Source organism: Macrotis lagotis, chromosome 1 (genome assembly GCF_037893015.1).
Source record: "Macrotis lagotis isolate mMagLag1 chromosome 1, bilby.v1.9.chrom.fasta, whole genome shotgun sequence".
NCBI classification, from domain to species: Eukaryota; Metazoa; Chordata; class Mammalia; order Peramelemorphia; family Peramelidae; genus Macrotis; species Macrotis lagotis.
Window position 1 is genome coordinate 221,091,127 of NC_133658.1, and position 1,153,433 is coordinate 222,244,559.

The 1,153,433-nt window shown below is 35.3% G+C and overlaps 3 protein-coding genes, 1 non-coding gene and 1 pseudogene across 9 annotated transcripts in view; 4 read left to right on the forward strand and 1 right to left on the reverse strand.

Moving 5' to 3' along the window:
• The first annotated feature begins 29,616 nt into the window (after nt 1–29,616).
• On the forward strand, nt 29,617–338,878 carry BIRC6 (baculoviral IAP repeat containing 6). 6 transcript variants are annotated; one of them, XM_074209678.1, is made up of 74 exons: nt 29,617–29,929; nt 72,584–72,765; nt 78,640–78,777; nt 99,878–100,071; nt 106,693–106,804; nt 107,791–107,873; nt 110,358–110,580; nt 110,656–110,816; nt 115,845–115,903; nt 119,413–120,807; nt 123,212–123,361; nt 128,355–128,580; nt 129,933–130,093; nt 133,890–134,021; nt 134,489–134,620; nt 137,205–137,383; nt 138,975–139,108; nt 139,641–139,802; nt 139,904–140,035; nt 141,923–142,020; nt 145,583–145,730; nt 147,610–147,743; nt 150,053–150,199; nt 152,376–152,563; nt 153,464–153,778; nt 153,879–153,978; nt 155,722–155,936; nt 156,148–156,356; nt 157,083–157,429; nt 158,744–158,963; nt 160,317–160,450; nt 160,835–160,972; nt 163,283–163,410; nt 165,771–165,902; nt 167,898–168,113; nt 169,588–169,771; nt 170,150–170,305; nt 170,704–170,837; nt 171,657–171,810; nt 176,848–176,964; nt 177,416–177,570; nt 178,303–178,429; nt 179,889–179,999; nt 181,037–181,170; nt 183,290–183,417; nt 185,006–185,568; nt 192,561–192,736; nt 193,327–193,423; nt 193,588–193,782; nt 195,351–195,551; nt 196,776–197,055; nt 197,276–197,532; nt 197,824–197,932; nt 200,043–200,264; nt 201,181–201,961; nt 203,136–203,279; nt 204,208–204,337; nt 208,403–208,534; nt 209,976–210,143; nt 213,962–214,135; nt 215,291–215,487; nt 227,753–228,053; nt 229,459–229,676; nt 230,743–230,907; nt 231,968–232,136; nt 253,006–253,216; nt 272,480–272,625; nt 273,500–273,610; nt 284,123–284,340; nt 288,899–289,060; nt 292,210–292,287; nt 316,164–316,352; nt 332,379–332,513; nt 335,294–337,621. In XM_074209678.1, the coding sequence occupies exons 1-74, from the start codon at nt 29,617–29,619 to the stop codon at nt 335,471–335,473; spliced, it is 14,646 nt and encodes a 4,881-aa protein (XP_074065779.1). In that variant the 3' UTR covers nt 335,474–337,621. The 6 variants fall into 6 exon arrangements, 5 of the variants coding, with proteins under 5 accessions (XP_074065779.1, XP_074065780.1, XP_074065781.1 ...); XM_074209679.1 differs by having other exon boundaries at nt 133,932–134,021; XM_074209680.1 differs by having other exon boundaries at nt 133,932–134,021; nt 150,053–150,187.
• LOC141515257 (BTB/POZ domain-containing protein KCTD15 pseudogene) lies at nt 301,944–303,519 on the forward strand (annotated as a pseudogene).
• Nucleotides 338,879–348,587: 9,709 nt separating the features above from the next.
• On the forward strand, nt 348,588–585,334 carry TTC27 (tetratricopeptide repeat domain 27). Its single transcript, XM_074209683.1, has 20 exons — nt 348,588–348,743; nt 364,873–365,050; nt 366,912–367,041; nt 372,301–372,441; nt 378,882–378,984; nt 401,969–402,133; nt 407,077–407,210; nt 410,159–410,271; nt 413,025–413,091; nt 447,219–447,332; nt 473,885–473,980; nt 479,796–479,918; nt 510,810–511,037; nt 532,168–532,266; nt 533,140–533,192; nt 555,759–555,924; nt 572,586–572,783; nt 576,380–576,491; nt 580,607–580,707; nt 585,101–585,334. The coding sequence occupies exons 1-20, from the start codon at nt 348,656–348,658 to the stop codon at nt 585,221–585,223; spliced, it is 2,532 nt and encodes an 843-aa protein (XP_074065784.1). The 5' UTR covers nt 348,588–348,655; the 3' UTR covers nt 585,224–585,334.
• Nucleotides 378,074–378,177, reverse strand: LOC141510626 (U6 spliceosomal RNA). The gene has a single exon (XR_012475065.1). It is a non-coding gene; the product is annotated as a U6 spliceosomal RNA (small nuclear RNA).
• A 210,309-nt stretch (nt 585,335–795,643) lies between the features above and the next one.
• The window catches only part of LTBP1 (latent transforming growth factor beta binding protein 1), a 490,138-nt gene continuing 132,348 nt past the window's right edge, over nt 795,644–1,153,433 (forward strand). The window contains exons 1-16 of the mRNA XM_074209684.1: nt 795,644–795,729; nt 796,631–796,701; nt 856,635–856,932; nt 974,900–975,069; nt 1,019,601–1,019,768; nt 1,053,518–1,053,742; nt 1,054,987–1,055,261; nt 1,082,056–1,082,158; nt 1,100,398–1,100,469; nt 1,119,348–1,119,470; nt 1,130,138–1,130,305; nt 1,132,885–1,133,109; nt 1,136,361–1,136,383; nt 1,140,368–1,140,461; nt 1,141,067–1,141,165; nt 1,152,667–1,152,792. Coding sequence (XP_074065785.1) covers nt 856,667–856,932; nt 974,900–975,069; nt 1,019,601–1,019,768; nt 1,053,518–1,053,742; nt 1,054,987–1,055,261; nt 1,082,056–1,082,158; nt 1,100,398–1,100,469; nt 1,119,348–1,119,470; nt 1,130,138–1,130,305; nt 1,132,885–1,133,109; nt 1,136,361–1,136,383; nt 1,140,368–1,140,461; nt 1,141,067–1,141,165; nt 1,152,667–1,152,792 — 2,137 coding nt within the window. The 5' untranslated portion in view covers nt 795,644–795,729; nt 796,631–796,701; nt 856,635–856,666. The remainder of the gene's footprint in view (nt 795,730–796,630; nt 796,702–856,634; nt 856,933–974,899; nt 975,070–1,019,600; nt 1,019,769–1,053,517; nt 1,053,743–1,054,986; nt 1,055,262–1,082,055; nt 1,082,159–1,100,397; nt 1,100,470–1,119,347; nt 1,119,471–1,130,137; nt 1,130,306–1,132,884; nt 1,133,110–1,136,360; nt 1,136,384–1,140,367; nt 1,140,462–1,141,066; nt 1,141,166–1,152,666; nt 1,152,793–1,153,433) is intronic.

The following is a 1,153,433-nucleotide window of genomic DNA, read 5'->3' on the forward strand; positions in this document are numbered from 1 at the left end:
ATGGGTGGTAAAATTCAATCTCACTTCTGAAAGATGCCTGATAAATTGTTGATAGCTTTTAGATAAGTAACACTCATGGGCTGTATTATAAAAGTGGCAATAACAAAGGTTCAAATTTATCCCCATACAACTGAAACTTGAAAAAGTTTGATGAGTAGAGTAAGTATAAGTATAGTCACATAATGATACATTATGTATAGATAAATATATAGTAAGTGTAAGTATAGTAAAGCTCTCCACAATTTGGCTTTCAAATATCTGTATGTCTTCCCTTTGACATATTCTCTATTCCAGTCAAGCTGTGTTTCCCATTTCTGGAATGCACTCCCAACTTCCATCTTGTAAAATCCCTTGCTTCATTTGAGGATAAACTCAGGTGGCTTTCTTACAGGAAGTCTTTCTTGAATCCCCTCCAATAGGTAATGCATTTTTGCTCTTGAAATTACTTTGCATCATTGTATTTTGTGGTATATCAATCTAATAGACCATTTTCCCACAAGAGTAAATATTTATTTTTTCTTTATATCCTAGTATTTAGGAGATGCAATGGCTAAAACATTGGGATTAGAGTCAGGAAAGACCTGAGTTCAAGTTTGTTGCAGACAAACTGTTTCCTCATTTGTAAATGAAGTGAAGAAGGACATGGCAAAACCATTCCAATATTTTTGCCAAGAAAACCCCAAGTAGGTCAAAAACCATTGGACATACCTGAAAGGACTGAACAATAACTGAGTATATTTTCTTGTATGCCATAGGTATTTAATATCTGTTGAATTGAATTGTATACATAAAAATTCATTTCCAGTTTGCAATATAAAAATCATTTTGCTTTTCTTGTAGCATTCATCACAGTATTTTAATTAATTTCCTAGATTTATTCTGCTACAGCTTTTTAGATTGCTTTTCCATTAATGTTTTTGTCCCCTCCATTCCTACATCAACTCTTTTTGCATACTTCTCACAAGAAAGTTCTCAAACCAGTTTCCTGTTTTCAGTGATGTATTATTATGTAAACATTGTCATAGAATTATATAATGAATTAAATCACTTCCTTTTGTGGGCATTTGCCACCTCACATAGTAAATTTATTTTCACTTTCATTTTGATATTAAGAGTTCAAACTGCAGGCATCCTTATCAAATAACACTGCAATCCTTGGTGTTATCAGAATTATACCACACCAGAGAAAGCCAAAAGTTTTCCTTAAATTCAACCTAGTGAAATTCTAACTTGTTAAAACAAAGTAAAAAAAAAAATGTGATAAGGATAAACTGCACAAAATTTCATTTAGAAATTGAAAACCCGATTGTGTTTCACTTGATAAACAAGAGAAATGGTTAATGGAATTCAAAGTCTAACTTTTTCCATTGACCCTGAACTGGAAACTAATGTTAGCAAATATGATAACTGGGAAAGTTAACTTGATTTTTTTACATATTTGCTTATAACAATTGGAAACTCTGGACTGCAATTCAGGAGACAGCTTCCAGTTAAAACTCTAAAAACCAACTAGCTCCATGATACTGGACAAGTCAATTAATATTGCTGGGCTTGAATTTTCTAATTTGCAAAATGAATGGATGAGACTAGATGATCTCTGAGATCATAAAATGAGAGAATCACAGAATCTGAGAATTAGAAAGGACCCTGGTAATCTATTCCAATAAACCTGAAAGGAATACCCACTATACCATACCATACATGTAGTCATCCAGTCTCTGCCTGAAAACTTCTAGGGAGAGGAAACTGCCATTGCTCAAGTCTTTCATCTTTTTTTGGACAACTTAAATTTTTAACAAATGAATCTGGACATTGGAGGCTAAATCTGCCTCTCTGCAATTTCTAACCATTAGTTCTAACCATTATCCTCTGAATATAATAAGTCTATTTCTTCCCTGTCTGACAAACCTTCAGTTTCTTGATGATAACTATCATGTGTCTTCTTGAGCTAGATGTCATAGACCCAAAATCATTTACCATTTTGGGTGCTGTCCTCTGGACATGTTTTCTGTTTATCAATGTCTTTCTTAACCTAAGACTCCTCAGAATTGTACATAAAATTCTAGTTGAGGTCTGGTGAGGATAGAGAATAGTGAGGGATTTACCTTGCTGTTACTGGTACCACCTCAATATCACCTATAATTCACTATTTTGGTTTTCAGATCATACTCCTGGTTCATATCTGAACCTTCAAAACTTTTTCACAATTACTGACATCTAATCAAGCTGTTCTCATCTTGTTCTGGTGAAGGGATATTGGTTTTTTCCTTTTAGTACACAAATATAGGTATCGTCACTTATCACTATCCCATAATGATACTGTAGTCTGTAGAGATCTCTTTAGGTGCCATCTCTCTATCTTTCAATGTATTAGCTATCCCTCCTGATTTTGTGTCATTTGCAAGTTTAATGAGTCCCTACTTAGAGTCCTGATACAACAATTGATTGTCCTGAAAGCTTTGACTTATCCTGTTTATGATGTGGATTGCCTCTCAGGCAATTTGGTGATCTACTCTTGGAAGCTCACCATGTTAATACCAAATAGTACAAATAACAAAGTCCTTAGCAATTTAGAACTCTTAAGCTCAAGTTACTGTGTGGAATAAAAATCCACTTAAAAATATAGAGACTCCTCTGAGACCAAAAAGTTTATTTTGGCTTTTGTCAAGAAAAGGGCAGACTCCAAGTCTCACAAAGGTAAGTGAAGATCAAGGAACTTCCTTGAATTGGACAGTCAAGCAACTCCACCCCCCCAGCCCCCTCTCTTCCTACCTAATTGGTTAAGGTTTTCAGAGTTGTAATCTTTGCGTGAAGAAATCTACCCAGTAACAAAGATAAGAAAAAAATGTTTTCATAAAATATTATGTTACCATCCCTACGGTAAAAATATCAGAAAAAGATTTCTAATGATCCTTTGATGTCTCTCTAAATGAAATAATGTCATAGTCTAAAAAAAAAGTCTACTATCTTCTTATTCAGTACTTATCATCAAACAAGAGGAGGTTCATGAGCTCCTTTGGAATGCAAGGTTTTTTTTCCTGAGAACAGTCTACTGTTCTTCCAGTAAAAATAGTTTTATCATTAAATAGGTGGCTAACTTAAAATGCAAGGTCTCTCTAGAAATAGTCTATTATTCCCCCCCCTCATAAAAAACTTGGGAGGTAGGTGCCTTGCTTAGAATGCAAGGTCTCTCTTCTAAAAATAGTCTAAGAGTAATAATAGTCTGTTCTTGTCTTAATGTTTCTTAACCCGGAGAGAACTTCACTAGAAATATCAACCCTTAAAAAGTCTTATTTGGGAATATTCTATTCATTATCCACCACCCTCAACTTCCCAGGAAGTTGGAATTACATGTCTGAATACTAATAAAAATATCAAACAGTATAATGACCAAGCAGAGATCCCTGGGGTTCTCCATTGGATACCTACTGGTAAGTTGACATTGAATCATGAGCAACTCTTCTTTGAATCTAGCCATCCAGTTCTGAATTCATCTGTCTAATTCATATCCTTTTTTTTTTGCAAGGCAAACGGGGTTAAGTGGCTTGCCAAAGGCCACACAGCTAGGTAATTATTAAGTATCTGAGACCAGATTTGAACCCAGGTCCTCCTGACTTCAGGGCTGGTGCTTTATCCACTGAGCCACCTAGCCACCCCCTTATATCCTTTTCATTTCTAACTCTAATGCTAAACCAAATTTCTGAATCAAGATTTTGGAATTGAGCATTATAAAGCTATGTAAGGTCTCTGTGGGTTTATTTAGGTTTAGACAGAAGTTTGCTATCCATTGTGTGGTTTTAATGACACATTGATTGTAGAGCTAAAGGTGGAAAAAAATCATGTTATGTTTTAATTTAATTATGACCTTAAGTCCATGCCATGTGAGGATCATTTGAAGGAACCAAGGATGATTAGCTTAGAAAGCAAACTGGGATTGGGAGAGCTGTTTTGAAGTTTTTGAAAGATTGTCTTGGGGAAGAGATATTTGCCATATTCAGCTTTGTCTCAGAGGAAAGAACTAGGAAAATTGAATAGAATTTAAAGTTGACTTGATATTAGGAAAAAAGTTTCTTAAGAATTTTTGGATCTATTGTGGTAAGGATTCATATTGAGGTATTTAGCTTCCTAGATGGAAGTTAAGGCAATTAACTCTAAAATTTTATGATTCCATAAATTATTGCAACAAATATTGCAAATATTAAGTAACTTCTATATTTAAGACACTGTTCTAGGTACCAAGGTTACAAAAATGACAAAACAACAATAAGTAAAGGGGTAACTAGTTGGAACAATGGATAGAACACTAGCCCTGGAATCAGGAGGACCTGATTTCAAATCCAGCAGCAGACACTTAATAATTACCAATGTGACCTTGGACAATTCACTTAAATTATTGCCTTGCAAAAAAACCCAATATGTAAAGTCATGTATGTGTACATATATGTGTACTTACAGTGCTTTGCATATTAACTAATGCCTTTTTTATTCATTTTAAATTTATGAGAGGTCAAATAGAGAAATAAAAGATTCAGGACACCTACCTAGGAAGATAGAAAAGGTTTCCCGAAGAAGGCAGAACCTGAGTTAGACTTTGAAAGAAGGGAAAGATTTCAATAGGTAGAGATGTGGGAAGTAAGTTCTAGGCATAGACCATTGTTGCTGCTGCTTCTTTTTCTTTACACTCTGAAGAGGACCATCATGACATTACTATTACTATCTGTGTTAAGGTAAAAAAACAGTAAGTTATTCAACTTAGACCAATGTATACCATGGAAACAATGTAAAGACTAACAGACTGCTTTCTGTGGGAGATGGGGGGAGGGAAGCAAGAATGGGGGAAAAATTGTAAAACTCAAAATAAATAAAATTTTTCTTAAAAAATAAAACTGTGACTTATCAGACTATTATGAGGTCAGTAGGCTCCACCACAAGTTGGCCACAACTAGGCCATTTGCTTTTGGGATGGAGATGTTTCTAGATTTGTGCTACTACAACTCTGTTTTGTTCAGTCTTCTTTGATACAGGCATACCATGTTGGGGCAGTCCTGCACTAGTATCTATAATCTCACCATTAATACTAAAAGTTCTTCAGAGAGACTTTGAGTGATTCCTTGTATCTCTTCTTCTGACCTCTGTGTGAGTGCCTGCCTTGTGGGAATTCTCTGTAAAACAGTCTTTTTTTTGATAAATGTACATTTGGCAAATGAACAACATGGTGAGACCACAGGAGTTGTGCTCTCTGCAGTAGAGTTTGGCTGTTTAACTTGAGAGAGGATCTCAGTGTCTAGTACCTGATCTTGCCAGGACTCTTCTAAGACAATTCAAATGGAAGAGGTTTAATTTTCTGCCATGATCCTGGTAGAACGTTCAGGTTTCACAGGCATACAACAATGGAGTTACGGCTTATAAAAGAAAAAAATGCAGTAACCAATCATAACTTCAGTGGACTGATGATGAAGCATGTTTCCTGATTGTTGGTAAAGAAATGATGGAGTAAAGGTATGGAAAAAGGCATAGAATTTCAGACAGTCATTTAGGTTGGTATAATTTACTCTATTCTTATTTGTTACAAGTAAGGGTTTCTGTTTTGTTGAGGTGGGGGAGTTACTGAATAGTGATAGTGAAGCAAAAAAGAAATGGAAAAGGAAAGAAGGAAGGAAGAAGGGAATGGCAAAGAAAGAAAACATTTTAAAGACACCCAAAAGAAAGCAAAAAAGTTCAGAAGAGGCCAAATGAATAGGGCAATTTTGTTGCTATTCTGTTAAATTTAATATAGTTTTTTAAAAAAAACAAGTTGTATGTAACAGTAATTCACTATTATATCATCTTTTATTTTTATTTGATAGTTGAAATATTCATGTGCTGATATTATGATCATAAGAAAAATATTTTTTAAAAGGCACTGAGACAGAAAAGGAAATGATTCTAATATAGTTACATGGAGCACTGGATAGAGCACTGGCCCTGGAGTCAGGAGGACTTGAGTTCAAATTCGACCTCAAATACTTAATAATTACCTAGCTGTGTGGCCTTGGGCAAGCCACTTAACCCCATTTGCCTTGCAAGAACCGAAAAAAAACCAAACAAATAAATAAATAATCTACTTATGTCAGACTACAGAATGGTTGAAAAGGAGTAGTGTGAAATAAAGGTGGTGTCCACAAACAGGCATCATTTCCCTGAACCCTTCCTAAATCTTCAGATCCTTAAAATGAATATAATCAAGTCCTTGACCTCTGACAGTTTTGAGATTGGATTTGGTTCCTTCTGGTGGTTTATTTTGGGCACAATGTTGAGCACTTTACTATAGCCATTTGTCTCTGGTCCTTTTAGACTTTAACTCTCCTGGTCCCTTGTTCTGGACCTGTCTACAGTGGTGAATAGGAAGACTGGAACTATATTTTGTACTCTAAGGAATATATATTTAATCTTTTCTTTTCCTTCTTTTTGGATATTAGCATTCCTTTCCCACCTAATCCCTGACACTCTTCCCCCATAACTTTACCCTCTTGCCAAAAATGAAAACCCTCCCTTGTAAAAAATAAAAATAATCAAGAAAAACAAATATAGTCATTAAAATTGCTAAAATCAGATGTCTCTGTCTTTACCTCTAGTCTATTATTTCTGTATCAAAAGGAAGAAAAAGATTTGTCATCAGTCATCAGTTGATCCATCAACTAGATAGAGCCCTTGCCTTGGAGTCAGGAGGAGAGTTCAAATCTGGCCTCAGACACTTGACACTAGCTAACTGTGTAGCCCTAGGCAAGTCATTTAACCCTGATTGCCTCACATTCAGGGCCATCTCCAGACATCCTGACTCATATTTGGCCACTGGACCCAGATGACTCTGGAGGAGAAAGTGAGGCTGATGACTTAGTCTAGCACCCCCTACCTTCAATTCAGTTCTTGCACTTGTCATTACATCACCTCACCTGATGAGAGTTTTCTTTGAGAATCAAGAATAAACACCATATGATCTGTCATTGTATTGATTATAGTGAAATCTTTCACAGTTGTATAACTTAATACTGTTGTAGTAATTGCATAAATTGTTTTTCCACCTCTGTTCAACTATGCATCAGTTCATATATGTCTTTCTAAATGTGTTTTATCCTGTAGAGAACAGGGAACCACTGAGGGTTTTTTAATGCAGGAAGTGAAGTTATCAAAACTAATAATAATGTTTGTCCTTCATTTTTGAAGACCACCACATCAGGGAAGTGATACCATGACAAGCACAGGAATTGGATTTGAGTGAGGAGGTGCTGTACTAAGTCACTAGTCTCACTTTCTCCTCCTGAAGTATCTGAATCCAGTGGCCAGATAAAAATCAGTATGACTGGAGATGGTCCTGGATGCAGGTCAATCAGGATGAAGAGACTTGCCCAGGGTCACACAGCTAGTTAAGTGTTAAGTATCTGAGGTTGGATTTGAACTCCCATCCTTCTAAATCCAAACCCACCACACCACCACCTAGCTGCTCTTGTTATCAGAACTATGCTTCATTTGAAAGACTCCTTGGTAAGAGTGTAAAGGAAGAATTGACTACACAGTTATCAAAATTGAAACTGAAAAACAACTGACCATCAGAGGTTATATTTACAAGTTGTGGGGTGATAACTAGTAGAGTGGAAAGGAGAAGATGGATGCTAGGGATATTGTGAATTAGAACTTGATAGGACTTGACCACTGAGAACATATATGGGATAAAAGGGTCAGAGATAATACTAAGGTTTTAGGCCAGGGGGATTAGGAAGATGGTGGTGCCAATCAACAGAAATAGATTCAATTCACCAAATAGTCTAAAAATATATTTTTATTTATTTAAAAAAATTTTTTTAAATAGTCTCTATCTCCCTCTTCCTGTTACCTTTCCCAGATAACCATCCCTTTTGCAGTGGGGTTTCTCATACATGAGTAGACCCATTAGTTTGTTAGGCTGATGTAACCTTTCCTCATGGAACACCTGAGGAGATGACTTCAGAGAGAGTAGCATGTGCAATTGTTCTATTATGACTCCTGTCAGCTTACTACATAGTGAAGGAGAAGCTCTCTGAATGACTTGAGTCATTCAAAAACACCAATCAGCTTCAGATACTTTTTGGGAGCAAATCTGAAGTCAAGGGGAATTTCTTGACTTTTTTTTTTAATCAGTGTCTAGGGAGAGACTTTGTAGTGAGGTCTTAGGGTTGTCTTCCTTTACAAGTCAGTCTCCAAGAAATGAGCCTCAGTCCTTGGCCATTTGTTTTTTCATTTCACTCTTCTCTGGTGAATGTGAAAGATCTTCATAGGTGTATGCTGTCAGTTATTCCAGAGCCTGGGTCCCTGGCTGGATATTGCCACCAGTTCAGTATTAATGACAAGTATCAATGAACAAGAAGTGATTTTCAAGAGTGACTTTTGGTACTCCAGCCTGGCAACCAGAAAGTGTGATGTCACCTTGCACTACATTAAGAGGGGGACACAGCTTCTAGGAATAGGAGAGGATAGTCAGTCTCATGATATTCTACCCTTATCAAAGCTCATTTGGAGCATTGTAGATTCAGACATAAGGAGTATTTTGATAAGCTGGAGAGAATCTAGATAGGGCAACAAGGTGGTGAAGGACTTTGAGTCCATGACATAAGAAGATTAGGTGAAAGAACTGGGCAGATTTAGCCTGGAGAAGAGAGAACTTCAGTTGACTTCAAGCTTTTGAAGGACTATGGTGTAGGGGGTGGGATTGTTCTGTTGGGCCCCAGAGAGTAGAACCAGGGTCAGTAGGTAGAAGGAGCAAAGAAGCCAATTTATTCCCAATGTCAGAAATAACTTCCTAACAATTAGAGCTGTCTAAAAGTGTATGATCTGCTTGGGTGATGCCAACCTAAGATAGGGAGTATTGGAATTGTCCCAAAGGTTCCAAAATCTTCCCTCTGTATCTTTTGTGCTTTTCCTGACCCTTGCCTATCCCAGGATCTCCGTAGGAAATTTGCTGGGGTGGGGGGGTTGTGTCTAGGAGTGATTCTTTCTCTTTGTAGTGTTGTGAATCTCTAAGCTATAATGGAGGTTTGAGGAGGGTGATAGAATATTGGGAGGAGGGATTTTAGATCCTTGACATCTGAGTATGCTGCCATCTTTCCCCAATCTGGTAAATGTACATTGTAATGAAGCTTGTTGCAGGGTTGGTTGGGAAGTCTTTGTTGAGCAAAATAAAATATATCAATTAAAAAATTACAGTATCTGATCTCAGTATGTGATCTCACTTTATAGTCCCTTGAAACCTGCTGTTAGCCAAGTTGTTCCTCCAGAAACGAATCTAAAAGGATGTAAATTTATGGGAGGATGACAAGAAATCTCAGTTGGAACCAAAGCATATAATGATTCATATTGGAAGGATTCAGTCTAGCTACTTCCAACTAGTAGATTGGAATCTACCAAGAGATCGCAAAGACTCATCTGATAGCCAATCCATGGATAGATATCCAGTTTATCAATACAAAATATTTTGTTCTCCCCCAAAGACCTTCCTAGATTTTCTAGAATTTTCCAAGAAGAGAGGATGGTAAAGGAAATATTATAATAAAGTGGAAAAACCTGCTAATTTGACTAGGTCTGAATCTAGGATCCTATGATATAAGGCAGCCATCAGAGAAATCATAGGTATAAATAGAATTCCAGCTTAGTCTGGCTGAGGTCTATTCATGGTAAGTAGCATACCTAAAACCAGGGCAAAGAACAGGCAGCCTCTGCCTTGCTGCCAGGAGTTAATAATCCTGTTGTGCACCATTTGTATGGCCCTCCCAGTTTATAAGGGCCTTCATTGATCTTGGCTTATTCACCTTGAAAGTTGCTCTTTGTCATCTCCCATCTATACCATACTTTTGGACTATGAAAGGACTGCCTACTTGAAACCTTTTAGCTTTCTGTCGCTTGTGCTCTGTGCTGAACTCCTCTGGATAATTAACCTGGGAGTGCCTACTTAGAACCCACTACCTGCCCATATGCAGCTCATGGATTCTGGACTTGAGGCTTCAGGTACTCTTCTCTACAGTAACTAATTCCTTTTCCTATTTAGAACCTCAGTATCTACCATATTCTTAAAAAGTCTTGGCCTTTAGGGACCTGCCTCATTATGTTACCATCTAGACCTAATGCTTACTTTCTTTTAAACTGTATTTTTCCACAGAGAACTTAACTCATTAAAAATTACAAACATTTCAAAATACAAAAGAAAAAGTATTATATAATAATTAGTGAACTTCTGTTACAAAAATGTAGGCATTTAAAATAGTTGTATATATGTAATACACAGATGATATATCTTATATATTTGTGATAGGTATATTCATAAATATATAAATTTATATCATCTTATATTTGAATTTTAACTAGTAACAAATTTCCTCCACTTTCTTGTTCTCTGAATTTTTTTTCCTATGCATTTCTAAAACTTCCTTATCTCTTACCTCTTTGTTTGAAACACTATTCTGATCTCTTCCTAGACTTTTCTGACCATGAAGCTGACCTGGTTCCTTAGACTCAAACATCTATCCCATTTGGAATGCAATGATATTTTATAACATCCAGCATGCTTTGGGTTCTATTTCTTGCTTCCACTTTCCTTTATCTCGCTTAAATACATTCTTTACACATTGCAGACCATAAAAGTGTATTTGATAAAGTTTCTTTATGAAGGGAAAAAAAGAATATACAAATATACAAATCAAGATAAGGTATGAGATACATGAGATATAAAACAAATATCTCTAATTTCAGTTAAAGTGACTCTGAACTTTACAAAATTATAGATTTAGAACTAGAAGGGACCTTGGAATTCATATGGTCCAACATCCTCATTTTGCAGACAGAGAAACTGAGGCCAGAGAGATTAACTCATAAAGGATCCCCAGATAGCAAATAACAAAACTGATATTTGAAACTAGATCATCTGATTCCTTACCAGACTCTTTTATTCAGCTCAATCTATCTAATTATAATTCCCAGTCCTACTTTGACTCATAATTATTTTCTTCCTTTTTATACTTTCAGGTATATTACTTGACACAGAGGGAAATTGTGGATTATATGCTCTGCCCGTAGGCAATGGAGAGTGGTATGTGTTTGTGCATCCAAATTTTACATGTGGATGAATCTGACTTAAAAAAAGGAAAAACGTCTAAAAAACAAACATATACCATTAGGGTAAGTTAAACATGTTCCTCTCAGAAAGGATTTATCAGAGGTTACTTATGTCAATATGAGTCAGTAGCTAAAGTTCATCTATGCATCTTCATCTTTAACCTGATATATAGAATGTTCCATATGTTAGTCAATGACTATTTCATCTTAATCTGAATTTCTGAAGTGAGACTATTTAAATGGATTTGTTATTTCCTTCAATAAGAGCATTCCCTTCATTGATTCAACATGGATGTTGTCCCACAGATTTTCTGTAGAGAATTTAGCTAGTATACCTAGAAGCCTTCCTTTAGGTCTTTTTTTCTATTTGATACATAGGAATGGAGTTCTTAGGCTGTCTAAGAAAGATCCCTCAGTCTTGAAAGGAGAAACAAGTGAAAATTAGTTAAGGGATAAAGTATACTGGACCTTCTGAAGTCAGGAAGACTCATCTCCTTAGAGTTCAAATCTGGTCACAGACCCTTACTACCCGGGAGATTCTGGGTAAATCACTTAACCCTGTTTGCCTCAGGTCCTTATCTATAAAATGAGCTGGAGAAGGAAATGGCAAACCATTCTAGTAGCTTTGCCAATAACCCCAAATCACAGAGTCAGATAAGACTAAAACAACTGAAGAATAGCAAAATGACATTAAAGGAGGATCACAGATATCATCATTTCTTGTAGAAGACTTATAATTTTTGATTCAGAGGCTTTTGTGTCTTCAAAGGCCTGAGTATACTACTCTTGAAGCTTGTAGCCCAATCCAGGAAACCTTGAGGAAATATAAATATGAGGCTTTCTAATACACCTAACCAATGTACATTTGTTAGCACAAAATCACTTAATCAGAAATATTTATTGAGTGCCTACTATTTTCCAGGTGTGCAATGAATGATAAAATTCTTATTTACAAAGAGATTATATTCTAATAGGGATGCTAAAGAAGGTACATATGTATTTCTAGAATAAATATGAAGAGAAAAAATTCAAAGTAATTAAATACAAGGTGGCTTGGAAGGGAGGGCATTAGTAGTTAGGAAGATCAGGAAAAGTTTCATTTTTTAGAAGGTGGTGTTCCAGTGGCATCATAAAGGAAGAAAGAGTTTTGTGAGGTAGCAGTGAGGAAGGAGTGAAGGATGGGTATGGGAAAAAGTCTATGCATGGAGATGGGAAATGTTATGTGTGATAAATAGAGAAGAGGCCAGTTGGAATAGATCATAGAACACAGTAAAAGGAATATTGTTCAAAGAGTTTGAAAAGATAGGTTGAAGGTAGATTGTGAAGGGCTTTGAGAGTTAAAAGAGTTGTTTAGTTTTGAACTTAGAGGTATTAGCCATTGGAATTGTTTGATAGATGAATGACAAGTTAGGCAAATCATTTTGGCACAGTAGGTAGGATGAACTGGAGAGGCAGAGATGTGAGTTAGGGAAACTAATTGGGAAGGGGGCTGTTGTAATAATACAGGAGAGTGGTGATGGTCTGAATTAAGTTGGCAACTGTGGGAGTAGATAGAAGGGATCAGATGCTAGAGTTGTAGAGGTAGAAGTGGCAAGATTTGACATCTGATTGAATATTTGGGATAAAAGTGAAGGTTATGAACCTGGGAGAATGGAAGGATAGTGGTGCCTTTGGTAGAAATTAAGGAAGTTTGAAAGAGGGAAGGATTTGGCAGAGAAGATGATCAGTTTTGAATATGTTGAATTTGAGAGGTCTCTGGGACACGCAATTTGAAAAATCCAATGGGCAATTTGTGTTGTGGGACTTAAGTTCTTGGGGCAGACTGAAGTTGGATATACAAATTTGTGAATCATTTACATAGAGGTGAAATTAATCCCCAAAGGACTAATGAGGTCACCAAGAAAGAGAATGTAGAGAAAAATAAGAGTCAAGGATAAGGCTTTCAGTTTCATACACAACTGGTGGCACAATATAGAAAATGAACATGCAGAGGAGATGAAACGAAACAGACTGTATGAGGAGAACCAGGAGAATGGAGTATTATGGAAAACCAGAAAGGAGAGGGAAATCACCAGTGTCAGATTCAGCAAAACGATAAAGCCTGAGAAAAGACTATGAGATATTGTTCATATACTTAGAACAATATCAGTTGAGTGATAAGGTCAGAAACCAGACTACAAAGTAGTGAATTCAAAGACAGAAAGTGGAAGCAGTGAGCATATATATAACTTTTTCTAGAAGCTGGGCTGAAAAAGGAAGAAGAAAAGGAGATTTGGTCCTCAAAAGAGTTTACATTCTGTGGAGGAAATAATAAGTATAAATATGTATGTATGTGTATATATATATATACATATAGGATATAAACAAAAATAAATATCTTGAATAGAGCATAATTAAGGATTTTTAAGAATGGAGGAGACTTAAATATGTTTGATGGTAGAAGGTAAAGAAGCAAAAGATGATGAGAAGTTTAAAATTCAAGGAAGAAGGGATGATTGAGGTTTGCTATTTGCTGGAGAAGATTGAAGGGGATGGAATCTAACACACAAATAAGAGAGGTTGTCATTTACAATATTATAGACATTTTTAAGTGAAGGAGGAAAGCAAACCAACAGTAGATCAGTGGTTGATCCCCGGGGAAGGATGCAAATATCCATAGTTACTTATAATCCCAAATAAAAGGAAGTGTCTATCTGAAAGTGTCTATCCCAAGTTGTCCTTGTCTCTATTTCCTAGGATTGGAAGGGGAGGACAAAGGATCATCTCTGACTTCTTGCCTGATCCTCCTAGCTCTATGGAATGGTTAACTCATCTACCAATTTCTCAGATAAAATGAGGGTAAAACAAGAGACTTTGGTTCAATTTTCCCTGACCAAGAGTCAGCTCAATTCAATCCAATTTAATTAATCTAGAACTAAGTAAGTACTTATTATATGTCTGACATAATGGTAATGCTGAGTAGAGAAAGAGAAAAGTTTTCTTTTTACAAAGCAGTTCCTGTTGTCAAAGAGATTACATTTTGATAAGGGAGATATCATGTAAATATATAAAATTATATAGAAGATATTAAATATATAAATTCAAAGTAATACTGGGGAATGAGGACTAACAACTGGAATCAGAAAAGGTTTCTTATAGGAGATAGTTCTTGAAATGAGCTTTTTAAATATGATTATTTGTTTATTTTCCAGTTATATGTAAATATAATTTTCAACATTCATTTTTGTAAAGATTTACTCCTTCTATTCCCCATCCCCCATCCTAGGATAGTAAGTATTCTGATATAGGTTATAATAATAATGATGATGATGATGATGATGATGATGATGATGATGATGATGTTTGTCCTTCATTTTCGAAGAAGATCACGACATCAGGAAGGTAATGTCATGACAAACACCTGAATTGGATTTGAGTGAGGGTGCTGTTCTAAGTCATCAGTCTCACTTTCTCCTCCAGAGCCATCTGGGACCAATGCCCAGATATGAATCAGGATGATTGGAGATGGCCCTGGATGTGAGGCAATTAAGGTTAAGTTACTTGCCCAAGGTCACACAGCTAGTATGTGTCAAGCATCTGATGTCAGATTCGAACTCCTATCCTGGATCCAAGGCCAGTATTCTATCTACTGAGCCACCTAGCTGCCCTGATATAGATTATATACATACATTTGTGTTTCCATATTAGTCATGCTATGAAAGAAGAATCAGAACAAAAAGGAAAAAACACAAGAAAAACAAAAAAAAATTAAAAAGGTATAGATAGTATGCTGTAATCTGAGTTTCGATTCCATAGTTTTTCCTCTGGATGAGGATGGCAGATTTTTTAGAATTATCTTAGATTGTAGTATTGCTGAGAAGAACCAAGTCCATCATAGCTGATCATTGTACCATGTTGCTGGTAAGGTGTCCTGGTCCTGCTTACTACACTCAGAATCAGTTCTTGTCTTTCCAGGTTTTTTTTGAAACCTGCCTGCTCACTGTTTCTTATATAGATATAATATTCTATTATATTCATATGCCACAACTTGTCCAACCATTTCTAATTGATGGGTATCCCCCTCAATTTCAACTTTTTTTTTACCACTGCAAAAACAGTTACTGGGAATATTCTAGTACATGTAGGTCTTTTTCCCTTACTAATGACCTCTTTGGGATACAGACCCAGTAGTGGTATTACTGGACCAAAAGTTTCATTGCCTTTTGAACATAATTCTAAATTATACACCAGAAGGGTTGGATCACTTCACAATCCCACCAAGAGTACATTAGCATCCCAGTTTTCCTACATCTCCTTCAACATTTAACATTTTTCCTTTTCTGTCATCTTAGCCAATCTGATAGGTATGAAGTGGTACCTCAGAGTTGTTTTAATTTGCATTTTTATATGATCTTACACCACTTTAATTTCTTCATCTGAAAACTGCCTGTTCATATCCTTAGATCATTTATCAATTGGGAAATGATTTTATTTTTATAAATTTGACTCTGTTCTCTCAATATTTTAGAAATGAGGCTTTTACCAGAAATAATTTATTTGAAACACTTCCATGAGCTAGAGTAAAGAAGAATTACATTTCAAGCATGGGGAATATCATAAATAAATGTATATCAAGAAGTCAATATAAAACACATGCAAAAAAATGCAAAATGATTTTTGGATAGAGACACTAACAGTTGAAGGGGAATCAGGAGAGGCCTTTTTTAGGAGTTGGAACCTGAGTAGTCTTGAAATGAGCTAAGGAATCCCCAGGGGGTAGATGAGGAAGGACATAGGAAGTAATAGGGAGAGTTTGTGTAGAGTCTCTGAGATGGGAGAAGGAATACTGAGTAGAAGGGCAGTGGTGGGAGTTTGGTGGAAGGCTAGTGTGTGTGTGTGTGTGTGTGTGTGTGTGTGTGTGTGTGTGTGTGTGTGTGTGAAACAGAATGATGTAAAATTGGTCTAGAAGATAAGAGGCATTCAGCTTTGTGAAGAATTTTAAATGCTAAGCATGATTGAGCATATTTCACTGTAGTGAGGTGAAGAATGATTACTTCTCAAGACATGGATTCTTCTTCCTAGCTGGCTATCTTTTCTGTTCCCAAATGACCTCCACTCTGTGCTTTAGCTGGCCAACGACTAGCCACCCCTCCTTAATTTCATCATACTTGACTGACAAAACTTCATTTTATAAAGAGGTCTGAGTGTAGACACATTTACTTTGCACTTTTAAAATATTGTATTAACCTGCCTTTTCTGTGATTTGATTGGTCAGAGGGTCTTGATCATCTCCCTCCAATTATACAGAATCAGAATCACAGAATTTGAGATTTGATAGGGACCTCAGCAGTCAATCCTCACAACAAAAAGGAATCATTATTATAATAATGTTTGTCCTTCATTTCCGAAGAAGACCACAACATCGGGGAGGTGATGCCCTGACAAGCACATGAATTGGATTTGAGTGAGGGTTTACTATGCTAAGTCAACAGACTCACTTTCTCCTCCCTCTGGACCAGTAGACAGATATGAATTAGAATGACCGGAGAGGGTCCTAGATGTGAGGCAATCAGGGTTAAGTGACTTGTCCAAAGTCAGATAGCTAGTAAATGTCTACGACTGGCTTTGAACTCCTGTCCTCCTGACTCCAAAACCAGTGCCATTACCAAAAGGCATAACCAGAATAGTGACTTTTTGTAAGTGGAATGAAATGGATGAAAAAGAGAGATACTATCTCTCCTGGTGATTTCATTAGCTCTCTGCTGTTATCTCTATGTAATTTTATACTAGTCTCTTTTCTGAGCATCACTTCTGCATCTCCAATTGTCCATTAGATATCAAACTAAGCATGTCAAAAGCTGAACTAATTATCTTTTTCCATAATCTTTCCCCTCTTCTAAACTCCCCTCTTATTTTTGAGAGACAATTTTCCCAATCTTTGGGGTTTGTGATCTCTCCAGCCCCTTACCCCACATATTTAATCCATAATTAGAACAGGTTTTTTTCCTACCTATACATCTCTCTTCTTGATATCTTTCTCTCCATTCATAGAGAGTCCCTAGTGAATCAGCTCTTTCCTGGTCTACAGCCATCACTCTCCACTTAGACTCCTTGCCTCAAGTTTTTCACCACAACATTTCTTCCTTCACATAGTTACCAAAGTGATGTTTCTAAAGCATCACTCTGACCATATGATACACTCATCTTCTACTCAGTCAATACACTTCAATGGTTCCCTAATACCTGTAAAATTAAAGGAAAAATCTTCTGTTTGATATTTAAGTTTCTTCACAGTTACTTCCTTACTATTTTTCCAGTGTTCTGATCTCTTACTCCCCTTCATATACTTTATAGTCCTTCAATAAGAGAGTGATGCTCTCCCAAATCTGTGCTTTTGCAATGGATATTCCCATGCAGGAAATGATCTCCCTCTTCACCTCCACCTTTTGATATCCCTGACTTCTTTCAAGAGTCAGCTCAAATGCCATCTTTGGCAGGAGACTTTCCTCCAATCACTTGAGTCTTACTCTCTATAGATAGTTTCCTTTTATTCTGTATCTATCATGAATGTACTATTTATTACCTATTTGTATATACCAGTTGCTTAGTACCATTCATGTACATAGCAGACATTTAATAAATGCTTTCTAGTTGATTGATTGTGGAGTAAGAAAAGACAAAATCTGGCAAATGGAAAATATTGGGTGAGAGTGAGGAAGGTGAAAACATGAGTGACTTAGATGATAATGATAGTACCCTTAAAAGTCTATGGAAAGTTTGGGGTGGCTAGATGGCACAGTGGATAGAGCCCTGGCCCTGGAGTCAGGAGAACCTGAGTTCAAATCTAGCCTCAGACACTTAATAATTTCCTAGCTGTGTGGCCTTGGGCAAACCACTTAACCCCATTTGCCCTGCAAAAAAACCTTTAAAAAAGTCTATGGAAAGTTTAAAAAAGAGGGGGCTTATAGGAAAAGATAATATTCTCTTTTGGTCTTGAGGAATCTGTAATGCCAAGTGCCTATGAGACATTTAGTATAAAATAACCAATAAGTGATGAACTGGAGCTCAGGCCTGGACATAAAAATCTGGACATCATCAGCATGGAGATGATAATTAAACTTGTGGACATTGCTGAGCTCATCAAATGAGAAGGGTAAAAAAGGAACTCTAATACTTTCTCTTCCAGAGATCCTTTCATGATTGCCCCTGTAGAATACTATTCTTATCCTGGGGCCTTAAATAACACTTTTCTTTGCACCTCTCTACTGCGGTTAGCAGGTATTACAATGTATCAGAGATATGTTTCTAATTGATTCCAAGGTCCATGATGTCTTATCTAAACTGTTCATATTCTTTCAGTGTGTAGCAAAGCATTCTCCACACAGAGCTTAATTAATCACTATTTTGTTCAATGAACGTGTAGCGTGCAGAGATTCTCAAACTCCTTTTTCCAACCCATACTTTGTCTAGTAGGTTAGATTCCCAGTACTTAGCTACTGCTCCCTTCAGAGTTTTAGGGCTATCTCTTAAGAGTAGAGTTCCCCCCACCCAGGAAATGTTGCTCTTGGGCCCCCATTTGGTGTATGGTTGTCTTTTTTTTGCAAGGCAATGGGTTAAGTGACTTGCCCAAGATCACAAAGCTAAGTTAAGTGTCTGAGACTATATTAAATCCTCCTGACTCCAGGACCAGTATTCTATCCCCTGTGAGATGATTAACTGCTAGGTTAAGTCAAGCAAATCTTAGGGCTGGCTTATGGGACTTTTCCATTGAACTTGAAGCTGAAACCTCCATTTGAGCACCTCCAGGTCAGAGACTGCTTTTCTACTTGTTTCTTCGATACTTAGTATATATAGTGCTTTGAATAAAGTAAATGTACTAATTTTTTAAAAATTCATTTATTTAATAAATTATACCCTTCTAAAATGATATTACAGTGATGAGGGGGGGATGTATGAAGTTTTTTGGTGGGGGACTCACACCTCTAGTGTGAGAGAGCTGTTCATCCACCGCTGATATACATCTGTCATTCAGCCCTCACCTGTGGTTCCAAGAATCTGTAGCATGCACAGTGGCCACAACCTGTTAAACTTCTTGGCAGATGGGCTAAACCAGGGTGAGGGTAACCAACAGATTTCAAACATCTTGGTGAGTTAAGGGGATGTCGACTTCAAGTATGTGAAGACATTCCACCTAAGGAATGAGCAGATGAGAATAATTTGTTGCAATGGTCATGAAGGTTACTGAAGCAGGCACTGTGGAGCACCTAGAGTTTGGTCAGACATTGAAGATGCCAAAGTCATTCATTGCATTCCAGGCCATCACCAGTCATCTTGACTTTTGTCTTGCCACTGGACTTGAATTACTCTGGAAGAGAAAGTGAGGTTAATACTGTGCAACTCTGCCTCGCTTTAATCCAATTCATTCATGAGTCAAGACATCATCTGCATTTGGTCTGCATCACCCTGTGATGTCTTTGGTTTTCTTCAGAAAATGAGCAACAATAGCAACAGTGATTGGTTTCATCTGAAAAAGTCTCAGTAATACTTAGGGGTTAAATTTGCCTCCTGTAATTAGGTGAACTACTTTTGGATTTTTGTCTCCAGTGAATTTCTACTTATCTCTAATGCTATTTCCCCCACATTATGGGTCTAGCTTGTTGGATATAAGCTTTATCTCCATTCCTCCACTCCTCTGCCCCCCACTTCCTTTAGATTAGAGTTCCAAGACTCTAGACAAATACATTCTTTAAATTTAAAAGTCTTGATATATTTTATTTAGAAATAACAGATATGTGGTGTAGTGGATAATGCACCAGCCCTGAAGTCAGGAGTACATGAGTTCAAATCCAGCCTCAGACACTTAATAATTACCTAGCTATGTGGCCTTGGGCAAGCCACTTAACACCATTTGCCTTGCAAAAAAAACCCCAGATACTTTCTAGTAAAGACTCAAATAAATCTTTTCTAACTTACATTTCCTGAAACAATGTTAGATTCTTGACTTTTTAACAAAAAAGAAAGAATATAGTTCTTTAGATTATTGTATTTATTGTTTTCTGCTTCACCACACTGTTGAAGTCACTCTGTATGGGTAGTTATTGCTCTGCTTTCATTATACTATATCACTTCATAAAAATATTTCCACGTTTCTTTTAATTCTTCACATTCAGTCTTACAGTAATATTTAATTCTATTCACAAAGGAGCATAATTTATTTAGCTATTACCTAATCAATTGCAACATACTTTGTTTTCAGTCTTTTGTTATCACAAATGCTAATATGAAAGGTTTTTAGAACATTTTATTTATTTTTCCAAATACATGCAACAGTAGTTTTCAACAAACATTTTTTTGGCAAGGTTTTTTTTCACATTTTTCTCCCTCCCTCACTTCCCTTCCCTCCTCCCCCGACAGAAAGCAATCTAATACAGACTATATATGTATAACCATGCTAAACAGATTCATATTAATCATATTGTGGAAGAAGAATCAAATCAAAACAGGAAAAAAGAGAGGAAAAAATCATAATACAGACAATTTTTCAAAATGTAAGATTGTAAGCTTTGGTCTGCACTTAAGCTCTGGATATGGATGGTGTTTTCCATTGGAAGTCTATTAGAATTGTCTTTGATAATTATACTGCTGAAATGAACAAATCCATCATAGTTAGTGTTATATTGTTGTTAGTGTGTACAATGTTCTGGTTCTGCTCACTTCACTCAACATCAGTTCATGCAGGTCTAATATGATAAGTTTTTTGTATTTTTTTCTTGTCTCTGGGACATAATCCTATTAGTGAAGTCACTGGGCCAAAGGGATGAATAATTCAATAAATTTTCTTGTATAATTTCGAAATATTTTCCAATAACTTCCCTAATGAATATTACCATCTCTTAGAATTTTTTCTAGTTTATGAGTTTGAGTCAATGATGTTTTATTTTGTATTTCTGATTGTTGTTTGGTCATTTCAGTTGCAATTCAGTCTGAATTTCTATGATCCCTTCACTTTGGAGTGGTTTGCCATTTCCTTCTCCAACTCATTTTACCAATGAGGAACTGAGGAAAATAGGATGTTCAGAGTCACACAGCTAGTGTCTGAGGCCAGATTTGAACTCATGAAGATGAGTCTTCCTGATTCTAAGTCTAATGCTCTTTTCATTGCACCATCTACCTGTCCTTTATCTGATTTCTAGTGATTCTTAATATTTTGATTGTCTACCTTTCCTTTCCTTACTCTTAACAATCTCTCATGAGACCCAATACAACCTGCTTCTTCAGTGGTAGAGATGTTCTAAATGTGACATTGTCTTCTCTCACAGGTAGTATGGAAATTGTTGGGAGAGTGTGGTCATGGGTATATGAAGAGAATTTTCCTTATTAATATTGTTTTCTACTTAATTCAATGACTCTATTTTGAGTTAATGAATTCTGTGATTTAAAAAAAAAGAAGCAATGGATGGGGTCTCCTGAATTTTGGATTTGAAAAGATGCTGACTCAACTTGAACCTGGATATAGTTTTGAGGTGCATATTGAGGGAAGATAGGCTGCATCTGAACCCTATGACAAATTCTCAAGAGGGACTTTGTTGACTTATCATGATGAGGCAACAAAACTCTGGTCAAGTATAATCAATATTAGTTGATTAAAGGGAACATTCCTTCTTTCTTTAAAAAAGTAAAGATTCTAAACATTTTTTGTTTGTTTTAGGAAATGTAGGAAATGGTCTCTTGATATTTATTGGGAAGAATTTGTTGTGGCTAAACAAAATGTATAAGTGTATCAATCGTCTTTTTAAAATTTTTTTTAGATTAATTGGACTCTTGTCTCAGGCCAAACACAAGCAAATACAGAAATGTTCATTTCTGGCAGCAGGATAGCTCAGGAGAGTCAGTGTGGTGTAGGTCCATCCCAGCTACTTACTATCTGTGTGAATTTGGAATGACAACCTCTCTAAAGGTTTGAGGTTTCAGTTTCCTCTTCTGTCAAATGAGAAGATTGAATCAGATGATCTTTTTTAGTTCTAAATTTATGAGCATTGTGCCTGGCACAAATGCTTGTTGACTCTTCCCCCCCCCCCCCAGTATTGGCATTATACAAGATGAATTAAAAGGAAGCAAGCTAATTCAACACTTTTGTCATGGCAGATATCCTAGAAAGCGCCCCCCCCCCCCAAAAAAAGCATTCTTAATTGATGGTGAGTTTCTCTTAAGGCTCATATTCTTTTTTGTATATTTATTTTATTTGCAATTTTTTTTCTAAACTTAACAAATAACAAATAAAATGAAAGACATGCACTAATTGTCAGATTGAGTCCAGGAACACTATCAGATTTCAGAATGAAATGGAGAGGATTGTGAACAAGATGAATCTGAAACAAATAGCTGATCATGTAGATTCTTGTGCACAGCACAATCCTTACCTGTGAGTCTTAAAATTTTTAGTGTCTTTCATTGATAGGTTTGGATGTCATTTCATACATTTCATTTCTTTGTACCCTTGTTGCCCAGCATAGGGCCTCATGATTGATAAATGCTTGTCACTAATTGTTCTTGCAGAAAGTCTTTCCTGATTTTCCTGTGGATAAGTGTTCATTTTCTCTCTTTAAATTATTTTTTTTCCTGTTTAAAAATTATATCTCAGGGGTGGCTAGGTGGTGTAATGGATAGAGCACTGGCCCTGGAGTCAGGAGTACCTGAGTTCAAAGCTGGCCTCAGACACTTAATAAATTATCTAGCTATGTGGCCTGGGCAAACCACTTAATCCCATTTGCCTTGCAAAAACCTAAAAAAACCCAATTCTATCTCCACCAGAATGTAAACTCCTTGAACCATCTGGGACTGGGTCAGATGACTCCAGAGGAGAAAGTGAGGCTGATATGGTATCATGACTTTGTCATAGTATCACCTCTTGGTAATGTCTTGGTTCTCTTCAAGAATGAAGGACAAACAACAAACTCCTTGAAAAGATCTGAAGCTCAGCATGTGAGGAAAGTTGGGATATTAGGAAAAGTGGTCAATTGTGGAAATTTAGTGAACCACACTGTCTCCATTTTGTGACTCAATTTTGGAGATAGTTCAGTTTCTATTAAAATTCTGTTTTGTGAGAAAACCTTATTCAATTGTGGGAATTGTAAGAAAGCCCTATTACATTGTTTGAACCTTTGTGGCTGGGAAACTGGATCATCTATAACTGCTGTTTAGAGATCCTTAACTATGGACCTAGGTTATGCTATCAGAAACCTGGGTCAGATCCAGAGACTGATGCAAAGAAGATTTTCCTCGTAATGTACGTATCAAGTAGCCCATATGCCATAACTGAAAAGAGGCCTTAGTTTTTGTTTCTGTGTTCCTTTGATTGTTTACTGATAAACTGGATGGGACACCTCCTTTTTCTGAATTCAGAGAATTTCACCTGTTAATTTACTCTCTCCCTTCAAACTTGGAAAGTCTGAAAATTTTCATCCAATTAGAAATCAGATTACTTAATGTTGTGTTGTTTCTTTTAATTGATCTTCTTTGATTAATTACTTTTAACCTATAAAAGTCTGTCTTTTCCTATATTGGGATACTTGCCTAAACTGAGGAGGCCTGATCCTGGTTTATTGAGCAATTGGCATGTATTGTTTAATAAATTGATAAGTGGGGAAGATTGAGCCCTTTGTTTTCCTCTGTTATTTCATCTTTCACCCCCAATACATGGTGCCTTGCATATAGTAGGTGTTTAATAAAAGGCTGCAGAATTGGAACTAGGCCAGGCAACTTGATGGGCAGCTGTTGATTTACTTTATCTTTCTCTCTCTTTCTCCTAGATTCTACAAAAGGTCAGTGACCTGAGACTAGCACTGGATAGGAAGAGATTGGGTTGGATGGAATAGGAGAGACTACATGGTGCTGTCATTAATTCTAAATTGCCACAAAATTCTCATTTCTTGAATATCAAGAAATAATCTCCCAGTGAAATTACAAAACACAGAAAGTAAAAACATAGAAGTTACAAAACACAGAAGTAAAAACTGTATGGGATCAGGAGGTGCATATCATCCTGTCTACTAATGACATTAGGCCAATCAGTTTTATTGACTTATAAAAGACCAATATTTTTATTTACCTGACTTGTCCAGGTTTATTTCTATCTGTACTCCACTGAATAAGATATGTGTTTTAAGATATAAAGGGCCTTTTCTCTTATCAACTCCTATACATTGCATAGTAATGTTATACTCATTTTACCTAGGTAGAAAAGGCCAATGAGTTCAACTTTCATCTATTTGGCATCTATTCTTTCAACACTCCTGAGAAGGCCTGAACTGGATTAAATGGTAATTGGAAAATGTTTAATAAAATAAAAATACAATAAAATTAAGATGATGTTTTATTGCTGAAGTTAATTTGAGGTTTTTCCGAGTCAGTATGCAGTTGCAGGGATCCTTCCTTGTGGTCTAGAAGTTCCCCCTATTTGTGGGTTGTTGTTGTTGTTGGTTTGGGTTTTTTTTGCATAGCAGTGGGGTTAAGTGACTTGTCCAAGGCCACACAGCTAGGTAATTATTAAGTGTCTGAGGCCAGCTTTGAACTCAGGTCCTTCCAATTCCAGGACTGGTGCCCTATCCACTGTGCCACTTAACTGCCCCCTATTTGTGTTTAACACAACTACATTGACACACAAGAAGTATTATAAAAGATAATATCAAGGGTATTTACTAATTGAAAATTAGGTGTATTGGTTATGGAGACAAAATCGGAAACAACTAATGGATAGTGTGAAAGATACTTGAAATCCCCAAGATTTTTTTAAAAGAAGAATACCTCATTTTCCATTGCTTGAGGCCTGTGTGGGAAGTTTATGTCAAAACAAGGACAAAAAATTGCATAAGATGAGGTGGGATCTGTACTGGTGGGAAAAATCAAACAAAACAGTCTTTTCAGGGTCAATATGGTCATCTTATTGCATATGATTTCTATTGCATTGTGATCTGAGAAAGATGTATTCACTATTTCTGCCTTTCTGCAGTTGATCATTAGGTTTTTATGCCCTAGTACATGGTCAATTTTTGTATAAGTGCCATGTACTGCAGAGAAAAAGGCATATTCCTTTCTGCCTCCATTCAGTTTCCTCCATAAGTCTATCACATCTAGTTTTTCTAACAATCTATTTACCTCCCTTTTTTCTTGTTTATTTTATGATTCGATTTATCTAGATCTCAGAGTGGGAGGCTGAGGTCTCCCACTAGTAGAGTTTTGTGGTCTATGTCTTCCTGTAGTTCTTTCAGCTTCTCCTCTAAAAATTTGGATGCTACCCCATTGGGTGCATATCTATTCAGTATTAAAATCACTTTATTGTCTGTGATACCTTTTAGGAGGATGTAGTTTCCTTCTTTATCTCTTTTAATGTTATCTACTTTTGCAGCTGCTTTATCTGAGATAAGTATTGCTACTCCTGCTTTTTTCACTTCAGATAAAGCAAAATATATTTTGCTCCAACCTTTTACCTTTACTCTCCATGTATCTCTCTACTTCAAATGAGTGTCTTGTAAGCAACTTATTGTAGGATTCTGGTTTTTAATCAACTCTGCTATTCGTTTATGTTTTAAAGGAGAGTTTGTCCCATTCACATCCAAAGTTATAATTACTCTTTATTGCCCTCCATGCTATCTTCCCTGTTTGTATTTTCCCCTTTTACCCCTGCCTTTGTCTGTATTCCCCAGTATTTTGTTTCTGAATACCACCCTTTGCAGTGTTTGCCCTCCTATATCCACCCCCTCCCCTTTCTTTCCCCTGTCCCTTCCCTTCCTTCTATTAGTTCCCCCTTTTTCTCCCCTTCCCTGTCTCCATCTCCCCCCTCCCCTTTTCCCCTTCTAATACTTGAAAGGTAAGATATTTTTTAAGTTAACTGAGTATGTGTATAGCCAAGTCTGATGAGAGGAAGATTCTGGTGTTTCTCATCTCCTTTCTTTCCCTCTATTATCATAGGTCTTTTGTACCTCTTAATGTAATGAGATTTACTGGTCATCTTTACACTGATGAATACCTAAGTTATTAAATTGTTAATAAAGATGAATTAGAAATTTTATAGTACTTTATTATGCTTAGATGAATGTGTAAAATCATCTGGTTCCTGGAACATGGTTTATCTCTAAATTGGAACTCAGGCAAGAGTGTAAATAGAACTATTTGGGTATTTTGTGAGAGTGAACTTAATTAGGCCTTTGGAAGCAAATTGAAACTTCGGGTCTAAATATAGGTGCATGATCTCAGTGGGTCACAGTGGGACAAAAATATGGGAGATTGGGTTAAGAATGGGAGATCAGCCTGTGTAGACAAGGTAGGTGATAATATCTTAGATTCTGGGTTAGATGGTTCCCTGGAGTCTAACAATCACATTATGTAACAATGGAAATTAAGGACTACAAAGAAAAAGTGACTTGCCCAAAGTTATAGTGTAGTATGTGTTAGGTCTGTAATTTGAACCTAGATCTTCAGACTGAATTTTTCCATAGAATGGAAAAGTATCTGCTAAATCAAGATGTTTAGCTCATCTCTTATCTGATGGACTGGAATATTCTAATTGGTCTCCATAGCTCATTTCTTCCCTATCCACTCCTTCAGTTCACAGAGACCAAAGTGATTTCCTTAAAGTGATGGTCTGAATACGACTGTGCTGCCTTATTACTTCTAGGATGAAATGTAAACTCTTCCTTTTGGCATTTAAAGCATTTTTCAACCCAATTTTAATCTATGTTTTGACTCTCTTCACATTGGTCTTGGCTTATAGCCTTTTCAAGTTGAAGAATTTACCATCAGTTTGGTAGCTGACCTTGACACTGTGTACATGTCCCTCCATGGTAGCATCTCTTTTTGTATTTGTTGTCTCCCATGTATAACAATGCATTTCCTCCTCATTTTTGCCTATGAGATTAAGATTCCACTTTTTATATGCAACTTTCTCATCACCTCAGCTGCTAGTACCTTCCCAGAAAAATGACTATTTTGTATATGCCAGTATGTATGCATATTATCTCCCTTGGCTATAATTGTTAGCTTACTTGTTAGCTCTTTCCATGCAAAGTATGGTTCGACTAAATTGGACTTCTCTCTACTCAAAAATCACTATGTTAGAGTCAAGTTGGAGTATTCTGACTGGCTGATCAGATTAATATTAGTTTGGAATGCTCTACCATAGGTTAAGTAGTTCATCTGAATATTTGGGGTGGGCTCTCTAAACTTGTACATCTCAGTGTTCCTTTGAAGTACTTCAGCTTTGCTTTGCTCACAGGACACAGTACCATCTCTGGTGAGGGTATGCCATCCTGGGCAGTCCTGTATCTTCCATGTTGCATGATCAATTCCAGAGTTCTTAAGAAAGACTTAGAAAGTGTCTTTGTATTGTTTATTCTGACCCCCTCCCCCCATCCTTTCCTCCCTACCATGAGTACTTGGTCTTGTGTACGTTCTCCATAAAATAGTCCTTTTGGAAAGCTGATGATTGGCATTTGAACAATGTGACCAGTCCATCAGAGTTGCACTCTCTGTAGTAGAGTTTGAATACTTGGCAATTTAGCTTGAGAAAGGACTTCAGTGTGCCTTATCCTGCCTGGTGATCTTCAGACTCTTCCAAAGACAATTTAAATGGAAGTGATTCAGTTTCTTGGTATGGCACCGGTATACTGTCCTACTTTTACAGGCCTGTGACAAAGTGGTCAGCACAATGGTTCTGTAGAGCTTCAATTTGGTAGGCAGCCTAATTTTTCTCTCCCACACTTCCCTTTGGAGTCTCCCATACACTGAGCCAGCTCTGGCAATGCATGTGTCACCCTTATCATCAATGTGTACCTCCCTGGAAAGGACACTGCCAAGGCAAGTGAACTTGTCCATGATACTCAAAACTTTTTAATTTGCTGTAATCGATAGTTCCACATATGGATGGTGTGGTGCTGGCTGATGGAATATCTGTGTTTTCTTGGTGTTAACTGTTAGGCCAAAATTAGCACAGACACCAGAGAATTGATCCATATTTTGCTACATCTCAGCTTTAGAGGCTGCATTGAGTGTACAATTATTTCATGTACCAATATTCCCTCCACTTTGGTCTTGAACTCATTGGTTTGGTAGCTGACCTTGAGGCTGTATATATGTCCCTCCATGGTAGTATCTCTATTTGGATTTGTTGTCTCCCATATCTAACTATACATTTCCTCCTCACTTCTACCTCAGTTTCCTTCAAGGTTCAGCTCAAGATTTCACCTTCTATAAGAAACTGTTTCTCATCACCTCAGCTACTACTTACCTTCCCAGCAAAATGATTATTTTGTATATGCCAATATGTATGCAAACTCCCAATGAGCCAAGATCCATTCGCTTTAGTCCTTAGTATCCTTAGAATCAATCAATCATTGTGCTCTGCATAGACAGCGATACCTTAATAAGTCGGCGTTACTGAGTGGAAAAAAAGTTTCGGCACTTCTTTCAAGACTCTTTGCTTGCATACTTCTAGAACCTGTATGAATTATGATGCTGCCCTGTGAGAGAAAATGCTTCGTTACTAGTCAATAGCTCAAACTTGGAGCCCCCGAACTGAGCAGGGAATTCAAAGAGTTGTTGATTTAGGGCTGGAAGGCACCCCAGAGGTCCAGGCGGTTTCTGCCTGTAAGGTAGCATTGTACAGCAGGTGCAGAAGCTGCCTCTGAGTGGGAAGGCCCTTGTGCAGATTCTGCAGGTGACACATACTGGCCGCCAGACTTCTCAGCACTGCGGGCCACTCTACACACACAGACACACACACAAACATACAGAGACACAGAGACACACACACAGACATAGAGACACACACACATACAGACACACACACACAAAAACACACACACAGAGTTCCCGCCACAAGTAAAGACAAAAAAAAAGGCAAAACTGATTCGCGGAGGCTTCCTAAAACATGTGTTGTGAGTTCTAGGGGACTAGGGCTTGGCATGCATGCTACAGCCCTGCTTCACCACCTGGCATCTGTGTGACCTTGGACCTGGGGCTTAATCTCCCTCGGTCTAGTTGTGGGATGGCCACGCCTGACGGCTCCTCCGGAGTCGGCCGGCAGCTCTGAACCCGGGAGTTCTGTGGGAATTTGGGGGGTCCGGGAGGGCGCGAGGCCACGAGGCCGCGGCTGCCCGGGGCTTGGCGGGAGTCGCACCCCAGGGAAGGCGCGGCGGCGGCGGCGGGGGCGCGAGGGCGCGGGCGGGGGCGCTTGGCTCCCCGGCCCCCACCGTGCAGAGCGGAGCCCGGCTCGCGCCGGCGGCTGGGGGAGGGGCCGCGCGGCCGGAGCTCACCGGGCGGCCAGCGGCGGCGAGGGGCGCGCGGCGCGCGTGGCAGGCGGGGCCGGTTGTGCGCATGCCCCCGGCGCCGCCCCGCCCCCTCTCCGCGCCGGCCGGCCCGCCGCGCCTCCCGCGGCTCCCTCCAGCCACCTGACGTTTCTGCTGCGTGCCCGGCGCCCTGACTTCACTTCCGGCTAACGCCGCTCGGCCTGCCCCCTGGCCCCGGATGGTGACTGGCGGCGGCGCTGCTCCTCCCGGGACTGTCACTGAGCCGCTTCCCAGTGTGATTGTGCTGAGCGCAGGCAGGAAGATGGCGGCTGCCGCGGCCTCGGGCCCCGGCAGCTCCTCGGCGGCGGCCGGGGCCGGGGTCTCGGAGTGGCTGGTGCTGCGGGACGGCTGCATGCGCTGCGACGCCGAGGGGCTGCACAGCCTGTCCTACCACCCGGCGCTCAACGCCATCCTGGCCGTCACCAGCCGCGGGACCATCAAAGTCATCGACGGCACCTCGGGGGCCACCTTACAGGCCTCGGCGCTCAGCGGTGAGTCCCGGGCGCCCCCGGGGCGCCGGCCTGGGCGCGGGGAGGAGCCGGGCCCTCCGGGGAAGGAGAGAGGCATGATGGGGGGAGGCCGCGGGCGAGGCCGGGCCGGGCCGGGGCGGGGGCGGCGGCAGGAGCCTGGCGGGGAGGCCGGGCCCGCCGGGAGCCCGGCCTGGGGTTGGCGCGGAGCGGCGGGCGTGGGGGCCGCCTTTGTGGGCCTCGGGTGTCGGCGATGGACCCGCCTGGTCCCGCCGGCCCGGGGAGGCTCGGAGGAGGCGCCGGCCCCGGGACGGAGGTGTGGGGTCCTGGGGAAGGGCGCAAGCATCCGCCGCCGCGGGTCCCCCCCCCCCCCCCCAGCTGGAGAGGAAAGCCAAAGGGGCCGAAGAAGCCTGAGCCCGGCGCCGGGAGGCCGAGGTCCTGCTGCTCCGGCCCAGGCTCCGATGGAGGCCAGGAAGAGCCGGGCCGGGCCGGGCCGCCCCCGGACTTTCCCCATCTCAGCCCTTCTCCTTCTCTGCACTTCTGGAAGGGAGGGAGAATTGGCTCCCCGAGGTGCAGAGGCACTGCCCTTCGGGTGGGGCGAGGGCTGGGCCGCCCCCTCTCTTCCCAGCCCCCAGAGGGAGACCTTGCCCCTTGCTCCTGGGCTCCATCCCATTCCCCAGAGGCCAAAAACTTAGAACCGACCGAAAGGAAAATCTTGGTTTGCCCGTATTCTCTCTATTAGGTGAAATCACAGGGACTTTTCTGCTGTTTTTATGGTCGCGTGCCCGGGGAAGTGGTACTGGGGGATTATTGAGACTCCTGGGAAGGAGCCGGTGGGCGGAAAAGCAATTGACAGACTTGTTAGGTTTTTACGTGGTTCTTATGTACTAGACTCCTTCAGATCACACATGTATTAAGCTCTTTTAAAGTTGTTTCTCTTCTTCAGCCACCAAACAACAGAATCTAAAGTTCTTGAAAGGAACTCCCGATTTTCCTTTTTTTTTCCCTTTGTGTCTCCAGCTCTTGGCACAGTCTCTTGCTCATAGTAGATTCTTGATAACTGTTTATTGGATCAGATTAATATATATGTATATATATAGGATCAGATTAACATATATATATGTGTGTGTGTGTGTATATATATTTGGGTTTAACTAAATTAGAGTTGTCATGAGATATCCTTAGATTAGCAACCAAACCATATGGGTGGTTTTAGAGCTATGAAATTGAGAGGTAGTCCTGGTAAAATGGGAAGCTTAATCGAGTATTTGGAGCCTGAGAAGCCAGCCTCAAATTCCAGCACTGAAAACTACCTATGTGACCTTGGGCAAGTCACTGAACTCCTTTGAGCTTCAGTTTGTTCAACTAAAGAATGAGAGTTGGATTAGATAACCTTTTGAGCTTCATTCCAGTCCTAAATTTATGATTTTCTAATACTATTTAAAGGATGAAAAATTAGTGTGGAAATGAAGAGACAGCTCAGAAGTGAATGAAGAGTCATTTGCTCCAGTGGTATATATGATTACATATATATGTTCAGTTTTAAGGTTTGCAGAGCACTTTAATAAATTCAAATCAACAAGTATTTATTGGATGTGTTGTGTCCTAAACCCTGAGGATTCAAAGAAAGGAAAAAAGAACCCCCCCCCCCCCCCAAGGCCTCTCTACTCCCTTCAACCAATAACTGCCTATAGTGGAGCTCACAGTCTAAAGGGAGAGACCACTAACAAATAGCTATGTACATATAGCTACAGCATAGATTGGAAATAGTCACAAATTATACATACGTAAAATCACTTTAATTTTTATCTCATTTGATCTTCTCTAAAATCTGATGTTGGGGCTGTTATTTTACAGATTTTACAGATAATGAACTCAAAGATGTTCAAGTGACTTGCTCAGATACAACTAGTGATTATCTGAGACAAGGATTTGAACTCAGACTCTATCCATTGTACACTTAGGTGCCTCAGAATCATAAGAGAGACTGTGATGTTTTTTAGATATGAAAGAAGTGGAGAAGGGCCAGTGATCAGAGTGATTCATAGTTAGTGACTGAGTTTCTTCATTTTTTTTTCTCAGTTAAAATTATACCTGATGTTAGGTGGCTAGGCTTTATGCTTTCTTTAAATTCCTTCCAGCTCTTGAATTCTTAAAAAATTTGCAGAACATACACCTGAGCAAAATCTAGAACATAAAGGAAATGTTGATATCTTGTTTTTGAAGGGACAGGTGAGTTGTCCCATGTATGTGGACAGGCGCTGGGTTTAAAATGTCACTGGGGGAGAGGAACAGGAAATAATTTGATTATGAGAAATGTAGTAGAAATTGCAGAAGGTTTAATAAATGAATGATGTTAAATATTTGGGAGTAGGAAGGAGTTCATAAGATATTGGGAATATACCTTATCTTGTAGAAGAGAATTGTACTTTTGAGTCAGGAAGGTCTAGGCTTCAAATGGAACTTCTGACATTTGGTTTCACTGTAACTAACTATAGGAAGGTTAACCCTTGAGCCTCAGTTTTCTCATCTGTAAAATAGAAATATTACATGACAGAGTTGTGAATATCAAATGAAATTCTGTATATATGGCACTCTGCAAACCTTAAAATGATACATAAATGTCAGCTTATGTTTTAAGTATTACAGTTTGCTTGTAGTGAATAGAAAGAAGAGGTCGGGGTGAGATAGTATGGGATTGGAGGCCACATTTAGGGTAAAGTAATGTTTTGGGGCTGTATCAAGATGGTTGGGGAGACCTGGGTCATATGTGTGCTCTGTACATAGGTGAGGAAAGAATATGTTATGTGATAAAATTATTTTTGAGGATTTTGTGTATATAATTGAACAAATGTATGAATAAATGATGGTGCTTTCTGTGGAAAGTCAGAATGTTTATGTTGGAAGTATAGCAGTGAATCCCAAATGGCAAAAAGTTTTTAGTTATATGCTCAAAAGTGAATTATTTTTGTAATTGAAACCATCCCAGTTCTCTCAGAATTAAATCTGTTGCTATATCATTCATAGTCATACTCCAGTTTACTATTTATTGGGAGAATTGAAGACTTAGTTTTTTATTTGTAGGTCACAGTAACTGAAGTCCAAAAATTTTTTTTTATAATGTTTGGAAATAATAGAGATTAAAGCTAAAGTGCCTGGGGAGTGAGTGCTTTAGGCAGATATGGGTGGGGGTGAGAGAGAGAGAGAGAGAGAGAGAGAGAGAGTGTGCAGAGGTATGGTGTTTTTGTTCTGTGGTGGATAAAACTATTTACTTTTATTTGGTAATGGATAAATTAGAGTTGTGTGATTAGAGGGTAGCCTGTATTTTATTGAAGGAGGTAAAAATTGTAAGTGGGTATAGAATTACATTTTTTAAATGAAGTTATTCTACAATAATAATTGTGTACCCATGATATTGATGTATTAGGTTTGTGAACATAGGGTCTGTTTACTCAGTTTTCATATATATATATATATATATATATATATATATATATATATATATATATATCTGTGTGTGTATATCAATATGTGCATATATTTGCATATTTATAGACTCTCATCAGGCCTTTAGCCCATCTTAATGGTTGCTTGATTACCTTGAGAGAAAAATGGACATTTGTTTTACTGGGCTCCACTCTTATTTTGGCTGCTTATTTCACTCTAACTTTAATCAATTCCAGGAGATTTAAGAAGATATGTGATAACCATTTAGTTCAGTAGCATTTCAATTAAGTAAATAAACTTTTTGCTGATCTGGGGGAGATACCAAAAGAAAACCTTAATAGAGTTGTGAGGGAAATGCTTTGAAATGTGTGATGTGCAGGGATTGGAAGTGAATGGAGGAAGGAAAATCAGAGAAGCTTCCTGAAAGAGGCAGCATTTTAATTAAGCTTTAAAGCATAGGTAGGTTTTTAGTTGATAAAATTAAGAGGGGAAGTATATGCAGGATAGTTTGATTACAATGTAATGTTTGATGTGAGAGTGGGGAGGTGGGTAATATTAATAAGACTGGAATTATAGAGTGATTCCAGATTATGGAGGATTGAACTTTGAGGCTTTCAAAAATATTTGAGCAGCAGAATGACATGACAGAATCTTTGCATAAGAAATGTATAGGTTGTTCTTAATTCTTCTATCAGTGGGAAGAATAAGTTGGGGGGAGGGAAAAAAAAAGAACTGTTAGGATGCTGTTAACTTTAGTCTAGATGGGTTGTTCAGTGGGACTAGCAGAGAATGTATATGGAAGGCATGCTGTCAAATTCCAAGACTTGGTGATTTATATGAGATGAGAATGAAGTAACACTTACATTTCAAACATGAGACTTACCTGGTGGTGTCATGGACAGAAATGATAAAGTAAAATGAGGAGCAAGTGTTCAATAAGCATTTACTTCTCTGTGACTACTCTGTGCAGTCATAGGTAAAGACAAAATCAAAACAACTTTGCTCTTAGGAAGCTTACAATCTAGTCAAGGAGATACATCTATTGGTATAAACTAGTTGGATAAGAATAGGGACTGACATGGAACACTATTGTTCTATTAGAAACCAGGAGGGATGGGAGTTCAGGGAAGCCTGGAAGGATTTACATGAACTGATGTTGAGCGAGATGAGCAGAAACAGAAGAACATTATACACCCTAACAGCAACATGGGGATGATGATCAACCTTGATGGACTTGCTCATTCCATCAGTGCAACAATCAGGCACACTTTTGGGCTATCTGTGATGAAGAACACCATCTGTATCCAGAGAAAGAACTGTGGAGTTTGAACAAAGACCAAAGATTATTACCTTTAATTTAAAAAAAAATCCTGTTATCTTATTATATAATTTTTCTAGCTCTTATACTTTATTTTTCTTCCTTAAGGATATGATTTTTTCTTGCATCACATTCAGCTGAGAGCAATGTATACCATGAAAGCAATGTAAAGACTAACAGACTGCCTTCTATGGGAGGTGGGGGGAGGGAAGCAAGATTAGGGGAAAAATTGTAAAATTCAAAATAAATAAAATATTTGTTTTATTAAAAAAAATAGAATAGGGACCGTGAATCCATGATTTCATTAGTGTAGGGAATTCCCATGTTGGCAAAATTCTCATTATCATTGTAGGCTGACACTTTTTCACTAGTTTATAGTCTTAGAGAACTGCCTAGGTACTGAGATAAAGTGACTTGTTCAGGGTCACATAGTGCTTACCAGTCAAGAGGTGGGACTTGAATTCAGGTCTTTCTAACTTGAAGGCCATGTCTCAGGGTATATAGAGACAAGGTGATTGGAGAGTTTTCAGTAGAAGCTAGGAGTAGGAAAGGTTTCTGTAGCGTGTGGTGCTTGAGCTGAGGTTCCAAGGAAACTAAGAATTTTAAGATGTAGAGGTTAACAGACAGTGCTTTCCAGATAGGGAGGATATGAGCAAAGACATGGAAACAATAGAGGGAATGCTATGTATAAGGGACAGCAGGACTAATTTAACTGGCTTTATCTAGTATGCATGAAAGGGAGTGATATAAATAAAAAAAAAGGTGGAAAGAGTTTGATTTTAGGTTGTTAAAGATTTAAAATGCCAAAGTAAGAACACTTAAGTTTGACTAGGGGAGTGACATGGTCAGACCTATATTGTATTAAAATCAGTTTATCAAGTATATGGGGAATTAATCAGAAAGACATTAGAGACTTGGAAACCAATTAGGCTGTAGAATCATCCTTTAAAGAGTGGGAGCGGTGGTGGTGGTGAGGGAAGAGGATAAATGCAAAGGAAATAGAGGTAGAAATAAAATTTCTGGTGTAGTATGAGGTTTTTAGAAAAATCCTATAGATGGTTGTAAAGGTGTGGATCTGTATGTTTGGAGAGAGATCAGGAATGGAGATATAGATTGGTATTCTTGGTATAGATGTGTAGTGACAGAAGCTTTGGAAATAAATGATGTTGTCTGTGGTGAGTATCAGAAGAAAAAAAATTTAAAGGAACATTCACTGAGGGTGGTTGGGAAAGGTTGAAGAGCAATTAGAGAGGAAGCAAAATGAGAATATTGTTGTCTTAAGCTAAAGGAAGAAGTGTCAATGTTGCTGTAAGATCAAGTAAGATGAGAATTTTAAGAGTATGAGATATGGGGATTTAGGGACTTCTTTGTTTGAAGTAATGCCTTTTGTTTAAAAATTGCATTCACTTCTTCCTTTTTCTATTGAACCTATCCTTGTAAAGAGAATCAAGTATAAAATCGTTTTTTTTTTTAAATGCTTCATAACCTGGTCCCTTCATATCTTTTCTATTCTTATCACACTTTACTCCCATACATATACTTTATGATCTAGGGATAGTGAGGGGCCTTTAGCTGTTCCTTATACAAGTTCATCCCCCCAGTTATGTGCCTTTTCAGTAGATGTCTCCTGTGTCTAAAAGACTCCCCCCTCCTTTTCACTTCTACTTTGACTTTCTTTAAGACTCAACTCTAGTCATGTCTTCTATGTGAGACCTTTTCCTACCCCTCTCCCCTAGTGGCCTTCCCTTTTAGTCTCTATGTATCATGTGTATATGTATGTGTATACATACATAATATTGTATATTACATATAATAGCATATATATACTTTGAATACAGAGAGGTAAGTTAGTAAGCAAAAACAATTTCAACAGTGAATGAGCTTATCTGGCAGTGTATATAATATTATTCTCCCTGTAGTCTCTTGCCTCTGACAAGAAAAGAGATATGTCTTATTATCTATTACTTGAGACTAAGATGAGTTATTAAAATTAAGAATTTGGCTTTGTAGTTTTTTTCCCTTCTTACCTTATCATAGACATATGTAACTGGTTCTGCTTGTTTTATTTTTATACTTGATTCTTTTTCCAGCTCTAGATGTATGATCCTACGAGAATAAATTTTCTCAGGTTTCTTTTATTTCTCATTTCTTATTGCACAATAATACTTTATTACACTTACCTTCTATAACTTAGTTAACTATTTCCCAATTGATAGGTACCCATTTAATTGTTTCCACACAAAAAAAGTGCTGCTGTAAATGCTCTGATATAGATTATCAGAGTTTGCCATTTTTGTCAAGTTTCTGGATAGAAGGTGAGACTCAACTCATTTTAATTTCTCTTATTGTTTAGTGACTTAGAACATGTTTTCATATACTTATTGATATATTGGTAATTTTACATGTCCTTTCACCACTTATCAATTGGGGAATGGATTTTGACCCTGAATATGTGTCAGTTGCCTATATATCCTGGATAGAAAGACTACCACTAGTATTATTTGATGAAATTTTTAATTTGTTATTTATTTTATCCTTTGTATATTTTGATTTTATTCTTCCAAAACTTTTTGTGATTAAAATGATCAATTTTTGTTTATCATTACGGTTTTATTCCGTGCTTGTGCTTGTTAGGTGCTGGGAATTCAAGAACAAAAAGTTCTTGACCTCAGGGAATATAAATACTTCTGAAGAGAAATAATATGCTCCCAGATAAATAAGGGGTAGACACAAAATAAATATAGTGACTTGGAGATGAAGTAGCACTACAACTGAGGATAAAGAAAGACAGTTAATACAATTTGACAACAACTTCTGGAAAAAACTGTAAAATGGTATGACAGAAAGTAGGGATAGACCCACATCTTTCCCTATATACCAAGATAAAGTTGAATGGATACATGATTTAGATATAAAGGGTGATACCATAAGCCAATTAGAAGAGTAAGGAATTAATTATCCATCAGATCTAATGGAGAGGCGAGAAGTTTATGACCAAACAAGAGATAGAGAATTTTATAAAATATAAAATGGATAATTTTGATTACATTAAATTAAAGTTTTTCAATTTTGTTTTACCCAGCTACATGCAAAAGCAAATTTCAACATTTACTTCCAAAACTTTTGAGTTTCAAATTCTCTCTCTTCCTCCCACCTCACTTCTCTCATTGAGAAAGCAAGTTACTTAGTAAAGGTAAGAAACGTATAACCATGAAACACATCACTTCAAAAGTTGTCTTGTAAAAGTGAACATAATCCCCCCCCCCCCACACACACACACACAAAGAAAGAGAAATCTCAAGAAAAATATAGTGGGGAAAAAAAAGTGTGCTTCAGTTTGTATTTAGATACTATCAGCTCTTTCTTTGGGATAGATAGCATTCTTTATCATGTCCATCAGAGAAATTGCTTCATTATTTTTTCCCCCATAGTTGTTTACATTAAAAAGCTTTTATATAAATAAGATCAATGCATCCAAGATTAGAAGGAACATTGAAAACTGGGAAACAATTTTCACAAGGGGTGTTTCTGATAAAGGCTATTTCTAAAATATATAGGGAACTGAGTCAAATTTGTAAAACTACAAGTCAGTCCTCAGCTGATAAATGGTCAAAGGATATGAATAGTAAGTTTTCTGATGAAGAAATTAAAGATACCAATAGTCATATAAAAAATTGTAAAAGTCACTATTAAATGGAAAAATATAAATTAAAACAACTTTGAAGTACCACCTCATACCTATCAGATTGACTGAAATGCCAAAAAAAGGAAAATGATCAATCCTGGAGAGGATTTAAGAAAACTGGGATGCACTGTTGGTAGAGTTGTGAACTGATCCATCCATTTTAGAGAGCAATTTGGAACTTAACCCAAAAGGCAATCAAACCGTACATAATCTTTCATCCAACAATACCACTACTAAGTCTATATTCCAAAGACATCTTAAAAAGGGGGAAAAGACCCATATGTGCAAAAATTATAGTAGCTCTTTCTATGGTATGCAAAAATTGGAAATTGATAGGAACTCCATCAATTGAGAAATGACGGAAAAAAGTGTGGTATGTGAATTTGATGGAAGAAATCATGTGAACTTCAAAAAAACCTGGAAAGACTTGCATGAACTGATACTGAGTGAAGTGAACAGAACCAGGAGAACATTGTACACATTAACAGCAACTGTGTGATGATGATCAGCAATGAACGACTTAGTTCCTCTCAGCAGTTCATGATCAAGGACAGTTCTTTTTTTTTTTAGTTTTATTTATTTAAGGCAATGAAGTTAAGTGACCTTCCCAAGGTCACACAGCTAGGTAATTATTAAGTGTTTGAGATAGAATTTGAACTCAGGTCCTCCTGACTCCAGGGCTGGTGCTTTAGCCTCTGTGCCACCCTGATCAAGGACAATTCTAAAACTTGTGATGGAAAATGTTAGAGTAAAAAAAGTGAAGAATTTGAATGCAGATCTTTTAGAGTATACTATGTTCACTTTTTAAAACTTGTTTTAGTTGCATTCTTAACATGATTTTTCCCCCTTTAGTGATCTGATGCTTCTTTCAAAACATGACTATATGGAAATATATTAAACATGTATAGCCTATATTGGATTACTTGCTGTTATGGAGGGGGATGGAAATTTATCTTTGCTTGTAACTGGAAAAAAGTAAATGTTATGAAAAAAGAAAGGGATTTGAAGGAAGTTAAGGACTGCATTCCTGGTATGGGAAATGGCTTATGAAATGGCATGGTGGTGAGAGGTGAATTATGTGAATGGGAAATGACAAGAGCACTTTAATTGGAGTCTAAAGTGAAGGAAGTGTTATGTTTACAGCTTGGAAAGAATTATGAAAGACTTTTATTTATTTTTTAAGGTTTTTTTTTTTTTTTTTACAAGACAAATGGGGTTAAGTGGCTTGCCCAAGGCCACATAGCTAGATAATTATTATGTGTCTGAGGCCGGATTTGAACTCAGGTACTCCTGACTCCAGGGCCAGTGCTTTATCCACTGTGCCACCTAGCCACCCTTTATGAAAGACTTTTAAACCATAGAGTTTATATTTTAGCCTAAAGGAAATGTGTAGCCATCAGAGGTAATTGGATAGAGGTCTTACATGGTCTTTATCTTAGGAATGTCAGCTTGGTAAAAGATGAATTGGAGCAGGGAGAGACTGTTACAGGAAGACCAGTTTGGCAGGCCAATTAGAGTCTCTTGCAATAATCAAGGTGAGAAGTGATGTGGTCCTAAACCAGAGAAATTAGTTTATGCTTCTCTCTATAATGCCATGTACACAGCATATATAGTACAGTTGATAGGATTGCACATTGACATGCTTGTTGAATCTTCCTTTTACTTCAAAAAAAGACTTACTTTTGACCTTTGAAACACTTCCCCTCCTCCATTCTACTTAATTGCTCATATCATTAATTATATCCATATCTATGCTTTTTGTTATACTTAGAAAGATTTTCTTATCACCTTGGAATGATTCATGTGTCAGACACTGTCAAGGCTCTGGAGATATAAAAATGAAACTCTCTTCCTTTAAGGTGCTTACTTTCTACTGGGTGGAAAAAACATGTACATATATACATACATATGGAAAATACATCCAAAATATCCCCAAAACCTTAGTGCAGTTTTAAGCTACTAAGTTTTTAAATTACACAAAGACTTGAGACATCCTTCACAGATAAACTGCAATTGGTGGGTGGGTGGGGGGTTGTTATTAACATTATTTATTAGTAGGTGGAATCAGGAGATGCCCTCCTATGGTAAGTGGCCCTTGAACTTTCTTTTTTAGAAAACTAGAGATTCTCCAAGTAGAGGTGAAGAAGGAGTTGCCAGCAAGTTTTTATTAAGTGCCAAGCTGTGTGCTCAGTACTTAGGGATACAAAGAAAAATGCAAAAATAGCCCTCACCCCTTTAAGGAACTTCCAATCTAGTGGAGGAGACAACATGGCAACAACTATATGAAAACATGATATATACAAGAAAAACTGGAAAGGATTGACAGAGGGATGTCACTAGTATTAAGGAGGAAATCCATAAAGGCTTCTTGAAGAAAGTGAGAGTTTAGCTGAGACTTAAAAGAAAGCCATGCAACCAAGGAATTTCAGAGAACATGGGGGGATGGCAGGTGAAAATACAGAAACTTTATCTTTAATGTCTTGTGTGAGGAGCTGTAAGTAGGCTTCTGTCATTGGAGTATAGATTGCATAGAGTTAGGAGGGAGTAAAGTCTAAGACTGGAAAAGGAGGAAGGAAACAGATGATAATGATCTTTGAATGCCAAACAGATGGGGTTTGCCTATGAGTGACATGGTCAGATCCACTCTTTAGAAAGATCACCTAGCTAAATGGAAGATGATCTTGAGTGAGGAGAAATTTGAAACAGGGAGACCAACTAGTAAGTTGTTGTAACAATTCAGCTTTGTCAGATGATAAGGGCCTATACCAAGATGATGGCAGCATCAGAGGAAAGTAGAGGAATGTATGAGTGATATTGTGAAGATAGAAATGATGGACCTTAGCAACTGATTGGATATGAGGGGAGTGAGAGAGAGTGAGTGCTAAGTTGAGGATGCAGTCTAAGTTGCAAGTTTGAGTGTCTGGAAGATTGGTGATGCCTTTGATAGTATTTAAGGAAGTTGGAAAAAGAAAGACTTTTAGGGAAAGTAGACAAGTTAGTTTGTGATCTGGATTGGGGTTAGGACAGAATAAGTAATTCTGAGACTCTCTTCATTGAGATGAATTTATAGAGAATTGATGAGATTCTCAAGTGAAATAGTATTTAAGAGAGAAGAGAGGAGGATTTAGGACAGAACTTTGAGTTAGTGGACCAAGATCTAACAAAAGGGACTGACAAGGAAGAATCCTCCAGGTAGGAGGAGAAGAAACAAGAGAAAAGAGTGCCAATGAAGACTTAGAGTGAAGAGAGTATCCAGGAGAAGAATGTGATAAATATTGGAAGCTTCAGAGATATCAAGATAGATGGGAATAGAGAAAAGGTCATTAGATTTGGTAATTAAGAGAGATCATTGGTAACATTGGAAAGAAGAATTTTAGTTAAATGATACTGGATATTGGACTGTTGAGAGTTAAGAGAGGGAGAAGAAAGGAAGTGGAGGCAACTTGTTGGATGTGGTTTTCCCTAACTTAGCCAAGGAAAGAGAAGAGATAAAGGATGATAGCTAGTAGTGTTGAGGGATAAGCAACAGGAGGAGACAGGAAGAGACTGAAGATAAATGAGGATAGGTTTGATAGAGGGGAAGCCATTTACCAGAGAAAATAGAATTGGGGTCATGTGTGTTAAAGATGTTTGCTTTGGTATAAGTCTTTTGTCTACCTCTTCATGTGGCTTAGAGGGCTGAAGGAGGAGATAGTGAGGGAAGGAGCCCCTGAGTGGTCTCAGTTGTTTTCAGTGATATATGAGGCAAGGTCCTTAGCTGCCTATGGACAGGAAGAGGGAAGGAAGCCATGGTAGGTAATGAGTATAATGAAAAAGTTTAGAAGGAGTAGAGTAGTGCTGGGGTTAGTGAATCAATTAGAGTGATGTAAAAGGATTGCCTTGTTCAGCAAGCACCCATTTGAAAATATGTACCATAAATTTGTGGAGAGCCTATTCATCACTATTATGATTTTGCTTAGCTTCATATGGTAGCAGGAGAATGGGCGTGAAGGAGTGAAGGCAGAAGATAGTGAGAGTAATCACAGGGAACATTTGGCAGACAGCAAGGTCAGTGATTGGAGAAGAGGACAAAGGGACTTGAGAGTAAAGGATAGCATAGAGTTGGACTGCTTTGAGATTAATATGGGGAAGGGAGGAGAATTTAACTAGTGTAGGGGTGATGACTTGCAAAAGTACTGAGAGTTGGAGGGATTGGTGGTTACACTGAATATAGAGAAATAGATTGATGGAATGATACCCTTGAATTTGGTGGGACCATTCCTTCTAGTCTTCTTTGCTGTACCTTCATCTCCTAGTTGTGATCATCATCCCCCAGCAGGAATTAAAGAGGATTGACTCTGAGCAAAGTACTGTACTAGTATAACTTATTGTGTCCAAGAGGACAGTTAGATTGATAGCAACCCAAATCTTGATTGGATGATTAATTGGGAGTGATTGAACCTCAAGGACAGGAAAGGTTACTTAATGATAATGGTAGAGTAAGAGTCTGACAGTGAGAGAAAGGAGTATACTGACTCTCCCACCACAACTTGCATATCAGTTGTGTGAGTGAAACTGCAACCAGTGATGGAAAAGGTGATGAGGAAGAACAGGAACAGGGAACTAAAAGGTTTTACATGATAACAAGTTTGTTACTTATGGAGCAAGCATTCCAAGAAAGCTCAATGGGAAAAGGTCAGGAGATCTGGAGTGGGGCATTTTTGGCCTTGATCCTGTCACCTTCCATAAGTGTCAAGTTCATGAACTCAGAAATTCTTTCATCTGTTTATTAACTTTCATCATTCTATTTTTCCTATGTGTTATTGACCCCCTCCAAACCTATTCTTCATCCTCAGTGAGACCTTCATGTCTTTTCCCTGATCTTAACTCCTGCTCCGATCACTTTCTCCTTCCTCTTCTCTATCTTGCTTGACCCATTGATGAACCAACTGAACTCTGCATAATCTTCTGCCCCCAATTCTTTTGCCCTCTTTTTCTGTCCCTGTTCATACCTTGTCAAATCCCAACCCTGAATTACTCTAATAATTTGCCACCTTAGCTTCCACTACAAATTTATATTATCTTATCTCAACTATACTCTCCCTGCAGCAATATAGCATTCAATTCCTTTTCCACTTCTCTCTAATTAGTTTGCTGCTTTTACTCCAGAAGCAACTGGTGGCACAGTGGAGACTGGAAGAATTCAAATCTAGCCTCACTTCCTAGCTCTGTAATCCTGGTGCAGTGTATTTTTCTGTTGGTCTCGGTTTCTTCTCCTAAGGTTGCTGTGAGAAACAATTGAAATATTTGTTTGTCTTGTATGTGGCTAATTATTTCTCTTCTTGTTTTCCTAGAATATAATGTGAGTTTCTTTGAGGTTGGGGATTTTGCCTTTTGAGATATCCTTAGTGCTTAACATATAGTAAGAGTATAATAAATGTTTTCTGTCTCATTTTCTGAGTTTAGGACTCTTTACAACTTCTCACCTACCTTCACAAGCATATGTCATTGTTTCCCACAGCAAACTTTATGTTGAAGTCAAAATGGATAGCTTTCTCCTTAGATTGCATTCCTTATGAGCCCAATGTGAACCAAACCATGTGGTCCAGTTTAAGGAAAATAGAATGTTTATTTGACAGAAGAGGAAATTTAAAGGGAGTATGATAACTGTCTTTTAAATGCCTCAAAAACTGACATTTATTGGGAATAGACTTTTTTCCTACTTAATCTCACAGTGCAAAAACTAAGACTAGAGGATGCAGGGCAGCTAGGTGGCTTAGTGGATAAAGCACCGCCTTGGAGTCAGAAGTACCTGGGTTCAAATCCGGTCTCAGACACTTAATAATTACCTAGCATTGTGGCCTTGGGCAAGCCACTTAACCCCATTTGCCTTGCAAAAACCTTAAAAAAAAAAGAATAGAGGATGGACACTGGTAACTGATTTAGGGTTAAAGGAAAGGGTTAAGGAAAAACTTAGAATAATTAGAGCTTGAAAAAGGTGAAATATGGGAGACAATAGGTTCTCATGCATTGAATGTTTTCAAATAGAAGTTAGATGACCAGTTGTCAAAGGTGGGATTCTTTTTTCTGATCTGAGTTGAACTAGATGACTATTGAGGTTCCTTCCTCTATGATGTTTTGCTTTTTTTTTTTTTTTTTTTTTTTTTTAGTTTTTTGTAAGGCAAATGGGGTTAAGTGCCTTGCCCAAGGCCATACAGCTAGGAAATTATTAAGTGTCTGAGACCGGATTTGAACCCAGGTACTCCTGACTCCAGGGCCGGTGCTTTATCCACTGCCACCTAGCCGCCCCCATGTTTTGCTGTTTTATGATGATAGTTTATAAACATGGTAGGTTGGTATCAGCCAAATGGATTTTTTATTTGGCGGGAAAGGACTATTTGCTGTGTATATGTGTATGCATTACTGTAGGTTTTCTTTTTTTAAGGTTTTTGCAAGGCAAATGGGGGTTGAGTGGCTTGCCCAAGGCCACACAGCTAGGTAATTATTAAGTGTCTGAGACCAGATTTGAACCCAGGTACTCCTGACTCCAGGGCCCGTGCTTTACGCACTGTGCCACCTAGCTGCCCCTGTGGGTTTCTTAATAATTAGCTTTTGGACTATATGGATCATTTTTTTTGTTTGTTTGTTTTTGTTTTTTAGGTTTTTGCAAGGCAAAAGGGTTAAGTGGCTTGCCCAAGGCTACACAGCTAGGTAATTATTAAGTGTCTGAGACCAGATTTGAGCCCAGGTACTCCTGACTCCAAGGCCGGTGCTTTATCCACTACACCACCTAGCTGCCGCGATCATATTTTTTTTTAAAAAAAAATTTGGGAAAACCCAATTATATACAAAGATAGTTTTCAACATTCATCCTTTTGCAAACTTTTGTGTTCCATATTTTTCTATCACTCTTCTCTTGCAATGAGCAATCTGATATAGGTTATACATCTAGAGAAATGTTTAATATACTTTTGTATTAGTTAAATAATATTCTTTTTTTTGAGCTGATGTAATACTTTTCTCATTTTGCACAAATTTTTTTTTATATTAATAAAATATGCTTGTTTACAAGTAAACAAAATACCCCTCCCCCCATGAATATAGATAGACTTGCTTGGGCGGAAAAAGTAAAGGGGAGAGAAAAAAAATTAAAATAAAAAAAATAATAGTAATAATTGTAGGTATGGCCAGGTGGCGCAATGGATGAAGCACCAGCCCTGGAGCCATGAGCACCCGAGTCCGTATCCAGCTTCGTAAACCCAACAATCACCCAGCCGTGTGACATGCAAGCCACCTGATCCCCACTGCCCTGCAAAAACCAAAAAAAAGAAAGAAAACCCAAAATAAAATAAAATAGTAATAATAGTAGGGGTGGCTGGGTGGCAGACAGAGCATTGGCCCTTGAGCCAGGAGCACCCGGGGCCAAATCTGGCCCCAGACACCCAAAGATCACCCTGGCCCCAAGGCAGGCCACCCAGCCCCACTTGCCCTGCACCCTCCCCCAAATAATAATAACAAAAAATGTGCTTCAGTGTTTGTTCCAACACCATCAACTCTGTCCTGGGTGGATCACATTCTTTATGATAAGTCCATCACAAAAGTTATTTACATATTTTTCCAATGTTGCCATTGCTGATCGCAACGCCCTCCTTTCTTATTTCTCCACTACCATGTACTCTATTTTCTCTCTCCTTTCACTCTGACTCTGCTGTAGGGTTGCTGAGTGGCGCAGCAGACAGATCCCTGGTCCTGGGGCCAAGAAGCCCTGAGCCCCCATACCATCCCTTAGGCCCAGCATCCACCTGGCCCTATGGTCCTGGACAGGCCTTCCAATCCCAGCCCCTTGCAAGAAGTAAAAAAGAAAATGTGTTATATCTGACCACTGTCCCCCCATGGTCCATCCTCTCCTCCTTTATTCACATCCCCAACCCTTCTTACTCCAGATGTCTATACCCCATTGAGTATACTTGCTGTTTCCTCTCCTAGCCATCTCGGATGAGAGCAAAGGTTCCCTCATTCCCCCTTGCCTCCCCCCTTCCATATCATTGCAATAGCTCATTGTAATAAAAAAAATCTTATTATGTGAAATATCTTGGACTGTTCCCCCTCTCCTTTTTCTTTCTCCCATTCCATTTCCCTTTTTTTCCTATTGACTCCATTTTTACACCATATTTTATCCTCGAATTGAGCTTTCTCCTGTGCTTCAACTAAAAAAGCTCCCTCTACCTGCTCTATTAACTGAGATGGTTCATATGAATATTATCAGTATCATTTTTCTATCCATGCAGCTCATCCTCATTAAGTCCCTCATATTTCCCCCCTCTCCAATCTCCATGCTTCACCTGAGTCCTGTATCTGAAGATCAAACCTTCTGTTCAGCTCTGGCCATTCCAAAAGGAACCTTTGAAATTCCCCTGGTTCATTGAAAGTCCATCTTTTTCCCTGGAAGAGGACATTCAGTTTTGCTGGGTAGTTCATTCTTGGCTGCATTCTAAGCTCTTTTGCCTTCCGGTATATTGTATTCCAAGCCCTCCGAGCTTCCAATGTAGCTGCTGCTAAGTCCTGTGTGATCCTGACTGCAGCTCCACGATATTTGAACTGTGTCCTGGCTGCTTGTAATATTTTCTCTTTGACTTGGGAGTTCTGGAACTTGGCTATAACATTCCTGGGGGTTGGTTTTTTTGGGGATCTCTTCCTCTGGGGGATTGGTGGATTCTCTCCATTTCTATTTTGCCCTCTGCTTCTAGAATATCAGGGCAATTTTCCTGTAGTAATTTTTTGAAAATGATGTCAAGGCTCTTTTCCTGATCATGACTTTCAGGTATTCCAATAATTTTCAAATTATCTTTCCTAAGTCTGTTTTCCATATCAGTTATTTTTTCAATGAGATATTTCACATTTTCTTCTAATTTTTCATTTTTTTGGTTTTGAAGTATTGATTCCTGATTTCTGTTAAATTCATCAATCTCCCTGAATTCTATTCTTTGTCTGAAGGATTTGTTCTCCTCAGAAAGTTTTCTTATCTCTTTTTCCATCTGGCCAATTTTGCTTTTTAAAGCATTCTTCTCCTCCATAACTTTTTGAACTGTTTTATCTATTTGACCTAAGCTGTTTTTTAGCATGCTATTTTCTTCAGCATTTTTTTGGATTTCCTTGACTAAGCTGCTGACTTCATTTTCATGTTTTTCCTGCATCTCTCTCCTTTCTTTTCCCAGTTTTTCTTCCAACTCCCTCATTTGATTTTCAGAGTCTTTTTTGAGCTCTATCATAGCCTGATCCCAATTTCTGTTTTTCTTGGAGTCTTTAGATGCAGGAGCTTGTGCTTGCTCATCTTCAGACTGAGTATTTTGATCCTTCTTGGGCTCATTTGCAAAATATTTCTCAATGGTCTTCCTCTTGTTTCTTTGCTTGTTCATTTTCCCAGCCTAAGCCTGTTTTTTGGGGTGCTTCCTGAGCTTTTGGGACACTCCCACAAGGGTCTCAGTGTGTGAGGCTCTGTCTTCCCTCCTGGTCTGTGAATGACCATAAGCGCCCCCCTCTGCCACGGGGCTGAGGTGGGGGGGGCCCTGCTGTTCTATGGGGGGCCTAGACTGCAATCAGGATCTGAATGTGGTCAGAGCCCCAGAGTCCTGTTCCAGGGGCAGAGGACAGAGCTCTGCAGTCTCTCTTCACTCCCCTCCCTCAGCTCAATGGGCTCATGCCCTGGAGGCTCCTGCTTACGGGCTCTGCCTGCTTCTGTTTCCGGGTCTGGGCTGCAGAAAGATCAAGCTGCTGGCTGTGTGCCGCCGAAGTTCTTTGGCTCTGGCGGGCCACCCCTCTGGCGGGCCGCCTCTTCGATTCCGGGGAGCAGAGCCTTTCTGCTCTTTTCCAGGTTACCTTGAGTAGGAGAACTGCCTCACTGGGTCCCTTTGTGGGTTCTGTCTCTGTAAAGTTTAGTTAGAGTCCTTAGTTTATGAGTTTTTATCAGAGAGCTCCTAAGACTGGATCCCTTCATGTGGCCATCTTGGCTCCGCCCCCCCCATGTTGTTCTTAATATAGTTTACTTCCCCCTTCGTAACTAGCTTATATAAAACAGGGAACCCTATAGCTTGTGCTTTTTTAAAAAAAATTGATATAGTTTTTCCTTCCATAAAATTCTGATTTTAGGAAGTTGCTCTGCATATATAGACCTGGTCTACATGTAAATTTTACCTTTTTTAGAATTTCCACCTCCATATGAGAGCACAATCCATTGTGAGTGTCAATATTTAACTCTACAAAAATAATTATGAATCAATCAATCATCAATAATTTCTTAAGTTCCTACTTTTACTAGACCTTGTACTATCAAAGAAAAAAATGATTCTGTTCTTGAGTTTCTATTCTTTTAGGTGAAACAACTCATATGTCTTTTTTTTGTTCTATTGTTCAATCATGACCTACTCTTCATGGCCACATGGACCATGGTCCATTCTGTTTGTCTCTGTCTCCTGAAGTTTGTCATGTTCTTTGCTTCCATGACATATCCTTCTCATCCTCTGCCACCCTCTTTTCCACTGTCCTTCAGTCTTTTCCCAAGATCAGGATCTTTTCCAATGAGTTTCATTTGACCAAAAACTTCAACTTCAGTATTTATCCTTCCAGTGAGCAGTCTGAATTTTTTTATTTTTAAGTTTTTTTTGCAAGGCAAATGGGGTTAAGTGGCTTGCCTAAGGCCACACAGCTAGGTAATTATTAAGTGTCTGAGGCTGGATTTGAACTCAGGTACTCCTGACTCCAGGGCCGGTGCTCTATCCACTGCGCCACTTAGCCGCCCCCAAGAATCAAGATATTAATAAATATATTTATTTAGTGATCATCAAGCATCAACTAGCATTTAAGTTCATCTATGCCAGGAACTGTACCTGGTAGACAAAGTTAAAGCCAATAGTTAGACCCTGCTCTCAAGAAGCATTGATTCTAATGAGGAAGACATTTTTAATACATAGTTAGATTATTTGCTTGGAAAGATGGTGATACTTCAAAGTAAGAAGGGATAGTTCAGTGACATAATGGATTTTTATAATAAGTTTTGTTTGAGCCTGTGGGGTATCAATTTCAAAATGTCCAGTTAACAGTGGAGAATACGGATCTAGGACTCAGGATAGATCTGGGAATCATGCATAGAAAAGACATAAATATATTCTGTATATAATATAGTTATATATTTTTGTGTAAAGGGCACTGAATGTGGAGTCAGGACTTGGTATTGGTTAACTGTCTTGGTTAAGTCATTCATGCTCTTAGTACCTGAAGCACCAAACATAGAAAAATATGGTTTGTATCAATTGTGGATGACTTCCAGAGCTGCATCATCAGAATATGCCTCTATGTTGAGAATGTTCTTTACCGCCCGGCAAACAATCTTTTTATTCTGTTCTTATGTGACATCAGTCACATAATGTGAAATATAAGCTCTTTGAATTCTTGAGGTATTCTGGGAAAAAAAGACTTGGTATATTTACTAGGGAAAACAGATTAGGTAAGCCTCTATAGTTTTAATGAAGTAAGTAAAATTCTGATAGCCACATATCACCTCTATATAAGTGATGGAAAACATTCTTTCAACTATGACTCAAATACTTAAGGAAAACAAATTCTTCTTCTAAGTCCTGTAGTTATTATAAACTGTTCAAATTCAGTCAAATTTACATGCAAATAGGCCCCTAATGCCCATTTCATTCATCCAGTTGCTTAATCTTTAGTCTTCCAAAACCATATAAGAAGGAAAACCCTGCAAGGAAATATCTGTAAAATTATTAAGTTCTGGACATTCCTTCATTTAAGTTTTTGCTAGGCAGTGGGGTTAAGTGGCTTGCCCAAGGCCACACAGCTAGGTCATTATTAAGTGTCTGAGACCGGATTTGAACCCAGGTACTCCTGATTCCAGAGCCGGTGCTTTATCCACTGTGCCACCTAGCCGCCCCTGATTCCATACTTTTAAAAAAAGGCAATTATGGTAAAACTTATCATGATTTCCATTTAGAAATTATTTTTCATATTATTTATAATATAAGGGAAGTGCTTCATGGATAGAATGCTGGTCCTGAAATCAAGCAGGCTCAGATGCTAACTATATGACCCTGGAAAATCATTTAATTTCTGTATACTTCTGTTCTTAACTGCATTGTAGAACTCTTTTTTTACAAGGCAGTGGGGTTAAGTGACTTGCCCAAGGTCATACAGCTAAGTAATTATTAAAAAGTGTCTGAGGTCAAATTTGAACTCAGGTCCTCCTGACTCCAGGGCTGATTAGAACTCTTTTTTTTTTTAAGGTTTTTGCAAGGCAAGTGGGGTTAAGTGGCTTGCCCAAGGCCACACAGCTAGGTAATTATTAAGTGTCTGAGGCTGGATTTGAGCTCAGGTACTCCTGACTCCAGGGCCAGTGCTCTATCTACTGTGCCACCTAACCTCCCCTAGAAGTCTTAATAGCATCTAATGTCTAGGATTTTGGGCAGTATCTATTGAGGTAACATTTTTAAAGTGAGGCAGCTAGGTTAACTATGGAATCATGAAGACCGAGTTTGCATCTGAACTGATGATGATTCTTGTCCTTTATTTTTGAAGAAGACCATGACATCAGGGAGGTGATGCTGATTTGGATTTGTGTGAGGGGTGCTGTCCTAAGTCACCAGACTCACTTTTTCCTTCAGAGCCATCTGGATCCAGTGACCAGATATGAATCAGGATGACTGGAGATAACCTTGGATGCCAGGCAGTCAGTGTTAAATGACTTGCCCAGGGTCACACAGCTAATAAGTGTCTAGGGTCATATTTGAACTCTAGTCTTCCCGACTCCAAGGCCAGTGCTTTATCCAGTGCACCACCAAGTTTCCCTTAGTAGCTGTTTAATCTGGGACAGATTTTAATTCTGTCTCAGCTTAATCCGTTATAAAGTGAAGATAATGGTACCTCTCTGGCAGGACTGATGTGAGGTTAATTAAGATGAGATAATATTTGGCAGATGTTACTCATGCATATACTAAGTGCATGGTGTCTGGCACATTATAGTAGGACTTAATTAATTCCTTCCTTCTGAACAAAATTGAACATGAATCCTGTTGTGTAACACATTACATGCCTTATTCACATTGACTGTAGTGAGTATTTTTGTTCTTATTTTTGTTTGCTTATTTGACAGGACTCATAAGATCATAACTTTAGAGCTGGAAGTGACCTTAGAGACTTAGAGCACAGAGACTAAGATTATAATTTGCCTTAGCTAACACAAGTAATTAATGTTCTCTTGCTTTATTTAAATTCAAGGTATAGTTTGGTGCTATATCCATCTCACTACTTAGCTGAGGAACAAAAAAAGTACTTTACACAGGACTGAATGTGTAGTACATAAATAACAGGGCTGCTAAATAGAAAACAAACTAGTAGTGAGACAGGAAAAATGTGCTTAGTTTGAGGCCCCGTGCTTTAGGCTGGCCATTAGAGAAAAATTTAAGCTTGATTCAACTCCAATTATTACAACTGGTACCAAAATTTAACTATTTATTTTTATTTTTTATTTGAGGAATGGAAGCACAGAAGTGCAATGAAATCAATTAGTAAACTATTATCAAGGGTCTACTATGTGCTGGACACTTAGTAAACTCTGGGGATACAGATTTCTGGGGTGGAACTATGATGGTGGCATGAAGCCAGCATGCTCCTGGAGCTTTTCTTGCAGGACTTTTTTTTTTTAGCATATGTGTGCCAACACAACTTTAAATGAATCCTCTTCACAGACCTTAGAGTTACAGATCCCACCAAAAAAAGAGCGAAACAAGTTCTCACTCAAGATATTCTGGAGGATCTTCAGTAGAGGTCTATCTTTTGGGCATAAAGGGGAAGGGTAGTCCAGCATAGGTGGGAGAGCGGAAAAACCAACAAAAACTTAGTCATGGCATGCCCCAGCTCAGCAAGCCAGCTTGATAGCAGGTTAGCAGTGAGAGTCCCAAACCCAGACAAAATCTGAACCCTGAGAACAGTAAGGTAAAAGACTGGACTGTGTTGGGAACAAACCACTGCATAGGCAAAACCTTGGCATAAAGGAAGGAGCAAATCTCAACTTATGCAGTGTAAGGGCACAAAGGAAAAAACAAACATCTGTATAGATAGTACTTTGGCAAGCAATAAGCCAGGGACTAGTTCCTGGCACCAGAACAAAAGCTTGGGACTATACTCCCTATATCCCAGGAGGAGAGCTTAACTCAAAATGAGCAAAAAATAAAAAAGAGTGCTAACCACATAAAACTACTATTTAGATAGGGATGATAAAATTACCATATCAAAAAAAGAAAGTAGTGATAAATTCCTTACATGTGAAGCCTCAAGGGAGTTTATGAATTGGCCTCAAATATGATATTGAACTCTTGGAAGAGTTCAAAAAAGTTTAAAAACCAAAGAAAAGAGGAAGAAGAAAAATGGAAAAAAGAAATGAGAGTCATACCAAGTGAATTATGAAAGACTGACTGAAAAATCAACTCTTTTAAAAGTAAAAATGACAAACTGGAAAAAGAATGTAATTTATCAAAAAATAAATTGATCGACTGGAATGGAATCTGCTCTTCAAAATAAAATTAACACTGGAAAAGTTGAAAAACCCATTTAAAAGGAAAATTAATCACCTGGAAAAAGAAACACAAAACCTAATTGAAGAAAATAAAACCATAAACATTAGAATTGGGCAAATGGAAATTAACGACTGGGATACCAAGATTCTATCAAACAAAACCAAAAGGCTAAAAAAATAGAAGAAAATATACAGTAACTTTTGGAAAAAACAAATGTCCTGGAAAATAAATCCAGGAGAGATAATTTACGAATTATTGGTCTTGATCAAAAGAAAGAACATGAAAAATGTCTTTCAGGAAATTATTCTAGAACAAACTCTGGGGGTACAAAAAGGCCAAAGAAGCTATGCCCTCTGCCCTCAAAGAACTTTTAATCAAATAAGGGAGATTGCAGACAGATATATACAAAGCAGTCTATTTACAGGACAAATAGAAATTAACAGATGGAAGGCACTAGAATTAAGAGGGATTGGGAAAGTTTTCCTGTAAACAATGAGTTAGGAATATGATGTGTGATATTATTATGTCAGAGAACTTTAATTTGAATTCTGTTGTTGGATACTTAATGCTTCTCTTCTCTTCTTAGTTTCTTTCATCTGTAAATGGAATTGGATTAAAGTCCCTTCTAGTTCTAAATCCCGTGATCTTTCTATCTCTAAAGGAAATCCAGTTAGGGAAAATCTTTTAAGACATTTGATGCTTTGTACTGTAAAGTAGATATTTTAGGTCTGAAATTTTGTCTATGCAGAATTTTTAAAGGTAATCAGCAGAAGCTATCTTGATATCTGATAGTGGCATACATGAGGCATCCAATATATGGATACATGTATTTTTAACACTTCTCTCAAAGTGCTCTGACACAGGTGCACAGGTGATATTAAGGCAATACACTTGAGCAATGGTATAGTAATCAATGTGGACCAGAACAGAGGTTTTATAATCAGTAATCTTTAGAGATGATCTGGAAGATAATTTGCTCAGCTGGAATTCTCATCATAGATTTAATCACATTGTTTATAAATCTGTTTTGAACTTAATGAGGAATATGCCATGACCTTAGGTTTTGGATGGATATAGTTCTTAATAGTAAATTTTGCTGACTACTTTATATTTTTTTCAATTTTTATGCAATGACATGAAAAATAATAGAGCTGAGTCTTCATTATTTGGCTCCAGCTTATCTCTCTATCTTTATCTTCCTCATTGACCATCATTTGTACCAACTAAGGTTCTCTCATTATCCCCAGAATGTATTGGGTTTTTTTTTTTTAGGTTTTTGCAAGGCAAACGGGGTTAAGTGGCTTGCCCAAGGCCACACAGCTAGGTAATTATTAAATGTCTGAGATTCCCTGAATGTATTGTGCACATTCCTATCTCTGACAACAGTGATTGCTCCCTCTATAAAATTTTGATAGCATTTGCCATATTTATATTGTTCACTTTGCATTTATTGTGTACTACTTGACAGGATTTTTTTTTCATGTATAAGGAAAATTCTAACAGTGGTCACATGAGATGCTGTATTTAGTCCTCTAATATTATTAGTGCTCAAGTATCACTGAAATTTTTCTTTTGGAAATATTTTCAGCTTGAGTGTAAAAGAAAGCTAATGTTTAATAGTCAGATTGTGATTTTGGGGAATATTACATTACCTTATTGATTAATAGGATAGGCAGTATAGCATAGATGATATGGTACTGAACTTTGAGTCAAGAAGACCGTGATTCAAATTCCACTTCAATCATTAGTTGTGAGTCTCTGCTGTCTATGCCCCAGGCTGTCAACGAGGGATTGGATTTGTTGGTTTCTAAGGTCCTTTCCAGTTCTAAATGTGCCATCTTAAAGATCCTCTGATCAAGCTTGTTCTTGACATGTTTATTCCCTTTCTTGGGAATTTGGAATTCCTCTGTGCTTTAATAGAAGGTTTTAATGAACCATATAGTCCTCTCATTTCTGCTTATGTTTGAAGTCTTTCCAGTTGGGTAGGACCTGTTTGACTCTGACATGACCATTAGAAAACTCAATGTCGTCTTCTAAAGTAAGATATTGGAATAGGACATTAGTGTGGCTGGGTGTAATGGTGTTCAGCTCACTGAAGTCTCAGAAGACCTGAGTTTCTGAATCCTGTGTCAAATACTAGCTAACTCTATGATGCTGCACAAGTCCCTCCAGTTTCCTCACCTGTAAAATGAGTATAATAGTAGTACTTAGCTCTCAGTATTATTGTGAGGATTAAATGAGATAGCATATGACAAGCCACTTGGTAAACATTTAAGGTACTACATAAATTCAGTTATTATTAATTATGCCTATTTATTAAAATCAAGTTTACTTTGAAAGGAACTACTTTTACTTTTGAGGTTATTCCAAAATTTCTTCAATCTCTAAAGGCAAAAGAGGAAAAACTACTTTTGAGTAACTATACACCATTGGAACTAAGCATACAACCTCCTGAGGTGTCTTTTGATGTTGGATAGCAACCATTTGGATAAGTCCACATTTCTACAGATATTCTTATTACCTTATATGCTGTCATCAAACAAGATGTAATTTTCCTTGAGGCAGCATTAGATAAGAGTTTTGAATGATGATGTGGTATCCTGTATTTAAATTCAGCCTCAGATGCTTGCAAGCTAGTGACCCTGGGCAACTCACTTAATATCTTATGCTTTAATTTTCTCATCTATAAAATGGACATAATAATAATAATAATAGCATAGTAATAGGTTGTTGGATAAAATGAGATAATATTTTCTACATTGCTTTGCAAACCTTAAAGTGATGTCTAGATGCAAACTGCTTTTTATATTTATACCAGGATACATCTCTTGCAAGCATAGTGTTGAAATATTTGGTAATAATAAAATAAAAACTTATTTGAATGGAAAATATGTGCATTGCTTGTATATAGGGTAATTCTGATGAATTGGGATATTTTTTAAAAGATATTTTATTTATTTTTCCTATTACATGCAATGGTAGCTTTTACCAATCATTTTTTTTTGCAGGGTTTTGAGTTTTATATTTTTCTCCTTCCCTTCCCCCTCCCCATGACAGAAAGCAATCTAATATAGGTTCTACATTTATAACCTTGCTAAATGAGCATAAATCCATATTGACCATATATGTGAGAATAATCAAATTCAGTCAGAAGAAAGAAAACTAAAGAGAGAGAGGAAAAAATGACACAATACATAAGACAAGTTTTAAGAACTGAATATTGTAAGCATGATTTAAACTCCACAGTTCCTTCTGTGAATGTGGATGGTATTTTACATCCTAAGTCTTTTAAAATTGTCTTTGACTATTGTACTGCTGAAATGAATAAGTCCATTGTAGTTGATCTTCACCCAATATTGTTGGTGTGTATAATGTTCTTCTGGTTCTGCTCATTTCACTCTGCATCAATTCATGAAAGTCTTCAGGCTTTTTTGAAGTCCTGTCCCTCATGATTGCTTTTAGAACAATAGTATTCTACAATGTATACCACAATTAACAGCCATTCTCCTTGCCCCACTACAAAAAGAACTGTTATGAATATTTTTGTACTTGTGGGATTTTTATGCTTTTTCATGATTTCTTCAGCATACAGATTCGATAGTTGTGGTATTGCTGGATCAAAAGGAATGTGGTTTTATTGGCCTTTGAGTATAATTTCAAATTGCCCTCCAGAAAGGTCGTTGAGTTGGTGTCTTGAAGAAAAAATTTAGGGATGATAATTTTTTTTTCATTTTTAACATTTTGTTTTCCAATTAAATCCAATAGTAATATGTACCCATCATTTTTTTCAAGGCTCTGAATTCTACAATTTCCCCTCCCCCCCCAGAAGGCTGTCTGATAGTCTCTACATTGTTTCCATGCCATATGTTGATGTAAATAGAATGTGTTATAAGAGTAAACATAACCCCCCCCCCCCAAAGAAGATGAGAAACCTCAAGAATAGAGATTGAACTTCAGTCTATGTTCAGATTTCAGTGGCTCTGTCTCTGGGGTGAGTTGCTTTCTTTATCATAAGTCCACCAGAGAAGTTGCTTCAAGATTTTTCCTCAGTTGCTATTACTAGCTGTACCTCCACTCTATTTTTCCCTACTCTCATTTATTCTATTCTCTCTCTCCTTTCATCCTGGCCCTGTCTAAAAGTGTGTTGAATCTGAGTACCCTCTTCCTTGATCTTCCCTTTCTTCTATCACCTATTCCCCCCTTTCCTCCCCCTATTCCCCCCTTATCCTGTCCCTTCTCATTTTTCTCTAGGGTAGGATCTCACCCTATTAAGTGTGTATGTTATTTCCTCTCTGAGCTATTTCTGATGAGAATGAAGGCTTACTCATTGCCCCTTGTCTTCCCCCTTTCCACTTCATTCCACATCCATTCATTCCACTCTTATGTGAAATTTCTTAGCTTCTTCATCTCCTTTTCCTTCCTCCCAGTGCTTTCCTTTATCACCCATTAGCTCCCATCTTTTTACTGTACCATTATTTTCTGCTCCTTCCTGTGTCCTGTCTACATATGCTTCTTCTAACAGTTCCCCATAGGTAGTCATTCTCTTCCACTCCCTCTATGGTTCATCATCAGGTCTGTACTTGGAGATCAAACTTTCTGTTCAGCTCTGGTTTTTTCAATAGGAAAGTTTGAAAGTCCTCTGTTTCATTTAAAGCTCATCTTTTCCCCCCGAAAGAGAATGCTCAGTTTTGCTGGGTAGTTGATTCTCAGTTGTAAACCAAGATCTTTTGTCTTCTGGAATATCATATTTCAATCCCTATGAGCCCTTAATGTAGATGCTGCTAGATCCTGTGTAATCCTGACTATGGAGCCTCAGTAGTTGAATTGTTTGTTTCTGGCAGCTTTTAGAATTTTCTCTTTGATTTGGGAGTTTTTGGAATTTGGTTGTAAAATTCCTGAAAGTTTTTCTTTGGGGATCTCTTTCAGGAGGTGATCAGTGAATTCTCTTGATTTTTATTTTACCCTCTGCTTCTAGGATCTCAGGGCAGTTTTGCTGTTTTATTTCTTGAAAAATGAAGTCTAGGCTCTTCTATTGATTGGCTTTCAGATAGCCCAATAATTTTTAAATTATTTCTTCGGGATCTGTTTTTGAGGTTGGTTATTTTTTCAATGAGATATTTCACATTTTCTTCTAAGTTTTTGCAAGGCAAATGGGGTTAAGTGGCTCACCCAAGGCCACACAGCTAGGTAATTATTAAGTGTCTGAGGCTGGATTTGATCTCAGGTACTCCTGACTCCAGGGCCGGTGCTTCATCCACTGCGCCACCTAGCCACCCCTAATTTTTGACTTTTTTTGGAAGAGTTTTATTTCTTCCTGATTTCTTGCAAAGTCATCAGCTTCCATTAGTTCCATTCTTCATTTGAAGGAGTTATTTTCTTCAGAGAGCTTTTTTAATTTCCTTTTTCAGCTGGCCAGTTCTGCTTTTTAAGGTCTTCTTCTCATTTGCCTTTTGTTTTGCTTTTTCCATTAGGCCTAAATTGTTTTTTAACATTATTTTCTTCTGTATTTTTTTGTATATTTTTCACTAAGCTTTTCATTTTTTTTTTTTTAGGTTTTTTTGCAAGGCAAATGGGGTTAAGTGGCTTGCCCAAGGCCACAAGCTAGGGTAATTATCAAGTGTCTGAGACTGGATTTGAACCCAGGTACTCCTGACTCCAGGGCTGGTGCTTTATCCATTGGGCCACCTAGCCGCCCCTTGATTTGGTTTTCATGATTTTTCTGCATCACTTTCATTTCTCCCAATTTTTCCTCCATCTCCCTTAATTGCTTTTCCAAGTCTTTTTTGAGCTCATCCATAGTCTGAACCCATTTTCTAATTCTCTTGGAGGTTTTGGATATGGAAGCTTCAATCTTGTCATCATCTAAGTATGTGTTTTGATCTTCCATGAGACTAAAGTAATTCTCTATGGTCAGATTCTTCTTTTTCTGTTGTTTATTCATTTCCTCAGCCCAAGACAGCACTTCCAGTGATTTGGTTTGTTATTTTTGGTGACACCCCACTGGGACCTTTATTCCTCCAAGGTCCTTTGCTCTCTTGTCTGTGCTTTGATAATATAGTGCCCCCCCCCACCTTCCCTCTGCCCTGGGGCTATGAGGAAGGGATCCGGCTATCTTAGTATGGAAGCCCAAACTGCAACCTGGGTCTGAGTGTAGGCAAATCTACAGGGTGAGAGAGAGCAGAGAAATCTCTGCAGACTTCTCTTACCATCTCTGGGGGTGTAGGCTTCTTTCTCCAGATTCTCTCCCTGCAGGTTCTTAGGTTTGTGCCCCTCACTCCACACTCATTCTGGTGGAGCAGAATTCTCTCACCATCCCTTCAAGCTTGTGCTGGTGATCTCTGGGCTGCACTAAGTTGAGCTGGGCTGGGATGGACTGGACTGTGGCTTTTTTTCCAACCCCGGGTCCTAGTGAAAAACACCCTTTCCCATGGAACTTCTAAGTTAACCTTGGACTGGGAAAATTTATTTTTGTGGGTTCTGCCCCTCCAAATTTTGACTAGAGCCACCATTTGTTTGTTTTTTTTTGGAGGCTTGGGTGGGGGGAAGACTTCCTGGGAAATATTGCCTTCACACTGCCATCTTCTAGGGATGAGAACTCTTTATGAAACATAGACTCAAATCCATCACAAATTTGTTTTGTGTCTACTATGTATAAGACAAGAAGCAATCAGACATTTTGGAAAGAGGTTTGTAGACAAGAAAACTTAAGTTCAAGTTCTGTGTCTGACATAGAATGATAATTGACTGATTACTTAACATCTCAGTGCCCTGCATACTTCTCAGACACTCATATGAGCTACAGATTTGCAAGGGGGGTGGATGATAACCTGAAGTTTTCTCCCTGATGAAATCTCAGTTAAGATCTCCCTTGTTCTGCCCCCTAAAAAGTGTTTAGCACATTGTTCTTTCTAGATATATTATATCAGAATGTTTTGAAGGACATTCTATTGTCTCTTCCTATCATGAAGTAAAAAATTCCCAAGTGGATCTTGTTTTTGTTGTTAGCACTTTCTCTTCTCCATACTAATTTCTCCAATAAACCTGATGACTAAGGAAAGTGAGATCAGTTCATACACTTGTAGATTCTGGAACTTGTTTCCTTTTATTTTGTTATTTCTTTTGTCTAATCTAAGAGACTATTCTTTTTCTAGTAGAGACTGCTATGTAACTTGTCTTTTAAGATGAAAAAAATTAACTGAATTTTTTGTAGTCCGTTATGCAAATTCTATATTAGATTGAATTATTGGGATTATGGAGTGGTTTGAGGTTTAAAGAGATAGAAGGATAAAAACTTATAATTGTAAAGGGACTTTCAATCAGCAAAAATTCACCATCTCTTCTACTATTGAGAACAAAAAAAACTTATTACAGCCATATGTAGTCACACTGTGATGGTCATGTCAGCCAAGAAATATTTATTAAGTGCATACTTTGTGACAGGCACTATGCTAAATACTGGAGATACAAAAAAAGGCAGAAGATAGCCCCTGTTCTTAAGGACCTTCTAGTCTAATGGAGCAAAGCAGTACGTAGAAACAAACTGAAAAAAAGGGAAGGAGGGTAGGGGTAGGGGATGGGGGAAGGAAGTGATGAATTTCTTACGCCCAGGTAGGAAATCATGAGTGTCTGTCCTGGGCTGTCCTTTAAAATTAGAGAATGTAGAAGTTCTCCCATATCCACTCTCTATCCTTTCCTATGAGGAGGAGAGGGTCTCATGGACAGTGGGTAATCAGTGTTGATTTGATCTTGTGAAATTTCTGGAAACCACAGCTAATCAAAAAACATTAAGTGCTTACTATATTTCAGGCACTATACTAAGTGCTGGAGTTTCAAAAATAGATGAACAGCCAAGTAGATGTAGCAGGGTATGTTACTTTCTCTTTTCCTATGAGGAGGGCAAGATTCAAATAGTGCTCACATCCTTCCTTCTTTTCTTCTTCTGTAGTAGGTCCTTTGTACCTCTCCCTGTGATGTAATTTATCCAGTTCTTCCCACCCTCTTTCCTCTTCTCCCAGTTTAATCCTTTTTTTAACCCCTTCATTTTTTTAGTCACGTCGAAATCAACTTGTAACCATAACCTCTGTCTATGTATATATTCCTTCTAACAGCCACAATAGCAATACAGTCTCAAGAGTTACAGATATCCTTTTCTTGTGTGCTAGATGTAAACATTTTAGCTTTATGGAATAACATTTTTTTTTTCCGTTTACTTTTTCTGTTTCTTTTGAATTTTGTATTTGAAGATTGAATTTTCTTTTCAGCTGTTTTTTTCATCAGGGGAATTTGAAAGTCCCCTATTTTGTTGAATGTTTATTTTTTTTTTTCCTGAAAGATTATAGTTATATTTGCTGGGTAATTGTTTTGTGGTTGTCTAGGCTCCTTTGTTTTCTGTACTGGGGCCTCAGGTGCTTGTGATCTGTTCATTGTGCTGCAATTACTTGATCCTAGTTATGCCTGTTGAGTCAGGGTTCTAGGCTCATAATTTGCCTTCTGCACTGTGCCTCACAACTGACTAGACCTGAGGACCATTGTTTGCCCATCTGTGGTATAACTAAGAGCCTTATGCTATCTTGCCCTCATCCCACCTGCCTCGAGTTGATAGAACTTTTCCTGAAATGAATGATAGACCTTTCCTAAAGTCCTACTGGAATAAATTATTCTAAGCTGGAAAAATTGTAGGTTCTGTCGCACTAGAATTTGTTTAGATGTTTGACTTAATGTCGTTTCTGAGGGTCACTGGAGAGAGCTCAGGCAGCTTCCTGGCTTTTCTCTTCATCTTGACTCAGTCCCCTGGTTGTTTTTTTTCTTCTATGTCATATCTTAAATTTTCTTCAATGTTTTTGTTTTGTTTTACCATTTTTTATCTCATGAATTATTTACTTCTGTTTGACACATTTTAATTTTTTTTCCATTTGGGCAAAGATTTTGTACATGTTTTCTTTCTTTTTAATTTTTAAATTATTTATTTAAGGCAACTTGTCCAAAGTCACACAGCTAGGTAATTATTAAGTGTCTGAGGCCAGATTTAAACTCAGGTCCTCCTGTCTCCATGGCCAGTGCTCTAACTACTGTGCCATCTTGTTGCACCCCATGTTTTTCAATATTTTTCCATTTATTCTCTAGTTTATAAAAATGGATGTTAATATTTTAAAAACAAATAAACAAAAAGCCCAAACAATTCTTGCTTTGTTTTTTTTTCCCCCCAGAAATCTGGTTGAGTTTTGGTTCTAATTATAGTTTTCTTTTGAGGCTTTGCTTATAGATATTTTTTGGAATCATTTTCTCTTCTTTTCACTATGATAGTTTTTTTGGTTTAGATTCTTTTTGCTCTTGTTCTTTCTTTTTCAGACTCCTTTAGAGGCAGCTAGGTGGTAGCACAATTACTGGGACATAGTAGAGGCTTAATGCATATTCTTTTCCCTTTCCAACACTTCCTGACTTTGGACTTCATATTAAGGCCAGGTTCTGTGCCTTTTGAGATAATATCAGGCTTGATTCCATCACTTTTTTCTTATAGTAGTGAGTGGTATATATTTTCAGTCTCTCAGGATCAGTTCAGGCAAGAGACTCATGCTTTCAGTGCTTTCACAAGTGGTCTGATGCAGGGAATAATCTGATCACTTCCTCTCTGATCTTATTTCTGCAAGTTGTTGACATAGATTTAGTCCTGAGCAACATTAGACTGCTGCCGGATTCAGCAATTATCATCCAACTAGGAATCTCTAATGACAGAACTGTAGAATTCCCTTTGTTCTGGTATGTTAGATCTGCCCTGATGATTTTTCTGCAGACTTCAGATTGGACTAGAACTTGGAACTGAGGTTCCCCCACTGAGTTTCTGCTTCTTGCTACTTTACCTTACTACTCCTAAGAGCAGATTCTCATCTAGTCTGCCTGGTATCTGTAACCCATAACTGGATAGTGGGCAATAAAGATTCCATTTGGCATTTGTTCTCATACCTTGCTAGAGTTAAAACCTGGGTATGAGTCTGGAACCTTGTGTTATTTTTGAATAGCCTTCTTCCTGGTGTATTCTTCATCCAACCTCATTCCTTGTGCTCAAAGAACTCTGTCAGTAATGCTTAGATCTGCATTTAAAGCAGTCTTCCTAAAGCACAATTCTTATTGTGCCTTTGCTCAAAAAACTTCAGTTGACTCTCTTTTGCCACTAAAATAAAAGAGACATGCCATTTTTTTCATGTCTTTCCCATTCTTATTCTGTCCTACGTTTTGTTCTCTCATTTCAAATGTGCACCTTCTGGAAAGCAATCAACTTCAACTTAGTGTTGTACCTTAATACGTATGATCTCGCTTTTCTCTCCTTTCCCCACCAAAAAATATTTGGAGTGGACTCTGAGCCTCACTTTCCTTATAGTAAATTCAACCTGTGAAGGAAAGATCAATGACCTGAGAATTGAATTGTTTCCATTTCTTCTGCTAAATGGTTGTGGTATATCCTTAGGTAAGTGAGTCCCTTAGAGACTTTGGGCCTCAGTTTCTTTGTAAAGAGGACAAGACTCTTTTAGACTTTGGTATATGATGTTGTAAGCTCCTTGGTACAGTCAGGGGCTGTCTCTTTTCAAATTTTTCTTTCTCCTGAATTTGTTTTATAATACCTGACACAGCACTTAATTTACTATTTAATTAAGTGCCTGGAAAATATAAGTGCTTAATAAAAGGGCCAGTCTCTATTTCTTTTTTCCCTCCTTCCTCTCTCTTTCACTGTTTTGGAATGAGAGATTTAGGCTTGATACATTAGATGATTTTGGTAAATGGTTAGATAGTCAGATTTCAAAAAGAGTGAATGGTGCCAATTTTCAGGAGACTTTCAGTGAAGTTCCCTGGGGCCCTGTTCTTGACTTTAAACTATTTAATTTTTTTCCAAGTCTGTGCTTTGAATTAAGACATATACCAAATTTGTAGATGTTAGCTTAAGAGGTACAGCTAACACAATAATTTTCAGGATGTGAGTAGATCTTGACAGCAGAGTACAATGACTGACTGAATCTAATAAAGATAAAATGTAAGTTAATCATGGGTTAATGTTGAGTTCATATGTGGTGAAGAATTTTTTATAAATATCTTTACAGATCTTTTTTTCTTTCATCAGTTTGTTGTCTTTATAGTTTTATTCTTTTGGGATAACTTTCCTTACTTGAGTATTTTGTGAAGTTTTTTTTTAAACTTTTTTTCCCCTCCCTCACTTTTCACAATTTTTCACCCTCATTCTCCACAAGATTTTAGAAATGAAGTTATTCCAAACCAGTATTTCTTTTGGGTGCTATTTCCCTTTTTTTCATGACCCAGGTAAGTCTCTTTATGTCTTGTGACAATTTATCTATATTAATTAAATTTATGAAGGAAATTATTGTACTCTGTCCTTTTTCATTCATTTTTTTTCTTTTTTTAAAGATTTTTCAAGGCAGTGGGGTTAAGTGCTTGCCCAAGGCCACATGACTAGGTAATTATTAAGTGTCTGAGGTCGGATTTGAACCCAGGTACTACTCCTGACTCCAAGGCCGGTGCTGTATTCACTGCGCCACCTAGCCGCCCTCATTCATATTTTTTAAACTTTTTTTCTCTCTATTCACATTTTTTCACCTTCATTCTCCATAAGATTTTATAAGTCTGTGATCCAAATCATTGTTTTTTATTACAATTCTTTCTTTTTTTCATGACTCAGGTAAGCTCTTTTTGAATGTGACAATTTATGTTAATTAAATCTATTAAAATTATTATACTCTCTTTTTCATTCATATTTCATTTTCTTATCTGTAACATTTAAAATAGGTCAGGATTGAGTTGTTTTATTTGTCATATTTTTCTCATTTTTAATCTAACTGCTCTAATTTTGAGGGCTCTTTTAACAATTTAGTTGTCTTATTGTGCACTCATATCAAAATGCAAGAAGCATCTCTGAGTTGTTTTTTTCATTTACCTGTAACTTCCTTTTGTCTTTTGGTTTGGTCCATTGTGAAAATATGAAATTTGAGATGATTCACTTTAGTTCCTTCACTGTGCAAAAGAATCTCTCATTTAGAGGATCAATGACAAACTTAAAATTTTGATCTTTTTCCATCTACTATGCTCACTGTTGGGCCTTTATATTTTTTCTTTCTTTCATTGGTTGCTATCATCATTAGATGATCAATTTTCTGATGATATACCTCTTCCTACTTATACTGTCTGTTCTTAGAAAGCAGATTCAATCTGTTGCTGATACCATACTCAAAGACTTTCTAGCATTGTAGAATTTGTCAGAGCTTGTTTTTTGATCATATAACCTTTAATAAACTCAGATTCACCTCTAACTGTGATGAAACACTGAATTAGAACTTTGTGGTTATTTTATTGTTTTGTTGTTTTTAGGTTTTTTGCAAGGCAGTGGGGTTAAGTGGCTCGTCCAAGGCCACTCAGCTAGGTAATTATTAAGTGTCTGAGGTCAGATTTGAACTCAGATTCTCCTGACTCCAGGGCCAGTGCTCTATCCACTGTGCCACCTAGTCACCCCTGTGTGGTTATTTTAAAGAGACAGGCCTTTGTTTCAGGGTGATGTGTGGGGGTCTTTAAAAGATTTGCAATTAGTCAGGAGATGAATGATCATTTAGCCAAAGTGAGTGAAAATTGTCAGATATTTAGGAAGAAAAGAGAGGGATGGAGGGAGAAGAAAAAGGAGAAGAAAGAGCAGAAATGAAAGATAAGTAGAGGAGGGAAGAGAAAAACAAAAGGCAAAGGAGAACATTTTAAAGAGGAATAATTTGTCAACTTGGTCAGAAACAGCACACATCATGATAGGAGGAAACTAAAAAAAGGTGATTGGATTTAGCAGTTGAGATTGGAGAGAAGGTTTAAATGTATGGTTGGAACTATAGCATAGTTATAAGGGACTGAAAAGTTTGTAGGTGAAATGTGGAAGCATCTAGATTAGAAAGTTCTGCCAATTAACCTAGCTGTGAAAGGAGAGGAGAGATATATGTAGAGTGATAGGTTTAAGAGATATCAGCATATATGGAGATGACTTCAGTTTCTTCTTCTTTCTCTTATTAACCATCTTCACTTCCTGACCACCATTTCCAAATCTTGAATTCTAGTTATCAGTCTCATCTTTCCCCCACCCTCAAATTTTTCACTATTTTGCTTTTTTTAAAACAAGGTAATGGGGTCAAGTGACTTATCCAAGGTCATACAACTAGTACCTATCAACATTCTCAAGTCACATTTGAATTCAGGTCTCTTCATACTCCAAGGCTGTTGCTCTATCTTGTACTGCTACACTGGCCTTGTATTCACGAGGACAGGAGTTTGAATCTGGCCTCAGATACTTGACTCCTATTAGCTATGTGATGACTTAGGGCAAGTCACTTAACCCTAATTGCCTCACATCTATGACCATCTCCAGTCGTCCTGATTTTCATATCTGACCACTGAACCCAGATGGCTCTGGAGGAGAAAGTGAGATTGTTGACTTAGCACAGCACACCCCCCACTGAAATCCAATTCATGTGCTTGTCATGGCAGCACCTCCCTGATATCATGGTCTTCTTTGAAAATAAAGACAAACATTATTATTAGAGGCAAAAGGGAATTGATGGAGTCTTTTTGAGCAGGAGAGAGAAAATTATGCTTTTAGTAAGATGGATTGGGTAAGGGGATCCATTGGGGGCTAATTGAAATAGTCTAGGTGAGAAGGGGACCTGAAATTAAGATTGTGGCTGTTTGAGTGGACTGAAGCGGAGGCATGTGATATCTATTAAGGAGGTAGAATATATAATACTTAGCAATTGATTAGATGTGAGAAACAAGGCAGAGTGAAGAATCTAGGATGAATTTGAGGTTGTGAATGTGACAGAATGGAAAGTAAGAAGGTGTAGAAATTAGGAAGAGCAGTGTGCTGGGGGAGAAAGAAGGTTGCTTTTGAGATACCAATGCTACATTTAATGGAAAATGTATATCCAGTAGACAGTTGGTAATCATGAATTGTAGAGATTTGTGTATACTTGTAGTCAGGTCACCTCACCTCTGAACCTCAGTTTTTTTGTTTTTTGTTTTTTTAGTTTTTGCAAGGCAGTGGGGTTAAGTGACTTGCCCAAGGCCACACAGCTAGGTGAACCTCAGTTTCTTTATCCATAACATGTAAATTAAACACATTTGCTACCTAAACTTTGCAAATAATTGGGTATTAAGAGTGATGTGAGCTGCTGATATAAATGTAGTGATAGTCATAGAAGGCAGTCTGTTTAGACCTTGATGAGCTGAGAAGAAGAGGCAGGGGCAGTTTAAAGAACTCCATAATCATGGTTTTTTTTCCCATTACTTAAGTTCCTGCACACTTAATTTTGAAACTTGGACAGTATTTCACATTACAGTTTACTGCAAGCTTTCCTTTACAACCACTATGCAAAAGAGGTGAATCAAGTAGTATCATAATTTTAAAGGAGCAAATTGAGATTCAGAGATGTGATGGAATTTTTCCAGTGTCATAGAGAAACTAGAAGTAGTAGAGTCAAAATTTACACCTGACTTTTAGCTAAATCATATTTATTGTTGGAAGTCCTTGGGGTGAAATTCTACTAGGGACATGTTCAGTTTGAGAGGTAACTAGAATAATCCATTTTGAAATTCTGAAACTCTAAGGGAAAGATCTAGGACCAAATATATAGATCTGGAAATCATCATAATATGATAAACCCTTGGGGATTAGTGAAGTCACTAAGAAGGAAAGAAAACGGTGGGGGGGGGGGGGGGGACGGGACTTAAGATTTGGGGAATATCCATATCTCTAGGACAGAGAATTGAGGAGTACCCGTAGTTGGGGGGGGTATAATCCTGGATGAACCAACAAAAGACACTCTTCTTACTTATAGTTGCCTCTTATACTACTAAAAAAGTGTCAAAGAAATTAGAAGAATAAATAAGATAGAGCTCAAGTCAGAAAATTTGAGGTTGTGTACATGCTTTCAACATTTCCATTATAGGCCTGGAATGCTCCAAGGGTACCTGAAAAAATGTAGTGCTGTGTACCAGGGAATATAAAGATCTGAATATGCAGACAAGGAAACCCCAGAGCAGTTAGATACTGATTATGGGAATGAGAATTGGGAAGCATCAAATGGGAGGGATCAGTCTGTGATACCTTAGGGGCTCTGAATGTTAGCATCACACTGCCCTTAACTGCTGTGAGAGTCAAGAAGAATGCAAGACTTTGTGCCCAAAGAATATGAAAATATATATATATATATATATATATATATATATATATATATATATATATATATATATCCCAAATCTGATAGCACTGAGCACTGATGGCATCCATTAAAGTGAAATCGGTGTCAGGAACCCAGGTGGCACAGACCAATATGGATCCCAATGTCCCTGACACAACATCCCATTTTGTGAACTAAGGCTGCAATTTGAGTAGTACAAGATACTAACAATAATGAAATTTTCTTCAATCCAGGAGTGGAAGCATACCAAGAAACAACCTAAAAAAGAGAAAAATTCCATAAGAAAGGAACCTCTGGTAAAGGAAAAACTTGACCAGAAGAAATATGAGTTCCTGGAAGACATAGAACAAGAGATAAAAAAAGATCATAAATTAAATGGGAACTTTTTAGGAAAAAATGAAGAAAATTATTTCATATAGGACATGTTAAACCTTACTCAAGTAATAAATACACAGAAAATTAGAATGCACCAAATCAAAAATAATGACTTAAGGAAACAAGAAATATTAGAAAATTAAAAAAAAATCCTGAAAAGAATTTAGAAGGAAATATAGTTATCTCTTCTTTACCCCCCCAAACGCGCGCGCGCGCGCACACACACACACACACACACACACAGACACATAGACACACAAACAGAAACAACTTTTCTTTCAAATCAGGTCAAAAAGCAGTAATTTAAAGATAGGACTCCTTGAAAATCATTACCAGAACAGGCACCGAGTACCATAACCAAGAAATCATATATGAAAATTGTCTAGATGTTAGAACTAGAGGGCAGTGTGAAAAGAAAGTTGCTGGTAAAATGAAAACTCCATGTGATAGTATAGCCTAAATTTGACACACACACACACACACACACACACACACACACACACACACACACACACACACACACATATATATTATGGTGACCTGAAAGAGTTTAGGTACCAGGTTCAAGTGCTAAAGAACTTTGTTGTATTCTATAAGACCTGATTACTATTAGTGTAAAAAAGTGACAGGTGTTCTCCACTACCACCTAGCTACTCCCTTCCCTTACTTTCTTACCCCATCCTTTCCACATTTACTGCACTCTAATGTTAGTGTTACACTTTTAAGAAAACGTCTAGTTTAAAATTTTTCTTCCCTATGTCTAGAATTTTCTCTCTTCTCTCTTTTGAGTTCTCTGCCTTCCTTTAAGTTTCATCTTCTAGAAAAAGTCTTTCTTGATCCTCCTTAATTATAGTTGCCTTCCTTCTGTTGTTTATCATCAATTTATCCTGTATATATGCATTGTTGGTATGTTGTTTTTCCATTAGATTGTGAACTCCTTGAACTCCCCCTCCCCACCTTTAAAGCTCAGTTTGGCATTGGTTTCTGTCACATAGTAGAAACTTAAGTTTATTATATTGACTTAATTTTGGCTGTAATTTCATTGTGTGTTAGTTTATATGTCTTCCTTGTTTCTCTGGATTCCTCGTATTTGTTTTTATCCTTCCAAGGTATTATTTTATTTTCCAATTGATGGTCTTATTGTGGTCTCATTGTGCTTTTTATTACAAGAAGTGCCACTCTGAATGTTTTTGTACCTGTAGGTAAGATTTAAACAAATTTGCACTGTGAAGAAAGCCTAGCCAAGAGAACATTATTAACCATGACTATAATAATACAAAGAAAGACAACATTAAAAGCAATATAAGGGATCTTAAATACAATCACCATTATTGGTTCACATTTAACTATTAAGAATGGCATATTTTAAGAATGGAAAATTATGGGACTCAGTTTATTGTTTTGTTTGACTCTTCATGACCTCGTGAATCATAACATATCAGTACTGTCCATGGAATTTTCTTAACAAAGATAGTAGAGTTGTGTGCCATTTTCTTCTCTGGTGGATTAAGGCAGACAGAGATTAAGAAGTGTCTATGATGTATAAAGTATTATGCTAAATATTGGGCATACAAATAAGCAAAATGAAAGTCATTACCCTTGAGAATTTTACATACAGTCTAATGTATACATCAAAGAAAACTATAAGGGCATAAAGGAGAAATGAAAAATTGGTTGGTCTTTGGAGTCCTCATTAAATTGGGGCTTTGGGAAGAATTCTTTATTCAAGAGGGTTCTGAAAATATTGAAGAGATAGGAGTACTAAAATAATGCAGTCTTGCAGGAGGATGTTTGATGGGTATAAATGAATACTTTTCAAATTTTCAATTTTTTTAAATTGATGATTTGGAGCATTCAAGTTCCATGACTGTTGATAGTTTTCATTTCTTTATTTGAAATTTTTTATATTTTGACCATTTATAAATAGAAGTACTCCAGTTTTTAGATTTGTATTATTATCCATTTTTTCAGAGAGTCGGAGAAATTAAAAAACTTAGCCACAGTTCCATGCATAACTCTCTCTCTCTCAATATATATTTCTTGGACTCTCATGATAGTCAGATGCTAATTGTAGAACAGTTTATGCATATATAGGAAAGATACAGAAATTAGCTATTGCTATAAGATAGAATGCTAGAAAAAGAAGTAGGTCGTTGATCGTCCCAGTGAATGATTCACTCGACTTATTGATCCTATCCATTAATAAATTCATTAATAAGGCTTTCCATTTCTTAAGCATGTGACTTGGTATTTAAAGACAGTCTAAACTCTGTGTGTGTGTGTGTGTGTGTGTGTGTGTGTGTGTATGAGATTTAGTAGAGTTTACAAAAAGCTTTTTTTTAATGTTTATACTACATATATTATATATATATATATATATTTGGAGCTAACTTGTAAAATAAGGTAATATTTGTGGTTATTATTGATTCATATTGTAAGGTGACTCTGACTTTCATTTAGTGTTTTAACTCACGGTGGGAGTCACAGGGCAAATTAATTACTTGACAGACACCCAGTTTGCAAATGATTCCATCCTAATTCTGACTTTTAGAGTGTGTTTTTTTTTTTGCCATCTTCCCATGCCCTTTGCATCGAATTCCTCAAGTATCAGAGTAGATTCTGATTGCATTGAAGCTGACTATTCTGGAGCAGGGGTTCTCAGTGTTATCCAGGTGTTACCCAGGGACTCTAGGGGGTTCTTAAAGTCAAAACTCTTTTCCTGATAACATTAAAACATTTTAATTTCTAATATTGGTAGTCACATACTACATAGGCAAAAGTTCTTTGGATTCTTCTCTTTTTAAGATTATAAAAGGGTTTTCTCATGTGAAGCCACTGATGTGAAGGATCTTGTTAAATTATTGGAAGATTTTCACTACTTCTTCTCCTCCACCAGATGTTGGCATTTAAACTGTAATTAATTTTTTTTATGTAAATGATAATTAAAAAAGTAAGACATAGTAATGAAATCTTTTCTTTGGGTAATCTGCTGTCAATTTCATCAACCTCTTTACCTGTCTCTGTAAGCGAAACGATGTTTTATTTAATCTCTATAACTAATGCTTATTTTTAAAATATATTATAGGTGTCAATATTCATCAAGCAGAGTGTCAACTTTTTGATCATTGTGTTAATTTTTCACATGCAGAGTTATGTTAATGTTTAAATTAATCTAATTGTTTATGCTTTATTGTATCTGACTCTTTGTGACTCCTATTGGGGTTTTCTTGATAGAGATACTAGAGTAATTTGCTATTTCCCTCATTTTATAGATGAGAAAACTGAGGGAAAACAAGATTAGGTGACTTGCCCAGGGTCACACAACTAGTATGTACCTGAGGCCAGATTTGAAGTTAGGAAGAAGATAAGACTTCCTATCTTAAGTCCCAGCATTCTATCCACTGTGTTACCTAGCTACTCCAAATTATTCCAGTGTTTAAGCTAAATGAATCAAGTTCAAGGTCCAAAACTTTTGCCTTTTAGCATCTTTCTCATTTTTCTGTCAGATTGGTAAATCAAAATAATCTGAGATTAGCATAGGTTGTATATTTTTATTTCTTTTTTTAAGTAGCTTTGGTTAAAAAAGCCTTTTAAAAGCACTTGTGATTTTAGAATGTTCTTTTTGGTTCCAATATGTTTTCTGGAACATACTTCAAATAATTTTTACTACTTTATAGCCCTGCAAGAACTTGTGCTTCATGGGGATATGTACTTTTAACTCAGTTCACTATCATGCCAAAATAAAGTTGAAATTAAGCTTTGTCAATCTTTATTGGTATTCTGTAATGGGTATCCTATTCATGACATTTAAGGGTTATAATAATCTTCCTCTTCCATTTAAAACAAAAATTGGATCATCAGGAAAGAATTGTAGAAAATATATAGACAGTTTTTTAAAAATGTGTTTTCCCAGATAAATTTCTGTACTTTAGTGTGGTTTAATATTATGAAACGCATTTGAGGACTTTGGTCAATGTTCCTGTTTGTTAAATGTTGCATTTAATTTTTCTTAAATTGTATTTGGGACACTTCCTTTTGCCAATGTTTGATTTTTGTCTTCTACAGCCAAACCAGGTGGACGGGTGAAATGTCAGTATATATCTGCTGTGGATAAAGTTATCTTTGTGGATGATTATGCAGTAGGGTGTAGGAAAGACCTTAATGGAATCTTGTTGCTAGACACTGCTCTGCAAACTCCTGTTTCAAAGCAAGATGATGTAGTTCAGCTTGAATTACCAGTTACAGAGGTAAGTGGAATTAAATATTAATGTTTTGAATTTTTACTTTTATCAACTATTTTTATGTGTAGATTGTTAAATGAGGCCAGATTATTATGAGTAAATGGTATATCAAGTGTGTTTTTGACCACAAATTACAATCTTGCTTAAATATTGGATATTCCTTTGCACAGTGTGGTTGATATTTTCAGAGGAATGTAATATCTTGTAGATAAATACTGCCTAATGGGCATTTTTTTGCGCAGTTTAAAATTCCAGGTTTAAATTTGATCATCATGTAATTTATCATAGTGTCTGTTATAATATTAGTTTACAGTTTAAGATTTGTTCCAAAGCTGAAAGTATGGTTCTTTAGGGTATTGAATTCTTTTTTAAAAATTTATTTAAGGTAATGGGATTAAGTGACTTGCCCAGGGTCATACAACTAGGCAATTATTAAGTACCTGAGTCCGGATTTGAACTCAGGTCCTACTGACTCCAAGGTCGGTTCTCTATCCACTGTGCCACCTAACTGCCCCTAGAGTATTAAATTCTTAGCCATTTTTGAGCTAGTGTCATAGGTGTTGAAATTTTGAGCCCCTCAAAAGTGAGAATTATATAAAGAAAAAGTTGTTTAAATACTTTTGTTTCCATTTGTCAAGCTATTAGACACCAGGTCTTTGTCATTTGAAATTACTAAATGTTTTAGTCAGCTAGCATTTATTAACGTCTCTTATGTGATAGATACTGACCCAAAATTTGGAACCTTTAAGCTGATGAGAGCAATGTTTGTTTGTTGTTGTTGTTGTTGTTGTTGTTGCAAGGCAAATGGGGTTAAGTGGCTTGCCCAAGGCCACACAGCTAAGTAATTATTAAGTGTCTGAGACCGGATTTGAACCCAGGTACTACTGACTCCAGGGCCGGTGCTTTATCCACTATGCCACCTAGCCGCCCCGAGAGCAATGTTTATTATTTGATTTCTCATTTAGGACATCATATGTCCAGCATTTTGAACTTCAGAGATTATTGCCAGATAGTTGTGATAGTTGTTTTAACTAGTGAACATTTTCATGTTGCTTTTAGTTGTTATAAAGTATATTGGGTCCATTTTTGATCTTTCTCTTGGTGCAACAGAAATTGTTTTTCTGGATTAAATTTCTTTTCAACATTGATTTTTGTAATCTTCCATGTCCCTTGTTCATGGTAAAAGCTTAGCAAATGTTTTATGAATTGATTTGGTACAGAAGATCCTACAGGTTTCACTTGTATCATATATCCAGTTAATAGGCAAGAGCCTTATAATATCTGAATTCAGAGCAAGTATTTAGAATTACTTAGAAAGCAGAGGTTGTGTAAAATTCATTTTTGATTATTTTATTTACTTCTGTATAGAAAAAATTTTGATGATGAATGCTTTAGTATGGGCATATAAAGTTCAGTTGATTGGTATGTCACAGATATGGGGCTTTTAAATGGTAAATGTAAATTAAATTTCAGTGTTTATGAAATTAGCATTGCTTTTTTCCTTTGTTCAGAAAATTATAATCAGTTTTAATACTAAAATGAAACTGAAAGGAACTGACTCTGTAAAATATAAGTGTGAATGAGGAGGGGCAGCTAAGTGGCATAGTGTGGTCAGGAGGATTTGAGTTCAAATCTAGCCTCAGACACTTAATAATTACCTTAGCTGTGTGATCTTGGGCAAGTCACTTAACCCCATTGCCTTGCAAAAAACTAAAAAAAAAAACCAAACCAAAAATGTATAAATGAGGAATAAAAATAAAAATTTGTTTTTAAATATTGAAATTCTGTGAGGTTTTTTCAGATGAGGAAACTGAGCCATAGGAGATTGCAGCTTTCCTTTGCTTAACACAGCAAATATTGGAATCTCTATTTGAAACCAGATCCCCCAACTTAACAAAACTGATATTTTTTTACTATGTCATATTCTACATTACATTTTGGATAAATCTTTCTGGATCAAATAGGAGTAGGAGAATTAAAGCATATGAGAACTGTAATGGATCTCATATTTAATTTCATATTTTAATTTTCTAAATGGGGAAATTGAATCCATGTAGGCAGTTTATGATAGAATTGACAATAGAGCTGTGGACTTTTGATTCTTACCAGTACATTTTATTATACTAGGTTGTCAGAAGTTCAACTGGATGCCAAAACTAATTATTAGTGTGCTATTTGTCAGAGAATTATAGATCATACATTTAGAATTGGTAGAGATCTTGAGGTCATCTAGTTAAAGTAGATGAGATGACTCATGTACACAGAGGTGAAATGTTTTTTCAAAGGTATATGTGTTAAAAATAAATGACAGATCTCGGATTTGTCTTGGAATTGTTTCCCATTGTTTAAACTGCCTCTCATTCCATTACCACTTTATCTTTAGCTATGATTGAAATTAGTTTCATTGATGAGGGGCAACTTAATAAGATTCCATTCATAGTAATGTTTATAGCTTTAGAGCATTTAATCATGCTGAAGTATAAATTTTTGACATTAGTTGGTCTTTGTTGCTGATTTTGGTACATACGTTGTTACGGCTTTAAGAAATGGACATTTTTATATTATTTTAGAATAGCTTCATATTAACATTACCTTTAATACATGTTATAGGAAAGACTTTGGGGAATTGGTAGTAAAAACAAAGTTTGACCAAATAAATAAGCTATGTTTTCCCTGGTGATGACAGATGTTTATATTAATCCAACAATAGAACTTAAATTTAGGATAAAAATAATCACATTTTATTGGTTTCACCATAATCATCTGATTATTGCAACTGTGCACAGTGTATCTTATGTGTGTTTTATCATGGACAGGGTAAAAGACCTCTGAAAAGAAGTTCATTTGTTTTAAATATTGATTAGAGAGCACTGCAGAGAACTAACCAATAATTTCTGTTAATTTTCATGTTTAAAAGAAATAGTAATAGTCTTTCAACTTCTTTCTGAATACACTACTGTATTTGTGACCCTGTGAGCCAGCTATTACAAATTCCTTGGGCTAGGCAGTTAGGAAAAATGAGAGCATTGTAAACTAGTTTTTTTTTTTAGTTTTTTTTTTTGCAAGGTAAATGGGGTTAAGTGCCTTGCCCAAGGCCACAGAGCAAGGTAATTATTAAGTGTCTGAGGTCAAATTTGAACTCAGGTATTCCTGACTTCAGGGCCAGGGCCGGGTGCTCTATCCACTGCACCACCTAGCTGCCCCTGAACTAGTTATTTTAAGTCTTAATAATAACATTTTTTGATTTGGCCATTAGATGCCTCATTTTATTATTTTGTCTTTCATAACTAATAACAATGTAATGGGGATTAACTGTTTCATTTTTTTCTTGTTATCTTCATCACCTTGGACAGGAAGGACTAAGTACATAGTACGTATTGTAACTTCAAGAAAAAGTGTTAGCTACTACTTACTCAATAAACTAAGAGAAAAATTTAAATGAGGACAAAGTAATTTATAACTAATTATAAGGCAAGAGAATAAGATATAGACTAGAAATGAATGAATGAGGCAGGTTTTAAGGACTTTAAACACAAAACAGAGGGACTTTTAGCATTTGGAAGAATCATCAGAGTTTATTATGGGAGCAGTAACGTGTACATGTATTTTGTCTCCAAAATCATCTTGTATATTTTTGACATCTATTTTTATATATTTCTCTGTAGTAACATCTTTTCTTTTCCAGCAAAGCTATAAGGGAATTTGGACACAGGAACTGTTTGATTCTACTTTCTGTTTCTCGTACATAATATAGTACCTGGTTTATAGTAAAGTGCTTAATAAATGTTTATTGATTGGTTAGATTGGTAACTACATTTTCATAAATACTTTTCCCAAAATGAATTACAATAGAATAAGGTTATATCAAGGTTAAATTGTTCTCCAAACTCTGACCTTTGGCTTCTTTGACTAAGTGTTTTAGTTTCTACTGTGTGCTAGGTATTAGGGGTACAAAGATCAAAAAGCAAAGCACAACAAAAGAAAACCAGTTCCTGTCCCATGGAGCTTATATTGCTTAATTCTCAAAGCTTTTTTTTTCCCTTGCTATTAAATTTTTTTTCTTAATTTTCTGAAATTTATAGTTGCTTGGTTGAGTTATGGTCCCATATGACAGAAAATTGGACACTTTTTAGTCTTGCTCTTTTTTAGCATACCTTGCCTTATTTATTGGACTTCTGGTCAACTTAATCCCTCAGGAATTTTTTCACAAGTATTTTAACAGTTACCCTGTTCTTGTAAAATTTTTCAGCCATCAGAAAAGAACTATACATTTTTTCACATTAAATAAATCTCATGTTGTTTAGATTTATAATTCGAATTTATAGAGATTATTTTGAATTGACCAAACAAAATTAGTCTGATTACCCCTTCTACCTATGGCCTTATAGGCACTTGAATGCTGCTAAATCTCCCCTGAGCCTTCTTTTCTCCATTGCCATCACTAGATTCTCACATGGCATGGATTCAAAGCACATCCTTGTTAAATTTCCCTGGAACTTCTCCAGCTGTCTGGATGATTTTGACATGCTTTTCTAAAATAACAATACCACTGTCATTCCTTTATCTCATTATTGATTTAGGTTACTCTTTTTAAAAGGGAAAAAACCTCCACGATTTCTAATATTAAAAAAGTAGATTCACATGGCTCACTTTTTTTACTGATGGGAAAATTTACAAGATGATTCCTAGAGATTAAATTGGGTTTGCACATTGTACTGTTGTTAATTATTTGACATCTTTATTTAATGAGAATCTTTGGAATTAATTATTACTAATTTTATTTGTGAAAGAAAATTTAGAATGGACAAAAGTATTTCTATGTTTTGATAATTTATGTTAAAAAAAACCCAAAATGCTTTTAAAATTTTACTTGCCATAAAATAAATTTCTATGAATAAGTACTACAAACCATTTGATCAAACCATTTGAGGTATAAAAAAATGAAAAAAGTATTTTAATTTTTATCCTAATGTATCCAAGCATCCAATTTTTCCCATTTGATTTTTGTTGTTGTTAAACATTTTCCTTATGATTTATGACGGCATATTGCAAAAATAGGGTGATATTGGTTAAAATTCCACATGTTTTCAAATTGTAATTTTCTAGAGTTACAGTGATTTCATATTGCTTTCAAAGGGAAGAAAAGCATTGTCAAAGCTCAATATTTTTTTTCCTAATATTGGAGTACAAAGGGGAGATTAGAAGTTGAGTTTTTTAAATTCCTTTTCCTAGATCTTCCTTTGCTTGCCTGGTGTAATTTGCATTATTCATTTTTATTCTGAGGTATGACTATTTTGATCTAGGTTATGGACATAGCTGTCCAGCAGGGCTCAAAAATAAAAGTTCTTCTTAAGAACTAATGTGATAAAGTTCTGTATTGTTCACTTTATGGTATTGCTTGCCTGTTAGGATTTCCTTTGCCTTTTGACAGAGAAGCTATTCACTGATAGAAGTCTTAAATATTTAAAATTTAAAAATTTAAGGTATGTTATATAAGAGAAAATTTCTCCTTTATTTTTACCTAATAAAAAAAAAGTTTCAGATCCTGAATTTGGTGGTATAAACAGTTAAAAAATACCAGAAACTTTTAAATTCTAACTTAGTATTATTAATTTTACTATGGAGTAAAGAGAACGTCTGAAGAATCTGAATGATGATATTTTTTAAAATGCAGTTGTCACATTTGGTGTTTTCAATTACCAGATAGAGCTTCCAGCTTAATACATATTATGAATTGAATTCAGCAGTTTGAGATTTACTAGAATCAGTTTTCCTCTTGGAAATTGTTTACATTATAGCTTTAAAAACAGCAATACAATTATGAGACCCAACTTATTAAGTTTTATTCTTTAATTTTTATGTTTTTCTTTAATTTTTAAGGCCCAGCAACTTTTATCTGCTTGTATAGAGAAGGTAGATGTTTCTTCATCTGAAGGATATGACTTGTTCATCACACAGCTGAAAGATGGACTGAAAAATACATCTCATGAGACAGCAGCTAATCATAAAGTTGCTAAGGTAAGAAGGTATAAATGAGACTAATATATTAGAGTTATAAAGAAAAACATCATCTTTTTGTTTTTCTATTTTTCCACTTCTGTAGACAGCATTTTAAAATATATATTTTGCACCTTAAAAGGTGTCTAAAGATCATTTATCTAGATTTTTTTATTTAAATGTTTAGCTTGGTGAACTTTATAAACTGATCATTTCTTCATGCTTAGTCTCATTGTGTTCAATCTGGTTGGTTCTAAAATAAAGACTTTTGTGTCTCTTTGGGGGGGGAGTAGATTTAGAATTCTAGATCAGACTTTTTTTGGGGGAGACCAGAATGTTTAGATTTGCTTTGAAGATTCAGTTTACTTGTTGGAGGAACCTGATCTGACTTTGAAGCTTCTTGAATCTGATATCTAGTATCAGTAAGCCTAGAATTTTCTAAGGTTTTATTTATTTTTCCTTAATGAGAATTTTATATAGAACTCTTAATCTGCCTCATCATGGCATGTTGTTGATTTTTAAAGCTCTGTTTATTAAGGGAACCTAAGATCTGGAATGTTTTAATAGATTAGAAAAGATTCCATTAGGGTCCTAAAATCAGACTGTCTTCAGTGAAACAACTTAGCAAAATGGGAGAAGCTTATAAGCTTAACCACTTAATGATCAACTCATGGTAAAAAAAAAAATACAAAAAGAACTTCATTCCTATACCATTCTTATACTTCTGTATTAATGAAAGCCAATTGGAAGTAAAGAGTGCTAAGGAATCAATGAAGTGACATTTCATAGAAGACACATAATTTTTGAAATGTTTATATAAATATTGCTTGGTTGCAGCTGCTTTATAAATATGAGATTATCTAGACCAGTGAGTAGACCCAATATGGGAAAAATTGATTTTTATCTTTTTGTTTTTGTTATGAATTAAACTATAAACAAAAAGATCCATGGTACACTAAATCCAAAGCTGGAAGGAACCTTAATGATTATTGAATCCAAATATTTCATTTTATACCTGAAACTTCTCAGGCCCATAGGGGTTAAGTGATTTACCTAGGCAGTTCAGCTAGTAAGTGCCTGAGGTGGAATTTGAACTTAAGATCTGATGACTCTTGAGTTATGCATACTATCTGCTTTACCATGCTACCTTGATAAGGAAATTGGCATTTAAATTGAAGGCTTGTTTGTAGGCTTTGCTTGATTAGAGGTAAATATCAGGTCAACAGAATTAGTTTGGCTTTATTTTCAGTGGCAACAAGAGACCTCAGGTGGAGTCATTCATCAATTAATTCATTGACTCATAAGGGAATAAAAATCAGGAATTATGGTATACAGTTTAACTAATGATAAAGTAACTTACTTAAATTCATATCCTGACAAATGGAAAATAATTGGGAAAATATTATTAGCAAATGTCTATAATTTGTTATATAAGTTTGGTACAAAAGAATTTAGCTATCTCGTTAACTGGTAAATCTCTACTTTCTAAGTGGAGAGATATTAACACTGGTTTAATTATAAACTAAATAAAACATTATGGAGAAGTATGGTATAAGAACAATCACATCTATCAAATTGTCTAAAGTGACAAAAGAGGAAAATGATGAATATTGTGGATGTGGGAAAACTGGGACACTAATGGTGGACTTGTGAACTGATCCAACCTTACTGGAGAGCAATTTGGAACAGTGTCCAAAGGGCTATGCTTGCTCTCTGATCTAGAAATACCACTTCTAGGTCTATATTCCAAAGTAACCAAAAAAGAGAAAAGGATGTATATATAAAAAAAATAGCAATTGAATATTATTGACTATAGCAAATGACAAATAAGAAGACTTCAGAAAAACCTGGAAAGACAAACTGATGAAATGTGAAGTGAATAGGAACAACAAGAGACTGTTAAACTGCATGAAGATAAAAAATTGTAAATGACTTAATCTGTTCTCAGCAATAAAATGATCTAAGACTACTATTTGCCCCCAGAGAGAGAATTGATCTTATTTAAATAGACTAAAGCTTGCTATTTTTAATTTTTTTCTTTCTTTCTATTTCCTTTAATTCTTCTTGTACAGAATGACTAATATGAGAATGTTTTATATGATTGCACATGTATAACCCTATATCTGATTGCTTACTACAGGAAGGAGGGAGAACAAGAATGGAGGGAAAGATAGAATTTGGAACTCAAAATTTAAAAGAAAAACGTTAAAAAAATTTTTAACATGTAATTGAGTGAAAACTAAACTATCTTGAAAAAAGGTGAACTAAAAAAGTTTGTTGAATTGAAAAAATTCAAAGGGGAGAGAAAAGCATCACCTCAAAACTGGGGAAAGCAGTGGATGCAGGAATGAATTGTGGGGCAGCAGTTCAAAGAATTCTTGCTAGCTAAGTTCACAAGTATGGAATGTCATCCTGAAGTCATTCAATGAAACTGTAAGAAGTACAGGAAATGTTATAAAGGTTCTAAAGACAGTGGACTTCTACATTGGATCTTTTAATGTGACCATTCATGGTGTGTTGTCTAATAAAATGGAAATGGCATCCCAGAAAATAACAATGAGACCTCAGAACTGAGACTGTTAGACCTGTACCTCAGAGAGATCAGAGAAAGAGAACCTTTAAACTTTCTTTTTGTAGTATTAAGGACCTGGAATATAATGAATCTTCATCAATTGAGGAATTTGTGAAAAAATTTTGTTAGGGATGGCTAGGTGGCACAGTGGATAGAGCACTGGCCCTGGAGTCAGGAGTACCTGAATTCAGTTTCAGCCTCAGATACTTAATAATTACCTAGCCCTGTGGCCTTGGGAAAGCCACTTAACCCCATTTGCCTTGCAAAATCCTAAAAAAAAAGGTTATAATAATGCAACAAAACACTATTGTGTTGTAATAAACATTGAAAGTGATAGGTTAAGAGAAAACTAACAAGATTTATAGAAACTGATAAAGAGTGAAATGGCTGGGATCAGGAGGATAATTTATTTAATAAGGACATATTAAAGTCTAAACAGCCTTTAAATGCTTAATAATGTTGATTTTTCTCAGTGAATGCCAAGATTCTAGAAATTTTATGATGAAGATTGAGACAGTTTTTAGAAGCTCTTCATTTTCTATCAATGGCTCTACCTGGATTCAGTTCCATGAGCATAATATAATGCTCCCCTCTCAGGTACTCAGGCAACTTTGTGCTCCGTATGGTATCTTCAGTTTCCTGTTGCATGTTGTCTTCCCTTATTAGATTATAATCTCAGTAAGGGAAGGAATGATCTTTCATTTTCTTATTTTTATCCTTAATGGGATACAAATGTACAATATACTTAATAAGTCCTTAATCCGTGCTGATTGACTTATTTGCCATGACCAGTGAGAGACTTTGTTTTCCTTAAAGGGTTTTGTTTTTCTTTTTAATGAGAGGAAGGGGAGAGGTTGACTATGGTAAGAGAATGTTAATTGAAAAGTAGAATAAAATGAAAAAAAGGCTCCCCTCCAAATTTGGAAAAATTCTTTATGAAAAAATTCAAAGAGCTTCCCTTTCCTTCCCATCCCCTAAAAATATGCTGAAGAATGAGATAATAACTGAGCTATAACCAAATAAGACTCAATGTGAATGAGAATGGATAAAAAATACAGTGAGGACTATATAGTGTTTACCTAAATTTCAATAAATGTTGAAATTAAGTTACAAAGGAAAAACAAAACAAGAATCAACTGGGTTTAGTTCCAGAAGACAAAAAATGAGAATTGTACTAGAGGTAGCACAATTTTGAGAATATAGAAGAATTTAGGTGGGACAATAGGAAGGACAGTGCCAGAAAGTGGCAAAAACAATCCTCAGATAAAAGGGGGCCATTGAGTGAATCACTTACCTTTTTGCCTAGATGGTTTATAAAGATTTTCTTTTTAATAAGGGTATAAGCTACTTGTTCACCCAGACCATACTTGTTATGGGCACTATATTCTACAGCAGATTACATCTTTACTGAACAATGAGTGCATTAGAATTAACAAATCGTAGAAATTAATTATGTGAGAAAAAAATGATAATTATGAAACAATATATCAGAATTTTTGGAATGCATATTTATCTCTAAAAATTTTTTTAATAAAAAAGAATCAGTGTAGATTAATAGACTATGAACCCATTAATGAACATATATTTTAAATATGCCTTTAAAGAATTATAAGTCAATTAAAGATCTTAAATAGACATGAGATATTAAAAATTGAAAAAGAAATGAAATAAATAACTGGAAGCAAAAAAGAATATAGAAAACAACTGAAAAAACCATAAACCAGGGTGGAGCCAAGATGGGGCCATGTAGGCAGGAATTCCCAGAAAATCATTCCCCTAAAAACTCCAAAAGCCATCAAATCATGACTCTAGCCAAAATTTAGAGGGGCAGAAACCACAGAAAGACTTAGTGATATAATTTCCCAGTCTAAGACAACTTAGAAGTTCCATGGGAAAGGCCTGTTTCACTGGGACTGGGGGTTGGAAAAGGCTGCTGCAAGTGCAGTCACAGCACAGCTTACTGAGTGCCTAAATTCCTGGGGACTCCTGGGTCTGCAGTGGCAGAGAGGGTGGTTTCTAGACTTCCTAGCCTAGGGATCACCTGGAATAGCTTGAAGGGGTGGTGAGAGAACTCTGCCACACCTGAGTGAGTGTGGCATGAGCACTGGCCCCAGGGAAGCCCAAAGATGAGAACTTGCAGCGGGAATCAGGGGAGTCAGCCAAACAGTAAGGGCGTCAGGGGAGATTGCAGAGATCCCTCTGCTCTCCATGGGCCAGTACTCTACTGGTTGCCCACACTCAGATCCAGGTTGCAGTTTGGGCTCTCATAATACCATAACTGAGCAGGTTCTCTCCTCACAGCTCCTGGGCAGAGGGGGAGTGCCAGTGGTCATCCACATACCAAAGCACAGGGAAGAGAGCAGTAAGAGCCTCTCATAAGACTTTGGGGGAATTAAAGTCCCTGTGAGTTGTCCCAAAGAACCCCCGAAGCCTTGGAAGTGCTGTAAATCAGTCCTAAGCTGAGGAAATGAGCAAATAAAAGAAAAATAAAAATCTAACCATAGAAAATTACTTTGGTCTTATGGAAGATTCAGAAGATGACAAAATCAAAGCTTCTGTATCCTAAACCTCCAAGAGAAAATAGAAAATGGGCTCAGGCTATGGATAAGCTCAAAAAAAAGACTTTGAAAAGCAATTAAGGAGGTAGAGGAAAAATTGGGAGGAGAAATGAAAGCAATGCAGATAAATCATGAAAACCAAATCAGCAGCTTGATGAAAGAAATACAAAAAATGTTGAAGAAAATTTGTTAAAAACCACTTTGGGCCAAATGGAAAAAACAACACAAAAGGCAAATGAGGAGAAGATTGCCTTAAAAAGCAGAATTGGCCAGCTGGAGAAGGAAATAAAAAAGCCCTTTAAAGAAAATAACTCCTTCAAAAGAAATCAGGAAGAAATAAAAGTATTCCCCCAAACCCCTCCAAATTAGAAGAAAATGTGAATATCTCAGTGGAAAAAGAGCCAACCTCGAAAACAGATCCAGGAGAGATAATTTAAAAATCACTGGGCTACTTGAAAGTCATGACCAGGAAAAGAGCCTAGACTTCATTTTTTAAGAAATAATATAGCAAAATTGCCCTGAGATCCTAGAAGCAGAGGGTAAACTAGAACTTAAGGGAATTCACTGATCACCTCCTGAAAGAGATCCCAGAAGAAAAACTTCAGGAATATTATAGCCAAATTCCAAAACTCCCAAGTCATAAAGAAAAACACTAAAAGCTGCCAGAAACAAACAGCTCAACTACAATGACTCTTTACTTAGGATTACAGAGGATCTGGCAGTGTTTGCATTAAGGGCTTATAGGGCTTGGAATATGATATTCCAGTAGACAGAAGATTGTGGTTTACAAATGAGGATCAACTACCCAGCAAAACTGAGCATCCTCTTTCAGGGGAAAAGTTGAACTTTCACTGAAACAGGAGATTTCAAACTTTTCTATTGAAAGAAACAGAGGTGAACAGAAAGTTTGATCTCCAAGTACAGGATGTGGGGCAACCATAGAAGGGTGGATGAGAAGACTAACTATGAGGAGCTTAATGATGTCAAACTGTTTCTATTCCTGCATGGGAAGAAGATACTGATAACTCAGATGAACTTTCTCATTTCTAAGAGCAGTTAGAAGGAGCATTTATAGTTTAAGGTTTTTTTTTTTTTAGGGTTTTTGAAAGACAAAATGGGGTTAAGTGGCTTGCCCAAGGCCACACGGCTAGGTAATTATTAAGTGTCTGAGACTGGATTTGAACCCAGGTGGTACTCCTGACTCCAGGGCCACTGCTTTATCCACTGCACCACCTAGCCGCCCCAGAAGGAGCATTTATAGACAAGGCACAGGAAGGAGCTGAATATGATGGTATAATATAGTAAAAAAAATGGAGTCGATGGGTACTAAGTGAAAGTACTGGGAGGAAGAGAAAGGAGAGGATAAGGGGCTAAGATGTTTCACATAAGAGTCAAGAAAAAGCTTTTTCAGTGGAGTGGAATGAGGCAAAGTGAGGGAGAATGAGCCTTTGTTCTCATCAGAAATGGCTCAGAGAGTAAATAACATACAACTTAATTGGGTATAGAAATCTATCTTACTGTAAAGAAAAATGAAAAGAAAGGGATGGAATAAGGAGGAATGGGGGGGAGGGAAAGGGAGAATAGGGGATAAAAGAGATGGAAAATCATGGGAGTAGGTACTCAAATACAACACATTTTTGAACAGGGACAGGGTGAAAGGAGAGAATAGAATAAATAAGAGTGGGAAGGAGTATAGTGGAGGGAAATACAACTAATAATAGCTACTGTGGGAAAAATATCGAAACTACTTCTTTGTTGGACTTGTGATAAAGAAGCCAATTCCTCCCAGAGACAGAGCTGTTAGAGTCTGAACGTAGACTGAAGTACATTTTCTTTCTCTCTCTCTCTCTCTCTCTCTCTCCTTGAGGTTTCTCATCTATTGGGGGGGTTATGTTTACTTTCACAACAAGATTATTGTAATAATATTAAATCTATAACTCAATCCCCCAGAAATTAAAACAAAAATGAAATAATTAAATTTAACAAAAATTGAAAGTAGATAAAATATTTATATAGATTCAATGAATTATAAGTAGATTGATTAAAAAAAATTTAGCTGCAAAAATATTTAGTTTTGTGGAGGCACTGTTAATATAATTAAAATGACAATATTGCCAAACTTAATTTTACAGTTTTAATGCTATGTCAGTTAAACTATTAAAGTGATACTTTACAGAACTCGATAAAATAATAATACAAAGAAATCTAAGTACTTTAATATGAAGGAATTAATGCAAAAAAGTAGGGAAGAAGGGGGAATAACAAGATTTCAGCTGACATTATAAAGCAAGTTACCAAAACAATTTGATATTGGATCAAGAAGTAGTTCAGTGGAACATACTAGATAAAGGAGAGTTGGAAACTGGAACTCACTAGCTCAGTGTTCAGTAAATGTGGGAAACAAATTATTTATCAACAAGCTGATAAAATATTGTGCAAACTACTCTGAAGATTTTCATTCAATGGTGTATGTGGATTGAATGAAGAGGAGTAGAGGAGAGGTTACCAAGTGACAGTGGTAAATAATAGTAGCTAACATTTAAATAAGCGTTTGCCATATTCCAGGCAAAGTTCTGAGAACTTTCAGATTATCTCATTTTGATCCTCACCACAACCTTGGGAATTGGTTCTATTATTATTTTTATTGTTATTATTATTATTCCCATTTTTATTTACTGTATAACTTAAGCAAGCAACTCAGAGCCACATAATTAGTAGGGGTCTAAAGACTGGATTTGAACTCTTTAAATTCAATTTATCTTTCCGACTCTAAACTCCTACACTGTTTTATAGCTGCTTAGGCAAGATAGAGAACCTAGTTGTGGTAAGCAAATTGTATTCCACTTCCTTAGTACATAAGGGAGAGAAGGGACTGAGTAGAAGTTAGGCAGTTTTGGAAAACATTGTGCAGGTGATAATGTTATTAGGAGGGAGCCAGGTCTCACTGAGAGCCAGAAGTTGGAATGAATAGAAAAGGAAAAGATTTAAGATGAATGCAAGTTTATTGCTTGTGGATTAGGCAGAGACCACAGAGAAAAGGGTAGAAATGGCTTTAGAGTGTAAGTTTGGATTGGATTAATTGGAATGGGAATGCTTGCAAGTTCCAGGAGCAATTTGAATAATTACCAGTCAGCTTTTTTATTGTTTTGGTTTTTTCAGTTGTAGTCTTTTGGCAATAATTTTTTCCTGGTTTTGTTAATTTCATTTTATATCAGTTCATATAATTTCACCCCCTGCTTTTCTGTATTTTTCATATTCTTGTTAGGTATTTAAGAAATTCTTTTGTTTCATTAATTGTAGCACAGTAATATTCCGTTACTGAAATGGATTGTTTGTTTAATTCATTTCCCCATCTGTAGAAATCCCCCCCCCCCCCCCCCCAGTGCTTTACCTCTGCAAAAGGGGCCTCTTGAAATGTTCTGGCTTATATTTGGGACTTGTTTTTTTTTTCACTTACTCTGTGGAGTACAAGTGCCTCGCAGTGAAATTTTTCGGTCAAAATGGGTTATGAGTATTTCAGTCACTTTTTTACATCATTTGTAATTGTTTTCCAAAATGATTGTCTTAATCTACAGATCTAAAACAGTCATTTAGTGTGCTATCTTTCCATGTTCGTTGAACTTTTATTCCTCATCTCTTGTCATCTTCACCAGTTTGCTAACGGTCTGGCAAGATTTGACTCGTTTTCATTTGTTTTTCTCTTACTAATGATTTGGAGAATTCTTTCATATAGTTGTTAATGTTTTTAATTCTTTTGAGAAATGTTTCTTCATATCTTTGCCCATTCATGTTTTGGGCAATTTCTTTGAGTTATAACATTTTTTTTTAGTTGTCTATAAATCTTGCATATCAGATTTTTCCCCCCGTCAACCATCTCCACCTTTTTTATTCTCATTTCATTAATATTTTTCATTCATAAACCTTTTGGTTTTATGTATTCATAGTTATCTTTTTTATTTCTTATGATTAAATGTAGCTCTTGTTTTCCTAAGTATTTATACTTACTTCCTCAGTTGTGAAAGATTTGTGATCATCTCTTAAACTTTCTTATGGTATAAGCTTTAGTATTCTGGTTATGTTTCCATTTTGAATTTATTTTGGAATAACTGGAGGAATATTTACTGGTTATGGCTGAACTGTGATAAGTTAATATAATAAAATAACAATACTACCAAAGTTAATTACAGAATTATGCCATGCCAGGCAAACTGCCAAAGGAACTTTTTTATAGAGTAAGATAAAATAACTGCTCATTTGGGGAATTATGACAATACAAGTCAAGATTTAAGTTATAAGGCATTTTTAAAGCAGTTGTTATATACTAAATATCCTAAGTGCTGAAAATGCCAATTCAAGCAGAAAGATAAACAATGCTTTCCATCAAGAAGCTTGCTTTCTAGTAAGAGAAGACAATACATAAAAGGAAGCTGAAAATGAAGTGAGTGTATGTGAAAGTATCTATCTGGGGACATTGTAGAAAAAGTTTGAGAAAGTAAGGGCTGTAGTCTAAAGGCTTCCTAGGTTTTCTCCTTCTAATGGAGTTTTTTGGTGGCAAACAGCCTTACAGAGGGAGATGCTATAGTGGTGGATGGCCCTTCCTGTGTATCAAGTCTCAGCGTGGAGTGAATATTCAGGGTAAAGGGCATGATAGGTAGGGTCAAGAGTGCAGACTGGAGAGGTTTATTAAAACCATTTCATTCTGGATATAAAATAAAAAAAGATGCAGAAATAACTCAAAAAATCTAATGTTGAGTATACTCAAGTAAGTAAACTTAACTTGCAAGAAAGAATTCCCTATTTGATAGGAATTTGTAGGAAAACTGGAAATCTTTCTGAAAAAAGTTGGATTTAGGTAAGTTATTTTTAATATCTTTCATAAAAGAGTGTACATTTTAAGAGTTTTCTTCAACTCTTCAAAAAAGTTTGCCAGATTATTTTTCTTTTTGAGACAACTAATGATGATCACTATGACATTTGAACTAGAAAAGACTCTTAAAAACCATCTACTCCTATACCTCAAAAAAAGATTTGAGACCCAGAGAAGCCAATTTCTTAAGGTTCTACCCATACCAGTTAGGAAAGTTGGGATTTACTAGTCTTTTCATCGAGCCCATACTGTTTATGTCTTCTCCAAAGCCTGGTGGTATGATAATATGCTTTTAAAATGTTAGATAAACATTAGGAAGAAATTTACCAGGACATTATATTGACATAGGCTCAAAAGTCAGAAAGGAAAAGTTTGATTAAAAAACAATAGTTGCCATGGTGATTGTTCTTTAGTCATGTCTGACTCTTCATAATCCTGTAGACCATATCATGCTAATACCGTCCATTGGATTTTCTTGACAGAAATACTGCAGGAGTCTGCCATTTCCTTCCCCAAGGGCAGAGATTAAGTGTGACTTTCCCATAATTGCACAGTTAATAAGTGTTTGAGGCTAGATTTGAACTCAGGTTCTCCTTACTCCAGGTCCAGCACTCCATCCACTGAACCCTCTGTCTTCCTCATAGTGAATGCATTTTATTTAAAGTTCTATTGTCATTTAAATTGCAAAGCCCGGTTCATTTGCCCTAATAACCATACTTACCAGGTGATAGGGAATTCAGGTAGTGTAGTATGATTTAGATTTTGAAGATGGGAAAATGGAACATGATCAGGGATGAACAGTTTTTCATCGTGACTGGAGTTTTCTTTTTATTTTTTAGCAGGGTGGGTTAGACGATCAGGGTTAAGTGACTTGCCCAGTGTTACACAGCTAGTAAGTGGCAATTGTCTGTGTTCAAATTTAAACTCAGATTCTTTGCTGGTGCTCTAAGCCACTACACCATGTAGCTGCTTCCACATGGCTGGAGTTTTCAAAAAGTGTTCAATTAATTTTTGTTTTTCAAGTTCAAAACATATATATATATATATATATATATATATATTCAGGGAATAAAAATGTAGAACTTAAACTCTTACAAAAAATAAATATAGAAAACTAAAAAATGCATCTACGTATGTTGAACACAAGAAAAAATATGATATAAAGCTTTGATTCTAATTTATTTTTAGTCATTTAAAAATTAAATGTTTTATTAGCTTAACATTGAACATCAATACCTTCGGTTAAACTTGCTTAGAACTACTTTATAAAATTATTAATTTTAGTGAGTTAAAATATGAAAACATTTTAAAATTTCTTCTTTGTCCATTTGTTCTCATTCTCTTTACTTTAATGTTTGTAATTAAGTGATGTACTTATTGAGTTTGTAGTTCAACTTTTTTTCTTCATTGTGTATGATTTCATAACTTTTTCATAGTTTTTGCTACTTGCCTCAATCTTGTCATCATTGATTACATTTTGGTATCCCTATCAAATTTTAACTAGTTTGTGTTTTTTTTAATTACATATATTGCTGTTGTGAAAAATATTTAAACAGATAACTATTAAATACAGAGTTTATAGTGCATTTTTTTAAGGTTTTTGCAAGGCAAGTGGAGGTTAAGTGGCTTTCCCAAGGCCACACAGCTAGGTAATTATTAAGTGTCTGAGACTGGATTTGAACCCAGGTACTCCTGAATCCAAGGCCGGTGCTTTATCTACTCTGCTACCTAGCTGGCCCTATAGTGTATTTGCAAAAAGAGAATGCTTATTTAAACAATTTAACTATATAAGTGGCACATTTAAATGATTCTAATCTTTTTTTATTGACACCAGCAGTGAATTCATGAACTGACTTTTCCCCTCTTGTTAACATTGAATTTACTTGCTTTTTGTTATTTCTGCCATTTTAGTAGTTATAATGGTAATTATTATGAATGTTTACTGATGTACCTTTTTCTTAAAATATTTTGGAGTGATTTGCTTTATAGTAAAGTGGTTGAATCATTTTTCCTTTTTTTTTTTGAATTTTATTCTTATTGTTTAAGATCTGTCTTCTAATTGAGAACATATAAGAAATAGAATGCAATGCAAATTTAGGCAATCTATTGGAGCAAATTTCCACATTGGCCATTAAAAAAATATGTCACATTCTGCATTCTATAGCCTTCACCTCTCTATCAGGAGATGCGTGATGCAGTGGATAGAGACTTGGAGTTAGGAGGATGAGAGTTTGAATCCAGCCCATGATACCTGTCACTCACTAGCTGTGTGACCTTGAGCAAGTCACTTAAATCTGATGGCCTTGCACCCAGGACCATCTCCAGTTGTCCTGATTCACATTAAGCCATTGGACCCAGATGACTCTGGAGGAGAAAGTGAGGTTGGTGACATAGCACAACACCCCCTCAACTCAAATCCAATTCATGTGCTTGCCATTGCAACACCCCCCCCCCCCATATCACGGTTCTTTTAGAGAATTAAGCACAAACATCATCAGGATATGGGTAGCATATTTCATATCCTAATTGGTCATTATTCTGTTAAAATTCAACATAATTGTATTCTCTTAGATTTATAAAACTAAGGCTTATTTATCAGGTACCTCCCTTACAATGACTTCTCAAGATGATATTTTATGTGTGTGTGTGTGTTTGTGTGTACACACACAAACACACACACACGCACATTCAGACTTTTTTTTGCCTGTTCAGCATTTGTTTTGGTTAGTCCTGATGCCTCCTTTAATTTACCTTCTCTGTAATTCCCTTTCTTCCTTCTTTACTTCTTTTCCTTTTGAAATGAAATGAATTTCTTTACTCTGTGTATTTTTTTTTCTTTTGACCATTTCAGATGACAATGAAGTTTGAATCAGCTACTCCTTTTTTCCTTGTTTATATGAATGTCTGCACCTTGATGTTGGAATAGCTTCACTTAACCTTCCTTTCCCTTCCCTCCAGTGTGTTCCTTTTTATTTCTTTCCATTCTTAAGATTATCCAGTCATAAAAAATGATTTTTAAAAGAATTGCTAATATATACATGATTGCTCCAAATTATTAATAATAAAAGAAATACAAATCAAAATAATTCTGAGGGGGCAGCTGGGTGGTGTAGCATATAGGAACACTGGCCCTGGAATCCAGAGGACCTGAGTTCAAATCTGGCACCTAAAACTTATTTAATTACCTAGCTGTGTGACCTTGGACAAGTCACTTAATCCCATTGCCTTGTTAAAAAAAACAACAAAAAAATTCATCTGTAGTCAAAATAATTCTGAGGTTATTGATTATAATTAGTAACTTTGCAAAGATTATCCAAGACAGATATTCAATCACAAGGGTTTATTAAGCACCTGCTATGTGCGAGCATATGTGAACTGCAGCACAAACATAAAATATGAGAGACAGAGAATGAATGTGCAAGGCATGCAAAATAGGAACAGTAATTTTGGAAGGAGAATATTATAGGGGGAGGTTAGGAAAGTTTTTATGTAGAAGATTGTGTGTCTGCTGAGCCTTGAAGGAAATTGGAGATTCTAAGAGGCAGGGATGAGGAAGAAGTATTTTCCAAGTGACAACTATTACAAAAGATAAATATGAGTGAATTGGGTATTAGGGAAAATATTAAGTTTTAATTGCAGAGAAGTGAGTAAAAGTCTTAGTGTACTCTAAAAATCTTATTAAATAGCTTAAAGTATGAATTTTGGGAAGGATATTCTGTTGTTACTAAGACTGGAAAAATGTTATAAAAGTATTTAAATGTCAGGGGTTCTTTTGAGTAATTGAGAATAGTTGAAATTCATTGAGTAGTATCAGTTCTCTCCAGTGCGGTACCTCTGTAGAGGGTGGGCTGCAGTGGGTAGAATCTTTGTGGTAGGAAGATCAATTACAATATTCTTTTTTTTATTAAATTTATTTTTTATTCTCATTTTGTACAAATGTTTTTTTTACATTAATAAAATATTCTTGTTTACAAGTAAACAAAATACCCCTCCCCCCATGAATATAGATAGACTTGTTTGGGAGAAAAAAGTAAAGGGGAGAGAAAAAAAATTAAAATAAAAAAAATAATAGTAATAATTGTAGGTATGGCCAGGTGGCGCAATGGACGAAGCACCAGCCCTGGAGCTACGAGCACCCGAGTCCATATCCAGCCTCGTAACCCAACAATCACCCAACCATGTGACATGCAGGCCACCCGATCCCCACTGCCCTGCAAAAACCAAAAAGAAGGGGAAAAAAAGACCCAAAATAAAATAGTAATAATAGTAGGGGTGACTGGGTGGTAGACAGAGCACTGGCCCTTGAGCCAGGAGCACCTCGGTCCAAATCCGGCCTCAGACACCCAAAGATCACCCGGCTATGTGGCCCCAGGCAGACCACCCAGCCCCACCTGCCCTGCACCCTCCCCAAAATAATAATAATAATAATAATAATAATAATAATAATAATAATAATAATAATAATAATAATAATAATAAATGTGCTTCACTCTTTGTTCCAACACCAACAACTCTGTCAATATTCTTTCAAAAGTCCAAGGGGGAGAGGTAAGAGCTTAAGTTATTATTGCTGTAGTGTCTTTGACTGGAGAAAAGGGCACAAATGAGATTCTGTGGGAGTAGAGTATTGCATGCAGGAAGAGTCACAATACCATGGAATGAGCCTTTTGTTCTATGAAAAAAATGTTATAATGATGAAAATACTTTTTGACTCAGAGATACCACTGCCATTGCCTGGTGAAATACAAGCAAACAAACAGAAAAAGAAAGTATTTCAAAATAGTATGCATATTCATTGATTGAGGAATGGTTAAATGAATTGTTACTTGAATGTTTTAGAATGTTTGTAGGCCATTAAAAATCATGATAAAGAACCTTGGGAAAATGTAGCAGAGTGAAATAAGCAGAATCAGAAAATAACATACCCAGTGATTCTTAACATGGTTAACAAAAAGATTATTAACCCATGGTTAATAAAATGACCCTGTATACTGCATAATTCAGATGTATCATTTTGACCTCAAATAAAAGTTAGGAAGTTTCATCTCCTTTGCTTTGGGATTAGAATATTGCTTATACTGTCAGACAGTGTTTGTATGTTGGTATTTTTTCCCTGAAATTTTTTTTTTCCTTCATCTTTCAAAAGGGGGTGATGTACCTAGATGTAGACATGTAGGGTTATAATATTTGAAAATAACTGGGATAAAAAAGTGATTGATAAAAATTTTTCATTTCCTTAGATAATTTCTCGAGCTTTGGTTTGCTATAGCTATATTTTAATCTTTGGGGAGAGTAGATACAAGTTTATATATAGATTTTTTTTTTTAATAGTTAAGTAGTTAGTAGTTTGGTAGTTACTTAATCTCTGCCATTTATTTGCTGTAGGATCTTGTTCGAGACACATGATCCCTCTTAAGTCTCACTTTTCTCAGACAAAATGATCTTTAGGATATCCTGTATTTGTAAAAGTTCTTTGTTTTGGGGCAGCTAGGTAATATAGTAGACAGAGCACTGGTCCTGGGGTTGGGAGAACCTGAGTTCAGATGCTTAATTGCCTAGCTGTGTAACCTTGGGCAAGTTATTTAACCCCATTGCCTTAAATAAATAAAAACATTTTCAAAGGTCCTTTGTTGGGGGGGGGAGGCGGAACCAAGATGACAACAAGAGTGGATTGTGTCTTAGGTGCTCTCTCTCTCTCTCTCTCATAAATCTTCAAAACTAAGGACTTCAACTAAATTTTCAAGAGATAGAACCCACAGAGGGACCCAGTGAGGCAGTTCTCCTACTCAAGGTAACATGGAAAAGAGCAGGAAAGGCTCTGCTCCCCGGGGTTGGAGGGGCGGCCCACCAGAGGGGCAGCCCGCCAGAGCGAAAGAACTTCAGCCTCCTAGAGGGAGGCCGAGGGCACTGGGAGCCACAGCCCACAGCAGCAGGGGAGTCTCCTGAGCTACGCCCCCGGGGAGCACCAGGCACAAATTGGGCGAACAGCAGGGGACCTCTGCCAGGGCGAGCAGTGAAGCTCAGCCCTCAGAGAAGCCCAGATCCTGGAACAGAAGCAGGCCAAGCCAGTAAGCAGGAGCCCCCAGGGCATTAGCCCATTGAACCTAGGAGAGAGACTGTAGCGCTCTATCCTCTGCCCCTGGAACAGGACTCTGGGGCTCTGAACACATTCAGATCCTGATCGCAATCTAGGACCCCCCCAGTAGAACAGCAGGGGGCCCCCTCCACCTCAGCCCCGTGGCAGAGGGGGGCGCCTATTGTCATTCACGAGGGAGGACAGAGCCTCACACATTGAGATCCTTATGGGAGTGTCCCAAAAGCTCAGGAAGCACCCCCAAAACAGGCTTAGGCTGGGAAAATGAGCAAGTAGAGAACAAGAGGAACGCCATTGAGAAATACATGATCTGTGATCCCAAGAAGGATCAAAATACTCAAGTCTGAAGATGAGGAAGCACAAGCTCCTGCATCTAAAGACTCCAAGAAAAATAGAAATTGGGCTTAGGCTATGACAGAGCTCAAAAAAGACTTTGAAAATCAAATGAGGGAGTTAGAAGAAAAACTGGGAAAAGAAATGAGAGAGATGCAGGAAAAACATGAAAATGAATCAGCAGCCTAGTCAAGGAAATCCAAAAAAATACTGAAGAAAATAGCATTCTAAAAACCAGCTTAGGTCAAATGGATAAAACAGTTCAAAAAGTTATGGAGGAGAAGAATGCTTTAAAAAGCAAAATTGGCCAGATGGAAAAAGAGATAAGAAAACTCTGAGGGAAACAAATCCTTCAGACAAAGAATAGAACTCAGGGAGATTGATGAATTTATGAGAAATCAGGACTCATTACTTCAAAACCCAAAAAATGAAAAATTAGAAGAAAATGTGAAACGTCTCATTGAAAAAACAACTGATATGGAAAACAGATTTAGGAAAGATAATTTAAAAATTATTGGAATGCCTGAAAATCATGATCAGGAAAAGAGCCTTGATATCATTTTCAAAGAATTGGAGAGAATCCACTGATCCCCCCGAGAAAAGAGATCCCAAAAATCCAACCCCAACGAATATTATAGCCAAGTTCCAGAACTCCCAAGTCAAAGAGAAAATATTTCAAGCAGCCAGAAGGACACAATTCAAATATCGTGGAGCTACAATCAGGATGACACAGGACTTAGCAGCAAATACATTAAAAGCTCGTAGGCCTTGGAATACAATATACTGGAAGACAAAAGAGCTTGGAATGCAACCGAGAATCAACTACCCAGCAAAAATGAATGTCCTGTTCCAGGGGAAAAGATGGACTTTCATTTAACCAGGGGAATTTCAAATGTTCCTGTTGGAATGGCCAGAGCTGAACAGAAGGTTTGGTCTTCAAATACAGGACTCAGGTGAAGCATAGAGATTGGAGGAGAAGGGTGAAATATGAGGGACTTGATGATGATGAACTTCATGTATTCCTATATAGAAAAATGACACTGATAATACTCATATGAACCTTCTCAGTTAATAGAGCAGGTAGAAGGAACTTTTATAGTTGAAGTACAGGAGAAAGCTGAATTTGAAGATAAAATATAGTGTAAAAATGGTGTCAATAAAAAAACGGGAAATGTAAAGTGAGAAAGAAAAAGGAGAGGGGGAAAAGGCCAAGATATCTCGTATAAGTTTTTTCTTTATTACAATGAGCTATTGCAGTAATATGGAAGGGGGGAAGGCAAGGGGGAATGAGGGAATCTTCACTCTCATCAGAGGTGGTTAGGAGAGGAAACAGCATATATATACTCAATGGGGTATAGGCATCTGGAATAAGAAGAAAAGGGGGGGACAGGGGGAAGGGGGGAATGTGAGTGATGGAGGAGAAGATGGACCATGGGGGGGGAGAGTGGTCAGATATAACACACCTTTTTACTTCTTGTAAGGGGCTGGGATTGGATGGCCTGTCCAGGACCATAGGGCCCGGTGGATGCTGGGCCTAAGGGGTGGTAGCGGCTTGGGGCCTCTTGGTCCCTGAGCCAGGGATCTGTCTGCTGCACCACTCAGCTACCCTGCAGCAGAGTCAGAGTGAAAGGAGAGAGAAAATGTAGTACATGGTAGTGGAGAAATATGGAAGTTACTTTTGCGATGGACTTATCATAAAGAATGTGATCCACCTGCAACAGAGTTGTTGCTGTTGGAACAAAGACTCAAGCACATTTTTTATTATTATTATTTTGGGGAGGGTGCAGGGCAAATGGGACTGGGTGGCCTGCCTGTAGCTGCATAGCAGGGTGATCGTTGGATGTTTGAGGCTGGATTTGGACCTGGGTGCTGGCTCAAGGGCCAATGCTCTGTCTGCCACCCAGCTGCCCCTACTATTATTACTGTTATTTTATTTTGGGTCTTTTTTTTTTTTGCTTTTGCATTGCAGTGGGGTTCGGGTGGCTTGCATGTCACACGCCTGGGTGATTGTCGGGTGTATGGGGCTGGATATGGGCTCAGGTGCTCCTGGCTCCAGGGCTGGTGCTATGTCCATTGTGCCACCTGGCTATACCTACAATTATTACTATTGTTTTTTTATTTTAATTTTTTCTCTCCCCTTTACTTTATCACTCAAGCGAGTATATTTTTTGGGGGGAAGGGGTATTCTGTTTACTCTTAAACAAGAATATTTTATTAATGTCTCAAAAACCATTATTTGTACAAAATGAGAATAAATAAATAAATACTAAATATTTAAAAAAAGGTCCTTTGTTTCCATAATAATGCATTAATGTTTCACTTGTGTTTAAAATTTTCTTTGTCTGGTCTTTTTTCCTTTGGAGCAACCAGCATACCTGCCTTTTAGTTTTTTCTTTCATCATTTTTTGTTTACCTAGTTCTGTTTTCTGAAATGCTGATTATAAAGTAATAGGTAAAAGATGTTTTTCTGCTTCCATTTGCCACTCCCAGAGACTGTTCCTTATTCTTTCTGTAAAGTTAGCTATCTAGGTAACTGTGTTCCAGTTATTTTACAATCTAATTTAAAAGAGTCTATGACTTAATATATGCAAAGATTAAACCATAACTTGTCATAATAAATGTGTTTAAAAAAGATATATTCGTATTAGTGAAATATTTGCACAGTGCCCTTAGTATGCTAAACCATTTGAATAATACAAAGGATGTTTGATCCTTTGACAAATTAAGATCTAGTTGTAGAGAGATACCAGTAAATCCTGAAGTACCTGTGCAAATTATGTTACTAATATTTATCTCTTGCACAAATATATTTTCCTTACATTCCTTTTTTTGTTGATTTGGGACAATTCAAAGATCACCAAATTTTACACCTGGGAGGGACTTTTAGAGATCACCTAAAGATTATCTCTTCAACTAGCACCCAGAGAGGTTGGGATTTGCCCAACATCATATAGTTAGCTGATGGAGGAGTAAGAGCTAGAATCCAGGTATTCTGATACCTAATCCAGTGTTCTTTTTATTCATACCATTACTTAAAATTGTACAGATTTTTTTGTAACTCATCATCATCATCATTAATTTTTTTTAGGACTTCATTTTTTAAATTCCTAGTTCATTTTTCAAAATATTACACGTAAAGACAATTTTTGACATTCATTAAAAAGTTGTTTTTGACATTGAATTTTCTCTCCCCCTTTCGTCTCTCCTAGAGACAATAGGGAATTCGATAGAGATTTTACATGTTCACTCATGCAAAACATATTATCATTTTCTATGTTGTAAAAAGTTGCAAAAGAAAAAACCATGAAAAATGTTGAAAGTGAATCACTATACTGTGTTTTCCATCTGCCTTTGGACTCCATCAGTTCTTTGTAAGTAGAGAGCATTTTTCCGCTTGAGCCCTTTATAATTATCTTGGATCATTTTTATTCCTGAAAAATAACTGAGTCATTCACAGCTTATCATTGTACAATATATTTTTAGAATCCTGATATTTGATTTTTTCCAATTATATATAAAAACAATTTCAACAACTTTTAAAATTTTGAGTTCCAAATTCTCTGTCTTACTCCCATTGAGAAGGCAAGCAGTTTCACATAGTTTATACATGTAAAATCGTACAACACACATTTCTATTTGTCCTTGTATGAAAGAAAACACAGACCAAAAAACCCCCAAGAAACATAAAGCCAAAATGGCCTTGTTCTGCATTCAGACTCTACTAAATCTCTTGGGAGATGGACAGTTCTTTTCATCATAAGGCCTACACAAATGTCTTGGATCATTGTTTTGCTGAGAATAGCTAAATTATTCCTATAGCTTATCATATAATGTTATTATTACTGTGTGCAATGTTCTCTTGATTTTGTTCATTTCAAATTGCCTCAGTTAATGTCTTTCCATGTTTTCTGAGAGCATCCTTTTCATCATTTCTTATAGCATAGTAGTAATCTATTTCAGTTACATAAAACAATTTGTTCAGCCTCTCACCAATTCCCATTCCCTCACTTTTCAATTCTTTGCCACCACATAGGACTTTCTCCTTTTTGTTTTTTTATCTCTTTAGGCTACAGATCTAATAGTGATATTGCTTGATTAAAAGATATGCGTGGTTTTATAGCCCTTTGTACATGTGAGTCATTATTGTTACAGATCATTTTAGTTTTCAAAATATAATAATAATAATAATGATAAAGATAATAATGATAACAGTAATATTAGCACTTTAGAGTTGCCAAAGTTCTTCACAAATCTTGTATTTCATTTTAAAACAACTCTGGGAGATTGTTCCTATTATTAACCCCATTATACGGCAGAGGACACTGAGGCAAACAGAAGTTAAGTGACTTTACTGTGATCATATAACCATTAAATGTTTTAGGCATCATTCCAAGCTCTTCCTAACTCCAGGTCTAGTGCTCAGTCCACTGAGCCACCTAGCTGCCATTTATTTAGTGCATGCTGGTAGTATCCTAGTAACTACTACTGTCTATATCTTCCAAACTGTATTTGTCTCTTACTTTATTGGCAGTTTGTGGTTTAAATGATATACTTCTATAATATACTGAAGTTTTAAGATTATATATAATAATATATATTTTTAATTTTACCTGCTATTAAATTGGTATACAAAATGAAGTAAACTTTTAGTTTTTTGGTCATAACTTTTCCTCCTATATATATTTTTTAAATCATAGTGGGCCACAGTCACATTTCATCTTCCTCATCATGTGTTGAAGTCTGTTGCCAGTGCCATTGTAAATGAACTCAAGAAAATAAATCAAAATGTTGCTGCCTTACCTGTAGCCTCTTCAGTGATGGACAGGCTGTCTTACCTCTTACCTAGTGCGAGACCTGAACTTGGAGTAGGTCCAGGTCGATCTGTAGACAGGTATGGAAATTTCTAATTTGGTATCTTTGGGGGGTATATGCTGGGGATATGTGAATTGAGACTCCATTACTATAATATTTTAAAAGCAGGTTGTTTCTCTGAAGTCTGGGAAAAATTCAAATTAAAATAGATGTAAAATATGTAATTTTTCACTTAGACATTTTCACTTGTATTCATTACAAAGATACTATGAAAATTAAATGCTTTTTTTTTAGCAATTCTAAGTAATGGGCACTCAATATGTTGTTGAATTAAACATTTAAAATGATGTCTATTTAAAATTACTTTCTCATTGATAGAACTATATTTACCTTTATTGGTGCCAGATATTAGCTGTGTTGAGTAATTTTTTATGAAATTTGGAGGAAATGATTAAGATGTGATTAGTGGGTCTGTGGCAGTAAGGGATTTTTAATGTCATAGTATCATAATTGCAAAAGGTAAGTTATGTGAATTAGTTGCCTCTTTGCCTTATTTCTCTGTCTAGTCTTAAACACTTTCTCAGTCAAACAGTGACCTGGGGACAACTTTAGCATAAGAAGGCTAAGGTCTCCCACGTCTTTCAGGGCTATCTCCACTTGTCTTGCTCCATATCTAGATCCAAGTGTCACTGGATAAGTAGTACCTGAGGCTGGTGACTTTGCACAGTCCCTTCTCCCCTTATCCCACTTAAATCCAATTCACTTGCATGTCCTGACATCACCTCCCTGGTGTCAAAATGTTCTTTGAGAATGAAGGACAAATAACATGCTTGCAGAGAAATTTGATCTCAACATTTAGGAATTGAGCTATTTATAGCATATACAGTATATACAAATGGGACGGTTTGGGGAGTAGAATTAGATCTTTTTGCCAAGGATGAACAGGAAGGAGATCACCCAGCTCCCGCATAGCTTGTCTTGGAAAACTAGACTGAATGATGATCATGAAATCCATTGCTAAGTTAACATCCCTTCTTCTAAAATTCTAGAAAATATTTAAAAAAAAAAGCAAGATTAGCCAGACATGACTTATTTTTAATGTTTGACCTTTGTTCTTAAGAAGACTATGACATCAAGAAGGTGATGTCATGATTAGCATATGAATTGGATTTGTGTGTGCTGAGTGGTGTTGGGGGAATAGGGGACTGAGTGCTAAGTCATCAGACTCACTTTCTCCTCCGAAGTCATGTGAGTTATTGGTCAGATATGAATCAGGATGACTGGAGATAGTCCTAAATGTGAAGCAGTGTGGATTAAATGACTTGCCTAGGATCATACAGCTAGTGTCAAGTGTCTGAGGATGGTTTCCAGTTCCTGTCCTCCTGATTCCAAGGCCAGTGTTCTGTCCACTGTTCCATTTGAGCTCTTGGATTTCACTTCCTTTTTTCAAATATTAACATAGTATTAGAGAAATTTGCTTGTAATTGAAACCATATATTATTGACTTGCAGTGGACAGACTATTCTTTACTTCTTTTTGAAAGGACATCTTTTCTTCTGCAGTATTTCTGCTATTTTTCCATGATTTTTCAGAGTTACTTTCGGTGATTCATCATTCATGTGACTTATTTCCACTATATTAAGATATTGTTGGTTGTCATAATTCATTAAAATCAGCTATCTTCTTGCTTACTATTTTTCTCATTATTTTGAGTAGCAGTTCCCTATTAACTTCACTTCTCTATCATTTCCAGTCCATAGATGTTTTTCCTTGGTAGTGAAAAGAGAAATCAAGAGAGATGAGTTGCTCTGAATGCTTTCCAATATAGATGTTATATCTGAGTTGTGATTCTTATCTAATGATTCATTGTGAGCTTACTTTCAACTCCTCTATTCAGAGCAAGGAGGTTTTTAATCTTTTTTCTACCATCAACATTGGTCATTGAATTTAATTTAATTTTTTTAAAAAGTATTTTAGGATTATGGAAATTAGAGCTAGAGCTGGTGGGAACTCCAGAAGTTATCAACTCCTTTGTCTTCATTTAATACATGAGGAAATTAATCTTAGTCATTTGGTATTTTGGTCTTTTATTTTTTTCTTTCTTCACAGAATGAATTCATGTACATCTTCCTGTGTTTCATTGAATTGTTTTTTTCCCATGCATAATAATATTTCATTGCATTCCTATGCCACACTTTGTTTAGCCATTTCCTAATTGATGGGAACCTACTTTGTTTCTAGTTTTTCATTCCATGAATAAATACTACAAATAATTACATAGTTATTTGTTCCTTTAAGTAAACTGGTGTATACCTTTTTTTTCATCTTTTCCTATTCATGGTTTGAATGAAAAATAGTTTATTGAATTGTTATATAGTTTCTGCTTGTATTCTAGTATGTTTGGACCAATCCACAAGTCTACCAACACTTTAGTGTTTCTATCTTTTTTTAAAAGTAGTCCTTTCTGCATGGATTATTTCCATCTTTTGACAGATTGTCATATTTTCTGTGTATGACATGAAAACCTTGTTGGGCTTTAAATTTGTATGTTTCTTAGTAATTGTGATTTGGAGCAGCCTTTCCTTTTTAGTTTACTTTTGAAACCTAGTTACTCATCTCCTTAGACCATTTATCTTCTGGGAAGTGATTCTTAGTCTTATTTGTGTTAGTTTTTTATATCTTCTTTGATATTGTCAGAAATATTGAAACAGGTTTCTCCCCTTCCCTATGGACTTTAACAACTATTTGCTTTAATTTTATTTGTACGAAATGTCTTTACTTTTATGTAGCTACAATTGTCAAATTTTTCTGATTAATTTTCTTTCTATTTTCTATTTTCCCTCTTTAAACACAACAATGTGCCCTTTTATAAATAGTTTGTAAATCTGTTTGGAAATCATTGGGGTATGTTGTACAGGATATACTAGTTAGAATTTGTTTTCCACCAACCTTCCATTTTTCCCCAGCAGTTTCTCTTTAATACAGATTCCTGCTTCTTTTTCCATTTACATTTGTTGTTTTATTGAATACTGAACTACTGAGTTCATTTATTTTTACTTCTTAGGAAAGTATTGTTAAGACTTTTTATCAAGAGCAAATAGTTCTTAGAATTGTTGCTTTATAATATAATTTGATATCTGGAAATCCTAGAACTCTTTAATCTTACCCTTTTTGCATTATTTTTTACAAATTTTTAACCTTTTTTTCCTCTTTCAAAGCTGGTTTGACAAGGTATCAACTTTGTAAATAAATTAGGCAGTATTTTTTATAGTTGTTTGGGTCAAGCATATACATGTATCACCCCTATAATGATCTAAGCTTTTGTTTTTGTAAATAATAGAATTATTATTATTATTATTATTATTTTTTGTGCTCTAAAGAATTGCCAGTCAGGGCAGCTATATAGACCACAGTCACAGTGGATAGATCACTGGTCCTGGAGTCAGGAAGACCTGAATTCAGATCCTGTCTCAGATACTTAATTACCTAGATGTGTAACCTTGGGCAAGTCACTTAACCCCATTGCCTTGCCAAAAAAAAAAAAAAATGTATTTTGAATTCTGTGATGTTGGAAGTTCATTATTTATCATTATGGTAGAATGGAACCTTGTATTGGATTAGTCTGGAGGAGTTTGTACATTGAGAAGTGTCCTTCTCCAAGAAAGTGTTGTTATCTCCGTAGGTAGCATCCCTCCTAGGAGAAGGAATTTCTGACTTCTAGGAGCAGTCAGCATCCACAGGGGCAGCTAGATGGCGCAGTGGATACAGCAGACAGATGGGAGTTTGAATCCAACCTCTGACACTTACTCTGTGTGACCTTGGGCATTTCCCTGATTGCTTCACATTCAGAACCATCTCCAGTTGTCCTGATTCATATCTGGCTCCTGGACCCAGATGGCTCTGGAGGAGAAAGTGATGCTGGTGACGTAGCACAGCACCCCCTCAATCCAATCTAATTCATATGCTTGTCATGGCATCTCCTCCCCAATGTTGTGGTCTTCGAGAATGAAGGACAAATACTACTATGGGAGTTAAAACTATAAAGGATTAGTGTAGTCTAGACCTTACGATTTGGGACATTTCTGTAAGTTTTTTTTTTCTTTTTTTAAATTATATTTTTTGTTAGACATTCTAAGATGAGTTACCAACCATCCCCCAGTACTCCTATTTTTTTTGTACTCTAGCAGACAGTTTTTGCTTATTGTCAAGATCAGATCTTTAGCATATTTTCTCCTTTTTAATTTGTATAGTCAACAAGTATTTATTAATGATTTTAAAATTTAAATATTAAAATATTTATAATTTAATAAATATGCTGACTTGCTAATGGTGCTAAGTGCTGGAGATGAAAATGTAAGAAAATGTAAAGGAATCTCCTGACCTTGCAGAACTTAAATTTTATTGAGGGAAGGCAGCATATAAAAGGGAGTTACAAAGTTGGGGAAAGGTGGGGAGAGAGAGTACCTTATGTGCGCATAGGGCACATGTTATTGAAATCCAGAGAGTGAGAAACAGGGATTTAGGATAGTAGGAAATCCCTGATGGTAGAAGAGAGCTGCATTGGCAGAGAGTTGTTGTCAGTGTGAGGAGGTCATAAGGGATGAGTGAACCAACCATGATGAGAAAGTCTAGAGAGATAGAAATAAAGGCTGAAGTTGCATGGCAAGGTCTAGGGTTCACTATGTATGTCAGTAGGTTAGTTGACAGTGCCTGAGGGCTCTTCTCTACCTTATTGATATTTAGGATGTTTCTTGCATGGATTTTTTCATTATTGTTTCTAGAATGTAGTTCTCTGAAAATTTTCCACAAGAAAAAGCGAAATTTATCATTGTGGCATATTTTTAAAAAGCAATTAATTGCAGTATTTTTGATAGAACATTCTGGATCTGTTTGAATAATTTTTCTTTTTCTTTTCTTTTGATTTATAAGACATGGGGAAAAACTTTCTAAGAGCTCCTGATCAGGTTTTTATATTCCTGTCCAAAAGCCTGTCAATCCCAGATGGCTATTCTGGTCCCAAATTGGACTTTCTTTTCTGAAAAACCTTTCTCCCTCTGCTAGTAGAGATGAAGATACCACTTTTGGCTCTAAGACTAATTACTTGGACAAAATTGTCGATTAACAAAGATTTATTAAGTGCCTATTATGTGCCAGGTGCAGTAATAAATTGAGGGATTTTGCCAAAACAAATTACGGTGATTTTACAGAAAATGCCACTTTTACAATTTTATCTATGATATATTTTTAGTTTTTTTTTTTTTTACTAGTATCTTCTGTAATTGTTAGTAGAAGTGTTTGTCAGATTAGTGGAATCTTTTTTTTTTTAAACTAAACAAGTATTTTTAGGGGATATGGAGACTAGACTGATGATTTTAACTTTGCCTGGGAATACTTGGTTTAGATCTTAGAATTTGGTCATTGAGAAATTAAATATTTTGCTCATAGACACTTAGTTACAGGGAAAATTTAAGCACGAGTACTTACACCTGGACCAGCCTTTTAACAGCTCTATAACACACATTAATAAATATATACTGGTTAGAAGTCATGAAGTAGAGGGAGATTTGACTGGAAAACTTATCTAGCTATTCAGATACACCAAAATTGGAAGAAAATAGGTATTCAAGTTGCAAAAGCAAGAACTTTTAATAATAATTTTCATCTTTAGCATATTCATCCAATTCCATTACTGCTCAGGTTCTTTTCTAGACTATTCTGTCTTGATCACATTATCTTCCCTTCCCTATCTTAATCTTTTAGTGCATTAGTTCAGCTCTCCTGTCAGCGATGGGGAGCCTATACCAGGTTCTCTAACTTGATTGGTGAATTGGGGGATGATGATGTGAGTAAAAATGCAAACCAGAGTGCCTTAAAGGGTGACAAGGGAAACTGATATTAGGACAGCTGCCAGGTCTTAGTATAATAAGAAATAAGGAGTAAAAAAGGAAAGGGATTAAGCACATTTGTTACCTATAGTGCAGTTATTCTGCAGAGCTTAATGGAAAAAGTTATAGTACCTTTAGAGTGGGATGTTGGAACTGTGTTGGATTGAGGTATATGGACATAAGCGAGTCATAAGAAGGATTGACGAATGGAGTTTGAACAATAACAACTAAGGGTTAACTGGTTTAGGAAGGGTGAGTGAATGTTAATAATTGAGGAAGGAATTGAAATAGTTTCTTAATGTCCCTAGGAGTTTGATTTGAGGTAGTGTTGACTTATGGCATTAAGGGGTTTTTAGATAGAAAAGATTTGGAGTATCACAGAGTGGGCAGGCACTGGTGAGAATGGAGTTGGTTTAGGAAGCTGAAATGGATTCTCTTAAGGGAATCTCTTAAAAGTATAGTCAGTATTATTAATGTTATTTTCCATTACAGAAGGAATAGTTTCTTACTATTTATTACCCACAGATATCTCTCTGGTTTCTCTGAACTATCCTTGAGAATACCTCCAGCAATGTGAGGACTAAGCTGATTCTACTCACTGTTTTGCTGAATTTTCTGATCAGGAGAATTTCCAGGATGGATTATTTTAACATATTTTAAGTTATTTATCAGTCTTTTTTGAAACTTGGCTTATTCAAATTATCTGAATTCCTGAATATATATAACTACATGGGGTTTTCTCCTTTTATAAATGTGATAGGACTCATGAATATTATCATTACTAATTTGAGTAATGAAAAGTTGATTATCTTTAGGTCATTGATGTACAGTGAAGCTAACAGACGGGAGACATTCACCTCATGGCCTCATGTTGGATATAGGTGGGCACAGCCAGATCCCATGGCTCAAGCTGGTTTTTATCACCAGGTAAAAAAACGTAAATTAAATTGAATCTTAGTTGTTGTTATTAAATTGTCCCAGGTCATAAAACTAGTTAGAGACAGTGATCAAACTTGTGACATTTGATAACATCTGGGTGTTTTATTGTCCAATCTTCTTCATGCTCTGGATTTTTTAACCCTTCAACATGTCTAGCAAAATATGTACATGATGAGTATTTAAAAAGTGTTGGTGATAATAATAACTTTGAGAAGCCTCATTAAATGTGTGAAGAATTAGTGAAGTAATATACCTCAAGTTTACAGGGCAATACATTTACTGAAGTCATTCAGTCTTATTGTTAGATTGATTTGCTTTTCTGTTTTATGAATTTTAATTGCTTTTTATATAGATATTCTAATGTAAGAAATAAATTTAAAAACAATTAAACTTAATATTTTCTAATTTTTTGTTTGACAAGAATACATTTAATGTTCTCCTTAAGGTTATGTTTTCCTATTGATTAAAGAACTATTCAAAATTTGTGGCTTGTTGTGGAAAGAGTTCAGGATTTGATTTGGAGAATCTAGGTTAGAATTTGAGTGTTGTCCTTTCCTTAACACATGTGACTTCAGACAAATCACTGAACTCTGTATTTCTGTTATCTTACTTGTCAAGTGAAGGCTTTAAAATTAGGTGATCTCGTAGGTCTGTTCTGACTTTTGAAGACCAACATTTTGGGTAATTTTGGGGGGGGGTGTCATCTAGGAGACACAGAGATTAGAGTACCAGCCTGGACTCAAAAAAACCTGGCTCCAGATCCATCCACAGAAACTAACTTTGTGATCTTGGGGAAATCCTTTAATTAGTCAACAACACATGTTTTTGGAAGGGAGGGAGAGTTTTTGAAAATATAAATAATTGAATGACCTTTTAAATAGCCTTCATTCAAAGGATGCTTTAGCTATATTGATTGATTATTTTGACATTTTATCTGTGCCTAACTGTTGCCCTTTCCCTATCATTTCATATAGCCTGCCTCATCTGGGGATGACAGAGCCATGTGTTTTACTTGTAGCGTATGTCTCGTTTGTTGGGAACCTACTGATGAACCTTGGTGAGTCTTATTCAATGTCTTGGCATAGTAGAGATTATATCAGTCATACAAGTGATTTTAGTTCATAGCCTCTTCACTTGTAATAACACTGATGGGCATATTGGCTTGGGTGGAGCATTAGAAGGAAGGTGTTAATGAATGATGAAACTGCTATATTGTTGCGTAGTGTCACACTGAGCTATTTGGATTTGTTCTGCTTGGTTACAACTAATGATTTGGAGTCTCTAATAAGTCTTCTCTTTTCCTACCATCTCTGTCCAAAATTCTTGGACAATAAATTCAGGGGCATATAGTGATGTATGATCATTTTATGAAATTGTAGAGATAGAAGAAACTTTAGAAGCCCTAAGTTCATATGATTTCTTGGTTATTTATTTGGGTGAGAAACTTGAGGTCTATAGATTTAGCTTTCTTAATGTATCACACAGTTACAGGGCCAAGACAAAAATCCAGACAGATTCATAAATGAATTCTGGTGCCTAGAGCAAGTTCTTTAGAATAGCTGGGACAGATAGGTACAAGAAGGCTTTGCCCTAGTTCAGTGCACTTTCCCTGGGCAAGTAGGTGTTTTGCCTGCTAATGGTCTGACCTAAATGGCATTCAACCCTTCTGAAGGTGGCAGTGGTGAATAGCACATCTCACAAAAGAAATGACAAAAGAACATGACCTTCAGTTTTGATGGACCTAAGAGAAGAGAGGTAAGGGATTTTAGGAGTGTTTAAAGATTATAAAATAAGGAGGTGGTCACCTGTCTACTAAGTAAAGGAAGTTAAGCATTCTTTTCCTCTCCTGAGGTGATAGGTGTCCTTGTAGCCCTAGATCAAAACTCTAGTTGCCTATCTGAATGCAGGTTGCCTTCCAGTGCTTTTTCTAGCACATATATCACTTCTCCTATCAATCTGGAATTACAAGAATTGAATTCAATGTGGAAAGAGATATTATTTTATCATGTATGTCCATCAGTAAGCATTTATTAGGCACCTGCTTCCTGTCAGCCACTGTGATGGTTTTTCAGGTACACATAAATCATTCAGAATGAGCCAAGTCTCTCCTCTCAAAGAACAGATAATTTTTTCTGTTTTTTGTAATACATTTGTTTTTGTTATTGTTCTTAATTAAGAGGAGTATTTGCATGATTTATGTGCTAAATAACCGGCATTTTTTGGGGGAGGGGAACTGTTTGCCTGAGGGATGCACATTGCTTTGAATCATCTGTTTCATAGTAAATTTAATTTCAGATCTGTGTTTGACTTAGACTCATTTATTTTGTTATCTCTAAGCATTAAAATACTGATGAGTTCAAAAGTAAATTGGTGGTGGAAATCATTTTTTGCTTAGAATCTTGTATTAGATCTCTTGCACAAACAGATCTCATTATCTTCTCCCTAATTCATTACCTATTCTGAAATTTCTTTTTAAACCCCTCCCCTTCTCTTCTCCCCTTCCTCCTTCATGTCCAAGTCATGTTGATTCTACTGTTAAATTGTTTTTTATATGCTCCTTTCTTACCTCTGACATACTGCACCCTGGTGCAGGCCCCACCTACCTCTGGCCTGGGCAATTACACTAGCTTTCTGGTTAATTTCCATGCCTTATGTCTCTCCTCAGACCAGTCCATTCTCTATTTGGGTCCCTATGTGAGGTCCCTAAGCATAATTCTGACCTTGTCATATTCCCTAATTAGAAAATGCTAGTGATTCCTTATCATTTTGAGGATCACATATAAATCTCCATTTTTGTCATTTAAATAACATCTTAACCTGCGTCCTTTCCAGGAAGATATGATTTACCATGCAACTAGTAATATATGGTATTAAAAACACCGTGCAAGGTTATATCTTACTATTCATATCCAGATTTTATAGTGAATGAGAAATAGCACATGGATAGCCTGAGTAAGATTGTACTGGATTTTTAGAAATGTGACAAATCTTCCTTGTTGAGTTCAGCTCTTATGGGGAAAACATATTATAAGAAAGAAAGGATAGGTTGCTTGTTGCATTTCTGCATCCATTTAAAAACACACAGACACACCCACATCTACCCAACAAATTGATTCTTTGAAAAAGAGGACTGTATGTGTAGACAAGAATAGCAATTTGAATTTTGGCAATTTATGAAAGAAGAATTGTGGCCTGGACTGTAAGTTGCTTCCTTGATCCTTTCTTCTTATTTAATGGGGCTGTTGATAGAATATACATCAGTTGTAGGGCAGTAAATGTTAAACTAAACTGTTATTTTGTAAAAACTATAATTGTGACCTGTATTTGGGACTGAATAACATGAACTTGCTCTCAGTCCTTTTAAGGAGGTCACAATATAATGAAGACATAAGATTAATTTTAGGGGAGACTTTTATAGAAATTGATGAATTGATGTCATCATTTTAATAAGGAATACTTTGTATTATCTTTGATTTGCTTTCACTGTGGGAGCTAAATATCTGCTAGATATTTTGATAATTTTAAAAAATCTTTTGTAAAGGTCTGAACATGAGAGACATTCCCCAAACTGCCCATTTGTGAAAGGTGAACATACGCAGAACGTACCCTTGTCAGTTACACTTGCTACGAGTCCAGCACAATTTCCTTGTACTGATGGCACTGACAGAATATCCTGCTTTGGGTCTGGAAGCTGTCCTCATTTTCTAGCTGCTGCAACAAAACGTGGAAAGATCTGCATATGGGATGTTTCCAAACTTATGAAGGTATGTTTTTATTTGAAACATGAAAAGTATTATTGAAAAAAAATTAGTATAAACCTATATTTTTTATTTATTTAGGTGCACTTAAAGTTTGAAATTAATGCATATGATCCAGCAATTGTACAACAGCTTGTTTTATTGGGAGAACCAAGCTCAGGAGTTGATTCAAGGAGACCAACGTTAACTTGGCTGGAAGACTCATCTAGCTGCTCAGATATACCAAAATTGGAAGGAGACAGGTATGCAAGTTGAATTTCTAAGAAGCTTTAATAATGACCTCTATTTAATGGCCATCAAACAATTTTTAAATTTTTTTAAATTTCTACCAAGAAGATAGAAAAGTTTCTTTTAATAAGTTTAAGAAATCAAATGTTATTATGGTATCATTGGGAATAATTTTTTTCTTTTTTCTTCCTAAAAATATTTAACACTATATAGCTTCTACTTAGTAGGACTGATAATACAGTCAGTTTTAACATAGAATATAGTAACATAGAAAAAAAAGTTGATAGATAAATGAAACTTCTTCATTTTAGCATAAATGCTATCCATTTTTCTTACAAAGATTTTGGTGGATTTCTTAAGGAACAAATTAACTCTTCTTTCTCTGTTTCATTTGCTCGTTATGTTGGTGTTAAATGGCTTGGAGATATGGGATACTCTCAATGACATTGAAGCACCTGCTACTGACTTCGTTGAAGTCCCATTACAGAATTTTGGGAGAATGCCAGTAATTTTGGAGACAGAAGAAACTTTGTCATTTAATTATTAAACTCATCTTTCTAGGTTCACTCTCAAGATCTTGTCTTTATGGTTAATACTGCTGCCTTTAAAGAGAAGAGTTTTCAGTTTATGTATTTTCTTTCTACCAACCATCTTGATTTTGTGGAGGCTACCTCAGTTCTCAGTAATATGTATAACTCTTGTGTCTATACTGAATTACCTTTTGGGGACCTGTTTAATACTAATGTATGGATTAACAACTATTAAGGACCTGGAAGGTAGTTTCATGATACTGAATCAGGTGAAGGGAACAAGGAAAGAAAAAAAGGACAAAGATAAGAACTCATGTTTATATAGATAGCTATTTACTCATAAGGTTTTATTTTTGATTCTTTGCCACTTTATAATAATTTGTTTTATCTATGACATAAATGTTAGACTTTTGGTTTGTATGTTAAACCTTTATAAATGATACAAAAAAGAGAAGAAAAATTATCATTCTTTGCTTAGCTCTATCCAGGTTACTTTGCAGTTGAGTATAGGAATGAGTGTAAGAAATTGTATTGAAGTTTGGCTTGGAGATTTATATTAGGTGAGAATAATTAAGGTAATAGTTTAATGACCTAAAAAGAAAAATAGATTAATGGAAAAACTGTTCAAGAAGTAATATTGTTCTAATTGAGCTTATCCCTTTTGGTATTTAATTTGCTTTCACCTATGTCAATGTCTAATTTATCAGTGTAAGGGAAATAATACTGTGTGGGGGAAATAAAACTAATTATCTCCTCTCCCACATTAGTTTTAAATTGCAATCTTTGGCATGGGATTCTATAAAGAACATTCCTCATCTTGATTTTAAATAAGTGTTTAAACATGTGATTTAAAACTGCTAAATGTGATGCTTAGTGGGGCTATAGTTGTTGCTTGATTAAATACCTGATAAGTACTTAATAAGTGGTTGTTGATAAATTTCCTTTATTATTCTACCTACTGTGTGTATGGCATTGGGTATTTTCTTGGGGTTTCATTAGTTATAAAATAATTCTTGCCTTCTAGATACTTCTAGTATATTTGGGGAGACTGCATCAACATAGGAAAATGGGTAACTTGCAAATAGTAGGTAGTAAACTTTTTAGCTTTGCGGTATGTTTAGTATTTCAGGAAAAAGATTAAGCCAGTTTTGGAGATACTTTCTGAGACAGATAGGATTCCATACACTAGGTTTCCATTCTTGAGTTTTGGGGTCTTTGTCATGCCTTGAGTTAAGAGGTTCTAAGATGGGAAGAGTTGACATTGGAACCTAGTTGATACAAAACATTTATCTTTGTCTCTTGGCCTTTGGCCATGCTCTGTCCTCAGAAGATGATTGGGGTTCAGATGTGGTCTTCCTTCTTCTTCAAACATCTAAATCTCAGAACTCTTTTATGGAATATTTGTGAAGTGATGCTTTTACATTACGCTTCACATTAAACATGATCAACTTCCTCTCTCTTCACTTGAAAGCATTAATAGTCTTGTCCCAAGATGCCATATTTCAGGCCTGAAAAAAATACAGCAACATTATAATGAGTATATGCATCCATAGGACAAATATTTTCATTTCCATATTTTCATAAGTTAAAGATTTTCTAGTAATTTGAAACATAAGACTTCGTAAAATTGGATGTCTCTCTGTTAATGATACATTTGAAATATTTTAGATCCATATATTTTAAGTGCTTAGCTAAGATTTGTTGTGTGTTTTTAAACTAAATATTGCCAAATCTCATAACAAAAATTATAATTTGCTATTTTATTCAACTGTTAACTTCTGGGAAAATTTTTTTAAAAGTCTTACATAATGACAAGTGTTTCTCTTGAATAATAATTGTAGAATTTGAGTTATGCTAAAATCTTGTTTGATTGCCTGTGTGTTTTTGGAGTTGTATCTGGCATTGGAAAGATTTTGCAAAACCTGGAAAATCTAAGCCTGTTCAAAAATAAATAAAAGCATTCTTTTCCATGTAAATTAACATACACTATTTATTACTACTCAACCCAACAATTATTTTTTAAGTAGTCACTGTGGTCAAGGAACTGGTCTGTGTTGAGGGGAATAAAAAGTTGAGTAACTTTAGTTTCAAGGAGCTTGTCACCACTCACTCCTATTTCATCCCCCATTCCCTTCCTTTTTTTTTTTTTATTTCTGTGAACAAGGAACTAGAGACCTAAGTTTTTGAAATTTGTTCCTAACTACCTCTCTCTTGAAATTTTGCTGATGTGCTTAAATCAAAGTTGGACTAGTCTTCCCTTGTATTTTTATGTTATGCTTCTGATAAGTGTTTTAGTAAATGAGATAACTGTACAAATGTAGTCCTTTGTTAGCTAGGTGGCAAAGTGAATAGAGCAACTGACCCTGAGGTCATAAGATCCTGAATTCAAATGTGACTTCAGTCACTTAATAGCTGTGCAACCCTGGACAAATCACTTAACCCCAAATATCCCCTGATTGGAGTTAAAATTGCTAGAGGATTGGTAGTTAATACCATTCAAGGAGTAGAGCTTTACCATAATTTCTCTTAGCCTAGGTGATTTCTAACTTACAGAAGTATTGTTGAAGGGTAATTTAATTGTAAGATAAACATTAATGCTGGATGAAGTTAATTTTGTGGTGATGGGATAGCTTCAGTTCTGAAGAGTAACTGCTTCACCAAGTGATGACTTGGTTTTATTGATTTTCCTGCATCACTCATTTCTCTTCCCAAATTTTCCTCTACCTCCCTTACTTCATTTTCAAAGTCTTTTTTGAACTCTTTCATAACCTGAGATCAATTCATAATTTTCTTGGAGGCTTTGAATGTAGGAGCTTTGACTTTATTATCTTCTTCTTATTATTATCTTATTATTATCTTCTGAGTGTATATTTTGATCCCCTATAGGACCAAAGTAATTGTCTTTGGTCAGATTTTCTTTTCTGTTTGCTCATTTCCCCAGCTTGTGATTTGATTTTATCTCTTTGTTTAGATAGGTCTGCTTCCAGGGTATAGGATGCACTCCTATGCTTTTGAGGTTTTTGCAGCAGTTTTCAGGGATCCCCCACCCCTTTCCCTTTGCCCTCTCTATTCCCCCAAGGTTTCTCACTGCTCTCCTGGCCTGTACTCTGGTCTGTGAACAAGCACAAACATTCCTCTCTGCCCTCGAACTGTGAGTAGAGTGTTCTGTTGTAGAAGCTTTATTGAGCTTCTGTTCTATTTCCTGAGACTAGGGCCCGATATTACAACTTGGATCTGAATATGGGTGAAGCCACAGAGTTCGGTCTCAGGGATAGTGGAGAGAGACTTTTGTTTTCTCCCCTGAACCCTTTACCATCCCTGGGCTGAGCGCTCTGGAAACAGCTGCTGGGTAACTCCCCAGACCTGCTCATGGTCCCCAGGGGCCAGGTCTGTGCTGAGGTCTGTGCAGGAATAGGCTGGGCTGCCCTCTCACTCTGGTGTGGCACAGTTTTCCTGCTGAACTTCCCAGTAGTCTTTAGCAATCCCTGGCTTGAGAGAGCTGGAAACCATACCCACTACCATGGATCCTGGCATCCTGCAGGCTGTTCCTGGATGACTGGAGTTGGTTTGCTTTGGTGCACTGAGGACCCTTTCTAAACACAGTACAACAAACCTTTCCTAAGGATCCGAGTTGTCTTGAGTTGGAAAACTGTTTCACTCATTCTTTCTGTGGAATCTGCCACTCTAGATTTGCTTGCAGTCATTATTTAAAGGTATTTGGAGTGGTTTAGAGAGAGCTCTGGTGAGGTCCTGCCTTTTCTCCGCCAACTTGGCTTCTCCTCTGTGAAACCAACTGGACAATATACATCATGGGCAAGGCACAATCTGTGATTTGGGTGACATTTCTTTTTTTGTCAAGGCATTGGGTTTAAGTGACTTGACCAAGGTCACATAGCTAAGTGAGCATGTGTCAGAGGCCATATTTGAACTCAGATCCTCCTGACTCCAGGGCCAGTTCTCTATCCACTGCAATACCTAGCTGCCCCTCCAGAATATTTCTAATATTTTCTATTTAGAATTCTCCTGACCTTGAATTGAATTTAGTGGTGTAGCTTCATATACTTAAACAAATCTAAATTGCAGTTTAACCTGAAAAAATTCAAAAGTTTTCTCAATACCCATTATTTTCAAACCTTCCAGGTCAACTTGGAATTACTATGGACTTGTTTCTGAAATCTCAGTAATCTAATTTTTATAATTGTAAAAGCAATTTCCTATCAATAATGTTTTTATTTTTCAAGTCTCCCTTTGTAAATTCTTAAGTGTTAATAAAATGTTCCAACAGGAAATATGAGAACAATTTTAACTGATGATTATAATAGTAATACTGCTAAATATATGTCCAGGTAATTTTATATAATGTAATTTATGTGATTAAGCTGATTTTTAAAGGAATCTTTTTAGATACTATATGCTTCATATAATGTAGTATATTTAGTTACTTAGATGTTGGGTAGCATATATAAGTGTTTTTGTTTGAAAATAAAATTATTTGCTCGTTTTTTCTTTAAGTGATGACTTACTGGAGGATTCAGACAGTGAAGAGCATTCCAGATCAGAATCAGTGACAGGTATGTGATAAATAAATACATGGTCTTATTTTTTTTTACCCTTCACACTTGGAGCTATGGATTTAACCTGAGGATAGAGCATATTTGCTTTTTAAATGTCTTTGGATAATGTATAGGCTTATAGAGTACTTTGCACATATACTAACTAAATTGCTCAAAAATACTTTGACTAATGTTTAAGGTTGGAATAAGTAGCTCTGGTTTTACTTTTGACATTACTTGACATTAAAACTGTCCCTAAGTAGTTGATGACAAATGGATGCTTCATTTGTGATATAAGAAATCAGAAACTGAAAAACAGTTATAAAGTAGTTTATTTTATTTATATGGGGTATCAAAATTGATAATTCTTTTTTCATAAGCTTAATTTAAACAATATGAGGATATTTTATTCTAAAAAAATAAAGATTTTTGGAAGATTTTTAAAACATTTTTCTGTAAAGGAAGCCTTGCATAATAGGATAATGTGCTGGGCCTCGAAACATGAATATCTGTATTCAAGTCCACATCTGACACTTACTAGCTTTATGACTGGGGCATGTCACTTCACCTGCAAATCTAGAAATTTTTTACTTAGTCATAGGTTACAGTTTTTCTTACTGGAGGAAGTTTGTCTAAATAGAGGTTTCTCATTAGCTTGCATAAAATCTCAAAGGATAGGGATTAGGTAAACACTCTAGAAAGGTTAAAGATTATAGCTCCTATGGATTGATGCAAATGTGTACTGCTATTAAAAACCTTGAAATAGATGGAGTGATTCCTTCTCCTTTGGAAATGTCTTAATAATTTTTAGCTCATTAATTTCCATTCTGATTTTTATGTGCTCATCATTCTATTTTTATTAAGTTCAGTTAGATTGTACTTATTTTGACTAAGGTGCCTTTTTTAGTTGTGGTGGGTTCAAAGAAAAAAGTAAAAAAAGTGTTTTCATTCTATTTCACTAGTATGGGATGGTATACACCCAAGGTATACACCTTGAGTAACTTTGGGAAGTCTTCTATCATCTTTCATCTTCAGTTTTCTCATTTGAAAAATGAGGTGTTGGGTTAAAAACTGCCAATCATAAATTTATAATCATAGTAAAACAAAAAACAGCAAATATTACTCTATGATGAGATTGAATATATGAAAAAATATTTATTCAGTACTTACCAAATGAGATGAAATGAGCACAGAGCCAGGAACCTTGTTTTTGCCTTTTTATTAATGTATTTGTTTTCTGTATTTGCATTTAAGGTTGCTACTGAGGAGAGGGTGAGTGGTTTGAATACCAGCCTAGGCAGTTTTAGGGTTAGAAAGGTCACTAGTTGGGGGGGATGGGAGAGACACCTGATATCCTGGGGATCTAAGACTTAAGATCCTGGACTCAGGGTTTGGTGATGAGTGGTGACCAAATTCTTTTGCTACCATAGCTTAGCTAGATCACAGACTTATTGAATGTGTGATCTGAAGAGACACTAGATCCTACTTTATAATTAAAATTATAATTTTATAATTATTAAGAGCTAGATTCATGGATTTCATATCTTTATTTCGGGCTATTAATTCTTTTTCAAGTTTTTCAAGGGAGTAAATAAGCATTTTTAATTACCACATTCTAACTAAACTTAGTGAAATTTCATTTACTTATGTTTGAAAGAATTTCTGCTTTTCTGGAAGATGGACCTCTGAGGCCTTTTTTACCTTGTCAGATTCTTTGATGTTGTGTTCTGTATCATTTTAGCCTTTGTTCTTAGTTTTAGAAATTCTTTTATTTGTTTTTTAGCATCTTGCAAAACATTTACAAAGTCTATTCACATTTGATAATATGATTGTATAATCCTTGTATTGACTTTTTTAGTATAAATTGTTTGAAAATATGTAGATAGTGTTTACTGTTATATAATGTTTTTCTTCTTAGCTAAATTACCTGTAGCAAAATTTATTTCTGATCTAATCCAATTATTTCATTCCTTGAAATAAAGATCCACATACCTGTTATGTTGAAAATTTCTTTTCATCTTGACTCTGAATATTTTATATAATGACCTTCTCTTTGTCATATGCAATCCATGATGCTTTCCTTTATACTATCATATCACTTAAATTAATGCTTAATTACCCTCTCTCCAGATACATATATTAGATAGATAGATAGATAGATAGATAGATAGATAGATAGATAGATATAGATATGCCTATCTATATTTTATGTAAAATGTGTTATAAAAATCCTATTTTTGGTCTTTTATTTAATTCAGTGTTAAACTAAATCAAGATATTCCATATCTGAAAATAAAAGAGACCTGAAAATAAACAGAAAGCACCTTGTTTGGGACTGCTGTGTTTTATTATACTTTATTACTTTTGGAATCCTATGAAAGGCATTTGAAGGATTGTTTTTTAGGAGTTAATAACCATGTAATAAAATTATATTAAACATTGTTCTAGACTTTGGTAATACATATATAAAATTGAGATTTTCCCCGTAATTTAAGTTTACAGTGTTAGTATAGTATAAGAAGTAGTGAGAAGTAGTGGCCTTTGTTTTTCATCAGTCAAATGAGTTGCTCATAGTTTCTATCATTTCGAAATATGATGGTCTTAGAGGAGACAGTTATGGAATTAAAAGTTAGTTTTCCATACTGACTGAGGGTAACAGTAAGTAATGCTGTAGTAATAAAATAAAACTAATAGATAATACACATCCCTTATGACTTCTGTATTTTTTCAAATAGTGCTTCTTCCCTTAGGGTAAGATTGTAAAGCTGTTATAATTAATAATTTAGAATCCTGCTATGTTTCATTTGTTATAGGCCAGTCTGTGATAAGAAATTTGCCATTGATAACTTCTTTATAGGATAGAATTGAAATATTTAGAATTATATTTAGAGAAGAAATTTTAAAATAATATTCTTATTATAGTTATTACTAACAATGTAACTATTGTTGTCCTTAACATTTTATTGTTTTCATTTCTTTTTATTAAAACCTCATTGAATCTCATATCAGAGATAGGGAATGATTGATCTGTGCTTGTATAAGAGCTGTGAAATCATTTGATCTGGTGCTGCCAAGGCAACTGCAGGCAGGACCTCATAATTCAAGAAATTTAGGGACTTTTGGGGCTGAATTAGTTAAATGTTTGGCCAAATATAGCATGGTAATTTTTAAGTTGATAATTTTGGTTTGGCCTGGGAATGATATTACATATATCCAAATAGCCCTTGGCAGAAAAAAAAAGTTCCCTGTGCCTTTCTTAAATAATGATCCAGAATAGTATTCTATAACTAGAAACGCTGGTTAAAGGAATGTGATATGAAAATCATTTTTATTTTTTCAAAATAAACCTAATTCAAAATGTCTAATTTCTTTTAAATTAATTTTAGTTTAAATTTTGCATTATTCCTATTGCATTGTCATATTGCTTTTTAAATAGTTGTATACAAAGAGAAATTATTTTAAAAACTAATGATGATTTTTGCCTTGATTCCATGACAGTATATAATATATTCTTTTCATTTTTAAAGGGCATACCCCACAGAAGGAAGCCATGGAAGTAAGCCTTGACATAACAGCTCTCAGCATTCTCCAACAGCCAGAGAAACTTCAGTGGGAAATTGTAGCAAATGTCCTTGAAGATACTGTTAAGGATCTTGAAGAACTTGGGGCAAATCCCTGTGTAGCCAACTGTAAGAGTGAAAAGACAAAAGAAAAGCACCTGGAACAACACAACATTCCTTTCCCTTGTTTATTAGCTGGGGGATTATTGACGTATAAATCTCCTGCTAGCTCTCCCATTAGCAGTAACTCTCATAGGTCACTGGATGGTGTAAGCAGGACTCAGGGTGAAAATGTATCAGAACAAGGGTCAACGGATAATGAATCCTGCAACAATTCTGAACTAAATTCCCCTCTGGTAAGGAGGACTTTACCCATTTTGCTACTCTATAGCATTAAAGAATCTGATGAAAAAGCAGGAAAAATATTTTCACAGATGAACAATATTATGAGTAAAAGTTTACATGATGATGGTTTTACAGTTCCTCAGATTATTGAAATGGAGCTGGATAGTCAGGAACAGTTGCTTTTGCAGGATCCTCCTGTGACTTACATTCAGCAATTTGCAGATGCAGCAGCCAACCTTACCTCTCCAGATTCTGACAAGTGGAACTCTATGTTTCCCAAGCCCGGGACTTTGGTTCAGTGCTTGCGGCTGCCAAAGTTTGCAGAGGAGGAGAACCTTTGTGTAGACTCTATCACTCCTTGTGCAGACGGAGTTCATTTGTTAGTGGGCCTGAGGACATGCCCTGTTGAATCCCTGAGTGCAATAAATCAAGTAGAGGCCTTGAATAATTTAAATAAATTAAACTCAGCACTATGTAACAGAAGGAAAGGTGAGCTGGAATCTAACCTTACAGTGGTGAATGGCACAAATATCAGTGTAATTCAACATGAATCACCAGCAGATGTACAAACTCCTTTAATAATTCAGCCTGACCAGAGAAGTGTTAGTGGCGGATATCTAGTGCTTTATAAAATGAATTATGCCACTCGGATAGTGACTTTAGAGGAGGAGCCAATAAAAATCCAGCATATCAAAGATCCCCAGGACACGATTACCTCACTTATATTGCTTCCACCAGATATATTGGATAATCGAGAGGATGATTGTGAGGAACCTATGGAAGAAATGCAGATAACCTCAAAGAATGGCAATGAAAGAGAAAAAAAGGCTGATATTTCTACTCTGGGACACTTGGTAATAACTACTCAGGGAGGATATGTAAAAATAATAGATCTTTCAAACTTTGAAATTTTGGCCAAAGTGGAGCCTCCTAAAAAGGAGGGCACTGAGGAACAGGACATGTTCGTTTCTGTCATATACTGCTCAGGCACAGACAGACTGTGTGCATGCACTAAAGGTAAGCAGTATTGGTGGAACATTTTCCTGACAATTTACTGTTTTATAGAGATTCAAGGACAAAATTTCAAATACATTGATAAATGTGTTCTCATGTTTTTATGAGTATTGACATCACATTTTTTATTTTATTAATGCATACATTTTCTCACACTGTTTTCAGTTATGTAAGCTATTTTTCATCATATCCTTTATAGCACTATTTTGGTGGGGAGTATGGCATGTGAGTTTTCTGCCTTTTCTTTAAATATTTCTGCTTCAGTGAACTGGTGATGAGCTCTCTTCATTCAATATAGATGTCCATCGTTTCATTTCATCCTTTATAATTCTCATACTCTTTCATAGAGTTTCTCTTCATTATATTAAATGATTTCTTTTTTCTCTTTACTTTGTTCTTCATTCACCACATTTTCAGCCATAACTGACCATAACAGTATCTATTATCCCACTTCTCTTGTGTTAAACTTAATGTAAACTTGTAATTTAAAAAAAGATGTAATTTATATTGTACAGCATAATTAGAAAATTGCTTTTTGAAATGATCAAACATATGTGGTCCTACCTATCTCAGCCCTTTGAAAATACATAGAGGTGATATATCAAGATAAGATTAAAAGTCATTGTGCAAAAATATATTACCATTTTCAGTTACAGAATGAAATTAGCAGGGGAAGACTGTATCAAGTTTCTTAGCCTTTGGACAGCATGGATTGTTGGTGTGGCAAAGGGGATAGGTTGCTTTTTTAAAAAATTTCATCTGAGCCCTTATAGCTCAAATTACTAGATTTTTTTTTTAAAGGAACAGTGGAATACTTATATCAGTTTAACTTCCTAGAGTAAGCTTAATTGTGCATAAGGAATATTTTTTAATCAATTATTCAAGAATGTGGAGTGGGATTTAGAGATCTGAGACTTTGTTAAGGGTTCATCATATGGCTTTTGTTTAAAAAAAAAGACTCCAGGTCATGTTGTTTTATTTCATGATATACTTAAATAAGCTCTTTACAAAACTTCTTGTACTATATTTGTATGAAATGATTAGTTGAAGGGATTGTAGTTCCTGTAATAGTCATTTGCTACCAACAAATCATACTTAGTATGTATAATTCATGATCACTATGTTTCACACTGTTTTGAGTATCTGATTTTAATTTTATTTGTATGTTATGTCTAGATGCTTGGGATTTATGGCAGAATGTTTTGACTAGAAGAAAACAGAATTTAAGCATTTTATATTTAATGTAATGTAGCAATTCTGGACTAGAATATTGATTACAGTATAGAATGTGCAAATATCTAGAGCATTCAGTGTTTCACTAACCATTGTCTTGATGTTGAGTAAAAAGATTTAGTCAACACTTCTTAAGTTATCACTAGTTATAATTTCAGGTCTTGGGGAAATAAAATAAGTCAATGGTTAGGAATCTGGGGGAGTGGAAATGAACATTATATAGCACGTACTGTGTGCCAAATACTTTACAAATATTTTCTCCTTTGATCCAATAAGTGTAGCTTAAATTTCTTCATTGTCTCTTATTTTTAGCATCTTGAAAATTATTATCATAGATGTATGTGAAAATTTATGATCGTGTTCCTTTGAAAGACTGGTAAAGTTTAAGGTGAAATCATGTCTGTATCATCAGTGAATATTGTAGTAAAAAATTTGGCAAAAAAACAGGTCACTATCCTAGCCTTGTAATGCTTTATTAAATGGATGTAAGCTCACTGTGATTAGAGATTGTTTCTTTGTACTTGTGATGATGATGTCTCATACTATAGACAGTTTTAGTAAATGATTATGATTATTGATTGGTTGATTTTTTTTTTTTCAGAATGCCAAGTTAGTGTCTTAAAGCTACCACACTAGTTGATGATATGCTGTTAGCCATGGTTTTGAAGTTAGGACCTGACCTTTCAATTTACCTGTGTGACCTTGACACTTCACTGTAATATGTGCCTATTGGATTTTGTAATTTAACAGATTTTTCCAAATCTGTGATGCCTTTGACCCACTGACTCCTCCCTGTTCTGCTTAGAGACTTGAGAGGCCTTTAAATTTGATCTTGTGGTTGCAGTGGGATTGGACAGGGTTCATATCCTCTTCCTTCCTGACTTCCCATCCACTAAACTCCCCCTCTGGAAAATCAGTCAGATGAGGGTTTTCCTAGTTATCCCATGTCCTGGTAGGAAAAAAATCTCTATGATTACCCTACTGAAGAAATACTTTGAATTCCAAAATTTAAATAAAACAAAATAACTTTCTTGGATTTATTTGAAAAACTTTAACCTGCATTGTCTTTCTTGCCATTATAAGTATTTTGATGAAATAATATTTAATTTTATTGTTCTCTGAACAGTCTAATATGGTCAGTTATCTTTGTTAATGAGATTTCACGATATTATAGGGGGAGAGCTTCATTTCCTCCAGATTGGAGGAACTTGTGATGACATTGATGAAGCTGATATACTTGTGGATGGATCCCTTTCTAAAGGAGTTGAACAGTCATTAGAAGGTACCAAACCCTTATCTAATCCTTCAAGTCCTGGTATTTCAGGTAAGAGATTAAAATTTTTAGTGACTTTTTTCTCTGTTATATTTCTTGAGTTTAATTCATACCCATTATCTTTCTTCCAACACTTTCCTGTCCCTAGTTATTGGATAATAATTTCATTAAAATATTTTTCTTTTTTTGCCATTAACTTTTGATTGTCCAGCCTACCTCTTAATGACTGTATTTTTGGTAATTTATTGTTTAATGGTATGGTTCTGGATATGTCCTTAAAAAAATAGACAATTTCCTTGTTTATATGGTTTGGGTTCAATTTAATATGAAGTTACTCAGCATTCTGATTTTTAATAATTGCTCATTTGCTTAACAATGTAAAGTGAGTGGGGTCCTCTCTTACACAGGGGTCCTCTTTCATTTTAGGACAGGTTCAGTTGACCAGAAATAATTCCTTATTTTCTTCAATCTTCCTCTGTGCATTATCAGCTCACTATTTTCTTTAGGAGAGTATTAACCCTAGTTACCATTTGCTTTCTTCTTCTGAGACTTTGTTTTTCACAGGCAATATATTCCAAATTCATTGGATCCTCATATAGTATTGTTATTACTCTTTTCTCCATCTTAATTGTCATTTGCTAGATGAGCCTCACTTTATTACTTTTTTAATAAGGTCTGGTCCCCGGAACCTAAATATAGTAGTTCTAATTTGTTCTAATCATAAGCATTTTCGTTTAGTCAACATGCCATTTTCACTATATATTTTGTGGTTCATGAATTCATCCATCAAACTAAAAAAACCATAACTTTTTCATAGCAACCATTCTCCAACTTCCTATAATTGTACGCTTGATTCACTGAACTTTGCAATCTTAGCCTTCTCATGAAGATTTCTTGAATCCTGACTGTCACCTAATTTATTAACTCTGAAAGCTTTTCTTATTGACAAGATACTTCAGTGTATCTATGATCTCACAATTTGATATTCCCATCAAGTTTGTGGATTAAAGTGCATCCATTTTCTTTTTTTATCCTGTGAAACTGTGTTCTTGTATGTATTCTCATAGAATTTTCGTTGGAGGATCTCCTGACCTTCCTGTAGATTTCTTAGCATTGTGTAGACTAATGGAATATACTGTTTCAGATTTTTCTAAGCATGCCAATGAATTGTCAATCCATTCCACATTCACACTAGCCTTTTAATGACTTTAGATCTCATCTCTCAGCCAGTTTTAAATTCATGTCTTTTTAACCACAATGATTGCTTGGGGAATTTTCTTGATTGCAGTGCTAAATGTAAAGCATTCCCTGATTAGCCAGGCTATTCTATCAAAAAAGTAAATAGGGTTAGTTGGAATGATTTGCTGTGTATGAAACTATACTGTCAGTGTATGACTATAGCATCCCTTTTTAAATGCTTTTATAATAAGTCCTATAAGAGTATTTTTCTAGCAATTTTTGCTAGAAATTGGCATTTGACTCGCTGACCTATGATTAATACTTTTCTCCAATAAATCCTTTTTGATATCTCCATGTCAGGATTAGTATTTACATAGCAATTATATCTTATCTTTGGGGCATAGTTTTGATGACTTTGGCTACCTCAATAATGAGATATCGAGATGCTTAATTTTTAAGTTCCTTTATTTTAGGATTTTGTTCCCCTATGTACCATGTTTAATTTCTTCTTCGCAGGCTATAAAGCATGATAGGAATTTTAAGTAATTTTCTGTCTCTGGTGTACATTTTCACCATTCTACTTATCTGAATACTTGCCCTTTTTTAATAGGTCCTTTTTTTGCCCCAATATAGTGAAAATCAGCCTTTTTTTTTGGTTCTTCGAATACATTACCATTCTTCTCTATCCTTAAATTCTAGTGCTGCTGATAACTTTACAGGTATATGTATTTTTGTCTGCGTTTTCTCTTACCATATCTTGTTTCCATCTTTTATACACGTTTTGATAATATATTTGCAAAATTCATTACTCCCTGTGTCTTATATGGTTTTTTCTTTTCTTTCTTATTAGAATAATTTGTCTTCAAATTTTCATCTTGATAATTTTGTATTCATATTCATTATTGAATTTAAATGTGATCTGATTCTTTTTCTGACCCCTGAAATACACTTTCTCAAAATCTAATGTGCATGACAGATGAAACTTTGTCCTTTTTATTCTTACATGAGTACAATAAAATGAAGAATTTGCTCATTCTCTAGATTTCCCATCATTTTTTACTTTAGTACCTTTTTAACTTTTTGGTTGTAGACAAGTCTAAATTAGCAGTTCTTGCCTTTGTTCTCTTTCCACTTTATAAAGAATACAAATATCACTAAGACAAGTCAACAATTGATCAACTTCTTTGGACAGAAAGAGAATGCATTCACAATATGTGTGTATGTTTTTATATACAGATATATGTATGTATGTATGGAGTGCTCCAGTAGATAGCATACATAATTCTATATCATATTTAACTGTGTTTTCTTTATAGTCTGCAACTGTTTTTTTATTTTCTGATTGCATTGTTCTCCACTGTGCTTGCCCTGCATTCTACTTTATGGATTTCCTCATGAGAATATGTCTCCCTTTAATAAAATTTGCCTGCTCTTTTTTAATAAATTATATCTTTCCTTCCATATGGTGCTCTCCTGAATCCTGTCCTACCATGTCCATGTCCATTACTTGATTAAAAAATGTGGTGTATTTCTATGCGAATATTTAGAATTATAGATTTATATTCTAATTCTTGGATAGTTTGTGAATTGTTGATTCTTTGCACTGATAACTTTTCCTATCTTGCTACTTCGTGTGGCATTTGATTTTAGATTTTTTTTTTTTTTTTTTTTTTAGATTTTTCAAGGCAATGGGGTTAAGTGGCCCAAGGCCACATGGCTAGGTAATTATTAAGTGTCTGAGTTCGGATTTGAACCCAGGTACTCCTGACTCCAAGGCTGGTGCTCTATTCACTGCGCCACCTAGCCACCCCGGCATTTGATTTTAAGTGAAATTTGTGAGAAAGTTTTTTCTTCCCTCCATTTTCACTTGATAGCAATTATGTTCAGTTTTTATCCCTTTGAAGAGAATAACTAAGTCTTTTGAAGTCCATGTTATTTTATTGCTATGGGGAAAATTAAAAAGCGAGTTGATTTATTTAGCTTCATGGTGAATGTGAAATATTTTCATAATTGAATTGGTGGAACTAGGGCTAAATGAGGAAATTAGGGAGTTTCCATACTATGGCTTATATTAGATGGTCTTACCAATTAAAATTCTTTAATTCATTGACTCATTGATTCATTAAGCCCCTGCTATGTGCAAGGCCCTGTGTTAGATGTTAAAAGAAAAAAAGAAAAACTCCATCTGAATTTAAGGAAGTTATATTCTTTTGTGTGTATCAAAAGCTGGGTTGGGAGGAGGGGGCCAAAAAAAATCCAAATAAGATAAGGTCATTGTCTACTTAATTTAGCTTTCAATGGGACCTTTGAAATCTTAGAGTATTTTTGTTTAGTGATGGGGTTAGTTTTCAAGAGGTTAGCAAAGTGAATAGGAGATGTAGAAATAAGTTAAAGGAGTACAGGTATGTTTTTTATTTTAATTGTTTTGGGCTTTTAATTCTTGCCTTCAAATTCTTTTTCTTAGATTCAATTTGGAGAAGATAAATGTGATATGTAAAATAAACTAGATTCCTAGATATTAAAGTTAAATTAGTAGTTTAGTTATAATAAATGAGACTTTTTGAAAGAAAGTTTTTTCTAGGCTATATCTAAAATAAATTTCATCCAGATATGATTTTTATAATCTGTCATTTCATTTTTTAAACAACTCTACTTTCCTTCATTAATTTAAATTGAAAGCTGAAAGTTTATTGTACTTTTACTTTATTGATAATAATTATAATATCAAATAGGCAGTAAAAAATTTTGTTTTAAAAAAATGGAAAAAATTATAAGTCCACAAGGATGCTTTCACACAGAGTAGACTAACATGTAAATCTTATACAATAATTAGTCAGAAATAAATTTATCACTTCCCTTTAAGGCTTGATCAAATTTTAAAACACATCCTAATAAATTGATGAGAAATGAAGGAATTTTTGCATAAAAGTTCCCTGTATTAAATTTTCTAAAGTTTTCTCTGTATTTATCTTCAGAAACTGAAACAAGAACACTTGTGTTTATTTGCTTTCTGTACATTCAAAAATGTCACTATTCAGAGGAGAAAAATATTTTTACTGTTTTGTGAGACATGAAATTCATTTCTGTATATATTTTAAGTCACTGAGTGATTGAAAATATTACCAACAAATATTAATATATTTATTTTGATGGTGGTCATCCATTCTTTCACCAAATATTTTTATTGAGTATCTAGTGAAGCACTGTGCCATATTCACTGGTAATATAAAAAATGAATAAGGAAAAGCAGTCATTACTGCCTCAGAAATTCATAGACTTGTAGGTGAGGTAGGATGAATAAAGATATTATGATTGAAGGTAGAATGTTAACTTCCAACACAAAAGAGTATAAAAAAAAGAGTTCTATGAAAATTTAGGGCAGGGAATTAATTCCTTTTGAACTCTTTAGATATAAAGCTATGATTAACATACCTTCTAGTAAAAAACTCTATAATTTATAAATTTTAGGACCTGGAAGTCAGTTTTTAGGCTAATAGAGCCCGGTCAAAATTTTTCTATCATTAGTTAGAGCAGGCGTAGCAGTATAGACCTATCATTATTTTCTTCATAAGACTTTATCTTGTTTAGTCAGTACTTCTTTAATGTCGTTCCTCAAGATTATTCCATTTGTTTCAGTATAACAAAGCTCCTAGAGAGCAGGTAATGGCCATTTCTTAATTTTAGCTCTGTCCCTAGACCAATATTTTTAAGCTTATGGAGCATACTTAATAAAGGATATTTGCCTAATTATGTAAACACATTTTCACATACTTTTCTTAGTAAATTGACAAGTGTTGTGATTGTGAGTACAAGAAACATGTTTACTGTCTTCTCCTTTCCCTATTCCTTATCATCCTCTATTCAGGAGTTGATCTTCTGGTGGACCAGCCATTTACTCTTGAAACTATGACATCATTAGTGGAACTAACGCGCTTTGAGACCTTAACACCAAGATTTTCTGCCACTGTTCCTCCCTGCTGGGTGGAAGTTCAGCAGGAACAGCAGCAACGACGGCACCCTCAGCATTTGCATCAGCAGCACCATGGAGATGCTGCTCAGCACACTCGAACTTGGAAACTGCAAACTGATAGGTAAAATATTTTTAGATCATTACTGTATTTGTTATATTAAATATTCAGTTTTATGCTAGTGCCACTTAGCTTTTAGAGTTTTTTAGAGGTTTTGGAGTTAGAAGACCTCTTTTCAAATTCTTATTTGAACAGTTACTAGGGGTGTGATTGTGAATTAAGTCACTCCCTCACTTATAAAGTTGAAATAACACTTATTTGGACTACGTACCTCTTAGGAGTGTTTTAATCAAAGAACTTTGTAAACTTTAAAGCACTGTAATAATAAGCTAATAATAAAAACTATAATTTTCTGTATTACTCCTCATCTTCCTCTTCTTCAGTTCTTTATTTTGTATTTTCAGTAGTGTCATCACATTTTAGAAAAATAGTATCTTGGAGTTAGCATTCCAACATTCCCTCTATCTTAGATTGTTAGAAGATTCTAAAAACCTAAAAAAAAGATTCTAATGAAATCTAAAAGATTCTAAAAAAATTATGAATCTTTGAGGTTAAATCACATTTTCCCTACAATTAAAAAATTATTCTGAAAATATTAAGAAACACCAAATAAAATAAGTTTTTTTTATGGTGTTTGTAGAATCTGTAGTTTAGAAATTGTTTTTCTTTTCTAAGTTTATGAGTCTATTTCAAAGCTGTTTTGTCTGTATCCCTTTTGGCCTTTGCTCTTTTAATGTTTTTTAACACTATCCCTATTATTGCCTTTGTTCAGACTTGCAACACCTTAGTCCTAAGTCCCTATTAAGAAGAATAGAAAGGCGAAACATACATAGTTAAGGAAAATAAATTTCTCCATAGTTCATTTCAAGAAATGTATGTTTCAGTCAACATCTTACATCTTTACTTCTCTTTTAGGAAGTTGATAGCATACTTTGTTATTGGAACTATGGAAGCATATTCCAGTGAGACTTCTTGAGTCTTTCAAAGTTGATTTTGTGTGTGTGTGCGTGTATGTTTGTTTACATTGTGTGAATTGTTCCTATGATTTTGCTCCCTTCATTGAATATTGATTTAAACTTCCCAGGAATCTCTGAAATTGTTTCTTTTTGTAATTTTTTAATGGAGCAATAATATTCCATTTATTGTTTAGCTATTCCTCAGTTGAGCAGTTTCTCTTAGTTTCCTTTTCTACTACTAAGGAAAAAACGATTTTAAATATTTATACACATATGCATATTTTCTTCTTTTGGGATAGATTACTTTTTTTAGGACTAATGTCACCTACTAGTTTTACTTGTTTAAACTTAATATACTGCTAAGAAATTAAAAAGTTATAAAATGGCATGATAATGACATGGCTGCATCAAAATTTCTAGTTGTAATTTGTCTTTTTTGTTCTTGTTGTTCTTTTATAGCAACAGCTGGGATGAACATGTGTTTGAACTTGTTTTGCCTAAAGCTTGTATGGTTGGGCATGTGGACTTTAAATTTGTTTTGAATTCAAATATTACCAACATACCACAGATACAAGTGACGTTACTGAAAAACAAAGCTCCAGGCTTAGGAAAAGTCAGTGGTAAGAAAGGAGCAACATTTATGTCTTGAAGGAAATTTAATATTGTATGTTTTTTGGGGGGGGGGATGAATATGACTTCAGGGAATTTTTTTTTATTCTTGACCAGTGTTTGGTTCTCATTCCCCCTCTCCTCTTCCTATTCTTTTTCTGAAACTTATTGTTTAACATAGGAATCATTTTAGTTTTACTGATAATATACTTCAGTTCATGATTTAAAATATATATGGATATAATATTTAAAGTTATTAGAAATTTAACTTTTTAAATTCAATTTAAATTTAGAGTAGCTTTTTAAATTTTTTTTATTTATTTAAGGCAATAGGTTTAAGATTGACTTGCCCAAGGTTACACAGCTAGTCAATTAAGTGCCTGAGGCTGGATTTAACCTCAAGTCCTACTGACTCCAGGGCTGCTACTCTATCCACTGTGCTCCTAGCTGTCTTAAAATGGGGATAGTTGGCTATATTTCTTTCTCATATTAATTGCTTTAAGGAAAGTGCTTTTTAAAATTTAACATTATATAAATTCTAGTTCATTTTGGCATAGTGAATAAAATACTGGATTTAAAGGTAAGCAAGAGATGAGTTTCACTTCTTATGCTAGCATTGGAAATGTGATCTCAAATGGATCAATTAACTTCTCTGGTCCTCACAGTTTCCTCATAAATGAAATAGATTTATTAATTGTTCTATATCCTTTTTTTTTTAGTTTTTTCAAGGCAATGGGGTTAAGTGGCTTGCCCAAGGCCACACGGCTAGGTAATTATTAAGTGTCTGAGGCCGCATTTGAACTCAGGTACTCCTGACTCCAAGGCCAGTGCTCTATCCACTGCACTACCTAGCTGCCCCTCTACATCTTTTCTAAAATTATTATGATGAATGTACCTTGCAAAAGTTAAATTCTTATCAGTTTTAGTTATTAATATTACTAAAAAAAACTTTTGCGGGACAGTTTTGAAAACGTAATTTCAAAACTAGCACTAGATCTCTATTTAAGTAGATTATGTTGTCATCTGAATTGAATTGTTCAATCAGAGTGACTTCATTTTTATCAATCTTTTTTTATGAAAATTTTAAAACATACTATTCCAATGACTTAATGAGCTTTTACTTACTGAGATGTGTAACAAGTGAAAAAAGAATATTGAGAATATTATGAGAACAATTATTCTTTATAAAAATAAAGAACAATATGGACTCTGCTAGCATTGAGTTTACATTCTATTGGTGAAGAGAATAAGCACATATATATTATTAATATAAAAGTACAAATTAAAATGTATGCATGGTGGTTAAAAATTAAGGTAACCTTGGAGAGCACTAATTCCTCAAAGGGTTAGGTTGTGAGTTTCAGGAATGAATTTGTACCAAACAGAGTCATTTCTTAATCTGTTTAATTTACATTTTTGTAAACTGAAATTTTCCCTTACATGGATGACCATTAGTTACTTTCTTGAAAATGCTAAATTAAGCAAAACAAGCCTTCAGTTAATCATCCTCTTGTCAAGTTCCCTTCCTTTGTGCCAAGTCCTATGTTATATCCAGTGGTTACAAAGTGAATAATGAAATAATCCTTGCCTTCAAGTAAATTTTATTCTATATGTGAAGTTAATACATATAACTATAAGGTGATTGGGAGTTTTGAGCTGATACTATTTACTGGGTTTTCTTTAGAAGATGATTTTTAATCTGAACTTTGCAAGAACTATGAGGGTGTTTTTCCTCCTTAGTTCTTATTCTTTTTTTATAACATGATTAATATGGGACTATGTTAGAAAACAATTGTTCAGATACAACCTGTATTGAATTGTTCGCTGCCATGGGGAGAGTGGGGAAAGAGGGTGGTAGAAAAATGTATAACTCAAAAACTTGCAAAAGGATTATTGTTGAAAACTATCCTTGCCTGTATTTGGAAAACATTTTTAAAAAATAAGAGAAATAAAATAAAATGCTTGGGAATATACATTCTGATCAAACCCATTAACTATTTGAGCACAATTACAAAACAGTAGAACTAAATAAAGTCATATCTGAACCATTGGAAAAATGTCAGTTGCTCATGATTAGGCCAAGGTAATAAATTTAATGACAATTAATGACAATTCTACCAAAAAAAGAAACTAACAGACAGAGAGGGATTGTGATCTTGGCATGCAGACAATTACTATAAAGGTGTAGACAAAAAGGCATGAGTGACTCTGCTTCAGTTTGCATGGAGTGAAGTAATTTATAAGTTGGAAGCAGTTTGTGAGGCATTTCAAATGCCAAACCCAGAAATTTTTATTTCCTACAAGGACTATGATGAAACCAATGAATTTAATTGTGTAGGATACAGATGTTTAATATAGCAATATTATTTTGACAGCTAGTTGAAGAATAGATTATAAAGGGCAGTGATTGGATTCAGCAAGACCAATTTAGAAGCAATTGTATAAACTCAAGCAAGAAGAAATGAGGTCCTGAACTATGATGGAGTCCTTGTGATGTTAGTGGTGTTAGGTGGGGAAGAGATATGAGGTGCATGGAGAAAGAATTCACAGATCTTGCTAACTATTCCTATATATATATGGGATAAGAGAGAATGAGGAGTTAGGATGACTCTCAAGTTGTCTATGTATGTAACCCAAAAGACATTGAGTGTCCTTAGCAAAAATCGGGATATTTAGAAGAATGATAAGATTGTTTATATACAGATGAGTTCTCTTTTTTTATCAGTTGGTTTGGAGTGGCTTATGAGACATCTTTTTCAAACTGCTGGATAGGCAGGCAGTGATATCCGATTGGAACTCTAGAGATAAATAGCTCTAGCCAGAAACATAAAAGTTGAAAGCACAGGTGTTGCTGATAATACAGAATTTAGATAATGAACAGTCCAGGACATAGCTTTTTTATATTATAACTGCAGTTAATAAATAGATCATGATAAAGTTGACGTTTTATCAGAGAAATGAAATTTAGGTAAGTGTAGAACTGAGGAGAAAGAATAAGGAGAAGGAGAGAGAAAATAAAAAAACTGTCATTTGCTTCAGAGAGATCAGGAAGAAAGTAGTTTGAGGAAAAACCATCAACTTTGCTTTCTGCTAGAAGAAACCTTTCCCATAACTTTTTTCATCTTAATACCTGCTCTTCAAGATTTTCTTTAATTTATCCTGTTTATGTCTTATTTGTATATAGTTGCTTATGTTTCGTCTTCCCCCATTATATAATGAACTTCCTGAGAATAGAAGGTATGGGGTGTTTTTTTTTTCCTGCTTATTTTAGTATCTATCCCTAGTTCTTAGCATAATGCTTGGTATGTAGTAGACACTTAATACTGCAACAGCTTTCTCATATGTTCCCCTGCCTCCAGTATCTCTAAAATCCATCTCTTGATGTGCCTAAAGCATAGATCTGACCATATATATCACTCTTGCTCAAAAAATTTCAGTGTCTTCTTATTGCTTGGAAGTGAACAGATGCAGTTAAGTCATGAAGATAGAAATATGTCATAGATTAGACAAAGGGGAAATTGCAAGGTGAATTTATTAATATTTTTGCATAGATGATGTCAAGTGAAGATTGTTTTAAGATGATGAAAGTCTGAACATGATTTTAGGCACCAAGGATGGAGATAATAGGGAGAGACTGATATTTGAGGTGTTTTGGGGGAACACTGCTGGAGGAGACTGAAAGGATGAAAAAATTTACCTAGAGGGAATAGAAATACAGAAGGAATGACAATTCACTTTGAACAGAAAGTATTAGAATTAAAGAAATTTTGGTTTAAAATTAAGTCTGCTCATATTTCTATTCTCTAGAAACAGCAGTAGATAGGCAGATCACCTTTCCTTTATCTCCAGCTCTTAATATTGAAGTGGAACAAAATGGGAAGCCTTCTCTGGTTGAACTCAATGAAGAAATGCAGCACATGGATGTAGAAGAATCACAGTGTAAGTTGAATTGGACAGTTCTTGTGCATAAATGTGAAGTTAGAATTAAAACTGCCATGTTTCCTACATTTGCACAGAATAATACTTTGTTTTCATGTATAATTTTAAAATGTAAATTTAAAAACTAAGAATATACTATGACTAGCTTTAATTTTTTTTATCTTCTCTTTGTGGAAAGTTGATAGATTTAGCCTTGTTGCAATACTGTAGAACTCTTCCCAAACTTAAGCTAAAAGAATATTTGATTTTTCAGTGGAAAGGAGTTGTACAATATGTTTTTATTACTTGATCAATGATTTTTCATTCATTGCTATGTCCAGTATTTTTTATTATAATTCATTACATTTTATATTTTACTTCTTATAAGTAATCATATTGTAAGTAAAACAATAGTATTGTTACATTCTATACAATAATTTTTTTATTTCCATCATTGTTTAAAAGAAAAAAAAATCTTCTCATTTAAGGTCTTAGATTATGTCCTTTTTTAGAAGAGCATAAAGAAGACATTTTATGTGGGCCTGTGTGGTTGGCTAGTGGCCTTGATTTATCAGGACATGCTGGGATGCTGACATTAACCAGTCCTAAGCTTGTTAAAGGTAAATTAATTTGTTTTCTAAATCTTTAGTGATTTGTGTTTTCTTCTAGTTGGGGGTAATTACTTCTTTGTGGTAAATCACAGATATCCCACAAATTCTTATCCTTGTTTAAGTTTTGTTTCAGTCCTTTTAAAGCTTCTTTATAAAGATCTGCCTAATGCTTTGAAGAGTCATTGTTTATTTTTAATTTTACAAAACAACATTTAGTTGTATACCTTATACTTGCAAGATTGGACATTTTGTGGAACAAAAAAATCATCTAGTTAAGGTTCGTTTTAATTTTGTTTCTTTGGGAAAAAATCAAAATATAATCTCTTAGCTTGCATACTTACTATATTTTAAATTGTGTTCCTGTTATGTTGGAGCTACAAACAGAAATTATTCTTGTTTTCAAGTACTTACACATAATAATTCATAATACAAAATCCATTGTGAAAAGTAGAGAGAGTTGCAAAATATTTTTTGAATTTGGAGGGACAGATTATTTTTATTGTTGTTTTATTAGGTGGATGTATGCTCCTGGAAGGTTTTTTTGAGTGTATAGTACCTGAACTCACAGTGGAATTTGAATGGGTAGAGCTGAGAATGGAATTGGTTATAGGTACTAGAAAAGAATTGAATATAATGAAACAATAAAGGAATGAGTTTTCAGAATGGTCAAATAGTGGGTCTGAATGTACAGATCATATGAGGGAAGAGGTTATGAGATATAATTGGAAATAAAGTTTAGAACCTTGTGGAGTATGTTGAAATTTGAGTGAAGAATTTGGAAACTTTTCTAGTAGGAGGTAGATAACTCTTCATTGTTTAGTTGAATGTCAAACTTGCATCTGTAGAACTATTTAGGAAAATTTACATACCTGTCATTTATGGGGTAGAATCAAAGTTGGAATTCTAAGTCTAGATAAAAGGTAATCAGAGTGTGAAAGTAAATCCAAAGTAGGGAGAGATTTTGATATCGATGAATCAGTTCTTTGAAGAGCTTTACATTTACATGCCAAACGAAGATTTTGAAAAGGTAGAATGGCCTGGATTTGAAAATTGGATATGGGCCTGATCCAGAAAGAGTAAAACATGACCTTAATTTCAAGACTGCCTGAATGGAATTTTGCCATGAATAAAGATTGTAAATCTGGATAGAGGTAATAGTTTTATAGATAGATGCTGATTTTTGGGTATGTTGAATGTTGGGTTCCAATATGGCTATCAGATATATATGTTTGATGGTCTGGTGCATTTTCTACTACAAAAGCTGCTGCACTATACATATTTTACCATAAACTGATCATTTCTTTTGTTCTTTCATTATATTAGGTTATATACCTTAGAGTATGATCTCTGGGTCAAAGCATCTACACATTTTATTAACTTTCTTACCGTAATTCCAAAATTCTTTCAAAAACACTTGAACCAATATTTTCTCTTCTTTTATACCACTAATAGTTGGGCCAGTTTACAACTCCAATGCCTGTCTTACCACAACCCCTTGAACATTTACTATTCCTGTATTTTTTAAAGTAGTCACATGTTGATTTTGGTCTTAAAGCAGTAATGTATGTCAAAGCCTAATTTCTGTCAACAAGTTCTTTCCTAATTTATGTTCTTAGGTTTATCAAACCCTATATTGTTTTAGCTTATTTCTTTCAGAAATAAAAATAATTAAATACTTAACTGTAGCAGGGGAATAACAGAAAGAAGTCTGATTCAGAATAGTTAACTAATAGTTTACTAATACAAACTTGTGTTAATATAATTTTAAAAAATTTATGCTTCCTTTATTTATAGATTTAATGGTATATCAACAAAGTACTGATGTCATATTTTTATGATGCATGCAAAATAACCAAATTCCTTTGGAGGAGCAAAATGAATGAAAGGGCCTACAACCTCCAGGGAATGATAGAAATATTAGGACTAAAGAAGTAATAGAAGTTTGATACTTAAAATTATGCCTTAGAGCATTGAGCACAAAAATTATTTGGAACTGATTAAAATCTAGGAAGACTACAAAAGGATGTGTGTATACTTTCTTCATGCCACAATCATTTCCTTATATATCTTCCCACTTTTCACCAATAATCCATCTTTTGTGACAAATACAATCATTTAATTAAAATTAAAAGGCAAATTATGTCTGGCATATGCAGGATCTTATCCCTGCCTAACTTTTAATGAGGAGAGTATATTTCATTTTCTCCTGGATCAGTATTTGTCTGTTTTTGTAGATACTGTTTTCTTGTTTTTGCTCGCTTTCTTCTGAATCATTTTCTATTAGCCTTCCTCTGTTTCTTTGAATTCCTTACAATCGCCACTTGTTAGAGTTTAATAAATGTTCTATTACGTTCACATATGTTAACTTGTTCATTTTATGATAATGGAATAGTCACTTGTTCCCCCCCCCCCCAATCTCGCTGTTTTCACTTTTTTCTTGACCTCAAAGCACTCTTCCTTTGAATACATATATTTATATTTGATTTTTATTTCCAGAATACATAGTGTTAGAGACAGTGAGTATATTAAAATTAAAGTGACATAATCCAAGGTTTTAAAGCTATTGGCTTCATTTATTTTTTATTTTTTCTAGGCATGGCAGGAGGAAAATATCGTTCCTTTTTAATTCATGTCAAAGCAGTGAATGACAGAGGAACAGAAGATATTTGTAATGGTAGCATACGCCCTGTAGTAAGAATACCATCACTAAAACCTCAAACTAACAAGGGTCATTCACTTGCTTCACTACTGGCAAAAGTTGCAGCGGGCAAGGTAAGAAAGAGCATAATTTTAAATTCGAGCTCAGGTTTATTAAACTTGAATGAAAAATAGTACTGGAAGAAGAGTATTTGTGAATCAGGATATGTTATTTTGAAATTTCTTTCTTTGCCCTTGAGAATATCATATACCCCTCTTCTGTATCTTTTCCCCAAATGGAAAATATCATTGATATCAATCATGTAACAGTATTTTTCAGTATCTGAAGCCATGTTAATGCAGTTTAGGAGGAAAAAAAAAATCACTGTGCTGGAATCTGTTACAGTGTATTTTATAATCCTTTCTTTTTGGACTTTATTAAAAAAAATTGTTTTGATTAAGTTTTATAATAAACCAGTAGTCCTTTTCTCTCCGTGTGAGGAGTTTTTATTTATAAGAAATCTTAGGGGTGGCTAAGTGGTGTAGTGGATAAAGCACCGGCCCTGGAGTCAGGAGCACCTGGGTTCAAATCTGGTCTCAGACATTTAATAATTACCTAGCTGTGTGTCCTTGGGCAAGCCACTTAACCCCGTTTGCCTTGCAAAAAACCTAAAATAAAAGAAAAATATAATTCTCAAAAGAAATCTTAATGTATATCCTCCTTTTTGTCCATTTCTGTTCCTTAATAGCTATTTCTAGAGGCATAACCTCAAGTGCTTTTTTAGGTATCTTCAGTTATAAATTTTTAGTTTCTTGTGAAAAGTAAACTCCTTTAACTTAGATATTTGAATTATTAAATATGCTATTAGTGTCCATATGATTAGTTCATTTTTACCATTGTACATATAATGGTTCATTTTTAAGTTTGTATAAATGATTATTATGCTGAGTTCTTTCAGGTCACTCCTCTGTTGAGTAAAATTCTATGGCTACCTGGTACCTCTAGAAGCAAATATAAATGTCTTTGTTTGACATTTAAATTTTTTCTCTTCCCTCCTTTTTCTTCCTCTACCTCCAACTCCCACCCTCTTTCTATTCTGTTCTTTCATAGCAGCCTCTTTGCTTGTTTGCAGAAACAGTATTCCAGCTTTGGTTATCATGCATTTGCATTGCCTTTCCTCTTATATTTGAACTGTGCTATTTTGTCAGCTGTCTCTTGAATTCAAAGCTATAATTAAGTGCTATTCTTTACATAACAATTTTCCTCATTTCTCCTACCTGCTGGTGTACTCTAATCACAACCTATCTAGCATTCCTTTTGTATACATTGTGTGTGTGTGTGTGTGTGTGTGTGTGTTCCATTATAATGTAAGCTCTTTGAGGACAGGGTCTTGTTTTTAACTCTTCTATGTAACTGACCTACTTAAAAGAATGCCTGTAATATAGAAAGTGCTTAATAACTGCTTCACGTGATGGATTCTCTTGTTCTTTTATGTTTATGTTTTATCCTAGACATTTGCTCAGGCAATTATTCCTTTAATACTTATGTATTAATAATTATATATTACTTAATGTTACTGAAGTGAATAAGGAATTAAAATGTTTAGAGCTTTAAATTAAGATAGAAGTTTAAAATTATAAACCCATTACATTTTTTTTTTTTTCACCATGTGTATAGGTAACAATTATTTTTCACATATTTCTGATTCTTTTTCTATGTGATTAGGAAAAGTCATCTACTACAAAGAGTGAGACTGGTGGTTCCTCAAGAAAATCTGAAAACCTTCGAGGCTGTGATTTGTTGCAAGAAGTTTCAGTCACTATTCGTAGATTTAAGAAAACCTCGATTTCTAAAGAAAGGCAAGTGCAACCTATACTAGAGAAAATAGAAGAGTTGTCATGGGAAGGTCCACAATTTTCTAATTTCAGCCCTGCTAGTAACTAATTGTGTCCTTGATCTAGTTTCCTCATTTCTTTGGACCTCGTTTATAAAAGGGGGTTTGGATGGGCTGATCTTGGTTTTCTTCTTATCAGAATTCTTTTAGCCTTTGATTGCTAGAGAAGTTTAGTTTAAAATTCTTTTTAAACTTTTCTTTAATTTGTCCTGAAAATAATAGTTTGTCTCTTTCCAGGAATTATTTAATCACTGATTACATTTGTATTAATAAAAGTAGTTAGCCTATTTTAGTATCTTGAGTCTTATTTAAAATATACTATGATTTAGTGAGAAATAAAATATCTTTGTTTGAACATTAGTTTGGATTTGGGCAATTCTTTGTTGCAGCTAAGTTTTCTAGGCTTTGACATTATGATCCTCATATTTGTGATATTAATGATAATTTCATTTTGAGAATTCAATTTTTTTTCACTAAGGCACTAATCCTTTCTGTAGGGTACAACGGTGTGCCATGTTACAGTTTTCAGAGTTTCATGAGAAGCTCCTTAACACACTCTGCAGAAAATCAGATGATGGTCTAATTACAGAACATGCACAAAGCCTGGTGTTGGACACCTTGTGCTGGTTGGCTGGCGTCCATTCAAATGGACCTGGAAGGTAGCAAGATTTCATTAATTGCCTGCCCTTTTTCTTACTAAAATAGTTATCTGTGTGATGATGGACTTCCAAGATTGTAACTTTCTGGTCTTATTTTACAGCTCAAAGGAAGGAAATGAGAGCTTGCTTTCCAAGACACGTAAATGTCTTTCTGACATAGTACGTGTTTGTTTCTTTGAGGCAGGACGGAGCATAGCCCACAAGTGTGCCCGATTTTTAGCATTATGCATAAGGTTGGTGATTCTTTTTAGTTATAAGTTTGTATTTTTTGTTCACTCACACTCAGTTTTGAAATGTTTTATTCACAGTTAATGTTATTAAAATGAAGTATTAAAAATTTCTTAAATTTACATACCTAAATAATAGAAATTGATGAATTGAATCTTGAAATTGCATCTATTGTACCTTCAAACAAAAACCACCTTAAAGCATCCTAGTCAAATGTTTCACTTTATTTTTAAAGGCCTGCACGGAAGGAGGTTCTACTCACTCTTGGTGATTCTCATTTTTTATAAAAGCTCACTTTCAGAAATTCTTTTTATTTATTCCTCTGTGCATCATCAACATTAGACCATTTTTTACTTTTATTCTCTTCTCTGTGGCTGTAGAAAACAATTGATCATCATGCTGTTGCACATACATAATCATATTTCTAGGACCATCCCTCACCCTTATGTTCTACAGGCTAAATAACCACAATTCCTTTAACCTTTCCTCTTAGGTCCTGTTTTCCAATCCTTTAACCATCTTCGTGGCTTTCCTCTGAACCCTCTCCAAGTTTTTCCACGTCTGTCTTAAGTTGTGGAACCCAGAACTGTATAAATTTTGCCATGTACAGTGCCTTCAGTTGTGTAGTGCGTATGATCATTATTGGAGGGGTAGGTGGGGGAATATGAACCATAGATTCACTTAGGTTGGGGTACAGAGTGTTTTCCTTTATTCATGTTTACTTTATGTTTTAATTTGTTTCCAAGTGCTCTTTGCTGTTATATATAATCTTGACCCATATTTCAACAAGAAAGCATGCTTTCTGTCAAATCATCAGATGAGGTCATTATTAGTGACCATGATTCTTCTTTGCAGACAACCTTTTTTATATTCCATGGGGTCTGAATCGTACCCACTTGTAAATTTTCTTTTGATTATGGTCCTCTCATGAAACCTGGTTAGCACCTGTCATTTAATTTGTATACCCTGAGGAACATAATTAGAAATGAGATTAAAGACATTTTTCTTTTCTCTCTAATCTTCCTACATATTCGTTCTGTCATACATGAAAGTTATATTTGTGGCTGTTTTGGGAGGGTTACTTCTGGTGTTTGGAATTTGATTCCTTGATCTTTTTTCCCTGATCTTTGTATTTTTCTTTAAAGGCCTGTTTGAAAATACTTTATGGGTATAGTAAAACTGTCAATTTTCTGTGACTAGGCCAATACGGATTTTTAAGATTCTAGAAAAAAGTAGTATATATTCAAACATGATTATTTCTTCTTTTACTTTCAGACATTACCTGTGGTTATGTACATTATGAAGTGACTCTGTAAAGCTGGAAAAAAAAATGAGCCTTTTAGGAAAGGCTTCCTTAAGTGTCTTTAGCTTGAAGCTGTGTCCTGTGTTGTAGAGAATTTTTTTAATAGCATAGGCATTTTCTTTTCAACCCCTATATACTTTATTCGTTAGTTGAAATAAGGGGCCAAAAGGAGAATAAAAGCAAAAGAATGATGATGCCTTCCTTTTGAGTGTATCTTTTGATTCAAGTTGGTTGAAAAAGAAATTAAGAAACAGTATTTGGAATGCTAGTTATCTTGACAAGTACTACTATTGAACATGTCCTTAGAACTTGATACAAATTTTCTCTTATCAAATCTTTAAGACTTGATTACTAACCACATTTTGGAGTTATTTTTTTGCATCATAGGATCATAAATTCAGAAGTGACTGAAAATATATTTAGAATATTTGGGGATGTTTTGGGCAAGTCAGTTAACATTCTTGACTTCGATTTTCTTAACAAGATTGGATTAGAAAATCTTTTTAGATCCCCTTCCTGAGTTCTGAGTTCCATATTCTAGGATCACAAAGTGTTAATGAAATGTATCCTTTTGTTTTTGTTTTGGTAGCAATGGCAAATGTGACCCAAGTCAACCAGGATTTGGATCAGTACTATTGAAGGCTTTGCTTGACAATATGCCATTTCTACCTGCAGCTGCTACTGGCGGTATGTGAAAATAAATATAAAATATAAAATGAAATATTAAAATATTTATAAAAATTCAAGTATTGTTACCTATTTCTTTTTTCATTGGTTTTTTTTTTTTTTTTTTTTTTGCTTTTCATTTCTCTTTACTGGCCTGTTCTTATTTTTCTTCTTGTCCTTCTACCTCCTTCTTCCATTTTAACCTCCTCTAAGATTTGAAAATCTTGTCATTCATTTTTTTCTAATGGTTATCTCCATATTTAGAATTGATGATTCAATGGGTATTGGTACAGATCATCACCCATCCTTTCCTTGTTTATTTCCTTTTCTGCTTCTATATACAGGATTCCTAAAATAGTCTTCTAGGCTCTTTTCTGCTTGACAGAGAATAATAAGCATATGGTCTTCCCACTTGTTAATTTGTGTTCTTGAGATGTGCTTTATATTTTTTATGTCTTTCATTACATTTTTCTAATAGATGATATTTGTAATATGTTGTGATACCATGCACATCCTTTCTTACTCTTTCCATTATTTTCCATTTTGATTCTTCAGTAATCTTGATATCCAGTTCAGTTTCACAATCATTTTTTGAACACCTGCTACATATAAGGCATTGTGTTAGCATTGGGGGTACAATGATAAAATGAAACATTCACTTTTATCAGTGTTCTTATTGTCTGCTATTTCATTTTTTGTAGGTATATTGTATTATAGGTATATTGTATTATTGTCTTTATTACTGTCAAAAAAATTGTTTTGCACTCAGGGAGCACCTGTGAATCGTTTTTAGCATCCTATACTTTTACATATATGATCTAGTCTGTTCTCTTTTTAGTTTTGAAACATTACTTTTCTTGTCTGTCTGCAATGTCTTTTGAAGATAGGTTATTGATGTACTTAGTATTCATCCAAATCTATGTTATTATTTGGGCAGTTTGTAGTTTCATCCTTCTACTGTTACCTGAATCAGTTCCTGGGACAAACTTTTGAATGACAAAAGATCTCATTGATTCTTTAGTGTTCCCATATTATATCATCTGTAAACATGAATATCTGGAGAATTTCACTTATTTATACAGAATCCCTCTTCAAATTCAACTTGTATAGCATATTCTCCTTGACCTTGATCAAAATCTTTGAGTCTTTTTCACACTTATTATGCTGCTATTAAATATACTGTTTAAGTTTTTGTTAGTTTTTCTCTTGATCCTCTGTATTTGAAATTAATGCTTTAGCTACAAGTATATTTCTAATGGTCTGGTTTCCTTTATCATGAGTGCTGCAGTGGAAGATAACTAAGATCATTACATTGTGCTTCCTGTTGTGGTTGGGTGCATAGTGAAAGCATTTCTGTCAATGTCTTTATTTTTCCTTCTGTCATTAATATTTGTCTGCAATATTATGTTTCCTGGTTTCCTTTATAAGCAGATAGTGGAGGCAGATTTCAGTTAGTTCCAAGATTTAATTTTTTATAAACAGCCTAAAAATGTTCTAAGTATTAGCCTGTTCTGTTACACTGACATCAATACTTCAGACTAAAAGAAGGGCTCTTTATGGGTGTATCAGCTGTTTTATAAAGTTGCCTGTTTTCTGGGTAAACCTGGGCAAAGCTTTTAATTATCTAGTAATGAAAGATCTCTCCCATTTCCCAAACCTTCCTAGCCTGGGTAGGACTTAACAGAACTTGTGTTCCTCCTACCTAATTTTTGAGGGGTGGTCAATGCCTAGATAAGTCATTGGATATTAAGGACTCTGTGGTGCCTGTTATTATTCATTATCATCTCAGATAAAAATTTTGCTAATGTTTTTAAATAATCTTTTTTTTAATGTTTAAAGTATATTTATTTTGAATTTTATAATTCCCCCCCAAATCTTGCTTCCCTTCCCCCACAGAATGCAGTCTGTTAGTCTGTTAGTCTTTACATTATTTCCATGCTATACATTGATCTAAATTGAATGTGTTGAGAGAGAATTCATATCCTTGAGAGAGAAAAAATACATTATAAGAGATATTAAGATTACATATTAAGATAACTTTTTTTTTAATGTAGTAGTAGTCTTTGGTCTTCATTCAAACTCCACAATTCTTTCTCTGGAAACAGATGGTATTCTCCATTGCAGATACCCCAAAATTGTCCTTGATTGTTGCACTTGTGAAATGAGCAAGTCCATTAAGGTTGATCATCAACTCTGTGTTACTGTTATAGTTCTGGTTCTGCTCATTTTGCTCAGCATCGATTCATGCAAATCCCTCTAGGCTTCTTTGATTTCCTGTCCCTTCTGGCTTCTAATAGAACAATAGTGATAATAGAACAATAGTGATCCATGACGTACATATACCACAATTTGTTCAGCCATTCCTCAATTGATGAACATTCACTCAATTTCCAGTTCTTTGCTACCACAAATAGAACTACTATGAATATTTTGTACAAGTGATATTTTTACCCTTTTTCATGATCTCTTCAGGGTACAGACCCAGGAGTTGTATTGCTAGATCAAAGGGTATGCACATTTTTATTGCCCTTTGGGTGTAATTCAAAATTGCTCTCCAGAAAGGTTGGATGAGTTCACAGCTCCACCAACAATATAGTAGTGTCCTAGATTTCCCACATCCCTTCCAACATTGATCATTGTCTTTCTGGTCATATTGACCAGTCTGAGAGGTGTGACGTGCTACCTCAGTGATACTTTACTTTGTATTTCTCTAATAAGTAATGTTTTAGAGCAGTTTTTCATATATGGATAGCTTTGATTTCCTCATTTGTAAATTGCCTCTGCATATCCTTTGACCATTTGTCAATAGAGTGGTGGGTCGGTGGAATAGAGTAGGAGCAATAGCACGAAATGATTACAGTAATCTGCTATTTGATAAACCCAAAGAGTTCAATTTTGGAATAAAAACTCTCTTCAATAAAAACTGTTGGCAAAATTGGAAGTTAGTATGGCAGAAGTTTGGATTAGACAACATCTCACACACTCTACCAAGATAAGATCAAAATAGGTACAGGATTTAGACATAAAAGACAATATTATAAGCAAACTTGGAGATCAAGGAGTAGTTTACCTGTCAAATCTGTGGAAAGGCAGATACTTTATGACCAGGGAAGAGGTAGAAAACATTGAAAACAAACTAGATAATTTTGATTACATTAAATGAAAAGCTTTTGCGTAGACAAAACCACTGTAACCAAGATCAGAAGAAATGTAGTAAAATGGGCAACAACTTTTAGAACTAGCATTTCTGACAAAGGACTCATTTCTAAAAATTTTTTTAAGTGATAATAGAACCTATTAATCCCCCCCCCCCCAATATTTAACATTGTTTTTCCTTGGAATTGTCATTCTTTTCTAGTAGTATTTTGTATTCAATAATTTATCTTAATTTTATTCATTTACACAGATTACTTTTATCTAATGTAGCTTAGTTTCATCTTTTAAGAGCTTTATATTCAGTTTGTTTTCTTTTCCTTTGAATGTCAGATTATGAGTAGGCTAAGATATTTTTTGATGGACTCAATCCATAGTGTCTCCAACTTTACATAAAATTGTATAACCCTTCATTTTCCTGTGCTTTTAGGATCTGTGTACTGGTATTTTGTCTTGTTGAATTATGTTAAAGATGAAGACCTGGCTGGCTGCAGTACTGCTTGTGCATCTTTGCTCACTGCTGTGTCTAAGCAGTTACAGGAAAGGTTAACACCAATGGAGGCTTTACTTCAAACCAGGTACTTTAACACAAGCAATTTGGTTCCTTTTAAGTTTATTTTGAAATCTCCGGGGTGGCTAGGTGGCGCAGTGGATAGAGCACTGGCCCTGGAGTCAGGAACACCTTAGTTCAAATCCAGATCTCAGACATTTAATAATTACCTAGCTGTGTGGTCTTGGACAAGTCACATAACCCTATTGCCTTGCAAAAAAAAAAAACAACAAAAAAATAAGTTTACTTTGAAATTTCCCCCTAAAATGCCTCAGTGTCTCACCTCAGAGACTTACTAGCTGTCTAACCCTGGGAACGTCATTTCATCTGCATTGCCTCAGTTTCCTTTTCGTAAAATGACCTAGAGAAGAAAATTGCCACTTTAGTGCCTTTGCCAAGGGGAAAAAAATGGAGCAAAACCCAAATGATGTTGCAAAGACTCAAACCTCACTGAAATGACTGAAAAAGTGTCATGAAGTCCTAAAGCATTTCCTGGGGCTTTGAACAAATCACCTAAGGGTCCAAATAAATGTCAGGGTCAGGGTCAGACCATGAAGACAAGTGGTTTTTGACATCGATGCCAGTTCTTTATTCACTATACCAAGTTTCCCATTCTTACTATTTGTATTTGTGTTTGGTTTAATGAGGAAAGTAAAAGAGAAATTATTTGATGACTTGATTCTGGAATAATAGGCCAGAGAAGAAAGAAACCTTAGGAATATATAATGTAGTTGCAGTGTAAATGAGAAGTCCCTACTTCTTAGACTGGCAAAAGAAAAGGAATAGAATTAACCATGGATGTGAGTCAAAGTCTGGGAATGTTCCTATTAGGGTTTTATTTGCTGAAGACACTCTCCCTCCCCTTCATCTTTTTAGAATTTTATTTTTAATTTATGAAATCCATAACCAGTACAAGAAAAGATGATTGCACATGAAACTGAAAATTTGTTTTGTACAACTTCCTATTCATTTCAGTATATACAAAATTATTGTGTAGTTTTTTTCCCTTCCCTCCTTCTACCCTTTATCCTACAGATAATTACTATTAGGCACAACTACATATAAAATTGTTCCATATATATATATTTATTGCTTCTTTGTCTGAATGCAGATAGTGTCTTGATATGCCCTGTAAAGTTAATTTGAGCATTTATAACAGTCAAAATAACTTATTTGATTAAAACTGTTCTTAAAAGGATATTGCTATTACACACACACACACACACACACACACACACACACACAAACACACAAACACATACATTGTTCTTTTGGTTCTGGTCATTTTGTTCCTCATGATTTTATACACATCTTTCCATGTATTTCTAAAATAATTGATTTTAGCATTGATGAGCCTCTTCATTTTCTTGATTCCTGTTCTTAATTCTCTCAAAGGTCCTTTTCTTCTATCTCTCCAGTTTCTACCTTGCGTTCTCACTCTCTCACTCTCACTCTCCCCTCCATCACTTATTCATTTATTCACTTGTTGATCTATCTGCCTTTTGATCTACCTACATATCTGTCTATCTAGTCCTTATTTCCTGTGTTCCAAATCAATTGACTTACAAATATACTTTTGGTGTACAAAATTATAAATTAATTCTGTTCATGCAGTGTAAAGATCAAAGGAGTTCTCTTGTGAACTTTTTATGGTTTTTATCTTTTTTTAATATGTTAAGCCTTTGAGTCACTTGAGAGATATATTATTTCATCTAGAAAACATTTTCATAAATTTATCATTTGAATTTATTAAAATAAAAATTCATAAAATGAAATCTCCCAGTTGGGGAGATCCTATTTAGATAAATAACAAGAGATGAAAATTACCCTATGAGGTATAAATGAAGTTCATTTATCCAAGTATTTTCATTCATTTTAAATAGATTGATTCATTTCTTCTTTTTCAGATATGGATTATATAGTTCACCATTTGATCCAGTTCTCTTTGATTTGGAGATGAGTGGTTCTTCTTGTAAAAATGTGTACAACAGCAGTATTGGTGTACAGTCAGATGAAATTGATCTCTCAGATGTCCTTTCAGGTATAATCATTTAAAAAAAAACCCAAACCTTTAATATTGATAATACTGAATATGAATTTTTGTAACCATATAGCCAATCAGATTTTGAGCTGATTCTACAGTGATGAAAATATCACTGTTAAATACTGCTTTTTCTCTCATTTATCATCCATTTCCTTTTACTCGCTTATTTCCTTTTCCTTCTCCCTTCTCCCTTCTCTACTTTTCCCCAAAGGAAAACTGATCTTCAGAGGGTTGTCTGCTGTTAAGAACATAGTCATGATAGTTATTTGAAATCAAATCCTCTGACTCTAAAACTTCTATTACTGTGTAATATCACTGAATAGGAGAGGAAGAATCATGAGGAGAATGGAGAGAAGCTTTTATTACATAGTGTGATATATGTGAATTAATAAAGAAAACTTATTGCTGGGAGGTGGTGACATTTCCCTTTAAATTTTGCTTTAAAGAAAGTTCCAGGGGTGACTAGGTGGCACAGTGGTAAAGTACCAGCCCTGGAGTCAGGAGTACCTGGGTTCAAATCCAGTCTCAGACACTTAATATTTACCTAGCTGTGTGGCCTTGGGTAAGCTACTTTAACCCCATTTGCCTTGCAAAACACCTACCAAAAAAAAAAAAAAAGAAAGTTTCATAGGCAAAAGGTAGAGTGGCATTTACCCAGAACAGCTAGCTATTGATTTTTACAGTAAAAGTGTGAGAAGAAGAAATCAAATTCAAACAGAAATTTGTTGGGGACCTGTTATGGGTTTTTTTTTTTTTTTAATACCAGGCTAAGGGTTTTGATTTTTGTCTAGAGACAAATAGGGAACTGCTAAAGAATACTGAATTGGGACACTTATGTGGTCACACACAGACAACTTTAACTCATGGGCTCCAGAAGGGAAAGGAGGAAAAAAATAGTTAGGTTTGACTCACCTTATTGATATTTAAAAGCAGATAAATTACTAGAGATATGATTCTCAAGTTAATTGGTCAAGTATCTTTAGGAAATGTAATATTACAGGGATTTATATAATTTGAAACCATATTCTGATAATCAAGGTGACTTTTTTTTTTAAATAAACAAAAGTGAAAAGTGGAATTGAATTAGGGATCAACAGGAGGATGTAAAAGCTATTCATTTCTCCATTAAGTATTGCAGTAGAGGGCAGCTAGGTGGCACAGTGGATTAGAGCACCGGCCCTGATGTCAGGAGTACCTGAGTTCAAATCTGGCCTTGGACACTTAATAATTACCTAGTTGTGTTGTCTTGGGCAAGCCACTTAACCCCATTTGCCTTGCAAAAACCAAAAAGAAAAAAGAAAAAAAGAAGTCCCATAAGTATTGCATTTCCAAGTTTATGTTCTGCTATCAATCCAAACTCAACAGTTTGAAATCAGTCATCATTTTACTAATAGTAGTGATTTCTTCCTTAATGGTTTTATTAACAGCACTGAGGTCTCTTTGTTTCTGCGGAGGCTTGAAACTTAATTGATTTTAAATCTTCTTTTCCTCCTTCACCCTATATATAGGCATTTCCTAAATCATGTTGATTGTTTCTTTACATTTTTGAGTCCATCCTCTTTTTGTATCTAAACTCTTTATTCAGCTGAGCCTAGTACAAAGATATTGCTGCACACAGTTGGTATTTAGTAAACATTTGCTTGGGGCACTCTTTACAATTAGCTTCTGTTACACCCTAGTTTCTTTTGCCTTTATAGTGAATTCATCATATATTTGTCCTGATCAGTTTTAATGAAAATTGTTATTTTGATTTTTACATCTCTCATGGCTGACTTCTTTGATATAAAGTTCAAATTTCTTTCATGGGACTTTAAAAGTCCAGTTCATTCTTGTTAGGTCTCTGTATAATTTTATAATATATTGCTAATAACTCCTTTTTCTCACTTTATAACCACCATAGCTCCCACTGCCTAATTCATGAACAAAATTCAAATACTGTTTAAGGGCTTCATATATGGTCCTCTTGTATGCTACTCTGAATCACTCTTTGTCCTGTGATTTTGTGGCCTTGAGTCTTTGTAACAGTCACATAAATTATTATGTGATACTTTATCTATATTTGTCCTTTCCATAGGGAACATATCCACACAGTAAAACACAGATAACTTATTTTAAAAATGTATTGTATCTCATTATGTTTATGGCTGAGATTTTTAACAAGCTAAAAAAATAAAAATTCTTGAAATTTCATCATCTGGGGTTGAAAGTTGGATGACTCTTACTGTTGTAATCATAATTTGTTGCTTTTATTTCTAACATTTAAAGTTTTTGTTGTTTATGAAGGCTTGAGCATTGTTTTCTTGTAGGAAATGGCAAGGTCAGTAGCTGCACCGCTGCTGAGGGTAGTTTCACTTCTTTGACTGGACTCCTCGAAGTTGAACCTCTGCACTTTTCTTGTGTTTCAACCAGTGATGGAACGAGGATAGAAAGGGATGATGCAAGTACGTTTACTGGTATATACACTCTTTATTATTTATATATATATATATATATATATACTTTTATATAGTTAAAGTAGAAAAATATAATTTGTTTTGTGCCTTCTTATAGAGAAGAAAATTATATTTATTCAGAGGATTATTTTAAGTATATAGATCTTGTTTGTGTTATTTTTCAGAAAAAAAAGAGAATTTCTCTTATCCTCACATCATCTATTTTACTTCATATGTTCATACTGTTATCAAATGTCTGTACATATGACAATTTATATTTCATGCATTTTAAATTACTGGAAATGTATTTATCTTACTGTGTTTTCTGAATGATTTTGAAAAAATATTGGGGTGAAAAAGAATTTTTAAAAAAGTGTGAAAGTGCATTTTTAAGCTATATGTTGTTTCTTTTAAAAAGAATTACTATATTTAAAATATGTTAGCCCTATTCCTCTTTGCATTTCTTTTCCCCTTTTGTATTACTTTGTGGAAGTATTTCCTTCTTTCAAAGGATAGTCTTCATGTGAATACAATATGAATACGTCAGGTTAATGTTGAACTCTGTTCAGTCACTGCAGGCTAGTGAATGTATAGTGGCATTGTTTTAGTTTTTGACTGAGAGACTTGACTAAAGCCAGTAAAACATTCACATCAATCCCCCCCACCCCCCTTACTAACATGATCAGACAGAGGAAAATGTGAGTACATCTGCAGTTTATTTTGGTACAATCTCAATGTTAAATTATATTACAATTTTAATGGCTAGGTTATTCAGCAACAGTTGACTATATAACTGTGTAGATGACTGGAGAAATTAGAATTACTTATTTCTTCAAGTTTTCAGTATTGAGAGTGTTTCTGACCTTTTACTTAAGAGGACTTAGATCTTCCATAAACTTCCTTCCTTCCATCCATTCACCTTTATAAACACCTTTCATTTCCTAAAGTACCATTAAATTTTTTATTGACTTTTTTAGCACATTGCTCATTATCAGAAGATAAGGGCAATGTAATTGAAAGGAAAATATAATAAATTCCCTTAATTCCAGTGAGCCAATGAACTCTTTTGTTTATTTGTTGGATTGTCCTTGTAATTGAATTGGTTCTCAAATAAGCAGTTAAAAATATTCTTCCTTCTACAAACATTGAAAGTAAAATTTCTAGTATATTTTTTTTTTAGTACTGAAAATAGTTTGTATTTCTTTCAGTACTAGAAGACATGCTTCAGATTCAGTTCTAAGTAACGATCTATTGGAATCATTTTGTTGATAATTTATTGTCTGAAATGTTTTGTTGTAAAGTTAGAATTTCAATATAATAGTTGTCTATTATCTCTAATTTGAGTTTGTATCAAGTCAAATTGCCCCTTGCGGTACTGGAAGATGTAGTAATTAGCACCAGAACTTTAGAGATTATAATTAGGTTTTAACTCACATTTGTGGCTTTAAGGGTTATAAAGCACTTCATTCACATAACCAGTGAGGTGAATAGTGCAAGTAACATTTTCTCCACATATGTGGGGAATTGGTCTTTTAGAGATTGTAACTTTGTGAGTTATTATGTATCTTTCATTGGGATCTAAAGCTAACTCTTTTAAATTTAATTCCACAGAATTCTGCTCACTATATCCATTTCTAGTAATAACATTTAATTTACCTTGACACATTTAGTTAAGGTATTATTTCTAGGTAGCCTGTATCTCATGTGTTCAGGGAATTTTATCTGTAGAAACTACATCAAAACTAGACTTTATTCCTGTGTTTATTGTTGTACAAGGTTAATATTTTTCTAGAACTTAAAAACTAATTTTTGTAGACTCCCATTTATTCTTGATGATTAGGGAATTCAGTATTTGTTTTTATTGTTAAAGAACATTCTTATTGACTCAGTTTACTATTTTTAATAAATAGAAGAAAATAAAAATGCTTAATATTCTGCTTACATTTATATGCTTAGGTTTTTATTTTTGAATTTAGAAGGAATCTTTGTATTTCAAAATTTAATCATTTTGACATGTTACTTTGAGTATCATCAAACATTATGGATAGTCATATTTACTATTGTGATTCTGAAAAGATTTCTTTCACTAATTTATATTCAAACTTTTTAAAAAATAAAAACTGTGACTGTATGAACCTCGTCTTCATCCTTGTTTGTGTGTGTCTGTCTGTGTGTGTTGTTTTTTGTCTTATGCCAGTGAGTTCCTTCGGGGTTACCCCCGCAGTAGGCGGCCTCTCCTCCGGGACTGTTGGGGAAGCTTCGACCGCCCTGAGTTCAGCAGCCCAGGTAGCTTTGCAGTCTCTCTCTCATGCAATGGCTTCAGCTGAGCAACAGCTCCAGGTGCTGCAAGAGAAACAGCAGCAGCTTTTGAAGCTTCAGCAACAGGTTGGAGACTCTTTGGCTATTTATTTATGATGTCTCTAAACTTCAAAAGCTGAGAAAAAGTCCTCAAATAAAATTGGCCATTCTTCTTCATCAAAGGAAGTGAGGGAACTGAAATGAGCTAATTGTAATAGTTGCCTAAATAAGTTTGGATAATCATCATAAAATATGAGTTTGTAATCTGTTATTTGATTCTCTTGAGCATGTGTATGAAGGAGTAGTATTCTTCATGCACCCTGGAAGGGAATCCCATTGCTCCTTGCGTAATTTAAATTAGTTTTAAGTTTCTAGATTATAGACAATTTTCTGTATTCAAGGCACTTATGATTTAAGATTATGTTTAATGGCAATTTGCATTATATTTACTTAAATATCACTACAAATTTCAAAAGTATATTTTAGTTTTTTTAATTTTTATTTGAATACAAACTACCAAAATTTGAAGTTGCATTCTTTCCAAAATTATTTTACATAGAAATGCCTTTTCTGCTTTTGCACATTTATTCTTCACAGAACTTTCATCTTATTTGTGCTTTCAATTCTCCAAGTTGTCCCCTATACTCCTAATTTCCTCAGCTTTCTTACATTTGGGGGAAAGCTATAATATCATTTTATTGTTAAAAATATTTTATATTATTTTATTTGCTTTAATGTCAACTTCAGTCTAGTATTACTTAATCAGTTTAAGGACTTATTTAAAAAAGATTTTATGTAAAATTAAAACATTTTATTAAAATGTTTTATATTGTCTAACAATATTTGCTTATTGTCATCTTCATTTAATGAACAATAAATAAACTAAGGTTAGTAGTGTAGGGGCTAAAATGTATAGCAAAGCATTACTTATTTTTACTGCTTAGTGAAGTTTAATACATATTTGCTGCTTCTATTTATTATTTTCAGAAAGCAAAGTTAGAAGCCAAATTACATCAGACTACAGCAGCAGCTGCTGCCGCAGCATCAGCAGTGGGTCCTGTTCACAATTCTGTGCCTTCTAATCCAGTGGCAGCACCAGGATTCTTCATTCATCCATCTGATGTTATTCCACCTACTCCAAAAACAACACCACTCTTCATGACTCCACCTCTGACTCCGCCAAATGAAGTTGTGTCTGTTGTGATCAATGCAGAACTTGCACAGCTCTTTCCAGGTTCAGTTATTGATCCTCCCACAGTCAATCTTGCTGCACATAATAAAAATGCAAACAAGTCTAGAACGGTAATTGATCATCATTTTAAAAGAATAGACTTTTCTTTTTTTCTTTATTTTGTCAAATTAGGCTAATCTTGAACATGGTTTCTTTCTTTTTCACTGTTAGACTCCACTAGGAACTGGCCTTGCTCTAGCAATTTCTCATGCTTCACATTTCCTACAACCTCCACCCCACCAGTCTATTATTATAGAGCGAATGCATTCAGGTAAAATAGGTTTAAAATATTAAGTATTTTTGTTTTAACAATTGTTTTAAGGTTTAATATCTTTAATAGAGTATTTTTATAATTGGTTTCTCTTTGGTTCTTTGTAAATCGATCTCATTTGATTTTTCTGTAGCCAGGATTTACCAAGCTTAAGCATGTTAGTTGAGTTTGGACTGGTTGCTCTTCTAATGAAGGAAGAATGTCACGGAATAGGAGCATATAGTTTTTGGAGAGAACTGACTTTATCATAAAAACTTTGCTGTTGAACAAAATTAAGGGAATAAAGTGAAGGTTTGGTTTCAGGTGTTGGTTGGCTTTCTGATAGAATTCTTTCTTTCTGTGTGAAATGCAATCTACTCTATTAACCAATAAACTTTCATCATGCTAGATTAGTACAGTGGCATACTATTTACCAATTCTTTGTAACAGAGTACAGAGCCTACATTTAGAGCTAGAATGGACCTTCTACTTCCTCGCCTTCATTTTTACAAAAAAAATGTCCAGTGAGGGAAAGGGACACAAGGTCACACTATTATGAATTTGCAGAACTGGAATTAGAATATAAGTTGTAACTTCAAATGCTACAATCTTTCTTCTTTACCATGCTGATGGGAAGTTAGGGTAGTTGGTATTTTGTTTACTCAGAGTTCTCCTGTCGGTATCTGTTCACTTCTCTGGTTTACTGAGAAATATTCAATCAAATCTTCCATGATATAGACTGCTTATTCATAAGTAATAATGCAGGTATTTTTAGTTTATAGTAATTTTTTTTTTTAGCTTTTTGTCTCCAGTGACCTTAAATCATTTGCAACTTTGATTTTAGGCAGTTCTTTAGTCTCCTGAAAGAATCAGCTGAGATATCTATATGATAAAAAATAAATCCACATTTTCCAAGCTACTCTTTCTTTGGAGGTGGAATTCAGGTTTTTGCTTGTTTTTGTTCCTTGTCTATGCCAAAATATGTTCCTCTGCAGCTTTAATAACTGGAATAGAAATGGTTATAAGTTTATAACCTTATTAAACATGCAGTGATTATGCATGTGTACATATTAAAAAAAAGTGAAGATGGTATTGCCACACAAGTAGTAGAACAAGAATAATGGAAGAAGCACATTTTATTACATTGAAAATGATGATCTAATACAATAGTGGTTGACTTGTTGAAGAATATACATTGCAGGCTACTAGATATTATATGCTGTGTATATGCTTTTAAAATGTTAAAGAAGTTAGAATATGATATATATGAGTAAGAAAATATTTATCTTTTAAAAGTGCTGGATATAATTCGTTCCTTTTGTACATAGTTAATTCCCACATTAGGCTTAAAGTCTAATTTTTTGAGGGTAAGAAATTATCATTCCTGTCTTTATGTACTCCTTGCAAGTGGTAGGCACTAAATAAATGCTGGTTGAATTTGATTAAATTCAGCATATTATTTGTTAGAACTGATAATGATCCATTTTAAACTTTGTTTTGAGTAAGAAAGGTAATGCTTTTGTTTCTTAAGATAATTAATTGGCATAGATGCTTTCTTATAAAACAAGAATGGTATTCTTTCAGATCTCTGTTATACAGTTAATAGTATATGTGAATTGCTTCCCTAGCAGTAATTTACCCTTAAACTTAAATCATTTAACCTTTTAAATTGAAAATTTGAAAAACGTTGCTGACTTCAGAGAATATTGAAAATGATTTGCAGCTTGTTAAATAGTTGTATAAATTTTTTTTTTTTTTACATAGGAGCAAGAAGATTTGTGACATTAGACTTTGGCAGACCTGTACTCTTGACAGATGTATTGATTCCCACTTGTGGAGACTTGGCCTCTTTATCAATTGACATCTGGACATTAGGAGAAGAGGTGGATGGAAGACGATTAGTAGTTGCTACAGATATTAGCACACATTCATTAATTCTTCATGACTTAATACCACCTCCTGTATGCCGGTTTATGAAGGTAAAAAAAAGAAAATATTTTGAAGGAAATTAAAAAGAATGGGTTTTTATTTTTTTCCATTTTTCCATAGTACTAAATTATTTGTTCCATAATTGTTTTCTGACAATGTATATTAAATATACTGGTAATCAATTAAAGTCTTATTGAATATTTATACAAATGCTTCTTTTCTGAAGTGATTATAGTGACAGGTATTTGTTTTTTATTTCAGATCACTGTCATTGGTCGGTATGGCAGTACAAATGCTAGAGCAAAAATCCCATTAGGATTTTATTATGGTCATACATATATCTTGCCATGGGAGAGTGAACTGAAGTTAATGCATGATCCTTTAAGAGGAGAAAGTGAATCTTCAAATCAACCAGAAATTGATCAACATTTAGCAATGATGATTGCCTTGCAAGAAGACATACAGTGCAGGTTAGAGGGGAATGTTTTTTTTAACATTAAAGATTTACTGTGTGCCAACAATTGTGTTCAGTGATAACTGCAAGAAGAGAAATAAGGAATTCCCTGTTCTCGGCAAGCTTGCCTTCTTTTGAGTAAAGACACACAAAATATAAAGGTAAATTCTATGGCAGATTGTTAGACTCAGAAATCCTAATATTACATCAGTTGTAGTTAATATGGTAAGACCTAGAGCAAACGCTTCAAACTTGCTGCTTAAGGGCCTCTCAACAAAACTCTGAACACAGTGAAGTAGAGTAACATAATGTTGGGAAGTTCAACAAGTAGTCACGTGAGGAACCAATCCATTCAGTTGTCCAATAGGCAGCTAGGACCTAGAAGAGGAATTAATGATAAAAAAGAAAAGTGTCTTGGCAGGTCTAGATGGTTGCAGACCCAAATAAAGTTAAGGAAAGAAATGCACTTGTCTGGTGGTACCATTATTTGATGCCTATTTTTATACAGAAAATCAATTGCTTAAATAGAAAAAACAGGAAGTCGAAAATAGTATACTTTCTATAGCAGAAATAATCAGAATTTATTGAAGTTTTAAATTAGTACTAGTGTTCCTTTTTGTTTTCTTTGGTATTGATAATTTTAGTGTACTCTGTGATTTATTTTTTTGTATGTGTTTTTATATGTGTACATTAAGGAAGAGTTGGTGTACTAAATACTTTACTTTGTGTTTTTCCTTCATAGGTATAATTTAGCTTGTCACAGACTGGAAACCCTTTTGCAGAGTATCGATCTTCCTCCTCTCAACAGTGCCAATAATGCACAGTATTTTCTGCGAAAGCCAGATAAGGCAGTTGAAGAAGACACTAGAGTATTTTCGGCCTATCAGGACTGTATTCAGTTGCAACTTCAACTCAATTTGGCTCATCATGCAGTACAAAGACTCAAAGTAGCACTAGGTGCAAGTAGGAAGACCTTGAGAGAATTTCCTGAAGCTAAAGATTTAATCCAGATGTCCTCCACTGAGCAACTACGCACAATCATCAGATACCTCCTGGATACTTTACTTAGTCTCCTTCATTGCTCCAATGGTTTGTATTGCATTTATTTGATTTAGTTTATTAGTTTTGTTTGGGAGCATCTTTTACTTTGACTTTTAGTTGGAGCTGTAGTTTACAGATACATAATTTTGGGGCTTGTTGTGGCCAAATAAAAAGAATAATTATGTATTGCAGTATTTTTTATTATTTCATTGGCACTATTTCATTTATATTTATTCATTTCATTATGAATAGAAGTTTTCATTGTTCTCTTTTGGTAGTTGTAGGCTTTTTGTAGTCTTTGTCCTTGTTTCTCTGAATTAATATGTAAATTGGTAGATATGTGAATGCTTCCTTATTAACTCAACTTCCTTATTAACTCAATTGTTCCATATAATCTTTGTAATCAAATTAATTCCATGTGGATTATTGAAAACATTATTTAGAAAATATTGAAGAATTAGTCAATTCCTTTTTCTGAAATTTTCACTTTTGTACTCATCAGCTTCTTATCCTGTGTCCAAATTATTATGATAGGTTCTGGATTGATTTTCTTTCTTTATATCTCATTCCAATATTTTCCACTAGTTTGCATATCAACCAAAGTGATTTTCTGACAGCTGAGATTTGGATACATGACTGCTCTAATCAGCATATTCAAGTTATTCTTCATTGCCTCTCAGATTAAGTGTAAATTCACTGTTTGCCATTTCACTCCCTTCTTAGTCGATTTCTAGTCTTATTTAACATTTATGCTCTTTTATGTACTTTTCTGTCAGCCAAACTGGACTAATTTTATTGTTTCATGTATTCAATTTTCTACCTCCATGCCTTTGTACTGGCTCTGTCATTCCCCTTCCTCACCTTCTTGTCTTAGAATTCCTATTTCCTTCATGATTCAGCTCATACATCTTTTCTTTTAATTTAAAAGCTTCTGTAATCTCTAGTATCACCTCCAAAATAAATGTTATTCCCTAATGTCTTTCATGCACATTTAACCATGTATGTTGTTTTCCTATGTATGTAAGCTCCTTAAGGGAGGGAGTGCTTCATATTTTCTTTGTATTCTCTTATTTAAGTTTAAACCTATTGTGAACAGTTAAACAGTTAAAGTTGATTAATAAAGCTTTTTTCTCTCCAAAAACAATCAAGAAACACAACATGGAAGCATAATTGAGCATGATTATTGCTCTTTTTTAATTTAGCAGATCTGCTCAAGGATTGACATTTCATTTACAAAAAAACCATCTACTAAATTGTGCTAGGCTATAATCATTTTACTTAAGAACATTTTGTTTAACATCATTATGTTAAAATTTTCTTTTAAATTAAGAAACCAATATTTTTTCCTTCTTCTCTTAACAGGACATTCTGTTCCTGCAGTTTTGCAGAACACATTTCATGCTCAGGCATGTGAAGAGCTATTTAAACATCTGTGTATAAGTGGAACCCCGAAGATACGTTTGCATACTGGTCTTCTACTTGTTCAACTCTGTGGTGGTGAAAGATGGTGGGGACAGTTTCTTTCCAATGTTCTTCAAGAATTGTACAATTCAGAGCAACTTCTAATCTTTCCTCAAGACAGGTAGGACAGGAGTTTTAGACATTTCCAGTGTAAATCATTTTTAAAAAGCGAAATAAATGTACATTGAAATATTAATCATCTACTGCATCCCTCATCTCACTAATATAATAATACAAAACAAGACATGATGTAAAACAGTTTAACTTTGGAAGTCAGTCTCTTATGGTTACTATTGTCCTCTTTGTGATTGACACAAGGAGGCTTATTGTCTTTTTTGTTTTACTTGCATTCAATTTCTCCAGAAAGCTGAATAGGCATGAAAATGTAAACTTCTCTGATTAACTTTGATTGCCCTGCAGCACATTGACCCCAACCTATATTAATATCCTCATTTGATATTATTATTTCCTTTGCTAGATTCTTAATTTCAGGGCCAACAGGCAAGTAGGCAAAGGATAGCAACAGAATAAGCTAATTTTTTTGTTTCTATCCTTAGGAATAATTCTTTTTTGAATTGCTTAATTTTAAGAACTTGGAGTCACATTTGCTGTTGAATTAGCAATTAGAAGACACAGTTTGGTGTTAGTTTTGCTAAATTATCAGATTTTGTGACCTTGAGCAAGTCACTTTTTTTTGTGTACTATAAGTTTTAGGACTCTATATTCTCTAATTCTATACAACCCACCTTTTATTTCTTGGATAATTGTTTTCTTAATATTAAGAACTTTGGCCTTATGAAATTTAATTCCCTCACCTCTGTCTTGTTAATTTCCCATTTTTCTATCTTTATTGTAGTAAACTATGTAAATTGCCCTCAATTGATATATCTAAACATTCTTTTAAATCTACCTTTGATAGTCACAGGTAAATGTTAGCAGAGTTATTAAAATGCCCAATATTTTGTTTCATTTTTTTATTTTTTGCTCAGCTAAGTAGGATAAATTTTGAACACATGCCATTCTTTACCCTCATCTTTTATTTTTATTTTCCTTGATTACTAACCCTTAGAGAATCAAAATAGATGTGCTTTTTTCTTTAGTTATACATGTATTCTACTGTTAGCTATAAATCACATGCAGACTTAGTGCTAGAAGGAACTTTAGAGGTCATGTAGCTCAACCCTTCCTGTTAAAGGTGGGAAACCTGGAAATCTGAGCCAGGAAGTGACTCAAGCAGGTCATTTGACTGGCCAGTATTAAGGTCAGAATTTGAATCCTGGTCTTGTAGGCCTCATGTTAATTTTCCACCTATTGTACTGTTTGTCTTTCATTATACTTTCATTATACTTTGGACTAGTTTGTTATATTATCATATATACAATACAATAATGTAGGAGAAAAAATGATAATTATTGGTCTTGTCTGTGTGTGTGTGTATATATTTTTTATTTTTTTATTTATTTATTTTTTTTAGGGTTTTCATGTTACTTTCCTGCATTGGCCAAAGATCACTTAGTAACAGTGGTGTCTTGGAAAGCTTGCTTAATCTCCTGGATAATTTACTGTCACCTCTTCAACCAAATTTGCCCATGCATATACACACAGAAGGTAATAGTTGTTTAAATGATTAGATACTTCTTTGTCTTAGAATATTTTATTTTATTTGTTATTTTAGTATTTGCAATGATATATCATACGTGTATGTGTATGCATGTGTGCACGTGCTGCGTGTGTGTGTGTGTGTGTGTGTGTGTGTGTGTGTGTGTGTGTGTGTGATTGCTCAAAGCCATATTTTCGAATTAGATTAAAGGAAACAATAATTAGTAATATTGATTCCTTATCTATAAGTCTTTTATTTTTGGAAAGGGAAATTTATAAGCCATTTAGCAAATGTTCTGGGAATATTTTTTTACTTTGAAGAGTATTCTTATAATCTATTGTTTATTTTTCTTCACACCTTCTAGCTTTTTGTTTTTTGTTTCCATCTTGTAGGAGTATTAGATATTCCCATGATCAGTTGGGTTGTAATGCTGGTGTCCAGATTGCTCGATTATGTTGCAACTATTGAAGATGAGGCGGCAACTGCCAAGAAACCTTTGAATGGTAAAGAAAGGGAGAGGTTTCTCACAGGTATCCAATGTTTATATCAGTATGTTAGGGGTAGTGTGGTGATTTTAGAATTTTTCAGCACTCCAGTAATTGAAATGGATCTGAGAAATAAAATATAAACTTCATTGTTAAAAATTCAAATGAATGAGTAAAATTAGGTCCTTCAGGATACATTTTAGTAGTGAACTTGATGGTGAAAGGGTCTTTCTGGTAAAGAAAAACCTTCAGTTCAAACGATTGTTATTTTTAAAAAGGCGACTGTAAAAATAATAATAATAAGTAATATACAAATACTACAGTTCAGTAAAACCAAGGAAGGCATACAGTATATGCCCTAGTCTGTACCTATAGTTCTCTACCTCTGGCAAAAAAAAAGATTTCCTTACCTTTCCTCTGTATTATAATTGTTTTGTATTCTATTTGGTGCCAACAATACATATTGAGGTGAAGATGGGAGACAGTGTTATACACTGAAAATAATACTGAATTTGGAACTTGAGGGTCTTAAATTGAATTCTAGTTCTCATTTTATTTTATAGACTTTGTTAATTGTGACCATTTACCAGTTTCTTAATCTTTCCAGGTAATTTCCTCAATAGTAAAATGAGAGGTTGGGAATAAATAGTCTCTAAATTACTTTACCTCCCATATAGTTTCAATTGCTTCACAATTTGGAACTGAGATCGTTACTTTCTATTCCATTCATAGTGGAAAAGAAATTGGGGGTGTCAATAGAAATATACAGTTTAGGAGACATTCTTCAGTTGTATTCAGATTGTATTCCTGAGACTTGGAAGAATGATGAAGATAAGATAATGAATTGAGTTTTTTTCCCCTTAATTCTTGTTTTACCCTTCCATATTATGCCTGTAGGCAAAAATAGGGAAACAATTGTGGTAGTCATTAGGATCATAAATTATAATGCAAAAATTGCATTTCCATTCATAGATTTTTAAAGAAATACTCTCTTCTTTCTGTCAGAAAAATTGAATTTACTCCTTTGGAAAGGAACTTTATTACTTTGAAGTTAAAAATTTTTATTAACATGTTGCTAAACTTGATGCAAGCTTGCTCAGGTCTTTAGTGTGATACCACACTATAGATAACATTTACAGTAGTCTACTGATTACCTTTCTTCCTTACCATGGTATAGTACTGTGGTGTCAACCTCAAATTGAAATGATTTCCTGTGTGCTGCATATTGACTTGTCGCACTACAAGTTGACATTAACTTGTATTATATGTTTATTTGTTAAACATTCTTTTTTTTTTTTTTTTTTTTTTTTGCAAGGCAGTGGGGGTTAAGTGGTTTGCCCAAGGCCACACAGCTAGGTGATTATTAAGTGTCTGAGGCCAGATTTAAATTCAGGTACTCCTAACTCCAGGGCCGGTGGTCTATCCACTGCACCACCTAGCTGCCCCTAAACATTCTTTTTTAAAAGATTTCTTATTTTTATTTAAGGCAATTGGGTTAAGAATGACATGCCCAAGGTCACACAACTAGGCAATTATTAAGTGTCTGAGACCCTATTTGAAGTCAGGTCCTACAGACTTCAGGGCTGGTGCTCTATCCACTGTGCCACATAGCTGCCTGTTGTTAAACATTCTTAATCTGGGTTGTGCAGCACTTGATAGGTTTGGGCACTAAGTATGATTCCCCCTTTAAGTTGATACTTGTTGTGTAGTGAAAATAGCACTGAATTGAATACAGTAGCCCAAGCTTCTGTTTTCGACTCAGTGAAATAATGTCATCTCCCTTGTCTTCATTTTGTTCTTTTGTAAACTGAGACCTGGATCGTTCGTGAGACCTTTTGAAAATTTATGTGATACCCTCCAAAATCTGCAGTGGAATATTTGGGAAATTATTTCCAAATTTTTTTTCATCTTTGTGAAAGAAAATGTTATTAATGTACTGATTCTGTGTTGAAGAGAGTTTGAGTACCTATTTGAATGACATTTTTATCGAGCCAGCAAACTAATTTTGTTTAAAGTCTGTAGAAATTTTAGAGATTACTTCTAATAAGATAATACAATGAGACTAAGACAAACAGTTGTAAATTGTTTACAAGTTGAATGATGATGATTCAAATGTAAAATGCTTTTTTACAAACATGGCAAACATATTCTCTTTTTAGTAAGATTCTGGCCAAAAAATTATTTTCCCTTTAAGACTTTTGAAAATTTTTCTTCTCCTTCTCTCCCAGTCCCCTACTTCTACTCCTCCATGCATCCCTAAAATTTTAACTTTATAATGCTTTCATTATTTGCATATTTCCTCAGTATTCCTCAGTAACCATTAATGAGTTTTTTTTCCCCGTCCCACTGAGTTAGGTCACCAGTGGAGTTTCATTAACAACAGTCTGCATACTCAAAGCCTAAATCGATCTTCCAAAGGCAACAGTAGTCTTGATAGATTATATTCCAGAAAGATCAGAAAGCAGCTTGTTCATCATAAACAGGTAAATGTCAATGTTTTTATACTTTAACCCTTTAAAAAAACTTTGGTTGCTTCATAAACACCTGTTTTTAAAAATCTTACTCTGCTTTAGCTAGACATTTTTCACCCACTAGCAGTTAAATTAATGACAATTTTCTCTTTTGATCTTCCACTTACTCCTCAGTTATGGAACACAGATTTCTTTTGGGTTTGTTTTCTTGCTCACTTCAATGGGGCTCATTAACTGTGTTTGTAAGAATTGTAGTTTGGTTATTGTTTGTTTTTGTCCATTTTAGGGCTAAGTTCTGGGTAATTACTATTCTGTATACATGCATACTAGTTACATTGGCATAACAGTAAGCTATTTAAAACAACATTTTGGGAATGGAATTTCTCGATACTAACATTAGCCTATACTTAATTCCAGTGTCTGAAAAAATGGAATTGGAGACTATATTTATAATGCTTCTAGGCAGGGAACAGGAAAGATAACTATACATATATTTTGTTGTGGGAAAGGTAGGGGAATACATATTTATATGGGACATAGTATGCGTGAGGCACTGTGCTAAATCCTTTACAAACATTATCTGCTTTGATGCTGAGAACTCTCCTAGGAGGTAGATGTATTTATTTCCTCTTATTTAAAGTTGTGGAAACTGAAGGAAACATAGATTATGTGACTTACTTAAAGTCACACAGCTAGTAAATTATGAGATCTGATTCCAGACCCAGTATTCTATCCTCTGGATTACGTAATTGTAAAGTGTAGTTGACTAATGGCCCCAATGTAAATACATCTGAATTCCAGCAATGATTTAGAACTATCTGCAAATCACTAAAATCTCTAAAATATTTGTATCCTAAGGACCCATGGAACCTTTTTAACTGATTTGCAACTGAAACCTTCTGTTTATGTTGTCAGACCCATTAGAATGTGAACTGCTTTATTGCAGGGACTGTTTATATTTCTAGCACTTAGCACAGTGCTTTACACATAGTAAGTGCTTGATAGATTTTCTTTTTAAAATTTTTTCTTTTCACTGGTTTCCCTGTGATTTCTGTTACTGAAGCCAAATTACTAACTGTGAATATAACCCTTTGATAAGACATTGTTTACCAAGGAGGTAATAATTTTTATTGTATAATAATGGTTATATTCTAGCAGGTAGTTTAACTTCATGGGTTAGTTACAACTTGGAAAGTAATGTGTAAAAAATAATCACTGTTTAATTCAAAAAGCTTCTTTGTGTTAGGTGCAAGGGTAAATAAAGATAAAAATACAACAAAACCTATGCTTGGGAAGTGTATAGACAACTAGAGGGAATGATACACATAGAGTTAAGTAGATAAAAAATAGAGTAAGAATAAATGCATGTTAAGGTTTAAAGGGAAATTGTCAGATTCAGAGGTTCAGATACTTTTTATTTTCCACATTCTTGTGAGTTATTATATTCTAATTCATTGATTCATGGCAACAAGACATCTAACAAACCAAATTTTTCTTTTTTTTTTTTTTACCAGTACATGCTTTATATTAAAATTATGGAGGTTTATAACCTTCATATTTACAGGGAAACTCCATCTTTTATCCAAGACATTACCTTCTCAGTATCTGGCTACTTGGGAAACTGAATAACCGATCAGAAAGTTGCTTTTTGAACTCAAAGTCTTTGCTCATCTCTTTTTCTTTTATTAATATATTAGTTATTATTATATATTGTTACGTTAGATTTTGAAAAATTAAGGGTTTTTGAGACATCTGGGTATTTAGAGCACTGGTTGATACTTGGATTCTAACCTAAAATCTTTAAGGATATTTGACATTACATTAGTAATGATATCAAGTATATTTTTGTATATTCTGGGGATAGTTCTTCAGATGGACTGTTTGCATTGTTGTTTGTTGATTCTTGTACCTTTTTAAAACAATTTCAGGTCATACCTTGTTATTATATAGCAGCTAGGTGGCGCAGTGGATAGAGCACAGGGCCTGGAGTCAGGAAGACCTGAGTTCAAATCCAGCCTCAGACACTCACTAGCTGTGTCACCCTGGACAAGTCACATAACCTCTGTCTGCCTCAGTTTCCTCAGCTGTAAAATGGGGATAATAATAGCACCTACCTCCCAAGGTTGTTGTAGGGATCAAGTGAGGTAATATTTGTAAAAGCGTTCAGTGCCTGGCACAGATTAAGTGCTATATGAATATTAGCTCTACCTATATATATTTTATACATTTTTGCAAATATTGCAATCTTTAGTGAACAATTTGCATGTGAATAGAGTATTCTATACAGTTTTTACGGGAAGCTTTGGCCCCAGTGTAGAAGAATGCTGTATTTCTGTGGCTTATATTTTTATTTGTTAATTTTTATTTTTTAGCAACTTAATTTATTAAAATCAAAACAGAAGGCTTTGGTGGAACAGATGGAAAAAGAGAAAATACAAAGCAACAAAGGATCATCGTACAAACTTTTGGTAGAGCAGGCAAAACTAAAGCAGGCTACATCAAAGGTATTGTGATCTTACAGCTTTTAATTTAAAAGCCTACCGACTTCACGAAAAGTAGTTTTCCATTTTTTTCTTTTAAATATTTGATTCCTGAGGTTTTGGTCCATGCCAATCATCACTATTCATTTAATTCACCAGTCACTTGAAACCCTAGCTTTTTTAGTCTTCTTATAGGACCTTTAATCAGATCCTATGGAAAAATATTTTGATAATTGCAAAGTTGTAGTCTAATCTTAGATTACATCATTGATATATTTCTACTTTGGTCTTTGCTTCCTTAATTGGTAATGAGACTTATTTCAGCATTAGACTATTAGGTTATAGTCAGAAATTAATAGATCACTCCCAGAATCTGTTGTGCATAATACCTTTCTGGAGTGTTAAGCAAGGAAAGTGAATAAGCATTTATTTAAAAACTATAGTGTCCAAGGTACTGTGATAAGCGCTTTTACGACTATTATCTCATTTGATCCCTACAACAACCTTGGGAGGTAGGTGCTGTTATTATCCCCATTTTACAGTTGAGGAAACTGAGGCAGACAGAGGTTTAAGTGACTTGTCCAGGGTGACACAACTAGTGAGTGTCTGGGGCTGGATTTGAACTCAGGTCTTCCTGACTCCAGGCCCAGTGCTCTATCCACTGTGCCACCTTGCAGTTACTCTTACTCTTTAGAGGCTTCGATACAGGAATTACTAAATTGCTAGAAATTATTTTTTCATTTTCCACATTGCTTTTAAGGGAAAGAATTGTTACATTATGAATTAAAGAAGAAAAGGATGAATTAGGTTTTTTTAAAAGTTTCCTGAATTTTAAAAAAAGATAACTTTAATTAAAGTTGTATTACTTTGGATTTCTTTACTGCTTATTACCATTAAATCTCCTCCATTGTCGATTAAAAGTAATACATGTTTTTGAAATCCATATTGTTAATATACTTAACTTTCTTAAAATGTGGTTGTATATAAAATATGCTTGTTTTCATATGAATTTATTTCACAGTGATAGAAGAACTCTTCATTATTCTAGAAATTTAGGAAAAAAATGAGTCCAGAATAATATTCACTTGAACTCTATGTTATTTATTCCTATATATATTACATATATATAATATTCCTTTATACATTACACTAAAATAATGAAACAAACATGTTTTATGTCACTACAAGGAATTTTTAAAGGTATTTATTAATCTTGATTTATTTTTTGAAAACTTTGGATTTTTCATAAATTAGTTGCTATGTAGAAGTAATCCAAAGTAATCTTGAGGCTCTTACTTAGAACAAAAAAGCCACAAGTGTTGCCTAGTCTATGGGTCATGTTATGATCACAATAAGCAACAGAGTAAAACAAAATCATTGATCCCATCTACTTAAACTTTGGACACTCTATTTTGTGCCACTTAAAAGCAAACCTGCATAATATGTTATTTCACATTAATTAGTCATTAATACATCATAATCCTGTTTCACTCTAACATTGTACAACTTGGGTTTACTATCATTTATAATAATCCTGGAGTTCTGACTCAACAATTTAAATCGTTTTGTCTAATGTCATTTAGACTGGGTATGGTTTGGGGGAGGGGAGAAGAAAGGCATTGTGGGAGATTTGAAAGTGCATTGAAATGCCCATCAGCATAATTTTAATGCAGCTTTGCTGTGTATGTAGGAAAATTTATTCTTTTTCCTTTTGTTGTTTCCATGTAACTTGTATTGATGTTCCATATTTTATATATTTAATTACATCAAGCTTAGTTACTATTATTTTCTCAAATTTGCTTCATTATTTGAGTGTTTTCCAAATGCACAGCTGTTCTGCATTTCAGTTTTTCCCCATAGAATCTGATAGTCCTGTCTTTGAAATTTTTTTCCTAGAAATTATCAAGGTTTGTTCTTCTTGTTGTACCTTATTTTAATTTTTTATGTAAAATTATACTGTAATATCTTAGTTAAGAACATCTTAGCATGATATAAAATTTTTTTAAATTTTTTATACAGCACTTTAAAGATTTAATTCGTTTACGTCGTACTGCGGAATGGCCTCGCTCTACATTAGACACAGAAGTTTCAACCACAAAAGAAAGCCCAGAAATAGAACCCCTTCCATTTACCTTGGCCCATGAACGTTGTATCTCTGTAGTGCAGAAACTTCTGCTCTTTCTTCTGTCCATGGATTTTACTTGTCATGCAGATCTACTTTTGTTTATTTGTAAGGTAAATAAATGAACATTTTATTTACATTTAAAAAAAGCTTAAGGGAACAGTCATTATAGATTCATTAGATTTGTTAGAAATTGTTAGAAAATATGTTACAAAATAATAGTAATAATGGAAGTCATAGGAATAGTTAAATTGAAAAAATTCTTTTATTGGTTACTCAATATTTAACTTTCAACTCAGTACAGAAGGATGTGAAATATTATTATTCAGTCCTACTGTATGACTTGATCAAATTACCCAGGTAGAAAAATGCTGCTGCTAATATTTGAATCCAAGTCTTCTAACTAGGAGTCATTATTTTGCCAGTGTGCCATGCTGCCAATCAAAAAGAAAAAAAAAAGATTTGTGTCCTTCCCAGTGGTTTCATCTGTATAAATAACTCCCAGTCGGGAAATCCCTCTGACTATGATAGATAGATGTCAAAGGCCAGTTATTTTACAACAGCCTTAGGAAATACAAATATCACTTGATTACAGATAAGGAAACAGAGGTTTTAGGTTCTCCTAAGTAGTATATTAATAAGATCATACTTGAATTTGATGTCATAAAATATAGACATAAAGTGATGTCTGTTCTTATGCAAAGATGTTTTTCCCTTTCATTCAATTTACAATAAAAAGTTTTTCTCAGTGGTCCTTTAAATGCATTATGTTGAACATTCATTTAAAATTTTTTATTGATATTTTATTTTTCCAATTACATGCTATAAAAGTTTTTCTAAGTTACACCTTTTTCTACTACCTTTTCTTCTCCTCTGTAGTGAATAATATGGTACAATAAAAAAAATAAATATATACATGTATATTTTTGTTTAATGTGTTTACAAATTAATTATTTTACATATTAGGAGTAAAGGAAAAGAAAGAAAATCATGGAATAAGAAGGACAAACATAAGAGAACATTAAAAAATATAGCATCCATTCAGTGTGGCTTTTGTGGGGTATTTTTATGTCTTTATTTCTTTGTTTTCCTCTGGATGTGCATGATGTTATCCATAACTGGTTTGTCTTCATGGTTGACCTAATCTCTGAATTAGCAGTTCATTTGAAGCAATTAAAATAGATTTTAACATTGAAATAATAGAAGCTTTTCTAAAAAATTGAAATTAAAAATACAACTTTTAGATCGAGGGAAAATCATTCCATACATATGTTGTTCTAAAATTAACACTTAAGAAAGTATGTTTCGGGCAGCTAGGTGGCACAGTGGATAAAGCACCGGCCCTGGAGTTAGGAGTACCTGGGTTCAAATCCAGTCTCAGACACTTAATAATTACCTAGCTGTGTGGCCTTGGGCAAGCCACTTAACCCCATCTGCCTTGCAAAAACATTTAAAAAAAAGTATGTTTCTTAGCTTCATTTGAGAAAAAACACATTCTTCAAAAGGCTAATTTTACAAATTAAAATTGTGTTGTTAATACAGTTTTACTTTTTAAATGCTTATTTATGTTTCTAAAATTTCTTAAAGGTTCTTGCAAGAATTGCAAATGCCACTCGTCCAACAATTCATTTGTGTGAAATTGTAAATGAGACTCAGCTGGAAAGACTCTTATTACTTATGGTTGGAACTGACTTTAATAGAGGAGATATATCTTGGGGTGGTGCTTGGGCTCAATATTCTTTGAGTTGTATGCTACAGGACATCTTAGCCGGTAAGTTAGAATTTCCTTTTTTTCAGGTGATACATTTAATTTATATTTGAAATTTTTTTTTAAACTCTAAAGCAATGGTATTGTCCATTGGTTTTTTTTAATATAATTCAGAAATTAAATTCGTAGTGTATTTCTAGAGAAACTTTTTGATACATGTTTATACCACAGAAGCTATTTGAAGATTACATTATTACCTATATATATACTTAAATGTTGTGTCATGATTTCCTTATGCATTATCAACCTCATTTAAAATATATTTATAAGAAAATTGATAGTATTGACATTTTTATTATTGAATTCCAAAGAAAATTAGTTGTTTTAAAATTTGTTACTAGAAATATTTTGCTTATTAGAGCTATTGTGACTTTATCCCAGGAGAATTGTTGGCACCAGTTGCTACTGAAGCTATGGAAGAAGGGGCAGTAGGAGAAGATGTCGGAACAACAACTGGTGATTCTGATGATTCTCTTCAACAGTCTTCTGTTCAATTACTAGAAACTATTGATGAACCTCTGACACATGATATCACAGGTGAATAAATATACTTGTATTTTTAATAGATAATAGGATTTTAATATTTTTTAGAATTAGGTTTATTAGTACAGTAGAATAACTCAAATTCTGTTTTTTGCAAGGCAATAGGGTTAAATGATTTGCCCAAGGTAACACAACTATGTAATTATTTAGTGTCTGAGGTCGAATTTTAACTCAGGTCCTCCTGACTTCAAGACTGGCACTCTGTGCACTAATAACTCAAAATTTGAAAATACTTTATTAGGTACTATGTAACCAGAAATGTGGACTGTTAAATGATATTAATTGTAATAAAGTTATCAAATCAAAAGTACTTCATCCTTTAGTTGGCAAGTGTTAAGTTAAAGCTAAATTTCAGTTATTCATTATGTTTAAAAAAATAAATTTTATCATAGGTACTCCCCCTCTTTCTTCTTTGGAAAAGGATAAAGAAATTGACCTCGAGTTATTACAAGACCTGATGGAAGTTGACATTGATCCTTTAGATATTGATTTGGAAAAAGATCCTCTTGCAGCCAAAGTCTTCAAGGTATGGGATGTTTCAAGTATGTAAAATAATTTGTAGTAAAATTTAAAAATCACTTTACTGTCATTTTTACAGAAAAAAATGAATTTAAATCCAGAGCATAGACAATTGTTTATACCATTTTCAGATTTAAATATTGTAGAATTCCATGAGATATTGACTTGAAATCTTTTCAGTCAGTTTAAAAAATAATGTAATAACAATATGTTTTATAAATTATTATCAATAATAAAAACTTTCTGAGGAAGAAAAAATAGATGATTCTTTTCAGGGAGTTTAATTGGTGGTTTTTAAACGAGAGCAGTGCCATAATTGCTATATTCTGAATTAGTATATAAATCAAGAATTAGGTAATTAACGTGTTCTCATATGACGTTGTTTTGGTTAATTGCAGATTAGATTTTTTCCTTATTTGAACTTCTAGAATTAAAGACTTTTATATAGTGTATATTATCACTCAACATTTAATCATTGAGTATATTACAGAAACATCAATTTGTAATTTTAAAAAGGGTAATTCTCAATTATTTTGAAAATAACTTTAATTGAAGCTAGATTTAGGAGGGGAGTCACTTGATGTTTAGTATGATGGTTAGGTAAGATTACTGAATTTAACCATAGAAGAGATAATATCTACTGTTGGTTTGCATACGTGTGAGGTGTAATGTAATTCTCCGGAACTTTTATGACATGAAATTTTTAAAAAGATGAATGATGCTAACTGCATGTAATTAATTATAGATGATGACACAGTAGATTGATTTCACTAAAGTGAATAAGGAAAAATAACTCATTCTCTTCTTTTTTTCTAATTTTATCAAGCCTATAAGCAGCACATGGTATGATTATTGGGGTGCTGATTATGGTACATACAATTATAACCCTTATATCGGAGGTCTTGGAATTCCTGTAGCAAAGCCACCAGCAACAACAGAAAAAAATGGATCCCAGACTGTTAGTGTGTCAGTTTCTCAGGGTAAGTATAGTTTTTATTTATTTATAATTTTTTGCTAATGAAATATTTGCTGAATGAGTTGGGATGATTGACAAGTCTCCTAAGACTTTTTATCTCATGTGATAGAAGAATTTCTGATGTTATCAATATTAGACACTGTCTCCACTAATTCATATTAGATGTCATCTCTGACTTATTAGATAAATCCAAAATCAGATAGTATTTGCAGTCAGATTTGAATGTTAGCATTCCTGTTCACAACCGAAGTAGTCTTGCTTAAAGACCATCTATTTCTTGGTAATTAGTGGGATTATTAGTTATTCACCATTTCCATGACTACTAAGACTTCAATTTTAATTTCCTTTAACTGATCTTTTGTGCAGTTGTAAATAGAAAACAAGAATAAAACAAATGCTATATACAGTTTTGGATGCTTAGATGCATTCCTACTCCCAATTTCTTAGGCTCTTTCTGAGAAAGTAATTTTGATTTATTTTGTCCCCTATTTTAAAGTGTATATGAATAGAATAAACATTTTGAAGACATTTAATTAGAAACAAATTTAATAAAAATTTTATTCAACTATCTTTTGATAACTTTAATAAGACTCCAACATTTTCAAAAGCAAACAAAACTTGTAAATATTATTCAATTTAAATAGAAACTGATGAAAGAAAAAAGATAACCGCGTTTAGCACAGTTCCTGCTAGTTAATATTTAATGGGTTACTGTCATGTAATAACAAAATAAAGTAGACAAAGAAAAAAATGAAATTATATATTTAATGAATGAACATGTATAGTTTAGCAGATTACTTTTGGTGAGTAAGCCTACAAATTGGTTTCACTAATGTGTGTCAAAAGTATATAATCTTAACTTTAATCTTTATTTTAGAAATTAAATGAAATTGAATTTAGAAGTCATCTGAGAGTAGCTTTGGATATGCTGTAACAAGAATATGATTTTGTGGTTTTAGCATGTATTTGAACTTCATCCATTTATTTTTCTACTTGTCAGGATCTAAAAAGTGGACCCCAAAATAGCCTAATAAATAAATTGACAGATTATTAGGAGCACTTTGGATAGGAAAGTGGCAAAGTCTGGCTATGTCCAGAGATTTAGCTCTTATTCTTTGAAACTCTTTAAGCAGTTATTATCTCCAGTTCATTTGACAATCAGGTATAGTCCTTTGATATATTTGTTATTTTTTTCCACTGTTTAGATTTTTTCTATTGTCATTTATTTTTCACATGATTAAGCATTGACTTCTGAAGTAAAGTGAAAGTTTAAGTACACATTTCTTGTTCTTGATTTATTTTTTTCTATTCAACCAACAACTGCAGCATAATTTCTTTTACTCATTGATCAGTAATTTTTTCAAAATTGTGAATTTTAGTTTACATTTAATTAATTGAAAAAATTTTATTTGAATATACATAAAATCCTAAGAGTATTCCCAGATGAATCTCCCACAATGTTCACTCATGGACAACAATTAAGATAACATAAAAGGATTATATTGAGTATTTGGCTTTTAAAATCTTTAATTGATTTCTTCTTACTTTTCTTTTTTGATCTTATTCTTTACTTCCTTTCCTCTATTCTACATTTCACAATCACTGGTCTTATTGCTCTTATTTTCCAGATATTTCATCTTTTAGTTCAGAGCATTTTCTTTAGGTTTTGCTTATTGTAAGGCAGTGGGATTAAGTGACTTGTCCAAGGTCACACTGCTAGGTAATTATTAAGTGTTTCAATTCAGGGTCAGTGCTTTATCCACTTCACCACCTAGCTGCCCCTTAGAACCTTTTCTTTTGGTCGTTGTCCATGGCAAACATTTTTCTCCCTCTTTATTTCTTCCCTCATTTTTCTTGGTTTCTTTCCACTCTTATCTTTATTCTTACAAGCTTATAGCTGTGTGATCCTAGGCAATATATTAACATTCTAGGGTTGTTCTGTGGATCAATGTAAAGCACTTAACATAGAAACTGGCACGGGGAAGGTATTACATAAATGCTTATTCCCATTCTCCTTTCCTTCTTTCTAAACCAAAATCTCACCTTCTTTAAAAAACTTTCCCTAATTCCCTTAATGCTTGTGCCTTCGATTTGCTAATTCTTTTAATCTAATATTATATTTATTTATATGGAGAGACTTGCAGATTGTCCCCTCATTTAGATTGCTCGAGAGCAGGGAATTTTTTTTGCCTTTGTTTCTTCAGCAGTTTTTAATAAAGTGACTTGCACATGAAAGGTATTTTAAAATGCTCCTTGAATTTATCATTAATACTTCCTGAAAACCTTTCCTATTTTTTTAAGGGAACAGGTTTATATGTTATAAATTAGTACTACTATTGTCCATTATTCCTAAGATATATTTTTTGTTGCCTTTTAAAGTAGTCCTTTTTGCCTAGTTGTTACTTTGGTTATGCTTATTATATCTTGTTATCTCTTCAAAAAAATTTTCTTTGGGGGTGGGAAGGATAGAACTCAACCCTCAAAACTTTGAAAAAATGCTTAAATTGAATAATAAAATTTTTAAAAAGTAAAATTTTATCATTTCTTTTCAGATTTTTTATTATTTATGTTGGTTCTATAAGTCATTTATGTTAGTCATTTTGTATGAAGTATAAAATATTTTTCTTTCTGTATATCAAATATTTGTCAGTATTTGTGAAATTCATAAGAATTTCTCTTTAGATTGTGTATTATTTAACAGCCCTTATAATTTCTTAAGATGAGAGTATTAAGAAACTGTGTTTTCAGGGGCAGCTAGGTGGTGTAGTGGATAAAGCACTGGCCTTGGAATCAGGAGTACCTGGGTTCAAATCCAGTCTCAGACACTTAATAATTACCTAGCTGTGTGGCCTTGGGCAAGCCACTTAACCCCATTTGCCTTGCAAAAAAAACCCCCCCAAAAACCCTAAGAAACTGTGTTTTCCTCTTAGTAGTTCATAGTCAGAAGAATTTTCCAAATGCCATCCCCTTTAATCTTTTCCATCTACTCAGATTATGTCTGTATTCATTATCCTTATGTATTCAGCTAATTCTGTGACTGCTTATCAGTTGCTTTTCGTTTTGGGGGCTTTTTCCACAAGGCTGCCAAAATAAATATCCTAAAGCTTGTCTTGACCTTGTCATTCTTAATTATTTTTGAAATGATTCTTTTGCATTCTTTTTCCTTTTTTGTTTTGTTTTCCTGCATGATTTCATAAGCTAATTTTCACTTCATTGAAATTAGTTTTCATTTAGGAGGCTGTCATCCAAAAATAAATTTTTTGGACAACTTCATTACCTGTATAAAGAATTATTTTATTTTGTCTTGAAGAACATCATTTGCACTTGTAATGTGCGTAAAAAGTACTTTAGTGAACAGTCTAATACTCTAGTGAACAATCTAATATATGAGTAAGATACTGAATTAAGTATTAGCATACAATCAAAAATCAGTCACTTTTCACAGGGTGTTTGTGGTCTTTTAAGGAGATACCATGTTTATATTTAAAATGCATACCAAATATGTGCATCCCTGTATAATGGATATTATCTGGCTGCATTTGTCATGAAACTGTTTTTCATCCTTTATAATTATGGACCAACTCCAGTGAGGTTTTTTGGCTACACTATATAAATTTCTCACTTATAATCAACAAAGAATAAACATACTTGAATCCTTTTACTCTGATGCAATTTTGTACACACACACACACACACACACACACACACACACACACACACATCCATGTTTTCTAATTGATTTCTTCAGTCATTTATCAAATGCTTACTGTGTGCCAAGTACTTTACTGAACATTTACAGAATCATCCCTGTAGAACATTATTTTCTTAAGAGTGAAACACCTGGAGCAGCTAAGTGGTGCAGTGCATAAAGCATGGGCCCTAGAGTCAGGAGTACCTGGGTTCAAATCTGGTCTCAGACACTTAGTAATTACCTAGCTGTGTGGCCTTGGGCAAGCCACTTAACCCCATTTACCTTGCAAAAATAAAAAAAAAAAAGAGTGAAACACCCTTTAGATAATAATAAATAGCATTTCAGTAGTACCTATGGCTTACTATTCAGATATTATCTCATTTGATCCTCACAGCAACATTGCAAGGTGGGTGCTGTTATTGTCCCCTTTTCACAGATAAGAAAACTAACAAAAAGAACCAAGGACTTTCCCAAAGTACCCACTAGTTTTGAAATAGGTCTTCTGGACTGCATGTTAAATGCCATGGTATAAGCAACTTTTGTAATAAGATTTGTGCAGAGAAGATTAAAGGGCACAAAGTAATGAACCAGGGCTTTGAAAGATTTTATAGTGAGCTGTTTTTATCTACACATCCTCAGCTTTGCATCTGTTTTCCAACTCTCCCTCCCAGTATAAGCTTCTCATCTCTAATCTCATCACTGTGCTTTACCTCAATTCCATTAGTTTCTTCCACCCAGTGATTTGAGGCTGGGGGTGGCTGCCCAAACTCTTCCCAAAGCCTTCTTTTATAGTATCTCCTGCTCTGCCTCATTTCACCTTTATGAAACAATCCTCTCTCAATGACCCTGGGGTATTACATTCCCAACCCTCTCCTTCATTTTCCTTCCTCCTTGAGGGTAGGGATTGTCTTTTATTTGTTTTTCTAGTCAGTGTCTTGAAGTTATACTGGGAATATTGTAATTGGGGGGAAAAATCACATTTGTAGTCCCTCAACCTAAATACCGTTATGTGCAATATGAGGAAGTATAAATGATACTTACTATGAAACTGGGGAGAGTAGCTGAGCCAAATATAGAATAGTAATAAAAACCCCCAAACCAGGGCTCTGTTTCTGGCCAGGATATAGAGGTAAATTTATCAGTCTGAGGAAGATCTCCATAATTTAGGTTATGTGGAAGCAAATTAAGAATAGTATGGGATGTTTTCAATTTTATCCCATAACTGTACTTTTAATCTGAAAATTATGGCTATTATATCTTTTGTCATCATAGATGTTTATAGTATATGATTGATTTATGCTATATATTTCTGTTTCCTTAAATTGTAATTCTTTTCTCTGATTTTTGTAGCTTTGGATGCCCGTTTAGAGGTTGGACTTGAGCAACAAGCAGAGCTCATGTTGAAAATGATGTCTACTTTGGAAGCAGATTCCATTTTACAGGCATTAACAAATACATCTCCAACATGTAATTCAAATCTATTTCATACTATGATTTTAAAAACTTTACTAAGTTTGCTGCCTTTAATTTTACTTACAGTTAAATATAACTTCTCCCTGAGTAGTATTGCTCTCTAAAGTAAAAATTTGATTCAGTATACTGCTGTACATTCAAGAAATGATCATTGAAGATCGACAGTTTGAGTCAGATGTTTATAAACCCATTTTTTCCCCACTTATGATTCATCTTATACATTGGAATTATATATGGGAAGGGATTTGAAGAGTGTTTACTTGAACTACATTCATTCCTTCTTCAGTCAGAGAAATGCATTAATCAGTCTGTCACTGCAACCTTTCTAGGTATTATTTCACCTTGTCATTTAACTTATTGTGTCTGTATGTCTAAGAAAATCATCTTGATCTCATATTTAAGTTTATTTATTTTGAAGTCATGGAAGTATTGGTTTAATTTTCAGTTTCTCAATCTCCCACTGGAACAGATGATTCATTGTTAAGGGGGTTCCAGGCGGCCAGCTCAACCAACCAGCTGTTAATCCAATTGTCCTCCATCCCCATGCTGAGTTCTTGCTTCAACAGACTTTTTTCTATGCTTCAAGTTCATCATGTTCAGGTATGTCAGTGAGAGCACATGTAATTGATTTTTTTTTTTTGCCTCATTTCATTCATTTGAAGTAATTATGTAGAGCTTTAAAGGTTTAATATTAAGAGGGTTGGGGAAAAGGTTTATCAGGAGAATATTTTGCCATTTGATCCATTGTGTCAAAATTCAAGATCCCATGTGTTATACTTTTATGTTATAACTATGCACATGGGGTAATTAGGGGAATAAAGCGCTGGACCTGGAGTCAGGAAGACTCATTTTTTCTGAGTTAAAATCTTGCCCCAGACACTTTTTCCCTGTGTGACCTGTACGTGTGATGTGATCCTGTTTGCCTATTTTCTCATCTCTAAAGTTGGAATCACTATAATAGCTTTGCCATGAATACCCTGAATAGGGTCATGAAGAATTGTATTTGACTGAAAATAACTGAATAATGTTGTTACATAAGATATATATGCATGTAGTTTTGTAAATGTGGGTGTAAATAAGTTTTTTCCTGGTACAATTTTAGGCCTTGACTTATTTTGTGTTTGTGCTCCTATATAGCATTTGGACCAGATTTTTAAAATTTAAGTATTTATATAATAGAAATTTTAATAAATTGTTTGAAACTAATATATGAAATAAGATGGTAGGAGCAGATGTTATGCTTGAATGTAATTCACAATCTTTATGTTTTACTTTTTAATCATATTGTTTGCTATTCTAACTTTTTAAAGCTTTGTTTTCAATAATTTTTAGTTGGAGTCTCTTCTACAATTATGGCTTACATTAAGTCTGAATTCTAATTCTTCTGGGAATAAAGAACATGGAACTGACATTTTCTTATATAATGCTAATCGGATACCTGTGATATCTTTGAATCAAGGTAAAAGAGCTATCAAGATTAAAGTAGGGGTGGCTAGGTGGCATAGTAGTGGATAAAGCACCGGCCTTGGAGTCAAGAATAACTCAAATCCAATCTCAGACACTTAATAATACCTAGCTGTGTGATTTTGGGCAAGCCACTTAATCCCATTTGCCTTGCAAAAAAAAAAAAGATTAAAGTAGCACCATATACAATATCATGTTTCCCAAAAATCTTATATATTGAAATTTTGTGCTTTAATTTTAAATGTGTAAATGCTTCAACCAAATATACAAATACTACATCTTGCAAACAAAAAAAAATGTGAAAAGCTAATTATTTAAGTTTTGGAAATGTTGGTCTTTATTCAATATTAAAATTCAGCCATCTCTAGTTGATAACTTTATTCTCTCCTGTTCCCGGCCTTAAGATTTTGTAAACAATTGATATATTATTGAGAGTTTTCATGTGATCACATGCGAAGATGTCTTGGGTACATAGTTCAAATAGCTATGGTGGTATAAAAGAAGACGTACATAACCAGTCCATCACTTGAGAAAGTGTTATGCGGGCATTATCATAAATGCAGTATATAACAACAGAATAGCCCCTTGTTGTTAAAAATAAAACTTTTATTATTAAGAAACTGAATAAGTATTATAGAAATGCAAATAACCATATATTTATACTTTTAATATTAAAGCTTAAAAGTGCACTGACTTTTGGGTATAGTATGTATAGATGCTGTATTGTAACCACCTTGAAATAAGAGAGTTCTTTTTCATCTTGCATCCTCATTATATAGCAGTTTTTTTCATATATTTGCTGCTTTAAAATTTTGTGTATGTTTTTGGGATTTTTTTAATATTGATTATTTGGGATCTCATTTCATCTTGTAGTGTATTTTGATGGGGAATAAAAAAGATGAATTAAGATTTTAAATACAAAAGCAAATTTGATATTCTGATTCAGTGTGACTTTATGAGTGTATGATATGTGTAAAAGAAACATGAGATAGTTAAAGCTTATGGAATGTTATTGCAAGAAAAAATTTCATAGATAGATAGATAGATAGATAGATAGATAGATAGATAGATAGAGAAAGTAAATAAATAGCAGTGAATAGTCACCAAAAGGAAAAAATGGAGCATTTCTGTGAGGGTCATCTTAGTCACCTAGAAAAATAATTAAAATTGTTCTACTGGCACCTAAGATCTGAATAAGTTTTTAAGAGTTAAGTTTACGTTTTATGTAAGAATTTTCTAATATTTTGAGCTATACAAAAGTCCTTGTTTGAATTGATGGTCTGACCTATCAATAAAAGTAAGTTATACTCTGATTTTTACTTTTAAATCATCTAGTAAGTTGAAGAGTCATGTGTTCTGCATTCTTATGTGAGCCCTCATTTGAAGACTGAACCTTCTTATGTGAGATTTTTAAAATTTATTAGTCATTCATTCCCCAATTCTTTTCTCTACAGCATCAATAACTAGCTTCTTAACAGTGTTGGCATGGTATCCCAATACTTCACTTCGGACGTGGTGCCTTGTGCTTCATAGTTTAACGCTCATGACAAACATGCAACTTAACTGTAAGTTAGCTTGGAATTATTTATTTTTTTATCCCTGTAATAAACTTTTCCTATTTTTAGTAAATTAATAATATTTTCATGAAATGGTACTGGAATGTCATGGTAAATTTACTATAAAATTCTGTAATAATTTTGAGATTGTTATTTTTTGTAATGTTTTGTAAAATTTCATAAAATTGATTTCTGCAGTTATCTTTTGTCAGTTAAGATAGCAAAATTTGAAACTTTTAAATTCTTAATTCTTGCATTAATAGCACATATTATATAATTGTATGTAGGAGATATGTAATGAATATAAGGGAACATGTTAAGTGAAAAATTTATATACTGAAGTAAAAATAAAGTTTTTCTTCTAGTTTTTACACTTTCCCTCGAGTACAAAGATAATTAAGATTAGTCAAGAATGTAAAGGGAATTTTTGTTAAACCACATTTAATTTTTTTTAATGTTCACTTTGGAACATTTAATGTTCTCTTTAGACTATCACATGCACATATCACTTGGAAACTAGAGTAGACAGGATAAATTTATAAAAATTAGTAGGTCATGGGAAATTTCTATAACATCAAGAATTTATATTGCATCACATTTGTAAAACTGGTTAATTACTCCTACTCTTATTATTTATAAACATTGATCCCTAAAAGAAACTTTATGGCCAATAAAGGCTGTTTACATAGAATTGTATAGTGACTATAATTTATATATGTCTGTTTGTATTTTCTTAGATAGTAAATATTCATAGATTCTGTATTGGTTCTTATTTATTATTACCAGGACACGAAAATAACTTTTAAAAGTATTGTATAAGAGAGAGAGATTGAGACTGACTTTGGGTATAATCTGATTAAGTCTGGCAAAATAAATAGGGAGGGGAAAAAACATGCTATAGATGTACAAATAATATAAACTTACATATTTTGTACGGAAAAACAATGAAAAATAACACCCTTAATATTTAATAGCGTCCAAAATATTGTAAATATTTGTTAATGGCATAACTAGTTTTTGTCTTCTGTATATTTTTTGTTTTCTAGCTGGTCAGAGTAATGCTATTGGAGTTCAGGAAAGCACTGCCCATCTACTTGTCTCAGATCCTAATCTTATTCATGTCTTAGTAAAATTTCTTTCAGGAAGTAGTCCTCATGGAACAAATCAGCACAGTCCACAGGTAATAGAGCTTTTTCAGTATAATAATTCAACCAAGTTCCATTGAAACATGTTCCTTACCCATTCCTCAACTAAATTTATTAAATTTTTTTATAGGAATTAAAAAATAGATCACACAAAATTTCCTATTTCATTTTAAATTTATGTCAAAAAAAGTTATACTAAGATCATAACAAGAGTAGAAAATGTAGTATACAATCCCAGGACAGAAATGAAATTTTTCACTGCTAAAATGAAGAATATGGTAAATAAGATGTAAACATCAATTGTATACATTAATAATAGCTGTGTGGCCTTGGACAAGCCACTTAACCTCATTGCCTTGCAAAAAAAAAAAAAGACCAGAGTTCGCATGTTGTCTCAGACACTTTAATGATTGTTTGTCCCTGGGGAAGTTGTTTTACCCTTTTCTGCTGACAATTTCCTTATCTTTAAAATGGGGATAATAATAGCACCTGTCTTACAAGATTGTTAGGAGGATTAAATGCCATAATCATTGTAAATTACTTTGCAAACTTTAAAGCAATGTTTTAATGCCAGTCAGGGACTATGGTGATAGGAGACAGAGGAAGCCAAGATGTCTTCTCAGATGCTCAATCCTTCACTATCAGAAGTGAGGCTCAACTCTGCCTTCCCTTCACTGCATGTCCCTTTTATGAAGGTGATCATCACTTCTATGAAAACAATTTTGTGTGGTTTTATCTTCACTTTTTATTGTTTTAGGGGTTTTTTTTTTTTAGATTTTTTTCAAGGCAAGGGGTTTTAAGTGGCTTGCCCAAGGCCACAAGGCTAGGTAATTTATTAAGTGTCTGAAGCCGGATTTGAACTCAGATACTCCTGACTCCAGGGCCTGTGCTCTATCCACTTCGCCACCTAGTCACCCCATTTTTATTGTTTTAGTTTTACAAAATTTCTCATGAAATTTATTTATTCAATTATTGACCTAATGAGCATTAAGGAAAATAATCTCAATCACTTACCTCAAGAAATGTTCATTTCTTCTGTTTGATCATCTCTTGCACAATTAAATTCTTCCTATATTTTAGTGTGCTGGATGTCCTTTTAAAACCAAACATAGGGGTGGCTAGGCAGTGGATAGAGCACCAGCCCTGGAGTCAGGAGTACCAGGGTTCAAATCCAGTCTAAGACACTTAATAATTACCTAGCCTTGTGGCTTAACTCCATTTGCCTTGCAAAAAAACTAAAAAACAAAGCAAAAAAAACCAAACAAACATAGCATTCAGTTTTATATTACCCTACTTTGCATTCATATTGTTTTCTGTTCTTTAAGGATATTGTTTTCCTCATTCTGCATGCTTCCCTCAGCATCAGTTAAAGGATATTCTAATGTTAGTGCACATTCTTCATTTCCTTGTCTCTTATGACCTACTTATATTCTATTAAGTTTGTGGAAGGACCATAATTCTTTTATTCACCCCCCCCCCCCATGGTTATACACCATATGGACAAAAATCAGTGATTATTATTTAGATGTATAAGAGATTGGCCTCTGTTCGTTATTTTCTTATGATATATATACACCAAGCAGTGAGGTATCCAGTTGCAATGTCTTGAGCATTTTTGACTCATTTTTGCTTTTGATCAGGATTTCTACTTGATTTCCAGGATGTTTGTACCAACTTTTAGCTGTCATAATTACATATTAGCATAGTAATTCTCATCTCCTAACCCCTTGAACTTTTTTCCTTAAAAAATATGTAATTATGAGATGATGTTTTGTCTTATTACTACTTTCACAAGAATTCAGATTCAGTTCTTTTTGCTTAACATGTATGTGATCTAAAAGTGAGTGCTATTAGCTTATTAAAAGCGTGAAGAAGAGACTCTTCAATTAAATTATAGGATACTATGAGAATGTGTTATTTGATCCAATCAACAATAAGATATATTGAGTACAATATGCTTGAAATTGAGTAATGTGGGAAATTGAGCCATTTAAATCACTCATCATAGTTTTAAATCTGTAAATAATGTATAAACTCTTGCTATTAAGTAATTATTTGATGCTAAAGTTCCCATATGAGAACTGTGTCTCTTTGTAGCATGAAGCTCTATCTCAATTCTTAATATAAATATATTTTTTAATGATTTTCTTTCAGGTTGGACCTACAGCTACACAAGCTATGCAAGAATTTCTTACGAGGTTACAAGTGCACCTTTCTTCAACATGTCCTCAGATATTTAGTGAATTTTTGCTAAAGCTAGTTCATATACTTTCAACAGAGAGGTAAAGCATGAATTTAAAAAATTGGCAGTTGATGACATTTTCATAAGATTCATCCTGATTCTTTATGTCACACATAAATAATAGCTAAAAGTTATACAACATTTAACTTGTTTGTCACATTTCATGTCTGTACAGGAAAATAATCTAGTTCAATCTCATTTATTTTTTAATGAAATTTATGACCATGGAACTAAATTGAGATGACTGTTTTCAGTATATTCATGATAGAACTAAGATTTAAATTCACCCACAGTAACTGCAAATCTCATAGTTTTTGCCATGCATTGCTCTTTTTTCATGTTTCCATTATCTCTCACAGTCTCTTTATTATGGTAGGTGCATAATAAAATTTGCTGTGTGGAATTGTGTGTGTGTGTGTGTGTGCATGCACATATATGTGTGTATATATATATACATGTATTTATATGTATGTAAACATATTTGTGTTATATTTGTTCAAATGTTAGAATCCATTCTTCATTTCCTTGTCTCTTTTGACTTGGTTATATTCTATCACCTTTGTGGTCCACATTCTTTCAATCATTCCCCATGTTTATGCACCCATGACAAAAATTAGTAATCAATAATTTGATGTATAAGAGATTGTCCTCTTGTCACTGATAATAACTACAGCTTGATTCAGTTTATTTTTTAATTATATCTTGTATTAATGGTTTCTTAGTTCCCGTATTTTGAAGACATTTCTAATAAATTATTATGCTGCCGTCCCTGTCCAAAAGGAACTTGTATTCTATTTGACCAAAGTACATATTTTTCTCAGCACAATGGTGAAGATCTTTGTTTCCATCTCATGAGGATCAGCTGAAGAAATAGTATATGTGTGGCCTGTTGAGCCAAAACTGGAGAACTTAATAATTTTTAATTTCCCTGGGAGGCTATTATGTTTAAGATGAATTGGATAAGACTCTTCTTGATTATGCTTTGAAAGCAGGATGAGGAACTATGTTGCCAAGAGTTACATAGTGACTTAATGTCAGGGGTGAAATTATTGTAAATAAGAACTATGTAAAGGGGGGATTGGACTAATTTGGGTTAGTTCATGATCTTCTCAAACCCCTGTCCTTTCCAAGCAAAGGCTTTTCGGAATGCTTAATATTTTTTTATGTAGAGAAGTTCTGTTTACATGTTGTCCTACGTTGCCACAGAGGTCTTTTTCCACTTTTACATTCTTTGATTCTGATACTTAAAACCAAATATTAAAGAAAGAGGAAGTCGGAGTAGTTTTCATTTTGAGTGAATCTTGGTGCTTTCCCCCTCCTTATGCAACTACTTTTCCTAAGGCTTTCTTTTCCATCTCTTCTTCTTGTACAAATTATAAAGAACAGTCTTCTAGGTTGTCTAAAATTTAATTTTAAAATAAAAAGAAGGGAGCAAATGGAAAAGAACCTTCTAATGAATTTAAAAGTTCTACCTACGTCTTAAGCCAAATTGCCAAGGAAAAAAAAAGTAGTTTGAAATATTGCTTTGTACTCATTTCATATGTGCTCTTTTCATATATTATTTTAAGTCGTCTCTTTAGAAATCATTTAGCAGTATGCATGCTTAAATCATTTTTCTTTTATTACAGGGGTTCTTTTCAGACAGGCCAAGGGCCTCTGGATGCACAAGTGAAGCTTTTAGAATTCACACTGGAGCAAAATTTTGAAGTAGTTTCTGTCAGCATTATTTCCGCTGTTATTGAATCCATTACATTTCTAGTGCATCATTATATCACTTGCTCTGATAAAGTGGTATCTCGCAGTGGATCAGACAGTTCAGTAGGTGCTCGTGCATGTTTTGGGGGACTCTTTGCCAACATAATTCGTCCAGGTGATGCCAAAGCAGTTTGTGGAGAAATGACAAGGGATCAGCTTATGTTTGATTTATTAAAACTGGTCAACATTCTGGTACAGTTACCACTTTCAACTAATAGAGAATACAGTGCACGAGCTCCAGTGAGTACCAGTACTACAGATAGTGTTTCAGATGAAGAAAAAGTCTCAGGAGGCAAGGATGGCAACGGAAGCTCTTCTAGTACCCAAGGTTCCACTGCCTATGTGGCTGACTTAGTGTTGGCCAATCAACAAATTATGAGCCAGATTTTGTCTGCTCTGGGCCAGTGTAATAGCAGTGCCATGGCAATGATTATTGGTACGTATTTTGTTGTTGTTTTTGTTATTTCTTGATCATTTTTAGTAACAAAGCTAGATGGATGTTCTTTAGACTGTAGAAATGTATGTTATGATAAATGGTGTTTCTGGTAGCAAAACTGATTATTATTATGGATTATTAATCGGTAAAAGCATTGAGAACTATTATTCTTTTACATTTAAAATTCCTTTGAAAAAATAGGTATTGCAACTTCAATGACAAAATTTTTTCTTTCCACAGTAAATTTAAATAAACAATAGCAGTAGATTGCTGGGGAAAAAATAAGCCTAGAAGCAAAGTATTACTATCTGGAAACCGTCACCTTTGTTTTTTTTTTTCTTACTTGCAAATAGTTCATTTATGAGACACAAACTATTCCTATATTAGAAATCTGCTAATGTCCTTACATGCAGTATTTTCAAAATTGCTGCCTGCTATTTAATATAAAATTTTCTTCTGATTTATTTTCTTCAGTTAAAAAATTAAAATTCTAACTTTGTTATATTTAAAATTTGCCAGATTTACTAACAGAAGCTTCTTTAACCTATTATTAGGATTGCCACAGTTTTCTAAATAATTTTTAAACTGAAATGTTGTCTTTTAAAATGTAGCCCTCCTTTGATCCTGTTATCTTGTTCTTTCACACATTGCTGAGCATTTGAAAGGAAAAATAGTATATTTGATTGCTTTTCTAATATATAAATATATATAGGTTCTTTGATATGTCTCTTATTTCAGTCTAGTAAATGCTTACTTTGTGTAATACTCCTTATGCTCTAATTATCTTTGTATTTGAATTTATTTTTGCTTATGAAATTTTCATGCAAGTAAAACTCATCCATATACAAAGAGCTAATAAATATACATGACAACAAAGTACTCAGTTCTGAAAGTCAAGGTTATAGTCTCTGTTCTATGTATACAATCCCCTACTCATAGTAACTAATAAATGCTTAATGCCCTCAGAATATCAATTAATTGCATGTTCCTTTAAACTTTCTGTTTATTTTAAAAATTTATTCATTTGGTTTTTGCAAGGCAAACAGGGTTAAGTGACTTTTATCCTTACTTATACTAATGTTTTGCAGGTGAGCTCATATTGTAAACCAATGTTAATTGTACTGGCAAAAAACAGATAAAGTGATTAACTATGAAGTGATTAACTCAGCAAATTCTGAGATCTTTTTTGTTATAGAAAATTCTTTCCACAAATGAAAACTTGATTATACATCTCTTAATCAGAGAAATCCTATTAAATTTACTGAGGCTCAGAGACTGATTGATTTTTCTCAAAGGTCCCTCAACTTAAGTAAGTGTAGGAAAATTTCATAACTGATTCCAGCAACCTCTCCATATTGCTATATTATCTTTCCATTGATTTCTATTCATAGGCGAGAAAGATGATTAGATTCAGTTTCTATACTTTTGTTCAGTTCCCATTTTGCTTAAACTCAAAGTTTATATGCAGTGTTTCTTTTCTTTATCCACTTAACTTAAATCTCCAAATGGTTTGATTTATGTATACAAAGGTCATATTGAATATATTTTTGTCATTTTTAATAAGTAATTTTTTGTTCTAAGATAGATTTTATTTTATTATTGTTTAAAATTATGGTCAGAATTTCTTCATTTTTGAATGGTGTTTCCATTTAAAGTCCTTTGTTTTCTTTTAGTTTTAAAAACTAAAGAGATAGATATGTATACACAGATACCTGTTTATTTCATCTTTCCTTAAAAATCCCATAATATAATGATTTTTCTCCCCTCATAAATCATATACCCTTGTCTTATGCAGATTTTTTCTTTTTTTCTTTACTTTTTTAATATTCTCATTTTGTACATTTTTTTACATTAATAAAATATTCCTGTTTAAGAGTAAATGAAATACCCCTTTCCCCCATAAATATAGACTTGTTTCTTACTCTAGATGCCTATACCCCATTGAGTATATATGCTCTTTCCTCTCCTAGCCACCTTTAGTTCATTGTAATAAAGAAAAATCTTATTATGTGAAATCTCTTAGCCTATTCCTCCCTCTCCTTTTTCTTTCTCCCATTACATTTCCCTTTTGACTCCATTTTTACACCATATTTTATCTTGGAATTCACCTTTCTCCTGTGCTTCAACTATAAAAGCTCCCTCTACCTGCTCTTTTAACTGAGAAGGTTCATATGAGTATTATCAATGTCATTTTTCTATACAGGAATACATGCAGTTCATCACCAATAAGTCCCTCATCTTTTCCCCTTCTCCTCCAATCTCTATGCTTCACCCAAGTCCTGTATCTGAAGATCAGACCTTCTGTTCAGCTCTGGCCATTCCAAACAGGAACATTTGAAATTCCCCTGGTTCATTGAAAGCCCATCTTTTTTCCTGGAAGAGGACATTCAGCCTTGCTGGGTATTTGATTCTTGGCTGCATTCTAAGCTCTTTTGTCTTCCGGTATATTATATTCCAAGCCCTAGGAGCTTCCAATGTAGTTGCTGCTAAGTCCTGTGTGATCTTGACTGCAGCTCCACAATATTTGAACAGTGTCCTTCTGGCTACTTGTAATATTTTCTTTTTGATTTGGGAGTTCTGGAACTTGGCTATAATATTCCTAGGGGTTGGTTTTTTGGGATCTCTTTCTCAGGGGGATTCGTGGATTCTCTCCATTTCTATTTTGCCCTCTGGGCAATTTTCCTGTAGTAATTCTTTGAAGATGAGGTCAAGGCTCTTTTCCTGATCATGACTTTTAGGTATTCCAATAATTTTTAAATTATCTTTCCTAAGTATGATTTCCATATCAGTTTTTTTCAATGAGATATTTCACATTTTCTTCTAATTTTTCTTTTTTTTTTTTTTTTGGTTTTGATGTATTGATTCCTGATTTCTGGTAAATTCATTGATCTCCCTAAATTCTATTCTTTGTCGGAAGGATTTGTTTTCCTCAGAGAGTTTTCTTATCTCTTTTTCTATCTGGCCAATTTTGCTTTTTAAAGCATTGTTCTCCTCCATAACTTTTTGAACTGTTTTATCCATTTGACCTAAGCTGGTTTTTAGCATGCTATTTTCTTCAGCATTTTTTTGGATTTCCTTGACTAGGCTGCTGACTTCATTTTCATGTTTTTCCTACATCTCTCTCCTTTCTTTTCCCAGTTTTTCTTCCAACTCCCTCATTTGATTTTCAAAGTCTTTTTTGAGCTTTGTCATAGCCTGAGCCCAATTTCTCTTGGAGTCTTTAGATATAGGAACTTGTGCTTCCTCATCTTCAGACTGAGTATTTTGATCTTTCTTGGCCTCATTTGCAAAATATTTCTCAATGGTGTTCCTCTTTGTTCTCTGCTTGCTCATTTTCCCAGCCTTAGCCTGTTTTCGAGGTGCTTCCTGAGCTTTTGGGGCACTCCCACAAGGGTCTCAGTGTGTGAGGCTCTGTCCTCCCTCCTGGTCTGTGAATGACCATATGCACCCCCCTCTGCCATGGGGCTGAGGTGGGGGTGGGACCTGCTGTTCTGTTGGGGGGGGGGGGGCTAGACTGCGATCAGGATCTGAATTTGGTCAGAGCCCCAGAGTCCTGTTCCAGGGGCAGAGGACAGAGCTCTGCAGTCTCTCTTCAATCCCCTCCCTAGGTTCAATGGGCTCATGCCCTGGAGGCTTCTGCTTACTTGCTCTACCTGCTTCTGTTTCCTGGACCTTGGCTGTGCTGTTCACACTGCTCTCTGTGTGCCCTGAGGGCTGGGCTTCATGTGCTCACTCTGGCAGAGGTACCCCCCCCCCCCCCATTCTGTCCTCCCTCCTGGTCTGTGAATGACCATAGGCGTCCCCCCCTGCCACGGGGCTGAGGTGGGGGGGGGGCCTCGACTCTGATCAGGATCTGAATGTGGTCAGAACCCCAGAGTCCTGTTCCAGGGGCAGAGGACAGAGCTCTGCAATCTCTCTTCACTCCCCTCCCTAGGTTCAATGGGCTCATGCCCTGGGGTCTCCTGCTTCTGGGCTCCGCCTGCTTCTGTTCCTGGATCTGGGCTGTGCCGACCACTGTTCTCTGTGTGCCTTGAGGACTGGGCTTCACATCCTTGCTCTGACAGAGGTCCGCCTGCTGTTCCCCCAATTTGTGCCTGGTGCTCCCTGGGGGTGTAGCTCAGGAAACTCCCTCGCTGCTGTGAGCTGTGGCTCCCAGCACCCTGAGGCTGCTTCCCTGAGACTGAAGTTCTTTCCCTCTGGTGGGCCACTGCTCTGGCGGGCCGCTCCTCCAACCCCGGGGAGCAGAGCCTTTCTTGCTCTTTTCCAGTTTACCTTGAGTAGGAGAACTGCCTCACTGGGACCCTCTGTGGGTTCTGTCTCAGGAAAGTTTAGTTAGAGTCCTTACCTTAAGAGTTTTATGAGAGAGTACCTAAGAGAGGATCCTTTCTTGTTTCCATCTTGGTTCTGCCCCTTATGCAGATTTTTTGACACCTACATGTAGAATGGATTAGTTCAGATTGAGAATAGGACCATAGTGGAAGTTAGTGCACTAGTCCCTGTACTAGAATCTAGAACAAAATATTAGCAATGATGATGGAGAAAGGGTTACAGATATTTAGAGAATATATAGATATAATTGATAAGAATCACTAAGTTAAGACAAGGTGGGAGTGAAGAACAGGATCTAATAAAAGATGTTGTTAAAAGTAGTGACAGCCTTTCCACCCTTACTTCCCAAATTGAAATATGACTTTTGGAAGGGTGCTTTTGGTTATTGACAGAATAGGTAGAAATATACTATGAATGTTGGTTATGTGATACTGATATTTAGACAGAGAGAGTCTTGGGCAGCAGATAGAAAAATATTTAAAAGCATTTACATTGAGGTAATAATTATAGAGAGCAATCATACAGAAAGTGATGAATAAACAGTAGTTTAAGACAGAACCTCGAGGGGAACCTATCAGATAAGAGGAGAACTGTGATTTATAAATCATTAATGATAGTATTTTGCTCTATTGATTCTCATACATGTCAGAAAGTTTAAATTTTTAGTGAGTTTGATGGTTGTTATATATAATATGATCATATCCACTCATTTACAATTACATTATACTTCTATAATAGTGGTAATTGAATCCTCACTAACTTATATTGCCTATTTTCTCATTAAATATGGAGCATTCCTCCTTCAAAACCTTTGTAGATGAAGAGTTCTAGATCTTTTTCAGATCTCTTCTTTATGTCTATTGTATTATTTTTTTCCTGAACTTTATATGAAGACCTTTTATTTTTGTTTTCTTCTTGGGTCAAGTTATAGAATCAGATTTAGAAGTGACTAGAAAGTTTTATGTAATTCTACCTCTATTTGACTAGAAATTCTTTATATATCATGATGCAATATTCATCTACTCTCTATCTAAAGATCTTTGTTAACTAGAAACTGAGTTATTACCAGAAATCTAGTTTTTCACTGTTTGACAACTGTTATTATCAGAAATTTTTCTTATTTTTGCCTAATAATTTGTTTCACAACAATTTCTACCAAATGCTTCCATCTTGCCTTTAGGGTCAAGATTAAGTAACCTCCTCCTACATAATAACCTTCACATACTTGTAGCAATCCTCTTGTATATGATAACTTTTGGATACTTCACATAAGTAAGTTTCATGAAGGCTAAACAATCTACAATGCTTTTTTTGGTATATATCTAGTTTAACAACTCCTTTAAAAAAATTACTATTTATGGTTAATCGTTATTAGCCTCTGGAAATAGATGGCAGTAGCCTTGGACCTCATTTAGTACTTTCTCTTCATTTTATTAAGGAGAAAACCAAGACCACGGGTAGTTAATTATTTGCCTAAGTCTAAAAAAAAAAAGAAACAGTGATATGAGGGTATTGTGAACTTAGGTCTTTTTACTTTTAAGTCTTGGATTCTTTCCACCCAACAGTATTGTCAGGATCTACTCTAGCTATTCACTATTCTTCCTATAATGAAGTTTATTGTCAAGTCTTGTGTTATGGGCACTTATCTTGAGTAGCATGCTTCTTTCTATTTTGCATGGCATTCCATTCTTTGCTGTTTTGTGTTAGATTTGAATTGAAGTTTTAGATACAGTCTTGATTAACTTCGATTCTTATCAAACCACGTTGCCCAACAGGGACCTATACTTGATTGTTAGTTTTGGCCCATCATTTGTCAAGATTCCTGCAATTTCATTCTCATCTTACATATTCGTGTCCTTTTTTGCCATTGTTCTTTGATATTGCTGCATGACCAAGACCAAATCTCAGAAGCCTCTACTGATAAAACTTCCTTCTATGATGAAACAACATCAACAATAGCACTTATGTAGTACTTTAATATTTGCAAACCACTTGATTATCTCATTTTATCTTTATAACAGCCCTGTAAGGACAGTTGACATTATTATCTTCATTTTTCAGATGAGGAACCTGAGTAACTGGTTTTCAACTCCGGCTTTTCCAACTTTAGATTTTTTACTGTACCAACGTAGTTTTCAGCAAAACTTAAGAGTTTATGGATTTGATAAATGTTGATAGCTTTATCAAGTGTATAAATGGCCAAGTATAACCCTCTGTAGGGCAGCCCTGTGACATAACTGTTTGACCTGGTTATTTAATCAGTTCCAAGTCTTACTGCTTTATAATTTAGACTTCATCTTTCACTGTTAGGCAGACAATTTCATTCGAATGTTTATAATTAAAATTTGCCTTATACCCTCAGTAGTTTTATCTCCTTTTAGTGTAGTGTTGAATTACATTCCTCAAACCTTTTATCTTTTTGTTCCTAATCAAAAATCTAGTCACATTAGTAGTATATATTCAGTAATTTTCTCCTGTAGAAGGAACACTTGATAGTGTTTCTTGGAATGTTCTTTATAAACATGTTCTCTGTTTTCAATTGATAAAGGAAAATGCTATTTTTCAGGGCTACTTGGAAAATTGACTATATTTTAATGTAATATTTGTTCTTATCTCTTGTGATGATTGTGTTTTTAATGTAAACTTTGCTTTTTTGGTACTAGGTGCAAGTGGCTTACACCTCACGAAACATGAAAACTTTCATGGTGGCTTAGATGCAATATCAGTTGGGGATGGATTATTCACCATACTCACTACTCTGAGCAAAAAAGCTACTACTGTGCAGGTCATGTTGCAACCAATTCTAACATATATGGCCTGTGGCTATATGGGAAGACAAGTAAGTCCTCAAAAATCAAAAAAGTGGTTTGATTGATTTCTGTTAAGTATCACATTGTACTATGATAGAAACAAATTTTATTATTAAATCTTCATTCACAATTTATGATGAGAGAAGTAGTTTTTTTAAAAAAGGTATCACATTTCTGATTCATTTTCAATTCTAAAGTAAAAAATTAACAGGTAGTTCTCAAACAAATTTTCAAGTATCCTTTATTAGTATGTTTTATGTATCTGACTTTTTATTTTACTGTTATATATTTTTTTTGGCCTTGGATTTTTTTAACTACATTCAGAAACAATTCTTTTATTGTGAGTTTTATTTGAACTTTTAGCAATTATTTTACCAAATATTATGTGTAATAGAAATACCTCTTTTAAAGTGGAAATTCAATAAGACATTTAACAAACTTTATCTGGGTGTTTGTTGAATGATTTAAAAGGCATAAAACTATTGACTCTACATGGTTGAAGTATAAGTTTGTTGTAGAAATTTCCTACACACAGTTTTTAGATTTCTTTTTACCTTTCTCACACTAGATAATTTTCTGTTCTATACTTTGTAACTCAAATTCTTTATTTTTCTTTAAGGGCTCGCTTGCTACTTGCCAATTATCTGAACCACTTCTTTGGTTCATTTTGAGGGTTTTGGATACCAGTGAAGCATTAAAAGCATTTCACGATATGGGTAAGAAAAAAATCTCTCCTCCTGTTAGCAACTGTATTCATCTGATAGATTTCCTCATAAGAGTTTTTTTCAGATATATCATCTTATAAATGAGTGTTAATTTTTCTTATACACTTAGATATCTTTGGATCATATTAATTCATTCCCTTTGTTTTTTATTTTAGGAGGTGTTCAGCTTATTTGCAACAATATGGTCACCAGTACCAGAGCTATTGTAAATACAGCAAGAAGCATGGTGTCAACAATTATGAAATTTCTGGACTCTGGACCTAGTAAGGCGGCCGACAATAGTTTGAAAGCAAGAGTACTAGCTTCTGAACCTGACAATGCAGAAGGAATACACAACTTTGCACCTTTGGGTAAGAGTCTGTACCTTTCACAACTTTGTATCTTTGTGCTAAGTTTGATGGTGTCCCTTTATTAATGATTGTTTTAAATGCTCATGTGACATCAATGTCCCCCATTTTTGCTGGTTCAAAGATCTCCTTTTTATTACAAGTGATTAACAATGAAAGCTGCAATGAAACAGCATAAGGTTTGACAACTGGAACCATTGTTGATGAATATGAGGGATGTTCTAATTTGTTAGCTCTGGTAATTTGGAAAGTGAACTGACCTAAGAATATGTTGACTTGAGCTCTAGTGCTTGCACTCTGCTAATTGTGGCATAGTAACCTTGGACAAAGGACTTAAGCCCTTTTATATTTTCTTGATCTATAAAATGAATAGCTAGTATTTGATTAGATGTCCTTTATATTTCTTTTTATTCTGTATTATCTAACTTATCTCTTTATTTCTTAATTTTCCCAAGTACTAGCTACCTGCTAATTAAATGACATGGCATTAGCATTTTCCCTCATTTTTAGTAGTCAGTTTAATTATAGATAGGTAGTTGTTGAATGCAGTAAACTTTGGCAGTAAATAATTTCATTTTTAACTTTTTGGACAACTCGGTTGACCCTAAAATTCAGTTTTTAGCAATAACAATTTTTTTTTTAGGTTTTTGCAAAGCAAATGGGGTTAAATGGCTTGCCCAAGGCCACACAGCTATGTAATTATTAAGTGTCTGAGGGTGGATTCGAACTCAGGTACTCCTGACTCCAGGGCTGGTTCTCTATCCACTGTGCCATCTAGCCACTCCAGTAATTTTTTTTCATAGATCAATTTGTGACTTTAGTCTTTGAATCAAATCTTGGAATTTTATTCAGGAAGACCTAAGTTCAAAAATTAGACCTCAGACACTTAATAGATGTGTGACTCTGGGGAGGTCACTTAACCACTGACTTACCTCATCTTCATATGTAAAATAAAATCACTAGTTTCACTCAACCCCTGAGATTATTGTGTGAATCAATCAATAAACATGAGTTATTTATTTATCATGTGGTAAATGGGATACAATAAAAGGAGCTCACAGTATAATAGGAGAGACAATATGGAAACAAATCATACAAACAAGGATAATTCTGATATAATCGGTAAAGGGAGTGTTTCCTTTAGAAGGTAGGCTTTTATTTGGGACTTGAAAGAAGGAAGGGAAGCCATGAGATGGATATGAGGAGAGAGGGCATGCCAGACTTGAGGGAATAGCCATTTTAGATGGCATGTCTTGGTTGAGGAATAAATAAGGTCATTGTCATTAGAACATGTAGCAGTTGATGATTGGTGGTGGGAAGAGGTATAAGTCTGGACATGGTATGGGGAATGGGGTAGTCAGATTAAATGATAATACAAAATTCCTTTGTAAACCTCAGAAGTGCTATACAAATGCAATGATGAAATTTTTATCCTTACATATCATCCAGGTTTAGACAGTATCAAGAACAGTAATATGATGACATGTTCTTTATAATTGATATATTTTAATAACTTACAATAGAATTTCTGTTTTATTTCACATTTTACCAAAAAAAAAATTCTTTTCTAGGGACTATTACATCAAGTAGCCCTACTGCCCAGCCTGCTGAGGTTCTGCTTCAGGCTACTCCACCTCATAGAAGAGCTCGCTCTGCTGCATGGTCTTACATATTTTTGCCAGAGGAGGCCTGGTGTGACTTGACTATCCACCTTCCAGCTGCTGTCCTTATTAAAGAGATACACATCCAACCCCACCTTGCATCTCTTGCAAGTGAGTAGATTTGAGGAAAGCACAATGGGGAAACTGTTTTAGAAAAATGTTTTATAATAGTCAGAATACTTAAAATAATCATCAACAAATTTTGATTGGTATTTTTTAGACTGCTAAATGAGCGAATTCTACTTTAATTCTAATACTAGAATTAAAGTATAATATGAAAATTATATCTTCCTTTGATTAAGTTTTAAAAATGTGTTCATGAAATATGCCTAGGAAATATTAATTGCCTTTTGTTCACAGAAAAGCTATATAATTTGGGTCATTAAATGTTATATCTTGTAGGTTTAAATCACTTTAAAATGATAGAAGTAAACCTACTTTAGATACTTAGGAATTGTATAATTTGACTTCCTCTCTTTGCCTTTTCCCTCATCTATAAAATGAGGATAATAATAGCAATTTGCCTCATGGTGTTATTGTGAGGATCTTCTGAGATAAATTTTTTAACATATTTTTCTATGTTTAAAATGCTGTACAAAATAATTACTATCTAGCTAAACAATAGCTTGATAATTATTACATAAATTATAGATATAAAAGTAGCCATTATTTTGTTTTATGTTTTTATATATTCTGTATCTATATTTGTTTCTGTAATCATCCATATTAAACTTTTTCTGAGTTTACCTCTTTTACAGTTTTTTCGATAATGTCAGTGAAAAATAGTTTTTAACTTCACTCAGAAATGACCTCTACTTATCCTTAATTATTTATCCTATCTATTTGATTATAGAGTTGAACACAATTGCTTATGACTATTACCTTCAACAGTTGTGTCTTAGTTTTGACAAATTGAATACATAGGACAATTAAGTTTCTTTATGAGGTATTGTTTGCATTGCTAAGTGTATTAATAAATAGATTCTTTGTAAGCTCCCCTGATCTTTCTTGTGATCATGTTGGAGATACATAGATTGGCAGTAGTTTAAATCAGAATATTTAAAGTGAATATATAGAAATCTTGATTATGAGTTGTATTGTATCTTAGAGCAAAATTGAGACATCTGAGAAACCGTAATGTATATCAATGGCAAAATGTGAATTAAGAAAAAAAATTAAATATGCATATATATACATATATGCATACATACATACATACATACATACATACATATATATAATAAAAATCAAGACAAATGAAAAATATATGTTACTGTTGTGGAATATAATATTAACTTTTCAATAATTATTGTTTGTTATTTCCTTTAATTATAGCTTGCCCTTCTTCAGTTTCTGTTGAAGTGAGTGCAGATGGAGTTAATATGTTACCTTTGTCCTCCCCGGTAGTTACCAGTGGTCTCACCTATATTAAAATCCAACTTGTTAAGCCAGAAGTTGCTTCTGCTGTTTGTCTTAGACTACACCGCCCACGAGATGCCAGCACCTTGGGTCTTTCTCAGATTAAATTACTAGGCCTTACAGCATTTGGAAATACTTCATCAGCAACAGTTAACAATCCTTTTCTTCCATCTGAAGATCAGGTGTCCAAAACAAGGTATTTTTCAACACAATTTGAAGTAATACTTTTTATTTGATTTTGCACCTATGTATTAAATGATACATAAAAGTAATTTTCATGAATTTTTGGCAGAATTTTTTTTTTGCTTTATTATTTTGTATTTTAAAAAGACCCTGTGTGTTATCACTAAATCAATGAGGAAAATTTTTAATATTTGTCATTCTAGCAGTTTTGTGTTTTTTTTTTTATATTTCAGTATTGGTTGGTTACGTTTGTTACATCACTGCCTTACGCATATAAGTGATCTGGAAGGAATGATGGCAAGTGCAGCTGCACCTACTGCTAATCTTCTCCAGACGTGTGCAGCCTTACTAATGTCACCATACTGTGGTATGCATTCACCTAACATTGAAGCTGTGCTTGTAAAAATAGGCCTGCAGTCCACTAAAATTGGATTAAAGCTAATAGATATCCTCCTAAGAAATTGTGCAGCATCAGGCAGTGACCCTACAGGTGAGTATTTTGCTTTATCCATTTTTTCTTAATTGAGCATTGATCTCCTTTCTAGTTCTCATATAACTTCTATTTAACCAGTCTGTATTCTCTAACTTAAAAACAGCTTTCCTATAATTACACGTATTTTGAATTAAGGGAAAAATAAAACAAAATTTCAAACGTGTGTGTGTGTGTGTGTGTGTGTGTGTGTGTGTGTGTGTTTATTTTTTTCCCCCCTGAATTTGCTTTTTTAAAAAAAATCACTTCTAAGATTGTATTTTTTTCTATTCCTTTTTTTCACGTGTTAAGATTTGAATAGCCCTTTACTTTTTGGAAGACTTAATGGTTTATCTTCTGACTCTACAATAGACATTCTTTATCAGCTTGGAACTACTCAAGATCCTGGGACAAAAGACAGGTAAAATAATTTAAAATTCTTATTTTCTGGATATGAGAAAGACAATATAGTATCATAAAAGTTGGATTATGGTACAGTCGAGCACTACTTCACATATACTATTCCAGTGAACTTGATCATTTCTTTTTCCCCTTGCTACATGTGATCTCTGACAAAAATCATGAAACATTGTTGCTGATATTTTCTCATTTATATTTATCTTTATTTGTGGATTTATTAGGTCGTGAATCCACAGGAATTATACCTCTTTCAAACTTGTATGATATGAAATCAACATAATCAGTATATGTTGTGACTAAATATATCCTTGTGCTTTATCCAGATTTGCCTTCTTTGCTTGGTTTAGACCTATGATCTCATTGCTATGAAGTTCCCTCTGCCAGTTGAGATCTATAATTTTTCTAGAATTTCAACATTTTAGAGAATTACCCTGGGCAGTGAAGTTAAATGTTTGTTTGTGAAATTGGCTTCTTTGTACCTAGATGTTCCTAACCCTGAGACCACTTATTATCTCCTCTACCACAATCCTTCTCAAATATAAAATATTTTTTAAATAAATAAAAGGAAATAGAGCACCTTCCCTTTGATGAGCCTAACAGAATCATTTTCTGTTCATTGCAACTTGGCTTGAGGATAGAAGAATTCTAGGGTTTCCATTTGGTGGGGAGGAAAAGTAATTAATTAGGATTATATGAGATCTTCCTGAAAGTGTGTGTGTGTGTGTGTGTGTGTGTGTGTCTGTGTGTGTGTGTGTGTCTGTGTGTGTGTGTGTGTGTGTAATTGTGAATGTATTGTGATGTGTCAAACAGAGATGTTTGTATTTATCCTAGAGGTAAGTGGTCTGAATCACTTCGATTTGAGAAGTGAATGGGGTAAATATTATGAATTTGACATTTTTGTGGAGGATAGATTGAGAGAAAAAACCTGATTCAGAGAGAGCAATTAGCAACAATGATCCCAGAAAGAGATGACAAGAGTTGGGTCCATGTTAATAGAGAAATTTATGTGTATATCAGTCTCCCGACATGGATTGCATTATTTTATTTCTTTTTTCCATTGACAAAGAAAAGACACTTCTGTCTCTCACTCAGGTATTCTTTTCCTCTTAGTACTCATTTCCTTCACAACTACGTTTTTCAGGGGAATGTCACAAACTGTTTCTCATCATAAACAACTTGTTTTAGAAAATATAATTTGGTCCAATTACTTATTTGGTAGTTCACTTCAAGTCATACAATATTTACAGAAATCCTTTTGGGCAAACAGTGCAAATATTTGTACAAATAATTTGCTCATTAAGAAGTAACTTATATTGGAAAAACTTGAAATATGAGCAATGAAAATCAGTCAAAAGACATTTAGTCCCATCCATATTTAAATAAGAACACTTTCTATGTCAAACCCAGGGTTGTCTCCTCATCCATTCTTTTCTTGAAGGCCTGTAATGAGGGGGAATGGATTTTTTTCAAAGTAATTTTGTTATAGTTTTGGGTAGCTCCACTCCAAATGTTCAAAGTTGTTTCTTACCCAGAGCCTAAATTTGGTTTTAACTTAATACAGTGAAGCATCAGAATGTTGTAAGTATCAGATTTGATTTTTGTCAAGGTAGACAATATTTTGAATTTTAACTATTTATTGTAAACATATAGTTATTGAAAGCAATTTCATTTAAAGTGCGACTTTTGGGCAGCTAGGTGGCATAGTGGATAAAACACCGGCCTTGGAGTCAGGAGTACCTGGGTTCAAATCCGGTCTCAGACACTTAATAATTACCTAGCTGTGTGGCCTTGGGCAAGCCACTTAACCCCATTTGCCTTGCAAAAACGTAAAAAGAAAAAAAAAAGGTGCAACTTTTATCTGTAATGGCCAAAAATCTTTTTAAATTCAGTTAAGGAACATTCATTTCACTTGAAATGTCAAAAGAAAATCATTAAAAATATCTTTACTACATAAATACTTTCATACTTCTATGGGCCCATAAGTGAACTTTTATATACATTAAATACAGTTTTTCTACAAGAAATATGAAATACAAAAGATAAATAAGGCAAGGTTCCTTCCTCTCATCAAGCTTACAGTCTTAATAGCTCTTTGTGCTTCTTCCTTAAAGAATTCAGGCTTTGTTGAAGTGGGTCAGTGATTCTGCAAGAGTTGCTGCTATGAAAAGAAGTGGAAGAATGAGCTACGTCTGTCCCAGTACGTCAACAAGAGAGTATGGTCTCTTGATGCCATCTCCCTCTCATTTGCACTGCGTGGCAGCAATTTTATGGCACAGTTATGAGCTGCTTGTTGAATATGATTTACCATCACTTCTGAACAGAGATCTCTTTGAGTAAGTACAGTATGTGAAATTTTGTTTTCATAATTCCATTATAATTTCTATTTATAATGAAATGTTCTTTACAATTCACATTTTATTAATCAGGAAGAATATGTTATAGAATATATTGGTCATAATGATTTATAATTCTGTGGAATACAGTATCTAAGTACTTTGAATTAATTATCTTAATAACTTATTATAGATCACTGCAAAATTTGTTATTCAAAAGCAGGTTTCTTTCAAATTAGAAAATATAGGAAGATTATTTTTTTCTAGCCTAACATGAGAAGTCATTATTTTGATAGAAAGGGAAAAGGTTGATCAATATTTAGCTTGTACTTCAAAGGTTTCCCATTGCTTTAATTTGAATTTTCACTTTTCTCTTTCTTTGTGTAGCTTTCTTTTTAATGAATAATGATGACCATTGAACTTTTTATATATTTCTTAAACTTAGTGAAACTAAATTGTCTGTTCTGCCACCTTTTTAAATTGCCTCAACATCCAATTTTAAACTGGTTATCTTATTGGATTGAAAGATAGGAGAATTCACTACTGTTTATTAAATTACATTAAATATTAAAGTACTTTCATTTTATGTTTTAGCTTTTGATGGAAATTTTATTTTTGATTTAAAATTTTGGCATTTTGTTGTCGAAATTGAATAGGCGCATCATAGATATTGAATTGAATGATTGACAAAGTAATATGTGAATTTCGACCTGGAAAGAAAGTTTAAATCTACGTTTTTTCCTTCCCTGAAAAGCAGTGTATAGTATAAGTGAATTTTATAATATCATTTTTCCATTAGTTAAACTGCATTTTAAAAAAATTATATAGTAGATTATTTTGGGAATGAAAGTGATTTGTTTTCTCTTTATAAATAAAAATGAACATTTCTATCCATTTATTTGTTTGATTTTTCCAGGTCTCTTTTTAATTGGTCTATGTCTCTTCCTTGCAACATGGTTTTGAAGAAAGCTGTTGACAGTCTTCTGTGCTCAATGTGTCATATACACCCAAATTATTTTTCCTTGCTTATGGCCTGGATGGGAATTACTCCTCCTCCACTGCAGTGTCACCATAGACTTTCCATGACTGATGATAGTAAAAAGCAGGACCTCAGTTCATCTTTAACAGATGACTCAAAAAACGCACAAGCACCTCTTGCACTAACTGAGTCTCACCTGGCAACTCTTGCTGCATCCTCTCAATCTCCAGAGGCTATCAAACAATTATTAGACTCAGGATTACCCTCACTCCTTGTAAGGAGCCTGGCTAGTTTCTGTTTTAACCACATATCTAATTCTGATTGCACTTCTCCATCAGTGGATATTACCCAGGACAAACTCAGGAGACATCATGTTCCACAGCACTTTAATAAGATGCCCATCACAGCTGACCTAGTCGCCCCCGTTCTCAGGTTCTTGACGGAAGTAGGCAGTAGCCACATTATGAAAGATTGGCTTGGTGGTTCTGAAGTGAACCCTTTATGGACAGCCCTTCTGTTCTTACTTTGTCATTCTGGTGCCACTTCAGGAGGACATAGTTCAGGGTTGCCACAAAGTAGTGTTAGGTCTACTTTGCTCTCCTCAGCTTCTGGAACAGGATTAACTACCCAGCAGAGAACTGCAATTGAGAATGCCACGGTGGCATTCTTTTTGCAGTGCATTTCTTGTCATCCCAACAACCAGAGGCTAATGGCTCAGGTAAGAAGAGATCAATGTGCAAAGTAAATATTAAATAATTTCACTTGGACATGTTGGGATATAGGGAGGAAGTGATAACACTTAGGGTGGATCCAGTATTTCTTTTTGGTAGTACTTGGGTTGAACTTTGATAGAAGTATTCTAAGAGGCAGCACGGAGAAAATAGTATTCAAGCATGTAGAAAACCCTATACAAAGGATTAAAAACATAAGTTAGAAAAGTAGATGTTGTTGAAAAACTACTATTGTTATTGTGTGCTTGGAACATTACTCCAAGTGAAGTGGAATAATGTATGATCTGCCTGAAAAAGACATGGAAACCAAACATTAAAGCCTGGTAGAAAGGGTACTGTTTGATCCTTGAGATAATTCAGAATCTTTGGAATGTCTTGATCAGAGAAGTAAAATCAACTGGTGTGTCCTGTAGGAAGAGAGTGAAAATGAACGGGGTGCAACTTGAGGTAGGAGTCTATGCAATACAAGTTAGAGTTGATGACCCAAATTGACTGGTATTTGAACTATGGCAGTAAGATTTTCAAAAGAGAAAATTGCACCATTGATCTATTTTGTCTTTATCCATTGCTAATGAATGTTTTTAGTTGTGAAACTTTATAGAGCATCTTTATTATTTATTAGGAGAATCATCGTTGGTTTTGTAAGCATTTAAAAGTTAGCTCACTTTACAAAATTTTAATCTACAGTTCATAATTGTGAATGCAGTTACTCATGCTATTTTTTGTGCAGTGTGGGATTAATTTTAATTATATATAATTTATTACCACTGATTGCTTTGCCCTACCTCCTTCCTCCTTTTAAGTGTTGAATGATTGTTATGAATCATAGAATAGACTTAGAATTTGAAGGAAAAAAATTAGTTTAGTGTCTTATTTTAGAGATTAAGACACTGAAACACATGTGTAATGATTTGTTCAGGCTTTCATTGCTAGAAGCAGAATAGCCAGGACTTGAGTCTAGGTCCTCTGACTCCAAATTTAGTACTCACTGCATTCCCCTTAAATGCCCTTCCTTAGTCCATCTCCATTTAATTATATTAAAATAAGGAATCTTAAATGTGATTGTTCATTTTTAAAGGTTTCTGTTATAACTTCTTAAAAGAAATCTAGGAATTTAATAAGTCTCACATTTAACAGTTCTAAATGTCTTGTCTTTCCCAGGTTCTTTGTGAACTTTTTCAATCGTCCCCTCAACGAGGGAACCTTCCAACATCTGGAAATATTTCAGGTTTTATACGACGCCTCTTTCTGCAGTTGATGCTTGAGGATGAGAAAGTAACAATGTTTCTTCAGTCACCATGCCCAGTGAGTGTATTTTATTTGCCTACATCATTTCCATTATTAGAATTTACCTGACTCAGTTGAAATTGTGTGTGTTACAGTCTGTGTATGGAGTCTGCTATTTTTCCATATGAGCTGAATCTTCTAAAGAAAAAAAAATGGCTAGAATTGACCTCATACTTAGATCCCGCATGTGAATTGTTTTCCTGACATCTTTAAAAGTTATTACCTGTTTTATCCTATGTCTACTGTATCTTGATGTCTCAGCCTTGGAACTGTTATGACATTTTCCAGAGATATACTGAGTTTTTCCAGCCTGTCTTCCTATCTCATAAAGAATGCTTTGTTTTTTTCAATAACTTTTGACTTATACATATATAAGAAATATCTTGAAATTTTTGCTACAGTTTTTTTCTATTTTCCCATACTTTTTATCTATTATGCTGTTATTTGTCAGTCTGTATTTTTAAATCCATTTTGTTAACAACTTATTGAAATATATATGGTTTATCATTTTGGGTAGTTTCATACTGAAAAGGTTAGTCATGTCATTGCCATAAACTTTTTTACTTTGAAATAAATTTTTTTCATCCTACTATCTGTATTTTCATTGCTGTATGTATGAAATTAAAAAAAATGCATCATTTGATGCAGATTAGTCCTTTGAGGTATTCTTACACCTTAGTCTTTTAATTGATAATATAATTTAAAAAATTTTAGCTTTTGCAGGGATCTCAGAGTACAATGAGAAATTATATCCCAAGTACTTATAATAAAATAAAGAAACAACATCATTTATCATTGTATTAAAACTTGAAATATATCTTATAATGTGAATGTTTCTTATTAGATATCAGTGTTTTGAATAAATTTTTAAGCTTTTAAACTCATAAACTTTGAAATTCTATCTGTAATATAAAATATAAGTTTACTTTTTTGATTTAATTTTCAGCTGTATAAAGGAAGAATAAATGCTACTAGCCATGTGATCCAGCATCCAATGTATGGAGCAGGACACAAATTTCGTACCCTTCACCTGCCTATTTCAACAACCTTAGCAGAAGTTCTTGATAGAGTCTCAGGTTGGTTTGACTTCAAGTAATTTTTCCTTAAATTTCCTAATTATTTCCAGGATAGAGGTGATGGTCAGGGACTATTTCATTTTTGCTTATTCTTGTAGTGCTTAAGAGAATGTGTGAAGTCAATGCTTGCTTGACTGACTTTTCTAGAGCATTTATATTGTCCATAACTGAACAGAGTTTCTGGGCGTGGGGGGGGCATTTTTAAAGTTCTGATCAATGATATCCATCTCTTCTGATCATATTAAAAGCTTTCATTTATAATATTTCTCGTTCTTCTAAGTATTACTTTATGGGAGATAGTAGATAGCAAATTAGCTTCAGTTTGGAACACCTGAGTGTAAGATTGCCAAAAAATTACTATATGCAAATATATTAACTTTTTGTCCAGTCAGCCTCCAAGTGTTCCTAAGCAATTTTCTAAATATTCCCCTGCAATGGAGAATGATGAGAGGGCTCAAAGTGGAATGAATATAATCAGGATTTATATAACACCTATTCTATGCCAGGCACTGTACCCAGTGCTTTTTAAAAAATTAGCAAATATTCATCTAATGCTAATAACCCTGCAATCTAGATGTAAATATTTTTATTAATATTATTATTGTTCTCATTTTAGAGTTGAAGAGGGTGAGACAAACAGATTAAACTTCTTTTTGAGGGTCACAACTAGTGACAACTAGTCTGAGGTCAGAGTTTTATATCAGGTCTTGATTTCAGGTCAGGCACTCTTATTTGCGCCACTACTCTTTGTCTCTAATGCATATTTGAGTATTAATTACAAGCCTCCGTTATAATCTCCCCATTCTACAAAGAAATCATTGTGAAATGTTATGATTATTATTTACCTAAAACAATTTTTATAAGTCCTGTTTTTTCTTTAAAAAATATTACATAGATGAGTTATGTTTTACATCAGAATATTCAGAAATTTTTAGGCATTTAAATAAATAGGGAAAAGATTTCTTATAAATTGACATGAATGATTTATATAGCAATTTAACAATAGGATGTTATTTGCTTTCATAAATTGTAATTTCCTTTTATGTTTAATTACTCCATAAATTATCAGAATACTATTAGCATAAGAGCAAAAAAATAAAGATGTTTGGCTTAAAGATTCTCTTCCTCACTGTAGATTATTTTTTTGATAAATCACATGTTGTACTTTTGCTTTCTTTATAAAATTCTTTAATACAATTTTTATCAATCTTGAAGTTTAGGAAATGTTGTATGAAAAAGTGAAGCATAAATTACCTCAATTTCAGTGACTCCTAATACTCTCAGTGTTTCAAATAAGGAATAAAAATCTTCGGTAGTGGATGTTGTTATAAGTTACCAATGTTAGAAAAATGCAAGTTTATTGTCTAAGCATAGTTATGAATTAATATAATTAGTGCTATTCTTTAATATCCCTTAGAACAAAATGCACATTTTTATCATGTTAATGTTTGTTATAAAATATTTGTTATAAAAACTATAATTTAGGGACCATAAAAACAATTAGTGAAAGTGAATATAGCCCTGCAACTAGCTGGTGCAGTAGATAGAGCACTGGCCCTAGAGTCAGGAGGACCTGAGTTCAGATTCCGGTCCAGACACATAATAATTACTTTAGTTCTGTGGCCTTGGGCAAGTCACTTAATCCCATTGCCTTGCAAAAAACTAAGGAAAAAACCCTGAGAGAGTGAACTTAGCTAATCATAACTTATGAGAGGTCAGTGTATTGAAACCCCTTTTCTAATTAAACATTCTAATTAAACATTGTGATAGAATAGAAAAATTGCTACTTCTGAAATAATACCAGTTTTTCTTCCTAAAATTGATTTAAAATCTCAGAGTCCTTGGTTCTGTAAAATCAGCACATTTTATTACATGACACATGCACATAATGTAAATCAATTTGTAGTATCCCCAGACTCTTCTGCTGCTGTTCATTTTCGTAGAATTGGATTAGACTTCCCAGGTTTTTCTGTCTTAAACAAAGTGTTAGATTGGCATCTACAAATTTTGGATTGTGTCCCAGATGCAGAAGATGTACCAAGTTCATTATTTCCTCTGGGTTCTTGTTTTACATTCTCAAAATTTGGACCTATTGTCTTTCTGTGGGCTTTTACTTTGACTTTTTTTGATTAGTTTGCATGAGATTTCCACAAACCTGTACCTATAAGGTATGGTCTTCTGTTCTTATACTTTTCCTAATTTCCTTCTTTTCCTTTTGTTCTTGTAACTTGTTTTGTGTATAAATTTTTGTGAATTCACTTTGTGAATTAAAGTGAACTCTTTTTTCTCCCTTGACTTTCCATCCTTGGAGTCTTCTAATTAGGATTTCATTATTGACTCTTTTCAAAAGATTATAGAAATTTGAGCCTGATGGAACGTTATAGATAATATAATTCCAATCACTTCTCTTTCATGGAAATGTCAACTTGACTCAATAGAAGTTGTGATTTGACCTAAGAAGAAAGTAGCTGAGCTAGAAATCAAAACTAGGTTCTCTTTTCTGCTACAACATAAGTTCTGTGTTGTGTAAGTCTAAATATTCAGTACATAAATCTTGTGGGATAGCGTATATCCTATTTTGTCCGAGTTGTCCTCTGACTTTTCAGTCTGATTAATGAGTTATGTTTCCTTGTCTCCAGGATTTTTCTTATTTGTTTTTCTGTTAATGAGACTGACTTTCATTTCAAGAAAAGAACCTTGTTCTCTTGGTTCTGCTTACTTTGACTTTGTTTCACTCTGTTCAAATCTTACCTCTTAATTCATCATATTTAGTGGACAATAGTATTTTTTGATCCATTTTCCCAAGCAGTGGTATTTCTATTTTTTTCTCCAGGTCTTGGCTACTCTATATAAAGCTGCCATGAATATTTTGATGTATTTATTGAACCTTTGTCTCCTGTCTTTAATTTCCTTTGAATATCAGCCTGGTATTGTAAATCTAATTATATTCTGAACATCTCTAAATCTATTAATTTTTAAAGAGTTGATTTTCAAGCTTTTGTCATTAAACTCTAAAACTAATGCTTTTTTTTTTTTAGTATATCACCAGCTATGAAGTCATGTACATTACAAGTTTAGCACCTTTAAAAATATAAAGAAGAGGGGTGGCTAGGTGGCTCAGTGGATAGAGCACTGGCCCTGGAGTCAGGAGTACCTGATTTCAAATCCAGCCTCAGACACTTAATTACCTAGCTATGTGGCCTTGGGCAAGCCACGTAACCCCATTGCCTTGCAAAAAAACCTAAAAAAACAAAACAAAAAAAATATAAAGAAGAATTACAGTCTCTTTTATTCTATAAAGAAAGAAATTCATCTTTAGAACTGATAAAATCTGTAGTAAAAAATTTTTTAATAAGAATCTAAGATCCCTTATCAGTACAGCCTATTTGTAATTTGTTAGTAGTTTTTTAATTTGTTTGTACTATAGAAATATATCTTAATTTATTCTGAATATTATTTCTTCAACGTCCAGATCAGAGCTGGGTCCATTGTATTCTGTTTCTTTAAATTTTTTAGTATTTCCAAATCTTATTTGATTTATCACTATATGTAATTGTCATAGCATAATTGAATTATGAGTTTTCAAGAGACCTTAGGAGACCTAGCCTAAATATTTTCTCCTTGCCAGAAATGTTTTCTATAAAGTTTCTCGGTTTTTCTTAATTTTTTTTTTTAAGGCAGAACATTAAGGTTTTTTTGGTACCTGTAACTTCTTTAAAATTGAATTTTATTTTCAGTTCACAATTCTTCCTTTCACTTTCACTTTCCCCTTTGAAAAAGCAAAAACCAAAAACATCCCCCAAACCAATAAATAGGTATACGCAAATAAAACAAATTCCCCCATTAACCATATCCAAACAAATATATATTCTTAGTTTATTGTTCTCTATCAAGAGATGGATACCTTTTCATCATGAGTTTTCTGGAACTGTGTTTTATTCCATTGTGTGGATCATAGTTCCTAAGTCTTTCAGAGTTGTTTGTCTTAACATTTTTTTTAATTGCTTCCTAGCCTGCATTTTCAAAAAGAAATGTTTTTTAAATAAATTATGTACTCTTCTGCAGACACCCCAAGTATCACTGCTAAATTAATTAATGAACAGAAAGATGACAAAGAAAAGAAAAACCATGAAGAGAAAGAAAAAGTTAAGGCAGAGAATGGATTTCAGGACAATTATAGTGTTGTTGTTGCCTCTGGTATGTTTTTTTTTATTTCTCCATCTCAATTTTATTTTTTTGTTGATTATGTAAAAATATGTGAGCAGTTAAAGCATTCAGTATATTTGCTTATTTTTAAATATTCAAGGTATTGGAATACATAGGAAACTCAGCTTCATTGTGGGTGAATGTTTAAATTGTATATTGACTAGGAGGCAGTTACCTCTTAGTCCCAACCATGAACACTGAAGAGTTTTTATGCAGTCCATTACTTTTCCTTAATTCTGATGGCTCTAAAAATGACTGTGGGTAAAAAAACAAAAATTGGGTAGCTTTAGCGATTTTTATTTTTCCTCACCATTAATTCACATACAGTGTAAGTAGATGTTTCTCAGTTAAGATCTGTTGATTTATAATGTGAAGATACTTTTCAGAAAGAGTAAAAACTTGTTTGCTTAGAGCTTTATGATGTGTTTATCTGATTGTCTATTAAAACAAAAATTATTTTCTTTTTTTAACTTTTTATTTTGTATCTGTAGCATTTAGTTTCCAAAATCTTATTTATATGCATGGAGATCTCGGATAAGTTCATGAATGGGGTTTCATGCAAAAGAGGAGTGTTTTGTGGTGAGAGAGAGAGAGAGAGAGAGAGAGAGAGAGAGAGAGAGAGAGAGAGAGAGAGAGAGAGAATTTTCTAATTCTCTCGTGTGGCAATATATAATTAAAGAAACTTTAATAGTCACATGGTGGAAGACTAATCTAATGTTAAATTTGTACTGCTGGAGAAATTAACTAGAGTTCGCATTAAGTCACAACTTAAGATGTTATAACCTTGTCTTACAACGTAAGATGTTCAAATGGACTCTTATATGGAGAGTTTTTTAAATTTGAAAACAATTTAAAGTGCAAACTCCTAATATGTGGTAGGCAAATTATGAGTGTTTCTTCTTTTTTTTTATGCTCTAACTAGTAGTCTTCTGTCCCTCTAGATCTCATTCTTTTTATTCTTTTTCTTTCTCCTTTTTAGTTTACCTATCAATTGTTTGGTTATTAGGTTAATGGAAGTAGTGTTGTGACTTCTTAACTATTTCACTTTGTTTAATAAATGACATCATGTATAATCTCCACTAAAATAACTTTTTTTAGTTGCGTTTGCCAAAATTGAGTTTAATTCTGAAAGCCAGATTTGTGCCAAGACTCAGTCAACATCACTCATTTTTGTTCTGCACAGGGACATGCACATTTTTTTTGCTAATTGTTATTGTACTTGGTAATATGCCTACATGTGCATAAACACATACAGATATAATATATATGCATATATACTACAAACTTCTCAGGTATTCATAACTGCTCCTTTCAGGGGATATAATAGTGGATTGGAATTAAATTTGTTTTTTTGTCATCAAATCATATCTTTCTATCAAACAACTTCAACAACTTAAAATGTATTATTTGTATGTTTCATTTTTTTCTTTAGGCTTGAAATCCCAGTCTAAACGAGCTGTGTCATCTACACCACCTCGTCCCCCATCAAGGAGAGGAAGGACATTGCCAGATAAAGTAGGTAGCTCTTCATCAGGTGCAGAGTCTTCCAGCAAAACCATTACCGTTCCAGTTTTTCACCTGTATCACAAACATTTACCAGGTAATTTCTAGAATAATAGAATGGCTACATAATTATTTGAGTTTACAGATAAGTAGTTGCAGCAATGTTCTTCATATATTTTGGCCATCAGTTTGCATGTAGGAATTTGTAAATACTTATGTTATTATTTTAAAGACAAATTGATTCAATTTCTCCCATTGCTTTACTTGTTCTAAAAATATTACTCTCCTTTATTGAGAACATCACTTTCTTCACACCTGAGTATGGTTTCAGAACATTACTACTGCTTTTACTTCATAACTCTCTTATTAATTTTTATCTGGTAATTAACTAATTCAACTCTAGACTGGCTTCCATTCTGGAATACCCTTTTCTCTTTGTCCTTTCATCATTCCTTCCTTGCCAAACCTCAGTGCTGAAGGATCCCCTTATCTACCTTCTTTGCTGCTATTCATGTGCTGCTGATTCAGACTGGAGAAAGACATAAAACTGTGTATATTGTAAGTTAATGCTAACCGTATAGTCTTTTCATTTCTCCTTATTTGATTTTCTACAGAAGTTTTTTAGCTTAAGTTTTATCTCTCTTCAATTTTCCCTAGTTACTATCATATCTCTCAGATGAGGACCTAACTCTTTACTTTTCTGTGAAAATTGAAGATCTTTTGTGTCAACTACTTGTTTTGTACTTTTATTTATCTTTCAATATCATGCTTTGATTCTAACCTACTTTCTTTCATTCCCTAATAATGAAGTAAACCTTCTTTGTTGCCCTTAAGACCATTCCTTTCCATTTACTTCAAAAAATTACAGCCTCTTACTAATTTTCAGCCTCTCTGTATCCATAAACCATTCCTATTTAAAAAAAAAACTTTCCTAGTCCTTGTTATTATATTATCTCCCTTTGTAAAAGCTATAGTTGTTTTCGTTTCTTTTTGCATTCATTCTTTGACCTCATTTCTTAACTGTTCTTTCCAAAATTATAATTGATTATTTAATTTCTATTATAATTTCTCAGTCCTCATTCTTTTTCTACTACCTTTAATCCTATTTAACATCCCTTTTCTGGACACTCTCTGCTTTCTGTATATTCACTGAGCTCTACTTCTCTATTTCCTTTATTAGCCCATCCTTCACGGTCTCTCCCCTGGTTGTCAGTGTTGTTCAGTTTTGATCATAGATGTTCATCTTTTTTTTTTTTTTAACTTCTGGATAATCTCATAAAATCCCATTTTAACTATCCCTCCCTAAGTAGATGACTGATTAATCCATAACTTGATCCAATCTAACATTTTAGCATCTACCCTTTGATTGAGTCAATATTATCCTTTTCTCTTTTCTTTATATATAACACTTCCCATATCCCCTCTGAAAAACAATCTTTTAATACTTTGTCTTCATTTGAATTTATCCTCTTTATATTCTTTATGTTCTGACATAGGTGTTTGATGTTTCCCTCATTATAATGTAAGATCTCTGGAGAGGGAATTGTTCATTATATTTCATTCCCTATTGATTAATGTAGCATAAAAGCACTTACTATTTGTTGATTGATTCTCTCAGTTATTAATAAGACAGCTATTTTCTTTCCCTTGGTTGTCTTCAGGTTAAATGTACTCAGTTCATTCAGGAGTACCACAAATGGTATTTCCCCACTGAGTCTCTCTAGTTGGTTGTCAAAATACCATTATCGTATTTTGTATATATGTATGTGTGCATGTATGTATATTTGAATGTTTATGTATATAAGCATATGTACTTAATGACCATACATGCATGTGTGTGTTGTATATGTACACTCACACTTACACTGTATAGACTATTATATATATATATATATATATATACTTACCTCCTGAGTTATAATAAAAGTTCAGTGCAAATGGGTATCGTTTCATTTTTTTGTACTCATTTCTCAGTGCCTAATGTTTGTCCTTCATTCTCGAAGAAGACCATGACATTAGGGAGTGATGCCAGGGACAAGCACATGAATTGGATTTGAGTAAGAAAGGGAGTTTTGTGCTAAGGCCCACTTTTTCTTCCAGAGCCATCTTGGGTCCAGTGGTCAGATAATGAATCAGAACGACCCTAGATTTGAGGCAATCAGCGTTAATTGATTTGCCCAAGGTCACACTGTTAGTAACTGTCACACATCTGAGATTAAATTTGAACTCTTGTCCTCTTGGCTCCAAGACCAGTCCTCTGTCCTCTGTACCACCTAGCATGGTATACATAGAGCAGATTGTTACATATTGATTTGTTTGATTAATAAGACATGTTAATAATTTATCGGGTGCTCTTTTATCAAAATACCTTATTCCTTCTCCATCTTATGTTTCAATTATAAGATATTTCTTTAATTTCTCCATTTCTTTTTTCAGTAAATATACATCTACTATACTTAGACATTAAATTTAGTCGAACAACTGATTACATGCTTAAGATTTTGATGAATGGACTATCTTTTACTTGAAAACTTAAATTAATTTTCTTGTGGATATAATTTGTTAACAGGCAATCTTTTAATTAATTTTATAATTATTAAGAAATATCAATGTTAAATTTATTAAGAAATATCAGTGTTATATTCTCAAACCAGTGTGCATGATTTTCCTACAATCAGAAGAAACACAAAAATAAGCACACCTACTGTCTTAATTCTGATTCCATTTATTACTACTGAAATTTATTTTTTGGGCAGGAAATACAGTTCTAGTATTGGTCTGGAATTAGGAAGAACTTGGTTACTTTGGGCAATTTGCTTAATGTCTACTTTTTAGTTTCAAGCCTTCTGTAAAGTGGAAATGATACCATCTCCCTTCCAATGTTTAAAGGATGGAATGACATAATTTATTAGATGACTTTTGTATGCATAGTTCTTTGCAAATTTTAAAATGCTATATTAAGTGCTTGCTGTTGATAACTTTGAATGAATATTATTTGGTTTCTCCTCATTCTTTTAAAATTAATTTCAGTGTTTTCTTTGAATCCTAATTAGACAGATATTTGAATTTGTTTAACTTCCCAGTAGTTTTTCTTCTCTGAGCTGTTAGGTAACATTCTTTCCACTAAGAAGAATGAGATTCAAAAGTCTGTAACATTTTAAGTGTTACTTATTTCGTTTATGTAAATTTAACCCTATTAAAATTGAGATTAGGAGAAATATTGAGGTCTGTGACAGCAAAGAAAGCAGTAACTGTAAAGAAATTTCTAAGTATTATCTTCAGCAAAAAAAGGTTAGTCCCTTGGGTAGTTAGGTGGCGTAGTGGAAAGAGCACCAACCCGGGAGCCAGGAGGACCTGAGTTCAAATACTGCCTCAGACACTTAATGTAATTACCTATCTGACCTTGGACTTGTCACTTAACTTATTTGCCTTGGAAAAACAAAACAAAAAAATAACAAAAAGAGATGGTTAATCCCACTCTTAAGTATTAGACAGGATATTCTGACCCCTACAAAGAACCTTTAATAGATATAAGCAGCACTGTTGCTAGTTCATAAGCATTTATACTTTTAGTATTTGAAGGAAACTGTTATCCAGATTTGGGGGATACGTTCTACTATTCCACTAACCTTCCCTCATCCCTGAATCTATAATTGAGTGGATTTTTCTTGGGATTTTTTAAAGAAGATATTTTTATGATCATTTCTTTTAAAGGATTGTTATTTGCTGGTAAACATTCTTTTTCTTCCAAACTTAAGAGATCCTGATTGATTAAGTAATGGTATCTGAAATTGTAACTTAGGAATTTTGAGGGTTTTTTTTCTGCTTTGCTATTTAGTGTGTTTAATTAAACAATCCTAATCAAACTATCTTGCTAACTTTTTCATGAAAGTGTCTTGGTTACATTGTTCTTAGGCCAACCACTGCCCTCTGAGATGACCCTTGCCCAGCTTTTAACTCTGCTATATGACCGGAAACTCCCTCAAGGATACCGTTCAATTGATTTAACTGTTAAATTGGGCTCTAAAGTTATCTCAGACCCAAGTCTTTCTAAAACAGATTCTTTTAAAAGACTCCATACTGAAAAAGGTATGTATGTGATTTCTCTTGCTATATTTATAATCTGTTGTTTGGGGGAACAGTTTGAATTAGTTGGCTTCAGGAGCACTGACATATAATTCATACTATGTTATAGGACTAATATAACAACTTTATTTATTTATTTTTTTTTGTACCTTTTTCACCAGCAGTTATGGGGAAATGTCATCACTGCTATATCTCCCTGGGCTGTAGTGTTGAGTATTTAAGACAAATGATTATATTACTTTTATAAAGGAAAAAGTGATGGAAAATTTATAAATAAAGAATTCCTCTAAAACAAGAAATTTGAGGTATTTTATAGACATTCCATTGATTTATGAAATAGTCCTATGAGATGGTAACAGGCATTGACATCTTTATTAGGCAAGTGAGAATGTGAAACAGGTTTGCCAAATTCTCACTCTTGGTGTCAAATGAATATCCAATGCCCAAATTTGTAATCTAATTCTCTTCTCATTAGGATATGTTATTTATAAGGCAATTCTTAATTTTAGAGTTTGGAAAAATCATAAAGTGCAGTTCTTTTTTGAGTGGCTTTAAATTATTAAATGACTTATTACTGTGACATTTGATAATTAATAGACCATATTTTTGTACATTATTGTTTATCTTGATAACTAGTTTATATCTTTATTAATTAAAATTTGTGTTTCCCAATTTAAAATTGTTTATATCTTCTGTGTAGTGAAAAAGTGAATTGAGAAGAGACATAGAATTGGAAATTAGAGTGAAACATCTTGTGTCTTTATGAATCTATTAAGATAATCTCTAGGTTTTGGAACTTTCATTCATCTAAAAGGATATATATATATATATATATATATATATATATATATATATATATATATTTTAGTTGGAGAGATTATTTTCAGATATATTTTTGATTGGACATATGCAGCCAGTAATACTTTATCTTTACTCACGGTCCTCCAATTACTTGATTATGCCTGAGAAATCCTTACAATATTTCTACTTTTTGTATTCTTACTATACTTAGGAAAATTATAAGGTTTTTAATAGGTCATGATTTTTTAAATAAACAAGAGAGCCTCATGTGATTTGTTAGATGAAGTAACTGCTATCAATCTAGTAATTCTGTATTCTCCTTTTATATCTTTAATCATTTTCATTTCATCATTTTAGATCATGTTGATTTACTTGGGAGTTGTCCAGAAGATGAAATTATCACTCCAAATGATGAATGTATGGAAGCAGTTTTAGATGAATCTTTTCTTGAAACATGCCCTATTCAGTCACCCTTGCAAGTTTTCGCAGGAATGGGTGGATTGGCTCTTATTGCAGAGAGATTACCTATGCTGTATCCAGATGTAATTCAGCAGGTGAGTTGACTTCATTATTTATGTGTGATACAAGTTGTTTTTGACTAACATTTCCATTTCTTGTTTGTGTGGAGGGGAAAAATTTTCTTTCATAATGTGATATGGTGGGTGTGTTTGTGTGTGTGTGTGTGTGTGTGTGTGTGAGAGAGAGAGAGAGAGAGAGAGAGAGAGAGAGAGAGAGAGAGAGAGAGAGAGAGACTGATCAGAGATGTGATATATTCAGGATGAGAAACTTCCTGATATACAAACTTGCTTCATTAGTACAGATTATAATTTATACTTTGGACAACTGACCACAAGCCACATACCTAGTATGTTCAGTAGCTGGTCTTGACCTCAGTTCTTTGTGATACTAAGATAAACCCATTGTCTATCACTCCATTTTACCTTTTTACATGTAATATTATTTTTTTTAAGGTTTTTTTGCAAGACAAATGGGGTTAAGTGGCTTGCCCAAGGCCACACAGCTAGGTAATTATTAAGTGTCTGAGACCAGATTTGAACCATGTAATAATATTTTTACTACATTTCTACATCTCTCTCACACACATATAAATATATGTATGTATATACTTTTAAAAATACTCCTATTCCTTCAATTAGACTCTTGAGTTTTGTTTACAGTGAAGATTTTACAGGACTGAACTAGACCTATCTTTTCTTAGGACCTGTACTCTGGAACTTGTCAAGAATTATCATCTTTTGGGGCAGCTAGGTGGCTCAGTGGATAAAGCGCCGGCCCTGGAGTCAGGAGTACCTGGGTTCAAATCCGGTCTCAAACACTTAATAATTACCTAGCAGTTGAGTAGCAATAATCATTACCAGTTGAATGGCAATGTATAAGGTTTCCTTGGAAAAAGTAGAATTTGAGTTGAGGTTATTTGACCATCAAAATTTTATTTTATTTTAGCATTTTTAATACTTTTTCTTTCTTGCTTTTTATTTTTAACATTACTTCATTTTTCTCCCAATTTCATGTCTAAGACAATTTTTAGTATTCATTTTTCCAAGATTTGAAGTTCCAAAATTTTCTCCCTCCTCTCTTTCAAAAATGGTAGGCAATTTTGCTTTAGGTTGTACAAGTGCTATCATATACATTACTCACGTTTTTGGACCTATCCCCAGGTGAGTCACAGTTGTAGAAGTAGAAACATAAAAATGGAGGAAAAACATGAAAAAGAATAAAGTGAAGAAAGTGCTTGATCTTCATTCAGAATCCCATCATTTCTTTATCTGGATGTGGATAACATTTTTGTGATTCCTTTGTAATCATCTTGGATGATTATATATAACTGAGTCATTTATAGTTGCTCATCAAAGTATTGATCCAGCATTTTGCCACCACAGAAAGGGCTGATATAAATTATTTTTGGAAACATTCTCTTTTTTCCATATTCTCTTTTGGGATACAAATGTAGAAGTGGTAATTTAGGCTCTCTTTTGACATTGTTCCATATTACTCTCTAGAAGAAAGGTTTGATCAATTTACAACTACACCAATAGTGCATTAGTGTCCCAATTTTAACATAAAGTCTCCAGGATTTATCATTGAACTTATTTGTCATATTACCCTATCTTATAGGTGTGAGGTGATATTTCAAAGTTGTTTTAATTTGCATTTTTCACTTCAGAGCCAAAAGGGGTAAGAGCCAGAAAGAATGACAAGATATTAAAGAAGTTTTAAAAGGTGAACATAGCATTCAGACTCCATAGTTTTTTCTCTCAATGAGGATGGCATTTTCCATTACAGGTCTTTTTGAATTGTCTTTAATCACTGAATTGTTGAGAGGAACTGAGTTCATCATATTAGATCATTTCACAGTGTTGCTATTATTGTATAGTGTTCTGTTTCTCTTTACTTAACTCACTATCAGTTCATGAACATCTTTCAAAGCTTTTCTGACAATTCCTAGCTCATGATTTCTTATCAAACCATAGTACTCCATCACATTCATATAACATAATCTGTATAGCTATTCTCAATTGATGGCCATTTCCTCAATTTCCAATTCTTTGATTGGCTTTTATTATTGTAAATTTGACTCAGTTCTCTACATATATTTGTGAAGTGTGGCATTTATCAGACGCTTGCTGCAAAGATTTTTTCCCATTTTCTGCTTAACTTAATTAATCTTGGTTTTATTTTTGCAAAATCATTTCAATTTAATTAAAATTATCCTTTTCATAATGCTTCCTGTTTCATTTATTCATCTGACAGATAGATAGACTATTTCTTCCTCTTCTGATTTGCTTTCAGGTATCACCCTTTATGTCTAAATCATGAACCCATTTTGACCATATCTTGGCATAAAGTGTTAGATGTTGATCCATACCTAGTTGTTCTGTATTGTTTTCCATTTTGCTCAGTAGATTTTTTTTGTTAATTAGTGAGTTCTTATCCCAAAGACTGGGTTTATCAAACACTAGGTTACCATGGTCATTTATTACTGTGTTTTATGTACCTAATCTATTCCATTGATCCACCACTCCATTCTTTAGCCAGTGTCAGATAGGTTCAATGATGACTGTTTGAGATCTGGTATGGATGGACAATTTTCCTTGTTATTTTATTTTTTAACTTTGATATATTTGATAATTTGTTATTCCAGATAAATTTTGTTTGTATTTTTCGAGTTTTAGCAAATAATTTTGGGTTCCTTAATTTCTATGGTACTGAATAAGTAAATATTCTTAGGCAGAATTGGCATTTTTATTGTACAATTTGGTTCCCCATGAACAAGTTATGTTTTTCTAGTTGCTTAGTTCTGATTTTATTTGTTTGAAAAATATTATATATTTGTGGTCATTTAATTCCTGGGTTTTTCTTGGTGGGTAAAATGCCTAAATATTTTATATAATGTTTACTGTTATTTAAAGTGGAATTTATCTTTTGCTGCTGAACCTTAATGTTTATATAAAGAAATGTTGATGATTTATGTGGATTTTTCTTATATCCTTCAACTTAGCTAAAGCTTTTAATTTATTTCAAGAAATTTTTTAATTGATTCTCTAGCGTTTTCTAACTGTACCATTGAATATCTGCAAAGCGAAATAGTTTCTCCATTGCCTATTTGAATTCCTTCCATTTCCTTTTCTTATTGCTTTAGCTAATGTTGCTAGTAGTAGAGTTTAATATTAGTGATGATACTAGGCATCCCTGTTTAATGCCTGATTTTAATTGGAAAGGCTTTTAGCTTATCCCCAATATAGAAAATGTTTGCTATTAAGTTTATTGTAAGCCAGCCCCCCCCCCCCCCTTTATTTCTATGCTCTCTAGTGGTTTTTTTATGGAATGGTTGCCATATTTTTTTCAGTATTGAGATAATCATATGATTTCTGCTGGGTTTGTTACTGAAATTGACCATAGCCAATAGATAGTTTTCCTAATATTGAAACATCCCTTCATTCATTGCATCTGGTCATAGTATATAATTCTTGCCATATTTGCTGTAATCCCCTCACCTTGTATTTTGTTCTAAATTTTTGCATCAGTATTCATCAGGGAAATTGGTTTCTGATTTTCTTGCTTTCATAAAGTATTTGTCACAATAGTTGTGTTTGTTAGGACTCCACCAATTTTTCCAGTTAGTTTGTATTATATTGGAATTTATTGTTCTATATTTGTTATAATTCACTTGTCCTCTCACCCTGGGGATTGGGGTGGGGGGAGTTCATGAGTGGCTTGTTCAGTTTCTTTTTCTAACCTGGGATTATTTAGACATTTGATTTCCTGATCTATTAATCTGGATCAGGCTGTTTGACTTTACTTTTAAAACTTTTTAATTGAAACAATAAAAATATATTTTGATTTGTCCTTTTTGTAAGAGCTCTGCTGTAGCTTGGCTTTATTTACTTCAGCATTCAGTAAACCCACAGGTGGTAAGGCTGCAAAAAATCATTCTGTAGACTGCATTTTGGACAGCCTTGATCTAGGTAATTTATTTTTTTGTAAATATTCATTGATTTTGCTCAGATTTTCAGATTTATTGGCATAAAATTGTACATAATATTTTCTCTTGATTTCTTTAATTTTTTTTTCTAAATTGATCATGATTTCACACTTTTCATTTTTGATTTTAGATATTTGGTTTTCTTTTAAATTATCTATGATATATCTAAGTGATTTTTTCATGAAACTGTTAGTTTTATTTATTAGTTGTATATGTGCATTCATGTGTGTTTGTGTGTGTGTTTAAAACTTTCAGCCTTATCTTTACCTTTGATTTCAGAATTTCCAATTTGGTATGCTATTGGGGATTTTTAATTAATTCTTTTTCTAATTTAAAAAAAATCCATGCCCAATTCAATGATCTGCTCTTTCTCTATTTTGTCAATGTAAGAATTTAGATAAATAAATTCTCTCTTAAGAACTACTTTGGTTGCATGTGTATTTGCAGAAAGTAAGTCTCTCTCTCTCTCTCTCTCTCTCTCTCTCTCTCTCTCTCTCTCTCTCCCTCTCCCTCCCTCTCTCTTCAGTTCAGTTTTATACTTTGTCTAGCTTAGTTCGCTTCATATCTTTTCATACCCATACACTCTCACCCACTCACACACTCTTTCTCTCTCTCTCTCTCTCTCTCTCTCTCTCTCTCTCTCTCTCTCTCTCTCTAGTTCAGTTTTATGCTTTTTCTTAGCGTAGTTCCTTTCACAACTTTTTGCACAAACTTGCATTCACTCTCTCTCTCTCTATTGAGTTGCTTTATACTTCTTCATAGCTTAGTTCCCTTCATATTTTTTTCACTCACTTATACTCTCACTCATACACACACTCTTTCTCTTTCTATTTAGTTCAGTTTTTATACCTTTTCTACCTTATTTCCCTTTATATCTTCTCTCTCTATTGAGTTGCTTTATACGTTTTCCTAGCTTAGTTCCCTTCATATCTTTTTTCCCAGTTCTTGCTTATTTTCTAATTGCTTCCCTTACAATTCTAATTTCATTTTTAAAATGATTTTTAAGCTCTTAATAAAACCCATATACAATCTTATATGGGAATTCTTGTTGAACTTGTGTCCAAGTTTTGTTTTTCTTGAAATTATGCTTGTTGCTGTTATTAAGTTATGTTCTTCCTTTCTTTTTATGTCTTGAGCATCCTTGTCATCATGATAGTTCTTTATGCTGTAGTTTTTGTTTGTTTGCTCCTTTTTCCAGCCTGCATCTTAGTTTTAAACTTGAGATTAGTTCTAGACTGTGCACACTCGTAGGGGAAGTGCTAGCCTTAACTTCTGTCCATTTACATACTTCTGCTGCTTTCACAATTCAGTTTGAGGACCAGCCACCTTGTAAGGACTCCTCATGTGGTTTGAACCAATGTGGAATCAAGTCATTCCCTTCTTGGCCAGAGTTTTGCAGTTTCCTGTCCCAGATTTGCGTTTGTCATCTTTTTTTTTTAGTGGAGAATTTCTGCCCCTGAACACAAAGTTTCTAGGGTAATAATTAAGAAGTGTACCCCATATTAATAAATCCTTATAATTAAGAATAACCATTTCTAAAAAAGTTAAATCCAGTTCCTCAAATTATAAGGGATTAACATTCCAAAATTTGTTGGAAACTTAGAATACACTGGCTTTGCAGTTTCAGGTGGCCTGTAGTGCTGAATCTCCTTTGGTCTGGGATTCCTGCTCTTATTATTCCATTCAGGGCTTATATGATGGTCTGAAGCCTAGTAATAATGAATCACTGTTCTGCTCTGATGATCTTTGCCATGCTGTTTTTTTCCAGCTAGGGCCAACTATACCTTTACTGTGAATCTGACCTGGTACTTAATGTGGACCTTAGAGTTGTTATTTCATTCTTCATTTCCTTCTCTTGGTTCTTTCTGATTTCAATCTCTAGATTTTGAAATGTTCTTCAGACTTCTATCTGTCTTCCTAAACCACTTTTGGCTGTTAAAATGACTCAATATGAAGTTTTTTCTTAATTATAATTCAGTCTGGTACTTTTTTTATATCTTTGTGAATAATGTATAATGGGAAGCCAGGCTCTACTTCCTTTCTCTTTCTGTGCTGCCACATTGATTTCACCTCCCATTTTCATCATTTCTTCAGAGCCTGAGAGTCAGTGTTTTGTAGGGAATAAGAAGCTAGAGTTTAAAGTGAAGAAGGTGATCTCAAGCTGTCTCTCTTGATATGTGTGCTATTGGACTAGTTGCTTAATCTCTCTGTGGCCCGTCTGAGATTTATCTTTTGTAGAGCACATGCTTGACCTACATTTTACATAGAGTTTCTATAAGGGGAAATTAAGGACTAGTTCTTCTGCATAACTTAAACCTTAGATCTAGTCTCTCCTCAAAAGGAAAAATTAGAATGTAGCATTGAACTTCATACTATAATCATTTAGGGCTCTGTAATTTATTGAATTCTTACAGTTACTTACTTCCCTGGTGTAGCTCATAATTTGTATATAACTTTGAGAGTTACTGTGTCCAAAAAAGTCACTTTTATGACCTACCTGCTGATGACCTTCCTGATCAGGTAGACTGGTCCTTTAAAAATAAATTTACACTCCTCAATTGACCTCATACATGAATTTTTCCCCATTGGTAAAGATTTTTACATTTTTGGTAGGAAACCCATTCTCCCCTCAATACCACAATGAGGTGTTAGATTAGGGCTTTAGTGATTTTGAATTTGTTCATAAGTATAAACAACTAGGTGATGCAATGGATAGAGTGCTGGGCCTGGATTCAGGAATCAGATTTGGGTTTAGACATGTTTTAGCAATGTCATGCTAGATAAATCTGCATCCCTCCATTTCCCTATCTATAAAATGAACTAGAGAATCAAATGGCATACTACTGCAGTATCTGTGCCAATAAAACCAAGAGGAGGACACAACTGAAAAAGCAACTGAACAACATAAAAATCACAACTCTTTTTTTTAAGGTTTTTTGCAAGGCAAACGGGGTTAGGTGGCTTTCCCAAGGCCACACAGCTAGGTAATTATTAAGTGTCTGAGACCGGATTTGAACCCAGGTACTCCTGACTCCAAGGCTGGTCCTTTATCCACTACGCCACCTAGCCACCCCTACAACTCTTAATACTAGCTAAACTTTACTCTTTAATCTTTCAAATGTATCAAAAGTTATATTGTTGACTCAAGTTTCTCATTGCTTCAAGGAATATGTCTAAAATTTCTCTTAATGTACAAACGATATCCATCTCATTAATGCTATTATTCAGACTCTCTTTTTAATAATTCATCTGTTCTTCTTTTCCTCCTCCCCATATGTTTCTTAGCATCTTCCTTTTTATCTTTGTCTATAGCAAGCAGCTCAAGTTCAGAAAAATGTATCAGGAAAACAAGCTTATTAGAATGAGACATTCTGTGTATTTAAAAATATCGACGTGGGGGCTAGGTGGCGTAGTGGATAGAGCACTGGCCCTGGAGTCAGGAGGACCTGAGTTCAAATGTGATCTCAGACACTAAATAATTACCCAGCTGTGTGAACTTCACAAGTCACTTAACTCCGTTGCCTTGCAAAAACCAAAAAAAATTTTTTTTATAAAAATTATCATCTCTACTGTTAAGTTTAAGTTCTGTGCCTACATTATTCACTACATTATTCTGTTTATATGGAGTCCTGAGATAGATTTGAAGTTTCTGTATTTACTTGTTAAAAAGGCTCCAAAAAAATCTTAATTTCATGCACTTGTTACGCAATTTGTAATTGTTATATTATGTTCATTTTTTAATTCAAAGTTTTAAAAAAAAACCATTCCAATTACTTCTCCCTTTAATACATAGCCTTATTTTAACTCAGAAATAGAATTGTTTTTTCTCAATTTGAAATAGATGACCTTTGAAGTCCCTTAAAGCTCTAAATTGATGTTGACGAATTAATCAATGCTATAGAGAGACATTTCTGTACCCATACAACTGTTCAAAATATCATAAATTAGAATACTATTTTCTTGTCATATGCATCATTTAGCTGATTGTAGCTACATCTTTTTTTAATCACCAATATCTTGACTTGAAAGGCATCCTGAATTGACTTCCTGTTTTTAAGTCCTACTGGTGGTGGGATTAGAAAAAAGTCATTTTTTTCATTTTCATGCCCCAAGCATAAAATTGTAAGTTGCAAGTGTTCATTGGAGACTTGGGAGTTTATATTCCAAGAGATCATCATATCTGTGCAATCATAACCCTAGAGCAAAAGCAGATGTTGACTGCGAGCTTCATTATGATATTCTAATTTTGTAATATGTTAAGTGTAGGCATTCTATAAGAAACATTATTTAAAAACTGTTCAATGTTATTTGTAATTTTGGGAAAATTAAATGAAATGTTATGCATGCCAAATGCAAAATCACTTAGAAAATTAAAAATATTTTCCCTGATGCTAAAATATTGATTTAGCAGAATGTAAATTAAGAAAACACTCTAAGGATATCTGTTTTTAAATGTCTGGCACAAAGTGTCTTTTCTTTCTCTTATGACTCTCCTTTCTCTATTTCTCATTAAGGAAAACCTTCCAACAGTCCTGTAAAAGGCTTATTATGAAATCAGTCTACTTTTTTTATTTTGTGAAAATAACAACCCTAGTGGGCAAAGCAAAGGCAGTTTACTTTTTTCCTTTAACTCTTGGAACCCTAGGAAGGCTAGTACAACAGATGCCAAATGATACAATTTAAAATGAACATCTTTTGGGGTTTTTTTTTTTGCCTTTTTTTTTTTTAGTTTTGCAAGGCAATGGGGTTAAGTGGCTTGCCCAAGGCCACACAGCTAGGTAATTATTGAGTATCTGAGGCTGGATTTGAACTCGGGTGTCTCCAGGGCCGGTGCTCTATCCACTGTGCCACCTAGCCGCCCCTAAAATGAACATCTTAAATACATTTTTGTTTTAAAGTATATACAGCTTCTTAAACTAAGGAAAGATTGGTATTGTAATACATTATTATTAGATTTTAATTTAGCTTTTCTGTATTTCATGATTATAAATTGCATTAATGTGAATAAAGTCCAGATCCATTTTTTAAAAAAAATTGTAATGTGATGTAATAAATGGATAGACTAGGCAGTTATGAAGTTTCTGATATCAGACTTCTTTTTACAGGGACTCTTTAATCATTGGTTAGTGAAGTCTTGGGCTATGTTAATAAAGATTGTATTAGATAACTTCTATGAAATTCCTTCTAATTGTGAAATATTCTGATTCTATAAAGTTTTCTTTTTTTTTGCTATGACTTCATTATATATGCTACAACTTAACTAACATTCTTTTAGTTTTCAACTAAGTGACTTTATATTATTACTCTATTTCAAAATCTTATTTTCATATTGAAGAATAGTCCTTTTCCTTTTTGAAAAGTCAAATCGGGCAGCTAGGTGGCTCAGTGGATAAAGTACTGGCCCTGAAATCAGGAGTACCTGGGTTCAAATCCGGTCTCAGACACTTAATAATTACCTAGCTGTGTGGCCTTGGCAAGCCACTTAACCCCATTTGCCTTGCAAAAAAAAAAAAAAAAAACCCTTCAAAAGGCAAATCTAGATTTTTCTTTTCCCCATTCAATTTTCACTTACGAATCTTATAAAATAGCTGAATGATAACTATTCTAAGTTTCCCGATTTCAAACATTCCATTTTCTTTCATAATTAAAATTTGCTGCAATTTAGGTGACTTTACTCATTGTTAGACTCATTGTTAGACTCATTGTTTCTGGGTATGATAGTGTAGAATATGAGAATGATTTGTCACCTTTATAGTGCCTACTATTTAATTTTTTAAGTAGATGTTTTTTATTTTTCTTTACTATTTTTAAGTAGCACTAAATTTTTTTCAAAAATTTATTTATTTATTTAAAATGTTACAATTTCTAGGGGGTGGCTAGGTGGTGCAGTGGATAAAGCACTGGCCCTGGAGCCACGAGTATCTGGGTTCAAATTCGTTCTCAAACACTTAATAATTCCCTACCTGTGTGGCCTTGGGCAAGTCACTTAACCCCATTTGCCTTGAAAAAAAACTAAAAATGAATAAATAAATATTACAATTTTTCCCCAGTCTCTGCTTCCCACACCCCACAGAAGGCAGTCTCCATGGTATACATTACTCTAAGTTGAGTGTAATGAGAAAGAAATCATATCCTTAAGGAAAGAAAATAAAGTATAAGAGCAAAATTACATAATAAGATGTGGTACAGATGTTTTTCTTTTTAAATTCAAGGTAATAGATCTATACAGATAATAATCTCCGTCATAGATATCCCCAAATTGTGTCTGATTGTGCACTGATGGAATGAACAGGTTCATTAAGGTTGATCATCACTCCCATGTTGCTGTTAGGGTGTACAATGTTCTTCTGGTTCTATTTATCTTGCTCAGCACCATTTCATCCAAATTCTTCCAGGCTTCCCTGAATTCCCATCCCTCCTGGTTTCTAATAGAACAATAGTGTTCCATGATATACATATACCACAGTTCACTAAGCCATTCCTCAATTGATGAACATTCACTCAATTTCCAATTTTTTGCCACTGCAGACAGGGCTGTTATGAATATTTTTGTACAAGTGAAGGTTTTTACCCTTTTTCATAATCACTTCAGGGTATAGACCCAGTAGTGAGTATTGCTTGATTAAAGGGTGTGCACATTTTTGTTGCCCTTTGAGCATAATTCCAAATTGCTCTCCAGACTGGCTGGATGAGTTCACAGCTCCACTAACAATATATTATTCTCCCAGATTTCCCACATTCCTTCCTACCTTGATCATTGCCCTTCCTGGGCATATTGACCAGCCTGAGAGGTTTGAGGTCGTACCTCAGAGATGCTTTAATTTGCATTTTTCTAATAAGTAAAATGATTCACAGCAATTTTTCATGACTATACATCACTTTGATTTACTCATTTGTAAATTGCCTTTGCATATCATTTGACCATTTGTCAATTGGGGAATGGCTTTTTTTTTAAAATATGAGTTTTCTGCGTATTTTAGAAATGAGTCCTTTGTCAGAAATACTCGTTACAAAATTTTTTTCCCAATTTGCTACATTTCTTTTGCTCTTGGTTGCAGTGGTTTTGGCTGTGCAAAAGCTTTTTAATTTATATATTATTTATATATATAATATATATATTATATATTAATTATATAGTTTTTATAATGATCTCCATCTCTTCCTTGGTCATAAACTGCTTCTCTTAACATAGATGTGACAGGTAAACTATTTCTTGATCTCCTAGTTTGCTTATAATATTGCTTATTTTGTCTAAATCCTGTGTCCATTTTGATCTTATCTTGGTATAGGGTGTCAAGCGTTGTTTTGATCCATGTTTCTGCCATACTAACTTCCAATTTTCCCAAAAGTTGTCGTCAAAGAGAGAGTTTTTATCCCACAAGCTGGATTCTTTGGGTTTATCAAACAGCAGATTACTTTAATCATTTCCTGCTATTGCACCTAGTCCATTTCACTCATCCATCACTCTGTTTCTTAGCCAGTACCAAACAGTTTTGATGACTGATGCTTTATAATATAATTTTAGATCTGGTAGGGCTTGGCCATCTACTTTTTTCCATTAAATCCCTGGAAATTCTCTGTCTGAGAGATTTGCTTATGGACATTAAAAATGGTTCAGTAACTTGTCTAGGATCATACAGTCTTTGTGTCAGAAGATATTTAAAACCCAGTGATCCAGACTCCTGGATCAAGTTTCTATCTGCTCTGTCAGTATAGTCCTAAATTGGGCCACAATTAAATAAAGTTTAAGAAACCATGGATTTTAAAGTTGAAACCTATGGTTGAATCTTGCCCCTCCAGCTTACTGTCTCTGTGACCATAAGCACTTATCACTTTACATATCTGAATATCTGTTTCCTCAGTAGCTCAATCCATTTTGAGGAAGATTAAATGACAATACTTTTAAAATAGTTTAAAACCTTGAGGTGTTTATAAATGTTAGTTATTTTCATTGTTATTATGATGATTACATAAATAGCTAATAAACATGCAGGCAAACAGATTATTATATCTCCAAAATTACTACCAACTTAGAAGATCAAGTAAAGTTTCCAATAGAAAATGATGTTTGATTTCAGATTTTTTAGGTGAGTATTAACAACAATGACTGGAATAGCAAGATCTGCCAGGGTATAGTAAGTAACTAGGAAAAAGTTATCATATGTCATGTAGTTTGAAACATTAGTTTAATTATTTTCTATAGATTATTTTTGTCTTCATTAATTTAGTTCGTGGAAATACTTTTTGCTTAAGCAGAAATTATTTTGATATTAACATAAATATAGTTAAAATAGTTAAACTTTATTCTTTTTTAGGTTAGTGCCCCTGTAGTTACATCTACCACTCAAGAAAAACCAAAAGACAGTGATCAATTTGAATGGGTAACCATTGAACAGTCAGGAGAATTGGTGTATGAAGCTCCAGAAACCATTGCTGCTGAACCTCCACCAATTAAGTCAACCGTACAGACAATGTCTCCCATCCCTGCTCATTCTTTAGCTGCCTTTGGATTGTTTCTTCGTCTGCCTGGTTATGCTGAGGTGCTATTAAAAGAGAGAAAACACGCCCAGTGTCTACTTCGATTGGTATTAGGAGTAACAGATGATGGAGAAGGAAGTAAGTATTTGAAATTAACAATCAGTTTGTGTGAAGAAACACCATGGAACCCAGAAAAACGGTCAAGTAAATATTCGTTATTCTGTCCTTTGTAATTTTTATCTCTTGATATTTTATTTGCTCAATTCAATTAATTTGCCTATTTGGACATGCCTGGTAATGAATTGATAGTCAGTTAAAGAAGAGCAGCATAACAGAATAAAGTAGATTTGGATTTCAATCTGCTTCTGTTCTGGTGACCAAATGATTCCTAGCATTTTTGGATCCAAAACTTTCAGACAGATATTTTAATGATTTTGAAACAACCTATATTTTTCAAAGGGATTGTCGGTGGGAAAGTGTCAAAGTCAAATGATAAAAAAGGGGAGGTCTATTAAAACAATTTACAAATGTATTGAAAAGAAGGAAGTTCGTTAAGAAAGTACGAAAATACATCCTTAGTTTTAAAGAAAGCTATACATATGTTTTAGTAAGCTGTATGAAGTACAGTTTTCCAGTTTCATTTGGAATCCTTTTTTTTGAATTTTTAAATGTCATGTTTTTCTTAAACATATCAAACATGAGAATCATGTTTCATCCACTAGTCTCATAGTGAGCAGAAGATTCAGTCAGATACATGAGTGCTTTTTAAATTATGATACATTTGATAAATTTTATCTAAGCAAAATACACTAAATTCTATTGTCACTTAGAATTTCCATATCGTACACGTAATTGATAGGAATCTTAATACCACCAAAGGAATGTAAGAAATGGTTCAAGTTTTCTCATGAAAGTGAAATTGTTAGTAATTTGATTTTGTATTTATTATCACTCTAAATTTGATCTATGGGTGGCTAGGTGGCACAATGGATAGAGCCCCGGCCCTGGATTCAGGAGTACCTGAGTTCACATCCAGCCTCATACACTTAATAATTACCTAGCTGTGTGGCCTTAGGCAAGCCACTCAACCCCATTGTGTTGCAAAAAAAAAAAAATCTCAAAAAAACCCCTAAATAAATTTGATGTAAAATTGACCTGAGCAGCAGTGGATAGAGCATTCACCTTGGAGTCAGGAGGACAGGAGTTCAAATTGACCCCAGACAACAAACACTTACTTGCTTAACTGTGTGACTTTGGATAAGTCATGTAACCCTGATTGCCTGCCCTCCAGGGTATCTCCAGTAGTACTGATTCATATCTGACTACTGGGCCCAGATGACAGGAGGAAAAAGTGACTCTGGTGACCCAGCACAGCACCCCTCACTCAAATCCAATTCACTTTTCATAATATCACTTACCTGATGTTATGGTCTTCTTGGAGAACGAAGGACAACCATCATCATTATCAAATTTGACCTCATTGTGCACAAATAACATTTATTAATAATCAGGTAATCCTTATTTCTCTCTCTATTTAATCCAGGTCATATCCTGCAGTCCCCTTCAGCCAATGTACTTCCAACTCTTCCATTCCATGTATTGCGTAGTTTATTTAGTTCCACGCCATTGACTACTGATGATGGTGTACTTCTGAGAAGAATGGCACTGGAAATTGGAGCAGTACATCTGATCCTTGCTTGCCTCTCTGCCCTAAGTCATCATGCTCCAAGAGTTCCTAACTCTAATCTCAATCAAGCAGAGGTATGTTGAATCTCATTTTTGTAAAATTATAGAATGATTGTAATATAATGAGCAGGTTAAATTTCCATTTTTCAAATATAATTACATTTTTATAAGATAGTACAGATATAGAAGAAAATATCACTTCAGGCACTACTTAATCTATATCATATCAGACACTGATTCTATAAACACAAAAACAAAGAATGAAATGGTTCCTTCTCTCAAGAAGCTTATATTTTATTGGAATGAAATAATGTATACATGTGTAAGTAACTAAAATTGCTTCAGGAAGAAAGAACTGACACTTGGAGTAGGAGAGGTATGTACTTCAAGAAAAGCTTTATGGAATAGGTGAACTTTGAATGAACCTATGAATACTTTGCTAGAGGGAAAGGCAGGGAAGTTAATTTTTAGAGTTATGGAAGACACCTTGTACAAAGATACAGAGAGAGGAGCTAAAATATTGACTTCATGTTTTAAGATGACTTTGAATATAAGTACTTTGGCATCAAAATTAGTAATATGAAATAAAGTTGCAAAAATATTCTATAACTATATGGTAGAAGACATTTAGTGCTTCCCTCAGGAATTTGAGTTGTGGAATGAATATGATGACACCTATATATTAGGAATATAAATTTATGAATTTGTGGAGTAAAGGTTATTTAGTAAATGTTGTCATTTGTAACATTTGTTTCCTTGATGCTGGTATAATTTTAAAATTTGTTTTATACTTAATGTTTTTTCTTCCCTCCAGTGAATTTTTCCCATTTGTTCTGATTCTTCTTTTACAAGTTGTCTAATATAGAAATGTGTTTGCCAGAGTTATACATGTATATATAACTTCGTCTGATTGATTAGGAAATGTGAAAATCAAAATCTTACCAAAAATGAATATAAGTTTATATTTAAAAACAAATAAACAAACCATGCTGTTAATAGTAAAAATATATAAATCCTTGAAATGCAAGAAAGAGCAATGAAAAGTCCTGTCATTTGCCATCTACATGAACCTTTCTCCTTACTTGATGAAGATTTTGAGATTTGCTTGCAAAGCTACTTTATAAATAATATTTTTTTTAAGCCCCCAGTGTCAAGTACACATAGCAATGCATCAACAGAAGAGCAGCAGCTTTACTGGGCAAAAGGGACTGGCTTTGGAACAGGTTCTACAGCTTCTGGATGGGATGTTGAACAGGCTTTAACTAAGCAAAGACTGGAGGAGGAACATGTCACCTGTCTCCTGCAGGTATTTTTTTTTCTCCTGAAGAGGGTGATAAGAGCCATTATTCATAATTAATTTTTTCTTTTAAGTGATTTATTCACAGTTGGTATCATTATCTAATGTTTTCATTAAGGTTTTAGGGCACCCTAATTTCATTAGCTATTGTATCATCACTTTTAAAATATTTGAAATACTTCTACTTCCAGACATCAGTTTACTTTCATTCCTTTATTGTGACTTCATTGTTTGCTTATTGACTGCAGGAAATAACACACAAAAAAATAACTCATACTGGGACAGTTAGTTCAATGGATAGAACACCAGCCCTGGAGTCAGGAGGACCTGACTTAAAACTAGATTCAGACACTTAATAATTACTACCTCTGTGACCTTGGGCAAGTCACTTTACCCCATTGCCTCACAAAAACAAAAAAATAAATTATAACACATAGTTATTTGTCATCCCCTTCATAATATGAATATGAATTTTTTTTAACCTTTTGCATGTCTATTTTTTATGTGCCACAATCTATAAAATTGACTTGTGACAGGATAATTTAGTTAAATTCTAGTTCACCATGAATGTAGTTTTGGATCTTAGTTCTATAGTACTTAACTTTTTGATCAGGATGAAAATAGATATCTCCATTCAGGTTTGAATTCTAAGATGTTTCTCACCCTCAACTTTTGTAATTGCTTTTTATAATTTTTCTTGATAATAACAGTAATACTATTAATAACAATAACATCCAAGACATTGTTAGCTTTATGATTTATTATTATTCTTATCCTTAAAATATTTTTTTCTAGTGAAATGAGAGGCTTTTTTTGATGATTCATAGCTGGAAACTTTCCATTTACATTAAAATAATGGAGTAATGTTTTGATTATTGTATTATAAATAAATATTTGTAAATTTTAGTTGCAGTTACATAACAGGGGACAAACTAGCTCCCAGGTGGCACTTTTGTTCCAGTGAATAAAATAAAGCTACTACTAAGCCATAAATTCATCTTTTTAGATAAAGCTAGTAGCATCTTCTAGGAAGCTAAAAATATTTATGTCAGTGATTTTTATTTTTCAGGTTCTTGCAAGTTACATAAATCCTGCAGGCAGCTCAACAAATGGGGACCTGCATTCTCCTTCTGAGGGTAGAGGACAGAACAGTAATGCCCTTCCATCTGTTCTTCTAGAGCTTCTTAGTCAGTCCTGCCTCATTCCAGCAATGTCCTCCTATCTCCGAAATGATTCTGGTAACTTTTCTAGATCATATTGTAATTAATCTGCTGAACCATTCCTTTGTTAGAAAACAATTTAACTTGTTATTACAAGGTTAGTTTAAATAAAATCTTTAGTTAAAGGAAAATTTTAGATTACATAGAATAGCTTTTCCTGCCAACTTGATAGATTTACTTTTTATTTGTTAGAAATCATTCTGAGTTTTTGGTTGGATTGCATTCTTCAAAATTATATCCATGGAAGGAGCAAAATTGTATTTGTTTCTTGCTATTCACAAAATCCACCCAATATGGATTTCTTTAGAAATTCCTTCTGTAATGTAGGAAATGTATTGAATGATGTAAGGAAGGTGGAGCTCTGATAATAATCTTATATTCTATTTTTGATTAAATGTTAGAGAAAATGTTTGTACTTATTAAGCCAGTAATAATATGAACAGCAATAGACAGATTATTTTTATCTGATTTCATTAACCATATTATTTATTTGTACAATTAATCTTATGCTTTCTTGATATGACAAGATTATCTCTCGGGAGCTTGAACATGCTACAATAAGTACTTTTGAATACATAGTACCATGACCAAAAGTATATGATTGATTTATTTATTTTCTTAGAGTTTTCCGTTCTTCCTTGGTTTTTCCTCTATTTTATTTTATGTCATCTTCATCTGGATCTCCATAAAATTAGTAAAAAATGAAGAAATATTGGTTTAAAAAGTTACGAAAGTAAAATAGTTTATTTTGTTTCATATTAGGATTTAAGCATTAGCATCAGAACAATTCAGTGAAAGGAAAGGTTTCTAATGTTATAACAGAATGAGTTATAATTATGTGTGGAACTACCCCTATTACCTTCACCCAAAAATCCCATCATTTTTTAATGTTTAATTTTATTTTTTCTAATTACATGTAAAGATATTTTCTATGTTCATTTTTTTTTTTTTTTTTTTTTTTTACGAATTTTGCAATGCAATGGTGTTAAGTGGCTTGCCCAAGGCCACACAAGCTAGGCAATTATTAAGTGTCTGAGGCCGGATTTGAACTCAAGTACTCCTGACTCCAAGGCCAGTGCCCTATCTACTGCACCACCTAGCTGCCCCTGTACATTCCTTTTTTTCTTTTTTAGCGATTTTTGTGTTCTGCTTTTACTTCCCTTTCTTCCCACCACCTCCCCATGACAGCAAGTAATCTGATATACATTAAATATGTATAATCATGTTTAACATATTTCCTTATTAGTCGTTTGTGAATCAAGAATCAGAACAAAAGGGAAAATAGACCATGAGAAAGCAAATACTTAAAATAAAATTTTAAAAGTGAAAATAATAGAATGCTTTGGTCAACATGCAGAGTCCATGGCTTTTTTCCTCTGGATGTGGATGACATTTTCTATCACAAATCTTTTAGGATTGTCTTTACTCATTGACTTTCTGTGAAGAGCTAAGTCTGTCTTTACTTAATCATTGTGAAATCCAAGTCTTAAAACAGGTCTTTTTAATAAATTTTCCTATATTAAACACTTTAAAAAATAATATTTTCTTGCTATTTTGTATTAGGATTCATTTCCTTTCTCCCATCTGGATTTCTGCATTGGTTTTCCTTTTTTTTTTTTTTGCTGGTTTTTCCCTTCAACATTCTGTTATGTTCATTGGCAGAATCAACAGGTGGAAATGCACACTATACTTAAATATTTTGCAAGGTAATCCAAATGTTGAGTGTATTATGTAACTGATCATTTGTTTTTTTTTCCCCCCTTAAAGTTTAGAAACATTCTTTGTTGTCTTTTTTTGTCTTTCCTGTTCATTATTTGAGAAGCCGGTGAACGGGGTTGAGGTGTTCCCAGTGGGTGATAATATTCAATTTTCATTTATTTCAACAAACATATTTCATCTATAAGTCTCATTAAATGGTCTTTGAATATATATATATATGTGTGTGTGTGTGTGTATATATATATACATACATATACATATACATATACATATACATGTAGCTACATAGTTATATACAAACACATCTGAGAAGAAAATAATAGCACTTCTGTTTCAGTTGTTAGATCCAAGTAGTTTGGATTAAAAAATGCAAATATTTTGGCTATATTGATGAGGAATTGCAAAGGGCAAATGTAGTCTTCAGTTAAACAATTATTGAGCAACTACTATGTGGCAATCATTGTGCTACATGCTGGGAATGCAGAGAGACAAGATGAATTCCTACCCTCAAGGACCTCACATGCCAGCAGCTATATACAAATAAGTTTTATAAAGGATAAATAGGTAATAACCCTTAAAGGAGATACTGACATTAAGAGAATTTGGGAAAAGCATCCTCTAGAAGGTAAAACTTTTAGTTGGTTTTAGAGTGTATGTGATAAAAATTTAGATTCATATTCTTGTATTGTATTTTTAGAGTAGGGCAGTTTCCTGCATGGAGATGGATATTACTGCACATGATAACATAGTCTTTACTTAGGACTTTTCACATTATCTGTTCAATTTGATATGAGTGAATTTGGAATTGGCCCATTCATTCAACACTGATTCCTGAGCTTCTCTTCTGTGAACAGTACTCCATGTAAATTCTGAGGATTGTATTGATGCATGCATTTTAAATGAAAGCTAATTCAGTTTGTTTTGAAATATTCTCTCAGTATCAAATTATTACTTGGTCTGGTAATTGAATCATAAATTATTATTCTGGAGCAATCTTAGAATTAGTTTTTGAAAATATTTTGATATTTAGATTAGAATCTGTTTTGTCTTAAAATCTGTTTGGGAGGGGTGGCTAGGTGGCATAGTGGATAAAGCACCGGCCTTGGAGTCAGGAGTACCTGGGTTCAAATGTGGTCTCAGACACTTAATAATTACCTAGATGTGTGGCCTTTGGCAAGCCACTCAACCCCATTTGCCTTGCAAAAACCTAAAAAAAAACCCTATTTGGGAATGTTTATAGTGGAATAATAATTTCTTTCAGAAGTTAAACCAATGTAATTAAACCTCTAGTTGGCTCTGCTTCCTTCCCCTTCCACATAGTATCTGGGGAAACCACACCTCTCAATTTACAATCTAGCAACTGCTCCAGTAGATGCTGTAGCCACTACCTCCTTACTAATCACAGCTATTCAATTCCCTGGAAAGTACATCTTTCTATCAAAGTCCTTGTCGCTGTCAGATCTTTTGCCATCAGAAAACAGAGTTTTTAAGGATGATGGACAGTTAAGAGCATTATCATCTCATAGAGAAACTTTAACATATTAAACAGTCCAAAGAAAACATTGAAAAGACAATCAGCTAAATAACGTCATCCTAACATTCAGGGATCAAAACAGAAAGGGAACTACAAAAGAAAAAGTGAAAGTAATTTGCAAAAAATATTATACCAGAATTTTCTTCAGCAAAGGTTTTTGAAGTATTAGAAATGGACCCTAATAGGTGCTTACAGAGATTTTCACTAACAAGAATAAATGCAAAATATCTAATATTGAGGAACATATGAAAAACATGGAATATCGTTCAGACTTAGGATACAAAAAAAAATTAGAAATCAATGAAAAGGACATCAATAATTACTACATCTATATCTTTTTTCATAGCCATGCAAAGTTATGGACTTTGTCTTTGATATTCAGATTGAAAACATCAGTACTGAGGACCTCATTAAAGCATTAGCTTTTTCGGGGCACTAGGTGGTGCAGTGGATAAAGCACCAGCCCTGGAGTCAGGAGTACCTGAGTTCAAATCCGGCCTCGGACACTTAATGATTACCTAGCTGTGTGGGCTTGGGCAGTCCACTTAACCCCATTTGCCTTGCAAAAAACTAACAACAAAAAAAGAATTAGCTTTTTCATACCAGATTCAACTATGGATCACCTCTTTACCATTTCATAACTACTGGTTATGATTATCTGATGAATATTAAAATGAAGATCAATAGATAATAAAATGCCATCTTTCAAAATTTTTTACTGCAAGTTATTTCCCTTTTGTACATCAGGATCATTTAGTATTCCTTGGAAGAACATGGCCTCTCTTGAGATCCAGGTCAAGGATAAATGGGGCTACTCATGTCCTCACACACATTCCAATTTACAATTCACATCCATATGATTTTAAGATATTTTTTAATTTCTTGGAGGAAATGAGATGGGATGGGTTCAGTCCTGTTTTAGAGAAGTTGACCTTATTAAGAAAGGAGATCCAAGGCACTTAGGGACAGTTGAGAGTGGTACTTCTCAAAATTCAGATTACTATGATACACTTTAGCCTGGAACAGGAATACTTGTTAACTGAGCCATTCTCACATTCTCCTTAATATTTTTCCCTTCTTTATAAAGCCTCAGCATAATGCCAGGGGAAAAAATATCTTCATACCCAAGGCATTGTTATAATAATGCTACTCAATCTGTTCCTTTCAGTATTAGCCCAGGTCATAGCAAGTTGAAAAACCAGGGGACAGTATTTACTAGTGTTATACAACTATGAATATACAAAATCAAGATTTGAGAGTTCTCAAATAATGAACCCCAGGTTAAGTGTTCTTTCCTCTGCATTATACTACCACTTAAAATTTAGTAAAAGGAAGTTGATACCCTGCTTTTTAGTTATTAATTATTGCCCTTTATAAGCCATTTGCATTCTTTACAATTAAAGGGTAGCCTAGTGAAAACAAGTCAAGGAAAATAAAATATTTATCCTTATATACTAAAATAGTAAAGAGTTAAATAGTTTTTTCTTTTGTGCATAAAGGTGTCAGATATATGTTAAAATGAATTCCTTAGGCAATCATTTTCATTAATGCTTTGAATATTTTTAAAAGCTTTAGACATAACAGTAAAACTGGCTTCTGCTCTTGTGTCTAGTATTGCTTTGCAACCATTCAACCTCTGATACAATTTACTTATTGGTAAATTTCAAGGGTCTATTCCCATGAGTATTTTTATTTTTAAAAATATTTCCTATATTTGTTATAAAATTCATTTTTGCTATTTAAAGAAAATTAAGGTATTGGACTAAAAAAAAGAAAATATTGATACTGCAGTAAAAAAAATCTGATTCACTTTGCTTTTAAGTTGTGTGTGTGTGTGTGTGTGTGTGTGTGTGTGTGTGTGTGTATTGTCTTCCAACACAAAATTCACAGATTATCCCATTTTGTAGGGAAAAAATATCTACAGCCAGATCACTTAGAGCTTTCCATGTTCAAATAATAAATAATTATTTGTCTTTCTAGCAAATAGCTTTTGTTACTTCCAAATTTTAGTGAGCACTGCAATTCTTAGAATTGCTGGTATATATTATGCAGTTAATGTCAAGCTTGCAATAAGCTGGCTTCTGGTAGAAAAGCCTTCTACATTTCTTTTGTTTATAAGAGGAATAAATGTTTTGGAGTAATTTTACAGTTCTAGTCTTTATGTTACTCATTGTTCACAGAAGTAATAAGATTTTTCTGTCCATCGGCATTGATTTTCCTGAGCCACTTTATCCTAATAAATACATCAAAAGCAAAGCCAACAAAATCTTTTTAATATTGCTGGCATTTTTTTTGTCTTTTTTATGCATTCTTATCTATATCCCAGGAGATAGGAGCATGTATTTATTCATTTGCTTTGTCTATTTCTGAGATTAACATCCCTTATAATAAAACCTTTTACTTATTACTGAGTATAACACTTCTTACTTCCATGTTTTCCCTTTTCATGTACATTTCCCCAGTCATACACAAAATCCTTGGATTTTGACCTTTGGTCAAAAGAATGCTCTCTTTTTCTTAAAAGTATGATTGCATTTAACTTGCAACTTAACAGTTTGGGATATATACATACTTGCTATTAGAACCATTATTGTTAAAATAACAACAAAGCATCCCACAAAACTAGTTTATTCATTCTTTATATTGTAAAAGAAAATCAAATGGATGCTTCTAAAGATTTGTTTTTTCAACAATTTCTCCCTATAAAAAGGGAGATCTGTTTTATCTCTGCAAGTTCTTCCTTGATTGATAAATGTTCACAATTCCTTTGGTATTTAATTAATTGGTCTCTGAGAATGACCAGAAAGAATACTGCCAGTTTGGTCAGGAGCCTTTCTCATTAGAGTGGAATGGTCCACAAAGTACAATTTTGTCAGGTATGAGGCCATATTCAAAAATCTTTCTTTTGAATTCATACTCTACTTGCATTGTCTTTTTAGCTGAATATCCTGATAAAGTACCATAGCAAATCTAAAAAAAATTTTTTTTCCATTATTTATTTAAGGCAGTAGGGTTAAGTGACTTGCTTAGGGTCACACAACTAGGTAATTATTTAGTGTCTGAGTTCAGATTTGAATTCAAGTCCATCCTGACTTTAGGGCCGGTGCTCTATCCACTGTGCAACCTAGCTGCCCTCATCAGAGCAAATTTTGATTGATGTTGCTCACAGAAAAAAAGAAAAACGTACATCCTACTGAGAAACTTGAATTTGTCATGATTTATAGTATGGTCAGTTGAGGACATTGGAGAGCCAAAGAATATATTCTTGGTTTTTGCTTGTTTATGGACAGAAGAAAAAAGTCATAATCAAATTGGAATAAAGTACACATATAGAGATCAAATTAGTCAAGGCTGAGTCCTCTCCGTCTTCTTAGACTAGAGCATTTATGGCAAAGGCAGTCCCTCCCCTAAAGGAGCTCACAGTCTATGGACATAGAATTATAACTATGTTTGTCCTTCATTCTCAAAGAAGGTCACAGCATTAGGGAGGTGAGGCCATAACAATCCCATGAACTGGATTTTAGTCAGGGGGTACCATGCAAAGTCAACAATCTCAGTTTTTCCTCAGGAGCCAACTGAGTCCACATTTGAATCAGTATCACTGGAGATGGCCCTGGTTGTGAGATAATCAGTGTATAATGACTTGCTCAAGGTCATACAACTAGTTATTGTTGTTTCTGAGGATGGATTCATGCTCCTGTCCTCCTGTCTTTTAATTCCATTGCTCTATCGACTGTACCACCTACACACAATCATATCAGTATAGTAAAGGTACTAGATTAAGAAGTGATTAGGAGGAGCAGCTAGAAGGCACAGTGAATAGAGCACTGGCCCTGGAATCAGGAGGACCTGAGTTCAAATGTGACTTCAGACACATAATTACCTAGCTGTGTGACCTTGGGCAAGTCACTTTAACCCATTGCCTTGCAAAAACCAAAAAAAAACCCCAATGATTAGAAAAGTCTTTCTGTAGAAGTAGAGGTATTAGCTGAGACCACAACTCAGGTAAACCAGGAGGCAGAGGTGACAATAGCCAGCATTCTAAGCATGGGAGGGCAGGCATTAAAAATGCAAATAGCTGGCGGTGGCTAGGTCAGGCAATAGAAAGAGCATGGATTCAGGAGGACCTTAGGTCAAATCCAGCATCAGACATTTAATAATTACCACCTGTGTGACCTAGAGCGAGACACCCAAAAAAAAAAAAGAAAGAAAGAAAACCCCAAATTCCAAAAGCTAAGAGTTGGTGGAGTCTTTTTGTGAAACAGCATATACGCCATTTTTACTGAGTCATGAGTTGGGGAGTGGGGTGGGTGAGATCTAAGATTGGAAAGATGGGATGGAATGGACTCTCAATTAAGAAATTTGATTGCCAGAGGATTTTGTATCTAATCCTGGAGCTGATTATAAGTCACTTGCAGTTTATTGTGTAGGGACAGTTGTATCATTGCTGGACCTGCCCTTGGGAAAAATCATGTTGGTAGTTGAGTAGAGAATGGATTGGAGACTTGAGGCAGACAGACCAACCAGCAGGAATTTACAGTAGTACAAGCATGCAGAGAGAAGGTCACGTTCTAGGGTGGTGTCATTATTAGAGGAGAAAGGGGAGTATTTTCAAGAGATGTCACAAAGATGAAATTGACAGGATGAACTAGGCGAGATTTGATATACCCTTGATAAAAGGATAAGAGATAGTGAAGAGTTTGAGGTATGTGAGCCTGTAGAACTGTTAGGAACTGTTCTATACTCAAGGATCCAAGTTGCCAGTTTTTTTTTTTAGGGTTTTTGTTTTTTGTTTTTTTTGCTAGGCAATGGGGTTAAGTGGCTTGCCCAAGGCCACACAGCTAGGTATTAAGTGTCTGAGACCACATTTGAACTCAGGTACTCCTTGACTCCATGGCCCTTGCTTTATCCACTACGCCACCTAGCTGCCCCTCTCAGCTTTTACTTAAGTTGACAATGCTTATTTTCCAGCTGGCTGTCTTCCCCTAGATATCTTTTAGGCCTCTCTCATTAAGTTTTTTTAAGAATATCCATTTTGGATTGTTTTGTTTATTACCCATTAGTTAAATGGCTAATCAAAAGTTGCGTGGTATTTTTTAAGAAAATGTTGCAATGCTACTATAACATCTTTGGTTTCATATTCTATTATTTATTTAGATTAGTTACTACATTATTTTGGGGATGTGATGTAGAAGGATACAGATTTGTGATTTTATTCATGTAATCAATTCCAAGTGTGGAAACTTCATTCACCCATACAGATCCACAACTATTTTGATTTTAAAGGCTTAGAATATTTCCTATGACTCTGAAAGCTTTACCACAGCTAGTATGTACGTATGAGAGTCTTAACTTTAAAACCTTGGTCTTGCTGACTGAACTCATCATTTAAGCAATGCACTATACCTATGAAAAATATCTTTCCTAATGTATTTTAAATGTTTTTTTAGTCATCACAAAGGCAAAAGAGGGAATTTATCACAAGTTGATGTAAAGACAAAGAGACAAACATGAACTGACTAGTATAAACTTAGAGCTAAAATGACAGAATAACAGGCTTTTACTTTGGAAATATAATATCTTAAGTTGAATTATACTTTGGATTAATGATTAATTATATTGTTTGAAGGATGGCTTTTTTCCCCATACTCATATATTTTCATTAGTTCTCAGAATTACTAACTTATTTTATGACTTGATAGAATAAATCAAATTCTGTTACTTTGAAATATTAAATAAGGCCTATCCAAAATATTTTTATCTTGGAATTTACACTCCTAGTGGTAGATTTTATTATCCCTCATATTATTACTTGAACTTTGAAGTAGACAATGCAGCTTAACTCTTTAGTTATTGTTCTTAGCTGTAATAAAATATTCTGTGTATTTCACAGATATGGTTGTTATAATAACAAATAAATTCCAGAAAATTCTATTAAATTTACAAATGCACTCAATTCCACTTAAATAAAATAATCTGAAATATGATCTAATAAAATTGTATTTCAAGTTATTTATAATACTATTTTTGATAATTACTTTTATATAGGTCTGCTCATTTTATCCACCACCATATGCCAGAATTTTAAGTAATAAACCAAAAGTAGTTAAATGGGTTTGATGAGCTGAGAGATTTATTCGAGTATTCTATTAATCAGTGCCTCTTGCTAATTTGTAATCTTAGATCTTTGTAATGTTATGTCACTGAAGTTTTAAGGTTAAAAAGCCTTCTCTAAATTGATTATTCTAAGTAATAATTAGAATGCTATAGCTTAAAAATGAGCATTTGCCTAAGATGTAGTTCATTATCCACGATAACTCTTATTTGATGCTTGGTTGAGATTGATAAACACAAAAAGGCAAAATAATTTCACCAAATGTTATTTGAACCACCTTAAAATGTACCATTTTATTTTGGTACTAGGGTATCAAAAATATCAAAACTTCCCTCTCCCCACCCCTATTCCCCCATATTCCTTGAAAATATGGCTTTAGTGAACACTTGGCTTTCTTTGAAAATACTTAGGAGTGTGCATATTCATAAGCGCTTACACAAAAAAAAATTCTTCGTGCAAAGTAAAAGACATGTCTTTGTGAAACATTATGACTAAATATTTTCAAATAGAGATGGCATAAAAATAAGAATTGAATCAATACTGTGTAATGATAAAATAATCTTCCTACTAATCAGTAGGGTTTGGCATGGATTTCTTTGAAGAAAGTTCATCCTTGAAACTCAAGACATGAAATCTTCCTAATCACTTTACGTCTTTGGTAGCTAAATATTGGTCCGCCAAAGCTAACATTTTCTGCCAATTTTTGGCCTGACTGCCTATTACAAGATCTTTAGTTGGAATTGTTAAGAGGTTGCCTTAATGGACAAATAAAGGAAAGATTAAAAAATAGGTTTAAGAATATAAATATATTATAACAGGTCATTAACTGAGGATTGTCTTTACCACTCTCACATACAACAGAATAGAGTAGACATATCTTGTTACTTAAAAATTTCACTTTCTTTAGTAAAACTTTAGCCTCCTTTTATTTTAAATGATGATTCTAGGTGAAAAAAATCCAACTTTTAAAACATGTACTCTGTGAATAATAAATATTCCATTTCTGCTATTTATTGGATACATTGAATGAAAAGTATATAATTTTTCCTTCCCAGTAGAGCAGTTTTGATTTTAATTTCATATATCAGAGATTGAGATACCTAGTGACTGAGGTTAGCTTAATAAACAAAATTCAATGCCATGTGCTTAATTATTATTAAGTTATACATTTACATCTTTAATAATACTTATTTCAGAGAATTAGAGATAATGGGTTAATTACTGCTTACAATGAGATTGAGATGTGTCATTGATGAATTTGTACCATGTATTATGACATTCTTCCTAAAGAGATGATAATTATTTTTCCAAGTCATGGCCCAACATATAAAATAGAATATTTGACTGTACTTAATCTAGAATGATAAATTCTTCATTTGTAATCCTAAATTAATCTAAAAGTAAAGCTGAAATTTTATTGGCTTTTGAGTCCATTAGATTTATGTGTAAGATTGAAAAATTCATTAGCTTACTCTTTAATTTCTAACCTTTAGAATAATCTTTGCAGTAAAATATTTCAGAATATGCTAAACTTTTGTCAAAAAGGAAACAAGTTTCCTTTTATGTTATGTTTTTTAATATGACCTAAAATATTTTTAAATAGTAATAATTTGTAAAAGCATGCAAAGCTTTTGATTTTTTTTTATTTTTACTCAAAGCCAAAGGCAATTTCATTATCTGAATATATTGATCAATATGTAGAAAAGTTCAAAATAAGACTAAAGAATAGAACCCATGGTTAAGATTGCATTGGTAATTTTACAGTATATTTGATTAGAAATATGTTTTCCATACAATTTAAATTATCATCTTTTTAACGAAACACATAGATATGCTATTTAGGATCCCACAGAAAAGAGATTTTATGCAATTTTGATTCTAGATAAAATATATATTAAATATGCACCCTTATCGATGTCCTGTGGCATTGCTGTCTATTTGTCTTATTTACACGAGCAGTTTCTTGCATACTTTCTAGTTTAAAGGGACATAATTGTCCATATTTCTATTCCTTCAGTCTCTCTAGTCTTTTATCTGTAAACTGAATATTATCTGTCCATCCTGTCATAATTTTATTCCATTCAGTGGATTTCCAGCTGCCTTTCACACTCAGTGCCCTAAGTGAGACACATACCCTGGAATATTCCTTACAGCTTTAATAAGAGACACTGCTTTCTAAAGGAAGTATTAGAAAACATTCTTTGGCCGTGCTGTCCCCCCCCCCCCACAATATATAATTGTTTCTGCAAAATACTATCAAAGTGTAGTATATATGTACACAAAAACAATAACAAAGAGATTAAGCACTGTCCCAATGATTCCTAACATGGCTAAAATAGATTCTTCTTTTTCCTCTTTCTCCTCTTGCCTTTTTACATCTTCTACTGTAGTGATGGCAGAGGTACCCATTTTTTCAGCAAATATCTTCACCAATATTTTGACAGCTGGCTAGAGAAAAAGAAAGAGAAAAACGAATATTCTCTTAAAGAAGTCACTTTGAGCTTTCAATTAAAAAAATTAGCATTTGTAGTTACTGTTTTTCTTTAGGTTTAGTCGAATAATTTAATTTTTATTTCTTAGTGTATTAGCTCTCTTTGTGTTTTTATGGTCATCGGATTAAATATTCTGTATATTGTTTCTTCTAATTTTAGAGTAAATTATTTTAAATCATCAAAATGCTTTTCATTTTAAAATTTGTACGGCAACATAAATGGTCATTTAATTTCAAGGTACTTGTAACAAAATTATCATTTAATAGGCTTGCATTTTTGAAACTTTAAGTACATTTTTCCCAGTACATTTAATAGCTAAGTTAGCATAAAATTTACTCCTAGTATAATTTTTGTTAACTCTTAAATAATTCAATATATGAGATTATTAGCCTTATAAAACCCGATCTCCTTTTTTTCCTGACCTTAGATTGAACACTTTGCTTTACAGAACCCAGGTTGAGTTACCTGGGTTTGAAGCATTACTACTAGAATTATTTTTATTTATTGTTGCTTTGAAATTTGAGTCCATTTTGCTAACAGAGTATGCATGAAAATTATGACAAAAGATTTTTTATGACCAGAAAATCCTGAGGCTTTCAAGCCTGTGTGAATTACCAACTGAAATACAGTAAATTTTAAAATTGTCATTTCTTACCCTAAATTTCATCAGGAATAAAATGTCATCAGACATGCTGCTTAGTCCATGATAGTGATGACCCAAACTTATATCTTCATATAGAACTGTTTTTTTTTATTTTCAGAGAAAAAGAAAATGTGATACAGCAAGAAATTCCTTGATAAAGAAATTTATTATGAAAAAATTAAAAAGCTTTTAGTCTCTTAAAAGGCATAGGCCTTATCCCATCAGCAATCCATTGTGAAATTCATTGTAGCATTTCAGTTTGAAAAGATAACTTAATTTTCAATATCCATCCAGAGTGTAAACATATTCCATTTTCAGTGGTAGAATTCTTTTTATTTTAAATTCCATATATGCTGATTCAGTCTAAGGGTACATTTCATTCAAGTTTATCATGCTCAAGGATAAATGGGGTCCTTTTTCTTGTTTGTTGTTATTTTTTTTTCCAGCTTTCCTTTCCAATGAGCCTTTTAAGTAGTGTACTCCATTCCATCCATCTGAAGAAGCCTTCTCCTGTTGAAATGCTAGTTCCAAATGCAGAAAGCTGAGTACTATCTAGCTTTATTCCACACATCTGAAAAGCAGGATGGTAGTTTTATTGTCATAATATAAAATGTCACACACCTGCTTTTGCAGCTTTTTGTGATAATTTCAAAATACTTTTCAAGCATTACTTAATTTAGCATCTAGGCACATCTGAGGAACAGAAGGACGGTGGCTTTTAGTTGCTTACTGTAGTGAGCTGTGACATTGATTAAACATGCACTTGGCACTTGCTGAATAAAGAAAGAGCTCCTAGCCACTCTTGCAGTCAGTGAGTTGCATAACAATGTGTGAAAGCTCTGCTTTCATTCTGACATGCTGACAATGCTTTTCATTGTCAGACCAGGCACATTTTAATCCTGTAACAACACTGAATGCCATGTGTAAGGGTGCTGAGTTAACTATACTTAAGGTTTTCCGATGAAGCAAATGACATGCTGACATTAACAATTCATACTTGAAATGGCGATTTTGTTGTTTTTGCTTTCCTTGACAGATAGTTTTTCACAATAGAATTAAAATTGTCTTTCCTTTTTATTCCCTCACTATCTGTATCGTGCATACTTTAGCAATGAATGTCCAGCATTTTAATGAGAAAATATTCTAATTGTATCTACATTTCTCAGGCATATATTATCTTGGACCTACTTTTCATAATATTTTGACTTTCCTAAAAATATATATGCATAAAATATGTTAAACATGATTATACCTGAATAATTTATCAGATTACTTGCTGTCATAGGAGGAGGTAAGGGAGGTAGAAAACTGTGGAACTCCAAAACTTACAAAAAATGAATATTAAGAAGTATCTTTGCATGTAATTGAAAAAATAACATTCAAAAATATGTGTGTGTATAATGTGTATGTACATACTCACAAAATTATACATGTAACTATAAAGTAGCAGCATGGTATATGATAGAAAGTTTGTTTCAAAGCTAGGAAGTGCAAGGCTGCTTATTACACCTATTGACTATGTAACCCTGGAGGAGTCACTTACTGTTTCTGTAACTATTGGATTTGACAGATTTTCTAATCTCTGCTACGTATTCACTTCATAGTTCAGTTTTTATAAAGCAGGCTTATTACTACTTGTTTAATTTGCTTAGATTTTCACAAGTATTTAATCATACTTTTCCCTATATTCTTGCAAAAAAAAAAAGATGGAAAGTTATTGCATTAGTGATGATACAGTTTGGAACTGATTTAATGGCCAAATTGCAACATCCTCAAGTTAGTGTTTTGAGACCTCCAATGATATTCCCCTTGAGATATGTGACTTTCCCTTAGCTATTTAACATTTTTAACTAATGCATTTGGATAAAGACACAGAGTTCAGAGGATTAATAAGCCCACTGAGTAACAAAATCTTGATATGTCTTAACATATAAGCATTGACTGAATCTGATGATCTTTAATACTGTTTAATGCTGAGGCTTATGATTTGGGAGTGTGGAGAGTTAATAATGTACAGTCCTGTTTGAAAGATTGTATGAGGCAAAATTGCTTCTTTGTTCCCCCTGCTGATGTCCCATGTTATTATTTTTTCATTTTCAATCCAGATTTCTCCCCTCCCCACCCCCTAAACAACTCCTCAGGGATTGAATTCTTTAATTCTTACTATCTATCTATCTATCTATCTATCTATCTATCTATATATTATATATATATATATTTACTGAAAATTTTAATCTAAATGAATTGCTACTACCTCAAATATAATAAGAAATTTAACTCACCTTCTACATTCCTGGATTTTTATCTTCCCCTTAATTTCTCTGTTTTATTGGACGAACCCAATATATCCACATGCACCACTCAGGCTCAAAGTCTCAACTTCTCTTTTGAGTTTTCTCCTCTTGTTCCATTTGTATATGTATATTTTTGTGAAGTTCCTTTTCCTAAACCTCCCTAATATTGTACCTCCTTTCCTCATACTGATAGCATTCTACTTTAGACCTTTATCTCTTCCACTGTGATCGGTATCCTGTGATTTTCAGTAAACTTTCCCATGTGTAATATTCATTATTAAAGAAAGTGAAGGGGTGGCTAGGTGGCGCAGTGGATAGAGCACCGGCGCTGGAGCCTCAGACACCTAATAATTACCTAGCTGTGTGGCCTTGGGCAAGCCACTTAACCCCAATGCTTTGCAAAAACTAAAAAAAAAAGGGGGGATTAAGAAAGATATTTCTCACCAGTTATAATCAATCCAACTTTGGGGGTGACTAGGTGGTGTAGTGGATAAAGCACTGGCCTTGGAGTCAGGAGTACCTGGGTTCAAATCCGGTCTCAGACACTTAATAATTACCTAGCTGTGTGGCCTTGGGCAAGCCACTTAACCCCATTTGCCTTGCAAAAACCTTTTTTAAAAAAAAGTGAATCCTTGTGTTTGTGCACATAAGAAATAAGTAATTTCTATAGAAATACATAGTTATTAACAAATATTCCTCACACCCTCTTGAAAAGGATTTCATACTTTGTGCTATACATGTTCTGGTATCAGAACCCTTCATTTAGTTAAATAGAAGAACCCTTAATTGTTTGAAGGAAACTCAGGACACTTACCCTGGTTAGAAGACAATAGCTTTCTTCAAGTATTTGAAATACTGTTCCTTGATAGAGATGTTTGATCTACTCGTAGTCCTAGAACATTAAGAGCAAATGACAGATTTACAGACTTGGGGGTTAAAAAAAATTATAACCTTCAATTAATTGTGGTTGAGGGGCAATTCATTTAAAAAAAAACATTTTGTATTCCAAATTCCCTGTCTTTACTTCACTTACTGTGAAAGTAGACAATATGAAATCAATTTTATATATGTGTGTGTGTGTATATATATATAAATTCATGCAAAAATATGTCTGCATTAGCTATGTTATCAATAAAAACAAAACTGTAAAAGCAAGAAACATAAAGAAAATGAAAAGGCATATTTCAGTCTTCATTCAGAATTCATCAGCTCTTTTTCTGGTGGTAGATACTATATCTTTCTTTGTGAATCCTTTGAAATTTTCGTGGATCGTTGTTTTGATCAAAGTAGCTTTCACTGTTCATTAACCTTAGATTATTATTGTTACAGTTTACAATGTTTTCCTGCTTCTGTTCATTTCACTTAGAATCAGTTTAGATACATCTTCTCAGGAGTTTCTGAAACCATCCTGCTCATCATTTTTTATAGCACAATAATATTCAATTATATTCCTATACCACAACTTATTCATCCATTTCCCCTGTTGATGGTCATCCCCTTGATTTCCAATTCTTGATCATCACAAAAAAAGAGTGACTATAAAATTTTTTCTACAAATAAATCTTTTTCACTTTTCTTTGATCTCTTTGAGATACTGACCTAGTAGTGATATTGGTGGGTCTGAGTTTTGATGCAATTTTATAACCTAGAATGTTTAGATTGTTCATAAGTTAATCTACAGTTCTTTAATCTCCCTATATTTCTGTATCTCCTCTAGAATTAGTCATTTTCTTTTTCTGTCATTTTAACAATTTAATAGATGTGAGATTGTATCTCAGTTGTTTTAGTTTTGATTTATTTAATCAGTTATGGTTAAGTACATTTTTTTATATGATTAATACCTTTGACTTTTTTCTGACAACTGCATATTCATATCCTTTAACAGTTTATTTAACTGTTAGTAATGACTCACTCTATCCAAAAGTTCTTGGCCGGTTATGCTCTGTTACTCCCTCTGATGAGTATTGTAAGTGACTAGGTTTATCTAGGTTACTGCTTCCATCTGTCATATTATATCCCAAGTTGCAGCCCTCTTCCTTCCTTCTGTACTGTTATTAGAAATGGGTCTGTCAGTGTTATCTCCTGTATTTTTATTCATCATATCTGCAATTTACCAAACCAAAATGCATCTCCCTGGCCACCACTTGTCTATCTATGTTGTCATCACTATTAGAAAATATCCTCCTGAGGGCAAAGAGTACTTTTTACTTTTACATCATAAGAACCTAGTAGAGCTCATGGCACATAAATATATTTATATAATCAATGAATATATTTCAAAAATTCACTTAGTGTAGATTATAACATTAGGTTAAACTTAATAAAAATGAAATTTAATCTGTATAAATGACAAATTTTTCCCGTGGTTTAAAAAATATCTTCACAAATAGCCATCAAATTGGCAAAAATAACAACAAAAAAGATAATTGTTGAAGGAGTTCTAGGAATCCTAGTTTACTAGGATTCTCTTGCAATATGGAGCTATGAATTAAACCTCTATAGCAATGAGAATTACACATGAAACAATACTACATTTGGCTTAGCTTTAGCAGCAACAATAATAATAAACATATACTCCTAAAAGAGAGGGAACAAGGGGTAGCTAGGTAGCGCAATTGATAGAGCTCAGATCTTGAAGTTAGGAGGACCTGAGTTCAAATGTTGCCTTAGACACTTATTTAGCTGTGTGACCTTGATGAAGTTACTTAACCCCATTGCCTTGCTAAAACCAAAAGAAAAGAGAGAGGGAGGGAAAAGAAGAGAAAAAGGAAGAGAATAGAGAAAATTGTTCTGTGCAAAAATTATTTATGATGATTCATTTCAGCAAAGAGCTTGAAACATAGTTCCTTTCATTTAGGAACTGGAAAACAAATTATGGTAGTTGAACATAATGGAATATTATACCATAAGAAATGATGAAAGGTACAGATTCATTTTTAGCTTGAATTGTGAACAATAGCAGGAGAGTATTTAATGCAATGATTACTGTATTTTTAAAGAAAACAACTAAGAATGAAGCATTTACATATTTTCCTTATACAAAGAGTATCTTGAATATCATTAGTGCAGTGACCCATTGTGATTCTAAAAGACTGATGGTGAATTATGTAATTATGGTTCCCACTATTTGGAAGAGAACATGAGATGTATTTTCAGGCATAGTCATACACACACACACAAACACACACACACAAACACACACACACAAACACACACACACACATTCAAGATTGGGTAGATTTTGTGTATTAGTGTGTACATACATGTCTGTTGTATTTTATTTCTTGCCTTCTTAGTGGTTGGGGAGGAGCAGAGGAAAATAGAGCATTTGGAATTAAAAATAAAATATTTTGAATTTAAAAAATTTTAATTATACATTGTATGGATTCATGGTTTCATAAGCACCCTGTTTTCTTGTTCTGGGATATTTTTTGCCCTATTTATAACATTACAAGGAATTTCTTTTTAATTGAAGGAGGTATAAAAATGTGTTTCTATTGGACAACAAAATCTCATAGCTGTCACACTAGTGTGTTTCTCACATTGTTCTTTGATTGAAATGAACAGCGAATTTTCATCTGCTTGTTTGCCCAAGTTGTTTTCTTGTGTTGCCCAGTTTTCCACAGATGAAGCCCCTAAACTAATGTAAGAATAACCTAATTTATTCTTAGAATAAATAAACTTTTGCATCTGTACTCTATTAAATACATTTTCACTGCTCTTGGAAGTTAACTTAGCTATAAATCTGACTCTGGCCAGTCGGTCCAGACTGATAAACTGTGCAGCTGGAACTCTTTCAAGCAGAAAACCCCCTAGGGTCCAAAGTTCCCAAGCTTCCCTGCTCCTTCTCCCTTTCTTCTCCCTTGCCACTCTCATTTGGGAGGGGAATTGTCCACCACCTTCCTGTGAGACCTCTCCTTTTTGTTGTATCTATCAATATTCAAGAATTTGTCTTTAGGGAAGATATAAGGAATTCCAAACATACATATGCCTTTATGTAGTATCCAGTTACTACCCATGTCTTGAGGTTTGTGACTTTTGGTTAACAGCAGGTTCAGGTTTCCAAATTGTTGTTAAAGAGGGACTGACTGTAGTTGTGTTGTAGTGACTCCTGTAGTTACTACATGATTGATACTCATGATTGCTACTTGGGTTCCATAGAACTAGTGATATTACCCATATTTGTAAAGGAGAACATTGACTTGCCAAAGTTGACACAGCTCTGCAGCAGTAGAGCAGGATTACAGTTTCTTCCAGGGCTTGTTCTCAGGATAAATTGCCTTTTTGTATAGTAATGCTGGATTTACTCCCATACCTCTGGGAGGCAATATGTAATCACACAGATTAGTGTGTTGCACACAGATCCACTTGTCTGTGTGTTGCCAGAACCTTGTTAAAAAATAATTGGGAAAATTTTAACAAAATAAAGATACAGTATAAAACAGATAATGTTAATTTGTGTTTTTATTATTTAAATGGAACCTACAAATCCATTTCTATTTGAATCAAGCATCACTAATGTCCCCCAATTAAAGATTTTAAAAAAGTGAGCCCCAAAATGGTTTCACTACCATAAGATGCTAGGTCCCTGGGCTTAATGAACTCTCCTTTTCCTTACTGATGCTAATTAAGATCATAAGACCATATTTTAAAGTCGTAAGACTCCAGGAATCCTCTATTCAACCTTCTTATTTTATAGATGAGCAAACTGAGCTCTCAGGGTGGAGGGGTTGTGGGGAAAGGAGGGTAACCTGTCTGCAGTCCCTTAGGATTCAAAGTATTGCCCTTAACTTCATAACTTGAGCTATTTCCATTGTTCCAAACTGCTTGTCATGGGCTAGTGCATGTTTTGTTGTTTGTCCTTTGCCTTTTCCTGTATGAATAACTATTCTCCAAGAGGATAAGGAAGTCAATTCGTATTAGCACTGTATGGTAAGGTCTATCATGAAATTTGAGCTAACTTTTAAAAATTGGATGATTAGAAAGGAAAGGTTAAAAAAAGAATTATGTGATAAAAATGTAGGGACAGAGTAGCATAAATCATGGTTGGGGTATAATTTGGCTAAAGTAAGAAGCTTATTTATAATGGAATACTTGTGAAGGTAAGACTGAAAAAGAAAGTTGATTTACAAGAAGGTTGTGGTAGGGACAGCTCTTACCTGGAATCCGGAGAGCCTGAATTCAAATCTAGTTTCAGGCAATTACTAGCTGTGTGACCGTGGACAAGTCACTTAACCTAATTGCCTTTCACTTGAGATACCCCCCCCCCCCCCATGGAAAAAAACCAGGAGGTGGGGATGTGTATTGATAACAACTAAGGAACTTAGCCTTTAACCTTTAACAAGACTAGAAGCAGAGATTCTCATTATTAGACATGATACTATTATTCCAGATATAATAAATAAGCCTGATCTAGGAGTCTCCATGCAAATTAAATATATAAATTTTAGAGATTATAAAGAATAATTAAACAGACTTACCTAGATGGATTGGGAAATGGTGATGTTCAAGAAAGAGAATTCATAGAACCTAGTAATTGATTGGCTCTGGATGGTAAGAGAAACTTAAAATGGTACCTGGTGTTCCTAGACATAAAAAAATAATGTAATTCTAAGAAAGATGCAATTGTTTGAAATAGAATCCTCAGGAATATTTTTGGCTATCCATATAATAATGGTCTTTTGATAGTCTTAAATTCATTTCTTCCTTTTTATGTTACAAATGATGGCATCACTCCAAGATTTAAATCACCAGCTGAACTTGTTCAACTTATTCATTGGAATCATTCCACAGTTTTTTTGTTGTTTTTTCATGTTCTGAAAATGTCCTTCATCTATAAAGTTAAGCATTCAGACTGGAGATTTTAATATTATCTTGATTTTAATTCACATACAATCCATGGAAGAGATATTTTTACACTTAAATATAGCGCACAGGCATGTCCTCATGATGACCTGTTTTCAGCTCTGAAGGTAAGTAAAGAAAAAAAATGTTTTAATTCCTTTAAGATTGAGAGAAAGGCAGCCTTGTGTTGAAATTGTTTTGATGCTGCCTGTATATTTATTTCTTTTATTTTCCCCCTTGTTCCAGTTCTTGATATGGCCAGACATGTTCCCCTCTACCGTGCTCTGCTGGAGCTGCTCCGAGCCATTGCTTCGTGTACATCCATGGTGCCCCTGTTATTGCCTCTCTCTACAGAAAATGGCGAAGAGGAGGAGGAGCAGTCTGAATCTCAAGCTTCAGTTGGAACCTTGTTAGCCAAAATGAAGACATGTGTGGATACCTACACTAATCGTTTGAGGTATAATGCTGTGTTAATTCATATCTTTGAAGTGATACAGATATCCTTATATATAGTATGTGTTCAATTTCCTTTCAATTATGTCATATATGGAATAATTATGTTTTTATTGATTTATTATGTTAAGTTGATACCATATAATACTCTTCAGGTGTGCTCAGCTTGGATGATTATCTGTTTACTGATTAAGAGCACTCTAAATAATTAATCATCACTTTTATTTATTCAGTAATTTGGGTCTTCAAATTTTATTAAAATTACAATTAAAAGAAAATTATCAGTCTTAAGACTTGCTTTTAGGCTTTTACTTTTGTTTTAAATTACTAGAAAAATTTTAATTGTGACTGGTCATTTGTTGCTTTTTCGTTGGCATCCTTAAAAGACATTTTGCAGTTCACTTCACTTTTCCTCCCCTCCCCACCATATTTGTTTTGTTTTCTGCCTTTTTTTAAATTAACTGGAACTAAAAAGACCCAGTTAAAAGTATGATGATAGAGACTCACTTGCTAGTGCAATAGTTATTTGCTAGTTTTTCCTTTAAGGGAGGAAAAAACTTCTAAGATTATCCTGGTTTAGTAGGTTGAGAGTGATGTCATGAAATTCTCCTTTCATTGACTGAATACCAAGTACTGAGGACTATAAATTAGGGTGAATCAAAAATTGAACCTAAGTGGACATGGTTAAGTGAGGATTAGGGATCTGGAAGGCGACGAGTTCATATTATAAGAACACTACTAAAGCAAAATGTAAAATGGTTTTTGACTTGGTGGTACTTTGAAGGCCATACTCTGTGATTTTTTTTTTCATGGTAATGTAAGCGATCATCATAATCATAGAATAGTAATAGTACCTTAGGTTAATTGAATGTCATACATATTTTGAAAATGACATTCAGGAAAATAAAAGTTGATTTTTGTTTTATGCTAACTAAAGATAATTTTAAGAGTTGTATATAATGTATCTACACTGGGGGAATTTTACTTAGTATCCCTGCTTTGTACTCCATTACAATTCAGAATTTTCAAGATAGAGGTACTTCAAAATTTGGACGAGCCTGAAGTTTTAATATTTAAATAATAGAAAGAATATGATACAGTGAAGAGAACATATACTATAGAATAAAAAGACCCAGATTCAAATCCTGCCTCCTCCACTTATTACTGTGATGTTGGACAAGTCTACATCTGTAAAAAGATGTGGTTAAACTAGATGGCTTTTTGATTACTACCTCTCATCTCCAAATCTATGATCTTTGTTCCTGTGATCTTAATACCCATCAATGCATTCTTCTCCTGTGTAATATCTGTATTTTTCCAGTGGTTCTCTTTCCATGATCTACCTAGATCTATTCTTTCATGAGTCTTTCATATTTCTTGAGTGTTGGTGCTACAATAGCTTGTCCATTTATTAGAATTTATTTTCCATATTTTTTGCTATAAAATTGCTTGCTAGAACTTCTTACTAAAACTGACATACCTTGCTTTCCAGTGTATATGTTTTTGATATCTTTTTGTAACATTTCTTATGCATGAATTGTCATTGATAACATGATATAGTCTATGCCAACAGTGTGTCATATTCAAGATATAAACCTATATTTTTATATATATACACTTGCATTTACACGCACACCTGTGGGGTAGGCTGTGTGTGTGTGTGTGTGTGTGTGTGTGTGTGTGTGTGTGTGTACACTTGCATGTGTGCATGTTGATCTCCTTAGGTAAACTCAGTATGCTAACCCTAAAATTTCTTGTCAGAAAATGGGAAATACATAGCCTTCATAGTTTTTCTTTGCTTCATGTAGACTCTCAGAATGTGTTTTTGAGTCTTTTGAGAAAACTGCATTGTTCTGGGGCTTGATTTATAAAGGTCTTCATTAAAAGAGGCATCTAGAAGACCTCACCAAAAATAAGGAATCTTAATTGCATTTGGACTCAAAAACAATCCTACATGGCTCAAGTAAATACCCTTTGACTTGTTATATACCCCTATTTTATTCTTCACTTGACTTTGCAAATTATCTTTTTCCACCAGTCTCTAATGATCTTTTTTCAACCTTATCCTTCTTTATCTCTACATCCAAACACTTTCTATAGCGTTTTTCCTTCTGAATATTCTGTCCTCACAAAGGTTTTTTTGTCTAATCCTTTACAGATTCTGCATCCATGTCTTGCTCACTTATTTTAAATAATTCTGATCCTTCTCTTTTTCCTTTGTGATATTTCATCTCTTCTCATTTCTTTTATGCTGATCTAATCAGCTTCTGTGGTTTCAATGATCATTTCCATGCAAATGATTTTCAGAACTATCAATCCTGGGTTAGTCTCTCTCCTGAGTCCCATATCATCCTATTAGAAATTTCAAAATCTCAAACTTATCATGTCTAAATCTTTCCATCCAGACCTTTCCTTCCTTCTAGCCTACTTATTAGCTTCCCTGTTACTGTCAAAGCTGTTACTTTCTTCCTAGTCCCAGACTTAGAAGCTTGATGATATTATGAAGTAATTTCACTGAATCAATATATCTAATCCATTCTCAAATCATTTTCTTCATAACATTGAAAAATAGATCTATACATAGACACACACAGACAAACACAACACATCTCATCTGTGTTTCCAAGAAGCATGTTTAACAGCCACACCCTGGTTAAAACCCTCTTGGCAGATGGGCTAAACCAGATTGAGATAAGTGATAGGTCTCAGACCCATCAGTGAGTTAGGGTGATATCTATACCCAATATATGAAGACTTCTCCTGTTAGAACAGGCATATGAGAACAGTTTGTTCCAATGAACATTAAGGTTAAGCAATGAAACCCTTAGAACTTAGTCATATATGGAAGACATCAAGATCATCTGCTGCATTCTGGGCCATTGTCTGTCATTTTGACTTTTGTCTTGCCTCTGAACTTAGATGACTCTGAAAGAGAGGGAAACTGATAACTTTGAGCACCTCTGTCTTGCTTAAATCCAATTCATGTACAAATCAAAACATCAAACCTTCATTTCATTAGTTTTCTTCTTTTTACTTTAGCATAATGCTTTAACATTTCAAGATCTTTTTGAATACCGACTTTGTCATTCAGTATTTGGTATCCTTCTTTGATTTCGGGGATGCTTGAATGTTCTTACAGTGTGCCAGTCATTCTGTTAATTGTTAGCAATAAAAATACAAAAATCAGAGAAGGGAATATATGTATGAATACACACACACATTTACAGAATAACTGAGAGATAACTTCAAAGGAGAAAGCATCAACTGTTGAGGCCTTGGGAAAGGCTTCCCAAAATAAGTGGGCTTTGAGTTGTTTTGAAGGAAGTCACAAAAGTGGGGGGGGTGGAAGTGAGGAGGTAGAACATTTAATAGTGGATAGAGAGTTTAATGACAAGGCATAGAGGTGAAAGATGGGAGTATTTTGTCTGAAGAACCCGAATAGTTAAAGGGTGCTAGAGTGTGATAAACAGAGGATATTTTATTTGAGCACTGTTCGTAAATATGGAACCACTTGAACTTGGCAGAAGGGAGAAATCATGGTCCAGAATAGACTTTAAAGTCACTTTAGGGGTGGCTAGGTAGGTGGCACAGTGGATAGAGCACCAGCCCTGGAGTCAAGAGTACCTGAATTCAAATCCCGTCTTGGACACTTAATAATTACCTAGTTGTGTGGCCTTGGGCAAGCCACTTAACCCCACTTGCCTTGCAAAAAAAAAAAATCTCAAAAAAAAGTTGCTTTGGCAGCTCAATAGAACATGGATTAAAGACAGACTCATTGTTTATCTATTGCAGTTGTTCAGTTAAATGATAATAAGTACTTGAACTAGGATTATAATTATGTGAGTGGAATGAAATAGATGTATGCAAAATATTTTCAAAGAATAAATAAAATTTTGGAACAAATTAAGATATATTAAGTGAATTAAAGTAAGGAGTAGAGAATGGCAGGTTGCAAGCTTGAGTGATTGGATAAATGACAGTATTCTTGACAGTAAGACAGAAGCTGAATTGAAAGCATTGTTTAGAAAGAAAATGTTTTGGACATCTTGAGTATGAGATGTCTATGTCGGGGAGGCTAGGTGGCGCAGTGGATAAAGCACTGGCATCTTACAGAAGTTCAATAATAATAATAACAATAATACTTATTATTATTATTCTAAATTTGTAATGATTTATCTCTTTCATGAATCTTTACAATTCCATGAATTATCTCATGGAAAGAAAACTGGATCAGTCATTTGATAAACTTTTTTTAAGTACTGTGCTATATACTGGGAGTATATAGAAAGATAAAAATAATGGTAATCAAGGAAGGAAATGTGGAAATAATATATACAAATAAGCTATATTCAGGATAAATTTGAAATAATCTGCAGAGGAAAGGCACTAAAATTTTATTTTCTTCTTTTTTTCTTTCTGTTGCAAAGCCAGTAGTGTTAAGATCACACAGCTAGGTAATGAGTGTCTGAGTCTAGATATGAACTCAGGGCCAGTGCTTTATACACTGTGCCACCTAACTGCCCCCTAGAAAGGCACTAAAATTCAAGGAGACTAGGAAAGCCTTCCTAGAGAAGGTGGGATTTTTTTCCCAGTACTTGATGGAAGTTGTGGAGCAGAGGAAGATTATTTCAAGCATGGGGCATAACCAATGAAAATATCTGTAAATAATAACTTGGGAATTCAAGCATGATGCTACCTGTGTCAGATTTAGACCCTAGCATAGTAGGGTTTAGAGCTCTCAGATGTTACAAAATAAGGCAACTCTTTCCCCACAAATCTCAAAACTGTTTCTTCAAAAACAAGGGAAAAACATGAGTCTTGTTGAAGGAATTGCAGACTGAGTGAATAAAATACATCATTAATCTAAATTAAACATTTAAAAAAGCATTTAATTCTAGCAATTAACTTTATTTTTCTCATTGTCTTTATAAATTCTTGAAGCCTGTGCAAATAATGTAAACATTCCTGTTTATCATCAGAATTAAGGGACTACTGGGAATGAACTAAAAACTGATTGCAGCTGATGCTAATATAAACTGATCATTTAAGGAAACTCAGGAATCTGAATACAGAAGAGAGGAAATGTACACATCTCAGGGACAGCCTGTGAAACTTATGTTATTTTTATTCAGTCTAAGAATTAGAAACTATCTTCCTAATGCTAGTAGTCATAAGATCCCCAGATGGTGATAGTGACTGGTGATTTTTATCTCCAGAGCTCCATAAAACCATATATTTTGAATTTGAGTTGTGAACATTTATCATCTGTTTAGATGAAAACTATTCTGGAGCTTAATTGAATCTGTGATATCAAATGAGAATTCTTCCTTCAATTGATGTAGACAACTGCCCTCCTTCTATATATTTCTTTTTTATATACTACATAAATACTTCATTGTGAATGAAATCATATCTAAAAGAGAAATATAACATTAAAAGTCTTAAAATATAACATTAAAAGTCTTAAAATTCAAATCTTTTTCTATGATAAAAGGCTCCTCTAACATTACTATATTATGTTATTGGTAAGCTTATAACTTATTTTTGAAGTGATCGTGGTGGAAAAGCAGATAGAGGTTTCATTGTCTAGATCTTATAAAAATTTGTAATATGGAAGACTTTCCTTCTCCCCTTTAAAATTAGTACCTTACCCCTAAGATTACTTCGTTTTCCTTGTATATATCTTGTATCTACATGGTTGTTTAAAAGTGAACAATTGTTTTTACTTTTCTTTATATCTCTAATACTAAATTTAGTTTCTGATATATAGTAAGTGCTTAATAAATGCTTGTTAACTTAAGAGTAGTTAATATGGATTGACTGTTCGTTTGTATGTTTATTTTATTGAGGATGAATTTTCATTTATTTTAGGAAACAAAAATCTCTTCCTATAATAAGCAAATCCCATTTTATTAACTTTTAAGATATCTCAAGAACCAATAATTACTGTTGCTGGAACTCTTCTCACCCATTTGGTCCTACAGGCATTGGAAACTATTAATATAGGAGTTTATCTTTTAGTGTTCTATTCATTATCTTTCTATTGTACTACTTTGTCCTCTATACATATTGACACTTTGTTGCTTCTACCTGTTTATCCCATTCATTTTAAGTTAAAAACTAGATTGGATTGTTGAGAGTTACTCAGAATGTATATAGTTAAGTTTATTGGTAGCTGCAAAGGTAGATCTCTGAGTTAAGTGAAGACTAGTTGCTATAACAGAAACTTCCTTGAGTAGGTTTATATTGTTTTTTTTTTTAATAGCCTCTCTAGGAATTTCAAGTTAAGCCCCTTTGTTCTTATCTGTTTACAGTCAAGAGATGACCAGAGCTTTCAGCAAGGTATTTATTCAAGTTGTTTATTCAAGTCTCAAGTTATAATTATGGGGACGGCTGGGGACGGCTAGGTGGCGCACAGGCCCTGGAGTCAGGAGTACCTGGGTTCAAATCTGGTCTCAGACACTTAATAATTACCTAGCTGTGTGGCCTTGGGCAAGCCACTTAACCCTGTTGCCTTGCAAAAACTTAAAAAAAAAGTTATAATTATGTAAAATTTGGTAACTGTTTCCACTGCAACCCAGTGTGAATTTGAATCCTGTGTGTCTTTATAACAAAGTTTATTCTCATTAATTGGGACTGAATTGTATTAGTATAGTAGATAGGATTCTGCTGTACTGAAACATAGTGAGATACTTATATTAAGGAAGAAATAGAAAGGTTTAAGTAAAATACTCAAACTCTTGAATCTGCCATTCACTTCATAATCTTTAATGTCATGACTATTGTTGGACAGATAAACAATTTGCATTAATAGATGTTTTTGTAAATAACATGTACTGTAGAGACCCTGAATTTAAGTTGACCTGAAATAAATGTGATTTATCTCAATATAAAACCTATTGCATTTTTCTTCTTGTTAGCATTTGTTGTTATTGCTAAATGCGAGAAGGGATTAAGGAAAATGTATGTAAAATTTTGAAATTCTTTGCAAGTTTGATATATAATAGTTTGACTCTTGACAGGAATAATCCTAAAGATGCCTACCAAAGGGAGTTCCTGGCAGTACTGTTCTGTGCCTTACAGAAAATAAATAGAAAAAGAGTGAGAAACTTTTTTTTTTGAGAAATACATTCTCATCTCTTCTTGGGGGTGAGGTAATCTTTTTTGCCTTTTCCTTATCCGCTTTGAACAAGTAGTAAAGGAAAGTTTAGCTTAAATGGCTAGTCAGGATAAACATCATCTAGAGGTTTTGGGGAATGTGGTAGTCTATAGCTTTCCAAACTTGTTTTCTTATATATTACCAAAATCAAAGTTGAGTTTTGGGCAGAATTTTCACTTGCTTAACAGACATCCTTAGAAGTCCTAGGAAAACTTGTTGTTTGTTTCATTTTTATTTCTCCTCATTAAATAATTAGTAACTTTTTTCATATGATTGTTGATAATAACCTCTTTTCTCCTGAAAACTTCATGTTCTTGAATATTTACACATAAGAGAAGATCTTTGTTAATTTTGTACCATTTCTCTGTATATCTTTATCAGGTTTTTATCAGGATATTTGATCCAAAGAGTATTTTTCTTCTTACTGATCTTTACTGATACCGTTGCATTGAATAATTCACACAGAAAGTGTTGCATTTTCAAAGACCTCTAAATCTAAATAAATCTATTTTGGAGTTTTGTAATAGATCTTTTAAAAAGCAAGAGTAATGACTTTTGAACCAAGCTGAATCAACCCCTCTCCCCTAACGTCCAGGCAATCAAGGGAGTAAAATGATTGGAATAAAAGTAAGAAGTTCCAAAAGTTTTAGCTTAACACTGCATAAAGACATTTGGGGCATCTCATATTCTGGTTAGTCATGTAATCCACCTGTTCTTTTCCTTAACTTGTACAGAAATCAAGAGACCTTTTTTTCTCTCTGCTTGTAAAGAGATTGATATATCCTGTATGTGGAGATTTCAAACTTGAAATCACACATCTGAGAATATAAAGGGTTTTCCATACTGTACCTCTGTAATTTGAAATCTAAGATTACAAAGCTTTAAAGTATGATCCTATGTCAGATTATTTCAGTTTCTTCAAGTTTTAGCATTTATATAGTAGACTGCTGGTATCTTTATTGTGTCTAGAGAAATCAAGTACACCTTCAGTACTTTGGGTCCTCCCCCTGAGTTCAAGTTATGAGATAATATAGAAGTCATTCAGAGAAAGCAGAAAATTTTGATCTGTGTAGTTGGAAAGTTCTTCTAAATTTATGAGTTAAGAAGTCATTTTGAATACTATGTGAATGTGTTTTTATATATGTTTTAAAATATTTTATATTGTACTTTTAAATGGTACTATATTACCCTATATGTAGCCTATTTTTATCTTTTTAAAATAATTGAACCTCTTGAGAATATTTTTAAAAACAACAGCCACCCTTCTTTTGTTACTTGTAAGTAAACCTGTATAGTGAGATTCATTAGTCAGCATTGTGAAAGAACAGCAGACTCCCCTTTGGTCTAGTATTCTTGCCCTGCTTTTCCATTACAGTCTAGAGGTTGGAATTGAGACTCTGTCCCCTCCTTTGGAAAGAACCGCACAGATATTTTTTGAATCTGAACTTTAACCCAGTAATATGATCCTCAATTGTTCCTTGTCCCAGAACCTTACCCCAGGTCAGGTCTTCTAGGTGTGATTGGGATTTGTTACCCAGAACTGGATAATAAATAGAAGGAGTTGCCAGTTAGCATCCTTTCTTATAAAACCAGTGTCCCCTCTGTTAGGATGTCTTTTTGTATATGGTCTTCTGTTCTTTTGATTCCCATTTGATGCAATGGCTCAATGTTCCATATCCCTAACCAAAACTTGTATTCAGTGAACAGAGACCTGATCTGGGCTGTTTAAATGACTTATTAAATTTATTCTTGGATTTTCTGACTGGACTCAACCTTGGGTATTTTTTGAATCTTTGTAGAGGAATTGTGATAGAACGTGACTGTATTTCTTCTAGCTACTCTACCATTTTCACTCCAGTCCATTTCTTTTCTCCAGTGCCTGTCCTCTGAACAGACTCAGAAAAGAGCCATGTAAAAGCCCACTCTATTTTTACTAATTGGAGAGAGTGTGCCCTATTCCCTCTTGTGGCCTGAAGTGCACTGTTCTCCCTGACCACACTTTCATTTTTATGTATATCTCCCTCAGTAAATCTTACTTTCCTTTCTAGCGCTAAGTTCAGTGTTTCATTATATAGGACCTTGGTATATCAAATCTTCCTAGGTATGTGTTAAGTATAATTTTCAGAAATAGAGAAATATTTTACTTAATGACCATTATTTTCTTGTTGGTAGTTACCTGTATTATGTTGGCTGAAAAAAATTCTACAGTCAAGATACTAATAATCCCCAAATTCTAACCCCTCAAAAAAATAGCAAAATAACTCCCAAACTGAGATATTTCTTAGAATTTAATAAAGGGAATTGTTGGCAATAGTTGATTTCTCCTTTCTTCTCTCAAAATCAGAATCAGAATACTGGTTTGGCAAACTTGCCCTTATCAGTAACTGAGATCTCAATAATGAAATCGAACAGAAATAACCTCCACATGTAACATAAAGAGATTTGTTCAAATGCTTATCATCTTGCACTTAATTTTACCCATAATATCTGGCTATCTGATTTTTTTTTTCTGGCAAGTGCCAGTTTAGTTATATATTACAGTTAAACACTGCCTGGAGGACAACAAGCTTGTATTAGACACTCCTATGTGCAAGCCAAGAAGTAAATAAAGTCTTGTGCATATTAACCTTACTAAAAGCATCACAATTTAATTAATATTTGACTATTTAAGGAACTGAAGAATGAATTTCGATTAATGCAGCAATTGGCCCATGAGATATATTTAGTTATTTATGACCTCTTTCTGTACCCAGATACAGAAAAATGGCATTAATCTTATCCCTTCTAAAACTTAGATAGTCCTCACAAGCACTGCATCACTTAGGATCATAAATTTGCAGCTGGAAGGAATCTTATATCTTACCTAATCTAATTTTCATCATTTTACAGATTGAGGCCAGAGAGATTTTAGTGACTTGAATCTTTCTTCTATACATACCACTTTGGTAACACAACCCTCTAGCAATGAGCTTATTGAGATGAAGGTGGGCTGGTCTTTGTACAACTGAGACATCACAAGGACTATATTAGAGACCTTTTCAATTTGGTATAGGCTCTCATTGCCTTCTTGCAACTCAGTAAGATTATAAGTAGCAGAGAAAGTGTTGAACACAATTGGTAGAAGAAGTTCATCTTGTTTGTGTGGTTTTTTGTATGTGGTCTCCTCAATTAGATTGTAAATTCCTTGAAGTCAGAGACTGTTTTAACCTCTCTTTATAGCTCTGTTCCTAATAAGGTGCCTGTCACATAATTGGCACTTAATGTGTCTTGAATGACTGACCTGGACCTCAATCAGTCCTTTTCTCTAACTCAGTGATGTACCAGAATTTGGACCCTGTAAACCTAGATAAACCAGATTTTGATAACCCAGGGTCACCCTCTAGGTCTATGATGAAGAATCAAAGGTAAGGTATTTAATGTTCCCAACTTTTAGAAGACAGAACTTTGATCCTTTGATGCTTTTGTCCTTATTATTCTTGCTAAAAAAAATCAAGAGACTATTCTTAAATAATAGAATAGATATCCTTGACATGAACATTTTAAAAGGAAGATCTATTGTATCATTGTAAAAATTGAATAATTATTAATCATCAATAATAAACACTTTTTAAGTGCCTACTATATTGTACATGCTTCTCCCTTGGTGAGATAAAAAATTTAAATAGGACACAGACCCTGCCCTCAAAAGTTGACTCTCTTTTTTGCCAGTTCAGGAATTTCCCAAGCACTTTGATTTACTTCTTAAAAGTTATTAGCAAAAGATTCTTTTTGGATGGTCTAGTCAATGATTAAAGACTAGTTCTTAATGCATCGTTGACACTTATGTGTTTCTTAAACTTTTATCAAAGAAATGCCTTCTATCAATATGGCATTTTTTTTTTAGGTTTTTACAAGGCAAATGGGGTTAGGTGGCTTGTCCAAGGCCACACAGCTAGGTAATTATTAAGTGTCTGAGACTGGATTTGAACCCAGGTACTCCTGACTCCAAAGCCAGTGCTTTATCCACTATGCCACCTAACCACTCCAATATGGCACTTTTTACTAGATTTTTTTCTTGGTTTTCATGTTGATTCTATTTTATATTTATACAATGAAATAACATTCTTAAGTATAAATATTTTCTGTTTATTCAACAAATATTTAAGGGTATAAATATATTTAAGACAAAAAACTTCCTCTGCTCTCACAGAGTTTGCATTACATAACAAAATCCTCATAATATTCCCTTAAATTTGTTTCTATAATGGTTTGAGAATAAAGTCCTGGGCTTCTTGGATTCCTAGGTCTTGACCTTGAAGGGACTTGAGATATCATCTAGTCCCATGTTCTCCTTATATAGATGGGAAAATGGAAATTAGAATATGTGAAGTGATTTGTACGTGGTCACAAAGCTAGTTTCAGAAGTGGAAATTAAGTGTAAGTTACACCCCAAAATGCTAGGATCATCCACTAAGCTCTTTGGTCTTTTCATAGTTAGCTGAATCCTGTCTAGTTTCCCTCCACTTCTTTTCTCTATTAACTGAAAAGGAATTACTCTTATCAAATAATCCACTTTGATGGATCTTAAGTTGTTAGTTTCTCAAAAATATTTGTGTTTTTACATTAGTCTTCTTTAAATAGTACTTAACCAAGAGGATCCAATGACTGAGCATTAATGTATAAATTTGGAGTTAAGATCCTCTCATGCCATACTATGTGGGAAGTACTGCACTCTAGCCCAAATTTCCATTGGATACTGGGAGGCATCCATAATTTTTTTTTTACTTATGTTATTAACAATAGCTATCACTTGGATCTCCTTTTATTGTGGCTTTTGAAAGATTCTCTATTCTGAGTATCTTTTCTGTTCTAGGAATCTATATATAATAAGTCAATTTTTATATTGGAAATCTTTTTCTGAAAGACTTTCCTTAAATTTAATGTAATAGTTTATGTCTTCCACCTCTTATCTTTATGCTTCCAAAAGAGTGACATTTTTATTTGACCCACTGTTTAGGACAAGAAATAAAATCCAATCCTTCGTAATTCAAGTGTATAACTAAAATAATCTTTCAGTGAAACAAGACATACACAAAAACTGACATATCTATTACTAAGACAAGCACTATTAACTATTTTTGTGTCGTCAATCTTTTTTGGCATTTTCATGAGGATATGGGCCCCTTCTCAGAAGAGTTTTTAAATGCATTGGATTATTTTGAAATAGTTATTAGAATTAAGTTCACAGACCCCAAGTTAAGAAAATCTCTTCTAGTAAGTTTTCTCTCCTATTCACTAAACCTTTTATAGGCATATTTTTTGAGTCTTTTAGAATTGATAAGAAAATATACCAAGATTCTCCAAAGTAATTATATATCTATACTCCATTTTACTGAGTGGCTTAATATTTTTTACCTTATGGTATATGGCTCATGAGTTTGGGAATAACTGGAAGTTTTATGGGTTTTTTTTAATTTGGAGATAATCATAAGAACTTTACCCTCTTGAACCTCCAGAATGTCTCTTTTAAGCTCTACTTGCTTTGAATAGTTCTATATCTAGGCATCTCAGCATATAGTTTTCAAGTTGCCTATGCAATGGCAGAACTGTATATTGTCTTTGTGACTATATAGACTTCTGTTGAAATATTGAATCTTTATTGTCCACCCCAGGAGAATGGATATTTTTAGTATATTAACTTCAAGAAGAATTTTTAAATGTTGAGGTGTTCTTATATGTCTTCCCAGTTTTAACCTAATGATATAGCAAGAGCTACTATTGATAATCCAAAGACTTGTAAATACTTGTTTTAAATGGCAAAACCAGTTCATTCAGTTGAACTTTATTTTTTCTTTTAAGAAAATATTTGCCCATTTTGCTCATATCCTAGTTCAGGTTATTTATTTTGCTTACTTTGTTAGCTGGTTAGCGGAATTCACAACATAGTGGAAATGTTTGCAGATGTTTTGTGCAATAGCGACTTCAGTTGCTTCCTCGTATTTCTTCAGGGCAGTGATCACAACCAGATTCAACGTATGCACAAAGCAGCGGATACCATGGTAGCGGCCGTCGCTGATTGCTTTTACCATGTTGGATCCATTGTCTGTCACAAAGATCTACTTCCAGCTAGGTGCCTTGAACCCAAATAGCTTTTCACACAGACTTCAGGATATGAGCCAAGGTATGGCCTTTTTTCATGAGCTGGGCCTACATATGGGTTGACAGTGACTTAGATACTTATATCTATCTATCTATCTATCTATCTATCTATTTATATTTATGACACTACTGAATATAACAGTAATGTCAGTGACCAGTTGCTGTCAGCAATATACAGATAGTATATGTTCTTCATGTATTTGAAGTGCTCTTACCATCTGAAGTTTAATCTTCTTTCTTTTCTGTATACATCATAAGAAGTGGTCAAGTGAAAATTGTTCTTAATTGGATTTCTAGTAAAGGACTCTTATGAAATACCAGTTTTATGACTCTGCCATACTTTTTTAATATGAGATCATTGTATAATCATATGAGTGTAAATTATGTGTGTATATATATATATATATATATATATATATATATATAGTCTAAAAATATTGATATAAAACTGTTACCTTTCTAGACCAGATTCTTGGTTTCATTCAGGAACAGGAAATTCTAAGGCCCTCAAAAAAGGAACTAGGATTAAGTTTAGTTAATTTCTTATGAATATTTTTTAAAAGAGTCAATATGATGATGCTATTATGCTAATGTTGTTGATCACCAGATTTCCTCTGGAACCAAAAAGAGATCTTATTGTTTAAGAGAAAAACACCCTAGGTGTTGAAAGTAGTGCTTTATGTTAGTGTACCTCCTTCTGCCTCATAAGAAATTTTTCTTTGAAGTGGCTCTATTTCAATGAATCCATTTGATTAATAATTTCCATAAATCTTCTGATTCTGTATAATACTGTTACTAGCATTCTAACATTTTTGCTTCCTTTCTCCTTAACAACGTTTTGATTTGATTCTTGCTAGCTAGTACCCTGCTGTTTATAAACAACTTTTACATCCTCTCTAACAATTGGGTAATATCACAGAGCTTTCTAAACATAATGAGATGCATAGTTCTTGTTGGAGTTGTCTGGTGAGGTTGATGTGATTTAACAAGATCCTTGTATTTATTAGATGAGAAACAATCCCTGGAAGGATCATGTGTTCTTAAGCAATTAGCATTATACAGCTACTATGCTAGACACTAAGATTAAAAGGAATGAAATAGCCCCTATCGTGTATGTGCTTAAAATTTTCTCCTTCATATAGAACTTGAATCTTATCATACCATAAGCATTCAGTAAGTGCTAACTATGTGCTAGTCAAACTGTGCATATAGAAAACTTAGACAATGTATAGCTTTTAAATTTATAAAAGTTACTAATAAAAATAGTCCTAAAATACAACACTGCATGATGAATCTATCATGAGTTATAATTGAGTAGTGACGAAGGGGGAAAATAATTATGCTCATAATGAAAGTCAGAAATGACCTCCTGAAGGAAATAGTATTTGAAGAGGGCTTTAAAGAACAGGAAGAAATTCAACAGTTAAAAAGTAGACAGGCAAAGAATATTCTTAGGCAAAAGTGTGTGGATGGAGAAAATTTTATCCTTTCTGTTCAAAGAATAATCCAGTTTATTGAGATATTAAGTGTACTATGGCATTCAGTGTGAGACTATATGAGAGAGTTAGAGACAGCTTATGAAGGATCCTAAATGCATATAGGAATTTAGACTTTATTCAGAAGATAGGAAACTTCTGGTGGGTTTTGTTTGTTTTGTTTTTTTAAATGAAGTTACACAAAGAGAAAGAAAGATTTGGGAAGAGGTATGAAGAAGGATAAGTTAGAAACAAAAAGGAAAGGAATTTATCTAAGAAGACCTAACGAATCTATATTTCAGGTTGTTGTTAATGAAGGATGGGATTAGGGTTAGTAAAAAATACAGCTTGAAGGACAAATATGAGATGTTACAAATTTTAGCATTTGGTAACTGAATATTATGAGCAAGGACAGCTGAAAATAATCCCATGATTATGAACATATAAATACTATATTTAGAATTTTGTAGCACTTTAAGATTTGTGACTCGTTTATTTTATTTGATTCTCATTATGTTATACTTTCATGGGTTTATTATGCTTCAGTCATTGTTTCATTTTCTCCAGTGAAGAAACTAAGACTGAAAGAGGTTAGTTTAACTTAGTTAAGTTAGGGTCATACACTTGTCACTGGACTTAAATAAGACTTTAGAGGAGAGTGAGGCTAACCACTTTTTAAACTCTGTCTCACTTTATTCTGGTTCATGTGCAAGACAATCCATAGCCAGTGATACCATCTTCTGTACAAAATACCAACAGGTTAAGTCTAGAGTCATACAACTATTCAATGTTTTAGCTGATATTTTGACTTTATTCTCCAAACTTGTGAATATAGCACTCAGTCCACTAACCATACTACTTTCTCTGCTTTAAAAAATGAGTGTTAGAAGCAGTGTAGGTCAAGAAGGATAAAGACTGAAAGCAGTAATTCACTCATCATTTCTCAAGACTTGCTGTGTATATTTATTGTGACCAGGATATAAAGAAAAAGAAACCAGCCCTTGCCTCCAAGGAGTTTATACTATTGGGTAGAGGTGGACACATGATACACAGAATATACACATAGACAATGTAAATACAATACAATTTTAAGTGATGGGAGTGTAGATTAGTGAGGAAAGTTTGATGGTGCTGAGGTCTCATTGAAGAAATACACCTGAGGTGAGCATTAAAGAAACGAAAAGCTTGTCCTTGGGAATGAAGGATGACTTTTACGCAAATAAGATGGTTTGGAACAGTATCTGTAAAAAGACTGAAATGGTATTTAGGCAAAAAAAAAACACCCTTAAAAAAAGGTATTTATAAGTCAAGTTCTCATAGTGTCTAGCAGATGAATTTGGTTTTTATTCTAGATGCAAGAATACTTTTTGAGCAACAAGTAACATTGTTTATGCCTTAGAAAGATTGACAGCTTTGTGGAGGCGGGATTAAAGAAGGAGGAAATTAGGATGCATAGAGATAAATTAGTCAATTGCCATTTAAAGAGAGGTGTCTTGGGTCTGAACTAGGCTATTTGTATGGAAAGAAGGGAATAAATGTAAACAATTGTGTGGAAGTAGATTTGATACAAATTTTGTATGTTAATTTAATAATATAGGAGTGAAGTGAGAAAAAAATGAGGTTGTAAATCTAAAATAAGTAGAAGAATGATAGTGTCCTGGATAGTGACAGGAAAGTTTTGAGGAACAGTGGGTTTAGTGGGAAAGAAAGTGAATTCCACTTAAATATACGTGGAGATATCTAGCAGTCAGTTGACAGTTTGTGACTGTATCCACCTTAGAATTTTTGAAGATGGAGCATTAAGTAAGACAGCAGATTTGAGTTAATCTCCACAAAAATGACAGTCGAATCTGTGGACTTGATGAGATCACTTGGAAAAATGTCCAAGAAGAAGGTTAAAGATGCCAGGAATAGAGGTGATCATACAGCAAAGGAGATTGAGAAGGAACTGAGTAAGGGACTGAGAAGAAGAAATCCATAGTAGCCAGGGGAATAGGAAGAAAAGGTGAGGCCAAAAAGAAAGTTTGGAGTATAGAAACTATTGTGGAGAGTTATATAATCAGTAAATTAACAATGAAGACATTATATGTTATAATAGTGAGGGTTCAATTAAGATTAGATAACATGAACTTATGGAGAATCTAGTTAACAGGGTCATTTAACTTATTAAGCTGTGTTCTTAGAAATGAGAGGGAGGAATAAAAAAGATACTTGGTGGTGTTTCATTCTTATAAACATGGGAAAAGACTAAGCTTACTTTACAAACCTGGCCTGAGATTTATAGTTGTGTAATCCTGGACAAATCACTTATTGCCTCTCATCCAGTGCTCTTGATTCATATCTCCAGTGTTGTTGATTCTTATCTGGCCACTGGACTTAGATGTCTCTGAAGGAGAAAGTGAGACTGGTAACTAAGCACAACACCCTCTCACTCAAATCCAATTCATGTGCATGATGTTGTCTTCTTCAAAAATGAAGGACAAATATCAAGCTTATTTTACAGTAAACTGAGATCATAAAAATTTTGACTAGATCATGATGTCACATGATGACAGAATTGGAACCTGAACTCAAGGTTTTGACCCCAGACTTAGTTCTTCAATGCTGCTTTTCCATGCCCTAGATGATCCAGGCTTGAGGATTAGCATTGCATTGATGATAGGATAAGGGGGCAGTGATTCAGGTATGTAGGATGGATTGAACTCATCAAGACTATAAAGAAAGTTAAGCTAAAGCAGACTTAATTGAGTAGATGAGCAAGTATTGGTGGGGTCAATGGTATCCCAGTGAGGATGAAAATAAAATTAATCTAAAAGTCAGGACTAAAAAGGTCATTTACATTTCAGTATTTCAGATAATATTCAATTCTGGTAAAATTTTAGCTTTTACTACTACTTTAGGTATCTAAGGTGAAGATGTAGGAAATAAATAGCATGTAGATCAGAGGAGCATTTTACCTTTATTTATTAGAATAACAAGAACATCTTAAACTACCAATCCCACTGAAAACTTCACATTCATTCAGTTTCAAGTATATTATATGCAGTTTTTTATTTGGATCTTGTTCTCCTTGAATTCCATTCATCTCTTTTTCTACTATGAAGACTCAACCTAGTTAAGTTTCAGGTGCCTATAGCTATTTGAATCCTTTCAGCAGAGTCTGTTTTTTTCCTATAAAATTGATTTTATTAACATTAAATTGATTTTTTTGGAATTTAATTGTTTTTGAACTTGAATTTTAAAGTGATTATTTTGATTTGGTTAACTGTTTTGTTTCCTGGCTTCATCTTGACCAAAAAGTCATAATCATGTTAGGTTATTTGAATTAATTGAATGTAAACAAATATTCTAAGGAAAAATATATTAACCTTGAAAAATAAACTGTAGCTTTGTTTATGAATTTATATTTTGGGGATAATTTTCATAAGTTAGGTTCATGGATCAACATATATAAATAGTCATTTGTAATTTTGAATATCTTATTTTAATAGATGATAATAAAAACAAATTCAGAAAACAATGGAATAGAATATTAACTTCACTTGAAGCAATGTGAATGATTGCTACAGTTCAATTATAAATTAGCACAACACATACTTTTCATAGATTCCTTTATACAGATATACACTATAAAAAGATACTGAAGACTTTTATTTAATGTACGTTAGCACTGTTACTTGTAGTGAAATTTTTTTAATGTTTTAAACTACATTATTGCTTATCTATGGTGATAAATTTTGATTTTCTTGATAGAAATATTCTTGGGGAAAAATCACATACTATGCTTCCTTGTTTATTTAATGAAATTTCTTAAGTACATCTTCTGTTTTGTTTACTGCTTCAGTGTTCCTGACACGGTCACAAGTGTTTTTTCATAAAAATCTTTTAGTTATAACAAGATTCCCTAAAATGAAACTGAAAAATTTTCTTATACAAATGCATGTATGTGACTATATTTAAATTTTATTTGTGTTGAAAATGAACTAAACCATTGAACTTATACTTAGTCCTTCTAAACTGCTTGAACTTAGATATTAGACTAAGGTATTATATCACTGATATGGTTGTAGTAGTACTATTAGAAAATGGTTATGTTTTGGATTTTGTTTTGCTGTTGGTTGGTTTTGTAACCATGTTTATAGGTTCGAAAATCTTTCTTCTTTGCATCTAATGTTGCAAAACTAAGAGTAATTGGGGAGGAACCATCATGACATCTATTTGCGTAATTTTAAGATGACATATAAAAACATTGCCTTTTGCCAGTGTTTTTAATTTTAGAAAAATTTATAATTTTTTTATTAACCTAAACTTAATAATTTTATATTACTGCTGTAAACTTAAAAGGCAACAACTTTCTTCTTAAAATGTCTCTGATTTTATATTAGGTAAAATGCAAAATTCATTTTTATTTTAATACTAAAGTAGTCTTGCTGTTATTTCTACATTTAAGCTCTATAATCATAATTCTCTTCATATGTCCTTTTAAAATATACAGATCTAAAAAGGATAAGGCTAAAACAGGAGTAAAGCCAGATGCATCTGATCAAGAACCTGAAGGACTTACTCTTTTGGTACCAGATATTCAAAGAACTGCTGAGATAGTTTATGCAGCTACCACAAGTTTACGACAAGCAAATCAAGGTAAGATAATCCATTTGCATAATGACTTTCTATTATTTTATTAACTGCTTGATTTTTAAACATGTTCATTTACTGAAAAACTAACTTGTTCCTAAGCTAGTTTCTCTTTTCTTTTTAATTTCTAATGCAAAAGATATTAGTCAACATAACTCACATAAACAACTCTTTAGTTTCCCTAGTACTTTTTTTTAGAAAAAAAATTAATATTTTATGCTCCTGCCAATTACATGTAAAGATGATAGGTTTCAATATTCATTTTTGTAAAATTATGAATTCCAGCTTTTTCTCCTCCATTCATTTCTCTCCCTATCCAGACAGTCAGGCAGAGTCACACACACACACACACACACACACACACACACAGACACACACAGACACAGAAACAGACACAGAGACAATATAACCAGTTTCTTAATTATGCAAGGTAGATAGTATTTTATTTCAGTATCATATGATACTCTCCGAAAATTAAGTGAGTGAAAATCATATACTAAAAAACTGGTCATCTTTCCTGCAGGAATCCTTGAAGTTACAATTAATGGAGAAAGATACTAGATTGGAATTTTAATGTACTTTTTTTATGTTAGCTCTGGAAAAGTTTGACTTTGTGATTTTTCTGATGATTCATTTAAAAAAATCAATAAAAACTTATATTTAATATTTAGTATGTAGTCTTATTGTTAAAGTCATTAAAGTAGAAAGGAATGAATGCTTTGCCAAGAATTATCAGTGTTATGAAATATAAAAAATATAGCAAGTAAATAATGGATGTTTATTAGTTCAAATTTCATTGAATTTCAAAGTCTTTCCAGTTGTAATGATTTTACCAAAGTATATAATCAGATATCCTTTTTCTTAAAATATTAAATAACAGAAAAAAAACTGGCTGAATATTCCAAGAAGGCTGCTGTGAAGCCAAAACCGTTATCAGTTTTAAGATCACTTGAAGAAAAGTATGTAGCTGTCATGAAAAAGTTACAGTTTGGTAAGTTAAAATATTAACATTTATTTTTAAAATTATTGATTATAAAACTGGTTGAAAAATCTATTAAATTTTTAGGATTTTGGTTACATTCTATATGAAACATAGATATATATATATATGTATATGTATATGTACAATATGTATATATCATACTATAAAATTACTTACATGTGTTATGATAGTAGTATCCTTTTTTGTAGATAAGGAACACAAGAGCCCAGTCTACATGATATATTTATGGAGAAGAGAGGCATCTATTTAGAAGCGACATTCCAGCATTTCATTTTTGAAATAATTCATGATTATATTTGCCAAAAACTCATTCTCTTTATGAATAAATACTTTGATTTGGCAGTACCTCTGATAACCAATTAATAGTCATAGGAATTATATTGTAGTTGCAATTTTAGTTTACTTTTTTCAAAGTAGACCGTAACATCTAGAAGATTCAAATTGTAAACATAAATAGAAGATTGGGAGGAAACCAGCTTTAAAAGAACAGATCTGTGAAGCAAGTCTTTTAGATATCTGGTGCTTTAAAATTTGAGAAAGGGATAGAGAATTTTTGAAAACAAGAATTCAGCAAAACTGACCCAAATAAGGGAGGCTAGGTGGCACAGTGGATAAAGCACCAGCCCTGGAGTCAGGAGTACCTGGGTTCAAATCCGGTCTCAGACACTTAATAATTACCTAGCTGTGTGGCCTTGGGCAAGCCACTTAACCCCATTTGCCTTGCTAAAAAAAGAAAAATAAAAAAAAAAACTGCCCCAAATAACCAGGAAAGGAATGAGTTGTTTTCTTCCTTCCTTGAACTTTAATTTTTTGGTTTGAAGGGGCTAGCTAGGTGATCCAGTGGATAGAGTCAGGAGGACCTGATTTTATCTCTATCCTCAGACACTTAGTAATTATCTACCAATATGACCTTGGGGAAGTCAGCCATCCCCATTGTCTTAGAAAAAACAAAAAAAAAAAGATTTATTTGTTTTGGTTAAAAATTCTTATGGGAGGGGCAGCTAGGTTGTGCAGTGGATAGAGCACCGGCCTTGGAGTCAGGAGGATCTGAGTTCATATCCAGCTTCAGACACTTAATAGTTGCCTAGCTTTGTGACCCTGGGCAAGTCACTTAACTCCATGACCTTAAATAAATAAAAACAAAATTTAAAAAATAGAATTCTTATGGGAGATATCTCTCGGAAATGCATTTCCCTACATATTTTGTTCATATTTAATTGACCATTCAGTAAGATTATAGAGCACTGATTTAGGTAGTACAGAGATGGAACATTTAGTCATGGCTTTGCAAAGAAATCAAAGAGGGTTTATATATAGTACTTAGTGTGTACTAGCGATTGGATTGAATTCGTTACAATTATTACCTCCTCTGTAAGAGGAGGTAGGGGTAACTCCTATCAAGATCCTCAATCTATAGGTAAAGAAAGTGAGGCAAATAGAAGCTTAAGGGAGTCACAGATTAGATTTGAACTCAGGACATCCTATTCTAGGTCCAGCACTCTGCATTACACCACTGAGCTGTCAAAGTTTCTGAAAGTCCTAAGTAAAGAGAGTTCAAAAAGTATAACTGTCAGCAGCAAAACATTTGACAGTATCACTGTACTATACTTTATTCAAACCACAACAAGAATACTGTTTTCAATCTGCAGAATATCATTTAGGAAGAATAGTCACATTCTGAATTGTTTCTAGAGAAGGGCAAGCCTGATACTTCCAGAGAAAAATAAGGGCATCAAATCCATGCTATATAAGGAGTGATTAAATGATGTACTGTGGAGGGACATGAAAATTGCATTCTCATATTTGAAGGGCTGCCAAGTCTCATTCTGCCCCTCATCCAGATGGCTTAGACCAGGGGGTACTGAATAGAAGTGTCCAGTAGACTGCCCATTAAATCTTGTCTCCAATTCACAATCTTCTTTGCTACAAATCCACAGAGTATTCCTGGTATGGGGATGGTCTTTGACCTTTTTCTTCACTAAATCACCTTCTACTTCCCTGGATGATATCCTAGATGCTGACTTGACTACCTCTCCTGATTCCTGTCCAATGTAATACTGTCATTAGCTGTCATCAACTTCTTTTATTTTTATTAAAGATTTTATTTATTTTGAGTTTTACAATTATTCCCCTAATCTTATTTCTCTCCCCCACCCCCACAGAAGGCAGTTTGTCAGTCTTTGCATTGTTTCCATGGTAAACATTGATCCAAATTGAGTGTGATGAGAGAGGAATGATATCCTTAAGGTAGAAACATAAAGTAAACGAGATAGCAAGATCAGACAATAAGATATGAGGGTTTTTTCCTTCTAAATTTAGGGTAATAGTCCTTATTTCCATGGTATGCATTGATATCAACTAAGTTGACTGTGATGAGAGAAAAATCATTTCCTTAAGGAAGAAATTCTTTCTCTGGATAAAGATGATATTCTCCATTGCAGACAGCCCCAAATTATCCTTGATTGTTGCACTGATGGAATGAGCGAGTCCATCAAAGTTGATCATCGCCCCCATGTTGCTGTTAGGGTATACAGTTTTTTTCTGGTTCTGCTCATCTCACTCAGCATCCGTTCATTCAAATCCCTCCAGGCTTCCCTGAATTCCCATCCCTCCTGGTTTCTAATAGAACAATAATGTTCCATTACATATTCCACAGTTTGCTAAGCCATTCCCCAATTGAAGGACATTTACTTGATTTACATTCTTTGCCAACACAAATAGGGCTGCTATGAATATTTTTGTACAAATGATGTTTTTACCCTTTTTCATCATCTCTTCAGGGTATAGACTGAGGAGTGGTATGCTGGATCAAAGTGTATGCAAATTTTTTATACAGTAATAAAATATTCTTGTTTAAGAGTAAACAAAATACCCCCTTCCCCAAAAAAATATCGACTCGCTTTAACGATAAAGTAAAGGGGAGAGAAAAAAATTAAAATTAAAAAAATAATAGTAATAATTATAGGTATGGCCAGGTGTCGTAATGGACAGAACACCAGCCCTTGAGCCTGGAGCACCTGAGCCCATATATGGCCCCATACACTCAACAATCACCCAGCCATGTGACATGCAAGCCACCCCAACCCCACTGCCCTGCAAAAAACAAAAAGAAAAAAGAAAAAAAGAAGACCCAAAATAAAATAAAATAGTAATAATAATAGGGGTGGCTGGGTGGCGGACAGAGCATTGGCCCTTGAGCCAAGAACACCCAGGTCCAAATCTAGCCTCAGACACCCAACGATCACCCTTCTATGCGGCCCCAGGCAGGCCACCCAGCGCAATTTGCCCTGCACCCCCCCCCAAAATAATAATAATAAATGTGCTTCGGTCTTTTTTCCAACACCAACAACTGTCGCAGGTAGATCACATTCTTTATGATAAGTCCATGGCAAAACTTACTTCCATATTTTTCCACCATTGCCATTGCTGATCTCAACTCCCTCCTTTCGTATTTCTCCACTACCATGTACTATATTTTCCCTCTCCTTTCACTCTGACTCTGCTGTAGGGTAGCTGAGTGACACAGCAGACAGATCCTTGGTCCTGGGGCCAAGAGGCCCCAAGCTCCCCTACCACCCCTTAGGCCCAGCATCCACCTGGCCCTATGGTCCTGGACAGGCCATCCAATCCCAGCCTTGCAAGAAGTAAAAAAGAAAATGTTATATCTGACCATTCTCCCCCACGGCCCACCCTCTCCTCCATTACTCACATCCCCCCCTTCCCCTGTCCCCCCCCTTCTTACTCCAGATGTCTATACCCCATTGAGTATATATATGCTATTTCCTTTCCTAGCCACCTCTGATGAGAGCAAAGATTCCCTCATTCCCCTTTGTCTTCCCTCCCTTTCCTTATCATCGCAATAGCTCATTGTAATAAAGAAAAATCTCATATGAAATATCTTGGCCTACTCCCCCTCTCCTTTTTTCTTTCTCCAATTACATTTCCCCTTTTTTCTATTGACTCCATTTTTACACCATATTTTTTCTTCAAATTCAGCTTCCTCCTGTGCTTCAACTATAAAAGCTCCTTCTACCTGCTCTATTAACTGAGAAGGTTCATGAGTATTATCAGTGTCATTTTTCTATGCAGGAATACATGTAGTTCATCATCATTAAGTCCCTCATATTTTCCCCCTCTCCTCCAATCTCTGTGCTTCACCTGAGTCTTGTATTTGAAGACCAAACATGCTGTTCAGCTCTGGCTATTCCAACAGGAACATTTGAAATTCCCTTGGTTCATTGAAAGTCCATCTTTTTCCCCTGGAAGAGGACATTCAACCTTGCTGGGTAATTGATTCTCGCTTGCATTCTAAGCTCTTTTGCCTTCTGGCATATTATATTCCAAGCCCTATGAGCTTCCAGTGTAGGTGCTGCTAAGTCCTGTGTGATCCTGACTGCAGCTCCATGATATTTGAATTGTGTCCTTCTGGCTGCTTGAAATATTTTCTCTTAGACTTGGGAGTTCTGGAACTTGGCTATAATATTCCTAGGGGTTGGTTTTTTGGGATCTCTTTCTCGGGGGGATTGGTGGATTCTCTCCATTTCTATTTTGCCCTCTGCTTCTAGAATATCAGGGCAATTTTCCTGTAGTAATTCTTTGAAAATGATGTCAAGGCTCTTTTCCTGATCATGACTTTCAGGTATTTCCAATAATTTTTAAATTATCTTTCCTAAATCTGTTTTCCATATCTTTTTTTTTTAGGTATTTTTTTGGCAAGGCAAATGGGGTTAAGTGGCTTGCCCAAGGCCACGCAGCTAGGTAATTATTAAGTGTCTGAGACCGCATTTGAACCCAGGTACTCCTGACTCCAGGGCTGGTGCTTTATCCACTACGCCACCTAGCTGCCCCTCAGTTGTTTCTTCAATGAGATGTTTCACATTTTCTTCTGATATTTCATTTTTTTGGTCTTGAATTAATGAGGCCTGATTTCTTGTAAATTCATCAGTCCCCTTGAATTCTATTCTTTGTCTGAAGGATTTGTTTTCCTCAGAGAGTTTTCTTATCTCTTTTTCCATCTGGCCAGTTTTGCTTTTTAAAGCATTCTTCTCCTCCATAACTTTTTGAACTGTTTTATCCATTTCACTTAAGCTGGTTTTTAGCGTGCTATTTTCTTCAGCATTTGTTTGGATTTCCTTGACTAGGCTGCTGGCTTCATTTTCATGTTTTTCCTGCATTTCTCTCATTTCTTTTCCCAATTTTTCTTCTAACTCCCTCACTTGATTTTCAAGTCTTTTTTGAGCTCTGTCATAGCCTGATCCCAATTTCTGTTTTTTTTCTTGGAGTCTTTAGATGTAGGAGCTTGGGTCTCCTCATCTTCAGACTGAGTACATTGATCCTTCTTGGGATCATAGATAATGTATTTCTCAATGGTATTCCTCTTTTTTCTCTGCTTGCTCATTTTCCCAGCCTTAGCCTGTTTTTGGGGTGCTTCCTAAGCTTTTAGGACACTCCCACAAGGATCTCAGTGTGTGAGGCTCTGTCCTACTTCCTGGAGGTCTGTGAATGACCATATGTGTCCCGCTCTGCTATGGGGCCGAGGTTGGGGGGTGCCTGCTGTTCTATGGGGGGGCCCGAGACTGCGATCAGGTTCTGAATGTGTTCAAAGCCCCAGAGTCCTGTACCCGGGGCAGAGCTTGGTAGCCTCTGTTCACTCCCCTCCTTAGGTTCAATTGGATCATGCCCTGGGGGCTCCTGCTTACTGGCTCACCTGCTTATGTTTCCTGGATCTGGAATGCAGTGGCCATGCTGCTGGTTGTGTGCCCTGAGGGCTGGGCTTCATGTGCTCCATGTGGAAGAGGTGCCCCCCCAACTGTTTCCCCAATTTGTGCCCAGGGCATAGGTCAGCCACCGTTCCCAGCGCCCTGCAGCTGCCTCTGGGAGGCTGAAGTTCTTTCACTCTGGAAGGCCACCCCCTCCAACCCCGGGGAGCAGAGCCTTTCTGCTCTTTTCCAGGTTATCTTGAGTAGGAGCACTGCCTCACTGGGTCCCTCTGTGTGTTCTGTCTCTCGAAAATTTAGTTTAAGTCCTTAGTTTCAAAGATTTATGAGAGGGCGCCTAAGACATGATTTGCTCTTGTTGCCATCTTGGCTCTGCCCTGTCATCAACTTCTTCCACAATCCTTAACTTGCTCTGGCTTGGCAGAGATTAATACTCAATTTCATATTTCTAGAGAGTCATTATATACTTTTATTATTTTATATACATTATATTATTAAAACTTATCTGTCTCCCAGGATTCAGAGATTCCTCATTTGTTCTCCTACTTTCTAGGTGTCATTATTTTATAAATTATTTCAATGCTTTATGACTTCCTAGAGTAAATCTTTGTTTCTTGTACTCCTACTTGAGCAAAAAAATTTTTCTCAAAATGCTACTGAAATATAACCTAATTCAAAATAGAATTATAGAAGCTATAAAATGTCGGGTGTCTACCAAGATGTATCCAGAATCTATAATAATACAACTATAAAACACTCTGAAAAAATAAAAATGAACTTAAATATGTGAAGAAACATTGCTGATGGATTGGCTTAAGCAAATAAAATAAAAAAAATGCCAGTACTTTTTAAGTGCTTTAACCTTTTCATCTACGAAAGGAATTTTTTTATAGAGTTAGATAAAATAATATTAAAAATTTTGGGGTGAGCAGCTAGGTGGCGTAGTGGATAAAGCACCGGTCTTGGAGTCAGAAGTACCTGGGTTAAAATCTGATCTCAGGCACTTAATAATTTACCTAGCTGTGTGGCCTTGGGCAAGCTACTTTTAAACCCCATTTGCCTTGCAAAAACTATATATATATATATATATATATATATATATATATATATATATATATATATATGTATATGTATATGTATATTTGGAAAACAGAAAGTCACTATCTTTACAATCAAAATGAATAAAGGAAATGTGGACCTCAACATCAGACCTCAGGCTATGTACAAAACTATTTATTAAAACATTTGGGTATTGTAAAAAAAAGATATCAGTGGAAGAAACTGGAATTAGTACATAATGCAGGAGAAAACAAATACAGTAGCAGTGTTTGATTAACCCAAATACCAAAAATGTATTAAACTGTCATCTGTAGTAAAAGAAAAAATGTAGAATGTTCTTAATCAAGGATTTTGTGCAACCTTTCCTGATACAAACCAGAATACCATAAACTACTTGTTTTTAACTCTCCTAATGCTATAGGTAATTCTGTTATCTTTCTATTGTAATCTTGGCTTTATATTCAAATGTGTATATATTCACATATGCATATTTCCTCTATGACTCTTTCTGGTACTTTTCCCCTTTTTTTTCTTTTACAAGGCAAACGGGGTTAAGTGACTTTCCCAAGGCCAAACAGCTAGGTAATTATTAAGTGTCCAAGGTCAGATTTGAACTCTGGTACTCCTGACTCCAGGTCCGGTGCTCTGTCCAGTGTATGACCTAGCCACCCCTTTTCCATTACTTTTCCAACATACCGTTATGCAACATAAGGGAGAACAAAGGGAATAGTCTGAAAAGCTTTTCCTGCCTGCTGAGTAGCTATTCCAAAATGTTGCTTTGCTATTAAAACCAAAGATGCCAGTTACCTCCAGAGGTTATACCAGGGACTAAATTGTTTTTACTTTGATTTTTTTAAGGGTTTTTTCATTATTATTTATAGTAAATTCTGTATTTTATAAAGGTTTTCATAATTTTCAAATATTTGTTAAAATGATTTTTACCATAAGTGCCTAGTAGCTGTGTTTCTTTGGGTTCAAATTTTTTAGAGGTATCTTCATGTCAGTTTAGCCATTATTGTTATTATTATTATTATTTTTTTGTGTGAAGTAGTGGGATTAAGTGACTTACCCAAGGTAATAATTGCCAGGCAATTATTAAGTGTCTTAGGTTGGATTTGAACTCAGTTCCTTCTGACTCCAGGTTGAGTGCTCTATCCCTTGCCCCACTTAGCTGCCTCCATTATTTGTAATTGTTTAAATTTCTTTCTGACTTCCTATCTCTTCCCTGTGATACAGTGGAAAGATCAGTGGATTTCAAATACAGAATCTTCCATTTAGCTCTCTAATATTGGATATTTTTCGAATACCTAAATTTCAGTTGCATGATATCCACCTGAATGACCATTGGGCAAATCAATTAACCCTTCAGGTCTCTGTTTTCTTCACTTTTGAATATCAGGGTTAGCAATCTGGAAAGTATTTGAAATTGGGTTAAAATGACTTAATTGTTCATTTTCTTTTTTACCTGGAGAAAGCACTATTAAGTATTTTACCTTAGAGAAGTCAGAACTGTAAAGGAAGGTCCCATATACATCATAAAGTCATAGTAGCACTTTTTGTGGTAATAAAGAATTGGAAACAACCTAGATGCCTACAATTGACATGATTATAAAACAGATTGTAAATAATTGTAAATGGAATGGAACATCAAATGAAATGAAGAATTGGGAGACAAATACTAAAAATGACAATCATAGACTGGATTACTTATCTTTCTTTCATCTCTAAATTCTTAAACCCTACATCTGTTATTCTAAGGAACATTGCCGCTTCAATGAAGCTTCAGAATTATAGGTTCATTATGACTCCTCAGTGAAGAATCATTTTTAATTCTATTTCCCCTAGATTGTTTTCATTGATAGATTTTCGTTTTGCATCAGTCATAACTTCTTATGCTCTAACCTTTTATTGCACTCTTTGTAAGAAAGAAAAATATTTAAGCACAAAGATTGTAAACATGAGAGATTAAATTGGTGGTAGTTTTACTGATAGGAATAGTGGCAATCAAAATTTTAGTTTTACATATAAGTTAACTACAGGTAAACTAGTCCTTGATCTTCCAATTTGCTTATAGTATTGATTTAGAAGATCAAGGACTAGTTTACCTGTCAGATCTATGGAAAGGGAAGTAGTTTATGACTAAGGATGAGATGGAGAACATCACTAAAAACAAACTAGATGATTTCAGTTACATTAAATTAAAAAGCTTTTGCATAGACAAAACCACTGTAACCAACATCAAAAGAAATGTAATAAACTGGGAAACAATCTTTACAACTGTTTCTGATAAAGGACTCCTTTCTAAAATATACAGAAAACTGAGTCTATTGACAAAAAAAAAAAGCCATTCTCCAATTGTCAAATTTCCAGATGAGAAGATCAAAGCAATTCATAGTCATATAAAAATTGCTCTAAATCATTACTTATTAGAGAAATGCAAATTAAAGCTTCTCTGAGATACCACCTCACACCTCAGACTGGCCAATATGACCAGAAAGGACAATGATCATTGTTGGAAGGGTTGTGGGCAATCTGGGACACTATTACACTGTTGGTGGAGCTGTGAACTCATCCAACCCTTCTGGAGAACTATTTGGAACTATGCCCAAAGGGCAACAAAAATGTGCATACCCTTTGACCCAGCAATACCACTACTGGGTCTATACCGTGAAGAGATGAGGAAAAAGGGTAAAAACATTACTTGTACAAAAATATTTATAGCAGCCCTGTTTGTGGTGGCAAAGAATTGGAAATCCAGTAAATGTCCTTCAATTGGGGAATGGCTTAGCAAACTGTGCTATATGTATGTAATGGAACACTATTGTTCTATTAGAAACCAGGAGGGATGGGATTTCAGGGAAACCTGGAAGGATTTGCATGAACTGATGCTGAGTGAGATGAGCAGAACCAGAAAAACACTGTACTCCCTAACAGCAACATGGGGTCAATGATCAACCTTGATGGACTCACTGATTCCTTCAGTGCTACAGTTAGGGAAATTTTTGGGCTGTCTGCAGTGGAGAACACCATCTTTATCCGGAGAAACAACTGTGGAGTTTGAACAAAGATCGAAGACTATTACCTTAAATTTAAGGGAAAGAAAACTGATATCTTATTTTCTGATCCTGCTATCTCTTATACTTTATATTTCTTCCTTAAGGATATGATTTTTCTCACATCACACTCATTTTGGATCAGTGTATACTGTGGAAACAATGTAAAGTCTGAGAAATTGCCTTCTGTGGGGATGGAAGGAGGGAAGTAAGATTAGGTTAGAAATTGTAAATCTCAAAATAAATAAAATCTTTAATAAATAAATTTTTTCAAAAGTTATCTCCAAAATTAATAGGAAAACATTTTTATGTTCTTTGAAATCATAGTCTGTTTTGCATAGGCTAAATAGTTTGATATTTAGTCACATTCTAATTTGAATTATGTTTTAGTTATTCCAGATTTGATTTATCTTGATTTTAGGATTATGATTCTAAAAGAATCTCATCTAATTTTTGTCCTTTATACCAGCTAGCAAAATGTATAAAAGGATGAAATAGCCCCATTGTTTTGTAATTTTAATAATAATTTATTTTTATTGCATTATCAGGCAGCAGCATCACTTACTTTGGGAACTAGAAATTGCATATGCCTAATTTCAAAATTTTTAATTGTTTTACAATATGTACTGTACTGTACCATCTTTTTTTTGCTATTTTCTTTTCTATTCCAGATACATTTGAAATGGTTTCTGAAGATGATGATGGCAAATTGGGTTTTAAAGTAAATTATCACTACATGTCACAAGTGAAAAATGCAAGTGATGCAAATAGTGCTGCAAGAGCCCGACGTCTTGCACAGGAAGCTGTGACACTTTCAACATCACTCCCTCTTTCATCATCTTCCAGTGTCTTTGTACGCTGTGATGAAGAACGTCTTGACATAATGAAGGTATGTGATATATTTTAATGTTTTACGCCCTCTCCTCCTCAGAAGATGCAAGCTGCGGATGCTGTTATAAAATTTTGGCAATAAATACTTTTTCCTTAAAAAAAATCATTTCCTGACAAGCACATTAGCATGTGGTATGTGAGATCCAAGGTGGGAGGAAAGTGATTTGGAAAGTGGGATTATCGAGGATTTCATTCATTTATCACCTGGATTTTCAGTTGGTCTTAAAATATAGCTAGAAATTCAATAAGCAAAGAGGAAGAAAAGAAGATCATGGGGAATGGAAAGAGCCAAAGCATGACAACATAAGGAGTTTTCAGAGGATAGAGCAATAAGCCCAATTGTGCCTAAATCAAGCAGTGAAGAAGTTGGGAGACAATATGCAATAAAGTTAGAAATGTGTATTGGTGCCACACATGGCCCTAAACCCTTCTGAGTACTACTGAAACAGATTAAAATAAGACTTGAAAATATTAGGAAAATATGTTAAAAAATTCAATAAAGTATATATAATATCACATTTTAAAACTGTCAGTATGCAGTCCACAGAATTCGTTACATATAGATGAATTATCCTTGTTTCTGTTTGAGTTTGATACTGCTGTTGTGGACTTAATGATAGGCAGAAAATTTTAAATATTTCTAATATTTAATATGGTATTATGAAAATTTTCAAACAGAAGATTTACAAAATTAGAGCTATGCATACTAAAGATTTCTTTGGCATCTACATGAAGTGAATTGTGGCGTAGATGGGTCAGTGGCTATAGCATCAGCCCTGGAGTCAGGAGTCAGTTCAAATCAGACCTCAGACACTTTATCTAACTTCATGAACTTGGGCAAGTCACTTAGCCCCATTGCCTGGGCAAAACCAAAAAAAAAAAACCCAACAAGGGTGAATTATGAAAGGAGCGTGTTGAGGGATTGTTCCAGAGAGAAAAAGTCTCAACTTGTGGTAACTGGACCTGAGTTTGAATCGCACCTTACTATCTGATTGATCTTGGCATATCCTCAAACCTCTTTGAGCCTTAGTTCTCTCCATTTTCTTTCTTTTTTTTAAATTTAAGACAGTGGGGGTAAGTGACGTGTCCAAAGTCACACAGCTAGGCAATTATTAAATGTCTGAGGCTGTAGTTGAACTGAGGTACTCCTGACTTCAGGGCCAGTGCTTTATGAACTATGCCACCTAGCTGCCTCCAAGCCTCAGTTCTCTCAACTTTATCATGATAGATGATCCCTCAGGCCTCTCCTGTAGCCCTTTTTGATCCTATGATCTTTTTAGAGGCTACTGTAGTAGAAGCAGATTATAATGAGGGTCTATACTGGCATGGCACTGTTTGGTAATAATGAGCCAGAGAGAAGTACTGTGGAAGTGAATTAAATGATAAGAAAGAGAGAAAAACGAAGATGAAAAGTAGCTCACAGTTATATAAATATAACAAATTGGGTGAATGTTGGGGCCTGTTGAATTATGGGACTTCTTGCTAAGGCAGGTGTAAGCATTTGGAGATGGAAGTAAGAGATGAATCCATATTTGTGAATGTGAGATAGAGAAAGAAGAGGCAAAGTACCAAAAACAGATACTTGAGAAATACTCTTAAGAGACTATTTTGTTTTTTTAAAGTGAGGATCCAAGGAAGCAGTTTAGAAATACACAGAGAAGGTCTCCAAAGGCAGTGTAACATAGAATATTCAATAAGATGGGAAGTAGATCAATCCATTCACCAGATATTTATGAAGTTCCTCCTGAATGCTAGAAAATAGGGGTACAGAGAGGAAAAACAGTCCTTTCTCAGGGACCAAGGAAGAGATGGAGAATATCAATAAAAATAAACTAGATAATTTTGATTACATTAATTAAAAAGCTTTTGCACAGATAAAATCACTGTAACCAAGATCAAAAGAAATGTAGTAAATTGGGAATCAATTTTTACTACTAGAATTTCTGACATAGGACTCATTTCTAAAATATACAGAGAACTGAGTCGAATTTTCAAAACAATAAGCCATTCCCCAATTTCAAATGGTCAAAGGATATGCAAAGGCAATTTACAGATGTCGAGGTCAAAGCAATCCATAGTCATATGAAAAATTACTCTAAATGAAGAGATTTATTTTATATTGATACTGCGTTGGGGAGAAACAAGCAGTTTGAGGTGAAAGTATGTAGTGACAGACTAACTTCCCTTAAAAATGAATGATGGAAACATGACTATTAATGGAAATATTTTACATGACTACAACTTTATAGCCTATGTCAAATTGCTTACCTTCTTGTTGAAGAGAAATGGGAAGGTAGAAAAGGAGAGAATTTGGAACTCAGCTAATTTTTCTCAGTCAAAAGTCCCACCATCTGCAAGAAATCTTTCCCTGTCCAATTCAATTTTAGTGGTTTTATCTTTTAAGATTCTCTACCAATGATTCTTGAATATGCCTTGTTTTAACATAGCTGTTTGTTGTTTTCACCCACGGAACTGTGAGTTTCTTAGGATTAGAATCTAGTTTTTGCCTCCCCTTAGATTCTTGAGGTACCTCTGATAGATTCCTCCTTTCTCCTTATGCTCATTATTGTTTGTTTCCCTTTATTCTCCTCTCAAAGATTAGGGTACCAATTCCAAGTGAACAATTAACATTTTATAATGGAATATTAATTTTGAGCTATACCAAGAGGTGATTTAGAAAAAATTTCAAACCTCAACCCCTCACCTTCACTTCCAAAAATCCTATACACTTCTGTCTCTGGGAAGAGTGGGTTCAAACAACACATTTTCTGCATAGCATTGATTCCACCAAGTTCATCAAATAGTATGATATGTTCTGGATAGATGGATTTATGTTTCTAGTGCTATGTTCTGGAAGAACTTAATTCATATGACTTTTGGCAATTATGAATCTCAGCTCCCAGTCTTCTGATGGTACTCTCCTGGCATTTCAAAGCTCACAAAATACTCACTCAACTAAAAATAGGAAAGAATAACCTCAGTAGAGGCATAAACAAAAGTAAGACCATGTACTGTTGGCTTTATAACCACTGGAGACTTTCACACTTAGCTCTTAGTTTCTTGTCCTCCTTACTCTAGAGTCAGCCACATCCTAAATGATCATATAAAGAGACTTATGTTGGCTAAATAGTGCTATTTGCATATCTCAATTTCTAACTTCATAGTCACAAAGCCAAGAGGCTTATTACTGAAACGAAGTACAAAATAGCTTTTCAACTTTTTATGTTGGGATGTATCCCCTAAGCCAGGGTGTCCAACCTTACTTTTAAAAATTTTTAATAGACAGCATATTTTTTATTTGCCAATTTAGTTAGAGCTCTGTGGTGGGTTGGTTTTATTTACTAAAGCATTTAGTAAACCCCCAGGCAGTCTGCATAAAATTGCACTGCAGACTGCATTTTGGAGAGCCCTGCCCTTTGCTAACTGTAAATGCTCCTGTGGACTGAATTTACTGGCAATTCCATATTGGTTTTATTATTATTTCTATTAAAATTAATGTACTAATTTTTTTCTATACTGAGGTACAGGCATGCATCTTCATCTGTTTTTGGGGCATTTAAAATTCAACATATTATCTAATACAAAAACCATTATTTTTTTTACCCCCCAAATTACCCCTTTTTTGATTTTCCTTTTTTTTTTGTCAAACCATCATCTTTCTCATTTTTCTTCTTTACCATGTTCAGAACTAACCCTAACCCTAACCCTAACCATCTAAATTTTCTGTCTTCACAATGCGTCTTCCCATCCCCCTCACAATCAGGCTTCTAATCACCCTTTACTTTGATTGCAATAGATCTCTAATTCTTTTTCTTGCAAGTCTCTCCCCATCCATAGTCCACACAATTGTCAGTGATTTTCCTACAGAACTGGTCTGACCATTTAACTCCTCTACTCAGTATACTGCAAAGACTTCCTTTTACCTATGATTAAACAACTTTCCTTGTGATTCATTACTGTTCATTCTTTGACCTCAACTTTCTTTTCTACCATAAATAGACATCACTCTTCCATTATACCCTTTATATAGATTAGCCAAATGGACCTGCCTAATATATCACATTCTTTCTTTAGTCTCTGTATTTACTGTCAATCTTGTCAGGAATATATTCTTTCTTTACCTCCTCTTAGAATCCCTATTTTCGTTTAAGGTCAAGTAACATCTTAGGATTTTTTTTTTCCTATAATGAGCTACAGGCATCAAGGTCAAGTAACATCTTAGAAGCTTTATCTGAATCCTCCAAGCTACTAATACCTTCCTCCCACTCCTCACCTCTCCCCCACAAAATACTCATTTATTTTGAATATATTTCTTCTGTGTTTCCCCCTTTATATTGTACACTTCTTTTGAAGAAGAATTAAAATATTCCCAGTACTTTGAACAGCCCTTAGTCATACCAGTGTGCAATAAATGCCAGCTGGTTAATTGAATGAGGAATACTATGTTTGTTTTATACCAGATTATGCTTTTGATTGTGACAAAGGAAAATCTCAAGTATATCAAATATTTTAAACATTTATTGTGATTTTTTTTTCCCCTGGCTCCTGCATTTTAGGTTCTAATCACAGGCCCAGCAGATACTCCTTATGCAAATGGATGCTTTGAATTTGATGTATATTTTCCACAAGACTATCCCAGTTCACCCCCACTTGTGAATCTGGAGACAACTGGTGGCCATAGTGTTCGATTCAATCCAAATCTTTACAATGATGGCAAGGTAACGTATATTAAAACTTTTTCTTTGTATTATAATTTTCTGTGATGATACCGTATATTCATATTTTAGTTGTGTTGTTTCACTACAAAGACTTCCTTTTACCTATAATTAAACAACTTTCCTTGTGATTCATTACAGTGTGAATTGCTTAAAATTTCTTTTCCTTCTTGTACCAATTATTTAAAGAATAGAAACCCATTTAGGGGAGACACAAAAACTCTGCAGACTGGTGAATTAGTCTAACACACCCATTTTCCAGAAGCTATCTGCTACAAGAACTTAATGAAATCCTCCATTAGCCATATATTTCAAAATATTAAGGATAACAATATTAGATAGATGCTACTGCCACCTATTTCACAATAATAGCCAAAGCTAATGACTGTCTCTACCCCTACCACATGCTAGTTGGTCTTTTCCTTTCATGTGTTCCTAGACAATTTCTCCAGTGCAATGCAAGATAAGTCCATTTTATTTACTGACTTGTGATTATTCCTTGACAATGTTATATAGCATTAGGTACATTTTCTAAAGTTACATGTTTGGAGAAGATGTGTATTTTCAGTCCTTTTCTTATTGTTGTTGTTATGGTTTTTATATTAAAAATAGAATAATAGGGGGCATCTAGGTGGCACAGTGGGTAGAGCACTGGCCCTGGAAGACCTGAGTTCAAATTCAGCCTCAGACACTTAATAATTACCTAGCTGTGTGATCTTGGGCAAATCACTTAAGCCCATTACCTTGAAAAACTTTAAAAAAATAAAAAAAGAAGAGGAATAAAATGTTATACCTCAGATATAGTAAAAATTATGTTTAAAAGTACTTAAGACTTTTTACATGGTGATGTTTGCTATACTCTATATAAACTATATGCTGCAGTATTACAGCATTTTAAAAACTGGAGAGGGGTTGCATATATAAACTATTATTAAACAGTTATTAGCTCTGCTAAAAAGAAATTGAGGTCTTGATTTTCCTTTTTGTCACAAATTTACTTTAAGTGATAGTTTGAAGAATAATTCAGAAAATATGCATCTTGCCTTGTTTAAAAAATGTGTGTGTTGCTTCTCATCCCACCTCCCAAAGAAAAACAAATAGTGACTTCACTTAAAACATCTTGCTTGCTTATTCTTGTAACACAAGCATGGAGATTAGAGCCAATATTTTCCATCACTTTTAATGGGTTTTAGCTGAAGGCAAGGCTGATTTTCTCCTATGCTTTTCTATGAAGAAGAAAAAAATTTTCATTTAAGCCAATCTGTAAATAACTATTATATAAAAATACTAATTCTGACATAGAGCATGAAAATCCTTATGAGATTAGGCCACAAAACCTGTGATTTTAACTAACATAAGGAATGCCTGGATATGGAAACTCTCTACTAATGCTTCTCAGTACCTTTTCTACAATTTTAAAGTCTTAGAATTTGCCTAGGTAACTGAGAGTCAAGATGACTTATGTAGTATGTGTCAAATAGGTAATTTGAACTTGTGTTCCTAGATTAGAGGTTACCTGTCTATTTTTTATTCCACATTGCTTCTGTTGATAATCTAGAGAAGCAAAAGGAATTGTCTTTTCTGTCAATGTATAATAGTCAAAAGAATCAGGCCTACCATATTTCAAATAAATAATTTCATCACCAACTAGCTATATTTTATTGACCAAGTCATTTAGCTTCTCTTTATTTTAATTTCTTTTATCTTCAATATGGGAGAACCAACTCTCCAGATATTAGAGAGTTGAAAAAAATTAAATGAGATCCTGGATGCAAAATTTAAAAAACTATATATCTCCTCAAACAGAAAACATTCCAATAAAATGGCTTGCTAAACCATTTTCTTCCACCCTGAAATTTCAGGAATGTGCTGATTCCTTTTCTTTAGAAGACTAATGTCTTCTTTTTGGTGGATAAAATCAGCATACACTGAATTTGTCTTCCAGCCACAGCCTAAATACTTTGATCACCTCACATTTAACTATGTTCTCATTCATGATGTAGTTTTTATCTTGTCCTACCTTTCTTTTAGTACCTGTCATTTTCATCCACATCTTGAAAAAAAGCTATGGAGTCTGAATGCAGAACACATACTATGTTTACATTTTTAAAACTTCTTTTATGATTTTCCTTTCTTATGCTTCTTTTTTTTTCATAGTTCTAATTCCTCTTTCACAACATGACTAATGTGGAAATATCTCAAATACTTTTTTACAACTTTTACCTGACTGTTGGCCACCATTGGGAGGGGGGGAGGGATAGGAGACTGGTAGAAAAATATAGAATTCATAAATTTGCAAATGGATGAATGTTGAAAAAACTATCTTTGCATATAATTTGAAAAATAAAATGAAATTTCAATTGGGGGAAAAAAAGCAGGCATCTTTGAATTCCCAAAATAAATAATTATATTCTTAACTCTTCACTATAGTCTGAGTTTGAAATTACCAATGTCCTACTGGTCTTTATTCTATTTTTTCCAGAAATAATACTGCTTTTTCCAAATCTGATGAATTTATCTATGCATACTCACAGATTAATTTTTATGTCAGAATGAATTCACATTTTTCTTATTTATTTGTTCATTCATCATTCATTTATTGATTGATTGTGATTGCATTAAATAAGTCATTTAATTTCCCTGGGCTTCAGTTTTTTTTCTCTGAAATAATTGATATGACTTAGTGATCTTTAAAGTCTTTTCCAGCTCTGCATCTTTGATCCTAAGATACATTTAATGTCTATGCAACTTTCATCTGTATGTATGCATTTTACTTGCCTTTTTCATTCATTATGGAAACATTATCCCCTTCAGAAATACCACAAAGCCATAACCAAGCCTTTTTCTCCTCCTTCCTAACCTCACATCCTAAAAATTTTTTAGAATTCATCCTTCTCTTCAAAAAGTCCTTAATCATTTTTTGTTTATATAAAAGTATTTAAACAATTTCCATTTAAAAGAAATTGTAGTGCTGTTCAAAGATTTGTCATAGTCTGAAAATGCCCATTCATTTCCACATCCTCCCTACTCTTAAACATTGGGGAAGACCAGATTGATGTGAAATATAAGTTTTTTTTTCTTCTAGCATTGACAGTTTTTTGTTTATAGCCTTCATCTTGCAATTTTGCCATTAAAGCTTTGTCTCTCTTCAGGTTTGTTTAAGCATATTAAATACATGGCATGGAAGACCGGAAGAGAAATGGAATCCTCAGACATCAAGCTTTTTACAAGTAAGGAAATTTTTTTTCTCATTCTTTTACTTGTTTATACATAAACATAAAGTAGCTGTAAGATGGTGACTATATATGGGAAGAAAAATTTATTGACTCTTGGTTTTCTTTGATTTTTTTAAAAAATTTAAAACAAAACAAGTTTACGTCTGATGTGATGTCAGTGCTTTGTCCCTAGTTCCATTTGAATTTTTAAATTGCCTTTCTAATTCCTTAAAATTGAAAAGAAAAACTATCTTTACAGTTAGAAAAGAATTACAATAGTACATTGCATGCTTGAAAAACTTCCCAATTAATATAAAGCACATTTCCAACCTTCAAGAGCTATATTTGAGCAATTATTATTTGGAGACCTGGGTGCTTTTCTTAGGTTTACTCTTATCTAAAATATTCAGACTGAAAAGATCCTTATATACCATCTAGTTCCCCCCCCCCCCCCCCCCAATTTACTGATGTGCAAATTGATTCCCAGAGAAAAGAGAAAAAGTCAAGGTATTAGTAAAGAAAAGGTCCTGGATTCAAATCTTTTTTCCTCTTGTGACTCTAAATCCAATGCTTTTCCCCCTGTAATCTTATAATCAGTTAGTAGATGAGGTAATGCAAACTCAAAGAAGGGAATTGATTTTGCCTAACTCACACAGTAAGTGGCCAAACAGGGGCAAATAATCTTATCTTTTCAGTCATTTATTTTTCAGTTACACCCTTTGATTTCACCTTTTCTGTAATCTGACATTCAAGGGCCAACCTGTTTAAAAACTGATACATTAATAGATAGGATCTTGTTTTGTTGTCAAGAATTTTTTTGTTATTAAACATTTTCAGCAAGAATGAAGCTACAAAATATGAGACATTAAGACATATTTCTTCTTTGTATGAGAAAAGATTTTATGTTGGTAATTATATAACAAATTAATAGTGACCATTTAGTTGAAGCATATTAGATTATATTTTGTTTGTTTTGTGATGTCTTTCTATACAGAATAATTTCTCTAGCTGATTAAATCAGAGTTAATAGGGGATAGAAACTTTTTCTGTTTGTTTTCCTGGTGTACATAGCATTAGCTTTAAAAGGTCCCTGGTCCAGTCAGAGAGCATAGTAAGGAAGAGGTTCCATAATACAGTCTGATACATGGAGGCTGATGATTTTGGCAAGAAATATATTATTTGCTGAGTGATTAAACTGAGAAATTCCAGCAAGTATATTTGAAGGGAAGAACAGAGAATGAAAGATTCACAGCAGGAAAGATTAAATATGATGTGAATGATGAGTATTTTCCTAGCCAGCCTTCAACATTCAGTCACTGAATTTAGAAAAAGAGGAGAATGAAATCCTAGTTCTACTACACTAGAGAAAGACTTATGATTAATTGAAGTATTGAGTCACAAGGTTATGTTAATGGAAAGAAGCATCTTTATGTACTCTCAGACACCCAAGTTGGAGGAAGATTAAATTAGGTATTTAGGATAATAGATACTTTAAATGCCTGACTAAACTTACTTCAGAAATAGTTTCTTTACCCCTCCAGTCAAAAATGAAAAGAAAATACAGTAAGAAGATACATGTACAGGGCATTTATGTTCTGCTTTTAATCAAGATTGCTGCTTGTGCCTGCTTTTGGATTTGGGTTTAACCTCAAGGGGTTTTGTTTTTTTCATCATTTGGAAATTAGTCTCTATCCTAACAAAGACTGGTATTAATGGAGAACTGCAACTTAATTTTCTCATCCTTTCTGTTGACTGAAAACATTGTACTTTTTAGCTTCTTCTTAATAAGAAGTAATATTTGTATAGTGAATAGAGAACTGGCCAGGAAAACCCAGTGCAGTTCTCTCCTGTGACACCTATTGACTATTATTAATCCTGGGTAAATCATTTAACTTCTCAATTCCCTAGCCAACCCTCTAGATAAGATGCCAACTTGCACTGGTAAACAGAATTTACTTATTCAATACTGTGGTATTGAAATCTCTGCTTTGGACTCCATGACTTAACCAGTATCTGAAGTTTTAGCATGTGTTTCTTAAATCTTCTTCTCTGAACTTTGTATATCCTTTCTTTCCTACCCATTCTCCACCTAATAAGAAGGAATAGAGTGGTGGGTCTTCCATGAAGCACTTTACCACAATGATATTTTTGTCATTCTTTTTCTAAGAAGACAGTATTATCAGGGAGATAATGTCATGATAAGCACATGAATTGAATTTGAATAAGGGGTGTGCTGTGTTAGGTCACCAGCCTCACTTTGTCCTCCAGTGGCCAGATATGAATCAGGATGCCTGGAGATGGTCCTGGATATGAAGCAGTGAGAGTTAAGTGACTTGCCCAAGGTCATACAACTACTAAGAATCAGGTTTCTGAGGTTGGATTCAAACTCCTGTCACCCTGATTCCACGGCCAGTGCTCTGTCCACTGCACCACATAGCTGCCCTATTATACCTCATTGGAACCAGTGGCAAAGCATACATGATAGTTAGGGTTATCTGAAGGAAAGAGGACTCTCCTTCAGACATTCCTAGAATTGCATCATTTATATTGGACAGGGGGAGCCTCAGCAAGAAAGATTGATAGGGCTCTAGTTACCTTTCAGTATCCAGTCCTATTGAGTGTTCCAGCTCCAAGCTTCATTCTAAATGATCCATACCTTAAGTCAGTCTTCATCCAGCTTCCTGACTTCCCTTTTCTACATTGTTCCAGCATGTTAGAGTCTGCTCACTTGATGACCTGCTAAAGATATGGATATGAACATGACTTTACTCAAGGTTTATCAATTTCTTATCTGATTTCCAAAAGATACAATTAGAATCCTGAAACTATGCAAAGCTTGACCCCCTTCTTAATAGGAAGTGTTATGATCAGTGATCTGCTTTATAGAATTAAAGTACCAAATTAAGGCAAATATCTTCTTTGAGCACTCTAATGATAGAATTTTTCAAAAAGTGACAAAATTCCTGACCAAATTATGATCAGTAGCAAATCATTCTCTTTTTTAAAAAAGCATGTATTGTTCCATCACATGCAAAGATAGTTTTCAGCATTCATTTTTTTGAGTAAGATTTTAAGTTCCATGTTTTTCTCTCCCCTTCCGCACCCTGATAATAAATAATGTGATATAGGTTCTAACTATGTTAAACATTTCCATATTAGTTATGTTGTGAAAGTAGAATGAAATGAGGAAAATCCATGAAAGTGGAGGGGGGGGGAACCATAAAGTATGAAGCAAATTTAAAAATGGAAAATAGTATTCTTTTTTCTTTGGCCTTCATTCAGTCTCTGTGGTTCTTTCTTTGAATGTAGATATTTTCCATCACAAATTCTTCAGCATTTTCTTTCATCTTTGTATTGCCAAGGAGAACAAATTCTATCATAGTTTATCAGATCACAGTGTTGCCTTTATTGTGTGACTATTCTCTTAGTTCTGTTCCCTTTACTTTTTATCAGTTCATATAAGTTTTTTCAGGCTTTTCTAAAGTTCATGATTTCTTTTTTTCTTTTTAATTTATTTATTCTTATTTTGTACAAATAATTTTTTATACATTACTAAAATATTCTTGTTTAAGAATAAACATAATACTCCCCCCCAAAAAATATAGACCGACATGAGCGATAATGTAAAGGAGAGAGAAAAATAATAATAATAATAATAATAGTAGGTGTGGCCAGGTGGCACAGTGGACGGCACACCAGCCCTGGAGCCAGGAATGCCTGAGCCCAAATCCAGCCCCAGACTCCCAAAAATCACCCAGCTGTGTGACCCCATTGCCCTGCAACCCCCCAAAAGACCCAAAATAGAATAAAATAGTAATAATAATAATAATAATAATGATAGTAGTAGTAGGGGCAACCAGGTGGTGGACAGAGCACCAGCCTTGGAGCCTGGAGCAGCCCGGTCCAAATCCAGCCTCAGACACCCAACAGTCAAACAGTCACCCAGCTGTGCAGCCCCAGACAAGCCACCCAATACCATTTTCCCTGCAACTCCCCCCCAAATAATAATAATAATAATAATAATAATAATAATAATAATAATAATAATAATAATAATAATACATATGCTTCAGTCTGTGTTCCAACACCTCCAGCTCTATCACGGGTGGATCACATTCTTTATGATAAGTCTGTCACAAAAGTTACTTCCATATTTTTGCACCATTGCTATTGCTAATCGCAAATCCCTCCATTTGTACTTCTCCACTAACATATACTCTCTCCTTTCACTCTGTACTGTAGGGTAACTGAGTGGTGCAACAGACAGATCCCTGGCTCTGGGGCCAAGAGGCCCCAAGCCCACATGCCACCCTTTAGGTCCAGCATCCATCCAGCCCTATCATCCTGGACAGGCCATCCAATCCCAGCCACTAGCAAAAAGTAAAAAAGAAAATGTGTTATCTGACCACTCTTCCCCCACAATCGATCCTCTCCTCCATCACTCACACCGCCCCCCTTCCCCCCGTTCACCTTCTCTCCTTCTTATTCCAGATGTCTGTACCCCATTGAGTATATATACTGTTTCCTATCCTAGCCACTTCTGATGAGAGCAAAGTTTCTCTCATTCTTCCTTGCCTTCCCCCTTCCATGTCATTGTAATAGCTCATTGTAATAAAAAAATTTTATCATATGAAATATCTTAGTCTATTCCACCTCTTCTTTTTCTTTGTCCCATTACATTTCCCTTTTAGCTATATTGACTCCATTTTTATACCACATTATATCTTCAAATTCAGCTCTCTCCTGTGCTTCATCTATAAATGCTCCTTCTACCGGCTCTATTAAATGAGTAGTTTCCTATGAGTATTATTAGAATCATTTTTCTATGCAGGAATACATCATCATTAAGTCCCTCATACTTTCCCCTTCTCTTCCACTCTCTATGCTTCACCTGAGTCCTGTATTTGAAGATCAAACCTTCTGTTCAGCTCTGGCCATTCCAACAGCAACATTTGGAATTCCCCTTGTTCACTGAAAGTCCATCTTTTTCCCTGGAAGACAATATTCAGTTTTTCTGGGTAGTTGATTCTCCGTTGCATTCCAAGCTCTTTTGCCTTCCGGCCTATTCTATTCCAAGCCCTATGAGCTTTTAATGTAGTTGCTGCTAAGTCCTGTGTGATCCTGACTGCAGCTCCACGATCTTTGAATTGTGTCCTTCTGGCTGCTTGAAATATTTTCTCTTTGACTTGGCAGTTCTGGAACTTGGCTATATTACTCCTGGGGGTTGGGGGTTTTTTTTGTTTTTTTTTTTGGATCTCTTTCTGCGGGGGTCAGTGGATTCTCTCCATTTCTATTTTGCCCTCTGCTTCTAGGATATCAGGGCAATTTTCCTGTAGTAATTCTTTGAAAATGATGTCAAGGCTCCTTTCCTGATCATGACTTTCAGGTATTCCAATAATTTTTAGATTATCTTTCCTAAATCTGTTTTCCATATCAGTGGTTTTTTCAATGAGATGTTTCACATTTTATTCTAATTTTTCATTCTTTTGGTTTTGAAGTATTATGTCCTGATTCCTCATAATATCAGCAGCCTCCCTCAGTTCCATTCTACATCTGAAGGATTTGTTTTTATCAGAGGGCCATCTGGCCAATTCTGCTTTTTAAAGCATTCTTCTTCTCAATAACTTTTTGACCTGTTTTATCCATTTGACCAATGCTGGTTTTTTACATGTTATTTTCTCCATTTTTTTTGGATCTCCTTGACTAAACTGCTTACTTCATTTTCACGTTTTTCCTGCATCTCTCTCATTTCTTTTTCCAGTTTTTCTTCTATCTCCCTCATTTGATTTTCAAAGTCTTTTTGGAGCTCTGTCATAGCCTGAGCCCAATTTCTGTTTTCCTTGGAGTCTTTAGTTGCAGGAGCTTGTACTTCCTCATCTTCAGATTTAGTATTTTGATCCTTCTTGGGATTATAGGTAAAGTATTTCTCAATGGTGTTCCTCTTTGTTCTCTGCTTACTCATTTCTTCAGCCAGTGCCTGGTTTTGGGGGTGTTTCCTGAGCTTTTGAGTATTATTGGGACACCCCCACACACACACACACAAGCATCTCCTTTATGAGGCTCTGTCTTCCCTCCTTGTCTGTGAACGACCACAAGTGCACCTCTCTGCCACAGGGCTGAGGTGGGGGGGGCTGATATTCTTTGGGGGGCCTAGACTGCAATCAGGATCTGAATGTGGTCAGAGTCCCAGAGTCCTGTTTCAGGGACAGAGGACAGAGCTCAGCAGTCTCCCTCCACTCCCCTCCCTAGGCTCAGAACTCACGCCTTGGGGGCTCCTGCTTCTGCTTCTTTGATCTGGACTGCTGCAGTGCTACTTGCTGTGTGCCCTAAGGGCTGGGCTTCACATGCTCACTCTGGCAGAGGCTCCCTGCTCATCTTCCAAGTTGTGACAGGCGCTCCTGAAGTGTAGGTCAGGAAACTGCCCTCATTGCTGTGAGTCTTAGCTCCCAGTGCCCTGGGGCTGCCTCCAGGAGGTTGAAGTTCCTTCCCTCTCATGGGCTTACCCCTCCAACCCCAGAGAACGGAGCCTTTCTGCTCTTTTCCAGGTTACCTTGGGCTGGAGAACTGCCTCACTAAATCCGTCTGTGGATTCTGTCTCTCAAAAATCTAGTTAGAGTCCTTAGTTTATAAGTTTTGAGAGAGACACCTAAGATCCTCTCCTGTCTCCAGCTTGGCTCCGTACTCCCCCCCCATAAATCGTTCATGATTCTTACATTCATATAGCACATTTATTCATCCAATCCGCAATTGTGGGACATCCCCTCCATTTTCAGTTGTTTGCCACAACATAAAGAGAGTGGCAAATATCTTTTAAGAGATCCTTACAATAGTGATGTGTATTTGAATTTTCATATCATGCTGTACCACACTTTATAGCTAGGGAAAATCATTGGGAAAATCGTCTTTCATCATTAGAGTGTTGCAAGTTCCAATAAACAGCTTTGTCGGCCAAGTCACATATGAAACAATGGATGATGCTAGATCTTCAAGAAACTAAGCTGTTTAGTCCCAATTATGATTAGAAGATTTCCCTTGGGCAGCTGGGTGGCGCAGTGGATAGAACACCATCCCTGGAGTCATGTGGTCCTGTGTTCTAATTTGATCTCAGACACTAGTTCTGTGTCCTTGGGCAAGTCACATAATCTCACTTTTGCAAAAGCAATGCAAAAAAATTCCTCTAAATCCATGCAGAAATTTGATTCCACACAATCAATTTTTCATTCCCATTCTTCATCTCTCAACCTAGACATATATTTGAGGACAAGAAGCAGAGAAGGAAGGGTGATTGTGTATTTAAGAGATTTTAATTATAAAAGGAAGATGGAGCCAAATAACAGCAGATGTAGCAGTCAGTGATTGTAGCTAAAATACTTAGAATTTAATTCTTAGTATATGCAGATAGAAAATAAAGTCTCATCTAAGTTGCTTCACAATAATCCATGTTCACCCCCCCGTAGACAGCATGAAGTAGAGTCAGCGTATGTACATAATTGTATATCCCTATGGAGTTGCCTGTACGTGTGTGTGTGTGTGTGTGTGTGTGTGTGTACACACAGCGACACAATACACATGTATGTATACAGTACAAAATATTTTCTTAAAAGAGCAAGATAGGGGTGGCTAGGTTTGCACAGTGGATAAAGCACCAGCCCTGGAGTCAGGAGTATCTGGCTTCAAATCCGGTCTCAGATACTTAATAATTACCTAGCTGTGTGGCCCTGGGCAAGCCACTTAACCCCATTTGCCTTCCAAAAACCTACAAAAAACAAAAACAAAAAAAAAGAGCAAGGTTTTAGATCAAAAGAAATGTAGTAAAGTGAGAAACAATCTTTACGACTAATGTTTCTGACAAAGGACTCCTTTCTAAAATATACAGAGAACTGAGTCAAATTAAAATAAAAGCCATTCCCAAGTAATGGTCAGAGGATATGCAAAGGCAATTTACAGATGAGATCGAAGCAATCCATAGTCATAAAAATTGCTCTAAATTATTACTTACTAGAGAAATGCAAATTAAAGCTTCTCTGAGATAACCACCTCACATCTCTCAGACTGGCCAATATGACCAGAAAGGACAATGATCATTGTTGGACAGGTTGTGGGAAATCTGGGACACTAATACATTGTTGGTGATGCTGTGAACTCATTCAACCTTTCTGGAGAGCAATTTAGAATTACACCTAAAGGACAACAAAAATGTGCATACTCTTTCCATGAAAAAGGCTAAAAACATCACTTGTACAAAAATATTCATAGCAGCCCTGTTTGTGGTGGCAAAGAATTGGAAATCAAGTAAATGTCTTTCAATTGAGGAATGGCTTAGCAAGCTGTGGTATATGTATGTCATGGAACACTATTGTTCTGTTAGAAACCAGGAGGGATGGGATTTCAGGGGAGCCTGGAGGGATTTACATGAACTGATGCTGAGTGAGATGAGCAGAACCAGAAACACACTGTACACCCTAACAAGAACATGGGGGCAATGATCAACCTTCATGGACTTGCTCATTCCATCACTGCAACAATCGGGATAATTTAGGGCTCTCTGCAATGGAGAATACCATCTTTATCCAGAGAAAGAATTGTGGAGTTTGAACAAAGACCAAGGACTATTATCTTTAATTTAGGGGGGGGAAATCTGATATCCTATTGTCTTATTTGCTATCTCTTATACTTTATGTTTCTTCCTTAAGGATATGATTTCTCTCTGATCACATTCAATTTGGATCAGTGTATACCATGGAAACAATGTAAAGACTAACAAATTGCCTTCTGTGGGGGGTGGGGGGAAGGAAATAAGATCAGGGGAAAATTTGTAAAACTCAAAATAAATAAAATCTTTACACAAAAAAGAGCAAGGTTCTTCTAATATTAAAAAGAAATTACTAATTTTTCTCAGTTTTTAAGTCATATTTTCCCTTCAAGTCTCTAACCTGGATAATTATGTAGCTTGAGTGTATTAAAAAGAATCCTATTTTACCCGTAGTTACTTGAATTAAATTGAAATGACTGAATTATACAAACCATAATAATTTAGCTTTATGACATAACTTAAGCATATACTGGACTCCTTAAATGCTATTCTTTTTTTGTTTATCTCCTGAAGTGTTATTAGGCTCAAATAAGCATTCATTCTCATGGCACAAGAACAATAATGCTCTTTAAGGGCTTAATGGGGAACTTTTTGCAGGTGTTGAAGTGCTTTTTTTTATCAACTTATATTCACTATTTTAGCTATCTTGTATTTTCAAAATGTACCCCAGGACGGAAAAAAGTAATCCATGGTACAATTTTCTTATAAATGAAGCATGATCTTTAACTTAGATTTTAAATTTTTTATCCCGAAATAACAGAGGTACCCTGGATAGAGCACAAACTTTGCAATCAGAAAGTCATATCTAGGGGGTGGCTAGGTGGTGCAGTGGATAGAACACTGGCCCTGTAGTCAGGAATACCTGAGTTCAATGCAATGGCAGGCACTTAATAATTATCCTGCGGGAGGGAGGGGTGGGGGGAGGGTGGGGGGTGGGGGGTGGGGGACTCGGGAGAAAGTAACTACAGGATGAGACTGAACCGACCTGAGGAGCCAAAAAGCAGTGGAAAGAAGCGGGGGGACACAGGAGACCCTGAGCTGTGGGGGTGGGGAGGAGGAGGCGGGTGGGGGACCTATGACCACGCCGCCGCCGCGCCTCCCATGTCCAAGGAGGGAAGAAGCATGTCTCGACTCTCTCTCACGTGGTCCCCAGTTTCTCTCCTGGCAGCTCATGGAATCCCGCTCCCAGCTCAGCTTACCGAGTCCAACGCTCCTGTGCATATTGACATAGGGGGACACATGTACACCAGCAGTCTGGCTACCCTCACCAAATGTCTGGACTCCAGGATAAGTAGTCTATTCAGTGGCACAGAGCCCATCATTACTAGACAGTCTGAAACATTATTTCATTGATTGGGATGGGGAGATATTCAGATATGTCCTCAGCTTCCTTCAGACATTAAAACTCCTACTGCCATATGACTTCAAGGATTTCAGCCTCCTGTATGAAGAGGCACGTTACTACCAACTGCAGCTAATGGTAAGGGAGTTGGACCGCTGGAAGCAGGAACAAGAGCAGTGGCGCCGTGGCCAGGCCTGTGAATGCCTTGTGGTTCGGGTGACCCCTGACCTCGGCGAGACCATCGCCCTCAGTGGGGAGAAGGCACTTATCAAGGAAGTCTTCCCAGAGACCGGCGACATCATGTGCAACTCTGTCAATGCTGGCTGGAACCAGGACCCCACACACGTCATCCGCTTCCCACTGAATGGCTATTGCCGCCTCAATTCCGTCCAGGTCCTCGAAAGACTGTTTCAGAAGGGCTTTAGCATGGCTGCAAGCTGCGGGGGGGAGGGGTGAATTCCTCTCAGTTCAGTGAATATATGCTGTGTCCGCAGGACAGACGGCTTCAGCAGGCTCCTACTAGAATTCGGATCAAGCAGAAGCCCCTGGACTAGGCCCTCCATCGCCATCTTGGTTCTGAGTCACCCCATGGGATGCACCAAAAGGTCGGAGAACAGTGTTAGCAACTTGGGTGTGGAGCCCTTGGCCAGCGAAATGGTGGCCATCCACTCAGTCCTCACTGTAAAGCCCCAGAGCATGCCTGGCGGATGGACAAGAGGTTTTGCAGGAATGTGATCGAATGCAATTTCTTCAGAGCATCAGCGACATTGGACCTGACCAGCACTTACCCAGTGCTCTGGGGTGTTTGATTGGGCTTTGGTGACAAGATCAGTGTGGAAGGAGCCCAGTTGACAGCCTTTCCGAATACCCATCCCCCTCCTGACCCGTGAGGAAAGGCCTGGGAGGGGCTGAGGCCAGTGTGACACTGTGCTGCACCTTGCCTCATTTGAGGCATCTGTCTCACGGGACATGCTCCACATCTCCATGTGTGTGTCTGATGTCTCTGATTGTTCATGCTAGTAGATGGCTTATTTTTCTACAATATTTAAAATGAAAGTGGCTTCTCTGCCAAGGTTGGAGAAACAGACAATGACCGATGCATATTTATCTGGTGCTCAGTACTTTTAAAAAAGGAAACTGTCAGTGTGACTAATTGTGGCCCGTTTTCAAAAGTAAGATACACCTTGGGAGTGGCCCCAAAACCAAGGCCAAAATATGGAAGCTTTCATATTAGCAAAGCAAACCAAGGAAGATGCCAATCCTGTCTTCTCCACATTATACTTGTATGTGTGGGCATCTCAGGTCCTGTTGCCCCTGCAGGGGCGAGAAGGGGGTGGGTGTATATGTATGTGGGGGGGGGGGGGCTGGAGTCAGCACACACTCTGTCTTGAGCTTTAGTCAAAAGAACCACCCTTTATGCTCTAGCACTGCAGGACAGGACATATCTTTGTTTCTTTTTTTCTCTAAATTTAAATGTATTTTTGAAATACTGATGGCATCCATGCCCTTCTGCTATGTATCTGTCTCTTTAGGGAACGTCTCTCCACACCCCTTTCATTTGGCCCCTACAATGTTTCTTTAATAAAAACAGTTATCATCTCTTCTGACTTAAGCAGCAGCCGCTTCTGTAACTCAAGAGACAGCACTATGTTTGCAGGTGCCAGCCTATAAACAGCATTCTGTGAAATCCTGCTCCTTGCCGTGTGGCATGTTTGGGGGCCTCAGTCACTAATTTGTGCGCAAATCACAATTTAGTTTCTCCCACATTAATTTATAGAATCCTGTTGTAGACACTGAATTTTAATTAAACTGTTCTTAGACGAATGTGGTCATTAAGGAGAGGGACTGAGCTCTTCTGGTGATCCCAGAACCCTCAGTCCAATGATGAATTTAACAGAAACAATGTTGACCTAGAATGGAAACAAACGAACCCCTCAAGGGCCTGTTCCTTCCCTTGTGCAAACAGGTACTTAGCCGGCTGTGTCTGGTGTTTTGGGAGCTGTAAAGCTAAGCTGCTCCTTCTTTGATTTTATATAGTGTGATACTTTATACTCTCACTGATGGAAAAAGCTTCCCCATCCTTCCATAGCTGAAGAGATGGCACACCACTCACCTTCCTCTGTAAGATACCTGTAGAATTGTAAATTATGCATTTAATATTGTAAAGATCCTAATGTATATTGTCGTGTATTCCTTACACAATACTTCATGCCATAAACATTTCTCTAACAGACAAAAAAAATAATAATTATCTTGCTGTGTGGCCTTGGGCAAGCCACTTTACACCCTTGCTTTACCAAAAAAAAAGACATATCTAAACTAAGTATAGCTTCTGATTGTAGTATACAATTTCTCCTTGTCCTTAGCAATACTTTATTCTATTTGTGACAAAGGTACTTAATGTTTAATTTATTATACAAGCATTATGCCAATGTATAGTGAGTATTTACTTACACTATGTTTCACTATTTCTTATTCCAACATAATTTGTTTCCTTTTTCTCTTGTTATAACTGGTATAAACAGAATAAATAATGATGAATAAGTTACATTAATTTGTTATTAGTGATTAACAAGTATTTAGAATTTTGGGATTTGTAAGATTTTGTTATACATCATATGGCATTTTATCATAATGATTTTAAAATATAATAGGGTTCACGTTAAATCCTGTAAACTGTATGTCTTTTTTCCAAAAAATACTCCCTATTAATTCTCTTCAATGGGAGTGTTTTCTTTTATTAATTCATTCTTTTATTACCCTTTCCCTCCATTGAACTAATAAAAATAATGTCCCCAATGTGTACCCGCATTATTCATCAAAATAGTATGTCTTAAAAAAAATTAAACTGTCAACAAATTCAGTAAAACATGGATATCTTCTTTAAAGTAGGTCTTTTGAAGAAGTACTTATTAAAACAAACATGTCTGTCACTCAAAATAGTTTGGAATTCTTTTTTACAAATTATTTTCAGAGAGGCTTCTGGGTGGCACAATGGAAAGAATGCCAACCCTATGGAGGACCTGTGTTCAAATCTGGTCTGAGACACTCAATAATTACCTAGCTATGTGATCTTGGGCAAATCATTAACCCCACTGCCTTACAAAAGAAACAAAAAATAAATTGCCTTCTGAGTCAAAAGTCTTACAAGAAAAAAAAATTTTTAACCTCATTGTTAACTAGAAGTATTATTATCTAGTTCAACAACTATCATGCTATTGCTTCTTATACTTTAAATCAGATCCCCCAGAAGAAAAATTGCTTAGTGAGAATATTGAAAATAATATGCTGAAATGCATTCTCAAACAAAAATTTGATGACCAGTCTTATTGGAATATTTACATACACATTATGCACACTCACACACATTCACTCACTCTCATACTAATTCCCTCAGCCCAAAACCCCAAATGACTAATTTAAAAATGAAACCCTGGCAACTAGAGAGAGATTGAGGTAAAATAAGTGGGCAGCACAAGTCAAGAAAAGCCTCAGGCACCATACTTCTCAACATTCTTCCTTTCTGGGAAGATGATATGATTTCTAAGGATGTGGTACTTTCCCAGCCATTGCAAGCATTGAGCAGTGGAAATTGCCCTTATACTCCTGCCCAAAGAAGGATTACCAAGAATCAGTAACATTCAAATATGTGACTGTGGAATTAACACAAGCAGATTATAGGTACCCTCATCTCTCGCAGAAGGAGCTTTATAGGGATGTGATGCTACTAGAACCTGGTCTGACTAGGACTATACAGTTGGAGTGAGGGGAAAGGTTCTGAATGTCAAAGGGAGATGGCCCAAGAAGCAGCTATCTAGGTGAGAGTGAATGAATGAAATAGCCCTGATACCAGATAATTTAATCAAAAAATGGACCTCTCTGTAGAAAAATCATCCCAAGCAAGAATCCAAATGAAAGGTCTCCATCCCTTCAAATTTGGCAAATTCCAGATATGTCGTGCCTTATTTAAAAAACAGCAAAACAAAGTGAAGCTTTCTGGGCATGTTCAAACCACAGACATGAAGTTTCCCTATCAAGTAAAGAGACAGTGCATGTGAAACAAAATATATATATATTTTTTTAGGTTTTTGCAAGGCAGATGGGGTTAAGTGGCTTGCCCAAGGCCACACAGCTAGGTAATTATTGTCTGAGGCCGGATTTGAACCCAGGTACTCTTGACTCCAAGGCCGGTGCTTTATCCACTATGCCACCTAGCTGCCCCTGAAACAAAATATTTCAAAGACTTTTCCCAAAGAACTTTTCCACAGTTAAAAGCATGTATTGGAAAGAATTTCATCTATCAATATGATATAAAAACAAAAGGCAGATTGTATTCACACATAAAGGAGACTTGTCAATTGGTTTTTAAGTTATGATAAATATGAAAATTGTGTTATACATATTGGAGAGAAAGTACATTTAGATACTAAAAGTGATCAGACCTCCAGTAGCATACATATTACTCAAAATTAGTTAATTGTAGTGAAAAAATTAAAAATATTAACAATTGTGGAAAAATTTTTAGTCAGATATTAGGAGTTATAAAATATCAGGATTTATGCTAAAGAGAAATCTTATTAATTTGATGAATGTGGAAAAGCTTTTACACAGAAGATCAGCAAACTTTTCTTATATCACTGTAAAATTTAAGAAAGTCTACATGTATAGATTTCTGAGAATTGATACTGGGAATAACCTTTTAAAGGTCATGAATATGGAAAGAACTTTAGACAGGAATCAAGACTTGTTTCCTATGTGAGAAATCATGCTTAAGAGAGAATTTATGAATAAAATGAATATGAAATGACCATCTGGAGGAACTCGATAGTTGTTCAACATCAGAGAATTCATACTGGAAGAGAAAGCTTTTGAATGTCATGGATATGGCAGGGCCTTTAGCTATAACATTGACTTACTGAATATCAGAATATTCATACTGGAGAGAAACCTTATGGATGCAATGTAAGTGAGAAAGTCTTCAATCCCAAAAGAACATTTATGAACCTTAGAATAATGACACTGGAGAACAAACTTATAAACTCAGTCCTCAACTTTCTTGTTCCTAGAAAATGCTGTGAAAGTAAAAATATGTGAATGTTGTTGTTACTTTGAACCTATGGATTTGAATTCCTATAACCATCAAAAACTGTAACCTTTCTGTCAGTACTGCTGAAACTAACTTTTCTCCTTACAATTCTTTATAACAGAAGATTAATTCTGATAATTTGGACTTTTCCTAATACAATATAGACTGAAGAAACTCATAAAATGCAGTACACAAAATAAAATTGGTAACATACCCCCAAAAAAGATTATTGTAAATGTGTGAATTCTGATATATTTGTCATATAATTTAAAATGCTAGACTTGGAATTGAATAGTTTTATTTAACAATTCTTGATGATGAACCAGAAGATTTACACAATGAATTCTTGAACAACATTGTCCATGCAAGGCTTTTAAATTTTAGTGAACATTAATTTCCTTTGGAGGAAACCAACAATTCTTTTTACAAGATAAGTTAATCATGAAATAATCTGATTAATTTCTTGGATTTAGGCTTTCCTTAAAACAGGGGAATTTGAAGGGTTAAGAGGTGGGGAGAGTTAAAAAAAAGAATAAAGCAAAGAAACAACTCTTGTTTATGGAATAAATATATTCTACCTCAGATATTTAATAGGTATAAATTAACTTAATCTGAGCAAACCTTTTAAACTCTCTCAACTTCAGTTTCTTTATAATATTATATAATTCCTACTTGAATTCACTATATATATATATATATATTTCTATGTATATGTATGTATATGTAGATAAAAGTTCTTGTTTGTCTTCAATAAAGTTTTTTGATTTTTAGCATAATAAATCTTCCCTTTCTTTTAATTAAATTTACTTAGAAATCTATATAGAAATATTTTTATTAATTTTGTTAAAAAATTTTAATGATGGCTATTATTGCAATTCCTTTTCTCAAAAATTATGGTACTTGGTAATACAGAAATTCTTAATCCAGTTTTAATATTAGTTGTATTAGTCTCTTGTAGATTAGAATACCAGTTGCAGGTTTCCAAAATTCACTTTTGGGAATGAGAAAGCATGGAAACCTTGAAGTTATGTTTAATTGTAATGAAATAAAAATAAAGCTTATAAAAGAACAGTAACAACAAAAAGAAATCACAGTTGGATATGCGATTTGCTCACACAAGTATTTCTCCTAAAATTTATTCATACTTAGATATTAGAATGGTACTGATTACCAAGCAACTTATCAGAACAAGGACTTTGCTTGCAGTTCCTATATAACCATTTGAACCAATCTAGAAAATACTGTTGGGAGGTTGGATTAAAGGGTATGTATATAATTTTAATCAAAAGGTTTGAAATCATCTAATCCGGTGGTTTTCAAAGTACAGTCTTAAAGATCCCTGGTAATCCTGAAGTCAAAACTATTTTCATAATAAAAATAAGCATTATTTATTTGCTATTTTACTTTTCCAACCACATATCAGCTAGGTGGCGCAGTGGATAGAGCATTGGCCCTGGAATCAGGAGTGCCTGAGTTCAAATTTAGCCTCAGACACTTAATTTCCTAGCTGTGTAATCTTGGGCAAGTCACTTAACCCCATTGCCTTAAATAAATAACATTTTTTAAGAAGAATATAATACATATCTTTGTGAGGCTAGATTTTCTTTATGTGCTTACAAATTGAATATATAAGCAGACACGAGACTCCATCTGCCTTATAATTAAATCACATATTAAAGAAATTTGAAGAAATAAAAATAATACTAAAGTTCTTACAAAGAAATTTGAGTTATTTTCATAAAAATGATATGTTAATATCTAATGGGTTTGTTATTATTTTAAATGATGTTTTTGTGTCAACTTAATTTCTAATGAAGTATATATCATTAGATTATAACCCATATAAGCAAAAGCTCAGGGTCCTCAGTAATTTAAACTGAGGCCTCTGAAAAGTTTGTGAACTTCTGATCTTGTCTGTCATTGTTACATAAAAGAAAATTGAGACCCAGAGGATTAGGGAAATGACTCTCAAACAATAAGGAATATCCATGTACTTTGTCTCAAAATACAGATGGCATGACTCAACAGAAATATGAAAATAATTTGTAGTGACTTTATGGTATTTTATTTCATTCTTTCTTAAGTATTATGCTAATGATTAGGCAATGAAGAATATTATCTTGTCATCACTTTTACTATTTATTCTCTTTTATATGTTTCTAAGCATTCTTCATTGGGATTCCTTGAGCCAGTGTGAATAAAATTTTATCATTTACTGATTGGTCCTGTTACTTCTATCTATAATGTTATAATTTGGATCTTACAGTACAATCTGAGAAATAGAATATTAGTTGTAAAGGGTCCTAGATAATCATTCATGTTATATTAAAGGCATCTCAGTGGTATATTCAATATGCTTGTTCTTAAAACACATTATAGTCACTTTATAATTACTTAAGAATATGTGCCTATTACTAAACTAAGCACTGGAAAAAACAAACAGCAAAAAATGATGTTCAGTAGTCTCTCCTCTCAAAGTTTATCTTCTAATGGGAGAATATTACACATAAAGAAAAGGGAGTGAAGGTACCATGTGGATATACTTTTCAGGATGAATTTTCTGGGGCAGAGGTAGAGAAGGCCCAGAAAGCACTGAGGATTTTAGAGCCCTGGAGTTAGCTATTAAGACTCTGAGTAAACTGGTGGAAGTTAAACTTGGATATATGAGTCCACACTCTGGGTTTCTGGGTTTTTTTGTTTGTTTGTTTGTTTGTTTAAGGTTTCTGTCTGGGTTTTTGTTTAAGAGGAATGTGATAACACTGTATAGGATGGATGAAAGGAACAAGACAAATATTTGTTAATTCCCTACTAAGTGTCAAACTAAAACTTTCTGAAAACAGACTTGGGGTGACTAGGTTGCACAGTGGATAGAGCACTGGCCCTGGATTTAGGAGTTCTTGAGTTCTAATTCAGACACTTAATAATTATCTCTATGTCTGGCCTTGGGCCACTATTAACCTCATTTGCCTTGCAAAAACCTAAAAAAAAAAAACCAAACATAATAGACTGACTGCCAAGACCTCCCAACCCCTTTAATCTCTTCAAGCAAAGGTTGGATTACCATTTAATGAATATTTAACCTTTTACATATAAATTAGACTAAACAGCTGCAGAGATTCCTCCTGACTCCTATGACTCTAATTGTCAGTCTTTTTGGTGTAGGAAAGGCACATAACTATTTGACTGATTTTTTTTTTTAAGACTTCCTAAGAGCAGAAACCAAGTAATAGTAATGTTTCTAACTGCCTACAAGGGAAGAATCTAGCCCCAATACAAATTTAGATTTCTAAAAAGAAACCATGCTATTTCTTCCACCTAAGGTTAACCACTATATTACAAAGGATACCTGAGATTAATGTTACCCCTGTCATGAATTTTTGTGTAGAATTTCAAATCCCTCAAATAGTCTTTTAAGTACCAAGGCTTATAAATACAAGGAACTTTATGAAACAGAATTTATGTATCTTAATTGGATAATAATATTTTTTCACTTGTTCCAATGCTTCTTTGGAGTTTTGGTTATTCTTGAATGAAAATAATTTTGACCTTGATGCTAGATATTAAGATTATTTAAAACAAATATACTTAAAGGTACAACAGAATTTTTTAAGCCTATGTTTTTGAGTTGCATAGCACAGTAATGATTTTGTTAGCTTTGAAGTAGAAAATACATTTTCATATGTGAAAATATGTGCATTTAATTTTAAACAATCTTATTTCTGGCATAGCAAGTTCAAAATATTCATAAAAGATCATTGACAATTTTGTCATTTACTGTAAGAGGTTGACTAGACTTCTTAATTAAGGCATATTTTTAAAAAACTCTTAGTATTATTTATTGTTATTATCAAATGACTTTTTTTCCCAAATTTGATGAATTTATGAAACTCCTGTAAACTCATATAAACAGTCTGCCTTCTTGGAATTTATAGCCTAATACCAACTATGAACCTATGCTAATGAAAACTTAAAGAAGATTATATATGTTACACTAGAAACTACCAAAATTTGGGAACTGACCATCAAAGTAAAATAAGCAGTGACATAGTTAATAGTAACTTTGAGCTTATCTGAGGATGAATGAAGCATCCAAAATCACTGTTAGCAGAGTAGAAATGCCATTTTAATAACAGTTCATACTTACATAGAACTTTAGTTAGAAATTGTTTTGTAGATGTAGACAAAACTAGAAATGAACAGCTCTTGACTCCCAAGTTCATCACTTTCTACTGCACAATGCTGCTTTTCTGGTGACTTGACTCTAGGATTTTATTAATTTTAACTTTACGTATCATTGAGAAGAATATGGGGTAAAATTCTTTGATTCAATATGAAGTAGAGCTTGACTATGATCTCTAACATATATAATATACATATATATACATATATGTGTGTGTGTATGTGTGTGTATATATATATACATATATATATATATATATATATATATATATATATATATATATATATATATGAAAGAAGTAAAGTAGGAGGGTTTTGTTTTGGTTCTGTTTGAATTGCCCCTTATTCAGCTTTGCAAGGCAATGGGGTTAAGTGGCTTGCCCAAGGCCACACAGCTAGGTAATTATTAAGTGTCTGAGGTCAGATTTGAACTCAGGTACTCCTGACTCCAGGGCCAGTGCTCTATCCACTGTGCCACCTAGCTGCCCCTTGTCCCCTATACTTCTGAATGATCTCTTATTCATTGTCAGATTTAATGGTCTTTTCTCTAGCCGCATCCTACTTGATCTGTTTTGGGATTTGGATTTGACAATGTCCATCTCCCACTTCTCCTAGATAGTTTCTAGATTTTCGTGACATCTTGCATCTCCAGCTTATTCCTCAGTTTCTTCGACTGCCCTCAACCAGGACATATCTACTACCTGTGTCTCTGAAGACTCTTGAGTTGTCTTTTCTTCTCCCTCTATTTCACTTGGTGTCCTCATTAATTCCCACAGATTTAATTATTATCTTAATGATGATGGTTTTCAGATATATTTATATAGCTCTAATCTCTTCTATTCACCATATTAACATTTCAACAGAACTTTCCCTATCTAAGCCTTTTCTTCTTCTTCTTATCTTTTTTATTAATATTGAGAATACCATTATTGGGACAGCTAGGTGGCACAGTGGATAGAGAACCAGCTCTACAGTTAGGAGTTCAAATTCAGCCTCAGACAGTTAATAATAATTACCTAGCTGTGTGACCTTGGGCAAGTCACTTAACTCCACTGCCTTGCAAACGCCCACCCCCCCCCCAAAAAAAAGAAAAAGAAAAAAGAGCACTATTGTCTTTTCTGGTATCCAGCCTTACAACCTTTCTCTCTTACTCCCCCATATCTAATCAATTGTCATCCTATTGTTTCTCTCTTTGAAAGTTTTCTTACATATGCCCCCCTTCTCTCTTCTGCTACTGCCCATCCTGATAGAAGCCCTCTTCCCTGCACCTTGAAAGTAACCTGCCAGTGAGTCTTGCTGACTTGTGTCTTCTTGGGGATCATTTTATACAGCACAAAAATAAAAAACATATATGTATAATATGTTACTAAATTGATCGCCAAAAGGATAATTGATAACAGTATGAAACCTGAAACAAAAAGGCAAATGTTTGACTTCAACATGTGTGTTGATTTTGAGGTTACAAATACATTTTATTGTGTAGGTAAATTTACACATATGCAATCTGCAAGTAATGAAGATCAGTTGTCCATCTTCCTAAAGGACAACTCTTAACTTTGTGACTCCCCCATTCAGTAAACTCCACTGATTCCCTTCTACAATCTGGTAACACAGATTTTCCTTGCTGATCCATCTCTCTCCAACTTCTATGCATTTCCCTGACTCTAAGCAACAATTGGAATTCTTGCTCCTCATCTCTGCCTCCTGGCCTCCTGCAAGTCCCTGCCAAAGTCCCACCTTCTACAAGAAATTTCTCAGTCCTGGGGTGGCTATTGCCTTGCAAAAAAAAAAAAATCCTTAAAAAAAATTTCTCATTCCTTCTTAATATTAGTGTCTTCCTTCTGAGATTCCCTTGAATTTACCCCCTTTATATCTTGTTTGCATATTTTTGTTTGCATTATTTTCATCCCATTAGATTGTGAGTACATGGATTGGTGTTTGCTTTTCTTTGTATCTTGCTTACTCATGAGGCACAGTTCCTGGCACATTGTAGACACTGTGAAGCATTGTAAAAGCTCTATCACATAACTTGTTGACATCTCAAAGGACTTAAAGTGAATGACAGAGATAATTAAATAGGAAATAATTAACTGACCATGTAGTTTTGAAATCAAACGTTGTTAGCTTAAGTCATTTAATTTCTGAAATTTTAGCTAGTTTTATTAATCTTATAATAAATTCAACCTTTTATTTTTTCATTTTTAAATTTGTGGTAAATGGCATCTTATGTTGTACAGGCCTGGGGGATGAGGAGATTAGTATTATTTCTAAATTTATCTATTATGATTACCAGAAAGGGTTCATGCTCAAGTCTTCATTCAGAATATGAAACAATAGTTTTTGAAATTTGAAAAGGTGGGCTATTGCAAATGTTATCAGAATAATAGAAAACCTGAAAAATATTCTAATTGAAGATTTGTCAAATCCATTTTCTTTTTAGTGCAAATTTCTAATTGTTTAAAGGAGTTGGGAAATAATATTTTTTCCTACTTACTCTTCAATTCATAAAAAAAATCACAGGTCAAAACGGAGTTTTCATTGCTCTGCTTGTTTTTTATTGAAATTTCCTTTTTGAAAACTGCAGGTGAGCATAGTTAGCAAATGTAAGTACTCTGGGGAAGAAATACAGACACTAGCAATTAAGAGAAAAACAGCTGCAGGACTAAGAAAATTACTTCAGAAAAATTGAGTACTAAGTGGTTTCTAGCTTAAAGATTTCAACTCAAGGTTTAAGTCTCCTAAAATGCTTCAGTTTTAGCAAAATTTTAATCATTTCTGTCCATCATAGTACATTCTTTATCAGTGAATATTGATGAATGTAATTAATTGTTTTTATTTCTGAAGAAACTGACCACTTTTATTCAGCATTTATAACTAACCATTCACTGTCTTTCCAGTTGATTTTGTTTCTGTATTTTGTTTTTTTAATTAATGAAACATTTTATGGTTACAAAACATTTTATATATTATTATTCTCACAACACTTTTTTGATTCTTTTTTTGGGAAGGTACAAGTACATCCCAGTATTACATAGCTTGTAAATATCAGAACCCAAGCTGCATATAAGTGTAATATGCTTTTCTCTAGATCAAAACCAAATGTAGTTATATGTGGATTTTATATATATATATATACACACACACATATATATATATATATATATATAAATATATATATATATATACACACACACACACATAAAATGATGAGATCGCTGACCCTTGAATAAGAGGACCTATGTTTAGATAACATTTTTGATGGTGAGTGATTTTTTTTTCCATCTGTAACATGATGGGGTTGGACTAAACGACTAATGAGTTCTCTTCCAACATAAAATATGTGATTCTTTGCTGGCTGATTAACATTAAAGATGTATGAAATAAAAATTTTAAAATCTCATAACATTGTTTATTGCTGTGAAGACTTATAATGTCAAAAATTAAATAACTACTATGCTCCCTATAGGACCTGATGTAATACTTAAGTACATTAAGCTTTTCCCCCAACCCTAGTATTGTAAAATACCTAGTCTCAATTTTCCATGGAGATGATAAGAGAACTGGGGGGGAAGAAGGGAAAAGAGGGGGACTTTTCCTCACAAATAAATTTTATTTGTTTAGGTATATGACTATAAATCTTGGAATAGCAGTCTCTAGAGAATTAAAATTTTGTGTTATGCACAGGAGAAAGGAAAAATGTATTGCTCGTTATAGTTTAGTAAACAATTTTAAATTGCAGACAAGAAAATGATTTAATAAAAGATGAAATGATGAGAAAAAAGAGAACAAACAAGGGCTAATAATTTATTGTTCTTGTACACATGTTATATAAGAATTCTAGACTATGAATGACCAGTTCTTTGGTTCAGTTTCAGCTTACAGGGAGTTCATATATCCGAAGGAATCTTACTCTCTGACTTGTTTTGTTTAACATTTTTATCAAGACCAATTTTGAAAATAATAATAATTATAATAATAAATAATAATTTACATAATATGGTGTTTTATGGTTTGAAAATATTTTCCAAACAATTCCTTATATCTATTATCCCTGCTTACTACTGTCCCCTTTCTCTCTTCTCTTTTATGGCCATACTTCCTAAGAAAGTAGTCTTTCTTAAGTTCTTCTATTCATCTCTCTTCTTAAAATCCAGCTGCTGGTATCAAACCACCAAAATGGCTTTCCCTAAAACAGCTTTCCCCAAAGGTACCAATGATATCTTTAATTGTTCAATCCAGTGATCTTTTCTCAATCTTTATTTTTTCCTGGTTTCTATTAAAAAGAGACTTTTAAATGAATGAAAACAGTGTCAATATAGCTGTATATCACAAAAAATTATTTTTTCTAACATAATCAGTATATTGTTTCTTCTAGTTAAATATTACACATTTTTAAAAAATGAATACACTAATTTGCATTTTATTGACTCAGAAAGCACTTTTTTCTTGTCTTTGTAAGAATTTTTATTTTCATTATATTGTACATATGTTTACTCTAAAAATTATAGATATCACATAGAAAGCATAGTATATATAATATTTTAAAGATATTTTAAAGAGTATTTTATAATGCTACATACATTGCAGTGTGAGATTTTTTAGTAGTTTGAATAGTCCTTAAACTGAAGAAATTGAATCTATAAAAGTTTTTTATTTAAGTACTTACTTGGTATCATCTGCTTTTCCCACAGGTCTTGGTATCTGTCCAGTCCCTTATATTAGTTGCTGAGCCATATTTTAATGAACCAGGATATGAGCGCTCTCGAGGCACTCCCAGTGGCACACAGAGTTCTCGTGAATATGATGGAAATATACGACAAGCAACAGTTAAATGGGCAATGCTAGAACAAATCAGAAATCCTTCACCATGTTTTAAAGAAGTAGGTTCTATACACATTAAAAGAATTCCTTTAACTTTTACAGTGATGCTCATAGAGGGTGATTTAATTCCATTATTTATGAATTGCCTATACTAAGTGGAATATATGAGGTTTATTATTGTTCATTGAGTTTATCTCCTGAGAGGGAGAGAAGAGAAGAGAAAGGATTGTACAAGACTTTGGAGGGAAAAATCTAAAACAGCTAATTTTGAAGATTAGGGGAAAATAACAGAATTGCATTACAGTGAACACCCAGTTGAGGTTAAATAAATCTGTAATCAATCCAGTTGGTTTGCTATGGAACAGACATAACATTATTGTAATTTGAGAGAATGTCATGGTTGAAAGATTTTAAGTATGAAGATCTGAAAGTTATACACACTAACAAAAGCAATGTTCACCTAAGATGGACTTTTTCATTTCAGCAGTAAAATAATCAGTCAGTTCCAAGAGACTTGTGATGGAAAATTCCATCCTTCTCCAGAGAGAAAACTATGAAGTTTAAATGTAGACCAAAGCTTACTATCTTCAATTTTTCAAAGTTGTTTTATGTATTGTCTTTATTCTCTCTCTAATGTTTTTTTCTTCTGTTTGGATTTGATTCTTCTTTCACAGCACAATTAATATAGATAAAGGTTTAGCATGATTGCACATGTAGAGCCTATATTAAATTGCTTTCTGTTGGGGGGGAGGGAGAAAAATATGAAATTCAAAACCTTGCAAAAACCTATTGGTGAATACTAAAAAAAATTAAATTAATAGGTCAGATTTGAGTTTTTCATACTTTAAAAATTTTTTTTAAAAGAATGGAGATCTGAGAATATAGGTAGGAAGAAAAAAGCTATCAGGAAGAGAATTAAGAGGTTGGGTGGGAAAGGGATAAGTCATTTGGTAAGCTCAGGGGAGTTCTCTTCCAGTTTTTGTTTTTGTTTTGCAAGGCAATGGGGTTAAGTGACTTGCCCAAGGTCATACAGTAGGCAATTATTAAGAGTCTGAGGCCAGATTTGAACTCAGGTACTCCTGACTCCAGGGCCCGTGCTCTATACACTGAGCCATACAGCAGCCCCCTTATACAGTTCTAAAGTGATAAGTTTGTGATTTGGACAAGCTTATACCTCCATTCTCCCTCCAAATTAAAATGAAAACATTGACAGTATTGGCCTCAATAAGAAAAGAGTCACTTCCTTAGAATTTAGGGGAAAATTTTGAGAAATAAAACTTAGGAAATTCAAAAAAAATTGCCTCAGTTTCCTCATACAAATAGGCAAAGATATGTGCTCAAACATATGGGGATCAAACAAAAAAAAAAACAAATCCAAAAGAAAAAGAAAATAAGATGTGGGCATAATGAATGATACAATAAAATAATGGTATATTTTCAAATTGCACCATACATAAAAGATTCATGTGAACCACATAGTGATTTACAAAACCACATATTAACATCATCTGTGTTCTATTGCACTTTTCTTTTTATAGCCAGCACTTAGCAGAGTGCCTGATACATTTTAGGCACTTAATAAATGTTCATTAATTGAGATCTAATTTTTAAAATTTTCTCAGTTAAATTTGTTTAAGCTTATATTTTGGGGTGACTTGAGCATATGTTTGACGCTTATAGCATAGAATATTTAAGGAATAGAAAAATTATTGACATAGTCATTGGGAGGCCCATAAGGAGATAATTGAAGTATATATTGAAGCAAGTTTTATGAATACGAGAGGAGGAGGAAGTGTTATGAGAGAAAGCCAGTTTAAAAACATGGATTTGAACAATATAGTACAGTGTATGAGGAACAGATAGAAAACCAGTTTACCTAGATGGCAGGTTGTAAAAGAGGAGTCTAAAATGATAGCTTGGGACAAGTTATGATGTTCGGTGCTTGATGCAGTAAAGAGCCACCAGAATCTTTTGGGTAGAAAATTGATGGTCATATCTGTATTTAAGGAAAATGGTTTAGCAAGATGAATGAATGATGGAAATTGGAAGAGACAATTAAGTGGCCATTGCAATAATCTATGGAAGAGGTAATGAGGGTCAAAAGTAATGTATAGTACCTATTATATAAAAAGAGTCAGATGAGAGACATTGTGGAAGTAGAAATGGTCAGATTTGGCACATGATTGAATTGTGTATGATGAGGAAAACTAAGACGTCAAAAATAATGTTTAATAACCTGGAAAACTTAAAAAAATAATGTTGTCTTCAACAGAAATCAGGAACCTAACACATTTCCATTTTGGACATATGGAATATTATCCATGTAATTAGCGATGGAGGACCCTAAAACTCAAGGTATAGAAATGGATAAGCGGGGCGGCTAGGCGGCACTGTGGATAAAGTACCAGCCTTGGAGTCAGGAGTAGCTGGGTTCAAATCTGGTCTCAGACACTTAATAATTACCTAGCTGTGTGGCCTTGGGCAAGCCACTTAACCCCATCTGCCTTGCAAAAACCTAAAAAAAAAAGCAAGAAAGAAATGGATAAAAGTGTTAGATAAATAGATCTGTATAATCTGTTATCTGCATAGAAATACTTAAACCTACTGGAGCTCATAAGGTCTCTGAGAGAGAATACAGAAAAAAATGGAGAAAGTCGAGGACTGGCAGGACCTAGGAGAATACCCAGAGGTAGAGAATGTGATGTGAAGATGAAATATCAAATGAGATTGTGAAAGGATCTAGTAGGAGAACTATGGCAGATGAGAGTCATGAAAACCCAATGAGGGGAGAGTGGTTAACAATATGAAATGCACTAGGAAGGTCAAGAAGGATGAGAATTGAGAAGAGAGTATCAAATTTGACATTCAAGAGCTTATTGGCAACTTTGGAAAGTGCAGTTGCATTTGAGTGATGAGCTGTTTTTCAGAGTGACAGGAGAGGAAGTGAAAACAATTAATAGACTTCACTGAGAAAGGGAAAAAGGACATTGTACCCTCCACTTGGGATAGAATTTCCAAAGGCCAGTAGATGAGGAAGAATCCTTTGGACTAAAATTCTATAGGGGAAGTTAATCTGTGGAGAGCTCTTGAGAATGAAATTGTTTGTTCTGCATGTTCCCAGAAGACAGTTACAAAGGGTGGAAGTTTCAGAGAGGCAGATTTAGACTTAATGTCAAAAAATCTTCCTAATGATTCCAAAAGAGATATCACCTCCCCCTAAAGTTGTTGATTTCCCCTCACTGGAGTCTTCAAGAAGAATGAGGCAGCATGAGCACTACCTTTCAGCAGTGAGGTGTGGGGGGTCCATGTCTGGGGAGGCACAAATAGTATCATAGTCAGAATTTGCACTGTTTGAACTTAATAGTAATTAATAGTACAGGCCCCCTTCAGTGGGGCACATGTATTGACTGTCTCACCAAGTGGTTTTTCAAGTGAGTAAAATTAAGGTTAGCAGTCCTGTGGAAAATGAGCATTTATAATAAAAGGATCAAAAAATTACACTGGTGACACATAGAGAAGTGGCAACAGGCACATGCTTAGTATATTGTGAATGAATGCACAATCTAAGGGGGAGGCACAGTTTACCACTGCTTCACCTTGCATCTTTCCCCATTTTTGAGGCTAAAATACAAATTGAACTGTTCTTGTCTATGAAAATGATTGGAATCATATAAAAATACATATATAGCAAATCAGAATACAAATATTGATTTTTTTTATCATTTTTATTTTACTTTTAATATATCAGGATAGGTTCTTCCTCCTATGCCTCCCCTGACTTCCTTGACTGCCTATCCCTGCCTGTCAGGTAGTAGTGACTTTATTTTAACTGTGAGTCAAATTAAATGCTACCTGATGACTTTTTCAGCTATGATATTCTATGATTCCTTAATTTTTATAATATCCTTGAGAATAATTATGCATATTTATGAGTGGAAGCTTTGGCATCCTAGATTGAAGAAATACATAGTAGGGCTCTGTATTCTCTTCCATGCTTGATTAGCAAAGCTGGTCTCCTTGAAGTCTAAATCCTTCTTTTCATCTAGAAGCAAGTGAAACCAGAACTGAAGCTAATGCAGAAAAATAAGGAGATTGGAATGGGACTGGCAGCAGTTGGGACAAAAGAAAGGAAGTAGAGTTAGAAAGGATGAAATGTCTGCATTAGAAAGGTCAGGAATTTAAAGTTTGTGAAGAAGATGAGATTGTGGTAATGTTGGGAAGAAGAAACTGAAACAAAAAGACAATAAGGGAAAGAAAAGGAATTGATTCAAATACAAAATATGGTTTTTATTTAGATAACTAACTTGAATTAGCCTGAATGTGACCTGTAATGGGTCTTTTTCCTATGTGTATATACTTTTTTCTTTTAAGATGTAGTAAATCTTTATTCAGGAACAACCTATATTCAAATGTCAATTCCACACACATTAAGAATCTATTGCATTGGGAGTATTTTTAAAAAACAGTCATAGAATTATATATTTAGATCTAGGAAGGAAACTTTAGAGGCCATCTTTTCTAATGTTTTCATTTAAAAGCTGAAGAAACTAAGATACAAAGAAATTAAAATACTTTCTCATGATCATATAACTGGTATTTAGGTCAATATGTCTGACTTTAAATAAGTACTCCCCTCAGTATGGTAGAACTCCCCACTCCCCATGGAGGATTTATGGAAAGAAATAGATAAGAGTTAAACAGAATGAGGAAGTAGGAATTGGTTATGTTACCACTATAGATGAAACCTAATTTGCTGTGCTTTGAATTTTGTCTAAAGAGGAGATGAAATTTAAGAGATGGGTGACCTGAGGAGCTCTCTTATAAAGAATGCCTTTGGGTTTCATTGCCTGAGTTCTAAGACCTCTCCCTGATTTCCAGAGCCCTTTTTTACCTATTTAGATGTTACTGTCATTATAGATAGTAAAAGTTGAAATATACATGACTGCTACAGTAATTCCTGACCTCTAAGGGCTAATATTCTAGCTTGAGAAACAAAGTGTACACTATAAATAAGTATAAGGTCTTTTGAGGAGGGAGAGTGTACTAATAATGGAAAATTAATGAAGGCTACACAACTGAGCTGAACTTTGGAGATACTGATGGGAGTGAGAATATACTACATTAGGAATGAAGGAGAGTTTGTGCATAAACATATAGAGGAAATAGAATGACAAATTCAGGGATATAAATCAATTTTTCTGAAACACAGGATTCATGAATGTAATATGAAATGTCTGGAGAATAAGTTGGAAGTTAGAAGAGTACTAGAAGTCTTTAAGTACTAAGCTTAATGAATTTTTATTTTGTCCTGGAGGCAGTTGGAGCCATTCTTAAGCATTTTGAGTAGTGGGTTGACCTGATAACACTTGTTTCCTTTCTTTCTTTTTTTGCAAGGCAATGGGGTTAAGTGGCTTGCCCAAGGTCACACAGCTAGGTAATTATTAATTACCTAATTAATCATGAATTATTTGAGGCCATATTTGAACTCCCTTATTCCTGAATCCAGGGCCAGTGCTCTCTATCCACTGAACCACCTAGCTGCCCCATAACAATTGTTTCTTAAAAAATAGTTTATTTTTTTATATGGAAGATGTATTAGAGAGGGAGAGAGACTATAGTCAAGCAGACAAATTTGGAGGCTGTCCATGGAGGAAGTAATGAAAAATTGTGTAAGTGGAGACAAGCATGTTAATGAGAAAGTTATTATGGAGTGAGAATTCAAAAGACTTGACAGCTCAATACTTGTGACAAGGAGAGACAGTCAGGATTGCCTCCAATATTGTAAATCTTTTGTTTATAAAAGTAAAATGATATTCTAAACAGAAATACAAAATTTTGGATAAGGATCTGTTTTAGGAAGCAAGATAATGAATTATCTTTTGGAGAACTTATTGAGAAGCTGATGGGACATCCATTTAGATTTTGAAGCTTCCCTGTATGTTTTAACATTTTTGATTAAGCTTCATCCTCCTACGTTTTTTTTCTCCCACATTCTTTTTTTTGGATATCCATTCTATTTTATTTTATTTTATTTTATTTTTTATTCTTATTTTGTACAAATTTTATTTTTACATTAATAAAATATTCTTGTTTAAGAGTAAACAAAATACCCCTCCCCCCCACGAATATAGACTTGCTTGGGTGATAAAGTGAAGGGGAGAGAAAAAAATTAAAAAAAAATAGTAATAATTGTAGGTATGGCCAGGTGGCACAATGGACGAAGCACCAGCCCTGGAGCCACGAGCACCTGAGCCCACATCCAGCCTCGTAGACCCAACAATCACCCAGCCGTGTGACATGCAAGCCACCTGATCCCCACTGCCCTGCAAAAACCAAAAAGAAGGAAAAAAAAAAGACCCAAAATAAAATAAAATAGTAATAATAGTAGGGGTGCCTGGGTGGCAGACAGAGCATTGGCCCTTGAGTCAGGAGCACCTCGGTCCAAATCCGGCCTCAGACACCCAAAGATCACCCTGCTATGTGGCCCCAGGCAGGCCACCCAGCCCCATTTGCCCTGCACCCTCCCCCAAATAATAATAAGAAAAAAATGTGCTTGAGTCTTTGTTCCAACACCACCAATTCTGTCATGGCTGGATCGCATTCTTTATGGTACGTCCATCGCAAAAGTTACTTCCATATTTTTCCAACATTGTCATTGCTGATCATAGCTTCCTCCTTTCTTATTTCTCCACTGCCATGTACTATATTTTCTCTCCTTTCGCTCTGACTCTGCTGTAGGGTAGCTGAGTGGCACAGCAGACAGATCCCTGGTCCTGGGGCCAAGAAGCCCTGAGCCCCCATACCACCCCTTAGACCCAGCATCCACCTGGCCCTATGGTCCTGGGCAGGCCTTCCAAATCCCAGCCCCTTGCAAGAAGTAAAAAAAGAAAATGTTTTATATATGACCACTCTCCCCCCATGGTCCATCCTCTCCTTTATTCCCATCCCCCCCTTCCCCCTGCTCCCCCCTCCTTCTTACTCCAGATGTCTATACCCCATTGAGTATATATGCTGTTTCTCTCCTAGCCACCTCTGATGAGAGCAAAGGTTCCCTCATTCCCCCTTGCCTCCCCCCTTCCATATCTTTGCAATAGCTCATTGTAATTAAAAAAAATCTTATTATATGAAATATCTTGGCCTATTCCCCACTCCTTTTTCTTTCTCCCATTACATTTTCCTTTTTTTCTATTGACTCCATTTTTTACACCATATTTTATCTTCGAATTCAGCTTTCTCCTGTGCTTCAACTATAAAAGCTCCCTCTACCTGCTCTATTAACTGAGAAGGTTCATATGAGTATTATCAGTGTCATTTTAATATGCAGGAATACATGCAGTTCATCCTCATTAAGTCCCTCATATTTCCCCCCTCTCCTCCAATCTCCATGCTTCACCTGAGTCCTTTATCTGGAGATCAAACCTTCTGTTCAGCTCTGGCCATTCCAAAAGGAACATTTGAAATTGCCCTGGTTCATTGAAAGTCCATCTTTTTCCCTGGAAGAGGACATTCAGCCTTGCTGGGTAGTTCATTCTTGGCTGCATTCTAAGCTCTCTTGCCTTCTGGTATATTGTATTCCAAGCCCTAGAGCTTCCAATGTAGTTGCTGCTAAGTCCTGTGTGATCCTGACTGCAGCTCCATGATATTTGAACTGTGTCCTTCTGGCTGCTTGTAATATTTTCCCTTTGACTTGGGAGTTCTGGAACTTGGCTATAATATTCCTAGGGGTTGGTTTTTTGGGATCTCTTTCTCTGGGGGATCGGTGGATTCTCTCCATTTCTATTTTGCCCTCTGCTTCTAGAATATCAGGGCAATTTTCCTGCAGTAATTCTTTGAAAATGATGTCAAGGCTCTTTTCCTGATCATGACTTTCAGGTATTCCAATAATTTTTAAATTATCTTTCCTAAGTCTGTTTTCCATATCAGTTGTTTTTTCAATGAGATATTTTACATTTTCTTCTAATTTTTCATTTTTTTTTTGTTTTGAAGTATTGATCCTGTTTTCTGGTAAATTCATCAATCTCCCTGAATTCTATTCTTTGTCTGAAGGATTTGTTCTCCTCACAGAGTTTTCTTATCTCTTTTTCTATCTGGCCAATTTTGCTTTTTAAAGCATTCTTCTCCTCCATAACTTTTTGAACTGTTTTATCCATTTGACCTAAGCTGGTTTTTAGCAGGAACCCCCTGAACAGGAGAAAACAAATATAAAGTAGTGTAATAGAAGTCATGAAAAACAATTAATATCCTAGGGAAATTTCGAGATAAATTTTTATTGATTTCTGATCAAAATATTAGAAGGAATAGGAACCCTTTCAAACTTAGACAATTCTAACAAACATATAAGAAAGAAGATTAAGGAACTAATTAGAATTTTAGGAACATTAGACTTGATAGACCTGGCAATTACTGAATTACAATGTGTATGAAGGGGTATTTCTTAACTGTTCGTGGCACCTTTGCAAAATATAACTGTTTTAGACCTAAAATTCCAAAAATTATAAAAACTAGAATATTAAACATCCTTAATTGACCACAAAACAATAAAAAGTGGGTTCAACAAAAGATCTTTTAAAAATGAATAACAAGGGGTGGCTAGGTGGTGCATGGATAGAGCACCAGCCCTGGAGTCAGGGGTACCTGAGCTCAAATCCAGCCTCAGACACTCAGTAATTACCTAGCTGTGTGGCCTTGGGCAAGCCACTTAACCCCATTGCCTTGCAAAAGCCTAAAAAAAAAAAAGTAACAACTCAGAGGCTAAATAATCCTAAAGAATATAAAATAATAAATAATTTTAATAATGAAATTGAATATAAATAAGACAACATAACAGAACTTTGAATCAACTAATGCAGTTAAGAGAAAATTAATGTCATTAATACTTCATTATGAAAAGAGAGAAAAATAAGTCAAATGAGACACCAGAATAAACACCAAAATAGATATTTTTAAACCCTAAGGAATCAAATGAAAAAAAGCAACATTGAAGTGGTAAATAAATCTAGAAACTTTTTTTAAAAAAAAACTAATAATCAGTTAAACCTAACTTTAACAAAAAAAGAAAGGAAAAGTAAACAACTAAACCCCTACCAAAAATAATTTCACGTGAAGATTAAGTAAAATAAATTATCGGAAATTATTCTGACAATATAAATCAGCAAAATGGAAATATATATGAAATGGCTGAATATTTTAAAATATATAATACTCTTATTATCAAAATAAGAAATATCTTCAGTCATAAATGAACTCCCAAATAAAAAAAAACTATAAAAGGAAATCGTTTTACAAATGTAATCTATCAAAGATTAGAAAGCAATAAATTCCAATATTTCATAAGCTTTTTACAAAATTTTTTTTTGGAAAGGGACTTTATCCAAACTTTATGATACAAATATAATCTGAATATCTTGTACTGGAGAGAAATTAAAAGAGGGAAGGGGAAACCATAGATGTAAAAATTCCTTCACCCTTTATCCTTTTTTTTTGTTTGTCTGGTGAAAAGTTTTTCAACATTCATCTACATTCCTATGCATATTTTCAAGATACATAATTTCCTTCCACCTTCCCTTCCTGGCCCCCTCCCCTTAGCAGTGAACCATCTGACAATTATTGTACATACACATTTGTACTTAACTTACTTACAGATTGGTCATTTTCTGTATGAGGAATTAGTATTAAGAAAAAAGAAAACCATGAGTTAGGAAAGAAAAACGAGAAATTTTTTAAAAATGAATGTAGTATTCATTCAGATTCTGTAGTTTTTTGGTTTTGTTTTGATTTACTTTCCTTTGGATGTTAATAGCATTGTCCATAGAAGGTCTCCTATTGTTGTCTTAGGTCTCCAAACTTCTGAGAGGAGCTACATCTATCAAGATGGATCAACTCACAATGTTGTTAATATGTACAGTGCTCTCTTGGTTCTGTCCTTAACTCAGCATCGGTTCCTTTAATTTGTTCCATGTTTCTCTAGTCTGATCATTCATGAATAGTACTTCATTACATTCATATATTATAACTTGTTCAGTCATTATTCAGTTATTGGGAATCACCTCAATATCTAATTCTTTGCCACTACAAAAAATGTACAAAAAAAAGTATAGTCTGGAATATGTGCGATTTTCCCCATTTTTTTATGATTTCTTCTGGATATAAGCCTAATATTTCTATTGCTGGGTCAGTTTTATGTTCTTTGGGCATAATTCCATATTTTACTCCACAATGGCTGGACCAGTTCACAACTTCACCAACAATGCATTATTGTCCCAATCCTCCCACATACTCTCCAACACTGATTGGTTTCCCTTTTTGTTTTTACTCTTTTTATTTATCTGTGTTTCTATTAATTCATTTATTTTTCACATTATTACAGTAATATTGTTGTAAAAGTAAACACAATCCCTCTTCCCCCAACAAAGATAGAGAAACCTCAAGAAATATAATGTGAAAGAAAAAAAAGTGTACTTCAGTCTGTGTTCAGATACCATCAGCTAGGGCGCCTCTATTGTACAGTGGATAGAGCACTGGCCCTGGAGTCTGGAGGTACCTGAGTTCAAATCCGGCCTCAGACAGTTAATAATTACCTAGATGTGTGGCCTTGGCAAGCCACTTAACCCTACTACCTTGCAAAAAAAGAAAAGAAATAATGGCAAATACCATCAGCTCTGTCTTTGGGATGAATCACATTCTTTATCAAGAGTCCTTCAGAGAAATTGCTTCAATAATTTTTCCCACAGTTCTTATTGCTAGCTGTATTTCCTTCCATCTTATTCTTCCCACCCCCCTTATTCTGTTCTCTCTCTCCTTTCCCTGTCCCTCAGTTGTATCTGACGACCCTCTCCTATTATCTTCCCTCTCTTCTATCAACTATATCTCCTCTCCTCTCCCCTTGTCCCCTTTCTCCCCTCCCTTTCCTCCCCTTTTTCCTCAAGGGTAAGATAAATTCAATACCCTATTGAGTGTTTATGTTATTTCCTCTACATTTTCAATAGAATGAAGGCTCACTCATTCCCTGTCACATTCCCCACCCCCTACTCCATTGCAAAAGTGCTTCTTTTATGTGATGTAACTTAACCCATTCTCCTTCTCTTTTCCCTTTCTTCCAATACATTCTTTTCTTGCCCATTAACTCCATCTTTTTTTAAAAATTTTTATTCATTTAGGGTAATGTGGTTAAGTGACTTGCCCAAGGTCACACAACTAGGCGATTATTAAGTGTCTGAGTCTGGATTTGAACTCAGGTCCTCCTCACTCCAGGACTGGTGCTCTATCCATTGCGACACCTAGCTGACCCCTAACTCTATTTTATAATATATTATGCCTTCATTTTCATCTCCCTCCTGTGCCTTTTCTATACACACACACACACACACACACACACACACACACACACACACACACTCTCTCCTTCTACCTTTTCTAATAGATGAGAATGTTCACATATAAGTCATCAGTGTCTTCTTCCCATGCAGGAATAAATACAGTTCAGTATCATTAAATCCCTCATAATTTGTCCTTCTTGTCCACCCTCTCTATGCTTCACCTGAGTCCTATACTTGAAGATCAGCCTTTTTGTTCAGCTCTGGTCATTTCAGTAGGAAAGTGTAAAAGTCCCCCATTTCACTGAATGTTCATCTTTTCCCCTGAAAAAGTATGATCAGTTTTCCTGGGTGGTTGATTCTCAGTTGTATTCCAAGCTCTTTTGCCTTCCCGAAATATCATAATCCGAACCCTTCATGTAGAAGCTGCTCAATTCTGTGTAATTTTGACTGTGGCTTCATGATATTTAATTGTTTCTTTCTCGCTGCTTGTAATATATTCTCCTTGACTTGAAAGTTCTGGAATTCTGCTATAATATTCCTGGGAGTTTTTATTTTGGGATCTCTTTCAGGGACTATTGTTGGATTCCCTCTACTTTTTTTTTACTCTCTGATTCTAGGATATCAGCAGTTTTTCTGGATTTGTTTGTTTTTTTTTTTAGATTTTTCATGTCAATGGGGTTAAGTGGCTTGCCCAAGGCCACACAGCTATTTAATTATTAAGTGTCTAAGGTCAGATTTGAACCCAGGTGCTCCTGACTCCAAGGCCTGTGCTCTATACACTGTGCCACCTCCTGGATTATTTCTTGAAAAATGAAGTCTAGGACTTTTTTTTTCCTGGCCATGCCTTTGAGGTAGTTCAATAATTTTTAAATTATCTCTCTTTAATTTGTTTTCCAGGTCAGTGGTTTTTTTCAGTGAGATGTTTCACATTTTCTTCTAATTTTTCATTCTTTTGAGTTTATTTTTATTGTTTCTTGATTTCTTAAGAAACTTCCCTTAGTCCCATTCTACATTTGAAGGAGTTATTTTCTTCAGAGAACTTCAATCTCTTTTTCCATCTGGTCATTTCTGTTTTTTATTTTATTATTATTTTTCAGTTACCTTTTGGACTAATTTTAATGATTTGACCTAAGCTAGTTTTTAAGATATTATTTTCTTCATTATTTTTTATATCATTTTCACCAAGCTGCTGACTTCATTTTCATGATTTTCCAACTTCACTCTCAATGCTCTTCCTAATTTTTCCTCTGTTTCCCTTACTTGATTTTCACAATCTTTTTTGAGCTCTTCCATAACCTGAGATCAATTCATATTTTTCTTGGAGGCCTTGGATACAAAAGCTTTGACTTGGTTTTCTTCTGATTGTGTATTTTGATCCTCCATGGGATCAAAATAATTGATTATTGTATGCTTCTTTTTCTTCTGTTTACTCATTTCCCTAGGCTACAATTTGATCTTTCTCTGATCTTGCTCTGGAAGCAGCTACTACCACATGTTTCTCAGGTCTGCTCAAGTTTTATGGAGCCGGGGCTATACTGAGGCCTGCACTGGCCTGGGTTCCATGTTCTCTCTGATGTGGCAGAGTTTTCCTCTTGACCTTCCAAGTTGTCCTTGGCAATCCCTTATTTGAGAGATCTGGAAACCACGACTCCCAACATGGATTCAGGCATTTGCTGGATTATTCCTGAATGATTGGAACCAGTTTGCTCTGGTGCTGGTGTGGCCCATGTTGTACTGTGGCCCTTTTCAGTCCTATTGTAACAGATCTTTCCTGCAGAAATTCCAGGTTGTCTTGGGCCAGAAAACTTTTTCACTCGGTCTTTCTGTGGGTTCTGCCACTCTAGAATTTGGTTAAAGTCATTGTTTAAAGGCATTTGGAGTGGTCTGGGAATCCCAGATTTCCTGCCTTCACTCCACTATCTTGACTCCAGCCCCCTCCTTTTCCCTTTTTATCATCTTAGCCAGTCTGATATGTTTGAAGTGGAATATAGCATGAATAGTATGACTTTTAATATTGTCACACCATCCCTCCTGGATCACTGCCTTTTCATTACAAAGGGGCTTTCTTAGATTTCATGAAACTATGAATGATCTACTGGATACAATTCTTTAAATCTTTCAATCCTTCCCACTTAATAAGAGATGTTATTTATTTTATTTCTGTGATTTGGTAGTTTTCACTTTTGCAATTAGAAGCTCTTGTTCTTGAGCCACAGTGAACTCTAGCTCTTATATAAACTATATAGAGCTTCTCCCTTTTGGCTTCAAAGTCTTTAATCAGTCGATTTCAGTGTTTACCATCTGGTGATGTCCATGTATAGAGTCATCTTTTGGGTTGTTGATAAAGAATGTTTGCTATGGGCCTACATGCTGTCTTGACAAATGTTTATTAAGCACTGCCCTGTTTCATTTTTTACTCCAAGGCTGAATACTTGCTTGTTATTCCACTTATCTTTTGATTTTCTTCTCTTACATACCAATTCCCCATGATAAATGTGACATCTTTTTTTATGTTATTTTCTAGAAGATGTTGTAAATGTCAGTTACTTTTGACCTAGAGATTCCATTATTGAATTTATACACCAAGAAAGCCACTAATAAGGAAAAGGTTTCCATGTAAACCCAAGTATTTATAGCAGCCCATTTTTGTGATAGCAAAGAATTGGAAATAAAATAGATGCCTGTCAATTGGAGAATGTAAATAAAATGCTTAACAAGAATGTATTGTATTGTAAGAAATGATATATGTGATGAACATAGAGAATCAGGGAAATATCTACATATTTCTGTAGTGAAATTAGCAGTCAAGAAAACAATGAAGACAGTTCAACAATGTTAATGGAAAAAATAAGGGCACACCAAAAAAATCAAAAGTCAATGTTAAGGGCGGCTAGGTTGCACAGTGGATAGAGCACTGGCCCTGGAGTCAGGAGTACCTGGGTTCAAATCCGGTTTCAGACACTTAATAATTACCTAGCTGTGTGGCCTTGGGCAAGCCACTTATCCCCACTTGCTGTGCCAAATGAATGAATGAATGAATGAATGAATGAATGAATAAAAATAAAAAAGATACAGAACATTTAATTAAAAGAAAAGTCAATGTAAGAAAAAATAATTAGATTAGGCAGGGTGCAAATGAACAGAAATGAGTTGATACCCCAGTCCCCTCCTTTGTGAAGATGAATTATTGCACATTGCATATATTCATTTTTTTGATTATCAAACAACTGTGCTTTCTTTTTTGCCATTAAAATATTATTCGTTGTTGGATGGTTACTGTGGAAAACTAAAGTTATGTATAAAACAAGAAACCAATAAAACATCATTTAAAAACATTTTTTTAGAATCTACAGCAATATATTTAAAAGATTATATATATATACACTGTGTTCAAAATATCAAAAATGTAGGATTGGTTAATATGAGGGAAACTTAATAAAACAGAAATTAAATATTAATAGCAGAAATGAATAAAAAACAGATATTAAAAACCAAAAAAATCACATGATTTATATAATGCCTATTTTTATTTTTAAAAAATTAAAAATAAGGGGAGGCTAGGTGGCACAGTGGATAAATCACCATCCCTGGAGTCAGGAGTACCTGGGTTCAAATCCGGTCTCAGACACTTAATAATTACCTAGCTGTGTGGCCTTGGGCAAGCCACTTAACCCCATTTCCCTTGTAAAAAAAAATAAAAAAAAAATAAAAAAATAAGATAATAAAATTAAAAATAGTGGCAGCTCGGTGGCACAGTGGATAGAGCACCGGCCTTGAAGTCAGGAGTACCTGGGTTCAAATCCGACCTCAGACACTTAATAATTACCTAGCTGCGTGGCCTTGGGCAAGCCACTTAACCTCTTTGCTTTGAAATATCTAAAAAAAAAATTAAAAATATAAGAACCTTTTAGTTCACCAGCTTGGTAAAACGAAGCAGGGCAGATTAGCTCCCCTGCTACTACCATGATCACTAAACAATTCAGCCACTAGGGCAAATATAGGACCTGCGCTATTGGGAATAAAAGGACATTACTTTATCCTTTTCCTAGAGAATGAGCAACCTCAAAGACCTAGGGTAATGAAGCTTCATTCCTCTATGCCCCATGGAAAGACCCAGGGTTCAGCAGCAAATCTAATGATTTAGACCTACTGTAGTCTGGAGGATGTAGTCTAATAGCAGGTGGTAAAGTCAAGCAAGGAAAACAGTAAAGTAGAATGAAATTAAAATCTTATTTAAGAGTAGTAACTAAAGAAGTTAGGTGATCCCAATCTGCCAGCCTTGGCAAGTCATGAGGAGAATATGAAAGACCCTTTGCCATAGGGATAGATGGAATGCCAGGAACTACCTTTTAATGCTTAAAGATTTTAAGGAAATAGTTTGATCCAGAAAAAATTCTCTTCTTTATGCCTCTTCACCTACATAAAAATTTTACAGTTTTACTTCCTTATATTTAGTGAATTGTCTAGCCTAAATCTATGCCATTTTCCTTAATCATTTTAGTCTTTTGAATTTCGAACTCTCAAGTTAGTTTCAATTTGTCCTAGATTGTTTAGATTTGTTCTCCTATACATTATGTCCATTTCCCAACCAGGAATTTATAAAATCCCCTCCATTGTTTCTGCCTTTGCTTTAGATAAGATAGAATACAACTCTTGAGTTATTCTTTTGATTCAATTTTTAATTGTATTGACCTATGAAATTCACTTGCTTCATATAAAGATTCATAATTGTATTCCATAAATTTTCTTACATTGCCTATTTTCTCATAGGTTATACACAAACATTTTTATTTGAAAAGAGTTGAGATCATGGCTCAATGTGAGGAGTGGATTGCAGATATACAACAATACAGCAGCGACAAACGGGTAGGCAGGACCATGTCTCACCATGCAGCAGCTTTGAAGGTAAATTGATATTCTTCTCACTGTATTAGGCAACATCACATTGTTTTAGCAGTTTTTAGCAAAATTGATAGTATCCTTGACTCTGAAAGGAAAAGGAAACTTAAAAGGAGAGGGGGATAATAGACAAATCAAGTGGCCTATACTACCATCTAAATCCTCTGAAGAAAAGGGACAACATTTTTTGCCAGTAAATTAGTTTCAGATGAGGTTTTCCTCAAGCTACAGACTGGGATAGTGTGGACAGAATTTCTATTGAGTCAAAATCATGTAATCTCTTACCATGCTTATTATTACTATCTCTTAGTACTTTTCATTATATTTGTAAACATTCTGAGGACTCCTCTCTTCTGAAAAAATAAGTTCCTTTCACCCTGGCAATCTTTTGGAACTGTCACTTTATTTCTCTCTCTCTCTCTCTCTCTCTCTCTCTCTCTCTCTCTCTCTCTCTCTCTCTCTCTCTCTCTTTTTGCAAGGCAAATGGGCTTAAGTGGCTTGCCCAAGGCCAGACAGCTAGGTAATTAGTAAGTGTACTCATGACTCCAGGGCGGGTGCTTTATCCACTGCACCACCTAGCCTCCCCTTATTTCTCTTCTCATTTCCAAACTGTTGCTCTAGTTGCCAAATTCTAGAAAGGATAATCTATACTTGATACTTGTAAGACTCACTCATTATCTTCTTTTTTGTTTATTTGTTTTTTGTTTTTGCAAGGCTATGGGTTTAAGTTACTTGCCCTGGTTACTTTAAAGAACTCCTGGAGATCTCCTGAAAGATGAAATCAGATTATTTGTTTTGTTTTTGTAAGGCAATGGGTTTAAATAACTTGCCCAAGGTCACACAGCAGGATAATTATTGAGTGTCTGAGGCCACATTTGAACTCAGGTTCTACTGACTCCAGGGCCACTGTGCCACCTAGCTTCCCCACTCCTATTCTCTTCTTTTAAAATTCTTTAAAAATTTTTAGAGCAGTGTGTTACTTGTCCCTACAATACTCTGAAAAATCAGCATTAGCCTCCTTGTCTTCCTCATGACACTTTGTTTTTGAAATGCATCTCATGTTTTTCCATCACAGTAATAATTTTTGTACTCATCCTTTGTTTTCTGTATTCTGTTTTTTTCAAGGCATTGGGGTTAAGTGACTCTTATCCAAGGTCACATAGCTAGATAATTCTTAAGGGTCTGAGACTGGTTTTGAACTCAGTCCTTCTGACTCCAGGGTCAGTGATTTATCCCTTGTGCCACCTAGTTACCCCTCTAAAATTGAACTTATGAAAAATACTGTATTGCCCCAGTTCCCTTTCCTGACCTGTTAAAGAAAAAAGAATAATATTTTACTCTGTTTTAGCCATAAATATACTAGAAATAATTTATTAATGTTATCATTATTCTATACCTAAGCAATTTCTATAAGAGGTTGGGGGGGGAGAGAAAGCCTCAGACTTGGAATTCTTCTTGGAATAGACATTTATAGAATTCTTGAATAAGAAATATTTCAAAACAATAATCACTACTTTATTCCTTTGATGACTACCTCAGGTGTTCTTTTGGAACAAACACAGGACCCCTTCTCCCTTAGCTCAGCTGGTAGGGAAAATGGAGACTTCCCTTAAATGGGTCTATGGCTTTCAAATCTGGAGATAGGAAAGTCAGTGATCCATGAACTAGGTAGTTTTGGCAATCACCCTTAATCCATTTTCCTATGAAAGCCCTCTGCTAGGTTGCACATCTTATTTCAAATCCACTTCATATGCTTACTAACTTGGGGATTCTGGACAAATCACTTAACCCTATTTGCCTTCATTTTCTCATTTGTAAAATGAGTTGGATCAAGGCAGACCCCACAATGGGGTTACAAAACTGAAACGACATAACAACAAAAAGAATGACCTTTTACTCTCAACCTAATCCACCTAAGAAATCTAGAAAGTTGATTTTTTTTAAAAGCTCAGAGAAACAGTATTTCTCAATATTTTCAGTTTTACTAAAAAGGATGTGTTTTAAATGTGCTTCTATACTCACATCTTCAATCTTTTATACCCCTTTTATGAATAAAATATATCCAAAATCCACAGACTATCTCATTACACCTTCAATTCCCACTCTAAGAAACCTGGATGAATTCCTTAGAGAGCAAAGACTATTTGCTATGTTTTCATTCCTTGTGTCCAGCATGTTACCATGCATCTAAAAGGCATACAATAAATGTTTGTTGGTCTTGAAAATCAGTTCTGTATGACCTTTAAATGATGATGCCATGAAGCATTGCATGTGAGGTATTTGAAGACTTTCTCAAAAACTATAGACAATGCTCTTAATCAGCACAGAGAACTATCTGTGTTGAACAGGAGAAATCTTTTTATTCACCAAATAGGTACATTTTGGAACCCGCTCATTTCCTTCTTGGTTTAGTTCTTTAAGTCTCAGAGATGTATTATTCCTCATAGTTGAATATAAGTACTGGATTTTGATATTAGCATAACGTATTTTGTTTAGGCAGCTGGGTGGGAGGGAGCACTAGGAGTGGGGTCAGACACTTACTCTGGGACTCTGAGCATACGGGCCTCAGCCCCCCCCTTCCCCCCAGCCCTCAGAAAATGTAAGAAGAGCCCCTGTTTCACAGGGTTATTGGGAAGATTAAGTGAGATAGTATTTGTAAAGCATTATTACAGCCACAGAGCTGGTGCTTAAAGAAGTGCTGGTTCCTTTTCCTTTATGTCAATGCTTCTTTTTTTCCCCTTGGGATTTGGAGTACTAAAAACTCTCTTCATTGCCTCTTTGTATAGCGCCATACTGCACAACTTCGAGAAGAGCTCCTAAAACTCCCCTGTCCAGATGGTTTGGATCCTGAGGCTGAGGACTCCTCAGCCATGTGCAGTGCAGCAGCGGGTCCCGAGGAGACTGCACTGCATGACCAGGTCACACCCGGCAGCAGTAAAGAGCTCCACAGTGACTTCCAGTTATGAACTGCACTGACCTGGACTTTCTAGACACAAAGGCTTTGAAGCACAAGCCAAATATGTCAATATTTGTATGTAAGAAGCTAATAATTATGTCATAGGTAATGGAACTGAAACTATACTATGCCCTTAAGGATATACAGTTTAATTCAAGATGATCTTTTATTTACCTGTACAAGAGTGTAAACTTTTTTGTGCTTTTATTTTTCAATTGTGAGAACCACTGATTGGTATGTTCAAAAAATTTGTGTATACAAGAAATGGATAAATCACTGCTATATAAGGGAAACTACCTTAGGAAAGAATGTTTACTGAATGTTTATTATTTTTTTTTACTTGTAGAGTGAGGGCAGTTGTAACAAAGAATATATATTGGTCATTCTTACAGCTACTATTTAAAGTCAACACCTTTTCACTGAATTTGATAGATTCTATGTTTGGCCATACCTTAATGCACACAAGTTTGATTTCCGAAGACCTATACTTCAATAAAAGTTAAATGGACATGCTCCCTCTTTTATGATTTACTGGTACATTTTTTAAAATAATAAATCTGCCATGAACTACATTATAGCTGGAACCTTGCACTTGTATGGATGAATTTATTACATTTAACGTATTTAATTTTATGCTAACTAATTCTAAAAATGCAGAAAAAATAAATGGACATGATTTTATCTCATGCCAACATTTGGGCCTCTGGATTGCATCCATTTTTTGAGGTGAAATATGTAAAAATATGATCAATTTTAAACGTTCATCTTAACTGACCTCTTTGAAATGGGCTAGCTACAAGGCATTGGGCTCTTCTTAACTGGACTGTCTGGTATTTATTAAAGTCACATGTATGTATTGAGACTATAGAGAGCAGAGAGGATGTGCCCCTCTGGTGCTATTACAGTGTATTCTGTACCTAGAGTATAGATTCATTTTCATGCAAATGCTTAGAGCCAAATAAATAAAATATTAGGTGGATTAGTATATGTCTTGTTTATAAAATTACATGCCATTGTCTAAACTTTGGATGCTATGGAAGACTGGAGAATTACCTTTATGACTGAAGGGGAGGGACACATTATGGGAAATGCACCCTTTATAGACATGAAGATAAAGAGTTCTTGACCTATCTTGTGGTCTTATTACAATAAAGAAAAATATTAAGATTAAACTAAATTGTAGATCATTAAAAAATACATGTAAAATTAATTTGGGAACCAATATTCAGAAACAAAATACATTCTGAACAAGTCATCATTGCTTTGGGCAGAGCAGGAAGATTATTCTTGTGCAGCTCTTTCCATTTGAATAATAGATTTGTGCTTCTCTGGACATGCATTCTGTATTAAAAAATCCATTTCCATTAAAACCAAAGAATCTATCATTTTTCCTGACTAAAAATAGTTGAAGTCAATGTTTCTGCTGTAGGAAAACCTAAATAGATGTGGAAGAAAAGGGGCAAAGGATCCTATATTAGTGGCTAGAAGGAGCCTCAAAGATCACCTTGCCTTTTACAGGTTGGGAAACTGAAAATCCAGAGAGGTTCTAGAAAGTGGACAGAATAGGATTTAAACCCAAATCTTCTGACTCCAAATTCTCTCTGTTGTGGGTTTTTTTTTGGGGGGGGGTTGCAGGCAAGGGATGTCTCAATTTCATCCTAGGCATGGTGATTGACATATTGCCTAAGGATACAGAGAGATTATGTGAGATGTCATTTGCCCATAATCACATAGCCAGTATGTATCAGAAGCAAGATTTGAACCTTTGGATTTAATTATTCCAAGATTGGCTTTCTATCAATCCATCGTGCTGTCAGCTATTTAATATCATTATAAAATTACTCAAAAGTTATAAAGTAGCAGTAAAGAAAGTAATTTCAGAGTATAAATATAAGTTTTCATTCCAGATTGTTAAGACCCTATATTGAATGGGATGATGGAATGTGGGACACCCTCCAGACTTATTTTAAAATGATGTAATACTTGCTGGGTCTCTGACCCAAGAGCTCATTCTTGTCATTTCAGAAACCAACATGACCAGAAAAAAAAGTATGCTCATGTCTTTTTGTTTTTTTTTAAACTTTTTGCAAGGCAGTGGGACTAAGTGACTTGCCCAGGGTCACACAGAGCTAGGCAATTATGAAGTATCTGAGTCCTGATTTGAATTCAGGTCCTCCTGATTCCAGGGACAGTGCTCTATTCCCCTGCACCTCTTTGTTGGCTCCTATGTTTCTGTTTAGAATGCTGGAGAATTTGTAGAATTTAATTTCTCTAGAAATTATGAGCAATGATTGCCTTTTAATTTTTAGAAGAGGCCTGTTTATATTCAGCCATTAGATTCTTCCAGTTTTAGACTCTTAACACTGATGTTAGAACAAAGGGATAGATTATAAATGCTTGCAAAAATTCGTTTGTTGATAGGAGATTGAATAGATATTTTTCACAAGCTTGTTGTTCAGTCATGTCTGACTTTTGTTTTCTTGGCAGAGATACTGTAGTCATTTGCCATTTACTTCTCCCATGGATTAAGACTTAAGAAATTAAGTGACTTTCCTAGAGTCACATAGCTAGTAAGTGTCAGACCAGATTAGAATTTAGGTGACCCAGTGCTCTGTCAACTGAGTTGCCTAGCTTTCTCCTTTTAGTACCTTACTATATATTATATTAGAGCAGATTCCTGCCTCTTCCTCATTTAGGCCAATGAAATGGTTATCAGTTCTGGCTCCTACAGGACATGGCAAGATTAATTCCATTCAGATAAGACAAGTAAGTAGGCAACATGTATCTCAAGATATACAAAAGGGTTCAAAGCAGGGTGAAGAGTTTTTCTTGGTAAGGGGGAGATGTTTGTATCTTAACTCCAAAGAGAAGGCAGGGTTTGAGTCCTTGTAGGAAAAGGGAGCTTTTATTTAAGCAGCAATTTCTTCAACACCAAATTGTTCCCACATCAGAAGTTCCCAGTTTAATAGAGGAGAAGAGATGCACATGACTAGATAGAAAATAGTGTATGTGGGAGATAATCAAGAAAAGTAAGGCAATAATATGAAGGAGGAAATGGAAAAGCTTATAGAGTATGAAATTTTATCTGAGACTTTAAGGGATATTGGAATAGAAGATGAGAAAAATTTTTAGGCAGGACCCAGATTATGAATGACTTTGAACACCAAAGGATTTTATCATTGATCCTGGAGTTAGTTGGTGAGCCAGTGCAGGTTATTTAATAAAGGCCAAACCTATGCCTCTTGATAGCTGGACAGCCAAGTAGGAAACATTTTACATAGCTCCACTAGCTGGTTATTGCAACAGTCCATGTAGAAGATAATGAGGTCTTGTGCCAGGATGATAACAGAGGACAGAAAGGGTATATTCAAATGATGTTTTAAAGGTAGATTTGACAGGACATGGTAAGAGTGGATATGAGAAGTAAGGGAGGAGTCAAGGATAATACCTAGGTTGTGAGCCTGGTTGTCTGGGAAGAACTTATTCCCAATTTTTATTTTTTTAAATTCTAATATTTAATATTTTATTTTTTCAATTACTTGTAAAAAGAACTTTTAACATTTGTTATTAAAACTTTGAGATCCAAATTCTCTCCCCTACTCCCTCCCATTCTCCCCTCAATGAGAAAGCTAGCAGTTACATGTACTTAAGTAAAACATCTCCATAATAGTTAATGTTGTGAAAGAAAACAGTTTAAAAATAGAAAAACTCAAGGAAAATAAAATTTAAAAAAGTATGCTTTAGTCTGTTTTCAGACACCATTAATTCTTTTTCTAGGAATAGATAACATTTTTTATCATAATTCCTTCAGATTTGTTTTTGGTCACTGTATTACTGAGAATAACTGTCATTTACAGCTGATCATCTGTCAGTATTACTGTTACTTGGTACACAGCACATTTCACTCAGCTCATATAATTCTTTCCAGGTTTTTCTGGGAGCATCCTGCTCATCACAATCACATACAACAATTTGTTAAGCCATTCCCCAGTTATTAGGTTTCCTCTCAGTTTCCAGTTCCCCTGCTACCAGAAAAGACTGTTATAAATATTTTTGTAGATATAGGTCCTTTTCCTTTTTGTTTTTTTTAACTTTTGGGATACTGACCTAGTTGTGGTATTGCTAAGTCAAAGGGTATGCTATCTCTCCCTTTCCTTTCTCCCAGTACATTCTTCTCTCATCCTTAATTTTATTTTGTTAGCTATCACCCCTTCATATTCAATCCCTGTCTATTCCCTCTGTCTATGTATATTCCTAATTGCCCTAATAATGTGAAAGTTCTTATAAAATACCAGTATGACAATTTCTCTTGTAGCAATATAAACAGTTTGATCTTATTAAAAGCTCCTTAAGATTTCCCTTTCCAGTTTAGCTTTTTGGCTTCTCTTAACTCTAGCATTTGGGAGCAAAATTTTCTATTTGACTCTTTTTTATTGCTTGTTTTTCATCAAGAATGCTTGAAGGTCCTCTTTTTGTTTGAATATTTTGGTTGAATTTTTTTCCCCCAAGGGTTGCACTTGGTTTTGTTCGATAGGTAATTTGGTTGTTTATAGACCATTCTAAGCCCTTTGATTCTTTAATGGAGAAGCTGCTAAATCTTGTATTTTCCTGTGTTCACAATCCTTGAATTGTTTCCTTCTGGTTGCTTGTCATATTTTTTCCTTGACTTGGGAACTCTGGAATTTGACCATAATTTTCATGGAAATTTTCATTTTGAGATTACTTTCTAGAGATGATTGATAGATTCTTTCAATTTCTATTTTACCCTCTAATAGACCACCTGGGCAGTTTTCCTTGTCCTTATCTTGAAAGATGATGTCTAGGCTCTTTTTTGATCATGACTTTCAGGAAGTCTGATAAATTTTAAATTATCTCTTCTGGATCTTTTTTTGGGGGTCAGTTGTTTTTCCAAGGTGATATTTTCCATTGTCCTATTTTTTTATTCTTTTGGTTTTGTTTTATTGTTTCTCAATATCTCATGAAGTCATTGACTTCTATTTGTTCAATTCCAATGTTTAAAGAATTATTTTCACCAGTGAACTTTCTTATCTCCTTTTTATTTGGCCAGTTCTGCTTTTTAAGACATTCTTTCCTCATTCACTTTTTATATTCTTTTGTCATTTGGCCTAATCTTTTTTTTTTCTTTTAGGTTTTTGCAAGGCAAATGGAGTTGAGTGGCTTGCCCAAGGCCACATAAATAGGTAATTATTAAGCATCTGAGGCTGGATTTGAACTCAGGGACTCCTGACTCCAGGGCTGGTGCTCTATCCACTGTGCCACCTAGATGCCCCCATTACTTGACTTTTTACACTAATAAAATAGGGCTCTTCTTTCAGAGTTGTAGGCGCATAGTCTTAAATTTCAGAGCATTAGTGCAGCTGCCTTCAGAGCTACTTCCAGGAACCTCTGAGTTTTCAGTTCTTTCAAAGTGTTATAATCCAAGGAAAAGCTTGTACTCTCCTGGGCTGTTCTCTGGTTTGTGGGTGACCACAAGTACTATTCTTCCCTGAAACTGTGGGGAGAGTCCCCACTCCCCTAAGGCTGTAAGCTGTAGTGTGCCACCCAGGACTGAATCTGCATCCAAATTTGGGTAACAAACAGCCCTGCCTTAGGCTGGTGAAGAGATCCCTGTAATCTAAGTCTTCCCCTGTAAGTCTTCTGACCATTTGTTTGATGCACTGGAAGCAGTAGCTTCTTGGGCCTGCTCCTGATCTGCTGCGTCCTGGTATTTGCTGGCACTGGTCTGCTCTGGGTTGTACTCCACTCTCCCTGTTGCTACAGACCTTTCTAGCTGACCTTCTATTGTTTTTGATGTCTGTTGAGCTGGAGAATGGTTTCCATCTTTTTGTGGGTTCTGCTGTTCTAGAATTTGAAGGTATTTGGAGGGGTTTGCAGCAGAGCTCCGGTGAGTCTTTACGCTATATTGGGTCTGCATCTCCAGTAGACATTTTAAACAACTCTGTATGTCCAAAATGGAATTCGTTATTTTTCCCTTGCCTAAACCGCCTTCCCTCCTACCTTCCCTACTACCTTCCCTACTACTATGCTCTTGAGTCATTCTGGATCCCACTATTTCCTAGGCACTGTCCTAGGTGCTGAGGATACAAAAAAAGGCAAACAATATATCCAATCAAGAAGTCTCTTCTCCCCAACATCCAATCTATTTCTTGTTGACTGTCATCTTTGCAACATCTTTTGAATACTCTTAGACTACTGTAACATCTGGGTCAGGGGTCTGCCCACCTCAAATTTCTCCCCACTTCCATTCCTTCTCCATTTTTCAGCTTCTAAATGATTTTGCTCAAGTTCAGATTCAACCAGTCACCCCAACTCCTCCATACAGTAAGCTCCAGTGTCTTCCTATTGCCTCAGGGAGCAAAACATGTTCCATTTGAGATTCGAAGCCACCCTAACTTTCCTGACTTCTTGCTCATAACTACTTTTTGTTGCACTGACACTGACTACCTGACTGTTCAAAGAACAAAGACATTCCAAATGCTCTGGATATTTTATCTTGGTCATTCTCATACCTGAAACAGGCTCCCTTTTCCACTCTGCCCTACTGACCCCCCCAGCTTCTAAGTCCCATCTAAAATCCCATCTTTAACCAAAAGTCTTCTCCAATCCCTCTTAATTCTAGTGCCTTACCATTTAATTATTTCCTATTTATTTTGTGTATAACTTACCTTGTATATATATTTGCTTGCATGTTATCTCCCAATTAGATTGTAAGTTCCTAAATCGAATGGGAACCCCCCCTTTTTTTTTGTATTATAAGTGCTTAATTAGCACCACACCTGGATTTTATGATTGATTGATCCAGCTCAAGATAGCTCCCAATATTTGGAGACACAGGATTAGATATTAGAAGAGATTAGAGCTAAATAAAATCTGGGATTCTTCAACATAGAGAAAAAAGCATGATTCTGAGTGAATGGAATCTGTGTCAACAACCCAATGACAACTAAGCCAACAAACATAAAAGGAGGAAATGAGCAAAGAGTATTTCTGGGTTTCTGGATCTCCCCCCAAAACATCCTTTCTTCTCCCCCCCCTCAAATTTGAAATGAAAGGACTTCACTAATTAGTCCCTACAGTCCCTTCCATCTCTGCTTCTGATCAACTAGATAAATTTAAATCCATACAAGTCAATTAGCAAAAAATTTTTATTCCAGTTTTTGTCCTTTATTTGTGGTTCCTTTTATTCTGATGTACTTGTAACATGGAATATTTCCCAAGGTCTGTTTTATGACCAGAACAATAAATTATCAGCATAATGTGGAGTAGTAGGGTGATGGTGGTGCTAATTTTATTTGATGAATTGACCCTTTTTATGATAATTTTAGGCCTGGAATCAACCTTTCTGGCCTTACACAATCCTCATAGTCTTCCATCGACTTAACTTCTCTTCTTGAAGCAATTTTTTCCTGACACTGCCTTGAAGGGGAAGAATCTGAAGCCCACAGGGATTAAATGACTTGCCCAAGATCTACAGGTGATATAGGTCATGCCATGATGTCTCTGTTTAAAATGGGTTCCACTTATTTTTCTTTATTTCTTGTTTGAGGGGGTTCTAAATGGGCCCTTTGGAATTCTTATTGGAACTCAAGATGAGTCTTCCAGACTCCAAGGCCCAACATTCTATCCCCTGGGCCACAGGGATACAGACCTACTAAGATAAGACTATATTTACCTCTGTGACTAATCTAAATTAATGATGATCGAACTACCTTCCTCAATTAGCCACTCAGAAGCTCATCCAAATTGCTGCCCTTGAGTGTGAGGCAGAAAATAAAAGAGGTTCAACACCCTGGCTATTTAATTTTGAGAAGCCAACCCAGAGAATTAGGGTATGGCAACCAAGTCCAAAATATCTTCAAATTAAACTGGAAGAGATATGAATTGCTATGTATCCCCTGGCAAAGCTTTTTTGAGTATGTCCTATGCTCAGCTTTTTGAATTTGCTGATTTGCAGTGAAATCTGAAAGACATGGACTCTGACTTGGTTTCTTCTTTTTTTTCTTCTTCCCACAACGCAAATACAAAGAAATTATTCAACTGTTTTACAGCTCAACTTGTAAGGAAGTTCTTCTTTGTACCTTTAAGGTAAACATACAACCTTAAGTAAAAAAATAATACTACTCAGTTAAAAGAAAGTTAGCATACTCCTTCTAGGGGTTCATTTAATGAAAACTCATGTATAAACTACATTGATGTCTGCCCAGCTTTCTTCTTATATAGCAGTATAGGCTGGCAGTACAAGCTTTATTTTCCCTATTTTACAGATAAGGAAATTTAGGTAATGGTTCACGAATTGAGGTTTGAGGCAAAAGACAAAACCTAGTTTTTGGACACCTAATCCATCACACATATACCCCATGTTGCTTCTCTAACTTAGAAAGGAATCACTATCAGTTTAGACTGCTGATGTTAAGTTGTATATAAACATTTAAGGTTTTAGACAAAACTACTTGGGATTTTGTACTTTTTTCAAACTAAAAAATATTTTCAATCAATATTGTCATTTTACTTATCTCTAAGTCTTTGCAAGCCTGAGAGAAATGATTGTTAGATTTCTAATTGTTAATATTGGGGGGAGATAGGGTTTATCCTACTCTAAATTCATATTCTTAATGGGGCCAATTCAAGGAAATTGCTGATAAATGAGAATGGATTAGCTTTCTCCTAATTTTTTCTCCTTAATTTTGTTCAGATCCCACCCATTCTTGTCTACTCTGATTTGGGAAATTAAGTTCTTTGGTTAGATGGATCAATAAGGACAACAATCAGATTGCCAAAGTTTAGGGGTGCTTTGGAAGTAAATGATATGATCTAAGTCACATCTTTCCATTCCTTATGAGAACAGGTATACCTAATTATAATATTCTCTCTCATTACTTGTCAACCAATCAGAGATGATTTCCACCCTTAGGAAAATCTACTCTTCCCAAGGGCATATCAGCATTGAGTTGGCTCCATGGTTTCTCTTTTAGTCTGAGAGTTAGCCAAATGGCTATCTTATTAATAATATGTTGGAATTATTAATAAAATGATTAATTACCCAGAAACTATGTCTCTTAAACTTTTTATATGTCAAATCCCATTCTGAATTTTCTTGGCAAAGATAATGGAGTTGTTTCTCATTTCCTCCTCCAGCTCATTTTATGGATGAGGAAACTGAGGGAAATAGGGTTTATGTGACTTAGCCGAGGCTCACAAATCTGTAAGTGTCTGAGGCTATTATTTTTGAACTCAGGAAGATGACCTTCCATAACTTCACGTCTAGTCTAGTCATTGAATCACCTAGCTGTCCCAGAATTTGTTGTTCTAAGTCAAAAACACCAGAAATATATCAGTGTTAAAAAAGACTTGTTTCAGGGAGAAACATGAGATCATTAAAATCAGAGCTAGGAACTGTGATTATAGGCAAGTCACTTAATCTTGGGAGCCTCAGTTTCCTTAGTTATAAAATAGAAATCATGAACCTATGCAATCTCTGTCTTCTAAACTTCAGTTTTGATGGCAAGTAGGGGGTCCTCTCCCATTAGGTTTTTGTATTTTTCTTCTTTAGTTTTTCAAGGCAATGGGGTTAAGTAGTTTGCCCAAGGCCACACAGGTAGGTAATTATTAAGTGTCTGAGGTGGGATTTGAATTCAGGTACTCCTGACTCCAGCACCAGTGTTCTATCCACTGCACCATCTAGCTGCCCCAGGTTTTTGTATTTTAATAAAATTGAATATTTCTCCTTCATAAACTAGTAGAGGAAATGAAGTGAGCAAAATGCCCTACTTTTGAAAATAGATTATATTATAAAAATTACTTTGCAACTAGAGAGCAGAAACAAATTATATTTGGATAGAATCTTAAATTAATTTACCTATAAGCTAATTTATAATAATCTGTGCTAGGCTGTTATAATATGATGATGTTTGTCCTTCATTCTCAAAGACCATGACAATAAGGAAGTGATGCCATGACAAGCACATGAATTGGATTTGAGTAAGGGGATGCTATGCTAAGTCACCAGCCTTACTTTCTCCTCCAGAATCATCTGGGTCCAGTAGCTAGATATGAATCAGGACCACTGTAGGTGGTCCTGGATGCAGGGGAATTAGGGTTAAATGACTTGACCAAGGCCACAAAGTAAGAGTCAAGTATCTGAGGCTTGATTCAAACTCCCACCTTCCTGAATCCAAGGCCAGTACTCTATCCACTGTGCTACCTAGCTGCTATAACTTATAGTTAATCGTTATTTTCATTAAGTTCGTGAGAATTTTGTCTTAATGTTAACATAATTCGCTAATCATATCTTTTTATATCCTCACTAAAACAATCTAAAATAATTTCCTGTTTTCTTAACCCTTTATGGGACAAGGGTTAGCAAAGCTTCTAAATTTGGGGGAAAATAGATGAGTTCATCTCTGTGAAGCTAACTTTCTCTGTTTTTCACACATTCTAAAGATCACTGGGTCCAAAGTTGCCTTTATTTTTCTTCTGAAGATCATAGGGTCACAGATTTCGGAATGGACAGGCCCTTTCAGACCTTCTAGTTTAACCCCCAAGAGGTCCAGAGAATTAATTTTCCCAATTTTATACAGACAGTACAGCAAGTCTGAGAGACAAAATTTGGAATAATAGGTGATGAAAAATACATGTTAATGTTTTATACTCATTATTTTACTATGGTAAAGAATCATCCAATTAATAGCAACTTTTCTAACCTGAAAATTCAGAGTAGTAGGCATGGACTTGTGACACTGGTTCACATTTTCTATCATTTGAAGGATAAAGAGGATTGGGAATAAATTAATCAATAAATATTTATTGAGTACCTAGACAGTTTTAGGCACTGACATAATAATATTGTTGTTTTTAAGTTATATCTGACTCTTCATGATTCCATTTGTAGTTTTCTTGGCAAAGTCACTAGAGTGGTTCACCATTTCCTTCTCCAGTTTATTTTACAGGTGAGGAAACTGAGGCAAAGTTAAGTGACTTGCCCAGACTCACACAGCTATCAAGTATCTGAGACTGGATTTGAATTTGGGAAGATAAAGCTGTCATTCTGTCCACTGTGCTGCCTACCTGTCCCCTAAGTATAGTTTCAGTCGTATCACCCCTACTCAACAAGTGCCACTGGATCCCAATTACCTCCTCTGTGACTCAGAATTGATTATCTTGTGAATTTGCACAACTCTGCCATATTTAAATCCAGTTCACCAACAATTCAAAATATTGCCTTTGATAATACTGGTCCTTTAACCCCTCCTACAGTCTTCTTATGCCTAATACCCCATCTCTTAGGGACTGTTGTGTGTGGGAATGCTGTAAATCTTCATCACCTGGTGACCTTGAGTACCAGAATGTTGTTTTATTAAGTGCCATGGGAGTGGATTTGAGACTGGGGAGGATATTGAAGTCCTTGTATTTTGGTAAATAAATGGTACAAAGGGAGAACTTGTCTTCCTTGTCTCCTGCCCCTCTAAAGCTTGCTTGGGGAAAGTTAAGGGAGTCCTGAAAGGGACTCAACACCCATCACCTATTCTGATCAGTGACACTGGCCTAATGGCTATTCTAAAACCCATCTATGGGACACAAACCCATTCTTAGCTCCAGGCATTTTTTTCTGGCTTTCCCAAGTGCTGACAACTCTCTCCTTCCTTGATCCTGCTTTCCTTGAAGTCCCAACTAAAATCTCACCTTCTACTCAGTCTTCAGGAATCCCTCTTAATTCTGTGCTCTCCCTCTCAATTATTTCATATTTATCCTGTTCATAGCTTGCCTTATATTTGTTTACATGCTGTCTACTCCATTTGATTGTTGGCCGGGGCTATGTTTTGCTTCTTTTTTTTATCCTAAGCACTTAGCACAGACCATTGTATGGGCTTAATGTTTATTGATCATTGATTATATAAGGGAAAACTATATATTGGGAAACTATATCAAGGAAGGGAGTTATAGTCCAAGAAGTCACAAAAACAGTAAATGAAGTAATAAAGCAGCTAATTGACTAGCTCATTTTCAGAAGCAGCCGCAGTGATGATTTGATTGTCACTCTAGAGAACTCAGGTGGAGGGGAAAAGGATGAGAGATGGGAGTGAGGGATATACAACTTGAGGAAGGGTGGGCTGGAGGCTGCTTTGTTTCTCTTTGTACCTCCGCTCCCTAGTGCTCCCTTGACTGGTAATATATTCATAGAATTAATTGGAAGAGATTTTAGAAGTCCCGTAAACTCATCTTTTCACTTCACAGATGATCATTTAAAGTCCATCTAAAGGATCTAAATGACTCGTCCAAGATCAAACAGTAAGTGGCAGAGTAGGGATTTGAACCAAGTTCCTCTGATCTATATGGAATATCTATCATGTATGTATGTTTATATTTAAACCAATATTCTTATTTCCTGATTGGAAACTGTGGGTGGAGGAAACAAGAAATGACGATTCATATTAGTTTTCAGGACGGGGTTCATCAGTTCTTCAGGCAAGAAACGACGATCCGCTGTGTGATGAACAGCCTGGGGATGCCCGCAGCTGGAAGCCTGGGACCTGGGCAATGGCCGGGCCTTTGGCAGAGCTTGAGCCCCGCGGCCCTGCTTCCCTGAGAGGCCGGGGCGGCGTGGGTATGGGTATGAAAGGCTGGCTCCGGGACTTCTTGGGGGGGCTGCCCAAGGCCACGAGGCTTAAGTGTCTGAGGGCGCATTTGAACTCGGGTCCCGCTCCAGGACTTGTAAGGCGGAGCTGCCGGCCAGTTCTCCGGCGCTTCCAGCTCCCTGGCGAGCCGCGTGGCCCGGGGCCTCCCCCTGGTCCGCCTCTGTGCAAGGCGCGGCAGGAGGAAATGGCGAGTCAAGCCAAGAAGAGGGAGGCGGGCGGCCCCCGGCCACAGGCCGGCCGCATGCCCTTTCCCAGGCTGGAGCCGCACGCGCCCTTCCGCCTCCAAAGGGAGGCCTCCCCTCTTCTCCCCGCAGCAGCGGCTTCCGGAGGGCGGGGCCAGGCTCTGAGCATGCTCCGTGGCCGGATTGAGGCCGCCGCGGAGGAGGCGGAAGTGCGGGCCTCCTGCGCTTCCCAGAGTGCTGCGAGGCTCCGCGCTGCGTGCTAGCACGTGGGCTGGCGGCCCCGGCAGCTCGGGGAGTCCGTGCGCCCCTGGAGCGGCGCTCGCGCGCGTGGGCGCCGGTGCCCGGGCCGCCTCCGCCATGTGGCCCCCGGAGCTGGCGCTGCTGAGGGGCTTCCCCACGGAGGCGGAGCGGCGGCGGTGGAAACAGGCGGCCGTGAGCGGCGCAGGTGAGCGGGGCGCCCCCCGGGACCCCGACCCGGGATGGAAGCCCCCCTCGGACAGCCGGCCCAGTACGGGCAGCGAACACGCGGGCGGCCCCGGGGGGCCGGCCCCTGGCGCCCCGCTTCCACGCCGCCCGCCCCGATGCTGCGGGCGAGGCGGCGGGAGGCCCCGGGGCTGTGCCAGGGGCCCGTGACGAGGACGGGCTAGCGCGTGCTTAAGCTCCCCCCCGGGTGGCACCGGGGATAGGGCACCGGCCCTGGAGTCAGGAGGACCTGGGCTCAGGTTCGGCCTCTGACACTTCATAAGGACCCAGCTGGGTGGCCTTGGGCAAGCCACGTAACCCCATTGCCTTGCAAAAACTAAAAAAAAAAAAATCTCACCTGTTAGTTCTATCAGACCGAGCCTCTTCTCCGACCTTTCTCCTAACCTGCCTCCCTCCTGCCTTTTCAGCTTTCTTTTACTTTACTCCTTTCCAAGAACGCTATGATCCGCTCTAATTTGCTTGTTCTGAACCTCCGCTATACTATCTTCCATGGAATTTGGTTGATAGGGATGGATGGAGAAGACAAAAAGACTCCAGCCCCAAGGACTTTTTTCTGATTCCAGGAGTGTGATGGAGATGGTTAGCCACTTGTGTGCTTCCAGTACTGGTGGCTTTTTTTTCCTTAGGGGAAGGGGAGGGACAGTTAGATTTGATTATGTTTCAATGTTTCCTCTCCAATAAAAAATGATTTCGAAGATGGGATGCACTATAAAAAGGAATAGAAGTACTTGTAACTCATTATAACCTTGATTTTTTTTTTTAGGTTTTTGCTAAGCAGTGGGGTTAAGTGGCTTGCCCAAGGTCACACAGCTAGGCAATTATTAAGTGTCTGAGGTCAGATTTGAACTCAGGTACTCCTGACTCCAGGACCAGTGCTCTATCCACTGTCCCACTTAGCCACCCCTATTCCCCTGATTCTTGTACTTTAGTTTAACTCCTGTTCCTTAGGAGAAGTAACAAAGATGGAATGGTTCAGTTCAACATTTATTAAATGACAGGACCAGGGATAGAAAGATAACAAAAGGGACATGTGTGTAGGTAAAAAATCATGTATACAAGTACTAAATGCATGATAAATTCAAAATCTTATTTGTAGGGTTGAGGGTTATTATTAACCAGGAAGATCAGGAAAGGTTAAAAGGAAGTGGCATTTGAATTGTCTTGAAGGGAGCCAAAGATTCTAAGAGGCAGTAGTAGCTAGAGGTCAGTTTATACAAAGGCATGGAGATGAAGTATCTTGGATAATGAACAGAGGAAATCCAGTTTAGCTAGAATGTGCATGAAATAGTCTGCCAAAAAGAGTTTTTATTGGAGTCTTGAGGTAGTAGGGAGCTATTGGAACTCTTTGATGAGAAGAACATAGTTTGAGAGTCAGGTTGGTCCAAATTTTGGCATAGAAGATAGTAATATGTGGTGTTAAACATAATTTTCTTAGCTAAAAATAGAAAAGCAAAATTAGTTTTATAAATGAAGTTTTATTCTCTAGGATCTTACCAAAAACCCATGGATAGATGGCAACCTTATGATGACCAACCCTGATACAAAATTCTGAGGGCTTTTTTTATACAGGACAAAGAATAATAAAAACTGAGTTAAGTAACCAGCAAGATTTCACAAAGATGACGTGGTTTATAATATCCTCTCATATCTTATATTTGCTTAAAATTCCAAGAATCCCACTTAGGCTGGAGAATAAATGTTTACAAATAGCAATAAGATTCCTCTCTCCTCTTCCAAGATACCATTTATCTTAAGGTTTGTTGATCAGATAATGGAATTTTTTTGTGCTATCACTGAGATGACCAGATAATATTGACACATTTGGGATGTAGGAGACATGCCTTACATGGCAGACAGACATTTTTTTACACACTGAAATTAATCACTTAAAACTTAAAGGTTAAGAGAGACTAATTTTTGATCAGAAATATATAGATGGGAAACATTAATTCCAAATTAAAGAATATCCGATTAGACAGTGGTATTCTGACAGGGTCTCAATTCAAGGTTTAAGGGATTGAGCTTCAATTCAATAGGGAGTCATTACTGATTTTTGAGTGGAGCAGTGGCATAGTTCTGACTTTGTCTAATCAAGGAAATTTTGACATTATTTAGGATATAATGGAGATGGATGAAAATAGAGTTGGGAATACTTTTTAGGAGTTAATGAGGGCATTCCATTTCCTGAGTTCTGTCCCTTTTCACCCCATGCCTGGAATAATCTTCCTCCTCACTTCCAGCATCTGACTTCCTTCAAGACTCAGCCTTATTCTTACCTTCTGCAAGAGACCTTTGCTGTTGCCCCCTCCCTACCTCTTATCATAGTTATTTGCATGATGTCTCCCTCAGTAGAATGTGAGCTTCTTGAGGGTAAGAGCATTGTTTTTGCCTTTCCCACTTCTTCTGTTGAAGATCTGTTTAGTACTGGATCTGGCTCTTCTTGATAACCTATTGAAATAATCAAAGTGAGTAGTAAGGAGAATTCAGCTAGTTGATATCTGAAGAATAGAGAAGAGGACTAATTTAATGGGGTGTCACAGAGCTGGAATTGATTTAACTTTTGCTAATTGATCCTATTCTATCTTCCTTAACTCTCATAGTGAAGATAGCCCTCATAATAAGATGTAGATTAAATGGTAGTGTCATGGGCAGTAATGGTGAAGTTCAAAGGAGTGAGGTTTTTAGTTTTAGGCACTGTGAAAATAACCAAGATTTGAGGAGCAATTAGAGAGAACTGAACAAAAACAGAAGACCATTAGATTGGATGACCAGGAGATCATTAGTGATTTAGAACAATTTAAAGAAAATGATGGGTGGAGATTTTTACATAATGTTGAACCACTCTTAATAAAAAGAGCAAACTTGCAAGAAATTTAAGACTGAAATGTGGAGTAAAGAGATTGTTTGAAAAGGATCAAGGGAGCATTGTTAGAATTAGGGAAATTATGTGGTCATGGACTTAAAATTAAGGAACACTTAAGTCCAAGTCCTGTCTCCAACATATTTTAAGAATGCACATTCATTTGTCAGCAAGCATATAGTAAGTGCCTGTTATATTCTCAGAATGTGTGAAGTGTCAGAGATACAAAGGTAAAAGATAATCCTCTGCTCAGAAGGAACTCCATTTGGAGACAACATGGTAACTATTTATAAATAAGCTATTTGTATGATTTATTTTTAAAAATCAACAGAAGAAAAGCACTAGAATTAAAGAGGATCAGGAAACCTGGGATTCTAGCTGGTTCTTGAGGGAAGCAAGGAAAGCCAGTAGGTACATAGGAGTAGCTCGTAAAAACACCTGGAGTTGGGAGCTGGAATCTTGTTTGAGGAAAAGCTAGGAGGCCCCCTGTCACTGCATAGGGGAATACTCAGAGGCAGGGAGATGTACAAAATGTGAGAATACTTGGGACTAGGGAAGAAGGACTTGGAATACCAGAGGATTTTGTTGGATCTGGAAGTGAGGAGACCGCTGGGCTTGGAGTCAGAAGACTTATTTGGCCTCAGACTGGACTAGACATGGGAGACCTGGGCAAGTCACTTCAATTCTAGCTCAGCTTCTTCAACTGAAACTGAGAACAATAAGAACACCAATGCTCCAGTGTTGTTGTGTGGATCAAACAAGACAATATTATTTGCGAAGGGTTTAGCCCAGTACTGTGAGCCTCCCTCCCTCCTTCCACAGGTCTCAGTATTAGGTAAGATATGAGGGGAGTTGAGAGAATTAGGAATTAAGGGTGATGGACACCTAGGTTTCAAGCCATTGTATCTTGGGAGGATTTACAAACTTATTCCCTTTTTGATTTTACACAAATTATTGTCCCTCTTCTATAATACTAGAGGGTTGGACTAGATAACCTTTAGCGGTAAATCTTATGTTCTTTGTTCCAGTCCCATGTATACATTGTGAAATTAATCTCCATAAGGCACATGTGTTCAAAAGCATTCAGTGGTTCCTGATTGCTTATAAATTTAAATTTTGTACTCCTTGGGTATACAGTGGGTGATATTCAAGGGTTCCTTTAGTATATCCCTCAACTTGTCTTTCAAATCTTATTTCTCTTTCTCATTTCCAGACCATCATTTTGAGCTGAACTACAATTCCTGCCATCTTTATCATGTTGGGATTTTTTTCCTTTCATTCTTTCTTCCACATATTTCCTCTTTCAGAAATTCCCCTCCAATAATTTTTCTCTGAAAATCCTATTCTTCCTTCAGGGCCCTCCCTCCTCTAAGATTCTTGAAGGCTTTGGAGAATATCTGCAGCAGGACAGCCAGCTTATCGTGGGGCCTTGAGTTCTGTCTCTATAAAAATTGATTGCTGAAATTGTTTAGAAGGGTGTGTGTTGGAGGGGTGTTGAGGGGAAACTTGGTAGCTTTCTTTGTGAATTGGAAAGACTCTCATGTGTAAGGAGTAATCTCTTCTGCTTGCCCTAAGAGGACAAAACTGTGAACAATGGGCAGAAGTTGCAAAGAAGTCAAGTAAAACTTCCTAAAAAATGACTGCTTCTTTGGGCAAGGTCTGGGGGCAAAAGCTGGATGAATGCTCATCAGATACAGATGTCAGACTAAGTGGCCCCTGAAGTGCCTTCCAGTATTGAGATTCCGTCTGTAGCATTCTACATTACTATGAATTAGCAACTTCATTTCCTCTTAGCTAAGAATGATATATGTATGCCTTTCCTCAGAGCTTCTGTCTGTACTTCTACCTACCATAGTCCACCAGCTGTCAAAGATTACAGATGTTAGCTCAGTATGTTACAGTGTTATCTTTTATATAAACCAAATATGGTATCTATATATGCTACATATATAACCTGCATGTTATAAAGGTTATTTACAAAAGTCATCTGCAGTTTTAAGATACTTTTCAAATCTTAAAACTTATAAATGCTATTTATTATTATTAATTTATGAACTTGTCTTATTCTTCATTGTATTTTATAACTTCTTTGATTGTAGAGGCTCTCTTTTACTTATTTTTTTGTGTCTCTTGAAATAATTAGAGGGAGGCATCATGACTTTGGGCAATAAGGAAAGACCTGATTCAAATCCTTACTTTGATTACTAACTGTGGTTATAGATAAGTCACTTAACCTCTCTGAACCTCAATTTATTTGTCTTTAAAATGAAGAACCTATTTCAATGGATTGTTAAAAGGAAGAAAAGACGTAATGTCCACAAAACTTTGCAAATCTTAGCAATAATACTAACATTTATGGAGCACTTTAATATAATTTATATGCTGACAGAACACCCTTTAGCTATTTGAACTTCTGTTCCTGATCTTCCTTAGTTTTGTGTCTGATGCTTTATGACTGTGTGGCATAAGACAAACCACTTTCCTGAGGGAGGCACATTTCAAATTTTTATGTACTTTGATCTATTTATTTATTTATTTAGGATTCTTGCAAGGCAAATGGGGTTAAGTGTCTTGCCTAAGGCCACACAGCTAGGTAATTATCAAGTGTCTGAGACACGATTTGAACCCAGGTACTCCTGACTCCAGGCCAGTGCTTTATCCACTGCACCACCTAGCCGCCCCTTACTTTCAATTTTTAGAAAGAAATCAGTTCCTAAAAGTCATTTTTGTGAGGTCCTGCATTCACTAAGTATAACTTTGGTATTGATTAATCTACTAATTAGTTTTCTAACAAAACTCAGCCTCCTGAGCCCATTCCTTGACATATCACTTAATATTACCTCTCAGAATCCTATTTCCTTTATTATTCATTATTATATCCCCATTGTCTAGTGTCTTCCGTCTGCTTACCTCTTTACAATTGAACTCAAATCTTTAGGTCCCTGCTTCAGTCTGCCTCTCAACAAAGCCTTTCAAAAGATCCCATGTTTTCATCTTTTAACAATCACTGTTCCTATGGGATTAGGTGAGACCATTTCTCTTCTCTTAGTCAGAGAGGTCTACAATTCCTTTGACCACTCAGAACTTCATTTTAAAAAAGATTTGTAATCCCTTTTTTCATGGGTACTATCTCCAAGCTAGCCTACTTCTGCATAGATTTATGATGACCCTCCAAGTGAAGATGATAACTTGACTGTAGAATGTGTTGGGTTTTTTTTAATTTTTTTTAAGGCAGACGGGGTTAAGTGGCTTGCCCAAGGCCACACAGCTAGGTAATTATTAAGTGTCTGGGACCGGATTTGAACCCAGGTACTCCTGAATCCAGGGTTGGTGCTTTATCTACTATGCCACCTAGCCGCCCCTTTACACTGTAGAATGTTAATAATTCTTCACATATACACCTACTACTTAAAAGCACCTACATTCCTTTTAGACTTCTAACACAGACTTTTCATTCTTTAAGAGTTTTATTAAGAGGTAGCTAGTGGTTTAATAGTGAGAATGCTGGACTTGGAGTCAGAAAGACCTGAGTTCAAATTCTGCCTTGGATTTGAACATTGCCTTGTTAAGTGACCCTGTAAAAATCACTTGGCCTCTACCTGTCTCAGTTTTCTAAACTATAAATTGGGGTTTATAATAGGCCTTACCTCACAGGGTGGTTATATGGTTCAAATGAGATAGTTATAAATCTCTTAGCACAGTGCCTTTCACTTTGCAGTAATGTTTGTCATTTCTTTTCTTTTTCTTTCTTTCTTTTTTTTGGTTTTTACAAGGCAAATGGGGTTAAGTGGCTTGCCCAAGGCCACACAGCTAGGTAATTATTAAGTGTCTGAGACCAGATTTGAGCTCAGATACTCCTGACTCCTGGGCTGGTGCTTTATCCACTATGCCACCTAGCTGCCCCTTTTCCTTTATTTTCAAAGAAGACCATGATATCAGGGAAGTGCATGTGATTTGGATTTGAGTGCTAAATCAACAGCTTCACTTTCTCCTCTAGTACCATCTGAGTCCAGTGGCCAGATATGAATCAGGATGATTGGAGATGGTCCTGGATGCAGGGCGATCAGATTTAAGTGACTTGCCCAAGGTCACACAGTAAGAGTCAAGTGTTTGAGGCCAATTCAAACTCCCATCCTCCTGAATCCAGGAGGATGTAATGTCATGGAACACTATTGTGTATTATTAATAAACACATAATCTATTTCTTTCCCTTCTTTAAACTCTTCTCAGATAATTCATTTAGGTACCTGGAAATCATATTTGCAAGATCCAACTTAATAGTCAAGATTTCAAGCAAGACTTTTTGTACTATATGAATTACTTGCTCTCTTAGGTATTTATGAGAACTTTGTTAATAAATTAGGTTTAGTATTCAGTACCAGGAAAAATTTCTCTTTACTGAGCAGTTAGATGACTTCATGGATAGAGTAATAGGCCTGAAGGTAAGATTTTTTTTTTAATTAGGAAGATTTGTTGGTTGTGTGACCCTGTCTAAGTCACCTAATCTCTGTTTCTGTTCTTCAACAATAAAATAAGGATAATAATAACACCTGCCTCCTAGGGTTTTTCACATAGTAGACCTTAATAAATGTTTGTTTCTTTTCATCCTTTCCTTCTCCCCTTCAGCTGAGCATTTGTATTTTATTTGGGGAAAAAAAAAACCTCAGAAGTAAAACTCAGATTATGAATTCTGTATCCCTCTTTATGTTTGCTATAGATGCTTGGAAATGAAATGCTAAATACAAGAATTAAGTGCTTCTGTTATATCTATTTTCTATTCCTTTTAGTGGTTTTTAATTTACAATTGTTTTGTATGATTTTTCTATGATGTTCCTGCTAACTTTGGATTTAGTGGTCATAGGATTGTATATTCCAAGCTGGAACACTATCTTGACAAATGCCTTCCTTCTGTAGATGGAGAAACTGAGGCCAACAGAAGTGAAGTGCTCATCACAAGATTATACAGATAGTTGATAGCCAAGCTAGCATTCAGACCAATCCTAGCTATCTTTCCATTGTACTTCTTGACTGTTGAAGAAAGTTTCTTATATTTTTTTATTTCATGAAAGTTTTGTTCTTTTTCTTTTGTACTTAAAGATTTTATTTATTTTGAATTTTCCAATTTTTCCCCTAATCTTACTCCCCCCACCACCACAGAAGGCAATTTGCCAGTCTTTTCATTATTTCCATGGTATACATTGATCCAAATTGAATGTGATGAGAGAGAAATCATATCCTTAAAGGAAGAAACATAAAGTATAAGAGATACCAAGATCAGACAATAAGATATTAGTTTTATTCTAAATTAAAGGTAATAGTCCTTGGTCTTTGTTCAAATTCCACAGTTGTTTCTCTGGATACAGATGATACTCTCCATTGCAGATAGTCCCAAATTGTCCCTGATTGTTGCATTGATGGAATGAGTGAGTCCATCAAGGTTGATTATCGCCTCCATGTTGCTGTTAGGATATATAGTATTTTTCTGGTTCTGCTCATCTCACTCAGCATCAGTTCATGCATATCGCTCCAGACTTTCCCTGAATTCCCATCCCTCCTGCTTTCTAATAGAACAATAGTGTTCCATGACATTACATATACCACAGTTTGCTAAGCCATTCCTCAATTGAAAGACATTTACTTGATTTCCAATTCTTTGCCACCACAAACAGGGCTGCTATGAATATTTTTGTATGTGATATTTTTATCCTTTTTCATCATCTCTTCAGGGTATAGACTCAGTAGTGGTATAGCTGAATCAAAGGGTATGCACATTTTTGTTGCCCTTTGGGCCTAGTTCCAAATTTCTCTCCAGAAAGGTTGAATGAGTTCATAGCTCCACCAACAATGTATCCCAGATTTTCCACAACTCTTCCAACAATGATCCTTATCCTTTCTGGTCATATTGGCCAGTCTGAGAAGTGTGAAGGTGGTACCTCAGAAAGGCTTTAATTTGCACTTCTCTAATAAGTAATGATTTAGAGCAGTTTTTCATATGACTCTGGATTGTTTGGATCTCCTCATCTGTAAATTGCCTTTGCATATCCTTTGACCATTTGTCAATTGGGAAATGACTTTTTTCCTAAATTTGACTCCATTCTCTGTATGTTTTAGAAATGAGTCCTTTGTCAGAAACATTAGTTGTAAAGATTGTTTCCCAGTTTACTACATTTCTTTTGATCTTGGTTTGCAGTGGCTTTTGTCTGTGCAGAAGCTTTTTAATTTAATGTAATCAGAATCATCTAGTTTGTTTTTAGTGATGTTCTCCATTTCTTCCTTAGTCATAAACTGTTCCCCTTTCCATAGATAAGACAGGTAAACTAGTCCTTTATCTTCTAGTTTACTTATAGTATTCTTTTTATGGCTAAATCCTGTATCCATTTTGATCTTATCTTGGTATAGAGTGTGAGGTGTTGTTCTAATCTAAATCTTCCCTACTAACTTCCAATTTTCCTAGCAGTTTTTATCTAAGAGAGAGTTTTTATCCCAATAGCTAGACTCTGGGTTTATCAAACAGTCTGGTCCACCAGTCTGTTTTTTAGCCAATACCAAACACTTTTGATGACTGATGAAAAGTTTTATATTTTTAATGGCTGTTTGTTATTCAGTTGTATCCAACTCTTTATGACTTCATTTTGGAATTTTCTTGGTAAAGATACTGAATTGGTTTTTCATTTCCTTCTGCAGTGCATTTTACAGATAAAGAACCAAGACAGTGTTAAATGACTTGTCCAGGGTCACAGCTTTTATGTGTCTTAGCAGATATGAACTCAGGAAAAAGTTTTCCTGCCTCCAGGACAAGTACTCTGTCCACTTCTCTGCATAGCTTTAAGATTGATAGTTCATAAACCTTTTGTCATTTGATCCTCACACTGTCCTTTTTAGGAGGGATTATAGGTATTATTATCCTCATTTTCATAGCACCTGAGCTAGTAGGTTTCAAAATGGAGATTCGAATTCATATCTTCTGATTCCAAGTCTATTTCTTTGGAAGTAGGGAGATTATAAATTGCAAACTAACACTTTTTTTGGGGGGGGCCCACCAGGTTAATTGGATAATATTATGGTACTTTCCTTTTATAAGAATATTATTAATATCACCTTCACTTTCAAAAAAGGAAAACAGTTATGTATCTATAGCTAGACCAAGAATTATATAGTAAATCTCTATGACATGAACTGCATATCCTATTTCTAAATTCAGGGCTACCATAATTAAATGATATTATTTTGAGTTTTGAAAACATAATTTCAATTCTTTGCCATTGATCGATATCTAGAGACAAATTAAATTAAATTACTGTGTGTATGTGTGTGTGTGTGTGGTATTTATTATGTTGCTGAAAAAATGCTGGATTTGGAGGTATCAGAGACCCAGGTTCAAAATATGATTTCTTAGTTTGGCAGTTAAGAGGTCCTCCACAAGCTGGCTCTACTGTGACTTTATATAAAGTATTTCCCAATATATAAGGCACATCCTTTTTCGAAAAATTTGGGGTCTAAAAACTGGGAGTATCTCATGCAGTGGTTGTAGATTTTTCTGCTTGAATTTTCCACTTTTTCTCACTTGATGTCTTTGTGCTCATTGTTTCACATTTGTTATCGACTTACTAGGTGACATTGTGCCATGTTCTCCCTAGAAATGGCTCAGAAAAGATTTTCATTCAGGGCTGAATTTAAGTGATCCAGTTTGCAAAAGTGACTGGGGATTGTGTTCCTGAATTTGTTTGGTCCTCCTCCAACTTAAAAAACAATCTGAGACTGGTTACAGGAAGTAAAAATCTTTCTGAAAATGCCCTGGCATATGGCCAGGAGAGGCAAGTCAGCCAAATGGTCTGATTTAGAGAGGGAATTGAAGAGATGGATTGAAGAGCAAAGGGCCATTGGAATTTCTGTGTCCATAAAAATGGTTCAGCTTGAGGCAAGAATTGCTGATGTTTGTTCTTTGTCCTTTTTTCTTTCTTTCTTTTTTTTTTTTGCAAGGCAGTGGGATTAAGTGGCTTGCCCAATGCCACACAGCTAGGTAATTATTAAGTATCTAAGGTTAGATTTGAATCCAGGTACCCCTGACTCCAGGGCTGGTGCTCTATCCACCACACCACCTAGCTGCCCCAGGAATTGCTGATGAAAAAGAGTTACTGATTTTAATGTAGGACACAATTGGTGCTTCACGTTCATTAAACAAAATGGACTAAAGCATGCGTTCACGCACCAGACTTGCCTAAAAGATGCTGAAAATTTTGAGCAGAAAGTCCTTGAATTTCATGATGAATAAAACTTGAGTTCAATAACTTTATATAATACATTTTTTCAAATTTTGGGCCCCCAAATTAGGATGCTTCTTATACATGAGGAAATACAGTATTTGTTCCATGTTACTCCCCTTATTTGTTTCAGCAAAATCAGAGTACTTATTCTCTCTGCTCTGAACTCCATATGTTTTTTTACCTCCATGCCTGTATACAAACTGGAATGTACTGTCCATACTTGGAGTGTACTATCCATTTCTTCCTTTCAAAATCATTGCATTCTTTCAAGGTTTTGATCAGTTGTCTCCTCTGGAGTCTACTTGGGTGTGAGAACTTCTGAGCCCTTTTCAATTCCCTGCTACCCAGCTCTCACCAATGGCTCCAAGAAGCTGTAGCTGGCACAGTGATCTCACCCTGGTAAAACCCTTGACAGATAGACTAACCCAGATTGAGGGTAATTCACAGATTTCAAACCTTTTGGTGAATTAGGGAGATATCTACCCCAAATATGTGAAGGCTTTTCCCTGGCAGGAATCTTCGGATGACAACAGTTTGTTTTGATAACCATGAAGGAGACTGAGGGATAGAGGCCAAGGTCATCAACTACATCCTGTACCATCACCTGTTGTCTTGTCTATTGTCCTACTTCAGGATTTTTATGACTCTGGAAGACTGATAACTTTGAGCAACTTTGCCTCACTTAAATTCAGTTCAAGAGCAAGGTAGGGCATCATTCAGTGATGTCATTGGTCCTCTTTGAAAATCAATGGTCAATAACAATGGATGGAGTTATTAGAATGTTGTTGTAGAAAAAGTCCAAGCCTTGAATTTTGAAATTATTGTTACTTATTTATTTTCTGGTCTTGGAAAAGTCACTCAACCTTTTGGGATCTCAGTTTCCTTGATGAATAAAAGGAGGAATTTGAACTAAGTGGTCTCTAAAGTTCATTTTAGACCCAGGTCTGTGATCTTTTTTATCCCTTAGTTATTAGAGATCAGTTTAGTTTCTTTTTGTCTTTTCTCTTTTTGTCTTCTTTGCATCCTATTTCCTTATGTACTTTTAATATACTTATTTGTAATTTGAATTTTTTTGAAGGCTGACCTTCCCCCCCCCCAAAATAATGTCTAACTCCATTACCTAGCAGAAACACAAAAAATATGATGAAAGGAACTGAATTTTTTGCATTCATGTTCCTAATAGTAGCTATAAGGGGAAGGTGGAGGTTAGTATACAGAAAGAAAATTACAGTTTTTCTCTTAAAAATTGGATGGGGGGGCAGAGCCAAGATGGTGACATGAGAACAGCCTTTCCTAGGAGCTCTCTGCAATATATTTCAGAAACCTTAAATTTGTGACTAACTAAATTTTTGAGATACAGAACCCACAGAAAAATCCAGTGAGGCAATTCTCTAGCTCAAGGTAACCTGGAAGTTCAAGGAAAGGCACTCTTCCACAGGGTTGGAGGGGATGGCAGTGCAGCCAAGTTCATCATACCTTAACAAAGGAACTCCAACCTTTCAGGAACAGCCCGTGGGGCACCTGGGTCCCTGGCAGCACCAGCAGCAGTTTCCTGACCTGCCAACCTAGGGAACACCAAGCACAAGTTGGAAGATCAGAGGGGAAATCTCTGATAGAGTGAGTGAGAGCCAATGTGGCCCTTAGCACAGCCATGGCCATCAGTATAGCTGTGGCCCTTAGCACAGCCCAGATCTCAGGAAATGGAAGCAGGCCCACAGAGCCACCCAGCAGGGAGCTGTTGAGGTCTCTCCCCTGTCCCTAGGACAGGACTCTTTTGCTTTGTCCATATGTAGACCCTGGTCACAGTCTGGGGCCTCATATTGCCATAGTGGAGCAGGGATCCTCCTCCCAGCTCCAGGGCGGGGGATGGGAGGTGCTTGTGGTCATCCACAGATCACAGCACTGGCCAGGAGAGCAGTCAGAGCCTCTCATAAACCTTGAAGGAACTGAGGTCCTTGCAGGGGTGTCCCAGTAATACTCAAAAGCTTGGGAAGCATCCCCAACCAGGGCATACACTGGGGAAATGAGTAAACAAAAAACCTGACTATAGACAATTACTTTGGTCCCATGGAGGATCAAAACCCACACAAAGAAGATGATAAAGTCAAAGCTTCCAAGAAATATAGGAATTAGGCTCAGGCTCTGACAGAGTTCAAAAAAAGTTTTTGAAAATCAAGTAAGGGAGGTAGAAGAAAAATTGGGAGGAGAAATGAGAGAGAAACAGGAAAAACTTGAAAACCAAGTCAACAGCTTGGTGAAGGAGGTCCTTAAAAATGCTGAAGAAAATTACATACTAAAAACCAGTTTCAGTCAAATGGAAAAGGCAGTCCAAAAAGTTAATGAGGAGAATACCTTAAAAAACAGAATTGGGCAGATGGAAAAGGAGATAAGAAAGCTCTCTGAAGAAAACAACTCCTTCAAATGTAGAATGGAGCTAAAGGAAACTGATGACTTTGGGAGGAATCAAGAAACAATAATACAATACCAAAAGAATGAAAAACTAGGAAAAAACATGAAATATCTCATTGAAAATACAACTCTGGAAAACAGATCTAGAAGAGGCAATTTAAAAATTATTGAGCTATTTATTGGGTTATGATCAGGAAAAGAGTCTTGACTTCAGTTTTAAAGATTTTCTACAGGAAAATTGCCTTGATATTCTAGAAGCAGAAGCAGAAGGCAAAATAGAAATTAGAAATCCACTGATCCAAAAATAATATCCCCCAGCAATATTATGGCCAAATTCCAGAACTCCCAAATCAAAGAGAAAATATTACAAGCAGCCAGAATGAAACAATTTAAATATCATGGAGCTATAATCAGGATTACCCAGGACTTAGCAGCATCTACATTAAGGGCTCATAGGACTTGGAATATAGTATTTTGGAAGGCAAATGAGCTTGGAATGCAACCGAGAATCAAACTACCCAGCAAAACTGAACATCCTCTTCCAGGGTTAAAGATGTAATGGAATGGGAATTTTAAATGTTCCTGTTGGAATAGCCAGAGCTGAGCAGAACATTTGTTCTTCAAGTTCAGGACTCAGGTGAAGCATAGAGAGAGTGGACAAGAAGAGTAAATTATGAAGGATTTAATGATGTTGAACTGTGTTTATTCCTGCATGGAAAGATGATACTGATAATACTCATGAACTTTCTCATTTATTAGAGCAGTTAGAAGGAGTTTTTATAGATAAGGCATGGGGAGAGCCAAATTTGAAGGTATAATATATTGTAAAAATGGAGGCAATGGGTGAAAAGGAAATTTCCTGGTCGAAATGGAAAGGAGAGGTAGAATAGACTAAGATATTTCATGTGAAAGAGTCAAGAAGTAGTATGGGAGAGGGGGAGGTTAGGGGCGATGTGGGAGCTTCATTCATTCTCATCGGAAATGGCTCAGAGAGGAAACAACATACATATTTTTTTTGTTTTTTTTTTTAGGTTTTTTTGCAAGGCAAATGGGGTTAAGTGGCTTACCTAAGGCCACACAGCTAGGTAATTATTAAGTGTCTGAGACCAGATTTGAACCCAGGTACTCCTGACTCCAGGGCCTGTGCTTTATTCACTGCGCCACCTAGCCTCCCCAACATACATACTTATTAATAGGGCATAGAAATGTAGAAAAAAAAGGAGAAAGGGGACAGGGGGAGTGGAGGGGGAATGTAGGTGATAGGAGAGAGGGTAGATCATGGGAAAGGATAGTCAGATATTTCTTTTTTGTGGAGTTCTTTTCTGCACTCCCTCAATCTTCCCCAGGTAAGTGTTGAAGGGGTGGGAGACAAGGAAGTGAAGGATGACAAGTTCTTCAAGATCCCCAAGTACTCCCTTTATCAAAATACAGTGCTTAAATATCCTCTCCAGTACCTAATCCACTCCCACTCCTGTGGCACTTAGTAAAACAATGTTCTGGTGCTCAAGTGCATCAGATGATGAAGATTCCCCACACACAACAGTCCCTAACACTTTTTTACTTTTTTCAAAGTGGTGGGATTGGATGGTATGTTTGTGACCTAGGGACTGGGTGGTTGCTGGGTCTCTGGGGTTGGATGTAGGCTTTGGGGCCTCTGGTCCCCATGGCCAATGCTCTGTCTGCTCCGGCACTTGGCTACCCCACTGCACACTTTTGAAGAGGGATAGAATGAAAGGAGAGAGAAATAATAAATGGTAGTAGGCAGGAATGGATGGAGGGAATTACAATCAACAACAGCAACTATGCAAAAATATGGAAGTAACTTCTCTGACAGACTTATGATAAAGATTGTGATCCCCCTATAGACAGATGTAATAGAAACACAGACTGAAGCACATTTTTTTTCTCTTTTTCACTTTATTTCTAGTGAAATTTTTTATTTCTGTGGGGGGAGGGAGGAATTATGTTTACTCTTACATCAAGACTTATTTTAGTTATGTGTAAATAAATAAAAATGTAAATAAAAAAATTGGATGTGGGTGATGATGGTGGGATAACTTTGACTTGACAAAATATGCCTGTCATGTGATATATATGCTGTTTCTTCCAAAATTGGTGATTTTGAGGTAAATTTATATAAAGAAAAATTACATGAAAACTTTTTCTTTAACAGTAATTGAAGGTATAATATATTGTAAAAATGGAGTCAATGGGTGAAAAGGAAATTTACTGGGAGAAAGGGAAATGAGAGGTAGAATAGACTAAGATATTTCATCTAAAAGAGTCAAGAAGTGCTATGGAAGGGGGGAAGGTGAGGGGGGATGTGGGAGCTTCATTCTCATCAGAAATGGCTCAGAGAGGAAACCGGGCACCAGGTGATGCAGATTCCTAATTTGCTGTATTGTGATGGTCTAGGAAAGATAGTACAGGATGATATGAATTTGCTCATTATTTTCTGGCTAATGATGACACATATATGATGACACAGATTCTTTGTTTTTCTTTAAAATGTCAGATGACTCCATTCTAGCTTATTTATTTATTTCTTTGAATTTTAGATAGTGGATCCTTTTTGCAGTTGCTGTTAGAAGGGAACTATGAAGCCATTTTTCTAAATACAGTTACTCAAAACATTTTTACTGAGCCAACATTGAAAGCGGAGAAGATTAACAGCTACCTAGAAAAGCAGATTCTTACATTCCTGGACTGTTCAGGAGATTTGTTTGAAACTGAAAGGTAGGACTTTTTTCTTTTTTTTTTTTTTAAGTGAAAACAGAATTGTAGTTAACCTGTATAGAAAATTGTTTTTTCATCATTTTACTTGGGTCTCTGAGTGCTGCCTAATAATCTCAGTTTGAGATTTCTGTACTTCTGACCTAAATTTTGTTTTGTTTTAAAAGACTGCTTGGTGGCACAGAATCCAGTCTTTGAGTATGCATTGTTTGAACAAATAATGTCAGCTTTGTTTTGTCTTTCCTTTTCATTGGAAACAGATTCTGTAACAAGTTGTAGGAGAAGCCATGCTTCTTTGGTTGCATTTTAAAAAATTGATTATGCTGGTGCCTTATAATCTTGTACCTAGTTTCCCTAAAAAATTTTTAAAAATCAAAAGTAATTATTTTTAGGACCAAATATGGACAATAAGGTTCCTAGAGACCAGTATTTCACCAGAGATCACTTCATTTTCTAGCTCACTTCTTTAAGGTAAATTATGAGATCTGCTGCTGATTCTATTCTCATTAGCCTTCCTTTCTGAGGAAGGATATATTTCACCCATGACATTCATTTGGAATTTTTCCCTCTATGCTCAAATGTGGTACAGTAGCTACACTAAGTATTTTTTTCTTCAATAAATTTCCTATATCAAGGTTAATTGTTATTTCTTGAATTTTCCCACTGTGGAAGGCTGCTACCCTAGTAATGAGACTACAACTTTTGACTTTTTTTTTGGCTGATATTTTCTATAATTAAATATAGATTACTTTCTACCCAGGAACTAGAACAAACCAATCTGAGGTGGATGATGTATATCCCTCACCAGTATACGATCCATAATGTAGCTGTAGCTTCCTTTTCGAAAATTACTTCTTATTATCCTTGACATGCATTCTATGTTTTAGACAAATTGGACTACTGACTGTTCCCTAGACTTGAACATTCTGTCATATCTATATAGATGTTTGGATAGATTCTCTCCCAAACTTGGGCAGTATTCCTCTTTAGTTTCTCTGACTTCTATTCTCTAGCTTCCTACAAGGCCCTTCCCTTTTGAGGCCTTTTCTGATTCCCTTAATTGTTCTTGCTGTCTGGAAGTTATTTTGTTTTTATTTATTTGTGTATGCATCCCTACCCTTATGCCTTACCCCTTTTAAAATGTAAGATACTTGAAGGCTGGTATTGTTTTGGATTTGCCTTTGTATCCTCCAACAAGGGGCCTCACACACACATTATGCACCTAATCAATGCTTGTTAAAATAGTATTGAAAGCACTATTGATTTGAAGTTTGTACTGTGCTTTGTTTTATATTAGATGGGTTGCCTTCTTTCCAGTCTTTTAGTTCAAAGATATTTTAGCAGACAGTGTTTATTCCTCTTACAGATATTTATGTGATTGGTGGAGCAGAAGAATTCCTTGGGAAAAATGAACTCAATAAAATCTTTTATCAAAGGGTTTCTATTAGAAAATGTGAGGGTTGCTGAAATAAGAAAAGGATACAGGTTCACAGGTGTGTGGCCTTCAGAGCTGGAATGAACTGTGGAAACCAGCTAGTCCAGACTCCTAATTTTGTAAATGAGAAAACTGAGACACAGAAATTAAATGATAGTTACAAGGTCAAAATCTGCATAGCGAGGACTTGAATTCCAGAACTGGTTTTAGTTTCAGAACTTCAGTATTCTTACCACCATACTCTGATACCTCATCATCGAGATGGATTGGTTTGTTTCAGAACTATTTTGTTAAGAATCCTAGGTATTCTTAGCCATTCTGAACTGAAATTGTAGATTTTCTTTCATTTAACTAAGATCTGATCACAAGTCCTGTGGCTGTGTCAATTAAAGGTCTTCATGTTTATGTTTTTAACTTTCTCTTTTGTAGACAACAGATAATATTTCTGCTTGGAGTGAGCAGCTTACAACTCTTTGTTCAGAGCAATTGGACTGGCCCTCCTGTTGACTTACAGCCCCAGGACTTTTTGCCATCTGTTTTATTACAGCAATTCAGTGAGGTATGTTGACTCTTGCTTTCCTTTTGGATTTTTACTGAGTCTCCCATTTCTGAGAAAAGATGTGAATACATATGAAATTGGGTCCTAGAGGATAGTAAAGATGCATATGCAATTCTTCACCAAGTGGAAAATTACATGAGTGCTTGTTTCTTCATTAGATTTCTGTATATTTCAAAAAGTATATATGTTGAAACTTCTAGATTTTGTTATAGATGAGAATTAACTGTGAGAAGTATGGTCCAGGAAATTAAAGCAAACACAATTATGTTTAAGAATAGTTACTACTTATGTTTCTCTGGACTTTAGATATAGAAGTCACCCTGGATATTTTTGTTCAACTCTTATATTCTATAGATGAAAAAACTGAGATGCAGAGTGTTGAAGTGACCTATAGAAGGTGTCACAGATATTATATCAGATTGATGCTACTGAATGATCATTTTTTTCATTCATTTTATTAAGTATCTGTGCCCTATATATGTCTGTGCTAACTGCTGAGTGATTACAAAAATATCCCTGAGTCAAGAGAAGAAAAAACAAAAAAGAAAAACAAAAAAAATACAAAGAGAAAGAATTCAAAGAAGTTACATAGATGTTATGGAATCAGTCTCTCTCTCTCTCTCTCTCTCTCTCTCTCATGCACTCAGCTGTTTGATCTTTCTTTTAATCTTAGTTGTCTGGTTTCCCAGCCCCAAAACAGAGGGGAACTGTTAAGCTAGAATTTGTAGAGTTGTTAGAAGAAGATCCTTATTCAAAGCAATTACAAATCAGATTTTGATCAGAATTCAAAAATGCAGCATTCTGGAGCCAGTAAATATAGGGGCAAACTGTCCTGCCTAACTCAGTAATTTTTGAGACTATTGCTCTTCAATAATTGATGGTCATGATTATGCTGAGTCATTGAAAATTTAAAGTCAGTGAAGTAAATTGAGTTATTAAATTTGCTTTAAAATGATAAGGATGGGGGTAGCTAGCTGGCGCAGTAGATAGAACACCAGCCTTGGAGTCAGTAGGACCTGAGTTCAAATCCCACCTCAGACACTTAATAATTACCTAGCTGTGTAACCTTGGGCAAGTCACTTAACCCCATTGCCTTAAATAAAAAAAAAATTTTTTTAAAAGATGATAGGGACATGTGTATGGTACTTGATACTTTAGAAAGGTAAAATTTAAAATTATAATAAGTTTGTAGATCTAGGGGAAGGGATCTCAGAAGTTCTGTAATCTAGCCTCCTCCTTGTTTTACAGATGGACATGTGTCTTGGACACATAAAATTATTTGCCCATGTTCACACAGGTAGTGAGACACAGACAACATAGGCTCTCTGACTCTAAATTCAGCTTTTGTCCTGGCACACACTACTGTAACTGTATTCCAAATAGTTAAAATTTTAAAGTTTTGATACTTTAACTGCTGGAACTTTTCCCTTCCAGATGTTTACCTTTTTCAAATGAGATAATGTATGTCAGGTATTTTACAAAACATAACCCCCTGTTATTATTATTGGTGTTTTTGTTATTTGGAGAATATAAGAAATTCCTTATATCTTGATAGGAGACATAGGGATTTTACGGATATAAAAAACTACCAAGTTAGGTAATTACTTCTACCAGTGCAGGTCAGCAATTTCAACTTAGAAAGTTTTGTAGAGCAAATTAAGTCACTTGCTTTCATTAACATAGCCAGCGTGTTCAGAAATAGCACTTGAACTCAGTTCTTCCTGACTCCAAGGCCAACTCTCTTCTTCATGCTTTTCCTTTTCATAGCACTATATAAATAAATTATTATTAATTAAGAAATTATCTTTAACTTTTAGGAGCTTGTGATATAGTTGAGGCATAAATTTATGAAACAAATAATAATGAAAGACAGTATTTGATTGTGTTGAGTGATTAGTACAGGTCATAACTTCTATAGACATTCACAAAAGGAGGAAAATTGATGGATACAGCTGTTGTCAGTGAAGGCATTGTGGAGAAGATCCTTAATCTGGGACCCAGCAGGCAGGTAGGGATGGTTTAGAAAACATCTAGGAGAGAACAAAGATCCTAAGTGGGAATGGCAGGAGGAGAGATTTCAAGCAGAACTGGATTCTGTTTATTACTCTACAAGATTGTAGGAGGATTTCCTTGGTCAAGGGTCACGGTATAGTTGGGAGAAGTAAGAACAAAGTTTGGAGAGATCGGTTAAGGTCAGGTTGTGGAGGACATTAGTGGCAGGTTTAGTTTCTTCATTTTGAAGTCATGGAGGAGTTCCTAGAGATTTTTGATCTGGGGAATACCCCAGCATTGGCAGTAATTTATGATGTTGCATTTTCCCTAGGTCTGGTGTATTTTTGTTTATTAAATATTTTATTTTCCCAATACATGCAAAGATAGTTTTTCAACAGTCTTTTTTTTTTTTTGGTAAGGTTTTGAATTTCACATTTTGCTCCATCTATCCCCCCCCCCCAACAGAAAGTAATCTAATATAGGTTATACATGTATAATCATGTTAAGCATATTCCCATTCTGGTGTATTTTTGAGAGAAAAAGGGTATGGCCAAGGAATCTTAACAACACAACAGATCTAACCTCTTATAATCCAGCTCATGACTTGTCATCAGATTGTTCTTTTAACCTGCTGTCTACTGACAGCAATGTTAACTAAAATTTTATATATAACTGGAGATCATTTTTGCATATTTGACTTGACTATTGTTTGTTTTTAGTTTAGTTTTTTTTTTGCTTTTTGTAAGCAGTGGGGTTAAGTGACTTACCCAAGGCCACACAGTTAGGTAATTATTAGGTGTCTGACGCTGGATTTGAATTCAGGTACTCCTGACTCCAGGGCCAGTGTTCTATCCACTGCGCCACCTAGCTGCCCCCAACTTGACTATTGTTAACTAATAATCCATTCTCCAAGATGTTTTCTTTTCATCATCATGTTATTAAATATATAGCATTGCCTTTCAAAGTTTAGATTTTGTGTTGCTTGTCTGTAATCCCTGGCCATCAAAGAAGCTGATTAGGAGTACTGAGGTGCAGTAGGCTGTGCCAGTCACATGTCTGTACTACATTTATCACTGATAGATCAGGGATCTGCTAGGTTGACTAAGAAGGGAAAACCAGTTCTTGTTGGAAAAGGAGGAGCTCAAAGATCCTATGCTGATCGTTAGTGAGATTAGGCTTGTAAGTAGCTCCTATACTTGCAACTTGGGTAAAATCAGACTTTAAAAAAATTAGAAGCACAATTCCCTTTTAAAAATTAGATTGTTACCCAAACTCTTTGGGAGCATATTTAGAACTCAAATCAAAATACAATTGTTAAAACATAGATGGGATATGTAGTCTTTCTGATTTTCTTGTTTTGAAAAAAATTGTGCTTAATTAGTACCATATTTTAAGTGCTTTGAGTTGAATAAGAATCCAGTTTTTGAAAAATTATTTATTTATTTTTTATTTAAGGTAATGGGGTTAAGTGATTTGCCCAAGGTCACACAGCTAAGTAATTACTAACTGTCTGAGGTAAGATTTAGACTCAGGTATTCCTGACTCCAGACCTGGTGCTCTATCCACTGTGCCATCTAGCTGCCCCACAGTCATTTTCTGAGTAACAAGTAGAACCTAAATAATTTCTAATGAGACATGGTTCCCTAATGTCTGAATATTATCTGATTAAATGGTACAATGATCTTGAATAAACTACATGTCTTGTATGTGTAATGTGACTCTTTGATCCTGCTTTCAAGAAAATGATCTGAAATTTATGATTAGAGCAGATTGACATTGTCAAATGGGATTAGAATGAGTTTTCTCAATGTTGTTGTCTCTTCTGACATTTTCCATGGTGTCAATTTGACTTTGCTTTTTTCTTTCTTCCAAGTTACTGTAATTTGAGGATTAATACTTGTAGATCTCATAGATTATAGTATATATGTGGATAAAAGAGATACCTGTCCGTATTTGACAACATTAAGAGTATATTCACAGGGACGGCTAGGTGGCACAGTGGATAAAGCACTGGCCCTGGAGTCAGGAGTACCTGGGTTCAAATGCAGTCTCAAACACTTAATAATTACCTAGCCATGTAGCCTTGGGCAAGCCACTTAACCCCATTTGCCTTGGAAAAACCTTAAAAAAAAGCATATATCCACTTATCCATTGGACTACACTACCCTGATTTATACTAACATATTTTTATTTATCAAAATTGTGATTGTTTGCAGGAAAGAATATTTTCAGGCTCTAGTACCTCACTTCTTTGCTATGCTTTAAGAAAGCACCTACCTGCCCCAGGATTCTTGTTTAGTATTTTTGCTGTTCTTTGGCAAGTTATTTTCCTTTCCTGGGCCTCAGTTTCTATGTCCATAAATTGAATAGCTTGAACTCAATGATCTTTAAAGTTAGTTAGTTCTAAATACTATGATCCAATACTCTTCTTTCTATAACTTTTATTCATATTTCTATCCATTCATTCCACAGCTCTGTTACTCTTGCTATGCAATGCTACCATGTCAGTTTCCCCTCAGATTACTTTCCTCCTTGATAATAATTTTCCTGAACTTAAGTGAGGGAAAGAATGCATTTTTTTTAAAGAGATCTTAGTGTGTTATTGACAGAGGAAGAGAATCAGTTGTATTAAAGAGATTCTAGAGAGAGGAGAATAACCGGAGTATGCCTGATATTTATGGGTGTGATTTTCTTTGTAACTGTTTCTTGTGGCCCTGATACTGTAGGGGAAAAAATCCTCCATGTGGGTGCATGGATCAGTCTTGCCTTCTCTTCTACCTTTATGGCTCCCTGAATATTTTTCCCCATGAAGATGGGAATCCCAGAGGAGGCATGGGAAGGCAGCTAAGGATGGCGTTAGGGAATCATGTCTTATGAGAAAAATTTGAGGCAACTGCTGATGTTTATCCTAGAAAAGAGAATATTTGAGGAATAGTACATATTGCAGTTTTCAAATATTTGAAACTCTTGTCATGTAGATAAGTAAATGTGCATATTGGCCCTCATTTTCCTTATCCATAAATTGAAGGAGATGGCTAGATGACTTTTCTTTAAATCTATGAGCTTATAAATTATATCTCTGTGATGCCTTCTAATCTTCAGTATGCTTGTTGTCCCTGGTCAGGAGCCAAGTACTTTATTAGTTAATGGAGAGATGTTTGTCTGTTTAAGACAGCAAAATTTCTATTTAACTGTTTTCTTTTTTAAGGAAAGATGTGTCATCAGTGAGATTGATGTCATTACTTTACAAATAATTTTTTCTTTCAGACCAAAGAATTATGCACTGTTGTTTTGAGTCTGTTGATTCTTGATGGTGAATCAATCTACAGTCTGACTTCTAATCCTATATTACTGTTATTGGCTCGAATAATACTGGTGAACCTAAGACATAAATTCTCCAGCATCCAGGTAAGGAAAAAATGCCATGTAAATTATTTCCCTGGTGGGTTTTTTTTTGTTTGTTTTTTGTTTTTTTTTGCAAGGCAATGGGGTTAAGTGGCTTGCCCAAGGTCACATGGCTAGGTAATTATTAAGCGTCTGAGATCTGATTTGAACTCAGGTATTTCTGACTCCAAGGCCAGTACTCTTATCTACTGCACCACCTAGCCGCCCCATCCCTGGTGGTATTTCTTAGATACTACCATTAGATTATTTAAATGGGAATAATAATTTCTTACCTTATATAATATTCTTATAGGTAAAGTGTTATAAAAAATGTGACATACTGTTCAGTTCAACCAGTATTTATCATATTTCCTTTATTTGCCCAGTATTAGGTTAGGTGGAAAAACAAAAAAGGAGACAAGTTCTATCTTCAAAGTAGCTTATATTTAACTAGGGTAAAAGGCACAGTGTATATAGTAAATATGAGATGGTCGAATTGAGAAAGGCCACTTGTAGAAGGCGTCACTTAAACTGGATCTTGAAAGCTAAACATAGGTTCAGAGAGGTAGAGGGGAAGAGAGAGAGAGGTTATAGTAGGTAATGGGCAGCCCATGTTAAATCCTGTAGGTCTCTCGAATGCCACCAACAGTGAGCCATGAGTAAGAATCTGTGAGGGCAATGAGGTGGAATCACTGGAAAGATAGGCTGCAGCCAGCTTGTCAGGGGATTTAAATGTCAAATAAAGAAGTTTGCATTTTGTCCTGGAGGTACCAGGAGAGGAAGCTTCTGGATCCCATGCTTTATTAATTCATCTTAAAAGCATGGAAACAAATCAGTGTGAGCAAGAACTCCTCTGGGATATGTTCTTAGGTTTTGATTGATGAAATGATACCTGAGGAAATGGTTCTTTAAATATTGTTCCAGTTACGTTTATATTAACCAAGAATCAGTAAACATTTATTAAATGCCTACTATTTGCCAAACATTGTGCTCCGTGCTGGGGAAATGGGCAAAAGATAATCTGTGCCCTCCAGGAGCTCCAGGATTGAAGGTTTCATCTAGAATTAGTGGAAACAAAATTTTAACTGTTCTTTAAGCCTTAGTTGTAGGTTCGGATATATATCACCCTTCACACATCTTGATTGTAAAAGTTAGAGCTGATATAGCTCCTGGTCATTGGCTCTTTTCAGTAAGTGTGTTCCTTTGTAATAGTTTATCCTTGGCTGATGTTTAGACCTACCATTTAAGCTATGGAATATGAATATATCCAAATAAATACATATTTTTATACACACATGTGTGTGTATTTCTCTGTATCTATATCTATAAAATTGAGGTGGAAGTGTTGGATCAGTGATCCATGAAACTCTTGGAATAGAAACATCCTTTACCCAGCATAGTTTTATTCATGCCTAGGCTAGTCTTAGTATGAGGTGCATGGGTACATTGGCTGTTACACTGGGAGTTTCAGTGACCTGTTCCAGGTCATTCACACAGCGTGTCCTGTGTGTGTGGTTTGAGTGTGTGTGTGTGTGTGTGTGTGTGTGTGTGTGTAGGTTTCAATCCAGATTTCTCAGTTTTTATACTATCACTGAGGAAGTACCATTGCCATGAAATGACTTCAAATGGACTTTTCATTTACTTTAGCTTGAAAAACCCTAGAAATGGGACATAATCTGAATCTATCTTAGAAGTCTCTAATACAGTGGTTGTTTAATACAAGAAAATATTTTGTGATACTTTAATTTATAGATTGTAATATTAGCTTTTTTTCTTCCCTGATTTTTGTTTTCCTACTGACCAAGATATTCTTACTGCATCACAATAAAGGGCTGTAATTTGGTATTTGAATGAATAGAATCTTACTTTTCCCCTTCCAAATCTCTACCAGCAGATGGCAGACTAGGTTAATATCAGACAGAACTGTAACATTGTCAAATCTTTTAAATAGAGGGTTTTTTGTTTTGTTTTGTTTCATTGGCAGAACTTTATATTATAATCTCCATTTTGAATTAAAATAGACATATACTTTTATAGGTGTTGCAAAAAATAGATCTGAATCCATTGCAATTAGGGAACTTCCAACATTTTTCAGTGTTCTAAGAACAGGGAGGAAATAATTTGTCTGTACCTTGCTATATTGTTGCAGGGATTAAATAATTTTATCTCCTTGTGACAGCTTTAAAGAGCTATGTACATATCTGTTCTTGTTGCTATTAATCTTAAAGGGAGGTAGTATAATATGATGTAAAGACTATTGAATTTGACTTCAGGGGACACAGGATGCATCCCACCTCTGTTATATCTTGTATGACTTAGGGGGTTACTTAACCTTCTTGGCTCTCATTTTCTTTAATTATTAAAAAAGGGAGTTAAATTAGATTTCTTTCATCCCTAAAACATGGTTCTATGATAACAGAATAGAAGTTGTTGTTTGTCCTTCCTTTTGGAAGAGAACCATGACATCAGTGATATGCTAGTGAATTGGATTTAAGTGAAGGAGGACTGTGCACAGTCAACAGTTCCACATTTTCCTCTGCAGCCAATTAGTTCCAGTAGCCAGATATAGATCAGAACTCCTGGAGATGGCCCTGGATGTAATAGGAAGACCTTGACCTTTTTAGGATAAGTTTTTTTTAAACAGGTTTTAGTTTGATTGAGGCAATGCCCATTTAGTAATTAAGGCTACATAAGGAAATGAAGTGACAAAGAATGACCTTTTTTACCTAGACAAAAAAAATCTACCTGGAAGGGCAAGACCTTGAGGTTTATTTTTTTTTTTTGCAAGTCAATGGGGTTAAGTGGCTTGCCCAAGGTCACACAGCTAGGTAATTATTAAGTGTCTGAGGTCAGATTTGATCTCAGATATTCCTGACTCCAGGGTTAGTGCTCTATCCACTGCACCCCAAACAGAAGCAATTACTTATGTTCACTAGGAGTCAATCTGTGCCCAAACAGTGACCAAGTAGGCCTTGGCCTGGGACCTATTTGTTGATCAATGAATGAGAGCCAGAATGATTTTGTTTTAAGCCAGTAAATCCCAAGCTAATCTTGGGAGGTTTCAGTGAAGGATGAAGGATATACATATTTTTTTTAAAAAGGATTAAAAATCATTTTGGAAAATTTAACAATAAGGAAGGCTAAAGGCTTTATGTTTGGAATGCTTTTGAATAAAACGTGACCAAATTGAAAGTTCTCTTGGTACTTTTCCAGAGTACTTTCTAGCATGAGAATTTACCAACTAACCACAACAAATAGAGAGTTTAAAAGAAATTCTCATCATTGAATACATATCTTTTTCCAAATAGCCTCTAAATTAAAGTTTTCTGGAATTTATTTCCCAAACTACTTTATTTTGAAAATTCTTTTTTTATATTGTCTTTGTGTTACATAACAAAGTGATGAAATATGTGGGTTTAACCTTTTGACAGAAATTTTTCCTTGTAGTCCTCTGAGTCATTTAGTTAGATAACACATTTCTTAATTACTAAGAGTAATGTGCATTTGAAAAAGAAATCATTTTTGAGGAAGTTTATAACAAAGTATGTATAGCTGATTTGTTTAAACAATTGTGTTCATCCTTTAAAGCTTTCAGCGACCTTTGTCCTGCTTTTTACTTCATTGTGATATGACCAAATCATATTGTTGTTGAGTCTTTAATGGGCATGTCTTTTGATTTCCCTATAATTTTATTAACCATTTCTGTGACAAATAAAGCACTTTACTACTTTTCCGTTACAGGTTTTTTCCTCCCTCCTATAATGTATATCCCTTAAGGACACTTGTATTTGTATACCTATCAATCACTTGGAATATTTGTAGCACTGAACAAATGCTTTTCAGTCATTCTTTCATGGTAGTTCTATCTTAGGGAACTTTTTAGTAAATGTGAGCTCTATTATAGTCAATATTAGACCCTTGGTTGTATTTGTATTCCCTGCACCTAGTAGATTTTATTGTAGCTTCAATAAATTGAACTCATATGTGACATCCATCAGCTTAGTTTCTGAATTCATTTCTTGAATGAATGAAATGATAGTGTAATTGAATATGTTGCCAACAGTTGACCAATATCCTTAAATCATACCCATTTATTCCCTTTTTGAGTTACAGGTTGTTTGCTTCAAAAAGACATACTCTTTGGACCTCTAAATGTAGAAGCTTCTGAATCACCTGATATTGAAGAGTATGACTTGAGAAAAGACAATCTTGGATCTAGACTTAGGTCATGTTTTGGTGGTTAAATGAATAATCTGTGTAGAATATATATATAGTATAGATTTAGGCCCCTATGTAGAAGACTAGTTTCCTTTAAATACAGTCATTGACTCTTCAAGGAGAAGATTAGAGTGGTCATGATGGTCTCTTAACAGTTTTCACTTACTCACACATTCTTGCACAAAGAGGATCTTTGAAAATGTGGATAAAAACAGTGGTGCCTGAACCAAATGTCACTAATACTTAGAATTTTTATTTTGTAGCTGAACAATGATTTCATGTCATGTGGATTTTAATGACATAACTCTGAACAGAAAATTCTTCTCTCAAGTTGGTCTTAATTAAAATGTCCTTGGAGGCAGAGTATATCTTTCTCCATTGGAGACTAACTAGCTGTGAGCTTCAAAAAATGTAATGTGAAGGCATAAGGTTGCCATATGATATTTTTTTTCTTTCAAGTGAGATTAATGGGGCAGTAATGAGTGAGCAATGCAATCTTAAGTTGTCAGTCATAAACCTTTCATCGGTAAGTATGGCGAGCATTATTTGAAAGAAGATACTATTCACTATCATCAATACAGTGGAGTAAGTAAACATGTCAGCCATTCAGCTTGGGCTTTGTGAGGTTTAAGGGAAAAAAATCTATCCCAGTTTCCTTGCAGTTGTTAAACTTCTCGACTTTGGTTTTAAGTTCTCTCTCATAGTTTTGTGACTTTATGTAGACATAATTCTTGGTTCAGCTTTTCTTTTTAAATGAAAACTGGCCTCTCTGGCTCATACACAATAGTTGCAAGCCTGACACTTAGAGATTTCTCTCACTCTCACTTTTTTTTTTTAAACTAAAACAGGGTTGATTTTGTTGTGTTTCTCTCGGTAGGCTGATTGGTGAACCATGTCGTATTATTTGAAAACAGCCTCTCTACTGAATATTGTGAAGAGAAACCACTGTATAGAAAGAAGAGAAACTGTGTGTGTGTGTGTGTGTGTGTGTGTGTGTGTGTGTGTATACATACATATATATATATATATATATATATAATAGGTTGTATTGGTAACTGCTTTCTTGAATTTTTATCTATTATTTATACATAAATACACAAGCTAAACCAGCTATTTTGATGCTGGAAGCAAATCTGAACTCATAGGTACTAGAGAGCCATCGTAAATATGAGATTTTGTTGGAATATGACTTTGGAAGGACATATCTTACCTATATAGGTGTATAATTTGGTACATCATGTTTTTTTTAATAATGAACATCAGCATTTTCAAAATTCAGATGAAATAGTATACTTCTATTAAATAAACCTTTTAAAAAATATGGAGTAAATTTATCATGATAGTGCCCTGCTTGCCTCTGTTCCCTTTTGAAGTTCTTTTGTTAGTTTGTTTATTTTTGTGTTTTTAAATATTTAGTTTCTGCTCCTTTACAAAAAAAGCAAACCTGGAATGCTTTAATAATTTGTTTGTCATCCTTGCCTAGAGCCCATGCTAATTTTTCTCTGTGTGGGTCCAGTTTTACTGTATGTGCTGCCAAAGCAAGCATGATTTTCTACTTTTTCCCATATCAGTTAGTCATATTTTGTCATTTCCACCTCCAGAACATTTCTCATGTCTGTTCTCTTTTGTCTACTCACACAGCCTCTACCCTAGTATAGGGTCTCCTCATCCCCCAAAAGGACTATTGCAATAGCTTTGTCATTTGTCTTAGTGTTTAATTTATGATAGTCATGGAATATCCAAATGGAGTTGGCCCATAAGCAAATAGAATTTGTGTTAAAAATTGTGACAGTGCATAGAGATTTGACAGTAAAATCTGCTGGAATTATCTAATGAAGTAGGACATGTTTAATCTGAAGATAAGTCTGGAGAGGAATATGAATTAGATTTAAACTTGATGTAAGGAGAACTCCCATACAGTTAGTATTATTTATCAGTGGAATGGTCTATTTAAAGAGACAGTGGAGTCTTCAACCAAAGTCTTCATGACCATTTGTTATATGTTATTGAGAGAATTCTTATTCACATATGACTTGGACTTTATAATTTTGAGAGTTCTTTTAAGCTTTAGATTCTGTGATTTTTTGAGTTTAGTAAATCTAATTAAAAGTTGTTTTTAAATGTGTCTATAGACACACTTAATATATTGTTAAATTTTACAACACAAATATTTTATGGGATATGAATTTTTCAGAGCTGTGAATTTTATTTCACCTATTGACTTGATTTTTTTGTTTGTTTTTTAGACCTTACCATGGTGGACTTTAAGATGTGTGAACATTCACCAGCAGTTGTTAGAAGAGCGCTCACCTGAGCTCTTCAGCCTTGCCCAGGCCAGTATTGAACAAGGTGTGTGATGAAATTTTCCTACGTGTGTTAGTATAAAATTTAAGTCTTATTTCAGGTGAAATGATTTGTATTCATTTTTTTTTGTCAAGTTGTAACTTATGCCAACATCTGGTTCTTTAAATAAGTGTTTTTGTAATCTGATAAAAGCATAAAAATCATAGTTAAAGTATTTACTGTATGTTTCTGAGAAAGGCAAATAACCACAAACCAACTTGATAATTTGGAACTTAGAAAAAAAGTGATTATGAAAATAATCTGAGCAGCAATAAAATAAAACAAGCATTCCTTTTTAACTTTCTATATATTTTGTGGTTCTCATTTGGAATCTTCTCTTTAGAGAAAAAATTTTTTCTTGATATCTTTTATTTTTATATTACCATCATTTTCCAATAGTTAAAAAAAAAACCAGTCTCTCAGAAATCTTATTGTATATGCAAATTTTCACATGCAATGTCCCTTACCTCTGCAGAGAAGGATAAGGGAAGTTTACATCTAAAAATGAATAGTGAATTTCAACACATTCTGTTGTCATGCTAGTATGGTAGTTGCTTCTATATCCATATTAATTACATGTTCATTAATTTCTACATTCATATACATTTAAATTTTTATGTAATGGCAGTCAATGTGAATCTCTGTCATGTCTGGTTTTTAAATTGCTTTCCTTCATTCTTTCCAAATTATTTTATATTTCTTAAATGATTATTGTTTATAAATTGCTTTATTTTTCTAAATTTTTCTGATTTTTCTAATTATTTCTAATTTCTGATTATTTCTAAATTTCCATATTCCTTATATGTTTATAGTTTTTGAATGCTATAGTTTTATATTTTATTGACATGCTGTAGTTTATTCAGCAATTTGGGTCTATTATTTATTCTTTTAGATTTGCCATATTAATGATTTGTATTATCTTTATAGTTTTCATTATTTCTTACCCTATTAACTTTTATTGATCTAATTGTCAATTTGTTTGATCTGTATAAATTTAACATTATTCATTATTTCAATTTATTTCACCACTTTTTTCTGCCTCTTATACTTTTCTGGCTTGAATTCAGTTTTATCTACCTCTTACACTCACTGTATGATCTTGAGCAAATCACATCATTTTTGTGGGACTCAGTTTCTTTTTTCTATAAACCAGGGCTATCTAGAATATAGCTGCAGGGCAATTTTACATGGCTTTCCTGTGGGTTTACCAAATGCTTTAGTAAAGGAAGCCAAGCTACCAAAGAGCTCTCATTAAAATGAGAAATCAAAATATATTGTCTATTGTTTCAATAAAACCTTTTAAAATTAAGGTTGGGCAGGCCTCCTATAAAATAAAGGCTTATTTTGTTCTATAAACATTCTATGTATTATTATTATTTTTTTTTAGATTTTTCAAGGCAATGGGGCTAAGTGACTTGCCCAAGGCCACACGGCTAGATAATTATTAAGTGTCTGAGGTCGGATTTGAACCCAAGTACTCCTGACTATTCACTATGCTACCTAGCCGCTCCTGTATTATTTTTTAATATTGATGAATCTATTTTTTTCAAACCATTCTATAGCCATTCTTTTAAGTAGGAAGATTTGGACCATACACATTTATTAATAAATTTGATGAAGTTAATTTTTTTCTGTTTTTGATCTTAATTTTATGTACTGGCAGTAGCTTAGTTAAGTTTTCTACAACACTTTCCACTACTGGAAGTGAATAAATATCCCCTTTTGGTTTAAAATAGGCATTTCATTTTCAGACTATCAGTTCTGACTTTTTTTTGAATGGTCGAATTTTTGTTGTTATTTCTTGCCATTTTAAACATCTCATTTATAATTGAATATATTTTAACTCTTCATATTTTCCTTAATCAAAATATACACTTATATTATGAAATAATTTATTTGCCGATATTTCTTTGTGAATATATAATTTTCCAAAGTAATGACGGCAAACTTGGTGTAATGGAATCTATTCACTGATGATATCTTGTCCTTAGATTTGGAATTCTCCTTTGAATATTTAAATATAAAACTTAAAAGTAAATTGTTAGAGTTTTAATAAAATGTTTAAGTTTGAAACTTAAGTGATTTTTGAAACTTTGAAGAGATATATTTTCGATCAATTCTTCCTCCTATCTGCTGGAGTAATGATTCCTCATTGAAAAATTTGGAAAGTTTTTAAAGGCTAAGGCTACTTTATAGTATTTATCTAGATTTCAGCAGATCCAGAGGAGTGTATTGAACCCATTTGGTCCAGTCCTCTTATTTTACAGTTAAGGATCTGAGAACTAGAGGAGTTAAATGGCTTGTCAAATTACAGGAATTAAATTCTTTGAGTCCAAATTCAGGATGATTTCCACCATACTGTTGCTTCCAATTTAATTTTTCTTAACTTTCTTGTCTCATTTGTAATTCTTTTATTGTCATAGTTTTCAAATGTGGTAATTCTGTGTCTTGGAAAGTTGAATTTTGTATTTCAATATGGTGAGGTCAGTGGCTTTTTTCTACTTGCTGAATAATTCCTATTGTTCCTATTGTTTGGTACTTCAGGGAATAGTTTCTGATTACTTTTTTGAATATGATGCCAAGAATTTTTATTTACTCTCTGGAATCTTATTAATGTCTGAATTTCTCAGTTTATTTTCTTAGACTAATCATTGTCATTGTTTTTAAAATTCTGTGTCATTCTGTTTTCTTATTCTTGTCCATTTCTCTTTGCTCAGATGTATTTTTTTCTGCTTTTTACATTGATATTTTCAATTTTGTGCTATATTGCATTTTCTTTAAGTTTGTTTCTTTTTCTTTTCCTTTGACTATTTTTTTGGACTGAATTTAAATATTACTTTGATATGTTTATTTACCTTTTATATTTGTTCTCTTGATTTTTATTACTCGTCAGTTTATAATTCTGCCTTTTTTAAATATTTCAAAGTTTCCTTTTCTTTGATTAATTCACTAGCAATGGACTACTGATTCAGTAGAAATTTCTTCCTGTTTGTTGAGAGGTGGATAGAAATGAATAAGAGAAGATAATTTGCCCAACTGAGAAGGCAGAGCAACTGGTGTTCAATCTGGACTCTGTTACTCCTTCATAGTTTATAGGAATATCATGGAAGAAATATTGGCAGGACTTGGCTTGTGTTGTATGAAACTGGTAATTCTTTCTAGAAACTTAAGGATTACTTTGTCTTGATTGGGCTGTAGTTACCCCATTGTGCTTTTGCTGAGAGTTTCCTCTCAAGACTGAGCTTTGACTCTTTTAACTGTTTCCCTGTTTTGAAATAAGTTCTTCTTTTGTTTCATTGTGTTTTTCTTGGAGGACAGTACTAATTAGATTTTTTAAAATGCTATTTTATAGGTCATTTGTTTCTGATTGTAAATATCTTAAATGTTCTTTCTGTTTTACTGATGTCTGATTTTGATTTACTATTATTGAATCATTTAACTTTTGAACTATCTTTGCCAAATTCTCTTTTTTTAGTGGTTAGTCTTTTTTTATTTGAAACCAGAGCTGTTCAACCTTACTTTTAAAAGTTTTTATTGAAACAATAGGCAATATATTTTGATTTGCCATTTTAGTGAGGGCTCTGCTCATAGACTGCATTCTGGACAGCCCTGTTCTAAACCATTATTTCTGTATTTCAGTTTTTTCATTATGAACTCTAATTTTAATCCAGTGTTGGACTATGGCAAAAAAACCCTTAATTTTTAGTCCCAATTTAGCTTGTTGTGAAAGCTTAAGCATATCATTTAACTTCTCTTAGCCTTAATTTCCTCCTCTTTAAAATGGGTATAATAAGATTTATGCCATTTACCCTATTGCGTTAAATAAGTGGATCAAGTGAAATAATAGTATAATGGTGCTTTGCAAATCCTACCCTGATTTTTAAATGCCAGTAATCTTTATTGTCAGGATTGTTCAGTTCTTTTATTAGACCTTCAATCTCTTGTTATTTCTGGCCAGTCAGTTTTCCAGTGTATTGATGGAAAAAACACTGGTTTTGTAGTCTAAGAGGTTGATTTCTTTTTATTTTTTATTTTTCTTTTTTCTTTTTTAAAATTATTTTTATTTAAGATACTATTTGAATTTGACAATTTTCTCCCCTATCTTCCCTCCCCCCACCCCCCACCACAGAAAGCACTCTGTCAGTCTTTACTTTGTTTCCATGTTGTACCTTGATCCAAATTGGGTGTGATGAGAGAGAAATCATATCATTAAAGAAGAAAAGAGAACTCTAAGAGGTGACAAGATCAGACAATTAATATATCTGTTTCCACAGCTCCTTATTTGGATACAGATGGCACTCTCCTTTGCAGACAGCCCAAAATTGTTCCTGATTCTTACACTGATGAAATGAGCAGGTCCTTCAAGGTTGAACATCACTCCCATGTTGCTGTTAGGGTGTACAGTGTTTTTCTGGTTCTCCTCATCTCACTCAGCATCAGTTCATGCAAATCCCTCCAGGCTTTCCTGAAATCCCATCCCTCCTGGTTTTTAATAGAACAATAGTGTTCCATGACATACATATACCACAGTTTGCTAAGCCATTCCCCAATTGAAGGACGTTTACTTGATTTCCGATTCTTTGCCACCACAAACAGGGCTGCTATAAATATTTTTGTACAGGTAATGTTTTTACCCTTTTTCCTCATCTCTTCAGGGTATAGACCCAGTAATGGTATTGCTGGGTCAAAGGGTATGCACATTTTTGTTGCCCTTTGGGCATAGTTCAAAATAGTTCTCCAGAAGGGTTGGATGAGTTCACAGCTCCACCAACAGTGTAATAGTGTCCCAGATTTCCCACATCCCTTCTAACAATGATCATTCTTCCTGGTCTTACTGGCCAACCTGAGAGGTGTGAGGTGGTACCTCAGAGAAACTTTAATTTGCATTTCTCTAATAATTAATGATTTAGAGCATTTTTTCATATGGCTATGGATTACTTTGATCTCATCTGTAAATTGCCTTTGCATATCCTTTGACCATTTGTCAATTGGGAAATGGCTTTTTGTTTTAGAAATATGACTCAGTTCTCTGTATATTTTAGAAATGAGTCCTTTGTCAGAATCATTAGTTGTAAAGATTGTTTCCCAATTTATTACATTTCTTTTGATCTTGGTTACATTGGTTTTATCTGTGCAAAAGCTTTTTAATTTAATGTAATCGAAATCATCTAATTGGTTTTTGGTGATATTCTCCAACTCTTAGTCATAAACTGCTCCTCTTTCCATAGATCTGACAGGTAAACTAATCTTTGATCTTCTAATTTGCTTATAGTATTGTTTTTTATGTCTGTGTCCTGTAACCATTTGGATCTTATCTTGGTAAAGGGTGTGAGGTGTTGGTCTAATCTAAGTTTCTTCCATACTAACTTCCAATTTTCCCAGCAATTTTTATCAAAGAAGGAGTTTTTATCCCAATGGCCAGACTCTTTTGGGTTTATCAAACAGGAGCTTACTATAATCATCTCCTGCTTTTACACCTAGTCTATTCCACTGGTCCACCACTCTATTTCTTAGCCAATACTAAACAGTTTTGATGACTGATGCTTTATAATATAATTTTAGATAGGGTAGAGCTAAGCCACCTTCTTTTGCACTTTTTTTCATTAACCTCCTGGCAATTCTTGACTTTTTATTTCTCCATATGAATTTACTTACAATTTTTTCTAACTCGTTAAAGTAATTTTTTAGAACTTTGGTAGGGCACTAAGCAGATAGTTTAGTTTTGGTAGAATTGTCATTTTTATTATATTAGCTCTCCCTATCCATGAGCAGTTGATATTTGCCCAGTTATTTAAATCTGATTTAATTTGTATGAGAAGTGTTTTATAATGGTTTTCAAAAAAATTCTGAGTCTGTCTTGCCAAATAGACTCCCAAATATTTTATATTGTCTGAGGTTACTTTGAATGGGATTTCTCTTTCTAGCTCTTCCTGCTGTTTCTTGCTAGACATATATAGAAAAGTTGAGGATTTATGAGGGTTTATTTTATAACCTGCAACTTTGCTAAAATTGCTAATTGTTTCCAGTAGTTTTTTAGATGATTTCTTGGGATTCTCATCATGACATCTGCAAAGAGTGAGAGTTTTGTCTCTTCCTTCCCAATTCTAATGCCTTCAATTTCTTTTTCTTCTCTATTTGCTGATGCTAACATTTCTAATACAATATTGAATAGTAGTGATAATGGGCACCCTTGTTGCACCCCTGATCTTATTGGGAATGCCTCTAGCCTCTCCCCATTGAATATAATGCTTGTTGATGGTTTCAGATAGATACTACTAATTATTTTAAGGAACAGTCCATTTATTCCTGCACTCTAGTGTTTTTAATAAGAATGGATGCTGTATTTTGTCAAAAGCTTTTTCAGCATCTATTGATATGATCATATGATTTCTGATAGGTTTGTTGTTGATATAATTGAGTATACTAACAGTTTTCCTAATATTGAACCAATCCTGCATTCCTGGAATAAATCCTACTTGATCATAATGTATTATCCTAGCGATAACTTGTAATCGTTTTGCTAAGATTTTATTTAGGATTTTTGTATCTATATTCATCAGGGAGATAGGTCGATAATTTTCTTTCTCTGTTTTAACTCTTCCTGTTTTAGGTAACAGTACCATATTGGTTTCATAGAAAGTTAGCAGAGTTCCATCTTTCCCTAATTTTCCAAAGAGTTTATATAGGATTGGAAGCAGTTGTTCCTTAAATGTTCGGTAGAATTCACTTGTGAATCCATCAGGCCCTTTAGACTTTTTTTAGGGAGTTCAACAATGGCTTGTTGAATTTCTTTTTCTGAGATAGTGTTGTTTAGGTATTTAATGTCTTCATTTTACCTGGGCAACTTATATTTTTGTAAATATTCATCCATTTCACTTAGTTTATCAAATTTATTGGCATAGAGTTGGGCAAAATAATTTCAAATTATTTAATTTCCTCCTCATTGTTGGTGAGTTCACCTTTTTCATTTATGGTACTAGCAATTTGCTTTTCTTCTTTTTTTTCAATCAAATTGACCAGAGGTTTATCAATTTTATTGGTTTTTTCATAATACCAACTTTTGGTTTTATTTATTCAATAATTTTTTTGCTTTTGATTTTATTAATTTCTCCTTTAATTTTTAGAATTTCTAATTTAGTATTTAATTGGTGATTTTTGATTTGTTCTTTCTCTAATTTTTTTAGTTGCATGTTTAGTTCATTGATTTCCTCTTTCTCCAGTTTATTCATGTAAGCATTTAGAGCTAAAATATATCCCCTGAGAGCCGCTTTGAATGAATCCCATAGGTTTTGATATGTTGTTTCATTATTATTATTATCTGGCATAAAATGGTTAATTTCTATAATTTGTTTTTTGGTCCACTCATTTTTTAAAATGAGGTTATTCAGTTTCCAAATTGTTCAGGGTCTTATTATATCTCCTTGGACCTGTATTGCATATGACTTTTATTGCATTGTGATCTGAGAAAGATGCATTCACTATTTCTGCCTTTTCTGCAGTTGATCATTAGGTTTTATAAAGTCCTAGTACATGGTCAATTTTTGTATAAGTTCCATGTACTGCAGAGAAAAAGGTATATTCCTTTCTATCCCCATTCAGTTTCCTCCATAAGTCTACCATATCTAATTTTTCTAACAATCTATTTACCTCCTTAACTTCTTTCTTGTTTATTTTATGATTCGATTTATCTAGATCTAATAGCAGGAGTTTGAGGTCTCCCACTAGTAGAGTTTTGCTGTCTATGTCTTCCTGTAGTTCTTTCAACTTCTCTTCTAAGAATTTGGGTGCTGTCCCACTGGGTGTATATATATTCATTATTGAAATGACTTTACTGTCTATGGTACCTTTTAGGAGGATAAAGTTTCCTTCCTTATCTCTTTTAATGCTACCTTTTTTTGCTGCTGCTTTGTCTGAGATAAGGATTGCTACCCCTGCTTGTTTTGCTTCAGCTGAAGTTCAATATATTTTGCTCCAACCTTTTACCTTTACTCTATATGTATCTCTCTTCTTCAAATGAATTTCTTGTAAGCAGCATATTGTAGGATTCTGGTTTTTAATCCACTCTGCTATTCGCTTATGTTTTAAGGGAGAGTTCATCCCATTCACATTCAAGGTTATGATTACTAATTCTTTATTGCCCTCTGTGCTATCTTCCCTCCCTTTGTATTTTTCCCCCTTTCTCCCCACTTTATCCATATTCCCCAGTATTTTGTTTCTGAATACCACCCCCTTCAGTGTGTTTGCCCTCCTATATCACCCCTCCTCTTTCTTTCCCCTTTCCCTTTTTCCCCTTCCCTTCCCTTCCTTTTGTTATTTCCCCTTCCCCCCCCCCCCACTCTCCTTCCCTTTCTCCGTCCCCCCCTCCCCTTTTCCCCTTTTAATACTTGAAAGGTTAGATGTTTTATAAGTTAACTGAGTATGTGTAGGTTGACTTTATGCCAAGTCTGATGAGAAGAAGATTCAGGTGTTTCTGCTCTGCTCCCTTCTTCCCCTCTATTACCATAGGGTTTTTAGTACCTCTTAGTGTAATGAGATTTACTCCATTCACTCCCCTCCCTCCTCCAGTCTCTTTCCTGTCCCCCTTTTTTAAGGAGGTAGTGTTTTTTAGATCATTCTAAGTCATAGAAAATTCTGAGTGTCTTTCCCTTCTAATTCAGTATATTGTATCGAATAGAGTCAAAATTCCTGAGAGTTATTAGAGTCTTTCTCCCAAGTGGGGTTAAAACCAGTTACATCTCTTTAGATAGCACTCTCAAAGATAGGTCATTAATGTCCATCATTTCTGGCTAGGTATATTCTCTCTGTTAGAGTTACAATTTTCAAGATTTATGAGAATCTTTTTTCCCCCCATGCTAGGATATAGCCAGTTTTGACTTAACTGGATTGCATTTTTTTTCCCCTTTTACCGCTACTAGTTTTTTTTTTTTTTACATTTTCACGTGTCTCTTGAACCTCCTGTTTGATGTCCAGATTTTCTGTTTAGCTCTGGTCTTTTCATCAGAAATTTTTGGAATTCTTCCATTTCATTAAATGTCCATCTTTTTCCCTGGAAGAGAATGCTCAGCTTTGCGGGAAAGTAGATTCTTGGCTTAATTCCAACCTCCCTTGCTCTTTGGAATATCTCATTCCAGGCCCTTAGATCCCTTAATGTTGATACATCCAGGTCCTCCATGATCCTTACTGTGGCTCCTTGATATTTAAATTGTTTCTTTCTGGCTGCTTGCAGGATTTTCTCTTTTATCTGATAATTCTGCAGTTTGACCACAACATTCCTTGGTGTTTTCATTTTAGGATTTTTTTCTGGTGGAGATTGATGTACTTTTTCAATAACTACTGTGCCTTCCGATTCCATGATATCAGGGCAGTTTTCCATTACTAGATCCTGTAATATTAAGTCCGGGCTTTTTTTCTCTTTAATGTTTCAGGAAGTCCTATAATTTTCAGGTTGCCCCCTCCTTGATCTATTTTCGATGTCAGTGGTTTTGTTGATGAGGTATTTTACATTTGCTTCTCTTTTTTTCTATTTTTTGATTTTGTTTAACTGACTCTTGCTGTCTCATGGAGTCATTAGTTTTTGTAGACTCCATTCTTTTTTGGAGGGAGGAATTTTCTTCGTTAACCTCTTGCAACTCCTTTTCCAATTGGTCAATTCTACTTTTGAAAGAGCTTTCCATTTGACCAATTGAGGTTTTGAGAGAATTAATTTCTTTTTGCATTTGCCCATTTGAAGATCTGAGAGATTTATTCTCATTTTGTATTTGTCCAGTTGTACTGGAAAATTTGGAGGAGACAATACCTTGCAAAAAGAAAACAAAACATTAGAACGAGGTTGATTTCTGCTCTCAGCTCTGTTAATTGTCTGGTTTCAGTAAGTCAATAAATATTAATTGCTTACTATTAATAGTTTAAGTTCTGAAGATACAAAACCAGGCAAAAAATTTTCCCGACTTTGACAGCATATGCAAAGAAATATGCATAAACAAGCTTTATGTAGGATAAAGAGGGAAAAATTAATAGAGGCCATGGTCTCAGTTTCCTCATCTACAAAATGATTATATTGGATCATAAATGATTTCAAAAAACCTTGCCAGTTCTATGACTATTTCTAGGATCTGTGATCCTATTCTTTCTTTTCTCTTGGAATTATGTTCTAGATTTCTCTTGTAGTTTTTTTCTCTTTATAGTAAGAGATTTTCTTTTTATTCATTTCCCTAATTTATCTGTTATTTTTCTTTTCATAGAGGCAATCTTATCCTTGCTCCCTATGATAGTCCTTCAGGTATTTATAGATAAATATTTCCCGAAATCTTTCCTTCTCTAGACTAAACATCACTAATTCCTTCAGTTGAGCTTTGTAGGCATGCACTGCATACTCTCTTAAACGTTCTGATTACCTTCCTCTGAACACTTGCAAGTTCATGAGTTCTTAACTAGACACAAAAGTGGATAGATTTCAACCATCCATAAATATGTATGGGAAAAATTATCTCTTTTTTAATCTTTTATTTTTATCACTGGTTTAAAGTTACAATTTTCTTATTTAAAAATATTATTCTTAGAAAGGGGTTCATAGGCTTTATCACATTGCTCAAGGGATCTCTGCCTTAGAGAACCTCTGCTGTAATTAATCAGTGAAATTCCCAGTGCTTGTCATCTTGAACTTAACTACACTGTTCTAGATTTTGTCTCATTGAGGCAGGGCACAGGTATAACTTTTTAGCTGTGTTGTACAATGAGATACTTGATCCAGAAATTTGGAAGACCTGAGTTCAAAAATGCCTTCAAACATTAACTATGTGACCCTGGGCAAGTTACTTAGCTGCCTGCCTCCTTTCCTCAGTTGTAAAATAGTGATAATAATATGCTCCTTACCGCCTAGGGTTGTTATGAGGATCAAAAGAAATAATATTTGTGAAGTGCTCAGTATCCTGCTTGGCACATAGTAGACATCACATAAACATAGTAGTTATTATTAAGTGTTGTTATAGCAAAACAAAGGAGTTTATAAGAAGGAATTTTTTTCATCACAGCATTCTCTTGATGTGTTATTCTACAACTACTATCAATAATATAATAGATTTTTCAAAGCTTAATGATATATAGACTCATAATTTTTTAAAAATACTCATTTATGTCTTGTTTATTAGAAACAAAACATAGAAAACATTGAACAGTGGTTTTTTTGAGCATAAAATAAATTTGGTACGTTAGATGCAAAATCATTCTGGTTGTATGTTTCCCAGACAACTTCCTCTTTTTCCTTCTGTTTATTTAAAAAATATATATCTATATTTTTTGGTTTTGTTCATATAGTTTCTCCCCTTCTAACTCCCATTAGGAAAAACATCCCTCCCCCAAATCTTCCCATGTAATGAATAAGCATAATAAATCAAAAATAATTCATACACTGATCTTGTTAGAAAAAGTTTATCTTATTCTTCATCTCTAGTCCATTACTAGAGGAAGGAAGCATTGTTTGTCATTGTTCCTCATAGCTGATCATTGCATTGATCAGAGTTCTTAAGTCTTTCAAAGTTGTTTTTCTTGTAGTGTCTTGATCTTTGAATAGATATTTCTTTTTATTCTTACTTCACTCTGTCTCAGTTCATCAAAATCCTTTTACTTTTTTCTGAATTTGTTTCTTTTGTCATTTCTTAGGGAATGTAATGTGTTTCATTAATTTCATATATCGTAATCTATCCAGCAGTTCTGTAACTGATGGGTTATCCCTAACTTTCTAATTCTTTGTTATAACAAAAATGGGGGGCTAGACTGTGATCAGGGTCTGAATGTGGTCAGAGCCCTGTTCCAGGGGCAGAGGACTGAGCTCTGCAATCTCTCTTCACTCCCCTAGGTTCAAAGGCCTCATGCCCTCGGGGCTCCTGCTTACCAGCTCCTCCTTCTTCTATTCCTTGATCTGTGCTGTGCTGGCCAAGCTGCTTGCTGTGTGTCCTGAGGGCTGGGCTCCACTTGCTAGCTGTGGCAGAGGTGTCCCCCCCCCCCCCCACTCCGTTCTTTTCCCCTGGGGTGTAGCTCAGGAAACTCCCCTGCTGCTGTGAGCTGAGGCTCCCAGTACCCCGGGGCTGCCTCCGGGAGGCTGTCCCTTGAACCCCGGGGAGCAGAGCCTTTCTGTTCTTTTCCAGGCTACCTTGAGTAGGAGAACTGCCTCACTGGGTCCCTCTATGGGTTCTGTCTCTTGAAAATTTAGTTAGAGTACTCAGTTTGGAAGATTAATGAGAGAGAGTGTAAGACATAATCTTTGTAGCCATCTTGGCTCCACCTCCCCGGTCAGTATGGACTTGGAGTTTTTTAATATGATTTTTGAAAGCTTATAATTTTTCATGTGAGAACTTATTTATATCCTTTGAATACTTAGCTCTTGGGTAATTGTTCTTATTTTTATATTAATTATACTGATTCTTTATAACCTTATTGGAAAATTTTCCCCAATTATTTCCCTTCTGATTCTAAATGTATTCAATATAGTTGTAGAGAAACTTGTCAATTTTACGTAATTTATGATCATTTTTGTTCCATGTCTTTCCCTAGTCATGGCTATAAAAAAATTCCTTTCTTTGTCCTTGAGTATTTTTTCATTTGTGTTGAAAAAATTTACGTCAGGAATCATTTGTTTAAGGTAGCATGTTGTAAAGAAGAGAGAGCCAGCCTGCAACATAAGGGGGTCAGGCCACTCTACTGACACATATTGAGTCTGACATTAGGCAGATTACTTCATCTCTCAGTGTGATAGACAATTCTAATCCCATAAATTGTGGGAAAGAATCTGATTTTCACTAATCCTCATTTCTCCGAAAGAGTTTCCTTACCTGGGAATTCTCTTTATTAATGAAATCATAGTTCTGGATCACATTCTCTCCTGTTCATTGGAGTTTATTGTGGTTTATTGTGTAAGATGATATAAACTCAAGAGGATGTTTTCATTGAAATGGAAGCTCTTAAACAGGTGTTTTGATGGAATCTAAACTACTATATTCATTTTCTTCTTATTCTTGCTTATCTAATCTTTTCCATTTATTAGCTTTTCTCTGTTGAAACAAATACCAAAGAGTTAGCATGCTTATTATCATATATATAGTATAGGGGCGGCTAGGTGGTGCAGTGGATAAAGCACTGGCTCTGGAGTCAGGAGTACCTGGGTTCAAATCCAATCTCAGACACTTAATAATTACCTAGCTGTTTGGCCTTGGGCAAGCCACTTAACCCCATCTGCCTTGCAAAAACCTAAAAAAAAAAATCATATAGTATAGTTGGAGAGCTGATATTATTGTCTAATCCAGCCTTCCAGACTAATTATACATCATTCTCCTTAATTCACTCTGTTTTTCTTTTCAGACATGCTTACTTATTCCCCATCTATGTCATTCTTTCTCCTACTGTATATTTTCCCACGTTGTCCTCTTTAACTTTAATGTTGTTTGTCCTCTGCTTCTTGGATTCCCTGGATCCATAATAAGTCTTTCAGTAGACCTTTTGTGGTCTCACTAGTTAATATTTCTTAGTATTCTTTTCCCCACTCTCCTTCACTTCGTATTTATTCTTCTATGTATGTGTGTGTGTGTGTGTATGTTGTATATATGTACATATATATACACACATATATGTTATATATATTTTTGTATATATGTATATGTAACGTTGCATTCACTTTTCTGTGAATCCAATCTTAAGAAAGTAAGGTCCTTCAGGATAGGTAATGACTCCCTTTTCTAAAACAGTTTAGCCAACTGTACCATATTTCCATATTGTATAAGATGCACCTTAATTTTGGGATCCAAAATTTGAAAAAAAATATATTACATGAATTGAACTCAAGTTTTATTCATCATCAAATTCAATCAATTCCTCATCACTGTCAAAACTCCCATCTATTAGCTTGTCCTCATCTATGTTTGATGACAAGTCACTGCCTTAGAAGAGTCTTTGATTGCTCTCCTTCCTGTACTCTGGTCTGTGATTGACCATAAGCACTCCCTGAATGAGTCTGGTGTGTGGACACATGCTTAAGTCCATTCTGTGTCATGAACCTGAAGCAACAATTGTGTCCTTCCTTGAAATCAGTCACTTCTTTTTCATCATCAGTTCTTTTTGTCTCTTCTTGCCTTGCTGAACCATCTTTGTGGACGAAGGAATTCCAATGGCCCATTGCTCTTCAGTCCATTTTTCTGACTTGCCTCTCATGGCCTTCTGCTGTGGTGTTTTCAAGAGGTTTTCTTCTTGTTTGTATTGGATTGTTTTCTCAGTTTGAGGAGGACCAGCAGTACAATTTCTATTCACTTTTGCAAACTGGATTACTTTGAACTTGAATTCAGCACTGGACAAAAATCTTTTCTGAGCCATTTTTGGGCAGAATGTGGCAAAACTATAATATATAACAGTAACAAATGTGAAATGATGAGCACAAAGACAGCAAATATGATAAAGCAGGAAATGGAAGTTAAAAAATCTACAACCACTGTATAAGATGCTCCCAGTTTTTAGACCCCCAAATTTTTCAAAAGAGGGTGCATCTTATACATGGGGAAATATGGTAAATTAATGAACTCACAATCTGGTTCCAATTCTTTGTTCCCACAAAAGTGCAGCTCTCAATATTTGCATCTTTTTTCTTCTTATTTTCTTCTTTCTTTGTCTCACTACTGAGACTTTCAAAAGCCTTTTCCCTTACCATAGAATAAAATTTTCTTTAAAGTGGACCCAACAAATTTAATCATATAGTTATCTGAAACCCTGAAGTTTTTTTCTCATCTTCAGTCTGAGAATTACTAGGCTTCTTCTTCATTTTTATTCTTTCTGTATTATACATACTCTTTAATAGTGGTTTCTCAACTTTGGCTAAGATAATTCTCTTTCCTTCTCAGATTTCAGCTGTAGACCTTTTGATTTAGTCTTTTGCTAGTCTCTTTTCCTCTTCTCTTCCTTTCCTACTCCTTTTCCCCCAACTCATCATAATCCCAGAGTCCCTTTTTACTTAGGTTATTATCATAAAAATTTACTTATATAAGTAGATACATATAATTTACTGGGGAATTAGACATCATCATCATATTTAACTGAGATCTCATTAATCTCCTGGACAGTGAACCATGCAATAATATTTAATATTTCTACTGCTACTAATATATTTATCTAGCTATTTAATTATTACAAAACACATTCTTCCTTCAAGCACTGAAATGCCCTACTCCGTTCATAGTCTACAGTGAAAGATTAGTTTTAGAATTATATAGCACCATGGCAGGTGACTTAATATCTCCTCTTCTGTAAGATAAATGGCATAGATGATCTCTAAGATCCCTTCTTTTTTTAAGTTTTTTTTGCAAGGCAAATGGGGTTAAGTGGCTGCCCAAGGCCACACAGCTAGGTAATTATTAAGTGTCTGAGACTGGATTTGAACCCAGGTACTCCTGACTCCAGGACTGATACTTTATCCACTGTGCCGCCTAGCCACCCCCTATCTAAGATCCCTTCTTGTTGTAAATCCTATGATCTTGTTTTCTGGTTCAACATTCATTTTTAAAAACAAGAAATTTAAAACCCGGAATGACTTTCCCAAGGCCACACAGTGTCAGTAAATCTCCTAATTTTAACATGATCGTGATTGTGTGTAAACAGATTGCTTTGATGTCTATTGTATATGCTAAAAGCACAAGAAAATAAGAAACAGTACAGGGTTCAAGTAGTTACTTCTCATTCCCAGTTCTAAGATCAACAAGAAAACCTTGCAAACATTATCTATATAAATGTTTTTATTATTATTTCTATCTTAACATATTTTAATTTTGGAGAAGTCTTATCTTTTAAGTGGTCAGAATTTTATAGAAAAACTTTTCCTTGTCACACATTCCTTGTAGTAGTATATGAATATCTGGAATTACTTAAGTAATGATGCAAAGTTCTAATGCATCATTACTTTAAAAGTTTAACACATTTTTTTTCCTTGCTTAAACTTTAATTTGTAATTTCTAGTGTAAAGTGTGATTGTTATATTTCTAGGGCAGATCAGTCAGTTAGTAAACATTTATTAAGTGTTTAAACATTTATTTAGTGCCAAGCACTATACTAAATGTTGGGGATACAAATGTGAAAAGAGAAAGACCATTTCTAATTGTTCTCAGGGAACTTACAGTCTAAGTAGAGGTACTCCTAGTGTATAGTTCACTTAAGCAATAAACATTTGTTTAAAAGGTGCTACATGTGACAGTGCACTTTATTACTGGAAATACAAAGATTGTTATACCATAGCTTCACCTCTTAAGGTGTTATGGTGGGATGACTTAAATAGTTCTAGATATATTATCTCATTTCAACTTTCTTAGAATCACCTGCTTCCTTTAAGACTGCTCAAGTGGGGCCTCTTTTTAAAAAAAAATTATTATTTATTTACATCAATGGCTTTAAGTGACTTGCCCAAGCTCATGCAAGCTAGGCAATTATTAAGTGTCTGAGGTCAAATTTGAACTCAGGTCCTCTTGACTCCAGGGTCAGTGGTCTGTCTATTCACTCTAACTGCCCTCAAGTATGGTCTCTGATATTAAATCTTTTTTATATATTTTTTTCCAGCTGCTAATGTCCTCTTCTCCTACAACAATTACTGTGTGTGTGTGTGTGTGTGTGTGTGTGTGTGTGTGTGTGTATAAAATTTACATATATTTAAAATATATTTGTTTTTATATAATTCCAGTCACATGGAATATTAAAGTAGTTTTATTCATAAAATATTCTGTTAGTATGAGACACTTTCAATTTCACAACTTATGACAAAATTTTTAGTTATTCCTAATATATTGAAATAGTTGATTTTTTTAAATATTTGATTTATTTACTTATTAAACTATTTTGAGATAATGTTGCGTGGTGATGATCCAGAGTTAGGATCTGGATTTTGACTGTGAGCTCTTCCAGTGAATACCTTTTTGATTCTGAGCAAGCACTCAGTTTTAGTTTCTTAACATGTAAAATGAGAAATTTTTACTGAATAGTAAATAAAATTTTTATACTTATTTTTAGTTATTTAAAATATTTCATTATATATTACTTATCAATATATAATTTTTTATTATTTTAGTTTTATCACTTAATATAGATTATTTATTATTATTTATATATTAATGTATATTAGAAATAATATTTATTAAATACTTATTATAGTCACTGTGTTAAGTGTTGGCAGTGTTAGTTGAAGCAAAAAGAAACCTATTCCTACCTCAAAGAGAGTGCCTTACAATGAGGTAAGACCACATATAAATTGAAGTTAAATAGTTTATGTATAGAGGGGTAAAATGTTCTTGTAGGAGGGCAAGTGTAGCCAAAAGTGAATATAGGGGGCTGCTAGGTGGTGGAATGGATATAGTATAGGCCCCCTTACAAAAACCTTAAAAAAGAAAAGAATGACCACTTTCTCAAAGGTGGTTCTAGAGAGGTATCTACCTGTTGTTAAAGAGGTTAGAGGTATCTTCTAGAATAGGGGGAAAGATACCAGCTTAGGAGGAGGTAGAGAATTCTGGAAAGCTTGGAGTGAAGGTCTCTTTGAGAGATCTCTGCAGACCATTTCCTGTTTAAATCTATGTACCAGTGAGCTTATGAATTAATGCAAATTAGGTATTCTCTTCTTCCAGTAATATATGTTTATTTTGATAAAGAGATAAAATTAGTGTTATTCTCATTGTTAATTAAGCTATTACTTTTTCCCTTCCAATTGCATGCAATAACCTATTAATTTTTAAATGAGTACTACTTTTAATGCTTACTCTGTGGGTGTCGTAGTTTTTCTGGTACCCCAATTTGCTTTGTGGACTTCGTCAAATCATTTTTCTCTTCAAATTGTAATATTCATCTATATTAGACTAATGATCCATCTCTTACGTGGAAATAATAATAATGGCTTAAAATTTATTTGTACTTTATAGTTGACAAGGTATTTCACATATATTTCTTAGTAAGGTAGGCAGTTAGTGCATGTATTTATTATTTCTATTTTATAGATAATGGTTGGAGAAATAAATCAACTAACCCAAATTAACCAACCTAGTAATTTTGTAGCTGGAACTGGAAGAGAGAGTTTATGTGACCAAATTGAGAGGTCTTTCTGTGATATTACATTGCTACCCCAAATCAAAAACACTTGGCTTCTATAAAACTTTTTAAATAAATGAAGAAAGACTGTTTTGTATTTCCTGATTTCTCTTAGTTTACATCTTTAGTACTCATATTGGTATTTACATTTAGTTGAACAAGTCCCAGTTTGCAGTTTGGCTATGAGACTGGGTAATGTAATAGTTTTGTTTCCCAGTCAACACAGAAACAAATTTAGATTGTATGAAAAAGTTGCTTCTTAACAAAATCATGTCAGAATTATTGGGGTATAGATTTAAAAATTTCAACTAACTTCTCTGCTTTCAAAATAGAGGTGCTGAAATGGTGGTTGATTTAGGTGGAGATAATTCATTTACATATCCAAGTGGTGTTAATTTCTCATGTACTTGTCTTCATAGTTTCAGTCTCCGCGCATATATATATATATATATATATATATATATATATATATATATATACATGTATATGTATGCGCACACACCACACACACACACACACACACACACACACACACACACATATCCTGGCCTCCTTCCAGACTGCTTCTGCAGAATCCAATTAATGTGGCTGTCATTCATTTCATCATTGAATATTTAGAATGTCTGTTGCTCCTACCCTACCCTGTAGGATTTAAGAAAGGATGATTAAAACATTTTTTTAAAGAGACAAAAGAAAATAATGGCAGAGTTTTGGGGCATTTACTGTACTCCTTATTAAATTATTTGTTCTTAATTTACCAAAGTCATGGCCTAATCAGATTTCCTCTAATGTGTAGGAATTTGCAGTGAGAAACCTTTCCTAGTTGAATAATATTGTCTGAATATTGTACAGAATTTGTAAGCTGTAGTGTTTTCTAAATACCACACAATTTCACCCTGTTTTTCTTTGGAAGTGCTTATTACTTTATTATTCAGTTTTTCTGCCTATAAGGCTTATCTAAATTTTAATTCATTTCTGCACACCTCAACTAATTAATTAATTAATTAATTTGTTCATTCATTCATTTATTTATTTTTTAGGTTTTTTTGCAAGGCAAATGGGGTTAAGTGGCTTGCCCAAAGCCACACAGCTAGGTAATAATTGTCTGAGACCGGATTTGAACTCAGCTTCTCCTGACTCCAAGGCCGGTGCTTTATCCACTACGCCACCTAGCCGCCCCAGCACACCTCTATTTAGCACTCATTTTATCAGAAAGGAAAGGCCCCTCTCCATCATTGAAAATTTTGTTCTTTTATTTTATTTTATTCAGTATTCAGAACCCAATTATTCATTTGTCTTATATATGGTTAGTTGTAAAGGAAAATTTGATAGAAGGCAGGTTTGCCTTTATGAGGACCTCTTTGTAAGGTTCTGTCATAACTACTTTCCCCAAATGCTTGAAGTTGTCAAAAAGATTTGGCATATTCTGGGTTCTCCATTTTCCTGTCTTTCATCAAAAGCAGAAACATATTAGCAAAACAGTCAAAGAAAAAGGTTGGAGCCATGATGGTGAAGTAGAGGCAGGAACTCCTCCAAACCACTCCAAATACCTTTAAACAATGACTCTACTCAAATTCTAGAATGACAGAACCCACAAAAAGATTTGAGTGAAGCAATTTCCCAGCCCAGGACAATTTGGAAGATTTGTATGAAGGGCATCAAAAGGGCCCACAGAGCAGCCTGGGCTGCTGCCAGAGTGAACTGGCTCCAGTCATCTAGTAACCAGCCATCAAGCCCACAGGGCCTCTGGGCCCCTGGAGCACCTGGGTCTGTGGAAGTGATGGTGGTTTCCAGATCTCTCAGCCTTGGGATTGCCAAAGACAATTGGGAACCTCAGCAGGATAACTTTGCTGCACCGAGTCAGAGTGGAACCCAGTCCACCATAGACCTCAGCGCAGACCTGGCCCTGGAAAGTAGGAGCAGGTTTGGGGAGCAACCTGGCAGCTGCTTCCAGAGTGCTCAGGCTACAGATGGTAAGGAGGTTGGGGGAGATTGCAGAGGTCTCTTTGAAATCCCTGAGGCAGTACTCACTTGCTTTGCCCATTCTCAGATCCAGGTTGCAGTCTGGGTCCCAGTCTCTGGAAAAGGAATTTTACTGCCATAGTGGAGCAGGGACTTTGGAGAATGCTTGTGGACTAGAGCACAGGGCAGGAGATCAGTCAGAACTTTGGAGGAATTGAGGTCTCTTGGGGGGGGGTGTCTCTGAAAACAACTGTGAAAACCCTCAAAAACTTGGGAGTGTGTCCTCCACCCTGGGAGCAGAACCCCATCTTAACAAAGAGTCAAAATCAAGTCATAGGCTGGAGAAAAGAGAAACAACAGAAGGAAAAATAATTCAACCATAGACATTTACTTTGGTCCTATGGAGGATCAAAATATATACTCAAAAGATAATGAAATCAAGCCTCTGCATCCTAAACCTTCAAGTATAATATGAATTGGTCTCAGGTTATAGAAGAGCTCAAAAAAGATTTTGAAAATCAAGTAAGGGAGTTCGAGGAAAAATTAAGAAGAGAAATGAGAGCAATGCAGGAAAATCATGAAAACCAAGTCAGCAACTTGGTGAAGGAATTAGAAAAAATGCTGAAGAAAATAACATATTAAAAACCAGTTTGGGTCAAATAGGGAAAAAATCCCCCCAAAACAGTGAGAAGATTGCCTTAAAAAGCTTTCACCTACCCCCCAGTGGCTGTCTGCTTTCTTGCTTAGCACACTCACCATCCCCAAAGACAAATCTTGAGGTAGCTGTTCTTTTCCAAGCTTCTCTTTCTGGGTTTTTTTGTCGATTGGATTTCTGTTAAGAGTTTGTTTCATATAATATATGAGGGAAGATCAGGAGACCTTAGAATAGGGCCGGTCTTCTCTCTACTGTCTTGGCTGGCAAGTGGTAGTTCAATTTTTAAGAATTATAGGTATCACATTCCCATGTAGGGACATTAACAGTTCAGTTCTGTTGAATTCCTTATGTTTTCCTTTTCCTTTTTTACATTTTCATGCTTCTCTTGAGTCTTGATATTGAAATCAAGTTTTTGTTCTGTTCTAATCTTCTCATGAAAACTTGAATTTCTTCTGTTTTATTGAATGCCCTTTTTTTCACTTTGAAGTATTATGCATAATTTTTCAGGTTTCTTGGTTGTAGTGTAATTTCTTGGTTGTAGTTCTGGCTCCTCTCCCTTCCCTCACTTTTCTTACATTGAAACTAAAGGTATACGAATGGATGATTTCCAAAATCCCTTTCCAGTTCTAGAACTGTGATCTAAAGTCTAGCTGCCTCTTTGTTTGCTAACAACCATTTATTAAACACCCACCATGTGTCAGACATTGTGCTGAGAAAAGCATAAATAGTCTTTGCCCTCCAGAAGATCACAGTCTCTACTAAGAGTATAAGATTATTAGTGTAGATTCAAAGTCACTATTGCTACTGTGATGAAACTCAAGTTTCCTCAATTTGGGTAATCCTCTTGCAGTCCATTAGTTCTGAGCCATTCTTGTCCTTGTTTCTCTATAAGTTCTCCATAGACTATTTACTCAGTGCATTGCAGATGGGGATGAGGGGTAGGAGTCCAGCATTTTATTGACCTTCTAAATTATAGATCATTCTCAGAATGTTATTAGCCTGTTTTCTTTTTTAGTTACATAGGAACCCTATCTTTTATGCCATTTGTTCCTTTCAAAACCTCATCAGTAACATAAGATCATAGGAACATAGATTTAAAGTTGGAAGAGAACCTTAGAGGTCATTTAAGTCTAATCCCTCATTTTACAGATGGGGAAATTGAGGCATCGTTACTTATTCCTGACATTAATGTCTCATGTTACCTAATAATTGTAGTAATAAGAACTAGCATTACAAGGTACCTACTATATGCCAGATGCTGTACTAAGCACTTTATAAATATTATTTCATTTGATCCTCATAGCCATCCTGGATGTAGGTGCTATTATTGTCACTATTTGAGAACTGAGGAAATTGAAACAAACAGCTGTAAATTAACTTGCCCAAGATCATTGCTAGTAAGGATCTGAGGCTGGATCATGTCTTCCTGCCTCCAAGTCCAGTCTTTATTGTACTGTATTTCATGTTCAAGGAACCTAGATTCAGTGAGTACTAACATTGTTTCCGAAGGTATCTCACTTGACTTCCCTGTAGTTCTGTCACTGTCCCAGTAACTTCTTTCATCATTGTATCCTCAGGACTCAACACAGGCCCTGTCATATTATATTTAATAAATACTTCTTGACTCATTGGTCAGGTAGCTAGATGGTGACATGGATAGAGCTTGGAACCAGGAGGACTCAACTATCAGAATTCAAAGCATCAAACATTTACCAAGTGAGCTGGAGAAGGAAATGGCAAACCACTCTGGTATATTTGCCAAGAAAAGCCTCAGATATGGTCACAAAGAGTCAGACATAACAGAATCACTGGATAGCAGCAAAAAATTAGCAAAATTGTTTCTAATAATATTTTTTATTTTCTTTGCAATTTTACCACACACTTCCCTACAAAGATCTCTTTCTATGAAGCATATTCCCTTAAAACTGTTTATTGACAGTTAAGAGAAAGGAGAACTGTTGTTGCATGGATAGCAACCAGTAATGTCACCAGGAGTAGAATATAACTGGTAGAGGTCAGGATGTCTGTCTATCACCCCCCCCCCCACACACACACACACAACACATGCATTCTCTCATTCACTTTTCTCTTTCTCTTTTTGATCAGTACTTGGCATGATAAATTTATTGGTAGCTGTAGTAGCAACTAGGTCCCTTGTTTTCAGGTATATTTGTTGTTTTTCCTTTTATTTTGGCCACAGTTTGACCGTTTTTATTAGTGATTGATAATAGGTTTTCTTACTTTGTGGGAATAGCAATAATATTTTCTCTTATCTTACAGTGATAAAACTAGAAAATCTGTTGGCCAAGAAGACATGTGGATACCTGAATGTTCAGTTCCACCTTGAGTGTGCACATACATATTTGTATTACTATGAATATACAAAAGCCAAAGATCAGTTCAACATTGCTAAAGACATAACCAAACTGAAAATTGATTTGACAGGTAAAAATCTACTTTTCTTTCTTTTAAAAATTTATCAATTCATGTATTCAGGTTTTGAAATTAAGGTTAATATCTTTATTTTATGGTTGGTGAACATTTTAATACATACTTTCTTTGCTATGTTTTCCAATTTGTGTCTCTACTCTTGTCATTTTCTGTAAGCATAGTTTCTAATTTTATTTATATTTTATTACATGCCAAATTTACATATGTGCATTCAAATTATTAATGTTAATAAAATGGTTTTATTATTCAATTCTATTTAAACTCCATTAAAGTACTTCAATAAGGTACTATGCTAGCTCTTGGGTTTATAGTATCACAAATGAAAAACTTCCTATTGTAAGAACTTGCATTATTTTTATTTTTAAATTTAATGTTTTTTATTGATATATCATTTCTGTTTTTTACATCACCAGGGTATCTCATGTCTTTCTCTCCCTACCCCTCCCAGAGAATAATCTCATATAACAATAGTATTTTTTAGAGAGAGAAAAAAAGTCAGCACGATTGATACATTGAAAAGTCTAAAAAGTACAATTTTGTAATATCTGTGGACTTCCCACTTTCATGAAGGGGAGAATTAGGAATGTCATTTTTTTTTATTCGGTTCCCAATTGATCTTTATAACTTTGTTATATATATTTTTTAAATTTAATTTTTTTTTTAAGTTTTTGCAAGGCAGTGGGGTTAAGTGGCTTGTCCAAGGCCTCGCAGCTAGGTAATTATTATGTGTTTGAGCCCAGGTTTGAACTCAGGTACTCCTGACTCCAGGGCCGGTGCTCTATCCACTGGCGCCACCTAGCCACCCCTTATATTTACTTTTGATTTCTTTGATGTGCAGTTGTTTTTTCCATTTATATTACTTCATTTATTGTTTTCTTGACCCTGATTCTCTGTAGTTATCACACAGTTTCTTCTTTTTTTATAGTATTTTATTTTTTCCAGTTAAATGTAAAGAAAATTTTTGTTTTTGTTTTTTTTGGGGGGGGGTTGGGTTTTTTTAGATTATTCAAGGCAGTGGGGTTAAGTGGCTTCGCCCAAGGCCACATGGCTAGGTAATTACTAAGTATCTGAGGACAGATTTGAACTCAGGTACTTCTGACTCCAAGGCCAATGTTCTATCCACTGCAACACCTATCCGCCCCAAGAAAATTTTTAACATTCATTTTTTAATTAGATTTTTAGGTGTTTTTTTTAGGGTTTTTTTTAAACAAGGCAAATGGGGTTAAGTGGCTTACCCAAGGCCACACAGCTAGGTAATTAGTAAGTGTCTTGAGACAGCATTTGAACCCAGGTACTCCTGACTCAGGGCTGGTGTTTCACTCACTGCGCCACCTAGCCACCCCTAGATTTTGAGTTTCAGTTATTTTTTCATTCTCTCCTTTTTTCCTTCTCCCTAAGACTATCAGCAGTTTGATGAAGGTTGGTTGTGTGTGTGTGTGTGTGTGTGTGTGTGTGTGTGTGTGTAATCATTAAAACATTTACATATTAGTCATGTTGTAAAAGAAGAAACAGAACATGGAAAAAGCTATGAAAAAAAGAAAGTAAAAATCAGTATGCTTTGACTTGCATTCAGAATCCATCAGTTCTTTCTTTGGGTGTGGATAGTCTTTTGGACTTTTCGTATTGCTGAGTAAAACTAAGTCAGTCATAGTTGATCATAGCACAATGTTTATTGTTATTGTGTACAATGTTCTGTTTCTACTCACTTCACTTAGCATTAGTTCATATAAATCTTTCCAGGTTTCTCTTAAATCATCCTCATTATTTCTCATAACAAAATAGTATTTTATTACATTCATATACCACAGCTTATTTAGCCATTCCCTAATTGTTTGGCATCCCTTCAATTTCTATTCCTTTGCTACCACAAAAGAGCTGCTATGAATATTTGTATAAATATATCCCCCCCTTTTTAAAATAAAGATCTTTTTGGGATATAGACCTACTAGTGGGTTCTCTGGATTAAAGCATATGCAGTTTTATAGTCCTTTGGACATAATTGCAAATTGCTTTCCAGAATGGTTGGATCAGTTCACAACTCGACCAATTATGAATTAGTGTCCCAGTTTTCCTACATCTTCTCCAATGTTTATTTTTCTTTTCTCTCACATTTGCTAATCTCATAGGTATCTCAAAGGTCTTTTAACTTGCATTTCCTTAATCTTTAATGATTTAGAGCATTTTTTATATGACTGTAGCAACATTCATCATTTTTTACAGTACAGTAAAATTCCATTATATTTGTGAACCACAGTTTGTTTAGGGATGAGGTGACATGCTGGCTAGAGTGCTGGCCTTTTAATCAGAAGGACCTGAATTCAAATGTGACTCACAGTTACTAGCTGTTTGATCCTGAGCAAGTCATTTAACTCAGTTTGTTTCAGATTACTCAGTGGTAAAATGAACTGGAACAGAAAAGGTCAAACTACTTCATTATCTTTGCCAAATAAACCTCTAAATGGGGTCACAAAGAGTTCGGCATAACCAATGTCAACAATACCAACAACAAAATCACTACAATTTGTTTAGCCATTTGCCAATGGGTTATAGGAAGACAGTGGAGTTTTGGCTTGGGTAGAATATTTTCCCTAAGTAAGTATTTATTTTCCCCATCATTCTGTGGTGGACTTTGACCAGATACTACTGTAGCCTCTGCTAAGACTTGATGACTGTCCCTAGAAAAGCATAAGAGGCATAAGAGATTTTACAAGTTGCATCAGTAAAAAAAAAAAGAGAGTTGCAAAATATAAAAAAGGAATAAATGTCAAGAAAAGACCGTATCTTTCTTTGCCTTGCAACGGTGCTAAGTGACTTGCCTAAGACCACACAGCTAGGTAATTAGTAAGTGTATTTGGTTGGATTTGAACTCAGGAGCTCCTGACTCCAGGGTTGGTTCTCTATTCCTTACACCACCTAGCTGCCCCATTTTGTTTTTTTACAAGGCAGTGGGTTAGGTAATTATTGAGTGCCTGAGGGTGGATTTGAACTCAGGTCCTCCTTACTCCAGGGCTGGTGCCCTATACACTGTGCCACCTAGATGCCCCTAGACATTTTCCTGACAGTATCTGAGCAGCCCTTGAGCTAAAGGAGCAACCAGCTTTTGGGGAGTAAAGCAATAATAGGGAGATGGGTCAGATTGTAGCATATAGTCCTTGAACTCAAATGGGCTATTGTGATCTGAAGCTGGAATGAGAGAGAGGCATGGGTAGTTGGCCCAGTCACTGCCTGAAGCTGTTATAGGCTTTCATTTTTCATCACCTATCCTTTCTCTTTGTGAAAATGTATCCTTATCAACTAAGCCTACTTCCTGTTCCTGGATCTGGGCTGCTGTACTTTCTATAAAATGTTGCTTTAAATTTATTTTCCTGATGTTTTGCCATAGAAGTTTTCCATTTATTACATAAAGATTTCTCTTCCCAGTTTTTATTTTTTATATTTTTCAAACACTAGACTCTGGGGTATATTTTAGGACAAGAACATCCATTCACTTACAGTGATCTGTTCATTTCTTTTTTTGACCAGTCCTTGATAATTTTGAAAACAACCTTTAAATATAAATTTGGTGTTGGTATCACCAGATTTTTTTCTCAAGTGCCTCATGGTGTTTAAAATAAGTAGAACATTTTGATTTATCATTCAAAAGAACAGATAGAATTTTATTTTCTCTGAACCACCATGGAATTTACTTTTTCATGAGATTTATTATAAATTAACATTTAAAAAACAAAACTCATAACAAAAACTTGGCTCTGATGCTTTTCTGAGCTGTCATCCTGTTGCTTTCTTTCCAAATGCTTCTGAACTTCTTTAAAGTAGTAGTTATCTCTATCCCCTCTATCTTTACTCAGTGAGTCAATTAACAAGCATTTATTAAGGGCTTTTTATGTTTCAGGTATGTTAGATGCTGGGGAAACAGAGATTGAAACAATCCTTACTCTTGAGCTTTCATTCTAGTGGGAGTGACAATTGTATCTATAGATTCATTCAGGATAAATGAAAATACAAAGTAGGCAAATAGAAGGTTGTTAGGCAGGGTTGTTAGGCCCTAGCAGTATCATGAAAGGTGAAGGTGGTAGTCGTTGGGCTGATTTGAAGGAAGAGGGAATTCTTTGAGATGAAGGTGAAACACTATTTTTATAAATATATATATTTCAGGGATGGATAATGTCTGGAGATGGGAAATTGATTACCATACATGAAGAACAGTGAAAAGACAGTTTTGTTTGGATGTACTGTACCAGAGGGAAGTGGCGAGTAATGAATCTGTAGAGACGGTTAGGGTGACAGTTTTTCTTTCATTTACTAAATCATGGATATGACTATAGTCAAATGAAGGACAAACTAAGAAGCTGCTGAAATGAATAGAAAATCTTCCCTTTTCCCCCTCTCTTCTTCTGTATCTTGCTCTGATTGGCACAGAGAAGATACAGTGGTACAACAGGTGTAACAAAAAATAAGATTTGAAATCAGAGGACCTGGATTTATGACCTGGTTCTGCCACGTACTACCTTGAATAAATCACTGTGGACCTCAGTTTTCTCATCTATAAAATTAGAGAGCCTAAAGTGCCTTTTGACTCTCATTCTATGATCAAATTATCTTTTTGGGTTTCTGAGGTCAAATTTGAACTCAGGTCCTCCTGACCCCAGGACTGGTGCTCTAGCCACTGCACCACCTAGCTGCCCCTTGATTATTTCACTCTGAATCTTTTTTTTGATCATTTAAATATTTCATAAGCTTATATTGTAGCATTAATTTGATGTTTTTTTGAATCTGCTGCCCCACAGAGATGTTTGTTGAATAAAGTTTGAGAATTACTGAACCCAGAGAATGTTTTTACAGTCATATAAATAAAAATTTTTTGATGATTTTTCTATAAATTTGTTGTAGGATGCTTCATCAATAATTAAAGTATCAATCTTTTTTTTTTTTAATAGGAGCTTTGGGGAAAAGGACTCAGTTTCAGGAAAATTATGTGGCACAGCTTATTCTTCATGTTCAAAGAGGACAGGACAGCATTCCACATGAAGAGCTTAGCCCAGCACCTACTTCTCTGGAGAATTTAACAAAGGTAAGCTGGGAGCCCTCTTGGTCATTACTGATCTTTCCAGGTTTACCACTCTAAATCACAGAAGGCCAGGGCAGAAGAACACTGGATAATGAGATATAGACCTAGCTTTTACTTTTAGACTTCTGAAAGGTCTAATTCTCTTGCATCTTCTTTTCTTTCTTTTTCTTTTATTAAAAATTTTATTTGAGTTTTACAGTTTACCCCTCCATCTTACCCCCCCCCCCCCCCCGCCACAGAAAGCAATCTGTCAGTCTTTACTTTGTTTCCATGTTTGTCTCCTTTGAACTTGTTATGGTGTCCAGGAACTTATACTTCTTTATCATTTTCAGAAAGTATTTATGGGTTCTGGCACTGGTTTTATAATTTGTCACATTTCTTTGAGTCATCAGTGGGTGGATTGCCAAGGACACCATATCTAGCCTGGCCCATCAGTTATACTTCTTCTTCTCTTTTCATTGGCTTTCAGCATTTACCTTCCAAAAAAAGCACTCTTTCCTTCCTCTCTCTTTCCTTCCTCTCTCTTTCCAAGCAGCTTTCCCTTCCCTTTCCTCTGTCTCTCGTTTTTATTTAATTTAAATTTATTTTTTATTAAAGATATTATTTTTAGTTTTACATTTTCCCCCCAATCTTGCTCCCCCCCCCCCCCCCCCCACAGAATGCACTCTGTCAGTCTTTACTTTGTTTCCATGTTGTACCTTGATCCAAATTGGGTGTGATGAAAGAGAAATCATATCCTTAAAGAGAAGTCTAAGAGGTAACAAGATCAGACAATAAGCTATCTTTTTTTTTTCTAAATTAAAGGGTATAGTCCTTGTACTTTGTTCAAACTCCACAGCTCCTTATCTGGATACAGATAGTACTCTCCTTTGCAGACAGCCCAAAATTGTTACCGATTGTTGCACTGATGGAATGAGCAAGTCCTTCAAGCTTGAACATCACTCCCATGTTGCTATTAGGGTGTACAGTGTTTTTCTGGTTCTGCTCCTCTCACTCAGCATCAGTTCATGCAAATCCCTCCAGGTTTCCCTGAAATCCTGTCCCTCCTGGTTTCTAATAGAACAATAGTGTTCCATGACATACATATACCACAGTTTGCTAAGCCATTCCCCAATTGAAGGACATTTACTGGATTTCCAATTCTTTGCCACCACAAACAGGGCTGCTATAAATATTTTTGTACAGGTAATGTTTTTACCCTTTTTCCTCATCTCTTCAGTGTATAGACCCAGTAGTAGTATTGCTGGGTCAAAGGGTTTGTACATTTTTGTTGCCCTCTGGGCATAGTTCCAAATAGCTCTCCAGAAGGGTTGGATGAGTTCAATGCTCCACCAATAGTGTAATAGTGTCCTAGATTTCCCACATCCCTTCCAACAATGATCATTATTCTTCCTGGTCATACTGGCCAATCTGAGAGGTGTGAGGTGGTACCTCAGAGAAGCTTTAATTTGCATTTCTCTAATAATTAATGATTTAGAGCATTTTTTCATATGGCTATGGATTACTTTGATCTCCTCATCTGTAAATTGACTTTGCATATCCTTTGACCATTTGTCAATTGGGAAATGGCTTTTTGTTTTAGAAATATGACTCAGTTCTCTGTATATTTTAGAAATGAGTCCTTTGTCAGAATCATTAGTTGTAAAGATTGTTTCCCAATTTACCACATTTCTTTTGATCTCGGTTACATTGGTTTTATCTGTGCAAAAGCTTTTTAATTTAATGTAATCGAAATCATCTAATTGTTTTTTGGTGATATTCTCCAACTCTTCCTTAGTCATAAACTGTTCCCCTTTCCATAGACCTGACAGGTAGACTAGTCCTTGATCTTCTAATTTGCTTATAATATTGTTTTTTATGTCTATGTCCTGTAACCATTTTGATCTTATCTTAGTAAAAGGTGTGAGGTGTTGGTCTAATCTAAGTTTCTTCCATACTAACTTCCAATTTTCCCAGCAATTTTTATCAAAGAAGGAGTTTTTATCCCAATGGCCAGACTCTTTTGGGTTTATCAAACAGGAGCTTACTATAATCCTCTCCTGCTTTTACACCTAGTCTATTCCACTGGTCCACCACTCTATTTCTTAGCCAATACCAAATAGTTTTGATGACTGATGCTTTATAATATAATTTTAGATTAGGTAGGGCTAAGCCACCTTCTTTTGCACTTTTTTTCTTTAAGCTCCTGGCAATTCTTGACTTTTTATTTCTCCATATGAATTTGCTTACAATTTTTTCTAACTCGTTAAAGTAATTTTTTGGAATTTTGATTGGTAGGGCACTAAACAGATAGTTTAGTTTTGGTAGAATTGTCATTTTTATTATATTAGCTCTCCCTATCCATGAGCAGTTGATATTTGCCCAGTTATTTAAATCTGATTTAATTTGTGTGAGAAGTGTTTTATAAATGTTTTCAAAAAAATTCTGAGTCTGTCTTGCCAAATAGACTCCCAAATATTTTATATTGTCTGAGGTTACTTTGAATGGGATTTCTCTTTCTAGCTTTTCCTGCTGTTTCGTGCTAGACATGCATAAAAAAGTTGAGGATTTATGAGGGTTTATTTTATAACCTGCAATTTTGCTAAAATTGCTAATTGTTTCCACTAGCTTTTTAGATGATTTCTTGGGATTCTCTAGGTAGACCATCATGTCATCAGTGACCTAGTTTTTCAACATCTTCTCCAAAATTGATCGTTTTGCTTTTTACTCATATTGACAACTGATAGGTGTGACTAGTATCTCAGAGTTGTTTTAATTTGTGTAGATGGACAGTTAGGGAAGAGAAGAGAGGGCCAGGATAAAGCTACCCATGGAACAAAATATGGATTGTCAATTTTTTTTTAAACTGCTGTATTTTAGGACATGAAAGATAATATAAAGCAATCAGTAGGCATTTAATAAATGAATTAAGTGATCTCTTTTTCTCTTTTTTGGTTTTTTCTCCATAACAGAATCTTGAGCTAAATGATGATACAGTATTGAATGAGATAAAGTTAGCAGATTGTGAACAATATCAGATGCCTGACTTATGTGCTGAAGAGCTTGCTGTTATTCTTGGAGTCTGGTATGTTCCTTGGAAACCTTTTTACTTTAAATAAAACACATAGTGCTGTTAGTAAGAAACACTGGCATTTGAGAAGACTATTTTGAGGTTCTTTTGAATAGAAGAATCCTTGAATATCTTTAATTTTTTTAAAAAAAGTAAATAATTGCCAAGGAGATATTTGATATAAACAACAGAGTGTCCTCAATTCCCCAATTCCTGGTCACCAAGAGATGCTTTTTGTTTGTTTATTTTTTGTTTTAGGTTTTTGTAAGGCAAATGGAGTTAAGTGCCTTGCCCAAGGCCACACGGCTAGGTAATTATTAAGTGTCTGAGACCGGATTTGAATCCAGGTACTCCTGACTCCAAGGCCAGTGCTTTATCCAACTATGCCACCTAAGCTGCCCCAAGAGATGCTTTTTAACGCAAGTGATTCTATACTTGGTGTTTTATGGGAGGATAAAACAGATTAAAGAAAGAGCAAAAGAACTAAGATGGGCAAAAAATATTTATAGTCATTCTTTTTTGTGGTGATAAACTACTGGAAACTTAGAGACCCCATCACTTGGGAAATGACTGAACAAATTATGGTGTATTAATGTAATGGAATGCTATTGTTCGCTAAGAAATGATGGAAGGGATAGTTAGTGAAACCACACTGTAAAATAAGCATTTTTATTTGTTTTGTTTTTTGGAGGCACTTGGGGAATAAGAGACTTACTCAGTGTCATACAACTAGTTAAGTATTTAAGGTCAAATTTGAACTCAGGTCTTGACTCTTGGACTGTGATTTATGTACTGCACCACCCTGCTGTTTTGAACAAACATTTTTGAAAGAGTTTATAACCAATTCTGGACAATACATTAACAGTGAAGCATGTTACCCATGTCCTAGCAGAGAATGATGGAATCAGGATATAGAATGAGACATATTTTTGGACATGGGAACAGAATTGTATAGTTGGTTGGAATTTCCAACTAGTTCAGTCTATACATGTAAAAGAATCACCTTAACTCTTTTTCTTCCTCCTTCCTTGCAATTAGCAGTTATCTCTCCACTCAACCCAGGGAATGGGCAACTCATTACCTTTTAACTTTGCCTAATTCACATTTGTACCACTCTGTTTGTTAAGGTTTTATATTATACCAGTATTTACCTTCATAATATTTCCAGTCATTACTCTCAGTCTTTTCTTCTGAGGCCAAAGTTGAATCTTGCTTCAGGTTTGAGGAGGTTTGTTTTCTTTGTCCATCTTGGCTTATCCACTGAACTTCACAAATATTATTCTATTAAAGAATTCTATAAAATTAGTTGTATAGCATATAATCTATATACTGTTTCATCTTTTTGTTCTATTTTGCTTCCTTATTCAATAATATTGAACCCCATTTAACTGGAAATCTCTATTAACTATATTGTTATAGTTGGCTTTTAAGGAGTCTAAACCAAATAAGAAAATTATTAGTAACCAATATCTATCAACAAATCAAAAAACATTCTTACATTCTACATCCTGAGATCAGTATGCATAGTCACCTCAGTTTCTTCTATCTTCTATGGCTTATAATAATACCATTCTGTGTTTGAGGGATGTCCAGAATCTTCTGAGGCCATGTGAAATTTTTGTCAGACAAGAAATCATTTTTACATATTTTAGAAAAATTTGTAATAAAGTTTAAAATTAAAAAAGAATTCTGGTTCATTTTTAGGTTTTGTTTTTGTTTTAGATCAGTTAAACCTGATAGCCATTCCTAGGTATTTTGATACAGGAGCCTATACACACACACACACACACACACACACACACACACACACACACACACACACATATACATGTATATAAATATATACAACCTATATATGTATTATATAACATGCATGTATGTGTGTGTCTGTATAAGTATGTGCATAAATGTAATCAAATGCTATTCTATTTCTAAAATGCTAAGTCTATCTAGTACATAGAAGACAGCTAATAATCATTTGTTTCATTTTCCTTCTTATATATACAATTATACCCACATCTCTGTTACATACTGAATTTGGTGTTTTAATCAAACTAGTTTTCTAATTTTTTTTTTTGGATGGAACCTTTAAATTTATTTTTTATTCTCATTTTGTACAAATGTTTTTCTTTACATTAATAAAATATACTTGTTTACAAGTAAACAAAATACCCCTCCCCCCATGAATATAGATAGACTTGCTTGGGCAAAAAAGTAAAGGGGGAGAAAAAATTTAAAATTAAAAAAAATAATAGTAATAATTGTAGATATGGCCAGGTGGTGCAGTGGACGAAGCACCAGCCCTGGAGCCACGAGTACCCGAGTCCATATCCAGCCTCGTAAACCCAATAATCATGCAGCCATGTGACATGCAAGCCCAATCCCCACTGCCCTGCACAAACCAAAAAGAAGGAAAAAAAAGACCCAAAATAAAATAAGATAGTAATTACAGTAGGGTTGGCTGGGTGGCAGACAGAGCATTGGCCCTTGAGCCAGGAGCACCTGGGTGCGAATCCAGCCCCAGACACCCAATGATCACCCTGCTATGTGGCCCCAGGCAGGCCACCCAGCCCCACTTGCCCTGCACCCTACCCCAAACAATAATAATAACAAAAAATGTGTTTCAGTCTTTGTTCCAACATCATCAACTCTGTTGTGAGTGGATCACATTCTTTATGATAAGTCCATCACTAAAGTTACTTCCATATTTTTCCAGCGTTGCCATTGCTGATCGCATAGTTTTCTAAATTGATATACTTTTTTTACAGTACAAATTTCCAGAAGACCAACCCAAGGCATAAGTTAACTGAAGAGGAATTGTTAGCATTTACATCAGTAAGTAGTCTTCTTTTTAAAATTTTTTTTCTTTTTTGTTAATTGTTTTGCCCCTTCCTTGAGGTGTTCTCTCCTAGTCAAGCATATCAAGAATGGAGGTAATGAGAAAAAGAATTGTCATCCAGGCATTACAGACCACCCTGAGACAAGGTTAAAATGAATGATGTGTTCCAGGAGCTGCTCCCAGTGCTGGTCCTGAGATGTGATAGAAAATTGATGTGAGGCTTCACTCATTTAATCATTTGCTAGATTTCTTTTCCACCTAATAATTTTGTGGCTTGCATTGAACAGGTCATTAAAGCAATGAGGACAATTGTACTTTATTTCTCTTTTTTTTTTTCTTTTTAGTTTTTTTGCAAGTCAAATGGGGTTAAGTGGCTTGCCCAAGGCCACACAGCTAGGTATTTAGTAAGTGTCTGAGACCGGATTTGAACCCAGGTACTCCAGACTCCAGGGCTGGTGCTTTATCCACTGCTCCATCTAGCCACCCCTATTTCATTTTCAATAGCAAGACATACCTGGCTGATGTTAAAATGAAAATGAACTTTGGAGGAAAGTAACCATTCAACTTATAGTTTGTAGTAGAGAAAGAGAAGAAAGTCAACTGTAGTTTTAAATGTATTATAGTTTTTGGAGCAAAATTTTTCAAAGGATTTAGAAAAAGGACTATGTGATCTAATAGTTTACAGAGGAAATCAGCCCAGAAAGGCATGAGCAGTGTTCAGAAAATGAAATTCTGAAGTTATAAGAAGTAATTTTTTTTGGCAGGGCAGTGTAGTTAAGTGATTTGCCCAGGGTCACACAGCTATGTATTTATTAAGTATCTGAGGTCTAATTTTCCAAAAAAAAAAAATGACAAAAGGGAATCTGCAGATTGAAGTTTGACATTGACTTCTTGTGAAATTCTTTAATGCACCATTAAAGGGAAGTGTTAATCTGTAGGGCAGCTTGATGGAACAATGGATAGGAAAGATTGCCATGCCTCGAGTTTAGAAGATTCATATTTGGGAGTTCATATTTGGCCTCAAACTCTATCTTTATGACCCTGGTAAAGTCACTTAACCCTGTTTATTTCAGTTTACTTAGCTGTAAAATGAGCTGGAAAAGGAAATGTTAAACCACTCCACTTTGCCAAGAAAACAAAAAGGATCACAGAAAGTTAGAAATGATTTAATAACAACAGCAGTATTAATCTCTTAGAGGTAACTGAGTAGTGCAGTGGACAGAACACTGGATTCTGTCAGGAAGATCCAAGTTCATATCTGGTCCTAGAAACTTATTTTCTGTGTTCTCTGGATAAGTCACCTAACTCCTATTTGCTTCAATTCTTTACCAGTAAAATGGGAACATACTGTAGTAAAAAATAGCAAACTATACCTGTTTCTTTGTCAAGAAAATTCCATTTGACAAAGTCACTGTGAGGTTTCATTTGGATATGAATGAATAATTGAATATCAGTTGACCTCTCAGAGCTGATATGACTTTTTCAAGACTAGGTTGTGACAGTTTAACCTTTTTCCCCTCTTTTGGCATGGCACTATATTAGTAGATAAGGGAATGCTATGAATGTTGTTCACCCCAATTTTAGCAAAGCATTTTATTAAGTCTTTCATCTTATCCCCGCTGAAATGATGGAGAGATATGGGACAGACTATAATTAAGTGGATTTGGGACTTCTGATGACCAGACCCATAGAATAGTAACTATTCATTCCATCTTAACTTGGAACCATGCTTCACTGGCCAAGGATTTAACATTTTTATCAAAGACTACTTAAAAACATAGTTGATGGCATTCTCATCAAGTGTACCAATATCACAAAACTAGGATATATAGCTAAAATAAATAGATGTCACAAGAATCTCAGAAACTTATGAAAGGTTAAAAATAGGACAGGAATTTAACATGATTAATTGTAAAACCTTAGATGTAGGTTTTGAAACATCTCACATATAACCCAGTTGCAGGTGGGTGAATTGTAAGTTAGCAGTTCATCTGAAAAGAATATGGAAGTTTTAAAAGCCTATCTGTTCAGTATGACTTCATAGTATAATATGGTACTCAGCAAAGTTAATAAAGCCTTTTGCTGCTATAAGAAAATAATTGTGTCAGGCAGGATAGCTTTGAAAGTTCCATGTTGGACTTATTATATACTTAAAAGGGAAGCCAAGCTACATATACTGTTCTCATTTTCATGTATGGTCTTTGTTTTATTTTGGATATAGAAATGATAATTTTACTTGGTATTTATTAAATCCAGAAAGCTTAAAACCCCAACACACTAAAGGGCCACGCACAGATCAATTCTCAGTATTAAGATGCAGCTTGTCTTATAAAATTTTAAGCAATGCTTTATAGTGTTAAAAAGTTTGCCTATATCTACAGGCCAGTCAATAAAATGTCAATGCTGGACAATTTCCAAATAATGTCCTACAAAGGAAAAAATGAATTTTTCAATTTTGAAGAAAATAAACTTCCTTACTAGTTATAACTATAAAAAGATGTTACAATGTCCAGGTTAAGGGACTTGGTAACCAGTTCTTAATGATATATTTCATGATAATTTGTTGATTCAGTGATAAACTTGAGCATCTCTCCACCATAACAGCCATGGTGTTGTTGGTTTTGAATGAAAACAAATTGAAATGAAAGGGTTAATTTAACTTAGGCTGAGCTAATTTTTCCTTTTTTTAAGAAAGATTTTATTTATTTTGAGTTTTACAATTTTTCTCCCATTCTTGCTTCCCTTCCCCCCCCCAAACACACACAGAAGGCCTTTTGTTAGTCTTTACATTGTTTCCATGGTATACATTGATCCCAGTTGAATGTGATGAGAGAGAAATCATATCCTTAAGGAAGAAAAATAAAGTATAAGACATAGCAAAATTACATAATAAGATAACAATTTTTTCTTCTAAATTGAAGGTAATAGTCTTTGGTCTTTGTTCACACTCCACAATTCTTTCTCTGGATACAAATGATATTCTCCATCACAGATAACCCCAAATTGTCCCTGGTTGTTGAACTGATGGACTGAGCAAGTCCATCAAGTTTGATCATCACCCCCATGTTACTGTTAGGGTGTACAGTGTTTTTCTAGTTCTGTCTAATTTTTCAAGATGATTAAAATACCATGTTATTAGCTCTGAAGTTGGAGGCGTTCTAAGGACAAGTAAGGGTTAGCCACTCAGGAGAATGGAGATTGGCAGGAGATAATAAAGAACAAATATGCAAATTCTGAGCACTGACCAAGGGAGTATTATTGTAATGCATAAACTGAACCACTCATTAATAGAACTGAAGGTCTATTTTTTTTTTTTAGATTTTTTGCAAGGCAAATGGGGTTAAGTGGCTTGCCCAAGGCCACACAGCTAGGTAATTATTAAGTGTCTGAGATCAGATTTGAATCCAGGTACTCCTGACTCCAGGGTCTGGGCTTTATCCACTGCATCACCTAGCTGCCCCTAAGAAGGAGTACTCTTGACGTTTGAGGAAACTAAAAATGAGACTTATCACCTTTGTCTCCTCATTACTGTTCCTTTGTTTGTTGATTAATATTTCTCCAAATCAATGACTATGTAATGACCTTTTTTGTAAAATAGAATCATTTTGTGAGGTGTTACATACAAATATTACCTTTATTCTATAGAAATTGAATCTTAGTGATAGTAAATGAAAATACAAGTTAAAAACAGGCCCATGGCCTAGGCCATCTCCCTCCACGGTGTGAACGGTATTTTTTTCACAATGGAACTTTTAAAATGTTAGATACAAAGGCCAGAAGGGATGGAGTTTTTATAGTTCCCTTTGTGTTCTCTAATCAAGATAATGTTTAAGAGGCCACAGGATCTACTTTTGTTGAAAATCTAAACAATTTTTACTTTAAGCCAAATGAGGAACTGAAGGAGTCCATTATCTAGTTCACTAGAACTTAGGCAGCAGGAACCAAAGATTCCCTTCGTTGGCTGAGTTTTTAATCTTTCAGTAGCAAAGTATTCAAAAAGTTCTAGTGCTGCTAAAGGTCCAGTTCAGTTCACCCATTGTGTGTTGAATTGAATCACATTCTGACTGGTTAGCTTTTTTTTTTTGCAAGGCAAACAGGGTTAAGTGGCTTGCCCAAGGTCACACAGCTAGGTAATTATTAAGTGTCTGAGACTGGATTTGAACCCAGGTACTCCTGACTCCAGGGCTGGTGCTTCATCCACTACTCCACCTAGCTGCCCCGACTGGTGAGCTTTTATTCATATATATCACCTGTTGTTTTTGGAGGAATTTGGCCAAAGACTGCTAAGAGAAAATTCTGGGAGGCAGTAACTACAGAATGCTGGTGAAGATTCTGGATAAGAATTTGCCACATTTACTGATAGTCCCAGCTGTCTCCCGTACCTATGAGCCTTTATAGGTCATGGAGACCGGAGAAGGGAACAGCAGCAGAGACTGCGGGAAATAGAGGAAAGTTAGTGGCATCCCTCTTTTATTTTTACTCCTTGGAATACGATCTAGTTTTCTTGACTCATTGCAGATGGTATGGAGAGCTTGCCTTCAATTTTACTTGACTTGGCTATCTCTTCTACCTCTAACCCCTTGATTAAAATTCTAATGAGAAGAATGAGTCCTAGAGAGGTTGTTTTCAAGGTCAGGTACCTGCTTAGTGGTCAGGTTTTACAGCTCCGATGTCAAGAAGAGCCGGTCAGTCTCCCATACCGATTTTGAGCTGGTAGAAGTAAAGTAGTAGAAGTAGTAATCATCATCATCATCATCATTGTTATCCCACTAACATGTATATAGAGCTTGCTATGTGACTCTCACTATTCCAAGTACGTTACTATTAGCATCTTATTTGATTCTCACAATAACATGAGAGGCAGGTACTGTTATTATCATCCCCATTTTACAAATGTGGAAATTGAGGCAAACAGAGGTGAAGTGACAAGCCTAGGGTCATACAGCTAATGTTGGTTTGGTTGTCATTGAAGCAGTTTGACTTCAGTGTTCAGACAGTCCTCTTGTATGTATTTCACTGATTCTGCAAATGGAAAGAGAAATTTATTTATGGAAACTCATTAACATTTTATTTCTTGAAAATTCTCTTCAAATTTAAAGCCCAGCCAACTCTGGGCCTCATGCATGCATTGACTTTTTGACTAAGATATTTGTAAGTTTTCAGTTTTTTTTCAGGATTCTTCATAGTTCTTCTATAAGGTAAAGTCTGATTTCATTTAATCTCCTCTCCCCAGCATTCACTGCCTTCAAAGGCAGAGAGCATGGCTTATAACTGTGAGCTATAGTGACCCATAATGAGTATTATATAAATGCTTATTCCTGCTCTCCCCTAAGTCTTATTCAGTTTTGTATTTCTTACTGTGCCTAGCAGAGTGCTTGCCTTTTGCGAGTACCCAGAAATATCTGTTATTTGAATGACTTGCTAATCTTTAACTTCTACTAAATGGTACAAAATAACTTGGTTCATCTTTTAAATAAGACTTTATTATTGTCTTTTGTTATACATTACCATAGTTTTTACTTGTTTACTCCTCTCTTTTCTCCAAGAGAGTCATCTTATATAAGAAATAAAATTTTTTAAAGTCAAAAATAAGAATAAGCAAAATAGGTCAGCAAAGTTGTACAGAAAATTGAAAAGGCTCAAAAACATGTGCAGTGCTTAATACTTATGAATCTTCCATCTCCTTGAAGGAGTGGGGTGGGAGTCCTCTCTCGTATCTGTTTTTTCAAGCCATGTTTGCTTTGTTTTTTTGGAGTTTTGTTCTTTTTTGAACAGTATAATCAGTTTCCTTTTACTTTGGGGGAATACTGAAGTTTTGGGCATTGTGTGCTGGGCAGTGTTAGTGTTTCAGTTCAAAAGTGTTGAAAGTCTTTTCTGAGAGAATTACTTTGCTTTTCTTAAACTGTAGTTATGATAGGCAGTTCCCCAAATCTTGCAATTATACATTTCAGGAAACAGAATGAGTCATAATAAAACTAACCTATATTGTGTTAGTGGTCCATTTGTGTTGTATCGGCTAAATAAATTTAAAATTAGCTCTGTTATCTATGTTATTTCCTTATAGATGAGCCAAATCCAGCAACATTCAATGGTGTTTTTAATTTCCTTTCATTGTTGAAAGTGTGAGCAATCTACTTTATATATACAGGTGTTTAAGTTTTCATTGGCAAAAGTTTTACTTAGGTATGGATTAATATTGGCAGCCTGCCCTTTTATTTTGGTCTTTATGTGAAATCTCAAGGTCTTTCTGCAGTTGAAGAGATGGAAATAGACCCTTCTGCTGTGAATTCCAAATGTATTCTATGAATAGGTTATATGTTTCATAAAATAATTATATCTTAACCATTTCAGAAAATTATGTTTTTTTCATTATTTTTCTTTTAAAGAATTTGGATTAGCTTTCCTTTTTGTTATTAAAATTTCTTAGGAAAAAGAAACTCAAAGTAATAGTGATTTTTCTGTAATAGATGGCTGTTGTGCTTTCTCTGTTTAAAGGTGGCCAGATGTTCCATATTATGATGAATTTGGAACATAAATCTTGGATTTTAAAAATCTTTTCTGTCCAGACTCCTTTTCTTTGTTTCAATTCAGTACTCATCTGCTTATTTATTCTTTGGGACATGCACAAGTTGAGAGAGTTGTCATTTTTCTTTCACAATCAGTCAGCAATTTCTATATTTTCTGTATTAGATATTGTTCTAAGGAATGGGAATATGAAAACCAAAGTATCTGTCTTCAAAGAGGTTAACAGTGATGAAAACAGTCTAGGATCCTGAGTCCCAGAACACCAGCTTTCCTCTGGATATAGCTTTCAGGGAAGTCAACTTATAAAGAGATGTAATCTGACAACTGCCAGCCCTTAAGGTCGTAACAGGTATAGTGGTTGAAGGCTTGAAAAGAAGATTTCTTGCCACCATTATCTTTATGGGAAGAGAATGAAAGCCTGCTACCTGGGAATTTTATGCCAAATTTAAGCCAACAGTTCCTTACTTGCAGATATAAGGAGATGATTTAATTCTTTGAATGCTGAATCTAAAAATCTACATTAAGCATGAGGGAATAGCTTTATGACAAAATTTACTAGATTGTGAAGATATACCAGCATCTTAGTCTCATATGATAGTTACAATACCTTTATTTAGGAGTTCTCATTTTTATTATTCAGTAAATTTCTTTTTTTGTCGTTCAGTTGTTTTCAGTCCTGTCCAACCTTTTTAGGGTTTTCTTGGCAATGATACCAGAGTGGTTTGCCTTTTTCTTCACCATCTTACAAATGAGGAAACCAAGGCAGACAGGGTAAAGTGACATGCCTAGTATTATATTACCCAGACCAGATTGGAATTCAGGAAGATGAATCTTCATGATGCCAGTCTGGTACTCGATCCACTATGCCAATTAGGTGCCTGAATTTCATTTTATAAAGGAAATTAACTCCTGATAATAATATTGATACCTATACTTAGTGTTTTCCCATTATACTGTGCTACTTTTAAAAGTTCTTATTAGCAGAAATAGTAATGGGCATTATTTAGTAAAAAACCAAGGCAACATTTTTCTTTACTCTGTGATAGAGCAGAAGGCAAAAAGATGTCTTAGGCAATTTAGTAAGGAGAGACAGAGTGCTAAAATGTACCTTTATAATTAGGAATCATTACAGCATTGGGAAAAAGAACTTGAACAATAAATGGAAGAAAATTAAATTTTTAAATGTTTAATTATCTGTAAGATAGTAAAAAATTAGTAGAGGGAAAATGAATAAGAAAAATGAGAAAGTGATTTAGAAAGGCAAATAAACTTGAGAATTAAGATCAACCTCAGAAATTTTTAAATTATTCAAGAGACTTTTTAAAGAGGAAAATTCTACTTTGAAAGAGAAAGATAACTTCATCCAAAACTCTGAATCTATTCCAAGTCTCTTTTATTGTACTATAATTTGAGTTCCTCCTATTACTAAATGTGCTATTTCCTTGGCAGCCCCAGACCTGTCATGTCTCCTCACAACATCTTTTTAAGACCTTTTCTTTCCTTCTGCTTTATATGTCACTGAGTCTAAGTTTACTAATTCATGAAGTGGAAATATTTATTGCTTTTTTTTCTCTTAGGACTGTTCAGGTATTAAATAATATATTTAAAGCACTAGGAAAATGTCAGTTATTATTACTATTACATTATAATTGTGATTTGATTTATGGTTTCTTCATCATCATTGCCATTACCATCATCATTATCATTAATATATTTCATAAATTGACAAATCTCATTTGAAGGAATTCTTGGCATTTTTTTTGTTTTTTTCCTTGTAAAAGAAAAAAAAAACGATTCGAGGAATCCATCATGCAGTAACAAGGTGTGAAGTAAGTGTGTGTGTGTGTGTGTGTGTGTGTCTGTGTCTGTGTCTGTCTGTCTGTCTGTCTGTCTGTCTGTCTGTCTGTGTCTGTGTGTGTGCCATTTTTATCCTAGGCTCCATAGTCAAGGTTTGATTTTGTTTCAACTCCCACATAGGGCTTAGAACACAAGACTGTCACCAACTGGGAAGAATTTAGCCATCTTTCCATCCAACAATACAGTTCTTTGGTTAACTTAAATTTAGTCACTTTATTTGGAAGGGAAACTTGCTTCTAATTTTCCCTTGAAAGGTGAAGAGAAATAGGGACTCTTCAGTCTTGATATTATCAAGTTTAGGTTTTAAAATGAATTTAAATTTAAATTGCAAACAGAAGGTGCTTGGTCATGTGGACAATGAATTAGCATTGGAAATTATTCCCTATTTAATGGTCTTTTGTTTTCATTTTTAAAGGAAAACCAGAAGATGCCCCTGGTTGAATACTTAGGTCATTTCAGAACAATCTACTTCTGTGAGGAAGCCAGAGAACTTTTTAAATACAAGCCACAGTATGTTTTTGGAAAAAAATCTTAAGACTGGACCAAATCCTTCTGGGGATGTCGTAAAGCCCCAATATATTTTCCGTGGGATTGAGTCTCAGATCCCTTCAATGGGATTTATGGTAGATGGTTTGTTTTCAAGTTATTGTTTGACTTTGAACTAAAATTACTTCATGATAAATTTTATCACATTAAAGTTTTGATTATCTTCTCTTCCCTGTTTTTTTTAAACTTAGTCATTCTTTGCTTTTTCAAATACAAAGGTCTTATTGTAGTTTAGGAAACACCTAACTGGCTCAGTAGATAAAGTGCTGGGCCTAGTGTCAGGAAGATCTGAGTTCAAATTTGACCTCAAGACATTTACTAACTCTGTGACCCTGAATAAGTCCTTCTGTTTGCCTAATCCACAAGCAAAGGAAATGGCAAACCTCTCCAGTTATCTTTGCCAAGAAAACCCCATGGACACTTCTGACATACACTGATACTCAGGGTCTTAAAGAGTTGGGTGCTACTCAACTACAGCCATTTATTTATTTTTATTTTGAGGCAGTGGAGTTAAGTGATTTGCCCAAGGTCACACAGCTAGTTAATTATTAAGGGTCTGAGGTCACATTTGAACTCAGGTCTTCCTGACCTCAGGGCTGGTGCTCTATCCATTGCGTTACCTAACTGCCCCTAACAGCTATTTATTTAGTCTTTTTATATGGAACTATTGGTAGAATCCAGGCAAACTCTTGTCTATTTGTTCATTTATTCACAGCACACTTTAAGTGCCTCATATGACATGCTTTGTGTCAGATGCTGGGAAAATATAAAGCTAATAAATTTTACCCTGACCACAAGGTACTTATCATCTATTGAAATAATGACATGTAGACTTGTACAGGTAGTTCAAAATAAAGTATTATAAATACATAAGAGCTATATATTCTTTTTTATTTTTGAGTTGATGGATGACTGACTAGCTTAGATTCAAATAGAATTGGATTCAAATAGCAGTTGGCATTTGCTAAGTGTGTGATCAGGACCAAGTCACTATATTTCTGAGTTTCAAATTCCTTATCTGTAAAATGGGGATAATAGTTTCAGCAGTATGGTTAGTCATGAAGTTGGAAAACACTTTGCAAATCCCAAAGCTCTATTTAGTTATAAAAATGATACAAATGAGTTTTTATTATTCTTGAATAAGGTTAATAATACAATGCATTTCAATTCATGCTTAAGGTACTGAACCTAAAAAATCATTATTATGTTTTCTTCAGTTTTGTCTAGTTGACCTTTTTTAGCATTCTTTTAAGTGGTGTTTTGTTGGGAGACTTTATAATTCAGTTAATATTTTCTAATTGAAGTTTTTTAAATTACTTCTATCAAATAAATTACTGAATGGATTAATACATTTCATTTTTCTGGTATATAAAAATTGTAATGGATAAATAATTTTCCTGTTATAAAGCAATACCTTTTTAAAATAATTTTTTCAAGTTTACATTAATTTTCTTTCCTCCCAGAAAACTTATAACAACTCTGTACAATCAAGCCAAACATTCTTTTATTCTTCATGCCTGCAAATATATTAATACATTTTTGATTGAGAGCATGTTTGTTTTAAAAATGAAAGTGAATTAAAATAAAAATTCTGTACTGAAGATCATTTTCTACAGTCACTTGAGTTCATGTGAAGACATTTCTAACGAGTTAAGAATCACTGTTCAAGGAAAAAATAGTCTCATTCTGTATATTTAAATCTATAAAACTGCTTTCAAACAGTTTTATAGTGTTGTTACAGTATAAAGTGTTCAGTTTCTACTCACTTCAGTCTGTACCAGTTCATATAAGTTTTTCCATTTACTCTAAAGCCATCTCTACCATTTTTACAATGTAGCAGTATCCATTATAATCATATGCTATATAATTTGTTGGCAATGAGTTTTAAAATAAGAATAAAATAAACTTGAAAAATTGCCTTAAATAGAGGGTGGACTTTTTAAAATTATTGTTCTGAAGATGGTGGGATTTTGGTGAAATATTGATTGTTTCCATCTCATCTGTACAATACCGATAAACAAAGATTGTTGTTTTTGAATTTTTCAGTTGTGCCCAACTCTTCCAAACCCCATTTGGAAGTTTCTTGCCAAAAATACTATAGTGGTTTGGCATTTCCTTATCCAGATGATTTTATAAATGAAGAACTGAGGCAAACAGGATTAAGGGACTTGCCCAGGATTACTCAGGAAGTGTCTGAGGTCAGATTTGAATGTAGGAAGTTAAATTTTCCTGATTCCAGGTCTTGAGCTCCACCCATTATGCTACTTAGCTACCCTATAAACAGGGATACAGCCATAAAAATCAGTATAGACATATTGAACTTCACAGTGTTCAGGAAGTGTTCTCTGTACTCATTATGATATTCTTCCAAAGCAAATACAAAGAACAGAAGTTCCCTTGAATGTTAAGTGTCTGTCTAGAAGGTTTATTTGTGATTTTGGAATGAAAAGGTTTGCAATAAATAGCTTTATATTTAGAGTGCTACATTCTAAGAATGGGCTATTACATATTTTACTACAAGTTATAATTTTTTACAAATCATAGTGTGTAGGTGGGTAGAAGAAACTTGAATGCTTTTTTTTGCTAGTAGCTTGTAGATTAAAGTGCATTTTGAAGTTATATCTTCCTGCTCATTCTTCAGGTTGATATATTTGCTTCTTTTCTGTACTTCTTGAGTTCTTAACTCAGAAATAATTTACTTTTATTATTTTCTTCATGTGTTGAATTACTATGAAATTTTTGATTTCTGTGTAGCTGAGGTAGATGAAAATGATCTTTTTCATGCTTAATTATCATCATCAAAAAACACTTGCTAAATTTTCAGCTCTGCTTTAGTACTGATTAGCATAATGTTGATATTGTCTCAACATGACCTTTACCCCTCTGGAAACTTACATCTTCTTTTCTTATAAGGGTTGAAATGAGATATTTGAAGACTTTTAGTACTTGTCATTCTTTGACTTATTTTTAGATTTCCAAAAGAACTAAAAATACATATTTCTTTTTCTTTTTCCCTCATCATAGATATCATAGAATCATTGAATATCATCAGAATTAGTAAAAATGAGCTTGCTTTTTCCAACTTTGTTCAAGGAGATAGGTCATTGACTTGTTTCATGGGGTTTAGTATATGGGATATAACAATACACTTGGAGTCAGAAAATCTGAGTTAATTGCTCACTCTCACTTATTAGCTATATAACCTTGGTCATATGATTTGTCTTATCCTAGATTCATCTGAATAATCAGTTTTGAACTTGATTGTTTAAGATCCCTTCATTATCTAATTATCTTTGAGTCTGAATTTTTTCACTACCCTTTTGACCATTTGGTTTCTGTGGGGTTCAATCTATTATTCAGGTTAACCTTCTCTTATCAGTTTACTTTTCTACATGTGCTAGCCTAGTAACCTTTCTTTGTGTGTTTCCTCAATCTTTCATCCTTCTCACGTTGCACTCTCTTGTTTTTGTTGTATACTGTAGGATTATATTGATTTTATGTATCTTGTCTCTCAGTAACTTGTAAATCCTTTGAGGGCATGAGCCATGACATTTAAAATTTTGTATCTGAAATATACTTTATGTTATTGATGCTTAATACTTGTTGAATTATTACATTGTAGACTATGTCTTGTACATTTGATCACTTGAGTAAGTCTTCAGTGGTGAAGTGATTTTAAACAACATTTTTAGCTCCTTTCCATTTGTATGAATATTGATGACTGAACCTATTTTCTTTGAACTTTCTTTTTGGAACAGCACCATGATAGTTATGGAGATCATAATAGTTAGTTGTGTAAAATCAAACGTTTCTTTCCAGTTTCTGTGAATGGCTCCTTGTGCCTCCAAGTTACATGAATGAGGAGCAACAGCCAAAGGTACAATGATATGCATCAGAATCTATCATGATGAGGGGGAAAATGATATAAATAGAAATTTGTAGCTCTTTTGTAAATTTGAACATAGGTGAAAAAAGTTTGATTTGTTTTAAAAGTGGGGGGGAACTCACACATTTTTATTATTTATTTTAAAATGTTTAAAAAGCATAAATTATTTTTTATACTTATGTTTTGCTTGTTTATGTATTATTTTGTTATTGAATATTAATCTTTTAGGGAAATTTGATTCTATTGACTTTGAGGATGATTTTAGTTTTTATTTTAATTGGTCATGAAATATCCCCCTGGAAGTTGTTAAAAAAAAAAACCCTGTCATTTTGGAGATTACTATAGGTCATAAAACATCCTACCTGTCTCATCTGTGGATTAGGTAATTGATATTACTGGGTCACGGTCCTCTGATCTAGTTTATTGGTCAAAAGCTGTTATTATTAGAACTTTGAAAAATTAAAATGATTTACAGTAACTTGAAAGCATTTCAGCAGTAGATGGTCTGCTTTGTTTTCTGATTGATGGATTTTAACATTTTGAATTAATATTTCAAGGGGGAAGGTTGAGGGGAAGGAAATATTCTTTTATGTGCCCTTTCTACTTAGCAGAAATTGATTATATTTTTAAAAAATCAGATGCTTCTCATGGTTGTGCCTTAAATTGAAGAACAATAAGTGCACACATTATTTTTTCAAACTTTTGTGTGTAATCTGAAATTGTTCACTTAATCTCAAAGGTTAGAATAAGGAAAACCCTTGAAGTTTAAAAGAGGTAGTTTTAGAAGCAAAATAAGAGACTTGTTACTTAGTACATTGGATAGTAAACATATGGAACTTATCTCAAAGAAGAGGCCAGAAATTAAATTGGCTTCAAGAAGGGTTTAGAAGAATTTATTGAAAATAGATTCACGGTAGATAATCATAGCAGGTTAGTTATATTTGAGGTACATCCTTTCCTTTGAAGTTGATGTCAGTAACTGATGATGTGTGAGTGACTTGGTATAGAATTTCTAATTTTCTTGTGCTCTAATTTGATTAAATTATCATATTAGCTTATCAGACTGTACTTTCAAATTACTGTGACCATATTTTACCTCCACATATTTTAGAGGTTGCCCTGTTTCTTTTTTATAAGTTGTACCAGTACCTTTTTTTTTTATCATGTCTCTTATTTTCCCCATTCTCCCATTGAATTGTTTTCATCAGAGGAAAACTTTTAAACAAAGCCAGCTGATTAGGAAATGAATTCTTAACAGCATAGGCTTCATAGTAGTGTCCTCTAACCTTAGTTCTCCACTTTTCTACCAAGATAAGAAATGTATTTCATTAATTAATAGGTTTTGAAACCTTTTGGGGGGTGATGTCTGTATCAGGGATCCAGGAAGTAGTTATAATAAAAAGCTTGCTTATGAAATTATAATAGAGACAGCTGTAAATGAGGTTGATAAGAAAAAAGTCTTTTGGGCTAAGCAGTAATGTCTAATAAATATTAGATTCTTTTAAAATTACTGTTAGGGTAGATGAAAGAGTTTTGATATTGGTGCTGCAGAAGATGATTCCAAAGAATGACAGTGACTAGTGTGAAACATCAAAAGAAATAAAAATAAATTGCTCTTTTATTTTTTTTCTACCCTGTCCTCTTGCTCCATTGTTCTACTGAAGATTTTATCCTACTAAACTCTTGCTACCTACTCCTTTCATCATACTTCTAGTCATTTTTCAGGTGTGTCCCACTCTTCTGTGTTTGAAGTTTTCTTGGCAAAGATAGTACAGTGATTCACTGTTTCCTTCTCCAGCTCGTTTTACAGATGAGGAAACTGAGGCAAGCTAGGTAAAGTGACTTGATCAGGGTCATACAGCTAGGTGGTATCTGGTCAAATCTGAATTCAGGAAGATGAGTTTTCCTGATTCCAAGCCACTTTGCCTCCTAGCTGCCCATTTATTTACTGCTAAGGTAAACTGGAGGCATTCACAAAGCCAGGCAGACTAGGTTGATACTATCCATTCAGCTGGGCCCTCACTGCAGCACGACAATCTTCATTTCCCTTGTTTCCCACTCACCCTAGAAGTTATTCTAAAACACTTCATGCCTCTTCAAACCTCCCACAGCTCCCTGCTCAGTGGAACCTTGTCTCATATTTCATTTGGAGGGGGAAGAAGGGTATTTGTTAAGAGCACCCTCTTCTCTTTTCATCTTCAGTTCACATCACTCAAGGGCATTTTTTCATCTTTTTCTTTACACTTGTATCATGAGATAGTGTGCTGTCTTGCCAAGGCAGATCCTCTTCATGCATAAGTAATCCCATTCAGGTCCATCTTGTCCAGCAGATTTCACCCTCCATCATTCCTCCTTCACCAATCTTCAACTGATCCTTGTCTACTAAGAAACAGTCTGATGCCTCCTCACTCCTTCCCTATCCCTCCCCCCATAATATTGATAATAAGTACAACTTATGAACAAATGACTAGCCTTCCTAAAAAAAAAACAAACCAAAAAACAGATCTGAGCATGAGAAAGGCCAACTATTTAACTCCCTCCAAACCATCATTATTTACATCTCTTAGTTGTGATGTTGTGATGATGGATAAAAGAGGAACATCTTCACTACAGTCATTTAACATATTTCCAGGGTTTAAGATACTTAATTAAAATCTTTATCATTTCCCCTTCCTTAGTCCAAAACATAGACTGAGTTTGGTCTTTATTATTCATTCCTGTTAGACTTTGGACCCTTTGCCCTCTACAAGACAACTCCTAGCCCTAAATTCTAGCACATCAATAAAATCTTATTTGAGACTCAGTATGATGTATTAAGAGCACCAACTGCCAGAGATCTTTGTTCTAAATTCTGTCTCCTGGACTTACTATTTGGGAGAGTTGAGGCAGAAAAAAGATGAAGTTTTGGTCAGAAGACCTGAATTTGAATCCCAGCTACTTAATACTAATTACCTTGGAATCTACCTCTCCCCACCTTAGTTTTGTAACATGGTGATGATAACCTGTTGAACCTACCTGAAAGGATTTTGGAGAGAACTGTACATAATTTTCAAAGATCTAAAAAACAAAATTAAAAGCTCTATTTTTCAAAATTAGTAGTAGGGATTGTTCATCACAAGCAGCTGCTAACCCATTTTGTCAAGTATTGGATATAGGAGTATCTACTATGAATTTACTTTATGATACTAGAATCCCATTAATTCATTCTAAAATCTTAAATTCTTTTAAGGATTTTCTAAATGCTTGAAAGAAAACAAGCCAAAAACACAAATCGATCCTATAGAGCTCATTGACAACACTTAGGGTCAGAGCACAATATATTCACCTGTGGCTGATCACACTAATATGAGTTTAGAAGGCTGTATCACAGGTTAGGCCTCTAGTTTCCACAGGAAGATAAGAACATTTGCATATTTCACATTTTTTTGAGCTACTGCAATTCTCTTCTGCTCACTGAGTATATTGTCTTCTTTTATGCAGGTATAGTATGTTGAGTGGTCCTGTGCCACTGTCTCCCCATGTTTCACTTTGCTTCTGTTCTCTATAAAAAGACTTTTAGGTAAATGAATGGCATCAGAGTTGCACTTAATGCAGTAGAGTTTGAATGCTTGACAATTCATTTTGAGAAAGAACCTCAGTGTCCAGCACCTTTATCTTGCCTGGTGATCTTTGGAGTCTTCCTAAGGCAGTTCTGATTGGGTCGACTGTTCAGGTTTCACCTGCGTACCACAATGGAATCAGACTTTTAGTTTGGTAGACATCTAAACTTATTCTTTCTCACACTTTCCCTTCAGGCCATCCCAAACACTGAGCTACTCTGGCAGTACATATTCAACCTCATCATCTATGTGTGTGTGTCCCTGGAAAGTAAACTGCCAAGGTTAGTAGATTTGTCCACAGCATTAAAATTTGCTCCATCTGTTGTAATTGATGATACCATGTCTATAGAGATGGTCCAGCACTAGCTGTTGGAGAGTGTTTTCTTAGTGTTGACTGTCCGGCCAAAATGAACACAAGCAGCATCATGCGCAAACCAGAAGCGGAGCAGCAACTCTCTCTCTCTCCTTTGGTCTTGGCTTGTGGCTTTTTCAACAGCTGATCTTGAGGCCATTCTGGTCCGCATCCTGCCCCCGTCCCTCACCTCGGCCTTGGCCTGGCCTGGCCTGCTTTTTTCCTCTTCTCCAGCGGCCGGTACTTTCGCCCTGGCCCCCACCGGTCGCCTCCGCCACGCTGGCAGGAGAGCAAATTGCTCTTTTATAAAAACTTATTTTTGTTTATTTGGATATTCTATTTTTTTGTCATTATCATTCTGTAGAACAATTAGGCCTTATTTGTAATATTTTAACTTCATTTTTGCCTTCTTAATAAATTTCATTTTTCTTAAGCTATACACTTTCCCCTCTTGCTATCCTTATTTTATTTTTGCTAAATATTTTTGGACAAATAATAAATTGCAAGTTTGTACTTATTTAGATAATATGATTTCATTGACTTTGAGTTTAAACTGCCACCTGTCATTGACAGGTAGTTGTTAATATTTTCCCATTTGAATGAGAGAAACAGGCAAGAACTTTTTGGACATGATCAGTCTTTTCCAAACCCTGCTCTGTGCCCATCTTCCTCATCCCTCCCCCACTGAAACTTGAACTCTGTCCCTAGTATTATAGATAATAAGAATAAGCCTGCCTGCTTTCCTTCCCTCCCTCATTTCTTCCCTTCCTTTCTTCCCTTTCTTTTTTTCCTAGCTTCACTTATTAAGGAATTTGATAAAACATGTCCAGCAAAGAGTATATTTTTTATTTTGAGCTAAGGAAGCTAAGAGTTCTAAGATAAGGAAGAGTCTTAGAATATAGGAACTGATATATAAGAAGTGGATGGACTGAGGATGTTCAATCAGAAAGGATGCTGAATTTGGAATTAGAGTGCCTAACTTCAGCTCATAGCTTTACCACTTGTCACGTATCTTATTTAGCATAACTCTCCTTCCTTGTTTGGATCTCACTTTTATCTTTTGTAAAATGAACGGGATGGATGTTTCATATGGAAGGTCCCTTCCAGATCTTTATGTCCCTAATCCTCTGGCCTTTTGAGTAACATAACTATATGGAAATTTGTTAGTATTAGACCATATCCCTTTGAGTTTTGTGAAATTTCAAAGATGAATTTGTGAATTGGACTGTACTAATAAGACAATAGCTCTGCTTGAATATGAGCATATTGCTAATGAAAATTACTGTCATGAGCTAGTTTCTCAGGGGATTCAATATTTAACTAAATTATACTGTAATGGAAGACACTGACTATGGATTTAGGTTGGGGAAAATTATACCTGAACATCATGATAGCAGTCTTTGAGTGGTGGAGATGATGTGTATAGATCATTGACAATAAGAACAAGCATTTGCATAGTGCGATAAGGTTTGAAATCCATTTTCAGATATTTCATTTCATAATCACATCAACCCTTGGAAGTATGTATTATTATCCCCATTTTACAGATGAGGAAACTGAAGTGGATAGAGAATAAATGATTTTCCTAATCACATAACTAGTATCTGGAGTAAGATTTTAAATAAGACTGACACCTAATTCCATATCTTATACTTGTTGCCTCATATTTTTGTATAAGATGATTATCTATAGACAAGAACAAGCCAATGAGGCTGGATTTTAGACTTTCTAAAAGCCTTTGACAGAGTTCAATTCAATAAACATTTGGACTGTGTTAAAAAGTGATTTTATATAGAGGGAACTGACTGGTTCTGTACAAAATGAGTAGGAAATTTTAAGATGGAAAAGAGTGAACTTTTAATACCACAGTGATTAATAGGAGGTTCAAATAATTTAGTATCTTGTAAACAGTTTGAAAGAGGGAGTAGAGACCAAAGTTACAGTTTCCAAATGACACTGTGCATTGTGCATTTTTTTAAATTTAGTAGCTCCTGTGGTGACATTTATTGGGAAACAACTGTGATTTAATTCAAATGTAGAAATCTCTATGAGATTTCTATATTATCAATATAGATAGATACCTTCTTTACAACTTCTAGAAATTGCTCGAGAAGTTAAATATATTAAAAGATTGCATAGCCAGTTATGTATTAGACATATTAAATGCACCCTCCCTCTAACTTCTAGATCAGATCCTTGTCCATTGCTTCATGCTACCTTTCATAGCCAGTCTATCAAAAAAACCTATGATAAGCAATGTTAGAAATAAAATAGAAACTTTTAACCTTGTATAAAAAAATGGAGCTACATTTGAATAACTTTGCTTCATTTTATATACACAATTAGGAATAATAGAAATGATGAAGAGAATTTGAGGGAGCAGGGATGAATGTTCAGATAGTGGTAGTCGGGGTAATATCCTTATTCAGCACATCACCTGATGGACTGTAGATTTCATGCAGTCCTTTATGTCAGATCTTTAAAGGGTAAGCAGAGCAAGGATCCAACACCGTATCATATGGTAGAATTCCTTAGCAATGTTTGAATTTCCCAAATGGTGTCCTAGAAGAATTTCACTATTGTTAGATTCCTAAATTGCTTCAGTTGGAGGGGAACTTGATATCTTTTTTTCTTTACTTTTTTTATTTAATATTTATTTTCATTTTGTACATATTTTTTTCACATTAATAAAATATTCTTGTTTAAGAGTAAACGAAATACCCCTTCCCCCCATAAATATAGACTTGCTTGAGCGATAAAGTAAAGGGGAGAGAAAAAAATTAAAATAAAAAAATAATAATAGTAATAATTGTAGGTATGGCCAGGTGGCGCAATGGATGAAGCACCAGCCCTGGAGCCACGAGCACCCGAGTCCATATCCAGCCTCATAAACCCAATAATCACCCAGCCGTGTGACATGCAAGCCACCCGATCCCCACTGCCCTGCAAAAACCAAAAAAAAAAAAAGAAAGAAAACCCAAAATAAAATAAAATAGTAATAATAGTAGGGTTGGCTGGGTGCAGTTCATCCTCATTAAGTCCCTCATATTTCCCCCCTCTCCTCCAATCTCCATGCTTCACCTGAGTCCTGTATCTGGAGATCAAACCTTCTGTTCAGCTCTGGCCATTCCAAAAGGAACCTTTGAAATTCCCCTGGTTCATTGAAAGTCCATCTTTTTCCCTGGGAAAAGGACATTCAGCCTTGCTGGGTAGTTGATTCTTGGCTGCATTCTAAGCTCTTTTGCCTTCTGGTATATTGTATTCCAAGCCCTAGGAGCTTCCAATGTAGTTGCTGCTAAGTCCTGTGATCCTGACTGCAGCTCCATGATTTTGAATTGTGTCCTTCTGGCTGCTTGTAATATTTTCTCTTTGACTTGGGAGTTCTGGAATTTGGCTATAATATTCCTAGGGGTTGTTTTTTTGAGGTCTCTTTCTCGGGGGGATTGGTGGATTCTCTCCATTTCTATTTTGCCCTCTACTTCTAGAATATCAGGGCAATTTTCCTGTAGTAATTCTTTGAAAATGATGTCAAGGCTCTTTTCCTGATCATGACTTTCAGGTATTCCAATAATTTTTAAATTATCTTTCCTAAGTCTGCTTTCCATATTAGTTGTTTTTCAATGAGATATTTCACATTTTCTTCTAATTTTTTATTTTTTTGGTTTTGAAGTATTGATTCCTGATTTCTGGTAAATTCATCAATCTCCCTGAATTCTCTTCTTTGTCTGAAGGATTTGTTCTCCTCAGAGAGTTTTCTTATCTCTTTCCATCTGGCCAGTTTTGCTTTTTAAAGCATTCTTCTCCTCAATAACTTTTTGAACTGTTTTATCCATTTGACCTAAGCTGGTTTTTAGCATGCTATTTCCTTCAGCATTTCTTGGATTTCCTTGACTAAGCTGCTGACTTCATTTTCATGTTTTTCCTGCATCTCTCTCATTTCTTTTCCCAGTTTTTCTTCTAACTCCCTCATTTGATTTTCAAAGTCTTTTTTGAGCTCTGTCATAGCCTGATCCCAATTTTTGTTTTTCTTGGAGTCTTTAGATGCAGGAGCTTGTGCTTGCTCATCTTCAGACTGAGCATTTTGATCCTTCTTGGGCTCATTTGCAAAATATTTCTCAATGATGTTCCTCTTTGTTCTCTGCTTGTTCATTTTCCTAGCCTTAACCTGTTATGGGGGGTGCTTCCTGAGCTTTTGGGACACTCCCACAAGGATCTCAGTGTGTGAGGCTCTGTCCTCCCTCTTGGTCTGTGAATGACCATAAGTGCCCCCCTCTGCCATGGGGCCGAGGTGGGGGGCCCCTGCTGTTCAATGGGGGGGTCTAGACTGTGATCAGGATCTGAATGTGTTCAGAGCCCCAGAGTCCTGTTCCAGGGGCAGAGGACAGAGCTCTGCAGTCTCTCTCTCTCTCTTCACTCCCCTCCCTAGGTTCAATGGGCTCATGCCGTGGGAGCTCCTGCTTACTGGCTCCGCCTGCTTCTGTTCCTGGATCTGTGCTGTGCTGGCCAAGCTGCTTGCTGTGTGCCCTGAGGGCTGGGCTTCATGTGCTAGTTCTGGTACAGGTCCCCTGTTGTTTCCCCACTTTGTGCCCGTTGCTTCCCGGGGTTTAGCTCGGGAGACTCCCCCGCTGTTGTGAGCCCTGGCTCCCAGCACCCTGGGGCTGCCTCCAGGAGGCTGAAGTTCTTTCCCTCTGGTGGGCCCACCGCTCTGGTGGGCCGCCCCTCCAACCCCGGGGAGCAGAGCCTTCTTGCTCTTTTCCAGGTTACCTTGAGTAGGAGAACTGCCTCACTGGGATCTTCTGTGGGTTCTGTCTCTCAAAAGTTTAATTAGAGTCCTTAACTTAAGAGTTTTATGTTGAGAGCACCTAAGACAGGATCCTTTCTTGTTGCCATCTTGGCTCAGCCCCACTTGGGAAAGATGGGAACTTGATATCTTAAGCAGAGAGTAGAGTATTGCTCTGTATTCAATCATTGGCTCATTCATTTTTATAAATGTTTACCAAGTTCCTGCTGGACACGATTTCAAGTAATGGTGATACATATACAAAAAAGAAAATAATCCTTATCTTTAAAGAATGTGTATTCTTTGAAGAGGTAACATGTGTAGAGATAAGCATATACAAAATATATGCAATTTAAATATAAAATATTTGGGGGAGGGGCAGGAAAGGAGAAATTAGCAACGGGGAGGTTTAAGGTTGATTTAGTTAGTTGGTTGCTTCTTGTCTGTTATTGAAGACCAAAATGATATTACTGTGTTAGAGACAAGTTATAGTGTATCTGATTGTGTGTGATCAGACCAATATGAACTTGGAGGTTGGGCACCAGTAGTCCATATGAACACCTGGGTTGGGGTGTATAGTCTAAATGTACACATCTCACATTTCCTTTGAGCTGCTTGAATTCTGTCTTGCTCATAGAACACAGCACCTATTCTGATGAGGACATGCCGTGGTGGTGGTTCTGTATCATTATCTCCTGTATCAATATTGCAAATCAGTTTCAAAGAGAGACCTTCAAAGTGTCCCTGTATTGTTTCAAGAATGATAAAATGATATTGGTTATATCTTTTAATTCAGGCCTAAATTGGATAACTGGTGATGGCTATCAATGTAGGGGATGACCTTGGCATTTTTAATGTCTAAGGAAACTCTAAGGGCTCCATAGCACTTGCTTTACCTGCTTCATGCTCATTGGAATGAATTGTTTTTATTCACCCCTGCTACCAATGGAAGATTTCACCTACTTGGGGTAGATATTCCCCTAACTCACTGACAGGTTTGAGATCCCCTCAGTTACCCTTAATCTGCTTTAGCCTTTGTACTGAAATGGTTTACTAGGGTGTGACCATCATGCATGTTTTAGCTTGTTTAGATTGTTTCAATGGGAAAATACATTCAAATTCTGTTTTTAATTCCAAGAAAATAAAGGAATTTTATGAGAATTGGGTCTAACAGGTGGGCATAAAAGATGGAAAGCAGCCTTCACACGAGAGGTACTGCTAGTCTTCCTTCAGCACCCTGTACACCCCTTAGGGGAGACCTCATGGAAGAGACATTTTTAGCAAAACTTTGAAGTAGACTAAGAATTCTAAGAGTTGAGACTGAGGAAGAAGGATATTCCAGGCACAGGGGCAGCTTTGCAAAAACACAAAATTTAGGAGATCCAATGTGATATATGAGGAACAGGAAATTGGCCAATTTGATTGATTAGAAGAGTCATCAGTAACCCTGGAACTCAGGTGAAGAGAGTTTGAAAGACTTTAACTGTATTCCAGAAGATTATGCATTTTATTCTTGGAACAGAAGAAAATCACTGATATTGTCAAAATTACATTTATATTTTCAGAAAGTCCCTTTAGTAGTTGTGTGGAGGATATATTAGAGCAAGAAGAGATTTAAGGCAAGGAGAATAAGTAGGAACTAATGGCAGTAGTCTGATTGAGAGATGATGAGAACTTGAAAAGGATTGGTAGGAATGGAAAATGTAAAACATTTGCTTGATTAATTTTAAACTATTAAATAATTTGATGCCCTCTTGAACAAATTGCCTTAAACCAGATGTGTCTAATTTTATTAGCACTATTTTATTCGTGAGAGATAGATTATTGCCTGGTAATATTATGAAGAGCTATTTAATGACTTCTTGAGGACTTCGCTGTAAGACTGGGTTTTCATTTAGCTATACAGTTCTCTTTCCTTGTCCATATTCAACTTGTCGAATTTACTAATGCCAAATTTCTAATTAGATATAAATAAATGATTATCTAATTCTGAGGTAAATGATTTCAGCAAAACATTTTTCTTTTTTTAAAAATATTTATCTGGTTTTATTATCAGTATTTTTGCTGATAAGGAAACTAAGTGCCAGAGAAGTTGGCAAAAGGTCTCTCCAATTAAGTTGGCAAAAAGTCTCATAATTAGGATTCAAAACTTAGATTCAGATTAAGTTCTTTATACTCCATTATATTTTTTCAATTCTTTAACATTTTAATTTAAAGTTTAGAGTTCTAAATTCTATTTCTCCTTCCCTCCCCTCCCCTCCTTGATCAGATATAAGTTATACATGTCAGCAAACAGTTTCATGATAGGAAAACTATGGTTATGGATATATGGTAAGAGGAAGAGATAATAGGTGCACTTCCAGAATTTTCCTCTGTTGTGTCGAGGATGTAAGTGAGAAATTGATGTGCCTCCTGTGGTTAACATTTTGGAGAATATGAACAAGTGCTGCTTAGGATGGGTTTCTCTGGATGTACTGCTCTCTATATCCTGGGAGTGTACTCAAAAATGGATGGCATTTCAGGTCCTTTTAAGTGTACTATAATTATGTATGTACATGCTATTTTACCCTGATAAATTCGTCAAGATAGGACAATCTTATTTTAGTCCATTACATTGCTTTTCATAGAATCATGACATTTTAGGGCTACAAAGGTCCAATTCCTTCACCAAAGGTGAATTGATTGGAATTCAAAGGAATAAAGGACTTTTTTAAGTTCACACATATGTAGGTATTATGAAACTGGAATTAGAACTTAGATGATCTAAGTTCTAGGGGAGGCAAAAAAAACTCATCTCACTTTTTACATTTTAAAAAAACTCATTTTGAACTACACTAAAATGTTATTTTAATACTATTAGTTGTAGAATGTATTTCAGTATAATTGATCCCCAAACTGCTCAAATCGTGTTGTCAAAGGCGCTATAAAAATTCCTTTATTTTCTTGGAATTAAAAACAGAATTTGAATGTATTTTCCCATTGAAACAATCTTATAAAAGGGGACTAAGGATCTTTGGGACTGCTTACAATAGCCTGTTATCCTTCTTCATGTATCTCAAATGTAGTACTGCTCTCTTCAGCCACTATTTTATAGCATTGTTTTTCTTGGAAAGTGAATTCCTGATTCCAATAGGCAATATTTTCTTTCATTCCTAGCACTTAGTACAAGGATGCTTTTCTTTTGGGAGAAGAAATAGTGGTCAGATTTTTTCCTGCTTCTATCCACATCACAGTAGAGGGGTTCTTCCAAATTTCTGCATCTACATAGAAGAAGACATATTTTTGCTAACTGATTGCATCTGTTAAAGACTCCACTTCTGAATTAGAGGGCAGAGAATGGGTAAGCTGACCTTAGTTTTCTCCTCTGCATCTTCAGATAGATGAAGGGCATGTATGTTGAAGACAATTTGAATGTGACAGTCTGTCTTGGACACTGTCCAGTGGATTCTGTTTCCAAAGTATTAAAATGTCTTTTTAAAATACAGTCTTGTTCACAGTGCTGTTACACAGCATGAACCTCAAGGGCAGCATAATATTGTGACTCTGGGATGTTTTTATTTTTCCTCTGTCAGTGTCTCATCAACATTATCACTGATGGAGGTCCTTAGAAAGCTTTTATTTTAAACATGCCCTATCTAAAGTTGACCCTTTCCAAAAAAAAGCCTTTTTAAATGTTTTCCCTAGCCAGATTCATCAAAGAGCAGCACATTCTTTAGTGATATCATTTCCTAGACTTTTCTTTCTTTGGAACTTTTCAAGTGTCTCTTTTTGTCAGAGTGCATTTTACTTTTAACTTTCAGTGAGATTGTTTTGCTTACCATGTACATAGCACTGTTGAGGTCTTGCCACAGTAGAAAGAGGCTGCTTTTGCAATTTTCGGCTCAAAATGTTTGGCTTTATATGTGTTCCTTTGGGATAACTATGTTTGATTTTGGCCTATCATGGAAAGCCTTAGATGCCACCCTATGATTCTGATGTTAGTAAAAAAAGAAATGGTAGATTTGGAAGATTTGGCCCACTATGCCTATTTTCATTAGTAAGTAAATTAGATTGAGAAATTAATCCTGATGTTTTTATGCTGTCTAAGACATAGCATTGTAAATGACATAAGGAAACAACAAGTTGAAGGAAAAGATGTGCATTTTTTAGTGGTTAGTTGTTACTAAATATCCTTTTACACAAAATGACTCAATTTAAGAATCAGAAAAATAATGACCGTAACTTTATATTTATGTGAGATTCATTTGGAGCTCATCTTGGTGTATTGTAGAAATGTAGGTCTGAGGTTAATTTTTTTGCCAGCTTCTGTCCTTTCTCCATTACTGGGAGTCTTTTGTAGAACTTGGTAAACTATTGTCTACATATCAAATCCTGTTATAAGCTGGCCAGATTTGATTGTTGGGCTATGGTTTTCCAGGGCTGATCTTTCAGGTTATAAAATGCTATGCAACTGTATTTGTTTCTGTATATATTTTGTTCCTGATTTGTTCAGATCTTTTTTTAATCAGCCAGAAAGTAGTTTTGATGATTTCTGCTTTGTGATATAATTTGAAGTCCGGTAAAGCTAGGTCTCCTTCCTTCCCACTTTTTTTCTTCATGCCTTTCCTTGAAATTCTCAATTTTTTTTCTTCTAGGTAAATTTTCTTTTTTTTTTGAAACTCTTAAAATAATCTTTGGCACTTTAAATGGATTAGCTTAATTTAGATAATATTGTCATTTTACATTATTAGCATAGGGCCAAACATCAGCAGTTATTTGTCTTTTTCTTTAAAAGATTTTATTTTTGAGTTTTACAATTTTCCCCCTAATCTTACTTCCCTCCTGCCACCCCCCCCCCCCCACAGAAGGCAATTTGCCAGTCTTTACATTGTTTCCATGGTATACATTGATCCAAATTGAATGTGATGAGAGAGAAATCATATCATATGAGCAGTTGATGTTTTCCCAGTTATTTAAATCTGATTTAATTTGTGTGAGAAGTATTTTGTAATTGTTTTCAAAAAGTTTCTGAGTCTGCCTTGGCAAATAGATTACCTGGTATTTTATATTGTCTGAGGTTACTTTGAATGGGATTTCTCTTTATAGCTCTTCCTGCTGTATCTTGCTAGTCATATATAGAAAAGTTGAGAATTTATAAAATCTTAGCAAAATGATTGTATTAAGTTATCACTAGGATAATATACATTTTGATCAAGTAGGATTTATCCTAGGAATGCAGGGTTTTTTCAATATTAGGAAAACTGTTAGATATGTTGTTGTTATTATTTATACTATCAGAAATTATATGATTATATCAATAGATGCTGAAAAAGCTTTTTGACAAAATACAGCACCCATTCCTACTAAAAACACTGGAGAGTGTAGGAATAAATGGTTTGTTCCTTAGAATAATAAGCAGTATCTATCTGAAACCATTAACAAACATTATATTCAATCGGGAGAGGCTAGAGGCATTCCCAGTAAAATCAGGAGTGAAACAAGGATGCCCATTATCACCACTATTCAATATCGTATTAGAAATGCTTCCCCAAACTCTAAATCTTGTTCTTGGAGGTGGGGTTGGTACCCTCACTGCTGGTGCTGGACCTTAGCTATGCTGTGGTTAAACGCCTCTTAATGACTTCCCAGCCTTGTGGCAAACCCTTTCTTGAAGTTTCTCCAAGACATCTTATTGAAAAACTATTTCATTATTTTTGGTGAGTTCTGTCTCTTTGGGGTCAGTTTAGAGGTTTTGTTCAAAGCTCCTGGAGCCTCCTAGTTTTGTGCCATCATCTTGCCTCCACCCCTGAAGTCCTGTTAGTGTTTTATTATCCTTATTCTTCCCCACTCCTCTCTCCCTCTCCCCACCCAGGATTGTCCTCTTACCCCAGCATCAAGCTTTGGAAATAATACACATTCTTTAAAACCCAGTTCAGATGTACTCCTTTTTGAAAGTTATCAGATTTTGCCCTGTATTTTAGTTGTTTCCATATTTGTCTCACCTCTACAAGAGGATTGCAAAAACCTCTAGGCAGACTCCTTATTTAAAATTGTATCCTTTATAATGTTTGTGAAGTACTTAACAGTGTAAGACACATAGTAGCTCTTAATAAATGCGTGTTCACCCTCCTTTCCCTACCTTTATTGCTATGCTTGGCCCAGGAGCTCAATAAGTATTCATTGTTGATAGTGTAATTAGGATATAGCACAAATGGGCTGGGAAATTTGCACAGAGCAAAGTAATCAGCTTCAAAGTTCCTTAACCATGAATGCTTTATGAATAAAAAGCAGGTGCAAAAACAAACATATTTATATTTTTAAAAGATAGCAGGAGGTGCTTAATCCTCTTTCAACTACTAAAGTTCCACTCTGTGTTATCTTAGCATGGAGATGGCCTGGGTTCTTGAAGTCCATGTTCATGTTACAAACTCTGATCAGTATCTTAGAAGACTTAGAAGATTTTTTAAAAATGATTATTCATTTAAAATTTTTCCCCTAACTACATGCTAAAACAAGTTTAAGCTTTCACTTCAAAATTTCTCTCTCCCTCCCCCTATCCTCCCACCCCCTACTGAGAAAGCAAGTTACCTGCTGAAGGCTAAATATGAGTAACCATGAAAAACATTACTACAAAACCATGCTGTAAAAGCAAACATATAAACCCCCTCATCCAAAAAGAAAAAACTTTAAGAAAAACAAAGCAAAAAAAAGTGTGCCTTTTTTGAGTCCCATTCCGAACTCCAAAAAAAAAAAGTCTGCACATCAGCTCTGTCCCTGGGATGGATAACATTCTCCATCATAAGTTCTTCAGAGTTCTCCTGGGTCACAGTCTTGTTGAGCCAAGGAAGATCCTTCACAGCTGATCACCCTGCAGCATTGCTGCTATTTTGTATAAGGCACACCTCCCACTGCATCCACTTGTGTAAATCTTTTACAGAGAGCATTTGGTTCAGCATTTCCCATAATATGGCAGCATTGCATGTCAATCACTTACCTCAATTTGTTCATCCATTCTCCAACTGCTGAGCATCCCCTCAATCTTTGGCTCCCTACCACTAGAAGAGAGCTGCTATAAATATTCCTATACATATAGATTCTTTTTTTTCCCCCTGTATTTCCTCTCTTCTGGAATAAAGATCTAGCAGTGGCCTAGCCAAAGGATAAATGTGGTTTTATAAGTTTTTAGTTTCATAGTATTGGATATATTCTTGATGAACCATATGACTGTTGACTATACTGGCTTTTAGATAAATGCAGAAGACTGTTCACTTTTAGATGGCTGTCCTCTAGGTAATAGATGATTGTGGTCCTCAAATTCAAGGAATTTTGATTTGCTTTGATGATATGGAGAAAGTAAGATAATTTTTTGAAATTTATTGCACTATTTAGCATTTATTTATTTTTCTAGCTTCATGCAAAGAAACTTTTCAACATTAATTCTTCCATAAGGTTGTTTTTTTAATTTTTTTTGGCAAAGTAATAGGGTCAAGTGACTTGCCCAAGGTCATGCAACTAGGTCAGTATTTAGTGTCTTCAGGCTGGATTTGAACTCAGGTCCTCGTGACTCCAGGGTTGGTGCTCTATCCACTGCACCAGCTAGCTGCCCCTCCACAAGGTTTTGATTTTCACATTTTTCTCTCTCTACCCCTTCTCTCCCCACTACCCTTGAGGCAAGCAACTTGATATAGGTTATACATGTTACAATTATATTAAACGGAGAATCAGAACAGAGAAAAATTGATGGGGAAAAACATAAAGCATAAAACAAATTTCAGAAATTGAAAATAGGATGCTACATTCAAATAGTTCTTTCTCTCGGTATGGATGGCATTCCTTTAGAATTGACTTTGATCTCTGTACTGCTGAGAAGAGCTTAGTCTATCATAGAGGATCATCACACAGTGTTGCTGTTAATATGTACAATGTTCTCTAACTCAGCCCACTTTATATCCAGTATCAGTTCATCCAAGTCTTTTCAGGCTTTTGTGAAGTCCAATGGCTCATGATTTCTTACAGAACAATAGTACTCCATCACATTTGTATACCACAATTTGTTTAGCCATTCCTTAGTTGATGGGCATCCCCTCAATTTCGAATTCTTTCACATGACAAAAAGAGCTGATATAAATATTTTTGTCCATGTGGATCTTTTTCCCTTTTTTTATGATCTCTTTGGGATACAGACTTAATAGTGACATTGCTGGTTGAAAGAGTATGCACAGTTTTAGTACCCTTTGGGCATAGTTCCAAATTGCTCTCCAGAATAGTTGGATTAGTTCAGAACCCTACCAGCAGTTCATTAAGTGTCCCAGTTTTACCCCATCCCCTCTAGCAGTTATCATTTTCCTTTTTTGTTATTGTCCAGTCTAATAGGTATTAGTTGGTACCTCAGAATTCTTTTAATTTGCATTTCTCTAATCAGTTATGATTTAGAGTATTTTTTTGTGATTATCAATAGTTTTTAATTTCTTCATCTGAAAACTACCTGTTCATAAGATATTTTTAGTCAAACAAAAATAGAGAACTATATAATGCTAATAAGTAGAAAACTATATTTCAACAGTATGTCAGTCTACAAGCATTTATTAAACACTCACTATTTCAATGTCATGAATTAGAGTACTAGGAATATGAATTTAAGGAGTTTGCCCTCGAATCGGGAATATCCCATATGAAAGGTTGCTGAAGAGGGGTTGAGATTTTGATGTGTCTAAGTGGGAGACAGTGAAGTGCTGAATATATCCTGGAGAGAAATAAGCCCTGGGTGACCTGGGCTCCCTCCACAAATGGGGGTTCTGGGGGATTGATTGGAGCACAGAGGTAGATTATTCCTCCAGTCTGAATTCCAGGGCTTCCAGGATGAAGAGTTTTCTGAGACATAGTCCAACCAAGTCTCTTGTACAGGTGGAAAAGGAATGCGTATTGCTCTTACTCCAGTTAATGATCAAAGTTATTATCTCTTTTTCCATAATATTGTTCATCTATGTCCCATTCTTTCCATTCATACAACCACCACTTAATTCATGTTCTCATTGCCTCTTTCCTGGAGTATTGAAATAGTCTCATTTTTTATTTTCTTGGGTTAAATTTCTCCTCACTTTAATCAGTCTTCCATTTTCGTGGCCTGAATGATTTTCCTAAAGTGTAAGTCTGACTATATCATCCCTCTTCTCCCCACCCCCCCCAGTAAACCTCAGAGGCCCCCCCTTATCTCTAGAATTAAATATAACTTCCTTTGGCATTTAAGGCTCTTGCCTATTTGGTCCCTTCCCGTCTTTCTTATATTTTATGACCTTCAAACATTCTGTGGTATAGTTCTGCTGCCCTGTGTTTTGGTCTTCAAACATAATGTGCAATCTCTTGTCTTCATGACTTTATCTCTAGGACCTGGAATATATTTCCTTTATCTTCACATTTTCCTGCTTCTTTCAAGACTCAGCTCAAATACCACTTCATATAGAAAACTTTTTAACAGTCTTCTGAACTGCTAGTATTATCCCCTTAAAGGTAACCTTTTATCTATGCTTATGTATATTGCACTTGTGTATGTACTATATAATATGCTGTTTGTATAATGAATATGTATGTGTGTCTATATACATGCTAACACATATTTGAGTATATGTTGTCCTCCCCATTAATGAAATCCTTAAGGGTAGAAACCACTTTTTCTTTGTATCCTCATCAATTGGTATAGTGCCTGGCAACATAAAGTGCTTAATGCTTGTTTATTGATTGAATGAACTTACAGTTTTAGTTAATGGGAAATTGTATGTTTCTTGAACATATAGGCTAAAATTTGAATGTAGGATGGCTTTTTAAAAGCAAAAGTCAGAGTCTTAAATATTTTTATCCATTGGTTCAATATAGGATGTTTTAATAAAATGGCAATAGTACCTACTATTCCCTACAAAAACACCTAATGTGAGTACCCTTGTGTTAGGCCCTAGGAATAAAAATGCAAAGTAAAAAACATCACTCACCCTCAAGAAATTTATATTCTGATTGAGTTTAAGGGTAAGATTGAAAAGGAAAAACTATTTTGTTTATTTTCTTAAATTTACATATGATGAAATGAAAATAGTTAATTTCTTTTTTTTTTTTTGAGGTGTGGAAATATTGGTTGCATTGAATGCTTAGAATTCTATTCATTTTTCTTCCATAATTTTTTAGTAGGATTCCATTGAGAATTGGAAAATATAGTTATACTTTTCAGTATAACTATAATTGTTCTTTTCATCATGTCCCTTTATAGCAGGGTTTTTATTATTATTATTTGAGTTTTACAATTTTCCCCCCAATCTTACCCCCCCCCCCCCCATGGAAAGCAATCTGTCAGTCTTTTCTTTGTTTCTTTGTTGTACCTTGATCCAAATTGGGTGTGATGAGAGAGAAATCATATCCTTAGAGAGGAGATAAGAAGTCTAAGAGGTAACAAGATCAGACAATAAGATAGCTGTTTTTTTCTAAATTAAAGGGAATAGTCCTTGAACTTTGTTCAAACTCCACAGCTCCTTATCTGTATACAGATGGCACTCTCCTTTGCAGACAGCCCAAAATTGTTCCTGATTGTTGCCCTGATGGAACGAACGAGTCCTTCAAGGTTGATCATCACTCCCATGTTGCTGTTAGGGTGTACAGTGTTTTTCTGCTTCTGCTCATCTCACTCAGTATCAGTTCATGGAAATCCCTCCAGGCTTCCTTCAAATCCCGTCCCTCCTGGTTTCTAATAGAACAATAGTGTTCCATGACATACATATACCACAGTTTGCTAAGCCATTCCCCAATTGAAGGACATTTACTTGATTTCCAATTCTTTGCCACCAGAAACAGGGCTTTATAGGAGGATTTCTTAACCTGCGATTGTGTACTTAAAAAACAGTTTTTTGGTATTCTTTTGCATATATTGTATTTTTAAACTGTATTTCAATAGAATATGTTTCTTTTCTAATACTATGTATTTTGTTTTATACATAGGAAAACAATTTTTGAGAAAATATTCATGGGACCTTCAGTTTCCATTTTAGTCCATAGGCCAAAGGAGTCCATGATACAAAAAAAGGTTAAGAACCTTTTTAGGAGGGGCAGCTAGGTGGTGTAGTGGATAAAGCACCAACCCTGGAGTTAGGAGTAGCTGGGTTCAAATCTGCTTTCAGCTGTGTGGCCTTTGGGCAAGCCACTTAACCCTGTTTGCTTTGCAAAAACCTATAAAAAAGAAAATAACCTTTATAGGGGTTTTATAATTTCTTGATAATTAAAAGATATGGAAGGAATGAAATTTTTTTTGTAAAACAAAGTAATCAACTTTTAAAAATATAATTTTATTGCTATATTTTGTTTTTTCATCACCTTCATTTCATAACATACCCTATTCTTTCCACCCATCCCCAAAGCCATTCCTTTTTAACAAGAATAAACAAAAAGGGAAAAGCTTATATATCATAAGACTAACCTATGTTTCCACAGTCCTTGTTCTCCCCTCCCCCCCCCTACAAAGAAGTAGGAGATGGAGGGGAAAGGTACCCTTTCATATTTTGGGGGGGTAGCTTGTTTGTGGTCATTTCTGTTTTCATTTTTAAAATTTTGTTCTTTTTTTAATGTTTTCTTGGTTCTACTTATTTCCGTTTATATAATTCATTTATATCTTCCCACGTTTCTCTGTATTCATCATATTCACAATTTCTTTTTATTCCAGTATTGAAAACCAATTATTTCTTGGTAATTAAAATAAAATTAGTTCATTTTTATTTGTCTTAATTGATATTTACCATATATATTGCATTCTCTCTTCTTAAAAATAGTATTCATGATGCATACAAAATTTCTAATAGAAAGTAATATTATATTCGTCACAGCTTATTTAACCATGCCCTAGTTGATGGGCATTTATTTTACTTCCATTTGTTAGCTACTACTAAAAAATACCACTCTAAATATTTTTATTTTTACGTCAAAGGGTAAGGACATTTTAATAAACTATTTTGTATTATTTCAAATTAAATTTGAGAATGGATAGGCCAATTCAGTTTCTTTTCTTAATTCTGTATTACTTTACATAATGTTTGGAACAATTCACAGCTTTATCAACAATATATTAGTATGTCCATTTTTTTTCTAATTCCTCCAGTATTTTTTCATCTCTTGTCATCTTTATAATTTACTGAGCATGAAATGAAATCTCAGAGTGGTTTTATTTTCCATTTCTCTTATTTGTTATTAGGATCATTCTTTTACATGGTTGCTACCTTTACAGTGGTATTGACAACTATTTACTTGACTTTCTTGACCACTGGGAAATGACTTTTGGACTTAACATATTTTCTTTAGATGCTTAAATATTTTGGATACCAGCCTTTACAAGAGATACTTGCTATAAACATTTTTTTTTCAATTATTCCCCTCCTTTTTAAATCACAGTTGCAGCACTTTTGTTCAGGGCAAATTCTTTGCAGTTTTATGCATAATCTTCAACTTTTAATATGGGCATTATTTAAAGCAAAATGCAATATTAGGGAAGATATTTTGTTCCATGCAAAGTACAATGTGGAAATCTCATCACAAAACTTATGCTATGTCTCTTTTATGCCTTGTTTTTCTAGTGTTTACTGTCACAACCTAAGTTCTGGGCCATTCAGACAACTGCTTTGATCCTCCGAACAAAATTGGAGAAAGGGAGCACTCGTCGAGTGGAACGGGCAATGATGCAGACACAAGTGAGAATGCTATGACTTTGTATATTTCTAATTTTCTCTTCTTTTCTTTCCTTACCCTCATCCCTTTATTCAGCATTTACATTAATCATGTAGTCTTTTTTTTTTTTTTTTTTTTTTTTTTTTTTTTTTTTTTTTTTGCTAGGCAAATGGGGTTAAGTGGCTTGCCCAAGGCCACACAGTTAGGTAATTATTAAGTGATTGAGGCCAGATTTTGAACTCAGGTACTCCTGACTGCAGGGCCAGTGCTCTATCCACTGCACCACCTAGCCGCCCCTTTGTAGTTATTCTTTAGATACTAAATTTATATTCATTTCTTGTTTAGTTTGATTACAAAGAAAAATATTATGTCATTCCCTATAACTTTAGTACTTTATAGTAACTTTTACAGCATTTAGAAACTTATTCCTCTTCACTGTTATCCTAATAGTTTTATTCACTAAAGCAGATTTTTTTTAGATTTTTTTAAAAAATTTATTCCAACTTGTTTTTTTTTTAATTTGGAGATTTTATCTTATATTTTACTTTTATGGTGATTTTTATGATGAAATATATCCATTTTCACTTTTAAGGGGAACTATCTTTTTTTTTTGTTTGTTTTTTTGTTTTTTGTTTTTTGTTTTTTGCAAGGCAAACAGGGTTAAGTGGCTTGCCCAAAGCCACACAGCTAGGTAATTATTAAGTGTCTGAGAACGGATTTGAACCCAGGTACTCCTGACTCCAGAGCCGGTGCTTTATCCACTATGCCACCTAGCCACCCAGAACTATCCTTTTTAATAAAGAAAAAGCAAAGATGGTAGTGAGAGAGAAAATGGTTCAAAAAACTACTAATCTGACATTATACTCAGTGTTCCAAACTAGTCCTTATCATTACATATGTGTTTGGTTTGCCTTGCTGTTGTCATTGTGTTAGTTGTGTTCCTGCATCTGTTTGTGAAGAATTGAGTCTTTTGCTGAAATGTTTTTCACGGACTTTGAATCATTCATAAATATCAAGGGTTTTTTTTTAACCTTTTCTATTAAAATTTTACATGTTCTCCTTAATTCAGTATAGGGATTGAGGTAAACTGTACCATCTGGAACTGAATTGCAAAATATTTAACTAGTCAGCTTGGCATAATGGATGATGTGCTATTTTTATTTGGAGTTAGAAAAATCCAAGTTCCATATTTTACCTCCCAACAGTAATAGACTATGTGACCATGGACAATTTATACAACATCTTTGAATGTCAGTTTCTTTATCTTTAAGGGATCAATGATACCCATGATATTTGGCTCACTAGTTGTTATAAAGTTCTTATGAGGTAACATATGTAAAATTATATTTAAATATAGTTATTGTTAGTGATTTTTAATATGTATTGTACTTGAGGTAGAATCTCCCTGGGACTCACCATGGCTTCAGATATTAACTGTGAAACAAATTATAAGCCTTATGGCAATTAAAAGAATTGATTTTGACTGGGGGAGGGGGAGGGGGGGCAGAATTAAAGTCCTTTTATTTAGTTTTTATTGGTGGTGTACTTCTTCATATCTGGTATTATAATGACTTGAATTCATTTTCCAAATGTGCCTAATTTTCTCAAGGGAATAACTTAGCTCAAGGTTTACATTCTTATGTAAACCTTGAGCTACCATCTAAATGTCAACGTATTTTTATTCAGATGTTATTAAATTTATGGCATTTATATGTGTGTTGACCATTTGGAATGAGTCATAAGTTTGATTTATAGATTAATATAGTTCTGCTCTAATTTTAAACTAATCATGAAAACACCATTCTGAACTGTAGAATGTGGATGTATGCTTTTGTAAGGGCCTTAGAAAGAATAGAAGTATTGAAACTTTTTTAAAGAAATTTTCTTAATTCATTTTTATAGAAGCTATGATTATTAATGTGGCAAGTTTATTAATTTTTTGATTCAGAATCATGGACTTTTAGAATTATGAGGTCCCATAATTCAATGTATACTTGCTAAGTTTGGCAAGTGGTCATTGTATTTCTACTTGAAGGATCTCCAGTAATGAGGAACCCACCACATATAGACAACCTATTTCATGTTTAGATGGTTCTTATTCTCAGATAGCGGGCAGTATGTTTTAAGTAAAAAGAAAGTTAGCCAAAGAATCAGGTAGACTTTCGTTTTACATCTTCTTTCAGTTACCTACTGTCTCTGTGATACTGGGTGAATCAGTTAAATTTTCAATGCTTTGGACAATTCTCAAAGTTCCCAAAAAAGATGCCAGTCTCCATTGGTGGAAGGACTTCCTTAATAGGGACTCCTTACTCCAGTAAAGAGAGTCAGTATATAGAGCTGAAGGTCTCAAGTGAAGAAAATCTGAATTCAAATTCAGCCTCAGAAGCTTCCCCTCTGCTTCAGTTTCCTCAATTATAAAATAAGAATAATAATAGCAACTGCTTCACTGGATTGTTGGGGGATCAAATGAGATATTTGTTCACAGTGCCTGGCATAAATTATATAAATATCTATTTCCCTTCCCTTCATGAATGCTTTTGTCAGCCTGCTGAAACCAACAGACCCTAATTTTAAATCATCAAATAAAATCCATAGATTTTTGAAAGAAACCAATTCTATTGAAGTGGAGTGATTGGAACAATAAAAGAAACAAATTTATGATCCCCAGGTTAAGAACCCCTAGCCTAGATGATCTACGAGGTCTCAGCCAACTCTTCACATTCCATTCTTCCCTGATTCTTTTTTTTGTTTGTTTATAGGTTTTATTTTTTTTTTAAGACAAATGGGGTTAAATGGCTTGCCTAAGGCCACACAGCTAGGTAATTATTAAGTGTCTGAGGTCAAATTTGAACTCAGGTACTGCTGACTTCAGGGCTGTTGCTCTATCCACTGTGCCACCTAGCTGCCCTCTTCCTTGATTCTTGACCTTCTATCAGTCATTCTTATGATTTAGAGACCAAAAATAGAGCATGTATTAATAATACCTTAGAAGTCTTTTATACATCCTCTTTTTTTAAAAAACAGATGTTGATAATAAGTTGAATAGTTCAAAGTGACATAATTTCATATATATATATATTATTTTTATACAAATGATGTTTTTTTATACATTACTAAAATATTCTTGTTTAAAAGTAAACATAATACCCCCCTAAAAATATATATCCTCATGAGTAATAAAGTAAAGAGGAAAAAATAAAAATAAAAAATTAGTAAAGGCAGCTAGGTGTCACAGTGGATTGAACACTGGCCCTGGAGTCAGGGGCACCTGAGTACAAATCTGGCTACAGACACCCCATAATCACTCAGCTATGCGACCCAGGACAAGCCACCCCAACCCCATTGTCCTCCAAAAACAAAAGTAAAATAAAATATAATCATGATGATGATGATGATGATGATGATGATGATCAGGGGTGACCAGGTGGCACTGTAGAGAGAATACTGGCCCTGGAGTCAGGAGCACCCCGGTTCAAATCTGGCCTCAGATACCCAACAGTCACCCAGCTGCTCGACCCTGGGCAAGCCACCCAACACCATCTGCCCCTCAAACCCCAATAATAATAATAATAATAATAATAATAATAATAATAATAATAATAATAATAATAAATGTGCTTCAGTCTGTGTTCCAGCACCACTGTTGACAGTGGATCACCTTCCTTATTTTTTCTCTCCTTTCACTCTGTCCTTCTTAAATGTGCTGTAGGGTAGCTGAGTGGCACAGCAGACAAAATCTCAGGCCCTGGTTCCAAGAGGCCCTGAGCCCACATACCACCCCTAAGGCCCAGCAACCACCTGACCCTGTGGTCCCAGACAGGCCATCTAATCCCAGACCCTTGCAAGAAACAAAAAATAAAATGTGTTATATCTGACCACTCTCCCCCCATGGTCCATCCTCTCCTCCATCACTCACATCACCCCCCCCTTGCCCGTGTCCCCCTTCTGTCTTCTTACTCCAGATGTCTATACCCCATTGAGTATATATCCTGTTTCCTCTCCTAGCCACCTCTGATGAGAGCAAAGTTTCCCTCATTCCCCTTTGCCTTCCTCCCTTCCATATCATTGCAATAGCTCATTGTAATTAAAAAAAAATCTTATATGAAATAGCTTATTCCACCTCTCCTTTCTCTTACTCTCATTACATTTCCCTTTTAGCCATTGACTCCATTTTTACAACATATTATATCTTCAAATTCAGTTCTCCTGTGGTTCATCTATACAAACTCATTCTACCTGGTCTATTAAATGAGAAGTTTCTTATGAGTTTTATCAGTATCATTTTTCTATGCAGGAATACATATAGTTCATTATCATTAAGTCCCTCATATTTTACCCTTCTCCTCCACTCTCTCTGCTTCACCTGAGTCCTGTATTTGAAGATCAAACTTTATGTTCAGCTCTGGCCATTTTAACAGGCACATTTGAAATTCCCCTAGTTCATTGAAAGTCCATCTTTTTCCCTGGAAGAGGATGTTCAGTTTTGCTTTGTAGTTGATTCTTGGTTGTATTCTGAGGTCTTTTGTCTTCCTGAATATTATATTACAAGCCCTATGATCCTTTAATGTAGTTGCTGCTAAGTCCTGTGTGATCCTGACTACTGCTCCATGTTATTTGAATTGTATCCTTCTGACTGCTTGTAATATTTTCTCTTAGTCTTGGGAATTCTGGAGCTACTATAATATTCCTGGGTGTTGGGTTTTTTTTTTTTGGATCTTTCTGGGGGAGATTGGTGGATTCTCTCAATATCTATTTTGCCTTCTGCTTTTAGGATATCTGGGCAATTTTCCTGTAGGAATTTTTTGAAAATGATGTCAAGGCTTTTTCCCCTGATCATTATTTTCAGGTATCCCAGTAATTTTTAAATAATCTGCCCTGAATCTGTTTTCCAGATCAGTTGTTTTTTCAATGAGATGTTTCACATTTTCTTCTAATTTTGAGTCTTGACTTCCTGTAAAGTCAGCAGCTTCCCTTAGTTCCATTCTACATCTGAAGGATTTGTTTTCCTCAGAGAGCTTTCTTATCTCTTTCTTCCATCTTACCAATTCTGCTTTTTAGAGCATTCTTCTCCTCAATAATTTTTTGAACTATTTCATCCATTTGACCTATGCTGCTTTTTAACATGTTATTTTCTTCAGCATTTATTTTTTGGATCTCCCTGAGTAAGCTGCTGACTTCTTTTTCATGTTTTTCCAGCATCTGTCTCATTTCTTTTTCTAATTTTTCTTCTGTCTCCCTCACTTGATTTTCAAAATCTTTTTTGAGCTCTGTCATAACCTGAATCCAACATACATTTTTTTTTGGAGTCTTTAGATGCAGGAGCTTGTACATCCTCATCTTCAGACTGAATGTTTTGATCCTTCTTGGGATCACAGGCAAAGTATTTCTCAATGGTATGCCTCTTTTTACTCTGTGTACTGATTTCTCCAGCCTGTGCCTGGTTTTTGGGTGCTTCCTGAGCTTTTAAGTATTAGTGGGAGCCCCCCACAAGGATCTCTGTGTGTGAGGCTCTGTCTTCCCTCCTGGTCTGTGAATGACCACAAATGCAGTCCTCTGCCATGGAGCTGAGGCCCAGCTGTTCCATGGGGGGGTCCTAGACTGTGATCAGGATCTGAATGTGGTCAGAGCCCCAGAGTCCTGTTCCAGGTACAGAGGACAGACCTCTGCAGTCTCTCTCCACTCCCCTAACTTAGGTATGCTGAGCACTGAAGGCTCAGTCGCCTAGGGGCTCCTGCTTATGGGCTGGCTGTGTCTGCTTCCTTTTCCTGGATCTGGGCTGCCAGCACCATGCTGCTGAGTGTCCTGAGGGCTGGGCTTCATGTGCTTGCTCTGGCAGAGGCTGCCTGCCACCCCCGCTGATCTTCCAAGTTGTCCCCGGTGCTCCCCGGGGTCTAGGTCAGGACAGTGCCTCTGCTGCCTTGAGCTGCAGCTCCACAAGGCTGCAGTTCCTTTGCTCTGGTGGGCTGTTCTTCTAACCTGGTAGAGCGTAGCTTTTCCACTATCTTACAGGTTACCTTGGGCTAGAGACCTGCCTCTCAAAAATTTAGATAGAGTCCTTATTTTATAAGTTTTGAAATATTATAAAGAGAGCACCTAAGAGAGGGTTTTCTCCTGTCACCATCTTGGCCCCGCCCTGTAATTTCCTTTTAAGGTGAGCAATTAAATCCCAGAGAATTTAACTTAGATGAAGAGAGGCTACATTACTTGCCTAATGTCACATTGTTCCATGCCCTTTAGATTTATGTGGACATCTTCTGTCTCTCTTTCCTTACTATCTCAAAGATCTAGTTATTATTATTATTATTATTAATAATAATAATAATAATAATAATAATAATAATAATAATAATAATACTGTCTCATCTCATCACTCTTATCCATAGTGACCATTTACTTCTCTGAAATCACTTAGCTAGTCTTCCCAAGACTTTATTGTCTAGCACCTAGTATAGTGCCTAGTAGACACCTAGTGTTAACTGTATAAAAAACACTGATTCTGAAATTGGTAAGTCAGGCCCCAAACACTTAGGAGCTTTCATCAGTCCTCCACCAAAAACCTACCAAATGTTCAGGTAAGTTTTCTCAGATTCTTTTGCTAGACATATGTACTAGGGAAGCACTTAGGCATACTATTCATTTCATTTCTTATGTAAAATGTGATTGTCTCAATCAGTACCTGCCCTCTTTTTCAGTAGTTGCCAAACTTTTTTGATCCCTCATTCCTGTCAGTAATTTCTTTAAAAAATTAGACAGATTCTAATATTTGTATGTTAACTTAATAATTTATAGATATCCTACTACACTGACTACACTGAAAAAAATTGTGCAATATAAATAAAAAAGGAATAAATAAAAATAATTATTCTTTGTTCATAGAGTAAGGAGTCATGAGAAATCATTTAAAATATTTTTATTTTTTCCCAAATGCACATCAAAACAATTTTTAGCATTCATTTTTTGAAATTTTGAGTTTCAAATCCTCTCCCCTCCTCTGTCCCTGAGATGATAAGCAAGTTGATATAGGTTATACATGTACAGTCATACAAAACATATTTCCATATAGTCATGTTGTAAAAGAAAAGAGACCAACAATAAAAACATGAAAAAATAAAGTGAAAAATGTTTCAATCTGCATTCAGACTTCATCACTTCTTTTCTACGAAGGTAGATAGCATTTTTAATTATGAGTCCTTTAAAATTGCCTTAGTCTTAGAGCATGTTGTTCATGAGAATAACTAAGTCCTTCACAGATGATCATTGTTTGGTATTGTTTTTTCCTATATGTAGTGTCTTGGTTCTGCTCACTTCACTTTGCATCAGTTTGTATAAGTCTTTCCAGGTTTTTCTGAGCACATCCTGCTTGTCATTTCTTATAGTACATTCCTTCACAATCATATACAATAACATGTTCAACCATTCCTCAATTTATGGACATTGCCTCATTTTCCAGTTCTTTGCCAACAAAAAACTGCCATAAATTATATTTTTATATGAATGGTCCTTTTACCTTTTTAAAAACCTTTGTGGTATGTGTCTTACATAGAGTATGCAGAGTTTTAGATGATCCTTTGGACAGATTAGTTTGCAATTCCACCAATAATGAATTAGTGTTCCAGTTTCTCCACATCCCCTCAATGGAATTAATTGAATAGATAAATGACATACTCAGACATACCCTTTAGGAAAAATCACTTTAGCTGTTATGAAGAGGATGGATTATAATGGGGAGTGATTTGAGATAAGGAGACCAATTAGGACATTTAGGATTATGGAAAACACTGCTATTTCTGAAATGTGGGAGTTCTTTCTATTTTGAGACCCTGCTTATTTTCTATCTTTTGTATTTCCATGTCTGTTACTACTCATGAAATGGATCAATGGGTCATATGTCCAAGTACATTTTATAGTCTGTGTCGTGTGTGGTCTTTGTATTGGCTATCCAACAACAAAAAAATTTTTTTTCCCCTCTGTAGTTTCTTAGGAAGTTGCTTCATATCTGACTGCATATTTCATTAGGGAAGACTAAAAATATTTCAGGGCTTAATAGATTCTACACAGTGTGGCAGGCAAACAAGATCATTCTCAACACTTTGTTGTGTAGGATATTGTTCAGGATATTATACATGACATTGGTTAGGTGCTTTTGGGAAATAGAGTAAGCAGGCTACATATGTTAAACCTTAAAGGTTTAACTCTTTGAGTTAGAAATATTTGACTCAAGTGCTGGTTGTTCTGGTCAAATTACTAAATCTTGGGAGTTTTTACAAATCTTTGGAATTTTCTCCAACAACAAAAGTGGGATAACAGTGCTTATGCTGCTTCCCTCATAGGGAGGAAATACACCGGTCCTGGAATCAGTAGTACCTGGGTTCAAATACGGTCTCAGACACTAAAATAATTACCTAGCTGTGTTGCCTTGGGCAAGCCACTTAACCCTGTTTGCCTTGCAAAAACATAGGGAGGAAATGTAATGAAAACCTTACGAACCTTAAAAGATTATAAGCATTGTAAGCTATTTTAGGTCTCTCTATTTCATACCTTCTTTGATGTTGATGATCAAACATCATTTTACAGTTGCTTCTGTAGTTGCATTCATTGAATATGTATAGTTTTACTATATACATGGGCAGTATTTTTGAAGAGAAGTATCAAGCTATGCTTTGTTTTACTGAATGCATTGGTTTTTTTAAATAATCAACCAATATAGGCCCAAAAGAATCTTTCCTTTTAATTATCTCTGAGAGAGAGACAGAGAGACAGAAACAGACAGACACAGACTCTGTGTGTGTGTGTGTGTGTGTGTGTGTGTGTGCTGCCAAAGTGATTTTCTTTAAGCCCAGATATGACCTTATTACTCTTACTCATTGTCTCCTTATTATCTCTCTTGTAAAGCCCTTCACAGTCTTGCCCCATCCTGTCTATCAATCAACTATCATTTATTAGGTACCTACTATTCCCCAGGTATTGTACTTGGTATTTAAAAAGTGCTTGTTAGTTGGTGAAAGATATGAGAGGTAGATTTCAATTTGGAGTAAAGAAAACCTTCCCAATAACCAAAGAATGTGCTGCTTTTAGAGAGATCCCTGTATTTCCTCTGAATTGAGATCTTCAAATAAAGACTGGATATTGGGTTATATTTGGGAAAATTTTTAAAAAGTTTTTTTTATTGGCATAGAGGATTCCCGATATACAAAAATTCTTTTACTACACTAGTTTGGCACATGGTCTATAGCTTAAGGAGAAACCACTTTGGGACAATTAGGAAATAAATGATTTGCCCAGAATCACACAGCCAGGATGTGTAAGAGGTGGGGTTTTAATCCAAGTCTTTTTGACTTTTAGGCCAGCTCTCTATGTGCTGTACCTTGCTTCTTCTGTAGAATAAAAGGGAAAATGACTAGACTGCATAAATTATAAAAATATTCCCCCTCCACTACGCATGTGCACATTTTTTTCACTTATTGAGCATTTTCCTATTCCTACAGTTTTAGGAAATGCCAAGGACTTTCTGTTTTTATGCTACTTCAGTCAGAAATGAAAGTCCTTAGATGCAGTTAGGAGGCACAGTGGATAGAGCACTGGTCCTGAAGTCAGGAAGACCTAAATTTAAATTCAGCCTGAGACTACTTACCTAGCTGTGTGACTGTGGGCAAGTCACTTAATCTCATTGCCTTGCAAAAAATAAAGAATTGAAATTACTGAGGGTTTTTTTTTGTCATTTTATTCAAATCCTTTAATCTTTCTGAGATTTCATTCATATGAGGTTTGATCACAACTTCCTCTTTTTCTTTGCATCCTCTATGGTTTTTGTCCATATCCTTCTATATATCTTCCACAGTTAATCCACCCAATATGCTTCTGACCCTTTTTTGATTGTCTTAATATCTTGCTGCTTCCAGTATAATATATAGTCTGTTCATGGCTTACCCTTCAGATAGCAGAGGTGATGGGCTTGTCATTAATTTTGTGGGATTGATTTCTGTGTGGTCTGAAATACCATCTTAGAAAGGAATACTGTTCCTATATAATGTTTTACATTTGGTAAAACATGCTGCTATATAACAAAGTACAATTTAGCTAGGAAAAATTAGCCTTACAGGTAAAAAATATCAGTGTTGGATGCTTCCAGAATATTAAGATCTTTACATTGAGGCTTGGCCTCATGTCTGAGAATATTTAAATAACATAACTTATACTCTACTGGAATTTTATGTAACATTTGTGCATAATCCACAGTTAATATCCTCAGAAGTTTGTTTTTATTTAAAGAAAGAAAAATACCAACTATAACTTAAGATAATTTCATTGCCTGATTCATTTTTAAATAATTTTTCTAAATTCAAATTTGCTAACCATGTGAATTTCCACAAATAGTGAGGGAGATAGACAGCCAGGTGGTAAGAGTACTAGATATGGACTGAAAAAGACTCCTTGAGGAGTCTTAGATTCTCTGGCCTTAGATTCTTTCTTGCTGTGTGTCCTGAGCAAGTCATTTAACCCTATTTCATCATTTCCTCATCTGTAAAACGATCAGGAGAAGAAAATAACCATGCAAACCACTTTAATGTCTTGCCAAGAAAACCCTAATAATGGAGTCACAAAAAATTGGACAAAACTGAAATGATTGAATAGCAATAAGTGTAGGAGGTAAATTTAACCCACAATTAACTGCCCACAAATTTATTCATAGAACCCTTGATATGTTCTTTATTTTCTCCATCTAAGTTCTTTTATTCTTTATAAAAAGTCATTTATTCTTTGTAAAAATCATCATTGTGATGTAGAGGAAATTCTGGGTCCTCAAAGACTGTCTATCTAGCCCAAGGTTTGACAATTCCTACCAAACAGCCTTAGACTGCTGTCTAGAGTGACCTAGCTAAATATGGAACTGATTCACCAAAAGGATTAGACAATCTAATTTTTTTATCTTAATAATCCATGAAATCAGTATGATTCAAAAATAGCCCTCAGCCTTGTTTGGATCCTTTCTCTTTTTTTTTTCATAATGGTAGAATGACTAAAGAATCTAAGTTCTTAAACTGTCTAGGATCAGTAATTTAAGTGTAGCTTCTCTTAATGCATAGTGTTTATCCAATGACCAATGAATTATATGATGTTGGAAACAAGGGAAAACGTCCAACATCCCAGTTAGATTCTCTTTACAGTATTTGCGGAACAAATGGATAAAAATCCATGCATGACAAGGTGATTGCGTTTAAGTTTATATTAGTTTGAATAATGACAAAGTTCTTACCACATTAAATTCATTGATAAGATTAGCAGTTCCCAATAAATGGGGTCTCTCAGCTCCCCCACAAATCAAAAGATCCCAAATCAGGACAGAGATCATTTTTTACAGAGAAAAGGAGAGTATCCTCCAAAATAGAAGGCAGTATCATAGATGAAAGCAGTATGGTTACAACCTTGTAAACTTATTAACTTGAGGAACAGTAATGACTGACTGGAAATTGGGAGTAAAGGACAAGTAACACCTCTCTTTTCATCCAGTTGTTGAGAAATGTTCATTGTTACAAGGACAAGTGGTGCAGTGGATAGAGCACTGGCCTTGGAGTCAGAAGGATGCGGGGTTTTTTTTGTTTTTTTTTTAATTTATTTTTATTAAAGATATTATTTGAGTTTTACATTTTTCCCCCAATCTTGCTTCCTTCCTCCATCCCCCCCCCCCCCCCCCCCCCCACAGAAAGCACTCTGTCAGTCTTTACTTTGTTTCCATGTTGTACCTTGTTCCAGATTGGGTGTGATGAGAGAAATCATATCCTTAAAGAGAAGAGAAGTCTAAGAGGTAACAAGATCAGACAATAAGCTATCTGTTTTTTTTTCTAAATTAAAGGGAATAGTCCTTGCACTTTGTTCAAACTCCACAGCTCCTTATCTGGATACAGATGGCACTCTCCTTTGCAGACAGCCCAAAATTGTTCAAAATTGTTGCACTGATAGAATGAGCAAGTCCTTCAGAGTTGAACATCACTCCCATGTTGCTATTAGGGTGTACAGTGTTTTTCTGCTTCTGCTCATCTCACTCAGCATCAGTTCGTGCAAATCCCTCCAGGTTTCCCTGAAATCCCATCCCTCCTGGTTTCTAATAGAGCAATAGTGTTCCATGACATACAAATACCACAGTTTGCTAAGCCATTACCCAATTGAAGGACATTTACTGGATTTCCAATTCTTTGCCACCACAAACAGGGCTGCTATAAATATTTTTGTACAGGTAATGTTTTTACCCTTTTTCCTCATCTCTTCAGGGTATAGACCCAATAGTGGTATTTCTGGGTCAAAGGGTATGTACATTTTTGTTGCCCTTTGGGCATAGTTCCAAATAGTTCTCCAGAAGGGTTGGATGAGTTCACAGCTCCACCAACAGTGTAATAGTGTCCCAGATTTCCCACATCCCTTCCAACAATGATCATTCTTCCTGGTCATACTGGCCAACCTGAGAGGTGTGAGGTGGTACCTCAGAGAAACTTTAATTTGCATTTCTCTAATAATTAATGATTTAGAGCATTTTTTCATATGGCTATGGATTATTTGATCTCATCTGTATTTATTACCTTTGCATATCCTTTGACAATTTGTCAATTGGGGAATGGCTTTTTGTTTTAAAAATATGACTCAGTTCTCTGTATATTTTAGAAATGAGTCCTTTGTCAGAATCATCAGTTGTAAAGATTATTTCCCAATTTACCACATTTCTTTTGATCTTGGTTACATTGGTTTTACCTGTGCAAAAGCTTTTTAATTTAATGTAATCAAAATCATCTAATTGTTTTTTGGTGATATTCTCCAACTCTTCCTCAGTCATAAACTGTTCCCCTTTCCATAGATCTGACAGGTAGACTAGTCCTTGATCTTCTAATTTGCTTATAGTATTGTTTTTTATGTCTATGTTCTGTAACCATTTGGGTCTTATCTTGGTAAAGGGTGTGAGGTGTTGGTCTAATCTAAGTTTCTTCCATACTAACTTCCAATTTTCCCAGCAATTTTTATCAAAGAGGGAGGTTTTTATCCCAGTGGCCAGACTCTTTGGGTTTATCAAACAGGAGCTTACTATAATCATCTCCTGCTTTTACACCTAGTCTATTCCACTGGTCCACCACTCTATTTCTTAGCCAATACCAAACAGTTTTAATGACTGATGCTTTATAATATAATTTTAGATAGGGTAGGGCTAAGCCACCTTCTTTTGCACTTTTTTTCATTAAGCTCCTGGCAATTCTTGACTTTTTATTTCTCCATATGAATTTACTTACAATTTTTTCTAACTCGTTAAAGTAATTTTTTAGAACTTTGGTAGGGCACTAAGCAGATAGTTTAGTTTTGGTAGAATTGTCATTTTTATTATATTAGCTCTCCCTATCCATGAGCAGTTGATATTTGCCCAGTTATTTAAATCTGATTTAATTTGTATGAGAAGTGTTTTATAATGGTTTTCAAAAAAATTCTGAGTCTGTCTTGCCAAATAGACTCCCAAATATTTTATATTGTCTGAGGTTACTTTGAATGGGATTTCTCTTTCTAGCTCTTCCTACTGTTTCTTGCTAGACATATATAGAAAAGTTGAGGATTTATGAGGGCATATTTTATAACCTGCAACTTTGCTAAAATTGCTAATTGTTTCCAGTAGTTTTTTAGATGATTTCTTGGGATTCTCTAGGTAGATCATCATGTCATCTGCAAAGACTGAGAGTTTTGTCTCTTCCTTCCCAATTCTAATTCCTTCAATTTCTTTTTCTTCTCTAATTGCTGATGCTAACATTTATAATACAGTATTGAATAGTAGTGGTGATAATGGGCACCCTTGTTTCACCCCTGATCTTATTGGGAATTCCTCTAGCCTCTCCCTGTTGAGTATAATGCTAGTTGATGGTTTCAGATAGATACTGCTAATTATTTTAAGGAACAGTCCATTTATTCCTATACTCTTTAGTGTTTTTAATAGGAATGGATGCTGTATTTTGTCAGAAGCTTTTTCAGCATCTATTGATATGATCATATGATTTCTGATAGGTTTGTTGTTGATATAATTGAGTATAGTAACAGTTTTCCTAACATTGAACCAACCCTGCATTCCTGGAATAAATCCTACTTGATCATAATGTATTATCTTTTTTATTTTTTTATTTTATTTTTTTATTTTTCATTTTTTAGGTTTTTGCAAGGCAGATGGGGTTAAGTGGCTTCCCCAAGGCCACACAGCTAGGTAATAATAATTACTGCCAGATCCTAGCCAGACCAGGCAAGCAGGAAAAATTCAGAGCTTTGAGCTCTATCCTTTTCTATGTATCAAGTATGTGTTAACCTTTTATAATACAAAACCAAAAGTGAAACAGTTCCTGTCCTCAGTAGAATTTCTTTTTTTTTTTTTTGCAAGGCAAATGGGGTTAAGTGGCTTGCCCAAGGCCGCACAGCTAGGTAATTCTTAAGTGTCTGAGACCAGATTTGAACCCATGTACTCCTGACTCCAAGGCCGGTGCTTTATCCACTATGCCACCTAGCTGCCCCCATAATATTTTATCCTAGTGATGACTTGTTTAATCGTTTTGCTAAGATTTTTTTAGGATTTTTGCATCTATATTCATCAGGGAAATAGGTCTATAATTTTCTTTCTCTGTTTTAACTCTTCCTGGTTTAGGTAACAGTACCATATTGGTTTCATAGAAAGAGTTAGGCAGAGTTCCATCTTTCCCTAATTTTCCAAAGAGTTTATATAGGATTGGAACCAATTGTTCCTTAAATATTTGGTAGAATTCACTTGTGAATCCATCAGGCCTGGAGATTTTTAGGGAGTTCAGTAATGGCTTGTTGAATTTCTTTTTCTGAGATAGGGTTGTTTAGTTATTTAATCTCTTCATTTAACCTGGGCAACTAACTTATATTTTTGTAAATACTCATCCATTTCACTTAGATTATCATATTTATTGGTATAGAGTTGGGCAAAATAATTTCGAATTATTACTTTAATTTCCTCATTGGTGGTGAGTTCACCTTTTTTCATTTATGATACTAGCTATTTAATTGGGGATTTTTGATTTGTTCTTTCTCTAAATTTTTTTTAGTTGCATGTTTAATTCATTGATTTCCTCTTTCTCCAATTTATTCATATAAGCATTTAGAGCTGTAATATATTCCCTGAGAGTTGCTTTGAATGAATTCCATAGGTTTTGGTATGTTGTTTCATTATTATCATCATCTATGATGAAATGGTTAATTCTTTCTATAATTTGTTTTTTGGTCCACTCATTTTTTAAAATGAGGTTATTCATTTTCCAATTTGTTCTGGGTCTATATCTCCTTGGCCCAGTATTGCATATGAATTTTATTGTATTGTGATCTGAGAAAGATGTATTCACTATTTCTGCCTTTCTGCAGTTGAGCATTAGGTTTTTATGTCCTAGTACATGGTCAATTTTTGTATAAGTTCCATGTACTGCAGAGAAAAAGGCATATTCCTTTCTGTCCCCATTCAGTTTCCTTCATAAATCTACCATATCTAATTTTTCTAACAATCTATTTACCTTCCTAATTTCTTTCTTGTTTGTTTTATGATTCGATTTATCTAGATCTGATAGCGGGAGTTTGAGGTCTCCCACTAGTAGAGTTTTGCTATCTGTGTTTTCCTGTAATTCTTTCAGCTTCTCCTCTAAGAATTTGGATGCAGTCCCACTGGGTGCATATATGTTCAATATTGAAATGACTTTATTGTCTGTGGTACCTTTTAGGAGGATAGTTTCCTTCCTTATCTCTTTTAATGCTATCTATTTTTGCTGCTGCTTTTTCTGAGATAAGGATTGCTACCCCTGCTTTTTTTACTTCAGCTGAAGCAAAATATATTTTGCTCCAACCTTTTACCTTTACTCTATATGTATCTCTCTGCTTCAAATGAGTTTCTTGTAAGCAGCATATTGTAGGATTCAGGTGTTTAATCCACTCTGCTATTTGCTTATGCTTTAAGGGAGGGTTCATCCCATTCACATTTAAGGTTATGTTTACTAATTCTTTATTGCCTTCCGTGCTATCTTCCCTCTGTTTGTATTTTTCCCCCTTCCCCCCCTTTTATCCATATTTCCCAGTCTTTTGTTTCTGAAGACCACCCCCTTCAGTGTGTTTGTCCCCCTATATCACACCCTCCCCATTCTTTCCCCTTTCCCTTTTTCACTTTTCCCTTCCCTTCCTTTTATTATTTCCCCCTTATTTCCCCCACTCCCAGGTCCTGCTTGATCCTTACTTTGGCTCCTTGATATTTAAATTGTTTCTTTCTGGCTGCTTGCAGGATTTTCCCTTTTATCTGATAATTTTGCAGTTTGGCCACAACATTCCTTGTTGTTTTCATTTTAGGATCTTTTTCTGGTGAGGGTCGATGTACTCTTTCAATAACTTCTTTGCCCTCTGATTCCATGATATCAGGGCAGTTTTCCATCACTAGATCCTGTAATATTAAGTCCAGGCTTTTTTTCTCTTTAATGTTCCCTTCCAGGAATTTTTCTATGGATCCACCTTTCCGCTGACCCTTCTTCATTATGCTAAGACCTTGAGTTGGATGGTGCTGGTTTACCTGGGCTTGGGATCTCTAAAGGCTTTACTGAGTGCAGTTTCTCTGCCTGTCCAGTAGGAGGTGCTGGTTTCCCTCTCTGGGGCGTCTGTGACCTTGGTTGAGCGGCCTTCTCCCTTTGCTTGAGGGAAGGAATTGGAGCTATTGAATTCTTTTGCCTTCAATCAATGGTGGGCTTTACCCTGGCCTGAGGTGATTGCTCAGCTGGGCTGGTTCTTCTGCTCACACAGCTGGGCCTGAGGCAGAAGTAGTTTGCAATTGTTTGTTTGGAAGGAGGCCTCAGTGCAATGGAGGTGTGGACTCAGAGTTTCTCAGACTGGAGGAGCCCAGGGATGGTGTCCACAGCTCTCCTGCACCAGACCTCTCCCCGCAGCCCCTTCCCCAAGCTCCAGGGGGACAGCACCAACGCCAACGCCTCTGCTTCCCCGGGGACCAAAGCCCCTGTCGTCCAGCAGGTCCCGCTCTCCGGCCCTCAGACTCCCGGTCCCAATTCAGCTGTTACTCTGGCTGATCCGGGTCTGATACTCACCCGCCCGAATTCTACCAAAGCTGCAAGGCGAAGACAAATCCTGAGGTAGATGCTCTTTCTCCTGACTTTTCTCTCTGGGTTCCATGAGTCGGACTTCCTCTAAGAGGTTTGTTTCATGTGATAGATGGGGAAAAGATCAGGAGACTCTAGAACTGTGCCTGTCTTCTCTCCACCATCTTGGCCCGGAAGTCAGAAGGATGAGTTTGAACCCAGCCATAGACACTTGACTCTTACTTGTGATCTTGAGCAAGTCACTTAAGCCTGATTGTCTTGCTTTCAGGCCATCTCTAATGGTCCTGATTCATAGCTGGCCACTGTACTCAGATGACGTGGAAGATAGAGAGGCTAGTGACTTATTGTAGTCACTATCCCCTCCTTCTAGTTCATTTCACATGCTTGTCATGGGATCACCTTCCTGATGTCAAGGTCTTCTTCAGAAATGAAGGACAAGTAGTAGTTAGACCAGGTAACAGACCACACTCTTTGAATCTATCTGCATCCTTCTAGGAAAACAGATTTCTTTTTTCTTTTTGTTTTTCTTACTCTTTATTATGTTTTTTCCTTACATGTAAAGATAATTTTCAACATTCATTTTTTATAATATTTTGAGTTGTACCCTCCCTTTGAGTTCTACCCTCCCTACTCCCTCCCTCCATTCCCTTTACCCACCCTAAGACAGGAAGTGGATCTGATATACATTATGCATATACAATCATGTTAAACATATTTCCACTTTAATCTTATTGTGAAAGAAGAATCAAAACAAACCAGCAGTGAAAACAAATCAAAACAACCATGAAAAAGAAAAAGCAAAACATTTTAAAAAGTGAAAATAATTTGCTTTCATCTGCATTTGTTCTCTGGATGTCGATGGCATTTTCCATCACAGATCTTTTAGAACTGTTATTGATTACTGTTTGTTGAGAAGAGCTAAGTCTTTCATAGTTGATGATAACACAGTATTACTATTACTGTGTTCAATGTTCTCCTAGTTTTGTTTATAGTTCACTTGGTATCAGTTCATGTATAGTCTTTCCAGGTTTTTCTGAAATCCACGGACTTGTTATTTCTTAAAGAACAATAGTATTCAATAACATCTATATACCATAACTTGTTCAACCATTTCCCAGTTAAAAGATATCCCCTCAATTTCCAATTCTTTGTCACCACAAAAAGAGCTGCTATAAATATTTTTGAGTACATTGGGTCCTTTTCCATTTTTTATGATCTCTTTGGAATTAAGAACTACTAGTCATATTTCATAAGGGTATGCAGTTTTACTGTCATTTGGTCATAGTTCCAAATTTCTCTCCAGAATGGTGGGATCAATTTACAACTCCACCAACAGTACTTTAGTGTCCTAGTTTTCTGACATTCCTTTCAAAACTTATTATCTTTCTCCATCATATTAGCCAATCTGATAAGTGTAAGGTATTCCTCAGAGTTGTAAATTGATACATCTATTCTGAAGAACAATTTGGAACTTTTCCCAAATGATAGTAAAACTGTGTATACCCTTATACTACTTCACCAACAGTGTTTTAGTGTCCTGGTTTTTCCATACTCCCTCCAATACTTATTTTATTTCTGTATCTTATTAGCTAATCTGATAGGTGTAAGATATTCCTCAGAGTTGCTTAATTTTCATTTCTCTAATCTGTAGTAAATTTAAAAGATTTTAAAATATGATTGTAGGTAGCTTTAATTTCTTCATCTTAATACTGCCTATTCATATTCGTTGACCATTTATCAGTTAGGGAATGATTTTTATTCTTATAAATTTGACTGAGTTCTCTAGATATTTTAAAAATAAGGCCTAACTAACAGTTGTTTTCCAACTTTCTACTTTGCTTCTAGTCTTGGTTGCATTAGTTTTGTTTGTGCAAAACTTATTTTAATGTAATGTAATTAAATTGTCTATTTTGCATTTTTATAATGTTCTCTATCACTTGTTTGATCATAAATTTTTCCCTCTCCATAGATCTGAAGATAAACAATTTTTTGGATAGGAGAGAGAGTGTAGTAGAGGAAATATAGACACATGCATATCTGTCTGTCTATTGCTACATCGTTATATATATCCCTCTATTTCCATCTCTGTCATTAGAAATCATCTGATTAGAGATAATAATTGAACCCATGAACAAATGAAATTATCAAGTGAGAAAGTAGAATAAATGGGTAGCCAAGATTGAGCTTTGTGGTACACTCACAATTAAGGAGTACAGCGTAGAAGGTGATCTTCCAAAGGATAGCAGTCAGACCAGAAAGAAGAGGCAGAACCCCTGAGTAGAGAATATTCAGGAGAAAAGAGATTCAGCAAGGCAAACAGTACAAAGAAGTCAGGGAGGATATGAATTAGATTTAGCAGTTAAGAGAACATTGGTTACTATGAAATGCAGTTCAGTTGAATGATGAGGTCAGAAGTCAGATTGCAAAGCCATGATTGCCCCTAGGTTCATGGACTCCAGTTCTTTTAAATAGTATTCCTCCCATGCCCCCCACTTTAAATCATAGTCTTTTGGACACCATTGTTAGCAACATCTCTAGACCACCCCACTAGAAATAACTGTTCAGTTGGGTGAATTGTTTTATTTCCTCCAATAGAATGTGAGATTTTTGCTAGGAGGGACAGTTTTTTTTTTAAAATCTTCATTTCCCTAATAGCCTAATATTTGATGGAATTGAGTATGTGAGTTATCAAAAAGTGTCTATTTTATTGGGTGTCCTTCCTGGGTCCATTATAGAATGATAGATTGAACAATAGTTTGTTGGGATCAATTGTGAATTGTGAACAAGTTTGAATTCTGTCATGAAAATTCTAAAAAATTTATGCTTCTAATGATTCCCACTAATTGGAAGAGCCTTGTTTTTGGAATATTGTTTAGTAAATTTATTTTTTTTTATTAATCTGGGACACTATTACATTGTTGGTGGAGCTGTGAACTCATCCAACCTTTCTGAAGAGAAATTTGGAACTACTCCCAAAGGGCAACAAAAATATGCATACCCTTTGATCCAGCAATACCACTACTGGGTCTATACTTTGAAGAGATCAACAAAAAGGGTAAAAACATTACTTGTACAAAAATATTCATAGCAGCCCTGTTTGTGGTGGCAAAGAATTGGAAATCAAGTAAATGTCTTTCAATTGGGGAATGGCTTTCCACCAGTGTGTTGACAGCATAACCCAGAGGAATGGAGGCAGTAGAATGTATAGGGTTTGAGTATCTTATTTATTAAACATACTAGTTGTTTCAATCCATACTAGTTGTTTAGTCCATGAGATAAAAAGCCAACTTAAAAGGAAAGGAAAAGGATTTTGGGAGAATATGAGTATTTAAGTTTTGAGGGTTTTTAAAAAACATAATATTTAAATAACATCAGTTGGCATTTAAAGAAAAGGCACAGTTTTGTTCATTTGGAATACTTTTATGCCATTTCTGGTTTTTGGCATGCATAAAAGTTGAGTTTATTTTTGTTTAGTGGTTGCACACTCCACTTTAAAAATAATTGCTGCTCCTGTTTTGTTTCAAAATTAGAATCTTTAAATGTTTGGTTTTCATCCCTGAAAAGTTGAAAATGTCATCTGTGACTGTAGGGTAATGGAAAGATTATGGTAGAAGAGTTGGATTTAGAGTTGCTTACTCTAATGTCAGTTTATAAAAACCACTTAATCTCTTCATTTCTTAATTTCTTCATTTGTAAGATGAGAATAAAAATCAATTCATTTCACAAGGTTAATATGCCTAAAAGCCACTTTAGACTATAAAGCCTTATTTGAAAATAGGCTATAACATATCAGTAGAAATAGAAATAAATTGAACATTTAAAAAATAGAAATAAGAATCTCACAGTGTAAAGAGTTCAAGGATCAAAGGACCTGGATTCAGATTGTGATTCTGACATTTTGCATCTGTGTGATCTGAATAAATCATTTAACTTCTTTGGACCTCAGTTTTCTTAAGATTTTATTATTTGAGTTTTACAATTTTCCCCCCAATCTCCCCCCCCCCCCCCCCCCCAGCAGGCAGTCTGTTAGTCTGTATAATGTTTAGCATCTAAATTGAATGTGGGGCCTCAGTTTTCTTAATGGTAAAAATGAAGGAGGTTGGCTCCAGGATTCATTTCAGATCTGAATCATTCCTAATTGTCAACAAATAATTACTGTAGTAGAAATTTTTAGTCTGAGATTGAAAGTCATTTTTTCATATTCTTAAAACCTTAAAGCTCCATATAAATGTGAATTGTAGTTTCTATAGTATTGAAATAATTCTTCCCTAATAGCTTTTACAATAGGTGGTATCTTTACACTTCCTTGAATTTTTAGACTTTTAGTCCTGACCTGAGATCCATGCTCCCAATACTACCAACCAGATGCTTTATTCTTTAATGCTTGTGTCTTCTCAAGTGATTCTTCTCCTCTGTCCTGGCCCTTTAATCTTAGGTTTCTCAGAATAAGAGTAAAAACTAGTTTTTCTTTATAACTCAACTAACTTGATTTTCAAATAGAGAGTAGGAATAAAATAGCTTTGGGGAGTACTATTGAGAATTGGTTATTCAGGAATAAAAAGATTGTAACCTTCCAATCCTTTGTTATTCTTGCTAATATCCTTCAGGAAATTCTCAGAGTGAATCTGCACAATAGAAATCTTGCTCTTTTGGCAATATTTTAATATTTCCTATATACCACTGTATGTTTCCTGTTCCTACTATATGACTTTACCATCTCCTTTTTCCTGCCCTTAATGTTTCAATGCTATTATTTGTAATTATGTCACTGTTTACATTGACTACCATTACCTTTGGGGTCATCTGTTTCTTTAAAAATCATTTCACATGATGCATAGTTATATCATAAGTATAATAATCTTGTTGTAAAATAATGAGTCTTGATTCTGGGGGGGTCAACCTATGATGTTCTCTATCCTATCTTCCTCTTCTGTTCTATTTTAGATAAGAGTTCTAGAACTATTCAGCTGTAGATTATTGTCTCTTTGCATTTCTTGGGTACAAGTACATGTATACATTCAACTGATATTCTTCAACTGATATTCTTGCTTCATTCATCTGTACTGTACCTCAGTTTCATGTGGCGAGGGAAGTTCCGGATAGTGAACAGCTTTCTCAAGCTTTCCCAGTCACCAGTGAAGTGAAATAATGTGTCCTTGCTCCCATGATTTTTAGCAAGATTTTTCAGCCATGTTGTCAAATGCCTTCATTGAGGATGAACATGACCTGAAGGTCAGCTACTGCATTGATGGTCAATTCTTCAGTTTGAAAAGGCTACAAGCCATGACCAAGTGAAGGGAATATTGATGAATGATTTTCTATTTGCAGGTGAAATTGAGATGCAACTAAGTATGAATCAGTTCTCTGTACTAATTTTGACCTAACAATTAAGAAAACACAAGTGCTCCATCACTCAGCACTGCATCATCCATATGCAGAATTATTGGTTTCAGCAAATGGAGAAACTTTGAATGCTTTGGATAATTTCACTTAGCATTGCAGTGTACTTTTCAAGGAGGTACACAATGATAATGAGATTGACCCAATCTGGCATTGCCAGAGCTAGCTCAGTGTTTGGGAGACTCCAAAAGAAAGTATGGAAGAAAAGAGGTATTGGACCGACCATCAGTCTCTATATAGCTGTTGTGATGACTTCATTTCTGTATGCCTATGAAACCTGGACAGTCTACCAGCACCATGCTGGGAACCTGAACCACTTTCAGTTGAATTGTTTTAGGAAGATTCTTAAGATCACCTGACAGGAGAAGATACCAGACACTGAAGTCCTTTTTCAAGCTAAGCTGCCAAGCAGTTAGGGGGTGGCCATGTTGTTGAATGCCAAATGTATGCTTGCCAAATAGACATTAATGGACAACTCACACAGAGCAAGTACTCACAGGTGGATCAGAAAAAATGATACAAGGACTCTCAAAGTCTCTCTTCAAGAACTTTGAAATTGATTGTGCAGCATGGGAGACATTTGCACAGGATTGCTGTACTCTTTGAGCTAAGCAGAATTGAAATAACTCAAAAGAAATGAAAGAAATGCATAGTCAAACAATCCACCCCAAATGATCATGTGGATCATTGTGTCTTACCTGTGATAAAGCATTCCAAGATAAAGCATTCCAAGCTTGTCTAGGATTCTGATCATCCACATTCAATCCACTGTAGCTTGATAGACATGGCAATTTCATTTTGCTCCTCTTCAAGAAGGAAAAGTAACCAGTGAACCAAACAATGATTTGTTCATAGTGTATTCTTCTTGTGAGTTTAAGAATTCTTTGAGGTGGAGCTTTTTTGGTTCATCAGAAGTCTTACTTATATTTGGTTGTAGAAATTAGGAATAGTTAGCCTGGAGGAGAAAGGTTTTTCATAGTTAGCTTCAAGTATTTAAAGGGTTTTCACATGTCAAAGAGAATAAACTTGTGCTGTTGACTCTAGGGGACAAAACTAGGAGCAATAGGTAAAAAATTTTCAGGTTGCAATAATAGAAATTTTCCCACTGAACCCCAAAATGGAATGGGCTGTCTCTGTAGTTAGGAAGTTCATCTTTACTAGGAGCTAAATGATCACTCTGTTCTATTCCTGATTGGCACTAATATTCAGAAATTATCATTGGAATTTATATATCAAAGAATGTTTCATGATTTTAACATTTTAAGGGAGGAGAACCTGAATTTGCTCTACCAAATCAAATGCATTCATATAATCAAGTAATAACAAACACATCATCAGTCTCTTTAATAAATTTTATTTTTTTTACCATAAATATGATGGTCCATGGTGAAATATCCACTGCAAAATCCTATTTGTCCCCTTTTCATAGTTTTATCCATGGCACTTTTTTATTGAGGCAATAAGGTAAGCATATAATTTGCTAATTACTAATTTCTACTTTATTGCTATTTGGAAGGTGCAATAATACAACCTGATTCTTCCTCCCATATATGTGATATTTTTTTTCCCTTGAAAATTGATTCCTTATTATTTTTAAAATTGTGTCCCTTTTAGTACAAGTGTCTTTTGAATATATGGACAGAGAATATCATAATGGGACACCAATAACCAAGATAAGCAAGGAGAAATAGTGGGAGAGAACTTGACTTCTTTTGATGAATTACCTGACTTAGGTGAATTACAACTTCTGGAATGAAAAAACTGGATGTGACTGTTGAGCCATTGTCACTAATGTTTGAAAGATTTTGAAGTGCATTCAGCTTCTTCAAATATACTGGAGTGGTTTGCCATTTTCTTCTCAGGTGAATTAAGGCAAAAAGAAGTTAAATCACATATCAAATCTAAGGATGATTTTGAACTTAGCTCTTCCTGACTCCAAGCTCAGCATTCTATCCACTGAGTTGCCTAAAAATATTTCTCACCCTCCTTTTTTTATTGTTGTTCATTGTGTCTAATTCTTCATTACATATTCTTCATGACCTCATTTGGAGTTTTCTTGGCAAAGTTATTCAGTGGTTTGCCATTTCCTTCTCCACTTCATTTTATAAATGAGGAAAGTAAGCTAAATAGGGTTAAGTGTCTTGGTCAGGGTCACACAGTAAAAGTGTCTGAGAATAGATTTGAACTCAAGAAGATGAGTTTCCCAACTTCAGGCCTGGTACTCTATCTTCTGTGCCACCTAGTTATCCCCTTGTGGTTCTTTATAACTGTGAGTATTTATCCAAGTATTATTCCAAAAAGAATTTATTAATTAATTTATTCTCTTATGTTTAAGAAAGCTCTCAGATGAATGTCATTAATTTAAGACTTTTTTTCCCAGCTCACCTCAAATACTTTTTGTGAAAGTACTACTCAAATTGGCTTCTATTTCCTCTTTTGGGGGGGGGCAAGGAAATGGGATTAAGTAACTTGCCCAAGGTCACACAGCTAGGTAATTATTAAGTGTCTGAGTCCAGCTTTGAACCCAGGTAGTCCTGACTCCAGGGCTGGTGCTTTATCTACTGAGCCACCTAGCCGCCCCGGTGCTCTGTCCACTACACTACCTCGCCTGCCCCCTGTTTCCTTATCTTGAAAATGAAAAGGTTAGAATTAATGACCTCCAAGTTCTCTTCAACCTGTAAATCCATGGTCTTATGATCTTCAGTATTCCAGCGGAGCTATTATGTTACCTCCAGTAATGCAGATTATAATCCATTCATGACTGTCCCCTGTCTGTGCCTTCCCATAAATTTGTACAAGACTGTCTAGTCAGTGTATCCCTCGTCTTCCTCACTTTCTTTTGACACTGCAGGGATTCCAGTGGAACATGTAGGCTATACCTTCTTGTTGACACATATCTAGTTATCTGTTTTTTTTTTCACTTATACATTTCTTTGTGACATCCTTTGACTTTCTTTTTTACAAATTCTATTTTTGGGTAGATGGGGGTAATTTAGTCACAACCTCTTTATACCCATCAAGCACGTTCCATTGCTCTTTGAATGACTTTAATTCATCTGAAACTAGTTTTGTCACACTTGTAACCATGCACAAATTAAATCAATCAAGCCACATCTTTGTGACTTCTACAAAGAAGATCATGATGATCCAGAATTGAGTAAATATCTGTAGGAATTTGGAGGTGAAAAGAAAACATACTAATTTTCCAATATCCTCATGAGGCTACATCCAAGCTCTCTTATGATCCTGGTGATATTGTTCTGTGTTTGTGAAACAATCATTGCTATATTAATTTTAATAACACAGATTATGTGAAAACAGTTACAACTGTAGATGCTATTTAGATAACTGACTACTGTTAACATTATATTACCCCTTGGGGCATTTTAGAGGTACCATGCTTTTTTTTTTTTAGGTTTTTGCAAGCAATGGGGTTAATTGGCTTGCCCAAGGCCGCACAGCTAGGTAATTTTAAGTATTTGAAGTCAGATTTGAACTCAGGTACTCCTCACTCCAGGGCCGGTGCTCTGTCCACTGTGCCACCTAGCCACCCCGATACCATGCTTTTTCAAAGAAGATGGCTTCAGTGCCATGCTGCTCTGTTTGTTGATATAATTTCCTAATGTTCTATGGTCATGTGTTATTCTAGCATGTGCTGCACATGAGTCCTCTGCTAGTCTATCATTCAGTTTTTCTACTCCAGTTATACATATAACTACTTTAATCAAAATTATATTTCAGTTATATCAAGAAAACTTAATACAATTAATAAAAAAATTCTTAAGCAATTAAATCTTTAATTGGTCGATGGGATTTATTGGAATGGAAGTGCTAATTAGAATTTATTTGTATTAACACATATGAAAATAGATATTCTTTTGATATCTTGAATATGCCTTTGAGGAACTGGATTTTTGTGGTTAAGTAAAACCATTTTTTCCTAATCATTTCTTTATTTGTGGTTTTGTTAAATTGCATTTAGAATTTTAATTCACGTGTTTATTAGCATGCTCTTCCCTGTGTACAAGTTACTTAAACTTGCATATTGATTATTCTGTTTGCAGGCTCTCGCAGATCAGTTTGAGGATAAGAATACTTCTATTTTGGATCGTCTGAAGATTTTCTATTGCTGCCAGGTGCCAACACGCTGGGCAATACAGGTTAATTTCAGCATTACCCTTTTTTTAAAATATTATTTTAAGAGAGTTCTTAGATTGCACTAGAAAACACTAGTCTCAGATGCTGCGAATTATTCATTGGAATCACTAGGAAGAATTTACCATGTTTGAATTTTTAATGTCCTAAAGGAGAGAATAGATGTTACTGCTAACCCCCAAATATTCTCATATTTGGTATTTCATAATATTTCATATTTAATTTTCCAAATGCCTTTAATGCTTATTTCTGCCCTTGTAGTCATATTTTTGTTATCCTATTCCCATAGTATCAAAAAGAGGTCCCCCCCCTTAAAGAAGTAGAGGAAGTTTATTTGTAAGATCATAACATATTAATTATGCAGAATACTATTAATAATAAACCATCCACAAGGGATGGCTAGGAAAAAAAGGACAGGACATTTTGGGTTTTTTAAATTGGTTTTTGATTTTTACAATTTTTACCATCACCCCCCCATATCTCTTCTTCTCCCCACTCCCCTACAGAAGGCATTTTGATAGTCTTTACATTGTTTTCATGCTATACACTGATCAAAATGGAATGTTGAGAGAAATCATATCCTTATGGAAAAAAAATAAAATAAAAGTGAAAATTACATAAGATACCTTTTCTTTTTTAATTAGAAATAATAGTCTTTTGTCTTTGTTTAAACTCCACAATTCTTTCTTTAGATACAGATGGTATTTTCCATTGCAGATACTCCAGAATTGTGCCTGATTGTTGCACTGATGAAATGAGCAAGTCCATTAAGGTTGATCATCACCCCCATGTTGCTGTTAGGGTGTACAGTGTTTTTCTGGTTCTTCTCATCTTGCTCAGCATCAGTTCATGCAAATCCTTCTAGGCTTCCTTGAATTCCCATCCCTCCTAGTTTTAATAGAACAATAATAAGAACAGGACATTAGTACATGGTATTTGCAGTTGAGTTTACTAGGAAGCTGTCTCTGGCCTGGACCCCATATGTAGAATTCTATGAATTTCTGGTGCAGTTTGAGAAATCCTGAATGAGGCTGATTGCTTCAGATTCCCATTACCCACAATTTTCCTGTGGTATAGCTATGCTGATTTAATATAATGGAATAATAGAGCTTAAAGGAATTTTAATGAGCATTTAGTCTAGCATCCTCAATTTTCCCCCCTTAGGAATCTGAGGGCTATAGAGGTTAGTTGACTTTTCCAAGATCGCATAGCTGATAAGGAGCTAGGATTAAGGTTTTTTTTTTGGTTTTTTTTTGTTTTTTTTAGGTTTTTGCAAGGCCAATGGGGTTAAGTGGCTTGCCCAGGGCCACACAGCTAGGTAATTATTAAGTGTCTGAGACCAGATTTGAACCCATGTACTCCTGACTCCAGAGGCGGTGCTTTATCCACTATGCCACCTAGCCACCCCTAGGATTGAAATTTCCATTTCTTCTTTTCTAATCCTGTTTTCTTTCCAGTTATCACCTTCCTGTGAGTTCCTCTCCTCCTGCAAGAAAATATAGCAGTATATTTTCAAACCCCAGCAGGAATAGTCTAGAAATGCCCAAGGTGATACTATAGTTCTAAATGTAATCAAAATAATAATTTGAAACCATTGCTGTCCTATGGGGGAAAAGAGATGCATCAGATTTCAGGCAGTAGCTTCTTTGTGTTGAAACCACTGTGTGTTTAGACAGTTCACTGTACTTCAATATGGATTGCATTCTTAATGTCCATTGACATACTGATAGGTCTGGGTGCTTTCTTACTGGAGGTCCTTTTATCTTTTGAGGTAGTCTGCAAAAAATATTGGAAAGCAAAAAAGGCTTTAATACATCATTCTCAAAGTAATAGCCCTTTCATCGGGATGGTGTTAAGTTAGCAGCTGAAATATTTTTGGCATCTTTATGATTCTGAACTATGTAATTTGTTAAATGCTTTGGACCATGAGACTCGTAGGATAAAAATATCAAACTCTGTAAAAATATTAGAAAGTTTGTGCCTGCTGAATGTCCTTTTTTTTTTTTTTGAAATCTGTTTAGAACAATCAATCATTGCTCCAAATCATTGTTATTTCCACCTTCATGATTTTGACCTTTGTGTTTTATGATGAAGCTGCAGCATCATTTTGGAGAGATCACTCCCTTTTTCGCTGAATAATTGATTTGATCTCATAGTGAACAATTGCCTTCCTTTTTACTCAGAGATCCGTTTGTTTAGAATATATTCTCAAATGCATACTTTACTTCTCAATTTTTACTGTTCGGGTTTTGAAAATACCTCCGTAAAAAACTGTGATTTCTCAATATTTTATTTTCATATTACATAAAATGATAATTTATTATTCCTTATGATGCATTGTATTTGATTATCCCTATTTTCCTTTGAGAGGCAACATGATAAAGTGAATAGAGAGCTGGTCTTGAAAATAGAAAGATCTGAGTTCAAATGCTGATTCTGATACATACTGGCTGTAGAACCATGAATGAATCACAAACCACCTTTTATCCTAAGACCTCTCTAAGACTACAAGTACCAGATGAGTTACTGCCTACATTCCAATTACTCTGTGTGTGTGTGTGTGTGTGTGTGTGTGTGTGTGTGTATTTGCAGTTTTATATATAAAATTTATATATAATAAATATGTATTGTATATTATATATGTCGTACGCATATATAAATGAGAGAGTAATATACAATATGTCCCAAAAGTCTTAGTGCATCTTTTTTTTTTTTTTTTTTTTGCATGGCAATGAGGTTAAGTGGTTTACCCAAGGCCACACGGCTAGGTAATTATTAAGTGTCTGAGGCCAGATTTGAACTCAGGTCCTCCTGACTCCAAGGCCAGTGCTCTATCCACTGTACCACCTAGCTACCCCCTTAAAGTAATTTAATGAAACTTTAGAACTGGAGGGATTCAGCCATCAATGTGAGTACTGAAACAGACTGTAAGCCCTCTACTTCCTTAAGATGGACTTCAAAAGTTGCTGTGACTTGAAAATCCATCTTTCTCCAGCCAACCTGGTGATAAATTGCTCTGTACTGGTTGGTTTTGGAATACAGAGGTATCATTCATCATCAGGCCGTGTTGTTACAGATCAGTCTGGGCCTTTCTAGCTTGTGAAACTCAGAATCTTTGAAAATCTCAGATTATTTCCGTAATGAGGGAGGAGCTTTAAGTGGAAGATTTAAGATGAAGAAAAAAGCCAATCATCGTTTTATTCTTACAAATATGAAGGGAGTATCTTGTTCAGGAACCTTACCCACTTTCCTTTCTTTTTTTTATTCCATTCTTAGGGTTATTAGCTTCCAGAACTTAAAAGTAGTCCCCCAATGTGGGAATGAATTTATAACATTAAGTAAATTGATAATTCTCCAGAAATATCTCTGGAATATATTTGAAAATACTTTGTTAAATGTTTTCTTTAAAATTTTTCATGATGTAGTCTGTAGAATTATTTAATTGGTTGAATTTAAAATATTGTGCTATAATGTATTTAATCTTTTATTTAGGCTACTTAGAAGTCAGTCTGAAGTAGGTAAAAGTACTGAACCTTGATTATGTTATTATTTGAAATGAAATGTTTATTATTTTCAAAGAAGGCTGAAATTTCATTATAAATGTCCCAATATTTAGAACTCATTTAGCTAGCATCTTCAGAAAATACAGTAGTTCATATGTCTTGCATTTTCATGTCTACTTCACTTTTACCCCAAAACACCAAAATTTGTTTGGGTTTTTTTTCATCATCAAGTGTGGACATTTTATAAATATAGCACATTACAGAATTTGAACTTATGATAACTGTCCCCAAGTAGCTTTACTTTTTAAATTTCTTTTATCTTCTTAGTTTCTCATTTTTCTTCCCTTGCTTTTGAACTTTTTCCCTCCTCATTGCATACTTTGGAATGTCCTTTCTAACTTGCTAGGTGTGTGAGATGAGCTAAGATTGTTGGGATTGTATCTAATTTAAGAGTAAATAGATAACTGAATGAAAGTCTGCATAGTTTATCAGGGTATCAAAATCACAACCTTTTTAAAAATTAATTTTTATTGGCATCTTTTGTTTTTAGATTGTCATTTCCTATCATTCCAATCTCTTTTTTTTTTAGGTTTTTTGCAAGGCATTGGGTTTAAGTAACTTGCTCAAGGTCACACAGTTAGGTAATTTATGTGTCAGAGACCAAATTTAAACTCAGGTCCTCCTGACTCCAGGGTCAGTGTTCTATTCTCGCCACTTAGCTGCCCCCTCCTAATATATTCTTACTCCATCTAGGGAGCCATTCTTTATAAGAAAGGGAAAGCTAAATGGTACAGTGGATAGAGCATTGGCCTTGGAGTCAGGAGGACAAGAGTTCACATCTGACTTCAGAGCTGTGTGACCTTGGGCAAGTCACTTAATCTGATTTCCTCACATCCAGGACCATCTCTAGTCATCTTGAATCATATCTGACCACTTGATCTAGATGGTTCTGGAGGAGACAGTGAGGCTGGTGATTTAGCACATCTCCCCTCCCCCCCCATATTCTTTTCCAATTTATTTGCTTGTCATGACATCATCTCCTTGATGTGGTGTCTTCTTTGAAATAAAGACAAATATCATTCCTTATAACAAAATAAAAAAGCAGTTCAGAAAACTAGTTAGCATATCAATTCAAAATCACAACTTTACAAAGTTATCCCTAACTGGTCAACTGGTCACTTCAGTAAGATGCAACAGGCTTTTGTAATAGAAGTAGGCTGGTTGACAGGCCTCTTGTATGAGTAAAGCAATTAAACTTTCATACTCTAACCATCTTCGGTTGTGATGATTCTGACTTCTTAGAGGAATTTTTTTTGCTTACTTCTTTACTAGTGTTCTAGCTGGAGTTGACTTGAAGAGTGACCTGATTAACAATGAGTAGATTATTAACATTTATTAGCAATAAATACTAACTATATTATTAAAACAACACTGAGACTTTTGGAGCCACCTGTTTATAATTGTTTGTGGTCCTTTGAAGCTCCTTTGTTCTCTTAAATATTTTAAGAGATAAACCTCCTCACCCCAATCCCTCCTCCTCCCAGTCTTCCTTCCCTCCTTTTTTTATATGCATCCATCTTCACTCTTTAATGAAGTAAGAACTTTGCTTAGCAAACTTCAGATTTCGCAGATTTATAGTGAAGAGAATTGCTATTTATGAGCTAATTAGCTTCTCTAAAAGAGAGTGATTAGTATTGGTTTCACTGTGGCCCTTACCCCAAAATGGAATCTTTTTGAAAGGAAAGAAATGTCACCCTGAAGTCTGGGATTCAGCCTTAGAAGGTTCCTAGTTATGGAATCCTATGCAAATCACTTCTCTTTTGCCTGCCTCAGTCTCCTCATCTGGAAATCTGGGAACTACACTTGTCTCCCAGGGAGGTTATGATAAAATGAGATAACATTCAAAGTGCTATTTAAATGGTAGCAGTTTTTAAATACTAGATACAAGTCTTTCAAATGGGCTATTGTTAGACCTTTGTGGGGTATGTTTATGCGTGTACACATGCACACATTCAGACCACATGTGTGTCTCTACATATATATACTTGCATATGTATATGGCTCTGTGTCAATATCAGGAAATATTAATGTAAAATTATAAGTCTCTCTCAAACATCCTAGACAAACCACTATGGGATGTGTGTTTATATGATTGTGCGTATATGTGAGACAGAAATGGGGGTAGGGGGGGTGAGAGAAAAAGAGAGAGATAGAGATAAAAAGTGTCCAAAAATCTCAGTGCAATTTAAAGCTTTTATGTGTGCTCATGGATGTGTACAATAAGAAATGTTAACTTAGCTCAACTTGCTTTTCTTAGCGCCAGCTTGCAACTTTACTTTTTGATTTGGGATGCACTAGTTCAGCCCTTCAGATCTTCGAGAAACTAGAAATGTGGGAAGATGTCGTCATTTGTCATGAACGAGCTGGACATCATGGGAAGGTATGGAAGCAAAAATCATCTGTACCAATATCATTGATTGTGTTTCTTCTAAATAGTTTATTTTTCCAATTGCCTGTCACTCCTTTATGTGCTTTGTTTAATATGTTCTTCCAGATATTTTTTCAGTATGATTTTCTTGCTTCATTCCATTATATTGTGTGTGTGTGTGTGTGTGTGTGTGTGTGTGTGTGTGTGTGTGATAGATGTTGAAAGCTTCAGAAAGAACAATTAACTATTAGAACCCATTGCATTTTATTTTTGTTTTCCTTTCTAAGTGTTTTTATGTAGATCAACAATTAGAAACTTCAAATTAAGATGCAAAAAATTGGAATATTAGAAAATTCCTTTTTGATGTCTCTAGGTTCCCTGAGAGAGCAGGGAGGTAACTAAGAGGGAGAACAGTTGGAGAGCCCTATTCAGGAAGGTCCAAAGGGTGTGATAATCCCTCTTGGGGAGGAAGAATGGGCAAATATGTAATGCCTATCGGATTCCACCCTTTTGTTGTGTAATAAGGAAAATGTTGCAATATTTCTATTTGTTGTTGGTGTTGTTGTTTCCTTCTCTTCCCCCCCCCCACCCCAAATGAGCATAAAAGAATCAGTGAGTATGAAATTGTGACTATCCAATTAAGTGAACATATAAAATCAAATGTCATTAAATTGAAATTTAAAATGGATAAAATGCTGTTGCAAATATAGAAAACACAGAATAAGAAAGCAAGTCAACTTATATTTACTAAGCTCTGATTTTGTGCCAGGCCCTGAGCCAAGTGCTTGGGATACAAATTAAAACAAAAGTCAGTCTCTGTTCTTAAGCTGCTCACAATCTGATGAGAGAGACAGCAAGCAAAAAGCACTAGATAGAGTTAGAGACAGAGATTGTCAGCATAGACAGGGTACCAGTATGGAAGGAAGCTAGAAAGACTGTTTACCGAAGGTGGGCTCTTGGCTGAGACTTAAAGGAAGCCAGGAAAACCAGCAGGTGGAGATGAGGCCTGAAAAATGTACTGAGATGGGAAAGAGAATGTTTTGGGTGTGGAACAACAAGGCGGCTGGTGTCTCTGCAGCAAAGGGAATATGGAGAAGGAAGTGAGGGCTAAGAAGACTGGAGAGTTTGGCAGGGCCCTTGATTATCAAGGGCTTTAAAAGGCAAAGAAGATTTCCCATTTGCTCCTGTAGACAATAGCAAACATTGTAGTTGATTGAATAGAAGGCTGATTGGATGGAGAAAAACTTAAGGACAGTTGACCAACCAGTCAGCTTGGCATTATTTCTGGCATGAGGTTATATAGGTTTACATCCACTGGTGGCAGTGTCAGAAGAGGGAAGGGGGCATGTATGACAGATGTTATGAAGGCAGAAATAACAGCATTGACAATAAATTAGATATGGAGAATGAGAGACAAATTCAGTATGACAGTAATAGTGAAATTAGAAAAAAGAGAGGGTTTGGGGGAAGAAATAATGAGAATAATTTTAGACAAGTTGATTTTAAGATGTCAATGGAAAATCCAGTTCAAGATGTGTAATAGACTGTTGGAGGAGATAAAACATAAGTGGTTAGGAAAGAAAGCACCTGCATAGGGGCGATAATTGAAATGATGGAAGCTAATGAGATTAACAAGTTAAGTTAAAGTAGATGGAGAAGAAATGATGATGGTGATGGTGATGATGATGTTTTGTCCTTCATTCTTGAAAAAGACCACTATCAGAGAGGTGATGCCATGACAAGCACATGACTTGCATTTGGATAAGGAGGTGCTGTGCTAAGTTACCAGCCTTACTTTGTCCTCCAGAGCCATCTGGTTGTAGTGACCCAATAATAATCAGGACAATTGGAGATGGCCCTGGATGTGAGGCAGTGAAAAGTGACTTATCAGAGGTAACATAGCTCCTAAGTGTCAAGTGGTGGAGACTGAATTCCAACTCCAGATGGAGAAGAGAAGAAGGCCCAGGAAAAAGCCCTTGACTAGCATGACTAGCAAAGGAGCTGGAGAAGCAGTAAGATAAATAGGAAGAGAACCAGAAGAGAATATTGTCTGAGAAAAACCTAGAAAAAAGATACTGTTAAGAGGAAAGGGAATGGAGTCACCTTATGTAGATGATTTAAATGAATAATGTGAATATGAATGCCAAAAATAAAGAATCTGGAATCAGTTAGACATTTTTTTCTTCATGCATTCATTTGACACTGAAACAGCAAGTTTTGAATATGCATTTTGGTACACCTCTTTATACATAGTAATGTTTCATAAATTTTTTTTAATGAGTAGAATCTAAGTTCTCTTTTTAGGAAAAAGATTTTACTATATTCTGGCATCTTTCTTTCGTTCTCTTCTTCCTCCACAATTACTATTTAAAATACTGAAAAACATCCTATGAAAAAGAAAATTATGTTATTGTGTGCATATATTTTATGAATGCAGTTATTTGTAGTTAATTGTTAAATGTAATAAGTGCCTGTGCAAAGGGCTATAAAAAATAGTCCCCCACCCTAGAGTAACTCACAGTCCAGGAGGAGAGATGATAGCACATCTATATACAGTCTATATACAGGATAAATAGGAAATAGTCAACAGAATGAAGGCACTGAAATTGTTGAGAAAGACTTCTTGTAGAAATTAGAATTTTTAACTGGGACCTAAACACAGGTAAGTTGTGCTTAGAATTAGGAGATGAAGTGTCTTGTGGAAAGAAAGGTTAAAAAGATCAATATCACTGGATTATGGAGAGGGAGAAAGAAAGGAGAGAGAGAGACACACACACACACACACACACACATGGAGTGTGTATGCAAGGGTCATGAGAGTTGATGTTTTAAGAAAACTGGAGAGGTAAGAATAGGCCAGATTATGAAGGGTTTCAAATACTAAACAGAATTTTTATATTTGATTCTAGTGAAAATAAGGGACCATTGGAGTTAATTGAGTAGAGAGATAATATGATCAGCTCTGAACTGGAGGAAGATCGCTGACAGCTGAGTGGAAGCTGACATGAGGCAGGAAGAGACATGAGGCAGGGAGACTGACCATCAGACTATTGTTATAGTCCAGACTTGAGGTTATGAGGGCCTGTACCAGAGTGATAGCAGTATCAGAGGGAGAAAAGAGAGTGTGTATGAGCGATATTAAGAAAGTAAAATGTACATGCCTTGGTAACAGATTGGATATAAGCATGAGAGAGTAAGGAATTGTGAGCATGACTGTTTGGTAGAATGGTGGTGCCTTTAACAATAATAGGAAAGTTTGGAAGAATAGAGGTTTTGTGGGGAAAGATAATGACTTCAGTTTTGAATGTGAGTTAAGATGTCTATGGGACATCGATTTAAAGCCATTGGAGTGGAAAGACTAGAGATTAGCAGAGTAAAGTTTAGGGTAGGATAAGTAGATTTGAGAAGTATCAGTAAAGAGTTGATAATTGAAATAATGGGAGCAGATGAGATCATCAAGTGAAATAATAAAGAATGAGAAGAGATGAGGAACCAGAAGGTTAATGGGTATAACTGAAGAAGACTTGAATAATGTGGCTAAGACTTGAATGAAGATTGGAAAAAAGAGACTAAAGAGTGACCAACCAGATAAATAGTGTCATAAAAACATAGAAGAGTGTATCAAGGAGAATATAATTAACAGGTCACAAAATATGAGAACTGAAAAATGCAATGAGATTTGGAAATTAAAAGTAAATTAAAGTAGCTTTAGAGAGAACAGTTTTGGTTGCATGATGAGGTCAGAAGTCAGATTACAGAAATTTGAGAAGATACTAAGAGAAAAGGAAATGGAGGCACTTAGTGGAGACGATTTCTGAAGGAATTTAGCCATAAAGGGGTATGTAGGGAAAAAAAGGGAGACAGTAGTATGTAGTAGATAGAGAAGCAGCCCATAGATAGGGGGAAAATGGAAAATTAGTGAGAATAGGGATGAAGATTTATCAAATACAAATATGTTTGTTACCCACTTTTGTTATATGGCATTTACAGAAAAGCCTTAATGTAGCCAGAAGTTTTTCCTCAGAAAAAAAAGAGTTCAACCGATCATTTCATTTTTTTAAAGATTTTGAGTTTTACAATTTCCCCCCCAATCTTGCTTCCCTCTGCCCCCGCCCCCCCACAGAAAGCAATTTGTCAGTCTTTACTTTGTTCCCATGTTGTACATTGATCCAAATTGAGTTTGATGAAAGAGATAAATCATATCATTAAGGAAGAAACATACAGTATGAGAGAAAACAAGATCAGAAAATAAGATATGGGTTTTTTTTTCCTGAAATTAAAGGGAATAGTCCTTGAACTTTGTTCTAACTCCACAGTTCTTTATCTGGATACAGATGGCACTCTCCATTGCAGACAGCCCAAAACTGTCCCTGATTGTTGCACTGATAGAATGAGCAGCAAGTCCATCAAGGTTAATTATCACCCCCATGTTGCTGTTAGGGTGTATAGTGTTTTTCTGGTTCTGCTCAGCACTCAGCATCAGTTCATGCAAATTCCTCCCTTCCCTGAATTCCCATCCCTCCTGGTTTCTAATAGAAAAATAGTGTTCCATGACATACATATACCAGTTTGCTAAGCCATTCCCCAATTGAAGGACATTTACTGGATTTCCAACTCTTTGCCACCACAGACAGGGCTGCTATGAATATTTTAGTACAAATGATGTTTTTATCCTTTTTTATCATCATTTCAGGGTATAGACCCAGTAGTGGTATTGTTGGATCAAAGGGTATGCACATTTTGGTTCCCCTTTGGGCATGTTCCAAATTTCTCTCTAGAAAGGTTGGATGAGTTCACAGCTCCACCAACAATGTATCCCAGATTTTCCACAACCCTTCCAACAATGATCCTTATCCTTTCTGGTCATATTGGCCAGTCTGAGAAGTGTGAGGTGGTACCTCAGAAAGGCTTTAATTTGCATTTCTCTAATAATTAATGATTTAGAGCATTTTTTCATATGGCTATGGATTGCTTTGATCTCCTCATCTGTAAATTGCCTTTGCATATCCTTTGACCATTTGTCAGTTGGGAAATGGCTTTTTTTTTTTAAATTTGACTCCATTCTCTGTATAGTTTAGGAATGAGTCCTTTGTCAGAAATATTAGTTGTAAAGATTGTTTCCCAGTTTACTACATTTCCTTTGATCTTGGTTTGCAGTGGCTTTTGTCTGTGCAGAAGCTTTTTAATTTAATGTAATCAGAATCATCTAGTTTGTTTTCAGTGATGTTCTCCATCTCTTCCTTAGTCATAAACTGCTTCCCTTTCCATAGATCTGATAGGTAAACTAGTCCTTGATCTTCTGATTTGCTTATGGTATTGTTTTTTTATGTCTAAATCCTGTATCCATTTGGATCTTAACTTGGTAAAGGTTGTGAGGTGTTGGTCTAATCTAAGTTTCTTCCATACTAACTTCCAATTTTCCCAGCAGTTTTTATTAAAGAGAGAATTTTTATCCCAATAGCTGGACTCTTTGGGTTTATCAAACAGCAGATTACTATAATCATTTCCTGCTATTGCACTTAGTCTATTCCAGTGGTCCACCACTCTATTTCTTAGCCAATACCAAACAGTTTTGATGACTGATGCTTTATAATATAATTTTAGATCAGGTAGGGCTAAGCTCCCTTCTTTTACACTTTTTTTCATTAAATCCCTGGAAATTCTTAACTTTTTATTTCTCCATATGAATTTACCAAAAACTTTTTCTAATTCATTGAAGTAATTTTTTGGAATTTTGATTGGTTGGACACTAAACAGGTAGCTTAGTTTTGGTAGAATTGTCATTTTTATTATATTAGCTGTACCTATCCATGAGCAGTTGATATTTGCCCAGTTATTTAAACCTAATATAATTTGTGTGAGAAGTGTTTTATAATTGTTTTCAAAAAAGTTTCTGAGTCTGTCTTGGCAAATAGACTCCCAGGTGTTTTATATTGTCTCAGGTTACTATTTTTTTCTTTGCATAATTTCACATTGTTTCCTTTTTTTTAATTTATTTTTATTAAAGATATTATTTGAGTTTTACAATTTCCCCCCACTCTTGCTTCCCTCTCCCCACCCCACCCCCACAGAAAGCACTCCGTCAGTCTTTACTTTGTTTCCATGTTGTAACTTGATCCAAATTGGGTGTGATGAGAGAGAAATCATATCCTTAAGAGAAGAGAAGTCTAAGAGGTAACAAGATCATACAATAAGATATCTGGTTTTTTTTTTCTAAATTAAAGGGAATAGTCCTTGCACTTTGTTCAAACTCCACAGCTCCTTATCTGGATACAGATGGCACTCTCCTTTGCAGACAGCCCAAAATTGTTCCCGATTGTTGCACTGATGGAATGAGCAACTCCTTCAAGGTTGAATATCACTCCCATATTGCTGTTAGGGTGTACAGTGTTTTCCTGGTTCAGCTCATCTCACTCAGCATCAGTTCATGCAAATCCCTCCAGGCTTCCCTGAAATCCCATCCCTCCTGGTTTCTAATAGAACAATAGTGTTTCATGACATACATATACCACAGTTTGCTAAGCCATTCCCCAATTGAAGGACATTTACTTGATTTCCAATTCTTTACCAGCACAAACAGGGCTGCTATAAATATTTTTGTACAAGTAATGTTTTTACCCTTTTTTCCTCATCTCTTCAGGGTATAGACCCAGTAGTGGTATTGCTGGGTCAAAGGGTATGCACATTTTTGTTGCCCTTTGGGCATAGTTCCAAATAGCTCTCCAGAAGGGTTGGATGAGTTCACAGCTCCACCAACAATGTAATAGTGTCTCAGATTTCCCACAACCCTTCCAACAATGATCATTATCCTTCCTGGTCATATTGGCCAATCTGAGAGGTGTGAGGTGGTACCTCACAGAAGCTTTAATTTGCATTTCTCTAATAATTAATGATTTAGAGCATTTTTTCATATGGCTATGGATTGCTTTGATCTCCTCATCTGTAAATTGCCTTTGCATATCCTTTGACCATTTGTCAGTTGGGAAATGGCTTTTTTTTTTTAAATTTGACTCCATTCTCTGTATAGTTTAGGAATGAGTCCTTTGTCAGAAATATTAGTTGTAAAGATTGTTTCCCAGTTTACTACATTTCCTTTGATCTTGGTTTGCAGTGGCTTTTGTCTGTGCAGAAGCTTTTTAATTTAATGTAATCAGAATCATCTAGTTTGTTTTCAGTGATGTTCTCCATCTCTTCCTTAGTCATAAACTGCTTCCCTTTCCATAGATCTGATAGGTAAACTAGTCCTTGATCTTCTGATTTGCTTATGGTATTGTTTTTTTATGTCTAAATCCTGTATCCATTTGGATCTTAACTTGGTAAAGGTTGTGAGGTGTTGGTCTAATCTAAGTTTCTTCCATACTAACTTCCAATTTTCCCAGCAGTTTTTATTAAAGAGAGAATTTTTATCCCAATAGCTGGACTCTTTGGGTTTATCAAACAGCAGATTACTATAATCATTTCCTGCTATTGCACTTAGTCTATTCCAGTGGTCCACCACTCTATTTCTTAGCCAATACCAAACAGTTTTGATGACTGATGCTTTATAATATAATTTTAGATCAGGTAGGGCTAAGCTCCCTTCTTTTACACTTTTTTTCATTAAATCCCTGGAAATTCTTAACTTTTTATTTCTCCATATGAATTTACCAAAAACTTTTTCTAATTCATTGAAGTAATTTTTTGGAATTTTGATTGGTTGGACACTAAACAGGTAGCTTAGTTTTGGTAGAATTGTCATTTTTATTATATTAGCTGTACCTATCCATGAGCAGTTGATATTTGCCCAGTTATTTAAACCTAATATAATTTGTGTGAGAAGTGTTTTATAATTGTTTTCAAAAAAGTTTCTGAGTCTGTCTTGGCAAATAGACTCCCAGGTGTTTTATATTGTCTCAGGTTACTATTTTTTTCTTTGCATAATTTCACATTGTTTCCTTTTTTTTAATTTATTTTTATTAAAGATATTATTTGAGTTTTACAATTTCCCCCCACTCTTGCTTCCCTCTCCCCACCCCACCCCCACAGAAAGCACTCCGTCAGTCTTTACTTTGTTTCCATGTTGTAACTTGATCCAAATTGGGTGTGATGAGAGAGAAATCATATCCTTAAGAGAAGAGAAGTCTAAGAGGTAACAAGATCATACAATAAGATATCTGGTTTTTTTTTTCTAAATTAAAGGGAATAGTCCTTGCACTTTGTTCAAACTCCACAGCTCCTTATCTGGATACAGATGGCACTCTCCTTTGCAGACAGCCCAAAATTGTTCCCGATTGTTGCACTGATGGAATGAGCAACTCCTTCAAGGTTGAATATCACTCCCATATTGCTGTTAGGGTGTACAGTGTTTTCCTGGTTCAGCTCATCTCACTCAGCATCAGTTCATGCAAATCCCTCCAGGCTTCCCTGAAATCCCATCCCTCCTGGTTTCTAATAGAACAATAGTGTTTCATGACATACATATACCACAGTTTGCTAAGCCATTCCCCAATTGAAGGACATTTACTTGATTTCCAATTCTTTACCAGCACAAACAGGGCTGCTATAAATATTTTTGTACAAGTAATGTTTTTACCCTTTTTTCCTCATCTCTTCAGGGTATAGACCCAGTAGTGGTATTGCTGGGTCAAAGGGTATGCACATTTTTGTTGCCCTTTGGGCATAGTTCCAAATAGCTCTCCAGAAGGGTTGGATGAGTTCACAGCTCCACCAACAATGTAATAGTGTCTCAGATTTCCCACAACCCTTCCAACAATGATCATTATCCTTCCTGGTCATATTGGCCAATCTGAGAGGTGTGAGGTGGTACCTCACAGAAGCTTTAATTTGCATTTCTCTAATAATTAATGATTTAGAGCATTTTTTCATATGGCTATGGATTGCTTTGATCTCCTCATCTGTAAATTGCCTTTGCATATCCTTTGACCATTTGTCAATTGAGGAATGGCTTTTTGTTTTAAAAATATGACTCAGTTCTGTGTATATTTTAGAAATGAGTCCTTTGTCAGAATCATTAGTTATAAAGATCGTTTCCCAATTTACTACATTTCTTTTGATCTTGGTTATATTGGTTTTATCTGTGCAAAAACTTTTTAATTTAATGTAATCAAAATCATCCAGGAGCTTCATGAAAAAAAGTGGAAAAGAAGGTGGTTTAGCCCTACCTGATATAAAATTACATTATAAAGCATCAGTCATCAACACTGTTTGGTATTGGCTAAGAAATAGAGTGGTGGATCAGTGGAATAGACTAGGTGTAAAAAACAAGAGATTATTATAGTAATCTGCTGTTTGATAAAACCAAAGAGTCTGGCCATTCGGATAAAAACACCTTCTTTGATAAAAATTGCTGCGATAATTGGAAGTTCGTATGGAAGAAACTTAGATTAGACCAACACCTCACACCCTTTACCAAGATAAGATCCAAATGATTGCAGGACATAGACATAAAAAACAATACTCAGGTTACTTTCAGTGGGATTTCTCTTTCTAGCTCTTCCTGCTGTATCTTGCTAGTCATATAGAAAAGTTGAGGATTGATAGGGGCACAGCCAAGATAGCGACAAGAGAGGATCCTCTCTTAGGTACTCTCATAAAACTGATAAACTAAGGAGTCTTAACTAAATTTTTGAGAGCCAGAATCCACAGAGGGACCCAGTGAGGCAGGTCTCCTACTCAAGGTAACCTGGAAAAGAGCAGAAAGGCTTTCTTCCCCAGGGTTGGAGGGGTGGCCCGCCAGAGGGAAAGAACTTTAGCCTCCTGGAGGCAGCCCCAGGGAGCTGGGAGCTGGGGCTCACAGCAGTGTGAGAGTTTCCTGACCTATGCCCTGGGCAGCACTGGGCACAACTTGGGGAACAGCAGGAGCACCTCTGCCAAGAGTGAGCACATGGAGCCTAGCCCTCAGGGCACACAGCCAGCAGCATGGCCAAGGCAGTCCAGATCCAGGAAACAGAAGCAGTTGGAGCCATTAAACAGGAGCCCCCAGGGCATGAGCCCATTGAACCTAGGGAGGGGAGTGAAGAGAGAGACTGTAGAGCTTTGCCCCTGGGCCAGGATTCTGGGGTTCTGACCACATTCAGCTCCTGATCACACTATAGGCCACCCCCTATAGAACAGCAGGGTCTGCCCCACCTCAGCCCCTGGCAGAGAGGGGTGCTTATGGTCATTCACAGACCAGGAGGGAGGACAGAGCCTCACACACTGAGACCCTTTTGGGAGTGTCCCAAAAGCTCAGGAAGCAGCCTTAAAACAGACGTAGGCTGGGAAAATGAGCAAGCAGAGAAACAAGAACACCATTGAGAATATTTTGCCTGTGAGCCCAAGAAGGATCAAAACACTCAGTCTGAAGATGAGAAAGCACAAGCTCCTGCATCTAAAGACTCCAAGAAAAACAGAAATTGTGCTCAGGCTATGACAGAGCTCAAAAAAAGACATTGAAAGTCAAATGAGGGGATTAGAAGAAAAACTGGGAAAAGAAATGAGAGAGTTGCAGGAAAAACATGAAAATGAAGTCAGCAGCGTAGTCAATGAAATCAAAAAAACGTTGAAGAAAATAGCATTCTATAAACCAGCTTAAGTCAAATGGATAAAACAGTTCAAAAAGTTATTGAGGCGAAGAATGCTTTAAAAAGCAGATTTGGCAATATGGAAAGAGAGGAAAAAGAGATAAGAAAGCAAATTCTTCAGAGAATAGAATTCAGGGAGATTGATGAATTTATGAGAAACCAGGACTCTATACTTCAAAACCAAAAGAATGAAAAATTAGATGAAAATGTGAAATATCTCATTGAAAAAACAACTGATGTGGAAAACAGATTTAGGAAAGATAATTTAAAAATTATTGGAATACCTGAAAGTCATGACCAGGAAAAGAGCCTTGACATCATTTTCACAGAATTACTACAAGAAAATTGCCCTGATATCCTAGAAGCAGAGGGCAAAATAGAGATGGAGAGACTCCACAGATCCCCCAAGAAAGAGATCCCAAAAATCCAAACCCCAGGAACATTATAGCCAAGTTCCAGAACTCCCAAGTCAAAGAGAAAATATTACAAGCAGCCAGAAGGACACAATTGAAATATCATGGAGCTGCAGTCAGGATCACGCAGGACTTAGCAGCAACTACATTAAAGGCTCATAGGGCTTGGAATATAATATACCGGAAGGCAAAAGAGCTTAGAGTGCAACCGAGAATCAACTACCTAGGAAAACTGAATATCCTCTTCCAGGGAAAAAGATGGACTTTCAATGAAGCAGGGGAATTTCAGATCTTCCTGTTGGAATGGTCAGAGCTGAACAGAAGGTTTGACCTTCAAATACAGGACTCGAGTGAAGCATAGAGTTTCGAGGAAAAGGGGAAAATATGAGTGACTTAATGATGATGAACTGCATGTATTCTGCATAGAAAAATGACACTGATAATACTCATATGAACCTTCTCAGCAGAGCAGGTAGAAGGAACTTTTATAGATGAAGCACAAGAGAAAGCTGATGTAAAAATGCAATCAGTAGAAAAAAGGGAAATATAGTGGGAGAAGGAAAAAAGGAGAGGGGGGAGTAGGCCAAGAGATTTCATATAATAAGATTTTTCTTTATTACAATGAGTTATTGCAATGATATGGAAGGGGGAAACCAAGGGGGAATGAGGGAATCTTCATCTGGCATCTGGAATAAGAAGGGGGGGACAGGGGGAATGGGTGGGGATGTGAATGAAGGAGGAGAGGATGGACCATGGGGGAAAAGTGGTCAGATATAACACATTTTCATTTTTACTTCTTGCAAGGGGCTTGCATTGGATGGCATGTGCAGGACTATAGGGGCAGGTGGATGCTGGGCGTAAGGGGTGGTATGGGGGCTCGGAGCCTCTTGGCCCCAGAGCCAGGGATCTGTCTGCTGCACCACTCAGCTACCCTGCAGCAGAGTCAGAGTGAAAGGAGAGAGAAAATATTGTACATGGTAGTGGAGAAATATGAAAGGAGGGAGTTGCAATCAGCAATGGCAATGGTGGAAAAATATGGAAGAAACTTTTTCCATGGACTTATCATAAAGAATGTGATCCACCTGCGACAGAGTTGTTGGTGTTAGAACAAAGACTCAAGCACATTTTTTGTTATTATTTGGGGGAGGGTGCAGGGCAAATGGGGCTGGGTGGCCTGCCTGGGGCCACATAGCAGGGTGATCTTTGGGTGTCTGAGGCCGGATTTGGACCCGGGTCCTCCTGGCTCAAGGGCCAATGCTCTGTCCGCCACCCAGACAACCCTACTATTATTACTATTTTATTTTATTTTGGGTTTTCTTTCTTTTTTTTGGTTTTTGCAGGGCAGTGGGGATCGGGTGGCTTGCATGTCACACGGCTGGGTGATTGTTGGGTTTACGAAGCTGCATATGGACTCGGGTGCTCGTGGCTCCAGGGCTGGTGCTTCATCCATTGCGCCACCTGGCCATACCTACAATTATTACTATTATTTTTTTATTTTAATTTTTTTCTCTCCTCCCCTTTACTTTATCGCTCAAGGAAGTCTATATTTATGGGGGAAGGGGTATTTCGTTTACTCTTAAACAAGAATAGCAGAGTCAGAGTGAAAGGAGAGAGAAAATATAGTATGCGGTAGTAGAGAAATACAAAAGGAGTTAGTTGCGATCAGCAATGGCAATGGTGGAAAAATATTGAAGTAACTTTTGTGATGGACTTATCATAAAGAATGTGATCCACCCACAACAGAGTTGGTGGTGTTGGAACACAGATTGAAGCACATTTATTATTATTATTGTTATTATCATTATCATTATCATTATTTTTTGTGAGGATGCAGGGCAAATGTGGCTGGGTGGCCTGCCTAGGGCCGCAGCAGGGTGATCTTTGGGTGTCTGAGGCTGGATTTGAGCCCAGGTGCTCCTGCCTCAAGGGCCAGTCCTCTGTCCACCACCCAACCACCTCTACTATTACTACTATTTTATTTTAGGTCTTTTTTTTTCTTTTTTTGGTTTTTGCAAGGCAGTGGGGTTGGGGTGGCTTGCATTTCACACAGCTGGGTGATTATTGGGTGTACGGGGCCGGATATGGGCTCGGGTGCTCTTGACTCCACAGCTGATGCTCTGTCCACTGCGTCACCTAACCATACCTACAGTTATTATTATTTTTTATTTTAATTTTAGTTCTTTTCTCTCCCCTTTACTTTATTGCTCAAATGAGTCTATATTTTTTGGGGGGAGAGGGGGTATTTTGTTTACTCTTAAACAAGAATATTTTATTAATGTATAAAAAAACATTTGTACAAAATGGGAATAATTATTAAATAAACTGAAAAAATTAAAAAATAAAGACATTTCAAAACAACAAAAAAAGAAAAGTTGAGGATTTATGAGGGTTTATTTTATATCCTGCAAGTTTATAAAATTTTTAATTGTTTCCAGTAGTTTTTTTGGATGATTTCTTTGTCATCTGCAAAGAGTGAGAGTTTTGTTTCTTCCTTCCCAATTCTAATTCTTTCAATTTCTTTTTCTTCTCTAATTGCTGAAGCTAACATTTCTAATACGATATTGTATAGTAGTGGTGATAATGGGCACTCTTGTTTCACCCCTGATCTTATTGGGAATGCCTCTAGCCTCTCCTCATTGAATATAATGCATGTTGATGGTTTCAGATAGATACTGCTAATTATTTTTAGGAACAGTCCATTTATTCCTACACTCTCTAGTGTTTTTAATAGGAATGGGTGCTGTATTTTGTCAAAAGCTTTTTCAGCATCTATTGATGTGATCATATTATGTCTGATAGGTTTGTTGTTGATATAATTGAGCATACTAACAGTTTTCCTAATAATGAATCAACCCTGCATTCCTGGGATAAATCCTACTTGATCATAATGTATTATCCCAGTGATAACTTGTTGTAATTGTTTTGCTAAGATTTTATTTAAGATTTTTACATCCATATTCATTAGGGAAATAGGTCTGTCTGTATACTTTTCTGTTTTACGTCTTCCTGATTTAGGTATGAGCACAATATTGGTTTCATAGAAATAGTTAGGCAGAGTTCCATCTTTCCCTATTTTTCCAAAAAGTTTATATAGAATTGGAATAAATTGTTCCTTAAGTGTTTGGTAGAATTCACTTGTGAATCCATCAGGCCCTGCAGATTTTTTCTTAGGGAGTTCAGTGATAGCTTGGTGAATTTCTTTTTCTGAGATGGGGTTGTTTATGTATTTAATCTCCTCTTCATTTAACCTGGGCAACATATTTTTGTAAATATTCATCCATTTCACTTAGATTATCAAATTCATTGGCATAGAGTTGGGCAAAATAATTTCAGATTAGTACTTTAATTTCCTCATTGGTGGTGAGTTCACCTTTTTCTTTTATGATACTAGCAATTTTGTTTTCTTTTTTTTAAATTCAAATTGACCAGAGGTTTATCAGTTTTATTGTTTTTTCATAAAACCAATTTTTTATTCAATAGTTTTTTGCTTTCGATTTTATTAATTTCTTCAATTTTTTTTAGAATTTCTATTTTAGTGTTTAATTGGGGAGTTTTTATTTGTTCTTTCTCTGATTTTTTTAGTTGCATGTTTAGTTCATTGATTTCCTCTTTCTCTGATTTATTGAAGTAAGCATTTAAAAGATATAATATATCCCCTTAGGTTTGGATGAATCCCATATGTTTTGTTATATTGTTTCGTTATTGTCATTATCAAGGATAAAATGGTTAATTCTTTCTATAATTTGTTTTCTGGTCCACTCATTCTTTAAAATGAGGTTATTCAGTTTCCAATTGGTTCTGGGTCTATATCTCCTTGGCCAGATTTTGCATATGACTTTTATTGCATTGTGATCTGAGAAAGATGCATTCACTATTTCTGCCTTTCTGCAGTTGATCATTAGGTTTTTTTGCCCTAGTACATGGTCAATTTTTGTATAATTGCCATATACTGCAGAGAAAAAGGTATATTCCTTTCTATCCCCATTAAGTTTCTTCCATAAATCTACCATATCTAGTTTTTCCAACAATCTGTTTACCTCCTTAACTTCTTTCTTGTTTATCTTATGATTTGATTTATTTAGATCTAAGAATTGGAGGTTGAAGTCTCCCACTAGTAGAGTTTTGCTGTCTGTCTTCCTTCAGTTCTTTCAGCTTCTCCTTTAAGAATTTGGATGCTATCCAGTTAGGTGCATATATATTCAGTATTGAAAGAACTTTATTGTCTATGGTACCTTTTAGGAGGATTAAGTTTCCTTCCTTATCTCTTTTAACACATCTATTTTTTGCAACTGCTTTGTCTGAGATAAGGATCGCTACCCCTGCTTTTTTCACTTCAGCTGAAGCAAAATATATTTAGCTCCAACCTTTTACCTTTACTCTATATGTATCTCTCCACTTCAAATGAGTTTCTTGTAAGCAGCATATTGTAGGATTCTGGTTTTTATCTACTCTGCTATTCATTTACATTTTAAGGGAGAGTTCATTCCATTCACATTCAGAGTTATGATTACTAATTCTTTATTGCCCTTCATGCTATCTTCCCTCTGTTTGTATTTTACCCCTCCCACCTTATCCATATTCCCCAGTATTTTGTTTCTGAACACCACCACTTCAGTGTTTTGGCCCTCCTGTATCCACCCCTGTCTATCCAATTCCCCCTTTCCATTTTTCCCTTCCTTTTGTTTGTTCCCCTTTTCCCCTCCCCCTCCCTTTCTCCATCCCCCCCTCCCCTTTTCCCCTTTTAGTAGTTAAATGTTTTTAAGTTAACTTAGTATGTGTGTAAGTTGACTTTAAGCCAAGTCTGATGACTTTAATCCAAGTCAGGTGTTTTTCTTCCCTTCTTCCCCTCTATTACCATTGCTATTATATACCTCTTAGTTTACTGAAATTCACCCCATTCAATCCCCTCCCTCCTCCCTTCTCCTTCCTGTCCCCCTTTTTGAGAAGGTAGTGTTTTTAAAATCATTCTGAGTCTTAGAAAATTCTGAGTATCCGTTACTTCTAGCTAAGTAAATTCTGTCTAATAGAGTTAAAATTCTTGAGAATTACTAGTCTTTCTCCCAAGTGGGGGTTATAGCCAATGTCATCCCCTTGTATAGCAGTCTCATGGATAGTTCATGATTGTGCATCACTTCTGGCTAGGTATATTCTCTCTGTTAGAGTTACAATTTTCAAGAGTTATGAGAATCTTTTTCCCCATGCTGGGATATAGCCAGTTTCAACTTATTGGATAGCAGTTATTTTTTCTTTACCCCACCTCTTTTTTTTTTAAACCTTTTCATGTGTCTCTTGAACCTCCTGTTTGATGTCCAAATTTTCTATTTAGTTCTGGTCTTTTCATCAGAAATTTTTGGAATTCTTCCATTTCGTTAAATGTTCATCTTTTTCCCTGGAAGAAAAGGCTCAGCTTTGTGGGATAGTGGATTCTTGGCTGCATTCCAAGCTCCCTTGCTCTTCGGAATATCTGGTTCCAGGCCCTTCTGTCCTTTAATTTTGATGGAAACAGATCCTGTAGTTCCTTGGTATTTAAATTCTTTCCTTCTGGCTGCTTGCAGGATTTTCTCTTTCATCTGATAGTTCTGGAATTTGGCCGCAACATTCCTTGGTGTTTTCATTTTAGGATTTCTCTCTCCAGGGGATCGATGTATTCTTTCAATAACTACTTTGCCCTCTGGTTCCATGATATCAGAGCAATTTTCCATCACTAGATCCTGTAATATTAAGTCCAGGCTTTTGTTCTTTTCCATGTTTTCAGGAAGTCCAATAATTCTCAGGTTGCCCCTCCTCGATCTATTCTCAAGGTCAGTGGTTTTGCTGATGAGGTATTTTAATTTTCTTCTATTTTTTTTTATTTTATTTAACTGGCTCTTGCTATCTCATGAAGTCATTAGTTTTTTTTTTTTAGGGAGGAGTTTTCTTCCTTTACCTTTTGCGACTTCTTTTCCAATTGGTCAATTCTGTTTTTGAAAGAACTTTCCATTTGGCCAATTGAGGTTTTGATAGAATTATTTTCCTTTTGCATTTGCCCAATCGAGGATCTGAGAGAATTATTCTCATTTTATATTTGGCCAATTGAAGATCTGAGAGATTCTCATTTTGTATTTGTCCAGTTTTATTTTCCAATGATTTGTTTTCTTGTTACAAGGTGTTAATCTTCTCTTGAATTTCTTTTAACAAACTTTCCAATTGATTTTTAAACTCCTTTCTTATTTCTTCAAGGAAGTCTTTCTGTGCTGGAGATCAGATCATATTCTCCTCAGAGTTTCTAGGTCTTTCTGAGTTCCGGTGTTTTCCTTCCAAGAATTTTTCTAGGGATCCACTTTTTCACTGACCTTTCTTCATTTTGCTAAGAACTTGAGTTGGGAAGGGGCTGGTTCACAGAGGTTTGGTGTAGGGATCCCTAGAGGCTTTCCTCACTGAATGCAATTTCTCCTTCTGGCCATTAGGAGGTGCTGGTTGCTTTCTCTGTAGTGTCTGTGACCTTGATTGAGGACCTACTCCTTTAGCCTGAAGCAGCAAGTGAAGGTGTTAACTACTTTTGCCTTCAATCTATGGTGGGATTTACCCTGGGTTGAGGTCATTTGTCTTTGTCTCCCTGTTTTCATTTGGGCTTGGTTCTACTCACACACCTGTGCCTGGGGCAGAAGTATTCTGTAATTGTGTTTGTTCTGGGAGGAGACCTTGGCAGAGATGGGTTCAGGGATGGTGTCTACAGCTCTCCTGCACTGGAACTCCCCCCCACCACCCCCCAGCCCTGTCAGCAAGCTCCAGAGGGTCAGCACCAACACCAATGCCTCTGCTGCCTAGTAGACCCAAGCCCTCAGTGATCTAGCCCTACTGCTGATCAAGCTAGTCTGGCACTCAGGTACCTGGGGCTCCAATCCAGTCCTAATCAGGCTGATCCACCCTCTGCTCCTGGACTGGCCCAAGGCTGTGGGAGATAAATCCTGAGGTAAATGTTCTTTCTCCTGGCTTTTCTTTGTCTGTTTTGTGGGTTGGATTTCTGTTAATTGGTTTGTTTCATATCATAGATGAGGAAAGATCAGGAGACTTTAGAACTGTGCATGTCTTCTCTCCACCATCTTGACCTGATCATTTCATTTTTACAGAGCAATTCAAGTTGAATTTCCTATGTATCAATGGTGTCTTGCAACTTACATTGCAGTTTGAGAGAATTGCCTGGAATAGTTAAAGTCACATAACCAATTTGTATCAAGAAATGGATCCAAATCTTCTTGTTTTCACTGATGGCTTTTACAACTGAACAAATCTTAGCCATTAATTGGTCTTCCCATTGTGGTTTAATTTGGAGTTTTGTGAAATTTTAATCCTAGCTAATGGCATAATATCCTTTTAAATGGAAAATTCAGACAAACCAAATTTTTGTGATATATAAGCTTTTGTGTGAGTACCCACCCACTTTTGAGATTTTCTAAACTTCTTTTACCAGGCACAGAAGGGGGCCATCACATGTTTGAATTCAATCTGACAAAATAGATGTCAGAATTGTTTCTCATTGGCTAGCAGTATTCCCTTGAACTCTTTTGACTCACAAAACTATTTTCCTTTCATTTTGTAGAGTAAATTTGGCCCCAGTTTGAAGGGCAAGTATCTGTTGTCATTTCTGTCCAAAGGAAGATTCTTGTTATAAATGGTATGTTATCTAGGCAAAGGTGGCTGATTTTTAAAAGGCTCCATGAAGAGGGTTTCTTTTAATATATTATTCCATAGATTTTTATTTGGGTCTCTTTTTTGGTTTTGTTTTAATTTTTTGTTTGTTTCACTAATTATCTTCATATGATTTGGAAGATAACATCTTCATGCCTATTTTATACTGCTTATCAAAAATTTAATGACAAGAGGAAGAAACATCCCTCCAGTTTGTTGAACTCATTCTGCCAAAGAAAGCAACAAATTGAAGATTCTCTACTTTTAAATCTCATATCTCCTGATTGAATGAAAAAGGAAAGCAACCAGATTTAAGTATCTTGGACTGTGAGTGCTGAAAGTATTGATATTTTTCTTGAGAGAATTTTATTTCTTGGGGTGGTCACTGCTTAACAGTTTTTAAAACAGGAATTAAATAGTAAGTTTAAACTAATTTCTTTCAAATAGAAGAAATGAGCCAAAAATGGGGAAATATTATATTACTTTATAATGCAAAAACAGGAGGTGATTAGTTAACTGATCAAATGAATAATCTTGCCCAAAGCAACCTTTCCAATTATTCTGATGTATTTTGGACTTGGAAAATTTATGTTGGCAATTTGTCCTCCTAAGACCACGCCAGAGCAAACTCCCATAAGGCATCTAAGTGTAGAATGCTGTGAGTGGACATTTCACCCACTGGGATAAAGATTAGTGCTAGTAACTATCACACAAAAAGTACTGGGACTGGGAGTGACTGTGAGGGGTGAGGTGAAGGAGCCTCTGTGCTTTGCACTTTTTACCTCTTGGTTGTTGCTCATATATCAAGAGTTCAGTTACGGAAGAGCCTGCCTCTTTCTTTCCAAAGATGAAAGGATTGTGTCTGGCAGCTGTTAGAAGAGAGAACTGTTCTCTTACTGCTTGGAGTCTTTCCAAGACTTTTTCGCCTCATCGGAGTGTCCCTAATTGAGTGACTTGTTGGGAGGATATGTGTGCTACCCCTTTGATTATGTTAAGGAAATCAACATGTGGCCTCTAATGTTTCCTCTTCCATATATCAACAAGCAAAAAGACACTCGTGCTTCCCTCTCATTATTTAGGTCATATAGATCTGACTCTGGGGCATCAATTACTGATTTCCCTTATCAGAGGTTGACAGCAGTTTAGTAGACTTCTTGTCCTATCCAGCTGTAGTCTTATTGAATGGTCTATGAACCATCTAACAGTATCCCCTGGAAATAGTGGTTACCAAAGATAGAATCCTCCACTCTCAAGCCAGCTGCAAACTATTGTTCTTGTATTAGTTATTTTTATTATTGTATTATTATACTAAGAGAGCATATACTCTGCCCCAAAGGGTTTTTTTTTTTTGGCGTGACAATGGGGGTAAGTGACTTGCTCAAGGTCACAGAGCTAGGTAATTATTTTTATTTTACAATTTTTCTCCCAATCTTGCTCCCCCCCCCCCCCCAAGCAATTTGTCAGTCTTTATTTTGTTTCCATGTTGTACATTGATCCAAATTGAGTGTGATGAGAAAGAAATAACATCCTTAGGGAAGAAACAAAAAGTATAATAGATAACAAGATCAGACAATAAGATATCTGTTTTTTTTCCCCTAAATTAAAGGAAATAGTCCTTGAAATTTGTTCAAACTCCACGGCTCTGTATCTGGATATAGATGGTATTCCCCATTGCAGACAGCCCAAAATTGTCCCTGATTGTTGCAGTGATGGAACGAGCAAGTCCATCAAGGTTGAATATCACCCCCATGTTACTGATAGGGTGTACAGTGTTTTTGTGTTTCTAGAGCTAGGTAATTATTAAATGTCTGAAGATGAATTTGAACTTGGGTTCTTCTGACCTCAGGGCTGGTGCTCTATCTACTGCAGCATCTAGCTTCCCTGTCCCAAAGGATTTAGTGGCAGAGTAGACCTTAGCAGTCACAGTACAATCCACTCCTTTTATTCATCAAGCTATATTTGTCTTTTGTGTGCAAAGGTACTATATTAGATAGAGATGCAAAGACTTTTTTTTTAAAATCAACCTTATCCTTAAGGAACTTCAGTTTTACTGGAAGAAAACAGAGCATATACATACACACACACACACACACACACACACACACACACACACACACACACACACAACAATTAGAGGGATCTGGTGTGGTTTCTTTGAGTTAAGCTTTGAAGGGAACTCCTACCTCAAAATTTGGAGAAGCAGAAGTAAGGGATTTGTGCATTCTAGTCAGGGGGATGGCCAGTGCTTAAGCACAGTGACTTAAGAATGCTTGCTAACCTTCAAGTAAATGGATTTGCCCTGGACTGAATAGGATATGGGAAGAATAGGCTAGAATCAGATTGTGAAGAACTTTAAACACCAGCACTGGGTGTTTCTATTTTATCCTACTGAATAGGTCACTGTAAAATTTCTCAAGCAAAGTAGTGACATAGACCCCATTTTTAGGAAGATCAGTTTAACTGCTGGTTGAAGGATGGAAAGAGGTGAAAGACTCTGGGAGACCATGAACTGAGAGACCAATAAGGTAGGTATGGCAGTATTGAGGAAGAACCTCAAATCTAGGGTCATTAAATGATGGGCCAAAGTCATAGAAGTGTTCAGTGACAGTCTCTGGTTCTGAGGTAGAATGCTTTCCTTTACTTCCATCTAATTTATGAGGCTTAGGCAAAGTGTTAGTGTTAGGTTGCTCACAGATTTAGAGTTGTGGAAAGGACCTCAGAGGTCATTTAGTAAAATTTATTTTAAGAGAGAAGAATAGTGAGCCCCTCAGGAAAGAGAGTACCTAATATCATGCAGGTAGCAAGTAGCAGAGACAGGATTTGAGTCAAGGACCCAGAACTTCAGAACTAGTGATCTTTCCATTGAATTCTGCTTCCAAACTGAGAGGTCCCATTTTGCACAAGCAGCTTGTGTGAGGGAATGAGAAGACCATTGGGCCTATAGTCAAAAGATGTGGGTTCATTTGCTGGTTCTCCCAGTTCTCAATTATGCAACCTTAAGTAAATCATATTCCAGGGCCTCATTTTTCCTCTACTGTAAACAAGAAGGGAAAGACTGGTTGACCTCTAAGGTCTCTTGTACCTCTTAAAAGTTTTGATTCTCTTTTCTGTGTTTCAAGTTCCTAGCATTCGGACTGAGAGGTTATCTGTCATTTCCCTGACATTCTTAAGGCCATAAGAGGTGGTCAGAAAGCTCTAGCTCTTTAATTAGAAAAAATTCACACTCTGCTGTGTTAGAAATTGTTAGAGCTATTATAGCCAGAAAAGGTAACGTCCTTAGCTATACAATATCCTTATTGTATAATTTGATTGAATGGTGTTTGTCCTTCATTTCGAAGAAGACCATAATATCTGATACCTTGACAAGCTTGTGAAATGGATTTGAGTAAAGCTAGTAAGAGTCAAGTGTCTAAGGCCAGATTTGAATGCCTATCCTCCTGACTTCCAAGGCCAGTGCTCTATTCACTGTGCCACCTAGTTTCCCCCCTTTATTTTAACGAATGGCTCCCAAAGATGGGTTAGGAATATATTAGGAAATGGCAGGAGATTCTTTCAGTTACAAAAATCCACAATTTCTCATTTCTTAAAGGCACTATTGAATCTCCTTACCCTCTAATCATTAACGTGATCTTAACCCTTCTAGCATGTTCTCTTAAGACACTCCACTAGTTGTCATTATAACCAGAATGGTAAACAAATTATCAGTGACATATACTTTCTTTGCTCATTAGAATAGCCCAGGGAAATAGCTCTTTCTCTTTATACTTCTTTCCCAACTTCCAGTCATATGTCTAATTTTACATCAGTCAAGTAATGTTCCCAAGACAGAGCTTTAGCTCTATGTTGTAACTGTGAGAGAACTTTGTTTTCATCTAGAAAAATCTTAAAAAGACAGACAACATCAACAGTTCTTTGCTTCTTTTGGCATTGACTCTGTGGCCAATCATTTTTGCAAAGGATCCTTTTCCATCTGGCTAGCACATTTCATTTCCTTCTGTTAAAAGGAGCTAGGCTTCCCCTGCTTCCTTGAAGTTGTGACCTATTTATTTTGGAGGCCTGGACAATTTTAGTTAGTTCTAAGGACTTTCTTCTACCTTAGAGATCTATAAGGCATTTATCTTGTCCTCCACACTCAGTTGTATTAAAAAATAAATTAAAAAATTAACCCTAAAACCACCATTGCTGAAACCTAATTTCTTTTTAAAAAATTCAGTTATTTTAATGGTATGTTTACATCATTCATTTAGTAGGGGAACCTCCTGTCCAAGCCTGCGTAAGGCCAGTGAAGCCATTTGGTCTGATGCTGCCAAGGCAACCACAAGTAGGGCTTGAAATTCAATAAATCTAGGACATTTTTAGGAGTGAATTAAATTTTTGACTAAATATAGTAGGCTAATTTTTAATTTGTAGACCTTGGCAGAAAAAAACTTTCCCAACCCTGAATGATATTCTCCATTATCTCTTTTTTTCCCATGTTCTCAGTTAATTTCCCCTTGTAATGTAATAAGGAAAAGCAAGCAAAACTGACATACAGACCTCATCTTATATAATATATATATATATATATATATATATATATATATATATATATATATATATATACCCATAGTCCTTCGCCTCTTCAAGTAAAGGATCTAAGTGCATTTTGGACCTACCCTCTTGCGAAAATTTTATTCTTATTCAGGACAACATTGTAAGTAAACAGCAACATTGTGTGATGATCAACTATGATTGACTTAGTTCTTCTCAGTTAATACCATGCTCCATTAAAGTTCTGAAAGACTTGTTTGGAAAATGCTGTCCACATCCAGAAAAAGAACAATGGAGTTGGAATGTAGATCAAAGAATACTATTTCACTTTTTAAAAATTTGGTTTTTTTCTTTTTTTCCTTTGTTGTGTTCTTTTGTTCTGATTCTTCTTTCTCAACATGACTAGTATAGAAATATATTTAACATGATTGTACATAAATAATTAAGCCAATGAAGGAAGGGAAGAAGAAAAATTTGAAACTTGAAATTTTCCATAAAAGATCTTTATATGTAATTGGGGAAAAATTACAATTACTTGTAGTCCTATAGTGAATAGCCCTAATCTTGACCCACCTCTAGTCATCCAGCTACATAATTGCCTTTTTGTGGCATTTGATAAGAAAGTAAATTTTTTCTTATGAGAAACTCTAGTTAGTTACCAAGAAGATTTTTTTCCCCCAAAGAAACTGATGAGTCCATCCCACCTCCTTGAGAAAATATTTGAATCAAGTCATTCTCTCACATTTTACTTGCTTCTTAGGTCTTTAAGCAAAATCATAAAGACTAGAGTCTCCAGCTGATAGAGTAAGAGAGTGCTGGAGACTCATTCCTCCCAGAAGCTGATAAGCTTTGGAGAAATCTGTAAGCAACAGCCTTCGCTAGAGTTCTATTTTGAGGCTTCTTTGTTGAATGAATGCAAATCTGGGTTCCTGAATTATATACTACCAATGGAGCACAAATACCAGGAGCTCCTGGCTAGCAGTAGTGAAGTGGTGAGGTGGAATGAATTCTGCATCTGGAGTCAGGGTTCCTTTGTTCAAAACCTGTTTTTACCATTTGCTATTTGTATTATCTTGAGCAAGTTATTTTAACTCTTCATCTATTCTGTGAGGAGATGACCTCTCAGTTCTCTTCCACAGTTTTAAATCAAGGATTTTGTGCTTTTAAGGTAGAAAATTTGGCAATGGACCATGTGGAAGACCAGCCTCTTTAAGTACAAAAGAAGTTCATTACCAAAAGGTTTATGGCCACACTGATTTTTTTTTACTCAGCTTGTATTTTATTAAGTATTTATTGATACCTTACATTTTTACATCAGCTTTATTATAAGACAACCCCCCGCCCCTTCCTACCCATTGAATCATTCCTTGTCACCAGGAATAAAAAAAGTAGGAAAAAAGCAGTTCGGTAAAACTCCCAACATACCAGTGGAGTCTGACAGAGTTTGCAGATGTTTCAACCCATAGAAACTCATCTCTGCATAGAAAAATCTATTGTCTCTTTTCTTTTCTGAGTCTAAGCTTCATAGTAAACTTATGAAATGAGGTGGCATTGTGTTTTTTGTTGGTGGAAGGAGTAATCACACTAATGAAATCATAGATCTTTCCAAGTATTGAATGAGATTCTCTTATTATATCTCCCATCCCTGTCTATCTTCTACTGGTAGCTGTAGACCCTCTTATAAAATTAATATGCTTAGTTTTATATTGAAATCTGTCATCAGTATTTACTCATCTATCTAAAAGTGAACTAAGAACAAAAATTTGAATCAAGGCACAAATACATTGCAAAAATAGTCATTTTGGGGGTGGTGATAGTATTTCTAGGGCTTAGAAATCTGATACATTTTCTGCAGTTTTACTCCAGAGACTTTGCAAGCTGTCCTTTTAAATTTTTTTTTTTGCTTGTTTTGGTTGATTTTTTTACCTTAATGAATAGAGTTTACCTGAGTAATCTCTTGCATATTTGTCCATTTGTTCTTTGGTCACATAGTGGCCTACAGTTAGGAATGATATATCTTATGCATGTCCTGAAAATTTCACACCACCTGACACTTGTCAGGAGCTCAGCATAGCCTTTTATGATGCCTTTACTCTACCTTAATGCAGTCAGCCAATGCAAAAGGCACATTTTAGGATAATGTTCCTAATAGGGGAAAAAGACTGTGCTATGAAAGGTGTGCTCTTTGAATGCCACTAATTGAGGAATGAATGCATAAGTAGAGAGAAGAGAGCTTTTTGGAAAGGAGTAAAATGTGTCTAGGAGATGGTGGAAGCATATTTGCATGTAGATGTTGCCCTTGGAAAAGATCCCTCTTTTGGCAAGAGAGAGGTGTCATTATTTCAAGGAGAACAAATTAAGTTATCCAACATGTAAATTTGGGGTTAGGAACATTAGAAAAAAATTTTAAATGGGACATTTTATGCTAAGGAAGGCTTTGTTGTTTTTTTTTTAACCTGTTTGGCAACGAGTGAAAAACCTGAAATCAGTGTTGGTTAATAGTGTTCAGCTGTATAACATGAACAGTACCCCATCTCCTTTTCATGGGACTCATTAGTCTTCCTCCTCTACCCCCTCCCCCAAATTAAAATACTTAAGGAGAGAATGTGAGCTGCTCTATAAGATAATTTTTTAAATTAATTTTTATTAAAGATATTTGAGTTTTGCAATTTCCCCCTATCTTGCTTCCCACCCCCACCCCCACAGAAAGCACTCTGTCAGTCTTTACTTTGTTTCCATGTTGTACCTTGATCCAAATTGGGTGTGATGAGAGAGAAATCATATCCTTAAGAGAAGAGAAGTCTAAGAGGTGACAAGATCAGACAATAAGATATCTGTTTTTTTCTAAATTAAAGGGAATAGTCCTTGCACTTTGTTCAAACTCCACAGCTCCTTATCTGGATACAGATGGCACTCTCCTTTGCAGACAGCCCAAAATTGTTCCCGATTGTTGCCCTGATGGAATGAGCGAGTCCTTCAAGGTGGAACATCACTCCCATGTTGCTGTTAGGGTGTACAGTGTTTTCCTGGTTCTGCTCATCTCACTCAGCATCAGTTCATGCAAATCCCTCCAGGCTTCCCTGAAATCCCATCCCTCCTGGTTTCTAATAGAACAGTAGTGTTCCATGACATACCTATACCACAGTTTGCTAAGCCATTCTCCAATTGAAGGACATTTACTTGATTTCCAATTCTTTACCAGCACAAACAGGGCTGCTATAAATATTTTCGTACAAGTAATGTTTTTACCCTTTTTTCCTCATCTCTTCAGGGTATAGACCCAGTAGTGGTATTGCTGGGTCATAGGGTATGCACATTTTTGTTGCCCTTTGGGCATAGTTCCAAATAGCTCTCCAGAAGGGTTGGATGAGTTCACAGCTCCACCAACAATGTAATAGTGTCCCAGATTTCCCACAACCCTTCCAACAATGATCATTATCCTTCCTGGTCATATTGGCCAATCTGAGAGGTGTGAGGTGGTACCTCACAGAAGCTTTAATTTGCATTTCTCTAATAATTAATGATTTAGAGCATTTTTTCATATGGCTATGGATTGCTTTGATCTCCTCATCTGTAAATTGCCTTTGCATATCCTTTGACCATTTGTCAATTGAGGAATGGCTTTTTGTTTTAAAAATATGACTCAGTTCTGTGTATATTTTAGAAATGAGTCCTTTGTCAGAATCATTAGTTATAAAGATTGTTTCCCAATTTACTACATTTCTTTTGATCTTGGTTATATTGGTTTTATCTGTGCAAAAGCCTTTTAATTTAATGTAATCAAAATCATCCAGGAGCTTAATGAATAAAAGTACAAAAGAAGGTGGTTTAGCCCTACCTGATCTAAAATTATATTATAAAGCATCAATAATCAAAACTGTTTGGTATTGGCTAAGAAATAGAGTGGTGGACCAGTGGAGTAGACTAGGTGTAAAAGCAGGAGATGATTATAGTAATCTGTTTGATAAACCCAAACAGTCCAGCCATTGGGACAAACACTTCCTCTTTGATTAAAAACTGCTGGGATAATTGGAAGTTCGTATGGAAGAAACTTAGATTAGACCAACACCTCACACCCTTTACCAAGATAAGATCCAAATGGTTACAGGACTTAGACATAAAAAACAATACTATAAGCAAATTAGAAGATCAAGGATTAGTTTACCTGTCAGATCTATGGAAAGGGGAGCAGTTTATGACTAAGGAAGAGTTGGAGAACATCACCAAAAACCAATTAGATGATTTCGATTACATTATATTAAAAAGCTTTTGCACAGATATAAGATAATTTTAAACTATCCAATTTTCCTAAATTAATTTTGATATATAATATTCTCTTTCTTTGAATATTGAATTATTGACCTGTCAGGAGAGACAGTTACTTTGTACTCTAATTCTGCAGGTTACTACTCACATAGTGTCTAGCCCGGTTTTGAAATGATGATGAGCCCTGCTTTTAGAAAACCAGATATAGAAAGTCACAAAAAGCATAAATGGCAGGATATATAATAATTCCTGGTTTGACTCTGGCCATCATGCACGAGTGTCATGCTGCCCATTTGTGGAGGAGGGTATTGTAAATTTTAGGGGAGAAGTGCCTAGGGTAGGTGATATGGACAAAATTAGTTTGGTTCATGAGTTGGCTCTAGGTTATTGACATGTGAAAACTTTCTTGAAAAAGTTAATTTTAAAAATCTGTATCTAAACCTATGATTACATTTTGGCTTTTACTTCTCAGAATGAGTGGAGTCAAGTGGGACTAGAGTTAGGAGGACTTCATTGTTACGGTCAAATTTAATACAAGTTTGGAAGAGGAGGCAATGGTTTTGTTGAAAGACTTTTTTTAGATGACATTATTAGTTTGTGTGTGTGTGTGCGCGCGTGTGTGTATATATACATGCATATGTATGTATGCATTTGTGTATATATGTATATTTGAAAGATTTGCCCTGATCTGTAGTTCCAGTAGAAGTAGTAGGAGACTAGAGATGGCTAGAACCCTTTATGGTGCCAAAAGGAGTTAGGAAAGGGAAGAATCAGAAGTATGAGATATAGTATAACATAATACAGCATGACAAAATAGAGATGGATCTCTCTTTAGTATTCTTACTACCCTTTTTTCACATACTTGTAATGAAATTGCTTCTTTTCCTTGCTCTTCTGAATCCTTATCTTTTTTTCAAGCTCTATCTCAAGAGCCTCCTGCTCCCATGAAGACTTTCCTGCTGGCTTCAGTATTTAGGTACCTCCTCCAGTTATTCTTTATTTACTTAGGCATATTTCTGTTTTATTATCTCAACAGAATATAGGAGGGAATAGATGATTCATTTTTGTTGTCATGTGTTGCAAATAGTAGGTGTTTTAATAAATGCCTGTAGAGTAGAATTCCTTTTGAGATATTCTATTTGTATATTATTTGTGTGTGTGCATATAGATAGCTGCATTCTATGTAAAATATATTAATAATGTGCAATAAGCACATAGATATTAAATGTAGAATTAAATGCAGAAAATATATAAACATGGATATAATACATAAATAAATATATAAATTTCATATTTAAATAGTTGAAATACATTTTATTTCCTGTCACATCCCATGTGTTATCTAGTATTAAAAGTAACCCATTGTTCTATTTAAGGAATCTTAGAATTAGAGATCTCATTCTACCTCATCCCAACTTCCCTGACAAGGAGTAGAGACTCTAGTAGTAGGACAGGTTCTCTCAAGAGGCTCTGTTCCAGTTTGGAACACTTCTAAATGTTAGGAAATTCTTCCTTAAATTGAAATACCCTGAAAATAATTTCTTTAACTTCTGTTTATTGTTCCTCGTATTGATCAGGTAAAATAAGAATAATTCCTTCTTTCACATGACAGGCCTTCAGATACTTGAACACATCTGCCATTTTTCTCAACAAGCATTTATTAAAAACTTGGAATGCCTAGCAAAACTCTGACATCTTTGCTAAGGAAACTCCATGGCCATTATTGGTGTGCTATGGTCTATAGGGTTATGAAGTGTTGGGCATGATTGAATGGCAACAATAACAAGTGCCAGACACTTTGCTAATCTCAGGGTTACAAAGGAAGGTTAAAAATAAATCCTTAAGCTTCTTCTCTTCATGCTAAACACCTCCAGATCCTTCCACTAGTCCTCATGGTTCCCATTTGCCTCACCATCCTGACGAGCCTTATCTATGGATGTAATTTTGGCTTATTGGTATCTTTCACAAAATTCCAGCAAATAACTATCAGGTATATACTATGAGCAGAATTCAAGTGCACACATCAGATTTTTATCTTCCTTTCTCATAGAGCTGTTGTGAGAAGCAGTTGAGATTAAATCTCTGAAAGAATTGGAAAGGATCTTGGAAATTATCTGGCCCAATCCCCTCCTTTGATAGATGTGGAAATTAAGACCTTGAGAGGTGAAATATTTTGTATAGGACTCTTTACTTCCTGTTCATCTCTTCATCTTTTGATTCTTAGTATTGAGTTCATTCTACTACACCAGAAATGAACCCTTCTAGGCTATATAGCTACTTTAGAGAATCACAAATGAACATTATTTTGTATAGTGTTTTTATTTTGTTAAATTCCATTTAATCTGGTTCAGGCACTGGGCTGTAAGTTTGACACCTTTCTATTAACACCCACTCTCCACTAACCTCCTGTAAAGCACATGGGGGCTATACAAACATAAAGAATTATTGCCTTCCTGAATTCTTAATTCCTGCTCAGAATTCTCTTACTTTTCCCTAACCCCTACTTTGATTTCTTTAAATTCTCTGTGACTTCTATAGTGAAATTAACCATTCATGCCCCCTCAACTGGTCTTCCCTCCCATAAGAGTAAGAAACCTGGCAGTCCCACCTTTCACTTCACTAATTTTATTTCATGATCTGTGAAATTATCATTAAAAAAGCCTGTACTATCCACCTGTTGGGAAGCAACTTCATTTTCAAAGTGTAAGCTATTATTATTTCTGTTCCTTTATTGAAACTATTTGGGCAGAGGCTGGAGGACAAGTGCTGGGAATGAAAATTATGTCAAGGAAAATCCTGTTCAGTTGCAGTTGAAATATAACAACAATAACTGGCATTTGTATAGTATGTATAATGAGCCATGTACTGCTCTAAGAATTTTACATATATTATCTCATTTGATCCTCATATCAACCTCTTGACATCAGTGTTATTATTCACATTTTGCAGTTGAAGAAGTTGAGGCAAACAGAAGTTAAGTAACATGCCTGAGGTCCCACAGCTAAGAGTCTGAGTCTAGATTTGAACTCATGTGTTCCTGACTTCAGGCCCAGCACTCTCATCTTCTGTACCACCTTGCTGCCTTGTATGTTGTCTCTGAGGGCCCCATTTATACTGAGGTTCTGTGATTCCCTTTGACAGGTCAGCAGTAATGCATATATTTCACACATCTCACTTCACTCTGAAGTTATCCGTGTAGTGTTATGGGCAAAGCAGGCATATAACCCTCTTAACTTTTTTTCTTATTTCTCCCTTAACCTTAAGTATACTTGGATGGATAGTTCTTTTCTGGTATTCTTTTCTAATTCTGTGTCCAAGATGTTTTATTCAGCTGGATAGGTATTCTTAAGAAACTAATAAAAATTTGGGAACAGGTGGAATCACTCAGTGATTAAATAATGTATGCTTTTAGATTGACCATTCTTTTCTTTATTAAGCAACTGAATTATTTCTGTTATTATCAGGCAGAAGAAATTTTAAGGCAAGAATTAGAGAAGAAAGAAACTCCATCTTTATATTGTTTGCTCGGGGATGTGCTTCGAGACCACCATTACTATGACAAGGCCTGGGAGCTGTCCAATCATCGGAGTGCTCGTGCCCAACGTTCCAAGGGGCTACTTCACCTTCGCAACAAAGAGTTCAAAGAATGTGTGGAGTGCTTTGAATGTTCTGTGAAGATTAATCCCATGCAGGTCAGAAAAACAGAAGTCCACTGTTTTTTTGGTGGGCTTATGCTCATTCTTTCCTCTAGTGAATCAGTACCATTTTCTATCCTAAATTACTAAGAAGATTAGTCTTTAATAGGACACAAACCTTATTTCTTGACTTTTACCAGAAATAGTGTAGAGACAATATGGGTTTCTTTTGTGTACTACAAATTACTTCATTTCTCACATTACTGTTTTTCTCTGAATTTCAAATGTCTCATCTCAGAATTCAGCTGAAAGAACACTTTGAGGTGTGATGTAGAGAGTGGGAATGACTTTTTATATCAAAGATTTTTGTAAGAATGAGAATCATGAATAAGAATCAAAGACATAAAGTGACCCTGCAAATAGTTGCTGCCATCACTAATGGATTTTCAAGGTAAAAATGTACAATTTACTGGAAAAAATCTTCAAAAATTAGTAAATGTAAAATATGTACAAAGTGAATACAAACCTGTAACAGGCAGCTTTTAAAAGTTGGCAGGAACAGAGAAGAAAAAGCCCTAAAACTACAAGTTTGTGAAAAAAAAGCATAAAAATCAAAGATTTTTGTAATAGAACTTGGTGACAGTTAAATTTATATCTGATTCATATTGAGTTTGTATTTATTCATATCACATTTTACCTTTTATATCTTTAGTTAATAAATTAAAAATTATGTAGAAAAGCAACAAAGAGAGAATCATGTGCCCATAAAGAATTAGAGGAGATAAGATTTGAGCATTTACCACATTATCATAGATTAGAAGTGTTTCCCAGTAATTTCCAATTGTGATTTCTTAATGATTTGGTGTTTTCTTTGTAAGTTTTAGAAAGAAGAGTGAAAGGTAAAAGCTTTTTTTTTTAATGAAGTGGTAAAGGTCAGTATGTATATTGAGGGTGGGGTGGGGAGAGGGGAAAAGACAAATGAATGGTCAGACCAGTCTGGTCAAGAGGGGAGGCTTTATATAGGAGTGTAATTAGAGAAAAGGAAGGAAATAACATTTGGAAACAGAGAGTGAGTTGCTGTAAAGTGTCAAATTAAAAATGTTTGAATTTTATTCTTCAAGTAATAATGAAACAGTATGTACAAAGGAATAATCTAACTCACTTTGTCTTGTTTAGAAGGACTTAGAAACAAAGAGACTGGGGGGAAGGTAACTAGTTTGAAGTTTGTTATAAAATAGTTTAGTGAAGGGTTTGTGAAGGGTTAAGGTTAGTGCCAACAGGAATGAAAAAGGAAAGTACAAATCTGAGAGATGTTATGGTAAAGTAATATAATTAGGAACTAATTATTGCAGGGAGACAAAGGGAAAAATAATTGTTAAATACTAGACACAATGTAAGCAGATGTTTTAGAAGATTTTCCTGCATCACCATCTAATTCAGGCAGCTCTAAGTCATGTCAGAGTAGACATTTCAGAGAATGTATGGCACTAAGACAAGACAAAGATGGCAAAGCACTTTTGATCCAAATAAATTCTCTAAGAGATGAAAGATTTAATTATGGACCATGAGTTTGTTTGTTTGTTTGTTTTGGGTTTTTTTGCAAGGCAAATGGGGTAAAGTGGCTTGCCCAAGGCCACACAGCTAGGTAATTATTAAGTGTCTGAGACTGGATTTGAACCCAGGTACTCCTGACTCCAAGGCCTGTGCTTTATCCACTACGCCACCTAGCCGCCCCTGTTTTTTTTTTATTTTTTCCAAATCTGAGGAAAGAGGAAAAATTGAAATCAAAATAGAAAGAAGTCTTATCTTTCAGTGGTTGCACTGTTGTTAATTTCAAGTATTTTCAATTCACTTGGTATTAGGCCATTAATGCCATTCTTTTTAGAAAAGAAAATTAAGGCAGAAAAGTGCTCTTTGACTAATTTATGTAGTTTTAACCTTGTTTATTCATGTACTGTTTTAAGTAACATACATTAATATTGAATGCAATGTTTTTTCTAATCTTTTATATTAAAATAGTATTGAGTCCCTCTTTATTATGTTATTTTCTGACAGAGGAGCTAAAAGGTTTCTCCTTCACAAAACAACAAATAACCATATTTAGCTGCATTGCAAAGGTTATGTATCAACATTTACTAATTATATAAGTTGCATGTATGTCTCTTCTGAAGTTTGAGACCCATTAAGACATATCTGATTCTTACCCCCTGATATTGGAAATATCCACTCTTTTTTTACCATGAGTTCTCATTTTTTCATACATTCTCCCTGTCCACAAATTGCAACTTCTGAAGTCTTGCTAAAGATGCTGAATTTTCCATCTTCATTTTTTTATAATTAACATGAAGAAGCATAATATTAGAGAAAATGTTTGAGAAGTTATGAATTTTTTCCATACTAGATATTTTCAAAACAAAGGACTAAAACCTTTGTACATTGTCTTCTAGTCTCATATATAGTCACTGAATCTATATTATCTAGATCTCTCTTTCCTTATACTTAAATGCATATGGGTTCTTGGTAATGTGGGTACTTTTTCAAGATCATATAGTATCTGTGCCAGTTTGTGAATTCTCTACCAGAGGTAGCCTCCATAAAGGCCCTGCCCAGTATGCTGTAGACTTTCCCTTTAGATTTTAAAAGCATTATGTGGGTACCAGTGCAGTACTTGGTATGACCATCCTGTGTTCCACAATCTACCTTTTTTTCCAATTATGCATTTCCTGGACATCTTTCATGCCAATTTTTGTGTAGTGATATGTAGCTTAAGCTATGTGTCGTGATATGCTGCATCCTGCATATATGCACAGTGTGTATCACCATTGTCTTTTGAACCACTCCCAATAATTCTGATTCTTTTGAGATAGTCATGTTCTATGACTTACAGCTCTATAGACTCACCAGGAAAATAGTGATGTGAAAAAGATGATTGGTCTGTGTTTTGTTTTGTTTTTAATACAAAGCAGCTTGATGTCATTGAAAACATGGTAGTTTCTCAGATCCAATCCAGGCTTATCCTCTTCTTGCTATTTGATTCTGGGCTCAGTTTACTGTCTACTTTGGATCTTTGTCCAAAACCTATGCTGATGCACTAACTCAAGGGGTGGTCAGTCCAGCTGCAAATTATGTTCTGGGTGGATTTTTCCATTTGTTTTGGGGGGTTTTTCCCTTATACCTATGTAGATTATTAAGCATTACTACTTTTAGTGGTTTCAAGATCATAGTTTTAGAGCTAGAAGGAACCTCAGTGATAATCTAATCCAATTGCCTCTTGTTATAGTTGCATAATACCTTCCTCCCACCCCAAGAGATCCATGCCATGATGTAGTACCTCTGTATTTAGAACCCAAAAATTCTAGGTTTGGATTCCATATGCCACCTATATAACCTTGGGCAAATCTCATCACCACTCTGGGACTCAGTTTTTCTCATCTGTAGCATGCGAGAGTGTGACTCAATTTTCTCTGAGTTGAGATTGCATGCTTCCTCTTTCCTTAGTGCTGATGACAAACACTTTGGTGAACATGCAGTCTTCCTCTTCTGTGTCTTGTTTAATAATGATAAAAAGAGGGTTGCTGAACACAGTTATCTCTGCATCAATCAGGGAATCTCTTATGAGTTTGACACAGGCACAGCAGAGCCACTGAACAAGGAGAGTCTCTGAAGTTGGATTTTGCTGAGTCAAGTGCTTAAAAAAAATCAGCAAATAATAAGCCCTTTAAAAGGTTATGTTCCGGGTGGCTAGGTGGCACAATGGATAGGGCACCGGCCGTAGAGTCAGGAGTACCTGAGTTCAAATCTGGCCTCAGACACTTAATAATTACCTAGCTATGTGTCCTTGGGCAAGCCACTTAACCCTGGTTGCCTTGCAAAAAAACCCAAAAAACAAAAATACCCATAATAAATAAATAAAAGGTTATGTTCCCTATACCTTTCAGTATAGGTCCCTATATGTTCCCCTATACCTTTCATTATAGGTCCCTTCAGTCCCTAAAGCTTTCAGTTTTGCTATTCTGAAGATGAAGACTCTTTTAGGAAATTGTGCATGGAAATTTGCTTTTTCTGTTATATTTTTCTCAAAGATGATTTTGTTGCAAGTGTAGATTATTTTTATAAAAACTTTTTAGAGATTAAAATATAAACATGAAATGGTAATGATATCTTTTAAGATAGATTATAATACAAGTCTGTAACTTCTCAATTTTTTCATATCTAATTGGAAATCCTCCCTTTGTTGCATTAAAAATTGCATCACCTAGAATATGGATTTTTTTTCCCTCTGTTCAGATCTGGTTCATATTTTGCATGTATTTGTGTAGAGGACAAGAGGAATGATAGGACCATGTTCACATCTTTCACATCCTATCACAGGGAATTAGGTGATAGGGTGTAAATGTTGAAGTTCTGGAGGGACTATCATTTGTCTTTCTTTGTATCCTTAGTAGCACTTAGTAGGCATTTAATAATTATTAGTGAGAAACACTCACAGATTCCTTCTTTTATCCATTTGTTATTCTCCCAGTTTCATCTATAAATACTCTTGGACTATTTTGACTTTACTTGAATCTCAGGCTAAACTTTATATAGACTTCTTTTCTCTTCTAGCATTCTCTGTGCTTTTATGAGGTAATACTGATCATACTCTTCTCTATGAAGTTTTATAAATTAGTTTGTATTTGTAACCTGTGTGACCTACCATATTTCTTAAGGAGTTCAAATGTTTGTTGGTCAGTACAGTTCCTGAAATCTTTTGACTTATTGTTGGGATGATTCCTTTGTATGATTTAAACTTCTGTTGGAAAGCATGATAATGAGTTACTTTTTTCTTTTACCATTTTCCATTCTTTAGTAGTTTGTTTGAATAGGTCAGTCAGATCTTAGCTATTATAATTGTATGCTATGCTGTCTTCTCATATTTCTTTATTCTGGTTTGGTGTTGATTTTGACCATTGCCCAAACTAGTTCATGGTTTGACTGTCTACTGATAGCTTAGCCAGAAACAACTTCTATATTGGTAACTGTTCATTTTCTGTCTTTTAAAATATACTCGATTTCATTTTGTAATGTTTTTCAGTGCCTAATAGTGTCTAGGACCTTCTGACTCTCTTCTGGAAGAAAGTATTCATGATATTTAAATGTGTAGCTTTTTAATAATTCCTAATTCTGAGCCATATTTTCCAAAATATTTTTCTGTCTTCTTCATACTGACGCATTGAAACAACAAAGTATAAATTTATATGTTGACATAATTTAGAGTTCTTTATAGATTTTCTTTCTAATGTTTTCATTTTTTTCAACAATTGTTAACCCACTAACTAGTTGTAAAGGTCCTGGTGGTTGTCCTAACTTTTAGAACCTCCTCTACTCTGTGTGTTATTTTTGCATATGTTATCTCCTTCATTGGAATGCAAACCTCTTGAGGACAGGAATTCTTTACCTTTGTTTGTATTCCCAGATTTTAATAAATGGTACCTGATAGGTATTAAGTAATAAATGCTTTTAATTGGTTGGTTGTCTTTTTGTTTTTGCTCATCATGAGAATTGCAGGATTAGATAACCAGCAATTCCATCTATGTTTCTTAATACCTTTGGATACCTGATTAAATCAGCTGCCATCAGTTCTTCATTTATTTCTCCTAAGAAAACATGAGCCATACTAACTTTAACCCCAGCAAATATAATAAAAATGTGATACGATGAATACCCAATTCAAAACCTTTTCCTCCTGTCTCTGTTAAATTTTTTTATTTTATTTATGTTAAATATTTATTATTTTATTGATGCTCTCAGGTAAAATACTTTTTCCTTTCCTTATTCTTTCTTAATCCTCTCCTTAGCTTCTTGGTTTTTTTTTTAAAAGCAGAGTATAGGTACCAGAATAGTTCCAGTTTTACTTAGAACATATATATATATATATGAACTAGTTAATCATTTTTTCTTTGTTTTCTTTATGCTTTTTTACTTTTATATATAATCATTTCCAGATATCCCTACCCCTTACGCCAAAAACAAAGAAAATAAGTCAAAAGAAAAACAAACTAAGCAAAACCAACAATCCAAGTGATTGTGCCTTAAGTCCCACAGCTCTCCATCTAAAATATACATTTGTATACTAAGGAAAGGGAGGACAGACTACCAGCAGGCTCCTTAGATAATTCTAAGGTTCTACATTTGTGTCAGAACATGTGTCTTTAGCATCATAATCATATGCCTTGCTATTAGCAGTGCTGTAGTAGAAGGAAAAGACTTTTATTTGACCACTGTTGTGTAATTTCAATTAAAAGGTACCTTTTTCTTTTAGTGTCTTTGTTAGTGACTGGAGTAATGAAAGGTATACCAGAACCTTACTTGATTTGTTTGATTTTGGAGAATGAAACAAAAAATTAGTTTAACTTTTGAAGTGTTTATTCCCCAAATCTTGATAGTGTTATGTTTTTTAATCATTTGACATAAAATATGTGACTATAAAACCCTGTATATAATTATCACATTTGACTAACTCTAAATCAGTGTCTACTGTTTAAAGTAAACAAAACAGCATAATAGTTTTAAGTTCAACAAATGTTAAGTATTGTATAACAGAGGTGTCAAACTCTGACCAAAGCTACCTGCCAAACTCTTGAGTTGGACTGGACCAGATTCAAATGTCATTGGGGAATATTTAACATAATAATTAAAAACTCATTGCAGTATAGATAATTTTAATTTATAATTTTCTAAGTCAATATGCAGCCTACGGGAATCACTTTCTGTTTCAATTGGATAGCATTGTTGTTTAGAAATATGTTTATTTTGTGTTTAACTGCTATTAATTGTGTATATATTATTGATGTATATTATTTTTAAGAAAGAAAACAGTATTATAAAGGATTGTGATATCAGAGGTTTGAGGTCCTTTCCTCATTTCTTAAAATGAGATTGATTGTTGTTATCACTCAGCTTTTGCCTTCATTTTTACCCCAGTTACATTATTATGTTCATTGTGTATTGTTCTCCTGGTTCTGCTTTCTTTACTTTATATTTTCCTCTTTTTTAAAAGAAACTACCAAGTTTCATTATCTGTATTTGTAGAGAAGTTACAAATACATATTCTCTAAACTGTTAGAATTTGGGGGTTAAAGGTAAGGAGTAATGGGAGAGATAAGACCCAAATCTAGATAGCTATAATAAGCTATGATCAGGACTTTAGAAACTTTTCTTTTAAATGGACTATGGGAAGTTCCACTAAAGAAATCAGGGAAGATGTTATGTAGTAACTTGGAATTTATATAGTGGTACAAATTACAGAACCCCATGAACAAAAAAGCAATGCAGGTAGTAGTATCCCTATTTTTCCAATGAGGAAATAGCCTCATAGAAGACTTCATTTACTCAATTCATACAGCTGGGAAGTTGTCAGAGCTGGATTCAAATCGATCTCTGGACTCCACTTCCAATGATTCTTCACTATCTTTTTATTGCCAATATTCTGGAAAAGGTGACATTTCAATTGGGTTTTCAAGATTGTGTAAGAATTCAGCTGTTAAAGGGAGGAATTGGAAGAGTATTCGAAGCATAGGAAAGTATGAGCAAAGACCCAGCAGTGGAGAAATTCATTATCTGTCAGGGGGAAAGAGAATAATCTAATTCAGCTAGAGCAGAATACATGAATGGAAGTGACATATTAAAACTGGAAAGTTAGGAGATAGGTGCTGTGGAGGGCCTTGAAGGCCAAGGAAAGGTAGCTTTCTTCAATAAAGATAAGGGAGCCATTGAAAATTTTGGAGCAAAATAGTGGCATGATGAACTCTATTGTTATAAGACTGTGTAGGAAAAAGAGAACTATTTCTAGAATGAGGAAAAAGAACTTCTGGATTGATCATTTCTAGGTAAGGAAAGTAAAAGAAAGCCATTAAACAATGATTTGACCAGGGAAAAGGAAACCAAAACCAAATGCCAAGTGAAGCAAGTATTTGAGAAAAACCCTTTGAAGAAGGGCAGATTTAAGGAGTATGAGACTTGTTTCCTTATGAATCAAAATATTTTAGCTGTAGTAAAATAATATTTGAAACATTATATAGTTGATGAACTCTTCTTCAAAAAATACCTGTGTATTATACTTTTTGATTTTTTTGTTTACTTTTTTTTTTAAGGTTTTTGCAAGGCAAATTGGGGTTAAGTGGCTTGCCCCAGGCCACACAACTAGGTAATTATTAAGTGTCTGAGACTGGATTTGAACCCAGGTACTCCTGACTCCAGGTGCTCTATCCACTGCACCAGTTAGCCACCCCTGTTTACTTGTTTTTAAAAAGCATTTATCTCATTTTAGACTTTGACTTTGATGGAATTGTATTTTGACTTTGTTGCATCAGATTGGAATATGTGTTGGTTTAAGATGGAGTGTAGTATTTTAAGCTTCACTGTATATGGATAATTTTTTTAAAAGTCCATTCTTTCTTCTCTTTGAAATAAAAGTGCAAAACATTTGTTCCCTAGAGCATGTTTATTTTTTTTTGTGATTCATCTAGAGAAGTGAGCAAAATGAGTACTCCTGATTATTCATTCTCTGTAAACTTTGTGAAATGTGATGACAGCTGTTGAGACAAAGGTTGTATATTGAACCAAAAAGTTAGAAAAGGGAGGCAGCTGTTTTACAAATAAATTACCTTCATCTGTATTTCTAATGATTCTTGTTCTTTGTAAATTACCTAGTGTCCCTAAAGGGTGTATGGAGTGTTATGGGAAGACTAATATCTCTGTTGTGAGGGCTGCCAAACCCTTTTCAGGGCTGTTTCCATCTTTGATGTCCAACTGCCACCCAACTTTCACATGGCTCCAAGAAGTTGTAGCATGCACAGTGGCCACGTCCTCATAAAACTGATTTGGTAGATGGGTTAAACCTCGTTGAGGGTCATTGAGTCAGGGGAATATGTATCCTAAGCATATGACGACTTACTTCCTCAGTGAAATAAGATGATGTGAACAATTTGGTCTAATGGGTCATGAAGGTAGCAAAAGCAGGTACTGTGAAGTGCTTAAAGCTTGGTTAGACATTTAAGATTCCAAGATCATCCACTGCTTCCAAGCCCTTGCCAGTCATCTTGACTTTTGTCTTGCCACCGGACTCTGATGACTCTGGAAGGGGGGAGACTGATAACTTCTTGCAGTCCTGCTTCATTGAATACAGTTTATGCATGAGCAAAAAGATTTTACCCATACCATTTTACCTACCTCAACCCTGAAGTGTTGGACAAGTGATGAAACAGCACATTCAGATATACTGGGAACTTTAATCATAACCCTGTATACAGGAGGTCCAGACCATAGTGTTGTCTTCTCACTAGGGATGAAGCAGCAGTGGAATTTGGCAGCTTTTGGGGTATCTTAACAGTCTTTTTGAAGGACCACATTGTTCATCTCCTAACATGAGGAAGGAACTAGAAAAGATGGCCTAAAAATTGTCTGCTTCACCAAATCTAGTCCTGGTCTGCTTACTGCAGCAGATGGAGATCCCCACCCTAAAGTTGAAAAAGCAAAAGAAACTGTAAAAATCTTTTGCGAAGATGATTTCTCACACCATTGGTACATAGATATAGACCTGAAAAAATCAACTTTTGTTGTAAAAGAATTCGGCAGGTATTTCACTCAGTCTTAAGGAAAAGAAGGCCAACTTGCTAAAGGCTGAGTTAAATACATGTTTTTCTGGAGTGGCTGCTGTGATGAGGAGCATTGTAAAGCTGATATGGACTTTGCAGTCAAATCTAATTTAGTCAGCCAGATTGTATATCCTCCAGAGGTGGTAGTGAACAATAGGCTCCTAATAGTGTGCTTCCCACTTTTAAGAAAGTACCTTATCACATCATCATTAGAGTGTATGTTCCCACCATCATAAACCCTGATGAGACAAAGAAAAATTTTATGAAGACTTTCATCATCAGTGTGCCAAAAGAGGACATCCTTATAATTCTGAGAAACTTTAACACCAGAGCAGGCACAGTTTATCAGGCTTGGCAAGGAGTCTTTAGGAAGAATAGAGTCAAACAGCAGCAGCAACAATCACTTACTAATGAAGACTTTTATGTCTTATGACATTTATCATCAACAGTACTGTCTTCTGTTTATCTTAGTGCAATAAAACTTCATGGTTACACCCTTCCAGCAAGCATTGACATTTAATAGATCATGTTTTTGTAAGGAGAAGAGACATAAAGAATGACAGGCGAGTGATGAAGGCAATGTGTTGCTCAGAGTGCTGGAGTAATCATAGACTTATCCTCTCTAAGCTCAACATTCGCCTTCAACAAAAAGTGATGTCCCCAATGCAAGTTGACCACCAGATGACTTTAATGTCAACAGTTTAGAATGTGTCTCCATGGTGAACAGTTTGTTGCTATCTTAGAAAGAATGCTGAGTCAATATATGGTTGACAACAATGGAACACAAAAGGAGTGGGCAATTTTCAGAGATTTAGTGTACAGCACTGACTTTACTCAATTGGACCAGAACATTCACAAACTTTAGGATTGGTTTAATAAAAAGAATGGAAAAATTCAGTAGTTATTAAAAAAAAAACTACATGATTTCCCAGCAGATAGTTTGTTCATCTCCTAGAAGGCAGCATTTAATTCCACCAAAAGTAAAGTGCAAGCAGAGCTTAAAGAAATGAAGGAAATTCTTTGCTCAGAAAGAAGGCAAATGAAATTCAATTTTATGCTGATAATATCAATCCAAAGTGCTTTTATGATAACCTGAAGGCTACTTATAGGCCAAAGACCTATAGTGTTATCTGTTACTCAGTGCTGATGGAGCCACATTGATTGGTGATAAGGGCATGATCCTGGAGAGATGGACTGAATACTGCCATAGTCTTTTCCAACAGCTGTCATTAATCAATGCTGCAACCACAGGTTGAAGTCAATACTTTTCTAACTGAACTTATAACTGAAAAAAAAAAACGGTTTTGAATGTCTTTGCATGACTCTTCAGATGTGACAAAATGTTTGATGCTTATTCCATTCCAGCAGAGACTTAAAAGTCAGGGGGACTATCCATTGCTCCTACAAAAGTTGACTTTTTATTATATTATTGCATAAAATCGTACAGATTATATGGTAAGGGGAAGTCATCCCATAGTAGAAATTCATGCCTTTTTTTTTTTCAGTCTATCCTATATGCCTCCATTATCCATCTCTGTAAAAGAAAAGGAAATAGGTTGTCCTGTTTCACAGGAGTTTTTCTCTTAGGCATTCAGGCAATTCTTGTCAGAATCCTCCTTATTAGGATTATCCTTTACTTGGCCACATAAGTCATCTCCCTTAGAGGCAGTGTGCCTTCAAAAAGAACTAAGGAAGGATCAGTATGGGGTTTGCTGTCTAATGACTCCAGAAGAAACATCAGGAGCAGAATAGAGGTTTTGTACACAATGTTTATTGATCTGATCAAGGCCTTTGCTAGTGTCATTCTATCATTTCTGAGGGCTTCTGGAAGATCTTGACAAAATTTGGTTGCTCAGAGAAATTCATCAGTATTATACACCAGTTCCATGATGGCTTGCTTTCAAGGGTTCTGGATAATGGAAAATATTCTTGTGCTGTCTTAGTCACCAGTGGAGTAGGGGCTGTATGTTTTTAGCATGATATTTTCAGTGATATTATTATGACTTCAATGAAGATGAAAAATGTTATCAAGATCTGCTACCTGCATAATAATAAATTATTTAATTTTAAAAGGCTACAAGCTAAGACTAAAGTGACTAAAGGGAGAGTTGGTGTGCAAATCTTTGTTCCCAGATGATTGTGTGCATTCAGTGCAGCTTCTGAGATGAGATACAATATAGATCGATTCTGTGCTATTTGTTCTAAGTATGTCCTGATAATGAACACCAAGAAAATCGACCAATTCTGCAACAATCATCTGTGGAGCCATCATTGTGTATAAGTCTACTTATCTTGGCAGAGGTATTCTTTCCAGGAGTATACACATAAATGATGAAGCTGATGTTTGCATTGTTAGAGCTAGCTTTATAGGATGCTCCAGTGGGAAGTGTGGGAAAGGAGAGGTATAAGGCTGCCTACCATACTGTTTTGCTGACTTAATCCTATGAAATCTTGTTTGTTTGTTTTGTGAGGTAATGAGATTAAGTGACTTGTCTCAAGGTCACATAGCTAGTAAGTAAGTGTCAAGTGTGAAGCTGCATTTGAACTCAGGTCTGGTGCTCTATCCACTGTGCCACCTAGCTGCATGGTATATGGACAGTATGCCCCATCTAGGTCAGGAATTTGAATTGCTTCCATGTGAATTATCCTAGAAAGATTTTGAAGATTACCTGGCAAAATAAGGGCTTGACAAGATCCTTTCTTGAGCTGAATTGCCAAGTAATCAAACTATTGCAGAGTGCAGCTCCAATAGGTTGATTGCATTGTTCTAATGCCAAAAGGACAGGGAATTCTCACAAAGCAAGTGCTTATAGGGAGATCAGAAAAAGTGTTACAAGGATTTTCTCAAGATCTCTCTGAAGAACTTTGGTTTGTGAGGAGACACTGGCAGAAAACCATACATCCAGCATGGTGTACCCACATCACAGTTTCTTCTGAAGTCATCAAAGACCCACATCTGTGCTGTATGAGCAAAGCGGAATTGTTGTAGTTCAAAAAAAAATGCGACAAGTAGAAATTTAGGGATATCTCCATTCCAAATGTTTACACAAATGATTTGTGCTCAACTTGTCTTTCAAGCTCATAGATGTGGTCAGCCATAGCTCATCACACAGTACATTGACCCCAATGTCATTTAGTTCTCTTCTACTACAAAGGACAAACCAACAACAAATTAACAAATATCTCTTTATAAGCTGGGACACAGCTATTAAGTGTCGTATCTATATTGGATACTATTGACAATCCTTTTTTATTCTACATTGGACTACTCTAGTGTGTGTTGTGTTCTACCTCCAGTATGCTTATTTTGTCACTAGGGGGCACTTGTGCCTTTTTAAAAATTAAGGCACTTCAGGTTCAATTAGTCAATCAACAAGAGTCTCATAATACCCACTTCCAAAGAACATTTTAAATGAGAGCTCTTCAGGTTGGCAAGTAATCAGATTCTTCCATTAAAGATACAGTTTTATAGATAGGGATATATAGGGATATGGACTGAATTTCTCAGAATAATGTTTTCAGATGAATAAACTAAAATTTATAGGATTACAAAGGGGAACCAAAGGCTAGTGAAAATAAAAGATGTCATTTGTTTTTCCATTTAAGTTAATGGATTCCTTGAAACTTAGACATGCATCCTTCTTTGAACCCAAGTTAAGAATCCCTGGTCAAGACTCTAAAATTTTCTAATGTTCCTTCAGAATCAGGGGACCTCTCTTTTTTAGATCTCCCAGTTTAGATGCTTTGTTCAGCATTTCTGGTCTTGACTTTGAATGCTTAGCTAAGCTTCACATTTTTCTCTCAGAATGAGTTCTTCATAAATTGTAGGTTGATCACTCTTTAGCTGATTAGTTCTTGTCCATCAAACTTGACTGCCACGAGTTGTTTTGGGTTCTTTGCTAAATGAAAAGTAAAACTGTTCCCTTGCTTCCTCTTTGTTGGCCTCCCTGTCTGTGGAACCAGGAGAGCTTTTAAGTAAAAATTCTAAAATCTTGATTTCCTAGGTTTGCTCAGGATATATAGTCTGGCTATGTTTTTTTCTAATGTAATAAACTATTAAAAGCCTCACTTCCAGGGGCGGCTAGGTGGTGCAGTGGATCAGGAGTACCTGGATTCAAAACCGGTCTCAGACAATAATTACCTAGCTGTGTGGCCTTGGGCAAGCCACTTAACCCCATTTGCCTTGCAAAAAAACCTTAAAAAAAAAGCCTTACTTCCTTCTGGGATGCTAGCCAACTAATTATTTTTCTGACAATCATTGATTTATCAAAACCATCAATTATGAGAATATATATATATATATATATATATATATATATATAATCACTTGTCTTTACCTAAACTCCAATCCCATGTTAATTTCTGCCTTTTATATTTTTGAACTGGATGCCTATATGTTTTCAAGTTCAATATGTCTCCCCATTCTCTTTCCCACCAAATCCATCCCTTCTCTGAACTTCCATAGTACTGATATTACCACCATAGTACTGATAATACCATACCACCAGTTACCCAGGTTTGAACCCTTGATGTCATCTTCAACTCTTCATTCTTATCCTTATCCATATCTATATGTGTCTGTGGTGTGTGTGTGTGTGTATGTGTGTGTGTGTGTGTGTGTGTGTATGACAGTTACCAAGGCTTGTCATTTTGCCTCATCAACATTTCCTGTATGTCCTCTTCTCTTTGTTCACATAGTCACTACTCTAGTTGAGGACCTTAGCACCTTTTGCCTGGACTATTGCAGTTCATCTTCCACCTAACCATTGTTTTTTTAAAGTTCTGCAGGTCATTCTTTCCTCTTGTTAAAATCCAGTAGTTCCCCCATAGTCTCTAGGATCCAATGTAAATTTCTCTGTTTACAGTTTAAAGCTCTTTACTACTTATCTTCCCAAACTTCTTGTGTTTTATTTCTATCCCTCCCCCCATTCACTCTGTAGTTAACCTATAGGGTGTACCTATAATATAATGATCCATCTCTCATCTCCAGGTTTTTGTAATAACTGGTCTCTCTCTATCCCTGAAATAATCTCTTTTCACCTTTGTTTCCTGGAATCCCTGTGTTTCTTCAAGATTCAGATTTAGGGCCACCTAGTTGAAGAAACCTTTCTTAATCTGTACCACACCCTCCTTTCTCACCACAGCATTCCCCATTGTCTTCCCTTCCAAGATAATTTTTAATTTGCATATCTCTTTTGCATACCTAACATGTACATATTGTCTCCCTTGTTACTGTGGAAGCTCTTTGGAGATAAGTGTGTTTTGCTTTTAGCTTTATTTTCCTGATGCTTAGCATATCATTTTGCATGTTATATTTAGTGCTTGATAAGTATTGGTTGGTTGGTTGATCAGTGATTGATTGATTGAATCAACATATAATGGGCAGACATTTCACAGAGAAAACTTCTTAAGTAGAAGCAAACTACTCTTTCTTTTCTCATATACCCCATTTGATAGCAGGTTGTATATTTGAGTTGAATATTACAATTTTCTTAAAAAACAGTCATTACTTATTGCTTAAATATTAAGTAAATGTCATCCTCTTGATTTGATTGCACTAAAAATGAAGATGTTTCTGCTTTACGTATTAGGGTGTAGGAGCAGCTATAGATAGAATAGAAAAGGGAAAATTGATATCTCAAACCAAATTGGTAGGTTTTTGTTTATTGCCCTTTTGATGTGTGTTTATAGAATAACAGTGTTTGGTCTATTTTGTGATTTTTTTTTTCAAGGAAATTTCTGGGGAATCAATTCTTCCCTCTCAGTATGATTTTCTTGTTCTTTATTTATATCTTCTTGAGAAGTACTACTACCCTTATTCCTCTACATTTAATATTTAGACTTACTGGTTTTTAAATAATTTTTTAATTTTATTTTTCCTTGTATTTTGTGATTATTCACAAACCTTGGAATTTGTTATTTATATACAGTAGTTCAGGTGTGTATTAACTTCCAAGTAAATAAATATTAGACTTTTTGTATTTAAAATGTCACAAAGAATCTACCACATGATTTCATCCAAAAGAATTCATGTATCATCTCCATAGCCATTTTTAAATTCATAATTTTACTTTTTCCATAAAAGGTAGCCTAAATATTTATTTATAGCCCATAAACCAAATTTCCTTTTTTTTGCAATAAAGTTTTTTTTAATAAGAAACATATTTTGAAAGATAAACATTCACAAAATCAAAATATAAGATGAACATATTCTATTATACTTGAGTTGAATTAAAAAAATCAGGCAGATAATAATAATGATCACAGGCAGAAAACCAGAAATATTAAATATCCTTTACTGACCACAGTATCATAAAGTGTCTTTGAGCAACTGATAAAATTTTGGAGATTAAAATTTTAATCCTAAAGAATTCATATATATAAAAGAGTAAGTCACAGAAACAATAGATAAATTAATCAAGCATGATAACAACCCCACACCTTTCAGAAAGGACAATGATCAGTGTTGGAAGGGATATGGAAAATCTGGGACACTAATACATTGTTGGTGGAGCTGTGAACTCATCCAACTTCTCTGGAGAGCAGTCTGGAATTACGTCCAATGGGCAACAAAAATGTGCCTTTGATCCAGCAATACCACTACTGGTTCTATACCCTGAAGAGATTATGAAAAAGGGTAAAAACATCACTTGTACAAAAATATTTATGGCAACCCTTTTTTTGTGGTGGCAAAGAACTGGAAATTAAGTGAATGTCCTTCAGTTGGGGAATGGCTTAATAAACTGTGGTGTATGTATGGGATTGGAACACTATTGTGTTAGAAACCATGAGAGATGGGAATTGAGGGAAGCCTGGAAGGATTTGCATGAACTGATGCTGAGTGAGATGAGCAGAACCAGAAGAACATTGTACATCCTAACAGCAACATGGGGGTGATGATCAACCTTAATGAACTTGCTCCTTCCATCAGTACAACAATCAGGCACAATTTTGGGCTATCTGTGATGGAGAATACCATTTGTATACAGTGAAAGTATTGTGGACTTTGAACAAAGGCCAAAGACTATTACCTTTAATTTAAAAAAAAAACAAACCAACATTATCGTATTATGTAATTTTGCTCTCTTATACTTTATTTTTCTTCCTTAAGGATATGATTTCTCTCTCATCGCATTCAGCTTAGATCAATGCATACCATGGAAACAATGTAAAGACTAACAGACTACTTTCTGTGGGGGTGGGGGGTGGGAGGGAAGCAAGATTAGGGGGAAAATTATAAAATTCAAAATAAATAAAGTCTAAAAAAATTCATGATAACAAAAATGAGACTACACATCAAACTTGGGGGGGGGCATCCAAAAGGCCAAAATTCTTAAGATCACAATGGCAATAATAGTAGTAGCCAGGGAAAAATAATAAAAGCTCTGTATATTAAGTTAGGCTATCTAAATTCCATACCTTTCCCTTTTAATCTTTTTCCTCCTTCACCCCCTTTCTCCTTTTCACTTTCTCCTTTTATTTACTCTAGTACTTTTGAAATCTTTAAGTACTAGTTATAAGGACTGCTTTTGCTTATTAGATAATCAAATTTGTTATACTGTTATACTGGACAAAAGTTGAATAGGAAAGAAAGATAGCAAAGGTCATGAGATAGAAAAAAATTCTGGTCATTTATGACCATTGTTAGGTCTTATTTTAAGTAGATCTGAAACAAACAACTTTTATTTATAGCTTGAGCTTATATTCACTGGTGTGTTATACCCATGTTATTATGGGAATAGTTTGTCCTTTGCTGCCACCAAAATAGCAAATAGAGCACTTGGTGGATTTGAGTCCCTTGAGGATAATTCCTGTCATTTTTTTTTTTTTTTGGTACTAAAGAAGGTCTGCCTGAAATTTCTGAACCAAGAACGAACCTTCCATTCCACAATTAAAGCTCAAACTTAAAATGCAAGCATAGTTCAGCAGGTGTGTATCTGCTGGAATATACCAGTGCCAGGAAGTCATGGCACTGATCACTACCTTTCTTTTCTTTCACTGAAGTTTTTCCCACTAAGTTGTTTGGGAGATGTTTCCCCTCCAGTACAAAAATACATCTATTTGCTTTGTAATAAAAGTCAGGGGGGGAAAGGAGAATTTCCTTATTTATATTGACTTATATTTATATTGACTAATATTTTTCCTTGAATGTTTGTTAAAACGTCCTGAATTTTATATCATTATAGTATTCCTGAAATATACATAGATTTTTGTAAAGAGTACCTAAATCATAATCATAATGTCTTTATGTGGAAAACCATATGTAAAGTACTTGAGAGTAGAGGGTTGGATTTGATAGTCTAATGTCTTGCAATACTTTCAAATACTCAAAAGTTCTGTGATATTTTTATTAGGAGCTTCTCCTAAAATTTTGAAGTATCAAATGTGTGTGTGTGTGTGTGTGTGTGTGTGTGTGTGTGTGTGTGTGTGTGTGTATAAGAGAGAAAAATTACATAATAAGATAATAGGTTGGTTTTTTTTTTAATTAAAGGTAATAGTCTTTGGTCTTCGTTCAAACTCCATAATACAGATACAGATGGATACAGATGGTATTCTCCATCACAGATACACCAAAATTGTGCCTGATTGTTGTACTGATGGAAGGAGTAAGTCCATTAAGGTTCATCATCACCCCATGTTGCTGTTAGCATGTACAATGTTCTTCTGGTTCTGCTCATCTCACTCAGCATCAGTTCATGCAAATCCTTCCAGGCTTCCCTCAATTCCCATCTCTCATTTGCCAAAGGAAAATTTAGCTTTAGGGTCACTTCCTCCTGTCCTGATCCTCTCAATTGTCACCTGCCTTCCCACTAGAACTACTTTGTATATGTCTTGTGTTCAATTTTCTAAAAACTGTTGTTTCTACAAAACAGAAAAGAAGCTCCAGAGAATTCCCAGCTCTGCCATGATTCTCGAAATATTCTTAGAGAAGTCTTTTAATCTTTCTCAGCCTCAGTTTCCTCATCTGTAAATATATATATATATATATACACACACATACATACATACACCTTTGTAATTGTTATTGTTTATTGTGATGTAATAATTATCATTAGTCTAATCTGTGATTTCTCTGGTATGAGAAACTATCAAAGTGAACATCTGTCAATATTATCAGCTTGTCTGTTATTCCTTTGGTGTGGATATGTATATGTTTATGTTGTAGGTAAGGGTGTTGGTGCCTTTAGGGAACTGTCTGAGGAGTCATTCTTTTATCTCTCAATCTGTTTTTCTTACCTTTACTCATATCTTCTTTATTAATTCTCCTTTGCATTTAATACTTAGCCTTATACATATATACTGAGTTTTTTTTAAATCATATGTGAGTTAATTTGTTTTTGGTTTTATGTTTCCTTTCTAGTATTTAGTTTCTAGGAGTGTGATATTCACAAATCATGGAATTTGTCTTTTCTATACAGTAGTTCAGATATGTATAGTTTTTAGCATATAATTATTTAGCATTTTAGAGAGTTCCCTGGTATAGACATGTTAGTACCTTGCCCATGTAACCATAGCTAATATATATCATTAGTTGGGACTTAAACACAGGTCTTTCTCCTCTTCAAGGTTGATCTTCTCTTCACTGTACCATTTTCCCTGTCATTATTGATAATAATGAATCATATATTTATACATTATTCAAGGGTTCCATGTGATGAATCATGTTTAAAAAAGAATCCTGTTGTAAACTTGAGTAATGACAGCTTATATTATTTCATGTGCAAGTTTTTTTTTTGCAAGGCAATGGAGTTAAGTGGCTTGCCCAAGGCCACACAGCTAGGTAATTATTAAGTGTCTGAGGCTGGATTTGAACTCAGGTACTCCTGACTCCAAGGCCATTGCTCTATCCACTGTGCCACCTAGCCGCCCCCATGTGCAAGTTTTAATATATTTTGTTTTCTTTATCTTTTTAGAGCAAGGGTATTTTTTTGGTCCTTATGAAAAACATGTATATTAGGATATGGATGAATACTTAGTAATTCATATCTTGACCCCATTCATCCAGCATTTATTAAATGCTTCCTAGATAAAAATTATTTTGCTAGGTAAGCAGAGTTGAAACAGTCAAAAAGAAAATGCCTTCTCTTGAGCTTTCTTTCTGTTTTGTAGAAATAGCAGTTTTTTAAGAAAATTGAACATAACGCATATACAAAGTAGTTCTAGTGGGAAGGCAGTGACAGTTGAGAGGATCAGTACAGGAGGAGGTGACTTTCCTTTGGCAAATGACAGAATGATCCTGGCATAATTTAAACTATAAGGGATACTTTCTGTTCAGCTTCAGGGTACAATTTTGTAAGCCATGCAGGAGAGAGATGTGGATTGTTCCCTGAAAGTCTTCCATTAGTTATCCCCCATCAGTTACCCCCAAAGCTAGCACCTTTCTATGAAAAACAAATTGTAACAACTTATTCCAATACAACAATCATTTATTAATCCCCTGCTTTGTTCAAGGTGCAATCATTATAATAGTGCTTCTTCAAATTGTCTACTCATAGACATACATGTATGTTTGTTTTTACATACTCATATAGAAGAACTACTTGATTTATTATTGGAGAAGTTCTAGTGGAAAGATTTATAAATAGAAATCTGTACTTGACTAATGAATACTACTTAAAATGAGTTGACTTTTTATTGCATTTTATATAAGAGATTAGCATGCTCTATTGAGAAAAGATTTTATTATTTTTTGGGGGGGGTCTTTTTTTTTGGCAAGACAATAGGTTTAAGTAACTTGCCCAAGTTCTCACAGCTAGATAATTATTAAGCATCCAAGGCCAAATTTGAGCTCAGTTCTTCTTGACTCCAGGACTGGTGTTCCATCCACTATACTACCTAGTTGCCGTGGGCCCCCCCCCCCCCCCCCCCCCCAGTGAAAAAAGAATCTAAGGAGGAGACTTAAACCTGGGTTTTACTCTCAGCTCTGCTATGATTCTTGAAGCTTTCTTAGATAAGTCTTTTAATCTTTCTCAACCTCAGTTTCCTCATCTAAAATAAAATGTTTGAATTAGGTGTTCTAATGCCTTGTGATACTTTAAAATTCAAAGAAATTCTGTGATACTTTGATTAGGAATTTCTTTTTTTAAAGTTATGTTTAGGAAAAATAGAGTGAACATCTTTTCTGTTAGCTATGAAAATAATCAAAGACATAAAACTCATTTCATAAAATCATAGCTCTAGAAGCTAGCTGGTAGGACTTTAGCAACCATTCATTAGAATGCCTCCATTTTACATAGTAGGAAACTAGTCCAGAAAGATTGTGACTTGTCCTTGGTCACAAGTCACAAAGTAAAATTTAAACCTAGATCATCTGAATCTGAAGCTAGTGTTCTTTCCACTATTCAACTACTAACCTCATATTTCAGGGATACCAATTTCAAAATAAAAATTAAGACAAGTTAGAGTTTCTCTAACATCTGCTTAAGAGAGAATTTAACATTTGGAGTAGCACCTATCCATAATTTTATAAATATTGTTCAATATTACCCTTTGGAAATGTTTATTTAATTTTATCTTTATGCTGTAATAACTGACTTTTTTTTTCTTTTCAGTTGGGAGTATGGTTTTCTCTAGGTTGTGCCTATATAGCACTGGAAGACTGGGGAGGCTCAGCAAAGGCCTTTCAGCGCTGTGTGACATTGGAACCTGATGTATGTTTGGTTTCATTGATTTTCTTTCTTTGTTATGACTATAAATGATTGTCCCTATTCAATCAGTTGGGTTATGTATCAGTTCATCAAGGGGCTGTGATATTGGGAGGAAGTATAGTATTGGGAAGCAGTACATTATATCCAAAATAAGGGTTACCCTGAGTTCTGGGGATTAAGCAAACTGTTGTCTTGTTTTAATGAAGAAAAAAATTTGAATAGATATAATACCTACCACCCAGGCCTTTTGGGAGAATCAAATGAAATAACTTTTTGTGGGTATTATTGGGTATTATTATTATTATTATTGTTATTGTTGTTATTGCTATTGTTATTATTAAATAATAATTATTTAGAGCTATTTTTTAAAAGGTCTCCATTTTATCCATCCTTTTCATTAAAGTTTCCCAGTCTTTACAGTCTTATTCTCAGTTGAGAACATGTACTGTCTATGTTAGTAGTTCATGTTTAATTAAATCAGTTACTGAAACTTCTTTGGTGAAAAGTTAAAAAATTAAATTCATGATTAGCCTTCTCAAAAATACCATGTTAAACCATAATAATGTACCCCTCTCAACTTTCTATGGAAAATAAATACTAATAAGCTCAGTTTAATCCAACAATCATTTATTAATCCCCTACTATATAAAAGACTATTATTATAATAATAGTTTTTTAATTGATTATGCTTATAACATTTTGAAGGTTAAATTTTTGAAAGTATAGTTATAAATTAAGTTTATTTTCTTTTTAAGTTATTTTCTTGAGTATGAAACAAAAAAATTAAAGATGCCATATTTTTGATACAAACTTTTCCCCTCAAAATTAGAAATACTTGATTTTATTAATTACATTCTCTTTTTTTTATCATTATAGAATGCTGAAGCCTGGAACAATTTATCTACTGCTTATATCAGGTTAAAACAAAAGTAAGTATTTCAAACAAATAAGAAGAGCATTGCTTCCAAAGTAAACAAATCATACTTTATTCTATCTCAAGACTGAATCTATTATTCCCACAGTTTTTATTTCTCTTTGACTTTATTTACTTTATTTGACTTTATTGCTCCTTTTATTACTTTGACTTTTTCCTGGGAAGTTTGGTCTGGATTTATTTTGGGGGGTTTATTTGTGAAAAATAACAATTATGTAATAAAAATTTCAATCTTTTATTTTTGAGTATTAAATCTATTAAGAACAAGCCAATAAATTTAAGCCATTTGTATTAATCTAAAAATATTTTCTTTGTTTCAGTGAATACAGCCCTTTCTCTTCCCTTCTCCAATTGAATGTATTAAAAATAGGATCACAGTTTTACCCCTGAGGTGTATTTGTCCCTGAAATAAAACTTAATGTAGTGCTATGTTCTTATATCTTGTGATATTAACTTTGGGTATTTAATTAAAATAATTACTGAAACTATAGAGCTAATAGACTGTAATCAGCCTATTAGCTCTATAGATAAACTCGTCTTCTCAGTAGCAACATCTTCCCTATAGGCTTGTTAAACATATATCTCCATCTGGACCTGGTTTAATGTACAGAGTGTAGCTCTTGTTACTTGTGCCTTCCTAGTAACCATATCCTGCTCTTGGTCCCTTAGAGACAGGGACTTATCATTTCTGCCTCCTTCCCCTATGTCTCCCTCATAGATACATCTAATTTGATTCTCACCTACAAGGTGGAAATGCCACCTTGGAAGGGTGATCTTATCATTCTAGAATTTTTGATACAGGAAAATCCAGTCAGACAGCCTATTGTGCACTCTGGCTTTTCACTTCAGGAAGTGCATGTCAGAGACTTCAAGGACAGGTTAGCATCTCCTGGTCTAAAGTTCTGCATATAAATCCACTCAGGACACATAGGAATCCCATCAAATGAAATTCTGAAAAATGGAGAAAACAGTTCAAGGAAAGAGAAGGAAGAATTGTGTAAAGAGTGTGATGTTAAGCATTCCCAATTAATTCAGCTTTTAAAAAGACTCACATAGAAGTTAGGATAGGTAAATTAGGATAGAAAGTGGGCCAAGGCAAACCAAAAGATTTCTTTTAGGTTGTATTAAAGGCAGCGAAGGAATGGTTTTTAAATGACAGTGAATATCAAGGAGTATGCATGCCCAGTGTATCAGGAGCATTTGATAAAGATTATATAATACTAAAGAGAATGGCCAGAGAGGCAGTGTCTCCCATAGGAAACCAAATTTCTGTAAACATAAGATGGAAAGAATATAATAGGAAGAAATATAGGTTGAATGGGAGCTTACTGATGGTAGATTGGAGGGTTTTAGAGAATGTGAAGAGAGAGAAGAAAAGAAGGGGATTGGTACTATACTGGAGTTAGGGTTAAGGCAAGGTGTTAATAAAAACTGGCCCAGGGGTTTTTTCATCATGGAAATGATTCTAAATTATAAGAATAAGGAGAGGAAGGGAGAAGAGTTTTTTAGCTATTAAAAAACGCTTTGATAACTTCTCCTCCTCCTTTTGATAACCTCTCCTTCTAAAGTCCTGGGATGAATGAAGGTTGGCTCAACTTATTCTTTCTTCAAATAACAGGGGTAGAATAGGGGAACAGAAGGGAGAATAATTCAAGCACCTAGATTGGCAAATATTTATTGTTTATCCAGGATCCTGGATGAGCTCACATTTATGAGTCCCTTTTTTTTATACCACAATATTGAGAGATGAAATCCACCTTCATACTCCCTAGGCCAAAGATGTCGCTTAAAACTTGACTGAAAATATTGAAGCCATTTGCCATTGAGTCTAGTTCTTTTCCTTCTCCTTCTCATCTCATAATTTCTCAACACTGTCTCCTGCTCTTTTCTCCTTTGATGGTCTCCAATAAAATGGATGTGTCTGTTTTTTTGTCCTCCTCTACATAGAATTTTGACTTTTCATGACACTGATTCTGTCTCTTAACTTTCTGATATCTTCGTAATCTCCTTTACTGGATTACCAACCTTGCTGTACCTCTTCATTTTGGCTGAATACCTATGACTTTCTCCTAACTTTCTCTTTTCTTTCTTCAATCTCTCAGTGACTTTGCTAGTTTCCTTATATTTAATTTATCATCATTAAAGTTGATATGCATATTCATATATCTATATATGCATTGGTATATTATATACATGCTTTTGTGTGTGTATTTTATATATGTGTATACACACACATACATACATACATACATACATACACTTATCCATTCAACTATCTATCTTTATTCATCTATCTCCTGCCTAAATTGCCCAAACTCTAGCCCCTGTATCAAGGAAAGTGTTCTGTATTTAGAAGACCTGAATTCATATTCTGCTTATGAAACTTACTACTTAGGTGACCTTGGAAAAGTAACTTAAACTCCATAGATCAATTTCCCTTATGAAAAATGAGAAAAGTTATGGCTTATTATGACTTTCCTTTCAGTTCTAGAATTAGGATTCTGTGATTCTTTGTTCATAAACTATTGGGCACTTTGAGCTATATTTCTCATGGTGTCAAACTCATTATGCTTCAGATAGAACTTGTTGTTTTTCTTTAACCCAATTTAGTTATCTTCCAAACTTCTCTCTTTTTGTTCATACCCTCTTGGTTTTCAGCTTAAAAGTCATTCTAAGGGCAGCTAGGTGGCATAGTGGATAAAGCACCGGCCTTGGAGTCAGGAGTACCTGGGTTCAAATCCGGTCTCAGACACTTAATAATTACCTAGCTGTGTGGCCTTGGGCAAGCCACTTAACCCCATTTGCCTTGCAAAAAAAAAAACCTAAAAAAAGTCATTCTATCCAAGTTCATTGGGTATAAAGGGTGAGGAAATTAAAACATTATTTTCTTAGATGGTTTAATGATACAATATGCAGCAGAATAGGTACAGTCTTTGAATGTTATGGATTCTGGGGTGAGAGATTCTCTAAACACAGGCCCTTATAATGATGAAGAAGGAATAGATACAGCAGGGGCCTTTTGTGTAATGCCTACTTATTTAATTTCCCCTAGGTTGTTAGTCTGCAGTAGTTTAAAGGGAAGGGAATTTATTTTTTCCTTTCTCTTTGAGGTCCTGAAAGCATCCCTTAGCAAAAGCTAACAATCTCAGGGCGGCTAGGTGGCGCAGTGGATAAAAGCACCAGCCTGGAGTCAGGAGTACCTGGGTTCAAATTCGGTCGCAGACACTTAATAAATTACCTAGCTGTGTGGCCTCAGGCAAGACACTTAACCCCATTTGCCTTGCAAAAACCTAAAAAAAAAAGGCTAACAATCTCCATAAATAACATATAGCTTGTTCTTTCTTTACTCTTTCAGTAAATCATTGATATTAGGTTTCTGATAGCAGCTGATTATATTAAACCAAAAGACAGCCAAAGTAAGTTTTAAAAGTAGTAAGGGGACTGGGAGGGAGGTGGACCTGGCAAACTTGCAGGATGACCTCAGCGATATTTTCTAGTAACTCTGATAATTTTGAATTACTAGACTCTTGGTGCTCTTTGTCTTTTTTTAACCCATCAGTCTTGGGACCATAACTTTTTCCTTAGGGGTTCCTATAATAACTCCTCCCCACTCTCTTGCCTTTTAGCAGCTTCTGTGAATTAGTTCATTGTGTAAAGTTATAACTTCAGAGCTAAATCTCCCTTCCATTCTTCCTTCTCTCTTATTCTTGCTGCTGCACTAGATGTAGCTCATGTTTGACTCATGAGATCTTGCCATAAATCACTGTTGGCCTTTTTCAAAAATATGCTAGAGATGATTATGTTCTCTTAAATCATCTTATTCTCCCCACCACTGCAAGATTCTTTACTAAATAGTATTTTCCAGCTACTCTGTTTAGTACTACTTTAAATATATTCTCTGATAGTTTCCACAATTCCCTTAGGTAAATTTCCATTTTCTTAACTTTCCCTATTAGACTTCTGCAGTAGAGGGATACCTTGATTAATGGATCTTCTGGAGATGAAATTCCCTTTTTGAATAAGTCAGCTATTTGTGGTTTTTTGTTTTTGTTTTTTTGTTTTGTTTTGTTTTAAAAGAAAAATTTCATCATTTGTGGACCCCATGAAATTTAGTTGTAGAGCTGGATTGGAATCAGTCTCTTTCCTGAGTTGTGATGACCATGCTTAGACAGGTCTTTTTTACTTCTCTCACAATGAATTATCATCTGTAAAATGAGATGAGTAAACTGCTTGTACTCATTACCTTACAGTGTTGTTATGAGGATTAAATGAGGTGATTTATATGGAAAAGCTTCTGAAAAGTGCTATGTAAATGTAATTTAATAGTATTCTTGTATACTGTATAACTGAATGACTTTATTTTTAATGTCCTTTTTATGAAACACTTAAGAAAAACCTGCTCTTTGTTACTAGGTTTCAGAATGAGTACTTTATTTTTAGTTTGTGTGTTTATATTTATTTTTACATACTATGTGTGCATAATGAGTTTTTTAATATTATAGTTTATTTTTCCAAGCATATGTGATGATAATTCTTTTTTGCAAGACAATGGGATTAAGTGACTTACCTACCCAAGGTCACACGACTAGGTAATTATTAAGTATCTGAGTTTGGATTTGAACTCAGGTCCTCCTGACTCCAGGGCCAGTGCTCTATTCACGGCATCACCTAGCTGCCCCATGATGGTAGTTTTCAGTGGTCATTTTTTGCAAGGTTTTGAGTTTTACATTTTTACCCCTTCTCTCTCTTCCCTCCCCACTCCCCTGACAGAAAGCAATCTAATATAGGCTATACTTGTAAAGAAGAATCAAATCAAATTGGAAAAAAATAATAAGAAAAAAATACATGAGACAGCTTTTAAAAATTAAAGACTATAAGCTTTGGTCTGCATTTAAACCATAGTTCCCTTTCTGGATATGGATCATAGTTTCCATCACAAGTCTTTTAGAATTGTCTTTTGATTTTTGTACTGCTGAAATGAACAAGCTCATCATGGTTGATTATCACCCAGTGTTGCTGTTACTGTGTATATAACATTCCTCTGACTCTGTTCACTTCATTTAGCAATGCAACTTTGAGGTCCTGTCCCTCATGATTTCTTTTATCTTCCCCCATTTACATGCGCAAGCAAGTTTCAACATTCACTTCCAAAACCTTGGGTTCCAAATTCTCTGCCTTTCTCCCACCCCACTCTCCCCCACTAAGAATGCAAGTTACTTTACATGGATTAAAAATATGTAGTCATGAAAAATATACTTCAGTCTCTGATCAGATACCATCAAATCTTTTAGGATGGATAGTGTTCTTTATCCTTCAGATTCTCTTGGGTCAAAGCATTGTTGATAAAAAGGTAGGTCATTCACAACTGATCATCCTGCAATATTGCTATTACCTTGTATATGTTGTGTGTATTATATTTCCCATCACATCTGCTCATGTAACTTTTTTATGGAGAGTATCCTACTCATTTCCCATAGCAGAACAGCATTTCATCTCAGTCATATACCACATTTTTTTCAGCCATTTCCCAACCTTTGTGCAAACCCTCACTCTCCAGTTCCCAGCCACCTATACTATACCTATAGGTTCTTTTCTTCCTGTATTTCATATCTTCTGGAATATTGACCAAGCAGTGGCATCACTAGACCAAAGGGTAAACATGATTTTATAGCCCTTTGGGTACAGTTCCAAATTGCTCTAAGAATTGTTGAATCATTTACAACTCCTCCAGCAATTATTAGTGTCTCATTTTTCCTACATCCCTTCCAATATTTGTTATTTTCTCCTTCTCTCCTATTGACCAATCCAGTATGTGTAAAGTAGTACTTCAATAGTAAGGACATTTTTAAAAATGATTTATATAAATTGCATCATTAACTTCATCTGAAAACTGTTCATAGCTCTTGATCATTTATCATTTGGGGAATGGCTTTTATTTTTTTATAAATTTGATTCAGTTCTCTATGTTTAAGAAATGAAGTCTTTATCAGAGAAACTTGTTTCAATTTTTTTTTACCCTAATTACTGTTGCTAATTGTATTTTCCTCTATCCTATTCCCCCTGCCCTATTCATTCTGTTCTCTCTCTCCTTTCACCCTTTCCCTCCTCAAAAGTGTTTTGCATCTGACTCCTTCCTCCCACAATATTCCCACCTTTCTATCACCTAACCCCCCCACTCCCCCAGCCCTTTTCTCCTATCCCTTTCATCTCCTTTTCCCCTCTACAGTAAGATAGATTTCTAAACCCAATTGAGTGTGTATGCTATTCCTTCTCTGAACTAGTTCTGATGAGAGTAACGCTCACTCACTCCACCTTACCTTCCCCCTCTTCTACTCTATTGCAAAAGCTTTTTCTTGCCTCTTTTATGTGAAATAACTCACCCCTTTCTATCTCTCCCTTTCCCTTTTTCTCAGTGCATTCCTTTTTTGCTCATTAACTCTACCTTTTTAATATATTATATCTTCAAATTCAACTTCCACCTATGCCTTGTCTATATATGCTCCTTCTAACTGCCCCCAAAATGAGAAAGTTCATAAGAATTATCAGTTTCATCTTCCCTTGCAGGAATATAAGCAGTTCAACATCCTTAACTCCACTATGACTTGTCTTTCCTGTTTAACATTTTTATGCTTCACTGAATCTTTGAAGATCACATTTTCTGTTTAGCCCTGGTCATTTTATCAGGAAAGTTTGAAAGTCACCCATTTAATTGAATGTCCATCTTTTTTCCCTGAAAGAGTTTGTTCACTTTTGCTGGGTAGTTGTTTTTTGGTTGTAATCCCAAGTTCTTTTGCCTTCTGAAATATCATATTCCAAGACCTACAGTCATATGTGGGAAGCTGCTGATTCTTGTCCTGTCCTGACTATGACTTCACAATATTTGAATACCTTCTGGCTGCTTGCATGATTTTAAGAGTTCTAAAATTTGGCTATAATATTTCTAGCAGTTTTCATTTTGAGATCTCTTTCAGGAGGTGATCAGTTGGTAGATTCTTTCAATTTCTATTTTACCTTCTGCTACTAGGATATCAGGGAGTTTTCCTTAAAATTTGATTGAAAAAATAATGTCCAGGCTCTATTTTTTTGGTCATATCTTTTAGGTAGATCATTGATTTTTAAAATTATCTCCTGGATCTGTTTTCTAGGTCAGTTTTTTTTTTTCATTTAAATACTTCACATTTTCTTCTAGTTTTTCCATTCTTTGGTTTTGTTTTATTGTTTCTTGATTTCTCACAAAGTCATCAGTTTCCCTTTCCTCTATTCTATATTTTAAGGAATTATTTTCTTCAGTGAACTTTTATATCTCCTTTTCTATTTGGCCAGTTTTGCTTCTTTTTTTTTTTTTTTTTTAATACATTCTTCTCCTTATTGGCTTTTTGGACCACTTTTTCCATTTGGCCCAGTCTGGTTTTTTTTTTAAGATGGTATTTTCTTTAGTATTTTTTTTTGTATCTCCTTCACCAAGTTGCTGACTCAATTTTCATGTTTTTCCCCTCATGGCTCTCATTTCTCTTCCCAATTTTTGCTCTCCCTCCTTTACTTGATTTTCAGGGTCTCTTTTAAGCTTTTCCATGACCTGAGACCAATTCATATTTTTTTTGGAGGTTTTGGATATAGAAACTTTGACTTTCTTAATGTATTTTGATGTATTTTGATCTTCCATATGCACAAAGTAACTATCAGTGGTTAGGTTTTTTTCTTTGTTTGCTCATTTCCTCAGCCCATGACTTAATTTTAACCCTTTGTTAAGGTGGGGCTCTACTTTCAGGGTAGAGGGCACAGTGTTCCAAACTTTTAAGGTTTTTGCAACTGTTTCCAAAGATACTCCAGGGATCTGCAAGTTTTCTATTCCTCCAAGGCCTTATGAGAGGTTGTGACTATTCTCCAGACCAGTGGTCTGTGAGAGATCACAAGCACTCCTCTCTGCCCTGGAACTGTGAGGAGGATCCCTGCTCTACTGCAGGTGGTGAGCTCTATTGTGCTTCTACTTCTGGAGCCCCAGACTGCAACCTGAAACTGAGTATGGGCAAAGCAACAGAGTCTTGCCTCAGAAATATCAAAGAATGGTTTGGGGGAGAGTTCAGGTTAGTCCTTGGCTCCAAAGCAGATGAGTGTTAATAGCCAGTTTTGTTCCTGGTCTGCTGGGCCTGGATCTGAGCTGCTAAGACCTGCTATGCTAGACTATGCTCTGCTCTTATCCTGGTACCACAGAGTTTTCCTGCTGATCTTCCAAGTTGTCCTTGGCAATCCCCACTGCCACTGACCCAGGCACCCCAAGATATAGTCCTGGATTGCTGGGACTGGTTCACTCCAGCACAGCCCAAGCTGCACTACAGGTCCTTTCTAACTCAATACAACAGACCCTTCCGAGAGATCTTACAAGTTGTCTTGGGCTTGTAAATTGTTTCAGCCTTTTTTGTGGGTTCTATTACTCTAGAATTTAATTAGAGGCATTATTTAAAGGTATTTGGAATGGTTTCAGGGAGAGCTCAGGTGAATCCCTACCTTTATTGTGCCAACTTGGCTCTGCTTCAGATGAATGCATAATGTCTCTTAAGTCTTTTTCCTATCCTTACTTCTTAATACTTTTCTTTAAGAGCTGTTGTTGAGAGCCAAAAAGATGGAACTATGATATTGCAGCTAGAAAGGATGACAGGAGAGAAAAGCACAGTCTCATTGTTGAACAAATAAATAAATGAATGAAAAGCATTTTATTAAGCCTTTACTATTTTACTAAATTCTGAACTTCTGCAAAATACTTACATTTTTATTAGAGGAAATGACATTGATAGAGGGCTGACAATTTAGGGAAAAACAATTGGTTATCACAGAAATGAAGAGTAGAGAACCATAAGACAATAGATTGATTTATCCTTTCTAGAAGCAGTGATATTTTTGATTAGTTACTGCTAAAGGGTTATGAAGCATGGTCTAGGGTAGAGGTTCTCAAACTTTTTGGCTCAGGACTTCATACTCTTTAAAATAATTGAGAAACTTCCCAAGAACTTGAAGTTATGTGGGTTATATTAGTACATAATATATTAGAAGTTAAAACATTTTGGTTTTATGAAAATAGTTTTGACTTTTTGGACCCCTGAGACTGTTCTCAGGGGTCCTCAAGAGTCTCTGGACCACACTTTGAGAACTGCTTGTCTGGAGCATTTGGACTGAGGCCAATCAGATACATGCTGTGTGGATTTGTTCAAGCATTCAAAGGTCAGGTCAACCTGACCCAAGGGTGAGAGTTCCAAACTTAGTGAATGAAATAAAGTGGTGGTCATGATGAAGGCTTTCTGAGGGGGAAAAAATCAATTAGATTAGCATATAATATAGAATATACTGAACTATGCTTGGCCTCTATAAGTTTAATTTTTTACTACAAAGAATTAAACTTTAAAAATATGACACTGAAATTTTATATAATAGGTTATGAGTTTCCTTGCAGCACAGAAACAGCCTGTTATCTTAATAAATTTTAAAATGAGAAATAAATTATAATATTCTCTTAGAACAGCCTATTCAAGAAAATTACATGTTAGAAACTTTTTGTGGAGAAAAATAGATATGTGGTTTTATGACAGAAAATAATGCAAAATAATGAGGTACTTATTTTGTTTATTTTACTTTTGGAAAATAATTGGTCACAATTATATTTGAAAACTAATAAATAGAAATAATAACTAATAGTAATTAATTCAAATTTCTATTTCTACCAAAAAGATGACTGCTTTCTGTATTTATTGGTCAACACAGTTTGATTTAGGTTTGTATTTTGGAGAAGATAGGGAACCTGTGTCCAAATCTTGGTTCTGCTACTTCCTACCTATATGAATAAGCCCATCTGTAGAATGAAGGAGTTGGACTAAATGATCTCTGAGATATTTTCCAGATCTATGATTCTATAATTCTGTTTTCTCCTTGAAGCAGTTTGTAACACTAAAAATAATAACAGCACTGTAATAATAATAATAATTTGTCTTGTGATTTAATCAGAATTCCTTAGAACCAATTCAGGAATGAGATTTGACTTCTAGCAAAAAAAGAGTTTGAATTTGGGAATTAAAGCTATTTCTCTCCCCCACCCCCACCCCCACCCCCTCTTTTATTACCAGATGTCATTGTGTAGTTTTATTTTGCTTGTATATCTTGTTTTTCTCTTAAGGAAAGATTATGGTAGTCAGTAGAGCTATCCAAATTATTTTGCCTATGATAACCAGTGGCGGGGGAGAAATGAGAATTTGTCATGCCTGTGAATTCATAAGTGTGGGGAACTCCTTTCACTAATACAGTCAACTTTATAGTCTTAAAGTGTCATTGATGTACTTTGAAGTTGTGATTTTTCATGCAGCTAGTATGTAGAGCTTCCTATTGTAACAAATATTGTTTGAAATAGCAGTACCATTAAGAAATCATTTTGCCTTGAGGATGTTTTGATTGTAATAATGTCATAATGAAAATGTACTGTAGGGAATCAGTTAATCCAACTCCCAGATTTTAGATGAGAAAATGAGGCTCAGACAAGTAAGTTAATTCACCAAGTTTAACCAGTTAGTGGCAGACATGAGACTAGAATCCCACTACCTAGTCCTTTTCACCATACTTTCTCCATTTTCCTAGTTTTACAAAGATTTATAACACTTATTATTGCTGTTCATCCTTTGTTTTGTAAGAGAACCAATGGTATCACATGGGATGTCTTGATTTGTGCATGAATTGGTTTTGAGTGAGACCATGGTGCATAAGCTTTATCTGCTTCAAGTAGTAGCCTAGATTTAGTAGACTGCTTGCATAAGGTAGTTGTAATAGTCAAATGATAGGAGAGGTTTTGGATCTCAATCTTGGGAGTCAATAGGAAGGACTGGGTGGGGGAGGGGGATAAAGCAATCTGATAGAGGTTATACTTGCACTGTCATGTTAAACTTATTTTCAGATTAGTCATATTGTGAAAGAAGAATTCAAACAGAAGGAGGAAACCACAAGACCAATTAACAAATAAGAACAAGTGAAAATAGTATGCTTTGATCTGTATTCAAACTCTCTAGATGTGATGATATTTTCAAGTCTTTTTGAATTATCTTTGATTAATGTATTGCTGAGAAGAACTAAGCCTATCATAGCTAATCATGCCACAACCTAGCCCTGGTTCCCTTACCACCAGGATTCTTTTGGTTTTGCTTATCAACTCAGGAGCATTGTTGTCAGAACTAAGGGGGTCTATAGTTATCTCTTCCTCATCATGACTTTCTCCATTGAGGTTTTGATATAACACAGATCAGTATAAGAAATTAAATAGCAGCTTTTAGGGAGTTTTGCAAAGTTGCTAACAACACATGAAGAGCCAACAGATACATAAAATTGCTTAGAAACTTAGAATTACATAAAATATAGATGGAGTATTGTAGCTTTTAAACCTAGTATGAAGTGAAGGCCAAAATATTTTATGCAGATTTTCCAGATTTTAGAACAGTGTCCCTAACTCCATTGATGTGGAAGGAAAGGAATAGCTGTAGTTTGAAATTACCATAATAAGTGAACTTGCTTTAAAACAGGAATTCTTAACTTGAGGTGCTTGAATTTATTTTTAAAATATTTTAATAACTCGATATAATTTATTTCCTTTGTAATCCATTTTGCTTCAGGCATTTAAAAAAAACCAAATATTCTGGAAAGAGATTCATAGTGTTCCCCTGATTGTGCCAAAGGGGCCAATGATCCCAAAAATAGGTTCCATCTAAAACATATATATTTAAAACCCAGTGCCTTATATTTGAACAGATAGTTGGTTCCATGGATGGAGTACTGGACATGAATTCAGCAAGACTCATCTTTCTGAGTTCAGCTATGACCTCAGGCACCTACTTGCTGTGTGTCCCTGGGCAAGTCACTTAACCCTGTTTGCCTCAGTTTCCTTGTCTGTATAATGAACTGGAGAAGGAAATGGCAAATCACTTCATGGTTCCTTTTGGGATTTTCTTGGTAAAGATAACTGCTTAGGTCCCATTTCCAGATGTCATATATTGAGTCTCTTTCTGAACTCCCTCATCTTCCCCAGGTGAGCATTGAAGGAGCAGGAGACAGGGAAGACAAGTTTCTCCCTATACACCAAGATCTCTAAGGTCTCCATTTTTTGAACCAAATATCAATGCTTCTCAGTCTCAAATCTACTCCCACTACTGTGGCACTTAGTAAAATAAGGCTCTGGTGCTCAAGGACACCAGGTAGTGATAGTTTACAGTGCTCCCACACAACAACAGTGCCTAAGAGATAATTGAAAAGTCAGTTGTGACTGAAAACACTGAACAACAACCAGCTATGTGCATAGTAGTCGCTTAATGTGTCTAATTGAATTCATTTGAATTGTGAACTTTTCATTAAATCTAAGTTATCAGCTAATTAGAAAGACGTGTTTAGGCATGCTTTCAGGAGCAGCAGTATTTACTGATCTATAATAATCAGGTCAGGCACATTGCTTTGGGGTGGAAGTGGTGATAGAGGAGTGAATCCAGAATACACCATTTTTGTAGGTTGAATTGCCTTTTGAATTCCTCTTTGACTTAACTTTATCTACCATTAATTAAACACATGGTATTTTGTATTATTGTTTTTTATATATATATATATTATATATATATACATACATGCATGTACATGTATAAGAATACAAACATATATCCGGCCCCTTTAAAAAAAACCACACATATAGATTATAAACCCCTTCAGGGCAAGGACTTTTCAGCTAACCTTTTATCCCAATATCTTGCATAATGTCCAATACTTTAACTTGTGCTCAGAAAATATTTATAGATGATGATGATAATGATAATATCATCAGAAAATTGGAAAAGTTATTGGATGTTGTGTACTGAGCTTGACTCAGGAAGGTCTCCTGGTAGTTTACATCTGGACCAGAATGACATAAAGTATTTATAGGTCCTTCAAAACTCAGCCAATGGAGGTTTACTTATTCATTGCAAAGAAAGGATACCAGACAAGGATGCAATACTCCTTTAGTTAGATATGACCTCCCCTACCTCCATATGGAAATTTGGTCACACAGGGTAGATTACTATGACTCATTTCCCAAGTCTGAAGGACCCAAACTCCTCAGTCCTTAGGTGAACAGGAGCCAAGTCAATAATGGACTGAGACTATCAGGCAGATGAGTCAACAGTTAGGTGGCCTGTCTTTGTTCCCTGGGTTAATCAAGTCTTGTGGATGACTTCTTTGTCTTTTATGCAGAGGACTAGCCTAACTTTATGGTCTTGGGGAGGCAAGGTGGGAGTAGAGGAAGGTTGCTCAGTATGTCACATCACAAGGCTGCTATTTCACATATATGTTTCCTAGGAATTGTTTCTTTAGAAATAAGTGCCACTTAATCCTGTTTGCCTTGCAAAAAACCTTAAAAAAAAAAGAAAAGAAATAGGTGATGCATTTTTTAAAAATACCTTTGGTGCCAGTTTCACAAATAATATGCAAATTGCAGTGCCTTTCTAAAGATCTCTGTCATTTCACTTAGATATAAATTCCTTTAATTTATCTCCTTGTATATAGGGACTTTGTTGCTTTTGGGTTTCTTGGACCTCAGCACAGTGCCTGATACAATCTTCATTTAATAAAATCCTTGCTGATTGAGTTGATTGTGAGAGATTCTTTCAAACATGATATAATGATGAGAATATTCTCAAGTTAGAAAAGGTGAGGCTAAGGACTGACATAAAAATTCTCTATTGGCATGTTCTCTGAAACTTGTAGTGGAAATGAGTCCTGAAATTTACAGAGTGAATTTAGTATATATTCAAGTTAACTCCTAAGGGAATCAAAATCAATATGGCATAGTTCAACCCCCTACCCAAACAAGAATCCCTGCTACAAAATACTTGACAAATGGTTATCAACTTTTTGCTTCAAGACCTTTAGCCATGGAGAATTCACCATTTCTGGTGGGGGAGGGAGGGCAATCAGGTTAAATGGCAACCCAAGATCACACAACTATTGAGTGTCAAGTCTCTGAAGCCCCATTTAAACTCGGGTTCTTTTGACTCCAGAACTGGTGCTCTGTCCACTTCACCACTGACTGGCTGCCTTGCAACTCACTGAAGTATCCCAATTCCATTTATTTCTTAACTACAATCTATTAGATAACGAATATTTATTAAGTGCTTACATGTGCCAGACATTATATGGGCCTAGTACTTCCCTTCCCTAGTATTTCTCTTCTACTTGTCAGTCATTTGAATAATCTAAGACAGCTATTAGCTTCTAAGTATACTCTATTATTGGAAACTCTCCCTCTCTTCCAACCTACCCTCTACCCCCAGATCCTTCATCCTGATGGTCTTGGTTATCAGTCTCTGTATCCAATGTCTTTACTAAAATGTACCCAGAATTAAACATAATTCTCAATATGTGGTCATACCAGGGACTTAAACCTTCCTCAGTACTGAACACCATGCTTCTTTTAATGTACCGCCAGATTTCATTAGCCTCCTTGGCTCCCATATCATATTGTGCTTTTAGTCACCTCAGATTCACATGTCTTTTTTTTTTATATGATATACAGTTTAGTCATGTCTGTCTTGTCTTGTACACATGATGTGATTTTTCTGGATTCAGGTATAAGACTTTATACAATCCAGTATTATTCTTGAGTCCTGAATCTGGCTTCTACAGTGATATTTTTCCCCTCTCATCTGCCATCTACACCTCTATTGAAGACATTGATGACAATATTAAAATAGTTAAAAATTTCAACAGAGCCACTTTTGCCCTTCCCTAAAATACTCTCCTGTAGGTGAGTATTTCAAATTGAAGTGATGTGAGGTCCTCAAAATACTAACACTATGAAAAGTGTGTGTGTGTGTGTGTGTGCACTCTCCAGTATTTCTAGACTTGTTTTCATAAAAGCTCATAACTGCAGTATTTGGAAAAAGCATGATGGTCTAAAAATACCTGCTGCTCCCTGTGGTTTTTTTAAATTGTTAGGTCTGTGATAAGAGGAGACAGCTTCTTTTCAGAGGGAAAAAGGACAGTCATGCCAAGAGATCCTTTTATAATTGAACAAAATAGACTGCTTATAAAACTTGATAAGTTTCTTATTTTTTTAAATTGCTTCCCAATTAAAGGCACACTGAAGTATAGAAGGAGGCAATACAGAGAAGTATGAGTCATTTAGTCCCACCTTGTATTGAATTTCTTGATTCAGTCTGTGTGTTCAGTTTGTGTGTTATTTAAGCACATAATATTGTTTACCTTAGGGGAAAATCAGTCAATCTGCTAGCATTTATGAAGTGACTACTATGAGCCCAGGTCTGTGAAGAGGGCTGAGGATACCAAAAAAGGACCCCAAAATGAATAAATAGATAAATAAAATCTCTGCTCTTGAGGAGGAACTCACGGAGTTAGTAAAGGAGACAATATGCAGGCGATTATGTACAAACAAGAAAGAGAAAAAATTGGGGCTAGTTTCAGAGGCACTAAAATTAAGGAGGATTAGAAAGATTTCTTGTAGTAGATTGTTGCTTAAGCTGAGACTTGGTGGGAGATACCAGGGTCAGAGATGAAGAGAGCATTCCAAGCATGGGGCATAGCCAGTGAGAGAGATTTTCTGGTGCAAGGATCCTCACAGGTTATGAGAAGGAAAAGAAGACATAAGAAGACTGGAAGGGGCCAGGTGCCAAGGGCTTTAGAAGTCAGAATAAAAACCAGAGTATGTCAGCCTTGTTCATTTCATATCATGGTATTGCCACAAAAACAACACAGTTAGTTAAATGAGAACAAGGACCAGAATATTTCTCCTGCCTTTAACATGAAGTTAGAAATGCTGTAGAATCTCAGGACTATAGAAGACACCTCTCATTTGAAAGATCTAGAAACTAGAGACCTAGAGTGGCCAATGATCTGCCCTAACTTGCTTATTAAGTTTGTTGCCTGCTCTTTCCACAATGCAGTTAGTTGTTTTTATTTTGCCTTATGGACTGAGAATCTAAAGAGGGAACTTCTTCATGAAGCAGATTAGAGATCTATTGATATAACATTTTGGTTTTTGACATAACCTAAGGGATTTTCCATGAAAATTTCAATCAGAAATAGCCATATAACTTTTCATTCTTTTTTCTTTGAATAGTTAAAATCCAATTAACTAAAGGTAACACATTTAAAAGATGATAGAAGCTCCTTTGTAAGAGCAGGCACTATGGATTGTTTTTTTGCTTTTCTTTATATCCATAATGCTTAGCAAAGTGCTTGTAAATATAAGTTTTTAATAAATACTTGTGGATCAACTTAACTATTGGGAATCTTCCACTCCTACTCTATATTTTTTTAATTTTGTGTTTTGTTTTTACTGTGATTCCTTATGGAATTTAGAGAGAAAGCTTGGCATGGTAGATGGATTGTGAATGTAAAGATAGACCTGAGTTTAAATTTCACCTCAGTTACTTAGTAGTTGTGTGAATTCTGACCAAGTTAATTCACTTCTCTATAAGTATAAATTTCCTATCTGTAAAATGGAAGTTATAATAATTATATTATTAACCTCATAGGGTTATTGTAAAAATCAAATAATATAAGGAGTTTGCAAACCTTAAAGCATTTATATTAATGCCTACTTATCATTAATAATAATAAATCTCTAAAATGCCAAGTTCCAAAGTATTCCTAAAGTTGCCTGAAAGTTTGTAAAGATCTTCATTTAGTTTATATGATTTTAATCTTCCTTGAAAGTCTGTTGGATGTTCCTTCATTGCTGTTTCAGGGATCAGTAACTCTTTAGATTCCTTCTCAAGCATTCTAATGTTTACTTGTCTTGTAACTACCCAGACAATGTGTTCTTCTGTTTCTTCCCTTCTCCTCCCCCCCCCCCCCCCCAAGCCTTAATTCTCTTTTATAGACATCAATCATGGCTACACACAGTACTTAAATTGGAGGTGATAATTACCCTTGAAATTGACTTCTATTCTTTGGGACATTTTTAAACTTGGCAATACAAATATTTTTCCGGCTTCTTGCTAGGGGAAAAAAAACCCTAAACATAGTGGAAACAGTTCTCATATTGTAGAATTAAAATTTCAGGTTAAAAATTTTACATTATAATTCCCAAAGAATGGTTTTGGTTTGTATAGGAATTCACTGAAAGAAAATTGAGTTTTGTTTTATTTGTTCCAGAGAATTTATATTCTCTGTACATTCATTTCTTAATTCTAATTTTCTCTAGGACTATTAGATTTTCATAATCTAGATTATAAGTATTTTACTTTGCTTTTTTTTAATTTACAGCTTTGTTCTTATAAAGCCTAGAATAGAAATGCTCAACTTTCTTATAGTAATTCACTTCATTTTTCTTAAAATTAAACTAAATGTATTTTCTCTTGTTCTTACCTCACCCCACCTTTGAGGAAAAAATAACAAACCCAAACCAAATTCTTGTAACAAGTCTGTCTCTCAAGAAAAACAAATTTCCATGCCAGTCATGTTCAAAAATACCATTCTCCTTTCTCCCTTTCTATCAGTAGTAGATGGATAACAACTTTCTTCATTGGTTCTCTGTAATCATATTTGACCATTGCTTTGATTAGAGTTTTCAAGTCTTTCAAAGTTGTCATTCACTTCATTTGAACTCTTCAATAAGCACTTTACTTCTTCTGTTCTAAACATTGAGAATACAAAGACTAAAATAAAAATATCTACCTTCAAGAAACTTTTATTCCACTGGGTTATGTAACCCATAAACAGAAATATCATTTCAGGGCTGTTGAAGAGGGAGAGTTTTAACAAAGGTAGAGACCAGGAAAGACCTGAAGGGATAGTACTTGAACTGACCCTTGAAGAAAAGTAAGCCTATTTGGCTGTAACATAAAGTGCATGAAAAAGAATAATGAAACAGGTCACCCAAGGCAGATTGTGAACGGTTTTAAATTCTAAGCTGAGGAGTTTGTATTGTATTACAGAGAATTTATATAGGATCCAGTAGGCATTTTGTACTTAACTGTGTAGAGAGAATGGTACTAGACTGCTAGAGAAGCAACAGCTAGTCTGCTTTGTGAGTTGAAAATCTGGCAGATGAAAGAGCAATCTGATCAACAGATAATAGGTGAGATAGAAACTATCCTGGAGCAATCTGAACAGAGAGATGTTACTTCTGGGTGGAAGAACCAGGAAAGGATTCTTGGAATACATAGCATTTGATTAGGGCCTTGAAGGATAGATAGAATTTCAATGGATAGTACTGGAGATTACCAGGGAATAGTATCCCTCTAGAGACCTCATAGAGATGAGAGATTACCAGGAGCTGGAAAGAATGGAACACACAGTTCCTCTGAGCAGTGAATCAGCTTGTTTGAAAAGGGAGCCAGATTATGGAAAACCTTGAATGTGAAGCTGAGGAGTCTGAAGTTTATGAAGTTGACAATGGGGAGCCACTGAAATTTTTGAGGACAGAAGCATAACCAAAATAATCAAACTACAGCAGTGATGAGTAAGAAAGATTCTAGAGACTGGAGTCAGGGAAATAAGTTAAAAAGCTACAAAGATATCCAAGTAAGAGGTAATTAAAGCCCATGATTTAGTACTATGTGGTAGCAGAGGGAAAGGAAAAAGGGAAAGGGATTTAAAAGATGGGTATGTTGTGCCTGTGTTGCAGAGCAAACCAAAGTAACTGACGTACCCTCCTTCCTATGTATGCATGATTGGAATTTAAAATGGCTAGGCTCTTTGCCCTCTGACTTTTATAAGGGAGACTATGTGTGAGTATTTATGGAGGGGAGGGGGTCTCCATTGCAAATCTGGGCTTCAGTGCCTTGATCAAGTGATGGGGCCTATTCTTATTACTTTCCCACAGGGATACACTTGAGGGCTTGGGGGTGATTGTGATGGAGTGGCTGCTGACTTGTGTTCAGCATTTAAGTTAGTAGACTGAGGAAGCCCCAAAGTATGAGGAAGTTAAGTGGGTCACAATTTCACATGTACTGGGGATGATTTCATCTTATGTTGAAAACATCTGTGAGGTACCTTGGCATTCCTAATACAGAAAAATAAGGACATCTAAACACCGACTTTCCCTCCCGCCCCTGGCCCCCCCCCCCCCCCCCCAGTCTTACTGAGCACAAAGGTAGTATTCTAGAGTTCTCTAATACATGAAAAGCGATTGCAAGGATCATTTCCTTACCTACACCAGCCTGCTGGTATTCAGGCCAACTACAGACACTCGTACTTCTGGACATAGAGAACCATAGGCCTCCCCCTCCCCAGCCCACTCTGGGTTGGTTGCTGACTGTCTCCACAGGCCCCATTCTCAGTCCTCTCCTCTGCTAGAGGCATCCCAGAGCTCAGTTCCTTCTGACCTGACCATGTTCCCTGCTGAGTACTTCCTGACCTTTGCATTTGCCATGAACTTAGCCCTCTTTTGTATGGTCTTTAAGAAGAGAGACTGTCTCACTTCTTTATTAGTATCTCCAACCTTAGCATAGTGTTTGGCCCAAAGGAAGTACTTAATAAATGTCTCTCCTCTCTGTTTTAAAGGCAAGCTAAACAATTTCATTTGTAATAGAAAGCACATACTTTTGAAGAGTCAGGGTCATTGGGTTTTAGCCTTGGCTTTGTCACTTGACCTCTGTAAACCTCATTTTCTTCAACCTCTGAATAACTGCAAAATCTACCCCATAGACTTGTGAAGATATGTAAAGCATCCTGCAGATGTTAAAAATGTTATATAATTGTAAGTTGTTATTTTTTTTTAATCCTCAGTTGTACATTGTTACCAGAGATAATACTCTTTTAATTTCTGTGAAGCCATAGTCTGGACTACCAGAGATGATTTGATTAAGATTTTGAGAGCAGTCATGAGTTTATTTGTATATAAAAATAGAACTCTATTAACATAGTAATGTTAGCTGATATCATATGTGAAAATAGTATTATGTGAGGCAGGTTTTTAAATAAATTACCTCCGTAGAGTTAATGCCAGTCTTGCTTATTATCTGAGTTAAAGCTTCATCTTTTCTTGATCATTGATTAGAATACTGATTATTCTAATTTCCTTCATATCTGTCTTTAGAACTGATATAAGCTGGACATTTCAGCTGACTGTCAAGTTTTTCCAATTTCTGCAGTTCAACATCAAAGTACCTTTTCCAGTTCCATAGGCACCAACTATAATAGAACCAAAAGGATATTTTCTGTGATTTTGGGCATCTTTATAGCCATTGAGATAAATTCCCCCTAACATTTCTTCTCTATGCAATCAGAAGAACTTATGAGGCATCTCTACATTGAAAGCCAAAAGTCTCAGTGCCCCATCACACCTTTTTTCCTCCTAGCAATCAGGAGTAAGCTTCTGCCTTTAAAGAGAAAAACAGTTTACATTCCAAAAGACATTTTAGGTAATATGTGTAGGTGTTAGTTCGGAGTTAAATATAATGATTTCCTAGCACCTAGCTATGACTTTACAAGGTTTTAAAATTTTTATTTTCCTGATAAAACTTATATTGCTCTTACCATAAGCTATTTAAACAAAATACAAACATGTTATTCTGAACACATTTAAAATAGCTTTATAACTAGAAGATGTTTAAATCAAATTGAACCAAGTCAGTAGTGAAGAATTCATTAACTTGCTAAAGCCTGAAATAACCTCACTTTTTTCAGCTGAGAAATAACTTGATCAAACAAAAAATCTAGGGGACCAGTTTAAACTGGAACTGTATTTTTTCCCCTTTTACAAATAAATACATATAACAAAAATAGTTACGTTACCATATTATATTTTGTTATCTATATTACAACTCATACCTTCCAGTAGTTTTATTGCTGGCTTTTGTAGTCATAGACAGCTTAAAGTGTTGCAGTAAGCACAGAACCTAGAGTCAGAAAGATTTGAGTTGAAATCTAGCCTTACCAACTGTGTGACCCTGGACAAGTCACTTAACCTTTATTTGCCTCATTATTTGGAAGTTTTTCTTACATTTTCCCAACTAGTTTATAGGAATTTTCCTAAAAAATATTTTTAACGATTTTATTAATGACTTCAGTAAAACCATAGCTATCATCATTGCATTTGTTAACTGAAATAGATTTAAGAGAGATAGCCAATGTACTAGATAGCCGAGTCAGGATTTAAAATGATCTTGACAGACTAGAACACTGAATCTAAGGTGATAAAAGTTAATAGGGATAAATGTAGAGTCTTGAATTTGTGGTGGGGGAAAATCCCAGGTCTAACCAAGGACAAACTGGGGGAAGCACAGCCAGAAAATATATGAAGGTTTTAATAAGCTGCCTTTTAATATGATTTAGCAGAAAGAAATAGATACATAAAGCTACATTAAGAGGATCAAGTTGTGCAGGGCTTGTGATGTGATAATTCCTTGGTGTTGTTTAGACTACATTCTGTTATTGATAAAATTTTAGGAAATCAGTGGACTGGAGATCATGTCATCTATGGATCATCTGAAACAACTGGGGATGTTTTATCAAGAAGAGATTTGGAGGGTGAGGTGAAACTGAGGGGACATGATAACCATCTTCAAGTTTTTGAAGGGAGTTAGGCTTTTCTTCAGAGCACAAGAGAATAGATACAATGAATAGAAATTGAAGAAAAGCAAATTTGGGCTTGATGAAAGGAAAACTTCCAATTAAACATAGCCAAAAGCTGAAGGGATAGCTTAGAACAAACATACTTGGTTCTTCTTTAATGGTCTTCCAGCGAAGAATGGATGACTGTCTGTTGAACTAGGTATACTCCAAAGGCCCTTCTAACTTTTAAGACTTCATGATATAAAATTGTTGTGGATTTTTTAAAAAATAATTTTGACAGTGAGTTCTGAATTACATCCTTATTTTTCATATAACCTTCCAGTAGATTTCCAACTTACTCTCTAACATCACCATCCTGGATCTCAGGTCACTGTTACAGAATGGTAGATATCCTTCCATTGAATTTCAAACTCACATACAAATGACTTTTGAAGTATACTTTTTAGGTCATGGGTGCTTTTATCAAGAGAGGTCAGTAAATCTAACATAATCTTAACTTGATGAATTCATTTTATATACGGAGTTTTGACTCATTTTAGGACTTCAATCTATAAATCTTTATTATATAAAGTCAGCTTTTCTTTTTAAATATATAACGTGAAACAAAAATTTAATTACTTATAACTGCTATATGGCTTTTGGAATACCTTATATGATAAATTCAGACATCTTATGTGACTGAATCCTTGTGGGGTTTTTGCTATTCTCTTTTGTGCATTTAATAAATATTTTAGCCTTACTCTTTTATTCACTTATTTGTCTTTCTTTTCTTTTTTGGCTATCCTATCACAATTCCCTTTTTTCTTCTACCCCTCTCCTTTCCTCCAGTCCTCCCATTGAAAAATAAAAACAAAGCAAAGCAAAAATAATCCCTCCAAAAAACCCCACTCTTGTAAAAAATAGTCATAGTCAAGAGAAAAAAAAGATCTGTCTGAAAATGTGTATCATTCTGAAATTTGGATTTTTTACTTTTTAACAAGCATGGCACATATAATATCATATTATTTATATTATTTTATTTCACCTTCCACAGAATCAAAGCTTTTCGAACCCTGCAGGAAGCTCTTAAATGTAATTATGAACACTGGCAGATCTGGGAAAACTACATTCTCACCAGTACTGATGTTGGTGAATTTTCAGAAGCCATTAAAGCCTATCATAGACTCATGGATTTACGAGATAAATACAAAGATGTTCAGGTAAGAGAGAGAGATTGTCTGCAGTTGAAATTGATCCTTAAATTTATATAATGTGATATAATATAATATAACTAACATACCATAATAAAATGGAATATAATTTGATTTAGTATACTATAATATAGTGTAAGTAACAAATTATAATAATATAAAATTCTTTCATATTTGATTTAAATGAAAATTTACATTTCACAAAGGAAAAGTAAGAATAATTCTTCATTAGGAAATATCTTCCAAAAGAGATTTCTCTTTTCCCAACTAATAACACCAGATATTTTAAGTAATAATAAATTGGGAATTTTATCTCTTTTTTTTGTACAAGCCTCTGAATCAGTAGCTTGAAAATTGATATGTATTCAGTCATGATGTGGAACCTACACAAAATGGTATTCATGTGACTACTACATTGGAGATCTCTAACCTGGACTATTGTAGAGGAATCTACGATTGAGCAAAAAGAATTCTGAACTGGAAGTCAGGAACCTGAACATTAATCCAAATCCTTTGGAAGTTTCTCACTATATGACCATAGATAAGTCACTTCTTCAACACTCTAACTCTTAGTTTCTTAATAATAAGTAAAATCTTCTTAATATTTGCATTGCTTACCATGGGACAGCTAAATAATGCAGTAGATAGGCTTAGAGTCAGGAAAACTGATTTTTCTGGGTTCAAGTCTGGTCTCAGATACTAACTGTGTGACACTGAGCAAATCACTTAACCCTGTTTGTCCCAATTTTATCTGAAATGAGTTGGAGAAGAAAAGAGCAAACTACACCAGTATCTCTGCCAAGAAAACCTCAAATGGGATCATGAAGAGTTGGAAATGACTGAATTTTTTTTGAGTTATTGTCATAACTATACTGAATCATGGAATGACAGAGCTTAAAGCAAACAGAGAGACAACAATATTGAATTCCTTCACTTTACAGGGAGGAAACTGAAGTCCACTGATGAAGTGATTTGGCTCAGGTCATATAGCCAATAAGTGACAGAGCCAAGAGTAGAGTTCTGATTTATATTCCATTTCTGTAAAAAAAATTTTTTTGGATGAAACTCCCAGCCAGTTGAGTAGTATCTGGAATACCTTTTGAATTTTTTTTTTTTTTTACTTTTGTATGTCAATTGCGATTGGTAGAATGTATCTCCTGAAAGTTTTTAACATCATTGAATTCATAGGTCAGGTCCAAACAAAAGCACCATCTGAGGACATTGTCTATAGTTTGGATTGATTGCTTTGTTAGGTTATATATCTGCATTGAAAAAACTATGTCTAACATAGATATCTAAGTAGGCAAACAGTCTAATTCCATCACTTGTTTAGAAAAACATTTCTTTTTTGTTAACACTGTATTGAAGTATTTTTTACTTGTAACTAATGAATTCAATTGCATGAATTTAAAAAAAGGATGAATTCATAAGTATAAAAGTACAAGATTTTAAAAAAATACCTTGTTATCTATGATAATCTCTCTCTAAATCATTTATGTGTACTTCTGGCTTTTCTAAAGAGGAACATAACTTGGCTTATCTCAGAACCATGATTGTGACTTACAATCTATCCCTTTAAGGCTAGTAGCTTTAGCTGTAATAGGTGGAATTGCTTTGGCTTTTAGAAGTTTCAAAGCTTTTAAACTTTCAAAGTTCTTCTGGAACTGTCCACCAATTACCAGGGAAGACTCTTAAAACTATCCCTATAGTCCTCTGTTACTGAGTCACATACTCTCTTCAGGAGAATGCCTTATGAGATGTGATGCTTGGCCTCCGTCTCTGCTGAAGTCAGAAACTCTGTGCTCTGTTAAGTGAACTGAGAACATCTTCTACTGACTTTGAGCCTTTCTTGCCTGGGAGGACCACAAAATAGGAATCTTGTGGACCTCTTTATGTGATTTCTCTATGTTGCTATCTTGGAACCTACTTCCCCACATGGGGACTTTAGTTTCATATCTCTCCTTATGCCAGTTTGTTGGTCTTTGCTCGTTGACATACTTTTGGGGTTTCTGCTCCTTTTGTTTCTCAGGTAATTTTCATATACATGGGTCTCTCTCCCTCACATTCAAAGTCAAACTGACTCTCAGATCCCCTAGGAAATCCTATTGCAGGATCACTTGAACTTCTATCATTTATATAACATTTTGGGAGATAATTTGTTTGCAAAGAACATAAAAGTCTGAGTCTGGGACTCCTGTTCCTGACAAAATAATCCATGTAATTATACTGACTACAATTCAAGAGCAAGTCTTTTTTTTTATTTTTTTTAAAAAAATCTTACTTATTTTTAACATTTATTTAAAAAATTTTGACTTTCAAATTCTCTCCCTCCTTTCTTCCCTCTCACACCCATTGAGAAAGTAATATATCACTTATACATGTATAGTCATGTGAAATATATTTCCATGTTAGCCATGTTGCCACTCTTCCCAAAACCAAAAAAAAGAAAAGATATATAAAGAATGTGAAAAACTATACTTCAGTTTGCACTAAGAGGTCATCAGTTCCTTCTCTGGAGGTAGATAACATTTTTTATCATGGTTCCTTTTGAATAGTCATGGATCACTGTACTGTTCAGAGTAACTACTTCACTTTGTGTTCGTATAAGAGTTTTCTAAAACCATTTTCCTCATCATTTCTTATAGCACAATAGTCTTCATCACAATCATTTTCCACAATTTGCTTAGCCATTCCTCAATTGATGGACATGCCTTCAATTTCCAATTCTTTGCCACCACAAAATGAGATGCTATTATAAATATTTTTGTATATGTAGATCCTGTCATCTTCCTTCAATATCTTTGGGATACAGATCTAGTTAGTGATATGCTGGAGTATATAGTATTACATAACATTGTTCTTCACAATAGTTGGACCAGTTCACAACTCCAACAAAGGTGTATTAGTGTACCTGTTTTTCTTGATCCCCCTATGCCCCCCATGTTTTATCATTTTCTTTTTCTGTAATTTTTTTCCATTCTGATAGGAATAAGGTAGTATCTCAGAATTCCTTTAATTTTCCTGTAATCTGTAATGATTTAGAGCATTTTTTCCATATGATAGTTTTGATTTCTTCTGAGAACTGCTCATTTATGCCATCTGATCGTTTATCTATTGGAGAATGATTTTTATTTTTGTAAATCTGACTCTGGTCCTAAGTGTTTGAGAAATAAGACCTTTATCAGAGAAACTCACTGTCAAAAATTTTTCCCCAGTTTTGAAATAATCTGCTCCTCAACTCTGTCTTTGCCTGTAGTTTAATTGGACTGAAGTAAAATTCCTAGATCAAGAAGGGTATGTATTTTATCTTTCTTAGTCTCCTCAATTCTCTAGCACTTAGCATAGAGGTCTGCATATAGTAAGTATTTACCAAATACTTGTCACTTTGAAAGAGAGAAGTTAGAAAAGAAGAGAATGACAGGAAAGATAGAAATAAGGAGGTAAAGAAAGAGAAAAGACAGACATTTCCATCTCTCTCTCTGATACATTTTTTTCAATTATCCATTCCCACCAGTATTCCCTTCTTAAACCTCTTGAGCTAATTGACATTGCTCTGACAGATATAAATTGGTTGGATTTAAATCATCCTATATCTTTATTTAACAGAACGTTTTATATACGTGTGTGTGTGTGTGTGTGTGTGTGTGTGTGTGTGTGTGTGTGTGTGTGTAGATAGATAGGTATCTAAATAGATAGATATACATATCACTCTTTGCAGCCATGGAGATAACTTTGACCTTTGTTAAACATTCTGAACTATGAGAAAGCTAGGAAGCAACATGGAAAATGAGCTGGTCCTGGAGTCAGGAAACCTGAAATACTTGCTAGCTGTGGAGCTTGGGCAAGTCATCTGAAGTCTGTTTCCCTCAGTTTCCTTATTTGTAAAACAGGATAATAATAGCACCTCCTTCCCATGGGTGTTGTGAGGATCAAATAAGAAAACAGTTGTAAAGCACTTAAATTTGTTTGGTTTTTTTTTTTTTTGGCAAGGCAATGGGGTTAAGTGACTTGCCCAAGGTCACACAACTAGATAATTATTTAGTGTCTGAGGTCAAATTTGAACTTGGGTCCTCCTGACTCCAGGGCTGGTGCTCTATCTACTGCTCACCAGGAGCCTAGTTAAATGTTAGCTGTAAATATTCTTATTGTTATTGTTATTATTCAAAGAGTCACTAAATACCTGTATTAAGAGCAGAATGATATTTTACCAGAGCTGTTTGCCAGTGTCTTGTAGAAATTCTTAAATGCACTTTCAAGGAAGAGAGATTACCTGTTAATTATGAAGTTCTCCATATGTTCCTGTTCATGGCATCTTGCTGATTGTATCAACCCTATAAGGGTTTCTGAATGAGCTCCTCAAATAAGATCAGGGTAATTATCTACAAGGGGGGAAAAACTTAATGGGGTGAAGAATGCATATTGGCCATAGTGCAGTTAGAAAGGCATTGTATTAGTCTTTGACAAGAAATGGAAAATGAACCTAGCCTGTTTCCAAAATAAGTTAGGAAAAAAATTGGATTGTATGCATTTAGGAAATAATACATAGTATTAAAGATCCCAAGTTGCTCACTGTTGAAAAGCTGAGTTGTCTAAATACTAGTATTCTTGTAATTGTATGTGACTCTCAATTATGGTACATCATGATGTCAGAAGTTTAAAAATATCAAGTGACCCATAGGATAATGGAACTGTGCAGGTTGGTCTAGATTTTAACACATTGCCATTATACCATAATATTAACACTACCATTACTTACCTTCAGGAAATAAAATAAAAAATGTCAAGGTCATAAACAATGAGAAAAAGACTAGTCACATTATGCGAAGAAGGCATAACTAATGGAAATTCACAATTCTGTATTTGTGTTGACAAATTTAAAAGGACTCAAAGTCAAACCTCTAATGCATTGAATATGTCACTTATGAGAAAATTCTGAAGGGTTTTTGACAAGATCTTAATAGTGTTAGAGGGATGTGATATGCACCGCATGGGGAAAGGACCCATATCATTGTAGTCATTGATTCGTCCAATTATTGATAATATATTTTTTTATGCTGTTCAAACTTCTCTTGAAAAACTTGCAAAGACCTGGATTCATATAGAACAATTTAATTTTCCATTCAAGAATTCTATTCCATCAGCATGTATTAAGGGCCTGCCATGTGCAAAGTATTATGGCTATAAAGACAAAAACAAAACAATTTCTATTTCATAAAGTTTTATATGAGGGAGGGGCTGGAGAGAGGGAGACACAATACAAACAAGTAATATAAAATATTTACAAAATTTCCATTCATCCCAACATCCTATCATTAACTATAATCCATTATCCCATCTCTCCTTACCTGGAACATTTTTTTTTTTTGGATCAGACTTCCTAAAACATTTGGAGCGTTAATTTATTCACTTTTGCAATTTTGGACAGTTGCCTTGGAAATGAGATGCTATGATTGGTAATGAGTACAAACACACTAAGCTTATTATCTCTCAAAAGCCCTAGACCATATTTCCCTTTCATTCATCTGCCCTCTTTCACATTGCATTGCCTTCTTTACCACTTCTATCCTAGCTTTCAGATCTTACTATGAAACAGTAATCAAATAACCATGATTATTGCAACTAAAAAAAGAGCATAACAATCTATGTGACTCCATTCAGAAACCCATTCAGAAACCCCAGTCTTCCTGTCTCTTGTGCTTTATGAATAATGTTCTCTATTAGAATGTAAGCACCTTGAGGGTGAGAACTGATCGCTTTAGTATTTGTGTGCCCAGTACCTTGCTCTCTGCATGATACATGGTAGGCTCCTAATGAATATATTTTCCATTCATTTTCGGAGGGAGAGTTCTGATAACTTAGGGGAGGGGGAATGCCAGCAAGGAAGTCAAGGAAATGCTCATATAATGCTTTCAAACTCATTTCCTGTTTGTTTTAAGCTTATAACAGTCTAATTCTGTGCATTCACTTTAGTTGAATCCATCTCTTTCTGATCTCATTTGGGGTTTTCTTGGCAAAGGTACTGGCATGATTTGCCTTTTACATCACATTTTACACATTTTGCAGATAAGGAAACTGAGGCAAACAGGTTAAAGTGACTTGCCTAGGTAGTCTGAGTGTCTGAGTCTAGTCTTCCTGATGCCAGACTCACCACTCTATCCACCTGTATTTCTCTTATTTACATATATTTCTCTTCAAAATTGCTTACTACTCAAATTACACAATCCTTAGGACAAAGAGCTACATTTTATAATTTTGGGACTAACGATCTCCCCAATCCTGCCAGCCAATTTGAAATACTTAATTTTGTAATATACTAATCAGAATTAATCTGTTGATCCCTCAAACTAGGACACTCTAAAATACTAAATCTATTCTGTAATTTATGATTGAGAGACGTATATGCTGAGAGAAATGAAATTAGCATGTATATGTGATAGATGATTGGAATATTATAAAAACCAAATCCTTTTGAAGGATGCATGACTTCAGTCATTATGTCTTTTGTAGAATCTTCCTAAGGGTCCATTCCTAAATCTCCCCAAAACTGAAATAAGTTTTAATCGGGATGGAAACATTCTTTGGAATCTAGAAAATGGAATTCAGGGATTACCAAGATGTGTGAGAAGAGGTGGCAACAGAATCTCTTCACTCCCTCAGGAGTTGCATTGGCAAGGAACAGTCTGTGATTGTCAGTCTCCTGGAAACAACTAAAGACCCAACTTCAGTTGTGGTTTAGCTGTGTTGAATACTGTCTGAACTTCAATGGCCCTGTAAGAACCAGTCCTTAGAAATCTTTTGGGAGTTCCATGCCAGGACTCTTTTGTGCACAATTGCTCACTCTGCGCACATACCTTCAGAAAGGCAAAGGGGGAATGAATGAAATCAGTTTGAAGGGAAGAATAAGTATTTCTTTCCACATTGAGTTTGAATTACAGGAAAGGAAGCAGTGCTACTGAACAAAGGTAAAGAGCACCTTGTAATAGCTCATTATGCTCCAAGATGCCTGTCCTGAGCACACATGAGAGAGACTAAAGCATTTTTTAGTCTGGATATGATGTGTTGTTTTTTGTTCTTTTCATAAGTTTTCACTTTGATTTCAGAAAAATGTCTGATTTTGTTAAATTTAATTATAGCTCTATCTTGGAATAGTCCTAAAATGTAACTCATGAGCAACACAATTGATTTCAGTTGCCACATTCATGGCATTTATAATAAGGGTTATTGTGATTTCCAAATGACCCAATTTATTTAAAGTACTTTGCAATTAAGTGACTTCTATGTTGATTTTTATTATTTTTTATTCATGTTCCCTCTGTCACATAGAATTGCTTGTATCTTGGTCAAAAGTTAGTAAAATATTTGCTTAATATCTGAAGAAGCCAGGCCATATTTTAAATCCTTGGTTAGTTACATTTCCTTTATACTTAAATTCTACTTCTAGCCTACTTAATAACATAGGTCAGCTTCATTTTTCAAATTGGAATTTTCATTTCATTTGGGAGTGATTATTTCTAAAGAAATATGAAAATAAACTAGTCTGTAATAAATAGCACTCGAAGGAAGACTTTTTTTTCAAGGACTCTGATAAAGAAATATTGTTTTCTATACATACTGAAATTTTTGGAAACCATCACTCTGGAAAGGGACCTCAGTAGATAATTGAGAAGCAGCATAGTGTATTGCAAGACCAGTCTTGGAGTCAGGAAGATGTGAAATCAAGCTGTGATAATTGAGGTCTTTGGCACATTAATTAACTGACTTTTCTACATTAAATTATTATGTTTTTCAACTTAGAGGCTGTTTTCAAACATTTGGCTATAGTAACAGCTGAGTAGAATTCTTATTAACCGGTTATAAAGAACTATCTTGACAGAAGTTCTTTCGATAGCTGTGTAGATTTGCTCTTGAGACATTAGAGTTGAAGTTTGTCTCAGATGCCTTTGGGGAATAGATGGAATGCAAGGTCGGAATCAGAAAGAGCTGGGTTTGAATCCTCCCTTATCTGCTTAAATCATTTAACCTCTCTCAGAGTCAGTTTTCTCATCTGCATGATGGAGATAATAATGGTATTTACTTCATAGAATTTTAGTGAAGATCAAATGAAATAATGAATAATTTTTCAAACCTCAATGCAATGAAAGTGTTAGCTACATAATCATTTGATAATTTAATTACAATTAAATTTTTGTTAAATTATTTAAGTAAGTTTAAAGACTACTAAATGATTTTAAGAATTAATTATTGAATTATTATTGAATCATACTTTCAATTAGCTTCCCAGGGTTATATTCTTTATTAACCAAGAGGAGGTTATCCCCATGTATTCTATTAGATTACTTTTTTTTTATATTTATCCTTATTCCTTAGATCCTCTCCATGTTGGAATATAGAATTATCTGGAAGACTCATTTTCTATAAAAATTTTTGATTATTGAAATATCTAGTGTGCATTAGGCCAAGTGCCATAAACAGTCTCCTTTCCAGTCTTTGTGACCTAGTCTTACTGATGTCAGTATAGTGACTCTTTTCTTTGAGTGACCTCAAAAATTTTACTGTTTGCACCTATACTTTGTTTATGTAGAAAAGGCATAACTGAGAATACTGGGACATCTGTATAGGACAGCTCTGGGACATCAGCACTTGGGGACACTGAGGCTTTTCTACCTTCACAAACACTATTAATAATCTTGTAGATTGCAGCTGTCAGGATCATAGGTAAATTCTCATAGGAATTAGTTAGCTACTCTGAGCAATGACCATTCATACAGTCTGTCTCAACAATGTCTCCTGTAACATCCCTCATAAGTGGTCATTTGATCATTACTTGAAGACTTCTATGTGGTGATGGCATTGGGGGAAAGGACAGTTTACCCTTTATCTTCTGTGGCTGCTCACTCCACTTCAGGATAGTGCCAGGTGTTGGGAAATACTAAATGTACTTCGTAATTTTAACCTAGTAATCTTAGTTGGACTTTTGGTGCCAAATAAATAAAAGTGTTTTCTTTCTTCTAGAAGACAGCTTTTTGAATACTTAAGGGCCCAACCTTGGAGTCAGTAGAGTCTAAATTCACTTTTTACCTTTCACATTTTACTTGTGTCTCGGTGAACAAGGGATTCTTTCAGACAGTAAATTACAGATTAATTGCTGATCTGCACTGGTAGAATAAGTTTACACATGAGGGTTTACTAGTATTGTAGAAAATACAGATTCCCAACCAAACAAAAAGGGTGAGAAGTAACTTTTAGCACCTATCTCACAAGGTAACTAGGTAGTTGTGAACATCAAATGAGATAATGTATGTAAAATGCTTTGTAAGCTTTAAAGTAATACAGGAATGTCAGCTCTTATTATCATGTCACAGATGTGTGTTTGAGGGTGTCTGTGCTTAAATTCCTTCTCCTGCTGTTAATCCTCTTTTCTTCCTCTCATTGTTCAGGGCCCAGCTCAAGTCTTCTTCCATGATTGCCTTAGCCTCAACTTCCCCAATTACAAGGATTGCTGGTGTGTATGGCTATGTTCTGCCTACTATCTGTTATGATTTCAATTTCCTGAGTTTTAAAAATGAAGAGGTGTGATATATTGGAAAGAGTATTGCTCTAGGAATTCTAGAGGGATGGTTTTGTCTCTTGCCTTTACTTCCTCAGAAGTTAACACAGTACCTAACCTCAAGTAAAGGTTTGTTGAGTAAACCTGACAAAGTTAAAAAGCTATCAAAAGCTAAAGGGGAAGAGTAAGAATGTGCTAAAAATCCATTGAATTCATTTTAATTGGACTCTTAAGGCTTGTACAGTTTTTTGTTTTCTTGCACTTCTTCCCAACCCTTGTGTATATGAACTCTTTTTTGATCCTATCTTATCTCCAGTTATCAGATATGAAGGTGATAGAGAAAAAGGATATTCTTTCTGGACCCAAGGAAGTGGAGAAATTCTAGTAAATGCATTTGTTGAATTTGACTTGGTCTCCAACACAACTCAACTCTTCTTGGAAGAAGGGGATGGAGGAGGAAGGAATGCATTTACTAAGTGATTATTTTCTTGGTGTGCTAATCATTGGAGTTATGGAGAAAAGCAAAAGACAATGTTTGCTGCAAAGGAACTCACAGTCCAAAAGGGGAGAGAATAATGAATATGACTACATACAGACAAGATATATGCAGCATAAATTGTAGATGATCAGTATAAGGAAATTAAGAAGAATCCCAAAAGAATAGGATAGAAGATAGGATTTTAACTTGAAGGGAAACTAGGGCAGCCAGAAAGGGAAAGAACAGGGGAAAGAATCCCAGGCCTGGGGGACAGCCAGTAAAAAAGCATGGATTCAGTAGACCAGAGTGTTCAGAGCAAGAAACAGTAATAAATCTGGTCTCACTGGATCAGAGAGTAGGCTGAAGGTTGGGGATGAGAAATAAAATGTAAGAAAGCTGTTAAAGGCAGAAGAGGCCAGGTTATGAAGAGTTTTAAAAGATGGAGGATTTTATATTGGTTTTTGGAATCATTTGCAAGCCACTGGAGTTCATGTGGTCATACTTCTGCTTTAGAAAGGTCATTTCAACAACTGAGTGGAGAATGGACTGGACAAGGAGAGACCAACCAGCAGTACTCCAGATATGAGGTTATAAGGGGCTATACTGGACTTAAATCCTAAGACTATGGGGTTACTCCTCAATTAAAGATTGTCCTATACAGAAAAGTCTGGGAAACCTTTCCTTGTTCTTTCCTTGCTACATTGGAATAGTTCTGTAATGGATGAAAAGCACCAGCACACATTGGCTTGTGTATCACTCTCTATAATCATTCCCCTAGATAATAAATAGCAAGGACTCCATAACTGTCAAATGCAGCCCTGTATTACTATAGCTTAGCTAGTACAAGTCAATAAGATGTTTATCTGACCTGTTGTGAAAAGGAACCTCTGTTAAGTGATGGTTTTATGTCAGGGTAAGTTCTTCCACATCATAAGAGGGACTCAGGACTGATGTAGCAGAATGTTGTTATTGGATGTCCCCCAATTCTTAGCCATAGGTCATTTTACAGGCTAAACAATGTGTTTACATAGCTCATTACAAAGCTGAAGTAATATGTCTAGTTTCACATCATCATCTAAGCTCATAGACAATGAGTCTAACCTGGATCTGACCAAGAAAGATACATGATCCTTGAAGATCTCCAATAATGGGGAAACTGCTGTAGCCTGGGGGAGCCCATTCCATCTTTTCTCTATAGCTCTACATATTCACAAGTTTTTCTGCACATTGAGCCAAAGCTTGCATCATTGCAAACTGACTGTGTCTGGATTTGTCTTCTAGAGTCTGATCCATCCTCTGCCTGACACCCTTCAAAATCCTTGAAGAGAGCTGTCATGGCTTCTTCTGGTCTTGTCCTCTCCATCTTAGCATTACTGGTTCCTTTTATTTTGTGACTTACAATCCTCTCATAATTCACATGTCAAGTACCACCTAGAGCAACACTCCTGGAATCAGGAGGGCTTGAGTTCAAATTCAGCTCCAGACTTGTCACACATACTAGTCATCTGACTCTGAGCAAGTTGCTTAGCTCGGATTTCCTCACCCTCTAATACCTCTTCCCCTGCCCCAAATGATACTCAAAACTGAACATAGTATTCCATGTGTAGTCTGATTAAGGGAAAAAACAATGGATTATTGGTAAGTCAGGCAATAGGCATTTATTATTGTATTTCCCCATATATAAGACACCTCAATTTTGGGTCCAGAAATTTGAAAAAATATATCAAGTTAATGAACTCAAATTTTCTTCATCATAAAATTCAGACAACTCCTTATCATTGTCAAAACTCCCATCCATTAGCTTGTCCTCATCTGTGTTTGATGATGAGTCATTGTCTTAGGAGAGGCTCTGACTGCTCCTGTACTCTGACCTGGGCAGAGCACTCTCTGGTTAAGTCTGGTGCCTGGATGCATGCTTGTTAGTCCATTCTGTTTCATGAGCCTGAACACCAATTGTGTCCTCCTTTGAAATCAGTCATTTCTTTTTCATCAGCAGTTCTTTTGGCCTCATACTGAACCATCTTTTGTGAACACAGGAATTCTAATAGCCCTTTGCTCTTCAGTCCATCTCTTCAATTCCCTCTCTAACTCAGGCCATTTGGCTGACTTGTCTCTGATAGCCTTCTTCTGCCATGACATTTTCAGGAGGGTTTCTTCTTCCTATAGCCAGTTTCAGATTGTTTTCTTAGTTGGAGGAGGTCCATACTGATATTCAGCAGCACCATTTCTGTTGGCTTTTGCAAACTGGATCACTTTGAATTTGAATTCAGCACTGAATGAAAATCTTTCCTGAGCCCTTTCTGGGCAGAATGTGGCAAAAGGTCATCTAGTGTGCCAATAACAAATGAAACAATAAGCACAAAGACAAGTGTGAAAAATTGGGAAATGCAAGTAAAAAGTCTGCAACCACTGTATAAGATGCTCCCAGTTTTTAGACCCCAATTTTTTTTTAAAGGGTGCATCTTATACATGGGGAAATACATCAAATGCTTACTATCTCTCTCTCTCTCTCTCTCTCTCTATATATATATATATATATATATATATATATATATATATATATATATATATTGGGGACTAGGGATATCAGTAGAAAGAAAAAAATTCTCTACTTCTACTTCTGAGTTTACATTCTAATGCAGGAACAAGTACATCTATAAGTATATAAAAAAATAGAAACAACAGTAAATACAAGAAATTTTGGTGGGGAGGACAGACTTCATGCAGAAGGTAGTGCTTTAGCTGGGGATCAAATGAAGAAGAAGCTCCGTGCAAGCATGAGAGACATCTGAATCAAAGAGATATACATTTATTTCCCTGGAAATTATATATATTTGTACAGTTTGAGATGCCATTGCTTTTGCACTTGGCCTATCAGATGACTGACTTCTGGTGAATTTTAAACTACTAAAAGCTCCAGCCTTTTTTCCATTCAAATTGTTGTATAGACATACCTCCATCATCCTCTGCAAGTGAAGATAATTTTCTTTGATTTTAAGTGCTGGTCTTTACATTCATCCCTATTGAATTAAAGCCTTTTTATTCTGTTCCATCATTGTAGCTTATTGAGATGTTTTTTGGTTTTTCTCATCCATTTCTTGAGTTCTCTTTTCCAGTTTTATATCTTTTTGCAAATTTGATAAGCATATTTAATAGATAGGTAGATATATGTATGTAAAAGATATTTATATGTATAGATATATAAACACACACACAAAAGATGCATATATATTTATCAAATGGTATCAGTACGAAAAGACTTTCTCAGATTGCTATAAACAGAAAGCTATAAACAGAAACTAAGCAGAGAATGTGGAAGAAAAAAAACTGGAGGAAGATTTCTAGAAGAATGAGAGACAAGAGTGGTGATCGTCTCTGCTTCATGGCACTGGGGCTTCCAAAGCCAAGGCCAGGCAGGTCTCTCTAGCTCGCCTTGACACAGTGACAAAAGAGGGTTTGGATCATGCCAGATTTCAGGACCAAGAAAGTGGGGTGATAATTCTAAGGAGGGTCTAGATGTGAGGAAGGTCAAGGCCAAGAGGAGATGGTCTTTACCCAAGAAGTGCTAGCCCTCTATATGTTCTTGATACTTTTGAAGTTGTGGATTTGTTTCTTGATAGTAGTTTTGGGTACAAGTCCTACTCTTGTTTTTTCTTTTCAAAAAAATGTGTTCATTTTTAATGTGCTCAGTGATTTGCTTTATATTACATAGTTAAGTTACAGTATCCTAAAAATCTTGCTAATTGTCAGGTTTGGAGGTAGAAGTCATATTAAATTATTATTAATGTTCCTGTGATTGAACTTAACTTGATATATAAGTTGCACATACTTTCATACTATATATTAATAAAAATGAATATCGTAAGGCCTATGATACATAACTAGAATGCTAGAGAACTCCTAATATAAAATCTATTAAATAATCATACTTAGGGTTTAGGTATTTTATCCCTTATTTAATCTTTCTCTTGCCACCAAATATATTTTCTTTAATGGGGTGGGCGCTGCTGGATGACAATTGGATTAAGTGACTTGCCCAAGGTCACATAGCTAGTTAAATATCAAGTGTCTAAGGCTGGATTTGAACTCAGGTCCTCCTGACTGCAGAGCCAGTACTCTAGCCACACCACCTGGGCAGTTCTCTAGCATTTTCTAAGCACAAGTAATCAAATAAAATAAATAAAACCTACATCATGGGACAACAGTGAGCTTCAAAGGAGAATCAAATGTATGAAGCTGATCTGGGCTAACTCCATTAGATCTAGAGAAAGAAACTGGCTTTGAGAGGGTAAATGATTTGCCCAAGGTCAGACAGAGAGTGATTGATTATCAAAGGAAAGGATTCAAACTTTTCTCATCCTAATCCCATGTTCAGGACTCTTAACTATCCATTGCTCCAGTCTTCCTCTTACTTCATAGTACTTTGCAAACTTTAAAGCACTATATAAATGTCAACATGCTATTATTATTTTTTTGAAATCTACTTTTTGAAAATCTGGATATGTATCTGACTATGCCTAACTTTGTTTCTTGCCTGTTATAAGATCGTGAATGACCACTTCCTCCCAATATTTTCAGTTTTTGTGAGGAAAAATGGTTCTTTTCAGGATCTTAGATAAAAATATGAAATTCATCTATGCATTTATGTTATCAGAATTAGTGAATCAAAACATGATATAATTACTTTTGTATTCATTTAAACCTCGCTGGGTTTCAGAGCCCAGTAAAATGATTTAGTTAAATTAAATAACGCAAAAGGTGCTTTTTAGCATCAAATGTATCTTTCTGCTTTCCTGTTAGTGTTGAGTGAGATTAGACAGAGTAAAGAGTTAGTGTAGGCATGCACATCTACTGAGATAGGCAAAGCCAGCATCAGGCTTTGACCATGTGGACTTTGATTAAATAGTAAGCAAAGTGTGGGAACTTTTACAGCAAATGATAAATGGAGATCTGTGGGTGGTCATCCTCGAGGTACAAGAGCTAGATATCAAACAAATAATATCCACTGGGCTTCATCTTACTCCTTAGAAGGATCTCGTGTTGTCTTCAAATTTGGAAATTTCACATTTCATTCCTATTGATTTCTGCAGATCCCACCCCAATATCCAAGAAAACTTGCTTTGATTCCTTCTTTTAATTCCCTGTTTCTCAGTCAGTCCTTTCATTCTTTTTGATAAGAGTATTTCCAATTCCAAGAAAACTACCTTAATTTAATAGGCTTTGGTGTGGAACCTTGTGAGATAATTTAGAAAAATTTAAATATATTACCTCTATTTGTTCCTCAGAGTTGATGATCTTCTACCCCTCCACAAATTAGACATGATTTCCTCTTGCAGAAGCCATTTGCAGAAACTTTCTTCCAGTAGTTGATTTTTATTTAAAGGCCAAGCAAGGAAGGACCTTGACAAATTGTTGCTGAATCACATTTAATTGAGAAATAGGAAATATAGGTAAAATACAACATTATTCCATTTCCATGTTCTCTGACTCCATATCTAGCCATATTTTCCCTGAGCCATCCTGCTGTCATGATTAGGGGTATGTCATTTACCCAACATCTAAATATTTTTTTTCCTAATAAAGTTATTTTAGTGGCCCCAGTAACTATCAAATCACAGTTCTTTAATAGAATGCCATTGTCAGTTATGTGGTCTTCACTTAACCTCAAGATATAAAGGGGGAGGCTGAACTACAAGATCTCTGAGATCCTTCCCAGCTTTAAATCCTATGATCCATAACATTTGCTGTCCATTTCTGAGAGATTGGGTATCTGTTCAGTTTTATCTCTAAATTTTACAAAACAGGAATTTGATTTAATATTTCTATAGTAAGCTCATATTTCTGAAGTATTTTAAGTTTTTAAAAAGATTTCTTTAATTCAACTCAGTACTGTAATTATTAAATGTTTGCTATGAGCCAGACATTGTCCTAGGTCCTAGAAATACAGTGACCAAAAAACCAAAAAAAAACCCAGCCTCCACCTTAAGGGAGCTCTTTAATTGATATATAGCTCTCTTTAAGAGAGCTACATTTTATTAGAAAAAAAATACATAGCAACTGACACTTCTGTATCATTTTAAAGTTTACCACCTATTTTATGTGCATTGACTCAGTTATTTTATCATCCCTATGATAAACAGGTATTGCCATCTCCATTTTGCAGATGATGGATCTGAGGCCTTGCCTGTGGCCATATTATCCAATGGTTACTCTTGTCTAAGTACGTCTAATGCTTCTTCTGCCCTTCCATGGGACTGCAAAAGCCTGTTTTCTCCACACACTCTTCCCCTCCCCACCCCAAACTCAAAGCAGAGAAAATCTACACTGCCCCAAGGTGTATGTGTGACTTCTTTTGCTCCTCTTAGCTGATTTGGTGCTAAAACTTGGGGGCCAATCCTTGGCATCCCATCCACATGAAGAACCAATCATAGGCCTCTTGATCATATATTTCCTCAACTTGCCTGATTTCATGCTTTCCACATCATATTCTGTTGAATATAGAAGGCTGAATTTCTGACTTCAATACACAATAGTCTGTAAAACAACTTTTAAAAAATAAACTTTTTAGAGATAATTATACACAGATTTATAAGATATTTTTTTATAAGTTACTTATTTGCTTACTTATATGTATTTTTTCATAAGGTCCTGAAAATTCTCGTCAGGGCAGTCACTGATGGGATGACTGACCGTAGTGGAGATATTGCAACTGGTCTGAAAGGGAAACTACAGGAATTGTTTGGCAGAGTGACATCAAGAGTAACAAATGATGGAGATATCTGGAGATTGTATGCACAGATATATGGGAATGGTCAGAGTGATAATCCTGATGAAAATGAAAAGGTAACCTTTAAAATTTCCTAGGGGTACTTTATCACACTCTAAATTGCAGTAAATTATTGCATTGTTCTGTTTTCTTAGTTGAATAGAGGGAGAGTTTGTTTGAAAATTAAGATCTTGTAAATAGCATTGCTTAAGAACTGCAAGGTGTCTTAGAAGTCATTTGGTCTAATGTCTTCATTTTATTAAAAAAATGTTTTCAATTTAATGAGCACCAAAAAATGAATTTTTCTATTTAGAAAGTAGAACAGAAAAAAAGGATTATACGAGAACTGCAAATTTCTACTATATACAGCTTGCTTTTTAAATAAGTATGTAATAAATTCAACTTGGAACTTTTTAAGTTATTCTGCTTGTTCTTTATCTTTCTTGTGTGTGTGTGTGTGTGTGTGTGTGTGTGTGTGTGTGTGTGTGTGTGTGTGTGTTGCAAGACAGTGAGGTACGTGACTTGCCAAAGGTCACACAGCTAGGTAATTATTACGTGTCTGAGATCGTATTTGAACCCAGGTACTACTGACTCCAAGGCCAGTGCTTTATCCACTACACCACCTAGCTGCCCCACCTCATATATTTTTAAGGTTTTTCATTGTCTCTCTTTTTAAAAACAATTTTTCTTTTTGATAATATTTCTCTAATTTCTCTAAAATCCCCTCCCATAAATCAAAAGGAAGAAATACATTCCTCATAACAAATAAGAACATTAAAGCAAAACATCCACATATTTACCATATCCTATCTCTATTTATATAGGCACACACATACATATATCTGTAGCTCTTTGTGTATGAATACATACGGTATAAATAAAATCCCACTTTTTGGAACATCACCTCACTTTCAGTAAGTGAGTAGCATGTTTCTCATGAATTATGATTGGTCATTATATTGATCAGGAGACTTCTTTAGTCTCTTAAAGTTGTTTTTTCTTTATAGTGTACTTATTGTATAAATTATTCTTTTGATTCTTCATTCAGCATCACTTCATATAAATTTCTTTGTCGTTTTTCTTTATAGTGTTGTACTTAGTGTATAAATTATTCTTTTGATTGTTCACTCACCATCACTTCATATAAATTTCTTAGTCTTATCTGAAATCATTTTTTGTCATTTACCACTTGACAGAAGCCCCCTTTGTTTCCAGTTCTTCACTACAACAAAATGAACTGCTATTTTTTTGTACTTGTGAAGGCTGTTTCTTCTTTCTTTGGGGTATAGGTCTAGTGACAGCAGTGGTTCAAAGGATAGGCATAGTGTTGTGACTTTGATGGGGAATAATTTAAAATTCCTTTCCAGAATGACTAAATCATTTCACAGCTATGTCAAGAATGTGACATATGTCTGTCTTTCTATGGTCCTTTTAACAATTGCCATTTTCTTTTTTTGTTATTTTTGCCAGTTTGTGAAAGAGGACCTCAGAGATAGTTTAATTTGAATCTCCTTAATAGTCAATGTGGAGCATTTTTTCCATATTGTAGTTGATAGCTTGAGTTTCTTTCTTTGATAACTGCCTTTTAATCTATTTTGACCACTTATTTTGGGGGAAATGGTTTTTATGCTTCAGTATTTTAATTCCATTTCATATATTTTGTATAGCAAACCTTTATTGGAGAAACTTGATATAAAAACTTTTTTAGGGGCCGCTAGGTGGCGTAAGTGGATAAAGCACTGGCCTTGGAGTCAGGAGTACCTGGGTTCAAATCCAGTCTAAGACACTTAATAATTACCTAGCTGTGTGGCCTAGGGCAAGCCACTTAACCCCATTTGCCTTGCAAAAACCTAAAAATAAAAAATAAAAAAAAATAAAACTTTTTTATTCCCCTCAGTGAACTATTTCCCTTTCATTTAAACTGCATTGATTTTATTTGTGGCAACAAACAACTCCTTCATTTTTTAGTGGGGGAAATTAAGGTCCTCAGAGATTCGTTAATTTACCAAAGTTTTCAAAGATACTGTCACAGAACCAGGATTTGATCATAGGTCCTTTGACTCTCTAATCTAAGCATCTTTCCACTTGTCTTACTTAAGAATAGTTTGCCCAGTATTTTAATCATAATTCATCATTTTCTGTGAAAGAAATCCTGAGTGGGTTAAGACTTACATAATTTCATCCATTTTCCTTTCATGAACTTTCCTTTTGAAGTATTTGTCTGTTTCCTGGGGTAAAGAATATTTTTCTATATGTGTTATTATTACAAATAAAAGATTTTGACATATCCTTTCTATTCTCCCCACTCCCTTCCCATGTACTGAAAAGAGAATAAATTGGATGGGGGACAGAAAGTACATTTAATGAAAAGTATCACACAGGAATGCTTTAGAGGTGTGAATAGATAGGGGAATTTTGCTTTCTGATGAGTGGTATGTCTTATTCCTTTTCTCTTGGGAAGACCAAAATATAGTCTACCAAGTGTTTGAACCACAGATAGAGGAGAATCAGTAAGGAGGCTCAACATCCTATCCCTAGATCTAGAGCCCAGATTGGGAGAACTAAGGAACATAAGCATATCTTGGGAAGAGGAGTCAGCAAGTATATTGATATAGCAAAAAATTCTGCATATGAATCATCCTGCAGCAGTCTTTCTTGGACCCTAAATCCTAAAACCCCAAATCTTGCTGACTAGGTGGCTCCTCCTAAATTGTCCACACTATGCTAATCATCCCAATTCCTCCTAAGACTTGCTTCAACATACTTTTCTCATTTAGTTCATTTTACTATGTATTTGGGTAGCCCCTATCCTATTACGAGAAAATTCTGTCTTATTCATGAATTTTTTAATCAACATTCTTTCCACTTTTTGACTTAAACAAAAAACCTAACTCCTGAGGACATCACCTTCTTTACAACTCTCTCTGCTGGAAACCACTGTTTCTTTCATTCCCTCTTTTCAGAGACTCATAAGAAGAGGACCAGCATTTATTCTTTCTCCTCATTTAATGTGTCTTCACCTTTTCTTGGCCTAATTTTTCATATTTCTAAAATGAAGAGATCAGAATAGGTGATCTCTGAGACTCTAGCTTTGAATCTTTTATCCTAGGCCCCCATATTACAGATGAGGTGACTGAGGCTAGTAAAATGACTTTCCTAAGGTCACACATTAGTAAAGCCAAACCAGGATTCAAATCTAAGACCTTTAACTTTAGCATTTAATTTCTTTAACCCTCATTTTTTTCATGTATGAAATAAGGGGGTTAGTCCTCTTAAGTGTCTTAATTTTGACCTAACTATAGGCCAGACAGAGAAAGAGAGAGTCTTATTATTGAGGAATATAAAATCTAGGGATCCAGAAGTCAATCAATAGCATAAGAATTTTCTCTGGGTCCCATTCATGACTCTTGATTGATTATGTAAGCTTTTGGTGTCTACTTACCTTACTTTGTTTTCCAAAGAGGAGGGTTTTTCTGAGCATGCATGAACAGTTCTGTGTTAATAACTATTTTCTATTGTATGTACTATTACGTTCTTCATTGTGATGGATAACAGAGAATAGATTGTATTCAGTTTTTCAGATTGGAATTAGTTCTATATGATTTCCCAGAAATACAGAGGTTAAAATATAAATTTTTATTTGCTGATAATATTGCCTCTTTTCTTTCTCCAGGTCCTCCAGTATCTCACTAAGGCTTATAAGTGTGATACACAGTCTAATTCTTGGGAGAAAGACATTGCTTCATTCAAGGAAATCGCTAAAGGGGCCATAGAACTTGCACATGGTATATTTTTAATGTATTGCACATTTTATATTCCTTTCTCACTTTCATGAGTTTCACTGATAATAATAAGTTATTTTTATAATGTTTTAAGTTTTGCAAAGCACTTTATATATGTTAACTCATCTATGTCTATGAAGTAGGTGCCATTCTTATTCCCAGTTGACCAATAAAGAAAGTGAGGCATAGAAAGGTTAAGAGACTTGTTTCAGATCATACATCTAGCACATATCTGAGGCAGAATTTGAACTTGTCTTATCCACTTTGCCTCTAGTTGCAAAAGAAAAATGACACTACTTTGTAATTAGTTTTATATCTTAATTGTTTGTCAATGGATTTATTGGCAAGAGATTTTCTTTTACTGAATATTTTTCAAAGTGAGAGGAACTTAGAACCATGTTCTTTAATGAAGATTTATTCTGGGAAAAGAATTATAGATTAAGAATGCAAAGATCTTGATTCATATCCTGGCTTTCCGTCATATGAATTGTATGATCTTGGGCAAACTATTTTTTTTTCAGTCTATTTCCTTATCTTAATATTTCATCTGCTTATTCCATGGGGTTGCCAGAAGAATCAAGTAAGAAAATACTTTTTAGAATACTATATACATGTAAATAGCTATTTACCATTTTTTTCATTGATAAGCATATTTTTTTTAAGGTAGGCTTAGACTTTAATTCATAGATTACACAAACGGTTTACACATTGCCAAAAAAAAGTCCTCAAATTGCTACAAAAAGTTAACAAGTTAGGTTTGGAGAAGCAGCTAGATAATGGGTTTCTAAGGTAATAAAGTTAAGCAAAAAGACGTTTGAGAGAGAATAGCAAAGATAGTCAAGTTAAAAAGGAAAGGAAATCAAACCCTAGATCAACATAGATCCAGCTACGTGGAACTGAAACCTGTGGATCTAGCTTAAAGAAAGGAAGAGGAAAGGGACTGGAACAGCAGAACTGGGAGTCAAGTAAGAAAAGAGGGCAAGCTGGGGTGGGATAACCATATTTTTAAATTGAATTTGATTTCATGTAAAGAACCAGTTTACATGGCTCATCTTTACTTAAATGGAAATAGTAAGCAAACAGTTTTGTTTTCTGCCATTTTTTAATTCACTACTTATAAAGGAATATTCATTTTATGAGAATTTACAGACTACTGTAGTCATGACAACTTACATCAACTGTTCTGAGGTATCCACATATTCCAGAGGAGCTAATGTTGTTTATTGCAAGTGTGTTTGTATTGCGATTGAATCCCAGATTATCAACTTTTTATTATTTCTACTAGTGGGCAGGAAAAGAAAAATGGATATTTCAAAAATCTGCCCTTTGGGCTTAATAATATGTATTTTTACTTGTATTTCAATATGGGTGTGTCTGATGTCCTGGGAATCTGCTTCAGAAAATATAATGAAGTCACTGAATCAGGGAATTAGGAAGCTATCCAGATGCCCTGTGTTAAATTCTTGCCTAACTCCTCCCTGCTGTCCATTCCACCTGGGATTAGATTTCTTTTTCAGACCTTTCCTGAACCAGGGAAATAGTAAAGTATTTGTTGACCTCTCAAGTAAATGTAATGACTTGTATAAAACTCTTTAAACTTTATAATTAAGCAGATGGGGCCTGTGTAGTTAATTCAACTCCAAAGAAAGTGTGGTGGTTTCTGAAGTACCAACTAAGATCTTCTTTTTGATCATATTACATATGTAAAATATATTCTTCATATAGGTACTTCCTTCACAATCCATACCTGCTAGCTTTCCTTTTGTATATCTTTGGAAATTCTCTGTACAACACTCCTTACAAAACAGTTCTTTGTCTATCCAAATGGATATGGTTTTTATCAAGTTCTTAAGAAAATGATATAATGAAGATTTGTGTATAACCAATGGGACATCTTTAATGAAGCATTCTTTTCTGCTAGTCAGTAAAGAAAGCTTCTTTTAGGAAATCTCTGATAAGAAACACTCAGAATGTCTTTGTCATCACACAGCAATTGACTTTTTAAAGCCCTGTATGTATAAATGAACAGGTTTAATGAGTACTCTACAAATAAGTCTAGCTTAATAATGAGAGTTACCATAGAGTAATAGTTAGTGATCTAGCCTTGTGATTAAGAATGTTTGGTCTCAAGTCCATACTTTGATATATCCTAGCTCTCTGTAGCTGATAAAGCATTTGTCTAAAACTTGCATTGGTTAGTTTATCTGGAAATTTCTTACACCAAAGAAATCATGAATCCAATCCCTAACTAACCTCTATCAGCTAGTAATTATTGGATATAATTTACAAATAGTTCAATGTTTCTGCAAGCTGATTCTTAATACCTGGAGAAAAACAGGAATTTCTTTTCCTGATTTCATCGAAGGCTTTAGTGTATCTTCAATATATGTTGAAACAGCCCTAATGAAGAAGATACCTGGTGGAAAAAAAGATACACAGTATTTGAAGCAGAATCAAATGGACCACTTTGGATTTATAGAAATCTGGATTTATGACTTTAACTGTCCTGAAAATATTTGGGGAGAGCCATTGCAAATTCATTTGCCAGTAAAGAATAAATATTATTCCCTCCATGTCTGTGTTTTCACTTGCATATCTATTTATCTAGCAAATCACCTGTTTTTGAATGGAAATATAAACTTGTTTCTCTTGTGCATAATGCACCCTAAGCAGACAGCCCTAACCTTGAGAAGAATTGGTAAGGGCAATCTCATCTGTAGGATTTGGGCATTGTTGTATAAGGGTCTGAGAGTGTTCACTCATCTGTACTGTACTGTTTGTTTGTTTTTTTAGGTTTTTTTTTTCCAAGGCAAACAAGGTTTAAGTGGCTTGCCCAAGGCCACACAGCTAGGTAATTATTAAGTGTCTGAGACCAGATTTGAACCCAGGTATACTCCTGACTCCAGGGCCAGTGCTTTATCCACTGCGCCCCCTAGCCACCCCTCATCTGTACTGTTTTGAGTCTTTCTTTACAATTTGTGTGGAAGAGGAGTTAGATCTCAATCTGTATTATATTTTTGCATGCTATTCACAATGGGTTATGTTATCATAGTAGTCAGTATGAAAGTACAGTATTCTATTGGCATTCCTGAAATCTTCACTAGTGTTGTATTTGGAATATTTTTTTCAGTGCTTCTGTGTATATATTAATGACCTAATTTAGAAATGGGCCAGGTGGCGTGCTCCTTTGTAGTTTTGCTTCTGTTTTTAGGGGTTTTGATTTTCTCATTCCAGAGGAATGAAATTAAACTATGAAAATCATAGTTCTTTCTGATACAAAATTCCTAGAGATTTAAAAAGCCCAAATACTTTTCCTAGGGTAGGTCAGCACTTTGTTGTAGAATACATTATATTGTTCTTTTACATTTACCTGTTCATCCCATTTTTAAAAAAAAATCTTGGTCTTACTCATTACTCTGAATTCCTTCGGTACTTGTGGAGGTCTGATTAATACTACAGACTACTAGGTATATCATTGTTTGCCTAAAATATTTATAAAATATAAAAACTTACCTTTTGTCCTAGTTGAATTATTATTGATATAATATTTAAAGGGGAACAAAAAAAGGTCACAGAAAAACTTCAAGTTTTACTGTTTTTCTCACTTTTTACCTGCCCTTTTTTCGTGCCTGCTGGCAGCTCAGTTGAAAGAGCATTGCCTTTTGAATAAGTTCACCTAGTTTTGAATCTTGACTCTGCTACCTACCACTTAATGACTGACCTTTGATATATTACCTAAGTTTTCTAGACTTCAGTTCCTTCATCCTTAAAAATGAGAGCATTGAAATAGATGACCTCTAAGGACCTTTTTGACTATAAATGTATAATCAACCTACAACTTGGTAGGGAAAATTATACTTGTAGCTGCCTCCTGGGAAGAGGTAGGGATTCACTGATGTTTCATTTCTTCAGAATTCATGTTCTAGTAATAAATTTTCTCTGCAATTATACAGGCAATTATAGTAATTTTTCCACAGTTTCAGTTGCACTTTCATGTTGAAATGCTTTCTGAGGACTGTGGAATATAATGTTGTTAATGTTATTGAAAATCATTGTTAATAGTACATGTGATCCTTATTTGATTTTGATTGAATGTCCTTCTGATATTTAACATCCAGTGGCACTGAACTGCAGTAAGAAAAAGGCAGATCCTCAAGAAGCAGTCCAGGTACTTTCATCAGCTCGACTCAACCTACGAGGTTTGTCATCCAAAGCAAAGGTGAGGCTGGACTATTTATTTCTTAGAAACACAATTTTAAATGGTCCATAAATCTACATGTTTGCATTTTGTGGGGAGTCAGTCAGGGATAAGTGACTTGCCCAGGGTCACACAGCTGGTTTGTATCTGAAGTTGCATTTGAAATTGCATTTGAACTTACTTCCTCTGACTCTAGGGACAGTGCCCTATCCACTGTGCCACCTAGCTGCCTTGCCATGATTGTTTTTAAACTCTTCCTTCTCTTCACTGATTTAGAAGAGTCTGGGAGAGATTTTTATCACTGAAAAACATGGGAATTTTTTAGGAAATCTTTTTTGATGCTAGTTAGTTATTTTTGGACCCAAAGTCCACAATTTGAATAACTGTCACCAAGCAGATGGTGATAATGATGATTTGACTGTGGTGACTTACGTTAGTATGACACTATGTATAAATATGGTTAGCCCAGTGTCTCAAACATTGGCACACAATCTAGCTTGTTTGCTTTTCCATAAAACAGTTATTGTTTACTGAAAGAGCACGTTCACACTGTGATAATGAAATCAAATTTTAAGATAAATAATGAATATTAGAGAAGAAAATGTTTTATTAAACCATGCTGATTAAACATAAACTGAGTTGATGAACTTTAAACAAACTGGGGACAAGATATAAAAAATTGATGCCTAGGCATAGGTGTAGTCTTCCTCTAATATTTTGTTATCACTGCTTATTTAATCTTGGATCACAAATTGACTGTGACTCACTTTTAGAGTCAGATGTCTTTTTAGGATCTACTCATGAGAAGGTTTGTGTACCTCTTTCTTTATTTGGTAGAAAACTGTTTCAGATGGGCCTTTTTCCTATTTCTTTGCTCCTTATCAAAATGAAGCATTTCTTTCATTTCTTTAGCACTTATAAATAGCTGGCTAAATTATTCTATGTAGTACCTTGGCTTTACCCTCCCCAGAAGAAGATACCTGAAATATTTGCAGAAAAGAAGGTCTTTTTTTCCCTACCCACGTTCTCCATATAGATCCTCTATCCCTTTTATATTACTGCCCATCTTTCAAAAAGCACCTAGTTTTATCCCTACGTCAGGATTCCCTTATAAAGATCAGTTTATCTTGGGTACTTGGCCACCAGAACCCAGTCAGGATTTGCTTTTATAGGCAAAAGTCTTCAAATGTACCTTCACCTTCCTTCAAAACTCACCATTTGGGTAGAAGGCGCTTTTTTTGTATTTTTTAATGTACTTCTTTTTTTTTTCCTTTCCTTTTTTTTAGGTTTTTGCATGGCAAATGGGGTTAAGTGACTTGCCCAAGGCCACACAGCTAGGTAATTATTAAGTGTCTGAGGTTGGATTTGAACCCAGGTACTCCTGACTCCAAGGCCAGTGCTTTATCCACTATGCCACCTAGCTGCCCCACTTTTTAATGTACTTCTAAGGATTATTCATTAACTCCCCTTAGTGGTATCTAGAGACTTTAGAATTTTACCATTTACCTTTGCTTTTAGTAAATGTTCCTTGTGCAAACTCTTCTTAAAGGAACCCCTCCTTTTCTTACAGAAGAATTTAAAAAACAATTGAAATGGAACAATTTTTAAGCAACCTTCATTTTTTATTTCATTTCCATGATGAATCAGAGCTCTTAGTTATTTTCCCTTCATTCTATTAACCTTGTTTATCATTTCTTTACCTCCTTCATTATCAAGGAGTATTTATAGATATTTGACCTGTTGGGGCCATTGGATAGGTCAGAGTGTTCATCCTTTCATATGTTCACATCAAGGGTATTACTTTAAATACTCAAAGTATCTGTAAAATATACTTAATATATGCTTGTGCAACCATATCTATGATGTGACCTACAATTTTGGAATAGTGGAGAGAAACTATGGTATGTGCATATTTTTTTCAAGACCTTGAAATATGATGAATAAGGAATAAAAATTTTCTTTGAAGGCTTTGTTCTGAGGAATTAAAGTATTACATTTAACTTCTAAACTGGAAAACATTTGTAACTGTCTAAAAAACAAATTTCACATTTGTTTAGCACTGTAGTCATAGAAGGTTTCCTGAAGTTAAAAACAAGAAGTCAGACTTTTGAAAAAAAATTTCAGTCTGAAACAAATGTCTTGTACATTATTTGTTTTTTTTCTTCTTCATTGCTAAAACTTTCTGAACCAGCTGATGAATTGTTTAAAAAAAGATTTGATTTTTGTTAACCAGTATCATTTTTCCCAGGATTAATTTGTCAATTGGTAATAGTTTTATTGTCAGTGAATATTATTATTAATAATATTAATGTTATTAATATTACTGACAATAAGAACTAATAAATGAGCCTGAAAGCAGTTGTATTTTTAGATACATATTTTTAAGCTCTCACTTGTTTTCTACTTCCAGGGGAAAGTACCTTCCTTCATTCTATGTAAAATTTTCACTTTATAAGCCTTATTCTTGAATACCTATTGTAGCATAACCCTGTATTTATATAAATTTTCTCATTTAATTGCATGGTCTTGCTTTGTGATGATGGTATTGCCAAACATGAGGATATATGACCTGGAATGATTGTCTGGGTTAGATTTTTGCTCTCATTCGAACGTATTGGATCATCTTTAAAGGGGGGGGGGGTCTCTCCTGGAATTTTAGTTTGAGGTTTCCAATTGTATGACTTAATAATAGACACATGCCTCTTTTCCTTTCCCTTATAAACTGAAATGCCAAACTCAATTGTAAAATGAGAGGCATCTAAAAAGAAGAGTCCATTTCTATATATTTTATAGAAATGAAATTAGGATGACTTCATGAATATACTCCAGGCTGAATAGACTTAGTCTGGAAGTCATTTGAAAAGTTACAAAGAAATCAAATATGTGGGAGACATAACAGAACCAACTACTATCTAGTTGTTTCTCAGACAATGCTGGATGAATTGTCCTTGTAATTGACCACTCCTAGGACTATAAGCAGTTTACTTAACCTTTCTAAGACTGTTTTCTCTAGCTGTGAACCTCTTCTCTACTCTGCCAAGATATGATACAGATTCCCCAAGAACACATGCAAAATCATTTCATATTGTAATTAGGCAAAATGCTACTTAATTCAAAGATGTTATTAGAAGTGAATGTGCCTCTTACAAACTCTAGCTTTCTTCAAGGTTAAGCTCAAATCCAACCTCTTATAAAAAGCCCAGTTGTTAAGAGTTCTCCTTTCCTACTTCTCAATGAAATTATGTAGTATTTACCTTTATATGTTTTATTTCCTTTGAGATGTTCACATTTTTGTCTTGTATATCCTAGCACTTACCACATGATTTCTGGCACATAGTAGACTCTTAAATACATGTTGGATTGAATTATGCCCAGAACTTGGAGGAAGGGAGTCCATATAATTCCTGTTCCCTGCTTTAATTTTCTGCCCTTCTCTCTGTTTCGTCCCTCACCAACTTTTCCTCTGGGGTTCATTGTACCTATCTGTATCATCTGTCAGGCTCCTCATTGCTATCTATCTTCCCCTTTTTCTAGAAGTTTAGTACTTGACTTAATTTAAGCTGATGACCCTTTGGATGTCTTGACCTTCCAGTTTATCAAACTTTTCAATTTCTATGACCCATAGCGCCACTATGCCTCAGTCATTTGTTAGACCTCACCACCTTCCAAAATGATTTTCCCTTCTTCATCTTGAATAGTGCTACCCCTCTCTTTGACCTCGATCTTTCTTGCCAAACTTTTTTGCTTCACTTCCAAACCTAACATAATGTCAACCTCTAACTTTTGTTTTCCTCCCTGCTGTCCCACTCACTCTTGCCTTGATGTCACTCTCCTTGTCCATCTTAAATTTGGGATTGACCAGTTCATCTGCATACTCCCTTCTACCCTCAAATCCCTACTCATTCACTGTTAGGTTCTATCACTTTCCACCTTGTCTGTACCCTACATGGTATTGAATGCTGCCAATTATAGTCTTCTAGATTAGAAGCTGGGCATGTAGATATAAAAAGAAATAGGGACTTGCCCTTCAGGAATTTATTTTCCATTGATGAGAGGATGGAATAGAAGACAATATCTCCATAGCTAAATAAACACAATATATATATATGAGGAGTTAAGAGGACATTGACAATGGGGCCGATTGGGTTAGATTTGTATTACTTGATCTCAATTGGATCTTCACTGCTTATCAGATAACCCTTTTGTTCCTTCCTTGTTTGGCTCTCTACCACACTTCCTATAGTGGTTCTTCCGATCTCTTCTCACCTCAAACTCCCCACACTACTTTCAGGTACACATGTAAATAAATGTTGGGTTATTTTATAAGGGGTACATGGTGGGCAGTAGTAAGGAGTGGTGTTCAAGTGGTTTATATGAAACAAAACCTTCATGTGTTCTTTTTCAAACATTGCAGCAACTTTTTGTGGATTTGGCAAGTGGTGAGGTTTCTCCTGAATTAGATGAAGAAATGACTACCATGGACACCTTGATAACAGAACTCCAAGATATGAGCAACCAACTGAGAAATCAGTATTGAACTTTCATGGAACAAGCCACTGGAGAGAGATTCCCTGACAAGATGTCTGTTCTTCAATAATCACACTTATGAATCTGAAACACAAAGCAATCATTAAAAAAAAAAATCCTATTTGTTGTTTTTGTTCTTCAGTGTTCTTCACCTCGCCACGCATCCCCATTAGTTTTTCTTAGGTTCCTTAAGTCTTTGAAGTAGGTTTTTTTTTTTAAAGGTCTGGTCACTGTGGGATGAAGTATGTTTTATTGTTCATGTAGTGTTAGCACATTATGAGGGAATAAATGGTGGCTCTTCATGGCACAGAGTTTGTTGTATCAGTTGTACATTTATTGGGTTATTAATTGGAAAGATTGAGATGCAAAAATCTCTTGACAGGCTAGTGCATTAGGCTCATCTATCCATAGAAATAATAATTATCTTGCACTTGGGTTTAAAAAATCAGTTTAACAAATACAAGATGGAAGAGGCATGGTATTTCAAATGGATCTGTGATCTCACACAGAAGGTGCAGGTTGAAATGCCTCCCCAGATCCTTTGGAATTTGTGTCTCTGTCCTTCCATAAATCTCCCAGAGAATACACTCCATGTCTTAAAGGCTTTCCTCAGATTCTCTGGCTAACTCAAGAAAACCACAATGACTCTTAGACTGTGCAGCTATTCATATTGAACTTTGCTATGGTTTCATTTCCAGTCATATACCAGTCATCACTGGTTATTTAAATAGCAACTAATTTTTAACTGTTTTCTTTTCAAAATGACCTAATTGGAATATGTTTCAAAGTAGTAACTTCTTTGAAATAGAATGATATAGGGGCGGCTAGGTGGCACAGTGAATAAAGCACCGGTCTTGGAGTCAGGAGTACCTGGGTTCAAATCCAATCTTAGACACTTAATAATTACCTAGCTGTGTGGCCTTGAGCAAGCCACTTAAGCCCATTGCCTTGAAAAATTAAAAAAAAAAAGAAATAGAATTGGTGATATTTATACTTCTGTCAATTCCTGAACTTTAAAATTAGGCCTGCCAGAGAATTAATTCATCAAATATAACTATATCCAGGGTACTCATGCTAGAATAGGTATTCATGATACTATATAGATAGATAGATAGATAGATAGATAGATAGATAGATAGATAGATAGATAGATATAGATATATAGCCTAAGCTTCCCAAGAGTTTACATTTTATTGAAGAGATACAAGTTTGTATGTATATAAATCAAATATACATAAAGTGATACCAAATAATTTAAATGAGAGAGTTCCTAAGAAAAGGGGAAAAGATTGGGAGAGACCTGGGTAGGAGGTGGCTCCTGAATGATGGGTAATATGTAATCCAGATATGGGAAACAGCTCCAGGTAAAGGCTCAGCATGTGAGAAACAGCTAGTAAGGATGCTTTATTATTTTTTCCACCTTCTGTAAATGCTGTCTCACTCCTGGAAAAAGTAAAGGGAGAGTAGGAAAATTATTGCTTCACATCAGTCCATATCAGCTGATGCATCTGTTTAGCTTGGCCATGTCATATAAACATCAGCAATGATCCTAGACTATGTAGCCAGTGGAGCCAAATTGGTTTCAAGGATTGTAGGTAATTACAGGCATCTAGGTGGCATAGTGAATGTCTCATCTTCCCAAAACTTGATAGTTGTGTGACCCTAAATACATCACTTAATTCTGTTTGCCTCAGTTTCCTCATGTGTAAAATGAGCTGAGAAGGAAATAGTAAATAACTTTAGTATCTTTCATGACTGAAAATGAATCATCAATAACAAGGGAATTACATGAGTTTTGGAAAAAAAACTTCAGCCAGTTGAGCTAGCTCAGGTGTTAATCACATTACTTAGAGTTTAACTGAATCCTCGGGCTTAAAGAAACCTTAGAGATTATTTAGTCAGAGTCCCTTGTTTTAACAGGTTTGAAGCCTCCTTCTTGACCTTACTATATTTCAATGAGTTGTAATTACATCATTTCAGCATAATAGATGGAAAAGGAAAGAAAAGAACACTGAGCTGAGAGCCTGACCAAAGACGTTTCAAGGCCAGTCTCTGCCACTGTCTTGTGGTGACTTTGGACACATTAATTTACTTATATCAGTTTCCTCATCTGTAATATGAGCTGGAGAAGAAAATGGCAAACCACTTTAGTATCTTTAACAAGTAAACTCCAAATGGAATCAGGAAGAGTCAGACATGACTGAAAATGAAAGCAATCTGTCAAAATAAGGGATTTTGATGAAATGACCCTGCTAGGTAGCAGTGTAGAATGAGGTCTGGAGTCAGGAGGACCAGAGTTCAAATGTGACCTTAGACACTTGATACTTACTAGCTGTGTGACCTTGGGGAAGTCACTTAATCCCATTGACCCACAAAAAAAAAACATTCTCTGATTCAAACCCTAAGTAATGAATTTTCTAATACTTGTTTCAGCTTTTACAAGTTGTTTTTTAAAAGTTATGTAATTTTCCTTATAGTCTGTGATGTTCATTGACTCCATTTGCCCAATATAAATATAAAACCCAAGGTTTCTGCAAAAGCCAACAGACTTGCTTAGATATTGTATATAGTTGTTTTTACTCAGCATAGAATCAATAAGAAAATTAATAATACATAATGAAATAAAATACCTACTAAAGGGGCTGTGAGTACATCATCTTCCTAAACCTTGAAAGCTACCCTTCTAAACAATAACAGAAAGGTATGTTGACCTAGAAATTTTGAGTTGAGTGTGGCAAAAAGTGATCTTTCACTTTCAATTCATATATCCAGTAGATTTTAATACAGAGAGTTTTAGCCCCTGGAAATGGTCTCAGGATCTAGGTAGACTCAGGAGACAGAAGCTGTTACAGCCAGTGTTAACTGAATTTCAGGAGGACTAGTGCTGGTGGATTTTTTGGACTAGTACTGTCTCATCACAAAAGATAACTAGACTTGGCAACCAGCTCTTCTACTACAAGGGTGCCCTCATGCTAGGTCACTTTACCAAACTTAAACATCTCCCTCCTTATTATTACAACACAAAGAAGAAAGGAATGTTATGTCTAAATAAGTTAAAAACGTGAATCATAGATTAATAGAAAGCAATGAAAAAGATTTTACTTTTTTAAAATACATTGATGTCTTAAATCATTGAAAAAACTTTTGATAAGAACCCCTGAGTATTGGGGGACTAAATTAACACAGTCTGGAATATAAAAGCTTTTCTGCATATTGCTCCATTTTTGGTGGGATATGATTTAACCTCTATTATTATCAAAGATTGTGTGAAGTAATGGAAAGAGTTTTGATCTTGGAGTACCAAGACCTGAGTATTCTAAATCCCAGCTCTGCAACTAATTCTCTGTGTGACTTAACCTCTGATCCTACTTTTCCCTTCAGTGTATTTTGCTACAGGATAACAGAGGATTGGATTAGATCTGGATTTCTTTGCAGAGTGTGTGTGTGTGTGAGAGAGAGAGAGAGAGAGAGATGGAACCTTTGACAATTTAATAATAATGCCTGTAGATTTTTTTTTGGAATAATGTTTTAAAATAATTGAAGTAGGGACAGTGATGTAGAAGAGGGAACAGTGAACAGATCACTGACTGGAGTCAGGACCTGAGTTCAAATCTAATCCCAGACATTTGACATTTACTACCTGTGGGACCCTGGGCAAGTCACTTAACTCCAATTGCCTTGCTAAAAATATAAAAATTGAAGTAATTGAGCCAAATTTTAGCTAGAGACTAATAAAGAATAAAGATGCAATTTTTTTTCCCCCAAACAACTTCATCTATCCCCAAAAACCTATCAACAGACCATGGATCCCAGATTAGTAACCTCATAATAAGATGTGTTCTAGCTATGTGTTATAATGATTTTATGAATCTCTGTACATGTGAACTCATCCATCAGACTTACTGAAATTTGTACTTGCATAAGCATGTTCTTGTGTTAAAAAATGGAAAGGGAAGCAAATTCAATAAGTACTTCCTGTCAGGAACTGCCTAGCTCTCCACTCACCATTCCAGCCTTGTTCACCGACTTGCTCTGATCCTTGGGCTTAAATTTTTCAATACTGTGGACAATGTAAAGTTCTTATCTTTAGCAGAAAGTATAGAAGAAACATCTGACTATACTGGCCTTTGTTGCTGCTATTGCCTTGTCCGGTCTTCCTTGGTTCTGACTGCTGCTCCTTCCTAAGCTCTAACCTACTTGTGTTTGACCCTCAGCTGACTCTGTGCCATCTTCTGGCCTCCAGATACCTTGTCATCGTTGACCTTCACCTCCTTACTTCAAACCCTCAACCCATTTCTTAACTATTACTGCATAAAAGTAACAAGGGCATAACTGAGATATCCAGAATATTGTAGTCAATGATCTTTGACATGATATTATTATTACTTCACTTTTAGAGGAACCACTGTTACCAACTTCAGTTTTATTACTTTGTAAATATGTGATTTTAAAATGTTAAATGCCATCATGATCTTACAAATTTTTCATCATTTATTTTATAACAATAGAATAATAGCTACCATGTATATGAAACTTTTTAAGATTTCCAGAGTATTGTCATAACAACCCTGGGAGGTAGATATTGTTATTATAATCCTCATTTTATGCATGAAGAAATTGAAGCAAATAGAGGATAAGTAACTTGTCCAGGATCAAACAGTTATTAGGTATCTGATCCTGAATTTGAACTTAATTCTTCCTGATTAGGTCTAGAATTGGACCCATTGTGCCCTGGATCACCTTTTATTATGATTGAATATATTGGACCACAGTGGGGTGCCCAATAGATTCCTGGGAGTCTAGAGAAACATTTCTAATCCTGCTTCTCACATTCACTAACCTTTCTCAGTCTCAATTTTCTCTTCTGTAAAATAAGGATAATATTGTGAGAATCAAATGCAATCATGTATGTGAAGAGCTCCACAAGATTTGAAGTGCCTTATAAAGCCATCTCTTGTTCTTATCACCATCATGGAAATAATAGGCAGCCTTTTGAAATGGTTAGAGAATTGACTTTCTGATCCATTTGAAGGATTGTGTGACCTTGGGCATGTTATTAATTATCAAAGATTGTCAGAGAAGCTGCTAATCTGCTTTATAAGAAGGGAGTTTTCTCTCTACATTGCTGAAATCAATTTGCCAATAGGAATCATTGTCATCCTTATGGAGAAGTGAATGCTATAACTACTGCCATGAAACTAATGGCAATGAAAATAATACCCGATGCTTACCTGGTGCTTTAAGTTTTGCAAAGGGTTTCACTTCTATTAATTTACTTAGTCTTTTGCAAAAACTGAAGAGTTATGTAACAGATATTATTCTCATTTTGCAGAGGACAGGCTCAGAGACCCCATGGTCACAGCTAATGTCAGAGAAAAGCATTGAATCCAGGGCTCCTGTCTCCCAAATTCACTATACCACACATTCCTGGCATCACAGACACATAATCATAGATTTAGAACTGAAACAGACCTTACAGACCATCTAGTTTAATTCTCTAAACCATCTAGTTTAATTTTTTTAACATATGAGGAAACTGAGGACCAGAGAGATGCTGTGATTTACTAAAGACATCCAGGTGTAAGTAAAGGAACCATGATTTAAACCCAGATTTTCTGACTCCCAAACCAGCCACCTTTCCATATCACTTGCAGTGCTACCTCTGTTACAGAAACTGACCCTGTAGCTACCAAATCTCTCCTTCTTTCAAAGGCTCTTCCTTAGGATACTCTGCTCTCTTATTTTCCATTTCTGTCAGAGTAGATCTTTTGAGTTCCTACAATAACTGTCCTAGTTGGAAAAAAAAAAGCTCTCTTCACTGCTGTGTGAGCAGAAAGATTCTTCTAACTTCCTTTATTGGAGAGATGTGTTTGTCCCCCAGATTCTTTCATTCATTCATTCACCATTGTTATGCTCTGAAGGAACTTAACAATTTGTAGTGGAGAAAAACATGTAAAAAATAAATATAAGCAAGTTAAATTGAAAAATATGTAAGCAGTCAAAAAGAGAGGATAAAAGATTTGAGAAAGGAAAGGGATCTTTAACTGAGATTAGATCTAGTATCCCCTAACTGAATTACAAGTTGTAGGTTCTGTAGGTTCTCAAAAATGTTTGTTGATGATGTAACAAACACTGTCCCAGAAAAACACTGAGAAAATAGAAGTCCTGCTCTTTGCAGGGATGTAGAACTATGGGTGTGAAACATACGTGGATGGTCAGTTTTGTTGAATTCCTTTTTTCCCCTTTTTAATTGTTTTGTTACGAAGTAAGGCTCACAGAATATCAGAAGGAAAAATGTTTAAATGGAAGTAAAGCAAAAGGAAGCTATCCCAACTCCTCCAATCCTTAGAGAAGCAGTGGCAGAATTTGGGAGGAGGAATTCACTCACTCATTGACCTGTCATTCCAGAAAATGTACCTGGAGGTAGCTGTTTGGACAGTGCAGAGCTTAGGTCAAGGTGACATTCCTTTTGGATAGTCCTTCCATGCTCTTTTAATGTTTTAAATGTCAATCTCTTCAGAGAACAAAAAAATTATGTATTCGTGCTTTAAATCTAAGCAAAGTTGTGAATCTTTTGACACTGTCATGTCTCAGGAGGAAATAATTAGCTGTCTTATACATATTCTACATTATACATTACCTAGCTTTTAATTCACCTTTTTGAGGAGACCAAGATTATAAGCCAAAGCTGAGATTTAGGAACTTCTCTTCAGGGCTCCAGGGTCAATGTGTGAAGTCAGAGAGTTCATTAAAAAAGAGTCTGAGTAGGGCTTTTTCAGAGAGACAGGATGAATGTTCCAGTCCTCACCCCTGCAGCAGTTCTGTGTGGTTACACTTAAAAAATAAATAGTTGTTGAAAATAACGTTTGTCCTTCATTCTCGAAGAAGACCACAACATCAGGGAGGTGATGCCATGACAAGCACATGATTGCATTTGAGTGAAGGGGTGTTATGCTAACTCACCAGCCTCATTTCATCCTCCAGAGACATCTGGGTCCAGTGGCCAACTGTGGATCAGAACCACTGGATATGGCCTTGGATGTGAGGCAGTCAAGGTTAAGTGATTTGCCCAGGGTCACATAGCTAGTAAAAGTCAAGTGCAAATCCGAATCCAATCCAAATACTTGTTGAATGGAAGTCCTCACAGAGGAGCACAGGATAGGCCTTGAAAGTAGAAAACATTCAATAAGCATCAATGCAAAAGAAGTCTGTACTAAAGAGGATGGCTGGTGTGGTCAAGAAACAATCTAATAGGATCGTCTTACTGAATGCAGTACAGGAAGGGGCAGGATAAAGTATGAAATAATGTGAAACAGACTGAGCCAAACTTCAAGGAATACCTTAAATACCAGAGAAGAGAATTTATTTCATCCTGCAATAGGCAGGGAGTCACTGAAGGTTTTTTAAGAGGAGAGTGCCATCATTAGACATGTGTGAGGCAGGTTATTCTGTCAGTGTTTTGAAGAATGAAGGGGAGATCAGGTGAGTGGCTATTATAATAGTATAGACAAAAGAGTGGGGTGGATGGGGAAAAAAGGAACATTTGAAAATGTTGCAGAGGCTTTAAAAAAAAGAAGACATGTTTTATGGGGAAAAGCAAACAAAGTTAAAATTATAGAAAACAAGATGCTCTCCTGTAAGGAATTAGCTCCCTCAAATTAGTCACTTTTAGTCCAAAACAGACAGTTTCCTCTTGCTGGTCCTTCCAAAGAGGGTGGCCAGACCTGGGGGCTCCTGCTTTTCCTTATGGGCTCCTCCGGTGATTCTACTTTTATACTAGTGGGCAGTGCCAAGCATCGTTTTCCTACAGGGTTTTCACCTCTGCAGGAACAACTCCCTGGGATTCTGGGTAGAGTATATTTGGAGAAAGTAAAGGCCCCCTGGGGTTTTCCTTGTTTTCCAGTTGTTTCTGCATTTTTGCTCTGTAGTGCCAGAAGAGGAGCTTGCTCCAAGGACACCATTCTCCTTTGACATTCCTAGTACTGAACTCCAGCCTCTGAAAAGTCCACTAATAGGCAGAGTCTTTTTCTCTCCTTTCACCAACACCAGGTTCAGAAAGGATGTTGATAAAATCTGACTCCTAGGATAGGTGTTCCCTAACAAAAAAGCACACTCTTTTCTTGTTGGGGAGCTAAGAAAGCACCCTTAAGTTCTCCCCAACTATCAAGAAAATAAAGGGGGCGGAGCCAAGATGGAGACGTGAAGGGATCCAGTCTTAGGAGCTCTCTGATAAAAACTCATAAACTAAGGACTCTAACTAAACTTTTGAGAGACAGAACACACAGAGGGATCCAGTGAGGCAGTTCTCCTACTCAAGGTAACCTGGAAAAGAGCAGAAAGGCTCTGCTCCCCCTGGTCGGAGGGGTGGCCTGCCAGAGCCAAAGAACATCAGCCTCCTGGAGGCAGCCCCAGGGCACTGGGAGCTACAGCTCAGAGCAGCGGGGGAGTCTCCTGAGCTGCACCCCGGGGAGCACCAGGCACAAAGTTGGGGAACAGCGGGGGAGCTCTGCCAAAGTGAGCACGTGGAGCCCAGCCCTCAGGGCACACAGCAAGAAGCTTGGTCTTTTGGCAGCCTAGAACCAGAAACAGAAGCAGGCAGAGCTGGTAAGCAGGAGCCCCCAGGGCATGAGCCCATTGAGCTGAGGGAGGGGAGTGAAGAGAGAGAGAGAGAGACTGCAGAGCTCTGTCCTCTGCCCCTGGAACAGGACTCTGGGGCTCTGACCACATTCAGATCCTGATCTCAGTCTAGGCCCCCCATAGAACAACACGGGCCCCCCCCACCTCAGCCCCATGGCAGAGGGGGGTGCTTATGGTCATTCACAGACCAGGAGGGAAGACAGAGCCTCACACGCTGAGACCCTTGTGGGAGTGTCCAAAAAGCTCAAGAAGCACCCCCAAAAAACAGGCTTAGGCTGGGAAAATGAACAAGCAAAGAAACAAGAGGAAGACCATTGAAAAATATTTTGCAAATGAGCTCAAGAAGGATCAAAATACTCAGTCTGAAGATGAGGAAGCACAAGCTCCTGCATCTAAAGACTCCAAGAAAAACAGAAATTGGGCTCAGGCTATGATAGAGCTCAAAAAAGACTTTGAAAATCAAATGAGGGAATTGGAAGAAAAACTGGGAAAAGAAAGGAGAGAGATGCAGGAAAAACATGAAAATGAAGTCAGCAGCTTAGTCAAGCAAATCCCAAAAACATGCTGAAGAAAAAGCATGCTAAAAAACAACTTAGGTCAAATGGATAAAACAGTTCAAAAAGTTATTGAGGAGAAGAATGTTTTAAAAAGCAAAATTGGCCAGATGGAAAAAGAGATAAGAAAACTCGAACAAATCCTTCAGACAAAGAATAGAATTCAGGGAGATTGATGAATTTACCAGAAATCAGGAATCAATACTTCAAAACCAAAAAAGTGAAAAATTAGAAGAAAATATGAAATATCTCATTGAAAAAAACAACTGATATGGAAACAGACTTAGGAAAGATAATTTAAAAATTATTGGAATACCTGAAAGTCATGATCAGGAAAAGAGCCTTGACATCATTTTCAAAGAATTACTACAGGAAAATTGCCCTGATATTCTAGAAGCAGAGGGCAAAATAGAAATGGAGAGAATCCACCGATCCCCCGAAGAAAGAGATGCCAAAAAACCAACCCCCAGGAATATTATAGCCAAGTTCCAGAACTCCCAAGTCAAAGAGAAAATATTACAAGCAGCCAGAAGGACATAGTTCAAATATCGTGGAGCTGCAGTCAGGATCACACAGGACTTAGCAGCAGCTACATTGGAAGCTTGTAGAGCTTGGAATACAATATACCGGAAGGCAAAAGAGCTTAGAATGCAGCCAAGAATCAACTACCCAGCAAGGCTGAATGTCCTTTTCCAGGGAAAAAGATGGACTTTCAATGAACCAGGGGAATTTCAAAGGTTCCTTTTGGAATGGCCAGAGCTGAACAGAAGGTTTGATCTTCAGATACAGGACTCAGGTGAAGCATGGAGATTGGAGGAGAGGTGGGGCATATGAGGGACTTAATGAGGATGAACTGCATGTATAGAAAAATGATACTGATAATATTCATATGAACCATTTCAGATAATAGAGCAGGTAGAGGGAGCTTTTATAGTTGAAGCACAGGAGAAAGCTGAATTTGAAGATAAAATATGGTGTAAAAATGGAGTCAATAGGAAAAAAGGGAAATGGAATGGGAGAAAGAAAAAGGAGAGGGGGAATAGTCCAAGATATTTCACATAATAAGATTTTTTTTTATTACAATGAGCTATTGCAATGATATGGAAGGGGGGAGGCAAGGGGGAATGAGGGAACCTTTGCTCTCATCAGAGATGGCTAGGAGAGGAAACAGCAAATATACTCAATGGGGTATAGACATCTGGAGTAAGAAGGAGGGGGGAGCAGGGGGAAGGGGTGGGGATGTGAATAAAGGAAGAGAGGATGGACCATGGGGGGACAGTGGTCAGATATAACACATTTTCTTTTTTACTTCTTGCAAGGGGCTGGGATTGGAAGGCCTGCCCAGGACCACAGGGCCAGGTGGATTCTGGGCCTAAGGGGTGGTATGGGGGCTCAGGGCTTCTTGGCCCCAGGACCAGGGATCTGTCTGCTGTGCCACTCAGCAACCCTACAGCAGAGTGAGAGTGAAAGGAGAGAGAAAATATAGTGCATGGTAGTGGAGAAATAAGAAAGGAGGGAGTTGCGATCAGCAATGGCAACGTTGGAAAAATACGGAAGTAACTTTTGTGATGGACTTATCATAAAGAATGTGATCCACTCACAACAGAGTTGATGGTGTTGGAACAAAGACTGAAGCACATTTTTTGTTATTATTATTTGGAGGAGGGTGCAGGGCAAGTGGGGCCTGCCTGGGGCCACATAGCAGGGTGATCTTTGGCTGTCTGGGGCCGGATTCCGACCCAGGTGCTCCTGGCTCAAGGGCCAATGCTCTGTCTGCCACCCAGCCACCTCTACTATTATTACTATTTTATTTTATTTTGGGTCTTTTTTTTTCTTCTTTTTGGTTTTTGCAGGGCAGTGGGGATCAGGTGGCTTGCATGTCACATGGCTGGGTGATTATTGGGTTTACAAGGCTGGATATGGACTCGGGTGCTCATGGCTCCAGGGCTGGTGCTTCGTCCATTGCGCCACCTGGCAATACCTACAATTATTACTATTATTTTTTTTAATTTTAATTTTTTTCTCTCCCCTTTACTTTTTCGCCCAAGCAAGTCTATCTATATTCAAGGGTGTAGGGGTATTTTGTTTACTTGTAAACAAGCATATTTCATTAATGTAAAAAAACCATTTGTACAAAATGAGAATAAAAAATAAATTAAATAAATAAATAAAAGGAAATAAGGAGTAATTTTTAAAAATGTATTTGAGATATTTTATTCAAAATATCCATAAACAACATAAAACATTTGGCAATATAACTGCCAGGACAAATCCAGGATTTACATGAACACAATTGCAAAATACACAATGTCAGGTTCAACAACTGGAGAAATATCAATTGCTCATGGGTGAGTTGAGCAAACACATCAAAAATGACAATTCTACCCAAAGCAGTCTATCCACACAGAGTCTCCCCCCCCCCATCAAACCACTAAAAAACTACTTTATTGAACTAGAAAAAAATAATAAGACTCATCTGGAAGAACAAAAAAGTCAAGAATATCAAAGCAATCAATGGAAAAATGCAAAGAGAGGAGGTCTAGGAATATCAAATCTTTTTTTTAATAGAACAGTTATTTAGTGGATAAAGCACCGGCTCTGGAGTCAGGAGTACCTGGGTTCAAATCCCGTCTCAGACACTTAATAATTACCTAGCTGTGTGGTCTTGGGCAAACCACTTAACCCCATTGCCTAGCAAAAAAAAAAAAAAACCAACAAAAAAAACCTAAAAAAAAGAACAGTTATTTATTACAAACAAAAGAAATGGTAAATACAAAACATTCATAAATGTGTATTTGTTTGGTTTTTTTTAGTTTTTTGCAAGGCAAATGGGGTTAAGTGGCTTGCCCAAGGCCACACAGCTAGGGAATTATTGTCTGAGACCAGATTTGAACCCAGGTACTCCTGACTCCAAGGCCGGTGCTTTTATCCACTACGCCACCTAGCTGCCCCCATAAATGTGTATTAACTAAGAGAACTGAAATAGAATACAAGTCATTTACCTTAAATTATTATACTTTTCTAGGAAGTTGAGATTTATAAAATGTATTTATTTTTTATTCCAAACTTAAACATCAGAGAAATATGAGCACTTCATATACAAAGTAGAACAGAAAAAGATTGTACATGAAATCACAGATTTTTTACATAAAAATTGCTTTTCTTTTTAAGTACATTTTGTGATAAATTCAACATAATTTTTGAATGTTATTTTATTTTATTAATTACATTCAAAGGTAGTTTTCAACATTCATCTTTTTTTTAAGCCTTTGAGTTCCACATTTTTCTGCCTCACTCTCTTCCCTCGCCTCTCCCCATGATAGCAAGTAATCTGATATGGGTTATATACAACATAAGATTTTTAAAGTTGTTCTGCTTCTCTGTATTTTGTCCTGGACTTTCTGTCTTCTATGCTTTTAAAAATGTTTCAATGGTCTGCTTTCCTTTTTTTCCTTTTTTCATTTTTTTTTTGTCAACCCTATCTATGGCCTATCTCTTCCTTTCAATTTCTCACAATTGAAAAAGAAAGTGAACAAAAAGAAAACACATATCAAATATAGACAGTTAATACAAACAAATTCCCACATTAGGCATGTTTGAAAATATTATTTCCTTTCTTGCTCCTCCAATTTGTTTATGACATTTTCTTTCATTCTGAAGTCACGTAACTGGGGTATGGTATAGTCTAAACTCAATTTCTACCAACTACTTTCTGATTTTTCCAGCAATTTTTATTGAGTATTGGATTTTTCAAAACTATATGCTTTGTTCATTTGTTTCTATATGTACTCAATCAGCTAATAAACATTTTAAGTGACTACTTTTGCCAGACATCATGTAAGCCCTATAGAATGTAACCCCTTATACTGACTGAGGATTGACCTGTTTCATTGATGGATTTCTCTTTTGTTTTAACTAGTATTTAATAGATCTATAAATTGCTTCATTATAGTTTGAGATCTGGTACTGATAGGTCCCATTCCTTCCCAGTATTTTTTCATTATTTCCTTTGAGATTCTTCACACTGTATTTGTCTAGATTAATAAATAAATAAATAATTTTTTGCCCTATTCTTATTTTTTTATATTGCACAACTCAACCATGAGTTGTCTCAACTTAATATGTCTTGTCAAAGAATAATAATTATTATAAGTTTTTATAGTTATTCCTGGTCAAAGGTTGATTTTTTTTTAACTATGAGGAATGAAATGTATCCTCCTTAAACTTTGAAAGGAAGACTTGTCCTGTCCTCCCTCCTTAGTCCAGAAAAGAATTGTGTCTTTTGATGTTTGTCCTTCATTCTCAGAGAAGACCATAACACGAGGGGAGGTGATACCATGACAAGCACATGCATTGGATTCAAGTGAGGGGAGGCTGTGCTAAGTCAACAGCCTCACTTTCTCCTCCAGAGCCATTTGGGTCCAGTGGTCAGATGAGTTAGGCCAACTGGAGATGGCCCTGGATATGAGGCAATCAGGATTAAGTGATGTGCCCAAGGTCACATAACTAGAAAGTGGCTAGCATCTGAGGCTGGATTTGAACTCCCTTCCTCCTGACTCTGAGATCATTGATCTTGCTTTATAACTGAAATTTTTTAAAAATATCCATTACACATAAAATAAAACAGCTGGATGGTGGCATAGACAAAGCATAGGATTGGAAACAAGAAGATGCAAGTTAAAATCCTGCTTCCAACATCTATAAGCCATGTGACCCTGGACAAGTCATTTACATTTAGTTTGTTCACATGTAACATGGATATAATAATAGCACCTAATTCATAGGGTTGTGTTTAAGGTCAAATGAAATAACAGTTGCCAAATATTTTGCAAATTTATATTATATTAATGCTAGCTATTATTACAATGTTGGCGCTTGGTTTTAAATGGATATTCATCACATTAAGGAAAGGTCAATTTATTTCTAGCTTTTTGGTTTTTTTAAAAGTATTATATTTTGTCAAAAGTAATTTTTGTGTGTGATATTATAATTATGACTTTTTATTGTTTTTAGTGTTAATATGTTCTATTTTGTTCCTAATATTGAACAAATTTTGCATTCTTTTTATAAATCCAACCTGGTATAATATTTCTGGCGTGTGACTGTAGCCTCTTTACTAATATTTTATTTAAAAATTTTTCATTAATATTCATTTGGAATATTGTTTTATAATTTCTTTGTTTTTAACTTAGGTATCTAGGTAGTTATATATTTAGACATCTCAGATTTAGTTTCTTTGCTCCCTGATTTAGATATCAAAACAATATTTGTAGGATTGAAGGAATTTGATAGGATTCCTTCTTTTTCTAATTTTTCAAACAGTTTATTTAGTATTTATATGCTGGAGCCAATTTGAACCAGATCCAGAAAGTTAGGTGTTAAATGTTCATTATGAGTATTTATATCTCAGAAATAAGAAAATGCAACAAATCACAGTTAACTTATTGTTTTATTGATTGTTCAGATTCAAGAAAGTTCTGGACAGCTACATGAAACAGTGGATAGAGTACTGGATTTGGAGTCAGGAAGACTGATTTTCCTGAGTTCAAATCTGTTCTGAGACACTTATTACCTGGGTGACTGTGGGCAAATTACTTAAACTCTTTGCCTCAGTTTCCTCATTTGTTAAATGGGAATAACAATAATAGTACCTTCCTCTGAGATTAAATGAGATAATAAATAAATGTAAAGCACTTTAATATAGTTCCTGTCGCACAGTAAAATGCTATATGGATATTAGATGACAATGATGATGTTTTTTAGTTGAATACCCAGTTCATTGATCCATTCTTTCTCTTTTTTCATTATTGCTAATGAAAACTGATAAGTTTTATAACCAAGAATAATGAGCATAATCCTGCAGGAGGAAAATGAATCTTTGATGAAATAGAGAATTTCCTAGAATTCCTATTAAAAAAGAACCAGAAATAAATTAATACCTTAAATGTAAACCACTCCAGATAAGAAAAGTATAGTATGGTAAATACATTTGAGCAAATAGAAGAGACTCCATGATAATGAAGTATTTTTATTCTAATAGGAGCTGCAGAAACAAATATTCTCTCAGAACCCTAATGTCTTCAAATAAGACTAGGCATCTGATTGTGTTTTTGTTATATCCTGAAGATCTTAAGAGCAGAAAGAAAAAGAAAGGAAAAAGGAATATAATGGAAAAGGGGAGAAAGGGATAGAATTTGCTATTTCATCTTATAACAATGGGCTACACAAGCTTGGGAAAGGGCGTGGAAGAAATGGACTACACAGGAAACTCATCTGAATTGGACAAAGGAGGACTGAACAGTCATATGCATACAGAGAAAAACACAAGGAGTTTGTTGTATAAATACATCAAATGCAAAAGGGAAATGGGTGGGAACAAGGAGAAGGAAGGGCAATTAAGATTCAGGAAGGCATTAACCATAAGCAAGGCATCCACTTTTGAAGGGTTAATTATGCAGAGAGAAAGGAAAAGGAAAGCAAAAAAGGATAAGAACCTGTGATTAGGGATTGGCAGAGAGAAAAGAGAAAGGGGTAATGAAATCTAGCAGATTGCATTAAATAGTGATCACTAATATTGAGTGGAGTATCCTCTCTAAATTCTCTCTTCTTTGTTAAAGGGGTGAGGAAAGGGAGAAAAAGTAGCAGAAAAAGGAAAAGAAAACCAAGATAAACTGGAGGGAAATATATAATTAACAAATATAATTGTAGATGGACTTACTCCTTTAAACAGAGAAGGGTAGCAAAGTGGATTAAAAGGCAGAAGTTTTTGTAAACTCTTAGTTATTTAAAGGAAACACCCTTGAAGCATAAAGATTTACACAGAGTTAAAATAAGTATTTGAATTAAAGCTTTGGCCGAACTTTAAAAAGTAAAATTAGCTATTATAATTTCAGACAAGGCAATGGTAAAAATAGAGATAATTAAAAAGTAAACAAGGATACTATGATATGCTTAAAGGCAACATAGATAATTAATATCCATACCTGTCTTGTATGCTTTATAGTTTGGTCGTTCCAGTTGTATCTGACTCTTTTTGACCCCATCTGGGATTTTCTTGGCAAAGATACTTGAGTGGTTTGCCATATCTCCTATTCATTTTACAGATGAGGTTTCTGAATGACATTTAAAAACTGAAAGGTAAAGTTAATATATTTTATTCGAAGAAATTGTAAATAAAACTATAATAGTTGGGAATCTCAATGTAACCCTCTCAGAGAGAGAGAAAAATGAGACACAGTAAGGGAAAGAGAAAAAAGAAGGAAAGGGAAAAATAGCAGAAAAGTCTGAATTATAACATTCCTATAGGAAAAAAATGTTTAAAATGCTGCTTAGAGTTGCAGCTGTATGCATAGTGGATCTGATTTTGCATTTTTCAAAGAACATCCTGTAGACAACCTAAAGAATTTAGCAAGCATAAATTTATTATTAGTACCCACTGGGTCAATCCTGGAGGCTTAAATGGGGCCATGCTGCCAGTACTGGGACAGTGGAAGAGCCCATGTTTGTAGCATTAAATATAGCCACAATAAGTTGTTCCAATTACAATTACCTTCTCATTGAGTAAGAACCCCTTCTCTTGGTCTTTGCTCTCTAGTTTCTGTTAAGAAATAGCTCAAAATTATGGAGTATCTTACCTTGTGAGGAAGTCACTAGGAATTTAACTCTATTTTAATGAAATATTTTTTATGATGACTAAATAAGCTGGAATCTAGGAATCAGATCTTTAGATTTTAGCATAAAATTGATGGTGGGTCTTTAAGAACTTAGCTGTATCTTCAATGCAGAACCATATTATGAATGTTAAAAATGTTTTTAAAAATGTTGTAAATGTTAAAAAAAAAAAAAGCAGAGAGTGATGCAAGGACACTATCCCAAATCCAGATCAAAAATAGAGTAGAGATAGTCTAGGTTAACAAACTTATGAGGTTTTCAATCAAAAACTTTCCTCAGCATGGAACACTATTTTTCTATTAGAAACCCAGGAGGGATGGGAATTCAGGGAAGCCTGGAGGGATTGTCATGAACTGATGCTGAGTGAGATGAGCAAAACCAGAAAAACACTGTACACCCTAACAGCAACATGGGAGTGATGTTCAACCTTGAAGGACTCGCTCATTCCATCAGTGTAACAATCAGGGACAATTTGGGGCTGTCTGCAATGGAGAATACCATCTGTATCCAGATAAAGAACCGTGGAGTTTGAACAAAGTTCAAGGATTATTCCCTTTAATTTAGGAAAAAAAACCTGATAACTTATTGTCTGATCTTGTTATCTCTTATACTTTATGTTTCTTCCTTAAGGATAGGATTTCTCTTTCATTGCACTCAATTTGGATCAATGTACAACATGGAAACAATGTAAAGACTGGCAAATTGCTTTCTGTGGGGGTGGGGTGGGGAAGTAATATTGGGGGGGAAATTATAAAACTCAAAATAAATAAAATCTTTAATTAAAAAAAACTTTCCTCAAAAATAAATGGTTCCATTTAAGTATAATACAATAGTTCAGTTTTGTTATGGATTGGTCTTTTATAGGCTAATCTGAGAATCTTATCACCATCTATAACCATGTTACTAAAGGAAAATATACTCTAAATTCCAAATGATTTTGGAAGTTCAACTTTTGAAACATCACATGTTTGTAGTCTCAATTCAGTTCAAATTCACAAACATTTATTTTACATGAACAGTATACCAGGGCACCCTATTGCTGAGGATATTAAATGAAGAGTCCTCCCTAAAAATAGACATTTTACTGGGAGGAAACAACACATACACAGATTAGAAAATGTAAAAATATGCAAAGTAATTCCCAAGAGGATCAGGGGAGGGGGAGAGGGGGAGAGGGGAAGAATTGTTTACAACCAAGATCAGGAAGGATTTCATGTACACCGTGGCAATTGAGCTAAAGAGGACTCAGGCTAGAGACATTGGAATTGAACTGCCTCTGGTTGTTCTGTGAGGAGGAAGCCAATCTTGCTAAAGGCTAGAAATGGTGATGGAACAGAGTTACACCTGGTGTGGTGGGGGTGGAAGTATAGGATCCAAGATTCCAAAGGGAATATTGATCCGTATCCTTCTCTCACCTTCCCTCTTCCCAGTCTCTCTTTTTTCCTTTCTTTTTCTTCCCACTATTTTCTTTATTCTTTATAGACAATTCTTTCCTGTAAAGTGCAGTAATAAGAAAATGAGTAATAACTAACATTTATGTAGCACATTTTAAGATTGGCAAAGTGCTTTACAAATATTATCTCATTTGCTCCTCACAACCTTATTGTGAGGTAGGTACTATTATTTTATCCATTATTAATTCTCAGATGAGTTAAATGAGGCAGACAAAGATTAAGTAACTTGCCTAGGGTCATACAACTAGAAGTATTCAAGAGTAGACTTGAATTGAAGTCCCCAACTCTATGTCTGGTGCTCTATCTACCACATAATCTAGTTGCTAAGTTTTATGTTTTTGATTTATGTGAAAAATACCATAATATGAAGGACAATAACTTTGAAAGACTTGAGATCTCTGATCCACAGAATGATGGTGATGATGAAACATCTTGGGAACTTGATAGACTTTTTTTTTTTGGCAAGGCAATGGGGTTAAGTGACTTGCCCAAGATCAGACAGGTAATTATTGTGTCTGAGTATGGATTTGAACTCAGGTCTTCCTGATTCCAAGGCCGGCATTCTATCTACTGTGCCACCAATTGTGCCCCTGATAGACTCTTTAAAATTTTTTTTTTAATTTTTAAAAAATATTTCCCAATTAAGGGTGGCTAGGTGGTGTAGTAGATAGAGCACTGGCCTTGGAGTCAGGAGTACCTGAGTTCAAATCTGGCCTCAGACACTTAATAATTACCTAGCTGTGTGGCCTTGGGCAAGCCACTTAACCCCATTGCCTTGCAAAAACTAAAATATATATATATATATTTCCCAATTACAAGTTAAAAAAATGCTAATGTTCATTTTAAAAAATCTTGAGTTCGAAATTCTCCTCTTTCCTCCCACCCATTGAGAAGACAAGCAATATGCTATTGATTATGCATGTGAAGTCATACAAAATGTATTTTTATATTAGCAATGTTGCAAAAGAAAACAAACAAAACCCAAGAATATAGAAAGTTAAAAAAAAAGTATGCTTCAATCTGTACTCAGTATTCATCAGTTCCCTCACTGGAGGTGGATAATATATGATCTTTGGAATTGTCTTATATTATTGTCTTGATCCTAGTGAGATGATAGCCTCTTGAGATGTAGAAAAAAGCCCTCATTTTCAGACATGGCCTATGTGTCCATTTGTTTTGCTTGGTTATATTTACTTATTATAAGGGAGAGATTCTATTGGTGCTAAGAGAAGGTAGACAGGGATGGGAGAAGTTAATAAGTTGTAACAGAAAAGGAAAAAAAGAAAAAGAAAAAGCATAAACAAAACATTAAAAATACATTTAAGAAAAACAAAATATCAACAAAGGACATAAACAGGGTACTTGTGTTACTTTGATGTTAAACATAATATACCATTAAAAACCAAAATAGCTCATAAAATCCACTTGTTTTCATATGCAGTTCCTTTGTTCTATACATATTGAAATGTTTGTGAATAATCATTAAATTCATAACAAGAAATATTTTTTAAAGTTTATGTTCTTCCTAATTTAAAAAGCAATCCAGTTAAATATTATTTTCCCTCTCCCCATTCCTACACTTTTCTTTCTTCTTGTATATAGCCCTTGTTTCATTTTTTCTTCCTGAGAGTCTATACTATAAAAAGGGTTCCCCACCCCCAATGTAAAATACATATACTTTCTTTTGAAAACAAATACCTTCCACAGAGGCCTTCCTGTCTCAGAGAGCCTTTTCACACCAGCTGTGTGCAGCACAGCTAACAATGTCTGTTCAAACAGCTGTATTTCATTTAGTGTTAGGTCTTTAGTGTCTAATAATGACATGGTTAAATACTTGGTATTTCCAAGCACCGTGTGCTTGTAAGCTTTATCCTAGTTTTCCAGTGCTAATGCTTTGTTTGAAAAACACCTCTGAAGAAATGAACAATTTCTCAGTTGGGAAACCAAGTCACTAAGGGATTAAGAGACTACTTCATTGTCATCATTTTATAGCGGTTGACTCTTCCCAGTCCTTCACCCCCACTTATCCTATTAGTTGCCAAGACTTATTGAGTCTTTTCTAACAAGCTTTCTTGGATCTGTCCCCTTCCCTCTCCATTCACTCAACCACCACCCTAGCAAACCCTTGAGATCATCTCTTGCGCTGGATTATTACAATAACCTTCTTACTGGTCCATCTCCCTCAAATCTCTCCCTTCTCCAACCTATCCTCTATGCAGCTAGCTACCCAATTAATATTCTTTTTATTTGTTTGTTTTTGTTTTATATTTATTTTTCCAACTACATGCAAAGATAGTTTTCATCAATCTTTTTTTGGTAAAGTTTTGAGTTTCACATTTTTCTCCTTCTCTTCCTTTTCCCCTCCCCTTGACAGATGGCTTTCTGTATAATATAGGTTATACATATATCCATATCAATCATGTTGTGAAAGAAGAATCAGATCAAAAAGGGGGACAAAAACCATGAGAGGGAAAAATTACAATATAAAACACAAATTTTAAAAATTGAAAATAGTGAACTTTGGTCTACATTTAGACTCCTTAGTTCCTTCTCTGGATGGGATGGCATCCTTCTTAACAAGTCCTTTAGAATTGTATTTCATTACTGCTTAGATGAGCAAGTCCATCATAGTTGATAGAATGTTGTTGTTAGCATGTACAATGTTCTGGTTGTGCTCACTTTACTCAGCATCAGTTCATGCAAATCTTTTCAGGCTTTTCTGAAGTCCCTTCACTCATGATTTCTTTTTTTTAATTTATTTAAAATTTTTCTCATTTTGTACAAATAATGTTTTTTATACATTAATAAAATATTCTTTTATAAGAGTAAATGAAATACCCCTCCACCATAAATATAGACTCGCTTGAGCGATAAAGTAAAGGGGAGAGAAAAAAATTAAAAATTAAAAAAAATAATAGTAATAATTGTAGATATGGCCAGGTTGCACAATGGATGGAGCACCAGCCCTGGAGCCAGGAGCACCTGAGCCCATATCCGGCCCCATACACCCAACAATCACCCAGCCGTGTGACATGCAAGCCACCCTAACCCCACTGCCTTGCAAAAACCAAAAAGAAAAAAGAAAAAAAGACCCAAAATAAAATAAAATAGTAATAATAGTAGGGTGGCTGGGTGGTAGACAGAGCATTGGCTCTTGAGCCAGGAGCACCCAGATCCAAATCCAGCCTCAGACACCCAAAGATCACCCTGCTATGGGGTCCCAGGCAGGCCACTCAGCCCCATTTGCCCTGTACCCTCCCCCAAACAATTATAATAATAAAAAATGTTTTTGAGTCTTTGTTCCAACACCAACAATTCTGTCACAAGTGGATCATATTCTTTCTGATAAGTCCATGGCAAAAGTTACTTCCATATTTTTCCACCATTGCCATTGCTGATCACAACTCCCTCCTTTCATATTTCTCCACTACCATGTACTATATTTTCTCTCTCCTTTCACCCTGACTCTGCTGTAGGGTAGCTGAGTGGCACAGCAGACAGATCCCTGGCCCTGGGGCCAAGAAGCCCCAAGCCCCAGTACCACCCCTTAGGCCCAGCACCCACCTGGCCCTATGGTCCCAGACAGGCCTTCCAATCCCAGCCCCTTGCAAGAAGTAAAAAAGAAAATGTGTTATATCTGACCACTCATCCCCCCATGGTCCATCCTCTCCTCCATCACTCACATTCCCCCCTTTCCCCTGTCCTCCCCTCTCTTTCTTACTCCAGATGTCTATACCCCATTGAGTATGTGTGCTGTTTCCTCTCCTAGCCACCTCTGATGAGAGTGAAGATTCCCTCATTCCCCCTTGCCTTCCCCCCCCTTCCATATCATTGCAATAGCTCATTGTAATAAAGAAAAATCTTATTATATGAAATATCTTGGCCAGTTCCCCCCCTCTCCTTTTTCTTTCTCCCATTACATTTCCCTTTATTCTATTGACTTCATTTTCACACCATATTTTATCTTCAAATTCAGCTTTCTCCTGTGCTTCAACTATAAAAGCTCCCTCTACCTGCTCTATTAACTGAGAAGGTTCATATGAGTATTATCAGTGTCATTTTTTTCTATGCAGGAATACATGCAGTTCATCATCATTAAGTCCCTCATATTTTCCCCCTCTCCTCCAATCTCCATGCTTCACCTGAGTCCTGTATCTGAAGATCAAACCCTCTGTTCAGCTCTGGCCATTCCAACAGGAACATTTGAAATTCCCCTGCTTCATTGAAAGTCCATTTTGTCCCTGGAAGAGGACATTAAACCTTGCTGGGTAGTTGATTCTTGGCTGCATTCTAAGCTCTTTTGCCTTCCGGTATATTATATTCCAAGCCCTATGAGCTTCCAATGTCATTGCTGCTAAGTCCTATGTCATCCTGACTGCAGCTCCATGATATTGAACTGTGTCCTTCTGGCTGCTTGTAATATTTTCTCTTTGACTTGGGAGTTCTGGAACTTGGCTATAATATTCCTGGGGTTTGGATTTTTGGGATCTCTTTCTTGGGGGATCTGTGGAGTCTCTCCATCTCTATTTTGCCCTCTGCTTCTAGAATATCAGGGCAATTTTCCTGTAGTAATTCTTTGAAAATGATGTCAAGGCTCTTTTCCATATGATGACTTTCAGGTATTCCAATAATTTTTAAATTATCTTTCCTAAGTCTGTTTTCCATATCAGTTGTTTTTTCAATGAGATGTTTCACATTTTCTTCTAATTTTTCATTTTTTTTGGTTTTGAAGTATTGAGTCCTGGTTTCTCGTAAATTCATCCATCTCCCTGAATTCTATTCTTTGTCTGAAGGATTTGTTCGAGTTTTCTTATCTCTTTTTCCATCTGGCCAATTTTGCTTTTTAAAACATTCTTCTCCTCAATAACTTTTTGAACTGTTTTATCCATTTGACCTAAGTTGTTTTTTAGCATGCTTTTTCTTCAGCATGTTTTTGGGATTTGCTTGACTAAGCTGCTGACTTCATTTTCATGTTTTTCCTGCATCTCTCTCCTTTCTTTTCCCAGTTTTTCTTCCAATTCCCTCATTTGATTTTCAAAGTCTTTTTTGAGCTCTGTCATAGCCTGATCCCAATTTCTGTTTTTCTTGGAGTCTTTAGATGCAGGACCTTGTGCTTCCTCATCTTCAGACTGAGTATTTTGATCCTTCTTGGACTCATATGCAAAATATTTCTCAATGGTGTTCCTCTTGTTTCTCTGCTTGCTCATTTTCCCAGCCTGAGCCTGGTTTTGGGGTGCTTCCTGAGCTTTTTGGACACTCCCACAAGGGTCTCAGTGTGTGAGGCTCTGTCCTCCCTCCTGGTCTGTGAATGACCATAAGCACCCCCCTCTGCCATGGGGCTGAGGTGGGGGTGGGACCTGCTGTTCTGTTGGGGGGGGGGGGGCCTAGACTGCGATCAGGATCTGAATTTGGTCAGAGCCCCAGAGTCCTGTTCCAGGGGCAGAGGACAGAGCTCTTCAGTCTCTCTTCAATCCCCTCCCTAGGTTCAATGGGCTCATGCCCTGGAGGCTTCTGCTTACTGGCTCTACCTGCTTCTGTTTCCTGGACCTTGGCTGTGCTGTTCACACAGCTCTCTGTGTGCCCTGAGGGCTGGGCTTCATGTGCTCACTCTGGCAGAGGTATCCCCCCCATTCCCCCAAGTTGTGCCCATGTGCTCCCCTGGGGCGTAAGTCAGGAGACGCTCCTGCTGCTGTGAGCCATGGCTCCCAGGATCCTGGGGCTGCCTCGGGAGGCTGAAGTTCTTTCACTTTGGCGGGGGCCGCCCCTCCAACCCCGGGAAGCAGAGCCTTTCTGCTCTTTTCCAGGTTACCTTGGGTAGGAGAACTGTCTCACTGGGTCCCTCTGTGGGTTCTGTCTCTTGAAAATTTAGAGTCCTTAACTTATAAGTTTTATGAGAGAGTGCCTAAGACCGGATCTGTTCTTGTCGCTGTCTTGGCTCCTCCCCGCTCATGATTTCTTATGGAACAGTGGTACTCCATCAAATTCATATACCACAATTTGTTCAGCCAATCTACAATTGATGGGTATCCCCTCAGTTTCCAAACACTATGAAAGAGCTGCTATTAATACTTGTGTACATGTGGGTTTTTGTGATTTCCTTGGGGTATAGATATAATAGTGGTATTGCTGCATCAAAGGGTATGCACAGTTTCATTTCCCTTGGGCAAAGTTCCAAATTGCTCTCCAGAAAGTTTGGATCAGTTTACATCTCTTCCAACAGTGCATTAGTGTCCTAGTTTTCCCACATCCCCTCCAACATTGATCATTTCCCCTTTTTGTTATATTGGTCAATTTGGTAAGTATGAGATGGTTCCTCAGAGTTCTTTTAATTTGTATTTCACAGAGATGGCTAGATGGTGCAATGGATAAAGCACTGGCCCTGGAGCCAGGGGTACCTGGGTTCAAATCTGGTCTCAGACACTTAATAATTACCTAGCTGTGTGGCCTTGGACAAGCCACTTAACCCCATTTGCCTTGTAAAAAAAAACCTAATAAAAATAATAATTTGTATTTCACTAATCAATAATGATTTAGAGCATTTTTCATATGACTATAGGTAGCTTTAATTTCTTATTCTGAGAACTGCCTGTTCATATTCTTTAACCATTTATTCTCTTTTTTGTTTCTGCAAGTCAGTGGGGTTAAGTGACTTGCCCGAAATCATCCAGCTAAGTATTAAGTGTCTGAGGGCAAATTTGAACTCAGGTCCTTCTGACTCCAGAAGTCAGTGCTCTATCCACTGTGCCACCTAGTTGTCCCTGCCCAATTAATATTCTTTTTTAAAAAATTAATGTTTTATTTGTTTTCCAATTATATGCAATAGTAGTTTCTACTCATCATTTTCTGTAAGGTTTTGAATTTTACAATCTTTCCTCCATCCTCCCCTTCCCTCCCCCATCCCCATACAAAAGGCAGTCTGGTAATCTTTACACTGTTTCCATGCTATACCCAATTAATATTCTTAAAAGAAAGATCTGACAAAGTTTTTTTTTCTGTTGTAAAAAAATCTCCAATACTTCCCTATTGTCTCTAGAATAAATGAAAAAGTATCAGCCTAGCATTCAAAGATCTTGACAAAGCTTTGCCTACCTTTGGTTCTTGCTTCTTGCTTTATATGGCTTTCCTCTTACACTATTCAGTCAGACTGTTAGCTATTCTGATTATCTTCATACTTTTTTTTTCAAATTTTTAATTTATACAATAAAAAAGATAATTGCACATGAAACCGCAAATCTATTATGTACAACTTGCTATTCCTTTTAAATATATAATAAAGTAATATGTAAATTTCTTTTTTTTCTCTCTCTCTCCCCAATCCCTGCCCTAGAGGTGGTGACTATGAGACAATGCTTTATCTCAGATTCCATATTTAAAATGCTCTCCTTCCTTATCTCTACATTAAGAATCCCTAGTTTACTTCAAAGTCCACCTAGGTGCCATCACCTCTAAAGTCTTTCCTGAGGTTCCCAGATATCTGTGCTTTCTCCCTCTTGAAAATACCATGGAATGGCTTTTTATTTGCCTGTCTGTGTACATGTTATATTCCCCAATAAAACAGAATCTCCTGAAGTCAAGGAATATTTTATATTTGTCCATATCCCATTTTTGCTGTTCAGTTGTTTTAATCATGTCTCTTTGTGATCCCAAATAGGATTTTCTTGGCAAAGATACTGGAGTGCTTTGCCATTTCCTTCACCAGCTTATTTTAGAGATCAGGAAACTGAGGCAAACAGGGTGAAGTGACTTGACCAGGGTCCAAAGCTTGTGTCTATTTGGAGATGAGTCTTTCTGACTCCAACCTCAGCATATTATAGACTAGACTCCTTACATATTATGGATATTTAAAAAGTTTTTGTTGAAAAGCAACTAGGTGGTCCAGTGGATTAAGTGCCAGACTGGAATCAGGAAGATCTGACTTCAAATTAAATTAGATGGAATGGTTTACAGTATGAACATTATGCAAAGACTTAAATTATATAGATATTTATGGAATTGTCCACAACTGAACTATAAAATTTATTTGATTCAAACTTTGATTCTACTTTGGCTATCCAAGGAAATGGAAATTCCATTGCTCTTAAGTAAACATTTAGTTTGTGGTCTACTTCTACTTTGTTCCTGGATCTTTTAAAATCTATTTATTTCTCACTACTCTTTTGAACACTCTTCTAACTTTATCAGTTTAAGTCAACTTTCACACAAAGGTTTCCAGGTACAAGTTGTACTCTAGCTACATAGGGACTATGAGAGATTAAGGAATCCCTTGTCTATATCCAAATCAGTGAGGAAATAAGGAATGGATCTGTACTGGCAGGAGGGTCAGACAGGGTGATATCCTTGCCAAGCTCTTCACTACTCAGTCCCTTAAGGAATTTGATCTGTCCTTCAAAGCCTTGCCTTTGAACACAGAAGTTTTAGTCTCTTGGTCGTTACTATGATTGAATAATAAGTTAGACCTTTACAGTATAATAATTTCTGTGTAATAATGTTTGCTAGCATGGAAGTAGAAATGAGAACAAGAATTCATGACAATAACTTGGTGTTTCTGTAGTCCTGTATATAGATCTACAGCTGGAACCTTGAGTTTATACATTCCAATTTTTTCTTTTTTACAGATGAGCAAACAAAGGTCCACAGAGATTGTGACTTGTACATAATTTTACAGAGAATGAGCAGCAGAACCTCGACTTTAACTCAAGTTTTTGACTTCAAATCCAAATTTCCCATACACCACTAGCACTTTCCTCTCCCCACTACCATTTTACAGATAAGGAAACTGAGTCAGAGAAAGGCTAAGTACTAGGGTCACAGAGCTAATAAATGTCAGAACTAAGATACAAACCTAGGTTTGGTAACTCTATGCCTATTAAATAAATATGCTGCTTTTTAAACTTGAAAGTTCAAACATTTGAGTGTATAAACAGAAATGGCTGATTAGTGGCATTTGTGGGAAATTATCCAAATAAATATTACTGGATCAATGCTTCCAGTTCGAATTGTGGAAAAAACAATTTTTTTTCCATCCCATTTTAGAGTTTTTAGTGTCCAAATGACCTCCATCCACTGCTTAGGGACTTAACTTTTGTTTTATTGGCCAAATGTGAGGAATAAAATCCATATCCTCTTGTTTCCCCTCACTGAGTGGGGCCTCAAATGAATAGGGTAAAGGACCCTTTGCTGGAATGGTGGAAGACACAGCACGATACACAGATGGCTTTTTCACAGCATACACAAGTGCTTATAAATAGATGGGTTTCAATCGACAAGTAGCTTATTTAGGCATGTGCTCAAATATAGTAGTGACATTCATTAGCCAAACATTTCTACTAATCCCTGGGCTATACTAATAAAAGAGTAATCCCTTATGGGTCAAAGGTAGCTCTGGTTTGCTTTTAACCATGAAAGTCCTTCACAGACCAAGGCTAATCATAATTAGGACTGTGTTGGGGTTTCCCCAGGCAAGGAGCTTAAAAAACTGAGCTGATTTTGATATTTTTCTTTTCTTAATGGAATTAGGTTAATGGACAAAGAAGCAGTTTGAGCCTCCTCTGGGCCGTATGCGCAGAGCCAATTTAAGAAAGGTGTGGGGGTTTTTCCCAGCTGCATCTTTTGATTGGCCCTAATGGGCCTCCCTGCTTTCCAAGGGTTAGTTTTTGGAAGCAGTGACTGAAACAGGTTTCAGCTTTCTCCTTGCTTACAGCCCCACTGCAATTCCTATCATAAAACCAGGTTGTGGAATTTGGGGTATCAGAAGACCCTGGCCATTGTTAATGGCATTTCCCATGACTGTGCTTTCTGCTTCAGTTAGAGGGGAGAACAATGCCCTGTCTCTTTCCACATTATCCAGAGCTGGGTAATTAGCCTGCTCAGCACACACCAGGGTGGGTTTTTTTTTTCCCTTCACTTGCCAATGATGTCAGAGCTCCCTTCCTCTTTATTATTCCTACTTCTCATAAACTGCAGTGACCTGTGAGTCAACTATAGCATCTCTTGGCCCCACACCAGCATTATGATCTATGAAGGGGGAAACTAGCCAACAGTCTTGAAGGAGAAAACTGATATTATTAAAGAGCTCTTCTGTACAGTAACTTTAAATTGGTGTTATATCTTTTGTAGTTAGAAGGAAAAAGGCAAAAGATAAATTGTGCTAATGATTTTTAAGGCTTTAACTGTTGAATAGCTATCAAATCTAGTTCAATCTGGACATGAAGTAATGAAATGTAGAGCCTGGAAGGGACATTTAGAGATCCTCTAGAATCTAGGGATTTTTAAATATATAGATATAGATATAGATATAGATATAGATATAGATATAGATGATATAGATATAGATATAGATATAGATATAGATATATAGGTGGAACTAGGTGAAACCTACTCCTGAGAACTAATTATGAAAATTTTAATGTGAGCATTTCTTGCTTTTTTTTTTCAATCATATCTGACTTGTTATGACCCTATTTGCAGTTTTCTTGGCAAATATACTGGGGTAATTTGCCATTTCCTTCTCTGGCTTATTTTACAAATGAGGAAACTGAAGTAAATAGAATTAAGTGACTTTCCCAGTATCCCACAGCTAGTAAGTGTCTGAGATCATATTTAAACTTTAGAAGATTAGTCTTCCTGACTCCAGGCTGAGAAATCTATCCACTTTACCACCTCGAAGTCCCAATGTGAGCATTTATACCTCAAAAATTGTTAAGTGCTACAAATCAGAGTTTGATTTATTGTCTTATCGATTGTCTAGATTTAGAAAGAGATAGAAAAAAATGTTAGTAGTGCATATTAAAATTAAAAGTGTGTTGTGAGATCATTTGGTTATTAAACATTTATCTGCTTATTTCTGAGTAGATATACATTTAAATTAGATATGAATTTGTGTTAATCATCTTCACTGTTGTTGTTTAGTCTTTTTCAGTCATGTTCAACTCTTTGTAACTCCATTTGGGCTTTTCTTGGCAAAGATATTGAAAAGGTTTGCCATTCCTTTTCCAGCTCATTTTACAGATAAGGAAACTGAGGGAACAAGGTTTAATGATTTCCCCAGAGTCACACAGCTTCTAACTGTCCGAGGTCAGATTTTTAACTCAGAAAGATGAGTCTTCCTGATTCCAGTACCCAACCAATTAGTCAACAAATATTTATCAGACATTTACTGTTCACCAGGTACTTTCCCTGAGAATACAGAAAGGAGAAGCAGTCCCCATCCCTCAAAGACTTTATAGACTATCAGAGGAGATAATATATACATGAGTAAGTAGCATGTACAAAATTTTATTCAAATTATATGCTATCTATAGATTACACATAATATAAAAAAATAAAAATTTGGTAGGGAGACTGCTAAGAGCTGGGAATGGGGAGATTGAGAAAAGCTTTTTATAGGAGATATTGATTGAACTGTTTTGAAGAAAATTAGATTCCAAAAGTTGGGGAGAAATCATATCAACCAGTGCAAAAACTTGGAGATAAAGGAGTATTATGTGGGAGGAGTATTGTCCTGGAATTTTGTCATGAAGAATCTGGGTTCAAGTTGTGATTCTTTAATTTTTTAGCAGTGGGACCTTGAGAAAAACAACCTTTTCATCTGTAAAAAAGGGATTTAAAAAAAGGCAAACTGGGGCTAATTATTCATATAAAAAAAGTACATTACAATTACTTGCTGCCTAAACTATGAAATAGAGTTGAAAGGACAGCCTATTGGTGACAGAGGGGTGGATCCAGAATTGAAGGAGAGAAAGAGAGCAATCTAAATTGTCTTTGGGAAAGGATGCAGCTATTTTAATTATTCCAAGATTTTTTTTTTTTTAGGTTTTTGCAAGGCAAATGGGGTTAAGTGGCTTGCCCAAGGCCACACAGCTAGGTAATTATTAAGTGTTTGAGATCGGATTTGAACTCAGGTACTCCTGACTCCAGGGCCAGTGCTCTATCCACTGCACCACCAAGCCATCCTATTCCAAGCTTTTTATAGAAACAAGTGACCACCTTAAACACACACACATAAACATGCATACACATGCACACACATTCTATCAGTGTCATGGGATACTTGTCTGCAAAAAAGTGAAATTGAAGGTCCCCCAAAAAGCAGTGGAAAAGTTTTCAGTGATCATAGCCAGGTTAAAATATATTCAGACATGGAAATACAAAGTAGTGGAAAGCATATCGTCAAAGAAACACATGAAGTTAAAAGAAGGCCGACTGGACAGTCGGGTGGCAAGACTATTGGATAAATGGTGGCTAGCCCATGTACCTCATTGGTATAGTCACAATGTCAAGAGGAAATAAAGAAGGAGGCCCCCCAATACGCTGGAGGAAACGGTGATGAGGTGGTGGAGTAGGTAGATAGAGTGCTAGACCTCAGAGTCAGGTAGAACTGAATTTGAATCTGGCATCAAACATTTACTTAGTTGTGTGACCTCGAGCAAGTCCCTTAACCTCTGTCTGTCTCATTTTCCTCAACTATAAAATGGGGACACAATAGTATATTTCTCCCAAGGTTGCTATGAGGACCAACTGAGGTCATTTTTATAGAATAGCAGTGTGTTCTGTACATGGTGGACACCATAGAAAGGCTGTGTATTATTTTAAATAGTTTGATAAAGAGATCAATATAATGGTTGCAATTTTCATCATTAGAGTGATTATTCATATCAAGGAGATTATAGCTTCATTTGAATAAAATGAGGATGATGATGATAATAATAGCTCCTCTCCTACCTCATAGAATTATTATGAAGAGAGTATTCTTTTAAACCAAGAAATGCTTTAGAAGTGTCACTTAAAATGACAACTGCTTTCCCTGTTTGGTCTGGTCTGTATGGTATCTTGTAACATGGCTGAGGAAGGACAGAAATCCAGCTTTCAAATGCAATTTTTTTTGCTTAGCCAAAGAAACTATGGCTATGGAATAAGATGCCAGAATTCCACAATTTAAAAATTTATAGCAGAGAATGTAGCATGTTTTCTTTCATATAATAAGATGACTCCCCTGAGTCTCTGCATATACTCTGGGTTGTTTTTCTGCTAATACTGATGGGTTTACTCAGCTGAAGTCTTCATCAGAGCAGGGAGGTGATACAGAGTTCTCAAAGACTATGTTAGTGGAAGGTAAACTCCACTGCCTCCTACCAAACTGGACAAGCTTTGAATGCTAACTAGTCACTCATTGATGACAACTTGCCTTTATAGAGACCCTAAAAAGAACACAGTGGCAGATAGGTGGCTCAGTGGATAGAGTATGGTCAGCGTGGTGTTAGTAAGCCTCATCTTCCTGTATCCAAATCCAGCTTCAGACACTTATTAGTTATATGACCTGGGAAAGTTAACCCTATTTCCTCAGTTTCCTCATCTGTAAAATAAGTTCCTGAAGTAAATGGCAAATCACAACATTATCTTTGCAGAGAACCCCCTAATGGGATCATGGAGAATAGGATACAATTGCAAATATATATATATACACATATATATATGGCAAAGGTTTATTCAAAACACTTTCCTCATGAGAATTCCATGAATCGGTAAAACAATATTGTTATACTGTCAACCAAAAGATCAACAATTAATCTGTAAGTATTCAGTATTCACCTAGTATTGACCAGGAACTGGGGATAGAAATCAAATGGTCCCTGTCTTCAAGGAGCTTATATTCTATCAGAAAACATAACATGCCCACATACAAGAATATAATCAGTATACTCAAAACAAAAATTTGTCAGAGAGGAACTAGTATCAGGGGGATAAATAATCAGAAAAAGCTTTGAGAAGGAAGTGGTTGTTGAATAGACTTCGAAGGAAACAGGATTCTGAGAGGCAGTATTCATTGAGTGAATATATTCTAGAAATGGAGATGGATTGTCAATGGAAAAGCAAGAAAGTCAGTTTGGTGGGATCATAGAGGGTGTGAAGGGAAGTAGTAATCAACCTGTAAAGATAAACTGACAGTAGATTATAAAAGGTTTTTTAAATGCTAGAGAGAGGATATTGTATTTGATCCTAGAAATAATTGGGAATTATTAGAGTTTACTTAGTGGGGAAGTAACATAGACATATTTAGGCCTATCATCTTGGCAGTTCCCTGGAGAATAGATTAGAAGACAGAGAGACTTGAGGAAGGATGGCCAATTAGGAAACTATTCCAATAGTCCTGGTTGAGAGATGAGGTCTGTCTGAATGAGATTAGTGACCATGTAAATGGAGAGATGTTGTGGAGGTAGAATTAAGACTTGGTAACTGATAAGATATGTGAAGCGATGGAGAGTGATGAGTTGGACATGACTAAGGGGTTATGAAGCATTTTCGAAAATAGATGACAACTTATACCTATAGTTATATGAAAAATGCTCCAAAGAGAAATGCAAATTAAAATCACCTCACACCTATGATAAAAAGAGATAATGATCAATGTTGGAGGGGTTATGGGAAAACTGGAACAATAATGCACTGTTGGTGGAGTTGTAAACTGATCCAACCATTCTGGAGAGCAATTTGGAACTTTGTGCAAAGGCAATAAAATTGTGCATATCTTTTGATATGGGTCTGTATCCCAAAGAGATCATAAAAAAGGGAAAAGGACCCACCCCACATGTACAAAAATATTTATAGCAGTTCTTTTCCTTGTAGCAAAGAATTAGAAATTGAGGGGATGCTTATCAATTGGGGAATGGCTGAACAAATTGTGGTATATGAATGTGATGGAATACCATTGTTCTGTTAAAAATCATGAGGGGCAGGACTTCAGAAAAGCTTGAAAAGACTTGCATGAAATAATGCTGATTGAAGTCAGCAGAAACAAGAGATCGTTTTTGATCAACTATGATAAACTAAACTCTCTTCAAATATATATATATATATATATATTCAAATATAATTCTAAAAGACTTATGATGGAAAAATACCATCCACATCCAGAAAAAGAACTATGGAACCTGAATGCAGACCAGTATTTTCACTTTTAAAAACTTGCTGCATGCATATTGTATACTTTTGAGGAGGTACAGGTTGAAAGGAGAGAGAGAGAGAGAGAGAGAGAGAGAGAGAGAGAGAGAGAGAGAGAGAGAGAGAGAGAGAGAGAGAGAGAGAATAGAATAAATGAGAGTGGGGGAAGGAATGGGATGGAGGAAAATACAGTCAGCAGTAGCAACTGTGAGAAAAAATAATAAAGCGACTTCTTTGATGCAATTCTATGATAAAGAAAGCGATCTATCCCAGAGACGTAGCCAATGGTATCTGAACCACACTGAAGTAGTTTTTTTCCCTATCATTTTATTTTTCTTGAGGTTTCTCTATCTTTGTTGGGGGGGGTAGGATTATGTTTACTTTTACAACAAAAATAAGTAAATAAATTTAAAATTTGTTGGATTTTTTTCTTTCTCACTTTTTGCCTTTGTTTTGATTCTTCTTTTTCACAACATGACTAATATGGAAATGTGTTTAACATGATTGGACATGTATAATCCATGTCAGATTACTTGCTATCATGGGGAGTGAGAGGGAGGGGGGAGAAAAATATGGAACTCAAAATCTATAAAAAATGTATGTTAAAACTATATTTATATGTAATTGGAAAAAATAAAATTAAAATAAAAAATAGATGGCAACTTGCAATTTCTGAGATGGTGTAATTGAATCCCAGAGTCACCTGGCTGTGTCAGAGCTTGGATTTAGACCTAGGTCTTCTGATAGTTCTTTTTCAACTACTTTATACTGTTACTTGAATTTTAGACAATAATACTGAAGTTATTATTTTTTGAATTCCTCAACATTTTCCTCAAAAAAATCATGGAAAAGTCCTAAAGGAGTAAAATATGAAAACAACTCCAAGTAAATTTTTATTAAGAAAAAAATACTCGGGGCGGCTAGGTGGCATAGTGGATAAAGCACCGGCCCTGGAGTCAGGAGTACCTGGGTTCAAATCCGGTCTCAGACACTTAATAATTACCTGGCTGTGTGGCCTTGGGCAAGCCACTAACCCCGTTTGCCTTACAAAAAACCTAAAAAAAATACTCAAAGAAGTAAGGAAATTGAAGAATTCCTATACAATAAAAAAATTATTTTATATATATGTATACATATATAATATGTATACATATATATATATAATATATATAAAAAGAAGGCAAAGTAAAAAAAAACACCAGGAAGAAAAAATGTATTCAAACTTTCAGAGGAGCACTGGAAATAGAAATAGAATTATCTCAGGCTATAAAGTACACTGGCACACACAAAAGAAGAAATAAAATTAATGCTAATGAGATTAAATCAATAAGTATAGCCTATATGAAATTCTGGGGCTCTTGAGCCCAATTCTCCTTCACTTTGAAGAATCAGATCTTCCCTAAAGCCAGGCTATAACTACCTCTCCAGGATCCAGGGGTTGCTTTTGAGTACTTTTTAGTTACATCAAAGTATTCTTCCAAATATCAATTACCAGAGATCATTATCATAATATTAGTGTCCCAGTTAATATCAATTAGCTTTTACAAAAGACATTTTCTCTGGGAGTACACCCTGGGGATAGAGATCAGTAATAAAGTGATTTCTAAAACCTCACCAAAGTCACTTGTAAATGTAACCTAGCTGCTGGATGAACCTATATCTTAGCTAGTAGAGGTCCAGGTATAGAGATAAAGCACAAGGATTCTCTTCACCTTCAAGTCTAATTGGATGATTCAGGCTCTTTCCTGCCATATTGGTTCAAGTGAAATTTCTAGGTGAGGAGAGAAGAGCATAGGGTTTTAATCTGCCCACCTGAACTTACATGTGATCTGTCTATTGTGTTTGATCTTTCCTATTCTTAGGTGAGGGGGGTATCAAACTGTACTATTACCCTGTGCTTTGAAAGATCAGGAGTAGGTCAGGAGAATGAGCTGCCAGAAGCCTGAGAAATGGAATCCATGCAGAATGTTGTAGGCAGTTAAACCTAGTAAGGAATGAAGCCCTGGGCAACCCATCATAGAAGTGAATCAAAAGGCAGTGAAAGAGGCCAGAAGTGACTTTTCCATTGACTATTCCATGATAAGAATGGATCTCCCCAGGATAGATACTTTGTAGCAACTGCTTCAAGTCTATATGTATGTATGTATGTATTTGGATAAGCTAATTTATTCTAAATGGTTAAATGTAACTAGTGTACTAATCATTGGAGAGTATTGATTTTGTTAGGGAGACATTAACTCTAACCGATGGTTGACATTAGGGAGAAGGCTCAAGCTGATCATATTGCAAAGATAGGATTCTAAGTTAGATAGATGTTTCAGTCAACCCACCCAACAGAGAAGCCATGAGAAGCCAGAGTGCCTGTGAATTGAACTTAATGAGGGTTTGGAACTTAGAACTTGGGATTGTGTTCTATAGGAACTAAACTAAGCTATGAACCTAATCTCTTTCCCCTCCCCAGAGAATGATGTGGTATAGTGGGAGGATTAAGCCCCAATAATTGGGGTATAAGTTTATATGTTTGTAATCATATCTCTGAAATCAATATTTCTTTGTAAAAATCTAATCTGTTAGTGGTTAAAAGGAATTGTGGTGATAAGAAAATCAAAGCGATCCATTGTCATATGAAAAATTGCTCTAAATCACTAATTATTAGAGAAATGAAAATTAAAGCATCTCTGAGGTACCACCTTAACTCTCAGACTGACCAATATGACCAGAAAGAACAATGATCAATTTTGTGGGAAATCTGGGACACTAATACATTGTTGGTGGAGCTTTGAATTCATTAAACCTTTCTGGAGAGTAATTTGGAATTATGCCCAAAGGGCAACAAAAATGTGCATACCCTTTGATCTAGCAATACTATTAGGTCTATACCCTGAAGAGATTATGAAAGAGGATAAAAACATCACTTATACAAAAATATTCATTTCAGTTCTGTTTGTGGTGGCAAAGACTTGGAAATCAAGTAAATGTCTATCAATTGGGGAATGGCTTAATAAACTATGGTATATGTATGTGATGGAACACTACTGTTCTATTAGAAACCATGAGGGATGGGAATTCAGGGAAACCTGGAAGGATTTGCATGAACTGATGCTGAGTAAGAGGAGCAGAGCCAGAAGAACACTGTGCACCCTAACAGCAACATGGGTGTGATGATCAACCTTAATGGACTTGCTTCTTCCATCAGTGCAACAATCAGACACAGTTTTGAGGTATCTGTGATGGAGAATACCATCTGTATCCAGAGAAAGAATTGTGGAGTTTGAACAAAAACCAAAGACTACTTCCCTTTAATTTAGAAAAAAACCTGTTATCTTATTATGTAATTTTGCTGTCTCTTATACTTTATTTTTCTTCCTTAAGGAAGTGATTTTTCTCTCATCACATTCAACTTAGTTGATATCAATGCATACCATGGAAACAATGTAAAGACTAACAGACTGCCTTCTGTGGGGGGGGGAGCGAGATCAGAGGGAAAATTATAAAATTCAAAATAAATAAATATGTACAGTGAAAAAAAAAGGGAACTGTGGTATGGTACCTATAATTGAGGAAACATCATTCGTGGAAGCTGAGACCATTGGTAGACTACCTGTACAATCTAAATCCCTGTAAGCGAGATCAGGGGGAAAATTATAAAATTCAAAATAAATAAATATGTACAGTGAAAAAAAAAGGGAACTGTGGTATGGTACCTATAATTGAGGAAACATCATTCGTAGAAGCTGAGACCATTGGTAGACTACCTGTACAATCTAAATCCCTGTAAGGATACTGTAGAACAGTGGCGGGGGCAGGGAAGGAAGAGATATCATACTTGTTCTTTAAGTTAATGGTGGGGGGGGCAAGGTAGTTAACGCTACATTGTTTGGTCAGAGGAAAGGAACAAAAAGCAGGAAAAAAATTGAAAGGCCATTGGCCAGGCTCAAATTCACCTAGCTAGCACAGATCCTCATAGTCACCCTACTTAGGACTTAGCAGAATGAAGGGCACATAGTGGATGTTTAATAAATATTTATTAATTGTCTGACTCTCTCTTTTTTCTCAGATAATCATAGGCTCCTGCTCTGCTTCTCCTAATCTCCAAAGATCACACACACACACAAACACACACACTTAGAGAAACTTTCCTTTTGAGAACAGAAAATGAATATATAAAAATAGTAAGAAAAGTAAATGGGATATAGGATCAATAAGAAAGACAAGACAAATTTAAAAAACAGGGAGGTAAGAGATTCATCAATTGTTCTTAACAGAAAATTACAGTTATAGTCTCTTTCCTTTTTACCTCAGCATTTTCTCTTCAGCAAATTTATAGTTTAGACAATGGCCACAATTGCCCTAGCTGCAGCACTGGGAGGAGATTGCTCTTCTATCTCCTTTTTCAGTCACTTCTTATCTCAGAGGAACTCAGATCCTCCCCAGAATATCTTACTTCCCTCTTATTTCTAGGCTTTCATTTATCCTTCCTTCAGGACTCACAATTAAAACTTTAACATCAGAACAACCTACATTTGAAAAAAAATAGCTATGTGATATAGTTCTTACTGGTTTGAAGATCTGGAAAACCTCATCCTTTTTCATGTATAGTCAGTACTCAGTGGTCTTTGAAGATGGTGATGATTTCTGTTCCATTCTTCAGGCATCCATTTTTGTTGTAATTTAAATCTTTGGGTAAAGGGGGTTACACCATGAGATGACAGTGAACCTGTTGTATATAGAGTTGTTGTTCATATTTCATTTCAAAGAAAAAGACCAAAAGCATTATGGGGTGATGACTTGTATATGAATTGGATTTAAGTTGAGGCAAAGCTGCACAAAGTCATCAGCCTCAATCTGTCTTCTAGAATCTAGACAGAAGTCAAGATGACTAGAGATGACCTGGGAAGCAATGGATGACCTTGGTGTCTTCCACAACTGACCAAACTCTAAACACTCCACAGTACCTGCCTTCTTGTCCATTGGAACAAATTATTCTTATCCACCCATTCCACTAGGGGAAGATCTCACATGCTTGGGGCAGACATCTCTGTAACTCATGGACAGGTTTGAGGTCTGTAAATTCAATCTGGTTTAGCTTGTCTACTGAGATGGTTTACTGAGTGTGACTGCTGTGCATGCTTCTTGGAGTAACAGGTGAGAGTTGGTTCAAAGATGAACGCCAAAGGTAGATAAGCAGCAATAAAAAGGCCTCAGCAAGGTCTCACACCAGAGGTGCTGATCCTCCTGAACACCCCATATACCCCAAGAATAGTAGGCTAAGCATAAGAGGACTTGTTTAAATGAGTCATGTTCTTTGCCCTCATGGAGGTTATAGTTTAATGGGGGAATTATGCCGCCTCTACAGAAAACTATTAAACAAAATAATGAGTTTGCCACATTGGAGTGATGCTTAGCAAAGTGCTTTTCAAGACTTAAGGCATAAAAGGTCACATTAGTTAGGGGAATTCATTGAGTCTCTCAGGAAAATATTTCAGAAGTGAGTATTATATACCAGGACTAGGAGGCAATTAGTACTTGGATGAAATATTGACTAAATAGTTGTAGCTGGATGAAATAAGTCTGGAAAGGTAAGGTGGCATGAAATTATGAAGAGCCTTGAATGCCAAAGAAGTTTGAACTTGCCTCTTTAAGAAATAAGATGGCACTGAGGATTCTTGAGCAGAGGATTGACATATTTGAGCCATGTAAATGTAACATTTTGAAAGTGCCATAAGGGTTTCGTTGGAATGAGGAGAGGGTGGAGGTGGAAAAATTGAGGGGTTATTAATAGATTGAAGGCAATGGGAATAATGAGGGAAGGAATGATTGGGTGAGATTATGGAAGCAGAATAACTTAAATCAATGTACAACAGATTCAAATTTCAAAACTGATTAAAAAGAAAAAAACACTTCAAGTAGGCACAAGGAAGGAAGAGATCTCAATGAAAAATATTGGTTTTTCCAATATATTTTTTCTACATAAAGCAGATATGACTAAAGAGGTTGGATCACAAAATTTGGAAAATTAAAAAGCATGAATCTGGATGCTAGAGACACTTTTCCTAGGATCATGGATTTATAGCTAGAAGAAACCTTGGAGGCCACTAGGTCTACCCCTCTCATTTTTTCTTTTTGAAAAAATATTTTTTTCTATGAACAGAAATCTATTTATTTTCTTTCCCTCCCACCTCTCCACCACTGGAAAAAAACGTATTTCAAACCCTCATAGTCAAGCAAAACAAATTAATTGACCATGTGTTTCCCCTCCCCCACCTGAATATGTCTTAATCTTTACTCTGAGTTGATCATTTCTCTGTGAAAAGATAGCTCCACTAGATTCCTCTTAAATTGAAGTTGACCACTTAATTATCAGAGTTCTAAAGTCTTTCAAAGTTGTACATCTTTAAAATTTTCTTATTGCATTATTTTTTCCTGGTTTTCTTCACTTCATTTGGCATTCGCTCCCATAGTCTCCCCAAGTTTCAATGAAACTATCCCCTTCATCATTTCTTAAAGCACAATAGTAATCTGTCTATTCAAATACTATGCTACATTCATATAACCTGTTCATCCATTCCCCAATTGACGAGTACCCCCATCATATCCAGTTCTTGGCTACCACAAAAGGAATTGCCATAAAATATTTTTGTACATGTGGGTCCTTTTCCTTTTATTTTTTTTAAGTCTCTTTGGGCTATAGGCCAAATATTACTGGATCAAAGGATATTCACAGTTTAGTAACTTTTTGGTCATAGTTCCAAATTGCTTTTCCAGAGAGACTGGACCAATTCACAGCTACCAAGAGTATATCAATGTGCCTGTTTTTCCTACAACTGCTCTATTTGTCATTTTCCTTTTTTGTAAACTTTGCCAATCAGAAGGGCATGGGGTGAAACTTCAGAATTGCTTTAATTTGCAATTCTCTAATTTATCCTGATTTAGATTCCCCCTGCCCCCATGCATGAGGTTTCCTCCTTGGAAAACTATTTATATTTTTGACTATTTGTTAAAATTGAAAATTGCACTCATCTTTAAAAATCTACATTTGTTCCATATATACATATATATATATATATATATATATATATATATATATATATATATATATTCTGGATCTTACGTATTTTTTTTAGTTTTTTTTTAGTTTTTTTTTTGCAAGGAAATAGGGTTAAGTGACTTGCCCAAGGCCACACAGCTAGGTAATTATTGTCTAAGGTCAGATTTGAACTCAGCTACTCCTGACTCTGAGGCCAGTGCTCTATCCATCTTACTTCTGTTCTGGGAAGCTAGATGGATAAAGTGCTGGCCTTGCTGTCAGAAGGACCTGAATTCAAATTCATTTTTAGACACTTATTAGCTATGTGACCCTGGACAAATCACTTAACCCTGTTTGCTTCAGTTTCTCATTGGTAAAATAAGCTGGAGAAAGAAATGGCAAACCAACTCAGTATCTTTACTAAGAAAACCCCAAATGGGGTCACAAAGAGTCAGACATGACTAATTGACTAAACAACAAAAACTTCCCTTCTAATTTTAAATGTACTGGGGTTTTGTTTTGTTTTTTAGGTTTTTGCAAGGCAATGGGGTTAAGTGACTTGCCCAAGGCCACACAGCTAGTATCTGAGGTTAGATTTGAACTTAGATACTCCTGACTCCAGGGCCAGTGCTCTATCCACTGTGTCATCTAGCTGCCCTGTGCCACCTAGCTGCCCCCAAAAGTACATTGGTTTTTTACATACAAAAGCAATTTTATAAAATTAAAATTGTCCATTTTATATGATCCTTTGAACATGAATTCATTTTTTACTAGGCTGGAAAGGTAATTTCTTCCTTGTTCCTCTAATTTATTTATGATTTCACCCTTTATAGATCCCTTTGGAGTTTATCTTGTTATTCAGAGTGAGATGTTGGTCTCTTCTGAGTTTCTGTCAGACTACTTTCCCTTTTTCCAAGAAGTTTTTATTAGATTAGTGGAGTCTTTGGATTTATTAAGCACTAGGCTATTGCATTCATTTTCTTCTGTACATTGTATAGGTATCTGATCTTTTCTACTGACTTAGCCTCTATTTCTTAGCCAGAATAAAATGATTGCTGATTTATAGCACAGTGTGATATCTGGTACTTCTAGACTTCCTTCTTTCGTACTTTTCCCCCCATAATTTCCCTAGATAGTTTTAATCTTTTGTTCCAGATGAATCTTGTTATTTTCTTCTAGCTTTTTTCCCTTTGGTTGTTTGATTGATATGGCTTTGAATGATTAAATTAATTTAACTATTATTTTTATTTTAGTCATATTATTTCATTTAGTCATATTAATTTGGCCTATTCAGGAGCAATTAATATTTCTCCAATTATTCCTTAAAATGTTTTGTTGTTATATGTATATAGTTCCTGTGTGTGTTTTAGTAAGTAGACTCCAGAGTATTTTATGTATTCTATAGTTATTGTATTGTAATTTTTCTTTCTTTAATATTTTGCAAGGTTTTTTGCAATATGCAGACATTCTGATGATTTATACAGATTTATTTTAAATCTTAATTAATTAAAATTAATGTTTTACATGATTTGTGCTCTTTACTTATTTTAATTAATGTTTTACTTGATTTGTGTTCTCTAAGTAAATCAACAGATCATCTGCAAAAACTGATAATTTTGTTTCTTCTTGAAGTTAGTCAACTCTTTTTGTAAATGAGGAAACTGAGGTACAGGGAAATTAAATGAGTAACAGTGAGGTTATATCATTTATTTAGGGTGCCACAGATATTAAACATATGAGGTGGGATTTGGCCCTAGATCTTCCTCTCTTCAACTCCAGGGTCCAATCCACTATTCCTTATTGGCTTTGAATGACTACAGAATCTAAGTATTCTATTTGAAGATAAAAAGAAGACATACTTGGGAGAACTCATGGAGAAAAATATATATCAAAGGATTTTTGGAACTATGCTAGTGCCATAGCTAGAATAATCGGCACTATTCAACTACTGTTAACTCACCATTGTCTTAATATAAGAACTTTAATTAAGTAAAGAGTAATTTGGGAAAAGGGGAAGTTAGAAGGACAAAAAGGATTTTACATAACTATATATATATATACATATATGTATATACACACACACACACACACACACACACACACACACACACACACATATACTAGTGACACTGGCCTCCTTGCTGTTCTTGACTGTTCCTCAAATAAAGATATTCCATCTCCACACTTTGACCATTTTCATTGACTGACCCCCATGCCTGAAATGCTCTCTCTGAGTTCTCATCCCTGCTTCCTGGCTTCCTTATCTTTTTTCAAGAACCAGCTAAAAACTTCATCTTCTACAAGAAGCCTAACCAAATTCTGCTTAATCTTAGTGATTTCCCTCAGTGATGATCTCCAATTTATCCTGTATATATTTTTTGTACATATTTATTTGCCTGCTGTCTTCATTAGATTGTGAGTTCCTCCAGAGAAACATCATACACCCTAACAGTAACATGGGGGCAATGATCAACCTTGATGGACTTGCTCATTCCATCAGTGCAACAATCAGGGACAATTTGGTGCTGTCTGCAATGGAGAATACCATCTGTATCCAGAGAAAGAACTGTGGAGTTTGAACAAAGACCAAGGACTATTACCTTTAATTTAGGGGAAAAAACCCTGATATCTTACTGTCTGATCTCGCTATGTCTTATACTTTATGTTTCTTCCTTAAGGATATTATTTCTCTCTCATCACATTCAATCTGAATCAATGTATATTATGGAAACAATGTAAAGACTGGAAAATTGCCTTCTGTGGGGGGGAGGGAAGTAAGATTAGGGGAAAAATTTTAAAACTCAAAATAAATAAAATCTTTAAGATTGTGAGTTCCTCAAGGGTGGGAAATGCTTCTTTTGCTTTTCTTTATATCTGCTCAATAAATGCTTGTCCACTTGGCCTTTGATTTTGTAGGGACCCTCTGGAAGGCTTCTTCCCTTGGGACTCTTCTTCTTCTTGCATGTCCTTATTTGAAAATTTTACATTTTTCACTGTAACAGTTTTCTCCAGTGCATTCTGTTTACAAGCCAGAGCCATTTTTTTTGAGATAGCCTTTGCTTGTTTGTTTATATGCTAATATCTATCTGTATATTGATGTGTTTATTATTGCATGTGTAGGTATGCTTCCATTTTATTTCCTATTTTTTGTTCATTTGCTTTGTATTCACATTATGCTTATATTGTAGCTATGCTGATTTAACTGCCATTTTTTGGTGTTAGCTCTGTGCACATAGCTTTTGCTAGTTTGCTTATCTTATTATTTTTGTGGATTTATTATTATTGCCTAAGTTTGTTATGCAATGTTTTCTGCTTATAATTTAGATTTGAAGTTACTGAAGTAACCTGCCAAGGGTGGCCTTACATTATGTTTATGTCCATTTTGAAGGTGGTTGATGAGTATTTGCCACATATGCTTGATGTAAAATGTTAAACTGGTATGCTGGATTAATTGACCTTTCCATGTATGTATTAAGGTGTATTTGATTCCATGTTGTTAATTCCAGATGCCAAATGTGCCACAGCTGATTTTGCAATCGACTGTGGAGTCTCCAAGACATTTTCCAAGCAAAGCAGTTTGGATTCTCATCTGAAGGGGGACTGAGTTGCTTCCAGTTAACTCCAAGTGTCTAATCCCTATGGAGAGATGTCAATATGTTTAGGACGCTAGGTTGAGATTAGAGATTCTTGCTCTGAGAAAGAAAGTTCAATTTCCCTTTTCTCCATTTCTTTTCACTTGTGTTAGATTTGTTTATTTCAATTTGAATTTTTTTGGATAATTTTTAGTTAGCACTCTGTCTTTGAGTTGAAACAGGCCCATTTTAAGTACAGCAAATGATAACCTCTGGTATGCTTTATAAAACTGTTGAATTTGCACAATTCTGAATTTGGAGAGTCAATTGTGATTTCTCCTTGTTAGATGTGTGCCACATGGACTCTTCTGAGATTTTTTAGTACAAGCATGTGGTGAAAGAATTTGAAAGGGACAATGATTAAGGCTGCCCAGGACCTTGTTCTGAATCGAGAATATGAACAAATTAAAAATTCATCCCAGCTAATTTTCTGAGAACTGCAAATGTTTCAACCAGGGCAAGAGGGGTAGCACTCTTTAGTGGCATTCTCCTTAAGGAATTGAAGTCAAATTCATAAACTCTCTCCTCTTCCTCCCCCATACATCTTTGGAGCTTGCACAGATGTGCTTTGCCTGCCCCCAGGGGCCTTCATAGAAACTTGAACATGTGCAGATACCCTCTGTTTCTTCTGGCTATAGATGATTCGTTGCTGGTTTTGTCCCGCCCTTCCCCCTTCCCCCATTAGTTGCTAAGCCAGAAAATCACTGATGATATGGGTTGCCACACTGAGTATAAATGAGATGGCATCCAGAGTGTAGCCTTCTTGGCTTCCACATTCCAAGAATTAAGATATGATTTCAGCCAGGGGTGGAAGCTCTATTTTGGCATAATGGCACTATTGGCTGCTCCTTCTCCCCCCATTATGAAAAGGGACTTAATTTTCCAGACATTCCAGGGTCACCAACTGCCTTTACCTCCGGAGAAGCATATTGAAAACCTTTATTTTCGTGAAATTAAATATTAAGAAAAATTGTTTTCTCTGAAGCCTTTTCTAGGTTCTTAGGACAAGACCTTTGGAAAGGAAGGTGATAAGTCAAGAACAAAAAAGACTTTTCTTGAGGAAATGAAGGATTGAAACAACCTTTTAACAAAGAGTAACTCTGTTTGCATTATTGCCTTTCTTACTGGGAAGCAATTGAGTCCAAAAAAAGGAGGTCTCTTTATTCTAGAAATAAGGAGAATTATTCTGGAAGGAATGAGATAATGATTTTTATTTCTCAAATATTTTGGAATATTGACCTCAAGCTGTATTTTACTGTATTTCTCTTATTTAGGGTTTCTATAAATGTTACTTCAAATCGTTTTGAAAGTCTAGAGTCACGTCAAAGGACTTGATAGATTAATTTAGTTATCTCTTTTTCTGGATCAATGGATAGATATTAAATATTTTTAAAATTTATTTAAGGCAGTGGGGTTAAGTGACTTGCCCAAGGTCACACAACTAGGCAATTATTCATTGACAGAGGGCAGATTTGAACTCCAGTCCTCCTGACTCCTCTATCTACTGTGCCACCTAGCGGCACCTAGTTATTATATTAATAAATTGATTCTGGCAGACTTGTGACTAAATTGCAATAATTTTTTTTTTTTGCTTTGATAGCCCTCTTTTTATGTTTTCTTCCTTTTGAATATACTTTAGTATCACTGATGTGGGTATCAGAGTCCTAGCAGTATCAAAAAATTCTAGAAGTTCTAGAAGTATTATACTGGTGAGACTTAACAATGGCTGTCAGAGTATTTGAAGGTTTAACAGTAGGAGAAGCATAGCAATAAGTAAAAGGCTGTCATCAAAAAAGAAATCTAGGCTTTTTGAAAGATCATACTTGATATTTAACTGGACTTTGCTCAATGAAAGTGAAACGTATGTTTGGCTAAATAACAAACTTGAAACAAAGCTATTTGTGGGGACAGCTTGGTTGTGCAGTGGATTGAATACCAGCCCAGGAATCAGGAGAACCTGAATTCAAATCCACCCTCACACCCTTGATACTGACTAGCTATGTGACCTTGGGCAAGTCACTCAACCCCATTGCCTTACCCCCCCCCCCACAAACCCCAAAACAGAAAAAATGAAATCTATTAGTGACCCAACAAGGTTGGAATTATACTAGTAGAGATATGTTACTGGATTTTGTTTTAATCATTCTGTGATTATTACTTAGCCATTCTATTTTCTATCAATAATCAACCCAGACCTTACCTGATTTATGTTATATAGACAATATATAACTGTGTATCACTATATATGTATATATGTCACACAGGGTTGAGTGACTTGGCCATAGTCCCACAGCTGAGGCCAGATTTGAACTGATGAGGATGTCTTCCTGATTCCAAGCCCAGTGCTCTATGCCACTTAGCTACTCTAGCTGTCCAAGTGATTTTTATCCCACTTAGAGTTAAAAGTTACTCATGTCACAGATTGACTGGTTCTTTTCCTAGGGAGAGCAAACATATTCAGAAAGAAGTCAATGTGCTTCCATAAGAAGTTTGGCACTTATTCCACAATGATGATTTCCATGAAATTTCTCCATAACTCCACTGGCGATGAAAATTCAAAGACCACCAGCTTTAAAAAAATGGGGGGAGGGGAGGGGTTTTGAAGTCTTTCAATGCATCTGGCAGGATTCCAGAGATGCATATTTGGAGGGAATGTCTCAGTGGTTTTATAGGAAACCCTCTAAATAAATTAGTGATCTTAAGATCAAAGATATTATATTTTATTAGCAGTTTCGTGATCCAACCAATCCTACTCCAGTTATTCCACTCACACCAATAAACTCTTTCCTTGCCTTACTCTTTGCTCCTGTAAGGGATTTTTTAGTATCACCAAAAGGCCCTGACAACATTTGGTTTCTTGTTCTTAGGAATGCAAGTGGTACATTCTTTAAATGAAAGCAGCAATACCAGGAAGGGGCACAGGCTGGAGAAAATGAAAGGTATCTTATTTCATTCTTGTAGAACAAAAGAATGCCTTGGCCTTCCTAGTGTTTCATCGAGGTGAGGGCTTGAACGAGAATGTTTTGGCTGGGGTCTAGTCCTGAGGACAGATGTGAAGCAGGGAGGAAAATGTGGCTTACTGAAGTAAGAGGGATTACTTTTCCTCCTTCCAATATTGTTCTTGCAAAAGTCCTCAGATTTTTCTCTCTAAGGGGACAGCAGTTGATGTGGTTATTTATATAAAACTAGAATCTAAGAAACACATACAAGTATGAAAAGTAGTTTTGTCCAACGAGGATAGAACATATGTGACTCCTCAAGCTGACCTGTCTCCAGAACTATGCCTGATCATCATACAGACTGGAAAAAGGTGATCATTATAGCCTGAAAAGAAGAAAGGAAAGAAGTATTTATAAAGTCCCTACTCTGTGGCAGACACAATGCTAAGCACTTTAGAAATATCACCTTACCACAACTCTTAGTAAGAAGTAAGAATTGTTATTATCCTCATTCTGAAGTTGATGAAACTGAGGCAAACAGAGCTTAAGGGACTTAAGATTGCACAGCTAGTAAGTGACTGAGGTCATAGTTGAACTTGGGTCTTCTGGATTCCAGGACCAGCTTTCCTCCTGCTGGGCCACCTAACTGCCTCAATGGCCATGGCATAATAAATAACCCATGAGGGGGTTTCTCCCTTACTTGCTGTTTTTCATGTAATATCTCTCTGCTAGTTTGTGGGTAAGCTCCTCAGCATAGGTAGGGAGTGAATGAAGATTTATTAATGTCTAACTGTCTCTGAATGTCAAGGTCCAGCCCTCCCCCCCACATACATACACCCAAACACACACCTGAATAAAGAGTGAAGGCATTTGGGGATAGTTCCAAGGGGTTAACTGTGGTTAACTTTGCATGACATAGAGTCAGCATTTACCAACATTTTGCTGTTCATTGTGCCTAAGACTTTTAAATATTGCATTGTAGTCTGCTACATAACACCTTGTCTAGGATACGGGTTTTTAACCTGGGGCCTGTAAACTTAGAGAACATAGTTTGATAACTGTGTTTCAATTTAATTCATTTTCTTTGAAATCCTATATATTTTATTTTATACATTTGAAATTTATTCTGAGAAGAGGTCTTTAGCATTTGCCAGACTACTAAAAGTGTCCATGTCACAAAAAGGGTTAAGAACCCCTGCCCTAGGGAACAGACACAGTGTAGAGGGAAGGGACATAAACACTGTTTCTCAGAACCAGGAAACCTACCCACAGTAAAACAGCTTCTTAGGGTTGCACTACTATACCAGAAAGAATTCTCAACTGTTGGGTCAGCATGGTATTAGTGACTAAGACTGTGAAACACAGCATCAAAATAACTTGGGTTCAGATTTAACTCCAACACTTGCTAGCAGTTGACCATAAGAAACTCTGAACCTCTGTTTTCTCATTCATTCTTTTTTTATTTATATTTTCTGGGGCACTCACTCTCATACATGGACCCCACCACTAGAAAATCTAACTTAGGTTCAAGGTATTCTGTGGGTCTGTGACCTCTCAAAACCTTTGCCCAAAGTCCCCTTCGTTATATTTACCTTCATTAGTTAACCAGAGAGTGCAATTAGTTCAAGGAAAGGAATTTAATAAAAAAGCAGAGTTAAAAAATAGCAATAGATTATTCCCCTATAAACCTAGGGCATAGTATCATACAACTACCCATACCATTAGTGGAAAGAATAGGTAGACATAAGAGTCATACAGATCGATACACACATGACCAGCACGGACATAGACTGGCAGTTCACACTTCCAATGCCAAAGGGCCATCATTATCTTCAGCTGATGTCATCATACTTCTTTCCTGACCTAGTCACCACTGAGCATCATATCCTTTCTATCTGCACTGGATATTTCTTAGTTGCCTCTAAGAAGAGTTGAAATTAATCATTTTGGCCTTAGGGATATGGAAAAATAGCTTATTATTTATCATTTATTAATATTGTCTAAATCTAATTTTATGTGACTAGAAATTATCTAACCCAAAAACTTACTGTGGAGACCAGGGACTTCCATGTAAGTCTATTAGCTTTAAGTAATGTCTAAATCCCACCTGGGGCATATTTTGAATCCACTCAGATTTTACTTTGGGTCTAGCCAAAGCTTGTGTTTTGGGTTCTCCAAATTAGACTGATATTGTTTATGTGAGGCCAATAAGGCAAATATGTTTATACTCTTGTCTGAACTCTCTATAACACAGAGCCTCTACGAGGAGCTACACCTTCTGGCTCTCTACCAAATGACCAACTATATTTCTTTCTAAAACTATTTCAGGTTTTGGGCTTCATTCTCCTGACTAATAGAAGGTAAATAGCATGAAATATTCTAGAGAAAAATAGAATAGACATTGCCCTCAAATCAGATTTGTAATTCATGATGTGAAAATGATAGAAGAATAGTTAAGATAATTCAACTGGGTAGGAATTGGCTAATATGATGCATTCTCTACTGCTAGAATATTTTTGTACTCTATAATTTTCAATGTCCTGGGACAGAGCCTGGTTACTTTACCCTATTTATGGTTCTGCCTATAGTCAAAGGAAAACACTGTTTTCTATTTAGATAGCATTTATTTTCTCTTTAATTATAGGTTGCACATATTAAAATAAAATAAGAGCTATCATAACTAATACAGAAAGAATAAAAAATTACTCTTTCAAAATTTTTCAAAGATATTTTCCTTAAACCCAAGAAAAGTTCATCAGAAAACAGTCTCAGCAAGAGGCAAGTGAGAGAATTTGCTATTTTAATCTAGGGTTTTGTGTTTGGTGAATGTTGGAGGAAGCTAAGTTGAATCTTTTTTAAATTTTATTTATTTAAGACTATAAGATTAAGAATGACTTCCCCAAGGTCACACAGCTAGGCAATTATTATGTGTCCAAGGCTGGATCTGAATTCAGGTCCTCCTGACTTCAGGGCCGTGTTCTATCCACTGCACCAACCTAACTGCCCCTTGGAGGGGGGCTAAGTCAACACCTAGCTAATCTGCAAAGGACCTCTCTCTGCCTGTTGAATTCCTTCTCATTCTTTGACTCAGATCAAATGCCATTTGTTTTAGGAAGCCTTCACCAATTCCTAGGCTCAGAAATTACTTTCATGCTTTGGAACTCGAAGAACACTTTGTTTATATCTCCCTCATGCATTTATCATGTTCTATTCTGAACTATGGTTATTTTTGCTTATGTGTTAAACCTTCTGCTACGTTGTAAGCATAAAGAGACCACAGAGAGAATAGACTGTAATTTGTTACAGGTGGGAATATACGTCAAAGTTTGCCAAACTTGTCAGACTTTCCCAACAAGCTCACTTGTGATTTGCATGAACCAAAGGAACATAATGGCAGTCAATAAGTCAATTAACATTTATTAAGGGCCTTCTATGTGCTACGCACTCTGTTAATTGTTAAGGATACATAGAGAGGTTAAAAAATGATTCCTATGCTCAAGGAGTTTGCGGTCTAATAGGAGAAACCACATGAAAATGACCATACACAAATACCTATATTAATCAAGGGAGGGGAAGGCACTAGAATGAAGGGGGTTAAAGACTTCTTATAGAAGGTACTATTTTAGCTGGGGACTTAAAGAGAAACCAAGAGATGGAGAAAAAAAGAGATCATTCCAGACATTGGGGACAGTGGAAATGACCAGTCAGAAGGTAGACTTATTGGAAAAAGAACAAGGAGACCGGTATCCCTGGATTGCAAAATACATAATGGGCTGTGTGTGTGTGTGTGTGTGTGTGTGTGTGTGTGTGTGTATGTGTGTGCATGTAATAATGTATTAGAAGATTGGAAAGGTAGGAATAGATTTTGAACATTAATCAGGAAATTTTATATTTGATTTTGGAGATGATGGGGTCACTGGAGTAGAAAGTTGCATACGTACTTTAGGAAAATCACTAATACCTGGAGGATAGATTGGAATAGGTATGAGGAGATAAAGCTATGCTCTAAGGTGGTTGCAGTGTCAGGGGACAGAAGGTATCTTAAGCAAAAGGTGTTATAAAGATAAGGAGTGGATATATTGGAGTGAGAGATAGGAATCAATGGTGACACCTAGGTTACAAGCCTGCATGATTGAATAGGGCCCTTAACAGTAAAATGGAAATTTGGAAGAGGGAAAGGTTTGGGAAGAAACATAATGTGTCAGTTTTAGACACAGTAAGTTTAAAGTGTCTACAGAAAATCCTGTTTGTCATGTCCAATAGGTAGTTAGAGATGTTAGAATGAGGACCAGCAGAGAGGTTAGGACTGTGCTAATAGATCTAAGAACATTCAGCATAGAAATGCCAATTGAATCTATGGAATGGGATGAGATCACCCTATGAAATAGTATAGAGGAAGAAGAAGACCCAGGACAGAGATCTGTGGAATAACCACTGTTCCCAGGCATGACTTGAATTCAGTTCCAGCAAAGGAGACTGAGAAGAAATAGGTAAGTATGAAGGCAGCCAGAAGAAAATAGTCCTGAAATTTCTGTTGTTTTTCAGTTTTATCCAGCTCTTTGGTTTTACTGGTAAAGATACTAGAATGGTTCACCATTTACTTTTCTAGATCATTTTACAGATGAAGAAACTGAGGAAAATAGGGTTAAGACTTCCCCAAGGTCACAACTAACATCAGGCAGATTTGAACTCACAAAGATGAATCTTCCTGACTCCAGGCCCAGCACTCTATCCGCTGTGCCTCCTAGCAACCCTATAATCATAATTGGAAAAAGAATATCAGAAAAAGATGATCAATAGTGTTAAAGGCTGCAGAGAGGTCAAGAACTATGAGGACAGTGAAAAGGATTTGTAATTAAGAAATCACTGGTAACTTTGGAAAGAGGAGAGTCAGTTGAGTGGTGAAGGAGCCAGACTATAGAAAATTAGGAAGAGAGTAAAAGGAGAGGAAAGGAAGCACCTATTGTAAATAGCTTTCTTAAGGAGTTTAGTCACTAAAGAGAGAGAACAATAACAGCAGGAATAGATGGATCAAGGGAGGTTTTTTTGAGGATAGGGAAGACATTTGTATGTCTGTAGGCAATAGGAAATAACCAGTAGACAGGAAGAGATTGATTTTATATAAATGCTATTGAAGAAAACTTATACACCAGAATTTCACTCAGCTTCTTCTATATTTGAGGAAGTAGCTTACTGGATTTACTTATATCAATTAATGAACAGGATAAAAGCTATAAACTATAAAAGATTTATGCTTATGTCAGTGAGAGTTGTACTAAGAGAATTAGGGGTGGTAGTGGAGAAGATAGGAGTTCAAAGAGTAGTCTTAGTCTTGCATCTGTTACTTTTTGATGGAATCTGACCAAGGAAATGGTTCATCACTATTGACTGAAAGAGCCAATGTCCTTACCTTCTAGGGAGAAACTTAATAATCAAAGCACCCTCCCACCCCACTCACACAAAGGATGTTAGATAGTATAGACGATGTCCCCGAAGAAAACATCTTATCTGAGGACCACAGCATAAGGTCTAGTCTTTCTAACCAATGTACAGCCCAGAGGGTGTTGTAGGTTTTTCAAAATTGGATTACTGTAGTCTTCCTCTGCAGGGAAGAGGCTTATAAACCAGAGTATTTGTGGGGAAGAATGAACTCAAATTTTTGTTTTTGTTTTTAAGGGGATATTCTATTATAAATTTTATTTGATTAAATGCTTTTTCTTTGCACAGTGTGCCCTCTGACTGACAAGTAATACTAAGCATATTGAGGGGGGCAATGAGGTAGAGTTTGAACTATGTTTTGAAGAAGACTTTGATTCTCAAAGTACCTGATTTTCTGGACTTTTCATCAAGGAGAGTGACACTGGATAGCCATCTGAGAGCAGGGATCAAATTTTATTTATCCTTGTTTCTTCTTCAGGACCTAGAATAATGCTTTTCATGTTAGTCCATCAAGCATCTTTGGTTTCATCAGTGCATCACTGACATAGTTACAACCCATATTTAACTTTCTAAGTTCAAGAGAGCTGCCTCCAGTCAAAGAAATTAAATAATAATGTACATAATAATATGTTTCCATGGTGAATTTTTACCCCAATTCTCAATTCCAATTCCAAACATTGGACCACCCTTTTTTTCCCTAATGGGTTCTTATTTAATGTTGAATAAATTAATGAAGAGAAGTAGAGGCTTAATATTAGCATTCTTTCATGTAACTAGGAGCTCAACAGTAAAGAGAGCTCTCAAATAGGAAGTCTGCTGCAGTAGCCCTAGTAAAAAGTGCTGGCTGGAGGTGTCAATCATTTCTAAAGCACCTACTATGTGGTAGGTATTTTGCTAAGTGCTCAAATAGGAAATAGTTTACAGGAAATACCATCATGAGGAGCTCCAAAAGACTTTAGTGTGTTCATTCATTTATTAAACTCCTCTTGCTCTGTACTAGACCCTAGGGATGATACCAAAACACAAGAAGCTAATGCAAATACCTTTCCAGAAATTTTATCTTCAATAAAGGTAAAACCTAAGTGTTATGGAGTCTCAGCATAACACATTTCAATGCCTCTGGATATTTTGACTTCTTTTTTTTAAAAAAAAGCAGTTAAAGAAAAGTGGCAAGAACTTACTCATTAGTTCCATTTCAGGCCCAGGAGGTATGGAAACTGAAGGAATGATTCCAATGACTCTCAGAGTATGTACTGTTTTTCTTCCTGCCTGAGGCACTTATAAATTATGTGTGCCATAAATGCTAGTTGAAGAGAAGGTGAAAGTTTAAAGAATGCATCTTTTGCTTATTGTAGAGGATGAAGGATTCCTAGACAGGGCAGAAAAAATACTAATAAAAAAGTCAGGGAAAAATAGATCCTTTTGGGGGTGTGGGAATAGAATCAAAACCAGTATTAAGACTTTAGTGAGTGGAAAGATGCCATATTGAAAAGTAAAAGGAGAGAAAACTCTGAACCACTGGAGATATTGCATGTATGAGGTACTTTCTATAGAAACTGAATCATGAACTTTTAAAAAATTAGTACTATGGATATTGTTATTGTTATAATTCTATTTTTTGATCTCTTATTTCATTAAAATACTGAACTAGTATATAAACTCAACATTGTTATTGTTCATTCTTCATTCTTAAAAGAGGATAAATATGAGAGTGATAGTTTGACTTGTTTATGAAAGTGAGCATTTAAGTGAGATAGAACTGTACAAAGTCATCAGCCTCATCTCTCTTCCAGAGTCATTGGAGACCTGTGGCAAGACAGGTGATAGCCCAGGATGCAGTGGATGACCTTGGTCTTTTTTAAAATTAAGGTCTTTCCCAAGTCTCAATTTGTCTGAGAAAACCTTCTACACTGAAAAGAAGTGTAGTCTAGTGATTAGATTTGGCATCAAGATCTGGTATCAAAATTCATCATAGAAATATACTATTATGTTCATTATTATTTAACTTTTCTAATTGGAGGCAGTTCTCTTGGGCTTAGAAAATTATAGACACACTGATGAAACCACAGATACTTAATATATTAGGATGAAAAGCATGATGCTAGGACAACAGCGGTTTTCTGCAGTGCATAGTCCTTCATAGTTGCCTGGGTTCTCTGAGGTTAAGTGACTTTCCTGGGCTACAAAATAGTAACATGGTTAATTGTAAGAGTCTGGCACATAGTAGATGCTTAATCAAAGTTTACTGATTGATTAGTAGTAATGATGATAATAATATTAACTAGCTTTTATAATGCACCTACTATGTATCAGTACTATGCTGAGTGCTTTACAAATATTTGATCCCCACAATTACTCTAGGAGGTAGGGACTATTCTTTTTTTTTTCAGGTTTTTTTTTGCAAGGCAAATGGGGTTAAGTGGCTTGCCCAAGGCCACACAGCTAGGTAATTATTAAGTGTCTGAGGTCAGATTTGAACCCAGGTACTCCTGACTCCAGGGACGGTGCTCTATCCACTGTGCCACCTAGCCACCCCAGCTAGGGACTATTATTATCTTCATTTTACATTTAAAAAAATTATGCAGAAAGAAATTGAGCTAGGAAGTATCCAAGACCAGATCTGAATTCAGGTCTATGCACTTTGCTACCTATCTGTCTAAGTCAGAGGCAAGACCAGAAGTCAAGCCTAGCCTACTCTGAGTCTGACCACACATCCAGTCCCTGCTGCCTCTTGATGTGCATATAATAGACACTGAAATAAATGTTTATTAAATATAATTGAATAGAATAAATAATAAAAAGGGAGATTTATAGGCACTAGCAATCAATGAATGAGGATTTTTAAACTCCAACTTTTGGTCAGTCACCATGGAAATCTGAGGAATCTTGTTTTAAAAAGAAAGAGGAAGGGGTGGCTAGGTGGCATAATGGATAGAGCACCGGCCCTGGAGTCAGGAGTACCTGGGTTCAAATCTGGTCTCAGACACTTAATAATTACCTAGCTGTGTGACCTTGGGCAAGCCACTTAACCCCATTTGCCTTGCAAAAAACCTAAAAAAAAAAAAGGAAATAGTAGGAAGTAATAGAGAGAGAGAGAGGGGGGTTTAAAGGGTCATTAATCCAGACTTGGAAGGGCCTCAGAAGTCATTGAATTTAAACGCCCTCTTTGTACGGTTGAGAAAACCGAGACCCAGGGAAGTTAAGCAACTTACTCAAGAGCTAAGGCAGAATTTAAACCGAGATCTAACAAACTCTAATCCAAAGTTTTAGCCACTGTACCTGTCGTTTGCTGAATAGGAAGTATTTTATTCCCCTGGAACATATATCTACTAAATAATGGAGATCCTGTTAAAACTTACCAAACCTATTTATTCCTGCCTATTTTTGTTGGTTTACGTGGAAACATAATATTATCAGAAGAAAACTGGGATATCTCTAATAATTTTTAAAATTTTGCATAGTATAAAGATTTCTCTGACAAGACTTGGTCTGGCTAGCTTGTGAGGGGAAGACTTAGAGAGGGACTTAAGGGCATAATTTATCCAAGCCACATAATTGGCATAAATACAAAGCATTGTGTAAATGCTGGCTAGAGTCACTGCATAAACATTCTAAAACTCCTACTATGTCTCAGTGCTAAACTCTGAGAATGCTAAAAAGAAAGAAGAAAAAGAAAGACAATCCTTACCCTCAAGGAGCTTGCAGTCTAATGGGGAAGACAATACACAAAAGAGGGATGAAGGGAAGATGCTCTATTGGAGAGCAATAAGGGAAGCTCAAAGGAATACCAGATGACTGACCTGGTCAGCATTCTTAAACGGAGGTTCTGGGAGTAATTCTCCATGTCCTCACACTCAAATCAGAGGGAGGGGGTGTTGCATGTAAGGATTCCCCACAGAAAATAGTATGTTACAGGCAGACAGTTTAGCCAGCAATATATAATACTTTCTATGACTGCTCCATGTTTTGTATCTTTGTTCAATTCCCATTTTCATTTCCTAATTATCCCTTACTAGACCCTTTGTCTTGGCCTGGTACTTTCTTTTCACACCAAACTCCTAGGTATAATGTTGTTCCCTATTGCCTCTAAGATAGAATGCAAACACCTTAGTTTGGTTTTTAAAACATTCTGCAATCTGGCTTCTACCTCTCTTTCACATTACTCCCCTTCATGTATTCTATGTGCTATTATGCAATTTGTGTTTTTTCCAAACTCAACATGCTTTTCCCCACATCCAAGTATTCACACATCCTCAGAACATGGAACATACTTCCTTCTTATTCTTTGCCTTTTGTTATTCTCTCCTTCAAAGTTCAACTCTGGTTTATCTAGGGCCTTTAAAAAGGTACAATGAATTCAGATAACTCTAAGTAGTCATAGAACTTCTTAGCTGATCTCTCATTTGCACTCTTCACTCACAACCCTGGATTACACTTTTCTGGGTCCATTTTGTATCTTCCTAGTATCAAATCAGATCTAATAAGATAATATTTGAACAGTACTTAGCATTGTCCTTGACACTTAGTAGAAGCTTAATAAATATTCAAGATAAATCATTATAAACTTAGAGTGACTTTGACTCCCATTAAAGAAAATGCCTAACATTTAGGTACAGACTGAATTCTTTGCCTATTTTTTTTTTTAGTTTTTTGCAAGGCAATGGGGTTAAGTGGCTTGCCCAAGGCCACACAGCTAGGTAATTATTATGTGTTTGAGCCCAGATTTGAACTGAGGTACTCCTGACTCCAGGGCTGGTGCTCTATGCACTGCACCCCCTAGCCGCACCTCCTAAGTTTACTTTTATATAGTGTTCCAAAAGTCTTAATAAAGTTTTAAGATATTAGAGCTTAGACTTTTTTAGTGTACTCTATAGATTGCTAGTTAACCACTATCTTTTTGTGGTTGGGGCTAGTTTCAGTTTGCTGGGAACATTTGAATGATGAAATGAGAGATTATACTATAGTGACAGGAGGGGAAGGTGTAGAAAGGGGCAAACCTTTCTCAAGATTTCTCTTAGTCCAGGCTTTCTTAGAGAAACCTGTAGAGACAATGACTTCCTAGATACTCCCTTTCTCTGCCTCAAATCAGTCCTACTTTTCTCTTTGGGGTGTGTTGGAATGCTGTACTTGCTTCAACTTCTTTGCTTTCAGACCCTCAGAAGCTTTCTTTGTTTTTGATATAGCTTCTTTACTTCTTTTTTATGAAAATTCCTTAAAGAAGAACCAAATCTCTCGCACAATAGCTTTGTTTAATTCAAATTGTACAGGCCCTATTTATATATCATTCTAATTGATTGAGTCAATCAAGAAATGTTTACTTTTAACTGGATGTATTAAATCCATGGGGACCCACAGTTATCAAAAAATTCCTTTAGGAACTGGACTTTTCCCCTGAGAAGGAATTTTCTTTTGGTTGGAGAAGGTCCTTTTTGCAACAAAACAGGTGATAACCTCTTAGGACTTTGAACAAATCAAGTTTGTTAAGTTATACCACCTTACATTTTTGGAAGTATAAAAGATTATAAATGATCATATTTGATTATGGACTATGTCACATAGACTTTCTCAAGACTATTTAGTACAAGACCCTGAGGGGAGCATTTAGAAAGGAAAACAGTGCCCCAAATCATTAAAGAACTATTCAGGATTTGATTTTTACCAAACATATCAATAGATCTGCTGATGCTAGTAATTATTAAAATGAGGGATAGCATGTAAGGGAAGGGTTGAAACCATCCCACCTCATTTTAGCTTTCATACCTTAAGTAGGTGAGAACATGTCTCAATCAATCACTCACTGGCTTTAGACCAAATGCTTTTAAAAAATCAAACAAACATTGGCATTATACCAGTATCCTGCAGCAAGAAAATTTGATCATGCCCCAAAGATCATTTGCAAATTATCAAGTGAGTTGAGAGAATCAGAAGCAATTCCAAAAATTAGAGTACTTTTTAATTTTCAAGCACATTCTTGAAGGGGCGCTCAATCTCTTCCTATCCCCATCTTCTTGACAAGAGGAGGACCTTGTGATTTTCAGAGTCTGGTAGATGGATGTTGAACTTCCCACTCTCCTTCACTGTTTTAGCCATTTCTCTGAATGGTGGCAATGTTTGAAGTAGAAGACAAGGACAGATTGAATTTATAGCTCAGCCAGGAGCCTAGCAATTGTCATGAAAGTTCCACCTCTGTAAATCAATCAGTCAGTTTATCAGTTAGTCAAGTCCCACTGTCTAATTATAACTTACTAGGTCCTCACAAATGGGAAAAGGGGACTTTAAACAATCAGCATCAATTACTTCTTTGCTATCTGTGCCCTCTAAGCTTGAGGCCACTTTTCTCTGGTCTTTGTAGGTGCCTGTGTGAAAGTGTATCTATCACATTTGGGAGGGATGTTTTGTAGTAGCTGTTCTTATAGTGCTACCTTAGCTGAATAAATTGATTTTCTACTGATAATCTTGGAGGAGGGGAGGAGAGTGGAATACTGGTGGATACTTGAGCTGATGGCAGAAGAACAGGGCAACCAAGGATAATTGGTTTCCATCTTAGGTGTTACTTACAGAGCAAATACAATGGGCCAGCACACCCTGAGAGGGAGTATTCATATGGGCCTTTCCCTTTCTTCTTGGTGTAAAAACTAATTATGCGTTTGGATGCTCTTGAACCACATTCTAGGCACACCTATGATTTTATTTGTTATGTAGGATCCTTCTATACCTGCTTTCATTTCTGGTTTGGATTCTTGTTCAGTGTGTTGACCAAACAACCAGGAAAAGTTAGATAAACCCTTTTCTCATTTGTCCAACTTTCAAAAACTTGACAAAGGTATAGTTTTGTAATTCATACTTGAATTATTTTTGCACACTGACTATTTATAAGGTGAGTTCAAATGCTAAATAGAAAGAAGGAGTGTGTGTGTGTGTGTGTGTGTGTGTGTGTGTGTGTGTGTGTGTGTTTTAGTAAATAGTATTTTATTTTTTCCAATTACATGTGGAAATAGTTTTACCAATATTCCTCTTTATATAAGATTTTGAGTTGCAAATTTTTTCTCCCTCCCTCCCTTCTGGACACCTTCCTCAAGTTGGCAAGCAATCTGATAGAGGTGCAGTCACGTAAATGTATTTCCACATTATTTATGTTGTGAAAGAAGAAAATAAACAAGAGGGAAAAGTCACAAAAAACAAAAAGTGAAAAAAAAAAAAGGAAAATCTGCATTCAGACTCCATAGTTCTTTCTCTGGATGTGGATAGCATTTTCCATCATGAGTCTTTTGGAATTGTCTTGGATCATTATATTGCTAAGAACTAAGTTAATCATAGCTGATCACTGCACAATTTTGCTGTTATTGTATACAATGTTCACCTGGTTCTATTCATTTCACTCAGTATGTAAGATTTTCCAGGTTTTTCTGAAGTCATTCTGTTCATTATTTCTTATTCCACAATAATAAGGCTTTTAAAAAATATAATGCATTTAATTTTTATATTTTTCCAATTATATGTAAAAGCAATTTTAAAATTCATTTTTCAAAATTTTGTGTTCCAAATTTTCTTCCTTCCTCCTCAAGAAGGCAAGAAACCTGGAATAGATTATACATGGGCAATCATGCAAAACATTTCCATATTAGCCATGCTATAAATAAAAATACAAACCAACAACAAAATAAAGAAAGTGGGGAGGGGGAGGTAATGCTTCAATCTACAGTTAGACTCTTTCAGTTCATTCTCTGGAGATGGGTAGCATTTTTCATCATAAATCTTTTGGGATTATCTTAGATCAATATATTACTGAAAATAACTAAGTCATTCACAGTTGATCAACATACAATGTTGCTGTTATTGTGTTCAGTGATCTCTTGGTTTTCTTCATTTCACTTTGCATCAGTTCATAAAAGTCCTTCAAGATTTTTCTGAAAGCATTCAGCTCATAGATACTTATAACACAACAATATTTCATCACAATCATATGCCATAATTCATTCCCCAACTGATGGGTATCTCCTCCATTTCTAATTCTTTGCCACCACAAAAAGAGCTGCTAGAAACACTTTTGGACATTAGGTTCTTTTCCTTTTTAAAACTTTCTTTGGGAGACAGACCTGCAGTGCTGTTACTGATTCATTTCAGTCATGCCCTAGTCTTCATCACCCCATTTGAGGTTTTCTTAGCAGAGATACTGGAATGGTTTGCCATTTCCCTCTCTAGTTTATTTTACAAATGAGAAAACTAAGACAAGTAGGGTTAAGTAACTTGTTTGGGATCTCACACAGCTATTAAGGGTCACAGATCAGATTTGAACTTACAAAGATCAATCTACTTGACTCCAGGCCTAGTGCTTTATCCATTGTACCACACTGCTGCCCTGTATGATATAGATAGCTTTTATTTCTTTTTCTGAAATGGCCTGTTCAATCTTATATCTTTAACTCAGTTTTCTATTTGAGAAATGAGACCTTTATCAGAGAGACTTGCTAAAAACAGTCCCACTCCCCTCTCCCACTTTTAATAGGAAGATTTAGAAAACCTTTGCTCTAGAAGATTGTATTTGTCCTTTTGAAGGGTATGACTAAGGACTGGAAAGTGATGTCTTTGCTGGGGAAATATACTCTTAGCTGGCAAGGCAAGAAGGGAGTTGAGGACTGCCTCTAACCTCCTTCACATTATCTAAGACCTTGGCTAAGAACATAGGAACATCTAAATGTGTCTCTCATTCTATTTGTGGTAGAAATGAATATATCCTTGAACATGATGAAATTTAGAGGTTTGTGTTCTGATGGAAAATCCCCAGCAGAAAACAAAGTGACTGAAATAGAGAAAACAATGAAATGTCCAGTGTCAATGGGAAGTCACATCCATCAGGGAAACATCATAGTGAACAGACTTGAAGTAGAGAGGAATTTTTTATTTTATCATTTTGTCAGTTTGAAGGACTTTGCACGTTACTCACAATATCCATGTCTGGCTCTCACTCAGGTTAGAATTTTTTTTTAATCATCATTAACATTCATCAAACATGCATGTGAATCTTAGAGTGGTATATTTAGAATTGGAAAGAATATTACAAGTCATCTAGTCTAACCCCTTCATTCACTAAGAGAAGGAAATCAGGCCCATAAAGGGGAAATAACTTAACCAAGGGTCCACAGGAATTAACACCTGAGCTAGAAATTGAACATGTACCCTCCAGTTCCAAATATTGTGTTCTTTCCAGTGTACTCATCTTTACTGTCTACTGCGAAAATATCTACAGCAAGCATGAAATTTATTTTTCTTTGTTGTTTTCTAGCTCATATTCTATAGAATTAACTGAATTTAGATTTAACCTCTTTTTGTTTCATTGCGTTTAGACTACGCAAAAAGTTTCTTGAGTGTATGGAGCTCTCAGTGAGAAAAGTCCCTTTACTAACACAAATCTGGCAATTGCTCTGAGAGCTGTCAGAGGGAGAATTTGAATCCTGGTCTCCCTGATTTCAAAGTCATCTCTCTAGTCATTTCACCACACTGCCTATCTTATGGTCCTTTCTAGATGTAAAACTTTGGTATTAAAAGATTTTTTATGTAAGCAGACAACCAAGACAATTATTTTTATTCATTACCTTGTTCAGGACAAAATATCCCTGAGAGTGTCTGTGGTAGATAAACTATCCCACCATTGAATTGTGCCTTCTCTCAGTACTTGGCTACCAAACAAATAATTCTGAACCTAGCAATGTGTATACCCACTGTTTACCAGGAAAAGTCCTTGAAACAGAAATAGTCAAGAAACCTGTCTCTTGTAAGTTAAAATTTCTCTAAGTACTTGACATAATTTTTTTTGCAAGGCAATGGGGTTAATGCCCAACATCACACAGCTAGGTAATTATTAAGTGTCTGAGTCTGAATTTGAACTCAGGTCTGCCTGACTCCAGGGCTGGTGCTCTATCCACTGCATCACCTAACTGCTCTATTTGAAATCATTTGTTACATTCATGAGGTCAGTTGTGCCCTTTTTGGCACAGCCCTGAGTACATCTACTTAGGATCATTAATCAAGAGCTGGAAGGAACTCCAAAGGTCATTTAATCCAATCCCCTCATTTTAAAGATGAAGAAATTGGGGTCAGAGATGCTTAGTGGCTTAACAAAAATCACCCAGCTAGTAGGAGACAGAGGCAGACTTTTGACCCCCAAATCCTCTGTCCCAAAGAGTTAGCACTCTAGCCCCTGCTCCCTTTGACAATGCAAAGGGTAAACCTACTGTATGTCAATATATCTCTTTCCCAGGACTGGAGGGGTGGAACATTGTTGGTACTTCATTGGGGATGCTCCTCCAGGGACTAACACTGTGCCACAAAGAGTCTTTGTATGAAAGACTCTGACAAATTAAGATAAAATCCTCTACTGTTGTGGAGAGGAAACTTTGTTGGAAGCTGAAGAAAAGAAAAAAATCATTTAGCAACCAAAATGCCATAAAACTTTAGGCATAGTCTTCTGCTTTTGCAAAGTGCCTGCCTACAGATTTCATCTCTGGATTATGCGATAAGAACAACTTAATTGACATGGATTTTAAAAAAATGATTTTTAGCTCCAAATGGAAATGAACATTTATGTCTTTAGCAAAACAAACAAACAAACAAATAACCTTCTTACCTACTGTGCACACAGGTTACTCAATACACCTCTGAAAAGGAAATTACAGGTCCAGAATAAGAGCTGAGAAAATTAATCTCTTTGCCTTCATTGCAGAGATGGGTGACTTTGAATGTGGACAAATGTGTAACTGTCAGACACTGTTGCTTAGTTTTTACTAACTCTTTTGAAAGTTTTACTGCAAGGAATAACTATCTTGGGAGAAGGGATAGATTTGGAAATAATGGTGATATAAAGACAAAGATATCCAGAAAAATGAATATTGTTTTCTAACAGAAGAACCTCCTTGGTTCTTTGTAGACATAGGAGAACTACAGGTAAAGAACATTCCATATAACCTCAGCTTTTTTTATTATGTTAGTTTTACTAACCTTTTTTTAAATTTTCTGGAAGAAGAAATTCAGTGGGAAATGTAGGTCATGAAAAGACTTAAAAGAAACCTAAAAATTTAGTTTTTGAGAAGTGGTAATGGTAGCAAATGTTATAGTCAGTGAATCTCACTTTTTGTTAGAAAATGAGTTATAGGAGAAAGGGAAATTCATTATATGTCAGCAACTGAGTCTAATTCATTGATCTAACAAATTTTTAAGGGAAACTTCTTTCTGTTATTTCCCCTACATTCAGCATGGGGTGAGGAAAGTCTATAGCTTCATCAGAGCACAGGAAAAGGCCTGATCAGAGGGATGGGAGAGACTACTGTGGTTTGCCTGCTAGAATGGTGAACCAAAGCTGACCTGACCTTCTTGCTCTCCAACTCCTCCATGAAGGTTTCATAATGCTCCATTTTGTGATGTGAGTTAAGTCTTTGATAGAGTGGAAAACTGTAGATATTTAAGACTCAAGGTTAATGTTTTTTAAAATGTGGAAAATTTTCTAAAGGCAAGTGTTTCCAAATATGGAATGCTCATATAAATGACGATTGGTGTCCTAGAGTTTGGCTGCTGCTGTAGCAGAGCTTTGATTGAGTAATGAAGACAGGATTTCCAATTCCCAGGACTATATAGCTCATACTTCCTTTTGTGCTACTGGAGCACAGCTAGGCCTGTATCACATCTATCCTTACCTACTGGCTGTTTGGATCAGTGAACTAAGTAGTAAATCAGATGCGTCAGAGAATTATTGTGAAAAGCCTGTTTCCTAAAACAGGAAAATTTTCCATCTCTTTGATATTAGACTTCTTTTGGGATAGGGTCATAATAAATACCTTAAATAGCATTATGGTATTCCTTTTATGTCCAAATAGATATTTTTTAAGATTATGAAATATTTTGAAATACACATTGAAATATACCACTTGCTTCTCAGTCTCCTTTAATCTAAAATAAAGCATGTTTATTCAAATAAACAAAAGGGGGGAAAAGAGATTATTCAACAACTATATTTATCTTAGGTCCTATAATTGTCAGATTTGTTTGAGCTAAAGACTATTCCCATCCTTCCCTGCTGAATGTACCATCTTTAGCTCTATGACAGCTGTGGCTCTCCTCTTCACCATGGGTGGAGAACAGTGGGAGTGGAGGGGAGGGGTGGTGGCTCATGTGGACCTGCTGTTCTGAAATATGGCATAAACCTTCCTCCTTGACCAACTTGATGTCAAGGAACAGTTTTGTTCAGGGCTTGGAAGTTATTGAAAAAGATATCCTTTTTCAAAGGAGTCATCAGTTGGAGCTGGCCTGTTGGATCTCCTTCAGTCTGGTGCTCAAAGTATCAAGAATCTCTGGGAGATAGGTTAGGCTAGAGTTTCTAAAGGAAGTTTTGATCTATTCATAGGTGTCTTTCATGAATCTCAGAAAGGATCCCACAGTGTAGGCAACTAGGCTCCTGAGCCAAAAATCTATAGAGAACTGAAAGACTCAAAATCTGCCTAGAGGAAGGGGTGTGGACAAAGGGTCATAATGCACTGAACCATAAACAGGAGCAAAAGGGTTGCAAGGGATTGGTTGCCCCCCTCCCTTCCTTGCCTCGCCTGCATTTTGTGAGTACTTTCTATTATGGCATTTGTCTCTTAAGGTCATTCTGAGGAGCAACGAACACATGTGTCATGACTCAGGAAACACTGGGAGAATAGAGAACCATATTATGTTATTTTAAAAATAAATATGATACTGTGTGCATTCACACCAAGAGTATACAAGAGTCAGGAAATAATCCTTCTACTATCCTTGGCATTAGTAAGCCCTTACTAAAATATAATGTCATTTTGGTCCTCATATTTTGAGAAGGAGAAGCTGCAACATAGGTCCATAGAAGAGTAATACAAAGGTTTAAAAGGATAGATGAAAGGGTCTATGAGAAAAAGTTAAGACTGTTGAGGTTGTCTAACCTGCAGAAGACCTTTAAAGTTAGGGAATGATTTCACAAATGTAGCTGCCATATTGATATTCCCAAGTATTCTATCACATTTTGAATTCATGGGTTTTGTCTCTTTCATTAATTTGTTCCTACTCACACTTTTTTGGTGAGAAGAGAAAAGAGAGGAAGGAAGAGGGGAGGAGAAAGAAGGTGGGGATACTTTTGAGAAGGAAAGGTGATAACAAATTCTTACTGAATTTAGGGTTCAAATATGTTGTTCTCACTCTCTTTAGAGGAGAATTTGATTAGGCACAATCAAGAAGCATAAAGCTTAATAAAACCTGAAGGAGAGAATAGAATCACTGTGCTCAATGGTCTTACAAAGTATATATAATTAATCACCTTGGTTTAAGCTTTCACTTGCCTAAATGTAGAGGCACATGTCTTCTTGAAATTCTATCCATTGAATGATTCTAAACTCTGATATAGAAACATATCAAAATCCAAAACCTTTGGTGTATGGAATGACACTGAGGGAAAAGTGAGAGGAAGGAGGAAGGGTAGTTTTATTGTACAATTCATTTTAGGAACAAACTTTCCTCAGGGTATGATTTTGTGCCAATTTTCTTTCAATTTTTGCTGATAACTTTGTCTCCTCATGCTATGTCTTAGCTGGTTGGCAAAGAATAAGTGATTTTCTGCTGTTTGTGCTTTTTTTTTTTTAAACGGGGACAAAGGTTTGTGTGAAGTTTCATGACTTTTCCTAAAGCAGCCACAGATTCCTTTCCATTTAAACAGTTCTTGGGGAATAGGCCACCTGAGTAAGAGTTATTTGCTTTCATTTCAATCAGTCAATAAATATTTGTTAAAAATCTATTATTGGGTGGCTAGGTGGCGCAGTGGATAAGAGCACTGGCCTTGGAGTCAGGAGTACCTGAGTTCAAATGCGGCCTCAGACACTTAATAATTACCTAGCTGTGTGGCCTTGGGCAAGCCACTTAACCCCATTGCCTTGCAAAAAAAAAAAATCTATTATTGCCAGAGACACTGTGCTAATACTGGAGATACAAAGAAAGGCAAAAGACAGTCCTTGCTATGCCCTCAGGGAGTTTGTAATCTAAGAGGAAAGACAACACACAAAGAAAAGCAGAAGCAGGGGTTGGAGGGAAGGTCTGATGGAGGGAGAGTCCAGAGTGCATCCAGGAGAGAAATGAAGAAATGACTAACCTGAGTACCCTCTGTAAATGGGGATTCTGGGAGCAGTTCTCTGATCTCCCCCTTTCCAATTAGAGAGAGGAATTAGGTGCAGAAGTCTATGACAAGATGTGAGCTGCAGGGCTGAAGAGATCTTGCAGAATGGAGAGGTTCCTGGAGCATGATAAAGAAATCTAGAGGAATGCATCTCTCCTAGATAGGAATGGTTTCTCTCTCTCTCTCTCTCTCTCTCTCTCTCTCTCTCTCTCTCTCTCTCTCTCTCTCTCTCTCTCTCTCTCTTTCTTTCTTTCTCTAAGTATCTAGCACAGTATTGGACTCCAATCTGAGACCCTTATGGATGTTGACAACCTACCTGAACTCATTCCTTGAAAACTATCTCATCTCATCATATTCTCTTCCCAGTGATTTTGAACCCTTGGTTGTCATTATTCAAATACCATTTCCCCTTTTCTTTCTTTTTTTCTTTCTTTCTTTCTTTCTTTCTTTCTTTCTTTCTTTCTTTCTTTCTTTCTTTCTTTCATAAGGCAATGGGGTTAAGTGATTTGCCCAAGGTCATATAGCTAGGCAATTATTAAATATCTGAGGTCAGATTTGTATTCGCCTTCCTGACTCGAGGGACAGAGCTCTACCCACTGTGTCATCTAGCTGTCCCTCAAATACCATTTTCTATCCCAAACTGTTCATTCCCTTATTCCCTGTCTTCTTACCCCACTGCAGATCTAGTCACTCCTTCCATTGTATTCTCTGAAATGCCTGGTTCCTATTCCTATTTGCTTTCATATTCATTATTTTCCTTTTTAACTCCTTTCATCTTTTTGTTCTCTCTGAGAACAAAAGCTCCCTCTTGCTGACACTATCTCCCCTGGCCACACATTTCCAGGACTTTCACTGTGCTCTTTCACCCATCCCCCGACTCAGTGGTTGAAGTAAAAAAGTTGGAATATTTCTGCTCCCTCTTTGCAGTTCCCATGTTCTTTCTATACTATCATCACTCAGTCACTTCTCCTTCTTTGAAGTTCATGCTATTCACATCCATCACCTAATCCAAATTCTCGTAACTGTTATCTACTGATAACAAGTCCTATAACACTCTTCTTTCCTTAGTGAGATTAGTGCCTGACTTTTGGTCCTTATTTACTCCCTAACACCTGTCCTCTTATTAGGAACATCTCCCACTATATGCATCTATATCGACAATGCAACTCCAAACCATTTTCTTGACTTACTGCAATTTTCAGTTCCTCTAGCCCTTTGTTATATGAAGAGATGATTTTTTTCCTGTCAAAGCAAACCACTTTATATGCACAAGTGATCTCATTCCATCCTGTCTTCTCCAACACATTACCCCATTCTATAACCCCTACATTCTTATTTATCTTCAATCTTTATGACTAATCAATAAGCATAAGCATCCTATGTCTTCCAGTATCCTCAAAAATCTTCCCCTTGATCCATCCTTCCTATTTTCCCATGTATCTCTTCTCTGACCAAAAGCCCAAGAAAAGATTATCTGTAATAGTTGTTTTTTTCCTTCCTTTTCTCCTACTTTATATACTCTGTACAGCCTGGCTTCCTGCTTTATCATTCAACTGCATCTCCCCTCTCTAAAGTTAAAATTATCTCTTAATGACCAAATCTCTTAATGACCAAATGGCCTTTTTCAATCCTCATCCTTCTTGATCTCTCTGATGACACTGTCAATCCTTATCTCTTCTTTGCTGCTCTCTGCTTTGTTCTTAAGAAAATAATTTCTTCTGGATTTCCTTTACCTGTCTGACCACCCCTGATTCTGGGCTTTTGCTGGTCATACCTCATCCTTAGAATTCTCTTCCTCCTCATCTCTGCTTTCTGACTTCACCAAGTTCCAGCTAAAATCCTCTTTCAGCAAGACTTTTCCCAATCCCCCCCTAAATACTAGTGACTTTCTTATGAAATTATCTTTAACTCACCTTGTATATATCTTGTTTGAAAATAGTTGCTCACACATTGTTTTCCCTATTAAACTGTGAGAGCCTTAAGATCAGAGACTATATTTTTTGCCTTTTTTTGTGTCTCCAGAGCTTCCTGACATATAACAGGCACTTAATAATTGCTTGGTGACTTGATTTGAATTGACAAAGTAGAGCTCATGGCAGTGGATTGATTTTACCATGACCATTTTATCTAGCAGATTGCTCCCTCTATCATTCCTATTCTCACTTATCTTTAATCTCTCCTTGTCTACTGGTTGCTTTCCTAATGTCATAGACATGCTTATGTTTCCTCCAGTCCCAAAATATTGTCATCTGATTTGTCCATTCCTGGTAGCCATTGTCCTGTTTCTCTCCTTTTCGTGACTTAAGAAGGCCACCTATAATTGATGCCTCAACATGCCTTCTGATCCCATCATCCTATTAAAATTGCCCTTTCCAAAGTTATCTATGATTTTTTCATTGCTATGATGTGGAAGAGGACTTAGTCTTTTATCTGTTTTACTTAGATCCAAATCCCGCCTCTAGCATTTACCAGCTGTGTGTAATCCTGTTTATCATTTAGCCTATAAGCTTCAATTTCCTCATATATAAAATGAGGACATTGGGTCAAATGACCTCTAAAGTCCTTACAGTGCTAAATCTATATGATTCTATGATCCAATGGGTAGGTAGGAAAGAAGGAAGGAAAGATAAGAAAGGGGAAAAAGGAAGGAAGGAAGAAAAAGAAAAAATAGTATCTGTCAGTCTATATTCAGATAATATTAGATCTTTCTCTGAAGGTGAATAGCATTTTTCATCATGAGTCCTTAGGAATTGTCTTATATCATTGTATTGCTGAGTTCTTCATCATACAATATTTCTCTATGTACAATGTTCTTCTGGTTCTGTTCCCTTCACTTTACATCAGTTCATGTAAGTCTTACCAGGTTCTTCTGAAATCAGTCTCCCTTCATTTCTTTTAGCACAATAGTATTCCATCATAATCATTTCCCACAAATTGTTTAGCCCTTCCTCAAATGATAGGTATCCATGTCATTTCCAATTCTTAGCCACAACAAAAAGAGCTGTTATAAAAATTTTTGTACAAGTATCTCTTTGAGATAGACCTAGGGCCGCTAGGTGGCGTAGTGGATAAAGCATTGGCCCTGGAGTCAGGAGTACCTGGGTTCAAATCCAGTCTCAGACACTTAATAATTACCTAGCTGTGTGGCCTTGGGCAAGTCACTTAACCCCATTACCTTGCAAAAACCTAAAAAACAAACAAACAAACAAAACCAAATTCATGGCTCCCATGTTAAGAACTCTTGATAGCTCAGACTTCTCTTTTTCTAGATAAAAATTGAAGATCAGAGAGGTAAAATACCTAAATACTTTGCCCAAAGACAATGGCAGTGCCAAGACTAGAACCTGTCTCCTGATTCCTGTTCCTTGGACTTTTATTCTGTTTTCCACCACTTCCAACTTGGACTAAGTTAAAATTATTCCTTTCCCAGTTTAGTAATTTAGTCCTAATTCTAGAGAGAGCATGGTAGCTTGAACAGGGAGGATCAGTCTTTGAAGAAGGAAGACCAGATTCAAATTCAGTATCTGACAAATAAGATTCTAAGTTTTGCAATTCTAAAGAAGTGCTGAGTTGCATCAGTGGCAGGAATTTTTGTAGACAGAATTCCCTATGTTCATGAAATCACAAGTTGGGATTAAAAAAAAAGATGCAGCCATACCTACACAGTTAGATTTATAAGAAAGGCAACATGATATAGCAGAAAGTGAGCTGACCTCAAAGCTAGGAAGACCTGGATTTAAGTTCAATTTTTAAAACATTACTGATTTTATGACCCTAGGCAAGTTTTATACTCAGTGCTCTAGGGTCCACTTACAAGACTAATCATAGATCCAGTCCCCTTTGTTATAGATCTATACAAATATCTTAATTTTTTTTAGCACTAAGCAGACAGATTTCAGAAGAACCTGGATTTACATGAACAAATGCTGAATGAAGTGAACAGAAGTGAACAAAACCAGGAGAACCTTGTATACCTTAAAAGCAATATTGTTCAAAGATCAGCTAAAATGGACTTAGATCCTCTCAGCAATTCAGTAGTCAAAAACAATTCTAAAAGAATTTTGATGGAAAATGTCATCCACATCCCGAGAAAGAACTAGGGAATCTGAATGCAGATTAAAGCATATTCTTTTCACCTTTTAAATTTTTTTTGCTTTTCCCTTCTCAAGGTTTTCCCTTTTTGTTCTGATACTTCTTTTACTGAATGATTAATATGAAAACATGTGTAACAGGATTGTATATGTATAACCTAAAAAACAAATATCTTTCTTTTTCCTGGATTTGTGATTTTATGGGTATAGGCTTTCCTGGGTGAGGAAGCTTCCTTACTAATACAGATAGGCAGGACTAAGTGTCTTTTTTCTGGTCACACAGTCAATAATATATAAAAGGTAAGACTTGAACTCCAAACTTCCCATTTCTAAGGCGGGTTCTTTCTGCATTACCCTATACTAATCCTCATATAACTACAGTTATATCCAGTAAAATAAGAACAGTGTAGAATTCATTTCAGACTAAGGAACAGCTTTCCCTCAGCTTCTTGTATTTATAAGGCTACAGAAAATAATAAAGGATATAATTTTCCAAGTGTGGAGATAATCACTATATCAATATTTATATTGATTCCCTAACTACAAAGAGAATCTTTTAGGAAAAAATAAAAATGGCTCAAATAGGGACCAGAAAGAGTAATCAGTCAGAGGTATTGTCAGATTAGACTTAATTCAAATACCAAATACAAAGGGAAAGGTAGAAGATAGGATTTCAGTCAATCACAGAACCTCCAAAATTGAGGTATCACTGTGGAGGAAACCCAGGTAACACATTGTGAAGGGGAATAATTTGCCCCATGGGACTTCTCTGAATCTCTCCTTGTTCCTCAGCATGTTGTTGTTTGTTTACTAGTCATTTCCTATTATTTATGAACTTATTAGGGATTTTCTTGGCAAAGATAATGGAGTGGTTTGCCATTTCCTTCTTCAGCTCATTTTACAGATGAGGAAATTGAGGCAAATAGGGTTGAGTGACTCACCCAAAGTCACACAACTAGTAAATGTCTGAGGCAAAATTTGAACTCAGGTCCTCATGACTCTATCCATTGGATATCCACATTATCCATCTAGATATTATTCTGCATAAATATTGTGAAAGAATTTAAAATTTTTACTGCATAGTTCAATGCTCTCTCTTAATTTTTCCTCTTCCTTTTATGAAATGACTGTTAGTAAATGTTTAGAAGATGGTAAAGATATTATCAAACTTGATAAATGGTGGTGGAGGTATCTGTTTAAACAGACTCCCTATCAGACAAAAGCAGGAAACTGGCAAAGTTATTTCTAGCACCCTCAGATTCTCTGTTCAATGCTTTTCTCTAATAGCCCCTCCCCCCTACTTGTCATGGTACCTTCTTCCCAGTCTTCCAGACACATGCTATCCTCAAACTCTGTTCCCAGCCTTTCTGCTCCTCAATCAAGACTAGCTCTAAAACTCAGGACAAGTTTTCCATTTAGGTGTAGGATATTGCCATTCACCTTTCTTCAATACTTTTGTAAGATCCTGATTTCATAGATTTTCCCTCTACCATTATAGATTGCAACCCCATCCAGCCATTGCTGAGTTATTCTCATCCGTGTTTCTCTTCAGAATCTTCAGAGAGGATCTATCCGAGGTGCTACTGGCCTTCCTCTGTGGCTGCCCATCTATTATTAGGTGATTCCTCACTCTCTCTCTATATGATCATTTACTTCCTTTGATAATGAATATTTCCTTGATGATACCTTAAGTGTCACTTCTTAAGAATAAGTTAATATCATTGCTATCATGATGCTGTCATTGTTCAGTTATATCTGATTGATCCCATTTGGGTTTTTCTCTTGATGGAGATAATGAAGAAGTTTGTGATTTCCATCTCCAGCTCATTCTTCAGATAAGAATACTGAGTCAAACAGAGTTGAGTGACTTGACCAAGGTCACACAACTATTTAGTGTCTGAGGCCAGAGTTGAACTCAAGAATCTGAGTCTTCCTGGCTCCAGGTCTGGCATTTTATCTACTCTTGTACTTTAGCCTTACCCTTACCACAGTGTGTTTTTAATTATCTGAAATTATTGTTCTTGTATGCCATAATTTACAACCAAATAGGTTCACTATTGGGATGAAAACAATGAGCTATGTAGCAGTAAACATATTTAGGATCATAGAAAGTATAACAAAATTTTCCAAATGTAATTGAACCTGATTATCTCCTGTTTAATTCTAAGCTCATTGTCTATTTCTTATACTATTCCAAGATATCTTAATTATGAGCTGACCCAATGGACAGTTAGTGAGTAGTTACATGTCATAATCTGAGTATTATGCATTCTTCATAGAATGATAGAATTTTTTAGATGAAAGGCACCTCAAAAGACACCTACTGAAAAAATGGTCACCCACTCTCTACTTGAAGACCACCAAAGAGGAGAAACCACTATCTCTTCCTAGTTCACTTTTGAAAAGTTCCAATTGTTTGAATATTTTTCCTGACATCAGACTTAAATTCACCTCTTTGCAAGTTCCACCCTCCTTTCTTGTTTCCATTCTCTGGAGCCAAACAGAGCAATTTAATTCTTTTTCCTACTGACAGTCCTTGAATACTTGAATACATGTGCTCCCTGAATCTTTTATTTTCTTGGCTAAATTTGATCATTTTTTTCCAATCAATCTTTCTATGACATGGACTTAGGGCTTTTTAACCATCCTAGTTGTCCTCTTTGGATATTCTGCAGTTCATCAATGTCCTTCCTAAAGTGTGACAATCCAAAGATAAACAATATATGGTGGTCTGAGCAAGATAGAATTCAGAATAATTATATCTGTCTTATTCTTGGAAGCTGTGCCTTTCTCCTAATACAGTTCAATACTTTAGCTTTTTTGACTCCTATATTATTCTGCTGGATTTGACTCCTATATTATTCATTTGGATTTCATTCATCTTTTTTTGGCCAAACTACCATCTATCCAGGCCATTTTGTTTTTGGGAAATTGATACTTTGAATGTATGTCAATCAGTCAGTCAACATTTATCAGATACCACATATCAGTCAATAAGTACTAGGGATACAAATACAAAAAAAGGAAGTCAGTTCCTGCCCTCAAGGAGATTATAATCTAGTGGGAGAAGACAACACACAAAAGGAAGCAGTAAAGCAGGTAGGTGGTGACTGAGAAAGGTATTCCATGCAGAGGAACAGTGGAAATATCAAAAGAATGTCAAAGTAATACAACCAGGTGTGAAATGAGATGTTCTGAGTGAAGTGCCCTCCTTAAATAGAACTTTTGGAGTTCCTGATGCCACTTTCCAATCAGAGGCATAGAGAGTAATAGAGTATTCCAAGACTGATGGGATCTTGCAGGATGATGAGATTTTCCAAATAATGAGCTTCACAGGGCATGATGCAAAAGTCAGAGAAGTCCCAAAGTAGAGCAATTAGACACTTTTCCTTACTTGGCCTAATGTTCTAACCAGACAAGGTGTTTTATGTCATTTTTAAATTAGAGGAGCCTGCCTTTGTCCAAATCATTTATTAAAAAAAATGTATACAATGGAAGGCCAAGTATAGACTCTCTCCTCCAGGATACTCTCCTAGAGACTTCTTGCCACAATGATATTGAATCACTAATGACTACACTTTGAATATTCAGTATTTGGGAAGCAGCATGGTGTACTGGAAAGAGAACTAGGCTTGGCATCAAATTACCTGGGTTCAAATCCATGCTCTGAGGTTTACTATTTGTGTGATCTTGGGCACTTGACTTCTCTGGGCCTTAATTTCCTTATTTGTAAAATGACAAGGCATGATGGTAAAGTAAGAAGGAGCAGTACAGCCCAGCTCTTTCTTTTACCCTCACCCCAACTACTCTAGCAGAGATGTACAAAAACACCAGAGTGAATTCTAAATGGAAAATCCAAAGAAAAATCATGGTGAAAATTTTTCCATGCTTTTAGAGGTCTGTGGATACACAAGTCAGAGTCTAGACAGTAAGGTGCCTCCATGGACCACCAACAGAGAGAGGCCTAATACTGCACAGAGAGCAGGATCAGGTGTTGGGCAGCACTTATCCCAGAGATGGGGACTGATGAGAGGTCCTGTGAATGACAAGAAGAGGCAGAACAAGACAAGGAACATCCCAGACCCAAGTTGGTATACTGGTCAGCTAGCAGGAACAGAAGCAAACAGCAGATGTGTGGTTCTGAACCTGGCCTCAGGTCCAACCACAGCCCAGTCTGAAGACTACAGCTGAGTAACAAAGGGTAGGAGCTAAGATTGAAGAGGAGTCTAAGGTTATGTCATTCTGGACACAATAATCTTTTTTTTTTTGGCAATAGGATAAAGTGACTTGCCCAAGGTCACACAGCTAGGCAATTATTAAGTGTCTGAGGTTACATTTGAACTCAGGTCCTCCTAATTTCAGGGCCAGTGCTCTATCCGCTGTGCCCCAGTTATATCTTTCTGAAACTGAAAAGCCTTCCAATTTTGCTGGGGCTAGAAGCAGCATACTGGAACTCTAACCAAGGAGCAAGTTCACAGTTGTTTTGCCTGAATCCAAACCTAGGCCATGAGTTTGCAAATCTCAGAAAAGGAGGATGGCAATCAGACTTCCCCTTAAAGCAAACCAGAATCAACAGAGACTAGAAGTTTGCATTTCTTTGGCCCTGCCTGCTCCTGAGATTCTTGAAAAACATAGTACTCAGTACCTAGAGAATATAAGATACAAGAACATACAAAACAGGATTAGCAAGGCCTAGGAATTCCTTCAAAAAGTACCAAAAGCCTAGTCCTAATATAATGCCTCAACTTTGGAAATAATGTTGGAAGAAAATAAATAAAATGATAGGCTAGGACTGGATGGACTCTTTTCTAGAACAATACTTCTATGAATCCATCCATATTGTCACGCCCATCTTTTCCACAAGAAAAGAATAAAATACTTTATTAAATGTTTTACTGATATCTGGGTAAAAGAATAAATATATATGTAAATATATAGATATATAGCTATAGTGATAGCTACAGATATAGGCAGAATTCCCTTCATCAATCTTTTAATATCCCCATCAACAAAGGAAATAAAATAAGTCTAATATGACTTGTTTCGGATGTAACTGTTTCTTTGTCATCTCTACTTCCTTTTTTTTTTTTGATGCTCTCTAGTCATTTCTTTAATGATCTATTCTAGAATTCCTCAGGAGCTGAAATAAAGGTCTTTGATCTATTGTTCATTTTTCCTATGTGAACTGGTAAGCAGATTACTTTTAAGTTACTTTGATGCTTCAGTCAATGACCCTGCAGCATTCTGAGGGTTGATGTAATTAGTACAATTTTTTAAAACCAGCAAACATCTATAGAATTTTTCTGTTTACACATAGTAAGCACTTAAATGTTTTTTTCACTTATTTATTCATCCTTTCAAATAGGCATAAGATTAACTTTTTAACAATATCTATGATTTTTTAATTTCTTAGTCATTTTTAATATATCTTTAAATTGATCTCTAATTTATTTCTAATTTAATTTAAACCGATTTTTATCTCTTTGGATTTTGTGCAAGAAGTTTTCCATGACATGAATGAATGCCTTCAATGAACACATCTTGTTTTATGCCTCATTTGATGTTGATGCTCAGTGGATCGTTGAACAAAGTCTTTTCAATTCCTGTCTCCATTGCTGGATCTTGTATGATTAAGGCTGCTTTTTGTTCTACTGAATCAAAGACTTTTTTTTATGTGTGTAATAAACAAGTAATAGGATCTAAACTTTTGGTCAACTGTATTACTATGAAGAGGTAGTCTGTGGTAAAAAATGAGACATAAAAGTCTGCTTATTTCCTTTTTAAATATATTTTTAAATTCAGGCTCATCAAGGGGAGAAACCCCAGAAAAAAGAAACTACCATCTCTACCACTACCAACACAAGCCACTGACCAGCTGCCACAACTTCAATGGACTGGCCACATTGAGTGCCAAAAATTTGTCTAAAAGTCTATTTTATAGAGAATTTACACAAGTACTCACATGGAGGTTGCAAGAAGCAATATAAGGACACTCTCAAGGTTTACCCAAAGAACTTTGGAAGCAACTGTGAGATGTGGGAGACATGGTTCAGGACCATCCAACATGGCAAGCTTGCATCAAAGAATGAGTTGTACTCTATGGGAAAAGTATCCCAAAAGAAATGTGAGATGCACAAATTTAGAGACATCTCCATCAAATGACATATGAACTGTTTGTGCCTGCTGTGGTAGAGCATTCTGAGCTAGTACTGCTCTGATCATACACCCTATATCTTTTTTTTAACATTTTGACATTTTATTTGTTTTCCAATTATATACAATAGTAATATATATCCATCATTTTTTTTGCAAGGCTCAGAATTCTTCAATCCCCCCCCCCAGAAGACTGTTTGATAGTCTCTACATTGTTTTCATGCCATACATTGATGTAAATAGAAGTGTTATAAGAGTAAACATAAGAATAAACATAAACCCCTTCTCCCCAAGATGAGAAACCTCAAGAATAGAGAGAGAGAGAAAAAAAAATGTACTTCAGTCTGTGTTCAGATTTCAATGTCTCTGTCTCTGGGGGTGAGTTGCTTTCTTTATCATAAGTCCACTAGAGAAGTTACTTCAATATTTTTCCCACAGTTGCTATTACTAGCTGTACTTCCACTCTATTTCTCCCCACTCTCATTTATTCTATTCTCTCTCTCCTTTCATCCTGACCCTGTCCAAAAGTGTGTTGTATTTGAGTACCCTCTCCCCTGATCTTCCCTCTCTTCTATCACCTATTCCCCCATTCCCACCCCCCATTCCCCCTTATTCCATCCCTTTCTTCTCATTTTTTCTCTAGGGTAAGATAGATTTCCTCACCCTATTAAGTGTGTTTGTTTGTGTGTGTGTGTGTGTGTGTGTGTGTGTGTGTGTGTGTGTGTGTGTGTGTTATTTCCTCTCTGAGCCATTTCTGATGAGAATGAAGGCTCACTCATTCCCCCTTGCCTACCCCCTTTCCACTTCATTGTAAAAGCTTTTTCTAAGGGGCAGCTAGGTGGCTCAGTGGATAGAGCACTGGCCCTAGGGTCAGGAGTAGCTGAGTTCAAATCTGGTCTCAGACACTGAATAATTACCTAGCTGTGTGGTGTTGGGCAAGCCACTTAACCCCATTGCCTTGACAAAAAAAAAAAAAAGCTTTTTCTTGACTCTTATATGAAATTTCTTAGCTTCTTCTTCATCTCCTTTTCCTTCCTCCCAGTAATTTCCTTTATCACCCATTGACTCCATATTTTTACTATATTATACCATTATATTCCACTCCTTCCTATGTCCTGTCTATAAATGCTCCTTCTAACAGCTCTTATAAATGAGGAAGTTCATATGAGTTATCAGTATCTTCTTCCCATGCAGGAATACAAAACAGTTCAATATCATTAAGTTCCTCATAGTGAGTCCTTCTCATCCACTCCCTCTTGTACTTGGAGATCAAACTTTCTGTTCACCTCTGGTTGTTTCAATAGGAAAGTTTGAAATCCCCTGTTTCACTGAAAGTCCATCTTTTCCCCTGAAAGAGGATGTTCAGTTTTGCTGGGTAGTTGATTCTTGGTTGTAAATCAAGGTCTTTTGCCTTCTGGAATATCATATTCTAATCCCTACGAACCCTTAATGTAGATGCTGCCAGATCCTGTGTAATCCTGACTATGGAGCCTTGGTAGTTGAATTATCTGTTTGTGGCAGCTTTTAGAATTTTCTCTTTGATTTGGGAGTTTTGGAATTTGGCTATAATCTTCCTGGAAGTTTTTCTTTTGGGATCCCTTTTAGGGGGTGACTGGTGAATTCTCTTGATTTCTAATTTACCCTCTGCTTCTAGGATCTTAGGGCAATTGTGCTGTATTATTTCTTGAAAAATGAAGTCTAGGCTCTTCTCCTGGTCATGGCTTTCAGATAGCCCAATAATTTTTAAATTATTTCTTATGGCTCTATTTTCAAGGTCGGTTGTTTTTCCAATGAGATATTTCACATTTTCTTCTAATTTTTGGCTTTTTTGGAAGAGTTTTATTTCTTCTGATTTCTTGCAAAGTCATCAGGTTCCTTTAGTTCCATTTTGCATTTGAAGGAGTTATTTTCTTCAGAGAGCTTTTTTATCTCCTTTTCCAGCTGGCCAGTTCTGCTTTTAAAGGCATTCTTCTCCTCATTTGCCTTTTGTTTTGCTTTTTCCATTAGGCCTAAACTGGTTTTTTTTTACATATTATTTTCTTCAGTATTTTTTTGTATATCTTTCACCAAGCTTTTGATTTGGTTTTCATGATTTTTCTGTGTCGCTCTCATTTCTCTTCCCAATTTTTCCTCCACCTCCCTTAATCGCTTTTCAAAGTTTTTTTGAGCTCATCCATAGTCTGAGCCCATTTTCTATTTCTCTTCGAGGTTTTGGATATGGAAGCTTCAATTTTGTCATCATCTGAGTATGAGTTTTGATCTTCCATGGGACTGAAGCAATTCTCTATGGTCAGATTCTTCTTTTTCTGTTGTTTACTCATTTCCTCAGCCCAAGACAGCACTTTCAAGGCTTTGGCTTTTTTTGGGGGGGGGACACCCCACTGGGACCTTATGCTCTCTTGTCTGTACTTTGATATGTAGATGATCCCCCCCCACTTCCATCTACCCTGGAGCTATAAGGAGGATCCTGCTATCTTAGTATGGAAGCCCAAACTACAATATCTGAGTGTAGGCAAACAGCAGAGTCCTACCCCAGGAAGAGAAGAGAAATCTCTGCAGACTTCTCTTACTGTCTCTAGAGGTGCAGGCTGCTTTTTCCAAATTCTTGGTGCAGGTTCTGTGGTCGGTGCTCCTCACTCCATACTCATTTTGGTGTAGTAGAGTTCTCTCCCTGCCCCTTCAAGCTGTTCCCAGTGAGCTCTGGACTAGGCTGTCGCTGCAGCTTTTTTTTTTCCAACCCCTGGTCCCAGTGAAACACATCTTTCCCGTGGAACTTCTAAGTTATCTTGGACTGGGAAAATGTATCACTCAGTCTTTCTGTGGGTTCTGCCCCTCCAAGTCTTGGCTAGAGCCATCATTTGTTTGTTTTTGTTTTTGGAGTTTGGGGGAACAAATTACTGGGAAATGCTGCTTTCATGCAACCATCTTGGCTCCGCCCCAGACAACTTATATCTTGACCCCAAAATAGGGATGTCATTTTGATCCTCTTCAAGAAGGAAGGACGAAAACTGACGAACTGAAAAAACAATTTCAAAAGTTCTTGCTACCAACATATTTGGAATGACATCAGCAACAGATAAAATTTTATTAATGAAAATGATATTAAAGCAGATGCATTGTCATCTGCTTTGTTGCCCCATCCTAAAGACCACTGGGTCTTTCCATTTGATTTTCAGCTGAAGCCTCCTACTATGTGGGTTATCTCCCTCATTGCAATGTGACCTTTTTGGGAAAAAGAAACTGTTTTGCTTTTCTTTGATGCCCAGAAGTTAGCACAGTGTTTTGAATAAAATTTTAATTTATTCTTAGGTATAAAAGATGGAACCTGCTGATGTTTTTCTTGGTCAACTTTTTTTAGTTATAGTAATAATCATGGGGTTTTTTTTTTGGCAAGGCAATGGGGTTAAGTGACTTATCCAAGGTCACACAGCTAGGTAATTATGAAGTGTCTGAGGTTGGATTTGAACTCAGGTTCTCCTGACTCCAGGGCCGGTGCTCAATCTACTGTGCCAACTAGCTGCCCCCTATAATCATGGTTTTTAATGGGGGTATCTTTACTATAGCTTTAAAATTAAATCTCTAAGTGCCTTAAAAGTTTCATCCCTTTAGAGTTGTGAATTGGTCTAATCATTTTGGAAAATAATTTGAAAGTTTGTAAAATTGATTAAAATACCCTTTGGCCCAGAAATTCTATTGAGGCATATATCTCAACTAGGTTAGTGATAAGAAGAGTTTAAATATATTCAAAATATTTTTCTAGCAGTCAAGAATTGACTGAAGTATAGCTAAATAAGTTATAGTACAGGAATACATTGCCGTCCTGCAAGAAATGATGAAAATGATGAATATACAAAAGCATGGTATGATTAACAGGACCTAATGTAAAATGGAGTAAATGAAACCTGGAGAGTAATATATACAAACATTACAATAAGGGGCAATTACTACAAATTATATATAATACACGAAATATACATTATTATTACAAAAACTAAAAACTGATAAAAGCAAAACAGTCAAAAGTGAATTTTGTAAAATTATAATGAACAAGCTTGACCTTAAAGAAAAGATATGCTGAGGTAGTGCCCCCTACTTCTATGGGAGGGTGAGGGGACTATGGCTGTGGAACACTACATTTATCAGACTTTCTGGATGTGCCAGTTAGTTTTGCTGAACTGTCTTTTCCCCTCCTTTTTTTATTCTTTGTATTAGAGATAGCTCACTTGGAAAGAAAAAAGGCAGAGATTTATTGATATAAAAATAAAATATTAATAAAGTTTTATTTTTTAGAAAAAATTTCATTATGTCCACTAGTGTAGGTTTCTTCTATATGTATTTGGTAAGTTTGGCCTGTACTCTTTGGCCTCTTAAACATCTTTACCACTTTTTCACATTGTGCATCAGCTATTGAGCTTCTGGAATCCAAATTCTGTTTTTCTACTATTATTGACCCTTAACACCAGCAGATCTGTTTCCTTTCAGGTCTGTTTGTTACACTCTTCCCATTTTCATGTAAAAATGCATTAGGATGACCTGTTTTCTAACTAGGTCACAGACCAAGCTCTTTAAAGCTCTTTTTTCTCTCTATTGCTCTGTATTCTTCAAATTCTCTTTTTTATGCTGTGAGGTAATACTGCTTGTGATCTTTTATCATCCTTCATAATATTTTGAAAATGAATTTGAATTCTAAACTAGTTTGTCTTTGGGTGCTATTTCTCTCTGGCAGGGCCAAATGTTTTCTTGCTGATGCAGTTTCATGATTCTTTCTGTTTCTTCACTGTAGTTAATATTTTTTGTAGTGCTTAAGCATCTTTATGGAATGGTGTGATCAAACAATTAATCAAGGATTTTTAAAATTCCTTACGAAGCATGAGGTAGTAGGTTTACCAAGACAAAAATAATAACTGTTTTTGCCTTTATTTTATAGGCTAAGACAATATGTACATATATATATATATATAAGATATATATATATATATATACATATATATTTAAAATGTTGTTGTTATTGTTTAGTCATTTCCATCATGTCCTACTCTTTGTTACCCCATTTGGGGTTTTCTTGACAAAGATACTGGAGTGGTTTGTCATTTCCTTCTCCATCTCATTTTCCAGATGGAGAATTGAGGTAAATTGTGTCAAGTAACTTGTCCAAGTTTACACAGTTAGTAAGTGTCTGAGGCCAGATTTGAATTCAAGAAGATGAGTTCTGACTCCAGGTTCAGCACTGTATCCACTGTGCCACCTAGCTGCCTTTGTTTTTTAAAAAAATATATGCTATTATATTTATTGGATAGAAGGTTTCATCAGCAAATTGCAGGATGATTAAATGTGTTTTACAAAGTAATACATAGGGGTGGCTAGGTGGCGCAGTGGACAGAGCACTGGCCCTGGAGTCAGGAGTACCTGAGTTCAAATCCAACCTCAGACACTTAATAATTGCCTAGCTGTGTGGCCTTGGGCAAGCCACTTAACCCCATTGCCTTGCAAATAAAAATAAAAAATAAAAAATAAAAATAAAACAAAGTAACATATAAACTGAATTTTAAATGAAGTTTAGGATTCTATGAGGCAGATTCTGAGGTGGAGGTACACATAAGCAGCCTGTGCATCATCCATGGTGAAGAAGTAATGTTGTATCAAAAAAGTTTGTATTTGATCCTAGAGATGATGAGGAATCATTGGAATTATTGAGTGATCTGGTAAGAACTCAGGATAACTTAACCTTTCTCCATTTGTTATTTTCTGGATTCCACAGCTCATTAAACTAATTGACTTCAAACAGTTATTATTGTATGTAATTTTTTTTATCTTTATCCTTTCTTCTAGTTGGGCATGATTTTAATCCTTACTTTAACCAATTGGTAATATGACTGCACATTGGCAGATGATTCAGAAATAATTCCTTTTCTGTTACAACATAGTATTTTTCTTGCTTTTGGAAATCCAATCTAATACCTTCTTAATCACTTCTTAATTTCCAATAAATTTTTGGTTTATCTTTCAATGGTGCTTTATTTTTTTTTTTGCATTATGTCTAAAGAGTAAGCATTTAATATTTCTGCCTTTCTACATTTGAGTGTTAAGTTTTTATGTCCTAGTACACTGTCAATTTTGCTACAGGTACATTTACGTACTACAGAGAAAAAAAGTTTATAGCTTTTCTATTTCCATTCAATTTTCTCCAGAAGTCCATCATATCTGTTTTCTAGGATTTTATTCACCTTAACTTCCTTTTTATTTATTTTCTAATTAGATTTATCTAATTCTGAGAGGAGCTTGAAGTCCCCCCAATATACCTTTTTAAATTAATTTTTATTAAAGATATTATTTGAGTTTTACAATTTCCCCCCCAATCTTGCTCCCCCCCCCACAGAAAGCACTCTGTTAGTCTTTACTTTGTTTCCATGTTGTACCTTGATTCAAATTGGGTGTGATGAGAGAGAAATCATATCCTTAAAGAAGAGAAGTCTAAGATGTAACAAGATCAGATAATAAGATATCTGTTTTTTTCTAAATTAAAGGGAATAGTGCTTGAACTTTGTTCAAACTTCACAGCTCCTTATCTACAGATGGCACTCTCCTTTGCAGACAGCCCAAAATTGTTCCTGATTGTTGCACTGATGGAATGAGCAAGTCCTTCAAGGTTGATCATCACCTCCATGTTGCTGTTAGGGTGCACAGTGTTCTTCTGGTTCTGCTCATCTCACTCAGCATCAGTTCATGCAAATCCCTCCAGGTTTCCCTGAAATCCTGTCCCTCCTGGTTTCTAATAGAACAATAGTGTTCCATGACATACACATGCCACAGTTTGCTAAGCCATTCCCCAATTGAAGGACATTCACTTAATTTCCAATTCTTTGCCACCATAAACAGGGCTGCTATAAATATTTTTGTACAAGTAATGTTTTTACCCTTTTTCATCATCTCTTCAGGGTATAGACCCAGTAGTGGTATTGCTGGGTCAAAGGGTATGCACATTTGTGTTGCCCTTTGGGCATAGTTCCAAATAGCTCTCCAGAAGGGTTGGATGAGTTCACAGCTCCACCAACAGTGTAATAGTGTTCTGGATTTCCTACAACCCTTCTAACAATGATCATTATCCTTCCTGGTCATATTGGCCAATCTGAGAGGTGTGAGGTGGTACCTCAGAGAAGCTCCCCCCAATATACTTTTGCTGTCTATGTCTCCTCATAATTTGTTCAACATCTCCTCTAAGAATTTGGTTATCACTTGTTGCATGTGTTTTTAGTAATGATAAAACTTTATTTAAAAAGATGTAGTTTCCTTCTTCATCACTTTTAATAAGATCTATTTTTGCTTTTGCTTCATTTGAGATCAGGATTGCTACTCCTGATATTTTTACTTCCACTGAAAAATAATATATTTTACTCCAGGCTATTAGCTTTGTCCTATATGTATCTCTCTGCTTCAGATGTGTTTCTTGTAAACAACATATTGTAGGATTTTTTAATCCATTCTGCTATTTACTTCTGTTTTATGGAAGATTTTACTACATTCTGAATTACTAATTCTATGTTTACATCCATGCTATCTTTCCCCATTTATACTTTTTCCCATTCCTCTTAACCCTATGACTGAAATCTAGGTCTGTCTTCTTCCTTTCCTCCTTTCCTCCCTTCCTTCCTTCCTTTGGTTTTTGCAAGGCAATGGGGGGGGTGTTAAGTGACTTGTCCAAGGTCACACAGCTAAGTAATTATTAAGTGTCTGAGGCCAGATTTGGATTCAGATCATCCCAACTCCAGGGCCAGTGCTCCATCCACTGTACCATCCAACTGCCCCTAGGTCTGTCTTTCAATGAAAGTATTATAATTTCTATTTTACAGTTGAGAGAACTAAGTCTCTAATTTGCCCAAGATCATTTATCTTTTTTATTTATTTATCTTATTTATTATTTATCTTAGTTATCTCATTTATCTTATCATAGTTTGGTCAGATCTCAAAATTAGATGTCTCATTTATCCTCCATTTTCTAATAAATGACAAAAAATACTGATATCTTAGGTTGTCCCCAAACAGTAGTGAGTTTCTTGAGGGCAGGGAAAATGTCTTTTCTTATATCCTGCCTAATCCCCATCTATAGATTGTTGATTGATTGATGAGCCAAAGAGTTTAATTATCTCCTGGAGTTTAGGAAAGAGAACCAAATGGAGAAAAATCCTTAATGCCATTAGAAATGAAAACTTTGGATAAAAGAAATTGCTTCTCTCATAATCTCTTATCATTTAAGCTCTACCTTCTTACTTCTCACCTGTATTTTGCAACAGCTTTAGCACAATTTAAAAAGAATTAAGTGTACAAATTCTATATAGAATTGCTGATGCTTAGAAACAAAGGGGTTCAGCTTTGGCAAAGATTCCTAATTTGTAATGCTGAGGCTGGCCGCACCCATGACTTCCTATTTAATTGGAAACAGTGGAATGCAATTTAACTATGGCTGTTTCCCTCTACTGTTAATTTAGCTGGTTGTAATTCTGTTAAGTTTTTAATGGAAGCAATTCTACACCAATTAGCCCAAGTCTTCATTCTCCACTGGTCAATTAATAGGTAGTGGGAGAAGGGTGTTCCTATGTTTTTAGGGGGAAAGAATGATGTTGGGTAGTCTCTGAAAGTGCCACCACCAGCAGCTTTGGGGATATTTTGGCACCTAGAAACACAACTTTTGAAACTGGTGATAGTTATAATCAGAACCAGAAGCAGCCAAGGAATGAAAAAACCACCACAGGAAAAAAAGCTGTGAGGGGTTTGTTTTTCTAGTTGAATTTCCAATGACAGAATATAGAAAGACCTTTTGTGAGCTCTAGATCCCAGGAGATCTGCTACTAAGATAAGATGCTGAGTTTATAGGATTGTTTATAAACAGAAGCAAGTGTCTTAAGACTTTTTAAAACTAACAGTCATAAAGCAAGGGGGAAACAACTTGCTGAAAGCAAATACTCTTCTAATATTTTATCAGATCTTCAGTGCATTGTTACAAGAGAGGCAGCTGGCTAAGTCTATAGAACTCTGGACTTGCAATCAGAAATATCTGTGTTCAAACAATCAACTGTTTGTATAGGCAATTCTCAAATGTGAAAGCTCTCTCTACCATTATAAATAAGTACCTTCTCTTGAGCACTGACTTCCCTAGAGTCCCACAGTCAGTTGGTGTCAGAGGTGGGATGTGAACCCAGGATTTCTCAGCTTGAAGGTCAATCCTGCACCTATACATGTTACTGTCAACTGCTTACTAGTTGTGTCATCCTGAGCATGTCATTTAAACTCTCCATGCTCAGTTTCCTTATTTGTATAACGAGAAAATTGGATTCCAAGATGTCTAAGATCTCTTCCAGCTCTAAAAATATGATCCCATATGCTCTCTTCATAGTTTAACTTTTGTAGTCTGGACTTCATTTTCCAGGATTTCCAGCTGACTATTTGAATTCATTAGTATTACATTTGTTCAGTAATATTTAGAAGACTTAGATGATGGTCCTCCATCTCAGTTATTTCCTAATTCCACAATCTAAGCCAGAGGGGATGGCATTAAGTATTAATTCAGGGATTCTTAGGTATTTTTTGTGTCATATGGGGCTTCTTTGAAAATCCAGTGACTTGGGGGCGGCTAGGTGGCGCAGTGGATAAAGCACTAGCCTTGGAGTCAGGAGCACCTGGGTTCAAATGTGGTCTCAGACACTTAATAATTACCTAGCCGTGTAGCCTTGGGCAAGCCACTTAACCCCATTGCCTTGAAAAATCTAAAAATAAAAAAAAAAGGAAAAAAAAGAAAATCCAGTGAATTTCTTAAAATAATGGTTTAAATTCATATATAACAAGATACACAAGATTATAGACTTAACACTATTTTTTAAAAAGTTCACAGGGGTTCCAGAACCTCTGATCTAGAAGGAAGAAGTGATAGTGTAAAATTCTGGAATGAGGTCAAGAACCGAAAAGAGACATGGCCATTGGGAGCCAATTGAAGATTTTTGAGAGAGCAATTTCAAGGAGAATGATGGAGATAAAAACTAGATTTCAAGACAGTGAGGAAAGAATGGATGGCAAGGAAGACAATCATAAAATCATGACTTCAGAAGACAGCTAGTTTAATATGTAGTTGAACAAGTATCCTATTTATTATAACATGCCCCCAAATTACTTTTCTTTGTGTCCTCAGTTCTTAGTTCAGTGTGTAGCACAAAGTAAGTGCTTTGTTGACTTGGCTTGTTAGCCTTTGTTTGGAGATCTCCAGTGAAATAGAAATTGTTCTCTCCCAAAGTGGCCCATTCCAATTTATAATAGCTCTACCTGTAAGAAAATTTTCCTTATCCAAGTTTAAGCTTGTTTGTTGAAAACCTCCACTTATTTCTCCTTGTTCTGTTCTTTGGGTCCAAGCAGAATAAGTTTTCCACATGGTAGTCCTTCAAATATTTAAATGTAAACATCATGACTCCCCCCGCCCCCACAATCTTCTCTTTTCCAGATTGAACATAACTGGATTTGAGAAAAAGGATTTTCAAGGGGCAGTGAGGTTCTAGGTATGGTTAAACAAGTTCAATTTATAATGGACCAAATAAGGAATCTCATGGTTTTCTCCAGGGATGATATAATTTCTAAATCATTCACCATCCCATTTGTCCTCCTCTGTACAGTTTAAAGTATTCTTCCTAAAATGTGACACTAAAACATTCCAAATATAATAGATGATGACAGAATTTAGTGGGATTCTCACTTTCCTAGTTCTGAGCACTCTGTCCCTTTTAATGAAGACTTGGATTAGTTTTTTGGCTGCCTTCTCACATTATTGAAATATGTTGAACTTTCAGTCTACTAAAGTCTCAGATTGTAATGTAGCTACTGTTCCTTTATCTTGAACTTGAGAAGTTAATTTTTAGAAATCAAGGATCAGACTTAAAATTTAAGGGGTAACATGTATAGGTGCAGGATTGACCTTCAAGCTGAGAAATCCTGGGTTCACATCCCACCTCTGACACCAACTGACTGTGGGACCCTAGGGAAGTCAGTACTCAAGAGAAGGTACTTATTTATAATGGTAGAGAGAGCTTTCACATTTGGGAATTGCCTATACAAAGAAAATCTATAATAAGGTCTAGTATCCTTAAATGTACTATGATTCAATTTGGCTCAGTGTTCCAGTTGGCATGGTAGAACCCTCTCTCCCCTTTCCCTTTTATGTTGGAGCAAGAGTTTGTTAACCTTTGAGGAATGGAGTGTCAGCCTATTATAAGCGACTGGAGAGAATCCTTTGAAGGACTTCTTATTAGACTGGTTGAGACTCTGACTTCATGGCTAATCTTATGGCACATGGTTATAAATTTTATGAGACCCAGGAGACCCAAGTCAGAGTCGGCAGAAGCAGACAAAGGTACAGCCTGGACTGACAGCAAGAACTGACAATTTGAAATAGGTTTGATCTTGGAATGGCCTCTGGGGCATTGAAAAAAGCCCTGGGGCAAAGATAATAAGATTGCTTCAATCAGTGGGAGGTCACCATAGGGAGGGAGTTATAGGTAGGTAGCCTGGTTTTTCTATTTTTGCATATGAAACATATAACTTTGTTCTCTTTTTCCATGATACTTGGATATTATTTAGAGTACCCCGGAGCATTTGGGCTGAGTGATCTGTCACCCCCCCCCCCCCCCCCCCCAAGGGGAAAACCTATATACTTTTTTAAATTTTTTTAAATTTTTTAATTTTTTTGCAAGGCAATGGGATTAAGTGGAACCTATATGCTTTTAAAAGATCCCTTTAACTAAAGATTCCATAGTACCTACCACCAGGGAACACACTACTATCCTATTTTAGGTTTTTAGTCTTAGGACAGGAAGGAGCCATAGAAATCTTCTGGTATAACCCCTTTATTTTACACATGAGGATATTGAGGTCTGGTGAGGTTAAATAAAATTATAGGTCATAGTGATTGAGCCAGGATTTGTACTTGAGACTTCTTAGTTCAAATCCAGCTATTTTTTAAATACTACATAGCATCCTCAAGTCTTTTGATTGTTTAGACTTTGTTTCTCTGTGGGAAATTTCTTTGGTGTTTCCTTCAATTGGTAATCAAAAGTATCCATTGATTGTATACCATGGAAACAATATAAAGACTAACAGACTGCCTTCTGTGGGGAGTGGGGGGAGGGAAGCAAGAATAGGGGGAAAATTGTAAAACTCAAAATAAATAAAATCTTTCTTTAAAAAAAATCTATTGATAATGATAGTAAGTTTGCCTATATCTCTACTTGGGGATAAGGCAGTGTCTATACACACACACACACACACACACACACACACACACACACACACACACACACACACAATAATAGCAACAGATAAACAGATAACATTTAGGCTTCTAGACCACTTAATATATGGTATCTCATTTGAGTCTCATAACAGATCTGAGAAAGAGATACCGTGGTTATCCCCATTTTACAGATAAAGAAACTGAGGCAACAGAGATGAGGCAACTTGCCCAGAGTCACACAGCAGTATCTGAGGCAAGATTCAAACACAGATAGGTCTTCCTGATTCCAAGTCCAACACTTTATCCACTATCCTCTGGGGCCTTTTCCAAGGAATGTAGAATCTAGATATAGGAACCCCATGCAAAAAACCCTTGACAGACAACTGAAAAGTGAAAGCCAAACAAAATGTAACTGTGTGTTTAACAAGTTTAACAGGAATCCTTTTGCTTCCAACTTTGACCTTTCTCCTAAAATGCACTCTTTGCCTGGAAACACACACATCCTTCCTGTACCAATCACAAGAGTGATAATGCTTTCTCCAGCTCTGTCTAAATTCTCTGTTAACAGAGAACTCCACTGATTCTTCCACTTTAGCCTCTGCCTTGTGTGGAATGCTAAGTCTTGCTTATGTTTTACTTGTTTGGTGTTTCTCTTACAATTGTCAATTTAGCTGTTGCCTTTTTAACATTCTGGCTAATTATAGAATTGTACTCATTCTAGAATTTTAAAACCTTGAGAAGGTATCTCTAGACTCCAGGGACTAGCATTATGAATGAATGAATGAAATTTCATGATGTTTTCATTAAAAAAAATTTTTTTCTAGGCACTAGGGAATCTCCCTAGTTCATTGATTTTTCCTTTTTAATAAATTTATGATTTTAAAAAATGTTGAACTTTTGTTTAAAATTTTTTTTGAGTTCTCCATTCTCTCTTTTTCCAGTTCCTCTCCAATATATCAGTTGTATTTGTGAAATCATGCAAAATATATTTCCATATTAGCCATGTTACAAAAAAAAAACCAGGAAATACAAAGTGAAAAAATATGCTTTGATCTACATTCATTGTTTGTCAGTTGTCTCTCTGGAGGTGGATAGCATTTTTTTCATCTTGAGTCCTTTGGAATTATTGTATTGATCAGAGCAGCTAAGTCTTCAACACCTAATCATGCTTAAAATATTTTTACTTACTGTGTACAATGATCTATTGATTTTGCTCCCAGGTTTTTTTCTGAAACCACTTCCCTCAGCTGCTATAAATATTTGTGTACATCTAAGTCCTTCCTTTCTCCTTTTTTTGGATCTCTTTGGGATATATACCAACTAGTATTGCTGAGTAAAAGAATATACACAATTTTATGCCTTTTGGTCATAGTTCCAAACTGCTCTGCAGACTGGTTGGATCAGTTTACTCCACCAATAGAGCGTTAGTACCCTAACTTTTCTATATGGCCTCCAACATTTGTCATTTTCCTTTTTTGATCAAATAACTAATTTGATAATTATGAAGTAATACCTCTGATTTGTTTTAATTTGCATTTCTCTGATCAGGAGTGATTTAGAACATTTTTGTATGACTATAAATAGCTTTGATTTCTCCTTCTGAAAGCTGCCTTTTCATATTCTTTGACCATTATCAATTGGTGATTGGTTCTTATTTTTATAAATTTAACTCAGTTCCCTATATATTTGAGAAATGAGACCTTTATCAGAAAAAAATTGCTGTTGATTTTTTCTTTAAACTACCTTCTTTCCCTCTGATCTTGGCTATAATGCTTTCATTTTTTAAAAAAACCTTTCCTCCCAAGAATTCTACATATTATGCTTTCTGTATATATATATATATATATATATATATATATATATATATATATATAATATATATATGTATGTATATATATAATATATTATATATTATATATAGCATTACAGTAACTACCCCCATTTTGCACATGAGATAACTAAGATTCAGAGAGTTTACATAACTGGCCTCTGGAAAGTCTGTTCTTCCTTGAAAGTTCAGTTGTCGTGCCACTAGGCAGTGCCCTTCAGGAGCTATAGGGGAAGGATACTTGGATTTAGAGTCATAAGACTGGGTTAAAAACAAACAAGCAAACCCCAACTCTCCTGCTTCCTCTCCCTGTGACTTTAGGTAAGTCACTCAAATTCTCTGAATCTATTTTCTTATCTCTTAAATGAAGGGATTGGAATAGAAATTCTAAATGACTCTGAGATCACTTCCAATTCTCAATCTATGATACTCAATGAAACCAACTTGGAGCACCTCAGATGAAAATCACTGATCTTTTCAAGTTTCTTAAAGCTAGAGAATGCAAGATTTGAAGACTTGGATTCTTTTCCATTTTTGTCATGTAAAGCCCAATCCTTTGAGCAAAATAAATGTTGAATTGACTCTCCTCTTTACTGTCACTAACAGCACACTCTCCCTTCTTCCCTCACTGCCCTACAGCCAACCTGCACATACACACATTCCTTCTGTAAGCTTCTTTGAGAACATTTTGTTTTTCCTAAGGCTTATCGCAGTGCTTTACACTTATCAAATGTTTGTTTTATTGTAAAAGGTAGAAGAACTGGGACTCTGAACCCAGGTCTTCTGACTCATGCCATTGTATTGGGAAGCCGCTATGATGGTGAAAGGGATCTCTTTTCCTTCCTCTGCTGGAAGGGAAATGAGGACTCAAATAGCCTAAGCAGGAGGAATGTCAAATGGCCAGATGAAATAATTCATCATTCTTAAATCCTTTCAGAATTTAACTCTAGAAGGGTCAGAGTAAGAAGCAGACAATTTTCCCTAGGACTTTATATTCATGTGATTTTCTTCCCATTTTGATCTGATAAAGCCCAAGAGTTCTTTGCTTTTATAACAAGAGTTTATTTATGTACCTCAGGTAGTGGGTTTATTGCTTTTGTGGTTCCTTTTCTTTTTTTCGTAAATAGTATTTTATTTTTTTCAATTACATGTAAAGATAAACATATAAAGATTCATTTTATAAGATCATTTTCAACTTCCATTTTGTTCTCTCTCCTTTCTATCCCCCTCTCCCCAAGATGGCAAGCAATTTGATATAGGTTAAACATGTGCAATCATGCAAACATATTTACACATTAGTTATGTTGTAAAAGAAGAAACAGAACAAAAGGGAAAAGCCAACCCCCCCAAAATGAAAATAGTTGCTTCAATTCAGACTCCATAATTCTTTCTCTGGATATGGATACCATTTTCCATTAAAAGTCTTTTGGAGGGGGGTCGAGCCAAGATGGTGACATGAGAACAGGCTTTCCCAGGAGATCTATCCAAAATATTTCAAAAACCTTAAAATTATGGTTCTAACTAAATTTTTGAGAGACAGAACCCACAGAAAGATCCATTGAGGAATTCTCTAGCCCAAGGTAACCTGGAAAATAGTGGGAAGCTCTGTTCCACAGGGTTGGAGGGGGCGGCATTGTGCCACTTGGAAGATCAGCCAGGAAACCTCTGCCAGAGCATGTATGAAGCCCAAGCCAGTGTGGCCCTCCTCAGTGCATCCAGGGCCCTCAGTGCAGCTCAGATCCCAGGAAACAGAAGCAAGCCAGCAGGGAGCTGCCTGGCAGCCACTTCTAGAATGTTCAACCTGGGAAGATAAGGGGGTGGGGGGAGACTTTCAAGGTTTCTCCTCTGTCACTGGGATAGGATTCTGGTGTTTTGTCCATATTCAGACCTTGGTCACAGTCTGCCATAGAGCAGTTCCAGGCAGAGGAGAGGGCCTGTGGTCATCCACAGACTACAGCACAGAGCAGTCAGAGCTTCTCATAGAACCATGAAGGAAGTGAGGTCCTTGCGGTGGAGTCCTAATAATACTCAAAAGCTTGGGAAGCACCCCAAAACCAGGTTGGGGAAATGAATAAACAGTAAAAAAGGAACTTGACCATAGACAATTACTTTGGTTCCATGGAGGATCAAAACACATACTCAGAAGATGAAAAAGTCCAAGCTTCCATATTCAAAGCCTCCAAGAAAAATAGGACTTGGGCTCATGACAGATCTCAAAAAATATTTTGAAAATCAAGTAAGGGAGATAGAGGAAAAATTGGGAAGAGAAATGAGAGAGATGCAAGAAAAACATGAGGGCCAGCTAAGTGGTACAATGGATAAAGCACCAGCCCTGGAGTCAGGAGTACCTGGGTTCAAATCCAGTATCAGACACTTAATAATTACCTAGCTGTGTGGCCTTGGGCAAGCCACTTAACCCCATTTGCCTTGCAAAAAAACCCCTAAAAAAATGAAAACCAAGTCAGCAGCTTAGTCAAAGAGATTCCCCCCCCCACCAAATGCTGAAGAAAACAACATGTTAAAAACCAGTTTAGGTCAATTGGAAAAAAGCAGTCCAAAAAAATTAATGAGGAGAAAAATGCCTTAAAAAGCAAATTGGCCAGATGGAAAAGGAGATAAGAAAGCTCTCTGAGGAAAACAAATCCTTCAAATGTAGAATGAAGCTAAAGGAAGCCAATGACTTTGCAAGGAATCAAGACACAGTAAAACAATATCAAAAGAATGAAAAACTAGAAGAAAATGTGAAATATTTCATTTAAAAAAACTGATTTGGAAAACAGATCCAGAAGAGACAATTTAAAGATTATTGGGCTACCTGAAAGCATGATCAGGACAAGAGCCTTGACTTCATTTTTAAAGAATTTCTACAGGAAAATTGCCCTGATACCCTAGAAGCAGAGGGCAAAATAGAAATTGAGACAATCCACCATTCTCCTCCTGAAAACCACCCCCCCAAAATAAGCCCCACCCCACCCCACCCCCAGAATATTGTAGCCAAATTCCAGTCAAAGAGAAAATATTATAAACAGCCAGAAGGAAACAATTCAAATATCATGGAGCTGCAGTCAGGATTACCCAGGACGTACCACTTTAAGGGCTTATAGGGCTTGAAATATAATATTCTGGGAGGCAAAAGAGTTTGGAATGCAACTGAGAATCAACTACCTAGCAAAACTGAACATCCTCTTCCAGGGGAAAAGATAGACTTTCAATGAAACAGGGTAATTTCAATTGCTTCTGTTGAAATGACCAGAGCTGAACAGAAAGTTTGATCTTCAAGTACAGGACTCAGGTGAAGCAAGGAGAGGGTGGACAAGAAGGCTAAATTATGAAGGATTTAATGATGACTATGTGTATTCCTACATGGGAAGAAAATAATACTGATAACTCATATGAACCTTCTCATTTACTAGAATGGTTAGAAGGAACATATATAGACAAGGCACAGGAGACAGCTGAATTTGGAGGTATAATATATTGTATAAATGGAGTCAATGGGTAAAAGGGAAATGTACTGGGAGAAAGAGAAAGGAGATGTAGAATAGACTAAGACATTGCATATAAAAGAGTCAAGAAATAGCTTTTACAATAGCATGGAAGGGGGGGTGAATGAAGGAGCCTTCATTCTCATCAGAAATGGTTCAGAGAAGAAACAGCACACACACTCAATAGGGCATAGAAATCTAGAAGAAAAAGGAGAGGAAGGGGATGGGAGACAGGGGATGAGGGAAGGAAGAGGGATGCAGATGATAGAGGAGAGGGTAGATCATGGGAGAGGATAGTCAGACATAGCACATTTTTTTAACTTTTTGCAAGATGGTGGGATTGGGTGACCTGTTTGGGACCAACAGGCTGGGTGGTTGCTGAGTCTCTGGGTGGAATATAGGTTTGGGGTCTCCTGGCCCCAGGACCGGGGCTCTGTCCACTGCACCACTTGGCTGCCTCATGGCAGATTTTTAAAGAGGGATAGAGTGAAAGGAGAGAGAAAATACAATAATTGGTAGTGGGGAGAAATGGATGGAGGGAATTATAATCACCACAGCAACTGTGGAAAAATATGGAAGTAACTTCTCTGATAGACTTATGATAAAGAATGTGATCCACTCCAGAAACAGAGCTTATGTTTTCAGAACACAGAATGAAGCACATTTTTTTCTCTTTCTTTCACTTTATTTCTCATGAGGTTTTATATTTTTGTGGGGAGAGGAGGGATTATGTTTACTCTTACAACAAGAATATTTTAGTAATGCATAAATAAATAATAAAATAAAGACAAAAAAAGAAAAAAGCCTACTGGAATTATATTGCTGAGAAGAGTTAAGTCAATCACAGTTGATCATTGCACAATGTTACTGTGTTCTTGTGATTCTTCTCACTTCTTTCAGCATCATTATTACATTAATTTAAATCCATTCTTTTAGACTGGTTGATGAGATCAACAATATGGTCCCTTAGGGAATAACCTTCTACATGGATCAAATGGTATCTTTTTTTTTTAGATTTTTTTTCAAGGCAATGGGGTTAAGTGGCTTGTCCAAGGTCACACAGCTAGGTAATTATTAAGTGTCTGAGGTTGGATTCGAACCCAGGTACTCCTGACTCCAAGGCCAGTGCTCTATTCTCTGTGGCACCTAGCTGCCCCCCAAATGCTGTCTTAAAGATGCTGTCTGATCCATCAGTAATTTGTACTTAGTGATTTCTGCATTGGTTGCTCAAAATGTTATTGGTTTGGTTTTCTTTAGACATGTCATTATTAGTGGGTTTTGAGGTTATAAATCATTTTATTTTCAAAATTCAATTCAATTTTTAAAATAATTTAATAATTAATAATTTTAATTGAATTTTGAAAATAAAATGATTTATAAATCTCAAAACTCACTAATTAGTTTCTTTTTATCCTTTCTCTTCTCCCATTATAAAAATAAAAACAAAACTCTTCTAACAAATGCACATAGTCATGCAAAACAAATTCCTCATTAGATGTATCCATAAAATGTCAAATTCTGCAGCCTGTGCTCTCTCTCTCTCAGGATATGGATAGCATGTTTCACTGAGAGTCCTATGAAATTGTGATTGGTATTGCATTGATCACAGTTCAGTAATTTACAAGTTGTTATTGTTCAAATTGTTCTTCTGGCACTCTGCATCAGTTCATAACAGTCTTCTCAGGTCTCTCTGCAACTATCCCCTTCATCATTTTTAACAGTACAATAATATGTATATTCATATATCATAATTTGTTTAGTCATTCTCTAATCGAGACATCCCTTTAGTAGCTAGTTCTTTGTCATCACAGTGATTTAACTTTAAATGCCCTCAATAAGCATTTGATTTTTTACCAAGACAAGATGTGGTTGGTTCTATTTGGTTTTTCTTTTCAGATATCCCACAACTACATTTGACAGCCTAACTGATTTTGCATAAAACGTTTACTTAAGTACCTTCTGTGAGATCTCACAAAATAACACAATCATAGATCTCCTTTGTTTGACCTGAGGCTATAATAATATACTTAGTGTGCTCGGTTAATAGTTACTAAGTTAAAATTAAAATGTGATCTCTTACTTATTTCAAAGAGTAGCTATCCCATGAATTAACCCATGAAAGGAATGAATTTCAGTATTTTTGAGTGATATGTCCTTTCAGGTTCTACTTCCTCTCAGATATTCAGATAAATCCATGATCTCATCTCTACCTGGATGATCTTTCCAAAGATTAGATTTCAGGTCTGCCTATCCTACTCTAGCCTATTCTCCCATAAGATCACTACAAGGAATGCACAGTAGAGTACATGGGTTACTTTTTTGTTATCGTATCTTTTGTTATGTGACTGGCTCATCCCCCCCCCCCCCCATCCTTACTCATACATTTATTTAATGTCATTCTTTACTTCATATGTCAAATGGCTCCACCCTCTACAAAGCTGAAAATGCCCTAGAGGGCAATAAAGAGATATATGCTAATAGGCAGAGGCAGCAAAGTTTTAAAAACCCCAAATTAGGTAAAGAAAATGAGAGAATGGATGGTCTTTTATTTTGTGACTTAGAAAAGTTAAGAGGTTGTGAGTCAGTGCCCATGTTTGACCCAGACAAGATAACACATCTGGTTGAAGGAAAAGATCAAAGATGAATTCCTTTGAAAGTTAACTAATTAATCCTATCAATGATTTCTCTTTACTAAACTCTGTTTTCCCAAATGACCTGGTAGCTATTCTTTGTGAAGAGATGGACCCTCAGTTCTTTTATTAGGACATTGGTGTGGGGGGGGGTGGGGGGGTCTGTGAATATCATGAGATGGAGCTAATTTGGTAAGGAAGTAAAGCAGCAGCCTTAAGGCAATCAGAAGCATCCCCGGCCTTCTGTTCACCAGCTGGTCCATAGAATTCTGCTAGCAGCCCCGGGAGATTCTGCCCTTGAAATCCATCTTGGAAGCAGTCTTTTAATAACTTTTCAAGAAATAGCTTCCAAACAATTCCAAGAATGAACTGGTATTGATAAATAAAGTGAGGAATGCTATTGAGATCGAGGACATGGATCGGTCAAGGATTGAGTGCCTACTGAGTGTAGGGACAGGGCAATTATAGGCAACAGAAAGGATACTAGAGACACGGAAGACAAAGCACATTGAAAGAAAGATGTGAAGATCCTGTTTCAGGCCCATTGTCATAGGCACAACTGTTTTAATCAAGCTGAAAGTAAAAAGGCCAGATGAGCAGATAATAATAGCTAATACAAAGCATAGTGCATATAACCTCTCAGGGATCAATCTGTGTTTAGCTCAGGGCAGCTAAACATTTTTGTCAATGCTGTGGGCATAGATGAAATGCTCTACACATTTCAAGATGACACAAAACTGGGAGGGATAGTTAAAAGACTGGATGGTTTAGACAGAATTTTAAAAGGTCTTTTTTGCCTAGCCCTTTGAGTTAATCTTATGAGAGAAATTAATAGGGATAGAAGTAAAATTTTGCCCTTGGGTACAAAAGAAAATCAGTTCCACAATCATAAGATAAAAGAGTTATAAAGAGATAGTAGTGGTGAAAAAGATCCAAAGGTTTTGTAGAATGGAAACATTGGTGAAGTAGCTCAAAAAACTAATATTATATAGGCAGCTAGGTGTTGGACTTAGATTCAGAAATGTCTGAATCCAAATCTAGCCTCCGACACTTTTCAATTGTGTTACCCTGGGCAAGTCACTTCACTCTGTTTCAGTTACCTCATCTGTAAAATGAGCTAGAGAATGAAATGGCAGACCACTCCAATATTTTTGCCAAGAAAACCCCAAATGGAATAACAAAGAGACATACAACTGAAAAACAATTGAACAACTACAATGTGCAAAAGGGAATTCTTAGCATATTCTGTTTAGTACCAGAGGGCAGAACCAAGAAAATGGATGGAGGTTACAATGGGTAGCTTAATTATCAGGAAAATATTCCTAACAATTTCCTAAAAAACTATCCTAAAATGAAATGGATTTCTTTGGAAGTAATGGATTCCCTTCCTTGGAGGTCTTCAAGCTAAAGCTAGACATCTATTTGTTGGGTATGATATAGAAGAATTTCTTTTTTTAAGTGTGAATTAAGTTAATTGTTCATGGAGGTCCTTTCCCATTCTCAAATTCCATGATTATGTGACTTGATCTTCATAATATTCATGTGAGGTACATTTTTTCCCATTTGGGCTGAAGATCTTATGAGAAAAATTCAATTAGAAATGGTCATAGTTAAGGAAACTGAGTTTCAGACTAAACGACTTATCCACAGTCAAAAATAGCCACCCAATATCAGAGGTAGCAAAGAAGTCCAAGTTTCTCTTGACTTTAAGTCTAGCATGCTTTTTTACTATATACCATATTTATCCACAGGATACCCATAAGCTGATAGGCATCTAGTAGACACTCTAGAAATATTTGTTGATTGTGTAAGGAGGGCTCACTTGGAGTATGCTCAGATCAGTTAATATAGAGGCAACTTGCTTCTTCATGTTACCTTGCTACATGGATGGAATTAACATTCTTCTTTTAAAACTTCCAATTTGGATCAATGCCAATTTTTTCCTTGCCTTCTCTTTCCTTTTGCATTCAGACTATAAAAATCAACAGTTTGTCACAGTCCAAGCACCACAAACTAAGCTGATGAGGGAAAAGGAGATCCATTTCTTCTCTCTCCTCATCTCTGGGTCCAAGAAACAGCCCTGGGGTCATTGTCTTGTTCTGTTTATTTGTCCTCAATTTCTAGGGGCAGGTGGAATTTGAGCCAAGGTGAACTTGGAGCCAGGGTTCCAGTGGAGATGTAGCTAGTCAACCAACAGGAAAACCTCAGGAAGTCAAGGTGCCTGAGTCTCAAGCCCACCATGGACTCTGGACTTGAATTTGGGATCAGGCTACATAGAAACTGACTTAAAGTGTTTATGTATTTGTTATTATAGCTTTGAAGTAAATATTTCTTTGTAAAAAGTTAATCTGACTGTTAAGTGGTTGAATGGAACTAGGGTGCTGGGAATCCACCCTCTATAATTGAGGAAATAATATTAGGTAGAGGCTAAACAGAGAACTTAATTATCATATCCAAGAACCTTGGGGGAGTGATAAAATAGAAAATACCTAGATTTAGGCAATGAGGGCCTTTATAAATGTGGAGGATCATAATATTTTACAGTTGAGAATGTCAAGGTTGATCAGTTGACAAGGATTTATAAAATGTCTTCTATATGTCAAACTATTTAAGACACAAAGCAAAAAAAATGATTCCTGCTCCTAAGGAGCAAATGGTATAGACAGATGAGACAACACACCCATATACCTTATATATCATACATATATACATATAAATGAATATACACAAATTAGTTTCAAGGAGATTTAGAGGGGAAGGCATTTGAAGCTGAAGACATCAGGACAGGCTTTATAGAAGGTGACTCATGAGCTGAGTCTTTACAGACATGAGACATTCCTAGAGAACTGAGGTGATGAGGAAGTACATTCTTGGCTTGGGAGACAGCTAACTCAAAGCCAAATGGATCCCTATACATAAAGAACTGCAAGAAGGTCAATTTGGCTGAACTATAAGACATTTTAGAGAAATGATGGGCAGCAAAGATGGAAGGATAGATTGGGGTCTGTTCATTAAGGACTTTAAAACAAACATTTTAATTTTGGGCTTTAGAGGTAACAGGGAGCTACTGGAATTTTTTTGATTAGGGAAATAACATATTCAGATTTGCACTTCACAAAGATCATTTTGGCAGGCGCTTTTTGGAAGACTGGAATGAGGAGGGATTTGAGAAAAGGAGAACAATTCAGAGAGTTCAGTTTAGAGGTGTTTTGGATAATCTGGTGCAAATCTTTCATTCTGCAGATGGGAAAGTTGAGGTTTAAGTAAGGGAAAGTGCCCAAGGTAACATAGTTAACTAAGACTAGGACCCAGATTTCCCTGACTTGCAGCCCTACACTTCTTTTGCTACCTGACCCTGGCAGCCATGTGTATTGTAACTTACTTATGGGTAAATTTATTTTTTACAAATTAGACTTGTTAAAATATATTTTTCTGACTTTGATTTTTTGGAGATTATGGTATTCAAAGGGTGATGCCCACATACATCAGCAAGAGAACAATGGCATTGAAAAGATGGGCTTTTATGTTAGGGAGCAGATTGAGGTTGTTAAAAGCTCTGCTGTAATTATCCAAATACAACATTGCCAACTCTTTTGTTTGTATCTCCAAGGAAAATGCTGTGAACCCTCCTATTTAACCACAATTTCCTTGTGTCTTATCCTGAGAATGTAAATGATGCTCTGGTTCATTTCTTCCAATAGTATGTTGATTTGGGTCACTGGATAAAGATCTCACATTTTGAGGACCAACAGTTAGGTTACTGTTTTAGAGAGTCTAGAAAGCTGTGAAATTCTTACCCTCTGCCCTATTTCTGGCTCCTACATCATTTTTGTGAGGAGCAGAAAGGACCTGCCAAGGCTCAGGGCCAGTTTTAATTTGTCCTTATTGATGAATAATAAGAATAATAACATCTTTCAAGTTTGCAAAGTGATTTTTACATACTATCTCATTTGCTTCTCATAACAGCCCTGGGAGATAAGTATTTTTATTATTCCCATTTTACAGATGGGAAAACAATCTCAAAGAATCCAATTGAGTTCCCCAATAATAAGTGTCTGAATCAATATTTGAACTGAGACTTCCCTGACTAAGTTATATGGTACATTTCCTACATCTGGTTTATGAATTGCAGATTCAGGCTATGGTTTGGGAACTATTTGGAGATTGGTCAAATAGTTTGGAATTGATGCTTCAGAGGCCTAACCCTAGAGAACTCAGAATTGCAAGCACCTCTTGTTGTGATCCTGGAATAGGACTTTGTGAAGTTTCAAACTAGCTAGGGTATGTAAAATCTTTTGTAATAAATTTTTCATCATAGCATTCAAGTGGGGATAGTAGCTAAAGTGGGAGTGAAGGTGGGGTTGACTTATAGCACTAGAAATAAAAACCATATCATCTGTCCTACATATGGAGAAAAGGTAAAATTTTATTATTTCCAGGTTAGGGAAGAGTTCATTTCAACATACCCCCTTTTCATAAACTTTAACCTGAAACTTAGGGGGAATCTAATGCAACTGTGGACTTCAAAATGAAAGGGAATAGAAGAAAACTTACCAGTCTTTGTTAGTGGGTATTGAAGGATAATGAGAAGAAAGATTATGATCAAGATGCTGCTGCTGCTGCTGCTGCTGCTGCTGCTGACAACCATGAACAACAATAATATTCCTCAGCTTCTACATGAATTATCAGGTTGTCCCCAGAGGTCAGCTACTACTGCTCACAAATAACATGGTAAAGGCAATTAATACAATATTCTCCTAAAAGCCTGGTTCATGCCTTCCCACAAATATAATTCACATTCAAGAGAGGAATTAACTTAAACATAAATAATAATTGAGAAGTAAGGTATATGTATAAGAACATTGATAGAGTGATAATTTTTAATTTTCTTTATGTTTCTTGTTTTTGTTTATTTATTTTTTACAACAATGACTATGTTATGTCTTATGCCATATTATATCCCAAGATCTCATGTTTTAGGAGGGACAATGATAACTTGGAATATGCTCAAAGAAGAACTAAGATAGTGAGTGTAAGTTTATTTAGAATCTGGGTGGTTTTGGACATGGAACCAGTAAGGTCTGAGTTTAAATCCTATTTTAGAAACTTATCTCTATGACCCTGGTCGAATTACTTAACTTCTGCCTTCCTCAGTTTTTCTCATCTAAAATGGGGAGAATTGTACCTTCCTCATTAATTTGGTGGTGAGGATAAAATGAGATATGGGTAAAGTGCTGTGCAAACTTTAAAGCACTATATAAATGTTTCTGTTATTTTTGTTATAATTACTGTTAGCCCAGAAAAGAAAAACACTTAGGTGGGAATGTGATAATTGTTTTCAAAACTTGTCATGGGAAGGAGGGATTAGAAATGTTCTACTTGATTCTCAAAGACAGAATTGTGATGAATTGGTAGAAACAGTAGAGACAAATTTATGATTTATGAATTGCAGATTCAGTCTGGTTTGGGCAGTACTTGGAGACTTGGTCAAACATTCTAGAGTTCTGGAGAACTCAGAATTCCAACCATCTCTTTTTTTGTGGTCCTGGAATAGAACTTTGTGAAGTTTCAAATTAGCTAGGGTATGTAAAATCTTTTGAAATAAATTTTTCATCATAGCAGTCAAAAATAAAGAAATTTTATTCTAATAACTAGAGCTATTGAGAATGCTCTCAGAATTATCTTTGTTGTTGTTGTTATTTAAAATTAAAATGACCTTCCCTAGAATGAAGCAAGTTTCCTGCCATTGTTCCTAAGAGTCAGCTAAACCTGGCCCTTTGGGTAGGAGTTAAACTAAATGACTTCAGAGGCCCTTTCCAATTCTAGGGTTCTGTGATTACGTTCTTTTCTCTTTTTAATCAGTGTGACATTTATATACACAATTGACTTCTTTCTAAAAATCACACTATGATTTCCTGGTGAAATATTTTTTGTATGATTGAGTCAATCTATTAATAGATCCTTCAGTGATCTTATCAATGAGATAATTCCTCATCCTGTGGGATTCTTATTCACATTTTTTATACATCCTCGATAGAGAATTTACCCAATGTGTAGAGCTATTATTCCTCATCTTATAACGCTCTATAATTACAACATAGTCCTCGTAACATCTATTTATTATCTCTTGCTTTTCACTGCATGATTAGGCTATTTTTCCAATAAATTTTGCAGATGATACCTTTTACGATACTTTTTGTTCACAGGCCATTATTGACTTTCCATTGTTTCCACTATTTCCTTTGTTCTTTAATAAGTTACAATTTTAATTTTTTGAAAGGTATTTTTTAGTCTTTTAGTCTCAAAAACCCCTCATTTTCCCTTCCAGTCACTGGACTTACAAGGACTGGTAGTCCCCCAAATTACTCTCTCTTGCCTTATTTTATTTCAATCAGAAATAATTCTGGGAAAATCTCAGAACACAGATGTGGATAGCACAGTCAGGTCTAAAACAAGCACTTTACCTAACAATAAATATGAGGTCCAGGATAATCTTTATTTTAACCCCTCCCCCCAAACGTGGAAACTACATAAAAGACTCACTTCTTATTCAGTTGTTCAGTCATGTCTGATTCTTGGTGATCTCATGGACCATATCACACCAGGTTCTGCTATCTTCTAGTCTCTTAAAATCTATTCAATTTCATATTTTTTATTTCCATGGTACTATTTATCCATCTCATCCTCTGCTGTCCCCTTTTCTTTTTGCCTTCAATCTTTCTTAATGTTAGTGTCTTTTGGGGGCAGCTGGGAGGTGCAGTGGATAAAGCACCGGCGCTGGAGTCAGGAGTACCTGAGTTCAAATCTGACCTCAAACACTTAATAATTACCTAGCTGTGTGGTCTAGGGCAAGCCACTTAACCCCACTGCATTGTAAAAACCTAAAATAAAATTAAAATGTTAGTGTCTTTTCCAATCTTCTTGTTATGAACCCAATAATGAGTGATTCAAAATAATCAATACAATTCTCCTCTCTCTCCAGTGAGTTTTTTATTTGTTTTTGCCCAGGGCCTTATTCATTCCTCCAAGATTCATAGTAGCACTCTGTGGTTTGGATTTCCCTTGAAAAGGAAATAAACTTGAGGTTATTAGAGAGGAAACTCCCTGGCATTCTGGTGAATCAACCTTCATCCCAGAATTGCATATAGGCCTCTAGTCTTTTAGTACTACCTCTAAAGACTTAAGATCTATATGGAAATCATAATTGTAACTGCTAGAGGCCCCTACTTCACCTCATATAAGCATCTGACTTGATGTTCTATCATGAAGACTTGGACTCTCCTAGAATGAGCACAGACTTGGAGTTCATTCATAAAGAGGCAGTCTCACTTTTTATTAGATTTCTGGTAAAAATAGAGAACAGATTTCATGTCTTTTGGTCTCCTATATTTCAATCCTTTGACCATCTTCCAGCTGAAGGGGCTCCCTCCCTAAAAGAAGCATGTTACCCAAGACCTCTCCCTTATCTTTTTAGAAGGATGAAACTGAAACCTTAAACTTGGAGATCCTAGAAAGGCAACCCAGAAACTCTTCCTTTTCTTTCTAAAAGGTTGAATTACATAATTCTCCAGGAACTCAATAGTTCTAAGGACCCTCTTTTTTACAGGCCAATGTAAAGCCATCCAATTAATCCTTAATTGATGACACATGACTAAAGTCAAGGACAAAAGTTTATCACCCCTTAATCTCATCAGACTGATCTCTGATCATTTCTTGCAAAGTCATACATCACTGGGAGAATGTTGTCCTTTAAAAAAGGTTATATCAGGGAGTACTGTATAATCAAGAAAAACATTGCACATTTTTTCCCAAATTGTCTCCAATTAATGAGTCATAAACATTAAATTTCTCTTCAAAATAGAGATTAAGAAAAGAAGAGGAACTGTGAAATCCAGAATAATGCAATGTGAGAGTGAAACAGCAATATCTTATACCAAGGCATGTTCTAATGAGAAGATCTGGCAGATTTCCTGGGACTCAACTCCCTAAGAAAACTTCTTTGTCACTTATTGGCCCTGGGTTATTTTCAGTTCAAGAATGCATGAAGGAAGAGGCCTTCTAAAAATGAGGCCCCTTATTTTAACCCTCATTTATTTTATTTTTTTAACCCATCAATTTGATTTTGGTGGCAGAAGAAAGCATTCATTTCACTTGGAAGTCTTTTGATAAACATCCCCCAAGAGACAGAAAATGTAATATTTTCTTGAAGATGATAAAAATATTAAGTCCTCTTGGAGGTAGGATATTGCATTTTATATAATTCCTATTAAACTTTATTGCCTGAGATCTTCATCACCTATAAAAATGACTCTAATAGCATTGGTTGCAAGCGCATCTGGAAGGAAACAGCTGTGATTAATTTTCAGTTGAATAAATAGCTTTTATGGAAAAGAAGCATAAATGCTCAGTGTATACTGTTTTATTGCAAATTGAGGATATGTCAAGGAGAAATTCTGATTACTTATTTTCCTTTTTTTTGCAGTCATTTATTTCCATGGCATGTCAGACACATATTTTCCATTCAGTAGACTATTATAATCAAATGTATAAGAAAACCTTATTAGCTTTCAGTTTACTATGGCATTTCTGGAAACAGATGCCTGATGCAAAAGAAAATACTTATACATCTTTATATGACTTTGCTCCAGAAAATGGATCATACACTGTGCTATATAGGGGAAGTATGGGGAAGTATTTCAAGGCAAACAAGTATGCTTTAATGCAGATTTATTTTATTGATGAACAATGCTTGGAGATTTTGATGATCCTTTAGTATCATTTACCTTGATTAAGTAGGCAAAGCTGTAACTAGAAATTTTTCAGACAAGGAACACTCACTTGTGGGTGGACAGAGACAGAGACCCTAGGACAATGGCCACTGTTGGGGGTGCCAAGTGGGAGGGGAAGGAAAGGGAGGTGAAACCATGGGAATTTCCTATTTTACTTGATTTTTCTTGCCAACTAGTGGACAAGCTCTGTTGTTTCTAAGGGACTGAAGGACGTTCAAGGATTGTCAACACCATCTAAATTCTGTGCTCTGATACAAAGCCCCATTCTCTTTACTTTACTTGCAGTTCTATAAGTAAAAATAAAAATGTGAGTGGAAAAGGTCAAACCTCAGATAGATATGTATATAACCACAGGAAATTTATATTCTTAATTGGAAACCATGAGAGATGGAAATTATTCTAGATGCTACTTCTTTCCTATACAGCTAATTAATGACCATTTGAATAGTCACTTTCAAAGTGTGCCAATAACTGAGTATGGTTAAACCTATGTTGCACACAATTTGCATCTTTCCACTGGTATTGCCAACTTGTGCCTTAGTGAGAAAGACCCTTTTGTTGTTGCAAAATGCACATCAAATTTTTTTAAAATCCTTACTTGGCTTGCAATCTAATAAAACAAATCATTTTATGATTGCTAATATTTTCAGACTTCTCCAAGATAAAGTACTTAGTTGGAAAAGTGAATTATTTTTGTTCCCTGATTGAAACAAATAGTCTACTGTTTTCTTCCCTTCCCATTAAGTTCACAAATTTCTATCTACTCTAGGAAATTAACCAAAATAGCCATCGGTCTGGATAGTCAAGGTGTCCCAAAATTTTAGTGCAGATAGAATGACATGTAAGCTTTAAAATCTTTAAATTGTACTAGTACTTTGGGGATATACTGAATCATAGAAATATGTATATGACTATAAATGTTCATTGAAAGGTTAAGAAATCATCCACATGGGACAGCTAGGTGGTGCCGTGGATAGAGCACCGGCCCTGGAGTGAGGAGTACCTGAGCTCAAATCTGACCTCAGACACTTTCTAATTACCTAGCTGTGTGGCCTTGGGCAAGCCACTTAACCCCATTGCCTTGAAAAAACTAAAAAAAAATCATCCACAAAAACATTCTGCATGAAGAATGACAATTTTGAACCTAAACTCCTTTTTCCACATAAATTGAAGCACATGATCTCCTCACTGAACTGTTTGAGGGCTTTAAAAAGTTTTGTTTTTGTCATCAAATTTTATTTTATAACATTGAAAAATATTTCATTTATGTTATATATTTAAGTATTTATGTTTTTTAAAAATATCATTTTTGTAGATTTATTTTATAAAAGTCCTGCCCCCAAGTCAATTCCATATAGTCTGCTCCTAGGTGAGAGTGGCAGAAGCTTCTTCAGATTTAATTTTGGGCCAATTGTAGGCTTTTCTAGATCTGGGACTACTTCAGGAGAAAATCAGATTTCAAGAAGACTAAATTAAAAGTCATGTAATTTAAGCAAAGAAGAACCTTTTGATGAATATTTACCATATACTTCCTTCACAAAATCCTGATTTTGTGGGGTATGGTATGATAAATGCATGGTAAATGTTCATCAAATGTATGTATGTATGGTAAATATTCATCAAAATCCTGATTTTGTGAATCAAATGTAGATATTCTTTATTTGAATAGTAATGGGGCAAAGTGTTTGGATCAGTGATGTCACTGGTATGAGGACATTAGAATCACAGAGTTGCAAATATCTAGAAGTAGTCTTGTCTTCCAGCCTTTGCTGGATGACCTTCAATGAGGGAAATCTACCAGCTCTCAAGGCAATACATCTCACTTTAGAGATGATTAGGACATTTTTTCCTGACAGCAGGCCTAAATTTGATTCCTTGCAATTTCCACTAATTGTTCCTAGTTCTTCCCTCTGGGGATAAACAGAATGAGTCTATTATCTCCTCCATATGATAGTTTCTCAAATACTTGAAGACTACTATCCTATTATCCTTGAGTTTTCTTTAGGCTAAATAACCCGTTTCTTTTCTTTTCTTTTCTTTTCTTTTCTTTTCTTTTCTTTTCTTTTCTTTTCTTTTCTTTTCTTTTCTTTTCTTTTCTTTTCTTTTCTTTTCTTTTCTTTTCTTTCTTTCTTTCTTTCTTTCTTTCTTTCTTTCTTTTTCAGTTATACATGTATAGTCATGAAATGCATTTCCATCTGATTCATGCTGTAAAAGAAGACATAGACAAAAAATTAAAAATAAAGTTTAAAAAAGTATGCTTTGATCTGTTTTCACACTAGATCAGTTCTTTCTCTGGGGATGGATAGCATTTTTCATCAGAAGTCCTTCAAAGTTGTCTTAGATTATTGTATTGCTGAGAATAGTTATGTCATTCACAGTTGATTGTCTTATGATATTGCTATTACTGTGCACAGTGTTTTGGTTCAACTCATTTTGCTTTTCATCAGTTCATGTGAGTCTTTATAGGTTTTTCTGAGAACTTCCTGCCTCTCATTAATATTTTATTTAATTACTAAAAGAATTTTATTTTTCCAATTACATGTAAAGACAGTTTTCAATTTTTCTTGGTCAGTTTTACTATTGATTTTAAACTTAAATACTAAATGAGAAAAGAAAAAAAGGCTTTGCCAAGAACATAGCAGAACATGAAAGAAGTCAATATAAAACAATAAATTTCCATTTCAAGAAAAACTCTTTGTTTTAAATGCTGCCCAGCTTTTCTTTACTTCCTTATAGGTTTTCTTTTATTCCCTATGATGAATTTTTTACTTTACTTTTCCTTCTCCCTCTCCTTGCCTCATACCCCCTTCCTAAAGAAGGATACAATTAAGTGTTAATACATACACATACAAAAACACACATACAAACACATAAAACATACACATATATATGCACATATGCACACACACATATTTGTAAGACTTTACTGTGCTTATTTACACTAGTCATCTGTTTCTCTGAAGGTGGATAGCATCTTTCTTTATAAGTCCAAGTCTTTCCATGTTTTTATAAATCAACCAGTTTGTCATTTTCTACACCACAGGTAAATTTCACCCAATTACATCCTGTCTGCTTAGGTTTTATTTATATAAGAAGATTTTAATTTAAAATAATTGATAGTATCTATTTTATACTTCAACAATATTCTCTCCTTAAAATGTAGTTTAAGGTCTGCTACTATTGAATCTGCTTCCTTTATATCTTTTCCCCTGTTTTCTCTGAAGTCTCTGAACAAAATTTTGTATTTCTATATGAACTTTATTATTATTTTTCTAACTCAATATTATTCTCAGATATAAGAAGCAAACAATTTGACCTCATTAAGTCCTTTATAACTGGCCTTTAATGTTTACCTTATATTTCTCCTGGGTGTTATATATTAAATTTTCCTTTAATTTCTGATGTTTTTGTCACAAATATCTAAAAGTCTTTCAGTTCGTTAAATACCCTTTTTTCATTCAGGATTATAGTTAACTTTGCTGGGTGTTTTATCCTTAGTCATAGCCCCAGCTCTTTTGTCCTGTGAAATATAATATTCTAAGATCTATGATCCTTGAACTTAGTAGTTGCTAGGTCTTGGATAATTGTTATTATAGTTCCATGACATTTAAATTGCTTTTTTTCCTTGCAAATATTTTCTTCTTAATCTGGGAGCTTTGAAACTTGATTATAATATTCTTTTTTTCCTCTAGAACTTCAGGGAATTTTCCTTAATAATTTCTTGTAATACTATATTAAGATTATTTTTTGTTTAATTGCAATTATCAGATAGTCTGATTATTTGAGTATTATTTCTCTTCAATCTGTTCTCAGAACACTTGATTTCTCTTGAGATATTTCACATTCTCTTCCATTTTTCTTATTTTGATTTAGTTTTATTATTTCTTGAGGTCTTAGAATGTCATTAGCTTCCTTTTGTACAATTCTAGTTTTCAAGGAATTATTTTCTTCCTTAATTTTTTGACTCTCCAAGTTGGTTGATTTTCTTTTCATAATTTCCTTGATTTTCTTAGATTGCTCTTATTTTTTCCCTAATTTTTCCTCAATCTGTCTTATTTGATTTTTAAAGTCCTTTTTAGATTCCCAAAGAACTCTTTTTATGCTTGAAACCATTTGATAGTTTTCATTGAAAAGGGAGTGGCTTTTTTTTTTTTTTTGCTCTTTTGTCTTCCTCTAAATATGAACCCAAATCTTTCCTACTCCATCGAAACTATGTTTGGGTTCTTTCTCCTTTTCTTACTCATTTTTATTTACTCATTTTTGTTTTTAACAATTATTGGTATGATCAAGTTATAGTCCCCCCCACCCAGGGGAAATGATGCCCCAAGTCTCAGGTTCTACTTACTGTTATTTTCTGAGGTCTGTCTTCAACAGTGGAGGGTCCTTCAATCTCCTACTCATCAGTTAGATCCCCACAAAGTCTTGAGGCTGAGGCTACCTCTGTAGAGTCAGTACTTCACTCAGGTTGAACCTTTGGACCTTGGGTCTTTCCGGGGTCTTCTCACTTTATCTTAGAACAACTGCTTAACTATCAACTTTTGTTTATTTCTATATTCCCTCTATGACAAAGTTCTATCTTTTTTGTTGAGAATATTTGTGGAGCTTAAAGTTTTCTGACCTACTCTGCCATCTTCCCCAGCCCCAGATTCCTTATCCAATTGTCATTTGACATGATTGCAAGGTTCTTCTCTCCTTATGACCTTCTTCTTGCCATTCCCTAGCTAATCTAATATTTTTTTCTTTCATTTTCAAAGAAGGCCACATTATCATGGAGGTGATGCTATTGTCAAGCATGTGAATTTATTTTGAGTGGCATCATCAACTCCACCTCACTTTTTCCTCCAGAGCCATCTGGGTCCAGTAATCAGATTTGAATCAGGACAACTGGAAAGGGCCCTGGATGCAAGTCAGAGTTAAGTGACTTGCCCAAGGTCACACAGCTAATACTATTCAGGTATCTGAGGCTGGATTAGAACTCCAGTCCTTCCGACTCCAGCTGCCCCTAGCTTCCAACTAGAAAGACCCTAGATAATCAATGTCCTTCTTAAAGTGTGATATCCTAAACCCAACATAATATACCATAGGTGGTCTGGCTAGAGTATGACACAGAGGAACTATCTATCATTTCCTTATCCCTAGAAGTTTTGCTTTCCTTTTAATGGAGCTCAAGATCACATTAACTTTTTTTGGCTTCCATAGAACACTAATTTGGGGTTGCAGTCTATTATAATTCCTAGCTGTTTTTCAGACAAATTTTTAAAATTTATTTTTATTAAAGATATTATTTGAGTTTTACAATTTTCCCCCCAATCTTGCTTCTCCCCCCCCCCCCCCCCATGGAAAGCACTCTGTCAGTCTTTACTTTGTTTCCATGTTGTACCTTGATCCAAATTGGGTGTGATGAGAGCGAAATAATATCCTTAAAGAAGAGAATAGAAGTCTCAGAGGTAACAAGATCAGACAATAAGATATCTGTTTTTTTCTAAATTAAAGGGAATAGGCCTTGCACTTTGTTCAAATTCCACAGCTCCTTATCTGGATAGAGATGGCACTCTCCTTTGCAGACAGCCCAATATTGTTCCCAATTGTTGCACTGATGGAATGAGCAAGTCCTTCAAGGTTGAACATCACTCCCATGTTGCTGTTTGGATGTACAGTGTTTTTTTTGGTTCTGCTCATCTCACTCAGCATCAGTTCATGCAAATCCCTCCAGGCTTCCCTGAAATCCAGTCCCTCCTGGTTTCTAATAGAACAATAGTGTTCCATGACATACATATACCACAGTTTGCTAAGCCATTCCCCAATTGAAGGACATTTACTTGATTTCCAATTCTTTGCCAGCACAAACAGGGCTGCTAATAAATATTTTTGTACAAGTAATGTTTTTACCCTTTTTCTTCATCTCTTCAGGGTATAGACCCACTAGTGGTATTGCTGGGTCAGAGGGTATGCACATTTTTGTTGCCCTTTGGGCATAGTTCCAAATAGCTCTCCAGAAGGGTTGAATGAGTTCACACTCCACCAACGGTGTAGTAGTGTCCCAGATTTCCCACAACCCTTCCAACAATGATCATTATCCTTCCTGGTCATATTGGCCAATCTGAGAGGTGTGAGGTGGTACCTCAGAGAAGCTTTAATTTGCATTTCTCTAATAATTAATGATTTAGAGCATTTTTTCATATGGCTATGGATTGCTTTGATCTCCTCATCTGTAAATTGCCTTTGCATATCCTTTGACCATTTGTTAATTGGAGAATGGCTTTTTGTTTTAAAAATATGACTCAGTTCTCTGTATATTTTAGAAATGAGTCCTTTGTCAGAATCATTAGTTGTAAAGATTGTTTCCCAATTTACTACATTTATTTTGATCTTGGTTATATTGGTTTTATCTGTGCAAAAGCATTTTAATTTAATGTAATCGAAATCATCTAATTGGTTTTTGGTGATGTTCTCCAACTCTTCCTTAGTCATAAACTTCTCTCCTTTCCATAGATCTGACAGGTAGACTAGTCCTTGATCTTCTAATTTGCTTATAGTATTGTTTTTTATGTCTATGTCCTGTAACCATTTGGATCTTATCTTGGTAAAGGGTGTGAGGTGTTGGTCTAATCTAAGTTTCTTCCATACTAACTTCCAATTATCCTAGCAATTTTAATCAAAGAGGGAGTTTTTATCCCAATGGCCAGACTCTTTGGGTTTATCAAACAGCAGATTACTATAATCATCTCCTGCTTTTGTACCTAGTCTATTCCACTGGTCCACCACTCTATTTCTTAGCCAATACCAAACAGTTTTGATGACTGATGCTTTATAATATAATTTTAGATCAGGTAGGGCTAAGCCACCTTCTTTTGCACTTTTTTTCATTAAGCTCCTGGCAATTCTTGACTTTTTATTTCTCCGTATAAATTTACTTACAAATTTTTTCTAACTCATTAAAGTAATTTTTTGGAATTTTGCTTGGTAGGGCACTAAACAGATAGTTTAGTTTTGGTAGAATTGTCATTTTTATTATATTAGCTCTACCTATCCATGAGCAGTTGATATTTGCCCAGTTATTTAAATCTGATTTAATTTGTGTGAGAAGTGTTTTATAATTGTTTTCAAAAAGATTCTGAGTCTGTCTTGGCAAATAGACTCCCAAATATTTTATATTGTTTCAGATAAATTCTAAGTGTATTATGCCTCCCCCATTTTTGTACCCCATGAAGTTAATTTTTTTATATTTATTACAATGGAAGGTATATCTTTATTGAGTCAGTAGGGTACAGAGGAAAGATTGTGGGATTTGGAGTCAGATTTATTGCTGTTGTTTAGTTGTCAGTGACTCCTATGGACAAAGTTTTCTTGGCAAAGATACAAAAGTGGTTTGCCATTCCCTTCTTCAGTGTGTCCCCATGTAGGTGAGGAAGCAGGGGAAATAAGGGTTAAATGACTTGCTCAGGATCACACAGTTAATAACTGAGGCCAGATTCTCTTGGCTCAAGGCCAGTGATCTATCCACCTTACTACCTAGTTGTCCTTTGCAGTCTTTGGTTCAAATTATGTCTCTGCCATTTATTAATTTGGGCAGATCATCTTCAGTTCCTCATCTGTAAAATAAAGAGATTGGACAGAATAACCTAAAAGGTCCCTTCAAGTGCTAACTCTGTGATCCTATGAATTTATCTTTTCAGAATCAGTTGATAAAGAGGGCTGCTAGTGGATAGAGCACCTGCCCTGGAGCCAGGAGGATCTGAGTTCAAATCAGATCTCAAACATTTAATAATTACCTAGCTGTGTGACCTTGGGCAAGTCACTTAACCCCATTGCCTTGCCAAAAAAAAAAAGAATCAGTCAATAGCAATAGCCAGTCAAGATCTTTTGGAACCTGATTCTGCACAAATTTGACCATGCCACTTCCCTAAGTATTAAACTCTAATGACTCCCTATTACCTCCAGGATCAAATATAAATTCCTCTGTTTGACATTTAAAGCCTTGTTTTTTTTTATAGATGACCACCCCTATATAATCCCATGTTTTACCCAGTTATTTCTCATCCAAGACACACTCTCTTCAGACTCTGGGCACTTTCACAGGCTGAATCACATGTCTGGCTTGAATGCTCTCCTTTCTTCTCTCTGCTTCCTGGCTTCTTTCAAATCCCAGCTAAAATTCATCTTACATGAGAAGTCTTTCCTGACTTCTCTTTAATAGCTATCTCCAATTTATCTTGTGTATAGCTTGTTTATATATACTTTTTTCCTGTTTATTGTCTCCTCTGTCATATTGTGAGCTCCAAGAGAGCAGGGATTGTTTTGTGCCTTTCTTTGTAACCTCACACTTAACCTGGCAAATAGTAGGTACTTCATAAATGCTAATGGACTGACTGCCATCCAGTATTTTAGCTGTTCTTCCCAGGTTTTTGTCAAATGATAGCCCTTTATCCAGTTCAATAGTAAAAATGCCAAATTAGATAGTCAAACACAAATCCCAGTGGTAGCTGTTGACACAATAGAGAGAGCACTGGACCTGAAGTTAGAACTTCTTCTTGTTCAATTGTTTCTGTCATGACCAATCCTTTGTGATGTCATTTGGGGCTATCTTGGCAAAAAATACTGGAGTGGTTTGCCATTTCCTTCTCCCATTCATTTTCCAGATGGGGAAACTGAGGAAACAGGATTAAATGACTTACCAGAGTCAGACAGCTAGAAAATATCTGAGGACAGAGTTGGTCTGAGGGTGGATTTGAACTCAGGTCTTTTTGATTCCAGCATTCTACTCACTATGGACTTACCAGAGCAATGTTTGTCTCCCAGTTGCTTCAAGTGCCTCAATTTCGAAGAAATCTACCTGTACCTTTCCAACTCAAAGACTAGATCTTATCATAGTATGATTACAGTTGAAAATGAAATCCTCTCTTCCACATTTTTTAGCTCCCCCTTCCACACTGCTTCCATTTGAAGGGTCAGTGAATGATTTCAGAGAGGAATTCTTTATAATTCTTGAGAGTTTTGAGGCTTTGGAAATTTTTTTAAAAGAAAGAAAAAAATAAATGTATTGTCTCAAGTAATGAACACATCTTGTTTGTTTTAGTTCTTTTGAATGTAATCAAGTAAGAAAAAGAAAAAAATACCGAGGAGACCCCTAGAAGCACTTTGGCATTCAAGATAACTACAAAGAAATGAATGCCTTTGCAGGGTATATGACTAAATGAGGTCTATTATGTATTATTCATAGCATGCTAGGAAACATGGTTCAGCTCAAACAGTTTTGTTTCTATTCCAGTGTCTAGTCAGCATTACATACTTTTAATAAATATTCTTCCTAATGCTTGAACAAGCTAAAGACAAGAGTCATCTTAAATGGAGGCATTTGTCCTAGGGAATGAGGCCAATAAAATATGTGGGTGAGAATGAGTCTATTTCTCTTCATGGTTGGGGTGTTTCATTGGTTTGTGGTTGGTTTGTCTGACTTTACAGGTCAATGGGATTGATTTTTAGCTAAGATTTCTGGGTATAGGTGAGACTGCAACCTACAAAACTCTGGCTACTACTTAGAGACTTCATGATAGGTAGTTTGCTGGGGCTTAGGGGAAAGAGAAGGTTGTTTAAATGAAGAACTGAAAGAACCTCCACAGCCATCTAGTGCAGCCCCCCTCATTTTATAGATAAGGAAAATAAGTCCCAGAGAGGTTAAATAATTTTTCCTAATGTTCCACATTAACCTTTTCCAATAAACCATGATGCCTCTTATTAAGTGTAATTGAAACTCATTCAAATTCATCCTGGGATCTGCATGCCTTTGAGGATTTGATGAAAGTAGAAAATAAGCAAAGGAGATGGGTAACTCTAATAACCATTCCCTATTTCCAGTCCCTTTTTTTTTCTGAGAATGTCTTTTTAATATGATGTTTATGGTTATCTCCAAAGGATAAGAAGGTGAGTATTGTTGAGAGAACAATAAAAAAACACACAACAGGAGTAGAATCATAAATGCAGAATTAGATTGGAAAAGCAGAGGGTAAAGTATGATATCAAAGAAATGTATTATAGGGGCACCTAGGTGGCACAGTGGATAGAACACCAGCTCTGGAGTCAGGAGTACCTGAGTTCAAATCCGGCCTCAGACACTTAGCTGGGTGACCTTGGGCAAGCCACTTAACACTATTGCTTTGCAAAAAAAAAATCTAAAAAAGAAAAGAAATGTATTATTGAAAAAAGAAGGACTGGTCACATGAAGGCATTGAGAGATGGTTTGTGAGCTCCACTGATAAATTCAGAACATCAAGAAAAAGAAAGGAAGGACAGTCTGGGAAGATTCCTTGTAGCAAAGTTAAGGGAACTCATGGATGGACAAGATGGATCGGTAAAGTTGTATAATGATCTACATTGTAGAAAGTAATATCCACATTAATGAAATCACAGATTTGAGTAATAGAGTATTATATATGAACTAATGATGGGATATGGAGAAAGAAGGAAGACACTTGCCTAGAAGACACTTGCCTAAATCTCACTATTTCCCCTATGCTAATTCAGACATTCTTGGTCCTTTTCTCCATCCCTGCAAAAAAAAAACAATAAAAAAAAAACTCAGAACCAGATTTTAGAAAGGGCCCCCCAGTTTTGAGATTTTACACAATTTAAGCCTGAAATTATATATATATATATATATATATATATATATATATATATATATACATATATATATATATGTATATATATACATATTTACTATATACTATACAAACATGCAGGTCTTGGGTATGAGTGTGTGATATAGATATACTCAGGAATAATTTGCATAATTCCACTCCTTTTCATTATTGACTTATTATTTATTGACCTTACTCATTCTCACTTTCTCTGAATTCAAAGGCAGTCTAAACTCTGGAATTATGTGTTTTTGATTGGATCTATGATTTAATGGGATACAGGGAATTTATTCCTAGAAATGCAGATGGTCATCTTTTCTGACAATTATAGTTAGAGATAGAATTGAGTCTCTGAGAAGTCTGGTAACTTGTAAGGAATCACTTACTTACCAGTCTGACAGAGGCGGGACCTGAACCTGGTTAAAGCCCATCAACAACAGCAGCAATTCTGAGGCTAGCTCTCTATTTACATTATCTCTACACTATCTACACTACCTCTAGTGCAATGGCCTCAAAAATTGCCAAAATTGAAGAAATTCTCTCTTTGATTGGCTACCATGGAATAAGCCAGGAAATTCTGTCATGGAATTTCCATTAGTCTAACTTGCCTTCTCTTAATCTCAAACTGCTTATGCAAAACCACTCTGAAATGTAAATTATTTGCAGTATTAAGTAACAAAAATGCAAATGAACATTTAAACAACATAAATAAGGCTGTGATGAGCTGGATTGGCTTGCTTTCAGTCCTTTCTTCAACTATATGCTTATCTTTCCTCTTTTCCGTCTCTGTTTGGGTCTTGTTCTTTCCTTCTTGTGTGATGCTCACAAACTTGAGTTAGAAATCCCTTTCTTAAGGTCACTGGAATCCCTTAACAAATGGAACTCCACTGAATGCCCATGAAGAATCTAGCTTAAGGATCTTCTGTGATTTGGGATTTTAGCAATCCAGGTCTATAACTACAATCTGAGGAAAAACATATTTTCTGATTTTACAGCATAACTGTTCATCAATTAACACTGAGAAAAAGTTGCCAGTGAGGTGAAATAAGATCTCATAATTATGTTTTGATCAACCACTTAGAACTTAATCAGAATCATTCATTGCCATGGTGTATAAACTAAAAATGAAACTTAACAGTTTAAGAAAATTCCACTACAAAGTGGGGAAGGAGGGAAAGCTGAGTTTGTATTCAAATTATAACTCTAGGATATTCATATGATTTCTTATTATAAAATACTATTTTCCCAAAATATGAATATCAAATTACATAATTACCTGTGTATGGGGATCCAAAATATCTATATTAACATATATACAAGAGATCTTTGATATTTTGAAATTTAAGAGAATAGAATATAATGAGGCTTCCAATCAGTAAGCCAAAAACATTTATTGGGGACTTTTAACATGGTAGGCACTGTGTCTGCCACACTGGGGATACAAATACTAAAAAGAAATTTAGTTCTCACCCTCAAGGAACTCACAATCTAAGAAATAAGGGAAGACAACACACAGAAGGAAGCTGAAGGGGGGAGGGAGAGAAAGCATGGGAGTGTGATGGAGTTAAGCTCAAAGTAGCATAGCCATCTGGGAAATGAAGAGATAGCTGGCCTGGGAGCCCTCTTCATTTGTTGGCTTTGGGAGGGATCCTTTGCTCTACCCTCCAACCCTCCAATTAGAGGGGAGCAGAGCAGAGGGTCCCAATAAGATGAGAACTAAGACTAATTTAATATTGTAGGATGGTGAGTTTCCTGATGATAAGGCTTGCAGGTCTATGGAGTCTGGTCTAAAGAATGTAGCCAGATGAGAAATGAATGAAGATGCATTATGAATTCTTAAATAAGGTTTTTATAAAGAGATAAGATGAATTGAATCCAGTTGGGATGAGTGGGATGACTCCTACTGAGGAAGAGGGCCAAGGCTGAGAATTTTGGAAAAAGTAATGGATATTTTCAGTTTGGGAAATAAACAGAAGAGAAGAGAATAAGGAAGTTAGGAGAGTATTCAGGATATGTGTGTTGCCAAGAGTACTTTACTGCTCCTGGTGTAGATGAGGACCTTTATTTAAGTCTTGACACTTCCACTTACAATTCCATTTATGTGACTATGAGCAAGTCATCCTTTTCAGGATTCATTTCTTATCCATAATGAAGAAACTGGACAAGAAGGCTACTGAGGTTCCTTCTAGCTTTAGCTTTGATCATCTCATTTGAATATCATGACCTGAAGCAATTTGGCTTCTGACCTTGCCATTCAGCTAAGATGACTTTATTTAAAGTCATCAGACATCTCTTAACTGATAAATTAAATGACCTTTTCTCTGGTCTCATCCATCTTGACCTCTTTGTAACATTTGATGCTGTCGATCCACTCCTCCAGTTTGCTTTATTCTCTTTGGGTTTCCTAACACTGACTTTTCTTGTTTCTCCTCCTACCTGCTTCTTTTCAGTCTCTTTTACTGGATACTTATCCTTGTCACTTCCAGTAACCATCAGTGCCCCTCCCCCCACCCAAGTCTCTGTCCTGGACCTATTTCTTCCCTTTCTATTGCCTCATTTGTTGATCTCATTTCCTCCCTTGGATTCAATTATGTTTGTACTGATGATTCCCAATTTCATATATCCAGCCCTAAATTTCTAAGTATTCCTAAGTTCCATCCTAAGACTCACATCATTTATTGCTGGATGAACATTTCATAATAAATACACCCCTCACAATATCTCTCACATATGTTCACTTCTCTCTACTCACACAATCTCTATGCCCATTCAGGGACCTCTTCAAGTCTCCTTTGCATTATTGTAATTTGTTATTCAGTTATCTCAATTGTGACTGACTTTTCATGACCCAATTTTGAGTTTTCTTAGCGAAGATACTGGAATGACTTGCTTTTTTCCATCGCTCTAGTTCATTTTATAGATGAGAAACTAAGATGGACAAGGTTAAGTGACTTGCCCAGAGTCACACAACTGGAAAATGTCTGAGGTTGAATATGTACTCAGGAAGATGAGTCTTCTTTACTCCAGAGCTACTTCTCTATCCCTGGCCCCACCTAGCTGCTCCCATTATTGCAATGGTCTTCTAATTGATATTAGTCTGTCATTATTTCATTCTATTGTCTATATTTCCACCAAGTAATTTTCCTTAAGCATAGGTCTAACCATCTCCCCTTCTGAATGAATACCCTTATTATAGGTCCATTTAAACTCTTCATCAATTAGCCCCTTCTTACCTTTCTAGTATTTTTACACTTCACTCCCCTCCATATATTTAGCAATCCTACCAAAATAGCCATTTCTTGCACATGATAGCCTGTCTGTCTTCACTCAACTGTCCCCCCAAATATAGAATACTCTGTCTCTTCACCTCCACTGCTTAGAATACCTTGCTTCTTCCAAAACTCAGCTCAAAAATCAACTTCTACAAACTCTTTGTAAAATTTAAACTTTAGAGAAATAAATCAGTCAATAAACATCAAATTTAATAATAATAAATAAGTTTATCTATCAAGTGACTTCAAGAAGCAGGTACAGAGGATATAATGACAAAGTGAAATGATCTCTGTCTTCAAGGTGCTTGCAATCTTCTAGAAGGAATACAACAGATGTTACAATTACAATTATGTACAAAATAAATATAAAGTATTTGAAATGGAGGCATTAACAGCTGGGGAGATCAGGAAAAGTCTCTATAAAAGAAAATATTTCAGTTGATCTGCACTAAGACAAAGTGACAAGTGATGGCATTCTAGGTGTTAAGGCAGCCTCTACAAAAGCCCCAAGATAGGAGAAGGAAAAGGAAACTAGATAGATAGAATGCTAGCCCTGAAATCAAAGTATACAGACCTGGGTTCAAATCCAGTTTTTGGACTGGACAAATGGCCTTGGACAAGTCACTGAAGGTTGTTTTCCTCAGTTCTTTAATCTATAAAATGAACTGGAAAAGGAAATGCAAATCATGCCAGTGTCTTTGCTAAGAAAAACCCAGAGTCATAGAGTCGAATATGGCTAATTGAGGAAACAGCTTCCTCTGTCCATGTGGGGAGTCATATGGTTGTTCTCTCCAAAGGAATATAAGTTTTGATAGCTTATACTTGGTATCTTGGGGTTTGAATGGATTTTTTTCTTTCCCTACTTATTAATTCTATCATTGTTTCTTTTTTAACTGAGACAATTAGTTCTGTTTTCATTTATGATTTCTTGAATATAGCTCTGAATAACTAGACTTTAATAAAAAAATCTGTTGGGATTCAAATGGAGCTACTTGACTATGCCTTTAAACAAAATTACTCTGGCTCTCACTGATTGACCAATAACAGGCCCCAGTCTCATCTGCTCATTGTTTTGATTTTGATGGCTCAGAGTGAGTGTAAATAGAAGTTGTTTCTGTTCTGGCCAGAAAATCTGAGAGTCCCCCCTACCCCAACCCCGACTTTGATTCTTTTATAAAGGAAAACTAAACTATCTTTTACTTCAGTTCTTACCTAGTATTTAATTATCTAACTGGTGTGGCTTCAGACAAACTGAGACCCTGAAAAGACCTTGGTTTAAAAAGATCAGAGCTTCCCACTTCATCCTGGGCCATCTATGGTCATTCTGGCTTCTGTCTGATGACCAGAGGAGAAAGTGGAGCTGATACTTTGCACAGTTCTGCCTCACTTAAATCCAATTTCCTAGCAAGTCAAGACACTACCCTCCTGATGACTTTGCTTTTCTTCAAGAAGGAAGGATGAAGAAAAGACAAACAAAAGAAACATCATAGTTAAGGAACAACAAGAAAACTGGCTTTTGTATGTGAAGAGTAATGTATAATAAGGCTGGAAAGGTAGGTTAGAATCAGATTGGGAAGCAAGGACCTTAAATGTTAGCTGGAGGAGTTTGTATTTGATCCTAGAGGCAATACTTCTTGAACAGGAGAGTAACATCGTCAGACCTGTGTTTTAGGAATGTCAATTTGGCAGGTGTGTGGAAAATGAATTAGAGAGGGGGGGAAACCGGAGTTAGGGAGATCTATTAAGGTTCTGTTGTCATAGCCTAGGTAAGTGATGATGAGGAACTGAACTGGGTTGGTGGCTATGTTAGTTATGTTAGAGAAAGAGACAGACAGAAATGTGGTAGCAGGAAAAACAATAATACATGGCAACTGATGTGGGATGGGAGAGTGAAGAATCAAAGTTGATTTTTGTGAGGTGGTAATGGGGAGGATAATAGAGGCAGGTGGTAGAACTCTGGCTGAAGATGAGATCTAAGTTCTGACCATGTTATTTTGTGGAACTGGCCTTTCATAGAAATACAGAAGACATGAGAATGATCCGAAGGCTATAAAGTCCCCTCTGGATTTAGCTCTCTGACCTGGTCTTCCATTGGATACACACCTCTGCCCCTTCAGAAATCCTTTTCTAACTTGGTTTACACAGTGGGGTGGGGTGCAGTGAGTAGACCCACCCAGTGATAAAACCAGCAAGTTAAAGGGGAGACCAGAGGAGAGATTGAGAGGAAATTATATTATTATACTTTGGGGAGCACTTAAAAATGAATTTGCATTGATAGGGAAAATAGCCCTTGCTTATATCTACCTTGTGTTTTCTCCTTAAGAACCAATCTTCTGGTTTTACTTGGATAAATATTTTTTCTAATGACCTAAGTAGTTTACACATATAAATATCTGTGACTATATGAAATGATTAGTTATACTTTGCTTAATACTGTGCCCTCAAAGACTCTTCAGGCCCTTACCCCCTCCTGCCCCAGTTGCCAGAAGACTTTTCTCAAGATCTGTTTCAGTACATAGAGCATTAAGTGTCTGTGTCCATAAGTAGTGGTGCTACATTAGAACAAATAGTCAGTTATTGAAAATCTTTAAAAGAGATTCCCAAGTGCACCAGTGGAGTAAATATTTCTTTTTCAGGATAAATCCTGTATTGAGTCTACATAGAGTATTTTCACTTGCATACTCTCTGCCTTCACCTTGTATCTTGGTGGTCCTCTCTGAGAGGTGGAGAGGTAGTGGATTATGACCATATTACAAACATAGCCAGCTGGATTGATTGGTTTTGCATAAATGATTTTCTTCATTACAAGGAAAATTCTAGAGAGAAAATGGAGAGATATACAAGAAAAGAGGTCTATTTTTAAATGTTTGTGATTTTAACACAAAAGACATCACTATTATATGCATACACACATACATAAATATAGATCATTTTCCCCTCCTTTGAAAGGAAGTATATAGTGTCAATATTAACTGAGAAATCAAAATTAGGTACAAAACTGAAGGATTGAGACTCTATTACAAAATATATTGAGGGCTGAAATTGGAATCAGGAAGACTGACACTGACTTGCTATGTGACAAACTGCCCCTGTTTCTTCATCAGCAAAATGGGGATAATGTTTTTTGTATTTTTTGTTCATAAACACACATAAGCACTTTGTGCCCAACACTGTGATTCAAAGAAGAGTGCTTTGTAAACTTTAAAACATTATGGAAATGTCAATAATTTTTTATGATTTATGCATTTATGATTTTATACAGGAATTTCCAGTGAGAAATTTCCTCCATCAATACAGATGGGCACTTTTAGACTATTTATAATCTTAGAAAGTTGCTTGGGGTCCCTGAAAAAGTAGTTGATTTGTCTAGGGTCACAAAGTCAGATCCTCTATTCACTGGATCATGTTGCCTTTCAGAGTTCTAATTATTTTTGCCAAAGCAAGTAATTGAAAATTAGAAAAGTTAATCCAGCTTGTCACTGGGCATTGCAAATACAAGCAACAAAAATATGATTGCTCATCGATTACCACTTAGAACAAAAATAATAATCTGAATTCAGTTGATCCACTCCATGCTCTGACGTAGTCCACATTTTCCAAGAGATGGCAGGATAGTCTCTTGATTTCATGAGGAATTATATTTCATACTATGATCTGGACTCTGGATTGGGTAACTGTTAAAGTAATTGGACATTATTCAAAGAAAAGAATGTCCTTGGAAATCTTGTCCTTTGCTTGTGAGGGCAGACTTGAATGGTAATGCAGAGAAATCTATGTGGAGGAATGGGAATGATTGAGAACACCTGCATCCTTCATCACTCCATTAACATTCAGGCCCATGGATGAAAATAATTCCTGAGGACTGTGAAGAGAAGTCACATCTTAGCTGAGATGTGACTGTTAAGTAATGAGACTTCCCGTGTTTAGCTGTTTTTTTTTAAACCAGTATATCATAATTTAAACACCCAAAAGAGAGTTGTGTCTTTCAGAGCAATCACTTGAGAAACTCTACCTTATTCCAGTAATTCTGTCATAACATTAAACATTATGGAACCTCCTTAATTGCTTGCAGATAGGGTTGATGATCTTGCCAAGATCACTGTTTTTGATAACCAAAGTAAAGCTGAATATAACAAGTTTGACTATCCACTTTATTCACTATTGATTTTGGCTATTTACTAATATCATTTATAAACCGAAAGGGTTTAGGGGTGAAGGGAAGCATTTTGGGATGGAAGATGCTCTGAACATAATGTCAGAAGACTTAGGTTCTAAATCTTGTGTTGACATGTACTAACTAATTCCTTGGTGATCTAGGCTCTCAACCTAGATGTCATTCTTAACTCCTCACTCTCTGTCACAGCATCCTCCCCCCAACCAATCTGTTGCTAAATCCTGTCAATTTTAACTTGGTACCATCTGTTGTATATCCTTCCTTTTTTCTTCTAATGCAACACTTACTCCAGTGCAGGTTCTCATTGCCTCACACCTGGGCTATAACAAGAGCCTATTGGTTGGTTTCCCCATTTCAAGCTTCTCACCAACTCTAGACCATCCTCTATTCATCTGTCAAATTCCTCTTCTTAAAGTGTGGGTTTGACCATAGCACTTTCCCAACCCCATTCAATCTGCTCCAGGGACTCTCTATTGCCTCTAGGGTCAAATCTAAAATCCTTCTTGACTTTTGTGTTATCTAGAGCAAGTCTAGTCTCTTTGGTCACATGGCTACACTTACTCATCCATGCATATGTGAGAGCAAAAAGTTTTCTTCAAGTTTGGAGTTGAAGACGATGTTTGTCATGTAATATTGTATATCAGAATTATCTGCTTTTGTATATATATATATGTATATATATACATATATATATATGTATATATATATATGATTCCCTGTTCTAGAATAAGCTTCAAGGGAATAAGGAAATACATTTTTTAAAGGTTATGCTTCTCTTCAATTTTCTAGCATTGTTTGGCAGCAACTTGATAAATGTTTGTTGAATGTATGCATGCATTTATGAATGCTTAGCATATGCATTGACTATGATATATAAGAGTTTCTGCATATTCAACATACATATGGTTTCGTATGATTGTTTTTTGCAGTAATCATGATGATTTATTGTTTTGCTGATTTGGGTTATAAGGTAGTCAGATATGCTCAGCAGAGACTTTCTTTTCTTCATCAGAAGACACTTGCTATATCTTCTAAGTACATCTTTATTGATCACAGAAATCCTTGAAGCCCATGTTTATTATTAAGTACTTGAGATTTTAGTTGGCATGTTCCAACAGAATGATTTTATATTTTTATTATTCAAGGGCAAATGTGAGAGGATCATAGCAATTAGAGGGAAAGGATCTTGCCTAGACCAGGCTTCTTATTTTTGAGATAAGGAAACTCCCAGTTGGGTTTTAGTGACTTGCTTAGGCTTACAGAAATGATAAGTAGCAGCCAGGGTTTTAGGCTAGGACTCATGACTCCAATGTATTGGTTGCAAGGTGAGATGGAAAGAACATTGGATTTGGAATCAGAGGGCATGAGTTTGAATCCTGACTCTAATACTAAGGGTCATTTAACCCTTTAAGTATACATTTTTTTATCTATAATTTTGGGGGGGATTTCAGTAAAAGGCCTCTAAATCCCCCCCCAACATAAGATATATTGATCCATGCCAATATATGATGTAATTAAAAAATGTGGACAGAGGAGAGATGGTGGACCCAAGGGCATGCCTAGAAAGATATGCAAAAGGCGTGGTTCCAGCTGGCCCATCACATTGGAACATTGCTTTTGTGTTTTCTCAAAATAACTGATAAGGAATGCTCAAAAAAGAACTATATATATATGTATATGTATGTATATATATATGTATATATATATATATTCAGTATGATTCCCACTGCTAACATTTATATAGCATGTCACTGTTAAATCTAGGTACGGATATAGATTGTCTGAAAAAGACAAACAAAGGGTGAATAGTACTCCCAGCTCAAAATAGTCCCTGGATCTATCAAAAAGAAGGAATCATTTGAGGCAAGGTTGACAGAAAGAGAAAATAATAAAAATACAGCTAAGCAAAGAAGACCTTGATGGAGAGATGTAGGCAATAAACAGCTTCCAACAAAGAGTCTGGATATGGAATGATCTTTTGATCCATGGGAAGTGGTAGAATCCATGTAGCTGGAATTACTGAGGCTTTGACTGTTTAAATCACTAGAGAATGTTTGTGGAAAAGGCTGGAGATTTCATGACATGTGAGTGTTTTCCATTTCTACATTCCATTACTCTCCTTTAGAGGATCAGGTCTATCCCAAGGGGCTTCATGATGATACTCTGGCTACACTCCAAATCTAGAGAAAAGAAAAAAAGACTGAATTTTCAGATATTCTTCTGCAGCACTCAGAGTAGACACTCAGGACATTTTCACAACAGCTGCTATGAACTTACCAAATCATTGTTCTTTGCTCCTTTCAACTCCCAACCTAATACTTGAGCAAAATCCATTCCTGAACCATTTGTGCAGGTGTGTTTCTGAGTCATACTTAGGAAAGAACTGCTAAAAGGCGCTCCAAGTGGGGTCTCATGTGCATCCATGATGTTTTTCGTCTGCTTCCTTTCATCTGTTTGACAGACAGGTTTATTCTTCTTCTATAGCAGCAACTCTATTGACTGGAATCAAGTCCAAACAGCTGCAGAGTTATCTTGTCCAAATCCTCTCACTTTGGACTCAAATAACTTAGGAGAAAAGAATTTGTAAGGAATGTAGGTTGCTTCACTAAATCCCTCCACCTCCCAAAAGAGAGGAAACCTATTGGGTCAGTTTCTCTTGGTCCTGAGGCTAACATGCAGCTCAGTCATCTCTTCCTTTGACGATTTTTGGTAAATGCCTATTAAGGCCAAAAACACTATGATATGATTTAGGTGAGTTGCAAAGATAATTTAAACATGGCCCATCCTTCAGGGACCTTGAAGGGTAACAGGGGATAATGGAACACATGGACAGATATGTAGGATTAATTCGGCAGTCACATAAAATATTGTTTATTAGCCTCTAAATAGGTTTCCTTATTTCTAGTCTCTCTCTTTCTCCACTCAATTGCCAAAATGATCTTCCTTGGCAATTGGGTGTAAATAGAGAGTGTTGTATTGAGAGTAGATAGTCATAGGCTCAAAACCTGCATCTGACATTTGATATTCTATGACCATGAGAAACCACAATATCTCTAAACCTTACTTTCATTTCAGTAAAATAAGGAAAATAGTTCTAAAACTGTTGACTAATATTAAGTTTGCAGTCTATAACACCCTCATATCTTGTTTATAACTACTGCCTAGACAAATCAACCCCAGCTTATATTTGAAAAAGTGATTTTTAAAAAAAAAATCCCAGTATATCCTATGTGTACTAGGGTTGTTGTGAGTTTCAATACTAAGCATTTCACTAACTTTCCTTTTCACTTCTTTCTTTCAGATCTCTGTCTTGGACCAGAGTTATACTCAAATGCTACCTTCTGCCCAAAGGATTTCTTGATTATTCCTCTTTGAACCTTTTCTCTATAAGGCACTTTATATTTAGTTATATGTATTTTTTTTGTATTTGAATGTAAGCTCTTTGAAGACAGGGATTAGTTTCGGGCTTTTTGGGCTTTATACTCCTTGTTTCAGGATAGGTACTTAAAAAAGACCTGTTGAGTCAAAAACCTTAAAGCACCATTATACAGATCAGCTGCTGTGAATATTGTTGATTTTCTTAAGGCACAGGTCAGATTGTGTCATTTCCTTGCTCAAGAATATTTTGAAACTTTACGTTACCTCTAGGAAAAGTATAATTACCTCTAGGGGAAAAAAATTCAGATTGGAATTTAATACCCTCCACAATCTGGTTTCAATATATATATATATATATATATATATATATATATATATATATATATATATATATATATGTATATACCTCATCTTATTTCCCACTACTCTTTTTATACATATTCTAATTCTTTTTTGTTGTTACATTTTGAATTCCAAGTTGTCTCCCTCCTAACCCCACATTAGAGAAGACCAATATCACAACACATATGCATACATATAGATACATACAGATATATGCACACACATTTATGTATATATGTATATATTTATACATATATATATATATATAGAGAGAGAGAGATATGCATATTCTAATTAAATCAATCAGCAAACTATTATTAAGCCATTGTGTGAAACTCTGGGAGATACATAGAAAAGGCAAAAAAAAGGTGGGTATAGGTGGGGAACAAGGGAGGAGATGTTCTGGAACCAATGTGGACAAAATTGGGAGAGTCAGTTGTTAAGTTTTCAGTATGATACTATGCACCTCAAGAAATTGGCACATGCTATAAATCAGGGTTTAATTTAATCTTTTGTTAAATATCTAGACTCTAGAAAGTGATGAGAATTTATTAAGGTAAATTCTATTTTAGTTATCCTTCTGATAAATTAGAAGAAACTAATTGATAAACACAAGAACCCTTGGAGAAAATGATCCTATGGTCTCAGATCTAATATTAGGGAAGGAGAGAAAAAAAGACACAATTATCATATTTACCTAGATTTTGGAAGAACAGTTTTCAAAGAGCTAAGAGAAAAAAATAGTTAAAATTGCTAATAGAGTGAGAAAGGCAAACCAAGAGAGATGGCAAGTTCCCAAGAATAAAATTCTATTGACTCCTCTAAATAATTCCAAAGAGCAAAAGAGAAGGACAAGTATGTAGAGACTAATGTGCCCAAGAGAGGTTTTATGCCTGTATGTCTTTTTTCTAAAAACAAAATCTAGTTTGATTTTTTAAAAAAGGCACATACACAATAGGGTTGGAACTCTTATAACCTATATTAAATTGCTTGACTTCTCAATAAAGGGGTCAAGTAGGGAGGAAGACAATTTGGAACTCAAAATTCAAAAAATAAGTGTTAAAATTATTTTATATGTAATTGGAGAAAACAAAATATTAAATAAATATATAAAAAAGAAAATGATGGAGAAAATGTTATTAATGCAGATTAAAATGAAAAGCATGTCTAGCATATACTTTTTTTCCCTTTTGGAAAACATTTATCAGCACATCACTGAATAGAGAGAGTTTCATCCTATTTCAATGAACTTAATCAGAGGAGATCTATTTTGTATCTCTTTTGAATGAATCAACAGAAATAATTAAGGGGTTTTTTGTTTACTTTTAGTTTTGTTTTTGTTTTGAGGGAGACAATCAGATTTAAGTGACTTGCTCAGGGTCACACATCTAGTAAGTGTCTGCGACTAATTTGATCTCAGGTTCTTCTGACTCTAGGACCGGTGTTCTATCCACTGTGCCACCTAGCTATCCCCAAAATGAAGTTTTAATGTATAAAAAACTTGCAGCTTCTCTGATGTCTAGGTATAGAGGCTTCTTTGAACAATAAAATCAATCAATCAAACATAATTCAGAGCCTCAGAGATTACAAGAGAGACTAGAATAATCATTTATTAAGTGCCTACTCTGTTAGACACCATGTTAAGCACTTTATAGATACTATCTAATTTGATCCTCACAACAATCTTGGGAAATAAGTATCTGTATTTTATAGCTAAGGAATCTGAGGCAAACATAGGTTAAGTGATTTGCCCAGGAACATACAGATAATGAGTGTCTGAACCACTGGCTGCCTCCATTAAGCAGAAAGAGATTAAAGAACTTCTAGTAATAAATGTTATAAATTACTCCTTTGTCACATCTAATCCAATACAATAAACATTCATCAAACATCTATGTTGTGATGGGGATAAAATAATAAAAAGAAAGACAGCTCCTGCCCTCAAGGTGCAATGTGTTTCCTAAACATTGTAAAATTATACATTAATTTTAAACCCCTAAAACAGCTGGGTGGTTGAGTGGATAAAATGCAAAATCAGAGTCAGGAAGACTTGAGTTCAAATCCAACCTCAGACACTCACCTTAAGTAATTCACTTCATCTGTTTGCCTTAATCCATTCCAATATCTTTGCCCTCAAAAAATACCCAAATGGGGTTGTGAAGAGTTGGACACAATTGAATGAATGACTTGAAGGAAAAAAAAATTTAACCCTTCTCTTTCTCCCAGATGTGATATGTAACAGTGGAAGCATTTTTATAACTACTATTTTTATTATTTCTTCTTAGTAAAAATCTTTGCTAAAAGTTAGTTAAATATGTTGGCTGATTGTTAATGGGAAGAAAACTAATCTGTTTAAGATACATAGTGAACTGATAGATTCATGGGAACTTTAGAGGGAAAGGCCTCCTTCAGGTGTTGTCAGAGCTGAATGTTGAAGGAAATTCAATACTCAAAGAGATATACCCCCAAGCAAGGGGTTCAGCCAGTACAAAGGAATAGAGGTGGGAAATAGACCATTTTTTTGAGTAACAACCAGCAGACTAGTATGACTAAAGTGTAAAGTATGATTAGGGAAATGATGAATAAGAAAACTGGAAATACAGGGAAAAGATTGGATGATGAAAAGCTTCAAATTCCAAACAGAGGAGTTTGGTTTTGATTTTGAAGGTAGTAAGGCACCAATAGAGATTTTTGAGTAAGAGGTGAAGGGTGGCATGGCCAGATTTGGCTATCTTTGGCAGCTACATAGAGGACAAAGAGAGAAAGTCAAGGCAGGAAGAACAACAGTAAAGAAGGTATTGCAATAATTGAGACAAGTGGTGATGAGGGTCTGAACTAGGGTATGTAAGAAGAGGGAAGAAGACTTAGGCAGAAGATGTTGCAGTGGTAGAAACAAGATTTGACAATTGCTTGTATATATATAGGGTGAGGGAAAGTGGGGGAGCCACTTGTCATGAGCTATTTCCTACAGTGAGCATTTCAACTACCACCTCCACATGGGCTCATAAGCTCATATTCCCCTATTTGGAATGTATGTTTTCCCTGTATTCAGAATGCTTTTTTGCCTCCAAGGTTCATCTCAGTAGCCCCTTCTTCCATGAAACTTTGCATGATCTCCTCTGATACTAATGTTTTTTCTTTCCATATAACTTGTATCAATTTATCTGTATATATGGTGTGATTCCTTCCCATGGTATAATACTACTCTGCCTCTTTTTCCTCCCCTCCCCAGTATAAATTGAGTTTTTATTTTGTTTACCAATATGTTGAAGAGTGTTGTACACATGTTAGATGTTTAATAAATGTGTTTTTAATTGTTGAACCAAAGAAATCTTCACAAAGAAAGGTACAGAGGGAAGTGGGATATGCATTCCACAAACAGGGAAAGATCTTAACAACAGTGGAGAGATGAGAATACATTGTGTAGAAGGAATAATGAATAATCCTTTGGCTAGAACATAGAGTTAGTGTAAGATAAGACTTGGTTATACAAAGAACTTGTGTTGGAGGCAGGAGTTGAAGACAGTTATACATGACTATATAGTCCCTTTTTGTTTATCTCATATACTACATTACCTTTTTTCCATAATATTTAGATATCTTAATTGTCAGAATGGACTAATAATGAAAATAATAATAATCATATGCCTTTTATGAAGTGGAAAAATCACATGACATGCTAATAGAAATTTGAATATAACACATTTTTTGACTTCTAATGTTGCAAAAAAATTTAGTTTTCTTAAAAGCAGAAATTGCATATATAATTTTATTTTAAAAAAGTTTTCATTGACTTTTTTAGTTATCTCAAGTATCCTTTCTCTTCTCCCTCTCAGACAGAAATTTGATTTAACAAATAGTATTTTAGAGAGAGAAAATCAATATATAGTATTGATATTGAAAATATCTGAAAATATATTCAGTGTGTAAAACCTGCAGTCCTCCTAGCTCTATGAAGGAATATTTGGAATGGTCTTTCATATTTCTTCATTCAAGTCCTGTTTTATCTTTATAATTTTGTTAAATTCACTTTTGATTTTTTTGTTGTATAGTTGTTCTTTCCATTTACCTTGTTATATTTAATATGTATATTATTTTCTTGGCTCTGCTTACTTCACTCTGGTTCAGTTCATATAAATATTTCCTTGCTTCTCTATATTCATCAGATACATCATTCCTTAAAACATGGTAATATTGTAATACATTCATAATACCATAATTTGTTAGCCATTCCTCAAAAGTTGAACATTTATTTTGCTCCCAGTTCTTTGCTATCACAAAAAAAGTTATAAATATTTTTGAGTATATGAAGACTTTCTTTTTATTAATGATTTCCTTTGATATAAGCTCAGGAATTTATGGTTCAAAGAGTATGTACATTTTAATCACTTTATTTGCATAATTTTATATAACCTTCCAAAATTAGTGAACCTTTCATAGTTCCACCAGAAATGAATTAGTAAGCCTACCAATACACACTCTTTCAGTACTATTGCCATTTCTGTTATTTTTTTTATCAGTTTTCAGGATTGTTTTGATTTGCATTTCTCTTATTCTTAGTAATTTGAACATTCTTTCATATGGTTGTGAATATTTAGCAATTCTTCTTTTAAGATCTGTTTCCTATTCTTTGACCATTTATCTATTGGGCAAAAGAAAAAGTTTCTGCCATTAAGGAGTTTATATACAAATAATTATATATAAAGCAAGTTAGATGCAGGATAAATAATAAATGTTGTTGGCTGTCCCTCATTCTCAAAGAAGACCATGACATCAAGGACATTATACCAAGAGAAGCACATGAATTGGATTTGGGGGGTGGGTGCTGTGCTAAGTCACTAAACCCTCTCCAGAGCCATCTTGGGTTAAGTGGCCAGATATAAGTCAGAGTGACTAAGATTGCCCTGATGTGAGGCAATCAGGATTAAGTGATTTTCCCAAGATCACACAGCTAATAACAGCAAGTGTCTGAGACTGCATCTGAACTCCTGTCCTCCTAACTCACTATCCACTGCTATTTTTAAAAAGAAAACCTGACCTGAAGAGATTATTTGTTTTTCAAACACTACAAACAATAGAAATTGAGAACTGAATAAAGGCAGCAGCCAAGGACAAAACAACATTATAGCAGAAGCAAGTATGACATCTTTCTAAATGTATACAAGGGAAGGTAAAAGTTTAATGGAGGTAATAGTGCATTATGTATGGATCTATTTGCTACATGTGACTTTTTGAATGTTTGCAATATCTCTGTGCTCTAGTACAGTGCTCAGTTTTTTAAAAAGTTCCTTGCTGATACTAAGAAATCTTCCTTCCTTTCTTTCCTTCTCCTTCCTTCCTTCCTTCCTTCCTTCCTTCCTTCCTTCCTTCCTTCCTTCCTTCCTTCCTTCCTTCCTTCCTTCCTTCCTTCCTTCCTTCCTTCCTTCCTTCCTTCCTTCCTCTTTTCTTTCTCTTTCTTTCTTTCTCTTTCATCCCCCCCCCCCAAAAAAAACCCTAAAACAAACATTGACTCACCTGTAGGCAGGGTATTGTTGAGTTCTATCCATAAAACCTTAGATCCACTAATTTCCTTCACCAAACTTCTACCTTCCCTTGTATACATTTAGAAAGTTGTCATGCTGGTCTCTCTGCTGTAACACTATTGATGCTATCCTTGGCTGTTGCCTTTATTCAGTTCTCAATTTCTATTTTTGTGGTATTTGAAAAGCAAATAATCTCTTCAGGTCAGGTTTTCTTTTTTTTTAAAAAAATCTTTCAAATTTCTTGATATTATTGAACATCCATTTTTTTTCTTTTATGGTTAAGCTCAGATTCACAGAATAGGTCACCCTGGACTACTTCCTGAGTTCCATTGCTCCTTGAAACACATTATTGCATTCCTTCCTATATTTCCTGGTGGGTAAAGAATAATCTTGTGTTCCTTTCAGGTTGACCAATATGAAAGGATAATGATCAATGTTGGAGGGGATGTGGGATATCTGGAACACTAATGCATTGTTGGTGGAGCTGTGAGCTGATACAACTTTTCTGGAGAACAATCAGGAATTATACCCACTGGGTCTATATCCTGAAGAGATCGTGAGAAAGGATAAAAACATCATTTGTACAAAAATATTCATAGCAGCTCTGTTTGTGGTATCAAAGAACTGGAAAACAGATGAATATCCATCAATTGGAGAATGGCTGAACAAATTGTGATATATGTAGGTTATGTTAACACTATTGTTCTATTAAAAATCAGGAGGGATAAAATTTCAGAGAAGCCTGTATAGACTTGCATGAACTGATCTGAGCAGAAGAACATTGTACACCATAACAGCAACATGGGGGTGATGATCAATCTTAATTGACTTACTCATTCCATCAGGAACAATTTTAGGGAATTTGTGTTGGAGAATACCATCTGTATCCAGAGAAAGAACTGTGGAGTTTAAACAAAGACCAAAGATTATTGCCTTCAATTTTTTTAAAGTTATGTACTATATTATGTTGCTATCTCTAATATTTTATTTTTTTCAAGGATATGATATTTCTTTCAACACATTCAATTTTGATCAATGTATAGCATGGAAACAATATAAAGATTATCAGATTGCTTTCTATAAGGGGTGGGGGAGGGAAGGGGAGGTGGGGGAAATTATAAATTCAAAATATTACAAAAATGATAGGCAGAAATTATATTGTATATAATTGGAAAAAAGATATTTCTATAAAAATAAAAAAGAATAAAAAATAATCTTGCTCCTAGCATTTTCTTTCCTTTGTATTCTTTCTCCAAATCACTTGCAGAATTTGTTTCTGAATTGAAATTTAATCTCTATTTGTCTTGAGGAGTGTAGTCTTAGGGTTTTTTCCAGTGGCAATCTCTGAATTCTTTTAATTGCCTTTTCATTTTCAATATTCAAAAGTTCAGGGCAGCAGCATTCCTTCTTGCTATAAAGTTTTTAATATGAATTTGTGGTTGCATAGGTTTGTATGTGTCTCTCTGTGTAAAGGAAGTGCTTTTTAAATACTTATTTCTTACTAATTTCAAAACTTCAAAAGAACAATTTTTTATCCTAAACTTTTGAACCAAATAGGACAATATACTTCTTGTTTCTAATTCCTACAGAAATTTGTGATATCATTGGCAGTATTGAGTCATTTGAAGATTATGAAATGTGTCCTCATCACTCATGAGAGGTCTTCAAATGAAGTCTGGTGTTGTTTCTGGTTATGTGGTAGAAAGATCCTTGCTGATAGCCTCTGAAGTCCTTCCCAACTCTGAGTTTCTGGTACATATTCTTTTTCTTCTTTCCTTTCTTCCTTTCTTCCTTCCTTCCTTCCTTCCTTCCTTCCTTCCTTCCTTCCTTCCTTCCTTCCTTCCTTCCTTCCTTCCTTCCTTCCTTCCTTCCTTCCTTTCTTTCTTTCTTTCTTTCTTTCTTTCTTTCTTTCTTTCTTTCTTTCTTTCTTTCTTTCTTTCTTTCTTTTTCTTTTCCTTCCTTCCTTCCTCCCCCTCCTCTCTTTCTTTCCTTCTTTCTTTGTCTTTCTTTCCCTAAATCACTTGTAACCTTATGCCCAGGAATGGAAATACAGTATTACTATATATTCTGTTCCATACTTTGGGACTTCCATCTATATTAAATTCCCTCCCTCCTTTCTACAGCATTCTGCCTGTTTGTACTCAGGCTGACATTGTAGCAAAACCTTTTCAAACAAAACCAGGGATACAATTTATTTGATCCAAGGCAGTTAAATATTTCAAGATATTCAGGTTCGTGTGATGTTTTCCATCTAAAACTTAATATATCCATTTTCCCTAAGGTGGCATTCTTTAGCAAAAGATATCTTCATCCATGAAGATTTTTCAAAGAATGGCTTATGTGAGAATGGATAAAGATGTCAAACATCCATAGCTGGCCCCAAATGAGCCCCATTACATGAAAACTCACCATACAGGAAGACTTTTATTTGCAGCTTTTATGGAGGTGATAATCTTGTGGAAAAGAGGGGAAGATTTATGGTGAGTTCAGACTTTATGTGTTGGTCTCTGTTTGCATTTTATCTTAAAATTTCTGCTTTAAACCTAGACTATCGAGGAGTCCAGGCCTTTGGGTCAGATGTCATCATAAAGGCAGGGACATGTCAATTCAGGTGTAAGTCAGACCAGCACTATTCTGCTCCTGAACCTGTGAGTTCTGATAGCATGAGGCAGTGTCTCTGGTAGTGTTGAGGCATTCCTCTTGAAGTCAGATAGACCTGAGTTCAGCTCTTGCCTTTGACATCTCCATGAAATGCAAGCAAGGGTATACACACACACACACACACACACACACACACACACACATACACACACACACACTTAGCATCTACAAGCATCAGTTTCCCCATCTGTAAAATGGAAGCAATGCTACCAAATATATTACTACCTCACAGAGTTGCTGTGAAGTGCAGGTGATATGTAGAGCCCTTTGGAAAAACTTAAGGTGCTTATTTATTATTATTATTATTATTATTATTATTATTATTATCATCATCATCATCATCATCATTATTAAACAAATTATTTCATTGATATAGGGAACTCATCTTTAAGGAAATTCTCATTTTTAGGAAGCAGTGTGATACAGTGCCTTTTGGAGTCAAAAGAACTTGATTCAAATCCCACCACTATACTTACTATATTATCTTGTCTACTTAACCTCCTTGGGCTGAGGCTATCTAGATCTAAGGAGCTTTGACCAATGCACATTAACATCATGATTTTCACTCTTAGTGTGCTTACTCAAACTCAGAGAAGATGATGTGCCCCAAATTACTCAGTAAGTAGCTATCAGAGGCAAAACCTGAATCCAGATTATCCTAAGGTCAGCTCTCAGCTATAATATACTGCATCTGTATAATAGGCATTTCTATATGTTTATATGAAAATACTATATACAAGTCAATCAACTAAATATTTATTAGGCACTATGCTGAGCATGATACAAAAAGAGAAAGAAAGGAAACAAAGAGAGAGAAGGAAGAAAAAGAAAGAAAGAAAGACAGACAGACAGACAGACCAATTTATATTTTTCAAGAAGTATGCAATCCAATGAGAGGCAATAAGTAAAAAGATATGTTCAAAGAAGCTACACATAGCCTCATTAGGAAATAACAGAGGGAAATAATAAGAGGTATTGAGAAAGACTTTCTTTAGAAGATGGAATTTTAGCTGAAACTTAAAGAAAGTCAGAAAGGCAAGTAGGTAGAGATGAAAGAGAACATTCCAGATATGGAGGACAATCAGAGAGAATGCCCAGGGTTAAAAGGTGGGAGAGTCTTGTTTGTGGAAACAGGAAGCCAGTGTCAGTGTATCTAAGAGTACATGTTGGGGAGTAAAGTATAAGAAGACTAAAAAGAAACAGAGAGTCCAAGTTATGAAAGACTTTGAGAGCTAGAACATCTCATATGTGTTCCTGGAAGTAATAGAAAGCTTATGGAGTTTACTGACTAGGAGATCAACATGACCATTGTTATTGTTTTCATCATCATTATTACTGGGATTCCCTGCATGGATCACCCATAGCCCTGGATAGATAAGACAAGGACAGTGACAGCTCTGGAAGGCAGATATCCACTTTCCTTGTGGAACAGACATACCCTCATCTTCCCCCACTTTGGAATCTACTTAAGTTCATCGAGTCTCTCAGGGAAACAGCAGATTTCTGTGAGGAAGAGGAACTCCAGGTTTCCCAAGGTCAGATGACTATTTCCATTTGTTTGAGAAATGCTCCCCTGCCTATCATTCATTGGTCCAAGTCTCTTCAAACCATGACTCCCCTGCCCCATTAGCACATGGGAAGTAGTCCCCAATCCCTAGGCGAAATTTCTTGTAGTTGAACATGAATCTTAGACATTCCCTCCCTGGGTAATATCTAAAGGTTCATTGAACTTTCCCCTAAATATCTAATTCCTAAAGCTATTCCTAACAATATGACTTGTAATGCATGCAGGCTATCTGAGCTGAAAAGACAGTAGACATTAATTTCAGGGAATTCACAAACATAAACCCCCAGCTTGTTCAGAAGTAATTTATACTACTTTACACATTCTTATTTAACAGAAGACTAGTCAGTGAGCCCAGTACTTATGAGTATGCACAGTGTTCAGCTTTATCAGATTGCCTTCTGTGGTGGGGAGGGGTGAGGGAAGGGAGCACAGCAGGGAAAAAAGTGGAAAATTCAAAACCTTACCAAAAAATGATAGGTAGAATCCACAGTGTTCAGCTGATACAACCCTCAAGTAGACTTAGGAGCATATACAATTTATAGTTGCTCCCTATCTTCTAGTTAAGTGTTAAATGTGTCTCTTTTTGTGTAGTCCTTCTTTTCTCATGTATCCAGGCAGGAAAAAGTCAAATCAAGAGACAGGTACCACAGTTCATAACCAATCAAAGAGATTACTTTTTGTTATATTGTTTGGGAACCATGGACCAGTAACAGAGGTCTTCTCATGGTCCAAAATCCATGTGGGAGGAATGTATTGCTCATGTATTCTGCACATGCTCAAAAGCCTGTACCCATTGATCAGTCTCACTATATGTATAAAGCCTCCTTGTTGAAGGCATTAGTTAAATTCAGAGAAAAATAATTATCAGAAATACAAAAGGCTAGAGGATTGACTTTGAAAAATAATCTCATAGAATTAAGAACTAGAAGGACTCTTACTGGTCATACAGTCTAAATTGCCTCGTTTTATAGATGAACTGTCACATAAGTGGGGAATGGCAGGATTAGGATTAGAATTTACTCTTCTGATTCAAGTCAAAGGCACAGTTAGAGTGCCTGACTTGGAGTCCAGAAAATGAGTTCAAGTGTTACCTCAGACACTTAACTAGTTTATGACCCAGGGCAAATCACTTAATCATGTCTATCTCAAGTTCCTCACCCATAAAATGAACTACAGAAGGTAATAGCAAACCACTCCATTTTGATAACAAAATCTCAATGGGATCACAAAGAATAAGTCATAATTGAAACAACACAACAAAAACTTCTGATTCTAGACTCTTCAACTCTTCAGCAAAAAGTGCTCCCAATTCAATATAGACAATTACAGTTTTATTCAAAGGGTCACATTTAGCTTAAGGCTTTCATTTTACTTTACTTTTCAAATAAAATGACTTTCATTATTTTCTGGAATAAAAAAAAGAAATAAAAAAGAATAATAAACCCTTACTTTGAAGATTTCTCTTGACTGATAGAGCTATTTTTTTCCCTCTCTTACTTCCTAAGTGCCATTGTTTCCATAAGGTAAAATTTATTGTAGACATTTAATGTCAATTTGAAATAATTAACCCAAAGCACAAAACTGTTCTTTTTGTGAAACATGGGGTCTCTTGTTACCTTACACTTGTCCATGTAATCACAGAATTGACTGAAGATGGGAAAGAAGGTAAAAGTGAGGACACTAGGTCCTTCTAACTTGTCTTGATATGATTTTTATGAAAACAAGTCTCTGCATATGTGAAAGTGGTATATGAATTCATGGGATTTTTTGAATGAAATTCAGGAAAGAAAAGACTCATTTAGAAAAATTCTTTGAGTATTGAAATTATTCCTGGGCAGTTAAAGAGCTAAAAGGCAAGGGATTTATAGAATTATAATTTGTTCTCTTAATGTTGTCCTTCCAAAGAGAAAGCACAGATTCTCAAAGGAGATGACACAGGTATCAGAAATGTTTTATAAGTAAGAAATTTTTCTTCTATTTATTTTAATTTAATTTTATATATAATCTCTTCCTGAAACAGCCTCTAGCTGCTCAGCATAAATTTGTCTTCTTGTAGTTTTCTTTATGTCTATGTGCTAAAGAGAGAAGGAATAGGTGCAAGGTAGTCCCTGCCAGACACATTAAAGGAGCAGACACATAACAGAAGCCATGCTTGGATTGTGGCAGGATTATTTAAAGGGCCAGATTCTATAGCCTCTGGCTATTTGATTTACATAGTATTGGTTTCATATCAAAAGAGAGGCAAGAAGAAAATATCAGGTGGGTACTAGGGCATGTATGTGTGTGTGTGTGTGTGTGTGTGTGTGTCTGTGTGTCTGTGTGTGCCTATGTGTGTGTCTGGGTGTGTATGTGTGTCTGTCCATCTGTATGTATGTGTGTATCTGTGTGAAGGGACTTTCCCCAAGGCTAGCCCAAACCCCAAATCACCCTTAAAGTGACCAAAATTTGAGTTGCAAGCTTTACTGGAGGGACATTGTGAGTTGGAATGATGATCACCAGCAGTGATGAAAAGAGATGGAGTAAGCTAGAGTGCAGTGGTGACCTCTCCCACCCACGTGAAATCTGAGTCAGAGGGACCTTGGTAGTACACAACTGCATCTGTTTCTTCTGTGGGGACAAAAAAAGGTAGATGAAGAAAAGAAAGTAGGGAATTAAAGATCCAAAAAACTAGATTTTGATTTTCATACCATTCCACTTTACTTTCACATTCTTGGTATAAATTCCATTTATTCTTTCTGATGAATAAGTGGATTTTTTTTGGAATTCTGCTGAAAAGGGAAGAAAGACAAGGACTTCAAAATGAATGCGATGTTAAATCAACTGAAATTATTATTTTGGAGGGATTTAAACCATTAAATATGAATTTGAAGTTAGAACCCTAGGGAGAGGCAGGGAAGATGGGGAACCTTCTTATATTCAGTTTGCTTGAGTGTTTTAGCTTAAATTTCACATTCCACCTTGTGCCTTTTTTCCCTTTCTCTCCATTTATTCTGCAATATGATCCTCAAGTTGCCCAATCTCCAACCCAGTCAGTCATGTGGAAAGAATTGTCATGGGGGGAACTCTTTTCCTTTGCCTCCCCCCTCCCAGGTTGCCTAGACTCCATTCAAACTGACTTAAGGGGAAAATCAGTAGCTACCCTTTTCCCTTGCCTTCTTTTTGCACCTTCCCCAAGGATTACTGCCAGATCCTAGCCAGACCAGGCAAGCAGGAAAAATTCAGAGCTTCGAGCTCTATCCTTTTCTATGTATCAAGTATGTGTTAACCTTTTATAATACAAAACCAAAAGTGAAACAGTTCCTGCCCTCAGTGGAATTTCTATTTTTTTTTGCAAGGCAAACGGGGTTAAGTGGCTTGCCCAAGTCCACACAGCTAGGTAATTAGTAAGTGTCTGAGAGCAGATTTTAACCCAGGTACTTCTGACTCCAGGGCCGGTGCTTTATCCACTACACCACCTAGCCTCCCCCATAGAATTTATATTCTAATGAGGAGACACTCTATAATTAAGGAATTTAAGGCTGGGTCAAAATTACCCTACCACATTTAACTCTGATACATTTGTCAGGGAAGATTTGATCTTCATGATTTCAAAAAAAAAATTAAAGGTTTGGATAAGGTCCTTAGACCTTAAATCTGAGGGGACTTCCAACCTGCAATGCCAGTCAATGTTGGGGGGGGCATGAGAGACTCAAAATTCAATTAAATTTAGGAGCTTTTTTAGGGTGAATTAATTAAATATTTAAACAAATATAACCCTTGAATGATATTATAAATATCCAAATATCCCTTGGCAAAAAAAAAGATTCCCTACACCTGTCCTAAATACTTTTTTTGATCAAAGAACTTAGATTAAACTATTACCTTTAATTTAAAAAAAACCCCATTATTTCATTAGGTAATTTTGCTATCTCTTTACTTAATTTTTTTTCCTTAAGTATATGATTTCTCTCTCATCACATTCAACTTAGATCAATGTATACCATGGAAACAATATAAAGACTAACAGAATGCCTTCTGTGGGGGGGTAGGGGGAGGGAAGTGAGATTAGGGGAAAAATTGTAAAATTCCAAAGAAATAAATAAATTAAATTAAAAAAGAACTTAGATTTAATTCAGAAGTCTTTGGGAGAAACAAGTATTCATAATGGCTGATAAAATTTGATCTCACCCTTTAGAATGACAGCAAAACAGTAAGCCAGTACAGGTTCAAGAAATTCAAGCAACTTCTGGAGAAGGAATGCAGATTGACTATCAACTTTTGATACTCAACATCTTTTCAGTTTGCCTCTCCCCTCTGACAGGAGGGATAAAGGGTAGAACAATAAACTCTTCCTTACGTTTTCCTTTATAGAGGGATCTGAACTTTGAGAACTTTCTAGGTAACTTTCCTTTATCCACTGGAAATTCAGTTTGATTTAGACAAGATGTCCCCATGCCAGTAATGCCGATTTCCCTCCCTTATTCTTTTGGGTTTTCTTTTGGATGCTGTCTTTTGCCCTCCTTGAGGGCAGAGACTATCTTTTTTTCTTAATTGTACCCCCAGTTTAGCAAGTACTTTACACAATAAATGTTTATTTAATAAATTTTAATAATTTAATAATTTATTTAATAAATTTAATATATTTTATAAATTAAATCAACTGTGAAGGAAGGAGGAGCCAAGTTTTGGACCTTGCTCAGATCTTCCTCTTCCTTTACTCAGTCTTGGCTACAGATAAGGACCAGACAATTTGGATATTTTTTTCCAGTGGGTGTCCAAGCAATGGCAGCATCTTCATCAGGAGTTACATTCAGTAAAGATTTGAGGCTCAACAAGGAGGCCAGGAGAAGCAACACCACTTGGTAGCATCTCAAGATGAGAAGATACGGAAGACTTGAAGGAATGTGAGTTACCATTTTGACCCATGAACTCTCCAAACTGGAGCCCAGTTTCCCCTGACTTTTTTATGTTCAGGTGAGAAAGTATGTTCTAGACTTTTAGAGAAGGGTTTTGTATCAACTTTACTCACTATACTACCTTAGTTAATACCCCTTTCTAGATGCTAATTCTGTGATTGAATAATTGATAACAATAGACAATCATGGAAAGAAGTTCACTAGTAGAAATTTTTAAAGTATAACATTAGGAAAAAATATCCCCAACTCTTGGGACTAAACCTAAATCCTTGAAGAAAAATGAACCATACCAGCTCCCTGGGAATCTGATTTGCAATATGAGTGTGAGATGGAATAGTTATCAAGAATATATGGTATGAAACTATAAACTAAATACAATATAGAAGGGAGTTGTGAAAGGGAGTGCTTCAGCTGGTGGAAGATGTGAGAGAGGTGATGGGAACAGGAAAGTCTTCAGCAGAAGTTTGCATTTGAGAAGATTCTTGAAGGAAGCCAGGGATTCCAAGAAACAAAACTGAAGAGAAATTCATTTCCTGACTTAAGAGATAGGGCAAATGTGCTGAGATGGGAGATAGAGTTCCAGATATGGGGTATAGGCCAGTAGGGCTGGATCACAGAGTCTAAAGTCTGAAAAGACTGGAAAAATAGGAAGAAGCAACATTTTGAAAAGCTTTGCGAAATAGAGGTATATTTGATGCTTGAGACAACAGGGAAGCCCAATTTGATAAGCAAGGGAATAACATGATCTTTCTCCTCAGTTTTGTGTTTCTTCAAGAATCAGCTTAATTCTGCCTACTTCTGGAGACCTTTCCCAGCTCCCCCCACCCCCAACTGGTCTTTCTTCTCTGAGATTAATTGCCATCAATTCTGAACACATTGTGAATGCATGTGTGTGTATTTGTAACATTGTATGTATCTAAATATTTATAGGCTATCTCCTTGAGGGTTTTTTACTTTAGGAAAATCCTTTGATAGCTATGTGAAAGACAGTTTGGAGAGAGGGATTGAAGCAGAGCAGGAAGGCCATAGGATCTTAGATTTAGAGACAGAAGGGGATTTAGAGATCTTTAAACCCAACCCTGTCATTTTTACATATGAGGAAATTGAGCCACAGAGAGTTTAAATGATATGTGCAAGGTGAGACGACCAGAAAAAATCTGAAACAGAATTTTGACTCAGGTCTTCTTAACTCCTAGTTCACTCTAGCTCTCTATTCACTTTTCCATGCTGTGTCTAATTGTTTATTGCAATAATCCAGGTGAAAGGTGATGAGTCACTGAATTACTGAGATAAATTTATGAGTATAAAAAGACCTATGCAGGTTGTTATGGAGACAGAAATAGCAAGACTTAAGAACTAACTAATTGAGACGGTCAAGTGAATAAGAATAAGATTAGGATAAAGACAATATTTTGAACCTGGGTGATTTAGAGGTTGGTAGTATAAGAAGAAAATCTGTCAAAACAGCTTTAATATAGCAGTATCATCAGGTAGTAAAATCAGCATTCTGCACTTATAGGTTGGGAAATGTATGATAGAATAAAGAAATAAGCTTCATTATCTATTCTCCTTGACCAAGATTAGCCATTATCATTAAAAGTTCAGCTGCCTTTTAGTGTTATTTTTGCTTATGTCATTCTATAGCCTGTGTATTTTAAAGGTTGAAAAAATTATCTTTAAAATTGTATTTCATTTTTTTCTAATTACCTATCAAACAATTTTAACATTCATCTTTTTTTTTGGTTTTTGCAAGGGAAATGGGGTTAAATGGCTTGCCCAAGGCCACACAGCTAAGTAATTATTAAGTGTCTGTGGCTGGATTTGAACTCAGGTACTCCTGACTCCAGGGCCAGTGCTCTATCCACTGTGCCACCTAGTCACCCCCAACATTCATTTTTATAAAATTTTGAGTTCCAAATTTTCCTTCCTCTCTCTCTCCCTGTCCTTCCTCAAAGGCAATTTGGTATAGATTATACAGGTGAAATCTTGTAAAAACCTATTTTCACATTAGTCACATTGTGATAGAAGAAACAATTTGCAAAACAGGAAAATATGAAAAATAAAGAAAGTGAGGATAGTATGCTTCAATTTGTATTCAGAATCCATCAGTTCTTTCTCTGGATTTGGATAGCATTTTTCCATCATGAGTCTTTTGGAATTATCTTGGATCATTGTACTGCTGAGAAGAGTTAAGTTAATTGTAGTTGATCACTGCACAGTGTTACTTAACTGTGTACAGTGTTCTGGATCTGCTTACTTCACTTTGCATCAATTCATCTAAGTCTTTGCAGGTTTTTCTGAAATCAGTCTATTCATCATTTCTTATGGCACAATTGTATTCCATTACATTCATAAACCATAACTTGTTTAGCTACTGCCTAGATGATGGGCATTCACTCCGTTTCCAATTCTTTGCCATTATAAAAAGAGTTGCACAAATATTTGTGTGTGTGTGTGTATATATATATATATATATATATATATATATATATATATATATATATATATATCCTTTCCCCTTTTTTCTGATCTCTTTGGAATACAGACCTGAAAACAATATTACTGGATTAAAGGATATTCACAGTTTGATTGCCTTTTGAGGATGGTTCCAAATTGTTCTCCAGAATGGTTGGATTAGTTCCATAACTCTGACAACAATGAATTGGTATTCCAATTTTCCCTCATCTTCTCCAACATTTACCATTTTCCTTTTCTGTCATATTAACTAATCTAATAAGTATAAAGTAAATAAATTAGTTTTCCTGAAATAAAATTCTAAAAAAATTAATTTATTTAAAACACTGTAATCCTTCATTAAAAGAGAGTAAACAAATTACTGGTGGGATGCATACTTGGGCAAATCTTCTGATTTATGGGGTAAACGGTAGAGTCCTGTGTGTATGTGTGTGTGTGTGTCTATGTGTGCGTATATAGACAAATATGTGTGTGTGAATATGTTGAATTCTTCTTATTCCTTTGTAAGTCACTTAAATACTTATTAAGACTTATTACCTGACAGGTCTTGACAAAGAAAGATAAAAATAATCTCTTCCCTCAAGGACCTTACACTCTAATGGGAGAGACAACCTGGATACACACACACACACACACACACACACACACACACACACACACACACACACACACATTCAGATGAAGGGAAATCTCACAGAGTAAGGCACTGGCAGCCAAGGGGTTCAGTAAAAGTCTTTTAGAATACATAAGATTTGACCTGAGTCTTGAATCAGGATAGCTCAGTAACAGAGGAAAGGAGCGAAAGCATTTTAAGAACTGGTATAACAGGGAAAAGATTGAGAATTATAGAGTTGCATTTGCTAAAGCAGTTTTTAAAAAAGATTTATTTATTTAAGGTAATGCCCAAGGTCACACAGGCAATTATTAAGTGTCTGAGGTCAAATTTGATCTCAAGTCCTCCAGACTCCAGGGCCTGTGCTCTATCCACTATGCCACCTAGCTGCCCCTAGAATTACATTTGAAAAGCAGCAAATAGATAAACATATCTTGAAGATTGAAAAGTGTGTGAAGGTGAGTAAAGTGTAAAATCCCTGAAAAGGTTGAAAGCAACCAGTGTTGTGAAGAACATTGAGAAGGTTATATTCATTTATATAGGTAAGAAAATGGCACTGGAATTCATTTGGGGAAGGGGGAGAATGACCTGGTCACTACTCTTACCCCATATAGGTAAATACAAACTCTTTATATTCCCAGGGAAGAAGAAAGATGATGCCCAATTACTGTTACATTAGACCCCTAGGAAAGGCACTGTGATAGCCAGAATACATTGGTTGTCTAGTTGGAGGGAGAGTTCGTCTTTTCCAGAGTTTAAGATGCAGATCTGAAAATAGGTACAGAGGATTAGGCCCTCTCCATCTTTGCATACATGTCTACTTGGTGTGGTGATGACAATGATGATGTTTTTGTCCTTCATTCTTGAAGAAGACCATGACATCAAGGAGGTGATACCAAGACAAGTACATGAAATGATCTGAGTGAGGGGGTGTTGTGCTAAGTCACCAGCCTCACTATCTCCTCCAGTAATCTGGGTCCAGTGGCCAGATATACATCAGGATGACTAGAGATAGCCTTGGAGGTGGAGCAATCGAGGTTAAGCAATTTGTCCACTATTACACAGCTAGTAAGTGTCAGGTGTCTGAGAGTAGATTCAAACTCAGGTCCTCCTGACTCCTAGGCCAGTGCTCTATCCATCACACCACCTAACTGGTGTAATATGAAGGGGGAAATATCCCCTTCATTCATCTGCAATGGTAATTGAAATGTTCATCATTGGTTATTCTTTAGATTAAGGCATTGTTATAGAAAAACCTTGTAAAGAAAGATCATAGAATCTGGGCATATTAAACCTGAAATGAAAAAAGAAGAAATTTGTCAGCCTGGGCTAGAGTTCAGTAGAGGAGGATTTGATTCATTTAAACTCCAATTCCCTCCAACAGAGTTATTCATTTCTATCATGTGTCCAGTCAGAGTATTAGACTTGTAAGGAGAGACTTAGAATAAAAATGACACAGTTCCTATTCTCATGAAGCTTATAATTTGGTAGGGCATTTTCTAGAGCCATATTTTTGGGTTCACCAAAATAGTTCCCAGTTGGAACTATTTGGTTGTTCCAAACCAAAAATTAAAAGGAGACCTTCCCTTTTTCTTATCTATTAAGAATTCAATTATATATTATGCATAAGAAAAGAGATTATAGAATTTTGTCTTAGAAACAATAAGCTAGAGGGTCAAATAAAATAGCATGCTTATAAATATGGATAACTAATAATACAAAGCTATATTTTTGCAACTTTTAGATCTATGTTAGAAGAAAATTTGTATAGAAGAGTAAAAAGTATAATTAAAAAAGAACATTGTAGAAATCATAGAATCAAGGGGTAGCTAGGTGACACAGTGGATAGAGTACTGGCCCTGGAGTCAGGGGGACCTGAGTTTAAATATGACTTCAGACACTTAATAATTATCTAGATGTATAACCTTGGACAAGTCACTTACCCCATTGCCTTGCAAAAAGAAAAAGAAAAAAAGAGAATCATTGAATCAATACTGGTGAAAATTTTTGCATCATTCCTCAAAGTTTTAGTAATGTTTCTACAATCAAGGAGGGAGGGTAGTTGACCAGTAAGGACAAAAAGGCAGCAAACAGTAGCTGCCAATATTTCTAACATAAGCATATGTCTCATGCAATATCAGACAGACTTTAGACAGCATATAATGACTGTATGAGTCAATTCTTTTTACAGTCTAGTCCACTAGACTGTGGTTTCTGAGTTGAGGAGGATGGATGGAGAAAGGGAGGGAAGTAAAAAGGAACGAAGAGAGAGAGAGAGAGAGAGAGAGAGAGAGAGAGAGAGAGAGAGAGAGAGAGAGAACTGTGATGGTTCAGCATTCATTTAGGGATCTGATATTCTTGGGAAGGTTTCACTGCTCTCAAGAGCTCAGGCAGTTCACAGTACAGCCCAGAATAGAAAATTTCTCCATATAGCAAAATATACATAAAGAATGTATAGATATTTCAATACCAGGAAAACAATCAGCATAAATCATCTTATTAGAAAAACATTAAAATTATGGTTATTTCAATAGATATGGAATAGATCTTGGATAAAATTTAAAATTCATTTATATGAAAAATTATGAAGATATGAAAATTAGGAATTGGGAGGTTTTCCCCTTAAAATTATAAATATACAAATATTTTTATTTAGAACACAAAGAATTAGAATTAAATATAATGAAATCTGGGCTGTCAGGTTATAAGTTAGAGGTTCCCTTCCTCATATAATTGTAGGCCTATCTTTTATATCAGTGGTACATGCTGGCCTATGCTCCCTATCCTACCCCCAGCTGTATCCTCTGTTTTCACATATAGATTCTTCTTCCCCATGTGCTTAATAAAGAGCAGCTGGGGCTCGTATATTAAATCCTGAGGTAAGGCCATAGAATGTAGAGCTGAAAGGGACCTTAGAGAGAGTCTGTATAGTAAAATGCATCATTATTTTTTACCTAATCTGCTAATAAACTACATCCCCTCCTCCCATTGATATTTCTATTTTAAAAACTGGCCAAATGATGGTTGTAGATCTATTTCCCAAGAGCATTATTTTGTCCCATTGGCCCAATACAAGGCCAACAAATGATTGTATATCTATTTCTCCAAAGATCTTTTGTCACACTGGCCCAGTACAAGGGCAAAAGATAAGTGTATTCTTTGTCTCTGTCTCTGTCTGTCTTTCTCTCTCTCTGTCTCTCTGTCTCTGTCTCCCCCCCCCCCCCCCCCCCCCCCGTGTTTTATGTTAAAAGAAAGTACAGGGGGTGGATAGAGCACTGGCCCTGGAGTCAGGAGTACCTGAGTTCAAATCTGGCCTCAGACACTTAATAATTACCTAGCTGTGTGGCTTTGGGCAAACCACTTAACCCCATTTGCCTTGGAAAAAAAAAAACTTAAAAAAAAGAGTAAAGTACACTATTAACCTGTCAGTGGTAAAAAAAAAGTGGAAAGTGAGGTTCTTTTGCAAAATAGAAGAAATCCCTTTCTAATTTTCTTTTCTTTAAAAATTTTTTATTGTTATTCAATCATTTTTAGTCATATCCAACTCTTCATGACTCCATATGGGATTTTCTTGGCAAGGATACTGGAGTGGTTTGTTTGCCTTTTCCTTCTCCAGCTCATTTTACAAATGAAGAAACTGAGGCAAACAGGGTGAAAAGTCACTTCTATAGCTAGTAAGTTTATGGGGCTGAATTTGGAATGAGATGTTCCTGACTCCTGGCCTGGTGTTGTGCCTACCACTTGACAGTTTGGGCTTTTTTTTCTTTATGGCAGATAGAGAATAGGTCTAAAGGTTAGGAGTATCTTCTAAGAAGTAGTTTTCCAAAAAAGAAAATGACCACATGATGTAATTAGAAGTTTAATCTTCATTATTTTCATTTTTCCATCACTTTATCCATCACTGATTCTATATAGTTCACAAAAAAAACAAGTCCTAATTAATAGGATTTGCCAATTTCCAAAATGTAAATGGTCATGCTGAAAATTTTACAATTAGCTTGAAAGCCTTTGAATTAGTTCAAAGCCACACCTGCCTCTCTGGGACCCTGGACAAGTTCCTTGACATTTTAGTCCCTAGACAACTCTGTAAGACTACAAGTTGGAGAGAAGAAGTTGACCTGCTTTGGTGAAAGAAGTTTCCTCTTCCCGGAGGTCTCCATGCCAAAAAAAAAAATGACAGGCTTAGTTTCTATTCCCCTTTGCTTTTACAGCACAGTCATTTATGCTTATTATCACCTTCCTTGCCATGAAACTGAAACCTCCCTAGTTAAAAAGAAAAACAAAGAGAACAGCCAATACAAGTGATGTCTGATGAGGTATGTAACAGTTTTCTCCGATAGTAGTCCTCTCCTACTCTCCTAAGAAAAGGGAGGTATGTTTATGTCCAGTGCTCCAGGATCATGATTAGTTTTTTTAGTTAATCAGAAATTAGTTTTCTTTTAATAATCTTTCAACCCTCTTCTTCTTGAACCTGGAGGCATAGCTTTAGTTTGTCTCCACTGCATTTCAACCTATTGGTTTCAGCTTTTCCTTTCAGCTCATCAAGATCTTAAAAAAAAAACTGATTGTCATTCTGACTATCCCTTCCAGCCTTGTTTCATCTGCAAATTGGATGAGGATTCTTTCTTTGTCTTCATTCAAGCCATGATTAAAAACATTGACCAGAATGAGGCCAAGGACAGAGTCACTAGAGACCTCACTCCATAAGCAGTTGGCTTGAACTAAAGTTATGGTTGGAATAGGTCTTGGAACTTGATGTCACTTTTGTACAGTTATTTAACTAAGGATAATTATACTCAACACAACATCTTAGAATCTGAAAGCTGCTGCCAGGAATGGGGAGGAGGATGAAGCTCATGGATGAGTAGTTCCCTGAGTGACCCTTCCTGGTGTGGGGACTGTGCTTCTCAGTTACCTGATTGTTTAGTAGAATTAGAGTTACTTCCTAGTATGGAGACTATATTCAATTAAGCCCCACTATGTGAATGAGCTTGTATATACAATGTATTTGGTTACTTATTCATGTTAACTCTTTTAATTTTTTTTACTAACATTACTTGATCAAATTTAGAATATAAACTACTACAGGTTTTTGCTTATTCTGATATATGCAATCTGTATGTTTAATATTTTTGTAGAAGAAATACTAAAAAGAAATACTACTCAGATGCTCCTTTACAATTTGTCAGAACACCATTCCTATGAGATAATATGGTTCAGATAACTCACCTAATAATAATAATAATTGTGTATTAGTTTATTGGAGATATTAGTGTAGAGTAGATAGAATACTGAACCTGGAGTGAAGAAGACTAATCTTTCTGAATTCAAATCTGGTCTCAGATATTTACTAGTTATATGACCCTGAGCAAAGTCACTTTATCCTGTTTGCCCTCATTTACTCATCTATAAAATGAACTGAAGTAGGAAATGGTAAGTCACCTCAGTATCTTTTCCAACAAAACCTAAAATGGGTTCATAAAGAATTGGACCCAAATGAAACTGAAAACTTTAGGTAGTTTATCAAGGAAACCTTCCTTCCATCTATTGAGTTCTCAATATGCATAGCACTTCAAGGGGTTGAACTTTGTATAGCTCATTTTAAAAGAAAACTTCGAGGGCAGACCCAAGATGGAGGCATGAAGGCAGGAATTCCTGGTAACTCGTTCCCCCAAAACCTCCAAAAGCCATCAAATTATGACTCTAGACAAAATTTAGAGGGGCAGAACCCACAGAAAGACTGAGTGATATAATTTCCCAGTTCAAGATAACTTTGATGTTCAGCAGGAAAGGTCTGTTTCCAACCCCAGGACTGGGGGTTGTGAGCACAACCACAATCACAGCTGCAGCCTCAGCATAGCAGTCTGAGTGCCTAGATGCCTGGGGGTGCCGGGGTCCATGGCAGAAGGGGGCAGTTTCCAGACCTCTTGGCCCAGAGATCACTGGGATCAGCTTGAAGGGGTGGTGAGAGAATGCTGCTGGATCAGACTGAGTGTGGAGCAAGTGCTGGCCTCAGGGTAGCCCTGTAGTGAGAACCTGCAGTGGGAATCAGGGAAGCCAGCCTGCACTTCCAGAGTGCAACCCACAGTTGGTAAAGGGGGTCGGGGGAGAATGCAGATGTCTCTCTGCTCTCCCTGGGGCAGGACTCTGCTGGTTGCCCACACTCAGATCTAGGTTTCAGTTTGGGCTCCCATACCACCATAGCTGAGCAGGACTCACAGCTGAGGTCAGAAGGGAGGGCCTGCGGTCATCCACATACCAAAGCACAGCAAGAGAGCAGTCAAAGGCTCACATAAGACCTTGGAGGAATTAACATCCCTGTGGGTTGTCCCAACCCCCTCCCCCAAAGTCTTGGAAGTGAAGCAAATCAGTCATAGGCTGAGGAAAGGAGCTAATGAAAGAAAAAGAAGAATCTGACCATAGAAAATAAACTTTGGTCTCATGGAAGATTCAGAAGATGATAAAATCGAAGCTTGTGTACTCAAAACCTCCAAGAGAAATAGAAAAACGGGCTCAGGCTATGGATAAGCTAAAAAAAAGACTTTGAAAAGCAATTAAGGGAGGTAGAAGATAAATTGGGAAGGGAACTGAGAGCAATGCAGATAAATCATGAAAACTAAATTAGCAGCTTGGTGAAAGAAATACAAAAAAAATACTCAAGAAAATAATATGTTAAAAAATAGTTTAGGGCAAATGGAAATAGCAATACAATAGGCAAAGGAGGAGAAGAATGCCTTAAAAAGCAGAACTGGCCAGCTGGAAAAGGAGATAAAAAAGCTCTCTGAATAAAATAACTCCTTCAAATGCAGAATGGAACTAAAAGAAACCAATGACTTTGCAAGAAATCAGGAAAAAATAAAACTATTCCAAAAGAACCAAAAATTAGAAGAAAATGTGAAATATCTCATTGGAAAAAGAACTGACCTCAAGAATAGATCCAGGAGAGATAATTTAAAAAATTATTGGGCTACTTGAAAGTCATGACCAGGAAAAGAGCCTAGACTTCATTTTTCAAGAAATAATACAGCAAAATTGCCCTGAGATCCTAGAAGCAGAGGGTAAACTAGAAATTGGGGGGAAATTCACCAGTCACCTCCTGAAAGAGAACCCCCCCAAAAAACTTCCAGAAATATTATAGCCAAATTCCAAAACTCCCAAGGCACAGAGAAAATACTAAAAGCTGCCAGAAACAAACAATTCAACTACCGAGGCTCTATAGCCAGGATTACACAGGATCTGGCAACATCTACATTAAGGGCTCATAGGGTTTAGAATATGATATTTTGGAAGGCAAAAGATTTTGGTTTACAACTGAGAATCAACTACCCAGCAGAACTGAACATCCTCTTTCAGGGGAAAAGATAGACTTTCAATGAAACAGGGGACTTTCAAACTTTCCTATTGAAACAACCAGAGCTGACCAGAAAGTTTGATCTCCAAGTACAAGAGGGAGTGGATGAGAAGGACTAATTATGAGGAACTTAATGATGTTGAACTGTTTGTATTCCTGCATGGGAAGAAGATAACAGTAACTCATATGAACTTTCTCATTTATAAGAGCAGTTAGAAGGAGCATTTATAGACAAGGCACAGGAAGGAGCTGAATATAATGGTAAAATATAGTAAAAAGATGGAGTCAATGGGTGACAAAAGAAAGTACTGGAAGGAAGAGAAAGGAGAGGAAGAAGGGCTAAGATATTTCACACAAGAGTCAATAAAAGTTTTTACAATGGAGTGAAATGGGGGGAAGGTGAGGGAGAATGAGTGAGCTTTCCTTCTTATTAGAAATGGCTCAGAGAGGAAATAACATACACACTTAATAGGGAGAGGAAATCTATCTTACCTTAGAGAAAAGTGAGAAGAAAGGGATGGGATAAGGGGGAATGGATAAATGGAAGTAAGGAATAGGTGATAGAAGAGAGGGAAGATCGTGGGAGAGGGTACTCAGATTCAACATACTTTTGAACAGGGACAGGGTGAAAGGGGAGAGAGAGAATAGAATAAATGAAACTGGTAAGGAATAGAGTGGAGGGAAATACAGCTAGTAATAGCAACTGTGGGAAACTTTTGAAGCAATTTCTCTGGTGGATTCATGATAAAGAAGGCAACTCATCCCAGAGACAGAACCATTGGAGTCTGAACTTAGACTGAAGCACATTTTTCACCTCTCTATTCTTTTGTTTGTTTGTTTGTTTTTTTGCAAAACAATGGGGTTAAATGGCTTGCCCAAGGCCTCACAGCTAGGTAGTTATTAAGTGTCTGAGGCTGGATTTGAACTCAGGTACTCCTGACTTCAGGGCTGGTGCTCTATCCACTGTGCAACCTAGCCACCCCACTCTCTAACTATTCTTGAGGTTTCTCCTTTCTTTGGGGAGAGGGAGTTTATGTTTACTCTCACAACATGATTATTGTAATAATATAAAATAAATACCCCACCAAAAATACCCCCACCAAAAAAAGAGGAAAAAGTTGTTTTGGTAAAAAAAGAAAAAAATCTTCATTAAATGTGGTTGAGGATTAGAAAAGACAATGACTTACCCCATATCCATAGATTGTTCTGGTGTCTTTTCTTCATAATTTATATCACCAAAGGGGAGAGACTGAGAATTTTAAATGAAAGGTAACTAAGATTGGTAAGTTAATCAGAAAGAGAGCACAGGCTATGGAAGAAGAATTCAAGGATTATTTGTACTTCCTACAGAGGGTAAGGAATGTTTGTTTTTTCCCTCTTATCCCCCTACCCCACTTCCTTCAGTGGTAATGGAATCTTTTAACAGAAACTTATGGCCATAAGAAATATATTTTCTTGATGCCTAAGGGAGAAATTCAGATGTTCTGTCCAAAATGCAAGTTTCCAGGTGCAGGTGAATCAAAAGGAAGAGAACTTAGTGTCTGGATCTGGTATTTTGCTCCTTGTGAGATGGTAGGTCTAAGAGCCAAGACTCTTGTGGATCAGAACTAGGAAAGCTTCTCATTGGTACTAGAATAAAAACTCTTTCAACAAAGCCCTAGGCAAGGATTTTTGCTGGCCAGGAACTGGAGGTGATAAACACTATGGCCACATGAGGAGTCCTACAAGCAGTAAAGATCAGGCCCAGAAAGCAGTATCCAGAACAGTGCACTTGTTTCTGGCTAAATTTCCTGATTACATATTTCCTATGTGATTGACCTTTGTGCTCCTTTTGCATAAGTCTCTATTGGAAATAATATAACTTGATTATATTCACCCTCATACTTCTTTGGTTATCCACCACTTGGATTCTTCAGAGAATGTAATTTATGAGAAATCACAACAATGTAACATCACTGGGAGAATACCAATGTTAAAAAATGAGTATTTGTGCCAAAAAGAAGCTTAGGATTATTAAAAGCACTCAATGTTTTCTCAATTCAATGCACCCTGTTCTCTTCATACTATTTCAATTCTAGCATTGTTCTATTGTTGTCCATCTATAGAGCCTCTCCTAGATGTGAAGTATTAAATTTTTAAAATTTTATAAAAAATTTGAAAAAATACACAACTTTCACCTGAGATGCTAATGAAATAAAAATGAAATATCTATTTCAATCTTTTTTTTTAGATTTTTCAAGGCAATGGGGTTAAGTGGCTTGCCCAAGGCCACAGAGCTAGGTAATTATTAAGTGTCTGAGACCGGATTTGAACCCAGGTACTCCTGACTCCAGGGCCATTGCTTTATCCACTGCGCCACCTAGCTGCCCCTTATCTATTTTTAATCTAATAATTCAACGAACAATTCCTCATCTCTGCCTCTCCAAAAAAATTATATTATGTTTATCTTGTATATTTTATATATACTTCTATATGTACATTTTACTCCCTCCTTCCCAATAGAATATAAGTTCTTTAAAGGGAAAGTCTGTTCTGCTTCTGTCTTTTGTATTCCCTGTCCCATGCACAGTGCCTGTCAGTAATATAGTTGGTGACTAATAAATGTTTGCTGATTGATTGCTTGATCCATCTAAATGAATGCCATAGTCTGGAAAATAAGTATTTACTTTCTTTTTTCTTCTATATGAACCGCTAGGACAATATCTTTCTCACTGAGGAAGTTTATGGGGTATTTATTCAATCAGCACTATGTCAACTGTCAATGAAAGCATCTGGAGAACCTTACTCTCTCTCTCTCTCTCTCTATATATATATATATATATATGTATATATATACATATATATGTATATATATACATATATATGTATATATATACATATATATATATATATATATATATACATATATATATATATAAACCCTCTTCCATTTAGACACTAGCTAGGGCATTTTTCATGTCTCCTGGAAACATCACAGATGAGGCTACTTTTCCCTCTTATCAACTACTTAATCACTTGATTTTATTGACCAGAGTGTAATTAAAACCAGCTATCTCTGGTTTGTCAAAACATCTTGTATGATCTTATCAGATTTCACCAGAGACAAATTTTTGGAGAAGAGCCTATTTTAAAGATATGTTTACTCTCTTAAGTTAAGTGCTTTTGGGGGCATATAAAAATAACAAATATTGTGGGATGATGAATTTTTTGCAGCTTTCAGTCAAATGTGTGACTGTGAAAACATGGTATAGGATATAAAAATCATTTGTGAAATCATGCTTTCTCCTTTCTCACATTTCCCTCAGCAATGCCTTTAATATGTTTCTGTATTTCTCTCATGAAATATTTTCCAATTAAGCAAAAAGGTCAATAGTTACTGGTATCTTCTATGTGAACATTTTTGAGTACAAATATTGTTCATTATTTTTTCATTCTTTTGATAGTTTTCTTTCTTTATATTATCTTGTCTTATTTAATTATTGTGTCGTTGGCAGAGTAGTGAACTGCTCCAGCCATTCTGGAAAACAATTTGGAATCATGCCCCAAAAGTTATTAAACTATGCATACCCTTTGACTTAGTGTTACTCCTACTAAGTTTGTACTCAAAAGGGATCAAGGACAGAGGAAAGGGGCTTGTATATACAAAAATATTTCAATAGCTCTTTTTGTGGTGGCAAAAGAGATGGAAATTGAGGAGGTATCTACATCAATTGGTGTATGTATTAAAAAGGAATGATATATAAATATGATGGAATGTTGTTTTAAATATAATGAAGAAAAAACAAACTAGATGATTTTGAATATATTAAATTAAAAAGCTTTTGCACAGACAAAAACCACTGTAACCGAATTCAAAAGAAATGCAGTAAATTGGGAAACAATCTTCACAACTAATATTTCTGACAAAAGACTCATTTCTAAAATATACAGAGAACTGAGTCAAATTTTCAAAAAAACAAGCCATTCCCCAATTGACAAATGGTCAAAGGATATGCAAAGGCAATTTATAAATGAGGAGATTAAAGCAATCTATAGCTATATGAAAAACTGCTCTAAATCATTACTTACTAGAGAAATGCAAATTAAAGCTTCTCTGAGGTACCACCTCACACCTCTCAGACTGGCCAATATGACCAGAAAGGACAATGATCATTGTTGGAAGGGTTGTGGGAAATCTAGAACACTATTACACTGTTGGTGGAGCTGTGAACTCATCCAACCTTTCTGGAGAGCAATTTGGAACTACGCCCAAAGGGCAACAAAAATGTGCATACCTTTTGATCCAGCAATACCACTATTGGGTCTATACCCTGAAGAGATGATGAAAAGGGGTAAAAGCATCACTTGTACAAAAATATTCATAGCAGCCCTGTTTGTGGTGGCAAAGAATTGGAAATCAAGTCAATGTCCTTCAATTGGGAAATGGCTTAGCAAACTGTGGTATATGTATGTCATGGAACACTATTGTTCTATTAGAAACCAGGAGGGATGGGAATTTCAGGGAAGCCTGGAGGGATTTGCATGAACTGATGCTGAGTGAGTTGAGCAGAACCAAAACACACTGTGTACCTTAACAGCAACATGGGGGTGATGATCAACCTTGATGGACTTGCTCATTCCATCAGTGAAACAATCAGGGACAATTTGGGGTTCTCTGCAATGGAGAATACCATCTGTATCCAGAGAAAGACCTGTGGAGTTTGAACAAAGACCAACGACTATTACCTTTAATTTAGAAAAAAAAACTGCTATCTTATTGTCTGATCTTGTTATCTCTTATACTTTATGTTTCTTTCTTAAGGATATGATTTCTTTCTCATCACATTCAATTTGGATCAATATATACCATGGAAACAATGTAAAGACTGGCAAATTGCCTTCTGTGGGGGGTGGGGGAGGGAAGTTAGATTGGGGGGAAATTGTAAAACTCAAAATAAATAAAATCTTTATAATTCAAAAAAATTAAGAAATAATTTCAGAGAAACCTGAGAAGACTTTTATGAACTGGTGCAAAGTGAAGTGAGCAGGACCAGGAGAAAAATGTATATAAAACAACAATATTTTAAAGACAACAATTTTGAAAGACTTGGGAACTCTGATCTTCCCAATGACCCACCAAAATTCCCAATGACCTAACCATGGTGAAGGGTATCTACCTCCTGGGGATGAATAGGGGATATAGCTAATATGGGTATTTGTTGTTCTCACCTATAAAGTTGTAGCTTTGTTGCTTTTCTTGTTTTCTCGGTGTAGAAGGATAGGAAGGAGAGTATTCAGTGTTGAAAACAAAATTTAAAAAATGAATTTTAAAGCAAGTTACATTATGGCATGCAATTAAGATTGCACATTTTTCAGTATGTATTTTTCTCTTTGTACTTGTCTAGCCAGTCCATCTAACTTTGTATTTTTAAGTTATTTCCTCCACAGAACATCTAAGAGGAGGACCGTTTGATTGACAAAGGATAGCAAATTCATTCCATTTGAATTCCTGCCATATGAATTCCCAAGATAAATTCTCTTTGAACTGCTTCATCTCTACACTGCCTCCTTGCCCACCTCAGAGTGGTCCTACCTTGCAGTCTACCCTCCTAATTGGTAAGTCCTTTACTGTGACTGACATTTCCCCATCTGTGCCACTAACTTCATTTTCAACTCAATTCCTTTTCAGAACCGTTCTATCATTGCCTACTTTGTCCCATATTGTTAAGCCCCTTCGCCCCTCCCCCTCCCTCTACTCATTTTCGAATTCCCTTTTATATTTTGTCTATTAGAGGAAGTTCCTTGAAAGAAAGGACTATCATGTTTTCTTATGTTTAAATTTCCATTGTCCCTGAACACAATAAGCAAATGATCTCTCTCTCTCTCTCTCTCTCTCTCTCTCTCTCTCTCTCTCTCTCCCCTCTCTCTGTCTCTGTCTCCTCTCTGTTTATCTTTGTCACACTCACACTCATCAAAAAGAGGAAAAAGAACTTGATTTGGCCGCAGAAAACTGCCACATAATCTGAGGACTGGATTTCTCATTGATCAGACTTCCTATTACAGACCTAAGACCATTTTCCTTCATTTTCAAACTTTTAAAGTAACTCACAATTGTTAGCTCCACTTTCTCACCCCTCAGTCCCTATTCATAGGGATAAGGATGGGACCTATGATTTCATAGGTAACTGCATAGCATAAAGATTAGAATACAGGGCCTGACAGCCAGGAAAGAACCTGGCATAGGGTGGGGATGGGGGGTGGGGAAGGACGAAATCAAGACACTTTTGTGTATACTTAATTGAAGTAAGATGATATATCTGTGATGAATGAAAATTCGAGAAACAGAGTTTCTAGTAATTAATAATCAATTTATTGGCTAGCTTAATCAATAAATTGATTATTAATTACCCAGAAATGCTGTCTCTCAGAAGAATATCAAATAGTAGAAGTAATATTGACCTGAGATTTAGATGATCTAGGCTCTTATAGTTCTTTGTCTGTCACTAGCTAGCTCCATGACTCTGCATGAGTTACCTAAATTTTGGCCTTAGATAAATCACCTAATCTTGTAAAGGGAATTGTGGTATGATAAAGATAATTCAGCCATTTTGGGTGGAGTTAGGAAGGATGCTGCTGATATAATTTCCAGCTGTAGTTTTCTAGCATAGTTAAGGGTATAGTTGTATTACGATTTAAAAGAATCTATTTATTCATAGAAAGGAAACATATTGGCAGGGATAGAAATCTGGCCTAAGAATCAGAAAGACAGGGATTCAAATTCTTCTCTGACATGAACTTGGCAAGTAGTTTAATCTCTATGTGAACTAGGTAACTCCCTAAGACTATACTTTGCAGAGCAAGTACTGTTCTGCATTGGTATAGAGAATTTCCACACCAAGAGTTCTCCAACCTAATGAAATTTCAAATGTAGTCCAAAAAAATAAGTATGAATAAGCAATGAATATGATAATGACAAAGTAATTCTTGCTTTGAATATAATTGCTTGCATTTTCTCCCCAATAGATTGTAAGCTCCGGACAGAGACTGTCTTTTGCCTCTTTTTGTATCCCATTCCCCCCCCCCCCCCCCCCCATAGTGACTAGGACATAGTAGGGGCTAAATAAATGTATATTGATTGATTTATGATTCTGATATAATCTCTATTAAGCAAAATTACTTAAAGTGCTACAGAAGGGCATGAGTAGCTAAGTGGCACAATGAATAGAGTACCAGGTCTGCAGGTAGGAAGACATGGGTTGAAAGCCAGGTCCAGACATTTACTAGCTGTGTGACCCTGGGCAAGTCACTTAACCCTGTTTGCTTCCGCTTCCTCATCTGTAAAATGAGTCAAAGAAAGAAATGGCAAACCACTTGTCAATAAAGCCTCAAAAGGAGTCAGAGTCAGTTGCAACAGAAATGACTGAACAGCAAATAGAAGAGAATATACATTAATCTGAGTTGTTGTACGTACCTGAAAGTAAAGTCTGTATTACTTTTAACATATTTTATATTCTCCAGAATATAAATTGTTTAAGAATTCATACAGATCTGGCTGTAAAAATCATTAAATTACAAATTAGTAAGATTTCACTGCAGGGGAAAGAGCCTGAACCAATGATTATATTGATATAGTAAACTCTCAGGAAGAAGCTCTTTCTATCATTGCAAATTGGTACCCTCTCCACCACTTATAATCTTAGAGAGCTATGTGGACTACTAACAGGTCACAGAACCAGTATGTGTCAGAGGCAGAACTTTTGGTGGCTCTAAGGGCAGCTTTCTATCACATGGATGTAGAAACAGACATCCATATACAAATACTAAAATTGTGTTTTGATAAGTTAAGTGACTACTCTGAGCCCCAAGTTGCTTCATCTATGAAATAATATTTCATGAAAATAGTATTCTTTGGAATGTGTTATGAGTGCTATAGATGACCAGAGGATCATTGATTGCTTTAAAAAAATCTGCCTTCTGTCTATCAGAATTGGAGGAAAACATTGTAGGGATTCAAAAAATACTTTTCTATTTGAATTAACAAAAGAAAATATGAAAGTCTAACCACTCCTATGATTAAAAAACTGAGACTATTTAAGAGACTGGCATAACTTGAGAGAGCCATAATTATAGATGAAGAAGTGGTCTAGGATGGTAGATTTTCCTTTTCTCTAGAGGATCAAGTGTATTATTAACTTTTTCCCCTTCTGGTGTTTTTCCTCTCTCCTTTCAAACTCATTATTTTTATGCAAAGAGAAACATTCTCCTCTTCTTACAGAATTCTCCCCTGAATTTGTTTTCCTGGTTGTTTTCTTCAAAACTAAAAATAACAGCATATTGTTCCTAGCTCTATGGACAATGTTTCCAGACAAGGGGAAACCAGAAGGCTTTTATGACTCAGGAACATGGAGCTCCCTTGGGCTGAGTCTGTTTTTCTTCTACCCATCCCTTTAGCTTTCCCCGAATCTCCTTTTTAAAAATAGTTTTAACTTTCCCTCATAGTTATAGTCTTTTCTTTCTTGCCTGTGAGTTTGTCTTTTTTAGTTCTCCTGCTCCTTGTCTTCACTATCTTCCATATTGTCTGGGACATATTTATATGAGTTTACTCTAAGTAAGATAAAGTCATATTAACTCAGAGATTTGTGACTTTTCTCTCTCAGTGAACAGAAATGAAAGGGATGCCAGAAGTATGAAAAATTTCAATTAACTTTTAATGAGCTACATTTATACTTACATTGGTTTTTTTTTTAAACAGGATGACCCTATTACATTTAAAATCATTCTGCAAGAACTCCTTACGAAACATAACTGGTTGAATCAAATTGGAGTAAAAATTACAAATACACATATACATGTACACATGTACATATATATGTGCATGTGTGTATGTACACATTTTAAAGAACTATTATAACTTCAATAATGTGATCTATGATGGAACCTATATATACTTCTCTATCTTTTGAAAAATTATTTGAAATATTATCCTTCCAAAAGTAGCTACTGTGTGAAAATATTTTAACCCTTTTTACTTAGGATAAAAGTCAATTCACTCTAATAAGGTTTACTGCAATAATCTTTTTCTACTTGAGTTATCTATCATTCAGCAGTAGTGTCAGAAAATACTAGTCTGCTTCCCACTTAAACAAATCAGCCATAAAGACACCAGACATGAGACATGAAACATCTACTAGATAAAAAGAAGGCAAAAGCAATAATGATCATAACTTTTATAGGCATCTTGTTTTATTGATGTTATGTTTTTTACAAATTGACAGCTCTGTATTGAGCAAGTCCATCGGTATCATTTTCCCAACAGCATGTGCTCACATTATGTCTCTGTCACATTTTGATAATTTTTATAGTATTTCAAACTTTTTCATTATTATTATATCCTATTATTATATATTCATATATTATTATATCATATATTATATTATGGTGACGGCTGATCAGTGATCTTTGATGTTACAATGGTAACTATTTTGGGGCACCTTGAATCATTTAATCATTAGAAGTGTGTCTTCTGACTGCTCAAGAAACCAGTTATTCCAGTTTCTCTCTCTCTTGCCTGCCTTCTGTCTTTCTTGAGACACAGCAATATTGATTTAGAATAATAAATAATTCTACAATGGCCTCTAAAGAGTTCAAGTGAAAGGAAGAGTCAATTGATGTGGCAAATTTCATTGTTATCTTATTTTAAGAAATTGCTATAGCTATTCCAACCTTCAATAAACCTCCAAAAAAGAAAAGATTAGAATTCAACTGAGGACTCAGATGATGGTTAGTAATTTTTAGCAATAAAATGTTTTAAAATTAAGGTTTGTACATTTTTTTAGACACAATACTATTGCAAAATTAATAGGTTCCAGTATATTTAAATAAGCTTTTAGATGCACTGGGAAACCAAAAAATTCATATAACTCACTTTATGGCAATATCCATTTTATTGTGGTGATCTGGAACTGAACTCAGACAGGTATGCCTATACTTAATAGAAAACAAAAGCAGAGACATTCAAAACACAACAGTCCACCTATAAATGTGTGTCTTATTTTTTCACTAATGCTCACAGTGCCCAGAGGGGACAGTGGGTGCACACTTAGATGACCTAGTAGTGAGATACATGCACAGGGAAAAAATTCATGTGTCTAGGGTAAATCAGATCTCTGGATTACAGAACTTGCTAACTGTAGACTCTTTAGTGAACAGGCTGCACTCTGTGGGAGTCATCTATTCCTCTAATGTTTTTGTTCTTCTCCTACTAGAAGAAGTTGCTTTTCTTAAACTTTTAGCTATGAGCAGTCTTATCCTGAGATCTCTAGAGCTTCACATCCTTGCCTTCTTGGTTGTTCAGTGAAGGAGTGTGAGACCTTTTCAGTAAAAGACAGATCCCTTTAAACTTAAGGTCTGAAAAGTTATTCAGGCCTTTCTCAAAATAGTCTCTTAGGGATTTTACACTTTTGAGCCATAGGATGAAAATTGACAAAAATGGCCCATTTTGACATGTGGTATGTACCACCCTTTCTCCAAAGATGCAATTCTTACAGTATGACATAGTCTTTGTTAGACATTACATTAATAGCTTAGACAGTTGGAAAAAATACATGCTGTTGAACTGAAACCACAGTCTAGGCCCATAAATGACAGATATCCAAAATTGTGTCTTAGTACAAAACTGAAAGTTGTTTTTCTTTTTCTTCTTAAACAAAGAAATTTAAAGGACAACTAACAGTGCCCAAAATTGAGGTTGCCATATTAACTTAATGATTATATAATTTTTTTTTATTTTTATCTTTTATTTTTTCCAATTATATGTAAAAATAGTTTTCAACATTGGTTTTTTGAATGCTATTTTAGTTTTTAAAATTCTGACATTCATCTCTTTGTAAGGTTTTTCAGTTCCACATTTTTCTCATGGTAGCAAACAATCCGATATAGCTCGTCCATACGCAATTGTGTTTAACACATTTTCATACTAGTCATGTTGTGAAAGAAGAAATAGAAATAAAGGGGAAAAACCCATAAGAAAGAGAAAACATAAAAGAAGTTTTTTTTAGGTCCCTATTTATCTATCTATCTATTTATTTATTTATTCATTCATTCATTTATTTATTTATTTTGTTTTTGTACAAATGATGCTTTTTTTATACATTACTAAAATATTCTTGTTTAAGAGTAAATATAATACCCCCTACCCCCCCAAAAATATAGACCCGCATGGGTGATAAAGTAAAGAGAAAAAATTAAGATTAATAATAATAATAATAATAATAATAATAATAATAGGTTCAGCCAGGTGGCACAGTGGATGGAGCACCAGCCCCAGAGCCAGGAGCACCCAAGTCCAAATCTGACCCTAGACACCCAACAATCACCCAGCTGTGTGACCCTGGGCAAGCCATCCCAACCCCATTGCCCTGCAAAAAAAAAGAAGAGACCCAAAATATAATAAAATGATAATAATAATAATAATAATAATAACAACAACAACAATAATAGTAGGGGCAGCCAGGTGGCACCATGGATGGAGTGCCAGCCCTAGAGCCAGGAGCACCCGGGTCCAAATCCGGCCTCAGACACCCAACAATCACCCAGTTGTGGAACCCCAGGCAAGCCACTCAGCCCCATTTGCCCTGCAACACCACCACCCCAAATAATAATAATAATGAAAAATGTGCTACAATCTGTTTTCCAACACCTCCAGCTCTGTCACAGGTGGATCACATTCTTTATGATAAGCCCATCACAAAAGTTACTTCCATATTTTTCCACCATAACCATTGCTAATTGCTACTCCCTCCATTCGTACTTCCCCACTACCATATACTATATTTTCTCCCTCCTTTCTTTCCATTCCTCTTCTTAAATGTGCTATAAGGTAGCTGAGTGGTGCAGCAGACAGATCCCCAGCCCTGGGGCCAAGAGGCCCCCAGCCCACATACCATCCCTTAGGCCCAGCATCCACCTGGCCCTATGGTTCCAGACAGGCCATCCAATCCCAGCCCCTTTCAAGAAGTAAAAAAGAAAATGTGTTATATCTGACCACTCTCCCCACCACTCTCCTCCATCACTCACACCCCCCTTCCCCCTGTCCCCCTTCTCTCCTTCTTACTCTAGATGTCTATACCCCATTGAGTATATATGCTGTTTCTTCTCCTAGCCACCTCTGATGAGAGTGAAGATTCCCCATTCCCCCTTGCCTTCCCCCTTCTAAATCATTGCAATAGTTGATTGTAATAAAAAAATCTTATTATATGAAATATATTAGCCTATTCCACCTCTCCTTTTTCTTTCTCCCATTACATTTCCCTTTTAGCCATTGACTCCATTTTACACTATATTATATCTTCAAATTCGGCTCTCTCCTGTGCTTCATCTATAAAAGCTCCTTCTACCTGCTCTATTAAATGAGAAGGTTCATATGGGTATTATCAGCATCATTTTTCTATGCAGGAATATATGTAGCTCATCATCATTAAGTTCCTCATATTTTCCCCTTCTCCTCCACTCTCTATGCTTCACCTGAGTTCTGTATTTGAAGATCAAACCTTCTGTTCAGCTCTGGCCATTCCAACAGGAACATTTGAAATTCCCCTGGTTCATTGAAAGTCTATCTTTTTCCCTGGAAGAGGACGTTCAATTTTGCTGGGTAGTTGATTCTCAGTTGCATTCTGAGCTCTTTTGCCTTCTGGAATACTATATTCCAAGCCTGCATGCAGCTCCACCATATTTGAATTGTGTTCTTCTGGGTGCCTGTAATATTTTCTCTTTGACTTGGGAGTACTGGTACTTGGATATAATATTCCTGGGAATTGGATCTCTTTATCGGGGAGATCATGGATTCTTTCAATTTCTATTTTGCTCTCTGCTTCTAGGATATCAGGTCAATTTCCCTGTAGTAATTCTTTGAAAATGATGTCAAGGCTCATTTCCTGATCATGACTTTCAGGTATTCCAATAATTTTTAAATTATCTTTCTTGAATCTTTTTTCCATATCAGTTGTTTTTTCAAGGAGATGCTTCACATTTTCTTCTAATTTTTCATTCTTTTGGTTTTGAAGTATTATGTCTTGATTTCTCATAAAATCAGCAGCCTCCCTCAGTTCCATTCTACATCTGAAGAATTTATTTTCCTTGGAGAGCTTTCTTATCTCTTTTTCCATCTGACCAATTCTGCTTTTTAAAGCATTATTCTCCTCAATAACTTCTTGAACTGTTTTATCCATTTGACCTAAACTGGTTTTTAACATATTATTTTCTTCAGCATTTTTTGGATCTCTTTGACTAAGCTGCTGACTTCTTTTTCATGTTTTTCTTGCATCTCTCTCATTTCTTTTCCCAGTTTTTCCTTCTATCTCCCTCACTTGATTTTCAAAGTGTTTTTTGAGCTCTGTCATAGCCTGAGCCCAATTTCTGTTTTTCTTGGAGTCTTTAGATGCAGGAACTTGTACTTCCTCATCTTCAGATTGAGTATTTTGATCCTTCTTGGGATCATAGGCAAAGTATTTCTTAATGGTGTTCCTCTTTTTTCTCTGTTTACTCATTTCCCCAGCCTGTGCCTGGTTTTGGGGGTGCTTCCTGAGATTTTGAGTATTATTGGGACAACACCCCTCCCCCCAACAAGCATCTCCATGTGTGAAATGCTGTCTTCCCTCCTGGTCTGTGAATGACCACAAGCGCACCCCTCTGCCAAGGGGCTGACCTGGGGGGGTTGCTGTTCTATGGGGGGGCCTAGACTGCAGTCAGGATCTGAATGTGGTCAGAGCCCCAGAGTCCTGTTCCAGGGACAGAGGACAGACCTTGGCAGTCTCTCTCCACTCCCCTCCTTAGGCTCAGCACTCACACCTGGGGGCTCCTGCTTAATGGCTCCACCTGCTTCTGGTTCCTGGATCTGGGCTTCTGTGGCCACATTGCTTGCTGAGTGCCCTGAGGGCTGGGCTTCACACAGTTCCTTGCTTGCTCTGGCAGAAGTCCCCCCACCACTGATCCCCCAAGTTTTGCCTGGTGTTCCCTGAGGTATAAGTCAGGAAACTGCCCCTGCTGCCATGAGCTGAGGCTCCTAGTGCCCTGGGGCTGCCTCTGGGAGGCTGAAGTTCCTTGGCTCTGGTGGGTCACCCCTCTAACCCTGTGGAGCGGAGCCTTTCCTCTCTTTTCCAGGTTACCTTGGGTTGGAGAACTGCCTCACTGTATCCGTCTGTGGATTCTGTCTCTCGAAAATTTAGTTAGAGTCCTTAGTTTATAAGTTTGGAAATATCAGAGGGAGAGCATCTAAGAGATGATCCTCTCCTGGTACTCCTGACTTTAGGGCCGGTGCTTTATCCACTACGCCACCTAGCCACCCAAAAAGAAGTTTTAAAAGTGAACATAGTATGCTTTGCTCTGCATTCAGACTCCATATTTTTTTTCTCTGGATGTGGATGTTATTTTTCAATCACAAGTCTTGGAATTATCCTTGGTCATTTAATGTCTGAAAGGAATTGAGTCCACTATTGTTGATCATTTCATAATGTTGCTGTTAATATATACAATATTCTTCTGGTTCTGTTCACTTCACTCAGCATCAGTTCATGTAAGGGATCCACCTGCTCATGATTTCTTACAGAACAATAGTACTCCATCACATTTATATATCAGTATTTGTTCAGTTATTCCCCAATTGATGGACATCTCCTCAATCAATTCTTTGCCATTACAAAAAGAGCTGCTAAAAATATTTTTTGTACATGTGGTTCTTTTTCTCTTTGTATGATCTCTTTGGGATACAGATTTAGAAGCTGTATTGTTGGATCAAAAGGTATGCACAATTTGATTGCCCTTTGGACAGTAGTTCCAAATTGCTCTTCAGAATTGTCGGATCATTTCATAACTTCACCAACAGGACATTAGAGTTCCAGTTTTACTACATCTCCAACACTGATCATTTTCTTTTTTTGTCATTTTAATCAATCTGCTAGGTTTGAGGTGGTACTTCAGAGTTTTTAAAATTTACATATCTTGGGGCAGCTAGGTAGTACAGTGGATAGAGCACCACTCTGGAGTCAGGAGGACCTAAGTTCAAATACGGCCTCAGATATTTAATAATTACCTAATAATCACATCTAGTGTGATCTTGGACAAATCATTTAACCCCATTGCCTCGCAAAAACCAAAACAAACAAACAAATTTACATTTCTCTAATCAATAATTATTTAGAACACTTTTTCATATGACTGCATATAACAATTTCTTCATTTGAGAATTTCCTGTTCATATCATTTGACCATGTATCAATTGGACAATCACTTTTTTTCTTACAAATTTGACTTAGTTCTTTATACATTTTAGAATTGAATACTTTATCAGAAACATTAGCTGTGAAAATGTTTTCTCAACTTCCTGCCTTTCTCCTAACATTGGTTGCATTGGTTTTACTTGTGCAAAATATTTTTAATTTAATGTAATGAAAATTATCCGTTTTCCTTTTTTATAATATTCTCTGTTTCTTCTTGTTCATAAACTCCTCCCCTCTCCATAAAACCAACAGATAAAATATTCCTTGTTCTCCTAATTGACCATAAGCCAATAACCCATTCATCTAAATCATCTGCCCATTTCAACTTTATCTTCATATTGGTGAGATTCAACATTCATTTTTTAATAAGATTTTGAGTTTCAAATTTTTCTCTCTCCCTCTTGAATCCTTCCTTCCTGAAGATGACAAGTAATCTGTTATCAATCATGTAAACTTATTTCTACATTAGTAATGTTGGGAAAGAAGAAACAGAACAAAAAGAAAAAGGCACAAAAACCAAAAAAGCGTGAAAATAGTGTGCTTCAATCTTCATTCAGACTCCACCATTTTTTTTTTCTCTGGATATGGATAGCATTTTCCATGATGAGCCTTTTGGAATTGTTTGGGATCATTGTATTGCTGAGAGGAGCTAAGTTAGTCAGTTGATCACTACATTATGTTATTCTTACTGTGTACCATGTTCTAATTCTGCTCATTTAACCCAACATGAGTTCATATAAATCTTTCTAGCTTTTTCTAATATCACCTTGGTCATCATTTCTTTCTTTCTTTCTTTCTTTTTTTTTTTTAGGTTTTTGCACAGCAAATGGGGTTGTGGCTTGCCCAAGGCCACACAGCTAGGTAATTATTGAGTGTCTGAGACCAGATTTGAACCCAGGTACTCCTGACTCCAGGGCCAGTGCTTTATCCACTGTGCCACCTAGCCGCCCCTGGTCATCATTTCTTATAGCACAATTATATTCCACTAAATTCATATACAATAACTTGTTCAGCCATTCCCTAATTTATGGGCATACCCTTAATTTCCGATTCTTTACCACTACAAAAGAGCTACTATAATTATTTTTGAACTTTTTATGATCTCTTTGGGATACAGATATAGTAGTGGTATTGCTGGATCAAAGGGCATATGCAGTTTTATAGCTCTTTGGGCATAGTTTCAAATTGATCTCCAAAATGGTTGGATCAGTTCACAACACTACATTGGTGTCCCAGTTTTCCCACATCCTCTCCAATAACGATAATTTTTCTTTTCCCACATTTTAACCAATCTAATAGGTGTGAGGTGGTCCTTAAGAGTTTTTTAACTTGCATTTCTCTAATCAAGAGTAAGTCATAGAATTTTTATAGACAGTTTTAATTTCTTTTTTTTTAAGGTTTTCGCAAGGCAAATGGAGTTAAGTGGCTTGCCCAAGGCCACACAGATAGGTAATTATTAAGTGTCCAAGGCTAAATTTGAACTCAGGTACTCCTGGCTCCAGGGCCGGTGCCCTATCCATTGCGCCACCTAGCCGCCCCAATAGCTTTAATTTCTTCATCTGAAAACTACCTGTTCATATATTTTGAACATTTATCAATTTAGAGAATGAGTTGCATTTTTAAAAATTAGACTCAGTTATGATTATATCAACTTAATGCAAATAGTTGAATATACTTTTAAACTTCCCTAGCTTATATAGTTAGTCTGGGTGAGTCATTTTAGAAGTTAAAGTTTGCACTCATTTTCATTTTATTACTGCTATGTGGTATGTGGAGGTACCCAGGAGGCAATCCTGGGTTCTTGGAGGTATTGTCAACAGTTTGTAAACTCTGGCAGACCCTATTAAGTTGGAAAGATTTTTGCACATAGAACTGGAAATAGATTATGTGTCTCTTGTGTGAGGACCAGCCTTGTTAAGTGTGGAGAGACTCATCACCAAAAGATTGGTCACCAAGTGATTGATTATTTTGGCTGAAGCAACTCAAAAAACTATTTACGAAGGCAAGGAGGAGCAACAGTCTTTGTTAGTAGGAGAACCCCACATAAAAGAGACAATGTTTCAAAAAGAAGTTTAAAGTTTCTTAAACCTTTTTGTCATTTTTCTTTGTATATGGAAATGTTTGTTGATTAATGTTAGGTTCACAATAAAAAAGAAAATGTAATTTAAAAAAACTGTCAACTTTCCTTCAAAAGTTATTAAAGGTCAATTCTCTTTCTAGCTAGGGACCTTTCTGGCAGTGAACAATGGTATACTTGGAAGACTAATCCACATTGAATAAACACACAAATTTGCTTGGGGGAGGGGAGGAGGGAGGGAGGTTGGGGGAAGGGGGAAGAGGGAGAGAAAGATACACAGCTGGAGAAGGAGGGAAGGAAGAAGGAAAAGGAGAGTGTAAGAGATGGATATGTAGTATTTGGCTGATTTCTGACTCATTATCAACAAGCAAACCCATCAAAATAGTTTTTTTTTTGAGAATATAACAATAGAAATATTAGACACAGACAATCTAGAAAGGAGGATGGTATTGGATTACATTTCCTGGGTCCAAGTGACATGAAGACATTGACATGAAGCCATGTAGACCTCTCAACTCCTAGAAGGAGATAAAGCTATAGAGACTGAGAAAAAGAATAAAAAAGATAGGATGAAAAAGAAGAGAAAGATACAAGAGTGAGACTTGCACAAATACAGAGACAGACCATTAATTGCTTCTTTGCCTACCAGATAAGGAAAGAGGGATGGAAGCTATTAATAACCATTATGCTCCCCAATGCTTCCTCCTCTAAGTGAAGAGAAATAACAAGTCAAAAAAGTAATGCTTTTGTCATTCAGAAAGGAGAGAATCAACAGAAAAAAGCACCGCAGGGAACTATTCCTTAAACTCAAGCTTCTAAATTCCAGGTCCCTCAATTTCTTTCTAAAGGTAAGAGACAATCTTGAACCTTTTAGTTCTGGGAGCACTAGCACCAGAGAAAGTAGTATCCGACCTCTCCACCTCCCATCCTACAGACTCACCTTAAGTCAATGCTGATTTTTAATCAGGGTTTGAAAAACAATTGAAAATTATGCAGGAAAAATTACAAAATTGTTCATATCCTTTTGTCTAGCAATCTCACTATTGTTTTTATACTTCAAGGGGTTATTGACCATAAGACATCTGTAAATACATGTGTGTGTGTTTACATACATACATATATATGCACAGTTCATATTCACACTATTTACAGCCACAAAAAGCTGAAAATAAACTGATTCCAAAGACTGAAGAATGGCTGAACAAATTGTGATACCTCAATATAATGGAATATTATTTTACCATAAGAAATCATGAATAGGATAAAATCAAAGAAATCTGGAATGATCTGTATGGAGTGATGCAGAATGGAGAAAGAAGAGCCAAAAGAACAATAATGGCCACAATTTTGGAATTTCAAATTACTATAAAGCTCAGAGTAAAAAACAAAACAAACCTAAAAAAAAGGGGGCGGCTAGGTGGCATAGTGGATAAAGCACCGGCCTTGGAGTCAGGAGTACCTGGGTTCAAATCCGACCTCAGACACTTAATAATTACCTAGCTGTGTGGCCTTGGGCAAGCCACTTAACCCTGTTTGCCTTGCAAAAACCTAAAAAACAAAACAAAAACAGACTCATTTGGTTCTAAGTTGCATCAAGTTTCTTCTTTTAGTAAAAAGTAAATGACTAAAACTTGTCTGTGTGCATTATTGATCCTAATAATCCTATGTGTTCTTTTGAACAACTCTTTCTGCACATTTTACATTGAGTGTGTGTTTATGGGGGGGCAATTATAAGTTTGTTGGAGTTCGTGTTATGTCTTATAATATTTTTTTCAATTAAAAAGAGTCATGATTTAGGATATTGTTATTTTGCTGGACATGATTGTCCTGCAACAAGGAACCCTGGAAACAGTAGAAATCACCTAGTATGCATCTGAGCATAGTTCCTCAATTTACACTTTGAGGAGCTGAAGATGGGAGCTTTTATCAGAGACTGAAAGGACTCATCATTGGAATTCATTATCTGTTTGATCTGGCAAAACCTCAAACTTGTTAACATTCTTTTATTGGTCTGTTTCAAGACTTCTCATAAAGCAACTTTTCTTGAGGGAAACATTAATGAGATTGTTAAAATTGTGTTGTTCTAAGTACATTTTGTAACATCTTTATTTTCCATGTCATGTACTTAGAGTATCTCCAAGTGTCTTAGTGACAAGCCATAACCAACAAAATATTCCTAGGGGCAAGAAAAATATTTCTTAGCATTTTGTGAAATATGAGATGATATTTCTGAATCTGAATGTCAGGAATTTCTCTTTGTGAGAACCTCCCTCAGACTGTTGTGTAGTTCTAATACACAGTTCTAATGACACAAAAATATTTCTTTTTCTATTATAGGTCATGTTCTTGATAATAATTTATCTTCACCCCTTTCTTATCTAATAATTTTATTTTCTTCAAAAATCTGAATATTCCTCAGATTTTTTTCATTGGCTCAAATCCTAGGACTTAATTATAAGGGCTCTCATAAATTATATAGTCCATCACTTTCACTTTATAAAATTGAGGTCCAGCAAGTTAAATATCTTTTCACAAGTAATTTAGTAAGTGGTAGAGTCAAGACTTGAACCCAGGTCTTCTGAGTCAAATCCATTTTTTTTTCCATGATACCATAATGCTTTTCTATTCTATACCATTTCGTGTAACACAAATATCAGACTTGCATTTCCAACATATAATTAGTGATCACCTTCAGTAGGAAAATAAACATAGCACACATGCCAAATAGGTCATTACAGTGCATCTGTATCAATTACTTAAGCTTATAAATGAACCAACTCTATGCACTGTTTAGGAAATCCTTGCTGGAATGTATTCATAATTCAATTGAATTTAACAAGTATTTAGGTAGAGAATCTATGCAAAGTTGGAATACCAGACTTTCTATTAGAAGCTATTTATCAATCAACAAATATTAATTGAATCATTAACAAATAACAAATATTGCAATAGGTACTATGAGTTTAAAGAAGTATTTATAATTGAGTTGGGACTATAAGACAAATGAATGCATGAAAAGTTAATTAATAATACAAGCTAGTATCTAAATTCCAAATGTACAGACTAGTGCTATTGGATTTCAAAGGAAGGAGAAACATTCTAGAAAGATAGTGATCAAATCCTTAATTTTACCCCTGTTATTGCACCATGTATCATTTCCACCTTAAAAACTTTTTTTTAGCACTTTCTTCATTTCTACCCTCTATTCTGCCATCTATCTTCTATGACTTCAATACCCGTATTTGGCAATCTATTTGGGTCTCTGAACCTCATTGTTTATCTTCATCCTTGATCGTTGACTTCTATATCCTGCTTCTAATCAGCAGTTCACTTACATGGCTGCACTGTCTACAAAGCATTATACCAACTCAAGTGTCTTGAACACTTTAGGCTATCCTCTCTAACTTACACTGGACAGAAGGAAGCATAACTGCCTCAGGTTCAATGTACTTCCTATGCTCTCACACATGAAACTATTGAGTTCCCACTAGTACACATACATTTGGTACTCAGTTGACAGAACTAGCTCAAAGCAACGGTATTTACTGAAATGGAATAGCATGAATAATAGTAATAAAGTATTCCTGCCATAAACTTCAGGTATAGTCTTACATAAATATACCAAGTATTATTGGGGAAAAGTGCACATAGTTTATACCTGTAAACAGGCATATACTGGTGTGCAGATAACTTAGCATAGAGTCCATTTGAGATTTTGGTAGCAATCATCTTGGCTGGCACATTCCCTTCTTCTTAGTAAATTCATTCAGGTTATAACCTTATAGACCGGAAGTTTTCTGCATTCATTCATTCATTCATTTCAACAGCAATGATAATTTACTAGACAAATTTGAGTTATTAATTTTACTTTAGGTTGAGATTTTAAGGAAGCACATTAATCTCATTAGGAATGTATGTTGTAGTAGGTTGCTTTTGGGAAGGTTTTTGAAGACAAATGTGAATTGCATATAAATTCTTATAAATTCAGGGAGTAACAATGCCCTTAGGTGCAAGTGAATAATGACTAATTTCATATAACCAATTACACTTGATTATCTTTAATAAAGAAAAATTTATTTCAAATATATAGCAAGAACAAAAGTACAAACATTTCTCCTCCCAATCACCAGGAAGACACATTCTCTCTTCTATGAAGGTGGAGGGATATTTGTACTTCTGTTCTTGCTGTCTATATGAAGTATATATTTCTTTGTTAACGATAATCAAGTTTATGATGCTAGTGAGATGAGCAGAACCAGAAAAACACTGTACACCCTAAGAGCAACATGGGGGTGATGATCAACCTTGATGGACTCACTCATTCCATCAGTGCAACAATCGGGAACAATTTTGGGCTGTCTGCAATGGAGAATACCATCTGTATCCAGATAAAGAACGTGGTGTAGCTTGAACAAAGTTCAAGGACTATTCCCTTTAATTTAGAAAAAACCAGATAACTTATTGTCTGATCTTGTTATCTCTTAGACTTCTTGTCTCTTCCTTAAGGATGTGATTTCTCTCTCATAATACTCAATTTGGATCAATGTACAACATGGAAACAATGTAAAGACTGACAAATTGCTTTCTGTGGGGGTGGGGGAAGGGAAGTAAGCTTAGGGGAAAAATTGTAAAACTCAAAGTAAACAAAATCTTTAATAAAAAAAATTTAAAAAAGATAATCAAGTTTAAATGTTATATAAAATAAGCCATTATTCATTGGCACCTAAAGGGGAAGGAAATATATAAAAATGAATGTTTGACTTGATAGCAAGTAGAGAGAGAGAGCCAATGCCACAAGGGAACTGCTAAAACCGAAAGATGTAACCAATCTTGTACTGGGAGAATGAGACTACAAAACTTGCTACACAAAGAAAGACAAAAACATGGCTTTAAAAGCCAAATGGAGGATTTTGTATTTGATCCTGGAGATAATAGAGAGATTGAAGATTATAGAGTTGGTCATGTGCCATAATCATACCTGTGCTTTAGGAAAATCACTTTTAACATATATAATGTTTAACAACACCTTCTAGAAATTATTCCCTTGGCTATAGATAGATATATGCTGTTGTTTAGTCATTTACAATTTTGTCTGACTCTTCACGCTCTCTAGAGAAAGTAAGTGCACACATTGGTCCCACTAAATTTATGTCCAAATGTGGCATCCCTGTCTTAGCTATTCATAAACTGGAACCTAAAGATACTAGTTAATACTTATACCATTGATGTTGGATTAGCTGCAAAAATCCGTCTTGACCACCACTTCCAAACCCTCATCTCTAATGTCTTAAATCAGAACTCTAAGAAGCATGAAGAAGTCAGACCAAAAATGGAAGAGGCTCCTCTGTTCTAGCAATGTGCCAATCAACAGTCTACCTCTTTATCGCATGTTTAGCAGAGCAGAACCAAAGCTAGAAGATCCATACCTGCCTCAAATCTCTCCAAGGCACTTCCATTCCATTCTATCAAGCCTTTTTCACTTGGAGGATTACATCAAACATTGTTGCATCTTCTCAAAAAGACTGCTCAAGTGGTTAGTCTCCTGTTATACTCACCACAGACCCATAGCTTCACACTTCACATTTCTAGATCTGAAATCTGAGAGAATCAATCTCTCACTAAAAAGGGAAGGTCCTTTGTGCAAATAAAAAGGTAGGCAGTAACTACAAAGACACCTTTAAATTCGTGTTTATTAATTGGGTTGTTTTACCCTGGATTTAGAAGGTTGCTAGAATGTGAATGACTAGGTTTGATTGAAGTGTGCCTCATAATCTTTTCCTTTTAGATGATATTCAAAAGAGGAAAATCAGAGATTTCCTTAACTATTAAAAGAATTGTCTAGAACTTTGACTTTTGTCAAACACATTCCAGTAGATTTTGGAAGGGCAGAAGATATGAAAGATGAAGGTGGGAGAGAGGAGAGAAGGGGAGGATTGAAACCACCTAATCAATTTTAACCTTGATACTTAAGAATAAATATCAGTCATTCATTGTTGTGGTTCATCTTTCTTTCTCAAAGAGGACCAATGACATCAGGAGGCTGAAGTCTTGACTTGCAAGTGAATTAGATTTAAATGAGGCTGAGCTATGCAGAGAAATTCTCCCCTTCAGAAAGAAGACATATGGCAAGACATAGTTCAGGATGACTGGTGATGACCCAGAATGTAGTGGGAAATATTGGCCTTTTAAAGCTAGGGTCTTTCCCAGGTCTCAGTTTGTCTGAGGCAATGCCCATTCAGTAATTAAAAGTTGGGTAAGAATTGAGGCAGAAGATGGCCTAGTTTGCCTGAACAAAAGAATCTTGGGAGGGGAAGACTCAAAGTTTCAATCATTAATAGAACTGGGACTAAATACAAAAAAAATCTATGAAAGCCATTTAATGAGGTAAGATAATGCCAGACAAGAATTCTATTTCAATTTTGTTCTGTTTTGCTATGAGTGATTTTGTTATGCCCTTTGGGTCTTGTATTAAAAGTATGGAATTATCTGGATTGGAGAGATTCTAGAAACTGGAATAATGATAAAGTTCTAGCTGAAATTCTTGAGAAAGAACTCCTTGGAGGAGAAGGAAACCTCCTTGGCTAGATCTTTCCTTCTCCCATCTCTGGCTAAAAGGAGGACTTTGTTGAACTTCCCATTTCCCTCCTTTTTTGCTTGCATTGCACCCTCTTATATTGTATCCCCAAGTGCTGGGCACAGCTGTGGCCCATAATTGTCACTTAATAAATGTTTGTTGACTACATTGCTTAGCTTTTAGATTAACTAGTGATAGCTTCAAGCCCTAGGGAAATGAGATCTAATGAGAAGCTATTTCAATTTGGCAAGTCTCAAAGTTACAAGATTGGTGGAGGGGGAGTCAGGCTAAAAAGAGGTTAAACAGAAGGGCAGACTTTGGATGTCTAATGGCAAAAGAAAGAAGGTTTTGATAAGAAGTAGAATCACTAGGAAAAAAAGAGCAGGGAAGAGTTTGCAGTTAAGAGGAATAAAGTTGCCTGTTAGGCTGAATAGTGAGAAAGGGCAGAGTAGAGCAGCTGTAATTTCAGTAAAAATGAGCAATTGGTGCTCTGCTGGTTCATCTGCTATTGTGCTCCAGTCTTTTTCTTCCATTTTCTGAATTGGTGTTTGGACATTTGCTGAAAAGCATGTGCCATCTGGACCTCATTGAAATCTTGCAGCCTTTCCCCCTTTTGAATTTCCCCCTAAGCCAGAACTATATAGATATTCCATTTCTGATGTAATTGTTCTGTTCCAGATTTTTTCTTTCCTAAACCAAAGACTCAAGCTATCCAAAACATTTGAGGTGAGGTCTTGAACATAATGCTTTGTCTAAATTTTTTTTATATCTCTTGTAATTTAAATTTAGCTTTCCTAGTTAGTTAGCCAACATCTGGATGGAGGTGCAAGTTCTGGGTTTAAATAAAAGGATATAATGATACAGTTATACTTTTGTTTTAAATTTTCCACTTTCAGGAGAAAAAAGTAGGAAACATAAGCACAGGCAATTTTCATTTGTTTGGGAAATGCAGTTGTGGTTCATTTTTTTTTGATTCTTAAAATTTCCACCAAAAAAGATAATCTAAACAACCCCATTTCAACCAAAATGACTCTTATAAGAAAATATACTCTGTTGTTGGATTGTCTGCTTCCAGCCTGTCAAGATCCTTCCCACCTGCCAGCTCTTGGAAATAGGCAAGAGAGGAGTGTGGAAAGAGGAAAAAAAAACAGCCAAAATTTCACTCGGATCATTTGAAAACAGACAACTGCCAGTGTCTTTCCTAAGTTATTTCACAATAAAAAAAATCAGAGAGTCAATTCAACTTTTGGACTTTACTAAGCACTTTTAAAGTATCTGACCTTGTCCTTTTTAACTCCTAATGGTTCTGTCCAAGGACAAGTGTTGACATAGAATAATTACCTGCCAAATTCTGGATGCTGCAAATACTGTTTGGGTATTTAAATATTCCATGAAAATGACTGGGCTATTGCAGAACCACAGAATTTTGAAAATAAAAAATCAATCAACAGGCATTTATTAAATGTCAGCTAGGTGCACAGTGGATAGAGCACTGGCCCTGGAGTCTGGAGGATCTGAGTTCAAATTCTGACTCAGGTACTTAATAATTACCTAGTTGTGTGACCTTGGGCAAGTCTCAACCCCATTGCCTTGCAAAAGCCAAAAAAAAAGGAAAAAAGAAAAAACCAAGTATTTATTAAGCTCTCCTTATATGTCAGATACTATGACGAACACTTAGGATAAAAAGGCAAAAGTGAAAATAGTTCCTTCAAGACACATTCAGGATAGACAAAAGATAGCATTAGAAGTTAAGACACTTGAAGCAGGGGAACCAAGGGTGACTCTTGAACTGAGGCTTGAAAGAGCTCGATGGTCACCCTTAGTTGATGGAGATAGAGATGAGAAAGGTGTGTAAGGTAGCAAAGGAATGGACAACTTTCTTTAAAGCTATTCCTAGATGTTTTGTGTCCAGTTCAGGATGGGTCTGTAGTTGTAGAATAAGAAAAATGTCAGAGTTGGCAAGGGTTTCATAAACTACCTACTCCAACCAAGTTCTGAGGCTTATAGCCTTCACAGCATCTTCATTAAATGGTCACTTAGCCTCCTTTTGAGATCTGTATTCTAAAATACTGAAATGTATTTAAATAGCATTTAAGAAAGATTCATTTTTCACAAATGTTAAGATTATGTTGCAATTATGTTGCAATTATAAAATGAAGATATATTAGTTATCACTGAAAGGGACTGGTGTTCTGAAACAGGTGTTCCTACCCTGCAGTCCATGAATTGACTTGAAAAAAATGTAAGAACTATTCAATATAAGTGGTTTCCAACCTACATTGTGCTGTTAACAAGAAAAGAATTATAAAAGTTCATATTTATATAGCATATAAATCTTACAAGAAACAACCCTTATATATAAATAGTAAAATTATCTTGAAAAAATATAATTGATTTCCTTTGAAATTCTATGTGCTTTATTTTATGCATTTTAAAACATTATTCTGCATAGGAATACATAGGTTTCACCCAGACAGCCAAAGGTATCAATGACACATAAAAAAGATAAGAACTAGTCTAGAATAACCAGAGGAGCAGTTAAGGCCCAAATTTGTTAAGTGACTTAGCCAAGGTCATATAAGAATAAGGATACTGGTGGTATAGTGATAGAGTACTTGGTATAGAGTAAGGAAGACAAGTTCAAATCCAACCTTAGTACTTACTAATTGTTTGACACTGGGCAAGTCATTTAATCTCTGCTTGCCTCAGTTTCCTCAGTTGTAAAATGTGGATAATTATAACACCTACCTCCTAGGATCATTGTGAGTCTTAAATGAGATATTTGTAAAATACTTTTCACAGGGTCTAATACATAGCAAATATTTAAGAAATGCTGATTTTTCTCCCCTTCTTTTGAATCCCAGTCCAACTCACATTTTACTATACCATGCTTACACAGTGGTAACTTGTAAAATTCATGAGAAATCATTTTCTTTTATAAATTTTTAATTGTTTTTAATTAGATATGAAATAATTTTTTTCACATTTGCTTTTAAAATTTTTGAGTTCCAATTTTTCTCCCTTCTTCCTTCCTTAACTTCCCCACCCCCCGCATTGAGAAGTCAAAGAATTTGATATGGATTACACATATGCATTTTTGCAAAACATAAAGAAATCCTTTTCTAGAAATAGGAAGGGTACCTATTTTTGCCATACATAAAATCTAATACTCTAGTGTACTGGATTGCTGTCCATCTAATTAACCTCATTTTCCATGGATGCTTTAAAGCAGTCTATGATCCAGACTGTCAGAACCAAGTTTAGTAGGAAATGAGAAATAAACAGTAGGTTAGGCACACTGTTGCCTACTGAAAATTGGCAAGCATCATCAATGGCTGCTGCCTGTGATTTGTAAGCATTCTTTGGCTCAAACCACAGTTCTTAGAGGGAGTAGTGAACTTAAAGTGTCCAGTAGCTTCTGATTATGTGCACTGTTAGTTACATGTAACTTATAGCATGTGAAGATGAAATATCCCCTCATATGTGGTATGTGGGGCAAGGGATAGATGTATATAGAAAAATAATATGTGCACATGTATTTCATGTATGTAAACATTTATGTAGATATTTAGCTATAATATATATATTATATATATATATTATATATATATATTATATATATATGTGCATGTATGTATGTAGATTCTGAGGTAGAGAATTGAAGTATATACCCATAAAGATTGTGGAAAAACTCTCAGTTTATGATCATCTACATAAACTGCAGCTAAAATATCTCAATGTAATGCCAGTGCCTCAAATTGAAATGGTATCAGACTCCCAGCATTAAGGACAAAGCTAAACGTTTCACCAGCCTCAGCAGCAAATTACCAACCCTTAACCTAAATGAGAGTTTTCGTTTGGTGTATATGAGTGTGTGTGTGTGTGTGTGTGTGTGTGTGTGTGTGTGTGTGTGACAAAAGTCAGCCAAAAGTCCAATATAAATGTATAAATGTTAAAATGGCAAACAATGGAAATTTAGTTTAAAAATATTGATTGTTCATTTGAACATATCTGTTTCTCTATATTTTAATGTAGGGGAATGATTAAATTGGTATACTCTTATTCTCATTCTCTCTCTCTCTCTCTCTCTCTCTCTCTCTCTCTCTCTCTCTCTCTCTCTCCCTCTCCCTCTCCCTCTCCCTCTCCCTCCCTCCTCTTCTCTTTCACTTTCCTTCCATCTTACTTTTACCTTCTCTCTGTCTCTGATTCTTTCTCTCAGTTTGTCTCAATCTTTGTGTCTCTCTCATTTTTCCCTTCCCAACCCTCTTCTCAGCTGATTTTAAAAATGAATAAAGGGGGAATTTCTTCCCAGGTCACCATAATTAAATCAAATGAGTCAGTATTTTATGACTCTCACAAATTTATTCATGTATCTAAAGGAATAAATTAGTAGCAATGAAGAAGACTGTAAGCAACTAGGGGAATGATTCATTTGAATCACTGTCTGCCTGGGGGCTGTACAGAATAGGAGACAGACAGAAGAGGCAAATATCTCTTCCTTTTCTCTTCCTTTTCCTAGAAGAGAGACAAAATAGTGTATATGTGCTGTTCTTTCATCCAAATTGGAAAAGGGTACAAAAAGATGTCAATGGTTATTTTCTTTTGTTCTGTCGATCAGTTGTCTATAATTCCTTAGAGAACCTAGGGAGCTTTAGTGCCTGCTTGCAGTCAACACATTTCTGGGAGTTTTGGTGGTGCATGTGAAGGTTCCTAGTGCAGAATTCATCTCTCTAACCCTCATTCCTCACCCCATCCCCATCTCATTCTTCCAATTACCTCAAAAGGAATTCTCTGCATTTCTTTTCCAAAGTTATCACTGCCAAGTTCAAATGTCACCATGTCCAGTGAACCTCTTGGGCAAAAGAGTGCTTGAATGGGGAGGGGAGACCCCTAGTGTACTGAATCTCTATATCAAAACTCATTAGCTGGATAGCTGGGATAGTCCAAATTTTTGATAGACCAAATTTTCTTCATTGCCGCTGATTATTAGTAAGTCTTCCTTGCTGAGGAGCCATTCATCATTTAGGCAATATCTACTAAGTAGCTCACTAATGAAGGCAATGAGTGACTTGCACAAGTCATTTCATCTTTGTTAGCCTGAATTTCTGTATTTTTAAAATTAAGTTATTTGAACCAGCTGACTCATGGGGTTGTGATGAAAGTTCTTTAAAAATCTTAAAGCACTATAAAAAATGAAATTTATTGTTTTTGTGGATGGATGGATGGATGGATGGAATGTTTGTCTTGGACTCAGGGAGACTTGGGGTTATATCCTATTTCTGGTACATTCTACTACCTGAAACACAGGCAGGTCACTTCATCTCTCTGTGCCTCAGTCCCTGCATTTGTAAAGAAAAGATAATAGCAATGATATAGGGACCATAGCATCACATTTAGAGGTAGAGGGGACTTATTCATGTTCACTAACCTCCTCATTTTTCAGATGAGGAAAGTGAGGAGCCCTGGACAGAAGTAAGTGATTTGCAAGGCTAGGAATTGAAATTGATTCCTCACCACCTTTTTTCACTATGGTATAAAATGAAATATTGTGATACATGACTATAATGAAATATTATTAAATAATACACTTCTATTCAAGAAACATTTGTTCATTATTATGTACAAGGCACAGAAAAAAGAATGCAAAGAAATTTGGGGAAAATATAAAACAATTACAATGACTCCTTCCATCCTATATCTACACAAAAGTCAGCCAAAAGTCCAATATAAATGTATTTTAAGTGTTAAAATGACAAACAATGGAAATTTAGTTTAAAAATATTGAATGTGCATTTGAACATTTGTGTTTATTAATGGTTACTCAATTTATAGTAAAATATTTTAAGGGAAAATATGAATACCAAAGAAAGCTAATTTTTTGGACATAATATAATCAAATTATTAGCTACAACTTAATTTAACTTTGGTTTTCCTCAATAGGGATAAATGGAAACCTTTTACATAGAGTAGGTTTTGTTTGTTTTGTTTTAGCAAGTGGAATAGAGTGCTTGAGTGATGATCTAGAACTATGATTTATTTTTGATCAGAGGGGGATCATTACTGGTCATTTGACTCATGTTTTGCTACTAGACTCTGATGACTGGAGGAAAAAATAAGATTGATGACTTTGCACAGCTCTGCCTCATTTAAATCCAATTCACTTACAAGTCATAACATCACCCTCTTGGTGTTATGGTCGTTTTTAAGAATGAAAGATCAACAACAACAACAACAATTTTGGGTTGAAAATTCCCAGATACAAAAATCCAGGTGAGTTTTAGAGAGCTGCCTGAAAGCACTGAAAGGTTAAGGGACCTGACTTGCTCAGAGAAACAGGGAAGGATAAGACTCAATCTCAGGTCTTTCTTATAGGAAGCTGAAGCAAGACTGGAGACCAGAGAGCAAGTAGTCTACAGACATTGCTGGTCCCTGTTCATTACCTGTGCTCTCTGTATTACTATTTTCTTAAGTTCCCAAGACTACTTTGTCAATAGAATCCATTCTGGATTTCTTTATTCATCTCTAGAGGGAGGTCAGGGATCTAGGTGAGGATTTAGGGATCATCTTTTATAAACAATCATTTTCTTTTCTTAATATTCCTGAATATCTTGTTTACCCCATAATTTATCTATCAGTTTGAGAGAAAGAGAAAATACTTTAAAAAGAAATTCAAATAGAAGAAAGGAGTTAACTATCCAGCATCAGATTGTAGTATCAGTATGTGAATACTGGAAAAATAATGAAATTTAGAATGACTAGTAATGATAAAGCTTTCTTTTTTTAAAGCATAACTTAAATCAAAGTGTTGAATCATCAAATCAAGGAAGGGTGTTTCCTTTTGAAATTGAGTCACTTGTAAAAGTATAAATAGATAAATTTAATAGAACAGCATCGTGTTCCTTCCCCAGTGAACCATGGGGACCAGCTAGCTTTACAGCTGGTTGGGCTTCTTTGAAGTTTAATTTATAATGACAAATTAGGAAATATGGAGATGAAGATCTAGATCCTACCCAAAGCTAAATAATAAAATTATATTAGTAGGTCCTTTGGTAATGAAGAACAAAAACAGAATGTTACTTTAGTGAAGTTCAAATGGAAGTGGATAGAGTGGTTTGCAGATGAAATTGTACTGATGTCATCAAGCTTAGAATGTTGCAAAGTATCCTAAAAGACAGCCATAATCACTCAAAAGAATTTTCCCTAACCATTTGTGCAAGAAAAGCCTATGATATGCAGTTAGACAGTTCATCAGGACATAATATCTTGGTTATTTTAATAGTAGAAAGAACTGGGCCAGAACTGAACAGGGAGTAGAAACTGGATGGATAAGCTTTTAAGAAATCAAGCAGTGATTTTAATGACCCTAAGCTTCTTCTCCAAACAAAAATCCATCTTAGTGACACCAATATTCTTCTAATAACATCATATGGTTGTGAATGATGTAATACTCTGATTTCAAAACAAACAAAATGGTAGATTGGGCACAGAGCAACAGAAGAATATAAGGTAGATGTAAGTTGTCTTTGGTTAGGAAGATTGCATGGAGAAAGAAAAACAAGTGACCCAGTCAATGTAGCAAGAATTAAGAATAGAAAAGGAAGAGTATTTGTCTACAAATAATAGGAAGAAAACTAGAGGAAATCCCCCAGGGGTTAGTGATCCCTTGTGGAGTATTTATGGAAAGATAAGGGTTACACAGGTTGAGAATCACAGAATCTAAGTTCTGGAAAGGATCTCAGAAGCTGTCTTCCCCCTATATGACCAATAACTTCTTTAATACATCAAATAGCTGTTGAGCTTTTGCTTGAAGATTTCCAATGTTAGGAGACATACCTTCTCCTTTGATATAATTCATTTTACTTCTGGATGGCTTTAACTTTTAGGAAATTTTTCTTTGTGCGAGGTTTATACTTGCTTCTCTGCAATTTCTTCCATTGACCCTAGTTCTACCCTGTGTAGCCAAGCAGAACAAGCCTAATTGACCTTCAACCTAATTGCACTTCAAATACTTTAAAAGAGCTGTCATGTTCACATGTCTAAACCTTCTCTTTTCCAGAAGAATGGAAAGAGGAACGAAGACTGGAAAACAAAAAGAGTCTGAAATGGTGCTCCTAAATGAGTTCAAATTCCACAGTCACCTTACTTATAGCATCTAGGCTGGTGTCATGAGCCCCATTTTCTGATATCAGTGATCTACCAGTAACTCAGCATAAACTTAACTTTTAGGGACAATCTCATTATAGTGAAAAGAATACTGAATTGAGTCATTCATAATTGGAAGGGACCTCATATTCTATTAAGCCTACCTGTATCTTTACAGAAATCCTCTCTGACCAGAAAAGTGGTACTTTTACTCAAGGACCTCTAGTGCAAGGGAGCCCACCATCACACAAAATTACCTATTATACTTTTAGAAAATTCTAATGCTAGCTACTGTAGCTTTTACTAAGTTCAAATATATTTGAATAAAGCTTTGGAGAATAAGTCTGCTCTAAAAGATCTAGTAATGATATACAGTGACATTTTATGTATATATATATATATATATATATATATATATATATAGGATCAAATATATGCATACAAACACAAATGTATTTAATTCCTTTAAAAATAAGTTTTATATCCTTATTTTTTTTTAACATCACTATAGGTTCACCTAGAATCCTTCACCCTTTTCTTCCCAGAGAGCTACCTCATCTAACAAATAATATTTTTAAAAATCAAAAGGAGGAGAGGGGGGGAAATCAACATAGATGATCAAAACATTGAAAAAGTTTCAAGATAAATGCAATATATAATACTTTGTGGACCTCTAACCCCTGCAAAGGGTAGGGTGTAAATGTCTTTTTACATCATTTCTTTTGTACCATCTAGTCATGCTTATTCTTTATACTAATGCAACATTCACTTTTTTTTTCTCAGAATCCTGAGAGGCTGGGAGGAATATATTTTGGTGTTTCTTTCTCTTTACACTGTTGTGGTGATTGTGTGTATATTGTTTTCTTGGATCTCCTTACTTCACTCTTCATCCATTTTTATTGTTATTGATGTTTGTTTAGTGGTTCTCCCATAATTCTGATTCTTTGTGATCTCATTTGGGGGTTTCTTGGCAAAGATGCTGAAGTAGTTTGCTGTTTTTCTTCTCCAACACATTTTACAGATAAGGAAACTTAGGCAAACAGGGTTAAGTGACTTGATTAGGATCACACAACTAGTAAGTAAGTGTCTGAAGCCAGAGCTGAACTCAGGAAGATGAGACTTCCTGACTCCAGACCCAAAATTCTAACTACTATGCCACTTAGCTACTCATTTCTTATAGTACTGTAATATTCCATTACATTCATGTACAATTCATTTAGCCTGTTCCAAACTGATATCGATTTGTTTCCAGTTCTTTGCTATCACAATGTTTAGATAAATATTTTTGTGCATATGAAGACTTATTTATTGAATTCCTATCAGTGGCCTCCTTGGGAATATACGCTTAGTAATGGAATTTTAGGGTCAAAGGGCATGTGTATTTTTGTTATTTTATTTGCATAATTCTAGGTGGTGCAGTATATAAAACAATGAACTAGTGTCAGGAAGATCTGAATTCAAACAAAGCCTCAGACACTTACCAGCTCTATGAGCCACATCTCAAAAGTTACAAAACAAAGTCCCTACCACATTCCATTTATAGGACAAATATAGTCCCAATATCTAAACAAAAAAGGAAAAGACACAGAGGACAGCAATAGACCAATATAACACAAATATTGATTCGAAAATTTAAATAAAATTTTATTAAACAATAAATAATCCTAAATTATATTGCATAGAATTGGTACTAATTGTTCTTTAAGTTTGATAGAATTTTCCCATGAATCCATTAAGACCAGATGTTTTTTCCTTTTGTAATTCTGTTTATGCCTAAGCTTGTAACTGAATTTTCTTCTTCCTGAGATCTTTTCATTCTTTCTTTCAATCTTTTTATTCCCTCCTCTTGTTTATTTTAAGACTCCTTTTTCTTTGGTTGAGATTTCCCTGGGAACTGAATTTCTTCTTTTACCAGGCAAATCACAATTCAACAACTTCAGTCTCTCCTAAATGACTTCTACTGGGACAGAACTGGCATCAGAGTCAAGTTGGGCTTTTTCTTTCCAGCTTGGATTGTCATACAGCTCTAAATATGCATTACCCCATTTCCTCTGTTAATCAGTTCTCTGACTGAATTCTACATAAAATAAGCTGTCGGGGTGGCTAGGTGGGTAGTGGATAAAGAACTGGCCTTGGAGTCAGGAGTACCTAGGTTCAAATCCGGTCTCAGACACTTACTAATTACCTAGCTGTGTGGCCTTGGGCAAGCCACTTAACTCCATTTGCCTTGCAAAAAAATCTAAAAAAAAAAAAGATAAGCTGTCTCACTGCTGTCCCATACTGGACCAGTTTCTGCTTTTTTGATTTTCTACCATTCTGAAGAATGGGAGTAGAGTTGTGTATAAGTTCAAGTGTCTGCTGGTGCAACCCTGCTACAGCAGTGTTGATCCATGATGGAAGAACTTCTGAGTGAGAAGGTTAGGGTTTAGAAATTAACCTCTGCTGTTAGTTAATGGAATTGTCACCTCTTTAGTGTTCTTGGTGTCCTAGATTATGAAGACAGCTGCAATTGCTCTTTGTTGTTGTTCAATCATTTCAATCATATATGACTTTTTATGATCCCATTTGGGGTTTTCTTGGCAAACATACTGAGTAGTTTGCCATTTCTTTCTCCCACTCTTATAGAAGAGAAAAAAGAGGCAAACAGGGTTAAGTGATTTGCCAAGGGTCACCCAGCTAGTATCTGAGGTTAAATTTGAACTCAGGTCTGGCACTCTAGCTGCATCTAGCTCTATCTAACAGCACCACCTAGCTGCCCTACAATTGCTTTACCTCCTGTGAATCATTACTATTTTAGGGCGGTCTGAGAGTTCAAGAGGATCAGAGAAAAGTCCCCTTTTCTATTTTATTAGTCATGTGACTTAGAATGGCATTTTTTTCTTTTTAGTGTTGTTGTTATCATATAAAATTACCCTTATTCTGCACACTTCATTCTGTACAATTTCATAGAAATCTTCCTATTTTCCTATGAATCAATCCAATTTCTTTTGAAACAATAGTATTTCTTTATATTCAGATGATACTTTATTATTCCCCAAAGGTTGAGTGCTCCTTTAGTTTACAATGTTAATTTTTTTAACTACTCTGAAAAGAGCTGCTATGATTATTTTTCTACATATGAACTTTTTTCTTTTTCTTTGATTTCTTAAAGGTTTATGCTTTGTAATACTATAATTGCTGGGTCAAATGGTGTGCATAGTTTACTGACATTTGGGAACTAGATCTGAATTGTTTTCCAGAAAGACTAGATCAGAGCTCCACCAACAGTGTACTTGTGGGCCTGATTTTCTTGCAGACTCTCCCAACATTTATCATCTCCCTCTTTTATCAACTTATGGTTGTGAGATTGTACCTTACAGTTGTTTTTAAAGTATATTTCTCTAATAATTAGTGATTTTTAGCTTTTTTCTTATAAGATTGATGATGGCTTAATTTATTGCCTTTGTAAACTGCCTGTTCATATTCTTTGATCATTTATCTTTTAGGGAATGACTCATTATAAATTCGAATCAGTTCTCTATCTATTTTGGATATGAAGACTTGATCAGAAAAATTATTGCAAAGATTTTTCTAGATATCTATTGCCATTCTAATTTTAACTAATCATATGTATATTTCTCTGGCACCTAGCACAGTGCTTTGCTTGAGCAGATACTTAATAAATGGCTAAGTTGTTAATAAACTGAATGAAAAGGAGACAAGAATAAACATTTATATCATACTTTCTAGTTACCAAGCCCTGTGCTAAATGCTTTACAAATATTACCTCAATTTACTGTTGAGGAAACTGAGACTGACAGAATTTAAGTGTCTTGTCCAAGATCACACAGCAAGCAAGTATCTGAGGTCAAACTGGAACTCAGGTCTTCCTGACTCCAATCCTAGCACTCCATATATTGTGCCACCTAACTACTGAATGAATTCTTTGTATATGCTATCTTTGAGTTCTCATATATCAAACTTAAAATCTTGTAGAATTTGGCAATCACATCCCCCAAACTCTACCATGCTCTCTTCCAACCCAGTAGATGAAGAATTCATGTTGTCCAATTTAAAACATGAAGTTAAATAAGCATCTTATTGAATTGTTCCCATCAACAACTAAGTCAGGAAAATATAAATATACAATGAGCTGGGATTAATGTCAATCCCAGAGGAATAATGTAGCAAACCGATTGTATTTGGGGAATTGTGCAGTGTTTTTAATTATCTTAAGCTCTTCCCATGCTCCACTTCTCCACCCCATTTCAGCTACACACATACCAATTGGTCATCCTCTTGATTTTGTCATTGCTCACAAGTGTTCCACATTCAGATACTCCAAAATTCCACTATTCCATCATAATCTTCCATAATACCATTTAATATTTATATCCTATTTAATATTACTCCTAATCTTATTCTTTATCCTCTCTATTACCTCGAATATCTCTATTCCTCATTACCTTTCCATGTCATAACCACAATTTGACTATTTTCTGTTCCCTTGCCTATCTTGATCCTTTAAAAGTGAAAATCATATTGCCCTCTTCTTGGAAATACTTGTTCCCTTGTTTTCTTACTTCTCACTGTTAGAGGGCAACTAGATGGCACAGTGGATAGAGCACTGGCTTTGGAATCAGGAGGACAGTAGTTCAGATCCAGACTCTGACACATATGAGCTGTGTGACCTTGGGCAAGTAACTTAATCCTGATTGCCTCTCATCCAGGGGCATCTCCAGTTGTCCTGTTCATATCTGGCCACTGGACACAGATGACTCTGAAGGAGAAAGTGAGGTGGGTGATAGCATAGCATCCTCCTCACTCAAATCCAATTCATGTGCTTGTCATAACATTACCTTCTTGATGTCATGGTATTCTTCAAGAATGAAGAATAAACATTATTATTAATTATTATTCTCACTGTCAACCAGGCTGCATCCTGGGGTTATTTTCAACTCCTGCTTCTTTTTTTCCTTCATGTGCTACTACTAAACTGAGCTGCCACCTACCTACTAAATGAATTCCTTATATATGATATCTTTGAATTCTCATATATCAAACTTAAAATCTTATAGAATTGATTGGGTTTAATACAAATTGTTGCCTAATCTCAATTGGGTCCTTGATGTAGAAAGGTAATCTTTCTTCTCCCTTATATCTACTTTGTTTTTAACTTGTATTTACCTATATCTGTGCTCATTATCTTCCCCATTAAAACTAGGGCAGGAACTGTTTCTTTTTTGTCTTTATATCCTCAGCATCTAACACAATGAATGCTAGACTGTAAGCTGCTCAGGGGTCACATTGGTAACTATTTGAGAAATGGATGAAGTATCTAATATCTAGGTACTTCATAAAAATTACTGGTTGAAGGCTTTATTAAGTAGGGAATATCTGAAGAAAAAAGTAGAGGGATTCTAGGAATAGGAGATGCTCATGAGATAAAGCATATTCCTAGGAGAGGGCAGGCCTTAAAGGAGTAGAAAGGGAAATATAGTTTGCTTGAAAATTAAAACATGAAGGGGAGCAAATAGAAGACATTAAGGAAGTTGTTTGAAATAAGTCTAGACTTCACAGAATCTGTACACTAGAGTCAGGAGTTTATTTATTTATTTTAATTTCATAGGCAACATTTTACTTAAATTTTATGTCTTCCTCAATGTTTATCCCTCCCTACCCCCATGTTTTGTATGCAGTAGGTGCTTCCTAAGTATTTGCTGAATCAAAAACTTAAAACATAATTTTGATATTTTTGAGTGAATTGACCCAAGAATGAGATTTTTCCAATAAAATCATTTCTTTCTGTGAAAGTACTTTTTTTTTTGTAAATTTAGAGAAATCATATAGGTCTTCTGCATACTGTTTTAGCCATTTATTCTTTTTAAAATATATTCACCACAATTCAATCATTTATGCATGTAGGCAAAATTAATGTGGAATTCTTGACTTAAGACAATAGATGGTAACATATTTTTATCACTTGATGGCAATTCAACACCAAATCTAACTTATCCAGAGTTTTCAAAAACAGTATTAATGTCAGTCACTGCCCAGACAGTTTTTAGGCTTGGAGTTATTTTTGATTCCCTGTTCTCATTTACTTTCCCCTCAAATACCTAATCAGTCACCAAGTCCTTCCATTCCTCTTATGCTGCATCAATCCACAGGTATTTATTTATTAAGGATTTAATAGTTACCCAGCAGTGTGTGTTAAAATGATATTGTTAAAGTAGTCAATTAGGAAATATCAGTAAATAGACTCTCCAGTGAAAGAAAATTGGTCAGGCATTTAGTACTTCAAAGGAATTCCCTAATTGCTAGTTATCAGTCAAGTGGAGTCAGAACAGGAAATCAGTGATAACTAGCCTCCATTTAGGCTGATGGAAAATTCAGGCACTAAAGTGGCTAGTTTATTAAAATGAGGTAGTGGCAGTTTTCAGCACTGATATTAATTCAAATGTGGATAATAAAAAATGTTTCACTTCCCTGTCCTTTATTTTCAGTCAGATTTATCAAATAGAAATTATAAAATTATATATCTGATGTTATGTTTCTGTTTCTGTAAGAGTCAGGATATAGAGTAATCAGTTTAAAGTGAATAAATAATGTTTTATAAAATGAAAAATTCCACTTGAAAACTTTGTTTTATATATGAGAACTCAAAAAAAATCCTGTTTAAAAGGAATTTATTGTATTTATTCCATAGTCACCTATTAAGCATCTACTGCATGCAGAGCACTGTGTTAGGTGCTAAAGAAAAAAATATATAATTAAGATGGAATCTTTGACCCCTGAGCAGCTTACAGTCTAGCAAAGGAGGTTCATTAACAACACGCAATAAGTGACTTGCCCAGCATCATAGAACAGAATAATAAAAAATGTAAATAATACTATGAAATTATAATGTCCAATTTGATAGAATTTAAGGCAATAAAAGCTTTATACACAGGTCACAACAAGCTATGCCCTATTTTCAGATCATTCTCTTATCTATATATTTAATTCTTGAGCTTGATATGTTAATTTGCCTGAAGATGGGTTGGATGTAGCAAAGCCATATAGTAAGCATGGCCTTGCAAAACCATCTACAATATATTTCATAGTAAGCAGCACAGGGCAGCACTTGATCTTTGCTTCAAGATCTGGCTTTGCAACTTGGTATTTATGTGACTCAGGGCTCTGGGTCCCATTTTCCTGAAAAAAAAAAGAAGCAGTTGGATTTCTAAGATTCCTTCTAGCTCTTATATTAAGTATTCATTCAGGAAATAAAATTTTTCACATTGATAACTAGTTGAGAAATGGATGAAGTATCAGCATTTATCAGACAAAGGAAGTGACCTCTTTTTAAAACTTGAAGCTTTCTCAAAATGTGGATTATTATTTTAAATTTCCACTTGAAGTTGAGGAGGACAAACACATAACAGAAACAAACAGAACCTCACTCCATCATCTCCCCACGCCAGCCCATTTCTTGGAGTGGAGCAAAAGAGAGAGCAGGGAGAAGGATGTTCTTGCCCTTTTATTAATTCATTTCATGATTCCATGCTATAGTTCAACTGTGGTCTTGATCCTCTGGGCACAGCAGATATGACTGGTTGGGAAAAAAGTAATAGAAAGTGAATTGTCCAGTCTTGACAGTCTTAAAGTTGAAGGCCCCCAATCAAAGGAGGCTGCCCCTACCCATATGGCAGGGGATACAGAAGCCTCTGTGAGAGGCAATCTGGACCTGGCACCTCTAGGTTATTCAAACTGGTCATGCTCTGGCAATCCCCAAGTATATAAATGTTTATTGACTGACTGTATGAACTTAGGCAACTCATTTAATCTTCTGGGCTCAGTTTTCTTTACCAAATGAAGAAGCTGGACTACAGACCTTTATAAAATCTTATTGTGCTAAGTTAGTATAAAATATACTGCTTCAAGGCAAGTCCAAAGATATGATTACTTAGTCAATAAAGTGGTGAAGGAGGTAAAGTGCAAAATACTGTTAGGACTAATGTCTTGTGAAAGTTACCACAGAAATCATATGTTATTTAATCAGAAAGGAATTTGGGGATCAGGAAGAGAATGTAATTGTGGGACTTTCAACCACAAGAACAAATCCATAAACATAAATACTTGGCAGATGAGGAAGGGCAAGGTATTATGTAGGGGTTTCCTACTAATCAGGAGAATATTTATAATTTTGAAGAAATTGGAAATGAGCAAATGAAGCACCTAAGTTCTTATTCAGAATGTAACTGGTGCCCAGACTCTGCTTCTAATTATTAGGCATGCTGATTATGTTAATTCTGTAGTTTGAGTACACACCAAGAACAGGGTGCATATTTTGTTTGAAACTGTGCTTCCCCTCTCTGCTCTGGTGGAAGTGAGGTGGAGTGGTGCTCCAAGAGTAGACTTGAGAGAACTTAGCCAATAGAATCTAAAGAGTGAAGGTTATCTTCCCAGGGAAGATGGATTAAGATATAGGATTAAGATATATAAGCTTTTGTTAGTCAAATGGTCCTGATGTTTGCTGCAGAGAGGGTCTAATATTTTAAATAAACCTATTTGACATAGATTTGTTGGGGTCAGAGAGAAAAAGCCTAAATTGGGGTTTAGTGCTATTACTTTTCTCTTAGGGGGTTATGCTTTCCTTTTTTTTTCCCTTGCAAGGCAATGGATTAAGTGACTTGCCCAAGGTCATACAGCTAGGTAAATATTAACTGTCAGAGAATGGATTTGAACTTAGGTCCTCCTAACTCCAGGAGCAGTACTCTATCTATTATACTACCTAGCTGCCCTCATTGGCTATGCTTTTCTTATAACAATTTTTTTTTTTTTTGTTTTTGTTTTTTGCAAGGCAATGGAGCTAAATAACTTGCCCAAATTCACCCAGATTTGACCTCTGGTCCTTCTGTCTCTGAGGCCAGTACTCTATACACTATGCCACCTAGCTTCCCCCTCTTACAACAATTTTTAAAAATTAATTAAATTAAAAGAAATAACAATAAATAGGGAATTCTGATTAGCCCTGAGAGTGAACTGAGAAAAATACCTTTTCGGGGTAGAAAGCATTTATAGCAACCATGCCTAAGTGGCTGAGAGTATGTTAAAGAAATTCTCTAGAATTATGGAGGAAAGCCAACATAGAGTCTAAGTCAGAAAAAGAATTCCTTATAGCCAATGAAGTCCTCCAGATGCTCCTGTTTGTGAATGACATTGTGTTGATTATAGCAAACCTTGGAGCATGGCAGAATTTTCTGGATTGGATTCATAACCACTCAAAAGAAATTGGTCTCAAAATACACACAAGCAGATGAAGAATGAGTAGGATTCAGACTATGATATGCAGTTGTTGGATAACCCATAAGCCATATCTATCAATAGACATATTCATATTATTATAATATACTTATACATATTGCAAAGGATTCTATATTTAGTAGGGGAAAAGATGACTGGATTGCTTTTGAGAAATTGCAAAGTTTTCTTAATGATTAAAAACTTGTGGAAAAAAGATGAATAGTTTTATTCAGATATTTTTGTGATGTTACATAACTATGAGACATAGGACACTATAGTCTCTGAAGAATTAAAAAGCATATCTCTCAGAGGGGAAATGGAAAGTTGTATGATGGATAAGAGTGACTATAGTTTATTCCTTTTTTTGAGATCCATGACTTTAAAGGCCTTTTCTTTTTTAATCTTTTTTATTTTTAATTTAAATAAATAAAATAATAACAAAATAGAATAGCTAGAATAGAATAGATTAAAAGGAAATAAATAAATAATGGATAGATTAAAAATGGATAAAACATGAAACTGCAAATCTATTATATAAAGCTTGCTTTTCCTTTTATATGTTATCATGTAACTTTCTTTTTTCCCTCCCTCCCTCCCATTATCATTAGACACAAATATGTATACATACATCTTATATATGCATATGTGTATGTATAGTGTTTATATTTTACATAAAACCATACTATATATCTATTTATCAGTTCTTTCTCTGAATGCATATAGTACCTGCCTTCTTAGATCCTATGTAGTTAATTTGAATATTTATAATAGCCAAAATTACTTAGTTGTTCAAAATTGTTCTTAAAACAATATTGCTGTTACTATATACAACATTCTCCTGGTTCTTCTCATTTTGCTCTTCATTGTTTCATGCAAGTATTTCCATGTTTTTCTAATATCATTGAGATCATCATTTCTTCTAACACAGCCATATTCCATCTTACACAACAACTGGTTCAGTCATTCATTCCCCTATTGGTGAGCATGCCCATACTTTTCAGTTCTTAGCTACCACAAAGAGAACTGCTATAAATATTTTAGAACATATAGCCTCTTTTCCCCTATTCGTCTTGGGAAACAGACTTAATATGTCTAATAGGGAGGTAGAAAGTTGAGAGAATAGAGGGTTACAGCAAAGAAAAATTTATGAATGAAAAAGATGCGTTGGCCCCATGGTGAAAAAGGGAAAATTTTAAAAAATATCTGTGTGCATCATTGGTACCTTTGTTGATGTCAAAAGAAAGTCTGGAAAATACTTAGTACATTACCTAGATTGGGGGTATGCTATAGCCAGTTTGAAGGAAGCTTGAGAGAACCAATTGTTAAATTTTCATCTTGAGCATTTATACCTTGGAAATTGGCAAATGCTAAAAATCAGGTCTTGATTTCCTATTTTGTTGATTGTAGACTTGAGAAGATGATGTAGAAATATTTAATATTGAAGATTAAACTTCAAAGTACTTCATGTATTTAGGTTTTTTGAGAGCCAGTTGTTAAATATTTACTGACACATAACTAGGTAGTTCCCCTGTGGTGAACTCATAGGAGGACAAGAATGAAAGGCCCACAGGAGGAAAATGCATGGAGGTGCTGTGATCCATAAGAAAGAAGGAATATTCACATATTTGAAGTTATAGATCCATCTGAGTATTTGAATATTTTAAACTTAGTTGGGAGGAGTGAGGAGGAATACTGATAGATACTGTCCCTTAAAAAGCCTGGAAAGGAGGTGAAATTTGAAGCAAATTTGATGTTATTAATTTCTGGTTGGTGAGACCATTATTTTTCTTTGGAGGATATTTTATAGCTAGCAGGATAACTTTTCACTGATTGGTTTTGTGACCTTGAGATATTGTTGTCAATTGTTCAATTATCCACTTTTGAAGAATAACACTTCTGACCCAGGAATGCAGGTGTAAAAGAAAATAGAGATTTATTAAAGAAGTTACAACACAAAGGAAGCATAGGAAAGTTAAGAAGAGTTTAAGGAAAAGTCACACGGATTGCTAATTAATCTTGGCAGGCAAAGGGAAAGGGAAAGGGAAAGGGAGAGAGAGAGAGAGAGAGAGAGAGAGAGAGAGAGAGAGAGAGAGAGAGAGAGAGAGAGAGAGAGAGGAGAGAAGGGCAGGCAGCCATGAGGTTTGGGTTAACCAACCCATGGAGCTCCATGTGGATTAAGGAAGAATGAGAGAAAGACTCATCCTTCTGGATGGGAGCAGTGTTTCCTGCTCTCTATTGTAGGATGGACAGTGGGGAGTGGTCTTTCACCTTTGGAGCCAGGTTAACCCCCACAGTGGCAAATCACATACTGGACCTTCCTGTCCTTTCAACAAGTCATTTCCTTCCCACCAGTATCTATGGTCAAGGTTAGGTGAAGGGAAAAATGGGGATAAGATACAAACACAGGGTCAAGGGGAGACAAGATACAATTAATGGTGTTCAAGGGAGGCAGATTATAAAGAGTAGGAACCTCCACCCATTTAATAGATTTTGTTTCTGCTACATTCCCAATTCTCTACATCAGTAAGGCCATATTTCTATAGAAATAAATTTAAAATCCTACATCCTGATTAAAGAAAACAAATATACAAGGAATAAGACAATACATTTGAAAGAAGTTCATGTAAGGAATATTTATGAGAATAGATTACATTTTTTAAGAGTGATAAGTTATTCAAAACCAAGTCTGGTGAATAAGTTGCTGAGACTGGATAATAGTGTTTTAGGCTGCAAAAAAAAGTGTGACTTAAAGTAAAATTCCTTTATATCATTAATAAAACCCATCAATAAGAATTAGAAAGAAGTTCTAGTTGAAATAACTATAGAAACTATAAAATATTTGGGGCTGTAACACCAAAATATAGTTAGAAATTATGTTAACTGTACTTGCCTATCACTTTATGGTGTGTATAATATGTTCCATGGATCAGCTTCTATTTTGTAAACCAGTACTAAATAATTTTAATGATTACTACTTTGTAGTACAGTTTGGGATCTGGTACTGATAAACTATCTTCCCTTACCAACCCCCTTTTCATTTTTACCCTTGACAATCCTGACCTTTTGTTCTTCCATGTGAATTCTGTGATTTTCTCTATCTCTATAATCCTTTGGGAGTTGGAATAGTACAACACTGAATAAATTAATTTAGCTAGTATTGCCACTTTTATTATATTGCTTTGACCTGCCCATAAACAATTAATGTTTCTCCTGTTATTTAAATCTTATCATTATTCTTGAAAACAACATAATGTTCAATGAATCCAAAGATCCCAGTTACTGGGCAGGGTGGGGGTGGGGGGGTGGGGCGAGACTTACTATTTGCCAAAAACTGCTGGGGGAACTGGACAACAATTTGGCACAAATCAGGTGAAGACTAACACCCCATATCATATAATCTCCAAAGGGTACATGACCTAAATGTAAGAGGTTACATCATAAAAAATGGTAGAGAAACAAGGAAGAAATTACCTTTTGGATCTATGGAAAGGGGATGAGTTCATGACCAAATAATTTATAAAAGATCATACAAGATTAAATAGACAATTTTGATTATATAAAATTAAAAAAAATTCACAAGCAAATCTGATAGTCAAATGAGAAGAATGCAGTCAGTTGGGGGGAAAAAGATCTTTGCAGCAAGTTTCTTTGTTAAAGGTTTCTGACAGGCGGCGGAGCCAAGATGGCGACAAGAGCAGATTGTGTCTTAAGCGCTCTCTCATAAAACTTTGATACTAAGGACTCTAACTAAACTTTCGAGAGAGAGAACCCACAGAGGGACCCAGTGAGGCAGTTCTCCTACTCAAGGTAACCTGGAAAAGAGCAGAAAGGCTCTGCTCCCCGGGGTTGGAGGGGCTGCCCGCCAGAGGGGTGGCCCACTAGAGTGAAAGAACTTCAGCCTCCTGGAGGCAGCCCCAGGGCACTGGGAACCATGGCTCACAGCAGCAGGGGAGTCTCCTGAGCTATGCCCCCTGGGAGCACCGGCACAAATTGGGGGAACAGAAGGGTGGGGGACCTCTGCCAGAGCGAGCAAGTGAAGTCCAGTCCTCAGGGCACACAGCAAGCAGCATGGCCACTGCATTCCAGATCCAGGAAACATAAGCAGGTGGAGCTGGTAAGCAGGAGCCCCCAGGGCATGAGCCCATTGAGCTGAGGGAAGGGAGTGAACAGAGACTGCCAAGCTCTGTCCTCTGCCCCTGAAACAGGATTCTGGGGCACTGATCACATTCAGACCCTGATCACAATCTAGTCACCCCCCCCCATAGAACAGCAGGCTACCCCCCACCTCAGCCCTGTGGCAGAGGGGGGCGCATATGGTCATTCACAGACCAGGAGGGAGGACAGAGCCTCACACACTGAGACCCTTGTGGGAGTGTCCCAAAAGCTCAGGAAGCACCCCCCCCCCCAAACAGGCTTAGGCTGGGAAAATGAGCAAGCAGAGGAAAAAAGAGGAGCATCATTGAGAAATGCATTATCTATGATCTCAAGAAGGATCAATATATTCAGTCTGAAGATGAGGAAACACAAGCTCCTGCATCTAAAGACTCCAAGAAAATCAGAAATTGGAATCAGGCTATGACAGAGTTCAAAAAAGACTTTAAATCAAATGAGGGAGTTAGAAGAAAAACTGGGAAAAGAAATGAGAGAGATGCAGGAAAAACATGAAAATGAAGTCAGCAGCATAGTCAAGGAAATCCAAAAAAATGCTGAAGAAAATAGCATGCTAAAAACCAGCTTAGGTCAAATGGATAAAACAGTTCAAAAAGTTATTGAGGAGAAGAATGCTTTAAAAAGAAAAATTGGCCAGATGGAAAAAGAGATAAGAAAACTTTCTGAGGAAAACAAATCCTTCAGACAAAGGATAGAACTCAGGGAGACTGATGAATTTATGAGAAATCAGGACTCATTACTTCAAAACCAAAAAAAAATGAAAAATTAGAAGAAAATGTGAAACATCTCATTGAAAAAAACAACTGATAAGGAAGACAGATTTAGGAAAGATAATTTAAAAATTATTGGAATACCTGAAAGTCATGATCAGGAAAAGAGCCTCGACATCATGTTCAAAGAATTACTACAGGAAAATTGCCCTGATATCCTAGAAGCAGAGGGCAAAACAGAAATGGAGAGAACCCACCGATCCCCCAAAGAAAGAGATCCCAAAAAACCAACCCCTAGGAATATTATAGCCAAGTTCCAGAACTCCCAAGTCAAAGAGAAAATATTACAAGCAGCCAGAAGGACACAATTGAAATATCATGGAGCTGCAGTCAGGATCATGCAGGACTTAGCAGCAATTACATTAAAGTCTCGTAGGGCTTGGAATATAATATACTGGAAGGCAAAAGAGCTTGTAATGCAACCAAGAGTCAACTACCCAGCAAGGCTGAATGTCTTCTTCCAGGGAAAAAGATGGACTTTCAATGAACCAGGGGAATTTCAAAGGTTCCTTTTGGAATGGCCAGAGCTGAACAGAAGGTTTGACCTTCAAATACAGGACTCAGGTGAAGCATAGAGATTGGCGGAGAAGGGGAAAATATGAGGGACTTAATGATGATGAACTGCATGTATTCCTGCATAGAAAAATGACAATGATAATACTCATATGAACCTTTGCAGTTAATAGAGCAGGTGGAGGGAGCTTTTATAGTTGAAGCAAAGGAGAAAGCTGAATTTGAAGATAAAATATGGTATAAAATGGAGTCAATAGAAAAAAGGGAAATGTAATAGGAGAAAGAAAAAGGAGAGGGGGGAATAGGCCAAGATATTTCATATAATAAGATTTTTCTTTATTGCAGTGAGCTATTGCAATGATATGGAAGGGGGGAAGATAAGGGGGAATGAGGGAATCTTTGCTCTCATCAGAGGTGGCTAGGAGAGGAAAGAGCATATATATACTCTATGGGGTATAGACATCTGGAGTAAGAAGGGGGGGACAGGGGGAAGGGGTGGGGATGTGAATGAAGGAGGAGAGGATGGACCATGGGGGGAGAGTGGTCAGATATAACACATTTTCTTTTTTTACTTCTTGCAAGGGGCTGGGATTGGATGACCTGTCCGGGACCATAGGGCCAGGTGGATGCTGGGCCTAAGGGGTGGTATGGGGGTTCAGGGCCTCTTGGCCCTAGGACCAGGGATCTGTCTTCTGTGCCACTCTGCCCTACAGCAGAGTCAGAGTGAAAGGAGAGAGAAAATATCGTACATGGTAGTGGAGAAATACAAAAGGAGGGAGTTGTGATCAGCAATGCCAACAGTGGAAACATATGGAAGTAACTTTAGCGATGGACTTATCATAAAGAATGTGATCCACCTGTAACAGAGTTATTGGTGTTGGAACAAAGACTGAAGTTCATTTATTATTATTATTATTATTTTGGGGGGTGCAGGGAAAATGGGGCTGGGTGGCCTGCCTGAGGCCCCATAGCAGGGTGATCTTTGGGTGTCTGAGGCTGGATTTGGACCTGGGTGCTTCTGGCTCAAGGGCCAATGCTCTGTCTGCCACCCAGCCACCCCTACTATTATTACTATTTTATTTTATTTTGGGTCTTTTTTTCCTTTTTTATTTTTGTTTTTTTGCAGGGCAGTGGGGTTGGGGTGGCTTGCATGTCACACAGCTGGGTGATTGTTGGGTGTATGGGGCCGGATATGGGCTCAGGTGCTCCTGGCTCCAGGGCTGGTGCTCCATCCATTGAGCCACCTAGCCATATCTACAATTATTACTATTATTTTTTTAATTTTAATTTTTTTCTCTCCCCTTTACTTTATTGCTCAAGCGAGTCTATATTGTTTTGGGGGAGAGGGTATTTTGTTTACTCTTAAACAAGAATATTTTATTAATGTATAAAAATTATTTGTACAAAATGAGAATAAATAAATATTAAATATTAAAAAAAGGTTTCTGACAAAAAAGGAAAATTACAAATGACTGCAGGAAGAAAGGCACCCTAACACAATGTTGGCCGAGATATAAATTAGTCTGCCATTCTAGAAAACAATCTGTAACTATGCTCAAAAAGTTATTAAAATGTACATGTTCTTTGATCCAGTTATAACACTGCTAGGTCTAAACCTCCAGGAGATCAAAGAAAGAGGGAAAGGATCTATACATACAAAAATATTTAAAATGGCTCTTTTTGTAGTAGCTAAAAATTGGAAACTGAGGGCATGCTCACATACTGGGGAAATGGCTAAACAAATTATGGTACATGATTGTAATAGAATGTTACTGTGCTATAAGAAAGGAAGAAATGAACACTTTTAGAGTAAACTGGAGGAAGATTTGTGTGAACTAGTGACTTGTGAAGTGAGTAGATGTAGAATAATATATACTGTGACAACAACATTGCAGAGAAAAAAACTTTAAAATACACTTAGAGATTTGGTCATACAATGATAAACCATTTAAGTTCATCGTTTTTCATATGAATCAAGATACTGGCCTCCTTCCAGAGAGAAGATGCATTTAAAATGCAGAGTAAAACATGTATGTAGGGGCATAGAAAATATGAGTATTAATTTTCCTGCATTATATATTTTAAACATTTTTAATAAATTTACTTATTTATTTTTCAAACTACATGCAAAGACAGCTTTCAACATTCATTTTTTTGTAAAGTGTTGGGTTTCACATTTTTCTCCCTCCCTCCCCCTCCCCTTAACAGTGAATAATCTAATCTAATATAGGTTATACACATATAACAATTTAAGCATATTTCCATATTAATCATCTTGTGAAAAAAGAATCAGAAGAAATGAGGAAAAAGTCATGGGGGAAAAAACATGAAACATGAGACAGATTTTACAAATAGAAAATAGTATGCTTTGGTCTGCATTCAGATTCCATAGTTTCTCCATGTGGATGGTATTTTCCATCACAAATCATTTAGAATTGTCTTTGATCATTGTGGGAAAGAGCAAGTCCATCATAGTTGAACATCACAATGTTTTTGTTATTGAGCACAATGTTCTTCTGGTTCTTCTCACTTCATTCAGCATCAGTTCATGTAAGTCTTTCTAGGCTTTTCTGAAGTCTACTCTTTCATGATTTCTTATAGAACAAGAGTACTCAATCACATTCATATACCATAGTTTGTTCAGCCATTCCTCAATTGATGGTTATGTCCTCAATTTCCAATTCTTTGTCACTACAAAAAAGAACTGCTTTAAATATTTTAGTATATTTTGTTTTTTCCCTTTCTTTTGATCTCTTTGGAATATAGATCTAGTAGTGGTCTTGATGGATCAAAGGGTATGCAGTTTTATTGCCCTTTGGGCAGAGTTCCAAACTGCTCTCCATAGTGGTTGGATCAGTTCACATCTCCTCCAACAATGCATTAGTGTTCCAGTTTTCCCACTGTATTATACATTTTTTTGATGATGGTTTTTAAAAATCTGCTTATTAAATGAGATGGGAGGAACAGTGAATGTAAAAAAGAAATACATGTATTGAAAAAAGAAAAAAAAAGTAAAGAGACTATGACTTGTGCACTAGCTGTTGTTCTCTGAATTCACACTTCAGTCATGGAAGGAACACACATCCTTACTGCTCAGTTTGCAAAAAAGTACTTCTTTTTGTCTTTATAAAACATCTTTCCATTCGCAAAGTATACTTTCTTGTTCTGGTTGTCCGGAATTTAGTGAACAATTTTTTTCCTACCCTATCCATAACTTCACCAATATTCCTTTTCCAACATCTTATTTTCAGACTTAGTAATTGTAGTATTTTTAGTGTCCTATGCCTTCAATATTTTATTGACTTTCTCTGAATCTTCTCCAGTTCATCACAGACTCCTTGACATATAATGATGCTAAAAGCACAGGCTAATTGAAATCGGACCAATGAGACAGAACATAGAGTTGTGAGGGATAAACATAATCCCTTTCCTAACTTTGTTTTATTTCTTCTTTAATTTTTTAGTTTTGCTTATTTTTTCACTAAGAAATATCTTTACATGACACATTATTTTTCCTAGGAGAAACAGTATTGAGAAGGGACTTTGGGAAAGTAGTATACTGACTTAGTAAGCTACACTTTCAAGGGAGCTCCAGGAATCAAGTGATAATTGGATAATACACTTTTACCAGAGAAAGAGAGGCACTGAAAATGAACAAAAACTTTGGGTAACTATGGAAGAAGGGGGTTAAAGGGAAGGGTTAAAGAAAGCTATAAGTTAAGTAATAGGTAGAAATCAAGGGAGACCACTATTTTTGTTAATAAGGAAACTACTCAGTGACTTTTCCTCTGCCCTTACATCCCTCTAACTCTATTGACTGATGTATTCAATTCATTCCTATGAATGTGTATACGTATGTATTTTTATGTATGTTCTTTATGTATGTATTTTCCTCTATTGAAACATCGTATTCTTTAGGGTGAAGAATTATAATTAATGTTTGAGTCTTTGGATATATAAGTTTGTGTGTTAATCATCTTCTCTTTTCTTTTTTCTTCTTGTTCATGTTGTTCTGGTTCTTGTTATTGACTAGTATTAACATATAAATTTTGATTATTAGCATTATTATTTCCACTGACTCTAGTCATCTACATTTTCTCACTATATTTTAGTGAATTCTTAACTATTTGCATTTTAGCTTCCAGTTCCAAATTGTTCCCACCTCCAAGATCATCAATAACCTCTTCATTGCTAAAACTTGGATCTTTCCTCAGATCTTATTCTGCTTGACATTAATAAAACAGAAGATACTGTGAACTACTCTCTTCTTTTGGATATTTTCTTTTCCCTTGGTTCTGTGATACTGCATTCCTGGCTCTTGTTCTACTATCCTCTTAGTTCATTGCTGAGAACTAGAGCTCTTGACATCAAAATGTGGACTGACTCCAAACTTCTGTCTCCTCTTCTCTCTGTTCTCTCCATTGGTGATCTCATTCTGTCCATAAAAGTCCAGTTATTAACACTATATAGATAACTGTCAATTCTACACATCTAGGTTCATTCTCTGGGTCTTGCAACTTTAATTTCCTCCTAGGGTGTAGTGAAAAGAACTTTGAATTTGAAGTCAGAACTTCTGGGGTTTGGATCTTGACCAAACTTCTTAGTACCTATATGATCTTGGGCAAATCATTTCCCTCTCTACCTCTCAGTTGCTTATATGCAAAATAAGAAAGTGGAATATGGAAGTTATATATGGGAATGAAATTGAAAGGAAAAATATAAATGAAATTGTGAAGAAAGAAATGACACAATTTTTTAATTGGGTGAGGGAAGGTAGGGTCAAAGTTGACTGAAATTTTAAGCTTGAGTGAGAAGGTAAATAGTGGTATGATTGAAAGGAATAGGGAAGTCAAAGGTCACAGGGGGAGACAGAACTCAGCCTCAGATTGGGTTGAATCTTAATCTCTGCCATTTAAGGTAACTTTGAGTAATCACTTGATCTCTCTCCAAGTGTCAGAAAGAATAAAATGTAGCTGCTAGATTAAATGATCTCAAAGGATCCTTCTAGCTTTGATATTCTATGATTTTAGCATGGGGAAGAAGAGTTTATTGGAAGAGAAATAGATAGAAGATAAACAAATTTAGGTTTAGACATACTAAATTTAAGGTTGGATTCAAGTTGAAATTCAAATAGAAGCTTATGGAAGAATCTGTGACATTATTCAGAGGATCATAAATCGAGAATTGGAAGGGACTTTAAAGCTCATCTTTATTTTCTTCTTCCATTCTTATTTACTACTCCCTCCCTCTTTCCTCCTTTTCTTCCTCCTCTTTCTCTTTTTTCTTTGCCCCATTCCTGTTCCTTTTTTCCTTGAGTTTTTCATTATCTTAGAATTTTTTAAATGAATCTATAAGTAGAACTTGGATAGATTTCCCAAGTCTATGGATTTAGAGAAAATATTAGGGATCAAAATCTGAACATAGTCATTAACTTTGATTTAATTTCTTTTAGTATAACTGGTTTAAGAGTTGTAAAGAATTGTAGAGATCAACTAGCTCTTTTTAAGATTTGTGAAAATAGGCTCAGAGAGTTGAAGTGACTTAGTCCAATTCTCATAGATAGTAAGTAGTAGGTTAAAATTTGAACACAGGCCTTCTTCCTCTAAATTCAATTCTTTTTTCTATTGTGACTATTCCTAGTGTAGAAAGATGCTCAGTAAATAATTATTGATTGAATAAAAAATCACAAAGGTATGAGTAAGACTGGCTGCATTTTGATTTGGATTAATAGTTATACAATTTTTTTAAAATGGATTTACACTTAGTTTTTTTCCTAAATCCTCAAAACCATCTGTTGTGGGTGTGTTTAATGGGAAATATAATAGGCTTTTCTGATTCATTTACACTTAGCTCATCTGAGTATTGTTTGGTAAGAACCATCTGAAGTCCAAGGAATTTTGTGAGCTTGTTAGACATTTTTTAAAAAAAGAAAAATTCATATTCTGCCAATGTAAGTGGATCTTGAACCTTATTTGGTATCTGTGGCATTGTTGGCAAATAGTGTTCTAACTTCCTATCAGAAACTGGGACTTGTTCTTCAGAATAAGTGCTTTCCAAATTTCAAAATTAGCATTACCAGCCTTACCAAGTATACTTAGCATGCATAATACCAAATTTCTTAAGGAATTGTTATTTCTGTTTTTGCTAATGGTGTAAAGAACACATATGTTTTGTGGGTGTTAATCTGGGTAGAGAAGAGACAATTTCTAATGTGTATGGTATTTTGCTGTTATGTTATGTATACAAATATATAGAGAGGGCCTCTTCAGGGAAAGGATTAGCACTCATGTTATAGGCTTTTATCTATCTGCTTTTGTTTTAGGGGGTATGCTAGTCTTCTGTTATATCCAAATTCATGTTAGGCTATGATAAAGATTTACTGATTGCATCAAGTAAATAAAGGATATGGAAAATTCTTTATACTGGTGGGATTTTACTCTGTATTTGTGTGTGTGTGTGTGTGTGTGTGTGTGTGTGTGTGTGTGTGTGTGAAGTGCTTTCTTTTTAAACAGTAAATATTTTATTCAGACTCTCAGCTCAGAGATAAGTACAATCACTTCCCACAGGCAAATATATACATCCATTAAGTCCTCAAACTTTTTATCAATCCACAATTTCTCTGCTATTTGTTGCTGTTGTTTTCTGAGCAATTTAAAATAGAAATTTACTGGTCCAACTAAGGGTGCAGGGAGGTGAGGTCTGATTAGAAGCATCAGTTGCTGACACTTTCTATCATCTAAGGAATCTTTTGCTGTTATCTCTTTCCTGTACTTGGTATAGTCCTTTTAAGTCTCAGTCCTTAATGTTCTCTCCACTCCCCTACCTCCTTTGTACTTTTTTTTCAGTGACCACTAGGAAGAGGATAGGTACAATTTTTCAATGGGATTTAATCCAGTCACTCAGTTAACTAACATTAATTAAATTCTTTCAAAGCTCCAGGAACTCTACCAAAGACAAAAGACATTTCCTGCTCTCAAGGAGTTTACAGTTTAATGGGGGAGTCAGCATGTGTTATTTCCATGGGCAGTAATCAATTATGGACCATAAGCACTGCAAAAAAACAATTATGGACAATCAAGATATAGACAGGATAAACTAGAGATAATCTTAGAGGGAAGATACTAAGATTAAAGAGGACTGAGAAAGTCTTGTAGAATTTAGGATTTTAGCTCAGACCTGAAGGAAGCCAGGGAAGAGAGAAATTGGAGATAAAGAGAGAAAGCATTCCAGGCATGGCAACAATCAGGAAAATGCTCCAGATAGGGGGTGGAATTCATGTTCAAAGAATAGCAAGGACACTAGTATCACTGGGTAACAGATCACATAGAGAGTAGCAAGGTGTAAGAAGTAGAAGTAGGAAGGGGCCAGGTATGCAAGGCAGGGAAAGTCAAATGGGCGGTGTTATATTTGATCTTGGAACTAATAGAGGGTTGTGGAGTTTACTGAATGGGGGAAGGCTATGATATGGTCAGAATTGCTTTTTCGTAAGATCAATAATTTGATAACTCATTGTAGGATGGACTGGAGTGAGGAGAGACTTGAGACAAGGAGGTCAACCTATTGCAGTAGTCTAGGTGGTAGGTGATGAGGACTCACCTAGCAAGGTCAAGGAAAAGAAGGGGATGTATATGAGGGATGTTATGAAAGGGGAAATGACAGTGCGAAATCATTGACTGGATGAGAGAGGCTGTGTGGGGCTGAGGATGACATCGAGATTGTGAACCTGGGTGACTGGAAGAATGATGCTGCCTTCAGATTGTGAGGTTTCCTCAAATTAGGAAGGGGGGAACAATGGTGGTGGGGGAAGGGAAGAAAATGAATTGTTAGAATTCAATTAATATTCTACTACTACTAAAGGTTACTATTGGAAAGGCACTGCGTTCAGGTGCCAGAGATACAAAGGCAAAAATTAAATGTACCTCACATTCTGCAGGGGGTTGGGGGGAGGCAGGTACAACATGGTGCCTAACTTAGTAAAAACAAAGTATATATAAAGAAATACAAAGTAATTTCCAAAGGGCGAAAGTGCTACTAAGAGTCTAATTAGGAATGGCTTCTCACAAGAGTGGCATTTTAGCTATGTGCTTTGAAGGAAGATAGGAATTCTTAGAAGTAGGGGTAAGTAAGGGAGAGAGTACATTTCAGACATGGTGTAGCCGCTGATTTGTTGCTTCGGTTCAGTTCTGCCCTGCAAAGAATTGCGACTCAGACTTGGGAATGCAGGTTTGGAAAGAAAATAGAGACTTATTAAAGGAAGTTACAGCATATTAAGAAAGGGATAGAAAAATCAGAAAGAGTTTTAAGAGAAGACCATGTGGATTGCTGATTAAATTTTGGCCAGGCCAGCTGGCCAGGGTTTCACAGGAGACTGCAAGGTCAAAGAGGGCAAACTCCTTTCCTCCTTCCCCTTAAGTTCTCTCCTGGAGACCATGGGAGGGGATGAGGACCTGGGAGTGACCAAGTCCCTTACTGGAGAGCTTTCCTTTTGGGGAGGGGTCCCTTTTGGGTAATCTTCCAGGACCTATGCTTCCTGCCTGCCCTGGAAAAGCAATGGAATCCAAGTTCAAGGTCAGGCCTTCAGGTGTGGCCTAAGGTAGATGATAAAGGAAGATTTATCAAGTTACCATGCCCACGTTTCTCTGCATCGATGGGACAAATTTTGTGCAAAGACAGAGGTGAGAGATTGGCTTGAGTGGAATGAGACTATGGAATGAGGAATACAAAATATGAAATAGGGGGTGGCTAGGTGGTGCAGTGGATAAAGCACCGGCCCTGGAGTCAGGAGTACCCGGGTTCAAATCCGGTCTCAGACACTTAATAATTACCTAGCTGTGTGGCCTTGGGTAAGCCACTTAACCCCATTTGCCTTGCAAAAAAAAACAACCTTAAAAACATATGAAATAACTAGAGAGATATGCGGGAGATAGGTTCTAGAGGTGATATGGATTTATGTTTATTCCAATTTACCAACAATTAATTGAGAACAATGACTTGAAGGTATATTATATTCAGTCCTGCATCAAAACTTGACTATTTATCTAAGTGTAGTATCCCCATTCAAATGACACTGTGTAGACTTTAACTGAAGGCATTGGTTTCTCATTCACACTTCCCCTCTCCCCATTACCTTCCATATATTTTCTCTACACTTATACAGTGGGTACATACTGTTTCCTCTGAAAATTTCCCGATTTAGGAAATTGGCTGTAGGGACATATAAACCTAGTGTCCAATCCCACTTCTATGCCTTATGTGTAACCTTACACAAAAGTCACTTAATCCTTCATGAATCTCATTTTTTTCCTTTATTCAAAAAAGGTTTGGATTATGATCCTATGACTCATTTTTTAATCCCTAATCCCTACCGCAGTGCCTGATATATTCTTAGTGCTTCATAAATACTTGTTTGATAAAAAGCTTTCATTACCATAGCTCTGTGAGGCAAGGAACACAAGTATCACCTTCAGTTTACAGAAGAGGAAATGGAAGTTTCAAGAGGTTAAGTGACTTGGCCTCTGTCAAGTAGTTAATATATCGAACAAATCACCCTGTCAGAGCCCGGATTCAAATCCTGCTCTTTCCCCAAACACTAAACTTGAACTACCTTAGCTTCACAGAAAGCCTCCGCCTTTAGACTATCTCTGTTCAGAAGACTTCCTAAGATCAGAGATGAGGAACTGGAAGGGATTTTAGACATCATTTTACAGACGAGAGGACAGAGAACTTCAAATCACACAAATAGGTTTGGAACCTAGTTCCATCCTTCCTCTTCTCACAGTAATTGCCTTCTCGCGGGGTTCCCGAGGCCCATACAGGGCACCCCCACTCAAGCCCTTGGAATACCACTGGGACGAGCCTCTGTTTGCTGATAAGAACCTGCCCCATTTCCCCAGCATTTTCCAAACAGAGCCTTCAAGAAGAAAAGGGCCATTCAGTGACTTGGTTGAGTTCTTTGTCCTCAACGGGCGGTGGGGGAGGGGGAGAAGTGTGGGAGTGTTCCGGAGGTTCGGGGGGGGGGGGCGGCGCCGCGTGGAGAATCCCCTCGGCCTGACTTTCTGAACCTCGAGTAACTCTAGCCTGGGGCCGCTGGCGGGCCGGGGCCGAGCGCGCCGGGGCTGCCCTGGCTCGCGGGGGCTCGCCTCACGGTCTCCCCAATTAGGCTCTGATGCCTGACGTCATGTCTGCTCGAGATTGGCCGTCCGGCCCCGACACTCGGCTCGCTCCTACAGAAACTTTTAAGAAAGTCTTTCCAGAGGGGGCTGCCCGGAACGGCGATCGCCCCCCCCAGCGCCCCCTCCCGCGGCGCCCCCCCTCCCCAGCGTCCCCCGAGAACGCGGGCCGCCAGGCTCCGGAGCAGGAGCGCGCTGGGTCTGCTCGGTCGCTACCTTGGGCGCGCCCCCCGCCCTCGCCCCGCCCCCTCCCGCTCCCCGCTGCGCCGGGGTCTGGGCCGGCTCGGCTCCCCCAGAGCTCTCGCTCCACCTCAGAGCCGTCTTCCTCCCGGGGGCCGCTCCTCTCGCCCTTGCTCCGGCTTTGGGATCTGAGCGTTTCTCCTGGGAAAAGAGGGAGGGGGCACGGGGCGGTGCACGCGGGCGGGGGGCGGGGGCCGGCCCGCGGCGTCGCGCTGCTGAGGGGGGCTGCGCCCCGGGCCCGGGGAGAGGGGAGGGCAGCGGCCAGAGAGAAAGAGCGGCAGAGGAGGAGAGCCCGCGTGCGCAGCGTCCGGCCCCTCTCGGCTCCCCGAGGCGCGGGCCATGGAGGGGACTTGGCTCAGGTGGGGGCTGCTGCTGTGGGCCGGGGTCTTGGCGTCCTCCGTGCACGGCCGGGTAAGGAAGGTCACCTATGTGGTGCGCCCGGGCCAGAGCGGCTCCTCCGACGCCGGGGCGGCCCTCGGGGGGCTCCCCGGGCAGCGCGGGACCTTCCACGTCGCGCTCCAGGGCCGCTCCGGCGGCGGCGGCCGCAGGGGCCCCGCGGCGAGCGCGCAGGAACGCACCCGCAGGATGAGCAAAGCCGGCGCGCAGCCCCGTCCCGAGCCCGCCGGGCCCCGTCTGCCGCCGGCGGCGCCGCTCCCCAAGCCGGCCGGGCACGCCGCGCGCCCCAAAGTGCAGCCGCAGACCCAGGGCGGCCGCGCCGGCTCCAGCCTGCAGGTCCAGCAGAAGCAGCGGCTGCAGGGGTAAGGCCGACACCTCCCTCCTCCCCTCCTCGCACCTCGGGTCCTCCCGCGGGAGCAGACCCCGGAGAAGCGCCCTGCGCTGCCGGCCGGCCTGGAGGGATGCCGCGGAAACCCGAGAGCGGGCACCCTCCCCGAGGATACGAGCCGGCGTACTCCTCCTTAGCGAGCGCGGGGGAAGTACGAAAGGAGTTTCAGCCCGGGATGTAGCTAGCCTCTTCCAAGTTGGATGATGAGACTCCGGGTGTTAAAACATGAAGTCACTACAGGTTCCCTCCCCGAGCCGACTTTACTCTAGCTAGAGAACTCAGGCCCCCACCTCTGGCCCCGATCCTCTTTGATGAAGGACAACTTTTGAGAGTCTGCACCTGTGTGCAGCCTGTAGGGGCCATTGCACCGAGAAGGGTGCCGGTTTATCTAATTTTAATTCCGCGTTTCTCAGCGTAGAACGGTCACGCGAATGGTAGGAATGAAAAGAAAGGGATTAGAGACATTTAAAAAATGTCTCATTAAAAAAATTGTTTAAACTCTTTGTGTAAACCTAATATCTCTGAAACTAAATTAATTTTACTTGTTGCTTCTTAGAATACCATCCCAAGGACATTTTTTTAAACAGTTTTTAAACTCTGAATTTCTTTCTCCTTTACAACACTAGTATTCATTATAGGAAAAGCAGTTCTCATTAAGGCTCCCTGACTTCCTTCCTTCCTTCCTTCCTTCCTTGCTCTACCATCCTTTCTACTTTGGCAGCTAATTTTTGGGCACCTTGTATAACCAGTTAGACCTCCCCTGAGGCAGGGTTTTTTGCTTTTAGAGGAAAAATTCTTTGAAGCTTGGGTTTTTGGGGAGGGTAGAATAATAGTGTTTGCTGCTGGATTACTTCCTACCATTGCTGTATTTGCAGGGTGAATGTCTGTGGAGGGCAGTGCTGTCAAGGCTGGAGCAAAGCCCCTGGTTCCCAGAGGTGCACCAAACGTAAGTAGCCAAGAGCACAACTTGCATGAAAACCTGTATATAAGGAGATTTGTACAATGGTAGAGAAGAACAGTAGTGATCCAGACACAGATCATTTCCCAGAGGGAATGTGGAGAGTCTGAATATCCATGTCATCAACCCCAGCCAGTCATTAATAATAATTATATAATAATAATAATATAATAAAATAATAATAATGATTAATAATAAGAAAATACTTTGGGTCTTGGTAATTATTGTTATCATTATAGCAACAATACTTTGGAAAGGTCACTTTTCACCCAAAGGTCAGTCTTGCTCTCCTGGTACCTTATGGAATCATTAATCATCCTGCCATACCTGTGAAGTCAGAAAATGGAAAATACAAATACATTTATTCTTGATACAACAAAACCAACAACTTTTGTCTTAAGCATGAGGGAAATGGGAAATATTTCTTTCTTTCTTTTTTTGCAAGGCAATGGTGTTAAGTGGCTTGCCCAAGGCCACATAGCTAGGTAATTATTAAGAGTCTGAGGTGAGATTTGAACTCAGATACTCCTAATTCCAGGGCTGGTGCTCTATCCATTGCTCCACCTAGCCACCCCGTGAAATGTTTCTTAAAGTCAGGGATACTGCCCCCTATGCTAACATAAAACTTTAGCAGTTTAAAAACTGCTGGAAAAATAACAGCAAAGATCTGCCAGACATGAGGCCCTGATTATTTCCCAAGATGCTTTAGTCAGGGGTACTCCAAAATCTACTGATAGGTATTCCAGTGAGGTTTCTCTAAATTCAGTGAAAGGATCAAATACTTTTTCCATGCATATTAGCATGCTATTAAAGGACTTGGGAGAAGTAATCTCCTTGATCTCCTTTTGATTAATCCAATGCTAATAAAAATGCTAAATATAAATAAAGGTATGTTCTTTCATTTGAGAAATTTTGTGCAGGCATTTTCTGCAATACTTTGAAGTAGTCAGCAGAACTTGAATTGAATTTGTTTAATTTTTAAATTTGTTTACTGGTATAAAGCAAAACAAATCTTATGTATTGTTCTCTCCCCCCAGGGATATAATTTTTAAAGGAATGATTTTTGCATGCTCAAATGACAGTCAAAGGACAGTATAGACAGCACATTGAAATTGTTTCTGAAAATTGCTTTCAATTTTTGGTTCCCCCCCTCAAAAAAAAACTTTTTAAACAATTAACCTTGAGAAAAATGCAGGTTAGTCATTTTGGTCATGATTGTCAAGAAGTGAATTGGCAGTCCAGTGGATGATTCTGGGTTCAAACTACTGATATTTATTATGGAGTTATTAGAGCCAGACAAGACCTTAGAGATCAATTAGTTCATCCCTCTCATTTTTACAAATGATGAAAGTAAGGCTCAGAGAGGTATAGTTATTTGCCCAAGGACACACAGAAATGTGACAGGTGAAGTTTATCTCCTGTACAACTTTGAGTGTCTTAGAGTATTATAACTAACCCTTAGATTAAAAATGTCCGCATGGTTATAGGTTTTTGAGATTAAGTGCTAATTCAAATGGTAGACTACACTTCTCTGCTTTATTTCAGCTATTCCCTAATGTGTTTAGGTTGGACATATAATAAAAGCTTAATTTAACACAATAGTTATTATATAGATTAATAACTGCTCAGATTAAAAAATATGCCATATTCTATAGTAATTAACTAAAGTAAAAGCCGAATATAACACAATTAGCTTCAAACTTTGGAGTTATTTCACTGTATGGATAAAAAAAGAGCAGTAAATAATGTATGATCCTACTTTTTCCAATTGCTGTCTATCTGACCTTGTTTTTCTAACTTTTCTGGGTTATCTAAAAAGAGGGAGTTGGACCACACTATAAGCCTGTAATAATCAATATGTATTCATTTGTATTTATAAGAGAAAAAAACTATATATGAAATAACTCTTCAGATGTTCCAGTTGATGTTGCAATGGAAAGAAGAGAGAATAACTACAGTGGAAGAACACTCCTCCAAAGGGTTCTGAGAACAGAATAAGTTCTCTGATCTAGGAGGGCAAAGGGAGTCTGGATATTGTGTAATCTACCCCATTACCTCTCTTTCTCTAGACAGTAAGAAGAGGAATAGGTGCATTCTCTCTTTGGCAATCTTGTCAGGAATATTATAGAAACTCAGAGTTGGAAGGGACCCCAGAAATTGCATAGCCGAATGCACTCATAATCAAGAATTTACTTGTCTAAAGCATCTTTGACAAGAGGGTCATTCATTCTCCACTTGGAAGCCTACAGTGCCAAAGTAGGTAATTGGGTAACACATTGGATCACACTGGGCTTGGAGTCAGAAAGACCTGAGTTCAAATCCAGCATTAGACTATTACTGTTTGTGTGATCCTGGGCAAGTCACTTAACTTTTCCCTGCCTCAGTTTCTTTAGCTGGAAAATGGAGATAATAAAAACAACACCTATTTCACAAGGTGGCTTTGAAGATAAATTGAGACAATATCACAAAGTATCTGGCACATAGTAGGAACTTAATAAATGCCCATTTCCTTATCTTCAAAGCATCCCACTCCACTTTTGAACATCTTTCTTTGTTGGGACATTTTTCTTACATGACCACTAAAACTGCCTTTTGGCAAGTTCCATGCATTGCTTCTTGTTCTGCCTCTGAAGGGCCAAGCAAAAAAAAGTAGAATTCTTCTCTCATGTGATAACTCTCTCGTCTTTTCTTTGTCTCCCAGACAAAGTATCCCTAATTATTTCAACTATTTTCCTATGACATCTTCTCCAGTTTATTCACCTTGCTAATCTTTTTCCTCTTGATGAGCTGTAACTTGACCTTACTAAAACATTATGCTTGGAACTGAATACATGATTGAACATGGACTTAGCCCTTCTTGTATTGATGAAGAAGGTACATGGTATCATAGATTTATTGGAATCAGTCAACAAAGAAGCCTTTTTTCAAATGCCTGCTATGTTCAGAGGGTATAAAGACAGAAATGAACTAGCTCCTGAATGCAAGGAGCTTACAGCCCAGTGGTAGAGACCTATATACAAACAAATAGATGCAAATTACAGACAAAATCAAGACAAGGTAATTTTTTAAATGGGGGAACACAATAGTTGGAAGGCGAGTGGAAATCAAAGGCCTCATTTGGAATTTAGAAGAAAACTGGGGATTTTAAAAAGGTAAAAGTGAAGAGGGGGGGTTAATTCTGGGTTATGGGCAGCTTGTGTAAAGATGTGGAGATAGTGCCTTAGATATTATTTAGTTCAACTAACTTATTTTATGGAGGAAGAAACTGAGGCCTAGAATTAAAGTGATTTTTTTCCCCCAAGTTTCATATGTAGGTAACAGAGCTGGGATCCCAACCCAGATCCTCTGATTTCAAATCCAGTCTTCTTTCCACTTGATTATCTAATTCTGATAAATGAGAACAAAGCTGGTGTCTCTACAAAATCAGTTCAAAGGGCAAGTTAGTCTAGAAAGGGGTATTATTTAGGTAAGTGTAAAGAGATGAACTATATTGGCAGCATCCTTGACAAATGACCATCAAGAAGGAGTAACTAGTAGATAAAAGCACCAGCCTTGGAGTCAGGAGTACCTGGGTTCAAATCCGGTCTCAGACACTTAATAATTACCTAGCTGTGTGGCCTTGGGCAAGCCACTTAACCCCATTTGTCTTGCAGAAACCTAAGGGGAAAAAAAAAAGGAGTAAGGAAGAAAAGTCACTAACTACTAAATAACAAAATGAGGAATAATAAACTTTGTAATGGTAGAAATTCTTGCATGGAACAGTTAAAATTGGTTTGAGTTTTATTTTTCCTCCATATTATATAATATCAGAAATTTCTGCTCTTTGTGGATTCAGGTTATCTTTTAATACAAAGTGTTGCTGATCCAAAACAAATTTGTGAAGTCTAGGTGGCAGTCCATTGACTTCCAATGACTTAATCTAGTATTTTCCTACTTCCTTGGGCTCCTTAAGGGATTTCTAAGAGGAAATCAATCTGATACATTCATTTAAAAAATAAAGCATTTAACTTCTCAGGGCCGGAATTTCCTCCTCTGTAAAATGAGGAAGTTGGGGGTGTTTAGTCTAGAAAAGAGATTTAGGGGAATATGCTAATGGCAGTCTTCAAATATTTGAAGGGCTATATTGGTCAAAAGGGCCTAGATTTATTCAGATTGACTCTACAGGGTAGAACAAAAAATATGAGTGAGAATTGAAGAAGTGAGACTTAGCCTTGATGTATAAGGGAAAAAAAAAATTGTAAAAGTAGAATGTGACAACTTGAGAGCTCTTCAAGCAAATATTGCTTCATTTGTCAGCTGTGTTCTGGAGGGGATGCTTATTTATATATAAGTTAAACTAGATGGTTGGCTTCTGAGACTCTTTCCAACTGAAATTCTATAATTTTGTGACTGTCTAAGGGACTTTCCAGCTCCGAATTCTCTCCTAAGATCTTCTGACTCTAGGATCAACTATAAAAATATTTGGCATTTAAAACTCTTCTTCCAACCTATCTTTCTAGATGTACTACGTAATACTTCTCTTCATTACTTTATGATCTGTCCAAAGTAACCAGCTTGTTTTCTTTACACCCAATCTGTATGTCCTCTTCATAATTTTTCCTTGGCTCTACTTCCTAGCTTAATGCTCTTCTTCCTTTCCTCTGTCTCTTAGAATCCCTCGGTAACCTTGGCTAAACTACACCTTTGCATGTGATCCCAGTGGTGCTAGTGCAGCTTTTCTGAACCTCTACGATTTTATCATATTTGTTTTTTTATGTTTAGTATAGACCTATATAAATCATATAAGATCTGAGGATTCTCATCCCAACTCCTTCCCTCACAAATGAATTGAATCCTCAGTTCCTAGCTGGAAGGCCTTTTCAAGAGTCCAAACTTCCCTTGATGAGTAGGGTTGATAAACTTCCCTCCAAGGTTGTCAGTTGAGAACCATTTAGTCAGCCAGCCTTAAGTACTATTTTAAAAGGGATATTTACTGCAGTAATACAAAAAGAATAGTTGGTAGAAAAAATTTTTTCCTGTTCCTCTTTCCACCCCCCCCCCCCAAGTCTATGTCACATTTTTCTTCTTGTAATACATAGGATACAAAGTCTAGGGAGAAATGGCTCAGACATAGACAGCACTTGTGACCAAGTACAGTTCCTGATTTCCAGAAGTGCTTTTTTTTTAAAAAAAAACTATTCCAAATTATTTCTTTTTTTTAAAAATTTTTATTTTATTTAAGGCAATGGGGTTAAGCAACTTGCCCAAGGTTACACAGATAGGTAATTATGAAGTGTCCAAGACTAGCTTTGAACTCAGTTCCTCCTGACTCCAGGGACGGTGCTTTATCCACTGCACCACCTCGATGCCCCTAGAAGTCCTTTTTTTCCCCCCCATTCATGGGTTATTCAAGAAGCAGAGCTAGTGAGTCCAATCTGTCCCTGATACTCAGTGAATCAGATACTGCCACCAGCTGATCTGGAAATGCCATTGGGAAGAAGGGAGATTCTGCTATGTCAGACACTGATAGGTAAATGGGAAGTCGAAAATTCTTCAGAACTTTCTGACAACTTTCCTCTAACTTCCCTCCCCTTTTCCACCTTCATTCTCAGGGATATGCACACTCCAGTTTCTAGAAAATCCACAGCATCTTAATTTGTTGGATAATTTATAGACAACTAGATTATCCCTGAGGCATATCAAGTTTCTTCTAGCCATTCCAGCTTACTGAATATAATTCTTATTCTCTGTGATGACAATTCTTATGCAATTTCATTCTAATTCTAAGATCTTTTTTTAATCAATTGAAATCTGTTCTTACTTAGATAAGATACCAGAGCTAGAATGACTTATCCCACCAACCTTCATATTTGTATATGGACAAATTGTTTTCCAATTAGGTCTTATAAGAACCTCAAGGACAGGGACTGTTTGATTTTCTCTTTGAATCACTAGTGCTTAGCATATAATAAGGTTAGAGTTAGATACTTAATACATGTTTGTTGATTGTTTGATAAGGAGCTTTAGAGTTAATAAGGCATTTCCCTAATAGCCAGTCTTTTGGATAAAGATATAGCCTTAGAGAGGCCAAAGTCAGTTGTCACACAGCTAATAAGAATCAGCATCAGGTCACTTGACTTATAGCAAAATACATTTTTCCACTACATCATGCTGCTTTTAGTTTTAAGAGTTCTTTCTTTTTTTGCTAATGAATCAGTAGCTTAAAAAATGGCCCAGCTTTATAGATCAACATTTTCTGTATTCCTAGTTTTGGCAATGAGATAGTATGACATAGTGATTTTTGGGGAAAAAGAAGAGTTTATGAATGGATAAAATCCAGGACAAATTTTTGAGGTATATACATATATATATATATATATATATGTATATATATATATTTCTCTAAATAATATTGTTTGAATTGTTAAATAATTGATTTTTACTATTTCCTTACTATCTCTTTAGAGTGACTGTTGAACATACATATATATGCATATATATACAATGTATACTTATATATATTTTTTCTCACTTAAAAAACAATAGAATTTTTAAAGGCCAACAACTTTAAATTAGAAGCTCTTCTATTAGCACACGTTCATCATTCAAGATGCATATCTAAATGTACAACCTTGTTTTTGAATCATTTCAGATCTTTAGTTTAAATTTATTTAAACACAAATGAGCCTTATATCCTAATTATTTTTCAAAATTACATTATTTGAGACAGTTTTTTTCTCTTTATTTTATCCATTGTTTACATAAATTGGTGAGAAAGTTACTCCTCTGTGTGGACCTAGCATACAATATTTATCCAATTGTAACTTACTGAAATTAGTTATGAAGATGAGAATGTAAATAAACCTTAAATTTAAAATAAAATCAATGCAAAATAAATAGTCTCATATTTGCAGGTGAAAAACAACAGATATTTTGCATGTACCATTCAGGTCCTTGGAAATTTAGATATTCCCTTGCTGAAAGAAATGATCAAATGTATACTTGGCTTTTTGTAGCATCATAGAACCTCAGAATTGGAAGAAACCTCATTGGTTATTCAGTTCAGTCTGTATGTGAATTAGAGTCTGCTCTTCATATCTAACAAGGGATCACCAAATTTGATTATGCAATTCTTTTATTAAGTATCTATTAGATGTTAGGTACTCTATTAGATGAAATAGAATATCCCCTTCTTTCAGGTTCTTCCATTCATTTGGTGGTGAGGGTAGGAGTGGGGATTACACAAGTACATGGGGAAGTAAACAAAAAATGAAATACAATAAATAAATAAGTAAATAAATAAATAAAAAGTTATTTTTTTGGAAGGGGAGGAACAAGGTAACAATTGAATTCAGAAGACCTTTAATTATTTAGAGAAGCTGGTGGAACTGGAGTTAAACCTTAAAGTACGTTTGAGACTTCAAAGGGGTAAGATGAGGAGGGAGAACATTACAGGAATGGCAAGGAGACAAGTTTAGTTTAAATATTAGTGTTTGGGGGGGGAATAAATAGGAATCACTTTGGAAGCATAATTTGGAACTAATTAAGGACTTCAGATACTAAGCAGAGGAACTTTTATCCCAGAGGCCATTGGTAATCAATCACTCAAGCTTCTTAGGCAGGGAGTAACATGGTCACATCTTTGCTTTAGGAGTATCAATTTGGTAGCTCCATAGAGCATGGAATGGGGTGGGGAGAGACTTAAGGTAGGGAGATAAATTATGAGACTATTTCAGTAGTGGAGATGAGGCCCTGAATTAGGATGGTTTTGGTGAGTTAGTAGAGAGAAAGAGTTAGAGAAGAGAGAAGTGGTCCTAAAACCAATATTTGGCCACTGGTTGGATGGTGGGGTGAAGTGGAGAGTGAAGAATTGAGAATGACTCTTAGTTTGAGAACCAGGTACCTGGATAGATGATGGTATTCTTGACAAAAATTTGGAAATGAGGAGGGAGGATAGTTTTAATAAGTTCTACTTTGGACATATTGATTCAAGATGCTTGTGGAATATCCAGGTGGAGGTAGATCCTGGAAGCTGGAGAAGTGTGATTGAACTTCACAGAGAAATGAGGGCTAGATTTGTAGATCTGGGAGTTTCTGTTGATTTATTCAGAACCGATGAGATTACCAAGACATATTTTATTTGAAGATGTCCTGAGAGGGAAAACTCATTACCTCCCAAGTTGATGAATTCCACTTTTGAAAAGTTTTTGGAAGATGTTTACATCTGTTTATTGCTAACTGAATTAAAATGAAGCATGGGATACAGAGTTTTAGTTGTTAATGTTAGTTGAATGCCAACAGTGATGTTTGTTCTGTGCAAAACAGATGATCTCAAATTTGATTTTCTTTCCAAGGAATTAGTTTTACTGTTTTGTATTTTATGAGTTTTTGTTTCCAGATGATGTTATAAACCTCAGAGGTGTGACCTGTTTTGTCATTTGTAGACTTTTTTTTAATTCCCTCCACAGCTTTTGATTCCTCACTCCACCCCCTTCAGCTTTTGGTAGATATAGCAAAATACCTATCTTTCATATTGAGGGAGAACTTAAGTGTGGCTAGTGAGAGGCCGGGGCAGCTAGGTGGTGCAGTGGACAGAATTCTGGACCTGAAGTCAGAAAGCCTCTTGTCCCCAAGTTAAATTTTGGACTTTGATACTTTCACTTAACCCTGCTTGTCTCAGTTTCGTCGTGTAAAATGAGCTGTAGAGGAAATTGCAAACAATTATAGAATCTTAGCCAAGAAAATTCCAAATGGGGTCACTAAGAGTTGGATATAACCAAAGCAATAGAGGCAACATAGTTGGAATTGGTTTTAAAAGAGAAAGAGGGATTCATGGAAGATTAAAAAAATAGAAGGAAAAAATCTTAGGTGGGATGACACTTTTGATACATTAAGTAGAGCAATAAAAGCAGGAATCTAAGCATGTAGATTTAGAATGTGAGGGGACTATAGAGGTTGTCTGATCATTTTATTTTACAAATGGGGAAACTCAGTCCTAGAAAAATGAAGTTACATGACTAAAGACACCCAGGTAGTGATAGGACAGATTCAGTATGCTTTCGATTGTACTACAATGCCTCCTGACAGCTGATTTAACTTTTGAGTTAAATGGCTTTAAGAGAGAGTATCTCAAATGACTTAATTTTCCTAAGCAGAGAAGATTAAACCTGGCATGCCATAACTGTCTTCTAGTCCTGTTAAAATTATATAAATTTGACTTTGATTGCAAAGTAGCCCCAAATATATCTAATCATCTCTGTTTAAGATTTTTCAACCATCATTAAGTTTGAGTATACTCCGATTAAAGGGGCAGTGGCCTGTTTCTAAGATACGTTATTTTATTCTTTGGATTCTGAGAGGTAGTATAGTGGAAAGTGGTTTAGACTTGGATACAGGAAATATTTGCAGTTCCATTTTAGGTTTTTATTTATTGTGATTCTATGTAAGTCACTTTACCTATCAGAACGTTATTTTTCTTATCTGTAAAATGGGAACATTTTACTTGAACTTTATATCTTAGGGATTTGGTAGGAAAGCATGTTGTAAATTCAAATTATTCATTTTACAAATAACCAAAGTAAATGAAGGGAGAATACCTGTTTCACAAAGTATTATGTGTAGTTGGATAAACAACCTATGGCACTGATCCATCAATATAGCTATATTGGATAGATACTACAGATGAAAAATGAACAAGTCATAACATTAAACAGAAGTCATAGAGTGGATTGAATTACTTTTGAGAAATTGTTCAGTGCTTTTAATGACTCAAAATTCCTCTTTGAAACAAAGGCTTATCTTTAATTTTTTAAACACCAATTTTTCCTCCCAATCTTACTTCCCTCCCCCACCCCTACCCCCCACAGAAGGCAATTTGTCAGTCTTTACATTGTTTCCAATGGTATACATTGATCCAAATTGAGTGTGATGAGAGAGAAATTATATCCTTAAGGAAGAAACATAAAGTATAAGAGATAGCAAGATCAGACAATAAGATATCAGTTTTTTTCCCCTAAATTTAAGGTAATAGTCCTTGGTCTTTGTTCAAACTCCACAATTCTTTCTCTGGATACAGATGGTATTCTCCATTGCAGAGAGCCCCAAATCGTCCCTGATTGTTTCACTGATGGAATGAGCAAGTCCTTCAAGGTTGATCATCACCCCCATGTTGCTGTTAGGGTGTACAGTGTTTTTCTGGTTCTGTTCATTTCACTCAGCATCAGTTCATGCAAATCCCTCCAGGCTTCCCTGAATTCCCATCCCTCCTGGTTTCTAATAGAACAATAGTAAACACCAATATTTTTTCAGTGATCCTATATGTCCGGTTACATGGAGTACCACAAGATGGAATACCACACAGCTTTTAAAAAACTGAATTCTTGGATTACCCAAAGGATAACAGAGAGATTCATTGTGAGCATAAATAGGCAGAAGTGTATTACTGTTGAAGAATTGTACTCAGGGAATGGTACCAAAGATAGCATCGAAGAAATGGTGTCAAAGCAGTCATATGCTGAGAATAATGGATAATTGATGCATAATCTATGTGCTCCACTGGAACCCACATATTGTCCCTAGAGCCAGTGGAGTGACTACCCAACATATTGGGTAGATCCTTAATGCAAGATTTATGAGAAAGCATGAATTGGGGGTCTTTTAGAATGATGTTTGTATGGCTTGTATTCTGCACCTTTGGAAGTGGTAACTATTGTTAGTGAGATCACTAAAAAATGATGATGATGATAACACTTACCAAGAACTTAGCAATTATTAGCTCATTTGTTCCTCACAACAAACCTGAGAGGCAGGTACAATTATCTCTAGTTCAGAGATGAAGGAACAGAGGCAAAAAAAGAGGCTAAGCATTTTGCCCAGGATTACACAGCTGACAAATATCTGGGCTGGATTTAAACTCAAATTTTCCTTACTTCAGGCTCAATGTTTTCTATCTACCTTGCACTTAGTGTTGACATATCAAAGAAGGAAACATTATTTTTGCAAAGGAATCCATTATGACAATTCAGGTATAAACCTGTCAGAAAATATGCATATCTTTAAAATGAACGGCTTTTGTGTCCTTTGTAGAAAGAACACAGTTGGGTTAAATCATTAATTTGTTTATCATTTGTTAAGTGCCTATTCAATACAGTGCATTATATTAGACATTGGCTATGTTGCTGGTCTTTAAATATTCCTTGGAGAGTTGCAATAGTTTAAAGCAGAAAGATTCTTGTTGTTGTTTTTTTAACACCTGGGGCAAACAGAGGATAAGTCAAGCCTGGGTGATGAAAGGATGGTGGTCCCCATAGTAGTAATAGAGGAGTTAGGAAGAAGGAAGAATTTTGGGAAAATGTAATGGGTTCAGTTTTAGACATGCAGATTTTAAGTAATTAAGTAAATTTAATATTATACTATTTAATATGTCCAATAGGCAGATTTATGAGAATGGAGGTCAAAATAAATGAAAAGATTTGGGAATCAATGCATAGAAATGATAATTGAATTCATAGGATCTAATGAAATCACTAGGAGAAATAGTTTAAAGGGAGAAGAAAAGTGGACCCAGTGTTTGGATTTGACTCCAGGTCTTCTTCACCAAAGTTCAGTATTTTATCTATTATGACATTTTGTCTCAGGTCCATTTATTCATTTGCTGTAAGTGAATATTTTTAAGATTCCTCTAATCTATATTCTATCTAGTGATATTTTCACTTGAGACAGTGATGCTGCAGCAGCAACACCAGCTGATTTTTATGGTACCTTAAGGTTTGCGAAGTATTTAAAATATTATTTTTGTAATTATAAAAAAATCACTGGGGTGGCTAGGTGGCGTAAGGGGCGGCTAGGTGGCGTAAGGGGCAGCTAGGTGGCGTAGTGGATAAAGCACCGGCCTTGGAGTCAGGAGTACCTGGGTTCAAATCCGGTCTCAGACACTTAATAATTACCTAGCTGTGTGGCCTTGGGCAAGCCACTTAACCCCATTTGCCTTGCAAAAAAAAACTAAAAAAAAATCACCTATGCTAAGCTTTAATTTTCCACTTCTTGTATTTTTTTCTCTTGCTTCCTTAAATCCTTTAGGAATCTAATATTTATCATTATGGGCAATCTTTTCATGGATAAGAATGGCAACCAACTCCAATTGTACTCACCAAGTGATTAGGTAGATATAATCTCAAAGCTGGAAGGAACCTCAGAGGTACTAAATGAACCTGAAGCCTCTTCCTTCCAAAGCAGTTCAGTTAGTTTTGGAATTTTTTTCTTCATATCAAGCTTAATTCTACTTCTTTGGAACTTTCATCCACTGTTGCTTTAGTATTTATCCCCTCCAGGACTAAAAAAAAAAATCTGAACCTCCTCCTCATGACAAACTTTTAATAATATTCGTAGTCATAATAATAATAGCTAGCATTTATATAATTCTTTATGATTTACAAATTGAGGTAATAGTTAGCTATACTATTTAATGTGCTATCTAATTTTGATCTTTACAGCAAACCTTGTAAAATAGATAGTTATTAGCTCCAGGCTGAGAAAACTTAAGTGACTGAGATAGAATACAAAAATATCTTCCTGACTTCAAATACAGTATTGTTTCTACAGTGCTACCTGGCTGTCATAAAGTTATTGTTTTTGCTTTTTTGTTGTTTTTTTTTGCAAGACAAATGGGTTTAAGTGACTTGCCCAAGGTCACACAGCTAGGTAATTATTAATTTCTGGGAAAGGATTTGAACTCAGGTCCTCCTGAATCCAGGGCTGGTGCTCTATCCACTGTGTCACCTAGCCGCCCCTGCTGTCATATATTTAAAGACCATTATTGTGCGTCATAAAAATCTTCTTTTCCCTTTGGGAGACATTCTTAATTCTTTCAGATGACCATTTTTGTTATGTCTCAAGGCTTATCACTACCTTAGCCTCTATTTTCTAAACATTTTCTAGCTTATCAAGCTAGAAGCCTTTCTAAAATGTGTTATACAGAGCTGAACATAATACGTAATACCTCATTCAGTCTAGATACTCTGTCTTTTAATGTAGTGTAAGATCATATTAGATTTTTTTGGCTCTCCATGTTACACTGTTGTTTCATGTTGAACTTAGAATCCACTAAAACCTCAAGATCTTTTAAATAAATTAATTTATTTTCCCAACTACAAACAAGGATAGTTTTCAACATTCATTTTTTGGGTAAGATTTTAAATTCCACATTTTCCTCCCTCCCTCCTTTTGAGTAATATACATATCTACATACATACATACATATTTGATAAAACTATGTCAAACATATTTCCTTATTAGTCATGTTATGAAAAAAGAATCAGAATAAAAGGGAAAAAACCACGAGAGAGTAAAAACAAAAACTATAAAGCATAAAACAAATTTCAAAAATAGAAGATAGCATGCTTTGGCCTGCATTTAGACTCCATAGTTCTTTGTCTGGATGTGGACAACATTTTTCCATCACAAGTCCTTTAGAATTGTCTCTGATCATTGTACAGCTGAGGAGAGCTAAGTCTATAATAGTTATCATCACACAATGTTCTAATTAATATGTACAGTATTCTCTTAGTTCTGCTCACTTTACTCAGTATCAGTTCATGTAATCAGTTCCAGGCTTTTCTGAAGTCCACTCATTCAGTATTTCTTAAAAAACAATAGAACTCTATCACATTCATATACCACAATTTGTCTAGCCATTCCCAAATTGATGTGCATCTCCTCAATTTCCAATTCTTTGACACCATAAAAAAGAGTTCCTATAAATATTTTTGTACATGTGGGCTTTTTTCTCTTTTTTTATAATCTTGTTGGAATATAGATCCAGTAGTGATACTGCTGGAACAAAGAATATGCAGTTTTATTGCCCATTTTTTGGCATAATTCCAGATTGCTTTCCAGGGTAATTGGATTAGTCCACAACTCCACCAATACTGCATTAGTGCCCCAGTTCTCCCACGTCCCCTCCAACATTGATCACTTTCCTTTTTTGTCATACCTCAGAGTTGTTTTGATTTACATTTCTCTAAAAATGATTTAGAACTTTTTTTTCTTATGAGTATAGATAACTTTAATTTCTTCAACTGAAAACTGTTCATATCCTTTGACCAATTATCTATTAGGTGATGACATATTCTTATGAGTTTGACTCAGTTCTCTATATATTTAGAAATTAATCCTCCATCTGAAACGCTAGCTGTAAAAATTTTTCCCAACCTTTTGCATTCTTTTTAATCTTGGTTGCAATGGTTTTATTTGTTCAAAACCTTTTAATTTTAATATAATCAAAATTATCAATTTTGTATTTTATAATGTTTTTCTCTATCTCTTGTTTGGTCATATATGCCTCCCTTCTCCATAGATCTGACAAAATAAAGTATTTCTTGCTCTCCTAATTGACTTATGGTGTTACCCTTTATGTCTAAATCCTATACCAATTTTGACCATATCTTGGTATACCTAGTTTCTGCCATAATGTTTTCCAGTTTTGTCAAGTAATGAGTTCTCAGCCCAACCTCAAGATGATAAACTCAATTATTGGTTAGATTAGTTGTCTTGGAAGAGTAGTCCTAAACCTAATCCAAGGGGTATGTGATAACCAATTAGAAGATGGTCTATTGCCACTTTCCCCACAATAGCTCACTGTAAGGTTTATTTCTACACCTCCCTTTATCCCCAAGTCCTGATTCCTTCCCCTCCTGCATCAAATTCCCAGATCTCTGTGGGCTTTGATACTTGGAGGCAGTTATAATCTATCTGCTGCCTAAGCAACCATAATGCCAGATACTTGGGAAAATTGTTCCCCATTCCTCCATCATATCCACTTTCTCCCTTTCCCACCCCAATTCACACTGGACTCTAGGACTATTTGTGGGCAGGTACTGTGCTTAGTAAAAGGCTTTTCACTCTCTTTTTTGGTTTTAGTGGATTAGAATGTCACACAACGAGCAGGCATGGATGGATTGCAACAGACTGAAGATCTTATTAGATCCTCCCCATTCTAAAACTCTGTTCTGTTAGTAACTTAGCTATTTTTGTCCTAGTTATTCAGGTTCTAAACTTTTGTATCATATAACTCCTCAGTCTTCTTCACCAGGCACTTCTAATCATTTGCCAAATCTTCAATTTTCTTTATAATGTCTTCTAAACAAATAGAACAATTTGGTTAGGTTGAAGAATTCATGGAGGTGAGTGATATGCAGTAAATGCTGAAAGTTAGGCTACCATTAGACAGGGAAGGATCTTAAAACCTCAGTGGGGAGCGGCTAGGTGGTGCAGTGGATACAGCACTGGCCCAGGGCTCAGGAGTACCTGAGTTCAAATTCAGCCTCAGACACTTAATAATTACCTAGCTGTGTGACCTTGGGCAAGCCACTTAACCCCATTGCCTTGCAAAAACCTAAACAAACAAACAAGCAAAAAAACCACAGTAGGGAAAGAAGGAACTTAGAGCTTCTTGAAGAAGAAAGTAATGTTAATAGATTTGTATTCTAGTCTTTAATGCTGTTGACCAGTTATGGGAATGATAGAAAGGAGAAGGAAGATTACATAGAAAGTAGCCAATTAGATAAAAGTATCAAAATAATATATCTGAGATATGATGAAGTTATTAATTAGGGTGGTGGCTGCTTTATTGGAGAGCAATGAAAGATATTTAGAGATAGAGTCTAAAGATTGATTGCATATGTTGGATGAGGATGATTAATAAAAACTTCTATGCCTAGAATATAGTAATCAACAGATAAATGCTTTTGATGGTTGACATTTTGTTGTTTTCTTATTATTTTGACATAATCCAACCATTGCCAGTTTATATCTTTTTAATTATTTAGAGCAGTTCTGTCTTTAAAAAGAATTTTGTAGTTGTTATTATATATTTCCTATGTGGTTTTTTATTATATATTTCCTATGTGTTTTTTTTTTTTTGCAAGGCAGTGGGCTAAATGACTTGCAACTAGGTAATCATTAAGTGTCTGAGGTCAGACTCAGGTCCTCTTGACTCCAGGGCTGGTGCTGTATCCACTGGGCCACCTAGCTGCACCTATGTTTCCTGTGTGGTAAATGGAGCCCCAAATATTTTATAATTCTGTAATTAATTTGAATAGAATTTCTCTTTCTAACTTCAGTGACTGGAAGTATCATGGCACCTTTGAAGAAAATAGAGAAGTTTAGAAGCAGGATTTTTTTTGGGGGGGATGGGAAGTAATGCGTTCTGTTTTGGATATGTTGAGTTTGGGTCATTTATAGAATATCCAGTTGCAGATTGTTCTTTGAGCAAGAATTAAGAAGCCTGTTGATGAAGGTGAAAAGGGAGAGTATTAAAAAATAGTTTGAAGTTTAACATTTAAAAAAACCCCTGAAATTAAGATCATGAAGATCATGACAACTGGTGGGACTTCCTGGCAAATAGAGGGAAAAGAAAGGGAAGCAGTTTCATATTTTATATCATTTGATTCGAATATCACTGAAGATGGTAACTACATTTATGAAATGAAAAGCCAGTTGCTCCTTTGAAGGAAAGCTATGGCAAATCTGAACATCATACTAAAAATCAGAGATATCACCCTCATAACAAAGCTATAGTCAAAGCTGTATTTTTTTAAAATCAAAAGGAAAGCTGAGCACTACAGAATCGATGCTTTTGAATGGTATTTGAGAAGACTTTTGAAAGTCCCTTGGATTGCAAAAGGATCAAATCAGTCAGTAGTTAAAGAAATTAATTCAGGATATTCATTGGAAGGTCAAATACTATAAAATGAATTTTAAAAACTTTGGCCATCTAATGAGAAAATAGAATTTATTGAAAAAGACCTTGTGGTGGGCAATATTGAAAGCAAAATGAGAAGGGGAAGGCAGAGGATGAGATAGATAGTATCACGGAAGAAAAGAAGAAGAGTTTGGACAGACCTTAGGAGTTAGTGGAAGATTGAATGACCTGATATGCTATGGTCAGTGTTCACTACTGAACAACAGAACAAGAGAGACTGAAGATGGATTTATAAATCTGGGAGCTGTCTGCTAGAGGTTATAGTTGATCACTGGGAAATTAGATAAAATGTCCTTTTTCCTCCTTAAAATATATGTTTCCATTTTTTGTTGCTATTGTCTAGGACTTTCTCTTGTGCTTGCCCACACTAATCCTCTTCTTCCTGTTTCTCTTTTTTCATTTTACTTTGACTTCCTTAGACAAGTAGTCTCTGTCAGTTTTGAACTCAACACTTGTGGTACTGTTTGATGATTGTATGTATGTTAAATGCATATAAAAATTTTCATGAGTATTCCCCTTGGCGTTTAGCTTTTTATAGCAACCATTCATTTCCTGCCCAAACTTTGTGCTGTGCTGGAATCTCTTCTTCCTTTTCTCATTCACTTTATTCATTGTGCCACTCTTCCAATATGTGCCACCTCATTTTACATACTCTGTTTTCCTTACTTAGAGGTGGGCATGGTATGGAGGAGACAACTTCTTTCCTTTCCCTGCCAACTATAGAATTGGTTTGGCCCACATCATTTGATAGAGATTTAAGTCAAATGAAGTGAATATTATATAGTTTCCCCTGTAATTTTAGATGCTATGTACTGCCATTGGTCAACTATAATATTCTTTGTGGGTTTGCTTTTTGTTTTTTTTTGCTCCATCATAGTAGAATTGTTGGCATAAGCCCACAGAAACAATTTTCCATAATGCCATGTTTTACAAATTAGGATGTGGATGGACATATTGTTGTCTTTTGTGAATGTGTTATTTCCTTGCCAGAATAAAGGACAGATACATTGGTGAGTGGCATTATAATTTGAATGGACTGGTAATGAGAAGTTAGTGTGGTGGCTGATGGAAGGAATAGTCCACTTTCATAATAAATTCATAAATATTGGAATGGAATTAAGGAAGAATATTTCCTGAAGATGAGAGAGGAAAAAAACAACTTAGAGTGGAGAAGGAGTCAGACCATAAGGTATTAACAAGTACAAAACTTCTGGCAAGAGATAGGTGAATGTCTATGGAATTATAATGACAGTTGGAAGAGACCTTACAGATAAATCTTGACCAGCTTCCTCCTTTTGTGGATAAGGAAACTGAGATCCCAACAGGTGAAGGTAATAAGTATGCAGTGAAGTGATTTCAACCAGAGACCTCTGTCTTTAAATCTAGTATTTTTGCCTCTGCAACTGGAGGGTTTTCTCTTTTGTTAGTATTGATGATTCCCCTTCCCCTCCATGATTTCTAAATGACACAATTATGAAATTATTGTTAATCTTATTCCCCAAATTTCAGTCTTTCCTGAACTTTATAGTAAGTCTTTAAATAGAAAAAGTAGAGATTCATTTAAGTTTAGTAGTCTCTCAAACAGGTTGCTGATATTTAGCTTTTACAAGACAATTTTCTTTTTAAAAAGTACTTTGATTCTTTAAACCATGTTACCTCCTAGAGAAGTTTCTTATTTATTTATTGGTGAGTCAAATGCATTATTATTTATGGTAGACTGGCCTCAGAGACTGAGACCTGAATTACTCTTCAATGCTTGACCATCAACTAGTTCTATGATTGGCGCCAATTATATGACTAGTTCTATGATTTGAGTGCAAACATAATTAGTTCTATGACCTGTGTATGACATAGAAGCATAGATTTAAAGTTGGCCCAGGACTTTATTTTTTAATTTTATTTTAAAAATATTTATTGTTTTCTTTAAACATTCTTTTGTTTTTAAAACTTTTGAGTTCTAAATTCTCCTCTCTCTTACTGAAAAGACAATAATATATTAATTACACATGTGAAGTTACACAAAATATTTCTATATTAGCCATATTGTTTTTAAAAAAGTAAAAACCAGTGAAAACAAAGAAAATGAGAAACTTATACTTCAGTTTACACTCCAAAGAGGTAGATAAAATTTTTTTCATCGTGAATTCTTTAAAATTGTCTTGAATCATTATTTTGATCAGATAGTTAAGTCATTCACAATTGATCATTACAACACTGCTGTTATTATGCACACAATCTCCTGATTCTTCTTATTTTACTTTCTATGTATTCATAAAAGCCTTGCTTTGTTTTTCTGGACCCTCCCCCCATTTCTTCACCACAAGTAAAATAGTACTACTTTACAATCATATGCCACAAATTTTTCAGCTATTCCAAATTGATGAGCATTAACCTTGATTTCCAATTTTTTGCTAGCACAAAAAAGAGCTCCTATAAATATTGTTGTACATATAGATTATTTTTCTTTTGTCTTTGATCTCTGAAATATGGATCTAATAAGGAGATTGTTGAATCAAAGGATAGATACAGCTTTATAGCCCTCTGGGCATAGGTCAAAATTGTTTTCTAAAATGATTGAACCTGTTGACTATTCCATCAGCAGTGTACCTATTTTCCTTACTTGCTCTAGCATCTTTCTGTTCTGATACATATGAGGTAGTACTTCAGAATTGTTTTAATTTGCATTTCTTCAATCAGTAGTGATCTAGTGCATTTTTTCATATGACTACATAGTTTGAATTTCTTCTTTTTCTCCCCATTCATATCCTTTGACCATTTATCAATTGAAGAATAGCTCTTTTTTATTAATTTGACTTAGTTTTCTTTATATTTGATAAATGTGACTTTTATCAGTAAACTCACCATAAAATATTTTGATATTCACTAGTTATGGTATCTTTTAGCAAAATGTAGTTTCCCTGATTATTTTAGATCTATTTTTGATTTTGCTTTGTCTGAGATCATGATTGCTACCTCTGCCTTTTTTTTTAAACTTCAGCTGAAGCATATTAGATTTTGCTCCCTCCCTTTATTTTAACCCTATTTCAAATGCACCTCTTGTAAACATATTGATACATTCTGGTTTTTAATACATTATGATTTTTGCTTCTGTTTTATGGATGAACTCATCCCATTTACCTTCACAGTTTTGATTACTGTATATTTCCCTCTATCCCATTTTTTTCTGTTTATTCTTTTTTTTAAGATAATTTCAAGATAAGCTACTCACACCCATGACCTCAATGTAAATTCTTTTTAAAGTATTCTAATAATATTGAAGTTCTTAGGAGTCTCATCTTCTCATATAGGATGTAAACAGTTTAACCTATAGTCCCTTATGATTTTTTTTTATCATGTCTACCTTTTTTATGCTTCTCTTGAGTCTTGCATTTGAATGTCCTATTTTCTATTTAACTCTGCTCTTTTCAACAGGAATGCTTGAAAGTCCTCTCATTAAATATTTGTTTTTTCCCTGAAGAATTATATATTCAGTTTTGCTGAATGGTTATCCTTGGTTTGTAATTCTAGTTCCTTTGCCTTTCAGAACATCTTTTAAGGTGGAAACCAGGAAATCTTATGTGATCATGATTGACTTCATGATATAGGTTACCTCATTGTATTATGCTTTGTTTTATTGCATTTCACAGATATTATATGTTTTTAAAAATGGAAATTGGTGGCAACTCTGCATTGAGTAAGCTTATTGGTGCCATTTTCCCAACAACATGTACTCACATTGTCACATTTTGGTAATGCTCATAATATTTTATAATTTATTATATATTATTTTATTATTACTATATCTGTTATGATGATCTTGTGACTAGCGATCTTTTATGTTAGCATTGTAATTTTTGGGGGGGCACCATACTCTATAAAAGTGATCTTAAATTGATAAATGTGAGTGTTCTGACAACTTCATTGACCAGCTGTTCCCAGTCCCTTTCCCTCTCTATGACCTTCCTATTCCCCGAGACTCAAAACATTGAAAGAAAGACAATTAGTAATTCTACAGTGAGCTGTAAATGTTTAAGTGAAAGGAAGATGTGGCATTATTTTAAGAAATTGCCATAGCCACCCCAGCCTTCAGCAACTATCACCCTGATCAGTTAGCAGCTGTCAACATTGAGAAAAGGTCCTCTATTAGCAAAAGATTACAACTTGCTGAGGGCTCAGATGATGGTTAATATTTTTAACAATAAAATATTTTTAGACAAAATATTATTGTACATTTAATAGTATATTTATACTATAGTTCAATATAGAATAAATGTAACTTTTATATGCATTGGGAAACCAAAAATTCATGTGGCTTGCTCTATTGTGACATTCACTTTATTGCTAATTTGCTGGCATTTAGATGGTGCTTACATTGTATTAAGTATTGTTTAAGTATATGTATAATACATATATATATACTGATATATATGCAGACATACGTGTAACTGCGCACACACACACACACACACACACACATTAACATCTCCCTTTCTTTCTCCCCCTCACATATCCTATTTGATCTTCACAACCACCCTGACAAGTAGGGCTATTATTATCCCTGTATTACAGTTGAGGAAACCAAGTCACATAGATGTTAAATGACATGCCCAGAGTTATACAGATAATAAGTGTCTGAAGTCAGATTTATATTTGGATCTTCTTGTCTCCAAACATGAGCTCTGTGTACTCTACTATTTAGCTGTACCTTATTATAGAGAAATGAACTTTGAAAATTGCAGTATAATATATATTATATACATACATATATTAAATTTTGGTTATTTTTGTTCATATTAGTGTGTATGAGTTACTTCATCCCCTAAAAGGTTAAGGCAATACAATTTTATCGGAAGGTTCCTATTAATTGGTCTTTTATTCTATTTTTATAAAAATATTAGAAAGATTCAATCTAACAAACACTTATTAAATACATATGTGAACTGGGTGAGAGGCAATAGCCATAGTGGGTAGAGAGTCTTTGATGAGGGAGACCATGCAGGGTTTAACATATAGTGACTGTGTATAAGTGACTTATATTTGCAATGTCCCCAGAAACTCTTTAAAATCATAACTTGCAAAACAAGTGCTAGTCTTCATTGGTAGAGGGAGTTTAATGACCAGGAGGTATCTAGACCATGAATCCTAGGTCCATTATCTCTGCCCTACCCCCAAAAGTATACAAAGCACTGGGAATATAATAAGAAAAATGAAATCAGTTGCCCTGGTATTTCTTTTTTTTAATTTATTTTTTATTCTCATTTTGTACAAATGTTTTTCTTTACATTAATAAAATATACTTGTTTACAAGTAAACAAAATACCCCTCCCCCCATGAATATAGATAGACTTGCTTGGGCGAAAAAGTAAAGGGGAGAGAAAAAAATTAAAATTAAAAAATAATAGTAATAATTGTAGGTATGGCCAGGTGGTGCAATGGACGAAGCACCAGTCCTGGAGCTACGAGCACCCAAGTCCATATCCAGCCTCGTAAACCCAATAATCACCCAGCCATGTGACATGCAAGCCACCCGATACCCACTGCCCTGCAAAAACCAAAAAGAAAAAGGACAAAAAAAAGTAATAATAGTAGGGGTGGCTGGGTGGCAGACAGAGCATTGGCCCTTGAGCCAGGAGCACCTGGGTCAGAATCCGGCCCCAGACACCCAAAGATCACCCCGCTATGTGGCCCCAGGCAGACCACCCAGCCCCACTTGCCCTGCACCCTCCCCTAAATAATAATAACAAAAAATGTGTTTCAGTCTTTGTTCCAACACCATCAACTCTGTCGTGAGTGGATCACATTCTTTATAAGTCCATCACAAAAGTTACTTCCATATTTTTCCAACGTTGCCGTTGTTGATCACAACACCCTCCTTTCTTATTTCTCCACTACCATGTACTCTATTTTCTCTCTCCTTTCACTCTGATTCTGCTGTAGGGTTGCTGAGTGGCACAGCAAACAGATCCCTGGTCCTGGGGCCAAGAAGCCCTGAGGCCCCATACCACCCCTTAGGCCCAGAATCCACCTGGCCCTATGGTCCTGGGCAGGCCATCCAATCCCAGCCCCTTTGATGTGTTATATCTGACCACTGTCCCTCCATGGTCCATCCTCTCCTCCTTTATTCACATCCCCACCCCTTCCCCCTGCTCCCCCCTCCTTCTTACTCCAGTTGTCTATACCCCATTGAGTATATTTGCTGTTTCCTCTCCTAGCCATCTCTGATGAGAGCAAAGTTTCCCTCATTCCCCCTTGCCTCCCCCTTCCATATCATTGCAATAGCTCATTGTAATAAAAAAAATCTTATTATGTGAAATAGCTTGGACTATTCCCCTTCTCCTTTTTCTATCTCCCATTACATTTCCCTTTTTTTCTATTGACTCCATTTTTACACCATATTTTATCTTCGAATTGAGCTTTCTCCTGTGCTTCAACTATAAAAGCTCCCTCTACCTGCTCTATTAACTGAGATGGTTCATATGAATATTATCAGTATCATTTTTCTATACATGCAGTTCATCCTCATTAAGTCCCTCATATTTCCCCCCTCTCCTCCAATCTCCATGCTTCACCTGAGTCCTGTATCTGAAGATCAAACCTTCTGTTCAGCTCTGGCCATTCCAAAAGGAACCTTTGAAATTCCCCTGGTTCATTGAAAGTCCATCTTTTTCCCTGGAAGAGGACATTCAGCCTTGCTGGGTAGTTCATTCTTGGCTGCATTCTAAGCTCTTTTGCCTTCCAGTATATTGTATTCCAAGCCCTATGAGCTTCCAATGTAGCTGCTGCTAAGTCCTGTGTGATCCTGACTGCAGCTCCATGATATTTGAACTGTGTCCTTCTGGCTGCTTATAATATTTTCTCTTTGACTTGGGAGTTCTGGAACTTGGCTATAATATTCCTGGGGGTTGGTTTTTTGGGATCTCTTTCTCGGGGGGATCAGTGGATTCTCTCCATTTCTATTTTGCCCTCTGCTTCTAGAATATCAGGGCAATTTTCCTGTAGTAATTCTTTGAAAATGATGTCAAGGCTCTTTTCCTGATCATGACTTTCAGGTATTCCAATAATTTTCAAATTATCTTTCCTAAGTCTGTTTTCCATATCAGTTGTTTTTTCAATGAGATATTTCACATTTTATTCTAATTTTTCATTTTTTTGGTTTTGAAGTATTGATTCCTGATTTCTGGTAAATTCATCAATCTCCCTGAATTCTATTCTTTGTCTGAAGGATTTATTCTCCTGAGAGTTTTCTTATCTCTTTTTCCATCTGGCCAATTTTGCTTTTTAAAGCATTCTTCTCCTCAATAACTTTTTGAACTGTTTTATCCATTTGACCTAAGCTGTTTTTTAGCATGCTATTTTCTTCAGCATTTTTTTGGAATTTCCTTGACTAAGCTGCTGACTTCATTTTCATGTTTTTCCTGCATCTCTCTCCTTTCTTTTCCCAGTTTTTCTTCTAACTCCCTCATTTGATTTTCAGTCTTTTTTGAGCTCTATCATAGCCTGAGCCCAATTTCTGTTTTTCTTGGAGTCTTTAGATGCAGGAGCTTGTGCTTGCTCATCTTCAGACTGAGTATTTTGATCCTTCTTGGGCTCATTTGCAAAATATTTCTCAATGGTCTTCCTCTTGTTTCTTTGTTTGTTCATTTTCCCAGCCTAAGCCTATTTTTTTGGGTGCTTCCTGAGCTTTTGGGACACTCCCACAAGGGTCTCAGTGTGTGAGGTTCTGTCCTCCCTCCTGGTCTGCGAATGACCATAAGTGCCCCCCTCTGCCATGGGGCTGAGGTGGGGGGGGCCCTGCTGTTCTATGGGGGGGCCTAGACTGGGATCAGGATCTGAATGTGGTCAGAGCCCCAGAGTCCTGTTCCAGGGGCAGAGGACAGAGCTCTGCAGTCTCTCTCTCTCCACTCCCCTCCCTCAGCTCAATGGGCTCATGCCCTGGGGGCTCCTGCTTACCAGCTCCACCTGCTTCTGTTTCCCGGTCTAGGCTCCCGAAAGACCAGGCTGCTGACTGTGTGCCCTGAGGGCTGGGCAGAGGTCCCCTGCTGTTCCCCCACTTTGTGCCGGTGCTCCCCCGGGGTGCAGCTCAGGAGACTCCCCCTCTGCTGTGAGCTGAGGCTCCCAGCGCCCCGGGGCTGCCTCCGGGAGGCTGAAGTTCTTTGGCTCTGGCGGGCCACCCCTCTGGCGGACCGCCCCTCGGGCCCCCCCTTTCTGCTCTTTTCCAGTTTACCTTGAGTAGGCGAACTGCCTCACTAGGTCCCTTTGTGGGTTCTGTCTCTCGAAAGTTTAGTTAGAGTCCTTAGTTTATGAGTTTTTATCAGAGAGCTCCTAAGACTGGATCCCTTCATGTTGCCATCTTGGCTCCGCCCCACCACCCTGGTATTTCTTTGGGAATCACAAATTCCTACAGTCATAGTGGGGAAGAGGAGAAAGTTGCCATCTCCATACCTTAATTCAAATCAGTATGGAGAGCCTGCAATGTCAGCTAACAGACCTATTTCTTCCTCCTCCACCTGTCTGAGGGAGGAGATGAGAAGAGTGCCAGTTTAAAATCAAAAAGCAGGATAGAATTGAGGAGAAATTGCGTAACTGTATTCTGAAGATTTTCCTAGGTTCTCTCAAAAAATCTTGAAGGTCTGTACAGCTTCGTGGTTTGAATTTATGACTCCCATCATTCCTGCAGAAGGATGAGTACACAGTACAGTATAGTAGTATTTGTGAATTTTCTTATTCATTAGAATCTCTTGGCAGTATCCCCTGAAAAAAAGAGGGTGCTCTGTATAAATAGGTCAGTACTATAGCATAAATCTCTTCCCTACATTTAAATTTAATTGCCCTTGACAACTAGTGAATAATTTCATGCATATATATGTAAGCATATTTGTATCTCCTTTATAGTGTGCAATTGTGCATTCAGAATGGAAAACATCAGTTTTAATACATGTCAAATTCTTTTCACAAATATCAAGGTCACAATTTTCCAGAATTTGAGAGGAGCTAGCAGAAGTTACTTTTATTAGCAGTAAATGAGAGTAAATTTGTGTTTTTCAGCTATTATGTCTTTGTTACCAGCATAATGAAGAACAAAATCTTTCCCTATTATGGTGATAATACATGCTTACTTTTTGTAAAGAGCAAAAAGTCCAAACTGAAATAGGGAAGGCAGGACTATGGTGCCATTCTTTGAGGTCATGTTTACTCAGCCCTGGAAGTCACTAGAGGAATGCATCAGATGTTTGGAAGCAGACCAGTTAAGTATTTCAACAATGACACACACTTTTATTGGTTGTGTATTTAGGAAAGCAATTGCCTTTGACCTCATGGATGGTACAAAAGCAAGGTCCTTTGTAGAAAGAGTTTGCTCTCTTTTCTTTTTAAAGGGGAACTAACACTGTGTTTACCTAGTATTTATCTATTTATTTTTCCCTTTCACAAAACAATGTGTATAAAGTTTGTTTAGGCATCGGCAACATGCTCTTTCATGGTTATATACTTTTTAATAATTTTTCCTAATTAGTGACTTCTTTAGGATTTAACTACTATTTTGTTTATTCTATGAATATCCAGTTCATATACTCCATTGCTTTCTCTGAAATTTTTATTGATTTTTTTTCACCTGTATTTCCTATTATATCCCTCCACTTTTCCCTCCCAGCTAGCCATTTCTTAAAACAAAGAGTAAAGGAGGGGAATCTACACAATTCAGCAAAACAAACCCATTAAGCAAATCTAACATATTTTGTGTTCCATACCCATAATTCTTGTCTTTGATTAGAAAAGAAAAGGAAGTACATTTTCATTTTTAATTTTAGGGTTAAGTTTGGTCCTTCTAGTTTAACAAGATATTTAAATTATTTTGTTGATCTTTCCACTGTTGGTGTTGTAGTCATTGTGAATAATGTTTTTTGCCTCTACTTTCCTCACTTTGTGTCAGTTCATGTGTCATAATTCTCTATCTTAACCATATTCATAGTTTCTTTCAATGCAATACTATTTTATTACATTTATGTCTTACAGTTTGTTCAACCATTCTTATTCCTATTTTGTTTCCAATTTGTTGCTATTAGCAGAAGTTGATGCTTTTAATATTTTGCTGTATATGACACTTTCTTTAGATCATTGCTCTTCTTCTGGTATGAAATATATTCTTTTTGGCAGTGGTACTTTGAAACAATATTCGTTTTGTTATTTCTTAAATGTTTAATAATTTGAATTCAAACTAGTTTTATAGCATCATTATGAATCCAGATTTTCTTTGAACATGATATATGTTTGTTCACTTTTATCTTATGTCATATTAGAAAACTCATGTGCATTTTCTTTTTTAATTAAATTTTTATTATAAATAATAACAATTAATTTAAAAGCCTAAACAAAACAGGAAAAAATCTTACTTTAAATACATATACATTAAAAGGGTAGAACCAAACAAAATAGGAAATAACAAAGAAGAAAGAAAATTACTTTTTTTCCTCATTACTTTTCAAGTCTGCCTGAATTTCTACCACTTTTGATCCTGGTAACCTTTCTGGTATATGTGTTTTCTGTAGACTATATTCTGTTGAGTTGTATTTTTAAATCTATTCTATAGTCCTTTTTCAATTTTATAGGAGACAGCAATCCATTTATTTTCAAGTTATACTTGTTAAATTTGACATTTCTAATTACTTGTTTTTTTCAAAAGTCAATGTAGTCTTCCTTCTTTCATTAATACTGATCCTTTTTCCCTAAATTTCAACCTCTCTGTAAATTTTATAATAATACTTCTATAAATAGTAGGAAAAATTAATTGCTTCCTTGTCTTATGTGTAATTGATGTTTTATTCCTATTGCTACCCTCTTATCTATTATCTTGTCTTTCTTTGACTTTTGTTATTTTTTTATTTTTACCATTTTATCTCTGTCCAACTGCTTCTCCCCACTCCCCAGAGCCTGTGACATTCATTGATTAAGCGAGATGATACTATTCCTGCTTTTTATCTACAGGGACATTATATTGAGGTTGAATCCAATACTTTGCTACATCTATGATCTCATGGGTGTGGCTATTTTTCTCCAACTATACTTTCTGATCCTATGATCAGATATATTGAGATCTTTGTCTTAAAATGTCCACACTATTTGACTATCATTTCTACCTTATTTTTCTGGGAGTAGTAAAAGAAACAGTGATGGTTTTAAGATCTCATGTACATATGTATATATTAGTTATTTTATAGATATCTAGTTATATAAATATATATGTGTTTATGCATCTATAGTAATTATTTTATAGATAATTAGTTATAGACTATAGATATATAAACACATATGCATATTTTATACATTAGTTATTTATATATAATAATTACATAAAGATATATTTGCATATATTATTTATATATAATAATTACATACATAAAGATGTATATGCATATGTTAGGTGAATTCTCATTTTTTGTTAAAAGTTGTTAAAAAGGAATTGCTCTTATGATGTATTCAAATATATAAAAGCAACAATATTTGTAATTCACATTGTACATTCACCTATCTTGGATTATATCTCGATTTTTTTTAATCCATTATATGAAATTTGAAACACATTTCCTTATGCTTACAGTGTTGTAACCAGAGGTTTGGTTTATATCAAGTCCTTAAAAAATCAAATAAGCTATAATTTATATGAAGTATAAAACTATGGATGCCCAACCATCATGTAAAACTATCTTTCAGTGGATCAATGTGTTGAGTCAACATGATGCCAAGAAAACTGGCATCTTCTTTTTGCATTGACTTCATTGCTTCTCCCCTTTTCCTCCTGACAGTCTATGGAATTAAGGAGTCCACCAGCTTCAGGGCATAGTTGAAAGTCCTATGGTCTGCAACATGGTCTTTAGGAAGAGAATAGTGAGAAAATGAATGGTAGAGAGGAGGATATACAGGGTTAGGAGTGCTGTTGGAGGTTGTCACTTCCTTGTAAGGAGTTGTCTCCCCATCACCTCCTATCTTTTTTTTTTTAATCCGAGGAATTGATCCACATTGTGTTTCCCTTTCCAGTACCATCATCTTTTGTTTCCAATCTAGTTCCATTCAACAAACATGTGTTTATTATGTATCTATTATATTATACTTGATTCTGAGGATAAAGCAGACCAAAATGGAATTGTCTTTAAGGAGCTTATATTTTACGTTCATTCCAATCAGTGATTCTCACTTTCCTTTTTCACACTCATGGTCTAGCTCAACTGAGAATCTTTCTTTTCCTCATAAGTGATGCTCTAATTTCCATCTCACTGTCTTTTCATTGACTGTACCCCACTCTTTGAATGTATTCCCTCTTCACTCTTGCCTTATTGAATCCCTCATTTACTTCAAAATATGGATCAAGCATCTATCCAATAGCTTTCCTGATATCCTCAACTGCAAGACCTTCTTTACTAACTGCCTTGCATTTAAATATACACACATACATAATATGAATATTATTTATATATATAGATATAAAACAGCTGTTTTATACTTATTTTGTACTTGTTCTTCATGTATTTGTTCTGTGAGGAGGGATTATTTCATGTTGTGTTTTTATATCTCCTATGCCCATATGTTCCTGTACATACTGGCTGCTTAATAAATATTTATTGATGGGATTTTCCTGGCCAACTGCAGAACAAACATTTTTATTGTTTCTCCATAATTCTCTGACCCTGGATGAGGGGATTGAATCCTGGAATTCCTTGATTCTTCAATGAGAAAGGTCCAGCAAAGGACATAGAAGCAGGAATAATTTCAAGTGGTGGTAATGAGGCAATGAAAAGACAAGGGGGAATACCACTGGCCTATTCATCTTGCAGGAGGTATGATCCTTTCCATTTATAAGTTGTCAGTACATTGAAGACTTTTAGGAGTCCTCTTGGTTCAGGTTTTCTGTAACTGTTTTGAAATTATTGAAGAGTTTGAGAGGATATGGATTTGGTATTTTATATGTTGCCTTTTATATGCCCTTCTTACCCTTCTTTCTTATTTAAAGGAAGATATATATATGACAAAATACCATGCATTTACATTGATTTGCATCTTGGTTATTCCTTTTAACTATTCATAGGCTCATAGAATTTAGAGCAACAGTATAGTTCTTACAAGAATGAAAATTCTCTTTGGAGTGAGCTTTTCTTGTTTCTTTCATGACTTTTAAAAGTGTTGAATAGTGCCTGCTAACATTTTCCGGGTTTAAATTCTGGGGATCCAAGCCAGACTGTTTTATGTGAAAGGCATTTGTCTATCTTCCCCATCCCTTGAAGATCTGAGAGTGCCCAAGTGGGTCTTTACAGAATTAGCAATTGGCTACTTGCATCATCCTTTGACTTTGAATTATTGAACCACTATCACCATTACTTTAGGGTATAGCATTTTATCATAAAGGTTATGGCAATGTTAGATGGTCAGGGGATAAAGGTTTTTAAATTTTAGACAGAAAATACACTATACTCTTGACTTAGATGACTTAAGCAGAATATAAGTTGAAGATAAAAAAATTCATGTGGTTTGTTATTTCATATGATCATAGACTTAATATTGTAACTGATCTTTGAGATCAGTCACTTTAGTCTCCCACATATTGAAGTCATCCTCTGGGCAAGATCCCCAACAATTGTCAAAACTGCTTCAGTGTCACCAATCCTGGGGAACTCACTGACTCAAGATTCAGTCCATTCTAGCCTTAGACAGCTCTAGTAATTAGAAAGTTATCATCTGCAATGTGACACTTCAGAATTTCCATTCATTGTTTTTAGCACATCACAGTCCTTCAAATGTTTAGAGCTAACCTTAGTCTTCTCAAAGACTATCAATTCCTTTATTTTTATGTTATATTAATTTATTTTTTCTAATTACATGCAAAGATAATTTTCAGCTTTCACATTTTTGTAAACTTTAGAGTTCCTCATTTTTCAATTTCCTTTCCTTCCCTTCCTCCTCCCCTCAGTGGCGAGTAATCTGATATAGATTGGACATGTACAATTGTGCTTAACATATTTCCATATTAGTCAAATCGTGAAAGAAGAATTAGAACTAAAGAGAAAAAAACACGAGAAAGAAAAAACAGAAAAGAAGTTTAAAAAAGTGAACTAGTATGCTTTGGTCTGCTGTCAGACTCCATAGACTTTTCTTTGGATGTAGATGGCATTTTCCATCACAAGTCTTTTGTCTTTGAGCTCTTAAGTGCTGAGAGGAAGTGTATCCATCACAGTTGATCATCTCACAATGTTGCTATTAATGTATTCAATGTTCTCTGATTTTGCTTACTTCAGTCAGCATCATAAACAATTTCTTTAACCAGCATTATACACCAGTAGTGTCAAACTCAAATAGAAATGGGTCCATAGGGATCCCTGTGGGCTGTGTATTGACTTAGAAAACCATATATCATTATTCTATATGTTTTATTTTATTCTCATGTACTTTTTAAAGTTTTTCCCAATTATATTCAATTTGATTTGGTCTGCAGTTGGGAGTGTTGTGGGCTGACACCTCTGTAGTACAATATAATATCTAGGTTTTCATTGTTTTCCACTAAAAATGTCCGAGATTTTTTTTTTTAGTATGTTGCTGTATGTCATTTAGAATGAATGAAATATGATATTACAGATGTGGTTTTGTGTTCCAAACAGTATAATTCTACTTATGTACCCTAAAGCTGTTGACTTTCATTTTTTTTAACAGGTGAATCATACTCTTGGTTCATATTAAGTTTGTGGTCAGCCAACAGAGGTAAAAGCAGCTGCTTGTCTGAGTCAGACAAACTCACAGCTGCCTCTGGATAACTCTCTTTGGCTACACAGAAGTTGGCAGGAGGTTCTCCCTCACTAGTATTGAGTGGAGTAGATGTGGGTGGGAGCAGACTACTGAGTATATATGCTAGAAGGTGATGAAGTTGTGGAGAATGGAGTACAGAGAATAGAATATGAATCAGGTGTTAATGCTATTCTAGGAGTGACTTTTGTTTGAGAAAGACAGTATGTTTATAACATGACATGACTGTGTGGAAGATGAGAGGGATATCACCAATTTCTGAGGTGCAGATACCATTTAGTGAACATGCCTGAGTGACAATTTTCAGGGTGATCTGGTTAGAGAGTCCCATAGAGAAATCCCAGGGTGGGACTAAATGGGGACTACTGTTTTCAGCTTTGAAACACTATGTGACTCTGAATGCCAGTGTGCTTCCATAGAGTAATATCCCTATCTTGGTTTTCTAATCAATGTCCACACTCCAAAAAATAAAAAGAGAGCTCTACTTTGTGGGGACAAAAGTAAATCTAGACCTAGAGTTGAGGCAGAGATATACTCATGTGTTTGAAGGGTCTGTGACCTAAAATCCCTAAATTTTTCCACAGGATCTATGACCAGGCCAGGTTTCCATCATAATTGTAGTTGTGCAATTGATCTTTATCCCTTCCAAAGCTAATATTGTTGGTTTTGGTTCAAACTAACTTCTCTCGACTCATGAGATCATTTTTAATTCTGATTCTTCTATTTTTGGTATTAGCTCTCTGATTTGTGTTGTTTGGAAATCTGAATCTATTTTCAACTTATTTATTCATATGAATGGGAACAAGGTAGTATAAACCTTGCCATACTTCATATTGAGATTTCCTTGAGCATTGAGACATTAGTTAAAGCTCTTTGAATATATTTCCCTTATCAGCTGTGAAATCTACCTAATTGTATTTTCATCTATGCCATAGTTTGCCATCTTATCTACAAGAACACCAAGAGTGATTTTATCAAATGCTTTTCCAAAACTAATAGAAGTATTCTCTGAATCTACAAATCCTGTCATAAAATACATCAGTTGAATTTGACAAAATTTCCTTTAGCTAATTTTTTTTTATTTTAGGTTTTTTTTCAAGGCAATGGGGTTAAGTGGTTTGCCCAAGACCACATAACTAGGTAATTATTAAGTGTCTGAGGCTGGATTTGAACTCAGGTACTCCTAACTTCAGGGCCAGTGCTCTATCCACTGCACTTCCTAGCCACCCCAGCTAATGTTATTTTGAATCCTAGTGATCACCACTAAGATTTATGTGTCCCAAGTTTTTAAGAGACAGCCTTTACTCTCCTTTTCATATCAGACAATATTTACTTTTTGTCTCCTTTTAAACTTCCTTATTTCAATAGTTCTTCAAAACTTGACAGCAATGGTTTTTTTGATCATTCTTTCAACTTTTTGGAATCAAAAATCATTAAGCCTGAGAAATTTCAACTTATTCAGAGCAGTTTAGTATTAATCCATCACCTTTTTACTTTATGCTTTGAATCCTCTTTCTGTTTGTGTTGGTTTTTTATGTTTGAATGCCATTTTTTTTTTCTTATTAGAGAAGATAGAAACAAAATAGAAGTGGAATAATATTGGTTTATTTTTTTTATCTTTTTTTTCAAGGCAGATGGGGTTAAGTGGCTTGCTCAAGGCCACACAGCTAGGTAATTATTAAGTGTCTGAGGCCGGATTTGAACTCAGGTACTCCTGACTCCAGGGCTGGTGCTCTATCCACTGCTCCACCTAGCTGCCCCAATATTGGTTTATCTTTGTCATTACATTATCTTTCTGAAGCAGCTGGCCTATTTTTAATTTTTATTCTTGCTTTGAACTTTTGGTGGGAACTCTACACAGCAAAACATATTACTTTAATTTGCTATTAATGATTAAATTGTGCGGCATAGGATACTTTCATCAGAATCATATTCAATTTTTTGTTTTAAGGTTCAGAAAAATAATACCATTTCTGAAAGGTGAAGAGTTGGATTTTAAAATGATGATGATGAAGCAATGGAACTCAACTCTGATGGAATCTGTAATAGAACAATAACATGTTCAATTCCAAGTTCATTAATTTTTCAGGAGTATTAAACCTCTCCACTGAGAGGGGCAGCCAGATGGCATAGAGAAGTATGGGACCCAAAGTCAGGAACACTTGGCTTCAAATATTGCCTCAGATGCTACTGGCTATATGATCCTAGACAAGTTACTTAAACTTTGTCTGCCTTAATTTCTTATCTGTAAAATGGGAATGATAATAATATAGTCTCAGCACTACTGGGAGGAAAAATGAGAAAACATGGAAAGTTTTTCAGATCTTTAAGCACTTTATAAATACTGCAAGACGTGCTGCTCATATGATAATGACTAAAACTCTGACTGTGACATGACAATGACTACTGCCACTATTGAGACTAAAGTCTGTCTTCTACCACAGATTGACTAATACTGAATTAAAATGGCCCTTTTGACCACTACCCCTTGTCCCCATCTGCCAAGATCTTAGGCATGTATATGTATATGTGTGTGCATATTGCATTGTAACTCACTGGCCATATTTTATGAGCTTATATAGTATGATTTGGGGGACTCTAAAAATGACTGACAATATTGACTCAATTTTTTAGTATTTACCAATAACAACCATAATAAGAATATATTTGTAGAGCAATAGAGGATCGCAAAGTATTTTCCTCATTACCATTGTGAAGTGGATAGTAAAAGCCTCATCATTCTCCTTTTACAGTTGAAGATTCCAGGTTTTGCCCATTGCCACTCAACTAGTAAGTGTCCGAGTCAGAATTTGGTGCCTAGATTCTGTGCTCATTGCTTGGAGGTTCACCAAATTGTGGATCTTCTCATGAGAACATTGGTGATATGATCACTAGGTAAACCATTTCACTTACAAAAAATCTTTAGTATAAAAATATGTGAGGCAAGATTTTTTTTATTTTTAATTAAAAATAATAAAGTAGAAATCAATCATTTTATTGTATTAGACATGGGTTTGGAATCTGCTCCTTTTTCTTTTGTAGAACAATAATATTTTTAAAAATGTAAATTTTTTATTTTGAAAACCATCAATAAACAAACATTTTAATAAACTAACAATTAACACACAAGTATGTATGTATCTTTTAGTCTGACTCTTTGTCTGTCTATCTGTCTATCTATCTATCTATCACCTCCTAATGTCATTCACTGGGCTAAGTTTTCCAAATATTATCTCCTTTGATCCTTTGATAACAACTGTGAGTGGAAAGAAGGGTATGTAAATGAGAAATGTAATGGTAGAAATAAAAAGACCAGCAATGGTTTAGATATGTGGAATGATTGAGAGGGAGGAGTTGAGCAAAGTCCAAGTTTGCAAGACAAACTGGGTTTAAGATGCCTATAAGATATCCAGTTCAGTTTGTCCAAAAAGCAGTTCTACTTGGACAAGTTTACTTGTTCAAATAAGACAAATTTATTAGTATTTTAGGTGGTTTTTAATTCTTATTACCTATATACTTTTTTGATGACTGCTAAATAAATACATAATGGGAGAAGAACCTTATTTTGAATTTACATAACTATTATTTATAGCACTGAGTTGCAATACAATCATGTATGGGGAAAGTAAATGTATTATTAGTGAAATTTATGATTCATTTGGTTGTCTAATTCTATCTATTGGTGCAATTTTCTTCATCAGTACAAGAGGCATTTTAAATTGACTGATCTTTTGGGTGACACATGAGTAGAGGTAAAAATTTCTGGGAAAAATTCATTTGTTTAATTCTTCGGTCTGTCAGACATTTTTGTGGGGGAGAGGAAGTGGTTATACAAAATAGTAATCTGCTTCTCAGAAGTGATTAGTTCACTTCAATAGATTTTATAAGTGAATGGGTTTATATCTAGAGATCACTCTGCAGTTGCCATTTATTGAAACAGGATAAGATAGTTTTTGGGTATAGTTGTAGTGAGATTTTTACTTTTTTGAAAAGAAAGCTTTAAAATAACACATCTTTTATCTCATGCTTATTTTAGTCTCAAATGGCAAAAGTTTATTATGAATAGTTTTAAAGTGGAATATATTCTCAGATTACCTTTATCCAATCCATGATTCCTTTTTTTAAATGGCATGCCTACTATATAGACATTGTGAATATTTTTTTTATAATTAAAGGTATTAGTATCTAGCTCTTTAATTTATAAATATAACATTATATCTCTCAAAATATGGATAATGATTGGCAGCTATAATATTAACTGTTGAAGATACACTTTTTTTCAGAATGGAAAATATTATCTAGGATTCTAGGGTATGTAATGGATATATTGTGTATGGTATAACCAGTGCCTTTTAGCTGTATTTGAGGACACCCACAGCAACCCTTAGCTCTCTTCTTTATACACTCCTTATTCATTTTGTGTCTGAGTTCAAAGGTCATCTAGTGATATACTCTAGTATATTTTCAGAAATTTGAACTGTTGTAGGAAAGTTCTTGTTGACTTGATCTCCACTCTGAAGTACAATGGGGAAAATATCTTTTCAATTAATCTCAAACCACAAATTTCTATTTTGTATAAAATCACTTTTGATGGCCATGTAACTTAGCATTCTCAAGTAATATGAACATTTATAATAATAAGAACTACTACTGGACCAAGGGCCTATGGTTATAGCCATAGAAACATACTCAATGTTCAATACAAATTAGCATTGGAACAATTATTTATTACCAATACACAAACAAAATTTTAAAGATAAAACACTCAGAAACATGCTCTGATAGAAAGACTTAAAACAAGATTAAATAACAGCTTATAACTACAACCTCAGGAGACTGACACTTAAAACTCTGGAGATCTGTTGACTAGGGCTTATTATATTTCACTGTGACTCAGCATTAGTAACCCCTTGTCTGTTATCTACAGAGACCAAACCAGGACTTGAACTTACCTTTTTGTCAATGGTTTTGAGTAAATTTTTATATGTTTTTCAAATATAAAAGATCTATAATTTTGCACATTGCATTTGTTTCATGCTTCGGTCAGGCTTCTGAAGTTACTGTGGCAAAATCAAAATTCATTATTTGTTGACACACCTTTTACTGGGAAAGTAAATAAGTCTTTATTAAGCACATACCCTTTCCTAGGTTCTGTATGAAGTGTTTTACAAATATTATCTCACTTGACCCCTACAACACCCTGGTGAGGTAGGTATCTTAATTTTGCAGTTGAGGAAAGTGAGGCAGACAGTGGTTAAGTGACTTACCCAGGGTCACAGAACTAGAAAGTGCCTGAAGTCAAATTTGAACTCAGCTCTTCCTGACTCCAGGTCCAATCCTTTAATCACTGCACCACCTTGCTGCCTCTGAGTGGGATTTTCAACTTTTTACTGGCAAGGTAAAACTTACTAGTAAAGATTTACTCTGGGCAAGTCACTTAAAGTCAATCACCTCAGTTTCCTTAATTGTAGCAACTATCTCACAACCTATTATGAGGATCAGATGAAATCATATTTAGAGTGTTTAGCTCAATGGTTGCCACATAGTAGACAACTTGTTACTTTTCATTCTTTCCTTCTCTCTTTCCTCCATATTTAGCTAGGATGGTTAGTGGATGAGAAATATCTGTTGCCAAATATATATTTGAAGTCTCTCCAGTTTGATGGCGCATTCCAGAACTTGAGCCCTTCTGGCAAAGCAAGAAACCAGGTTCATCTCCACTCCTAACTAGCTATTGGAGAATGAACTAAAATTTTAGGTAAACCTATGTTATACTGTTATCATGCACTCTTTTACTTCTGAGGTACAGGAGGAATTAATATTACTATGAAGCATCTGATAGGGTTAATAATGACATTCAATTTAGTTCCCAATTATAAAATATTCATTGAAATCAATAGCATCTTCTCTAAATTGTACTAATATTAGATTAAAATAAATTTAATCTGAAAAATTTTAACCAACCTTACGTTGCCACTAATATTAGGTGAAAAATACTTTTAGTATTTTTTGTAAAGATTTTGTTTAAAATGAAATTCTACTATTCAGAAATTTTGAGATAACAACTGTATTTCTTTTCTTTCTTTTTTTTTTTGCAAGGCAAATGGTGTTAAGTGGCTTGCCCAAGGCCACACAGCTAGGTAATTATTAAGTGTCTGAGACCGGATTTTAATCCAGGTACTCCTGACTCCAGGGCCGGTGCTTTATCCACTACGCCACCTAGCTGCCCCTAACAGCTGTATTTCTGATAAAGCTTGCATGAAAGCTTCATTCTCATTTGACGTAAGATGGGATAATGCTTAAATGAATGCCAGTTATATATTTTAAAAATAATTTTTATTTTGAAATTTACAAAAACCTATACACATTTTCACATTAAAGAGAATGGAAAAAGACTGTACATTAACTTGGAGTCTTTTTCTTATTTTTTTTTTAGGTTTTTTTTTTTTTGCAAGGCAAATGGGGTTAAGTGGCTTGCCCAAGGCCACACAGCTAGGTAATTATTAAGTGTCTGAGGCTGGATTTGAACTCAGGTACTCCTGACTCCAGGGCTGGTTCTTTATCCATTGTGCCACCTAGCCACCACAAGTCTTTTTTACAGATTATTTTTATGGATATAATAAATTCAACATTTAGATTCCAAGGCTATTCTACTTGTCTGTACTTTTCTGTGAATCTCCTATTCTGTGAATTTTGAATATAACTTAATGAGGAAGAGAGGGAAAAGGAATAAACCTTTATTAAGTTCCCACAATGAATCAGGCACTGTGTTAAATTATAGATGTTATCTTATTTGATCATATTTGAAACAGAATTTGCTTATTTTCTTTATTTATTTTCTTTAGGTTTTTGCAAGGCAAATGGGGTCAAGTGGCTTGCCCAAGGCCACACAGCTAGGTAATTTTTAAGTGTCTGAGACCAGATTTGAACCCAGGTACTCCTGACTCCAAGGCTGGTGCTTTATCTACTATGCCACCTAGCTGCCCCTATTTTCTTTATTTTATCTCTATTATTAATTCTTCAATTCTTCCCCCTTAAAAACAATAATAACAGCAACAACAATAACCTATCTTGTAATCAATAAGCCATAACCAAGCAAACAAATCCATATGCTGGCTGTGCCTGAAAAGACCTGTCTCATTCTGTACTTCTATTCACCATCTTTATCAAGAGGTGGGAAGCATGTTTCATAAAGATTGATTATTGCATTGATGACAGTCTTTTAGCTTTTGTCTTTAGTTTTTGTTGTTTTTTAAAAAAATGTAAACTCATTGTCATCATTGCATACGTTGTTCTGGTTCTGTTTACTTCCCTCTTTACTGGTTTATATAAATATTCCTAGGTTCTCTGAATCTTTCTTTTCTGTTTTATATACATATATCATAATTTTATCAGCCATTTTGTATTTTTAGTTTCCCTTAATTTCCAGTTCTTTATTACAATAGACTTTGCTTTGAACATTTTTGTACATTTTAGTCTTTCACCTCTACTTTATCTCTTTGTCTAACAGTAGTTCTGGTAAGTCAAAATTCAGTTTTGAAGGCTATACCTTCAACTTGCTTTTGAGAATTGTAATGCTAATTCTATATTCCTTAGTAGTACCAATGATAAAGTTTTATGGGATTTTTTTTCTACTTCTTTAAAGGAGTGGCCAGGGCTATCTTCTCATACCTCTTACATAGGAACTTGCTTGTTCTTGTAATTTTGCATCATTTATTTTTAATTGTTTTGTGGTGTTTGTTCTTTGGAGAATTACCATACATGTTATTTCTTTGCTCTGTATCCTCCCCTGCATTGATTCATGTAAGTGGTTTCATGTTTCTCTGTATTCATTTTCATAATTTTTTACTGTAGAGTATTATTTGATACAATAATATACCATAGTTTGTTTAGTTTTCTCTCAGTGAATGAGAAAATTTGTTTCAAACTCTTTTCTAGTACAGGATTGTATCATTTGAGATCTGGTATTGATGTATGACCTTGGAGATAGTGCAACCAACCAGGAGACTGTTGTAATAGTCTAAGGAACTGATAAAAGAATTCAAAGAAAGGAAGAAAGTATTGGTGCAAGGGATACCATGAATCAGTCAAATGACAGATGATTCCTAATTTCTGGTGTTCACTGAAAAGCAACAACGAAAACCCCTCACCTTCTTGGCCTCCTTTTTGCTCATTTTTTTCTTTCTCTTTTAATATGTGGTAGCCTACTTGTTTTCTTAAAAAATTCTTTAGAATATCCTCTGCTCTCATAGATTTATAAGCTTATATTTAGAAGACTTTAAGAAAAACCCCTTGTTTAATTTAAATTTAATCCCCTAGGACTTGCAGAGTTGTGTGGTAGGAAAAAACCCTGTATTTGGCGTCAGATCACCTGGGTTCCAATCCCAGCTCCCAGCTCTATGTTACTTTCTCATTGGACAGGTACCTGACTTCCTAGCCTTTAGTATCTTTATCTAGGAAATGAAGGAACTGGACCTTGACAGTTCTAGTATTCTAGTATTAAATCATTGGCTCAACCAGAGTATTGAAATATAATTCAAATGCTGTGAGAATATTATGAAACAACCTTTTTCAACATGTGTAAATAATGTTGCATCACATAGCAAATTGGGTGTTCCCTTTTACAGCAACACTGTGGTTCAGAGGGAAAAGTTCTGAGTCTGAATGTCACCACTTTAAGAAAATTATTGATATTTTTTCCACATCTCCTAAATTTCTCCTAGTATCTCTTTCCCTTCCTTTCCCACTCTTCCAGAGAACCATCCCCTAATAAGATATTTTTAAATAAAGAGGAAGAAGGAGAAAAATAAACAAAACCATATTAATATATCAAAAAATTCTAAAAAAAATGCTATATTCCACATCTTTGAACTTTCCACTTCTTCAAAGAAGGGCTATCTTCCCATACCTTGTATTTAGGATCTTGCTTGTTCTTTGTAATTCTCAACATTCATTTTTAGTTGTTTTGTGGTGGTTGTTTTTTACATTTAAATTGATGCATTACCATATACATACATATATATATGTATATATATATATATATATATATCTGTACATACATACATATATTGTTTGCTTTGCTCCAATTACTCCCCTGTATTTATTGTCATCATTTTTTCTGTATAGCAATATTTGATTACATTAAGGTACTATGGATTGTTTAGTTTTTCCTCTAGAAAGTGGGAAACTAGTTTGTTTCAAGCTCTTTTCTACTGCTGAAAATTCTTTTAGAAAAATTAAGGTGCCTAAGGGAAATCTTCTTATCCATACCCTCTATAGAATATATGCCTATATACTTGAGTTGGAATCTGCATCAAAGGGTATGGATGTTTTTAGTCACTTTAGTTACATAAATCTTTATTATTTTGGGGGGCACCTAGGTAGCACAGTGGATAGAGCACTTGTCCTGGAATTAGGAGCACCTGAGTTCAAATCCAGCCTCAGACACTTAATAATTGCCTAGCTGTGTGACCTTGGGCAAGTCACTTAACCCCATTGCCTTAAATAAAGAAATAATAAAATATTTTTGTTATTTTCATGAATGAATTTAGTGATTTACAATTGCATAAAAAGTACACAAATGTTCCACTCTCTTTTCAACCCTTCTGTTATTAACTATTACCATCTTTCTTGATATTAATCGGTTATTCTTAGAAACTAATGAAGAAGCATTGCATCTTTGTCAAATTGCTGTATATTATATAAAACTAGTTATTAACAGTGCTGTTTCTAGTATTAATAATAATGATGATAATGATAATATTAGCAGCTGGCATTCATGTAGCCCTGTTATTTTGTACATGTTACTTCCTTTGATCTTCCTAACAATCCAGAGAAGTAGGTAGTATTATTTCCATTTCACTTAAGGCAGCTGAGGCAGACAGAGGTTAAGTGACTTGCCCTATGCCACACAAACAGGGTCTGAAGTGGATTTGAACACAGGTCTTCTTGACTCTTGGCCCAGTGCTCTAGCCATTGTGCCACCTAACTGTCTCAACAATTTTTTTAACTCTTCTTAATTGCTAACAGTTTCTTAACTATTAAATCCTCTGGATGTTTTTTTCTGTCTTCATCATCCTTGAACTTTCATCAGCTTTTGATGTTACTGATCAATTCCTTCCCCTGTCTGCCATCTTTAGCTTCTTTTTAAAAATTCAACCTAGTTTTTTAAAGATTATTTTTAAAAATTAACATTTAGTGAGAACAGTGTGATAGAATATGCTTTTAATTTTTGAATAATTTGTTTTAGATCTTTGTAATATTATATTTTGATAGTTTGCTGAGATGAATTTTTTGTGGTACTTGATTTTTAACTTCTTTTAACAGAGCTGAAAGAGACCTTACAAAAGTGTGTGGATGCAAATGGAAGAAGCCAACCATTATCTGTCCTTGCTAAATCCAGATATTTATTTTTCAATTATATCTATCAATTTTACAAATGTTTTTATTTAAATTCATTCAATAAAACTGTATTTCTTGATATTATTTATTCTTACAAACTATAGGAAGATGTTATGTTTTCAAAGAAGAAATAGGTTCAAAACCTACTGCAATCCTTCTTTTGATACATTTAAAAAAATAGGTTAGAAAATTCTGTTCTAAGGATTTTATGGGTGATGCATGCCTATTTTGAAAACAAAAATAATATAACATTGGAAATACTTCAAACCATTCATTTTCAAGATACTTTTTCCTTAGTATGATTTTTTTTTGAAAAGTCACAACTTTCTCATTCTTTGTTAAAAGAGCATTACCTTAGGGGGCAGATAGGTAGTACAGTGGATAGAGCACCCGCCCTGGAGTCAGGAATACCTGAGTTCAAATTCCTCTTAGTCACTTAATAATTACCTAGCTGTGTGGCCTTTGGCAAGCCACTTAAACCCATTGCCTTGCAAAAACCTAAAAAAGAAAAAGATCATTACCTTAAAAGAACAGTTCTTTGTACCTTTATTTTTTTCTGAATTTTTTAAAAGTTGATTGGTGTTTTGTTTTTACATTGCAAACATTTATAGCTAATTCATATTTCCAAATCACTACAAAAAAGGAAGATGCAAATTAAAGCAATTTCGAAATTCTACCTCATACCCATCAGGGAGACATAAATGGCAAAAGAGGAAAATGACGTTTTAGAAGGATTATGGGAAAATAGGCATATTAATATACTGATTATTGAGGAACCTGTGAATGAATATAACCATTTGGAAAGCAATTTGAAATTATATATATGTAATTACTAAACAGTGACTTCTATTGACTTCCATGACTCTACTTTCTCTAGGTTCTCCTTCTGCTGGCTATTCATTTTCAATCTCTTTTCCATAATAAACATAAAACTTAGACTGGTTCTTAAGTGAGGAAATGGAAATGAAATAATTTGTTCAAGATTTTCTAGCTAGTTGGAAGAACCACGTTTGGAACCCAGGTTTCCTGACTCTTATTATCTTTCTTTTTCATGCATGTTCTATCATTTTATTTTCATAATGAAAAATTTTTATAATGAATTGCCAAGTTTTTGTGATATCCAGAAATAGGTCTTCCTAAAATTATATCTACTTTAGCCTTTTATTAATTTGCAAAGATTAGGCATAGAAGCAGAAGAATTGGATCAACAAAGGGTATGATTTAATATTTTACGTGGGGTAGAAATTGTAAGGATAGTTTGTAGGAAAAGGTAATGTTTTAATTTAGACTCATTTTCTTTATTTAATGAACTTTATCATCAGAAAACACAAGCATTTTAGGATACAAAGAAGTGGAATAGAGAACTGCATATAAAACTGAATTTATGCTTCATTATTTTTTAAAGGCTATATTAAATAGAACATGGTAGTAACAAATATCCCTTGATTACCTACATCTTCTCGTGAACTTCCTTCTGTCTTTGTGTATTTTTAGAATGTTTCATTGATGCTCTTTTTTATATCACTTTTACTACTCACACATCTTAGTGCCTGGCTTTTCTGCCAATATAACCCCTTCCTTGTAATAATCAAGTATAGTCAACCAAAACAAATAAGAACATTGACCACATCTAAAGAGATACATCTCATCCTACAATTTTCACTCATTGCTTCTTTGCTAAGAAGTGGGAAGCCATGATTACTCATTGCATTGATCAGAGTTCTGAAGACTTAAAGATGTTAGACTAATAAAATTTATCTAAAGTTTTTATCTATAGTAGAAGGATGATTTCAAAAAGAATAATATTTTCTTGTAAGTTTTTACTTTTATAGTTTGAAAATTTTGTCTTTGAGATTTATTAACTGCTGGGTCTTTTATTTTCACCTTTTGAATTCAACTCTGTTTCTATAAATGACTCTTTAGTTTAGTAGTAATGACCTGTAGCTAGGTCTGCATGTTGTTTGGTTGATTGATTGCTTGCTTAGAAGCATGATTATCTATCATGCCTTTTCCTTCTCTTTCTTCCAGAAAGTTGGGCTTGAATTTCATCCTGAGGCTTAGAAGGTTTTTTGCTTATTTTGTAATTGATCATTTTGATTATTTTGAGTAGACTTTGATTATTGGTCTTATGGTAGGCTGAATGTTCACTGTATAATATATTTAGATATTTATGTCCTTGTGATTATTGCATTTTTCATTTTAGGAGAACTTTTTTTAAAATGTGGTTTAACTTGAAAATATAAATTGTATTTTCTACTTCTTGGGCACAAAACATATTACCTTGTCTTATTAGATAGTATCTTAGTTATTAGCCTTCTTTTCCTCTTGAAATTGCTTTGTATGCTTATGTATTGCTTTGTATTTAATTACTTCTTTTATTTATTTTTTCAAATTATATAGTTTTCAACATTAATTTTTGTAAGATTTTATGTTCACATTTTTCTTCACCTTTCTTCTTTTCCTCCCCCCCTCCCTATGATAGCAAGAAATCTGATTTAGGTTACACATGCACAGTCATGTTAGACATATTTCCATTAGCTTTGTTATGAAGAAAGTATTAGTACAAATGGGGAAAAATTACGAGAAGGAAAAAAATAAAAAAATAAATTTTAAAAATTTAATATATTATGCTTTGGTCAGCATTCAGACTTCATAGTTCTTTCTCTGGATGTAGATGACATTTTCCAATATATTCTTTTAGAATTGCCTTTGATCATTGTATTACAGAGAAGAGCTAAATCTACTCCAATTGATCATCATACAGTGTTACTTTTAATGTGTACAATGTTCTCCTGGTTCTGCTCACTTCACTCAGCATCAGTTCATGAAAGTCTTTATTTCTTATAGTACTCCTATTTGTGTACCATAATTTGTTCAGCCATTCCCCAGCTGATGGGCATCCCCTCATTTTCCAAATTCTTGCCATCACAAAAAGAATTGCTATAAATATTTTTGTACTTATGGGTCCTTTTCCTTTTTTTATGAACTCTTTGGGATATAGTGGTGGTATTGCTAGATAAAAAGGTATAATATTTTTGTAGCCCTTTGGGCATATTTCCAAATTGCTCTCCAGAATAATTAGAGTAGTTACAATTCCACCAATAGGGCATTTAGTGTCCCAGTTTTCCCATATCTTCTCCAGTATTGATAATTTTCATTTTCTGTCATTTTAGCCAATTTGATAGGTATGAAGTGGTACCTCAGAGTTGTTTTAATTTACATTTTTCTAATCAATAATGATTTGGAGGATTTTCTTTTTAGATTTTTGCAAGGCAAATGGGGTTAAGTGGCTTGCCCAAGTCCACACAGCTAGGTAATTATTAAGTGTCTGAGACCAGATTTGAACTCAGGTACTCCTGACTCCAGGGCAGGTGCTTATCCACTGCACCACCTAGCTGCCCCTGGAGGATTTTTTCATATGATTTTAGATAGCTTTAATTTCTTCATCTTAGAACTATCTATTTATATTGTATGATCATTTATCAATTGGGGAATTACTTGTTTTATATATTGGATTATATTTTAGAAATGAGGTCTATCAGAAATACAGACTGTAAAAATAGTTTCCCAGCTTTCTGCATTTGTTTTAATTTTGGTTACATTGGTTTTATTTGTGCAAAACCTTTTAAATTTAATGTAGTTTAGGGGCAGCTAGGTAAGGTAATGGATAGAGTACCAGTCCTGTAGTCAGGAGGACCTGAGTTCATATTTGGCCCCAGACACTTAATAATTGCCAAGCTGTGGGTCTTGGGCAAATCACTGAACCCCACTGCCTTTCAACCCCCCCCAAATAAATTTAATGGAGTTGAAATTATTCATTTTGCAATTTATACTGTTCATTTTCTCTTCTTTAGTCATAAAAGTTCTCCCTTCTCCATAGATCTGACAAATAGGCTATATTTCTTGTTCTCCTAATTTGGCTTATGGTAGTACTTTTGATGTCTAATTTCTGTACCCATTTGACCTTATCTTTGTATAGGGTGTGAGATGTCAATGCTTAGTTTTTGCCATACTATTTCCCAGTTTTCCCAGTAGTTTTGTCAAATAATGAATTCTCACTTACAGAAGCTACATTCTTTGGGTTGATCAAATGGCAGATTACTGTAGCCACTTACTACTGTTTCTTTTGTGCCTAATATTTTTCACTGATTCCCATCTCTGTTTCCTAGCCAGTATCAGACAATTTTGATGACTGCCACTTTATAATGTAATTTTAGATCTGGTATAGCTAGACCACCTTCCTTTGCATTTTTTCATCCTTTCCCTTGATATTCTTGACCTTTTTTGAGTTGAAATCTTTTTTACATTTTTTCAAGCTTTATAAAAATTTATTTTGGTAATTTGATTGGTATGATACTGAATAAGTAGATTAATTTAGATAGAATTGTCATTTTTATCACATTAACTTGACCTAACCATGAACAATTGATATTTTCCCCAAATGTTTAGATCTGACTATTTGTGTGAAGTGTTTTGTAATTGTGTTTATATAGTTCTTGTGTTTGTCTTGAAAGGTAGACTCCCGAGTATTTGATTATTTAGTTGCTTCTAAAGTAAATATTGCATTTTCTCTGGTAAACTGTAAACTTCCTGAGGGAAGGAGCTATTTAATTTTTTTTGTCTTTATATCCATAGTTACTTGCACATTGTCTGGCATGTAGTTATTGAGTTTTTGTTTTTTTTTTCAATCATGTCCAGCTCTTGTTGACATTTCTTGGCAAAGGTTTCTGGAGTGGTTTTGCCATTTCCTTCTCCAGCTCATTTTACAGATAAAGAAATTGAGTCAAACAGGGTTTAGTGATGTGTTCAGGGTTACATAGCTAGTAAATGTTTGAGGCTAGATTTGAACTTAGGAAAATGAATAAACTCTCTATTCACTGGGTTACCTTGCTGTCATATAGTAGGTATTTAATCAGTGGTTATTGAATTTAGTTGCATTGATTATGGATTCATTTTAAGGAATATTTTCAAAATAAGTAATTTTATTTGAAAAGATCTTTCCTGCCACTCAAGTAATAAGTGTTCATTCAATGAAGAAAGTTAATTTGACACTTTGAACGGGGAGCTTAAGCCAGAAACATTGTAACTCAAATCACTGATGTTACCTGCCATTTCCCTTGTGCTCATTTCCCCTGTCACTGCATTATTCTGATATGAGTCAGTTGTGAGAAGGGAAGATTTTTCTGGGCTGATAAAAACCTCTTTGAAATGATATACAAGACAATTTTAAGATTAATGCTGAAGTTTGACTGGAAAAGGTCAAATTCTGCCCTCAGGGACTGAGTAAAGCAATGCGTTCTCTCTCTCTCTCTCTCTCTCTCTCTCTCTCTCTCTCTCTCTCTCTCTCTCTCTCTCTCTCTCTAGTTCATCACTTTGAAGTCTCTGTAAGCAGAATGTGAGTACATAGGCTGAAATTTGTACTGAAATAGTAGGCAATCATTTCATTTTGAGAAACTCTTTATAAATTTATTTTTCAATAGGCTTCTTTCTCTCTTAATAGGACATTTTTAACTTTAATTAAAAAAAAAGGTTTTGCCAATAGGTTTACATTTGAATGTAAAGAATGCCATGTTGTACTAAAATAAGTTGTGAAGTAAAAATTATGGAAATATAGAGCAGTATCAAAAAACCTGGTAGGTTGCTTCTGTGCATCATATATTGTTCTCATTGTAGAAATTTCAGTCCCTAAAGCTTTAGCAATTTAGTCACATTTTTTTACTAGCCTCAAACTGTCTTCACACTTCAAATTTTATGTGAAAAGTCAATTTTTTCACCTTCCCCCTCCTTTCCTTTTTTTCTGATCACTGGAATTTATTGGCATATTTCCAGATTTCTTTTCTTGGTAACAGCTGTTATAGTATCCTTAGGCAGGAAGAATGAGAGGAGTAGAAAAATGAGGAATGAAATGTCAAATCATTTTTTTTTTTTGCAAATGGCAGTGGGATATAGTAGAAAAATTTGTAGTTAGTTGCTTAGAAGTTTTCTTCCATTTACATTCCAACTTTTTAAAGTGATTTCTCTTGATATTTTCGTTTTTTGCTCCACCAAATAAATTATTTTATGTATTTCATTGGTATAGTATGGTATATAGTATAGTAATTGGTATAGTATTTAATTGCTATATATATATATATATATATATAATATAAATTAATTTAGGAGTATTGCCAGTTTTAAATATTGGCATTATCTTACTATAGTGTTGTATAAATTATTCACTTGATTCTGTTCCCTTTATTCTGTATCACTTCATAGAACTATTCTCAAGTTTTTCCATAACTATCCCCTTCATAATTTCTTATCAAATAATAGTGTTCTGTTACATTCAAATACTATTATTTGTTCAGTCACTTCCCAATTTATGGGCACCCTCTCAATTTCCAGTTCTTTGCTACTATAAATATGTTTGTACATATGGGGTTTTTTTCTTTCTTTGATTTCTTTTGGAGTATAGACCTAGTAGTCTTATAATTGCCAAAGCTTATTCACAGTTTAGTAACATTTGGAACAATTATACATTTTTCTTTCTTTTAAAAATATTTGATTAGCTATTTCTATTTCTTCATGATTTTACATGTATAACTTATATCAGATTACTTGTTGTAATTGAATGAGAAGGGAGGAAGCTAGAAAAAGTGGAGCTTAAAAACTCACCAAAAAAATGAATGTTGAAACTATTTTTGCATGTAAATAGAAAAAATAAAATAACATTAAAAATTATTTGAATCTTACATAACCATTATATATATATGTGTGTATATATATATATATATATATATATATATATATATATATATATCCTTCCCCTTCCCCATATTTAAAACTCATTCTATATGGCAAAGAGGGTTGTTGATTTTTTAGTTAGAGAGAAAAAAAAATCAGTAAAACTGAATGATATATAAAGTTTAAAAAAATAAACATGTACAATGTGAAATACCTGTTGTACCTCCAATTTCCACTAAGGGATATCTTCTCATATCCCCTCACTTGAGTTCTACTTTATCTTTATAATTTTGTTATATTTTCTTTTGATTTCTTAGTGTATTGTTCTTTCTATTTACATTGACTTAGTTACTATGTATATTTTGGGGGGGATTTGCTTAGGTTCATATAGATCTTTTTATGCCTCTCATGCATCAAATGCATCATTACTTACAGTAGAATAGTATTTCATTACATTCATATACTACAATTTGTTTATCCATTCTTCAGTCTATGGACATTTACTTTGTTTCCAACTCTTAACTATCACAAAGGGTATTGCTATAAATATTTTGGAGTAATTAGGATTTTTTTTCTTCTTATCAATGGGGTGTGGTTACATTTTTAAAATGTAAATTTTATTTTCATAATTCTAAATTGCTTTCCAAAATGATTGTGCTAGTTCATTGTTCCACTATGTATTGATGTGCCTCTCCTCCCATAAACCCTCCAACATTATTGCCATTTTTGTCATTTTTGTTAATTTGCAGAGTATGAAATGAAACCTTTTTGATTTGCATTTCTCTTATTATTAATGTGTTAGAGCATTTTTTCCATATGTTGTGAATACTTTGCAGTTCTTTTGAGAACTGTTTGGTTATTCCTTTTGATAATTAACAGATGACTATTAGTCATTAGTTTTATATATATATATACATATGCATATATATATATATATATATGCACACTTATATACATATAATTATATACTATGTATGAATCTTAGATCCCAAACCCTTATTAGTTAAATATGATACAGATTTTTTCTTATTTGACCACTTCTCTTCTTATCCTAAATGCATTGATGTGCAGAATCTTTTCAGTTTCAACTAATTAAAATTATTTTACCTTTTTTTAATGACCTCTGTCTTTTTTAGTTAAGAATATAGCTCTTATCCATTTCTGTGATAGGTCCATGATCTGTTTCTCTTTTAATTTTTAATGTGATGATTTTTAATATTAAGGTCTTATATTTATTTAGAATTTATTATGAAATATGGTGTGAGGTACTAGTCCAATACTAATTTCTACTATACTGTTTTGTGGTTTTCCCAGTTTTTCTCAAAGAGGGAGTTTTCCCCTTGGATGTTTTTCTCTTTATTGAAAACTAGATTATTAAGTTCTATTGTTTCTACATCTTTCTTGTCCTGTTCCATTAACTTCTCTATTTTTTTAACCATTGCTATATAGTTTTGATGAGTAATGTTTGATAATATAGTTTAAATTCTGATATAATTGCAATTTCCCCTTTGTCCTTGCTTCTTTTCATCATTTCCCTTTATATTCCAGATCTTTTCTTTTTCCCAAATGAATTTGTTTTTTATTTTATCAAGCTCTATAAATTATCCTTTGTGTAATTTGATTGGTTTAACATTAAAAGTGTAAATTAATTTTGGTAATGTCATTATTGTTATGTTGATATGCCTAGCCATGAGAACTATTTAGGTTATTCTTTAATTCTTTAAGGAGTGCTTTGTAACTGAATCTATACAAATCCTTTTTTTGTTTTGGGAGGTTGATACCCAGATATTAGTTTTATAGTTATTTGGAATAATCTTTCTCTTTCTCTTTTTGCTTCTTGTGTTTTATTATTATTATATGGAAAAGTTTTGATTTTTAGGATTTATTTCATAGCCTCCAGCATTGCTGATGCTATTAATTTTTGGTATCTTTGCTGATTCCATGGAGTTTTTCAAGTAAGCAATAAAATCAACAACAAACAGGAATAATTTAAATCTCATTTTTGCCTAATTTTATTCTTTTGACTCTTTTTTCCTGGCTCTGTTGATATTTCTAGTAGTATATCAAATAAGCTTTCTTTACTCCTTTTATTGGAAAAGAATCTCATCTATTTACATTACCTATGTAGATAAATGATTATTATGATATTAAAAAGGTCCTTCCAATTTTAATGGACTTGCTCATTTCATCAGTACAACAATCAGGCACAATTTTAGGGTTTCTGTGATGGAGAATACTATCTGTACCCAAAGAAAGAATTGTTGAGTTTAAACAAAGACCAAAGACTATTACCTTCATTTTTTAAAAAAAGTTATTTTATTACGCAATTTTGCTATCTCTTATGCTTTATTTTTTCCTTAAGGATATGATTTCTCTCTCAACACATTCAGTTTTGATCACTGTATAGCATGGAAACAATGTAAAGACTATCAGACTGCCTTCTGTGGGGAGTAGTGGGGAGAGAAGTGAGATTGGGGGGAAAATTGTAAAATTCAAAAAACAATTTTAAAAAATCCTGATAGAATTCTCTGAAGGTTCAGATTTTTTTTCCTTTGGTAGCTCCTCTAAAACTCGATCTATTTCTTTTTCTGTTATTGGGTTATTTTAGGCTTGTATATGGTCTTTTGAGAGTTTGAACTTTTTATATATTTTTTGAAAATAATCTACTTCTTTTGGATTCTTAGTTTTATTATCATACATCTTATCATGCTATATTATGTTCTGATTATTCTTTTGGTTCTTCAGTGATTCCACCTTGCTTATTTGCTCTTTTATTGAGTTCTTTCTGAATTGAATTTTAAATTTAACCACTCTGTCTTGGATTTTATGAACTTGGCTTATTATTTTTTTTTCTGGAGGCAATTTGTGAATTCTTTCATTTGGGAATTTCAATTTCTATTTTCAGAAGATCTGGGAAATTCTCTTGTATTATTTCCATCATTATGATCTTAAGGGTATTTAGCCTTGTCTTTTTCTTCTAGTTGATTTAATCTTTAGGTTGTTTCCGTATCTGTTGTTTTTGAGTTCAGTATGCTTTATTTGCTTAGTGAACATATTTCTTTTAATAATTGTGGTTTTTACTTCTCTCTTTAGATTGTCTTTCACTTCTGTGTATTTGCATATCCAATTTATTGTTCTTTTGTTTCTTTGGTCAGGCTTGCCATTGTAGAATCAAATTTTTCTATTCTGCCCATTATTTTTGCTGTGCAGGACAGAAATTTAATTGTCACAATTATCATTTCTATTTTAAACCACTCACAAAGAACATATTATGGTTTCATGATCTTTTCAACTTCTACTGAATCCTTTGTCTCATCAAATGTGGATCATTTTCCTTTGTTTTGCAGTATTTAGTCATAATTACAGAACTTGTTTACTAGATCTGGAGGCCATGTTTCCTTCTGTTATTGCTAATATTTCTGTTGATTTATATTTATGCTCAAGACCTTTTTTGGTATTTTTGGAATTTTTGGTATTTTTACTCACCTCACCTCCTCCTCCTTATTTTCCTTATTGCTCACTTTTTTACTCCTTCCCATCTGATTGCAGTTTTGTGCCTCAGTCTCCTATCATATTGGTCAATTTATGGTTCATCAGCCTAGGTTTTTGCCTCAACTGACTTTTGGGTGATAAGAACAGAGACTCAGACCTAGTGGAGACAGCTCCTTAAATACACAGACTACTGTCCTGGTCACCTGAAAAAAAACCATTAAAAAACCATTCTTTTCATTAGTTTTTTGGTAGCAGTTCAGAGTCTATTGGCACAAGCAGTTGCATCACTAGTGCTTCTGGATTGCAGCCACTAGCAGGCTTATACCCCTAAGGGATGGTGGCCAAGCTGACTGTTGAGACCTGAAGAAACTTACAAATTCTGGAGTCAGGGTTTTTATGACCATGGAAAGAGAGAGAGGGGGTGGGGAATTGGGGTTTAGGGAAGAGTTTTTATATGAACCTATATTGTGTCCTTGGGTCTGCCTGTGTGACCTTCCTACTGGTAGCATGAGATGTGAGGGAGCGGTACTGAGTGAGCTCAGGGTAATTGAGTGTTAGTTCCTATGTTTTGTTTTTAACCTTGTTTTGGATTCTTTGTGTTTTAGTCTATGGAAACACTGGAGTTGTCTTATCTTTGATGCATAATTTCTATATTGGAGAAGTTGAAAAGGTTGTAGGAATCAGTTAAAATATCTAGTCTGCCTTGTTGCTCTTAGGACCTGGAAGTCCCAATCACAGATTCTTAATATACATACAGATAATACATGCATATATATATATGTATATATATATATGCAGATTATAAGTATATAGATAATAAACTTTTTGATTGTGTAACTAACTGTGTGACCTTTGGAAAGTAACTTAATTTTCCTTTCCATTATAACCAATAAAATATGAGGGGATTAGATAACTCTAGGATACTTTAAAAATTACAGTACAAAGGTTTGTATATAATTTATTTTTGAGAATGAGTATGTTTTGTATGTTTATTAGTACCTTGACCACATTAAAATTGTGTAATTGCATCTGTATATTATTTGCATTAGGGATAAGAATTACATGAGCTGTTTTTTCTTTTTAAATTGAATTTCTTAAAAACTTCCTAAAAAAGCAATGGAAAAAACAGAACAGTTACTTATTATTTTTCATTATGTGTTGTATGAATCAATTAAATTATTCCACAAATAGGACTCTAAAGTATCATATTTTTATTAGTAATGCTTCATCCCAAATAAAGGCTAATTTCAATTATGTCATGCAAAGAAAAGTCAGACTTCTTATAACTTAAGCTCTCTGGCTATTAAGGTAAGGTGAGGAGAGGGGAAGAGATTGCTAAATACTTGTAATGGCTGACACAGTACTCTTGAGATCCTCACATGGAGTGGCTGTTTTTTTAATAAGCCTGGTGATCTGGTTTCCTAGACCATAGGGAGATTAGAAGCAGGAAACTGGATCAGGGCTGAGGAACAGGATTGGAACCAGGATAAGAAGGAAGACTCTTAGAGGCAGGCATAAGGCCATGTGGTAGTTCAACACTGAAAGGGGAGGTGTAGAAACAAGAAAACACTGACCAGTGTTTATGTGCATGAATGTTTATAATGATGATTCTGAGTCATCAAGAAAAGGCAAGATTAGAATCTTGGAATCTCAGGGTTGGAAGGTTATTTAGTCAAACTTTCAATTAACACATGGTCCTTTTTAACATCTCCATTCAGCAATCTAGCTTCTGTTTGAACAGAATTTGAGGAGTTTGTGCCTTTTTTGAAAGATGTATTGTACATAAGGTGCTTCTCAAACTTTAAAGAATAATGTAACTAGAAGTTTTTGTTATTAGTAATAATATGCTATTTGAAAAGAATAAGAATAAAAAAGGAATAAGACATTACTTTATGTTGCGATTCATATCCTCCTTTATTTTGCAAAATTTGGTATATTATGCTGTTGCAGTGTGACATTATTTTAAAATTTGTCTTCCTAGAGGATTTTCATTAGACTGTAATTGAAAGGAGTTGCACAGATTCATAGATTGATCTTTTTTTCTGTATCTCTTTCTTATCTGTACAATGGGAATCGTGATACTCATAGTAATTACTCAAAATAACAATAACTTGATACAACCTATGTAGCCAATGAGTATGAATGAGTGAACAAATCATAATGTATGAATTTAATGGAATGGCATGTTACTCGTCTTCTGGGTAAGGAGGGAAGGGTATGTATATACATATATAATACATACATATACACATACTAAATACATATATACAAACACTTTAAAAGGATGTTTATGACAGAGTTAAAAAGTTTTTTTCCATTATCTAAAAAATTCACTATTGTGCAACACATCATTTACTTCATTCTTCTGCTAAGCAGAAGAAATAGAGGACTCCAGTAGCAGCAGTTCAGCTCCAGGGGCTTGAAAGAGGTTTAGTCCAAGATTTTTTACAGTAGAAGTATTTATTTGTTTTTGACCTACAGACAGACCAGACATTAAAATATTCTAAAATATGTGACTTCATGCTATGTTTCTTGTGATTAGATAGTATTCAGGGTTACTGAATAACTTCAAAGGGCAGCTGGGAATTGCTGTGAAGTTACAGTAGAGCAGTTTCTCACCTGCTGTCTCTGATCACATAAAACACAGTGTGAGACTCACATTTCTCCCCAGGATACATGTAATAGGCATGCTGCAACTTGTTTGGTTAAGGGGCCAAGTAGCAGGGTGATAACTTGTTTGTCCAGTAATGCTCCAGGACATGTTTTAAATATAACTAATGTTTTTTTGAAATTAAAATAATAGAGTTCATGCCTGTACTAAAACTTTTCTCTGGGTTTAGGTGCAAAATTTGCTAATCTAGAAATATCATCATATGAAGTGTAAAGAATGTCAAGATCTTTTTTGTTAGAATGGAGTAGGATGTTGAAATGTTGAACAAACCTAAGCATCTGTCTATATGTGTATATAAGCATATACAGCTTTCTATTGATCTCTGTCTCTGTCTTTCTCTTTTTCATGTAGGGAACTCCCTCTACTATTGTAGTGCTCCAAAAATTACACCCTAAATTAAAAAAAAACAACTTTGTTTCTTGTATTTTGGGGAAGAGGATTTATTTTGTTTTCATGTCTCTTTATTTTTTATTGTGAATGAGGATCACAGAAGGTGAAAGCAGCCTGGGCATAGTAGAATGAGAATTGATTTTGATTTCAGACAGACCTGGAGCGAGATTTGAATGCTGTTCTGTCACTTACATGGTTGCCTATGTGTTGACTTTAAGCAAGTCACTTGCTTTCTCTGGGCCTTAGTTTCCTCATCTATAAAATGAATAGGATTGTATTAGATCATCTTTCTGATCCATTATAGTTGTAAGTCCTTTAATTCTTTGAACTTATGATCTTCAGAGTTGGTTTTTTTTTTTTTAGTATTTTCTCTTCCTCCTTCCCCTCTTGAAAAGAAAAAAAAAAGAAAACAATGTATGTGGAACCTATGCTTAATTAAGTAAAGTATATTCATTTCCTCATTGTCCATGTCTAAAAATGTATAGTTCATTCTGCACCTTGAATCTGTTCCCAGAGAGCTTCTGTTTTGGTCCATTTTCTCAGAATTCTTCAAAAAGTTTTTTAAACACATTCTCTACTTGGGTTTTTTTAAAATGATTCTGGAATCTAAGTCTAAGAGTAATGATTTCTCACCATGGATTTAGACTTAGCATAGCAGAGCATGGACCAGGACTTTGCCTAATAGTATATAAAGAAGCACTTCAATATTTATTTTGGTAGAGAACATCTATTTGAAGTATTGGGCACTGTTTAATTTTACTATTATTGAATAAATTAATTCCAGATATGAAGTAAGCAATCTCATTAAATACATTTTTATGAGGTGTACATGATAGAAGATTTTTATTGCCTACTGTTAGGTATGTTTCTTTTATAGTGGCCCTTGGACACCATGAAAGGATAAGAGATAAAGGCACATAGTTTTACTTTTTTTTTTACTTTAATAAATAAACATTTGTTGGACATCTGTTATATGCAGTTCACGGTGCTGGGTGCTATTGGGGATAAATCTATCAAGTAATCAAGAATATTTATTATGTGCTTCCTGTGAGCAAGGGTCTCTGCTAAAGCATATCCCTGTACATCCTTGGTTACAAGAAACTTTAAGTTTACATGGGGAAGTAGAAAAAAGCATAATTAACATATAGAAAGTCTTACATGGTTTTGAGATTTTATCTATGTCTATACTCCCCCACCAATGAAACATATTGCACTACCCATACCTGCCAAGCCCTTATTTTCTCGTGTCTTTGTCTTCCTAAAAGTTTGTCGTGTGGGGAATGTAACCAGTGTGCCAGAGACTCCTCCTTACTGTCTCTTTGATATTGTGATAGTACTGATAGATAACTAAATATAAGGAATTATATTATAAATACCAAGTAAGTAGCAATGGTACAGCATGATATAGGGTTGAGAGCATTACATTTGGAGGAAGACGACCTGGAGTTGAATACCTTCTCTGCTATTTACTATCTGTGTGAATTTGAGTAGGTCACATCAGATCTTTAGGATCTCAGTTTCCTCATTTGCAAAATGAAGGGACTACTAGATTAGATGACCTCTAAGGTTCTTTCTTGTTTTATATTCTAAGGATCTGTTGCAGGATTTTAGAGGGGAATGGGGAAATATTATTATTGAAAAGGGCAAACAGGGAAGGTTTTTATTAAGGAAATATGAAATCTAAAGAAATACTATCAAGGAACATAGACTTTTTTCTTCAGAAAACACAGATGGCATGGTATCATAGCAAGGGTTTTGGATTTGTATTCCAGTTGTGCCTAGGTTCAAATGCTGGTTGTACTAATGTGATGACCTTGGACAAGTCAGAAAAATGAGGGGGCTAAGAGTAGATCATCTCTGGATCCTTTTGAGTTCTCATTTCTGTTGTTATAGTATCAGATCATGTCAACTTAATGGTTTTTAACTGCATTTTTCCTTTTGCAAATACAGTGGAAAGAATATCAATATGGAATCAGATAATTTTGGTTAAATGCCAAGTTCATCTCCTTAGCTGTAAAATGAAGACTTTGGACTACATGGCTTCTGTGATCTCTTCCAACCCTAAACTTGAATTCAAATGGATGATAACAATAGCATTTCTATAATAGCTTAAAGTTTACAAGGCAATCTACATATGGTTATTTGTTCCTCACAAGAACTTTGGGAGATAACTACTATTATTATTTCTATTTCATAAATGAGGAAGCTAAGGCAAACAGAGGTTAAGTGACTTGCGCAGTGTCACACAACTAGTAAGGGTGTAAGGATGGATTGGAGCTCAACTCTTCCCAGCTCTAGATCCACCTAAGTATCCACTGTACCACTTAGCTACCTCTGTTATCTTATCATTGTATACTTTTAATTAAACACTTCTGATCGGTATGTTGAGACACCTGTGTTTCAGGAATTCTTTACAAACAATCAGAATAATAGACATAAACCCTAAGTGTTACTTTATAAGATTCTAGTGCTTTCTAATATTCAATCAGTTTTACAAGTTGCTTGTTCAGGTTTCCTATTAGATTATAAATGTTAGCAGTACACCTTAGGAAGGAAAAGGAGAGGAAATCATTCTCAGATGTTAAACTAAAATGTGTTTCTAATTGAAAACTTAAAGAAAATCTCATCCTGTCTGTAGCAACAGACATGAAAAGTATTTTCAGTGCTAGAGACTGACCATTCTTGTGTGTTGAAGGTTTCCTCTGTAGCCATGGAATTCTTAGTCCTTGAGTCTTAAAATAAGCACTATCCAGGTGTAGAGAGGAAAACAGCAGATAAGTCAGCAGGCTTCTGTGATGAACCAATAGGTCCTTGGATAAGAATCCTGACCTCTATCCCTTCACCATCTCAAATGTTGTTGATAATCTCCATATTTATTCTGTACATTGTTGTTTGTATATTGTCTTTCACTTTATGTTGTGAGTTCCTTAAGAGCATGGATTGCTTTTTGCCTTGTACCTAGACATGATGTTTGGCACCTTAGAGTGGCAGTGCTTATGGGGTGACCGACCACATTGGAATTACATTATTTAAGTCATGATATTTTAGTTGTAGAAGGGATCTTAGAGAGTATTTTAAAAGGTCTGTGTGTGTGTGTGTGTGTGTGTGTGTGTGTGTGTGTGTGTGTGAGATAAGGTCAAGATTATCTGTGACACTTTTTAAAAGCTTGATTTCTGTTTTCTAAATTGCCTAAGACATTTTAGTGTTCTATATCTTAGCATTTAAATACACTCTCCTATTGCTTCTTATGGTAGGTATTTGGCATCATGTTATTGTAAAGTGAGACAAAGTATTGGGCTATTATTGTTTTTATTACTATTATCATTCTCTTTAAAGGGCATTTTTTGATTTAAAACAGTGTTTCTCCTTTGCAACCTGATGGAACAGCAGATAAGAGTAGGAGACTTGGAGCCAGGAAGATGAATTCAATTCTGGTCTCCAGTTGAGGCCCTCCTGCCTCAGCGTTTCCCTATTTGTAATACACACACACACACACAAACACACACACAAACACACACACACACACACACGTAGAGTGCTTTGCAAATTTTAAAACTCTACAGGAGAGGGTAAGGCAGAAGACTTTATGCAGCTCAGATGGATTAATCCATCTTTTATCCATCACCCTCCTCATGATGTCACTGGTTCTTTTTGAGAATAAAGGATGAACAGTAACAACAACAAATGCTGTTCTATATCTCAGTCGCCTGACTCCTCAGTAAAAAATGTTCTAATTGAAGGAAGCTAAGCTTATTTTCTAATCCAGTCTAGTTTATTATACTTGCTGATTAGATTAGGTGGGAGTTAGGAGAAGAAATTCATTTGTTGTGGGATTTATGGAGTGCAGTAGTGGGGTTAGAACAAGGAGCCAGAGTTTCTCCTTTAATACAAAACTGAATTGAGCATGTCTTGACTTTATGAGATTAAGTATTTTAGTCATTTCTCTAGCTCTCATTTGAAAATATTTACTGTCACCTGGAGAACCTAGAAAAATGACAGAAATCTTTACCTGTCATTTTCTTTTCATGTCCTGGCTCAATACTGATCTTCACTTGATCCTCACATGCAATCTAATGTTAAAGGGTAATTTTGTTGCACAGAAGCATTGTTGAATAATTTTGTTGTAAAGTGAATTTTGGTGTTTGAAATACTTTTTCATGGACTTTTTTATGACATTAGAGCATAGATTTAGAATGGAAGGGACCTTAGAGACCATCTCTCCTCTAGTCCTCTTGTTTTATATTTGAGGAGAATGAGGTCTAGATAAGGTAAAGTAATTTACCCAGGTATTAAGTAGTATTAATCAGGATTTGAACCTAGGTCATCTGATTCCAAGTCCAGCCCCATTTTAGAATTGCTTGGCATTCAGGAGGTCTTGATTTTCAATTCCAGCTCTGCCATTGGCTGCCTGGGCAAAGTTTGGGCAAATCTTTGGGATATATCCCACATTAAAAATGAAAAGACAAGATTAGATGATATGCAAGGTTTTATTCTAAGCTTTTCAATTATATTATAAATTTATAATCCAACAAAAAATCTGATAATGGACTAAATTGAAAACTTTTGTGAAAGAAGGGGATGATACCAGCATGAATGATTTATTTCTGTGTATATTTTACTTTGGACTATTAGGAATTATCCCCATATTATAGAACCTTAGGGAAGATTAATGATATATTGATTACTCTTTGCTTTAAAAGTATGCCTTTTGATTTATTTTTATAGCCAACTGTGTTCCACAATGCCAGAATGGAGGGATGTGTCTTCGGCCTCAGCTGTGTGTATGCAAACCAGGAACAAAAGGCAAGGCCTGTGAAAATACACTCATGCAAGACACTTCTTCTACCTCTGCTTCTGGCAGTCAGGGCCCTGGATCTTCTTCGTGGATCATCCCAGAACAGGCTGTACAGCATCCTTCATCTAAGAAGGTGGAGATTGCACAGAGAGTCAGTCCTGTGGCTCAGATGACCTTGACTCTAAAGCCGAAGACTTCAGTAGGAATCTCTCAACAGTTGCATTCACAGTAAGCTTTCTTTACTTCCCTCCTATCCCTAGATTTTCCTATTCAATAATCTGTTAATTATGCTTTTAATATATTCTATGGAATGACTTCAAGTTTACTTTTATTTTTGTAGTATTTCCCAAGATTGGGGGAGGCAACTCAGTTCACTAGGAAGGGCACTACTCTCTCTGGAGTTAAAAGACATGAGTTTAGTGCTCACATCTGACTCATATTTGTATAACCTTGAACAAGACATATTACATCTCTCGGTCTCAGTTTGCCCATCTGCAAAATGAAAGTGTTGGATTTGCTGGCATCTGAATTGCCTTCTAACTCTTGTTCTGTGATCTTGTGATCTATAGCATAAAATATGGTTTTACTCCTTTGACGTATTCATGTTTTAACTCTTTCTTACATCTGATTTTGTTCTTTAAAACACACACACAAACTCACAGCCTTCTAATTAAATATCTGATGTATGTTTTTATATCTATCACCTTCAGGTTCAAATGTGAAATTTTGTGTTTGACATTCAAAGCCCTTCATATCCTGGCCCCCTCCAATCTTTCCAGACTTCTTAAACTTCATTCTTTCCCAAATACTCTATTATCCAATGGCATTGGCCATTGGCCATTGCTGTTCCTTATACTGTTCCTTATACATTCCTGTCCCCCATGAGTAGACTCTCTTCCCTCTCCCCCTACCTACTGGATTTCTTGGTTTTCTTCAAGTCCCAGCTAAAATTTTATCTTTTTCATGAAGTCTTTCCTGGCACCCTATCCCCCCTTAATGTTGGTAGGGCTTTCCTTTGAATTATCTCCAAATTTGTCCTTTATGTATCTTAAGGAAATTCCTGACTTCTTTCCACTGTCTTGATTCTTCCCTCTATCCTTTATATATCTTGTTTGTATGTTGTCTCTCCCATTAGACTGTAAACTACATGGGAGCAGGGAATGGTTTTTTTTTTGATTTTTTTTCTTTATTTTCAACTCCTCGACCCATCCTGGGCCCTTAATAAATACTTTTTTGATTTTACTTGAGTTGTAGAAAAAGTCAACTTTATATAGAAATTATAAAAAATAATGAAGATGTTTGACATATTTAAAAGTGCTGCTATAAATATGTAGCAATTAGGGATCAAGTCGCATTCTTATTTTTCTTTCTCACAGTGAATTGTTTATTTCAGGACCAGGTGGCAGAGTTCTTTTGGGGAAAAAAAAGGGAAAGCAGATATTTGATTACTGATAAACACCTTGCTTCTTCTCCTCTTTTTTTCTTCCCTAAATAAGGAAACACCACCACTGCCCTGAATTTCCCAGTGCTTTTTGATGAGGCAAGGAACTGAAAAACACAGTGATGGTCAGAAGCTGAACCTCTCCTCTCCTTATTTTTGTGAATCATATTCTATCACCCCTGGCTGTATGATAAGTAATAATTTGAGAGAGAAGAGATCATAATGTGTTCCCTGGTTTCAAACATGTCTTAGAAACATAGAAATTCTTGATTCTATAGACTTTAGTCTTTCAAGTACAAGTTAGTTTGGGGAAAGAAATAATTTCTTATTGACCTCAGAACCAGGTTAACTTTTATTAATATCATGTTTACCTTCTAGTTGCCATGCTGACCCATTTTTGGTAAATGATCTTGCTTTCTATTTGTAAGCATAGGTTTTTTAATAGCTTTGGCAAGCAATCTTTATTTAGTACAAAATGGGATGTTTGGTAAGACCATATATAATACATCCTGGTCCCTGGTGGGGTAAGAAGGCTTTAGTAATGAGATATACCAGCAAGTCACTAACAATCAGTTTCTAAACAGATTTTTAAAACTCCAAATTATTTTTATTAATTATTTATCCTTCATGGACAGTGATTTTTGGATTTTTCTAATCATTCATCATTTTTTTTCAATTTAAAATATAGGAAGGACTCAAGTTTTCAATTAAGTTGTACTCTAAAAGTCCATTTGTCAGTTTATTATCATTATAAACAACATTATGTATGGTCATCAAATATTTAATTATCCTACAAAAGTCTATAGAACTAGTAATGTAACAGAAATTAATTTATGCTTTCCCTTTGAGTTAAACTATCAACTGTCCCTACCTGATGCATTAGTCCTCTTCTTATTCTTACTCTTGTTTTCCTCCTTTGATTTATTCTTACTCTTGTTTTCCTCCTTTGATTTCCTTGGCTCTCAACCACTCTTTTCTCTTTTCCTACTTCTTTTTCCCCTTTTTTGTTTTATTTCTTTTGTTGTTAACTTTGTTTCAACTACTTGATACTTTCCCACCTAATTTTATGGATGTGTTTGTTTTTACATTCCACACATTTACAGATTACTCCCATTTTGTGATTAAAAGTTAAGTAAAATTAATAATACAATGACTTTTCCATTGTTCACTCAATATTTCACATCCAAAATATACCTTTCACTTATTTCTATTTTTAAAAATGAACAGAAATGCCATTCTCATTCATGTTCTCCTATAAATTCACTTTAAAACATCAATGATGTTGAAGGCCTTTCTTTTTTAATTTTAGTAAACTTGAGGGCATCAAATTTTATTGCTTTTATTGAATTAAAAAGGACATTTAAAAATGAATTTACTTCTGTTTTAGTTACATTATGACTTAAAAAGACTTAATATTACTTCTATGAGAAAATACTTTCTGTGGCATCCAGGGATATGGTAGAATGCAACAACACTAAAATACAACATACTTCTCACTGAAGTTGTGGTAGGCTAATTGCTGATGTGTATGAAAAAATTTAACGTTCAATTTTTGTAAGTCAAAGAGCTACATTCATTTATAGTAACTTGGAATATAGATAACACAGTAATAAATATTTCTTACTCATATTTAAAAAAATAGTAATGCATATGCTGAAATCTCAGCATCACCTTTGTGTTCTTGAAAAAACATGATTTCAGATACATTAAAACTAGACATTGTTATGTTGCTTTTTAGTTTTTAAAAACAGACAATTTTGAGTTTGACTTCTTGTAAGATGAACCATGCGTACTAGACATCAAAATTATCTGCTATAATTTCATCTGCTGTAAAATACTTGTTTACATGTGCTGCTAATCCAAATTTTTAGGAGAGTGAGGTAGGTCATAGAGTAGATAGAGTGCCAGACCTGGCAACAGGAAGACTCATCTTTCTGAATTCAAATCTAACCTCAGACACTAGCTTACAAGTCATGACACCACCTTCCTGATGTCACTGGTCTTCTTTGAGAATGAAGGACAAACAACAAGAACAATGTTACTGTATACATTATTTTTCCTGGTTCATTACAACTCACTCTGCATCAATTCATACATTTCTTCCAAAGTTTTTCTAAAAACATCTTTTCTGTCATTTCTTATGGTAAACTAATATTTCATTACACTTTATAGGTTCTAATTATTTTTCTATCATTTTTTTGTATTATTATAGGTTCTGTTATTTTTCACCTGTCACTGCTCACATATGCATTAAACTCCTAGAGTAGAAATTTATTTTCAGATACCTCTAATGATGAAATGAGGTTGTCCAGATTTTCCTAGAATCCCTCTTTCTCACTGATAGGTTTCAGGTGGAAAACAAAAGCATACAGTGCTTTTTGCTTAAATGGGACCCATAGGACCATCTTTCAGGCTTAATGCCTCTTGGCAGATTATGGACATTTGATATAGGTAACTGACTTGCAGGAATGATATTTGCAACTCTAAAGAGCAAAAACTTCTCCTATAGTTGGCCTCTTTCACCTTGAGTTATCCTTTATGAGGAAGCCTGGTTTCACTCAATGCAGTGATGTCAGCTATATCAGGAAAACTCATATATAGCCAGTGGTTTTTTTTTTCCTACTAGATAACTGCTGTTACTAGATAACATCCTGAAATTTCTTGGGAAAATGGTTTTTTATTTCTTTGAGAAAAATGTAGTTTACTGTGTTTTCATACAAATCAATTCTCATTAAATTACTTTATTTGGTATGAATCATCTCTTCCCTCTCCTCCAATTTCATTATATACCCTATAGGGATGTTGTGAACATAAAAGAATTAATACACAAAAGATTCTACGAAGATAGAATCAATGCAAATAAATGATATTATTATGAAGTAAGTAAACGAATGACTCCTTACATGCTTTCTCTATATAATGCCAGACTTTGTTATCTTTCACATTCAGGTTACAATGTTCATTTTCACTTTCCATGTGGAATGAATTGTCATAACTACTCCATAGTAATTTGATTGGCATTCCATTTTGCATATTAGGCTCCATGAAAAAGAGGCAAGTGTGGTAGTTTATTATTGTATAAACCATGTCTTCCATGTGCTTTATCTCTGCAGTGGACTTCTTCTGTTTCTGTTGATTAAATTTATGTGGTGAATTTATAAGGGCAGAATACTTCATCAGAGCATTCCATAGAGTGTTCTATTCTTCCTTATGGACATCATTATTTAAACTTATTCCATATGCTTAAAATTCTTCCCCAGTATTTTTCAAACATTACCATGCAGGAATTAGAGCCTGTTAAAAATTGCCCTAAGAGATAAAAACTTCCTTGAGAAGCATCTGACATGTAGAAACAGCACCCTTGCCTGCATCTCCCCATCCCTTCCCCTTGCTCCAGAGGTCATCTGAGAAAGGCTAGTTGTTGTGTATATTTTAGAGGAGGCATTTTTTCATTCGTAGGTTGAACTTTTAGATGACTTCTGAGGACCCCATCCAACTCTGAGATTCTATAACATTAGACAACACTTACATTTATGTAGAATTTTATAAAACACTCTTCAGTCCATGATTTCATTTGGTTCTTACCATACCTATTACTTATTAAATTTGCAAAATCATACCTTCTGTGAGAAGCTGTTCCTGATTCCTCTGGCTGTTAGTCTCATGAACTTGTCACCTACATTTATCTTTCTATTTTGTCTATTTATATATGTATATATATATTTATATATAAAATAGAATATAAGTTCCTTGAGGGCAGATAATATTTCATATTGTGTTCCAAGTTTCCTGCACGTTCCTGATATATAGTAGATCTTTCACACATGGCTTTTTAAAAAAATTTTTGCAAGGCAATGGGGCTAAGTGACTTGCCCAAGGTCACATAGCTAGGTAATTATTAAGTGTCAGAATTCAGATTTGAACTCAGGTCCTCGTGACTCCAGGGCGGTGCTCTATTCACTGCACCACCTAGCTGCCCCCTAATATATGTTTTCGAATGATTGATTTTTCACATTTTATAGATAAGATCAGGGAACTGAGATTCAGACTGTTTATAACTTAACCAAATAGTTAATATTGCAGAGCCATTATTTAAAGCTATTTTCTACTATGACTTGCTATCTTATCCTAGGGATTAAAATATTTTGTAAATAAAGTTTCCTAAAAATTTTATTTTTTAGAAGTTAAAAAATATATTAGCCTTGTTAAAAACAAAACAAAAAAAAACAGGTTAAGCAGAACCTACATTTTAGAAGTGATAGAGGTTTCATTCCTAAAGAGAGAAAAGACATCACTATTTTTGTATCTGTCTACAACTTCTTTAACCTGGTATTGACAGTTACAAACAGCTCAAAGGCTGCATCAAATACATGTTGTAATAATCCTTTATTGGGGATTGATGTGATGAATGGGAATCTCCCAGAATAAGAAGCGTTCTCTTCCATACCAAGTGATAGAATACCCATGTTAATAAATTTGTAGACAGATTTAGTTCACTAATCATTTATTAAGCTCTTAAAGGATTACAATGCAAGATATTGTGATTTTTTGATTACTCATCAAATTATAAAAGTGTGATGTTAATTATACTCATAGAAAGCATATTGGGGGGCGGCTAGGTGGCGTAGTGGATAAAGCACCAGCCCTGGAGTCAGGAGTACCTGGGTTCAAATCCGGTCTCAGACACTTAATAATTACCTAGCTGTGTGGCATTGGGCAAGCCACTTAACCCTGTTTGCCTTGCAAAAAAACAAAACAAAACAAAACCTGAAAGCATATTGGGTCAGTCATATAAAAACATTGTCTTTTCCTTCTTTAGGAATGAAACTTATGTGCCTTATAAGATATAGGTAGTGTTTATCTTTTAAATTTGCTTACTACATTTTTCCTACTAGAATTTTGACATATTTTTGTTCTCATCACTTACCAAAATGAGGGTTAAACTTTGTAGTCCAAGTTAATGATGGAATTTAAAAGGAATAAAAGAAATAAAAAAACTTAAAGGATTGAAATATTGATGCTCTTCTCATTTTCCCTTAAAGTTAATGCATAAGATCTCAAAAACAATCACTAGTAATTGTCCAAAAAGTTATTAATTAAACAAGCTGAAGTCAACTTTAATTATCAATCTTATTCTGTCCTAAAAATAACAAAACAACAAAAAATCAGTTTAGATAATTTATTAGAACAAGTTACTGATGTTGAATGTTTCATTTCTTAGGATATTTTTTTTTACCAACAATCCAGTCTCCCACAGATTCAGAATTCAGAGATGTCCTTATTTTTGTTCTGTGTTGATATTTTCATCATTATTATTTCTTTCCAAGGAACTCAGCTTATTTATTTCCTTCATGTTGGTATTTTGCCAAATGCTGGTATTTACAAGCTTGATGGACAGCATCGAAAGGAAAGTATCACATTTTCTAAATTTGTACTGTCTCATTATACAGGATTGAATCCTTCCTAATTATATTTTTATAAAGGATGTTTTTAACTCAAACAGGAAGATGATACAGACATTTTGAGAACATTTAAATGTAAGTTATTTTGAGAGAAGTTTGAAAGGAAACTCCATTTGCTTCCCACCTTTTATTCTGGGAACAAAAACTTATGATGATTTTTTCCCTTCTTTTTCCCTGCGTTAAATACTTCCCTCTTTCTCTTTTTTTCCTTCTGTCTTCAGTAACATATATTTCCATTTTAATTGTCTTTTGAAGGAGTAAAGACAGATTTATTTTTAAAATTGGATTTCTAAAAAGGAGGCAGTACTTCTTACTTTGAAGAACGCTTCAAGGTTTTGAAAGGTGACATTAAAAACTAAAGCTGAGATTTTTTTCCAACAAGCTGTAAATAAAACATGTTAAAAATAGATCTTGAAATACTATAAGTAGTAGAAGGAACACTTGACCTAGAATCAGGAATGGAGGGTTTAATTCTGACATCTTTTAAAAAAATGGGTAAGTCACTCAGATGCTAAAAGCCTCAGTTTCTTTGGTTTTAAAATTGGCATAAAATACTTCTGCTCCTTGTGGAGATTATCGTGAAGAAAGTGCTTTGCATGCTCCGAAGTGTTATGCAAATTGAAGTTGCTATCTCAACTATTATGGCTTTCTTATATGAATTTTGTGACATTATCTTATGGAACAAGATTTCTTATCATGTGTATTTTAGATAATTTTGAGTTCTTAATATCTTTGATAGAATATGTTGGAGAGTTTGTTGTGTAGAAGAATGATAAACTCTGTGATTTGACCTCTTATAAATACCACATAATCAACTTATATACATTTAGAAACTCAGAAGGGGCCCTTTACATTCAAAGGCCAATGCTAACATTGTATTATTGATAATTACATAAATTGTTTAACCTACCTTAAAAAAAAGAGAACTCACATTTATATAGTTTTCCATAAAATCTTGCCTATATTAATTATCTCTTTTGATCTTCACAACAATCTTATGAGATAGATACTATTTCCAAGCCCCTTTTCAGAAGAGGAAGTCAATCTTCTGAGTGATAAAATAATCTGCTCCAGATTACACACCTAGGGAGTGTCTGAGGCAGTATTTGAAGTTGGTTCTTCCATTTGGTTAGTTCCACACTTTGTATTTTTCCATGGTGCAGCATTGCCCCCTAAATAATTAAGGAATTAAGGTTGTTGGAAATTCTAGTTTATATATATAAGTAAATTCATATCTTATAAAAACTTCATTTTATTATATATATATATATATATATATATATATATATATATATATATATGGCAAACTTGCCATGTGTCTGTCAATCATTCTGAGAATTCACCTTGCTAAAGAGATTCTAGAACTTGCTATTAAGCTATAGAGTTATGGTTTCTTTTCTAGTATGCCTTTAAGAGACACATTACCCGGAGTCAGGAGGACCTGATTTCAAACCAGTCTCTTAAACCGGACATTTAAATGTCACACTGTGCAATTTCTCTTAACCCTGTTTGCCTCAATCTCCAGAGCTAGAGAAGGAAAGGACAAACTACTCCAATATTTTTGCCAAGAAAGCCCCCAATGGGGTCACAAAGAATAAGAAATGATTGAAACAACTTAACAACAAAAATTCCTTCTCTAATTTTCAATTCAATCCTATTCTTAAAGTTAGGAGTCATATTGTGAAGAATTTAAATGCCAAGTTATGGACATTGTCTACTATACCACAAGATACAAGACAATATAGAATTAATTTTTGAATTATGTGACCAGGAGAGTATTGGAAACATTTAATGAGGAAGGTAATTGGAGAAAGTTTAAACTGAGTATTGAAGGAAGTTTCTAATATTAGCTAGGTAGAAGGAAGAGGGTAGAGAAAAAACTTGAACTATTATTATTCTTCTAATGGCAGAAATCCAAACTGTAGGCATAATGTCTGGGGCAGTGGTTCTTAAACTTTTTGGTCTTAGGACCTGCCTTCATTGAAAAAAATCTTTGAGGACTCTTTGTTTATGTAGGTTATATCTGTTGATATTTACCATATTAAAGATCAAAGCATAGTTTTTTTTTTTACTTTAAATACATCCAGAAATGGCCTTGGGATCTCCCAACTATCCCTGGATTCGACTTTGAGAGCTACTAGAGCTAGAGTATGATAATAAGACTTTATAGAAATCACTTTGCAAACCTAATCCATTAAATATTGGTAGATCTGTCATACTTTAACTATTTCATGTATATGTACTGCTAAAGGAGATCTAAAAATGCATTCTCAATTAGAAGGTGAAAGGAAGTTTTGTGTGGTAAATCAAGGACTGCCATTGGATTCAGGAAGATTTAGGTGTAAGTCCTACTTCTGACCCATGCTGCCTTTATGGCCACATGTCACTTAACTCTCAGTATCACAAATATCTCTCTCAAATTAAGTTACAATTGTCACTAATTTTCATAGTTAGGGTGATCTATCAAACTGGAACTTACTATACTATCAAAGTGACAGGATTCTTGACCATCATACTCCTACCTTCCAGCGTTCATCTTCTAGCCCCCAATGATAAATAGAAAAAAATGATCACAGTAAAATATTCTGGTTGAATTCATATATAAATATATGTATACATATATGTGTGTGTGTGAATGATGTTTTTTTTGTTTTTTTTTTTTTTTAGGTTTTTGCAAGGCAAATGGGGTAAAGTGGCTTGCCCAAGGCCACACAGCTAGGTAATTATTAAGTGTCTGAGACCGGATTTGAACCCAGGTACTCCTGACTCCAAGGCCGGTGCTTTATCCACTACGCCACCTAGCCGCCCCTGAATGATGTTTTAAAAATAATTCTGAATCCTTTTTCTCAAAAATTTAATGAAGTCAGCATCTACTTCTCCATCCCTATATACAGTTTGTTAATTTTAAGAGATAAGATTAAGAATAACAATGCCTATTCTTACTTGGAAAATAAACTCAAAATAACAAAATGAATGCCATCTACTTATTATTTCTCACATTGTCTTGGAATAAATTGAAACAAGCATACAGAAATACTAAATTATAATAAATTTAATACTGGACTTTACTGTACATATTTAAAATTGTTTAAAGCAAATTCAGTGTCTTAAAAGTCATATGCTGATGAAATTGTGCAGCATTTTTCAGTTGACTTCTGCTGTTTTAAAAATATAGTGATGACCTGCCTCTAGAAAATTGGGAAGCTCTGTTATGATAGATTTTATATAAATGTCACTGAATATTCATATTTAAACATGAAAAATCAACACCTTTTAGGAAGTAGATTTATGAATCCCTGTCATATAGAATGACATCTGATTTTGAGAACATGACACCACTAGGACATTTAAACCAGAATTTTTCCCTAGCCTAGATATTATAATAAATATCACTACTGCCATTGACCAGATATTTATCATGCACGTACCATTTGTAGTAGTATATGGTGTAGTGTTAGAGTATTACTTTTTATTTAAAAAGAGAAATGTTGGTTATAATTGATTTTGATAAAGTTTGCAGTACTCTTCTTTTAAAGCTTTGAGACATAGCTCTTCGAAAATGAGTAGACATCATGTTGGACAATATAGGTAACTGAATATATATTATATATATGCATACATATATATAAATATATATAGACACATAGGGATACATTTTTTAGTTCTGAAAATGGTCATAGTATGAAACTGAATAAAATTCTAACATTTACAATTATGCCATTGGGCAGTAGGTGGCAAGCTTGACTTTTCTTTCTCCTTAGGTTTATTTTTATGCCATGGAATGCTAAAATTTGAAGAGGGTGGTTTGAATCCATTGGAATATGTCATTTCTTGGCAGTATAACCATGGACCGCCTTTTTTTTGCTCATGGTGAATAATTGCTTTCCTGTTGGATGTTGGATGCCGAAGTGGCCTTTCTATTCCCCTGACTGCAGATAGATAGGAACCATTATACATGAGCAGTCCTTTATTTTCTTGTGATTTTAGCAATACATTACTGAAGCCACTAATTGGAAACAAATGAGTTTCCCGAGGTAACCTCAAGTAATTTGTTATGTGGGGTATGATTGGTCAGCTGGTCTTGTGGAATGGAAACGCCTTGATTCCTATTAGAAAGGTGAATACCTTTCTTCAGAAAATTTTTTTCCTTCCCATCTCACTCCTACCCTCACCCCACATCTTTATTTTCACTTGACCAAATTCTCTGAAATAGAATGGAGAAGTCATCAAGCAAAATTGAACAGTGTTTAATAAAAGAATTTTTAAAAAGGAAAAATATTTGTCAAAATAACTGACCAGCCTTGACATCTTTGTTCTTTTTTATTTTATTTTTTGGGTAGATCAAATACTTTTAAATTAAAAAGTGAGATCTGTGTGCCTGAAGAAAAGAGAAAGCCCAAATTGAATTTCTTACATTTATATTCATCTGTTAAAAAAGTCATCCTTAATCTCTTTTTATGCCAATTTTTAATTTTTAAAGAATATTATGGGATAAGAAATTGAAGACTGAGGGGGTAAAAGAGAGAATACAAAGTTCTCTGTATCCCATGGAATAGAGGTGGAAGCTAGGAGAAATGATGTTTATTTTTTCCCTTTTAGAAAGTGAACATGACTATTAGATGACATTTGCTTACCATGATCACTTGCTCTATGGAAGGTTATAGCAATCAAATATCTTAATACAGTGACTGAAAAGAAGATATCAGTGAGCACAGGGAAATATCTTTTCCAATTGAAATTTAAACAGGATAATTTATGCAGGCCAACTTGAGAGTCAGATTTACCTCATTGAAAAATTATGTTGTGTACTTGCTAACTAGAGTAATAGAACCATAGACATTTGAGTGGAGTCAGAAGAGTTTACCAAATGAAATACTTATTCTTATGCTGTTTTTTTTTCAGGACTCTTAATTAACTTGGAATTAGAATCTAAAGTTTATCAAGTAAGGTCTGGGGATGTGAATGATGATAGATCTGGAAAAAGGCAGGATTGGGCATGGTGCTGGTCAGTAGGTTGACAGTATTTGAAGTTCAAGATGGAAAGTCAAGGAACATTTCTTAGCACTTCTTATGTGCTAAGTCCTAAGGATATAAAGAAAGTCACAAGATAGTCCTTGATCTCAAATTGCTCACAGTCTAGTCAGGAGACAGTTTGAAAGTAATAATGTGCAAATTCCTTCTTTTTTTCCCCTCTCTCTCCCTTATACATACATACACACACATTTATACATGTATTATCTTATAGGTGTATATATACATTATATATTATCTCCTCCATGTTTATGATACTAAATATAAAGTATAAAGCATTAGCCTAAAGGAAGATGGGAAGCATTTCTTGAAACATGAGAAGTCAGGGAAGGTAGAGAGTAAAGATGAGGATGGAGAAAATTATAGGCATGGAGCATAGGTAGAAGGGACATGGCATCAGGCAGTAGAGTGTTGTATGTGCACAATAGCAAGTAGTTCATTGTAGCATTTGTGGAGGAGAGAAATGTGTAAGAAGGCAGGTAGAATGGGGCCAGAATAGTGAAGAGCATTAATTGCCAGAGGACTTTCTTGTTGATCTTAGAGGTTAACAGGGAGCTGCTAGCTTACCATGTTGTCAGACCTGCACTTTAGGAAAATCATTTTGATGATTTTGTGGAGGAAGGGTTGAAGTGATGAAATTGAAGTTAGGGAAGATCAATTTGGAGACTTTCAAATGAAAGGGGATGAGAACTAGAACTAGGGTACTGACTGTATAATGAAATAGGGAAGAGGGAAATTATATTCAAAAGATTTTGTGAAGATAGAAAAAGAATCACTATATGGCAATGACTACTCAGATTTGTGGGGTGTATGGGAATCAGGAGCAAGGAAGAAGATAGTCAATGGGACTAAGATTAACAACAGTTAATCAGCATTTATTAAATTTCTACTATGGGCTAAAGGACTGATCTCTAAGGTTATCAAACATTCCTTCAACAGTAATAGGGAAGCTTAGAAAAGGAATAATTTTTAGGGAAAACCTCATGAATTCTCATTTGGACATGTTTATTTTGAGGTGACAGGCAGTTGTGGGTAAAATATGCCTAGTGATTAGATAGGAGACTAGAACTTTACATATGGATTTGGGAGTTATTATTATTAACCTTTTCTTAAAAGAAGTATTGTGGCAAGGGAGAGGGAAGGGAATAAGCATTTATTAAATTCCTACTCTGGGTTAGGCAATGTGCCAAATAATATATTATTTGATCCTTACAACTCTTTGAGTGAAGTGCTATTATAATTTCCCCTTTTTGCAGATGAGAAAACTGAGACAGAAGAATCAATGACTTGCCCAGAGTCACACAGCTGAAGTTTATTTTGAGCTCAGGTCTCCTTGATTCCAGACCCAGTTTTCTTTCCACTGTGCCATCTAACTTCCAACATGGGGGATATAGAACAGGGTTCAAGTCTGTCCTCTGTCTTATGGATCTTGGCTGTGTGACCTTGAGCAAATCAATGGCAGAAGAGGTGCTGACCTGCTTTGATAAGGACAGTATCTTCATTTACCCTGAGAAAGATAGAGATACTACTTAGGATACTTAAGATAGAGAACACTACTTAGGAAATCATAAGTTCAATCTATATTTCTTTTTTTGTTGTTTTTTTTTCTTGCAAGGCAAATGGGGCTAAGTGGCTTGCCCAACACAGCTAGGTAATTATTAAGTGTCTGAGACTGGATTTGAACCCAGGTACTCCTGACTCCAGGGCCAGTGCTTTATCCACTATGCCACCTAGCCGTCCCCTCAATCTATATTTCTATTAAAAAAAAGTTGAAGCAGGTAGAAATACAGAAGTTACAGCTACCTTTTTCCAAAATGTGCCTTATTGTTTTTGTATTATCAACATATTCAGTACCATGTGCTGATACTTTGCTTCACTATTCAAATTCCCCGAGGCCAAGATATTTGCTTTATTGCTGTGATTTTATGTTTTGGTTTCTCCCTCCAGGGAGATATGTCTGTCCTCTTGTTGAGGATGTAAAATTCTTAGTCTCAAGGACAAACCTAATGCCAAAAAAATTAAGTTTTAAAAAATTTGTCGGGAAGCCATAGAAAGATGAGGAGGAGGTAAGCTGAGAGCTGTGTTCAGTCAGTCCCTTCCCTGATAAAGATGAACTTACAGATAGTAGAGAAGTGTTGCATGTACCTTCCCAATACTTGCTACTACTAATAAACTACCTTTTGATTGCCCTTACCCCAGGGAATGCTGTAATACACTGCTGCCCCCTTTTACCAGATCTTTGTTTTTGAAGTTGTGTGATTATGGGTTATTATTGCTGTATTCCAAATATCTAGATGTAATATATTGCCTTTGACAATTGTTAAGCACCATACAGATAATTAACAAATGAATGGATGAAAGTACAGGGATGAAGTAAGGGAATGAGCTAAAAGTCCGGAGAGGGGGAGAAACTGAATATATTTTTTTTTCTTTGGCACTCCATTTACCTTTTTTTTTTTTTTTTTTACTGAGTGAGGTCAAATAAAAACAGTCCATTGAAGTATTTTTGTTCTAGAATTGAAGATAGAAGCAACTCTTCACTTTACTATTAACGTTCTTTTTTTCGTATTTTAAAAAAGTGGATTGTCTTCTTTAATAAAGAAGCATTGTTCAATTTAAGGTGTAAGGTACTACACCCTTTGGAATGTGAACAGTTTGGTTGCTGAAAGAGACAGAAAAATAATTTCTGTGTAAGGAAGCAAGAACATAAAAGAGCTAAGGAACAGGCTTTCAGGGCTTTGCTGTTCTATGAATCAAGTTCAATAAATATCAAGTTCTATGATTAAGAGGAGAGAAATTGCACCTCACTTTGACATAGATGTGCACATGAGAGAAAGGGAGATAGAGAGAGAGAGAGAGAGTGTGTGTGTGTGTGTGTGCGCACATATAAGCAGTAGGGAAGAAACTCAAAAAATAATGCTGTCAACTTTCTCTTGTTAGATTAGATCCCTACTTTCTTATACTTTGTTATAGAGGAGAGAAAATTGAATTCAATAAAAATTAAATGCCTACTGTGCAGAAGTTGATGGAAATGCAATGACAAAGATATAATACTTCTTGACCTCAAAGAAATTTCAGTCTTTTCAATTAGAATAGTCTATTGAATGTCAGACCATGCCTGAAAGGCTGGTGATAGTCTGGTACAACCTTTAAGAAGTGGCTTTATATTATTACTCATTTGAGTCTCATAGCAGATCTCTTAGAGAGGTGGATTGTTGAGTATTTTTCAGTCATATCTGGCAAGAACTGGAAAGCTCAAAATGAACTAAGGTTAGTAATATATAGTAGGAACAAAATTAGTTTTTTAGCTATGTTAGGAGCAAGAAAAAATTAAAAAAAGAAAGATTGAGATGGTAGAACTATGAACACTTATTTTACCTCTGTTTTCTATAATATAGTACAATAAACATTTGTTAGCATCTATGTGCAGATGTTATTATAAGCTCTAGGGATTCAGTTCTTGCTCTCAAGGAGCTTTCAATCTAATAAGGGAAGACAACACATAAAGGAGACATGAAAAGTTTGTGAGTGCATGTGTGTGTTTGTATGTGTGTATATGTGTCTGTATGTATGCATGCATATGCAGGCTGCAGGGAGGGGCAGAGAGTAACCACTGTGAGGGCACTTTTTTACCATATCCTCTAGTCCTCTAATCAGACAGAGGCAACTGAAGGTATTGATGAGGTGTAAATACCAAAGCTGAAGGAATCTTGTGATGTATAAGAATACTTTTTATTTAGGGTATAATAAACATCACCATCATGAAGAAGAAACCCAAGACATAAAGGAAGATAGAGAACACTACTGATCTGCTTTTGTTGAGTTCAACTCCCGATACTCAAGTATCTATATTCCAGGATATTGGAGGAACTGGCAGATAGAATTGTACTGTTGTCTATGATCTTTGAAAAGTTGGGGAGGATTGAAGGAATACCACATGTTAGAGACAGAAAAACATTGCCTTGATATTCAAAGCACAGAGAATGGATTCCTTAAATATAACATGATGGATTTGATTTTGATTACTATAAAATTCCAGAATTGATTATTGAGGGGATAATTTATGTCTTTAGAAAAGGATGCAATGATCATGAAGAATGAGTTTGACATCAAGAGCAGAGCATGCCACATTCACTTCATTTCCTTTTTAATGGTTTAAAAAGATTGTTAAATGACAGGAATGATGGATTTCAGCAATGGATTTGAGATTTTTTCTCATGTCATATTTAGGGATCAGATAGAGAATAGTTGGCTAAGTAATAGTAGCTTGGTGGATTCAGACTTGGTTGGATGGCCAGATTCAAAGTGTAGTAATTGATTGAGATCAATTTGAAAAAATCTTCTAGTAGTGTTCTTCAGGGAACTCTCTTTGGTTTCACCCTGTTTAGTATTTGTGTGTGTGTGTGTGTGTGTGTGTGTGTGTGTGTGTGTGTGTGTGTTGTGGGTGAATGACTTAGATGAAGGCATAGATGATATAATTATTAAATTTTCACATGAGAATAAAGATCTGGTGACTTTAGTAGACTTTTTAACTCTATGAATGTCAGTGTGACATGTGAGTGAAAAACAAAACAGAAGAAAATAAAACTGTTATCCAAGTCTTCATCAAAAGAAGTGTACTGTTTAGAGCCAGGGAGATGTTAGTTCTACTTACATCATATCTATAGTATAGTATTCTGTTCTGAGTACTATCTTGTAGTAAGGCTAATGAGGTTGGTGTGCATCTAAAGAAGGATAGCCATGTTAATGAGCTTATGAGTCCAGTCAAGTCAACAAGCACTGATTAAATGCTTCCTGCATGCCAGGCACTGTACTAATACATTGTCTAAGACTGGAAACATTTCATATGAAGATCAAGTTAAAAGAATTAAGAGTGGGACTTCCAGCCAAGAAGAAGGCACTGTGATAGGTGCTCTTTCTTTCCCCTCAGAAATAAAATGAGAGAAACCTCTTAACAGAAATTCGATCAAGAAAACCCAGTAAGAGAAGCTAGGAGAAGAATACCTACCAAGAGGATCTGTCTCAAGGGATTGTGGGTGAGCTGACAGACAAGAGCAGAGGATCAGTGCTGGGATGGCAACTGGGGGAAACCAGGGGGGACAACCGTAGTCATAGAGACTTCGGTGAGTGGCAGTGGGAGATCCAGCTTTAGCTGCAGTCTTTGGCCTGGTTGGGGTGGGCGGGGAGAGGAGTTACAGGAGGGTGAGTTCTAGCACAGCATCTCAGAGCATGCCTGGAGAGCAGCCAGCTGGGTCAGGGACTTCAGCCCTGTACTTTTTCCAGAGCCCTTTGCCCAGAACAAACAATAAACAACCCCCCTCCCCCAGGGCCCGGCCTATGTTCAAGGTCAATTCGAACTCTGCTGCTGAGGGCCTCACTACAGAGAAAGCAACTAGCACCCCCTACTGGCTGGCCCCTGGAATTACTAAGTCAAGTGAACAAAGCCTCTAGGATCTTCAAAAGCAAACCTCTGAGAGCCAGCTCCTCCACCCCCCACATAAGATGAAAAAAGGCCAGAGAAAAGGGGGGCCCATGGATAAATACTTAGAAGAGACAGATTCTAACCCAGAGAGATCTAGCACTGCTGAGGAGAATATGAATTGGTCTCCAGCCCAGAAAGACTTCCTTGAAGAAATCAGGAAGGAGTTTAAAAATCAATTTGAAAAATTGAGAAAAGAAACTCAAGAGAAAATTAATATGTTGCAATAGAAAATTAATATCTTGCAACAAGAAACAAGTCCTTGGAAAATACAATTGGACAAATACAAAATGAGAATAACTCTCTCAAATCTTCAATTGGGCAAATGCAAAAAGAAAATGATTCTCTCAAATCCTCAATTGGACAAATGCAAAAAGAAAATGATTCTCTCAAATCTTCAACTGGGCAAATGCAAAAAGGAAATGATTCTCTCAAAACTACTTTTAGGGGGGCGACTAGGTGGCACAGTGGATAAAGCACCGGCCCTGGAGTCAGGAGTACCTGGGTTCACATCCGGTCTCAGACACTTCATAATTACCTAGCTGTGTGGCCTTGGGCAAGCCACTTAACCCCATTTGCCTTGCAAAAACAAAAAAACAAACCCTACATTTGGGCAAATCGAAAAAGTCCTTCAAAAATAGAATGAACCAACTGGGAAAGGAGTTGCAAAAGATACATGAAGAAAAATCTTCTCTAAAAAAAAATGGAATTGGCGGAAACTAATGACTTAATGAGACAACAAGATTGTGTTAAACAAAAACCATAAGATTGAAAAAATAGGAAAAAAAATGTAAAATACCTCATCAGCAAAACCACTGACTTCGAGAACAGATCAAGAAGGGAGAATCTGAGAATTATTGACATTCATGAAAACATTGAAGAGAAAAATAAAAGCCTGGACTTAACATTACAGGATTTAGTGATGGAAAAATTGCCTTGATATCATGGAACCAGATTCCCTCTGGAAAGAGATCCTAAAATGATCAAGAGGTACAGAAGACCTATTGTAATTGAGATGAAGAAGGGAGGAGGTGAGAACCACTTGAATCTTCATTTCATCAGATTTGGCTTAATCTTACCTTTCAAGTATTAAAAGGGGAAAAGGGGGGCAGGGAGGGGGAGAAAAAGGGGAACTCACAGAAGGAAGGGAAGAAGGAAAAAAGGGAAAGGGGAAATAAAGGGGAGGGGGGTTGATATAAGAGGGCAAACACCCTGAAGGTGGTGGTATTCAGAAACAAAACACTGCAGAATATGGATAAAGGGGAAAAAAGGGGAAAATATAAACAGAAGGAAGATAGCATGGAGGGCAATAAAGAGTTAGTAATTATAACTTAGATTGTGAATGGAATGAACTCTCCCATAAAATGTAAGTGGATAGCAGAGTGGATTAAAAACTAGAGTCCTACAATATGCTGCTTACAAGAAACTCATTTGAAGCAGAGAGATACATATAGAGTAAAGGTAAAAAGTTGGAGCAAAATATATTTTGCTTCAGCTGAAGTGCAAAAAGAAAGGATAGCAATCCTTATCTCAGACAAAGCAGCTGCAAAAATAGATAGTGTTAAAAGAGATAAGGAAGGAAACTATATCCTCCTAAAAGGTACCATAGACAATAAAGTAATTTCAATGCTAAATATGTATGTACCCAGTGGGGCAGCATCCAAATTCTTAGAGGAGAAGTTGAAAGAACTACAAAAAGACATAGACAGCAAACTCTACTAATGGGAGACCTCAACCTCCCACTCTCAGATTTAGATAAATTGAATCATAAACTAAACAAGAAGGAAGTTAAGGAGGTAAATAGATTCTTAGAAACCTAGATATGATAGACCTATGGAGGAAATTGAATGGGTTAGAAAGGAATATATTTTCTTTTCTGCAGTACATGGCACTTACACAAAAATTGATCATGTACTAGGACATAAAAATCTAATAATCAATTGCAGAAAGGCAGAAATAGTGAATACATCTTTCTAAGATCATAATGCAATAAAAAGCATATAATAATACTGGGCTGGGAAGATATAGATCCAGAACTAATTGGAAACTAAGTAACTTCATTTTTTTAAGGATTTTTGAATGTCAAATGGGGTTAAGTGGCTTGCCCAAGGCAACACAGCTAGGTAATTATTAAGTGTCTGAAGCTGGATTTGAACTCAGGTACTCCTGACTCCAGGGCCTGTGCTCTATCCACTGCACCACCTAGCTGCCCCTAAATAACCTCATTTTAAAGAATGAGTAGATAAAGTAACAAATTATAGAAAGAATTATTTCATCAGATAATGGCAATAATGATACAACATACCAAAACCTATGGGATACACTCAAGGTGGCTGCCAGGGGATATATTTATCCTTAAATGCTTACATGAATAAGTTAGAGAAAGAAGAAATCAATGAACTAAATATGCAGCTAAAAAATTAGAAAAAAAACAAATTATCAACCCCCAATTAAATATCAAATTAGAAATTCTAAAAATTAAAGGAAAAATTAATAAAATTGAAAGCAAGAAAACTATTGAACTAACAAAATAAAGCTAAGAGCTGGTTTTATGAAAAAAACAAAATTGATAAACCTCTGGTCAATTTGATTAAAAAAAGGAAGAAGAAAACAAAATTGCTAGCATCATAAATGAAAAAAGGTGAACTCATCACCAATGAAGGAGAAATTAAAGTAATAATTTGGAATTATTTTGCCCAATTGTATGCCAATAAATTTGACAATCTTAGTTAAATGGATGATTATTTACAAAAATATCAGTTGCCCAGATTAAATGAAGAAGAAATTAAAAACCTAAATAACCCTATCTCAGAAAAAGAAATTCAACAAGCCATTATTGAACTACCAAGAAAAAATCTCCAGGGTCAGAGGTATTCATAAGTGAATTCTATCAAACATTTAAAGAACAATTGGTTCCAATTCTATATAAACTCTTTGGAAAAATAGGTGAAGATGGAACTCGGCCTAACTCTTTCTATGACACAAATATGGTGCTGATACCTAAACCAAGAACAGAGTAAGAAAATTATAGACCTATCTCCCTGATGAATATAGATGCAAAAATCTTAAATAAAATTTTAGCAAAATAATTACAAATTATCACTAAGATAATACATTATGATCAAGTAGGATTTATTCCAGGAATTCAGGGTTGGTTCAATATTGGGAAAACTGTTAGTATAATTAATTATATCAAAAACATGCCTTATCAGAAATAATATGATATTATTAATAGATGCTAAAAAAGCTTTTGACAAAATACAGCACCCATTCCTAATAAAAACACTAGAGAGTTTAGGAACAAATGGTTTGTTCCTTAGAATAATAAGCAGTATCTATCTGAAACCATCAACAAGCATTATATGCAACGGGGATAGGCTAGAGGCATTCCCGATAAGATCAGGGGTGAAACATGGATGCCCATTATCACCACTACTATTCAATATTGTATTAGAAATGTTAGCTTCAGCAATAAGAGAAGAAAAAGAAATTGAAGGAATTAGAATAGGGAAGGAGGAGACAAAACTCTCACTCTTTGCAGATGACATGATGGTATACCTAGAGAATCCTAAAAAGTCATCTAAAAAACTACTAGGAAATAATTAGCAACTTTAGCAAAGTGGCAGGATTTAAAATAAATCCTCATAAATCCTCAACATGTCTATATGTGACTAGCAAGATATAGCAAAAAGAGATCGAAAGAGAAATCCCATTCAAAGTAACCTCAGACAAAATAAAATACTTGGGAGTCTACCTGATAAGGCAGACTCAAAAACTTTTTGAAAACAATTACAAAACTCTTCTCATGCAAATAAAATTAAATTTAAATACCTGAGCAAACATCAACTGTTCATGTACAGGTCAAGCTAATATAATAAAAATGACAATTCTACCAAAACTAAACTACTTGTTTAGTGCCCTACCAATGAAAATTCCAAAAAAATTACTTTAATGAGTTAGAAAAAGTTGTAAGTAAATTTATATGGATAAATAAAAAGTCAAGAATTTCCAGGGATTCAATAAAAAAGTACAAAAGAAGATGGCTTAGCCTTACCAGATCTAAAATTATGTAATAACACATCAGTTCTCAAAGCTGTCTGGTATTGGCTAAGAAATAGTCACAGATCAGTAGAATAGACTAGGTGCAATAGCAGGAAATGATTAAAGTAAGCTGCTGTTTGATAAACCCAAAGAGTCCAGCTATTGGGATAAAAACTCTCTCTTCGAGAAAACTGTTGGGAAAATTGGAAGTTAGTATGGAAGAAACTTAGATTAGACCAACACCTCACACTCTATACCAAGTTAAGATCCAAATGGATACAGGATTTAGACATAAAAAGCAATATTATAAGCAAACTAGAAAATCAAGGAGTAGTTTACCTGTCAGATCTATGGAAAGGGAAACAGTTTATGACCAAGGAAGAGATAGAGAACATCATTCAAAACAAACTAGATAATTTTGACTACATTAAATTAAAAAGCTTTTGCACAGACAAAACCACTGTAACAACATCAAAAGAAATGTAGTAAATTGGAAAACAATTTTTGCAACTAGTATTTCTGACAAAGGACTAATTTCTATAATATACAGAGAACTGAGTCAAATTTTCAAAAAACAAGGTATTCCCCAATTGACAAATGGTCAAAGGTAATTTTTGGTTGAGGAAATCAAAGCAATCCATATTCATATGAAAAATTCCTCCAAATCATTACTTTAATATTAGAGAAATGCAAATTAAAGCAGCTCTGAGATTACCACCTCATACCTCTCAGAGTGGCCAATATGATCAGAAAGGACAATGATCAATGTTGGAAGGGATTCGGGAAATCTGAGATACTAATACATTGTTGGTTGAGCTGTGAACTCATCCAACCTTTCTAGAGATCAATTTGGAATTATTCCCAAAGGACAACAAAAATGTGCATTCCCTTTGACCCAGCAATACCACTACTGGGTCTATACCCTGAAGAGATGATGAAAAAGGGTAAAAACATCACTTGGACAAAAATAATTATAGCATCCCTGTTTGTGGTGGCAAAAATGTGGATATTAAGTGAATGTCCTTCAGTTGGGGAATAGCTTAGCAAACTGTGGTATATGTACGTCATGGAACACTATTGTTCTATTAGAGGAGGGATGGGAATTCAGGGAAGCATTGAAGGAATTCCATGAACTAATGCTCAACGAGATGAGCAGAACCAGAAAAACATTCTACACTCTAACAGCAACATGAGTGTGATGATCAACCTTGATGGACTTCCTCATCCCTTCAGTGCACAACAATCAGGGGCAATTTTGGGCTATCTGCAATGGTGAATACCATCTGTATCTAGAGAAAGAATTATGGACTTTGCACAAAGACCAAACACTATTACTGTCAAATTAGGAAAAAAAACCCATTACATTATTATGTAATTTTACTATCTCATAGTTTATTTTTCTTCCTTAAGGATATGATTTCTCTGCCATCACATTCTACTGAGATCAATGTAGAACATGGAACCAATGTAAAGACTAACAGAATGCCTTCTGTGGGGGGTGGGGGAAGGGAAGCAAGAATGGGGGTAATTTTATAAAACTCAAAATAAATAAAATCTTTCTTTAAAAAAAAAGAAAACAAAAATAAGAAATTTGAAATTAAAATTCTAACAACCAGACCACAATGAAAAGGGAATTTAACAACTTACTTTAGATATTTCAATGATCAAAATAAAAGTTCATCTGATTTGGAAAAAAAACAAATTAAGAGCTATTTCATTTGGAGAAGGGAATACATAAGTTCTGATATAGCTCCTGGTATTTGAAAGGTATTGTCAGGTAGAAAAGAGGTTCAAATTTCTTATCTTGTCCTTGGAAGTTTGAGTTAAGACTAATAGATAGAAATTCCAGAGGAATATTCAAACTTGGTTCAAGCAAATTTTTTCTAATAAATAAACAATATGCTTCAGGATTTTGTGGGTTTCCCAAAATTCAAAGTCTTCAGTGGGGGGAAGCTGGATGACTCTTTTCAGGAGTGTGTATGAGTTGGAATAGAAACTGAAGTCTTCCTATCTTTGAGGTTGTGCAATTTTGGGTATGGTCCTTTTAGGATACAATTTTAAAAACACATTAATTAAGTAGGAAAAACATAGAGTTGAAGTAAGAGTGAGCTGCAGAAGCAGTCAAATTATATACCACTGATTTGTGGTGGAGAGAACAGGAAGATGGTTGGTACTTTGGATGAAAGACCCAGGATGACCTTGGTGGAAAGAAATTAAGAGATTTTAGGGGTGGCTAGGTGGTACAGTGGATAAAGCACCGGCCCTGGAGTCAAGGGTAGCTGGGTTCAAATGCGGTCTCAGACACTTAATAATTACCTAGCTGCGTGGCCATGGGCAAACCACTTAATCCTATTTGCCTTGCAAAAACCTTAAAAAAAAAAAGAAATTAAAAGTCTTTAGTACTTCCTAAAGAGTCATATGTGTTAATGATATAATTAACACCTATTTTCCATAGCAGTCAAAGACTGGCAGGAGTCAAGATCTATGAAAAGAGACTGGAACAGTAGTGGAGAAGGGAGACAAATATTGATCTTCCTCCAAGTTTAAAGGAAAGCAAACATTTAGATAAGGAAAACTTTGAAAATTAAGTAGTGAAAAGGATATGACTAGGAGTGCAAAGTTCTGATCTTTCCTGGATGGAGAAAGAACCATGGGGGCGGGGGAAGTAGTTATATTCTTTCTGGGATGTGTTTCTCAACTTTGTTCAAATTAGCTGAAGAGAAAGCCTTATTTTCACGTCTCCCATTATTAGGTTATCTAGGTGTGGATGCACTGCTTTGGTGTGCTACATAGAAATGGAAGAAAAGAGGAAGAAGTAATCTAGAATAGGTTGACTGTATAAGGAAATGTAACTTATTTCTCCAGTATAGGAATAGAGTACCTTACACTATCTTACTCTAAAGTCAAGTGGCTTTCCCTCCATCTTGGATTGTATACTTTTATTTCCTATATTTTAAACACTATCAAGGAGGTTTGCAATAATGAATATGCTGAGATATAACACAATGCATGATGCAAAACTTAAAGTACTGTATAAATGTTCTTGTTCTTTAGACACTTTTTTGTTTGTTTTTTACAAGGCATTGGGGTTAAGTGACTTGCCCAAAGTCACACAGCTGGGCAATTATTATGTGTCTGACTTTGAATTTGAACTCAGGTCCTCCTGACTCCAGGACCAGTGCTCTATCCACTGCACTACATAGCTCCCCTGTTCAGACACTTTTCAGTTGTTCTAACTGGGAGACCCCTTTTGGGGTTTTCTTGGCAAAGATAATGGAGTGGTTTATCATTTCCTTCTGTATTTTGTTTTACAGATGAGGAAATGAGGTAAGGAGGGTGAAGTGACTTTTCCTGATCAACATTTAGTGTCTGCAGCTAAATTTGAACTCCTGATTTTTTTTTTAGATTTTTTTTTTTCTCAAGGTAATTGGGTTAAGTGGCTTGCCCAAGGCCACATGGCCAGGTAATTATTAAGTGTCTTAGGTCGGATTTGAACCTAGGTACTCCTGACTCTAAGGCCGGTGCTCTATTCACTGCACCACCTAGCCACCCCTTGAACTCCTGATTTTAAACAAAATTTGAACTTCCTGACTCTAGACCTAGTATTCTACTCACTGCATCACTTAGCAGCCCCACACAGATGCTAGCTATGATAATGATGATGATGTCTTTTTTGTCGATTTATTTTTTCTTACCATTTTTCCCAAATGGTATATTATATTTCTTCTGAGAAGGGAATAAACATTCATTAGACATTACTATGTGACTGGCATTGTACTGTGTTTTACAAAAACAGTAATTAAATATTTTATATACAATTTTGTTTCATATAATAATTCTAAAATTAGTTGAATTTGATTGTGTTCTGTTTAGTTTTTAATTATATATTTGTTGTTTTCTCTCATCTCTTCTTACATTGATCCTAAGCTACCATAAAACAAGCCTTTCACCAGGTAGCAGCTATTAGAAGGGTTGGCATAGTACCTAGGAGTTAATTTATCTCCTTGAAGGAAACAGCAATTAGATTGTTCTGTTGCTACAAGTAACAATTGTGTAAACAAGAATAAAAGGCATATAGAATTCCACAAACTGAATTTTTCTTTTTATTGTCTCCTGAGGCAGATTACTCATAGACTTAAAGAATGAGGGGTCCCAAACTGAGACAAATATGAGAAGAGGTGTCTAGAAAGCCTTGAGATGCTTGAGAAAATTTATTTCTGTTTCAACATTTGTTTGTTCCACTAAAACTCTGTCTGACTCAATCCTTGAAGACCTATACATCTTCTTTGTCAGTACAGTCTCCCAAATGCATGTGTGTATATATTTTCATTTCCTTTTTAAGTGATTGCAATCTCTTTAAAGATATTTGAGTACTGATAAGCGATATGCCCAAGCTGTTTGAATTTTTAACAGATGTGTTTATAAACATAGCCCTGTGAGGAACAGGCCCTTCCTTCCCGCCTGCCTGAATCCAGTTTTTCCTAGAATACGTACATCTAATATCACTTACAGAGGTGCTGTAATCCACCTGTGTCTGCAAGAAGTAGACTCATGCAAGTGATTACTGCCTTGTGCTTTCCTGCAGGAAGTCACTAAACCATAGCAAGGACTAAGGCCGTTTTTCTAAGTAGAGCACTTGAAGATCATGTCACTGAACCACTGTTATTAAAATACTCATGAATCTTTACATTCAAGCATTTATTATGTGCCATTTATTCAGGTGTGATGTATTTGTGGATTTAGAGAGAGGAATAAAAAGAAAAAAAATCTTTGATTCTTCCCTGTTCCCCTACTTTAAGAAAACTGAGCTTTTCAAAAATATTTTCTTTTCATTTAATTTTTTTTAAAATAGCTAACCACTCTCACTATGTTTTAATTCTTTAATCCTTTGTCACTGCCAGATTATTCATCCAGTCACATGTTTTATGTCACTAACCTTCTCAAAAACTTTTGGAATTACCTGTCAAATAAAATCCAAACTTTCCTATCTCAAGTTTAGTCTTTCACAATCTAACTCCAATTTACCTTGGCCACCAAAATTCGTACAATTGCTTCATGCATTTCTGTGTCCTAACTGAACTATGTTACTGATCTCCAAACATGTGTCACACATTTTTTTTGTCCCTTTCCCCTTTGATCACATTGTCCTCAGGGTTCTGGAATGCCTTCTCCCATCATCTCCACCTGTTGAAATACTATCCATCCTTCAAGACTCCAATGCAAACATGACTTCCTTTACTGAGTCTTCTCAGATTCCCCTAGTCAGACAGGATTTTTCTCTCATTAGAGCTCCTATAACACAGTGGTTGTGTCTCATATTCTCATCATTTTGTGATTTATATTAGATCTATGTCTCTTATCTCCTAATGACTTAATAATATGTTTTTTATGTTTTAAAGGTCACCCTTGAGAATGTTTCACTTATTTTTTATGTATATCATCAACATTTAGCAGAGTGGTTTACATGTAATAGATGTTTGATAAATGTTTCTTGAATGAAACTATAGAAGGGAGAGTTTTTTTAAAAAAATCTAATAGCTATAACTTTGCTACTGTGATAGAAAAAGTGATTTGTTACTTGGTAACTAAATATTTTGTTGAGGTTAAGTTTATTTTGTGTGTTGGCTCAGATTTTAGGTAGGCGTGCTCACCTAGAGTTTAAGCAAGAAAGAAATGGTAAGCGTATATGTGCCAGTTAAATGAAATACTCTCTGAAATTAATATACATAAAACTTCATAAGATAAGTTTTTCTTTTATTTCTTTTTACAAATTGCTCATCTCTTTCCTCCATCTGGCTAATATGGTTGGTCCAAGAATATTGTGCATATCTCTTTCCCCAGAGGCAAAATAGCCTGTTTTTCTTTTTTTTACTGTGGACCAAAAAATTTTGTCTCCCTTTACTAAATCTCATAAAATTATGAGCAATGGGTAAAATTATCACAGCATTACTTTGCTCATTTAATCTGTTTCTGGAGTCTCTCCCACAACATAGTGCTAAAATGTTTGGATATAATTATATATGTATTTTTTCCCTTCAGTTGAGTCAACTTGATATTTTTATGAATTATGAATTTAAGGAATGTATTTCTAAGAGTAAGAAGTTGGCATTTCTTTTTAAAATTTTATAGATTTTATTGATATAATTTGTTATCACATCACCTTGATTTTGTTCCTATATCCCTTCCCTTAGAACCATTTTGAGGAGCATTTCTAATTGCCCCCAGATGAGAGGGAAAGGAAAAAATAAACGCACCCAAACTTTGTTAATTATCCAGAATGATGACAAGGGAATAAAAGGGTTCTATACTGAATTATTTTTAGACTAATAACTAAATGTAGAATGAAATGTAGCTTATAATCAGGATTTTTGCAGATATTTATAAACAAAGCAGTTATCTATAATAGATCATCTTTCTCTCATAATTTTTCATCTTGTTCCTGCGGAAGCAAGGTGGTCCACAGGATGGAGCCCTGGGACTAGAGTTAGGAGGACCTTAATTGAAATACTGATTCAGACCTTTGCTGGATAGAATGCTGATTTTGGAATCAATGAATTTATGACTTAAAATTTGTCCTCAGACATTTACTAGTTGTGTGACCCTTAACTTTGGTTGCCTTGATTTCCTCAATTGTAAAATAATCTGGAGAACAAAATAGCAAATCAGTCCAGTATCTTTACCAAGCAAACCCCAAATGGGAGCATGAAGGGTGGGACAGTACTGAAAAACAACTCACCAACAGCAACCCAGTTATGGATATGTTTTTTTGTTCAGTATATCAGAGGTTAGAACAATGATCTTTTTAGTACTGAATATACTTCTATAAAATTTCATTTATTCAAAGAATCATAGAATTTGAGAAAAATGGAACTTCAGATCACTTGGACCAACTCCTACACAAATAGAAATCTCTTCTTTAACATTGTAGCACTAATATAGCTTGTATTAGGCTGGTAGTGATACAGTGTATAGAATACTGGGCCTGCAGTCAGCGAGATGTGAGTTCAAATTCACTCCCAGACATTAAGCAGTTGTATGATCCTGGCCAAGTCACTTAACTTTTGTTTGCCTCAGTTTTCTCAGCTGTGAAATGGGTATCATAATAATATCCACCAAACAAAATGTCTGTATGATGTTTGGCACATATTAGATATTTAATAAATGCTAATTTTTGGGAGAGTTGTTTTGTTTTAGTAGGAGCTGCTAGAACTTGTGTCCCACTGACATGCTAATATGATCAGAGTAGTGAGAATATGAACTGGAAAACATATTTCAGTTTTGTTATTCTACATTAATGACAGTTTAAAAATTTACTTTTTGCTAAATGCAAATCCTTATGTGTCTGATTTTTAGAAAATCATATCTCCAAATAGATTTGATTATTTATGTCTTCATAGAACTAAAGTAGTAGTGATATAACAAAAAGGAATAATGTGCTTTTTCTTTGTTTCACCTAGCTTTTATCTAGCATATTGTAAAGGCCTAATTGGATCAATGGAAACGTATCTTTATGTATCTCCCCCTTTTTTCCTCATCAAAATTTTTTTCATAATCATTTTATTATTGAGAACTAGCCCCTTTCTCATGAGCTAATTTCCTCTGCAAAATTGTTGGCCATGAGATACTATCTATTTATTATTTGAACTCTTTAAAATTAGCTATCTGTGAAATTTAGGTTTTTAATCTATTCTAACAACACAAGTTTTGAAATGGAATAATCACTTTCTCCTAAGATGATCATTCTTTCTACCTTTGATTAGTCAATATTATTCAATAGCCACTGTTCTCATGGATTTCTTTACCTTAAAAAAAGATGAAATTCTCATAAAGGCAAGCCAAGATTATCAGCTGTTCTACTTTTGGCAGATGGAGAACTCCAGCAGATGTCTAGGCTGATGAAGTTCTGCATCCGCACTATATTATGCCTTTATACTTGGCTTGTGATCTGTTTTGAGCTCCTTTCTATTTCTTCTTTCTGTCATGGTGGCTTATAATATAGTCCCATGACAATATTTCTTCTGTTTCTTCCTCATTGATCCTCATTCAGATGTTCTCTACTAAGCTTTTTTTCTCTAATTCCTGGATTCTCTTACAGAAGAATATTTTCTTAATCTATAAAGTTATTCTACCACAAATTTTAAATATTTTTTTTCAAAGGACTTCAATTCTGTTCTATATGAGGACCAGTTAAAGGAACTAGGGGTATTTAATCTGGAGAAGAGAAGGTGGTGGGATGGAAGATGGTTATCCTCCAATCTTTGAAAGGCTATTTCAGGTGCAAGGAGGAATTAGACTTGTTATCCTTAGCTTCACAGATCAGAAAATAGAATAGAAATTTTGAAGAGGCAAATTTAGGTTTTTATGTAATGAAAAACTTCTTAATTGGAGCTATCCTAAAATAAAATCAGTGGCCTTAAAAGGCCTCCTCCTTGGGGATTTTTCAAAGAGAAGTTGGACAATTCTTGTGTATGTTACAATAGGGATAAGTTTCTGAATGATACTAGATAAATGACTGTTAGATCTCTTTCAACTCTGAATACTATTAATATGCATCCCCAACCACATTCATGTCATGAAGTCCATTGAATTAAGTTTTAGTGATTATGACTTATAGTTTGTCCTCTCTCTCTCTCTCTCTCTCTCTCTCTCTCTCATCCTTCTCTTCCTCTCTCTCTCTCTCTCTCTCTCTCTCTCTCTCTCTCTCTCTCTCTCTCTCTCTCCCTTCCTTCTCTTTTCTCCCCTTCCTGTTTATTCAGTTTAGAATATGATTTTATTGGTGGAGGGAACTTTGTATTAGGGGAACTCCTAGCAAAGCAGATCATCCATCATCTGTTGTGCTATTTATAACAGAGTTGCCAGAGAGCACTGAGAAGTTGAGTGACTTACGGTTGGCCCCACAACCTGGAGGTGGGATCAGAAGCTGGTCTGCTTGACTTGAAAGTCAACTTTCCATGCACTCCATCTTGGTGTATTTAAAGGTTATAGCAACTATCTGGGGTGGGGGAGAATTTATGAAGAAGCACTGAGAGACCTTGGTTACTTGGAAGGCAGGATTTGAATTTGTGCACTCTGAGTCTCACTTCTTATCTGAGCATAGATATTGAGTTTTGACAGGGAGCAGGCTAAGACCAAGAAGACTATACCTGGGAAACAGAAAGCAAAGAGGTATGCCACATGGTAGTTTCATTTTAAAAGTATTTATTTTTTGTTAATTTAGGTGCTAAGTTCTGTTCTTTCTATAATGATCTGTGAGGTCAAGAATAACAAGTCTAATCCCTCCTTGCACCAGATAGCCTTTCAAGTATTGGAGGACAACCATCATCCATTCCATGTCCACTCCCTACCCCTGCCTCTCTAGAGTCCTGAAATTTTTAGTGCCTTAGGGTAAAGCTTTTCTGATCCTGCTCTAGATATAGCTCTACAGTCTGTTCCAGTCTATTCTTGTTCCTAATAAAATGTACTTGAACTCTGGCATTATCCTTTCAGATATTCTTTCCTTTAAACACTCCTTCCAGTAGGCATAATCTTCCTTATGCACAGTTGGAATCATATTGGTCTTCTACTTAAAAATTTCCATTTATTCCCTATTGTCCATTTTAGCACATTCAAGAATTTCAAACTCCCTTTATCTGATCATATTCTATTGACTTTCCACTTTTTCCTTTACTTTACATTATCAAAGTTTACTTTTTGTTAACACTGTAACTGCCATCTCTTGACCCTCCCTACCAATTCTCTAGACTATTTCCCCTGTACTAGTCATTTTTGCCTCTTTTCTCTTTCTTGACTCCTTGGTGAACCAGTTTAGCTCTACACTGTCTTCTTCTCTTGAGTCCATATCATATAACCAATTACAACAGGTCTTATTCTTGGATCAATCCCACCATTTGATGCCTTCACTCCATACATACATATATGCTGCTGAACAAAAATGGAGAAAATCATGTGACTATTCTGATTGGGTCCACTAAAGGTTTATTAACTGTCTCCATAACTTCAACTGGACCCTCACTACAGCTAGATAATCCTACTCTTTCTCCCTTTTCAACTCATTAACCTACTCTCCACAGTGGGGTTTATAAACCTTTTCATTCCTCTTTCAACCTCTTTTGGCTCCCTCTCTCTCTGAGCTAACATGATTTACTCATAGTTTAAAGAAAAATTAAATCCATTCATTGTGAACTCCCTTATCTCATATCACTCACGCATCTTCCCTCATTAGGTCCTCAAATGATGAGGTGACTATTTTTTATGAAAGCCAATCCCACTCCCTACTCAACTATTCCCATACCATTGTGCCTCTTTCAACAGATTAACTCCTTTGTCATATTCATTGTCACTTATTTTCAGTTTGTCTTCTTCTCTACTGCCTAAATCATATTCATATTTCCCTCAACCTTAAGAAAAACCCTACTTGTTCCTTCTATCCCCATTATCATCCTATTTCTTTTCTGTGCTTTGTGGGTAAACTCCTTGAAAAGGTTATCTGCAATAACTTTTGTCTCCTCTCATTCTCTTCTTAAGAATATGACTTCTGACCTCATCATTCCATTAACACTGCCCTCTTCAAAGTTGCTAAAGATCTCTTAATCATCAAACAATGACTTTTTCTCTACCTTCATTCTCCTTAATCTCTCTGAAGCTTTTGAAACTAGGATCACCCTTTCTTCCTTGATACTCTTTTTTTTCTTGAGGTTTTTGGGATACTATTTTTTCCTGGTTTCTCCACTTGCCTATCTCAATGCTCTTTTTCAGTTTCATTTGCAGAACTCTCATCCTTTAACCATAGCTGTCCCACAGGGATCTGTCCTGGTTTCTCTTCTCCCTCTTTACTCCTTCATTTATTGATCCCATGGATTTAATTATCACTTCTAAGCTGATGATTCTCAAATCTACCTATCTAGTGTTTACCTATCAATTGACCTTCAGTATTGCATCTCCAACTGCCTTCAGATACCATAAACTGGATATACAGAAGACATCTTAAACATATTATATTGAAAACCAATCAACATTCTCTCTAAAGACCTTCCTTATTTCCTACCTTCCTACCTATTATCAAGGGCATTAACTTTTTCCAGTTTCTTACACTTGAAATCTAGGTATCATCTGATATTCCTCAATAATTCTCCCCATAGGGTGGCTAGGTGGCTCAGTGGATAAAGCACCAGCCCTGGAGTCGGGAGTACCTGGGTTCAAATCCAGTCTCAGACACTTAATAATTTAATAATTACCTAGCTGTGTGTCCTTGGGCAAGCCACTTAACCACATTTGCCTTGCAAAAACCTAAAAAAAATTCTCCCCATAGAACTATCTGTTCCCAGTGCCAATCACTTTGAACTTTGAATTATCTCCCAGATACTCTGTTTTATACTCCTCCCCTGCCCCTCACACTGCCACCATTCTGGTTCAGACCCTTATTACTTTACATTTAGATCTTTGCAATGGTCTGCTGATGGGTGTATCTACTATAATTCATCTTCCATTCATCCACTAAAGAAACTTTCCTAAAGTTCAGGTTTAATCATGTTGCCTCTCCATTCCTAACCCCCCCTGTGTTGCCTCCTGTATCAAATAGAAAATACTTTCTTTGACATTTAGCATCTTTTATAACCTGACTGTCCTTTAGCTTTCCAGTCTTTTCTTTCTTGCAGTATACTCTTTGTTCCAATGACCCTGGCTTCATGCTATTCCATCTCTCAGCTCTGGGAATTTTCTCTGGTTGACCCCCATATCCAGAATGTCCTTCATTCTCAACTCTGCTTATTGACTTCTTGACTTTCTTTAAGTCTTAACTTAAATCCCATCTTTTACATGAAGTCTTTCCTACCCCATCTTATTCTACTGCCTCTCTCTCTGCCTATTTATTCTGAATATAGCTTGTTTATATGTATGTGTTAACTTATTTTCTGCATTAGATTGTAAACTCTTTGAGGACAGAGTATCTTTTGCCTCTTTTTTCTATCCCCCCTAGTGCTGAGCATAATGACTGGCCTGAAATATGCACTTAAATGTTTATTGACTTAATAAATGAAGTTCAAATACCTCTTCCTATCATTTGAAACTCCACAGCTTGGAACTACTCTTCCTTTCTAGCCATGTCCTACATTACCTTCCATTACCTCTATACTGCAGTCACTTAATGACTTTCTCCTCTCAGAGATACATTTCTGTAATTTTTCTTCCATTGTATCTGAAATGTTCTTCCTTGCTTTCATCATCTTTAAAATTAATTGATCATTGAAACTTAACTCAAATACTCTCACCACTAGGACTTCATATCTGATCTTGCATTTACACAGATGACATAATATTTTGTTTGCAGTTCACCAAAACACACTATTTAATATTGTCGTTATTCAATTTTTTGCTGTGCCTGACTCTGCCTTTGCTTTACAAAACTTAAAGCACTGTATAAATATTGCTGTTTAGTATGTTGAACTCTTAATGACCCCTTGTAGAGTTTTTTTGGCAGAGATACTGCAGTGGTTTGCCATTTCCTTTTCTAGTACATTTTAAAGATGAGGAAACTGAGGTAAACAGGGTTAAGTGACTTGTTCAAGGTCACACACCTAGTAAGTATCTGAGGCCAGATTTTTATTCATGGAGAGGAGGCTTTCTGACTTTAGGCCCAGTGTTCTATTTACTATGCCACCTATTTGGCCTTCATTATTAGCTTTTTTTTGATTACTTGTGCTTGTATCATATACCCTTACTAAATTGTGTACTCTTTGAGGGCAAGAGCTTTATGGTATTTAAACTTTCTATCTTTCCCCAGAGCTGAAAGCTGACATTTTTACCATGCTGGTCTTACATATACTTTCTCATTGAATCTTCCCAATAACCTGATGATGTCAGCACTACAGACACCCCCACCCCCATTTTATAGATAAGGAAACCAAAGCTAAGAAAATATCTTATTACTAAATATCAAAGGCATTATTTGAACCCAGGATTCTCTTGACTTCAGTATGCTTTTCACTATATGTGGTGCTACTATTTATAAATTATCCTCATCTGGTGAACTTTGTGGGATCAAGGAATATGAGGATTGTGCATATTCCCTCTTTATCTGACTATTTAAGAACCCTTATTAAAACCCATAAATAGCCATGGTTGTGACTATTAAGTATAATATGTGACCATATCTTTTTGGATTTCATGGTCTTTTCAGGTTTGCTGAGAAGGCTGGTGCTTAAGATAATGATTTAAATTACTTCTAATTTATTTGGGTAGTCAAGCGTAGAGTGCTTTGAAGTTACTAACAGTGGATTCAATAATTAAATGTGTAAATCAGAGGAATGTAGATGGAAACTCAAACCAGGCTCAAGGATCTAGTTTCAAACACCTTAAAGTATCTCCTTTTATAGTTCAGGCATGGTGTAATGATGGTATTTAACAATAAGACTGAACAAGAAAAAACATTCAGTTATAAAACAGAAAGTCCCTGTAGGTGAAGGGTCAACCAAAAAAATCCATACAACCTCACTCTTTGAGAAACTCTCAGCTAAGAAGTCATGATTTAGACATATTTATTTATCAATATGTGAATATGTTAGTTATCAAAATCAGCTAAAAAAAAGCATAGAATTCATGATTATATGAGAAAGGGAAAAATTCAGAATATGTTAATTGATTTCCCAAATTAATTCAGAGAAAATGAACTTTAAGCAAAAGGACTTTTAAATGGAGACAAAAATAAACAATACATTTTTTTGGAGGAGAATTCAGAACCATGATGAATTCTCAAACCAGAAGAATGCCTTATAGACTTCAAATGTATCTAATACAAGTAGGAAGACAGGCTATTCCTAAACCTCTGGTATGCAGACTGGGCTTTTGGTCAGAGAACTTAAAAAATAGTTTAGAAGAAAAGATCCAAACTCTTCTAGATGTTGGTGGTTCAGGCATTTGTCAGAAATTCTTCCTAATGCCATTCTTGCAAACAGACTTTTGGATTGTATACTTAGGCCTATTTTTCATCTATAAAGCCCATTCCACTTTCAATTCTTCTGTAATTCATGGTCTGAAACCAGGATCATTTAAGTTATTTCCCACTCTCTTGCATACTAGAATGAGAATTTGTCTTTCTGAAATTGGAATGAAATATCAAAGCTGAGCCTCTCCAGATTTAGAAGTAGAGTTTGAAGGATTGAACCTACAGAAGTTAAATTGAAATTATACTTTTTTTCTTTATCATTATTTTTTTACAAAAACAAAACAAAACTCTTCAGAACCCTGTAGTATTTTAAAGATATTTAACCAGTTCTAGGAACATTTATTTTATGGATGGGTGTCCCACTGATTTTATCTAACTTGTGACTTTTGAATTTCATTTATGATAATTGGAAATTATAATAGTATACTTTTCTTATTATCTTGCTTGTTTTTTTATTTTGGGCCAAAGGTTGTTGTGTTTGTAAGTGTGAATGTGCGTACATATGTCTAAAGAGATACTTTGATGAATGAAAGAATGAAAAAGGAATATACTTTCAATAGGAAAATTCAGAGAGAGGAAGAGGAGGAAGCTAGCATGTTAGAGGCATAACTTGGAGATAGTAAAGTAAAAATGTGACTTCTACTCTTTTTATAGCTGCCATTCTGCCTGTGTACTACTAGAAATTTATTCAACTGGACCTTCATCACAGCCAAACAACCCTACTCTACCTCCTCCATCAACCCACTATCTTGCTCTTCTCAGTGGTTCTTCCAAACCCTTTTATTCCTTCTTAAACTTCCCATGGCTTCCCTTTCTCTTACCTTCTCTGCTGAGAATCTTGCCTCATATTTTATGGAAAAAATTGGGACCATTCATTGTGAGCTCCCTCTTTTCCTCTCTTCCTTATCTCCTTATCACCTATCATTCCTGCTGTCATATCCTTCACTTTCTCACTTGTGGTGACCTTAATCCTTGGCAAGACTATCCACTCTACCTGCTCAAGTGATCCATTTCAACTCATCTTTCCAAGAGATTAACTCCTCTGTCAGACATATTCTTTCTTGTTTTCAGTTTCTCCCTGTCTTGGTTCCTTCTCTGCTGCCCAGACACATGCCCATATTTCCTTCATCCTCAAAAGATCTTCATTTGATCCTTAGGTTCTCACTAGTTTCCATTACTTCTTTTGCACTTTGTGGCAAAACCTCTTGAAAACATCATTTACAATAAGGGCTTCTGCTTTCTCTCTTCACTTTTCCTCCATTGCTTCATCCATTGTTTCATCTATATTTCATTCATTATTTCTTTTTCTCTTTACCTAAAATTTTGACACTTTTAATTTTTTTATTTATTTAAGGTAGTGGGGTTAAGTGACTTGCCCAAGGTCACACAGGCAATTATTATGTGTCTGAGGCCAGATTTGAGCTCAGGTCCCCCAACTCCAGGGCTGGTACTCTATCCATTATGCCACTTAGCTGCTCCTCTTTACCTACAATTTTCCCTGTTTTGTTTCTATCTTTGAATTTTTCCTTTTGATGCATATGTATATCTACTTGATATAGTAGACCACTTTGCCATACCACCTTTTGTATTTTTGTTTCTGTTGAATGATATATATTCTTCCATGATTGCATTCCAGTTTTGTGTCCCATCCCACCAGCTTGATGATTCCTATAGTCAGCCAGTTAATAAACATCTATCAAATGCCTACTATGGGCTAAATATTGTTCTAAGTAGTGAGAGTTCAAAGAAAGGCAAAAAACAATCCCTGCTCTCAAGAACCTTATACTCTAATGAGGAGACAACAAGCAAGTTATATACAGAATAAATTAGAAATAACAGAAGGAAGGGGCTAGAATTATGAGGGACTGGGAAAGGCTGCATGAAAAACATGGTGTCATAATTATCTGACATTAGACTTGATGGACAGGGATGACTCCAGCAGATGGAAATATCTGTGTAGGAGCTAGTTAATCCAGCCCATGCTGATCAAAAGAAAAGGAATGAACAAAAGTTCAGAGGCTAGAAAGCTTTCAATGTCTAGAACTCAGGACTTTAGGTATATAGTCCATCTTGGTTAAAGCACAAAGTTTGATGTGTAGGAGAGTTGTGACCATATTATTTACATCTATTTCCTACTTTCTCTTCTCACTGTTGCTATTCTAGTCCAAACAATCATTACTCCCAGTTTGGGCTTTTGGAGTGGCTTCCCAATGGTCTTTAGTTTCTCAATTCTCTGATTATTTGACAGAGTATAGAACAGAAACAAGGATTCAGCCTGAGAGTTCATTGATATAGGGAACTAGGTGAGGACATTTCCTCTTCCAATGAAGGTTAACACTTTGTCTTCCATAGAATCTTAGATTTTGTAGATATTATGAGGTTAAGTGACTTACCCAGGGTTGCATAGCCAACATGTATTGAAGGTAAGACTTAAAACCAGATATTTCTAGTTTTGAGGCCAGGTCTATCTCCATTACACCATGTTTCCTTCTCTCAAAATAATTTTCATCAATTAGGCTTCAGTCACATCATATTTCAAAAAACTTATTATGGCTCACTGTTGCCCAATGAAGGAAGTTGATATTTTTTAGGCCATACTTGTTTTGAATATAGTTATCCTTCTAATTCTCCTGCTTCATATATTTGGTACTCTAGGCAAACTTAACTGTTCATGAACACATGAAAAATTTCCACACCTCTGTGACTTTGTTCTTGCTGCCTGAAATGTCCCCTTTACCATTTTATGCTTTTGAAATATGTGCTCTTTTTTTTTTTAAGTTTTTGCAAGGCAGTAGGGTAAAGTGACTTGCCCATTGTCACACTGCTAGGTAATTATTAAGTGTCTGAGGCTGGATTTGAACTCAGGTCCTCCTGACTCCAGGGTCAGTGCTTTATCCATTGTACCACCTAACTGCCCCAAAATATCCATTCTTAGACATAACTTAAATGCTGCTTCTTTCATGAAGCTTTCCATGATTTTCCTTGTAAAACAATTGTTTCTCTCTTTGGAACTCTGATGATAATTTATTTATTTCTTTTGTGGACTTACCCTATTGTATTATGTATTATAATTATTCATATTGTAGTCATTTATCTCTCCCACTAGGCTTTCAGCACTATGATAGTAAGGATTATGTTTTAATTATCTATCTACCACAGTGTTGTACCCTTAGCAGGTACTTAATATTTGTGGGATAGATCATTCCATGTGAATTTTTTTCCAGTTTATATTAGGCATAGTGCTATCCCTGAGATCCTTTTTTCATTTTTCTTTTATTTAAGGTAATGGGGTTAAGTGACTAGCCTAAGGTCACACAGATAGGCAATTATTAAGTGTCTGAGGCTGGATTTGAACTCAGGTCCTCCTGATTCCAGGGCCAGTACTCTATCCACTGTGCCACCTAGCTGCCCCTATCCCTGAGGTTCTTAAGCAATTGTCTGTGAACTTGATTGTAAAAATATTTTGTTAGTTGTACTTCAGTATTATTGGCTTCCTTTGTAATTCCATGGATTTTATTTTATGAATTTTAGAACATGATTCTGAGAAAGGAACTACGGTCTTCACTTTTCTTCCAAAGGGGTATATAAGAAGGCACTGAGAATAAAAAGACCAAGGTCAAACAACTTCTTTTTTTGTAAGGCAATGGGGCTAAGTGATTTGCCCAAGGTCACATAGCTAGGTAATTATTAAGTGTCTGAGACCAGATTTCAAATTAGGTTCTCCTGACTCCAGGGCTGGTGCTCTATCCACTTGCCACCTAGCTGCCCCTCAAACAACTGTTTTCCTTCAAAGAGTTTACCTTTGATTAGGGAAACAACATTTTTCCATTCAGCTATATTCAGGATTACACAAAGTAAATATGATAAAATTTGGTTTTAAACACTAGCAGCTGAGTGGATTAAGAAATGAGCAGAAGTGATGTTTTTAGAATTGAGCTTTGGAAGAAGTCAGTTTTTAAAAGTTAAGATAAAATGGGAGGACATAGAGAAGAAAGAAGCATGATTATCTTACGTACCTACAGTGATTAGGCACCATACTGAACACAGTATAAATATCCTATTTTATCTTCACATAACTTCGAGAAATAGGGACTTTTATTATCCCCTTCACATAGTTGAAACTGAGGCAAAGAGAAGTTAAGCAATTAAGTATTTGAGGCAGGATTTAATTTGGATCCTTCCTCTCTTAAAGCCCAATGATCCCACTCTGTCCACTCTACCACCTCACTGCTTTTGGGCATGGTAGAGAATCTGTATTATGCACAGAGATAGGAAAACTAGAAGGAATGTATGAGAAATGAATTCGATATTTAGGTAGAATGTAGAGTGTTTGAAGGGGTGTAATGGGAAGGTAAGTTGGAGAGACAGGCTGCAAAGACCTTTTAATTCCAGATAGAGGCATTTGTATTTGATTCTAGAAGTAATAGGGAGGCACAGGAACATATTGAATATGATTTTGACATGCTAGATAAATTAATATTTGAATGAGCTTTGTCACTGATGGAAATTTTCTGTGCTATGAGAGAGAACACTGCTTACCTCTTCACTGTATATCATAGTAGATCACTATATGTCATATCTAGATCTATGTATATGTCATATTTAGATCTATGTATCTTTGTGTATGTGTATATGTTATGAGGAACATGATTTGGCTTGTATGTTGTGCAAGGTACTTTAAAGCAAGATTTTGCTGACATTCCTTTCCTGCTGGCTAACTTTGCTTTCTGAGTGCAGTTGGAGAAATTAATTTGTAATCCATAGATTTAAGTTCTGTTCATGGTTTTACCTCTGATTTCATTTGTGATCTGGGGGAAGTTAGTTTACCTCTCTTTCCTTTTATATTTTTATAAAATAGAGATGATAATAATAACTCCTGCCTCCCAAAGGTATAATAAGAGTGAATAAATAAGAGTTTGGAAAATTCTATGCTGAAAGGCATTCTTAACTACAACATCCTGTTAAGAATTAATGGTTTTTAGTCAGGACCATAGCTATTGCTCAAACTTCCAGGATTGGTAGCCCCCAGGGTGTAGAGGAAGGTGTTCCTGATAGATAGTGATTTTTTTTTTTTTGGCAATCTGGAGTTTAAACTGATTTTTCTGATTTATTATTAATAATTATAATAAGGTCTTACATTTGTCACATAACATAATGATCTTTTATCTTATGCAGTTTCATAAATTTGAATAACTGTACTCACAATTTTTTTTTTTAGGTTTTATAGGCAAACGGGGTTAAGTGGCTTGCCCAAGGCCACACAGCTAGGTAATTATTAAGTGTGTGAGACCGGATTTGAACCCAGGTTGTGATATTGGCACAGTGTATTCTTTACATTTATTTATACACCTTTCGTTGCCCATGTACTGCCTTTTTCCCAGCAGGGTCTGTTCTGTTCTTTTTTATTCTTGCTTCTCTCTTGTGCAAATGTGCATGTTCTGTATCCTGTTTCCTTAGGTTCTTGTAAGGAGATTGAAGATAATCTGACACTTAAGATGATGCTGTCTGAACCTGACTCAAAGTGTTATCTCACCCGTGTAATGGATTTACATTGACTTTGAGGTTTTAATCAAAGGAGTGATTAATTATAGACATTCCAGGTGTGTGTGTGTGTGTGTGTGTGTGTGTGTGTGTGTGTGTGTGTGTGTGTTTGTGCTGGTGGTGATGGTGCTGGGGAGAGGAGAGGAGAGGGTTGGACTTTGGGATCTTTTGCAGTCACACCATATATCTATTTACCTTTGTATGTAAGATATACCTTGTCTTGCATTAGGAAAGGTTATTTCTTATTCACATGAGGGTGGGAATGAACATGAGGATTATGGAAGATGTTACCTTTTGGAACAAATCTAGACCACTTTTTTGGGTAGTACCAGAGGCTAACAGCCTCTGCAATATAATAGGTGCTTAACATATTACTTGCTTGTTTTGGTGTAATTATACAATATAATTTCTTTTTCTTTTTCCTTTATTTTTATTCTTTCACTGATAGACCCCTATATATAATATAATTATATAATAATAACTATTTCTTTTGGTTTTTGTTTTTTTTAGGGGGGGGCAATGGGATTAAATGACTTGCCCAAGGTTATCTAGCTAGTAAGTATCAAGTGTCTGAGGTCAAAAGTGAACCCAGGTCCTTCTTACTCAAAGACTGGTGCTCTATCCACTGCACCATCTAGCTGTCTGCTAAGACCATAACATAATTCATCTTTTTGGACCTCAATTTTGTCCCCCATTGAATAAAAAGTCTTTATTTGAACTAGATGATATTGGAGGTTGCTTCTGTCTGTAATTCTGTGATTCTGTGTTACCTTTTTAGTATTATTGCCTAAAATTCTCCTTTACTCACTTTGGAACTCAGTCGTACAGGTCTGTTTCCTTCATATGTTCCTTTCATATGACATTACAGTTCTTACTTCTGTGCTTTGCACAGGCTATCATCTATATCTATATCTATCTATATCTATCTATCTATCTATCTATCTATCTATCTATCTATCTATCTATCTATCTATCTATCTATCTGGAATGTTTTATCTCCTTGAGTCTGCTGCATAGAATCTCTCATTCCCTTTAAGGTCAACTCAAGTGGATTCTACTTTCTATAGGAGGTCTGTCCCAAATGTTTATTAAATGAATGTTAGTCAAAAAGCATTTGCCCCAAATGAGCAGATTGTTAGAAGCTTAGTACCATCAGTATTTTAGTCCTTATTACAAGAATACCATAGTTTTTTCAGAGAGTCGAACTTTTGTGATTGAGGTGAGTTGTGAATATGGTCTTAAATCAGTTATTCTGAGCAATAATCTCTCCTGCTACTGTCCTTTATTTTTTCATTCTCTTTTGTTTCCTATACCCTAGGCATTGATAAGATAGTCTCTTGAAAAATATTTTAAAATTGGATTGAACTCCTTTGATTTGCACACTTCTATTATGGGGTATTCATATAAAAGTGATCACAGTAATCACCATGGGTCTCTCTAGGAGTGCTAAGACGTGCTTTTGGGCAGATATGCTTTGCTCAGCTTCTTTTAGTCCAGTACAGATAGAAGAAAACTGGCAAACCTTAACTAAAACTGTAAAATTAGTCTTTTCTCCCCCATTTCCCGTAACCTCACTGATTCCTGCCCCCCTTCTCATTCTCCCCATCTCTTTTAAAATCAAAACAGGAAATGATCTAATATCATCACTTCAACTTTCTGGGAAATTCATTCACAGTGTGTTAGTTAACTCTCACAGTTATATTTCAGTTTATAAGCATTTTATCTTGAATAGTGAAATGAAAAACTATTTCCTGGTAAAGGAATTTCATACATCAGCAATTAAAGATTCTTCTGGGAAAGGATTGAGCCTTCATCTTTCCCTTGAAATTATACTATGTCTAAAGTAAGTCCTTAAGGTGAATCTGCCTTAGCAGTTATTAGGAGGCTGACCTTTTCCTTACAGGAATATGATGAGCCTTTGGGAATGTACAGAAATTGACCTATTAACTAATATTTCTGGAGGTCAACCTGCTTCCTGAAAACTATTGGCTTTGACAGAATCCTCTCATCATTGACTTTTTGTATAGATTGCCTTGATTGACTCAAGACATTTCTTTTTTCCTCCCTTTTCTTTTAACTCTTTTCTTAATGCCTTTTCTCCCAGGAATCAGAGTTTGTTTTAATATGTTCTGTTACATTTTTTATGTGATCAACCCCTGGTTAGGGCTTTCCTCCCCTATAGTTGGATGATTATATTGTAGCTTTCCAGGTAGGTAGTTTATAGCCATGTGTCTATAAGGCTTGATATGCCAAGTCTTTTAGCAGCTAGGGAATTTTATGGGCTGGTGGGATGGGACTTGGAGCTAGAGCAGCAAGAAGTAAATATGCTAGTTAAGAGCCCACTCAAGTGGTTTTGGGTGGTGGGGATTGTTGGGAGGTGTAAAGACAGAAAATTCTATATCAGATCTAGATCAGTCCTCATATTCAAAACATGCCTCATTTTTACTTGAGATTCTTTTTATTCTTTCACTGACAGACACCTATTTGAGAGCTGCTGAGCCAGAATATCTATATACAGATTCCAGTCTTAGCATTTTGTGAACTCTGATTCTCCCAGCCCAAGTATAGACCAATGTCTTCCCTTTTTTATGAGTATGTTTTCTAAAAAAAGAGTTTCAGTAACTGAGGGGGAAAGTCAAATAAAACAAATTTTAGAACATTAATAGTGGTAATAGTAATAGCTCATATTTATATAATGTTTTAAGCTTTACCAAGTAATGTGAGTAATATTAGTTAATGATGTGCTGTGGGGTGACTGATGTTATTACCCCCATTTTAGATGTGAGGAAACTGGGATCCAGTGAGGTTAGGTAAATGGTATAAGGTCTTACAATTTATGAGCTAGGAAGTATCTTTTAGGTTTTTGCAAGGCAAATGGGGTTAAGTGGCTTGCCCAAGGCCACACAGCTAGGTAATTATTAAGTGTCTGAGACCAGTACTCCTGACTCCAGGGCCAGTGCTTTATCCACTACTCCACCTAGCCACCCTGCTAGGAAGTATCTTAAGAGAAATTTGAATCCAGGAGTTCTCTACTCTACTCGTGAGTACTAGTACACTATGCCCCCACAATAACAAATTAGAAGACATACTTTGGGCTTATTTTTCAGTCTCTTCATCTGTAAAACAAGGAGGTTGGATTAAATGGCCTCTGAACTCCCTTCTTTTTTTGTGAATAAGAGAATCAGACATGAGTTCTATGATTTTCTGATTCTCTTATAACAAATCTCATTCTAAATACTCACAGACAGGTATACTTTGCAAGGATTGACCAGTCTTTTCTCTTATCTGATATGGGACATGACCTTTTCATGTAGCTAGCCACCACATTAACTTTGAACAGGGTTATCTCATGGTATTCTTCTTTGTTGCCTTAATCCCTTCCTTTATTATGTCAAAGTTAGTCTTTTTGTCTATGGTACTTTCTTCATGGGCAGCTAGTTGGTACATTTGATAAAATCTGAACCTGGATTCAGTAAGACCTAACTTCAAATACAGCCTCAGATGCTTTTTTAGTTATGTGAGTTTGGGTGATTTTACCTCTGTACTTAATCAACTGGGAAGGAAAATGGCAAACCACTCATGTCTTTGCCAAGAAAGTCCCAAATGAAGTCATGAAAAGTTGTACACAATTGAAATAAATTAACAATGAAAAGTTTCTTTACATATACTGGCCAATACTACAGGAGTTCTGAGTATGGGTCCTTAGAATGATCAAAGATAACCTTAATTAGATCTGGATTTGCATCCTGGGTTCCCTTCTTAAGTAGAGTTTTTCTTTGTAGATTGAATGAGTAGATAGCAGCCCTCAGCAGTGGGAGGTATTCAACTTAATAGATTAGAGGTATAGTATTGTCTTTCACTCATAACTCAAAAATAATCAGAAGGTATACATCTGTATTTTAAATTTGGCCACCCCAAACTGTTTTCAAGGCCTTTTTTCATCTTTCTTTGACCATAAAAGTTCAAAATGCTGCTACTAGTGTCCTTTTACCTCCTTAGTATCTCTAAAGAGGGAGGTTCAGGGAGTCTGTCTTATTGCACTGTCTTTTCCTATCACTCTCTGAAGAGCTGTAAACAACTTTCAGGCACGTACAGTTAATTCTCAGGGTGGTGTTTGAACATTTGAGGTGTTCCTCACAATAGGAGGAGATAAGAGTGGCTAAAATTTTGTTGTATCTAAGTGACTTCCCTGGTGGCTCCATGATATATTTCAACAGGGAAAGCGTAACCTATTTGACATAATCAAGGCTGGGCTTATTCCTGAATTACTGATGTATCCCGGCAGTACTGCCTGGAGCACACATTCCTAAGACCAGTCATCATAATATTGGCAAAGAAGTTTTTGGGAGAAGTGGTGGTAGTTATTTTTTTTCCTACTGCCCACAAAAAAACAAACAAATTTTTTTTGCTCTCATTTTCTCTGTGAACAAGTTAGTGGAATAGCTAGTCATTTCTCCTTTTCTGTGGTGTTTGTTGCTATGCCAGTAATGATTCACTTATGGCCATGGATATGTGACTGTGTCTAAAGAGGAAGGATCAAATAAACCAGGGCAGGATGCCTGAGTGACCAAGTTTGGCATTCTGAAGCATGGTCTCTTCAGCTATTTTGATGATGCTAGACAGTGGGTGGCTAACCATTACTAGTGGCCTCTAGTCTTCTTTTCAAGTGTGGGTGGGATTTACTTAAATAAATAATTTAAAGGATTTTCCCAAATTACTCATATAAATACCTCTTTTGCTCCTCAATGTTTGTATACCTGAGGGGCGTGGGGAGTGCCTAGACTTGCTAATGTCCCAGGAAACTGAGGGCCACACCTAATTTACAAGAACTAGAGTATCTATCCCCTTCTTTTTATTGTTGTTGTTGTCATTTCTGTCATGTCTGACTCTTTGCAACCCCATTTGGGGTTTTCTTGGCAAAGAGACTGTAATGGTTCATCATTTCCTCCTCCAGTTCATTTGAAAGATGAGAAACCTGAGACCAACAGGGTGAAATGACTTGTTCAAGGTCACACAGCTAGTAAGTATCTGAGGCTGAATTTGAGGGGTAAGGAGTGAGAGGAGGCAGAGAAGGCAGAGTTGTGCTTTACCTCAGATTGTGCCATCTCTCATAAACTTAGTTGTCTATAAATTATAAGTTTGTGCCTGTGCTACCTCTATTTGGCTCAAACATTGCAAATCCTGACTGATTCTATTTGTGCTTCCCCAGTCATGGACCCCACCAGATGTCCCTGATTTGAAATCAAGTCTTTGACTTCTTGTCTGGTATTCTATCTAGTGAAGCGCCTATCTGCCCTATTCCCTTCTCAAGTTTGCCTAAATAGTTTGCCAAGAATTCAGAACTGGGCTTGATTTCTATTCTCTCATTGAACTGACTCTGTTTTTCTTAAAGCTCCTTTATGGCAGGGACTTTTTCTTGTTTTTTTTTTATATACATCTCTCAGCATCTTTATACAAATTCTTCTTTTTGATGGGGATATAGAAAGAGGGCAGGTTTGGATTCAGAGGAACTGGGTTTGAATCCCAGCTCTGATGCTTATTTCTGTATGACATTGGGTCTTCAGTTCTGAGTTCTAGTTCCTCACCTGTAAATTGAGTGGGGTGGGGGAGTGGTTTGAGCAGAATGCCACAGAACTCATTCCATGAGATAGCTTGCTGGTCCAGTGGATAAAACATTAAACCTTGAGTCAGGTCAAATCGAATCTTAGCTCTGTGACTTTGGGCATGCCATATACTCTCTACCTCACTTTTCCCATCCATAAAATTGGGGTAATAATAGCATTTACCTCCCAAGATTGTTGCAAGGATCAAATGAGATATCTTTAAAGAACTTTGTCAACCTTAAACCACTAAATAAACGCTTGTTATTATTATTGTTGTTGTTTATTCATTTATTCCTACAAGCTAAATTCCTCTAAAATAGCTTCCAGTCCCAAATCTATGATCCTATGAGCTCAGAATTGAGTTCCAACCTCTCTTTCTAGAGTGATCCCTCAATACTTCCTTAATATCAGCTAAGCTTTCCAAATTCCATCTCCCAGCCATGGGCCTTTGTATAGATTGTTTAGGTTTCCCCTAAGTTTTCCTTTATGTTTTCCTTCTTACCTCTGCTTCATGGAATGCCTAATTCTCTTTAAGGCTCAGTTCAAATTTCATTCCTATAGGAGATTTGGTAGCCTCCTTCCTCCTCCTGGTGTTTGTGATTTCCCCATTATTTTGTACTTATTATACATGTACTCCTCCAGGGTAGGGGCTGTTTCACTTTTATCTTTGTAATTGATGTTGTTAGAAGAGAATCATATTTTAAGTTATTTTAAAAAGGAAAAAGAATTTATTTTTAACCTTATCTTAGAAGCAAAAGAGTGTGTGGGATTCTTGGCACTCAAAAAAGTGGTCATATCACCCTGCAGACTGGATAAGGAAGAACCTGAATTACTAGACTTGAAGATCAGAAGAATGTGAAGAAAGCCAGAAAGAACAATCACTGGGGGAATTTTCTGCTTTTGCTCCTAATAATGTTCATATTAAGAGAATTATCATCTTATAAACAATATTGTGTGACTGGTTCTCCATGAACAGTTCTAGAACAATGATTAAATTAGTACTGCATTGTTACTGGAAGTGGTGAATCAATGTATTCCTCTATGGCTCTGCTTGGTAAACCAGAAACTTCCAAATCAAAATCCCTCTCTGGTCTCTACTTTTCAGCATAGAGACACCCTTGCTTTGATTTTTTGTTTATCCAGTGTTTCTCACATAGTAAAGACTTGATCCATGCCTTTTTATTCATTAATTTTGTTATAATAACCAATAAATTGTATGCCCATTAATTTGTGAGCTTCTCAAGGGCAGGTAGGGTCCTTGTCTGTCTGTCTGTCTGTATGCCTGTATGTATCTTTTACATACCACAGTGATTATCATGTAGTATAATAAATATATACTGACTTTCATATAGTATCAGTTGTGGGATCCAATCCAGGTTTTCCTGTCTCTAAGTTCACCACTCTAGCCCCTTCTCTTCTTTCTTCTTTTCTGTATAGGTTGCCCTTTTTTTCTTCTTTTACTCTTACAGTCAGATGTGCTCTTCTGCTGTATGACTCTCTTCTATCGTTCACATTCTCTATTAAGATTTGTCGGGGGGGGGCAGCTAGGTGGCACAGTGAGAGCACTCTGGGAGTCAGGAGTACCTGAGTTCAAATCCAGCCTCAGACACTTATAATTGCCTACCTGTGTGACCTTGGACAAGTCACTTAGTCCTATTGCCTAAAATTTAAAAAGTAAAAGAAAATTGTCTGGCTTTTCCTAGTTCCTTAATTGCTCATGCTCCACCACTGAAATCACCTTTATTCATTTTGTCTTTGTGTCAAGAGGATACCTACCACAATGCTTAGCTGAGCATATAAGAGGTGCTTAATAACTGCTTGTCGCTTGATTAGTTAATTTATTAAACACCTAATGTGTTCCAGGCACTTTGTTAGCACTTGGAGATACAAATTTAGATAGGCTATTAACCATATTCTCTCTCTCTTCCAGGCTGAAATTAAAGTTGTTACACATAGATCTGACCCATAGCAGATTGGCATGGAAGCTTTGATTGGCTTCATTCATAATGTGGGGTGATTTGTCAGATTCACTGGGTTGGTGCAGGGCTAAGACCAGATGCTCCATTGATTTAGCCTTACTGTAGCTCAAAAATCTAAAACTCAGATGACTCACTTGCTATAGTCTCTCTGATAACAGGGATTATAGGTTCCAGTCTGGCTAGTTGGTATTTTGTGCTTGGTAGAGACTTAATTGATAATCACTGATAGCCACAATGGTGAAGTTACTGATTTTGAGCCAGACTTTCTAGAAAATGAAGTCAAGTAGGTCAATAAGGTTAAATGGAGGTAAGAGCATTCCCCCTGAGCTATTTAGATGATACTGTTAAAGTGCTGCCCTCAATATGCCAGCAAATTTGGAAAACCCAGCAGTGGCTACTAGATTGGAAAAGATTAGTTTATGTCTAAATCCTAAAGTATGGCAATGTCAAAGAATGTTGAAATTATCCAACGGTTGTACGCCTTTTACATGGCAACTGGGTTATGCTTAAGATTCTGCAAATTAAGCTATCTGTATCAAGAATTATGAGAAGAGCAGGTTGGCTTTTGAAGAGGCAGAGGAACTGGAGACCACATTGCCAATATTCAATAGAATATGGAGAAAGCCAGGGAGTTATGGAAAAAATGTCTACTTTTGCCTCATTGACTTCACCAAAGATTTTGACTTTGTGGATCACAAGAAAATGTCGCAAGTCCTCAAAGTGATGGGGGAGTACAAGATCATCCTGTCTCCTGAGGAACCTATAAATGTGGGTCAAGAAGAAATAGTTGGATTTGAACATGGAACAAATATTTGGTTTGAGATTGGAAAAGGAATATGACAAGACAGTATATTCTCATCTTATTTATTTTACTTATTTGCAGAGTACATCAGGTGAAATGTCAGGCTAATCAAATCAAAAGCCAGAATTAAGGCTGTTAGGATAGATATCAACAATCTCAGATGTGCAGATGATAGCACTTTGATGATAGAAATTGAAAAAGAAAAAAGAAGTCTCTTGATGAAGGTGAAGAAATTAGAGTGTAAAACAGCTTGATGCTTAACATCAAAAAGCAATTGGTTTTATCACTTTCCAGTAAAAAGAAGTAGAAGAAATGGGAGCAATATCAGATTTTGTATTCTCAGGCTCAAAGATCACTGCAAATGATGAGTGCAATCATGAAATATATGAACATCTGACTAAAGAGCAGAATAATAACCTTGCCAACAAAGGTCCTTATAGTCAAAGCTATGGTTTTTCCAGTAGCAATGTGTGACTGTGAGAGTTGAACTATTAGGAAAGCTGAGTATTAACAGAATCGAGACTTTGAAATTTTGAACCTGGAGAAGACTTTTGAGAGTCCTTTGGACAACAAGGAGATCAAATTAATCAATCCTTAAAGAAATTAATTCAGACTATTCATTGAAGGTCAAATACTGAAGCTAAAATACTTTGACCATATAATGAGAAGACAGGACTCTGGAAAGGATTCTGAAGTTGGGAAAGATTGAAGACAAAAGGAAAAGGGGACAACAAAGGATGAGTAGTGTCTTTTAAACAATGAATGTAAATTTGGACCAACTTTGGGAAATAGTGAATAATAGAAGGGCCTGGCATGCTGTGATTCATGGAGTCATAAAGAGTCTGCCATGACCTAATGACTGAATAGCAACCTTTTCCTCAATCTTAAATCAACACCCTAGTTCAGGTCCTCATCACCTCTTTCCAAGACTACTTATTGCAAAAACTTTTCTTCTGAAAGTCATTTTCTAAATGGCTGTTAACATTAACACCTGTAGACAGGGCTCTGACTATATCCCTCCTCTACTGAAAAGCCCTGTTGTATATAGAATAAAATATAAATTTCTTAGCCTAGCTTAAAATTTAAATCCCTGCATAATTAAGATCATATCCCTTTTCTAGCCTTATTTTATACCTCTTCCCTTCATGATCTCTGTAATCCCACCAAATTGGAGAACTAAATGCTTCCAGGACCCTCCCCTCCCCTGCCCTCCCTCTTCTTCCTCTGCCCTTTGTATTAGTCATTTTCTAGGTTGGTGGTAGTCCTATGGTTCCCTCATTATGTGAAATTTTTCTTTAATTAGACCTTTAATTTCACTGGTCTAGGGAACTACTAGGTAAGAAAACTCTTTCTACAAGTGCAGAGAGTAGTAAAATACGGATTAGTAGTATTAAGTAAACATTAAAATTAATCCTATTTTGTGTTTATTTATTTTATTTCCCAATTTCATTTTAATTTGGTTCAGGATGTTTGACATCTATGACCTTGAGCACTGAGAAGTTTAGTGACTTGCACAGAGAGATACACCTAGCATATAATAGAGGCTGGCCTTGAACTCAGTTGTTCTTAATACCAGCCAACTCTATATGCTACCCAGGGGAGGCAGACTACAAGTATGACCTATGTTTGTTTGAACAGCCTAAGAGTTAAGAATAGTTTTTGCATTTATTTTTAAAATGTAAACATCTTAACATAAGTATTTTACATTTTGAATTAAATATAAAACCATTCTTAGCTCACAGGCCATTATTTGCCAATCCCAGTTTGTTGCTCCTCTAACATGCTATATCTCTTTGCTGCTTCCTGATTTACCATGGTATCTATTGTCCAGCTTCCAGAACAAGAGGTCTGAGTAAAGGTGTCACTGTACATGAGGTTCAATTGAGGAGATAGCTCCCTATTCACAGGGTAGGGCATTTCTCACATTCCTCTAACCTTTGTAAATATACTCTGAAAAATGAAGCTGGTGGTTATCAGATCTAGTCAGTCTACAAGTATTAAGCACCAATATTTGGAAGGCACTGGGAAAAAAAAATTAGAGATATAAGAAAAAACAAAAAGAGTCCTCTTCCTCAAGGATCTTAAATTCTATTGGGGAGGGACAACATAGAAATAATAAGCTAGATACAATATCTCTCTGTGCATTTGTCTAAATAATAGAGGGAAGATAATCTAAGAGGAGAAGGCACTGGCATCAGGAAGAACAGGAATGCAAAATTTTGTATTCAGTCCTCAGGAGATCAAGGGCCATGGCAATTTTTGTGGAACTCCCTTATACGTGTCCTGACTAGACTAAAAGTTTTGCTATAGAATTATAGAGTAAGCTCACACAGGGACTCTGAGTTTTTCCTTCTTTCCAGGTTATAATCTGGACCAGACTTTATCTCTTCCCTTCTCGTTCCCTCCCATCTTCCTTCTAAACCAGTGGCTCAGCCACATCTCTTTCTGCCCTCCAGGCTAGCCAACAGAGTAGCCAGTGTAGTTGCTTCTTGTTTCTCTTGGACATCTGGCCAAGGGGGGTATTTCTCTACATTCTTCTAAGGGCCTCCAGCCAGTCAACAGTCTCTCTGCTTTTTTGATTCTCCTTTCTATAAATTGCTGCTTTTACTCTTCTACTTCTTCACTGGCTTATATTAAAGCAGCCGAAGTCAAAATTCCCAATGACTCTGGTGATTTGCTCATGTCTCTGTCTTTCTCTGCTTTTCTCTCACTCTGCCCAGGGCTTCTAGGACACAGCTGTTACTCGTGTGGGTAATATTGGGAGGAGGGGGAGACTGGGAGCTGTCCGCAGCTGAAGCTAGTTTGGAGAAATAAGAAGGTCAAGGTTAGCATCACACATCCAGACTTAAAAGAATGCCAGTACATTTAACACATTGAGCATGACAAATTATGTGTAAATTCTTTGCTCTGTCTCAAATCTGTCTGGATACCTGGTTTCTTTGAATTCTAGATCAACTTCTAACTGTGTTTCCTGCTTTCCTCACCAAGGTTTATCTTCTCTTCTGGTTTTTGGACCACTATTAGCCAATTCATTTTATGTCTGTTCTGTTCTGATAACTTGACTTGGTGCTCTGTTCAAGTGAATTCTTCCTTCTGTCCATTCTTGAAAGTTTTGTTGCCAGTTTCATCCTTGACTAATAGTTCCTGGGTAGACAGAGCCAGAGTGAACAGTGCATTCTCCTATTTCTCCCACTCTCTTTTCTTTTTTTCCTTGTATTTGGCATTCAGTACAGAGATTGTAAAAGTTTATGTATGCCATCAGATTTAGGTGTGGAAAGGTCTTTGAGACTTAATTGGTAGAATGCTACAGATCATCAAATTCAGTACCCCACCCTGTTTCCATATAGGAAACTGAGGCCATGAGAGGTTGAATAATTTGTCCAATTGACCTTATCTATCATCTAAATAATCTCTCTTAATTTGTTAAATTATAAAACTGAGGCCCAGAGGGATGAAATGACAGGTGGTAATAGCAGACCTGAGATTCAGAACCAAATCTAAATCTTCTAACTCCAAATTAAATATTCTTTCTATAATACCTCTCTTTAGGTGTTGTAGGAATGAAACTGTCTCAATTTCCTCAACTGTAAAATCATTTTTATAAAGTGTTTTATACTCTTTGCAAATTTTATCTCATTTTATCCTCTCAATAATCCTGGAAGGTAGGTAATTTTTATGATCTCCATTTTATGGTTGAGGAAATTGAAGAAGATAGAGGTTAAGAGACTTGCCCAGGGTCACACGGCCAGTAAATATCTGAGCTGAATTTGAACTCATGAACTAAGAAAGATATTGATTTGTAATCTAATTCATCATCTTTGGAGGATATCTTTATTTTGTAGGGTCAGTGTCAAAAGTCATAATCTCAATTTATAGGAGATACTTTTAGGATAGAAATGTTTTTATGAAACTTAAATTTTCCCAGAAAGAATTCTTGTGTTTGTTCATACTCTCTAAAAACTTCTGACATTTGAGAAGAATTATATTAATTTTTGAGATTAACTCCTTTTAGGGCTTGTAGATCCCAGAAATTACAGTAATTGAAATGAACCCCTTTTCCTAGTGGTCCTTCTTATAGAATTTTCTAATTTGGAATTATTACTTGTTTTTAATGGATTTTTATTTTTAATTTAAAAAATTCAGCTCTTTGGTTTATTGTGTTCAGCATTTATATAGTTTCTTTAACATAATAGTTACTCAGTAGTTGTTTGATAATTGAGAGACTATTTTCTGCCAAATAAAGTTGAATATTCAAAATTCAGTTTTTATGTTTTTAATATTTCCTGTATATTAGGCTCTGAGAAAAGAAGCAAAGTTTAGATAAAATAGGGTTCCCATCTTCATGGAGTTTATATTAATATTACCCATTGACATATTGCCATTAAAACAAATGATTGATTCTTGTCCTTCATTATCAAAGAAAACCAAAATGACATCACTCTGAGACAAATTGCAGTGTATCCAAGTATGAATGATCAGACCATTATGACTCAGAATGCTCTACCACAGGTTGGGCACAAATAGTACCCACCCTAGAGTGGGTACTCTAGACTTACAGATATCATGTTTCCTTTGAGCTGTTTCTATTCTGCCTTCCTCATAGAGTGCTGCAACCTCACTGATGAGAGCATGCATGCTGGGTAGTCCTATACTAGGGTCTCCCATGCTGTTAAATCAATTCCAAAGTTCTTCGATGAGACCTTCAGGGTGTCTCTGTATTGTTTCTTCTGACTCCCTTGTGAGAGCTTGCCCCATGTGAGTTCTCCATAAACATACATCTGGAATTCTAACAATGTGTCTAGTCCATCATTGTTGCACTCGCTGTAGTAATGTTAGAATGCTAGGTAGTTTAGATAAAGGACCTCAGTATCTGATACTTTCTGACAGGTGATCTTCAGAATCTCCCTAAGACAATTTAAATGGAAATCATTAATTTTCCTTACAAGCTGCTAGTAGGCTGTTCAGGTTTCACATACATATATATCTCAATGAGGTTATCAAAATAGCTCTTTAGACCTTCAGTTTGATAGTCTAATATCTTGTCTCTCCCATACTTTCTGTTGGAGACTCCCAAGTACTGAGCTAGCTCTGGCAATTCGAGTGTCAACCTCATTGTCAATGTACAACTCCAAGGGCACTGCCAAGGTAAATGAACTTGTCCACAGTACTCAAAACTTCTCTATTTGCTATTATTGATGGTTCCACATATAGATGGTGTGGTGCTGGCTGATGGAGCACCTGTGTTTTCTTGGTGTTTATTGTTAGACCAAAATTAGCACAAGCAGCAGAGAATCAATCCATTGTTTGTTGCATCTCAGCTTCAGAGGCTGCATTGAGTACACAATCATCTACAAACAGAAGATCATGCACCAACATTCCCTCCCCTTTGGTCTTGACTTTTCAAGTGAAAGAATTTGCCATAAGTGTGGTAGCTGACCTTGAGACCATGTTCATTCTCAGTGAAGGCATTTGATAACATGGCTGAAAACATCATGCTAAAAATATAGGAGCAAGGACACATCCTTGTTTTACTCCATTGGTGACTGGGAAATTTCGAGAGCATCTTCCACTATCCCAAACCTTAAGTACTCCAGGACATGCATGCTGTCATGAAATTGACATATACTACTGATGAACTTCTCTGGGCAACCAAATTTTGACATAATTTTCCATAAACCCTTGTGACTGATGGTATCAAAGGTCCTGGTCAGATCTATAAATGTTGTATACAGACCTCTGTTCCTGACTACCCCTTGAAACTTTCTGAAGCCACACTGGTTCTCAGGAAGGTTACCATCTTCCAGGTGAAGGGTTAGTCTATTGAGAAGGACTCTGGCAAGAATCTTACCAGGAATAACTAAAAGAGAAATGCCCCTGTGATTGTCACAGGACAATTTATTCTCTTTACCTCTATAGAGATGGTCAATGGAGGCATCCTTGGATTCTTGGGGGATAACCTCTTCATGCCATATAACCTGGAAAATTTTAGTCAGTTTTTGGATGAGTAAAGGACCCCCATCTTGGAATGGAATCAGCACCAGGTACTTTGCCACCTGAAAGGAGCCCAATGGCATTCAGAACCTCTTCTTTAGTTAGGGACTGATTGACTTCAACTTGAGATAAACAGTCAATGGCTTCTGCATGGGAAGTGTTCACCCCATCTCTCTAGGATTATGTCCCTATTGTTAATCATTGCGGATCCATCAGCACTGAGTAGTTGAGATACACTATGTGTCTTTAGCCCATAAATAACCTGCAGGGCATCATAAAAGCATTTTGATATATTATCATGTGTATAAAATTGAATTTCATTTGCCTACTTACCAAGAGTCCTGTATCTCTCTAAGCTTTGCTTGGACTTTTCTTTTGATGGAATTAAATGCTGCTTTCTTGGAAATGGATAACCTATCCTGCTGGTTAAACTTTCAGAGTTCTCGTTTTTCATTTAGGCAGTTTCTGTATTTTCTCATCATTTTCATCAAACCAGTCTTGGTGTTTGCAAGTGTTCTGGCCCAGATGAGCAAATGCAGTGCTCTACACTAGATCTCTGAAAGCTGCTCATTCCTTTTTGGCTCCTCTGTTGCCACCTGTGTGTTAGCAAGTTAGCAACAAGTTGTTCTTGTTCAGAGAGCCACTCTAATCTCTTGACATTATTTCTTTTAGTATGCATTTTGCCTTGGGGCCACCACTCAGTTTGAATATGAATATTTAGCCTAGGGAGGATGAATCTGTGATCAATCTAGCACTCTGCACCATACATTGCCTTTGTCACTCTCATGTCCTGTCCATCTCTTCACCTTACATTCACATAGTCTAATAGATGCCAATAATTGCTATAAGGGTGCATCCAGAAAGTTTTATTATGATTAGGTAAATGGAAGACAGTGTTTGTAATAAGAAGTTCACAAGATGCAGAAGTCTTCAGGTTAGGTTATCCATTACTATTGTTTCCAACTCCATTCCTCCCAAGGACTCCCTGCCATGTCTGGTAATCTGAGCTTACTATAGCATTAAAGTCACCCAGATTATGTTTGTCCTCTTTTGGTACATTGATGATAAGGGTCTCCAAGTCTTCATAAAATTTTTTCTTTAACTTCATCAACGTTTGTCATGGAGGGAGCATAGGCACAGATGATGGTGGCATGTTGTTTTCTTGGAAGTAGCAATCACATCATCAAGATGCTGTCATTCACTCTTTTTGGTAGGTATTCAAGAATGTTGACTAGATTAGTTTTTTGATTTCCAAAACCTGCCCCAAGCTTCATGGTATTCCCTTTCACTGCAACCACTACAGAAAAATATATATAACTCTGACTTCAGTAAGTTGGACCTTCATTTGCCAGCCTTGTTTCACTCAGGGGCTGTTATTTGGATACCATTCCTGCAGATTTCTCTCACAAAAAGAGATGTTCAACTTTCAGGTCTATTGAATCTTGTGTTGTCTATGAATGTGCACACCTTTCTTGCACTGATAGTGAGTGGAATCTTCTTCGAAGAAGTTTTTGTAGATTTTTTTGTGTCTTGACTACACTGGGATTATTCACCTGCTGTGGTAATCAGACCAGGATTGGGTAAGCAGACAATTTTTAGGGCGCCTTTTCAAGTCCCTTTCTCAAATCAGGTGGTAAGTAGTGCTATCCTTCAAAGAGCTACCCAGTCAACCAGGGGGCTGCTGAATCTCACTGCTGCTTCCAGTGGAGAAATGATCCTATGACCTGGACTGCCTGTGTTCAGGGTTGTGAATATAGTGTATCTACACCTGCTGCTTTGTCATTTGCCTTTTACCACAGGGCTTTGACGAATGGTTATGAGTGATGTCTTTTGTTGCATGTATAAATTGGATTTAAATGCACAAAGTCATCCATCTCACTCACTCTTCCAAAGTCATCATGATCCAGCACAACAAAACAGATTCAAGACAATTGATGATGGCTCTAGATACAGTGAATGACCTTGGCATCTTAAGATGTTTAACCTAGCTCTAAGCACTCCACAGCACCTGCTTCAACCGACTTCATGGATGTTGGAACAGAGTGTTCTCCTCTGCCTATTCCACCAGTGCACGACTTCACATGTTTTAGCAAGGTCAAGAAAAAGTATATCTTCAGCATTCTCCTAACATACAAGTTTAGTAACCTATTTAAAAAAAAGAAATGGGTTTTATCTGTCACGAACTTTTCCTGATGAATCCATTCTGATTTTTTTGTAATCACTGATTTCTTTTAAAAGATATTCAGTAGCCATCCCTTTAATGATGTGCTCAAGAATTTTTTCAAGAAATTGAGTCTTTTTTTTAAGTTTCAAACATTTGCTTTTCTTCTACCACTTCTTCTACCACTCTTATCCCCCATAAGCATTTTAATAGCTATATGAAGAGCAGGTTAAAGGAGAGAAAGAGAAATAGTAACATGAGAAGACCTAACATTGGTGTACTGTTCACCTTGTGTACTAAAGAGTACACACTGTACTCTTTTTAAAAAAAAATTAAAAAGCTTTCATTTATTTTGAGTTTTACAATTTTCCCTCCAATCTCACTTCCCTCCCCCCAGCCCCACAGAAGGCAGTTTGCTAGTCTTTACATAATTCCTGTGGTATGCATTGATCTAAGTTGAATGTGATGAGAAAGAAATCATATCCTTAAGGAAGAAACATATAGTATGAGATATAGCAGAATTACATAAGATGACAATATTTTTTAAAATTGAAGGTAATAATAATAAATAATCCAAAAAAAATCTTTAAAAAATTCTTAAAAAAAGAGAGATGAGCCATTTTTTCAGAAACACTAGTTATAAAAATTGTTTCCCAATTTACTACATTTCTTTTGATCTTGGTTACAGTGGTTTTGTCTGTGCAGATGTTTTTTAATTTAATGTAATCAAAATTATCTAGTTTGTTTTTAATGATGTTCTCCATCTCTTCCTTGGTCATAAACTGCTACCCTTTCCATAGATTTGACAGGTAAACTAGTCCTTGATCTTCTAGTTTGTTTATAATATTGTTTTTTTATGTCTAAATCCTGTATGCATTTTGATCTTATCTTGGTATAGGGTGTGAGGTGTTGGTCTAATCCAAGTTTCTTCCATACTAACTTCCAATTTTCCCAATAGTTTTTATTGAAGAGAGAGAGTTTTTATCTCAATAGCTGGACTCTTTGGGTTTATCAAACATCAGATTACTGTCACCATTTTTTGCTACTGCACCTAGTATATTCCACAGATCTGCCAGTCTATTTCTTAGCCAATACCAGACAGTCTTGATGACTGATGCTTTATAATATAATTTTAGATCTGGTAGGGTTAAGCCACCTTCTTTTGCACTTTTTTCCATTAAATCCTTGGAGATTCTTGACTTTTTATTTCTCCATGTGAATTTACTTACAATTTTTTTCTAACTCATTGAAGCAATTTTTTGGAATTTTGATTGGTAGGGCACTAAACAAGAAGTTTAATTTTCCTCTATTTCATTTAGATTGTCAAATTTATTGGCATAGAGTTGGGAAAAATAATTCTGAATTATTGCTTTAATTTCTCCTCGGTGGTGAGTTCACCTATTTCATTTATGACACTAGCAATTTTGTTTTCTTCTTCTTTTTTTAATCAAATTGATTAGAGGATTATCAATTTCATTGTTTTTTTTCCCAATAAAACCAGGTCTTGGTTTTATTAATTAGTTCGATAGTTTTCTTGCTTTCAATTTTATTAATTCCTCCTTTAATTTTTAGAATTTCTATTTGTTATGTACCTGGGGGTTTTTAATTTGTTCCTTCTCTATTTTTTAGTTGCATATTTAATTCATTGATTTCCTCTTTCTCCAATTTATTCACATAAGCATTTAAAGATATATAATATACCCCCCTGATAGCCGCCTTGAGTGTATCCCATATGTTTTGGTATGTTGTTTCATTATTATCATTATCTAGTATCACACTGTACTCTTAAGTAAGCTACTATAATAATCAAGGATGGGTGTCTTTCTGGACATTGTTTAATAAGTAGGCTACTGAAACTTCTTTACTCTGGACTTTCACTTTGTCCCTGATTTTCTCATAAATAAAGTACCTATTATCCCTGTGACCTTATCTTCTGATTGGCTGGTTCCTCCCATAACCTACATTTTTAGAGAAGATGCCCAGGCCACTCATGTTTTCATTCCACTCCAGACTGTGTTCTTGACTCTTCAGACTTTCTCTGCCATGCTCTCCATTATACAGGAAAGAAGTCAGTGCAACAGGAAGAGATTGAAGAAGGAAAGGGAAAAAAGAATCTCTTATTAATGGACCAAAATCAGAGGAGATGGGAGGGATGAGATCAAGGACTTAAGCAGTGGAATTAGCCTTAGTGAAGAGACAGATCACTTCATTTTTTGAAAACTATAGGAGAGGATGAGTGGAATCATAGATTTTGAGGAAGGGGCAAATATGAGCTAAAAAGTTCCTGAGTGCTGGCTTCAGTCTTCTCAGTTAATAAAATGAAATTATTGGCAGATGGATTTTGGACCTTCAGGAGAGAGGCGATAGTTTCAATAACTTATTTAGTAAGAGTGAGAGGAAATCAATTAGGTATAGATAAAAAATCCAAGTGGAAGGAGAATTCCCTAAAAATGATGATGTCTACTTGATGCTTTTTTTTGAAAATGACATTATACTGTCTGCATCAAGCCCCAGAACACAGTAGTGGCTCCTCTGTGATATCTATAATATACTCAAAAACAGATAAACCCTGCTGCCACAACAGGCATATCAAATGGACAAAGTTACATTGTTCAGACTGTGGCATGCAATTGAATGAATAGCCAAATTATGTTCATATCTCAGTGTGTATATTTGTGTATGTATAGGCATACATGCATACATATGTGCATACACATACATGCACACATATATGCATACAGATACTATAGATGACTAATGAACTGGAGCTTAGAATCAAGTAGGAAAAAGGTGTGGTTTAGATTGCATTTAAGAAACTGCCTAGACCCTTCACTAATTCTTGTATCATCCAACCTCACCTTTTAATCTATTTTTCTTTCATTCTGGTCATATGACTGCAAATTATGAAACTCCAAAGATGCACAATTGTGGTTTATCCAAAGGACAAGGAAGAGATGTATTGTGGGTGTAGATAGACTGTATGTAGCACATTTTTAGTGATGACATTTAACAACGTGTAAAACGTCACTAAGGAAAGATAACAAATGATTATTCATAATGTACTAGAAAAAGCTTACAAGAAGGTTTCCTGTGTATTGAAAGGATAAATGCCTGAACACAGAAAAGAATTCCATTGAATGGGAAAGTGTGACATCACAAGTCCATTGAAGTATTATAGTCTGAAGAGTGGTACAAATAATTTGAAACAGTGAATAATTTACAAGTCCTTTTTATTTGACATTAGAGTGTGTTCTATATTTTAGATGATATGGGGGAGGGTAGATTTATTTTACTAATTATTTTTACTTTAATTGCAGTTTAAACTGATTTATAGAACTGTGAAGATACCTATGGACAAAATGGAAAAGTAGCCCTGAAGTAGGTTCAGCCTTTCTCAAAATTTTAAATTAGGCAAAGTTTGCTGATAACCCCATCCTGTTATCTTTTCTACCTTCCCTCTTAATGGCACCATTCCTTATCCTCTCAGGCTGCTCAAGTCCTCATTCTTTCTCCACATTCCTCATATCAGGTCAATGAAGTATAGGTGGTTTCTGGGCAGAATCAAACCAAAGTATAAATGACTTCAGAGGGTTACAGTATTTTCTTGCCCAGGGGTATTTCCATTTTAATTTGGAACAAAAGCTTTAAGAGCAAAGAATTAAATTGCAATGGTGGGATTTTAGATATCAGTAACTTTGTAGGAATTTTTTTAAAGTACATGATGAAATATAAATTTCTTAGCTTAGTGTTTAAAATACTCCATAGTATGGATCTAATCTATCTTTTCAATTTCAATTCAATCTATTCCTCCTGAAAGAGGGACTTTCTGGAGCTAAGATGGCAGAGTAAGCAGTAAATTGTTATGACTCTTTCATATTCATCTTCAAACAACCATAAAATAGCACCCCAAAACAAATCCTGAAATACCAGAAAAATATGGGATGAAACTTTCTTTTAGCCCAAGAAACTTAGAAGATCATCAAGAAAGAAGTCCCACTGAGATAAAAGGGGAACACAATCCAGGACAGTTAGGGACCAAGGAATCCAGTAGTAAGTCCCACCTGGGCAAACCAGGCAGAGATTCTGAACCCCAGTTTGGTGGAACAGGCAAATGTCAACACCAGGACCCTCCACATGCCTCAGCATATCCAAGTGACTGGGCAGATTATAACTTTGAAAACCACCTATGCTTCAATATAGCCACAGACAAATAAGAAACCTCCCGGGACTTACCGCTATGTGTTTCAGCATAGCCCTGGGCAAACAGGTTGAAGCCAACCCTATGGACACCTAAGCAAACAGGCAGCCACTGGCCCTCCATGCTTTAATGCAACCACTGGGAAATGCAGAAATACCCCATGGGTCTCAGAAGATTCCAGACATTACCATCAGAAACCCAACTTAGGTCTAGGTAAACTGCTAGAACACAATGGTCTCTATCAGCATCAGCTACCCCTCAGCCAGCCAGCCCTCTCAGTATAGTACTAGATTTGAGGCTCTCCCATGGGCCTCAGGGCAAGTTAGTGTGGCACACAGTAAACAGGGTCTGCAGCTCCTGAAAAAAAAAGAAGACTGAAACATTTCCTCTTCTATCTTGGGAGCAGAGCCCAAATTTAAAAGCAAAAAGGACAAAAAGATGGGAAAAAAAAACAATAAAAGAATCTGAGCATAGAAAGTTATTATGGTGACAGGGAAGATCAAGTCATAAACTTAGAAGAAGATAAAGATAACAATGTCAAAACACCTGTTGGAAGAACTTGAAAATCATATTAAGAGAAGTAGAAGAAAATTGTGAAAAGAAATGAGAGTGATGTAAGAAAATTATGAAAAAAGATAGTAGCTTGAAAAAAAGAAAACAATTATTAAAAAAAAAGTATAATTTGGGGGAAGGGCCAAGATGGCAGCATAAAGGCAGGTTTTTCCAGAAACTCATTCCCACCCCGCAAAGCTCCAAAAGCCATCAAATTATGACTCTAGTCAAAATTTAGTGGGGCAGTACCCACAGAAAGACTGAGTGATACAATTCCCAGTCCAAGATAACTTAGAAATTCCATGGGAAAACTCTGTTTCACTGAAACTGGGGGTTGGAAAAAGCCAGAGCTCAGCACAGCCCGGGGGCACCTGGGTCCATGGCAAAGGGGTAGTTTCCAGATCTCCTGGCCCAGGGATCATCGGGAATAGCTTGAAGGGGTGGTGAGAGTACTGTGCCACATCAGAATGAGTGCTGGCCTCAGAACAGCCCTGTGGGGGAGAACTTGCAGCAGGAGTTGGGGAAGCCACTCTTCCCCTCCAGAGTGTAGCCCAAAAATGTTAAAGGGTCAGGGGAGACTGCAGAGGTTTCTCTGCTCTCCCTGGGGCAGGATTCAACTGGGTTTTTTTCTACTTTAAAAAAAAAATTTTTTTTAAATTACACATTACTAAAATATTCTTGTTGTAAGAGTAACATAATACCCCCTCCCCCTCCACAAAAATATAAAACCTCATGAAAAATAAAGTGAAAGAGAGGGAAAAATGTGTTTGTTTGTGTTCTGATACCATCAGCTCTATCTCGGGTAGATCATATTCTTTTTCATAAATCCATCATAGAAGTTACTTCCATAGTTTTCCACAGTTGCTGTTGCTGATTGTAATTCCCTCCATCCATTCCTCCCAACTTCCATCTATTATATTTTCTTTCTCCTTTTACTCTGTCTCTCTTCAAAAATGTGCTGTGGGGCAGCTGAGTGACACAACTGTTAGCACCATCCCTGGGGCTAGAAAGCCCCAGCCTACATCCCATCCCAAACACCCAGCAAGCACCTGGCCTCATGGTCCTGGACAGGCCACCCAATCCCAGCACCTTGCAAAAAATGAAAAAGAAAATGTGTTAAGTCTGACTATCCTCTCCTCTTTCACCCATATCTCCATTCCCCTCCCCCATCCCCTTCTCTCCTTTTCTTGTAGATTTCTATACCCTATTGAGTGTGTATGCTGTTTCCTCTCTGAGCCATTTCTGCTGAGAATAAAGACTCCCTCATTCTCCCTTCCCTCCCCCCATACCATTATAAAAGTTATTTCTTGACTCTTTTACATGAAATATCTTCACCTATTATACCTCTCATTCCTCTTACTTCCAGTAGATTTTCCTTTCACCCATTGACTCCATTTTTACAATATATTATACCTTCATATTCAGCTCTCTTCTGTGCCTTGTCTACATATGTTCCTTCTAACTGCTCTATTGAATGTGAAGGTTTATATGAGTATTATCAGTATTATCTTCCCATGCAGGAATATATGCAGTTCATCATCATTAAATCCCTCCTAATTTACCCTTCTTATCTACTCTCTCCATGCTTTACCTGAGTCCTGTGCTTGAAGATCAAACTTTCTGTTCAGCTCTGGTTGTTTGAACAGGAACATTTGAAAAATTCCCATTTTGTTGGAAGTCCATATTTTCACCTGGAAGAGGATGTTCAGTTTTGCTGGTAGTTGATTCTCAGTTGCATTCCGAGCTCTTTTGCCTTCTGTAATATTAGATTCCAAGCCCTAGGAGCCCTTAATGTAGTTGATGCTAAGTCCTATGTAATCCTGACTGTAACTCCACGATATTTAAATTGTTTCGGCTGCTTGTAATATTTTCTCTTTGACTTGGGAGTTCTGGAACTTGGCTATAATATTTCTGTGGTTTTTTTGGATCTCTTTCCAGAGGAGATCGGTGGATTCTCTCAATTTCTATTTTTGCCCTCTGCTTCTAGGATATCAGGGCAATTTTCTGTAGAAACTCTTTAAAAATGAGGTCAAGGTTTTTTTTCCTGATCATGACTTTTAGGTAGCCCAATAATTTTTAAATTATCTCTTCTGGATCTGTTATCCAGATCAGTTGTTTTATCAATCCATTTTCTTCCAGTTTTTCATTCTTTTGGTGTTGAATTATTGTGTCTTGATTTCTCACAAAGTTATCAGCTTCCTTTAGCTCCATTCTACATTTGAAGGATTTGTTTTTCTCAGAGAGCTTTCTTATCTCTTTTTCCACCTGGCCAATTCTGCTTTTTAAAGCATTCTTCTTCTCATTAACTTTTTGAACTGTTTTATCCATTTGACCTAAACTGGTTTTTAATGTTATTTTCTTTAGCATTTTTTTTGGATCTTCTTGACTAAGCTGATGGCTTCATCTTCATGTTTTTCCTGCATCTCTCATTTCTCTTCCAAGTTTTTCTTCTATCTCCCTTACTTGATTTTCAAAATCTTTTTTTGAGCTCTGTCATAGCCTGAGCCCAACTTCTATATTTCTTGGAGTCTTTAGATGCAGAAGCTTGGACTTTTTCATCTTCAGAGTATGTGTTTTGGTCCTCCCAGGAACCAAAGTAACTTTCTATTGTCAGGGTTCCTTTTTTTTCTGTTGACTCTTTTCCCTAGCCTATGCCTGGTTTTGGCGTGCTTCCTGAGCTTTTGAGTATTATTGGGACACCCCCGCAAGGACCTGAGTTACTTCAAGGTCTTATGGGTGGCTCTGACTGTCCTACTGGTCTGTGAATGACCACAGGCTCACCTTTCTGCCCTGGGGCTGTGAGGAAGGTCCCTGTTCTATGGGGGCCCCAGACTGCAACCAGAGTCTGAATATGGTCAAAGCCCCAGAGTCCTGTCCCAGGGACAGAGGACAGACCTTGACAGTCTCCTTCCACTCCCTTACCTTCTGTGGGCTGAGCACTCAGGGAGTAGCTGTTAGGCTGCTTCCTGCTGGCAGCTCAATGGGCCAGATTCCATTTCCTGGAATCTGGGCTTTGCTGAGGGTTGCAGTGACGCTGAGGAGGGCCACACTGGCCTGGGCTTCATGCTTAATCTGGCAGATATCTCCCTGCTGGTCTTCCAAGTTGTGCTTGGTGCTCCCTGGGGTGCCAGGTCAGAAACTGCTGCCAGGAACCCTAGGGCTGTTCCCAGAAGGCAGAAGCTCCTTTGTTCCAGTGTGCTGCTGCCCCCCTCCAACCCTGTGGAACAGAGCTTCCCAGGTTTTTCCCCCAGGTTACCTTGGGCTGGAGATCTGCCTCACTGAATCTTTCTGTGGGTTCTTTTCTTGAAATTTAGTTAGAGTCATAATTTTAAGGCTTTTAAAATATTTTGGAGAGAACTCCTAAGAAAGACTGTTCTCCTGCTGCCATCTTAGCTCTGCCCCCCCCCCCAGATTCAGCTGTTTGCCTACACTCAGATCCAGGTTATAGTCTGAGCCCCAATACTACCATAACTGAACAGGAACCATCCTCACAGTTCCAGGGCAGAGGTCAGGGCTTGTGGTCATCTATATACCAAAGCACAGGCAGGAGGGCAGTCAGATCCTCTCTTAAGAACTTGGAGGAATTAAAGTCCTTTTGGGTTATCCCCCAAACCCCCCAAAGCCTTGGAGGTGTGGTGAATTAGTCATAGACTGAGGAACTGAGCAAACAACAGAAAAAGAAGAATCTGACCATAGAAAATTACTTTGGTTCCATGGAAGATTGAGAAGATGACAAAATCGAAGCTTCTATATCCAAAAACCTCCAAGAGAAATAGAGAATAGGCTCAGGCTATGGATGAGCTCAAAAAAGACTTTGAAAAGTAATTAAGAGAGGTAGAGGAAAAATTGGGAGGAGAAATGAGAGCAATGCAGATAAATCATGAAAACCAAATCAGCAGCTTGGTGAAAGAAATACAAAAAAACCTCAGAAAAATATTATGTTAAAAATCAATTTAGGCCAAATGGAAAAAGCAACATAAAAGGCAAATGATGAAAATGCCTTAAAACGCAGAATTGGCCAGCTGGAAAAGTAGATACAAAAGCTCTCTGAAGAAAAGAATTCCTTCAAATTCAGAATGGAACTAAAGGAAGCCAATGACTTTGCAAGAAATCAGGAAGAAATAAAACTATTCCAAAAGAACCAAAAATTAGAAGAAAATGTGAAATATCTCATCAGAAAAACAACCGACCTTGAAAACAGTTCCAGGACAGATAATTTAAAAATTATTGGGCTACTTGAAAGTCATGACCAGGAAAAGAGCCTAGACTTCATTTTTCAAGAAATCATACATCAGAATTGCCCTGAGATCCCAGAAGCAGAGGATAAAATAGAAATTGTGGGAATTTACTGGTTAACTCCTGAAAGAGATCCCAAAAGAGAAACTTCCAGGAATATTATGGCTAAATTCCAAAACTCCCAAGTCAAAGAGAAAATACTAAAAGCTGTCAGAAACAAATAATTCAACTACTGTGGCTCTTTGGTCAGGATTCCAGGATCTGGCAGCATTAAGGGCTTGTAGGGCTTGGAACTGATATTCCAGAAGGCAAATGATCTTGGTTTACAATTGATAATCAAGTACCCAGCAAAATTGAGCATCCTCTTTCAGGGGAAAAGACAGACTTTCAATGAAATAGGGGACTTTCAAACTTTCCTATTGAAACAACCAGATTTGAACAGAAAGTTGGATCTCCAAGTACAGGACTCAGCTGAATCAGTGGATGAGAAGGACTAAGTATGAGGAACTTAATGATGTTGAATTGTTTGTATTCCTGCATGGGAGGAAGATACTGATAACTCACATGAACTTTCTCATTTATAAGAGCAGTTAGAAGGAGCATATATAGACAAGGCACAGGAAAGAGCTTAATATAATAGTATAATATAGTAAAAAGATGGAGTCATTGGGTGGTAAAGGGAAGTACTGGGAGGAAGGGAAAGGAGAGGAAGAAGCGGTTAAGATATTTCATATAAGAGCCAGAAAAAAGCTTTTTCAAATGAGTGGAATGGGGGAAGGCAAGATCAAATGAGTGAGCCTTCATTCTCATCAGAAATGGTTTGGAGAGGAAATAACATACACATTTAATAGAGTATAGAAATCTATCTTATACTAGAGAAAAATGAGAAGAAAGGGATGGGATAAGGGGGGAATGGGGAAGGGAAGGGGGAGTAGGTGATAGAAGAGAGGGAAGATCATGGGAGAGGGTACTCAGATACAACACACTTTTGAACAGGGGCAGGGTGAAAGGAGAGAGATAATAGAATAAGGGAGAGTGGGTAGGAATAGAGTAGAGGGGAATATAGCTAGTAATAGCAACTGGGGAAAAATATTGGAGCAACTTCTTTGGTGGACTTATGATAAAGAAGGCAACTTATCCCAGAGACAGAGCCACTGGAATCTGAACACAGACTGAAGTACATTTTTTCCTCTCTCACTATTCTTGAGATTTCTCATCTTTTTTGGGGGTGGTGGTGGGAGGGGGTTTATGTTTACTCTTATAACAAGATTATTGTAATAACATAAAATAAATAAGCAAAAAATCAGATTCTAAGAAATTTTTTTTTAAAAAGTAAAATTTGCTAAATGAAAAAGGAGATATAAAAATCCTCTGAAGAAAACAATTTCTTGAAAAGTAGAATTGGACAGATTCTACTCTCTCTTTTGTCAGTCCCTACTTAATCTCCTCTCAACCTACTTTTCTTTCACTTAAGATTGTTTTCTATATTCAACTGATTGTGTTTATTATTTTTTCTTTGAGCCAATATTGATGAGAGTTAGATTCGAACAATGCTTGAAAGAAGTACAAAAGGTAACTGAGGAAAACATCTTCTTAGTTGTTATAATTAGGCAAGTGGAAGCTAGGTCTAGGAGACATTAAGAAATGAACAAATTCAAAAGAGTGAAAAAAACAGGACAAAATGTCAGGAAAAAGAACTGATCTGGAAAGCAGATCCAGTTGATACTGTTAGAATCATTGAACTACTTGAAAAATCTTAATCAAAAGGAACAACTGGACAAAACATCTTTCATAAAATTATCAATGAAAACAACCATGAAATTTTAGAATCAGAGGGGAAAAATAGACTTTGAAAGAATCCAATGATCACCTCAGAAAAGAGATTCCAAAATAAAATCTCTGATGTACATAATAGCCAAATTATAGACTACTAGGTCTAGGAAAAAATACTGCATGTAGCCAGAAAGAAGCAATTCAAATATCCAGAAGCTACAATGAGAATTACAAAGGACTTACTTGCTGCCACATTAAACACTATATTTCATGGTCATGGAACAGTATATTTCAAAAGGCAAAGGAGCTGGAACTACAACCAAGAATCACATCTCTGACATAACTAAGCTTAATATTTCGAGGGGAAAAAGGTTATTCAATGAAATAGAATGATTTTAAACTTTAATAATGAGAAGACCAGAATTGTACAAAATATTTGATCTCAATATTAAGACTTGAGAGAAGTCTAAAAAGGGAAGAAGGGAAAAGAAAATATAAGGGATTCAATGGAGTTGAAGTGTTTGTGTCATCACTTGGGAAGAGGATAATTCTGATTCTTAAAATGTGTACCACTGTAAGCACAGTTAGAAGGAATATACAGAGATGGAATCAATGTAAGGTGAATTTGAGGGAATGAATTAGAAAATAATTAAGGAATGAGAGTGCACTAGATGGAAAGGAAGGGGAAAGGTAGAATGGGGTGAATTATGAAACAACTTTTTATAGAAAACTGGGTGATGGACCCACTTCTTATGAATATTAACTCAAAGAGGTAATAATATATACAGTCATTTGTGTATAGAACTCTATCTTACCTGATAGGAAAGTAGACAGGGAAGAGATTAAGTAATGGGCAAGGGGACTGACAGAAGAAGGGGTAGGCCAGAGGAGGTGGCAGACAGAAGCAAAACATTGTAGAGTCAAAGGAGAGAGAGAGAGAGAGAGAGAGAGAGAGAGAGAGAGAGAGAGAGAGAGAGAGAGAGAATAAATAGAAAAAATAGGATGGGGAGACAAACTAGAAATCAAAACTCTGAATGTGAGTGAATGTGATCAACTCATAAAGCAGAAGCAGATAGCATAGTTGATTAAAAACTAGACACCTATAGTATGCTGTTTACAAGAACACAATTGAAGAAGAGGTATACATATGGAGTAAAGGCAAGGGACTGGAGCAGAATTTATTATGCTTCAGCTGAAGTAAAAAAAGCAAGGTTGGCATTCTTGATCTCAGACAAAGAAAAAGCAAAAATAGACCTGATTAAAGGAGGAAGGAAGAAATCTATTTCTAGGTAAAAGATACCTTGGGTAATGAAGCAATATCAATAATGGACATATATGCACCAAGTGGTATTGCTCCCCATTTTTTTTAGTTTTTGCAACATGATGGGGTTAAGGGACTTGCCCAAGATCATACGGCTAGGTAATTATTAAGTGTTTGAGGTCAAATTTGAACTCAGGTCCTCCTGACTCCAGGGCAGGTGCTCTAATCACTGCACCACCTAGCTGCCCTTAGCTCCCAGATTCTTAAAGAAATTAAGTTACAGGTTCATGACTAAAGAGGAGATAGAGATCATTATAAAAATATCAATTTTGATTATATTAGATCTTCTTGCACAAACAAAACCAATGCATCCAAGATTAGATGAAAACGAGAAAGCAAGCTAGAAAGTGCTTATATCCAGTGTCTCTGATAAAGGTCTCGTTTCTCAAATATATAGAGAATTGAGTCAAATTTATAAGAATATAAGCTATTCTCCAGTTGATAAATGATAAAAGACTATGAACAAGCAGTTTTCAGAGGAAAAAAATCAAAACTATTTAAAGGCATGTGAAAAAGTGCTCTAAATCATGTTTAACTAGAGAAATGCAAGTTCAGAAATCCTTAAGATATCACCAAATACATGTCAGATTGGCTCATATGACAAAGAGGGAAAAATTATGGATATTGGAGAGGATGTGGCTAAAATGGAGGATATGGAAAAACCCATGCATTCATTGTTGGTGAAGTTGTGAACTGAACCAACTATTCTAAAGAGCAATTTAGAGCTAGGCCCAAAGGACAATCAAATTGTATACTGTTGATCCAGCAATTCTTCTTGGTTTATATCTCGAAAAGGTCATAAAAAAGAAAAAGGGCTTACATGTGTGAAAATATTTATAGTTGCATTTTTCATTGTGACAAAATATTGGAAACTGAAAGGATGCCTTATCAATTGAGGAATGCCTGAACAAGTTTAGTATATGAATTTAATGGAATGTTATTGTTCAATAAGAAATGATGTACAGGTAGGTTTCAGAAAAATGTTGAAAGACTTGTACAAACTGATACAAAATGAAATGATTACAAAAAGGAAAACTTTGTATACAGTATCAGTAACATTGTATGATTATCAGCTATGAAAGACTCAGTTCTTCTCAGCAACACAATGGTCCAAGGCAAGTACCAAAAGTCTCATGAAAAGAAATGCCATCTGCATCCAGAAAAAAAAAAAAACTGATGGACTCTGAATGTAGATTGAAGCATACTCTTTTCTCTTATTTTAATTCTTTTTTGTGTTTTTCCTTTTGATCTGTTTCTTCTTTCATAACTGTGACTATTAATAAGTTTTATATGATAGCATACCTATGTCATATTAGCTAACATTTTTAGGAAGTGGGGAGAGGAGGGAGGGAGGGAGAAAAATTTGGAACTCAAAATCTTGCAAAAATGAACTCAAAATCTTGCTAAAAACTGTGTTGTCATGTAATTTAGAAAAAAAATACATTAAAACAAAACCCCAAAGACCCCACTTTTCAAGAAAAATTGTACTTTCATGTATTTCCTCTCCCAAATCCATGTACAACCTAGATCACATTGGACTCTTTCCACATTTCTGCCTGTTGAAATTCTTCTCTTTCTTTAAGATCCAGCCTAAATACTTTTCTCTCTCCCTGAGGCCTTTTTCTTGATTCCTCCAGGTAAAATTACCATCACATTTTTTTTTTGAAATTTTCATCAACCTATGTTTAACTGCTATTTTGCATGTATGTTTTACTCCCCCCCCAACAATTGTATTGTTTGGGCTGTTATTATTTATTATTCCATTTATTTAGTAAATGAACCAACCTTCTTAAATCACAAGTAGGCAGTTGTCAACTCTGGCCAGAACTATGTAACAAAAGATTATTACGGGTTAGTCACTTTGAAAATAATCTGTAATATTGGAGAAATGGGAACTGACTATATAAAACATGTATATTTCTTACATGTTAGGGTAAAACTGCTAAAATAATTATGTGATCATTTTAAATTATTGTTAATGAACTTTAAATTATTATTTTTAACTCCCATATTCAGAAATCCAGAATTTACAAATAGTATATTTTTTAGGTTTTTTTTTTTTTTGCAAGACAATGGGGTTAAGTGGCTTGCTCAAGGCCACACAGCCAGGCAATTATTAAGTGTCTAAGGCTAGATTTGAACTCGGGTACTCCTGACTCGAGGACCAGTGCTCTATCCACTGTGCCACCTAGCTGCCCCATAAATACATTTTCAAATGTATTTATAAGTACATTTTCAAATGACTAGTGTTCTGAAAAAAGGTGCTGTAATTCCATTGTAATATTTATGTTGTGAAATTTTTGTTAAAAATTAATTTCTATCTTTTAGAAGGGCGGTAAAAGATAAAACATGAGACTGGTTTAAATTAGCTCAAGCTGCATGTGTGTTTCAACTGACATTAGTCTTCAAAGTTTCTGAATAATCTGTTACCAATTTATCTGTTTTACTAGGAATTTTTTTTAAAAATAACGGTTATTGAATTTAATATTCCAAGAAAGTAATGTAACCCCCACTTCTTATAACAGGAATTCATTTTGATAAAAGTTACTTTCAGGTATTTATAAGTGAAATGTTTTAGCAGACAAATCCTTTTAAGAATAATTTTCTCTAATTAAGGTGATTATGCTTATTTCTTTTTCCAACCATTGAAGTATTTTCTCATGTTATTTCTGTATCTTGTTAACCACTGAATTACTTGAATAAATTAGAAATTCATTTGGTAATTTTTATTTGCTAATAAAATATTTCCTATTTTTAGGGGTATCACTAGGATTTGTATGCTCAACTTCATATTACAACTGATGCAGGACTTAGAGGCATCATAGGACTTAGAGCTAGGAAGGGACCCTCTATATCCACCTCTTTCATTTTATTAGTCATGAAATTTACCAGCCTCTTTACTTTCTAATAGCCTCATGTTTTGTCTCTTGGCAAAGGAAGGGGTTGGATTATGTGATCTCAAAGGTTTCTTCCAGCTCCTAATCTTAGGATGCTGTGAGGCATTTCTTATTTCATGTAGTTTATTCAATGTAGTAGAATGTTGTCCTCTCTAGAAATAACAGAGATGAAGAATTCAGAGAAACTCTTAGGAAGATATATACATTAATATGGAGTGAAGTAAGCAGAACCAAGAGAACAATTTATACAATTTCTTTTACTTACTAACATATAGGAAAATACATTTGAAAGACAGTAGAACTGACCAATTCAGTGACCACTTGTGACACCAGGGAGTTAATGGTGAAATCTACATTTTGTCAGAAAAGTGGTGGAGTGTAGGTCGAGAATGAGGCATACTTGGTCAGAATGTTGATTTATTTTGCTTAAATGTACTTCTTTGCTATAAGGAAGGGGTTTACTTGTGAGGTTGAGGTGGGAGAATAAAAGATTGAGAAGTCACAGTGATATGGGGAAGACTATCCCTTAGGGAAAAATAAAGGACATGATTATTAGGCCAATAACTATGGGAGTCTCCGATCCTGCCTTTTTTCCAAGTGTATTTTCCAGCATGTGTGCAGAATTTTTCTCCTTCCTATTGAGAAATCCCTTATGTATCTAGAAACAATTCTTTCTTTGACTCAAAGGTAGACTAGACTCCACAGGAGAATTTGGAACTGAGAGTTTGACATATGAGTAGAGGTCATATGAATATAGGTCAAAGCTATTTTTATAGCTACTATTATAGATTCAAAATGCAACAAACATGCCCAAGTTTAGAAATACTCTTTGACAGTATTTTGGATTGATTTTTTTTAATAAAGTCCTTCAGGATATTAAATGTGTAACCATTACATGAATCTGAATACTGACCATAATTTATTTTTTGTGAGTGATCCACATTTGAACTTTGATCTTTTATTAGTCTTTCTTTTGTTTTGATTTTTTCCCATTTTTTCCATGTTTGCATATTTGTTTTCTTTCATACATATGGTATAATTAGGTTCACTTAACATGTCATTGGTTATTTAATTTCATCTATAGTTCTATCAGTTCATGTAGTTTTTTTAGAGCTAACTCTTCTATTAAAGATCATGATACATTTATGCCTAAATATATTTTTAAAACCTTATGATCCAGTCAATTTTCTGTCTCCACTGTGATGTGGGGTATGTAGATAACTGTTTTTGAAAAAGCTGTTTTTGTCCCTTTGTAATCAATACTTCCTTTACTTCTTTTTACTATGTCTTTAATAATATATTCTATCATTTCCCCAGACTCCTATTAAAAGCCTCTTCAGTTTGATTGGAATTGTTTCTCTAGCAGAATGTTTTGGGGGTGGGGATGGCAACTAGGTGGTGCAGTGGCTAGAGTCAGATGGATCTGAGTTCAAATCTGTCCTCAGACACTTAATAATTAACTGTGTGACTTTGGGCAAGTCACTTAACCCCATTGCCTTGCAAAAACCAAAAAAAAAATGTTTAAGGAGTAAATTTAGTAGCATATAAGCTCCTTAAGGACACAGAATATTTACACTTTTGTTGTTGTCTTTACAGGGCCTAGCATGTAGTTGTTGCTCTTGAATGCATATTAAGCTAGATCTAGCCAAATGGAATTCCATGGGCACCATTGTAGTGCATAGGCTGTCTCTGTTATTACTTACTCAAAATCTAAATGTGAATCATTGACAAACAAGAAGCTATAATCAATATTCAAATTCATGCAATTATTACATGTTTAAAATCTTGGAAGTATTTATAAAAAAATCAACTCAGGCATATCTGTTACTCTTTCAATCTACAAAAGTAACTATAAAAATAGTTTTGACTTATACCCTAATTCCTCTTCCAAGCATACATTTTTTCATTACTCTCTTTTAATGATGTGGTGACAGCCCAGATATTTAACAACAACAACAACAACAACAACAACAACAACAACAACAACAACAAAGGGAGAAAGAAGAAACACAAGATGATCAGACTGCTGTTTGGCCATTGGAGACAATCTTATTTTGTTAAAATCTCAGATGCATTGAAATACTAAAGAAAGAATGCAAAAAAAAAAAAGAAATCATGCAAGGAAAAGAAATCATGCTCATTATAATATGATAAGATATTTACTTTTAATATGAAATTTTCTTAGTTGATCATGAAAACTTAGAAATATTTTTTCTGTAGTTTTGACTGTTGTTGAGTTGTTTCAATTGTTTCCAACTCTGTGACTCTGTGGCAAATCTTTCATGGCAAAGATACTGAAGTGGCTTGCCATTTCCTTTTCTAGCTCATTTTGCAAATGAGAAAAGAAAGGTAAACAGGGCTAAATGATTTGACCAGGGTCACATGGCTAGTAAGTATCTGGTCCTCCTGATTTTTGGCCTGATATTTTATTCACTGAGCCATTTAGCTGTTCATTTTAAGGGGAACCAGAATTATATGCTTAGTCAGTGATTAGCTTTTTCTTCTAATCCTTTTTCTGTTGCCTCACCTTTACCAGAAATTTAAAAAAGATAACTAAGGCAGTTTTAAAGATAAATTCTTATTCCTCCCACAAAATTCTGCAAACAGAATAGATTCTTTTCTTTAGTGAGAAGCACATTTTCCATCATTCTTAATTGAATTCAATAAGTGTTTGTTTAGTGTCCAGTGAGTGCCAGTTACCAGGGATACAACGATAAAAATAAAAATAGTGCATACTGTCATTCTCATGCTAAAACTGTGGTGAGAGGTAATGGGAAGTTCCTGTTTTGGACACAGTAAGGCTCATCATTTGACATTAGAGATCAAAATGTTAAGGAATGATGGTGGAGTCATGATGACAGAGTCACAGAAAGAAGTACAACTGAGTTCCTTAACCTATAACTTCTCCACGCAATCTAGAAAATGTATTGAAATGAATTCTGACTGGGAAATCCAAGAGAAAAATCACAGTGAGTGATTTTAACAATATAGGTCATCAAAGAGAGACAGAGAGGTTGGTGGACAGTCATGTATAGCCAAAATGGCAGCATGGAACAATTGAGTGCAGGGAAAGGCTATGCACAGGAGCAAGGAGATGTTCTAGATTCAGTACCAGTGCCCTTGTGTGGAGTGCAGGAGAGTATGCTAATGTCCAGCTTTGCTGTTCATCATCCAAATCTAGGTCAAAAATCTGAGAGGACTGAGGAGGGGAATCTGTGCCTAGAAGAAGCATTTTGGGGTGAGAAGTCCAAGACCATAGGTTCTATGGGGCTGTGAACTCAGGTAGAAAATAGTTTTGAAGCAAGCAGTAGCTGTGCAGTTCTGACTCTGGGAGCAGAGCTAAATGTAATTTTTAGCCTATTGCCCAATCTGAAATCTCTAGCAGAATAATTAGGGCAAGAATCCTAGACTCAAGGAGAGTCCACAGTTTTTTCATTTTAATCCAGCCTATAGGTGTGTTGCTCAGATCCAGAAAATTTGTCTGGAACTTGTAGAGCTCAGAATGAGAGGACAATGATCAGGCTTTGCCCTGAATCAGACTATTTTTGGAGAACTGAAAATTGGCAGTTTTCTAGTCCAAGGGGGTCCTGAAATCCTTAAATAACAGAACATTCAAGACCCCAAGAATGTAGTGGTGCAAGGCCAACCCAGACATCTCTAAAAGTATTCAGAGCCTGGCCTTAAAATTAAGTTTGAAATTTTTTAAAAAGACTGAAATAATGAAAAAATAATAACATAAATCCACTAAAAACAGATATTAATACTGGCAAGGTTGTGGAAGACTCAGAAGAATAGAATAATTTCAAAACATCAACAAGCAAAGACTCAAAATCAAACAAGCAGACAAACAAAACCCCCAGGTCTTTGATTTGAAGCTTGGGTACAAATTCAGCTAGAATTCTTAGAAAAAAATGAAATAATAGCTTAAAAAGTGTTGAAAAAAATGCCTGTTAAAATAAATAGGTCTATTGGAGGAAAAAGATGGGAAAAGAAATGAAAGCTATAGAATAAAGAATTTTAAAGGGACTTGATATAAAAGTACAAAAAAGCATTGTCTCAATAATAAAATCTGGCAATAATAATGGATCAAATAGTTGTTGATGATTCTATGAAATAGCAAGAAATATTTAAAGCAAAATTAAAAGAAAACTAGAAGAAAATATAAAAGATCTCATGGGAAAATGATCTGGAAAATAGATTATGTAGAAATCACTTAAAATCATTGACCTGCCTGAAAACCATGAACAAAAAAGGGTCTAAAAATCATATTTCAAATAATCATTAAAAACTTCATATCTCTTAAGAGGCAGATTGAAATAGAAAGAATCCACAGGTCATTCCCTAAAAGAAACCCTAAAATGGAAATTAACTGGAACTTGATATAGTTTACAAGTCAAAGAAAAAATACTATTAGCAATCAGAAAGAAAGAATGTAAATATAAACATAGAATCATAAAATTTAGCACTCATAACTCTAAAGAATTGGATAATCTGTAATATAATATTTTAGAATGAGAAAGCTTTAGGTTTACAAATAAGAATAACATATCAAATCTTGAGTATCATCCTAAAAGGCAAAAAAAATGGATTTTAATGTCATAGAAGACTTTTAGACAGTTCTGATATTAATTTAGAATTTTATATAAATTTTGAACTAAAAGAATCAAGAGCAGAAAAAATAATGAGCAATCATAAGGGAATTAAGATCAACCATTTACATGATTGTAAAACTAATAACTAATATGGAAAGATGATACATATGTTAACTGAAAACTCCATTATCAAAGGTCATAAAAAGCTAATTAAAGGATCTGGGTGTAGTCATGTTATATTTTGGTGATATTAAAAGTAGAAGGAAAGGGAAAGGAAAAGATATCTGTGGAGGGAAAAAGAGAAATATAATGAGGAAAATTACTTTGAATAATTGAGGTGTGCAAGTAGAAGTCTTTATAAACAAGGAGAAGGTAGTAGGAAGAATGGACCAACATTTGAACTTATTAAAGGAAGGAAGAATGTACATAAAGTTGGGTACAGAAATGCATTCCATTTAATAGAAAGGAAGAAAAAAAGAAAAGGGAGGAGCAATAAGAAGGAAGACAAAGTAAGGGAGGAATTATTCTTAAGCAAAATCATCTCTAATGATATTCAAGATATTTATAGTAGTTCTTTTACAGTGAAAAAAATTGGAAACTACTTGTCTAAGAATTGGAGAATAGCTTAAGCTATAGTATATGAATGTGGTGGAAGACTATGGTGGTGCAAAAAATGATGAAGGGGATGATTTCAGAGCAACCTGAGAAGCCTTATATAAAATGATTCAGAATGAAGAGTCCAGAATCAGATTAATAATTTATACAATTAACAATATTGTAAAGGCAAAAATCTTTGAAAGACTAAGTGACTGATCAACACAATGACCACAATTCTAGAGACATCATAATGATATACAGTACTCACATCCTAATAGATAGGGGACTAAAAGATCATTTTGCGATATTTTGGGCATGGCCAATGGAGGAATTTGTTTTGTTTGACTTTACCTGTTTATAAATGTATTTTGGTTTTCTTGATTTCCTAATTGACAGAGAGAGGGAGGGAGAAAAGGTAGATTTTTATTAAAAGTAAAATTTAATTAAAAAATTCTAGAGAATAATATTTAGCAGTCTTCAGCAAGGCAACCACCAAAATTGGTGATTCTTATAGGTTTGGGATTTGAAGGAAATGAGGCCATACCTAAAATAAAACAAGCTGTGAAAAAAATGAGCAAATAATGAGACTGATAATATGACTCTGTATAGTATACTCATTTTACTTTGGGCCAACATTTTTCTCATTCATTACATATATAGTTGCTCAGATACAACTATTTGTGGGAAAGTGCAGTGAACATATTTTGAAGCTTGTAAACTTTTTTGGCATGACTGATTGATTTTCAAAGCAAAAGCACCCTAAAGATTCTTAGGATTTTAGGGCTGGCACCAGAAGGCAGAACTAGGACTAATAGGTAACAGTTACAAGCAGACTCATTATAAGAACTCAGAGATATTCAATGGGTTACCTAGGGAGGTAATGAGTTCCTTATCACCGGAGGTTTTCAAATATACTTAATGACCATCTGTCAGGATTGTTGTAGAAAGGATTTATGTTTCATTTTAGAATATATGTTCTCTGAGAGCTCCACAAAATTGTTTTATTTTTGGAGCCACATCCCCAAATTAGGATCTAGAAGAATGTTTTATCTTTTAAGGAATGAAAAAAAAAGAAAAGGGGCATTTAAGCAGGGTGTTTGTTCCCCAAAATCAGTTTGCTAATTAGGGTTACTGAGGAACTGCTTAAGATGTCTTAAGGATATTGAGAAAGGGTTCAAAGAAAGTTGAATATATTTGGCCAAGGTATTCTCTGAGACATAAGCAATGTTGCTGAAAGTCTGAATGGCCAGTGGGTCATCACACCCCATTCAATTCATTCCCCTCCCTCAAAACCAGTAGAACCCAAAGGCAAGCTGGTGCATTTAGGATTAGAATTCTAGGAGAACTCACTACTGAGTGATATAGATATAGATATAGATATATAGATATAGATATAGATATAGATATAGATATAGATATAGATAGATAGATAGATAAAGTTATTCTAGTCATAAAATTATAATATACATGAGTAGAATAAAGGAGATTTATCCCTCTCTTTGGCTCTGATTACATTAAAAATATGAAAACCAAGATGAAATTGTCAAGTAAATTTTGACTAATGTATAGGATTTGTCATCTTTTTTATCTTTTAAATTTATTTGTTCAACTGTCAGTGATTTAGCTCTATCAATATTATAGAGTAGAGAGAATGCTAGATGTAGAGTTAAGGGAGATCTGAGTTCAAATTATTCCTCTGACCTTTATTAACTAAGTCATAAAATCTTTATGATTTAAATTTTCCCCACTTCTAAAATAGGGAAATAATTCTGCCTTCTTCACCAGAGTTAGCATGTGGACAAATGAGAGAATAGGATAACTAAATCACATTGTCCACCTAAAAGCCCTTAAAAATATTAACTTTTATTATTGCTTTTAACAGAAAAATTTCTTTAATGTATTTCACTTATATCATGGGTTAAAGTAGACTTCTATAGTATAGCTAGCTAACCATTTATAAACATATAGGAAAATACTTTCTAGGTTTCAAGTCAATGACTTATAAATGAACTTTAAATCCAGCCCATTCCATTAACTTAAATGTTTATTGAATGTCTGCTATGCATAAAGAGCTGTGGGGGATGCAGAGATGAATAAGACTTTATTCCAGTCCTCAGAGCATTTATTATCTAAGAAAGTAAGGGAAATGCATAAGGTTTTGTACCCAGAATTGAACAGGAAAAGGGGAACAAAGTAGATTGTCTTTAGAAAATTATACCAGTTCTTAGAATTATCTCAGACTTCTCCCTGAACAAGGACCCATCTTTTGAACACCAATAGGCTTCTGGTATTATTGGATAGCTTTAAGTTACAGAATTCTACAGTCTTTGAAGATTTGAGAATGAAGGTGGTGATCACAAAGGGAAATGTAGGTATTAGTAGAACACAAAGTATATATGGCAAATTTTGTAGGAGACTTTTGTCTGTGTCCTCTATTAAATACCATAGGTGTTCCTTGCAATCTTCAGGGGTTTTGCTCTAAATCTCTTAAAGTTATAAGGATAATAGAGAAACACACAGAGTATACTGTTGAGAAATGAAAAGATAGACCTTTATCCCAGGAAGAAACTTGAAGTCATTAAAAGAACTGTGTTGTTTCCAAAGGATAAACCTGCTGCATTTGAACACTTCCATTCAATGTGGAGTTTATTGTCCATTTACAGTATCTAAGATTAGAGAGACAGAGATAGAGATATGTGTCATAGTTGAATGGATTTTCATCTAACTGTAATGGTACTCAACAACAACCATTCTTCATCCTCTTGGCTTTTCTTATTCTTTGTGGAATACTGACATTTATAGTTCTGTTATTCTTGGTCTTTATACAATCATCATGATCTCATCCAAAGACAAGGGTATTGGGAGAACCTCACCATTTATAAGAAATCTCTCTTCCATTTGTATTCCACTGTGATAGAAACAAACATCTTTAGTAAACATGTATTACCTTGCTTTATTCCTCATTTACTTATTATTATCAATCAGAAAGTCACAAAAAGTTACTAAAATGTGCATGACTTTGATGAAATAATACCACTACTAGATTGATACCTCAAGGAGATCTGTACAAAAATATTTAGTAACTCTTTTCATAGAACCTAAAAAAATCCATGGACACTAAGAAGGTATTCAATTTGGAACTGGATGAACAAATTATGGTTTTTGGATACAATAGACTACTATTATGCTACAAGAAATAATAAAGAAGGAAAGTTTCAGAGAAACTCTAGTAAATCTGTATGAATTTATATAGTTGGAGTAAGTAGAACTAGAACAATTTATATATAATAATCCTGTAAAGAAAAACAATTTTAGGGGTGGCTAGGTGGTGCAGTGGATAGAGCACCAGCCCCAGAATCAGGAGTACCTGAGTTCAAATCCAACCTCAGACACTTAGAAATTACCTAGCTGTATGGCCTTGGGCAAGCCACTTAACCCCATTTGCCTTGCAAAAAAACAAAAACCTAAAAAAAAAGAACAATAGCAAGAAGATGGAGAAGTCATATATTGAGAGGGAGAGATAATCAGTAGGCAGCTAGCATGCTCACATGACAAGAAAATGCAGGGGTGCACCTAGTATTGGGTCACTCTCCTGTAGCAGCTGTATGAGAAAACAAGGATGGAGTAGCAAGAATGAGTAGTTGTGTTGAATTGTAGTCGGTGTTAAGAGAGAATACCCACATTGATGACATTGCTGGTCCATTGATGTATTAGACTAAAGGAGATAAAACATAAGAAGTTCAATATAAATTGGCATTTGAGCTGGGTGTGGAAGAATACACAAGATTTCTTTCAATAGATTTAATCATTCTCCTTTTTTATGTTATGGGTTGCCCAGTACCCTTCCAAGGATGAAATTCTATGATTCTGATTATAAGCCTCTAACTAAATAGTTAAACTTCCCAGGGAAATTATCATAGTGTCAACAGCTATTCACTTCTCATTTTTCAATGTCAAGAGATTGTTTAAATAGGTCATTCAGGAGTGGTTCAATTTCATGCCATACCTCCTCAATTTTATCCTTTTTATTTTCAAGTTTGACGTTAATTTTGATTTCTGCCTACCAAGGTGGTCTAGCTATACAGACAAATGACTTGAAAATGACTCATCAGTAATCTGTCATTTCTTGTTTATTAAAATGCAACCAATTTTATTTTTAAATGTTATTTGATACTTGCCATGGTTCACTCAAAATGTTGATAAGTTTTAAAAACTTTAAAAACTGTATTGCCAAGGCAAATAGACACAGTACATATTTTAAAATGTTTTTCATCAAGAAAGTTTTGTTCAAAGATGTTTTATGATATAAAGAGTTCTTATAACTAGGGTGTTCCTCCTAATTATGGGCACTAGGAGAACTGCCCTACAAAATAAAAGAGAAAATAAAAAAAAGGCAAGACCAATACTTTCTTGCTAATCAAGGATCTTTCTTCGTAGCAATGATGCCATTTTCAAGAATTTCATGCTTGCAAGGATACTTGGCAATCCATAACTAAAAAAAGGAACATGATTGTGAAAGAGAGGAGAGATTCAGGAGAATAACATGAAGGAATAGTAGGATGGATAGATGAATGAATGGAATAAGGATTTATTAAGTACCTAGTACTATGTATCAGGCACTATACCCAGCAATTTACAAATATTTCATTTGGCAGAATCAAGTGAAGAATTTTTTTTAAGGAAAAGACATGTTTGTAGAAAGCAGGAAGGAACCAGAATATGGAGAGAGCCAGAAAATTAGAAAGAAAAATGGAATGATCAAAAAGGGTTTGGTCAAGCATATAAATAGAGATGTTGGTCTTGCCAAGGTGTAGGGCCATCTACTTCTTCTTTAAAGATCAGAGTAAAAGAAGAGAGAATGGAGAAAAATGGTTTTGAAATGTATACTATTGGGAAGAAGGAACTCATGGAAATTAGTTTCAATTTTTTCAGTAAAGTAAGGAGGAACTTTTGAGTAGTCCTTGTGGGGAAACTTGGTGAGAGAAGAAAAAGTTTGAAAGGGAGTGTTAATTAGGGAAGATTGAATGAAATTATTTATATATTGTATAGATACCATTTTCATATTTTCATCAAATAAGAAGTGTAAAAGGATTGTATTATTTTCAGAGGATTCATTTGTGATTGGATAGCATAAATTGGTAATGTCCCGGTGAGAATAACTGTGTTTGATTCTTTCAACTGGTACTTGATATGAGAAAGTACATGATAAGTAAGATTGGAAACAGAGGAAATCCTTGATAGGAATTTGGCAATGCATTAGTGGTGATAAGAAAAAGGGAGAGAGGGGAGATGACAAGGTAGAAGAATTATAGAATATGGACCATGTCTACTTGAACTTGAAGCTTAAACCAGAAGGGAAGAAATTGAAAACAGCACCAGTTGGTGCTAAAACATCATAGTGCCTCACTGATATGTGAGGAAAAGATCTACTGATGATTAGTCCATCGAGAAACTATGCCACATTGTGATGTGTATTCTGGTACTTTGCCCAGAGTTGTAAGAACGTTGAGGTATCTAGCTTATAGGAGATGAAGTCATACTCAAAGGTCAAGAGATTCCCAAAGCATTCAGACTATCACTAAAGGCAAGTGAGAAAGATATCTTTGTACAACATACCCTTCATTATCATAAACATAATATGAAAATCATGCCATTAACTTAGTTGGGATGATCTTCTTCAAAAATTGAAGGACAGCTATAATTAATAATTGGGGAAAACAAAAGAGGTTTAGGAAGACTGCAGTCTTTAGTGAGGTTGAAGAATAGGTTTAGGTACATGTAGGCACATGGAGAAATAGAAGCTTATGATCAGAGCAATTTTAGTGTTTGTTATTCATCATTGAAATAGAATGCTTAAAGTTCTTCGTGTGAATGATGTAGAGGAAAGCTGTAGATCATAGGAGTTAAGGAAGTTGACATTCAGATCTTTTTCTGATGATCTGATGAGCTTTTGTCTAATGTTATAATAATGAACTAGATCTCTCTTGATTTTATTTTTATCTATATTAAATATCATTTTATTAGCTTCAAACTAGTTTCTTTTTTTGAGTAATGATCTTTTTGACTTCTGTCTCTGAGATCTGTTGCGTAGCTGTCCTTCCTATAAACAATATTCATTCAGCAAAACCTTGATCTTCTGACCAAATGGAAAGATATGTCTTCTAAGGGCATCATTAAGTTGAATATTTATATATGTACAGATATATAAATATATATTTACGTATATATTGTATGTATTTATAAAATATATTTACACATATTTATATAAGCATAGATGTGAATTGTTGAAGATTATGAGCAGTACTTTTGTATCAAACAGCAAGAAACCATGGAAGGAAAAATTAGTTTGCAAAAAACTAAACTAAACCAAATCATACTGAGGGCATTTACGTAAGAAATTTTAAAGAGAACATTAACAGATGAAAGAGTTCTATAAAAAATTTTGCAACAATGTTTCCCCTATCAATTACAGTCACTGCATTTGAATTCTTAATATTAAAGTCTAAGATTTCATCAAAAAGTAGGAAGGGTGCAAAAGAATATCCATTAAAAGAATAAGATGTAGAACTCTATGTTGAGATGATACTATTTTGAGTACAATAAGATATCACCTCTCAAAGTATTGAAAAGGGGCAGATATCAAATTCTCTCTGTATGCCAAAAAAGGCAGCTGAGAGACTTTTAGTAACTACCAACTGACAATTCTACTTTCTCATTTCTACACAAACTTCATGAGAGTATTTTATATATTTAATGAGAATATCCTTGATAAAAGTCTGAGAAAAGCATGGACAGGCTTTCACAAATGATATTCTATAGCAGACTATAACTATAACTATAACTATATATATATATATGTACATATATATATAATTAAGTAAAAGCTAAAAGGTATAGATGATATAAGATCCTACTGTACTTATTATTTGTTGATATTATTAAGAAAGCATCTGTTTAGGGAAGTAGGATTGATTAGGGAAGCAGTATGCCTTCTTAAATAGTTTCCTCCAATCTGCCATGTGTATGTTAAAATTATACAAGATTCCTTGAAAGCTAGAACAGTTAATAATTTTGTTTGATGATTCTCTGATTATTTTTAAATTATTTTTTTCAATTATCAAGCATTTAGTTTTTTCTTTCTCTTACTAGGAAAAAAAAGACAAAAAACTCTTCTAGGGGTGGCTAGGTGGCTCAGTGGATAGAGCACCAGCCTTGGCATCAGGAGTACCTGGGTTCAAATCTGGTTTCAGACACTTATTACATAGCTGTGTGGCCTTGGACAAGCCACTTAACCCCATTGCCTTGCAAAAACAAAACAAAACAAAACCTCTTCTAACAGATAAGAATAGTCAAGCAAAACAAATTCCCATACTGAGCATGCTCAAATATGTATCTCTTATGCTGTATATTCATCCAATACCTCTCTGAAAGGAGATGTATAGCGTTCTTCATCATCAGATCTCCGAAACTGATTACTCATTGTACTGATCATGGTTTTAAAATGTTTTAAAACTGTTTTCCTTTTTTTTTTTTTTTTTTAGGTTTTTGCAAGGCAAATGGGGTTAAGTGGCTTACCCAAGGCTACACAGCTACGTAATTATTAAGTGTCTGAGGTTGGATTTGAACTCAGGTACTCCTGATTCTGGGGCTGGTGCTCTATCCACTGCACCACCTAGCCACCCCTAAAATTGTTTTTCTTTACAGGATTATTATATATAAATTGTTCTAGTTCTACTTACTCCAACTATATAAATTCATACAGATTTACTAGAGTTTCTCTGAAACTTTCCTTCTTTATTATTTCTTGTAGCATAATAGTAGTCTATTGTATCCAAAAACCATAATTTGTTCATCCAGTTCCAAATTGAATACCTTCTTAGTGTCCATGGATTTTTTTAGGTTCTATGAAAAGAGTTACTAAATATTTTTGTACAGATCTCCTTGAGGTATCAATCTAGTAGTGGTATTATTTCATCAAAGTCATGCACATTTAGTAACTTTTTGTGACTTTCTGATTGATAATAATAAGTAAATGAGGAATAAAGCAAGGTAATACATGTTTACTAAAGATGTTTGTTTCTATCACAGTGGAATACAAATGGAAGAGAGATTTCTTATAAATGGTGAGGTTCTCCCAATACCCTTGTCTTTGGATGAGATCATGATGATTGTATAAAGACCAAGAATAACAGAACTATAAATGTCAGTATTCCACAAAGAATAAGAAAAGCCAAGAGGATGAAGAATGGTTGTTGTTGAGTACCATTACAGTTAGATGAAAATCCATTCAACTATGACACATATCTCTATCTCTGTCTCTCTAATCTTAGATACTGTAAATGGACAATAAACTCCACATTGAATGGAAGTGTTCAAATGCAGCAGGTTTATCCTTTGGAAACAACACAGTTCTTTTAATGACTTCAAGTTTCTTCCTGGGATAAAGGTCTATCTTTTCATTTCTCAACAGTATACTCTGTGTGTTTCTCTATTATCCTTATAACTTTAAGAGATTTAGAGCAAAACCCCTGAAGATTGCAAGGAACACCTATGGTATTTAATAGAGGACACAGACAAAAGTCACAGAGGATGGAGCTATCCATATAGATTAGATGACAGATCATTGATCCAGGGTCATGCTTTAAATCAGTTTAATCTAGTTGTAATATTTCACATAAGATATTTGTTGGGTCTAACCTCTACTAAACCAGGCACCCATACTCTGTTTTTTAGTAAATCCTTGATGTAACTTTTTTTTGCCTTCATCATCATCATCATCAGCAGCAGCAGCATTATTTTATAAAAAATTAAATGGTGAATGTGAACATTCAGCCATATGACCTTCAAAGGAGGGAAATGTAACTCTCTTTCCACAAGTTTAACTTTTAAATAAAAAAAAATTGAAGTGACCTCCCATTAAAGTCTTTTGGTTTTGGCTTCTCAATGAATTCATTACTTTTACTGTCAATGTCTTTTGACTTCTAAAAAACTTTTAGAATATTGTTATTCCAGTATTGCAGAAGTATATCTTATATCTGGCTGTCAGGTTAAGCCTATTCTCTAGCTTATATAGCATCATACTTGCTAAGAAGTGGAAACTTCACTTATTTGTATAACCACCACAATTTTCCTTCTTAGGGAAATATCCCCATCTTGTGGTTCTTTACATTGTATTTCTGCAAATATGAACATAAATGGCCTTCACCCAGTTTTTCTTTTTTGGCAAGGGGGAAAAACAAATGAAATCTCTTCCAGTTTTGCTGTGGGGCTGGATATTTTGTTTCTGAATATTAGATAATCTAGGCTTTACTAAATATACATGACATTTGCATTATCACTTTACATTTATAAGAATATTTTCACAATTCTTATCTCATCTGCTTTCCCATGTGGGATTATTTGTTTCATTTGACAAATAAAGAAATCTAAACACAGTACATGTTAAATGATTATTCAAGGTTTCTCAGCAAATCAGTTTCAGAAATGGAATTAAGATCTAAGTCTCTTGTACCTCAGTCTTGTTTTCTTCCAGAACATACTTGAAAAGATTTCCTGAACTTGGCCTGCCTGGGTCTTATAAACAGTGATTTAGAATGAGTGTCCAAAGAGAATAAAGCAAGAATTGTAAGAGATTGGTTGACAAAGAATTTCTAAAGACTTTGTTTTAGGAAGTTATCACTGGCCAGTCTAAGTGTTCTTTCTTCCCTAAGAAATAGCTAATAGCATAGCCTGATGTATATGTTCTTAGGAACATGTCCATAAGAACATTTTCATAAACAGAAAAATCACCCAGAAATACTATGTCCCTGTAGCTGTAGCCCTTTTCCACAAAGAGATCTTTGCTGTTCTTTCAAACAAAGAAGTCTGTAACTTCAGTCTAACAGCAAGATTCAAACATTAGCCCAGAGCTTATAGAAATCTCTAATTTCATATGATGCTCATGCAATGGAAAAAGTTTGGTACCCTTGCCAGTCTAAGTGTTCTTTCTTCCCTAAGAAATAGCTAATAGCATAGCCTGATGTATATGTTCTTAGGAACATGTCCATAAGAACATTTTCATAAACAGAAAAATCACCCAGAAATACTATGTCCCTGTAGCTGTAGCCCTTTTCCACAAAGAGATCTTTGCTGTTCTTTCAAACAAAGAAGGCTGTAACTTCAGTCTAACAGCAAGATTCAAACATTAGCCCAGAGCTTATAGAAATCTCTAATTTCATACGATGCTCATGCAATGGAAAAAGCTTGGTACCCTTGCTAATGTTATTAAGCAGCATCTGATATCTTCCTGTCACCATAGATGACCTGCATTTCTTCCCTAAATAGACATAATGGTTTTTTCAGCTCCTTACATCTCTGAGGATTGCAGAGAAGTATACAAATAATCATAATTGCTTCAAACCATACTTTTCAAAATATGGTTTAAATTTAAATAATAAAGGTATGAAACATTAATGGTTTGTCAAAGCATTGTTTTTGACCTCTTATTTATTTGTTCAATGTATTCTTCCTAATTGTTGCTATACATTTTTATTTCCTGACTGCTAAAAATCTAGGAATATAAAAAATTAGGCATTGAATGGACAAACTCTAGCTTAAGTGAAGGTACGGTGATCTGGTGATTCATCTCTTGAGCTTGACTTAATTTTTTCTTGGCTTTAAGAAATTAGATTTCTGTTAAAATGTTCACATAAAGAATTTCTGGAATTATCTTGAATTTTCTTAAGTGAAACATCTTTAAATTTATTGATATGAGCTAAATGAATGATTTCTGTATTTTGGGAGGGAAGAGGACTTGGGCTCTAAAAATTTTAATTTCATGTAGGCTGACAACTCATCAGCAGTTTATATTCTTAAACACTGACTCAGGGCACTTAGAGGTGAAGTGACTGCTTGTTGTTACAACTTGAAGGATTGGAATCAACTTGTTAGAATTGGATCTTAATCTTAGATCTTTCTAACAGTTGTTCTGCTTTCCACTTTGCTGTCCCTTAATATGGTCTAAGACCTTAAAAATCAAGGCCTTTTTCTTCATGACATGGATCATTATTTATTTGTAGATGGTCTGTTGCAGGATACCAGTGATCTGTCCTTTACTGTCTTTTAGAGTTAATACATTTCCTTGGAGTTTGCTTCTTAAACCAGATGGACATAAAGTGGAACCCTGAATGTTCCTCTTTTCTCTCTTCTGAGGAAGATGATGAAAATAGCTAAAAGGAGCAGGAAGCTAAAGATATATCTTTGATAGTTTTGGAAGAGTGGAAAGGAGAAATACATTGTAAATAAATTTTTTATTTGACCCTGCTAATGCTGATGAGTGTGTGTATGTGTGTGTATATATGTGTACATATATATATATATGAATAAAATTATTTCTGTTTTTAAGAGGAAGATATAGAAAGGTGAAATGGTTTCTTCCAAGTTCCATGTAAAAGCACAATGCTGGAATAATAAGACATTGATAGAATGATGTTTTTTTAGGGCATATATGCATCTTTATGTGTATGTGGTAACTGATTGCCTTCAATATATAGAATTCAAAATGTCAAACACAAGGAAAGGGAGTCCTTTTTTGTTAGAAGACCCCAAATGAATTACTTCAAGGAGATCCTGTCATATTGATGATATAGGCAGTTCTTGGGCAGTCGAAATTACCGGTTTAATGCACATTTTCTCCATGAAGTTTTATTTCTTTACAGAATTTAATGAAATTGTGAAACAAATGAGAATCAGTGGTTTGATAGTGGATAGAGAGCTAGTCTCATTGTCAGGAAGCCCTGGGTTCCAGTCATACCTTTGCCAAATGACGACTTTGAGCAAATCCCTTATTCTTTTAAGACCCACACACCTACAGATGGCAAGTGCAGGTACTGATCTGAATTGATAGGAGATGTTTCTTCACTATCCCACTAGAATCTCTCTCATTTTCCTTTTCCTTGCCCTCTCCCCTTCTCCTCTTCCTTCATCTTCTCTCATTACCAAGCAAATCAGTTTCATGATGTTTAAGAAATATACTGTCTCACCCAAATAAAGTCAGATCTAAATAACTGGAAAAATGTCAATTGCTCATTGTTAAGTCAAGTTAGTATAATAAAAATGACAATTCTACCCAAATTCTATTCAGTGCCATACCAATCAAACTACCAAATAACCATTTTGCTGAACTAGAAAAAATAGTAACAAAATTCATATAGAACATCAAAAGGAGAAGAATAGTGAGGAAACTGATGGGGAAAAAATGAAAAGGAAGTGGCCTAACTTTACCAGAATTAAAACTATACTATAAAATGGTAGTCATCAAAACTGCCTGGTACTAGTTTAGAAATAGAGTAATGGTTCAGAGGAATAAGATAGGTTCAAAAGAAATTGCTATAAATGGCAACAGCAATTTATTGTTTGACAAACCCAAAAACACCAGCTTCTGGAATAAGAACTCACTATTTAACAAAAATTGTTGGGAAAATTGGAAAATAGTATGGCAAAACCTAGGCATAGACCCATATCTCACACCCAATATCAAAATAAAGTAAAAATGGGTATAGGATTTAGACATAAAGGACAGCACCATAGATAAATTAATAGACTAAGAAATATTCTATCTATCAGATCTATGAAAAGGAGACAAATTTATGACTAAACAAGAATTAGAGGACATTATAAACTCCATAATGAATGATTTTAACTATATTAAATTAAAAAAGATTTGCACTAATAAAATCAGTGCTTCCAAAATCATAAGGAAAGCAGAAAGCTGGGAATCAATCTTCACAACTAGGAGTTCTGATAAAGGTCTCATTTCTATAATATATAGAGCATTGCATCAAATTTATAAGTTACAAGTCATTTCCCAGTTGATAAATGGTCCAAGGATATGATTAGACAGTTTTCAAATAAAGAAATTAAAGCTATATATATGTGCCAAGTATATGAAATGTATCAAAAAATGCACCAAATCATTAGAGAAATGCAAATTAAAATTATGAGGTATCACCTCACACCTATCAGATTGACTAAGATATGAAAAAGGGTAAATAATCAATGTTGGAGAGGTTGTGGGAGGATTGGGACATTGATGCATTGCTAGTGGAGTTGTGAATGGATCCAACTATTCTTGAGAGCAATATGAAACTACATCCAAAGAGCAATAAAAATGTCCATTCCCTTTGACCCAGAAATTCCAATTCTAGGCCTATATCCAGAAGAAATCATAAAAAATGGGAAAAGTCCCACATATTCCAAAATATTCATGGTAGTTCTTTTATATGGGCAAAGAATTGGAAATTGAGGGGTTGCCCATCAATTAGAGAATGGCTAAACAAGTTATGGTACATGAATACTTGGAATATTATTGTTCTACAAGAAGCCATAAATGGTTGGACTTTAGAGAAGCATGGAATGAGTTACAGGATCTGATTCTGAGTGAAGGGAACAGAACCAAGAGAACAATGTACACATTCACCACGACATTGTCAGATGATCAACCTTGATGGAAGCAGCTCCGAGACCTAGGACTGGCTGTGGACAATGTTTATCCCCATCCAGAGGAAGAAAAATAAAACCAAACCAAAAAAACCCCTTCAGAATGTGAACACTTTAAGAAAATTATCTTTTATATATCTTTTTCCCTGAATCCTAATTTCATATACCAAAAGTGACTGATCTGTGAATATGCTTATCAAAAATATATTTATGTATTATGTTAACCTGACTGTTCACTGCTGAGAGAGGGAGATAGGTGGGAAGGGAGGGTGGAAGGAAATTTTGTAACTTAAAATATATACATATGCATATGGATGAATGCTGAAAAATAAAAAAATGCTGTATTCCTTTATAGTTATTAGAGTAAGTGAATGAACCATGATCTGAACCCAGATTTCTATTTCTCCATGATATCCTACTGACTTTCAAATTTTAAATTCACATCTTAAGATAATGTTTTAAATGACAAGCTTTTAAATGACTGACTTTCAAATTTTAAATTTACTAATCATTTTTTAAATGACAAAGAAACAAATATAACTTGAATTTTGGATGTCAACTTAGTTCAAGTTGATGTTTGGTACTAGAACTACTGCTTTTAAGTTTTGTTTTTTCATCTAGAGTTGTATATCATTTGTGTTCATTCATGTTTTGATTCTAGTCATGTGTGAAAATGTTGATTCATAGCAGGGTTCCTGTAATACAAGAGATTCACTTTAAACCTTGAGGATTTTCTGTTAGGTTTTGTTTGATTGTGTTATGACCCCTGATGGGATGGGAAGGGAAAAATGTTATTACATAAAATGCCAGAAAAATCCAAATAGATTTACTTAACTGTGAGCCTTTATTTACTGTGTAATCAGAATCACATTTCAGTTTCTGTTTCTTTAAAAGACTATGCAAAAATATCTTTCCAGTGACCTACCATGTTAATAGATGGTATGTGTCATTACATTTGATTCCCAATCCATTAATCTGTTTATTTAAATGATGGCTGCTGTCAAAGTCAGGGTGCCACCACACCCTGAAATATATCATAATTAGCATTAGGAAGAAAATAGTAAGCATAAATATAATGCATCATTTGTCACAATAAAGACAATGTCTAAATTTTCTGTTCTTTAATTGAAATTAATCTTTTGATGCTGCTGGACACTATTTGTGACATATTTCCAAGTATTTTATTTTCTGTGGATTTTTGTTTTGTATCAAGACTTGAAATAAACAGTTTAATTTCCTGTGGAAACAGAGACCAGAGGATGGAGAAATTAGAAATTAGTGCATTTCAGCTGTTCACTTTCTGTTTTAAAAATTGTACAAGATATTATTTTTGAATAATTACAAGGAGGGGAAAACTCTTTGAAAATATCCTTTGTGGTTGTTCTCCTCAACTTGAAAACTGAACCTTTTCCTCCAAGATTCTTCATGGCACATGAATGACTCAATGTGGCAACAGGTGTTACTGATCCAAATTTGGTCGTGGTCTGACATTTTCTGTAAAGCAGATTCAAGAGGGGATGCTGATATATTCATGCTTTGATATCCAGTGATTATTATTTCAGTGTATTCTTAGTTACCTTATTAACCTGTGACAGCTTAAGTTGCCCTGCTGGTGGATGGACTAGAAAGATTAAAAAAAAGTGGTGGCAAATAACATGTAGAGATTGGTATGCTGCAAGAATGAGGGAAGGGAACCTATCTATTCATGATGGAATATGGAGGTGCCAGAGAAACAAGATTTATAAAGGATTGCCTTGTCAAATCAACTTGCCTCTTCTTTGCTAGCAGTAAAGGCTGAATCTGGAAATGTAGACTTAAAATAAATCACATGACTTTTAGATGAAGGCTGCCTGGGTCAGGCTTGGCTTCTTTAGTCTAGACAGGACTTTTGATGCCAAATGCTGCTCTCCTTACTGCCTGTCAGAATTATTTGATAAAAGCAGTCCTGGAATGCTTTACCCAAATCTAACAGCACTTTTTTAGAAATAGCTTTTGTACAGAACCAGTTCTTTCATACCAAGTAAAATTTGCTTTTGTAGTCTCCATGACCAGTCTTGAGGAGATGCTGTGGTTGAGTGAAAGGGAAATGTACACCAAACTTGAGAATGACTGATTTACATTTTTGCATATACTTATGATGGCATTTCAAGATATAGAAGAAAAAAATCACAAAGTCTCAGAATTAGAAAGTACTTCAAAAATAATGTTATTTATGAGCAAGTTTTTTCTTTGCTTTAAACCAAATTCTGCTTGTCTGCAACTTTCTTTCACTCATTGCTCCTGGCTCTCTGGAGCCAATCAGAACAAACCTAATCTCTTTTCCACATGTCAAACCTTCAGGTATGCGAATACAACTATTAGGTTCTCCCCATTAGATTTCTCTTCTTCAAACTAAACATCCCTTGTTCCTTAAACTAATTCTTGTATTTTTAGTCCAGTCTTCCTTATGGTCATCTTTCTCTAAAGACTCTCCAGTTCATCAATGTCTTTTCTACACTTTTATCCTTGAAATTACAGAAGTGTTTTGAAAAATCTATGTTGTATTATCTTTGGTTTGAAAAACTCACAAATTGAAAAGAATCTCATTTCACTGTGTGTCTTAGTTTTCCATTTGAAGAAACAGTGGAACTCAAGTTTGTTGCATTTATTCTTTCCATTTTCTAGCTAGACTCCTACATGGCTACCAAACTGATATTCTTAAAGTACAGCTCTCCCTTATGTCTCTAGGACAAAATATAAACTCCATGGTTTGTCTTTTAAAGCACTACTTTCTGAAGCTTATCACAAAATTATTCTCCCTCATAATTCTGTGATCTAGTGAAACTGACCTATTTGCTGTTTCTTGTATGTAACAGTCTATTTTCTTTCTGACTTTGGAAAGCTGTTTTCCAAGCCTGGAAACCTTTTCTTCCATATTTCCACCTAATTGGAATCTCAGACTTCCTTCAAGGCTGACCTCAGAAGCCACCTTCTAAAAATATAAAGGAAACCTATCCAAATCTTGGATACTAGTGTTCTCTGGAATACATTTTGAATTGTTATGTTATGTCCCATAAATATCTCAAACTCAAAAACTCAAATAGAATCTATTATATAAATATGGAACTTATCCCCTCTTTTAAACTTCTCTATTTCTGTCAGATATCACCAGTCTTCTAGTTGCTGAATTTTGCAACTTCATTATTATCCTCAACTCCTCACTTTTACTCTATATCTTATCATATCATATCATATATCATATCATATCATATCTCTATATCATTAGTTATCAAATTTAATTATTTCTATAATTTACCAATTCACTCACAGTCACTCTTCAGGCTTTCTGTGTTCCTCCTGTTAGAATGCATGCTTCTCATATCTTGCACAATTCTTGGAATTTAATAGGGGCTTAATAGATATAGAATGAATGAATGAATGAAAAAATTTCAGAACTTTTATCTGATTGATATATAGTATTTAAAAGGTTTTAGATTCCCAGTTCACTGTCTTGGGACTTTGTTTCATGTCATTTATACACTTGATTGGCATCATATAAAAATAATGGGACTTTTTTCCCCCTTGTGGTTAAGAATGATGGGTAGTTTGGGTTCTTCAAGAGATCCTTTGCTTGTATTTAGTAGCGAAAGACTTGAATAGAGAAGTTGCAATTTTGGGAACTGATTATTTGATGAAAAGGAGGGACCATATAGCTCTTCAATGAAGAGTATTTTATCTCAGGTATATCATCCAACATTTAAAAGTGGCATGTTTTCACATGACAGGAATTGTCTAAATATAAAATACCTTTCTGTAAACTAACATTTTATTTGACTGTACTAACAGAATTGGAATTTGGAAACAATAATTTTTCCTTCACTAATGTGTGTTTTAAAAGATAAGCATGATTATAAGAATGGATATCTGATTTTATAGACATTGTGATTGTTAAATGCAAGTTATTGGTTATTAAACTTTTCTTCTATATTCTTTTTTATTAAAGTTTTATCAATCTGTTTTATATTACAAACATTTATTCCACGAGAAGTATCTTGTAACAAAGTAAAACAATTAAGCAAAACTAATAATATGAGGATCATAAATCTCTGAGTATAGAGTCAAGAAGACCAGAGTTTGAATATAGCTTTGGACATTTCTTAACTGTATGAGCCAGGCAAATAAGTCACTTAAGCTTTGTCTGTCTCAGTTTCTGCAAGTGTAAAATGGTTGTTTTAATAGCTCCTATCTCCCAGGTTTAGTGTGAGGATCAGAGGAGATAAGCACAGTAATGTTATATTGAGGGTGTTGTAAAAAATGGTCTTATTAAATGATATAACTCCTTCCTCCCTCCATATGAAGATGTATTGCCTATCTGAAGCACCTCCCAATCTCTACTTTTAATGTTTTTTAAAAAATGGACAGAAATCAGTTTTTACTCCCTCCAAATATTTATACCCTTTTGAGTAAAAAAGAAAAGAAAAACAAACTCCTTGTGACAAATATTCATTCTCAAATAAGCCTCCCCCCAAAAGAATTATAATTATTTTCCTCTTAGATCTTTTACCTTTCTCTTATGTATGATAAGTTTAATCATCTTGCTCTGGAATCATGAATGATCATTAGACTGATCATTGTTCTTACAGTATTCAGAGTTGCTTTTTATAATAATTGTCATTATTGTGTAAATTCTGGTTCTGCTCATTTCATTTTTCCATTGTTTAAAAATTCTCCAGAATTCTCTTTACAATATTGATCTTTTACTAGAAATTGTTCTGGTTCTGCTTACTTCATTCTGCACTGATTCTTATCAGTCTTTACATGAAGCTTTTTTCCTGCTTATGAATTTTATTATTTTTTCTAGTTCTGTGAAATAATCCTTCTGATGATTAAATTATCAGAAAGAAAGTTGCAGACAAGCAGATTTTGGTTTAAAAAATTGAAAAATATTTTTTATTCAATTGTTTTTATTATACTGATTCATCAATAAGTACTTATTATTTTCCTAGTAGTTTGTAGTTGTACTTATATTGTCCTTAAGTGTATCTTCAAAGGTTGCCTTCCAATTATTTTATTTATTTTGTAGTAAATTTAAATAGCATTTTTCTTTCAATCTTTTCCAACTGAGTTTTATTGGTATTGCATAGAAACATCAGTAATTGATGTAAATTTATTTTATATTCTGCATATTTACTGGTCACTGTTTAGATATTTGATGGTCCTTTAAGATTCTTTAAATATATTCTCCTATCATCTGAAAAGTATTTTTTCTCTGTGCCTATTCCCTCTATTTATATTTTCTTGCTTTATTGCTAAAACTAGTGTTTTGACTTCAATGGACATTATTGTTTCACCCTTGATTTCATTTTAAAAGATTTTATCTTCACTAAATCTCTTGGTCTTAGACATATATTATTTGTCATTTTAAGTAAAAATTCCATTTATTACTAAGTTTCCTAGTCTTTTTAATAGTGGTATGTAGATATGTATTTTGTCAAAAGTCTTTTTCTACTGTATCCCAAAAAAAGGTAAAAAATGAGTACAGGATTTACACATAAAGGGTGATACCATAAACCAATTAGGAGAAGAAGGAATAGTTTATCTTTTAGATCTTTGGAGATTAGAGGAGTAGCAAAAGAGAAGAGTATAATTTGCAAAATGTATAATTTTGATTATATTAAATTTAAAAGGTTTTCCAAAAATAAAACCAAAGCAACCAAGATTAGAAGGAATGTAGAAAGCTGGGAAACAGTTTTCCCAGCCAGTGTTTATAATAATTCATTTAAAAAATATATTGAAAATTGAGTCAATAATGTTTATATTTATAAAAATACAAGTCATTTTTCAGTTCCTAAATGATCAAAGGGTATGAATAGGAAGTTTTCAGAAGAAATTAAAACTATTTATACACATATGAAAAAATCCCTAAATCAATATTGATTAGAGAAATGCAAATTAAAACAACTCTGAGGTAACTCCTTACTCCTATCAGATTGGCTAAAATGACCAAAAGGGAAAATAATCAGTGTTAGAGAAGATGTGGGAAAACTGGGACACTAATATACTTTTGGTGGATTTGTCAACTGATTCAACCGTTCTGAGCAGTTTGGAATTGTGTTCAAAACACAAACATTGATCTAGCAAAACCCCTAGTAGATCTGTGTCCTGAAGAGATCAGAAAAAAGATGAAAAGACCCACATGTACAAAAGTATTTATAGTAGCTCTTTTTTGTAGTAACAAAGAATTGGAAATTAAGGGGATGCCCATCAATTAGGGAATGATGGAACAAATTATGGTACATGAATGTGATGGAGTATGTTGTTCTGTAAGAAATCATGTTAGAAAAGCCTGGAAAGACTTGCATGAATTGATGCTGATGCTGAAGTCTGGTGAGCAGAAATCATTGTACATATTAATTACAACATTGCAAGATGATCAATTATGTTGGATTCAGCTGCTCTCAGCAGTGAATCAAGTTCAGTGATCAAGGAGAATTCTTAGACTTTTGATGGATAGTGCCATCCACATCCAGAGTAAAAAACTATGGATTCTGAATGCAGACCAAAGCATTCTATGTTCACTTTTTAAAACTTTTATATTTTTTCTTTCTCATGGTTTTTCCACTTTAATTCTGATTCTTCTTTCACAAAATGACTAATATGGAAAAATGTTAAGCATACTTGTACATATACTACTTATATTACTGCTTGGGCAGGGGGAGGTGGGGAGGAAAGGAAGATGGCAGAAAAATGTATAACTTAAAACTTACAAAAAAATCAATGTTGAAAACTGTTGTATATAATTTGAAAAGATAAAATAAAATAACATTTAAAAAGCATTTTTGCATCTTTTGATATAATCATTTAAAAACAATTTTTATTTCAGTATAGGAAATTACAGTTTGATATTTCTGAATTTCTAATATAACTCTAAACTGGTCATAGTGAAGCTTCTTGTTTTAGTCCTTTTGTTTCTATTTCATTTAAATTTTTTGTTTCTATGTTTATTAGGGGTTCTCTTGGGTTTATGCAGCAATACTACATCTGTATCAAAGAAGGAATTGGTCAAAATCACATATTTTCATATTTTTGCAAAAAATCTCTAATAGATTTTTAATGCTTTTTTTTACAGTTACCCTGTATTTAATAGAATTTTATTTCATTCTTTTTAAAGTATTTATGCTATTTTTGATTTTTGTTTGTGAGATTTTTATCTTCTAAGACATGGTGAGCTTTTGTAAAAGTACCTTGGACAACTGAGAAATATATCCACTCTTTTGTTTCCATTCAGTGATTGCCAAAGTTCTATATTATCTAATTTTTGAAAATATTATTTAGGTATGTAACTTGTTTCTTTCTTATTTTTGGTTAGATTTTTTAAAGGCCGATAAAGGTAAATTAATTTGGTCAATATTCTGTTTCACCTTGGAAATCATTTAATATTTCCTTTAAGTGTTTAGAAGCTCTGACATTTAGTGTAAATATATTAAGTATTGAATTTAATTTATTCATGTTTCCTTTCAGAAAAGAATGTACAAATTTATTTTAAATGTATTTTTGCTAATGCCTTATCTGAAATCACAATCGCTACTGTTGGTTTTGTTTTTTTATTTGCATCCTGTTGAATCATATTAGATTTTGCACCAACCTCTTAATTTAACTCTGCGTGAGTTCATGTTTCAAATGTATTTCTTGTAAACAATACATTGTTTGGTTTTGCTTTCAATTTCATTCTGCTGTACTCTTTCATTTTGTGGGTGAATTTATCCCATTCACATTTATTATTGTGATAGCTTCTGATACTCCAACTTACTCTCTTTTACTTTTTTCTTATCTATGCTCTTAGTTCCCTGCTTATTCTACATTGTTATTCATCCTTTCCTCTTTTTAACTTTCTCTTTACTATCCCTTCTCCAGTTTCAAGTTTTATTTTATCTATGAAACTATCATTTTAATATTTCCCTCCTTTCATCTTCTTAATTCTATCAGTATGCTTGTTGAATTTAAGGTATTCCTACATTAAAATGAGTGTGTATGTGTTTTAATTTCTTTTCTTTTTTCTTTTTTTTAACTAGTATGGAGGACAGTAAAGTTCAAGTGACATGTTTCCCTTACTCCTCTTATGTTTATATGTTTACATAATTCTACTTACAAAACTCAATTATTTTTGTTAATAAGTTCTTCAGTGTGTCTTCCCAGTTTTTCCAAAAGCACATTTTCTCCTCCTTTTATTCTTTTTTTTCTTTTTTTTCCAGCTTCAAAAAAATGGCAAAAAATTTTTTTATAATTCTCAGTCTCAATTAGCTTCCTCTGTGACCCCTTATGATATTAGGATTCTGAAAGAATACTTTTAATACTTCCACCTGGGGGTGGCTAGGTGGCTTAGTGGATAAAGCATGGGCCCTGGAGTCAGGAGTACCTGGGTTCAGATCCTGTCTCAGACACTAATAATTACCTGGCTGTGTGGCCTTGGGCAAGCCACTGAACCCCATTTGCCTTGCAAAAACCTAAAAAAAAAAACCAACGAACTATTTAAAGTCTAATGTAGGTGGAAGTATTTTTTTTTAGGTTTTTGCAAGGCAAATGGGGTTCAGTGGCTTGCCCAAGGCCACACAGCCAGGTAATTATTAAGTGTCTGAGACAGGATCTGAACCCAGGTACTCCTGACTCCAGGGCCCATGCTTTATCCACTAAGTCACCTAGCCGCCCCTAAATAGTTCATTCTTATAAAACTTTATAAAATTCTCTAAAACTGTTGCTTATGATTACTTTTTATTTTTTCCTTGAGTCCAGTAAGTTTACTTTGGAGTTCCTTTTTAGCTCTGACTTTTTTGTTTTATTTTATATGTATTTGCTAAAATTTATATGGAATTTATATATACAAATATTTGTTTATATTGATACATGCATGTATTCTTGGAATGCACACACACACAACACACACACACACACACACACACACACACACACACATGCATACACATATTCTTGTAATCTTCCCCAATAAAAGGTCATCGCAATTGAGGCTTTATTCTGTCCCTTGTATTTCCAATTCCTTGTACACTGCCTGGGACATTATAGGTACTTAATAACTGCTTGCTGACTGATTGAACCAAGCATGAAAGGTTTTATATTTGTTATGAGTTCTGTTCCCCAAGTTGATCTTCTTTCAGACATAAAAGTCTGAAAAATGTCTTTAATCATATTGATTAAAGTCTTTTTCTTTTCTTCATCAGAATCGTTTAAAAGTCCTCAATTTCATTGAGGATACTTTTTTTTGGTAGGGTTATACTTCAGTTGTGCTGGGTAAGATATTTTTGGTTGTTTTACTTTGACCTTTTTGCTATCTCATTCCATGTTCTTTAGTCTTTTTGAGTCATATCTGGTAAATTTTGTGTAGTCTTAATTGTTGGTTCCTGTTATTTGAATACTTTCATCCTTTCTGCTTTGTCTGGAAGTCTAGGATTTTGGCAATAGCATTCTTAGAAGTTTCCATTTTGATATTTCATTTAAGAGATGAGTGGTTGATTCTGTTTTTAAATTGACCTCTTTTATAATGATCTTTTATTTTATTGGAGAATATTATAATAGTATGTATGTGTATATCTATATATACAGAATATTTTATGTATAAATTACATCCATAATAAATTTAAGCAAATACATTCAAATTAAAATAAAAAAATGAGAGCTGAAAAGGAACTCTAAAATAAAATTGCTGGAGTCAAAGCAAAAATTAAAAGGTAACCATAAGCAACAATTAAAGGGAATTTTGTATTGACTTTCTAATATATCGTGAAAATTAAATTCTTGAAAAAATTAAAATTCTTGAAATATGATTTCAGATAATCCTGTGATTCTTAGGTTATCTTTCTTTGATCCATTTTCCAGGTTAGTTGTTTTTGATATGAGATGTCTTATATTTTCCTGTATTTTTTCATTCTTTGATTTTGTTTTAAGAATTCTTGTTGTCTCCTTAATCCAGTAACTCCTTAAAAATTAGAATGGACCAAATAGAAATTGATGCTTTTCCCAACTATTTATCTTTAATCCCCACTCCTTCAAAGTGACATTACCAAGAACTCTAAAGAGATTTCAGTTGTTGCCTGGTGGAAACATTTGGAAAAAAAAAAGAGAAAGAAAGGAATTGTATAGTTAGGACAACTCAAGCTTTTTGAAACATTTTCTTGGCAAAAAATTTGCTGGCAGTTCAGATGTGCCTGCTGAAAGCTTTTATTTTTCATTTTTTAATGCTTGTACCTTCCCACGGCACTTCATTTGCCAATGTGGATGTTGCCAAAGTGTTCTCTTGGATCCATACTTAAGACCCTAGGCAATGGGTGCATGTTATAACTCAGATAAATAAACAAAGATTACTTTTATTCCTTGGGTTCAAAGAAAGGCTTGTCATTATTTCTGTTGAGGAAAAACAATAGTTGTGAAGTTATGGGGAGCAGAAGCCAACTAATTGAACTCCACAGAGGAGAGTTATTATATGAATGTAAAATTACAATAATAATAATTATGATGACCATGATCTCATAGGACTGCCTTGGCATTTATTGAATGTCTCTTGATACAAGTACATTTCAGTGATGAGGAAATCGTTAGTCCTTTTTATTTGCTTTTCAAGTATATGGACAAATTGGAACTTAGGACTTAACCTCACCAGTGTCCCATTTGGGGCTGAAAGATGTAAAATGAGATTTTAACAAGATAAATGGATCCTGGCAATAAAAGGCTGGCTGACTGTTAGCTATGCCAGTTAATGATATATATAATTTTCAAAGGGCCTTTTATATTTCTTAATATTTTCAAACTATTATACAATTATTTTTAATGGTAATTTTTCACAGCCATCTTTGGGAAAGATAGTCTGTATAGTTATTCATCTGTTTTCTAGATCCAAAGAGCTTACATGCCTTCTGATACATAGCACATTAGAGGAAGGGCCATGATTTAGGGTCCTTTGCCCACAGGTATCACTTTACCCCTAGGATTCTCTCTTTCTCTCTCTCTCTCTCCCTCTCTCTCTCTTATTTCTTTCCTATTCAATCTATGAAAGGTAAAATGATATTCTTTAATGAACACTACATTAGGAGAAAGAACACCCATATTGAAATAATGTAATAGATGCCTCAGTGGCACATTGAGTAGAAGGCTGTACTTGGAGTCAGGAAAACCTGAGTTCAAATCCTGTCACAGACAATTTTTATCTGTGTTATTTTGCCTGGGGAAGTCCCCTAGCTTCCTTCAAACTCAGTTTCCCTATTTGAAAAAATGAGGAAAATAATAGCACATCACCTATAGAATTGTTGTAAGGATCACATGAAATAATATACATAAATGCAAACATTAAAGCATAAATACAAGTTATGATGATGATGATGATGATTATGGGAGGGTTAGACTAATTCATCCTTAAAGTACTTTCCAGTTGAATGAGCACTGCTTTTCATCAGTACATTATTACTGGCCTCTTTAAGTAATCTAGAGCCCAGACTATTATCACATGAATTATAGATTATCAAGGGAATTACATAAAGGCACTTACTGTACTTAATTTGTAGTAGTCTGTAATATTAGAATATATTAGTATTTTTCTAAACCAGTTACTCAGTTACCAGAAATATGTTTAAGTCTTCTGATCTTGGACTCAAATAGAGGTCAAATGGAATTCTTTTAGTGAGATGACTTGCATATGGCATTTACTGAGCTAATATACTAGGTAATGCTATCTTCCCAAATGAAATAAATTACTTTTTAGTAAGTTCCTCTGAAGAGCACATCTTTCCCCCCCCTTTTTTCTTACTCCATTACTAAATTTAAACCTGAATAATAAAATTTGATCATTTCCAATTTTGCACCCCACACTTGTTCTCTTACAAGCAATAGTTGCTATGAGATGAAATACAAAACAGATCCAGGCTACTCCCTTGATAATCTAATTATTTAAAAAATTAACATACAAATGTTTCTATACTGACTTATGTCATATATAAAAATCAGTGTAATCCAGACTAGTGATCCTGGATGAGAGAGGGTTTTTTGAGGTGTGGGGGACAGGGACAGTTGTTTTGAACCTGGAATTTAAGGCATGGGAACTCTCTGGCTTTGTGATCTCTCTGTGAATGTAGGTCAGCAACTTTAATTTTCATTCCTAGAGCTAAGTCACTTTCCTCTGGATGCATAAATAATATTTTCAAGAGAAAGGAATTGAATCCAGGTCTTCATCACTTCAAAGTTCTACTTCTTTAGAGAAGACATATCATATTAAATACATATTTATATAAACATATATAATGGAAGATAGAACTCTACTTTGTTTTATAGTTGCAGCATATTGTCCATCATTTTTATGAATTCACTATGCAGAAAAAAATAAACAGGTTCCCTGACTCTCTTTGCTTTGATATCTTCTTTATTAGATTATTTTGTCTCAACCACTCATCCTCACATGTGTCTTTACTGAGGTGTACTTGTAGATGTTTTCCTAAGAGCTTGTAGATGTTTTCAGTACTTAAAATATGAGGACAGTGATCTAACGATGTTGAGTATTCTTTCCTATATTGAATATGTGATGAGTTTCAATGCTAAAATTTAGACCAATCTTATGACTTTTAGAGTCTCCTGGATCAGATTATTTTCCTCCAAAATACTTCTTTACCTGAAAAAAGGAATGTTATTATTTCTTTCTCAAACTCGCATTGATACAATGAAACTTTATCCTTTAAAGGTAAGGTTTTTCATATCTATTAAAATCAAATGCCTTGGGGGAATGGGGCTAGGTGGTAGAGTGGATAGAGCACCTGCCCTGGAGTCAGGAGTACCTAAGTTCAAATCTGACCTCAGACACTTAATAATTACCTAGCTGTGTGGCCTTGGGCAAGGCACTTAACCCCATTGCCTTGCAAAAACTAAAAAAACAAAAACAAAAATCTAATGCCTTTGAAAAGGATAATGCTTTAAATAGTTACTTTTTTATCACAAGGATGATGAGGCTCATAGGAAGATAGATTTAGAGTTGGGAGTTGTCTTGTGGTTAAGGAAAGTGTGGCCTAGAAAAAAGTGAAGAGAATTACCTAGCATCACAATGATTTAGGATTGGAACTCAGATATTGTAACTAAATTCAGGTTTATTGAGAGTTTAGAGTTGGGAGTATGAAGATGCTATGTGGGGCAAGAAATCTTCCAAAACTTTACCACAGAATTCTTTGCTTTATAAAAGGATTAATTGTAAGTGTTCCCTTTTTTGGAGGGAGGGGTTCAGGGACATATTTAGGATTATTCTCTCAGTTTGAGAAACTATCATTATAAATACATACATGTCTGTAACTTAATCTATAAGTATTTATTAAGTGTCTTTTATGTGCATGATATTGTGCTAGGTAAAAAGCAAAAAAAAAATCAGTCTGTCATCAAGAAAGATACCACTCTCTGTGTTTGTGTGTGTGTGTGTGTGTGTGTGTGTGTGTGTGTGTGTGTGATGTATTAGAGAGAAGATGACCTGGAAACCCACAGTACTTTGGGTTTAGGTAATGATTTATATGACCCAGGGCATATAAGTATTTAAGTATTTAAGTATTTAAGACTAAAAAGTAGAAGAAGGTGCTCACCTGCATTGGTAGAGGGTGTTTCCTCACCTTGGAATTTCCTATGCCAGTGAAATCTGGAACTAAAGATACAAATTTGGAGTGGAGAAGGCCTTTGTAGATAGAAGGAACACCTTGTGTAGAAGGTGACACTTGGACTGGACTTTTAAGGGAACTGGAAATTCTAAGAGGTTGAGGCCAAGATTGGGAAAGAATGTTGAGTGTAAAGTCTCAAGAAGGAAGCCTTCTTGGAATATAGTCAAGGTAAGAGAGAATAATGTATGATATGGTTGTCAGGCAGATTGGATTCAGGTTTTGAAGATTTGACTTAAAGGCTTAGAAACTTGCCTAAGGAGCTTTGAGGTTAAGTGATTTGTCCAGTCCTATAATTAGTGAGTCAAAGGGAAGACTTAAAACCAATAGCTTTTTAAGAGCATATTTATTACATCAAACGAAATTCACCTTTCCTTGCACACACAAATCTGAACAAATTCCCAGAAATTCTGTAATAGAAATAGGACAGAGTAATTGTAAAATAAAACTCTCCTGATATAGAAGGGAAGAAGGGAAAGTATTACTTTGACCTTTATTAAATTCTCTGAATAGAGTTATACATTTCTAGCCAAAATTGCACTTTGTAATGTGGACATTTTTACTCCAGACTCTGTAATCCAGTAGTAAATGAGTAGTGAATCCAGAGTAGACAGTTAGATGTCTTGAAATCTCCTATCTCAGGCAGTTTTGTATAGCATAATTCTTTAGTTTGCTTTCAATGTGTCATAACAGGACAGATTTTCCACTGGATATATTGACTTAAGAAGAAATCTGCATCTTCAGCCTTAGTAGACCTTGCAGGCACTGTAAGCCTGAGGATGTTTTGTTTCGGCTGGATCAAGCCCTAAAGTACGATTGAAACAGATGTTAGAATTTGGTTAAGTGCTTTCAGTATTTATTACTTAGGTGACCTAGTTTAGCAGCATTTATAAGAGGAAAAAACAACAAAGGCCATTTGGGGAAAAACAGAGTTTATTGAACTCACCTTTGAATTTCAAAATTCTTCTTTATAGAGTTTTCATTTAGGGTTTGTGTTTGGTCTTTTCACTATCACATTAAATGTAGGGAAAAACACAACCATAAGAAATTCACTGACTATATTGTGGTCAGCTAAGTGACCCAGCAAAGAGATCTCTGGGCCCTGAGTTCAAATGTGGTTTAATACACTTCTTAGTTCTGTGACCTTGGGCAAGTCATTTAACTCCTGTCTTTCTAAGTTTCTTCATCTGTAAAATGAGAATAATAATAACACGTCCTCTCTAAGTTTTTATGTGGATCAAATGAGATAATATTTGAAAACCACAGCACAGAGATTGGCACATAATAGGTGCCATATAAATATTAGCTGTTTTTTAAAATTACTATGCTACATTTAAAAATGACAATTTCCACATACTTTCTTAAATATAATTTTTGTGTTCTTTTGGCCTCAGTATTGTAGAAATGTGCATTTTTGCATGTGTGCAGAATGACCAATCAAATTACTAGGTTTCCTTGCTCTGATGAAATATCAACTTGAAATAAACTTACTCTTGATTTTTCTGATATTTTATAATACATCAAATGAGAAAGAATGCTAACAGTTGGAACAACTGAGGAGTTGGACAAATTTGTTTCTAGTATGCTTCTATTTCTCGTTTTTTGTGGTCTTCTTCTGCTGTCATATAGACATAAATTGTTTTTATTATGTGTCTTTTATGATATTAAACCAAATAATGTTAAGTGTTAAGTGTTAGAAGTGAAGACTAGTGCCTTTGGTGTGAGGCTTATTTCTGTCTTTGTGCTACCATCCAGTTTTCAGCTGTGACTCCAAGAAGCTGTAGCATGGCTAGTGGCCACACCCTGGAGAAACTGTTTTGGCAGATTAGCTAAACCAGGTTAAGGGCAACCAAGGGGCCTCAAACTTGTTGAGGTAGTGGGGCAGCTACCCCAAGTAAGTGAAGACTTTTGTTGGTAGAATAGGCAGATGAAAACAATTTGTTCTAATAGCTATAAAAATGCTGTGGCATACTTACAACTTGGTTAGACATCATCAAAGACACCAAAGTCATTCATTGATGGAAGTTGTAATGAAATTGATAAAATGAAAAATGCTTGGAAATGAAAAAATATAATCAGTTTTTTGGGATGTTCTTTGGTTTTTGCTATGACTAGCTCCTTCTGAGTCTCTTCTTGAAGAACATATTTATTATTTTTGGGTTGAAGTTAGGGAATAATTTAAAAGTCTCTGACTTTTTTTTTCCTTTCTTAATCCAGAGCCCCATGTCTCCTGGCATTTAATGTGGGGGGGGGCAGGGAAGCATTTCTTCCTTTATCCAATTGATGTTAGCATATAAACTGCATTTTTAATTCCTTTTTTATTTCTTGTTTCAGGAAGCTGCATGAAGATAGAAATAGAGGAAATTGCTTATTTAAAATAGTCCATTACATATACAGTCATGAATTTAGAGCTCAAATGAACCTTAGATGTTTGCTAATCTAACCTCTTTTAGCTGATAGATGAAGGAACTGAATTCCAGAGAAGTACAGGGGCTTGTACTAGGTGACATGAATAATAAATGGTAAACAAGCATTGAAACCAAGGTCTTTTGGTTCAAGTTCACTGCTTTTTTTCATTGTTCTACAGTTTTATTCTAGAATTTTCCTTCTTGGACTCTAGTTAAATAATTTCAACTGAAGGTTTTGATTATTTTATTCTTTTAAGGCTCTGAATAAAGTCAAACATGATCACTTCAGAAACACTTTCTTTCTTTGTAGTTAGGATGTGGTGCCAGAAACAATACATCTCTTAGAATGAAAGTTAGCCAAAGAAAAACAATAGATTTTTACTGTTTTCATTTTCTTTCTCCTTTTAAAAATTTTCACTTTTTTATTTTCTTTCCTTTTGTGTCTGTAATGGTGATGTTCCTTCTTTGATTTTCTGTAGTGCTTTTCACCCCTTTATAAAGGATATTTCAAAGTCATTTCTTTCCTTCTATAGTTTTAACAAAACTGCAAAATGGGTTTAAATAGCATATACATACAAAATTTTGTTCTTGTCAAAAAGATGAACAAAGAATAAAACACCTAGCTTTTGGGGGAGAGTAGGGATGAGGAGGTCTGGACCTATGATTTTACAGGTATAAAGAACTTTTTGTGGGAATTATTCATCCTGGTCCTGGAAACCTCTCTCTCTCTCACCAGTAGATTGCTAGGTAAAGTATTCCACATAGCACCTCTGTTCTGTGCTAAATATCTCAGTTGCTGTAGGTTCTTGAAATTCTTTAAAGTGTTCTCTTTTTGGAGAATTTCTATTTTTATTCTTTAGGCACAGAATTTTCCTGAAGTATCCTTACACAGAGCTTCCTTGGTTTTCCTTTTTGGGCCTTTTACTGTATTATTTCTTCATCATGGTCATCATCATAGGTGACCTCCTTTTAAATAGATTTTCTCTTTCTCTCAAAAAATTTTTTGATTCTTTTCTTTGTTATAGCCATTTCTGGGTATATAGATATATTTTTATTTGCATCTTCACTTGTATCAAAGAAAATAGTTAAGCAAAATCAACCGATACAGTGATATTTATACAACATTTCCCTACTTCATAAAAAGGAGGGAGGTATATTTACTTGTCTCTTCTGCTGGGCAAAGATTGGCCATTATCGTAATTACATAACATTTGGGAGTAGCTGTTATGTTTAGCCAAGAATTCTCTTCAGTCTTTCAGTATAAATAATTAGAATTTGAAGTTTGTCCATTAGTCTTTCAGTATACACAATTGCAATTTGAAGTTTGTCTGCCTTTCTTGAGAATTGTTTCCTCATGTTTCTTTTATTGAAACTTTGTTTTTCAAGGATCATTCTTTTTTTTACTTAAGATGTGACAAATCTTCTGCTTTTGTTCCAAATTCCACAAAAATTCTGCATCAGTGGCAATATAAACACTGGTGACAGAAGTTAAGTATAACATACATATAGAAAAATTGACATTAGAATTCCTTGTGTAGTGCTACCCAGTTTTCCTGATAATAAATTCTTAATTTCCCATATTTTCACTTGTTTTTACTTACTTTAAAAAAAATCATCATTTTTCTAATTCCTTTGTTCCTCTTCTCTCTTCTGAAGTTTATGCCAAGAATTTTCACTGTGATGTCTTCTACATTTAGTGGTATATATCTTTAGTGTTAGGGTTTCCTCTCCTTTCCTCCTACAAAGTATAGCTTTATAATTTATTCTGTTAACTCTAGCTTCTCTACCATAGTCATTCTATTTTTTTAAAGGATTTCTTGCTTTCTTGTTTGCTTATTTGCATTGCCAGATTCTTATAGGATACTAGATTTAGAGCTGGAAGGAATCTCAGAGATCATTTAGTGTCTCTTCTTTTTTATTTTTTAATGATATTTTTCTTTTTTTTAAAGAAAGATTTTATTTATTTTGAGTTTTACACTTCCCCCCATTCTTGCTTCCCTCCCCCCACCCCCATAGAAGGTATTCTGTTAGTGTTTACATTGGTTCCATGTTATGCATTGATCTCAGTTGAAGGAAGAAAAATAAAGTATGAGACAGTAAAATTACATAATAATATAATGTTTTTTTTTTTCTAATTTGACAGTAATAGTCTTTGCTCTTTGTTCAAAGTCCATAATTCTTTCTCTGGATACAGATAGTATTCTCTATTGCAGATAGCCCCAAATTGTCTCTGTTTGTTGCACTGAAGGGATGAGGAAGTCTATCAGGGTTGATCATCACCCCCATGTTGCTGTTAGGGTGTACAATGTTTTTCTGGCTCTTCTCATCTCACTCAACATCAGTTCATGCAAATCTTTCCAGGCTTCCCTGAATTCCCATCCCTCCTGGTTTCTAATAGAACAATAGCGTTCTATGTCTCTTATTTTTTAAAAGAGAAGACATCTACCTAGAGTTTAAGTAACTTGCTCAAGGTCGTGATAGAGTCTTGGTTTTAACCAAAGTCCTCTGTTTTCAAATCTAGCATTGTTTTGTTTTTTGCTAGGCAGTGGGGTTAAGTGACTTGCCCAAGGCCACACAGCTAGGTAATTATTGTCTGAGGCCAGATTTGAACTCAGGTACTCCTGACTCCAGGACCCGTGCTCTATCCACTGTGCTACCTAGCTGCCCCCAAATTTAGAATTGTATGTCACTGCTTCATGAAGTCTCACTTAAGTCCCAGCAGTCAAAACTTCTTTTATCTTCAAAGATCAAGAATTAGTAAAGAACTTGGAGGCCGCCTGGCCTACTCTCTTATAGAGCAGGAAATTGAGACCTTTGAAGGTGATATCACTTAACCAAGATAAATAGATGGTAAACCCTAGAGGTGATATTCGAACCTTTCAAATTCAACTACAGAGAGTTTGCTCTTTCCATGGTTGCTTTCAGGCTCGCTCTTTCTTTCTTTCTTTCTTCCTTTCTTTCTTTCTTTCTTTCTTTCTTTCTTTCTTTCTTTCTTTCTTTCTTTCTTTCTTTCTTTCTTTTATGTTTTTTGTAAGGCAAATGGGGTTAAGTGGCTTGCCCAAGGCCACATAAGCTAGGTAATTATTAAGTGTCTGAGACATGATTTGAACCCAGGTACTCCTGACTCCAGGACAGGTGCTTTATCCACTGCCACCTAGCCGCCCCCCAGGCTCTTTCAATGCTATGAGAAGCTCAGTCCTTTTCATATTAAATTCGAGAAGAATGTCCTTATGAATGAGGTACAAATAGAGCTCTCTCTTGGGTGAGAAAGTGATAGAGAGGAAGAAATGCCTCTCTCCTTTTCAAGTTATCAAAGAGAACATAGTATTTTAAAGAATGAAAGAAAAAATTTTAAGTGAAAAATGGAAGGAAAAAAATCAATGTAGAGAATAGAATACTAACCTATGTAATTATGTTGGAAGCTTACACAGAAAAGTAAGGGAAGGAATATTGACTGTTTGGATTTAGGTAATAGGTTTAATCATCTATCAAATGTAGAACTGAGGAGGGAAATGGCTTTTACTACTACAGGAGAGAGTCATCTCACACTGGTTATAAAAAGCAAAAAATAATATAGTAATTTCTAACACTCTGCCATGGGGTACAAAGACAGCTATAGAGAGGTCCAACATGGAAGTAATCTCTGCTCTATTCCTTTGTAACAAATAGATTTACTGTTCTCCAAACTTCACATATCATCCCCTCTTTTGGGGCATTTACCTGTATAAGTCATATCCACATACTTGGATTGCATTCACAAGGTCACAGATCTAGAGTTGGTAGAAGGGACTTTAGATGTCATCTAGTATAAGTACATAGGGTAGTGTCAGAGTCAGGTCTTGAATCCATGTTCTCTGACTCCAAATTCAGAATTCTTCCCACACCACTGTACTGCTTCCTATCTCATCTGTGCCTTTTCACACTACTATCTAACTTTAAGGTTCATTTGAAATACGGCCTCCATGTAGCCTTCCTGTCCTCCATCATTCCAGTCACTCATGCTGTCTTCCTCTTCAAAGCTTGATTGAATACTTGGTCTGACTCATCCTTTACTGCCATAATTCCTTACATTGACATTTAACAATAAACTAGAAAGCTCATGCCCATATTATATCACCCTCCTTGTAAGTATAATACAAGTTTTTTGAGGCAGGGGCTGGTCTTTAGGCTTGTATCCTTGATGCCTGACATAGGACCTTCAAGAGTGGGTACTTGATAAATGTTGAGTTAATGAATAAATAAATAAATGATGTTATGATGTTTGTCCTTCATTTTTTGGAGAAGACCACAAAATCAGGGAGGTGATGCCTTGACATGAATGTTAATTATATTTGAGTGAGGATGTGCTGAGCTAAAGTGACCAGCTTCACTTTCTCCTCCAGAGCCATCTGGGCCCAGTGGCCAGAGAAGAATCAGGATGATTGAAGATGGCCCTGGATATGAGGCAATCAGAGTTAAGTTACATCCAAGGTCACACATCTAATAAGTGTCTGAGGTTGAATTTGAGTCAGGTTCTCCAGACTTCAGGGCTGGTATATAAATGAATAGATGCACAAGGAAGTCATTAACTGAAGTAAGTGACTTTTAAAGCTTATGTTATTGGGTGCTGAAGCTCAGAAAGAACAAGTGAATCCTAAGCAAAGAACTTTTTTTTAAAAAAAAAACATATTGTGGGCTAAAGGAAAATCAAAGAAAGTTTAGGACTATGGATAGGACAATGATCATTGTTGTTCATCCTTTGTTTTCAGAGAGGACCAGTGACATCTCAGGATGGTGTCTTGACTTATGCATGAATTGGGTTTAAATGAGACAATAGTTGCACAAAGGCATTAACCTCACACTCTCTTCCAGAGTCATTAAAATCCAGTGGCAAGACAAAAATCAGAATGACTGATATTGGCTTGAAAAACACTGTATGACCTTGACATCTGTGATGTCTAACCAAGGTCTTATCACTCTGTCAGTTGCCTTCGTGGCCATTGGAATAAATTATTATCATCCACCCATTCTGCCTGTAGAAAAATCTTTACATGCTTGGGGTAGATATCCCCTAACATCGATAAGTTTAAAACATATCGATTACTCTCATTCTGGTTTTAACTGTCTACAGTCTGCTATGTATGCAGAAGCCACAGTTAAGAGTTGGGTAACAAATGGACACTAAAAGTAGATGAACAACTCTGAATAATTTGAAGCTTATTAGTTACTCTCAACCTGGTTTAATTTGTCTGCTGTGCATGCCACATCTTCTTGAAACCACAGGTGAGAGTGAGGTGACAAATGGATACCAAAAGTAGATGAGCAACTCTGAAAAGAGTTCAACAAGCCCTTAACATTCAATGCACCTTAGTAACAATGGAGGATAGTAAGAAGACACAACTATACTGTTAGTTTGCTAATTTTTTTCGGGCTTAGTGAAATAATTAGAAAATATAATTTTCAGAAGATTATAGGAAATGAAAAGATACTGTAGGACTATCAAGTACAGATATCTTGATTAAAAAATTCTCTGTAGACTTCATGTTAATGAAGTTGAATTCACTTTCTGGTAACATTCTAGAATGAATTAGAAATGGAAAATTTTTAAAAGAATTTTTAAAAGGAAGCAGTAATCAATAAAAATCAGAATAGTTTCATGATGAACAAGTTGTGCCATATTAATATTATTTCCTTCTTTGACAAGTAATGGGGGATGCCATAAACTTATTTTACTTGAAGTACAGCAAAATATTTGAATCTCTATTGCTATCCTTGTGGACTTTTGGAGAGTAAAGGGCTAGATAACAGTATAGTATAATTATGTGCAGTCCAGACTCAAAGTCATAAATTGATCAATGTCAGCATGGAGGAAGGAGATCTCTATTAGATTGCTCCAGGACCATGATTAGTTTGTAACATGTCTTTGACTATTCTCAACATTTTTACTGAAGACTTAAATGAAGGCAAGCTTATATAATTTACAAATAATCCTAAACTAGAAAGAATCAGTAATGCTGTGGGTTAGATTTTAGTATATACAAATCACTTTTAGCTTAGGATGTTGAATACAATAAGTTGAAATCAAATAAGGATAAATTTATAGCTGTAACCTTGGAGTCAAGAAAATCAATTATGTGAGTACAAGTTAGAGGAATTTTATTAGAAAATAATTTTGGTGAAAGAGTCTCATGGATTGCAGGCTAAATATGAGATGGTGGTGTGATTGTCCATTAAGTTGAGTTAATGTTATTGACTTTATAAAACTCAATATTAAACTTTATTAAAAGAGGGATAGGGTCCAGGTCAAGGAAACTGATTTGTAAAGTACTTTGTCAGTCTAATCTTGAATATTGTGTTCAATTCTTGGTACTATATTTTAAGAAGGATATTGTTAAATTGAATTCTTAGTTGAAATTGAATGTTTAGTTGAGAGAAAAGAATAGGAGACGTATGACAAATATCATTAAATATTTTTATGGCTGTTATGTGGAAAAGAGATTAGATTCATTCTTCCTGGACCTAGAAGATAGGACTAGTTCTAATAAATGGAAGTTGAAGAGATAGTTTAGATTCAAACATTTTCCTAATATTAGATATTTCCCAAAGTGAAACGGGCTGCTTTGGTAGGTAGTGAAATTTTCTCTGACTAGAAGTCTTCAGACAGAAATGGAATTCCTTTTAGGAAAATCTTGCTCAAGTATTGATTGGACTAAATGATCTTGTCACTCTGAGATTCTATGATACTCCTAGTTTCATTAGTTGATTATTTTCTAGCTTTTAACAGCCTACTCCTAAACCTCATGTCTCATTTCATCTGTTCTTCTCAACAATCATAAGAAGCAGATATCCTTAGAAAACTTCAGTGATTTAAACCTCACAAAACCCTTTTCTCCTCCATCTCACTCCCCCCCCCCCCCTTTCTCTTATTTATAAACAATGGCATTCTAAATATGCGGAGAATTTTCTAATGTCTACTAAAGGCTCCTATCTGTGAGATCTAGGGACTCTTTTTTTCTCAGCAAGAAAGGGACCTGTGTTTCTACCAAAATCTCCTACTTCATTCACAGATCAAATACTGAATTTAGTAGTAGTATGGAAAATTTTAGACCTTATTTGGCTAAAAACTCCCATTTAGGAAGGTAGGAACATGAATAGTTTGTGACTCATCTTTTTTATTTTAAGGGAAAGAATTTTGTACTGTTGTATTCCTACTGACTATAAAGATTCATGGCTTTCCACTATCTGAAATCTTGATGAGATCCTGCTGCTCCTCTGTCAGAGCTCTTGAATGAAGTTGTCTGTGATCACTGCCTCTTTCCTTACTACTCTCTTTTCCAGGAGCCTCTTCACTTTTACTACTCTGCTGGACCAACTGGGACCTCCTTATTGCCAAATACAATGCAATGGCCTTTATTCTGTCTTTATTCTCTTTGGCTCTCTGTGACATTTTATACAATTATCCATTGCCTCCTGCTTGAAAGGAAGCCTTCTTTTGGCTTCCTTGATCCCACACATCCTGATTCTCATCCCTGTGTGACTAATCTTTCTTTAGTTTCTTTTCTCTTGATCTTAATGCAAGCTTCTATTAGGGGCATTGTCACTTTTTCTTTCTACTCCCTTCCTAGAAGAAGATTTCACTGCTTCTTAAAACTTCAGTCCAGATAGCTTCCGCCAGTATATCTCCATGCCTGATCCATCTCCTGGGCTGCATTCCTATATTTCTAACAACTATGTAACAGACTTCTCATTTATGTGTCTTCTTGTCACCTCAAACATAAATTCCAACTGAACAGGTATTTATAACTATTCTTTATTAGCTTTGGGTTAGACTACTCATTAATTTTTGGATCTTATCTTCCACTATGGACACAGTTATTCTACTCTAGTTTTGTTGTTCTTTTTCCCTTTTATTTCTTGCTTCTGAAGGAAAATAGAGGCTACCCAAATAAGAATTATCATTATCGTTTTTGCTATTTCCACATGCCTTTATTTCAGTGTAATTTCTCTTAAGTAATATCGTCTCTTCTCCCTTGACCTGATTTTTCTTAAGGCCTACCACAGTTAGGCTCTTTTAAACCTGATATCACATTTACTTCCTTCTTATTTGTTCTTTGTCTAGCCAATGTATGTACCTGCTGTTTCCCACTATAATCTGTATTTTTTTACTATATAGTTATATAAACTGTCCCTTCTATATTGATTGTCTTTGAATACTTTATATTTAATCTGTCACTTAAACTTCTATCTTTCTCTAAGCTTTAGTTTCCTTATTTATAAAATGAAGATCATGGCAGCACTTATCTCACAGGGTTGTTGTGAGAATCAAGTCAAATAAGATGATAGTTGTACAGAATTGCAAACCTTAAAGTGCTGTATTTTTATGAAAATATTTTATTATTACCTAAAGGTTGTCAAACAATTGACCAACCAGTTGCTTCAGTTATTCTATCCTGACTGTGAACTATAAACTATAGAAGAGCTGTCACATCCAATTCAGGGAAAAGAATTTAGGGTACTGGTTTCTGGGAGGAAGTTAAAATGCAAGGATTCTGAAAACATTGAGCATTTTGATTTCAGGTGCTTACATTACTTATCTCTTCCTGTCACTGATGTCCTTTCTTGACCATGGATGGAGTTGGAAACTTACAACTTAGCTGTCTAGATCAAATCATGTGTTGTGTGAATTCTATCTTTTTAGAGCTTTACCTTATACCTGAGAGCCATAGTTCAATGGAATGGCATTGATGATAGCCCCAAAGACTTCTGGTCTTCTGCTTCACTACCCGTCTTGAATAAGGAAGTCTTTCATAGATATGACACTAACAGACCTATTTTACTTTTGTTTTTTAAATAGTTTCACTAGTCCTAATATAGACTCCAACACTTTGACCCAAGATGGAGATTGTCCTTTCCTTACCCAGTAGTTTACCTAATCTTTGGAATCTTAATGCTTTCAAAACACTGGATATGTAAATAAAGGTAAAAGTAGTGTGCCTTCAAGGAACTCACAATCTAAAGGGAAGGGAAAACAACACGTAAAAATATATTATAGGGAAAGCACTAACACTAAAGAAGTTATGTAAGAACATGGATCATGGTTCTAAGGGCATGAAATGTCATCTTGGCATGTTTCTGATGGGGTAAGGGAATTTTATCATGTGAGACAGTGGAGAATCAGCATGAAATTCTCTAGGTCTAATCTTGAGAAGTACCATATTTTGGGGAAAGTGAAGAGGATCCTTAGTTTGCAGTTTTGTGCAATCAGTTTTTAAGAAGTTGACCTGTGTTTTTAGTTACATTTAGTTAAATCTAATGTGGACTGATGATAGGAGAAAAAAATCTAATAATCCTTTCTCATAACTGTTCATTAGAGTAAATTGGTGGAAAATTAGAGGAAGGAAAACTGAACAGGAGAATATAGTATTAAGTGAGAATGGTGAAAAAGGAAGCCATTATGTGTAGAAGACCTAGTTATATTTTTGAAAAACTAGAGAGATGATTAAAAATTTTTGTTTAAGGGCCAGCCACTTTAACTGTTGTTTTCAAGCGTTTCTAGTTTATTTATGGAAACAGAATTGATCTTAAAATGTTTCAAGGAACAACATTACCTGCAAGTGTATAGATAATATCCACTAGTATCTGAGTATTTAAAAAAACCATCCCAAAGAAAATACTAATGAAATTTGTCTTCAAAGAAGCATCCTTTCAGCTGCAAGGGTCCTTGGAAATCATCTGTTTCAGCCCTGACTTATTCTAGAGCTTCCCTGGAGCTCACAGCTGCATTGCATCAGAGAGGAAAGAAAGGTGGGGTCATGGCCCACACATCCTGTCTGCTGAAGAGGATACTTTTAAGGGAAAGACTCCAAGGAAGACAGTCTTCCCTTGACAGATGCTATTCTTTGGACTTGTCTTGCTTCATCCCTTCTAAATTTAGTTTTCTAACATTTTAAGGCATCTTTTGTCTCAGTTCCAATCTTTGCTTCAAAGTTTCCTCTTTGATTGTTTTACTTCATTCAGGCTGCCCTCATGCTAAACAAAATTTCAGTGAACCTTTTACTTTTCCTTCCTTTTCCACTTAAGCTTTTGGGATTGTGTTGAGTGACTCAAATACCTGTAGGTAACATGAAATGAGTAAAAGGGCAGGGTCAGTTTCTAAGTACCATGATTTTCTACCTTTTCCTTCCCCCGTAGTTCTGCAAACGTTACTTGCTGTGGGTTCATACTCCCATGGATTCAGGGACCTCTAAGAACTTGAAAGATATGATCCTCTTCCAATGCTATATGACTCTGTTGGTTTTAAAGACATTTGATGGCCAACCCTTCAAATCTGACTTCACCTGCATCTGAGATCAAAACCCCATGGGTCTGGGTAGAAGAGTACACTTTTTAACTGTAATTTTGTCTTGTTGTATTTGGAGTCAGATGATTGACCCTACAAACCTTAGATATTAGCTAGGGGTTCAAGTAGGTCAATTTCCATTGTCTGCTGTAAAATATTAGAATTCTGTTGGGAGTATTGGGAATGAGGTCATGATGACATCAACCTCAGCCACAAGCCATGGACACAGAACTTTCATCCATTCATCCATTATCTTCTCCATATCTCTTACCATTTCTGTCAGAGCACTATGTTTGACTGTGTGAATGCATGTACATGTATCTTATATAATTTAATTTTCTTTTATTTTCTCTATTCTCTATTATTTTAAATAACATTTCTTGTTTTAGGTGAAGATTTTTTTAATGATGCCCTAAAACTTCTGTATAATCCACCAAATGGTATTGTAGTCTACCCAATACTCCTTTTTATAGATTCAATTTTGTGTATGAGGTTTTTAGGGTAAGCTGTTAGTTTCTTAAATGTCATGAATTGTAGGCTAGGACACGCAAGGAAAAAATGATCCTGGAATGGAATTTATGTTCCTCTCCAAGTTTAACTCATTTCTTATTCTTTTCTTCCTAGTTAACACATTTATCCATTATTTACTTCCTTGTCCTCATTTTTTCTTTTTTTTTTCTTTTTGGTTTCCAACAGAGTAACACCCCTTTCCTCACAGAATCTGATGATTCATCACGGTCAGATGCAGGAATATGTGCTCAAGCCCAAGTATTTTCCAGCCCAGAAAATGATTTCAGGAGAGCAGTCTACAGAAGGCTCATTACCTCTACGTTTGGGGCAGGATCATGTTGTATCACCTTTTCAGTGTGAGTACACTGCCAGAATTCCAAAATGAGAGAGTCAAGTTGTGGAAGGGTTTGATGGTTATGGCTCTGCTGTGTCATTCCAGAGTAAATGAAAAAGAAGTAAGAAAAAAAAATCTCAATTGAATTTTTATATTAAAAAAGCACCAGAAATTCAACATGATTTCCTATTCCAAGGCAAGGCAATTTCCTTGGAAGCCAGAAAATAACCCAATCTGACTCACCTTTAATGATATATGGCTATTTCTGTATGATGTCTCCATTTCTGAGAAATACTTTTTAGTGAGGAACAACTCTAAAATTGGGTCTACTTGTCTCTGGGACTAGCTTACATGGACAAAAGAGCTTCTTTAAGAAAATAGCCAAAATGTATTCCTGGATAAGGTCTAAAAATTCCCTGCATAACTCAGCAAGGTTTGCTTCTGATGAAATATGTCCCTGTCTTTAATATGTTAATTATCAGCACATTTTTGGTAAATTGAGGAAATGGTGTGCAGTTTTACCCAGTATTTGTAAAGAACTATTGTCTCAGTGCCCAACATGGTGAATATTCTACATTGTGGGAAGCTCCAGGACAAGCTCTGGCTCTGAGGGTGGAGAATGTGATGATTTGTGGTTTTGGTATTACCAAGTGTCTGCTGGCAGGCAGTGCAGAAAATGTTCCTTCAGAGAAATGGTAGACCATTCAACCAGGAGAGGCTGAGGTCTGCCTTCTAGTTTTAATAACTTCCTGATCTGCCCCAGGTTGACTGATTGCATGGACTATAAGTAATGAAAGAGAATGTTAACTGTAAGTTTGAAAGAAACTGTATTTCATCACTGAGAAAAACATGATTTGCAGAGATTTTCTTTTTACTACTATTTGGCACTTGGAAACTCTGAATTCATTTTGATTTATAATTTTTTTTGCGGGGGGGGGGGACAAGGGAAGGAGTATCCTCTAATGGGTATAAAATTATCTTCCCTCCATGTCTGGAAATTTAAAACTATTTATGTTGTTGTTGAGTAGTTTCAGTTCTGTTCTGATCTCTGTGACCCCTTTTGGGTTTTCTTGGCAAAGATACTGGAGTAGTTCTTAAGTTCATTTTACAGATGAGGAAACTGAGGCACACAGAGTTAAGTAGCTTGTCCAAGATGTATCTGTCCAAATTTGAACTCAGGTCCTCCTGTCTCCAGCTGCCATTTAGCTGCCCAGTTTAAAACTCTAGCAGTCAACATTTAGTTTGAGTCTATGTTTTATCTTTTGAAAAAAAAGATCCTTGGTGGACTAAATGAAAATTATTCTTGATTGGCTACCAGATGGAGAGTCTGGTGAGACTTGAATGTATGGGAAGGAAAAGAAAAAGATATTGGAAATCATGGAAATAGAAAGAAGGAGCTAGACTTAAAGTCTGTCATTTCTCTTCAGGAGGGATTGCTCTGAAATCATAATTTAAAATAATCCAAAATCCCTGTCTGAAGGGAAATAGTTATAAAGTACTACTTAGTTAAGTGTTTACCTTTAGTAGGCTCTATACAAATTAACTTCTTCTAGGAAATCTCTTAAATTACAATGTGGAATAATTCCATGACAAGTAACAATTGACCTGATGAAGATAAGACTACTGAGTTATACCAATGCATTACAATGGGTTGTGAACAATTATAGTTTCTAGAAATTTCCATGTTCTGTCAACTTTATCAGTTAACTTTGAGTATTTTTCAATACTGGAATCAAAGGGTAGTTTAAGCAAGCCTGGATATGAAAAAAATTAGAAGTAATTATGGATAACCTTTAATGTCTAGTGTATGCCTATTATCTAATCTTCCATGATATGTTAAGTATAAAGAAATTTCCAAGGATCGGGAGGCCTTGACCATGACAGTACATTATTGATGAAGAATTTAATCTGAATAGCAATTCAGGATATAATTATAGGAACAACTCACTAATAAAAATATTATATTTATTCAATCAAAATACTTTCTGTTTTCCTTGTCTTATTCAGCAAATAACATCTATTGGTCAGGTGAGAGAGATGGGAAAAAAAAAACTAGTTTAAAGAAAGTATGGCAAAAGATCCAAATCAGCAAAATCATTTTATATTCATTTAAGGATAAAAATGGAAGGAAGACAACAAAGAAAAGAAAAAAGTGGAAAAGACTTAAAAATTGCTGTTACAAGCTATATTTTTACCACCAGGGCCTGTTGACCTATTAACTTTGGCTTTACATCATTGTCTCAAATAGACTTTTAGAGGCATTTAGGTTATAGTAGATAGAATGCTAAACTAGGACTCAGAAAGAACTAATTTCAGCTTTTGCTTCAGATAAGTTATTTACTATATGGACCTGGGCAACTCACTTAACCTTTCTTTGGGCTCCAGTTTTCTCATCTGTAGAATGAATTAAAAAATAGCACCCATTTTATAGGATTTTTTAAAAGATCAAATGATTCAATGTATGATAAGCACTGCATACTTTAAAGCATTTTAGCTATTTTTATTATCTAGAGAGGGGCAGGAAGAGAGAGAGAGAACATACAAGTGCAAGCAAGCTTTGTGATGGAGGATACTTAGTTGTGATGAGGGACTGATGAGTTATCTGCAGAAGAGGAAGATAAAGTTGTGGGGGAAAAATATCTCAGACTACTTTCACATATTCATATTTTAGCATATATAGGAATATATATATTATATGTGTATAGCAATTACGGTATTGATAGAGAACAGACTTTTAAGCCACTATTCTACAATAGAGCACATCTTGCCCATTTTACAATTGATTGAAAAGTGGATAGAGAATATGAATTGATATTTTCTTCTCCTTGATTGATTATGAAAAGCTTTTGATTCAGTAGAATAAAATGCCACCAACAATATATCTCCTATTTACATATAAAAATCATTTGAGGTTTCTTGAAAGAAATAGCAATTACCTTCTGCTAAAAAAATTACATGAAGCATTAGAGACTGAGATGTACTTGCCAAAGGTACTTATCCCTGTGATGAAAGATATCCAATTTGAAGATGGTCTCAGTTGATGATAGATGATCCACATGTTCCATAATGTCTGACATTGTGCTGGTTACATCAGGCTGTGGAAAATTACAAAACTTCTTGAAAGAGCTCTGTAATTCTTTGATAATATTTGGCTTGACCATTCATGAAGAAAAGACTTGGTGGATGAAAATTGTCTTTTATACAGATCATGCCATATATTTATGATAGGGAGGGACATATATGCAGAGAGTCAGCAAGCTGACCCAGAGTTGAACAGAAGGATGAGAATAAGATAGATAAGGAAGTTAGAAGACTCTTTTAGTATCCCAAACTTCCTGTGGAATCAGAGACCCATCTTTTAATACTACAATTCTGGTGTTTTTGTATGCCATTGAAATAATACATTACAATAGTCTCTGAAAAATTAAAATTAAATGTCACATGGAAGACAATGAAGAGGGATTTAGTGAGTATGAACATATATATATATATATATATATATATATGAAACTTGTAATCAGTGCCTTCAAATACTTGTAGTCAGTGCTTTCAAAGAACTTGAAACTAGATGTTTCCTCATCACTGACTGAACACATGCATATAATATAATACTGTTGACAAAAGTGACAGTTTTGGAAAATCTTGAGAAGACTTGAATGAATTGATGCAAAGTGAAAGAAACAAAATGGGAGAAAAATTTATACATTAGCACCAGTGTCAGTTTATGGCTTCCCAAATTTTTCCAAATTATATTTGTCATGACTTGTTCCATAATACATTCACATACTAGTAAAGTTTATTCAGCTATTTCTCAATAGTGGATACTCACTTTCTTTGAAATTCTTTCCTATTACAAAAAAGTTCTACTTTAAATATTTTTGTATTGATGAGAACTATATTCTTGTCTTTGATCTCATTTGGAAGAGGGATAGGCATGAGGGGTATGGTATGCCTAGTAATGGTATTTACTGTGCAGAGAGTTTTTCTTGTTCAATGATTTTTAAAGTATAATTTTAAATTACCTAAACTTTTTTTTAAAGTTGGTATCAATGATTATAGATGGGCAACAGGATAAGGGTTTACTACAATTACAAGGAGAGTTATATACAACTGCTTATTGATGAAAGAGGGCAAGTTGTAATTGGGAAACTGGTTAGTCCAGTTTGGCTGGAGCATAGTGTATATGAAGGTGAGGATGATGATACGATGCCATAAGTTGGTTGAAACTAGATTTTAGAAGTCTTTGATTGCCAGCCTAAAGAGTTCATATTTTGGTTGTTAATCATTGGGTTGGCAAGATTCATTATCAGTAGAATGATATGATCATACTTATGCATTAGAAAGTTAGTACTTTGAAGGAAGAATTGAAATGGGGAATGACTAGGAGGTTTTTTTTTTAGTTTATTTATTTATTTGTTTGTTTGTTTGCTTATTTATTTATTCATTCATTGATTCATTCATTTATTTATTTATTGGAAGGCAAATGGGGTTAAGTGGCTTGCCCAAGGCCACACAGCTAGGTAATTATTAAGTGTCTGAGACCGGATTTGAACCCAGGTACTCCTGACTCCAAGGCCCGTGCTTTATCCACTACACCACCTAGATGCCCCAGTTTTATTTATTTAAGGCAATGGGGTTATGTGACTTCCCAAAGGTCACACAGCTAGGCAATTATGAAGTATCTGGGATCATATTTGAACTCAGGTCCTCCTGACTCCAGGGCTGGTGCTTTATTCACTGCACCACTTAGCTGCCCCATGACTTTTTAATGTGATCCAGTCACTGGTCAGTTTTTACAAAGATGTTACATAAAAAATATTAAAGATATTGTTTTACAATCTGAATATAGATAATGCTTAAGCATTTTATTCATTTTTTTGCCACAAAGTCTCACTTAATTTTGTAGCCCTCTGCTGCCACATTGATAATACTTAATCATAAGACTAACCATTATTATTCTTTTTCTTAACAAATTTCAATGGCTCCTTATTGCTTAGCATAAATGCAAACTCTTCTGTTTGGCACATAAAACCCTTTATAGTCAGCCTCCAACTTGTTTTTCCAGAATGATTTCACATTACATCCTCTTAAACATTCAGCATTCCAGCCAAGCTGGCATTCTTTGTGTTCTCAGTAGGCAGTATTCCAGCCCCTTAAGCTCTGCGCATTTGCTTAAGATATTCCCCCAAAGATGGAATCCTCTACCTCATCACATTCTCCTTTGAAATTCTCTGCCTTTCTCCTAGGCTCAGCTCAGATGCTGTATCCTATTCAAGACTTTTTCTGGCTTCCCAAATGTTAGTGCTCCTCCCCACCAAGTTGTCTCATATATACTGGGAAAAGTATATATGGTAAGTCTTTGTGTATGTATGTATATACAAACATAAATGCATACATGCATATATGTTAAATATGTTGTTATATATACATGTATAAGTACTTATATATAGACATACATTTTATATCTATCAATATCTCTCTTCATTCATCCATACATCTATCTACCTATTTTGTCTTCGTATTGTTCCTTTAGTAGTATGTAAGGTGTTTGAGGATATGAACTATTTTTGTTATTATTTTTGTATCCTCAGTGTTTAACTCATTACCTGATCTCTAGAAATGCTTAATAATGCTTATTGAATGAATGATTAGTGAAGTATTGAAATATTTAAATTTTACTTTTTTCCTTTAGAGTACGAGATACATTTCTAGATTTCAAGTAAATTGATGCAATCAATGGTTGGATCCAGATATTTCCATAGTTCCATTTCACTCCTATTTCTAATAAGGTGAACCAGTTCTTTCCTTCTGTCTGCTTGCAGGATTTTCTCTTTTATCTGATAGTTCTGGAATTTGGCCATAACATTCCTTGGTGTTTTCATTTTAGGATCTCTTTCTGAAGGGAATTGATGTATTCTTTCAATAACTATTTTGCCCTCTGGTTCCATGATATCAGGGTAATTTTCCATCACTAGATCCTGTAATATTAAGTCCAGGTTTTTTTCTCTTCAATGTTTTCAGGAAGTCCAATAATTCTCAGGTTGCCCCTCCTCGATGTATTCTTGAGGTCAGTGGTTTTGCTGATGAGGTATTTTACATTTTCTTCTATTTTTTTCTATTTTTTGATTTTGTTTAACAAGTTCTTGCTGTCTCATGAAGTCATTAGTTTCTACAGACTCCATTCTTTTTTTTAGAGAGTTTTCTTCATTTACCTTTTGCAACTCCTTTTCCAATTGGTCAGTTCTACTTTTGAAAGAGCTTTCCATTTGACCCTTTGAGGTTTTAAGAGAATTATTTTCTTTCTGCATTTGTCCAATTGAGGATCTGAGAGAATTATTCTCATTTTGTATTTGTCCAATTGATGATCTGAGAGATTTATTCTCATTTTGTGTTTGTCCAATTGAGGATCTGAGAGGTTTATTTTCTCATTTTGTATTTGACCAATTGAGGATCTGAGAGAATTCTCATTTTGTATTTGTCCAATTTTATTTTCCAATGCTTTGTTTTCTTGTTGCAAGGTGTTAATTGTCTCTCCCAAATTTTCCAATTGATTTTCAAACTCTTTCCTGATTTCTTCAAGGAAGTCTTTCTGTGCTGGAGACCAGATCATATTCTCCTCAAAAGTTCTAGGTCTCTTTGAGTTAGGGTCTTTTCCTTCCAAGAACTTTTCTATGGATCCACCTTTCTGCTGACCTTTCTTCATTTTGCTAAGACCTTGAGTTGGGGAGGGGCTGGTTCACAGAGGTTTGGTGTTGGGATTCCTAGAGGCTTTACTCACTGAGTGCAATTTCTCCATCTGGCCAGTAGGAGGTGCTGGTTGCCTTCTCTGGAGTGTCTGTGACCTTGATTGAGGCCTACTCCTTTAGCCTGGAGGGAGTGATTGAAGCTTTTATCTTCAGCTGATGGTGGGCTTTTTCCTGGGGTGAGGTTATCCCTCTCCCTATTGTCAGCTGAGCTAGTTCTTTTGCTCACACACCTGTGCCTGGGGCAGAATTAGTCTGTGATTGTGTTTGTTCTGGGTAGAGGCCTCAGCCAATGGAGGTGTGGACTCAGAGTTCCTCATACCAGAGGAGCCCAGGGATAGTGTCCGCAGCTCTCCTGCACCAGACCTCTCCCACCAGCCCTGTAGGCAAGCTCCAGAGGGTCAGTGCCAACACCAATGTCTCTGCTCCCTGGTTGACGCAAGCCCGCCCCCCCGTGGTCAACCAGGCTCTAGCCCCACTCACTAAGCAGGTGTGGCTCTTGGGTCCACAGACTCCTGGGCTCCAGCCCCACTGCTAATCAGGCTGCTCTGGGGCTGCTCTGCCCTCTGTGCTGGACTCATCCATGGCTGCGGAATACAAATCCTGAGGTAGATGTTCTTTCTCCTGGCTTTTCTTTCTGGGGTTTGTGGATTAGATTTCTGTTAAGAGCTTTGTTTCATATCATAGATGGGGAAAGATCAGGAGACTTTAGAACTGTGCCTGTCTTTGCTCCACCATCTTGGCCAGAAGTGAGCCAGTTCTTTCCTAAGTGGTTTTTGTGCCTACTCTTTGGATCCAACAGGAGAGAGTTTGAGAATCACTATTATAGAGAAATAAGATATGCTCTTAGTGGTATCTTCCCTTAAAAAACCCCAAATAAAACAATTTGAAGTATTTGTGATAAATCCTTCAGTCACTTTTGTTTTTAAAACATTGGCCTAGTCTATGGCAGATAAAGTTGTATTTTAGAAGGCTATAAAGATAATAAGTTTCTTATCTTCATTATCCTTTGTTTTGGTGAATTGCCACAAATTTCCCACCCATCCTGTTCAAACTTATTTCATGCCAGTGGGGAAAATAGTGAAATGATTTAGGTTGAAGCATTATCACAGAGATGTAATCCTCACCTCATACTTCAAGAATGCTGGCAGTCATACAAATAGAGACCGAGTAACAAACTATATGAGGGTATAAGAAGGACAAAAATGATCTTTGGAGACATGTGAACTAAATCCGTAACTATGGAAAGCTGGAGGGCTAAATAGCACATTTTAGTATAAAAGATAATAATACTATTCTTGGTACATGTGGAAGCCTTATTAGGACCACAATTTTATTTTAAAAATTTATTAAGAAAGAATTATTTCTCCAGTTTAAATCAATTAGTACATAAATTTCCAGTAATCCTTTTTTGCCCTTTTAAAAAATCTAACCACTTTCTGACAGAAAATAGAGTAAAAGTGTAAGAGGAGCTTTTAGATGAGAGAAAATAGATTAAAGCTGATAACTAGATTTAGAGTTGGAGACTTTGACTTGATTATTCAATCAGTGGTTTGAAAAGTGATTTTTCTTTTTTTAATTAATTTTTTTCATCCATATGTAATTAGATATTTTTAAGTTACAAAATTTCCTTCCACCCTCCTTTCCTATCTCCCTCCTCTCAATGATGAACAGTTGTATATACATATTTTTGATAAACATGTTTACAGATTAGGCATTTTTAGTATGAGGAATTAGGATTAAGGGTAAGAGATACTTTTTATAAAGTATTCAGCAGATTCTGAAGGGGTTTTGTTTTTGTTTTTGTTTTCTTTTCTTCCTCTGGATGTGGATAAACATGGTCCATAGCTGGTTGTCCTAGCTCTCTGAACTAATGAGAGGAGCTGCTTCCATCAAGGTTGATCATCTCAAAACGTTGTTAATGTGTATATTGTTCTTTTGGTTCTACTCGGTTCACTCAGCATCAGATCCTGTAACTCATTCCGTGCTTCTCTAGAGTCTGACCATTTATGGTTTCTTATAGATCAATAATATTCCATAGTATTCATGTACCATAACTTGTTTAGTTATTCCCCAATTGATGGGCATCCCCTCAATTTCCATTTTTTTGCCACTACAAAAAGAGCTGCTATGAATATGTTGGAAGTGTGTAACTTTTCCTATTTTTTTATGATTTCTTCTGGATATAGGCCTAGATTTGGAATTTCTGGGTCAAAGGGAATGAACATTTTTATTGTTCTTAAGTGATTTTTCAAGGATGAACCAACATTTTAAAGGAGCACTGTTCTATTAGAACACTATTAAATGAACTTCTACCTTAAGCTCTGTAACTATGTTCTATTATGATATATTGTAAATAATTAACATTCATTTAGCACTTCAAAGTTTGAAGAGCTAGTTAACAATTTACATTTATATATTTTATATATTTGCCAGACAGTGTGCTACTTTACAATTATTAATTCATTTGATCCTCATGATGATCATGATGATGATGTTTGTACTTTGTTCTCAAAGAGGACCATGACATCAGGGACATGATATGCCCATGAATTGGATTTGAGTGAGAGGGTGCTGTGCTAAGTCACCAGCTTCACTTTCTCCTCTGGAGCCATCTGGGTCCAGTGGATACATATGAATCAGGGTGACTGGAGATGGCCCTGGATGTGAGGCAATCAGGGTTAAATGACTTACTCAGGGTCACCCAAGTAATAGGTTTCTGAGCTGGATTTGAACTTGGGTCTTTCTGACTCTAGACCTGGTGTTCTATCCACTGTACCACCTAGCTGAATTTATTGTGAATTTTTTATTTTTTGTTGTTTAGCAGTATTATAGATTGCAATTCTTAAATAGTTTATGTTAAAGCCATTTCCAAAGATATGAGACTAATGTTTGTCTGAAAATTTTTTTCTCTGTAAGAAGGAAAAGACATAGATTGGAATAGCTTTAATAAATAAGATGGTTACAGTTGTGCTCACAACACCAAATATATTACCTTTTACATGTAAGCACTTAACAAATACTTACTGATTAACTAAAGATGACTGTTACCAGGAAGAATTAAATAAATAAGGAAACAACAGTATATATTATCATTGAAAGGAGAGAATTAAAGAAATTAAAGGAAAACTTATAACCAGATCTAGGGGAGAAAATAGTGTTTAGCATCCTTTCATGGTTTCATTCCTCTCAGGCTAAATCTCTATACTTTTTCCACTCTACAGACACCTCTTTAGCCTTAGAAGTTCATTTCACCACTGAATTTTGCACATTGGAAGTATCTTATAACCTTGTGGCCTCTTCCTATGACTGTCAGGTTCTTCCTATAAACTCTATATTAAGCATGTTCAGGCCAGTTATGTCTTTCTTCCTCTCCAGGTTTGTGTTAACTGGCTCTCCTCACTTTCTCTATCATATCTCCAGGGAGCAGCTAGATGGTGCAGTGGCTAGAGCACTGACCCTAGTGTCAGGAGGACCTGAGTCCAAATGTATGGCATCAGACACTTTGTAACTATATCACTGTGGACAAGTCACTTAACCCTGATTGCCTTAAAAAAATTGAGTACAAAGTCCTGAATCATTTGGAGAAGAATATACTCTCTCCCCATTTTTAGCTCCCTCTTATTTGTTGTCTTTTTGGTTATATTTATTATAGTCCAAGTGCTTAGCACAGTATCTGGTCCATAGTAAGTGCATAATAAATGATTGTTGACTTGGCATTTGGGTACATTAGGTTGTTAGTCTGAACCATGTCCTTTGTTGCTGCTGAATTCTCATTTAGTTTTCACCAGACTAAACTGTGAAATCATGGTCTGGTTAGCATTGCCTTACCATCATGCCCACAGTGACCAAAGGAAAGGTCCTCTGGGCCTTACCATTGGCCTTATTGCTTTGGCCTTGAAAAGTTTTTTTTTTCCCCCAAACCAACATTCATCTCATACTTTTGGAAATAGCTTTCATATAAACTATTTAAAATTGAAATCTATAGTATTGCTGAAAACAAAAAATTTAAAATTCACAATAAAGTCAAAGATAGGTGCAGGACCTAGACATGCACCCTAAAGATCCTTTTACCTTTCCATTTTCTTTGTTGTTGAAGCCAATCTACTCTCTCTTCAGTTAGAAACTCTATCTATATTTCTATCTATCTTTATCAGTCAATTAGGTCAATAAACATTTATGTTTATGAACATTAGCTCAGGCTGCTTGAGGTCAGTGAGCAAAAGCAGTACTTCATAGAAGAAACTTCTATGTGAACATTTTACTAAGGATATCCTGGTGATGAAAGGGTAGAAGCTTTATGACCACTTTTTTGTTTAATTATCAAATATATATTTTTTTCTCCTTCCTACCACTGACCCTCAATGGAAAAAAAAAGAAAATGAAAACAAAATCCTTGTAACAAATAGGTATACAAAACAAATTCCCATTATTATCTATGTCTAAAAATGTGTATCTTATTCTGCCTTGTAGTGTTTTACCTCTTTGAAGCTGTCTGGAATAATAGGAGGCACATGATAGGGCTTTCTAAATCATAGGATCATATAATTAATGCTCAAAGGGATCTTAGAAGCCAACTGTAGTATAATTAACTTATTTTGTTAAGAACTGGAGTAAGTCACTTGCCCAAGATCTTACCAAAAGAATAACCAAATGCTTACCAAAAGAATTTTACCTTGCCTTTGTGGTCAGTAAAAAGCCAATGAAAATTTATGAGCAGAGGAATGATGTGACATCCTTAACCATTAGGTTAAGACACAGAATCAGCATTCTAACCCAAACATATAACTAAATTCATGGCAGAAAGACAGGAGACAAAATACTGACAAAATACATTTTTAGACTCGTGGTCATTGTTTTAGATGTTTTTCTATATTGCTGTTTTTATAAGTAACAAGGTGGGGCTCTAACAGGTGAGGGGAAAATGTCTTATCTATAACCTTGACTATAAAGAAGAAAGAAGTCAGTGAGATATAGTTAAAAAACAAAATGAAAGAAACATCAGGAAGATATGTTCGAAATTGTAGCATTACTTATCCAAAATCAAGGTTGGATTCAAAAACCTTAGGGATATAGACTGGGTTCAAATGTTTCAATTTGGGGGCTTTTTGTTTTTAATATTTTTTATTAATGATCTTAATGAATGAATTGAATATATTTGATAAATGTGCAGATAACTAGTAGAGTTAATGCTCACTTTAGGTGGACATAAAATTTAAAAACCACTTTATTGATAGTTTACATCTAAATATCACTTTATAATTACGCAATTACTTATTAAATTCCTACTGTTCAACATATTATATTAGGTTTAGGGTAAGAACAAAATTAAGGTAAAACCTAATCCCTACTTTCATGCATCTTAAAATCTATTAGATAAATTACATATAAAATATACAATATTATATCCTAAGGCATGAGTTGTAAATAATATATCAAGCAATGCTGTTATTGATATATATTTGATGGAAGGCATGGAGAAAATGACATTTGATTTGGACCTTAAAGGATGTTTGTTGTTGTTATTGTTTGTCCTTCATTTTTTTTTCTTTTTTTGGCAAGGCAATGGGGTTAAGTGGCTTGCCCAAGGCCGAACATCTAAGGTAGTTATGAAGTGTCTGAGGCCGGATTTAGACTCAGGTACTCCTGACTCCTGACTTTTTTACTTTGTGTAGGTCTCTACAAAGACAGTTCTATCAGTATGAAAGACCATATATGTTCCTTTGGTGATGTGGAAGACCTCATGTGAGGGAAGCAAAATTTCTTGACTATTGACTTTATGAGTCCTTGTATTTTGCATTTTTCATCTGATTGAATTTAAGATATTATTAGCCTCTTAAATTCACCATATTGTATTTAATATATTATTTATTTGAATGTGTTCATGGAATCTGAGAGTCCATTTCTCTTTTTGTGGAAACCTAGACATAAATTAAATTCTGGTGTACCCCAGGTAAGTCCTTGTTGGGAAATTGAGTCAGAAAAATGTTTAGTCAAGTTTCCTTAAGATTGAGCCTGGTTCATTCGACCTAGAACTTACTTTCTGAATCAAGAGTTACGTCAGTATTTATGCACTTATCATAGCCCCATCCAAGGGGAAAAACTGTCTAATTGTATCTCTTCCATAACTAGCAGAGCATTTTAGACATAGTTGATATTTATTCATGTTTAGTGAATTAACTTAGCTGATATATATTATTTCAGAACTTTTTTTTTATTGAGGTAAGCATAAAATCTCAACAACGTGCTTGTATTTGAAACAATTTTCCAATGCAAGTCTTTAAAAATAAACATTATCCTTTTAAATTAAAACCCCAGCAGTTTAGCTTAAATGTCAATAAATGCACACAAACTATGCTTTTAAGCAATAATTTTACCCTAAAATTTCCTGACTTCTGCCTGTAGATTCCAAGAAGAAAATAACTCATCTTTTTCATGAGCTAAGATAAACAATGAGAGATTATTATTATTATTGTTCTAAATGAGTGGTACAATGAAATTAAAAACAAAGCAGAACTACTAGATTTTGCTTATGGTTTAAAACATGTCTTTCAGTTCTTAAGTAGCCAAGGAAAAGGAAAGCTGATAGTTATGATTCATTCTGTTTATGGCCTCCAGACGTCCTGTGTGGTATAAAATGTTCTTTCCTAAGGAGGGCTTGACCACACTAAGCACTTCCACCCTTTGCTTTTTAATGGACAGTGCTGAATGGATACAGGTGCACCTCCTGATTTCAGCATTCAGCTTGAATTGAATCCAGCAGAAACTATGTCTCTTCCACCCACTCAGATAGTAGAAATTCCTTGAGTTGATTTTGTGAAGTTTAAGCATCTGTTTTATTTCTGAAATGTTACAGAACATGATTTTTATCATCCTAATTATGAAGTCTTTTTAAATTATGTAAAGAGTTCTTCATTATTTCAGAAGTGATAAACATTCTGATAGCCCTATTCAGAGTAAAAGAATAATATTTTGGATTTAATAATAATGGTCCTCATAATTATTATTATTTTTTTTTGTGATTACTGAGCCAGTAAATTAAAAGTGAGAAATTGAATTTTCTTTTTCTGGGGACGGGGGAGGATTTGTATTTTCCTTGTTCAAATGTATTTGTTTTCTTTTTCTTTTTCTTCATACTTGTTTTCATCATCCCCACATTTTAATTTAGTTCTTAGTAGCCCAAGTTGATCAATTCCAGTCATTTTTCATTACTTACAATATTAGATTAAGTTAGTTGAAAGAATCATGTATTTTAATAAAAATATTTTAGAGGAATTTAGCTTCAAATTCTTCTTTGTTTTTGAAATATGAAATGTTTTATTTTTCACTAATTTCCATAACTTGTTCCTGATTAAAACACAACTCTGATTCGCTAAACATAATACTTTACATGACACAGTCATTGATAATGCCTAAAGGTATGATTTTCAAATGAAGCTTCATATTCTGTTTTTGTTTTTCCCTTTGAATGTGGATGGTATTATCCTTAACAGGTCTCCCAGTGTTGACCTTGATCGTTGAACTGCTGAGAGAAGCTACAGCCATCATAGTTGATCAACTCACAATATGGCTATTAATATAAACAATATTCTTTTGTATCTGCTCCCTCCACTCAGTATCAGTTCAATTAATTCTGTTCTTGCTTCTCTGAAGTCTACTATCGACTTCTTATAAAACAATAGTATTCCATAACATTCATATACCATAACTTGTTCCATCATTCCCCAATTGATGGGCATCCCCTCAATTTCTAAATCTTTGCTACAACAAAAGAACTACTATAAATATTTTTGAACATATGAGACTTTTCCAATTTTAATGACTTCTTTTACATATAAACCTAATATTATAGTTATGGTATGATCAGTTTTGTGGCCTTTTAGGCATAGTTCCAGAAGGGCTGGATCAGTTCACAACTCCACCAACTGGGCACTAAGATCTATTTTTCCCAGTATTGATCATTTTCCAATTTTGGCATCTTAGTAGCATCATATTCTTAATAAAACTGTCCAGCATTGTTTGAATTTGACTTGTGTTGTTATGGACAGCTAGGTAGTGCAGTAGGTACAGTTTTATTCAGGAGGACCTGGGTTCAGTTTAGCCTTAGTCATTTATTAATTGTATGACTTTGGGCAAGTTTTCATATTCCTTTTTTGGGACCATGTTTGTTTATTATTATAGTTTCATTTGGAGGTTTTTTTTTAATTTTTTTAACATTATTTTAGTCATTATGTTTTATTTCCCTGGCTCTTCTTATTTTACTTTGCATCAGTTTATATATCTTCCTGTATTTCTCTGTATTAATCAAATTAATTTTTTATGGCACAGTAATATTCCATTGCACATTGATGTACCATAATTTACTTAATCATTACCCAATCATAGTGATCTGCTTTGTTTCCAGTTATTTTCCACTTCAAAAAAGTTAATATGTTTACCATAGTGGCTGTCAAATAATAATAATAATAATAATAATAATAATAATAATAATAATAATAATAATAATAATGATAATAATAATAGATAACTAACAAGCACTTATTGTTAATAGTATATCAATAGGGCCTTTTTTCTTGTTTATTAACCTCCTTGGTGTGCACGATGAGCAGATGGGTCATTTGTCATTGACCTCCTTGGGGTTTATTATGAGCAGTTATGAATATTTTAGTCACTTTTTCAGCATTATACAAATTGTTTTCTAGGGTACTGGACCTAATTCACAGCTCAAACAAAAATGTCAGTGTGCCCATTTTTTTACAATTGCTCCAATATTGACTATATTTTTGTCATCTTTGACTCTTTTTCTGTGCCTTTCTTTGTATCTTCTGAGGTTAACTTAGTCAATGGCACTTGGTAAAAGCTTAAATAAATGCTCTTTGATTAATTTTCCAGGTGTAAGTAGAAAATTCAGAGTTTTTTGATTTGCATTTCTTTCGTTATTAGTGAATTTGTTTAATATTGTATATAGTTGTTTATAGTTTGCAATTTTTTGAGAATTTTTTGTTCATATCCTTTGAGCACAGAGAAAATAAATTTTTGTAGCCCTTGACTAGCTATGCAATTGAATAACTTATTATTTTAACTTTGTTCTGTGTGATTTATTTTCTTTTGGGACAAATTGTTGATAGGGTAGAGTGAAGTGTTAAAAGTACTTGCAGAGTACTAAATTGTGTCATCAGTATTTAACCTCTAAAGGATTGTGATGGCTCAAGAGTTATTTTATAGCCTGAAATAGCTCCTCAGAAGCCTCTAGGTATTCTATCAGTCCAATTAGATGAATAAGAAGCTGAATGATTAAGGATTTCAAATTGTGAGGGAGGGTGGCAAGCCATGTCAACCTACAGCATAATTTGGAAATAGTGAGACTTGTCTTTGGTGAACCCAACCTTTCTGGCTTCTTTTCTTCAGTTAACAATCTCTCTTCCTTTTTCTCTCCATAAGGCAGTCAGTGTTCTCATTCTATCTGGGTTCATTTGTAAAATGAAGGGGTTGTAATAAGTGGTCCTTGCAGCCGCAGGTCACTTTCAGCTCTGAGTCTATGATTCTGTGATATATTTATAATGTCATCTAAGTGAGTTGAAATGTTTTCCTTACCAGGAATATTGACTTTATATAGAAAGAGGGTAATGTTTAATACTTGGCCTTGGGCATTTTCTCTGGCTATCTCCCATGACTAAAATATTTGCCCTCCTCTACTCCTCCTACTGACTTCGCTGGCTTCCTTTTGTTGTATTGTTCAGTCCTTTCAGTGGTGTCTAACTCTTCAAGACCGCTTTTGGAGATTTCTTGGAAAAGATTTGACATTCCTTCTCCAACTCATTTTACAGATAAGAAACTGAGGCAAACCGAGTTAAGGGACTTTGCCAGAGTCATACAACTACTCAGTGCCTTAGATCAGATTTGGATTCAGAAAGATGAGTCTTCCCGACTCCAGACCTGGTATGGTATTTCCTACACTAGCTAGCTGACTTTCTTTAAGGAGCAATTAAAATCCCTTCTTTTCTTGGAAGCCATTCTCAAACTTTCTTAATTCCAAGTACCTTTCCTCTGTTAATTATTCCATATTTGGTGTTTGGACCCATATAGCTCCAGAGGAGAAAGTGAGACTGGGGATTTAACACAGCATCCTCTCACTCAAATCCGATTCATGTGCTTGTCATGGCATCATCTCCCTGATGTTATGGTCTTTTAGAATAAAGGACAAACAACAACATTTCTTATTTATCCTGTGCCTAACTTGCTTTATATATATAACTGTTTGTATACAGTAAGTTTCTTAATGGCAGAAACTGTTTTTGTCTCCTTTTATATTCCTAGAACAGTTTCATCTATAAAGTATAGGCTAGAGAGACATTTTTGTCAGTGGCCTTCATACATAAAATCAGTACAGGTGTTAAGTGAATTTGAGTATGTGTATATGTGATGAGTTTGACTGTGTTACTTTTCTCATCTGATGGTCAACTCTTCAGATTTTTCCTTCCACATGAGGCCTATCCTGATCACTCCAGTTGCTAGCAATTAAATCATATTTGCTTTTCTGTCCACGTTATTTCCTCCCCTCAAAAAGTAAACTCCTTTGAGGGCAAAGGCTATTTCATTATTGTGTTTGCATCTCCAGTATCGAGCATACTAACTTGAATATATGATAGATATTTATTATTTATGAGTAATAACTATCATAGGTGTTGTATAGAATCTGGTTTGTGAGACCCTTAACTGGATTATAGTCATTTCTTGATTATTTTGCTAATAAATGGAGAAGTGATAAGGGTTGTCTGAAACAGTAAACAATAAAATTATTTGTATTGAGCTTGGAGTACATTTTATTACTACCTTATGGCTGATTGGAATTTTACAATTCTAGATGTTTGGCTTTTACTTTAAGGAATTCAAGATCTTGTCAATATAGCAATTATAGTTCCTTTCAAAACCAATAGCAGTTCGTCCCAGTGGTCTCATCCTGTGTAGTTCTTTTCCTTGTTCTTCCATACATCCTCTGTGCTGGTTCTGTTAGAAACCATTCTTCTAACTAGATTTTTTTATGTTCCATCAATAATGGTGCAGCATCTAGGCCATTACTTCTTATTTTTATTTTTATTACAAGATTTTTTAACATGTAGGTCAACATTATAATTGTACAGCAACCTATATGCATAGGTCATATGTCTCTCCATTGCATTTTGGATCATCTCAATATATCTTAGGAAAATATTAAAATTTATAAGGTAATTCTGAATGCAAATCAAGTCATGAGACTTTTAGCTCTATCTACAAATTTCCAAATATACATCAAATTGATATAAAAATAATTCATAGATATGTGTTGAGTGGTTATAGGATACTTTAAATAAAAAAATCCAGAACATTGAAAGTTGAGCATAGATTATTCTGTTTAAGTTTCTTCTCTCCTTTTTAAAAAGACTATAACCAATGCTATGATGATAGTATGTGGATAGTCATCCAGCTTTCAATCAACAGGAACAACTAAGTACTTTTTAGGTGGGGCGGCTAGGTGGCACAGTGGATAGAGCACCAGCCTTGGAGTCAGGAGTACCTGCGTTCAAATCCGACCTCAGACACTTCATAATTACCTAGCCGTGTGTCCTTGGGCAAGCCACTTAACTCCATTGCCTTGAAAAATCTTTTAAAAAAGTACTTTTTAGGTGCAAGGTCCTAAGAATACAGTGACATAAGTAAAATTGCCTTTGCCCTAAAGGAGATGGCATTTTATTGGGAGAGACAATATGAACATATGCAATAATATATAAGCTTTAAAGAAAACAAATACAAGTCAATAGGAAGAAAGTCATTGAAACAATAAAAAAAAGGTCTCATATAGAAGGTAATGTTTGTACTGTGGGAGGAAACTAGAAATTTTAAGATGTAGACATGAGGAAGGAGTACATTTCAGCAGTGGAGGACTGCCAATATAAAAACATAAAGTGGAAAGTAAGGTCAGTTTGTCCTGAAACAAACAGGGGACTTTGAGGGAGCAATATGTAATAAGGTTAGAAAGATAGATTGGGGCCAGCTTGATAAGAGCTTTAAATGTTAAACAGAGGAATCTATATTTATTCCTACAGGCAGTAGGGAGCTACTAGAGCTTGTCAAGCCTGGGATTAACATGTTTAGACATGTACTTCAGCATCTATGTGGAGGATCAATTGGATGGAGAGAAACTTGAGACAGACCAATTTAGATGTTGCTATGATAGTCCAGGTCAGTGGTAAACTCAAATAGAAATGAAAGCCATTGAAATATGTATAAGGATCCCTGTAGGAAGCATATTGACTTAGTTTCAAAATGTAAAATTATCTATATTTGAATGGTTTTTTAAAAATTTTGTTATATATGTCTCCATCACATTTTAATCTGATTTGGGCTTTCCCCAGTAGTGTTGTAGCCTATAAGCAGACCACAAGTGGCTGCAGGCTGTATATTTGACTCTGTGGTCCAGGTAAAGGTATAACAAGGGTTTGAACTGAGGTGGAGACTATTTAAATAGAGTAGAGGGAATGGATTGTCAGTGATACAATAGCAATAGAATTGAAGTATCTGAGGTTATGAACAGGAGAAACTGGAAAGGTAGTTATGTTCTTAATAAAGAAAGGTGGAGTTTTTTTGGGGGGGATAGTGAATATTGTTTTAGAAATGTTGAGTTTAAGATGCTTATGGGGCGGCTAGGTGGCGCAGTGGATAGAGCACCGGCCCTGGAGTCAGGAGTCCCTGAGTTCAAATCTGCCCTCAGATACTTAATAATTACCTAGCTGTGTGGCCTTGGGCAAGCTACTTAACCCCATTTGCCTTGCAAAAACATAAAAAAAGAGATTATTATGGTACATCCATTTTGAAATGTCCAGTAGACAGTGGATGCTTCAGGACTGTAGTTCAAAAGAGATACAAGGCCTGGATATATATAGACCAAGGAGATATCTAAATAAAGATGAAAATGAAACCTATGGAAGCTGATGAGATCTCCAAAGTTGGTGTACATTGTAGAGAGCAGAGGAGGCTTCTAATAGAACTTACCCCTCTGGTTTGGAGATTATATGTAGACAGTGATTCAGCAAAGAAAATTGGGAAGGGATGATCAGACAGGTAGGAAGAGAACCAAGGAAAAGTAGTATCATGGAAATATTGAGAGAGGAGAGTATGGGACTGCAGGGAGATAATGGTTAAGTCAATAAGCATTTATTAATCTACCATGATCCAAGAACTGTGCTAAACACTGGAGATGCAAAGAAAGGTAAAAGATAGTCCTTTTTCTCAAGGAGCATACATTTTTAATATGAAGACATTTTTCAAACAACTATGTACAAGCAAGATAGCTATATAATAAATTATAGTTAACATCAAGGAGAAGGCACTAGCAATAGGGGAGATTGTGAAGAGTTTTATGTAGAAAATGAGATTTTAGTTGAAACTTGAAGGAAGTCAGTGAAGAAAAGAAGTGGAGAGAATCAGGGATACCATCTCAGGGATGAGGTTGAGTCAGGAAAAAATATCCAGATTCATGAGGTGGAGGATTGCATTCAATGACCAGCAAGGAGGCAGATGTCATTACATGTCAAAATACATCGTTGGGGAGTAAGGTATTAAAAAACTGGAAAGGAAGGGGAAGGGCCAAGTTATAATGGGTTTTACAAACCAAATAGAGGATTTAATATTTGATCCTTGGATAGTAAATGGTGTCAATGGAAATTATTAACTAGGGGTTAGTGGCTAACATGGTTAGACTCGAATTCCGGTCAATTTGACTGCTGAATGGAAGATGAACTGAAGTGGGAAGAGACTTGAGGTGAGCTGACCAACCAGCAGGCTTCTGTAGTAGTATAGGTGGGGGAGTTGAGGGATTACACTGAAATAGTGGTGGTGTCAGAGAGGACAAGGAAGACATTTAAAGGAGCACAAAAATATAAAACCAATAGGACTTGGCAACAGATTAAATACGGGGGATGAGAGAGAGTGAAGAGTTGAGGATGACCCTTCGGGTTTGAGCCTGAGTAACTGGGAGGATGATGGTATCTTTGATAGTAATAGGGAAGTTAGGAAGATGGAGGGTTCGGAGAAAAAGATGAGTTCAGTTTTGAACATGTTGCATTTGAGATGTTTACAGAATATTTGGTTTGGGGTGACCAATTGTCTGATGGAGATGGTAAGACCAAGGGTCAGGAGACATGTTAATACTAAATAAATATATCTGAGAATCATCTGCATGAAGATAATGAAATCCTGTGAGAACAAGTGGGATCACTAAGTTAAATATTATAGAGAAGAGGGAACAGGGAAGAACCTTGGGAGAATGACCATGATTAACTAGCATGATTTGGATAAAGATCTACTCAAAGGAGCCTGAGATAGAGCAGTCATATGGATAGGAGGACAAACAGGAGAGCCTAAAGATGAGTGAATATCAAGGATAAGAAGATAAGTAACAGTGCAAGGGCTGCAGAGGGGTCAAAAAGGATAGGAACTGAGAAAACATTATATTATATTTGAAAATTATGAGGTAACTTTGGAGAAAGCAGTTTAGTTAAATGATGGAATCAGAAGCCAAAATTTAGAGAATTGAGAAAATAATGAGAGAAAAGGGAGTAGAGACACCTCTGGTAAACAAACTTCAAAAGGAGTTTAGCTATGAAAAAGGAGGAGAGATGGGGCTGTTACTAGTAGGAATGGATGGGTCAATTGATGGATTTTGAGGATGAGAGAGACATGATCATGTTTGTAGGCAATAGGGAAACATCCTGTAGACAGAGAAAGAATGAAGATAAAACTCTGTGTGTGTGTGTGTGTGTGTGTGTGTGTGTGTGTAGGGGGTGACAAAAGGGACATTCTGCTAGAGAAGTCATGATGGAATGGGATTATTTATTCAAGTAGAAAAGTTTGCCTGAATCTCTTTGTATGAGACAAGGGTGAAGAAGATAATGGAAGAAGTGACATGAAATGAGGAACTTTCAGTGAATGGCCTCGATTTCTTGAGTGAACCATAAGGCAATATTCTCAGCTAAGAAGGTGGTGGAAAGAAGAGTTATGGGAGGTTTGAGGAGGTTTGAAAAGATTTGGAAAGGGTACTGTGTTGAGTGATAATAGTGAGTTAATTAGGGGAGGATAAAAGTATTGCCTTGACATTTTGAAGTGAAGATTTGAGATTATGTAACATCGATTTTTGTGGATCAAGTCAGTTTTGCTATTTTCTCTGACTTTGTTTAGTGGCATGTGATTAGGAACAAAAACCAATGGTAGGAAGAAGTAATCCAAGGCTGAAATTTGGCAGGACATGAGTGGTGATAAAATAAGGGATCAAAGGACTTGAGAAAAGAGGACAGTATATAGTTGAACAGGTTCACAGAGTACAGTTGAACAGAATCAAGACAGGAAAGGAAAGAGGGAGGAGAATATAGTCAGTAAAGAGATAATGTTCTGGGATAGAATGGAGGAGTGGAGGATTCAAGGTTGCAGCGAGAATGATAAATAATTTGGGATTACAAAGTAGAGAGAGAGGTAGAATAACAAATGATAATATAAGAGAATTTCAGAGTTAATGAACATGGAAATAGAACACTAATGAGGTGAATGGCAAGATCAAGGTAAGTGGCAAGGTCATATCTCTGTGTGTAGCAGAGGTAGGGTGAAACTTATAGGAAACAAATAAATTGAGAAACTAGAAAGCTGCGGTGTTTGAGGGTATATCATTATATATATTGAAGTCCTCTAGCATAGTGATGGGAATTGGAAAGGAGAGAAAGTCAGTGAGTCAGGGCCTGAATTCAAAGAAGAAAAGAATGTGAACTAGATGTTGGTAGATACCAGAGTCTTGATAGATGCTAAATGAGGAAAGAATACTGAGTACTATTGGTAGAGAGAAAGTCTGGTCATGACAATGTAGAACAAGGAGTATTTCAGCTCCTCCATCTCAACCAGTGAGTTGGGGTATGAATGAAAATGGAAGCAGTGCTTGCAAAGAGGGCTAGGGAAGCAGAATCATAAAAAGAGCCAAGTCTCAGTGTGTGCAAGAAGATAAAACTAGTAAGAAAAGAAAATATGTAATCTGAAAGGAGATGTTACCAATAAAAAAAACATTCAAGATAGTATAGTGAAAAGTATTAGTAGCTTTAGGATGGGCTGATGAGAAGGAGGCTGGATTGGGTTGAGGAGATAGCCAGATAAAATGGTCACTGGGATGAGTAGGATGTTAAAGGGGTAGTAGTCAGTGAGGGGCAGTGTGTCTATGACTAAGGAAACATGAACAGTATCAGAGGGACTGATTCTCCTAGGTGGTTTTTCAGATTATTAAAGTCAGCAATCCTAAATAACATCTATATATGTGAAATGCATTGTTTAGTCCAAAATGTGGCCCGCTGGCCACATGTGACCCCAGTGCGATTTTATGCAGCCCCCCATGGGATTACTAACTGCTTTAGTAAACGAAGTTGAGCTACCACAGAGCTCTCACTAAAATGGCAAATCAAAATATATTGTCTATTGTTTCAATAAAAAATTTTAAAAGTAAGGTTGAATCACCCTGATCTAATCTATGGAAAATGAACATATATAATAAAAGGGTCTACAAACATTACATTGGTGAAATGAGAAATAGCTTACAGGAATGTACTTATTGTACTTGTTCAACCCAGTTTGTGAGGGATTGTACAATATAAGGTAAGGCACAACTTGTGGCTGCCTCACCTCATGTTTTTTCCCTATAATTGAAGCTAAAATATGCAAATTAAGCTATTTTGTCAATGAAAATGACTGGAACTGTACAGAAATTACAAAGGTAACAGAACAGTGGGGAAGGATTAATATTTCTTTTATTTTACATAAAAGACAATATTATAAGCAAACTAGGAAATCAAGGAAGAGTTTACCTGTCAGCTCTATGGAAAGGGAAGCAGTTTATGACCAAGGAAGATATGGAGAACACCATTAAAAACAAACTAGGTAATTTTGATTACATCAGATTAAAAAGCTTTTGTACAAACAAAGCCTCTGTAACCAATATCAAAAGAAATGTAGGAAATTGGGAAACAATTTTTACAACTAGTATTTCTGACAAAGGACTAATTTCTAATATAGAGAACTAGCCATTCCCCAATTGTCAAATGGTCAAAGGATGTGCAGAGGTAATTTACAGATGAGGACATCAAAGTGACCCATAGTCATATGAAAAATTGCTCTACATTATTACTGCAAATTAAAGCATCTCTGAGGTACTACCTCACAATTCTCAGATTGGCCAATATGATCAGAAAGGACAGTGATCAATGTTGGAAGGGATGTGGGAAATCTGGGACACTAATACATTGTTGGTGAAGCTGTGAACTCATCCAACCTTTCTGGAGAGAAATTTGGAATTGTGTCAAAAGAAATTATACCCAATAAAAATGCATACCTTTTGATCCAGCAATACCACTACTGAGTCTATATCCTGAAGGGATCATGAAAAATGGTAAAAACATCACTTATACAAAAATATTCATAGCAGCCCTGTTTATGGTGGCAAAGAATTGGAAATAGAGTGAATGTCCATCAATTGGGGAATGGCTGAACAAATTATGGTATATGTATATTATGGAACACTATTGTTTTATTAGAAAACAGGAGGGATGGTAATTCAGAGAATCCTGGGAAGACTTGCATAAACTGATGCTGAGCAAGATGAGCATAACCAGAAGAAGGTTGTATGCAGTAGCAGCAACATGTGATTGATGATCAATATTAATGGACTTTATGATTTCAATCAGTGCAATAATCAGGGACAATTTTATGGTATCTGTGATGGAGAATATCATTTGTATCCAAAGAAAAAACTGTGGAGCTTAAACAAAGACCAAAGACTACCTTCAATTAAAAAAATTGTCTTATGTATTACATAATTTTGCTATCAATTATATTTTATTTTTTCCCTTAAGTATATGATTTTTCTCTCAACACATTCAATTTTGATCAGTGTGTATAGCATGGAAACAATGTAAAGACTGTTAGATTGCCTTCTTTGGGGGTTGGGGGGGAAGCAAGGAAGGGAGAAAAATTGTAAAATTCAAAACATAAAAAATAATGGGTAGAAACTACTATTGTATATTCTTGGAAAACAGAATATTTATATTAAAATATTTTATTATTATTATTATTGTATTTTTATTTTTTGTGATGTTGCAGGAGTCTCTACCTCCTCTGTCTCCCCTTACTTCACATCCCTGGTAGTAGTATATTAATCATTGAGGAAAAAATTCATTTTCCCTAAGAGGCTAGGCATGGAGGTAGGGTGGACTAGTGAGTAATAAGCAGTCTGGTTAGAACTTCTCATAATATAGAGATTCCAGTCAGTGAGTCATTTTGACCAATTCCATCCTAGACCAATATTTGAGTTTGCTGCAGGGTAAAATCATTTTAGAGCGTCTTTAGATGGAAATGGTGGGGCACACCTATGTAGGGGTAACAAAGTTTATGTGGAATTGCCAGAGACCATAGAGTGCCAGGAGAGCAATAGAATAGTAAAGAGTGTTGAATGCTTCAAATGTTATGACAGATGAGAATAAAGAAAAGGCAAAAGAGATTTGTCATTTAATAGATCATAGATAATTTTAGAGTGAATAGTTTAAGTTAACTGATGAGGTTAGAGCCAGATTGCAAAGGACTGAGAAGTGAGAGAATGGAAAAAATGTAGAGGGAATGAGAATACTTTCTCTAGAAACATTTTTTTCTGGTAAAGAAAGGAGAGATATAGAATGATAATCTGTAGGGCTATATATATATATATATATATATATATATATATATATATATACATATACATATATACATATATTACTTAGTTTGGAAATAAGTGAATCTATTATATACCAGGTAGTCTAATGGGGTTTTACTGAATTTGAACAATAATTTACTGAATACTGTTATTATGAGGATCAAATGAGATAGTATTTGTAAGGTGCTTATTAGCATAGTACCACAACATAGAAGGCACAATATAAATGCTTGTTCCCTTTTCCCTCTTCTTGAAGAATATAGCAAGTGAGACTGGATTATGAAAAACACAATTTCCCAAAGGGCAGCCAATACTTAACCTTCCCTCCCATGCTTGCCTTGATCTCTTAAAATAACAGGCCACTTTGCTAGTGAGGATTGGGTGAAGTGCTGCTTCAATACTCCCCCCCCCCCCGCCTTTTTTCTTAACTTTTGTTGATGACTTTTATACCATAGTCATATTTGGATATTCATTGAAAAGAAAGTGACGAATTTCCTAATTTCTTCTCTGGACTTAAGGTTGGTCATTTTAATTGGATAGTGTTTGACTTAGTGTTCCTTAACAGTAGTCATTGTCTAATTTGTTTTAATGATTATGTTTTCTTTCCTCTTTTTCATTTCTTACAATTGTGTGTTTCTCTGAGTTCCTGATATTCATTATTTCTTATGAAGCAAAAATATAATTTCTTATGTAGCAATAACTTCATATACCACAATTTGTTCAGTTATACTCAATCAATGGCCACTTGTTTCCAGTTCTTTGCAACCACAGAAAGGGCTTCTATGAATATTTTAGTATATATATGGTGCCTTTCTCTTTGATCTCCTTTGAGCATATGCCCAGTAGTGGGATTTTTTGAGTCAAAGTGTATTAACTGCTTTTTTTGCTTTTATTGCTTTATTCCATATTGTCTTCCAGGATGGCTGGACCAATTCATGTCTCCACTAACAGTATATGTTATTAGTGTGTCTATATTTCTGTAGTCAGTCCCTACAACATTGACTGTGTCTTGTCATTTTTGGCAATTTGTTACGTGTGAAATGAAACCTCAAAGTTGTTTTCATTTGCATTTCTCTTGTTAGTACTTTGGATATATACTTAATCCATTTTTTTTCCTAATTAGAGTTATCTAAAAGTATAAAAGGCTGTGTAGAGAAGGAAAAGCATTCCTCTTCACCTTGCAAAATCCAGCTGACCACTAGGCAACCTACTTGACAAGTAGTCAGTTGGCTTTTGTAAGGTGAGGGGGAACCCCTTTCCCTCCCTGCACTGCCTCTTTTAGATAACGCTAACTAGAATTATTTATATATGTATATATATGTGTGTGTGTGTGTGTGTGTGTGTGTGTGTGTGTGTATATATATGTGTGTATATATATATACACACATAAATGTATATGTATGTGTATGTGTGTGTGTGAACTAGATGACTACAGAGATCCAATTTAGCCCTGAAAGGATACTCTTTTCCCTGTTATCCAGGTGGTAGAGATTTTAAAAATTTGTTCTACTTGTCTTCACCAGTCAAAAATGTTATTTTCACTGAAAGTCTTTGATGTCCAGCACAATTAATATTGATGCTGTCACTATTTTATTATTTCTTTATCTAATTAAAAGCACATTCTTCATTTTAGTAATCTCAAAGCAGAATAGAGTTTAGTAGCGAAAAACATTATTTAGAGAAAAAAATTGTTATGAAGAAAAATCTTCTAATTACCCACTCCTCTTTGAATATCTTTATGATATTTTTCAACAAACTCAGAAGTAGAGGGCAAATAACTTGAAAATATGCTGACTTTATTTCTGTATTCAGGATTTCATGTTAGAACCAGCAAGAGTTGCTTCAATTGACATTCTAAAAACAGATCTACTCTCATTTTAGGGTTGTATATTTTAATGAATTACTCACTTGAATGATATTATTCTATTGAATTAATATGCAATGTGACAACATATGCCATATAATTTACTAAAGCATTAAGTATTTTAGGGATATTCTGAATATTCTAAATAATCAAGAGTTGTGGCCAATTGGAAATATTGATCCTTTCTAAACAAGAACACTTAAGGTACATCATGTTTGTTCTATATAGAAATCAACCCTATTTAAGACTAATACTAAAGTTTAACTTTTTAACAAAGGTTTTAATCATTATTCTATGCATAAATTTGCAAATGGCCTCTGATAATAAAGCTTTTCTTTAGAAGAGTTTAGTATATTCCCCCTGTAGGATTGTGTATGGGAGCACAGATAATCCTTTATTACTTAGGCTATATTATTATTATTATTATAAGAGCAGGAATATTTTAATTATTTAATATTGTTGTTGTTGTTGATCCTTCATTTTCAGTGACATCATGAGGTGTTAGCTTGACTTGTGCATGAATTACAATTAAGTGAAGCAGTTGCATAAAATTGTCAGTCTTGCTATCTATTCCAGAGTCATTAAAGTTCAATGGCAAGACAAAAGTCAGAATAACTGGTGATGGTCCAGGGTGCAGTGGATAACCTTGACATTCTTGATGATTGACTAAGTGCTCCAAAACCCCTATTTTAGCCCTTTTCATAGCAGTTGGAACAAATACTTCTCAGTTGCAATTCTACCACAGGAAGACTTCATATGCTTATGGTAGATATCCCCCAACTCATCATTGGCTTTGGGGCCTGTCAGCTACCCTCAACCTGATTAAGCCTGTCTGCTGGGATGGTTTTACTTGTAGTGTGGCTCAAGTGCATTACAGTCTCTTGGAGTCACAAGTGAGAGTTGGGTATCAAGATGGACAGCAAAGGTAGATGAGCAGATCTGAAAAGGATCCAGCAAGCTTTCACACTAGAAGTATTAGTCTTCTCTTAACATCCCACATGCATAGGTAACATAAGTAACAGGGAAGTTAAGAAGGTAGAACGGTTTTTGGGGAAAGATTATGAGTTCAGTTTTGGACATGTTGAGTGATGATATAATCTTAGATTTTTGTAGAATTTAGCAGACTACACAATACTTCGTCTAGAGTATATACTATGAGTTCATTTAATCTACCAGCAATGCTGGAAGTAGGGAAGACAAGGATGATTATCTTCACTGAGAATTTGAGAGTTAATCTGACTTGTATAAGTCTCTTGGCTACAAGATATCAATTTATAAATTTGTGGGAAAAGAAGGGGAAATACAAGTTCTGCTTGGTGCTGTCCCAGTGTAGGTCCTCTGAATCACAAAATCACATATGATAGCCAAAAATCTAATGTGATCTTGGGCTGTATTGAAAGAAATTGCTTCCAGGAATAAGGAGGTGATAATCCTTCTGTGTCCTGCCAAGATATTCCACATCTGGAGTATTGTGGTCAGTCCTGGGTGTTACAGTTTAATATGGACATTGATAAACTGGACACCATCCAGAGGAAAGCAACAGGAATGGTTAAAGGACCTTAAGACCATATTATGTGAGGACTAGTTAAAGTAAATTAGGAATATTTAGCCTAGAAAAGAGATGACTCAGAGAGGATCCATGACAAATATTTTTAAGTATTTGAAGGATTATCATGTAGAAGATGGTTTGGACTTGCTTCATTCATATCCAGAGGGCACAACAAGAAACAATGGATGGAAGTTTTAAATAGTCAAATTAAGCTTTATGTCTGGAAAAATTTCCCAAGAATTAGGACTGGATTCAGAAATCCATTGGGCTGCCTCAAGAAGTGGTCTTAGAGGTCTTCTCTCTTAGTTATTTTCAAGCAGAGACATAACCTTATTTGATATGTTATGGTCAGGTTCTCTTTTCATTATGGGTTAAAGGAGATGGCCTCTGAGGTGGCCTTTCAACTAAAATATGATGATCTATTTTCTTACCTATTGCAAATTGCTTCTAGATGCACAAGGACTATGAGGACCATACTCCTCTTCATTAATGGGTTGTTCTCACTGGAATCAGCTTCTTACTCACTTTCCCTCATCCCTCATAAAACATACATACAATGCAGACCAGTTTCAATCCTAGGGGAATTGAAAGGCATTAAGTTCCTTTTCTCATACTCTTTGGCTCTCTCTAATCCCATATAAAAGTCCCAGGAAAGATTTATTTAAGCATAGACTGTCTTTCTCAAGATACGTGTTTCTATCAATTGAGGTCAGGGATTGGGCTCACCTATTGCCTGGTGGTTCTCTTTTCCAAGAGCACTAGGATAATTGTCAGGGTCTACTGAATGTAATCAGCATGATTAAGAATCTTTAGAACTCTTGAATTTACAAGGTTGTTGCCAACTTTGTTCATATCCCTCCCCAAACTGATGTTTCCTTAAGAGTTGTAGGAAGTAAAGAAACCCAGGACTGAGGTCACTCCATTTTTTCAAGTTCCACCGAGTCAGCTACTGCCTAGTAGCCAATAAGATTGGCTTAATAATCCCCTAATCACCTGAGACCTTCAGCACTGAGTCACACATGCTGGCCAGAAGCAGCCAAGGTGTTTCATTGCCAGAGTGCCTAAAAGCTGAGCTAATTCTCCAAAGTTAGCTAGAGGTGAGCAGGTAGGTCTTATTACAGTGGTACTTTAAGCCTTCAAATTTACTGCAAAGGAGAATTCTCTGTTTAAGAAGAAAATTTCACTTTTCTGTTAGAATGTGATAATACATTAGTTCTCAGCTCCATGTGATGGTGGGCTTCATATAGGAAGACCAAAAAAAGTTCATGGTTTTCCTATTAAAAGAAGTTAAACAATGCATTAAGGTGTGTATGCATGTCATTACCCATTTAAAAGAAAAGAAAAAGAAACTTTACCAAGGAAATCTAGAAAATGAGCACAAAACTGTGCTGTATCAATAATTTTTTATCATATCTGATGCTGTAACAGAACTAATTATAGTCTCTTTTTCCCTTCCTCTCTTTCCTTTAAAATTATGGGTCATTATGCATGCATATAACCCTTGAAATTATTGAAGATGTGTTTTTTTTTTCCTTTGTATGAGCATTTTCTCAGTTTTAGATATTTCTTTAACGGAAGTTTCTTTTTCTTGCACAGATAAATCAAATCTATGCCATATCAAAAATAGTGTTGATAGAACTGGAGAATAGCTTAGGAAGTATGATGTGATGAAAACCACATTGGATTATTTATTTCAGGAGATTTGTGCCTAGTCTCAGTTGCAACAAACATTTCTGAACCTTAATCTCCTTATTTTAAGAAATGGAGTAGAAGGAATACTGGATTAGATGAATTCTGAAAGTGTCATTTCTTCCTTAAATATTCTATTTCTGGGCAATTGAAAGAATTGTACTAATAAGCTTTGATTTAGCAGGAAAAAAACATTCTTTAGGAAAAAAAACATGAAACATTGTCATTGTTGACTCAATTTTTCTTCTCTTTTTTTCTTCTCTTAAAAGCATGCATGAAGATCATATTTGCCTCAAAAACTAATTTGGCCACACAAGTTTAGAGCCTAAAAGACTCCAGTTTAAATTAGATTTTTAATAAATACTGAAAATTAACACACTGGTCTGTTAGTGTAGTTTACTTCTTTGAAATTGCCTCAGGCTTCATATCTATCATTATTATGAGACCCTTGCTGAATATGAGGAGAATTGACTAAATAACCCCAAGTATAGCTCCTATTTAAGTAGCTGATAGAAATATTTTCCTCTTACTCCTGTGAGATAATTACTACTGTCCTCATTTTACAGATGAGGAAATAGATCTAGCAGAGATTGAGAGGTAATGCTGTGTCATTCCTTCATTTACTGACTTAATCATATCATATGGGAGCTCTTAAGGAAGTTAAATTGAAAAATAAGAAGGTATCAAGGAAACTAAAGATATGCGATGTCCACAAACTTGCAAAGCAAGGAAGTATAATGATAGCAGTAATAAAGTAAGAAAACTTTATTCTTTTCAAAAAACATATTATTTGAAAAAGTTATTCCAGTCCCAAAAGTCTGTTCAAGAAGAGACCAGCAGGGTGGCTAGATGGTGCAGTGGATAGAGCATTGGCCCTGGAGTCAGGAGTACCTAAGTTCAAGTCTGGTCTCAGACACTTAATAATTACCTAGCTGTGTGGTCTTGGGCAAGCCACTTAACCCCATTTGCCTTGCAAAAACCTAAAAAAAATTAAAAAAAAAGAAGAGACCAGGGCACTATCTTTTGATGACATTGCAGAAAGGACAGATTTTCAGTTAGAGTTGCACTTGACTTCTGAGAGCCTTTTAAACTCTGGGATTCTATGATTTTCTGATCACTGGTTTGTTAGAGTGCAAAAATGAGTGATGGAAAAATAATTAGGAAAAAAAATATTAGCTAAAAGCTGGAAGGTTTGCAAATAGCATTAGAATAGGTATAGCAATTATTTTTTTTAACTGACATCCAATTATCTTTGTGATTTTGGTCAACATGTTCAAGGGCAAATAACTATGTAGAATGGAATTAAATAAAGAAAAGGAGATTTTAGACTGAAAAATTTTCTGATGATGGGATCAGTATGATTTGGCAGTAGTCTTCCAAATGGAATAGTTGAGTCTATTGATGAATTTTAAATTGGACTACAGAGTGGTTACATGTATGTTGGTCAAGAGAGGAACTTAATGACATCAATTTTTTTTTACATGCTTCATTTCCCTGATTCTTCAATTTTAAGTAACTTACAAGTTTCCATACCATTAATTGGTGTCCCAGACTTTCTTCTAGTTATTCTTTCTATGATCTCTTTTTTTTCAATATGGAAGTTTTCTTGACATTTGGTAAAGCTTCAGAATTTCAATTAGAGCATCTTCAACTTTTCTTCTAGTCACTTTGAATAAAAGCAGTTGCAAATTATAATTTTATTTTCAGTTGCTCTAAGTTTTCACTGACTGTGTTATAAGATTGTACTACCTCAAGAGAAAACCAAGGTATATACTTGTGGCCTGGCAGTCTGAACTGTTCCAAATGCCTATTTAATCCTCAGGTGGTTGTGGTTTCCTCCCCTGTACTGTCCTTCTGCTCCTTTATTTATTCAGAAATGCAGAATTTAAATTTTATAAAATGCAATAAGTCATTTCCCTCCACACGTCTGCCTTTGGTGCCAGATGGAAAAAAGTGTTCAAGTATCCTTTAAGAATACAGCACCATGCTAATGGCATTAAACCCTCCTTTGAGATCTTTGATTTCAGACATTGGGTATTCTTTCTTTATAAGCAGAGTCTTATCTCTCTTTTTACATAAATATTTTTTCTAGTTGGTCTCATCTGTCCCCCATTTTTGTATTAGATTTCCATCTCATCTCTTGAATTGCTTCAGAGAAGGGATAAACAAGTACATATACATTTTCTTTGGATTTAATAGGTTCCACAGTGAACTCCATAAGGGAAGGAGAAAAGGAACTATTTCCAGCAGGAATGGGTTCTGGGGAAATGAAGATGTCCCCTTGTTAATTTTGTTGATATTTATCTTATTAAATTTTAAATCTTATCATGCAAGTAGTTTTGACTTCTGATGCCCTAAAAGGACCTTGGGGGTTCCCAGTGGTCCCCAGACCACACTTGAAAACATTCCATTTGAGGACCTACTCTGAATTTTTTTCCAGTTCTAAATCTATGATCCCCTAATCTTTGAAATTTCATTTTAGTTTATAATTCTTATTCTCTGAATCCCCATTTTGTATAAAACATATGTAGTTTCGACTGAAAATTAGCACATGTTAAGCATGATCTTTGGGGAATTTTTGAAAAATATGTTTTGAATTAGTCTAATCCCAGGGAAGAACAAGTTGATATGCTGTTATCTATGATATAGCAGTTCAGAAGCAATTGTTTTTGTAGTAAAAGTAAAAAAAAAGCAAAAAATTTTTTTTAAAAATGTTTAATATTTCATTGTAATGATAGCATCTTACATATGAACTGTGACTTCAGCTTCTTGATCTTACAGAAATAGCACTGACACACTGGGTGGCATGGGAGAAAATCTATTAAGATACCCAAAAATGGAAAAGAAAACTGTCTTGGAAATAGTAAATAGACAAATCATGTCTATCTTTGAGTGCTAGACAAACTTCTAAAAATAAAAAAAAGATTTACTTCAACAAAAGTTCATAGAAAGTTGAAGACTGACTGGAATTTTTTTCTGTGTATATTCATTTACCTGGCTACATTTCAAGAAGCGTTTTTAAAAAAATTCTTATCATTCAGATGTTTAACAATCAAGTATAGCAAGAAAGAGCACTGATTTTGGGCTCAGCTTTGACAGTAGCTGAGTGACTTTATCATCTTTAAGATAGGAATTATAGGAAACATACTTTCTACCTTATGGGGTTGTTGTAAGGGTTTGGTTATTATTATTATTATTATTATTATTATTTTTAATTATTAAGAAGTAACCACTCTAGACCTAACACTAAAACTTCTGCTTTTAAAAGCAACTGACCATTTGGTTAGGGAGACAGATCAAGCATTATTGATTTTTGTGGTGTGGTTCTTTCTAACTGGGTTATTGGACACTCCAGTTTAAGAAGTAAGTTCAGTTTGTTGCATCTCCAAAAAAGGGCACCACTGCTGTTTTAGAAGCTTATTTCTTGAACTTCTGGAAGAGAGGACTGTCTAAATCAGGCTAAAGAATGAATCTTAAAATATGTGCTTTGAGAAACAAATGTGATATTACAGATGGTTAAAAGGGGCTCTTATTTCTAAATCTAGTACATACCATATCCTTTACAAACAAAACATCCCACTTAGGTGTGAAAATCATTTTTAAAACATGTCTTTTAAATCATTTTTAAGGAAAGGGTCTTAGAAAGATTAGCATCTTGAATTGTAATCTAAAAATAATAGTTTCAGGGTATAATGTGAGAGATTTAGTTGTGGATTCAGGGATTATTAGACTTTTGGATTCAGGCAATTGCTTATGTTTTCTATTCATTCACAGAAATGTCGCCATTTAAGGTATTGAGATGATTAAATTTTGACTTTTTGGCATAGTGCAGATCTTCAGAATTTGTAGACACAGTATCATTAAAACCAGTAACCTTTCAGATTGCCACAAGTACAGTTAGTTTTTAGTCTTCTAACTAGTGAATTTAAGAAATGTTATTGGAGAGAAAACTCAGAAAATGCAAAATGAAATAATGAGGAAAAAGTCAGTGAACTGGATTTCAGAAAACTGGCTTCTTGTTCCAGCTTTGCCTCTAAATATGACAGTTTAAAAACTTGACATCTAAATTATATAAGAAACTATTTAAAATTTGCAGAGACACCTCTCATTCCACATTGGATAAATGTTCAAAGAATATGAATAAATAATTTTCAAAGGAAGAAATATAGATTATTAAAAAAATTCAGCCTTACTAGTAATCAAAAAGAGACAAATATAGAACTACACCTATATACCTATTACAATAGTTAAGAAAATAATAAAAAACAATGAAACTCTACTGACAAAGTTGTGGGAAAGCAGGTACAGTTGCTCATTTTTGGAGAAATTATAAACTTGGAGAATCATTTTTAGATAGCAGTTTGACTGAATGCAGTAAAAGTTAAAAAAATCATCTGTTTGACCCACTAATTCCATTGCTATCTGTTCAATGATTGATATAATGGAGAGAACACTAGGTTTGGAGTTGGAGAATGTGATGGAAGATTGGAAATTTGAGTTCTTCCCCAAGTTATTTCACTGACTTTACTATGTGATGTTAAGGAAGTTAATCAATCTAAGACTTAATCTTATTATGAGGAAACTGGTGAAGTTGAAATAGATGATCTCTGAAGATCCCTTCTAAATCTCAATCTAATCTTTGGATCCAGTGGATTTTCATAGCAGAATTATATAGTAAGGGAGCGATTATGCAAATTGTGGTATACTCATATGGAACACTACCATGAAATTAAGACTTGAGCATGATAAATATAAAGAAAACTAGAAAACCTTTATGAAAAAACAGTGATTTGAGACGAACTTGAACAAGGTTGTATATCACTTACAGCCACATAAAAAGAAATGTTAATGAGAATTATTTGAGAAGTAAATAATCTTAATATAGTAGACTAAAATTATATCTTATAAATTGAAATAAATATATTTTAATTTACTTAAGTAAACTTAATGTACTTAAGCAAGTATTGGTTGGTTTTTAGTTTATAATTAATCATTTGAAAATATTATTAAGATATTTCATATGTGACTTTTATTGCTAATTTATATTTTCCCCAAACTGACCACTGGGTAAGGTCCTGCCAGATGACTAAAATGCTTTTTGGGTGTAAGGCTTATTAGCTCCCCTAAAGCTCCATAAAACATATATATCACACTTGTAAAAATATTTTTGTTTCTTTCCAGAAATTGAAATCAGGTCAGTTTTTACATTTCTAGTGAAAAATACTTCCTCTCAATGCATAAAGGAGAGAAACATTCAGGAGAAAGGGACAGACCTAAGACATATAAAAAGATATAAAATATTCTCTTCACAAATGGAGTTATGAACTCAGAAAAGTAGGAAAACAGGGAGAGAAGGGAAATTCATAAAATTTCCCATGTAAGTCTTTAAACATTCATGTTCAAAATTAGCAATGGGGGAAATGAAAGCAATCAATGAGGAGTCTTGATTTCAATGAAAAGTATCCAGAGCTGGGACAGAGTTTCTTATTTTTATAGCCTCAGTCCAAATTTGTACCCCAGTTAGAGTCTTACTGAGGTACAGATCAGAATGTGTTATTCTTATTGGTTAATTGCAGAGCCTATATAAATCTGAACCAGAAATTCAGTATCTGAATCTGGTGCTCTTGGATGTCCATGTTGCTCTTAGTGAATTAGAAATAATGTGATCATTGGCATTCTTACTCAACATGTAGTAAAAATTGATGATACTTTTGACTCATGCTTGTTCAGTGTTGGCATGATATCCTTTGAAAATTAGGTACATGGAAGAGATCTTTCTAGGAAAATGGTTGTAAAAGACTTGGCTTTTTTATGACTGCTCAGTTATTTTCAGTGGCCTATTTAATGCAAAAGGTCAGCTTTGAATTTGTCATCCTTTTGTTGTTCTTTGATGATTCAGAAAAATGTTCTGTAATATTTGCAGAGTTTCCAACACTCAATCTGAACCACCCATACTCTACCTTGGTAAAAAATTTTTATGATCATGAGTTATTTGAGGAATATGACAGATTTTTTTGAAAATTCATAATTAGAATCTCTGAAATTTTGTATAATTGTTCATTTCAGTACTTCTGAAAATTGTTGCTATAAAGGGGCTAATATTTACATATATAGTTATTCATCTCCCTATTGGGTAATGGTTGCATATTCAGTATTGTCTGTGATAAATTCTTTGGTGGTTGAAGTATTCAAACATCATCAAGATTTGGTAGCCGTTTAACAAAAAGGTAGATGATGGTTTTAAAAATGGTGATACATTAAATGCATTGAGATGAGGTAACAATCTACTCAGCTGAAAGTAGTATCACAAATTAACCAATTCAAAAGTTCAGACCAAAAATAAAATAAGTGAGTGAGTATGCAGTTACTAAGCATTTATACACAATGTACACTTATGAAGCACATGAATATATAGTTATTAAGCACATCCACACAATGGTTTCTGTCCATGTTATTAGTGTGCATATAAGGAAGAGGAGAATGTAATGGTATTAAGTATATTTGAACCTGGAAATAAATCTCAATGCATTTAATGTATCACCATTTTTAAAACCATCATCTACCTTTTTGTTAAACGGCTACCAAATCTTGATGATGTTTGAATACTTCAACCACCAAAGAATTTATCACAGACAATACTGAATATGCAACCATTAGAGAGTTGTTGTTTGGGAACACTGGGTATTAAGGAGTTTGCCCATGATTACAACTAGTATATGTCTGGAGAGGACCTGAACCCAGGTATTCCAAATTCTAATACCATGCCTCTATCAAGAATGTCTCACACACACATATTTTGTGTGTATAATCATGTATGTATGTATAACCTATAAGCATATACATGTACAAAGATAGGGTCTTCTAAAGTAGTACAATCTGAGAGAATAATTGGGGGGGGGAAAGCACAAAAGTTCTTATAATTGTGTTTCTTTTTTTCACCTTTGCAGCTTTCTTGTTTTTGTTTTTTATAATTTTACTTCTTTAGTTTAATATTTCTTTACCTGGAAAACTTGAGGCAGAATGTTAAAACATATCTAAAGATACTTATCTGAGGAAGTATTTACACCAATACTAGAGATCTCATTTGTCTTTTCCTTCTGGCAGATTTTCTAGGAAGAGAAGAGCTTGTTGATAGAACAACAGATATAAACAATAGCATGGATTTACACAGCACCTTTTTTGAGGAGCTCAAACATTCTATGGTTCTTAATGGCCTTTATATTTTGTTGTCATTTAGTTGTGTCCAACTCTTTGAGACCCATATCTTGGCAAAGATTAACTGGAGTGGTTTGCCATTTCTTTCTCCAGTGGATTAAGGCAAAGAGTGAAGTGACTTGCAGAGTCACACAACTAGTGAGTTTGAGGCCATATTTGAATTAAGTTTTTGTCTGGCCCAGTGCTCTATCCACCTAACTAATATTTTAGGAATATTTAAGCAGTCCCCAAGACGCTTGATAAGGAAGGTCTGTTAAGTTTAATTTAATTTTGCACTTCTTTCATCCTTTAAAGAATTATTGGACTTTAGGCACTAAATGGACCATAAATGGGAGAGCTAAATATCAGCTCAATTTCTTTAACACCCTGAAGAAAGTATCCATGACTTGATCATGAAATTACTCCTGAGTATTATTAGAAGTATTCAATTATGGGAGAGGTTGCTTCTCTTTCTTGGAGGAAATTGCCTGTGCTTTCTCCCTGTTGTTTAAAATGGATAAATGTTAATATTATGATGACATTACATTCTGGATGAGTACTGAAGGGAATGAATGTATTTGCTCATAACATTTGATGTGAGTCTTAAACTTGTGTTGTTTATTTCACAGCTGATTTTGTATGTTGACCATATTCTGGCCTTATGAGATAAGGATGACCACTGAACTAATTTTTGGCTGTGGTATTTCTGTTGATATCATTTCACATAGATTTTGAAAATTTTTTTGAAAACTTGGATTGGGGGGGCTTTTAGGCTTGTTTCTCTTTGGAGGGAGAAATTCATATCAGGGTTAATAGAAACTCAGGGTAGAATATTGATTCTTAACTCTTTAGGTCATCTTGACTGATTTGTAAATCCTGTTGAATAGCTGAAATTGTTCTATTCTAGCCAAAACCCCATATCTGCTCAAGATTGCTTGTGCTGATTTATCTATGAGGAAGAAACAAATGAACTACTTTAATTATGTCCTCTGAAGAACAAATATATTGTGCCAAAACTTTTCTTTTTGATTCTTGATGGGATTGGCTATGGTTGACTTTAGACCTGTGGCTTGTGATGCTCTGGTATGCACACTAGAAAAGTGAGTTTCATGCTGCAAGTCTTGGAATCAGCTTTATTACAGAATTTTAATGTGACCTTGGACAAATCTTTCAATATTTCTGAGTCTTCATCAATAAAACAATGAAGTTGGGCTTGGTTATCTCTTAAGTCTTTTTCACTCCTATAACTCAATGATTCTTTGATCTCTGCTAAAATGAAATAACTGCCATCCTTTCTTCCCACCCCATACCCCACAACTATGCCCCTCTCTTAGAATCACCTAATAATGATAACAGTAACAACAATAGCCACGGCAATAGCTAGCATTCATGTAATACTTTAAGGTTTGCAGGATGCTTTTCAATATTATATTTCAAATATTCAAATTGTATCCTCACAAGGACCCTGGGAAGTTTTGCATATGAGAACACTGAGTTAGCCATAAATTAAATGTCTTACCCAGAGATCACACAAGTTATTTTAGAATCTGAGGCTGAATACGAACTCAGATCTTCTAGATTCCAGTTCCTGTATCCTATTCATTTTGTCACACCACAGGGTTTAATCTACATCTACATTCTGCTTTCCCTGATAGACCATTATCGGTACCCTGCTACCTTGGAGATCAATTTTATCATGCAGAATATGGATTTGATTTTTAATGAGTTAAGAAAGGTAGATTCAGAATGTTCTCTATAAAAGTTGTGTCCTGCCACATTGTGGTATGAAGGTGACTGCTTTTTGAAGTCTTTGCCAAGGGAGTACAGACTATGGTAGGTGCTTCCAGGCTTGAAAGACTTTTCATGAACCCCCAAAAGACAAGTCTGTTACTAGATGAAGAGCCTAAACAACTTCTAAAAGACACATCTCCAGATCGTAGGTCACCAGATGATGCAGGTTTTTTTTAATCAATGGAAGACTGCATACCAAGATGCAAGATAGGTTATGATCTGCATTGGGAGGAAGAATGTTCATACTAATGAAATCTTAGATATTTGAAATATTGGCACAGATAGGCAGAAGGAGAGAAGTTTAGGAGCATGGTAAGGTATATTTTCAAATCAGCTTACTATTTACTGAATTATGACTAGTTTGGTGAAACAATCTCATTTGTGGAAGAATCACTACTGATACTGAAAAGAATTAGCACTTAAATATCAAATTAAATATCAAAGATTTTTCATTTCCTCAGTCTGGGTACTCTTTCACTTGATATAGATTTCTTTTTTTTTTTTTTTTTGCACAGGGCAATGGGGTTAAGTGACTTGCCCAAGGCCACACAGCTGGGTAATTATTAAGTGTCTGGGGCCAGATTTGAACTCAGGTACTCCTGACACCAGGGTGGTGCTCTATCTACTTCACCACCTAGCCACCCCTTGATACAGATTTCAATCCATCTGCAGCTTAGTTGGTGGTCTTTGATAGTTTTTATAGTTGATTACAATAGAAAAATTTTCCTTCTTGTGGCCAATATGGTAACAGTCCTCATTCACTTTTACTGATTTGATCTTCTGACAATAGGAGTTGCCCAGACTATCATCATACTCCTTATATTGAAAAACCAAAGTTAATAATATTAGAGAAATAAATAGGATGTGAGAAATAAGATCTACTGAAGACCTGTCTGTTTTAGAAGTAGAGTGCTTTCTAGCAGAATAACTTTTAAAACACCAGGGAAAAATGAAATAAAATATTCTTCTGCCTTCCAAGAAGAAGTGGACACTGTAAAAGTCAGAATTGAGTCACATAAAACTGTCTTTGCCTTTTGAAAGTCCAAATGATTCTAAGCCAATTTTTTTTGGCAAAATAGTATTATAACTTTTTAAAAACAATAGACTGAGAGAATCTCAAGTGCCTATTAAGTGACTACTGTAGAATGGGAGGAGAAATGAGAATAATGATTAAGGGTTTGCTTTCTTTGGATGGTCGATCTCTGCTTCACTAAGTAAGTATAATTTAGGTGAAGGTATGAACATCTGTATGGCAGCTGCTGGTACAACAAGTCAGTGCCAGAGGAGACAAAATAGTTGGCACAGTATCTCTAATTTCAGGATTGTACTGAGCCAGAAAAAACACAAATTTATGTGCTTTTGAAGTGGTAAGATATTATCTCCTTTTTTCCTGAGTTTAATCCTACTCTTTGACCTTCTACCCCCCAACAAAAAGAATAAGCAACACATCAACCAAAAATCCTATGTACTTAAGTTATCATAAATAAGGTCAGAGAACTGAGTGCAATTCAATTTGTATGTGATATTATTGGAAAAGGAAAAGAAACTGTGCCATATGGATTTTTCTAATTGTAGAATGAATATTCTTTTTTTTTTCTTCTTTTACTTTTTCCTCATCTCTAAGGTAAACTCATGCAGTCTTCCAAAGTCATATAAGAATTTGGAAGAGAAGTTATATAAACAGTTGAAACACACTCTGCCTGTACAATATAGTGGAAAGAGTTCTTCACTTGAGATAAGAAGAGGTCAGGGCCAGAATCCAGACTCTGCTAGTTATTATGTGAACTTAAATAAGTCACTTAACATCTCAAAATGAAACTTATATTCATCACTTCTAAAATGGGGATAAATTATATTTGCCTTCCCTAGTTCACAAGGTTTTTGTGCAGACATGGAACTGAACAGATATTTATTTGACCCCAATATTATGCTGGTCACTTAGCTGAGGATATGAAGACACTGAAAGCCCTTTAACTAAATATAAAGTAATTCTCTGTGTATATGCATGTATGCACATGTATATGCAAGTTTAAATACATGGGTGTACCCCAAGGCAGAAAAAAAGGGAAAGCTTTTGGGAGGAGGTAACTCCTGAATTTAGCCTTGAAGGGAAAGAAAGACTCTTAGAGGCCACAGAGGCAAGAAATAGAATTCTGATTTTCAGAAACAGTAGGGCATTCCAACTTGGCCAGAACTTGAAGTACATTAAAGAAATCATCTGAGATACTACTTGGTAAGTAGGCTGGAACTTGATATTTGAAGGTTTTAACTGTCAAACTAAGAAATTTGTATTACATCCTATGGGCAACAGGGAGCTATTGTGGACTTTTGAGCAAGAGAGCAGCCAGGTCAAACCTCTGCCTTAGATTTTTAGTAGTCATATGGAGGGTGGATGTGAAAAAGGGGAATAGAATCTATAAATTTTAGAATGCCATATAAACTTATTACTGAAGGGCAAATAAAGTCCTGACTGATCCCAAATGTCCTACATTTCCCACCTTATGGTCATTCCTTTGAATTAGTACATTTGTTGCTGTTTTAGGTCCTGAATCAAAATGGATCCCTGGGAATTTATAATTGTTCTGCAGCTTTCTAAGAAAAAAGGCTTTCTTCACAACCTGCTTATTAAATATAGAATAAGATGAGGAGATAGTTGGGGTGACTTCTTTGGTGAGGGAGGACTCCTAGAAACAGATAACTTCTGCATTAAATTCCTTCCTCATCAGAGCCATGATAGAGGTAGTTGAAGCTTGGCCAGTCAGAAGAACTCGAAGATGCCCCAGCCCTCCTGGTTAATGCCTGGGTTTCTTGTGAATATAGGGAATGAAGCTGCAGAGTAGAGCAATTGGCCTGGAAGGCACCTGTACATTGCTTATTTAAAAAGCCTTTTGTTGTGGTTAGACAGGAGACATTAATTCTGTTTTCAAAGGTAGATGCTAATTATTTTATTTCCTTTTTTTGAGCTTGTAGCACCATAAAGCATCATATGTATTCAGTTTAAAGTCAGAACAGGAAGATGTTCAGTCTTTGACTTTGACATATTGTTTCTAGAAAGGTTTCTAGAAAGAAAGTTGTTAAAATATAAATATCAGTAGAGGTAATATTTTTGCCTGTTAGCACTCAACATTAGTTAAGATTAATCAACAAATGAGATGAATGCAATGAGATGTTCATAAATAATAAATCTTATGTCGGAATAAAAAATGGAGTATAGGTTTATCAGTCAATATTAATTTATTAGGAACTTGGTAGTACTGGGAAGACAACTACATGTAAAAAGAAAGATACTCCCTGCTCTCAAGGAGTTTATATTTTAATGAAGGAAACTAGCACATAAAAAGAAGCTGAAAATGGGAGTGGGGAGTATATGTATGTATGCATGTGATGGGAGGAGAATTGTATTCTGTTGAGAAATGAATAGGTAAAGAAATAGATGACTGACCCTCGTGACTTTCCTAAATGGCAGCTATTGAAAGAGTCATCCAAACATTCAAAAACCTATGGAATTGGGGTGGCTAGGTGGCGCAGTGCATAGAGCACCGGCCCTGGAGTCAGGAGTACCTGAGTTCAAATCTGGCCTTCAAACACTTAATAATTACCTAGCTATGTGGCTTGGGCATGCCACTTAACCCCATTTACCTTGCAAAAACCTAAAAAACCCAAAAAAACAAAACAAAAGAAAAAAAAACCTATGGAATTGAGAATACTTTTGAGGTGTGAATTCCAGGACTAAAGTATCTTACAGGTTGAAAGGGTTTCTGGGGCATGATGTTGAAGTCCCTATTATATACTGTGGAAAAATATAGCTGGGAAGGGAAAATTTTGGATGTGAGAAGAGCATATCTGATTTAGACTTTGGGGTCCTAGATGTTGATAGATGAAAGCAGATTTTATTTGACCTAAGAATTTGCTTAGGGTTTATAATCCTGGCTATCACAAATCTCCTTTTGGAGAATTTAAACTCCTTGAGGACAGGGACTGTTAACATTTCTTTGTCTTTGAATTACCAAGCCTCAGAATTTAGCATTTTTAAATACATATTGAAGTTAACGGAGTTGAATTCCTAGGGTTAAAGTTAGCAAATCAGAGTTAATACCACATACCTGAAGGAATGTATAGACTGGATGAATGTTTATTGAAATAAATCCTCCCTGCCCAGCACACCCTTTGCCAAAGACAACGTAATCTGGAATCTGTTGATGGGCACTTTACAATATCTAGTTTTTAAAACTTGGGCCATTTTCAGATTCTGCCTAGAACTGTGAGAATTCCAAAGTAATGTTTTATTGCAGGGCTAGCTCTGAGCATTTTGTCCTGACCTTCCTCCTATTAAGGTAGATGGAACTGAAAGGCAAACAAAATCTATTCTGCTCAAAGTTCGATGAAGAAGTAATGTCATAGATTTGTGAAAAAAAGAAATTGTGCCCAAGTGGCTGCGTCACAAGATTTGATCACTTCAGACCTGAGTGCCAGGAGATTTGAGACAGATGTTTTCAGACACGCCGCATGCCTAAAACATTTCCAGGGGTCGGACTGCAAATAGTGACTTAATAACAGCAGAAACCGGAAAAGTCTGCAGGAGGACACAAGAATTTATTCCACACTAGGTGCATGGCCAACCTCTTTATGTTGCATCTGCCTGTCAGGGTTGGCTATTTAATCTCTCTTGCCCTCCGTATTGCTCTTTGTCTGCCTGTGAATCAAGTACAGCATTGTGATTACTAATCCCACTCTGGTGACTTGACTTCAAATGTGGTTTTGGAGTGCATCCCAGAGTTCTGTTTGCTAAGCTTCCTACTCCTGTTTCAGAGACACCACTGGATACCGAGCAGAGAACACTGAAGGCTTCCCTCCTTCCTTAAAAACCTGTCCGGGTCGTGTGCTCTTTTTTTTTTTTTAACCTTTGAAGCAAATTTAATGGATACTAAGCTGATCTATTTGTTTTTCTTTTTTTCTCTGCCTCCGCTCCCAGTAAGTAACCACACTGGTCGCATCAAGGTGGTCTTTACTCCAAGCATCTGTAAAGTGACCTGCACCAAGGGCAGTTGTCAGAATAACTGTGAGAAGGGAAATACCACCACTCTCATTAGTGAAAATGGGCATGCAGCGGACACTTTGACAGCTACAAACTTCCGAGTAGGTAAGTCATTCCAGAGCTGTAGCTGTCTGTATAGATTTCTTTGTTTTCATGGCATTTACATCTTCTCACTACTTCCTTCTTTTATTAAAGGATCTTGTTAATAAGAAAGTACTACCAAACTGCTTTTAGGGAAACTTTTTTTTAACTTTTTGAACTGATTTCCACAAGACATTTTATTTCCTGAAGGAATGAAAGCTTAAAATATTGCCCTTTGCTATTTGTCAGTCTGGTGATTGTGTGTGCTGGGACAGACAGAACAGACAGAATTGAGTTTTGGACAGAAAACAAGTGAAGGCTTGGATTGATCAATGTGGAAATATTTTAATCTGATATAGTGCAGTTTCTTATATTCCACCCAAGGAATGTTTTGGGGAAAGTTATAAAAGATGATGATGATGATGAATCTTGAAATCATGAAACTGTCCTTAAGGACCTATATATAAAAACTGTTGGATTCTGAATTCTCATTTCAGAAAAGAATGCCATTTGATGGCTCTTGTTATGTTTCTATTTTGCATAGTCCAGATTATGTTACAAATTTAAACATAATGTGGATCTCTTGCTGGAGAAGTTGATTCAATTGCCAGTATTGTCAATTTTGTACAATAAGAGAAACTGTGAAAAATAACATTTCTTTGGTGAGTGATAACTTTTGAGTCCCAAAAAGTAGCCAAAGAACCATGCTGCCTTCTTGGGGGGGGGGGGAGCCAAACAGTTTTCTGTAAATTCAAAAAAAAAGAGCTAATCCTTCATTTTTGGCTCACCAGACTGCTATCATCCTGTCTCCTCCCATGCAGTCCTGTATGTTTATTGTAGTAAAATTTGATTTGTCATGTGCATTCATATAATCGCAACTTCCTGCACTATCCTTCAGATTACTGAGCAGAACTAGCTGAGTATCAGATATTTATATGCCACATCTAACTTTTTTGATGGCATAGTATTGTTTAAGTTTTTGAAGAGAAAAAACAAAATTATTTTTCATTAAGATAATACAAAGGTCTGAGCAAATTCATTCTTAGCTCTTCAGTTACTCTTACTGTGGTGTTGCTGTGTTGTCTAAACATGCTCCCTGGAAATACAGAACTGGAAAAAGCAGGCATGTTTTTAAAAGTCCCTATACATACTCTTTTGTAAGGCCAGTATACTCATAAGTCATGAATTTCCTGTTTGTAGAATGGGTATTCTTTTGAGTACCTTAAAAAGGATACAGTGGCCAGGTGGACCTTTAAATTTTGCTAAATTAGGTAGACTGGTGTAATGGGAAGTATGCCATCCTGGTGGTAGTTAGGATTCCTAGACTCTGCCACTAACCAATAAACCACTAAAAGTCTCTAGGCTTTAAGTTTCCTTTTCTCTAAAAAAAGAAAGTGTTAACCAGATGATTTTTAGTGACTCAATTTCTAAATTATTTGTAGAATTTTTATAATTGTATTAGTGAGGGAATGTACAACTTTCTATTTATTTTCTTATTATCAAGGAAAGACAGTTGTAGATTTCATGCATTTTTCTCTCCATTATTTTATTTGGATTTCTTGTCTTCTATTCATTTTTTTCTTCTCCTAGTAGCAGCTGCTGCTTCTTTTCTTCTTCCTCCTCTTCCTTCTTCTTCTTCTTGCCTTTATCATTGCTCTCTTTTACAACAGGGATGAAAAAACAAGAAAGGATAAGGTAGTAACTGGTTTTCTATTTGCTTTGGAATGAAGATTTCAAAAACTTTGAGAAATAGTGGAAGTATACTTGTTAAAGCTTGTAATATATCTTCCTTTTTGGCTTTTCCCCAGATCTTTAGACTCAATATACCTGTGGCATTTTTTTTAAATGCTGAATAAAGCCAGTTAAAAATAGCAAACCACAAAGAACTTTACCAAAAACAGGCTAGAATTGTGCAGGGAAAAGGCATGATAATAAATGGTTTTATCCATTCAGAGATGAGAAATATATTATTTGTGTGTGTGTGTATATGTATATATGTATGTCTGTCTTTTTATTGGTCTTTGTATATTTTTCCTCAAATATTTTATAGATTTCAGAGATGGTTCTAAAATCTGTCTTAGATTTCTAGAGATGATTTTAAAATATAAAATATAATTTTCAGACATCTTATGTTTTTGGTTTTCACAAATAGAATTTGATATGCAGATATGTTTCAAAGAACAAGGAACAGATTATGAACCCTCTGTTATGCTACTAGTAGCTTTTCTAATTCATGAATTTCCTGTATGTAGTAATGCTTGTTAGTTGAGAATTGAGAATATTACTTTAGAAAGCTTCTGACAGTATATCTGAGTCCTCATGGTCTGGAAAATTACAATTTGAGCCTCTGTAAAAAGGAATATATTAACAAGTACAGAAGATATTGGGAGGATTACAATAATAATAATAATAGTTTCTCTTTATATCACACTTGTAATTTTTCAAAGTACTTTTTAAATCTTCATAATGTAGTCTTAAGTTTTATTCTAATTTTATAAATGGGGAAACTGAGGCCAACAAATGATTTATTCAATGTCAAGAAATCCAATGATAGAGTTGACTTAGCATACAAATGAACTTAGTTATAATCTGTTAGCCACCTAATTCCTTGGTTGGTTAGAGTCTCCCAGTAAGAATGAGAAATTTATGTGAAAAAGACTGTAAGAGACATGCGGGGTAGATTTTTATTGTGACATGTTGCCTTTCTATCTTATCTGTCACGTGTGAGACCATTGACAATAAAATGAGAGAGGCCAAGTCTGCTACTATTCAGGCATCAGCTTGGTATTTCTTTTGTGACTGGTTACCCTTTCCTGAGGAATCAATTGGACTAGTACTATTTATTTCTTACTACCTTTATTATTTTATATTATTAAAGTTCTCAGCAGTTGCATTATTATGCCCCACTACTCTGTAAGTTCCAGGAAGGTGGAAAACATATTATCTAAATTTGGTCTCTCTCTCCTCAAGTATCTTGTACACAATTGACACTTAACTAATTAATCAAAAGAAATGAATTACATCAGAGTTTGAATGAGGATGAATTAAATATCTTATGGTTAATATTTCAAGCATCTCATGAATGTGAGGTATAAATATAAGAGTTACTATAATACTATACTTTCTAATTATTAAAAAGTTAACCTGGGGCTGCTAGGTGGCGCAGTGGATAAAGTACCGGCCCTGGAGTCAGGAGTACCTGGGTTCAAATCCAGTCTCAGACATTTAATAATTACCTAGCTGTGTGGCCTTGGGCAAGCCACTTAACCCCATTTGCCTTGCAAAAAAAAAAAACCTAAAAAAAAAGTTAACCTTATATAGATCAATTAGCCTTCATTATCCATCTTTTCTTCCTTTCCCTTCATTTCTGTCTCTCTTTTTCTCTCCCTCTTCCCTCTTCCACCTCCCTTCTCTCTTTAACTCTTTAACTCATTTCCTTTTCTCTTTTTTCTCTTCCCTCTCTCCTCTGCTTCTTTCCTCTCTTTTCCATCCTTCCCTCTTTCCCTCTCTTCCTGTCTTCTCCCCACTTTTCCCCAGCTCCCTCCCCTCCCCTCCCCTCCCTCCCCCCCTTTCTCTCTCTCTCTCTCTCTCTCTCTCTCTCTCTCTCTCTCTCTCTCTTTAGGCTCTTTCAAGGCAAATGGGGTTAAGTGGCTTGCCCAAGGCCACACAGCTAGGTAATTATTAAGTATCTGAGACTGGATTTGAACCCAGGTACTCCTGACTCCAAGGCCAGTGCTTTATCCACTACGCCACCTAGCAGCCACCTAGCCACCCCCTCCCTCCTTTATCTCTCAATTGTTATGACCCTTCTCATCTGTGGCTGTCTGTGGTCTGGCCCTTGGGACTAATTTTCCTTAAATGGGATTTGCCAAGGGCTGTTGGTTTAGGTGTTTCTTTTCTAATGAATTCTTCTGATTTCATAAGGATTCAAGAAATTGAACTTCTGTTTCTTAAACTTGTACTCAGTCTTATGTTTCTTAAATAATCACTATATAAAGGGTCTAACACTATGAAAAATTACATAAATATAATTAATAAGGATATTTCTTCTTCCAGTTATAGTGATGATAGAAATATACAGAAATAATGCCTACATGAAATACTTGATTTGACAATGTCTTGGTAGAAATTAATGATCACCAAGAATGTATTGAGTTCATATGGTACCTCTTTACCCTTCTTTTTTTTTATCATTTCTCTTGATAGTTTTTCCTTGTGAGATATGGAGGGTTACAAATATAATTATTCTACTTTTTCAGATGAGGAAGTTAGGACTTTAAGAGACCAAATGAGTAGTTTTGACTATTATGTGGAAGCCATTGCCTCAACTTTAGAGTTTTAAGTTCTTGTGTACTCCTTACCAGATTTACTATCTCCCATTTAAATCCAAGAAAACTTTTAATATCATTAGGTTTTGAAATGGATAAAAACAGTTTATTAAGTTATTAATATTAAGTTCAACAAGTAAAAACCTTTTTCATCCTCATAGCTATTTCCTATAATGGGCAAAGAAAATGAGACACATTGTGGCACAGTTTAAAGGGTCTTGACTTTGGAGTGAGAAGATCTGGCTTCTATTCCTGCCTTTGTCCCTTACAGTCCAAGTAACTCTGGACAAGTCAACCTCCCTGGGCTTCAATTTCCTTTTGTCAAATGGGGGGAGGGTGTATGAAATTAGCATAATTCTTCAGGTTGCAGAAACACAGAATATTTGAGATGGAAAGGACCTTAGCAGCAATCTAGTCTGAGAAGGAATTCTTTCTTCAAAATACATAAAAAAGAAGTCATTAAGTTTTTGCTTGAGGATATCCAGTTAGAGGAAATGCATTGTCCATTCCACTTATGGTCAACTCAAATTATTAGGAAGTTTTCTTGACGTCAAATCTAAATGTACTTCTTTGCAACATGTTTCCACTGATTTTTCCTGGTTCTTCCTTCTGAAGCCAAAATGACACATCATTTCTTGTTCTATAAGACATGACCTTTGGATTCCTGATTGAGTTATTGCATCAGTACTGAATCTTCTCTTTTTTAGGCTAAACATCCCTAGTTCCTTCAACAGATTCTCATGTGATCCAGACTCAAATCCCTTCATCATCTTAGCTTTTTTTTTACTGTGTAGTTTATCAATGCCTTCCCTAAATTATGGTGCCCCGAACTGAATATAGTAGCCTAACTCAAAGTTTATGATACTGTAAGATAGGAGTTAACTTGTTGTCATTGACTCCTTTGACTGTCTAGTGAAGCTTATTGACCCCCTTCTCAGAAAAATGTTTTTAAATTCATGAAATAAAATATGATGGATTACAAAGGAGATTGAAATACATTTAAAACAATAGTTTTTCAAAAACCTAATTCATGGACCTCATATTACTAAACCTTGCTATAAGGAATCATGAAAATAAATGTAGGAAATAGTTTTTAAAATTCTGACTACTTGAATCAATCACTTGACTTTTTGACCTCTATCCATTTTAATCCTTACTTGGTTTATTTTGTCCCTTGACAATGTATGGAACCAATGTGAATACTGAAAGGATCATGACCTTAGAACTGGAAGGGAACCCAGAAGTCTACTTATCAACCTTGTCATTTTATGGACTAACAAACTTAGACCCAGAGGGACTGAGTGGCTTGTCCAATATCATAGTATTAGAGATAAACTTTGATGCTAGGTCCTCAGTCTCCAGAGACAGGATCCTCTGTCTTCTTCCACAGCTACCTCCTATTAGCTTCTGTCACTTGATGAGTCCTTGCTGTAATGCTGAAAGTAGTTGTTTTGGGAGTGGGTAGTGAAAGAATCTGCAAATGAACCTAAATGGTCAAATTTTCATCTTTAGTAAACTCCATGACTTTCTAATTTCTAATAAATAATCTTGTAATGCCAAACATTATTTATTTATTTAGTACTGTAGAGAAACTTTGTAAAACTGTTATCAGTGAGGAGAGGACAAGGACATACTTTCTAAGGTAACATTGTAAAAAATTTTTTTTAAAAAAACCTTTTTGAAAACAGATATCTTATTGTCTGATCTTGTTACCTTTTAGACTTCTCTTTAAGGATATGATTTCTCTCTCATCACACCCAATTTGGATCAAGGTACAACATGGAAACAAAGTAAAGACTGACATAGTGCTTTCTGTGGGGGGGGGAAGCAAGATTGGAGGAAAATTGTAAAACTCAAATAATATCTTTAATAAAAATAAATTAAAAAAAACCTTTTTTGAGAGGTGATTAGATTAGGGCAAATCATGATTTGATTTACTTAATGTCACAATTGTTTTTAGAAATGGAGGACCAATATACAGAGGATGAAGCAAAGATATTTACTGAAACTATATAGCACAATAACTTTGATTTTCTATTTGAGAGAGAGAGAGAGAGAGAGAGAGAGAGAGAGAGAGAGAGTGAGTTAGTTTCTAGGCAATAGTTTAAGTTAATTCTTTTCTAGTGTCTTAGACATGATTTAATAATAATAATAATTAATAACAATCATCATCATCTCATTTCTTTATTACCTTGAACATAATCTCCTTTAATCTTTATAACACCTATCTGGTATATGTATTATTGGCAATATCTTCATTTTACAGAAGAGGAAACTGATGGTAAGAGTAGGTAAGTCCTTTGTACTTAATGTTTCAAAGGTGGAATTCAAACCTATGTCTTCCTAGGTGCAAATCCTGTGCAATTTCTTCAATATTCAGTGATCTTTTTCCTCATAAGCCTTATTCACCATATTGGGTTGTCATCCCGAAGTTATAATGGCTATACCAAGGACGCCTATCAGAAACAGCACAACTAAACTTTTTTTGATTCACTCACCCCAGAACTTATTGCCACCAGTCACAGATGACTGTTTACATATTCATGTTTGTACTTGCCCTGGGTGTGCAGATTTAGACTGTTGAGTGTAATTCTAAGTATCAGCCTTGCACAGAAGATATCATATGGCATAGATGATGTGGTACAACCACACCCTCTTTGCCTTGGAACATTCCCCTTTTTGAGGGATTCACTTGCTTACACATGAAGTCCATGCAGATTTCCAGCACTGCTGGAAACAATATGAATATTAAAACTGCTTAAGACATTTTGGGACCAGAAAAAGTCAGGAGGGGAAAATGATTATCTTGAATTGATTTTTGGATATCTTCAGTGAAATAAAATGATATTTCTTAGGCTTATTTTATGATGGATATTTAATGTTACCAAAAGGCAACTTTCTCTAGTATTCATACAACCAATGGTGATGTTGCAGAAATCTTTGCATAAATATCACTTGCATTGGGATTATGAACTTAAAAATCAAATACTAGAAATGTATTTATATGGACAATATCTCAAAATATGCTTTGGTTTTTCAGTGTAAGTGCATAAATTGAAAATTTTTATACTTTAGTGAATAATTCTTCATGAATTCTTATAGCCAATTCAAAAATAAATCATTTGGTAGACATCTCCTTTGTGACTGATTTCTCTGAACAGAACCACAGATTTTTGCTTGACCCTCCTCTCCCATCACCAAAACAAAACAAACAAAACCCCCCTTTTTGATTTTACCTGTCTGTATATCTGTTATTTCATCCAGGAGAATGTAATGTAAACTCTACGAGGGCAGGGGCTGTTTGACGTTGTCTTTATATCCTGAAGAATCTATATAAATTCTGGGAGTGTTTACTAAATATTAATTGAAAGAATAAAGGAATAGACAATATTTAAAGGTTTCCTTTTGATAGAACCTGCTCCTGCACCTTTGTTGGCACTGAATTTGAGAACACAAGGTCACCTACAGACCACAATAAGGAATATATCTAGACACATTCCAAACCTTTTTGGCATACCTATTGTGCCTATTTTTTTTTTATTGTTTAGCAAATATCTTCTGAAATTTTGCTGTTATCTCTAATATTTTGTGTCCTATTCTGGCAGCCAAGAAAAGACTCCTTATTTTCCTCTCTCAGTATTTGAAGAAGGAATAATAAATTTGTATAGATTTTGGAAGATTGTCTTGGAACTAATATAATGGGTGATGTGAAAATGTTTTTGAGGGTAGCCACACAGTCATCTTCAGTCTTTGCATTCCAGGAAAATAAAATAACTACCAAATGGAGAAGGATAAAGTTAACAGGAAAGTTTGCTGTAGATTTCATTCCCCAAAATGAGAAATAAAGCAAATGAAAAGAGTCAGTTACCCCCACTGCCAAGTTAATGCAATGCTGTCATTGATATAGTTATTAAGACTTGGTTTTCTCTTTAGTTGAAGGGTTTGGATTTCTGTAAGAGTTCACTGCTTGACTTCATTATCTTGACTGAATTCATACAATAATTACTGAAATGACTGATATGAGCTTTTAAAGTTGATGGGGGGGGAAGGTTTATGATGCAAATAAGAAATTTCTTTACCAAACTTCAAAATGTCCGTCACATTTAATAAAAGTTCAGGCTGGGGTGGGGTGGGGGAATTGTGGGTAGTTTCAAGTGTTTTCCTAGTACAGAAACCCAGGCTAATTTTCATCAAATTTTTCCTAAAAGAGGTTTTTTTAAAAAAAGGAAACTTAGACATGAAATATTTTTGCAGTGAGGAAAGGCAGACCACTGTCCTTTTTCCCCCCCCTTTCCTACAAATTAGGAAGCCAGCTAGAACATTCCTACTTGGTCTCATTTAGCTGGATTAGAATCTGTCACATTTTGCCACTATATTGTCTCTTTCTGAAGAAGGGGTGATTTATGACTCTTTTGAATCAACTTATGGGATTAATCATATTTGGGGCCAGCTGTTTTATTGGGTGTACACAGAGGGTAATTAGAAGCATATGAGAATCTTGCAGTACCCAGAGAACCACACTAGTCCCATGGAGGAGAAAAAAGCACAAGGGCCAAAGCTGTATGTATTTGATAAATAAATGAATTAATACTAGAGAATAATTTACTTTCTATTTTGGCATTTTTGAAGGATAACTACAGCACTTCAGTCAGAAAAATTTTATTGCAACATTTTCACTGAAAAAATTATAGCTTGATTTGGTGGATACTTCTGACTGTCATTCATACAGTGATTTTCATTTTCCTTTTTTTGAACTTCGCTTTATGATATTGTTTTTTTCCTCCAGTTAGATGAAGTATATCTTGTTTTTAACAGAATAGGTTTTTTTTTTGTCAGCTTAAAAACTTTGAAGGGAATTATATACGTGACTTTTTAGAATACATGGTACCCATGACTGTATATGATTTACCTAATAAACTGTCCTAGATAACATGTTCAAGATTCAAGAGTTTAACTCTGTGTCTTGGTTATTTGAAATCTGAGTTACTCTAATGTGATTGAGTTTGAAGTACTTGGTCATATAGCAATGGCAATTGGTAAATCTAGACCAGGCAGATGCTGTTCTCTAGACAGGAAAGCTAAGAATTTGATAGTGGTTAGTGGCTGGTTTCTTTCATCTGCAAATAACATGACCCTAGGAAAAAAATTCTTATTTCCTTCTCTGTGAAATAAAGGGTTTGGGTTAAATGGACTATTAGTTTCCTTCCAGCTCTAACATCTCTTATCATTATGAATGTTGAAATGAACTCAGTAAATCATAGAATTAAGAACTGAAAATGGCTTTAAAAATTATCTAAGGTCTATCATTCCCTCTTTCTCTCTTTGTCAGAGGTATATTTCCCACTTTAATATGGGATGGGTTCAAGTGTGGAGACTTGATGTCTTTGTTTTTAACTAGTATCTTCCTCTTTGGGGGAAAAATGACAAAAATAGATTTTCTTTTTTTCCTTGTGACTGCCTGCCTTCCTGGATGTATTAACAGATTTGGTAATACATATTGAAGTATGCTATGAGTAGAGCTGTTCGTAGGGCTTAACTCCCATGGCATGGGCATGAGAAAGGATTATCTAGATCTGGTTTTGTATACTGGATTATCTATCAGGAAAATAGACTGAGAGGCAAAAAGTGGCTTTGCTAGCTATTGTGAAAAAGTAATGTTGGGGTTGTAGTTAGACTATGACCTATGTAGAACAGCTGTCTCTCTCTAATTAAAACCCTTACTTTTTCTTTGATTTCACCCATCCTTGACAATCAATGCTCTTTTCTCTTAGTGACACAATGGACTCTTAATTTTCTATTTATAATCCTCTCTCCACTCCCTCACTCCTGCCCTTTCTAAGTACTGTTATTGAGACCTATGGTCAGGATGTTTTCTTTTCCTCTCAGTCGATAACTTTTAATTTGACTTTAATTCACTTTGGTCCAATTGAGTAAATGTGTTTTAGGTGTTAGGTACTGATACACATTTTGACTCTTTTCTCAGAGAATTTTGATTCTTTGCTGTCACCATCTTGATCCCTAAAGTAAGCCACTTATTTCATTCATTAAAGCATTTATGCAACACCTTTTACGCTCCAAATGCTGTGTTAGGTTCTGGAGATACAAAAGCCAAAAATTGAAATAATCCCTTAATAATCATTTGGACAATGCTCCTTTCTTTAACCTTGAAAACCCTTGCCCCTTTGTTTTTTCCTGTCCTTTCCTCATTGTTAATCCTCAAAAGTAGATACTTCCCCTTAAGTCCTTCAGGTTAGGTAATCTCTACAATCTCTGTTCCTATACCCAAATTATAAAGTACTGATGGAGAAAGTCATGAAACTCTACTAAATAAGTATAGTAATAAGTCATGCTCTTTCCTCAACAGGACATTCAATGCTGCAAGGAAATCCTCTTATTTATTCATCTCTTTTTGATGCATTACCATAACATTTTGAAGAAGAGAAATATTATTCTAAATCTGATTCTAACCAGTAAAAATGAACTAGGAAAATAAAGTGAAAGTGTTTTGAACCTTGGGAGGAAGTGATCAATCAGCAGGGAACACAGATAGGATAGGAAAATCATGTGTTTTGGGATGTGCAGGTTGAGAGATGGAAGCTCATGACCTAGTCACTAAAGTCAGAGAAGAGACTGAGCATGAAATTAAGGACAGAAGAGAGAGGAGTTTTGTAATTACCAATGTGAAGAGTACATTGTGAAGAGAAGCTAAGAATTTATATTTTAAAATATAAGTTTTCACATAGAAAGCACTATACAGTAGTAATATTAAACATATAAATGTTTGTAAAGTTCTTCATTAACAGAAGGGTACAAGAAAAAAATCCAGAACCAATATTGTTACAACACCAAAATGTCAAGCACAAACTCTAAGGTATCCATTGGGTTACATAAGTCAATATATTGTCTATGTGTATATAATGTAAGATCATCAGGAGGATTGTAAAAGGACTGATGATCTAAGATGAATATTACAGCCAGGATTAGACCTGACACAAGCTTCATGACAATATAAGTTTAATAAAACTTCTTTTTTTTTTTTTACTTTTTTTGCAAGGCAATGGGGTTAAGTGGCTTGCCCAAGGCCACACAGCTAGGTAATTATTAAGTGAATAAAACTTCTAAACTAGAAGTTCTCTGGTTGTACTAACCACTCTTTAAAAAATAATATGATTTATTATCAAAATATAGAACAGTAATAATGTATATTAAATAAATGGATTTAATTCCTTAAAATAGTGAAACAGTTTTTACTTTATTCCCCGTAAGTCCCCACTTATTGTCATTCATTTTCTTTCCTATGTGATGATCTCATATTAGTATAGTCACTATTCTTCTGGTTCTCCTTTTTTCCTCTGCATTATTTCACTAAGATTTTTCCATATTTGTTTTTATTCTTCACATTTGCCAACATTAATTTCACTACAGTGTTACATTACATTGATGAATCACAGAGTGTTTAACCATTCATCTACTGCTGGCTATTTCAATATAGGATCTTAGGATCCTAGATTTAGGACAAGAACAGAAATCAGATGCCATTTAGTGCATCCCCCAATTTTAAGGCATTAAGCTGCTTCCAGATTGAATAGTTTTTTTGTCCCTAATCACATTTTGTTCTTTCATAGAAGGGGGGGCAGATTAAGGGAAAGTAATGATACTTCCATAACCCACTGACTGCATTACATAGAATAAGATTTAGAACTGAAGAAAAAGCTTGGAGGTGATATAGTTTTCAAGCAGTCATCTTTTGGTTTCTAAATAATAAATCCCTGTTCCTCCCACTTCCCTTGCTGCTCCAGTAATTTACACATTACCTAGAAGGTCCTGGCTTCTTGGAATTCTTAACAAGACTCCAAATCTCATTTCAACAGCTTTTGAACATCATATTTTACTAACACTGTTGTTTCAAGTTCTTGCACTGAGAAGATATGCAGTTACAAAGATGGGAAAAACACTGCCCTCAAAGGAAGACAGACTGGAAATTCTAATTTTTCTCCCTAACTACCCTCAGGTGTTACTTTTTCTTTTCTTCTTCACAGTCAGATGGGAAGCTCATTTCTTAGGAGACCACAGGTCAAAGTGAAATGGAAAGACCTCATTTGTGTTACTTGTTTTTCCATCAAGACCCAATCCAGTGAAATGGAAATTTGAGGGATTTAAGACTTGTTTAATCATGAACTTCTGCAGACTTGTGATTAAGAGAACATTTCAATGTACCGGTGGAGCACAAGGAGCAGTAGCAGCAGCTGCCCTTTTCTTGGCAGTCTCTTATGTTGTGCATGGGTCCTAGATATTCCTTATAAAGTGTGACTGCCTGCTAGCACTCAAGGATTTTATATTATAAATAATGAAGAAAATGAGTCTCTCTAGACTTCATTTAAATTAATGATAATAGTCCCTGAGAACCAGGAGTGCTTGAAACAAAGTGAAAATCCAGCCTGTCCAGCAGCCGTAATAATCAGCAGTTAAGTTAAGCTAGAGTTGACAAAAAGCAGTTGCCCCCACTGGCCCAGTGCTGGGTTGACACCATAAAAATGACCTTTCTCTTTGGCTTTATTTGCAGTCTGCATTCCTGCAGAATTTCCTTTAAAGGTATCTACCCTCACCCACTGCCAGATACAGAGATCCCTTTTTTCTTCCCTTTCCTTTTCATTTTTCTTCTCTTTCTTGCTCTTTTTGTGGATGAATGAGAAAACATTTAAAAGTAATGATGCCTCTCTTCTGAATAACAGATATACAGCTTCTTCTCAATGAGGGAAAAATAGTGTATGTATATATATATATATATATATATATATATATATATATAACTTACATTACAAAATATATATATATTTCGTAATGTAAGTAACATTTTTTCTAAGGAAGAAATTTAACTTTATTTTGAATTGAATAGAGGCAAAAACTATTTCCTCCTGCACTTCCATATACCTGACAGTGGTACTTCTATTCCCAGTGATCCATGAGCATAACTTCAAGTCATCTTTGTCTCTTCCTTGTTCCCACATCCATTCTATTTTCAAATATAGACCACATTAATTTTTCTATGCAATCTATGTTTATTCCCTCCTTATTTTTATTCCTACTGCTTCTACCCTAGATCAGTCTCTTATTCCCTCTTATCTGGATTATTGCATGCTTAAACCAAAACAACTTCATAAATATTTTGTATATATATTTTGCATTTTTTATCATAGTGATAAATACCTTTGATGAACACAATCAAGTTTTATACTTTGTTGTTTCTACTGTGAATTTTAACTTATTTTCTTGTATTGAAAGAAGACACCTGTTAAAAGGCACTGTTTTACTTTACTAAATCTAGTGCTTTTCTCTTTCTTTTTTTTAAGGTTTTTGCAAGGCAAATGGGGTTGAGTGGCTTGCCCAAGGCCAGACAGCAAGGTAATTATTAAGTATCTGAGGCCGGATTTGAACTCAGATACTCCTGACTCCAGGGCTGGTGCTCTATCCACTGTGCCACCTAGCAGCCCCATCTAGTGCTTTTTTTTTTTTTAGATTTTAGATTTTTTTTTGCAAGGCAAATGGGGTTAAGTGGCTTGCCCAAGGCCACACAGCTAGGTAATTATTAAGTGTCTGAGACCAGATTTGAACCCAGGTACTCCTGACTCCCAGGCCAGTGCTTTATCCACTATGCCACCTAGGCGCCTCAATCTAGTGCTTTTTTAAAAAACTAAGAAATGAGGAGAGAAAATAATAATCTCTAGCCTGTTTTGGTAAATTGAGAAATGATGGAGATAGGATATTCCTTGTTGAATATGGCTTAGGGATGTCTGCTTATTCCCTACTAATGCTTTCATTGAGGATGATGTTGGTTTGTATATAGATGATTCTTATAAACATTCATATAGTGTAGAATTAGTTGAGTTTCTCCAGGTATTCCTGCTTATGGATTACATTATGGTGTTTGCAACAAACTCTGTAATTGCTCAAAAGACTTTGGTGTGTCAATCACTATAAAAAAAAGAACAAGTGTATATAAAGAATGCCTATTGCCCTCTGACAAATTTGGATGGAAAATCTATAGAGCTTGTTCATCATTATTTTTACATGGGACAGATAATACAATTGGATGACTTGAACAGGAGGAAGAGGAGAGTGAGTAGTATTGTCTTTGGAAAGTAAGGAAAGTACTTCAGAGAATTGGCTAGACTTTCTGTGGAGAACCTATTGTAGGAAACGGACCAAATTGAAATAGTATGAGTAATCATAGCTGGTTTGGATTGTAATCTGCTTTACTGAGATTACAAATCAATGGAATTATAGATCCATTGATCATATCCTTATATAAGTTTACCCCACACTGTTATGTTTGAACATTTCCTTAAACAAACTCATTGATCAAAGTCAGTTATTATTTCAATTTTATCTTTTTATAACCCAGAATCTAGCATATTGCCCAGCACATAATAGGCTCTTAATAATGCTTGTTGATTGATTGATGAATTAAATTTGACCCATTATAGTTTGAAAACATTCAGTTGCTCCCTAAAAAATTAAAATCCAAATTTATTAGTCTTTTATTCAAGACTTTCCACAATCTGAGTCCATACCACCCTTCCAGATAGATTCTGCCCTATTTAACAGCTTGTGCTCCATCCAAGTGAACAACTTGTTACTTTGCTAATTCATGATACTTCCTATTCCTGGAGTTACTTCTTTCTTTTCCTTCCCCCTTACATAATACCTTCTCTTGAAATCATCTCCACTCTTGAAGGACCAGCTCAGATACCCATTTAGAACCATTCCTGATCCCTACAGATGCTAGTATCCTTGCCCTCACTAGTACCTCAAAACCACTGTTTTGTATTTACATATTTATTACAGTCTAGTTTATAGTGTAGTATCTCAACCCTACAGAAGATCATGAACTCAAGGGCTGTTTTTGTCACCTTTGTATCTCATCCAGTCTTCAAAATAGTTATTTAATTGTAGATTGTAGTCTCTTAATGAATGTTAATGACTGAGTGACTATATATTTTCTAAGGAAATTTGTGAAAGGAACATATCAAGCCCAACATTTGATAAAAATGCTAAACTGAAAAAATATCAAATTTCACAAAGATAGAGAGGAAACATTTAGGATCTTATATGAAGGTTTATTACTTGATTTAGAGAAATATGCTCATAATTTCAGCATCGCTGTTGATTCCTCAGTTTCAGTCACCTTCATGAATACAGTCAGTTATTAATTCTTGTTTCTTTTTCCAGCATATACCACATATTTCCTTTCCCTTTTCATTCAAACAGTCACTACCCTATTTCAAACATTAGTCCCCTTTTTATTGTTTTTTACAAGGCAATGGGGTTAAGTGACTTGCCCAAAGTTATACAACTAGGTAATTATTAAGTGAATGATGTCCGATTTGAACTCAGGTCCTCCTGACTCTAGGGCTGGTGCTCTATCCACTGCACCACCTAGATGCCCCCATTTTAGTCATTTCTTCCCTCAATGTTGAAATTTGGTGACCCTATCTCAAGCCTATTATCACTTTAATCAATGCATCCTTTACACTGCTGCCCAATTAATTTTCTTGACACTTATGTCTGTTTATATCATTCCCTTTATTCAGTAAACTCCAGTGTCCTCCTATTGTCTCTAGGATAAAATAGTAACTCCTTTGGGATTTAAATGTTTTCACCACCTACTTAATCCCAATTCCTCATATGTGACATACTCCATCTCCCTTCTCTTGTACCTTTGTTTTGACTGTTCCAATATCTGGAACACAACTCCTAAACCCAGTTTCTTGGTTTCCTTTATGTCTCACCTCATTTACTACCTTCTATGTGAAGACTTTACCCAAACCTTCTCCCTCATTATACTGCCAATATATTCCCTCCCAAAATTGCCTTAATATTAATTTTGTATACAATATTTATAAATCCACATATGTACACATTGTCTCCTCCATTTGAATATAAACTATTTGTGTGAAGATGTGTTACTTTTGTCTTTGCAACTTCATCTCTTAATCCATAGGTCCTGGAATAAGGGATTACTTGTTGATGTTAGATGAAATGCAAAAATTTGAGATTTAATTCAGACAAAGAATCTTAAAATAATGAACTGGTTACGAACTTGTAGGTAATAGGTCTCCCATGGAAGTATTTTGAGTATTTTAAACAATGTTCTTAGTTTATGCTTCCAAAAACTGAATGACTGTTCTTATTTGTCAGTATTTAGATATTAGATCTTTGTCTTCAAACTGCAAGATCACAGACCAGTAGAATTTTCTTCTTTTTGTGATGACCCTCAATTCTTCAGGGTCTGTTTCTGCTTTTTTTTTTTAAGATGAGTTCTTATTTTAAAACTTTATAATAATCTCAGTTTAATTTGAGCTTTGATAGATATTCTAACCAAAATAAGTAACCATGTCCCTTTAAGCCAGACACTAACTTTTATGCCTTTATGTTTCTCCCCCAGTGTTGAATATATGTTCTAGGTATTCATCAAAGACTATGCAAATTATAGTCTAAAATCTGAGTTCATATGAGTAGTCTTGTTACATCTGAATCAATAAATACTTATAATTGAATCTTTCAAATTAAATTTTTTGCATTGCTTTTTCCATTTCCAATTAGATTATAAATTACTTTTTTTAGAGGGAATCACATTTTCTCTTGCTTTTTCATTTCTCATGGTGAGTAGACTATATATAGCTGTGTGACTATGGGAAAGTCACATAACTTTTCAATGTCAGCTGGTAACTAGCTAAATCTATATACAAATAGGCTGTTGATCTGTATCAAGGATGGCAGATTTTCCACACTGGGGATTCTATACACATTTAAAAATTAGATGTCTTGACTCCTTCCTTTCTCCCTTCCCTCACCTCCCATATTATTTGTAGTAAGATCATGGAACCATAGATCTAGAACTGGAAGGGATGTTGAGGTCTTCTTACCCAAACCTCTAATTTAAAAATGAGGAAACAGAGGCCCAAGGAGACTAAGTAATTTTTCTATGTGTATTAAAAAGAATGTAGTAGGGCAAGAGCTCACAGAGGGGTCAGAAGAAATGATACTGGGATAACTTGAAGTTCTCTCTTTAGAACCTTGGAATTGATTGTGCAGCATGGAAGATACTGGCACAGGACTACCCAGCATCAGAGATGATGCTGCACTTTAGTAGCAAGGTAGAATTGAAGCAGCTCAAAGGAAACATGAAATGTATAAGTTTAAAGTAAACACCCCAGATATTGACATGGACTATTTGTGCCTGAACTGTGGTTGAGCATTCTGAACTTGTATCAGCCTGATCAGTCATAGTTAGATACACTCTAACTAATCTCTAATATAGTGATGTCATTTTGGTTTTCTTTGATATCCTTTTTCGAAGGACAAAAACCAGCTAATCAATGGTATGTGGTAGTGATAGAGGTAGGATTTTAGTCCAAGTTCTGTGACTCTAGAATCTGTGTTCAAATACTTTGAACTATTGACAAATCCATAAATAATGAAGCCTGTCTTCACTTAGCTAAGTTGTACTAAACAAATAGCATTATTAACTGTCAGGTAACCTGTATGATTGATATCTATTTCAGGACTCTCAAATTAATTTTTAGTGGGTTTAGTGGTTTTAGTTGATATTTTTGTTAAAAGTAAATGATGAATTACATAGAAAGACTAAACTAGGGGCAGCTAGGTGGTGTAGTGGATAAAGCACCGACCCTGGAGTCAGGAGTACCTTGGTTCAAATCTGGTCTCAGACACTTAATAATTACTTAGCTGTGTGGCCTTGGGCAATCCACTTAACCCCATTTGCCTTGCAAAAGAAACCGAAAAAAAAAGAAAGACTAAACTATCCCCTTTCCCCTTCCTGCCTTCATAGAACAGTGTTGGGGGGACAGTGTGTCATTCTTTTTAGACTTTTTTCCCAATGAAATTTCATATTAGAATTTTATGCCTCTTCCCTAATGAAGCTTGGTTTCCTTCTATCCAGGAGTGTGCTGAAACCAGCTTACACCAGCTTGCAGGGGCTGATTGTTAAATTTCGGTATGCTACTTTATAGTTGTCATTGCTTATATGAAGAATTCTGCGTGATCATCTTTGTGATATAGATAATTATTAATTGAAATGGCCTACCATCTCTGGTTTTCTCTTTTCCCTTCTTAGAGTGAAGGCAGATATATATATATATATATATATATATATATACATATATGTATATATATGACATTTATATGACATATATTTATATGTCCCTAATCTACACCAAACTGATGACCATCTGTATACTCTACCAATCAATTACTCTGTCTGTGATTCTTTAGCTGTTGAACTTTCCAGAATCTGAAAGGTCTAGGAATAAATCATTCATAGAGATATATTTATTCATATATCTACCTTTTCCCCTTTGGTTATTTTAAAAACTTTATAATAAAAGAAAAGTTAGTGACAAATTTTCATTGGAATCCATTGGTTTTTTTTTTGAGGGAAAGAGCAACATAAATCAGTGCCTAATTCAAATTTGTAGAGGTATTTCAGAAGTACTAATTAAAGCACAGTTTAAGAATGCCTTGGTCTAGATCCAGGTGAAATGAGTTTAGAGATAATGTCAGATAATTACTGGTAATCCTATTGAAGAACATGATAGGAGAAATTAATGGCATGTGCCTTTTCTAGCCGCTAGAGCTAGATTGATTTAAGAGGTTTAAATGAAACAGTAATGGAAAGAAATCAGTGTGTTCAGATCCTAGAAAGATTATAAACATTGGCAAAATAATTAATTTGAAAGCATAAATAGATTTGTTAAGACAGTTTTATGTTTAGCAAAACTATTTGAAATTTTATATAATGGGGAAAATATGCAAAAGAAAATTGGAGATTGTTTGATAACTATGTTTACTTTCAATTTTTTTATTTTGAGAATTGTAAGCTGCATAACATTGTTCAAACTAACCCTTCTAATCCAGGTCCAAAGGATAAAAGCATAATTTCTGTGAATAAAATGGAAAGAAAATGCTAAGTAAGTGCTTGACATATGCATACTAAGATAATTCATGCAAACTATGCTGAAATGTATCAGTTCCAAGAGAATGTTTCAAGGCCTGCATATCTCAATTTTATTTTGAAAAAATTGAACTGACAAAAATGTTGGATACAATGTAGATAATATCCAAAAATTTTAAAGTCCCATAGGTATGGGTTTTGATTGAGTGTTTCTTCATAAGTGGAAGAACATCTAGGATAGAACTAAGGTATTCAGTCAGTTGCTTGTACTGATGTTGGGAATAATTGTAGTAGCTGACAGACCTATAATATTTTATCAAAAGTTAATGACTTTCTTTACATTAAATGTACCCATTAACTTTCCAGGCCATCAGTACAATTTTGGAAGCAAATTTTATGGTAAGAAGCAATTTAAACTCTGAGGCATATCTAAAAGTTAGGGAATGGCCTAAAAATTATAACGTATAAGTGTAATAGAGGAATAGCTAGGTAGCATAGTGGATAGATTGCTAGATATGAAGTCATGAAAACATCTTCCTGAGTTCAAATCTGACCTCAGATATTTACCAGATATGTGATCCTAGGAAAGTTATTTAATCCAGTTTGACTCAATTCTTCATCATTAAAATGAGCTGGAAAAGGAAATGGAAAACCACTCTAGTATCTTTACCAAGAAAATCCCAAATGGGGTCATGAAGAATTGGACATGACTGAAAATGACTCAACAACAACAAATGTAATAGAATATTATTGGAACACGAAAAATTAGAAAATGGCCAGTTTTAGAGAAAACTGGGAAAGACTTATGAACTGATGCAGAGCCAAGTGAACAATTTATGAAGTAACAGCATTATAGAGACAAAATTTTAAAAACTTAAGAACTCTGATTAATGCAGTGACCAATAACAGTTCTAGGGGAACAGTAAAGTGTGCCACCTACCTCCTACTAGAGAAGTAATGGACTCAAGTTGCAAAATGAGATTTATATTTTGTACAAAACTAATGTGGGATTTTGTTTTGCTTGACTATGCTTATTGGTTACAAGGGACTTTTTCTTTTTCTTTCCTTTTCCTTTTTTTTGATTGGTGGAGAGGAGATGAAGAAATGTTTATTATTTGAAAAAGAAAATTTCAACACATAGAAAAAAGAAGCAAATGTTGCTTGTTTAAAAGAGAACTGGATTTGGAGGAAGAGAATCAGATCCCAGCTCCACTAGTCATTACTTGTATGGATTTGAGCAAGTCATGGTGTTAGTTTGAATGTCAAAAGTCCTTTCAATCTTATATTTCAATGAAATTATAACAAATATATTCTAATCTCTCTGATAGAGTTGGAGTAACTGTAAATTCTTCTATTTTTTTAGACAAATTGACTTGATAGCACCAAATTAACACCAAATTTTAAGGAAGAATATAGATATCTCAGTCTAGATTTTTAACTGGGCTAGATTATAATACTCATAAGCAAAGCCCAAAACAAAACAAAACAAAAAACCTTAAAGTAATTTCTTTTTAATACAGGGAAGCTTATGTAGTTGATGAAAATATTTCATTTTTTAATCATGGTGGGCATTCATTCTGAGTAATATCCTTATATAGCTGCCTAAACTTTGGTGGCTGACAGGCCATAAAAGGAATGGAGAAAGAGAAACAGAAGGAATAAAGGGAGAAACTTTCTGAAATTATCTTTAATATCCCAGAGTAATTTCTCTAATGATTTTTGGTTTATTTAGGAAGGTTGCCAAGAGGATTTAGGAATTTTCCTACTCCTGATTAATGATAATAGTTTTAATTCACATTTCATTTATGATTCTGATTCCTATCAAGTTCTGAAACTGGTCTTCCAATTGTTGTTTTCCAGTCATTGAGTGTAGCACATTTACTAGGATGTTTCAAAAGTCAATTTAGACTAGCTCTGCTATGTCCCAAGAGCGTTAATTAGAAACATATTCTTGGGCCAGTTCTAGGGATTACAGAATTATCCTCAGGAAGTCAATTTTGATACATATTATCTTGAGTTGATGGAATGTTTTAGATTTAGTAAATGTATATACATATGGAGAGAGAGAGAGAGAGAGAGAGAGAGAGAGAGAGAGAGAGAGAGAGCCAGCCCTGAGGAAGGAACTGACTTTTTTATGGCCTAAACTTTATATATCAGGTTCTTTAAACCAATTAAGGACATAGATTTTCTCATAATTAACTGACTTTGAGTGACCTCAGAAAGTCAGATTGTTGCTCTATTTCTGTAATATGCTTGTTTCTTCATCTCCAGTTTTAGTAAGCCTTCCTGATTCAAATAAATTAATGTGATGATTTTTTTCTCTGATTACAAAAGTGAAGAATTTTCATCAATTATAGAATCCTGGATTAAACAGAAACTACTTGAAAGTTTTTGGTTTTGTTTTCTTTTTTGGTTTTTCTTCTGAGAATGATATTCTACCCCAATTAAAAATCTAGAATGAAGTATCTGTATGTTTCCTACTAGTTATAAAGGTACTAATGCTAATCTCCAAGGTTTTCTTTGTATATATTAAAGTTGGGAATATTTTTTTCCACTGGATGGTGCCATGGGTATCATATCCATGATTGTACCTCTATCACTGGTGCTCTTAAATTCACCAGGTATCTTCATGACAAACCACCATTCAAAGATAAAAGACCCAGATTATAATCTTGATAGCAAGAAAGTTAACTTTAATTTGAACCTATTGGACGGGGAAAATAATCTTAGTTTTTTAACTTTTTGACTGAGAAGTCATCTTGGAATGGGAGGATAATATTTAGAAAGGAAAATTGAACTTTGTCTCCTTAGTATGTCTGCCTTATATACCCCAGGAGTAGCAACTTTTTCTGGCCTACCTCTGTGCCTTGTACAAGGTAGAAACTAAAAAAAAATGATAATTGAATCATCCTACCATTAGGTTCTGGAGGAAGAAGTACACTCTCAAAGTATCTTTGAAAATTTACTATAGATTGTGAAACAGGAGATGCTACTAAGACTTCCCAGCATGGCATACCTGAGTTAAAGAAGGTGCTGTTCTCTAGGGGCAAATCAGAATTGTCATAACTTTGTGAGATGTGCAAATTTAATAACATCACCATTCCAAATGCTCAAATGAACTATTTGTGCCTGACCTGTGTTGCACTGATCAGCTGTGGTCTAACACACTGTACCATGACCCCAACAGCATGATGTTATTTATCCTCTTTAAGTATAAAGGATGAACAATATAATGGAACATTCCCTTGAAAGAACTTACTTTCTACTGGAGTATGTATAATAAATATCTAGATGTTTAATTAAAATACAAGGTAATCCAATGAGAGAGATAATGCTTGCAACTGGAAAAAAATATGAAAGACCAACACAATTGAGATGGGGGTATATACTAGGCATGAGGGTCAGTTTGTGTAAAGGCATGGGGATGAGAAATGTAGCATCAAGTTTAACAACTAGCGAATATTATGGAACCACATCATACATACATTTGTCTGTCTTGTTTACATGAATTCAATTTTATGTACTTGACCAAAAAAAAATTAAAAAATTAAACAATATAGGTAGAATTGATCACTGTTCATATCAACAGTGTACTGCAGAATGAGTGTGAGATGAGAGATGTATATCTTAGTTCTCTTATTTTTTTAGTAGGAACATCTTTTTTTTTTTTTTTGCCTAAGGATAATTCCAAGATCCCTTATTTATCTTATCCACAAAGAGTTTATACTTAGACAGGTAGAACTAGTATGAGGGATAACCATAGTTGGCATTCTTAGCATTCCTAGTCATGTATATGGTCTGTTCTGTGTTATTTTTTATTTACTTTTATCATTTCTTCTCATAGGAAAGAAGTCTTATTTCCTCCCTCCTTCTGAGAATAGGAGCATCTTTCCTTGCTAAGTATTATTTAAGAATCTCTTCTTTATCCTTCCCATAGGATTCTGCTTAGACAGAATTTAGAACTAATGAAGGCAACAAACTTAGGTTACTTTTTTAGCATTCCTGGCTATCTTTACATCTCTCCTGTGTTCCTTTTGACTTCCTTTTATCCTTTTTTGCCTCATAGGAAAGCATAAAGAAGAAATAGTTATGTAGAGATAGAGTCATCCACTAATATAATCACAATTATGTGTGAAACTCATTTTAGAAATTTGGCAGCATGATGTTTTTGACATCACCTTAATTTTTCAGTCATTTCTCCTTCCAGCTCAGAGAATCATTAGTTTGCATATCAAAGAGTAAAAACAAAGAAAAAAGCAATAAGCATAATTAATTTATACTTCAATTAATTTTAACAATATATGCAGTATTCCTTATCCAAGGTCCTTCCTATTTTTCAAGAAAAGGAGTCAAACTTGAGCATTATAATTACATAGCATTCAAATTAATTTTTGTTTTTTTATTTCTACTTTTGTAATCATTATGTATTTTGTTTCTGCTTACTTAATTTTCTACCAGCTTATATGTCTTTCTGTGTTTACCTGCATTATAATTATAATCATTGCTTGCTATAGTAGAATAAAATTCTCTTATTCATGTATCACAGTGCATCTTACCATTTCCTTGAACAATGAACATTTACTTTTTCCAGTTCATTGCTATTAAAAAAGTTTTATGAATGTTTTGAATATGTAGGATTTTATTTCTTTTTACCCCCTTGGGGTCTATTATAACAATGGTATAGTTGAATAAAAGAGCATGGACTTTATTATTATTTCAAATTATTTTACAGACTAGTGGAATTCATTCACAGCTCTACCAGGAGTGCGTTAATATGTCTTTTTTTTCCAACTCATCCACCATTGATTGATTCCACCATTTTGACATCTTTGCCCAGTTTTCTTGCTGTGAGATGGAACCTCAAAGTTGTTTTGATTTGCTTCTGTTGGTTTATTTCTGAACACTGATATGATTGTTAACAGTTTATAATTCTTCTTTTGATAATTGTTCATTTATGTCCCTTGATCATTTAGTTTGAGGTCTTTTAAAGTTTGAAGTCTTTTAAAGACATTAATTTCCACTAACTGGCAAGTTTTCCTTCTATCTCACTCTTTACTTGTTTTTGTTTTCTTTTAATTGAATAGAAGTTCTGGTTCTCACCTGTCTAGAGAAGAATGGTTTAGTGTAGTGTTATGAAAAGTTAAATCTAGATTGTTTTTGTAGTAACCATCTCAGACAAATCTCCCCTCTGATACAGTCTTCTTTTAAGGAATCTCTTCCTGTCTTGCTACAAAGTTGCTATTTTATAAGGCAGCTTTTGTCTTTTGTGCATACTCTATATTCAGACCTCCTGCAAAGTTGTAACTGTTACAGAAAAGTGGGCTAGAATATAGTTTTCAACAGAAATAATATGAAGTAAACCTGGAGTCAAGTTTTAGATGTAAGTTAATCTAATAGATGCAATAAGAAGCTAGGGAAAGACTTTACTAAAGGAAATGACATAGATCTCTCCTTTAGGAAAATATATTTGACAGTAGGATGGAAAATAAATTAAAAAGGGGAGAGGCTATGAGAGTAACATAGCTGGTCCTAAACAAGGGTCCTAGTCATGAAAGTGGAGAGGGACTAAATCTATTGTTTTATTAGTTTAGGGAACTCCTGAGTGAAGAAATACTACCACTGCAGGTAGGCATCTTCTCTTAAACTTAGAGATTTAGAGACTTGCATTGAGAAGTTAATTGATTTGCCCAGGGTCACATAGCCAGTGTGTGTCAGAGGCATGATTTAAACCCAGATCTTCTTGGCTTTTGAGACTCTTTTCCCTTTGCACCAATGGTTCTCAAACTCTTTGTTCTCAGTACCTCTTTATATTCTTAAAATTTATTGGGGACCCCTTAAAAGAACTTTTTACTTATGTGAGTTATAGCTATTGATATTTACTATATTAGAAATTAAAATATCTTAATATTATTATGACAATGTTTTGACCTCCTAAATTCTCCTGACCACAAAAGCCTCCACACCACTCTTTGAGAACAACTGTTGTTCACACAGATTCTTTGGAGATACAAACATAATAATTCATATATGTTTGTGTGTATATGTACATAGTCTGGGCACTTAAGTGGTGTAGTGGATAGAGTGCCAAGCATGGAGTCAGGAAGATTCATCTCCCTAAGTTCAACTCTGTCCTCAAACACTTACTGTGTGACCCTGAACAAATCACTTGATCCTGTTTGTCTCAGTTGTCTCATCTTTAGAAATGGACTGGAGGAGAAAATGGCAAACCACTCCTGTATATTTGCCAGGAAAACCTCAAACGGAGGTTACAAAAAGTCAGACACAACTAGAAAACAACTGAATAATTTATATGCTACTTTATGGTTTGTTAAGCACATTTTTCTTAACACTCCTGCAAAACAGTCACTAAAGGTATAACAATAAGAACTATTGCTGGTCTCAAGGGAAAATAAGGGCCTAACACTTTTTTGCTTCACTAAGGAGCACCCACACGTTTAGACCTGGTTTAGTTCTCTTAAAAAGATGGTTCTTTTTCTCTTATTCTTTGGTTCTTCACATCTTCATCTTGAGGTTTAGGGGCATGGAGAACACTTAAAACTTAGGTTAACTTAGTGTGAGTCTCCTCAAAAGGGAAAATAGGAAGGGACTTGTGTAAAATGTAGATCAGGTAGAGAGCAATTATTTATTTCTTATGTTCAAAAGAAATACTTAATGCAGGAAAAAACCCACAAAGACTATATTGTCCAAAAAATTTCAGCATGCAGTAGTGCTATCACCACTGTTGAATACTCCTGAAAATGAAGCATTTTGGGGACTGCTGAAGAGGTAGTTTGCATTTCACCTCAGCTCTGTTATATCTCAACAATTATGTTTAAGTCTGTCTCCTGGCAAGCCCACCCAGGTGTTGGCTCATCTTTCTTTCTGTGGTCATCTTCTCCAGGGAGTTCTTGAGTAGTTTCTAGAATCTTCTGAAGTAAAGCTGTTATCAGCTGATTCAAGATCTCCAAGTCTCTCAAACATAAGGTTGCCCCTAAAACTCATATTATCAGTCATAGAACCTCAGTCATCCATACTCAGGAAATAAACACATCAGAAGAAGCAGTCCCAAACTTGGACTCAGGTTTACTTAGGAAGAACAAATGCTTTAACTGCCATGTACATATAGTTGTCATGTAGTTAGGGTGATGAGAAGGGCACCATCCAACTCTCCTACCTCTCCAGGGAAGCAGAGGATGGGAGAGCTACTTGTTACACAGGAGAATACAAGAAAATAATGAGAAAGAAGGCAAAGTCCTCCCATTTTTAGGGTTTACTCTCTTAATACCTCTCTATATATTCAGTAATCAATAAAGGTATTGTTTCATTATTTCAAAGCACCAAACCCTTCAGTGTTGAGCCAGAAAAGGCTCAGAAGTTAATTCCTGTTCCTTGGATTTTCTAAGGGCCCATCCAAATGTATGTTTCATAGGGTATAACTGCTATTATGTCCTTTTTTGTAGATGAGGGAATTGAGGAACTGAGAAGTTAATAGCACTTGTAAGTGCCTGAAGTGGAATTTGTACCTCCATTGGATTGTTATATTTAGCAGCTGATGGGATAGGTTGTGGGAGAAGGAAAGGGAAGAGACAAGAATAATGAGATTATGCCTGAGGAACAGTTTATAAATAATAGTATAATAATAATAGCTAATTATCACTCATATTTGCATATCACTTTTAGATCTGAAAATGCCTTATCCTAGGGCAGCTAGGTGGTAGTGTATAGAGCACAGGCCCTGGAAGCAGGAGGCCCTGAGTTCAAATGCTGCCTCAGATAGTTAATAATTACTTAGCCGTGTGACCTTGGGCAAGTCACTTAACCCCATTACCTTGCCAAAAAACCCCCAAAAAAAGTCAAAAGAAAAAAAATAGAAGTGCTTGATCCTCACAATATTCCAAAGCCTAAAAAAATGAAAACTGGGGTTCAGAGGGATCAGTTTTTCTGAGATGGAATTCAAGCCTGGATCTTCTTGATTCTACTACAACAGCCTCTCTCTCTCTCTCTCTCTCTCTCTCTCTCTCTATATATATATATATATATATATATATATATATATATATATATATTCTCTCCAATCCTATCTTAAATATTCTATTTTTAGTTGATTCTTACCAAATTTTAAAAGAAAATCCTCTTTTTTAGTATATCATGGTTTTTTAAAAATATATTATACTTTGCTATTTTTTATTATAGTATAATGTATTTCTTATTCCAAAGCTCTAAAAATCTCTTAAAAGATGGCACTGCAGAGAACATATACAATATATTCTTGATGGAGAAATATAAGGTAGAATTTTTACTTTAAAAAAATTCTCACCCCAGCAAGTCCAAACAGAAATGCAGAAGGCCTTTGATGGAACATTATTCTTCTAATTAGAGACAAGTTGGAAAGTTTAAGTAGCAGCTCAAATCAAAATCATGTGTTTCTCCATTCCATGAAATGACAGATGTAGGTTTTTACTTCAGACAAGAATCTCTTTTTTTCCCTTTCCTCAGCCACAATAACTTGAAATGGTCTGTCTGCTGGCACAGAAAGTGAGATGGTTAAGGTACTCAGTGAGTTGGAGGAAGCTCCCATACATCTTCAGAGCTTGCTTTGGGGTCTGTAGCTTAGAAAGTATGACAAACAATCTGAGTGTAGATATTTTTAGAGAAACCTTTTTCTAAAAGGTCCTCACTTTTAGCATCTCACCAGTTTTTCTGAATTCCAATATACATGGGTAAAATGTGATAATGAATTGTACTTTAGCCTCCAAACTTAGAACATCATTTCTCTGAGTTAATTTCTAGCCTAAGAATGAATTATGGAACTGACTCAACTGAATGTCTGGACATCTTTAAAACCCCCACTTGTTGTTCTTTCAGCAAGTAGAGCCCAGATTCCTTTTCTAACATTGACCTTTTATAGAAGTGCCATGAATTGTTTTGAGTGGTTGTCTCAAAATTGCCCTTTTTTGAAATAACAAGCCTGAGGCTCACATACCAATGATTGTTTGCAGTAGCTCCCAGGTGACACTATAGAATGCAATATAGGGAAACCAGAGAGGTCCCACAAAATATCAAACTGATTTTCTTTACTTTTCAGCCAGAGGTGCAATTTCTTTGCCAGGTTATTTTGTTGAGGTTCTGAAAACTGTGTGTTGCATTGATCCTCATTATCAGCCCTACATAAGGGGGCTGAAATTTTTCTATTTTATTTTCCAGGAAAAAAGTTTTTATACAAGCTTTTCCGTGTTTTACAGAGACATGAATCTTTGAAATGGAAGTGAGTTGGAGGTTATGGTTAAAAATTTCAAGTTTGTGGGTTGATATTATTGTTGTTTTCTTTGATTTCAAAGGGATCTTCTTGAAGAGAGATAACAGCCACAATAAAAAAAAAACTTACTTATGTAGTTATAAAGAGATTCTAAATCTAGAAGAAATATCATAATTTCAGCTTTTAAAACCATTCAAATAGGAAGACAGCTAGGGGCGGCTAGATGGCACAGTGAATAGAGCACCGGCCTTGGAGTCAGGAGTACTGGGTTCAAATTCAACCTCAGACACTTGATAATTACCTAGCCGTGTGGCCTTGGGCAAGCCACTTAACCCCATTTGCCTTGCAAAAAACCTAAAAAAAATAGGAAGACAGCTAATTTATTTCATTTCTTATTCACAGATATTGAAAGTGAATTTTACTGGTTGAAATAATCCCAAGGAGAAATATTTTGCTTTATGACAAGACACCAAGATTCCCTGGAGTTATTTTCAGATTATCTTTTGCTTTTACATGTATTGATAGAGTGTTCTGGACCATTTGTATAGCAGGTTATACAGAATTGAGTAGAGGCCATAGCTACCTGAATAAAATACCTGTAGGAAAAACCTTGGGGAAAATAAGTTTCTTCAGCCCTTTCCCTTTATTGTTTAGTTGGTTGATCATAAAAGATTATGTTTCTAGAAGCATAAGCACCATTTTGTCTGGTAATATGACCAATTCACTTTGTCTTCTCTCCCTGCTAGAAACCTTGTTGAGTCTGGATTTATCTGACCTTGAGTCTTTCCTAATCTTATTCTGCTGTCATGACCCAGACTGACCTAATTGCCTATAATCTTAGTGATATTTCCCATCCTGGATCTGAATTCTGCTCAATCCTGTCCTAATAATTATTTTAGTCTGTATTTGTGGAAGCTATTCCATCTGCTTGGTCATTTTAGTTATTTTTCTGTATGCCCTTTTCAATATTACTTGGCAGAAAATAGGCAGAATGTTATATATTACTGAGGAAGGTACTATTTATACATGTAATGGTAATGCAACAGAAATTCATCAGAGAGTTAAACTTTCACTGGCAAATAGATCAAATTAGGAAAAATTTGCTTTATTTTTTGTGGCCTAAACAAACATTTATTTGAAACCAATAAGATGACAAAAAATTTTGCAAATACTTCCATAGAATGATTGTCACTTTTGACTGTTTTTATTACTTGTCCAAGTTTGCTTTTTTGCTCATCAGTGAATAACAAATGTGGACATTTGCAAAAAAAGATTTATGAAGTTAGACAAACCCAGTTATTTAAAAAAAAATGTTTACTTGACATTTGGAGCTAGGGCATTTTCCCTTACATGTTTTGAAAAATATTCTTCTCCTTAATATTTTGCTTTTTGATTATGGAAGAGTACAGTCCATTATCAGAGATAGATTTAAAGGATATTTTACCTAATATACTAATATTGAATAACTACATATGTCTTATGTTAGTCAACCAAGATCCCCACTATTCTCCCCTTATCTTCTGCCTCTTGAGGTCACTTCATATCTCCTCTCCTCCTCTAACTTTTTCATGGTCTTTTCCCTAAGTACTTATTCCTTACTTTTGACTCCATGAAATTTCTTAGAAATATAATAAAATTTTTGAAATGATTTGCCTAATGTCAAAGAGATTTAAGTAGGTGAGTTTGGATTTGAACTCAGGTTATCTGACTCCAAACCAAACACTGTTTTGGATATTCTACAATAAATATCAATCATTTGTTTACTGTGACCTTGGGCAAGTTATTTTATTTGTTTTCTTTTCAAATAGAATCTATTTCATTAATATTCTAGCAAAGATAGTAGAGAATCATAGTGGTGTTATAAGTAAATTATAAATTAAGGAAATTAATTTCTATAAATTGCACAAAGTTAATAGTCTTTTTATTGTCATTTCATCTGTGGTTTAATGAAGGCATGGAATTCTATAAACATAATGCTAAGAGTAAAAAAAAAGGCAACCTTAATCTTCTTGGAACTTATATTATCTTAGGTAATGCAACACAGCATAGCACAGCAGAAAGATGGATAAGATAATGCCCTGGTTGTGTGACCTTAAATAACCATTCTTAGCCTCTGTTTCCTCATTTGCCAAATGAGATAAAAATGTCCTGCCAATAATATAGGTCAGGCCACATTTGACTTAGAAAACCACATAGTAATAATATCTATGTTTTATTGCATTTTATTTATTTTTTTAAAAAAATTCACAATTACATTTCAATTTGGTTTGGGCCATACTTGAAAGTGTTATGGACTTCATGCACTCCATGTACCACATATTTGAAGACACTTCTATTGTATGTTATGCTTGGAGGATGATATGAGATTTCATGGGTAAAATTCCTTGGGAAAGTATTATTGTCCTAGGTGAATCAGCTGACAATGAATATCATGAACTAGATATTGCTATTAAGACATCATTTTTAAAATTCTTACTTTTTCTAGATCATGATTTCTATCAGGTATTCATTTATTTTGAGACTTGAAACTAAGATATCAATGCATAATTGATTTAGCTCATTCCTCTGTTTTAGGTTGCACAGTTCTTAAAAAAGCTTGAATGACTGGGTGCTCTTGTACTTTTCAGCCTCATACTCTCACATCATTATGCATTACAAATAGAATCATAGAATCCCTGAGGTGAAAGGAAATTTAAAGTTTGTCCAGTCCAACCTATATGTAAATATCTTAGAAAAATAGTAATCCAGTCTTGACTTAAAGGTCTCTAATTTATCACCCTCAAGTTATCCTATTTTAGTCTTGTATAGCTCTATTTGTTATTTAGTTTTTTCCATGTATTAGGTTGAAAATTTCCTCTCTGCTTTGCTGTTTGTCATTCTGTCCTCTACAACCAAGTAGAGTAAACCTAACCTTTCTTGAACAGGATGGCTCTTCAAAAACCCTTGAAAACAGTTTTCTTTAGTGGCAGTTTCCTTATCATTTTGATTGCCTTCCTCTAAAAATTCTACAGTTTATCATCATTTTTCCTAAAATGTATTGCCAAGAATTGAATTTAATATTCCAGATGTTGCCTAACAAAGCCAGAACATAATTGCAGAAATGTTTATCTTTCCTTGCTCTGAACATTAGGCAACCATTGTTGCAGCCTAAACGTGCCTTGACATTTTTGACCGCTACATTGCACTTTTGAATCAAATTAATCTTGCAGACTACTCTAACCAGTTGTTTTAAAAATCTACACTTTTATATTCATGTGTCCTCCCTGTCTTCTCCCTTCTGCCTCCTATGCAGTTGCCAAATATTTATCACCATCTTACATCTTGATTGAAGAATTGTAGTAGAGAAAGGTATAGTTGTGAAGTGAATAAAATATTGGATGAGAGCTGAGAACATATTCACTTATGATCTGTATCAATTTCTTTAGAAAGTAAATTCATTGAGATCAGGGACTATTTTTTTCCTTTCTTTGTGTCTTGCAAATTTAGTACAGTATTCAGGTGGACTGCATGCAGTGAGAAACACAAGGATGAGTTAAAATGGTTCATCAGTATTCACAGCTAAGCTCAGCAAAGGCATAGCAAATCAGTCAGAAATAGTGTCAAATGTGGCCTCCCCCCCCCCGCATTCCCACAGGCTAGCATTCTGGGTGTTGGCAGGGTTCATAGTAGACATAGAGCCTATAGAGGCCCAGGATTACAAAGATTTTCATATCAAGTGTTATGAGTATCATATTGATGGTGGAGCATAGGATCAGAGAGCATGGACCAATAACCAAAAGGAGATTTTTCCAAAAATTAACCAGGAAGGCCAACTCAAGATAGGCAAGTTAGCATTATAAGTTTGCCACATCAGTAGACTTGTTGGAGAGTTTTATAAGCATGTTCTAAATATAACTGGGTGCAGGTTATACCTTTAGCATATATGTGTTGTATAGCAAGAGGCAATCCTAGGAGAGTGGAACCATAATCTCTTCTAATTATTCACTTTGCACACCAAGTGATTGGTACATAGTAAACACTTTAAAAATGCTTATTTGTTAAATAAATGATTTCTTTATCTTGCAGAAGTCATCGAAAATTTCTAGGTATCATTTGCCTCACACATAAAATAAAGGACTTTATGTTATTTTAAAAATATATAATCCTGGGGGTCTGCCTCCTTTGATGCCAGAAGTACTGGCTCCAAGGAAAGAATCTATACTACCTAACATTGTAGGTCTTGCTTTCATGTTTGCAAAGCACTTTACATTCAGCTTAGTGAGGTATAGTATATGTGGGATCATCTTCATTTTACAGATGAGAACAGTGATTTACCATTTGGTTATATTACTGATATGTCTTATTAGTGGAACAATACCCAGATTTTCTATTCCTCCATCTACTAGACATATTGCCTTAAACTGAGAATATTTCAGATAGGTTTGTGAAGAGTGCATTATTAAAACCTGTTTAAATGAACCTTAGGAGAGTATCAATTTATATCCAGACACAAAAACAATAAGCAGCAGATGTCCTTCATTTGCAAGTTCCCAAAGCCTTTAGAAGCAACAGTTTACTTTTAGAATCAAGCAATATTCAAATACAATTTCTTTCAGTGTCAACTTGAAGAGTAAAATACTTTCTCTTTTTGGGCAAGCCACTTAACCCCATTTGCCTTGCAAAAAAAAAACCTAAAAAAAAATACTTTTTTCTTTGTCCATCCTTCATACTCAGTCAGTTTTAGTTGTAGGATCAAAAACCTCACTTTCTCTTAATATATTATTTACATTTTCTCATCTTTTCATTTTGTCTTTTTTTTCCTGACCAGCCCTACTCCAAATTTTTCCTTTTAAGGTTCAACTCAAGTCTCGCTTCCTCCTTGAGACTTGAGCACCCTCCTTGACTACCCAGTCCACTTTGGTCTTAACCTCATGCCCCCCGCCCCCAGCACTCCATAACCATTATTGTCTGTGTTACTAATATGATAGTTATAATAGATTACCTCATACTATTTAGTTATCTAAGTGTGTTACTAAGTCTTCTTTTTCTCTGTGCCCAGGTTCTAAGTTCCTTGTGGATTATAACTACTTCTGTCTCTTTTTATCTTTGACAACTCTTTATTTCAGATTTTTACTAATATCATGTTCAGCTAAATTTTGTTCTTAGTATTCATAGGGTATATATGACATTGATATAAAATAACCCATTCTTTTCATTTTGTCCTTTTCCTTTTCAGTAATTTGTCACCTTCCATGTATGAATGGAGGTCAATGCAGTTCAAGGGATAAATGCCAATGCCCTCCCAATTATACTGGGAAGCTCTGCCAGATCCCAGTACATGGTGCTAATGTTCCTAAACTCTACCAGCATTCTCAGCAATCAAGCAAAGGCTTGGGAACACATGTTGTCCACTCCACACATACCCTTCCTCTGACTATGACAGGCCAGCAAGGAGTCAAAGGTAAATGTTTTTTTTCCACAAAGCTTAGGCCAGTTGTGTGACCCTAACAATTCTAGCTTTTATGAAAAATATCAGTTCAGAATATAGTTGAGAGACTGCTGTTTTTCAGATGAGGAGATTGAATTAGAAGACAATCATGGTCCCTCCAAGATCCTTCAAAGTCAGTCTTTCAAACATAAACAACATTATTTATAACTGTTACTCTCTCAAATGTAAAATGCAAAATTTCCTTCATGAGAGTTTGAGAGAATTAGTGAATTTTTGTCTCAAAATTGCTGAATATAAATCTTGTTATAAATGTAAGATAATATAGCTTATCAACTTTTTTGTTTTTGTTTTTGTTCTTTTCAGATTTTTCAAGGCAATGGGCTTAAGTGGCTTGCCCAAGGCCACACAGCTAGGTAATTATTAAGTGTCTGAGGTCGGATTTGAACCCAGGTACTGCTGACTCCAAGGCCAGTGCTTTATCCACTATGCCACCTAGCCGCCCCCAAGTTTATCAACTTATAAAAATTTCATGAGGTGGGCAGTGGGGTGGTACAATGATTAGAACACTGGCCCTGAATTCAAATTCAGTCTCAGACTATTACCCAACTATCTGACCTTGGACAAGTCATGTAACCCCATTGCCTTACAAAAAAAAAAACCAAAATAAAATGTCATGGGAAGCATAATAGAATTGACTAGTTACTGTTAAAAAAATTATGTGTGGGAAATTGGAACTTTCTCTTTTGAGGGTAAAAGACAAATATTAAAATTGCTATCACAACAAAAACTATATACGTATATACGTATATATATATATATATATATATATATATATATATATATATATATATATATATATATGAGAAACTTACAAGTAATGAAACTCTTAATCTCTGCTGTGATCCTTTGCAATAATCTACCCACAAATTATAGCTGAATCACACATTTACATCATAGGCTTATATAAGACTCATCCCAAAAAAATATCTTTTGTGGGCTTTAATTTTCAAGTATTACTGTCAGAAGCTATAATTCATTTCTGCAGTTGCCTTTTTATTTTAGAGACACTTTGAATTCTATGATAATTGTAAATTTGAGGTATATGACTCTTACCATCAAGAACTTTGCTGTGATTTTTTTAAAACTGTGCATGGAATATAGGCAAACTGTTTACTTTAATAAAAATTATGTTTGTATAATTTATTATTATGATCTATTACTAAGAATTTCTTTCTTTTCATTCCTATTTGTTTCAGTGAAATTCCCTCCAAATATAGTGAATATCCATGTGAAACATCCACCGGAAGCCTCAGTACAAATACATCAGGTTTCAAGAATTGATGGCTCCACAGGCCAGAAGGTGAAAGAAACCCAACCAGGCCAAACACAGATCTCTTACCAAGGAGTCCCCATTCAGAAGACTCAGACCATACACTCAACATACTCTCATCAGCAACTCATTCCTCATGTCTATCCTGTTGCAGCTAAGACTCAGCTGGGAAGGTGCTTTCAGGAAACCATTGGATCACAGGTAAGAGATAATTGCCAGTCTGTCTGAGATTTGGTAGGTCTTTTGAGCTGCATGTCAAAATTCACCATCAACACTTCAATGAACCCAACTATATTTTCCTGAAAATTTACTCCCTCTTTGATTGATTCACTATGCCTTTTTTGGCACCCTGTCAAGTTTTGTTCATCCATTCTGCTTACAATATTGGGATTATCTTTTCCCCTTCCCACATGAATCTAGGTCTGTTTTTTTTTTTTTTCTGTCTGCAGCATCCCACATCTGTTTCTGCCATATTTTCCTACCTCTACTCACACTCCTCTCTTAAATCATCTTTTATATAGCAGTCAGACTAATTTCGCTTATGTATTGATCTTAGCATGTCACTCCCCTAGTCAGAAATATACAGTAGCTATTATTTTTCAATTTTCATTCAGTAGATATTTGTTGAATGCTTATATTGAACTTGTTGCAGAAAGTGTCATGAAGTTGCTGAACAGCTTAACAACTACATAAGATGCCTGATTAATATGTTTTTCAACTCTGCATGAATGTAAAATATTTTTGACTCCTGGAAACTTACTGCAAGCTTAACATACACTATCACTCTTAGGAACTCAGTCCCCCAAACCTGTTTCTAACCAAGTCACTACATTCTCAGTGCTACAGGTCTGGCTAGTGTGAATGTGAGACATCCCAGAAATCTATAGCAAAGGTATCGTGATTTCCAATATATCTAAATAAAATTTAGGTGTTTATTAATGTTGATATTGAGGGAGGGAGTCAGGAGTTACCTTATGAATTTTTCTGTATCTAACCTTGAGAAAACACTCGATAATGCCTACCTATTTTCTGTGCTCCTTATTGACTTTTAAATCTCCACAATTTGTTAACAATTACATTTCTGGTCTTACCTCAGTCATTCAGATGGATTTTTCATGAATATAAAATTAATTGTGCAAAATTTCAATACTGCCTTGTCAGTATAACTTCTTTTAAGAAGAATTCTTATTGATAACAGGTTTTACCTTTTTGAAGAATTTGGAAGTGGGTTATCTTTGGGAAGTTTTATGAAGAACCTGGGCACTTTCCAAAGATAGGAAGTGAGTTATGGCAATGGCCCTGGGTCTGAATTTTAGGAACTTAATGCTAAACATTGAGTGAACCATATAAAGAAGATGAATTCTTTATTGCATAGTAAAAATACCATGAGTAATGAATTATGAGGAATTGTCTTATACTTTGACAGGATGAGAAGAACCATTACTTCCATCCCTATTAATCTATGAAAATATTATTAACAAGTGAAATTTCAGGAAATGCTTGATGAAAGAAAAGCATTTTAGTGACCTAGCCATCAAAGTCATTCCAGTTTCATGGTATAACTTAGAAGAAATAACAGACTAGAAGTAGATGAACAGATAAATTGCTCAATTAAACAATTATGCAAGGTAATATCTAGGCTTAGAAAGGCAAAGATTTCATTACTTCTGAATTTTAATGATTATATAATCTCAGACAAGTAACTTTTCTGAACCCTGTGCCAGAGTAAGGTATTTGAAGCAATGGAGGGCTCCTAAAAGTCTGAATTTTTCTGTTTAATTAATTAATTAATTTTTCTTTGTGTACAAATGATTTTTTAAATAATTACTAAAATATTCTTGTTTAAGAGTAAGCATAATACCCCCCCCCCAAGAATATAGACCCTCATGATAAATAAAGTAAAGGAAAGAGGGAAAAAATGTCCTTCAGTTTTTGTTCCAATACCACTAGCTCTGTCTCAGGTGCATCACATTCTTTATGATAAGTCCATCACAAAAGTTACTTCCATATTTTTCCACTGTTGCCATTACTGATTGCAACTCCCTCCATTTATACCTCCCCACTACCATATACTATATTTTCTCTCTCCTTTCACTCTGTCTCTCTTCTAAAATGTGCTGTAGGGTAGTTGAGTGGCACAGTGGACTGATCACCAGCCCTGGGGCCAAGAGGCCCCAAGCCCATGTACCACTCCTAAGGCCCAGCAACTACCTGGCCCTGTGGTCCCGGACAGGCCACCCAATCCTAGCCCCTTGCAAGAAGTAAAAAAAAAGAGGGACGGCTAGGTGGTGCAGTAGATAGAGCACTGGCCCTGGAGTCAGGAGTACCTGAGTTGAAATCTGACCTCAGACACTTAATAATTACCAGCTGTGTGGCCCTGGGCAAGCCACTTAACCCCATTTGCCTTGCAAAAACCTAAAAAAAAGTTAAAAAGAAAATGTGTTATATCTGACCACTCTCCCCCACGATCCACCCTCTCCTGCATCACTCACATCACCACCCTTTTCCCATCTCCCTTCTCTCCTTTTTACTCTAGATGTTCATACCCCATTGAGTGTATATCTGAGCCACCTCTGATGAGAGTGAAGGTTCCCTCATTCCCCCTCACCTTCCCCCCTTCCATATCATTGCAAAAAAAAATCTTTTATATGAAATATCTTAGCTTATTCCCCCTCTCCTTTCTCTTACTCTCAGTACATTTCCCTTTTAGCCATTGACTCCATTTTTATAATATATCTTTAAATTCAGCTCTCTCCTGTGTTTCATCTATAAAAGCTCCTTCTACCTGTTCTATTAAATCAGAAGTTTCATATGAGTATTATCAATATCATATTTCCATTCAGGAATACATGCAGTTCATCATCATTAAGTCCTTCCTACTTTACCCCTCTCCTCTACTCTCTATGCTTCACCTAGGGCCTGTACTTGAAGGTCAAACTTTCTGTTCAGCTCTGGTCATTTCAATAGGAACATTTGAAATTCCCCTGTTCCATTTAAAGCCCATCTTTTCCCCTGGAAGACGATGTTCAGTTTTGCTGAGTATTTGATTCTCGGTTGCATTCTAAGCTCTTTTGCCTTCCAGAATATTATATTCCAAGCCCTGTGAGCCCTTAATGTAGGTGCTGCTAAGTCCTGTGTGATCCTGACTGCAGCTCCACATTATTTGAATTGTGTCCCTCTGGCTGCTTGTAATATTTTCTCTTTGACTTGGGAGTTCTGGAACTTGGCTATAATATTTCTGGGGGTTGGTTTTTTTTTTTTTTTTTTTTTGGATCTCTTTCCAGAGGAGATTGGTGGATTCTCTCAGTTTCTATTTTGCCCTCTGCTTCTAGGATATCAGGGCAATTTTCCTGTAGGAATTCTTTAAAAATGAGGTCATTCTTTTGGTGTTGAATTATTGTGTTTTGATTTCTTACAAATTCATCAGCTTCCTTTAGCTCCCTTCTACATTTGCAAGATTTGCTTTCCTTAGAAAGCTTTCTTATCTCTTTTTCCATCTGGCCAATTCTGCTTTTTAAAACATTCTTCTCCTCAGTAACTTTTTGAACTGTTTTATCCATTTGACATATGCTGGTTTTTAACATGTTATTTTCCTCTACATTTTTTGGATCTTCTTAAATAAGCTGCTGACTTCATTTTCATGTTTTTCCTGCTTCTCTCTCATTTCTTTGCCCAATTTTTCTTCTATCTTCCTTACTTGATTTTCAAAATCTTTTTTGAGCTCTATCATAGCCTTAGCACAATTTCTATTTTTCTTGGAGTCTTCAGTTGTAGAAGCTTGGTCTTCCTCATCTTCAGATTGAGCATTTTGATCCTTCTTGGGATCATAGACAATGTATTTCTCAATAGTGTTCCTCTGTTTTCTCTGTTTACTCATTTCTCCAGCCTGTTCCTGGTTTTGGGGTGCTTCCTGAGCTTTTGAGTATTATTGGAACACCCCCCCACAAGAAACTCTGACGTCCCCCCCTGGGTCTGTGAATGACCACAAGCATACCCCACTGCCATGGGGCTGAGGTGGGGGGGGCCCTGTTCTATGGGGGGCCTAGACTGCAATCAGGATCTGAATGTGGTCAGAACACGAGAGTCCTTTTCCAGGTACAGAGGACAGACCTCTGAAGTCTCTCTCCACTCCCCTACCTTCGGTGGGCTAAGCGCTCAAGGCTCAGTTACCTGGAGGCTCCTACTTACTGGTTGGGCTCCTGCTTACTGGCTCCAGGCCTGCTTTTGTTTCCTGGATCTGGGCTGCCCTGTGGCTACCACTTCTGAGCTGACCACCTGGCTGCCGCAACTGCCCTGAGGGTCTGGTCTTCTTCACTCATTCTGGCAGAGGTCCCTCCTGCTGATCCTCCAATTTGTGCCTGGTGCTCCCCAGGGTGTAGGTCAGAAAACTGCCCCTGCTGCTGTGAGCCATGGCTCCCAGGCACTCTGGAGCTGCTTCCTGGAGGCTGAAGTTCTTCACTCTGGTGGGCTGCCCCTCTAACCCCCATAGAGTGGAGCCTTTCCACTATTTTCTAGGTTACCTTGGTCTGGAGAATTGTCTCACTGGACCTTTCTGTGGGTTCTGTCTCTCACAAATTTAGTTAGAGTCTTAATTTTAAGATTTTTGAAATATTATGGAAAGAACACCTAGGAGCGGCTCTTCTCCTGTCACCATCTTGGCTACACTCCTCTGAATCTTTCAACAAAATAATCTTTTAAAAATCTATTGAGATTTGCAGCTGAGACTAAGAACAGTGAAGTGACTTCCCCCTGGTCAATCTTAGGTTTGTTTGGGTTTTTTTTTGCAAGGCAGTGGGGTTAAGTGGCTTGCCCAAGGCCACACAGCTAGGTAATTATTAAGTGTCTGAGGCCAGATTTGAACTCAGGTACTCCTGACTCCAGGACCAGTGCTCTATACACTGCACCACCTAGCCGCCCCATCCCCCTGATCAATCTTACTAGTAAGTTTTGGAGGCATAATTCAAACCTAGGTGTCTTTCGGCTACATATCCTATAGGCTTTTTACTTTATGATGCTACTTTTTTTGAGTTGCTATCTTGTGCCTTCTTTTCCCCTTGAAGCCTCCCTTTGCTAATTTTTTAAAATAAATTGTTATTTTTAAGCAATACACATAGAAAAAAGCCATTGTCATATATACAGCAAAACATAAGAGAAGCTTCATAATATAAAGCAATAAATTTGCATTTCAAGAAAATACTTCATGTTACATTTAAAATTGCCCATCTTTGTTTCTTGTAGATTTTTCTTCTGTTTTCTGATGTACGCTGTTTATTTCCCCCCTCTTTTACATACATGTATTTATATACATGTTTACATACATATAAATATACTCATATACATATATCACCACACACACACACATATATATATACTTACATGCACATACACATACACATAGGTACATATACACATGCATATTCATAGATGTTTATATGTCTTGTCTGAGTGCAGCTCTCAGTTTTATGACATTTCCTGAAGCAAAAATCCCTCTTCAGTCCTCTATTTTATTTCTATTCACTATCTTGCCCTTCTATTCCTTGACTTATTATCCTTCCAAAAATTCCTCCCTTTACACACCCTCCTATACCTCTCTCTCCACTGATCTACACACTCTTTTATTCTCCCCTTCCCATTGCTCTACACTTCCTTCTAATTACCCCTTTATCAAATTCCCTTATCCTGACTCATTTATCCTCCCTATCCATCCTATTTCTTTCTAAATTTAATTCTCTCCCTCTCTCCATCATATATATGTATGTCTATACGTATTGCTCCTTCTTTAACCCATTCCTGATGACAGTATGTTTCCAGAAATTCCAGCTCTCCTTCCTCATTTAATTCCTCTGTATCAGTTCTTCCTCTCAAACTTTATTTTTATAAGATGATCACTTTTTTATCTTTTTCTATACCACTTCTTTAGAATCCAATTCTACTCAACTTTTCCCTAATATTTCCTTTGAACTACTAATAACAATTTCAATTATTACTAACAATCTTGTACATGTAGTTTATATTTATTCATATAAATAGTAAACAGTTTATCCTTACTGAGTCCCTTGTGATTAGTCTTTGATGTTTACCTTATATTTCTCATGACTCTTGTTTGATGAATTTTCTATTAAGTTCAGGTCTTTTTGTATAAAATTCTGAAATCTGGCAATTCATTGAAAGTCCATTTTTTTCATTCAGGATTGTGATTAACTTTGCTTGGTATGATATTTTCAGCCACATCCCCTGTTCTTTTGCTCTTCAGTTTGTGTGGTGTTCCAAGATCTATGCTCTTTTAAGGTAGCCATAGTTAGGCTTAGTGCAATTGTAATTGTGGCTCTGCCATATTTGAATTTTTTTCTTATTGTTCTTAATATTTTCTTCTTTATCTGAAGGTTTTGGAAATTGTCTATGATATTCCTAGTCAGTTTTCTTCCTGGTATCATTTTCATGTGGTGATTGGTGAATGTTTTTTATTTCTACTTTGCCCTCTTGCTCTAATACTTCAGGACAATTTTCTTTAATTATTTCTGTTATTATTGTATCAAAAAAATTTTCGATCATAGCTTTCAAATATGTTTTTTTTAACGAGGAGTTTCACATTCTTTTCTATTTTTTCATTCTTTATGGTTTTTTTTAATTTCTTGGTCTCTTTTAATGTCATTGATTTTTGTCTTGCCCAATTCTAATTTTTTTTAAGGTTTTTGCAAGGCAAATGGGATTAAGTGGCTTGCCCAAGGCCACACAGCTAGGTAATTATTAAGTGTCTGAGACTGGACTCTAAGGCTGGTGCTTTATCCACTACGCCGCCTATCCACCCCCCAATTCTAATTTTCAAGAAATTTTTTTCTTACTTAAAATTCTGGATCTCCTTTACCAATCATTTAACTTTCCTTTCATAATCTTGTTTTTCTTGGATTGTCATTTATTTATGTATTTTTGTTTTTTCTCAGTCTCTTCTTTGATTTTTAAAGCCATTCGATGTTACTCTTTGGGGTAGGAGAAGCTTTTTTTTTTTTCTTCTTCAGTATCATTCTCTGAAGATGAACCCCAGTCTTCTCTATTCCCATAGTAACTGTCTAAGATTGCTCCTTTTTCCTTTGCCTACTCATTTAAAAAAAGTTTTTTTTTTTATTTTTAGCAGCTTGTTGTTATATTCCCCTCTAGTCCTGGGATGTTGGAGTGGTGATGCCTCTAGGCTCAGGAATTTTGTCTTGGGCCCAACTTCTGGACTCCTTTGTTTCTCTAAGCTACAGCTGGGGTCCCTCCACAAACAGTATACTAGAAATGATCTTGCTCTCTGAGAACCCTGAATAGGATGGCTATTACCTTCAGTTGTCCTCTCTGACCTGGAATCAAGACCAAGAATTCAATACTCCTGTAAATGTTCATAGCCATCATTGTCCACACACCACTGCATTCAGTGGGCTTCTTCTGGTTCTTTCTTAACCTATCTCAGTGACAGAACTGGGTCTGACATTCCTTATCATCTCAGACTCTGGACTCCTTCCAATGTGGCTGACCTCTGTCTGTTTCAAGGAGCAACCTAGCCTTGGGATGTTGATTGTTCCATGGTTTTGTTCTGCCCAAAATCTTATTTATTTTTACTGTTCTATGTTCACCCTGAGGTATTATTTTTTATTTGGAGGATGGATATTGGAGAACTTGGAATTTGGAACTTGAAATTTCCTAGAATCCTCTCCTGCCTTTGCCTTTGCTAATTTTAAGCATTTTTCACCCCTATAAAAGTTTTGGGAAGGGACACTTAATGTACTCCTTCTGATCTTTATATCTGTATAGGAATGGCTTCATCCTTCATTCTATAAAGAATTTTTCTAACAAGGTGGGGCAGAGGGATCATTTCTCCTTATATAGGTAAAAGATGTAGTTAAGGACAACTGGAAGCTTCTGTAGCATTAGAAAGGACCTCAGAGGCAATATAGTCCAATTCCCAAGGAGATTAAGGAACTGACCTAAGATCACAATTATTGAAAAATTATGTCTGTGACATAATCTCTGTGAACTAAATAGTGGACAGTTGGAGGGGAATTTTATAACTACTTCATAATGATTCCCCTATCACCTACCACTCAAATATGTAGGGGATAAAACCTAACTTTGTGAACCCTATCTTGCTAATTTTTAAAAAAATGGGTCTCACTTGGTGGAAGGAAACCTTATATAACCTCAAAATTGGTGGAACAGAATTGGTGGGTAGAGGGAACAATATTAGGAATTATGTTCTTGGGAACTTTCTCTCCTGCCTCAAAAAAAGCATGATTATGCCACATTAGCATAGTGCTACTGAGGTATGCAGGATGAAATACTTTACTGGGAATGTTGCCACCACACTGCTTTAATCCAATTTCTATGACAAATGTCATGAGATGAGGAGCTTTTGAATTATATTTCAGTTGTTAACAGTAAAGAGCTTCCTTGATCTATATTGAGGATTTGGTTAAATCCCTCTCCTTTTCTGGTGTGAGAAAATCTTCTTGGAATATGATGAGTGCCAGTTGCCTTCTTCAGAGGTGTTAGCTTTCTCAGGCAGGGCCTATGAAATCAGAGGGCCCTGAGGTCCAGCCTAGCTTTCTAAAATCCTTCATACTTCCTATGCAATGAATATTTCTCATCTTCCATTCAGATATTTGCTTGGCATAAGCTTTTACTAGATGTCAGTGAGTCTGTTGTTTCTAGTTGATCTAGTGACTGCTAGTTTAGAATGGCCAGTTCAAAACTTACCTGAGTAAAAGGCAACATCACACATCAAAACCAAGGGTGTCTGTAGTTTGTAGCTTCAATTGTCCAGTAGATGTTGCCAGATTGACTTTGTGCTAGTCTCTTCCTTAGAATAGGAATAGATCAGCAAAGACAGGGAAAGAAGAAGAGGGGGACTGGATAAGAGAGAGAAAATCAAGTATGTATAAGAGAACACGTCTACTTGCTATTGGGTTTCTGCCAGTGAGGGTACTTGCTCAACTTCTTTGTAATCAAAGTACAGGGTTAGGATGCCAAAATATAGATCCCCAGAACCTTATTAAAGAGAACTTCAGAAGGGGCAGCTAGGTGACACAGTGGATAGAGTACCAGCCCTGGAGTCAGGAGTACCTGAGTTCAAATCCAGCCTCAGACACTTAATAATTACCTAGCTGTGTGGCCTTGGGCAAGCCACTTAACCCCATTTGCTTTTCAAACAAAAAAACAAAAAAGAGAACTTCAGAGAATCAGCTTTGACCTAGATGTTACCTTTCTTCTGTCTAAGGAAGATCTAATCTGAACTAAGGAATCTTGCCTCCAAGAAATGAAGGAACCTGTTTGCTTTTGACCATAGTAATCTACACTGCTACCCTTCTCTGAATTCCTATTGTATTTATGAGCAATACTACACAATTTTTATTTCCATTTTTATGTCTATGATTTGTGATTTTGCTAGAGTTGAGAGCAATGCCAAATCTTAAATTTTTTTGTGTATTTCTTGTAGTTAGAATATAAACTCCTTGAGGACTAGGGTAGTTTTGCATTCTCATTGCCTGGCACATGGTTGATACTTTATGCTTGTTTGTTGGTTGATGGATTGATTTATCAAAGCTAGAAGAATGCTAGATTCAGTAAATATTTGATGAGTGAATGAAATAAATATCACATTTTTATAGATGACTGGAAAAGTATATTTCATGTATTGAATGGAGAATAAAGGAGGAATCTTAAAACATGGAGTTCTGATGAAATAGATTTGGGGTTAATCACCATTTCCCTAATTTCTCTGTTAAGAAGACTTCAAAGATCTGATAAAATGTCAGATTTCTGAATGATGGAAAGAAGGGAACTTCAAATCGAAGTAGAGTTATTTTAGATCAAATATTCTGGGGCCAGAATGGAATATTTAGATGAAAAGAAAAGTCTGTGTTCCCTTATTTATAAAATGAAGCAGATGAACTCAATAGTATCAAACATGGGCCCTTCAAGGAGAACAACTGAATCAGATTAAAATGTATTTGGGAAATGTTTAACAAAATAAATGAAAAATACAATGGAACATAGATATTGTTAATTTATGGTTTAATTTTAATATGCTGCTGCAGGAATTCTTATAGTAGTGTTATTTCTTTTTTTTAGTTTGATACCACTGAAGAGATGATATTTAAGACTACTATTTCTAAATTGATGACATTTTTATGACATTTCATGACATATAGTAAACTCTGAAAGAGTTGAAAGCAATGACCTTCAAATACAGCACATATTTCTTAAGAAATGTATAGAAATATAGGAAGTAATGTCATTAGGAAGAGTTTGGCATCAAAGCCTTGGTTCTTTTTAATTATAGTTATAGAGCTGTATTATGATCAAAGAAATGATTGTAAGAACTTATTCTGTGCATAAAAACAAACGTTTGCTTGAAGGAAACAGTCCTAAAAATGAGTCTATTTAGAGTCTATTTATTTTAAATAATAATCTGTGAAGAACGTATCAAGCCTGAATTAATGTTGTAGTTACTGGGATAGAGAGGAGAGAACAGAATTGATAGATGATGTTGTACAGAGAAAAGTAATAGCACATTCCTAGATTTAATAAGCCTAAGATCAGTAAGTTATTCTTTACATCTAATCTAAATTCTTCATGCTAAGCAACTACAGTTCCTTATATTTTCATCATAGTTTTCATTTTTCCAAACCCATTAATCATCTTTGTGCCTTTCATCTTAATCCATTTCAACTTTTTTGTTGTGTTCAGAAATAAATCATCATTATTTAATACTTAGTAGCCATCAATAAGCTAGACCAGTATGCAAAGCTGGAACACAGCAGGACTGTCTATAGGAGTCAGATGGTTCATATTGCATTTATGGCCTGTTGTTGCATGTTATTCCACTTTCCTCTTTCCTTAATCTAACTTTAGTATGTCTACCTAGGGCCAGGCAGGAATCTATTTAGGAGTTAGAGTTTACACAAATGTAGTGGCAGAAATAAACATTTTGAATAACACATCGAGAATTAAGTTCAATGGAATATAAGTTTATGAGGAATGATTGGTTGCCTTAATAATACTGATCATTCCCATTTACTTTTCTTATTTCTTTTCCTAAAAAAGTCTTTGTCATATAGAGGCAATGTCAATAAAGGATATTTGAATAAATGTAATCTTTTTGTCATACTGGATAAGACTATGCCATGGAATTTCAGCTATTTGGCAAAAAAAAAGTTCATAGAGAACTGATGTGTGAGTATTTTTTTACTTAAATAACACAAAAGAACCCATTTCAGAAACCTGTAGATTATTCTTTAGTGAAATGGTAGAATTATTAGAGTAAAGACAGTGAAAGAACAAAAATTGAATAATTTAATGTTTTAAAATATGAAGTAAAATTAGATGTTTTGCATTTAGTTTTTTCCCCATTTAAAATCATTTTTTGCTTTAAGCATAATTTTTAAAAAACCTCACCATTTCAAGTACTAGTATAGTCCAGAATTCTTGTGAGTCCAGGATTTGGCTGTGGAGTCTTTTAAAAAAAATACACCATTAGAAACTGCTTCAATTCCATTTATAGCATTTAGTACTTCCCCATAGTAGGTTCTTTGTAAAATCAATATCTTGAAATATCAGAGGATTAATACCTCAAATGCCTAACAGTACATTAATTACTCTAATAAAAGAAAACTATGTACTTTAAAAAAAACAACTTGCTTGTAAAGAATGCTTTACTAAAGCCAAAACAAATTTTTTACAAGTCTTTTTAGAAAATCTGGAAGTATTTAAGAGTTTTTTCTCCTCTTCATATGAGACAATACCTGTTACTGTGCCAGTGATATATTGGACAATAGTCTTGTTTATAATAATCTGCCATTAGATTAAACTGATCAAGTATGTTGCTGAGCAATTATATCAGTAACATTTTTCAGAAATGTGTAACTTTTCTCTTTCCTGAATATAAATATCCATGTTTGATACTCCATTGTGTGGACATTGAACAGATCCTGTGAGGTTTCCTAGTTCTTTTTGGATAGTAAGCTGATGCTGAGGGACAGAAGCACATCATTTTCCCTGGAAGTTACATAGAGGCCCCTTAATAGAGGTTGAGGTACATTTATTTCACCCAGAAGATGTGAACATCTTGTAAACAAGGTTGGAGGAAAAAAATGATTGTGCGTAGGATATTTTTTTTAATATTGCCTACTAAGTGCAGCCAAGGTCTCCCCTCTCCTGCCCCCTTCAAGGGATCTTATTCTTGTGAATGTGATAAGTCCCTGATTTCCAAAAGTGGGATTCAAATTGCTCAACTTAGTGAATAGCTTCTAAGTGCCAAAATACCACGAGATTTTTTGCCAAGCTATTGGTGATGCTTATTCTTGGGTGTGGATGGATATGTGCATAGCTATAAGGGTATAACCACACCTGGGAGGTGTGGTTGAAGATATTTGTTTTTTGATGGATTGCAGCCTAAGGCATGAATTAATATTTCTTTGCATTTTGATTCAACAATCTAGGAGAATTTGATTTTGATTAATCTGGAAAATCCTTGAGAGGCATCTGAGGAATACTGTGTTTGGGAGGAAAGTAGCAGCAAGGGAATGGAGCATGACTCACTGGACCTAAAAAGCAGCATCCTGCTACTACCTGGCACTGATCAATTATAAACAGGTGAACAGGAGCCAAATGACAGTGGGTGAGACAGGTGTATAAAATATCCTGGCCCAAAGCAGTTAGCCAAAGTTAGGACAAGTGAGAAATGGGAAGGGAAAGTCCACAGATCAAGCAGAATTTTAGGAATGATAATAACTCATACAATTATTATTATTTATTACCTATTATGCAACCATTGGGAAGTCAATTAAAATCACTGAACTTGTTCTGGTCTAGATGACCTCTGATGTCCCTTCAACCTGTAACTATGACCTTGAGAAACTCACATTTCCAAGGTTATGGGAATTAATTCAGAATGGGTCAGATTTGAAGACAGCATTCAAATGAGCAAATAGACTCTTAAGATCCCTTTCTGATTCTGAGATTTTGTGAGCTGTATCAGTAGAGTTCTTGTGCCAAATGCCACTTTTATGGGGTAGCCAGGCATAGTTTCAATCCAAAGCAAACTGATTTGTCTTACTTTAAAAAGAGCCCTTCCAAATCAGAAGACAATGGAGTGAATGGGAATAGAATCTTTAACTTTCAGTTCATCATCATATAATGGAGGCTTTGTTGTCTGGTTTGGGGGCGGTGATTGCAGTAGAATATGTATAGATTAATTATGGTAGGATGGTAGATATATATATATATAGATATATGTATATATATATGTATATATGTATGTGTATATATATACATATATATATATATGTATATATTTATATACCTTTCTGAGGTAAGAGTCTAGGGGCCAAGAATGGCAATTTTGCCCTGAGACCTGCTAGTGATTAACCAGAATGGTCAGGGGGATGAATCATCTTTGAGATGGAGGCATGGAAGCAAGGTAAAAAGATTATTAGGATGAAACTGAACAATTCAGGGTCATGCAAGAAGAAAATTTAAATTAAATTTTCTTGGGTCATACATAATAACTATGTAAGCATAGGTGATATATATATATATATATATATATATATATATATATATATATATATATATATATATAACAACTGTCAAAAAATAGTTAATACTCAAGTTTTTTTTAAAGATCTAGATATGTTATCTTATTTAAGCCTCATAGCAATCTTCTTAGAGAATCTGTATTATGGGTCAGCTAGGTGACTCAGTGGATAGCACACCGACCCTGGAGTCAAGAGGACCTGAATTCAAATTTGACCTCAGACACTTAATAATTATCTAACTGTGGACAAGTCACTTAACTCCATTTGCAGAAGAAAAAAAAAAGAGAATCTGTATTACTAGTGTTATCTTCCACATTTTTCAGATGAGGAAATTGAAGATTAGAAAGGTCAGGTAATTTGTTTTTTACTTCACAAACTTTTAGGTGATGGAGGGGAGATTAAAAGCCAGGTCTCACCTGACTAAGATCACTGCTGTTTCCATTACACTGTACTAATAAGGAGAATTTGTTTTAAAAAGTGGGATCTGAGAATTGTAGACTCAAAGACTGTGTCAGGCTTTTTCCTTCTTTTGGCAGCCATCACACAAAAACATGAGGGATGCAGCAGTTCGTATTTGAGACAAATTTTCAAGATTTATTTGTTCTGAAATTTTATTGAATGAGTGAATAGATGATTAAATTAGAGTTGGGGAATATCTTGGCCTGCAGACTCTAAAAACCTGTGAAATTATTTGGTCTGGTATTGCCACGCCAGCCACAGAAGGGACTCAAAATTCAAGAAAAGGAGAGGAAATTAAATGTTTGACCAAATATAGGCTAATTTTTAAATTGATAATTTTTGTATGGCCTGTGAATGATGTCATAAATATCCAAATGGCCCTTGGCAGAAAAAAGTTCCCCACCCCTGGATTAAATGAATAAGTGATTGACTAACAACAAATTTAGATGCTTACTAAATTACTAAATATAGATACTTAGCCAGGCACTGTGCTAAGCAGAAGCCAAGCAAGAATAAAATATAAGATAGGCCTTGCACTTAAGAAGTTTACATTTTGGGGGGAGAATTTTTTTTAAATCAACTAATTTATTTACACATTACTGAAAGTCTTTTTTGTAATAGTAAACATTATTCCCTCTCCCCCCACACGGATAGAGAAACCTTACAAAATATAATGTGAGAGAAAAAGAAAAAGCGAAATTTTATTTCAGTCTGTTCAGATACCATCAACTCTGTCTCTGGGATGGATTGCATGCTTTATTATAAGTCTATCAGAGGGGCAACTAGGTGGCGTAGTGGATAAAGCACCGGCCATGGAATCAGGAGTACCTGGGTTCAAATTCGGTCACAGACGCTTAATAATTACCTAGCTGTGTGGCCTTGGGCAAGCCACTTAACCCCGTTTGCCTTGCAAAAACCTAAAAAAAAAAAGTCTATCAGAGAAATTGCTTCAATATTTTTTCCTCACAGTTGCTATTGCTAACTGTATTTCCCCTCCATCTATTCCTTCCCACTCCTATTTATTCTATTCTCTCTCTGCTTTCACTTTGTCCCTCCTTAAAAGTGTGTTGTGGGGCAGCTCAGTAACACAGCTGACAAAGCATAGCCCTGGAGCCAGGAGGACCCAAGCCCAGATCTGGTCTCAGACACCTAGCAACCACCCAGCTGTGTTGATGCAGGGAATTATGAATATAGGAAATTTGTAATTAGAAAAAAATTTTGTAATCCTTCATGCTATTAAATTTTGTAAAAATGTAAAATGTTATCTGCTCCTGAGATGTAAAATGACTCTTATTATTTCATTGTTAAATGTAAAATTTGTATCATCTCCTTGATGGGTCAAGCTTATGCTGGCCTGACAGGAAATGATATGTTGGATTTAGAGGACACATACCTTGGGCCAGTAAGGACCTGTAGATAGCTTGCTTACTTGCTTACTGGAGAGCACTATGCCATGTGGCCAGACTAAACCAGCCCTTATTGCTGCCTATTCTCTCTCTCTCAAACCCCACCTAACATGTCCTCAAAGTGCTTACTATTTTTTTTTCTAGGAGAACAGGTTTTAATATCTGCTCTTTGTAAGCCTTCTATAATAAATTCTGAGCAGTTTTAAATCCCAGGGATGTACATGAATACATTCACTATTCAAAGCCTCTCAATCTTTAATTGGCTTACCCCAAATCTCATCCACAACAGAGTGACTCTGGGCAAACCACCATCCAACCCCACTGTCTTGCAAGAAAAAAATAAAGTGTGTATTGTATCTGACAATCCTCTCCCAGGATCTTTCCTCTCCTCTATCACCTACACTCTTCCTCCCATTCCTTTCCTCTCCTTTTGCCTCAGGTAAGATAGATTTCTATACCCTATTGAATGTGTATGTTATTTCCTCTCTGAGTCATTTCCAATGAGAATGAAAGCTCACTTTTCCCTCACCTCCTTCCTTCTACTCCATTGCAAACGTTTTTTCTTGACTCTTAAGTAAAATAGCTTAACTCATTCTACGGCTCCTTTCCCTTTCTCCCAGTACATTGCTTTTTCACCCATTGACTCCTTCTTTGTTGAGATTGAGAAAAGCAATACATTATTTTAGAAAAAGCAAAGATAAGATCCTATTCCAACACTTCAGTATGACTGAAGATTTTGAATGTTGCTAACTGTATTTCCCTCCATCTATTCCTGGATCCCTTTCTCTGTATGGCTCTAGTGTATTTCCCCTTGTTCTGGATGGTTTCTAGGCCATACTTTATTACCCTTAAGAGAACGTAGCCATAGTCAACACCAAAAGGTTTGAAGGCATCTACCATGTCTTTTCCTCCTCTTCTAACTGTAATTGTGTCTGAGTTTGTAGGATCCTCAGTAGTCTAGACTCTCTAATAGTAAGGTTTCAGATAGGCAGGAGAGACCTAAGGAGGGGATGTTCATAGTCCCAATAAGAGCACTAAGAGAATATAGCCCAATGATGTCCTTTGCTTTGGGAAGCTAGATGGCAAAATGTGTAGAGCTGGGCATGAGGGCCTGAGTTCAAATCCAGTTTCAGACATTTAACAGTTGAGTGACTTTGGGCAAGTCGCTTAACTCTTATTGCTTTATATCTGGCCACTGGACCTAGATGACTCTGGAGGACAAAGTGAGGCTAGTGACTTAGGAAAGCAACCCTTTCATTCAAATCCAATTCACATGCTTGTCATGGTATGATTTCTCTGATGTCATGGTCTTCTTTAAAAAGAAAAAACAACCATCATCTGGGAAGCTGACTTACTGGTTAGTTCAAACCCTAAAATAGTCTTCTATGTAGAATCATAGTGCTGGGGGAAAACTCATTTAATCAAAGAAATCTTCCCTTTTCTGCTGAAAATACTACTTCCAAAGAAGACAATGATTTGTTCAAGTTCATAATTACTACTCATTAGTGATAGAACTGGGACTAGAATCCTTTTCACTGTAACATATTACCTTCCCAAGGACCATCATTAATTAATGTCCAAAGAGAGAGTCATGCTCTTAAGAACTGACTGGATCAGTGAGAATAGTCATGCTCAATTTCATGTTTTGTCCCTACATTTGTACTTCAGAGTTTGGCCTCAGTGATCCAGTTATTTTCTGAGGTCACTTTGAGATCTTGGTAAAAAGGCAAAGATTCTGATAACACTAAAGTATAAGTGAATGATGTATCTGAACTTTATCTGAATTGAATACCAAAGGGGAAGATGGAGCAAGGTTATCATAGGTGTGCAGAGTTTGAAGGAAGAGCTAGCTAGAGTCTAACTTTTCTTCTAATTAATGATTTTTTTTTTAGGGTCAGCCTTTTTTGTCTTCAACTGTGTCCAAAGGCAACTAAAACTAAACTTAGAGATATTTGAAATCGTGATACCTAGCTGTTAGATCATGGAAGGCATTGCCAGGAAGAATCTTAATGTTTTACTATTGTACTGATTTATAGGGAAGCACTGTATGTGATGGTGTTGCTATACAGGGAGAAAGACACAGTATTTGTAGGTGAAGTTATTGAATCTGAATTACTTCTATATTTGTGATATGAGAAGTGCTCTTTGAAATCACCCATATACAACCTATGAGTATATGCTTACCTGGAGCACAATTTATAATGATTTGATTTGCATAGCTTAATACTTTTCAGAATGCTTTTACAAATTTTGTCAGTTCTCATATTAAATACTTTTTTACAGTACTGTCCTCTTAGGCTTTTGGGAATTGAGGTAAGTGACATAGTACCTCCTATGTTCTCCCACTTTCTATCACTTCTTTAAAATATCTATTTATGAATAGTTTTATAAAAATACTAAGTATAGCCTTAAAGTTGAGCGTATAATCTATGTGTAATTACAGTGTAACTTTACTGTACCTCTTTTTATGATTATAAATATCTTACCTTTGACAGTTCCAAATAATGACCTTGGACAAGTAATTTAACCTCTCTGAGTTCCAGTTTCCCCATCTGTAAAATTATGGGGATTATGATATATTGTAAATAAAATTTTATAGACATGAAAGTATTGAATAAGTGTTAACCTTGAGGAAAGTGATAGTTAATTTTATTTCATGTTGATTCATTTATCCATGACTTCATTCTTTTGTCTGTTTCTTCTTTTGATGTGGATTGCAACCCTTTCATGCCTTCTCATTCTCTGTGATTCCAGGAAATGTTTTTTCATAAATCTTCTTGGAATAGGTTGTCTCTGATTCTTTGATATCTTATTCTGTTTGTGTATGTCCTCAGAATTATCTTTTGCTCCATTCCTTGCATTATATAGTTGTATGAAATGAATAAAAACACAAAATTAAGTTTATGTACTTAGAAAAACAACTTAGATCATTATCAGTTAATTTAGGGTTTTCCTTAATAGCAAAAATGATTTGAAAAACCTTGAACTTTTCTAATGAACCTTTAAAGGCCTCATTTATTTCCTCTCTTTATCCTTTCCTGTCCCCCTCAGAACTGGAGTTTTAAAGTTGCAGCCATTATAACTATTAAATGATAACAGGGATTCTCTGCTTTGTAGATTAAAACAAAACCTTCAAAGTAATTTGGAATGAAAATGGTCCCTCCCCTCCTTCAGAGGTCATTTCTACCCTGATTTCTGGTTCTCTGTCCACATGGAATAGAATTCTGTGGAAAGCAAGACTTCACATACATGATGTTCACACTGTGTGATCATGTGCAATTGTAAGAGTTTGCTTTGGCTCATAGCTCTACTGGGATGTCCCTCCAGCTGGGAAGGCCTCCATGCTGAGCCCCTAAATCCTTTCCCACTGAGTATTGAACTCAAACAGTGGCCAATATTCTTTTACATGATGGCAGGCTGAAATTTGCTCTCTGATTATCATCACTTATTTATTTTAATCAAAATTGGTGCTGTTTTTCTTTCAGCCATTTGCTAATGTTGCGGGAAAGGAAGGGGCATAAAATATTTTTGAAGCACTTAGGGGGAAAGAGGGGGCATAGAAAGTAACTTTAAAAGCACTTAATCCATTAAATTTTTGCATACTGCATTTTTCCCTAAACAAAGATGTTCATGATAATAATTTTAAATAAATTTCCACACCTGAGATTTTTTAGTGTGTGAAGCTCCTTCATTGTCGATCAACTACTATTTTCTCATTTATAACCTTGAAGTTTCCCGAGTCACTGAAATATTATTCCTTGTGCAATATCAATTACCTTGTGCCCGAGATAGTATTTGAACCTAGACCTTCCAGAGGCCAAGGCTGACTTCCACTCATTCTGTCCTGCTTACTCTCTGAATTAAATTGAATTGGTCCAAAATGCTTTTTTTTTTTTCAAGAAAATCACAGGGCGGGGTGTAGAAGACCAATTGGTCATTTAATCAAAGAACCCCATGGGTAGCAAAAGGTTCTCTGATTGAACAACTAGATTTCTGATCAAGGAAGCCTCTTGTTTAAGGACAGTCAACTATAGAGCTCTGAATGAGACCCAGTGCCTGCCAGAACTCAGACACAGCTAGGAAAATAGAAGCAAGCAGTAGGAATCCAGAAACACAAGGTCAGAACTAAAAAAGGGCTTTGCCTTCTTTTCCCTCTTCACCTAGCCTGGATTTATGTTTAAATTCCAATCTTATTTGAAATTTCTTTACTACTTGGAAAAGTCTCTATGACTTTGTCCCACCTTACTTCTTTGACCTTTTCCACAACCAGATTCCCACCCACTCACTTTGTTCCTGTAAATTTAGCCCTGGCCTAGTAGAGTGTCCTTTCTCAGTTGGAGGTTAATCTTTTATGTGCCCTGCTTCAAGGATATGGAATTTCCCTCCCCCTCAGAGCCATTGAGTCACTTCCTTTTTTTCAGAACTTGGCTTAAAAACAGCACTGCTTGATGCTGCAAATGAGTAGGAAGAACCCATCTTCATATTTCCTTCCATGGTTTTACTTCATTGTGATTCTCAAAAGTATTTTTATTTTTACTATTTTCCAATTGTACTTTTGTTGATTTAGTTCTATATCTCAATATGAAATTCTTCCCTTCCACCCTTCCACCCCCCCCCATAAAATACCTTTTATTCAGCCATAGGGAATTTATTTTATGCTCTATTGTGTGGTATAGTTTAAATGTAATTAGGTACATGTTTCAAAAACACCAGTTATTCCCTGTTGCATATATGATAAGTGCCAAACTCTTTTGTTTGGAATTTAAAGCCCTTTACAATCTGTCACCAGCATACTTCTCCAGGCTCAGTACACATTACTCTCTTTCATGACTCTTAGGTTTCACCTAAACCAGAACATCTATCTCCCACCTTCATGACATTGCACTGATTGCTCTTCATGCCTGAAAAGCACTCTCCCTTGTTACCATCTTTTTGAATCCCTAGTTTGCTTGAAAATTCATGTACCATCTTAGTTTTCTTCTTTTAAAATACTTTTTCTTAAGATTCACAATCATTGTTAAGTATGAATATTTCTATAAACTGAGGAGGGCGTCCTCCAAAAATGAGAAGTGGTCTTCACTGAGTTTTGACCTTGAAAATAGTTAATTACTTTAAATATGTGTTAACCCTCAGAGTATATGGGACAAATGTTAACTAGAATTTGACCATAAAAAAGATCAAAACAGAATTAGTTTTGACAAACACATTTATTAATATTTTTCTAAGTTCAAAAATTATGTATGCCTGTGGGATAGGAGATCCAATTAAAGAGTCAAACCTCCAAAGTTGAGTCCTACACTGGTGTTTTATGGTTTTTGACTATCAGAGGGTGGGAATCAAGTTGAGGTACTTCAAATAGGTAAGAGAATAGTAGAGGATAGTCAAGTTAAAGAGATAGTTGGGGGGAGAGTAGCAAATACAGTTAAGGATGGAAACAAAGGATTGCCATGGATCCAGCTGGCCCAGCAGCATGGAGCTAGAGCTAATTGCTCCAGTTTGGAGATAGGAAGAGTAAAGAGAAGGGGGGGCAGCCTGGCTAGTCTCTTGAGGAAGTGATGACTCCTCAAGTACATTTTCTGTGATGGGAGGAGTAAGGGTGGTGGTGCTTGAGGAGTGGTTTGATAGTGGTTTTCCACTGCTCATACTACAGCCATGGTCCATAAGGAGTGGCTAATACCTGACTTAAGGCAGCAATCACTATGGAAGAGCAGCATTTATTAGTACTAAGTACGATTGGCACATGTTCCTTCCCGAAAGGGTGTGACCAAGGTCAGGCCAAGTCCAATGTGTGAGGCAGCTAGGTGATGCAGTGGATAGAGCAACTAGGCTTTGGAGTCAAGAGGACCTGAGTTCAAATTTAGCCTCAGACACTTAATAATTACCTAGCTGTGTGACCTTGAGCAAGTCACTTAATCCCACTCCCTTTCAAAAGCAAAACAAAACAAAAAGTCCAAAGTGGTTTAGGAAATGCAATATACCCCAAAGTACAGAAAAACCACCACAAGATTAGTTTCCAAAACAAATGGGTTGCAACATTTCTCTGTGCCCAGAGTTCCCCTGTGTCAAGGGCATTGGTTGGTTTTTTAGCTCCTGGGGATTTTCCCTATTGAGTTGCTGTGTAGTCTTCTTTCCCTTTGGGGGGTTTTCTGATCAGGGTGCTCAGCAGCTTTCTGTTTTTCCCTAGGACATTTTTGGACAGGGTACTCTCCCTCCCTTTCCCCACTTCCTTGATCAGGAGACTGGGGAGTGTCTTATTTGCTTGTGGTTTTTTTTAATCAGATGTTGTGTCTGCTGTGTCTCCCCTACCTTGGGGCTTCCCCATCAGGGCACTATTGCATGATGATATCTGCTCCTGGATCATGTGTTCTCCTGCAGGCTTCCCTGGTGGTACTCCTCTTCTAATCTTAACTTCTGTCTGTTTTTGTGCTTTTCTGGGCTGGATAAAGGGTTTTATTAAGGTTTCTCTTAGGATTTTTTCTTCTTTATTCAATCTTTTCTCTTTAAATTGGGCTCCTATGAGAGTTACTTTGTGGCCATCTTAAGAGGAATTATTTTAAGTGTCAAACTAGGTAGTTCACTGTATAGAGTACTGGGGAGTCAGGAATACCTGGGTTTAAATTCAGACTCAGACACTTACTAGTTCTGTGACCCTTGGAGAATCATTTAACCTGTATCTCTAAAATGAAGGATAACAACATTTACTTTCCAGTGTTGTTTTGAATATCAAATGAAACAATGTTTGTAATGTGATTAGCAGTGTGTACTCCAGTATGTACTACAGTACACAACAGGTACTTAATAAATGCTTGTTCTCCTTTTCCATTCCTTTTAATGTGATGTTTTCTAATTCACTTAACTACTTGAGTTCCACTTTGATATTACTTCACAGTAATCTTGTATATATATTTTGTATATTCCTCATCTCTCTACATACTGTTTTTTCTTCCAGAATATGTCTTATGAGCATAGGGACACTTTCCTTTTTATCTTTGTATCTTCATTTAGCACAATGCCTGATATATAGTAATTTCTTAATAAATGTTGATTGATATGTTTTATGATATTTCAATTTCACAGTTATAAGATCAACAGTAATAACTTATATGAGTAAATAATAGGATATTTGGACAACTACATTGGAACTTTATTATAAAGATTTGGGGATCATTTAAAACTGAAAGGGATCTTAGAGATCACCTACTTCAGCCCCCTCCATTAGACATTCCAGAAAAGAGATTAAGTGATTCTTCCAATTTTACTCATCACATGATACTTTGAGTGTATTGCTCTACAAATTCTCTTAAGTGATGTGCAAGATGGAGTAGGATTTCAAAGCATTCTACATTAAAGCAAATAGTGCTAAAATGAGGTTCTTTTATATGTCTGGAACATGGCAGTATGAGGGAGAAGTCAAAAATCACTGAGAGGTCACTTGAACTTTTAGCCTTGCTACACCTCGATGGTCCAATTCATGATTGAAGTAGTGGGATCACAGTTGTGATTGCTGCCAATTTGTACTGACAGAAACTGTAAACCTCAATTGCCAGATTAATCAGAGTTGGGAAGCTCCAACTCGTATATTTATATGAAGATTAAAACTTTTAGTGATCTCAATTTAATTATCAGTATCATGAAAATGCTTGAGCTATACCTCTAAATGGATATCCTATAATTTATATTTTATGAATGTCCCTTGCGCTCCATTAATTTCAAAGCAATTTTTTTAAAATGGCTTAAGAAATCTTTTATGTTTTATAGCTTTACAAAGTCATCTCCAGGGGATGACTTTTGAGTGACAGTAACTCAGGAAAATTGTATATAAAGGTAGATAGCTGTATCATTGGAGGATGATCATGCTGATGAAATTGATGATGATGATGATATTTGGCCTTTGTATGAAGAACATTATGGGAGGTGATGGCATGACAAGCACATGAATTGGATTTGAGTGAGGGGGGACTTGTATTAAGTCACCAGCCTCATTTTCCCATCCAGAGCCATTTGGGTCCAGTAGCCAGATATGAATCAGGATGACTGGAGATGACTTTGGATGAGAGACTATCAAGGTTAAGTGACTTGCCAAGGTCACACACAGCTAGTGTCAAGTATCTGAGACTGGGTTTGAACTCCCAACCTTCTGACTCCAAGGCCAGTGCTCTCTCCACTGAGCCACCTAACTGCCCTGATGAAATTATGGATCTTTTAAAGCTTGGGAATGATGATCCTTTTTGTAAAAAAAAACAAAAACAAAAACACGAAAATGATATTTCTGAGGTTTCTTGAGGGCAGTGGCATTAGTCCAGTAGTATTTGTATAATATTGGCTTCTAGGTAGTGATCCAGGAAGTCAGGGAAAAGAGATTGATTATACTGCTTTCACTCTAGGTCCTATCTCCCAGATCTTCAGAAATATACTAGGAAAGGAAGTTAGGAAAAGCATGTTGTTAATAGACATTTCAGTCTCCTTTAGCTTTTTTTTTCCCCTGACTTATCTACCATTTCATAATTAGTAGATAAGAGGGTCTCTGGACAAGCTGCACAGTCTTTTTTAAAATTTTTATTTATTTAAGGCAGTGGGATTAAGTGACTTACCCAAGATCACCCAGCTAGGCAATTAAGTGTCTGAGGCCAGATTTGAACTTAGGTTCTCCTGAATCCAGGGGTAAGTACTCTATCCACTGTGCCATCTAGTTGAACCCAAGCGGCGCAGTCTTGTATGTATGTGGGGGGAAATGTAGACTATGGTATCTTTCTGTTTCTCATCTTTTGTTTTCCTCTTTTTAAAAGTCTACCTAATTTTATTAGAGGTATCTAAACCAGAGGGCATTCCCTGGGACAGAGCTATCCTGGCTGTGTATTGGAGGCTAAGTCAATAAAACCTTACCATAACCCTCTTTGTTTAGTTGATCTTAGCTTGGCTTCAGTCTATCCTAAGGGGATATAAAAATTTAAAAGGCATCTCAGCAACTCCCCTGTTGCCATGTATATTCTGCTTCTTTTGTCCTTCTTCCCTTTCTGCCTTCTACCTCTTGCTTAATTAGTATTACCAGTGATACTTTTTAAGGGTGGGACAATCTACTGTACTCTGGGTTCACTGAGAAGCACAGGGATTCTAAGGAAAAATGGCTCTAAGTCAAAGCTCCCTTCCTTGGCTACCATTTTCCATTTGCTTTAACTAGCATGTATCAAACCTGTTCTTCCTGAGTTCCACTCCTTTCCTACCATTTTTTCATCTTATCTTTCTAGATTGATTATACATCATTCCTCATCATATCCTCTGTTTTCTAACCAAACTGACCTTCTTACTATTCACCATACCTGAGATTTCTGCTTGCACAGTCCATCTATCTCACATTCCTGGAATACTTTCCCTCTTCACTTTCAAGTCTTTAAAGCCTTGATTTCTTCAAGACTCACTTCAAGTGGTACCTGTTTAAAGAGGCCCTTCTTGATTCCTCTGTGTATATGTGTCTGTTGATAAAGTTCATGTATTATATTTATTTTTCTATGAATGGACATGCTACATCTCCACAAATGTGTAAAATCTAAATTTCCTGACTTATTTCTTTTGTCTTCATTTCTTTAGTACCTAGCATATAATAGATACTTAATGTATATATTTATTAACTTTCCACTTATTATAGCAATCTTTCCTTTCCAGAATATTCTTTCATCCTTTGCTCCTCTGCTTTAATATTCCTGGTGATGATGAAGCTCACTGCTTCGTGAGACTGCCCAATTTAAAACTTTAATACTTCAGTCTTCTATCTACTTGGTTCTACCCTCTGATGCAACATTTAAACAAGGTGACATTCTATTCCCAAGAAAATTCTTCAACTATTTGAAGATAATATTTGGGCTGTATCCTCTTCCCTCTTTATCTTCTCTAAATTAAATATCCTGCTCTTCATATATCTTGCCCTTTGGACCCTGCACCATGCTGTGCTCCATATTTGAAAATACTGATTTGTGAGGTTCTGTCTTAAAAGGTGGCATCCTGAACTAAACACAATACTACAGAAATAGATTGCTCAATTAGAGCTACAACCTTCTGTGTTTTAAACTTCTATTAAGGAAACTTAAAGTTGTGTTGGGGCAGCTAGGTGACACAGCAGATGGAGTGCCAGCCAGACCTGGAGTCGGGAAGCCTCATCCTCCTGAATTCAAATATGACTTCAGTAACTTACTAGCTTTGTGACCATGAGCAGGTCTTCTTTGCTTCATCTGTAAAAAGGAATAGCAATCATTCTAGTATCTTTGTCAAGAAAACCTCAACTGAGGTCACAGGATCAGACACAACTGAACCACAATAGAAAGCTAATATAACATGTGTAAATTTCTCTTCTCTTCCCTCATTTAAAAGCATGATTTCATTCATTCACTTTCAAGCCATTCTTCTGCCATACAGGTTTGATCAAATCCCTCAATATTGTGATAGTACCTACTCTGCCCCTTAATAGATTTGAACATAGTCTATGCTGTTTTCGGCTGTGAACCTATAAAAATAAAGCAGTAAAATGAAGGAACCTAAATTGTAGAATGAAAACTCGTGCCTTGATTTTTTTGAGTTCTAGGAGATAGGAGCAGCTTCTTTTTAACCCCTTTGAACTGAAAATTTGAGGAAACCAAGGTGAAAATTGTAATTAAAGTCTTGAATACAAATAAAAAGTCTTGATTCTTTCAGTTTTACTTAAACAGTACTTGCATAACACAGTAAATGAATAATCTGCATATGTAATGATGCTGACTGTAAGTGGAGGATATAAAGTTTCCCCTGTTTAACTGATTAAAAATGGTAATAAATCATGAACACATTTTGACTTGCAAAACAGGGCAAAGTGGAAACAGAATTTATCCTGATACTAGTTCTTTGAATTTGCACACTATTTTTATTCTCAGCAACTTTTCTGACTTTTCAAACAATAGACCTTCCTTTTTCTGGCTATGAAAAGTGCCAGCGTGGCTCTTGTTGATTTAGCTGGATTTTCCCCCTCACCTGTTTATATCTGTGATATGTGTCAGACTTGTCCACGTAGCTGGCATCCAAAATCAGACTATTCCCAGTCAGCTTCGCCTCATTGCCACATGTTCCTCTGCGATAACAAAATTGTGAACTTCATAGAGGCCAGGACTTTGTGAGTCATGTTTCAGGGCATTAAGGATGCCACAAAGATTACCAAAATTAAGTTGAAAAAAGACATCTGAAACTCTCTGCTAAACTTATGCATTTTCTTCAAAAAAAAAAATAAGGGGGGGATTATTCAGAGAACTTTAAAAGTTTTGTTAAGTACCTTTAATAATGACAGATTTTTCTGAGTCATTGACTTAAAAGTGCCAATGAAAGGATTACTTACTTGGAAATATTCATTTTTAGTGACACATAAGACTATTTTGGCTTTTTGTTTAAAAGATGCTTAACTAAGGCAAACAAAAACCTTTCTCCAACTCTGTGGATAACAAGGGAACTATTTTATTATGTGACTGAAATGCTACAGTATTCTAGAGCTCAGTGTTTTTTACACTAATATTAACTTTCTTTTTTCACACTTAATCATTGCAGTGTGGTAAAGCACTCCCTGGACTGTCAAAGCAAGAAGACTGCTGTGGCACTGTGGGTACTTCCTGGGGCTTTCATAAATGCCAGAAATGTCCCAAGAAGCCAGGTACATTTTTCTAGTTTATGTATTTGTTTAAATTTTATTTTTCTACAGTTACGTGTAAAAACATGTTTCAATATTCACTTTTAAAACCTTGAATTCTAAATTCTCTCCCTTCCTCCCACTCTAATCCCTCTCATTGAGCAAGCAATTTATTTGATATACGTTAAAATTGTGTAGTCATGAAAAACATTACCACATAGACATAGTGTAAAGTAAACATATCAGAAACCGCAAGAAAAATAAAGAAAAAAACAATATGTTTCAATCTGTATTCAGACACCATCTACTGTCTTTGGGATGAATAGTATTCTTTATCATAAATCCATCAGTATTCTCTTGAGTCACAACAATAATTGAAAAAAGGAAGGCCATCACAGCTGATCATCCTACAACATTGTTGTTACTTTGTACATAGTATATTTCCCATTGCATTTGCTCATGCAGGTTTTTTTTTACTGATAGCATCCTGTTCATTTTTTCTTATAACAGAATAGCATTTCATCTTAATCCCATACCACAATTTGTTGAGCCATTCGCCACCTGATGGGCATCCCTTCAATTTCCAGTTCTGTGCCACCAGAATGGAGCTGCTATACATATCCTTATACATCATGGGTCCTTTTTCTTCCTGTTTGGCAATGGCATTGAATAGTTCTCTTTTGGAATATAGACCTGGTAGTGGCATTGCTAGGTCAAAGGGCAGGCATGGTTTTATATTCCTTTGGGCACAATTCCAAATTGCTTTACAGTATTGTTGAATCCTTTCACATCTCCTCAAACAGTATATTAATGTCTCATTTTTTTCTACATCTCCTCCAACATTTGTCATTTTCTTTCTGTCCTTTAACCATTCTAATAGGTATAAGGTACTTCCTCAGAATTGTTCCAACCTGCATTTCTCCTGTCAATAGTGAGTTAGGACATTTTTTTTTTAGGTTTTTGCAAGGCAAATGGGGTTAAGTGGCTTGCCCAAGGCCACACAGTTAGGTAATTATTAAGTGTGTGAGACTGGATTTAAACTCAGGTACTCCTGACTCCAGAGCCAGTGCTCTATCCACTGCACCACCTGGCCTCCCCAGGACATTTTTTTAAAAAACTGATTTAAATAGATTGCATCTGAAATTTGTCAATTGAGGAATGGATTATTTTTTTTTTATAAATTTGACTCAGTTCTCTATGCTAGAGAAATGAGGTCTTTATCAGAAAAATTTGTTTCAACATTTTTCCCACACATGCTATTGCTAACTATATTTCCCTCCACCCCTATTTATTCTATTTTCTCTCTCTCCTTTCATCCATTCCCTTCTCCCACAATCCTTTCATCACCTATACCCCATGCCTTCTCCCATTCCCTTCCTCTACTACTTTCTCTAGTTTTTTGCAAATCCTTAGTATACTTTTTTTAACTTGTACACATAGCCCATTGCCTTGTACACAATAGTCAGTTAATTAATTAATTTATTTATTGTATACTTTAATAAAATTGAAAGTTTCCCACTAAATTATACTCAATTCCAAAAGGAGGTGAATGGAGACTCATTCTTGGAAGTTTTTTAGGACCATCACTGGTAGGACTTGCCAAGTTGGGAGCTGGGAAGGATTCACATACAATTTGTTAGCATATTGAAATAGCAATGGATAGTTTCAGTTTCTTAAAAACAAAAATATAATTTTTGAATCATTTTGTTTTTTCTCTCTGGATTACATTAAAAATAGTTTGTTCAGAGGTTCTGAATTAATGTTCCTTGTAAGAAGAGCATTAAATGACTTTTTTGAAATTATAAATGAATGCTCTAAGTTCTAAAGTGGTCAACTGGGTTGTTATCCCTTAATTTGAAGGAACTTTAGAACTTTAGGTTTACATTCATGTCTATTCTTGTTATCTTTTCTGTTCTGATGCTATTAATTTTTTAGAGGAATCTTACTGATGGAAAGTATAACATGGTTGAAAAATACTAAATGTGTTGCAAAATAAGTGGTATTGACTTGAATTAATAGAGTTTATAATTGATAGTGTTACTGTCTTTCTTTGGGCCAGTTAGGTGGTGTAGTGGTTAGAGTGCTGGCTCTAAAGCCAGGAAGACTGAGTTCAAATATTCCTGAGTTAAAATCTGGCCTCAGATATTTACTAGCCATGTGATTCCAGGCAAGTTATCTAAGTGGGTTTGCCTCAGTTTCCTCATCTCTAAAATGAGCTAAGGAAGGAAAAGACAAACCTATCCAGTATCTTCTCCAAGGGAAACCTCAAATAGGGCAACAAAGATTTGTAAACTACTGAAACAACTGAACAACAACTTATTTTTCCTTTCAGAACTATAGCCTTTAAGGACTTGAAAATAGCTAGTGATTCTATCATAATATCACAACTAGTCTCTCAGATACTCTAAGCTATATTATCAGACCCTATTGATTTGAGTGTAACTGGGATTAGAGAGTGATTATTTCCTCTTACTCTTGTTAGATTCTTGTTAGAATGATAGGCTATGACATTCCTAATCTAAGGCCTCATCATCTTCTTTTTTCAACAGTGGTTTAACCTAAAGCTCTGTACATATTATGTAGTATGTCTTTATATCAGTAGATATTTAATTATAATTTGTTGATCTTTGCTATTCCACCTCTGGCTCCTTTATCACTTTCTCTTTTTATACGTGAAAAATATTTTTTTATATTTTACTTTACTGTATTCTTCTGTTACTCAGCAAGATGACATTTTTCTTGGCTCTAACCTCCTCATTGTCTATTTATGAGGGAAAAAACAACGTGCAATGCCAGACAGATTATCTGATTTGCCTAAAGTGAACGTGTGGCAGTCTCAGGACTCAAACCTAGGTTGTTATCTCCTTCCCTCCCACCCCCACTTCTGTTTTCCTTATTTCTACCCTTCCTCCCCTCCACCCATCATCCACTCTCCCTCCACCATCCCCCTGCCTCCCTCTCTCCCACCTTTTCCTTCCTGCCTTCTTGCCTTCCTCCTTTCTTCTTGCTTTCCTGCCTTCTTGCCTTCTTTCTGCCTTCCTCCTTTCTTTTTTTCCTTTGGCCTTTTTTTCCCCTCTCTAATATTCTGAGTTTCCATATAGGACTGTATTTGATTCTAAATTGAGCCATCTTGGCACTTCATATTGATTTTTCTGTCCTTCCTCTATATTTGCACTTTAAACCTCAGAATTGTTTTATAAGATTCTCTGTTTCTCTTGAACTCTTGTTGAAATCTTTCTTGAAGCTCATTTGCTTTATTTTGTTTATAGAGCACATCTTTTTTAAGGAAGGAGACTGATCTTGTGGTTATATTTAATAAGTTAAATTTTTGAGTCCTAGACTAATTCTAGAAATTAAATTTAGAATGAGAGAGAGTCATCTTTGATTCAATTTTGAACAAAGCAGATAGTCCAGAAATTGGAGATCTGGAGCTGAAGTCAGGAACACCTCAATTTAAATACAGCATTAGTGCTTAGTAGCTTTGTGTCCTTGGGAAAATTACCTTACCTCTTCATGTATTTCCTTATCTATAAAATTGGGATAATAGCACCTCCTAGGTTTGCTGTGAGAATAAAATGAGATATTTATAAAGCCCTTTTGTGATCCTAAATTACTATATAAATGTGAGTTATTATGTATTTATTCTAATGATCCCTGTGCCCTTCAATGATCTGTTTAACAGTATAGTTTGTATTGTGATTTTTACATTATGTAGCTAAGTAATTAATATTTCCTATTTTCTCTTGCTAAAACCACTATACTGAACAAACTAAATTCAAATTTTTCTTTTTTCTTGCTTTTTGAGAGGTGTATTGAAAACTCCTCCTTTCATGTCTCTATTTCCTTTTTCTCAGGTGCTTTCCTTGGTTCACTACATCTTTTTTTCTCCCTTGCTCTGTACTTTTTATTATTTCCCCCCCTTTCCCTCCCTATCCTAGAGATGGCTACCATTAAGCAGAAATACACACACACACACACACACATGTTTTTTTCAAAATCAGCCAATTTATCATTTCTTATAGCACAGGCACGCTCCATTACAATCATATAGGTGATGCAGTGGATAGGGCACTGGCCTTAGAGTCAGATGGACATGAGTTCAAATTCAGCCTCAGACACTTGACTTACTGGCTGGGTGACCTTGGGCAAATCATTTTTAGCATCCAGGGTCATATTCAGTTGTTCATATCTTATCACTGGGCCCAGATGGCTCTGAAGAAGAGAGTAAGGCTGGTGACTTATCACAACACCCCCTCACTCAGATCCAATTCTCATGCTTGTCATGGCATCACCTCCTTGATGTCATAGTCTTTTTCAAGAATGAAGGACAAGCATCATATCACAGCTTGTTTAGGTAGTCCCCATTTGAAGGACCTCTATCATTTTAGCTAATCTGATAATTTTAAGATGGTCTATCATAGTTGATTTAATTTGCATTTCTTTATTCAGTAATGATTTTGAGCATTTCTTCAAGATCATATAATCCTTTGACTGTAGTTTTGATTTCTTTAATGAAGACTGTCTATTCATATCTTTTGAACATTTATCAGTTGGGCAATGACATGTATTTTTATATATTTGATAAAGTTCTCTATATATTTGAGAAATGAGACCCTTATCTGAGAGACTAGTCTTTAAAATGCCCCCCCCAATTTTCTGCTTTCCTTCTAATCTTGGTTACACATTGATTTTATTTGTATGAAATCATTTAAATTTAATTTAATTCAAATTATTCATCTTACATCTCACAATGATCTCAATTTCTTTCTAAATTGTTCTATTTATTCATAAATTGTTCTCCTATCCATTAGTTTGCTAGGTTATTTGTTCTGTGCTCTAATCTTCTTGGAATATCTCCCTTTATATCTAGGTCATATATGAATTTTTACATTGTTTTGACAAAATGGTTTATGATATTGGTCTATACTCAGTTTCTGCTAGACTGTTTCCTAGCTTTTCCAACAGTTTATTTTTTTAAGTCAAATAATGGATTCTTCCCCCCCAACTTAAATCTTTGCATTTGTTACACACAAGATTAATATCATCATTTACTATTGTATATCATATGCTACTCTGTTCCACTGAGCTACCTTTTTATTTCTTAGCTAGTACCAAATAGTTTTGATAAGCCTCCTTCCTTTAAATATTTTTAAAATTGGTTTCTTTGAAACTTTTGACCTTTTGTCCTTCCAAATGAATTTTGTTATCATTTTTCCAACTCAGTAAAATAACTTTTGGGTAACATAATTGGGATTGAATAATTGAATTAGGTAGAAATTGTCATTTTACTAGATTAGCTTTGCCTATACCCATGAACAATTAATGTTTCTCCATTATTTAAATCTGACTTTATTTGTATAAAGAATATTTTATAATTCTGTTCATGTAATTTCATGATCTGTTTTGCAGGTATAATCCCAGATATTTTATACTATATATAGTTATTTTAAATGGAGTGCTATCTCATCTTACAGGGTTTTGTTGGTGATATATAAAAATGCTGATGATTTATATGGGTTTATTTTATAACCTACTTTTTCTAAAATTATTGTTTCAGCTCAATTTTCAGTTGAATCTTTAGGATTTTCTAAATGTATCATGATATTGTATTTAAAAAGAGAGGTTTTTTTTTAGCTCATTTCCCATTCTGGTTCATTCAATTTCTTTTTTCTTCTCTTATTAGTATTACTAGCATTTTTGAAACAATATTAAATAAAATGTGGCATATAAGATTGCTTCCCTGGTTATTTCTTTTATTAAATCTCTTTTATCTCTAACTTTGAGATTATGATTCTTATGCTTGCTTTTTTGTTACATGAAACATAAAGAATTCTATTCTAGGCCTTTATTTAAATATCTATCTATATATTTAACTATACTATTTGTATCTCTTATTTTAGTTGTTTCTTATAAAGGACATATTGTCAGATACTGACTTTTAATCTGTTCTGCTATCCATTGCCATTTTATGTTGATAATATCTCATTCACATTCAAAGTTAGAATTACTGTATTTTTTCCACCATCCTTCTTTTCCTATTTATCCTTCTTTTATTTACCTATTCTTCCTCTCATCTAATTTTCTTCCAAGCACTTATAATTCCTTAATCCACCTTAATTTACAATCTCTCCCTTATCCTCTCCTCCCATCCTTCTAATTTTTAATCTTTACACTCTTCTAAAAGTCCTTTAATCCTGTCCCATCATCCTCTTATTTCTTTATAAATTTAGAATTTTATACCCTTGTAGATATATATTTTTCTATATTTAAGTCAGTTCAAATAAGAGTAAGGTTCCCTTTCTTGTTTCCTCTGTATCAGGTCTTCCTTTCAGGCTTCTTTTGTATAAAATAATTGCTTCTTTTTACCTCTTCCTATCCAAGTTTTATATTTTAAAATCACCCTATAATATTCAGCTTGACACAAGTCTTTCTTTCTAACCAGTAATGATGATAGTCTTAAGAGTACTGGTAACATTTTCACATATAAGAAATAAACAGTTTGATCTTATTAAGTTCCTTATAATTGATTTTTATTGTTTATCTTATGCTTCTCTTGGATCTTATTATCAAAGTGTCCTTTGAATTCTGGGTTTGATTTTTTTTTTAATTACAAAAACTTAAATGTCTTTCAGTTTGTTAAATGTTCATTTTGTTGTTGTTGTTGTCGTCGTCCAGAATTTTACTCAGTTTTGCTGGACAAGTTATTTTTGGTTACAACCTTGGTTCTTTTGCTCTTTGAAATATAATGTTCTAAGACATTCCATCTTTTAAAATAGAAGCTTCTAGGTCTTGTGAGATCTGATTGTAGCTCTGAAATTTAAATTTTTTTCTGTTACTTATAATATTTTCTCTTTAACCTGCGAGGTTGAAACTTATCTAATTATAGTCCTATTAAGTTTTTCTCTTGGGATCTCTTTCAAGTAGTGATCAGTAAATTTTTTTATTTCTACTTTACCCTCTTATTCTAGAATTTCAGGGCACTTTTCCCTTTTAATGTTTTGTAATATTATATCAAGATTCTTTTTTTTTAAATTGTAACATTCAGGTAATCTTAACAATTTTGATATTTTTTCTCAATTATTTTTCTCATGAAATGTTTCACATTCTCTTGTATTTTTTTCATACTTTTTATTTTATTATTTCTTGGTGTTTTATAACACCAAGTCCGGCTCTAGTTTTCAAGGAGTATTTTCTTCCATAAGTTTCTGAATCTCTTTTTTCTATTAATTGACTTTTCAATTATGAAAAAATATTCTTGATTCTCTTGGATTGCTGTTATTGTAAATTTTCCTTGACGCTTCTTGTTTTAGTTTCTTAAGTTCTTCCAAGAATTCTTTTTCAGCATGTAACCATTTGACCTTTCTTTTAGAAGTATGAATTGCTTTTTTTTAACTTTACTCTGATCTTCTCCATCTCCATAATAGTTGTTTATGCACTTTTATTTTTATCTTAGTTTATTTTTAGCAGAACATTAACTGTCTCATGGTATGAGGAATGGTACCCCATGTCTTAAGTTGTTCTTACTACTATTTTCTGAGCTCTGTTGGGGTGCAGAGCACCTACTCCATTAATCTTCCCAGAATTTCTTTCCTAGTTCTTAGAGGAATGTATTATATATTGCAGATGAAAAAACATCACAGTTCTCTTTTTTCCTTCCTTATCAACCCTGAATGAATTATATTCTTTCAACTCAGGATTTCAGTCATGTATGATGCTTTACAATGTCTCAGATTTTCCACTTAAAATAATAATTTTGACCCTTATGCTGTATTTGTATATATGCATTTTATGTGTCAGTGTGTCTGGGAAGGGATAAGCTAATCACGTTCTTTTGTATGGATGAAGGAGAGAGAATGTTTTGTTATTACTTTTTCTTGGGGAGGGCTGTGTGTGTGTGTGTGTGTGTGTGTGTGTGTGTGTGTGTGTGTTACGGACTCTTTTGCATTCTGCTGAAACCCAGAATAGTTTTTAAAAGTACAAAAATACATAGAATAATAAAGAAAGCCAATTACATTCAAAAAGGATTATAAGAAATATTTTTTCAATTGATGAAAGATTTTATTTTGAGTTTTACAAATTTACCCCTATTTTTGCTTCCCTCCCCCCACCCCCTCCCACAAGGCACTAAAATATTCTTGTTCAAGAATAAATATAATACCCCCCACTCCCACAAAAATATAGACCCTCATGAGAAATAAAGTAAAAGAAAGAGAAAAAATGTGTTTCAGTCTGTGTTCTGATACCATCAGCTCTGTCTTGGGTACATCACATTTTTGTCATAAGTCCATCACAGAAGTTACTTCCATATTTTTCCACAGTTGCTGTTGCTGATTGTAATTCCATTCATCCATTCCTCCCCACTAACATATATTATATTTTCTCCTTCCTTTCATTCTGTCCCTCTTCTAAAATGTACTGTAGGGTAGCTGAGTGGTGCAGTGGATAGAGCACTGGCCCTGGGGCCCAGGGGCTCCAAGCCCACATACCACCCCAGAGACCCAGCAACCACCCAACCTTGTGGTCCTGGACAGGCTACCCAATCACACCACCTTGCAAAAAGTAAAAAAAAAATGTGTTATGTCTGACTATCCTCTCTTATAAGCTACCCTCTCCTCTATCACTCGCATCCCTCCCCTTCCCCTTCTCTCCTTTTTACTCTAGATGTCTATACCCTATTGTGTATGCTGTTTCCTCTCTGAGCCATTTCTGATGAGAATGAAGGTTCCTGCATTCTCCCTCACCTTCCCCCTTCCGTATCATTGCAAAAGATCGTTATAAAAAAAATCTGTTAGCCGTTGATTCCATTTTTACAATATATTATATCTTCAAATTCAGCTCTCTCCTGTGCTTCATCTATAAAAATTCCTCCTGTTCTATTAAATGAGAAGCTTTATATGAGTATTATCAGTATCATCTTTCCATGTAGGAATACATACAATTCATCATCATTAAGTCCTTCCTAATTTAGCCCTCTCCTCCACTCTCTATACTTCACCTGGGTCCTGACATGGAAGGTCAAATTTTTGACTTAGGAGTTCTGGAACTTGGCTATTTTATTTCTGGGGATTGTTTCTTTTTGGATCTCTTTCTGGGGAAGATAAGTGGATTCTCTCAATTTCTATTTTTGCCCTCTGCTTCTAGTATAGCAAGGCAATTTTCCTGTAGGAATTCTTTAAAAATGAGGTCAAGGCACTTTTCCCAATCATGGTATCCCAATAATTTTTAAATGATCTTTCCTGAATCTATTTTCCAGATCAATTGTTTTTTCAATGAGATGTTTCACATTTTCTTCTAATTTTCCATTCTTTTGGTGTTGAAGTATTATGTCTTGATTTCTCTTAAAGTCGTCAGCTTCCTTTAGCTCCATTCTACATCTGAAGGATTTTTTTTCCTCAGAGAACTTTCTTATCTCTTTTTTCATCTGGCCAATTCTTCCCCTCAATAACTTTTTGAACCATTTTATCCATTTGATCTAAGCTGATTTTTAACATGTTATTTTCTTCAGCATTTTTTGGAATCTCCTTGAATAAGCTGATGACTTCATTTTCATGTTTTTCCTGCATCTCTCTCATTTCTTTTCCCAATTTTTTTCTATCTCCCTTACTTTTCAAAAATCTTTTTTTGAGCTCTGTCATAACCTAAGCCCAACTTCCATTTTTCTTAGTCTTCATATACAGAAGCTTAGCCTTCCTCATCTTCAGATTGTGTATTTTGATCCTCCTTGGGATCATAGACAAAGTATTTGTCAATAGTCAGGTTCCTTTTTTTCCCCTCTGTTTACTCATTTCTCCAGCCTGTGCCTGGTTTTGGGGTGCTTCCTGAGCTTTTGAGTTGTATTGGAACACCCGTACAGGGACCTTAGTGTGTGAGGCTCTGACTGTGCACAAGTGCACCCCTCTGCCACGGGGCTGAGGGGCGGGGGTGTGTGTCCCATTCTGTGGAGGGCCTAGAATGTGATCAGGGTATGAATGTGTTTAGAAACCTGAGTCCTGTTTCAGGGACAGAGGACAGACCCTCGGAAGTCTCCCTCCATTCCCTTATCTTCAGTGGGCTGAGCACTCAGGGCTGCACTGCCTGGAGGCTGTGTTTCCTGGATCTGGGGTGATGACTATGCTGACTGCTGAGACTGAACTGATGGCCTGGGCTTGTGCTTGCTCTGGCAGAGGTTCCCCTTCTGATCTTCCAAGTTTTGCTTTGTGCTCCCTGGGGTGCAGGTCAGGAAGTTGCTTCTGCTGCAGGGAGCCAGGGCTCCTGGGCACCCTGGGATTGTTTTCAGGAGGCTGAGTTTTCTTCAATATGGAGGGGCTGCCTCTCTAACCCTGTGGAACAGCATTTTTCTACTATTTTCCAAGTTACCTTGGGCTGGAGAATTACCTCATAGGATCTTTCTGTGGGTTCTGTCTCACAAAAATTTAGAGTCATAATTTTAAGATTTTTGAAATATTTTGAAGAAAGCACCTAGGAGAGGCTCTTCTCCTGCCACTATTTTGACTCCACACCCCCCCTCCCCATAAGAAATATTTTAAATTAATTCATGGACCTCTGGCTAAGTACTCATATTTTATTGACTAATTCTGACCTGAGTATGTGCTTTAAGAGTACCTCCCCAATTCTCTTCTCCCTAATTCTCTTCTTTCCTTCCTCTTCTCTTATCTTCTATTTTTTGTCCTCTTTTAAATCTGAGAGTACAGAAGTGTGGTCGTGATATCTGAAAGAGAATCCTTCCAGCTCCTTCCCTACTTCACTCCTTTCAAGTTCTAGACCTTTGTTATTTATATCTGGAATATATAGTTTCACAGCAGATTACAGTTTATTAATCTCTATTTATTTAAGCCAACTCCCTTTTTTGTAGATGGAGAAATTTTATTGAGATGGTTGAAGATTCCTGTTTTATTGCTTCGCTCTAAGGATCACTGGCTCTTTCCATCTGACTTGTAGCCCAAATTTTCCATATATGCTGTCTCCTTCCTTAGAATGTGAATGTAAGCTCCTTGAGAGCCTTTTCTTTTTGTATCTGCAGGCCTTGTACAATGTTTCACATCTAATTAAGCACTTAAGACATGCTTCATTCATTCAGTGGTAAAATTAGTACTCTTGTCTATTGGTTCCTAGTCATTACTTCTTTCCAACCAATCTTGATACATAACTCATTGGTATTAACAGAGCTATTTCATATAGCTTTGATATCATTTCTGTGTTATGATCTCCATGTTGGATTTGAACAGAAAAGAATACACAAAGCTGCTTAGAACCTATTTTTTAGTTTGTGGGAGAGAAGGTTCAGAAGTGAAATCAGCAGCTGCTTTCAAGTATCTCAGGGAGAAGATGGATTAGGCTGGGTTTGTTTGGCTCCAGGAGATATAAACAGGGGTAATGGGTATAAGTTTCCATAGCGGCAAATTTTAGCTAGATGTCAGGAAAAAAACAAAACAAAACACTTGTTTAAAATTAGAAATGGAAGATGCTGTCTTGGGAGGAAGTAGCTGCCTCTAAGTAGCTCTTCAAGCAGGGCTAGGTGATCATTCCTCAGTGTTGCCATAAAGGGGATTCTTTTTCAGGTATAGATTTTTCGGTAGATGGCTGTTAAGTGCCCTTCCAACTCTACGATTCTGCTTTCCTTTCTTTACTAAATGAACTCAAATGTTGGTTCATTTCACTTTGAAAAAATAAATTCATTTGACCTATCCTGAGAACTGACAGAGTGGATTAGGAATGCAATGACCTTATTAACAACTTGACATTTACTGTACTTGGTATATTTTGGGTGATTCATTCCTAAGAAACACATTCGGGGTCACATTCTTCTTGTGTCATTTTGAAAACTTTCCTGGATTGGTATTACTCTTTAAATCATATGCCTTTTGAAAGATAGCAGACTTTAACTTTGGCTTAATCCTCTACAGTTCAGTACTTCCTGTTTTGTTTTTGTTTCATGAGGCAGCATAGTTAGAGTAAAGAGCCTTGGCCAAGTATCAAGAGACTAGAGTTCTGGGTCCAGTTCTTACACTCATTGTTTAACTCTGGACAGATCATGTCTTCTCTCTGAGACTTACTTTCCTCCTCTGTGAAATTAGGAAGTCAAACTAGATAATAAGTTTTAATTTTTCAATTAGGTAGCTCTTGAAAATTCTGTTTGGTTACATAGAGAAGGACCATATGCAACATTAGTACATGGTGTTTTTTTTTTCTTTTGAGAAAATTTAACTTGATTTTAACTCTTTTAAAATATTTGAAAATAAGGGGTGGCTAGGTGGTGCAGTGGATAAAGCACTGGCTCTGGAGTCAGGAGTTCCTGGGTTCAAATCCAGTCTCAGACACTTAATAATTACCTAGGTGTGTAGACTTGGGCAAGCCACTTAACCCCGTTTGCCTTGCAAAAACCTAAAAAAATATATATTTGAAAGTGAAAGATGGAACCTCCTCAATTCTAGGGAAGAAAATAGTGTTTGTGGTCACTCACAGACCACAGCACTGGCTAAGAGCAGTAAATACCTGTCCTTAGATCATACCATCTTGGAAGGATTGAAAACTTGCAATTCCCAAGAAGTATCTTAGCAAACAGTTGCACAAAATCTAGAAGCTTGAGATAGTGAGCCCTCCACCCTGAACACAGAGCCCTACTTTAACAAAGAGTTAAAATCAAGTTATAGGGTTGAGAAAACAAGCAAACAAATAAAATTCTGACCATAGAAAGCTACTAGAGTGAGAAAGAAGATCAAAACATACATTATAAGAAGAAAAGCAAAGTGAAAGTTCCTATATCCAAAGCCTCCACCAATACGAATTGGTCTCAGGCCATGGAAAAGCTCAGAAAGGACTTTGAAAATCTAGTAAGAGAAGTAAAGGCAAGTTGGAAAGAGAAAAAAAGAGTAACGTATAAAAATCATGAAAAGTGAGTCAAGAGCTTGATAAAGGAGACACAACAATTACTGAAGAAAATAACATCTTATAAACCAGACTAGGCCAGATGAAAAAGGAGACACAAAAATTTACTGAAGGAAAAAAAAATACTTAGTAGACTAGGACAAATTTAGAAGAAGAGGTACCAAAAAACTCACTGAAGAAAATAATTCCTTAAAAATTAGAATTAAACAAATGGAACTGAATAACTTTTTGAGAAATCTATAAACAACAATGTAAAGCAAAGAATGAAAAATTAGAAAACAATGTGAAATATTTCATTGCCAAAAACTGACCTGAAAAATAGATTCAGAAAAGAGAATTTAAAAATTATTCGACTACCTAAAAGCTCTGATAAAAAAAAAATGCCTTTATATTTCAAGAAATTATCTAGGGCAGCTAGGTGGCACAGTGTATAGAACACCAGCCCTGGATTCAAGAGGATCTGAGTTCAGACACTTAATAATTACCTAGCTGTGTGGCCTTGGGCAAGCCACTTAACCCCATTGCTTAGCAAAAACCTAAAAGAAAGAAATTATCAAAGAAAAGTTACTCAGTATTCTAGAAGCAGAGGGTAAAGTAGAAATTGAAAGAATCCATTGATCACCATCTGAAAGAGATTCAAAATGAAACTCCCAGGAATAGTATAGGCAAATTTCAGAGCCCCTAGGTCAAGGAGAAAATCTTGCAAGCAGTCAGAAAGAAACCATTCAAGTATCATGGAGCCAGAGTTTGGATAAACCAAGATTTAGCAGTTTCTATATTAAAAGGATCATAGGGCTTGGAATATGATATTCTGAAAGACAAAAGACCTTGGATAACAAATAAGAATCAACCAACCAATAAGATTAGGCATATTCTTTGAGGGGGAAACGATGACTATTCCAACTTGATGAAAAGACCAGAGATTCAAATATGAATCTCAAGTGAAGCATAAAAAGATTAATAGGAAAGGGAAATCATAAGGGACTTAATGATATTGAATTGTTTATAATAATCTATATGAGCTTTCTTATTATTAGGACAGCTAAAATGAGTATATATATATATATATATATATATATATATATATGAAGAAAGAGGGCACTGGTATAAGTTGAGTGTGAAGGGATGATATTAAAATAAAATTAAGGGTTGAAAGATATATATTGAGAGAAAGGGAAAGGAGGAGATAGAATGGGAGAAATTTTCTCCCATCAAGGAGGCAAGAAAAAGTTTTTTCAGTGGAGTGGAAGATGGGGGAGGTGAGGGGGAGTGAGAGAACCTTACTCTTCTCATAATTGGCCCAAAAAGAGAATAACACACACACTCAATTGGATATAGAAATCTATCTTGTCCTTTAGAAAATTTGAAGAAGTAGATAAAAGAAAAGTGTGGGTATGTGATGGAAGGGAGGACAAATTGGGTGAAGAGCTAATCAGAATCAAAATAGTTTTGAGGAAGGACAAGGCGAAAGGAAACAGAGAATGGAATAAATGGGGACTGGGGGTGAAATAGAATAGTGGGGAAATACAGTTAGCAGTAATAACTGTGAATATGAATTTTTGAATCAAGTTTCTCTGATAAAGACCTCCTTTCTCAAACACAGAAAACTGAATCAAATTTATAAAATTAAGAGCCATTCCTCAAATGACAAATTATCAAAAGATATGAGCAATTTTCAGATGTTATCATTGCTATCTATAGCCATATTTAAAAATTTTCTTACTATTTATTGGTGAAATGCAGGTTAAAACAATTCTCAGGTAATACTTTATATCTATTAGATTAACTAGTTGGGCAGAAAAGGATAATACCAAATGTTGGAAGGGAGTTAAGGAAAATGAGATATGAATATATTTTTAGTAAAGCTGTAAACTGATTCAATCATTCTGTAGAGCAATTTGGGATTATGCCCAAAGGGCGACAAAAGCTTGCATACCCTTTGACCTAGCAATGCCACTAGAAGGTCTTTATTCCAAAAGAGATGAAAAACAAAAAGGAAAAAGACATGTACAAGGATATTTAGATTTTCTGGTGGCAAGGAATTGGAAATTGAAGGGATTACATATCAATTAGAGAATGGCTCAACAAATTGTGTTATGTGATCATGATGGAATACTAGTGTACTGTAAGAAATGATGAGCAGGTTGCTCTTAGAAAAACCTGGCAAGACTTACAAGAGCTGATGCAAAATGAAACTGAAATGCACTATGTACAAAGTAACAGTAATATTGTAGGATGATCAGATGTGGAAAACTTATCTTTTCTTAGCAATACTGTTATTCAAGACAACCTTGAAGGTATTATGATAAAGAATGAGCTGATGATTTCTGAAGACAGATTGAAGCATACTTTTTTAATTTTATTTTTCTTGAGGTTTCTTTTTTATGGGGGGGAAGGATCTATGTTTTCTTTTGCAACATAATTAACAAAGAAGTGTTTTGCATGACTACCCATTTTATAACCTATATCAAATTGCTTGCTTTCTCAATGAGATATGACTAGGACAGGAAGAAGGGAGAGATTTAATCTGGTAGCTCAAAATTTTAAAAATGAATGCTCAAAATTTTTTTTTCATGTAACCAGAGAAAATAAAATACCGAATAAAACAACAACAGCAACAAATCAATCAAGCATTGGTTAAGTTTATGTAGGACACAGTTCAGAATCAAATATGAAAACTAGTACTTGCCTTCAGAATTTATATCATAATGATAATCAGGACTGACAAAATTCTGTTGGTGATTATTTCCCACCAACATTCATTTTTTTCTCCTCTTTTCCTCCTTTCATCTCCATCTTGCTTTTCTAGAATAATGATAGGAAGGGTGGGGGAAGAGGAACATTAAGAGAAAGAAAAAGTAGTAGTTCAGTTGTTGTTCAGACACAACCAATTCTTTGTGACCCAATTTGGGGTCACATAGATGTTGAGGTAGTTTGCCATTCCCTTCTTCAGTTCATTTTACTGACAAGAAAACTGAAGCAAACAGGTTGAGTAAATTGCCCAGTATCACATCATAGCAAGTGTTTGAGGCCAGATTCATTGTGCCACCTACCTGTCCCTAGAAAGAAAGCCACCAAGTAGTTTATATATGCTCTGTGGGTGAACAGAATAAAAATCTCTTCCAAGATCACCCTTCCCCTAAGCCCACCAGGCTCTATTGACCTTAAAGAAGCTATTTTCCCAGATGGCAGAGCCTTTTTCATTTTTGTTTTTCAATCTCTGTCACATAACATAGAGCCCAGCACAAAGCAAGTATTTCATACATGTCTATTATATTCTGTTGTCCAGTTCATCATGGACAACGGAAAAAATGCTCTTGTAGAACAACAGAGAGAATGCTGGCTCTATCAATCGAGGCTGTGGTTTGAATCTTGACTCTGCCACTTTTAGATTGGGAAATTGGGCAAATTGCTTCACTTCTCTGGTCTAGATTTTCTTGGCTTTAAAATGATAAGGAATAAGGAATTCCCTGAATTTTGAGTTGTCTTTTTTTGAATTGCCATATTTTCCTAAAACATTGGACCTAGAATATGTCAAGGATAAAGTCCCCCAGTTGACATAAAGTATTGTTTTTATTCCAAACTGGTTTCCCTGTTTGTGTCTGGGATTGAGATAGGTGCCAATCAGTCTGTACTAGGCTGGGATCCTTGTACAACTGGGACCTTGTAGATTGTCACCCTATCTTCATAGTCTAGCAGTTCCCAAGGGGAAAAAATGCAGTTTTTTCCCATTGCCTTGCTCCTCCCTTTCAAGAAGGATTTTGTCATTTTTCCACCTCCCAAGTCATGTGGAGATGTCTTCCTCCCTTAGTCCTGCTGTTATAAATAAGTAAACTTCTGTAGGGATTACGAATTTTTTGGGTTCCACATTTGTGCTCTTTTCTGTTGTAATAATCCTAGTGCTCATGTAAGTTTCATAAAGCCAAGAAATCTTGTAATAGATGATTTCTCAGGTTCTTTTCAGCTTGAATCTGATAGTTTTATGAGAGTCCAGGCATTTATTTATGAAATTAAAATTTGATTAACCATTGGTATGGGAATAGAATGTTCTGGATAACTGATTTTTCATGTTAACTGTGATTTACTTTTTTGTCTGTTTCTACTATCAATGATTTCCATATCTTACCACTTTCCTTTTTTTTAAACTATTGTTTTCCCTTTCTTCCCTCTTAGTACTACCCTTTTCCCTTTGTGCCTTCCCCACTCTTCTGAAATGCCTTTTGGGATTAACTTTTAGTGTTGTATTTGTGAGTGTGCTGATCTATGAGTATACCAATTTCAGTAGCTATTTTAACTAAGTTCCTCCTAACTTCTTTCTTTGACTTCCATGTTTGAAAACATAATTCAGTTTCTTAGTAACTGGATGACTGAGATCTCATAGTGTATGAAAATCCAGATTTTGAAATGGAAATGATTTTGGGGTAGAGAGAGAAATTATTTCATTATCAGAAAACTTTTTTTTTCCTTGACAAAAAAAATTTTAGGGTTGAATAATAAAATACATTTACTTAAATTTCTTAGGGTATGTGAGTCCTGTGCAATGTGAAAAAAAAAACCATATAGTTACACATGCAAAAAGGTCAAAGATATGTTAGGGAAAACTGTCCACACATTTGATCTCTCAAATTCTGAATGCCATCAAACTCAAATTAATATAATAGATTCTCTTAAAAAAATAATTTGTTTTTTACTCTCATAGCAGGAGTTTTCCTATCCCCTCCCCCCAGCAGGGATTTCATTGGTTTAGACCCGGAGTTCTGGGGGTAGGATTTCCCATCTACCCCCACCCCTGCCCCCCATCTGAGAAACAGTTGTTTTACATTTTAGCTTCTGGGAGACTTTCCTGGATCACTGAGAGATTAAGGACTTTGCTTGAAGGTCCTGAAGGTCTTGCAGGTCTGGGTTGGCTCATTCAGCCCTCAGACCTAAAAAGGTCTGATAAACAGGCTCCACTGCTTTCAGCAAGTAAGGCTGACCTGTAAATACACAGACTAGGTGAGAGTCTCAGTATCAACATTTCTTAAGGGTAGTCTTTAAGGATTGAGCTCTTTTTCAAAGGGAGCAGGTAGTGTGAAGGGGAAGAAGGGGTGGGAGGGGATCCCGTTTCTGGAATCCAGCCCTGGTGATGGGCTTGGCCCCGGTCAACTAGGCCTAAAGGAGGCCCAGACCAGAGCTTTGATTTCCTTCTGGGGGGAAAGGGGGGTAATACCTATATATTTACTTGATAGAGGGCTGCAGTGAAAATCAAGTAAGGGGAAGTAGGCAAAACATTTTATAAAATGTGTTTTTATTAGTAAAATAAGTAAAGTATCAGGTAGAGTGTTTAAAGAATATTACAAAGTGTTAACCAATTTTCAATTATTTTTTCCCCCTTTTAGCTTACCACGGATATAGCCAAATGATGGAATGTCCTCAAGGTTACAAGAAAGTAAATGCCACCTTTTGTCAAGGTAAAATTTGTTGTGAATAAGCATCTAGTGAATTGAATAGTAATTGGTGCATTGTGCCATATTGGAACCCAGAAATCCTAGGAAACATCTGTCTTTACTCTTCCTTCCTGTCTCCTCTCCCTTCCTGTTTATTTCTCCTCCTCCTTCCCCTTCACTCTTCTTTCCTCCTTATTTCCCTCTTATCCCTTCTTTTCCTAAACCTAATCCTAAATTATTTCCCCCCTTTTTCCTAACTAAATTCCCCTCACCCTAACCCTAAACTCTAACCCAACCCTAAATTCCCTTTCATTCCTTTTCTCCCCTTTCCCTCTCACTTCCTTTCATCTCCCTCCAGTTTCCTTCTCCTACTTTCCTCTCCCCTCCCTTTTCCTCTTTCTCCTCCCCCATCCCTTTCCTTTTCTATTCCTTCCTACCTTTCCCTTCCTTTACTCTCTTATTCTTTCCCCTCTTCCTTTTCTTCTCCCCTTCCACCCTTATTTACTCCCTTCCTTTTCCCTCCTCTCTGGCTTCTTTCACCTTCCTTTCTTTTTCCTTCCTTTTTCTTTTCCTTTTGGCACTACCATTTTTCTAGGAAAACATGAGGGTCTGTGACAGTGCCAAAATTGTCTAAGTTGTCTTTTGTATTAAATAGGATTGTTTCTTTATTTGGTTTTCTGGTTTATAAAATATCAGAAAGAGATGTGGCCAAATCACAGAACACACTAGAACATAGGCATGCTTTGCCTATGACCCTGGGGAAGCCAGACCTTTCTGGATCTCATTTTCCTCCTCTGAGTAATGAAATGGCTAGAGTTGAAGATCTTTACAGATCCTTCCAAGTTACTCTGAATAGAATCTTATACACTTAGAACTAAAAGGGACTTAAAAGGTATTCTTGTGCTTCTCTGCCACTCTCAGGTTCTATATAAAGAAACTAAGGCTCAAAAAAGTTAATGATGTGTCTTCCCAACTACTGTCACAGAAGCTTTAACCATGGTTAAGCTCTGTATAAATATTAGCAATCATTATTATGATTTACCCCTAGATCAAGGGACATTTGTAGATTTTCCCTTTCTACCTCTGATTGTAATGCTTAGTAGAAGCATACCTTTAAAAAAATCACATTGCTTAAAACTTGATTTAGAGTTTAGGCAGTTCTTGCCTGTCAGAATACAGGGCTGCATAAAAGGTGAGTGAATATGTATTCATATAATTGAGAAATAGGGTCATAGAAGGTTCAGGGTGAGTACCCTATGATAGGAATAATCAGCTGCCACAAATAGGGCCTCAGGCATCCTAAATATAGACTTCTGATAACTCTGTGGTTGGCTAGTGCATATATATGTAGCTAATATTATTTTGCAGAACAGATGATTTTACAGTTCCCCATTCTTACAATGAACTCTAGTTTACTGGAGTATTTGGCACAGTTGCGAAGGGCAGAATACAAGCCTTCTGATCCAAAAGGGGATGGCTATCTCTCTCTCTCTCCAATTCATCAAAGCCCAAGGATAATGAATAGTAATGTATGCTTAAAGAACTCTGACAATATGTTTGTGAACAGACAACTGTTAAGAGCCATAGAGTGTATACAGTTGCTTTATCTTGGGACCATAGCTTTTACTGATTACCCATAACTGCAAATGATATTGAGGCTTAGTATACATAATTTGATGTTTATCAGGCATAGAAAGAAAGGACTGATCCTATTTTGTTCTTATTTTGAATGAAAGGGTACCTTATCAAATATTAGATCTTGCTTATCTGTACTAACAGAAGTAACCAATGACAGAGAAAAACTGAAATCTAGATAATCTAAAGGTGATTTGTTTGGCTGTGTAACCAACCTGGTCTGCCCTGTCCCAAAGAGAAGGGCAACTGGAAGTGCTAATGAAGTGTTGATTATTAAAGTTAAAGTATTTGGGGCAACTAGGTGGCCCAGTGGTTAGAATATCAGCCTTGGAGTCAGGAGGACCTGAGTTCAAATTCAGCCTCAGACAGGCAAGTCACTTAACCCCACTGCCTTGCAAAAAAAAAAAAGTTGAAGCACTCTCCATGATGATGACATTTCTGCTGATGAGCTTTTCCTATATAGGAAGGAGAATTATGTTGAGTTGAAACCAAGTAAAGAAGCTGGTGGCAAATGAAAAGTTACCACATTTTATTCCCATATTTCCTCCATATTTTAGCATGTAGAAATTTCTTTTTTGTAAAATTAGCAGTGCAGATAATAAAAAGAAATGATTTAGTTTTGTTGGTATGTTTGTGCCACTGTAGTTTGGAAATTTGGTGGTCAAAAATGACAGTTTTCCTTTAATATCTCTTTTCTTTTATTTCTTGTATTTCTATCTAGTGTTGAAACTTAAAGTGATCTCATTGGTTTAGGGATAGTGTAAAATAAAGGAACCTGTTTTAAAATATAGTTTATGTTAGGGGTTCTTTATCTTCTTTCTGTCATGGACTCCTTTGCAGTCTGGTGAAACTGTGAACCTCTTAGAAAAATATTTTTAAGTGCACAAAATAAAATATATAGGATTACAAAGATAACCAATTATATTGAAATAAAATTATCAAAATAGTTTTTAAATGTTTACATATCCTAGATTAAGAATGCTTGATTTAGGAGGTCAAGCATTGAAAATATTCAACTAAAATCCAAATATTAGCAGTAATTCATTTCAGCCCTTTGCATAACCAAAAAAAAATTACAAGGGTAAGAGATTTGAACTGAAGAATTAGTACTGTAGATGTATAAAGTATAGAAGGATTAGCAATAGCTTAATTCAGGACATTTTGTTAATTGAGTTATTAGAAGGCATGCAGTATATAGTGAAAATGCAAAAGATCTGTCCTGTTAGGTGCTAGACCAAATTCTGCCCATAATTAACTAGGGACCTCACTTCTCTTCTTTAGACCCAGATTCCCTTATGTAAAATTACATTCCTGAAAAGTCTTCCAACTCTTAAATTGTATGATTCTGGAAAATCTTGTAATTCCTACTCATCAAAATTATTTGATGGTATTTGCAAATTTGGTTAAGAAATGAAAGTAAAAATTGTTGATAATAAATTGCTTAACCCCTTTAAATAAATTACAATGTAGGAATTGAAAAAGTAAAATGGGAGTTATCCAAAAAAATCAAGGTAAAAATGGACTCTACTTTAATAGCCTGAGGAACTGCCCTTTTTAATCTGTTACCAAGGCCAAGTAAATCTTGGGTCAGTTTGCTTTGTAGTTAACTTGTCAAATGGTTCTGTCTCCATCAGTTGTACTAATGGTAAGTAACATTCAATCCTGACTAAAGTTAAATTCTCAAGAATATTTAAAAAAGTAATGTTCTACTTTTTTGGCATGCACTTTGGAGCAAAGACAATCATAGAAAATTCTGGTTCATGATGCTTCCAAGAAGACACTGCTAAGTTACACTACTGAAAATACTGACTCATAAAAATATGATTTCATTCAACTTAATCTGTGGAGATGGCTATTGAACAAAAGGATTTAGAATCATTCGCTTTGTCATATTGTAAAGCTAAACAGAATTCCATTCCCTTTTATATATGTGAAACCAATTTTCTTGGATTGCTGTCTTTTTTTTTTAAAGCTTTAGTCTTCTAAAGTGAAGTGATTATAATACATATCTAATTATTGTTTTACTCTGAATTTTTCGTATGTTCAAGAGTTTGATCATTTTGCAAAACATCTAACATTGGAGTGATTAATAACTGAAATTTGATTATTTTCTTTGAGCTGAGTGAACTGAAACAATTTTTAAACTAATATACATATACAACATAACAGAGCCATCTGTGTGAGTTAAATTGAGTAACTTTAGGATAATTGATGTTAAACCTGAAGTATTTTTCCACTAGCTATGCTGCAATTACCTTTTCAAAGAAATGATTTATTACACATAAACGTGGAGATTTTAAACATTCTTCCAATTCCTTAATATTATTGAACTTCTATAATTTTGGACATTTATCTCAACAAACATAAGATCTTATTTCTTGTTTTTTATAGTATTATTTATGATTCCATTATTCTATAAGTTTTAGTGTAAAAATAAAATTAAATGATGTTTAATAAAGAGACAAAAAATAATTGTTTGGTAATAACTGTGCTTTCTTTTAGAATTTAGTATTTTTACTATTCCTGCTAGCTCTCTGATTTGTTATAAATCCTTCCATAAAAATTGATGTGCTTTTGAAACATCGACTATAGTGTCTGATTTTTTTTTTTTACATAGAATCATATTTTAACATAAAGGGGAATTTACTATATATAAATATATATATGTATATATATATATATATATATATAGGTGCTATCCAATTAATAGCTATGTTGTTAGAGTCCTTTTTTAATGTAAACATTGCTTCCTGTTTTTTGTTTTATATAAACAATATGTGAGAGTAGTATGGAGTACTACTCTGGAGTAGTATGGAGTGAGTACTACTCACACAGGACTAAGCCTTGACATTATCAGTTCTTGAGTTCAAATTATCTCTAACTTTATGACCCTGACTTATCTTCTCAGTGTTCCAGGAAGTTTTCTAAGAATGTAAAGCTCAGATATGCTGCCTAACAGCATCCATAAGAGGGAAATTCTGAATTTAGATCAATGTATACAATGGAAACAATGTAAAGACTAACAGAACACTTCTGTGGGGGGTGGGGGAGGGAAGCAAGATTAGGGGAAATACTGTAAAATTCAAAATAAATATATTTTTTTTAAAATAGAGGGAAATTCTGCCCCAGACAATAGCCCTTCTCATAGGAACTATACTTTTATAAAAAAGAAATAGAATCTTTGAGTCAATCTAATTGCCATTCTTGAGAAAGTTAACTGTCATGACTTGAGAAGGACTATGTGAGGCACATAGAGAAAGAAATAAAAGAACTTCTTTGTTGAGAAGACTGAATTATTAAGGATAAAATTATTAAGTATAAAAGACTGAAGAGATATTTTGAGAGCTGAGTACTCTCTTTCACCAGTACACTGGGGAAAGAGAACATGAGAAGAAACTTTAAATGATGACTTGAGAAGGTTGAATTCTTGAAATGTAGTTTCACTATCTGTAGAAATTGGAAATTGCAACCTATGTCAGAAGTGACAATTTTCTCACAGATGACATCCATTGTTTAAATATTTTAAATGTTTTTGAATTACCTATTATTTGAAATAAATTTTATATTTAGTCAATAACATTGATATTTTTTCAAATATATGAAAATGGATATTTTTGGGGAAAAGTTTGTGAGAGAAGTTTTTTCAGTTTTTATAGCCTAGAGTATGGACTGAGGTTATAAATATAGATTAGATAATTTATATATAATTATTATATTGCATATAGTATAAATTATCAATAGGATTTATCATTTTAGTGATTTATGTTAGATTAGCAGAACATAGTCATTTAATAATTAATAAGAAAATGAGATAAAGTCAGGTAATGAAGGGTAGGGGTTGGTGTGTTCCTTATAGCAGACAGGTTTTTCCAAACTTTCTACAAGGAAATCACAAATTCAGAAATAGCAATTGCTGAACTTCTCTAATCTATTGAGGATTATAAAATGCTTTATGCTGCATTATCTTACTTAATTTTTACTACTATGCTATTGCCCCCCCCCCCATTTTATCAATGAAGGAACTGAAGCTTAGAGAAGTTAATTTGTCTTTGGGTACAAAGTAGCCATCAGAAGAAGGCTGTGAATACAGGTTTCTCCACAAAACTGACTTCATTGAATCTCATTTTTTCTCTTAGTTGTACTTGATATCCCTTCTGCTTGGAATAGGTTTATTTCTAAGTCCACCAATTAGAATTTCTGACTTCTACCTTAAGCACCACCTTCTGCATGAGATCTTTCTCTATCCTTCCAATTTACAATGTCTTTCCCCACCTTATCTCTAATACCCTTTCTTTACTTTGTATGTAATCTGTATAAACATGTTTATATACACACATGCAAACATATATGTTGTCTTGCCCAATAGAATGTCTGCTCCTAGAAAGCAGATTTTACTGTGTCTGTGTTTGTTTTTTATTTTATTTTGCATCTATCTTTGCATCCCCAGTACTTAATAGTGTGCTTGCCACATAATATAGTAGACACTTAATAAATGCTCATTGTTTGAAATTATTTTGAAAGATCACAGCATACCTAAAAATTTTCATAGTCTAGAACATATTTAATTTTAGTTCTATTCAAATTAGATCTTTTACATCAAATACCAAAAGCAATGTTTTTAATATTTTATTGTGAATTTTATTTTACAGTATCATGTTCTCAAAGAAAGGCAGTCCTCCTAATGCCCTTAGAGATTACTTACCAATTTTGACTCCCTCATTTTACAAATGAAGAAAATCATTATCCTGTTTAAAGAAGTAGCTTAAAGAATAAGTTATTAGAGTATGATTTCATCACAAAAAAATGCTTCATTGCTGGATCCTTTGATTGCAAATACTCCTATGTGTGTCAAATGAATTTGATTTACCTACATTTTTTTCTTTCAATAACATAAAATGAGAAATGCCTATATGGAATGAATATTGTTTGAATAATTGGGACATTAGCAAAGACTTCAAAATTTTGTTTCATTAGAAAAAATAATGGAACTTTTACTCCTTTATTAAGTTAAAAAGTATTTATAATCAGGAAATATTCTCTTCTTTTGCTCTAATCTTGGATGAGGAGATGCCTCTTCTTGCAAAGATCAATCCCTATGATCCATCTCCTGGAGTCTCTTCTGAGAGGAAATCTTCCTCTTCCTATTTTTTTAAATTTCACTTTTTGTTCCTATCTTTTGATTCCTTCCTTACACTTTTGTGAATGTGACTAGATCTCTCCTATCCTCCTTTATCTTTACTTTGAGAGGCAGTGTGATATAGGGGAAAAATGTAGCTGCTCTTGGAGTCAAGGTGATCTGGATTCAAGTGCTGTCTCTGACATATGCAGGCTATGAGACCCTGGCAGGCAGGGCACCTAGGTGGCCTAGGAGTCAGGAAGATGAGAGTTCAAATCTAGTCTCACACACTGGACACTTTACTAGCTGTGTGACCTTGGACAAATCACTTATCCCTGATTGCCTCACATCTAGGGCCATTTCCAGTCATCCTGATCCATATCTGGCCACTAGACTCTAGAAGAGAAAATAAGGCTGGTGTTTCAGCATAGCAATCCCTCATTCAAATACAATTCATGTTCTTGTCATGTTATTATCTCCCTGATATCATGGTCTTCTTTGACAATGAAGGACAAACAAACAAGCAAACAAACATCATGAGACCCAGCAAATCATTTAACCTCTCTTGTGTCCTTAGGCAGCTCTCCAAAATTAAAAGCTCTACATTAATGGAGGAATTTACTCACTGGGAACTTTGGTTCTACACTGATAAAATCACAGGTCTGGTAAAAGAAAGCAAAACTCAGTTCATTTAATCCTAACATCCCCTTGAGCTATTATTGCAAATCTCTCCTCACAGCAAAACTCTCAGAAAAAGCTATTATCAGCATCTCCATTTTGACACTTCACTCCTACTTTTTGCAGTCCAGCAACATCACTCCACTGCAATTTATTTCTCAAAGTTGCAAATAATTCATTAATTTCCAAAGTCTAGCCATTTCTCTGTCCTTATGTATTTTGACTTCTCTTTAGCCTATGACATTGTTGATCATATTTTCTTCCTTAGGTTTTAATCACATTCTCTTCTAGTTCTTTTCCTATTTGAGAACTCCCAAAACTCCTTTAAAAAGTTATCATCCTTTTCCTACTTTTCTATACTTGAATTTGGTATATTTGAACTTTAACTCCTTGTGGGTTAAAGAAAGGTTTTATTCTTTTGGCCTGTATGCTAGTGTGTACTGTAGTGTATAGCACATAGTAGGATATTAGTAATGTTTATTGAATTGAATTGTTAATTACTGAAATGTTTTGGGGCTACATATCACTGAGTGGATATGACTTCACAGAGTTAGAGTCAGATTATTCATTCCAGACAGATAAAATAATAAACAGAATATATAATAATTATAGAAGTTTATTTAAAGGCAGATAAGTTGTTAGGGCTTTTTAGAAAAATAGACCTCTTAGAATGTTATTTATAGAAGGGAGTAGATATGCTATCTGTTGGATAAACAGAAGGAGATTGTTTTGCATTTATGAAATAATTTGGAGAAAAGTAGTAAAGTAAAGATAAAGAAATACAGGTGAGAGAGTGTGTTAACGACTAGACTGGAATGAACAATGTGAATTATAGTGTAATGAGACAGGATAACAGCAGTTCTTCAGTTATATGAGTGTACAGCTTTGAAGGCAAGAACCCTTTCATTGCTGGTTCAATACACATGGATTCATGATGTAGACAGGGAAGAATTTAATTGAATTTTTTTCCCTTTTAAAGTGTAAATATATTAAGACAGGGAAGTTTTGTGGAGATTGCTCAGTTTCATAACTTGAGTGTCCTTTTAGATACCTCACTCTGAACCTAAATATCCAGTCAATCTTTCTGGCCTATTTGCTGTTCCTTACTTCACATATTTGTGCTGGCTGACCTCTTAGTGTCAGCTCTATCTCATATCTCTGTCGCTTAGAATTCTTGGCTTCCCTCCAGCAAGAAAGAACCTTTATTTCTCCCTAGCTGCAAATGCCTTCCCTTTGTTTAAATTCTATCTTCTCTCTATGTATTTTATATATGCACATGTTGTTTCTCATGTTTGAATGTAAACTATTTGAGGACAAGGACTTTTTTTTCCTTTTCTTTGAATATCTGACACTTATTAATCACTTACTAAATGCTTACTGGCTAGTTTATTGAGAAATCAAGAATTGATTGATTGATGCAAAGTTATCATCCTTTTTCTACTTTGCTATACTTGAATTTGGTATATTTGAACTATTTTATTGAGAAATCAGGAAAGAATTAGGGATCACAAGAGGGAAAGAAAAGAAAGACATACATTCCAGACATGTTAGCTTTGTAGGAAACATATGTTTTTCTAGTACTTCTGTAGCATAATGATTTTTTATAAATAATTTTTTACTTAAAGTGTCTCAGTTTTTGTAATGAGAACAGATGTTTTCTTGTAAAAAATGAGCAAGTTTTTAAGTTTCTTTATATCAGAGAATTGTTTCAAGAAGATTTCTTTATGCTCCCAATTTGTACAAATTTAGTATATTTAAATGGTTTGAAAAGGAAAAATAAGAATCTTACCTTCTTATATTGAGATCACTTCCACTTGGTCATACTATTACAGCTGAGGGCCAGATTGAGAAAAATAAATTTGCTTGTAAATCAACTATTTTCCATCCTCTGAGTCTATGATTCTTTTCCCAGAATTTTTATTTTTTTTAAATAACTTAAATTTATTTGTGTATAGGAAAAATGTCCCCAGGTAGCAAAAATTTTCATTGCTTTTTAGGTTTGTATACATGACATTTTGGTGGATTGTTTCTTCACAGTTAAATTCTATATTTTGGGAAAATAACTGATGGCTGGAACTTTTCCACTTAAGAGTCAGTTCTCACCACATAGACATTCATTCTAGAGGCAGATATTAAGAAGCATTTGTTGTGTTATGGTAAGAGATTTCCTATCATATTCTACATAGTTTGGGAGCAATAGAAAAGGAAATCAATCTTAATTGTAGTTAAAGTTGAATAGACTTGACAGGTCAGAACTTAGAAGTACTTATTAGAATTCAGTCTTATTGAGCCTGCTATAATTTATCAGGTTAACTACATTTAAAGGTTTAGTTCCAGAAAATGTGCCACAATTAAAATAGTAACCTTAAAATGATTGTTTTATGAATTTAATTTATCAGTTCTGTTTTCTAAGTTAAAAGAAAATTAATTAAAATGTGTCACACTGAGTGAATGATTTCTTAGAACTAGTGACATAGCCTATAGTATGTATTGGCAAAGCATTTTTGAAGATAATCATTAATGTACCTGTGATCTAAGCTTGAATGACATTTTCCAGGGTTTGCAAAACCAAGTTGTGATGCTTTTTGTTTTTTTGCGGGGGGTGGGGAAGGGAGGGTGGTTCATTGTATCCTCATATTGCCAAGAACAAAAATAACCCTCATATCCCTGCTATAATGGAGGAAATGTCTTTATTTTTAATCTCTTTTCCTCAGGAAAGACTGTGGTAGGGTGAATCATTAGCACATTGTGTTTCCTGAGTACTATGATGATGTTTTAGTTCTAGGCCTATAAAAATCATTAAGATGATGTGTAGAGCATCAAGAACCAAAAATAAAGCCTATATTTGGTGGTAGCTATACACTAAATTCAGGATATCATTAATAGCAAATTCCATAGATGTTATCCATGTACCATGATGTAAAAATAACCTATTCATTGGACTATAAAAGTTATTCTTTATTTTTTTTCCACTGAAGACAAAATGATCAGAGATAAAAGAGGTCTTATAAGAGGATGCCATCATTTTATTGTGTCCAATGTTCTAACCCAGGCTGTATATCATAATGACTTTGTAATGACTTACCCAAGTTATAGATGCTTTTGTTGGAGTCTGTGGCATGCATGCTCTGGCAAGCTAAATTCAGTGCTGTATGGCAGTAAATGAAAATATAAAAATTCTGGCACTGAAGCTGGTTAAAGGTGTTCTAGCTATGGACCCCACCATCCCCCTCTGGCAGAGTCATAGAGGAAGTGGAATGTTCCTCTTGTGTTAAGTGAGTACTGTCTGTACAAGCACAGAAGATAGTTCCTGCTGTCACAGAGCTTAAGTTCCAATGAGAAAAAACACCCCATGTTCGAAGGGGATGAGAAATGATTTGAGGAGATGGTAGGGAAGTGAGGGGGAGGCCTGTGTGATGATGGCAAGTTAAGGCAAAAGTGCTCTTATCAGAGTAGTGGGGATGATTGACAGGGGAAGAGTTCAAGTTCCAGTGGAGATAGCCTAGTGTGGAGACTTGGGAAAGTACACAGAGATCACTTCCTCAAATAGAACCAGGTGCATATAAAGTTGTGTTCAAATAAGTAATTTAAATCAAATATGTATTTCATATTAAAATGTTTCTACTACATTAAATGTCATATCCATAAATTACATATCAGTCCATTCACATCCTTTCTACCTCTTCCAGAACATATTACAACTTTTCCATGCCATTTCATACTGTATAATTCTGGTTTATGTCTTTCCATAAATTTTTCATAAAGAATTTGTAAGTCTTTGGCTAGTTCTATTAATATTTTTTGATAAGTGTATATTGAATGTCTGTGTAATTTCTCTAGTTTTTTTTTTTTACAATTTTGTAAATCCTTAATGGATCTTATAATACTTCTTAGGAGCAAATGATCATTGATCATATGCTCACAACTACTAAACATCTAGGTCTCTAAGTCAAGTGCAATTATGATTCTTCTGAAGTCATAGATTTTGGTGATTTCTAGCCACATGGTATCACCTGGAAAATATTAAAAAATAATGATTTAGCTCTGGAGTTTATATCTAACCATAGATATTTACTGAGTTAACGGCAAATAAACTTCCTTGGACCTAATTTTTCTCATCTAAATGATAGAGTTGTACCAAATAGCCTCTAAAGATTCTTGATCCAATGCTTTTATGGAATAGGGAAATATCTCTCAACCAAATTAGGGCAATGACTTATCTGTAATTCAGTCTGAATTATCTAATGTACTGGGTAGTTAAGTGATTTGTCCAAGGTCATATGGTCAGTTTGCATCACAGATGGCATTGGATCCTGGATATGGATTCAGTCTTGCTTATTCTGAGACAACTATCTTGTGCTGTCTCAATGGGAGATATGTCTAGATAGTGATCATTTAAGTTTGTACTAATTTTACAAGTGAGTAAATTTGACAATGGTCATAGGGATAGTTTTGACTGTTGTCCTGAGTTCTAGTTAATATTCTTACCAACAAATTCCTCTAACCAAGGGATTCTTAACCTTTTTTTAATTGATTTCTGGTGAAGTTTTTAGACCCATTCTCAGAACAGTCTTGCCTACATAATAACTAGCAATAGGAGTTTAAGGTTCAAAATTCTTTTCAAATTTAGAAATTTTACAAATATTTTTTAAATTGCTTTACAAATATCATTTTACCCTCACAACAATCTTGAGAGCAAGTTTCTTTTTGCATATCCATCTTACAGATGAGAAAACTGATGTAAATGAAGGTTAAATGACTTGCCCAGAATCACATAGCAAGTAAATATCCGAGAATGACTGAAGTCAGTACTTCTGACTCAAAGTAATATTTTATTCACTGTACCATGTAGCTTACTTTTAACTCCATTCAAGTTGAAGGTAATATTAAATTTCAGCTAGAGTTTAATACAAATAAAGATGTAATTTTTTCTTCAATCAAGTTGATGTTGTGCTTGAAATCTATCCACAAAGTGCAGTTTTAGAATTCGTGTTCTAACCTGAAGGTTGACTAGATAGAACTATTTGTTTTATGGTATTTTCAGATCTATACTCACTTACATTCGAAGAGTGACTATTAGCCCAGGGACAAAAATATTCTCTTGCCTAAACTACAGCTGATAAGCCCCATTGATAAAAACCTTAATAGTGAGTAGATATATTTAGCTCAAAGACCTCTTTTAAGGTACCAACTGGAAAAGGGTTTTCCCTCTTAATGAAGAGCTCCCTCATAATGTACATGTATAAGGAACATATCTGACCAAGGCAATTTGTGCCTCTGATACAGTCAGGACAATGTCTTTTGTCTTCTGATAGTGACCTCACAGTGCTTCCCTCTGGGTAAAGTGTACCTATTTGTATAAATTACTTAACTGGTCTCCCTGACCCTGTTCTCCTCACCTCCATTCCTTACTGTCAGAACTAATTCTAACTTGAATCCATAGTTGACTGTCTTTTCTGTTGAGCAAGGAGGCTCAGAGTTTTGAGCTAGTTCCAGTAGCTCTTTTTTTGTTCTCTTCTAGGTACAACATCTTCTTTTGGGTGAATAAGTCCATGACTGACAGATTGAGGATATTTCCTTTTCAGATACTGAGATCTAGAAAAGGCTGCCTTTTCTAGATCTCTGTTTTGGTGGTTCTAAATATGATTTTTGGTAAGCTGCCAGGGCATCATTTTTCCCTACCCTCTCACCTAAGAACCTCATTTGATAGTTCATTCACTGAAAAAATTAAGTCAGTTGGCTAAGAGTCCATCTACTTCTTTCCTCATCTCTCATCATTCATCTTCCTCTGCTATCTATGCCTTCACTCTGTTCACAGATGAAAGGATTGCCCTTCTCCAACTCAACCCTTGGACATCCATGCTTGAGCCAATCACCTTCTGTCTTCTTCATCAAATTGTCTTGACTTTCATCTCATCTCTCTCATATCTTTGATCTCCCTCTACTGACTCCTCTACTGTTTACAAACATGTCCAATTCTCATCTTTGAGAAAACATGTAATTGGGGATTCCCATACAAGTTATGTACATGAATACTATGGAATATTATTGTTCTATAAGAAACCATAAATGGTTAGACTCTAGAGAAGCATGGATTACAGGGTCTGTTGCTGAGTAAAAGGAGCAGAACCAAGAGAACAATATACAAGTTAACAAGAACATTGTGAGATGATCAACCTTGATGGAAGCAGCTCCTCTCAGCAGTTCAGAAAGCTAGGATAACCATATTAGACCATCTATGGACATCTAGAAGAAGAAAAACAAAATGAAACAAAAAACCCTTTAGAATCTGATGAGCACTTTACAAAAATTATCTCTTATGAATTTCTTTCCCTTAATCCTAATTCCTCATACTGAAAATAACTAATCTGTAGATATGTTTACCAAAAATATGTATATATAATGCTAAATTGACTGCTTGCCACTGTGGGGAGGGGGGGTAGGAAGGAGGGTGGAAGGAAATTTTGTAACAATATACATGTGCATATGGATAAAAAAATAAAAAGAAAAAAGAAAACATTTAATTGAATCTACTATCCCTTCTAATTATTGTCCTTTATCTTTCCTACCCCACCTTTGTTATTAAACTCTTTTAGAAAAATTGTCTACACTTGACACCTATATTTTGTTTTTGTTTTTGTTTTTTACTTAGAACTAAAGTTAGGAAGAGCTCAGTGCATATTTGACTTCAAACACTTTCTAACTTTGACCCTGAGTAAATTATTTAATCTCTCTGCTTCCATTTCTTCAACTTTAAAATGGAGGAAATAATGACACCTACCTCCTAGGATTGTTATGAGAATCAGATAAGATCATATTTTTAAGTGCTTTGGTCCATTCTCCTTCCCTTCCTCCTTTTTTTCCCTCCCTCCTTCCTCCCCTCCTTCCCCACTCCCTTCTTCTGACTTTTCTGCAGCAGTTGACACTAGATCACTTTCTTCTCCTGCTCATTCACTTTTTTAGGTTTTTGTAATGATTGCTCCTTCCTTTTCTTGCCTCCTACCTCTGTCTGCTCATCTGTTTTTTAGGTTATGCATGCACATTCATGTTATACACTTTTCCATTTTAATTATTCTGTAAAAGAAAAATCAGAACAAAATGGAAAACCATGAGAAAGAAAAAAAAAACAAATTTAAAAAGTGAAAATAGGAGACTGCATTCATTTCTTTCCCTGGATTGTGGGCATTACAAATCTTTTAGAATTGTCTTTGATCACTGTATTTCTGACAAGAGCTAAGGCTATCATAGTTGATCATCTCATAATGTTACTGTTGGTGTGTATACAGTGTTCTCCCATTTCTGCTCACTTTACTCAGCATCAGTTCATGGAAGTCTTTCCAGGTTTTTCTGAATTCTGCCTGCTGATCATTTCTCATAGAACAAATAAAATAGTCCATTGCATTCATATCCCACAACACCCCCTCAGTTTCCGATTCTTTGCCACAACAAAAAGAGCTTCTATAAATATTTTTATACAACTGGGTACTTTCCCCTTTTTTATAATATCTTTGATTATAATACCAGTAGTGGTCTTGCTGTATCAAACAGTATGCAGTTTTATGGACCTTTGGGCATAGTTCTAGATTGCTCTCTGGAATAGTTGGATCAGTTCACAACTCCACCATCAATGCTTTAGTTCCCATGTTCTTTCAACATTTATCAATCCCTTTTCTGTTAGGTGTGAAATGGTACCTCAGAGTTGTTTTAGTTTTAGATCATTTTTTAATATGATTGTAGATACTGACTAGTAATTATTAACTTCATTTGCTGATTCTTCATCCATGCCATATCTTTTGAAGTTATCAAACTGGATGTTTTATGATCTCAGTATGTTCAAAACAGAACTCATTCTGTCTCCCATACACACCCAACCCCCCCAAAACAAACAAAACAAAAACAATATTTGTCTCTTCCAAACTTATTATTTAGTGGTTCCAAAAAAAAAAAGAATTTTTTTATAACAGTTTACCATCTTCTCCCACAGTGTTTTTATATAATAAGCATTTAGTAAATGCTTGATGGATTGAATTCTACTTTTAAAAATTTTAGTTTTATTTATACTTTTGTTTTTAATACAGTCATTTCTAGGCTTAATTGAAACACTTCTCATATGTACTTTTTTATTTTTAACAAAGAAAAATGAACAGTTAAGTAAAACCAATTGACACAGAGACTACATCTTATAATTTTTGTATCATTCCTTGTCCAAAGATCCTATATTTGAAGTCAGTTATCTCTTATCTACTTGGGGGGTCAAGATTGATAATCTCAATTTCAATGTATTAAAGCTTTTATAAATCACTGTTTCCACTTACATTTTTGTAGTAATTATGTGTATCACAGAGTATGAACAGTTTTTTGCTTATACTTTAAAAAAATGTTTTTGAAGATGACCATGGCATTAGGGAGGTGAATTGGCTCCTCCAGAGCCACCTGGGTCTAGTGGCCAGTTATGAATCAGGATAACTAGAGCTAGACTTGGATGTGAGACAATCAGATTTAAGTTACTTATCTAAGGTCACATAGCTAGTAAGTTTCTGAGGTCAGATTTGAACTCAGGTCTTCCTGACTTTAGGACTAGTGCTCTACCCACTGTGCCACCTAGTTATTTGAACTTTATTTGAAGTTGGCTGTGTAATGAATACTGTGTAAAGTTGGCAGATCTCTTATAAAGTCATTTAGGAATTATTGCAAAGTTAGTAATTCTATAGAAGCATTGCTAAAGTTTAGGAATGCTTCTTCATCCTTTCTTGGGCATAGGACCAGCTCTGGGCAAAAATGTCAGATATGTGGTTTATCTTTGGCATCTTCTTACTTCCCTTACTTCCCTTACTTCCCTTTCTCTGAATCTTTTCCTACTGTGATGCTTCATTGAAATCACCCTACCTTTTTAATATCCTATATTGCAATTATTTATTTATCTTTCTGATCTCAAATTTCTTATTAAAACTCATGTGTTAGGGTACCTCATAACTTGACATTAGAGAGAAACAATCTGATTGAACTAATTATATAAGATGGAGGGGATGGACTACAACAAAAGTGGATAGAAGTAAAATCATTTATGAGCATAATTCAAGAGGTAAGGAAGGTGAAGTCCATAATCTGTTATAAACATGATCACAGCAAAAGAAAGGGATCTTTGCCCAGTCTTTTTTGGCTATGTCCTTAGTTTCCTTTTATGTGATTGGCTGATTGCCCAGGCTTTTGATTTAAGTTAGGGCTCAAGCCTTCAGTGGCATTAGATAAGCCCTATATTGAGTTGAAAAGTATTCTAACATGTTTGTACTAATCTTTTTAAGGAGAATGAATGGTAGGAAATTTTTCTAGTTAAATTTTGAGTCTAACTACCCATTATGGGAAATGAGATATATTTAGAACCCTATGATCATATGATAGAATATATAAAGTAGCAAGTAAATTATTATAATTCAGTTCACAGTTGAAAACTAGATATGATTGTACTTCTACAAACATATTGCTATCCTCACATTTCAGCCCCAAGTAGCATTCAGGTGAGACATCTTTTTACCATCTTTGGACTCTTGAAATATTTACAGGTAATTTATAATTTAAAATAAATTTACCAATAATTGACAGTGAATAAAGTTCTATTTACATTTATATATGAAGATGATGGTCATGATAAATTTAACTAAAAAGAAATCAACTTTAAGCTCTAATATAAGTTTGGAAGGAATTATAGCCAAATAATCATAGCCTAGAACAGGATATGAAACAGAAGAGCAATAACTTGTAACGGGATATAAAACAGAAGAGCAAATTGTTCCTTTTTGAAAAAATAATTTTAATCTTTTCTTTTAAAAATTATTATGATTTCCCTATCAGTCACCATTAAATTGTCATTGTATGAATGGCTACTCTCAAATAAATCTCATTAGACTTGGTATATCTCTACAATATCAGCCCTACATTTTTAAAGTTTCATAATATGCAAAGGTGATCTTCTCTGCTTCTGCTGCAAATTGATTTTTCCCAAATGACCTATTTTTCTCAGTGATGCTCCTATTATTTTACAAATCTCAAAATTTTAAAGTTATATCCAGTATTCTTCCCCAACCCAATATCCAGTGAATCACCCCACTATCAATTTTTTGTTTTTATCATTTCCTTTATTGATCGCTTCTTTGTCATCTTTTCATTCACATTGTTATTACCTTGATGCTATATATATTTTTTTAACTACGTTCCTTTTCTTCATTCTCTCCCTTTCCTTACCTATCCTGCATATTATCTATCAGCATATTATTATTCATAAAACATTGCTTTAGTCTATCTACTTTGCTCCTCAAAGGATATAAGTCTTTCTATTTATAGAATGAAATTCAGACTTAGCCTAGCATTCAAAGATCTTCATGGACTAGCATCCAAATTTTGTGTTACCTGTCTTTTTCCCTTCCTCCAAGAGTGTTCTCTTTGCCCTGTTTTTTTTTGTGAATTCAGAAGGTCTTTAGCTCGGAAAAGAGAATATTAGGAAAAGGAAAGGAACATATAGCTGAATGGGCTGTCATGTGGAAGAAATGTCAAACTTGCTCTCTTTAGTTAAAGAGGGTAGAGACAGGGACAGTGGGTGGATTTTGCAAATAAAAATAAACAGATTTTTGCCTTAATATAAGAAAACTTCTTAGCAGTTGGGATTGTCTAAAAGGAGAGTGGACCTCTTAGGGAAGTGGTAGATTACTCTTATTGGTGGGTCTTTCAATAGAGACTAGATGACCACTTGTAAATTATGTTATTGTAGGACTTTTGTTTGTACTTTGGACTAAATAACCACTGAAGTCCTATCTAACTTGAGATTATGGGATTCTGATTCCACCTTCTTTTTCCTGATATATATACTTAAACAATCTTTGTTGTTTCTGAATTTTCTTATTACTGTCTGCATATTTAGAAAGTGACAAGGTTGACTTGCTATCCCAGTGAAGGTAAAAGATAAATTTGCCTTTGGTGTTAGAGAACCTACTCCTTCCTTGGCTCCCTATTCTCTATTTGATCCTAATTATATCTTTTGATATCTGTCACAGTTTCATCATCTGTAAAGTGAGGGAACTGTACTTGATAGCTTTCTAGTTGTAAATTTATAATTTCCTGAAATATCTTCAATCAATTCATTTAAACTGTTATTTATTTACATCTTCAAGCTCCCTTATATCTTTGTCTTGCCTTCCCAACTTGATTGCAAATTTCTTGAGACTCTGGGAACCTCAAGAACATCTTTTAATCTTTGGTCTTAATCTTGACTCACCTGCAGGTCCTAGAAAATGGTAGGTGCTCAATAAACATGTTGATTGAGTTTAAAGTCTTTGTAGTCTGCTAATCAAGGGCCACTGGCAAACTGTGTTAGTTGTAACCAGATAGTTATTTCTTATAACAAATAGGATGGCAAAATCTATTTATTTCTAGTTTCTGCAAAGAACTTAACTTCTGGTTGTCTGTTGATATTTTCCTATAGACATTAATGAATGCCAGATGCAAGGAGCATGCCCTAATGGTGAGTGTTTGAATACTCTGGGCAGCTATAGGTGCACCTGCAGACTGGGATTTGTGCCCGATCCTACGTTGTCAACTTGTATCCGTAAGTAATCAAAATAACTAATTTTTTTCATTCCTAATTTTGATCAAATATTACTTTGGGAAATTTCAGGAAAAGGCATCTGCCCTATTAAAAATGTCTGAGGCCCTTCTCTCCCACTTTGAGAGAGGTGTGCCACTTTGTTAAGATATCTTAATAAAAACAATTTTAATGAAAAAATCTGCATAGACAACTATAGATTTGAAAAATATAAAACCTCACTAAATTAGGCAATTGAGAAAGATAAGTCTAAATTATTGAAAAATCTGACTTAGAGGATATATATTTAAATATTTTTTATTTTATTTTTTCAGTTACATGCAGAGATAGTTTTCAAAGTTCATCTTTTTGTAAACATTTGAGCTCTACATTTTTCTGTTTCCCTTCCTTCCCTTTCCCCTCCCCATGATATTGAATAATTTAATATAGGTTACACATATACAATCATGATGAACATATTTCCTTATTAGTCATGTTGTGAAAGAAGAATCAGAGCTATAAAAATATGAGAAAGAAAAAAAAATAAAACAAATTTTTAAAAGTGATGAGCATTCAGGGGCAGCTAGGTGGGTGGCACAGTGGATGGAGCACCGGTCCTGGAGTCAGGAGTACCTGAGTTCAAATCCAGTCTCAGACACTTAATAATTAGCTAGCTGTGTGGCCTTGGGCAAGCCACTGAACCTCATTGCCTTGCAAAAACAAAACAAAAAAAACCTAAAAAAAAAGTGATGAGCATTCAAACCCCATAGTTTTTCTCTGAAAGTTTATAGCATTTTTCACCACAAGTATTTTGGAATCATCTTTGCATATCTTTGGGATTATCTTTGGAATTATCAAAGGATCATTGAACTGCTAACAGGAGCTGAGTCCATTATAGTTGATCATCTCACAATTTTGCTGTTAATGTATACAATGTTCTCCTGGTTTTACTCACTTCACTTAGCATCAGTCAATGTACATCTTTCTAAACTTTTCTCATCTGACTACTCATGATTTCTTACAGAACAATAATACTCTATCACATTCATATACCATAATGTTCAGCCATTTCTCTGTTGATAGATATCCCCTCATTTTCCAGCTCTTTGCCATTACAAAAAAAAAGTACTTTTGTTCATGTAGGTTTTTTTTCTAAGAGGAGCTGAGTCCATTATAGTTGATCATCTCACAATTTTGCTGTTAATGTATCCAATGTTCTCCTGGTTCTACTCATTTCACTTAGCATCAGTTAATGTACATCTTTCTAAACTTTTCTCATCTGACTACTCATGATTTCTTACAGAACAGTAGTACTCTATCACATTCATATACCATAATGTTCAGCCATTTCTCTGTTGATAGATATCCCCTCATTTTCCAGCTCTTTGCCATTACAAAAAAAAAAGTACTTTTGTTCATGTAGGTTTTTTTCCCTTTTTGATGATCTCTTTGGACCAAGGGGTGGTTTTGCTAGATCACAGGGTATGCACAGTTTTATAACCCTTTAGACATAGTTCCAAATTGCTCTCCAGGATGATTAGATCAGTTCACAACTCCAGTATTTGTGTCCCACTTTTCCCACATCCCTTCCAAGATAATTTTCCTCTTTTTTTTGGTCATATTAGACAATCTGATAGCTGCAAGGTGGTACCTCAAAGTTATTTTAATTTGAATTTCCTTAAAGGATATTTTGGAAGAAATTTAAAGATTGGATTAACTCTAAAAGATGTTTTTACCAGGAATTCAGACATTATATAGAGGTTGAAGAAGGTGACTCATGGGATTTCAAAATTCTAAATTTCTATTATTTTTAGGATAGGAGAGTAGAAAGTAGCTACTTTTTTCCATTGGTAAAATAGAAGGATGAGTGATTACAAAGGGAGGGTGGGGTGGTATACTAGATTACCTCTAAGATCACTCCCAGGTCTAAACCTAGAGTCCTAGGTAAATGTAGTAAGTAAATTCTTAGAGACCTAGTAGAACTCCTTAAGGGAATTTGCCTTAATGAACAGAAAAGCATGCTTCATAATTAGCAGATTATTTTTTTCCTTGAATGAAATGCTTTGGGACTTCTGGAAACAATACACTTTTTCCTAGTATTTAAGCATTTCTTCTATCCAGTCAAGTCACAAGCCTTTATTAAGTGTCAGGGAAGTGCTTGGTATTCTACTAAGTACTGGGAATACAAAGAAAGACCAAAAGCCCTAGAAGCTCACTGTTTCCCTGTGAAACTACATTATGCATAAGAATTATTTCAAAAATCTGATGAGTTTGAATTAATGAGATTTAGTCAGCTTTTTTTTTAGGTTTTTTTTTTTTTTTTTTTTTTTGCAAGGCAAATGGGGTTACTGGCTTGCCCAAGGCCACACAGCTAGGTAATTATTAAGTGTCTGAGGCCGGATTTGAATTCAGGTACTCCTGACTCCAGGGCCAGTGCTCTATCCACTGTGCCACCTAGCTGCCCTAGTCAGCTTTTTCAGGGAAAAAAATTTATGAATCAGGTCCATAGTCCAGACAAGAATCATTTATTAAATGGTTATGATGTGCCAGGGGCTATGCTAAGCACTGGGAATCCAAAAGTAAGAAGTTCTCAGGGATCTGTTCTCAGGGATCCTACCTTCTAGTTTTGAAATTTTGATTTAATTTAATTTATTTCCAATTACATGTAAAGATTGTTTTCATGGTTCTTCTTTTTATAAGCTTTTGAATTCCACATTTTTCTGTTTCTTTCCGTTCCTCCTCCCCCTGGCAGTGAGTAGTGAGAGATAGGTTATGCATGTATAATCATGTTGAATATAATTACATATTAGTCATGTTTTGAAAGAAGAATCAGAATGAAAGGGAAAAAACATGAGAGAAAAAAATCTAAAACAAGTTTTAATTTTTTAAAATTTATTTATTTATTTTGAATTTTACAATCCCCCCCCCCCCCCGCCCAATCTCACTTCCCTCCCCCTACCCTCCATAGAAGGCAGTCTGTTAATCTTTACATTGTTTCCATGGTATACACTGATCCAACTAAAATAAGTTTTAAAAAAGTAAAAATAGTATTCTTTGATCTGCATTTAGACTCCATTGTTTTGTTTTTTCTCTGATTGTCAATGGCATTTTCCAACACAAGTCTTTTAGAATTCCTTGATCACTGAACTACTGAGAGGAGCTAAGTCTATCATAGGAGTTGATCATCTCTCAATGTTGCTGTTAATGTGTACAATGTTCTTCTAGTTCTGGGGGGCTTACATTCTGATGGAGGGAAGACAGCATGAAAAAGAAAACTGAAAAGAGGGAGAGGGAGAGGAGGAAAGGAGGAGTGCATTTCCAGAGTGGAAAAAAGTCAAATATTCTTTGATATAAACTCAATGTAGTTACTGTGACTTGCCCACCAATTTGGAATATTGTAAAACAAAAATTTAAAAGAACTTGGCTCTCCCTTAGTAAATTGTGCACTAATTATATGAGGAGGGATACTGTAAATCATAATTTAATAAGACCAATTAGAAATTAGTCTGAGGGCAGCTAGGTAGATAAAGCACTGGCCCTGGAGTCAGGAGTACCTGGGTTCAAATCTGGTCTCAGACACTTAATAATTACCTAGTTGTGTGTGGCCTTGGGCAAGGCACTCAACCCCGTTTGCCTTGTAAACCCCCCCCCCCAAAAAAAGAAATTAGTCTGAAGAGCTATGTCTAAAAGATAAATAAATAAGTGAGCAATTGATAATGTTAATAGAAATTGAAAATACTTGCCTTTCTTGCTACTCAACTCAAAGGTCATTCACCTTCTTAAGGTCTTTCCCTAGAAAAACTAACCCTCTCTTATCTTTCAATATTTTTCCTTTGATTTTATATATGTATGTGTGTGTGTGTGTGTGTGTGTGTGTGTGTGTGTGTCTTGTATCTCCATATTTAAATCCATGCTGGTTCCCTGCTTAGAATGTAAGGTTTTTTTTTTCCTTTGTACCATTTTTTTGCCTTAGAATTTTCATGAAGCACTGGCCCTGAAGTCAGGAGTACCTGAGTTTAATTCCAGCCTCAGACACTTAACCTAGCTGTGTGGCTTTGGGCAAGCCACTTATACCCACTGCCTTGCAAAAAAAACCCAAAAACTAAAACTAGAAAACAAAAAGAATTTTCATGATGTAATATGATGCCTATTATGTAGCAAATACTTAATGCATACTTGCTGATTGTTAGAACAGAGAATGTGAGATCTGGGAGATGGGAAGATGAGCAGAGAGATAATGCCTCTAGAGACAACCTATGCAGGGATTTATCTCAATCAACTAGATGGTAGTAAGGTCCCTGCCATCTCTATAATGTTATTATGCTGCCAATCCTTTACCTGTAGCCCATCCTATCATATATAGATTATTGGTTCTTAACCTGACATCCATGATCTTGATTTTCAAAGAAATGTTTTGATACATGATCAATATGAATCCATGTTTAATATGGTTATAAATGTAGAGCCTATATTAGATTGCTTTCTGTCAGTGGGAGGAGGAAGGGAATGGAGGGAGAAAATGTAAAACTAAAAACCTTGCAAAAAAAATGATTGGTAAAAATTACTGTTGCAAGTAGTTGGAAAAGCAAATAGAATATTTTAAAAACGTTCTGATAACTGTTTCAATATAATTGCTTCCTTTAATCCTATACACTTTATCTCACTCATTTGAAAAGTGTTCTGAGAAGTATCTGAAGGTTTCACCTGACTACCCAAGGAATCCATTATCCTCAAATATTTAGAATCCCTGCTCTACTGCAATTTTCTCCTTTTACATATTAGGAAAATGAGATTTCATGAGAGAAGTCCCTTTAGTTCTCTGTTGTGATTATAATTCAAGTCTCTAGACTAAATTCTTTTTGGTAATACATATTGGTTAAATAACAAAAACAAACCAAACAAGCCAGGTTCATAGCTATAAACTTTCCTCCTTTTTTCCTCTTGAAAATCCTAGTTCCTTTCCAGATTCAGTTCAAATACAATCTCCTTCAAAAGTCTTCTCATTCCTTCAGTTTTTAGAGATGCTAAACACTGCATATTTATATTGTGTTCTATATGGACTTAAAGATGAATATGTATATTCAATACAGTGTATGTCTGTATTTGTTTCACCAATGCCTTAACACTTGGTAGATATATGATTAATTGTGGTTGTTTTTTTTGTGAAAATGGAAAATTTGAGAATTGGTTAAAATTCTGTGTTATTAAAATTTTATGTAGTTTTTAAAGAACAAGTCTAAATAAATGAACTTTTTTTTTTTGCCAGGGATGGGGAAGAGAAGCTATATTATATTCTACATCTTCCCTGAAACTTAGTCTAGATAAACTGATTCTTTTGGGAGAAAAACTGATTCTTTAGGTAAAATAACATTATTTGCTTTTAGCTTCAACTCATTCATATGGAGATCATAGAAATGTCAGATTTGCTTCTTTGCAAAATCAGCAGCAGATTGCAAAATCTTTCTGCCAATGTTTGATTCTTAAGATATATAGGGTTGATCTGAAACTATGCCATGAAATAAATAGAGGAACATTACCATTCCTGGAATATATAATATTAGAATAAGACATATTCAGGTTATAAAAGATATGGTTTCTTATAATCCAGAAATTTCTTCTGTTGATATCTGAGAAACAGGAGAGAGCTAGTCCTCATCAGTCAATCAATTATCACAAATGTGTTAACAATTAGGAATACAAAGAAAGTAAAAAACACAATCCCTGCTTTCAGGGAACTCACATTCTGATGGATAGCACAACATATAAATAAATATGTATTATACACAATATACAAAAAGGTAGATTTAGATATGGCTGGAAGAAATGGGAAGGTCTCCAGCAGATGATAGCTTTTGAGCTGAATCTTGAAAAAATATACCCTTTCTCATGAGAGATGGCAAGTTTTTTAAAGTTGACTTATCTCCCCTTCTACACATAAAAATGCTTTTATATTATATTTAGGTATATTTTTTATTTTTATGTACGAATGCTTATCTTTAAAATCTGAGAAGTTACAAATAGAATATCAGTCAAACATTAGTTAGGCACTTTGTGCAGTTACTGTGCTAATAAGTACAAGAAGCTGAAAAGGCAGGCATAGAGTCCAAAGTGAACAAGTGTCAGGATTTCTTCAGATGCCCAAACTTAACAGTTTAAAATACTCTCAGCCCTCTGAGCTTGGTACTAAAAGACAGGGAAAAGAACACAGGAGGGAATGAACACTCAAATTCAACCCTAAATTTAGACAAGTCCCTGAATGTTAGACTGAAAATTGAATGATCATTGCAAAACTGGGTGGATAAATTCCTGCTGGTTATTTCCACTTGGATGTCCAAAGTGAAATGCATAGTCTTCCCTCTAAATTATACCCCTCTTTCCCACTTCTCTATTTGTTCCCATGGTGTTATTAGCCTCCTTTTCCAGGCCTAAAACTTCTGAGTCATCTTTGACTTTTTCCTCTCTTTCTATCCCTTAGACAATTCTGTAGATTTTTCCAGTTGTTTATCAGTCCCTTCCTTTTCCATTTCTATTACTTACCTCTACCCTATTTTAGGCATTTTGATGTTCATCTCTAGATTACTGAAAGTCTTCTCTCAATCATTATTCTTTTTAAACTGTCCTGAACAGTGCTACTCAAGGCTAGAGATTGAAACTTTTATGATTTCATTGTTGTAGAGAATTCCCAAGGGAGAAGACTCTGTTGATGCCAATTGACACTTAACAATTTTCAGTCTTAGAGAATTTAGAGTTGCTGAGGGCACTGAAAGATGAAATGACTTGTCCCAGATGACATGGCTGAAATGTGTCAGTCAGGATATGAACCTGGGTTCTTTTTTTTCCCCCTCTCAGATGGACTGTGATATGAATTTTGCTTTTCATTGTTATTTCTATGATCAAAAATGTCTCTGTTCTTAAGAGGCTACTGACCAGAATGCTAAACCTAGAATTCAGAGTTTTTGCAGTCTGTAAGGAAGCATTGTTAAACACCTTCCATGTGTTAGACTTTGGGCTAAGTGTTTGGATTACAAAGAGATGCAGCATATGTACCTGGGCTTACTTATTTAATAGTCACTTATATCTCATATGTTAATTCTTTCCCCATTCCATTTATCATCACCTAAAGAAACAAAACCTTTTTTTTTTTAACCTAAGAGCTTTTGTTGATACTAATTTCCCCTGTTTTGAATGCTTCCTTTCTTATTTCTACCTATCTGTGTCTTACTTCACCTTCCAGGCTTTTTCCTAGTCTCACATCCCTCTCAGAACTTGTTTAGTTCTTTTTGCCAGTCAGCCCCCACCTGGTTCTCTAGGTATCTTATCAGTGATCAAAGCTAGACTTTGAAAACAGAATTGAATGGTTAATGATAAGATAATGGCAATGTAGTGAATTGCAAACATTCCTTTATTAGACAAAAGCTATACTTTTAGTTTTTTCTGATATACAATCAACAGGTTTAAGTGTTGCCATTTTTATTGTCTCATGGGTAAAAGGTGTTTGGAAGCCTCCCTTGATTGACCCAGGTCTGGACTTAGAAAAATTGTAAAGTAGGTGAAATTTATCTTCTTTACTCTAACCTTTCTCTTCTGTGTTCCTGTTTCCTTTGTGTTGTTCCTCTTTAAACAAGACTACTTCTGACTGCTAAAAGCTCCTCTGTATCCAGTGGTTTACTATAGTTGAACGTTATTAAAAGAATTTCCATTTCATTAATATAGAAAGTTTGATGAACCAAAATAAGAACTTTTAATGTATTATTTCCTCTTATTTTGTTATAATTTACCATCATTAGCAGTGAATGAATGCTCTATTTCAATACTGAACAATGTGTTTTATAGTTTAGTTTCATCTTTCTAATAAAGGACAAAATAAAAATTAATTTGCCTAACTGCCAAGGCATTTCTAGTGATTCCCACATCTCTGAAATACTTTGCAATTCATTTAGATTATCTAAACCTTTTATCATTAAAAATAATTAGTATTTTTTGTGAAGAATAAGATTAAGCTAATCAGTGACTTAGAAGTAGTTTCTTTAAAGTTAAATTTGCACCATTTATTATTACAGCTTACTACAACTTCTGAAAAGTTTCTTTTCTAATCTCTACCATTAGCAATCATTTGACTGCTGCAACTTTTTAAAAATTTCATTAATCCCAATTACAGGTAGAAAAAAATTTTAAACTATCGTTTGAAAAAAATTTCCAGTTCTGAATTCACTCCCACTTCTTATTGCTCACCCCTTCTTGAGAAGGAAAACACTGAATTTAATTAAACATGTGAGGTCATGCAAAATATACTTTAATACTAGCAATATTGCAATAGGTTGACACAAAATAAAACAATAAAAGTATAGAAAGTAAAAAAAAAGTATTCTTCAATCTGCATACAACTCATCAGTTCTCTCCAGGTAAATGACATTTTCCATCATGGATCATTTGGTATTACCTTACATTCTTGTATTGATCAGAGTAGCTAAGTTTTATACAGTTGATCATCCTTACAATATTTATGTTACTTACTTTTACTTAACTTTTTTTCATGATTTTGTAGCAATCTTCACAAGTTTTTCTGAAATCATCCTACTTGTCATTTTTTAGCACACTATGGTATTTAATTACAATCACCATAGTAGCTTTTTAAGGACAGGTTCTTTTTCTGTTATTCCCTGTTCATTTTTCTTTTGATTAGAAACTTTTTTGTTAATTTTGGGTTCTGTTCCCAGCATGGGGTGATAGGGGTGATTTCAAACTTCTCACTTCTTTGTACTGCTGTTTTCAGAGCTAGTCATGGAGGTTTGGAAGTTTTCCGTATTTCCAAGGTAGTTTGATCTGGGAAGAGATGTGGTTTCTGTTGTTTTGGGCTGTACACTGTTCCTTATGACATGAAAGGCCTCTGATCTCTTGGGATTGCAATTGATACTGTTCCTTGGGTCCCCTCATCCTGGGCCCTCCTGCCTTGAAACCAGAAAAGATATTGCTCCTCCCTTAACTCTTGAGTTAAGTGCTTCCGTCCCTCTTGTCTAAAAATGCTCTGCCTTATCCTTGCACTATCACCCCAAAGTTAGTATAAACAATAAAAGTTTCAAACAGTTGACTCCTGGAGCTCCCATTCTCTTTTTAATAAAAGTGCTCTTCTCTGCCCCTGAACTATGATGCAAAAATTAGCATTTGTAATGAAGTTGTCAGACAGAATCTGATCCTGTGACCAGTACTTTGATCTCTTTCTGACAAGTTGCCAGACTGTATCTGGTGACGGATTCCACAATCTGCTGCTGCTTCTGTCACTGTCACTCAATGCCACCATGGTTGTTTCATCATCGTGGGCTCTGGTTTAACCCCTCTCTTGTTATAGATCTATCTTTCTGACCCGCTTTGTTATTTTGTGCTGGAAGGATGTCTCCCATTGTTGGCTCTCCCACTCCAGAGTTTCATTTGGGGCATTATTTTATTTTACTTTGTGAAGGTTTTCCTTTGTTAGGCAGACAAACCAATTTTCTCATTGTTTTCCTTCACTATAAAAATTCTCAGAACTGATTTTCCTTTGAATATGATTATTGGAAGAGTTTCTTTTTCTTTGGCAACTTTTTAAAATTTAGTTATTTTATTCCCCTCAGTTACAATTTTTAGCATCTGTTTTTAAAACTTTGAGTTCCGAATTTTCTCTTCATTCCCTCCCCCATTTGAGAAGGCAAGCAATTCAATGTAGGTTGTACATGCGTAGTTATGTAAAATGTTTCTGTAATAGTCATGTTGTGAAAGAAAACACAGATTTCCCCCCTCCTATCCCCAAACCCAAGAAAAATAAAAGAATGTAAAAAAAAAAGTTCCTTTAGTTCATTTTCAGACACCATCAGTTCTTTCTGTTGGAATGGAGAGCATTTTAATCATAATTCCTTCAAAGATATCTTAGGTCATTGAATTATTCAGAATATCTAAGTCATTCAAAACTGATCATCTTGAAAATATTAGTTACTTTGTATACATTACATTTCACTTTGCATGTAAATCTTTCCAGTTTTTTCTGAGAGCATCCTTCACATCATTTTTTATAGCAAATTTGAATTCAGTTATAATCACATATCAGTGCTTTTCAGCTGTACCCCATTTGATGGAAATCTCAATTTCCATTTCTTTGCCACCAGAAAACAGCTGCTATAAATATTTTTGTATATACAGGTCCTTTTCCTATTTTTAAAATCTCTTTTGGAATATAGACCTAGTTGTGGTCTGCTAGGTCAAAGGACATGCATGATTTTATAACTCTTTGGGCATAGTTCCAATTTATTGAGGTGTTATTTTAAAGTTATTTGGAGGAATATTGGGAGAACTTGGCCAAGCGCTTTTCTGCTCTGCCCTTGGAAGTCTCTTAGGTGAGGTGTCCTCTTTTCCTGCTTTTTAGCTGTGTATACCTGATAAAAACACTTAACTTCTTTGAACTGAACTCCTCATCTTTGGGATGGAGGGGGAAAAAGAGTGCTTACAGTATGTATCTCATAAGATTGTTGTCAAGAAAGTGATTTTTGTGAAACTTGAAAAGGACTATAAAAATGTGAACTATTATGTTTTACCTTTAAAGTAGCATTTCATGCAAATAATTTGAATGAATTTAATTTTTGATAGGATATGAGACTTCGTTCTATGTTTTTTTTTTTTGTTTCTTCTATGAAACCTAGCACTCCTTTGTCCTTTTATTGTAGCTGATAATCCTGTAATCTCTGAGGAGAAAGGGCCCTGTTACAGACTTGTCAATTCAGGAAGACAGTGTGTTCACCCTCTCTCTGTTCAGCTCAGCAAGCAGCTCTGTTGTTGCAGTGTTGGCAAAGCCTGGGGTCCACATTGTGAGAAGTGTCCCCTTCCAGGAACAGGTAAGATGGGCAAAGGTACAAAGGGTATCTATATATATTCATTGACATGGAATGCAACCTTTCCAACTAGGATCTTATTTGCTTTCTGGCTTTAATTGTTAAGTTTTTATTCATTTTTTTAGGGATTTACACAACAGCAACTTTGAGCCAAGGGAAAAGTCATAGGCAAAAAGACTTTGATTTTTCCATGTGATTTTACATTTCCTCTTGAGCAAATTAAGATAGACTAGTTCAGTTCATTAGGACTTGCCAAGGTGATATTTAAAATAGTAGGGAATAGCTATCAGGCTGATATGAAAAAAAAATGGGAGCACTATGGTCACATCTCTGTCACTGTCTAGAGAATCTAAACTCTAGATGTTAGCCATATGAAAACCTATTTGCCCCCCAACTCCTTCTTGGAATAAATATTTTACTGAGTAACAACTGGTGAATGCTACTTAGTTTCTCATGTTGAAAACTGAAATACATAAATATTCATATTATACTTCTGTCAAGTCTTAGATGATTATTAGATTTGTGCTACAGATCCCATCTAAGAACGTCATTAACTCATTTTTTGGATACTATGCACTTTGGACATAGTAGATTTAATGGTGCACAATTTCTTATTATTCTGATAGCATTCATTTACTTTCTCCAATGTCTAATTTATACTCAAGAAATCATTGCTCATTCAACAGGACTTGGCCTATAAGAAAGAAAGGCATGTGGTGAATGTGCATAGTATTATTAACAAAAATTGCCCCGATTTCATTGCATGGACTTGTAAGCAGAATAAGAGTCTTGTTATTTGACCAGATTCTTCCTAAAGAAAAAAGCCTCTTTGAGTTTACTACTCTCAGTACCCACATAGTAAGGTTATTAGCTGCATCTTAAGAAGTAGTATGCAGGGCTAAAGTTTCATGGAGTTTCTCAACATCCCTAATCTTATACTATTTTGTTCATTTGATTTATTAATTATCGATAAGAATAATCAGAAAAGTTGGCAAAGTGAGGTCCTGAGACTCACTTTTCCTTCTTCTTCTTCTAATGAAAACCTACCTTTTATAATTATTAGCAAACAAGACTTGAGGTATCATCTAACTTTTAGGGTATGCCATTAGTGGTAGCTTCCTGACTCAAAATTAAACAAAAGAAAAATCAAATGTACTCTGTAATTTGTAAGTGCATTTATAAAGAACAAATCCCATGGCAATTTAAGAAATAAATATGAGCAATGTTCTCAGTACTTCTAAGCATCATTCATGAACCTTTTAGCATGAAGGATCATAATGAAAATTTAACTTCACAGTGAAAATACATTTCACATATAGTATAAAAGTTATAATTTTTTTAATTGGGTTTTAATTACTGTGAAAATAACATTTTAATTAACACTTTACAAGAATGTTTGAAGAAAATATTATTTTCTAGGGACCTATGATTGAATTTCTAAGAATTTTTGTTCTTAGGGAACCATATAAAGTCGAGTTATGTCAATTTGGACTGACTGATTTTTTTCCTTCACATACAACCTTGGAACCATTCGTCTGCTTTTCTAATTTTGACCATTTCTTCTTTGAAATGTGTCTTTAGCACATTGCATGACTAGATATCTGTATTAGTGTACAATAACATTTCTTATGCTTTGAGAATATGCTTATTTCTTACATTCAGCCCAGTTCCATAAGCCAACTTTACAAGCCTTATCACAATGTTTAGATTTTTTCATTTTCTTTTATTTCATCACCAGGTTGGTCAATTAACTCCTCACTCCATCCTTCGGAACCCATTTTTCTTTGTAATTAACTGGCATAAGTTTCTAAGGTTGGCACCAGCTTTTCCCTCTCAACAACTCACTGATCGTTAATCTTGCAGTTCCTGGCATCATCTAAGCATATTTCCCTTCCCTTATTTCTGCCTGATGGTATCCTCCTCAAAAGTTGTTCCTTCTTCTTGCCTTTAACTCTGAATCCTTAGTCATCTAATTGGTCTCTTTGCCTATCTTCTTACTGTCACTACATTTAATATCCTTCAAATTCAGTTTGACCATCTTAATCCTCCCAATTTTTCTGGACAACTTCCTTTTTTTGGTCACTATTACTCTATCATATTTAGTAGTGTACATTTAATATTTTTATATGTATAGAAAGAAATCAATGACTTAAATCACAGTATAGTATAAATTGAAATGGTGTAAATTTTTTCCCATGTTGCCAAAGTACAAGTCCTTAGAGTGAAATTACTTTAGAGCCCAGACCTAGGGAGAGGTACAATTCCTAGTGTCACTAGGTGTCACTTGGTGACACTTGGTGTCATTAAAACATGTTGACATACTAACAAGAATCATCAAATGGATAGATCTAAAATAAAAGTTTTTTTATTTGAATTTTTTCTCAGTAGTGAAATTTTGCCTAAATTTACCATTTCATACCTGACTTGATGATTTTTGGGATGTGTGTGTGTGTGTGTGTGTGTGTGTGTGTGTGTGTGTGTGTGTGTATGAAGCTTCTTAAAAAAATACTTATTATTTTCCTCTGTTTGTAGTTGTGTATTTCTAAATTTTTAAAAGGAATATTTTCCCATCCCAAATCTAGCTGCTTTTAAGGAAATCTGTCCTGGTGGAATGGGTTATACAGTTTCTGGCGTTCATAGACGCAGGCCAATTCATCACCATATAGGTAAAGGACCTGTATATGTCAAGCCCAAGAACATCCAACCTGTTGCTAAAAGTACTCATCCTCCACCTCTCCCAGCAAAGGAAGAGCCAGTAGAGGCACTGACTTTCTCCCAGGAGAAAGGCCCTCAGGTGGCTGTGCAAGGTGAGAATGGGACCATATCCTGAAGTATAGCTAGCCTGTTGATGTCTGGGTGTTTTTTATTTTCCTGTTTATAACTTTTTGGAACAATGTACATAAAACAGTTGAAGAGTTTTAAAGATGTTAATATGGTTTTGTTTAGATTCCAAATCAAACTAAATTTCTCTTCCCATTTTGATTCCCCAGTGAGGAACATAGGTGTTTGAAGAAGTTGTATTAATTATAACTTTTGTCAAAGATCTGATTTCATAGTGTCATTCTTTTCACAAAGTGATATATACCCGGAGCCCTCAAAGAATTAAGGCATTAATTTGTCTTCTGTACATTCATCCAGAATGCCCCAGGTAGTGTATAGTACCACAGGATCTCCTATTAAAAGTGAAATTTAAATGTGAAAATCAGAGGTTAAGTGACTTACCCCAAAGTCACATAGCCAATAAAGGGCAGACCCAGGATTTGAAATTGTATTCTTTGACTTCAAATCCAGTTCTCTTTTTAGGGTACCATAATGCCCTTCATTAAAGGAAGTAGAAAGTCAGTATTGGAAAGGAACTTCAAGGAAATTATGGCCCAGAAAGATTTAATTCCTTGTTGTTGTTGTTCAGTCATTTCAGTCCTATTCAATTTTTTTTTGTGAACCCATTTGGAGTTTTCTTGGCAAAGATGCCAGAGTGGTTTATTATTTCCTCCTCTAGTTCATAATAGAAAAAGAACTGAGGCAAACCCAGGATTAAGTGGCTTGCCCAGAACCATCCAACTAGTACGTTTGTGAAGCTAGATTTGAAGTTTGGAACCTGAGTCTTCCTGACTCTAACCTGTTAACTCTATTCAAGGTACCACCTATTGCCTCTAAATTCCTTACTCAGCTCATATGATAAGTTAGTGGCAGCATTAAGATTAGGAGTACAAAACTACAAGGAAAAGTAAAGAAAATCCTTTGATGTAAACAGATTGCAGACACTTGAGTTTTAATTTTGACCTTGGCATTTTACATTTGTTTGATCTTTTAAAATTCATTTTCCTTTATTTAAAAATAGCATTTCAAGGAGCAGCTAGATGGCATGAGGATAGAGCACTGGTCCTGGAGTCAGGAGGACCTGAGTTCAAATCTGACCTCAGACAATTAATAATTGCCTAGATGTGTAACCTTGGGCAAGTCACTTAACCTCATTGTCTTAAATTAGCGTTTTGGTTATTTTATATTCTAAGAATAATTGCAACTACTCCCCTCCCCTCTTGCTGCCAACAAATAAAGCCTTATACTTGTTTGCCTCAAATAAGGCATCTTTTAAATAAATACCTTATACTTGCTTATCTCATAACTCTAAATTCTTTTTTCAATTTTGAGAGCTGAATGTCAGAATGTAGGGATCAGTGAACAGATTTTTTGGGCTAGGAGAATTGTAGTCTCCAAGATAAGCAATATATTAGTGGTTTTATGAATCTCCCTTTCTTCTATAAGTGGCAAAAAGACATTCCTTTTGGCCTTATTCAAACCACTTGTCAACAAAGTCCAAAAAGAAAAATTGTTCCATATTTCTGCCCTTAACTGTCCTGATTAGCTAATTTGATCAATAGTACTACCACTGAGAATATATAGCTTCAAAGTGAACCTTTTTAACAACTGTTCACCTTTATAGGCAGTAGAAAACTGGGCTCAGCTATCTAGGTGTTGCCTGTGAAAAAAATTCCTCCTTGGGAGAATGTTAAATAATGTAAAAAAGATAATTAATTTCCTCAGAAAATTTCAGTCCTGCTTCTCTTTCTCTTTCTCTCTCTCTCTCTCTCTCTCTCTCTCAATATTATCCTGGAGATAATGACACTTCCAAAGCTTTAATTTATTTTTAGGGAGATTATTCACCTGGAATCTCAAGAAATATTAAGATTTTGTGTCCTTAGGGGACTAATAAGATCATCTACTTAATAAAGAACAATGGGGGCCTCTAGGTGGTGCAGTGGATAGAACACAGGCCCTGGAGTCAGGAGTCCCTGAGTTCAAATCTGACCTCAGACACTTAATAATAGCTAGTTGTATGGCCTTGGGAAAGCCCCCATTTGCCTTGCAAAACCCCCCCCAAAATAAAGAACAATGAAAAATCTGGGTTGAGATTGCTTCTCTTTGTTGCTATAGCCAAGACTAAAAGGTAGGAAATTTATATTTATGCACACCCTGGAATAGCTCTATGGCATCTGATAAAAAGAATTATCTGTCAAAGCACCAGTGGATCCTCAGTGATTCTTAGATCTCTGGTAAATGTTTGCCACATGACCTTCCAGATTCTTGTCAAAGAGCTTTCACCTGGTCACTACATTTTAATGATGACCCAATATTGGTGAGGCTGTTTTATATTGACACCTTTTTTTGACTTCCATCCTTATCAGTCTGCAATATGTCCTCAATAAAATGTTCAAGGTGTTTCCTTTGAGAGTAACCCTAGAGTTGACCTCCCTCCAAGACCACTCCCTTATTTTACATAACCCTCCCATTGAAATAAATGATGCTCTTTATCAGGAATTGATACTACTAAAGGACATCTTGATTGTAAATCAGATTAAGAATAAATTTTTCATTTGTTGTTTGAAGTGCCTTTTTTTCATTTCTGAATAAAATTAATCCCTTACCTGTCTTAAGAAAGATTTAAAGCTCCAACCCAAAAAAACAGATACTTAAGCATTTGTTATAAAACACAGAAGCATAGAAGTCTGAAGATTAAAGGCTTAGGCATTTTCTAATCTAATCCCCTTATTTTAAAAATCCTAACACTTGGACCTTGAAAGAGATTTTTGACTTACCCAGGGTTGCATGTCTAGTTAAGATTGGGATTGGAATTAAAATCCCTAATTTCTTGATTGAGCTTGACACTCTTTCTACTAAAACATGCAGTATCCAAACTTTAATCTTGCCCTAGTTCTCTGTATACCAATTCTTGCCATATATCCACTCTATATACCAACTCTTACTCTAGGTCTCTGTATACCAACCAACCAGTGAGTGAACATTTATGAAGGTACCATGTTCTAGATGCCCTGTTAAGTATGGGTATACAAATATTAGGAAGACAACATGGTATTCAATATAAGGGTTTATTCTCTCTCTGAAAAGTAATATCTTAGTGATGTTTACTTCCAATGGAAAAATTATATTTTTGACTTATTATGAAAGAATATTGGGGTCTTGCTGGTGAAAATTTGTAGGGAGAATATCCCCTATTCACTGTTTTAAATTCTAAATTTTCTTTCTGTTTTGATTTTAGTGGCAACTGCAGCTCCTGAAAAGGTAAACTATTCATTCCTTATACTTTTCATTTAGTTTATCTAATAGACAAGATTATTATATTAGATATATTTTTAAACTTTATTTCAACACAGAAAACCATGCTTATTTTGTCCATTTATAAAGAATTTTGTGAGACAGAATGAAGTAAGAGGAAGGTAACTAAGTCACTAGTTATTAAGAACTCAAATCTAAAGCAAAGATTCATAGCCTTGGAATGCCCTTGCAAGAACCTGATAGACATTTGCATATGCATGTGTGTACATATGTATCTGTGTGTATAAATAGACAAACATATTTCTGTGATAACTATCTTTATGATAAAAATATTAAACTTACTAATGTAGTGCTTTAAATTTTATGAATAATTTATATATTTTATATATATATTTATGTGTATCTTTCTCTCTCTATAATATACATATACATATACATATACATATACATACACATATACATACACATATACATATACATATACATATATACATATACATATACATATACATATACATATACATATACATATACATATACATATACATATATAAATATCTCCTCTCATTTGTTACTCAAAATAACTCTTGTGAGCCAGGTTATCTTATTCTTATTTTACAGATGAAAAAACTGAGATAGACACATTAAATGAGTTATTAAGGGTTACATAGTAAGTAACCTTTGAGGCAGAGGTTTTGAACTCAGATCTTTTTTACTCCTTTTTCAGTTTTCTATCTTCTATGCTATATATGTAGTTATCTCTACAAAACAAATTTTCAAAATTTAATTGCAATTAAATCTAATTGACATTAGACTAAGAGCAGATATTGTCCAGAAAAAACACACGTAGAAAACATTTCAGATGAATTTCTATCAAACTCTAGTTGGTGATTTAAAATTAGAATGTGATTTTGTGTTAATCAAAGAGAACTTATTAAACTCCAAGAATGTGTCACACACTGGGGATATAGTGACAAAGAATAAAGGAGTTACTTCTTATGGTAACAAACTTACATTGTAATGGGGAAAATAACAAACATATAAAAATACATACTGCATAAAAACAAAGTTAATGAACATATACATATATATTTGTATAAAGTAGTTAAATATTAAGCAATTTGTAAGGGGGGAGAGCATGAGCAGTTTTGGGGCTTGAGCTACATCTTAAAGAAGAGGGTTTCTTTGAGGAAGGCTATGTGTTATAAGTGTGTGGCCCAACCAGTGCAAAGACACAGAGAAAGGGACATGGAATGTTTTGTGGGAGAAATGGAGAGACCACCAGATTGGTTGGATCCCAGAGTATGAGAAGAATAATGTCTGATGGGACTGGGAAGGTAGGCTAGAGTCAGTTTGTATGAAACTTTAAGAGCTAAGCTGAAGAGTTTGTTTTATCTTGTAGCCAACAGGAATTCACAGTCATATCTGTGCTTAAAGAAAATTACTTTGGTAAATGCTGTGTAGCATGAACTGGGATTGTGAAAGACTGAAAGAAGGAGCTTAATTAGGGGACTTATATTTATCTAGGTGAGGGGGGATAAGGGTTTCTCTTGAGTGTATGGAGTTGGATGCATAGGATGTTATACAAGAAGAAATTGTAAGATTTAGCAGCTGATTGGATGGAAAGAACTGCTAAATGTGAGTAGGAATCCTAACTAGTAAGAATTCTAGGGACTTTATTCTCAGCAATACTGCTGATTCTTTGGTTCTCCTTAAGCAATTAAAGGTAAGGAAAAGAAGAGTTTATTCAATATCTGCTATATGTTAGGCAGTATACTAATTTTACAAATGTTATCTCATTTGATTCTCACAACCACCTTGGAAAGTAGGTGCTATTATTAATCTCAGATTACATTTGAGGAAACTAAGACATATAGAGGTTAAGTGACTTACCCAGGGTCAAACAGCTAGGAAGTGTCTGAGGTCTGAGTTGAACTTGAGTCTTGTTGACTTCAGATTTGGTACTCTATCCAGTGCTCCATTTTGCTGCCTCTATACTTTGATTCTTTATCTGTAACATGAAACTGTTAAACTTCTATAGACTAGAATCTGTAGCTATTCTTCAACTGGGTCAAGTCTAGATTAGATGTAGAGCTGTGAGGCATTCTAGTTCATCTCTCCACTTTTTATGGATGAGAAACTTAGATCCTGAGATTTTTCATTAACTTTCCCAAGGTCATATAATTGGGAATCAAATTCAAGTCCTCTGGATTCCCAATCCAGGATACTTTTCACTGTACCACCCATCCTCTGGTTAGAGATTTTGCAATTTCATGTATATCAGTACAGTACTGGAGCCATCCCTTTATCATCATGAACACATTTTTTGTTCAATCATGCATTTACATGTTGACATATTTTGTATCATTAGTTGCCAGTCATGAGAATAAGATAGTAAAATCTACATATTTTGTTTCATCTGTAGATAGAAGTGTCTACTTGGTTTGCAGTATGTAAATCCGTGTTCTACTTAATATAAATTATATAAATCCCTGAGGGGGATACAAAAGATTTGGGAGTTATCTTTTCTTCTTATGGAATTTATATGCTAGTAGTTAAGAAACTACATCAAGCATAGTTACAACTCAGGGATTCTAAATTTTGTCTAATGCAACCCTCAGAGAAATGAAATGAAAGGCCTCATAAGTGGAAGCTGGAATTTTTACTTATGTCTTCTGACCTTGATAAACTAAATACAACTTTGCAGCCCCTAATAATGGAAGAGAGTTATATTTGTGGTCTTAAATTTTTGGGGAAAATAGAAAGATAAATAAGATATGACTCCTGTCTGGGGAGTTTACATCAGGTAGAGAGAATAGTGCTAAATGAGATGCGTAAACAGAAAAGTAGAAGAAACTGGAACCTAGAAGGCATACAAGTAAGTAAAAAGTGCAATGGGAATAAATGATGAGGAAGTAATATAGGTAGGGTTATGAAAGATCAATAGCTTTCTAAATTAGAGATGGGATAAAAGGTATATATATATATATATATATATATGATAAGGGAACAATTGTAGAGGCCCAGAGAGAGCCCGGAGACTAAAACAACTATGAGAATAGAGACACTATAGGAGGAAAGGATGCCTGATACTTTGGAAAGTCAAAGTCAAGTAAGCTAAGGACTACAGAAAAACTAACCCTCTTGTAACAAATGACTCCTTACATAGCCACTCTGGCTTAAGCAGATAGAACTTTTCCTCAATTTACACTATCATATTATGAGAATTAGAAATGATACGTTTGAAAGGAAGGTTGATGTCTTTGGGAAGTTGCAGTATGACTTCTTACTTTATATGTATTCTGTGACTGATATTAAGTATATTACTTTACCACATGCCCCAGTATAGCAAATTTGTCTTATCTCATATTTAATCTGTTGTCTTTGGCTGGTTTATTCCATTGGTTAGAGTTATGGAGGAAGCCAAGGTAATGAGTTCCTTCCCTGTGTGGGACTGAGCAAAGTAAGCCAGCTGTCTTGAAAATCTGTATTGGTCATCATGGTGAGAAGAGTGAGAGAGTGTAGATAAATCACACAAATCATTCACCAGAACTCAAAAAAAAGCTAAAAGCTTTTATCATAGCAATTTTGTACCATAGCCTTTGTTTGCAAAGGTTGCTACTAATTATTATTTTTCAAAAAATATTTTGAGGCAGTTAAGTGGCTCAATGGATAGATTATTGGTCCTGGAGTTGGGAGGACCTGAGTTCAAATTTGGCCTCAGACACTTAATAATTGCCTAACTGTGTGACCTTGGGCAACTCACTTAACCCCATTACCTTAAATAAATAAAATTTAAAAAAACCTTTAAATATTTTATATATGTTAAAAAAAATAAAAGTAAATAATTCACATTTTCCCCTGAACCAGCACAAAAACTTCATATTTCTTTCCTGAGTATTACTAAGAAAGCAATTAATTGAGTAAGAGTCATAATATGGAGGAATTAAATAGCAGTTTTTCATTTTCATCCTTTTTTTTAACATCTAGGAATTAGTTGACCAAGAGAAAACCAAACCTGAATCTGGTCAGCCCCAGCTGTCTCCTGGTATTTCAACCATTAACATACATCCACAGTATCCAGGTAACCCATTTTCATTGATATAATAGGAAAGCTATATATTTATCTATTCTTAATCAAAGAAAGTGATACCAAGTTTCTTTACTTTTCAAAGATTGACAATTAATTTTAGATTCATTGGTAATTAATTTTGGATTAGTACATTGAACCTTCTAAGTAGATATGGGAAAAATCAAATTGAGACTTATTGTGTATAAAAAGAACATGGTGTGATATAAAGCAATATTTAATGTTTTTTAATTTTCCTTTAACTTCAGTAAGTAGGTAAAGTATTGCCTTTGTCAAGTGAAAATCCGAGAAATTTTGTATTGTAAAGAGGTCCTTATATTTATTGAATAAGGCAATAACTACTCTATTAATCTGCATTTTGTATAGGCATGTCTTTTGTTTCATTTCATCCAATCTTAAATTAGTCTCATAGGCACTGCTATTATTTGCTCTTATTTACAGATTTCCAATGAGGTGCTCCTCAACACTCCCTGCAGATCATAGCTTTGAGTTATTTTTGTCTGTTATGAAATTCTTATATAGCCTCTGTGTCTTTTGAAATGAACTTATCACATACATAATGTACTTTCCTTTTTACCCACTTACCTCTTGTCATGTAGTAGTGATTGAAAAAACATCACCTCCTGTACCTGTTGAAGTAGCTCCTGAGGCTTCTACATCAAGTGCCAGCCAAGTGATTGCACCGACTCAAGTAACAGGTATGGGGCAATGAATGATATGGTTTCTGGTTAATGAAAGTGCTTTGACTATTGTAGCATCTAAGTAATTAATAGTTAATTACATCAAAGGTAAAAATCTAATAAGAGGAAGGATATGGCAGTGATCATAGTTTTAAAATATGGGTTTTGAAATTCTAGGAGAGTTAGAACTTCCAGTTGTCACCTGTATTTGCATTAAATATTTAGCCATTTATTCTAAGATATTATCAGAAATCCTCCACAGGAGTCTGATTTGAGTCATACTAAAAATGATTATAGGATACAAAACAATTTTTAAAAGCTCTCAGAAGAGAATGCCTTTAAGATCATTGTACAGAAGCTCTAGGATCATGGGTAAAATTACAATGGAGCTTTGGGGTAAAGACCTCTGCAAAAGGGAAGTAAGAGGCAACATAGAGAATACTAACAACAACATATGTCATATGTTTGATTAGGTTTTGTTGGATATTTACAATATCAATGTTAAAAGACATTGGTAGGAAAAAACCCTAATATTCTGTAATCGTAATCTTATATTCTAAGTAGCCCCGTATTTATGTTAGTAAGATAAAAGTTTAAAATGTAAAATGTAGCATGCATCACCTGTGGATTCCATGAAGGGTTGAGTTGAATACATTCTTTCATATCTCCCCCTTTTGAGTCATACTTATATGTTCTTTATAATTTGACTCTATTCACTATTATTTTTTTGTGGGTATGATTGTTTCCATTTATATTGTAGTCATTATGTTGTATTGTTTTCTTTTTTTTACTTTGTATCAGTTTGTACAAATCTTTTCATACTCTTCTGCATTCATCATTTCTTATAGCACAGTAATATTTTATTTCATTCATGTGCCACAATTTGTTTAGCCATTTCCTAATTGAATTGATGGGTATCTACCCCCCCCCCAATTTTTTGCTCTTACATGAAGTGCTGCTATAAATGTTTTGCTATATGTAATGACTTTCTTATCAGTGGCTTCTTTGTGAATGTGAGCCTACTAATGAAAACTTTAGGTCAAAGGATATGGACATTTTATTCACTTTCTATGTATAATTGTTTATTGCTTTCATGGTTGTGCTAATAGTGTATCTATATCATGACCCTCTTCACCAATGATTATTACATTTTTTTTGCTATATTAGCCAATTTGTAGGATGTTTTGACTTCCATTTTTCTTTTTATTAGTGATCTGGAGAAATGTTTCATTTTTTTAATTTTAAAATTTTGCAAATTTTCTTCTGCAAGAATAATGTCTGTAACCTTTGACTACCTTTCAGTTGGGAAATTAGTTTTGATTTGTGTATATGTTTGTAGGCATGTGTGTGTGTGTGTCCTATTTGTTAATTCTTTATATATCTTTAATACCAAACACTTTTCAGAGAAATTTGATACAGAGATTTGAATTAATTTTTTGTTTCCTCTAGCATTCTCAAGGGAAACCAACATACATTCTTAAAAATTTGAATCAATTCATTTTATAGCTTAGAAATGGTATCTCTATTAGAGAAATTTGACACAAACTTGAATTTTTTTCAGTTAGCTAAGCTTAGTTGCATTTGTACAACTTTTAAATTTTATGCAAAGTTATCCATTTTATTTTCTGTGATTTTTCCCCCCAGTAACCCATGGAACTCTCAAAAAAATATATTGCTCTTTTGCATATAAAGAAATCCTGGCTAAATCAGTGACTTATTATCAGGATATTTCAAAGGAAGATTTATTACCAAAGAATGTTACCAAGAAAGCTCACTGAAATACCTACTTTCTAACTTCAACAAATATGAGAATGATTTAAACCTGTTTTTAAGATATTCTTGAGCAGAGCATATGAGTAGAGAACAAGACAGAATTTTTCTAGAGTTTTCTTTAGTAGATCATATCTTCATTGCACACATTTGAGTAAGAGATATAGAATATGATGGTCTTGAATTTATTTATTTTTAACATTTAAAAAATATGGGTTTTAAAGCCCCTCCCTTATCTTTTGAGAAATCAAGAAATATAGTTGTTTTATTTACTGAATATTTACAAACCAACATTTGATCCTAAGCCACTAAAGACAGTCTTATAGACTTTCCAATGAAAAAATATCTCCCATCCTTATGTTAAGATCATAGAAGATTCCATGTTAGATGCCATTACAGAAATGACTTTGTTTAGAAATCTTCTGAGAGAACAGAAATCTTCTGCCATCATTTCTGTTTCATGCCTATTTTGCCTTGGAAACAATAATCAAATCAAATTAAAAAAAACTTGACAATCTAACTTCTTATGGATTCACTTACATTCCTTGTTAGCCTGGGCTAGCATTCCCTTTCCTGGCTGCCACTCTATTGAGTGTAAGTTGTTGGAGGGTAGCAACTTAGTCATTTTTTATTTGTATCCCTAGGGCTTATCATAGCATAGCACCTGGCCTGTACTTGTTACATATTGACTGATTGAGTGAGTGATATTTTGGACTCCCAATATTTTGATCCATAAAATTTTGGCAGTGAATAGCATTTATCTCACCAGATTATTGTTAGACCTAAATGAAATTAATATATGTGAAACCCCTTGCAAAACATTATAGTTTTATATAGGTGTCAGTTAATAGTGTTTGGAATAATAACATTAATAATTGAGGGATTTTGTTTTCTGTGGGTAGGAAGTAGAGAATTAAGTGGCAGTGTTGCATAATGGGTAGAATGTAGGGCTTGGATTTAGGAAAGCTTGGGTCTTTAATTCTGCTTCAGATATATACTAGTTCTCTATTTCTAAGCAAGATATTTAAGCCTTCTGAGTTTAGTTGCTTTATTGTGCTCTCCAAACCTTAAAATGTCACATAAATATGTACCATTATTATTATTATTTTAATGCTGATTTCCCAATTATCTTTCATCTTTTACCTACCCTGGAAAACTATATCATCATTAATTCTTTAAATTATAATGACTTACCTGGTGTTTGAAGACTCATTCTTCAAGTATCCTCTTGAAGGTACAAAGATGTATAGCGCACAGTTATGATCCTTCAAAGAATCAACTTCTGCTAATAACAAGGATAGAAAATATCGTACCCTTTCAGTGACCCTTTTCAAAAATGACAGTTTGGCAATGAGGAAACAATTTAATCCTGTAACAGTTTTCTAAATAATACATAGAAGATTGCCAGTACAGAAATAACCTTTAACTTTGTGCTGTTTTGAAATGGGCAAGGCAGGAAGCAGCTGTTGGATACTGATAATTTTACTCAGTAGCCCTATGCAGAGTTTAACTAGTCAAAGTTCATTTAGTTATTATTGAAATGCAGCTACTTATTAAAAAGTACTGCAGGTCTTTAGCTTCCTCTATGGTATGGAATAACTTTTAGAAAGGAAATGAACTTTGTTAGAAGATAGCTAAATCAGAGTTTGGCAAAGATGCTCTGGCATGAATACTTCTTTCCTAGGAAATTTAAATGCTGTTGATTTTGAAAAAAGTTTTATTCTTTTGAGATTTCTTTTTTTCCTTTAATGTAATATTTGTCTATGTCCCAATTTCCTATAATAAAAGAAGATTTTTGGAATGTTCAATAAGTGGGTAATATAAATAGATGTGCATCAAAGTGATTTACCTAAAACTCGTATCTGACATGTCACTCCTTACTCCATAGACTCCAGTGATTCTCTGTCTCCAGGATCAAATATAAAATCTTCTGTTTGTCATTCAACCTCCACAATATAAAGTAGCCCTCTTCCATTTCCCCCTAAACCCATTTATCTGAACATTAATGAAGACATTTCTATATATCTGCCATTCTTAAAATCCTCAAAACATTCTCTCTTCTATCCTTCTTCTCCTCCTAACACCCAGTCAATGACATTGGTTTCTTTTTTGTGTCTGGAATGAAATACTACACAATTCAATTTTCTGACTAGAATTTTTCACTGACTATCCTGACTATCCCTTACACATGTAATACTCCCACTCCTCATCTCCCTCTTCTGGTTTCCCTGATTGTTCAGTTATTGGAGTTGTTTCTAACTTTTTGTGGCCCCATGTACAGTTCTTGGCAATGATATTAGATTGGTTTACACAGTAAGTATCTGAGACCCCTTTGATTTGAACTCGCAAACATAAATATCCTGACTTCAGCACCTTATCCACTTTGCTATCTTGCTGCTTTCTAGCCTCCTTCAAGTTCAGGATAGGATAAAAATCCTATCTTCTACATGAAGCCTTTTCCATTACTTTTAATTCTAGTGCCTTCCCTCTCTAATTTCCTATTTATTCTGTGGGTAGCTAGGTGGCACAGTGGATAGAGTACTATGCCTAGAATTAAGAAAAACCAGGTTCAAACCAACCTTTACTAGCTTTATGACTTGGAGTTGACCCTCAGTTAAAATGAGCTGGAGATGGAAAACCACTCCAGTATCTACCAAGAAAAGTTCTGATGAAGAGTTAGACACAACTGAAATAACCGAATAGCAACAATTTATTCTGTTTACAGTGATTCAGAGAGTTATTTGCATTTGCCTCTGCTTTATTATGAGCTTATTGAAAGCAGGAATGACTTCCTCCTTTCTTTGCCTTTCAGCACTTAGCACAGGAAGTATTTCATAGATGTTTATTGGGTGATGTTTTGTTTCTTGATGAATTAGATACTTTTTGTAATGGACTTGAAGAATCTCTGGTGTGACTAGAACAGATTATTGCAACATCTACAGTTTGCCCATGATTGAGCACTATCACTCTTATTGAAGAGTTTACTAGGATGACATCATGCAGATTTAAATGGTGATATTCCCTGACAGTCTTGGGGATTAGGGATACATTCCTCCTGCAGATGTGAAAAGCCTGGAAAAAATTTAGATCCTATCCCATACTTTTATTTTTAATAATTTTGATCTTATTTAACACAAAAAACACTTAAGCAACACAATGGCACTCATTAAAAAGTGGCAGTTTCTATAGAGAGATATTAGTATCTTGCATAGTATGGTAGAACTTTTGTATTCAAAGGTGTAGCTGTAGCAGCTTCTTCTTGGATTTTTTTCCCCTATGAAAATCCCCAGAGAAGAAAATCACATAACTGTCTGGGGTAGAGAGACAAAGAGGTATTCTTAGAGACAGTTCCTAGCTCATAATTCTTTAATTCACTGAAATGTTTAACAAAATCTTTATAATTAATTTCTTTTCTTATAGTAGGAAATGACAAGTTAGAGTAATAATAATATATAGTATTTATGCGTTTATATCTTAATTTTTAAGACTTTTTTACATATGTATATCATTTGTGATTTTCTGAAATATATTACAAATGTCCAAAAATTGCCATTTAGTTAATGATAGCCAACCTGCAGATAACTACTGTGAATGTGAAACTTGCAGGTGATGACATTAATTTTCCTAATTGTCCTTAAATATCCAGGACAATGAGAGATTTGTCTTAAACAGAACAAGAAGGGGTCTTTTTGCTGAATTTATATTCTTTCACAGGTTTAAGAATGAGTAGAACAAGAAATAAAGGATAATAATAAAAAATTTAATTGCTTCATCATACTTGTTGGGATAGTTTATGGTAGAAATATTAGGAGTATTTATTTCATATATAGATATATTTTAAAGTTCATTAATAATGAAAAAGTAGAGTAACAGGAAACAAATATGTTATTTTCCTCTATAACAGATGACTTGATGGCTTGTACCTTTACTGACAAACCATTTCCAAATAAAAACAAACTGCCTGTTAAGGCAAATCAGTATTTGATTTGGCATTATGTCCTAACAGGTCAAGAAAAGATTGAAAAATAAAACTTTGACAAAGTTAAAAACATCTATTTCAATTTATGTTTGCTTGGGGTGCCAGTGTGTTTGTTTAAACATTTCTCTGAACATGCATTTGATGCCTTCTTTTTCCTCTTCCCAGATTCTCTCATCACCTCTCATATAATTTCCTATATCAAATTTTTTGTACTTAAGATGGCCTGAGTATTTTCAGAACTGTTTGCTTATCAAACTTTTTGAATTTAGAACTGGCCACATTCTTTGGAAAATGTCTCTGAAATGTTTGTTTCTGTCTTTGAGCCTCTATAAACTATGCTAATGGAAATTCTTTTGAGGGGTGGTAATAGGCTAAGCTTAATTTACATTTCTAAGTTTGAAGTCCTTTTTTGTGCTTATATGACAAGAATAAATTTTCAAAGAACAAAATATTAATTGTCATATTTTGTCCAAATGATTTCATTTCATTTTTTAAAACATAATAAAAAATAATGCAACCCTGAATCATTATTGGCCATATATTATGTTTCTTGGCTGGATGAATGGGGCATTGATTTTCGATTGTCTTTTGGTCATGGTTTCTATCCACAATTTTGAAATCGCTTGAGAAACTTAATGGGAATATGACCACTGATATGAAGAGAATGAAATTGTTGTGATTCTTTATATACTGAATGCTTCTGATAAGTGTAGTTTTTTCCTCATTGTATTAGACACATAGAATGGCTGCCCCACTATTGTTCCCTTTAGTGAACATGATTTTGTTTGAACATAGGACAAAGATTGATCTGCTAGCTAAGACACTATCATCAGGTTTTGTATTCCAAAAAGTAGAGGAGAAGGACCAATGAGGACTTTCCAGAGAAATGAGTTTAGTTTATTGTTAGGTGTCATCATTTCATTTCTTAGGAAACAATAAGCAGAGAACTGAAATGTCTTAATTACCTAGTTTTGTCTGTCTGGAATGGTGGGATCTTGCCAAGGAAAGATAGATATATAGAAATGGTGTGATATAGTTAAGTATGATGAAGCTTGCCTCTGTTTTTTGTAAATAGTATTTTATTTTTTCTAATTACATGAAAAGATAGTTTTCATCATTCATTTTGACATTTTCTGTTCTGATCTTTTTCCTCTCCCCTCCCCTCTACAAGATGACAATGCTTGCCTCTTTGTTTAAAAATAGAACAAACAGATTATAGATGTTAAATATGCTTTGTAATCATGTATTTTTCCTTTAATGTAACTCTTAGGAACACCTTGTTAGTGTTGCTATCACATTTTCTTCTGAGTATTAAGTACTGTCTTAATCACAGCCATCATTTTCAAGTTGTAACTTGATGTACATCACAAATCACAGAATATATAAGATTTAAATGGTCTTGAAAATCACCTTATTATTCTCTACTGCTGCAATATTATATATGAGGAAATGGAGTCATTGAAAGATTAAGTGATTTGCCCAGGGTCAATTAACTCCTCAGGAAGCATTTATCAAGTCCTTCCAGTACTTGCTTTTTTGGTTAGTGTGGCTATTCCCTCTACCAATAGAGGGAGTCAAAAAGTTTGTACCCTGCAGTTAATCTGGTCATAAACCTCTTCATATTTTTCTAGCTTGGTCATTGGGAAAAAGAATATAAAGCTAATGACTGGACACTTTATCAAAGCTTTTCTGGCTTAGGCAGGATCTTCTATATTTCTCATTTTTTGAAGTAGTTTTCTAGAACTGAACCATGTATACCACCAGAAGGCATCAGAGTAGGGTACTGGGAGAGGCCTAGTTTGAGACATTAGAAGTCTACAGTTAAAAGAAGATATTGACAAAAGGGAAAACTAAGAAAGTTGGAGTTCTTCACTAAGAGCTTTCGTATTAATCTTCTTTACTCATAGGAAAAGGGGAGTGATTTATGCTGGACTATAGACTCCTTTGCAAATGAGGTTTAAATGAAATCTGTACATATGCAGCAAATTTATTTAGATACAAAGGAAGAATTGTTAGATCTTTTGAAAAAGAAAGGAAAAGAGTGGTCTGTGAGCACAAAGATTCTGCTGAGTATAATTGTAAAAAAGCTCTCAGAAAAGAATTAACTAAATGGGGAAGTATATTATGAAAAATTTGGAGATACGGAAAGGAAAAAAAATGAAAATTAATGTTTTGTTCATGAAAAAAATGAAATGATATGAGAAGTAATGTTTGTTAGTGCCTTCCTTGGTTTGCTAATGGAAGTATAATGTAGCATATATTCATATTTATCCCTAAATAGTCTGCAAATTTCTTGAGGGGTAGGGACCATCTCATTTTTTAGTCTTACTATTCCCAGTACCTCACATGGCAACTTAGTAAATGCTTTCTTAGTGAATAAATACTTCAATAAGTAAATGATAAAAGTCATTCATAATTTCTTCTGTGGACTAGTCAGAATCAGCAAGCATTTATTAAGGTTTTACTCTATTCCAATCCATGCTAAATTCAGTGGATACAAAGAAAAGTAAATAATACTGTCCCTGCCCTCAAATTCTAGTGGGAGAGAACAATATAGAACAATAATAGCCTTGTATATAGAAAACAATATAATGTGAATCAGAGATAATCTTAGGGGGCAAGCACTAGCATTACTAGAGACCAGGAAAGATCTAATGAAGAAGATGAATTTTGAGCTGGGTCTTGAAGGAAGCCAGGTTATAGAAGTGAGGAGAAAGAGCATTTAGAATACAGAAATAGCCAGTCAAAAAAGATGAGAATTAGAATATGGAGTGTCATATCTGAGAAATGACCCACGATAAGTGTTATTGGATCATAGAGTAAGTGGAGGCTGGTAAATATAAAGAAGTTTGGAAAGGTAAGGATGAGACTAAAATGTGAGGAACTTTTTTAGCCAAACATAATTTTAAATTTGACATTAGAGATAATATCAAAGCACTGGAGTTTAATGAGCGGAGGGGCTATGTTTGTTTGACATTGTCAAGGAAATTCAAGGGCCCTGAGAGGCTGGTCTGGATTGGGGAAATACTGAAGACAAAAAGATCCACCAAGTCTATTGAAATAGTCTATATGTGATAATGCTATTTACATAGTCCAGATATAAGGTGATCAAAGTCTGGACCAAAGTGATGGTTATTTGAATAGAAAAAAGGAAACCTCTTCAAAAGATGTTGTTGAGGGCAAAAATGGTAAGATCTGTGCAAATTCATTTTCCTCCTAGACTTAATACCTTGTTTTTGAGAATTACTATAACTAAAAAAAATCATCACCAGAAATGAGAATCTAGGTAATTTTGTTGCAAGTATCTTGTAAGCATTAGATAATTATAGCACTCCTTTGACATACATAGATTTCCAGTTTGGGGGATTATGTAGCAAAAAGCATTATAATTACTTGTTTCTCTGTTGTCAATATTATTTTAGTTGTTTCTTTCTTGTATCTCTGACAATTTGTTAACAACAAGAAGTTCTTTTCTTCTGATAACAAAATGATATAAAAATTTGTTAGCTTGTAGAAGAGTCTAAATTTTAAAAGGTGCATATTTCCATCTTTTGGAATATCTGAGCCCGCTGGTATAAATCAGAAACACAAAGGAAGAAATTGAATCTTTATGAATAGCATGGATCCTCCTGGCACCCACTTAATTCTAAAATTAATTGCACATACAGTATGAAAGTCATTCAACAAAAGGGAATAACAATTTAAGGGAAAAGATAAAAAAGCCCTTAGTATTGGTTTGAAAATAGAGCTCCACCTACAACATGGGCCATTTCCAGAGTTGATTTCTGCTAAGGCATTATTGTTTTTAAAAATATTCCTCTTGTTGTATAATACATATTTCCATCTTTACTCACAATAAAACACTTGTTTTCTTTCTCATACAAATCACTATTGCTTTTAACAATACTTTGCTTTCTGCCCTTATTCTAACCTGTAGTACTGACTCACAGGAAAGACTTTTTTTTTTGTTTTTTTAATTTTTAATGAAGATATTATTTGAGTTTTACAATTTTCCCCCAATCTTGCTTCCCTCCCCCACTTTGTTTCCATGTTGTACCTTGATCCAAATTGGGTGTGATAAGAGAGAAATCATATCCTTAAAGAGAACAGAATTCTCAGAAGTAACCAGATCAATCAATAAGACATCTGGTTTTTTCCCCCCCTAATTAAAGGGAATAGTCCTTGTACTTTGTTCAAACTCCACAGCTCCTTATCTGGATACAGATGGTACTCTCCTTTGCAGACAGCCTAAAATTGTTCCCAATTGTTGCGCTGATGGAATGAGCAAGTCCTTCAAGGTTGAACATCTCTCCCATGTTGCTGTTAGGGTGTACAGTGTTTTTCTGGTTCTGCTCATCTCACTCAGCATCAGTTCATGCAAATCTCTCCAGGTCACAGGAAAGACTTTATGAGTCATCAGTTCCTGGGGAACTTCCTTTATATTCCTCAGGATTGTACCATCTCTTTTTTTTTTTTGGTCACAATTTAATTTGTGGGTTCATAGCCAAGATATTGTATTGCATATTTGTTTTCTGCTTTTTAGCTATATTCTACTGTTTTTAATACAATAATGTAGAAAATTGTATAGCTTTAGAAAATAATTGACCTCAGTATACTAGTGTCTAGATTCTTTTAAAAGACTCATACTTGCATTGCATTTGTATTGCATAAGAAGATAGGTAGAATGAGAAAGTTACATAGGCTAGAGGCTTGGCTTTGGAGTATGGGAAGACTTTTAGGTTTATGTTCTGCTTCAAATCATAAATTGATTTTGATTAGAAAATTCTTACAAGAAACTGTAAGAATAGAAGTTATGAACAGGTTGTCAGTCTATGTTAATAGAGATGATGAACTGATGAACTCAAAGGTCTGGATTAGGTGGGACAAGACATTCAGTAACTTTTAGTAATAGTTTTTTGCTTTAAAAGCATTGTATTTGGAAGTTTTAAGGAAATTAGAAACTTGGGTATTTCTTGCCCTTTGTGAACTAAAGTTTAAATAGAAAGTTGGAACATAGATATACATATGAAAAGATTATAAGTAAACTTAACAGATACAATGTGTAGAATTCTTGGTGTTATAGTAATTCCTGAAATTTAATTCTTGGGAAAGGAATTCACAATGAATTTAGTTTTAGATTCATGTTCTATATTATTTGTGCATTTGTTTTAAGAGGTTGTGGATAATGAAGTGGTTGAGAGTTATGTAAAGTTAATCTGAAAAAGGAAAATTTGAGAAAATTTTTGAAGGCTGTAGGGGGAAAGGATCAGCAGAAACTAAAGGGGAAAGGATTGGCAGAGACTATAAAGGAAAGGGAATTTGAGATGGAAGGAATAGAAGGTACAAAAGAAAGAACAAGAACATGAAAAGCAAGGAAGGAAAGGATGAGGAACTATGAATTTTGAGCCTGGAGAACAGCTTGTACAGATTAATGGAATTAAGAAACTTTTAGCTAATAGAGTCCAATTTTGTTGGAATGTAGATGGAAGGTAGTGTGAAATAGTACTGAAAAGTTAAGTTGGAGCCATATTGTGGTAAGTCTTCAATGTAAGGTTGAATAATTTTATTTCATTTTGTAGCCAATGAATAGATCCTACAGGTTTTGAAGGAAGTTTAACAACATTGTTAATATTTTACTTTAAGAAGATTATGTGAACTATCTGATTTTTAAAAAAATTAATTTGCTAGTTAGAGATATTCAAATTAATAGTTTTCAGTTATCTAGAGCATTATTTTTCCCCTTTTAATGTTTTAATTTTTCTTCTTTTAGAAATCAATGAATGCACAGTGAACCCAGATATCTGTGGAGCAGGACATTGCATTAATTTACCAGTGAGATATACATGTATTTGCTATGAGGGATACAAATTCAATGAACATCAAAGAAAATGTGTTGGTAAGACAGTTTTTTCCAAACATAGTCAAACAATAAAGCATATTCAAATTTGATATTTTTTTTACATTGGACAATTCTTGTACCTTGGTTAAAGAAACATTTATTTCACTTATAAATGATATTTACTGGGCGCAAAGGGAACTTAAACTTAAAACAAAATGCAAGTTTATATTTGTAATTCGTGGAAGAATGCTTTAATATCTTGCAATTTGTAATGTAACATAAACGTGAAATAATTTTATTAAAGATTTTCAGATTTAATGAGTCTAATAATGTCAGAAACTCCAGATAAGGTGTACTTTCAAACATATGTTATATGAATATACTAAAGCAAGAATTCACTGAAATGAAAAAAAATTTTTTTTCCTAAACTTCTGGAATCTGATTTCCAGTTTGTGCACATATTAGAATTAGCCATCATTCTTAACCAATTCTCAGTGCTTAAATATGTGACCTTGAGCAAACTTGGTTAAACCAAAAAGATCCAGTGTCTGAAAGTTTGTAATTTTCAGTTTTGTGAACATTTTTATTTGAGATTCAGTGTTTCTTCTTTTACCAAAAGAGAACTGAATAATTAGGTCAATATGGGTTGGTTGGCATGCAAAATTGTCAAAGACACTGATCTTACAATGCATTTCTGT

What these genes read in the sequence shown, in the direction of transcription:
- BIRC6 (XM_074209678.1), top strand. Translation starts at nt 29,617, where the DNA reads ATGGTGACTGGCGGCGGCGCTGCTCCTCCCGGGACTGTCACTGAGCCG. An exon ending in GAACCTACTGATGAACCTTG is followed by an intron (nt 107,874 to 110,357) that starts GTGAGTCTTATT and finishes TCTTTTGTAAAG; the next exon opens with GTCTGAACATGAGAGACATT. An exon ending in TTTTTAGCATTATGCATAAG is followed by an intron (nt 140,036 to 141,922) that starts GTTGGTGATTCT and finishes TTGTTTTGGTAG; the next exon opens with CAATGGCAAATGTGACCCAA.
- TTC27 (XM_074209683.1), top strand. Translation starts at nt 348,656, where the DNA reads ATGTGGCCCCCGGAGCTGGCGCTGCTGAGGGGCTTCCCCACGGAGGCG. An exon ending in AATTGTTAGCATTTACATCA is followed by an intron (nt 413,092 to 447,218) that starts GTAAGTAGTCTT and finishes TTGTTTTTCTAG; the next exon opens with TGTTTACTGTCACAACCTAA. An exon ending in TATATCAGGTTAAAACAAAA is followed by an intron (nt 533,193 to 555,758) that starts GTAAGTATTTCA and finishes CACCTTCCACAG; the next exon opens with AATCAAAGCTTTTCGAACCC.